This window comes from Triturus cristatus, chromosome 8, assembly GCF_964204655.1.
Source record: "Triturus cristatus chromosome 8, aTriCri1.1, whole genome shotgun sequence".
Classification (NCBI taxonomy): Eukaryota; Metazoa; Chordata; class Amphibia; order Caudata; family Salamandridae; genus Triturus; species Triturus cristatus.
This window is the reverse complement of record NC_140591.1, coordinates 763,329,796-764,483,228: the sequence shown is the minus strand read 5'-3', so window position 1 is coordinate 764,483,228 and position 1,153,433 is coordinate 763,329,796. Positions and strand designations below refer to the sequence as shown.

General features: G+C 44.2%; 1 protein-coding gene and 1 pseudogene across 1 annotated transcript; one reads left to right on the top strand and one right to left on the bottom strand.

Annotated features, from left to right (window-relative positions):
• Positions 1-183,539: 183,539 nt before the first annotated feature.
• Positions 183,540-1,122,138, top strand: GLRA2 (glycine receptor alpha 2). The gene is made up of 9 exons (XM_085622202.1): positions 183,540-184,118; positions 187,971-188,104; positions 307,990-308,057; positions 340,587-340,810; positions 589,043-589,125; positions 608,331-608,468; positions 674,018-674,232; positions 962,509-962,658; positions 1,116,721-1,122,138. Exons 1-9 carry the CDS (start codon positions 184,051-184,053, stop codon positions 1,116,997-1,116,999), a joined length of 1,359 nt encoding a protein of 452 aa, XP_085478328.1. The 5' UTR covers positions 183,540-184,050; the 3' UTR covers positions 1,117,000-1,122,138.
• Positions 189,630-190,034, bottom strand: LOC146805063 (small ribosomal subunit protein eS12 pseudogene; annotated as a pseudogene).
• Positions 1,122,139-1,153,433: the final 31,295 nt, after the last annotated feature.

The following is a 1,153,433-nucleotide window of genomic DNA, read 5'->3' as shown; positions in this document are numbered from 1 at the left end:
GCTGCTTGGGTGAGTGAGTAGGTTTGTGAGTAGCTCTATGGGTGACTGAGTGGGTATATTAGTGGCTGTATTAGTGAGTGATTTGGTGTATGAGTGGCTATATGGGTGAGTGAGTGGATGTGAGTGTTGATCTATAAATCAATGAGTAGCTGTCTATGTACTGGTATGGGTGTGTGAATTGATTTGAGAATCGTGGTGTGGAAGTTTGAGTGGGTGTATGAAAGGTTATATGGGGGTGTGAGTGATTTACATATAGCTGGGTCTGACCTGAGGTTGTGAAGTGAGCTAAAGAATGATGATGGATTCAACCCAAATCTGTGACTGGGGGTGAGTGTCTGAAAAGTTTCAGTGTTCCGTCTATCATCTCCTTGTTTTTGCTTTGTTTGCCCTAAGTAGGAAGGGTATGCCCAGACATGGGTCCCTTGCTCACTTTGCCACTGGATTCAAGGTAGCCTGGCTGATGAAGGGTGTAACCCAGAAACTGGTCGCAGGATGCTTTTTTCCGGTTCAGGGAAGACCTGGCTTGGCAGTTTGGGGTGGACTGTTCCCATGAGGCACAGAGTCAAGACTGATTTGCATATAGCTGGGTCTGACCTGAGGTTGCGAAGTGAGCTAAAGAATGATGATGGATTGAACCCAAATCTGTGACTGGGGGTGGGTGTCTGAAAAGTTTCAGTGCTCCCACCATCATCTCCTTGTTTTTGCTTTGTTCGCCCTAAGATGGCAGGGTATGCCCAGACGTGGATCCCTTGCTCACTTTGCCACTGGATTCAAGCTAGCCTGGCTGATGAAGGGTGTTACCCAGAAACTGGTCCCAGGATGCTTGTTTCCAGTTCAGGAAAGACCTGCCTTGGCAGTTCGGGCTGGACTGTTCCCATGAGGCACAGGGTCAAGACTGATTTGCATATAGCTGGGTGTGACCTGAGGTGGCGAAGTGAGCTAAAGAATGATAATGGATTCAACCCAGATCTGTGACTGGGGGTGAGTGTCTGAAAAGTTTCAGCGCTCCATCCATCATCTCCTTGTGTTTGCTTAGTTCGCCCTATGTTGGCAGGGTATGCCCAGACATGGGTCCATTGCTCACTTTGCCACTGGATTCAAGCTAGCCTGGCGATGAAGGGTGTTACCCAGAAATCGGTCCCAGGATGCTTGTTTCTGGTTCAGGGAAGACTTTGCTTGGAAGTTCAGGCTGGACTGTTTCCCTGAGGCACATGGTCAAGACAGATTTGCATATAGCTGGGTCTGACCTGAGGTGGTGAAGTGAGCTTAAGAATTATGATGGATTCAACTCAGATCTGTGATTTGGGGTGAGTGTTTGAAAAGTTTCAGCGCTCCGTTTATCATCTCCTTGTCTTTGCTTTGTTCATCCTAAGTTGGCAGGGTATGCCCAGACGTGGGTTCCTTGCTCACTTTGCCACTGGATTGAAGCTAGGCTGGCTGATGAAGGGCGTCACCCAGAATCTGGTGCCAGGATGCTTGTTTCTGGTTTGGGGAAGACCTGGCTTGGTAGTTCAGGCTGGACTGTTCCCATGAGGCACAGGGTCAGGACTGATTTGCATGTAGCTGGGCCTGACCTGAGGTGACGAAGCGAGCTAAAGAATGCTGATGTATTCAACCCAGATCCGTGACTGGGGTAAGTGTCTGAAAAATTTCAGAGCTTCGTCCATCATCTCCTTGTATGTGCGCTGTGAGTGGGTGTGTCAGAAATTCTGTGAATATTCTCATAAGGGATGTCATCAGTGATGTCACTGACCATGTAATGAGAGATGTAATATGTGAAGTCATAAGCAGTGCATTTAGGGGATGTGAGTTATTGTTAGCTCAGCTACCTATAGCGGCTGAATTCCACTGGTTTTGTATGAGCAAAATCTGACCCTAACTATAAAGTCCCTGGGGATGTAGGTGGGTGCATGGCTCCCCCTGCATTATTTGTCATCTCTGCTCGGGGTAGGAGGCGGTCCCTGGGGCAGCGGGGAAGGGGTGAGGCTCCCCCACATATATTTATATGACTGTCCCATGGAAGTGGCAGTCCCCAGGGCTTTGAACAGCCTGAGTAGGGGGCCCTGTGTGCCCCTTCAATATTTTCATAATGCCCCCAGGAACTGGCCCATCCAGGGGCCTAAATTAAACTAAGCGCAGGAGCCAGGACTTTGTTTTTTTTTTCATTTTGGATGGAAGTCGTGAATCTAACACGACTCCTATCGAAATTGTTTTAAAAAAAATGATGTTTTGGCCCTTGGGTGGTCCCTGTGCGACTCCCCCCAAGAGGCCCCCTTTTCTTTTTTTAAATCTTTTTTCTTGTGACTCAGTTCAACCGAGTAACAAGATGGCTGCCAACACTTGAACTTTGAAGTTTTGGCAGTCAAATAGATACCAGCACGAGCCCGGGGGGCTCACTGATCCATCGCATCCCCAGATATACAATTGGGAATTTCTTTGCTTTTCTCAGCAGCTACTGAATGTAACAAAAAGGGTGCTTTCTGGACTAAGAGCTATCTTTTTGCCAAATTTTCAGCAGTTTGGGCTGCAGCCGTATTTACACTTTCCTATGGAAATTAACTTGGAGAAAAAGTATTTTGGAACCCCTTCTTTTTTTTCGCCCCAGCTTGATGGAACACCCCGAAATTTTTCAGATAGTAGCTGAAGTGAATGGCGTATTATTTTTGAAACGTTTGTGAGGAATCGCCAAGCGGCCCCAAAGTTATTGGCAAATTAAAAATGCTTTTCCTATGTAAGCTAGGTCCTAACTATAAATACCGACTGCCGACTGGCAGTAGGCAGTAGTTAATATATATGCACCTGCAATAAATTCTTCAAGCATCCATCGAGGTCTGTGTCTGTTTCTGCGCCTGGACGTGCAATTAAGGAATTGACATTGATGAATAGATATATATATATTCACTGAAAAAAACATAGGTTTCAGGCACGTTATAGTTAGGAATTAGCATTTAAAAAACCTTAGAAATTCACTAAAAAAACATAGGTTTCAGGGGCGTTATAGTTAGCTGGACTTTTCACTCGTACAAAACCATTGTAATTCCCCCGTTATAGTTAGTTCAGCTAACTATAACTCGTGCGCCCGCAATTCACTGCTGATGACATCACATATTACATCACTCATGACATGGTCAGTGACATCACTGATGTAATCACTGATGACATCTCAAATTACATCACTGATGACATCATCCAGTGAATGTGTGTTTTTCTGAAAATTAAATATGTTTTAAATATGTATATCTCAAGGTCGGTGGAAGAATAAATGGGTATATAAGTGTCTAAATAGATGATTTGTTTTTGAAAAATTGATTGTATAGCTGACTGATTAAGTGTATCTTAGTGAATACATGGCTTAGTGAGTAATGTTTAAATATGTAAATATCTGCATCAGTCTCTCACTTTGTGTATAAGTGGCTGCATGGGTTGGTGGGTAGCTACATGAGTGTCTATATAGGTTATTAGTTGGTTTTTTGAGTATCAGTATGAGTGTCTGAGTGTCTGTATGTTTAGGTGGGGGGTATTACGTAGTTCATAGGTGCATGAATGAGTGACTCACTGTTTGTATTTGTTGAAGACAGCATGTGTGCAGGACTGCATGGGTGGATGAGTGTGTGCATGGGTGTGTTAGTGAGTGAATGAATAGTGTCTTTATGAGTAACTACATATGTTTTAAACTAGTATATGTGACTATTGGTGTATATAAGTGAGTATATGTGAGAGTGATAGATTGGAAGAGTTCCTGTATGAATAACTATGTGTTTCTATAAGTGATTGTTTGAAAGACTAAGTACGTGTAAGTTTCTGTAGAAGTAAGTGTGGAGGTGTGTGTATAACTGTATATGAAAGTAAATGGATGTTTGAGACTTTATTAGCATGAGTGACTATGTGTGTGAGTAACTCTATGGATGAGTGGCGTTGTGTAACAGGATGTATAGGTGTATGAGTACATATGATGAGTGAGTACATGTATGAGTGACTGTATAGGACTATTGGTGAATGAGTGGATGTGTATGTGGATCTTAGAATTACTGAATAGGTTGTTGTAACTGGTATTGGTATGTCCATTGTTTTGAAAATTTTAGTTTCTATTTTTGAATGTGTGTATCAAAGGTTATATTAGGGTGAGAAGAGGTCTGCCACTCTATCACAAGGATGATGTCATCAGTGATGTCATTTGAGATGTCATTAGTGATGTCATGAGTGATGTCACTGACCATGTCATGAGTGATGTAATATGTGACGGCATCAAGAGTGTATTGCGGGTGTGCGAGTTATAGTTAGCTGAACTAACTATAACGGGGCAATTTCAATGGTTTTGTACGAGTGAAAAGTCCAGCTAACTATAACGCCCCTGAAACCTATAGTTTTTTCAGTGAATTTCTAATGTTTTTAAATGCTAATTCCTAACTATAACGTACCTGAAACCTAAGGTTTTTTCAGTGATTTTCAAAGGTTTTTTAAATGCTAATTCCTACCTATGCCTACAGAGATAGGACATGTGAAGAAAGAAGACAAAACGCACAGACAGGAAAAAAAGAAATACAGAAAGAAGCAACAGAAGTCCTCAAAGACGAAGAAAAGTGCAGGAAGAAGGATAACGTGCAGAAAGAACAAACAGAAGAGCAGAAAGAAGCCTTGTTGCAAAATCATCCTGTACCCTCAACTTTTTCAGACGGATACTGGTGGTAACTGAGTCTGACTAACCAGTCCTAGAGCCAGTGCTATGTTAAAAGACACTCAAAATACAGTGAAAACACCTACATACACTAGGGAACACTATGCGTTGGGGTACCCCTGTGATGAGCATGACCTCCTCTGTAAGTCCCTATTATATAATAGGGTAGGGAGATTAAAACTACCTCTTAAAATGCGCCACAGGGCGTGCGTGCACAAGTCACCTCAGGCCCCGTCCCCTCCCTTCCCCACGGTGTAAACATGCCCTGTGGCCGTTTTAATTTGAGAGATTAAGTCCCCTTGAATCCTGAGGGTCCCTAGGGTCAAACTAGACCACTAGGTACCTCCAGTAAGCGCCACAGAGCTGCCTTGTAGAGAGATGTAAAAAGGGGCACGGCCTAGACCACCTCTCTGCAATGCAGCGCAGTGGCGCTTACTGGAAGCACCTGGTGGCCTAGCTGGCCCCCAGGGTCCCTCAGGATTGAAGGTGAATTATTATCCCAACTTAAAATGCGCCACAGGGTGTGTTTGCACACAATTACTCAGGCCCCGTCCCCTCCCTTCACCACTGTGTAAACACACCCTGTGGCCGTTTTTAGTTGGGAGATTAAGTTCATTTGAATCCTGAGGGTCCCTAGGGTCCAACTAGCCCACTAGGTACCTCCAGTAAGCGCCACAGAGCTACGTTGCAGAGAGGTGTTAAAAGTGGCACGGCCTGGACCACCTCTCTGCAGTGCAGCTCAGTGGCGCTTACTGGAAGCGCTTGGTGGTCTAGTTAGCCCCCAGGGGCCCTCAGGATTGAAGGGGAATTATTTCCGTAGGGCGTGTTTGCACACGTCACCTCAGGCCCCGTACAATCTCTTCCCCACTGTGTAAACTCGCACTGTGGCCGTTTTAAGTTGGGAAATTAAGTCCCCTTGAATCCTGAGGGTCCCTAGGGGCAAAATAGCCCACTAGGTATGTCCAGTAAGCACCATTGCAGAGAGGTGTAAAAAGGGGCACCGCCTGCACCACCTCTCTGCAACGCAGAGCAGTGGCGCTTACTGGAAGCACCTGGTGGGCTAGTTGGCCTCCAGGGTCCCTCAGGATTGAAAGGGAATTACTTTCCCAACTTAAAACGCGCCACAGGACGTGTTTGCACACGTCACCTAAGGCCCCATCCCCTCCCTTCACCACTGTGTAAACATGCCCTCTGGCCGTTCTAAGTTGAGAGATTAAGTCCCCTTGAATCCTAAGGGTCCCTAGGGTCAAACTAGCCCACTAGGTACCTCTAGGTACCTCCAGTAAGCGCCACAGAGAGGTTTAAAAAGGGGCATGGCCTCAGAACACCTGTCTGCAACGCAGCTCCCTGGCGCATACTGGAGATACCTGTTGGGCTAGTTGGCCCTCAGGGACCCTCAGTATTGAAGGGGAATTCATTCCCCAACTTACAACTGGTCAGGGGGCGCATTTGCAGAGTGCTGCAAGGAGGGGTGTGGCCTCCGGCGCGATGCCAGTCTTTTATTTATTTATTTTTTTTTTAAAAGGGGGGCTGTGTGCCCCCCTCTTCTTTTTATAGTTTATTGGCCCTGGGGACCCCAACCCCCGGGGCATGGAATTAAAAAAAAATATTCTTTAGGAGGGGGCTGCGTTGCCCCCCTCCTCAGGCCACTTATAGCCCTGGGGACCCCATCCCCTGGGGCCGGCCTTTGTTTTTTATTATTTGGTTTTAATATATTTATAGAAACACCTAGGACATGCTGGACAAACCGTATGTACCTATCACCATGACAATTTGCGTGATATTCATTAAAAGGCGACTATGCATACAATGAATCCACGTGGAATGTATTTACACCGCTAGTGAAGCTCTGACGTGTCCAACACCCTACCGTGCCTAATCTTAGTGCCCCTGCCGGTGGGTACTCTCCAAGTAGACACCCTTGTCGTTTATTTAGACAAACATGGGTAGCTAATGACGGGCACATTTAATACACACGCACACCAAGCCATTCAAAGGGGATTCGACAAAAATTCGACCAAAACTATGCAAGAAACCCCCCTCACGGTTAATAAAACACACATCCACCACCGGATGTGTAATACTTTTTATTTTACTCTCTGGAAAGGAGACGAACCTCACTTGAGAGTCACAGCGCGCTCCTGGCTGAGCCCAATGCTGTGTTACACCCACCAGTGCCCGCCGAGTGCCACACACCTCTGTGTAGTATTCCACCAGTTAGTGCGTATGCTATGACACTCTCTAGGCCATGTGCACTGCAACACCACACTGTGAATATGTCATGCCACACTTGCCTTCGCACAGGTTATATTGCTCCATCTAACATGCCTTCCTCGATGCCTATGTTATAACGCACAGCGCTATGCCATACATATTACAATCTGGGATCCATATCTTTGTCACAGTGCATATGCAACATTACACTCCCCAGCAAATATTTTATATTACAACTTTAGAGATTAGTTAGGTTACACAACACTGCCCTGTGCATATTACACTCCAAGGCGCATATCGAATAGCACACACTAGTGCCTGTGCTATCTTGCGCTCTCCAATGAATCTGTCATTGCGCACAATGTATTGCATATTATATTTCATGCCCCAGTTCATCTTATATCACACTTTTTGGTGCATAGTTTATACCATACACTATATCTAGTTTTCATTTTCAATCGTGCTCTCAGGACTATGTTCTATATAACACTGCGTTCACCTACCCTTTTCACGGGCATTACATTTTGCGATAAAGGTGGAGGGTCAGGGGGTGTTTCTGCCAAGTGAGCCCGGAGTTACAGTCACAAACGTCCTCTTCTTCTGGAATAAAAGTGAGATTATGCTGCATACTTGTTTATATTTTAAGTAGTTCGCACAGACACACATTTTAAAAACAATAAAGTTCCTAATACCCACCTTCTTTGAAAGGTTAGCTTGATGCCCCATCCACCTCCTCCCTATCCTCTGTTGTCTGAATCCATGGACTAGCCTCCTCCCTACTGCCATGCATGGTCTGATGTGCTGCCACTGCCCTCCATTTAGCATGATGTACCAGTCCACTCCTCCTGCCCTCCATTGCCCAATTCTGTGCCCCATCATTGACCTTCTGCTTAGCCTCTGTACTTAGCTTGCTGCCCCTATTCTCCTTCCCCCTGCCCACCGATGTCTTTGTGCATGCCCCTGCTCCATCCTTTTTGCCCACCGTGTTCCATGGACTTGCCACTCCTATCTACTATGAGTGGTCTGTTGAGCTGCCACTCCCCTCCCACCTACCTAGCATTGTCAGATGACTGTAACCTGTCCCTGCCACCTCCACCCTGCCTGTCCACGTGCCATGCCCCTATCCCCTTCCTCCTGACCTCCATGGTCCATTTTACTGCCACACCCTTCTGCCCTCCCTGGTCTGTTGTGCTGCAACTGCTCCTCCTGCCTGCCCCCCGCGGTCTGTTGTGAGGCCCCTTCCCCTGAACTCTCTTGTCTGTGCCCAGGTCCTGACCCTCCCTTCTATCCTCCATGGTCCTCTGTGCATGCCCCTGCACCCTCCTTCTTGCCCATCATAGCCATTGTGCTGCCACTAACCCTCCCGCATGCCAAGCATGGGCTTCTGTGCTCCCACGGCCCCTCCCACCTTCCCTGTGTGGTCAGCAAGCTGCCCCTGACCCCCTCCCACCATCCATCCATGGTCTGTGTGTATGCCATCATAGTCTCACTGTTGCTCTCCATGGTGTGTCTTGTTTCTAGTGCCCATCCTGCCTGACCTCCATGGTCATCTTGCTGCTCCTGCCCCCTTGCCTCCAGCCCTCTGTTTCCATGTGCAGATCCCTATTCCCTCCCTCCTGGCTTGTCTGTTCCATTGTAATGCCCCTGATCTGTCCCTCCTGCCCTTTATGGTCTGTTATGCTGCAGCTTTCTCTCATGTCTGTCCATTATGGTCAGCTAGCTACCATTGCCTCTTTCCCCTCTGTTGTCTGTTGTCCATGTGCATGGTCCTGTCGCCTCCCTATTGCTTTCTATGGATTATTGTGCTGCACTCCCGTGCCGCATGCCCTGTGTGGTGTATTGTGCTGCTGCAAACCCTGATGCCTGCCCTGTAGGGTCAGTTTGGTGCACCTCTCTATGTCCCTCCTGTCCTCTGTTATCTGAGTCCATGTCCCTACCCCAATTCCTCCTGCCTTACATGATCCAATGTACCATACTTGCAAACATTTTGAACTTGGTAAGAGGGAGATTTTGAAAAAAACCTGGGGTATTGATTTTCCCCTTTGAGTTACATTGAAAAAGAGGAGATTGTAGACAGGAGTCAGATCAAAAAAAGCCCATTTGAGCTTAAAAACATTGGACGTTTCCTGGCTGAATCGGGTCTGTTGGCATGTATGGTTGTACTACCACTGCCTCTTCCTTCTGCCCACAATGGTGTATTATATTTCCACAGCCTCTCTTGCCAGTCCTGTATTGTTGGTTTGTTGCCCCTGCCCCCCTTTCCACTGCACTCCATAGTCTGTAGTGCTGCCACTGCCCTTCCTGCCTGCCCAGTGTGGTCAAATTGTTGCCTCTGCACCCTCCTACCTGACTTCAATTTTCAAAGTCCGTGTCCCTGGCCTCTGCCTCTCAACAGTATCCTAATGAACAATTAGATTGCTAAGATTCCATGGGGCATATTATCAAGCCAGGCGATAAAAGTATCGCCGCTTTAGCGGCACAAGACTGCCGCTAAAACGGCGATAATGGGCTTGATTATATGCTCTATGGAATTCCAATTGAATTCCATGTTAGATAAGAAGGACGTCTAACCTGAGCTTCAATTGGAATTCCATAGAGCATATTATCAAGCCCATTATCGCTGTTTTAGCGGCCGTTTTCTGCCGCTAAAACGGCGATAATTTTATCGCCTGGCCTGATAATATGCCCCTATATTTATTACAAAAGAGTGGAACGCCTGACGCCATCTTGATGTAATCAAAACTGTAATACCTAGAGCATTTCCTTCAGAAATTACATATATGAGAAGGTCTTATTTGCATCAATATTATGGTTAGTGCTCTGAAAAACTAAAATGAGGACATATTTTCTGAGTTTTCAAATAGCGACAAAGCACTTTAAAATTATTTGTTATCTTTATGTTTTTTTTCCAGTTGACCACTTCATTAAATGTTGCACTTAGGGGAGAGGATATGGTGTTACTTCCAGAGCTGCAGACTTTGCAACTGGGGAACCAGGTTGGAGTTTCTGCTTCAGCTCAATATTCTGTGATTCTGGTCAAATCACTTAATCTCCCCATGTCTACAACCAAAATGAATTTGATCTTATGTGATGTAACCAATGCTCATGTAAAGCACTCCAATACCTGACAAGTCTGCACTATATAAAATTTCAAAAACACAAAAAATAAGGGGCATATTTATAATAACTGACGCATCCCAGCATATCAGCAGGGATGCGCCAGTTATTTTGCGCCCCAGCTCCGCCACCATGGATGCGCCGCATTTATAATGCGGCGCACCTTGGGGCAAAAACGGCACAGATGCGTCACGCATCTGTGCCGTAAAAGTGGCGCATTGCTGGAGTTGCGCCGCAAGCGCGACGCAGCTCCAGCAATGCTCTGGGGGGCCCTATCTGCACAATGCTGCGTCAATCCTTACGCCTGCTTCAAGCAGGCGCAGGGTTTTGACGCAGCATGGGCTCAAAAGTGACTGAGTGAAATCTTGTAGATTTCACTCAGCGACTTTTAGGGGGCGTTCCTGCGCCGGAACGCCCCTACCTGCCCTGGAACGCCTACATGTGGCGCAGGGCTTTACAACGTGACGCATCTCCCAGATGCGTCACGTTGTAAATACCCCGCACCATGGCGCAGGATTTGCGCCGCTGCTGCGTTACAAAAGTGACGCAACGGCGGCGCAAAAGAGGCGCAAGTGCAACATAAATCTGCCCCTAAGTGTTTTGCACACTTCTGTCATTGGTCTACAAGTGGGCTACATTTGGGTGATATTTGTGCTGCATTCGGGCTCTGTTGTCTCTGGTGGCCATCTTGGGAGATTTATTTGTTATGAAGTTTCCTAATTTCCTCATTTACTGCAGTCTCCTAAGTAGGAAATGCTTTCATTTTTTTACTTTAATTCCATCAAGAAGGTATTCAGATATGTCACAGATTTGCCATAAATTCTGAATGTTAGCACTCTAGTTGCTCATTAGATCACTGTAGTAAAGGTACTGCTCACCACGGAAGTCTGCTGCTGGTATTAAAAATGCATGTTTGAGTCTGCATGTCAGAATTTTTTAATGAAATAGAAGAGGATTTGAGAAGTCACTCAAAATGTGCCCTAATTTTTCTTTCTTCAGCACTAATCAAAATTTCTATGGCAAAATGAACCCCCTCATTGTGTTCCTTTTTAAATTAAATTTTTTAAGTGTTACCAGCTTATTCCAATCAAGATGGCTTCAGGTGTGCCATACGTTTGTCATAAGTAAGACAGTAAGCGCTCTAGTTGTTCTTAAGAATGCTCTGGGACATGCTGTCATTGGGATGTACTTGGGCTACATCTGAGTGATATTTGGGCTACATTTGGGCTCTTTTGCCTCTGGTGGCCATCTTGGGAGACTTTTTTGTTATGAAGTTTCCTAATTTCCTCATTTACTGCAATCTTCTCAGTAGGAAATACAGTCTGCATGTCAGAATATTTTTATGAAATAGAAGAGGATTTGAGAAGTCAAAATGTGCCCTAATTTTTCTTTCTGCAGCACTGATCATAATTTCTATGGCAAAATGAACCCCCTCATTTTGATCCTTTGCAAATTAAATGTTTTAAGTGTTACCACTTTATTCCAATCAAGATGGCTTCAGGTGTGCCATACTTTTGTCATAAGTAAGACTGTTAGCGCTCTAGTTGTTTGTTAGAACACTCTGGGACATTCTGTCATTGGGCTATACATGGGCTACATCTGGGAGATATTTGTGCTACATTTGGGCTCTTTTGTCTCTGGTGGCCAACTTCGGAGACTAATTTGTTATGAAGTTTCCTAATTTCCTCATTTACTACAGTCTCCTCAGTAGGAAATACTTTCAGTTTTTTACTTTGATTCCATCAAGAAGGCATTCAGATGTGTCACACATTTGCCATAAATTTAGAATGGTAGCACTCTAGTTGCTCATTAGATCACTGTAGTAAAGCTACTGCTCACCAGGGAAGTCTGCTGCTGGTATTGAAATTGCATGTTTCCGTCTGCATGTCAGAATTTTTTCATGAAATAGAAGAGGATTTGAGAAGTCACTCAAAATGTGCCCTAATTTTTCTTTCTGCAGCACTGATCATACTTTCTATGGCAAAATTAAAACCCTCATTTTGTTCCTTTTTAAATTAAATGTTTTAAGAGTTACCACTTTATTCTAATCAAGATGGCTTCAGGTGTGCAATAAGTTTGTCATAAGTAGGACTGTTAGCGGTCTAGTTGTTCTTTAGAACACTCTGGGAAGTTGCAGTAGAACACAAAGGAATCAACTGACAGTCTCTGCCCTTGTTAAATGTACATGTTTTACTGAGAATGTCAGACTTCATTCTCACATGACTGAGAAAGATAATGTGTTTTTTCAGAAAATATGCTCTCAGTTTAGCTAATAGATCACCTTCCAATCCTCTGTGGAAAAAGCATGACAAAATAGCTTTCTCTCAAACATGATTCATGATATCACAGCAGAAGGCTTTTTAACACGGTAAAATCACCTTAGAACACATCACAATTCCTAAAATGAGTATGGTACCAGCAACAAATGATTTATAATGTAACTAAAGTCTTAAAACCTTCTATTAACTGCAATGCTTTTTAATGAGGTGCTATCATGTATATTGGTCCCAAGATGGCTGCCAACACTTCTTGGATGAAGTACTGACAGCCAATCAGATCTCACGATGAGATGTTTGGTTAGGCACCGCCCAGATATATATGTGATTTTGATTTTGATTTTCTCAGGAACTACCAAACGGATTTACACCATTTAATCAAAAGGCATGACTCTGAACCAAGGTCTACCTTTCTGGCAAATTTGGTGTATTTCCGTTCAGCAGTCTGGGATGTAGCTGTGGCTAAAGGTCCTATGGGAAATTGCATGAGGAAAACACGTTTTGGGACCCCCCTTTTTTCTCAGCCCCCGCTACACGAATCATCCCGAGACTTTCAGAATAGGAGCAGACCGGAGCTGGCCAAAATTTTGAAAATTTCACGAAGATTCGTCACCGGGCGCCAAAGTTATTCCAAATAGAATATTGCAGATTTCCTATGGAAAATAGGTCCTTACAATAACACCCTACTGGCGACTGCCAGTAGTTAATATATATATATATTATCTACTGGCGGTCGGCTGTAGATAGTTATAGTTAGGACCGTGTTTCCATAGGAAATCTGAAAATTCTATTTTGAATAACTTTGGCGCCGGTTCACGAACCCTCGTGAAATTTTCTAAACTAATGGGGCGCTCCGCTCAGCTTCTATCCTGAAAGTCTCGGGGTGATTCGTCAAGCGGGGGCCGAGAAAAAAGGGGGTCCCAAAACGTGTTTTCCCCATGCATTTTCCCATAGGACCTTTAGTCGAAGGTACAGCCCGAACGGCTGAACAGAATTACTTGAAATTTGGCAGAGAGGTAGTCCTCAGGTCAGGGAGGTGCCTTTTGCAGATATGGTGTCAATCTGTTCAGTAGTTCCTGAGAAAATTGCAGTTAAAGCACATAAATATCTATAGGCACGCACCGTGCGAGCACCGTGCGCGCACCCTAACGTGCGCGAGCGTAATTCTGATTGGTGGTTACATGTCAGTCAATGTTCGAATCGGTCGAAATCAGGAAGTGTCGGCCACCATTTTGTTTGTTTTGGGTGCGAGAGTGAAAAAGAGAGGTGGCGAACGTGAAAAGGGGGCAGGGTAGAGAGTTCCTGACCCCCTAGCCTTGGCAGGGGGTCCCTAAAGGATCCCGAAGGGTGAAAAAACATTTTATTTTATTTTAAAAAATTCGCGGGGTGCGCGCACGCTGCGCGCAGGGTGAAAAACATAAAAAAAATATATAATAATACATACATAACTTAGCATTTAAAAAAACGTACAAATTCACATAAAAAACCATAGGTTTCACACATGTTATAGTTAGGAATTAGCATTTAAAAAACCTTGCAAATTCACTTACAAAACAATAGGTTTCACACATGTTATAGTTAGGTGGACATTTCACTCGTAAAAAAAAAATGAAATTCCCCCGTTATAGTTAATTCAGATAACTATAACTCGCGCGACCGCCACTCTGTCACAAGGATGATGTCATCAGTGATGTCATGAGTGATGCCACTGACCATTTCATGAGTCATGTAATATGTGATGTCATGAGCACTGGATTGCGGGCGCGCAAGTTATAGTTATCTGAACTAACTATAACGGGGGAATTTCATTGGTTTTTTACGAGTGAAATGTCCACCTAACTATAACATGTGTGAAACCTATGGTTTTTTAAGTGAATTTGCAAGGTTTTTTAAATGCTAATTCCTAACTATAACGTGTGTGAAACCTATGGTTTTTTATGTGAATATATATATATATATATATTCACTGAAAAAACCATAGGTTTCAGGGGTGTTATAGTTAGCTTGACTTTTCACTCATACAAAACCATTGAAATTCCCCCGTTATAGTTAGTTCAGCTAACTATAACTCGCGCGCCCGCAATGCGCTGCTGATGACGTCACATATTACATCACTCATGACATGGTCAGTGACATCACTCATGACATCACAGATGACATCTCAAATGACATCACTAATGACATCACTGATGACATCATCCAGTGAATGTGTGTTTTTCTGAAAATTACATATGTTTTATATATGTATATCTCAAGGTCGATGGAAGAATAAATGGGTATATAAGTGTCTAAATGTGTTAGACCTGTCAGCCCTTTGGGTGGTCCCTCCTCATCATTATTTATTTTGTCCCACTTTTGCCTCAAACCCTGTTTGAATTTTTCCTTTTTGGGAACCACCAGACTTTTTCGTGTTGCTACAGATTCAGGGAACCATTTTAGCTACCCCTGAAACTTCTGTCTGAGGGCCTGGAGCACAAAATGGTGGCCACCTGTGACATCACCAGCATCCACTGGAACCTACCAGCACCTTCCAGAACATTCCAGGAGATTCCAGAACTCTGTGACAGTTGGAGACCGTTTAGAATGTTGGGAGGATAAGAGAGGCAGTTGGCAGTTGGAGCTGGCAGTTGGCACCTGACTGGTGAAGAGAGAAGAGCACAACAGTGAAGGAGGAAGGAGTGAAGCAGCAGGGGTGGAAACTTGTGCCTGGAGTGGGGTCCATAAACCCACCCTTGATACTTGTCCCTACTGATGGATCCCAGCCTATAGCCCTGTGTGGGAAGAAGACAGAAGAAAACCATCCTAAGGACCTGGACAGCAGGAACAGGCCTTAGAACCAAGAAAACAGCAAGATTCTGACCTGAGAACTGGTTTCCCTGGAGTCCGGCGTCGAGTAGCCTGAAGACCTGGAGCCCGAGGTGGAGAAGCGGCGCTGACTGAAGTAGCAGACGTCGTACCCGGAGCCGCCTGAGGTCGTGAGAGGGCGCCGACGGGGGTCGAGAGGAATACCAGAAGTCGAGGAGGAAGTGAACCGAGGTCGAGCGAGCGGCGTCATCGGAGGAGTGAAGTCCGCCCTCCGGAGTCGTCGGAGACCGAGGTAGAGGAGCACCGGAGGTCGGGAGTGAGGATCGCACTCCGGAGTCGCCCGGAGCCTGTGAGGAGGAGCACCGGAGGTCGGGGGTGAGGATCGCACCCCGGAGTCGCCGGAAGTCGACATCGAGGCCAGGCCGGCCGACGTCATCGGAGCCGAGAGCGCCATCGGACCGGAGCCGCCCGAAGTCGACATCGTGAAGAGACTGCCCGACGCCGTCGAATCGGAGGTCGAGATCGAACCGAGGCCACCGACATCGGACCGGAACCGCCTGCCGGCGTCGTCAAAGAACTGACATTGTGCCGAGGCCGCCGAGACCGAACCGGAACCGCCTCACGGCGTCGACACGACTCCAGCGGCGTCGGAACATCAGAAAAAGGGCAGTAAGTGGAGTAGAGGGCGCCTAAGGCCCTGTGGAGACCTGAGAGACTGCTCTAAGGGGCTAGGGAGGTGCTGAAACCCACCTGGCTGTGCCTGGGGTGAACTGGGACTAACCTAGAGAGGTTGTGTGGAGAGAGAAAGCCAGGGCACTGGTATTCCCCCCTTTGATCTACCTCAGTTTAGGCCTCAGCCTTGTCCCAGCCAGGGAGTAGCCCCCCTCAAGCCTTCCACAACCCTACAAGCTGTGCCTGGGCCAAATCAGCCCATAAGAATTGAAGTGTCATCTGATTATATGAGGGTTGCTGTATACTTTTAATTATTTATTGGGGGTACTGTATTTATTGAATTTTTACCTATTTATTGCTGCACTATATTTATAGGTCCACAGGACTTGATGGTGTACAATATTTATTGGTACAGTATTTATTGCCTCAAAGTATTTAATTGTCTGTATATATTGCACTTGTATTTATGCCCTGTTATTTATGATCACCCCTATTTATTTCATCAAACAGCCAATATTTATTTGACCTGCTCTATTTAAGAATCTGTATATTGTGATTGACCTATTTATTTTTCCAATCAGCAACTAAGAGAAAAAGATAAAGAAAGAATATTTTCATAATTTTTACGGTGTAGAGTCGTTTTTGGAACGGATGCACGCATGGTTATTGTATGGGTATATTGTATGCTTAGCACTGTGCCTGTTTCCTGACCACTCGAGCCAAGCTACCACAGTGTGTTCGGGGAGTCCACCACCACCCTGCGGAGTGGGAGTGGGCGTTTCCAACATAAATTGGTGTTCAGTGGTGGGATAGAGCTGTGCCTACATATACTCAACAATAACTGTGGGTAGTCCATAGGCCTACACCGGGAGTTTTCTCAAAGCGGCCTTCCTAATTGTGGGTTTTTGTTTTTTCCAAATTTACTCTGGTGGTGGGAGGAGGTATTATTAAAGGTACCCCCCCTGCATAGTTACTGCACAAAAACCTGTCCTCTAACCTGAGTGGGCAAGATGGAGTTTGTACTAGAAGATTTAGAAACGTACACTGTGGCCCAACTCAGGGAGTTTTGCCAGCGGGAGGGGGTGTACTGTCCCCCAGGAGCAAAGAAGGGTGCACTCCAAACCAGCTTAAGGGCTTGGGGGGAGGCACGCCGAGAAAGCAAGGCTGAGGAGGAAGACAGGGATGGAGAGCCTGACCCCGAGGGGGCTGAGATGTACCAACCTGAGGTGGGGAACCTGTCAGCAGGGCCCAGGACACTTTCTAGGAAGGGCAGCACTGTCTCTAGCGGGGGCTTATCCAGCGTGGAGTTAGCAGATCGGAGAGAGAAAAGACAGCTCACATGGGATTTAGCAAAGCTGGAGAAGGAGAAGGAGGAACAGAGGTTGGCTCATGAGACGGAGAAAGAGAGGATGGCTCATGAGATAAGACTGAAAGAGATAGAGCTTCAGATCTTAAGAATTGGGGCACCAACTGTTCCTAATGGTGGCAGCAAAGACCAAGAAATCACCAGGGAATCCAAACCTTACCTGCCAAAGGACATAGTAGCTAGCTATGGGGCGGGTGACGACATCGCCAAGTGGCTAGCAGCCTATGAGGTCTCGTTGAGGGCCCATGGGGTTCCAGTGAAGTATTGGGGAGGAGGATTGTATAGGTACATGCCTCCAGCTGGTAGGGATGCTTTATTGGGCCTCGAAGAGGATGAGCAGACCCACTACCCCACCATGAAACTGGCGCTCATCAGAAAGTTTGGACTAACACCTGAAAAGTACAGACAGAAGTTCAGGGGTAGTCACAAACTGGGCACACAGAATTGGGTGGACTTCCTGGACTATGCAAAGAAGGCACTGGAAGGTTGGATTCAGGGCAGTGAAGTAAGGAACTACGAGGAGCTGTTTGACCTAGTACTGAAGGAACACCTACTCGAGAAATGTTTCCCTGAACTGCGGCAACACCTGGTGGATAGCAAGCTGACCAGCCCCCGGAAGCTTGCTGAGGAGGCGGACATTTGGGCCAGTACCCGGGTGTCCACAAGGGGGACTGGAGGGGATACTCAAAAGGCCGGACAGGGCGCCCCCCAGAAGAAAGAGGGAGGGGAAAAGAAAAAGGAGTTCTCCAAAGGCCCCCAAAATAACTTCCAAGGGAAGGGAACAGGATTCACCTCTAAGGCTAACCCACCCAGAAACCCTAATCCTGGCCAGAGTCAGCAGCCAAGGGTTGTCCATTGCTACGAGTGCGGTGGCGTTGGACACTACAAAGGAGATCCGAAGTGTCAGAAACGATCACCCCCTCCCACTGGAGGAAAGCCCCCCGGAGTAGCTAGTGTAGTGCTCGGGGAGGAGATGCCCTTAACTAAGGGAAGGGAGTGGGCGGGTGTCACTTTAGTGTCCCTGGGAGAACGGGAGATGGTTCCCAAGATCCAGGTGCCCGCAAATACCGCAAAGTATGGGCAGTGGATCACCATCAACGGCCAAAGAGGGGAGGCTCTGAGAGACACAGGAGCCAGTATGACTATGGTGCGTAGCCAGCTGGTGTCTCCAGAGCAGGTAATTCCCGATGTACTCCACCCAGCCGCGATGGCTGACGGCAGAACAGGTCACTATCCAGTGGCCGAGGTTCCCTTTGAATGGGGGGGGGTTGCAGGTTCACTTCGAGTTGCCGTAAGCCCTGCCGTGCCAGTCGATTGTCTGCTGGGCAATGACATGGAGCACAACGCTTGGAAGGAGGTGGAATACCGGACTCACACCGAGATGCTGGGTACACCTGACTGGGCCTGTGTTAGCACAAGGTCCGCGACTACCCGAAGAGGGAGTTCATTCCGGCTGGAGCCTGGAACAAAGGCCCAGCCAGCTGCCAGTCAAGGGAAGAACCGAGGACAGGAGGAGCCTGCCTCGGCGTCCCCACCCCGTAGGACGGATAGGCCACCGGAGGTGGTGGACCAGGAGTCTGCGGAGGGGGACGTTACCAACCTGGAGGACCTACCCATCCCGGCCGAGTGGCACGTGGAGGGAGGCCCGTCCAGGGAGGAATTCTGCCAGGGCCAGAGGGAGTGCCCTACCCTTGAGGGGCTGAGGCGACAGGCCGAAGCCCAGGCAGCAGGGAACGTTGAAGGGAACTACAGTGTTTACTGGGAGGATGGCCTCCTCTACAGTGAACCCAAGGCCCCCCTACATGGATCGTCACGAGCCTTGGTAGTTCCTCAACGTTATCGAGCCTTCCTTTTAGAGTTGGCTCACGAGATACCATTGGCAGGACACCTGGGGCAAGACAAGACCTTCGCCCGTCTTGTCCCACACTTTTATTGGCCTCAGATGAAAGTGTCGTCCGATACCTACTGCCGGACATGTGTGTCTTGCCAAGCCAGTGGGAAAACAGGGGTGAAGCTGAAAGCTCCCCTGGAACCACTTCCTGTCGTTAGCACCCCCTTTGAAAGGGTGGGCATCGACATTGTGGGTCCATTAGATCCACCGACTACAGCTGGTCACAGGTTTATCCTGGTTCTGGTGGATCATGCCACACGGTACCCAGAGGCAATACCTCTGAGGACCATAACAGCACCTGTTGTGGCTAGGGCCCTGATGGGAATCTTTACCCGAGTGGGTTTTCCCAAGGAAGTTGTGTCCGACAGGGGGACCAACTTCATGTCAGCATATATGCGGGCAATGTGGAAGGAGTGTGGAGTGACCTACCGGTTCACCACTCCTTACCACCCCCAGACCAATGGTCTGGTGGAAAGGTTTAACTAAACCTTAAAAGGCATGATCAGAAGTCTGCCTGAAAGCCTGCGGAGGAAATGGGACGTCCTCCTACCCTGTCTACCCTTTTCTTACAGGGAAGTGCCACAGAAGGGAGTGGGCTTCAGCCCCTTCGAGCTTCTGTATGGGCACCCTGTACGTGGACCTCTTAACCTGGTGAGAGACGGATGGGAAAGAACTCCCAGAAAGCTCCCCCAGGATGTGGTGAGCTACATGCTGGCCTTCCGGAGCCAAATGGCTAAGTTGTGGAAGCAAGCTTCTGACAACTTGGAAGCCAGCCAAGCAGTGATGAAGGCGTGGTATGACCACAACGCTCACCCGGTGGAGTTGGAGCCTGGCCAGAAGGTGTGGGTGATCGAACCAGGAGAGCTTAGTGCCCTCCAGGATCGCTGGTCAGGACCCTTTGAGGTGTTGGAGAAGAAGGGTAAGGCTACCTACTTGGTGGACCTGAAGACCCCTCGTCAGCCCCTGCGGGTGCTGCATGCCAACCGCCTCAAACCCCACCACGAGAGGCCCGAAGTCATCTTGATGATGGTGACTGACGGAGGAGAGGACGTGGAAAGCGAGCCTCTCCCTGATCTGTTTGCGTCTCAAGAAAAGGATGGGTCGGTGGAGGGAGTGATTCTCTCCCCATCTCTAACTCCTGAACAGCAGGAGGACTGTCGCCAGGTCCTGGGGCAGTACTCTTCGTTGTTCTCCCTTGTCCCGGGTAGGACTCACCTGTGCGTCCATGACGTGGACACAGGAGACAGCCCACCTGTGAAGTCCAAGATCTACCGGATGTCAGACAAGGTGAAGGCCAGCATTCATAGTGAAGTCACTAAGATGCTGGAGCTAGGAGTGATTGAACCTTCTAGCAGCCCCTGGTCCAGTCCGGTGGTGTTAGTACCGAAAGCTGCACCACCGGGTGCCCAACCAGAACTGAGGTTCTGTGTGGACTACCGGGGACTGAATTCAGTGACAAAGACTGATGCACATCCGATCCCTAGGGCGGATGAATTAATTGACCGGCTGGGAGCTGCCCAATATCTAAGTACCTTTGACCTTACCTCTGGGTACTGGCAGATCTCTTTGACTGATGGAGCAAGGGAAAGGTCAGCCTTCTCCACGCCCAATGGCCACTACCAGTTCTGTGTGATGCCCTTTGGGCTCAAGAACGCACCTGCCACGTTTCAGCGCCTGGTAAACCAGATCCTCACCGGAATGGAGAGTTTCTCTGCTGCTTATCTGGATGACATAGCCGTCTTCAGTAACAGCTGGGAGGATCACTTGCATCACCTGCAAGCTGTTCTCCAGGCCCTGAGACAAGCTGGATTGACGATCAAGGCCAGCAAGTGCCAGATCGGGCAGGGGTCGGTAGTGTACCTTGGACACTTGGTGGGTAGGGGAGCGGTGCAACCCCTCCAGGCGAAGATCGAGGCCATCATGGCCTGGGAACCCCCCAAGACACAGACTGAGGTCCGAGCATTTTTGGGCCTCACGGGATACTATCGCCGCTTCGTGAAGGGGTACGGTACCATCGTAGCCCCTCTCACGGAGCTCACGTCCAAGAAACAACCTCGACGGGTAGTCTGGACGGAGGCCTGTCAGCAAGCCTTTGAGAAATTGAAGAAAGCCATGTGCGAGGCCCCGGTCTTAAGGGCCCCAGACTTTTCCAAGAAGTTCATTGTCCAGACAGATGCATCAGAACATGGCATTGGGGCAGTGTTATCGCAACTCAATGAAGAGGGTCTGGATCAACCCGTGGTCTTCCTATCCAGGAGACTACTTCCCAGGGAACAGAAGTGGAGTGCAATAGAGCGTGAAGCCTTTGCAGTGGTATGGGCTCTGAAGAAGTTGCGGCCATACCTGTTTGGCTCGCACTTCCTTGTTCAGACCGACCACAGACCCCTTCGTTGGCTGATGCAAATGAAGGGGGAGAATCCCAAGTTGTTGAGGTGGTCTATTTCCCTACAGGGGATGGACTTTCAGGTGGAACATCGGCCTGGAGTGGACCACGCCAATGCAGACGGTCTCTCAAGGTATTTCCGCCTTAGTGATGAGAACTCCCAAGGGGTTGGGTAGCTCTCCCCACTTTCAGCTGGGGGGGACGCGTGTTAGACCTGTCAGCCCTTTGGGTGGTCCCTCCTCATCATTATTTATTTTGTCCCACTTTTGCCTCAAACCCTGTTTGAATTTTTCCTTTTTGGGAACCACCAGACTTTTTCGTGTTGCTACAGATTCAGGGAACCATTTTAGCTACCCCTGAAACTTCTGTCTGAGGGCCTGGAGCACAAAATGGTGGCCACCTGTGACATCACCAGCATCCACTGGAACCTACCAGCACCTTCCAGAACATTCCAGGAGATTCCAGAACTCTGTGACAGTTGGAGACCGTTTAGAATGTTGGGAGGATAAGAGAGGCAGTTGGCAGTTGGAGCTGGCAGTTGGCACCTGACTGGTGAAGAGAGAAGAGCACAACAGTGAAGGAGGAAGGAGTGAAGCAGCAGGGGTGGAAACTTGTGCCTGGAGTGGGGTCCATAAACCCACCCTTGATACTTGTCCCTACTGATGGATCCCAGCCTATAGCCCTGTGTGGGAAGAAGACAGAAGAAAACCATCCTAAGGACCTGGACAGCAGGAACAGGCCTTAGAACCAAGAAAACAGCAAGATTCTGACCTGAGAACTGGTTTCCCTGGAGTCCGGCGTCGAGTAGCCTGAAGACCTGGAGCCCGAGGTGGAGAAGCGGCGCTGACTGAAGTAGCAGACGTCGTACCCGGAGCCGCCTGAGGTCGTGAGAGGGCGCCGACGGGGGTCGAGAGGAATACCAGAAGTCGAGGAGGAAGTGAACCGAGGTCGAGCGAGCGGCGTCATCGGAGGAGTGAAGTCCGCCCTCCGGAGTCGTCGGAGACCGAGGTAGAGGAGCACCGGAGGTCGGGAGTGAGGATCGCACTCCGGAGTCGCCCGGAGCCTGTGAGGAGGAGCACCGGAGGTCGGGGGTGAGGATCGCACCCCGGAGTCGCCGGAAGTCGACATCGAGGCCAGGCCGGCCGACGTCATCGGAGCCGAGAGCGCCATCGGACCGGAGCCGCCCGAAGTCGACATCGTGAAGAGACTGCCCGACGCCGTCGAATCGGAGGTCGAGATCGAACCGAGGCCACCGACATCGGACCGGAACCGCCTGCCGGCGTCGTCAAAGAACTGACATTGTGCCGAGGCCGCCGAGACCGAACCGGAACCGCCTCACGGCGTCGACACGACTCCAGCGGCGTCGGAACATCAGAAAAAGGGCAGTAAGTGGAGTAGAGGGCGCCTAAGGCCCTGTGGAGACCTGAGAGACTGCTCTAAGGGGCTAGGGAGGTGCTGAAACCCACCTGGCTGTGCCTGGGGTGAACTGGGACTAACCTAGAGAGGTTGTGTGGAGAGAGAAAGCCAGGGCACTGGTATTCCCCCCTTTGATCTACCTCAGTTTAGGCCTCAGCCTTGTCCCAGCCAGGGAGTAGCCCCCCTCAAGCCTTCCACAACCCTACAAGCTGTGCCTGGGCCAAATCAGCCCATAAGAATTGAAGTGTCATCTGATTATATGAGGGTTGCTGTATACTTTTAATTATTTATTGGGGGTACTGTATTTATTGAATTTTTACCTATTTATTGCTGCACTATATTTATAGGTCCACAGGACTTGATGGTGTACAATATTTATTGGTACAGTATTTATTGCCTCAAAGTATTTAATTGTCTGTATATATTGCACTTGTATTTATGCCCTGTTATTTATGATCACCCCTATTTATTTCATCAAACAGCCAATATTTATTTGACCTGCTCTATTTAAGAATCTGTATATTGTGATTGACCTATTTATTTTTCCAATCAGCAACTAAGAGAAAAAGATAAAGAAAGAATATTTTCATAATTTTTACGGTGTAGAGTCGTTTTTGGAACGGATGTACGCATGGTTATTGTATGGGTATATTGTATGCTTAGCACTGTGCCTGTTTCCTGACCACTCGAGCCAAGCTACCACAGTGTGTTCGGGGAGTCCACCACCACCCTGCGGAGTGGGAGTGGGCGTTTCCAACAAAATGGATGATTTGTTTTTTAAAAATTGATTGTATAACTGACTGATTAAGTGTATCTTAGTGAATACATGGCTTAGTGAGTAATGTTTAAATATGTAAATATCTGTATCAGTCTCTCACTTTGTGTATAAGTGGCTGCATGGGTTGGTGAGTAGCTACATGAGTGTCTATATAGGTTATTAGTTGGTTTTTTGAGTATCAGTATGAGTGTCTGAGTGTCTGTATGGTTCGGTGGGGGGTATTACGTAGTGCATAGGTGCATGAATGAGTGAATGAGTGACTCACTGTTTGTGTGTGTTGAAGACAGCATGTGTGCAGGTCTGTATGGGTGGATGAGTGTGTGCATGGGTGTGTTAGTGAGTGAATGACTGTCTCAATAGTGTCTTTATGAGTAACTACATATGTTTTAAACTAGTATATGTGACTATTGGTGTATATATGTGAGTATATGTGAAAGTGAGAGATTGAAAGAGGTCCTGTATGAATAAGTATGTTTCTATAAGTGATTGTTTAAAAGACTAAGTATGTGTAAGTTTCTGTAGAAGTAAGTGTGGTGGTGTGTGTATAACTGTATATGCAAGTAAATGGATGTTTGATTCTTTATTAGCATGAGATACTATGTGTGTGAGTAACTCTATGGATGAGTGGCGTTGTGTAACAGGATGTGTAGGTGTATGAGTACATATGATGAGTGAGTACATGTATGAGTGACTGTATAGGACTGTTGGTGAATGAGTGGATGTGTATGCGGATCTTAGAATTACAGAATAGGTTGTTGTAACTGATCTTGGTATGTCCATTGTTTTGAAAAATTTAGTTACTATTTTTGAATGTGTGTATCAAAGGTTATATTAGGGGGAGAGGAGGTCTGCCACTCTATCACAAGGTTGATGTCATCAGTGATGTCATCAGTGATGTCATGAGTGATGTCACTGATCATGTCATGAGTGTTGTAACATGTGACGTCATCAGCAGTGCATTTAGGGGATGTGAGTTATTGTTAGCGCGCCAGTTATAGTTAGCTGAACTAACTATAACGGGGGAATTTCAATGGTTTTATACGAGTGAAAAGTCCAGCTAACTATAACGCCCCTGAAACCTATGTTTTTTTCAGTGAATTTCTAAGGTTTTTTAAATGCTAATTTCTAACTATAACATGCCTGAAACCTATGGTTTTTTCAGTGAATTTCAAAGGTTTTTTAAATGCTAATTTCTAACTATGCCTACAGAGATAGGACATGTGAAGAAAGAAGAAAAAACGCACAGAAAGAAAAAAAAGAAATGCAGAAAGAAGCAACAGAAGTCCTCAAAGACGAAGAAAAGTGCAGGAAGAAGGATAACGTGCAGAAAGAACAAACAGAAGAGCAGAAAGAAGCCTTGTTGCAAAATCATCCTGTACCCTCAACTCTTTCAGATGGATACTGGTGGTAACTGAGTCTGACTAACCAGTCCTAGAGCCAGTGCTATGTTAAAAGACACTCAGAATACAGTGAAAACACCTACATACACTAGGGAACACTATGCGTTGGGGTCACCCTGTGATCAGCATGACCTCCTCTGTAAGCCCCTAGTATATAATAGGGCAGTGGATTAAAACTACCTCTTAAAACGCGCCACAGGGCGTGTTTGCACACGTCACCTCAGGCCCCATCCCCTCACTTCCCCACTGTGTAAACACGCCCTGTGGCCGTTTTAAGTTGGGAGATTAAGTCCCCTTGAATCCTGAGGGTCCCTAGGGTCCAACTAGACCACTAGGTACCTCCAGTAAGCGCCACAGAGCTGCTTTGCAGAGAGATGTAAAAAGGGGCACAGCCTAGACCACCTCTCTGCAACGCAGCGCAGTGGCGCTTACTGGAAGCACCTGGTGGGCTAGTTGGCCCCCAGGGTCCCTCAGGATTGAAGGGGAATTATTTCCCCAACTTAAAACGCGCCACAGGGCTTGTTTGCACATGTTAACTCAGGCCCCGTCCCCTCCCTTCACCACTGTGTAAACACGCCCTGTGGCCGTTTTTAGTTGGGAGATTAAGTTCATTTGAATCCTGAGGGTCCCTAGGGTCCAACTAGCCCACTAGGAACCTCCAGTAAGTGCCACAGAGCTGCGTTGTTTAGAGGTGTAAAAAGGGGCGAGGCCTCAGAACACCTGTCTGCAATGCAGCTCCCTGGCACATACTGGAGATACCTGTTGGGCTAGTTGACCCTCAGGGACCCTCAGTATTGAAGGGGAATTAATTCCCCAACTTACAACTGGCCAGGGGGCGCGTTTGCAGAGTGCTGCAAGGAGGGGGTGTGGCCTCCGGCGTGATGACGGTTTTTTATTTATTTAATTTTTTTAAGAAGGAGGGCTGTGTGGCCCCCCTTCTTTTTCTAATTTACTGGCCCTGGGGACCCCATCCCCCAGGGCCTGCACCCTAAGTTTTTTTTGTTGAAAAAAATTAATTTGGCCCTCTCAAAGCCTTAATCGGCCCCGGGGACCCCATCCCCCGTGGCCGGCCTTTGTTTTTTATTACTTAAAAAATATATATATTTATAGAAACACCTAGGACATGCTGGACAAACCGTATGTACCTATCACCATGACGATTTGCGTGATATTCATTAAAAGGCGACTATGCATAGAATGAATCCACATGGAATGTATTTACACCGCTAGTGAAGCTCTGACGTATCTGACGCCCTACCGTGCCTAATCTCGGCACACCTGCCGGTGGGTACTCTCCAAGTAGACACCCTTGTCGTTTATTTATACAAACATGGGTAGCTATTGACAGGCACATTTAATATACACGCACACCGAGCCATTCAAAGGGGAATCGACAAAAATTCGACCAAACTATGCAAGAAATCCCCCTCACGGTTAATAAAACACACATCCACCGCCGGATGTGTAATACTTTTTATTTTACTCTCTGGAAAAGAGACGAACCTCACTTGAGAGTCACAGCGTGCTCCTGGCTGAGCCCAATGCTATGTTACACCCACCAGTGCCCACGAGTGCCTCATACCTCTGTGTTGTATTCCACCAGCTAGTGCGTATGCTATGACACTCTCTAGCCCATGTGCACTGTAACACCACCCCGTGAATATGTCATGCCACACTTGCCTTCGCACGGGTTATATTGCCCCATCTAATGTGCCTTCCTCGATGCCTATGTTATAACGCATAGCGCTATGCCATACATATTACAATCTGGGATCCATATCTTTGTCACAGTGCATATGCAACGTTACACTCCCCAGCACATATTTTATATTACTTTAGAGACTAGTTAGGTTACACAACACTGCCCTGTGCATATTACACTCCAAGGCGCATATCGCATAGCACGCGCTAGTGCCTGTGCTATCTCGCGCTCTCCAATGAATCTGTCATTGCGCACAATGTATTGCATATTATATTTCACGCCCCGGTTCATCTTATATCAAACTTTTTGGTGCATAGTTTATACCATATACTACATCTAGTTTTTATTTTCAATCGTGCTCTCAGGACTATGTTCTATATAACACTGCGTCCACCTACCCTTTTCACGGGCATTACATTTTGGGATGGGGGTGGAGGGTCAGGGGGTGTTTCTGCCAAGTGAGCCCGGAGTAAGATTATGCTGCATAATTGTTCATATTTTAAGTAGTTTGCACAGACACACATTTTAAAAACAATAAAGTTCCTAATACCCACCTTCTCTGAACAGTTAGCTTGCTGACCCATCCACCTCCTCCCTATCCTCTGTTGTCTGAATCCATGGACTAGCCTCCTCCCTCCTGCCATGCATGGTCTGATGTGCTGCTGCTGGAGCGGGTTATGCAAAAATGTTGTATACCCATCCCATTTTGCATGTCGTTTTATTATTTAGATTAATTAATTAATCATAATCGTACTAATGGTTTGGAGTGATGTGGAAATAACTAATCAACCTTATTAATGACCGAAATACACGTGGGATTTGCATCTGCATGGCCTAATTAATGACGTGAACTAAATTTAGTACGCATATTAATGATAGATAAATAGAACATTGCATGATATATGTCGCTTTGGTGATAAAATTGTGATTCGTGCTTTATTTAGTAAGTATAAACCGCATTGAGTGTTGCTTTTGGCTAGATAAATACACACACATATGGGTATTAGCGAGGGAATAACATTTAATTAGTCATTTCTATGTATTAATTACGTTTTTGTGTTTCTTTGCTTAAGTTGACTATTCTGGCCTATCAAATGATGGCTGCTTTTGGTGCCTAACCCAACTGCCGACGCTGAACCAGGCTTGGGTGAAGTGCGCCTGCGCTAAAAGATGAGCAACAATGGCCCTGTCTTGACCCCAGGCAAGCTGTACTTATCAAGGCCACTGAGAAAGGTGCCAGCGCTACAGACAAAAGGCTTTATTAAAGAACCGGAACCAGCAAGTATGCTGACAACATGGACTAAACCTTATGGGAAAGGAGAGGTTGACCCCTGATCGGCCAATCATAACAGTTTAAAACTCAATATTGTTACATTTTGCTATTAAAATTATTATAAAACCCATAGAATAGAGAGGTTGGAGGGTCGCGCCTTCGATTTCCTGATGATATGCTGACGAAGAGGACGGTGACACTGCAGGGCAGCTGTTAGCCTGAATCTTTGACGGACTGAATTAATGCCCAAAATCCTGATGAACTTAACCTGCTAAATTGATGGGCATAGATTTGCGAGATTGCCAGATTTGACATAGAGGACGACTTTAGCCAGAATAGGTAAATATGAATGGCAACTTGGTCAAATGAATGATTTAATCTGCAATATTAATATAAATTTGGATTTGAACATCTACAGAAATGAGTTGGGTTGTTTATTCATTGAAATGTGTTAATGAAAAGGTTAATTAGAGTATTAGAAATTCACTTAAATCTACAACTAACAGATCCATCCCGGTCATGAGGGGAATACCAAATGTAGAATCTAGGGCCTAATGAGTATAAGAAGGGTTTGTAGGTTTGATGCTCATTAGGGTAAAGTGGTATCTTCCTCCCTCATTCTCCAGCACTTGGAAGGATAATCGCCTCTCCTACGGACTGATGGTGAGTGTGTGTTGGTCTTATGGGCCCCACCAGCAAATGTATGGATAGTGTGCGTGTGTGAGATCTTTTGGTCCGCAACGGTAGGGAGGGATTTTGCACTCCGCGCTGGAGCACTGCCACTGCCCTCCATTTAGCATGATGTACCAGTCCACTCCTCCTGCCCTCCATTGCCCAATTCTATGGCCCATCATTGACCTCCTGATTAGCCTCTGTGCTTAGCTTGCTGCCCCTATTCTCCTTCCCCCTGCCCTCCGATGTCTTTGTGCATGCCCCTGCTCCATCCTCTTTGCCCACCATGTTCCATGGACCTGCCACTCCTATCTACTCTGAGTGTTCTGTTGAGCTGGCACTCCCCTCCCACCTGCCTAGCATTGTCAGATGACTGTAACCTGTCCCTGCCACCTCCACCCTGCCTGTCCACATGCCATGCCCCTATTCCCTTCCTCCTGTCCTCCATGGTCCATTTTACTGCCACACCCTTCTGTCCTCCCTCGTCTGTTGTGCTGCAAAAGCTCCTCCTGCCTGCCCGCGCGGACTGTTGTGAGGCCCCTTCCCCTGAACTCTCTTGTCTGTGCCCAGGTCCTGACCCTCCCTTCTATCCTCCATGGTCCTTTGTGCATGCCCCTGCACCCTACTTCTTGCCCATCGTAGCCATTGTGCTGCCACTAACCCTCCCGCTTGCCATGCATGGTCTTCTGTGCTGCCATGGCCCCGCCCACCTTCCCTGTGTGGTCAGCTAGCTGCCCCTGACCCCCTCCCACCTTTCCTCCATGGTCTGTGTGTATGCCATCATAGTCTCATTGTTGCTCTCCATGGTGTGTTTCTAGTGCCCAACCTGCCTGACCTCCATGGTCATCTTGCTGCTCCTGCCTTGCCCCCTTGCCCCCAGCCCTCTGTTTCCATGTGCAGACCCCTATTCCCTCCCTCCTGGCTTGTTTGTTCCATTGTAATGCCCCTGATCCGTCCCTCCTGCCCTTTATGGTCTGTTATGCTGCAGCTTTCTCTCCTGTCTGCCCATTATGGTCAGCTAGCTACCATTGCCTCTTTCCCCTCTGTTCTCTGTTGTCCATGTGCATGGTCCTGTCCCCTCCCCATTGCTTTCTATGGATTGTTGTGCTGCACTCCTGTCCCGCATGCGCTGTGTGGTGTATTGTGCTGTTGCAAACCCTGATGCCTGCCCTCTAGGGTCAGTTTGGTGCACCTCTCCATGTCCCTCCTGTCCTCTGTTATCCGAGTCCACGTCCCTACCCCAATTCCTCCTGCCTACCATGATCCAATGTACCATACTTGCGAACATTTTGAACTTGGTAAGAGGGAGATTTTGAAAAAAAAACTGGGGTATTGAATTTCCCCTTTGAGTTACATTGAAAAAGAGGAGATTGTAGACAGGAGAGAGATCAAATAAAGCCCATTTGAGCTTAAAAACATTGGACGTTTCCTGGCTGAAACGGGTCTGTTGGCATGTATGGTTGTACTACCACTGCCTCTTTCTTCTGGTGTATTATTGTAATTGTAATTGTAATTGTAATGGTATTTGTAGAGCGCGATTGCTGCCCATGGGCGTCCAAGCGCTAAGCTGACCAGAAGTGACGGAGGAGGTGCTATGGTACAGTGGGTTTGTCAAACAGCCATGTTTTTAAGTTTTTGCGGAATGATAGAAGATTTGAGTTGGACCGGAGTGGGAGGGGAAGGTCGTTCCAGAGCCTGGCGGTATTCAGCGAGAACATTCTTCCCCCTGCTCTGGCTCGCTTTACTCTGGGAATGACGGCAAGGAAGGCCTCCTTTGATCGTAGGTTCCGGTTGGGATGGTAGGGGTTAACAAGATTTCTGTTGATCGCTGGGCTTGTGTTCCAGAAACACAAGCCACAGCCATATATTGCCATATATTGCCACAGCCTCTCTTGCCAGTCCTGTATTGTTGGTTTGTTGGATTGTTGCCCCTGCCCCCCTTTCCACTGCCCTCCATAGTCTGTTGTGCTGCCACTGCCCTTCCTGCCTGCCCAGTGTGGTCAAATTGTTGCATCTGCACTCTCCTACCTGCCTTCAATTTTCAGAGTCCGTGCCCCTGGCCTCTGCCTCTCAACAGTATCCCAATGAACAACTAGATTGCTAACATTCTATATTTATTACAAAAGTGTGGAACGCCTGACGTCATCTTGATGTAATCAAAACTGTAATACCTAGAGTATTTCCTTTAGAAATTACATATATGAGAGGGTCTTATTTGCATCAAAATTATGGTTAGTGCTCTAAAAAACTAAAATGAGGACATATTTTCTGAGTTTTCAAATAGCGACAAAGAACTTTTACATTATTTGTATTCTTTATGTTTTTTTATCCAGTTGACCACTTGATTAAATGTTGCACCTAGGGGAGAGGATGTGGTGTTACTTCCAGAGCTGCAGACTTTGCAACTGGGGAACCAGGTTGGAGTTTCTGCTTCAGCTCAACATTCTGTGATTCTGGTCAAATCACTTAATCTCCCCATGTCTACAACCAAAATGAATTTGGTCTTGTGTGATGTAACCAATGCTCATGTAAAGCACTCCAATACCTGACAAGTCTGCACTATATAAAACTGCAAATACTCAAAAAATAAGTGTTCTGCACACTTCTGTCATTGGGCTACATGTAGGCTACATCTGGGTGATATTCGGGCTGCATTTGGGCTCTTTTGTCTCTGGTGGCCATCTTGGGAGATTTATTTGTTATGAAGTTTCCTAATTTCCTCATTTACTGCAGTCTCCTCAGTAGGAAATGCTTTCAGTTTTTTACTTTGATTCCATCAAGAAGGTATTCAGATATGTCACACATTTGCCATAAATTCTGAATGTTAGCACTCTAGTTGCTCATTAGATCACTGTAGTAAAGCTACTGCTCACCACGGAAGTCTGCTGCTGGTATTAAAAGTGCATGTTTCAGTCTGCATATCAGAAGTTTTTAATGAAATAGAAGAGGATTTGAGAAGTCACTCAAAATGTGCCCTAATTGTTCTTTCTTCAGCACTAATCATAATTTCTATGGCAAAATTAACCCCCTCATTGTGTTCCTTTTTAAATTAAATGTTTTAAGTGTTACCAGTTTTTTCCAATCAAGATGGCTTCAGGTGTGCCATACTTTTGTCATAAGTAAGACAGTAAGCACTCTAGTTGTTCTTAAGAACACTCTGGGACATTCTGTCATTGGGCTATACTTTGGCTACATCTGAGTGATATTTGGGCTACATTTGGGCTCTTTTGTCTCTGGTGGCCATCTTGGGAGATTTATTTGTTATGAAGTTTCCTAATTTCCTCATTTACTGCAGTCTCCTCAGTGGGAATACTTTCAGTTTTTTATTTTGGTTCAATCAAGAAGGCATTCAGATGTGTCACACATTTGCCATAAATTCTGAATGCTAGCACTCTAGTTGCTCATTAGATCACTGTAGTAAAACTACTGCTCACCAGGGAAGTCTGCTGCTGGTATTCAAAGTGCATGTTTCAGTCTGCATGTTAGAATTTTTTTATGAAATGGAAGAGGATTTGAGAAGTCAAAATGTGCCCTAATTTTTCTTTCTGCAGAACTAATCATAATTTCTATGGCAAAATGAACCCCCTCATTTTGTTCCTTTGTAAATTAAATGTTTTAAGTGTTATCACTTTATTCCACTCAAGATGGCTTCAGGTGTGCCATACTTTTGTCATAAGTAAGACTGTTAGCGCTCTAGTTGTTTGTTAGAACACTCTGGGACATTCTGTCATTGGGCTATACTTGGGCTACATCTGGGTGATATTTGGGTTACATTTGGGCTCTTTTGTCTCTGGTGTCCATCTTGGGAGATTTATTTGTTATGAAGTTTCCTAATTTCCTGCAGTCTCCTCAGTAGGAAATACTTTCAGTTTCTTTTCTTTGGTTCTATCAAGAAGGCATTCAGATGTGTCACGCATTTGCTATGAATTCTGAATGTTAGCACTCTAGTTGTTCATTAGATCACTGTAGTAAAGCTACTGCTCACCAGGGAAGTCTGCTGCTGGTATTCAAAGTGCATGTTTCAGTCTGCATGTCAGAATTTCTTTATGAAATAGAAGAGGATTTGAGAAGTCAAAATGTGCCCTAATTTTTCTTTCTACAGCACTAATCATAATTTCTATGGCAACATGAACCCCCTCCTTTTGTTCCTTTGTAAATTAAATGTTTTAAGTGTTACCACTTTATTCCAATCAAGATGGCTTCAGGTGTGCCATACTTTTGTCATAAGTAAGACTGTTAGCGCTCTAGTTGTTCGTTAGAACAATCTGGGACATTCTGTCATTGGGCTATACTTGGGCTACATCTGGGTGATATTTGGGCTACAGTTGGGCTCTTTTGTCTCTGGAGGCAATTTTGGGAGACTTATTTGTTATGATGTTTCCTAATTTCCTCATTTACTACATTCTCCTCAGTAGGAAATACTTTCAGTTTTTTACTTTGATTCCATCAAGTAGGCGTTCAGATGTGTCACACATTTGCCATAAATTCAGAATGTTAGCACTCTAGTTGCTTATTAGATCACTGTAGTAAAGCTACTGCTCACCAGGGAAGTCTGCTGCTGGTATTGAAAGTGCATGTTTCAGTCTGCATGTCAGAATTTTTTAATGAAATAGAAGAGGATTTGAGAAGTCACTCAAAATGTGCCCTAATTTTTCTTTCTGCAGCACTAATCATACGTTCTATGGCAAAATGAACCCCCTCATTTTGTTCCTTTTTAAATTAAATGTTTTTAGAGTTACCACTTTATGCCAACCAAGATGGCTTCAGGTGTGCTATACGTTTGTCATAAGTAGGACTGTTAGCGCTCTAGTTGTTCTTTAGAACACTCTGGGAAGCTGCAGTAGAACACAAAGGAATCAACTGACAGTCTCCGCCCTTGTTGGATGTACATGTTTTACTGAGAATGTCAGACTTCATTCTCACATGACTGAGAAAGATAATGTGAATTTACAGAAAATATGCTCTCAGTTTAGCTTATAGATCACCTTCCAAACCTTTGTGGGAAAAGCATGAGAAAATAGTTTTCTCTCAAACATGATTCATGATATCACAGCAGAAGGCTTTTTCACATGGTAAAATCACCTTAGAACACACCACAATTCCTAAAATGAGTATGGTACCATCAACAAATGATTTATAATGTAACTAAAGTCTTAAAACCTTCTATTAACTGCAATGCTTTTTAATGAGGTGCTATCATGTATATTGGTCCCAAGATGGCTGCCAACACTTCTTGGATGAAGTGCTGACAGCCAATCAGATCTCACGATGAGATGTGTGGTTAGGCTCCGCCCAGATATATATGTGATTTTACTTTTGATTTTCTCAGGAACTACTAAACGGATTTACACCATATATGCAAAAGGCACATGCCTGACCTGAGGACTACCTCTTTGTCAAATTTCAAGTAATTCTGTTCAGCCGTTCGGGCTGTACCTTCGACTAAAGGTCCTATGGGAAAATGCATGGGGAAAACGCGTTTTGGGACCCCCCTTTTTTCTCGGCCCCCGCTTGACGAATCACCAAGACTTTCAGGGTAGGAGCTGAGCAGAGCGCCCCATTAGTTTTGAAAATATCCATATGCGCGCACCGTGCCGTGTGCGAGCATAATTCTGATTGGTGGTTAGATGTCAGTCAACATTCGAATCGATCGAAATCAGGAAGTGTTGGACGCCATTTTCTGTGTGGCAGTGAAAAAGAAAGGTGGAGAACTTGAAAAGGGGGCAGGGTAGAGAGTTCCTGACCCCCTAGCCTTTGTCAGGGGGTCCCTGAATGACCCCGAAGGGTGAAAAAAACATTTTATTTTTTTTCAAAAAATCGCGGCGTGCGCGCACGGTGGCAAAATATTTATTGAAAAAATTATAACACAGTATATTAGGAATATAGCTCTTCTTGGAGAAGTGAAGTGAGTTCTGAAACTGTTGTTTTTTGTCGAGCAGCAAAAAAAAAAAATGCAGCAAAAAAAACAAAAGAAAAAAAAGCTGTTCACCAGGAACGAAAAAAAAAAGGAAAAAAATTAAGGGGTGGCGCATGTGTGCTGCTGTATCTTGTTCTCTATTAGGTTAATGCTGCTCTCATCATATCAGAGAACAGCATTGCACACATTGCACTGTATATGCACCTTCGTGAACAGAGGGTGCATATCCAGAGGTCTAGAAGCAGGTGAAGCTGCGGCTGCAGATGATGTGCTCCGCTGAGCTGTGGCTGCAGATGATGTGCTTGGCTGAGCTGCTGAAGGGTTGTCTCTTTCAGCCGGAGCATAAGCCACAGGATGCACTGCTTTAAAGTGCCTTATCATGGAGTAAATACTAAAGGAGTATTTTTTTTTAGGGTCTCCTCTAGATAAGACCACTCCACAAACAGAGCAGGTGACTTTAGGAGCATTCACCTTCTTCTGACCCTCTGGAAAAGTAAAAAATTGCCAACTAAATGAGTCCTTTTGTTTCCTCTGCCTTGGGGGCACAAAGGTCTCCTCCTCACTCCCTGAAGAAGTCTCCTGTTCTGCCATTTTCAGGTGCAGGAAAAGCTGTTCAGCTTCTTCTCCCAGGAAATAAGAAGTATTATTGAGGGGAGTGGGTGTGGTGTTGGAAGATTCTGGAACTGAAACTACTTTGAACCAATGAAAAGTGTTGTTTCGTAATCACATGACTTGCCGTGTGCGCACGGAGCATGCGCGCATGCGCGCATGGAGCACGCGTGCATGCGCGTACGGAGCACGCGCACACGGAGCACGCACGGAGCACGCACGCATGCGTACACGGAGCACCTACGCACGCGCGCACGGAGCACACACAGAACACGCACGGAGCACGCACGCATGCGCACACGGAGCACGTACACATGCGCACACAGAGCACGCACACATGTGCACACGGAGCACGTACGCATGCGCAAACGGAGCACACACGCATTTAAAAAACCTTAGAAATTCACTGAAAAAACCATAGGTTTCAGGGGCATTCTAGTTAGCTGGACTTTTCACTCATACAAAACCATTGAAATTCCCCCGTTATAGTTATAGTTATGGGAGATGTCATCAGTGATGTCATGAGTGATGTCACTGACCATGTAATGAGTGATGTTATATGTGACGTCATAAGCAGTGGATTGCGGTCGCGCGAGTTATAGTTAGCTGAACTAACTATAACGGGGGAATTTCAATGTTTTTTTACGAGTGAAAAGTCCAGCTAACTATAACATGTGTGAAACCTATGGTTTTTTCAGTGAATTTGCAAGGTTTTTTAAATGCTAATTCCTAACTATAACGTGTGTAAAACCTATGGTTTTTTTAGTGAATATATATAGATATATATATATATATATATGTGTGTGTGTATATATATATATATATATATTCACTGAAAAAACCATAGGTTTCAGGGGCGTTATAGTTAGCTGGACATGTCCCTCGTACAAAACCCTAGAAATTCCCCCATTATAGTTAGTTCAGCTAACTATAACTCGCGCCCCCGCAATGCACTGCTGATGACGTCACATATTACATCACTCATGACATGGTCAGTGACATCACTGATGACATCACTGATGACATCTCAAATGACATCACTGATGACGTCATCCAGTGAGTCTGTGTTTCTGTAAAGTTTAAATACGTTTAATATATATAGGGAAAGGCCTATGGAAGAATGAGTGGGTGTATAAGTGTGTGAATAGATGATTTAGTAGGTGCGTGACTGACTCTATAAGTGAGTCATTAAACGTATCTTACTGCAGACTTGTGACTAAACTGTGTGAATGTCTGTATCTGTCTGTCTGTTGGTGTATAAGTGGCTGCATGGTTTTGTGAATAGCTATATGAGTGTCTATATGAGTTATTGATTGGTTGTCTGAGTATCTGTATGGGTGCCTGAGTGTTTGTGTGGGTGGGGTGTGTGTGACTCTGTGCATAGATATGTGAGTGGGTGATTCTATGGGTGCATGGTTTTAAGAGTGCATCTGTGATGGACTGAATGGTTGGTTTGGTGAGTGTATGTATGAGTGTGTTAGTGATTGAATGTATATCTCAGTGGTACATGTGTGATTAACTACATATGTGAAAGGCAGTATATAAGTGTGTAAGAGTATATAACTGGCTATATGTGAGAGTATGTGATTGTGAGAGTGGCTGTATGGATGAGTGTGTGCTTGTATCAGTAATTGTATAAGAGCGTTAGAATGTGGTAGTATTTTTATGAGTAAGTGAACTTGTGTGAGTATACCTGGATAGATGAGTAAATGGGAGTGTGATTAATTATTTGCATGACTGACTAGGTTTGTGAGTACCTCTATGGATTATTGGTGGTGTGTGTGTCTATATCGGTGTATAAATGAATATGGTAGTCCTGTACTGAGTGACTGTAAGTATGAGTGACTGTACAGGTGAGTGAGTGGATGTGTGTGTAGACATAAGAGTCAATAAGTGGGTATGTAGTTATTGGTATTGGAGTATCTATGGTTTTGAGAATGTATGTCTGACATTTTCATTAGGTATATCAAAGGGTGTGAGAAGATGCACCAATTTTTATCACATGGATGACGTCATCCACCCATACAGTCCTGCACACATGCTGTCTTCAGCACATACAGTGAGAAACTCATTCATGCACCTATGAACTACGTAATACCCCTCACCTAAAAATACAGACACTCAGACACTCATACTGATACTCAAAAAACCAACTAATAACCTATATAGACACTCATGTAGCTACCCACCAACCCATGCAGCCACTTATACACAAAGTGAGAGACTGATGCAGATATTTACATATTTAAACATTACTCACTAAGCCATATATTCACTAAGATACACTTAATCAGTCAGTTATACAATCAATTTTTCAAAAACAAATCATCCATTTAGACACTTATATACCCATTTATTCTTCAATCGACCTTGAGATATACATATAGAAAACATATTTAATTTTCAAAAAAACACACATTCACTGGATGATGTCATCAGTGATGTCATTTGAGATGTCATCAGTGATGTCTGACCATGTCATGAGTGATGTAATATGTGATGTCATCAGCAGTGCATTGCGGGGGCGCGAGTTATAGTTAGCTGAACTAACTATAACGGGGGAATTTCCAGGGTTTTGTATGAGGGAAATGTCCAGCTAACTATAACGCCCCTGAAACCTATGGTTTTTTCAGTGAATTTCAAAAGTTTTTTAAATGCCAATTCCTAACTATAACGTGCATGAAACCTATAGTTTTTCAGTGAATTTCAAAGGTTTTGTAAATGCTAATTCCTATCTATAACTTATCTCTAAAGATATCACGTTTAATGATTTTCATTGGGTTTCTATATTTTAAAATTTCAGTGTGTCAATTTCATTAATTATCCTTTTTTAAAATACTTTTTTATCACACATTTTTTTAACTTATTTTTTCAATTAATAATTTTAAAAATTAAAAAATTATTTATTTTTATTGGTTTTTTTCCAAATATTTTGTTATATTTTTAAAAATATGTTTGAAACTTTATTTTCAAAACTTTATTTTGTATTTTTTCTCCCATTTTTTTGGGATCCGCGCTCCCTATGCGCATCGTTCTCGATCTCTACGCGAAAGCATCCGCGCACGGTATGCGTTGGGTACGTGTTTGATGCGCGATTCCAATGCGACCAGTACGCGACTCCAAGCCTATACGTGACACGTACGATTACATTACGCGATGCTTCCGCGCTTCCGCGATGTGTCATATCCGTGTATGACGTGGTGGGTGCGCGGGTCCCGCGAAATATTTAACATTTAAAAAAACATATATATATGTATTTCATCTGAATATTAATTGAAGACAAACTAAACTACTCTTAAAAGTAATATATTTTTACATCTAATCCTATATTCCTTTTAAATTCAATTTTGAGGATGCGCGCTGGGTGCGTGCTGCATAAGCGCAGGGTGCGCAGATCCCATGTGACCTGCAAAAAAAGAGATTTGATTGGTTCATTACACTTCCTGTTCTAACAATTGAAAGACCCCTCCCATTTCAATCATTCTTTTTTGACCTTCTTTGGAAGAGCATCTCTTTGCAGAGAAGAAGCTTTTTTGACTAAGTTTTTACTTAGCTCAAACTTTTTTCAGAACAAACAATGGCTTCAGGGCAGCCGGCATTTCCGCCATCTCCTCATACATCTGAGGATGATTTTTTGGAAGAGCCACCACACCCACCACGTTTATCATCTGTGGTGTGGAAATGTTTTACCTATCCTGAGGGGCAAACAAAGACCAATGCCACCTTGGTGATGTGCAAGATCTGCCAGAGAGTGCTGTCTCGAGGGGATCCTAACAAAAAATACTCATGCGCAACAGCTAGTATGATGAAACATCTAAGGATCCTTCATCCGGTAAATCTTGCTTGGGAGGAATGCCGAAGGATGAGAGTCGCTCTTGTCCTTCCGACTCATCGCAGCCGAGCACTTCAAGAGTGCATCCTTCAACACAAAATTTGGACATCCATCCACTATTTCAATTTTTGAAAGTGCTCTGCGTTAAATGCAATGCAACTTTATGCTACGGGGAGCAGTCTATATATCTGATCTGCCGTAGGCAAGAAAGTCACCATTGCTAGTTTTATTTTTTATTTTTTCCCTGAAGTTCATTGTTTTGTTCCTCCTGTTCTGTTTTTTCCTTTTTTTTCCAGAAAAACCCCAAAAATTAAAAATTGTTCAGAGAACTAAAAAAAAAATATAAAAAAAGAAAGAAGAAAAAAAAAGTTCTTCTAAGAACTAACTTTCCTGGTTTAAAAAAAGAGCTATATTTCTTTTTTAGTGTGTGAAAGTTTAGATGAATGTATGTGTAGTACGTAATTGACTGAATGAATGCATTAGTAGCGTATGATGAATGTATAAGTGCAGAACTATAAGGAAGTGCTGAAGCATCACACAGTAACCTCTTTACCTGCAGTGTGCTGTAATACTTCTGAAGCACAGGGATGCAACATATGTACATATATATGTAGCAAATCTATGCTTCTCTCTGCACGCTTGCTTAAACTGCAGCCATGTGGTGACACAGGCACCCTTGCACCATAGTGCAAGGATATTTATGTCATGTGCTGTTAGTTTTTGTGCAGGAAGACACACCGTCCTGCACAAAAACTATGAGATAACGCATTTTTCTCCTTCAATGTATGCTGAACATTTTAGCATGCATTGAAGATATAAAAATGTGGAGAAATGAAAACAATTCTCCTTGTTGTGCTTTCCTATACCAATTTTAGAATGGTGCAGCATTCACACACATATCGAGATTTATGATTTATGATAAATCTAGAGATGTGTCTAGTTCTATGAGTATTCAGTGCAATCATGCACAACAACACTTATATAACACCCTTTCAACGCAAAGTGGTGTGTATGATGAGGTTGTATTTACATGGAGTGGAAAAAGTGCACAGAGTGCCTTTTACTCTCTTTGTAAATATGAAAGAGTGCCTTGCGCAATAACTATGTTACAAAAAGTGACATATTTCTGTTTTTAAAATTGCTTGCGAATGATAGAAGGTAAGCACAGAGTTTTGTCAGCAAAGATGTTCAAAGAAGAAAGATTGAAATGATTGCGATCCTTCAATAGGTACAATGGGAAATATTATGAACCCCTCAAATCTTTTTTTTTGCAGGTCACATGATATCTGATTACGGTCAGATTCCAAAACTACATAGGTATAAACAGAGTGTTTTTAAAAACGTGTTTAAACTTTGTAGCTTCTTGCAGATCTCTCCAGTCATATTGATACTTAGTTAAACTTACCTTCACAGTAATAGAAATGAAAAATGGTATACATTTTTTTCAGATTTTCTTTGCAATCTAAATTGATCTAAATTGCTTATTTTTAAATTAGGATCTGTGAAAGAAAAGAAAAAAATAGTTATCACATGTAATAATACATTTTTTACAACACAGCATAATTTCCACAAAGTAATTTGTTTGTCTTTTTTGCTGTTCTCAGAATATTTTGAATTTCACTAGAAATAGTGATTTCAATCATGCTCATCACTTAACAGTGGACAAAAAAAAAACAATCAGAAAGATTGTTATAAAAAAACAATATGCTATTCTCAGTAAAATACCAGAAAATACAAATCACACATATATGAAATGCATCCGAATAACTTTAACTTATAAAAACTGTAAATGTTGCCGCTTTAAAATATTCACCGAATCAATGACCACCAAAAAGTCCATAATTCAAACATATACCTTTCCTTGAGGTCAAATGGTATTTTTGCACTCCTTTTTTATGTAAATTGTCTAATGGTAGTCCTATTAAATTATAATAATACATTCCTCAGAGAATGAATTATTAAAAATATTAGGTAGGAAATTTGTAATTCCCTAGGCAAATGTTGTTTGAAAACCAACTGAGAATCATTACAAAGTGTCCAGCCTTTGTCACATTTTAGATAGGCAGTGTAATGTCCAGATGTGGTGGAAGGACCATCATGGAAAATTATAGCAATTGCTACAAAAGTCCTTCCTGATATTGATAGATGTGCTGCTACAAATTGCTTTATTAAAGTATCCAATTTTCTTCCATCAGCTGTACAACGTTGCATCATTAAAATTATGTATTTTCCATATTTTGTTAAGAATAATGTGGATAACATTTCTGATTTACATTGGCTACACTCCATGTTTTGATTTGCACCTTTAACTAATTTATTGAAAGACACTGATTTACAGTCTGGTAATGTTAAATAAAGAAATCTCTCAGTGTCTACATTGGTGCTACATGTATACATGCAATTTTCACAATCACGTTCCCATTTGTAAGAAAGGCCAAAAATATTTTCTATTTCTACACCTTCATTTTCAAAAATGGTAAGCATATACATTAAAAATTCCTGAGCATCTTGTTGTATATTTTGTGAAAATTGTGTAGAACCAGAACACACATCCAAACACTACGAACATCTGAAACAGATTGTATTTTACTTGTATCTGTTGTCAATTTTTCATAAACAGAATGCAACAGAGAACAAAATCTTTTTTGCTGATTCTGCATAATTTGTTCTCGCAGACCTTCCAGATAAAAAACAACATTGACCACTACATTAGCATAACAGTTGACACCTGAACTATTTTCAAAGTGATAACCAACAATCTCTTCAACAGTGTGCAGTCACAACATTATCTTGTTCTTTTCCCTTCTTGACATCTTCAGTACAGATATTCTCAAACCTTCTTTTTCGACCAACCACACGCTTTTCAAATACAGGATATTGACCTAAATTTGGAGCATACACCCTTCTTAACCTATTATACTCTTTTACACAGTTTGCATCCGCAGTAACCTTTGTCTCATCAAAATCAATCAAAAACAAACCAGATGTTCTGACTCTCGACAAAGCAACATATGCCATACCCTCTTTAAATACGGTAGATGCAATGTCCACCAAATCACTGTCTACACTTAATCTTTGAGATTTATGAATAGTCACTGCATATGCCAGAGAAAATGGAAATTGTTTCCTACGGACATATAAATCTTTAACAAGCAAAAAACGAACTGAACAATGACCAATTTCTTTAACTTCTTCAATCTGATCAAATTTAATTTTTAAAAATACAATTCCCTCTTTTTTCTGATAATTAACAAAATCCACCACTTTACCCATTGCGCCATTAACTAAACCTTTCTCTACATCCAAATTATGCCTTAAAATTACCCGACAGTTTACACACGCATATAGTGTTTTTTCTAAACCAGCTGTTTTAGATTTTTTTTTTTCTAAACTATCCAGTTTTTTTTTCAACTTTTCCGTCAAAATAATAGTGATTCCTTCATGCTGTATTTTATCGATGGCTTCCATTTTTACAATTTCTTCATTTTCCAGTTTCAATAGTTCTTCGTTGAATATGGTACACTCGCGCAGTGTTGGCATTAAGCAAATCACTGATTTATTTTGAGCAATTTTCATGTACACTTTTGCAGGAACTGCATTTTCATTTGGAAACACATTGCAAAGTAATCGACTCTCCAAAGCTTGTTTGCCTTGTTTTGAAAGAACTCCAATTCTTATATCTTGAAGAATACTTCCATATTAAGCAACATTTGCCTGTCGCATATTTGTTGTCAGTTCTTTGTATTCAAAATTACTCCAAATGTTCACATTACCAACACTGCCAAGAGACTTTCTGGTATCTTAATGGGCAAGTGTTTTAAATACCGGTTGTCCTTTTACCGGAGTCAGTTGCAGTAGATCTCCAAAAACTATGACGTGTTTTCCTCCAAATAACACGTCATACTCTGTTTTAAGAATTTGCTGCATTCTTAAATGCACAAAGGCAAGCATCAAGTTTGAAACCATGCTCACCTCATCAATAATGAGAAGTTTCATTTTCTTCAGGACTCTTGAAACTTCACAACAAGCTTCTCCAGATAGCTTGTGGTATTCCGATTTGTTCTCATGCTCTACTGGCAGCATTAGTAAACAATGTAAAGCAATTCCTTTAATGTTATGTGCTGCCAACCCAGTTGGAGCAGTGACAACACAAGACAAATGCGACTCAGTTGTTTTCTGCAGATAACTTGTAATTACTTTAATTAAGAAACTTTTTCCTGTTCCAGCTTGACCACTCACATACATTCGGATAGGTTGAAATGATGTACATGAGCACCCTCTCTTTTCATGAAGTAATCCATGGTCAATCTGCTCTTTCACTTGCTGATATATTTGTTTCTGTTCAACATTGAGTTGTTCTTCCAAGTTTCCTAACTGTATTACATCTTCTTGAGCTTGATACATTGCTGTTTCCACCTCATTCATTGCAATTGCTGCTTCATTTTCAACAATTGGTTGTCCTAGTGGATCTTGACTCAGTGCAGCAGAACTTTGACTGTCTTGAGAACTGTCTCTAGCAATCTCGGCTGCAATTGTAGGTTCTTGATCAATTTCATCATTCAACATTTTCACATAATTTGCAAAAGCACTGCATTGTATGCTATCTTTAGAAGCATTAAATGAATCTTTATAGCTGGGAAAATCTCCAAGTAGTTCCAGTTCTGAACGCCATGGTTTGAAAATTTGCAAAAGGGCTAAATAGTAAAATTCCCTTTTGTCAGCAGTGTCGCAACTCATTTTCCTGTGATTAATTAAATTTCCTTTCCTTTGTTTCACCAGACATCCTTCGGAACCAATCACTGCATATTGTCCATCGTTGATGTTCTCAGTAGTATTCCGTTTAAAAGTGTAGTTTTGCAGCACTTCATAGAGACACATGTTCTCAAGATGATGACTTCTATTTGGGTAGTATGTGTCCAACATATTCGTTTTCAAAATATCTGTACTTTCTGGTTCTTTTTCTGCTAAATATTCAATTTCTTGAACAGATTTCAGTACCCGATTTCGCATTCCTGCAAGACCTAGACTCACCCAAATGATTCTTCTACTTTTGTAATATAGACTTGCAGATGATAACCGATCCGAACATTCATATGCTCCAATTTCACGATGAGATAACATCTTCAAACTGAAACTGTATATTTCCTACTTCGAGTCTTCTCGTGAGAAATCTCTTCCCACATTTCTTTCAATTCAGTCTTTTCTGATTTAGTAATGTAGGACGTTACATATCGAGCAACAGCAATGGAATTGTCCGCAGCATACTGAATATCCACGTTAGCGTTCCACATGGATAAAATAACTGGGTTGTAGTCATTTATGTATTTCGATTCTTCGCTTCTTCTTAAGTTGTAGGTATTTTTCGGAGACTTTCTTGTGATGGTATGTCGCATAGCTGGCATAAAACTGTTCACTCTTCCTTTGGATAATACAGGACGTGGAAATCCAAAACGACATTTAGTATAGAACTTATCCTTTGACTTGTACTTTCGTCGACAGTATTTTCCACACCTGTGGCTTTGGAATCGTAAGACTTGTTTTTTTAAGTTTTTATCTTCTCTGCTATTGGGTACAGCACATGTAGCATAATCTTCAATGAAAGACAATACAGTTTCATCTGAATCTGTTCCAAATTTGGGGGCGTCCTTGATCCATAACAACATATGTATATGAGGAGCACCTCTTGCTTGATACTCCTTTCTCCAAAAGAAATCCACAACTTCGCCAAGAGGAGGATTCTTTTTATTGCAGATGAAAGACATCATAGCTTCGAATCTATGATTGAAATATCTGCATACATTGACAGGATCCAAAGAGCACAATTCTCCAGGTGTCTTGTATTCAATATTTTTTATATTGGAATTTACCTCTCGAAGAAATTCAAGTAAATCATCCCAAGCATACTCAGCACAGCTTAGTGTAACAAACCATGTAGTAGTTCCCAAGTTCCGTAGCATACATTTCAGTTCTCCATGTCGACGGTACCAATATTCATTAGTCCCACGCTGACATGCCATCAGATTAATCAACTGAGATTCTAAATGATCATCTCTCTGATGCACTTTATCCATAAAATCCTTTGCAGTTACATTTTGAAGATGCATTCCAGTTTTTAAAATGTGATTTACTGCATATGAAAGTCCAGACAAGTCACTTTCAAACAGAAGATGAAACATATAAGGGATACATTGTCGAAATCTTGGATCTTCTGCATATAATCTTGTTGTCCGATATTCAGATGCAGGAATCTGCACAGGACGTTCATCATATCGTCCACCTTTTCCTGTTGGAAACGACTGCGGGAAACAACGAGCTTCCAAGCTCTCTTCCCATACACTCATGGGACTTCCTGTTGCTTTTTTCATTTGAAACAACTCAATCGTATTCCCCATCACCTCTTTGGAATGAAGTGGATGTACACTGTAATGTTCATAGATTTCTTCACATCTGGACATGTCCACTTTTTCTATTTGTCCACTTAATGTTTCAGTATCTTCTGCTAAATCTATTTCTTCTTCTCCAACAAACACTATTCAAGTCAAGTCAATTGATCTTTATTCGGATATATTAAAAACATCCATAAAAGTGCATGTTTATCACAACAATCATCCCTATTAACAGTAAAAACAACATTTGGTTGCTATAATATATACAATGGGGCAAACGTTAGTGCAAATAAGCAATGTGCAAGTGATACAGAGGTAGTTCAGGCTTAACAAACCATGTTCATTATTGCTCAAAATCAAACAGCAAAAGATAAAAAGACGGATAACTCTAAAAATTGCATCCATAAAAATACATGTAAATCACAACAATCATCCAAATAAGACAGTAAAAAACAAACAGTATTAACCATAGCATGTACAGAGGAACAGCTACTGTGCAAAAGTGCAATGTGCAAATAGTGCAAAGAAATAATACAGACTTATCAGGCCATATTCATTGATGCTCGGGAACGGACAGCAGTTTGGCGAAAACGACTAACTCTAAAGATTACATCATCTGAACTTAACATCAATAGGTCTCTAAAAGACACATTAAAATCCGTCAAAGCACTATCTCTAAAGTAGGGGACTAGGAAGTGTTTGGTATATTTGGCATAAAAACCACAAAAGAGTGTAAAATGTAACAAACTTTGTTTACCACCTAGGTTACAGGGACAGCTTAAATTTCCCAGATTTTTGATATAGCCTAAGGGAAAACAGAGTAAATTTACCACACTTCCGTCCCTGAACCGAAACAACAGGCTCCTGTTCCATCTACCCAATTTCTTACGCAGGTAACCCTGAGGCATATTGTAGGGCCTACCACGTGGTTCCTGAATGGGGATGTACCTGAGGATAACTGGCTTTACAAACTCGATCTTTTCTCTATTTTCTCGGTACAGGTCGTATAAAGCCCTTTTTACTATGTTCTTATGCGAGCAATCTATTGTCTGGGGTGCTGAAAATAGATGCCCCATTTCCACACTTTCTAAACTCTTCTCTACTGCCCTGAGCCAAGGGATATAGTTGGCCCGCTCGCTTTTTAGGCAGTCTGAGATAATATCACGGGTCAGGGAGGCAGCAGGGTTCCGCCATATTTTCAACCAGAACAAAGCGGGTCTTGATTTTATAAAGTCCTCTATATAGGGGAGATTCAATTCGCTGTGGCACACGTAGGATGGGGCCGAGATGACCCCCCCCAGGGCGTTCCTACAGAATTTATTCTCATCCGTCTGTATATTGGTACAATTCGAATATCCCCACACCTCAGCGCCATAGGTTCCTGTGGGTAGGCACTGGGTTCTATAAATTTGTAAAAGTGGCGGAATGACCTCAGCATGTTTTGGTTGACGGAGGGTGATTATAGAGTTAATAGCTTTACCCAATTTGTTCCTCCCTCTGGCAACGTGAGTTTGCCAGGATCCGAAGTCAGAAAACAACAGGCCTAAGTAAGGGAAAGTACAAGTGCATTTTAAAACGTTGTTCCCTGACATGATATGGTGAATTTTGTGTTTCTTTGGGCCGCAAGACATTATGTAGGATTTTTTAAAATTGGTGCATAAGCCGAGATCGGCCATGTAAGAGACAAATCCTGAGATTAAAATGCGCAGTGCATTGGGTGTGCGGCCCATAAGGACCGCATCATCCGCATAAAGAAGTACAGGAAGTGGATTACCATTGATGAGCGGGACATCAGTAGTTAGTTTGGCCAGATATGTGCTTAGTTCATTTATGTATAAAATAAAGAGCAGGGGGGCCAAGACGCAGCCTTGTCTTACCCCCCTGCCTATTAAAATCTCGCCTGAGACCTCACCGTCATTGTTTATTCGAACACGGGCTTTTAAATCACTGTGTAGGTGGGCCAGAAAGTGGACCAAAGGTTCATCTAAGCCATAACTCAACAGAACTGACCATAAACGGGAGCGATTAACAAAATCAAAAGCAGAACTTAAATCCATAAAACCTAAATAAAGTGGGGATTTTTTAGCTTTAGTGTATTTGGCTGGAATTAGATTTAGATTTAGGCATTGCTCCACGGTCCCTACATTACTTCTGAAGCCTAACTGGCATGGGTGTAAAATCGTGTTTTCCTCGGCCCAATTACTGATTTTATTAAAAATGACCCTGCCCAAGATCTTCAAAGTATTATCGATTAACGATATTTGGCGATAACTGCCAGGGTTAAGTCTGTTACCTTTTTTAAAAATTGGTATGATAGTGCTATTAGACCAAGAATCAGGCAGTAGGGTGTTAGATAAATTATTAAAAACATTGCACAGTAAAGGTGACCAAAAGTCAGGCTCTGATTTAATTAAGTCGATGGATAGTCCATCAGGGCCAGGAGCTTTGTTCCCTGCACTTTGTAAAATGGCTTCCTCCACCTCCATTATGGAAATGTTCGGTAACATGGGGGGCTGTAAATTTACCATAAGAGGAGTCGGTGCCATATAAATATTTGAAAAATGCTCCACCCACACATCCCCTAATATGCTACAATTTATGGGGGTGATATTAGATCCAATCGATCTCAAGTTCTTGACCTCGCTCCAAAACCCAGCAACGTCCTTCGTTGCTGCTGTGCGTACAAGGGATTCCCAATGGGTTTTTAGAAGCTCTTCAGATCTTGTTTTTAGGGTACGCTTGTATCTTGACCTCAGAGTCCTCACCAGTAACTGATCTGGTGGATCAGCTGTGAGGGCAGCCCTTAGTTCCCTATTAGCCTTGGAGCATAGGTTGTCAAACCATCTTGGATTTTTGTTAGTGTTGACTGGGGCTGGTTTGGAAATCTCCTTTTTTATAGCCTTACACAGCCCAGAAAATGCTTCAACAATGGCATGTCCGGGGCTGTTGGTGGATAGGCAGGTGGATACTAGTGAAGGCTGCGATTTTATAATGCGAGCTAGCACCCCCTTGTTGTCAATCCCCTTCCAGACCACCCTAAGTTTGTCTGTCGACACAGCTAAGTTTTTAGCCCCTATTTCTCTCTGATTCACCGTTTTTTTAATAGATTTAAAACAGGATAAAATCGGGTGATGGTCACTGTATATGGTACTAATGACTGTGGCCTCTAGTAAAAGATCCGCGAGCAGGGAGGTTGTAAATACATAATCAATTGTAGATGCACTCCCACGCCCGACGTAGGTGGCCACAGGGCCTTTATTTGCGGCAGTATTTGCCTTTTCCATAACATTAACTAGGTCCTGTGTGGCTAGATGGTTAGACAATTCTTCACCTCTTTTGCAAGGAGGAGTTTTACGGTAAATATGTGCATTGAAGTCTCCTCCTAAACATATGCCATCAAGTTTACCAAACTTTTGACCATCTGTGATTTCATCTATAAAATCAAACAATTTTATAAAATTCATATTAGGATGTGTTGTGAAGTCGTTATTATAAAAATTAATTAAACATAGTCTTATTCTACTGATGTAAAGCATGGCCTGAAAGCTCGTATCATTTGTTTCCAACAGTTCCATTTTAACTTCTGCCCTGATTTTAACCCAGATGGATAGTCCCCCACTGGGTCTGCCCATGGCCGGGATTGGTACAATTTGATTATAACAGCTGTAACCCTCAAAAAGTAGGGGACTAATACACCAAGTTTCTTGGAACATTAGGATGTCGAAGTTAAAAACCCAGTCCACCCAGTCCCTAACTTTTACTTTCGAATTAAGACCTGCTATATTCCAACTCAGAATTGTCAAATTATAATTCGATGATGGCGTGGCGATGGAATGGCTAATGCTTTAAGGTGAGATGACAATGTGGGCGCTTTAGTGCCATTGGAGCCCTTTGTAATGGGGTAAGTTGACAATTGCCCCACTGTGCCAGGTGTGTTAGTATGAATCCTGGTTACTAAGTCTGGGATCGTACCTGATGGTCAGTCCAGGGTACCCAGCTCAGACAATGCGCTGAACCTATTATGCAGTGGGAAAGGTGGTGGGACATGGCTGGGTAATCTGTGATGGGGTCTGTAGAAGTAGCCCAGTGGCAAAAAGGTTATAACAGTAGGAGGGGAGAAATAATTGTTAATACTGCCGAGGATGGATTTAACTGTAGTGGGATTTCTGAAGTTAATTACGATACAGTCTCCCGCTATATTCTTAGATGATGGACCAACCCAGCACACCCGTCGGACGGACAAAATTTCTCTCGATATGTTAGGGCCTACCCCTTTGTGTTTGGACAGCCAGTCTAAGCACTTGTTGTTTAGCTGAACCCATGACTCACTCTGGCCATCCCTTAGCTGTGGTATGCCTGCCAAAATTATAACATAGGGGCAGGCATCGGGAGGCAGATGAAGGGCAGGCCCCAGGTGTTTGATCGGCCTAGTAGCAATGGTTTGGCCCTTATCTGACCCACTATTAGTGGGTGCCTCCAGCCTTATAGAGGGCAAGGTAGAAGCGTCCTTTAGCGTGTTGGAGGCCATGCCAATAGGACAAACTAATTCCATTGCTCCAACCGGGGTATGCTGAGGAGTCATTACAGTATGATTACTCCCTCCATTGACACCTTTTGATACAGTGTTGGATGTGGCTGTACTGCTTATAGTATTGGACCCTCCACCCAGGAAGCCCTTACTAGCAACTTCCAGCTCTTTCAAAAGGCGATCTCCCCTTATTAAATCAAGGCTAATAACCCCTTTCCTTTTCGCATCTTCATTTTTTATCAAATTTTCTAGTCTATCTAATCTTTTAAAAATGTTATTAAACTGTTTGATCATTTGACTTTCCATCTGTTTAAAAATAGTATCAACTATAGTTTCCATAAAATTCTCATTTGACTTTTTTAAGGTGGCGCTTTCGATTACAGGATCAGTCTGTATGCATGCGCAATTATGTCCTTCTTTGGAGGGAACAGTGTCCAAAAGCCCTTCAGCGAGTTGCAATGGTTCAGTCATGACGCTGCTACCCCCTGGCATTTTTTGCTTCCCTCTAGTCCACATACTCTGCGGAGTTGGTTGGCTCTTATTGCGTGAGGGTTGTTTCCTTTTGTTGGCTGATGGTTTCAAAGAGCCTCTTTTTCGTTTTTCCCCTGCGATTTTGTTATTCGGGGACAGAGAAGGGATGAGGGCATGCGTAATGGGATCAGACTGTGAATCGATTACAATTGTACCACAGTTACCCCCTGATAGTGTAGGTACTAGGTTGGCCGAATTAGGTTTGGCAACAGTGACCACGGGGGACAGCGGTAAATTATAATTTGGGCTTATTTCCTGTGACTCTGGATGTAAGCGTGTATGCTCCATAGACATTCTCCTCTCGGTGTTGGCTATTTCATTTGTAACCATATTGAAAGCGTTGTCCAGCATGCTTTCTAAGGATAACGGGATAGCAGAGTGGACCACAGATGACTTTGTGGTTGCATTGGCATTACGTTTCCCCATGCTTGACATATCACTGACCTCACCTTAAATGGCAGCTTAGAGGGATGGCCCGCCCGACCACTGTTGACCTCTGAGGGCCTCAGAGGGCCCGCCCTTTGCCCGGGCTTCGCCTGGCGCCACCCGCGCGCGTCCCGTGACACGGGGGCTCTCATCGGTTAAAGTAGGCCTCTGGGCGCCGAGGGGGCCTGTGCGGCTTCCTGCCGCTAGTGCTGTTGGGGGATGTAGTCCTCCCCTCAATGCGGCCGCGCCTGGGTGCAAGACGGCGTCGGCGGCAGGGGAGGCTGGCAGCAGGTGAGGAAAGCAGTGCGTTTCGTTGCAGTGGCGTGGCCTTACAGGACAGCAATGAACAGAGCCCCCAACAAACACTATTCTATAGTACTCATTATTTTTTAACAGATACAATGACGCCTTTTGCACTTTTCTAACATCCACTAACTCTTGCCAGATTTTCTTATTCTTAGTAGGAACACCATTAACTAGAATGACTAGTGGCTCATTTTCTGCATGGTCTACACCAATAGTTTCAATATTTTTCCTTAAATCTAACGGTAAATACACAACTCTTCCTTTCAATCCTCTTTGCAACTCTGATGGAGGTAATTTACCTGTTTTAGGCTCCATACGAACAATAGCCTGAAACGGATGAACACATTGAATGAGAATAGACTCATACGTATTTAAATCTATCAGCTCTGGAGGAATAGCAACCAACTCTAGATTATTATGAACAGCTCTAGCAGGCATTTTATTCTCATCTAATTTGTTATAACAATATTTGCAAATACGCTGCTCAGATCCCAAATCAAAACAATCCTCTACCAACAAATAAGTTTTAAATTCCATCCACTTATCATTATCTTCTATTTCACTTTTTAAATACAGATTGACAACCCTAGTCTGATTTTTATAGTGACTTCGCCGACAACACATACAAGAAACATTTGGTCTTTCATCTGAAATAACCTTAAACTTTGTGATTTCATCCTCAATTATTTTTGTAATTACAGGTTCTATATTGTCTTCAACATTTTGTTCTACTAATGTAATGTGTCAGTTTCTGCACTCTCTTGCTAAGGACTAAAGTAACAAAACTCAATATCATCACAAACCTTCTTCACATCTGATACTGACCCACGCAAAAGAGCACTGTTCAACTCATTTAACTTTAGTGCTGAACTTTTTGCATAATACAATCTTCTCACTAACTTCCGCATTTGAGTATGATGTACTGCCAGCATCCTGAAATGGTGAAAAACACTTTGACAAACTTTCCTAGAAAGACAAGCCAGAGAGTGACCTTGCAAACCAGTATTTTTTCTCACTCTGCAAGGGTCTAGTCCTTGCAACACCTTAATCTTTTGTTTAACACTTTTTTTAGTATATGCTCGTAAAAAACGACATAATTTTTCAATAGATTCCTGTCGTACACTGCAAATACTACTGCAATCCCAAGTGTACACAGGGTGTTCAGGACGTCTCCCTAAAACTTCATCAGCTATCACTTCTTCTGCATTTCTTTCAACCATTTTCTCTTTCTCAATTGGACAACCATCTTTCACCTGATAACCTCTACCACTGGTGTCAACCACATACAATAATTTTTCACTCTGTAAATAACTCTCTTCATTAAAAAAAGGCTCTGAACTGGAACTGTGTGTCCATTCTCCCAAACAAAATCACAATTTTTTTTTATTAATTACTCCTCTTTTCCTCCTACTTTTGGCATTCATTACATGGATTGGTTTATCTAGTGATCAAATTCTGTTAAATACTAGAATGAATAGTTTCCTTTTTCTTCAAAAGCCTTTTCAACAATGTTTTCAATATGCTTCTTCTTTTTATAAAATAGAGCTCTCTTTTTATATTTCTTCACATCTTTCAGCAAATTATATTTTTTTGCGTAATTCCTTATACTGATTTTGCCTTTTTTTACCATACTTTGTCTCCTTTGACTGACCATTTGCTTTTTTGCTTTTCCTCTTATTTTGAATTTTTTTCTTAGTTGAAGCATTCTCAGTAGTTCCAGCGTTCTGTACATTCTGTTTGGTCCTACAAACATTTTTTAATAAATTGCTTTGTGATCTTACCAGAAGATTTTTTCCTTTTAGCCACATTATCTTGTACATTCAATACTTGTGGTTGATGTTTCTTCAAGTAATCCTCCTGTCTCTGTTCTTTCCTTTGTCTTTTTGTTTCTGGCATGATTTCTCTATTTTAACGTTGAAAAACAGTATCTGTAAAAAATAATCACAAAAAAATGTATAATAATAACTTACAAATTTATACTATTCTATTACTGTAGAAACACATTTTATATAAAAAATGACAAAGAAACTATTGCCCTGAAGCACAATTGTAACAATGGTTAAGACACTACATGCAAAGCGCATACTACTTTGAAGCAGTTCATTCCCTTAACCCTACCTCACTAAAAGACTACATGCTAACTGACTGAATGATTACAGTACTATAAGGAGACACACTGGGTGAGTGACAGGGTGTTGCTAGAAGTGTATGAATACTGACATAGATATTGATGGTGTGAAACACAAGTGTGTAGGTGATTAGAGACCTACATGCATAGTGGACATGTGTTTGAATCCATCCATATGTTAAGGCCTGTCTCAGTTCAATAGTACTAAAGCAAACAATCCAAATGCTAAGTCTCTACTTTCAAGATGGATTCAATGGGCTAACTCTCTCACTGCAACAGATTTAGACTACAGATTTGACGCTTCATTACAAACACAAGCATTCCTGCAGTACAAACAAGAATATCATCTGCCGAATAAAATTATGCCTCTGGATCAATATGAATGTATCATTTATACCAATGGATCTGCTCAACCTGCCTTAGGATCGAAACAGCAGTAATCCATGGCATGCACAATAGTGAAAGGGCATAAGAGAGATGGAAAGTTTCTTCTTGGAAAAACACACACTCAGTCCCTAGGGGACTGTTCAGTGCAGCTGGCAGAACTAAAAGCCTTGATACTGGCACTATAAAATATGGATCGTGAATTCCCCACAATCATCGTATGTGATTCATCTTACTGTGTCCAATCGTTCAATGAATACCTTCACTATTGGGGGCAAAATGGGTTTCAAGATTCCAAGGGTTGTGCAATCAAGCACAAGATGCGTTGGGAATATGTGGCAAAGCAGAAAGAAGGCCTGCAATGGGCTCATGTTATTCATACATTGAGTCATCAGTGTGTTGGCGCTCACGTTGAAGGGTATTTGATGGCGGCTAAAGCCACCAAGGCAACAGTTCGTACTGCTACCATTGTTGGAATCACTTGTTCTAGTACAGGGATAGATGAAACAACTATGATAGCGGTGAATGCCATGCACAACAGCTCAGCACAGCCAAAAGGCTTTCCACTCAAGTACTCCTACAAGTTAAATGCACAAAACATTCTGTATGCTCAGATTGCTGGAGTGGGGGATAGAGTATACCAAACATTGATCGCAGATTGCGATTGAAACTAGCTGCACATGTTGGTCTGGGTTCAGCTCATGCAGAGATTACAGCTACAGTTTTACTATTTAAGCAGCGCTACTGGTGTCCAGGTCTCACTAAACAGATTAAGGACTTTGGCCTCAAATGCGACAGCAGATGAAAGGTTCAAATATAGCATGTCCACCACAGACGCCTTTATTGATCTTAGACACACCTCTTGTATGTGTCTATTTGGATAACCGTGGCCCCTTACACTCTGGCTGGGCTTACAAGTACATCTTGGTGGCAGTAGATTCCTGCTCTAGATTCCTATGGGTTTGGCCCCAGCGCACCGCTAATACCCGAACTGTTATAAAGGATTTGTGAGTCTTTATCAGGATATACGCAATAGGCACACTACATTCCGACCAGGGCCCGGCATTTAGCTCTCGGGCTTACAAAGAAGCCATGGGAACTTTCAGTGTGGCCTTGCTGTAGTCCTCCACCTACCATCCAAAGGGAAATTCGGTCATTGAGAGAAAGAACCAGGACCTAAAGCCATCCTTAACAGCTAAGGTACTAGGCTCAGGTGGTCAATCACCTATACGGGGTCCAGAGGGCACTTAATAACATGCAAAGAAAATCCCTGGGGGGTCATACACCCTATGAACTCCTGCTTGTGGTAAGAATCTGGGTACCAGACCTCGATGGTGTTAGCACAGTGGCGGCAGAAACTCCATTTGACATCAGTGATCGTTTGGATGATTCACTGACCAGCAGGAATACTGAGATTCACAAATTACCGTCCAAGTGAAAAGCACTGCACTGGGGAAGTGAAAGCAGTATCGACAATACCTGCCTGGGTCTCAAAGATTGAGGACCTAGTCAGAGAAAGAATAGTGGACAAGAAAGAATTTGGGCCATCTTACAGAGTGCCTGTCCTGGCTGTTGAAAGTACCAGAACTGTACTTCTTCCACCTCTTGCCGGTCACTGAGTCAAAAGGTATGTCTCCATCGATCAGATCAAACCACACTATGTGGCCGATTCTCAACAGTAGGCCGCATGGGCTCCTGGGTAGCCGCCGATCTCCTCCTGCTACCATATAGGAAGTTCAGGTGGAAGCTTTAATATCAAATGAAGACTCTGTTTTTCAATGAGAAACAGTAAATAACAATGAAAGGATACTTCTCCCTATTGAGACAACTACAACTGTTCAATCAACTAGTACAGAAATTTCAAATTGATGACATCTATGTGAATACAGCCCAAATCGGGTCATCTCCTGGTTCTACAAAACCTGGTGAGCTGCCAATAATAGACATGATGGCGTCTGGCTACTTCACGCATTATGACAACTTTTCATCAGATCCAAGTGAACCTGAATTGCCCACACCGTCACTCTCTTTCAAGCTACGAGTTTATTCTCTCTATCTTTGGCTAAAAAAGACATGCCATGTTGCTCCCCGGATACATCTCTGGGTTACTTTTTCTGGTACTATAGATTGGCTTGGTAACTGTATCTTTTCTACTTCCTAATGGATATTATCTCCAAGAACGCTCTGCAGTCCAACATGTGAACTTGGTACTAAAACTACATGCATCGTCGCACCGTGAACTGAGGGACCTGTCCCTGGTGCACATACAACAGTTCCAGTTCCCGATGAAATAATGTGGGACAGGGTAACATATGATGTTTCTACTGAACTTTTGCAAATGCCATATTTGTTTAAAATTGCTTTAAATGATATAATCACCTCTAGTACATTCTCTGATGATTGGGACATTGAAACTAAGCATAATTTGCTTTCAGATCTAGATGAATCAGTTGCATTTTCTAATGAAGAATTATATGACGGTACATTTAATTTTGTCAACATGTTCTGTTATCAATATTATGGCTACCATTTTGTACACAAAACTAGTATCCCACATGCAGTCTATAATTACACCAATGGGAACACTGCCCAACACCACTGAAAGGTAGTTCAAGAACATTTGCACAAAAACCTGCCTATTTTTCCGATTTTGACACCTCAGTCCCAGCCTCTTATTACTATAGGCTTGCACCTACACCTGCAAAGAGGAATGTGCTCATGAACACCAAGCTGATTTATTCTGCTGCCTTTATTTCCCAACTCTCTATACAGGGCTTCAACTTTTGGAAAGACACGATAGACACACAATCTGTCTGGGGAACAACAGATTGGCAGGTTCATGGACAAGAGGCCTTATTCAGAGCATGCCTCATACCACATAAAATCATTTACCTGAAGAAAACAGTGTAACAGACTTCCTGTCTTGGTTTAGCTAAGGCAAAAGATTTGAACATACCTTGCATTCCCACATTTGCATGCTTTGAACATTAGCAACAATACACAAAGTATAGTGAAGATAAGTTAGATGCCATGCTCTGCAATGGATCATACAATACATCAGCAGGGTTGATTGGTTTGGCCCCTAGACACAAATAAATGTCAGTCTAGATTCCTGGGTAACTCAGGAGGGTTTAAAATTAACAGGCCTGACCTACTCTATGTACAAACAGAACACACAGGGGTAGTGACGTCATAAAGTGTTGGAGAGTTATACCTAGATTTGCTAAAGACCTCAACACTTTCCCAGGTGAAACAACACGTGTTCCTTCTTTCTGATGACCTGAATCTCAGTGATTTTTCCTGGGTCCCAGAAGCCCACTTCAAAAGTGCTTCTTGTATGGACTATATAACAAGCGATGGAACATTTCTCTGCAGGAAGCTACAGGAAGGTTGCGAGAGATCAACAGGGTTAATATGGAAAAGGCTTTGGCTGTGGTTGGTAAGGGTATGACCACATTATCATCCAGAATGTATTCACTGAGCAACATTGTGTCTTCAGCAATAGACATAATTCAACAGGACCTGTCTATTTTACAACATAGACAGGACACAATTATGATCAATCGTAATACTAAGCTACTCATTACAAACACTACGTTCTGGCCACGTGCCTTGGTGTTACATCAACATTACCAGCATGTTTTCTGAATATGATCTGACGGAAAGGGAAATAACTATGGCATGCAGAGATGGGAAATATACCATATTGCACATTGAAAAGTTAGACCAATTACCTTCACAGACTGGATAATCCATGGTTATATCACCCTATCAGTCACAACTTTCCAATCCCAATATTGTCTCAAATACCAACAGGTAAGCAAATACGAAGTGCTAGGGGAAGGATATATGTTTGAGTATTGGGAATTATCTTTCAGGTGTAAATGCAGGAAAGGGGACACTGACGTTTTTCTTAGTGGTTCTCACTGTGGGGACGCCTTAAGTGGGAACTTAGTTTGCAAGGACGTTTCTCTTCACAGGGCATGGAATGCTTCTGTTGAGAACTTGTCCTATTATCTGAAGGGTTCCCTAGCTGCCGTGATGCATCAAATTTTCAAAATGCTCTTGAATGGGAACTTCTTGATGCTGAATGATCAAGAGTGCTGTGGAATGGAACCGGGCATCACTTTTCTGGTGATGGTTAATTCCTTAGTCACTTGTTGTACACAAGTCCTGTTTCCACCTTCCCGCAAAATTAGGAAAGCAGCACTGTGGTCTTCGATAATGTTTGCAATGTACGTTTTGATTCCCTTAGATTCCCGGAGAGTCCCGCTACACAACTGCCCAATGAAGCGCCCCCCCTAATAAATGAAAGAGAGTACAGTAGGTATGTTCAACCCCAATGTTTAAACACCCCTTCGCATTTCCTTCTCATATACAGATGGAGTTGTAATTACACACAAATTAAAAATAATACACAATCGTGAATTTAAGTACTAGTGCCAGTTGCTGAGAAGCGAGAGCAAATGAAGCCAGCAGCTCCGCTGCCTTAGATCCAGTGGCCAAAGGTTTCTCCAAGTACCCAGAATCAGGAAAGTGAAAATGGGGGCGCGCTTTTTCTTTCCTGGCACCCAAACACTGGAATCTGCTGCCCTTACATCTGTGCTCTTGTTTAGATCTTACCATCTTTAAGAAGCATTTGAAGACCTGGCTATTTAACTGAGCTGCAGGGTAGGGCGAAGCCTGCCTCCATTAGCACTGAGAGATCCCCTTGGGGATGATTCGTGTGCATTACAATTATAAATAATAATAATAATAATAATAATAATAATAATAATAATAAATAATAATTAGTAGACTGAAAGCCATGCTATTTCAACAGGATGTGGCCTTATCTTCGGCCATAGAGATGTTTCATCTCAAGGTTGCAAGGTACTCATCTGAGACACAGACACTACTCCACACTAACTTCCCGCTGCCTTTTGGGGAGCTTGTCCATAGTATCTTTAACATTTCTGATACCGAAGGAACAGTGCACTTTTTAAAATGTTTCGGCTCTGGACTGGTTAGCACCTTTAAGACAATCTTTGGAGTTATACACTCCGTGCTGGAAAGTGTTTTTGAAGGGCTCCCGCTTGTCCTGCTACTTTTGGTGGGAATCTGATTTTAAATATTTTGCTACGCAGTGTACATCCCAGTTTGATTCAGAATGGGGACAGCACTGCTTGTGCTACGATGCCGTGAGCACATGGTTTACACATTTGGCACACTTCGACTTCGAGAACTGGATGAGCACTGGTGCTTATCTTTCAGTCCTGTTTGGCTTAGCTGCATACAACTTATATTCTACTGCCTGCTTCACAGCCACAAACATGTATTGGACATATGCCTAGGATAACAATTGGTTGCGCCATTGGACATTGATGTACTGCTAGACCCATTAACGGCCCATGGGTATTGTTGTCCCTAGCATATTCCATTGCTGATGAATGCATTTCTTGAGCCACCCTAGGATGCTTCGGCTCCTAGTGACTTGGACAACGGCTGTATGCTCTGCATACAGGATGCAGTCCCTCCCACAGCGGCTGCTGTGAGAACTGGATGGAATGACCTTTCCTCCATTATTCTGCTTTAAAGTGAGCCTCTGGGATAATCATCTGCAGTTATGGACAGCAGCTATGTTGTGTTTGCCACAAGAATCATCCAACATAGTTTTTTTGCTTTGCACCATGACTTTCTGAGTGCTTAGGATTTCAGAGAGAATAATCACGTTAAGGCTTTTATGAATATTTTAACGGTAATCTTGCTTTTAGACAATATTAAGAGTAGTTTTACCTTTTTTTCCATTGTAAGATATTATGGCTTTTCAGATAGCTTTTATATATCGGCCCTTAGGATGAAGAGTGGGTGTTATATTCCCGAGTTAGGCCCATGTAACGAAACAGCTTATTCCTTACATTGTCCTAGAAAATAAAATGTCAGCAGTACATTTTTGCACACATTTGCATGCACAACAATGTTGGATTTGTTTCTCTGAAACTACTTTGTTTACACATCCAGCTTCCCTCAACATTATCATGATTCCTTGAACATCATGTACTAAGCCTCTCTACGCACTAGGTACAAAAGTTTCCTTATCTTTAGCCATGGGTGACATCACTATCTACATATCCATAACATCACTAATCAAGCGCGCACTTTGCAAAGGCTGCACACTCTAGGTACACTCAGAGTAGGGTCTGCATCATAGGAGTACATTAGATTACCATATTGCATATATATCTGCATATATTCATTGCTTCAGCACCATGGTACAAATGTATCTACTGTTCACTCTTTTGGTGCTTGTCATCTCCTTTATTTGCTTCTGTCTCCTAATAATTGCTGCACATGTATTTTATACAAGAATAATGTTGATTCAATAAACATATATTGAAAACGTCTCACTGTTTATTCTGTATACTTCTCGGAGAGAAAGCAAGCATGAGTGACTGAGTGAAATATTCTGTACTATTTCCACAATCCCTGAGTGATCAGGGTTGTCATATTCAGTAGTTGTCAGTGTCCATTCGCTCCCTGGTAAGGTTAGGGGGGCTTGTGGTGGCACTGTGAGCTAGCTGGTCTATAAGCCAACATATTCTGCAGGGGTGTCTGGAACCAGTCTAGACACCGAGCCCTTAGTTTATGTTGTCCAAACAATGAGCAGATCATATGAATAAGTAGGAACTACACGACTATCCAATCACCCTAGCAGTACACATACACTCATCCAATCATTAAGGCAGTGCCCGTACAGTAATCCAATCACCCAGGCAGTAACCATTCAGTCATACAATTATGCAGGCAGTAGCCATGGACTCATCCAATCACCCAGACATTAACCATGCACTCACCCAACTCTGATACTACACATACGGTCATCCAATCACTCGGACACTACCCATGCACTTATCCAATCACCCAAGCACTTCCCATGCTAACATTCTATCACCCAGGCATCAAACTACTCAGCACTACATATGCAATCATGCTATCACCCAGAAACTAGTCATGTACTCATCTAATTACCCAGGAAGTTCCTATGTACTAATCCAATTATCTAAGTACAACTCATGCAGTCATACAATTACCCATGCAGTACCTATGCACTCATAGAATCACCCAGGTACTACCTATGCACTCATACAATCACCAAGGCACTACTCATACACTTACACAATTACCCAGGCTTTACCTATGTGCCCATCCAATAACCCAGGTACTACTCAGGCACTCATGCAATCACTCTGGCACTAGCCATGCACTCATACAATCACTCAGGTAGTATTCATGAAGTCATTCGATCACTCAAGCACTACCCATGCACTTGTACAATCACCCAGGCACTTACCATGATCTTATCTAATCACCCAGGCACTACCCACACACTTAACCAAAAACATGGGTAGCAGCCATTCACTCATGCAATCACTGAAACAGTACTCATGCACTAATCCTATCTGCAAGGTGCTATGCATGCTTGTAAACACCTAGGCACTATATATGCACTCAACGAATCCGCAATATACTACGTATGCAATCCTGCAATCACCTAGGCACTACAGTTGTACTTATTTAATCACCAAACCACTATCTGTGCACATATTGACTCATTGAGGCATTAGTCATGCTTTTCTCTAATCTTTCAGGCACTACTCATGCACTCATCCAAATACCCAGACAGTAGCAATGTACGCATGCAAACAGGCAGGCAGTAACTATGCATATATAGAACCACCCACGGAGTTCCGTTCTACTCAGGGAAGAAAAGATTAGTCAATAAAACTAATTTTTGTGCAGTTTTTAGTGGAGAATGCGTACATACTTCTAATATAGAGCCTTTCTTTAATGCGGAAAACTATCTCCAGGATAACACATTATCTGATGTTATTAATGAAAGAGAACAATTTTATGAACTGAAAAATGACACTCATATAGCAAAAGAGGTGATGCTGTCTAAAAATTAAGAACAAGTTATTGTAGAACAGGTATAGGTCCAGGTAAGGCGTAGCCAGGCCATGTATACTTATAGAATTGTAGTGGTTGTAGTATTCAACAATCCATTAATATAGTAAGAACATTTCTACATATCTTTCCAAAGCAAACTTTAAAGAACAAAAAAAGTACTTTACAAGGATGGGATCCTTCCTAGGTTAGAAAGAATACAAATTTGAATGGACACTCACTACTTTGTTTATCAAAGAAAGTGTGCCAAAGCACTTTTCATTATTTCAGGATGTAAGCTGTACACTGCTCAACTTTATTTATGAGGTTGTATTGTGTTAAAATTCCTGCTTTATGTTTAGGAGAAAATAATAGAGCACTTCTGTATGGTACTGTGGTCGATGTACAAAAGGGTTATGATGATGTGCACTTCTGTTTCTTTTGTGCATAACAGGACTCTACAGAAAATGAAGTTGTTATCATTATGAGTTGCAGTACATGACACTGGTTTTATAGTTGATAGCTTTGAAGAAGAGATTAGGAAATTTAATACAGTGTTCACTGTAAAACCAGAGTATATTTGTAGATGTTGTAAACACACTCTCTAGAATATTGAAACACAAACTGTTGAATTGTATTTAAAAACTGAAAAAGAAAATAAAACTGAAGAATGTTTACTGTGTATTTATTTGTAGACTGATGGTTTCTCATGTCCACACAGCAAGTTATATGTAAGTACTGTTACAATAAATTAGCTGATTTTAAAATGCCTGGTAGAGCTGCGCATAAGAAGTTACTTCTGGTTGCAATTCCAGAACCACTTAAAGGTTTAAATGCTTATTAGTGAATTCATTAAAAAGTATACTTCCATTTCACTCTATAGTTCATATTGAGCGAAGGCAGGAAAGGTGCCACCAACAGAGTGGCAGAAAGGTATAAAAGATAGAGTAGTGTAGTGGATTACTAATGTTTTCTCAAAATATTCATGAGGATGCGCATTTTGTGTATATCAGAGAGTTATTTGGTTTAAGTTATAAATGGAACCACAATTGTGAACATTGTCACTTCACCTCTAGCACTGAAATTAATTTGCAACTATTTCTCTATTTGATGTTACCAGATTGTAAAGCTGTAGCCTTTGAAAAGTTAATCAAAAACGCCCATCAATCTGATCTGTCCAAACTGCCGATTGGAAATTGGTGTATGTTGTTACTAGAAAGGTATGAGAAATATGTCATAGTCATGCTACAACGATGTAGAGTGGTTGGTACTAAATTAGAAACTGAAATTACAAACTTTGTAGCTGAACAAATTTTCATTACAAAAACAAGTTTCACAAGCATAGCAAACATATTTAATAAAGGGGTTAATATACCATCTAAACACCACACAACAGTTTAAAGATGTTAAAGATGTCAAAGAAGATGGACAGAGTGCATTGACATAGAAATTTGATTCAAATCAAGATGATGTAAAGAGTTAACAAACATATCTGCTTTTTCTAGAACCTAGGTTGTAAGGATAATTTAAGATAAGAAATTGGGCTATTGTGTTGAAATGCATATGAATCATGAGTTTCTGAAACATTTTTCAGCATGTTAGGGGTATAGCCTATAGCATTTTTTTAGAAATGAAAGACTCTTTTTAACTGGAGGAAAGGAATGTATAAAACAATACTGGACTACATTCTGTTAGTACAGATAAAAACTAAATGGAGGTACTATAATACCAGCAGTCTTAAGTTGCACCTAGGAAGTCCCTTCTCCATTTCATCATTGAATCTTGTTTTGGTTGCTTAATGTTCAAAATGAAAACCTAATACATTTTCATTTACAGGGTGCGTGAACTGCTGCAATCAAAAAGGAGCAAACATTAACTGGTATGCTTTGTCACATTTTGCAAAATTACATGTAGAGACTAAACCTCACCTGTTACAATTGTTTTACAGTTCATGCAGAAGGTAGCTATGCACTTAGTTTTGGTGACGTTTCACTACATTTTCTTACCACTTAATTTAGAAAAGGATTTTCAGGAGCTTGAGGTCTCGAGACTGATCATCCCTCTCCTTTTTTTTCTCTATAGAATTTTAAGTTGCTTTTTTTCCTATGTTTTCAAGTGGTATATTATGCTTGTTGTACCACATGAACGATTTTTTGCTCTGACCTGAGATGATGTCTTCTCACATATACTGTACCTCACCACTTTAGTTATGGTCTTTGATTTACCAGATATACTAGAGAAAAAATCCCAAGATATACTTTGTTTGTTCATTGCAGGTCCTTCATCAGAAGAATGTTCATGTACAGCTGAGTCCTGCTGGTGTAAAGAACTTCGACCAGTTATAGTTCTTCCGTTGGTTCTTCTCATTCCATTTTATTTTTTGCAAATAGTTTAAAAAATGTAATACCGACACAATTTTTAAAATCAGATTGGGTTACAATCCTTAGTTTGATGAGTGTTTGGTAGTTATGTTCTATTTGTTAGTTGTGATGTTAAACGTTATTTTTTGAAACTGTTGTTTTTTATATCTGTGGTGTTAAACTAAAGTTAAAACCCAATATGTTACTAAATGGTTAGACTGATGGCTTCTGTAAAATATCTCAATATATCTGTTTTACACTTTGTCATTTGTATTTGTGACTAGTGTAGTCATTGTGACATCTGGTGTTGTTGTGAAGAATGAAAAGCATTTCTTATGTAGTTTTTTTGACAAATAAATACAAAGGGAAAAGTTAAATTAATATCTTACTAAAAAAGTACACTGAAACTTTATCTAAAATATGTCTATATATGTGGTTCACACTTTCTCAAAAACACGTAGTATTTACAGTGTGTCCTTGGCAATTACAACACCATTGTAAAAATCAAAAGTATCTTGAAATATGATTAATGTACTTTTTAAATAAATAGATAACAAATACAACAAAAAGTGGTGCACCATGCAGATGTAATGTTGGATGTCCAAATTTGGAGAAAAAATAGAACAACAACTTTAAATGTTAGGAAATAGAATTAAAACAAACCTTAGAAATCCACTGAAAAAAAACACAGTTTACAGGGAATTATAGTTAAGAATTGGCATTCAAAAAACCTTAGAAATTCACTGAAAAAACCAATGGTTACAGGGACGTTGTAGTTGGGAAAAAGAATTTTAAAATCTCTAGAAATTCACTGAAAAAAGCAAAGGTTACAGGGATGTTATAGTTATGAAATATAATTTAAAAAAACCTTAGTGATTACATGAAAAACCCAAAGGCTACAGGTACGTTATAGTTAGGCAGACATTTCACTTGTACAAAACCAGAGAAATTCAGAAGTTGTAGTTGGCTAAGCTAGTGATAACTCGTGCACCCTGCAAAGTACTACTTATGACCTCACATATTACATCACTCAAGACATGGTCAGTGACATCACTGATGACATCTCAAATTACTTCACTGGTGACATCATCTAGTGACTGAGTGTTTTTAAAAAGTCTATGAGTGTTAAATATTTATACCAAGGTGTATTGGTGAATCAGTGGGTGTATAAGAGCCTGTATGGATGATTCAGTGGGTACGTGACTGACTGTACAAGTGAGTGATTAGGTGTCTCAGTGAATGTACCGGTGAGTGACTGGTTGTGTGAAGGTTTATATCAGTCTGTTAGTTGATGTCTAAGTGGCTGTATGGGTGTGTGAGTGGCTATATGGGGAATTCATTGGCTGAGTACCTGTATGGGTGTCTGAGTGTCTGTGTGGGTGGTTGAGGGGCTGTGTGACTGCCTGTATGGTTGAGTTAGTGGGTGAGTAAGTGGCTGTATGGGTTAGTGAGTGTGTGTGTGAGGAGCTATATGGGTGAGTATATGTATTGATATGTGGGTGTGTAAGTGGATGTGTCAGTGGCATATGGGTGACTAACTGGGTATGTGAAAGGCAGTATTGGTGAGTGATGGGGTATATCAGTGATTGTGTGGGTGAGTGAGTGTATGTGATAGTGGCTGCATGGATGAGTGTATGTTTGAATCAGTGACTGTATAGGTGAGTGGCCATCTGTTAGTATCTGTATGAGTAAGTAAGTGGGTGTGTGTGAAACTATATGGGTGAATAAGTATCTGTGAAATTGATTGTATGTGTGAGTGATGGGGTATGTGAAGAGCTCTATGGATGACTGACTCAGTGTCTGTATGGGTGTATGCGTGGATATGTCAGTGGCTGTAGTGGTGACTGAATGGGTGTATGAGCAGCTGTATGTGTGAGTGAGTCAATTTGTGTGTAGGTCCATGACTCAATGAATGGGTGTGTAAGTACTGGTGTGGGTGTATGAGTGGGTTTGAGAATGGTAGTGTGGGAGTGAGGGTGGGTGTATAAAAGGTTTTCTAGGAGAGTGAGTGGGTGTTTCTGTGAATCTGTGGATTATGTCATCAGTGATGTCATTTGAGATGTCATCAGTGATGTCATGAGTGATGTCACTGATCATGTCATGAGTGATGTAATGTATGAAGTAATAAGTAGGTCATTGCCGGGGGCACAAGTTATGCTGAATTTCTCTGGTTTTGTACAAGTGAAATGTCAGCCTAACTATAATGACCTTGTAACTTTTGTTTTTCATGTTATATACGTATATCTATCTATATATATATTCACTGAAAAAAACATAGGTTTCAGGTATGTTATAGTTAGGAATTAGCATTTAAAAAACCTTAGAAATTCAGTGAAAAAACCATAGGTTTCAGGGGTGTTATAGTTAGCTGGACATTTCACTCGTACAAAACCATAGAAATTCCTCCGTTATAGTTAGTTCTACTAACTATAACTCGTGCGCCCGCAATCTACTGCTGATGATGTCACATATTACATCATTCATGACATGGTCAGTGACATCACTGATGACATCTCAAATGACATCACTGATGACATCACTAATGACATCATCCATGTGACAATCAGATGCACCTCATCATACACTAATATAACCTTTCATCACTCACTGTAAAATACAGAGTACCATAAATTTTGAATCCATTTACTCACCAGTACAAGTTTCTAAAAACCCACTCAGTGATTCCTAGATCTACACACACATCTAATCACTTACCTATATATTCAGTCATGCATGCTGCCAATGACCAATAGAACACTATCAAATATACTTATACATCTATATAGACATTACACACCAGCACACATCCTATTCACTTATGCAGTCATCCTACTCACTTATGCAAACAATGGATCGTACTTACATTTACTCAACTACACACTTATACAACTACCATTCATTTATTCAGTAACTCATACTTAGTGTGTTATAAAATCACTATTACAAGTATACAGTTATCCACACAGACACTCATACAATCACTGAGTCTTATGTATACTTATTTATATACAACAACTGTCACATACACTGCTTTTTATTTTTCTAGATTGTTGGACATGTACCATTGAGCGATATATTTGCTCATCACCACACCCATAAAGATATTCACACATCCAAACAACTGTTATAACATGTAGTCTTAACCTCATATACCTACTGGATCAAATATTCACACATCTTTGGGCAGTCACACCCCCCCACCGAACCACACACACATTCACTCTCCCATACAAATCCTCAATGAACTAATAACTAATATAGACTTTCACGTAGCTACTAACCAACTGGTGCAGCAGTTTACACAACAACTGACAAAGTGATACAGATATTCACTCAGTTTAGTCACTATCCAATATATTTAGTGAGACACTATAAATTAGTAAAGTAAACAGTCAATCACACTGCTACTAAATCGTCCATCCAGATATTAATATTTATATATCCACTCATTCTTCAATGCAGATTGCTATATATAGAATACATATTTAAAATTCAAAATAAATCACATTCACTGGATGATGTCATCAGTGATGTCATCAGTTATGTCATTTGAGATGTCATCAGTGATGTCATCAGTGATGTCACTGACCATGTCATGAATGATGTAATATGTGACATCATCAGCAGTGGATTGCGGGCGTGCGAGTTATAGTTAGTAGAACTAACTATAACGGCGGAATTTCTATGGTTTTGTACGAGTGAAATGTCCAGCTAACTATAACACCCCTGAAACCTACGTTTTTTTCAGTGAATTTCTAAGGTTTTTTGAATGCTAATTCCTAACTATAACATACCTGAAACCTATGGTTTTTTCAGTGAATTTCAAAGGTTTTTTAAATGCTAATTCCTAACTATAACGCCCCTGAAACCTATGGTTTTTTTCAGTGAATTTCAAAGGTTTTGTAAATGACAATTTTTAAATGTATTAATTGTTATATTTATTTTTTTGATACTGATTTACTACATTTTTTAAAACTATTTATTTTTATATATTTTATTTTTTAAATTACATTATAATTACATTACAAAATATACTTTCTCATAATGAATTACTTTAGTTTAAATACTTTTTAAATAGGCAATAGACTTTTAAGTACAGTAGTTTCAGTTGTTGCAATGGGCAACACAATTTCAAACACAATGCACCATTGAGCTCAATGTGAATTTCTAGTTAAATGCAATTAGTTACTTTATGGATTACTTTTCTAACCACAGGACTGGATCCTAGATTCAGTCCTGGGACATCTCCTGTAAACAGTTGAGTAAAAGCATTTTGGTTACAGTAGTGATTTTTAAGGAATATTATTGTATGTTAAAAGTTGACACTTAAAAACTTTTTCACATAGAATCACCAATGTTATCCTATGGGAGGTAATTCACTTAGCTGGTAAGTAGTATTATCGTTACTTTTTCTTACTCAGTGGTGGATCCTGGATCCAGCACTGGTGTATCTCCTGTAAACAGTTGAAAGAATGTGTTTAAGTCATACAGGCGATTTTTAAGGAATATTTGTAGTTTGTGAAAAAAGACACTTAGAAACTTTTCTGGTGAAAACCAGACAATGCATTCCTATGGAAGGAAATACAAGTTACTGGTAAGTATGGTTAGAATTACTTTTCAGGGTCAGTGCTGGGCTAAAAGATGCAGCCCTGGGTTCTCTCCTGATAACAGGTGAGTAAATCGGAATTCGTTGTTTGGATGATTTTAGAGGAATATTTGTATGTTTAAAAAATCAACTTTTTCAGCAAAAAGCAGGCAATGATTTCCTATGGAAGGATATTCAAGTTACTGGTAAGTACGGTTAAAATTACTTTTCAGGAGCAGTACTGGGCTCAAAGATGCAGCACTGAGGTCTATCCTGATAACAGGTGAGTAAATCGGAATTCGTAGTTCGGCTGACTTTAGAGGAATATCTGTAAGTTCCAAAACTCCACACTTAGAAGAATTTCCAAGTGAAACCAGTCAATGTTAGCCTATAGAAGGAAATTCAAGTTACTGGTAAGGACGGTTAAAATTACTTTTCAGGAACAGTACTGGGCTCAAAGATGCAGCACTGAGGTCTATCCTGATAACAGGTGAGTAAATCGGAATTCGTAGTTCGGCTGACTTTAGAGGAATATCTGTAAGTTCCAAAACTCCACACTTAGAAGAATTTCCAAGTGAAACCAGTCAATGTTAGCCTATAGAAGGAAATTCAAGTTACTGGTAAGTACAGTTGGATTTACTTTTCAGGATCAGTACTGTGCTCAAAGATGCAGCACTGAGGTCTCTCCTGATAACAGGTAAGTAAATCGAAATTCGTAGCTCGGCTGATTTTTGTTCCAGTATATATAGAGCCACTTTCCTACACCATCCCCTCCTTTCACCACTATGCAAACATGCCCTGTGGCGCGTTTTAAGTTGGGGAAATAATTCCCCTTCAGTCCTGAGGGTCCCTATAGTCCAACTAGCCCACTAGGTACATCCAGTAAGCGCCACAGAGCTGCATAGCAAACAGATGTAAAAAGGAGCACGGCCTGCACCACCTCTCTGCAACGCAGTGTATTGGTGCTTCCTGGAAGTACCTGGTGGGCTACTTGGCCCCCAAGGTCCCTCAGGATTGAAGGGGAATTTTTTCCCCAATGTAAAATGTGCCACAGAGCGTGTTTGCACACATCCCCTCAGGCCCCGTCCCCTTCCTTCACCACTGTGCAAACGTGCCCTGTGGCCGTTCTAAGTTGAGAGTAACTCCCCTTCAATCCTAAGGGTCCCTAGGGTCAAACTAGCCCACTAGGTACCTCCAATAAGTGTATGTATTGAGAGGGTAGCTGTTCCTAAAGAGGGTAGTGTGTGCTCTAAAAGTGTAGACAGATCGGGTAGAAAGTGGGGAATTTCTCCTTTTGTATATAGTGCCCTCACACACCCTTGCGAGTGTCTTGCTTCATCATAGGGCGTTGCTCCTCGTGGGGGTGGCGCTGCAGTCCCCCACGGGCCCCGCGAGAGGGCTCTTTGTCAGAGATCTTTTATTCGGAGACGCCGCAGTTGTGCATGGAGGTATGTGGGCCTATCTACAAAGTGGTGAGTGGTGTGTTTAAAAATTAATTGATAGAGTATTTGACCTTTATTCGCAACTCTACCTAGTAATGGTTAAAATGGTGATCCTGGAGCTCCTCTTGGAAAAGAAATAAAGAGGGCAGATGTGATGATAACTGCTGCTCTCAGGAGAGTGCATGTGAGTCCTAATAAAAGTTGGTCAACATGTTTCGCGCTTAAAAGTGGGTCCTTAAGGGATCCCGGTGCGCTTCGTCAGGACCGATCTATAGGTGAATAAAACAATAGTGAGTGAAGGGGACAGGTTTTGGGTTTGTGTGTTATAAAACCTGTGATACCTCAATAGTAGGTAAATGCAGCGTCCTCGCGCTGATAGGTAGTCCTTCTTGTATGGATAACCTTTACCCAACCTGAAAGAAAATACACAAAGAAAAGGGCACACATGGATAGGGAAGAGAGAAAATTATAAATAACAAGCTCTGGTATACAGGATCTGTTGTGATCGCACTGTGACCCAGCACGAGCAGAAAAGTGAAAAAACATGCTTCAGAATTGATTGCATGCAGGTACAGGTAACTAGTGTTGGAGCCGTATTCAACAACATGCTAGAGACCGCTATGGTGGGATGTGAGTAATATTTGAATTATTAACACTACTCGTGTGCCACCGTTGAGTCTTCAACAACCTGTGTGAAAGGACTAAATAAAGTTCACGGCAAGAACTCGGAGTGTTATAGATCGTGAGTTTCTTTTCCAAGTATAGAGCTACATGGTTAAGCCTACCCTGGAAGGCTTGGGATGTGACACCAGGGGCTTGAATGATGAAATTCCATGGGTTGAGCTCATATGACACTTTTAGTCCGCTCTACTTAGAAGGATCCATTCCCTAAGAAACTGTTCATATTATAAAGACACTTACGATCCTCCTAGACACTAATCATGGTGTGATCACTCCCAACACCCTTTCTAGAAACAACAGATAACAAGTCCGTTATTACTTCCATCACGGCTCATATCAGAGGATTCCACACCACTCTGTTTCCATATTTACATGGCGTAATAACGAACTTTCCCGTGTCTATAGAAGACACCGTACAAAATCTACTTAGTCTTTCCCATCTGCCGGGAACAACAGATAACAAGTCCGTTATTACCTGCATCACGGCTCATATCAGAGGATTCCACTCCACTCTGTTTCCATATTTACATGGCGCAATAACGAACTTTCCCGTGTCTTAACTAGACACCGTACAAAATCTACTTAGTCTCTCTCTTCGGCCGGGAACTTTGAAGTCCCGTGACGTATGCAACCACATCCCCCGGCCAGACACACACCCCCGGTTTCTATAACAACCAAATAGCTCACGTTACGTATAAATCCCCATGGTTACCAGGACTGACAAATCACACAACGACCAATGAGGTGTGGCGGAACCCAGAATCACCCAGACAACGCATGACGCTACGTCATGACGTCACCACTCAGAGTCCCGGGACCACCCCCACCCGGAACTAACAACCACCAATTAAGGGGCTTTAAAACAGGGCTTCGCAACTTCCTCCGTCCATCCCAGCGTTGTTCGGAGGAGGGGTAGGTCACTTCACCCTTGGCGAAAGAGCACCCGTGAGTATTTACTCGTTTCCAACGAGGTGAGCTTAAACGCACTGTTTGCGATGACAGTTTATCGATACCGATGACAATCCTTGCTTTTCCTTATACAGTTTCTCTTTTTGCCTACTCCGCGCTGCTGATGGAGCCCAGTCCCTATACTTCCAGGGTAGGCTTAACCATGTAGCTCTATACTTGGAAAAGAAACTCACGATCTATAACACTCCGAGTTCTTGCCATGAACTTTATTTAGTCCTTTCACACAGGTTGTTGAAGACTCAACGGTGGCACACGAGTAGTGTTAATAATTCAAATATTACTCACATCCCACCATAGCGGTCTCTAGCATGTTGTTGAATACGGCTCCAACACTAGTTACCTGTACCTGCATGCAATCAATTCTGAAGCATGTTTTTCACTTTTCTGCTCGTGCTGGGTCACAGTGCGATCACAACAGATCCTGTATACCAGAGCTTGTTATTTATAATTTTCTCTCTTCCCTATCCATGTGTGCCCTTTTCTTTGTGTATTTTCTTTCAGGTTGGGTAAAGGTTATCCATACAAGAAGGACTACCTATCAGCGCGAGGACGCTGCATTTACCTACTATTGAGGTATCACAGGTTTTATAACACACAAACCCAAAACCTGTCCCCTTCACTCACTATTGTTTTATTCACCTATAGATCGGTCCTGACGAAGCGCACCGGGATCCCTTAAGGACCCACTTTTAAGCGCGAAACATGTTGACCAACTTTTATTAGGACTCACATGCACTCTCCTGAGAGCAGCAGTTATCATCACATCTGCCCTCTTTATTTCTTTTCCAAGAGGAGCTCCAGGATCACCATTTTAACCATTACTAGGTAGAGTTGCGAATAAAGGTCAAATACTCTATCAATTAATTTTTAAACACACCACTCACCACTTTGTAGATAGGCCCACATACCTCCATGCACAACTGCGGCGTCTCCGAATAAAAGATCTCCGACAAAGAGCCCTCTCGCGGGGCCCGTGGGGGACTGCAGCGCCACCCCCACGAGGAGCAACGCCCTATGATGAAGCAAGACACTCGCAAGGGTGTGTGAGGGCACTATATACAAAAGGAGAAATTCCCCACTTTCTACCCGATCTGTCTACACTTTTAGAGCACACACTACCCTCTTTAGGAACAGCTACCCTCTCAATACATACACGTGATTCTGAGGGAGCACGGGTACTGGACCTTTCTCTAATTACGCTCCCGGTCCCCCCCTCTTCTTGTAGCATAATTTAAAGTACGGCAGTTAGCCGTGGGACCTAGTTATCTTTACCTCCTCTTTCCTATTCCAAACAACCATTTCTGACCTCTCCTCAGTCATACCACCTAGGTAGCCTGCATATATAAATAACCGACATCCATATCAAGATGGATACCGTTGGTCTCAGCTTTGATGACGCCACGGTAGCAGAAATACTGCGGGCACCCTCACTACTAGGAGAAGATGGCAGCGCAGCAACAGGCAGTAAAGCAGACGACTGGAAATCATTAACATCACTTAGGAAATTACAAATTAAGACAGCTCTACATGGATTGATGATGACAGAATATCTGAGGGCTAATGTCGCACCTAATGGCCTCCTAGTTACGTTATCTCCGAGAATCTTCCTTGAAGACTTAACATTCCGCAGGGAATGGTCCCAAATCGCATGGAAGTGCACACGGGACTGGCTCGTGTTAATAATTAACACGGCGAAACGCCTCTCGGATGAACTACTTATTCAAATCACCATAGCAGAGAATGGCCTAAAAACAGGAGTCTCTATCACTTCATTCAAATCAAGACTAGCGGAAATAAATGAAGAGATGAATGAACATAAAGACTTCCTAACCAAGCAGAAGATCACTAAGTTCCAAAAAGACCTGAAAAGGTTCAACAAAGAGAAGGTTTACCCCTATGCAAACGAGGAGTATATCTTTCAGAACTATGACACAACTTCTGATGAAGGGAGCAGCACGCGATCTAGTAGAACCGGTTCATTTGGCAGCGACTCAAGCCATGATGGGCAACGATATAATCAACATACTAGAGGAACATCACAACCAACACGCCCTCCCTTGTTCCAGAATCCTCCGATACCACCTCAATTCTCTCATCCATCTTTCCAACCACCAGGCTACCCAGGACAATGGATGGGACCACCACCCATGTGGCATATACCTCCGAATCATCATATTCTGCCGACTCATTTCCAACAATTCCCGAACCCACCTTTTCACAACAGAGGGAGGGGCAAAGGAAGAGGCAGAAGAAGAGGAAGTTACAAGAAGGTACAATGACAAGACCAGGAACCAATGACGCTACGGAGCCAGACCAGAGGTCAGAGACCTTAGTGGTGAACCTTTCATCAAGACTACTAACAGACAAAGAGATCACACTCCTGGAAAAGGGGTTGGGATTTGTCCCCACACCTAGAGAAGATCCCTTTAGACTCCATCAAGAACTTCATCAGTTCTTCAGAAAGCTTAGACTAAAGGCCTTCTTCCAAGGTAAACCGGACAATCCTCCCACGGAGACTGGTCTGAAAAAACCCTCAAAGTTTACACCCACTACCGCTATGACACCACATGAGGTCCTCACCTACGAACAAGCGGTCCTAAAAGATATTGGAGCACTGAATCCAAAGCGACCGTACGACAATCTTTCAAAGGAAGAAAGGACTACACTTCGAGCCATCACCGAAGATCGAGATATCATAATAAAACCGGCGGACAAGGGTGGAGCAATTGTCATCCAAGACCAAGAGATCTACGATAGAGAATGCACCCGCCAACTGGCCAATACCACATACTACGAAGCAATCACAGAGGATCCCACGAGGCGCCTTTTGACCAGGATTAAGAGCATGGTCTGTGAAGCTTCCACTGAAGGCTGGATCTCACAACAGGAAGCCAATTTTCTCATGACAGACGACCCTCGGATCCCGTACTTCTACACCCTTCCCAAGATACACAAGGGGGTTACCCCCCCTCCGGGCCGCCCGATCGTCTCTGGCATTAATTCTGTTCTAGAACCCCTAAGCAAATTCTGCGACTTCTATCTACGCCCCCTTGTGAGTAAGACCCCCACCTACTTAAGGGACACCACAGAGGTCCTCAATCTCATCGATCTCTTTCCAAATGCAGATGAAATAGACTTCCTAGTAACAATGGACGTTGAAGCCCTCTATACAAACATACCACAGGATGCCACGTTGGAAGTATTAGAGGACACCCTCAGGAACATTAACCCCTGGCCTTACATTACCCCAATTCCATTCATTTGCGAATGTGCTTCCCTCGCTCTGAAAGAAAATTTCTTTGCCTTCAAAACCCAACTATTCCATCAGATACAAGGCACGAGCATGGGAAGCACATTCGCGCCGAGTCTGGCATGTCTTTACATGGCTCATTTTGAGGGACAACACATTCTAGGAGAGAACAACCCCTTTAAAGAACACGTTCTTTTATGGCGCCGTTATATTGACGATGTCATTTTATTCTGGCGAGGGACTGAAGAACAATGCATGGAATTCTGCAATTGGGTTAACACTCTCAACCCTTACCTGAAATTTACCAGCACAAGATCACGCCAAAAAATTCCCTTTCTAGATCTCCTTATATCATTGGAGGATGGTTGCCTACACACGACCAACTACAAAAAGCCGACAGACAGGAACAATCTCCTGGTCTATGACAGTCATCACCCTAGAGCACTCAGAAATAACCTCCCAGTTGGCCAATTCTTACGTCTGCGTAGGAATTGTGACACCAAGAAGGAATTTGAAATACAGTCTGATCTTCTCAGCAACAATCTGGCTCAACGACAATATCCTAAAAACATCATCCGCCAAGCCCATAAGCGAGCCAGGAACAGCCCCAGGGAATCTCTTCTTGAAATAAAAGACAAACCGGCATTAGACACCATGACGTGTGTAACAACCTTCACACCGAGTCCCAACAGTGTACGGAAGGCCATCAAGAAACATTGGTGTATACTGAATTCAGGATCATTTGACCCTGGCCCACCACCATTGTTTGCTTTTAGACGAACGCAGAACTTGAGAGACCACCTGGTTCACACTAGGCCAAAACCACAAACCACACCACTAAATACACTCTGGTCTTTACCACCGGTAACAGGCCACTATCCGTGTGGCTCCTGTTCCGCATGTTCTGAGACCATGGTTTCGAAAGAAATCGATTTGGGCCTCGAGACTCCTTGGCGCCAAACAAAACACACAAATTGCAACACAACCAATTGTGTCTACACCATCGTCTGTCCTTGCAACATGAGATATGTGGGTATGACCACAAGAGCAGCTAAGATTCGTATAGGGGAACACAAGAGTACCATTAGACGAGGTAAGACAAACACCAAACTGTTGACACATTTTGCAGAACAGGGACACACAGCGAATAGCTTAAGATGGACCATCATTGTCTCCAATCCCAACTGGAAGAAACAAACTTTGTTCAGACAGGAGCAACGATGGGTCCACAGATTGGGATGTGACACCAGGGGCTTGAATGATGAAATTCCATGGGTTGAGCTCATATGACACTTTTAGTCCGCTCTACTTAGAAGGATCCATTCCCTAAGAAACTGTTCATATTATAAAGACACTTACGATCCTCCTAGACACTAATCATGGTGTGATCACTCCCAACACCCTTTCTAGAAACAACAGATAACAAGTCCGTTATTACTTCCATCACGGCTCATATCAGAGGATTCCACACCACTCTGTTTCCATATTTACATGGCGTAATAACGAACTTTCCCGTGTCTAAAGAAGACACCGTACAAAATCTACTTAGTCTTTCCCATCTGCCGGGAACAACAGATAACAAGTCCGTTATTACCTGCATCACGGCTCATATCAGAGGATTCCACTCCACTCTGTTTCCATATTTACATGGCGCAATAACGAACTTTCCCGTGTCTTAACTAGACACCGTACAAAATCTACTTAGTCTCTCTCTTCGGCCGGGAACTTTGAAGTCCCGTGACGTATGCAACCACATCCCCCGGCCAGACACACACCCCCGGTTTCTATAACAACCAAATAGCTCACGTTACGTATAAATCCCCATGGTTACCAGGACTGACAAATCACACAACGACCAATGAGGTGTGGCGGAACCCAGAATCACCCAGACAACGCATGACGCTACGTCATGACGTCACCACTCAGAGTCCCGGGACCACCCCCACCCGGAACTAACAACCACCAATTAAGGGGCTTTAAAACAGGGCTTCGCAACTTCCTCCGTCCATCCCAGCGTTGTTCGGAGGAGGGGTAGGTCACTTCACCCTTGGCGAAAGAGCACCCGTGAGTATTTACTCGTTTCCAACGAGGTGAGCTTAAACGCACTGTTTGCGATGACAGTTTATCGATACCGATGACAATCCTTGCTTTTCCTTATACAGTTTCTCTTTTTGCCTACTCCGCGCTGCTGATGGAGCCCAGTCCCTATACTTCCAGGGTAGGCTTAACCATGTAGCTCTATACTTGGAAAAGAAACTCACGATCTATAACACTCCGAGTTCTTGCCATGAACTTTATTTAGTCCTTTCACACAGGTTGTTGAAGACTCAACGGTGGCACACGAGTAGTGTTAATAATTCAAATATTACTCACATCCCACCATAGCGGTCTCTAGCATGTTGTTGAATACGGCTCCAACACTAGTTACCTGTACCTGCATGCAATCAATTCTGAAGCATGTTTTTTCACTTTTCTGCTCGTGCTGGGTCACAGTGCGATCACAACAGATCCTGTATACCAGAGCTTGTTATTTATAATTTTCTCTCTTCCCTATCCATGTGTGCCCTTTTCTTTGTGTATTTTCTTTCAGGTTGGGTAAAGGTTATCCATACAAGAAGGACTACCTATCAGCGCGAGGACGCTGCATTTACCTACTATTGAGGTATCACAGGTTTTATAACACACAAACCCAAAACCTGTCCCCTTCACTCACTATTGTTTTATTCACCTATAGATCGGTCCTGACGAAGCGCACCGGGATCCCTTAAGGACCCACTTTTAAGCGCGAAACATGTTGACCAACTTTTATTAGGACTCACATGCACTCTCCTGAGAGCAGCAGTTATCATCACATCTGCCCTCTTTATTTCTTTTCCAAGAGGAGCTCCAGGATCACCATTTTAACCATTACTAGGTAGAGTTGCGAATAAAGGTCAAATACTCTATCAATTAATTTTTAAACACACCACTCACCACTTTGTAGATAGGCCCACATACCTCCATGCACAACTGCGGCGTCTCCGAATAAAAGATCTCCGACAAAGAGCCCTCTCGCGGGGCCCGTGGGGGACTGCAGCGCCACCCCCACGAGGAGCAACGCCCTATGATGAAGCAAGACACTCGCAAGGGTGTGTGAGGGCACTATATACAAAAGGAGAAATTCCCCACTTTCTACCCGATCTGTCTACACTTTTAGAGCACACACTACCCTCTTTAGGAACAGCTACCCTCTCAATACATACACGTGATTCTGAGGGAGCACGGGTACTGGACCTTTCTCTAATTACGCTCCCGGTCCCCCCCTCTTCTTGTAGCATAACCTCCAATAAGTGCCACAGAGTTGCGTTGCAGAGAGCTGTAAAAGGGGGCGTGGCCTCAGAACACCTCTTTGCAACGCAGCCCCCTGGTGCATCCTGGAGGTTCCTGGTGGGCTAGTTGGCCCTCAGGGACCCCAGTAGTCAAGGGGAATTCGTTCCCCCTCTGCAAATGCACCAGGGGGTGTGTTTGCAGAGTGATGAAAGGAGGGGGCGTGGCCTTCGGCGCGATGCTGGTCTTTTTTTTAATTTTGTGTGCTGTGTAGCCCCCCTTCTTTTTCTATTTTTTTGGCCCTGGGGACCCCATCCCCCAGGGCCTACCCCCTAATTTTTTTTTTATTTAAAAAAATGTGGAAGGGGGCCGCGTGGCCCCCCTCCCCTGGCCTTAATCTGCACTGGGGACCCCATCCCCCAGGGCATGGCCTTTTCCTTTTTTTAATTTTTATTTTTGATAACTGTTGGGGAGGGGGGCCGCGTGGCCCCCCTCCCGGGCCACTTATGGCCCCCCTCCCTTGCCACTTATGGCCCCGGGGACCCTATCCCCCGAGGCCAGCCTTTCTATTTTTTAAATTTTTTTTATTTTTACTTTTGGGGAAGGGGGCTGCGTGGCCCCCCTCCCAGGCCACTTGTAGCCCCCGGGACCCCATCCCCGGGGCTGGCCCTCTCCTTTGGGTACTGTGGGGGGTCTCCAATCCCCCCACAGTCCCAGCCAGCTCCCCGCATCCTGCGGGAGCCGGCATTGCTTTTCCACATGGGGAGCAGCTAACATGCTGCTTCCCATGTGGAAAAGCAATCTGCTTTGCTTCATTGGAGCAATGATGCAAAGCAGTTTGCAATGACAGGGTGGGAGCCACGAGGCTCCCGCCCTGTCAATGCAAATTACAGTGTCCTGGGGTGGGCACCCCGTGACACTGCAGGAGCTGGCCCTGGGGGGTGGCGGTCCCCAGGCCCCCCTGACATATTTTACAAAGCCCCGGGGGTGGTGGTCCCTGGGGCTGGGGGGTCTGTCACGGACCCCCAATTTCAATCTTTAGAGCCCCGGGGAGGTGGCGGTCCCCGGGGTGTGTGGGGGGCTTGAGCCACCCCACACAGGGTATTTATTTATTTTAAAAAAGCCCCGGGGTGGTGGTCCCCGGGGCTGTGGGGAGGCCTTAGAGGCCCCATCATTAAACTTTGCCATGTGCCCCCCGCAATGATTCATACTTTGCCACGGGGAATGGCAGTCCCCGGGGCAGTGTGGGGGGGATTGGCCCCCCCACACTTTATTTTCCAAATGCCCCCAGAACTTGGGCCACCCGGGGGCTAATTAGCATCGAAGCGCAGGAGACCGTGCTTCGTATTTTTTTTTATCGGCAAGATCCGCGCACCCTTAGTGGATTTTGCCAATTTAAAAAAAAAAATGGGGGCCCTGGGGGTCCTTGTGGGACCCCTTGAGCAGGCCTAGGGGGTCAGGGTGTTTCTACCCTGCTCCCTTTTTGTGTTCTACACGTTTGTTTATGTGCTTTCTTGTGCCTCGGTTCTACCGAGGCACAAGATGGCTGCCAACACTTCCTGGTTTGGAGTGTTGACAGCCAATTAGCATCCAGCTCGTGCTCGGCAGAGTGTGCGGATCCACCGCGCCCATAGACATATCTATGATTTTACTTTTGATTTTCTCAGGAACTACTGAACGGATTTACACCATTTAAGCAAAAGGCATGAGTGTGAACCAAGAGCTACCTTTTTGCCAAATTTGGTGTAATTCCGTTCAGCAGTTCGGGCTGTAGCTGCGATTAATGAAAATTGCATGGGGAAAACACGTTTTAGGACCCCCCTGTGTTTTCAGCCCCTGCTTGATGAATCACCCCGAGACTTTCAGGATAGGAGCGGACCGGAGCGCCCCACCAGTTTTGAACATTTCGCGAAGATTCGCCAACCGGCGCCAAAGTTAATCCAAATAGAATGTTGCAGATTTCCTCTGGAAAATATGTATGACGTACAGGTGGTCGCTAGTAGGTAGTTATAGTTAGGACCTAATTTCCATAGGAAAAGTATTTATTTACTTGCCTATAACTTTCCCGTTTTTGACCAATTTTTTGACAAAATGTTCCATAGCCAGTGTTAAAGTAGGTTCTGTGTATCGTGGAAAGTTTGGCGGTGATCTATGCAGTGGGGAACGAGAAAGAGCACCGCAAAATTAGGGTGCCTTTGTAATGTTAATTCCTATAGGAACGCATTGTCGAACCTATAGGCCGATCCGCTGGAAGGATTTACACCAAATTTTGCAGAAAGGTAGATGTTGTTATGCAGATTGTGCCTTTTGTTGTTTGGAGCAAATCTGTTTGGTACCTTTTGCGAAATTTAAGCTGAAATTTAGAGTGATATCTCTGGCCGCGGATATTTGGCAATGGTTTTGCTATTAGTCACGAATGCACGCCCCAACGGGAATGCTCTGATTGGCTGGATGCAACCTGAACAGAAACTGAACAGGCTGCCATTTTATTGATCAGGAACAGCCATGTACAGACCCACAGAGAGACTTGTGTGCCCACTTACAGACCCACTCAAACACTTACGTATGTACTAACAGACCCACTGAGACACTCATACACCCAATTACAGACCTACTCACACACCCATACTGTGACTCCCACACTCAGTCGCAGACCCTCTCAGAGGCTTATGGACTTAGTCACTCACTCATACACTCAGAGACTGACATACCCACTCACAAACTCACTCAGATATGCATGACCCTACTCAATCACTGATTCAGGGCTCATGTATCCACCCACAGACCCTCCCAGTCACAGGCCCACTCAGACACTCATGCATACACCCATTCACTCCCCCAGTCAGAGACTTATGCTCTAACTCAGAGACCCATTGAGAAACTCATACACCCACTCACACATCCACTCAGACACTCACATACCCCTACAGTCAAGCACATGCCCACTCATAGACCCACTCAGCGAGTTACGCACCCAGTCAGTTATATATTCAGAAATCCATGCATCCACTGACAGAATCACTCAGACATTCATGCTGGCAGCGATAGACCCACTGAGATACTGATGCACTCACTCACAGACCCACTCAGGCACTCATGCACGCACTCAGACACCCACTTGGATACCCATATATTCACTCACAGATCCAGTCAGATAGTTATATACTTACTTACAAATGTACAAAGGCACTCATGCACCTCCTCACCAATTAAGTGAGACTTATGCAAGCAATCATAGACCCATTGTGACACTGATGCACCCACTCATAGATTCACTTTAAATGATTGGTTTTATATAAACTCCCTACAAAACTATGACTTTAAACCCCTAGTGTTTAAAATACTGTAAAATGTGTGCATATATGTGTTTACACCTCTTAAGAAAGGCACAATCGTCACGGTTATCAGAGTCATCATGACTCTCAGCTTAAATGCGATCAGGGGATGTAGGGTTCAAAGATAGTTTGTAAAATAGTTACTACAAATATATGAATACAAACATACTCTTTAAGTTTGTAATGTGTGCATTGTAATAGAATTAATTTTTTAAGGTATCATTTTTTTATGTGGTGGTGGTCGTTGAATGTTTGCATTTGTTTTGCGATTTCGCAGCGTGATCGCAATCATTGCATAGTCGCTGTGAATGTAAGTTTTTTTTAAAACAGTTCGCGAGAACATGAACATTTTGGACTCTTGGGTGGCTCTGACAAGAGACATTTTTTTAAGAGAGTGTGTAAGACAGATACATATAAGACTGCATGCAAAGTTTCAGGTTGCCTAGAAACACCCTGTTCCCTTAATCTATAAAGTAAACGCAATCACCTTTATATATCCCATGCATGTCAAAATGCAGATTGTTGTTGTAGATAGAACCCATGTAATAGTCTCTGAGGAAAGCAAAAACTGTTTTATTAACATGTTTCCTGGCTTTGTTAATCTGTGGACAGAATTGATTTGACCACTTCCATTTCCGTTGTTGGCATATATTAGAGTATACCAAGATAGTGTGAGTGAAATGCCACATCAGTTCTGCAAAGGTATCTTTCATTAGGATTTCCAGCCCTGCTCCAGTCAATGTGCTTAGGTCATTGCCACCGCAGTTCACAATCATAAGGTGAGGAGTTTGGAAATCCACATTGGTTTTAACCAAAGCCAGCAGCTGATGAAACGTTGACCCTTTTTGGCCAAACCAACTAATCTTCACTTCTAGCAAACCCAAGTCTCTGTTAATACCTTCTGTATTTTGCAACCTCTTTAGCCCAATAAACATAGCTGTGGCCCACAATCAACACTCTAAGCATTTTTTAGGAAGGAGGAGTAGAACACAGGAAAGGTCTGCAGCTGAATATCACATTTGGTACTATGAAACACAGTTACAATTCATGAGTGCTGGTGGTATGAAAAAAACTCGAAATGTGATTGAATGAAGAGATTATGCAGGTGACTAAAAGTAAGTTGCATTTATAAATTATTAGTAAATAGATGTTTACTTGGCTCTGGTAAATAGAAAAAATTTGAAAAAAGAGTTGGATATGCGATACAGTATGTGCAGTAAACCACACTTGCTGTAGTTCAATTTGTAACTAATATGGTCACTCTGGAGTGTGTTGTGAACTTGTGACCTACTGGTTCTAGTGGGTTTCTATGGAGAATCTGCAGAGAGTGTACTGGGGCAAGGGTCTTAAAGAAACATTCATTTCTATAAATTGGAGAGGTTTAGGTTAATTGGTTAATATCAATCAATCAATCAAAGGCATTTATAAAGCGCACTACTCACCCGGAGGGTCTCAAGGCGCTAGGGGGTGGGGGGTCCGCTACTGCTCGAACAACCAGGTCTTGAGCTTCTTCCTGAAGGAGAGGTGGTCTTGGGTCAGGCGTAGTTCGGTGGGGAGGGCGTTCCAAGTCTTGGCGGCCAGGTGGGAGAAGGATCTACCTCCTGTTGTCGCTCTGTGGATGCGGGGGACGGCTGCGAGGGCGAGACTGGTCGAGCGGAGGTGGCGTTTGGGAGCGTAGAAGTTGAGGCGGCTGTTGAGGTAGGTCGGGCCTTGGTTGTGTAGGGCTTTGTGTGCGTGGGTGAGGAGCCGGAAGGTGATTCTTTTGTTGATCGGGAGCCAGTGCAGGTCTCTCAGGTGTCTGGAGATGTGAGTTCGTCTGGGGACGTCGAGGATGAGTCTCGCCGAGGCGTTCTGGATCCGCTGGAGTCTCTTCTGGAGCTTGGCGGTGGTACCGGCGTAGAGGGCGTTGCCGTAGTCCAGTCGACTGGTGACGAGGGCCTGGGTGACTGTTTTCCTGGTCTCGGTGGGGATCCACCGGAAGATCTTACGTAGCATGCGCAGGATGTTGAAACAGGACGAGGAGACGGCGTTGACTTGTCTGGTCATGGAGAGGGAGGAGTCCAGGATGAAGCCCAGGTTGCGTGCGTGGTCTGTCGGTTTGGGTGCGTTGCCCAGGGCAGGGGGCCACCAGGAGTCGTCCCAGGCGGAGGGTGAGGAGCCCAGGATGAGGACTTCCGTCTTGTCTGTGTTCAGTTTCAGGCGGCTGGTCGTCATCCACTCGGCCACGTTTTTCATCCCTTCGTGTAGGTTGGCTCTGGCGGTGGCGGGGTCGTTGGTCAGGGAGAGGATCAGCTGGGTGTCATCGGCGTAGGAGATGATGTTCAGGTTGTGTTGGCGTGCGATGGCCGCAAGGGGGCTCATGTAGACATTGAAGAGGGTGGGGCTGAGCGAGGAGCCCTGAGGGATGCCGCAGGTGACTTCCGTGGCTTCTGATCTGAACGGGGGCAGGCGGACTCTCTGTGTCCTTCCGGTGAGGAAGGAGATGATCCATTCCAGTGCCTTCTCCTTGATCCCAACGTTGCTGAGGCGCTGCACTAGGGTGCGGTGGCAGACAGTGTCGAATGCCGCGGAGAGGTCCAGGAGGATGAGGGCCGCTGTTTCTCCGTTGTCCAGCAGGGTTCGGATGTCGTCTGTGGCAGCGATGAGGGCGGTCTCGGTGCTGTGGTTGGCCCGGAAGCCTGACTGGGAAGGGTCGAGGGAACCAGTCGTCTCAAGGAAGGCTGCCAGTTGCTTGTTGATGGTCTTCTCGATGACTTTGGCTGGAAACGGGAGGAGCGAGATGGGGCGGTAGTTCTTTAGTTCGGTGGGGTCCGCCGTTGGTTTCTTTAGTAGAGCGCTGAGTTCGGCGTGCTTCCAGCTCTCAGGGAAGGTGGCGGTGTTGAGGGAGGTGTTGATGATGTCCCGCAGGTGGGGTGCGATGACAGCGTCGGCCTTGTTGAAGATGTGGTGAGGGCAGGGGTCGGTTGGGGAACCGGAGTGGATGGAGTTCATCGTGCTGATGGTGTCTTCGAGGTTGATCGGTGTCCAGGCGTTGAGGGTGGTGGTGGGGGGCGTTGGTTTGGTCGTGGGGAGCGTTGGTTGTGTTCTGAAGCTGTTGTGTATGTCAGCGATCTTGTTGTGGAAGTAGGAGGCGAGGGAGTTGCAGAGGTCTTGCGATGGGGTGATGTCGTTGGTTCCGGCGTTGGGGTTGGAGAGCTCTCTGACGATGTTGAAGAGTTCCTTGCTGTTGTGTGCGTTGTTGTCCAACCGGTCCTTGAATGCTGTTTTCTTGGTGGCGTGGATCAGTTGATGGTGCCTTCGGGTGGCGAGCTTGAGGGTAGTCATGTTGTCCGGCGTTGGGTCTCTTCTCCATGCTTTCTCGAGGGCTCGGCAGTTCTTCTTGGAGCTCTTGAGTTCGTCGGTGAACCAAGGGGCCTTCTTGCTTCCGGGTCTGCTGGGTGGGGTCCTCAGAGGGGCGAGCTCGTCCGCGCAGGTGGAGATCCATTTCGTGAGGTTGTCGGCGGCTTGGCTGGGGTTCGGTGAGCTGGCGGGAGGGTGCTGGCTCAGGGATGTGGTGAGTTGTTCGGCTGTGATCTTGTTCCAGCTTCTTCGTGCGGCCTGTTGCTGGTGGTGGTGGACCGTGGTTCTTTTGAAGGTGAAGTGGATGCAGCTGTGGTCCGTCCAGTGGAGTCCAGTGGCGTGGCTGAAGGAGATGTCTTTGCTGGACGAGAAGATGGCGTCGAGTGTGTGTCCGGCGAGGTGGGTGGGGGTGGTCACCAGCTGCTTGAGTCCGAGGGTGGCGAGGTTGTCAAGCAGGGTGGTGGTGTTGCGGTCGTTGTTGTTCTCCAGGTGGAAGTTGATGTCCCCGAGGAGGATGTAGTCGGCCGAGGGGAGGGCGTGCGGGCTGATGAAGTCGGCGATGTCTTCGCTGAATTGAGTGCGTGGTCCCGGGGGTCGGTAGATCAGGGTGCCTCTGAGGGTGGTCTTGGGGTCGGTGTGGATCTGGAAGTGCAGGTGTTCGGCGGATGTCAGGGTGTTGTCGGCGTTGGTCGAGATACGGATGGTGTCTCTGTGGATGATGGCGATGCCTCCTCCAGTCTGGTTGTCGCGGTCTCTCCGGATGATCTTGTAGCCCTCTGGGACGGCGATGGCGATGTCGGGCGCTGAGGAGTCGTTCATCCAGGTTTCCGTGAGGAAGGCAACGTCAGGAGCTGTGGTGTCGAGGAGGTTCCAGAGTTGAACGGCGTGTCTGTGGACGGAGCGGGTGTTGAGCAGGATGCACTTGAGGTGGTTGCTGCTGGTGTTCGGCTTGGCGGGTGCTGGTGCGGGGCAGGTCCGGATGCAGGTGAACTTGCAGGTGAGGCAGCTGAAGGGTCCGTGGGTGCGTCTCAGGGTGGCTCGGTAGCACCCGGGGGTTCGGCCGGTGTTGAGTGCGTTGAGGGTGGCGGCATCGTAAGTCCGGCGGGTGGGCTGGGGTCTGCGGGGGCCAGGGGTAATAAGGTAGGTAAGATTCCCTAGTGAGGATGTTCCAAAAAAGTATAGTTGAGTGATAGAAATATAAAAGTGTAAGGGAATTCGATTTTCTGACTCCTGTTTTTTTTGGCCAATTCATCGTGATCATCGCAATACTGTCGGAATTATTGACACAAAGGCGTGCATTTTTGGGCTACCTCCAAACAGGAATGAAAGGGTTAATAGAGAGTAACCATTCATAAATACAGTTACAAAACTGAAATATGAAAGCAATGTTTTTATTTGTTGACTTTTGCAGTACCAGGCAATCCAAAGTTCGGAACGTTGCCATTCATGGTTGCTTTGAATGAGAGTGGTGTGCCATTCTTGTGTTATTTTTTACAAACACTAAGAATAGTGCAACTACCTAATAAGTGAAAGAAAGTGATTTTACCAAGGAACTCAAACTTCTGGTATGTTAATACTTTTTTGGGGAAAGTAAAAAAAATATATTAATAAGGTATATAATTATGTCATATTGCAATAAAAGATTTTGAAATATATATAATTATCGAAAAAAGAGAGGATAATATATAAATCAAATTGTAAGTGATTTTATATATCTATTAATAGGTAACTAAGACATATTTTGTCTCAGGTGCAGATCAGGTATGCGTCAAGTTAGTTTAGAATGTGTTTCCATGGAGGTCAATGTTGCATTTGTATTGATTTACTGCATTTTGGATGTGGTTGGAGAAATAACTGCACACTAATGGTTAAATCTGTATGTAATCTTGTAGTCTATCATGTCAAAGTTTTATATGTGTATATATGATGTGTTGCTTATAACTTATATTTGTATTTGAATTGTGGGAGTTGTAGTCTTATTTGATCCATTATAAATGATGTATACAACACTCATTTTTGAAAGTGGAAATTATGCACTATAGCTGTATATGAATTATAAATCAGGATTTATCTGTGCATGGAGGTTTATTGGTAGGGCTGTCTTATCACTTAAAACTGCTACACAAGGTATACATGTTTCTTAAACCATGTATAACAGAACAATGAGGTAGGCTGTAGGTAGGTCTTAGCGCAGGGAGCTACTCGCTTAAAAAGTAAAAGATGCACTTTTAAGTTTCAGTGAGCTATATGCCCAATTATACATCCAGCTTACACCCTGACTTAAATCCAAGATATGCAACTAGAAAAGCATAGAGACACTGAAACACCTAGTGAGATGGTTAGAAAAGCATTACAAGATTCAATCACACAGACAGGCACAACTGATATGTAGCTTCTGGTAATAAAGGCAGCTTCTCACAAATGTAAATAAACCAATATTTACTAGTACACCCAGGAGGCAAGGCTTGCAGGGTGTTCCAGACACATTTAGAGGACCATACATCACATATAGAGAGGCAGAGATTTAGTAATACATTTACATACATATGGATTCACATCCCAGATAGGAACTCAAACACTCATTCACATGTGTGCTAAACAAGTTACACTTTCAATTTGATTGTGCAGACAAGTAGTGCTTGCAGTATGTCTCAAGGCGGGTGTACTTCAGGTTAAGTATGTATTTCTACTGGGTGAACCCTCTTATCACTTAAATGTGCAACACAAGGCGTAAGTTGTTCTTTTACCAGGTAAAAGTGAACACTAAGGTATGCTGTAGCAAGACCATAGCCCAGGGAGCTATTTGCTTAAATAGTAAAGCAAGATGCACTTTGAAGTTTCAGTGAGCTATATGCACTCATAGAAACATATGTCTCCAATTATACATCCAGCGTACTCACAGACTTAAATCCGAGATATTTAAGTAGAAAAGCAGACCGACACTGAAACACCTAGTGAGGTAGTTAGAGAAGCATGCAAAGATTTAATCACAGACAGACAGACATAACTGATATGTATTTTGGGGTAATTTTCTTGCACTTACATAACACAATATTCACTAATATATCCAGAAGGCAATTTCTGTAGGACCTTACAGACACATTTAGAGAATCACATATCACATAAAGATAGGCAGTGATTTAGTATAACAATTACATACACTTGGAATCACAGCCCCAGACAGGAAATGAAACACCTTTTCAGATAGCTTCTAAAAAAATTACACTTTTTAGTTTACCACGTAGACATGTAGCGCTTGCATTATGTCTCATGCCTGGTGTACTTGAGCTTGGGCAGGTAGTTTTACTGGCAAAGGTGTGTTATCACTTAAAACTGCTAGACAAGGTGTAAACTGTTCTAGTACCAAATTTAAATGAACACTGAAGTAGGCTGTAGGTAGGCCATAGTGCAGGGAGCTATTTTCTTAAAAAGTAAAAGATGCACTTGGATGTTTAAGTGAGTTATGTGCACTCATATAAACATATGTGCCTAATTATATCACCATCCTACACCCAGACTTAAATCTGAGATACCCAAGTAGAAAACCAGACAGACACTGAAAGACCTAGTGAGGTAGTTAGGAAAGCAAACAAAGATTTACCCTCACAGCCAGGCACAACTAATATCTATCTGATGGTAATAAAGGCAGTTTCTCACACACTTAAATAACCCAATATTCACTAGTACACCAAGGAGGCAGTCTATTCAGGCTGTTACAGACACGTTTAGAGAACAACTTATCACAGGCTGAGATTTAGTAATATATTTACATACATATGGAATTACAGCCTCAAATGGGAACTGAAAACCTCATTCAGATATCCACTAAACAACTGATACTTTTCAGTTGCACCATGCAGACAACTAGCCCTTGTATTATGTTTCAGGCCTGGTATGGTTGATCTTGGGCATGTAGTTCTACTGTAGAGCTGTCTTATCACTTAAAATTTCTAGATAAGGTGTAAACTGTTCTTGTACCAGATATGAGTGAACACTAAGGTAGGTTGTAGCTACACCATAGCACAGGGAGCTATTCGCTTAAAAGGTAAAAGTTGTACATTGATATTTCAAAGAGCTTTATGGACTAACAGAAACTTATATGCATGTTATACATCCAGCCTTAATCTAGACTTGAATCTGACATACCTATGTAAAAAGCAGTCAGACACTGAGACACCCAGTGAGACAGTTAAAGAAGCATGCAATGATTAATTCACACATGCAGCCACAACGTCTATGAATATTGTGCCAGTAAATGCAGTTTCACACGCTTAAATTGCCCAATGTTTTACAGACACATTTAGAGGACCGAAGATATCACAAAGATAGACGGGCATTTAAAAACAAGCTTACATACTCATGGAATATGAGCTCCTGATAGGGACTCACACAGTTATTGACATATATGTGAAATAAATGGAGACATTTAAGTCAAACATGTAAAGCCCTTCTCAAGTTTTAAGCTACTCTTCTACAACATATTACTGTCCCCTACGATAGGATTTAGGCAGTAAATAGGGTATGCTACTTGGAGTCTGTGTAAGTAGGTTTATTGGTGAGTGAGAGGGTGTGTGATTAACTCTATGGGTGAGTAAGTGTGTGTGTTAGTAGCTGTATGAGCAACCTCTTACTCAACCATATATATAACTGAGTTATAACATAGGCTTCAGTAGTTAATAGGGTGGGTGCTACATACTTAAATGTGAACAAATCTAGTCTGAAGAATGCCTAGGCTATTTATCCTCATATAAACTAAATGTTTAAATTGTTAAAATATATAAAGTGACACTATATAATTAAGTGATAAATGTAGTTTTTTATTTTTGTTTTCATACATCAGTATCTAGTTATCTGCACAGAATTGCCATGCCAACAAAAACTCAGAGAAAAAGAAGCAACAGGAAATTGAGCATCTCCTTAGAACTAAGAAACAAAAGGGGCAAAATGCAGAAAAGGTGATGAAAGACAAAAGGCTTGCTGAAAGAGGACCAAGACATGTCTGAAAATTGTTTGTGCCTTACTGGAAAAAGGGCAAAAAGAAGTAAAGAAAAAGAAAACTATAACACATAGTACTGAAGCACAAACAGTCTCTGATGTAAAAAGTAAGAAGTCATTGAAAAAGGGAGAGACTTTAAACAGAAGGCAGAAGCAGTTCAAAGAAATCAGGAGTAGAATGTTTCATACTAGAGTAGTTCCCAGAAAAACACAAGTACTCAGACAGAAGGAATATGTTGAAGGTGTAGTTGATAAAATGTTTCCTCTGAAGAGAAAATTATTTATATTGGTTTTAAACAGAATGAGGACACTGGACAAAATAGTGTTGTCTATGAGGAAACAGAGCCAAAAGAAAAGGCTTCTTAATAGAAGTAGCTTCTGTAAAGTTTTTAGTGGTGGACGGATACATACATCAAGTACTGAGCCTTTATTTATTGAAGAAGACTATTTCCAAGACAACACATTAGTGTATGCAGTTGATAAATCTGGACGATGTTATGAGCTGAAAAATGGTAATCCAGTTCCAAAGGGCATAATTAGAAACGTTGAGGGAGAGATTGCTGAAGAGGTGCAAGGAGGGCGTAGACAGGTCCCTGTGTACAAATGAAATTGATAGTAGTGTTTGTAGTATTCACCAACAATCAATTGATATATTGAGAAATGTCCTCCGTATGTTTGCTTCCAGAAGTTTAAAACAGAAAATACATACTTTGCAAGGATTAGATCCATGCAAAGTAAGAAAGCATACTAATTTACAAGGCCACTCACTAGCTAGTCTGTCAAAAAAGTGTGTCAAAGTAGTTTCATCATTTTAGAATGTTAGGTGTACACCATTCAATAATGAGAACTTTTATTAGAAGGCTTTATTATGTAAAACCTCAGGCTCTATGTTTAGGAGAAATGAATAGAGCTATTTTGAATGGTGGTATAGAAGCAGTAGAAAAGGTTTGTGATGATTTTGAATTTAAATTTTTTGGTTCAGAACGGGAGTGTAGGGGAAATAAAGAGTTGGTAACAACAGGAGTTGTGGAGCAGAACAGATGTATAAGTGTTTCGAATTTTATAATAGAGAAATTAGAAAGTTTAACAGTTTCTTCAGAGCAACCAAAATGTGTTTGTATTTGTTGTCAATGCACTCACTACAAAAGTCAAACTTGTAATGTTGATTTGTACATTTAAACTAAAAAGTGGAATAATAATAAGTGGTGAGAATTTGCTGTTTATTTATTTGTAGAGTTACGATTTGACTTGTCCACCCGGCAAATTATATATAAGTACAGCTATTATAAGTAAGAGGAAAACAAAATAAATGCCTGCTGGGGCAGTAGCCCACAACCTAGAAATGGTAACTGTTCCAGAAGTATAGATGTGATTGTTTATGATGCCATAATAATACAGTCTATACATCCATTTTAAGCTATAGTTCGCATGGAGCCACAGACAGGGAAATGACTTCCAACTGAGCTCCAGAAAGGTCTCAAAGGTAGAGCTGTATCCTTGCCATTAGATTTTGAGGAAAATATTGTAACTATAGTGGTACAGAGAAATTGGAAGAAGGATTTGTAATTCTAGTAAATGGTTTCCCGACCAAGAGTAAAAAAAAAATATGGCAAGAGTTAGTAGATGTTCGCAAATTTAAAAATACAACTTCATATCTGGAACAAAATTACATATATAATAAAAATGCTGAAACTCTTTAAGATATCACACATCTGAAGGACAATTTATCATCATCAAAAGGTAAGATAAAAAGTGGATTGATGCAGAATTGAAGAAATTTCTGAACATTACAGCATCCATCTCCTACATTCAAAAGACATTGTTGGTGATGCTATTGATCTATATCAACTAAAAGAAGCAATAGGAACTCCCTGAAGTTTATGGGAAAAAAGAGAAGCTCACTGTTTTCCTCATTTCTTTCCTAATGGAGTAGGTGGCAGGTATGATGTTCGGTCTGTACAAATCCCTACAGTCGAGTATGGATATACTAGACCTTTTTTCTGAAGATTCTAGATTTCCTCAATGTATCTTTTATATGGTTCAACTATTATTTGAAAGTGATTTGTCTTCATTGTCTTATTCTGTAAACCACATTTTGAAAACAGGTGTAAATCTGCAAAATCTATCTACAAGAGAATTTGTTGGGAAAATTCACGGAAAAGATTAACAATTGTAATACAACTTGATTAAGCTCATGTCATGTCAACATGGGACCAATGAATAGTGATATCGTCGTCACGATGAACTGAAATGCATATTGAGAACTTTAGGAGCACCTACATGGTTTCTAACACTCAGTTGTGCTGAGTATGCATGGGATGACCTACCTAAATTCTTGGGAGAGGCAAATTCACATATAAAAGACATTGATCTGAAGACACCAGGAGAACTCTGCTCATTGGACCCTGCAAGCGTTTGCAGATATTTTAACCAATGTTTTCAAGCCATGCTGGTTTTTATCTGCAAGAAGAGTGATCCACCTCTCAGTGAAGTGACTGCTTTCTTTTGGTGCAAAGAATGCCAAGCCAGAGGTGCTCCACATATTCACTTGCTATTATAGGTAAGAGATGCCCCAAAGTTTGGAACAGATACTGATGAGTCTGTACTGTCTTTCATAGAGCAATATGTCACTTGCATCTCCCCAAATGAAAGTGATGACAAAATGTTAAGGCAACAAGTTCTACGATTGCAATATCATAGGTAGGGGAAATACTGTCACGGAAAATGTACATTGAAAGCAACATTTTATACAAGATGTCATTTTGGATTTCCATGACCTGTAATCTCAGAAGGAAGAGTTAACAGCTTTTTTATCTGCAGTCAGACACTCTCTCACACGGAAATCACCAAAGAACACATACTACCTCAGAAGCCTCAAAATACATCAATGACTACAATCCTGTGATTTTGAAGATGTGGAATTCATATACAGTTTGTTGCAAATAATTCAATTGCTGTTGCTTGGTATGTCACTTCTTATATAAAAAAAAAGCCAGAGAAAACTGAGATGAAGGAGATTTGGTAAGGGATTTCAGCAGAAAAGACTTACAAAGAAATTGTACAGTTTCAGTTTGAAAATACTTTCTCACAGAAAGATCAGCCCTTATGAATGTGCAGACCGGTTAAGCTCATCTAGTTCTATGAGTGAGTTTAGGGCTTGCTAAGATGCATAATAGTGTACTGAAGTATTTTCCTGAAATCCAATATCTTGTGGAATTTGAGCCACTGTACAGGTATTCTGAGGCCTAGCATGGTGGATACATGTTATCCAAGGAGTCCTCATCTAGAAAGGATAGGTCTGTATGGAATACTTCAACATTATACATACAGCAATAATGTCAATGAAATCATAGAAGAAGGAATATTTGCTGCTTATTGATGTGAAGGATGTTTTGGTCAGACATAACAAAAGAAATGTAATCAGCCCTCAAAAGCTAAGTTGCCAAACTTCAGACAAAAGAGAGTTTTTCTATGTAGCCCTGTTGCAGTTGTTCAAGCTATGGTGAGCTGAAAGTGAGCTACTTGGAGAATGTCACTGTTATGACAGCAAGTAAGACAGGAAACTGTGGATGTAGAACAACTAACACGGTAATTGAATACAGATCAGAAATACATTTTTGAAGATGTAAAAGGTAAAGTAGAACATGGATTTCTGCATGAGAAAAAAGAGTGTGCATGTTCTACATATAAACCAGTTCTATTGTACATATGTGATCAAGCTGGAATTGGAAAAAGTTTCTTGATAAAATATTGACAAGTTATCTGCAAAAGACAACAGATTACAATTTGTTGTGTGTAGTTACTGCACCAACAGGCTTAGCTGTGTATAATATTAAAAGAGATACCCTTCATCGATTATTAATGCTGCCTTTTGAACATGACAACAAATTAAAATACAACAAATTATCTGGTAATGCATGTCATGAAGTGGCATGAGTATTAAAGAAATTAATCTACTATTTATTGATAAAGTCAGCATGGTGTCTAACCTAATGCTAGCTTTTATACATTTAAGAATACAGCAAATACTAAAAACTGACTATGATGTGCTTTTTGGAGGAAAACACTTAATAGCCTTTGGAGACCTGCTACAACTAACTCCAGTAAAAGGACAACCTGTATTCAAGAAACTACTACAAAATTGAACTAGGAATTCCCTTGGAAATTTGGGAAATGTAAACACTTGGGAAAACTTTCAATACAAAGTGTTGATACAAAATATATGCATTGTGGAGATATACTAAAGGACATAAGAGTGGGAGTCCTCACAATAGAGGGAAAGAGAGTATTAGAAACCGGTCTCATCCAAAATCTATTTCCAAGTAATATTTCAGCTGCAGAAGTAATGTATAATTTTGTTAAGGAAAATAAATCTATTGTTTGATTGATGCCAACTGTTGAGTAGTGTAGTAAATTTAATAAACAATTATTGCAAATGGAAAAAGAAGAGATCATCGAAATTACTGCAAATAATAAAATTGAACATCAAGGAGCTACAGTGCTACTAACAGTAAAACTGCAATCAAAATTGGATAGTTTAGAAAAGTCTGTGTGGAAAACTGCAGGATTTGAAAAACAGTTATGTATTTGTAAAATTTGTTGTGCAATCTTATGTTGTAATTTAAATATTGAAGAAGAGCTAGTGAATGGTGCAATAGGTAAAGTTATGAAATGTATTAATTATCCAAAGAGAAATGACGTGGAATACTTAGCCATACAATTTGATGATGGTGAAGTTAAGCAGATTGGTAGATGCATTGTACGATTCCTACTTGTGAAAGACTTGTATGTTGAGCGAAAGCAGATTTTAGTGTCTTTAGCGTATGCAGTATCTATCCACAAATCGCAAGGTTTAAGTGTAGATAAAGTCGTTGTTAATATTGGTAGTAGTGTATTCAAAGAAAGGATGTCATATTTCCATTGATGAAAAAACTTTCACAAATATAGCAATCATATTTCATGAAGGAGATAATATATCCTCTGGGCACTACTAAAAACATTTAATATGTCAAACAGGATGGACTGAGTGCACTCATCCAATCACTCAGGCACTATCCATGCAGTTATGCATTTACCCAGGCACTACAGTTGCACTCATGCATTCAACCAGACACTGCATTTGCACCCATCCACTTACCCAGGCACTAATCTTGTACTCATTAATTTACCCATACACTACATTTGCGGTCATCCAATCACCCAGATGGTACCCATGGATTCATCCATACACGCAGCCACTACCCATGCTGTCGTACAATCACCCAGGCACTGCAATTGTACTGATTCATTCAAACAGGCACTGCACTAGTAATCATTCATTCACCCAGGCACTAGACTTGCACTGATTTATTCACCCAGACACTGCATTTGCACTCATTTATTCACCCAGGCACTGCACTTCTACTAATTCATTGATCCAGGCACTGCATGTGCACTTATTCATTCACCCAGGCACTGCACTTTCACTCATATAATCACCCAGGCACCGCACTTGTACTCATTCACTCACCCAGGCACAGCATTTGCAATCATCCAATCACCCAGATGGTACTCATGGAGTCATACATATACTCAGGCACTGCACTTGCAATCGTTTATTCACCCAAGCATTAGACTTGCACTGATTCATTTACCCAGGCACTGCAATTGTACCCATTCATTCACCTAGGCACTGCACTTGCACTCATTCATTCATCTAGACACTACACCTCTACTTATTAATTTACCCTGGCACTGCACTTGCACTCATCCAATTATCTAGGCACTGCAATTGCACTCATGTAGTCATCCAGGCATTGCACTTGCACTTATACAATCACTCAGGCACTACTCATGCAGTCATGGAATCACCCAGGCACTGCACTTGCACTCGTACAATCACACAGGCACTACACATGCCCTTGACCATTTAACCAGGCACTACAGTTGTAGTCATCCATTAACCCAGGTGCTACACTTGCACTCATTAAGTCACTCAGGCAGTACTTAGCCACTCATCCAATCATCCTTGCACAACCCATGCACTCATCCAAATACCCAGACACTACTCATGCACTCATCCAATCACCCAGGCACTATCCATGCAGTTATGCATTTACCCAGGTACTACAGTTGCACTCATGCATTTACCCAGACACTACACTTGCACCCATCCACTTACCCAGGCACTAATCTTGAACTTATCAATTTACCCAGGCACTACACCTGCAGTCATCCAATCACCTGGATGGTACTCATGAAGTCATCCATATATGCAGGCACTACCCCTGCAGTCATACAATCAATCAGACTCTGCACTTGCACTTATTCATTCACTCAGGCACTGCACTAGTGATCATTCATTCACCCAGGAACTAGACAAGCAACTGATTTATTCACCCAGAAACTGCACTTGAACTCCTTTATTCACCCAGACACTGCACTTGCACTAATTCATTCATCCAGTCACTGCACTTGCACTTATTCATTCACCCACGCACTGCATGTGCACTTATTCATTCACCCAGGCACTGCTCTTGCACTCATACAGTCATCCAAGCACTGCACTTGCACTCATGTAATCACCCAGGCACCATACTTGTACTCATTCACTCACCCAGGCACAGCATTTGCAATCATCCAATCACCCAGACGGTACTCATGGAGTCATGCATACACTCAGGCACTGCACTTGCAATCGTTCATTCACCCAGGCATTAGACTTGCACTGATTCATTGAACCAGGCACTGCAATTGTACTCATTCATTCGCCCAGGCACTGCACTTGCACTCATTCATTCATCTAGACACTACACTTCCACTTATTAATTTACCCAGGCACTGCACTTGCACTCATCCAATTATCTAGGCACTGCACTTGCACTCATGTAGTCATCCAGGCATTGCACTTGCACTTATACAAGCACTCAGGCACTACCCATGCAGTCATGGAATCACACAGGCACTGCACTTGGACTGATGCATTGACCCAGGCACTGCACTTACAATCATTCATTCACCCAGACACTAGACTTGCACTGATTCATTCACTCAATACTGAGGAACTTATTCCACCCATCCTGGTACAACCCATGTACTCATCCAAATACCCTGACACTACTCATGCACTCATCCAATCACCGAGGCACTATCCATGCACTCATGCATTTGCCCAAGCACTACAGTTGCACTCATTCATTCACCAAGGCACTGTACTTGGACTCATCCATTCACCCAAGCACTACACTTCCAGTCATCCAATCACCCAGACGGTACTCATGGAGTCATCCATACATTTAGCCACTACACATGTGGTCATACAATCACCCAGGCACTGCACTTACACTCATTCATTCACTCAGGCACTGCACTTGTAATAATTCATTCACCTAGTCACTAGACTTGCACTGTTTTATTCACCCAGGCACTGCACTTGTACTCATTCATTCACCCAGGCACTGCACTTGCACTCAGCTAATTATCCAGGCACTGTATCTGCACTCATGCAGTCATCCAGGCAATGCACTTGCACTCACACAATCACTCAAAGTCAAAGACAAAAGATACTTTATTCAACAGCTGAGTCATAAAAGCACAGCACACAATCACTCAGGCAGTACATGTCAAGTCATAGAATTACACAGGCACTGCACTTGTACTCATTCATTCATCCAGGCACTGCACTTGCAAACATTCATTCGCCCAGTCACTAGACTTGCACTGATTCATTCACCCCAGCACTGCACCTGTACACATTCATTCACCCGACGCTGCACTTGCACTCATCAATTCATCCAGGGCTGCAGTTGCACTTGTTCATTCATCCAGGCACTGCATTTACACTCACCCATTCACCCAGGCACCACACTTGCACTTATCCATTTACCCCGGGACTCCCCATGCACTCATCCATTCACTTAGGCACTACCCATTCAGTCATGCAATCATCCAGGCACTGCACTTACACTGATACAATCACACATGCACTACCCATGCACTCAACCAATCACCCATGCACTGCAGTTATAGTCATCTATTCAACCAGGTACTACAATTGCTCTCATTAAGTCACCTGGGCAATACCGAGGCACTCATCCAATCATCCTGGCACATCCTATGCACTCGGCCAAATACCCAGACACTACTCATGCACTGATCCAATCACCCAGGCACTACCCATGCACTCATGCATTTACCCAGGCACTGCAGTTGCATTCATTCACTCACCCAGGCACAGCACTTGCACCCATCAATTCACCCTGGCACTACATTTGCAGTCATACAATCACCCAGGCACGGCACTTCCACTCATTCATTTACTCAGGCACTGCACTTGTACTTATTACTTCACCCAGTCACTATACTTGCACTGATTTATTCACCCAAAATGCACTTATACTCATTAATTCACCCAGGCACTGCACTTGCACACATTCATTAATCCAGGCACTGCACTTCACTTGCACTCATGCAGTCATCCAGGCACTGCGCTTGCACTCATACAATCACTCAGGCACTACCTATGCAGTCATGGAATTACACAAGGACTGCACTTGTGCTCATTCTTTCACCCAGGCATTCCACTTGCAATCATTCAATCACGCAGATGGCACACATAGTCATCCATACACTCAGGCACTGTACTTGCAATCAATCATTCACCCAGGCACTAGACATGCATTGATTAATTCACCCAGGCAGAGCACTTGTAATCATTCATTCACCCAGACACTGCACTTGCACTCAATATTTCATCCAGGCACTACACTTGCACTAATTTATTCACTCAGGCACTGCACTTGCACTCATCCAATTAGTCAGGCACTGTGTTTGCACGTATGCAGTCTTTCAGGCATTGCACGTGCACTCATACAATCAATCAGGCACTACCCTTGCATTCATGGAATCACCCAGGCACTGTACTCTATTCACCCAGGCACTGCACTTGCCATCATTTATTAACCCATGCACTAGACTTGCACTGATTCATTCACCCAAGCACTGCACTTGTACTAATTTATTCAATCAGGCACTGCACTTTCAGTCATTCATTCACCCAGGCACTGCGCTTGCAATCATTTATTCACCTAGGCACTTGACTTGCATTATTGATTCATCCACCCAGGCACTGCACTTGCACTCATTATTTATCCAGGCAGTGCACTTGCACGCGTTCATTCTTCCAGGCACTGCACTTGCACTCACCCATTCACCCAGGCACTACACTTGCACTTATCCATTTACCAAAGGACTACCCTTGCACTCATCCATTCAGTCAGGCACTACCCATTCAGTCATGCAATCATCCAGGCACTTCACTTGCACTCATACAATCACACAGGCACTGCCCATGCACTCAACCATTCACCCAGGCACTGTAGTTGTATTCATCCATTCACCCAGGCACTGCAGTTAGACTTATTCAATGATCCAGGCACTGCACCTTTACTGACGCTATCATCCAGCCACTGCTCTTGAACTCATACAATCACTCTTGCAGTACTTATGCACTCATTCAATCACCCAGTCACTTCCCATGTATTCATCCAATCACCTAGTTACTACTCACGTACTCATTCAATCACCGAGGCTCACCACATGTACTCATTGTATCATGCATGCACTACCCATGTAGTCATTCAATCACCCTTGCAGTACTTATGCACTCATCCAATCACAATAACACTACCCATGCACTCATCCAATCACCCAAGCACTACATATGCACTGTTCCAGTCACCTAGGCACTACACATGCACTCATCCAATCAACCAAGCACTCAACATGCACTTACTCAACCATGTTGCAATCATTCAATCAAGCATGCACCACTTATGCACTTATTCAGTCTTCCATGAACCACTCATACACTTATTCAATCAAACATGTACCACTCATGCACACATTCAATCAACATGCACTGTTGATACACTGATTCAGTCAGCTTATCTTTGTTTAACTAAAAATATGTTTTTGGGAGATTTTTTTGTGAATTTTAAAGTTAAAAAGAAATCTTGCTGGAAACAAAAATGGCAATTGGGAGTGCAAAAACTTCAACACACACTCAAAAATGTAGAAAAACTATGACAGGCCAAACATTTTTTTTAAAAAAATGTTTGTGATTCTTTGGGCATTGTGAAGGGCTGTTATGGATTGCTCTCCAGCACTCTCGCATTGCCTTCTCGCTGCATTTAGACGATTGCCATGGTATGTTTTTAGATGGTAAAGCATGGATGTAGTCCCAAAAAAAATAATTCTTGTTTGTACCCCTTGACAATGTCTTATCACATATTGTGCATTGCACACATTTGACAACAGTTTTTGATTCTCCTGACGAAATCCAAGGCAATGCTTCATTTCTTCTGGGGACGCCCCTCATCTCCAGAGTCACCGGAATCCATCTATTGGACTTCCTGTTCCACCTGCTATTCCACCTAATCTACCTGTTCTGGCTGAGTTGCCATTTTTACAAAAATATGCAAAAGAATCACTCCAACAAATGCTAGTGATCTGCTTATAATGAACTCCTCTTAGAGAATGTTTAAGATAGATAAATGGATGTGTTCTTCCTATTCTTATAGTTGAAAAGTGTATCATCCAATCATATTTCTGTATTTCCCAGTCACATGATCTTCACAACGATCGGCATCCTAGTAAAGAATGGAAATTGAACAGAATAATATTTTATTTGAAAATACCTACTCAAACATAAGTGTTAATCAACTCGTATTAAATCCCAAATGTGCATCATACAATATTATATGTATAAATATATGTTATGCACCACACCAAAAACACGTGTTCATCGCAGTTGCAGACGTCATGGCAGCTTCCACCATTGCCGCAACCACCCACCAAGTAAAAGGCTTTTAATTGAAAAATTCATACAAAAGTTAGGTTTATAGAGTATATCAATAAACAACTTGTGTCAAATATTAATTGAAATAAGTGTAAGTATGTGTTCCTGAGTTTTAAAATAAAATGCGACTACCGATGGTGCAGTCACCACGCATATATAAAAGACCACATTGAAAAGGCTTTGTCATTAAACAATCGCACAAACTCAAATATAAAGTCTACATTACTAAACAACTAGTGTCTGCTTTTAAGTAAAATCTGTCTATACATATGTTTAAGACTTCCTCAAAATTATGCACCTTTCGAACCATCACCGCGGGCATCACAACATAATCACAAGTATAAAAAAAATTCAAGAAAAAACTACGCTGAAGGAAACACAAGTTTATAAAAATACATGTTATAGAGTTATTACAGATAGAAAATACAATTTAAAAACCTTAAAAATTCAACATAAAAAATCATAGGTTGCATGGATGTTATAGTTCGGCAATAGAACTTGAAAAACGTTAGAATTTCACTGAAACAAACAAAAGTTAAAGGGACGTAATAGTTAGGAAATAGAATTTGAAAAACCATAGAAATTCACAGAAAAAACCCAAGGGGTACAGGGACGTTATAGTTAGGAAGTGGAATTTAAAAAACCTTTGAAATTCACTGAAATAAACAAAGGCTACGCAAACTTTAAAGTTAGGCAGACATTTCACTCATACAAAACCTGTGAAATTCAGAAGTTATATTTAGCTGAGCCAACTATAATTTGCGCCCACTCAATGCACTGCTTATGACCTCACATATTACATCACTCATGACATGGTCAGTAACATCACTGATGACATCTCAAATGACATCACTCATGACATCACTGATGACATCTAGTGACTGTGAGTGTTTAAAAAAAAGTTTATGAGTGTTAAATATAGATAGCAAGGTGTAATGAATCACTGGATGTATGTGTGCCTGTATGGATGGTTCAGTGGGTGCGTGACTGACTGTATAAGTGAGACATTAGGTGTCTCAGTGAATGTATAGGTGAGTGACTAGGATGTCTGAATGTCTGTATCATTCTGTGCACTGGTTTTGTATGAGTGAAATGTCAGCCTAATTATAACATCTCTGTAACCTTTGTTTTTTTCAGTGAACATATATATATATATTATCTACTGGCGGTCACCAGTGGATAGTTCTAGTTAGGACCTAGTTTCTATAGGAAGAGTGTTTTTAGATTTGCTAATAACATTGGCGCCGTTTGACAAATTCTCACAAAAGTTTAAAAACTAGTATAATGATCACGTCTCCTGCTGTCTTGAAAGATTTGAGGTTATTCGTCAAGGGGGGGCTGAAAAAAGGGAAAGGCACAAAATGTGTTTTCATAACGACTACAGCCCGATCCGCTGAAAGGAATTACACCTAATTTGGCAGAAAGGTAGTGGTTGCTCTAGCAAGCGAACTTTTTGCAAATTGGCCTGAATACATTGACTGGTTTATGAGATATTAGGAGAAAAAAACGAATTAGTATATATAGGGATGTGAAGGCTTCTTGAACCCTCCTGATCTCGTGCTGAGATCTGATTGACTGCCAACACTTTACCCAGTAAGTAGTAGCAGCCATCTTGTGACTCGGCTTGTGCAGAGTCCGAGAAAAATACACTAACAAAAGAGAAGGGGACATGGTAGGAATACCCTGACCCCTAGGCCTTTTGTGGGGTGTCCCATAGGGAATCTGCAGGGCAAAAAAAAATGTTTGTTTAATTTTTTTTGAGATCCATGCTGGATCTGCGGCTGCCCCTTCTCTAATGTTTAGCCTCCAGGTGGTCCAGGTCTTGTGGGCATGCGCAAATATGTGCTTGAGGGGGACATACAGGTTTCCCTTCCTAGGTTTTATAAAAGCCCACAGGATGGTCACCTCCCCGGGGTGCACTTGTTTTAATGTATGCAGGGTGCCCACATGGCACCCTGGGGAACACCACCTCCCAGAGAAAATGTCAAATAAATGCAGGGGGTCGGCATGGCCCGTTGCAGCCCCAGGAACCGCCACCTCCCCGGACACCTAAAATTATGTATAAGGGCAGGCTTGCCAGGCCTGCCCATGCCCCAAAGATCAGCACCTCCCTAGGACTAAACCTAAAATTAATGCAAGGCCTATATGGTCTCCCCCGCATCCCAAAAGGGGACCACCACCTCCCCGGGGCTAAACTTAAAATTATTGCTGGTGGGCCCGTATGGCCTTCCCGAAAGCCCATACCACTACCTTCTCGGGGCTTAGGTTCAAATTAATGTGGGGGGCCCATACGGCCTCCCCTGCAGACCCGAGACTGCTACCTCCCAGGACTAATCATAAAATGAATGGTAGGGGCCCATGTGCCCCTCCCACAGCCCTGGGGACTGCTACCTCCCTGGAGCAGTTTATCAAAAATAAGGGGGGTCACATGGATCCCCGCAAACCCGGGGACTGCCACCTCCCCAGGGCTGAAATCCATTAATTTAGGGTGTCTGTCACTGAACCCCGTGGACCACCTCCTCCCCAGGGCTAACCTCTATGATGGAGCAGGCCACCCGGCACCCCTTGTCAAGTCATTTAGGGCCCTGGGGACTGCCGCCCCCCAGGGCTGACTACTGCTACCTCACAAGGTGCCCACCCTTGTGATGTAGTAGTTGGATTTTGCTTGGTGAAAGCTGACAGTTCCAACCAAGCAAAAGTAAAAATATCTCGGCTTTCTGCAAGAAGGAGCTGTCAAACAGCTCCAGCTTTCAGAAAGTGGAGTTTTCATCTGTTTCCCTGGACGCAAATGTGCATGAAGTGAAAAAGATGATACCATTTCTCCCACAAGCTGGGAGCTGCTATTTCCAGGCAAGATGAAAGTGAGAAACGAGCATAAAGAGGCAGAATAATGGTGAGAAACTAGCATAAAGAGGCAAAATAGAAGTCAGAAATGAATAGCAGAAGGCAGAATGAAGGTCAGAAATTAGTAGAAAGAGGCAGAATAAAGGTCAGCAACTAGCAGAAACAGGCAAATTAGAGGTGGTCTAAACAAGCAGCATGAGGCAGAATAAAGGTCAGCAACGAGCAGCAATAGACAAAATAGAAATCAGCAATGAGCAGAAAGATGCAAAATAAAGGTCAGAAACGAGCAAAAAGAGGCAAAATAGAGATCAGCAATGAGCAGAAAGAGGCAACATTAAGGTCACAAACAAGCATAAAGAGACAAAATAGAAATCAGCAATGAGCAGAAAGAGGCAAAATAAAGATCAGAAACTAGCAGAAAGAGGCAAACTAGAGATCGCAAATAAGTAGAACGGGGCAGAATAAAGCCAAGCAAATAGCAGAAAGAGGCAAAATAGTGATTAGAAAAGAGCAGAAGGAGACAAAATAGAGGTCAGAAATGAGCAGAAATAGGCAAATAAAGGTGAGAAACGAGCAGAAAGAGGCAGTATAGAGGTCAGAAACAAGCGGAAAGAGGAATGATAAAGGTCAGAAACAAGCAGAGAGAGGTACAATAAAGGTCAGCAACGAACAGAAAGAGGCAAAAAAAGGTGCAAAATGAGCAGAAAGAGGGTAAATAAATGTGAAAAACAAGCAGAAAGAGGCATGGTGAAGGTGAGAAACAAGCAGAAGAGGCAAAATAAAGAGGCAAAATGAAAGTCAGAAATTAGCGGAAAGTTTCAAAATAAAGGCCAGAAACAAGCAGAAAGAGGCAGAATAAAGGTCAGAAATTAGCAGAAAAGGCAAAATGAAGGTCAAAAACAAGCATGCTCAGGAATTATTTGAGGCCCTATACTCTTTCTCAACCACTCTGCACAGGTGCCTCCTGGCGCACCAGTGGTTGGGGGATGAAGTATCCTTGGCTGTTGGGGGTTATTGGAGGCCAAGAATCCTTTTTGCTGCCACAAGTCCCCCACAGCTGGATTGCTGAGATGTCTTCAGAGTCCTTGCCCCCTTTCTCCACAACTCTGCACAGGAGTCTCCTGGCATATTACTTACTGTTTGAGGGATGACGTCCCCTTGTCTGCTGAGGGTCGTTGGGGGCCAAGAACCCGTATTGTTGTCACAAGTAAGTCCCCCACAGCTACGTTGCTGAGATATGGTCTAGGGCTCCGCTCCCTTTCTCAAACACTCTGCAAAGGGGCCTCCTGATGCACGAGTGGTTGGGAGATGAAGTCTCCTTGACTGCTGGGGGTTGTTAGGGGGCCAAGAACCCCTATTGTTGCAACAAGTAACTCCCTGACAGCCAGATTGCTCCTGGCATATTACTTACTGGTTGGGGGATGAAGTCCCCTTGGCTGCTGAGGGTCGTTGGGGGCCAAGAACCCTCATTGTTGTCACAAGTAAGTCCCCCACAGCGGCAGGTTGAGACGTGGTCCGAGGCCTCGCACCCTTTCTCAAACACTGTGCACAGGGGCCTCCTGTAGCACTATTGGTTGGGGGATGAAGTCTCCTGGGGTGCTGAGAGTCGTTGGGGGCCAGGAAACCCTTTTGTTGCCATATGTGAGTCCCCCACAGCCAGCTTGCCGAGATGTCGTTGGAGGCCCCCTCCCCTTTCTCAACCACTCTGCACAAGGGCCTGGGCCTCCTGACACAATACAGGTTGCAGCCGCAGTCGCTAGCGCTCAATCGTGTGACAGACATTGGTAAAGGCACTTAAACATTCACTCACACACACAGACAGATCTTATGTGTCCAACAGTAATGAAGGTAGTTGAAAACACAGTTAAATACGCCGACACTAACTAGCACAGCCTACAAGCAATCCATGCAGCTCCTTACATACAGATTGAGAGTCCCATAGAGTAACTAAGAGTCCCGGAAATATATCAACATACTTACTTACATATCCAATGATACACCCTCATAGGTGCTGAGACACTCCTTTAGGTATCTATTGAAGATCTGACAGAATCAAGTCATTAATGCAGACAAGTAGGCCTTTAAACATGCCTCAGACCTGCTACAGTAGAGCGTGTATATGCAGTTTTCTTGCTAAGCCGAATCCACATTCAAAAATTTTTGCTAAGCCTTAAACTCATCTTCTACTACATATAAGTCACACCTGAGGTAAGCTGTAGGTAGACCATTGGGCACAGATCTATGAGGTTAAAAGTTAAGACATATTGTTTCAAGTTTGATTGAGCTATATGCGCACTTGCTGACCCATATGTCGATTATAGAGCCAGTCTTCTACCCATACTGCAACTCACATACCTATGTGTAAAAGGATACAGCTACTAATACACCAAGTCAAACAGTGACAGTGGCACTTAAACAGTCACTCACACACACATACAACTCCTATGTATCTAGTTGTAATGGAAGGAGTTGCACACGCCCCAAAACTCACTAACACAGCCTGTAAGCAATCCATGCAGCCCCTTAAATACATATTTTGAGAACCACTCAGAGAGCCAGTCATATATCAACATACTTCCTTTAATTTTGAATGACACACTCAAATAGGGACTGGGGAACTCATTCACATATGCACTGAGGAACTGACACCAATATCTCACCTATGCAGACAAGAAATCCTTTAAACATGTCTCGGGCCTGCTACTGTAGAGCGTGTATATGCAGTTTTACTGCTAGGCCAAATTGAAATTCAAAACACGTTTATAAACCTTAAACTCCTCTTCTACTTCATATATTCATCCATAAGATGGGCTGTAAGTAGGCCTTAGGGAGTGAGCTATATGCTTAAAAGGTAACTCATGTACGTTTGAGTTAGTTGCCTGCACAGTTGGACACCCATATGACCAATTATATATCAATTTTTCCACCTATACGCTGACTCAATTACCTATTTACAAAAGCATGGAGCTACTCATACACACACAGTCAGACAGTGACAGCGAAACTTACATATTCACTCACACACCCACACATCACTTATGCATTCAGCAGCAACCGAGCCAGTTTCACACACAGTTACATACCCCAGTACTCACTGACACAGCCAGTAAGCAATCCATAGATCCACTCACATACACATTTAGAGACCCATAGAGTTACGAAGAGATCCATTCATAAAGCAGCATAGTTACTTAAACATCTAGTGACAAATACAGAGAGGGCGTGATACACTCACTCAGATATGTACACAAGTCCTTATGCTCTTTGTCACCGATATAGACAATATGCCATTTCAACATGTGTCAGGCCTGCTGCTTCAGAGACTGTGTGTGCAGTTTTAGTACCAGGTTGACTTGGCATTTAAAACGCTTTAACAAACCTTAAACTCTGCTTCTACTACATGTAAGTCTCTCCTTAGGTAGCTCATAGGTAGAGATACACTGATGCATACACTTACACATGTAGACACACTCTAATGCACACAGCAGCGTACCCAGGCAGACACTGATGCATACATTAACACAGTGTATCTGACACTCATGCATCGTGTAAGACACCCAGACACACACTGATGCATACACTGACACACCGTCGGACCCACTCATGCATATACTAATACACCGCGGCACACATTTATGCACATACTCACGATATGATATGATAAAATTATTTATAGAGCGCACGTACACCAGCGGTTTCTTGGCGCTTAGCAGAGATGCGTTGACATATGTAGTGAGAGTTAATTAGTTATAGGCCTGGGAGAATAGCCAAGTGTTAAGAGATTTCCTAAACTGGGGGTAAGAGAGAACCTGGCGCAGTTCGGGGGGAGAGAGTTCCAGAATTGGGGGGCTTGTGTCGAGAATCTAAGACCACCGTGTTTTCTTCATTTGAATGGACAAGGGGTCAATAGATTCAGGCTAGAAGATTGTAGTTCGCGAGAGGGGACATAGCGTTGGATTTTGGTAGCAATGAAAGCGGGGCCATGGGATGATAAGGCTCTGTGGATCAGGCAGCCGAGTTGGAAGAGACAGCGCTGGTTCACTGGGAGACAATGGAGGTTTTTAAGCAGGGGAGTCACGTGGTGGGATTTTGGCTGGCCGTAGACCAACCTGGCGGCTTGATTCTGTATCATTTGTAGCCGGTGCGATTGGTATGCGGGGATATCGGCATACAGAGAGTTGACGTAGTCGATGCACGAGATTACTAAGGCCAGCGTGACTTGGGTAAGGGCTTCAAAGGATAGGAATTTGCAGATTTTTCGGATTCGTCGCAGGTGGAAGAAGCAGGCGGAGACCACTGAGTTAATCTGGGTCTTCATGGTAAGGTCGCTGCTGATAGATACACCTAGGCTTTTGACAGAGCTGACTGGGGAGGGAGGGCGGCCCAATGACTGGGGCCAGAAGTTAGAGTTCCAAGGATTGGCAGGGGTCCCTATGAGAACAAGCTCCGTCTTATCAGGGTTGAGCTTTAACTGGTTTAGGTTCATCCAGTTGCTGATAAAATTCATGGTCGACTGAAAGTTCTCTATAGAGGAGGGTGACGAGTCAATGGTGAAAACAAGTTGGAGATCATCCGTGTAATTAAAACTGACTACTTCTCTGTTCTGAAGATCTAAGATCAGGGGGAAAATATATAGAGTAAAAAGAAGAGGGGAGAGGGAAGAGCCCTGGGGGACCCCGTAGGTCAGTCTTTTTATCTCTGAGGAGAAATTGGCGAGACGAACTGCCTGGTAGCGATCTTTGAGGAAGGACGTGATCCGTTTTAGCGGTAGCCCCCGGATGCCGGCGCTCTTGACCCGGTCAACCAATAAATTGTGGTCTACAGTGTCGAAAGCTACCGACAAATCCAGGAGCACTATCCCCCTTCCTGAGTTCATCGTGGACCGCCAGAATAATGGACTCCGTGGAGTGTTCAGGCCTGAAGCCTGCTTGACATGGATCTAAGTAGTGGGAGAGTTCCACAAATGTGCTCAGGCAGTTGGCTACATGGGCCTCCAAAATGTTACCCAGGAAGGGTAGCAGCGATATTGGGCGGAAGTTACTGTATACAAGAGGGTCAGAGCCTCATTTTTTTAGGATAGGTACGACTTCCGCGTTCTTGAAGAGGTTGGGGACTATGACAGTGGAGAGGGAGTTGTTGAGGAGAGATAGGGAAGGTTCAGGGAGATGGAAAAAAACCTCTCGCGTGATATGAGGGGGGCAACTGTCCATCGGGGAACCTGAGTGAACCCTTTTCAGGAGGGAGAAGAAGATTTCCTGTGTGATAGGTGGAAAAAGATGGAGAGGGTTGCGATGAGGGCAACCGGGATCAAGGGGTCGGATAGCTCTGGGGATGCTAGCTTTGATTTTGGTTATTTTGTCAATAAAGTATGTGTTGAGAGAGGATTGAGAAGGGGTGGGTTTGACAGTGGCGCGGTCAGGTTTGACAAGTTCGTCCACAATGGAGAAAATGTATTGGGATTTGTTGGTGGAATCCAGGATTTTCAGAGAGAAATAATCTGATTTGGCCCTAAGGATCGCGCTCGTATAATCTTCGAGGGCCGATGTGAAGATAGATTTCTTGATAGGGCAGTAGTCTTGTCTCCACTTGCGTTCGGTTAGATGCAAGGCAAGTTTCATTTCCATGAGGTTGTTAGTAAACCATCGCTGGGCGTCATGGGGTCTCTTGTTTTTGAGCTTTCTCAGGGGGGCCAGGCTATCTCTCGCCGAGGCCAGCCAGGCATTAATGTTTGTTGCCAGGGTGTGCGGAGAAACCGAGAAAACTCACATACCCAGACACACAATGACACATACACTGACATACCCAGGCATACATTTATGCATACAGTAATACATCCAGGTACACTCTGATGCATATAGTAACACAGCTACAGATACACCAGTGCATACACTGACACAGCCAAGCATAAACTAATACACACACTAACACACCCAGCGACACACAAGCCCATACAATAAGACACCCAGGCACACTGTGCTACATACACTGAGATGACCAGACACAAACTTGTGTATACACTAATACACTCAGATAGACACTTATGCACACTGTGACACAGCCAAACATACAGTGATGTATATACTGATGCATCCAGGCACACACTTATGCATACGCTAAGACACCCAGTTACACTTTGATGCATATAGTGACAAAACTAGATACACTAATGCATACACTGAGATACGTTTAGACACAATAATGCATAGACCAACAGAACCAGTCACACACTAACCTATTTAATTACACATCTAGGATAGTGCTGATGCATACACTGACATGCCCAGGCAGAAAGTGAAACATATCCTGACACACCCATGTACATTCTGATGGATAGAGTAGTGCACCCACACATACACGGATCTAAACACAAGCACAATGAAGAAAACAGGGAAGAAGATACTGACATATGCTGGTACACACCCAGAGTCATTTATGCATACTGTGAGACTCTCTAACACACACTGACACATATGCATTGACACTGAGGATTACAGTAATGCATACAGTAGTATACCCATGCACACACTGATCGATACACCAACACAGGTAGACTTATACAGATGTAAATATGAACAAAATAGAGATAAAGTGGCTAGACTATTGAAATATAACTATTTACATTGTTAGTTAAATGCTTCAAAAACATATTTCATAGTATGCAAAGATCAGCTGCGGCCCATGCAGGTAAGAGCGGTGGGGCGCTGGAGCCCGGTTGGGCGGGATTTCGACAGCAGAGGACGAGGGAAAATTAATGATTTACTTCATTTCCCCTCATGTTCGTCTGTCGAATCCTCCCCCAACCAGGCCCACCACCCCACCACTCTTACCTGCACGGGCTGCAGCTGGGAAAAATAACATAAATATGCTTGTGCTAGAGAATACATTAGAGCATGCAGTTGAAACAACTGGATGATGTCATGAGATGAAGGATAGGACTCCCATTGCAAAAGAGGAGATGGTACCTAGGAATATTAGTGATAACGGAAGAAGTACTGGGAAGGCATTGACAGACCTGTGTGTATAAATGGAACTGCAGCAGTATTTGCGGTGTTTGGCAAGAATCAATTGAGATATTGAGAACTTTTTTTTCATATGTTTACATGTAAAAGTCTAAAAAAGAAAATAAGAATGTTGCAAAGATTAGATCCATGCAAAATAAGGAAGCATGCAAATTTACGGGGCATTCACTAGCATATCTCTTGAAGAAAGAGTGGCAAAGCACATTTCATAATTTGTAAATGTTAGCTGTTCATTACTCTATAATGAGAAAGTTAGTTGGGAGGCTTTACTATGTCAAATGTCCTGCTCTTTGGTTAGGAGAAATGAATAGAGTTATTTTATATGGCACAGTAGCAGATGTAGAAAATGTTTGGGAAAATGTTTCGTTTCATTTAGTTGGTCCTGAAGAAGAGTATAGAGAAAATGAGGAGTTGGTATATAGAGGTGTAGAGGAACATGGTACAAGTATTAGTGTTGATACCTTCACAGAAGAGATTAGCAAGTTTCATTCAGTTTTTTCTGAGAAACCAAATTGTATTTGTATTTGTTGTCGATGCACTCACTACAAAAGCCAAACTCGCGATGTACTTGAATTCTCAAAAACAGAAAAGGAGAATAGAGATAAGTGGGCAGAATTTGCTGTTTATTTATTTTTAGAGGAACAACTTGACTTTTCTACATGGTTTAAGTAATATTTAAATATTGCTATGATAAGTTAGAAAATAACAAGAGGCCGCCTAGAGCAGTGTATAACAAGTTTGAATTAGTATCTATTTCACAATAACTATGAGAATAAAATGTTTATGAATCTATTCTCAAAGAATGTGTTCACCCATTTCAGGTTATAGTTCAAATAAAGCTTAAGACAGGGAAATAGCCAACAACTGACCTTCAGAGAGGTCTTAAAGTAAGAGTTGTCTACTTACCTTTAGAGTTTAAAGAGAATATTGAAACTGTTGGTGTACACAGAGAAGATAATGAACTAGTTGGTATTCTAGTAAATGTTGTTCCTACGAAAAATAAACAAATCTGGCAAGAGTTAGTAGATATTAGTAAAGTAAAAAAGCGGCATTATACCTGGTACAAAATAATGCTTATTACAAAAATGTTGATGTTGTTCGAGATGTAACATTTGTAGAGGATGAAACATTACCATCAAGTGGAGAGATTAAAAAAATTAATTGGTCCAGATCATAAGAGATTTACGAACACTACAGCATCCATCCGCTGCATTCTAAAGATGTAATTGGTGATGCTATTCATCTCTTTCAAATGAAGCAAGCAAAAGGAGCTCCCATGAGTGTCTGTGAGAAAAGTTGAGAAGCTCATTGTTTTCCACAACTGTTTCCAACTGGAGAAGATGGCCACTTAGATGACCGCCCTGTACAGATGCTGGAGCAGAGTTTTCTGTTGAAAATTTATCGAGTTTTAAGCTCCAGTTTCGTCTATATGTTATGATTTAAAATTACTAATTTGTAATGAATAATTAACAGTTTGTTTTGTCCAAATTAATCAACATTACTAATGAGAGAAACTACACGTGGGATGCATATATGTTGCTTAATAATAATGTGCGGGTTTATTAAATGAGTGTCGTAAGTGCTATTTGTTTTGTGTTTGTGTGTTTAAAATAACGTGTACTAATGCTTTATTGCGTTGCAGAAGGCTAGATAAGTACATAAACATAAGGGTAATAGTGGGGTTTAACACTGTTCAAATCATTATGATGTGGTAACGTTGTTTGTGTTTCTTTTAATTAAGATGGTCCGTTTTGGCCTAAAACAAGATGGCTGCCATTTACAGCCTGCACTCGAGTGATTGGATTTTGACGAGAGGCTTTGCTGAACATGGTCGAAAGTCACCTGACCACAGCTTCTGCCTGTGTAGAAAGTTTCCGTGAGGACAGTAGCTCTGGGAATGATTCCAGTTGTCCTTGGAGAAGGATAAAGCCACAATGAACAATGACCGGTCTGCGGCGGCTCTGCTATGATACCAAGGAAGAGCTTTTACGAAAGTAACATTTGCAAACTCGAGTTTCCTTCTTCCTTTTTTTTTATTTTTGTGATTTTTCCTGAGCGGAGGTTTTCTAAATGTAACCAAGAGACTTCCTTTCCTGCTCGCCCTGCTCAGTGGCGCAACGGATATCTAACATTTGTTTGTAACTTTTATTTGTTATTTTCCCTATAAAAATGTTAGACTAGAGAGGGTCCATGTTCATTGCGCTTTTACATTCATCGCGTTCCTTGCGGTCATCGCATTTTGGACTTCATGCTGAGGACGGCAGCTCGAGAGACTTCACCGAGAGACCAGTCCTGACCCATTTAGCTAGGATAGGTAATTATGAGAATAATGATTTTGCTAATGATTGATTTCCATTTTTGAACTAATTTAGATAAATAAGCATTTATTTGAATTCTTTTGTAGGGTGGTTATTTCCTTGTCATTTATTGAGTTTCAAATGTATTTCCTATGTTTAAAATCATGACTCAGGACAATGTCTTTAGGATTACATTGACCTCATTTAGATGCAGATTGGTTTAGGTTTTCTCTCCTATATTCAGTGTGGATAGAGTAATAGTGTGAATTTAGTGTGATGGGCCCTAGCGTATGAAGAGTGTAGGTGCGTGTGACTGTAGATTTACTCTGTCCGTGGAAGTAGGGAGAATTTATATGCGCCGATCTGCAGCAGTTTCCTGGTAGCAGTCTGATGGTTAGATTATTGTCTTGATCTGATTAGATTGCTTGTACAAAGGCTTTTGATTCATTGATTTATTGATTGATGTTGGTATATGTACTAATACTATGGTGCCGATCACGATCCGGTAAAAACCGGGTACGAACCGTCGGACGGAGCATAATCTCCGTCCGACGCGTACCCGGTCGTCAATTCATACAAACAAGGAATTACGATTCGCACGGGTACACCATCACCGTACGATTCGTAAAAAAGCCCGACCGAACAAAAAAACCCTACCAATGCCATCCGGGAAAGCGCCGACCTGACGTCGGGACGCTCGCAGCCAGCCATTCACGACCCAGGAATTACGATTCGCACCGACGTCATCCCGCACGGTGAATATTTTCCGGCACCCAAAAACTGCCGGGAAATCAGGACGACGCGAACAAGGACCACCAGTACGCGACGGACAGACAGGACGACGCGAACAAGGAGGACCAGTACGCGACGGACACACAGGACGACGCGACCAAGGAGGACCCGTACGCGACAGGACGACGCGATCAAGGAGGACCCGTACGCGACAGGACGACGCGATCAAGGAGTACCAGTACGCGACGGACAGACATGGACCCGAACCTACGAGTCATCCCTGCCCTCATAGCAGTCCACCTCCTCTACAGGTTATGACGCAGACGGCGCAGAAGGTCAGAATAACTAAGGGAGGGGGGAAAGTGGGGTGGGGTGGGGGTGGCAGGACCAGGGCAGGCCACAAAACAACCACATAAGTCACACACCACACATGGCCTGGACATACCTGACTCCCATGCCCTGGTCACCACGAGGGGGTGGGGGCGTGTCCTGATAAGCCAGCGACCGCCACAACGGAAGTCCGTCACCACGCGAACCGGCAACACAACCAGACAGGTACGTCCCGTACCCACGCCTGAAGAGCGTGGGTACGAGTCGTACCACGCCCACACACGTCACCCCAACAATGGCGGGACGGATCGCACCCACGTGGCAAAGGCCTGGGTACGGGCCGCACAAGCATCACATGGCGTGGGGACGTATATGTACGGACCCTACCCCCACCCCGTATGCAAGGAGCGTACCCCCCACCCCAACAGTGAAAGTACGACCCGTACCCCCACCCGCGTATGCATGGAGCGTACCCCCACCCCAACAGTGTAAGTACGACCCGTACCCTCACCCGCGTATGCAAGGAGCGTACCCCCCACCCCAACAGTGTAAGTACGACCCGTACCCCCACCCGCGTATGCATGGAGCGTACCCCCCAGCCCAACAGTGTAAGTACGACCCGTACCTACACCCGCGTATGCATGGAGCGTACCCCCCATGCCAACAGTGTAAGTACGACCCGTACACCCACCCGCGTATGCATGGAGCGTACCCCCCATGCCAACAGTGTAAGTACGACTCGAACCCTCACCCGCGGACGTACGGACCGTACCCCCACCCCCACCAGTGTAAGTACGACTCCTACCCCCACCCGCGGACTCACGGACCGTACCCCCACCCCAACAGTGTAAGTACGACCCGTACCCTCACCCGCGTATGCAAGGAGCGTACCCCACACCCCAACAGTGTAAGTACGACCCGTACCCTCACCCGCGTATGCAAGGAGCGTACCCCCCACCCCAACAGTGTAAGTACGACCCGTACCCCCACCCGCGTATGCATGGAGCGTACCCCCCACCCCAACAGTGTAAGTACGACCCGTACCCCCACCCGCGTATGCATGGAGCGTACCCCCATGCCAACAGTGTAAGTACGACCCGTACCCCCACCCGCGTATGCATGGAGCGTACCCCCCATGCCAACAGTGTAAGTACGACTCGAACCCTCACCCACGGACGTACGGACCGTACCCCCACCCCCACCAGTGTAAGTACAACTCCTACCCCCACCCGCGGACTCACGGACCGTACCCCCACCCCAACAGTGTAAGTATGACCCGTACCCTCACCCGCGTATGCAAGGAGCGTACCCCCCACCCCAACATTGTAAGTACGACCCGTACCCTCACCCGCGTATGCAAGGAGCGTACCCCACACCCCAACAGTGTAAGTACGACCCGTACCCTCACCCGCGTATGCATGGAGCGTACCCCCACCACACCAGTGTAAGTAGACTCGTACCCTCACCTCGAATGCATTGAGCGTACCCCCACCGTGTATGTTCCAAGCATACATATCCTGAAATCGGAGGTGTGTGTGCAGAGTCCACCCAGCAGTGCCCTGAGACAGGAGGGGTGGGTGCCTATCACTCCCAGCAGTGCCCTGAGACAGGAGGGGTGGGTGTGGAGTCCTCCCAGCAGTGCCCTGAGACAGGAGGGGTGGGTGTGGAGTCCTCCCAGCAGTGCCCTGAGCCAGGAGGGGTGTGTGCAGAGTCCACCCAGCAGTGCCCTGAGACAGGAGGGGTGGGTGTGGAGTCCTCCCAGCAGTGCCCAGAGACAGGAGGGGTGGGCGTGGAGTCCTCCCAGCAGTGCCCTGAGACAGGAGGGATGTGTGCCTATCACTCCCAGCAGTGCCCTGAGACAGGAGGGGTGGGTGCAGAGTCCACCCAGCGGTGCCCTGAGACAGGAGGGGTGGGTGCCTATCACTCCCAGCAGTGCCCTGAGCCAGGAGGGGTGGGTGTGGAGTCCTCCCAGCAGTGCCCTGAGACAGGAGGGTTGGGTGCCTATCACTAACAGCAGTGCCCAGAGACAGGAGGGGTGTGTGCAGAGTCCTCCCAGCAGTGACCAGAGACAGGAGGGGTGGGTGTGGAGTCCTCCCAGCAGTGCCCTGAGACAGGAGGGGTGGGTGCCTATCACTAACAGCAGTGCCCTGGGACAGGAGGGGTGGGTGCAGAGTCCACCCAGCAGTGCCCTGAGACAGGAGGGGTGGGTGCAGAGTCCACCCAGCGGTGCCCTGAGACAGGAGGGGTGGGTGCCTATCACTCCCAGCAGTGCCCTGAGCCAGGAGGGGTGGGTGTGGAGTCCTCCCAGCAGTGCCCTGAGACAGGAGGGGTGGGTGCCTATCACTAACAGCAGTGCCCTGAGACAGGAGGGGTGGGTGCCTATCACTCCCAGCAGTGCCCTGAGACAGGAGGGGTGGGTGCCTATCACTCCCAGCAGTGCCCTGAGACAGGAGGGGTGTGTGCAGAGTCCTCCCAGCAGTGCCCAGAGACAGGAGGGGTGGGTGCCTATCACTCCCAGCAGTGCCCTGAGCCAGGAGGGGTGGGTGTGGAGTCCTCCCAGCAGTGCCCTGAGACAGGAGGGGTGGGTGTGGAGTCCTCCCAGCAGTGCCCTGAGACAGGAGGGGTGGGTGCCTATCACTAACAGCAGTGCCCTGAGACAGGAGGGGTGGGTGCCTATCACTCCCAGCAGTGCCCTGAGACAGGAGGGGTGGGTGTGGAGTCCTCCCAGCAGTGCCCTGAGACAGGAGGGGTGGGTGTGGAGTCCTCCCAGCAGTGCCCTGAGCCAGGAGGGGTGTGTGCAGAGTCCTCCCAGCAGTGCCCAGAGACAGGAGGGGTGGGTGCCTATCACTCCCAGCAGTGCCCTGAGACAGGAGGGGTGGGTGCCTATCACTCCCAGCAGTGCCCTGAGACAGGAGGGGTGTAACACATGTGTGTGAGGCCAGAATTATCCACATGCATACTGCCTACAAGGGAACATGTCCCCATGAACTCATGTCAACAGACTCCACACACAAGTACAGTGATCACCAAGGATGCCACGATTGTTGCAGGTGGAGACATGGCCCTGCATGCATGGCCAAAGTAGAAGGGCTCCGTCACACACACAGCTCATGTAGACACAGCTCTGCGCTAAACATTGGGAACACCCTGCAGGGAAGAAAGCTGGGTACACAGAGGAAGGAATACACCCTGGGACAAGTGCACCATGCAGTAACTGCTTACATGAACAAAGAAAGTTAGCCAACACCCTGTGATGGCACACAGATCCCAGGGTCCCACCAATGAGCAGCACACTACTACATATCCCACACACCCAAACCCTTAAACACCACCCAAAACCATGTAGCAGCCCCACCAACACCAATACCAGCATAGCAGTAGTGTGATAATGAAAACAAAATTAAGCTTTATTCAGCATGAGCACAATGTCCGTGGATCGCAGGCAGTTCAATATTCACAAAGCCCATAGGGCAGTCAATGATTCTCAGCTGGATGGGGGACACAGTGGGATGCGTGTCCCCTACCTTGCCTGCACAGTCAAATGGCATCGTCTTCCACACTGGTGAGGGCATCAGGGGGGGGGGAAGCAACAGGCACCGCAGGGACATCAGGGCAAAGGGGTGGCGTTGTGGGTGCAGGGATGGAGGACTCCACCACAGGGGGTGGGTCAGTGCCAAAGGCGGAGGCCAGGATGGCACTACACACCTTTGCAAGGTCCTCCAGGGAGTCCCCTGCACCCGAAGGGACCTCAGGCCCCAAGGAGGGGGGGGGGTCAGAGGGATGGGTCGCAGCGCCACCGGGGGAGGGTGGAGACAGGGGGGGAGACTCAACCACCCTGACCGGGGACCTCCTTGACCGCTTGCGTGGTGGTGTAACTGTGGGGCTCAGGGACAGAGCGGCCATGAAGGAGTCCTTGGGGGAGATGTGGCCAGGAGAGCTGAGGGGAGGGGATTTGGAGGGAGTGGACTGGGTGGAATGCGGACTCCCACTATGGCTGCGTGTCACACGTTTGCCCCCCGACCCAGTGGGTGTGCCTACCTCACCCTGTGTGTGCGTGTCAGGAGGAGTGCGGTGGACCTTCCCTGCTGGTGTGGTGCCCGTGTCCGTTGATGTGGGTGCATGCCGGCGTCTGGGTGTACGTGGGACAGGCATGGGAGTGGGAAGTGTGGATGGGGCAGGGGTAGGTGGGGGGAGGTCGCGCTGCAGGAGACCCACTGCTGCAGTCAGTGTGGAGTCTATGGACCTCAGCAAGTTGCGTTGGTCAGCCTGCGATGAATGAATGCCCTCCAAGAATGCCTCGATGTTGGTCAGGGTTTTGCCGTGGGCATGGAGGACATTAAGGATCGCAGCCTGACCAACCTGCAGTTGCCGCTGGATGTCCACAGACTCTGCATTGGCGGCAGCAGTGGAGACAGGGGCAGGGGGTGCGGTGCCAGGCAGGAAGGAGGCATGCTGTGACCGGGCACGCTGGGAAGGGACACGAGCAAGTGGGAGGCGGCTGATGGGAACTGAGGGGGCGGTGCGAGGTGTTGTTCCGCTGTCAGCTGCTGGTGCAGCCACCGCCCACTCGGAGACATCCTCCTCGGACCTGTCAGCTTCGTATTCTGACGTGCCAGTCGACAGGTCCTCGGCCGCACTATCCTCCACCTCTGTCCCACTCGATGTGCCAGCCCCGATGTCACGGCTGGCACTGGTGCTCGGTCCCTCCGCCTTGCCTGTGTCCATGTCTCCCTCTGTGTCCCCCGACGATGCTGTGGGCAGGGTGGAGAGACAGAAATTAATCAGACAGCTGTACACATCAGTCACATGAGTCCAATCTACATAGGTAACATTGCATAGCCTGAAAAGGAAGATCCCTGACATCTACTAAACAAGGGACCGATGTAGGGCATGAAACACACAGTTGGTTGAGCCACCATGCCACTGCAACACCATGGAGAGCATGAGACAATAGCTCAAGACAGGAAACGTAGTCTGACATAGCACCCAGGCCCTGGGGACAATCCAGCACTGCATCTGCACCACACAGCGTCGGTGAAAATACCGATGACCAGGGACCATATGCACGAACTTGAGACACATGCTGCATAGGTAATGCTGGAAACATGCCCAACATGACTCGGTCACTGCACCTTGCGTGTGTGTCCAGACAAACATCACACACTGCCCAGACCCAGCAAGTAGAAATCAGGAATTTACATATAGGCATTGCCCGCCCCAACCAACCCCTACACGAGGCAAATTGTTGAGACACAGGTGGCACCAACATCTCATAGTCTGGGTGATAAACACAGGGGCAGGCAAAATGCAAGATTGGACGCCAAACAGCCAAGGTGCACCTGTACAAATAATGAGGTACCAGTGCCCATCCTCAGATGAGTATAACAAGACACACAGGCACTGCCAACTGTGAGTATGAAGAAGGACAATCAGGTCAGGCTGCACAGTGGACACCTGTACAAAATAGCACGTCTATATACATGGTGCCAGGGGACAATGGCACAGAGCACAACCTACGCTGTAGACACTGAGAGTGTCCACGTTTATGATGACACACATCACTGAGGAAAAGGTGCTCCAGGGGACAGTAGTGGCCACGCAACCACATGCTACTGAATGGTAATGACTGCAACACACGCCACCATCCCTGCACTATGCGTATCGCACACTCATGCACATCATGTCACAGGCCACTACATAGGACATGCGTGCTGTAAGGCATGACACATGAGAGACCAACTCCCATGTCTGGAGTCAGCATCAGTGCCAACTGACATGGAACCCACATGCAGTGCACTTGACAGGGCACAGCCAAGGTCCAAAAAGCTGTTACACACCACCCCCACACATGATGCTACAGGCATTGTTCTCGTGGACAAAGCACCAGCCTACATTACCTTGTGAAGGAGTGACCACACACAGACCAGGGAACACATTGCAAGGAGGGGAAGGGTGGCAGGGGCGCAGCGCTATACTGGGGCAAACAGGATCTGCACAGCACCTTTAAACCCTGCCAGTGAATTAATGCTACCGTGCCCTTACAAATGCCGGTGACACACAACAAACGCACATGTACCTACCCCCTTCCGGCTGCTGCATCGCCTGTAAGCGCCTCTCCAGGTCTGGAAAGACCACCGGCAGCACACGCCTGTGGAGGTGGCTCAGACGGCGGCGGCCGCGGTTCTTGTGGCTCTCAGGTGAGTCCCCCAGCAGGAGCCGTGCAATCCTCCGCGTCCAGCACCGGATATCCTGCCAGCGTTTCCTCACCTGGGGCAGGCTCCGCCTCCGACCATCCACACCCCTCACGGCACTGACGGCGGTCAGCCAGATCTGCTCCTTGGCAGTGGCGCCTACCTGTGAGGAAGAACAAGTGACACCACATCAATACACCAGCCACATGTCACAGAGAGACATATGAAAACAAATTAGCTGTTTACAACAAGGCATGTCATGCAGCCAACGCATTGCACCTTTGTCATAGGGACATCATCCCCTGGTGAGGGAAAAAGCTGTACGTGCCATAGTGAGTACACAGGTGGAATGATGGCAATGTCACAATCAGTGATCAAGGCTCACACTGTGCATCACACCCACCCCTCCTGTCTCAGGGCACTGCTGGGAGGACTCCACACCCACCCCTCCTGTCTCAGGGCACTGCTGGGAGTGATAGGCACACACCCCTCCTGTCTCAGGGCACTGCTGGGAGGACTCCACACCCACCCCTCCTGTCTCAGGGCACTGCTGGGAGGACTCCACACCCACCCCTCCTGGCTCAGGGCACTGCTGGGAGTGATAGGCACCCACCCCTCCTGTCTCAGGGCACTGCTGGGAGGACTCCACACCCACCCCTCCTGTCTCAGGGCACTGCTGGGAGGACTCCACACCCACCCCTCCTGTCTCAGGGCACTGCTGGGAGACATCAGGCTTCCCCCCCCTGGGACCCCCCCTACAGTACATGGCATGTGTGTCACACCAGGACACAATGCCAGAAGTCACAGTCACAACATAGGGACAGTCTGTGCCAGTGGCTTATGCACTCACCTGATACCCTGGTCGCCCATACAGCATGGAGTACTGTGGGAGGATCACATCCAGCAGAGCCATGTTCTCCTCCAGGGTGAATGGCTGTGTCCTCTCCACAGCCCTTGACATGGTTCCAGGGAATCAGTAGCAGCAGCTGGGTCGACGAATGCAAAGATGTGCAGGCAAGTACTCCCTCATGGGACCTGGCTGCCTTATATCTGCCTTTCTGCCCTGTCTCATGCACAGGAGTACAGAGTGATTGGTCACTCACATTTGCATCCTATGTTTCCATCAATCCCTTCAAACCTAGAAGTCTGTGGGTTCTCTATCGGTTTCATTCTCCTGCATGATGTCAGACCCACAAACACATTGCAACAATGTAGAAGAATTCCAACTGACTTCTGCTGTGCACCTTCCAGAACAATTTCGGATTTTGAACTTGGTCTCCATGCCAACCAGCATGCATGTAGGCCTCAATACTTGTCCCCTATGTAATTTGGAGCATCACACACAGGTACGGTGCGTTTCGGGGCCCTAGGGCACCCCAAATGCGTTGCAACGGCCCGTACACGCATGCCTACGTTCACTATCAGTATGGGTGTCCTCGCGTATGCGTATTCGTAGTGGTACGGACCGTACACACGCATCTACGCTCACTATCACTATGGGTCTGCACGCGTATGCGTACTCGTAGTGGTACGGCCCATACACACGCATGTCCGCTCACTATCACTACGAGTACGTATACGCGTGCAGACCCATAGTGATAGTGAGCGTAGATGCGTGTGTACGGTCCGTACCACTACGAGTACGCATACGCGTGCAGACCCATAGTGATAGTGAACGTAGATGCGTGTGTACGGTCCGTACCACTACGAGTACGCATACGCGTGCAGACCCATAGTGATAGTGAGCGTAGATGCGTGTGTACGGTCCGTACCACTACGAGTACGCATACGCGTGCAGACCCATAGTGATAGTGAGCGTAGATGCGTGTGTACGGTCCGTACCACTACGAGTACGCATACGCGTGCAGACCCATAGTGATAGTGAGCGTAGATGCGTGTGTACGGTCCGTACCACTACGAGTACGCATACGCGTGCAGACCCATAGTGATAGTGAGCGTAGATGCGTGTGTACGGTCCGTACCACTACGAGTACGCATACGCGTGCAGACCCATAGTGATAGTGAGCGTAGATGCGTGTGTACGGCCCGTACCACTACGAGTACGCATACGCGAGGACACACATTGTGACAGGGCCGTACACACGCATCTACGCTCACTATCACTATGGGTCTGCACGCGTATGCGTACTCGTAGTGGTACGGACCGTACAAATGCCTGTACGCTCGCCATCACGATGGGTACACATACGGTAGCACTCCCACAGTGATTTGGGAACGTACACAGGCCCTCTTAGCAGCAGTACGGCGGTTTTTACACATCACAGTGGTGATAGGCGACACACAGGTAGGAATAGGGCGGACATACTTGTCCATGGATGGACATACTTGTCCATGGATGGACATACTTGTCCAGGAATGGACATCAAGGCATCGTCTGTGCATTACTACATGTGTGGGGCACAGGTGTGACAGGCTGTGATGTGGAACATGACTCCTGAGTGGAGAAGGCACCAGATGTATGATGAGATGTGTATAGGTGTACTGTGTGACGGTGCAATGTGTGCCAGCCATGCCCTTGACTCCTTTGACATGTGTGCATGTCGGACTGCACACTTGGGGTAAGCGTCACTGGCATGGCACGGACACCAACAGACGGAAGTGTCCCATGATGCCCGGGACAGGGGTTATGACACCTGACTTGTCACTACCCACAGTGCACAATGTGACTATGTCATTTATGTGTGGGGGATTTACATCAGGTTGATGTTGTAGCACCCTCATAAGCTGCAGCCGTAGCAGCAACCAACATGTGTCTGTGTGTAGATTGTCATTGCACACTGTTCCGCACACCATGCCATATGTGGTATCGGATGTGAGGTGCACATGTATGCATGGGACACGGAGTAGCGTGACAAGGCCATGTCTGCATCCTCACAAGGAATGTGTGGTGAGTCATGACATGTGCACCTTCATGGCAAGGTGTGTGGGCTGTCCTAGTGTAATGTCATGTGACCTGTGGCTCCAGTGTTCCGCGACCAGTCTCTGCAATCGGCATCCTACTTCTGCTGATGTGTGGGTGTATGTCACTCCTGTCTTGCGTCTGGCTGTTCACTTGCACTGGGACACAGCTATTCCCATGGCGTGGCATGGGGAGGTTCTCAATCTCCGTGTGTAGCTGGGTCTTGGAAGGAGTGCCACCTTGCATCCATACGTGTGCTGGCCATGTAGCACATACCTGACTCCCTATGTAGCATGTGTGTATTGCCAGATTAACATGTGCTCAGTAGACATGAGTTGTTGTCGTGGTGCACTCACTCTTCCTTGTCACTTCCAAATTACTGCAGAGCGCCGCCTCTTGCCCGAATAATTCCAGACTTGGCTGCCATGCAGGAGAATGACAGCATCCGGCTCTACCGCTTCACCCAACCGTTGATTCTGGAGTTGACGGCGAGACTGGCACCACACCTGCAACCGCTGCACAGGTATCCTACGGCACTGACACCCCAGCTGAAGGTAATGGCTGCCCTACATTTTCTTGCCACGGGTACCTTTCAAAATACCATAGCTCATGTTGGTGGCATGTCCCAGAGCATGTTCAGCGGTGTGCTGCATGATTTCTTGGAGGCCATGTTGATTCACCTGGATGACTTCATCAAGTTCCCAACCCCTGAACAGATGACTGAGGTCAAGCGTGGATTCTATGCCCTGGGAGGGATGCCCCATGTCATAGGGTCCATAGATGGGACACATGTAGCTTTGGTACCACCACACGCACGGGAGGTGGCGTACCGCAATCGGAAGCACTACCACTCCATCAATGCCCTTGTGGTGTGTCTCTCCAACATGGTGATTTCACATGTCTGTGCTCGTTTTCCAGGATCAGCACACGATGCCTACATCATGAGGCGTAGCGGGATGCCTGATATGATGATGCAGCTGCGCAACGAACGGGCATGTGTTGTAGGTGGGTACAGTCTGTCTGTCTTCTATTATGTATCGCCTACCAGCACAACCGCTTCACCACTTCTAACGATGACCATGTGCTTCCCATGTAGGGGACGCTGGCTATCCCAACATGCCATGGCTGATCACACCTCTCTGCAACCCCATCACGCCGGCACAGCTCCGCTACAACACCGCCCATGGCCGGACAAGGCGAGTGATAGAGAGGACGTTTGGCATGCTGAAGAGCCGATTCCGGTGCCTCCACAAGACCGGCGGTGCACTCCCTTATGCCCCGGCAAAGGTCTGCAAGATCTTCATGGTCTGCTGCATGCTGCACAACATGGCAGTTGAAAGAGCTGTGCAACTCATCCTGAATCAACATGACGAGGACCATCCACCCGTGGAGGACGAAGGGCTTGGCAATGGGGCTAGTGATGTGGAGGATGTGGAGCCGCAAGAGGACATCCGGACTCGGCTCATACGCGACTTCTTTGCTTAGTGGTGAGTACCAGTGTCTGAGTGTGCACGCATTGGTCCCCGTGTGGCATGCGTTGTGATGTGTGTCTCCACCTGCATGTATGGCACGTGACTCAGAGGTGTGTGTGGGTGTGTCACTGGAGTGATGGTGCCAGTGATGGTAGTATTTCCCCAGTCATTATAATGACCTAGCATGTTGTCATCCATACATGTGTCGAGTAAATGCACATGCAAGTGGCTGTGCATTTTTGTGGCTGACTTCTTGTGTGTCTCTCTTCCCCAGGTACCTGCACATGCCGTCTGCTGGTTGCATTGTTGTGGCACTGCTATTCATCATGGACATGACATCGTGGGCTGACTCAGCGTTACAGGCACGGACACGTTTGGAAGTCTCCATGGGGTAAGGGATGCATCTGGGGTGTATTGGGTGTGGCAGTTGTTCACGATGTATGCACACTGCCCCTGTCGATGTGTTGTTCCTCTGCAGCCATGTCGCATCCCCATGGGACACGACATGCAGCTGTGTACACCTGAATAGATGGTCTGCCTGGTTGACAGGCATCAGTGATGGGATAGGGGATTGTGATGATGGCACCAATGTGTGTGACACTGCCCTTGGCCACATACGGTTAGCATTGGCTGGACATGGTGTGGGACTTCGACATCAGCGGATCTATGGTGTATGGCAGGCTCTCCGTGTGCAGCTGTGGGTATTTAGCTGTTAGCCGACGCTTGTGTGCCACTTCCATGGCAAACACGCATGTGTGCTGCAGAAGGGGGGTGCCAGTGTTGGACCCACATGTTACTCCACATGATGTGTTCATGTGTACTTCGAGTGGCCTCTGCAATCCCGAATACATGTCTAATAAAGGTGTCCCTATGCCTCCAAGGTGCCTCTTCTCAGTCAATGCTGGTGTGTTGCCACGGTGCATCCTGCATGTCTGGCATGGTATTCCCTGATTGTTGCTATGTGTCAATGTGTCGAGTTGCAAGATGCAAGCTGTGTGTGTGGGCTGAGACTGTGTATTGGGCATGATGTCCATGACTGTGTTGGTATTGTGACATGTGCCATCCCCATGCATCCAACGTTGGCCAGGCCCCCATTCTCGGCATCCACCGGACTCCGGCTTGCAGGACATGGTTCTGCCACCTGTGTACACATGCCTGGGTGCCCCCCAGGACACTGGACTGGATCTCTGACCACTGCGCATGACAGTTGCTGTACTCAATGTGTGTGTCAGCACAGTTGTTCGGCAACCCCCTCAGCTGGTTGGGCCCATCACGGGTGTGTATGGTGCTCCATGTCTGTCTTGCCTAATACACTGTGACCCATGTGTCCTGTGCCAGACTCAGGCCCCAGGGTGTGGATGGTTGAAGACAAAAGATGACTCAGGCATGTTTTGACTTTACAAGACACATGTTAGTTAATAATGCTACCAGCAGGCATCTACTCATCATAGTGTGATTTATTAGTGGGGGGGGGGGGGGGGGGCAAAGTAAGGGTCTTTCCGGGATGTTTGAATCCAAAGTTCAGTAGGGGAGTTGGGGTCCTTGCCATTGGAAATCCTCAGAGTCCATGCCACAGTCTTTGTCAACATTGGTCAGCCAGTGACCAGCAGGGCCATGTGGCAGAGAATGTCTCTTGATGCTGTGATGCTGTTGCTCCAGTGGGCCAGGTGCCAGGCCAGGTGTCCTGGGAGATGGTGATGTAGCAGCCACCCTCACGGTCCTTTCCGTGGACGACCCGGCCTCCTGCGGGGAACCTCACCAGCAGGCCGTGACGACGTCTGGGATGCTCCGTCGGATGTTTCCTCCTCCTCCTCCTGATCCCTCCCTGTGGGTGGTGATGTTCTCCGCCTTCTGGCACAGGGAGGGTCGGCCATGGTGTCGGCCATCCGACGGAGTGTAGCGTGAATCCCCTGGAATGCCGTCACTTGCTCAGCCTGTCTGTCCTCCATCCTCCGTTGGTGTACCAGTAGACAGGCAATTAGCTCCGCATGTTGCTGGGCCTGCTGGGCCTTGATCCCCTCGAGGACGGACACAACCTGGGCCATGCCCGTGGTGTCCTGCCGGTATGAGTCCAGGATGTTACGGACATGGGAAAATACCGGATCCCCAGCCAACTGGTCAGGCTCGCGCCTCCGCCGTCCTCCACTCCCACCACCCCTGCCCACTTGCACCTGGCCTGTACTTGTGGGCACATGGGGTCTCCGGGACCCCTGAGGGGTGGCATTGGCGTTGTCGCCTGCCTCCTCCTGGGTGCCCGGGACACCGTGTCCCTCCTGGCGAGCCTGGCTGCATTGTGGTGTTGGGGCAGGGATCCTGGGTGTCTCCTGGGATGTGGCAGGAGTGGGGGTGGTGGTTGGCACAGTTGTACCTGACGCAGGTGCTGCAGGTGGTTGGACACCAGAGGGGCCAGGTTGGTCGGGGTCGTCCGCAGAGTGGTGAGAGTGGTCGCTGCCGGTGGGATCGGGCTCCTGCAGATCCAGGTCCTGTGAGTGTTCCCCCCCAGTGTTGGGGGGTGCACCACGACGTTGACCTGTGTGTGAGAGAGACAATGTTAATTTTTGTCCATGCAACATCCATGTTTCATCATTTTCACAGTTGGCACATTTCCTCTTGGAATTAGGATTTGTCTTGCATTCCACTCACAGTGCACTTGTGCATGGGTGTGTCCCTTGGGCACCACTTTGGCCCCTTTAACTATGTGTGGCACAGTCTTACTTGCTGCGTCAAGTGTGACTGCAGTCAGCAGTGGAGTGGGCAGGTGTGGCGAGCCATGCACTGTACATGTGCACATGGAGTGGATCCACACACTTATATGATCCAGGTAGCTGTCCTTGTGCTCGTGAACAGGTTGTGACATGGCCATGTGTTTTGCCATGGTGAAGAGGGGGGCTTCTGGCACTGGCCACCCTTGTCTACATGCACGCAGTCTACCTGCTGACGAGCAGACATTCACACACGCAACACGGCTGATTGGCTCTCCCTGTGTCTCGCTCCCTCTGTGTCCCCCTCTCCCTCCCTCTCTGTCCCCCTCTCCCTCCATCTCTGTCCCCCTCTCCCTCCCTCTCTGTCCCCCTCTCCCTCCATCTCTGTCCCCCTCTCCCTCCCTCTCTGTCCCCCTCTCCCTCCCTCCGTGTGTCAGCCTCCTCCCTCTGTCCGTCTCCCTCCCTCTCTGTCCCCCTCTCCCTCCATCTCTGTCCCCCTCTCCCTCCATCTCTGTCCCCCTCTCCCTCCCTCTCTGTCCCCCTCTCCCTCCATCTCTGTCCCCCTCTCCCTCCATCTCTGTCCCCCTCTCCCTCCCTCTCTGTCCCCCTCTCCCTCCCTCTCAGTCCCCCTCTCCCTCCCTCCGTGTGTCAGCCTCCTCCCTCTGTCCGTCTCCCTCCCTCTCTGTCCCCCTCTCCCTCCCTCCGTGTGTCACCCTCTGTCACCTCTGCCCAGCTTCCTGGGCACACACTGTTAGCAGATCTTTGAGTGGCCCTTGGATTGTTGATGTGAGTTTGTTTCTGATCTCCAGGCACCCATTGGGTGTAGTGTCTGTGTCTGTGCGCTGCTGCTGTGGTGGTGTGTGCTGCCACTCGTTCACAATGTTGGCTGTTCATTAGCTGCTGTCATGTGCAAAACAGTGCCTTCACCCCCATGTGTTGATGCAAGGCGTCCGCCATTTGCTGGCAAGTCATTCCTGTGTTGGGACACACTGTTTGTCTGGCTGTGACCTAGGCCATATGGGTAGAGTGAATTGTTGTCTGCTTCTGAGTTGCACTATGTGCTTTTTTGGGCCCAGCCTGCCGCCATCCGGGTTACCGTGTCATGTGTTGTTGTCTTCTGTGGCCTGTGACTTGACATTGTCCAGCTGGGTGCATGGGGCATGGTGGCAGCAGTGGCATGTGCGTGCTCATGGAGTGTGGTTGAGTCATGCGATGGCTTGTGGTGGTTGCGTGCCTGTTGGTGATTTTGGTTGTGGATGCCGTTCCCCCCTTGTGAGGTGCGTTGTTTGTGTACTCACCCGGGTCTCGGAGTCCTTCTAATCCTTTGACTGCCTCCACCGGCAGTATGGCCATCACCCTCTCCTCCCAGGGATGGTAGTGTACGGGTCTGCGGGAGGGCCCTCCTCCGGTGGCGTTGGCCTGGTCGTGTTCATCCTGCCTCTTGGCTCGGACCCTCCTCCGCAGATCGTACCACCTGTTCTGGCATTCCTGCTTGGTCCGTCTGGTGTCCGCAACAGCATTCACAGCATCGACGATGGTCTGCCACATGGCAGTTTTTGCTGCCAGGCTGGTGCTTCTGACCAATGTTCCAAAGATCTGTGGCTCGACTCTGAGGATTTGATCAACAAGGACCTCCAATTCTCGGTTACTGAACTTTGGATTCTTGGTGGTGGGCATGGTGAGGGGTGTGGGTGGGGATGGTGGGGGGGTGTGTGTGGATGTTGGGGGGTGTGTGGATGGTTGTGTGTGTGTGTGTGTGAATGTGATGAGGGGGTGTTTGTGAGGGTGGTTGTGTGAAGGTGTGCAAGTGGAAGATGTGGTGTAGCTTGTAGTGTGGTTCTGTGGTGTCTGGCAGCAGTGAGTCTGTTGCAAAGGCTCATGGTTTGTGTGTGTGGGCCCTTTTTATTGGTCCATTGGTGGGTGTGGCTGTGTTTGAATCTTGGGTGGGTTGGTTATAAGGAGTGGTGGTGTATTTGGCCTCTGTTTGTTTTTGGCAGTTGCAGGTCAGTGAATGTGTTGTTTTAGTGGTTGTTGGACATGTTTAGTGGCTTTGTGCCATTCGAATGGTGTATTCTTGTGTTGTTTTGTTTTGTCCTGGTTGTGTACGTGCGTTTTGAGCGTGTGTACGGTGTGTACATGGGCCATTTGGTTGTACGGTGCTGTCCTTGTGTGTGGGTTGGTACGACTCGTACATGCGGTGGTGATGTTGGGGCCTGGGGTGCGCTCCGTACTTAGGAGGTTGTGTTGGGGGTAGGACCGGAACGTACTGGGGTGGGGGTAGGACTGGAACGTACTGGGGTGTAGGTACACGGGGGGTATGACACGTACTGGGGTGGGGGTAGGACTGGAACGTACTGGGGTGTACATAGACGGTGGTACGACACGTACTGGGGTGGGGGTAGGACTGGAACGTACTGGGGTGTACATTGACGATGGTACGACACGTACTGGGGTGGGGGTAGGACTGGAACATACTGGGGTGTAGGTACACGGGGGGTATGACACGTACTGGGGTGGGGGTAGGACTGGAACGTACTGGGGTGTAGGTACACGGGGGTATGACACGTACTGGGGTGGGGGTACGACTGGAACGTACTGGGGTGTAGGTACACAGGGGTATGACACGTACTGGGGTGGGGGTACGACTGGAACGTACTGGGGTGTAGGTACACGGGGGGTATGACAAGTACTGGGGTGGGGGTACGACTGGAACGTACTGGGGTGTAGGTACACGGGGGTATGACACGTACTGGGGTGGGGGTACGACTGGAACGTACTGGGGTGTAGGTACACGGGGGGTACGACACGTACTGGGGTGGGGGTACGACTGGAACGTACTGGGGTGTAGGTACACGGGGGTATGACACGTACTGGGGTGGGGGTACGACTGGAACGTACTGGGGTGTAGGTACACGGGGGGTATGACACGTACTGGGGTGGGGGTACGACTGGAACGTACTGGGGTGTAGGTACACGGGGGGTATGACACGTACTGGGGTGGGGGTGGGGCTCGAACGTACTGGGGTGTACATAGACGGTGGTACGACACGTACTGGGGTGGGGGTACGACTGGAACGTACTGGGGTGTAGGTACATGGGGGGTATGACACGTACTGGGGTGGCGGTGGGGCTCGAACGTACTGGGGTGTACATAGACGGTGGTACGACACGTACTGGGGTGGGGGTACGACTGGAACGTACTGGGGTGTACATTGACGGTGGTACGACACGTACTGGGGTGGGGGTAGGACTGGAACGTACTGGGGTGTACATAGACGGTGGGACGACACGTACTGTGGTGGGGGTAGGACTGGAACGTACTGGGGTGTACATAGACGGTGGTACGACACGTACTGGGGTGGGGGTACGACTGGAACGTACTGGGGTGTAGGTACACGGGGGGTATGACACGTACTGGGGTGGGGGTGGGGCTCGAACGTACTGGGGTGTACATAGACAGTGGTACGACACGTACTGGGGTGGGGGTACGACTGGAACGTACTGGGGTGTACATTGACGGTGGTACGACATGTACTGGGGTGGGGGTAGGACTGGAACGTACTGGGGTGTACATAGACGGTGGGACGACACGTACTGTGGTGGGGGTAGGACTGGAACGTACTGGGGTGTACATAGACGGTGGTACGACACGTACTGGGGTGGGGGTAGGACTGGAACGTACTGGGGTGTAGGTACACGGGGGGTATGACACGTACTGGGGTGGGGGTACGACTGGAACGTACTGGGGTGTAGGTACACGGGGGTATGACACGTACTGGGGTGGGGGTGGGGCTCGAACGTACTGGGGTGTACATAGACGGTGGTACGACACGTACTGGGGTGGGGGTACGACTGGAACGTACTGGGGTGTAGGTACACGGGGGGTATGACACATACTGGGGTGGGGGTGGGGCTCGAACGTACTGGGGTGTACATAGACGGTGGTACGACACGTACTGGGGTGGGGGTACGACTGGAACGTACTGGGGTGTACATTGACGGTGGTACGACACGTACTGGGGTGGGGGTAGGACTGGAACGTACTAGGGTGTACATAGACGGTGGGACGACACGTACTGTGGTGGGGGTAGGACTGGAACGTACTGGGGTGTACATAGACGGTGGTACGACACGTACTGGGGTGGGGGTACGACTGGAACGTACTGGGGTATAGGTACACGGGGGTATGACACGTACTGGGGTGGGGGTACGACTGGAACGTACTGGGGTGTAGGTACACGGGGGGTATGACACGTACTGGGGTGGGGGTACGACTGGAACGTACTGGGGTGTAGGTACACGGGGGTATGACACGTACTGGGGTGGGGGTAGAACTGGAACGTACTGGGGTGTACATTGACGATGTTACGACACGTACTGGGGTGGGGGTAGGACTGGAACGTACTGGGGTGTAGGTACACGGGGGTATGACACGTACTGGGGTGGGGGTACGACTGGAACGTACTGGGGTGTAGGTACACGGGGGGTATGACACGTACTGGGGTGGGGGTACGACTGGAACGTACTGGGGTGTAGGTACACGGGGGTATGACACGTACTGGGGTGGGGGTAGGACTGGAACGTACTGGGGTGTACATAGACGGTGGTACGACACGTACTGGGGTGGGGGTAGGACTGGAACGTACTGGGGTGTACATTGACGGTGGTACGACACGTACTGGGGTGGGGGTACACGGGGGTACGACACGTACTGGGGTGGGGGTAGGACTGGAATGTACTGGGGTGTACATAGACGGTGGTACGACACGTACTGGGGTGGGGGTAGGACTGGAACGTACTGGGGTGTACATAGACGGTGGTACGACACGTACTGGGGTGGGGGTACGACTGGAACGTACTGGGGTGTAGGTACATGGGGGTATGACACGTACTGGGGTGGCGGTGGGGCTCGAACGTACTGGGGTGTACATAGACGGTGGTACGACACGTACTGGGGTGGGGGTACGACTGGAACGTACTGGGGTGTACATTGACGGTGGTACGACACGTACTGGGGTGGGGGTAGGACTGGAACGTACTGGGGTGTACATAGACGGTGGGACGACACGTACTGTGGTGGGGGTAGGACTGGAACGTACTGGGGTGTACATAGACGGTGGTACGACACGTACTGGGGTGGGGGTACGACTGGAACGTACTGGGGTGTAGGTACACGGGGGGTATGACACGTACTGGGGTGGGGGTGGGGCTCGAACGTACTGGGGTGTACATAGACAGTGGTACGACACGTACTGGGGTGGGGGTACGACTGGAACGTACTGGGGTGTACATAGACGGTGGTATGACACGTACTGGGGTGGGGGTACGACTGGAACGTACTGGGGTGTACATAGACGGTGGTACGACACGTACTGGGGTGGGGGTAGGACTGGAACGTACTGGGGTGTACATAGACGGTGGTACGACACGTACTGGGGTGGGGGTACGACTGGAACGTACTGGGGTGTAGGTACACGGGGGGTATGACACGTACTGGGGTGGGGGTGGGGCTCGAACGTACTGGGGTGTACATAGACGGTGGTACGACACGTACTGGGGTGGGGGTACGACTGGAACGTACTGGGGTGTACATTGACGGTGGTACGACATGTACTGGGGTGGGGGTAGGACTGGAACGTACTGGGGTGTACATAGACGGTGGGACGACACGTACTGTGGTGGGGGTAGGACTGGAACGTACTGGGGTGTACATAGACGGTGGTACGACACGTACTGGGGTGGGGGTAGGACTGGAACGTACTGGGGTGTAGGTACACGGGGGGTATGACACATACTGGGGTGGGGGTACGACTGGAACGTACTGGGGTGTAGGTACACGGGGGGTATGACACGTACTGGGGTGGGGGTGGGGCTCGAACGTACTGGGGTGTACATTGACGATGTTACGACACGTACTGGGGTGGGGGTAGGACTGGAACGTACTGGGGTGTAGGTACACGGGGGTATGACACGTACTGGGGTGGGGGTACGACTGGAACGTACTGGGGTGTAGGTACACGGGGGGTATGACACGTACTGGGGTGGGGGTACGACTGGAACGTACTGGGGTGTAGGTACACGGGGGTATGACACGTACTGGGGTGGGGGTAGGACTGGAACGTACTGGGGTGTACATAGACGGTGGTACGACACGTACTGGGGTGGGGGTAGGACTGGAACGTACTGGGGTGTACATTGACGGTGGTACGACACGTACTGGGGTGGGGGTACACGGGGGTACGACACGTACTGGGGTGGGGGTAGGACTGGAATGTACTGGGGTGTACATAGACGGTGGTACGACACGTACTGGGGTGGGGGTAGGACTGGAACGTACTGGGGTGTACATAGACGGTGGTACGACACGTACTGGGGTGGGGGTACGACTGGAACGTACTGGGGTGTAGGTACATGGGGGTATGACACGTACTGGGGTGGCGGTGGGGCTCGAACGTACTGGGGTGTACATAGACGGTGGTACGACACGTACTGGGGTGGGGGTACGACTGGAACGTACTGGGGTGTACATTGACGGTGGTACGACACGTACTGGGGTGGGGGTAGGACTGGAACGTACTGGGGTGTACATAGACGGTGGGACGACACGTACTGTGGTGGGGGTAGGACTGGAACGTACTGGGGTGTACATAGACGGTGGTACGACACGTACTGGGGTGGGGGTACGACTGGAACGTACTGGGGTGTAGGTACACGGGGGGTATGACACGTACTGGGGTGGGGGTGGGGCTCGAACGTACTGGGGTGTACATAGACAGTGGTACGACACGTACTGGGGTGGGGGTACGACTGGAACGTACTGGGGTGTACATAGACGGTGGTATGACACGTACTGGGGTGGGGGTACGACTGGAACGTACTGGGGTGTACATAGACGGTGGTACGACACGTACTGGGGTGGGGGTAGGACTGGAACGTACTGGGGTGTACATAGACGGTGGTACGACACGTACTGGGGTGGGGGTACGACTGGAACGTACTGGGGTGTAGGTACACGGGGGGTATGACACGTACTGGGGTGGGGGTGGGGCTCGAACGTACTGGGGTGTACATAGACGGTGGTACGACACGTACTGGGGTGGGGGTACGACTGGAACGTACTGGGGTGTACATTGACGGTGGTACGACATGTACTGGGGTGGGGGTAGGACTGGAACGTACTGGGGTGTACATAGACGGTGGGACGACACGTACTGTGGTGGGGGTAGGACTGGAACGTACTGGGGTGTACATAGACGGTGGTACGACACGTACTGGGGTGGGGGTAGGACTGGAACGTACTGGGGTGTAGGTACACGGGGGGTATGACACATACTGGGGTGGGGGTACGACTGGAACGTACTGGGGTGTAGGTACACGGGGGGTATGACACGTACTGGGGTGGGGGTGGGGCTCGAACGTACTGGGGTGTACATAGACGGTGGTACGACACGTACTGGGGTGGGGGTACGACTGGAACGTACTGGGGTGTAGGTACACGGGGGGTATGACACGTACTGGGGTGGGGGTGGGGCTCGAACGTACTGGGGTGTACATAGACGGTGGTACGACACGTACTGGGGTGGGGGTACGACTGGAATGTACTGGGGTGTACATTGACGGTGGTACGACACGTACTGGGGTGGGGGTAGGACTGGAACGTACTAGGGTGTACATAGACGGTGGGACGACACGTACTGTGGTGGGGGTAGGACTGGAACGTACTGGGGTGTACATAGACGGTGGTACGACACGTACTGGGGTGGGGGTACGACTGGAACGTACTGGGGTGTAGGTACACGGGGGTATGACACGTACTGGGGTGGGGGTACGACTGGAACGTACTGGGGTGTAGGTACACGGGGGGTATGACACGTACTGGGGTGGGGGTACGACTGGAACGTACTGGGGTGTAGGTACACGGGGGTATGACACGTACTGGGGTGGGGGTAGAACTGGAACGTACTGGGGTGTACATTGACGATGGTACGACACGTACTGGGGTGGGGGTAGGACTGGAACGTACTGGGGTGTAGGTACACGGGGGTATGACACGTACTGGGGTGGGGGTACGACTGGAACGTACTGGGGTGTAGGTACACGGGGGGTATGACACGTACTGGGGTGGGGGTACGACTGGAACGTACTGGGGTGTAGGTACACGGGGGTATGACACGTACTGGGGTGGGGGTAGGACTGGAACGTACTGGGGTGTACATAGATGGTGGTACGACACGTACTGGGGTGGGGGTAGGACTGGAACGTACTGGGGTGTACATTGACGGTGGTACGACACGTACTGGGGTGGGGGTACACGGGGGTACGACACGTACTGGGGTGGGGGTGGGGCTCGAACGTACTGGGGTGTACATAGACGGTGGGACGACACGTACTGGGGTGGGGGTAGGACTGGAACGTACTGGGGTGTACATTGACGGTGGTACGACACGTACTGGGGTGGGGGTACGACTGGAACGTACTGGGGTGTACATAGATGGTGGTACGACACGTACTGGGGTGGGGGTACACGGGGGTACGACACGTACTGGGGTGGGGGTACGACTGGAACGTACTGGGGTGTACATAGACGGTGGGACGACACGTACTGGGGTGTGGGTACACGGGGGTATGACACGTACAGGTGTGGGGGTAGGACTCGGACGTACTGGGGTGTACCTAGACGGGTGGGGGTGTACATACACGGGGGGTACGTGTCGGACGTACGGGGGCTGGGGGAGTGTTGGGCGCGTATGCGGGCACATGTCTCCATGGTTGCTGTAGGAGTTCGGTGGGGACGGTGTTTTTTCCATACGGTTGTGAGTTCGGACGCACGGGATGGATCGTGATTCCTCGGTCGGACTTGACTTTTCACGTTTGTACGGTAAATCGTCCGAGGACGTATCGGACACATTTTCCGACCCGAGGACGTGTGGGGAAATGTTCCCAATGCGGTTCGTATGGACTTTTTACCATGCGAATCGTGATTGCCAGTTCGTACGGCACTTGTACAATTCGTAGGGTAAAAAGACCGGATACGAGTCGCACGGGGGAATTTTTTACCGGATCGTGATCGGCACCAAAATGTTGAAATCGTCGTGTTGAGTTTTATGTAGTGTGTACGGCTTCTGGAACTTGGGAGCTGGTGACGGTTCCGTAGTAGGGCAGAGGGAAGTGAGTGCTGCTCTCGGGAAAAACGGGATTGTTGGCCCTGTACGTATGCGGAGAAAAACGTGTGACAATTGAAGTTGCGCGTCACATTGTCTGGGTTCGGAATCAGTGACATCGTCGTGTGTTACTATTAGGGACATATTTTCGGTATAAAAGGAGTGCGTATGGTAGCGAAGGTTATCTGTGAAACTTTGGTCTTAAGTCCCAGGGATCCGTAAGGTTCGCCGTTAAAGCTTATCGCTGGAGTAGTAATAGGTATTCTCTGAGCTTATCTGAAGGACTGGGCAGAGGTAAGCGCTGCTTGGTTAACGCGTGTTATAATTCTGTAGTGGGACAGACTGTTCGCTGTTCTCGGGAAAGGCAGGATTCTGTGTGCATGTGCTACATTTTCTGGTGTGAAAGTGTGTGAATGTATGAGCATTTAGTTGATTGTAAGACTCTTTGGAGCAGTCCTAGAGGAAACAGTTAATGGATGCATGTTAGGAGGGCAGAGTAGAGGGATGTGCTACTGTGTCAACGAAAGTAATTATTCCGTGGTGGAGCAGAGGTAAGCGCTGTTCTAGAGAGAAGCGGGATTCTTGTGAGAAAGATTTTCTTTACTATTCTGTGGTTAGCGAAGCAGACAATCGAGATGTTTATATGTTGTAACTAATAGATTTTGTAGAATCTGAAACGAAGTCTATTAAGAAGGCTTTGTAAAGGAGGGGTAGACGAGTGACAGGAGACAGGAGCAGAAGCGACTGCAGCGACTGCTGACGTCATACAGACCGCGCTGTGATTGGGTAGTGGATCAGAACAGTGCTCGCGCTAGGATTGGTGCGTTGGTGTGAGCCGCGCAGGGACTGGAAGGAGTACAGAGTGACATAGACGCTCCAGGATTGGTGCGTTGGTGTGAGTCGCGCTGTTATTGGACAAAAAGATCGTACAGTTGCGGAAGGGACTAGAAAATATTGGTAAACGTTAAAATGTATTACCAACCGGAAGAAAAGAAGAAAAAATCTTTGTTCGGTAAAATGAAAAGGTGGTTCGACAAGGATAAGAACATAATAACTAGAGAGGGTGAATTGCTACCTCCGACGAGAACTCCTGCATCCTTCATGGTTGCGAAATATGGGTATCATACCTGTATATGGTTGGATAACTGGGCTAAGTATACTAAAGAAGATGGTGTCTTAGCGTTCCCGGAACATGGTTCATTTAATCTGGCCGTGTTCAGAAATTTACGGGAAAAAATGATGTGTCTAGAGCCTAGACCAAGGCCGACACAGTTTGAGGCGTTGGTGGAATGGGAAGATGAGGTACATGAGCGAGAAAAGCAGAGGAGTGGAGGCAATTATAGGTACTTTTTTGGGAGGAAGTATGATCGTGAGACTCATCATGATCGAATGAGGAGATGGCGAGATGTTAGTATGTCAGAGGGATTATATCCTATGAGGACTGTTGAAGAAGCGGAAGGGAGGAAAGGTGCAGAAAAGGTGCCTGATACAGAAGTGAGAAGGTATGGAGTTAATGATTACGAGGATGAGGTCTTGGATGACATGATTTACAAGAGACCACCTCCGTATAGACCAGAACCAGAAGAAAGCACGCAGTTACTACTCCTGTAAGAGATACTTTGCGAATTATTAAAACTGAGGTTGTGACACCTGATTTGAAAGGTGGTAGCTCTTTCATGGAAAGGGAAAGAGAGAGAGAGCGAGAGAGAGAGAATAGAGTCAGTGACGAGAAAACAAGAGAATTAGCCAGAACAACATCTGAGCTGACTGAGAAAATCCGAGAGCTGACGAAAAATCTTGAAGCAGTTACAGTGCCTGTAACAATTGGTCCGGTTGTGCCTATTGTTTGGTTGGTACTTGTACTTTGGAGGAATCAAGAATGAGAACAGGAGGAAATGATTCGAGACAGTCGAGACATGACACATGTGGTGGAGGATTAGATGTGCAGCCTCATTCAGGATTGAATACTGGTTGTTTGGGAGGAACAATTTTGGAACCACAGAGGATGACAGAACAAGTGGGTGCAGTGAGAAAGTCTACTGAAATAACAGCTGAAGATTTGAATGATTGGTTGAAAGTTCTTCAAAAGAAGGATAAAGATTCACAGGCAATTGATGTAGCTAGGTTGCGCATAGAATTGGAGGATCTTATTGCAGGGACAATTCCTACAGATATACTCAAAAACCATCATGATGGAGAGTTGTTATTCATGTGCAAAAGTATCACCTGGAGGGCTAAGAGTACACATGACAGGTTAAGAGCAATAGCGAGTGAACAAGGAGTTGACATGGATAAGGTGAAAGCTTTGCAGAAACCTTACAGGGTGGATTTTTCTGACAAAGATATTGAAAATCTAAATGGTGCTGGCAGAACAGGACAGATTAAAGAAATGATTGCCTTATTGAGAAAATGGGGTGATGTAGAAAAGTGGAAGGATAGGTGGTACAAGAAAAGGGAAGATTCAGTGGACCGGACTTACTCAGCTTTTCCCATGAGATAAAAGGAGAAAACAGTGGATGCTTATCCTATGAGAGAGATTCCTGGAGGAGGATATGTACATGTACCATGGACTAGACAGGATATTTTATCATTTACGAATGATTTCCCTCGACTAAGAGAAAAGCCCGTCGAGTGGTATAGGCAGGTAGACAGGTTTGTGAAATTGTCAAAAGTGCTGTGGATTGACCTGAATAGTCTGTTTGATATAATTGTTCCAGCAGACTTGTGGGCTGAGTGTAAAATAGTTGTAGATTGGCCTGCTAAGGAATATCCAAGAGACCCGAAAACAGGAGCACCAGATCCAGAGGTAATGAAGAAGTACGAGCAGGTAATTGTGTTCCTGAAAAATAAAGTACCCCCAAAAGAGACAGACTGGGTTAAGATAGATCGAACACATCAGGAAGCAAAAGAATCAGTTCATGCTTTTTACGAAAGGCTGATACTGGCTTTTAAACAGTTCAGTGGAGATGAACACCTGGGTGACAAGGATTTGAGTAATTTTGTATACAGATTTGAATATGGCCTGAGACCAGAAATCAGTGAAAGAATACGAGAGCATACGGTTGATTGGCAGAGTAAAAAGATTGATGAAATCCTGAGACATGCAAAGTACTTCAGTGATAAAATTGAAGCAAAACAGAGAAAGCTGAAAGAGAAAGCAATGTGGGCACAGGTGAAAGTTGCTGAGAGACAAGAAGCACAGTTGATGGAACAGGCAAATAATCCAGGAATTAGACCCAGATATGCGGTAAAAGGAAAGGTGAATTTAGAGGAAGCAAAGAAGAAGTTCCCTTGTCACAACTGTGGACAATTGGGGCATTGGAGATCCGAGTGTACCAATCCACCATTAGTGAGTAATGAGAATAAACCCTTAAATCAACAGGTGCAGAACGAGGGGTGTAATCAACAGCAGCAACAGCAGAAGGTTGTCAGACAGCAGAGTCAAGAGCCAAAACCGCCCTTGCCGCAGAATAGAGGGTCCCAAAAGTATAACCAGGACTCAGGATTCTACAATGATGAGCAGGTAAACAAACCGAGACATTCTAACTTGGTACAGCAGTACTGGTTAAAGAATGAGGGGAGTGAGTCTGAAGGGGACTATTGACGGTGCCGAAGAGAGGAGGAAGAGTGCATACTTGGTGCAACTCTAGAAATAGACCAGGCAGGACCATTTGTAGATGGGAAAATAAATGGGGAGAGTGTTACTTTTTTAGTAGACACAGGAGCGATGAGATCAACTGTCAGGTCATCAGATATTAGAAATCTTTCTCTCTCGGACGAAGCAATCCAAGTAGTTGGTGTAGCCAATACACAGATTAAGACTCGTCTTACCGAACCAGTAAGGGTAAGAATAGGGAAATTTTCAGACATGCACAGATTTGTAGTCTGTGACACCAGTCCAGTGAACTTGTTAGGTAGGGACCTATTGTGCAAGATGAATTGTACAATTTTCTGTACTCCAGATGGAATAGCTTTTGAGACACCAGATGAGGATGTTTTGTACCGAATGACTCTAGATAATAGAGAGAGTGAGATTGTTGGTACATATGCTGTGGTGGAGCAGAGGTAAGCGCTGTTCTAGAGAGAAGCGGGATTCTTGTGAGAAAGATTTTCTTTACTATTCTGTGGTTAGCGAAGCAGACAATGGAGATGTTTATATGTTGTAACTAATAGATTTTGTAGAATCTGAAACGAAGTCTATTAAGAAGGCTATGTAAAGGAGGGGTAGACGAGTGACAGGAGACAGGAGCAGAAGCGACTGCAGCGACTGCTGACGTCATACAGACCGCGCTGTGATTGGGTAGTGGATCAGAACAGTGCTCGCGCTAGGATTGGTGCGTTGGTGTGAGCCGCGCAGGGACTGGAAGGAGTACAGAGTGACATAGACGCTCCAGGATTGGTGCGTTGGTGTGAGTCGCGCTGTTATTGGACAAAAAGATCGTACAGTTGCGGAAGGGACTAGAAAATATTGGTAAACGTTAAAATGTATTACCAACCGGAAGAAAAGAAGAAAAAATCTTTGTTCGGTAAAATAAAAAGGTGGTTCGACAAGGATAAGAACATAATAACTAGAGAGGGTGAATTGCTACCTCTGACGAGAACTCCTGCATCCTTCATGGTTGCGAAATATGGGTATCATACCTGTATATGGTTGGATAACTGGGCTAAGTATACTAAAGAAGATGGTGTCTTAGCGTTCCCGGAACATGGTTCATTTAATCTGGCCGTGTTGAGAAATTTACGGGAAAAAATGATGTGTCTAGAGCCTAGACCAAGGCCGACACAGTTTGAGGCGTTGGTGGAATGGGAAGATGAGGTGCATGAGCGAGAAAAGCAGAGGAGTGGAGGCAATTATAGGTACTTTTTTGGGAGGAAGTATGATCGTGAGACTCATCATGATCGAATGAGGAGATGGCGAGATGTTAGTATGTCAGAGGGATTATATCCTATGAGGACTGTTGAAGAAGCGGAAGGGAGGAAAGGTGCAGAAAAGGTGCCTGATACAGAAGTGAGAAGGTATGGAGTTAATGATTACGAGGATGAGGTCTTGGATGACATGATTTACAAGAGACCACCTCCGTATAGACCAGAACCAGAAGAAAGCACGCCAGTTACTACTCCTGTAAGAGATACATATGCTGTGTTTAATCCAGATGATTTGCCACAGGAGTTGAGACACACAGTGAAAACAGCAGTTTGGGATTTTACTGGAGAAGATGTGGGATTGATGAATAATGTAGATCCAGTGAAGATTTCAGTGAAAGAGGGGATTGTTTATCCTAATATTCCTCAGTACAGATTGACACCAGAAATAATTGAGGGAATAACTCCTATAATTGACAAAATGATTCAACAGGGTGTTTTGAGAGAGTTACTGAGTAGCCCGTGTAATTTACCGATAATGGGGCTAAAGAAACCTAATGGAAAGTTCAGGATTGTACAGGATTTGAGAAAAGTTAACAAAATTGTGGTGGCATGTTGTCCCATTGTGCCAAATCCTTCAGTGATTTTGTATCAGATTCCTCATGATGCTGAGTGGTACACAGTGATTGATTTGTTTCATGCTTTCTTTTCAATTCCATTGCATCATGACAGCCAGCTTTTTGCATTCCGGTTTGGCCAGCGTATTTTGGCATGGTGTCGTATCCCACAAGGGTATACAGAGAGTCCTTCGATATTTAATCAGTTGTTGAAAAAGTCATTGGAGAGTTTGATCATGCCTGAAAGCTCAGTGCTAGTGCAGTACATCGATGACTTACTTGTGGCATCGAAGACACGTGAAGCTTGTGAAGTAGATACCATAGCTTTACTGAATCATCTGGCAGATGGAGGGTTAAAGGTATCTCCAGCCAAATTGCAATTTTGCAAGAAAGAGGTGCATTATCTTGGACACAATATTGAAAAGGGTCTGAGAAAGGTGACTGATGACAGGATCAAAATTATCAGAGGAATGAGAGCCCCGATGACCCAGAGAGAGGTGAGGATGTTTCTGGGGATGGTGGGTTATTGTCGTCAGTGGATAAGTAATTTCTCCTTGATAGCAAAGCCACTGATTAAGCTCACAAAAAGTGAGGTGAGAGACCCATTGGAACTAGATGGAGAACAAATGGCAGCATTTGAAGAGTTAAAGAGCAGAATGTGTGAAGCCCCTGCTTTGGGAATGCCAGACTATGAGAAAGAGTTTGAGTTGTACTGCAGTGAGAGAAATGGTTGTGCACTTTCAGTGTTAATTCAGAAGCATGGACAACTGAGAACGCCGATTGCGTACTTCTCATCGACACTTGACCCCGTAGCTGTGGGTTTGCCAGGTTGTCTGAAAGCAGTAGCTGCTACATGCAGAAGCTTGGAACAGAGTGAGGGTATAATAATGGGATATCCTGTACGGGTATTCGTACCTCATGATGTGGCAATTCTTTTGACAAGAAGCAGGACTCAATATATGTCACATAGTCGACTGACTAAATATGAGAAAATCATTCTGGGAGCATCAAATGTGACTCTCGAGAGATGTGTGAATGTGAATCCAGCAACGTTGTTACCAGATGCTAGCAATGTGAATGTGGGAGATGATGTTGATCATGATTGTTTGGATGTGCTTGATTACTGCACGAAACCAAGACCCGACATAAGAGATCTGCCGTTGCCTGAGAGTGATCATGTGCTGTTTGTGGATGGATCATGTTTGAGGACTGATGATGGTGTGCTGAGTGCAGCATATGCGGTGTGCAAGGTTTCAGAAGTTATGGAAGCTTCGCCTTTGAAAGGAGTGAGATCTGCTCAAGTGGCTGAATTGGTGGCATTGACAAAAGCTTGCAAAATTGGGAAAAATCTGAGAGTGACTGTAATGACTGATAGTCAGTACGGATTTGGAGTTGTTCATGATTTCGGCCAGCTTTGGCTACAGAGAGGTTTCTTGACGTCGAGTGGGACTCCAATAAAGAATGCTGAAGTGATTGGAAAATTGCTTGAGGCGATACAGCTGCCTAAAGAGTTAGCAGTTGTGAAGTGTGCTGCTCATGGACAAGGAGATGATTTTGTTACTCTTGGTAATAGATTTGCCAACGACATAGCACAGTATTGTGCCAAAAACAATCATTCGATTAATAGGGCACGAGAGAGGGAAATGTCTTTTTGTTCTGTGATGTTTACTAATGTCCTGGAAACGTGGGATGAAGTGAAGCAGTTGCAGGATGAGGCAGGAGATGAGGAAATGAGAGATTGGATCAAGGCAGGTTGTGCCCCAAGAGAAACAGATCATGTTTGGATCTACAGAGATGGTAGACCAGTCATGCCCAACTCAATGCTGTCGACAATGGCAAGAATGTATCATGGCCAAGGACATCTGGGGAGGGACGCAATGATTAGGTCCTTTAAGCAAACCTGGTACAATGCAAAGTTCAGGTTGATTGCAGAGAGCATCTGTCAGAGATGTTTGATTTGTCAACAGTTCAATACTGGGAAAAAGACAGTGGTGAGTCTAGGAACAATAGGCAGAGGTCCTTTTACCAGAATGCAAATAGATTTCATTGAAATGCCCCAAGTGAACAAATTGAGGTATGTTCTAGTGGTAGTCTGTTTATTTTCAAGATGGGTGGAGGCCTATCCGACTAGGAGAAAGGACGGGATAACAGTTGCAAAGTTACTGTTAAGGGAGTTGATTCCTAGGTATGGGTTCCCAGTGACTATTGAGTCTGATAGAGGTGGACACTTCTATAATGAGCTCATGGGTTTAATTTGTGAAGCATTGAGCATACAGCAGAAGCTACATTGTGCATACAGACCAGAGGCTTCTGGAGTCGTTGAACAGATGAACGGCACATTAAAAATCGAATTGGTAAGATGTGTTTAGCCACTGGAATGAAATGGCCTGATGTCTTGCCTCTAGTGCTGATGACTATTAGGTCTACTCCAGATAGAACAACAGGTTTGAGTCCGCACAAAATTTTAATGGGACGTGCGATGAGACATGCATTTGTGCCTGTCAACAAGTTGATGACAATAACTGATGACATGATTTTGGATTACTGTAAAGGCCTGGCTGACGCAGTTCATTCTGTGTTTCACCAGGTTGGAGAAGACGCTACCACACTTGAGAAGAAGCAAGCCCATGATCTGAGTCCAGGGGACTGGGTGAGGATTAAGGTGCACAGGAGAAGAAATTGCTTGGTTCCAAGGTGGCGAAGGCCAAGACAAGTCATTCTGCCTACAACAACTGCAGTAAAGTGTGCTGGTGTGAAAAACTGGGTGCATGCGAGTCATACTCTGAGAATTCCAAATCCAAAAGATGGGACTGGTAAGGAGTATTTTGAAGAGTCAGATTCCAGTGATGATGCAGAAACTGAACCAGTGAGAAGGGGGAAAAATCCTGAAAGGGGTGAAGGTGAAAGGGAGTTGAGTGATTCTTTCCCTTTTCCGAGAGAGGCTTCAAGAGAAACATTGAGAGTCTCAGAGGAGAGATCGGATTCTGTAAGAGTGCCTGAAGTTCCAACAAGCAGTAGAAGAGAAAAGAGCAGTTCCACAGAAATTACACCTGAATCAGATGAAGAGGTTGAAAATCCACTTGAGATTACACCTGAAGAAGCAGGGTCAGAAGAAGATAGAGAGGGACAGATTGTGGAAGACCCCCGAGGAGGTGTATTGTAGGGAATATTCCTGATAAGCTAGGTGAAGGGACAAGTAGACAGCAAGAAGATTGCGTGTTGGAGACCCGAGGAGGGACAGAATTAGGGAAATCTCAATCAGTGGTGGAAAAGACTGTGGAGCAAAAGAAATTGTTGAAGAACAAGAGGCGAATGAGACGGAATCAGATGAAAGTGAAAATGAGAAATCAGAGGGTCGAGTTCTGAGAAAGAGAACTTGGATCGGAGAAAGAAATAATAAAGAGGTGAGACCAAAAAGGGTTGTAAGAGGAGATCTTTGGCCCAATAGGATCAAGAGATTAAGGTATAGACTGACACGAGCAAATTCATCGAAAGCTGAACAGGTGAACAAGGTGTCGAGTCAGAATCAAACAAAGGGTGAAAAACAAAAAGTTACAAAAGAACCAGAGGAGATCAAGAGAATCAGAAAACCTAACCAGAAGTATAGGTCGACGGAATGGACGTACGTGGCACTGTCTGAAGGTGAAGAGGCAGAGAGTCAAGGAAATCCAGAGGGGACTGTACGAGAAGTGGTTGAGGAGGAAACTGTTGGAATCCTGAAAGTTATCCTGACTGACATTGGAGAAGAGTCGGATGCACAGGATGTTGTTGATGATCTGATACAATTTGATGTTGCTGAAGAAGAAGTGAAAAGTGATGAAAATCCAAACTGAGTGAATTGAAAGAGTCACTTGGAGAAAAAGTGAAAAGTAGAAAATCTAAAATTAGTTGTTTGGAATAATCTAGAGTTCTAGAAACTCAGTAGTGGATTAGAAGAGGCTAAGTCAAAAGACACTGCCAAAGTAGTAAAATGGCTAACACAGAGAATAATCAAAGTAGATTTGCCTTCTTGAAAAGATGGTGTAAAATGTGCTGCTGCTGTATTGGATTATTAATGCTATTATGGGGTGTACTAGCTTTATTAGTTACTTTTAGGGTTACAATAGATACTTTTGGAATACATACTGAAAATGTGACTAATGTAGAGAAGAATTCACAGAAAGTAGTTCCGACTAGAAGTAGTAACATTTACATACATAAAGATAGGTCAATTAATGATTTTTCTAGTAATATTTTTTCAAAGTTGTTGTACGGATACGTAAAGACAATGGAAGTTAGGGATTGCTACGTCTGTATGCAATTACCTGCATCCGTTTCAGAGGGTGTTACTTATCACCATTTACCAGCTACGTATGGAATTTCATGTAGTGTGCTAAGTAGTGTTTTTTATTTGTTAGGGAAAATAGATTATGAGATGTCTAACAAAGATAACATTTTTGGGCAATTGCCTATGGACAAAAGGCTGAATCCAGCTAAAGAAGCTAACATTTTTGGTGAGATTTTCATTGAGAAAGAAGAATTAACATTAGATTACATTTTTAGAAACAATTTAACTTGTAGTTTGAAAGAAGAGGAGAAGGCTTTCCTAAACATGGTAGAGGAAAGAAGAATGAGCATGCATGAGAAGGCAGGGAAATATAAAGTGAGTGAGACAATATGGGACATTGAGATGGGAAAGGAATTGAGGAATGGGGCTAGTCCGACTTTGGCTTTAGATGCGCCACAGAAGGGTAAACTATGCATTACCAGAAAGAAATCCCAACATGATAGCTATTTTGTTGGGACTAGTGAGTGTCATGATACATACTTCATTGCAACAGGATGGGGTTTTAAAGGTGGTGAGGATCCAGTTTTCCCAGGAGTGTATTATGTTTGTGGGAACAAGGCTTATTACAAATTGCCTGACCATTGGTATGGCACGTGTTATGTGGGCCTGGTCTTTCCAAAGATTTTTCATATAGATAAGATAGAAGATGTAGAACATATTAGTTTACTAACACGTTTTAAGAGAGAAACTTGGTCAGAAATCGTAGGTGACATTTTTGGTGCTTTAATTCCAGCAGTGGGAATTTCTTTGAATGCATATGGGATTAGGAAACTGTCAACAGTGGTGGATCGCTTATCGACAAGTACCGCTGGAGGGTTTCTTTTGGTAAATACGGAGATGATTGCCGTACGTGCCATGTCTATGCAAAATCGACTTGCCCTTGATATTCTATTGGCCAAAGAGGGTGGAGTTTGTGGAATGCTGAAAGTTCAACATTGTTGCACTTACATTCCTGACGAAAGCAGAGACCTAAAGGTCTATATAAAAAATATTACGGATTTGCATGAAGAATTAGTACCACTGGAAGCTGACAGTGTCTGGACTAAAATAGCTAATAAGATAGTTGCTATTAAGAGTTTTATTGCTAAGATAGGTAGTACCATTATTGGTAAAATATTATTTCCATTGACATGTGTAATTGTAGCTTTATTGATACTAAGATTGGGGTGTTTGTGTTGTAAAAACAGGGGAGGGAAAAAGAGAATAATTAGAGGAAATGCTGAAAAGAAACAAAAGAGGTCAAGGAGAGACCCACAAGAAATAGAATTAGAAGAATTGAGGGAGAGTGTGTACTTGGAGTCAAGGAGGGATGATGTGAGAGAGTATGGTGTTTAATGTTGTGTCATAAAAGACATTTTCAATTTCTCCTAAAAATTGGGACTAAATTTGTCTTTTTGGGTGGTTTTTTGTGGTGATAAGATATCACCAAAGGGGGGATTGCTGGAGCAGAGTTTTCTGTTGAAAATTTATCGAGTTTTAAGCTCCAGTTTCGTCTATATGTTATGATTTAAAATTACTAATTTGTAATGAATAATTAACAGTTTGTTTTGTCCAAATTAATCAACATTACTAATGAGAGAAACTACACGTGGGATGCATATATGTTGCTTAATAATAATGTGCGGGTTTATTAAATGAGTGTCGTAAGTGCTATTTGTTTTGTGTTTGTGTGTTTAAAATAACGTGTACTAATGCTTTATTGCGTTGCAGAAGGCTAGATAAGTACATACACATAAGGGTAATAGTGGGGTTTAACACTGTTCAAATCATTATGATGTGGTAACGTTGTTTGTGTTTCTTTTAATTAAGATGGTCCGTTTTGGCCTAAAACAAGATGGCTGCCATTTACAGCCTGCACTCGAGTGATTGGATTTTGACGAGAGGCTTTGCTGAACATGGTCGAAAGTCACCTGACCACAGCTTCTGCCTGTGTAGAAAGTTTCCGTGAGGACAGTAGCTCTGGGAATGATTCCAGTTGTCCTTGGAGAAGGATAAAGCCACAATGAACAATGACCAGTCTGCGGTGGCTCTGCTATGATACCAAGGAAGAGCTTTTACGAAAGTAACATTTGCAAACTCGAGTTTCCTTCTTCCTTTTTTTTTATTTTTGTGATTTTTCCTGAGCGGAAGTTTTCTAAATGTAACCAAGAGACTTCCTTTCCTGCTCGCCCTGCTCAGTGGCGCAACGGATATCTAACATTTGTTTGTAACTTTTATTTGTTATTTTCCCTATAAAAATGTTAGACTAGAGAGGGTCCATGTTCATTGCGCTTTTGCATTCATCGCGTTCCTTGCGGTCATCGCATTTTGGACTTCATGCTGAGGACGGCAGCTCGAGAGACTTCACCGAGAGACCAGTCCTGACCCATTTAGCTAGGATAGGTAATTATGAGAATAATGATTTTGCTAATGATTGATTTCCATTTTTGAACTAATTTAGATAAATAAGCATTTATTTGAATTCTTGTGTAGGGTGGTTATTTCCTTGTCATTTATTGAGTTTCAGATGTATTTCCTATGTTTAAAATCATGACTCAGGACAATGTCTTTAGGATTACATTGACCTCATTTAGATGCAGATTGGTTTAGGTTTTCTCTCCTATATTCAGTGTGGATAGAGTAATAGTGTGAATTTAGTGTGATGGGCCCTAGCGTATGAAGAGTGTATGTGCGTGTGACTGTAGATTTACTCTGTCCGTGGAAGTAGGGAGAATTTATATGCGCCGATCTGCAGCACAGATACCAGCAGCTGTCAACCAGATTATACTCAGAGGATCTAAGACTTTGGCAGTGTATACCCTACATATTTCATCTCCTGATTGGATGTAACTTTCATATGCTGTTAACCACATCTTAAAGACAGGAGTTAATATTCAAAACCTCTCTGCAAAGGAATTCATTGACAAAGTTCATGGAAAGGATGAAACTTAGAATAAAGCCTAATTAATTTGATGGTGTGGCCATGTGGCCCCAACGAGTATTGGTATCGCTATCATGGAAAACTGGAATGTATGATGAGATATCTAGGTACACCTACTTGGTTTATGAGACTCAGCTGTGCTCAGTATGCCTGGAATGACTTGCTTTAATTTGTGGGAGAAGCGAACTTTAACATTAAACACATCACAGTGGAGACAGCCAGTGAAATTTTCTCCTTGGATCCTGCTAATGTTTGCTGATATTTTAACCACAGGTTTCAAGCTATGATATCTTTCATCTGCAACAAAACAAATCCTCTCTCGGCAAAGTAGCTGATTTCTTTTGGTGGAAAGTGTACCAAGCAAGAGGTGCTCCTCATCTTCGCATGTTGTTATGGATAAAGGATGCACCGAAATTTGGAAGAGACAATGAGTCTGTCTTGTCTTTCATCGAACAGTATGTGACATATACCCTCTCAAAAGACAGTGATTAAAAGAGCTTGAGACAAGAAGTTCTGCACTTTCAAAGTCATAGATGTGGAAAATATTGGCATAGAAAATACTGATGCAAAGACATTTTTTATACAAGATGTCATTTTGGATTCCTATGACTCATTTCACAAGGAAGAGTAAACAGCTTTTTGTCTGCAGTAAGGTATACACTAACATGGAAATCATCAAAAAACACATACAACCTGAGAAGAACAGAGGACTCGAAGTATATTAATGACTATAATCCAGTCATTCTGAAAATGTGGAAAGCGAATATTGACATACAGTTTGTTGCAGACAAATCCATTGCTCTTGCTTGTTACGTCACTTCATATATTAAAAAATCATAGAAGTCAGTGATGAAGGAGACGTGGGAGGAGATTTCTGCAGGAAACAGTTTTACCAAGATATTGCACAGCTTAAGCTTAAAAATGCTTTCCCATCGAGAGTTAGGGTCCTATGAGTGCTCAGATTGGTTTAGCTCGGCCAGTTTGTTCTCACAGTCCAGGGGAATTGTTGGGGTAAATTCAGGGCTTGCAAGCACTTGAAATAGAGTGCTGAAGTCTTTCCCAGAAATTCTGTCTGTCGCAAAGTTTGATCCGGAAAATAGATATTGTGAAGTCAAATATGTTGGATATGAACTATGCCAGAAGGAGTTGACACCTAGAGAACATGTGCATATACAAAGTACTCAAAAGAAAAAGGTATGCTGTTCCTGAAGGGGACAAAGGACAAAAGAGAGTAGGTCAGAGAAAAGGATCCACTACAAGCGGAGTAGTTCAGTTTTAGAAATGAAGCCCTCACACACCCGGGCGGGAGTCATGCTTCATCATCGGGCTTGCTCCTTGTCGGGCCAGCAACTTATAAGTCACCAGGGATCATTGTCCCCACTGCTGACATCACGTTTTTAATGTCAGGCATACTCATGATTTGAGACTTTCCTAGCCTTTTTTTTTAAAGTCACTAATCACCATATCAACAACTGCTTTTCCTCAATCTACACAAAGGGCCCTTAACTTGCACTTCATAACACAGCTTGGGAAAAAAATATCCAATAAAGAGCTCCCTTGAGGATGCCCATCAGGCATTGCAGCACTGGCCCGATTAGGAGCAAGCCCGATGATGAAGCATGACATAACACTCCTTTTTCTTTTGAGAATTAACAGTGGAGTGTGTATGCTGGGCCTTTATGTGCTCTTGGTCTCCAATTTTTTGTGATAGTCTATGCAAAGTACTTCAGCACTACAAATATAAAAGTAATGTAACAGAAAACATAGAAGAAGGGAAGTATGCGGTGGTTAGATGTGACAGTGGTGAGAAATAGCATATAGCAAGGAAATCAAATTAACCATAGAAGAGTTTCCAAACTGAAGACAGAAGAGAAATATTCTAATTGCGTTCCCTTCAACTGTTCAAGCCTTGGCTTGCTGAATCAAAACGACATGGAGACCACGACTGCTACAAAGACTCTTTCAATACTGTAAAGACAACATTCAGTGTCCAGTCTTTTCAAACTACTTGCAAATGTTAAAAGATGAGATTGAACAGGAAGAAACCATTGCTGCTGCAGTAGCTAAGTAGAGTTCACAAAGCAGCCAAAGTTCTGGACCACTCAGTTAATATCCAATTGGACAACCAGTTATTCAAAATGAGCAGCCATAACCATGAGTGAAGAGGAGACTACATTGCAACAAGCAAGAGAGGAACGTGTTGATTTCAAACACTGTGTAGCTAAATGGAATGACAAATAGAAAGAAAATTGTATTGGGTCTTGGGAAGCTGTTTTCTTGTCTGCGGGGGAGAGCTTGTGGCACCAGCAACACCCTGGTGGGAATTTCGTCACAGGGTGCAATACTTCGACCTTCACCTCCCTCCAGAGCCGCACCTACCATCCTCGCAAAGCCGCACTAGACCCTGGTGGGACTCCAACTCCCAGGGTGCCCTGCGACTTAATCCAGCTGCTTTAGGTGTGGGGTAGGAGCTCAACACGTGCTCAAAAGCGCTGTTGTCTTTCCCGTGGCGCGGGACACGCGTGGGCTGTGCCCGGCAAAGCCCGGGCCAAGGGCAGGCCCGTCCTTGCCTGTCATTAACAGGAAGAGACAGGGCACGGCCACCCCCCTTGATTCTAACTATTTTCCAGTGAACTCTAGAGATCTGTGCTAAAGGAAGAATATACGCCTCAGGAGTGAGCGGCAGAGCGGTACTCGAGACATTACCCCAGGACCATTTTGACAATCACCCCCTCCACGGCAAGTAGACTGGTTCCTTCTTGGTGCCCCCTTTACCATCATAAACTTTAAATGTTGCATTCTTATGGTTGATTGACCACATCTACTGTGACCTCAAGGGGTATAGACTAATGGTTATCTCTATCTATGAGCAGAATGAATACTTTCGGGTTCCTTCCTTATTATATTGTTTATAGGCTTGTGAGTTCGGTTTATTGCCCACTGGAATGTTTGATTTGCATTAAGGGCTGTCACATTGTGTTTTTTTCCTAAGCTGAACAATGGGGAAACGTACTTGTGTTACTAAAACATCCCAGGCCCAAGTAAACCTCTTTTCCCCGCCCCTCCCAACCTCAATTGATAAAATGCTACAGAGGGCCATAGGCGCTGTTACAACAGAAATAGAACATACTGAAACGCGTTTGTCAATAACTCCTGATCTCTCCTTTCCACTAGTAGTTTCGCCTACTCTTAATATTACTCCCGCAATACCCTCACCTACTGAAAATACTCCCCTGCCCCCCTCACAACAAGCAGCTGTCTCGACAATTGCAACTAAAAAGGGGAATGCGGGCGCAGGCACTCACAAAAATGGGAAACGTAAGCAAGCAGTTGGGGGGGCACCTAAAAGCAAGAAAGCGAAAGGGGGGCACGAGGCAAGTGCAGAACACACACCCATGTTAAATCCAACAACAGAATCTACTGCCGTCACCGGTACAGATTCAAAGTATCCATCTTGGGCTCAGACCCTACTGGCAGACCTGCTGACCCAATTCAGAGCTGTTCTAAAGGAAGAAGTTGCCCCTCTAGTTGACCAATTAAACAAACTGACAACTATGGGGGATTCAAGGCAAATGCAAGCCAGTGCCAACACAATACAATCTGCACCGAGGGGGGTGGTCCCAGTTGTCAGATAGACTCTACCAGCCGGGCTCTCTTAGACAATCAAGTGACACCCAGGACCCAAGACCCCATTATTCAGCCAATCACTAGCCAAGACATCAGTTGTACCCCTCAGCACCCTGGTGTACAGCCGGCACAAGAAGGGACGGTGAACCCAACGATGAGGAAACCTCACTGTGAGGCTGGGAATAATGCTATAACCGATACCAGCCGGAGTACCCACCAAAGTACCAACAGTGTATTAGGGCCTAGCACAAGTAGAGAAGAGTTGGGTAGGGGAGAGTGCCTATTGGGTATACTGGAAGCAGTTACCCAGCTAATCATAAACCTTCCACCAGCTTCATCAGCCTATGTGATCATCCTGGCAGTTCACCTATGAAAGGGCTGGGGAAATCTTAATGGTCTGGAGAGGAGAGTTGCTTGGGTGGGATCTAGTAAAAAAACAATCCAAGGGGATTGTGTGGTTATTAATTTTAAAAATCCCCTGGCTGTACACAGGCTACTAACTCATAAATTTAGCCCCACAGAGTCCCACAAAGAGGTGAGAGCTTTCCCGCTTGACCTCTTTTACTCTCACTGCTATAACTCCGGTAGGGCAGATGTAATCTCAGGTTATGATAGGCAGCCTATTGGCCATCAGGACGCTGACTATAGGCACCCTTCCATCTGACCTCTATTCTATAATCTGCCTGTAACCAACAGATTTGGGGCTTTGGAAGAAGTGGACTGACAAGCAGGGATAGTGGGACTGGGCTATGGAAAGTGTATCCCGATGCCCACGAGAGGACTAGTGGAGTCTGGACTTGGGGATCTAAGCCAGCCCTCCCACCCAAAGCTAGGGCCAGAAACGCAGGCTTGGGTTGTAGCCACCTTACAGAGGACCAAGGGCCCTGCGGACCCGCAAGATCTCCCCGGACCCATATTTTTCAATCCTTCTGCCTCTCCCAATAATACCACACCTAGGGCAAACCCACCCATTGTAACTGCACACTGCACTGATCCCCCCAGATAAATGCTAAATACAGGTATCAAGTTGAAGATCCTGTCTTGGAACGTGGCTGGCCTCAAGGGTAAACTTTCTTGCCCTGATTGGGGACTTTTTGTGGACCAGTATGACATCTGCATGTTCCAAGAAATGTGGGCAAGGGACGATTGCATAAGGGTGGGATTTGCGACATTTAATATACCAGCTGTTATAAGAGAGAGGGGCAGACCATCTGGGGTTTTTTCCATTTGGGTCTGTACACACATGGGCTGTATAGCTAGTCCCTTGTACACTTCGTCCAGTGATATCCAATGTGTAACGATTAGCTTTTCAACTAAGCTGAAGTTTGCCCTTATTAATGTTTATTCCCAATCTGTAAGTTTGAGTAAGGAATCGTCAACCCTTGATGTACTAAACTCCTTTATTCCCACCGTCCCCCCCAACATGAGGTTGATCGTTGGGGGTGATTTTAACTGCCAATTTGAGCCCCTCCCTGGCATTCACGATCCGATTTCCATCAATGAGGACTCCCAGTGGGCTATTCCTGACCCACTAATCCAGCCGATTAAGGTTTGGTCCCCCCTGGCACTCCAAATTAATGCCATTCTGCTAACTCACTCTCTTAGAGCGTGTAATGGACGTACAATCTCTGATATGCCAGGTAAATTAGTATTCAATAGAATTGGCCACGCTTCTCTCCTGGACTATATCCTAGTGGAGACCAGATCATGGCCTAGGGTCCTTGACTTTGCCGTTCTACCACGGCATGATAGTGACCATGATGCCTTGGCACTGATATTGAAGGTGCCGGACTCAGGTATTGCCCCGGCTAGTAGTCCCCCCTCCCCGAAAACAGGTCAAGACTTACTAACAACAGAAGAAGAATAAAGTGGGTGGTAATAAAGCAATCACCTGAGAAGCTGAGAGCTCTATATGAAGTAGTAGTACCAGCCCTGCAAGAACTTGGCAGCGTTTCTGCTGACGGGGACAATCTAGCCCCAATCAATAAAGTCAGAGACCTCCATAAAAGCTTGGCAACCAAACTGGCTGGTATATTTTACCCGATATTGCGCCCTAAAAAAAGAAAATTGGCAACCCAGTCATGGTTTAACGATAAATGCCACAAGGCGAAACGGTCCCTGATAGCGCCCATCAAAGTAAAAAACAAGCTACTAACAAAATGTAAGAGGGCCTTATATAAAGAGGCTCTTTGCCAAGCAAAGCAGTCCTGGGAAGTGAACAAATGGGAGGATATAAAAACCGCTCTACTGAACCGGGATATGAAGGAATTTTGGGCCATAGTTAGAACAGGTAGAAGGGAAGGTAATCCTGCCATAGAGCCAAATATACCAGCCGAAAAGTGGGCAGACCTTTTCCAGGCGCTATACTCAATGAAGCAAGATTCTGGTACCCATAACGGCAGTCACACCACCACCCAAGGGGTCTCATGTGTAGACACTGGCCTGGCAGCTGAGGTAATCACTTCCTCACCTAGGTATACTGATGGAGTGGTTGTTGGGATCACCCTCCTCGAGGTCTTTAAAGCAATCAAGAAACTTCCCGCAGGTAAAGCACCGGGATTAGACAGGCTTCCAGGGGATCTGTTTTGAGAAGAACCAACAATTTGGGGTCCCTATCTGTGGGTATTATTTAATGCTATAATGAACTGTATGCCGATCCCCGATACCTGGGCCGGGGCAGAAATTGTCCCCGTTTTAAAAAATGGTTCTCCACTACTCCCTGCAAACTATAGACTGATCAGTTTGATCGATGTCACATAAAAATTGTTTGCACGGGTACTTTTAGACCGAACCCAGGGGTGGATGCAAGATAATGATATTCTAAGCCCCTATCAAGCCGGATTCAGGAAGAACACTTCCACCGTTGACCAAATATACAGACTCCAACTTATAGTTTGGAAAACGGTGACAATGGAGGGTGGCAGCCTCTATTTAATCTTCCTGGACCTGAAAACGGCTTTTAACCTGGTGCCCAGAGACAAACTATGGGGGGTAGTAAGAGATTTGGGGATTCCTTTTTATCTTCTAAGCATGCTTATTAAGCTGAATGATGCCAACTATGCCCAAGTAAGATGTGGAAAAGGGGGAGAATTAACTCCAAGACTCCCAGTTGACAGAGGAGTGAGGCTAGGCTGTGTGCTCGCACCGACCCTGTTCTGCCTCTTTGTCAACGCACTTATCGCCCAACTCACTGAGGTTAAGGACAACGATGCCCCAAAGTTAGCAAACTCAAAGGTCCCAGCATTGATGTTTGCGGATGACACTCTCTTGATTTCCAAGTCGCCGATGGGAATACAGAGGACACTGGACAGTTTTGTCATCTTTTGCAACAACAGTGGGCTGGAGATTAATACAATGAAGACCAAGTTTATGGTCGTCAACCCAGCCAAGAAAACACGCCCTAATCCCCACTTAGATGTCACTGTACTGGAAAGGGTTCCTGTATTTGACTACTTGGATGTCACCCTTACTGAAAATATGGACTGGGGGCCACAAATAGCCAAAGCTAAGCTTAAGCTAGCACAGACCACTGGTAGGATTGCTAAATCACTGAGGGATTCCTCCTATAAACCTACTGGGCCTATCATTGAAATTTATAAGGCACAAGCAAGGGGAGCTATGTTGCATGGGGCTGAACTTTGGGGAAATTGTTCTTGGAGTTATCTAAGCAAAGTCGAGAACAGCTTTTTAAGACAGATTTTGGGTCTCCCTCCCAGTATCCCGTTAACCCCCTTGTGGCTAGATTTAGGTATCATGCGGATTGGAGATGAGGTTGCCTTAAGACCCCTAATTTTCTGGCGCACGTTGTGGGTGACCCCGGAATTGGCAGAATATCAGACAGAAACCAAAGAGCTACTAGGTCTTCCCGGAGTAGAAAAAGAAATTGCCTGGTTTGCACATATAAGGGAAGAGTGCAGTAAGATAGGCAAACCAACCCTCTGGAGTAATCCTGAAGAAACATGTTCTGCAGTCTCACGCGCTGAACTGGTGAGAACTCATTGAACCAATAAACTGTAGGTCATTCATGGGAATACAGACCTAGGCGTTCTGATAGCAGAATTCCTTATTGAAAAAGATGAGTATAAGTTAGAATCCTTCCTGGATGATATTCTACCTTTCCCAGCAAGAAAATTATATCTCCAGTTTAGATTTAGTACCCTTCCCTTGCGGGCCTTTACATGAAAATGGTCTGGATCTGCCCCACGTGTGTGCCTAGCCTGTAACCATCAGGAGGAGTCTGAGCTGCATGTTTTATTTTTCTGTCCGGGCTACAAATCTGCAAGACAGTGTTGGCTCACACAGTTGTTCAGGAACATGGGGTTTGTGCACTGCCAGGAGGCACTTAGAATTCTGAAGTATGATACCTCTAAGCCCATTGTCTTTGCTGTCTCCCGCTTTTTAAATGCAATGTCGCGCAGGCATTGGGTTTTCTTAGAAAAAGAAAAAAAGATAACAATAACCACACCAGTTGCCAATGTATAGATTGTTTTTTATTGCCCACAGAGGAAAACTTGTTTTAATCTTTTTTATTGTACCACACTTTTATTCATGAAGATGACTATTTTTATTTGAGACACTATACATGTAACCCCCCTGTATGCATTATTTTCTTTTTATTGATTTTATCAAACTCGCTGCGGATTGTTTGGTCCCTGCAATCTACTCGTTCTCCATTGGACTCACGTTTGTGTTTTTCACTTCTTGTTAGTATTGCACTTGCACTTTTCTGAGCCTATTGGCTCTGCCTATAGGCCAGTGCAGTTAAATTTCTTCTGCACACAAAGATGTCGCACAATGTTTTTTATATGTTTGTTGGATGTGTTTTTAATTTTACATTGTCATGATTATGATTGTATTGCATACATTCTTTTATGGTCTTAACAACCGAAATAAAGGTTTTTTAACTGAACTGAACTATATTGAAATAAATAGATAAAATAGAGCATGGATTTCTGCATGAAAAGAAAAAATGTGAACGCTCTTCTTTTAAGCCAATACTACTATACATCAGTGGCCAAGCTGGCAATGGGAAAAGCATTCTAATTAAAGTTTCACTGCTTATCTACAGAGGACTACAGAATCAAATGTATCATGTGTAGTAGCAGCTCCAACTGGATTAGCTGCACACATTAAAGGAATTACTTTACACCTTCTACTTTTGCTACCTGTTGACCATGACAATAAACTGAAACGCCAGAGGTTATCTGATGAAGCTTGTCATGAGGTGTCAGGAGTATTGAAGAAACTAAAGCTTTTAATCATTGATTTGGGTGAACATTGTTTCGAACTTAGTGCTTGCCCTTGTACACTAAAGAATGCAACAGATTTTTAAAACAGAGTATGACGTGTTGTTTGGACGAAAGCATTTCATTGTCTTTAATGACCCAATGTAACTCACACCTGTGAAAGGGCAGCTTGTTTCCAAGACACTTCTCCATAATGAAATAAGAAATTCTTTTAGAAGTATTGGAAATGTAAATATTTGGTTAAACTTCGATACAAGGAACTAGTGAAGAATATGCATCAAGCATCTGATGTAGAATATGGAGATATCCTGAAGGACATTAGAGTAGGAGTTCTGACAAAAGAGGGGAAATGTGCTTTAGAGAGTGGACTTACCAAGAAACTATTTTCATCTGACAGCACAGCAGCACAACTAATTACAATTTCATTGAAAAAGACTGATCCATAGCCTGTTTAATGCCTACACTTTAAGAGTGCTCCAACTTCAATGAACACTTACTGAAGCTGAAGAAAGAAGACATTTTGCAAATTAATAAAATGGAACACCAGGGAGTAGCTATACTACTGAGAAACTACAAGCAAAATTGGATTCTTTGGAGGAGTCTGTATCGAGCACTGCAGGATTATATAAGTGCTGAAGCATGTGCAAAAAGTGTTGAATAATTTACAGGCATAATTTAAATGTGATTTCATTAATTTTCCAAATAAGGATGAGGTTGAGTACTTGGCCATCAATTTTTTTTCAGATTGATGCCTTGAAGCAGATTGACCAATGTACTGTACATTTTTTGCTTGTAAAGGACTTCAATGTGTAGCAGCAACAGTTTCCAGTGTCTCTAGCATATGCTGTAACTATCCATAAATCTAAATGTTTAAGTGTAGACACAGCTTTTATTGATATTGGAAGTACAGTATTTAAAGAAGGTATGTTGTATGTAGAATTATCCCAAGTTAGAACATTGACCGGTTTGTTTATAGTTGAATTTGATGATAGGAAACTTAGTGCTGAAGCAAGCTGTGTAAGAGAATACAGTCAGTTAAGAAGATGATGTGCTCCTCATTTAGGTCAGTACCCTATTTAAGAGACATTTGTCCAAAACATAAGTTTACAAAACAGTCGACTAATGTTCAAGAAAATAAATAAAACCATGAAAAGCTAGAAGGTGTTAAGGAGAGAACAATGGAAAATGAGGGAGATATAGTAGGATACCATTTGGAAAACAGCTATCTACTGTTTCATTTATCACATTTTGTAAGTCAAATTCAACAGAACTGAGGTAACATATTGTGTTCTGCACTGTATCAATTGCTCCAATGTTTACTCAGTGTTTAAACTATGATGCATTCTGCTTCAGTCATTGGAGACCTTTTAGATATATGTAGTAGATCACTAATATTTACTCACACTAGTCAACAGGATGCACAAGAATTTATAATGATCATGTTTGTAGTTCTGGAAGTACATATTGATGACTTATTTAGACTCACTTACAAAGGAAACCATTACTGTGAAGATTGCTCAGTTACATCCAACACTCAAATACATTCTGAACAATTTCTGTACTTAACACTACCAGATTGCAAAACTGTGCCTATTTGACAGATTGATTAAAAACTCAAACAAAAATATTTCGTGCCCAAATTGTAGATCAGATGTTATGTCTACATTGCATCTACAAAGAATTGGGAAATACCTTATATTAATGTTGCAGCAATGCAGAGCAGATGGGTCTAAACTGGAAACCGAAATTACAAACTTCAATCTAGACAAATATCAAGTTCTGGAAGAACTTATAAACTCTAGCTATTATCTTTCACAAAAGAGTTAATGTAACGTCTGGACACTACACTGTCTAGTTAAAGAGTGAAGCTGAATGGACAGAATACAATGACAGCAACCTTAAATTCAAATCAAAACTGCCTTTCAAACTAAGAAATTCTTACCTCTTGTTTCCTCAACCAAAGTTTTAAGAAGTATTTCTGGAAAAAAAGTAATGTAAGCAGAAAAAGGAGAATATGTGCTTTCTGAAAAACATTACTTGCGAGGAGTTATTCTTGTTTGTTTCCTAGATCATACTGCAAATTGTTGGTGAGTTGGATGTCCCTGGCCAGCGGGGGGTGCTTGTGTCTGTGAGGGTGTCGGAGCACTGAATCCCGAAGTGACCACCTGACAGCGCAGACTTACACCTTGGCTGATGCCCCTTTCGCCAAACCAATAAAATTATATAGCACAGACTGTTTTCTACAGGTTATATTCAATGTGCTCAAATGAGACTGCTTCTGACAATGAAATAAAAGTCAAGCCTGATAAAAAATGTGAGTTCAAGCATACCTTTGATTCACACTGTTAGGAATGATGGATGATATTTTCATTGAATTCAGCATTGTATACCCAGAGTACAAGCGAAACGGTTCAACTTGATGAAGATGTATTTATTGTAAAGACAGAATATGTATATGTTTAGGCACTTCAATAATAGAAGTTCCAGAATTAGCCATTTATGACACTAAGAGCATTAATAAGTTAACATGTTTTTTCCTATTTTGTATTCATCAAACATTTATTTCTCTGGCTGAATTATTATTAGATGTTAAGACAGACTTAAGACAAACTTAAGACAGACTTAGGACAGACTTAAGACAGACTTAAGACAAAATCCTAACTTTCCTACTACTAAATGCCTTCTGTGAATACCGAAAGTAGTAAGTTTAGGATTTTGTCTTAAGTTAGTTCTGTGAATGGGCCCTCTGAGTCCAAAAGAATTCCAAAATTCTGTGGTCTTGGCCCCAATATTTATATCACATTTCCCTTTGTTCTCTTGTGGCAGAGAGTGTCTGTGCTCAGTCCAAACCAGTTCTGTCCTCTCTGGACCAGCTCCCCGGCAGGGGGTGGAGACAGCATTGTCCAAGGAAAACCAGGCCTATTCAGGTGCAAAGAAATCTCCTCCCACTACTCTAAATGCAGCCCATCTCTATTCAGCCCTGCCCTGACTCATTCAGGAAAGGCAGGACATACCTCAACCCCCCCAAGTGGCTGTCTACAGTGAATGCACATCCCCATCCCTTGTTTTTCCAAAAACAGATAGTCAATCCACAACCCAACAGAGGCACAGAGGATGGTTAAGCGAGAAAATGCCCACTTACTAAAAGTGGTATTTTCTAACACACAACATAAAATCATCTTTATTAAAAGATGAATTGTTACATTCTGAGTTCAGGCATAGTAAACTCCATTTCTCTATCTTCTCCCAATGGGAAGTTTTACTTGTAAGATGTTACAAAGTATCTCCCATTCTATCCTATGAGACAGATAGCGTTTCAATTGTGAAAAACGAAATACAGTATATTTCACTATCAGGACTAGGCCTGGGCAAAAATTTCGTTCCGTTCGCGGAAATTGCGATAATTTGACATTTTTGCGTTCCGCGGAGAGCGCGAAAATGTCGAAAATTCCGGTTTCCGCAGCTTGGCGATAATTTGTTTCTTGCTCGCGCTGTAAAATGATACATTCTCGCGCGCGCGCGATCGCCTTACCTGAATCCCTGCGTTCGCCGACAAGTTTTCTTGATCCGGTCGCGTTCTCCATGAGATGTTGTATTGTTTTTAGCCATTTGCGCTGTCTCGCGACAGTTCGCGCCCGCAGTGACGTCATGCGTCGCGCGATCACGTCTTTCTTCTCGCGATCATGCACCGCGAGAACAACTCAAAACAAGATGGCCGCGCCCGCAAGCAACCACATGGGTAAGTTGGCGACCCGCAACCATGCAGAAAATCTCGCGAACATGCCGGAAAAAAACTTCCGCATCTTTGCGATATTTCTGCTTGTTTGCGATAATTTTAAACATTCTCGCGATAATTTGCGAAGGTTAATTCCGCAAATTCCGCCCACCCCTAATCAGGACATGACACACCAACACACAAGTGCATGTCCTATCTTTGCCAAACTCTGAACCCTGCCCATTGGGGAACCTTGGGCCTACCTTAGGGGTGACTTACATATAATAAAAGTAAAGGTTCGGGTTTGGAAAGTGGGTGCACTTGCCAAGTCGACATGGCAGTAAAAACTGCCCACAGACACTGAGATACCTTTGCAGGGCTACTTCTGTGGATGGCACAATCAGTGCTGCAAGCCCACTAGTAGCATTTGATTTACAGGCCCTGGCACTCTTAGTGCACCTTACTAGGAACTTACCAGTAAATCAAACATGCCAATCATGGAAGCACTAATCCACAACAGAATTTACATTAGGAGCACTTACACTTTAACACTGAACAACAGTGAGAAAGTGCGTAGAGACACTAAACCAGCGAAGACAGAGTAAAAAACAAGGAGGTCAGAAATCAAAAGACAGGGGAAACACGCCAGAAGATGCCAGGTCTAACATATGTCCCCTCCAGCTGAAAGTAGGGAGAACTACCAGACCACCTGGGAGTTCTCTTCACTAAGGCGAAAGAACCTGGACAGACCATCACTTCCCGGAGATGTTAAAAGTGATTTTCCCAGCTAGAATTGAACACTGCAATATCGTCCAGGTAGGCGGCACTAAAATCCTCTAGTCCATACAACACCTGATTGACCAATCTCTGAAAGGTTGCAGGGGCATTCTTCAATCCAAAGAGCATCACCCATAACTGATAGTGCCCCTCTGGGGTTGAGAATGCTGACCACCCCTTGGTCCCATTGGTTAAGGCAATCTGCCAGTACCCAGAAGTTAGATTAAATGTGCAGAGGAACTTGGCAGCTCCCAACAGATCTATGACCTCATCAGCTTTGGGGATGGAGTGCACGTCCGTCCTTCTGACAGCATTGTGTTCATGGTAGTCCACACAGAACCGTAGTGCAGGAGTGGCACCAGGGTGCAGCAGTCTTTGGGAACAAAACCAAGGACTGTTGGAGGTCTCTATGACCCCTAACGTCAGCATCTTAGAGACTTCTTTGATGCTAACTTGGACCCTGTTAGTTAGCTTGTAAATCTTGTGCTACAAAAGTCACAAGAGAGATCCCCCATGATCCCTGTAATATATATTTTCAAAACATTTTGTTAATTAAATATGTCTTCCACATTTCAATTGAGTTGAGTCCTAGTTGATGATGGTCAATGGTTAGTCTGGTGGTAGGCCACATATGTTTTTCTAAATGTGTGTAAGACATGTATATTAGTAGAACCATCTGTGTACAAAAGTATCATGTTGAAAGCATAGCTGAACATCTACCTCTGTAACGTCAATAGTTGAAATCCAGAAAATGTAATGAAACACACAACATGGAAATGTGGATTGTGTACATTTTATCTGAGAAAATTCTGAAATAAAATGATCATTAAGTCTATAAGAAAGAAGGAAAGGAAATCAAATAGGATCTTAAGGTAGGTTGGGCAAGGGGGCTTGGTTTGGGGTGGGTAACATAAATAAAACACATCAGGAAGCGTCAGAGGAACCACTCTATGTTCAATGGGTGAGGAAAAAAGTCTCCGGTCAAAACAATGTTCAGTCACTGGCCATCCCTCATCTTCCATGACTACAATGTCCAAGTACTCTGCAGCTGTGGAATCCTCTTCACTGGCCGGTGTAGGACCAGACACCCCACAGGAATGGGCAACATGAGGGATATGAAGGGATATGAAGGGTAGCAGGTGAAACAGAAAGGGTAGATGCACAGGGAGACACGACTACAGAGGGGGTGCTGGTGCAACACAGACAATAGAGCTGCCACCAAGAAAGTGATGGAAGAACTTAGGTGAGTTATATCTTGGGCTTGTGCCTCTCGGAGCATACGGACTTCATCTTGGATCTCCTGTAAGCTCCGAGAAGATTGTGCCTCTCGGAGCATACAAAGTTCATCTTGGATATCCTGTAAGATCCAAGAGGACACATCCCCCTCAACCTCAGATACCGTCACCAGTTCTTTAGATGCAGCCCTAGGAATGACAGTGCATGGAGGGGTCTGCATTGAACAACAAGGAGGTGGGGTGTTGGGGGAATTGCCTGCCTCAGCTCTTTTGGGCAGGAACATAGAGGGGGAGTACTGGTAGAAGTTGCAGCTGGAGGCCCCGATGGAATAGGGGCCTCAGGAGTTAGGTAAGAGTTAGTGGCAGGCACAGTTGGAGAATGTGCCCGCCCTGGAGACATCACATCCAATTTCAAGTCTTCTGGGCTTGGGGAGACCTAATATCTCCCCCTCCACCTGGTGGAGTCTCTCTCAATGCCCCCCTTCTATGTCCACAGCCTCCACCCGGCCTGATGGTGTTGTTGTTACAGCTTAGGTCCAGTTGGGTGCACTTCCCCTGCCTTGATCTTTATCTACCTCCTCCTCCTTGCTGGTGGTATCAAGAGGTATTACCCACCTACAAGCTAAGGTTATAATCCCCTGCACCTGGTCCTGGGTGGATGTCTCTTGGTCATTTGAGTCCACTGAAATAAAAGGCAAACAATTATGTAGTTTGTGTACTAATCATTAAGAAACTCACCACAACATGAAGCAAGTGCTGACATTGAAATCTTTGATCTCACTAGGCAATGTGAGGATTTAGGTATCTAAAAGTATGAGCATTGTCAGTGTTATGTCCTGATATTACACAGACACTGGCATCTGTCTCAAGTCTGCTCTGTATCCTTTTCAGTATTTATTGACCCTCGCCTTCTGCATTGGTGTGATGTGAGGTTCTTGAAATTGAAATATGGGTATCTGCCAATGTAGAAATTCCCATTTGGCGATAGGGCACAGTCAGGATCAAAATATATCAACACATAGAATTGGATGCAGGATTGTCCTGTAATGTGCAGTCTAAACAGTCATACACTTACTATCAAAGGACATATGTTGTGTAGCATACACAAGCACTACATACTTGCAAAATAGGGTGTACAGATACAAACAATCCCTAGGATATGACCTTGTCAAAGATGTTGCCCTGGAACATGCTTTGCTCTGTCACTGCAGTTTTAATATTGTAATATCCCTATATAGCATCAGCCAATGTGCATGGCAAGGGCCTCATTTAGCAGGTGAAGACAGTTTTGGCTATGCTGTGTACTGGTAACCACATGTACATAATGAGGACTTTGACCAAGAATTCAGAATGACATACATGCCACTGCATTGAAGATGTGGCTATGTCCTCTTAGAAATGTTGGTATCAATTTGAGTGAGACAAGTATCACAAAGTCAGCCTTTACCTCTTTATCTCAACAGATGGTACTCAGCGTATAAACAAATATGCACAAAGGGCATGAATGAGACAGCATTCAATACACAAACACCTCACATACCAACACTAGATATTGTGAAATACCTTCCTTCCACATTGGATTCAACAGTTATGAGGTCCTTGGTAGACTAGTCATGGTTTTTGTATGTGCATTTCTTGATTAAAAGTGAAATTTTGCAAATTTCGGTTTACTACACTACAAGTCCCAGAATGCCCTCATAAATCAGGCTTAAATTTGCTCAAAGAAAACATGAACCTCATAAATACAGTAACCAATTTGCACATTGGGTGAAAGTTGACACAAGAAGATGCAGTGGTGTCTCTTTTACCACTCACATCATACTACCAGACAGATAAAGCAGTTCATGCTCTCACCAGATCTCTGCTGCTCATGCTCTTCCAGCTAATCATGGAGGGTCGGCCAGGCTATTTTCAGACCCCCGGGGCAGTGTGCTTGGTGGGGCCTATGTACGTGTGGCTAGGAGTACAGGCCCAATAGTTCCTGGACCTTAATCTAGGTCCAGCATTGCATGTCGTCCCAGTGCTTCTCACACGTCTTGACTCACCAGTGGTAAACACCCATTGCACTGCAGCATGCTGCAATGTCTTGCCGTATTTATTGGCGTTGAATTGCTCAGCTGTTGTTCTTGGTCCCCATGAGGCTGAGGGTACTTATCAAGCACCCCTCAACTAAGATGTTTAATTCAGAATTGGTGGAAGGGGATACCTTGTCATCTAGTCCCTCAGCCATGTTGGAGACAGATGTGGTGCACAGAGCAGCAGGATGGCCCAGGATCTTGGTAGCAGATGAGGATGGCTCTGAATGACTGTAAAATGGCTGCCATCCACTTCCTGTTATGGACTTCCTGTTGATTATTTCCTGGTTGTCATATCCTGTTTGATGTTGTTGGGTTCTGGGCTGACTTTTGAGTCTCTGCTCCGTATGTGGAGTCTCCACTCCGTATGTGAAGTCTCTGCTCAGCGTACGGGGTGAACAAGTTAATGGCAGAGACTCTAAAAACAGCCAGAACCAAAGGGTTATAAGCAGAAAGTTCAATGAAATTGTTTTAAAAAGTCAGACACTTCATTTTGGAAAGGGAAGTGGTTTTGGAGACGTAGTACATCACATCCAAGCTCAGTCTGCTCCTTTGCATCATGGTACATTCAGTTCACCAAATGCATTTCCATCTAAGTTGACTGTAGTGTTTCAACAAATTTGGGCCTGGTAGTGCTGATTATCCCTAGACACATAGGGCCTGAATCACAAAGAATCACCAATATGAGTAGTCCGAATGCGGGGGTCTTTTGTAAATCAGGCCCATATATGTGTTTCTGGATTTCGTCCTTAATTCGTAGAGAGCAGCACTCCTGTGAGAAGTTAGCCTGGTATATGCTGTCCACTAATTAAAGTGGGCACCTTGCACCAGTCCAAATGACCCTTATGATGTATGATTTCAAAGATAACCTTTAGAAAGCTACCCTAGTGGTAGCTGTGGAGAGCAGCTTTCAGGCTTAATCTTGAAGGAATATAAAGCAATTGTTTTACCAGAATATCACCTTTAGTATTAACTAAATAAAAGGAGAACCAGTAGTTATAAAAATATGTATTTATTTATCTAACACTCTATAGTATCCTCTACACGAGTGTACAACACACAGCACACAATACTTTAGCAAAGAAACAGTTGTAAGTAGCACAATACACAGTGGGCTCCAGGGGGAGACCAAATCATATACTAAAATAGTGGTATAAGAACGACGACTGGAGTTGAGAAAGTGTCTAGAAAACGTAGAATTGCTGGGACCCCAATGAACCACCTCAGATGAGTAGAAAGGGACACCTTAGACGATGGGTGCAGCGTGCTAACACGACCGCAGGACTCCGTACAATTCTATCGGGAAGTCGCGGTTACAATTTTAAAATATAAGGACCCTTCTCGGTGGACTTTGAGGAAACTCTTTGGAACTTAGGAGGTTGGAGAGCCATCCCACCCGTGGATACCGTAGAACCCGAGTTAACTATCCCAGAAGAGCCGGGTGCATAGGCCTAGAGTGGTGTCGGAAACCGCCGTCATTCTCAATGAAGGGCTTCAAAGAAGAGCTGCTGCCGCGAAGGAAGAAAGTGTCTGTAGGAGTCCAATGGAGGAATCATGATGGAAGGAACCTGAAAGCAGAGGGGACAGAGTATGGGTCACTTCAGGGTGACCAGGGGCTCGGTAGACGAATGCCCACCAATGTTGCGTGCTTCAGGTGCGACAAAGGGATGCTTGACTCTGCAACCAGGAGGTCCAGGAAACTTTGAGGATGACCAGGACCTGGATGTGAGCTGTCCCATGAAGGATGTCGAGTGCTGAGGGGTCAGTGTCCATCTGGATCACCAACAAGCCTTGGCAATAGCAACCCATGCAGGAAGTTCAAGCAGGTTACGTTGCGGACCAACAAGGTCCAGAGGACTCACCAAGCAATGGGGAGTCAGGGCACTTCTGGGTCAACCAGGAACACCCAATAGAAATCAAGATGACCTTCAGGAGGACCCACAGGCCGAATGACCAGGAGTCGCGAGGGGACCTTGAGCAAGATCACAAAGTACCAGCCAACTGAGCACTTGGTGCGAGTAGGTCAGAGTTCTATGGTGAAAATACTGTTCTGGGTCAGGACTACATGGATTCTAATGCACAAGCTTGGGAATTGCCCACAAGCATATGCACTTGCAAAAGTATGCGGTGCACAGGGGTTCGGGTTATGCGGTCCCTATGAGGGATACTGGTCTCAAACTTGGTAAGAGGGCAGATCAACCTCTAGGAACTTCGGAACCCACCTCCTGTATTGCTGGAGCCTTTGGAGTCTGCAGAAGCTCAGGATCAGCAGACTGGTCAGTTGCATTACGGTGCCTGCGAATGCAGGGGAGTGACTCCAGCACCCCAAGGGAGATTCTTCAGTTGTCCTTAGTGCTCCACAGGTTCTTCACAGAGCATGTATGGTGCAAGGGCACAGACGATGCTTTGGACGGAGAGGGAGGCAAAGTCGGGCCCAGCCAAAGTCCAGCGAAGTCCAGAGTGCCCAGACGGTCGAAGGTCAGTGGCTTCTTGTTGCAGAATCTTGTCCACGTCAAATCTAAAGTCTTACAGCCAGGTAAGCCCTTATGTAACCACAGGAGAGGGTTGGACAGATTCAACGGACCCTCCTAGGGGAGGGTAAGGACAGAGGGGAGGTTAATCCCATATCCTTTGTCCAGTTTCACGTCAGAGCAGGAGCCAACGGCCCCCAGAACTGGTTTGAGCTGGAATATGCACAGGGACACCAAATGTGCCCCAGGTGCAGACTTTCAGGCACTTTGGAAGTGCACCCATCCAGCCCCAATACACTAAATCCGATCTGGGAGGTGGTCACACCTCCCTATAACAGGATGCCTATTGTGCTGCCTTCCTCTGCTTGAACTTAGCTAAGCAGCAGGAGGGCAGAAATGTGTCTCTGGTCTGAAACATCCATTTTGTGCCGACCGGGTCAAGAAGGCTGGCACTGGAAAGACCAGTGACCCCATGAAGCTCACTTTAGACGGGCAGAATCATACCTCCGACACAGGTTACCAGCTTACACAGGCAGCAATGGCAGACCTATAGTTCCATTTTGCATTGCCTTTCATGGGTGGCATAATGCATGCTTCTGCCCATGGGAGGCCTCTGAGGTACCATATACTAGGGACTTATAAGGGTACCCTAGTATCCAATCTAGAGTGTACCAAAGTACATGGCATAACATTGTAATGAGAAAGCAGATAGACTGGGGTCCTGATTAGCAGGATCCCAGTCAGAGAAGTAAAAAACCAGCAAACACCAGGCAAAACGTGGGGGTAACTATGCAGTCAGATCCTACCTTCCTACAACTCCCATCCCCCTTCAATATAGGGAAGTGCAGGTAGCAATTTTACGTTTGTTTCGAGTTGTCCTCACCTCCAAGATCCTCTGCCATCCTGCTACATTGTTGCACCCACCTCCCCTAACAAGGCTGATGTACAGGAGGAGAAGGCACCCACACATTGTGTGATACTGATTTGAACATACTAACTGAGGGGGAGCATGATATGTACCCTCTGCATTATGTGGGACCAGAGGAACAGATGAGTGGTGCAGCGCACAAGATGTGGAGTTAATATGCCTTATGCTGTAGGGTGGTGTGCCTTTTTACCTGCGATGGGCTAGATGTACCATATGAGCAGGGTGTGTGTGTTAATACAACATTACCAGCTCACCCTCTGGCAGCTACTCCATATCATATTTCTTGCAAGGAACATGTTAAGTTAACATGAGTCCGTGACATATTATAAAAGGGGTACATTAGCGGAGCATGTGCAATATATTCTGCTTTATGCACAATATAAAATGCCAAACCATTTTAAAAGGACCAGTAGTTGTTAGTCGAACTCATGAGGGAGACAGTCACTAAACACATAGCCCTGCCAGGTTTCCCTGGTCCATCCATGATGTGCACATTCAGGCCAGATGCTCACATTGAATTTTAAGACATTTAGGGCCTAATTTAAATTATTTTGCATTAGGGCAGCGTTCCTGCCGTGCCTCATTATATTTTTCATTCCATAGTGAAACAAGTGCACAAGTCCCAGTTTTCACATATTTTACCTACAGACCTGGAGTGGCACTTCACACATGAAGCAGCCAAACATGGCAGCTATGAGCATAGACTATCCATGTCATCACACAGGTCCACTTGAACCATGGTGCTCATATGGCAGCGATATGGCCACACTGCCGCATGAGGTGCAGCACACACACATACAAGGGGTCTGATTCATAAAGGGCCTCTGCCCTCATGGAAGACGCCCCCCAATTGCAGCAGATGTCTGCACTTGGGGCTGGGTCACTGCAATAAGATGGCACATTGTAGCAATTATACCCTGAGTACGGACAATCCCTTATAACTGTTGAACCTCTGCACTGAGAGCAGATGCCCTTTGTGAGTTACGTCCCCATTATGAAACTATCCAGGGAGGTCTCACACATGCTCAGACATTTAATCCCCAGAAACAATGGAGTCCTTAGTGACATTGTCCTGACTAGTCACTGAAATGTGCACTTAATGTATTACATGGTCAATCGTTTGACTCTTGTAAACAGCTGTTAATTACAAACATTATGTATGGCTTACAAAGTAGTCTCATGATGGAACTTATGGACAGAGTATTAAATGTACAAATTATCTTCATTGACAACAGACTTAAAAATAAATGTAGGTTGTAAACCAACAGGTTGCTCAGGAAAAAAAGTGTCAAGCAGCTGGTCACGGACCTCCATACCCTGCCCTCTGCTCTGTGCAATGGCCAGGTTGCCTAGATTCAGACCTAGCTGAGGGTCCAGAGGTATGTGTAAGCTTTGACTTATAACTATGCTGTGCAAGACACAACACGGTATTATGATATTGCACAGAGTTCCCGGGGAGTAAAGCAACACTCCCCCCATATGGTCAAGACATCTGAATTGTGACTTCAGGAGACCAAAGGTGTACTTTATGATGTCTCTGGTACGTATGTGTGCCCTATTGTACCTCCACTGAGGTACTGTGGCTGCAGGTCTGTATGATGTGAGGCAATAAGGGAGAGTGCATAGCCAGCATCACCTGAGCGAAGTGAGAAATATTTGTACATGTCCCTCTTGCATCTGTACAGTACATAATGTATGAGATGGTACATGCAGTGTCTGTTGGGGCCATGTATGTGGCATGAGGGTTAATGTTGTAATATGGTTGTGTATTTTACAAATGATGCAAAAAGGTACAGAGTTCCTCTGGCAAAGAAAGGGGGGGGGGGGGGGGAGAGGGAAGATGTATTGTCATATGTCAAAGAAAATGGGGCCTGGTCAACAGTGACACAGGTAAAGAACAGAAGGGGGAAATCCCTTGTTGTAACTAGGGCTCTCACACACCCAGCAAGCTAGGTGTCATGCTTCATCATTTGAGCCTGCCCCTCGTCAGGTCGGCGCTGCAATTCCTGATGGGCTCCCAATATTGGGGCTCTTTGGCGGGGATCTTTTGTTCCTGCCGAAGGGTGCAGTGGGGGTAAGGGGCCCTAGGATGTATAGATGTGGGTGAATGTACAAAATAGGTACTGTTAGTCCACACGTGAATTTTATTAAAGTGGTAAACAGCCTAACTAAAAACAATAGGAGTTGAGGTGGGTATAGGCACTAGAGATTTATGTGACTAGTTATGCATGCCCTACTCTCAAAAAGATCGACATGTTTCGTGCCATGGTAGCCAATGGTCAGGGCACTTCCTCAGGATCAATAATAAGAACTATCTACAACAATAGGTATGTGAACAATCTACATACCCAACAGGTTCAGTGAAGTAACCTATACTGCTATCAAGTAAATCTTGCAGCAGTGACCGGCGGTTATAAAAGGACTCCAATGTGCGTCACACGTCGTAAGACGCGTGTAATCCTGAACCTACCCCTACCACCGGACTTGTGTGGTGCTTGGTACCTACCCAGTAGCCACATGTTGCGTAAATCTCCTGGTGCCATCCGCCGGGAAAGAGGTGACCTGCGGAATACATAGTTGTCATGGGTACTGCCTGGGAAAAGTGCATGCACATCAATGAAGCTACTGCTGTCATCATACACACCCTGCACGTTGATGGAGTGCCAGCGGTGTCTCTTGCAGAAGATGTGTACAACATGGCGAGATGGCTAAAGAGCCACATGGGTGGAATCAATCACACCAAGGACATGGGGGAAGTGGGATATGATGTAGAAATCCCTAGTTACCCTTCGCCTCCTGTCCAGTGTTTGGGGCATTCATATGTGTAGATTATTTCTCCTATTGATGAAGCTCAGTACCTGATGCAAGCATCGAGATTGGCTTGCCTAAGAGATACCAACAAGGTCACCACCGAGCCTTTGGAAAGTCCCTGTAACAAAAAACTGGAAAGCTGCAATGATCTTGACATAGGCTGGGATGGCATGGGACTGGTAGGTCACTGAGTCAAGATCCCGCTCCGGCTCCCACTCACAAACCATATCCAAGATGACATCTGAGAAAAACAGTGCCTTGCCTTGACATCTTAGTTGGACATCCAAAATGTGTTTATCCTTTGTCTAAAGATCCTTTCTACTCTCCTCCTCCTTCTCCTCAAATCGTCCTGTTGTATGGCAAGGGGCAAACCAACAAACACATTCAGCAACATATTGAAAGGTCTGAAAGGGTTTGTTTGTGTCAGCTCTACTTTTATGTTGTGGTGGTACAAAAGACAATGGTCCTGAACCTATATTTCAATCGAATCAATCAAGGATTATGATTTAACATATTATAGAGTAGAATACTCAACATAAAAAGTGCAACAAAAGACCATAATCTGGATCACCATATATTTATTTAAAGCAATTTTGGTGAAACCCAGACAGTACATAATACAATTAGCAGTTTGAGAAAGGTTGCTCCAAAGGGAGACGTGCAGTGAAACAGAGTGCTCAAGAGTGAAGTGATGAAGGGAGATACTTCAACAGAAATATATAAACAATTCAATATGTCAAGGCAAAATCAGATTGGACCGGTTGTAAATCACCGTCCTAAAGTAACCTGGCCCAATTATATTCATACAAGATTGTTATATCAGTTCTCACTAGAAATCAATTCTAGGGTGGCACGTGAAAAGACCAGAAAAGGGGTCCAGTTTAGGTTAATTGGGCGTCGACGTTTCGATCCGACTTGTGGCCAAAAGGGCGTTTGGTTCCTCGGCCTGGCGGATCTTCATCAGGACTGGGCTGGGCAACCTAAAATAGGGACCAAAGGTCAGGTCGTTGCACTGGGAAATTAAAAACTAAAGTCATCACACGATTTGTATACACGACAGAGTAGTCTCACCCATCAATTAAAAGTGAGGACAGAAGTCCGTGGTTCCTTTAATGAATCCAACATAGGGGTATGCGTCTCCAACGTAATCTTAAAGGAAATAATCATACTTGAATTAAATGTGCTAACCAAGACACATGAGTTAATTGATAAACACTAAAATAAGTGAGGTCAATACCTTCACACTTGGTTTCAATAAATATGCCCCGGTGACCTAGAGGAGATGATTGCGAATCCAAGGCACCTACAGGGAGACAAGGACATTTTTATTCACGATTACCAAATAACATCTCTCCTTATAGTGAAAAACGCCAAAGTTAGCGCTCAATTATTATTCATAACCAAGCGAGAAATTTTACACGGTGTCCACTCTACTTAGTATATGTCACTTCTCAACGGGAGACCTTTCCCAGAGAAATTACCTAAAAATAGAGGCTGGCGTCTGTCATGTAAGGACTATCTGATCACAGACATGGAGACGGATAGGCGGTATACGATTAATAAATCGGCCGTGAAAACATCAAGGGTTAAATAACACGGCTGTCTACAGGCTAATAATGCTTGCGTAAGCGTTTTTAAAAGTGAGGCATAACTCACGTTTAAAATTGACGTTTAGAAATTAAAGGTGTCAATTATTGAATAAGCGTCCACACGCTCAGGGATAAGCTAAATATCTGCTTAAACTTTGGCCGATAGAATATTCAGCGGCCGCAAAATAAGGGGGACAATATTTACCTACTAGCAATAGTCGTAATTCAAAAATGCTCAGGGGGTTAGTCTGACAATTGTGCCTAAATAACGTGGCTGTCTCCAGGCTAGTAATGCTTGCGTAAGCGTTCTCGGAAAGGTTATCTTAAAGTAAGGCATAGTTCACGTTTAAAAATGTCAATTATTAAATAAGGGTACACACGCTCAGGGATAAGTTAAATATCTGCTTAAACCTTGAAATATACAGCGGCCGCAAACAGGGCATTGTTCACTTACTAGCAAGAGTCATGAAATCAAATTGCTCCGGGGGTTAGGCAGGCGCATCTTCACTCCGCGGCCGTCTCCAGGCTTGTAACAATGCCTAATGGAGGCGGTCGACGCGCGGGCGCGTTAAGTCAGTTACCGGCAACGTAATCGGTCGGGAAAGGGAGGAAAGACTCTCCCGGTGTAGGGAAAAATGTAATTAAGAGAAAGAATTGAAGCAAAAAATGCCAATCTTCACCATAATATATAACAAAGATGATAATGAATAATAATGAATAGTTGCATTTTACAAAGATTATTTTAACACAAAAAGAACACTTTACATTTACAATACTTTATATACACATTGACAGATTGCATAATAGAAAACACACAATCTAAAACCATTAGACAGAATTGACAGTCATAATGAGCAAGGGGCATCTCATTACATTGTTAAGAATTACACCCGATAGTTACTATCGCACACTAGATCCCTAGTGAACTGTATAGTGGGAATTAATTGATCCACTGATTGTAGACACATATAAAACTAAACGTTCCATAACAACTAACCAGATCCCTGGTGTAGTCTAATGGCTCGCTGTTTTCAAGCCAAACTTCATGTATTAGTGAGTACAGACACTTGTCTACTGATCTCTTCAAACTCATTTAAACCCCGAGTGACAGTGTTCAAAGAGTGTATCCATTTGCACTCACGTTTGCTGAGCACAATGCTAAAGTCACCCCCTCTAGGGTTGGGTTTGACCTTTTCTATGACCCACCATCTAAGGCTATCAGCTGTATGGTCAAACAGGGTAAAATGTTCAACTAATGGGGCACCTTGTACCTTACAACGTATACGGCTACAGTGCTGCAAAATGCGGCACTTAACTCGCTGGATGGTTTGCCCGACGTACATGAAACCACAGGGGCAGGTGATGGCGTAAATGACGCCGCTAGTATTACAGTTTCTGTGTTCATTTAATGTGTACGTTCGGTCATTGTGTACAAACTCTGTCATTTCCTTAGACATGGGACAGGCTTTACATGAGCCACACTTATGATGGCCCTTGACAGGGGGAAACCCCCATAAGGTGGTCTGTCCAGGGGTCCTTGGTATATCTAATAGAGACTTGACCACAGAATCCCTAATATTTCTGCCTTTCTTAAATGCATGTAGAGGGGTAGGTATATTCCCCAATTCATCAGACACCAAATGCCAATGCTGATTGATGGTCTTCTTTATAGCATTGCTTTTCGTATTGAAAGTGGTTAAACACACTAGACGTTCATCCTTGTCATCAGTTCTAACCTTTGGTGTTAATAGGGAATCCCTATGGTTATGCCACGCACGTTTGCGTGCTCTCTTTAGTAGTCACTCAGTCTGGCTAGGAGACCAGCTGACTCCTCAAAATAATCTTCCTTTTTGGAACAGTTCCTCCTTAGCCTCAGAAATTGCCCAAAGGGCAAATTGTCCCTTAAATTGCGAGGGTGATGACTAGTATATCTCAGCAAGGTGTTACGCTCACTACTTTTCCTGTACAGACTAGTGTATAGGTTTCCTGACTGAGCATTTATTGTGATGTCCATAAAGTTAATTGTCTCTCTACTGAAGTCAAGGGTAAACTGAATATCAGAAGAACAGGTATTGAGCCATTGATGGAAAGCTGTCAGGTGTTCCTCATCCCCCTTCCAAATCATTAAAACGTCATCAATATAACGTCGCCATAACATAATGCAGTCTCTATGTGGATTGTATTCATTCAGGACAAAACGTTGTTCATATTCATTCATGAATATGATTGCCAGATTTGGTGTGAAGCTCGCCCCCATCGCCACGCCCTTAGTTTGTATGTAGTACTCCCCAAGTGTGAAGGTATTGACCTCACTTATTTTAGTGTTTATCAATTAACTCATGTGTCTTGGTTAGCACATTTAATTCAAGTATGATTATTTCCTTTAAGATTACGTTGGAGACGCATACCCCTATGTTGGATTCATTAAAGGAACCACGGACTTCTGTCCTCACTTTTAATTGATGGGTGAGACTACCCCGTTTCTTATAATGGTCTGCTTTTATGTTAGCAGCGGGGTTGGGATTGGCTGTTAGACTGAAGAGTTTCAGCTGGAGCAAGGGGAGATGGTAGGCCCTGACACAGGTGTGTCAGGATAAAAGCAGACTTCCTCCCCCCGAGTACGTAGATTCCACAAGTGCAGAAATTCCCCCACAAATGTGGAGAATCTGCTCCTAGTGTGGAGACTCCATCACGAGCGTAGAGATTCTGCCCTGAGTTCGACAAGATAACTACTTGTAAATGCCTTTGTGAATGCTGAAAGTGGTAAACATAGACTTATGTGTAAGTTTACCTTTGTGAGTGTGTTTTAATGGGTTTGCTAAGTTCTACTGCCAGTTTATGGCAACTTTGCTCATCTAGCTAGCAACATTACCCTTACACTGAAAAACAAGAAACTCAGTCAAGGTTTCCATTGGAACTCGCACTGAAGAAGCCTTTATAAAGACCTAAAAAGAACTTTCAACCAAGATCCAATTTTATGGCACTCGGATCCTACTAAGATGTTTATTGTTGAAACCGATGCCTTAGACATGGCAACTGGAGCCGTTCTCAAATAGGCAGATGCATTGGAACATCCCATGTTTATCTTTCCCACAATCTTATGGACTTCAAAAGGAACTAACCTGTCCTTGAGAGAGATCTTCTGGTGATGAAATTGGCTTGCTATGAATGGAGAATTTGTTTTGGCCCCTGAGCCTGAGAGTCTTTTTAAATATGAACAAACCATCACAACCTGCAATGTCTTAGGAATATGTGATGTTGAAATAGTTGACAGGCCCATTGGGCATGTATATTTAATTAATATGATTTTCTCATCACTCATATTCCTGGATCCATGCATATTTTGGTCAAAGCCCTTTCTCGAAGATATTCTGAGGCGTCACTAACCTTTGGCCAGAACATCTTATCCCCTCAAATAATAACGTAGCAGTCCAGTCATTTCTTGAAAAGATACGGTCAGGATATTCCAAGGTTACCAAGAAGGAATGTGAGACTTTACAAGTGACTATAAATAACATATTTTATAAAGGGAATGCACTCTTCATTCCTTCCAAGGAATTGAGAATTAAGGTTTTTAAGATGTGGCATGACAAACCCCCCATTGCAAGTCATAGTTGGGTTAAGTCAGCCCTGGAATTCATCCTTCTTTCATTTTGGTGCCATCTGTCTGAGAAGACACTGAACATTATCTCAACATTTGTCCCGTTTGTGTTCAAGGGAAACTTCTCACTCCTAACTGGCTGGGTTTCTTTAACCCTTTCCTGTTCCAGCTGAGCCTTGGCACACCATTTCCATTGATTTCATTGTAGCTTTAACACTGTCTGAAGGTAACCGGGTTATCATGGTAACCCTGCATTCCTTTTCCAAAATGTCTCTTCTCACAACATTGAAACAGGTGCTTTCTGCTAAATCTTTCAGACAATTTCTTTTTTACGTGAGATCTTTCGATTACATGGCTTGCCTACAAACTTAATTTCTGATGGGGGATAATAATTTTGCAATTCTTTCCAGATTGAGGTCAAATTATCCTCCGGGTATCACCCACAGATCAACGGTCAAGCTGTACTGCTCAACCAAGAACTGAAACAATACCATTGATGCTTTTGACATTCTACTTAAAGTGATTGATCTTCATACTTGATGATAGATGAATTTTCCTAAAAGTCCATCCACAGTTCTACTGAAGTTTCTCCATTTTTCTTTCTTGAAGATTGTCACCCTAGAACTTTTCCTCTTGAATTATAATGTTCTAATCATGTTCCAGCTACAGCTAATTTCCTGAAACATGTGCTCTATTGTAGATGCAACGGTGTATCAAACCTCAAAGATTCTAAAAAATTAACAACTCATTACACCAATATCAACTGCAAACCTGCTCTACTATGATGTGGGAGATATGTTTCAAAATATCTACTGTCCTTCTTTCTCAAAGTAACTGCAAACCTCGATTCTATGGGCCTTTCAAGATTATTCAAACTAAAAATTATGTGGCCATTAATCTTCAGTTGTCTCAAAATTAGAAGATTCATCTCAGTTGAAACCATATATTATTGGGCAATCCCGATATCTTTTTACTCTTCCTCCAACAGTATTGGTAAATAATATTGAAGAATTTGAAGTTGAATAGATTTGTAACTTTTGGATTCTTGGAGAGAAGCTGCAGTTCTTGATCCACTAGAAGGGTTGCCCATTGAGTGTACATTCTTGGGAAGATGCCACCTCTGCCAATGCCCCAGCCTTGATACGTCAATTTTTAGACAATTTCCAAATAAACCCATGGCCTCAGGAGGGAGCATACTGTCATGCCACTGCTGCTGGGACAGCCACTGTGCTAATTTCGCCCGCCGGGCTCCTCTGAGCTCGGAAGAGGTGAGCAGAATGCCCTGACATCAACATTTGGGGGCAGCAGGAAAATTCAATGCAGCACAAGAGTGTTGCCCCTTGAGAAGGAGACAACTCCCTTGGGAGTGGCTGACCCGTCGGTGCTGATGGAGCACAATAGATTCTTCTCCCTAGGGGGGCCCTCTTATGACACGCTTCAAGCACTTCACGCAGGCTTGGGTTTTGTCTTCCCAGTTTTCCTCTGCAATGACTCAGGGAGGAAGATATTAAGTCTAATCCAAAATAGCCACATAACAACAGTTTCTTCCCTCAAGTTCCTGACCAGAAAAGTGGGCAGAATTCATTGCCAAAACAACCTGTTTCTCCTCCTACTTAAGGAGGAGATTCTCAGTTTCTCCTTGTGTCACAACACCCCGAGTTGTCTCTGTATAGTTCCACACTCTATCATTTTCAGGGTGTGTTTCCACCTGACCTTGTGCCAATTGTTCCAGCCTTTTTATCCTTGCCTTTCTGTGTTGTCCCATGTTAGCCTATCAACTCCATACCCTCATCAACTTGTCATCTTAATTGGCTACTCCTGGTGTCAAGCCTCCATCATCTCTGGAGATTCAGCTGCCCATCTTCTGGAGGTATTTTGGCCATGGGCTTTCTCCTCCTCGGGGCTCCTTCTGGAAGGCACTGACTGCTGGGCGCTGCTTGCGTCAATGGTAGGGTCACTCCCCAAAGAGGCAGACCTTATCTCTGGCAGACCAAGTCTTTGAAGATAGACAATCCATGTTAAGAAGCAGCAACAGAGATGCACCCAAGTATTGTGCTGCTGACAACTTTCTCCTGTGTTCTATGTTTTTGTCTTCATCCCCTTTTTCTTTGTTGCATCATTAACCTGTACCTAGCCACTCTTACATTTCTTCTCTCTATTCCTTTCTTTAATCATTGTTTTCCTGATCCTTTCCTAGTTTTTTCTCCATTTCAATCAATGTTTAACTGTTTGATTTTTAACATGTTGAAGTACACCTTTCAGAGCAATTCTTTAACACTCAATAAATTCAGATTTGCTGGGATACTTTTTTGCTGAGCAAATACTGATGTTAGTAGTGCCATTAATAAATAGGTTCCTTGTTTTTGGAGCCTCCTGAAGCCGAAACTGGAGATTGAAACAAGGAAGGCTAGGCGGAGGAGAAATACCGTCAGGAAGAGGAGGAGGAGCAAGTGGCTGCTGGGACGAGCAATAAGTCAAGGTTCCACTCTCTTCTCACAACAACTGAAGAATCTGTTGAGCAAGGTGGTTGTGTCTGCCTTTCTCAAGAGAAGACGGTGACTGTGGTAGGGGTGGTGGTGTTTGCAGCAGGTTTTTAGCTTCTTGAAACAATGAGAGCAGGTGATGTTGGTGGTACTACACCAATCAGAGCAGGTTGAATAGAGGTATTCTGCACTTCTTCTGTGCCACTCTCCACATGAACAATCACTGGTTCATCATCTTACTCACTTTTGATGCATTTAGGAACGTTTCTTTTCCCTTGTGTCTCATGGCGGGTCTTGGTTGTGTCAAATCCATTGCAAGATCATCAGAAGGGGAACTTGGAGAAGATAAGAGTGTTCTCTTTCCATACTTTGCAGGAGATTGTGAAGACGGTGAGTCCAGTGGAAGAGCAGTCACAACATCATGTTCAGCAGAAAGTTCGACCCCCTGCTCTTCTCCCACCTCTGGTAGATCAGGTGTAGCAGGCTGGGGTTGCTGTCATGTTTCCTGTGAAGACTTACTTTGCTGCTGAGACAATTTGATTTCAGATTCACTGCTCCCAGCTATGACTGTAGTCACTGTAAGCATTGAGAGAGACCTGCTTCTGGTTTGGTGGGGGGTGATGGTGACATTGTTGATCTAGGGGTGATTTTCCTCCCAGTTACTTACTACTAAGAGGAGGGTGCAGCTGCAGCTGGTATGCCACATTGTGAGAAAAAGAATGAGGCGTGGCAGCTCTGGAGACAGACTTCTTCTCCTCAATGGCCACTTTTTTGGCAGGAACCTCATTCTTTTGGGCCATTTTCTCTACTTATTGAGTGGGACAACAGCACAAGCAGAAGCACTTAGCAGATATGCCTGCGGACTCTGGTATCAGCTAAGTCACAGATTTTTCTCCATTTCAGTCAGTATCTTCTCTTGCACCTGCAGGCAATAAAAAATAAGAAGGAAGAGAGTGAGACTTGACAATACTTGTTAATGCAATATATGTAATAAATAATTAATCTTCATCATAACAATAATATAAAAATATATTAGATTAAAAGAAATATCTGGTGTTACTCCAGGACCCATAGGACTCCTACTGGTGATAGGCAAAATGTGATAACTTAATAGAGTAGGAGTAGGTGTCCCTCCAAGGTTCATGGGGCACCTATGGAAGGCAAAGGGGCTGGCGAAAATTGGCTAAAAGAAATAAAATATCTATGTACCACAGACTGCTACAATCAGCCACAAGCACAAATAAATATTTAGAAAAAAACAAAACATGAACAAAAATGACATGGTCTTCTATAAATGATCCAATACAATGGCTTTAAAAGTGAAATTAACTGATTTCTGATATTCAGAAACACACACTGGCTCCATAAAATAGTGATCCCTCACAACATTGCCAACAAAGAAGGGAGTATGGAGAACAAAGACAAAATGACCGCCACACAAAATCATATTGATGAACAAAGATAAACTGACCACACACACCATGACCACATGACCAGCAAAGAAGGAGACATGGAGAATGAAGACAAAATGGCAAACACACACACGCACACACACATGAGCTTCATAAAGGGGCAGTCACTCATCACATGGTCAGCAAAGAACTTGGATGCGTGGAAAACAAATACAAAATGGCTGTTTGCTTATCACACACACACAATGGCTACACAAAATGGTGGTTGCCATGTGGTCAGTAAAGAAGGAGTCATGGTATAAAAAGGGATAAGAGAACATTCCTGTCTTACCCTGGCTGTGGCACCTATCCCACTTCACCAATAAAAAGCCTGCAGTATTACAGAGAAGGATTGCACAAACTTAAATCCAAAATGTAAGTCTGTGTATCTATGGGCCTTATACACGAATGGTAAAGCAGCAACACTAATGTATAAGGAAATCCAACCAAGATAAAAAATAAAATAACAGGGCAAAATTGAAACAGTAAGAAAAGATTAAAATAGACTTTAAAATACTCCAAACACAAACAGCACAAGACACCAATTACCCCTGCAAAATACTTATAAAAGTTGAAGAAAAGCAATTGATCAACCATCTCACAAACGCACACACGAATGCATGCACGCACACACATGCACACACACACACACACACACACACACACACACAAAGACCAGCAAGCACATTGGGGAGGACAAAGGAAAATGCCTAGCTGTATGGGCCTGGACTCCTTGAGCAACCCTAACTCTAGCCAGCATGCAGACAAAAATAGCCTACTATGGCATGAATAAAAGACCATCCACAAGACCCTTAAATAATAAAAAATATCTCTAGCCAAGAATCAGCAAAAATGTTAAAAAGAAGTTAAAAAATACATCCATGCCCTACAGCAAACTAGGCCCCACAAGCTAACACACACCACAGTATGAAGAAAAATCAAAATTCACAAAAAACAAGGAAAATAAAGAAATGGCATTAACCCATCCAAATGAACCTATTATCCCTTACCCTCACGTATCTTCCTTAACTTTTGCTTTGTTTTCATAAAACACTGAAGAAAGCCTAGCACCACCTGCGGAGTGCCATGACTGAAGGACACATATGATTGAAAATGCATCAAGTTCGGGTTAATTCCAGTTAGTACGTGAACATCTCTCAGAGTAATATTATCAAGTGTTGGAATCCGTCGACCAGGTATGCTGATATAAAGGTCACACGTTTTATTTTCAAAATTCTATCTGAAAAAAATTCTATTCTAACCATCGCAGCCCAGCGCAGGGCTAATGGCCTAGATTTCTTACAGTTTAGGATAACTTTACTTGACAGTTCCTAGTCCTAAGGGATGGACACAGCTCTGAAATAGCATTGGCCAGTGTAAACCTGCAATTGACAGTGATTCTAAGGTGCAAGCTTATGGCCGTAGGGACCTTATAAATTCAATGGCAGTGTAATAGTTTCTGTACTTCTTTTGCCAACCAAAATACACAATGGGAGGACAGGTGCCGGATATAATTAAAATGCGCAACAAATTCCAAACATCAGGTTTTGTTTTAACCACAGATCGCGATTTGCAATTTGGAAATCCGGAACTAAAAGGAAAACTTTTAGGGAAGGGCTGCAATGACAATTCAAAATGCAACGGTTTTTCACAGTCCTTAGACTCCCCAAGTGGGAGGTAAATATTCTCCTAGACAGGTGTCTCCCCATGGATGTATGATTAAAGTGGGCCCAACTTATAATTCTTTGGTTCCACCATTGTACTTCTTGTCTCCAATCTCAGCCCAAGCAACAATCACCCAGCAGAAAGCTAGAACAGCACCAAGACTAGAGGTGACGAAGAAAGAAGCTGTTTAGTGCGTCAGACAACATATGTTTTCGTAGTGAGTCCATTTATTTTCAATCATAAACGAGTCGCCATTGCCAAGAATCGAATTCCACATATCACGCATTCCGAGGCAACTTCATTACAGTGTCAGTCAGTGCATGCCACAATGTGGAAGAATGATTCGCTCGTTTTGATCATCCGCCCTCCTTTTCTTTCACACTTCTTCCCTGTTGCGGTTAGCCATCTCTCTCTCACCCCACATACCCTTGCTTACTTTACCTTCCGCGCCCTCTCCGCAGTTTCTACTTCTTTCCCCTGAGTTTCTCCCCGTTGCTCTTCATTCTCTGAGATTTTCCTATTTCTTGCTCGCAGTAATCCCATACCATCACCCCTCCTCCCCGTTTATCGCCTTTTTCTTGACTTGTTAAATAATGCATCATTTGAATTTCATCTGGAGGATCCCCGGCTCTCCCCGCGCCTTAGCCCGCTGTGAGCTGTAGCGGGCTGGCACTGTGCTGTCCCTGGTTCTCCCGGCCCCCACTGCTCCGCCGCTCATGCGCAGAGTGCAGCGCGGAGCTGTCCAAGTGCTGAAATTCAGCGGCTGGGAAAGACCTCTCGGCGCGCCTCCATTCCGGCACTGTTAGGGAGCCAGCAGCAAGGAAGCCGCTGTGCACAAAGCACGCCCGCCAACACAATCTTTAAATATCCCCGGCCGACAGACTTTTTCCCACCCAGAGGAAGAGATAAAAACAGGTGCTGTTTTGGATTTCATTTGCTTTCGCTCAATCATGCCGTTCTTTTAGCCTAAACACCCCAACGCGTTCCTTGGAGCTGCACGCCCGTTTTCCGGCCCTTCACCCGTCGGGCGATGAGAAGCCTGGCTCTGACCTGACCATGCGTCGGAGGAGCGGCACTTTTGCCTTCGTGCTCCCTGCCCGCCAGAGCCCGCGCCACCGCTTTCTCCCAGTGCGTGTGGAGGGAAGCAGCCGCCGATGCCGGAGCCCTCTGAAGGAGCCCTCGCTGTGCTTGTGAGAGAGCCCCCCGCCCCGGCTTACTCACCTCGGAGCCGCTTCTGGAACATTTCGCCAACCACCACCGAAAACAGGAGGAATGAACCGGCAGCTGGTCAGCATTTTGACAGCCTTGTGTGCCTTTTTTCTGGAGACCTTTCATTTCAGGTAAGAGCCTGCTTTGGCTAGAGGCGCTTAACTTAACGTTTGTCCATGCTCAAGTCTGCGTACGCAGCCTTTCCAATGTGCATCTTCTTCAATGGAAACGGAGATACATCTGTTTCTTGGCAACGGATGTGAAAATCGACAAGTTTCTGAAACTGGCTTGCTCCCCCATCCAGAGGTAGGCTTTTTATCTGCACATCTCCCGTGCACACCGAGGCGCACTTCTACCACACTCGTTGCATTTGCTTCTGTTTGTCTGCCTAAAATTGGGAACCACACGTTTGCACGCTAGAGCGTGACCCAGTCATTTCTGGGGAAACAAAAGGGAGCATTCTGTTGTCCACCAGGGGTCGCTTTGTGGTTCTGGGCCACCAAGGGCCAATGCCAAACTATACTATTCCAACCCGCGATCAAAAGGCTCGGGGTGCACGGAGTGCTGGAGGAGGGGGGGGGGGTGATTTGGATTGCCTGCTATTTTATCTGGGTGGACACAGGAGAAGCCTGTACCTGCGGGTGGCCCTGCGTGGGTACAGTAACCACTATACCTCCTCCTATACCCCACAGACACAGTTCCCTTCTCGCTATATCTCAGTCTAGTGTTTTGATATCACAATGAACGCGGTCGTTTAAACAGACTAACGCAACAGTTCGTACACCGTCCACGGCACCCAGAGACGCACGCGGTCAATCTGTTGTTGAATACACGGGAGCGGCTTGAGAGAAAGAGTGAGGGGGTGCACTGGTGGCGGCGACGACAGCCAGAGGCTTACAGATGTGTGGAGAGCGAACCAAGCTTAGAGAGATGCTGCATGGGGGGGCACCTAGAAAGAAACCGAACGGGGGGAAAGGTATGCGAGAGACGGAAATAGATGAGAACTGGCAAAGAAGAGAAACGGGTCGCAGAGAAAGAGTGGGATAACAGTCTTTCTGGGGATGTTGGGGGTGGGAGGGGGGGGAAGGGGAGCGAAATAGCAAGGTGCGAAAGAGAGACATGCACCTCGACGGAGAGGGGTGAGGGGAGATTGGGGAGAGAGATCGCGGGGGAGTTCGGCAGTGCGAGAGACTATCAGAGCGAAAGTGAGGGACGGCGGGTGAGAGTGATATCTAATATGTAGCACATATGTTACAAACACGGGTTCATAAATATATGTTTAAGGAGCACGAGCGAGAAAGAAGAAATATAATGTAAACGAGAGAAATAAAAAAAAAAGACACGCAGAATGGGGTAATGAGACAGTGAGAGAACATGCGACCTAGAGGGGGGAGGGAGATACAGAGAGAGAGAGCGATGGGGGCGAAAGAGGGAACCGATGACATAGTGAGAGAAAGCGAAAGAAAGACACAAAGAGAAAGTGGGAAACCAAGATAGATGGCGAGAGAGAGAGTTCAATACACTGTGAAAAGAGGGCCTGAATATGGCACAGAGTGACTGGGAGAAAAACAGAGACAACTAGAGAGGCAAAGGAAGAAAGAAAGAACACTCTAAGAGGGTGTGTTTGGAAAAAAGGGCAAGAAAGAAAGCAAAAGAAACAGGAAGAAACAGAGAGCAAAAGAAAGGGAGTGGGAATCGCAAAAAGGAAGCAAGAGAAGGGATTGGGAATGGGGGTAGAGATTGAGTTAGGGTAACAGAAACAGGAGAAGAGATAACTATAGCTCAGCAGATGGAGAGACACGAGATACTGAAAATAAATATGAAAGTGTAGGTGAGAAGAGGAAGGAACGCAGAGGAAGCTATAGAGTGAGAGAGGCAGAAGCGTAGGATAGAGTAATGTAGACAGAGGGACAGAAGCAGAAAGAATGAGAAAAAGAGAGAGAAAAGGGGCGAAGGTGAGGCAGAGAGAGGGACTGAGGGAGACTGGGTGTTGCTGTGTGTGCGTGAGATTGGGAGAGGAGCAAAAAGTGAGGAACTGAGGCGGAGCGAACGAGAGATAAATAGAGGTAGAGAAAAAAAGAGGCCGATTGAAGGGCAAAGGCAGAGTGAAAACACAACAGAGTTCTTTAAGACGCTTCATTTATTCCAGAGTTTGAAAGAAGCTACCAGCAAACACTTGGTGGATAGAGTCACAGTTGTCTCCAAGTGTTCTTGAGAGGAGGCACGTATCCAAAAACAGGATGCGAGAAACGCAACATGTGTTGATGTCTCAGCGGCATCGTGCCATGGAAAGAATGTCAGGCAGCTGTAGGAGATAAGGAGAGGAAAGGATGGAGCAGCGGGAGAGAAGGGGGCGGGAGAGGGAGGTGGAGAGAGGTTGACAGTACTCTTCGGCTTCCCTCTCCCCCCTCGTTGCCCCAACTGCCCCACGATGCCGAAACGTGACAGGTAAAAGAGTCCGTTTCACACAGGCGGACACCAGGCGATCATGGCCCTTAGACAGGGGAGTGGTGGTGCTGTGGGGGAAAGGGTCACTTCACGTCCGAAGGCCTGGCAAAGCACACAAACACAACACTTTATCCCCTAAACTGTTTGCTGTCCTCATTAATCTGCAACAGCCTCCGTTTCTCCCATTGGTTGACACTTTGAGCAGGCGGTTAATTTCAAAGTCGAAACAACCTTAATGTAGGCCTAGTAAAAGAATTTCAAAGTAACTGAAATACTCAAACTACAGTCCAACATTATTTTTTAACAGACCTTTCATCATAAACACACGGGGACAAGCCCACACACACACACACACAGCTTATATTAATCAGTGGCGGCTCCTCCGCTAAGGCGCAAGAGAGGTACCCACTGCTCTGCCAGCAGTGTGAAAAGGAAAACGAAAACGATAATAGCTAACGTTATATTTGTTTTCGTTTTCCTTCCTGCTTGGGTGTGGGGCGAGGCGGGTGGGCTGGGCTGGCCAGTGAAGGGGGCAGGGGATGGGTGTAAAGCACACTCTAAAGTGCGCATGATGGTTTGACCGGCCCAAGAGTGCCAGTCAAACCATCATGCGCACTTTGCATCTTCCCCACCAGGCTGCATTACACAGCCTAGTGAGGAACATGCAAAGCCAGCAAGCCCCTGTTTGAGTGCCGAACCATGGTGCTCAGACCAATCACAACGCTGCTTAAGGCAGAGTTGTGATTGGACAGGGGCTTCTGGGAGGCTGGGAGCTTCCTGTTGCGGCCACGAGACAGAGCAGAGGCAGCAGCACCCAGCTTCAATCAGGTAAGTGAGTATATTTTTTCTTTTTTTCATTTACCCCTCCTCTCCCCCACCTCACCACCCGTGCTTAGTAGCGGCCGCTACTGATCTTACTTACACTGTGTACTCCAACATGGTACCATTTATGCACATTGACACGTGCCCATGTGTTCATATATGCATTACTGCATAGTGTTCTACATAGGGGGCAATTAATCAAGGCCCCCAGCTTCCAAGACCTTTCCCCCCTGAAAGTTAACTTTCTCTCTGCTTGACCTCTGTCTATTCTATTTCTCCACCGAATCTCTCTCTACCCCTATTTCTCACTCTGGCTCTCTACCCAATATAATTTTAAGGATTTTTAGGGACCCCAGCAACAAATATATTTGCTGTTTTTGTGTGATCCTGTTAAAGTTTAACATATAGGTTGTGTTGTTTGGCATCATGGAGCATTGAATTAGCAGGAAATAGCTAATAAAATGAAATGGTGCTCTATACAGAGGCCCCCAAAACATGTTTGCCCATGGCCCCCAAAATGCTTAAAATGGCACTGGTATTCTGCACACAAAACATACACTTGTGAAAGTCCTTGAACATTTTTTTAAAACAGCAACCTCAGTGCCTGAAGTGCATTTTAATTACCCTTTTCTCTCCCCTGAAATTGAGACAATAATTTGCAACCTGTGTTCTGCATTTATTTCAAAGCTAACCCTGGCACCTGGTTTCTCTAGGGCGGCCTTCTGTAAAGAACATGATTCCAGGCATGGAAAATCTCCCCCACAGACCATGTCTCCTTCTGACTTTTTGGATAAATTGATGGGCCGAACATCAGGATATGATGCACGAATTAGGCCAAATTTCAAAGGTAAGCTGTGTATATGTATAATTCTAATAAGAAAGCAAAACGTTTGCCTAAGACCAGTAGGAGGCTTGAAGGAAGGTACCAGACGACTTATGCCCTAGCTCATCTTTTCTGTCAGCTTACTGCAAAATCAGTAATAACAAATTGTAGAGCCTTTGGGGCATATATACAAGCCTGCCGCGCTGTTGGTACGTCACTTTTTCCCATATTAAAAGTGATGCACTGGTGGCACAAGCGGCTTGTATATAAGCTCCTTTGTGTTTACAACACGCTTATAGGAAATCTCAAGGCAGGCATGAAAATGCAGCAGCTGAGTTACTAAATCAATTACCTCCAGGGCATTGACTTTGTTGTAGTCAGTGCCGTCATTGCGACGGGTAGGCTCAGACAGGAGTTCCATATTCACTGTGTTATCTGACTCAAGCTGCATCCTACTGAAGAGGTCCAAAGAGGTCAAAACCTGGCTAGCGTTGCATGTATTTCCTCCCGGTGGGGGTATCGCCTGCAGTTTGGGATGGACTGTTCCGACCAGGATTAGGGTCAGTACAGATTTGCAATTGGGAGGCCTCTGTCAAGAGTGGTATAGTGGGTAAACCACAGTGGACTGGAATGTGGGCCCAGGGTGATTGCCAGGGGATGAGATTGATTCAAGCATTCCATCCATCACCTTGTTGTTTGTGGCAGGGTTGTGGGCACAGTTCATGACCTCTTTGGACTTAATCAGTGGTAGAGGCCAAATGAGATAAGAGCTCAAGTTGATTTGCTAGTGGTCTGGTCTTTCCTTCAAAGACACCTTGCCTGTTGATTGCCCATTGGCAAACTCACAAATAGCCAAGGAGTTGATTTACCAAGGTTTGGTAAAAGGCATATTAATTAATTGTAGTGTACATTACAATTGCACATGTGCATTGTTTAGGCTTGTTTGCAAATTTATATATTTGTATATTAAAATCAGGCAAAAATATGCATATTTTCTTCATATAGTGTTATTGCAATTTCCCAACTCAACCTCTGATTAATATATGCAATGCTTAAAACATACCTTGCTCTTCAGTATAGTTAGGAATAATAATCAGTTTGAAAAATGATCAGCCTGTACAATGTTTTCCTTATAATGATTATTTTTTATATGCATGTTACCAAGCCTATATCCAACTCGTAAATGTCTGCTAGATTGATCCTCTTTACTGCACTCTCTACACAATCTATATAGTCTCAATTCAGGATTGAAAAAGTGGTTTTCTAAATACATGTGAAAATCACAAATGTTAATAATATCTGGGTGTTGGATACATTTACTTGCTTGTTGTTGGCCACTCCCCTAGCAGCGCCCCAAACAAGACCACTTTCTTATATAAATATATATATATATTTCCTAGATTGAATTTTCATGCATATTATGTATTATTGCATACATGTATATTTCATACACGTACGCACAGTGCACATCTAACTACATTTGTGAGTTATGCATAAAGGTCAATAAAAATCATATAAAATCATGAATTCAGTAAAGCAATTATTATTTCAAGACTGTTTACTTCTTTTTAAAGTATTCTTCGATTACATCTTTGGCCTGAGATTCTTTGCCATAGTTTTTGACAACCACACAGCTGCAGTCAACTACTTTTCGGGGTTTGCCTTCTCGATCAATTTTGCAAAGGCCAACCCACTCACCCAGCTTTTTGTTGTCATCAACTTTTATCAAATTGATCTGGTGTTCAGCACACAGTGCTTCAACCAACTTGACATACATGGGCTCGTCGCAGTTGGAAACAAGTACACAAAGGTGAGCCTGACGTTTGTCCAATGCCTTGGCAGCTTCACAACTACCACGGGCTCATCCATCAAGGAAGAGTGCGGTCTTTAGCACCTCCTGCAGAGCAGTGTTGACATCCATTACACCTCCAGCAGCAATGCCTTCCTTGGCCATCGTTTGACGGATGTTGGGCGGGTTTCACTGGTCGAATCTCATAGGCGTTAAGGAAAAAGCAATTAAAATGAGTCATATTTTCCTGGTCATCTTTCTTAGACAAGAGGTATGTCCATAACTCTGGCACTTTGTTGGCCTGTGTGTCCGCCTTCTTTTTCTACCATCTCTGCCTACAGTTTAAATCCTCTCCCTCCACCTTACACATAACTGCTCAGAAAGCACCCAGCATCCACTAGTTACTAGTAAAGCGGGATAGGTTACATTTTGCACATTCACCACATCTTTGTGGGCAAACAGGCAAGTAGTAGGAAGGTGACATGAAATAGTAGGCTTTGTGCAATGAGATATTACCGCCTTGATGATCTTCCTTGTACTTCACTTACACATACCTAAACCTTTCTCCATTATGGATTTGCAGCGATGACTTCAAGAATGCATGCCTAAAAATAATTTAAAAACACACACTCACATGCAAGTATAGATGACAGTGGGATGCAAAAGTGCATGGAAATTAACAAGTCTCATCTGTGCAGATATCGACCTTAGGCGGAAGATGGGGCTTCATCATTGGTTGATGAAACCTGTAAAAAGAATCACCAGTCAATAACATAACTTTACAACTATTAATTTTATCAGTCTACTCAATGTGGAGAGTGTAGGTGACAATCCTCTTCTTGCCATTCCAAAATTTATTAAAAGTTTTTCACATTTCCAAAAAAAAGCTGTCTATATAGTAATGGGTGATTGCCTTGCATCCAGCTCCCTTGATTCTTCAGGGTTGGAATTAGAGGCATCTGCCCCAGCATTGACAGCACTATGCTTTGATCAAGATACAAACCAGAGCACATTTTCACAGAAATTCATGACCAGGCTTGAGGACAAGCACATGCAGCCAGTCCTGTAACTAAGGGAAGCTGCAGCAAAGTCCTGGATATCCCCAACATTTCTTATTGAAGTAACTACAACTAATATGGGAAAGGTTTTAAATTATGCAAGGAAAATGAATCAAATGACTAAAACAACTGAGTATTTCCCGGGCACCAGTGGCACCAGAATGACCTTTCCTGACGAACAGAGTAAAAGCTAACATTTGCGAAGCTGTATCCCTAGCGGCTCAATTTCTGTCATCTTAGTCCAGTTCTCTCAGTCTCAACTTGAATTGAAGGAGCCTATCAAACCCCAGGAGAGAAATATTCAAGTATTTCATTAGTAAAGAGTCAATCTCAGTTTCCATGAAGGTGATTGAGAAAAGGCCTTCAGAAATTGAATCTAGACCCTCAAGGGCCACAGTGGCACCCTTTAGCACCCATCCTTCCCCGGGAATTTATTCTATTCCCTTTCAATGGCATCAATCCTCCTTGTGCAGAACAGATTCCTCTGGCAACGTGCACGACTCAGTTCCAGGTTCTACAATCCTACTTCCCCACAAGTTTTTCTCAGCCCTGCTTAAGTATGGCACCAGTAGTTATACTGTAGTGTGCCTTTAAAGTGGGGGTGGTTCAGAGGGTCTCCCTTTGAACTACAGATGTCTCCCCTAGATTTCAGTCATGTCTGTCATGAGACCATGGAATGTAGATATTATTCTTTAGTGGGGCCATGATCTGGCTCCCAGAGGCCAAGTGTCAAGAACTCTTCCGCCAATCTTTCCAGCCAGGCCCTAAAATAGCAGAGGTCTGTCATTCCAGTTGCATGCCCAATGTTTTATAGCTGTCACTGGGAAATGCCCAGATGTGCTACCTCAGCCTCCAGTGTGGACTGAAGGTAAACTAAAAGGTACACAAAGAGTTTTAGAGCAGAGAAATGTCCACTTTCTAGAAGTGGCATTTCTAAGCATGTTTAAAAACACCAGAGGTGCAAGTGCACACACCAGCCTGCAATGGCAGGCTGGACCCATGTTTAAGAACATCATTGGTGCAAGCGCGCACTCTGGCCTGCTAAGGCATGCTTGAGACATGTTTAAAAACATCAGGTACACATCACTTCCTAATATATGTAAGAAGGGCGCACACACACCTTCACTCTGCATTTACAGTGGGAAAGTGCCCAAAGCCCTAATGCTGCAGCAAGAGAATCATCAAAACCCAGGATGTGTCCCATGGGCTGAGCCACCCCTTAGGTAAGGGAAAACCCACATTGATGTTCTTCACTAACTGTGCAGAGAACAAGCATGTGCATCTACCCACTGCTCAACTATCACTTGCTGCACCTCTCAGGACTTACCCTAGGGGTGCTCATGTGAAAGTGAAAGTCCCACTAAGGGTTGGCTAATGACTGAGAAAGGCCATCCTGAGTATGATATATGTTTGACAGGCTATTTTGGTGGATGGCACAATCAGTGCTGCATCCCACTACTAGCCAGTCAGTGCAGTACCCGCCCTGGGTATGTGGTGTACCTTTCTACAGGGTACTCACAGTTTCAACACATAAACCAAACAAAGCAAGCACCCTTCCTGGCATGTGTAGGAAGGATGCCCGTGCTTTCCCACTGCAATACAGAGGGAAAGTGCCCTGAGTCCTAAGGTTACAAACAGAGAGTCAGAAAAAAGCAGGAGGACAAAAAGCTAAAGGTTTTAGGAAATTCCCCTAAGAAGAGTCATGTCCAACAGAGGGTCATAATACTGTCAGAGTAGATCACAACGCAGATCAGATGTCCGGGGTTTCCTGTATTCTCAGGTCTGTGTCACCAAGAATATTACTGCCACCATGGCTTCTTGTACTTTTATCCAGAAGCTGATGGAAACCACCTCGACAAAAAAGACACTGAAAGTTGTCCAGAAATATGAATTTTCTCTTCACTCACTGGATAACTGACGATATGTCTTTTCAGAAGAGTGTGTCAATACATTTTAGCAAAGGAGTTGTCTAAAGGTAGAACTATTTGCTTTTCATCAAGCAACCCCATGTGAACTGTTTCTAACATTCACTGTGTATTTTGCATACTGATTGCAAATTGATCGTTATAATGATGGCGTGTGCATCTGGTAGACATCTAGATAGGTGTGGACTTTAATCCCTTAAATGGAGTTATTGAATTGGTGACACATGGCTTTGCTTTGAAGCTGAAAAGAAACTTGACATAAATGTGTTAATATTGTACAGTGAATTGGAGATGTGACACATAAAGCAGACACATGTTTATATGTTGATATCTTCAAGTCAGAAAATCTCTTGCCTGAAACAGAGGAAGCATCTACTGCTGACTCTCCATCTTGAAACTGGTCTCTTCCACCCACATGGTAAGGAGTTTCAAATCCAACAGAAATGCCCTGTTTACGAATGGCATGGCTGAGGTTCTGATAATTATTGCATATTTTAAAATCCATCACCACAGGGATTAGAATTTAAATTACATGAAAATTATCACCTATTACAAGTTGCACCCTTTTAAAATGAGGTAAAGCGTACTGATTTTGGTACTTTGTGCACCAAAATCCGTATGTACCAGCATTTACCGGGCATATTTTTTCTAGTAAAATTCATCAGATTTAAACTGCTGAAATTTATTTTGGAAAAATGATGGCAAAATAATTGGTGACTCATAATGAGGGCCTAAAAGAAACGGCCAGAATGCTTTTTTCCTCTATGGAGATTATGAAAAATAAAATATCCCTTTTCTTGACCCATGGCTTTGATCACTTTTATTCAAGTATGATGTGATCCTTCTCTGTAAAGCCTTTCCCTTGGTTATGTTAACAGGCCATCAATTTACAACAGACACGATGTGGGAGGAGTGCTAATAAAGTCAAGCGAGGAACAGGCTTTGTGTGAGTAGGTAGGAATATGGTGCCTGCCTAGAGTGTACGCCAGTCACTATGTTGTGTGAAGTGGGACGGTGCAAACAGGAAGGGGTTGACCCAGAACCCCCTACTTAAAGACCCCTGATCTAATACATTTGAAGTTTCAACAAACAAGAACTGGCACCATGTAGCATAATTTTATGTAGTCTGGAATGAGTGGAAGAAAGAATACTTTATCAAAAACCTCCAGTACCCATTAAATCATATGGTATAACCCCATCCAGTGTGCTACAAATATTTTTAAAAAAATTCAAAGACAACAGAAAAGATGGAAACAAGAAAGTGTAAGGTCAGTCCACAGGTTAATTAAACAACTTAGCTCACTCTACACACACCCTCAATAACGGAAAAAAGTAGGTGAAAAAATGTGTAAAGGAAGAAAAAGTATCTCACGTGCGCACCACCAGAGGAGCTACTGGTTGGTTCTCACCAGCTTGCCCACGTCTATTTCATCATTGATAGCTTTCACTTAGGAAAAATGTGAAGTGTCCAGTGCAAGGAAATACAAACACACAACAGAAGAAATGTGTATTGTGAAAACAGGAACACAAAAAATGTGCCAACAAAGACAAAGAAGGGGTTAGACTCACAAATATACTTTTTATTCTTGTTAGGAGTCTATCTCACTGTTTAAAAACACAGCATGTTGAATACCTTGTTAATGACGGCCAACATGTTTCATTGCCAATTAGTTTGTGGCAAATTCATCAGGGCAAAAGAGGTCAAAGATCACCTCCCTGGACACATAACAATAAAAAGGACTGACAAACACAAAGAGACAACATACAGCTTAGTTAGTTCAACGGGATATCCTCAATAAAATCTCATATGTATTTTCACAGTTAATCACGGAAAAAATTCCATGATTATGAACTCAGGTCTATTACCTAGTTGGAGCTATGGGCCCACATACCAGCCACCAACCAGTCACAGGGGCGTATAACCTGTTTGCTTTCGCCTCCCTGTTCAAAAAAGCACGACCGTTGCTGTGTTTGGTTTCCTTCCAAACAGCACTGTCCAATTACTGTTAACATTACGCTTCTGTGTTTATGTGTTAATTTGGGGGACTATTTTTTTCTTGATTCATTCTTGTGTCACTGATTGCCTGTCTTCCGTAGTTCAGCTTTGGCACCCGTCACTTAATCTCCCCATCCCGTTCAAATACGAGATGACATATCAGATGCTTCAGACGCTGTTTTTGAAATCACCTCTTTAATTTTCTCTGACTTCAAAGAGCGAGGATTTCCCCTAAACCTCTCCTACTTCATTGCTTATTGCTTTAGCGAGCATTGGTCACTGAACCTTCAGCAGACCAACCTTGCAGTACAGTTAAGGGCAAGCCTTGGACAACACCCGTCACTTTTCTCTGACGCTTGTTTATATAATGTGAACTCCATCAACCCGAAGATGTTAAAGTGCTTTTTGTAAGCGCTAGTTACAATACACAATGTCAAATACATTTTGGGAATTTTTTTATAGAGCATGAACTTGACTGACCCAAAGGTATTGAAGTACTTTAGAAAAGCGCCAGTTACATCACACAAGGTCAGGTTATTTTTTTTGTTTTAGGTGTGCGGAGACTAAGTGATGTCGATGCTGCCCCTGTTTGTTCATTATTTCCCCTCTATCTGACAAATGGGAGCAGCATTCCTGCCTCCCACCGCCTCCCATGTCGCTGCATGTCTGCCCGCTGCCCCTTCCCGTCATCCTCCTCCTCTCAGAGCTATAATTTCAAGGCACATTCACGCTAGCTCCCCAGGGACTCTGAAACTTTTTTTATTATATAATGTGAACTTGCGCAACCCGAAGGTGTTTGAGCACTTTACATGAGCGCTAGTTACATTACACAAAGTCAGATTGATTTTTGGGGGCCTTTTTATGGAGCGCAAACTTGACTGACAAAAAGGTATTGGAGCGCTTCACAAAAGCTCCAGTTACATTACACAAGGTTAGGTTATGATTTTTTGTTCTTAGGTGCACAGAGATGAAGTGATGCCCATGCCATCTGTTTTTATTTATTATTTTTCCATTACCCGAACAATGAGAGCATTTTGTTGTTGATGCTAGATACAGCGCTCCTATGTCCATGGGGCTGGGACAGAGGGCGGGGACGAGGGCTTCCTGTAAACTGATGGTGCGAACTGTGTTTTGAATGGAAAACTCTGGAGAAGTGTGCCTGGTGGATAGAGACCTGAGGGAGGAGGGATGTGGCTTCCTTGCCATTGGAAAGTACTTCACTGCTTTTTTCATAGGCTGTTCAATACTCTAGTGATGCAGGCACACACAGAATGTTATAGTGCTGTTGACTTGCATCAATTCACTTGTCTTTCTGTCTGTGCGTTAAAAAACATTGGAATGTGTCCATACATATTTTTGGGACAATCCTGTATTCCTGAATCACAATCTATGACCCAGTGTGTAGTAATTGTATAGCTCTTCAATCCCTGGCAGCACAGCACCCAGGATAATGTGTTGCATGGCTAACCACTAATAAGATCCCAAAGGTGAGACCTATTGGCTATGCCAATGCTTATTTAACTATGCTATGGGGGAATTTATTCCTAATAATACTTGCTCACTCACTCCACATTAATACTGTTATTAGTCTTTTGCTCCCATCCAATGTGAGGATCTAACATTTGAACCAAGTTAAAGGGAGTTCAGGGAAATCTGCACAATCCTACCAGAACCAACCCACTCCACTGTACCTATATCCATTGGCTGTTGATGCAAGCAGTGGGAGTTATTTCAAGAGATAGGTATGGTAATGTATATTGAATGATAATTAATTGGCATGGGATGGCTACAAAATATGACTTGTCGAGGAACATTCATTGCTGAGTACAAGAATGGTTAACTTTTAAAAAGTAGAATACTATACGTTATTTGTGCCAAAATGTATTCTGAAAAACATCTGCCAGATTGTTTCTCATCTTTAATGTTGGTATAAGCCAATAAGGCTCAGCTTTGGAACCTTTCCAGTAAAAATCCAATAATGGCATTACCGGTATTACCATTACTGACAGCCATTACCGCTGTGTCTTGAAGTTCACTGGGTTCTATGGGGGATAACTGTGAAAGGGTTATTTACCCAGCGCATTGCTGCATGTGTTCTCCTTCAGAAAGAAGCTGCTGTACACATCCCCGCAATTACTGGGAGGTGAAATGGTAATGGCGCACCGCATGCTGTGTAACCGCATAACCGCATCCACACCTGGTGAGATTGTAAATGTTGAAGGTGCAGAGCAGAATAATTTTCAGTGCACATTTTTGTGTGGAACACCTTGTAGAAATTGGGAACATAGGAGAAGATTTTAGCACATCCCAAAGTTTATGCCGTAAAAAGTGAATTTTAATTGTATTTAACCCCCCTTATGGCAAGATGAAATTTGCTCAGCTAATCATAAGGCTTAGAATGTCGACATTAACACACCTATTAACTGCATTCTTAGCTTTCCTAAACTCAGGTAACGTGTGCAACATTGAAGGATGCAGGTATGTTGAGAACCTGCCCTGGGTAAAGATACGCTTACCTTACCTTCCGAGTCTCCTGCATCTCTTCAGCTGTTTATCACCATCATCCATCTTCTGAGGGCATTAACCCCTTCCCTGCTCATGACGGAACCACTCCGTCATGAGCCACGGGCGCCGTGTGCTCATGACGGAGTGGTTCCGTCATGCTGCGGCCGTTGGCGGCCGCTCCGCCCGCGCGGCGCTGATTCCCCGCCTGTGCGGGCGATTAGCGCGAGTGGGCAGAGCCGTGACGGAACCACTCCGTCATGAGCACAGCACGCCCGTGGCTCATGACGGAGTGGTTCCGTCACGAGCATGGCAGCGCCGCGCTGCCCCAAACCCCCCCAGCGCCGCGGCAAAATTCGTGCCGCGGTGAAGGGGTTAAATGAGTTGATGTGCTCTCCTCATTTCATTATCCAACCCCACATTGAGTTAACGACATAATAGCAAGAAAGGGAATTAACAGCCATTAACTCCCTAGGCAGAAAACAGTAAGATTAAAGCTACATTGTAATAATTCATGGATAAACCAGAATCGAACAAAATGATGATAACCACGTAGCATTTATAAAAGTTAAAATTAATTGCAAAGTAATTTATAGAGTAGATTTCTCCACGTGCAAGTTTACCATCACAATCCTCCACAAATTGAAAGAGCGGGTTGGTGAGAGAAATAAAAATGGCCTTACTCGTTTGTTCCATCAAATGAAGAAGCCAGTTTCACATAATTATCATCTCACTGGATGCTGGAATGTTGAAATGTCAAAGGTCAAATAGTCTTTATTTCGATATTTTCAATCACTAAAGACACAATAAAGCAATACAACACAAAACATTGATTTCCACTAATCCATGCTGAATATTACAAATAAAAAGGATTAGTTAAAAGATCTTAAAATGTTAAAAGTATTTAAAAAGCGTTTGGAATTTCATGATATTGCACTTATAATCCCTAATATAAATTGTGCAGCCTTATATATACAGTGTTACATAATCTCAGCAGCTGGTGAGAACCGGCCTAGAGTGCCAATGGGACTCGATTTTAGTACAGCTCCAAACCTCCCCAATTAACAGTAAACCTAATCACTTAAAATTATTACAAACAGGGTTGACATTCGTGGCACCTAGTTTCTTCATGTTGTTCCTTCGAATGTCCCACATCCAGCTCAAAAACATAGCCGTTGCTATTACTATATCTTCCTGCAAATTTGTTTTCAAAATGCGAAGTGTAATTATGCTTGATCTTGTGCCAAGGTTGGATCAAATCGGCTTTAACCATTTGTCTCTGGGGCTTTTGTATGCTGGGCATACGAACAATATGTGTATTATAGACTCATCCATCGTTTGGCATGAGGAATATTTGATATCTTTTGCATTTTGCCTTTTTAACGTAAAGGTTTTTATGGGGAGTGAGCCTACTCTAAATTGATGGTACAATTTCCTGTCACATGGTCTAGTAATAAAGTTCCAACATGCTTCAAACCTTGTTTCAAACTTATGCTCCAGAAAGGTACCAGTAAGGGAGGTGTTTTGTATGTATGACAGCGACTTGATGTTAACCATATTCCAGTATTCCTTGTAATCTTTTTTTGATGGAAACAAGCTACCTACTGGATCCTCCCACGGATGGCTGAGCCCCATATCAACCAACGTGCCCTTTATCTTTTGTAACCATTTAATTTTGCCTGACAGATCAATTTCTCTTACATATTTTAATGCATTTGCATAGGGTAACAGCTCCGGCGTAGTCCAGAACCTTCTCCAATACGCTATGGGCCTATAACTAGCTATCGCCTCTAATGCAATACAACCCAAATCTACAAAAAGGGGTTTGAGAGGAGTGGATTGTGGGCGACCTGTTAGGGATCTCATGAACTTAATCTGAGATGTGGCTAGGGGTGTTACATTTTCAAAGCTCCAGAGCTCGGCACCGTATAAAAAAGAGGCCCTGATCTTCGCATTATAAATCGTTATTGCAGGGTCTACTGGCTTGGTTTGTGAGAGCCGATACTCTTTTAGTAGGACACCTGCAAGTTGGGCATGCCTAAGGGCCAATATGTCTATCTGGGGTTTCCAATTTATCCTCTTTTCCAGGGTGACCCCCAGATATGTGAAAGTGTCAGTTTGTTCCAGTAGGACATTATCCATAACTACTCTCCCTTTCACTGTTTTATGTCCATGTAAGACCATGAATTTCGTTTTGTCTACATTGACTACTAACTCATGGTCATTGCAGAAGACCGTAAATCTATCCAGGGCTCGTTGCAGACCTATTTGTGTCTTGGCTAGAATTAGGGTATCAGCTGCAAACATTAGTAAAGGTACCTTTGAGCCGGCAAGTAAAGGTGCATCTGTTGTGTATATATAAAAGTAAGTAACAACCCTATTAATAAACAATGAAAAAAGGGTCGGTGCCTGGACACACCCTTGTCATACCCCTTTGATTACTTGGAACCGGTCCATAACCTTTCCCTGTGATCCCCAGCGGACATGAGCATAGTTTGAATCATGCAGTTTGACAATTAAAAAGAGAAGTTCTGAAGGCATCCCTGCTTCCTTTAGTGATTCCCATAATTTGTTGCGGGGGACTAAATGAAACGCAGATTTTAAATCTATAAAAGCTGCGTATATGGTTCCCCCGGCTAAAATTACGGTACTCCAATAAATCATCATAAATCTAAAGACTTGATCTATAGTGCTAACATAAGGGCGAAAGCCAGCTTGTAATGTTGATAAAATTTCATGTTCGCTTAGCCATGTGTTAATTCTACTCAGCGCGAGCCTGGCCAAGATCTTTTGCATCGTATCTATTAAGCTTATTGTCCTATAATTGCTTGGGCAAGTGCGATCCCCTTTTTTGTATATTGGTATAATTTTGGCGCCACGCCAAGAATCAGGGATAGGAGCCCCTCTGGCTATAGCGTTTGGTAATGTATGGATGTATTGAAGCCAGGTAGCTTTATCATGTCTAAATAAATCGGCCTGGATACAATCTGGACCGGGAGCCCTTCCAATTGGGATTGCGTCCAGGGCAATTTCGACCTCCCGGATCCCAAAGGCCAAGAAGGTGTCAGAAACTATTTCAAAATGATTATTGGGGTTGTCTGGCGGGGCGGCAAATTGTGCCTGGAATTAGGAACCCCACTGTTCTGGTGCTACATTATTAACCGGGGATTGCCTAATTTCACCACTGCCCCGTTTTTCTGTCTGCCAAAATCTCTGCATGTTTTTCCCTATACTCGCTTGCAGAAGTTCATTCCATCTTTGTTCATCAAACTCCTTTTTGGCTACATATTGGGCTTTTTTATACACGGTCCATGCAAACCTTCTATATTGCTTTTCCCCTTATGGCCTGTGACAGATACCTGTACGCAGCTCCGCAGTCCTTATTATACCATTTAGCTGACTTTTGGATTACTCAGCTGCTGGGTTTTTTAGTCTTTACCAAAAAAATTGGAGCTTTGCAAAAAGCTCTTCGTGTTTCTTTGTAATCACAGTGCCTTCCTGGGTATCACGTGCTGAAAAGGCTGATAATGTGCTTTCCACTGTGATCCTCATCTGCTCTAAGGTGTTATAATTTTCCATTAATTTTGCCCATTTTAACCTTCGCATGTCATTTGTCAGAATTACATCTGCAGTCACTATCGCTGTCTACTCCATCTGAATATCCAAACCCTTTAACTGTAAGGTTAGTAAGGGGTTGTGATCACTCTCAATTCTCTGCTGGATTGACATATCGATGAGTCGGGAACATGTCTCCAAATTAGGAGAAAGTAGTCAATTCGACTGCTTCTTAGCCCGTTGTTATAGGTATGCTGGCCCTCGCTATCCGATGATATCCTCCCATTTACAGCCCTAAAACCCCGCTCCAGACACAGGCTTTTTAGCTGGAGTACAGCCTCTGTCAATTTTTTTATTGGGGGTAAAGTTAGCAATGGGATACCCCAAAGGGAATCCTCATCACTACTGAGGCCGCCATCTTCGTAACCTAGGGGCTCAAAAGTACAGTTGAAGTCGCCTGCAATTACCATATAGTTATTCCCCCTATGGTTCTCAATAAAGGTATCTAACAGGGAGACAGTGTTTGAACATTTCCCGCCCGGCATCCCTCTTGCATAAAAATTGATCACTATTATGTCTAGGTCATGTTGTGATTGTAGTACTATAGCCAAGATGTCAGGGCAATCCGTTGGTATCTCTTCAACCCAGTACCCTGGGTGTTGCCTTGCCCTTATGTCCATCAATGGCAGGTTTTGCAAAATTCAGATAACCTGGACGGAAAATAGAATTCTGTGACCCTGTTTCCTGAAAGGCCCAAATATCGTGCCCCTCTATAAATGATGACCAGTCTGAGGGTGCGATCTTAGATTGTAGGCCAGCAATGTTCCATGATGCAATAGCTAATGTCAAGCTTACAGGGTCACCGTTTAGGGAGTCAATGCCCACCTGATTGCTAATTCCCTGCAGTGTAGATGAGTTGCTCAATTCTATCCTCTTTGCTTCAGCCTTTCCAAGCAGCATCCAGGGGGAGACTGACACTAGGGGTTTGTGTTCTTGCCGTATGTTTAACCAGTTATTATCACACTGTTGTCTTATTAATGATTGTGGGCTATCACCAACGACAGGGGCCGGGAAGGACTGGCTCCCACTACTCTCTGTCTGATCTAGTAGTACTAGCTGTAGACTATCGCCAGTATCAGGGACTATTGGGGGCTGACTTACACTACTCTCTAAATAGTGTGATTGTACTGCCTGTAGTCAGTCACAGGCTTCTAGATCAGAGAGAGGGGCACATCTATTTTCACAACTTAAGTTGGTTGCCCTGGATAAACCTCTCAGGGCCATCTAAGTCTGTCTCTCCATATGTTGGTGGCGGCTCCCTATTGGTTGCTGGAAAGATGGTCTATAGAAAAGGCCCAGTGGTAATACAGCTATATTACTGGGGTTTCTGTCTGAGCCGGTGCCCGGAATGTCCAAGAGGAATTTTACAATAAAACCATTATTAAAATTTAAAACCACACAGTCTCCCCCCATTTCTTTCCTTGTTGGCCCTATCCAAGTGGCTCTTCTAGCCATAATCATTTTACTATGTATGTCCCCGTCCCAAACCCCCACCCCCTTCAGCTTTTGGTCCACCCAATGCAAGGCTTCATTCATTAATTGGACTGTGGATTCAGCCTGACCCTCCCGCAGTAGTGGCACATTTCCCAGAACCACCACCAAGGGAGCAGCCGCAGGAGGCAGATACAGAGTCTGAGCTCCAGTTTTTAATGATCCTCGGTCTGGTATTTCGTACTTCCTGTTAACTCCTAGGCCACCCTTCCCCGGTGGTATTCTGCTCTGCCCGGTAGTTACACAGTCAGTAATGTCCATTGGTGGATTCATTTCGTCAGCCGCTTTGTTAGATTTGTTGGTGCAGGATGGGCTTGTGGGGGTTTGGGCAAATTCGCTGGATGTATCTGCTGTCATGATGTTGTTCTCATCCGTGCTAATGGCTGAGTAGATGTATGTGGAAAGAGCCAGACTTTGGGGTAGAGACTTCATCCTTGTGAGTTTAGATGGTTTTGCAATTGGGGCTGATTTACCTATCTCTTGGGTGATCTGGGGTTTTCCATTTGGCAGTGGCATTGGCCTGGTTCTAACTAGTAAGGCCTCTATTGCACAAAAATTTGACTTAGCCTGGGATTCGAGGCCATTTATTTTGTCTTTGATCCAGCTCAATCTCAGTGTGAAGGGGTTTAACATAGTAGAAACCAAGGTTTCCAATCTCTGCCACATAGCCTCGTTTGTGGTCAGACAAGGCGCATGGGGGGTGACGGAGTTTGGTGTTTCCACATAACTCGGGACTCTTGGGTCTGTGTCTATTGTGTCCTCCCCCCTCTTCTGTTCGGCCTTGCTGATTTTGCAGGTTTAGGTCTCTGTGGGCCCCCCCCTCTTTCTCTTCACAGCGGGGTCAGGTGTTAATTCCAGGCCCAAGGACTTAGTCAGTCTTGTTGCCCTGGTGGAAGCTCTTTGTATGGTACAGATCGGCTGTGGCTCAGGATCGGACTCACAAGGTATCAGTCCTATGGGTATTTCGGGGACTGTGTCTGGTACTATTTCGATCGCTTGATCTGTGCTCAGTCCCTAGTCTGGATTAGTGACGGGAGCCGTGCCCCCTAGAGAGGATCTTTTGAGGGAAAAAGGCTCCAAGGATAGGTGTTGTTCCGTCCTTACTATCTCGTGTTCAGGTACAGAAGTAGCCCTAGTTAAAAATGTGTCAAGTGTCCCCACAATACTTCCACCCGGCTGCACACCCTTTCCCATCCCCTCTCGCTTGTTCATCTTGTTATTAGGTTACTATGGCAGGGACTTAGTGAATCAATACTAATGTCCCAGACGTCTTGGGGATAAAATAGACGAACCAGAGGGGGGCCCCGCCCAGTCTCCTCCGGGCGCGGCGCGGGCACGCCCACGCGTGTCCTGCACTGCTGGAGCCCGCGGCCACTTTTGGAGCGCCTCCTGGTGCTTATTGATGACGTTTGGTGGCCGCACACCACGCAGGGAATGCTGGGTGTTGTGGTCCCCTCCGATCGTTACGAGTATCCAAGTGGGAGCAGGAGCGGCAGAAACACAATTACGGTCCCCTTGAACTGGAGAGATCAGCAGGTGTGCAAGGAGGTAGTCCTGTAAGCCTTCCTGTGCAGTGCTCTTTCAAGTGATCCCCTTCGTTTTTGCGCATCACCTTGCAAGACCCTCAGCACTCTGCTCCCGGTCGATCCGGAATGCTCCTGAACTTCTGCTGCTGGAACTTTGGACCAGGTCCTAAATCAACTTGAATTGGGTTAAAGAACCTAATCCTTCCTTTCATCACAGCCACATGATTCGAAGTCTGAATGTTGAAATCTTTCCGGGTATATTAGCTGGGATCTTAAGGTTTTCTATGTTTAACAGGAAAAGGCTGGGGTTTTTCTGCTGGTTGGTGCAGATGAATGTCATCGGCACTCTTTTTGGGGGACTAGAACTTATTTTATTTTTCATCATCAGATTTTGACCCAGAGCAAGAGAGTGAAAGGTAGCAGCGGGAGAAAGAAGGAGGAAAAGAATAATTTGAAGTCGGTGAGGAAAGAAAAAGCAGGGCTGAACAAGAACCTGCAAGAGTGAAATAAAGAGACCGAAAGTGCAGGTTGATATAAGAAAGGGACATGAGAAAGAATAAAGACTAGTCAGACTGTGAGCTCAGTAAACCCACCCTTGAGCTGTGCCTGTGGCCGGATCCTAAGGAATACTTTGAGCCCACATACTTATTTCTTTGCAAATTAAGCATGGGGGGTGGACTGTGGAGATTGCAGCCCTCCAGGAGCAACATTAAACAGAGTCAGCTGTCTCAAAAATGGAATAGAGACACTGTGTGGACCATCAACCACATGACAGTAGCTATCAAGAACCACACATGCAATCACAAAACTAAGGTCTCAGCAAGCATTTGTGGAGGCAGTTGCCTTATTGCCCCCCTTTGTTTTCATTGATCCACTGTAATCCCCCTCTATATTCCCACCCACCCCACCAATGCTTTCTCTTTCTTGAACAAGTTGCCTTCTCGACGTGCAACTCTATTCTTTTGACAACCAGGGGCCACATTCTGAAAACTGATGGAAACTTTGACTCATCTATGGAAGCTTTGCCTTGACAGCATGATCATTTTCTTTTTTTTACAGAGTTTTATATAGCGCGAACGTGACTCGAATCTGGGTATCAGAGCGCTTTACATAGCACCAGTTACATTACATGAGGACACATTCATTTTTGTTAGGCACGGGGAGATTAAGTGATTTGCCCAGAATCACAGGATGTTCAGCGTCATTGCCGACACTCGAACCCAGTTCCCCAGGTTCGCGGTCGACCGCCCTAGCCATTAGGCCAACTCATCTCCCCATATAATTACTATAGAAAGCCTGTCAGTTGTGCATAACCAAACAACCAATCGACAACACAGTTAAAGAAATATAGAACTTAAATGTAAAAATGTACTTGAATTGGAAAAGTGTCAATGTAATAACATACCACATACAGCAAGAAAAATAAAAAAGGGAATACCAGAAACTGGGAAAAGACAGCCCTCAGTAGGACAATATAAGTGTCTAAGAGCAAGACTGCAATGTGTTTGCTACCAAAAGTGGTGCTATCAGAGGGCAGCAGTTCATCCAAAATATCACTTAAGGTTTTCACTCAAAGAATGTTTACTAAGGCTGGCATGCTGCCAGTCTTTGGTGACGTAGCTGTCTTTCAGGCTGTCCCTCTAGCAGGGTAGTTTCCAAATGTTAGTGACAAGATCCAATGCAATCGACTTCAGGGTAGATGTAAAGATGGTCTCTTCTCGGCCGTGTTGCATGACTAGTCCCAGTGATCTCAGACCTCATGGAAGGAATTTTAGGGGTCACTCAACAAGCACTAGTTTACAAAGTCTCACAAGTAGTACATACGTTTACTACATTTCAAGACTGGTTTGTAGCTTTTACTAGATCAAGTCCATCTCAGTTTCAATGCTAGGCTATGCTATGCTATGCTACGGGTTTTATAGAGCGCATGGTGACCCGAAGGCATGCCCTCCAGGTTCCAGGAAGTTCCACCCCCAGTAGGCAGTAAACTCTCCTGCAATGAACCAAGTCCTGCTTTCCTGTTGGAAGAAAATCACAGAGAAGTGTCCAAACTTTTCACAGTGAATCTCTGCCCCCCCAAACCCCCAAGCCTGTGTCATGGTAGTGAAAAACAGCCTTTTACACTTGCCCAAAGGGATATTTGTATTACAATGTAGAGCAGGGGTACTCACAAACTTTCTCTTGGGGGCCAAATTTACAGTGTGGTTTGTGGCCGAGGGCCGTACCTTGGGGGCTGAAGAACCAGAACCTTTTGGACCTGGCGGCGCAGGGAACGCCTTAATCTTCTGGGTTCTCCTGCTTAGCTACACAGAGACACGGGGACACTCTGTCGGCGAAAAAGATCAGATTTATTTAGCTGCAGCTAGTACAGTTGTCCCAGAAGTACACGAGGTAGGTTCTCAGGAGACTGCCACTTCACTCCGTGGCGTACAACCTTTTATAGCATATATGAAAAATATACATTAACCAAATACACACCCAGAGTACATAAGAAAGAGCCAATAAGGAAAGTTGAAAAACAGGACAGAACCAATAGGAAAAGTTTAAAAACAAGTGTCAGATGACTCGAAGAAGCCTTTCCTTCAACTGTGTTTGTCACCCCTCCTTCAAACTAATTCATTAACGGATCTACAACTAACTTGCAGGTGGCGAGATACGTTTGTGTGTATTGGAGGACAGTTGTGAAACGAGAGAATGCTAGAACAGGACAGCGAAGGCCAGACGATAAGATAAAGTCAGAAAAGAATAGTGTGAGCCAACAGATAGTTGAGACGGGGATTAGAAAAACCAGACAGGGATTAGTGTACTCAGCCAGACCTAACACCAGCTTTGCAAATAGAGGCAGAAGGTTAAATTTGACACAAAGCTTGCAGAAAAAGCAGAAAAAGACTTCGACCGTCGTGCTGCCTGAGTGAGGGCAACACAAGATGGCGGCGGAGCACAAAATGGCGGGTCGATACGATCTCAATCGAAGTTCCTCAGACCCTCCTTTTGCCAGAACTCAGGCAAGATATCAGGTTCATATTAATCTGAGTCAATGTTGATGGCCATAAGGTCATCGAGCTGTTGCTGTAGCATCATTCTGATATTCTCTGCTCTTTGTGGCTTGGTTTTAGAGATGCACATAGTAGCACAGAGGTCGCAGATGGCGGGGCCGCAGTGCATACAAAGGCAACAAGAGAATATGATGGCTAAAACTACTCCAAGGAACGTCAATATTTTCCAACCCCATTTGGACAGTAGTCCCCAAGACCACTCCAATAATGACCAATCTCCTTCGTCTTGATGAATCGACTCAGAGATCATGTGTAACTTAGAGATAGCTTGGTATACTGTCGGAGCGTCATTTGGTATGAAAATACAGCAACTTGACCCGATCAATTTGCATACTCCACCACGATCTGCAAGAACAAAGTCTAAGGCAACTCGGTTTTGTAAAGTCATGAGACGATCTGCCTGTAGTTCTGCCGTGATATTACTTAAGGCTCCTACAGTGATGTCTATGGTGGTTTCCACGACTCGAACCAATTGCCTTATATTTCTGCTGTTGGCCATTGGACCCCAAAAAGGAAGAATTCCTTTGAGGAAATCTCCTCCTTCTTGTCCTGCTGTGTCCTCGGAATTAATAATCCCTCTGCCGCATCTATTTCGATGATGATTTGCAGAAGCGGTGTATGTAGGGGGAAGAAGGAAAGCTATATAGCAAGTACCGGAGAAACCCGTTGGCAACCACGTGTAAGCCCTATTATAACAAATGAAATATGTGCCTTGAGACGGCACTGGAGGAGGCGAGATATGTGAGGAGTAGACATATGTGTGGGAACAGCTATTTCTTTGTATAGTGTCAGCAGATTGACCATTTATCTGTAGACAGAAATTGCCCTGATGTGGTATAGTCCAAATCGGTGAAGACTTTCCTTTTTTAACTTTATCACTAAGGCTAGTGACATATTGGGTGACGTTCCAGTTAGTGTACGCTTTTCTTTCGTCAATGGAGATCTTACTATTTTCCATGATTTTAGCCATAGCTACCATTCCCTTTATCAACGAACTATGACTAAAATCCGGATCACTGATACGTGAACTAACGGATCGTCTGAATTTGCTTTGATAGGCATTGGAGAAGATAACAAAATAAGCCCAAGCAGAACCTTCATAGGAGAACGGAAGGGCTAAATACGGCATTCCTTTTTCTACGGTATGTGGCATGAGTCCACACACCCAACAGTCAGTTGTATTGATCACTAACTGATGTTGATGTAATAACTGGACGAAGGAATTGTTGTAATATTCAGTTCTTCTAATGAGTTCATGTTGAGGAAGGGTATGAAATAGATGTGGAGAGACAGTAGAAGAAGACGAAGAGGTAGAAGGAGAGACAACTTTTTGCTGCAGAGCAATGACAATCCAATTTATACACGCCAAAAGAATACACAATAATATAATACATAAAGCAATACCACAACGACTATACATTGATTTACACTGATTCATTTTATCTTTACTTTCTCTTTCGCCTAATATAGTTTCCATCTTTCTAACGGATGCTCACGGCAATCTTCCTCAATCACTTAATCACGATTGTCTGCCGTCCTATGACACTGCAAGTCCTGCAGGCCTATTGCCACTACTCAGGTCGCAACTAAGACTCCCACCGTGACCTTGCAACCGGGACAGAATACTACATAGGAGAGAGAAATCTTAAGAATTCTTTGGTCTGGGTCTCAAATTATAATGTTCTTTGTCAAGTGTAGTTTGTTCTTGGAACAATGTTCGTGGATTGGTCGTATTCAAGCGACGATGCGATGGTATTGCTTCCTGAAGAATGTCGTCGTCCTCTTTCTCAGACAATGTTCCATTCAGGTGTGCATCGCTGAAAGGTATGAATCGTGGGACTTTTTAACTTTCTGAGTCACCAACACCCCTATGAACCCACTGATCCAAGGGTAGAGGCAAAGGCACTTTCTTACAATGCACACCGTGAATCCAATTTTTCTTTCCTTCGACTTTGACTGCTGTTCTCGTAGTTAAAAGTACCAACCGAGGCTCCTTCCACCTGGGCTCCAAATTTTTCGTCCTTTGGAAATTCTTGGTGCAGACCCAATCACCTGGTCGGATGGATTGACCTGGGTCTGTGGAAACCTCCGGCAAAGCACTCTGAACCTGTTGATGGAGAACACGCAATTTAGTCGTAAGGTCATGCAAGTAGTCAATTAACATTGGATATGGCAAGTCTGAGTATTTCTTAGGGCGAGGGACTCCCCATACGTTAGCCGGGCGTCCAAAAACCACTTTGTAAGGGCTAAGTCCCAAACGAGAGTGTACTGCAGTTCTGGTGGACAGAAGAGCTAATGGCAAAGCATCGGGCCAATTGAGTCCTGTACTAGCCTGAACTTTTGCTAGTTTTAACTTTAAGGTTCCGTTGTAGCATTCTACTAAACCCGCTGGCTGTGGATGATTTGCCGCATGAAACTTTTGCTTGATACCAAGACCTGCACAAACTTTTTGCATGACTTGGCCCACAAATTCGCTCCCATTGTCACTCCAGACAATGCGCGGCAAACCAAACCTGGGGAAAAATTCTTTTAGTAGAACTTTAGCTGTGGATAAGGCTGTGTTGTCTTTTAGAGGGTATGCTTCTATCCATCTTGAAAAGGCGCATACTACCACCAGAACATATTTGAGGTTGTTGCATCGCTCCATATGAATATAATCGATCTGCAACACCTCCTGCTGGAGTTGGGGTTCCCTTTCCCGGATTGTACATCAAACAAACAATACAATGCTTCACTACATTGTCTGCACACTTCGGAATTTCTTTATTTTGTCACACTGGAGCTAGAAGCTTGCATATACCTTTTGCACTTAGGTGAGCTGGACCATGCGCCATAGTGACCACTGGAAGTACATAGGCATCTGGTAACAGCCAACGTTGGTGTTCAGACAATTCCACCCAACAACCCATCTCATTCAACATTCCTGTACTTTCTTTCCACTTGCTTAACTCTTTCTCTGAAGCCTCCTTCTGAATCGCTCTTACACTTTCCACTGTATCCTCATACATTTCTCTCTCTCTAACCCAATTTGCAGGACCCGCCACATACATTCGACTTGTTGCATCTCTCGCTGTCTTTTTCGCTACTTCATCTGCAAATGCATTTCCTCGACCAACATCATCTGTAATCTTTTTGTGCGTACTACACTTCACAATTGCTATTTGGGCAGGCAAAGAAAGTGACTCAAGAAGATCAGTCACTAATTGGCCATGTTGTATTTTAGTGCCATGATTAGTAAGGAAACCCCGTTCCTTCCAAAGACGCCCAAAATTAAACGCTGCACCAAAGGCATACTGACTGTCGGTATACACGTTTACTCTCTTTCCTTTTGACAATACACATGCTCTTGTTAAAGCTATCAATTCTGCTGCTTGAGCCGAATTGTGTCTGATACGTGCGGTTTCCACAACTGTATATAAAGTAGTAACAGCATAGGCTGAAACTGTATCTCCATTCGGAAGCTTGAAACAAGAACCATCCACCCATAGAATACCATCCGGATTCTCTAGCGGCAAACCTTTCAGATCAATTCTTCCTTTTGTCTCTTCCTCGGTACGGAGGAAACAATCATGTTGTTCTTGGTCACCTTTGTCCACTGGAAGAGGCAACAAAGTAGCTGGATTTAAGGTATTACATCGTTTGATGTGTACGTGACTAGCCAAAAGTGTCACCTCATATCCAGACAAACGAGCACTCGTAAGATGCTGCGTTTTTGTTCGGTTCAGTAAGGTATCCACTGCATGCGGCACCATAACAATAAGTGTGTTATCTAACACTATTCCAGCAGACTGCCAAATAGAAATCGCTGCTGCTGCTGTTGCTCTGAGACAACTAGGCAATGCTTTAGCTACTGGGTCTAACGTAGCCGAAAAATATACACATGGTCGTTGTTTGTCTCCAAATCGCTGCGTTAAAACTGACAACGCAGGAGGAGCCTAGCGCGCATCCAAGATGGTCGCGTGAGCACAGGGCTCCCCGGACCCTTTCTGCTCCTCGGAATTTATCCTGAGAATATCCTGATGTGGTTTATGGAATCTGGGAGATGAAGACCAGCTGAGCACATATCTCTTTTCAAAAATCAACTCGGACCTGGGAATCCTGAGTTGTCGTCGTCGGAACTTTTGGGACCCACCCGACGGAGGTGACCGGGGTGACGGTGACCCGTGGGGCCGGGCTGCAATTGAACAACAGCGGCTTCAGCGCGGTGCCAGTTGCCGATCCACCACTTTCGGTTTCGGTTTTGGACTTCAGGAGACCAGCTGGCGGGTGCGCTCGGGGTGGCGAGGTGCTCCCTGGGCCTCTGCACGAGGTTTTCCTCCACCTGCCACTAGAGTACCTATCGCCTCGGACCCCCTATACCGACATTTTGAGGTCTTCTTGCTGGTGCCCTTACACCTCTTGATTGGAGGTCCCCTTGAGTGACCGTGTTCACATGGGGGGCAAAGGGGGTCCCGAGGGGCGCAAGACCAAGGCCTCCCTCCGCGGGGGAGCGGTCCAGAGCAACAACATGGACCGCTACACCCAGGGCAGAGGGTCCCCTGGCGCTGCTGGCCTCCCCCCGGACGCTGCAGGGGGAGGCACGAACGTCTCTACGGAACTTTCCCTGCAGGACATTATGGGCGCCATTGCTGGCATCAGGGAAACCATCGCCACGCAATACGAGGCCCTGGCCCGTAAGATCGACACCGTCGCGATTGATGTCACCCTGATCCGGGCCGACCTCTCCAAAACTAACGAGAGGGTCCAGGCCCTCGATACACGGACCTCCACCCTCGGTGCGGAGGTGTCGGATCTGCGGGCCGCGCTTGGAGACATCAGGGTGGTCAACGATCATATGGCCCGGCGGCTTGAGGACTTCGAGGGACGGGCCCGACGCAACAACATCCGCGTCATAGGTGTACCGGAGTCCTCCGACGGCCGCCCGGTTGACCTCGTGGTCGAGGAACTTATCCTGCAACAGTTGTCCCCGGCTGGCCTAAGTAAGTTCTTTGCCGTGGAGCGGGCCCATCGAGTTCCGGGCGGTCGGCCACGGCCGGGGGCCCCCCCGAGGCCTATCGTGGCCAAACTATTCCACTACAGGGACCGCGACGCTATTCTGCAGGCCTCACGGACCCACGGCCCGGTTCGTCACGAGAACTCGACCATCAATTTTTACCCGGACTTCACGCAACTGGTCCAGAAACAGCGGATGGGATTCCAAGGGGTGAAGCGTCGTCTCCGCGAGCTGGGCCTAAAGTATTCGATGCTCTACCCTGCAAAACTCCGAGTGGAACATGGGGATCGGACAGCCTTTTTTGACTCTCCTGTGGCCGCAAGTGACTGGCTGGACTCGCTGCCGGACGGAGGTGGCCGTCCCGGACCCTCTGCGGGCACCGCAGGTGACGGGTCCCCTTTAGAATGACTTTTGGTCCTTGATTTTGCCGTTTTGCACTGTTCAGTTGGGTCTTACTTCTTTTGTATATTGTGTTTCACCAGGACCTGTGAGGGGGGCGGGCGGGGACGGGTCCCTTTCCTCCTCCGGGGTCTTTTCGTAGAATGGGGTTAGTGGGGCGACAGGCACACTGCAAGTTGGGGGGGTTTTTTGGCCCGCAGGGGTGCAGGGTGGGGGGAGTTGGACTTGGGGTGGGGTTGGGGGGGAGGAGGGGTTGTTTTGTTGTGTGTTTTTTGTTTACAGGGCGAGGTATTGATTTTTGTCCACATCTGGGAACTGTGCTGCAGGCTGGGGGACCCTTGATCTATTGGAGGGGATGGGGGGGGACGGGTTGAGGCTTATGTCATGGAACGTCAATGGGTTGGGGGACCGTATCAAGCGGGGTGTAGTGCTGCAATATTTGCGTCGTTTGACTCCTGATGTGGTGTTTCTCCAGGAGACGCATCTGGTTGGTAATGTTTGTCATGCAATGAACAGGGGGGGATATCGCCTCGTAGCCCATTCTGGTTTCACAACTGGTTCCAGGGGGGTGGGCATTCTCCTGCGAACCTCCCTTCCGGTGGAGATCACTAAGATAGTCTCGGATGACAGAGGGCGCTATGTGTGTTTGATTGGGAGGTGGGAGGGGCAGCCCCTTACCCTGGTTTCAGTCTACGTCCCCCCGGGCCTCCAGAACTCCACCTTCACTGACTTGGGTCGAATGCTGCTTGACCTTCCGGACAGCCTCCTGCTCATGGGCGGGGACTTTAATTCTGTGGTTTCGGGTGAACTGGATCGTCACCCACCACGGACCCTCCCCGCTGCCCAGGCATGGCTGGGTGGGATGTTGGAGACCTTCGGCCTGGTGGATAGCTGGAGATTAATGCATCCGACCCAATGTCAGTTCACCTTTCACTCGGGGGCGCATGGGAGTCTCTCTAGGTTAGACTACTTCCTTATGCCCGCGGCGCAGACTGGTCGGATTAGAGAGGTCAGGCACCTGGCGCGGGGTATCTCCGACCATTCTCCGCTGTGGCTTCTTTTTGACACCGGGTCGCGGTCTGCAGGGCGGATCGCTCCCATTAACCCATGGTACCTGCGAGACCCTACGACTCGCGACAGCCTGGTTAAGGCTATGGACCAATACTTCCTTGATAACGAGGGGTCGGTGTCGTCTGCAATGTCCCTGTGGGAAGCCTTTAAAACCGTGATCCGCGGACACGCCCTCTCCCAGATAGTGGTGGCTAAGAAGGTCAAGAGTGAGGCAGTGGTGAGGCTGGAGACTGACATCTCGGGGCTGGAGTCGGCCTTGGAGGCGAATGTCACTCCGGACGGGCTCCATGCCCTTAGCCTGAAACAGTTTGAATATAGGTCCCTGGTCACTGACGCGGCCAAAACTATGTATAGGGAGCAGCAGGGTCGACTGTACGACGCCGGGGACAAGGCGGGAAAGTTGATTGCGTGGCTGGACAAAAAGGAGAGAGTGAATCGTGTGGTCCCGGAGTTGCGTGCTGCGGATGGTGTGTGTGTGACTGAGCCGGATGAGATTGTGGAATGTTTCGCCGACCACCTCCGGGCTGTGTACTCCCCAGTGACTGACAGAGATGAGGACGACTCTCGCCTTCTACTGAGGGATATTGCCTTGCCCGGCCTGTCCGTTGAGGACCGTGAGCGGCTGGACGCCCCCTTGTCGGCGGATGAAATAGCGACCGCGATCCGCTCCCTTCGCTCGGGCAAGGCTATGGGTCCCAACGGTCTGCCCATTGAGCTATATAAATTGCGCCCTGATAAGCTTGCGCCCTTCCTCAGTCGCATGTTCCGTGAGTCTCTTGCGGCGGGTTCCCTTCCGGCTGACCAGCGTTTGGCCACGATAGTCGTGATCCCCAAGGAGGGCAAGCCGCGAGACCGCTGTACTTCTTACCGGCCTATTTCACTGCTAAATGCAGAGCCTAAAATCCTGGCGAAAGTCCTTGCCAATCGTTTGTTGAGCGTCGTGTGCGATCTTATTCATCCGGACCAATGCGGCTTCATCCCGCACCGCAACACCGCTCTTAACTTGCGGCGTCTTCACGGCGCCCTGGCCAGGGCGGAGCTCCTCTCCGAACCGGCCGTGCTGGTTTCTTTGGATGCCACGATGGCTTTTGACACCATCGAGTGGCCATTCCTCTGGGCTGTCTTGGCTAAATTTGGCTTTGGGGAAGGATTTATTGGCTGGGTGAAGCTTCTTTACATGGGACCCATGGCTCAGGTGGTGGTGAATGGGCGGGTCTCTCGGCCCTTTGCCCTCGGCAGGGGCACGAGGCAGGGGTGCCCGTTGTCCCCTTTGCTCTTTGCTCTCGCCCTGGAGCCACTCGCTGTTTGGCTCCGCTGGGAGCCCTCGCTTAGAGGGATCCGGTGGGCCCCGGGCTTCGAAGATCGGGTCTCACTGTATGCGGACGATATTCTCCTGTATCTCACCTCACCGCGGCAGTCGCTCAACGTCCTCTTTGACGTTCTGACTTCCTTTGGGAACAATTCGGGTCTCACGATCAATTGGTCTAAATCCTTCGTCTATCCTATCTCTGGTGGTCCTCCTCTCCTGCCGCCTCGGCTTCCGATCCAAATATCTCTGAGCGGCTTTAAGTACCTGGGGATATACGTTTCGCTGGACCCGGTGGCTCGCTATGAGCAGAATCTCCTGCGTCCACTCCGGCGATTGCGAGAGGACACGGCCCGGTGGTGCAGGCTGCCCCTGTCCCCGCTGGGTCGGGCCGCGCTGTTCAAAATGATGTCCCTTCCCAGGTTCCTCTATGCACTCCAGAACTCCTTCGACGTTATCCCAGTGGCCTACTTTCGGGAGGTGGAGAGCCTGCAGAGGAGACTGGTGTGGGACGGGCGGGCGCGTATTGCTCTTGCTAAACTTACTCTCCCCTGGTACGACGGGGGCATCGCGCTTCCTGACATTCGCAGGTACTACTGGGCCTCGCAGCTATCGGCCATTAACCATGCCACGTATGCGCCTGGCTTGAATCCGGCGTATGAGATGGACAAGTTCCTGCTTCCCGGCGGGAACTATAACAGGGCACTTTACTCCCGCTCGGCTGGCCGGACCCTTACGGGTCCTACTAAGATTGCGGTGCGGACCTGGAGGGCTGCCACTGCGGCCACGGGCTGGAGTGAGCGACTAACATGTGCTACTCCTTTGTTTGCCTCCGACCGCCTGGGCAGCCTCTGGACTACGAAGGGGTTTGACCAGTGGGATACGATTGGTATCAGCAAAGTGGGAGACCTGTGGCATAAGGGCACGGTTAAGACTTTCGCGGTGCTCCAGGCCGAATACGAGCTTACGGACAGGGAGTTCTTCCGCTATGCCCAGGTTCGACACGCCCTGCTCTCGGTCTTTGGGGAGGGGACCAAGATCCCGGTTTCCTCGCCCCTCGAGGACCGCATACTTGACGGACATGTCCCTGACAGTACTATTTCTTTAACCTATAAAAAACTGATTAATCATCGGGCTGACCTCTTTGTGCGCCTCCGGGAGGCTTGGACGGGGGATGGGGTGGAATTGGACGACGAGGACTGGCAGTCTGCACTGTCGTCCCCCAAGGAGGTCGCCATTTCAGCCCGTCTCCGGTTGGTACAGCTTAAGATTCTTCACCGGGTGTATGTGACCGGTCCTCGCTTGGTCTCGATGGGATTTTCCGACGACGGGCTCTGTAAGCGGGGTTGTGGGCTCAGCGCCACCTTTCTCCATATCCTGTGGGAGTGCCGCGAGGTGGCGGACTACTGGCGCCGGGTCCATACGGTTATGGGACAGGTCACTGGGGTTGTGCTGCTGCCGGAGGTGCGGCGCTGTGTCCTGAATGTGTGGGAGCCCAATGATTACAGCGCGGCTCAGACTCGGTGGGCGGCCCTGGGGAACATGATTGCCAAGAGAGATATAGCGCAGCTTTGGGGCGCCCAACGGCCGCCCACCGTGTCAGTATGGAAGGAGAATATGGACTGGTGTATGTTCAGGGAGAAGACTGTGTATGTGGCCCGTGGTAAGCCGGGGGCATGGGGTAGAATCTGGGGGCAATGGAATGCGTATCGCGGGGGTATCTGTACGCCCCCCCTGGTGGACACCGATATCGCCATGTCCCCCTGACCCTTGATGGTTCCTGGCACCTTTTGGAATAACTACATATGGACGTTCATCTCCCTTGACCCTCCCCCCCCGTCCCCAGCCTCCCGGTACTCCTTCCTTTTGCCGGCTGCTTAATGGTCTGCACTGGAGTTCCCCGGAGGAAGCCTGACCCGCACTGTTTGCCCTTATGCCTCGCCTTTTGTTTTTCTTTTAGTTTTTGTGTCTGTTGGACTTAAGTCTCCTGTTCCTTTAGAACTATCCGGAGCCACTACGGGGCTGCGCCCCGGGACTTGACTGCAGCCATGATAAATGTATATTTCATTCTGTACCTAGCGGCCGGCCCTGGTGGTTGTAGGCCCGTGCTTGTAACCGAATTATTGTTCAATAAAAATTTTATAAAAAAAAAACAAAAAACTGACAACGCACAACCCTCTTTTTTATAAACGTAGAGCGTGAAGGGTTAACTGTAATCGGGAGTAACCAATACAGGAGCGGAACATAGAGCAGTACGTAAGTCAGTAAAACTCTGCTGACATTCGTCTGTCCATGGAAGGGGCTGAGGCGTATCTTTCAAAGTGAGTGCCAACAAAGGCTTGGCCAACAGAGAGAAGGTAGGGATCCACTGCCTACAATAAGAAGTAATACCCAGAAAGGCACGTACCTCCCTTTGTGTGGACGGCACAGACATTTGCGCAATCGCCTGAATTCGTTCTGGGGTTAGTCGTCGTCCCTCCTTTGATAGGAGATGACCCAAATAGGTAACCTCTCTACGAACGTATTGTAATTTTGAAGGTGAAACCTTATGATTCAGATCAAACAGATGGCGTAACAATGAAACAGACACATCTTTACAAATATCTTCTGAATCAGCAGCAATCAACAAGTCATCCATATATTGGATAAGAGCAGCACCAGACGGCAAATGAAAAGCATCAAGATGACATTTTAAAGCTTGACTGTAAATAGAGGGACTTTCACAATAGCCCTGAGGTGCGCGCTTAAACCGGAAGCTTCGGCCTCCAAGAGAGAAGCCACAAATATCCCTACTCTCTTCAGCAATGGGAATACTAAAGAAGGCATTCTTTAGATCGATGACAGAAAACCAAGTCGCTGTAGAAGGTATCATTGTCAATAAAGCAGTGATATCTGGTACTACGGGAAATTGCGGCACAACAATTTTGTTTACCTCCCGGAGATCAATCACGAAACGATATACGGGAGGCTGAGAAGGATCAGTGCGTTTAAGAACAGGAAGAATAGGACTGTTACATATGTTACCTCTCGTTTCCTCAACCACACCCTTCTGAATCAAATCATGAATGATTTCCAAAAGCGCTTTTTCACCTTCAGTAGAAATTCTGTACTGCGGAATGCGTGGCAATTCAACATTAGGCTTAAGAGTGACAACATAAGGTGGAATCTCAAGACAACCCACATCGTTCGGACCCGTGGCCCAAAGCGTTGCTGGAAGAGAAAGCAATTCAGGTGGAAACTGATCTTTGGACAAATACATTGGAGAGATTAGTTTCTGTCCTAAAGTAAGATGTACACCAGAAGGAGAACAATATATCGTAGCATGCATTCTTTTCAATAAGTCTAGACCCAACAGATTCTCACCGCAACCATTCGTCAAGAGAAGTGGAGCTTCCAAATCATAAGGGCCAATTGAAATAGGCAAAGGGCAAGAAACTGGGTTATGAACAGGGGCGCCAGAAAATCCTACAGAAACATTTGTTAAGCCAGACAAAGGTGCCCCAGGGAGTTTGGAATGAATGATAGAACTTTTCATCGCACCAGTATCTAGGAGAAATGGCTCTGAAACACCCATTGTAGTGACATTAACATAGGGTCCATTCTGATCTACTGGAATCGACACAACTCCCTTACTTTGTCCATGGCTGTCCTAGTTAGTGTGAAGATTTTCATTTTCGCTTTCAACATAACAATCTTCATTATAATATTGCGTAGACCTAACATTTTGCTGATCAAAATAGTTCACAGAATTTGGAGGAGGAAGGGAACGTTGTTCTTGGGTTGACATGCCTCGACCTTTACCTCTGTTTGCTGACTGGAGGCCAGCACGACCTCGTGGAGCAGATGATGCTCCATTGCGCTGCAATAAAACCGGACAACTACTTTTAAAATGACCTTCTTCTCTACAATAGGCACATTGATTAGGTCCTAACAAAGGTCGCGGAATATATGGCTCAGGTTTTTGATACAACCTCTGAAACTGTGGAGGCTGCTGAAACTGAGGCTGAACATAGCGAGGAGGATAAGCTTGTTGCAAAAGAACCTTTGTTTTTAGTTCTTTCATCTTTTTCTCTTGCTTTTCTTTTTCTTCTTTATCTCTGTTTTCATAATATTGTGCAGTAGCCAATATCTGGGCAGAAGAAGAAACAGCCCATGAACTTTCAGAATCTTTTAATTTGTGCGACAACTCGGGAAGCAAATTAAATACAAATTTGTCCACAAATAATCGCTGACCACCCTCTGTAGCCATGTCTTGACCACTGTGATCAATAAATGCCTCCTCGAAACGAGTGAAGAAATTAGAGACACTCTCGTCTTTCTTCTGTTTGCATGCTGCTAATTTATCCCAGTTAACTCTCAATGCAGGCATCATCGTTTTCATTAATGTAATAATCCTACCAGGGAGTTCCGAAATCAAAGCGTCAGGCTTTGCACCACCCACTTGGTCTCTATCTGTGGCAGTTATAATATCCCAATTAGCACCTAATTCCTGGGCGTGATTCTCTTTACGAATCTTAGCCCATATTGTCTGTGGAACTACATTTCCCATCAACATATCGATATCAGCTAGATTCATGATGCAAGCATCAACTGTCTGTGATAATTCTTTGTAATAACCTGCAGAGTTCTTACGAGGATCCGGTAGAGTCTGCTTAAGAGCCAAAACTTCAGATCGTTTCCATGGAACATGTACCCATATACGTTGTAAATGAGCAGGAATAACCGGATTAGCACCTACTGCTGCGACCTCTTCCTTCCATACTGGAGGAACCTCTCTCATGGGATAATTTTTCAGTGTCAATCTAACCGACGGATCGGAATCAAGGAAAGCCTGAGAGGACAATAAGGATCTATAAGAAATAAGTGTCCTTACAGCTTTCTCAACCTTATATCCCACAACGAGTCCTTTATCAAAATCAGCCTGAACATCTAACAGATCTCGTGGGATCGGACTCAAATTCACATCCTCCCATTCTTTAATGAGAGTATTGCACATTGCATTAAAAACATATCTTTGCGTAGGCGCCTTCCATTGTGAGAAAGTAGGCATAATGTCAGGTACACTATACTGAGGACCCTTCTTGATCCATTTACGTGCGAGAGAGTCCAACCTTTCTCGTTCTTCAAAATCTGGGAACTGACTGCAAGATTGTCTACGAGCAAAAGCCGGAGACACATTTAAAGCTTCAAAGAAAGGAGATAGAATACCAGTGACAGTGTCCGTAAAACGCTTACGTACAGACGGAGAATTAGACATCAGAATAGGGGTCAAGGTATTAGGCGAACTAGTGGAAGGAGAACCGATAATTGCAGGAGGAGCAGAAGGCAAAGGAGATCGAAGATCGGAAGATGAGGGCAGAGAAGTTGAAGTTAAAGGCAAAACTGGCAGAGGCGGTAATACTGGAGGAGGCAAATGCGGAAGAGCCGGAACAGGCGGAGGTACTACTGGCAGTTGAACAGGCTGTAACAACTGGGGTGCATTAGTACCTTGTACATAGGGCGGAGGCAACCTCAATAAATGGGACATTAGGGGATCTTCCTCTAAATCTTTCTTGTTATCGGAAGGGGAAACAGGCAACACCGGATAGCATTTATCTATCGCCATACGATGCTGTCTTTCTGAAATTTCCATCGCATTATCAATTTCATCATCTTTAAATTGTTTGGCAGCCTGTATAATTGTCATACCCTGTGCTTTCCTATCTCGTTTTGCTTGCTTAATTTCTCTCTGTTTGGCTTCCTTACGCCAAAGGCGGAAAGAGTCAAACATTGCCGGCCGGGCTTTTTTTTTTAATAGACCTGCTTCCAAATTATCTAGCACATCAGAGTCGAAACTACCATTTCTGGCCATTTTAAAACACCATCTTTCTTCGTGTATCGGGTCCATGCCTCGTTAAAGGCAATGGGGCCAACACCATGTTTTGAATAGAGCTCATATGTGGGAGTTCCAACCGAAGGAATCGGACAAGAGTCCTCAAGTCGGGAATCCCTATTACAACCTAAGCAACAACATTTTCCAAACTTAGTCTGACCAGGCATCTCGTGATTTTACCTGACTGTTCACAAACTTCAAGGGGGTAAAACTCAGTTTACGCAGCACAAATGCACTTACCCTCGGCTTCGGCTATTGCAATAGTCGAATCTAAGGACCAGAAATACTAAGAAAACAAAGGACAAAAATTGTGGGCGCGACCCACGAAGATACTTAACTAAGGACGTCTTCTTACACCAACAGAGGCCCGTCTATCATCTCGCTTTACCATACATCATCAAAGGAAGGGCTAAGGCAGGGCGGCAGTCAGGGCAGCAGTCGTTAGTAGCCGTCAGGAAGGAGTAACCGCGCTGCAAAAGACCTTCAGACCACTTTCGACATACAGGGGTCGCTTGATGTCGCTCGCGATTCCTCCAGAATTTTCTTGCGGGGTTCCTCACGACCTTCGGGCAGAACCGGTACCACCGAAGCTGCCCCACATTGGGCGCCAGTAGAAGAACCAGAACCTTTTGGACCTGGCGGCACAGGGTACGCCTTAATCTCCTGGGTTCTCCTGCTTAGCTACACAGAGACACGGGGACACTCTGTCGGCGTAAAAGATCAGATTTATTTAGCTGCAGCTAGTACAGTTGTCCCAGAAGTACACGAGGTAGGTTCTCAGGAGACTGCCACTTCACTCCGTGGCGTACAACCTTTTATAGCATATATGAAAAATATACATTAACCAAATACACACCCAGAGTACATAAGAAAGAGCCAATAAGGAAAGTTGAAAAACAGGACAGAACCAATAGGAAAAGTTTAAAAACAAGTGTCAGATGACTCGAAGAAGCCTTTCCTTCAACTGTGTTTGTCACCCCTCCTTCAAACTAATTCATTAACGGATCTACAACTAACTTGCAGGTGGCGAGATACGTTTGTGTGTATTGGAGGACAGTTGTGAAACGAGAGAATGCTAGCAGAGGACAGCAAAGGCTAGACGATAAGATAAAGTCAGAAAAGAATAGTGTGAGCCAACAGATAGTTGAGACGGGGATTAGAAAAACCAGACAGGGATTAGTGTACTCGGCCAGACCTAACACCAGCTTTGCAAATCGAGGCAGAAGGTTAATTTTGACACAAAGCTTGCAGAAAAAGCAGAAAAAGACTTCGACCGTCGTGCTGCCTGAGTGAGGGCAACACAAGATGGCGGCGGAGCACAAAATGGCGGGTCGATACGATCTCAATCGAAAATCGAAGTTCCTCAGGGCGGGGTCATTGGGGAAGGGGGCAGGGCTAGAGCAACAAAAAAAACTGTGACCATGAGGTGGAACACAGGTCCCTGCAGAGGACGCCTTCGTCCACTGAGCCACTGGACCCGGCATATGCATATCTCTCTCTCTCTCTCCCTCTCTCTATCTCCCTCCCTCCCTCCCTCCTCCGTCTCCCTCCCTCCTCCGTCTCCCTCCATCCTCCGTCTCCCTCCCTCCTCCGTCTCCCTCCCTCTCCCTCTGTCTCCCTCCCTCTGTCTCCCTCCCTCCTCCATCTCCCTCCCTCCTCCATCTCCCTCCCTCCTCCGTCTCCCTCCCTCCTCCTTCTCCCTCCCTCTCTCTTTCTCCCTCCCTCCCTCTCTATCTCTCTCCCTCCCTCTCTGTCTCTCTACTTCCCTCTCCGTCTCCCTCCCTCTACGTCTCCCTCTGTCTCCCCCTCCCTGTCTCCCACCCTCTCTCTCCCCCTCTTTCTCTCCCCCTCTCTCCCTCTCCCTCCCTCCTCCGTCTCCCTCCCTCCTCCGTCTCCCTCCCTCTCTCTCCCTCCCTCTCTGTCTCTCTCCCTCCCTCTCTGTCTCTCTCCCTCCCTCCCTCTCTGTCTCTCTCCCTCCCTCTCTGTCTCCCTCCCTCTCCGTCTCCCTCTGTCTCCCCCTCTCTGTCTCCCCCCTCTGTCTCCCTCCCTCCTTGTCTCCCTCCCTCTCTCCCTCCCTCTCTCTCTCCCTCTCTCCCCCTCTCTCTCGCTCCCTCTCCGTCTCCCTCCCTCTCTGTCTCCCTCCCTCCCTCCCCCTCTCTTCCCCTCTCTCCCTCCCTCTCCATCTCCCTCCCTCTCCCCGTCTCCCTCCCTCTCAGTATCCCTCCCTCTCAGTCTCCCTCCCTCTCAGTCTCCCTCCCTCTGTCTCCCTCCCTCTGTCTCCCTCCCTCTCCGTCTCCCTCCCTCTCCCCGTCTCCCTCCCTCTCCGTCTCCCTCCCTCTACCCGTCTCCCTCCCTCCCCGTCTCCCTCCCTCTCCCCATCTCCCTCTCTCTCCCCGTCTCCCTCCCTCTCTCTCTCCGTCTCCCTCCCTCTCGGTCGCCCTCCCTCTCCGTCTCCCTCTCCGTCTGTCTCTTTGCCTCTCTGTCTGTCTCTGCCTCTATCTGTCTGTCCCTGTCTCTGCCTATCTGTCTCTGTCTGTCCCTGTTAGTCTCTATCTCTATCTGTCTCTGTCTGTTTCTGTCTCTCCCTACTGCCCTCTGTCACCCTCTGTCCCCTTACCCGACTCTCACACCCTGCTGTTCTCTTGTCATTCTTTGTCACCACTCCCCCCCACCCTCCGCTTGTGTGGCAGCTGAGGCAGCTTCCCTTCCAGGGCACACACACAGCCCCACCCGAGTACTTCACAGGTCTTTAAGAGACTATTTGCATGATAACGAGGCTTTGTTGTATTTCACCTCTTAGCGCCCCAGCAGCTCCACTCAGACTATCGCTTGAATCCCCGGGCCCCCACAGAGCAGAGTCTGTATTTGCTGACACTGTTAAAAAAAACAAAAAACACCGGTACGATGTCTGCAAGGTCCGCGGGCCGCCAAGAAAGGCTTGCCGGGCCACTGGCGGCCCGCGGGCCATACTATGAGTACCCCTGATGTAGAGCAACTCTAAGATCAGGGTCATATTTTTGAGAGGGTAAATTATAAGAAAGGCTGTAGTTTTCTTGAGTGTTTTGCAATATAGAGTCACCAGTAGGACAAATTGGTAATTTCTCTTTAATTGTTTACGAACCGTGTAGGGGTATGTCATTTATATGCTCTGCAAAAGAGGAAACAGTGACAGCTTTTTTATTGCATGAATGTGAATCAATCAATTAAATCTTCTTTATTCGATTTATTAAAAAAAGATAAAAGAAATACAGTACAATTCCACAATCACTACAATTAAAAAGACTACTACCAAGCCAACAATAAAGTAAAAGGTTAAGAATTCTCTTTCAATCTCTAAAATAAAGTCCACATAAATATAATACACACACATATAATTCATACAATCCAAGCAGATGTCAGTGCAACAAAACCAAGAGTTACAAGCCCTTGAAACCACTGATTCCATTACAATGAACTACACACAAAATTGGCATATAATAAAATAAATCAAATAATAAACAATTCATTTGTATTATAAAATGTCTGAAAATTAAACTGCACATAGCATGCACAAGGAATATAATAGTGGGCCCTTGGCATAGCCTTCCGTTGATTTCCTACTTCTTACTGACATTTTAAGAAATGGAAAAAAATCTGTATATCATGGCTACCTAAGAGCTGCAGGTAAAGTAACAAGCCTCTGCACTTACGAAACTCCTGGGACTTAAAGATTGGTTTGAGAGGGGATAACAAATAGAGTCTGTAAAATGTGAAAAAAAACATATAAAACATCAAGGATTGCTCTGACAACCCATCACAAGGACAAGCTGGAGTGCTAATGCCCAAGTAGCTTGAGGCCACTGAGAAGCACAAAAGCCGCCACACTGTCCCTGCCCTGAAGTGGAAGAGAAGCGGTCTCTCCCAACGTGATAGTTTCAGAGCAAAATAATACGCTTGCTCCACAGATGCAAAAAACTCTAAGTAGTCTCTAAGCGGAACTTTTACTGAGTAACAGGCTTAATCTTTGGGCGAGGCAAAATTCTTGAAAGCGAGACTTGACTATCTAATTGTCAGATTTGAGTAAAGTGGCTGGTGCACGAATGTCATATTTCAACTTGAAGTCCATTTGCAGAGTTCTTTACTGAGTAAATGCCTTGCTGTGCGGTCTCATTAAAGCCAATGAGACCATGAAACCGAGTCCAAAAGGAGAGAAAAATGGCTTGAAATCCCTTCATTCTTTCCTGCTTCACAATTGAAAGCACGGGGAAGTGTTTTTTACATGTTAGCTACACAAATGTGTTCAAATATGGCACTTAAGCACTTATAAGGAGAGGCAAGGATTTCTGAGGGGAAGTTAATAGGGATTCAGGTTGAACCCAGAATCTCCTCAGAGAAAATTGTATTATAGAGGGAATCTGTGAATCCTTGCCTGATTCCACAATCAATTCTTCATTTTGCCTTGGAGTATCACCTGAAGGTTTCTGCTGCCTTGAGCAGCAAAATTCTGAGCATGAAACAAATTAGATCTGCATTGTTCCTAATGATCCCATAATTCCAATGGGGCTGGTAAGTGTTAATACCGTCATATTGAAATTAGGAGACCCCTCATACAGGTGGTCCTAGAAGTTTGGCTTAAAAAATATTTCTTTTGTGCCTCAGGAAACGTCTAATTCTTGACAGCTAGTCATACCAGTCTCTGCCTCAAAGACTTTGAGAGTCATCCTAGAGTCAGTTATTGTTTGTCTGGAAAATCCACATATGGTTGTAGAGGTAACAGTCATGTACTGTTATATTTATTGTTATTGTATATTTGTAGTGCTTACTACTCCAGACAAGGCGTCAAAGCACTTTTCGTCAAGAAACACGCTACTCTGGAACCAAAAAAGGATTAGTGGTGAATATTAGTATAAGGAAATATGAACAAATTTGAGGGGTGGACATGTGAGTCTGTTAGTTGGGTTGAAAAGGAGAATGAGGGATAGAAGAGAGAAGAGTCTAGAAAGTGTTTATTGTAAAATCATAGTAGTAGGAGATGGTAGGAGGGAAGAGTGTCTAGAAATGTATTCGGGAGATCATAGTTGTTAAATGAGGTGTTGGATAAGGCTAAGGAAAGATTCATGAGGGAAAATGTTAGAAAGGGTTGTTTGGGGGATCTTAATTGAAAAATGAGGTTTGGGGTGATGCAAGGAGGGATAGGTGAGAGAAGAGTCTACATAGGATTATTTAGGAGATCACAGTATCAAGATGAGGTTTGGGAAGAGTCAGCGAGTGGAGGTAGAGGATATATTGAGAGAGGTATAGGGTGAAACATAGGGTAGGAGTAAAGTAATAAATACATAGATATATAAGAACATGGAAGGTATACATGTCTAAGTAAGGTAATATATCTATATTTAAGTTGTTTTTAATAAACTCAGACTTTCAACTGTTGCTGTACTTTAAACTAATTTATTTGTGTTTTTTTCAATAATTCAATAGTGAAGCAATTGTAAATAAATAATTATGATAACATTTACTTATCGTGATAGATATATGGTGACCCATAAACATCTAATCAAATAACTTACATGAAAACTATGCAGTGACCTATATACATGTTAAGCACAGAAAAATATAACCATAAGTAATATTTACATTTGTTAAGCAGACTTACAGAATATCTGTATAATTATTATGCAAATTTATACAAAGAAATTCACATATCTAGATACATACAAATAACCAAATGAAATGCTTATATACACATGGATATGCTGTATATTCATGTTTGAGTATGGTTTGTTATGTAGGGAAGAGCCAACTTTTGAGTAGTCTTTTGAAGGTAAGATAGTTATCTGTGGATTATATGTTTAGAGGTAATGAGTTCCATAGTTTGGCTGCATGAACAGAGAAAGAAATGGCAACTATGTTTTTTTTCTTGTATGATGGTATTTTGAGGCACAGTGCAAATCTGGAGAGGAGGTTCATTTGTTGAATGTATTTGGTGATATTATTCCTGATGAAAAGCGGACATGTTCCATCTATTGATTTATCAGTGATCCAAAGCAGCAGCTTAAATACGGATCTTCTGGGAAGCGGTAACCAAAGAGCTCTGAATCCTTTGTAGTCTTTTCATAGTTGATAAACATGATCCGTGATAGAGGCCATTGGCGTAATCAAGTTTAGACAGTACAAGAGAGATAGAGCCTTGCAGGACCCCTGCTTTTGTGAACTACAGGTTGAATGGGAAAGGTGGAGAATAGATGACATTTGTTCTGATTTGAAGGTAGTATGTGATCCAGTCGAGTGCAGTCCCCTCTATGCTGGCCTCATAGAGTATTTGTGTTAGAGTGTCATGAGCAACTGTGTAAAATGCAGCTGAGAGCTCCAAGAGAAGTAGTGCAGTGACCCTGTTCTGGTCTACTGTATTTTAAGGTAATTCCAGATATTGATGAGGGCAAATTCTGGGCCTCTTCCTGGGGGGGGGGTTCCTGTTTGGAAGTCAAAAAGTATGTAGTTATCTTCAGTGAATTGTGACATCTGTGCAAATGCTGCCCTTTCTATCTGTTTGATCAGAAAAGGTCCATTTGTAATCGGTCTGTAGTTAACGGGGTCAATCGGGACCAGGTTAGTTTTCTTTAATAATGCCCTTTTTAGGTCTTCAGGAAATATTCCTGTGGTTAAGGAATTATTGAAGATTCTTCTTACTGGTGTGGCAGCAGAGGATTTTAGAAAGATTATTCTTGAATATATGTGGTGGACAGGGCAAGAAGGGCTGCCAGAAGGCCTGCTTACTTTGACCAGATCCATAAAATTACTTTGTGATATTTGTTTGAAGGAATAAAAAGGTTGGGATAGCCTACTCATGATGGGAATTTTGGGAAACGGGTTGGCGCTTGTTGTTTTCATTTGTTTTAAATAGGAATCCAGTGTGTCTGCCGTGGTTGTGTAATGATATGCCAGTTTGTCCATGAACTCTTCATTAATGTGATGAGTTCATTCTATGCATTTAAGTTTACAACATTCAGTGAGAAATGTATAATATTCTTTTTCTGCACATTTAGCATTTTTTAATTCTGTCAGAATACTATGATATTTTAGCTTTTTTTAATGTTAATTTGTATAATCTGTTAAGTTTCTGTAGGTGAAGTTTGTCTTGATTGCTGTTTGTTTTGAGCCAGGTGCGTTGTAGCTTTCTAGTTTGCAGTTTTATCTCTTTTAGTTCTGCATTTTTCGAAGCTGCGTGTTTTCGTTTGTCTTGTTTTATTGTTCTGAGTGGTATTAGGATGTCAAAAACTTCCTTTCGCCACTCATATAGTTTTTGAGTGGTATTTATTGTGTCTAGATCTGTGTTGTAATTTTTTTGTATTTCTAAATATTCAAAATTGAGTTTGTTCCATGGTCGATAGGTGGATGCACAAAAGGTGCTTTAAGGTGTGCTACTTTGTGATGTTTTATGTTGGAAAGCTCACAAATGGTGGTCTGACCATGTGACTGGAGTAATCGTTTGAATGTAACTAGTTCTGGATTTTCAAAAAGTACGTCTAGGATTTCTCCAGCGATGTGTGTGGGTTTGTGGATGATCTGTTGTAGGTTCAGTGTGTCAAAGACAGTGATGATGGTTTTTGTATTGGGCATATTGGGAAACCAACTGTTTAGGTCACCAAGGATGCAGAGGTTGGAGTGTAGTGTTATCAAATTTGAAACTGTATCTAGAAATGCGTCTGGGAATGTTGCATTGCTAAGTGGAGGTCTGTAAAAGAGATGAACATTTCAGGAGGAAGTTGGTGAAGGGTTGCATCTGGTGAAAAGGCCTCACATCCTTCTATGTAAAGGCTGTCATCTTTAGTAAGATTTGGACTATATCAGCTAGTCCACCTCCTCTTTTCATACATGATTTTTTGTGATAGTTTGATAGCCTAGAAGGACAGCTTCTTCCAACCATGATTCAGTTCTGAAGTCAGGTTGTATGTCAGTGAGTAGGTCATAGACGTGATGTTTGTTATTAGAGAGTGATCAAGCATTGATTAGTAGGCAGTTTGGAAATTGTGTTTTGTTGATGGTGTGACTTTGTTTTCTAGAAGAGTGAGCAGTATTTGTTTTAGCTTGCAGCAGGTGTGTCATTAGTGTTGGTATTAGCTGTATGAGAATACAAATAGTGTTTCTTTTTTAAATTGTATTCCCTTTCCAGCAAGCTTAAAAGGCATTTTGATGGGTCTATGTGTGTAGATTTAGGAGATGGTGATTAGAGTGAGTTGGTGAGCTGTGTTGTTTTTGTAGAGTAGCCTTGTTGTGTAATAGACATGGAGATGCAAAGTTGTGCAGAGTCGCATGTTGTTTATCTTGTTTGCATCTGTTTAGGGATGGTGGTGCAGCATTTGGGACATGTTGTAAGGTTCTTAATTGTTCAATGGATGAGATGTGTTTGAATGAGAGTTGTTGTGTTGGAGTATTTGTGTTAGGTGTGAGGGAAGAGAGGAAGCTTGGCAAAAAAGATGGTTTAGGATGTGTATAATTTGTATAGTGTGGAGCGTGGGAGTGGGTCTATGTTTCTGGTTTGTGATGGAATGTACTATGCAATGGCTTGTGTGTCTGACCTTTTGTTTTGCTGGTGTGTGTGTTATGTTTCTTTTTTTGGAATAGTGAGAAGAGATGATGTAGATTTTTGAGATGGATTTGTATGTAAAGTATTGTCTGTGAGTTGACGTTTAATGGTGAAGGGAGTGGTAGTATGTTTTTGGAATTGAGTGCATATGGTGTGTTAGAGGAGACAAGAGTGTTTGTGTGAAATTTGATAGCTGGAAGAGGTAATGTCTGTGGTGGAGTGGAGTATAAAAGATTGTTTTGATGTGTTTTGGTAAAAAGAGGAGTAGGGTGCTAGTGGGTAAAATGATGTAGGGATGAGTATAGGTTTGATGATGACAGAAACTGGTCTGTTAGGAGTAAGTAGAAGGTGGAGCTGGTGCTATGTATGAACAGGGAGTGGGTGCCTGGATGTATTAAATATATGTATAGTATGGCTTTGTCTTGTGTTGGTAATGTGTGGATTTGTTGGTGGTATAGGACAGAGTGGTGTTTTGTGTGAGAAGGATGTTGCCATTTTGTGGTAGTTGGGATAGAAGGGTGTGTAGGTGGAGTTTGTGGGGTTTTGTAGTAGATGCTCAGACAATGAAATCTGGTTAGGGTTTATTTGCACTAAATGAGTAGATTGCATTTGCTATGAGTGTGTTAATGTTTGTGGATGGGTTAAGGTGTGTGCTGGTGAATGAAAAAAGGGCCTGGCCAGTCCCTAACAGGCCCAAACAGGCAACTGCCCCTGTCCTCTTAGTCTCGATACCCGGGCAGAGATGTCCTGAGGCCTAATCTTAAATTTCCCTAGTGATCAGGTGACACCTTCGGCCAATGGGAACCCTAGCCCTAACCCTAACCAATCAGAACACTAGCCCTAAGCCCTAGGACCAATTTGAGACCATACACAGTCCTAGTCTTAGCAGCCAATCGGAAACCAAACCCAGAACCCTAAGTCCAATAGAAACCATAGACCCATGAACCAATCAGAACCCCAGAACTATTAGCCAATCAGGACTGAAACCTAAGTCCAATACAAACCCTAGTCCCAGGAACCAACCAGAATCCCAGGCCAGAACCCTAAGCCTAGCCCAATAGGAACCCTAGATATAGGAACCAATCAGAGAACAGATAAAGGACCATTTGGTAACTTATATAGGGGGCATGTGACCTTACACACAAACTGATGGCCAAGGGGCAGGGAGCTACTCCTGAAGAATCTCCTTGGATACGGACAGGCTCAATCCACACTTTGCAGGTCCTGCTTTTACCCTGCAGGTAAGGCTCAAATCTAAGCCACTTTAAATACTGCTTTTCGTTTACTTGAACAAACCACTTTTTCTATCCAAAACCGAGTGCTATGTACACTTTCCAAACACTTTTTAGACCATAAAGTAGATTAAGCAGTCTCTGCAACACACTCTGAGGGTGTAGTTTGCCTTTCTAACTTTACAGAAACAAGGGGAGGCTGGAGGGTTGCCCCAGCAAACCTAAGCACAGTACAGGGAAAACAAGTACAGCCACGCATAGAAAACCAGCAGTTTTAATAGTACAAATTGTGCAAAAAACCAAGAGTTCAATTTTAACAGTCACAGGTAGAAAAACAGCATTTTGAAAGTTTAAAAATTACACAGCACAAGTCTGTGCTCTTACACCCTTCTTTGTTATTTGTTCAGTGGGCTGTTTAGGGCACAGAGAGTCTGGGGCTACAAGATGGTGGTAGTTAATTCTTTGCCCTTCTAGCGTTGAAGGTTTCCTTATTTTTGTATGTTTGTCAAGGTCCCATGTCAAATCTTGAAGTGGCAAACACAGGGAGATGATTGACAGAGCGCTGAAAGGTATTAGAAACTCACCCCCGATCACAGATCTGGGCTGAATCCATCATCGTTCTTTAGCTCACTTCGCCAGCCCAGTTCAGACCCAGCCATATGCAAATCATTCTTGACCTTGTTCCGCATGCCCGAACTGCCAAGCCAGGTCTTCCCTGTACCGAAAACAAGCATCCGAGGACCAGTTTCGGAATAACATCCCTCATCAGCCAGGCAAGCTTGAATCCAGTGGCAAAGTGAGCAAATGACCCATGTCTGGGTATACCCCGCCAACGTAGGGCGACCAAAGCAAACACAGGGAGATGATGGATGGAGCGCTGAAACTTTTCAGACACTCTCCTCCAGTCACTATTAGATCTGGGTTGAATCCATCATTGTTCTTTATCTTGAATTGGACCAAACATGTTTCATTACTCTTTTAGATCAATGACGTTTTTTTATGGTTCATGATGTCATCTATTTTAATACATATCTTTCCAAATTATGGACATTTATGGAAATGCTTGCAGTATATTTTTTAGTGATCAGTTCACACATCCTCCCTTTGAAACTCACTTAGACATGAAATGAACAGTCTAAGCAAAATTTCTTTCCTGTATGAATTTTTCTATCAACTTCTAAACTGGCCATTTGCATCATTGAGATGCATGAGTTCTTCCATAAAATGCTATGCACTGCACTCATAGTGTAATGGAATCTGTTAAAGGTGTTTCACCCCATAAGACTTTTGAAAGTAATTTGTTTTTCATTTGCCGCAATCATATTGCTTCCTGACATCAAACCTTTTTAGTAGCAATGAAATAACTTCAAAATTAAATGATGTTCACTTTAAAATGCAAGCAACCAATAGTTTTCTGCAAAATAGTTATTTCTGTCACGTGAAAGCATTTTTAATAGTTTTCAAACAATACACTTTTAAATGCAAGTTCAAATTAGTTTGGAATATTTCTGGCCATTGTGCAACTTAAGAAAAATGCAGTTCCAGTCTATTCATGGGACCGTTTCATAATAAATGTAGTACATGTCCTATTTCTGGCAGTCAAGCACGTTTAACTATCAATCCCCACAGGTTATTTAGCCTGATCTATTACTGTGCTCTTGTGGCCCCTGGGTATTTAAACCTCTGCCACAGGGTCACCTTGCTTACACTGTAGACATCAAATCATTAAAAAGTAGGAAGCCAATAAAAGCAGAGTACAAGAGTACTAGCACACCTCAGATCACTAATGTCACAAACACTGATCTTTTCTAACAATGCCCAAGTTTCCTGTGATTTAATTAACCACTCCCTGGACCCAAAGTCCACTATGTACCTTATCAACGTCTTTCATCTTAAAGAGATGTGAGTATTGATTAAACCCTCATCTTTCCAATCTTAATCTTGTTTTTAAGCCATTAATTGTGATCACATCTGCCATCATTGGTGAACATTACCCACATTCAGTATAACCTGGGAACTACCTATACATTCTTGCCTCTGCTGTCACTCTTCAAAAGAATGTTAGCTATATCAAGAGTGGTGTTGTTTTTTATTTTTATTGTGTAGCATATTACTCTTGTATAGTGATTTATGTTAAATAGCTTACAATTATTGACAAAGTCAATTGTCCTGACTGGTTTTAGGTGTACGTCAGTTGTTGTGTTGTATATCTGGATGCAATAACAGAAAGCTCATAGAGGCATCAAAATACATGTTGAGTGGCACACTATAGGAATCACAGAAATTACGTTAATGTGTTTAAGCCGCACCCTTAATTATATATACCACGCCTCTTTTAGAGAGCCTCGTCTTTTTTCATCCTTCTTAAAGCCCTGCATGGCAGTCATTCCTATGAAAATTATACACAAGATTTTCCTCCACTTACAAATTCAGGTGAAATACAAGTTAATTGAATTTTCCGTAGAGTTTCTAAAATAATGTGGGGATCTTTGCTTGTACACATGCCGCAGCAGCTCAAGTCCAGCTTCACAATTCCCGTCAAATATTTTCTGTCTGAACAACTCTTGCGCAGGCAAACAAAATACATGAAAAAGCTGGAGTGTGCCAAAACAACAATTATGCTTAATACATAAAGACTAATGTTCAGGATTTGTGCAAAATTAAGCTCACCTAATACAAAAAAGTACACCACCCTAGTATTATCATGTTTATTGTGCATTATTTACAGCACTAATATATTAGACATATCTATCTCATATTTCTTTTCCGTATATAAAACATAGGACTGCCGCTGATCCATATGAGTGCTGAGTTAAATAAAATGATCATGGTGTGTGTGCCGCAAGGAGAGTTACAGTGGTATTCCATTGTAATTAATGTTGACATTAGCATGGAGGTGCAAGGAGGCTAATAATATCATTGCATTATAACTCTAATAGATAGTGTCATCGAAGCACAAGGAGGCCTCCAATGTTATTCCATAGTAACTCTTGTTGCAGTTGCCATGGAAGCAATCATAGAAAAAAGTCCAAGCTCTCAAAGTCTGCAGAACTGCAAGTGGCTACTGTCAGTAGAGTTATACATGTTCTTCTTTCTTTGCAAATCCTTATTCCGAAAAGAGAGCCTCTCCCTACTCCCAGGCAATCAAAAATATACCAAACTTCTGGATGGCAGCCGCTAATGAGAAGACTTTTAAGTTGTCCAGCATGTATTATGAATATTAAATTCCTGGTCAGATAGTAGAACTTTAGTGACTTACCATGCTACACAAATTCCAAGTGATACAAAGCAATCTAACACCCAGGAAAGTTTTCATGTCCCAGATTTTAATGCATGCAGGACATTGATCCTACATGGGTGAAAATAGCATGCCTTCCACATTGGTGGATGAATTTCTCAGACACATTAACTTATCTTCTACCAAAATGTACAATAATGACTGCATGAAATGGCTAGATTCAGTTACAATTACCCAACCCACTATTCAGACCCAGGAAGTAACAAATATTCAGAACATAGACCAAAATGATGTTGCTAAATTCCAGCCTTCTTTATCATGTGATCTTTTTATAATGTCAATCTTAAAAGATGACTCCTGTGAATGATATTACTGTCACAAATGAAAATCCAATTATGAATAGGATGTAGGCATAGCAGTGGTGACTCATAACTCAAGCAATTTCTCAAAGATAATGTTATGAATATAATGTATTAATGTCATGGATAAATTAAGTGACTACCAGTTAGTGTGTATTTGAATCTCTTTTTCCCCTGCATGAAGCAAGTTGTGGTGGGTGTCACTTACAGCTTTAGGAGAAAGGAAAACAGTTCTTCTAGTGAGAAGCAAGAGTGCTACACAGAGCTTTAAAGCCCTAATAAGCTATTTGTTTTTTTCGAGTTATATATATCGTGCACTAGACCCAAAGGTATCAGAGCACTGTACATGAGCACCAGTTGCGTTACAGACGGACACATTTATTTTGTTAGGCATGGGAAGATTAAGGGATTTACCCAGAATCACAAGATGTTGAGCGTCCCTGCCAAGACTTGAACCCAGTTCCACAGCTTCGAGTTCGACTGCTATAGCCATTAAGCTACATCTTTCAGTGTATGATCTAGATCCAGACACATCTAGTGTCTGGATCCAGTCACATATGTTGACATTGCCTTGTTTTAAAATCATCTGCCTAAAACCTTGTCTCTTAGGTTCATGGTCACAGGAAGTCTTGAGAACTGTAAACTTCAATGGAGTTCATAAATAATGGATTATATATTTTAACAGTAGAAAAATGCATAGCATTAATAGAGGCAATAATGTATGTGTACCAACATTTCTAACTGACCAAGATGCAAGTCAAAGGTCTCTCTGCATTAGTTTAAGTCGAACCAACACTTAACCTCATCTTTAATTAGTTAATTTTGTTGACTATTCCTGATTCGCTCTGCATATTCATCCAATGGTATTTTATTAAGCAGTTTTGCGCTTGTCAAAGTTTATAAAATCATACCCATGCAAGCATTACCCACCTTGGACATGTTTCTGCCACCACCGCTATTGTAAGGAGGGTGTGTCCTCCAGAAACCTTATACACTGGTATTGCTCCAGAATATCGAGCCCAGGGTATCCTAGGCTAAATATCAAAAGGTAACTATGATTAGATTTTCTAAATTTATCTCGATATACACGTGCCCTGGCGATATATATTAATCTTCAAGGTATGATTGTGCTACAAAATATCAACCAATGTGGTGGTACAGGAATTTTGAGGGACAAAATATCAAAAGATAATTGCATATAGGGAAGTCTAGATTTACTGTTCCAAACTCCGCATCTACATACCTTGAAGATTTATGTACCACACAGGTACATTTATGTGCAGTTAGGTATTGAAAATCCAGACTGACTTACCTGTTAATATATTTTTTTACATTTTGTCCTTGATAATGTGTCCCATCAATATCCTGGCGTCAATATTCAGTGTGCACACCCAAAGTACATAGATGTGCAGTTAAGAACAGTAAACTGTAATTCTCTCTATGCACCTTTTGATATTTTGTCCCTCAATATTTTGTCCACAATGTTAGTGTGTCATAATATTCTTGTACTCAGTATTCAATCGTACATTCTGATTTAAGGTGTGGTATCAAGGTGTAAAGACTTAACTGCTATTGCTGCTTGTTGCTGGCATCCCTCAATGAGCAGAAACCAACAGCCTCTGCCATATACATCATACTGAAAACCCCCTCTATGACATCTCCTAATGATATTCGATTATCATAAGATCTGCTGTGCTAGTGATTTATTGCTACTATGACTGTGTCAAATAAGTGGCTACTTCACCCTTACCTCACCTGTACCTGGCATAAAAAATACTGGACAATTAAACTCAAAATTCGGTTATTAGATGCTAAGCATTAGCAATTCCACATGCCCTGTATCTCCTCTGCTTGTATCCCAACAAGAGGTGTTTTACTATACCAAAAGCTTCTCAGTCATACATTATAGTGCTGTAATGCTTAATTTATGACATAATTGTAGGTTACAACCAGAGACTCCGTAGCTGAAGCTGCCACAGACTCAGTTGAGGAGGCATGTTATTATCTCAGAGAGAGGCCCTTTTCAGAGAAAGAGTGCAAAAGAGGAAAGTAAGTTGAGATTTCCAAGAAGAAAAGGTACAGGCTTTATATTATAAAGAAAATTTGGGCTACACAGAGTCTTACAGAGACAAATTAACAGAGACATGCGTAGTACTATATATAGGCATTGTTGAGTATATTTATAGGCAGTAGTTGACCACTAGCCCTGAGGGCATGTCAGCAGTTCTACATTGTAGGCGTGCCAAATAAAGACAGTAAAACCTAAACTATTTGTGGATTCTTTTCCCATTTGAGAAAGGCCCGTTTCAATGCTGACACACTCTAAATGATGAATCAAATCTGGATTCCAAAACAAAAGATTCTGCCATCTTTAATAGCTTGTTTCTAAATGGGACTCACTTAATGTCAATATACGACAAGCAGTTGTACATTGTGCCACTAAGATGTATTTCAGATTGCCTGAATTGATGCTCCAGTTTGCTATCCCATAGATCAAGTACATTGGGGAGAGGATGTCACCTACTGGTTAGGGCGATCGACCTCAAATCTGGGGAACCGGGTTTGAGTTTCGGCAATGACGCTCAACATCCTGTATTTCTTGGCAAATCACTTAATCTCCCCTTGCCTAACAAAAATGAATGTGTCCATCTGAAACAAAACTGGTGCTCATGTAAAGTGCTCTGATACCTTCGGGTCAAGTTTGCGCAATATAAAACATCAGAGAAAAATATATATTTGTTTAGTTACACTGAACAAACAACACAGGAAAATGTAAATGTTGGCATTTCATTAAATCTAACACCTAGACCTGAGACACAGAGCAGAATTCCTGTTATTTCAAATTGGCCTTCACAGATCAATGATTAGGTTGTCTGAAAAATATCATGTGAATATTGATAGATGTAGATGAAGTTTTAATTCTGACAGGTAAAAATTCATGAAATTCAATAGTTTTGTGTTTTCTTACTGTAAGAAAATGGGCTTCTGGTTGAGGGTGGTGAAAACCTTCTCAAGCAACAACAACATTTCTTCTCAGGGTGAGGTCACAAGCAAACCATAAATTAACCTGTACTCAACCCTCAGTTAGCTTGGCACAGAGCAGTCAGGCTTAACTAAAAGGCAATGGGTAAAATATTTAAGCAACACTTCAAACAGTAACACAGTGAAAACATGCCACAAAAGGATCTCACACTGGTTTAGAAAATTACAACATTTTTAATAAATGAAATAAGACCAAAACTACAAAAACCCAATCAATCAGTAAAACCAGAGAGATGCAGATTTAAACATTTTAGTAAAAATAGCTTCAAAAGGCACACAGAGCCAACTGTGGATATCTGGTCACGCCAGAATGGGACAAAGTCACAAGTTCAGGCAGACTGAAATGGAGCCAATTAGGTGTAAGCAAATGTTACAATGTTTAAGAAGTAAGCAAATGCACTTTAGCACTGGTTAGCAGTGGGAAAGTGTGCACAGTCCTATAGCCAGCAAAAATCAGATCAGCAAAAAAATGGAGGAGGAAGGGAAAAGGTTTGGGGGAAGACCACCCTAAGGCTAACAGGTCTAACAAGTACAGTTGTTAAAATTTTGCATTACATGAATCGCCATAATTTTCACTTGTGGGCTAGTAACCTTTTTTTTACCTGAGCTGTGCCCCAAGTAAATAATATCCGGCAAGATACCTAGCAACCCATGTTTTGGGCTAAAATCATATTTTTGAATAATTGTGTCAAATTTTCATGTACATTTGCATAACTGTCTAAAGAAATACGCAACTTCATGCTCCCATTTCCTAGGTTCAGTCCAGCAGTATAGGTCCACAGTTATTTATATCTAAGGGACGGTCATCTTCTGTCCTCTGTGCAGAAGGATACATTTTATGATTAGTCATATCCTTCTGTTCTTATTAACACAAATGATTTATGCAAATGAATTTAAACTTGATATTGATGCCGGGAATTGTTCTCTCTCTGCAAACCGCCTTGCTGGCATGCGTTTTTGACAGTGGCAACAGGACAGGAAGCAAATACCTGGAAGGCAAGATAACGCCAAATTAAAAGACGTTTTTTGTTGGTGCCCTTGAAGTAGAAAAGTGTTTGGGTGTAGTCTGATGATTAAAAGTTCTCGTGACCTTTTTGATCTACAGCTAGACAAAGGCATTTGCAACCAAATCATTCCTTTTTTATCATGAAAGACATTTCATAAAAAGCAGTCCTTCGGGTTGCTCTTTATCTTTGACATTAGGTGTGCACTGTAGTTTAGAGGAGCTCTTTTTGATTCCTTGCATAGCTTTCTTTGAGATTTTACGCCCTTCAGCTGGATTTTTCAATAAAATGATCACATCCCTTGGCCACCCATAACCAAGCTCTCCTAAAACATCTGCTAACCAAGAACACCATTATCTAGACATGGCTGTATATATGGTGTAAATATTTTATTTTCAAATTAACCACAGGAGAATAATGTTTAGTCATCTCAATAGGCCACTCTGGGCACGGTATACCACTGGACTGGTCAAAAAACGATTGGAAATTGCGCGCCAAATCTTTGGTACCAATGACTTATTTTGCAAATTGACTAATAGGTCGGTTTTCAAAATAAGGAGTCGGAAAGTGTCGCAAAAAGAACTAATTGATATTCATAGGAGGAGTCGCAAATTACAACTTAATCTATTTGGCTAGCTTAACACGAATTCCAGTCATAAACCACTGATGAAATTTGGAAGGAGCACCTCAAATTCGCCCCTTCCAATTTATAGATCGGTAATCATTTCTAAACTTCTTTGCAATTTGGAAACCTTTTCAGAACATTACAAAAAGATTTCTACTGACCCTCTGACTGAGCAAATGAAAGGGTTTGCCGTTGGCAAACAATGTTTGTATATATTGCCCTCTGTTCCTATTTATGTAGAAATGCCTTCTCTCAAGTTGCCAATAATTTGCATCCTTAAGCATTCGAAATCTCAGTTTTTGAAAACTCAGTTGCCACGAATAAGGACCAATGGTGCTCTACATAGTGCCATCTTATTGTTTACAAACTGCTCTCAAATTTCTATGAAAATGTTAATCTTTCTCAATGGTATAAAATGAACATGAAACAAGCTTGGTATATGGTGCATAAACCATAGGGCCATTTATTATATTTATATGGCTATATAATGAGAGCTGCCTAGAAATGTATTATGGTATGTGATCAGTTCCATGATCACATACCATACTATGTGAATCTACTGATTGGAATGTGTCCAACCAGTAGAAAAGTTGGTAATCAGGACTTCTGGTGCCTTCCTTCCCAAAATGCATGAAATATTGTCTGATATAATATTTAAAAAAGTGGATGAGTTATTTCTGACAAGCAACTTAGATTACTCAAAATTAAGTACGTTTTCATGAAATTTTACACAATATAAAGAAACACTTATTAAGTTATGCGCTCAGAGCAAAGAAAAGCATTGCCAGACAGACTAGTTCGAGCAGAAAATATATCTCTCATTGGAGTGTATTTTTTTTACAATCCATGGGGCCGATTCACAGAACTAACTTAAGACTAAATCCTAAACTTACTACTTTTGGTATTCACAGAAGTTAGGATTTTGTCTTAAGTTTGCCTTAAGACAAACTTAAGACAGACTTAAGACAGACTTAAGACAGACTTAAGACAGACATAAGACAGACTTAAGACAGACTTAAGACAAACTTAAGACAGACTTAAGACAAACGTAAGAAAAATCCTAACTTAAGCCTGTCTTAAGTCTGTCTTAAGTCTGTCTTAAGTCTGTCTTAAGTTTGTCTTAAGACAAACTTAAGACAAAATCCTAAATTCTGTGAATACCAAAAGTAGTAAGTTTAGGATTTTGTCTTAAGTTAGTTCTGTGAATCGGGCCCCACGGTCGGAAATTACTTTTCCACAATTTTACATAATATCTCTTACATGACACAAAATTCGTGACTGCCAAAAACTTTGGTGGCATCTTTACCATACTGATCAGGCCTACTTGCACCTAAACAATACATTTGGAAAATGTGCATCTAAAAATATTTAAATCCAGTTTCTAGCTAATTTTCTAGAGACAAAAAAAATGGTGATTGGAAAAGTTCATCAAACACTCCTCTTGTGTTGTCTCAGATGAATCCAGGGTTTTAACAGACAGTCTAAGTTGGTAGCATGCAACCCGTTCGCATATTAATATTGTAGAGTTCTTCTTTTCAAGGAAATTTACACAATCTCTAACATGGTTCTGGATTCCTGCATCAACCGTCATTTATTTTTCCCCTTGGTTGAAATAACAACGCACAGGGTCTTTCTTCTCCATATATCAATGAAGACATACAACAGTTTGTATTAAGGCAATGACTAATGTGCCTTCAATATAATGTCCATTACCTCCTCTATCAAAAATCTAGGAAGCAAATTCTAAATTCTTGTTCAACAGTATATCTGTTTTGTTGACCTCTGCCTCGCCAAGATATTGAGGCATTTGATAAGTCCAATTTCATGGTCAAATGAAACCTAAAAAAGAGAAAATACTGCAATTGTGAAACGGTTACCTAACTTTATTTTTTAAAACCACAAGTTTAGAATTATTTGTGACTACATTGGTATGTATGGTAAGAAGTGAACCATAATTGATATAGTGCAACTAATACCTGTGCTTATCAAATAAACTTCTAATTTCTCATGCCTGAAGAAGTATATAGAAACATCTCTGATGAACTCTGCTTCTTCACTAACTTCCCTCCAACTACAACTCTTTCTCCTTTCCCTATTTATTAAAGCTTGCCTGATCCAACATATGATAAACTTTATTTGACCTTTTATTGCTTGATTTACACCACAGTAAAACACTGATTATTTATCATTCAGTCCCTCTTCTTGATGGTGTGATTCATTTTGCCCTACACTTCCAGCATGTTATTTGGTATACATATGGAGTAGGTAATTAGAATGTTAAGTTGTAGGGAAAAAAGAGGCAATGTCTTCATGTGAGCTGTGACTGAGTCGGACTAGACCCAAACACAAGCAACACTGAGGCCTTCTTCAGGAAAACGCTTGTGGTATATGTGCAACAATTATCCAAACATCAATGCAGTTACAATAGAAAGAACTTGGTTATCTGACATAATATTGATGTAAAAAATATTGTGTGGACAGAATATCATATTCAAAATATCGAGGACCAAAATATCGAGAAGGTTAGTGCAAATAAGTAAGTATAGAGTTACTATTCTTCACTCTACGTACCTTAGAGATATATGTATCATCAAGGTACATATATGTGTTACAGTCAAAGTGTGAAATCCCGCATTCTATAGAATGCCTAGGTAATGTATAGAATGCCGGAAAATGCCTGAAAATCGAACGTCATAGTATGAAATGATTGATATTTTATACATTGCCTAGGCATTGTATACTTTGCCGGATTGTCTGCCGGCAAAGTATATATTACGCCTAATCCCGCTATTTTATTCCCGCCCAGCAATGTGTGAAATCCGGCATTCTATAGAATGGCTAGGTAATGTATATAATGCCTGAAAATCGAACATCAAAGTATGAAATGATTGATATTATATACATTGCCTAGGCATTGTATACTTTGCCGGATTGTCTGCCGGCAAAGTATATAATAGACCTAATCCCAGAGACAGCACATGTTATCAGCAAGCGAGGGGCAGAGACAGCATAAGTTATCAGCAAGCGAGGGGCAGAGACAGCACAAGTAACTAGGCAAAGAGCAGGTGGCTGCGGTGCGGTGGAGTGGGGAGCGACCTGCCTGCAAGCAGGGTCAGAGGTTGTGTATAGCATCCAGCTGAGGTTCCACAGACGCTCTGCCGTCATCCTTTCCCGTGGTTCTTGTATCACCATGTCGGAAGGGAGTGTAGTGCCAAGACAGGAATCACGCCATGCTGACATGCAATGACGGTTCTGCGATGAATTATCTCAAGTAAGAGCCAATGCTGCTAAAAACTGTGTTTTCCTAACCGAAACCAGTTACCAAAAGTTAGTGGACGATGTGAAAAAGGCTAAGACCCGTCATGATATTGAGCTATACATTCACCATTGTGAGCCTTCCCAGAAGAAGCAAAAAGGTGTTAAAAAATGTGTTGTGGTCAAGCCAATGTTTTTTTCTGAATTCAACTCCCGTTGTCAGGTCGATCTCATCGATTGTCTGTCCCATCCTGACAGAGAGTACAAGTTTATAATGGTGTACCGAGATCATCTCACTAAGTTTGTAGTTCTCAGGGCTCTGAAACCAAAGAGAGTGGAAGAAGTAGCCTACAAGCTCGTCGACATATTTACGTTGCTTGGTGCTCCAACGATTCTACAGTCCGATAACGGCAGGGAATTTGCAAACAATGTGGTAAGCAGCCTAAAGGAGTATTGGCCCACCTTGAAGATCGTCCATGGTAAGCCGCGCCACTCAAAAAGTCAAGGGAGCGTCGAAAGAGCTAATCAGGACATTGAAAATATGCTGTGTGCTTGGATGCGGTTCGTCCAACTAATGAAGAATAGAGCTTTTCATTCTGGGATTAAGAGGTCACCATACGAAGCTCTGTTCGGCTGCAAAGCTAGAGTAGGTCTCTCGATGTCGTCCCTGCCTGACGACGTTTTACAAGACGTAGAGACTGAGGAAGAGCTCGCAAAAATAATAGAGAGCGTACAAACAACACAACAGCAGGAAGAAAGACGAGCTGAATCAATGCAAGAGGCACAGCTCCCTGCAGAAGACATAGCTGAGAATGCAATCCATGATGGAGGAAACCAAAACAGTGATGAAGCCATGGTTATCGAAGAGCCTTCCATTTCCGTGGTTACTGAAAATCCTTCTTCTTCCGCTATCTGTTGCGTCTGCTTAAAAGAAACCAGCGGTGCTCATACATGTCAAAAGTGTGGCCGAAACGTTCATGCCATCTGTGGACATTCTCCTAAAGACGATGACGGCGACGACGTAAAAGGTTATGGGGTTAGCATTTTGTGCAATGTTTACTTCAATATTGAGAAAGCTATCCAAAGTAAAATGGAATCGAAATGGAACCTTGAGATTCAGTCAAAAAAAATTAAAAGGGATTCTGACAAAAAAATTCCTCCTGTGCCTTTGGGTGCCACTGTGCGAGTTCCGATTCCCGACGTCGACAAAGGGCAGGGTGACTCACGCAATCTCTTGGCAGTTGTTATGAACGTGACAGAAGATGGCTTTTACCGACTTGGAACTGCACAAGGAATCTTGAAGCAACTCTACACCAGATCACAATTCACCGTATGTCCAAAGAACTTAATGAGAATTGAAGACGTTCCTGACCACGAAATACCTCTCCGATCTGCAGCTACTTCTCAGTCCACAGGAAGCGGCCAAGGATTCGTCAGGTGTATGTGCAAGACGAAATGCCAAAATATGAGGTGCCTTTGTGTGAAAAAGAAAATGAAGTGCAATTCAAAATGTCACTCTAGCCTTCCCTGCTGCAACAAGTAGGTCATGCCAGTTCTGCTTTGTGTTTCACCGGTAACAATATTCTGTTCGCATTCTTCTTTAAGTCGTGAAATGTATGTACAAGATCAAAGTGCCAAAATAGAAGGTGTTTTTGTGCTGCAACAAGTAGGTCATGCCAGTTCTGCTTTGTGTTTTACCGGTAACAATATTCTGTTCGCATTCTTCTTTAAGTCGTGAAATGTATGTACAAGATCAAAGTGCCAAAATATAAGGTGTTTTTGTGTGAAGAATAAAAGTGAGTACAATTCCACGTGTTACTCCGGCCTTTCTTAGTGTAACAAGTACTTCAATCTCAGTTCTGCTTTCATTGTTTTCCGGTAAGAATATCCTGTGCTTTATTTCGTAGTTTTGTTCTTACAGCTTCAAATGCGTATTAATTAATAAAGCCTTCCCATCTTGTGCCCTTTTAACCCTTTGCGTAAATGGTACTGGTCATTCTGTATAATGCCTAGGAATCTCATCTTGTGCCCTTTAACACTTTGCGTAAATGGTACTGGTCATTCTGTATAATGCCTAGGAATTGTATAGAATGCCTAGGAAAAGTATGTAACATTTTCACCAAAAACTTATATTTCCTAGTTTGCCGCTAAACCATCAGGCATTCTATACATTAACTAGGCATTCTATACAATACCGGGATTTCACACTTTGCCGAATGCCTAGGAATCTCATCTTGTGGCCTTTTAACACTTTGCGTAAATGGTACTGGTCATTCTGTATAATGCCTAGGAATTGTATAGAATGCCTAGGAAAAGTATGTAACATTTTCACAAAAAACTTACATTTCATAGTTTGCCGAAAACCATCAGGCATTCTATACATTACCGAGGCATTCTATACAATACCGGGATTTCACACTTTGACTGTAACATATGTATTAAGTACAGTAAAACGTTGCTTTCCAATAGAAACATACCTTCATGATATATTTGTCCTTGATATTCTCCGCACAATATTTTGTCCACATGAAATTTTTTTCGTCAGTACTATTTTCCCCAGATATCCAAAATTCCCACCAAAAAGCTAAAAAGTGGAAGAAATGCCCCAATTAACCTGCCAACAATGTCTTTTTCCAGTAGGCTTGGTAGGCTGTCTAGTCCTCCAGGAATTAAATTGTTACAATGTCCTAACTTTGTGCACAAATTCTTTTGACACTGTTAATTGGAATATAAATCATCTTGTCCTCCAGACTGGCTTCCCAAATTCAGTTCAGCTCTTTCAAGTTGTACAAGTGTTCCCAACACTGCTTCTAGGGCAGACTTTGTCTTTCTCAGAACCTTCTGTATCCTTCAGATAAATGGGTAGTCTTTAGCACAATCTTAACCCTTACTGCACTTGTAAGTCAGCAGGCGGCTAGTGCCCCCTGTCCTAAAGCCAAATGGCAGAATAGCATTTTAGACAGTGTTGGCTGCAACTCATTCCACTTTTATGGCATACAGTCAGTTCTTAAGTGCATCTGTCAGTTATGTCTTCCCTCCTCTAGAGTCCTCGTCATATTGCTTCATTGGAATTGGTCACGCTAGATATTTTAAAGCGTAACACAGTGGTTCATTGTTGATGAGGCGTAGCTAATCCTAAATTAAATTTCCAGGTTTACCATGCTTGTTCAGCTACACAGTGATGCAGTTCCGGTCTTGATAATGTTTTTTTGTGGCATGAAAAATATCCTAATCTGTAGACACCTAAAATGCAAAACAGAGAATCCCTGGCTCAGCCGTGTGGACTTCTCTTGTGACTTTAAATTTCTCGCTTGGTGCTCCTATCATAGCCTACTACACTCAGGGGCCGATTAAGATGTCGGTTGGAAAGGCTCCAAATGGCATTTGGTTCATCCAAATCAGATCCGGAACCCGTCTCTCCGACCGATTCGGAAAGCCTTCTGTCCGACCAAATATGATGGTCGAAAACCATTCAGCCTTTCCGACTCGGTTCCGAATGGCATTCGGAGTAACCGAGTCATTCGGAGCCGACTCGTACGGGTCTATGGAGCGTGTTTCTGACCGACATGTTACGGTGCCGGATTCAGACTCTCTTTCCGAATCGGTTGTTCCGACATGGATCGACTGTCATATTGCAACTTTAGGGGCCTGTAGTAGGCCCCCCTTCACCTGGGGACCTCTAAATGGGGCCTTTGGGGATACACATGGGAGCCCTCTTTCCAACCATGCACAGTGTGGCAGGCACCATGGGGACCCTGCCACAGGGTGCACGATTCTTCCCACCCACCCCTTGTTTAATGGGAGCCTGTGCTCACAGGCTCCAATTGAAGTCAATGCGAGTCTGACCGATCGATGTTCGGAAGCACCGTAATCGGTCGGTCAGACCTGCAGAACACAATTTGGTCAGAAATCATTCGGAAACCGATTCGGTCAAGAGAGTTTCCGACTGACATCGTAATCGGCCCCTTATTTGGAAATCACTCCTGCATTGCAGTTTGTCTAGGTGTCCTGTGGAGTATAGCGCTATTGCATCTAACAGTTCTTTATTCCCCCTATCTTAATGAGAAATGTTCTAAATATTCAGCAGTCACTGGCCTCCTTTTTCCCTTTCAATTTTTTTGAAAATTCTTTGAAGTAGCAAATGGCTGGGAGTGGCCCACATAATCATGAATGGGGGGGGGGGTGATCGCAAAAATAAAAGTGAATGCCTGTGGCCTTCACTTCAGCTGAACTGAAGCAGATTAGATTTCACAAACCAAAACAGCTTCAAGTGTAATGGGGAAAAGAAATGTAATTTCACTACTGGTCTTTTAATCCTAAATCATCTTTTTGCAGCACATTTTATTTTGATAGGGCTTTTCCATCAAACTGTACAGATAAATATAAGTAAGTGTATTGTATTTTATGAACACTAAATATATCCTGCAGCTAGGACTGCATTAAAAAAACATTTAGGATAAAGTCACTGGCCACATTTTAAAAGCAGGTGGGACTATTTGTAATTTTCTCCTACCTCTATATCTATGCTCTGTGCAACTCCTCCAGCTCTGCAGAGGTCAGCCCCACAGTCAGCTACCTTATTATAGCTACAGTTATGGCAATTTAGCAATAACAATGACTATCCTTTTTACTAAATGTTACTGAACCCTTTCGGTAGGCAATAGCCATTAGAAAGGTCAAAACACTTCCCACTGAGAGCAAACAGACTGACTTCCTTACAATCGAAATTGCCTCTCAATAGCACTCATTGTTTTCTTCTCTTTTGTTGTATAAATTTAATTTGTCAATTTGTCATTGGGCATTTGGCATGTCCACCTCAATCCATCTTATTCAATTTGTATTTGCTAGGAATGAATGCTTCTGGCAGTTCTGTCAATCTCCCTAGCTGAATGCTTCTCAGGCTGTTTGTTCTGCTGAAGGCTATTCTGCATATTTCTTGGTGAATTATGCTATTTTTAGGCTGGTATATATTATTTCTAAAAAACATTGATCAGTATTTTGTGGATGATATTTCACACCAACATTTTAGAATCTTTATTTTAACTGAGCACCATCAAGAATCAAAATGCAGAGCTGACATTCACTATATTAATACTCATATTGTGTTTTTCTTTTTCATTTTCTTCATCCACAAAGTATAATTTATTTTATTTATTTATTTTATTTATTTAGCTTGTATAGAGCACAGATACCCCAACGGGGTGTCCCGGCGCTTGTGTGAGAACGTGTACAATGTTAGCTGTAAAGTGAAAAATTAGCAGAATAGAAAAGTTTTCAGGGTTCTCCGAAAGGGAGGTTCGTCTCGAATGCTCCTAATGTACAAGGGTAGGTTGTTCCAGTGGGAGGCAGTGCAAACTTGGAACGTTTTCCCCCCAGATCGAGCCTTTTTAACCCTCGGGGTAAAAAGAAGATGTTGAGAGCTCGATCGGAGTGAGCGAGCGTTACTATAAGGGCGGAGACATGAGGACAGATGAGCAGAACCCTTCCCATTGATAACACGGTGGGCAAGGGTGAGGGCCTTAAATTCCGACCTTTTATGTACTGGGAGCCAATGCAGCCTGAGGCGGTGGGGGGTAATGTGTTCTCTAAGGGGGAGACCACAAACCAGACGGACTGCAGCATTTTGAACTGTTTGCAGACGCCTCTGGAGACCTTTGGATAATCCCAGATAGAGGCCATTTGCATAGTCAAGATGGGAGGTGATTAACGCCTGCACAATTGTTTTTCTGGTTTGGTTAGGGATGAAGTTGATGAATTTTTTCATCATCCTCATTTTAGAAAAGCAGGCCACAGATACAGACTGAATCTGCTTCTTGAAGGAGAGATCACTATCCCAAATGACTCCTAAGTTTTTGACGGAGTCCTTAGGCAAAGGAGGGGCACTCAAGTCAAGAGGCCACCACAGAGTAGAATCCAGTGGAGAGGGCTGGTGAAAAAATATTACTTCGGTTTTGCCAGCATTAAGCCGGAGGCAGTTGTTATCCATCCAGTTGGCAATGTTCCGAAGGCAATTTTTTAGTGGGTCAAAGGTGGACTCAGACGGGGAATCATACGAAAAAAGAAGCTGTATATCATCCGCATAAGATGTGGCCTGTATTCCAGATTGGGAGATGATCTCGGCCAGCGGGGAAAAATATACGTTAAACAAGAGAGGGCTTAATGAAGAGCCCTGAGGGACGCCCCACTTAAGGGGACGACTGCATGAAGTGAAGGGGGGAGTGAATACAGCCTGAGTCCGATTGGACAAAAAGGAGGCAAGCCATTCCAAGGCCTTGCCCTGAACACCTTTTGCCTGTAGTCGGTCGAGGAGGATAGGGTGAGAGACGGTGTCGAATGCTGCTGACAAGTCTAGCAACACCAACACCGCTCTAGAGCCCTCGTCGACTTTCCACCTGATAGCGTCCGCCATTTCCAGGAGGGCAGATTCGGTGCTATGACCCGACCTGAAACCATGCTGGGAGATGTGGAAGGCACCACTCCTCTCAAAGAAACCAGCCAATTGACCATGTACAAGTTTCTCCAGCACTTTGGCTGGGGCAGGAAGCAAGGAGATGGGGCGATAATTCGCTGGTTCAGAGGGGTCTGCGGTTGCCTTTTTGATGATTGGAACCAGTCTAGCATGTTTCCAAGAGTCTGGAAAGATACCTGTCAGAAGAGAGTCATTCCAGATTTCGTTCAGTAAAGGATTGAGCAGAGGAGCAAGGGATTTATACTGCTTCGCTGGCCACGGGTCGAGGGGCGAGCCAGATTTGCACTTGAGTAATTCTGCCAGAGACTGTTCTAAGGAGATCGCCTCAAATTTAGAAAAGACCTTGTCCGGATCGGAGCTGGTAAAATCTGATTTCAGTTGAGGAGGGGTGATGTTACTGGGAAAGGAGTTCTGAATGAGAGCGATCTTTTCTTCAAAATAGCTCGAAAGATTGTCGCAGAGGGTCTGGGAGACCAGTGGTTGGCGCTTAAGGGCCATGGGGTCGGTAAAGGCTCTGACCGTGTCAAAAATGACTCTAGATGAACCCTTAGCCCGGGTGATTTTCTCCTCAAGGTGTGATCTTTTATGATCAATGATTTTCCTTCTGTACTCCTTAAGGGAGGTTTTGTATTTGGATCTACTATCAGGAGAATAAGATCGCCTCCAGTTTCTCTCCAGCCTCTTGCAGATTGATTTGTGTAGCCGCAGTTCCTCAGAATACCAGGGTGCCGAGGGAGAGGTACGAAAGGATTTAATGGGTCTCATAGGTGCTAAAAGATCCAGAGCCGAAGTGACCCAGAGATTGAAACTGGCCACGCGAGAGTCCAGATCATTGGCCTCCCCTGGGGAGGTCATGGAGAGATGAGGGCCTAGACTCTCAAGAGAGATTCTCCTCCAATTCCGCCCCTTGGTGTTGGACTGAGGTCTGGAGCGATCCACCAAGCGGGAGGAAATGGAGAAAGGGATTAAAAAATGGTCCGACCAAACAACAGGGGTGGGCTTACCTGAAATGGTGTCAGTGAGATTGGTACAGATCAGGTCCAGAGTGTGTCCGCCCTTATGTGTAGGGCCGAAGACAATTTGCTTTAGGCCACCATCAGATAAGGTTGACAAAAAGTTGGAGGCATTGGGTTCATTGATGTTGTCAGCGTGCAGATTAAAATCACCCAAGAGGGTGAAATTGGCATAGCGGAAAGATGCCTGTAAAGCGAAATCAATGAGGGCCGGATAAATTTATATATTTATGGAGATGTTTTAAAATGCTATCATTTATTATTTTCTACCTTAATAAAAAATAATGTAAAATTTGGAAGCCATTACTGTTCTTGGTCAGGAACCTATATGTTCTTTCATTTCAGTAGTGCAAGTACCACCAAAAACTCAACTTAGCATGCAGTAGCAATAGATTAACATAGATATTTGTTTGGGGAACTCACAAATGTTGGAATGTTGGAACCAGCATTGTCTGGTTGGCTGAAGTGATGCCCCCAGCCAGGCAAAACTACCACTCCTGTCAAGGGCAGGTGATTATACTCACTGTACATACAAACTCAGCACCATTTTGCAGTGCCACTGGTACCCAGCAGGTAAATGCTTCACCCTCTGCAGACTCTATGGCCCAAGCTTCCCTCCACCCTCTGGTTCACCCCAAGTGCCCTATACTCCCAGATGGCAGATAACCAGCCCTGCCTCCCGGACACTGGGCTGCATGTGGCTGAAATCTCACTTAGTCTGGGTCCTCGGGAAGCAGGTGGGACTATGTAGCAGTTTTAATTAGAGGGAAGACGTAAACAAGGGATAGGAAAGCAGTAGCTTGGGAAGTTCACCCACAGGTTCAAAACACAAAGAAGTCGCACAGTCTCTTGACCTGATTCCGAACTGTCTCAGAAGCATTTTTTCAACTCAATCTGTCTCGCTACTACCTGGCGCCAAGATGTCTTCGGTAGGGGCCAGGTGTGGAGAGGGCATTTGGTTCACCTCAATGAGGGTCAACAAGGGAACAACTGATGAATGGAGAGTAATACAGGGAAGCCTCTCAATAGGATGAGGCGACCTGATCAGTACACAATTATCTGAGTTGTGCCCTGGAGGTTTGGAAATGGCATCTGGTGCACCAGGCACTTCGGATTTCAAATACAATGAGTTGCAAATTCCGCACCTCCCTGGAAATGATGCACAATGACTGGTGCACGTTGAGCTGGGTTGCAGCAAGCAATTCTGATCACAGACAGCGAAAAGTTGCAATTCCTTACCACCCTGGAAATAAGGCACAACAACCAATGCACAATGATGTAGGTTTCACCAGACAAGTCTGGTCACACACAAACAGATGCACATTTAGGAGAGCCACATGAGGTAGAATGAGGCACTACTTGGGTATACCCAATCTCAGAGGGTCGCACCCTGTGAATTGGACACTGCACGCAATGAGCATGCAGTCAGTGTGTCGCACAAGAGAAATGCAGCAGTAACGACTAAACAGGCTATGTGGGGTACCACAACCAGTGAACCTGTTCACCCCCACTAGACAGTTATGAGTGTCGACATCCTCGCTGTATGGGAACTACACACCTTAGATGCGGGCAAGATTTCTGGGGCTCCACACTAGGCAATCCAGTCTCCAGACACAAGTCTTAGGTCCAGGCTCACACCATGCTATGTTTGCATTTAGTAGCCAAGGTGGGCACTTGAGAGGGCACTGCTCGCCAGATGTCACAGGTATATTATGTAGGTCCCTCGGGGAAGACCTTTGATGTCTTTAAGATCTCCAAGAGAACAGGAGGCCTCCAGTCGGGGCTTGAAGAGCACACTTCAGGGTGCCAGACTTCAGCAGGTCCTCAGCCCAGGCCCGCCTCTATTTGGACAGCTTTCCTCCATGTGCACGACAGAGTCCTCTGACAAGTCATGTGCACAACAATGTCCTCTCAAAATGTGCACCACACAGTTCGGTCCCACACCCTCACATGCATATACTGTAGTGTATCTTTGAAATTGGGGCGGTTTAGGATGCTTTCCTTTTGATCCACAGATGTCTTGCCTAAATTGTAGACCTGCCTGCCATAGTGCCTTGGAATGCAGATCGTAATCTTTAGTGGTGACATGATCCGGCCCCTAGAGTCTAAGTGTTGCAACCTCTATCTCCAATCTATCGCATTTAGCCACCAAGTGGCAGAGGTCTTCCGTTCCCATGGAATGCCCATGGTTAATGCTGTTGAATGGGGAATGCACAGATGTGCTCCTCCTGATCCCTGGTATCCACTGGAGCCAGAAACCATGGTCCCTGAGACTCTTGGAGCATAGAAATATCCATATTCTATAAGTGCCATTTCTAAGAGAGGTTTGCCAAAACCCCATTTACCAATGGAAAGAGTTTGGCATGGCGAATCCATTGATCTGAAACATCATGAGGCTGCTCCACAGCAATCCACTATTGCAGTTTGAAGTAATGTGAATCACTACCCAAAGTTAACCTATTTGAAGAGCAGGCCTCATAGATAGTGGAAACACACAAAGGTATGCCTAACTACCTGGGTGCATATGTGCTATTGTGCACACCAACTTGCACATAATTCCCAGGACCAGTTTTGCCATTGCGCCCGCCCGAGTCTGCACAGCAGACTGGACACAGTGTGCCTGTGGGCACACACTAGTCTGCATTGGCAGGTGGCACACGCAATCACGGGCACCATAGGTTTGGGTGCGCACTCACAGCAGCCTACAATGGCAAGATGCTCACGAGTTTACTCTCGATCCATGCCAGTGGGAACCCACCTGTCTGCAGTGACAGATCAGCCCATGTTTCAGAACAGTGAATCAGTGTCACTTCACAAGACAGATAGGAAGGGTGCGCGCACTTTCACACCATATTTACAATGGGAAAGTGCCCAAAGCCCACAGGCCACATAAGAGAATCAGCAAGACCCAGGTGGAAAAAGAAAAAAAGTTCAGGGAAACGCTACCTGACAAGTATCAGGTCCAACAAGGAGACAGCGATTTTCAGATTTCAGGTCCTTCTCTGACACAGACCTTTTTAGAGGAACTGAAGTTCACAACTGCAGAATTTTCATGTGAACAAATCCTGTGTATGAGGGCACAATCCCACTATTCCTAATCATGTAAGTCAGTTGTGGAAACTTAATCTCATAAATTCCTGTATTTGCACCAGTTATGTGTCACTTCCCTTAGCATATACCTACAATCAGGATAATTAAATGGTAAGATTCAGGGTTCAGAACATTAAAAAAAATATATATATATATAGACAGATGATCCAGTCAGAAGGAAATTGGCTACCACTAGAGGCAATCTTACCCACTCCCTATAACACTCCATTGCATGGGCCTTCACTTATGGTATTTATGAGCAATCTTTGGATGCAATTGACCTGGATGAGGTGGCATTTGCATATTACTAAATTATGCCCAAAACTTCAATTAGTTTGACCCTACAAGGCAATCAACCAGTTTCTGTATCAGTGAATCAAATCTGTCCCAACCCACATGTAGATCAATGATCAGGAAAATATGTTATTTTTACAAACCAACTCTGCAATAGTTGGTTGACCCACTTGTAAGAGATAATGTAAATTTTAGGTGCAGAGTTATGGTCATTTATAATCTTAATCCTAACTCACAAAATTAGGATTGGTAGGATTTTGTCATCAAAAGTAGAATTTACTCACAGATAAATTCTGCCAGTATAGACGAAATTTCAATAGAGCAAGTAAGCTAATAAGGGCCAGTTTGTGGGTTCTCCTGTCACATTTGATAAACGTTCACAAACTTAAATTTGTGAGTGTTACCAATCTTTTTCAGGATGTCACTCACCCTGGACAAAGTGGTAGACTTACTCCTACAGTTTCAGGGAAATAAGGAGGCAGGAAAAACTCCCAAAACAAAAGAGGATTTTTTGAAAATTGAATTTTATATTAGTTTTCCCTATAGGCTTAGCATGACATTGCTGCATACTGAAACGTATACCTGTACATATGCATGGGCATACATGCCTGGGCATGTGAGATCTCCTGGGAATCTGCGGCAGTCAGTTTTTCTGAAATAAATTCCTTGAATGTTTTGAAAGATTTTGAAAGATACGTGAGCCTACTGGGGTAAATTTTTTACTTTCAATAGGGTAGCATTGGTTCCTTGTCTTCACTGCTACAATGTGACCATTCTTGAAAGATATGACTGCTTATTTCATAGATAACTGAATCTTCAACAGGAACCTTAACAGACTCCTTCAAATTGGGCACATTTGAATCAAAGACATTGATGCAAATTGTTTATTAACTATATGCCAGATATATACAATAGTGCTAGAATTAATACTTAAGGGTAATTATGTTACCTAAGTTTTAAAGCTAATTATTTATAAATTGAAATCTTAAACAGAGGCTGGCCTGCTTTTCTAGTGACGGTCAGAGGAAGTAGCATTAATAAACAGGACTGTTGTTCCATTCCAAATGGCATATTACTAGCTGACAATATATCCCTGCAGAGACTTTACATGGAATACGCTTGGCCATTCATATTTTAATCCGCAGCTGGCGCATTTATATAATTCATTAGCATGTGTATGAACATTGAGCAATTAGCAATTCACTGCATAAAATTATGCAGTGATCAGCTAATCACCCAAGATGTTTCAATTTAGTCTCATATACAGAACATAAATCCAAAATGACATTTTAATCGAACGCGCTGTTTTAGGCAGGTCAGTCAATGGCAGCAAAAAATGTTTTAAATGATACTAGAAAATCATAACATCACAGCAGTTTCGAGAAGCAAAATTAGAAATGTGGTGCTCCTAAGATAAAAGTCGCAGTGTAGATATAGAGTGTGTGTTCATGAAAAACTGCAAAGTCTCTCCGAATTGCACCCTACTCAGCACAGTCTATAGGCCGGGGTATTGTTGGGATGGGGTGGTTACAGAAGGAGGCTGTACTGTTCCCGCCAATTAAGAAGCTCATCTTGAAATGGCGCCCACGATACCCGCAAACTGGCATTCTTGCTGACACGTGGGTCCTATATCAGGCCACATGTTGGACTCATCATATAGTATACCACGCCACAATGAGTGCCTTTATAAGAGAGGGGTTACATGACAAAAATCCCACCCTTCATTCCAAAGGGCACAATGTTCAATTGAAGTGTCTTTGTCAAGGCTTGCAGGATGGGCAGTACTAGCTTGTCAAGTGGTGACACAAACATATTTCTGGAGGGTTTCAATTGTCGGTGAGGTCGAAGACTTGGAGGGGAAAACTGACAAATCTCAAGAACAAATGTAAGGCTAAAATCTGTTGGGGCTGTGTGGCTATTTTAAAAAAAACGTAATAGGCTTTCATCCTCTCATACAAAGTCATTGAAGACTTTCTCTTTTTCGATTTACATGTAATCTTTTCCTCCTTCTCTCTTGTCCGTTTATTTTGAAACTTCATATATTTTCCTGCACTGCGAAGTGACCTTGGTGGCATGTTAGTGCAGTTCAAATCCACTAACTAAACAAAAATATTTAATTTTAAATAAATATATAGTATGCAAAATATTTAAAAAAATTAAATGTGAAAATGATCGGCTCCGAACTTATTGTATGTGATAGATAACACAAGAATAAGCTTTCGTCATGATTGCAGAATCAAAGTAATAAAGAAAAAGCAAAACTAAAAACACATTCCACTATAGAGATGCCATCTAGGAGCAACTACCAACAGAAGTAATACGGAACGTCGGTGATGCCTTGTGTCCCAACACAAATTAAAAAACATATCAATGAAGTCTGCTTTAATATACACACCTCCTCTTCTTTATCATCTACGAGATAAATATTCAATTTAAGATTATTTTGGTTAAAAAAAAATTAAATATCATCAGCATGGTGGAAATCAAGGTAAATAAAAGCAGGGTTACAATATGTAATACAGTGTGCATACATTCAGAGTGCGTAAATTCACAAGGCAAAGTACAACATGCAGAAGTTCAAGATTACATTTGAATTCCAGTCAAGTATATATTTTAAAAGTATTTTACAGATTAAGAAATCATACTGCATATCCTCCATCTGTTCCTTCCTAACCATTTTCCCTTTTTAAAGACATCTTACCAACTATATTTTTTATATCATGGAAACTACTTTGTAGCAATATTGGAACCTACAAAGGTGCCCAGTTAAAGAAAGCCAAATCAAGCATTTTGGGCCACATGTATCAAGCTTTTTCCGGTCGCAAAGAGGCCGATTCACGAAATCGGCCTGTTTGTAACTGCAAAAAAGCATTTTGGTGTGTATCTAACCCTCCGGACCCTTTCCTATGTGGGAATGTAAACCACAGGTCCACTGCCTCGTCTTAAACAAACACAATTAAAACTAAATCATTTTTCTTTTTAAACGCATCCCATTTTCCTTTAAGTAAAACTGGTTGCATTAAAAAAAAATGCTTCTTTATTTAAAAGAAACCAAAGACATGGTGGTCTGCTGATCTCAGCAGGCCACCATCCATGTGATTGTGTTGATTCTGAATCTATTGCAAATTGTGACCTACTTTATTAATATTCATGAGGCAGGTAAATTTTCGATCCACTAGGAATCGCTAAATAAAACTCTCTGAGTTTCATACATAGTAATAGCGATTTCCTAAGTGCGATTTACAGGAGATCACAATTAGGTAATTCACTATTTCTAATCTTGATACATCTGGCCCCTTATCACTAAGATCCCCTCCACATGAACATGGGCACAGGTGTTTCTTGTTTAATTATTATTTCCCACATAATTAACGGGGAATACAGCGCTTAAAATGTTATGATGTTAAGTCCACTATTCTAGATCTGTACCTAATTTTCGATCTGCATCAGGGCATAGCATTTTTCTACAGGGTCAATCATGCAAAACTGCCAACTCCCCATTCCCTGAATCCACTTCTATTGGTATTGTCTTTCTGTGTGAGGGAATAGCATGGTGTTATAGGGACTGTAGCTTCATCTTTAAAAACAGTACCCAAATACGGTACATACACTTTTACAAACTGCCTGACAGACAGTCAGGATGCCTTGTGGCTACATTAATCACGATGAGCACACAAATAATTTGAATCTAAAGTGTTCTATGGTATCTTCATTTGTGCTAGGGAAATACATATTTCCCAAGCATGTCCCAACCTCCCTTTACCCATTGGGTGGTGGTTTACCCAGATATGTTCTTGCTCAGTTCCACAAAGTCATTTTGTGGTAGAACATCCCAAAGGGAACATCAGCTGCTATCTTTTCTGAAACAAACCAGTAGGACATTTTTCTGCTGGTACTGCTGTTGCACCCTGTCCAGAAGTGAAGTATGAATTGTTTTGCATTTCATGAGAACCAAACAGTGATGCTGCTTATGCCTTGTGTGAATTAATGCAATTTCAGTTTCATCAATGAGTCCGCAAATATGTCTGGAAATAGCCCATTGAGAATATACAAGAGCTCCTTTGGATACAACTCAGAAAGTTTACCGCTCACTGCCACATCTTATTGTTGTGCTACAGCTCATTGTTGTTTAATGATTTGGTGCATTCTGTGCAGCCAGCTTTGATTTGTGTTATACGCCTAAACCTATGTTTGCAAAGTTTAGAATCACTATCCTGTTTCTAGTAATGAGGGGAATTTTCACAGTTTTGCCATTAATTCCACAAAGAGAGATGTACTTCATTAGTCCTGGAGTGAGTTGTTGAGTAGTCAAAAATGATCCCACCTGCTATTTGAACTTCTCCAAACTCCATGAGATTGAATTCCACCAAGGCAACTATACCATCTTCGATAAAATATGCGGCAAGCAGGTGTGCATATGCAGTTCATAATGCACCCGTTCAGTCCACTAGCAAACAGATTAGCACCAGGCTGAATGCATATACAAAATTGCATCAGCACCCCAATAAGCCTTCAATGAGCCTTAAAGATCAGCCATTATCATCAATTACAAATTAAAGTTAGATTGCATTCTTAAATTAAAATCTATCCCATACATCAGGATCCATACAGACATTTTTTATTAGTTGTGCTGTTAGCCATGTGAAAATTTGTACTTTTAATGAAGATTGATGTTAAGACGGACTGGAGGGATGCAGAAGGCCCCTTAGTGAGGAGAAGCAGTCAAGGAATTTATAAAGTTTCCATTTGGCTCCCAGCAGTTGATTTTCTCCAAGATCCCTATTTATCAGAGCATTGGCCAGTGAGATTGCCGTCTGCTGTTACGAAGAGTTATTATGCAGTTAAATTGCAGTACAAATCAATACAAAATGGCTCAGAACTACACACACATTTAAAACATCCTCTTAAGACCCAAACCTTGACACTAAGGAAGACCGTCGATTATGTTAAGACGAGAATTAACTGACTGAGCTACCACACCTGTTTATGTAACCTGGTAATCAAAAACTGTTTTGGCACACACATGGTCATTACTTTATTTATTGCAATGTTGGACATTATAAGCATTTTATATAATTTTAATAACTATTTTAGAATTTGTTCCAGAAGATAGTTGCATACTATGAGACTACAGATGGTGATTCTACAGTCGCTGCTCACCGTTTCGGGATTATTTCTCTTGTAGTTTATTATCTTCCAATGTCATTGATTGGACTGAAATTGATTCCACCAAAATTCGAAAGAAGTGGTTGATGTGCTTCATGATAACACTTCAATGAGATTTCCCTAAATATGAACTATTTGAAGGCCAATAAAACCACTTCCTCGCTTGTATTTATCAATATTGCTGCTGAGCCAGTGTCCTACAGGCACTTTGGGTTTCAATATTACAGCTCACAGCAAGATCTAATTTGTAGACGGGGACAATGGGCAGCCAATACTGAATATTTCAATATTGACTCTTTATTGGCTCGTTAATTTCCTACTGTTACTATCCTCAAATTCAGCTGTGGAGCTACTGCTTTTTGACATAGACAGATTCTAGGGATAAAACTTCTAGCACCGGCATACAGCTTCCGGTTGCTTCTTGAAAGGGAATAAGCCAGTGGAGAGAGTGGCAGAGCTCTAACCCACCAGAACGTGTAACCTGTCACATGCAGAACTATGTATTCTTGGGGCCAGACAGCTTTGCTTCATTCCTTTACAACTGCTTAGCATAAGGAAAGACTAGCACCTGGGACGTCCTGTCCTCTCGACATAACTCCTTTACAAGCCTGCGGAGGGTACATTGGAAGTCTGTGAGTCGAAAAGATATTCAGTTTTAGCTTCAGGCTCCAGCTAGGTGAGCTGTAAAGTCATTCTCTGTAGGCCTGCAGAGGCATACTACTAGCTACACAGTCCCTAGGATGGCAGTAATTATGTACTTAAAAGTTTATTGTTTTGCTTTGATTACATTCTTTACCGCCAAATGTACCAAGAACTTTGGTTTTAAGATTGTAAACAGTGGGTTGAGAATATCATCGTACTCTGTAGAATGTTAATATACGCGAAACAAATTTAAATATTTAAATACTCAATTCAATACTACAAAGTATTCATTACTAAAAGCTAAAAGCTTAGTGAACCGTTGAGTTTAGGGTTCATGATGCATTAGAAAAAACTAACCAAGGTACAGAAACTAGAAGCCAGTTTCCATCCTCTCCAATGCCCAAATTTGATTGTTTTGTGAGTCGTCAGTTTGACAAATCAATCAGTTACTCCATTTTGCATGGTTTTCAAGGCAACTGATGTGATATCCATAAATTTCACTGGTGCACCAACCATTCTTAGGCTATTCCCTTAGAAATAAAAATGTTTACCCATTTCACGTTATCTTATATTTTATTGAAAGAAATGGGAACTCCACAATCTCTTTGTTTTTTTAATTATACCACCACATACACATACAAGTTGTATCCCTGTAACAATTACCATTCGCTGTTCTTATTAGCTGATGTGTCCGAGTCCACCCATCTAAACTTGAATATGGCTCATTGTACAGTTGTTTGCTTTGTGGTACAACCAGCTGGTGTAGGAATGGCTCTTTTCTTCCCTTTGAAATCTTTTCATGGGAGCCCAATTGACTGCTTAATTGACTCAGAAGCCAATAACCTGGTTGGGTACAATAACTGACTCTCTCATTCAGCTACAAGAAATACCAGTACAATAAGGCTCATGTGCACAGATTGTGGCACAGTAATTCGGATGCTATATTTTACTAGATAATTAATACTGCTGCCATAGTCTCTTTCCAATGAATTCTTCTGCAATAGTTTTTCAACAGACTCATTTTAATGCCAATTCTTCTCACAGTGGTTCTAATGGCAGGCCATATGTACTCATCAGTTCTGCATGTTCTTGGTAAACATAGCAGAGCATAACATCCATATGCACATTTTGTGATAGCAATTTTCTCCCAGCAGAGTAGCTGGAGGTGCACTATTCCCTTGGATACAGCATACTTGTTGGAACATTTTCCTAATTGGTCTGCTGTTTTGAAGAGTATTATTTTTCTGGCACATTCTTTCAGAAGCTCACAATTAAATGTTTTTCTTAATAGATTCTGCTGCTCATCCTATGTTTTTAAGGAGTATTTTTCTTGAAGTCCTTATGCGACTTCACAATTGTGGCTTAAATATATATATGATCTGGTTTGTATACTGTCTTAGTTCCAGAAAATGTTTTGGGAGTGCTCTTGGAAGTACTGAGGACTGTATAAAACTTGCCCATTACAAATGTTTCTAAAGTTTATCCTTTTTAGGTTGGACCTAACAAACAGCACAAGCTGACTGGTTGCAAAGACATACTATGGGCTTACCAAGAACATACAGAGACATGGAGCCCATCCATTGGTTGGCTCCTGTGACTTGTCAATCTGGTGTTTGTCCCTCTCATGGAGCATTGCCTCTTTACTATCTCATTGACCATCTGGATTCTATGCTTCTTCTGTTCGCTTTTAGGGAAATACTTCTTCCTTTTTTTTAAGCATGCCTCAAGAGTATATGTGTTTTCCAACTGTCTCCCTCTGGTGTTTTTCTGCCGCCCTTTTTTCTCTCTACCCATGTACTTTTCGTTCTCCACCCGCACTCATGTTTCTCTTTCTTTTCCTTGTGCTTGCACCACTCCACGCTCCACATTGTTCTTGTTCGCGTATGTTCTCTCCTCGTTGTTGCTTCTCTCCCACCTACCATATTGCTTCTTCCCCACCCATTGTGTTGCTTCACCCCTCTCACCAATCTGTTCTCATAACCTGTTTATCCATTATTTTTAGGTCGAGCATTCGAGACCTCTTGTATATACTTTAGTATATACTTATATACTTTAGTATATACTTATGTTTATGTACTTTGTGGGCTCTGGAGATCAGCTCTAGGACTTGTCTGCTTCCGCTAAGGGACTTTTTTTCTGTTCACCTGCCTCTATTTAACTGTCTGGATAGAAAACAACCAGCAGAGGTCAGAAGAATACCAGAATTGCTTTCTGCTAACGGACTTTCTTTTTTAAATTTTTCTGGCAACTGTTTAACTTTCTTGATATAAAACGACTAGCAGAGTTCAGTAAAATACCAGAATCACTTTAGCATTCTCTAGATTCCAGTCCATAGAAATTGTCTTCCACAAGCACCCATAGACAATAATATTTTTTTCAAATCTTGCATTTTCAGTGATATGACCACCGAAGACCTGATTTATATTAAAAACAGAGCTTTGGACTCTACCATTTCCCGCTGAAAGGCAATATTTCTCTCCATGTGTTCCCATACCTGGCGTGTCACTCAGTTTGGTGCTTACTTTCCCTCCTTGTTAAAGAACTGTAGCTGTTTCAGCACCCAGGCTACTGTTGTGGCATAGCTAAATACATATAAGGTCCCAAAGGCGAGACCAATTGCATTGCAAATGCTTGTTTTGTTCATAATTTATTTCACACTGTTTTAAAAAAGTCCTTTCCCACTATGTTTTATTAATTTACCGATCAACTTTGAATCAGTAAATACCCAAGTAAAAAAAACTGTGCCCTTTTGTAGGCATGCACTTGCGTGCTGAATGCAAGCATGCACATAAAAAGCGATGCATCATCTGCCTCACAGCGTCTTTATGTTATTTTAGCCATGCTGTACAGTAGCCGTGATGCTGTACAGCATGGATAAACACATGCTTGTGTTAAACAAAAACCTTGTGGATTACTTCCGAAGTTCTTTTAGTTTTACCTCTGACATCTTGATGACTTGTAATGTTTGTTCAAGCAACGTGTTCTATTAATTCATCAAATGACGTAATTGCAAGAAAATTGTATGAGATCCCACTTATTTCTGTCTTGTTTGAAAAAGATAGCTCGGCAAAGTGTCATTTTTTAAGTGCAGTATTTATGTACTTTAAGCAACATAATTTTAACCACAGTTCACAATCTGCCACTAGCATTAATCTGGACAATATATTTATAATAAACATTGTTTTAGAATGCATTGCACGCTGCAGATTTTGTGATTTCCTAAGCAGTGTTGCAATTGTTACCTGTACCCAATTTAATGGCACTCAGTTTTCAGATGAGTTGTAAGCTGAAAAGACCTTGCTGGGATTTGAAATCAAAGCCTGGAGGACAGGGCTCGTAGCAAACTCAAATAAAAACTTACATTTTATGTGCTTGATTAATTAAAATGTTTCCACAACAGAGTAATTAGCAAACAAGAACAATGATAAAAACAAAACAAAAACAACGATAAAAACAATCCCTAAAAATGTATGCTTTCATGAACTCACTGTGGATCATAAAAGTTCATATAATAAAACACTACAAGAAATGTTGTACCATTGAAAATTGTGGTAAAGAGCATTCTATCCAATAGAGGAGGTTTCAGGGGATAAGTGAGTTATATATATTTTTTTTAAATCACTTCAGATCGAAATTTTCCTGAAATTTAGACAGAAATGTTACCAGTCTAATATTCAAAGTGGTAGTGGCCGGGTTCAATGTTTCAGTGATGGCCTTTCTGCATGTCCGCACCCTAAGATTATTTAAAAAAGGGGCAGCTCCTCCATGTGGGCGTAGGAGCGTTGCCCTACTGCTTTCTCGCAGTGCGAGAAAGCAGAAGGGTTTAGTGAAGGGCCACCAAACCAGTCATACACACTCTCCCATTTCTCCATGTAGGCTGCATGCAGCCTACATGGAGAAAACGGCCTCCCCATAGATGCCTGTGTAGTCCTCGTCCCAACCAAGGCTTAGGGGAGGTGAGGGAGGCTGCCTGCTTTGTGTGAGCAGAGAAGGAGAGACGACGTGGGACCAGGCCGGCGAAGGTAAGTTAACTTTAAAAAAAAATAAAAAATTAAACTCCTTCCCTCACACAACCCCCTCCCCGCGTGCCCCCCCTGCGCCCCCACCCACGAGTCATGCCGGCAGCAACTGTTAAAAATATATATGCAGAAACACAGTTCTGGATTACCAAATAGGCAAAGTAGGTGCCGGCCTATGGGCCCCACACCATTTAGGGGGCCCTCGACAGTGGATCAAAATAATATAATTGGATCTTGAAAGACAATTACCATCAAGCTTTCTTAAATATTGTTTCCAAAAGATAGAAAAAAATTAATCAACTCAAAGCAGCGAAAACTTTTCATTAAAAACTCTAGAAAAAAACCAGAGACATCAGATTCACATAACAGTTTGTTTCTTAAAAGCTCATCTTCTGGCAGCTGTTGGTTTGTAGAAAAATCAGGTGCATTGGGTATGAGGAGCTAATTTGCGGGGTAAGGGCGAAATTTCGACTCCCTGGGATTTAGTCCGGCACTAGAAGCAGCTTGCGTCCCCTAAGGAGCATGGGACACAAGCATACGACATATATGAAGGTTTCTTTTTCAGTCTTACAAAGTCTGCTAGTAATGTCAGTAAGCTGCATGGGCACTTTGTCAGTTAATCCAGGGTTGGTAGGTCCCAAAGCTGGTACACCATGAACTTGTATTTGTCCCATGTATGCCTGATGACCTCTCGATTTAAACGTATTTATCACCATCAAGACATGGCTCACCACACTAACTCATTTTTATACTGTAATCTGTTTAGCTTGTAAGCACCAATGGAAATAGACTTTTGGAACACTGCATAAGTGACCTGCTGGTTCACAGCTCACTTGCCTGGAATATGTCTAAAGTCTTATCCAGGAGGCGTTATGTGATGAATTACTGTGGCTACTTGCAATTTCTTACCAATTGATATTATCCAGGGTGCCAGGCATTGAGACTCTTCGTTTATGTCACAAGATAAGGAATGTTTGCCGTCTGGCTATTTCTTGATTTAACAGGCCAAATTCTAGACACCCTTGTGCAGGGGATGCTGTTCTTGCTAGGCAAAACATAGACTTGTATATTTTAACCATCAGACCATTCAACTCTCTTGAATCCTCTCCCAGCAAGGTTTCACTCCCATAGGGTAATGATGGCATTAACTTCGCCTTCATAACCTGGAGGATTGGATCTACGCTGGAGCCCTATAAATATTTTGAGGTGCTTGTAAATGCGCATTGCAGGGCATAAGCCTTATCTCTGATTGATTCTTTTTGCCATGCCAGGTTTCGTCTTGTGTCACTACAGACTCTTAAATACTCAAACCCAGTTACATTGTTGAAGCTTTCATTTCTCAACTGCTAGGCCCCTCTGTTATTAATTCCTTTGCCGTAGATACCTACTTTTATTTTTCCCAAATTCACTTCAAACTTATTGGACCTGGTATATTTATCTAGATTATTAATCAATCAGTGGAGGCCCACTTGTGTTTTGCCTATTATCACCAAATCATCCACATGTAGTAAGTTAGACAATGATCTTCCTTCCAGTTTTGGTGGATGAGAGTTGACAAGATCCAGTTTTAGTGTAAGATTGGATACATAAAGGTTAAATAGCAAGGGAGCCAAGATTCAGCCTTGTTTTAACCCTACAGTGGTGTGGATTTTCCTGGATACAAATTTACCATCACCTTGTTTTATCCTTGTCCAACTGTTAGAGTGTAGACGTTCTATTGCCCTTTGCAGCTTCACAGGGATCGAGAATGGTTGCAATTTTTTCCACAACATAATTCTGATGACCCAGTGAAAGCCTGCCATGAAGTTGACAAAACAAATGTATATTAGTGTGTGAACGACAGCTCGGGCCATAATCATAGAGATTGCCAACAAGTTTGAAATGCAGCCTTGAATTTGTCGAATGCTTATTGGTTCATAGATATTGTCCACTTTTCTTTGACCCAGGATTTGATGTCATCCAACAATAGTCTTGCAAAATATCTGGCTTCCACGTCTAAGAGTGATATCATACAGTAATTAATGGCTGGTGCCCCTCCCTTGAAAATGGGGTGTATTACTGAATCTCTCCAAGAAACTGGAACTTCTTCTTTCTGAAGGACTTTAATGTAGGGTCTAATTTATTTGCCCAAAACATGGGTGATTTTTGGAAAACTGTTTGTGGAATCCCATTTTGCCCTAGTTCACAGTCAGTGTGCGATTGTGCAATCATTTTCTGTAACTGACTGCTAATCGCTTCTGTCGTTGCCAACGGGCCAACTTCTTACTCATCTTCATCACCTCAATTTACCTTTTACAAGGGAGTATATGCTCCCTTTTTTTCCCCTGAGGTTGGCATAGCTATTGAGTAGCCTTTGTGCCTCCTCCTTTTTTATCCTCTGTCTATTCATAGTTGATGACCTTTCGTTTTAAACCTATTTAACACCATCAAGGCATGGCTCACCACACTAACTCATTTTTATACTGTAATCTGTTTAGCTTGTAAGCACCGATGGAAATAGACTTTTGGAACACTGCATGAGTGACCTGCTGGTTCACAGCTCACTTGCATGGAATATGTCTAAAGTCTTATCCAGGAGGCGTTATGTGATGAATTACTGTGGCTACTTGCAATTTATTACCAATTGATATTATCCAGGGTGCCAGGCATTGAGACTCTTTGTTTATGTCACAAGATAAGGAATGTTTGCCGTCTGGCTATTACTTGATTTAACAGGCCAAATTCTAGACACCCTTGTGCAGGGGATGCTGTTCTTGGTAGGCAAAAGATAGACTTGTATATTTTAACCATCAGACCATTCAACTCTCTTGAATCCTCTCCCAGCAAGGTTTCACTCCCATAGGGTAATGATGGCATTAACTTCGCCTTCATAACCTGGAGGATTGGATCTACGCTGGAGCCCTGTAAATATTTTGAGGTGCTTGTAAATGCGCATTGCAGGGCATAAGCCTTATCTCTGATTGATTCTTTTTGCCGTGCCAGGTTTCGTCTTGTGTCACTACAGACTCTTAAATACTCAAACCCAGTTACTTTGTTGAAGCTTTCATTTCTCAACTGCTAGGCCCCTCTGTTATTAATTCCTTTGCCGTAGATACCTACTTTTATTTTTCCCAAATTCAATTCAAACTTATTGGACCTGGTATATTTATCTAGATTATGAATCAATCAGTGGAGGCCCACTTGTGTTTTGCCTATTATCACCAAATCATCCACATGTAGTAAGTTAGACAATGATCTTCCTTCCAGTTTTGGTGGATGAGAGTTGACAAGATCCAGTTTTAGTGTAAGATTGGATACATAAAGGTTAAATAGCAAGGGAGCCAAGATTCAGCCTTGTTTTAACCCTACAGTGGTGTGGATTTTCCTGGATACAAATTTACCATCACCTTGTTTTATCCTTGTCCAACTGTTAGAGTGTAGACGTTCTATTGCCCTTTGCAGCTTCACAGGGATCGAGAATGGTTGCAATTTTTTCCACAACATAATTCTGATGACCCAGTGAAAGCCTGCCATGAAGTTGACAAAACAAATGTATATTAGTGTGTGAATGACAGCTCGGGCCATAATCATAGAGATTGCCAACAAGTTTGAAATGCAGCCTTGAATTTGTCGAATGCTTATTGGTTCATAGATATTGTCCACTTTTCTTTGACCCAGGATTTGATGTCATCCAACAATAGTCTTGCAAAATATCTGGCTTCCACGTCTAAGAGTGATATCATACAGTAATTAATGGCTGGTGCCCCTCCCTTGAAAATGGGGTGTATTACTGAATCTCTCCAAGAAACTGGAACTTCTTCTTTCTGAAGGACTTTAATGTAGGGTCTAATTTATTTGCCCAAAACATGGGTGATTTTTTGAAAACTGTTTGTGGAATCCCATTTTGCCCTAGTTCACAGTCAGTGTGCGATTGTGCAATCATTTTCTGTAACTGACTGCTAATCGCTTCTGTCGTTGCCAACGGGCCAACTTCTTACTCATCTTCATCACCTCAATTTACCTTTTACAAGGGAGTATATGCTCCCTTTTTTTTCCCTGAGGTTGGCATAGCTATTGAGTAGCCTTTGTGCCTCCTCCTTTTTTATCCTCTGTCTATTCATAGTTCGTCCTGCTCAACTGCCAAGTGGGTTGTTAGGTACTTGAATCATTCTAGCTCGGGGATGTTTGAGTTATTTGCCCTGTGCAGTCTGTCTTCCTTCTGGCTTACCATCTGTTAGAACTTTGCAGAATTCATGCACTTGCTAGCATGGACTAACTTAACCCAATATTCTTCAAAGCTGGCCTTATAGTATTGAGTTTTGAGTTGTATTGAGTTTTTTCCTGCCGAGTTTCACTGCTAGCATTGATTTGTTATTGTGTGGTCTGACTCGCAATAAACGAAGATGCCTGTTTAGCTGCTTTTTGGTGTGCTTAATTTCTGTGGGAAGTCTTTTTTGTTGTTTTTCTTCCTGGGGCAGTGGCACTTCAGTTCCACTGGAAGTTTGATTTTATATACTCAATAAATGTCTCCCAGATGCCCATCTGGTTCCCTCCTTCTGTATTCAATTCAAAAATGCTGTGCTTAGCTCAGTGATGGCTGGCAGGGTCTCTTCGTACCACTGCAGTGTTTTTAGATCTGCTGTATGTGCCTCTACTGATAATACCATGGCTACCTGAGGGACTGGAATTCTTACAGATAAGGTGATGAACTGTGAATGATGATCACTGTCTCGGGTTGTTCAAAACTATATTGCAGAATATTATCAAATTTGTAGCCCGTGTCCATGATGGTGGAATGTTGTCTGCAAGTCTGCCATTTAGCACTCTCAATCCTGCTATTGTGCAGAAGGTAAGGAAAATTCTCCCCTATGTATCTAGTCTCAACTTATCCGGGAGGACCTGAATTGGTTCTTGCCAATCACAGCATGCCTCATGTAAGCTGTATTCATCATCTTGGCTGCAGAATAAATTGGCATTAAAATCCCCCATCATAATTCTTTCTGAGTTTTCATGCCCCATTTTAATGTCTTTCATTGTCTCCCTTAGTCTTTCCATTATTATATTATTTTCCTCCTTTTGGGGTAGATGTATATGTTAATGAGCATTAGTTGGAGCTCTGGGTTGACAGTTCAACTTTGATACTTACTGCCAGGATTCCTGGCTACATTTTCAAAACCTGGGGGCTGGGGGGGGGGGGTAGGGGGTTAGGGGGCGAGGTGTAGTTTTAGTTCACAACTTATTGCATGTTGAAAATTTGCCTCTTGAGGCTTTTATTGCCAGGCTCGCGAATCCCACAAATCCTATTAAAGGCACAGTAGCCGGTGTCCATGTCTCCAGCAGCAGTATTATGTGGAACATTTGTCAATAATGTTGTTTATATTTTGATTCAGGCCACCCAGATTCCATTAGCATATTTTTAAAGCATTTTCTGTTATATCTTGCGTTATTAAATTCTCTAAATTTCAGTCAACGGGATCCTTGTTAGAAAGTGCTATCAGAAGCCAACTCCAGTCCATTAGGGGCTGATGGAGTTTCATAATATATTTTTATTTATTCGTGAGTCTGTGTTGATGTTTAGTGTACTTTAGCTGTACAACATTACTTGGGGTCCTATTGCACCCCTTTGCACTGATAATTATTTTGGCGTCATTTACAAGTGCTTATAAGTAGGAGTTAGTGTTGGCGGATTGATATCTACAACATGATATGCAATTTTTATGCCCCATTTTCTTAGCGTTGCTTTGTTTAGATAGACAAGATCAGCATGTTCTTGTGAGGCAAAGGTTACCAATGTGGGTCCGGTGATTGAGCTCCAGGCCATGGGATGAACTCAATGGAGATTATATCTTCTGATTTAATCATGCCAAGACCTTTGTAGTTCCACAATGAGTCTAAGAATGTTACCACAGCTCAACACCTCTTGCCTCCCCTTGGATTGATGTTTTTGATACCACAGGTGTTTGTTTGAAATGAGACTACCACTCATTTTTGTTTCGCCTCGGAGAGAACTGTTTAACTTTTACTCACTTCTATTGATCTCAGTTTCCAATTTCAGGACTCGTACCTGATTATCTGATTAACTTGTCGTAGGGCTCCTATTTGCTTCCTTGCGGTATCATACACCGCCTGTGGTCTAAAGCCCACATGTGTGCTCTTTCCCTCCTTCTGGTTATTGGTCTTGTCTTAGAGCACCCTCTGAACTTTCAGTTGTATTGGCTTTGGTGTTGACTGCTGTACATGACTTCCCTCGGTTGGTTTACCATCGGTCCATACAGTTTTTTGCCCTTTTGTGCTGAATTGGTGCATTTAGTTGTTCCTTTGACAGGCTGTTTTGTGATTCTTATGCAATTGTATGCTCTCCCACTCTGTTTCATTGCAATAGTGACCATATCTATTCTGGGGTATTTATCCTTACCCCCCTGTGGTTTGTTGGTTTGATAAGACTCCTTGATAATGGTCCTGTGATTTCTGCTAACCATCAATCTGGGGTTGCCATTCTTTTACTTGATCCTCCATTATGCCTGTTTCAGTTTTAGCTATGCTTATTTTATTAGCTCCCCTTGTTATGCTGTTTCCGAGCATCGCTTGCTAAGTCTTTATACCAGGCAGATTGCTTTTCTCCTGGCCACTGCTTGCTAATAACAACTGGGTCACACTGCATGGATCCTTTTGTTGATTGTTGATCACCTCTTTACTGCTTTTAATACTGTTAAAGATTGGGTAGAACTTTTTATTGTGGTGTCCATTTGCTCTAGGGAGGCCTTTTTTTTACCTTTGTGCTGATTCTTGCTTTCACGCTGGCTGAGACTGCGCTGCTCCTTTTTAAGGGCTGGTCTGTTTTTTTCAAAAAGGGAACCCTTTTTGTCTTCATTTTGATTATCTGTTTTCCTAGACTGATGTATCTCTCCTACCACTACAACATCCTTAACTTGTGTTTTTGGAGGACAAGGGGTGTCTTCTTCTTCCATGAAACCCTCCTTGGCAGCAGGTTGGATTTGGGTGATTTCAGTAGTATGTTTTAATTGCTTGTCTGCCTTCTGAGCCGTGGATATTTACTTTACTTGTGTCAGAAGGCCACTTATAATTTCCAGTAGATAATATATTTTGCCTAATATCAGTGAGCAGGCACAGTGAGCAAGTTCTTTAACGCTGTCAGATTGCACCCAAAGTATGAGGTTATTAAGTTGCTTAAGTCTTTTTTCTATTTCTGCCACAAAACTGCAAGATTATTCAGTAGATCGACCTGTATATCCAGTTTATCCACATGATAGTCAAGTGCATTGACTTTTACTTGTATTGAATTTAAAAGTGGAGGCCATCCCTGACCTGCACGCAGTGGACTAAGCGGACTAGACTCCACTTTATCCTATTGGAAAGATAATACGTTAAGAGGGCCCACTGGATGTTTCCCAGTTGCATCCGATGCATCTGGGATGCTTCTGCTTAAATCCAGTTGTTATAATAGACTGCTTTATGGTTGACCCAGCTAGTCATTTCGGCATCTACTGCCCGCACAGAGGGCATTCTGTACTTTTGTAGAAGGCTCGAGATTAAACTGTTCCGAGATGGCATCCATCTCAATCATTGATGCTGTTTTATACTTATTACTGTCTGTTTGCTCTCTCAGTGTAGACAAACGTGTCTGATTGCTGAATACCACCTCAATTCCTGGGGGAGCCACCAGGGCCACCAGTGTCTCTGTCCTAAATAACTGGTCCGAGCTTCTCGAGACATTAGGGCTTACAACTGGCTTTTGCCCAAAGCTGTAACCCCTGCTCTCACCATCGTGATCTGTTTTTGGTGGAATCTTGGCCTGGGATGCTTTAACTGGTGCTTACAGGATTGCTGCCATTGGTGAGACTCTACAGACTTCAGATTTCTCAATTTTACTTTTCTGAGATGAAAGTGTTTTGAAACAATTAAAAATCTTGGGTGATGACTGGGTTGCTTTTTTGCTCTCTTCTCAGAGGTTTCCACGATTAGTCTGCTACTGGCGCTTCTGGTACTGCTGCCCCTTTCATGTTGGTTACTGGGAGTTGCACTTTCCTGCCTTTGGTTCCAGTGCCAGATCTCATCACCTCTTTGGGTCACTGGCTGGACCACTGGGCGTAGATGAATATTAAAGTTACAATAATATGCCTTAACTCTCTGACTCCTACCCCAACAATAAGGGAGATTTCAGCGACTGAAAGTCATCCTGGCATAAATTCAGGTATGAGCATTGGAGTGCTTAACATATACTTATTACTAGATAAGAGTCTGTGCCATGTGTGTTCTGGCACTTTGGTTGTTCTAATCATGCAAACGGACATGGGTGCTCCCGGTTGCCTGAGAACTGGAAATCCTAGATAAATGGTCAAGCAAGGTGAGTGTAGTGTTGAGCAGGCAAACAAGGAAGAGCAGCAGACCGGAGTGGCGCCAGCGGACTACCGTCAGCCGCAAGCTGCACCAGGACCCAGCTTGGCTACTTCCATGGACCGCAGTTGGTCCACAGCAGTCTTCTTTAACAGCTGTCCTGCCATGGGGGCTTCGCTCACTCTGGTTCTCCTCCTCTTCTAGCGGACCACTGGGAGTCCAGGTCTGTGTTCCTACAAGCAACTGCCCATACTTCCCATACTCTTTGGCAGTTGGGGACAGGAGGGCTGGGAGAGAAGACGGCACGGTGGCACATCGGCAGGCGGCAACAGGCAGACAGCAACAGCAGCCAGTGAAGGTGCGAGGACGTGGAGAGCTGCTGACATCGACACCGACCACCAGTATTCTGAACCTGGCTGCAGCCACAAATATGCAGTCTCTTCCTTTGCGCCTCTCTGCTCTGCTGGACTTTGGGGTCACGTTATCAGAAACAGAAAAGAGTCTACTACTACTCTTTACAAAAGGGTGGATTTTGACTTTGGTGGTGGCGGGACATCCACCACAAATAAATTAATGTCCCATCTGCCCTATTTAGAGTGTACAGACATCAATCCAACTAAATAAGATGGGCGGGACATCCATTGTTTTTGGCCACACCCAGCAACATCTAAATCAGGCTCTACTTCATATGACGGGCAGATTGTTTGGCCAGTTGTAAACTGGAAACCTCCATAGCCCTACCCCCACCGCTTGAGGTGTTACTAAACAATACATTACTTTATCAGCCTAGTGAAACCAAATGTAACATACCAATGTGTGGATCAGTTTATCTTTCCAGTCAACAAAGTGGGTTGGGGTTGGTGTAAGGAAAAGCTAATTTTAGGATTTTTTTGACCAGTACACAATAAACTAAACCTGTATAAAGCTAATGTGCTCTGGGCATCCATTCACCCCATGCCCTCCTAATGAGTATTCAGTCGTGAAAAGCATGAATCTAACGCTACATGAACATCAGACCTCTGGATCATTCACAAGGCATCTGACGTCACAACTCCTACTCCTTGGAGAAACAGTGTTCATAATCTCACAAAGATGATAACATTTTTAGACAGGCACCTGAAGAATAGACAGGAGTGAAGGGGAACCATTGCCTGTTGCTCATATGCAGAAAATAGGCAAAGAGGAAATGCAAAGAATTGCTTGCCCTGGGAACACATTCACCATTCTCCTGTCTTGTTGCATTCTTTAGCCACCAGCACCCTTTACAGAGTGTCACTACCATCTTTTCTTTTCTTTTCCATTCCGATGCCTGCAACTGCTAAACAAGTTGCACATGCGGTCCTGTACACCTTTGGTGCTTTCAATTAGCAAAGTTTCCTGTCCTTTATTTGTGATAGGGTCTGAAAGGCAGGGCTTGCATCATATATAATATTTTGGAAATGAGTGTCATTTTAATCAGTGCGATCTTACCTAATCAGGACAGTCTGCCAAGTTGCTAGGGCTGCAAGTTGTTTTTCATGGTCATTAATAATTCAGTGTAGTTTTGAGTGGCCGTTCTGTCTGTGCTGGGCAAATCTTGATCCTTAGGTACTGTACGTGTGGTTTGGCCCATATGAATAGGAAGAATTTCTGCAGGGAATCCTGACTGATATGTTGGGTATTAAAGCTCAGTACCTGTGATTTTTGGGTATTTATCTTGAAGCCTGTCTTTGGGACGAAAACTTAAAAGTCACATAGAAGGACGTGGATGGAGCTCCAAGGATTTGACAGTGCCACCAGTGCATCGTCGGAGTTAGGGCCATCTTGTGTTTGTAGCAGACAGTTTTTTTTCTGGAGGATTAGGGGATTGGATCTAATGGTTTCTGGTAGGAGCTCCAAGCAGATGGCAAAGAGGAGTGGAAACAGTGGGCAGCCCGGCTTTATCCCCCACCAATATCAAATGGATTAACATTAATTCCATTAACTCAATCTCTAGCAGTAGGATGAGAGCAGCAAAAACAGCACCCATTTCTTTACATTTTGGGCTGACACCTAACTGATCAAAGATTCCCCTTCGGAAGGGCCACTGGACAGGATCAAACACATTCTCAGTGTCAGTGGAGGGCAGAAAAGCTGTTTTCTTGACACATAAGTGTAAAAAATTGGATTAATATTTGGGGTGGACACCTGCCCACTTTAAGGAATAATCAAAGTCCTTGTCACGGGTGAACGCTCCAAGTCAATAAATTAACCTGAGCTTGGGCCCCCTACTAGCTATAGCACAGAGCAGACAGGCTTAACTTGGGTCAATATGTTAAGTACTTTTTCAGTACCAAAACAGTAATAAAGTCAAAATACCAAGGAATAAAAATCCCAAACTCAATTAGAACAAGCATTGACAATGCCAATATATCTGGCTTTAAAGGAAAGTTGCATGGTAAGGTGAAACTTTACATGGAAATAATACTGGTATAGGCTGCACTGTCAAGCCAAACTTACAGATCCATGTAGATTAACATCTGCCCTCCTCCCATCTGTGCTGCTGCCAGAGAAAAACAACATGAATTATCTAGCTATCTAAGACACTTTAGTAGCATTGCAATTGCATGTGTATCCCCTGAAAGTTCAAGCTTTGGTAGTTGAATAAATAAACCAAATTGATCACAGTTGTGTGGAAGGTAAGCACACTTTTGTAAAAGCACACAGCATCTGCCCAATCGAAACATGTCCTCCTGGCTCCCAACATGTGAGCGGCTCCAAAGTCCTTCACTATTGATGCTCAAACAATTGTCTGGTGACCGCAGCGCTGCCAAGCCAGAGACCTGACTTTTTAAAGTTTTAAGAAGAAATAGCACCACGAAAAAGTAAAGTTCCAATGACAGACAATGGCCATAGTGAACGGGGACCAAGGTGCAATTTCAAGGACAACCACAACGCAGAGTGGGTTAGATGCACTAAGTGCATTGGTTCTGGTGAAAGTCTGGAAGTCAGAACTCTCAGAAAAGTTTTCAAATTCCACTTGTCTCAAGGAAAAGTTTTCAAAAGTTTATAAACCTTCTTCTGGTGTCCAACCAACCATAGAAGTACAATTCTAAAGTTCTAAGGACCTCATGGGAGGCACTTAGAGACTCACATGCTGTCAGGCAGAGGCCAACAGCAGTGTCCAGTCCAGGTGCCACAGGTCACCTGGGTACGTCCAGGAAAAAAGTGCCTTTTAGCATGTTTTCTCCCTGTAACCACACAGAACATCAGCCCACTGACCCCTGTGGTTCACTGCTTCTAGTTTGTGTGGAAATGTTGTAGGGAAATTACCACTGTCCTCCCACATCTAACTCTAAAATCCAGTTTAATGCAGGCAGTGTACTCACAACAAAGCTAAGCAGGACAAAAGAAGGGTCCTATAGCAACTAGACAGGAGATACACAGGGGTAGCTTGCCATCCTGTTCTCTGCCCAAGAGTTACATGTGGGTGAACAGACTGTCAAGCAGGATGTAACAGTGTGGTATTACAGGATGCCCACAGCCCTCACTCTGAATATTCTGTGTAGCTTAGAGGAGTTATCTCTTCCTATTCAGGTCAGTCTATTGTTTGCTCATGGGGGACATTTCATGTCAGGCTGGAGAGCTAATACAAATGAACCCCCAGGAATGTCAGGAAGAGAAAATGTGACTTTTTTAAAAGTTAGTTTTTCTTGACATGTATTAAATATCTGGCTTCACAACTGAATTGAATTGAAAATAGTTGTTTCATTTTTTTTCTAACTGGTCCCATTCTCTAGGTACAGTATTAGTATTTTAATCTGCACTTTTATTTTGTACATAGGACAACTAGGCCTGCTACAGTGAAAATAGCTCATTGGGCCATATCACTGTAGGGACATGGTAACATTAATTTTCTACATTCCCCCTTTTAAATACCATCACCCTTCCATATGGGCTACATGACTTAAATAGAGGAGATATTTGCATAACTTAAAAAAAGTTTTCTCCTGTAAACAAAAAGGGGTATTTTACCAGGTTGCACTGCAGGTTTAACCCTTCAGCAGTCAGGCTACATGGGGTAGACCTGTAGTCATGTTTGCACTGCCACTGTAGTGGATGGCACCATAGGTTTTGCAGTCCACAAGTGGAATTTAATTTTCAGGCTTGGCTGCACTTTATACTACGGGCTTACAGGGGAGTTAAATGTGCTGAATACGAATAAACCAATCTAACCATGTCAAAAGAGGCAGCACTTACCCTCTACTCCTGGCTAGCAGGGGTAAAGGGCAGAGAATTAAGCCAGTGAAGAAGATAGGGCAAACATCTGGGGTGACCACGAAGAAAAATACATATTTCCAACAAGGTCACATTAAGAATGAATAGCATTTGCTTGGAATTGTCGCTACACCATGTCTCTGGGATGAAACCAGTTTGATCCGGGTCCGCCAGCCCCTGCATGTATGGGTTAAGCCAACGAGCCAGTATGCCTCTAAATATCTTGACATCTATATTTAGAAGGGATATGGACCTGTAGGTAATGCATTGTGTTGGGTTTGTGCCTAGCTTGGGGATCATGGTAATGGCTTCTTCTGTCATTGTCTCAGTGAAGAAATCCATAGAGGGGAAAGCGTTGCAGAATCTGGTTAAAATTAGTCCAATGAAAGTGCGGAAAGTCTTGAAAGAGAGGGAAGTATAACCGTCTGAACCAGGGGCTTTATTGACTTGAAATTTAGCTATTCCTGTAATCACTTTTTCTATCAGGATGTCTGTTTCTAGTATTGTAGCCTTTTACTGCGTTACCACTGGGATGGGAGCTAAGTAGGACTTTGTGTTCTCCTCCGGTAATGAATCAGCAGTGTTGAGGTTAGGGTAAAAGTGGCAAAAGTTATAGTTGCTAAGGCTTCAGAGGGGGTGAAAATGGCATGAGTCATACTGTTGCAAATGAAAAATAGATGGTAGATATGCCACCATATATATTTTATTCCTCCCTCAGAAATGTATGTGTTTGCTGGAGGAGCTTACGGTTTTGCAAGGTAAAGGGGGTAAGTCTTAGTAGAGCCAAAGATTCAACTCTTCAAAAGAGATCAGGCCTGTGAAGCAGCTGCCGTCATAATGGATTCCTTCTGCCTAAAGTGACGGAAACAGGTATTAATGTCTTGGGGTTTGTCCAGGCTTGGATGTGCGTCATGTTCAATATGTCCTACCTAACTGGATACCCGCTTCAGAGAGGTCCTATTGTACCTGCAGGAGTAGTCTCTTGACATAGCTTTCAATACCCCCTTTACTTCATGTCCCCCCTTATTCTGATGTTAGGCCATCTAGATCTATTTCCAAGACTTTCATGGTGCCATTGGAGGTCGATATTTTTCTCCATGTCCAACGCTCCTCTTCTGCGGGATTCTAGCATGCCTTCTCTGCCGTATGTGGCATCTTATAGCACAGAAATGCATTATCCAAGCTCCCCCATTTCATTTTTCACCTCTTTCAGGGCTTTTGAGCTATGCTCCTTTAAGGTAGTAAAGTCATTCAGAGTTTGCCAAACAGGTCTTCCATAGAAGAGAGAGTAAGTGGTGCCTCAAGGGTTCCTTGCAAGAGTCTCTGGGAAAGCTTTACACCTGTCCCTCTATGGTTTACCTTGTGTTTGTGTGGCCTGCATTTCTTAGCCACAGATTTTGTGCAAATTTCCTTCAAGTTGCTTTCCTTTTGTCTTGTTTGTGCCACCTTGTTGACGAGTTAAGGCCATAGTGGACTTTGAAGCAGTTAGGCACCAACAGAGGGCTGTCATCCTTCTGCTCCCAGGAAAACAAAACCCTACTATCTGATCAGTATTTAGGGGACCTCCCAACCCGGCCCCAATGTTCCACCAGCTGCTTCTTTGGTCAAGGGACCTGGTGGATGCTGTTTTCGCAAAGGAGGGGGTCAGAATGCAGTTCAAGTTTTTTAAGCATACATTTGTGAGATCCAGCTCTGTCAGAGCAAGTGCCCCACTGCCCGTTAAAACGTGGGCACTCTGTACAAACAGGCTGGGGCATATATTTCTGGTCAATGAGGCACCCTACTGTGCTCCCACCCCACTATGTATGTAACCCTAAGAGGAAGTGCAACTTGTTGTGATCTGGCACGCCATTTGGGTCTCATCAGAGGTCCTTGACAAGTTAACAAGAGACCCTGCAGTGGGCTGATCTGGATGACGGGGGGCATCTGACCTGGTACTCATTACTTCTTGGGTGATCTTGCTTCTGTGATCTGCTAGATTGCTCTGGCCTTGTGCCACCTACCCCAAGAACCACACACAGGGGCCCTTGCTGCCTATCACAGTCACCATTATCCAGTTGGTAATGTGCTCATTCTGACAAGATTCTCGCTTGTGGTTGAAAATTGCCCACTGGTCAGAGAGGGGTAGATTCTTGCTTGTTGGTGCTGGCCATGAAGCCATGAGGCCTCCTTAGTTCCTTATTTGTTGCCACCTTTCTACTCCCATGGCGAAGCTTCCTCCTGATCTCACTTCCGCTCTTTCCTGCACATCAGTCCCCTGACGGCCCACTCCTGCTTTACTGCTCATAGGGCTCCTCACCTCCTGGCTCTCTTTGTCCATGTATGAACTGGAAACTGCTTGTCCTTGCCATGCAGATGATCCTCGCATGGGGCTATAAGATATTCGTCAGTCTTTTAGGGGGTGGTTCTCACTTGTGTGGCTCGCCATGACTTGTCAAGGTAATTTGGGTTGTCCACACAGCTCTGCAGCTCCCTCAGCCGCAGATTGCTTGTCCCCAGGGCAACCACTCTCTGCCCACGTTGTTTCCTTCCCTGGGTCGCACAACTGTTGGTCGGCTAGGTGCTACACCCATGTCACCCGGACCTGATGCATCAGTGAGTCCCCATGGTGGGACTGGCAAGAGGGCGGGGGCATAAAGTTTCCAGGCTGGGGCGAATTGTCAGAGGCACTCTACTTCATCGCCATCTTACATGCCCGAAAATAAATCTTTGATAGACAGCAATAGGTATAATTAAAAAAAATTGGTGAATATTTCAACAAATAATGAATACCTTGACATTTCATGTTGGCTACTTATCGTACAGTAATAGAGTTGCTATTTGCAGGGAGGCAGCACCAATTACACTGAAGCATTATGCACTGAAATTGAAAAACTACTGGGGGGCATGACCTCTGAGGCATAACAATGTCCAGCTTTCCGTTCGAGGTCTGTAAAACCAATGCAAAAGTTTTAGAATATTTTTGCTCTAGGGTCACTGCTTCACAAATCTAGTGGAATATTCCATAAAGTTTCCATCACTGAATCACTGAGAAGACTATTCAGAATCATTCTTAATATGAACTGCTTTTACTTCCCATCTATTTTAATTTTTTTATTCTGTCCTCTTTTATTCTCCCACGTAAAGCAAAGGTCAGTTAAGCCAGAAAATCCCCAAATTAAGGCGGCAAGTGGCCTTAGAATTGTTGGAAGAAAGCAATCTCATTAAAATGTGTAAATCCAATCAGTTTGAATTTAGTGTTTGTTTACTGATTTCTCTGCTCACTTTGGCAGTGTGCTTTCCTCACATGCCGCTCTATATTAAACTGCCAAAAGAAGCTCGATATTGCCATATTATCTCCGGAAATACCGTCTGCCACGTCACTGCTTTGCAAATATGTGTCTCTGAATCATCAAAACGCCTTCCCATGACGCATGCGCCAGTTATAATTCACGCCATCACGATGGGAAAAGAATGAGCAGTCTCTTCAACGGGTTTATGCAAATCCTCCTCAACCAGGAGCATTAGTGATGTTTATGTTCACGCCCTCAACATGGTAATTGGCCACGCCTAATTCGAAGCCTAAAATAGCTATTATTTTTAACAAGTGATGCTGCTTCTTCGAAGCAAAAAATTGTAATTTAGTTAGATGATTCCGTGTGCAGCACGCGACGGTCTTTAGAGGTAATTTGCATCCAGTTTTTCGCCTTAGGTAAATGGGCCGTCATAGTGACCACACCGTCATCCGCTCCACTCAACACGCATGCACAGACGTCACCCAAAGATTACACTGACACATTCGTTATGGGTGAAGAACTGCTGCAGGTTTATTTCATACAACATAAGTATGACGATAAGTGGGTTATCTTACGGGCGATCCAGGGCAAGCAGCCCCTCGCTGCTCCGCCCGCCTTGCGAACCAGCACGCACGGTGGGTCGATGCCCGACAGTGCGGCACATTTTTTTCAGATCCTCCTTTGGATCACGTGATCTGTCTAATACTCCCGCCCCTTTTAACAGGGGCGGAGCGTGTTATGGCACACCCCCGGTTGGTCAGGCCCCCCAACCGCCCGAAGGACTAACGGGGCGCCGTCGTGGTCTTCCCAGAACCTCCTTCGGCTCCCGGACCTTGGCTCGGGCACCCTTACTGTGCCTGACAGGGGTACCCTTACTGTACCGCCTGTCGCAGAGGTACCCTTACTGTACCCTTCTGCCTCCAGATCGCCCTGTAACTCCGCCTGCAACGCAAGAAAAAACATTACTACATTCCAATAGCGCGCTGCCTCCGCCGCGCAGGGTAAGCGAAAAGGGTGGGAATTCGCGTGGCCAGGAGGAGCGCAGGAAGCAGAGGGCGATCTGCGGGGGTGCGATGCTTAAAAAGGGGGGGGAATAGCCTCGCCCAGCCCCGCGGCACGCCTCCCCAAACCAAACCCATTGGGGGCCTCCCCTCCCCGAGGCGCGGCCTCACGAGAGAGGTGGAGCAGGGGGGGGGAGGCTCCGACGGGTGGCCACTAGAGGGCTGCCCTGCTGACGTTCCCCTGCGTGGGACGCGGGCAGCGGCATTTCTACCCCTAATGTTGGCGATGACCTACGAACCAATATTGCAATGCGCAGTGAATAGGAGTCTTTGAGGAACCCTTCCGACAGGGCTTTAAGTGGGTTGAATAAACTGGGGAGCGGGGGGGGGGTCTCTCAAAGGGGCGTGACCAATGTAATTAAGGGCGTGGCTTTAAAACACGTAAACTCAAAATCTGTGCTTAGCATAGTGTGCCGCCCGACTTGTATTTTGCTGTTTCTGTAATTGCATCCAGATTTATGACACAACAAGTAACATCATACCTAAAACAAGTCGGGACAATCGGCTTTGTCAATGGTTGTTATTTGCATCAGATAAATAAGCAGCAACTATGACTAGTATATAATATTGTAAAAGCTTCCACATAAAGCCCTGATGACACCACGACAATGTTGCTGCTCATGGGTTTCAAAAAGAGAAGGGAAGCCCAGAGAGAAAATGACTCTCTTTAAAGGATGTCCCTTCCCCTACAACGCCCACCTGGCATGACGTCATGCCGTAACTTCTACACTAGTGAGAAGAAAGCAGTGTGAGCACGCAGACATAATGTGCCTGCTGTCACTGCAGTCCGGAAAAATACTGACCACCTTTGCTAGGGCACAAACCAGAGCCCGATAGAGGCCCGTTCGAGGCCCACTTTAAAAATCTGCTGGTGCTCGGCTCCGGTGGGTCCCGGCCCACTTAAAGCCCTGCCTTGCGAGTCTACTGCTGTTTCAATGGAAGACGCCTTGGATAAAAACATGAACATCGAGATGAAGAAATACCTCTGTCTTGTGGGATGATCGTAATTAGAGTTTCCAAACCTTGGCAATCTATGTTTTTCATTGTAAACTTCACAATGAGCATTAGTCTGAAACACTGCTATGTGTAAAGCAAGCATGCAATTTCATTTGCAAAGCTAAATTAATGTACACACTTCATCGGGGAGAGAGAGAGCTGAATTAAGAGAAAAGGCATCATGCCTTGCACAATGCCCCCAAGCAAATCTGATGGAATGCAGTATTGTGATAAAATGTTAGTTAAATGTATTCACATTAAGCCGCATCGCTGGGCCTCCGTCTGTGGAGCACATTGCTTCTTGATATTTCCACCTTTTTTTTCTTCACCTAAGGCCTCGTTGTGAGTGGCCGGTACAGGCCCTCTAACTGCTCCCCACTAACCTGCAGAATTAAGTGGTCGTCATTAACACCAGGTCGGTTGGATTACCGGGGATTTGGTAACCCTGAACGTGGATTACAAGTGGAACCCTTAGGCAGGGTCGGATTGGGATCACAATTTGGCCCGGGCACTGTCAAGAAAAGTGGCCCACATTTGCGGGGGCGTGCCCTTTCATGAAACACCATTTGGTTACTCGCAGAGGTCTAATTTGTAGAGAAATTTCTGGTAAATTAATAGTTTTAAAGTTTATAGAGCCAGTAACATTGGCGAAGACAGGGAGCACAGCTGTACTGAAAACTGAGTACTTGCTTGCAGTTTTAACGCCCTGCACAATGTAGTCAGATACTCTTTCTCAACCAGCTATGTCCTTGACTCTGATCATCACATAAATCAAAAATCTATTACAAAGACAAGGGGAAAGAGTTAGACTGGAAACTCTGGGAATAAAACATGTAATAACAAAAGTAAGAGGACAGCAGCTCCGAACCTCTGCCTTGGGGAATAGAACCTCTAATGACAAACAGTAAAGTAATACATTTTGCAAATCAGCCATAAAAACATTTTGCAAAACACTCAAAAAAGAAATGAAATCTACCTCACTCACAAATTTTGAGAGGTGAAGTAGAACTAGAAATCAGGTAGTGATAGGTGTGATGTAGAGAGACATAAGGGAAAGACCGAAAGATCGGGTAGCCAGAAGAAAAGGTGCATTGTTATAGAAAGAAGAAGAGGTAGGTAGATAATGACTGTAATAGATATAGATAATACTTTATGGTCATAGACAAACACATGTAAACCTGCAAAGTGAACCTTCTTCACTTTTCCAAAGACAATATGTATCAAATGCCATTAAGAATTTAGAAGTAGCAATAAACACTCTCTGTTCTCAGAATCATGGTTCAAGTGACCTGAATACAACTAGTGATATTGGTTTCAATATTCCATCTGTGTAACAATCCCTTACAATTCTTAACATACCCTCCATGTGTAAGACACATGCTGTAGCACCAAATCTGAAGCACGGGTTCCGGGGTCGTGTGCTACTCATAACAAAGCACTTCATCTCGTCATCAGGGGTAATAAGCGCTATATAAATACAATTTACAATATGTTAATTAAGCATGTGTTTCTGTGGGATGAAAGGCAGTCCTCAGTCTTATTTACATTTTCACATTTATACAACTGATTTGCTGGTATCTGAAAGGCAATGTGGCTTTTAAGTTCATTTGATGCCAAATAGCAACAATACACATAAATATACTCCACATCATGTTACATAATTCGAATCAGCATAATTTAATACAGCGCCACACAGTTCTACTCCACACATTATCATTCCACACAATTCAGCAACACACCACATAAATCAACTTAAAATATTTACACAGTGCACCACATACATCCAATCCATACCACAAAATACTTAACACACTACATAATTAAAATGCCCAACATGCCACTACACAACACAAAAGACCATTACACATAATTACACTCCATGACACACAATCCCACGTACACTCAAAACCACATAATTAAGATCCACATAATTCCACTGCACACCATGCCACATAATTCTACGCCACACGATTCCCCAAATAACAAATCCAATCCGACCCACATAATTCCACTCCACACCACATACCTCCACTCCACTCCATTACACATGGTTAAAACACATTGTCATTAACAAAACCAAAACTCTAACTCTCGCAAAAGCTAGACCTAGTGGCATTGCCAATGCTTTTTTTTTATTGTTGTTCTTTATTTTGACAGCTTTATATTGTGTGAGCAGTTATTTGAGCGCTATTCATGAGCACCAATTAGACTACACAAGATCAGATTTTTTTATTTAAGGGCCTGGGAGAGGAAATGATTTGCCCAGAATCACAGGATGTTGAGAGCAGATGCCAGGCTCGAACCTGATTCCCCCTTCTCTGCAACTCTGACCTGCAGGCCACATATACCTATGCACATGCAAGGCATGGCTGTGGGAGGGTTTTGTTCTTGGGAAGGACACTGGGGCCAAGGTGACAATGGCCTACAGCCTGAGCAATGTAAGAACAGCCATAACCTCTCCCCAGCCCTCCATTGCCTCGGGGCAATGACCTAGCATGGGAGGGGATTAAGCATAAAACACACCTGATGGGCCATCCATAGGATGGGCTGAGGTGAAGATGGCCCAAGTCCACAACATCACCTGTCCACCTCAGCAAGTCCCGAGCACAAACCCACCCTTCCTCGCCCACTGTGCCCTGAGTGAGAAGGCCCATGTGCTGAGGTGTCAAACAAAAACAGTTTCTGGGCTGAATTGGCCCCAGGGGTGCCGTGGTGAGAATGGCTGAATGGCCTCAGCACCACCTGGCACCCAGAGAGCCCGATTGTCGCCATCATCTGATCCCCAGCCCACCATCAGGGCGATTGTTTGGCAGGGCAGGGGGTAACGGGAGGCCACAGCTGATCATCGCCCTAGGGCCATATCACACGGCCCCCCTCCACCGATGCTGGTTTGCTCTCCCTGTCAGTGCCCTCTGTGGGCGGGGAAAGGGGAAAAAATGGCCCATAGAGGGCACTGAGACACTGCCCGTGTTGCCAATCCGCTCCTGCCCTTAGGGTCCCTTTAATATTGAAGAGTCTGTGATCTCAGTCCAGACCCCCCCCCCCCCGTTATTCCTCATTACTCAGTAGTATTTAACCATAATATCTCGCCTGCATCCAGGGAACTGAACCTTATGGCTGAAATGCATAAAATCTGCCTATTTATTTTGAATCTCAGAATCTTGATAGCATTGATGACATCTGTCACAGGCCCCATCACGAAAACCTTGGCTCTCGTCATCAGAAAACCCACTAGAAAAACACGGAGGGATGTAAGAGCCTTTTAAATCACAGACATGCCTTTAGAGTGCAGTTTTTGCTACTTTATGAGAATCTACAGCAGTTTTGAAAGTAGCATTTCCAGGCATAAAAATATTTTTGATTAACTACTCTCCATGTAGACATTTGCCCCACTTCATAACACATTCAAGCACATGCAGCATGTTTCCTTTTTTTTAAAGCCCGCACCCAGGCCCCTCAAGCGTCTCTCTAGCAAGGCATAAAATGTAATCTCAAACCAGGCTACCATTAAAGTATAGAATTAAAAAAATGCCATGCTGTGGGTAGAAAATAAGTTTAAACACCTTTTATGTGCAGTATTGAAACAAAATCAAAAAGCTGTCAGCAGGGGCGACGACTAACCCTTATAAACAAAGAATAATGTTTTTTTTTCTTGTGAGAGGGGGAGCCTCTAGGAGAAAGGATTTATGTTTTCATGGCCCTGGCCCCATCACTCACATTTACATCCAACTGCGTGTTTCGAGTTCAACAAATTATCTGGTAAGCTATAAATTAGACAACAGCAGTCAAAAGACATTAAACATAATAATGACTCATGCAACAGCGCCTGAAAGGAAAATGCTGTTTTGTCGAATTACCACAGCTCGCTGCCTCGCGCCGCGCCGTACCTCACCATTTAAGGCTAAGCAGCCTTGTCCACTTAACCTGACAACCTGGAAAGAAAGCCGGCCTTTAAAGAAGACGCTTGTTTATCAATGTCGGAATCTCCTGTCAGACTCTTAATTCTGCTAGCACCTGCTGTAGGGTATTTCATCTGTCGGGAGGGATGCTGTATCCAGGCTGATCACAGAGATTTTGCAAACCAGACTCCAGGGGCCTTATCACTTAAAGCGAGCACTAGAAGTGTGTACTAAAAGCACACACAACAGTTATGGGATGAATTGTATCATAAATACGTGACGATCCAGAGAAGTGAGCGGTGTTTTACAACCGCTAACCAGTAGTAAATGTTTGTCACTGGAACTTTAAAGCAATGTGGTGCTTTTGGCTGGAAATGTAGCTGCATACGTTGACATCTCTAAAGCAAAGAGCAGAACGTAAGACAGCAACATACCCAGAGCAACATAACAACACAAACATAACAGGCAAATATTCAAATTGAATAACACATCAGCACAAATAACAAAACATATCACCGCCACAACAAAATAACAGACAACGAATGCATATGTATGTGTCACACATACACAAATCTGCTTTCATGATATGGTTGTAAAAGGTGTCTTCACGCACCACTATCTTACTTATCACCAAGGATATGAAACAGCGTAAGTCAAAAATATTCTGGGGCATATTATCAAGAAACGGCGTTAAAATTACCGCCGTTTTAGTGGCAGAAAACTGCTGCTAAAGCGGCAATAATGGGCTTGATAATATGCCCTTAAGAATTCCCATAGAAGCCCATGTTCTGGTGTCAACATGGGCTTCTATTGGAATTCTCTGCGGCATATCATCAAGCCCATTATCGCCGCTTTAGCGTCAGTCTTCTGCCGCTAAAGCGGCGATAATTTTAACGCCGTGCTTGATAATATACCCCTCAGTGATCTGTCACCTCATCATTTCCAATGCTGTTTAGCTTTAAATAAATGTCCCCACACACTTGGAATTCCATGATTAGATGTGTCTTCCTGACGTCACGCTTGAGCTTGTGTGCACAGTGTTGGCTGCAGGGTAATATAGGCCTGCTAATGTGAGCATTATTTCATCTCTTCTTCCCCTGGTTGATGTGGCTGGGATGATGGGTGCAATAAGTGTATTTTTCTTCTTTAGAGTGTTAGGCTTGAGTTAGGCAGTAACATTTTTACAGGGACAGTGACAAGTCCTCCTAATCATGTGTGCTTAGGCCCGTAGCGGGCATCAGGTGATTGCTTGGGAGGATGGAAGGTTGGGGGCTGATTTTGGAGCAGTGAGGCTGATTTTGCAGTGATGCTGCAATATCTACCCCTAGTAACAAAATCAGCAGTGCTGTGGGCCAGTTTTGTTGAGCAGCAGTGCTTCACGCTTGCTCCCACCCAAAATTGCCAGAGCTGTTTGGGTTCCTAGTGGCTTAGGGCTATTCACCTTGACCTCCCTGAGTGTCTATGGACGAAGCTTGGGTCCACTTGGATTGACCCTTACTTGCTCCAACAAGTGGAGAGGTTTATGCAATTGTAATGGTGGACTATCTCACCAGATGGCTTCAGAAGAGTGTAGTTGAAAATGTGATGCCAGATGCTGTAATTTATTTTCTGGGAGATATCTTTTGCAGGGACGTTAAACCGGCATGTTTGGTTTCTGATTATGATCCCCAATTTTCCAGTCCTAAAGTCTCAGATTACTTTGCAAAATGTGGGGTGAGGCATAATAGAATTGCATTCTATCTCCCAGAAACTAATGGGCAGGTGGAGTTATTTCATTCATTTGATAACTTTATTTCGGTCAGAAGACCATAAAAGCGTACAAACATACATCCTCAAATACATATACACAATAAAACAATAAATAACATTTCAAAGTTAAAAATCCTGTTTTTTTTTTAAAAAAAGAGATTAAACTTAAAGTCATCAATATGAAAATAGTTAGGTTAAGAACGTTAGTCTCCTTCGCCACATGCTGTAGAGATAGCGGGATACAGCGAAAACAATTTTTGGGTCGGTGTCATAAACTAGAATCCTGTAGGCCTGCTTAAAATGGCGAAAACCCAGGTTCCTACAAATGGGGATCAGCCAACTTTTCCTGATTAAGTGATACGCGGGGCAAAATAGCAGAGCGTGTAAAACAGACTCAGATTTATGGTTACAAGCAGGACAGCTTTCCAAGTTTTGTGCCTGCCACTTAGAGGTAAAAGACCTAACCGGTAAGGTACCATACCTTAGCTGGATGTACAATTTGCGTGCAAGTGGGGGTTCTATTTGGTCCATGAATTCCTCGAGTTTGGAGTCTTGTTTAACCAGGAGGAATTCCAAGGTCAGCCTACCCGTAGTTGAAGAACTCTGGTGTGAAGAAGAGTTTTCCAAGGACACCAAAGAAAGAATTTCGTTCTTTGATATCGCAGGGCAACTTTCCTCCGGATTCGCCCACATTTCCAGAAGTCCTAATGAAGTACAAGCTTTATTAATATACAAAAGCCAGGGGATCTTTTTTGGTTTAAGTGCAGGCCAGATCTCAGCAAACTCTAATTTGAATGAGGTCAGTTCGGGCACAGACCAAAGCCTTTTCCAGTAGAGGATAGGTTTTGCACTGATGATCTCCTCTATGGGGACCAACCCAAGATCAAGCCTAAGAGGGATCAACGGTGTGCTGGAAGGAAGCCCCAAGAGAGATCTTAAAAAGGATTGCTCAGCCCTTGAAAGAGACACTGACTGCTTGTGTCCCCAAAGTTCGGCCCCGTATATTGCGGCCACTCTAGCCTGTCTACAATAAATTTCAAGGGCGGGAGAGACTGGCTTAAAACTCGATCTTTTAAAAACTTTATTCAAGCCCCCTGTCAGTTGAGCGAGCTTGAGTGTTGACTTAACAATCTGGGAGTTCCAAGAAAATTTCTCAGTTAAAGTCACACCCAAATATACGAAGGTTTTAACTCTCTCGAGGGGAATACCAAATAAAACTGGGTTGGGACGCACCCGCACAGGGGGGTTAAAGATCATATATTTGGTTTTTTCCAAATTTATTTCGAGTCCTCTTAATTCACAGAATTTGGCGAAACCATTCAGCGTGTTTTGTATGCCCGTCGACGTTCTAGATAATAACAAAGTATCGTCCGCGAACATCAATGCGGGCACACGTCCTGAAGCTAGTCTGGGAGTGTGAGTATTTTTTATAGAATTTAAATGGTCAATGAGGCCATTGATATAAAGGCTGAACAGTGTGGGGGCCAGGACACACCCTTGGCGAACTCCTTTTGAAACAGGAAAGCGATCAGTGAGTTCACCATATTTACCACATCTTACTTGGGCATAATTATTGGCATGAAGCCTAACTAAGACAGCCAATAGGTAAGATAGAAGGCCCAGGTCTGCCAAGACTTGCCATAATTTGACACGAGGGACCAGATCAAAAGCAGCACGCAGGTCCACAAACACCAGGTAGAGGCTGCCACCCTCAACCAAGGCAGTTTTCCAGTACAGGACCTGCAGGCGAAAGATCTGGTCTAAGGTGGAAGTACCAGCCCTGAAGCCTCCCTGAAAGGTGGTCAGGATTTCATTCTCCTCATTCCAGCCAAGGACCCTGTCCAAAAGGACTCTCCCCATTCGTTTTTGTGAGGTGTCTATTAAACTAATAGGCCTATAGTTGGAGGGAGTCAATGGGCAACCCTTTTTAAAAACAGGTACAATTTCTGCCCCAAGCCAAGTATAGGGCACTTCACCCCCCTGTAGAATGCTATTAAATAAGACAACCAGGTAGGGTGCCCAGATCTTTGGTTGGAACTTAAATAGATCTCCGGGCAATTTGTCAAGACCTGGTGCTTTATTTGAGAGCATTTTCCCAATTGCAGATTCCACCTCGGCCAAAGTAAAAAATTCAATAGAGGCAAGATCCACTTGGACAAGAGAGAAATCAAAGGTATCTGCAGAAGTTCTATCAAGGTCATGTGTTCCATACAAGTCACAAAAGTGTTTTTCCCAAATTGAGGCAGCTATATTTGGGGCAGGTGCAGAAAAATACCCATTTACTCCAGTTGCAACAATGGACCAAAATGATTTAGTGTCCTTACAACAGAGCGCATGGCCCAACTGTTCCCACAGTACAACTTCCCCTGCTTTCTTTGCTTCAACAATAGCCTTTTTATATAGAGAACGATTAATTTTAATTGCTTCTCTATCTTTTGTTTTTATTACAAACAGCAGGTCCTTTTGAGCTAGGCAGCACGTTTTATTAAACCATCTAGCCGTTTCAGTCCTAGGATATATGGCCCTTTTTGCTGGATACAGAATATCCCGTAATGCAATGACCAATTTCCCATGGATGTCGGTAGGGCTGACCAAGGGTCCGACGGCCCCCATCTTTTCAATAAATGGAATTATTATACCATACAGTTCCGCTAACTTACTGCTAGAGATTTGAAATACTGGCCACTTTACTCTTCTTCTACAGTTTCTAGTTATTAGTGGTTCGGGTACAGGATTTTCAACCGGGGTCGAGTTTTTAAGCCCGAAGCTTCCTGGTTTAAGTGTCAGGACTAGAGCGTTGTGATCGCTGTCCAACCTCTCCATGACCATAAAATCATAGAGTCTATCCCAATACTTAGCTTCAATAAAGATATAATCAATTATTGAGGTGTAGCTAGCTTTGTTAAAGGTCTTTTTCCCAGGTCTATCTGGCATTACCCTACCATTACATGCTCGCAATGATGCAGCTAAAGAGAAAGACTGCATTTGCAAGACAAGGGGAGTCCATGCTTTTACCGGTGGAGTAAGTGGATCAGGGATATTCCATAATATATCCCCATCATCGCGGTCTCCCATACTTGAGTCCAGTAAAGGCTCAAAATGGCAGTTGAAATCCCCGCCCAGAATTATCACAGTAGAGGAGTCAAGCGACTGCAGTAGGTTAGACAATACAGTAATGGCCTCTGATTCAAGGCCCCTCTTAGTCGGTCTTGAATATACATTTATCAGGGCAATATCCAGGCCTTTTTCCACTTCCAGGAGAACAAAATGTACATCCCGTGAGTGGATTGAAATAGCCTTTGCTTTTACACCCAGGTGGGAGCCAACCCATATGGACAACTCTCCCGAGGGCCTTCCCCTGCTACTCTTGCATGCCAAAATATCAAATATTGCAAAGCCCGGAGCCACAATCTTTTTAAGCAACCAGGTCTCTTGGAGCATGCAGATATCAAATGAGGTAATGAATGAGCTCCACTCCGGGTTAGCGGATTTATTTTTAAGGCCGGCCACATTCCATGAGATAATTTTAATACCACTAACATTAAGTGATTGGTTAGGGATTCGGTAGTCTGGTAAGCCAGCACAGCTACTCAGTTCGGGAGGACCAGCTACCACCTCTAGGTTGGGTACACAATTAAGGAGAGTGCATAAAGTAGAGGCGGGGGTAATTAAATCTGGGCTCAAAGTCCCCTTCATTGGACTTGGTACTTTCGTTAAGTTGGATGTATCATTATGAGGTAGCTCAAGAATCGCCGATGGGCCAGGCTGTATTTTGTCAGTGGGCAATAGGGGCTTTTGCCTCATCTGTCAGTCACAGCCATCAAGATTAGAGAGAGCCTGGTATCTATTTGAGACATCCAATGGTGTAAAAGGGACAAAATCTTCCAGCCTCCTACTACAGTTTCCATATTTCTGTGGGAGTACTGTATCCAGCCTTTGGAATTTATCAGCATTCGTTTGTTGAGAGTTAGTTTTGCGCATATTATGCTCATACGTACGGGATGCACGGAAGTTAGTCAAGGACAGGGGAAAAAGGGAAGCCCCAAATATGTCGGTCTCTACTCACGTGGGTTCTAGGGTAGAAAAAGGTTAGTTCCAGGGGAGTAATAGTAGTACCTGGGGTCTCCACAGGATAGTTAAGGATGTACCTTACTGCTATTGGATCCCTGAAGTTAACAACAACTAAGTCCCCATTGATATCCTTCTCTCTGCTACCCAGCCAATCAAGTCGGCGAACATGGAGTATTTCGCCATTGATGTAATGGGGAAGTGGGCGGTTTTGACTCAGCCAGTGAACGATCTTATTTTTAAGCTGAAAAAAACCCTCTCTCTTACCGTCTGGCAATCTAGGTACTCTTGCCAGCACTACCACATAGGGAACTGCTTCCGGAGGTAATTCAACCCGTGGTTCCCTACCGCTAGAACCCGTAGTAGTATTAGGGCTCTTACACTCATTGTTGTCTATGTTTTTTCCATCTTGTTTGTCCCCACTCCTCCGGGTTCCATTTGGAGCCAATCTTACAGGTCTTACGGGTCTAGGGGTTGGTATATCCAGATTTTTAGGGCCAGTGGTCATCTCTGTAATGGCAGCAGTCGTCTTACTCATTATGGCTGGGCCATCCTTGACAACATAACAAGAAGGTTGTTGTGTTTTAGCAGGAGGACCGTCCATCAACACTTTATCTCTAATTTGGCCAAGTTTATTACTAACATCCAACTCCATATTCTCCAACCTTTCTTCAACCCTTTTTAGCCTCTCAATTATTGGTAGTATGAAAGACCTTATGAGATGTTCAATACTTTCCAGGGGATCAGTTAAATGAACTTTTTTAGGTGGGCTAGGATGGGGAATGCCAGCTTCCGGTGGATTTAATACAATATTAGAAACAGCCTTAGAAATTACCACTGGTGATTTATGTATAGAAGCATTTTGGTTAGTGGTCTTATTACTTTTCCCCGAAGCAGTGTGATTTATCCTAGGTCGGCGTACCTCTCCCCCCTTCTTTCTCCTTTTTTTAGGTGGTGGACTAGGAATCTTATGCAACGGTAGGTTTCTAGCCCTTCTTTTGGAGATCTCTTTGTTTATCAATGGAGAAATTGGTATCACTTTTGGGTCAGGCAAGGAATCAAATGAGCTAGAGATTGTGATTGAATGTATAGAGTCCAGCGAATTGGGTACAAAAGGTTCAGGGGATAGCTCGCGAAGAAGTGCAGGGACACCATCTAGGGAGATCAGTTCGTCACCAGAAGGATTTCCGGCTGGCAGGGTAGCTTGTTGTGACAAATCAATTGATCGCCTATTTTTTAGGTACTCAATCGACTTGCGGCGCTCAACCCTGCGCTCCGCTAGTAAGTCCTCCCTTTCTCGATCCGTGCTAGACTTACTAAAATAATGGTCCAGAGTGCCCTTAGCCAAACCCCCAGTTTTCCCGGGAAATAAATGTTCTTGGCTCCCAGCCATAGTTTTAATAGTTCAGCGACCAGTCACCGCAACAAACCCAGCTTCCAAGGGGGTCAGACGGCAAGAGGTCAGAAAATATGTCCTATCAGAATATGCCAAACACACAATCAGTCTAGATACATCCGTTATCTCCAGTAGAGTAAGTGGAACACAGACGGGAGCTGGGACACTTTCAGTTCTGTAGCAGATGTCAGAGGGATTGCCCTGCCCGGCCTTGGTCGGTCCTTGACGGGCAAGGACGGGCCCGCCCTTGGCCCGGGCTTCGCCCGGGCGCCGCCCGCGCGCGTCCCGCGCTGCGTTGAGCCTGAGGATCTTTTGAATGTACTGGGCGCGGGCTGATGTCGTCACAGCCAAGCGCCCAGCAACAAGGCTTCTGGGTATTGTAGTTCTTAGCCGTTTCCCTCACGGCGTTATCTGGGCTGTAACAGAGCTCGATTCTCCCCCACAGTAGCCGTTCCCCTCACGGCGGTAACAAGAGCAGAGTGGCAAGGTATCCGGTAAGGACCTTTTAAATGCGCGTCCCGCGCTGCGTTGAGCCTGAGGATCTTTTGAATGTGCTGGGCGCGGGCTGATGTCGTCACAGCCAGGCGCCCAGCAACAAGGCTTCTGGGTATTGTAGTTCTTAGCCGTTTCCCTCACGGCGTTATCTGGGCTGTAACAGAGCTCGATTCTCCCCCACAGTAGCCGTTCCCCTCACGGCGGTAACAAGAGCAGAGTGGCAAGGTATCTGGTAAGGACCTTTTAAATGCGTGTCCCGCGCTGCGTTGAGCCTGAGGATCTTTTGAATGTGCTGGGCGCGGGCTGATGTCGTCACAGCCAGGCGCCCAGCAACAAGGCTTCTGGGTATTGTAGTTCTTAGCCGTTTCCCTCACGGCGTTATCTGGGCTGTAACAGAGCTCGATTCTCCCCCACAGTAGCCGTTCCCCTCACGGCGGTAACAAGAGCAGAGTGGCAAGGTATCCGGTAAGGACCTTTTAAATGCGCGTCCCGCGCTGTGTTGAGCCTGAGGATCTTTTGAACGTGCTGGGCGCGGGCTGATGTCGTCACAGCCAGGCGCCCAGCAACAAGGCTTCTGGGTATTGTAGTTCTTAGCCGTTTCCCTCACGGCGTTATCTGGGCTGTAACAGAGCTCGATTCTCCCCCACAGTAGCCGTTCCCCTCACGGCGGTAACAAGAGCAGAGTGGCAAGGTATCCGGTAAGGACCTTTTAAATGCGCGTCCCCTAGTAACAAAATCAGCAGTGCTGTGGGCCAGTTTTGTTGAGCAGCAGTGCTTCACGCTTGCTCCCACCCAAAATTGCCAGAGCTGTTTGGGTTCCTAGTGGCTTAGGGCTATTCACCTTGACCTCCCTGAGTGTCTGTGGACGAAGCTTGGGTCCACTTGGATTGACCCTTACTTGCTCCAACAAGTGGAGAGGTTTATGCAATTGTAATGGTGGACTATCTCACCAGATGGCTTCAGAAGAGTGTAGTTGAAAATGTGATGCCAGATGCTGTAATTTATTTTCTGGGAGATATCTTTTGCAGGGACGTTAAACCGGCATGTTTGGTTTCTGATTATGATCCCCAATTTTCCAGTCCTAAAGTCTCAGATTACTTTGCAAAATGTGGGGTGAGGCATAATAGAATTGCATTCTATCTCCCAGAAACTAATGGGCAGGTGGAGTTATTTAATTGTGTAATTAAAGACGCTGTACAATGTACTGTAAGTGGCATACGTTTGAACAAGGCACTGTGATGTACCCTGTTTGCTCATAGGACTACTCCTAATTCTGTGATAGGCTTTTCCTTATTTGGACTGCTTAGAGGGTGATAGCATGTTTCTTACATCGCACCATAGTGGTTGCAGGAGAAGGTAAGGAATTTAAAAGTCTAGGTACCTAAAATCAAAGAAATCAAAGAGAATGTGAAAGAATGTTACTGAGTAGAAGAGAAAGATGAGGAGTTATTTGGATGGTTTTGTCAGGATTAGCTTCCCCAAGAATTAAGAGAAAACTCATTCCATATGGTCGAGGTCCATAATAGTCAGCAGGGTCCTTAAAGGGTTAAAGGGGCACATGAAGTTGAGGGAAGGATTGTACAGAAAATTACTAGGGTCTTCATGTATTGTGGATGAGAGGACTTTGGTAGTATGCGACCTGAACGGGATGTTGCATCGTCCATTGGATTGGTAGAACATGATGCTTTTGGCATTGAGTACCACAGTGGCTCTGATGAAGTTGGGGTTTTGCACCAAGACATAAGTGATCTGAAGGAGGTTACCACCAGATGCAGCAGTAGAACTGGGAACATTGCTATCAAGTTCAAAGGTTATGATATGTCTTTGTGCTGAATGTGTTGCAAAGAGATTTTTATTGTAAAAGGCAAAGGTTTGTTGGATGCATCGATAGAGTACGGGATTTCGATGTCGAAGCATGTGGAATGAGTGCATGTGTGAGTCTAGATTTGATTTGAAAAGTGTAGCCAGCTCGAAAGAAGTAGGTGGTTACTCTCACTGTTTTCCCCATTCCTCCTCTTTATTAGTCCTTAGTATGTGTAGGGAGACAGATAACTGCTTCCGGAAACAATAAATGAGTTATTAGTGTGAAAACAGGAGTTGAGCAGTGGTGTCACAATGGCATCATGGGTGCTAATTCATGGAAAATAGCCATTTTCCGTTTCCTGGTTACAGTGTGAAAAGCAGCTGCAAATGGTTGACAGTGGGCCCCTCAAGCTCCTGGGATCTGGGTTACTGCTCTGGTGCACCTGATGCTCTAGTTAGCTAGGCCCTGTGTTTGGGTAAAGAAACATATTTATCTGTGTGTGTGTGTGTGTGTGCGTGTGTGTGTGTGTGTGTGTATATATATTCACTGAAAAAAACATAGGTTTTAGGGAAAGTTATAGTTAGTTGGACATTTCACTCGTACAAAACCAGAGAAATTCCCCCGTTATAGTTAGTTCTGCTAACTATAACTCGCGCCCCCGCAATGCACTACTGATGACGCCACATATTACATCACTCATGACATGGTCAGTGACATCACTGATGACATCTCAAATGACATCACTGATGAAATCACTGATGACATCATCCAGTGACTGTGTGTTTTTGTAAATTTTAAATATGTTTAATATATATAGGGAAAGGCGTATTGAAGAATGAGTGGGTGTATAAGTGTCTGAATGGATGATTTAGTAGGTGCGTGACTGACTCTATAAGTGAGTGATTAAACGTATCTTACTGAATGCATGGGTTAGTTACTAAACTGTGTGAATGTCTGTATCCGTCTGTCTGTTGGTGTGTAAGCGGCTGCATGGGTTTGCGAATAGCTACATGAGTGTCTATATGGGTTATTGATTGGTTGTCTGAGTATCTGTATGGGTGCCCGAGTGTTTTTGTGGATGGGATTTGGGTGACTTTGTGCATAGATGTGTGAGTGGGTGATTCACTGGCTGCATGGTTTCAAGAGGGCATCTGTGATGGACTGTATGGGTGGGTGAGTGTGTGTTTGGGTGTGTTAGTGAGTGAATGTATATCTCAGTGGTACATGTGTGAGTAACTACATCTGTGAAAGGCAGTATGTATGTGTGTTGGAGTATATAAATGTCTAAGTGAGAGTGTGTGATTGTGAGAGTGGCTGTATGGATGAGTGTTTGCTTGTATCAGTGATTGTATAAGAGCGTAAGAATGTGCTAATATTTGTATGAGTAATTGAGCTGGTGTGTGTATAACTGTATAGGTGAGTAAATGGCAGTGTGATTAATTATTTGCATGACTGACTAGGTGTGTGAGTACCTCTATGGATGAGTGGTGGTGTGTGAGTGTCTATATAGGTGTATGAGTGCATATGATAGTCCTGTACAGAGTGACCATAAGTATTAGTGACTGTACAGGTGAGTGAGTGGATCTGTGTGTAAACCTAAGAATCAGTGAGTGGGTATGTAGTTATTGGTGTTGGAGTGTCTATGGAATGGCAGTCTGTAATTTAGAGTGGGTGTATCAAAGGTTATATTAGGGTGTGAGAAGATGCATCAAATTATCACATGGATGATGTCATCAGTGATGTCTTTAGTGATGTCATTTGAGATGTCATCAGTGATGTTATCAGTGATGTCACTGACCATGTCATGAGTGATGTAATATGTGACGTCATCAGCAGTGCATTGCGGGCGCGCGAGTTATAGTTAGCTGAACTAACTATAACGGGGGAATTTCAATGGTTTTGTACGAGTGAAAAGTCCAGCTAACTATAATGCCCCTGAAACCTATGGTTTTTCAGTGAATTTCTAAAGTTTTTTAAATGCTAATTCCTAACTATAACGTGCCTGAAACCTATGGTTTTTTCAGTGAATTTTAAAGGTTTTTTAAATGCTAATTTCTAACTATGCTACAGAGATAGGACATGTGACGAAAGAAGAAAAAACGCACAGAAAGAAAAAAAGAAATGCAGAAAGAAGCAACAGAAGTCCTCAAAGACGAAGAAAAGTGCAGGAAGAAAGATAACGTGCAGAAAGAACAAACAGAAGAGCAGAAAGAAGCCTTGTTGCAAAATCATCCTGTACCCTCAACTTTTTCAGACAGATACTGGTGGTAAATGAGTCTGACTAACCAGTCCTAGAGCCAGTGCTATGTTAAAGGACACTCAGAATACAGTGAAAACACCTACATACACTAGGGAACACTATGCGTTGGGGTCCCCCTGTGATTAGAATGGCCTCCTCTGTAAGCCCCTAGTATATAATAGGGCAGGGGATTAAAACTACCTCTTAAAACGCGCCACAGCACACGTCACCTCAGGCCACGTCCCCTCCCTTCCCCACTGTGTAAACACGCCCTATGGCCGTTTTAAGTTGGGAGATTAAATCCCCTTGAATCCTCAGGATTGAAAGGGAATTATTTCCCCAACTTAAAATGCGCCACAGGGCGTGTTTGCACACGTCACCTCAGGCCCCGTCCCCTCCCTTCACAACTGTGTAAACACGCCCTGTGGCCGTTCTAAGTTGAGAGATTAAGTCCCCTTAAATCCTAAGGGTCCCTAGGGTCCAACTAGCCCACTAGGTACCTCCAGTAAGCGCCACAGAGCTGCGTTGCATAGAGGTGTAAAAAGGGGTGTGGCCTCAGAACACCTGTCTGCAATGCAGCTCTCTGGCGCATACTGTAGATACCTGTTGGGCTAGTTGGCCCTCAGGGACCCTCAGTATTGAAGGGAATTAATTCCCCAACTTACAACTGGCCAGGGGGTGTGTTTGCAGAGTGCTGCAAGGAGGGGGCGTGGCCTCCGGCGCGATGCTGGTCTTTTATTTATTTTATTTTTTTAAGAAGGAGGGCTGTGTGGCCCCCCATCTTTTTCTAATTTATTGGCCCTGGGGACCCCATCCGCCAGGGCCTGCACCCTAATTTTTTTTGTTGAAAAAAATTAATTTGGAAGGGGGCCACGTGGCCCCCCTCCCAAGGCCTTAATCGGCCCCGGGGACCCCAACCCCCGGGTCATGGCCTTTTTTTTTTTATTCTTTAGGAGGAGGGGCTGCGTTGCCCTCCTCCTCAGGCCACTTATGGCCCCGGGGACCCCATCCCCCGGGGCCGGCCTTTGTTTTTTACTATTTAAAAAAAATATATATTTATAGAAACACCTAGGACATGCTGGACAAACCGTATGTACCTATCACCATGACGATTTGCGTGATATTCATTAAAAGGCGTCTATGCATACAATGAATCCAACTGGAATGTATTTACACCACTAGTGAAGCTCTGACGTGTCTGACGCCCTACTGTGCCTAATCCCGGCGCCCCCGCCGGTGGGTACTCCAGTAGATACCATTGTCATTTATTTATACAAACATGGGTAGCTATTGACGGGCACATTTAATACACACGCACACCAAGCCATTCAAAGGGGATTCGACAAAAATTTGACCAAACTATGCAAGAAACCCCCGTCCCCTCCCTTCACCACTGTGTAAACAAGCCCTGTGGCCATTTTTAGTTGGGAGATTAAGTTCATTTGAATCCTGAGGGTCCTTAGGTTTCAACTAGCCCACTAGGTACCTCCAGTAAGCGCCACAGAGCTGCGTTGCAGAGAGGTGTAAAAAGGGGCACGGCCTGCACCACCTCTCTGCAACGCAGAGCAGTGGCGCTTACTGGAAGCACCTGGTGGGCTAGTTGGCCCCCAGGGTCCCTCAGGATTGAAAGGGAATTATTTCCCCAACTTAAAACGCGCCACAGGGCGTGTTTGCACACGTCACCTCAGGCCCCGTCCCCTCCCTTCACAACTGTGTAAACACGCCCTGTGGCCGTTCTAAGTTGAGAGATTAAGTCCCCTTAAATCCTAAGGGTCCCTAGGGTCCAACTAGCCCACTAGGTACCTCCAGTAAGCGCCACAGAGCTGCGTTGCATAGAGGTGTAAAAAGGGGCGTGGCCTCAGAACACCTGTCTGCAATGCAGCTCTCTGGCGCATACTGTAGATACCTGTTGGGCTAGTTGGCCCTCAGGGACCCTCAGTATTGAAGGGAATTAATTCCCCAACTTACAACTGGCCAGGGGGTGTGTTTGCAGAGTGCTGCAAGGAGGGGGCGTGGCCTCCAGCGCGATGCTGGTCTTTTATTTATTTTATTTTTTTAAGAAGGAGGGCTGTGTGGCCCCCCATCTTTTTCTAATTTATTGGCCCTGGGGACCCCATCCGCCAGGGCCTGCACCCTAATTTTTTTTGTTGAAAAAAATTAATTTGGAAGGGGGCCACGTGGCCCCCCTCCCAAGGCCTTAATCGGCCTCGGGGACCCCAACCCCCGGGTCATGGCCTTTTTTTTTTTATGCTTTAGGAGGAGGGGCTGCGTTGCCCTCCTCCTCAGGCCACTTATGGCCCCGGGGACCCCATCCCCCGGGGCCGGCCTTTGTTTTTTACTATTTAAAAAATATATATATTTATAGAAAAACCTAGGACATGCTGGACAAACCGTATGTACCTATCACCATGACGATTTGCGTGATATTCATTAAAAGGCATCTATGCATACAATGAATCCACGTGGAATGTATTTACACCACTAGTGAAGCTCTGACGTGTCTGACGCCCTACTGTGCCTAATCCCGGCGCCCCCGCCGGTGGGTACTCCAGTAGATACCATTGTCATATATTTATTAGCTATTGACGGGCACATTTAATACACACGCACACCAAGCCATTCAAAGGGGATTCGACAAAAATTTGACCAAACTATGCAAGAAACCCCCGTCACGGTTAATAAAACACACATCCACCGCCGGATGTGTAATACTTTTTATTTTACTCTCTGGAAAGGAGACGAACCTCACTTGAGAGTCACAGCGTGCTCCTGGCTGAGCCCAATGCTGTGTTACACCCACCAGTTTCCGCCGAGTGCCACACACCTCTGTGTTGTATTCCACCAGCTAGTGCGTATGCTATGACACTCTCTAGCCCATGTGCACTGTAACACCACCTGGTGAATATGTCATGCCACACTTGCCTTTGCACGAGTTATATTGCCCCATCTAACGTGCCTTCCTCGATGCCTATGTTATAACGCACAGCGCTATGCCATAAATATTACAATCTGGGATCCATATCTTTGTCACAGTGCATATGCAACATTACACTCCCCAGCACATACTTTATATTACAACTTTAGAGACTAGTTAGGTTACACAACACTGCCCTGTGCATATTACACTCCAAGGCGCATATCGCATAGCACGCGCTAGTGCCTGTGCTATCTTGCGCTCTCCAATGAATCTGTCATTGCGCACAATGTATTGCATATTATATTTCATGCCCCGGTTCATCTTATATCGCACTTTTTGGTGCATAGTTTATACCATATACTATATCTAGTTTTCATTCTCAATCGTGCTCTCAGGACTATGTTCTATATAACACTGCGTCCACCTACCCTTATCACAGCCATTACATTTTGCGATTGGGGGTGGCGGGTCAGGGGGTGTTTCTTCCAAGTGAGCCTGGAGTCACAGTCACAAACGTCCTCTTCTTCCTGAATAAAAGTGAGATTATGCTGCATACTTGTTCATATTTTAAGTAGTTCGCACAGACACACATTTAAAAAACAATAAAGTTCCTAATACCCACCTTCTCTGAACAGTTAGCTTGCTGCCCCATCCACCTCCTCCCTATCCTCTGTTGTCTGAATCCATGGACTAGCCTCCTCTCTCCTGCCATGCATGGTCTGATGTGCTGCCACTGCCCTCCATTTAGCATGATGTACCAGTCCACTCCTCCTGCCCTCCATTGCCCAATTCTATGGCCCATCATTGACCTCCTGCTTAGCCTCTGTGCTTACCTTGCTGCCCCATTCTCCTTCCCCCTGCCCTCCGATGTCTTTGTGCATGCCCCTGCTCCATCCTTTTTGCCCACCATGTTCCATGGACCTTCCACTCTTATCTACTTTGAGTGTTCTGTTGAGCTGCCACTCCCCTCCCACCTGCCTAGCATTTTCAGATGACTGTAACCTGTCCCTGCCACCTCCACCCTGCCTGTCCACATGCCATACCCCTATCCCCTTCCTCCTGTACTCCATGGTCCAGTTTACTGCCACACCCTTCTGCCCTCCCTGGTCTGTTGTGCTGCAACTGCTCCTCCTGCCTGCCCTTGCGGTCTGTTGTGAGGCCCCTTCCCCTGAACTCTCTTGTCTGTGCCCAGGTCCTGACCCTCCTTTCTATCCTCCATGGTCCTTTGTGCATGCCCCTGCACCCTCCTTCTTGCCCATCATAGCCATTGTGCTGCCACTAACCCTCCCGCGTGCTATGCATGGTCTTCTGTGCTGCCACGGTCCCTCCCACCTTCCCTGTGTGGTCAACTAGCTGCCCCTGACCCCCTCCCACCTTCCCTCCATGGTCTGTGTGTATGCCATCATAGTCTTACTGCTGCTCTCCATGATGTGTCTTGTTTCTAGTGCCCATCCTGCCTGACCTCCATGGTAATCTTGCTGCTCCTGCCCTGCCCCCTTTCCCCCAGCCCTCTGTTTCCATGTGCAGACCCCTATTCCCTCCCTCCTGGCTTGTCTGTTCCATTGTAATGCCCCTGATCCGTCCCGCTTGCCCTTTATGGTCAGCTATGCTGCAGCTTTCTCTCCTGTCTGTCCATTATGGTCAGCTAGCTACCAATGCCTCTTTGCCCTCTGTTCTCTGTTGTCCATGTGCATGGTCCTGTCCCCTCCCTATTGCCTTCTATGGATTGTTGTGCTGCACTCCCGTCCCGTATGCCCTGTGTGGTGTATTGTGCTGCTGCAGACCCTGATGCCTGCCCTGTAGGGTCAGTTTGGTGCACCTCTCCATGTCCCTCCTGTCCTCTGTTATCCGAGTCCATGTCCCTACCCCAATTCCTCCTGCCTACCATGATCCAATGTACCATACTTGCGAACATTTTGATCTTGGTAAGAGGGAGATTTAAAAATAAAACTGTGGTATTGATTTTCCCCTTTGAGTTACATTGAAAAAGAGGAGATTGTAGACAGGAGACAGATCAAATAAAGCCCATTTGAGCTTAAAAACATTGGACGTTTCCTGGCTGAAACGGGTCTGTTGGCATGTATGGTTGTACTACCACTGCCTCTTCCTTCTGCCCACAATGGTCTATTATATTGCCACAGCCTCTCTTGCCAGTCCTGTATTGTTGGTTTGTTGCCCCTGCCCTCCTTTCCACTGCCCTCCATAGTCTGTTGTGCTGCCACTGCCCTTCCTGCCTGCCCAGTGTGGTCAAATTGTTGCCTCTGCACTCTCCTACCTGCCTTCAATTTTCAGAGTCCATGCCCCTGGCCTCTGCCTCTCAACAGTATCCCAATGAACAACTAGATTGCTAACATTCTATATTTATTACAAAAGTGTGGAACGCCTGACGTCATCTTGATGTAATCAAAACTGTAATACCTAGAGCATTTCCTTTAGAAATTACATATATGAGAGGGTCTTATTTGCATCAAAATTATGGTTAGTGCTCTAAAAAACTAAAATGAGGACATGTTTTCTGAGTTTTCAAATAGCGACAAAGAACTTTTAAATTATTTGTAATCTTTATGTTTTTTTATCCAGTTGACCACTTGATTAAATGTTGCACTTAGGGGAGAGGATGTGGTGTTAGCAACTGGGGAACCAGGTTGGAGTTTCGTCTTCTGCTCAACATTCTGTGATTCTGGTCAAATCACTTAATCTCCCCATGCCTACAACCAAATTGAATTTGATCTTGTGTGATGTAACCAATGCTCATGAAAAGCACTCCAATATCTGACAAGTCTGCAATATATAAAACTGCAAATACACAAAAATATGTGTTTTGCACACTTCTGTCATTGAGCTAAATGTGGGCTACATCTGGGTGATAAATGTGCTGCATTTGGGCTCTTTTGTCTCTGGTGGCCATCTTGGGAGATTTATTTGTTATGAAGTTTCCTAATTTCCTAATTTACTGCAGTCTCCTCAGTAGGAAATGCTTTCAGTTTTTTACTTTGATTCCATCAAGAAGGTATTCAGATATGTCACACATTTAACATAAATTCTGAATGTTATCACTCTAGTTGGTCATTAGATCACTGTAGTAAAGCAACTGCTCACCACGGAAGTCAGCTGCTGGTATTAAAAGTGCATGTTTCAGTCTGCATATCAGAATTTTTTAATGAAATAGAAGATGATTTGAGAAGTCATTCAAAATGTGCCCTAATTTTTCTTTCTTCAGCACTAATCATAATTTCTATGGCAAAATGAACCCCCTCATTGTGTTCCTTTTTAAATTAAATGTTTTAAGTGTTACCAGTTTATTCCAATCAAGATGGCTTCAGGTGTGCCATACTTTTGTCATGTTAGACAGTAAGTGCTCTAGTTGTTGTTAAGAACACTCTGGGACATTCTGTCATTGGGCTATACTTGGACTACATCTGGGTGATATTTGGGCTACATTTGGGCTCTTTTGTCTCTGGTGGCCATCTTGGGAGATTTATTTGTTATGAAGTTTCCTAATTTCCTCATTTACTGCAGTCTCCTCAGTAGGAAATACTTTCAGTTGTTTACTTTGGTTTCATCAAGAAGGCATTCAGATGTGTCACACATTTGCCATAAATTCTGAATGTTAGCACATTAGATCACTGTAGTAAAGCTACTGCTCACCAGGGAAGTCTGCTGCTGGTTTTCAAAGTGCATGTTTCAGTCTGCATGTCAGAATTATTTTATGAAATAGAAGAGGATTTGAGAAGTCAAAATGTGCCCTAATATTTCTTTCTGCAGCACTAATCATAATTTCTATGGCAAAATGAACCCCCTCATTTTGTTCCTTTGTAAATTAGATGTTTTAAGTGTTACCACTTTATTCCAATCAAGATGGCTTCAGGTGTGCCATACTTATGTCATAAGTAAGATTGTTAGCGCTCTCGTTGTTCGTTAGAACACTCTGGGACATTCTGTCATTGGGCTATACTTGGGCTACATCTGGGTGATATTTGGGCTACATTTGGGCTCTTTTGTCTCCGGTGGCCATCTTGGGAGATTTATTTGTTATGAAGATTCCTAATTTCCTTATTTACTGCAGTCTCCTCAGTAGGAAATACTTTCAGTTTTTTACTTTGGTTCCATCAAGAAGGCATTCAGATGTGTCACACATTTGCCATAAATTCAGAATGTTAGCACTCTAGTTGCTTATTAGATCACTGTAGTAAAGCTACTGCTCACCAGGGAAGTCTGCTGCTGGTATTGAAAGTGCATGTTTCAGTCTGCATGTCAGAATTGTTTAATGAAATAGAAGAGGATTTGAGAAGTCACTCAAAATGTGTCCTAATTTTTCTTTCTGCAGCACTAATCATACTTTCTATGGCAAAATGAACCCCCTCATTTTGTTCCTTTTCAAATTAAATGTTTTAAGAGTTACCACTTTATTCCAATCAAGATGGCTTCAGGTGTGCAATACGTTTGTCATAAGTAGGACTGTTAGCGCTCTAGTTGTTCTTTAGAACACTCTGGGAAGCTGCAGTAGAACACAAAGGAATCAATTGACAGTCTCTGCCCTTGTTGGATGTGCATGTTTTACTGAGAATGTCAGACTTCATTCTCACATGACTGAGAAAGATAATGTGAATTTACAGAAAATATGCTCTCAGTTTAGCTTATAGATCACCTCAATCAATCAATCAAAGACATTTCTAGAGCGCGCTACATACCCGTAGGGTCTCAAGGCGCTGGGGGGGGGGGTGCCGCTACTGCTCGAACAGCCAGGTCTTCAGCTTCTTCCTGAAGGAGAGGTGGTCTTGGGTCAGGCGCAGGTCGGTCGGGAGGGAGTTCCAGGTCTTGGCGGCCAGGTAGGAGAAGGACCTTCCTCCTGTAGTCGCTCTTCGGATGCGGGGGACGGCGGCGAGGGCGTGGCTGGCAGATCGGAGGTGGCGTTTGGGAGCGTAGAAGTTGACTCGGCTGTTGAGGTAGCTCGGGCCTTGGTCGTGTAGGGCTTTGTGTGCGTGGGTGAGAAGGCGGAAGGTGACTCTCTTTCTGACGGGGAGCCAGTGGAGGTCTCTCAGATGTCCGGAGATGTGGCTGGTTCGTGGGATGTCGAGGATGAGTCTGGCTGAGGCGTTTTGGATCCGCTGGAGTCTCTTCTGGAGCTTGGCGGTGATGCCGGCGTAGAGGGCGTTGCCGTAGTCCAGTCGGCTGGTGACGAGGGCCTGGGTGACGGTCTTCCTGGTCTCTGTGGGGATCCACCAGAAGATCTTCCGTAGCATGCGTAGGATGTTGAAGCATGACGAGGAGACGGCGTTGACTTGCCTGGTCATGGAGAGGGAGGAGTCCAGGATGAAGCCCAGGTTGCGTGCATGGTCTGTCGGTTTGGGTGCGGTGCCCAGGGCGGGAGGCCACCAGGAGTCGTCCCAGGCGGAGGGTGAGGAGCCCAGGATGAGGACCTCCGTCTTGTCTGAGTTCAGCTTCAGGCGGCTGGTCGTCATCCACTCGGCTACCTCTTTCATCCCTTCTTGTAGGTTGGCTTTGGCGGCGGCGGGGTCGTTGGTCAGGGAGAGGATCAGCTGGGTGTCGTCGGCGTAGGAGATTATGCTGAGGTTGTGTTTGCGTACGATGGCCGCGAGGGGGCTCATGTAGACGTTGAAGAGGGTGGGGCTCAGAGAAGATCCTTGGGGGACGCCGCAGATGACTTCGGAGGCCTCTGACTTGTATGGAAACCTCTGTGGGAAAAGCATGAGAAAATAGTTTTCTCTCAAACATGATTCATGATATCACAGCAGAAGGCTTTTTCACATGGTAAAATAACATTAGAACACACCACAATTCCTAAAATCAGTATGGTACCATCAACAAATGATTTATAATGTAACTAAAGTCTTAAAACCTTCTATTAACTGCAATGCTTTTTAATGAGGTGCTATCATGTATATTGGTCCCAAGATGGCTGCCAACACTTCTTGGATGAAGTACTGAGAGCCAATCAGATCTCACGATGAGATATGTGGTTAGGCTCTGCCCAGATATATCTATCTTTTAACTCTAATTTTCTCAGGAACTACTGAACGGATTTACACCATTTAAACAAAAGGCACGAGTCTGAGCTGAGGACTACCTCTTTGCCAAATTTGGTGTAATTCCGTTCAGCAGTTCAGGCTGTAGCTGCGTCAACAGTTCCTATGGGAAAATGCATGGGGAAAATGCGTTTTGGGACCCCCCTTTTTTCTCGGCCCCCGCTTGACGACTCACCGTGAAATTTTCAGGATAGGAGCGGACCGGAGCTGGCCAAAAGTTTGGAAAAGTTCGCAAAGATTCGTCAATCGGCGCCAACGTTATTCCAAATAGAATGTTGCGGATTTCCAATGGAAAATAGGTCCTAACTATAACTACCTACTGGCGACTGCCAGTAGGTAATTATCTCAGATAGTCAGGTTGTATAATTCTGGTGACCTTCTCTCAAATGGAGCCTGAGAGAGGTTATTAAAGATGACAAATGAACGCAAGAAATTCCATACTAATGGTGCAATATTTAAATTAATCAACAAGACACAGTCACAAAATCTACAGTTTTGTAAATTAAGAAGGAGATGGCACAAAAATGAGGATACATTTTTAGTCTTCGGGCCATATACATAAAGTGAGCTTTACACTGACTGGAGCCTTAAACAGTTGAAGGGCAGGATTAGTGCTATGTTACCACCCCAGCCAATAGTATATGGTTGCTTGTGAAAGGAGCTTTCATTGCAGGTGCTGATTTTTCAGAAAATATGGCAGGATTTGTTGGAATTTTTAAAGTAAATAACTGAAAATACCAGAGCCACAGTTGTGTAAGACAGACTCCTGTAGCAGAGGCTCTGCAGTCAGGGTGGTGTTCTCCACACAGAAAATTATAGGAAAAGCGATACCTCCACACTTAAGTTTGTGAACACCATTTTGAAGCGCATTTAAGGTACAATTGTAATGCTACAAAACATAACACATATTGCAGTTTGTGAATAGGCCCTAGGAGTTTATCTTACCAGACAAAATCTGCTTGATGTTTTTGCTGACAGGCATCACAGGTGGAAATGCATTTGATGGCACACTGACTACCCGACTGACAGAGGCCCCTAAAAGGTTTGCAGCACTGACTATTGGATACAAGTAGTATTGCGTTTGTGTTTTCTAAAAAGATGTCGACACTACAAAACTACAGAGCATAGTTACTTGCTCTTGGAAACTGAAGTTGATATATATATAAGAGATTATATGGTCGCGAAGTAGTGGAAATACGAAAAGTTAAATTTCTTTTAGTCTTTATGAAGGCTGTTAACGTGGTAAATAGTTTCTGCAAAATTGATAAAGACAGTAACTACCTGATTGAATTTTGAAAAATTATGTTGTGCAGTGTGGATTAACATACTTGCCATAATGAAAACAAAATGGAATAATAGTTAGACACTAAAAAAAAATGTTTTTCTAACGAATACACCTAACCCATAATTCCCTGGATCCAGTCAGAAAGCCAAAGTGGCAACTTAATCGTACAACAAGGGAACATACATGAATGGTATGGTATATCAGGGCAGTGCACAAAAAACTGATATAAAGATTGTGTACTATCCTACATTTAAACACATTGGAATGCACTCCTTCCAATAACGGGGTTGGTAGTATTTCACTTAGATCAACGCAGCTTTGCTCATTCAATAATTGTTTGCCCAAAAACAGAATATCGATCAAATAAATATGGAAGAAAGACTAACCATTCTGAAATCTATTTTAATTAAACAGCCTGAGAAAATTAACTCTGAATTTCAACTATAAAGAATTTCTAACACTACAAATGAATTTTCTTCTCAGGCCTCGTGAGACTAGCCAAATAATGTTTCGTGAACGGGCTTGATCCAGGAATGTGGGCCACTTTTTTGGGAGTGCCCGGGCCGAATTGTGATCCCAATCCGACCCTGCCTGTGGCACCGGTAAGAGTGGCTGTGAGGAAGGCAGTGGGGTAGCTAGACGTTGTGCCACCCCTGGCGGTCACTGCGTTGGGCGCCCGGTGGCCGCATGTGAGAAGGGTGGGGGGGTGCTGGTGATATCTACAAATGCTTGTCTGTTTCCTAACAAATTAGTTTGCGGATTACCTCTTCATATGACAGTTAATGGCAATAACTATCAAAGCACTTTATTCTAACTCTTTTTACGGCAAATGAGGTTGATAAATAGGCCACCTAAACCCCTTCGTAAGTATGTAAAGCAGTTGCGCACTTATGTTAGGTGTATTAACTTTTGAGTAAAGGTGAAATATCTCACAATATTCACATTAAGGTAAGCAGCTTATCATACTAAAAACTAAAATATCTTATAGAATATCTTCATGCTTCTTTTTCTCAGTATGATGCATACATCATTTGATGATAAACTGACTTCTAGTAGCTGACCACCTGTTTAAAAGATGCTTTCAATCAAGTCTTTGAGCCAGTTTCACGTTTTTGTCAAAATTATGTATGGCAATGTTTGTCATTAGTGTTTTTATTGTCAATTAAGAAATAAATAATAACACAGTCATATAGGTTGTATGGTACACTCAAATCACTAAGTCTCCACTTAGTGATCTTCCTACTTATGCCACGTTGAGCAGATGCAGGCAGAGCAGCATACTTCCTTTGATTTGTGGTATATCGAAGTGTTCTTGTTGCATTCCACAGGTCCTCCTGTAAATGTTACTTGCAATATTTTTATTAACAGTTTTGGATCAGTCACGGAAACGACAATGGTAAGTGCGGCAGCGGCGAATCCCTCTTGCAGAAAAGTGATGTGATGTATGTCATGGACGCTACCTGTCATTCTTTTTTTCTATTTATTGTTCAACTTGCAGGTCCACCTGTAAATGTTACCTGCAACATATTTATCAACAGCTTTGGTTCAATTGCAGAAACTACAATGGTGAGTGGGACCATTGAAGCCATCTTGTCAAGTAGTGTAATATGCCTGAGGCATTTCATAACCACCTGACAACTCAATTTCACATTCTGTAATGTTTTCTATATTTGATCTGATTAATCATCCAAGGGCAAAAAGTATGACCAAAAGCAGAACGTGTTTCCTTCCAGAATGTGTTCAAGAGTAGAATAGTACAGAGGGAGTTAGAAAAAATATCAAATATAAAATTTGTTACGTATAATATTAAACTTACTTAGGATATTTTTTTTTAAAAGACGTGCAAGATATATCTAAACCTAGTATAGATGCAATCAAGGATACAACATAAATTATAGGATTAGGTATTCCTTCATAGGTTTCATATTTTAAAATAGCGGATCAACAGCAGCTCTATTTTCTCACTAATTACAAAAGCCTTGTGTTAATTTAGAGTATAAATCAAGGTGGGAATTTCAGTAACTACATGCGGTTTCAACTGAGGTATTATTCTAATATCCAGCACAAAAATATCAAGCTAAAATAGAAAATATCCGAATATTGTGAAGGTAAGTATAGATCATAAGCATTAATTTACTATTCTTAACTCTAAATCAACACACCTTGTAGAAAATATATTGTCAAGTTACATATGTGTAGAGTTAAGTATAGTAAATGTATACTTCCCTATATGTGCTTGCCTTCATGATATTTTAATAGTCAATATTCCGACTACAATATTTTTGTAGACCGATAGTAGTTATTCTGGTAGTATACTTTGAACTTTATGAGTTTTTGAACAAATAATTAACTTTTTTTAAGAAACTCACACTCGATTCCAGCTGCATCACAGAACTGGTTATTGGTTTCTAGTTAACTCAAACCAACCTCCTTTCTTTCAGTAAACTACTCAATATGCCCCTTTTCAGTTTTGACCAAGACAAATTTGGCCCTTAAGATCTGCTTGACCTCCCGTTCAACTACTACTTTTAGTCTGCCTTCTTGTCACTACCTTAAAAGTATTGTAACTGTTTTAATGTTGATTGTTAAGTGCACTAATACCTCTTAGTTGCAGCAGTGAAATAGAAATTTGATAAATAAATACAGATGCTGTATTACTCTCATATGACATTTTATTTTAAATACTAGACCAGCTATATCTATCTGCTCTACATTTATTTCAGTGTCCAAAAACCCATATGAAATAACTGCATGTAGTAGAAAGAAATTGAACTTGGTTAATTGGAACTACCCCACCAGTTTGCTGACATTTGAAAATCATTAAGTTGGAAGAGATGATTAGCAGCTCTAGGTTTGAGTGGGAATCAATAGTAGCATCTGAATTGATAAAAATAGTTTTCAAATGGCTGAAAGTGTCACTTTGACTAACTGTGCATGAGTGGCTGCTGTTTTATACTTCACCCATGAAGACTGGCAAAGTTGGCAAACTATGCACGTCGCAAAATTTACAAAAATTTCCCAAGTTTTTCAATCACATCCAGCTTCTCTTACAGAAGAGGATTCCTGCAAAAAGATTTTGCTGGAGACATTTCTGTCAGAAATTTTGCTGTGAGAGAATTCTTTGGTAAAATTGTTTTATTCGAAGTGTTTCTCCCTCAAACCTAGAGGTAACAGAGGTTTCCTATTGCTATTCTCAAAGCTTTGACACTTCAAGATGTTTATGAACAATTGTGAAGTTGCAAAGAACATTTTACAATGGTCTGCAGCGAAAAATCTTTCTGCATCTGAGCATGTATGCATTTGTGTTTGTATGTATATTTGTGTATGTGTGCCATTAATGAAGATCCTTGAACATCTTCCAGAGTTTATATTTTGTCAGGTGGTTTTCAGAAATAGTTACCAACAAAGCTAAAAATTGCATAATGCTAACTTTTCAAGATGGCTTTCAATGAAATGTTTCTACATGCTCTACTGTGACATTAATTTCATTTCTTCACACTTCAATAAAGTTCACTCATTTCACGTTACTGTTTCCTTTTTATGTAAGTGTCCACGTGTGCAACATCCACCAGTTCATTTATCAGGGGAAGATGGCCAATGGGACTCTGGAGTGCAGAACTGCACTCATTAATTGTTTGAAGGGTTCTTTGTTTTACTTTCATTTTACTGTGGGTGTAAGAACTCTGACTAATGCCGTCAGCATAATTGAGATGTTCTCCAGGTTTTGATTTCCTCCTTGTCACTTCTTCTTTTAATGATTAACTGTGAAATTAATTGTCCGATGAGAATAACAGTGCACATATATTTAATCGATTAAGTTGTATCCAATGGGATATATATTTGTTATTTGCACTTGTTTTATACATTATTAAGTTGGTTAATATAAGCACATCGAAGCGTGAATTCTCTGGCATATATTCTATATACTTTTTTAAAAAAATGTTACATGTTGTAAGTGTCACTAATCCTCAAATCTGTTACTTTCACTCTAGAATGTCCTGCACTATAGGCGAATTTGACAAAATCTCCCGCTCACCATGATGCAACAGTTACAGGCTGCATTATAGTTGCAGACCAATTTAACATATACTTTGCATATTCTTATAATTGTTTAATGAGTTGTAGAGGAAGCATTGGTGCATACATCAATCAAAGATAATATTTTTGTCAAAGACAACATTTACAACATTACCAAGGTGCATAGTCATATGTTGTGAGTTAGTTGTGTCATTGCACCTCAATTGGTGGTGCTGGCTAATTGCTAATGTGTCAAATGTCTGTTCACAAAAGTTAGTTTGAAGCTGATCTATGAAAAGACGGGATTTCCAAATGTTTGTAAACATACCTAGCTAAATGTGTAAGCCCCACCCTTAGCTAGATGTGCCAGGGTGCTACTCTTGAGTCTCATTTTACCTGTTTTCTTTAGCATTGCACAAAATACATGTACATGCAACTGTTATACTATAAAGCCCTAATTTTCTAAATCATTAATAAGGCAGAATGACTATCACTATGGCCTGGCTGCCCTTTGGCAAACAAGCCATTTGGACAAGGGTGTCCTGTAGCAGAGCCAGCTTAGGCTCTGTGTGTGGCTACCCTGAGTATCAACCACCTCTGATTGAGGCAGTAGAACTGCAAGATGGGCAGCACGGTTAAACCGGCAATTCATTACATTTCATCCACTCTGCCAAACTCTAAACGAGGGCCAAGGACCCTTACTTTGAAATGGGATGGGATATCAGGATTATCCCTGTTTTTGGGCATTAGAGCTATGAAGTCAAATCTGAATTTCTCCATATGCAGTAAATTTAACCAAGAGACAAATTACAAAGCAATGTAGTAAAGAACACAAAAAATATCCTGATCATGCAGGGTCAATGGAGCAATAGAAATTCTAGTTGCTCACATAGAAGGTTATGGCCAGTATTTCAGAGTTGACTATTTACCACATGCGTTGTCATAGTGCTCTTCAATTATTTTAAACCAATGCGTAAAATTAATTGTGAATCCAGCTCTTCTTAGAAAGTGATAAGAAAAGGCATGCCTCTCGAGTGATGATATAAAGGTATGGTCAGTTTCTTGTTATTAATTGACAGGGCAGTTTATTTTTGATAATTGCTTGCAATGTCCCTACACTATTTTCTCTCCTCTTTGGGCTTGCAACTTTGTCAAATAATGGCTAATGTTACACATGACATATCGCATCATTGATGCATTATTACTTTAAAGTTATAAGGGCGGAAAAAATAACATATCAACAGCACAACTATGGCCTGAGCCAAGACATCTTTAAGTCATGCGTATTGGACTTTGTCAATAGGTTGTGTTAACATACCTGTATTACTGCTGTCAACAAGGAGATAAAGAAAACTGCAATTTTGACATATCATTGATGTCATTGAAAATGTAAATAGTGATAAGGAAAAGAACTACTGTTTTCGTTTCTTTTACTCTATCATTAAAGTTTGGCGGGTGGAACTGGTGTTAGTTGTTTAGCCAGCAGACCCAGGTTGTAAAAGTAGTCCAGTTTCCAGCCTACTGGAAGGCTAATCCTAAGGCCTAAATTTAAAAATGTTTTTAAAAGCCTTCTGAATTTAGAAAGTAATTTTCCAATCTTGGCTGCGATGTGAGTGAGTTCCAAATGATATTTGTGTGATAAGGGACTCTTCTCTAAATTTCGTCTAGTTAAATGGTTAGAATAACAAGTTCTGGTTCATGGATCTTAAGTGTCAAGATAAGAGGTAGGGTTTGATCAATTTGGTTGAGTCGTTTTGTGATTTGCTTTGATGCTTGCTCTTTCTTTTACATGGGGTTAGTGGAGGCACTTTATTGTGGATTTGATATGTTGGAGCAATTTATGCCAAGCAGAAAATTAGCAGCAGTGATTTTGGCTCTTTAGACCCTGACAATTGATTTATTGGTAAGGCTGATCTAGAGACTATCACACTACTCAAGGTGAAATATTGCAAAAGCAAGGATTGAGGTAATTTTTGAGAGAGTTGAAGAAGAGAAAGTATGCTTCATAGCAAATGTAAATGACTGAAGGCGAGTTTGACAACAATATTAATTTGGGGTATGAAATAGGGCTTGCTGTTGAACATCGCAACTAGGCTGCGGGATCTAGGCAGTGGTTGTGGGACCAAGTAAAGGGACTGAGGTCAAGAGAAAGATAGATGGATTGGGTTGCCCTTCCCAGTAGAAGCAATACAAGTTTCATATTATTCAAGCAAAGCTAATTTTCCTGCATCCATGGAGGACATGGGAGAGGCAATATGAAAAATTAGATAGGTTAGGTTGCCTGATTCATCATCGTAGATTTCGCTGCACCTGTATGCCATTTCATACAAATGATAATATGTTTAATAGAAATTGAGGATCTTGATTTAAGAACATGTTAATATTAATTGACATCATCGACAAAGTAGAGCCTTGAGGTACTTTTTATGTGATGTTGGTAGATCTTGAAAAGAATAGACTCGCTTTTAACATGATGGGTGTAGATTAGAAGGCAGATGAAGAACCAAGCTAGCACAGTTCCATTGATACCTGCTGAATGTATCAGGCTGTTGAGAAGTACTCTCTGGTCAATGACTTTGAATGCTGCTTATAGGTTGAAGGGACTCAAGGCGCATTGAGTGCCTAGTTCTTAGAGCTAAGTAGCCTTTCCTTAATGTTTAGTAATGTATTATCAGTTACCTTTCGAGGTCTGAAGTCACTAGGGAAGCCATCTGATTCTAGATAGAGGGAGACATGGCAGGATCTACTTTTTCCAGTGCTGTGGGAAAACAAGGGAGGCCTTTCACTCAGACCTTCTGCCTCTGGTCACATGTAGTGAACTTTCTCCACTACCTAGTTAAAATATCACAACAAAAGATAAACAAGAGGGTATTAGCTGCACATGCATACACTACACGATGCAATGGACAAATTTTACTTGTTTGAACCACTTGTTATAATTGTTAAAAAGAAGACAAAACCCCAGAGTTCACTGAACATGATGATCTAGCCAGTTTTTTGGATGTGATGGATGCTGCCCTGATGGATGTGGCCACGTTTCGCTGTAATGATGATATCACAGAGGACACTCATGGTACTGAACTGTGAGACATTCCATATGCTTGTGCTGGTGAATCTTGATCCACATTCATCACCAAAGATCGGGAAATCCTGAAGAGAGTGGTTGAGTTTCTTGTAAACGAAAAGGACCAATCACCACACCTCCCGAAATATGGACCATCTGAATGAAATGACAAGGTTTGACTAACAATTTGGACTTTATTTTGCATTCCAGGCTTGGCCTAGTGCTCACATGGGTCTCATTTGATGATTGTTGTGATGTATGCTCTCTATGCTCATTGTATTTGAGTATGTGGTTGTACTGACTATTTACTGTTTAGGAGATTAGGCACCTTGAGTCATTCTTCCGTTTTCACAATTTCTTGAGATACTTCTCAGGGCCCCTTGTACCTCTCAGGGGCCTTCCTGGTTCAGATACCATAACAAATCTGATGATACTTGACATTTTCAATAGCCGGTGTGAAAAGATGCTCTTGGCATTTGTTGACAAGTTGTCTGCACATTCCCTGAGTGTTGATCCTTACATTAGTTAGGTGGAGGGTGCTATTGTTTCTCCCCCACCTCTATTTTTACTCTCCTATGTACCTCTCTTTGCATGTATTTTTCTCCTGTTGTGAGAGGCTGGCCTGGTATATGCTGTCCACTAATTAAAGTGGGCACCCTGCACCAGCCCAGACAACCCTTATGCTGATTTAAGAGGTCTCAGACAACCTTAGAAAGCTATCCAAGGGGTAGCTGTGGAGAGCAGCCTTCAGGCTAAGTCTTGAAGGAGTTTAAAGCAGGGTGTTTTACCAGATTGTGATCTTATTGTATAGATTAAATGAAAAGAGAACCACACATTAGTTATAAAAATGTGTATTTAATATATAACACTATCCAGTACATTACAGTTTCTCCTACATGGAGTTAGACCCAAAGCACACAATAGTTAAGCAAAGAAACAACAGTAAATAGCACTAATACACAGTGGGCCCCAGGGGGGGGATCAAACCATATACTAAGAAAGTGGTATAAGAACCATGACTCAAGTCAGGACGATGTCGAGAGGATGTAGAATTGCTGGGACCCCAAGGAACTATCCAAGGTGAGTAGATAGGGACCACACGGAGGACGGGTGCAGTGTGGGAACACAACCGCATGCTCCATACAACTCTATGGGAAAGTCACGGTTGGAGTTTTAGAGATTAAGGACCCTTCCCAGTTGACTACGAGGAAACCTCGTGGAAGGGAGAAGGTTGGAGAGCCACCCCACCCCTGGATACCAAAGTACCCAAGTTACCTAAGCAGGGGAGCCGGGTGCATAGGTGTGAGGTAGCATCGGAAACCGAAATCGAACCCTATGGAGGATTTTGAAGAAGAGCCGCTGCTGGAAGGGAGAAGAATGTCCGTTGGAATCCAAATGTGGATTCTTGTCGAAGAGTACCTGAAAGCAGAGGGGACAGAGTCTGGGTCACTTCAGGGTGACCAGGGACTCGGTAGACGAATGTCCACTGATGTCAGGTGCTTCAGGATAGTTGACGGGGACCTTGACTCTGCAGCTGATGAGACCAGGAGATGTTGAGGGCAACCAGGAGCTGGATACGAGCTGTCCTACAAAGGATGTTGAGTGCTGAGGGGTCAGTGTCCGGCGGGAGCTCCAACAAGCCTTGGCAATGGCAACCCACGCAGAATGTCAAGGAAGTGTATGGTTCGGACCTGCAAGGTCCAGGAGACTCACCAAACACAGCAGAGTCTGGGCAAGCCTTGAGCAACAAGGGGAGCCCAAGATAAGCAAAGTTGACCTTCAAATGGACCCAAAGGCTGGAGGCACAGGAGTCGCAAGAGGACCTCGAGCAGCTACACAGAACAACAGGCCACGGAGCACACGGTGTGAGGTGGTTGAAGATCTTTGAAGGAAGTGGTGCCTGAGATTCGGGCTACGCGGAGCCCAACGCACTTGTTAAGGAATTGCCAACAAGCACATGCACTTGCAAAAGTACTTGGTGCACAGGGGTTCGGGTATTGCAGCCCCCACAAGGGATTCTAACCTTAAACTTGGTGAGAAGACAGCATGGACCTCGAGGGATGTAGAAACCCACCTCCTGTGTTGCTGAGCCTTTCGGAGTCCATAGGAGCTTGGGATAAGCAGACCGGTCAGCAGTCTTGTGGTGCCTGCGAATGCAGGGGAGTGACTCCTTCACTCCAAGGGAGATTATCTTCAGGTGTCTTTGATGCTCTGCAGATCCTGTATGGTGCACAGGCACAGACGATGCAGCAGACTGAAAGGGGATGGAGTCAGGCACAAACGAAGTCTAGCAAAGTCCAGAGTGCCCAGACAGTCGAAGTGCAGTGGTTTCAGGTTAAGAATCTTGTCCATGACGGATCTAAGGTCCTACAGCCAGGTAATTACCCACGCAAGAGAGTTGGAAAAATTCAGGGGCCCCTACCAGGGGAGGGTCGGGACAGGGGGGAGGTTACTACCATGTCCTTTGTCCAGTTTCGCGCCAGACCGGGAGCCAACATAACCCAGGACTGGTTTGAACTGGACTATGCACAGGGACACCAAATGTGCCCCTCATGCACACTTTCAGTCACTGGCAAGCACAGCCACCCAGCTCTAATACACTAAATCCCGTCTGGGAGGTAGTCATTACTCCCTGTGACAGGATGCCTATTGTTCTGCCTCTCTCTGCTTGAGCTTGGCTCAGCAGCTGGAGGGCAGAAATGGGTCTCTGGTCAGCAGCAACCATTTTGTGCTGTCCAGAGTTAGAAGGCTGGTACCAGGGTCTCCAGGGGCCCCACAAAACTCGCTTCTGAGGGGTGGAATCATACCTTCCACACCTGTTCCCGGTGTGCAGGTATGATTCCAACATGTTTGACACCAAACACGATAGGGTTTGTTTCAGCCGTTTTAGAGTTGGTCATCACGCAGTTGCGTAATGCCCCACTATTTGTCGTATGTGGCTGCTTCACTGACAACCCAGAAGAATGTTCTCCATAGGCTGCAGGGGTGTCCTGCTCATGCTCACTTAGAACAAAGCACCCTGCTTTCAGGATTGTAAAGGCCTGCTATAGAGGTGACTTATAGGCTTTAAGTGCAGTGACCCTTAGATATTGTAAACCTATATCTTAGGTAAGTGGTGCATGCACTGACGTATACAGGCTGCAATGGCAGGGCTGTAGTTCCATTTTGCATGGCCTCTCATAGGTGGCATAATACATGCTTCAGCCCATGGGAGGCCTCTGGATTACCTATGCCCTGGGTACATGGGTACCATATACTAGGGTAACCCAGTATCCAATCTGGAGTATACCTAAGTACATAAGATAACATTGTATGGAGAAAGCAGATAGACTGGGGTCCTGATTAGCAGGATCCCAGTCAGACTAGTCAAAAACAGTATTACATTTAGCAAAAAGTGGGGCTAACCATAAGAAGCAGATCCTACTTTCCTAAACCTGTAAAACTCTGTTGTCCCCCAGAGGGTCACTTGGGTAGTTTACCCTGCCGTTTGAATTTTTAAAATCTTTTTATGACTTTTTATTAATGCTCTGTGACTTATGTCACTACTTCAAATTACACATACTTCTGCATATACAGTGCTCCCTGCCTCGACCTCCCTGCTGTATGCCTAATGTACTGCTCCAGGATTGATCAGCTTACATCCTGCTATGAAACTGTCACTGGCTGTGGCTCTTTGTGCACACTTTTCACCCTCTACCTTCTCTCCCTGATTGACATTGCTCCTCCTACACCTAACTTATTGAAAGTCCCCCAGACCTATCGTCCTTATTTTATGTACTATGTGATCTAGTATCAGCCCCATTTGCATGATCTTGTTAAATGTCAACAGTAAGTCAAACTACGCTTAGAGCAAATTGGGTTTGCACTACTTTAATGATAAAAGGGCTGACATAGCAATCTGCAGGAAACTTGCCTACCAGCTATGGAGGTGGGCAGGCAACTTAAGTGAGTTTTGGTAGACAGCGTGATCAGTGGGTATCAAATATGTTCTGACTATGCTGGTCTGGGGGTGAGCCCTAATCCCTCTAGGAAATGTGAAGCACCAGTAATTATTCACAAGACACATCTCCATATAATTCTCAGCACCTGGGCAGACCTCAAGAGTAGGTATGCTTTTGTGAAAATGAGCACAGCCGGCTAGACTGTGGCCATCGGATCTGTTTATTCTTTCAATACCAATGAGGTATCATTCTCTGCTAATCTACAGTTTAATAGGACTCAAACCTTGGGGGTGATTGGAATTTGACCATAGGCTCATATTGTACAGAACTGGGGCTCTGAAAAAATGTAAAATGATAGATTTTTGTGAGTCATCTTGTCTGATCACAATTTAATAGATATATGGTGAATTACCCACCACTAGCACAAGGACTATACATTTCACCGGCTCATAATACCTTGTCCCATATTCATTATTTTCTGAGATAGGGCCTCTAGCTCCTTCTGACATCTTAATATGGAGCTACACTTACCCCCATCCTTAGACAGTACCTGCAAGAGAAGAACGCTGCCCAGAAATGCATTAGTGAGACTTCAGCAGAGACATTATGGATGGAGCAAAAAGATCGGCAGGAAACTGACTTACCAGCTATGGCATAGGAAGACTCAATTGACTGTACTCAAAGCTCGTGATTCACAAGGTTGTCTGTTAACACACATGTCGGACATCTTGGAGACTTTTGCTTCCTTTTTTGAGACCCTATATGACTCCACCAAGGGAGTTCAAGGACCTTGAAGAGGAGGTGTTCACGTTCTCCTTTGATGCTGGGAAACTATTTTATCAATTCGAGTAAGAACACTTTGGACAGGTTCTGTCCATGCAAAGGCTTTAGTTCAAAGGTCTGATGAGTGCACCCATTCCCCAGGACCCGAATAAACTGTGTTGGCTTCCTAATCTTTCCCATATGGATCAAATGTAGCATGAGAAGGGTCACTTCCATTTCCTTTTATTCTTCCTTGCTTCGGAATCATTTGGCTCCATCAGCCTTCATTAAAGATGTTACTTCCTGCCCAGCCCACATTAAATCTTTCTTTCATTCTGACGATCTCCATATGACAGTCCCATATACTGACATATCATTACATGCAATATTATCCTGAATTGGGGAAAAATGTGAGAAGTTACCACTATCCCAGTCTGCTACCATCACCAGTGTTGTTGGTCTTGCTCTGAAATGAGTCTGAAAAGTTCTTCCCTACTTTGGTATCCTTCTGAATACAGAAGATGCAGCAATGGTAGAGGATAATATACTTACATGGATGGCTAAGACTCAGTCTGATTTCTGGAGTCTAAAATCCATCTCTAACTTTGGGGCATGGTTCAGGAAATGAAGTTTTTTCGTCCTGAGGTATGATTAAGTATTTGGGATGCTACTAATCACAATACATAAATCACCCCTTACATGTATCAGTTCAAACATTAAATTATTGATTTGAGAAGTTAGAAGTCCAAAACTGAAGACTGGCAAACTGTATGCTCATACTGAATCGAGTGGCTGCACTTGCCGCACATTGGACGCTAATGTCCCATCTATCATTTTTCCCAGTTGACTTATTTCAAACCAACAACCCCTGATCTACAACTCCCTACTGCCAAAAATAGAAAATCCAGCAGTATTGAGCATGCTTCTGAATTGAAACTTGTGCATAATCACTTTGAGGTAGACTTGCGGTTCTATGCCTTGATGTCTCTTTGGTGCAGATCTAAGCATAGGAGGAATGTTTGGCACTAGTTCAGTGTCACAGGAGTAGAGCTGCGTTTTGATGATACCCTGAAGCCCTTTCAAGTTCTACAAACTGAGATTGGCTTAAGTAGCACACAGTGGTGATGATACAACCAGATAGTCCATTGTGTCCATGGAAGGATGGATAGAGAGCCATGTTCTAACATCTCTTGTGTGAGTCAGCCATGATAAACTGGAGAGATTTGGGGGATAGGTGTCAGGCCTGTATGTGATGCTGATCGACCATTTATACTCCACCCGTGTACAAGCTTCTTCTCGGGATTTTTGGCAGATTGCACTACACCAGGATTACGCATTGGAAGACTAGTCTACTTTATTACACCCCAGTTAAACTTTTGTGGGAAGCCAGACTAAAATTCTCCTTTTTCAAAAAATTTCAGGACTAGTAATGGTCCCCCCTGTGATTGCACAAAACTGGGCTCTTGGGCAATTATGAAAGCAGACTGTGCAGACAACTTGTCTTAGATGTTGTCACTATCCTCTGTAGTTACACTGATATTAAGCAACATCGTCCAGAGATATAATCTACCCTGTCCTCTGTGGGTTACATCATCCTAGTCCCATGGGACCGTTTAGATATATTGCATGACATGTCCAACATTGTGTTCCCCTGCACTCATAGGCATAGCTGGCTAGAAACCATGCTTGGTGTTGCAAAGCCTTGCGTCCTGCACCACTGTCGAAAATGCACAGCTTCATAAAAGTGGACCCTGCACCACTGTAGAAAACCCACAGCTCCATTTTCATAATGAATGCTTGGTTGAGTTAGCAGGAGAGGTTGCCCCTGAATACATCTTTTATAGGGCCACTGACCATTTATCTTTCTTTGATCAGATCTGCAAACCGTTCCTCGGGTCCCCAACCAAAACATATTATGCACTACCCACACTTCCAGGTGTTTCTTCCCCGGTCTCTCAACAGCTGTCTGCTCTGAGTTCACTGTTTGTAATGAGTGGGATGAGTCGAGGCCAGGGATACCTATATCTGAGTGTTGACTCAAAATGTTCGCTGCCTTGTAAATAGTGCGTGCGGATGGAAGAACCTTATGGTTCTGTGTCTGGAAGTGGTCAGTGGTTAGAGAGATCTGTTCAGTTTGGCTTTGTGCCTCACAATATTTTAATGTAAGTGTAACCTTTTACAAAAGTGATTCCCTTATACTGCATCATGATCTTTGCAGATGTAATTACCTAATTCTCCTTCTTGGAGTCCTTCTTGAAGACTGATATCTCGGAAATGATCCCTTTAAGACTGAGATTCTATTACCTTATTCTCTTAAAATTGCTAATGATTCCTTTTATGCCCTGCACTCCTGAAAAAAAATGCAAATAAAGATGTCTTTCAAAATAGATTATGTTTCAATGATTCTCTAATGAGGTCCTACAGCACCTATTAGTTACTAATGTCATGTTCCCGTGGGGTTTCTAGTTTTTTCTGCCTGACGTGTTTGAGGACACAGAAATTGGACACCCTTACTTTCAAAGTCCTTTTATTTATGTTATGTTTGATATTTGCATTCCTCCTGCCTCTGTTGATTGGCTTGATAATAGAGGCACAGTGACAACATTATAGTTTTGCCAGCTGGTACCCAGGAGTAGAATCATGAGGGTGTCATGAAGAAACTCCAGTCAAACACGTGAGAAATGCCACCCCAAAGAAGTAATGTGGTTTCGCGGTAATATGACCCCCCTCGTGTTCGGTCATTCCCTATTGATCCCTGTGGAGGTACGCACATGGGACGGGGGCATGCACAGGCCCCCACCTGCTTCTTCTACATTCAGCAGAAGGTAAAACTCAAAGAAGCACAAGCATCTCTGCTCCTTAAAAGAATCAGTTTATAACCCCAGATTTTTCTGTGCCAAAGTCCAGCATCGAAGATACCTTTCCATGGTAGACAGATTCAAAATGTAACTACAGGAACACATCTCAATAATCTCCTGTACAGTTGTCAGTCTTTGTGTAGAATCTCATTTAGCCCAGGAGGCCATCAAATTGCGAGTCCAACATAATGCCATCCAGATTCTTCACTACTGTTACATATTTCTCCTAGCCCTACTCGCCATCTTGGAAGCGGTCAACATAGTCTCCCAAGGGACTCTTTTTCATATCATAACTAGCCACATGGTAAATGGAGACCTATAAGTAGCTGTTTATTTTTTTCTGAGAAGGAAGAAACCAATTTGTGCAGCTGGAAACAATCCACTCTGCCACATGGAATGTGGAGTAGCTCATGGCTCTACATTATCACCAAGTTGTTGTCAGTCTGTATGCCGATGCCACTCAATTGTGCCACAAATGTTCAACCCCATAAAAACATTTGAAAGTTAAAAACTTCTTCTCTAAGCTTGTAAATTTCAGTCCCCACTGTACACTAAAACGATATCCCAGTAAAACAGACATAATTTCTAGAATTTAAAAAACTGTCATGTACCCTTGGAAGGCGTTAGTTTTTGGCGCTGCCTCAGACTTGCGATTTGTCATAAATCGGGGGCAGTTTTAAACAGTCATGGCTGTTGCTGGGAATGCCCCCAGCAACACCCATGGAACTTCCCTTTCACACAGTTTTCTGCGTGAAAGGGGCACATATATTTATAAGGATTTGCGCCACCGGAATTTCAAAAAAGTGACGTTCCGGTGGCACAAAAGTCCCTGTAGGGCCTCATCCATGTGGAGCATTTTGAGTTTTTTGTAATGGAGTGAGTAAAAACAAGGGGCCTCATTTATGAAAAATGACGCATCACTGCGTGAAAACAGTGATGCGTCACTTTTCACTGCGCCCTCCCTGCGACTCCAATGATGCGTCATATTTACAGTATGACGCATCATGTCGCAAGGAGTCACAGATACGTCAGTATTTCTGACGTATCTGTAGGCGCAAAAGTGACGCATCGCTGGAGTGTGTCACAAAAGTGACGCAACTCCAGCAATGTGTCCTTTCACATGGGGCAAGCCCCATGTGAAAGGGCCTGCGTCAGTCTTACGCCTGCTGTGAGGCAGGCGCAAGAAATTGACGCATTTGCACACTAAAAGTGGCGCAGTGAAATCTCGTAGATTTCACTGCGTCACTTCTACGACCCTTTGTTGCGTCAAAACGCCCCCCTTGCATACATTATACCTGGCGCAGGTATAATGTGGCGCAGGGGTTTACAAAGTGACGCATCTACCTAGATGCGTCACTTTGTAAATATGGCGCAACATGGCGCATGTTTTATGCCACTGGTGCGTCACAAAAAGTGACGCACCGGCGGCGCAAAAGTGACGCAGGGGCTCATAAATGAGCCCCAAGATGTTTTGTCGCTCACTTAGGATAACTTGTTGGAGTAAAAAAACGACTATGCATGACAATGCAAAAATGTATCATAAACACAGGAGTTTCCATGAGGTAGGACTCTTTTAGATAACTTCTTAGCTCGATGTGTATGTGACATATTGGGAACACTATAGGCAAATCAGTCTTGGTACAGCCACAAATGGCTGGAAACACAAGCAAACACAGTTGTTTTTCACTAATTTGAACCTCGTTAGTAAGAAGCGGTTTAAAGTACTTATGCCTAGATAATAAACAGATTTTTATTTGAGTGGTTCTTGAATCTAGGAAAAGAGCAAAAATTAGGGTATGAAATGCAACTGGAAATATGGCTCAGGTTATTCACACATTTGCATTTGACACCCCTTTGCTGTTTTGGTTGTACAGGGCAGCAGGGAAATACTCACATTTTGGTGATGAGCCTGTCCCAGAGGAACTCAAGCTGCACCCACAGTCGAGGCACAATAACCCTGAAACATACGTAAGATTGCCTTTGTTTCCTTTTAGAGAACTGTGCCCCAACAGTTTAGCCTGGGCAGTTCCATTTCGAACCTGGGCAAGATTGATTTCCATATATTTTGTTCCTGTCTACAATGGCACAGATGATCTGCAAAACGATGCACTAGACTGCATCACCAGAAGTTCACATTGATTTGAGTTTTGATTGACTCGTGATGATGTCAATGGTTATTGACAGAAGTTGTGGAAGAGTTGTATATGTTTTGTGCAAATGAAGCATGTATAATTTTGGCATTTATGTTTAACTTCTCACATAATTACATCTGCATTTGAGACATATTAAGTTCATCTGTTTTTTAGTAATGCATTGGAGAGTAAGTGATTTGCATCACTTGAAGAAGTTGTATGGTGATGTTTATTTTATATTTATTTGGTCCCTAGGCAAATCTGAGTGCTCCTAAATATAGAAGGGCCCTTGCAAAACAGGTAAAGGAGTGACAGTACCAGAGGAAAGAAATTTAAACACAACCAAATCTGCCAGCTCCACATCAGAACATTGGTATAACTCTTAGGGGCATATTATCAAGGACGGCGTTAACATTATCGCTGCTTTAGCGGCAGAAAACTGCCGCTAAACCGGCGATAATGGGCTTGATAATATGCTCTAGAGAATTCCCATAGAAGCCCGTGTTGACACCAGAACACGGGCTTCTATGGGAATTCCATAGAGCATATTATCAAGCCCATTATCGCCGGATTAGCGGCAGTTTTCTGCCGCTAAACCGGCGATAATTTTTAACGTCGTCCTTGTAATATGCCCCTTAGTACTTAATATGATAATATACTCTTGAGCCCAGATATTCACATTGAATTCACTTATTAATGAAATAAATTATTCTTTATATAACTCGATTTTTTTTTAAATATGATGTAAGCACGTTATCATACTTCATATTTAGGAAATTCAGATCACAATTAGATTTCACAAAAAAGAATACAAGGTTCACAAAACAAATATGCGTACTTTAAACTTCAACGAGCCACCCGACACTTCAGTTATACTAAAATATTAAATTCACATTCATACTTCAATCAGTCATACGTCATTGATTCTAACTCATTCAAACTACAAACCCTTAAAAACAATATGATGTGAGGAACCAGACCATACCCTTTGATACAGAGTAAATTACCAAATAACCTTCTTAATATAATTCAATAGCCTTAGTTTTCATGAAAGGTAGTTCAAACATTTATTCAACAACACAATTGTAACCTTTCCAACTGTTCCATCATAATAATTTTTTCTTCATAGTAATTATGATGTCTTCTTCTGGTTCACATTCAGGTTGTAGTGGCCCAATGCGTGTTCCGTTAAAAACCCTGGGGAAGATGTACAAGAACTGGCGCATCTCTGCATATTAGCAGAGATTCGCCAGTTAAAATGCGTCATGTAAAAATACCCTTGCGCCACCATGGATGTGTCGCATTTACAATGCATCCCACCGTAGCACAAGGATAGACAGATGCATGACGCATCTTTTGGCGTACAGGTAGCGCAATGCTGGAGTCGTGTTGCAAGCACGACGCAACTCCAGCAATGGTTAGGAATGCCTATTCCTAACATGCTGCATCACTCCTTACGACTGCTTCAAGAAGACATAAGGTTTTGATGCAGTGGCGTCGTAAAAGTGACTCTGTGAAATCTCGTAGCTTTCACTGAGTCACTTTTACGAAGCTTTTCTACGTGGGTACGCCCACCCTGCATACATTATACCTGACGCAGGTATTATGTAGCACAGGGCTTTACAACGTGACTCATCTCCCTAGATGAGTCGCGTTGTAAATATGTCGCAACGTGGCGCATTGTTTACGATGCCGCAGCATCACAGAACTGACTCAACAGCGGTGTAAAGTTGTCGCAAAGGGCTTGTAAATCTGCCCCCCAAAATTCAGGCCACCTTCATCTCGGCGCTGCAAAATAAACGAAACAATTTAGGATGCCAAGAGACGAGGGAAGATGGGGGGACATCCGCAATCTAATTGGAATGTCTGAAAAAAAGGAGACAGCTAAGATTAAAAACCCAAGTCATCTTTATAAAGTGTATTCCAACCACCAGCACCCTGTGAGGGTAAAGCCCAGCATGCCGTTCGAACCAAAGTGGGATTCCCTTCCTTGGCCTCTCAAAGAGTCTGAGGTAGATGTCTTACACCCAAGCTGTTTCACCTACACTGTGTATACTTTACCTGAGAGAAAGGGGGATTCCATCAAAAGAAAAATAAACCATAAATCGTGGTATATACATGCAGACAAATTTGTGCCAATAATAGGGCCATTTACCACCTGAACGTTTGATATGATAAACATAGAAAAACATACTCATAACTATGAAATATTTTTCAAAATTGAAATCAAAGGAAAAATACTGCCAAGGTCGGTATTCAGAATATCACAAGAACCTCAAGGGTGTCCAGGTAAAGCCACTCACGGGATAAGGCCTTCTAATAAACAGGAAAAGAAGAGACCCATTTGCATAAAAGAAATGTAACAAAAAATACCTCCAGGATATAATACACAGGAGACAAAATACTTACCTTGGTGGAGGCCATACTAATAAGGCTAAAGGCCCACTGTCTCCTGTAAAGGGCCACCAGGGACCCACTGGAAGAGTCATACAGCGGGGGCTAATCCGAGACTTCGCTGGTCCTCTGAGGGCTGATTAAACTCCAGTTGTATCATTTAAAGCTGACCCCAAATCAATAGCTAGGGCTCTTATTGAACTGAGCAATATTGCTGTTGTGAACTGGCATATCTAATGGCAATCCCCTCCAAATATTTTCTGTTCCTCTTTGGCAATCCCACATTTAGGAGAATCGTTTTTGTTACAGGAGGAGGCACTTACGAGGACGATCAGCATCCCCCTGTGATTGCCAGCAAATGTTGCAGAGTCATGACATTGGAATACCTTAGGTACACTGCTATTGCTAACTGCCCAGTTTTCTTACACATAGGTACCATACCTTCTTCCATGATTTACGTTGAGAATTCACTAACATTTGTGTCAGACTTGGCTTCTGTAGGAACATGTGAAAAAGAGAACCATTCAAACAGGGCAACAACATTATGTAGGGGCATATCAACAAGGGCTTTATCTCTGCTTTTTTGGCTTTAAAAGCCAAAAAAGCAGAGATAAAACTAGCACCCTATCAACAACAGGGTGCTAACATGCAAATTTGCATGTTAGCACCCATTTACTCTACGCTTCCCCTTGCATCTCTAATGAGATGCAAAGGGGGCGTTCCAGAGTAAAATAATAGGAGAAATGTCGCTAAGCAACATTTCTCCTATTATCAAGAATATCGCTAACCCTGTTAGAGACAAAAAAAGCAGCGCCAACCGTGGTTAACGCTGCTTTTTTATGTCTGGTATTTTTCTGACTTAGCCATGATATCCTATGGAAGGAGGATATCATGGCTAAGTTTGTCTGTCCCTATCAACAAGCTAACGTGAGATTATCGCTGGGTTTCCAGCGATAATCTCACGTTAGCCAGTTAGCGCTAGGATTTTTATCGCCGATGAGATAAGCGTTGCTAATAGCACGCTATCTCAGCGATAAAAATCGGCGCTAGCCGGCGATAATTATCCGAGCGCTAAGTGCGCTCAGCGATAATTATCGCCGGTTGTTGTTGATATGCCCCATAATTTGTTAGCACCTCCAATTATGAAAGTTTGCATTCCAAAATCTGTTATTTTGCCTCTTTGCGTAATTTAGCGATTAGCTTCCAATTGTTAAAATGTCATGTTCCCTGATGCTACTCTAGAATTGATGTGACACAAAGGCTGATTGCTGTTTAGCCTAGAAATAGCAGGCAAAGGTCAATAGGGCTAACTGTGCCAACATTCACCTAGATTGGGTTGAAAAATGTAATTATTATTTTTCTTCATTCTCAAATTGAGCAGTTCATTGGGAACCACCAAGTTTCGAAGGTGACACCAAAGAATTATGTTCTACGAGCCTCATGATTTGTTAGAAACATTTTTACAGATTATGTATTTCAATATTCCTCTTGAGAAGATCTAGTGACACCCACCGCAGCTAGAGTTCTCAATTTCCAGAACCATCAAACAGAACAAATTCTTCACCTTGTCTCCAAATCCCTAAAAAATCTTTTCCTCAGATATTGGTCGGCGATGAAGTGGCCAGCTGCTGTGGTTGCTATCGTTGGCCATCCTCCTGGTAGCGTTCAATGAAGTGCAGTAAATAAAATGTTGCCTGGTAGATGGACAGCCCAAGAATCATTTTGGATATCAGTGACACTATTTATGCATGATTGTGCTTTTGTAAATAATATTAAAGACATAATATTTGTGTCAGATGATATTTCTGTATATTATGTAAGGTCACCCCTGCCGTCCATGATAAGAATATTACAAGTCACAGAAGCGTTCCATAGCCAAAGGCCAAGTTCCATTTTAAGATTTTGGAACTCTGAGGTGACTTACAATATCCATAGCATGTATGTCAGGGGGTAATTTATCCTATAAATACATGGTACACCATCACCTTTCCCATAAACCACATAAGCCTGGCTGCTTAGCTCTTTCATGTGCAAGAGCAAGCATGTTTACAAACAAGAAGAATAAAAATAAGACCTCTAGTGCAAAATAACCACATCAAAAAACTGTCAGCTATTGGTTCTAAACAGATATTATAAATAGTTCAATAGAAGTTAGTTTTGTTTAAAAAATATCTGCACTCACTAGGAATGTGTAGCAACAGGCAGTAGAATTCTAGCCTTTCTTTAACTATCTATTGAGAGCAAAAAATAAGCATGTTCTCGCTGCTTGTCATTGTAAGCTAAAAAATAGACCAGAAGGAAAACAAGCAATGTTTGTGTCCTTAAACAGCTGCTTCAATTACTCTCCGTGACCTGACCTGCCTTTCACTTTGGCTGCTGGCTCTGGCAGCAGAGTTTGTGACATCAGAACTTAACTGTAATAACCTGTAACAGTCCAGTTCTGACGTCTTTTTTTTTTTTAATAATAAGCGACTGGGTGCGTCACAAGTCGCAGAATATAAAGAAATTAGAGACTGACGTTTATGCAGGTATTACAGAATCCCATACATTATATTTTGATACTCAATGAGGAGTGAGACATCAGAGGTTCAATCATAATGAACAAAAATCAATGTTATCCAGAGCATTAATGTGATGGGCCAGAGAAAAAAGTGTCCAGTAGTACAACACCCTAGAGCGAAAGGCATTCAATAAAACACTCACAGGTTTCTGATTGATATGCTACTCATTAGACCCCGGACAATTTAGCTCCAGTTATGGACCAGAATTTGACCTGTGAACACCTTCATTATTGGAAACATCACTGACCTTCTGGACAAAAAAAATCTAAAAAAAAAAAACAGATCAGCAGGAATCCTAAATTAGCAGGAATAATTGAGTAACGAACCATAGGACTGAGAACCAACACCACAGGAGCTTTGTAGCTAGGCGGTTTAGATTCCAAGTGCTACGCGCAGCAGTAGCCAAAAAGGCCTACATTAAGACAGAAAAACAAGCAACCAGCTGTGGCCGCTGCTGAGTTGTGCTACCTGTCCTTGTGGTCCTGAGTTGCTTGCAGCCGCGGCCGCTGCAGGTAAGAGCGGTGAGGCGTTGGGGCCAGGTGAGAGGGATTTCGAGAGACGACTACGAGGGAAAATTCATTATTTATTTACTTTTCCCTTGCGGTCATCTCTCGAAATCGTAGCACAACTCATATTGTAGTAGGCCAGTGGAATAGCACACAAAACTAGCAGCATCTTGTGCTACTAGAAGTGTCAGGTAAGACAGATCAGTCAGGTTTAGGCCAGTGTGAGACTAAATTTGTTTTGCCCTCCCAAATAGAGCAGCCCAGCTACATCTATGCACCACCACCACTGTTCTAAAACTCACTCACTAACATTTCAGTTCAGTTCTCCAGCTTCAAGTGTTACAAATCTGCTCTTCTTCAGTTATTCACGCCTGAATTGGTGCCACTGGTGTCATTTTTTGAGGTAGTGGTGTCTTGTTGTTATGTTGCACTAGGTGATATAGTAGGAGCAGGGCCGGCTTTAGGGCAGTGCGGCCAGTGCGGCCTCACTGGGCACTGACCTGTGGAGGGGGGCGCTGACCTCAGGGGGAGCACTGTGTTTAGCAATAATGTATGACTGGAGAGATGAGGCGTACTCTTGCCTGGTGGTAGTGAGAGAATCCAAGAAGGTGGTCATGGGGGTGGGGCCCCAAAAATCATTGCCGAACCAGGCTCTCCCAGCGCTAAAGCCGACCCTGAGTCTGAGGCAGTGTGTTGCTGGTTTCTGGGGAGATCATGGGTGTTGTGCTCCAGGTTGTGTGTGGATGTTCTTGGCTGTGCAAGTCAAGTTTAATGTTGGAGTATTACTCTAAGGAATGGCGCATCTTCTCAGCATATTTTATGGACTGGGCTATATGTGTGTTGCCCTCCATCAAATTTATCATGAGCTTCAATGCTCAACCACCCCCAACAGGTCCTGTGCTTTTAAAAAAATCTAACTTACGTTCCCAGCTGCTATGTGAATTTGCTTATCTCTAACTTTACAATAATCAAAGTACATAAATATAGGAAGGAACATTCGCCCCTTTGTAGTAACTCTCACGAGTCGGCTAGTATTGCACACTGGAATTCACTTGCGATTAAACGTGCTATTTTAAGAGTATATCAGACAAATTAGGAACAATTTTAAAGATACACCTTTAATAAAATGCTTCATCGTGCAGCCATTGGGTACAAAATCGTATGAATAATTGAATTAAGCCTTTTGGGGGCATATTATCAAGAAACTGCGTTAAGATTATCGCCGCTTTAGCAGCAGAAAACTGCCGCTAAAGCGGCGATAATGGGCTTGATAATATGCCCTTGAGAATTCCCATAGAAGCCCATGTTCTGGTGTCAAAATGGGCTTCTATTGGAATTCTCTGCGGCATATTATCAAGCCCAGTATCGCCGCTTTAGCGGCAGTTTTCTGCCGCTAAAGCGGCGATAATTTTAACGCAGTGCTTGATACTATGCCCCTTGGTTGTTTGCATTTGATCTTGGCTTTAAATAGTACTGTAGTGCTGGAAAAGCAGAAAATCTGTTCCATTTTCTATATTTACTTTGCCTGGAATGCAAGTCATTCTCTTTGCAGCGTTTGTGAAGTTTACATGCTGTCTTCCTGAAGTACAAACATAAATTTAAAGATTGGACGAGGCCCAGAATTAAAAACTAAGAAGCTTTGATCAGCTAAGATGTGCTCTGACGCACAATGGCAATTCTTGAATCTGATGTGACAAAGCCCTACTAAATTTAGACTCTTGTTTTTATTTACATCTCTTGCAAGTACCACTCAGAAAGCCCTCACGTTCATATCACAGATGACTAATTCATGTGAAGCTGGGCATGACTCCCAGAGATGGCAGTTGCTGCTTTGTATCTAATGAGTAGTTTCTTTGCTCTGCTTACATCAGGACGCTGCGCTTTCTAAGACAAGGCAATTGTTTCTCATTCAGTGAAAAGGTCATTACTACTATGTTCAGAAACTACAAGGGATAGAAAACACCAAAACCACGTACAGTAGTTAACAAACATTTTCCATTCATAGGGGCATATCAACAAGGGCTTTATCTCTGCTTTTTTGGCTTTAAAAGCCAAAAAAGCAGAGATAAAACTAGCACCCTATCAACAACAGGGTGCTAACACGCAAATTTGCATGTTAGCACCCTTTTACTCTACGCTTCCCCTTGCATCTCTAATGAGATGCAAAGGGGGCGTTCCAGAGTAAAATAATAGGAGAAATGTCGCTAAGCGACATTTCTCCTATTATCAAGAATATCGCTAACCCTGTTAGAGACAAAAAAAGCAGCGCTAACCGCGGTTAACGCTGCTTTTTTACGTGTGGTATTTTTCTGACTTAGCCATGATATCCTATGGAAGGAGGATATCATGGCTAAGTTTGTCTGTCCCTATCAACAAGCTAACGTGAGATCATCGCTGGGTTTCCAGCGATAATCTCACGTTAGCCACTTAGCGTGAGGATTTTTATCGCTATTGAGACAAGCGTTGCTAATAGCACGCTATCTCAGCGATAAAAGTCCACGCTAGCCGGCGATAATTATCCTAGCGCTAAGTGCGCTTTGCGATAATTATCGCCGGTTGTTGTTGATATGCCCCATAATTTTTAATTTTAATGCATCACGTGGCTACAATAGTGCTCTTAAATTGGGCGAAACACCCTTATCTGAAAACAACAAAAATTAAAGTAATTGATACATGTAATAGAACGCACAAATGCAAATTAACTACCAGAAGGCTGGGGTTTATTGATAACTTTGCTGTAAGGTGGGTGGTAATAGCTGGCTCGGGAATATCATTACAAGCAGCCATTCCTGCCCTATTTAAATAATGTCTGTTCATTTTGGAGAGTGTCAAGAAGGAGGTAAGATGTTGATCACAGGTGTAAGAAATGTGGTTACTAGTTGAGGGGGGTAAAACCCTACTAAAGCAGCAACCACAATTCTTTTCAGGGTGAAACACAAGCAAACTCCAAATTAACCTGTGCTTAACCCTCTGGTAGCTTGGCACAAGCAATCAGGCTTCACTTAAAGGCAATGAGTAAAGTATTTATGCAGCACGTCAAACAGTAAAAAAATAAAAACACAGCAAAAGATAAATCCCACAGCACTTTAGAAAAAATGGAGCAAAATGTAATAAATGATTTGACACCAAAAACCACAAAATCCAATTGGCAGAACCACCGATATACAATTTTAAAGGTTTTGTAAATGATTGAATTTCTTTATTCGATTATAAGTATATAATCCTAAAAGAGCAAACTAACAGATTGAAAATACATTAAATGCTTGCTTCAGCAATTTCACCTGAAATGCTTTAAAAAGCAATATAAAAGATAATTCAAACTATCAACTTCATGCTACACATCAGTTCCCCTTAAAAAACACTCCCACCTCTCAGTATAGGCAATAACAGACAAATAGCATCTAAGGAGATACATTCAGAGGGGACTAAATAAACAAATGTATTGTATCTAAATGGCAATAGAGTCAATAGAGTGCATTTTTCAAGAAAACACCCACAGAGTAACAAACATCGTGATTAGGCTGCATTCGAAGATAACATAGGGCAGACCTGTATTTAAGAAACCGCTGTTTTTTCAAGATTGGTAATGAAAAATGTTTGCATAGGTGCTTTTTAAAATTTACAATGATTTTATGATTAAAAGAGGCCTGATGGCTACTCTAAATGGAGGCCCAAAGAAGAAGTGGGGCTATCCCCACCAAATAAGTCACATAGGCCAGTCCCAATGTTTCATGTGTAAAATACAGTGAGCTGCCTGGACTAAGTCCAAGCAGCTGCCTGCAAAAGCGATTTTCTTCCCTCTGGAGGCTACTGCAGTCTGTAAGCCTCAATACGCCAGCACCGCAAGAAAAGGTAAGCATTTTAATTTGTACATTTCCAACAATGGTGTTATGGATTTGTGGTCCACTTTGGTGGATACATTGAACAAAGCCCCAACCGCACAGTTGAAACGCTAGCAGCGATCAGAAAGGCAGGGCAGAAAACTATTGTTGACATCACAGATCACTCCCAAATAGGAGAATTCTCTGACCTTTGTGATGTTTCTTCCCTTGATAGGTATGGGTATAACCTTACTTCTCTGAGACCAGCACTCCATATAATGTGGCTCACCAATATTAGTATCTAAGTCCAGGTTACCCATAAAAGATGCAAAGTTGTCAACTGGGGCCTGTAGCCCATTAGGTGTGTGGGAAAGCAGGACCGCATCATCGGCGTATAGTAAGGCCTTCACCGAGTTAGAGTTCATCCAGGGTAGACTACTACTGTTGCCGGTAAACAAAATATGTAAATCATCAATGTTCAAAAGAAAGAAAATTGATGCCAGGCAAACCTTTGGCGAACACCTCACATTAAGGGGAAGAGATAGGTACATTACTCATATATACCAAACCTCCCCTTTGCTAAAACCTCGCAGTGCATGTAGAAAGTCCACCACATTTTGTGGTAGGTTTGGGGAAAATCAAGTGCTAAGAAGCAAAAAGCATTAACCGTGGTTATCTGGTCATGGTAGACCAGGTCCATTTCACAACTTCAGGCCAACTGTGATGGAGCACAGGAGGGATATCAGACAGAGTTCAGACAGCTGAGAAAGCACCGTGTGGGCCTGGGTGTCGAGATGCGAAGTCCTTGCATCCAGATGCGTGGGCGGGAGTCAAGGAACTGCTGAGAAGCAGCTGCTATGTGAGGTCCTGTTTGAGATGCAACGCGCATTGGCAGAGTCAATGACTGTCAATGAGGAGCTGCGATTTAAGGTCTGTCATGAAGGTAGACAGAGGGGCTTGCGGAGACTTAAGGTGTGATGAGTTGGTGCAGGGGACGAGATGAATCTCACTGAGCTGGTGTCCACGTCAGACTGAGTCAGCAACAAAAAAAGCCACTGGTGCTTGCGGGGACTTGTGATGAGATACATCAGCATAGAGGACGAGCTGTGTGGTGCTGGGCTGGAGTTGATGGTGGGTTGCGTCTTTCTGTATTGAGATGCGTGGAGATGCGCTGAAGAAGCCTGTTATGTCCCTGTGGCTTTGAACAGGGGGCTAGTTCACTGACCCTGGGAGATTTGCAGGAGTTTTGGGTCCACCCAGACATGCTGTATTCAACAAGGCAGCTCACAGCAACAGAAGACTCCTGGTGCAGCAATAGAAGGGCTTGGCAGAAAAGCAGTCCTTGGTCAGCAAGCAGTGCAGCAGGGCAGGCTTCACAGCTGGGCAGTCCTTTTTCCTGGCAGAGACAACAGGTCCAGAAGTGATCTGAAGAGTCTAAGAATCAATTATTTATAACTGGTGCCCACTTTGAAGTAGAAGAAACTTCTGGAGTCCTCACCCTACAGAGGTGTCTGGAATGTCCTGCCTCTCTGCCCTGGCCCCAGCTTGTCTGGGGTCACAAACAACTAGTGGGAAACCCTTTGTGAGCATGCTAGGCCTTTGTGATCTGCAAGTCTGGTAAGTAAAAGCTTCACCCTTCTTTCAAGTCGGAGATGGGACATCCTGCCAACACATATTCCCTTTCTGACCAACTACCAGCGCTACACCTAGCAGTGTGACACAGGATACAGGCTGCAGGCACCAAATAGATGGGATAAGAAAATGCCAACTTTCTAAAAGTGGCATTTTCAGAATTGTGACTTAAAATCCAACGTTACCATTAAATTAAATTTTTACATTGCAGTTCTTTGAAGACCAAACTCAAAATTCCTACCGGCTCCCAGTTGAAAGTTATCAATTATCAAATGCAGTAAAGTAACCAAATGTTATCCTATGGGAAAGGTAGGCCTTGCAGTAGTGAAAATTGAATGTAAGAGTTTTTTCACTACCAGGACATTTAAAAGTTAAAAGTAACAGCCCTGCTTTTTAATTACGCTGCACCGTGCCCTATAGGCTGTCTAGGGCCTACCTTGAGGGTGTCTTATATGTATTAAAAAAAGTTTTGGGCCTGACAAAAGGTTTATTTTGGCAGGTCGAAACTGCACAAACAGGCTGCAGTGGCACACCTGAGACATATTTTTAAAAAAGGACACAATTAGTGCTGCAAACCCACAAGTAGCATTCAACTTACGGGCTCTGGGTACAGGTAGTACCACTTTACTAGAGACTTACAAGTAAATTAAATGTGCCAATTGGGTGGAAGCCAATGTTACTGTGTTTTAGGGAAAGTGCACAAGCACTTTAGCACTGGTAAGCAGTAGTAAAGTGTGCAGACTCCTAAAGCCAGGAAAAACAAAGTCAGCTCAAACAGGAGGATTGAAGGCAAAAAGTTGGGGGAAACCACATCAAGATATCTTTGCATGACGTGGCCCATAAAACGTAACCAATGGTCACATTCAATGACATTTTTATATCCAAGGGAAAAACAAAAAGAGCCTTCCACTCCATTGAGAAGTTGTTTAACAGTCGAAATAGCTCATTCATAATCCAACTTGAGGTCAAACTATGAAACCACCCCCATTTGAAATCAGGACCATGAAATTAAATTAACTGAACACAATTTAAACATATATTCATATCACCAAACCCTATTGCAATATTGTGGGGTATGTATATTGCACAGAGTTTATAACCTTTGCTCAATCATCATTGTTTGAAATGGTCCATTGTAGCCTAGCAAAATGTTCTCTGTATATGGCCTTGGTTCTACGTTAGGGTAGTGTTAGCATAATTTTGCTTTGCCCTATCAGCACTATCTTCCTGCTAAAGTCAGTATTCTTCTAAACATAGAGCATTACTTAGTGTTTGGAGGAGAGGGTCACAAATATGGTCAAAGTCCCACCCCCATATTACAAGTGGCCAATGACTATAATGCACTTGCAAAATGGCGGACAAAACATCTGTCACATTTCTGACGCAGTATCCCATCTGACAATTTCTAAATCTGGCCCATAGTTTGGTGCTTCAAAGCCAGCTCGCGAGTGAAATCTTGTTATGTAAGTTAGGTCCCACATCAACACAAGAATATGCTCTAACTCTCCATTTGCTGCTGTTGGTCTTGCAACACAAAGTTTGAATTGGACACGGCCAAACTGATTTTCCATCTTTTCCCATCAACCAAGATAGAAAGAGACATATTATATGGATATCGTGTAAATGTGAGACGCTGAAGGCAAAATAGGTATGCGACAAGAGAGAGCAAAGAAGAATGAAAAAAGGAAAGTCTCAGAAACGAGAAATAATACTCTCCTTGACAGGAACATACAGGGCTGTGACACTAGGGGGGCACAGCGGCAGAAGAGCTTACGTGGAAGTGGGGCTGTTATACAGAGAGAACAGGGAGGTTATGTTCAAGGTCCCATGTATAATTTAGAATTACGCACGACCAACAATTAATTATTAAAGAAATAAGTTCATCTCAGAGTTTTCTAGTCACATTTCTCAACCGCTCAGCTTTTCTTATCGTAGTTTACAGTGTCATAAGAAGTTTCTTGATGAAATTGCAGCTTATCGATGCTAAATTCGGAAACAGAACTTTCACTAAAAAGAGCATGTGCAAGAGAATTGCATATTTAATAAATCCAATCATCATGGCTTTTACTTGTCGAAATCAGCCTTGGATGTTTCAGTTGCACTTATTGGTATTTGATTGTTTCACAAGGTCACTAAAATACCTACCTGAGACAATGGAACAGTATCCTCTAAACGGTAAAATGATTGGAAAACTTGTAATCTGTTTGTTTAAATTTGAGAGGATACTGTTGCTCACTGGAAATACCAAAATAAATCTCACCTGTAAAAGAACGGAGTTTTTAGAGTTTTTTTAGAAAATCGGCGTTCGACATAGGAGAAAGAAGGCAGGATCCATGTGAGGATTTGAGGACCTTCACATATGAAAGATGTGCATAAAATACATTTAAATTCACTCCCATAGGCTTGGGTGATCATAAACCTGGCAAGGCCTGCCCTCTTCGAGGTACATTGGGCGCACTAATTCACCAGGGGGCAGATTTATGAGCCCCTTGCGCCACTTTTGCGTCACTTTTCCCATGTTAAAAGTGACGCAAAAGTGGCGCAAGGGGCTCATAAATCTGCCCCCAGGTATTTTGGTTTATTACCTCATGACGTTGTCTGGCCATATAATGTAGGCAACAAACTTTGAAGTCACGTTGTTCTTCCATGAGGTGGCAACGGCAAAAGTGTATGAAAGCAGCACTATGAATATAGCCGTGAGCCCCAGTCTGAAGCATGGTGCAACACTGCTTTGAAAGCAGCAATTATGAACCAACTGCTGATAGAACCAGGATTTCCCGATGTAATGGAAAGACAACTAGCACGCCGACCACCGTCAGCGGCGTAACGCGGGCCCGTGTAGCCCCTGTGGTTGGCGGGGGGGGGGGGGGGGGGGGTAACCCTCCAGCGGGAACAAACCTCTTCACAGGGGCCCCATCCAGCCCAAGGTCAACTAATATCTATGAGATATGGGAGACTGAGGCTCCCCTCATCACATTCCGCAGGAGGGGTGCCGCCATTTTGGTCTACGTCACTGATCATCGTATGCCGCTCTTCCTTCCGTAGGGATGCATCTTCCCTGTAACCCAGGTATTTGAAACTACACACTTCAATTCACTGCTGATGGTTCCAGCAGGAGAATGCGCATCGTATCGTGCAATATTGGATTTAGACTTGAAGTCCCCGAGACGACACCGCTGATTTGGAGGCAGAATGCAAAGTCAATCTGCACGCATAACGCAGTTCACTGGAGCCAAAGAAAGCGAGCTTGTTAGTGTCACAGATTTCACAGCACTGCTCTGCCAGTTCGGAGATAACAGACTTTGTGTTCAGTACAATGCACAGGGCGAGAACTTTTCTTAGGAAGACAAACAGAATTATTCTTTCAAAAAACACATATTTTGTGATAGGGCATTAAGTTGTATAATCAATTTTAGCAAGAGTATTCAACAGCTATGCAGGTACAAATGGACATTGTAAAAGATTAACCCTCTTTCAGAGAACACTGTGGAAACCAGAAATACGAAAGAAAAAAACAGAAGGGACAATGCTCTTCAGGTCTATTTCATAACTCGATGAAAAGTTGTTGTGACAGCTTAAGACTAAAGTTATGCATCATAGGTTTGCTTAATCATAAGCCATCTGGGACTCCTTGCTAGGGATAACAATGTGTCGGGCTGCAAATATTTATTTGGACTTATCTCCTGTCTTGGAATGTATTATTCATTTTGATTAAAGCCCATGCCGATGCAGGTCATGATATCTAAGTTGACCTACATTTTGCGGATCGCAATTGCTCACATGATGCGCTTCAGTGGTCCGCCGCGCAGATAGCAACTCGCGACTCCTCCAAGTCAAAAGCTTATTGCTTCCACTTTCCGACAATCCAGTTGGGAGATTAATATGGGAGGGTTTTGTGCGCTAGTTAGGATTATATCGCTTCAGCGCACCATTCATAACCATTTCTTACCCCTGATGAAACTAGTATTAAGGCCATTAAATCTGCCCAGGACAAATGTAATCAAGACTGCACGTCTAGCGAAGACAGTTTTGATGGGGATAATAAACAGTTGTGCTCCTGCGTGCAAGCCGGGGGAGGGTGGGCGAGTGGTATATTGATGAAACAGGAAAGACGTAGCCAGGAAGCGTTCATTGAAGTTGCAGTAGCTATTTTTCTTGGCTCGCTTTTTTATAGTTTTGTTTAATGGGTAATTTAAGAGCGGTCTGTGCCACAGTTTTGAGCTGACTGGTGTGTTAAACAGTTAAGGAGCTCGAGCGGATAATATTTTATTACCTTAGACAAAGGTGATTGGCTGCTTTTCGTTGGAACTTTATAGGAGCATGCTAATTTTGTCTGAAAATGTAGCAGCGTTTGTGGACATATCTAAGGTAGACAACAGAAAATTACACAATAACATGCACAAAACAAAGTAACACAAAATATAATGGGCACAACAGAATAGTCAATGCAGAATGCCAGTGCTTAATTTGTAAAATATTAAGTGCCAGGGCTCTGACCAGGAGGCCACTGCAGCTTGCACCACCCATCCCCCCTGTCATCTCTGCCAAAACTACTACTAACCATCTCTCTCGCATGTAAATGCGACAGTTCAGATTATTCCAGGTCCCCAAAGGTAAAGGAATGGCTGGGGAGGCAGGTTTTAGTCATTTTTTAGTGTATATTGTTTCCCTAAACAACTATTATACTGCTCATCTCTAAATTACATGAGCAGCACCACCTTGTGGCAGACTGCCCTAAGTGTGGTGTTGACAATTAGGTGCCGTGCCGAGCACCGGAAACCAATTAAGTGCCGGTGCTCAGCACCGGAAAGCTCCGGCTCAAATTAAGCACTGCAGAATGCAAAACATCAACCAAAGTACAACTCAACAACATCAAATTACAATAATGCTGCACAAATCACAGCAGCACAGAAAGATATCACCACCACTGCAAAATGCCACACAACAAATATGCACAAACATTCTTCCAGTCATTGCCACCTCCAGAAACTTGCTTTCAAAATATGGAGGTAAAAGGTGTTTGCACCAAGCACTACCTTACGGGTCCCCATCAAGGGCAAGAAGTAGTGACAGTCAAAAATGTTTTGTGATTGTCTCATTAGTCACATAGTGCATATGTTAATAGAAAAGAAAAAGGGATTTTAAAAGGGTGACTTTTTGATATTCCTTGAATGTGCCAAGACAAGGTTTAGTGCTAAAGTAACAAATTGAGAGTTCCAAGCCAAGGTCACCACAGAAGTGAAGGAGTGTTTCTGTGTGAGAGGTTTTGAAGCAAAGAGCTTCCATCAATAGGGAGTTTTGACTTCTGAGCCTTTATATTGCCATATAAGGTGAGAACTCTGGTTAGAAAAGCATGTTCTACACCTTCATTAACTTATCACCACCTTTTATTGTTATCCCCAATGTCATACACTGGTGACAAAATGTGAACGTTGTAGTGATTGGCTCTCCATCGAAGTGTCAATAACTTTTGAGTCGTGCATCACTGCATGCATAGAGGCATGGTGGAGTAATGGACTATTATTATGTAACAGTGGTTGAAAAAACCAAGTGAAGAGTCCAGCAGAATTTGATTAAAACATACAATTATAACTACGGCTACCAGGTTTTTGTTGTTGGTGATCTTTACCAATGAATACAGATGGAAATTGATCTGTTCTCCTGTCGATATTTATCTTAAAAAGTGTAAACAAATGATGCATTAAACTGTTTCATAGCTAAAGCAGTACATAGATAGTATACAATCAATCTATGTTTATATGGAGCACTCACAGGTTGATAGCAAGATGATACCTATGGGCAGAAGGCTCAATATGGCAGGGCAAATTTTGGGGAAGCAACATGGTTCCTTAGAATACACGAATGGCTATGTATTTACTTATTGAACTATGTGCGTAAGTGCACATTTTTGTAACTATACTGTTCTAATATTTATTATGTGCTACCAATGAAAAGATATGCTTGGCATATGCTTGCGTGACAAGGTCCTAAAATACAAACTTAATTTGGTCACCTAATAAGGTTTTCAAATTTCTATCTTGTTCAGTACCATGAACGATACAATGGTGATGGTCATGATTGTGCCACAATGACACATCGCAGAGGAGGTTTTCTGGGTGGGTAGGCAAGATGGCCTTCATTATCATTTCTGTGTCCCATACATCACATTCCTTCAATGTGTTCATCAGGCATCTCTTTCTTTGTTTTCCTTTGAAAGCTCTGTGTTTGCTCAGGAAAAACAAAGATCTCATGATTTCCTTTGGGTCTCATGATGGTCAAAATTCACTGTCTGTGAACATGTATACTGTTAATTAAACCATCCTTTAAATTTCATTAACTCATAACTTTAAATGAAGCCTTGCCATTTCTTGTAAATTAAGTAATCTTCTTGCCTGGTGTTTCCATAGGACTACAGAGTCAACATTTTTTTAAGACAGACGTGGAACGATCCTCGACTAGCATATAGCGAATACCCAGATGACTCTTTGGACCTGGATCCTTCTATGTTGGACTCAATCTGGAAGCCTGATTTGTTCTTTGCTAATGAAAAAGGTGCAAATTTTCATGATGTTACAACAGACAACAAACTGCTAAGGATTTTTAAGAATGGCAACGTGCTCTACAGCATCAGGTGAGATTGTTTTATTGTTTGAACATTTGTACAGCTGGTTTTCTTCAGCTTCTTTCTTTAGAAAGGCATTATGGATTGTTTATATCGTTGAGAATTCTATTGGAGTTTTTATAAGGAACTGGACTTAGGCATGTGCATGATAACTGTTTATTACACAAAACAGAAGCATCAGGTTTGGTGTATTTTGTATTGATTTTGTGAGTATTGAAGTAAAAGGCTTCATTTATGATTCTTCATCTGAAATGATTCCTGAAAGCCTACTGTGTTCAGCCCATATTCTAGCATCCTTAACATGAGGGGGGGTAAGAATGTTTCTGCTGTTTGCTTTTGCAACCACCAGCATTGCCTATGTACAAAAAATGTTATACTGTAGTCCTGGTAGTTGGATACTCTCTGATTGTCTTTTTGAGTGGTCTTGGGCTTCATGATAAGCCAGGCAACATCAGATGCATGTGTCACCAGCTTATAAAGAATGTTAATCTGATTTCCTGAAATGGGAGGCTTTATCGGATGCATGGGTCACCCGCATGTAAATAATGTTATCTTGTAGTCTAGGTAGCTGATACTCATCTGATTGTCTTTTTAAGTGGTCTTGGACTACCCGAAATGATTCGTTTTATCTGATGCATGCGTCTACTTAGAAAGAATGTTACCCTGTAGTGTAGGTAGTTGGATACTCATCTGATTGTCTTTTCAAGTGGTTTTGAATGGCTTTCTGAAAAGATTTGGTTTGAAAAGATATGCTATCTGACTTCTCTTCAGTAATGTTTGAAAAGTATGATTATACGATTATCAATGGCAGATTTACATCACATTATAAGACATAACATCAGGGCTACTAAAATCAAGTTTAAAGTTTTTGCTCCTCTCTATGTTAACAATGCTGGTATAAGGCACAGTAGAAGATTTGATGTAATCACCATCAAGAAGATGGTTGCCATTGATGTTACATTAGCCTTTCTGACTATAACTCTAGTAGTCGTGAGGCAAGTAGTTAAGGAGCTAAAGAAATGCTAGACCCCAAGTTCTTTTTTTCATCACAAGTAAAGAAATCAAGTGTAATCCATAAATGTGGGTGCCAGTCCATTCAAGGATTTTTAATCTAATAATTCCAGATTGAAAGATTCCAAATTCATAGCAAGGAAATTAAACAGTCCCAATCTCTATAACAAAATGTAGAGAAAGTCCTTTCTCTTACTCATCTATTTCTCTGTTGAGTGTGCAGACCAAACTATGTGAGACTGTGACTTTCAAAGGTTGCTAGTGTAGAAATAGACAGCATTTTGTTTCCTGTCACAATTTGGGTTTGAGGCACAAAAAATGTGACCAATCAGATCTTGGGCCCTTCACTTCCTTCTTTTTAATCACTGTTCCCCTTGATATCGAGGGTGGTGCTTGTATATGGTCAAAGATTTACTTGGCTTTTATTGATATGCAAAAAGATATTGATACTACAAATAATCTAATATTTGGATTACATGCAATTCTCTGGGAATGGAGAAGGGGCTACTCACTTGTTTATTTTTAATGTATATCAACAATAGGGCATATAATAATGGTGAGAAGACTGAGTTGTTTGATATAAGTAGGGAAATGAAAAGGGTGTATTTGGGTCCTCTATATTTGATTTCACATTTCATCTCATTACGTTCAATAGAGACATATGTTCCATGGTGTGTGCCTATAGAATCCCACTATTATTATTGCAAAGAGGGTAAATGTCCTACTGTTGGACATTTTCAAAGAAAATGCCTATCATAAAAAATTTAAAATAAATGTCTTAAAATCTGAAGTTATGGACGTTCACCTGTAGAAAGCAATATCTCTTAGCTTTGCATCATGGCAAAAAGTTTCCCTTTACAATTATTTATGTGTTCAATTTTTTAAATGCCATGCCTTGAAAAAGCAGCACACGGCCTATCCCAATCAAAGGGATGATCTTGAAATTTACCTGTAAACTACCTCTTAAAATTCCAATAACAGACCATATTGCCAAAAATATAGCAAAGGTTATGAATGGAGCTGAAGTATGTTGTCAAACTGCATCCAGTTCTGTTCAAGTTGTTAAAAATTGAATTACTGAAAGAATAAATGGAGTTTCACATTAAGTTGTCAATTTTATAGTACACTGAGAAGTGGATTTGGATTTTCTGTTTGATGTTTTAGCACTCAATGCTGTGATGTATCATGATGAAATTTGGTCTATTTCAATGAAATGTAACTGTGTGTATCTAAGAACTCCTCTGCTTGTGTTCCATGCCTTCATAATTGCTGTAATGAAGATTGTCATGTTTTTATAACCAATGTAACATTGCACTCACACCATCTTAGGTTTCATATTTGTGATTATCTGAGCTAAACTTAACCCCACTTAAAAGCTTTCATAAAGTTGCTATAGATGAAATTCTGTAAAAAAGGGGACCATATCTGACTTTTTCCCTTATCAAAGAATTTCTATTTGAAGTAGCTGTTTTGAACCTTGCAAACAATTGATTGATGTAAAGACACTTGGATACTTCTATATGATTCTGTTACACTTCGTAAGGATATCTTTACCAAATTTAAATTTGAAAAAGGACTTAAATAAGAGTTTGATAAATCTTCAGTAGAGAATTATGCCCCATCTCCCTCTCTGGTGATATAGAACCAAATCTTGATTTTTTTCCACATGCATCTGCTACGATTGTAGGGCCCGATTCACAGAACTAACTTAAGACAAAATGCTAAACTTAATACTTTTGATATTCACAGAAGGCATTTAGTAGTAGTAAAGTTAGGATTTTGTCTTAAGTCTGTCTTAAGTCTGTCCTAAGTTTGTCTTAAGTCTGTCTTAAGTCTGTCTTAAGTCTGTCTTAAGTCTGCCTTAAGTCTGTCCTAAGTTTGTCTTAAGTTTGTCTTAAGACTGTCTTAAGTCTGTCTTAAGTCTGTCTTAAGTCAAACTTAAGACAAAATCCTAACTTTACTACTACTAAAGGCCTTCTGTGAATACCAAAAGTAGTAGGACAGACTTAAGACAGACTTAAGACAGACTTAAGACAAACTTAGGACAGACTTCAGACAGACTTAAGACAAACTTAAGACAGACTTAAGACAGGCTTAAGACACATTTAAGACAAACGTAGGACAGACTTAAGACAAAATCCTAACTTTACTACTCCTACATGCCTTCTGTGAGTACCAAAAGTAGTAAGTTTAGGATTTTGACTTAAGTTAGTTCTGTGAATCAGGCCCGTAATCACTAGACTAAGATGAAACCAGCAACCCATGTAAATTGCAGATCAGGCTATATTGAAGGTTATGTACATTTTCTCCCATATTATAAGTGAGACAAGAAGTTAAGAAATAAATTGATACTCTGAGTAATTAAGATAAATGATCTTAGAAATTGTAAAAATGCTTTGTTGTTATTTGTAACATTTAAGGGGGTGGAATCTACATACCATTTTGAGAGTTATATGAGATGTGCACACTAGATTAGGAAAAATAAGATGAATATTAATTGATCCTGGGAAGCAGGATCTATTTTTATATATGATAACATGATAGAAAGTGCTTCTTCCTTTTGTCATAATATTATAAAGGATAGACAAAAACGTTGTAAATAACTTAGTATAGATATAAGCCAGATAAATACCACTCCATGGTCCATGGAAAGGTGGTAATTGTATGATTTGTATTAAAAACGGAATTGGGTGTACTTTGTAATTGAACTACTCATCTGTGAAATGTTTTTCCATTATATCTGTTACTAAGCATTGTCTGTATTTACTGTAAAGTGATGACTTGTTTTTATTGTGTAACTTCTTATGGTTTTCCTTGTAGAAACTGAGGAAAAGCTATTGATTGTACACTTTGTTGGTGGTGTTAAATAGATGAGGAAAATGGATATGTGTTGGTGATATCAGAATTCATTAACAGTACAAGTGACATCAATACATAGTTTGGTGTTTTTAAATTGTGTCGTTCTTGATATTAGCACTATCTTACCTCATATACTGTATTTTCATTGCTGCCAACTGTCTTTCAATAAATAGCATTTTGCACACAAACTTTAATGCTGCCAACAGCTCTTACCTCCAACATATTCTGGTACTGCAGATGACAATCAGTTTGATGTGATCCAGCCATAACGGCTGACATTTTAAAAAGTTTTGGACAAAACAGTTTACACCAAACTATAATTTATTTCTGTTGGTGCCTGTTTGCCTCTGTAAAAATGATTGTTTGCAATTTCATATTTAGATAACATATGCACATTCATTTTGGGTGTCTCAAAATGTGCATCCAGAAAAAATGGAAGCTGAGCAAACCGAGGCGCTATATGCAGCATTTACATTTTGCAACCCTCTGCTAATTTGTTTCATCTCTCTCATGACAGCACTCAGGCAGTTTATATAAAATGACCTAGATTTATAGATTGCTTAATTTGAAATACTGTTGGAGTAGCAAGTGCAGGATATAAGTATGCACGTTATTTGAATAAATCAAGGGGTATTGTAGACTTTATTGATACTTGTTATGATTATAATATAACCAAAGTCCTCATTTACAGTCCTACCACAAATCAACAGTGCTCCTGCCCCACCAATCCAGTTATTCTCCTGCGTCATTTAGAGTTAAGGGAACCACAAATTATCCAACAGCATTTCCTCAGCTGTCTCTAGTAGGGAAACCTTTGACCCAGTTCCATATCTCCTCGAAAGCAGCTGGGCAACGGTGGACCACAGTGATGGATGCCTCATTTCATTTAGGGTATAGTTCCCATCCTGGACAAGCAAATACAATAAAGTACCTGAAGGAGAGGGAAAAATCTTCATAACTTTTCTGGCACACTTTTTTATTATTCTGCAAAAAGATCACTCAGTATGAGATTGCGGAGATGCGGTATTGCAGAAATGACACCACCTGCACTGGTATATTCCCGTTCAGCAAAACTATCCCTACCCTGGGAGATTTCCTTAAATGTGGTTGTTGGTCCCACATCAGAAGGCCACTCCTTCTGCTAAGACCCTAAAACTTTAACCCTAATGGATATTGTGGCAGTGTGTATCTTAAAGCTTTAATCATGCAGTTTAGAAAGAGATGGGTGATTTGACATGATGTTCAGTTAAATACATGTTTTATGGGTGAAATGTATTTGTGAATTATATGATTATCTAGGATGTGGATTGCTGTTCTGTGATCTGAATCCCCTGTGCGTGCTGCAATAAAAATGTTCTAATGTAACAACAGTGTGGTTGAGTGACAGCTTATTTGCACACCCAAACAGAATGTAATTGCACACAAATGTGTGATTCTGAGCTCTACATACAGAGAATCAGGATTAGTGAAATTAGGTATATTCAGTGTAAGAATTGGGTTGGTGGTGGGGGTAAAACCCTACTGAATCAGAAACCACAATCCTTGTCATGGTGATGTCACAAGCAGATCACAAATTGACCTGTTTTCAACCCCTTAGTAACTTGGCACAGAGCAGTCAGGCTCAACTTAGATGCAATGTTTAAAGTATTTGTGCAAAACTTCAAACAGGAAAACAGTGGAAAATCATCACAAAAGGAACCACACCTGATTTCGAAAAAATCATTTATCTTTAACAAATAAAACAAAACCAAAATGAAAAAAAATCCAATCAGTAGAACCAGAGATGTGCAATTTCATAGATTTCCGTGAAATTAGCGTCAAAAAGCATAATGTGCCAACAGTGGATATTTGGTTGTGCCGGATCTGGGCAAAGTCACAAGCTCAGGGCAAATGCGATGGAGCACAGGTCGGCTACATGGACCCAGTTAGGCCTGCTGAACAAGAATACCTTAAATCCTGTATGAGTAGCGTTGTGAGATCCAGTGTTGAGGATGAATTGCGTAGACGAGTCAATGCATCGTTTCAGAGGAGTTTTGAAGCTGCAATGCAAGATCCTTCTTCGTTTTTGAGGATCCCGTCGATGAGGGCTTGCAGTGCACAATCCAGCATCGAGAATGTGTCTCGCAGTTGAGGCAATGTGTTCGTTCCTAAAAGCTAAGGGGCTGCAATGCAAGAACCTGCATCACCGTCAAGGCTTCTATAGACGAGAGATTTGCGATGCGAGAGCCTGTGTCAGGAAACGTTTGGACAGTGGCATTTCCGATGCAGGCTGCAAGGTTTAATGCTGAGCCCTTCAACTGGAAGAAACCTTGCAGCTGAGGCAATGCATCGGGTCTGCTCAGGATTGCGCCGCACAGCAGAAGGGATGCGTCGGTTCTGCTGTGTCCACAGATGGGCTTGCAAAGCACCTTCAGGCTCACCCTCAAGGGTGCCATTACTTGGCAGGGTAGGACTCACAGATGGCAGAGTTCAGGTGCTGGCATCAAGGTTTTTGAAGCCTTCCGTGCCTAAGGCTCTAGTGAGGAGGCCATCCAACTAGCCCTTTGAGTCACTCTGGGGTCCTGGGTTCAACAGATGCAGGTTCAGTCCTTCTCACCCAGGCAAGAGGGCAGCAGGTAACAGGTCAGTACAGCAAGACAGCAGTCCTTCTGAGCAACAGTACAGCAGAGTGTCAGTCCTTCCAGCAGCACAGCAGTCCTTCTTGGCAGAGTATCCAGAAGTCCAGAAGTGTATAGAAAGGCTGGTATCTGACGTCCAATATTTATACCTGCGCCTTCATTGAAGTGGGAGAAGCTTCTAAAGATATCCTTTTGAAGTCCACAGGCTCCTACCTTCAGTGCCCTGGCTCCGGACTAACTAGAGGAGGTATGCAGCACTTTGTGTGGAAGCAGGACAGAGCCCATTCAAGTGTAAGTAGGGCTGTGCCCAGCTCCGAATATCGATCCTGCCAGTGCTGGCTCATTCCAGGCACACCTAACCTCTCTATTGTGTGTGGCTGTCTAGGATGAATACACAAAGCCCAACTGTCAGCTGCAGCCAGTTATGTGACCCAGAAACAGGCTACAGGCACTAAATAGCTAAGGCAGGAGAATGCCAACTTTCTAAAACTGGCATTTTCAAAATAGTCATTTAAAATCCAACTTTATTATAAAAGAAGATTTTTCATTACAATTCTAAACACACTAAACATGAACTCGTACCTGTTCCCATTTTGAAGTTGCAGTCTATAAAAAGTAATGAAAGTCTGATGTTGTCCTATGGGAGAGGTAGGCAATGCAGTAGTGAAAAAGGAATTTAGGAGTTTTCACTACCAGGACATTTGAAACTTAAAAGTACATGTCCAATCCGCTGGAACCCAATGGGCATCCAGCAAACCTACCCTTAGAGGCCTAATTAAAGGATGTATCCGCGGCTAGGAGTCTCGCCAACTAGTGTAGTTGTCTGACCTGGTGTCCCAGATCCTTATATTGGATTGGCAGGCTCATTGTAGACCCTCAACAGATCTTGATTGCAAATTGGCGTTGGTGAGGTATAAGCCGAAGTAGATTTTCTTAGTGGAGGCCAGAAAATGTCGGAGGGCATCGACCCAATGAGCATAGGAACATGGAGACAAATATCGTAAACTTGTTTACTGGTTGGCAACTGAGAACCTAATGCCCAGGATCGTACTGGCCATCTGTGATGCTGAGGGTAACCTCCCTGATAACACAACGGAGCTGGTCCAGGTCTTTGCAAACTATTAAAAATCACTATATTCGGCAGCGCCCATGTCCCCGTGAGAATTTGACCTTCCAATCCTAGCGGAGATCCCGCTGCCCTCCGTCTTTGGCCCGTGGCCTTGATCAACTGATCACGGCTGAGGAGATCAGCAAGGCCCCGTCAGAGCTGGCATCAGGTAAGATGCTGGGTTCAGATTGATTCCCAATCACATTTTTTAAGCACTTACAATAACATCTGGTCACTAACCTTCTAACATTCTACACAGAGGCGGTGGATCGTGGATCGTTTCCTCTGGGGTTGGACATGGCCACCATTGCCATGATCTACAAGGCCGGTCAACCCGATGACTGGTGCTCCTCGTATAGACCTATTTCCGTAATAAACGCTGATACTAAGGTGTTCGCAAAGGTGTTGAAAGCTCGGCTGAGCCTGGCCATCCCCCATTTGATCCACTCAGATCAAAGCGGATTTATGCCAAATAGAAGTGCCCACCATTTTATATGCGGAGTCCACCTGGCCTTATCACAATCACACCTCCCTAACAGCCCTACAGCATTACTCCTCATTGACTTTGAAAAGGCCTTCATGCTGTCACTTAGACTTCTTTGGAGGCATTGCTGCAGACTCCTTTCTTCTGCAAATTAGTGGGCCTCCTCTACGGTAAACCCAACGCTTAGGTCCAGGTTAACAGAGTCCTCGCTGCACCCTTTCCAATTTGCTGTGGCACCCGCGGGAGCTGTCACCTTTCTTCCCTTCTATTTGCCCTGGCAATCGAGCCTCTGACATGCCTCATCAGATGGGACGCTGAAATGCAGGGATGGTCCTGGGGGCTAGGGGGTGCCCTGAGGAGGTTATAGCTCTATTGGAAGGTGATATCCTGCTGTTTATCAAAGACCCACAATCCTTGGTCCCCTGATGCACGGCGATCCTCCGTCTCTATGAGGGGGCCTCTGGCTAATGAGGCTAAGTCTCTGCGGGTGCGGGTAAATGGCAATGCAAATATGCACTCCTGGTATTCCAAGATCCCAGTATGCCGTCTCTCCTTCAAGTATCTGGGATTCTAGATCAACTGCCTCAAAGAGATGGCGTGGATCCTCAAATTTCAGCCCCTTATGACTGGACTGACCAGGGACCTGCAGCGACGGGGTTGGTTACCCCTGAATCCCTTAGGATGGGTGGCCCTGTTGACAATGATGTGCCGTCCATGTTTCTAATATGTCCTTGCAAACTTTCCTCACCCAATTCCTAGGAGGTGGTCCAGACACTGACATCAACAAACACTGCCTTCTTCTTGGTGGGGTGTTGCCAGAGAGTGGCCTTTGTTAACCGCAGGCACTCCTTATGATGGAGGGCTGGAAATTGAAGAGCTCTAGGGCTCCTACTTAGCTACTCAGATTGCAACAATAAAAGACTGGCTTAATGGTGTGTGGGATGGTCCCATCTATCGGGCAGAGCTATACCTCCTGGACCTGGATAGTCTCCTAGACCTCATTAATCGGAACCCAATCCCCTAATCACTCCTCAACTGTACCTGAGTAGGCTTGCTTTGCTAGAGGGCAGCACTCCAATTTATCAAACAAGACCGCAAACTCACTGGCATGACCCTGCTATGGCAGGGAACATAGATACAACATGTCGCTGGTTTACTGGGCTTTACACATTGGAATAAGAGAGATTACTTATCAGGGCGATGTCTGGTGGGATGATTCCCTGATATTGTTCCAGGACATGCAGGAACAATACCGACTCTCCGATACACAATTTTACCACAATCTGCAACTATGCCATGCCCTGTTGGAACACATCCCTACAAGCACATACATCCCAGACTTCAACCCCCTCAAAATTAAGATCCTACTGGGGAGTCTGGGCAAAGGAGTCATATCTACGATCTATCGCTCCACAGTTGTCAATGCCCCAGGTATATTTCTTGACCTGCACCAGAGATGGGAGGAGTTAGTGGAGGATCTGGAGAATGATGATTTGCGTGAGCCTCATCTGACCCCCAGAGAATTGGCTATCACTGCATGCCTCCGTATGATCCAAATGAATTACTTACATATTGCTTACCTGACTCCCCAATGCTAAAGTCATGCTGACAGAGCCCCGAAAGTGTATTGTGTATGATGCGCCCTGCCTAGAGCTGATTTCTTCCACTTCGTCTGGACCTGCCCGGAATTGACCCCCTTTAGGGAAAAGGTAGGAAATGAGCTGTCTATAATCCTTGGCTGTCCAATTGCCCATACCCCCATCATTGCACAATTGGGGTTGCTGGACAAACTTAGGGGGTGCAGGTTGGAAAGGACCTTCATTGGGGTGACCACTTTGGCCCGCAATTGGAGGCCTCCAAAGCCCCCCTCACTGATGGAATGGAGGAGGGGTGTGGACTGTTGGGCCTGCCAAGATCGACCCAATTACAAAGGATGAGGTTGCCATCAGAAACATGATAAGTCCTGGGGTAAATGGTGGGAGTACCACAGGTATGATGTTAATTCTTAATATATGCATACCACTTTTGTTCTTGCAGCATGGAAATGTGAAACCAATTAACTGTGTGTTGTTACCTCTAAAAATCACTAAAAGTTGGTTATCAAAAGGAGTACATGTCCAACCTTTTAAATACACTGCACCCTGCCATCTGGGCTGTCCAGGGCTTACCACAGGGGTCACCATTATGTATTGAAGAGGAAGGTTTGGACCTAGCAAAAGGTTTCTTTTGCCAGGTCAAAATGGCAATTTAAAACTGCATGCACAGGCAATGGCAGACCTGAGACCTATTTAAAGGACGACCTAAGTGGGTGACACAATTAGTGCTGCAGGCTCACTAGTAGCATGTAATTCACAGGCACTGGTTACATATAGTGCCATTTTGCTAGCAACTTACAAGTAAATTAAATATGCCAATTGGGTGTAAGCCAATTGTACCAGGTGTTAGGTAGAGAGCACAAGCACTTTAGCACTGGTAAGCTGTAGTAAAATGTGCAGAGTCCTAAGGCCAGCAAAAAGAAAATCGGCAAAATAAGAGGGGTGAAGCCAACATGTTTGGGGGAAGATGAACCTGACAAGTCTAACACGTGCCTCCCCAGCAGAAAGTGGGGAGAACTACCCAAGTACCTGGGAGTTCTCATCACCAAGTCAGTAAATCTTGAAGAGACCATCAGTATTGGCGTGGGCTGACCCAGAACAGTGTTCCACCATACAGTCAATTTCCTGTAGGGAGATAGACCACCTCAACAATATGGGATTCTCACCCCAAATCTGCATCAACCATTTAAGGGGCCTGTGGTCTATCTGAACAGCGGAAGTGAGTCCCAAACAGGTATGGTCTCAGCTTCTTCAGTGCCCAGACCAAAGCAAAGGCCTCTCTCGCAATAGCACTCCACTTCTGTTCCAGAGGAAGCAGCCTCCTACTGATGAAGGCTACAGGCTGGTCTAGGCCTTCTTCATTTAATTGTGATAACACTGCCCCTATGCCATGCTGTGAGGCATCAGTTCGCCCAATAGATTCCTCGGAATAGTCAGAGGCCTAGAGTACACTGACTGTACACATGATCTGTTTGAGGGAGTCAAAGGTTTTCTCACAGTCCTCTGTCCAGATCACCTTCCTTGACTGCTTCTTCAAAGTCAGCTCAGTCAAGGGGTCAACAATAATGCCATACCCCTTGTCTAACCTCTGTTCGTTATCGTGAGACCAAGGAAGGCCCTAACTTCATCTGTTGTTTTGAGGGGCTCCCAGACCATGATGGTTTCTATCTTGGCCCGGAGGGGCTGCACCCTATACCTGCCCACCAGATGCCACAAGTACAACACAGCCCCCTGCCCCATCTAGCACTTACTGGCCTTGATAGTCAGGTCTGTCTGTTAAAGAGCCTAAAGTGCTTCCTGGAGGTGAAACAAGTGGTCCTCCCAAATGCAACTGAAGATAGCTATGTCATCCAGGTAAGCAGCGCTGAAGGCCTCCAATATAGCCAAAACCTGGTTCACTCACCACTGGAAGGTGGCATGGGCATTTTTCAGACCTCGAATTGGAAGTGTCTGGTGTGGAAAATTAAGATCTCTCTTTAGTCCCCTCAGTTAGGGCAATCTGTCAGTACTTTGAAGTCAGGTCAGGAACTTGTCAGCACTCAACCAATCAATGAGCTCATCAGCTCGGGGGATTGGGTGAGCATCAGTCTTTGTGACTGAATTGAGCCCCCAATAGTCCAAACAGAGCTAGAGATCTGGTGTGCTACCAGATGAGGCAGCCTTTGGAACCAGCATCACTAGGCTGGACAAGGGACTACAGGAGTGCTCAGTCACTCCCAACTCTATCATCTTGGAGCCTCTGCCTTGATGTTGGCCCTCATGTTGTCTGACAGTCTGTAGTTCTCGTTTTTGTCACCACTGTCAATATCGTGGGTATACAAGTGTGTAAGCCCAGGAGTGAGGGAGAATAGTGATGAGAACTGTCTCAATAGCTTGTGACAGTCCATCTGCTGCTCTGGGGTTAAAAGAGGGGAAAGGGTGACACCCTTCACTGGCCCATCTGTCTCCTTGGATGACAGGAGATCAGAGAGAGGTTCACTCTCCTCCTCTACTCCAACATCCATCACCAACAATATGGTGATCTTAGACCTCTCATAGTGGGGCTTCATGAGATTGAGTTGGAGAACCTGCAGAGGATTTCTGGGGGTCTTGAAGACCACCAGGTAGGTGGCCACCCTCTTCCTCTCAAGCATCTCATAGGGCCCTGTCCGGTGATCTTTATAGAGCCCTAGGCTCACCCTGAACTATCACCCACACCTTCTTGCTAGGATTAAACTTGGCCAGAGTAGTCTTCTGGTCATAACCTTGCTTCATCACCTTCTGGCTAGCTTCTAAGTTTGCAGAAACTTTCTTCCAGAACTTCTGTATTTGGTTGCGGAGGGATAGCATGTAGCTAACCACATCCTGAAGGGGTTTCTTGAGAGCTTGATCCCAACCGTTCTTCTCCAAATTGAGAGATCCCCTTACAGGGAGACCATAGAGACGTTCAGAATGGCTGAACCCTACTCCTTTCTGTGGTACTTCCTTTCATACACAGAGTAGACAGTGCAAGAGGCTGTCCCACTTCCACCTCATGTGCTCTTGTAGGCCCATAATCATGCCCTTAAAGGTTTTGTTGAACCTCTTAATAAGCCTATTAATTTGGGGGTGGTAAGGTGTGGAGAACTTGTAGGTTATCACACATTCCTTCCACATGAACTTCATGTACGCAGACATGAGGTTGGTGCCTAAGACTTGCAGGTCTAACATTCAGTACTGCAGATTTTGAACTATCATAAAATGTGGGCTATGGGCACAGGGCACTCAAAGAGGATAGACTGCCATATGCAGAAAACACCAACAAACTTGCTACTTTGTTAGTATTTCCTAGTCTTCAGCAGTTAGAGTCTGAACCTTATGTACATACACATGTCTTCATCTACAAGGCTGTAATAAGTGCCTTTACTGCATGGGAAGGGGAAGGGAAAATCCTAATGTTTCATGGGGCTAAAGGGATTTAAACATATTTTCCATGTGCACAAATATCAGTTTTGTATTCCCGCTTGATTTACTCTTCAATATTTTCCTTGTAGTGGAAAACACGCTTGAGTAAATTTCGCAAAGTATAAGTATTCCTCGAAGTCGTAAACCGAATGTCCAGGAGGTTTTGAAAAAATCTTTTTGGTGCATATAGAAGGCATAAATATATTCTAAACATAAGGGACATCCTAGGGCAGAAGATGTCTGCATTAATGAAGTCTACCTTTGTGAATTGGATGTCCTTATTTCTAAATTGATGTCACATCTACAACATAGGAGAATAAACAATGAATTATAGTTTACATGCACCCTCAACATGAGGGTGATCTGAATACCAATTAGCCTGGTAAAGGAAGTCACCAGGCCCATTGCAATAATGAGATCCACAAAACACTGCCTATCTGTTTAGTTTTATTGAGAGATTTCAACTGCACACAGCAGCTTAAATCGTGAGTGAATGTCTTGTAGAAAATAATGAATCACCAAAAGACTCAGGTCCAAAATGACAGAGTCTCAGTGTTCGTTCCACATTTCTCGGGAGGAGCTCTGTGTTCCACATGTAATCCAAGTTAACACCCCTCCCCTCTCCACAGTTAATGCTACCACTATTATTGGTAACATCCAGGTGGTGAACCTTACAAAGACTACACCGGACCATTAATGTTGTGGGGTCTAGAGCTTTTGCACTAATTTTTATGAACATAAAGATTAGCAAAGGGAAGGCAGCACCAAGCCTGTCTTTGAGTAAGGGAGTGTGGTGAATGTATATGAGATGATAATATTGTTATCTTTCACATTTTCAAAGTGGAGTACGGCCTGAAGAAGAACATGTCTGTTAGAAATGGGGTTTCTTATTGGCAGAGGTATTCACCCTGTCCAAGAAGGAACCACAATCCTAGTCTGAGTAAGTCAGATACACACCCTAAATTAAAGTGTGCTCACCCTCTGGTAACTTGACACAGAGCAGTCAGGCATAACCTAAGATGTAATGTGGAAAGTATATGTGCAACAATTAAAACAGTAAAACAATTAAAACACCACACAAAAAGATACCACACCTGGTTAGAAAAACAGAGCTTCATTTAATGAATAAAACATGATCAAAGCAACAAAATATCCAATAAGTAGAACTGGAGTTATGAATCTTTTAAGAATAAACTGAAATGTAGTGCTTAAAAGCATAAAGCGCCAACTAGGGTTATATGGTCAGAGTAGATTAGATCCTGTCCAAAAGTTCAGGTTGACCGCGATGAAGCACTGGTCAGATACAGGGACTAACCGTGTCCCGCTGGAAAACAGTACCCTCGTTCGGGCTTGCGTAGACATTGTGGACGAGATGTGAGGAGCAAAGGGGGCACTGCATCGATCCTGGAGATATAGGAGACACATCGGTTCGGAGCCACGCAAATCGGAAATGCATTGTTGATGAACTCCTCTGATGTAGGCGATGCATCTTCATTGACCCACGCTGCCACCAATGCGCTGTCCTCGATCCTGGCAGCAGTGGCAATGCATCAACATCAAAGGAGATGCACCAGTGCAGAGTGATGCATGGGTTTTTGTAGTTGCAGCACTTTAAACCCACTTCCAAGGGCTCAAGACTGGATTGGCACTATTTGGCAGGGCGAGACTCTCAGATGGCAGAGTCCAGGTACTGTTGCTGAGTTTTGGGAAGTCTTTGATAAATGCAAAAACAACAATTGATGGACAGAATGCAGAACAATGTCATACATTCACCCCAGTACACAGATCTGGGCCTAAATCCATTGTTTTTTTGCTCACCATGCCATTTCAGTTTGAACCCAGCCATATGTAAATCATTCTTGACCCTGTGCCCAATGGGAACAGTCCAGCCTGAACTGCCAGGCCAGGTCCTCCCTGGACTGGAAGCAAGCATCCTAGGACCAGTTTCAGGGTTTCACCCCTCTTCAGCCAGGATAGCTTGACTCCAGTGGCATGGAGAGCACAGGACTCACGTCTGCGCATACCCGTCCCACTCGGGGTGACAAATGCAAAAACAACAATTGATGGAGAGAATGCAGAACAATGTCATACAGTCACCCCAGTAAAAAGATCTGGGCCTAAATCCATTGTTTTTTTTGCTCACCATGCCATTCCAGTTTGAACCCAGCCCTATGCAAATCATTCTTGACCCTGTGTCCAATGGGAACAGTCCAGCCCGAACTGCCAGGCCAGGTCCTCCTTGGACTGGTAGCAAATATCCTAGGACCAGTTTCGGGGTTTCACTCCTCTTCAGCCAGGATAGCTTGACTCCAGTGGCATGGAGAGCACAGGACCCACGTCTGGGCATACCCGTCCGACTCGGGGTGACAAATGCAAAAACAACAATTGATGGACAGAAGGCAGAACTATGTCATGCATTCGCCCCAGTACAGACATCTGTGCCTAAATCCATTGCGGGTCCCGTGCTCACTACACCACTGGATTCAAGCTAGCCTGGCTGATGAAGGGTGACGCTATAAAACTGGTCCCAGGATGTTTGTTTCAGGTCCAAGGAGGACCTGGCTTGGCAGTTCGGGCTGGACTGTTCCCACAAGGAAAAGGGTCAAGACTGATTTGCATATGGCTGGGTCCAAACTGGGGGTGTGGTGAGCAAAAGAATGATGGATTAAACCCAGATCCTTGTGACTGGGGGTGAATGTTTGCATTGTCCAGTATTCCGTCCATCAATTGTTTATTTTGCATTTGTCGCCCTAAGTGGGAAGAGTATGCCCAGACTTGGGTCCCTTGATCACTACACCACTAGATTCAAGCTAGCCTGGGTGATGCCCTGAAACCAGACCCAGGATGCTTGTTTCCGGTCCAGGGAGGACCTGGTTTGGAAATTCGGGCTAGACTGTTCCCACAAGGAACAGGGTCAAAACTGATTTGCATATGGCTGGGTCCAAACTGGGGTGGTGTGGTGAGCAAAAGAATGATGGATTAAACCCAGATCCTTGTGACTGGGGGTGAATGTTTGCATTGTCCAGCATTCCATCCATCAATTGTTTCTTTTGCATGGGAAATTTTTGATGTTCCAGAGAAATCCAAATGGAGGCATGCAGGCAAGCCATTTGAAGCAGACCTGAGTTCAAGTGGCGGAGAGATGCAGGTCCAGTCCTTCTCACTCCCAGGCAAGAGGACAGCAGGTCAGCACAGCAGAGCTAGAGTCCAGCAGAGTGGCAGTCCATTCAGCAGCACAACAGTCCTTCTTCCTGGCAGAGTATCCAAAGGTTCAGAAGTGTACTGAGTTGGTGGTGTCAGAGGTCTAGTACTTATACCCAGTTGCAACTTTGAAGTGTGGGAGACTTCAAAGAGAGGCCTTTGAAATGCACAGTGTCCTACGCCCTTCCTGCTCTGGCTCCAGACTCACTACAGAGGGGTATGCAGCCCTTGGTGTGGTTATAGAATACAGTCTATTCAGGTGTGTCAGCTCCTCCCTCCCATCCTGCCCAGGAAGGTCCATTAGGATGTAGATGGCCCATCAGTCATATCTAAGCTTCCTTTGTGTGTGGCTGTATGGAGGCAACGCACAAACCCCAGCTGTCACCCACCCCAGACGTGTATTCAGAGACAGGCAGAAGGCATCAAACGGCTAATGGAGGAAAGCGGCAACTTTCTAAAAGTGACATTTTCAGAATTACAATTTAAAAGCTAACCACCATAATTAGGATTTTAAATTGTAAATCCAGAGACACAAAACTTGTGGGTCGCATCTCTTCCCAATTGGAAAAGACACTTATAAGATATAATAATGTATTCCCATGTTAACATATGGGACAGAGAGGCCTTACAGTAGTGAAAAATGAATTTTAGAGTTTTTCACCACTTGGACATGTAAAACGTGAAAGTACATGTCCAACTTTTTAAATACACAGCACCATTCCCTTGGGGCTGCCTATGGTCTACCTTAGAGAGTACTTATATGTATTAAAAAGTGAGGTTTAGGCCTTGCAGGAAGGTAAACTTGCCAGGTGGTCAAAATGGCAGTTTACAACTGCACATACAGGCTCTGCAGTGGCAGGCCTGGGACATGTTTAAAGGGCTACTAAAGTGGGTGGCACAATCAGTGCTGCAGTCCCACCAGTAGTATTTAATTTACAGGCCCTGGGCAAATGTAGTTCACTTTACTAGGGACTTTAAAGTAAATTAAATATGTCAATTTTGGATAAGCAAATGTTACCATGTTTTAAGTCCTGAGCATATGCACTTTGGCACTCGTTAGCAGGGATTAAGTGCCCAGAAATCATAAAGCCAGCAAACATAAAGTCCGCCAAACAGGAGTTCAGTAGGCAAAAAAGTTAGGAGAAACAACTACGTCTATTTTATTTCTGCTTTGCAAATATTGGCCCTGGGAATGCACACTAATATGCATTATTCAACAAATTATCACCATGTGATAAATGACTAATGTTTTGTTGTGGTCAAACACCTTTGATTGACATCATTAAGAGGATTTCCTGATAACACCCAAACTCAAGTTGGGCCTTAGTTGAAAAGATATTTATTGTGTATATGTCCAAGTCTATTCTGACATTCAGAACTGTGTATGTAATATATGTATATGTGATACGATAATCAAACCGGATTACAAATCTCATTATGCATGGTACAACACCAAGTGTTGCACTTTTTTGGTAACTTAAATCCATTGTGCTAGAAATTTTGTTTAGTTGAATTCATATAAGTTTGCAGCAGATGATCTTTCTGCCAACTCTGCCAACTCTGGAAAATGTATATTTATTTTGGAAAACACTGTAGCCCAAAGATCTTATCTATTGCTGTTGCTATCCCTGTCTTGTCCTTTGGCGCCACTGGCACTGCCCTTTTGACATCTGGGTCAGACATTGCAAAGACAGTGCTAAACAAGGAAAGTAAACAGACTTCACATAGGACGAGATTAATTTCTAAAATTTTCCAACCTTTGATCTATTCCATAGCCCTTCTAGAAGGCAAATGAATATCTATTGGGGGGACAGGGGTAGAAACTCCCACTTCATGCATCTCCTATAACCCATTGACAGCCTTATATAAGCTGCTAAGGGCTTCAGGGATGAACAAAGGACAGGGACATGTACTTCATCAGGGTTTGGTAGAGGAAAAGAGACTGCCAAAGTGACATATTCTTACCTGCATTACCATAAGGGAGCATGTTTCCTGGTAGGCCAACGCTGAGTACTAGGTTGAAAATCATGGATTCACTAGTTTCAGAGAACATTGAGAAGTTGGGCATTTTCAGTAAAGTAAGCATTCCTGTTATACCACAGCCAGCGGTCCTCCATGTTGTCCTCTCACTGGCTCAGCAATGTGGGTGTTTTGGCAAGATTTAATAGTGACAAGACCACGTAGACCTGGGAGATGGGGCTGCCAAGACGTTTAGCAGTTTGAGTGAGCCGGAAAGGAGACCTATTTTGCTAATGTAAAAAGAGACCCGCTAATATAAATTGGCTAAATAACCAAACAGTCCTGCGGCTTCTGTGGAGTGCCAGGAGTGTCAGAGCTTCATATAAGATTTTTCAGTTGAAAATAGCAGAAGCATTGGGACTCAGGCTAGAAGCGGGTGTCATGGAATATTGGTTGAGGTAGGTGAGGCATAAGAGCAACACCTGCAGTGGTGTATTAAATTCATGCATTCCAAAAAAAGTGGCTAGTGGAAAAAGAAGTTTTATTACTTTATATATTAAAAAAAGTTTATAGAGTACCACAGAACTGCCGTACATACAGAAATTAAAAAAAGAAAAATTAAATATGTAAACAATTTAAAAAAATCAATGTACTAGACTATATTTCTCATTAAATGCCAGAACTCAGAATAAGGTCATCATTACGATGCCGGTCGGACACCGTAGCGGAAGATGGGCTGCTCAACAAGGAGTAGGCGGTCCCCCTGCCCTAATTACAATGCGTCTGCCTTCATGGCGGTCGCAAAGTGTGTATTTTCTATTGTGGCTTGTGCTGTAGGTTGCAGCACAAGTCGCAATAGAAAATTTACACTTTGAAAACATACCTGCACCGTGTGGCAGGCACCATAGGTGCCCCTCGTGCCCCATAGTGGTGTGTCAGGGAGGAAGGGGAGCCCGCTAGAGGCCCCCAAAGTCACTTTCTGTCTGCCTTTTCATGGCGGGTGAGCCACCATGAAAGGACAGGCGTAAAGGGGTATTGTAATCCCCACAGCGGTGCCTGAAAAGGTACCGCTCCTATTGTAGGGATTACTGCCCCTCAGATGATCCCCGTCAGAAAGCTTTGCACTGTCCCTCCTCCTGCTGCCTCCGACCGCATGCATTGTAATGCGTCGGTCGGACCGCTGCATCAGATGACGGTCGGACTGCATTCGATGAGCCATCGGATGTGGTTGGACCATCATCCAAATAACCCACTAAGTGCGGTTTCAACAATATGGATGCCTTTTAAATTTGTAATGGCAACATATTGTTTAGACCACACTTAGTCTGGGGTCTGGGTCTTATGGGGAAGTATAGTATAGTACATTGTATTTTTAATTTTGAACATCTTTAATTTTTTATTTCTGTAAGTACAGCCGTACTTTCTAGGTACTACTGTTGTAGTCTGTAAACTTTTTAAAGAATATATATAAAGTAACAAACCTACTTTCCCCTACCTTTACCGACTTAGTCAAATTGCCTCATTCCTTCCTATCTACTTTTAAAACAGTACTACACTATATTTTCTCCTTAAAAATCAGAACCCAGACTAAGTGTGGTCTAAATAATATGGCTGCCTTTTAATTTTGTAAGGGCTTTCATTACCCACACATTTAGGGCCAGATGCATCAAAGGGTTTTTCCCATTCTGTGTTTATGGGGAAATGTGTTCATGCATATGGCCCATACTGTTTTGTTATTGCAATGTACTACAGTACACCACAAAATTCCTCAGTATACTGCAACACAATATATTACACATTTTTATGCCTTATATCTTTAAAACTACTGAACCAATTTAGATCTACTACCAAAAAGGACCCTTTCCATTCCATAAGCTATAGTTCTTCAAAATTCAGAAAGCCATTCTCCGCTACATCTGTTTACATCGCACTCTACAACATGACATGCCACGCCGCTCCTCTCCACTATACAACATGCCACTCCACTCTATAACATGTCACTCCACTCTATGACATGCCACTCCATCTACGACAGAGCACTCCACTCTATAACAGGCTACTCCACTCGATGACACACCACTCCACTCTATGACACTAAATGCCATTCCACTTTACTCCACTCCGTGACATTCCAGTTCACTGAGTGGACATGCTACTCGACTGTATGGCATCCCATACCACTGTACGCCACTCCACTCTACGCCCCTCCATTCTAAGACACTGTACTACAGGCCACTATATGACACACCACTACACTCTATGCCACTCCACTCTACAACTGGCCACTCCAATTTGACAGTCCACTTCACTCCACTTCAAAATACTCCATGCCACTCCACTCTATGACATGCCACTCCACTCTACAACACCCCACTTAACTGTAAACCACCCCAATCTATGCCACTCCACTCTATGTCACTATAGGCCACTTTACTCCACAACACACCACTGTACTCTACCACACGCCACTCCACTCAATGGCTTGCCACTCCACTCTATGACAAACCACGCCACTGCACTCTGACACTCCACTCCACTCTATGACACACCACTCCACTATATGCAACTCCACTCTATGGCATGACACTCCACTTTATGCCACTCCACAGTGCAACACCCCAGTTCACTCAACCCCACTCCACTCTACACCCCTCCACTTTAAGACATAGTACACCATACCACTCCTTGACACGCAACTGTACTCTACTGTACGGCACACCATTACAATCTATGCTACACCACAACACTCTTCTCCACTGTATGCCACTATACTTCCTTCAATGCCACTCCACTTTACGCCACTTCACTATATGCCATTCACCTCTATGCTATTTCACTCTACGTCATTCCACTGTATGCCACTGCACTCTATGCCACTCCACTCTACGCCACCCCACTTTACACCACTCCGATGTGCTCTACAACACACCACTCCATTCTATGCTACTCCATTCTATGTCCCTCCACTCTTCACTATTCTTCTCTATGCCACTCCACTGTACACCACTCCACTCTATGCCACTACACTATAACACTTTATGCCACGACAGTCTATGCCACGACAGTCTACGCCATGACACGGTAAGCCACAATGCTCTACGATATGAAACTTCATGACATGACACTGTATGACACTCCACTCTACTCCGCTCCACTCTATGCTACTCCACTCTTCTCCACTGAACAAAACTCTACTCCACTTTACAACACTCTACGTCCGTCACTCTACCACACTCTATGACACACCACTGTACAACACTCTACTCCAGTATATGTCACTGTACAACACTCTACTCAACTCTACACCAATTTACAATATTCTACTCCACTTTACAACACTCCACCCAACTTCTTGTCTGCTGCTTCACTCAACCTTACTTCACTGTTCTCTATGGCACATTACTCCACTCTACTCCACTCTTCACCACTGCATTCTATGCCACTTGACTCAACGACAACCTATGCCACGTCACTCTACCACAGTCTACCACTCTCTACTCTACTCTACTCTACACTATGCCACTCCACTCTACAACACTCTACTCCACTATATGCCACTCCACTCTACGACACTTTCTGACACTTTCTGACATGCCACTCTACTATATGACACTTTCCTTCACTTTATGCTTCACCAGTCTACTCTACTCCACTGTACGTAATGCAACTCCTGTCTATAAAAGTTTACTCCACTTTACCGTATGCTACTCCACTCAATTCCACTCCACTCCACTCCACTTCACTCCACTCTATTCTACTGTGCAACATTTTATCTCACACTGTGCCACTGGATGATATTACAATCTACGCTGCTGCACTCTATGACATTCTGCTCTACTCTAAGCAGCTCAATTCTACACCACTCTGCTACCTTCTATTCCACTGTACAAAACTGTACGCCACTCTTTGCCCCTACACTCCAGTCTACAAGGCTCTACTCTACTCTATGCCACTGTACAGCACTCTACTCCACTCTACAACACTTTACTCTATGCAACTCCCTCTATGCTACTCCAACCCACTGTGTTCCCCTCTAATCTATGATACAGTACTCCCCTCCACTACCCCACTCTATGTCACTCCACTGTTTGCCACTTGAATCTACGGCACTCTATGCCACTCTACTCTACTACAATCTATGACACTTTATTTTATGCCACTCCACTATACAACACTCTTCTCCACTCTATGACACTACACCACTCTACAAAATGACAGTTTACCACACTCCATTGTACACCACTCCACTCTATTCCCCTCTACTCCTCTCTATACCCTTCCACTCTACCACACTGTAGTCCACTCTATGACACTCAACTGTACAACATTGTACTCCGGTCTATTCTGCTGTATGACACTCTGCTCCACTGTATGCCACTCTATGACACTCTACCCCACTCTTTGATACTCTACACAACTCCCTGTATCCCACTCCAACCCACTTTATGCCACTCTACTCTATGACACGCTACATCACTTTGCCTCATTGGCTCCACTACTTCACTCTTCACCACTCCACTCTACGCCACTCAATACCACCCAACTTTACGACACTATATGCTACTCCACTCTACTGTACTCTACACCACTTCACTCTGCAACACACTACTCCACTCTATGCCATTCCAAACCACTCCACTCTGTGACACTTTATCACATTGTATGACACAACATGACACTCCACTCCACTGTACAACACATCACTCCACTATATGAAACTTTACGCAACTCAATTCCGTGCCACTCCACTGTACTCCACTCCATGCTAGTCTACTGTACGACACACAACTCCACTCAATGACACTTTACTCCATTGTATACTACACAACTCCACTGTACTCCACTGAATGACACTTTACCCCACTCTATGCCATTGTATGACACTCCACTCTATGCCGCTCCAATCTATGACATTCTGCTCCTCGCAAAGCAACTCCCCTCTACAACACAATAATCCACTCAATACCACTATGCAACACTCTACAACATTCTACTCCACTGTTTGCCACTTTATGAAATTTTATTCCACTCTACGACACTCTACTCCACTGTATAACACTAAATGCAACTCCCTGTATTCTACTCCACCTCACTTTACTCCACTCTGCTCCATGACACACTACTCCACTCTACTCCACTACTCCACTGTAAGCCACTCTGTGCCACGCAACTCTACAACACTGTATGCCACTCCATTCAATCACACTCTAGTGTACGCCACTCCACTCTACAACACTCTACTCCACTCTATGCCACTCCACTCTGCAACACTTTCTGACTCTCTACGGTACACCACTCTACTCCACTGTCCAACACGCCACTCCAATTTATGACTCTTTACTCAACTCTATGCTACGCCACTCCACTCTACTCCATGCCACTCTATTCTAAGACATGCCACAACACTCTATGACACTTTGCTCCACTGTACACTGCTCCACACTCTGACACTCTACTCCACTCGATGCAACTCCACTTTACAATACTCTACTAAACTCTATGCCACTGTACAACACCCTATGCCACTTTATGCCCCGTCAGTCTATGCCACTCACTACATTGTATGACACTCTGACACGCCACTTCACTCCTCTCTATAACACGCCACTCCACTGTATGAAGCGGCATTTCACTCTATGACACTCTCATCCACTCTACCTTATGACACTCCATTCTATGACACTCTACTCCACTCTAGTCCAGTCCATGCTACTCTGCTCTACTCCATTCTATGCAAGCGTGCAACGCTTTACCCAATGACAATCCACTCGACGGCACACCACTCAGTGACACTTTACTGAACGACACTCCTCAACACTCCACTCCAATGTTTGATACTCTACTGCACTCTGTGACACTTCATGTCACTCTAGGCTACTTCACTCTAGAAGACTCACTCAATGCCACTCTACGACACTCAACTCTACTGTATGGCACTCCACTGTACTCTAGGACACTCCACTCCACTCTATGGCACTCTACTCAAGACTACTCTACTCCACTGTGTGCCCCTCCACTCTATATCACTCTACTGCACTGTACTCCACTTTATGACACTTAACTTTGTGACACACTACTCTAACTCTACTCCACTCTACAACACTCCACTCTACTGTATGCCACTCCACTGTACTCAATGACAGTCCACTCTATGGCACTTCACTCTTGAACATTCAATTCCACTGCTCCTCCAATCTGTGCCACCCTGCTCCACTGTACTCCACTCTATGACACTCCAGTCAGCGACATGCTCCTCTATGAAACTTCACAGTACGACACTACACTGTACAACACTCTCCTCCACTTTACTTTATGACACTCCACTCAACAACTCTCCACTGCATACAACTCTACTCCACTCTTCTCCACTGTTTTCCACTTCACCTTACAACCCTATTCGCCACTTTAAGCCACTCTATGACACTCTACTCGACGAGACGCCACTCAACAACACTCCACGTAATGTCACTCCACTTGATGACACTTCATTCAATAGCATTCCACTCTATGATCTGAAACACATTTAAAGTTAAAGCTTACCTATTATAAGGAAAACATTTTTTTTCTTTCCATACAAAACCAACTTAAACTACAGAATCTTTAGAAATTCTAAATGTATAGCTCTACCTCAGTTATAACTTATCCCCTGTACAAAACTTCCTATAAATTGTACCACTCCGGGCGCAGTCTTGTGAACTTGCTAGCCACACTACATTAACAATAACTTGCGGCTTCTCCATGCACTGCTTATACCCTTTCATCCTACATCACTTATAGCATGTTAAATGACAGCATTCCTAACAAGACTCGTGGCATGTCTAATGAAATCATTGAGAACACTGGGTATGGTATAGTGCAGAGTTATAGTTAATGTAGTGTGGTTAGTTTGTTCACAACACTGTGTATGGAGGTCTAGTGGTTCCATTAATGACACATTAGCCTACAGAGTAAAACATATAATTTTCTCCTCTGGTCGTAGCTTCTCCCTTTAATATTTTGTTCGTAACTGTTTCACTAGATGTACTATTCATTCACCCACACATGTCTATTATTGAGTATCCAGATCCGGTGCCTCAGTGGACTAGTGAATCCACTAGAAGGGTCAATTTCAACACATGTTCAACTGCTCACATTAAGCCACTCTATGGCACTCTACCAATCAATCATTTTTCCTCCAAGGTCAATAATATGAGTACCATTGATTTGGAGAACAATAGACATTGGTTATTGATCAACAAGACCAAATGACATGCAGAGATGAATGTTTGCTTTGCCAGTACATTGTATTATGCGCTGCAGAGCATAGTGTCTCTGTACCTCTGAACTATTAGGACCAATAATAGTGCCCATATACAACCTGTAATATGACTTTAGTGGGCCATGAGCAACTACAGGGTCTTGGCTGCTGCATGATGGGGCTTTGTTCCTGCTACCTTTGGGAAGTTTTAAGAGCCCTGGCTTGCACTGTCCCACTACGAGATGCTGGTCATCCATTCTTAGTGGCCTGGAGGGGAGCGCTTTCTCGGTCAGAGTGTATCAAGACCAGACCTCTTTGTGCCTTTCCTGCAACCCTCTCTGAGCTGTTATTTTCCACCCATCTGACTACATATGATTGACCAGTTGATTTACTTGGATATTTAGGTGTGCCACTGAGTGTATTTTCTGTGTGCGGTGAGAGAAATTAGAGCACAAACAACTTAGTTATAATCTGCTTGACTGTTCTTGGTGTTACCAGAATGTTGAGATTGCCCATGATTATGTGAATTGAAGTTGGTTTGGAGACAAAGTTGGCCTTCTGGCCTTTTAGACTCTAAAATAGATTTTTCATTGAGTGTGTGTTGGTTGGAAACTGGGTATGGAGTGAGTCTATTTGTTGTTACCAGTATTGCTTATTGTGTAAATTAATGTTCATATCATGGTATGTATCGTCACAAGGAATCGCAATATGTACTAATATATTTAAGCCTTGGAACACATTTTGGCACCTACTTGTTAAGAAATGCAGTTGCGGTCTTTTTACCCAACTGCAGTACTTTTACCAAGGGTCATTATGACTTACTTTACCAGATGTATGATATTGTTCCTCCATTTATTGTGCGTGAAAAGCGGCAGTAGAGCTTGTATTTTACCATTGTGATAAAAAACTGCTGTATCTCATAGCCAACTTCTGTACTTTATTATTCTTGGGTTACATATCTTTTTTGATGTACCTTAGGATACTCATCCTGCCACTACAGAAACTATTTAGGTAGGGTCTACAGAAATTGCATTAATATTAATGATTTATTCTTTACAATATTTAGGGCCTGATTTATATCTTGGCGGACTGGATATTCCATCATACAGGAGGCAGAGTATCTATACAGCCAAGATAATTATCGCCTACCCGATTTAAATGCGGGTGAATCATAAGTGTAAACACGATGGAGACTACTCTGTCTCTGCAATGGATGCACCCCTCTGACAGCCCGACAGAGAAAGGGCCGCCCATAGTTTGAACCTATGTCTGCCCATCTAATTTTAATGCGCAGACCTAAAGGTCAATTTTCACTGCCCGTCACCATCAGGAAAACCATGGTTTTAAGGGTCAGTGAAAACTGCTGAATGGTCCCCTTGCCATGGGAGAAAACTCCCATGGCGAAGGGAGCAGTTTGTTTACATTTTCCAGCAGAAAATCCCGAAGCAAGATTATCTTTATAATTATAAAAAAAAGGTAAGTTTGACAGACAGTTGCATCATATTGAGGGAGCTTGTTGTATCTATAGTTACTGCCGCGCGCCAGGTCCATGGCGCACGATGGTAACTGTCTCGCGACTCACTTGCGCAAGAGCAATCATTATGTTGTCACCTGCCCTTTCCATTGGCTCCCCCAACATTCCACATTCCAATGTGGCAGTTTACACTGTTATTGTTAACGACACAGTTGGTAGTTGATTCCCGACCAGAGAATCTCACAGACGTGTAGGAGCTGTCGTAATATGCCTTCACTTGCCAAACCTTGACGGCTCTGCCTCATTTTTACAGAGCTATACATCAAACCTGGCAGTCATTTCTGAATTTGGGGGGCAGAGTACCCTCGCTCTGGTAGACGTTAAGTCCCCCGCCAAGCAAAAGAGAATACTCCATCCCCCAAAAATTAAACCGTGCCTAGGTTTCTGTATTTTGCACTGAACATGGAAAGTATTTATCATCTCCTTTTATCAGTGATGCAAAAGGTGCACATGTGATGCCACATTCTTGATGTCATTGGATGGGCAGGGACAAACCTATAATGCCACTTTTTCAACTCCTGGCCTTTTGTTGAATTGAGTTGACGTCTATGCAGTGACCAAGGAGTCTCATAATTCACTTGCCCTGATTATATCCCACTAAAGGAAGCTGTATTATCAATACATTGACCAACCATTTATTTAGAGAACGAATGCGCAGTGCTTGAGATGCCATCGCTATTTCCCCCTCGATGCTAAATTCAAACTGGAAGATGTTATCACAGCCATCGGGCTAGGCACTCTTGTAAGGTCCCAGGACCATATGGGGTCCCAATGGACAAGTATAAGCATAATTTCGAATTTTGGGGCCTCCATATTGACTAATGTCTTGAACGTAGCTGCCTACTCTGGAATTTCAACAACATGGAAGACTGCAATCATCGTTCCAATTTACAAGAAATGGAGTAGAAAGGACCTCCATTTCTATGAGCCAATTTAATTGTTGCACTCATGGTCAATGTGGCTGGGCAAATTATCCTCTACAGAATCAAAGAATGGGACATGAACAATAGTGTGATCAGCCCACTTCAATATGGTCTCAGGGAGGAACTGGGAACACAACAGTGTTTGAATTTGCAACTTAATATAGATAAGCACACATATGCTAAAAAATGGTCTATTTATCTTTCATTCAAGGATCTTAGTAGCTCGTTAGATTAGCTAAATAGATCAAAGATCAAAGCTATGTGGGATTTAGCTCCAGATAGGACTGTCTGAAACCTTGGTTAATTTTTCATGTGCCTTACAGTGTGGAGCGTCGGCTTTGGTTAGATATTGCTCAGAAGGGGTATGAACTATATCATTTGGATTAGCTCCATCAATGTTATGTGCTTGCCTCAATCTTACTTCTTTTCTATGTTAAAAGCTTGAATTCATTTTTGATTGCAAATAGTAAGGACTTGCCAAAGGTGAGATCAACACCTGTGCCAGTACTGTAACATGCTGAGGATGCCATTTTGATCTCCCAAACCTCTAATGATCTCATAGGTAACTTCGTACAGTTCATGGATGATTTGAACCTCAAAACAATATTGTCAAAAGTCATGTGTGGTTTGTGGGCGACAACAGTGTAAAGTCAGAACAATTCCCATAAAGGGGAAGATTGTTACAAGGCTTAATTATATCTCATATTTGGGGATGGCCTTTGACTCACAAAGCACCTGGCTACCATGCATCTCTAACAGATGTCTTAGAATTAGTCATTTGGTTGGGGCTGTATTTTATCTTGTAAGGAAATTGGGAAGCAAGCCTATGTGCTCGCTTCTTGAAATTACTAAGCGTAAATGTCTGTTAGTTATTTTGCTGACAATATTCTACCTAAGCACGTGTAAAAGCCAATTATGTTTCCCTTTCGGTCAGTATGATTCTGCTTCTATTTTAATCTGACCCAGTGATGAGGTATCAACCTAGTCACTGACCCATTTGATCTTTCTCTGCAAAAATTATGAACCTTTTGAACGTAAATATTTATTGTCTATTTTAATACTATGAGTTTTATCAACACAACCTACCACTTTATTTTTTGCATCTGTTGACTAGCTCTGGAGTCTGCTTTTCAGTGGGGTGATTCTTTAAAAAGGCCATTCACCTGATTAATTCAATGAATTTTTAGTTGGTTTATTAGTTATTATGCACTGACTGGTGTTTATATTTTGCCTTGTAATATATGTTTCTCTTTTTTATCGGTTTTTTATGATTGCTTGAAAGGTGGTTATATTGTGTCCTGTAACATATTTTTATGTATGCTTTTTTGGTTGCTTAAAAGTAATCGAAACAGGTTTTACATTCATTTATGCCACATGCTAAAACAGCATCCAAAAATCTAATAGCAGTTTAGTGCTTTAATCTATAAATTGTCAGACATTTGCACACACCATTTAACCATTAATATATGTGCACTAATATATGATTGAAGTGATATGGGTGGAGGAAAAGAAGTCTGCTGATCTCTTGACCTACCCATTGTTTCTCATAATCAGGTCAAAATTCATCAGACCTTTCAGTCGTGATCAGTTGTGGTGGCACCATACTGTGAGTATCAGTCAAACTGGATATTGAAAGAACATCTCTGGTGTTAGGTCTTTTTAAGTCATTTTTATGGCTACATTAACAGATGTATGTGTACTCCGTAATGCACACATGTTTTAATCTGTCAAACGGATGTAGGGCTAAGCTCCCCTAGCGCTATCTTAAACAGACAGGGCCCGATTCACAAAGGGAAACATAGTCTTGAAGTCTACATTTTGACCTGAAGTCTAAGTTAGACATGAAATGGAAGTTAGATCTGAAGTCTCAGTTTAAACCTGAAGTTTAAGTTATTCCCAAAATCTAAGGGCCCAATTCAAAAAGGTAAACTTAAACCTGAAGTCTAAGTTACATCCAAAGTCTAAGTTAGACCCAAAATCTAAGTGCCCAAATCACAAATGTAAGCTTAAACCTGAAGTCTAAGTTTAGACCTGAAGTCTCAGTTAGACTTGAGATCTAAATTTAGCATTGTGTCTCAGGCTCTTAGACTTCAAGTCTAGCTTAGACTTCAGGCCTACATTAGACTTCAGGTCTAAGTTTACCTTTGCTAATCAAGCCCACAGTAGTAATCTGTATTTTGAAAGGATTTTGATGACCTTATAAGGCTATATCTATAGCAGAAAAATTTGATAGTTGTATGTATTTGTTTTGTTTGTTTGATGCTAGAGTTGGATTTTCCTAGGATATATGGGCAAAATACATGAGTAAAGAAATAAATTGGAATGTCACTCATATTTGAAAAAGAATGTACAAGTGTCGTAAGTGATTGCATTACCATACCCTTTGTTACATGAAACCTTGTTGAAAAGCAATGTGAGATTGCAGATAATACCATACCAGATATCAATGATCAAAAGCTAAAGAAATGTTGATAAAACCAGTCTTTGGGAAAATGAGTCACTCAGATATGATGATAGAAACATCTTCTAGTGGGAGACAATAGAATGAATTTACCTCTACAACATTAAAAAAAATCCAGGCTACAACCTGAAAGAGTATGTGTATATGTTTATATGAACTACAGGTAAAAAAGCGTTAATGAGCTAGAGCAAGTGAAGAACGAAAAGAAAAAATGGTTCATTTAAAAGAAACAAAAGAAACTGGTTTAAATGCTGGTATGATGTCAGTTTGAATCTGAACTGAGTGTCATTGAGTATCGAGTACTTGTAAGATATAGGTTAAAAATGAATTCAATTTAAAATGAATTTAGTGTGTATCAAGATATCCTATGCCATTGATCCTACAATCAAAATGCCATTGATCCTACAATCATTTTGCAGATATGATTGTCTGCCTCTTGTTTCAACCTTTGGAAACTAATCCATTAATGACTTGTGTCCGTCAGGCTGTGTTGTTAATGACATCACAGACAGCAGTCAGTGTAAGTAATAGCTTAGAACATGTATCATAGATGCAAAAAGATTCATGCATTGAATGTGAACCATTACCCAAAACACACCAACAACAGAGCAACTAGGAAATCATGAATAATAGTAAAAAGGAAACAAATGCCATGGGTACCTCTGTAATGTAAAACTGCAATACATAAAATCACTGATACCATTTTCTTCAAGGAGAGTTATTGAAATTTGGATCCCTGGTTTTCTGATCTAAAATTCAATCTTTGAGCAACCATATTTCTCTAAGATTATAAAATGTGCCTTCCTTCAGTTGATCGACACCCCAACTCTTAATCATTAAAACTAGGAGTGTGTGGGATACATGTTGAACATGTATAATCGTAACTCAGCCCCTTCTATTTTTAATGTTTGTGCTCGGAGATACTTGTTTTAAGATTGGTCTCATCAATGCACACAAAGCATGAAGGGCATGCTATTTTCAGTGTCCTGCATCTGAATTTTCAAGGATATAGCATTTTGCTGTAGTGTTCTGGCTAGATAAACTGTTCACAACAAATGCAGTTTCCAAACGGCTATGTTATATTTTTAACAAGCTATTGTAAGTTCTCCTCTTTTTGCCTTTTTTGGTGTACTTTACAGGGTCATCACCTCTACCAATTGTATCCCTGAAGGTGTTTCCTCTTTTGTATGCAGAAGTAAGATGGCACTGATTATAGGTGTTATACTAGGGCGACTTGAAACTGTTGACTATGTTTAGTGTATGGTATGCCTGGTAATGTTAGAAAGACAGTAATATTCATTCACAGGATTATCATCTATAGTTCATTGCCATCATTTAATTGTGATTAGGGTTACTATACAAAATACCTTGCTTCTAAAACTACTACTAGATTGGTATATGTGAGTCCTACATCCCATAGCAGTGACCTGAAAAATACAATGCAGTAACTTGTTTCAGCTTTGTTGGATGTTGACTGAGTTGCCCGTGCCCCTCGTTTTCCTAACCTTGGAGCCTGCAGTCTAGGGTGATGTACGTGACTATGTGGTCTCATCGCATATATCTGGTTTCTCAGATCCATCTATAATTTAAATTGTAAGAAATGGGTTTCATGAGCCTTTTGAAGGTCTCTATCACATTGTCTTTTTTCGCTACATAATCAAATATTGTGAGCAACTATTAGCAGAGATTGTCATCTTTTGGTCCCACCAAAAAGAATATCTTCTTGGTCTACAATTAGAAGATTCTTCCAGAGACATGATTATATATCAGTAACATTTTATAATATAGTCTAAAAAAAATGTAAATACATAACAAAAAATAACACCACAGTGAATGTCCTTGTCGTGAAGTTTTGAATCATGCTATTTTATTAAAAAAGGTTCCATTTAAAAAATCATTTTTGTAAATACACTGTGGCTAGAAGAAATAATTACATGTACAGAAATGGCACTGACCAGAAATTGTATTTTTCCTTTTTTTTAAATGTTTTATTTCATATCCAGAAAAACATCATTTTACACAAACAGAATTATTAGTTAATCGAGTCATTGAGGTAATTTAGCAAGTTATACATTAAACTAGAATAAATATCAGCTAAACAGTTCATAAAAGTGCTGCATAGCAGACAAAAAAAAATACCGGGTCATCCTTTAGCACCTTATCGATATTGAGACCAACAGCTAAGATATTAATTGATCAAGTCATAAAATTCTAACGACTAAAACCAAGATGTAAACAGTTCATACAGTACGTAACAGATAACAGATACAAGATCGTCTTTTAGCAACTTTTCTCAATCTTAAGAACAATTTATCGGGTATTATGTGATCATGTTATAAAATTCAAATGTTTAGGACCAGGGTGTAAAATCATGTATTTATACAATTCCTTCTTACTTTATCAGCCTCAAATTTTTAAGCTACACCCCTTTGGAACACATCTTCTTACTACAACCCCCTAGTTTCTCTGTTCCATTCAGAAATGAGTGCCCAAGTTTTCCTCCCCCGGGTTCTAGCCTGTCTACCCCTGCAATCATACAGAGCTATCTCTTGATTATATATTCCGTGAAGTCTGGCAAGCCACAGCTGAAAAGTTGGAGGTTCTACATCTTTCCACCTGGTGGCTAAAATTATTCTAAATTTAGCTGTCCCCAGAAATACACAATATTCCTGTGCGGTGTTGAGGGCCAAGGAGCTATCGCATCCTAAAATCAGCAATGTAGGGGTTAGTTCGAATCTGAAGCCAAACAATTTCTCTCAAAAGCCAAGCAACCCCTTTTTTAATAGAGATAACATATGAATCAGGGTTGCTGGACCTACCCCGCATCTGGGACATTTATCATCCTGCCTTTTCCCCCACAAAAATAATTAAGAGGGTATAAAATATAAATTAAATATGGTTTTATAAAGTTGTGCTTTTAGATTTGTGGATGAAAGTATTTGGCAGACAGGGATACGCTCATATAAATATCCACCTCTGAATTGTTCAGTTTCAATGCCCAGGATGTCTCAGTTTTTTCCAAATTATCTGGTAATTTTTCCAGTAGTAAGCTATATGTATTCCTAATTCTATTTGATCTCCTAGTGGTATCCTTTCTAATTTAATCTTTGGCTTACATATAGTAAGAATATCCTAATCTGTACAAATTAAAAATAATGATTTGCTGGAATTCCAAAATCACACTGGAGCCGTGAGAATTGTAAAACTTGTGCCCCCCATATAGTTCACCAATTGTACCTACACCCAGCTCTTCCCATCTTTTTCCCATACCATTGTATACCTGATGAGGGAATTGCGAGGAGCACCAAAGGGGAGTATATCTGCAGATTTTAGGAATCGTCATAAATTTTGAAACTTATTTCCAAATCTTCCATGAACTATATATTACTTTGAAACTAATTTTTTTATAATAACTTGGCTCCATTTGTTTCAATAACAGCCCCTGTGCCTCCTTCCCTATAGCGAGTTCATATACTGTAGGTACTCTCAAATCCTCCTCCAGTTCATTATTTCTTTTTCCGTTTACAATGAACAGGGAGATCATCTGATGAAGAAGGGCCGCCCAGTAATAATATTTAATATTGGGAATTGTAAGCCCTCCTCTAGTTTGCGGTAGTGTTAAATATTTTAAAGCCCTCCTCACTTTCCCATACTGCCAAATAAAATTCGAAAAAATAGAATCCAAAGTTTTCAATACATGCTCATCCACCACAAGGGGTATTGAACAAAACAAATGAAGTATTTTAGGCAGCATTGTCCTTTTCAGATAGTTCCCTCTCCCTATAATAGTGAGATGGAGCCCATTAACTCTCTTTAACTCCGTGGCTACTGATTTAACCAAAGGATCGAAATTTAGATTAAGAATGTCATCCACTTTTGCGCTAACTCTGACCCCCAGGTAGATTGCTGAATCTGCTCGTCTAGGATCGTTAAAATCAATAATGTCTGTACAAATAACAATGGTCTTCCCTTTGTTCAAAGCATAACCTGAAAGAATCCTAAAACTCTCAGCTATTCGGCTAATTTCCTCAATTGTCCCTGTTGGATTCATAGTTAATATGGCAACGTCATCGGCATAAGCCAGGACTTTTGATTCATATCCCCTGGTTACTACTGGCTTAAACTTCTCGGAATGTAAAAGTTAAACCAAAAGAGGGTTAATATACATGGCAAACAAAATGGGGGAACAGGGACAACCTTGTCTAGTCCCCCTGGTTATTACAATATTGCTTGACTCCTTCCCCATTATTTGTAGCCGGGCTTTTGGTTCACTATACATAGATTTAACTGCCCTTATAAATTGTTTTCCAGACCCATTTAGCTCCAGTATGCCCCATAAAAACTTCCAAGACACCCGATCGAATGCCTTCTCGGCATCGAGGCGGATCATAGCTCGTGCTGGGTTGTTCAAGAAGGCTTGTGCGTTTTTATCTTGAAATGGTTCGATCAGTTGCTGCAACCATCACCGCCTTTCGACGGTAGAGTGGCAAAAATCTGGCCGGACAAAATAGGAAACCTTATTCCTGGTTCTCTTTGCTTCTGCCCTGGCCTTTTCAAAAATAGCTTGGCGTAGCAAAAAATTGCCAAAGTAGACTAGAATTGCTCGTGGTAACGCTCCTGCCCTCACAGGCTGTTTCTGCACAAAAGGGATGCGGTGGGCACGTTGCACCTCTTGAGCCCAGTTCCAGTCCGTAAGTTCTGGGAGCGTATCTCTAAATACGTCCGCAGTGAGAGGCAAGATGGCGGTCGTCTAAGACCGTAGCAGCGCGCAGCCCACCAGAGAGCCAGAAAAGTCTTTGCTGCAATAGAGATGGGATGCAGCAATGACACCAGAGATATGTCATGAGGAAGCATCAATCGCCCCTAGGAATTGCGGACATTATCTACACTTAATAGGGACACTCATTGGGCTAGCGGTACTGAGGCACTTTGCTACAGCGGTTGTTAAAGCTCATATCTGTGTCAGTAACCCTTACCGGGAATCCACGCTCGCAGAGGCTGGGACCGAAGCGGAGGAAATGGGGCCAAAGCCAGCAGGAGGTGCCTCCAAGTCAAGGGCGGTGCGACTCGTCCTGAGAGGCCAGACGGAGGCAGGGGATGCCAGCGAGGAAACGGCAGCACCAGCGACGATCTCGCTGGCTCAGACTCTCAGGCAGAGGCACCGTGGACAACCTGTTGATCCATGCCCGGAGAAAAGAGGAAGAGACGGGGCAGCAGTGAAGGCTCGACCGGCCGGCCTCTCAGTGGTTCAGCTAATGAGAGGATCCATGGGGAAAGCAGCTCCGGTTCACGGCGAGGTATGTCAGAACAGTCTGAGCGGGCAGAGCCAGGAGCACGGCTTGGAGGAAAGGAGGGATGAAGATGAAAGATCCCCCATACCAAATGTGGATTTACAGGAAGCTAAGGCGGATGAATTAAAAGGTAGGCCTGGAGACAACCCCCCCTCCAAGTGACTGTGACTGTGAATAGGGGGGAAACAATGTGTTCGCTCCAGACACCGATTTCAATACAATCATTAATGAGAAGAATCCAGGCGAAGTTAATGCGGGGGGTGGAGGGCAGGCTCCCTCTTAGGTTAATGCAATAGTAACCCAGGATTCTCAGATATTAGTCAGTTGCAGCCCTCTAAATACAATGTGTAATACTCAGACAGAAGAGCTTCAAGGAGCAGGGTATGCTAACAGCGGGAATATGGAAAAGGTCTTTGGGAAAGGAAAAGAGCCAGACAAAGAGCCTAGTGATGACTTTTTCTCAGTATCAGATGGGGGTGAGTGGTCGGAGGACCCCTCAGCTACCTCCACAGGTTTGACTAATAGCGACCTGGATGAAGCTGAAGATGGTAAAATAAAAACTGTCCTGAAGAAGAAAAAAAGAAAGTCGGGAGCTAAAGATCTTACTTGGGATTACACCCCTATAAACCAATTGTCCAGTGGACATCATGTTTCGGACCAGGGTGGACCCACCCCCCTGATGCTTGAAGCGATCTTTCAGGCCATATCGCTGCATCGCGATGAGACGCGACAGGACGGAAGCAAAGCCCAGGCAGTGATGCAAAAGGTGCAGGGAGTGGTTTGTAAATTGACTAAAACTTGTAGTGTAATTGGGGAGAGACTGACTGACCTTGAACCAGGCACTAACAAAATCCCATGAGGCTCAGCTAGTAGATATAGAGTGGAAGCTAGAAGAGCATGAAAGCCGCCAAAGGAGGAACAATTTGCGGGTGCTCTGGGTTCCTGAGGGAGTTGAAGGGGCAGATATTTGTTTGTTTGTTGTGGAAATTGCATTTTTCCAGTGCCCATTTAAAAGTTGCACTTTGTGCATCAGCAAGTGGCTCTCCAATACTAAATGTGCTACATAGGCCCACTTTATGCAAAAAAGTCCATAATGTACACTACAATAGAAATGACCTGCAGTAGCCCTCATATGTATTTGTGTGCTGTGTCAATAGGGAAGATTTTATCATCTAAGCAGAAGCACCCGAGGGGCGAGGCTATTATATAAGCACAAAATTCAATGCAGTTCAAAATTCAAGGTAAAATAAAGCAAAATGTTCTGGAATTACTTCAAAATTGTAATATTCCTTACATTACCTAATGCATTTTTCTTTTTTCTCATCATGGTTTGGACCTCATTTTCTTTATTCCTTATTAAACTGTTTGTTTAAGCTGGGAAACCTTGCAAGTAATTCTCCCCCAAAACCTTGTTCAAAATAAGCCTTGCACCAAACCCATGCTACCTAGTAGACACAACAAGTTTTAGCTTGTTAGGTCCTACCTAAAGAGGATGATTTGGAAGCTTTCCATTGATCTTATAATACATTTGGCCACCTTTGCCCTTATTTTTCATAAATATTTCTTGACAATGATGATGATAAAAGTTTTTCAAACTAAGTAATGACGTGATAGGTTTATCTCGACCATTGTGTGGTTTAATCTTGTTTAGGCTTCATTGCATGAGATAGTGCTTGTTTTCAGGAAACCGTTCTCATTTCATCATACAGGTACGGTGTTGAGAAGATATGGGGCACTGGGCAGATTCAGACAAGGAGAGACAGCTCAAATAAAGGTATTGAATGCAAAACAGAGACAGCTATGGTGAAAATCAGTCATTTGGAAGGCCAGGAGTGCAGAGAAACAATTGGCCACATTTTAGCCCACCTCGGTCCAAGCATTATCAACCTTTCAGAGGTACCTGATGGCGACAGTGATTGTAGAGGAGGCTGTAACAGGAAGATGGAGTGAAAGGGGAAGCAAAATAGGGGGTCTGGAAATAGACTGCAGGCATGATAGAGATTAACTTTTCGAGCATAAGCTAGCATTTGCAGGAGGACATTGTTAGGAGTAGTGGACATTGGTAGGCGAAGTGCACATTTACAGGGAGTGATGGAGGAAGTAGGTACAAACGGAGGGATAGGGGCTGATGGGAAATGTAGACACTGATGGAAGAGGTGGACCCTAAATTTAAAAGTTGATATTGTCCAGAAAATTAGTCAGTTACAGCAGAGAGGGACAATAACAGGAGAGGTAGACAGTGACACGAGAGGGTGATATTTGTGGGAAGCAGGATCAGTGATGGCAGAGAAAGAGGGGCTATGATGGGAGCAAGGATCAGTGACAGGACAGAGATGAACACTGACTTGAAAATTAAACAGTGATAGGAGAAGGGCTAGAGATAGGAGATGTGAACAGTCACAGAAAAAGTGGACACTGACATACAAGGTTGATGTTTATGGGAGAAGTTAACACCTGGAACCGCAGGGACCTTGAGGCCCCCCCATGGTCCCCATTCTGCACACTGGGTGCCCTGGTTAGGACCATGGCATGCAGGGACACATAGAGTGTTTGATTTTGGTTGGGGAGAGCTGTCAGCTCCTGCCAATCAAAAGGAAACAGTTATGTCTCGGGGTGGGCACACAGTACTTAGCCGGAGATGGCCCTGGGGGGTGGTAGTACCCAGGGCCAATAATGGCTTCAGGAGGGGGGCCTTTTCAGGACTGGCACTGGGAAGGTGGTAGTCCTCAGGACTGTATGTGGCCCAGGAGGGGGACCGCATGGCCCCTTTCTCAGTGTTTAGAAAATATTTGTCCCTGGGAAGGTGGTGTTCCTCAGGGTCCGGGGGGTCCACAGGGCCCCCAATTTGATGTTATTTAGCCTCAGGACGTGGTGGTACTTGGGGCTCGGCGGGTCCGCATGGCCCTAGCATTAGCCCTGGGAAGGTGGTGGGCCAAGGAGGGGGTCCACAAGGCCCCCCTCCATTTTAAGATATAAAGCCCCGGGGAGACTGTGGCCCCAGGGGCTCCAAGAGCCTCAGGAGGGGGGCCCCAGGTACCCCCTCCTTTTTTATAAATCAAGCCTTTGGGAGGTCATGGTCCCTGGGCTCCAAGTGCCTCAGGATGGGAGTACCGTGTGTCCCCCTCCTATTTTTAAACAATATCCCTGGGACCTGGCCCACCCAACGGCTTTTTTCAAAACGTGCGGAAGCCCGTTTTTAATTTTCACTTAAGTCTTGGATCCGCTGCAGTTTTCAGCAACATTTTAAAAAAAATGCTTTTATGCCCTGGCGGGGTCCCTCTGAGACTCCAGAACCAGAGCTAAGGGGTCAGGTTATTCCTACACTTCCCCACTTTTTTTAAAAACAGTTTTTTCTGGGACTCAGCTGAAGCTATGGTCGATTACATATTAAAAAATATATTTATTAAAACACTTCTTCCCTATTAACCCAACAACCCGAAACAATGTAAATATACTTCCATAAATATAGCATCAAACCAAAAAAACCCTATTAAAATATAATCTAAAATAATTATTACTTATAACACTCAAAATAATAAAACATTACAACCCATCCCCAATTAGATATTACTTATAACAATATGAAATATAACTGGGTTAAATCCTTCAGTTTTTTAAAGAAATAAAACTATATTCTAACCTGCAGTGTCATGTCATATGATATTCTGGACATCACAATATTTTTGCATCAGAAGAAAAGACCACCAATGTTTTTGAAACAACATTAAGGTAAAACACCGTTGGGGAGCTATGGAAAGAAATTTCCAGAACTTTAAATAGCCGACCTTGTTTCAGCTGGATTGCAGCAGTTTGTTGCACAGCTGCTACCCAGTGGCGTAACAAGGCCTCCACAGACTCTGCGGTGTGGGGGGGGGGCCTCAGCACAGTACTCTGGCCGGAGATCTCCTGATTGAGTCAGGAGGGGACCCCTCCACATGCCTTGCAGGGGGGTCGCCTCAAGTTTCGTTACGCCAGTCGTGCGACCGTGGAGCTGCAAAGATTCGCCCCCTTATCTGAGCTTTTCGAAACTGATAGTTCAGTTTTATTTTTGACTTTTTCATACCTCCAACATCAAATATAACATTTTGTGCGCTGTACAATGCAAACAGAATTTCAAATTTTACAGGGACCTTTATATTACTTTTAGCAATTGGAAAATGAAATAACTGATAGTTTAATACTCAAAATGTATGTGGAGGCGGCATATCAAGCACATGTCAATCATATTCTAAGATGGCCAACCAGCAGCAGGCCATGATGTGAACCAGGTCAGTTTCATTATCGCTTCAAGTCTTCATGTTTCTTCCATCCAGCTCTCTGAGCAGTAAGTGGGAGGTCAGTCGGGGCGGATGCTGAAGCGTCTGTCAAATGTGTGCCGCGATAGGGTTAATAACATTGATGGATTACATCTGACCTTTCCTTCTCAAAGCGGGTCGAAAATAGAGCAGTAAAGAAATCGAAATCAGTGGAATGACAGTGAGCTGTAAGGAGAGGTTGTAACTATCAATTTGTTTAACAACGGCGCTTCTTTTTTGATAATATCATACAAAAGAGTTGGTGGGAACATTTTTTATTATTGTTTTAATTATATCAGATAATTTGTCAACTATTTTCAAGTAGCAGCACTGAAATCCAGAGAGAACGCTCGTATCGGAGCAGAAGGAAGTTAAACAAGAGGACCTGTGTCTAGAAAAGAGTGGTGTGTGTGTGAGAGAGTCTGGGTGAGTCCGGAATACAGAAAGCAATGATCATATCATGAACAATGTGCATTTGTGCAAAAAGTGGTTTGCACAAGTTTACACCTGTTTTTACAAACGGGGAACCACATGTCTGTGATTTATAAGCTTCATTCTAAAAAAAATTTCGTGCCCTCTGCATTGCATTTTCCATCCGTTTACTGCACATTTAAAGAAGGGGTTATGAGACGGGCGAAAAACATGGCTTGCATTAACAAAAGCAGTGAGTTTCAATCAGAAAAGTAATGAATGTCTTTATTTGGACCAATTTTTACTATGTGAAACACTTGCGGTGGGTAGGAAGGGGTTGAGAAAATGTAGTAGCGACATTTACACTGGTCAGATTGGGGCATATCAACAAGGGTTTTATCTCTGCTTTTTTGGCTTTAAAAGCCAAAAAAGCAGAGATAAAACTAGCACCCTATCAACAACAGGGTGCTAACACGCAAATTTGCATGTTAGCACCCTTTTACTCTACGCTTCCCCTTGCATCTCTAATGAGATGCAAAGGGGGCGTTCCAGAGTAAAATAATAGGAGAAATGTGGCTAAGCGACATTTCTCCTATTATCAAGAATATCGCTAACCCTGTTAGAGACAAAAAAAGCAGCGCTAACCGCGGTTAACGCTGCTTTTTTACGTCTGGTATTTTTCTGACTTAGCCATGATATCCTATGGAAGGAGGATATCATGGCTAAGTTTGCCTGTCCCTATCAACAAGCTAACGTGAGATTATCGCTGGGTTTCCAGCGATAATCTCACGTTAGCCACTTAGCGTGAGGATTTTTATCGCTATTGAGATAACCGTTGCTAATAGCACGCTATCTCAGCGATAAAAATCAACGCTAGCCGGCGATAATGATCCTAGCGCTAAGTGCGCTTAGCGATAATTATCGCCGGTTGTTGTTGATATGCCCCCTTGTGTTTTTTGCATATTACGTTAAAGAAACATTCATTTCGGTCACAGGGCAATGATGTAATTTGCCCAGGATTAGACATTTTTGGGGGAGATTTATCAAAAAGTCACACAACGCAGTGCAGTCCCCCGCGAGGCTGCGCTGCATTGTGCGACAGGGAGGGAGCAGGAGAATGTTGTATCTTCAGAGATGTGACTCTCTCCTCCGCTTTTCCTCGTACCGGCTCTCATTTTAGCAGCTGTGCGCCAAGCACACACCTTAGCACCATAGCGCTAGGGTGTGTGCATTAGTCTAGCATAGGTTTTTACAGGAAGGATACCCTTCCTGTACAAAATACGATGTCCAGACATGATGCAAAGCTTTTCCCACGTTGTATGCGTGCTGCACAGTGCAGCACGCATGGAAAGTCAGAAACGGATGGAGAAATGAAAGCATTTAACCTTCCTTGCGCCTACATGAAAAGGGCGCAGTTTTCTCACGCTAAACCAATTTACTTTATTTAGTAAATTGGGTTTAGCGTGAGAAACCTTGGGTGGTTGCATGGGAATGCCCAGGCTCCTCCCTTGGTAGGCCCCCACGGCGCAAAGTAATGCATAGCAAGTTTAGCGCTGTAAAGTAAATTGGGAAAAAAAGTTTTGGCGCCAATTTGTGTCACAAACACAGCGCAAAATCTTAGTAAATCTCCCCCTACATTGGTCATGTGCCGAAGCCTGGATCCGTCGGGATAGTCCAAGTTCAGCTGTTCAGACACTAGAGTATATCTTCTCTTAGGAGAACACAGACACTAATTCTGAGCAACATCCACGAGACTGGATAGCAGTGCTGTGTTCTCTTGTATTGATGATTTATTGACAGTAGAAGGGGCATAGTTTCAATTGGTGCAGCAGGTGCAGTGGCACCACCTCAGAGCCCGAGGAATCCCTCTGAACCCTGATTTTTGCGGTATTTGACAGTTACATCGGCCAGGGGCCCCTTTTCCTTCCTTGCACTGGGGCCCTTGACATACTGCCTACGACACTGATCAGTACTTACATTATGTGGGAAGCACACAGAGCTCTGGGAAACACCCTGCAGTGAAAACAAACAGTAAATATCTGAAATAACGATATTTTCTTATGTATGAAAGGGGAAAGTGTGCCAAAAGAAAAAACTATACTACTGTAGAACTTTCTTTTGTCACCCGTTCACAAGGCAAATATGATTTGCGAATTCGGAACTGACTCGGTGAGTCTATATTGGAATCCAGGCTCGAATGTAATCATAACAAACGTTTTAAAATACATCTGTGGAATGCTGAGGTTGTGGAGCCGAAACTTTCTTGACTAGATCATTTTCAGTCAATGGTTGAAGAAAGTTGTTGATCCCCTTTTTTTCTTGCCTTTACTAATTTGCTTTTTGTAAAGATAATGTGTCCCGGTAAGGTATCCCACTCATTGGGACCCAGAAAAAAGTAGAAGTACAGATCATAAGAGAAAAAAAAAAGGAAGACTAAACTGCTAACAAAAACATGATCAGTGTCAATAACAGTAGTTAAAAACAAGTAATAGGTCTCTGTTACAATTTCTTTTTGTTAGACCTGGCATCATTGGCATGAGTCTCTCCTCCATTTTTTTTCTGTTTGCCTCCTCTGTTTACGATATTTTTGCTGGATTATTGCTTTGGGCACTGTGCCACTGCTGATCAGTGCCACAGTGCAAGTGCTCCCTATGTTAAATTGTTACATTGATTGGTGTTACCATGATTGGCTTGGTTGACTTACTGTTCAGACCCTAGTCTAGTGCACTGCGTGTGCCAAGGGCATGTAAGTTGACTGCTGCTGGTGGGCTTGCAGCACTGGTTGTGCCACCCACAGAAGCAGCTTGTAAAATGTGTCTCAGGCCTGCCACTGCAGCGCCTGCATGCAGTCCCTGACTGCCATGTCGACTTGGCAAGGAAACCTGCTTGCCAGTCTCTAAACCTTCACTTTGCCACATTTCAGACACCTCTATGGTAGGCCCTAGGGCAGGGTGCATTGTTGGTAAAAGGTAGGTCATGCCCTGATGTGTGTGGCATGACCTAATAGTGAATTACAGCCATTTTCGTTTTTCACTATTGAAGGGCTACCTGCCTCCAATAGGCCAGACTGGGCAGACTGATGATTAACTCCATTATAATCTATCTGACTCAGGGAGCATGGTAGCAGGTCGAGTTTAGTATCCCTGAACTCAGAATTTAATAACACACCCTTTAGGATGGATGGTTTTTAAATTCTTTGTTTGAAAATAGCCCTTTTAGAAAGTGGCTATTTTCTTGTCCAACTATCCACCGGTCTCTGCTGGTTTGGTGTGTGTGTCAGGGGCTGGGTGGCTCCAGAGGTCTGAATGAGTCAGTGTGGGGTGAATGAGGCAGTTACACATAGAGTGAGGGAAGAGTAGCCTGCCCTGCCTGAAACAATACTGGCTCCACCTCCTGCTGGGCGACTGATAGCCCTGCTCCTGCCAGTGACAATACTGGCTCCGCCTCCTGCTGGGCAGCTGAGGACTCTGCCCTGCTCAGTGAATAGGCCAGGTGCCTCCGCCTGTCAACACCCACAACGAACCTGAGATGGGGGGAATTTCCCTGCTTGGACAAAGGGAACAAAGGAGAAAAGGGGTATAAGAGAAGGACCCCTGAACCAAGAACTCAGATCACTTCTGACAAGGAAACCTGTACCAAGGACAAGAAGCCTGCTGATCTAAGGACTTGCCTCCCCTTTCTGCCAGAGTGCTGTTTTGCTGTGGAGGAACCTGAAAGCTGCTTCTTTATTTTTGCCAAGGAACAAGGAGAGAGGAACTTGGTGTGTACTCTCTGAACACTTGCTAGGAAATCTCCAAGGGCTGGAAGAGTGCCAGTCTCCTGCTGAAGTCACAGGGCCAAAGGACTTCACCATCTGCTGAATTGCTGGAAAGTGTTGTTTCCAGTACACAAGGGAAAATCTGCAGTCTCAACGCCGCCGACGCCGCCGAATCCAGCTCGACATCATGAGTAACGGCTCCAGTGTCCCGAGCCTTCGACGCCGGCCGCCGGGCCCGATCGACGCCAGCAGCAACGCCAGTGAGCAGTGGGTATCGGCCCCAGTTCCAAGTGACCCCGTCTCGACGCCGGTATCGACGCCAGTGAGGAGTGAGTATCGGCTCCACCTCCAAGCGACCCCGTCCCGACGCCGCTGCTGATCGCATCGACTCGACGCCCTTCTCGAGCCGTGAGCGCTGCTCCGGCCCGACACCCCTCGACACCGCTGCAGATCGACCCGACTCCGAGGCACAATCGACGCCGACCTCGACGCCGACATCTCGACGCCGTGGATCATCGTTTTCTTCATTTCTCAAGGTACTGTACTTGTGGGGTCTGTTGCAACTCCAGGCTCGACGTAGCGCTCCTCGCGGTCGACGCCGAACCTTGGGAATCCTGTAGACTCGACGTCGTGTGACTCCTGTGGGGGTCACGTTGTTGCCAAAGAACTGTGTTTCAGAAGAATACTTAATTTTATTGCTAAAGAACTATTTGCCAAGAAGAAACCTTACTTGAACTATCATTTTTCCTTCCAAAGAGTATTTATTAAGACTGTGGTATATTTTTGTCGTTATTTGGTCTTGTGCTAAGTCTTATATAAAAATATTGGGCCCGATTCACAGAACTAACTTAAGACAAAATCCTAAACTTACTACCATTTTGGTATTCACAGAAGGCACTTACTCATTTTGGTATTCACAGAAGGCACTTACTCATTTCGGTATTCACAGAAGTTAGGAGTCCTAACTTTAGGACTCCTAAATGCCTTCTGTGAATACCGAAAGTCTTAAAATTAGGATTTTTCTCAGTTTAGTAGTAGTATAGTTAGGACTCATAACTTTAGGACTACTAAATGCCTTCTGTGAATACCGAAAGTCTTAAAATTAGGATTTTTCTCAATTTAGTAGTCCTAAGTTTAGAACTCCTAACTTTAGGACTCCTAAATGCCTTCTGTGAATACCGAAAGTCTTAAAATTAGGATTTTTCTCAGTTTAGTAGTAGTATAATTAGGACTCCTAACTTTAGGACTCCTAAATGCCTTCTGTGAATACCGAAAGTCTTAAAATTTGGATTTTTCTCAATTTAGTAGTCCTAAATCTAAACTTAGGACTACTAAATTGAGAAAAATCCTAATTTTAAGACTTTCGGTATTCACAGAAGGCATTTAGGAGTCCTAAAGTTAGGAGTCCTAACTATACTACTACTAAACTGAGAAAAATCCTAATTTTAAGAGTTTCGGTATTCACAGAAGGCATTTAGGAGTCCTAAAGTGTGGACTCCTAACTTCTGTGAATACCGAAATGAGTAGGTGCCTTCTGTGAATACCAAAATGAGTAAGTGCCTTCTGTGAATACCAAAATGGTAGTAAGTTTAGGATTTTGTCTTAAGTTAGTTCTGTGAATCGGGCCCACTATTTTTATAATAACTTCTGTGTCATGTCCATCTGTAGTGTATTCACTTTATTACTGTATGTGGTCATGAATGCTTAACACACTGCCTCTGAGATAAGCCTGTCTGCTCTGCCAAGCTACCAAGGGGGTAGCAGGTTATCTGAGTGTGTAATCCCCTTGCCCTGACTAGAGTTGGTGGGTCCCTATTTGTCAGAAGTGTATACCTCTGCCAACTAGAGACCGCCGGTTCTAACATTGGTGTTCAGCGGTGAGGATTGAACTTTGCATTTATGACTCATGTGCAGTGATTAGTGTACGCTACATAGTGAAAGCAGACCATAACACAGCCACAGTCTGTTAGGTAGGATATTCTATTTTTGTTCTCCGCTTTCCTGGAGCTTATTTTTTAAACACTGCCAGTTTTGACCATGGAGAATGCCGGAGCTGCTACACCTGTGGAGATTGTTGTGGGGGAATTTGATAAGGAGAAGATAGATTCCTACACGCTAAAAGATCTAAAAGGATTTTGCAAGCAGTTTAAAGTTCCCACCACAGGTGTCACAAAGAAAGACGGCTTCCTCAAAGCGCTGAAGGCCTGGTTAGAGGCCAGAAATCCCTCTGATCCGGTGGTGGTACCGGAAGAGGAAGAAGAAGAGGAAGAGGAAGAGCCCACAGGTGGGCCAGTGTCATCTCCAGGCAGTAGTGCGTCCTCTAGGAGCCTTTCCCCTGAAGAATTAGAAGACAGGGAGAGGGAGAGGGGGTACAAATTAGAAATGGCAAAACTTAAATTAGGAGGGCAGTTGGAATTAGAAAAAGCCAAGAGCCTGAGAGAAGCTGAAATGGAGAGCAAAAGATTAGATTTTGAGAGAGAGAAGTTAGCATTTGAACATGAGAAGATGTTGAGGGAGATGGAGCTTAAAACTAAAAGTTTAGAGTTGAATCCCTCTGGTGGCAGCTCTCCATCTGTGCCTGCAGAAAGTAGGTTTTATTTTCCTAAAGATGTGATCAAAGATTACAGTAAGAATGAAGATATTAGCCAATGGTTTAAAGCGTATGAGTTAGCATTGTTGGCCCACCGGGTCCCTGAGAAAGATTGGGGAACGGGGTTGTGGAGCCGCTTTACAAATGAAGGGAGAGATACCTTGTTGAGCATGCCTGAAGAGGAAAGGGCGTCTTATACTCATGAAAAATGCTTTAATGCTGAGATATGGCTTAACTCCAGAAAAGTACAGACACACCTTTAGAGAATGTAAGAAGTTGCCAGGTACTACGTGGGTTGAATATGTGTCTTTTTTTGCAGAGCCATGGATGGTTGGGTAAAGGGTAGCAAGGTTGATAGTTATGATGCTCTTTATGATTTGTTTGCTTGGGAACACTTGTCTAATAACTGTTTTCCAAAGCTACGCCAGCACCTTGTTGATAGCAAGATATCTAACCCTAGAAAACTTGCTGAGGAGGCGGACCGCTGGGTCAGTACCAGGGTCCACAAGGGTCCAGTGGGAGACTCAGCCAAAGGTGGGCAGGGTCCCCAGCAGAAGAGTGGGGGGGACAGGGGTAAATAGAGGGAGTTTCAGAAAGGGCCCCAAAGTAATCCCCAAGGGAACCAAGGGAAGGGTTCCCAGCCTCCCCCTGTAAAGAAGCCAGAGGCCCCAACAGGTAAACCTGTTCCAAGGGGCCCCATGACCTGCTACGCTTGTAAGCAGGTGGGACACCGTTATTATGATCCCCAGTGTCCCATGAAGGATTCCAATGCACCACCACGTGCCCCCCTCGTCAGGTGACGAATGTAGCCCTGGGAGGGAATGAGATGGGTGCCCCCGGTGGGTGGGGTCACGCAGAAATGTCCCTGGTCTCTTTAGGAGACGTGGAAATGGTCCCTCCAACCCCTCTGCCTAGTAACACTAAGAAATATAGGCAGTGGGTGACCATTAATGGCCATAGGGTGGAAGCTCTCAGAGACACCGGAGCGAGTGGGACAGCTGTCAAGTGTCACTTGGTGTCCAGAGAGCAGGTGGTCCCTCATGCATTCTACCCCGTTGTAGCTGCTGACAACTCACAGAGTCAGTGTGAGGTAGCTCAAGTTCCTTTTGAGTGGGGGGGGTCTCAGGTACTCTTCAGGTTGCTGTGAGGCCCGCCATGCCTGTTGATTGTCTCCTGGGCAATGATTTGGAGGACTCCCCTTGGGCTAAGGTGGAGAGAAAATCGCATCTGGAAATGTTGGGTCTGCCTGAGTGGGTGTGTGCGACCACCCGGTCCATGTCAGTGAGTAAGGGTGTTGATGGGGCCCTGGAGCCTGAAAGTATGGCCCAGGTCCCAACCGTGAAGAGAAGAGGCAGGGGGCGCGGGAAACCGTCCCCCATCATTCCCGCGGTCCAGGAGGGAGCAGACCCTGAGGGGGATGCCCTGGAACCAACAGGAGAACAAGTGGCCGAACTGGGAGACCTGCCCGAGCTGACCCATTGGCAGCAGGATGGTGGTCCCTCCAGGGAGGAATTTTGTGCTGAACAGAAAGTGTGCCCTTCTCTTGTGGGTATGAGGCAGCAGGCCTCAGCCCAAACGACAGGTGATCAGTCAGGATCACATTGGGTCTACTGGGAGAACGACCTCTTGTATAGCGAGCCTAAGGCTGCTGAACCTGGTTGAGCCCGTGTGCTGGTGGTACCCCAGCGCTTCAGAGCCTTCCTACTGGGGTTGGCTCATGACGTTCCGTTAGCTGGACATCTGGGGCAGGACAAGACCTATCACAGGCTTGTCACCCATTTTTATTGGCCCCAGATGAGAAGGGATTCAGATATCCATTGTAGGACCTGTCAAACTTGCCAGGCAAGTGGGAAAAGTGGGCGGAAGCAGAAGGCTCCCCTCCAACCGTTTCCCATCGTCAGTACCCCCTTTGAGCGAGTGGGAATTGACATTGTGGGGCCACTGGACCCCAAGACAGCCATGGGCAACAGGTTTATCCTGGTCTTGGTGGACCATGCCACCCGGTACCCGGAAGCCATCCCTCTCCGCACAGTGACGGCCCCCGTGGTGGGACGGGCACTGATGGGTGTTTTCTCCCGCATGGGGTTCCCCAGAGAGGTGGTGTCATACCGAGGCACCAACTTCATTTCTAATTATATGAAGTCTCTGTGGAAGGAGTGTGGGGTAACCTACAAGTTTACCACTCCTTACCACCCTCAAGGTAATGGGCTGGTTGAGAGATTCAACCGGACCCTCAAAGGCATGATCATGGGTCTTGAAGAACCAATGAGGCGTAAATGGGACGTCCTCTTGCCATGCCTGCTGTTTGCTTACCGTGAGGTGCCACAGAAGTCTCTAGGGTTCAGCCCATTTGAGGTTTTGTATGGTCACCCGGTAAGAGGACCTTTGAGTCTGGTTAAAGAAGGCTGGGAGCAATCTCCCAGGAAACCTCCCCAGGATGTATATAGCTACATGCTGGCCTTTAGGAACCAGACTCGGCGCTTCAGAGATCTTGCTCAGGCAAATCTGGAGGCCAGCCAGGAAGAGATGAAGCGGTGGTACGATCAGAATGCCACTCTGGTTGAGCTTCAACCTGGTCAGAAAGTTTGGGTCATGGCCCCTGTGGAACCTTGTGCGCTCAAGGACAGGTGGACTGGACCATTGGAGGTTGTGGAGAAAAAGAGCGATGTCACCTACTTGGTGGACTTGAAGTCTCCCAGGAACCCCTTAAGGGTCCTGCATGTCAACCGGTTAAAGCCCCACTTAGAAAGGTCCGAAGTGGGCATGCTCCTTGCCACAGATGCTGGGATGGAGGAGGAGAGTGAGCCTCTTCCTGACCTCCTGTGTGCAAAAGAAAAAAATGGGTCAGTGGATGGTGTTGTCCTCTCTGACACACTGACCCCTGAGCAGCAGCAAGATTGTCGCCATCTGTTGGTACAATTCCCTGATCTGTTCTCCTTAATCCCTGGTGTCACTCAGTGGTGTGTCCATGATGTGGACACTGGGGACAGCACTCCTGTGAGGCACAAGGCCTACAGGGTGACTGAAAAGGTCAGAGCATATATCAAGGAGGAGGTCTCCAAGATGTTTGCCTTAGGGGTGGTTGAGTCCTTTAGCAGTCCTTGGGCCAGCCCAGTGGTCTTGGTCCCAAAGGCTGCAGCGCCTGGTGCTTCACAAGAACTTCGGTTCTGTGTGGATTACCGAGGACTCAATTCGGTCACCAAGACTGACGCGCACCCCATCCCCAGAGCTGATGAGCTCATCGATCGGTTGGGGGCTGCCCGGTACCTTAGTACGTTTGATCTAACGTCTGGGTACTTGCAGATCGCCTTGACTGATGGGGCAAAAGAGAGGTCTGCATTCTCCACACCAGATGGGCACTACCAGTTCCGTGTGATGCCCTTTGGGATGAAGAATGCCCCTGCCACATTCCAGAGGTTGGTTAACCAGGTATTGGCCGGGCTGGAAGATTTCAGCGCCGCCTACCTGGACGATATAGCAGTGTTCAGCGCCAGCTGGGAGGAACACTTGCGCTACCTCCAGGAAGTGTTGTTGGCCCCGCGCAGAGCAGGCCTCACAATCAAGGCCAGTAAGTGCCAGATTGGGCAGGGTTCAGTGGTGTACTTGGGGCACCAAGTAGGGAGCGGCAAGGTGGCCCCCCTGCAACCCAAGTTAGATACCATCCTGGCTTGGGAACCGCCCAAAACCCAGACTCAGGTGAGAGCCTTCTTGGGTCTCACGGGTTACTACAGGAGGTTTGTCAAGGGGTATGGCAACATTGTGCACCCCTTGACCTCGCTGACTTCCAGGAAACAGCCGAGACTTGTGATCTGGACTGACGCCTGTCAGAACGCCTTTGACACCCTGAAAACTGCAATGTGTACAGCACCGGTCCTCCAGGCACCCGACTTTTCAAAAGAATTCATTGTCCAGACAGACGCTTCAGAGCATGGTGTGGGGGCTGTTCTAGCACAGATGAATGAGGAGGGCCGAGACTTACCTGTAGCCTTCATCAGCCGGAGGTTACTTCCCAGGGAACAAAGGTGGAGTGCGATAGAGCGTGAGGCATTTGCTGTGGTCTGGGCGCTGAAGAAGCTAAGACCCTACCTGTTTGGGACTCACTTCCGGGTTCAGACAGACCACAGGCCCCTCAGATGGTTAATGCAGATGAGGGGTGAGAACCCAAAGCTGTTGAGGTGGTCCGTTTCCCTACAGGGGATGGACTTTACGGTGGAACACCGCCCTGGTACAGATCACGCCAATGCTGATGGTCTGTCCAGATTTTTCCGCCTTAGTGATGAGGACTCCCTGGGTGAAGGGTAGTTCTCCCCACATTTCAGCTGGAGGGGACACGTGTTAGACCTGGCATCATTGGCATGAGTCTCTCCTCCATTTTTTTTCTGTTTGCCTCCTCTGTTTACGATGTTTTTGCTGGATTATTGCTTTGGGCACTGTGCCACTGCTGATCAGTGCCACAGTGCAAGTCCTCCCTATGTTAAACTGTTACATTGATTGGTGTTACCATGATTGGCTTGGTTGACTTACTGTTCAGACCCTAGTCTAGTGCACTGCGTGTGCCAAGGACATGTAAGTTGACTTCTGCTGGTGGGCTGGCAGCACTGGTTGTGCCACCCACAGAAGCAGCTTGTAAAATGTGTCTCAGGCCTGCCACTGCAGCGCCTGCGTGCAGTTCCTGACTGCCATGTCGACTTGGCAAGGAAACCTACTTGCCAGTCTCTAAACCTTCACTTTGCCACATTTCAGACACCTCTATGGTAGGCCCTAGGGCAGGGTGCATTGTTTGTAAAAGGTAGGTCATGCCCTGATGTGTGTGGCATGACCTAATAGTGAACTACAGCCATTTTCGTTTTTCACTATTGAAGGGCTACCTGCTTCCAATAGGCCAGACTGGGCAGACTGATTATTAACTCCATTATAATCTATCTGACTCAGGGAGCATGGTAGCAGGTCGAGTTTAGTATCCCTGAACTCAGAATTTAATAACACACCGTTTAGGATGGATGGTTTTTAAATTCTGTGTTTGAAAATAGCCCTTTTAGGAAGTGGCTATTTTCTTGTCCAACTATCCACCGGTCTCTGCTGGTTTGGTGTGTGTGTCAGGGGCTGGGTGGCTCCAGAGGTCTGAATGAGTCAGTGTGGGGTGAATGAGGCAGTTACACATAGAGTGAGGGAAGAATAGCCTGCCCTGCCTGACACAATACTGGGTCCACCTCCTGCTGGGCGACTGATAGCCCTGCTCCTGCCAGTGACAATACTGGCTCCGCCTCCTGCTGGGCGGCTGAGGACTCTGCCCTGCTCAGTGAATAGGCCAGGTGCCTCTGCCTGGCAACACCCACAACGAACCTGAGATGGGGGGAATTTCCCTGCTTGGACAAAGGGAACAAAGGAGAAAAGGGGTATAAGAGAAGGACCCCTGAACCAAGAACTCAGATCACTTCTGACAAGGAAACCTGTACCAAGGACAAGAAGCCTGCTGATCTAAGGACTTGCCTCCCCTTTCTGCCAGAGTGCTGTTTTGCTGTGGAGGAACCTGAAAGCTGCTTCTTTATTTTTGCCAAGGAACAAGGAGAGAGGAACTTGGTGTGTACTCTCTGAACACTTGCTAGGAAATCTCCAAGGGCTGGAAGAGTGCCAGTCTCCTGCTGAAGTCACAGGGCCAAAGGACTTCACCATCTGCTGAATTGCTGAATTGCTGGAAAGTGTTGTTTCCAGTATACAAGGGAAAATCTGCAGTCTCGACGCTGCCGACGCCGCTGAATCCAGCTCGACATCGTGAGTAACGGCTCCAGTGTCCCGAGCCTACGACGCCGGCCGCCGGGCCCGATCGACGCCAGCAGCAACGCCAGTGAGCAGTGGGTATCGGCCCCAGTTCCAAGTGACCCCGTCTCGACGCCGGTATCGACGCCAGTGAGGAGTGAGTATCGGCTCCACCTCCAAGCGACCCCGTCCCGACGCCGCTGCTGATCGCATCGACTCAACGCCCTTCTCGACGCCGTGAGCGCTGCTCCGGCCCGACACCCCTCGACGCCGCTGCAGATCGACCTGACTCCGAGGCACAATCGACGCCGACCTCGACGCCGACATCTCGACGCCGTGGATCATCGTTTTCTTCATTTCTCAAGGTACTGTACTTGTGGGGTCTGTTGCAACTCCAGGCTCGACGTAGCGCTCCTCGCGGTCGACGCCGAACCTTGGGAATCCTGTAGACTCGACGTCGTGTGACTCCTGTGGGGGTCACGTTGTTGCCAAAGAACTGTGTTTCAGAAGAATACTTAATTTTGTTGCTAAAGAACTATTTGCCAAGAAGAAACCTTACTTGAACTATCATTTTTCCTTCCAAATAGTATTTATTAAGACTGTGGTATATTTTTGTCGTTATTTGGTCTTGTGCTAAGCCTTATATAAAAATACTATTTTTATAATAACTTCTGTTTCGTGTCCATCTGTAGTGTATTCACTTTATTACTGTATGTGGTCATGAATGCTTAACACACTGCCTCTGAGATAAGCCTGTATGCTCTGCCAAGCTACCAAGGGGGTAGCAGGGGTTATCTGAGTGTGTAATCCCCTTGCCCTGACTAGAGTTGGTGGGTCCCTATTTGTCAGAAGTGTATACCTCTGCCAACTAGAGACCGCCGGTTCTAACACTTTTGATATGTTATGTAAGACCTAAGAATTAAATGCCTCCATGTTATTTCTTCAAGTTGCAGGTTGTTCAATTACCATCAACCAGATAAAGCTCAACTCATGTAAAGCCCATGAACAAATAGTTCATTCATTTTTTGCCTTTCGTGTTTGTGCAGAATCATTTATTGTTCAATATGCATCCTTGCTTGTAGATTTCGAGGTCTTTCTCACAATATAGATCAGCTGTTGTCCAGAACCATCTCACTCCTTGTCCAAGATGCCCTGTTGTTTGTGCACTAAAGCCTTGTGCTGTCCTGTCATAGAGTGTTACCTTTCGATTTCAGTATATCCTCTCATCGTCACATCATTGTTCTGTGCTGATTGCCAAGCAGGTATGGCTGATTGATTGCCAGCTAAGTATTGATATTACACTGCCATTCTCAAGTGGCCATTCCCTTTCCTGTTATTGTGACTTGACTGACTACACATTGGGAACTGCCCAATACTGGCTTAGTTCTTTAATGTATAATCAATGTAGTCCTGTAGCCTGAGAGGTCGAACACCAATGTTGTTTGCTTACGAATAAATGTATTCATTTAGCTTGCCTTTCGATTGTGACTTGATTCTCCAACAAAGTGTGTAATGTGGTGAGATAACCAGTAGTTAATCTGTAAAGAAATAAGTGTTAGGGCCCTTTTCAATAGACCTTAGCTGCTTGCACTACCCATTGCGCTACTAATGACAATTTAGACTTTTTATACATTAAAAATGACTAATACCTGCCACCCACGCTATTTTTGTAGCTTCTGGTGGCAGATATTAGTCATTTTAATGTATAAAGAAATATTAAACAGCTGTTGTGCTCATCATAAATGTAGACAAACAGTGCCAACATGTGGCTGGCTGTCATAAGTCTCGGTGTTGTTAAGTGCCAGAGTGGAACCAGGAAACCACCGGCTTAAATTAAGCACTGGAGATAGCACAGTATGTTCTCACTTTGCAGCGAAATCACCAGTGTAATTGTTTGTGTCTTTGTGTGGCGTGATTGCCAGGCAACCATTCGGTGCAAATTGAAACTATTAGACTGCCATTTGTGGCCGAATCGTGTTGAGATTACACAGTGTGAACTGATTGAGTGTAAGTTCTCCATGAAATGGAGATCAGCCAGCAACACTCCCTTTCACCCACCACTGCCCTTCAGCTCTTTACTAAAGCTTCCGGTATATTCAGGGTGTATCTCTAGTTCAATGACAAAGTGCAGAGATCAATAACCCACTCTTAATACTTCTATCACCTACTCAGTATGGGTTATGGGTTGTCAGCACAGAGTGTCTTATTGGTTATCTGTATGATGTGTACAGACTGCCTGCTTGGGTCATTGCCACGTGTCTCCAGTGTGACTGTGGCTCCGGAGATTGCTTATTGATAGTTGTGATCCTAATTAACCTGATTCTTAGTAGACTAAAGAGCACAATAGGATTTCCTTTAAAAAAAATAAAAATATTTTTTTAAATTACTTTTTCCACAAGAGAGGTCATCATCAATTCATTTCAGCATACACCAGTGATAAGTTATATAAAAAGTGCAAATGCGCATATACAATTGACCAGTAAATCAACGTTTCAATGCAAGAATTCATCATATCCAATTAGCTCCCTCCAAATAATTCATAAATCCATTACTCATATCTAAATACGACAAAAGTAATATTATAACGATCTCTACATTCATCCTAATACTATTATACTGCTTTCACAAGCCCTATACTTCTAATATGCCACAGGTTATTATATGGCTATTACAGCAAAACAGTTGTGAAAGCATTTATTGTTGGGTAATCCTACCACGTGACTACTGCTCCAGAGGATTCCAGGTTTTCTTTCTCTTCTTCTTAGCCTTTTCCCCTTTCAAAGATATAAGCTGCTCTCTAGGTGGAACAAGGAGAACAGCCTGGTCAACCATGGATGGAATGATGGGATTGGGGGGTCTGGATTGAGGTAGGCTGCAACAGTAAGGATGCCAGCTACCACCATGGCAATAAACATCACAAATTGCCCTATATTCCCATTAGCATTGTCATGAACACCCAAAAACATAGGTGGAGAAGATAGTACCACTTCTGTGTGCAGGACAGGCCGCAGGAAACATGATATATCATGTTTAATAGAGTCTAGAGCGAAACAGCTGCAGAACATATGTACTAAGTCAGCTTCCAATCTCTGATAAAGTGGGCAAGAAATACCTGTGTCCCTCCCCCAGCTTACTATTTTGGCTGAAAGATAATACAAGTTGAAGAGGGTTTTGAAGTGTTGTGACTGCAACCCAGCGGACAGAAGTAACAAACAGCCAAGTTCTAAGGACACAAAAAAATTAACACCTGTGATCCTTACCCTTCTCAATCAGTTGTCTGACTGTTTCTCCAAATCATCCGGCATAAACCCCTCCAGATATTCATAGATCTGGCTTATCATGTAATGCTGCGGAGTAGTTTGAGTCGTGTTACTTTGTTGAAGCCAATATCTCCTCTGCACTTTCTAGATGGAAGTTCCCTGACCTGTAGGTATTTGAGAAAGTCTTTTTTCCAAACCAAACTTCATTTGTAGCTTCCCAAAAGACACCATTTGGCTTTTATCAAAAGGTCTCCTAATTTCACTATCCCTTTAACTTCCCACCTAGCTCAATAATCATCGTGGACTATTGGTGGAAACAGTGGGGACCTCCACATGGGGGTGTAGAAATTAAACCTCCATATGTCAATATTCTTCCTAATTACCCCCCATATCTTAAAAGCAGTTTGTAAGTTCATATATGTAACCTTTTTATGGTAGCTTGGCTCAACCATTTTCAGAAAGAGGGCCTTAGCCTCCTCTCCGAGTAGCAATTTATAAATGGATTGTGTTGCTTCTGCCACGTAGGTATCAATCTGCTGACCACTTACCAGGGAATTCATATACTGTGGGGAGGAAGCCCACATAGAATCTAAAATTTGGGACAGCCCAGACACCCTTTGCCTTGGGCAGCACCATGTATTTTAGGGCCATCCTGGCTTTAGCATAGTACCAGTGAAGCTCTTCCATTGTTTTGAGCCAATGCTTTCAAACTCTAAAGGTATAGATCTGAAAAGAAAAAGCTCCTTGAGCAAGAATATAATTTAGATAATTTTACAGCGCCAATTATAGTGAGATGGATATTGTCCATTCTCTTAAAATCCAGTTTCATTTTTCGTATTACTGGAGTGAGATTCAGCTCTACTATCTGGTCCAACTTGGGGGTAATATTTAATTCCAAATAAAGTGCGTGATCCACAATCTGACAATCCTTAAACTGAGCCAGGTCATTAACTACCAGCTGCATCTTGCTCCAGTTCAAAAGATAGCCTGAGATCCTTGCAAATTGTAAGGCCTCCTTTTCTAACTCCAAGATTGATACTTTTGGGCCAGATGTCACAACCGCAATATCATCAGCATTATTATCATTATTAATATTTAAGCTTGTATAGTGCAACAGCTACCCACACGGGGTTTCACAATGCTTGAAGTCAGATAGAGTGCAGCTAGGGTATGCATCTAGACTAACCAGGTTTATAGCTGTTTCTGTAAAGCAGAAAGTGAAGCACACCTTCTCAAGGCAAGCGGCAATTCATTCCAAATGTTGAGACCCATATAGGCAAATGAGCGCCCCCCCATGCAGTTCCATTTCACCATCAGAATCGAGCATAGTGTGAGATCACTAGATCATAAGGTGGAAGCTGGTTGATGAAGTCCACCATACCATGAAAATATCAAGAGCCAGCTCCTGATCTGGCTCTGTGCACAAAGCAAAGAGCCTTGAATTGAATCCTTTTCTTAACCCTCAACCAGTGCAGCTCCCTCAACAGAGTGGGGGCTGATGCACTTTTGGGAAGCCTATAAAGCAGCCTGGTTACTGAGATTTGGACCACTTGCATCCTTCTCATAGAAGCTTTGTAAATTCCTAAACAAAGGACATTGCCATAGTCTAATCTAGACAGGATGAGGGCCTGATCAATTGTCATTTGAGCTGGAAATGGAAGAAGCCAGAGGATTTCTTGCAGTGATTTTAACACAGCAAAACAAAACAAAAACAGGGAGCGGCCAATTTCGCAACCTGTAGCTTCATGGACAGCTTGTCATCAAAAAGGAAGCCAAGATTATTCACCTTTTGGGCAGGTGCAAGGAGAGCACCCAGGTTTCCAGGCCAATGCTGAGGATACCATAAGGATTTATTTTTTTCCTAACACCAAAACCGAAAGTTTTTTGCCATTAAATGTTAATGAGTTGCTGTTCATCCACATGGCGACGTGGTTCTGGCAGACCTTTAGGGCTGCAGAATTAAAATCTTGAGCATAAGCCAGAACTTCTGAGTCTTCATTAGTTTGACTGAGACAATGGCTTTTAGTTTCCTTATCAAAGGATCAATATACAACACGAACAGAAAAGGGGAGCCTTGTACCCCTCCTTATTTGTAAAGAGACAGATTCCCCACCCATAATTTGGAGCCTTGCTGTTGGGCTCGCATAGACCACTTGGACAGCCCTCATAAACCCAGACCCAATTTGTTCCCATCTCTACACTGCCCAGAGGTAATCCCATGCCACCTGATTGAAGGCCTTATCTGCATCTAAAAGCACCAAGGCCATGGCAGTCCTTGTCACACTGGCCACATCAAATAAGGTAATAAACCCTTCTAATGTGGGTCCTCTGCCAGGTATAAAACGGTTTTGTCTGGGGTATACTAATTTACTGATTTTCTGACTAAGCCTAGTAGTATAGTAGTAGAATTTTTTTCATACAGTTTGGCGTCTCTGTTTATAAGAGAAATATGTCTCTATGGTCCAGGCTCATGATGAAGTTTACATTTTTCCCTAAAAATTACAATTTTAGTCGCTGCCCAAGACAAAGTGCCCTGTTGGCCATTTTGCACCCCCTGTAAGATCCAGGTCAAGCCCTCCTCTAAAACAGAAAATAACACTGTAAGGAATTCAAGAGGGATTTTACCCGTACCCACAGCTATGCCAGAAGGTAAAAGTGTGGCATCCAGGGAAACTTGCTCATCTGAGTGAACTTTATTACCCACAATAGAGTCATGATATTGGAGATTTCCCTTCTCATCTACCGCCGCCAACACCTGAGCTCAATATTATTCTCTCTATTGAATTCCCTGACTACTCCCAAAATTTCCTCCAGGGTGTTAACAAGCTTGCTGTTTTTATCACTAATCTCTGTTATTTCGCCATAAGCTGTTTTTTGTCTAGTCCAGAGTGCCAGCAGCCGGCCTACTCTTTCACTGTACTCATAGCACTCTCTTTTGCGATCCAGGTATTTTTCAGCAACCTTACCTGCCATAATATTAGTAATAGCTGATTTAATTACTACTAGTTTCTTAAAGGTCTCTTGGAGTTCACCCCCTTGGATAGTTGCCTCAATGAGTTGAACCTCTATGGCAAATAGCTCTTTGCACTTATCTCTCAGAGACTGGCAGAGGGTCCTTTGCTGATTAAAGCTAAAACTGAGCATCTCCTCACTTATTCCAATCTTTAAAGTTTCAGCTGATGCACTGCCTCTATTTCTGCCCATACATTTTGGCATCCATTCTTTCATATGAGAGACATAGTCTTCATGGGACAATAACCCCTATCAAACTAACATGTCTGTGAAGCACTTCTACTGCTCTGGGAAGAAATGTCAATCACCAGTGGGTTATAATCCAACAAACCATTGATATTTATTAATTAATATCCCACTGATCAGGCTCACAGAAGTAAAAAAGTTGTCCAGTCTATTGTGCTTCCTGTGCAGAGCAAAATAAAAAAGGTGTTTTTTGGATCCTTAAGCTTTTGCCCGATATTCACCAGGCCCTGATTCAGCTTTCGATGTTGAAGCGCTCAATATTTCCTGAGTTTTTTTCCTGAATTATGCCCATCTAATAGATCCCCTCACCCACTACTATGTTTATATTTAGATCCCCACATAGCATAATAGGTGTCGGCCACAGTGCCAGCCCTGTATTCATATAATGTAAGACGGTAGAATCATCCAGAGTGGATCCATGGATGGAGCATAATGTGTCTACCCCCTTTGCAAACTGGCATTCCTCTATGACCTATCTACCATATTTGTTACCGGTGCTGCGAGAAGACATGCAAACATTCCTATGGGCCAATAATGTCACCCACCATGTGTTTGTGCCCTGTGTAGTGTGTCCCAGTAAATTGTAGCCCAAAGTTTCCAACAAGTGTTTCCTTCCCCGATCTATGTGGGTTTCTTGTAGACATCTAGCATCTGCCCACAATAATTTAAATACCTCTGCTACATTTCTTCTCTTTAATTGATCATTGAGACCACAAATATTAATTGTGGCTATACGTATATGAACTACTCGTGCTATTTAAAAAAAAGTTAAGGTTTATCAAACCCGGCAAACTCATCCTTAAGCCCGATCAACCTGCAATCTCTGTGAACTCTCTGGTCTCATATTACATTCCTGCTAGCACAATGCTGAAATCTTCACATCCCTAGTGTTTGCAAAAGCCTCCCAACCCCTTTCCACCCTACACAACCCCTAACAGTCCCACCCACCCCCAAAATACTACATCCCGCCACCCACCTTATTGCCTCCACTCCTACCACTGAAGGCAATCAGACCAACCAGGTCTGAATGATGGCTCCTGTGTTCGCCCTCCCTCCCGGCTAGCCTATACACCCATGTAAAAGTCCTTTCTTCCCAACAGAATAAGAGAGATATAGTAAATACATCTAAAATTAATACATAAGAAAGTTGATTCCCTGGATTAAAATGAATCTCATCCTCAATTATTTGTAAATGCATTGCTAACCAAGAGAGAGCAAAAAAAGAGAAAAAACGAAAAACAAATCAAAGTTCTTCGAAAGTTCTTGAGAAACGAAGAAAACGATGATTCACGGCGTCGAGATGTCGGCGTCGAGGTCGGCGTCGATCGTGCCTCGGAGTCGGGTCAATCCGCAGCAGCGTCGAGGGACGTCGGGCCGGAGCAGCGCTCACGGCGTCGAGAAGGGCGTCGAGTCGATGCGCTCAGCAGCGGCGTCGGGACGGGGTCGCTTGGAGGTGGAGCCGATACTCACTCCTCACTGGCGTCGATACCGGCGTCGAGACGGGGTCACTTGGAGCCGGGGCCGATACCCACTGCTCACTGGCGTTGCTGCTTGCGTCGATCGGGCCCGGCGGCCGGCGTCGAAGGCTCGGGACACCTGAGCCGTTACTCACGATGTCGAGCTGGATTCGGCGGCGTCGAGACTGCAGATTTTCCCTTGTGTACTGGAAACAACACTTTTCCAGCAATTCAGCAAATGGTGAAGTCCTTTGGCCCTGTGACTTCAGCAGGAGACTGGCACTCTTCCAGCCCTTGGAGATTTCCTAGCAAGAGTTCAGAGAGTACACACCAAGTTCCTCTCTCCTTGTTCCTTGGCAAAAATAAAGAAGCAGCTTTCAGGTTCCTCCACAGCAAAACAGCACTCTGGCAGAAAGGGGAGGCAAGTCCTTAGATCAGCAGGCTTCTTGTCCTTGGTACAGGTTTCCTTGTCAGAAGTGATCTGAGTTCTTGGTTCAGGGGTCATTCTCTTTTCTCCTTTGTTCCCTTTGTCCAAGCAGGGAAATTCCCCCCACCTCAGGTTCGTTGTGGGTGTTGCCAGGCAGAGGCACCTGGCCTATTCACTGAGCAGGGCAGAGTCCTTAGCCGCCCAGCAGGAGGCGGAGCCAGTATTGTCACTGGCAGGAGCAGGGCTATCAGTCGCCCAGCAGGAGGTGGAGCCAGTATTGTGTCAGGCAGGGCAGGCTACTCTTCCCTCACTCTATGTGTAAATGCCTCATTCACCCCACACTGACTCATTCAGACCTCTGGAGCCACCCAGCCCCTGACACACACACCAAACCAGCAGAGACCGGTGGATAGTTGGACAAGAAAATAGCCACTTTCTAAAAGGGCTATTTTCAAACATAGAATTTAAAAACCATCCATCCTAAAGGGTGTGTTATTAAATTCTGAGTTCAGGGATACTAAACTCGCCTTGCTACCATGCTCCCTGAGTCAGATAGATTATAATGGAGTTAATAATCAGTCTGCCCAGTCTGGCCTATTGGAGGCAGGTAGCCCTTCAATAGTGAAAAACGAAAATGGCTGTAATTCACTATCAGGTCATGCCACACACATCAGGGCATGACCTACCTTTTACCAACAATGCACCCTGCCCTAGGGCCTACCATAGAGGTGTCTGAAATGTGGCAAAGTGAAGGTTTAGAGACTGGCAAGTAGGTTTCCTTGCCAAGTCGACATGGCAGTCAGGGACTGCACGCAGGCGCTGCGGTGGCAGGCCTGAGACACATTTTACAAGCTGCTTCTGTGGGTGGCACAACCAGTGCTGCAAGCCCACCAGCAGCAGTTAACTTACTTGCCCTTGGCACCCGCAGTGCACTAGACTAGGGACTGAACAGTAAGTCAACCAAGCCAATCATGGTAACACCAATCAATGTAACAATTTAACATAGGGAGCACTTGCACTGTGGCACTGATCAGCAGTGGCACAGTGCCCAAAGCAATAAACCAGCAAAAACATCGTAAACAGAGGAGACAAACAGAAAAAAATGGAGGAGAGACTCATGCCAATGATGCCAGGTCTAACACGTGTCCCCTCTAGCTGAAATGTGGGGAGAACTACCCTTCACCCAGGGAGTCCTCATCACTAAGGCGGAAAAATCTGGACAGACCATCAGCATTGACGTGATCTGTACCAGGGCGGTGTTCCACCGTAAAGTCCATCCCCTGTAGGGAAATGGACCACCTCAACAGCTTTGGGTTCTCACCCCTCATCTGCATTAACCATCTGAGGGGCCTGTGGTCTGTCTGAACCCGGAAGTGAGTCCCAAACAGGTAGGGTCTTAGCTTCTTCAGCGCCCAGACCACAGCAAATGCCTCACGCTCTATCGCACTCCACCTTTGTTCCCTGGGAAGTAACCTCCGGCTGATGAAGGCTACAGGTAAGTCTCGGCCCTCCTCATTCATCTGTGCTAGAACAGCCCCCACACCATGCTCTGAAGCGTCTGTCTGGACAATGAATTCTTTTGAAAAGTCGGGTGCCTGGAGGACCGGTGCTGTACACATTGCAGTTTTCAGGGTGTCAAAGGCGTTCTGACAGGCGTCAGTCCAGATCACAAGTCTCGGCTGCTTCCTGGAAGTCAGCGAGGTCAAGGGGTGCACAATGTTGCCATACCCCTTGACAAACCTCCTGTAGTAACCCGTGAGACCCAAGAAGGCTCTCACCTGAGTCTGGGTTTTGGGCGGTTCCCAAGCCAGGATGGTATCTATCTTGGGTTGCAGGGGGGCCACCTTGCCACTCCCTACTTGGTGCCCCAAGTACACCACTGAACCCTGCCCAATCTGGCACTTACTGGCCTTGATTGTGAGGCCTGCTCTGCGCAGGGCCAACAACACTTCCTGGAGGTGGCGCAAGTGTTCCTCCCAGCTGGCGCTGAACACTGCTATATCGTCCAGGTAGGCGGCGCTGAAATCTTCCAGCCCGGCCAATACCTGGTTAACCAACCTCTGGAATGTGGCAGGGGCATTCTTCATCCCAAAGGGCATCACACGGAACTGGTAGTGCCCATCTGGTGTGGAGAATGCAGACCTCTCTTTTGCCCCATCAGTCAAGGCGATCTGCCAGTACCCAGACGTTAGATCAAACGTACTAAGGTACCGGGCAGCCCCCAACCGATCGATGAGCTCATCAGCTCTGGGGATGGGGTGCGCGTCAGTCTTGGTGACTGAATTGAGTCCTCGGTAATCCACACAGAACCGAAGTTCTGGTGAAGCACCAGGCGCTACAGCCTTTGGGACCAAGACCACTGGGCTGGCCCAAGGACTGCTAGAGGACTCAACCACCCCTAAGGCAAACATCTTGGAGACCTCCTCCTTGATGTATGCTCTGACCTTGTCAGTCACCCTGTAGGCCTTGTGCCTCACAGGAGTGCTGTCCCCAGTGTCCACATCATGGACACACCACTGAGTGACACCAGGGATTAAGGAGAACTGATCAGGGAATTGTACCAACAGATGGCGACAATCTTGCTGCTGCTCAGGGGTCAGTGTGTCAGAGAGGACAACACCATCCACTGACCCATCTTTTTCTTTTGCACACAGGAGGTCAGGAAGAGGCTCACTCTCCTCCTCCATCCCAGCATCTGTGGCAAGGAGCATGCCCACTTCGGACATTTCTAAGTGGGGCTTTAACCGGTTGACATGCAGGACCCTTAAGGGGTTCCTGGGAGACTTCAAGTCCACCAAGTAGGTGACATCGCTCTTTTTCTCCACAACCTCAAATGGTCCAGTCCACCTGTCCTTGAGCGCACAAGGTTCCACAGGGGCCATGACCCAAACTTTCTGACCAGGTTGAAGCTCAACCAGAGTGGCGTTCTGATCGTACCACTGCTTCATCTCTTCCTGGCTGGCCTCCAGATTTGCCTGAGCAAGATCTCTGAAGCGCCGAGTCTGGTTCCTAAAGGCCAGCATGTAACTATATACATCCTGGGGAGGTTTCCTGGGAGATTGCTCCCAGCCTTCTTTAACCAGACTCAAAGGTCCTCTTACCGGGTGACCGTACAAAAGCTCAAATGGGCTGAACCCTAGAGACTTCTGTGGCACCTCACGGTAAGCAAACAGCAGGCATGGCAAGAGGACGTCCCATTTACGCCTCATTGGTTCTTCAAGACCCATGATCATGCCTTTTAGGGTCCGGTTGAATTTTTCAACCAGCCCATTCCCTTGAGGGTGGTAAGGAGTGGTAAACTTGTAGGTTACCCCACACTCCTTCCACAGAGACTTCATATAATTCGAAATGAAGTTGGTGCCCCGGTCTTTCACCACCTCTCTGGGGAACCCCATGCGGGAGAAAACACCCATCACCAGGATAAACCTGTTGCCCATAGCTGTCTTGGGGTCCAGTGGCCCCACAATGTCAATTCCCACTCGCTCAAAGGGGGTACTGACGACGGGAAAAGGTTGGAGGGAATCCTTCTGCTTCCGCCCACTTTTCCCACTTGCCTGGCAAGTTTGGCAGGTCCTACAATGGATGACTGAATCCTTTCTCATCTGGGGCCAATAAAAATGGGTGACAAGCCTGTCATAGGTCTTGTCCTGCCCCAGATGTCCAGCTAACGGAACGTCATGAGCCAACCCCAGTAGGAAGGCTCTGAAGCGCTGGGGTACCACCAGCACACGGGCTGACCCAGGCTCAGCAGCCTTAGGCTCGCTATACAGGAGGTCGTTCTCCCAGTAGATCCAATGTGATCCTGACTGATCACCTGTCGTTTGGGCTGAGGCCTGCTGCCTCATACCCACAAGAGAAGGGCACACTTTCTGTTCAGCACAAAATTCCTCCCTGGAGGGACCACCATCCTGCTGCCAATGGGTCAGCTCGGGCAGGTCTCCCAGTTCGGCCACTTGTTCTCCTGTCGGTTCCAGGGCATCCCCCTCAGGGTCTGCTCCCTCCTGGACCGCGGGAACGATGGGGGACGGTTTCCCGCGCCCCTGCCTCTTCTCTTCTCGGTTGGGACCTGGGCCATACTTTCAGGCTCCAGGGCCCCAGCAACACCCTTACTAACTCACATGGACCGGGTGGTCGCACACACCCACTCAGGCAGACCCAACATTTCCAGATGCGATTTTCTCTCCACCTTAGCCCAAGGGGAGTCCTCCAAATCATTGCCCAGGAGACAATCAACAGGCATGGCGGGCCTCACAGCAACCTGAAGAGTACCTGAGACCCCCCCCCCCACTCAAAAGGAACTTGAGCTACCTCACACTGACTCTGTGAGTTGTCAGCAGCTACAACGGGGTAGAATGCATGAGGGACCACCTGCTCTCTGGACACCAAGTGACACTTGACAGCTGTCACACTTGCTCCGGTGTCTCTGAGAGCTTCCACCCTATGGCCATTAATGGTCACCCACTGCCTATATTTCTTAGTGTTACTAGGCAGAGGGGTTGGAGGGACCATTTCCACGTCTCCTAAAGAGACCAGGGACATTTCTGCGGGACCCCACCCACCGGGGGCACCCATCTCATTCCCTCCCAGGGCTACATTCGTCACCTGACGAGGGGGTGCACGTGGTGGTGCATTGAAATCCTTCATGGGACACTGGGGATCATAATAACGGTGTCCCACCTGCTTACAAGCGTAGCAGATCATGGGGCCCCTTGGAACAGGTTTACCTGTCGGGGCCTCTGGCTTCTTTACAGGGGGAGGCTGGGAACCCTTCCCTTCGTTCCCTTGGGGATTACTTTGGGGCCCTTTCTGAAACTCCCTCTGTTTACCCCTGTCCCCCCCACTCTTCTGCTGGGGACCCTGCCCACCTTTGGCTGAGTCTCCCACTGGACCCTTGTGGACCCTGGTACTGACCCAGCGGTCCGCCTCCTCAGCAAGTTTTCTAGGGTTAGATATCTTGCTATCAACAAGGTGCTGGCGTAGCTCTGGAAAACAGTTATTAGACAAGTGCTCCCAAGCAAACAAATCATAAAGAGCATCATAACTATCAACCTTGCTACCCTTTACCCAACCATCCATGGCTCTGCAAAAAAAAGACACATATTCAACCCACGTAGTACCAGGCAACTTCTTACATTCTCTAAAGGTTTGTCTGTACTTTTCTGGGGTTAAGCCATATCTCAGCATTAAAGCATTTTTCATATGAGTATAAGACGCCCTTTCCTCTTCAGGCATGCTCAACAAGGTATCTCTCCCTTCATTTGTAAAGCGGCTCCACAACCCCGTTCCCCAATCTTTCTCAGGGACCCGGTGGGCCAACAATGCTAACTCATACGCTTTAAACCATTGGCTAATATCTTCATTCTTACTGTAATCTTTGATCACATCTTTAGGAAAATAAAACCTACTTTCTGCAGGCATAGATGGAGCGCTGCCACCAGAGGGATTCAACTCTAAACTCTTTCCTTTAAGTTCCATCTCCCTCAACATCTTCTCACGTTCAAATGCTAACTTCTCTGTCTCAAAATCTAATCTTTTGCTCTCCATTTCAGCTTCTCTCAGGCTCTTGGCTTTTTCCAATTCCAACTGCCCTCCTAATTTAAGTTTTACCATTTCTAACTTGTACCCCCTCTCCCTCTCCCTGTCTTCTAATTTTTCAGGGGAAAGGCTCCTAGAGGACGCACTACTGCCTGGAGATGACACTGGCCCACCTGTGGGCTCTTCCTCTTCCTCTTCTTCTTCCTCTTCTGGTACCACCACCGGATCAGAGGGATTTCTGGCCTCTAACCAGGCCTTCAGCGCTTTGAGGAAGCCGTCTTTCTTTGTGACACCTGTGGTAGGAACTTTAAACTGCTTGCAAAATCCTTTTAGATCTTTTAGCGTTTAGGAATCTATCTTCTCCTTATCAAACTCCCTCACAACAGTCTCCACAGGTGTAGCAGCTCCGGCATTCTCCATGGTCAAAACTGGCAGTGTTTAAAAAATAAGCTCCAGGAAAGCGGAGAACAAAAATAGAATATCCTACCAAAACAGATTGTGGCTGCGTTATGGTCTGCTTTCACTATGTAGCGTACACTAATCACTGCACATGAGTCATAAATGCAAAGTTCAAATCCTCACCGCTGACCACCAATGTTAGAACCGGCGGTCTCTAGTTGGCAGAGGTATACACTTCTGACAAATAGGGACCTACCAACTCTAGTCAGGGCAAGGGGATTACACACTCAGATAACCCCTGCTACCCCCTTGGTAGCTTGGCAGAGCAGACAGGCTTATCTCAGAGGCAGTGTGTTAAGCATTTATGACCACATACAGTAATAAAGTGAATACTCTACGGATGGACACGACACAGAAGTTATTATAAAAATAGGATTTTTATATAAGGCTTAGCACAAGACCAAATAACGACAAAAATATACCACAGTCTTAATAAATACTCTTTGGAAGGAAAAATAATAGTTCAAGTAAGGTTTCTTCTTGGCAAGTAGTTATTTAGCGAAGTATTCTTCTGAGCACAGTTCTTTGGCAACAATGTAACCCCCACAGGAGTCACACGACGTCGAGTCTACAGGATTCCCAAGGTTCGGCGTCGACCGCGAGGAGCGCTACGTCGAGCCTGGAGTTGCAACAGACCCCACAAGTACAGTACCTTGAGAAACGAAGAAAACGATGATCCACGGCGTCGAGATGTCGGCGTCGAGGTCGGCGTCGACCGTGCCTCGGAGTCGGGTCAATCCGCAGCGGCGTCGAGGGATGTCGGGCCAGAGCAGGGCTCACGGCGTCGAGAAGGGCGTTGAGTCGATGCGTTCAGCAGCGGCGTCGGGACGGGGTCGCTTGGAGGTGGAGCCGATACTCACTCCTCACTGGCGTCGATACCGGCATCGAGACGGGGTCACTTGGAGCCGGGGCCGATACCCACTGCTCACTGGCGTTGCTGCTGGCGTCGATCGGGCCCGGCGGCCGGCGTCGAAGGCTCGGGACACTGGAGCCGTTACTCACGATGTCGAGCTGGATTCGGCGGCGTCGGCGGCGTCGAGACTGCAGATTTTCCCTTGTGTACTGGAAACAACACTTTCCAGCAATTCAGCAAATGGTGAAGTCCTTTGGCCCTGTGACTTCAGCAGGAGACTGGCACTCTTCCAGCCCTTGGAGATTTCCTAGCAAGTGTTCAGAGAGTACACACCAAGTTCCTCTCTCCTTGTTCCTTGGCAAAAATAAAGAAGCAGCTTTCAGGTTCTTCCACAGCAAAACAGCACTCTGGCAGAAAGGGGAGGCAAGTCCTTAGATCAGCAGGCTTCTTGTCCTTGGTACAGGTTTCCTTGTCAGAAGTGATCTGAGTTCTTGGTTCAGGGGTCCTTCTCTTATACCCCTTTTCTCCTTTGTTCTCTTTGTCCAAGCAGGGAAATTCCCCCCATCTCAGGTTCGTTGTGGGTGTTGCCAGGCAGAGGCACCTGGCCTATTCACTGAGCAGGGCAGAGTCCTCAGCCGCCCAGCAGGAGGCGGAGCCAGTATTGTCACTGGCAGGAGCAGGGCTATCAGTCGCCCAGCAGGAGGTGGAGCCAGTATTGTGTCAGGCAGGGCAGGCTATTCTTCCCTCACTCTATGTGTAAATGCCTCATTCACCCCACACTGACTCATTCAGACCTCTGGAGCCACCCAGCCCCTGACACACACACCAAACCAGCAGAGACCGGTGGATAGTTGGACAAGAAAATAGCCACTTTCTAAAAGGGCTATTTTCAAACATAGAATTTAAAAACCATCCATCCTAAAGGGTGTGTTATTAAATTCTGAGTTCAGGGATACTAAACTCGCCTTGCTACCATGCTCCCTGAGTCAGATAGATTATAATGGAGTTAATAATCAGTCTGCCCAGTCTGGCCTTTTGGAGGCAGGTAGCCCTTCAATAGTGAAAAACGAAAATGGCTGTAATTCACTATCAGGTCATGCCACACACATCAGGGCATGACCTACCTTTTACCAACAATGCACCATGCCCTAGGGCCTACCATAGAGGTGTCTGAAATGTGGCAAAGTGAAGGTTTAGAGACTGGCAAGTAGGTTTCCTTGCCAAGTCGACATGGCAGTCAGGGACTGCACGCAGGCGCTGCGGTGGCAGGCCTGAGACACATTTTACAAGCTGCTTCTGTGGGTGGCACAACCAGTGCTGCAAGCCCACCAGCAGCAGTTAACTTACTTGCCCTTGGCACCCGCAGTGCACTAGACTAGGGACTGAACAGTAAGTCAACCAAGCCAATCATGGTAACACCAATCAATGTAACAATTTAACATAGGGAGCACTTGCACTGTGGCACTGATCAGCAGTGGCACAGTGCCCAAAGCAATAAACCAGCAAAAACATCGTAAACAGAGGAGGCAAACAGAAAAAAATGGAGGAGAGACTCATGCCAATGATGCCAGGTCTAACACTGTCCTACTCTTGCTTCTCATGCAATTCAGTGCAGCAACTTTGAATGTTGCGTTGCACACGTTTTTAGTAGTAAATCTGTCCCTATGTGTTTACCAGTGTTTCGATGATACCACATAACTGCAGTTGGAGTAGCAGTATTGCTGACCTTAGTTTTATGTGGAGAGTAGCTGCCAGTCATACCTCCAGGCTTCCGGAACCAGTGGAAGACCATCTCAGCATAGGAAAGAATAACGCTGCTCCATCTGTTTACACCGCACCTTGTAGATTTTAGTTGACTCCTGCTCTCACATCCAGTAGGCGATGCACTGCTGCATGTCTTTTATGTTATGTTATGTTATGTTATGTTACTTTTATTTGTAGCACGCACGGATACTTATGAGTGTCCTGGCGCGGAGCCATGAGGGGTGTAAGTGTGGTCTTCAAACAAAAAGATGTGTTTTCAGGTTTTTCTTGAAAACCAATGGGTCCTGAATCTTTGGTAAGGCAAGTGGAAGGGCATTCCAATCAACAGCAGCCTTCCGAGCGAAAGAGCTGCCTCCTAGCCTCTGGTATTTGAAGCGAGGGACCTGGGCAAGGTGTAGGGACATAGATCGCAGATGTCTGGGGGAGCATATAAGGAGAAACGTTTTTGCAAGTAAGAAAGGCCAAGGCCATGCAGAGTACGATGGGCCATAACCAACAATTTAAATTTGACCCTTTCGGCCACAGGAAGCCAGTGTAGTGAACGCAAGTGATGTTGTACACTATTCCTGGCGGAAATGCCTAGCAGGAGTCTGGCTGCCACATTTTGGACAACCTGGAGCTTTTTCAACAGGTAGCCCGGGACGCCACTATAAAGAACATTGGCATAGTCCAGCAGACAAAATAAGTGCACAGGTAACTGTTTCCCTCAGCACCTGGGGTAGGAAAGGAAAGAACTTCCTTAGGGTTTTGAGAAGAACAAAACAGTTGCTGGTCAGCTTCTTGATATGAGTCTAGAAGGAAAGGCTCTCATCAAACCACACCCCCAGATTGTTGGCGGACTTCCCTATAGAAGTGGGCAGGGGGAACTCAGGTGGCCAGAGAGATTCCCAGAAGTTAGGAGGAAATTTTCCAAAGAGGAGAATCTCAGACTTCTCTTCATTACATTTGAGCTGCGCAGCTGCCAGCCATTTAAAAATGGAAAAAAGACAATGTTGAACAGAGGAGACTGAGTACGCATTTTAGGTTCAGTGATGTGGTCTGTTAACATCACAGAAGCTGAGAGTAATGTAAATTTTAATGCACGAAAAAAGCAGGACTCCAAACATTGATCTGCCTGCATTCTTAAAAAGTAGCATAAGTGGTGACCAAAGTAGCAAACAAAACAATGGAATCATATATTGTCATCCAGGAGGATTTGAGTGTGCTGTACATAAGGATTTGATAATCAGTGCCTAATTTGGAAAACAATTAAGCATTAGGTTCCAATATATTCCACAGGAGGCCTCTACAGCTTTCACAACCTACAGGCCCTGCCAAAGCTGCCAAATACCAGTATTAATTACTCATACAAATCATCACACTCCAACAAATGTAGCTATTTGGACTTTACCAGGTGATAAAGGTATAAGAAAGGTCTGGGCATGCAGGTAATATTATTATTTTTAATGGTACAACGGATTGTTAAACACTCTTCTCCTGTGCTCTTTCAAAAATAGACCGACAATGCCACCATACGGTGAGCTGTCATAAATATGTTCCAGTGTTAAACAATAAGTGCGGGTGCCGAGCACCGGCAACCACAGACATAAATTAAGTACTGTATCTTAACTCCCACCACCTGCATGTAATACTCATAATCTGACGCATTATTTCCCAGACATAATACCAAGTTACTTAATTGATAATGTCAGTAAAGGGATAGTATTAATCTTTACAATGCAAGCCCACTTAGAAATAGATAAAACCAACACACAATTCTCAAACTACAATTATACAAAATGAGTAATTATTATGGTGAAATGGCACATTATTATCATATACAGATGGTTAAGCATAATGTTTGTCAATAGATCATACTCTGGTATAATAACAATACAGACAAATAACAAAAATGTAATTAAGAAATTACTTATTACATTTATTTATTACTCAGCCAACTTAATATCTGAATCATTCAATGTACTATCCACTGTGTAACACACTCTTCAGTTTGGCATGCACTTTGGTTAACTTACTACTTTAACAGCTGTATTTTGAGTCTTCTGAGCATTGGTTTGTGGGCTTTGTTCACCTCCTACCAGCATGAACACAAAACCATAAGTAGTGTTTTTTTAATTAAAATGAATTGGATTATTCCCATTCTGAAGTGTTATTGGACCAAGGTGAAAATGAAGATCAGCTACTCCACCACCACTTTCAGAGGAATAAGCCTTTATTCCATGCCCGTGTATTGTGCAGGCATTAGTAAATAATAATTTACAGACAGTAAAGGACCTTAGAAGGGCTACCACTCTTAGAATCACTGCATCAAGAAAGCTAACTTGAATGGTCTTTGCATTTAATATGCAATAAAGGTGGTAGCCTGCCCGGATCTATAATGATCCAATACATTATTGAGTATGAAAAGCTGTTTGCAGTAATACGTATTAATGGTTGCTTGCAAGAGTAAATATGAATAGCCAATGGCAATGACCCCAAGGAATAACATCCCTAAGAAGTAATGATTTTGAATGGTCTTAGGCAGCAAGGAGCGTCAATCGACCAAGATAGTGAGCATCAATGGCCATGTGTGATATTTGGCATGGATAACCCATATGAATGTTTGTCTGCAGGGGCTTGATATTTATTTCTTTATGTATTTACTTATTTGACTATGTATGTATGTATTTGTTTATTTAATATATTTATAGAACATAACAAAAGCATTTTGACATGAAGTACTGTATATAGCTACAAGATTTGATGAACATAGCAAAGAAATAAGCACTTTGGTGAATAGCATAAACAGGATGACTTTACTAGTATTGCTAAGTGAGTGTCTATGCAAGATATTGCATACATTGCAAAGCATTAGATATAGTAACATGCCTTGCAGTATGTGCATTTACATGGGGATGTACGTAGCAAGGGAACCTAGCTACAGGGAAAAACTCAAGATAAAAACGCAGTTAAACTTTGCTTCTTGTTTGAGAAGTTATGCTAAAGCAAACATAAAAGTGGGTATATAGGAGAAGTGAGAAGATCGGAACCTTGAAATTGCACAGGAGTTTTGGAAGTGAGTTGAGCAAATATAGTGGGAGTGAGTACCCAATAAGGATGTTGGTTAGGTAATTAGGGTCTAGAGCTTTTATAGTTTTGAAGACTAAGGCAAGTAGTTTGTACAGACCCCTGTTTTTGCAGGAATCATCCAACCTGGTGGAAACATTCTGAACTAGGGATATGTCCCAGAAGGATGTAGAGAGTCCGCGATCAGAATTTATTACTATATCTAGTGAGGAAATGTTGGGGAAGGCCTATCAATAAACTATTGTACTAGCCCAACCTAGTGCTGAGATCAGAGTTTTAGCAACATGGAAAGGGTTGTAAGACAGATTTTGTGGTTGATATGCAGCAGCAGGAGCTGTGGTGATTATGAAGGAGTTATCTAATGGGAAAGCCTTTTTAACATGGACTCTGAAGGCTCTTGTTGCCTGAGATTCTGATTAAAAACAGAACGATGCCTGGAATCACACTCACTACAAACTGCTATTCATTAACCTACCTTTTAAAACAATTTCCTTGGTAAGTGGGCTTTTTCACATTATTGTTTTCAACATTGTTTACTAATTAATGATATCTTTATTAAACTAACATTCTTTAAAATAATGTTTTGCAATACAATATATCTTTTTATACTTTAATAAACTTTTTACATGTGTCCTATACTTTCTCTTAGGATGGCTCTGCCTACATGTGAAAAGGTATAAATAGCAACATTATAATCATAAAGTGTGGAGACATGCAAGTCTACACATAGGATTAACTTGACACTCGGATATGAAGAATAGCAAAAAAGTGTAGAGTTGTTATTAGGTGTAATGGTAAATAATATAAATGAATAAAGCTACATGTGTATATTTACCTTTGTGCAAAAAGCCAAATGTCTCTGTGAATATAATATACAATTTGTCATATTATTTTAAGATGTAAGCAATTCTCTCTCTTTAGTGACCCAGGGACACATTCAGTTTATCAGTTTACCCTTATCAGGAATTAATCCTGACATTCAGAATTGTGTAATAAGGCTACAATTTCACCATCCATTTGTGACAGAGTTCATTGAATCTGTATAAATGAATTCCACAAACATTTAGTATGAGCTTCATTATTCAAACTCTTTAATCATTGTGTCACAAAGAAAATGGCATGGTTCATTAAATCTTTATACTTTATTTATACAACCATCTTTAGTATGAATTTCAGTATTTTATCCCTGTAAAGTAGTTGTGAACAATGCTATAATTATTTATTATTTACTTGATTTGTAAAATCTCATTTAAGTAGACAATATTTCATATCCATCTGTCTCTTTCTAAGATACATATTTATCTCATTGTATGACAGTCTTCACCAACATCCAGGATATTGATCTTTATTTACCACCAATCACTAATTTATATTTCCAGATTATTGGCATGTTTAGTAGAGCTCACAATCATTTGATTAAGGTTTCACTCTCATGCAGCCTGGAGCTCTACAATTACAAATGTCATCTTTTCATTTATTTTAAGTCCATTCACTTATCTTAATAACATAAAAATATTGGGATATCAGATACTACTACCCATTCACTATTTTTCCAAACTAATCCCCCTATCTCCCCCAAAAAAGAGGAAGTATTCTTTTTACATGTAGATCTTGCATATTTTCATATTTCATTTCCCAAAAAAGGGATTGAGGTACACTCTTTTTAAATTTCAGTTCCCCATGTTTTTAATACAGCTTTTGTTTCACCACACAACAAGGTACCTTCAATCTTATTAGCTAAAGCATCCAATGATTTCTTAAAAGTGCATAAGTCCTTAAAAAAAATATTTTATCTTGCCTTTAAAAATGACTATTAAATCCATTGTTTGCTTCAATGAAGGTAAAGCCCACCTCCAATTTTGCTTTCCAACAATTTTCTGTTGCGTTTTTTGATAAGTCGTACAATGGGCTAATTTTAATTGAATTAGGTAGTGTCCTCCTTCTTGATTCTTAAAAATACATGATTATAGTAGAATCAAATGTCTGGTCTAATCATTAAAAAGGGGTGATGAGCCTACATTTTAAATTAATTTTCTCCTCCTTGCCTCAATTTTGCAGAAAATGGAACTCAGTGTTAGCCACATGAGAGAGAATAGTTTTGACTGAGTAAGGATTCAGAAACCTACTAGTAGTGGGTCAAACAGGTGTTAGGAGATGATAAATCAGTATAAACAGTTATGGAGAAGACATTCCAAAACCTTTGGGAATAAGGGAAACTGGGACAATGAATAATAATTGGATGAAGTGCATGAATAAGCAACCGCAGCTCAGTAGTTAGTTGTTTTTCCATAGAGGTATTACTGCAGCTGACTTGACTTGAAGCATAGTGTGTAGTAGTCAGAGCAGAGAGAGTAGTTCAAGGGAAAGATCAACAAATTCTAGCTAAGAATTTGACAATCTGAGGACTGAAAGGGTTCAATGGTGCAGAAGAGAGTAGGGTGGAGATCAGTTCATCTGGAGATGTGTGCTGTACTATAGATTGTTTTCTAGCAATTGTTGGGGTTCCAGAATGGGTTAGAAGGAGCGGGTCGGTTTGATAGAAATGAGGTAAGGACAACTCTGATAAATGCAATTTTAGACACAGGACGCAAAGTCTGAGGCAGAGATGGTAGATAAAGAGATGGCCAAGGTTATGATATTAGGGAGTTAATGGTATACACAGTTGTTGGGGAGGCGAGCAAAGTGGAGAAATTAAGTCCGGAAAGAAGTTGGGTTTTGCCATATTCAGTGCTTCTGTGAAGTTTGCATATTATTGTTTTAGTCATTCAAATGCTTTGTGATTCTGTCTTTGTGTCATTTACAGAGGAATACACTCATTCTTGTTGTCATTTTATGTTGTTAGGTTAATCCAGGGCTATAAGTGCGGGGTGACTGGGGTGATGGTACATAGCGGGCTGCATAAACGTATGAAGGTATTTATATATACATTAATGTATGAGGTATTTGCATAGCACAAATCAAGTCAAAAGGCAGCAGAGCACTGTACAGGGTTAAAGGCAAGCACACAGTCAATGAGCAATAGGAGAGGTAGCTAGCTGGTTGTGATGTCCTATATTTTTTAAACATTCATTGTCAACTCTTTCCTAAGTGGAATAAGTGTTGGGTGATTCTGATGGATGTGGAGATGCTGTACCTGATTCTGTTTCCATACATGGAAAACACCCACTGCTTTGTTTTTTCCTTTTTAAACTTATTAGTCTCCTCTCTGACGGTGTCCTGACTGCGAGAGTGCTGAGAGCCAGCAGAGATGGTGAACGTGTGTGCTATATAATGGGGGGCTGAGCATGATGACTTTGTAAATTATGTAGATAGCTTTGAAGAAGGTGTGGGCTGGCAAGGGGAGCCAAAGGAGCTCCATCGGGATATTGATGATGTGATCACATTTCTGCAGGCCTAGAATGAGAATTGCTATGGGTTGTAGGAGTTCCAGTGTGGAGTCTGAGAGGCCATGGAGCAGGGTGTTACCACCATCCTGATGAAAGAGTACGCGGGCTTAAAGAGCAGTTCTGAAATAAGTTTTTGGAAGAGACAGTTTCACTTTCTTTAGAAGGGAGAGCTGGTGCCAGGCCATCGTTGTGTTTTTGGCAATATGCTCCTTGAGGGTGCGGTTGGTGTTGAGGGTGATTCCAAGTGACTTGGCATTCAGAGAAAGTTGAGGTTCAAAGCAATCAAGGTTTTATGTCATTAAGCCAGGTTTGTCCTGTTTCTTGCTTGTTGACCTTGGGAAAAAACAGCAATTCTATCTTGGTTGAGTTGAGATTCCAATAGGCACTGGTCATCCAGGTCAGGATGGGAAACAGGGCATGTTTGAGATGTCGGATGCCTGGTATAAAGGAGTCTTTGAATTAGGGTTGTGCATCTTCAGCATATTGATGAGTTTTGATGCTGTTATTTGTAAATAGAGCCAGAAGGTGCTAGGAGTAGTTGAAGATGACAAGGGGCTGTATGGAATCCTGGTGGACTCTGTATGTGATAGGGATCTTTGGGACCTCAAGGTCCCCATGTGAATAAACTGGTGCTGGTTAGAAAGGTAAGAGGAGAACCATTCATGCACATTGACAGTTAATAGCATTCAAAACTCTGACGTAAGGATGAGTGTGGCATGGTCAACTGTGTGGATGGGATCTGAGAGGTCCAGCAATATCATAGGCCATTTCAATCCATGGTTTTTGAGGGTATCGACTACAATATATAAGGGTACTGGTCTCCATGCTGCAGTATGATTTGAAGCTAGATTAGTAGTTGTTCAGGGAATGCTTTGCATTGTTGTGATCTTGGAGTTCGCATGTACTGGTTTTTGGAAGATCTTGCCGCTGATTGGTAGGTGAGTTATGGGCTGGTAGTTGGTGAGGTCATCATGGTCTAACACAGATTTATCTTAGGAGTGTGAGGGTCTGGCCTGTATTGAGCACTAATTTGAAGATGCCTTGAGAGAGGAAGGCATTGTTAATGGTGAGCAAGGTGATAAAGCTTTCCCAGACAGAGCGTTGATGAAGTATGATGATAGGACATCATCTTCATAGGAAGTGACTTTAAGGGACTTGAGAATATCAGCAAAATATGTGGGACACAGGTCTTTGAAAGATGAAAATTGTGAGATTCTACAAGAAGGGGTGGGTGTAAAAGAAGAAGCACACTTGGTGTTGTGAGATGAATAGCATTGCACTGATCTGTGGAGTGTGGGATTAAAGGGTCAGCCATGGGGTTGACGCAGTGCTTGAGTCTAGAGTGTTCTGCTTCTGCAACTTCATTAATGGCATTGTTATAGTAATTTTATTTGTTGATGTAATGAGATACACACATGTTTTGCAGAAGGACTACATTATTTTGCGAATACTGGGATTTCTATTTTTCTTCCATTTTCTTTCCTGTTTGCAGATGCAACATTTATTGTCAGAGAAGAATTTAGAGTACCGGGGGCTGACGACTTTGGCTTACACTTGCATGTTTTAGTTAGAGCATGGATAGTCAAATGATTTTCAAAAAAAGTGTTTACACCATTTAGAACGGTGTTGGCATGGATTGTGGAATAGCTAGGGTGAGATTTGGTTTCAAACATTAGGTTGTTGATAGAAAGTCTTTAAAGGATCTGAAGGCTTGGGCTCCTCTTTTGAGACATCCTTGGTTTGTGAGCTGGGACAAAAGTAAGGCAATGTGGTTTGCCTATTCCAGGGGTATTGATAGGTTTGTTTTGGACCATTGGTGAGCTTGTGAAGATGAGGTCAAGAAGGTGGCCTTTCCAGTGGCTTGTTTGGATGACTTGCTGTCCAATGTTAAATTTGTTGATGAGGTTGAGGAGGACACTTGTTTTTTCAGCTTGTGATGTCTGATGGGTTGGAGTAAACCACAAGGGTGATGTGGGTGTGTTGGATGAATAAGGTGGCGAGGATATCATATAATTCATCAATGAAGCCCTTGTTCTATCCTGGAGACCCATAGAGAAGATGGAGGAGATGCAGAGAGTGGGAAATGGCATGTCAGGAGCTTCATGGAGTTGAGTAGCACTTGTTTCCCTAGGGATGTATGATGGCAAAGCCTCTTTCCTTATTATGAGTGCAGTCCATGCAATAGTTGCTATAGTCTGTGGGAAGAAAGTCCAAGGATGTGGGGGAGAACCATGTGTCAGTAATGAAGAAGCTTTCAAGCTTGTAATAGATGATGAGGGTTGCTATGTATAGTGGGTGGAGTACTGCAGAGTAAGAGTTAATGAGCATAGGCTGGAATGTGTGTTCTGTAGTTTGAGAGTGTGTGGAAGTTAGTGGGCTATTATAAAGGTATTGTGAGGTGCTATGAGAGTTATGTGTTATCTAGGTATCAGTATCATTGTGGGGATGGCCAGCGTGGGATGCTGTTTGAGGCACCTGATCATAGCTTACCTTTGATGTTTAAATAGAACAATGGTTTTGACCTGATGCCCTTCCTGTTCATAACTTAGCCAAATGGGCAGTGCCTTTGTTAGTATTTGCAATTTGCTGGTGACACCCAGATGGTAGGATGCCCTGAGACATTGATTAAAGTAGGGAGGAGGCAGTAAGGGATGTCAGTTCCTGTACACATGGATGCTGACATATGCATTAATTTCACTACATTTGGAGATGGATGATAATGAATGAAGTCCACTTGCCTGGCTTCTTCTTTTAAAGATGGGTCATGGTAAGAATGTGATTAACCTCCTGTGGAGATGGTTGATGGGGAATTAAGTTTGCTTGCTTGTCTTCTTCTTTTAAAGATGGTTTTGTCAGGAAACCAATGATGTCACTACCGGTACATATGGACACTGAGAAATGCAGTGATGTCACCTCCTATGGAGATGGCTGATGGTGAATCAGTAAAATGGAGTCAGTTCAGACCCTTGCTGCACATCTTTACTTTTAACTCCTTTGTTTGTCTGCTATGTTTTCCACTCTTACCACTGGACTATTCTCTTCGTATAGTAGTACTAGGCAAGTAAACAGACCTTTCTCAAAACCCTGAAGGCATTTGTTGGCAGCATCAAAGAGCAATTTAAGATCAATAACTGCCAAACAATTTTTTTATATTTCACATGTAGCACTTTTGTTAATATTAAGTAGAGGTTTAACCCACTGACCTGTGGTGTTTTATTTCTTTTGTTAACTGTAAAAAAATTCCCTTTTTTGCGTGATTACCCTAACACTTTTTGCTGAATTGTATTGCCGATGTATGGACTCTGAACACTGGGGCATGCCATCCAGCACCCATTTATGTGCACTGACTCCTAAAAACATGAAGGATTGGATAAGCCCTGGTAGGTATATTTAACTTGCCAATACCTAGTACCTGTACCTTAAATGTCCTTCCTCTTTATGCTTACTAAGTGACCTATAAGGAAGGCCGTACGTGCCCATAGGGCAGGGTATGAAGTATTTAAAAAGTAGTACATATGTACTTAAGTTTTACATGGCCTGGCAGTGAAACATCTCCAAGGTGGTATGCACTGTGGCAAGGCTAGCTCTCCCATGGAAAAGCAGTGGGTTCCATTATAACACCTTCCAATGCATAAGTTCAGTTTGGAAATTCCTAGAACCAGGATTCAAGGTCTCAAATTATTGGGACTTTAAAACTCAATCTAATGTTGATTCTAAATGTAGCATTTTAAATTACTATTTTGAAAATGACACTTTAAAAAAGTTAGTCTTTTCTTGCCTAAAGCCTCTAGTGGTCTTTTGAGAGTTTATTTGCAGTTGTCACTTGGCAGCCTGCTGGTACGTGTGAATGGCTTCCAGGAAAAATAACAAAGGGGCCTTGCCTGGGGGTGTCACCCTATCCTGACAGGGTGGCCTAGAGGGATGTGCCCTCCAACTGCACAAGATTGAAAGAGGCATCCCCTGTCACAGGCAAATGTAATTCACACCTAGGCCTGGTCCTTCCATTGTCCAAGTATCCAGAGTGGCACCAATCCCAGTCGGGGGTAAACCTGTTCCTGAAGTGGTTTGCAGGGATAATTCCTCACTTCCCTAGGACACTCCTCAGGAGTATGCCCAAAGGTTGGTCACTGAAGAAAGGTTCTAACATGTTGGTTTAAGGTAGAAAAGGATAGTGTGGGAAAGTGTACAGTACAAAACACAGGAAGTACTTCAAAAGTGGCAAAGTTCACACCTGGGAAGTTTTTCCCCATTGACTGAAGAGTGGTCAGGAGAGTCCCCTGCCTACAGACTGGCAAGGTCATAAATGTGGCACCCTTAGTACCTTCTTCAGATCACCTCTGGACCTGTGGAAGACAGAAGAAGTACTGCACCTGCTGTTGAATCTGAAGAGAGAGACTCCAAGAGCTGGACATGCTCCCACTTGTACCCAGGACTGAGAATAGTCTTTAAGGGTCAGCTGGCTCACCTCCTGTGAAGCTACAGGGAAATAAAAGCTGCAAGAAGCAAGGTGGGCCTAGCTGAAACGTTCCTTCTGGACTGCCCTGGACCCTGCTGGTGTTTTCCCATGCAGTGAGACCCAACCCCAAAGTGGTGTCCCTGAGGAACTGGGGCTCTTGGATAAGTGCCAGAGTGTACTCCTCCTGCCTAATCATAAACGATGGGACTTTGAAACATGGTCAATGATATTTGCCTGGAGAACCGACATAAGACCAGGACCAAACTGTCAACTCAATCTAATGAATGTGTGCTTCTGGTGGACCAAAGGTTCAGGTTGCTCCGGCTTGGAGCTTTTTTACAAAGGCAAAAACATTTCAGCAGGACATCGTGGAAAGGCATTCGGCCTCATAGAGCTCTTTTTTGGCTACAGCTTGCAGCCTTGCCCCACTGCAGGAATTTGAGTACCACAATAGTGACTAAAGTGCCATCTCTATGCACTGCTTATACACTTTTATATTGCATCACTTATACAATCTGAAATCATAGCATTTACAACAATTTTTACATTGGAAATCATATTATTTGTGAGAACACAGTGCAGATTGGTCAGATGTAATTATTGTAGTGTGGTTACCAAGTTAAATACACTGTGTATGGAGGTGTGCAAGTTATAATAATTTGAAGGTAGTGCGTTAATCATAAATTTAAAGTATTACTATAACTTTAGCATTTTTAATGTTTGTGTAATTTAAGGCTGGTTTGTATAGAAAGAATAAATAAAGTTTTCCTAACTATATCTAAAGTATATCCTTTGTTTTTTTAATTGAATTTAATTGTATTTTTTAATAAAAATGTGTTTCAAATTGTAAAGTCAGGTATTGTCAAGTGAAGTGTCTTTAAGTGGCGTGTTGTACAGTAAAGTGGAGAATAGTGTCATACATTGTAGTGTCCATACAGTGAAATGTTGTAAAGTGTACTGGATTAGAGTTGAGTGGTGCAGCGTACAGTGGAATAAGTGTCATTGAGTTGAGTTGCATGTTGTACAGTAGATTGGCGTGGAGTGCAGTAAACTGGAGAGGCATAGCGTAGACTCGAGTAAAGTGTGATAAATTGAAGGGGCGTTTTTTACAGTGGAGTGGTGTGTCGCAGAGTGTCATAAAGTCTCATAGAGTGGAGAGAGTGTTGTACAGTGGACTGTAGGGGCATTCAGTGGTGTAGAGGGTTGTACAGTGCACTGTAGGGGCATAGAGTAGAGTAAAGCGTGGTATAGTGGCACAGACTGTAGTATAGTCTTGTAGAGTGGAATTGCATTAAGAGGAGTAGAGTGGAGTGGTGTAGAGTGAAATCAAACAGTGGCATAGCAGTGCAGTCGTTGCATAAAATAGAGTAGCGTGTTGTAGAGTAGAGTGACATAGAGTACGATAGAGTGGACTGGCATAGCATACAGTGGAGTAAAGTGTTGTAGGGTGGAGTGGGGGGTAGTATAGTGGAGTAGACTGGCATGTTGTGCAGTGTCGATAAGTGTCATAGAGTGGAGTGCCAGAGAGTAGATTACAGTGTTGCACAGTGGAGGGGTGCAGAGCAGAGTAGAGTGCGATACAGTATGGTCGACTGGAGTTGCATGGATTCTTGTAAAGTTGAGTGACATACAGTAATGTACAGTGGAGTGGTGCAGAATGCTGTGGTGAAGTACACTAGGGGTAAAGTGGAGCAGTGTCTCACAGAGTTTAGTATACTAGAATGGAGTGGGGGCAGTGGATTAGCACAGTGTGGAGTGGCGTACAATGGAGTGAGGTGAAAAGTGGACTGGCGTACAGTTGAATAGCGTGGAGTGGCAGAATGGAATAGTGTACAGTTGAATGGCGTGCAATGGGAGTGGCGTAAAGTGGAGTGGTGTACAGTGGAGTAGTATACAGTACAATGGTGTACAGTGAATTAGTACAGAGTTGAGTAGCATAAAGTAGAGTGGCGTACAGTGCAGTGGCATGCACTGAAGTGGGGTAGAGTGAAATGGCGTAGAGTGGAAAAGCATAGAGTGGAGTGGTGTAGATTGGAGTTGCATACAGTGGTATAGCATACACTAGAGTGGTTTAGAGGGGAATAGAGTACAGTGGAGTTACATAGAGTGGAATAGCAGAGAGTAGAGTGGCATGGAGTGCAGTTCCGTACAGTGGAATAGGGTATAGTGGAGTGGCGGTGAGTGGACTGGTGTAGAGTGAAGTGCCCTAAAGTGGAATATTGTGTATAGAGTAGTGAAGAGTAGAGTTCCATTCAGTGGAATAGCGTAGAGTGGAGCAGCTTAGAGTGTAGGGGTGTACAGTGGAGTGGCCTACACTGGAGTGGCCTAAACTGGAGTGGCTTAAACTGGAGTGGCATAGAATGGAGTTGCGTACTGTGGAATAGCCTACAGTGGAGTGGTGCAGAGTGTAGTGAGGTAGACTGGAGTGGCATAGATTGGAATAGAGTGGAATAGCGTAGAGTGAAGGGGTGTACAGTAGAGTTGTGTAAAGTGGAATAGAATGGCATAGAGTGTGGTGTAGAAGTGTGGAATAGTGTAGAGTGGAGTGTTGTAGACTGTCGTGAAGGACAGTTGAAAAGTGTAGAGTGGAGTTGCATAGAGTGGAGATGCATAGAGTGGAGTAGCGTAGAGTGGAGTGACATGGAGTTGAGTGGTGAAGAGTGGAGTGGTGTATAGTGGATTAGCATAGAATGGAGTGGCATATAGAGTAGTGACATAGAGTGGAATGACACACAGCGGCATAGCATACAGTTGGGTGGCGTAGAGTGGAGTAGATTGGAGTGGAATAGAGTGTGGTAGTTTAAACAGATGTAGTATGAAAGTGGGTGAATGGATGTAGATGTAATGTGGCCAGAATATACATTATGGGGTGTAAATGGTCATTTTTGGTAGTAGGTGTACATAGTTTAATTGTGCTAATACCTGGAAGGTACAGCAATAGCTACAGGGAAAAATACTTGGAAAACATAAAACAATACACTGTAGTACACTATATTTGTGAAACACAGTGTAGTACAGCATATTTATAATTTTTAAACAAATATATTTATTATTTTAATTTTTTTTAAGTAGTACGGTAATTTTTAGGTACTGCCATGTTACTCAGTAGACATTTGTATTTAAAATGTAAATATGTTGTAGTGCACTATATGTGTGAAATATAGCGAAGTGAAGTGTATTTTTAATTTTTTACCAAATATTTTGTGAAGTCCTACAGTACTTCCTAGAAAGTACTGTGGGGCTCTGCACATTTTTTTAAAGTACCTAGAAAGCCTTAAATAATTTTCCCTACCTTTTACCACTTTAATAACATGGTATGGGGTGGGGGATATAAAACCTGAAGCCTATATCTAAGGACCTAACCCAGAACACAGCCAAAGTGAAAGTGTACTTAAAATAACATGGCTGCCTTTAACTTTTAAAAGGCAGTCATTAGCCAATTAAATAATGCCTTATCATCGCTATGTACCAAGATACTTCCACAAAAGTTCGCGAAACTAATGGGCCACAGACGTTTAAATGCCTTATAATTTTAAAATTACTTACCTTATTTACTTGTACTAACAAAAAGGATCATCTGTACACAATTATCTATAATCTTATCAGATTGTGTGGAAATATGACTTTTCATCATCCTCCAATGTAGAAAAAGTTAAAGGTCTGCCTGCAAAGTTTCTTTAAGTTCCTCAAATGGGTGCAAAGGTATTAATGGGCAAAAATCCAAGAAATTCCTATCTCCAGGAATCCTAACTATAACTACACTCTGTAATATACATACATATACTTCTTTTTATTAGTTAGGGTTGTATGAAGGTGAATGGGGATCTGAGATACTGTGTTTTCAGTGTTCTGAAAAAAGTGTTGTGCTTTTATGTAGATGTGTGATCTTCTGAGTGCCCTGTAAGAAGCCGATTGAACTTGGTAGAGCTCTGTATAAATGTATCGTTGCCTGTGTGCTCCTTAGAAAAAAATTCACGCTGTTTCTCAGTGAAACCTACTCATGTCTCTCATTGTGTAGAATAATTATCATATGTCATAAGTCCTTGAACCCTGAGAGCATTTAGCAACCATTTATATTTGTCACTATAAAGATCCTGTCTATTCAGGACTTGTCATCGGCGTAGACAGGAGCTATGTTCCTCATCTTTTCATATAACTCTGACTGATAATAGAATCTGAGTTTATCTTAGGTTTAGGGATAACCTTTAACCTTATATTTCTCCTCTGTTGGCAATCATTATCAATGTACCCTTGGATTACACTAGAATATGTTGTTATTCTTTGATTCAGTGGCACATCATTCAATATTAATTTCACTGTGTCAAGGCAAGACACAATCTGTTCTGACAAGATTTCTAAATTTCTTTTTACCATCAAACAACACAAAGGTTCCAAAGTATCTTTATTTAAGCTCATATTCACCCTTGAGTTCGATCTACCCAGGTGCATGATTAAGTCTTGCAGTTCTGGATCAGCTTTTGATATTTTCTTTTCTACTTTTAGGTTGGTTATTCCCTTAGGCCCAATATGAGGGCTTGTGTTTAGATCATTTGGTAATGTCTCAAGAATTTCGAATTTATTAGCTAACAGAATTTTAAAACAACACATTCAGTTTCATTCTGGGATGTTCAGTCATTCTGCTCTCTCTGAGTTAAGACTGATTCCACCAACATCTTGAGATCACCTTTGCAGGATAAGCGTAATTCTTCACTTTGGTTACCTTCTGAGGAGTTCCCTTTTGCCTAGAGGGTTTTTGGTAATTTCCCATTTCCAGGGGAGGAGACAGAAAATACATTTTTTTCAAGGCTTACAATTACAAAATGCCAAAGCAAAATTAGTAATTTTTGTCTGTATATTTTTTTTCAGTAACTGCATTAAGATGACACCATAACAAGATAAAAAGGGGGCATCCCTACCTCTTTCAGCCTCTAATGACACATTCCTGGCCTGTAGTCGAGCTTGCAATGCACCCAGACAGGGTATTCAGGTCGCCTGCACTGCAAGCCACCCAGGACACTTTTCAACAGCCTTACCTCTAGCTGGATTCAGGCTTGGAGGCACAGTCTATTTGGCTACAGGTTTTCTGGGACTGGTTGTCCCTTTGTTGACAGCACATGCATCTGATACCTGCACTCTCCCTATGTAGCTTATTATTTGGATAGTTTGCTTCATATCATACCTCACACATATTTCTCTGAAAGTTTGCCATTGCTGTTCACGTTAAACTACCACAGGCGAGCCATGCACACTCCTTGGCAAAACTGGTATTGCCTTTGTGGGTCTTCTGTGGGAGCTTAGCTACAGCGAGTTTTGGGGGCGGCGGCCTCCCCCCACTCTTATCTGCCATCTCAGGCAGCAATGACCAGCATCCTTCCCTGCTCTTCGACAGTCGCGGGGTGGCAATCAGAGGAACCTCGGCAGCAGCCCCCTGCTCTTCAATGAGATCGCTGCAGATGACAAACACAGGGACCGCCATGGGCAGCCAAAGGGCTAGCTACGCCACTGGTCTCACCCATTGCCTGTCATTTAAATTCCCTACAGAGAATAACTATGATCTAGTTTATGTGTATCTCCTCAAATACTAATTTCATTGCTGCTGACATGGATTAAAAGTGTGGTGTAGCTGTTGTTGCTACATTTGCAATGGGTTTTGTCCTTCAATAGCACAGGTGTTGGTTTTTTTTCACAATTTTTCACAAAACAATCGTCATCCTTTAGGGAAACATTATCAATAAAGGTATTTTGTGCCTGCATTGTTTATCATTTCCATAATGCAATGAATAATTTTCATCATTTAAAAAGGTCAAATCATTTATTTGCAAAGGTCGATGTTTTCCATAACAAAAAGAGTCCAACCTCTTTCATTTGTAAAGGTTTATATTATCTAAAACAAAAATAGCCATTTCATTTTAAAAGGTCAACGCTTGCTGAAGAGATGTGACATGTGTCACCATGACCTGACATTAGGGAAATGCACGCGGTACACAGAATGTCGCTAACAGTGGTACCCATATATCTAATGAAGATCGATTAAACAGCAGAGAAAGTTCAGTAAGAAAGCGACCAATAGTCAACAAATCTCACACGAGAGAATGGCCCACAAAAATAACCTGTCTCAAAAAGTTTCACCTTCTTAATGATGTGTTCCTATGACTATTTCGCAGAAAATTGAGGGGAATTCAATAGCAAAATCTCTTTAAGATGTACAATTAGATGTTCATTCAATTCCTCAGTAGTGTGGAAATATATGACCCCCACCCCAACATGGGAAGATGGGTGTGGTGCAGTGGTTAAGATCTAAGTAATCTAACGGTCTGTGTTTGTTTCCCAACCTTGACAATCTGTGATATCATGTGATTCTGGAAAAAAGTTAAGACCAGATTTAAAAAGATTCTGATGTTACTTACTCTTGCAGTACTATTGAAATTCACCAGAAGTTCAGGTGAAATATTTTTAATTGGATTCTGAATGTTTTTGTGACTAAAACGGTAAATGCAATTATAAATAAGTAAAATGCAATTAAGAAATTCTAATGATGTAAATCATCAATTGGAGCCAAGTTACTGGATCATCGCCCAACACCAGTCACAACGTACAGAACTTCGTTGCTCCCCAGGTACATTTATTTTATATACAAACACCACAAACTTGCAGCTCTTTAAATAGAAAATGGCTTGGCAGACGCTTTCTTTTGGCATAGTGATTCCAAATGTGTGTTGATATCTGCCAGGCTTAGCTGCAGAACAAGCACAGGAATTCCTTTTTATGGCATTCTAGTGGAGTATTGCGTGGGGAATGGCATTGGACATGAAAATCACTAGACATGGTTGGGTTTAGCAGAGCTGTGCCACAACTGAATCGGTTGACAAGTGACCCAGTCATGACCAAAACAGAAACAACCAAAATCAGTGGCGTAGCTATACCTTTGGCCGCACGTGAACGTCCCTGCATTTGCCGCCCGTGGCATGTAAGAGTGAGGGGGTGTGCTGTTGATTCCTGTGTTTGCCGCCTAGAAACAGCCACAGGTAAGAGCAGGGGGGCGCCACCCCCAAAACTCGTGCTGCCCAGGGTGGACCTCTCACCTGTCACCCCCTTGCTACGCCACAGACGAGAATAACACCAAACCAGCCCTGATACTTCTCACTACACAGGCACAGCTCGCAGCAGGTGTACCAGGTAGCAATAGATAACACGAGTAGGAGCCTATTGAGTTAATGTAGATGGAATACGATCAAATACACCTATTGAGCCCGATTCACAAAGGTAAACTGAAATGAAAGTCTAACTTTACGACTTTCGGTATTCACAAAGGGCATTTGCGAGTAGTAAAGTTAGACTTTTGTCTCCGTTTTGGTCTCAGTTAAACTTAATACCAAAACTTAAGTTTAATGAGACAAAAGTTTTTTACTATTCATGAAAGCCCTTTGTGAATACCGAAAGTCATAAAGTTAGACTTTCGGCTCAGTTTACCAAACAATCATAAACTTACATAAGAATATAAGTTTATCTTTGTGAATCTGGCCCCTAATTTCCTTGTCCCAAAAATGCTGTAAGTATTCCTTAGGTTTTTTCATTTTTATATTCTTTTTTCACTATCAGGTTTGCTGTAAAATGTATTTCATGCAGTCCATCTTTTAGACAACGTTGCATCTTCTGGTTTTCGCCAAAGATGCGCCAGAGTTGTACTTGCGATACAATATTAACCATGGTGTTTACAATGTTTTTTCAGGCAGATCCTAGATTCATTTCACAATATTGTACTCCAGTATGCAAGTAACCCAGTCAATTCCTTTCATGTGTTGATTAAAAATATTCTCGCTTCATGAACAGCTGTTACAAAAGGTTAAAAACATATGTAACTATTTTTTTGGCAACACACTGGAAGTGCTTAGAAACGTGTTCACTATGTGTCCTACTACCAACAAACCTACACCGGTGTACCTAGTTTGAAATGTAGTAATCACATTATATTTTAAGAGGAAGGCCACTAAACGCTCCCAAAGGTTTTATTTTACATCATATTCCTCTCCATGTAATTGTGCTAAAGGCAGTGGCGGCTCGTCCGCTAAGGTGGAGGTGCATTGCCTCACAGCTTTTAGAGCAGTTAAAAAAACAAATGATGATAGCAAGTCGTTATTATTATTTAATTTTCTGTGCGTACTCAAAGCCAATTTAGGGGGGGGGCGGGGCTGGGCTCGCTGCTGTCAGAGGGAGGAGTGGTTTGCACTCTCTATGTGCACATGACGGCAGCCGCCACTGGATAAAGGCCCTCAATCCGAAAAGTCCAGTAAAATGGGCCAGTAATACCACAGCCTGTATTACTGAAACTAGGGGTTTCAGTGATTTTAGGCCCCCATATTACAAGATAACATCATTTTGATCACCAACAAACACCTAGTCAATGGAAAGAAATTATGTTACACTACCAATTTCAACATATACGCTTATAATCCCATTACATTCACTAGAGAGGAAGTTGTTCAGGTGCTTTGCCCCACCACAATGTAGAGTATTACTGCACCCGGAAATACCAGGTGTGGTAGCACTGCACCACTTGAGATTTCCATTTCCGACCCCAGCAGGAATTTTGAGATACTAGTAACAAGGCTAAGGCATTTAGGGGCTTATTACAAATTTAGCGGTCTTTGTCTGGGATCGCCAATGTGACGATCCCAGGAAGACCGCCAAGCCAGTGGTGCACCTGCCAGATTACAACTTCAATCCAGGGCAGGCGGGCGGTGTGGCGGCGGGCTGTAAGGCTCATAGGAGAGCCTACACAGAATACCGCTGCAGTGACAGCGCCGAATGCTCATCCATGCATGGTGTGGCATGCACCATGTTGTGCATGCCACACAGTGCACATACAACAATGCACTTGTGGAGGGGGGGGGAGGTGTCCCCTGCACCCACCCCATAGGCAGTTTTGCCAAGGAGCCCTGTTGGGGACCCCCTCCTTGCCCTTCATCCAGCTATGTAATGGTGGGATCACCACCATGAAAAGGCTTGCATAAGGGCAAGTTGTAATATGTGCGGCGGTACCGGGATCAGCACCGCCTCCATTCTTCCCCACTTCACACACACACTGCCAGCACCACGGGATCCAGGATTCTAGTGGTGTCAGCGGTGTCGTAGCGGGCTGCTGGTTGTCCGACCACTGCATCTGTAATACGGCGAGCGGACCACAGTGGTCAGACTGCCACCTCAAGTACAGCGGTCCCTGGACCGCCGTACTTGTAATAAGGCCCTAAGCCCAATCAGTTACCTTAGAATTCTTCCTTGATTTCATCTAGGCTATGTCCATGCTGTCAACACTACACTAGGCTAACAGAAAGCAGCACATTACTTTATACCTTCACAAGCTTTCAGATATTTACAATGACAAGACAAGGAGGTAAAACCTGAGCTAGCAAAAGCGTGACAAGCCATCAGGATATTCCTATATTATAATAGGATCTCGTTCCATAGAGACAGCATATTCCTACAAATTATTAGTGCTGCTAAAATGAAATAGCACTTGACTTTTTTCGTCAAATATTAATTATGGACCACGGTTATTTTCATTTGTGGGTTTTTAACAAATACACACACAGCAAGTGTCATAGTATAACCTGCTGTCTTTGAGGCCTTTTCTCTGTCCTACTTTAGAAATCTATTCAACATACTCCTAAGATTTCAGTACATTTCCAAACTTTTTGATTATTCACAGAATTGGGTACTAAAGCAAATTCATTCCATGAGCACTCCTGCTACATTTACATCAAGGTGGATACCCCAGATGTATGCAGATGTGAATTACTTGGTTGTCCAGTCTAAACTCTTTCTTGTACACTATCATTCAGCATGGATTATTTGGATGCTTTTCAAGGAAAAATTGCACATTTATATGGATTATTTTGCCCGGAGTGTAATTACCACCCAACTCATGATTGAGACCCATGTATAGGAGTGGAAATTGAATTTAAAACAAAATTTCCACTTTTTTTAAAAGAAACAAATTTGCGACTTTTTAGTGCTAGCTAACTTTTGAAAGGCCAATGCACTCTACTGTCAGGAACATCCGTGTTTCTATCCCTGCCCTTTAACAAAGTAATTCAAAATATCTGCTGTGATAGTATATTGTCTTGGTAGTAAGTTCCATCAGCGGATATAAATATCCTTCGATCCTAATTGAGAAAATAACTTTATGTCTGGTGCACTCACAGACAGCATCTTTTGAGCACCAGTGAGTAGATTAACAAAGATGCTATGTAATGCAGCATTACATGAAAGTGAGAGTGCAGGACAGCTCCTTAGCTACTTGAGATATGGCACTGTTCTGCTCTCTCTTAGCTCTGGTGCACAGTCAGTCTGCCTTGTGCCACACACATCTTTGCACCCTAGTGTAAAAGTGGCTGTGTAAAGTCTAACATAGATTTTTTACTTGAGGGGTGCACTTCCAGTACACATTTTGTACACTTTGGATGCGTGTTGTACCAACCAGCACACATACAAAATAGAAAAAGTTTAAATAAAACATTTCTAATTTTAACTCTTGCCTCAAGGAGGCATTATTTTTTGGTGCAAACCCCTGTCTCAGTATTGTTTTTTTTTTTTGTCCTCATACATGGCATTCGGCATATGGCTGGGGCTATGTGTATACTAACTGGGATGACCAGCACTTCACCTCTGCCCGGGAAGCCAAGGCCTTTTTGAACTATATATCTGGAGGTATATGTGATCTGACCACCAAACTCCAGCAAAGTTTAATATGCCTTAATCATTGGACTTTACTATGCCGCCTCTTCTTTGTAAATTTTCTAGCAATGAGGCACTCTTACTTCTCTTCTTTTGAAAGAATCTCCCAAATTGGTCTCCACATTTTAATCCGTCTACATAGGCCTTTAACACAGTCTAGCCTACAGGTATTTTTAACATATAAAATCCATTCTCTTAATGATGGTGCCGTCTGTGTTACCCATTTCGTGCAAATTTCTCTGCCTGCCATAATTATCAATGCAAATAATAGATGTGCTTGAGGTATGTTCGCTATGTACTTTTTATTACCTCTGTGCATTATCCCAAAGATAACAAGATCAAGGCTTACCTGGACATTAACTCCTAGTGTTTTGGAGGCAAACTCACCCACCTCGCGCCAGAAGATCTGGATTACCAGACACTGCCATGATATGTGTACGTCATCCGCGTTTTCCAACCCACACTTTGGACAGTATCTTCTCGTGCTTCCTCCCATTTTGGCCAATGTTTTTGGAGACCAATAAGCTCTATATAGAGTAAAAAGATGGTTTCTTCTTAACGGTGCAGGTCTGATATTTGACCAAAGTGCTGCATATGATACTTGCCATAGAGTGTGGATATCTGCATCTGGTATGTCCGTTCTCCATATCTCCTCTGGTGCAGGTAGCTTGTTGTCCTCCGCTTCCATTAGCATCCAGTACCACTTAGACACTTCTTTTTTAAATGCAAGATCTTTCACAAATTCTCCCTCCCATTCTGAGTCCGAACTGAACTGCCATTCATTCCGAGCCCAGCTTGTCAGTTGAAGGTATTTAAGCCTTGCCAAGGTATAATTCGTTTTTGAGGTGAGTACATTCCAGGCAATGAGAGAGTTTCCTTCAATTAACTCCCCCCAAGGAGAGCTAGGATATCCAAAAGCCATTCTGGAGTGCCCGGAGAATTCCAGATTGGAGCTTTACTACTGTAATATAGTATGTCCATGACTCGTTTAATTTGTACCCAAACCTCACAGGCACCTAACAAAACTTTGAACCTGATCTTATGAAAAAATTTGGGATGGCCATATTTGAATAAGAAAAAGTTTCCTTCCTCCAGGAAATTCATTTTTAAATGCCGGAGGTGGGGTGAAGGGTTTTGTGCATTGTCCACGAGAAGGTGTCTGGTGATTTTAAAAAAGAAAGCCCAGTGATATAGTTTAAAATCCGGCAGGGCAATTCCCCAATCCACTTTCTTTTTACGTAGTTTCTTCCATGCTATTCTCACCGCTTTGTTTTTCCACACAAAGCCGGTCAGGTCACTTTGCAATTTCTGTAACCATTCTGATTTAAAATGTAGTGGTAAAGCATTAAAAATGAATGTGAACTTTGGGAGAATCATCATTTTGATCAAAATAGCTCTGCCCAGAACAGATAATGGCAGATGCATCCATGATTCTAATAAAACCTTGGTTTCCAGATGCAGTTTCTTAAAATTAATGAGGGCTATGCTATTCAGGTCTTTGGTTATTCTAACTCCCAAATACCTAATCTCTGGCTTTTCTAGTTGAGAATGTATTGGTCCATTCCAAGTCATGGTTTCCGTTTTATCTTTATTCACTAGGTAACCAGATATTGTTCCAAACTTTTCCATTATTTCCATTATGTGTGGTATTGCCGTCCCAGAATTCGGTGTGTATACCATCAAGTCATCCGCTTATAGAGCTGTTTTTATTTACCAATCTAAGTATCTAAAAGGGGTAATCCCAGTTTCAGATCGTATTCTTCTGGCCAGAGGCTCTATATACATATTAAATAATAAGGGGGACAAGGGACATCCTTGATGATTCCCGCGTCCTATCTTGATGGCGGTGAAAGTGATCCATTTACCAATATCCTGGCTGTTGGTAGTTTATAAATTGATTTTATAGTATTTAAGAAGTTGTCCCCCAAATTATTTTGTTTTATAATTCTATACAGGTACGGCCAGCTTACTCTGTCGAATGCTTTAGCAGCATCTATCATTATAACAGTTAATGGTGTTTTTATAGTAGTGGCTATATCGATGGTTGTGACTGGTATGTGTTAGATCCTTCAACTGTCTATTTTTCATAAAACCCTTTTGGCTGAGATGTATAACGCTCTCCAATGTCCTGCCCAACCTTATAGCTAAGATTTGTGTAAAGATTTTATAATCTCTATTTAATAATGAAATTGGCCTTTACGACTCACATTTTAGTGAGTCTTTCCCAGGCTTCAGTATTAAAGTAATTACGGCCTTGTTCCATGAGGGTGGGATGGAAGCCTGGTGGCTGTGCATACTATTAAATAACGTGTGTAAGTGTGGGGTTACAATCGCCTTTAAAACTTTGTAAAGTTCATTGGGGATACCGTCCGGTCCCGCATCTTTTCCCCTCTTTGAACTAGAAATTGCTTTTTCTATCTCAAGGATAGTGATTTCCTGATTTAACGTTTCTTGTTGGTCAGTGTTTATCCTGGGTGCGGGATCCTGATCCAACCACTGATCTAACTCTAATTGGGAGTCTCTCTTCTCTTGAGTGTACAGCTCTTGAAAGAAGTTGCCAAATGCCATGCCTATACTAACATTTTCCTCTCATGGCTTGTGTTTTACCTTCTACGCAAAGAGTTTCCTGCAGCCTTCCCCATATTCATAATGGGCCATTTTGCTGGCTTCCCATTGTTCTTTAATCTTCCCTTCCAAATATTCTGCCAGCTGCTCTTTAGCCTCATTTAGCTTATTCTGCAGTCCAAGCCTTGAGGCTGTGTTTTGACAACCTGTAAGAGTTTCCTGTGCTATTTTGATCTTATCCTCATATGTTTCGATTTCTTTTTTCCCCTCTTTTTTATAAAAAGCAACATGGCTTATCAGTCTCCCCTGGAGATAGGCCTTGAAGGTGTCCCAGACTATGTGTGGTGCAGCAGAATTTGAATTTATGTCAAAACATTCCGCCACTTCTTTTTTTAATGTGACCGCCACTTCATGTTTCCCTGAAAGTCTTCTATCTAGTGTCCATCTATTTTCTATTACATTTCCCCTCGTGAACATTTCTAGCCTCACTGCTACATGGTCCGACAAGTGCTCTGGTTGATGTGTGACCCTGATGTTGTTTTCTCTTAATCTCTCACTCACCAAAAATAAGTTGATTCTTGAGGCATGTGAGTATTTTTTGTATGTAAATTCTTTTTTATTGCCGGCATTGAGTCTCCATATGTCCACTAGCCCTAGATTCTTTATCAGTTGCTGTACGCTCTTTCTAATTTTGGGGCGCTTATGATGTGTTGTGATGACGATCTATCAAGTAGAGGGTTCATTAAAATATTGAAGTCTCTTGCCATGATTATGTTATTTTTGGATTCTAGTAAGTGTCTATATAAATCATTAAGAGGGGAAGGGTCGTCCACATTAGGACCATAATATCCTACCAATGTGAGACCTAACCTATCTATTTTGATGTTCACTATTACCCATCTACCCACTTTATCTACTTTACAATCCTCTATTTTAACATTTGCCAGTTTTTTAAACAATATGGCCACTCCTTTGACATTGCACGATTGCTTGGAGCATACCATATGTGTTATCCATTTGTTTTATTTAAATATGTTACCCCATTCCTCTTCTCGTAGATGCGTCTCCTGCAATATAATTATATCATTATCAGACCGTTTAATTAATTCTAGCATCTTCCTCCTTCTTTTGTGTACTCTCAACCCATTAACTTTCCAGGATTATATTCTGAGATTATTCATTTTCTTTTTCTTCTCCCCCTTGCCCTCGCTCTTTGTTCGGTAAAGCCTATTTTCTGATGTCTGTTAGTGTCATGTATGAGGATTTCCCCCGCATGCTCCCCACCCAGTGCTCCTAATTACAAGTAAAAATGTGCATTCCTCTCGTTGAAACCCTCCTCCCACCCTAGGGAACCCCCCCTTATTCCATATGGGGTGTCGCATTGCAGCCCTTGCTCCGACGTTCCTATCTCTTCTTGATGCTAATGTGTGCCTTTGTGACTATTTATGTGGTCTATCAGGTTCTCAACCTCTTTGACTTTCCTGAAGTTATGCATTTTATTCTTCCACATAACTTTCAAGGTGGCAGGGAATTTCAATTGCGCTGTTGCCCTTAGTGTCTCAAGGGTTTTGATGTGCTTCTCTAGCTCCCACTGTCGATTTAATGTAGTGCTGGCTATGTCTGATCTTATAGAGTAGAACCAGTCATCTTTTTGAAATATTTTTGCTTTAAGGGCTGCTGAAAGTATTGCCTCTTTTATGACTTAAGTGCGAAAGTTTACTAATATTTCCATTGGTTTGTCCCTTTTTGGGTCCCTTCTAAAGGGGTCCCTATGGGCCCTCTTTATGTCTTGTTCCAGATCCCAAGTTTGAAATTCTGGCATGGCCTCCTTGATGATGGTCACCACAAAGTCTTTCAGAATTCCCTTCTCTAGGCCTTCTGGAACATTCAAGAGCCTTAAATTGTTCCGTCTGGAAATATTTTCTAGCACTTCCAGCTTATCCCTGATTTGCTTCTCACTACTTTTTAATATTTTAATCTCCCTTTGATTGTTCTTTACATCTTCTTGTAACCCCTCAAATGCTGTCTCCATTGTTGTCAACCTTGCTGTTATATCGGCCATTTTGATTTCCAAATTCGCACAACATTCCTGTATTTTCATTTGATTATTCTCCGATATGGAAAATTGATCTTTTATCTCCTTGGAGAGCTGTACTAACATTGAGCTTATGTCTACAGAAGTTTCCTTTGTTTGTCCGTCTAGTTGGTCCTCTGCATTTGCGTTCGTCTTGGAGATATTTAAGGTGCGTTCACTTTCTGTAGAGATATGTGACAAGTATTCCCCCAAGGGCATATCTGTGTCATCTGTATTGTGTTGTTCTAATACAGAGTATCTGTTTGAGGTGATTAAATTAGTTTCAGTTGCTGTCTGCTTATCCCCCGGCATAGTTGCCATAGTTACTATAGTGGCTTTCAAAGGTTGATTCCTCAGTGATGTTGATATGTCTGAAGGTTCTGCTTCTTTTAATTTAAAATACGACCTCAGGGACGATGTAACTCTTGGCTTCCCTGTGTACTTTTTATTCCGTCTTGTAATTTTCTTCGGTTTATCCGTGCTATCTTTTTGTTGGGTTAAAGGCTTTTGTGTTGCCAAGGGAGGTGAGACTCGAGTTAATACTGCACCTCTACCTATACCTCTATCCTTATCAGTGCTCCCATCTCCTTCAGTTAGCAACTGTATACATTCTGCATTCCTCAGGGAGTATCTGTTTTTTGCCGAACCCGTACTTTCATGCGTTAAACCCACTTTAGAGGAAGTAACTGTGTAAATGTTGTTTGCTGTACTGGTGGTCAATTCAGATGTTGTTTCACAAATTATCTTAGAGATTGTTCGTCCTTGCCCTGTCCTATCTGTGCTTCCTTGTCCTGACTGATCCAGTACCTCCCCTTCCCCCTCTATTTCGTCAAGTCCGGTTGTGGATTTTTTTTTCTTTTTTGAAACCACTCTGCCTCCTTTTTTTGGGGTCATATGGCAGCCCACACAGTGATTCACATATTCTCCTTTGCCAATTTTCTGGGGTCTGTAGTTGCTCCCTGCTAGTATTGCAAGCTATCCTTCCCCCCACCTGGGCTGTCAAACAACACAGTCTTCTGCCTTCTCACCTTCTCGCCTTCATCCTTCCACCGGAGTGCTCCCGTCCGTTCCTGAATTCATGCCTGGTTCTGCCCTGCCCCTACTCCACCACCGCAGGTCTCCCCGCCTGCTCCGACTCCTGTTACCCGGAAACACAAGCGCACCGCCGTGAGCCGGCCCTCCACAACAGCCGAGCCGCCCGCCACCAATATAGACCGACTATGGCTGCGGCCGTACACTCCCTTTGTTCTGCCACGCCAAGGTTGAAGGAAGCTGCTCGAACCACCATGAGCTACCCACGGACGCCCGGCATCCCAGACTCAGGCAATTAGCCTCAGGTTTGCTTTATGCTTCTACGTTTATCTAAAATGATTTTGTTCACCTCCAGGACAAAACAAGTTTTAATGGTAGTAAATTTGCTCCATAATTCTCGGGGAAAATACACACAATTCCAAGAGCTTTACGGTGCACATAGCTTGCAAATTTTAAAAAAGATTATGAAAAATATGAAGTTGTGAGTCAGAGGACTAAGCACTTTTGCATATATCTAATATCAGAGTAAACACCTGGTGGTATAGGCACATACAGTACTTACATCATTTTCAAAAGAATATCTGTAGAAGATAATGTTCAAACACTGGTTGAATGTGTTATTCCCAGGTACCTTTCAATTAATTATTACTTGTAGTGTCTTTCACTGCACGAGCGTATCCAATTCTGCTCATGCTTTACTATTTATTCAATATTCATAAGTCTTGCATCATCTATATGCAGTAAGAGTTGTTTCTTAAATTAGGCCTTCCCAATGGCTGATCTAAACTCCAGTTTGAACCATGGAGCAGTATTGCAGTTCCCACGGCCGGGAGTCAAGGGGACTAGTTTTTGGCCAGGAACCTGTCATACAAGCTGTAGGTTCCAGATCACCCATCCTTCATCCGCACATGCATCAAAGGATTCTGCTGCTTTGAGTGACATCAAACACCATCTTACTTGAGGCAACAATGCAGTTTGATGCCACTCTGAATTCGACTGAATAATTTACTTGACATTTGGCCACGTTTGAAAAGTAACATTTCAGCTTGTCATATCACATTTGTAAATTCAATAAGACCAAATGAAAGAAGTTAATGTGAACCAGAATTGAAAAACACATGGTGTAGGAAAGCCTGTGCTGAATTTTTCTAATATTATGCCTAATAAAATATTAGTGACTTGTTTCATATAGTGCTTTTTCCAGAACTGCTCTTTCTCAGCACTGTAAATAAAAGGTGTCACGGTTACCCAAATTGATGGTACTCAGTTTATGGATCTCAGAAAGAAGGGTGGTTGAGTTAGCCTTGCCAGGGTTCAAATTCAATAACTATAGATCACGTCAGATATCAGGATGAGTGTTTAGCTCATAGAAATTGTAATAATAGGATACATTTAACCAACACCTCAGAAAAAAAGGCGTGGGTGTATATAGTTGAATGAACCTGTTTATGTTTACTCATAAGAGACACAAGACATTTTTTGTAATTCAAAAAGAACAAAATGAGATAAATAAACTGCAGCTGGTTCCTTTTTTTGTCTCTCAAGAGACAGCTCTGGCTGTGTGCAGGAGCACACGTAATGTCCATAAAAGCATTAGGAAGCAGCATGGGGGAAGGGGGGAAAGGAGGATTTGGCTTCACCTCTTTGTTGATCTTTTTCTTTACAGACATGTATTCGAGCAGAAGCAGTGTTACTTCAAATATGATGTAGTTCCAAATGATTGAGGCTTTATTTACCACAGTCTTTTTCAGGGTGAACCACAAAAGTTACTAAATTAACCTATGCTTAGCCCTCTGGTAGCGTGGCACAAAAGCAGTTAGGCTTAACTTTGGGGAAATATTAAAAAGTTTTTAAGTTTTAGGTTGCTATAGCTCCTAATAGCCTAAAGTGCCTCTACTAGTCATCTGTTTGTGCTATACCAGGAGAAAGTCACAAGTTCAGGTCGACCGTGATGGGGTGTGGGCAAGATAAAGGGACCACGTTAGTTCAACTGAAAAAGTTACATTCTCAAAGTTTGGCGCAAAAAGTTGTGTATGCGGTGGAGGAGACCATGAGGAGCAGGGGGAGTGTCATGGATGGTGACCACTGTAGCGTGAAGAGCAGGCCTGGCATCACAATAGTCATCACTTTAGCGTGAAGATCTGGTCGGACGTTGTGAACAGTCGTTGCTGGAGCTTCATGTTTGCAGTCACCGCAGGCCGTCGGGTTCACCAGAGCTTCGCATAGGCAGTCCTCATAGTCTCAGCACAAACTGGCCCTTTTGTGGTCAAGAAGAGCCCAAAACTTCAGGATTTCTCCTGTTCTTGAACAGGAGTGCACTCTGATGCCAGTCAAAGATCCAGCACCTGGGAAGACACTTCTTGGGGATCAGGGACTCACTCTAGCAGAAACCAGCGGTGCTCAAGCAGGTACGGTTGCAGGTCTAGTGCAGCAGGTCAGCAGGGCAGCTGCAGGGAGACCTCTGGAGCGTGTTGTGTCCTTGGACCTCAGAGCAAGAGGTAAACCAATTGGCCCTTGGAGTTACTTAGGTTAGTCTGGGATGAGGAGAGCAGGTCCTGTCTTCCTTCTCAGAGAGCAGGGCAGGTCTCAAGCAGCAGGGCAGCCCTCTGGGGAAAAAGGCATTCCCAATTCTGTAATATCTATAGGTCCCAGAGTATACTTCAGTGATGTCTCTAGAGGTCCAATATTTATACCTGGTGCTAGCCGTTGAAGTGGGGAGTATCATTGGCTACTACCACATCTGGTTCTAGAAAGTTTGTCCCTTCCCGCTGCCAAAACTCCACGAAAACTGCGTTGACAAAAGTCTGGTGTTAGGTTCCTTTGTTTGTGCTGGAGGCAAGCCCTTTGAAGTGTAAGTGAGCAGGGAACGGCTCTGCCCCAACCATCCTGGCAGGATAACCCATCTTGCCCACACCCAGTACCCTGTTATCTCACTGTCCGGCAGGAATGCACTAATCCCAACAGCAGGGCCATTCACAGTCATGTGACCCAGGACACTAGTTATAGGCACCAAATGGTTAGGGACAAGAAAATCCCAACTTTCTAAACGTGGGCATTTTCAGAATTGTGACTTAAAATCTGACTTTGTCATTAAAGATGATTTAAATTACACTTCATTTGACTCCAAATATAATATTTCTACCTGCTCGCAATCAAACGTCCAGCAAGACCCTACATCAGATACATTAGGACAGAGCTTTGCATGGTGTAACCACTGACATTTACAAAAGTGAAGGGTTTAATCAATCAGTGTTTATTTCGAGGAATTGCCATCAAACATACAAATACAATAAAATACAAGTTGTAGCAAAAGATACAGTACAATAAGAATGTAATAAAGTTCATCTACGAAAAGTTAAAATCTTGCAAACTTATTGAGTAACAAGAATTCTGTTCTTAGTTACGAAACCAATTTCTGAAACACCAAGCAGAGTACAAAAACTTAGGCAGCCCAAAAACGATAAAACCATTGGAATCCGATATAAACATCCTCAATGCCGTACAATATTGTCTAATGCTCGCATTGCAACAGGTAGGAAGAATCTATTTCCACCTAACATGGCTGTAAACAGTGCAAACAACATCATATAGGCCTTAAATTTTACAGTGACCGTAGAAGCGGGATATGTATGAGACCCGGGGTTAGCTGACAGCCACTTACAACAAAAGCTGTTAATTGGTAGACTTCCTGATACAAATTTTAGGTATATGTTTTTACATTCCGGCAGCACAAAATCATCCATAAAAGATTCAAACTCTAAAACATTTTTAAAATCAAGGACATATTCCGTCAAGCCTCCACATTTTGGTCTGTATAGTCACCTTTGTATAACAATAGACACATATTTAGTTTTTATTAGGTTCACAGCCCCTCTGGATATGGATCCTGGATCATCCCACACCTCAGAAAACCCAGAAAAATAAATCAAATAGAGGAACCAAAGTAGACTGCAAGTCCTATCCATAATTTTTTAGCTCAATAAATTAAATTAGTTCCTGCAAAGTTCCAATTGATGGTTAATTTCTTGCAAAAGAGGCGTGGTTTTAAATCAGCTATATGTGCAATGCATTTAAGGCCTAAGTCCAAGTAGAGGGGGATCATTGGAGTCCTTTGTGGCATGTTCAATGAAGATCTTATAAATATATTCTCCATTCTAACTAGGCTATTGATGTTACAGTTGCTCCATATCGCTGTTGTCAACCAGAGCGGCACCAAGACCTTTTACTCGATATACATGAATAGAAAGTGGTTGATTTTAGCATTTTTAACACTGCAGAAGCTCTGTGCTGCAAAGATAATTGACTTTTCAGGATCCACAATGTCCAAGAGATTGAGTTTACCACCAGACCTCCCAAGTAGTCGAAATCCTTGACACTCTCCAAAACAGTATCTCCCAGCTTGAATTTTCCCTAGAAAGATCTACGTGGGTTAAATGCCATATGTTTGGTCTCTGTAGAGTTGATTCCCAGGCTACAATGGCTGCAAACAAATTAAAAAATGTATAAAGCATAGTTTGTAAACCCAGTGGCATTTTAGAAATCACCAGAGTATCAACCGCAAACAGCAGTGCAGGGATAGTTTGGCCAACAATTTGGGGGGAGTCATTGTCACAGTCACAGAGATCAATAACTTCCTTAATATCAATGATGGAGGTAAGTGCACAGCCCTGACAACCACCTCTTTTGATCTTAATGCAGTTTCTCAGTTCTCCTTTCCTTCCCCATCTGACTTGAACTTAGTTATAAGTATACAAGTGCAATAATAACGTCAACAAGATGTCTGGAACTCCCATATTATTTAACATTTCCCACAATTTAGCTCTAGGGACCAAATCAAAATCTGCCGACATACCCACAAGTGCCATGTAAAGATGTTCATGGTGACTGTTTTGCAGTGTTATAATACAAAACGTAAGACCTGGTTGATTGTGGTTACCTTATATATGATGCCAGCATGAAGATGGGATAAGAGCTGCATCTCCGACATCCACTTTTGTACCTTGTCTATTACTTGTCCACTGAAGATTTTCTGGAAATTGTCATTTAGGCTTATAGGTCTCTAATTCCCTGAATTATCCCTGCTTCCCTTCTAGTAAATAGGAATAATTTCTGCCCCTTTCTAGGGCTCAGGAATATCAGCAACAGCTGCAATAGAATTCAATAATACAATAACATATGGGCACCATATTACAGGCTATAGATATCCTGGGATTTTATCAAGAGTAGTGGCTTTCCCCGTTTTCAGCCGCTCACTAGCTGTAAGTGTATCTTGTAATCCAAATTCTATTGGATTAATGGGTCTAAGGGCTACTGAGCTATTCAGATGCTCAGTTTCCTCTGGTGGAGAGCTTATCTAGGCCGTCAGAATATCTGTAAAATATTGAGACCACACATGCAGTTGAATATAAAACTCAACATTACTAATTTCCTTCAACCTACCATGAACAGTAATAAGCCAAAATGACATATTACCGCTCTTTTTTGCAGCCTCCAGCAAGTCATGTCAGTTTGCTTCTTCCCATTGCTTATTTTTAGAAACCTGGACAGACTTATACTCATTTCTAGCGTCGATAGGGATCTGTGTTAAGACTTTTTACTGCAGCTAATAATTTTGATTTTGCTTATCTACAGTCCATGTGATACCAGGGTATTTGATTGTTTCTTAGGCGGAATGACTGCCTTCTTGTAGAACAATTCCCTTTATTATTCAAATATGTGATGGATATTACTAACTTGGATATCTGCCACAGGTAAATGTTTATAATGCTCCAGGTCTACAACTAAAAATCTGTGGGCCTCATTTATGAGGCCCTAGCTGCACTTTTGCACCTCCGGAATGTCACTTTTTTGACACTACGGTGGCGCAATGTGCTGCAGCATATTTACAAGGCCACTCAAAGCCACTTTACGTGGCTTTTCATGGCCCTGTAATTATGTGCCCCTTTCACGCAGAACACTGCATGAGTGTTTCTGTGGATGTTCTCACGCAACACCCATGGAATTTGAACCATTCCCAGATTTACGAGAGGAGTTGTAGGAGTGGTGCAACGAGGAGAAATACTTTTATTTCTCCTCGCTTCTTCCTCTTTCTATGAGTGCTGCATCCTGATATTGTGGTATGACACTCCAATAACACTAGTGATTTAGTTTTGTTATTATCCTTGAAAATGCACTTGGATAGTTTCAATCCCCTGTATACATATTGAACCTAAATCATAGTAGTAGTTCCACCATTTATTTGCATTCTTCTACATGTTAGGCTCAAACCAAAGGGCCTCATTACGATGGCGGTCAGACGAGCGCTCGACTGCCATCATATTTGGCAAGTGTCCGACTGACTACATGTCTGTGGTTCCACCTGTCCGATTTCAATGCGACCGCCATGCAGGTGGTCGGAAAACTGCTCTTTTGCATTGTGGCCTGTGCTATTGCCCTAGAAAAGGTTCGCAGCACAAGCCACAATGCAAAAGAGAAATTTTGAAACATCCATCCACCCAGTGCATGGAGGTTTGGGGGTCACCACATCTGCCCCCCTGAGCCCATAGCGGAGGCCCACGGAGGACGGGGTCCCTAAAGTTCCATTCAGGCTGACTTTTCATGGTGGTTGGCCCCTATTGTAGGAATAACGATCCGATAGACAGCCTCACAGGCTCCTTGAGCCCGTCGGTCAGTCTGTCCGACCAATGCGGATCTGACCGACTGCAGCAAAATGCAGGGGTCAGACCGCTCTGCTGGATGTCGGTCGGACCGATGGCCTGTCGGTGGCGGTCCGACCGACATCCTAATTAGGCCCAAAGTGAGAAATGCACCAGATTATCCTCTGTTTTTTTTTTTAGCTAAGACACATTATTTATTTGGGTTGCCCAAACCCTAGTTGCACACAAAAGTTGGATAAAATATTTTCCTCAAAAGTCCGAATTAGAGAAATAACAACAGTTCCATATTTGGGGTGTTTAGGTCTCTTGGTCTCTTCCGTTAAATTACACATGGCACAATGTGAATTGCCATATATAGTGAGGTATTGACCACTATTTGGAACACTTTGTGATTTTCATTTCACTTGAACATTTTAAGACCTTCCTTTGACCTAACTTCAGTTGCACTTACTGCAGACCTCATGTAGTCAGCTTAATTTGTTCTGGGGTCTGGGTTTCCTGTAGCATAATTGGGGGAAAGTCACACATAAATGTTTTCAGTTTCACACCATTGTACGGTCAATACATCCTGCAGTATTTCATGAAAGTATTTTATTAATTGTAATTATTTTTCTGTGTAGTTACAGAGCCTCTCTTCCCTAGTGTGATGTTACATTCTTTGCATGGGTGACGAAAGTGTCGTATTCCTGGGGTAATCAGTTGTAAACTGCCTCATTTGTCCTGTGTTTTTATTTTTCTTTGTCTCACAATGTCTGATTGTGAATTTGGACTTTCAGTCTTTAATAAATCAGCAAACACTACATTTAGCAAATAGTAACAGATCTTTGAAACATATACATCATATTCCATCCATATTGAGATCAATACTATTATTAATCTAAAAGAAAATCCTATTGATTGCAGATGGTGAGAGAATATGTCTAAATGAGTACAAATAGGAAACCCTTGTCTTTTCAGTTGCAAATTAATTATTTTTCTCCATATAATCAACAATTTCAGATTCAATGACAAGGTCGGTTTTCTGATGTCAATGCGTAAAATATTTGAATAAAATATAAATAAAACATCAATTAACATGACGTGTACAATTTGGCAGGATGCCCATAAAAGTAGGGAAAGTACAATCATCTGCCTACCCTACAATAACCTGTTTCTAACTTTTTATTTCTTAAAACATTTCAAAATGTATAATACAATAATTCTATAACATGTTGCGATTTCATGAGCCCCCCCCCAATTTACAATCTCAAAGCTCCAGATTCTTCAAAATTGTGCTGCTCGTCTACTCCTTCGACTCCCTCATCGACAATCCGCTAAACCTGTTTTAAGAAGCCTACACTGGCTACCGGTCAGGGGGCGAATCCAGTTCAAGGCCATGTGCGTTACACACAAAGCTTTCTGGGGGAAGGGGCCAACAATCAGTAGTTCCATGATCACTCCATACCAGCCTAGTAGAGCTCTTCGTTCCACGTCCCTCTCTTTTGCTACACTCCCAAAAATAAAGAGAGCCACATGTGGCGGACGATCTTTTTCTTACAACTCTGCCAAACTATGGAACGCCCTTCCCCCGTATATATGTAAGGAATCCAACCTGATGCCTTTCCAGAAACTCCTCAAAACGTGCTTCTTCCAAAACCTCACTTAATACTGGTCTCTTTTTGTACGCGTCCAACTCCAGTGCTGGGATGCCTTAGGGTAGCTATCGCGCTATATAACTGCTTCTTTTTTCATTCATTCATTCATGAAGCACTGTTTATCACAGTTAAAGACAAATTCAATACTCTTAGTTGGAAGGTTACAGAGGTTTTGAATCTTCTACGTTAAAGGGAAGCTAATATAACTAATTCAAAATAATTAAAAAATCAACAATTATTTCTCCTTTCTATAATAAGTGTCTTTATTTTTAATGTATAGTTAAACTCCGGTTTAATTTGTGCATTGCATATATACACTAGTATGCCTTTACCATGAACCATGGTAGCACTTCAGTGAAGCATATTATCAAATGATTAGTAAACCTATTTACTGTGCTAAGGTGTAGCAGGATTTTCTAGCACATTTGAATTACCAGAGTCTGTCCTTGGTTCACTGTATCTAGGCAACTCAACTTTATCTGCCACAGTGTTTGAATTCCCTTGTTTGTGATTTCAAGTCCTGTATAAGCCATAGAGGCCTGCTCATATTGCTTGTGAAACAGCAAAATATCATAATGCAGAGTGATTTGAGAAATCATAGGGGCATATTCAACATACTTTCTCGCAGAGCAACGTAGCAAGCCACAAAGTAAAGGGCAGGAATGAGCCATATTTAACATCATACAATTCCTTTGTGTCCTTTCCTTGCGCCAGCGTCCTTTTGGCTGCCTAGTACAAATGCAGGCACCCTTGCACCAGGATGCCTGCGTTCTGAGCAGTATTGGTTTTGTGCAGGATGGGGACCTTTCTACACAAGAACAATCCTCTGAGGTATTTTCCCCTTTGTATGTGTGCTGCAGAATGCCTCACCTGGGGAGGTGCTGGAGGAAAAATCTGTTAATAAAGTAGGACAAAACCATTTTACACAATAATCAATCAATCAATTGGGAAAATCAGCCATTCTCATAAAGAGACTAAGTCTGAAGTTCAAAGTTCTGGAGTACAGGCAGTAGTATATATACTGCAAAAGCCACAAAATCCCTGGTTTCAAATTCCTCCATGACGCAAATAGCAAACTGGGAAAATGAGATATTACCTTAACACGTAAGTATTTCCAAGAATGTACGTGCCTATGTTTAGCAGAATCCCCCTCTTGTGGGTTAGTTCTCATTATAAAGGAAAGATAACATAAAAACACAATTTTTCATTTTCTGCATAGCGAGTGATTATCTCTTGTTTGAAGTCAACGGGCCCAACTCAGCTTTTCTGACTTTACCATATTCTCAACAGGGTTGTGCTAAGGCAGAATCCACCCTTTTAACACCTTCTGCTCAATGACAGTGCAAAACTGTTTTTACTGTCGGTCTCTCATTGCTTAACAGATAGAAGTGCGGTGGCCTTTTCTGTGATGTCTGTACTAATTGTTGATGTCCTGGCATGTTTGAGTCTGTAAAGAAATAAAATCTATTTAAGTCTTTCAGTGCAGCTAAATTGAACATGCAACTCTTATGTGTGTTTCCTAAAACTATTGTGCAGTGTGACCTATTTCTGCAGAACCCACAGTTAACTTTTTCAGCACGTCCATGTATTAACCTAGGCCAGGTCACTACTTAAGTAGATTTAAAACTATCCCTTACCTGAAATGTTTATATTGAGGTTTGGAATTTTCATACTTGGGTGTGTGTTTATATAATGTATTCCTAATATTTCCCTACATCAGAGGCGTAGCATTTTGACACTTTCTCGGGTTTCCCACTGATGGTAAATCTGGTAATGTGACAAAATCCATGGGTGGATGCATGGGAACACCCACACTTGAGTCAATAGGTGGTGCACCACATGCTTCCTGTGGCTATAAAGGCTGCGTCCTGAAGGCCACCTTAGAGCCATCTTGTAAACCCTGGAGGCTCAAGTCACGAGGCTAGTTGACAGACATCATTGGAATGTACTTGTTGACCTTCAGTCAAGGCAACTGAAAACCATCTAAAAGTCATCTGAACCAACAGTCAGAGAACCTTAGCCCTGTGAGGTCTAGACTGTTGTTTCAGACCCATGAAACAAATTCACCATGTGACACCACAATCATAAATGCACACGCTGATGTTTTGTCTCTCATTAACAATACCTATGTGTACGCTTGTGTGAATGAGCACACAGTCTTTATGAGTTCATGTGTATTGGAAGGGGCAGCAGACAAATGCACTTGTGGGAGAACGTTTTGCTCCCTGTTTGTGAGTAATGTTTTTTTTTACCATATGTAATGGATCCTTAAATACCCTTCAGCTTTTGGTGCTGTCAGACTACACACAGGATCAGTTGTGTCCATAGGCTTCCTTTTGAATGAAAGGTGCTGACAGCACCAGCTAAGTGCTTGCCACTTTCCAGGTGGTGCACATAAAGCATAGCCATTAGGCCTTAGGTACCACCATAGAATCAGGCAGAGGTGATTCCTCATTAGCATGGACCAGCCAATGACATAATTACAAAAATAATGTGCATTGTATATTACAAAAGTGGCTTTTTATCTAACCTCCTAGTTGCAGAGTTTTATATAGCGCTAGCTAGACCCGGAGGTATCAGAGCGCTTTACATGAGGATCAGCGAGTTACAATTTACAAAATTACAGCAGTTACAGGAGCCAAGTATAACATATTAGAAAAACACTGAATACACAATAACATGGGTTATTAGTGCATAGCATAGCCAAGACACACGTCAAATGGGGCATGGAAGGTAGGGGAATGGTAAAGTGGGTTAAGGAATGCATTTTTGGGTAAGGGAAAGTACTTACAAAACAGTCACAGTAAACGACATACAAACCGGCTGGGGACCAACAATCATAAACATCCTGTGAATCGGTGATAGTATAAGATCCAAGGGGAGTAGGAGACCAAAGGGGGTGCGACTTGAGGAAAAGAACAGACAAGCGAACAAGGAGCAGTCCAGCAACAATGAGGATAGGTCGAAAAAAAGATGGAGGACCCAGGCCACGGGAACCAACAGCATCAACCCAAAATGGCGGAACACACAAAAATCCAACATGAAGAAACCACAAGGCAGCAGACGCGAAGGCTTCATGCAGGGTCGGATGGGGGAGGCAGCAACATGACGACGGAGGTAGGAGGGCAGGACACCGCCGATCACAAAGCGGATCATTGACGTACACACACCCGGGGATCCAGGGGCAGAAGCAGCATCGCCATTCAGAATGCCGCAAAGACAGGGGAAAGTCAGATTTGGACGCCGGGCAACAGCCCCGGAGAGGTGGAGGCAGCAGCGGGGACTAGGAGGGCGTGCCTCCCAGAAACTCAAGAAGCAAAACAAGCTTGGGGCACTGGTCAGCAGCGCCGCAGTCCTCACAGCCGCTGAACCCCCTCAGGGAGCAGCAAGACTCATGCATCTCCGTCGTCGCTAGGGTGGCGGTGCAAGAGGACAGGCAACCGCAGCAAAACTTGGAGGGTAGGGGAGGGCCAGGGGGGGAGATCCCCAGCCGATCCCCTCCCCAGGCACCCAGGCATACCCCACTGGTCATCAACCGCTGAAATGGCTCCACCTCCAGCAGACCCTCAGCAACTCGTCGGAAGGCGGGGGAGGAGAGGAAAACATAGCGAGAGACAAGGCGAAACCATGTCCAATGTCCGGCCAGAGCCAATCTCCTCTATAGCTGCCTAAACAGCTCCACCGGGCATCAGCCATGTTGATCGAGGATCTGTGGTCAGCACACTACTCAAGGTTCATCAGAAGATCTCGAACTAGGTCGTGGGAACTGGAGAGCCTAATGGCCACAGTTCATAAGAACCTCAGGTGAGCAAAAAAAGGTCCCTCTAATCAAGTAGAGCAGAATTCCTTGCTGGCTATTTCTGAATATGGAGTGGTTCTGTGACACTAGTAATTTTTTTGCATGCCAAACCGCAAAATCACTTGTTGTGGTTTAAAGTGGCACAATTTTATTCAAAATTCATAAGGGTTGTTCACATCTGTCACTTCTGCATGTCTATGTAATCAGTTTACTACAGTTAGCAGTAGGTAGAGGAGGGGAGTGATAAGAAGAAAAAACAAACAAACCATCTACTCTACTAATTATATACTACATTTTTCTTTACTGCCACAAACAGGACTTTTTATAAGGAGTGGAGCTACCAGGCCTCTGACGATTCCCAAGTTAAATTTCAAAAGGTGACAGCAATGCATTTACACTGAGTGGCAGTTGTGCCCTGATTACTCCTCCATCCATGTGGCAACCCATTGTGAAATACATATTTAAACTGTGAGCATTAGCAAATAGTGCCTTGTATATTTATTAAATGAATCAGTTTTTCAGCCCAAATATGTGAATACCTTTTTGATTCAGTCTGATTGGCCTGGTGGTGCACGTCTTGTTGTAAAATTTGCAGAAACAAACTAAATGATCACATTTGACTACAGATGTGTTTTTAGGGCAACATAGCTATCTAATTACATTTATTATTCACTAACACGAGTTTAGATTTGATTTTCTACTTAAAAAATACTATTCTCTTTGGGCGCTAGGCCTGCAGCCAGGCCCCAGCTAGTCAGTGCCGCTTATCTTGACTTCTAGAATATTGTGTGTTTTAAGGGAGTATAACTAGCCTAGCTAGTTCAACTGTTGTCTTCCAGCAATATTTGAAATTCTCCAACTGTCTTCAAGGGTCTTGACCCAAAGTCAGACCAGACAAACAGGAGCAGGAGCTGTACCTGAAGTAAGTGATACATCATTTTTACAGAGCATGGTTGTCTACGCCCTGCTTCACAGGCATGAATCCACAGCAAAGGTGCAAAATGAAAAACTTGGGGATACTAAAGGCAGATTGAATTTGTCACACAGCAAATTGTTAACATTGAAAGTGCTAAGGAAAATGCTTCTAACACAGCAAACCCAGAGTTAAGAACCCAGTTTAGAGTTTGATGGGTAGTAGTCTGTCAGACGTGGTGGCAGAGGACATTATGTCTGCCACCCGGTTGGACGGACTACGCTGACACAGTTCTGATTTCTGTAGCTTCAGAGGAACCGTCATCACTGCGGTCTCAAATGACAGAAATCAGACGGTACGCCTGCCTCCACGTAGGGCGGATGGACCACGAGTTTCACGGACAGGGTAATCTGTCACGTTTGTGATGGAGTATCCTCTACACCAAACTGTAAACAAGTCCCCTAGTATTTAAACCTTAAGGACTGTCTTTTGTGATTGCTGAGAAAAGTGGAAAGTAAAAAGCTAAGGGGGAGTGCTATATCTTGGCAATTTTGTCTTTACCAAGACATGGACGTATAGAAATTATAGATTTATAATTCCAATTTAATATAAAACAGATTCAGATATAATTTTTATTCGTTTTTTCAGGGGTTAACAGCTAATCACAGCAACATTTTTTATATTCCAAATCATTCTACAAGATAATGGAATATTACAATATTAATATAAATATTCTTTTAAATTATATTCCTGGTGTGCCTTAATAAAGGAAACTAAAAAAAGTTAGTCCAATCAGTAATTCATGTTAATCAAAATATATACAATGCATTACTAATTAAAGAAACTGATTTTTTTGAATAACCATCAGCAACTCATACTAACCAAAACTTTGTACAAAATGTTATCAATTAGATCTTAAGTTCCAAACTCATGAAACACACAGTAGATGTACATACCACCTTTGTAGTATTCAATAGCTGATCAGAATACTCAGTTCTGATATGGTGAAATAGCAGATCAACCAGCATAGGAGACATAATACTGACTGAACCAATGTTTAACTAAAGCTCCAGTATTTAGTAAATAATTATATGTTTAAATCTGTATTTCAGGAATCCTGAGCAAAAAAATGGGGTTATGCTTGACCTAAGGGAAAAGTGCATTTTAAGATACCCTAAAAGCTCACAATCGGTAAAATTAACAAGCTTAATACTTTTAACCATCCTTTATTACCAAAGAAATGTATTTGCTGGTCAGCCAAAATAGCGTAAAGACAGTATTTGCTTCTTTGTTTACTTATAAAAATTGTTACTTTGAGATCTCCAAATCTTTATATCTGGATATGTCATCCTGTGAGCATTCAATGCTGCCTATTCACAATATCGGAGTGCAAATCACAGTTTTGGATTAAATTTACACCCAGATTTTATGATTAGCAAAAAACAATAAACTTACTCAAAAGTGTAAATTACTCAAAAGTGTAAGTTGTCTTTCTGAATGATGCCCAGGGTCTATACATATTAAGACGGTATTTTCCTGGACTAAATTCTTGCTTGTCCTTAATCCCACATTCTGATGTTCATATACTATACTTACCGGAAACATGATTGGCTGCTGCTTATAATATGGATGGATATGTAGTATACAATAAATAAGACATCCTTGCTAAATCAGGTCACACCCAAGGTGATTTAGTTATTGTTCATGAGGTTTCTCACAGCTGGATTTATGTTTTGTTGCTTATTAGCTCTGATTCAGATATGTGCCTATGGTTTCAATAACAAAGGAGTTAAACACAAGGGCTTAATCTTTATTGTTTACAACCCACATAAAACCAAACATAATGTTCACCAGCTATTTGAAATTATGTTGACTATCGAGGCCTCTGAAGCTATCTATCTATTTAGTAAGTTGAGGTTCATTGAAGATTTCAGTTGCCTTATTTAAAATGCAAACTACACAATTTCAGAGCTAGCACGTATTGCTGACATCTGGGAACTGTGAATTGCACTTATACAATAAAATAATCTTATCTTCAAGGAACATTATTGTTGCAATGGACTGATATACTAACTTTAGTGCTATTAAATGTTAGGCTCTTGGGTGACTCCTCAAATCTTTCTGCGTGAACTGGAGAATGCTTTCCATTAACAATTACTTCTCACTCTACATACTGAGCCATAGAATCATCAATTTAGAATTCAGGCCAAAAGCTAGCAGTAATCCTAATCCTCTTCTTGGTTCTATAAAAAGTATCTGTACACAGATCCAACAAAAGTTAGAACCCATTGTGACAACTTTTTGCAACAAAGTGTGTATTTAGGAAGGGGGGAGCAGCACAGACCACTAAAAGAGATTTGTGTGAAAAAGGCCGCTTTATTGAAACAGATACACATCACATAACTCAACCCTGGGCCTTCTGCCTTACAATACTACAAACCTCACCATACAAAAGTGTTCATCTATGTTAAGTACCCCCTACCCTTAAGGGTCCCTCCCACCAACAACAACTTAATTCTGTGAGTCTCTACTTCCTCCAGTGCTGATCTTCTGCCTGAGATCTTTAAACGCCCTTTCGGTTTTACTGCAACTATTAATCTCTAACTAACTCAACTTCCTAATGAACCTTTAACTTCCTGGCTCGTCCAGGCATAAGCTTGTCTACCCGTTCCCTTTCAGCCTGGATTGCCACTGTCAACAGCAATAAACTTCGGCAAACCATGCCAGCAATATGGCTAACCGCTGCCCCCCTTCTTGTCAAAGAACATGCAAAACCTTAGGCAGTGCCTCTCTCAGCTGTAACAAATACAATTACATTACAGTATAAGACAAGAGGATTCCATGCCCATGAAAAAATTCAGGATCATCATACCTAAGGTCCGAATTCTTGATTCTGCTAATGCCCGGTCCCTGCAAAAAGCTAGCATTTCCTTATTGATCTTCCTCCTGGCCCTGTCTATGGCTGCTGGCCTGAGGGCACCACTCCAGAATCTCCTAGGACAAACTCCATCCAAATTAGATGACAGCCTGACCACTGACACTGAATCTCTTTCAAATCCTCTTTCATAGCTTTCATCAATGCCAGACCTTTTTCCCAAACCAAGTTATTCTCACCTAGTTGCAGTAACAAGACATCAGGGCAGAAACCACCTACCAATACCCTGTCAAACAGGGTAAAAGATCCCTCCAAAGCATGCCTCCTGTTTCCATGACAGTGCATATGATACATATTTCAGACGAGGCCCAGATTTACACCATGTGTGTTGTGCCTTGCCTGCCTTTCCACCCATTATAGAATGCTCCATGATCCACAAGGCTGATGCGGTGGCCTCCATGCTGGGAACCAAACCTGGAAAAAATACAAACAATTGATAACTAGAAAAGAATTAACAGTCAACCCCCTCTTTAACTTACCTCTAAAAATAGTCTAAAGACCATCTACCCAGACCCATAATACTGTCCCTACTCCAAACTCCCCGACCCACTTCTGTTGCCATACCAATGCAGAATGAATGTGTGCCGTAATCTCTTGCATATAGGCCTAATTGGAATAGCACCTTGCACAACAATGCCAAAAGGTGAAATGCTGTTACTGGCCTGCCATCTTCATGCTGAAAGGCTCTACCCCTCCCCCACTCATTCTGCATTTGCAGTGCCGTCCCACAGTGAACTGGGCAACACCTATTGACTGATAGGAACAGAGCAAAATGGCCTTACCCTGACCCCTCTAATCAGGCTTTGACCTGCATAGCCAAGCTTAAATACCTTTCAGCCTGCTGGTGGACGTCCTCCTAAAGCTCCCTCTGCTCCGTTTACCCCCTAAAAGCTCACATACTAGGAACACACCAAAGAACATCCATAGCATCAGAATGGAGAACACCACCGTTTCATCAGCGCTCCTGGCAAATCCAGGCAATTCCAACAGTATCAAACTCAATAGACTCAAAGTCAATGGCCTCTTTTTTGGTCCTACCCGATCTACCTCTCTAGCCCAAACTTCCAGCCTTCATCTCCCCAGCACCCCGGCTGACGGCGCATAACCCCACAGAAGCTTATCCATGAAGGCAATGCCCCCCAGTTTCCCGGAGATCGCTACCTACGACTGTCCTTTCTCTATTAATGTGAGTATAAATTGAACTACCACTTCTATCCTGACACAAACCTTGAGTCTCCTACATACCCCAGTAGCTAAAAACTATGACCAGGCTTACAGTAAGCAGTCCTCATAGAAAGTGCCAACGACTCTACCACCAACCGGAGCATCCTTTGTCTCCTATAATACAAACCTGCTGAGGCATCTGGGTCCTTACACTGTCCACCTCCGTGGCCAGCCCATGGAACCTCTCCCACTGTGAATGTGACAAAGCAGTTACAATGTCATTGTCCACACCAGCCACATGATGTGCTCTAAAAACAATGTAATATTTCAAGCAACCCAGTACGAAAACCAGCAGCGGTTTCAACACCTGTGTATCCCTAGCTGAATGCCAGTTAACCATTTGCACCACTGACATATTGTCAACCCTGAAAAAGACTCTTCTGTGCACCAATTGCTCCCCTATAAGGTCATTGTGACCACGAAGGGGAAGAATTCTAAAAATACAATGCACGCTTCCATTCCAGTGGCCATTCATCAGCGCACCAATTACCCTGCAATACAACCAAATCCCATTCCTCCCGCAGCATCCGAAAGTCTGGTGCATCCCATTCAACCTCCTTGAATGCCACCACTGGCACGCCGCTAAATGACAGCAGAAAAAAATTGCCAGATCCTAAAATCCACTTTGACACCCGCTGATAATCTCACGTGATGATGAGGTAGTGGCAAGCCAGACAGGAACAAACTTAGTCTCCTAAAGAATGTCCTACCCACTTTCACCATCCTGCAAGAAAAGTTCAAATGCCACAAGAGTACCTGAACCAAATTAACTGTCGCTTTGGCATTAGCCAGCATAGAATCCAATAGCAGCTGCATTGTCATTTTTTTATCTTCAGGAAAAGGGGCTTCCATTGCCCGTGAATTGATTTTAATGCCTAGGAATGACAGTACCGTGCTGGATACAGCTCTCTTTTCTGATGCTACAGGCACACCGAGGTCCCCCATGAGCTCCTGGAAACTTACCAGCATTAGCTGGCAGTTCGCGGAACTGGGGTCGTCCACAAAAAAGAAGTCATCCAGATAGTGTGTGATGTACTCATGTCCTGTGTGCCAAGTAAACAATCATTGCAGGAATGTACTGAAACACTCAGAGAGGGCACAAGTTATCAAACCTCCCGTGGGGAGCATCTTGTCAACATACTACTGGCCCTCAAACTGGATACCCAAGATCTGAAAATCATCAGGGTGTACTTGCAGCAAACGGAAAACGGACTTAATGTCACCTTTGGCCATCAGTGCACCCTATCCGACTCTTTCCACTAAGGCTAGAGCCGCATCCACTGATGAGAATGACAAAGGCACCTGCTCCACCTGGATAAAGTCATTAATCATGGTCCCTTCTGGCCACAATATCTGTTGAATCAACCAGAATTGCCCTTTCTCTTTCTTCAAAACCACCCCAATGGGAGACACAATCAAGTGCTCCTTAGGCCAGTCATCGAAGGGGCCTGCCATCCTGTCTTCCTGTATCTCCTTCCTCAACATATCCCGCACCACCTGCCTAGGAGGGTTAACTGATTTCAAGTTATTTGCTAACCGACGTACCTTTGAGCCCCGTATCCTATCCTGACACCCCTTGTAAATCCTTCTAACAATAGCCTGGCCTCTTCCTTCCTATCATAGTGTGATAGCCAAAGTTCCAACCTGTCTAATTTAATTGACACCATGCTCATATGCACACTTTCCTTCGCTGGGAGTGGCCAGCAGATTATGCTGTTGTGCCACTGCAGCTGCCTGCTGTTGCTGACACTGTCCTGCTGAGTAACTTGTGGAACTGCCCTTCCCATACCTGTTTATAAGTGGATGTCTGCGGGAGCATTTTGAGCATTCATGCTGGAATTTACAATACTCCCTTGTGCAGAGACCATTATTGAAATCCCAGCACACCCCTGCCTGACCACTCTGTCCTCCTGTCTGGCTACTCTGTCCTTTGTCGACCCCCCCCACTCCTACCAGGATAGGATGCCCCTGAATGGGTGGAAATACAATCGGTAAGCCACTGGCTGTAAAAATTGTTTTGCCAAACTTGTCCAACACCATTGTGTGCTGCCACAAGTCATTGTCAAGTTCACTCCATTGAACCTTGGGATCTACCGCCATGCGGGCTCGGAACTGCTCATCATACTGTACCCAGGAATAGCCACTGTAATTTATGTGTGCCTTCCTAATAACATCTACATATTTAAATAGTGCTACCAACCTCTCTGGGTACTTTTCACAGTACACAGTGGCATAAATAAGAAAATCCTACCTCCCAGCAGCCTCATACCCCACCCGATTACCCTTGCGTGCTCCAAAAGTAAATGGAGGCCTCTGCGGCCTGTTTGCAGTGATCCCCTCCCTTACTCTGCCACTGCTCTAAAGTTTGTGGTCCCGCCACCAACACATGCACAAGGCCTCTTCACCATGTGGTGCCTTTTCACCTCTTCACCACGTGCTGTACAAAGGCATCGCAGTCCCATCCCTCACTTGGGGCCTTCCTGCCGCACATGGCTACAGTGCCTCCAGCCATAACGGGCCAACACGGGCACCAGGGCATTCCTGCGGCCCACATCACTTCCTTCAGGGGTCGCTCTCCTCATGCCGGAGAGGCCCCACAGGCTTACCTGTTTTGCTGCCATACTGGGGGTCCAGTGCACTGGTGAACATGCAAGCCCTGCAACTGTGACCCCCTCGGAGGCCTTAGACATTGGGTGGCCGCCCCTCAGCTGGACTCCTGCCGCCAAAAGGTCGAGGAGCACTGCCTCCTCAAACAGCTGGAATACCTCAGCAACTTTGTTGGCAGCAGACATGTCGGATACACACAAGTAAGTTAATTAAGTGAAATACTACTGCAACACATGGCTAACTACCCACAGCAAAAGCACTAACTCTCCTACTACCAGCCACCACACCACCAAGACAAAATGGTGGCTGGTGACCTAAGATGTCTGACTTTATATCCTGAGCTATGAATGTAGCCCAAACCAGCCCATCCCGAGCAGTCTTCGGACCGCTCCATTTCCCCAATATTCCTGGAGAACAGACCTCCCTGTGGTCGCCTGCCCCCAAAAACCCCATTCTCTTCTTCCACAATTAGCTTGCTTTTTGTGTATATCTTTATTTCAGTGCTCCTCCTTGTTCTCCCTGGCAGCAGGAGAATCAATTGATCACTCAAACAATGTATGTTTACTTAAGAAACATAAAGAGTAAAAATCATGTGCTGACCCCAGCAGGCCACCATCCCTGGGAGTGCTAGCCAGTCCCAATGGGGTAGCAAATTGCATCTGCCTCATGAATATTAATGAGGCAGGCAATTTGCGACCTCCTTAAAATCGCAAACAGTAACTGAGACACTGTTGTAAATTCAATTTTGTGAGTCGCAAATTGCGAGTCTCAAAATAACGCAATTTGTGACTCGCAATTTGGAAGGGTCATACATCTGGCCCATTCTACTTTAAAGTTTCCACATCCTTCAACTTCTTTTGCCTTAGTCTTTTTTGCTTTCTTTTTGCACTGCTATGTCTTCTCTCCTTTACCTTTCTCTGCTTTTCTTTCTTGTTAAATAATATGTAAATCCCTTCTAGAAGACATATAAGCATATTACGCAAATGCCAACAATTAAAGTAGGTCTTAATATGACCCCTAGAAATCCATTCCCGAAGGTTCCAAACCAATTGCTTTTAGCAGAAGCTTGTTTGCTTAAGGTTCCTAACACACTGTAGTTTCTAAAGTTTCTAATTCAGGTTTAATATTAGTAATGTTCTTTGAAAATTCTTCTATCATTTTAATCTCTTCAGGTATGTATGAATAGCAGTTTGAGCCTTCAACATTTTACAGACTCCGCCTGTCTCTGCCAGCACTATATCTAAAGCTAATCGATCTTGCAAAACCAGTGATCTAATAGCTACTAATTCTGTGTTTACCGCTAATGAAGCACCATGTGTACTAGTAGCTAGCATATCTTTCTGATTTTCTCTTCATTCAGAACTACTCCTATTGGAGGAATGATTGCCCCAGAAATGTCTCCCGCTAAATGTGTTCCATCAATGGTACTGTGTGTAAGTCCGTGAGAAGGAGTCATTGTTAGAGCATCTAAGCTATTTACATGACAAATCTTAGGGAACAACAGAGCTAAATAGCAAACACCCTCCCAATCAGCGAGCAACTGAAAATATACATCTTGCCCCAAACAAAATATATTCTAGGAACAAGTTAAAATTTGAACAGGCCCTCCAAGAACTTCAAATCTATGTTCACAGCTACTTATCCCAATATGTCTTTTCCTAAACTGATTTCTCCTTTTGTAAACACTTAATTTTCACTCTATCATCTGTATATTTGTAATTTTGGATTTATCATTTTCTTCTTGTATTTGACTTTCTCCTTCATCTAGACATTCTTTCATACATCTTCTTTATTTGCCTTATAAAACATATGAGCTCTCTTTTCATCTAATGCTAGAATACATTTCTTCTCTAATGGTCTCATTAAACATGTCATATTTCATTTGTATGCCTCAACACTGTCTTTCTTTGTAGAAGATCCATGCAAATATACACAAACTATAGAGTCCAACTCAATTGGATCAATATAGGAACCCTCCTGTTGACCTGAGAGGAAAAGAATCCTTTTGCTTTAAATAACTCTCACCCACCAGGGGTACCCCTTTGTGGCATGCTTCATCAAAGGGTTACTTCCAATTCAGTTGCTGAACCAGGAATGCTACAACCTGTGAGATACATGGGAGTGCTTTATTGGAAAAGGAATAGGGTAGTGAGTTGGGGGTAAAGTTTTACTCTTGGTGCCAGCCGGTATGATTAAAAACAGGAACATTCAGAAAGCCCATACTTCCTCTTAGGGTCAAAATGTTTCTGCCACTTATGTTCCTAAATGTTCATAGCTTTCGTCAGGACCGATTATATTGCCAAAATTTACACCTAGTCCACAATGCTGACATAAGTGGTGAATTTACCATATGTACATCAATCACACTTGAACCACATATTTGGTGTCCATAAATGGGTATATATTAAGACACTTAATAGTGCTCCATAGGTACACGGAGGAGAGGTGTGCCCATTGTCACACAGACTCCAAGGTCCCCACCTGGCCTGCTTGCTAAAATGCCTCCACCCATGCCTGAAAGATGCCCAGAATAAAACGTTAGGGCTACCAGGCAGATATTTTTAAAGGGTAACCTTACCCCCACTCCCTACCCATCCCTTTTTCAACAAAGTGCTCCAGTGCATCTCAGTTTGTAGCACGTCCCGTTCCACAACGGAACGGAAGGAACTCCATGATGAAGCATGCCACCAAAGGTATTCCTGATGGGTGAGAGTTCTTTAAAGCAAAAGGATTTTTTCCCCCTCCGTTGACGGGAGGGTTCTTAGATTGATCCAACTGAGTTGGGTTCAATAGTTTGTGTAACTTTGTGTCAGAGGAGGGTTAGCCAGTGCTCTAGAGCACCTCTTCACTTCCCTTAATTATTTATGGATCTAAACAAATACCAAGCTACTTCCATACCTTTAGCTTGTGGATGTAGGTTCATTCTGTGCTGTAGGGGAACTTTCGAAAGGATAATATTATAATAATTGGAAAAATAATCTTCAAACTGTTATGTTATGTTATGTTATGTTATGTTATGTTATGTTAACCTCATTTTGTAACGCGCACAGATACTAAAGAAGTGTCCCGGTGCCAGAGCCAAATAGCAAGAGAGGAAGGGACGCTTAAATACCACCAAGAACTCATGCCCAAAAGGCAATTAATGGAAGAGTAACGTTTTTAATTGTTTTTTAAATAGCCTAAGGTTATCCATATTCCGTAACTCAAAGGGCAAGGTGTTCCAATCCCTGGCCGCTTTCACTGAGAAAGAGCAGCCACCTAGCCTCATCAGACGGAACCTAGGGACCACCGCGAGGCATTGACCCCTCGAGCGAAGCTGCCGAGAAGGCCCATAAAACGAAAGGCGCCTACTGAGGTAGTAAGGCCCAGACTGATAAAGAGCACTATGTACCAAAACCAAGGCCTTAAACCGAACTCGCTGTTCAACCGGGAGCCAATGGAGTGTTCGAAGGTTCTGGCTGGTGCTAGATCTGATTGGCAACCCCAATAGAGTTCTAGCCATTGCATTCTGTACAATCTGTAACCTTTTCAATTGGTAGGCCAGAAGTCCAAGATACAAAGCATTGGCATAATCCAGCCTGGACAAAATAAGTGCCTGTGTTACCATTTCCTTGGCATTTTTGGGAAGCAATGGCAAGAACTTCTTAAAGCGTTTGAGCATACCAAAACACGCCCCCGCTAGTTTGCTAATCTGGGTCATGAATCTCAGGTCCTGGCCAAACCAGATCCCCAGGTTTTTAGCTGGACAACCTGAGGCACTCGGCAAAGGATAGCCAACCAGCCAAATATCTTCCCTAAAATTGGAGGGAAAGGCCCCATAAAGAAGCACTTCGGATTTCTCCTCGTTGCACTTTAATTGGGCCTTAGCTAACCATTTAAAAACCTCTGCAAGGCATGTCCTGGCAATGGTAGGGGAGAAGTCCATTTTGTTTCATGTAAAGAGGAGCTGGGTATCATCAGCGTAGACTATAATTCTCGCACCCAGCTACTCAGCTAAATAAACCAGGGGAGTCATGTAAACATAAAAAAGAAGAGGGCTAAGTGTAGAACCCTGCGGGACCCCCGTATTCAAACTGCGCGGGGTAGAAGAAAAAGGCGGCAACCACACTTGCTGCGATCTATTAGCAAGGAAAGATTCAATCCATTTCCATACCTGCCCCGAGATGCCAATATGAGACAACCGTGCCAAAAGTTGCTGATGTGGCACGGTGTCAAATGCGCCGAGAGATCTAAAAGCACAAGTGCAGCTCTGCCGCCAGCATCCAGTCAGTCTCTAATCGCCTCAGTCACCTCGACCAAAGCTGTCTCGGTACTATGAGAAGCTCTAAAACCTGACTGGGCAGGGGGGAGAGCCCCAGAGATCTCAACAAACTCGGAGAGTTGTTTATGGGCAACTTTCCTACAGATCTTAGCCACAGCCGGAAGGCGGGAGATAGGACGGTAGCTGGCTGGACATACAGGATCGAGAGAGGGTTTTTTCAGTAATGGAAGGAGTTTTGCCTGCTTCCACTCAAATGGAATCGTGGAGGTCTGAAGAGACAGATTCACCATATTGTTAACTTCCAGGTTAACTGTATCTGCAACCGCTGCTAGAAGCCTAGCACGGCAGGGATCAGTAGGGGAGCCTGACTTCAGCGATTTAAGTATCGACAAGGTGTCTGAGAGGGAGATAACAGAGAAAGTAGTCAAAGATGGGCCAACCATGATTGATTTAACCCCAGTGAAAGGTTGTGTCACCAAAGACTGACTAGAGGGCCCCAAACTATCCTGAATAGATTTAATTTTGTTGCAGAAGAAGACTGAGAGTTTTTCACACCAATCATTCGAGCCTGGTAAGGGCATTTGTTCAGCTCTAGGATCCAGAAAGCTCTGCACAATTGAAAAAATGTCTTTGGAGTTATTTTTAGATTGTGCAATACGCTCAGCAAAGGAAACCCCCTTGGCCGTCTTCACCATAGAGAAATATACCTTCTGAACATTTCTAAGAGGTGATTTAGCTAGAGGACTGTAAGCCTGTCTCCAAGTCCGTTCAAACTTTTTGCAGACAGATTTTTGCAACTTAAGTTCATTAGAGAACCAAGGTTGAGATGGCGACTTTCTAGCTCTTTCATGATCATGTGGAACGGCAAATTTCTCCACTGCACCTGACAGACATAACTTAAAACCATCCACAGCTTCGGAAAGATTCCCTGGCATACCCAAGTGGGTGTCAGCTAAAATCTTCCGAAATACCTCTGGTTCAATACGTAGAGGCGGTCTACCCACTGGTACATTCAAAGAGAAAGAGGACGGTTGAATAGACCAAGAAAAAGGAATTAAAAAATGATCCGTCCAAGTAACAGGAAGAGGATCAGAAACTAATAAAGGGAAATTAGAACAAATGCCATCAATGATGTGTCCTCCACTGTGTGTAGGGGATTTGATCCACTGAGATAATTGGGCAAAGTCCAGTGACTCAGAAAAGGAAAGTGTCTCGGGAGCTTCTCTACAATCGAGATGAATATTAAAATCATCCAGCAGAATGTAATTGGAATATTTTAGGGATCTCTGTGTTACAACTTCATCCAACATTTTAAGAAATGAGCTGGACGACCCAGGGGGCCAATAGATGAGTGTACCACTCAGCAAAAAATGAGGAGAAATAGAGAGGGAAAAGTCAAGAGCTTCGCTTTCCACCACTTCCTGACAATTCATCTGTGTAAAAACCCATCTTTCTCTATAGACAACCGCAACCCCACCCCCTCTTCCTAATTTTCGATCCATCCTGGCAATTTTAAACCCCATAGGGATGGCCAAGGAAATAGTCGGGGCGGAAAACTCATTTAGCCAGGTTTCGGTAATGAATTAAAGATCAAACCGGCTATCCACCAAGAGCTCAAATATATCCAATGCATGCTTAACCATGGAACGCGCATTGATCTGAGCAGCATTAATAGTATGTGCGGTCAGCGGAGAAGGAGAAATACACTGGGGAAGGGGAGAAAAGTCTCGTAAAGTTACGAAACCAAAATTACAGCTTGGGCAAATCTTATCAATATTATCCAGCATCGACCACACATGATGACATCTAGTCAGGGACTCACCAATAAATCCTAATTCTTCTCTATTCCACACCCTGCACACAGCATGCCCCTGGGCAGCACCGCGAGCCCTGGCCGCGTCCGGGGCGCGGACGAGCGCAGACGGGGTTGCCTTAGGCGCGCCTGCGGTGCGACCACGCAGCGCGCATGTTTTATAGCCAATTCCCCCAAGTGCTCAAGCACGCCTGACCCAATATGGCGGCTGAGCGGGACGTATGCCTTCAAGCTAATGTCGGATGCAGTGAGAGTGCGGGTAAGCGGAACAAATTTCTATGCTAACACAATGTAAAAATAAAACAGGAATTGAATTTTAAAAGAATAGATAGTAAAAAGGAGCAAAGGAAAAGCAACTTCCCTCTCCTGTCTATAAAGCAACCTAAACAACATACTACATGTAATTTCATATGAAAGTGGACTATGGTGGTAGGTTACATCTTTGGCTGCTGAAGGTAAGTGTGCACAAACTTAACAGTCTTTAGCATTTAAAGCTTGGGTATATTCCTGAACTAATCTAGAATAAATATTGGTTGTGAAATCTCCATTTGAGTCACTATAAACAAAGCTTTTAACTTCTTTTCATCTATGTATTGGCAGGCAATGTTGGTGCAGGTGTAGATCTAAGTGTTTCTCTCTCTGGGGAAAAACTCATACCAACTTAAAGAACTATACGTGCTAACACTACAAATATTACTGTGACTGCAATGACTATTCTACATCTAGCCTTGGTAAGGAAACACATGTTTATCTGCAGTCAGACCTTTAGTAGAATATATCAGCAGGTTGATTCAATATTCCAGGTTCCTAGTACAAAAACAGGTCCAGGAATCCTGTTCCTAGATGGTGTTGTCCAGTTACTTCGGAAAAAATTGAGTATATACTCCTCCTTAACCAATATTGGATTTCCTGTAGTCAAGAAAAGTTCCAAAGTCCAGTTGGTTTGTATTTTTTTTTTATGCTTAGGCTTCATCCTCATTCTCCAGAGTGTTACAAAATACATATTTGGTGTTGCAGCAGCCGACACATGTTTAACCTTATGGTGGTTAATAGGAACAGGGCTTTCTCAAGGCTTTTGATAACTTAGCAAGGAAACAAACATTTAGCAGCAGTTATTTCATCAGTCAAATCTGATAAGAGCAGATATTTCTACTGGATCAAAAGGCAGCTGGTCCTGGGTATATAAGCATTTTTATATTATAGTGTTTGTCTCAAGAGTATAACTCAAATACTTTCTTAGTGTAGCGTATCACGGAGGTCCAAGTGGTTCTGATCTCAGCTCATTGGGATCTTGATCTGTTGCATTAGGCACATACTCTATGTAGTAGGTCCACTTGGGTGCAGGATACTCCTGTTCTTTTGGATCTCTGTGGTGCCTTTTGATCTTCTTCTGTCTCATTTATGCCACTAGATCCTTTTTCTTCAGTGATGGTTTGTGGTATGCATTCTTCTGACACATTAGATCTCAATTGTCCCGTACTCTTTTGGCCATTCCATTCTTCATTGGGGTTTTTCCTTCCTCACGCTTGTTCCCCCATCAGGATCGCTCAATGGTTTTGGTAGCAATCCAACAGCTCCCCTACTTTAAGTTCTCAGGTCTTTTTCTTCAGGGAATATTTCAACACCACTTTGCGAGATTTCAGAAACTTGAACAGTTGAGGAATACTGCTAAATGTCACCTCCTTCCATCGGGACATATGGACACAGAGCGTCTCAGACTTGTCACAAATGTTTCCACTTCAGCAAGTGAACACCTCACTCTCTGGGGGAGAGGCACGTACCCAATTAGGTATCCCAGTGCACTTCACAGCACTGTTGGTGATTAGAATCACCAGGTAGGGTCCTTCCACCTTCGCTCCAGGCAAGATTATTGAATGTGCTGTTTGAGAAGGACCAGTTGCCAGAGTTAAGGTCGTGACACTGCTCCTGACTTGTAGTGGCAGTGGCAGCTCCAATCTGGTGAGAAACAGTTAACCCCTTGCAATAATTGAGGATCATGTCATCTGGTATATTTACAAGTGCATTTGCAGTCACAGTAGGCAGTCCCATTGCACGTACCATGAGTATTTTGTGTGGCGATAATCGTGTCCTCCTGTCAGGCGTGCTTTGGAGACACATACATACTAATGGCAAAACATCTGTTCATTTCAGGTAGGGCGATGCACAGACTTTGGCCAAACGTGGTTTCAGCATTCCATATAGCTGTTTAAATATACCCAAAGCTTCTGGACGATAGTTACAATGTAGCCTCTGTTTCACTTAAAGTACCACACACAGCATTCTATGGTCCACGTTGTTACAGTGAGTCAAAGAAACCGGAAATCTGATCCTTAGCATGATTTCACATGACAGCAGTTTGGCTACAGTGAGGCTGTCATTTCTCCTTGTTCGGTAGGCTTCCACCCATCTGGACAAAATGCACACTATGGCCAAGATATATCTCAGTCCGTTACAAACAGACATTTCTTTAAAATCCAACTGCATCCTATTAAAGGGATCTCCTGATCTTCCTATGTGGCTCAGTGTTACAGGAATTCTCCTCCCTGCATTCCTCTGCCGACATGTCACACACCTATGGCATAGATCTTCAGCTACAACTCAGAATCAGGGATTAAACCAATTCTGTCTGTATATATCTTACCTTTGCATCCCTTTCAATAGGGGCAGGGCCATGAAATGCCTTGTCATGGGAAATAATAGGCTGTATGGCAACACAGGTCTTCCATCAGCTGAAACCCAAATGTCATTAGCATTTTTAACACATCCTCCTTAGACCCATCCTTGCTGTTCTGCCTCTGAAATTCTTCCTGCAACGTTTTGATTTCTTCCCACGTATCAGCTACTGACAACAGCATTGAAAAGGTGGTGTCCTCAACAGGTTCATTTGTATAATTTCCATGGGATGTGCATGCCACAATCACACAATAACAAGCAACTTCGTTGGCTTATCTTTTTCTAATAGCGACATAGTAATTTCTGCTTCTTTGAGCCGTGCATTTGACTACTGCAATTTCTTGTGGTAATTGTAATGCTTCCAACAATCTCTTCATATATTCCCCATTCCAGTTTGGAGATCTAGATGAAGTCATAAATCCCCTCTGCAACCACATACCTAATTGATGTATCTCAATCATCAACCTGCTTACCACCATTCAGCATCTTTCTGTATCTCACTCCCACGTGCACTGGTATTTTTCTTATCAAGACGCATATAGATCTTTTAAGGATAGATCATCATAGCTCATTTCACTCCTGTGAGGAAGATTTCATCTCATTGACCGGGAATGCGGGAACTGCAAGTCAATGAGGCAGTTTCAGAGAGCTCAGTATGAAAATATCAGAACTCGTCGGCAGAGGAAAGAAAGCTATAAAGTGCGGTAGAAGACTAAAAATAGTATCCTTTTTGTTAGAGTAAGTCTTGCAGGGCCTTTCTGAAGCAATGCTGTTCAGTATTAATTCAAATGGTTTAGAAGAGAATTCAATCATTAGGCAGATGTGTGAATCTGATCTGAATATGTTGGTTATTGTCATCTTCTGCTAGTGTGGTAATTTATCAGCCCCTCAATCAACCCTTTTTATCTTTGTTTGTTTCTTTCTTTCTTAACTTCCTTCTTCTTTTTCTCCACTTTTTTCTTTCTTTCTTTATCTTTCTTTCTTGGTTTCACTTTTTGTGTAATTTTCTTTCTACATTCTCCTCTCAGTTCTTTATCCACTTCAGGGTATATTCCGGGCAGAGAAGTGGGGTAACAGATGACAAAGAGAAGATGCATTACAATCATGGTATTCTATATACCCTGACATTGGCTGCTGCAGTTTGATAGCTACATAAAGGGATAATACTGTACAAATAATACATTTAAATATACTGGTAAACACATTATGTATATCCTTCCAGTATTTTTTAATGCTTGGGATGCATTAGTGGACCCACTGCTGCACAAGGGGTAGCATTAGACAACAATACCTTCTATTGTTTTTGGCTTTGCATCTACATGATGAGATTTCTCCAATCTTCTGCACTGAAGGTTTGTAAGTATTGCCTGGAGTTCTGTGGTTGTTGATCACTACTCATCTGTACTGTTTTTGGTTCATTGTCAATACTGACATCATCATATAATGTGAATACTGTCAACTGGCTGTCACTAGAGAATTTCCAGGAGAGAGTTTGATGTGCCCAAGGCTGTCATCCGTTTTAAGCAGATGCTCGAGTAAGGTCCAGAATCCAAGATAGCTGCTAGCATTGGGTGTGTGCATGATGCTTTCATTTGAGCTGAGCATGCTCAAGACAAAGATTGTGAATACAGCATGTTCCTTAGGTGAAATTAAACTTTAGGCTATTGCACCTGATCTCAGCTACCCTGTGCTGGGTGTGCCAATTAGAAAAATGCATATGGATTATTTTCTGAGATAACTGGGGTCATCAGCCTTCGCACAGTCTGGTCTTTTGAACTCTGTAAAAGGAGAAATATTTCAGGACAAGGGACTCTTTCGTAGTGGGATTTCAGCATAAAACTTCATATTTCACAAGTGGAGTATGTGATGTTCTCTACCTGGCATTGATGGTCAGCTTCTTTGTGACAGGTATTTAGGTTTTTTGTTCTGTACAGGAAATTTGAGGTTTCACAGGCTGTTACCATTTGGCCTTGGTATAGACTACCAAGAGCTTGTCAGGTGAGCATACATTTAGTTATGGTGTGTTACTTAATTGTTTTAACATTTTGTCTTATTCTGTTGTTTGAGTCATTTTTTAAAGTGTTTTTGTTAATTATTTTGTTGAGGTCAACTTTTTGGGAACAGTGGATTGCATTTTCGAGATCTTGTGGCCACAGAGGAATCATTTAACCCAATATAGGTGTTGGACTTGGCCTTTTCTACAGGGTCATCCCCAACCTTTTCGCCTTCACACTCCTGTTTCCTAAAAACCTTTTTGCTGGCTTTTGCCCTCTGCACACTTTATCAGTGACAGTGACAAAGTACGTGTGCTCTCTCCCTAATGCATGGTAGAATTGACTTGCAACTAATTGGCTTATTTAGTTTACTTGTAAATTCCTAGTAAAGTGGCACTACCTGAGGGGATGTGGCCAAGATGGCGTACAGTATGTAGGTGTTTGACTGATGCCCTGCACCGGGCCCCTAATAATCCTGATTGACCTGGCCCTCCCTCACAAGCTCTCTGGGGCCAGCGCCACCCGCTGCAGAGCATTGCCTGACACTGAGGTTGGGACAGAGATGGAGGGGCACGCTAGTGGGGGTGGGCGATAGAGAGGGGGGCACTCAGCCACGTGTAGTGACCTGGAGCGTGGCAGGTGACTTTTGTGAGAGAGCACCCGGTGCTGGCCCGCATGAGCATGAAGAATCTGCTTAGTGAAAGGATGCCAGGGGAACTATTCACCCTTCCTTCAGCACAGAGTGGTGCGTCAAGGTACTGGACCACAATCTGGTGCTGGGGAAGTGCCAGAGCTCGGGCGTGCCTGGTCCCTGTTGGGTGGATTGCAGACTACCGCAATGGGGAGTTCTGGTGTGCCCTCCCTCAGCGACTGGGAGTGCAATGTACCAGGAGCGGAAGGGAACGCCTTGCTGCCCGACTGTTGGAGACCGAGAAGGACCTACTACCATACTTTCTAAGGAGACTGGCAATTCATATCCTCGCTGCTGACTGGAGCTTTGAAACACTGCTCACTGCGGCGCACTGCAGACCAAGTACCAATTTTCATATGAAGAAAACGCCTGTGGGAGGTGCTTACTATGGAGTACTCTTCCCAAGCCCCCCTCCTCCGCCAATTGCTGCTCCCTATCCCCTCGATCCTCTTTATAGAGAGGGGTTAAAGACAAGGCTTTTACAAAGCGAACAGAGCCTCACTGTCTCCCCAAAGACAAGGATTTTCCAGCTATGGCAAAGGACTGTGTCAAATTCACGCACACTAGGGTGGCTGGAGCTGGCAGACTATGTAAGTACTGAGCAATTGGGAGGAGATACTGGACCATACCTGGTGGGAGGCAAAAGGAGGACCACCTTGAACACACTGAATAATAAGGCCAAACATAGCAGACTACTGTAAGGTGTCAGCAGTGTGCTGGCCATACTCTCCATCCTCCCGCTCTCCTTTCTTATATCCATTTTTTACGCTGTCACACGAGTGTGAAGCCAAAGGGAAGCACACAATTGCTGGTGGCATCAGAAGAGGGACCGTGAGCACATGCTGCTTCTCTTCCAGGGATGGGGTGAAGTCACAGCTGGGGGACATGTTGGGGGCCCCACATGGAGCAGTCCACCAAAATAATCCATGCCATCCAAATTACTAAATCCACCCTGCAGGTTAAAATAGACTCTGTCTCCTTGGAGGTGTCCCTCTTACATGTGGACAAGCGGAAGCTAGCCTCAAGGGGATGACACAAATTCTGCCCTCACCGTGCTGTGCCCTTCCCTCCAAGAGGTACAGTCTCAAGTGAAATCACTGTTGGCAGATGGGAGGCAACTGCAGCTGCGAGCGGGAGACACAGAGGGGAGATCCCGCTGCAACAATATATGCCTTGTGGGTCTCACAGAAAGGGTAGAGGGAGCCAATAGTGAGTAATTTGTGAGCAATAGTTATTGACAACAGTGGCGGCAAGAAGGGTTCTCAAATTCTTTTCCATTGAGTGGGCCCACCGGCTCCCAGGTAGGCCCCCTCCCCCCGGATGTGGCTTCACGCCCTGTGATTGCTTGCTTACTGAATTACCGGGGCAGAGATTTGCTACTCCAGGCATTTCAATCCAAGGGAACATGGCTCTGTGATGGTGTGGTTGTGACGGCATACTCAGAATATAAAGTGGATATACAGTGGAAGTCCAGTGCAGACGCAGTTCCTATCTGGGGGTAAATCAGCAGCTCCGCCAGATGGGCTCAAAGTATGCTTTGCTTTTCCTGGCAGATGATGCTACCCACTTTTTCCACTTTTTCCAAACTACTGAGGAGGCAAGAGCTGTGATACTAGAGAAGGGGAGACTGGACTAACCTGAAGGGTCTCAGCAGGTGTTTCACCCGGTGACCCAGGGACACAGTAAAAGACTCAACCATCGCCCCAGACCACAGAGCAGGTGACATCCAAAAGGGCATGTGTGTTGGCCAACAGTCTGATACATAGCCAGGAACTCATATGTTGCTCTGACGTCTGAGTGAGACTCTATGCTGACTCCAGTTCAACTGGTCCAGGGGTGATAACGTAGAATGGATCACATGGCCCCCCCTGACGCCTCAACCAATGAACTACATCACCTGAGGGATACAGTAAACTATTGCAATGCAGGTGGAGGGTGGTTTGTGTGTCTGTGAGAGATGTGCTGCTGAGCTTTCTAAGTTCTGTGTTATAATACCCCTAGGCTTGCACTTTTTTTACACAAGGAGAATGAGATTGCACTAGTAGAGCCAGATACTGGGGTTTCCGGGGATCAAATTATGTGACAGGAAAGACCAGGTCATGCTGCACTTCACTAGCTGCCTAGCTACAGTTTCTTTCCATCTTTGACATGTTCAAAATACCTAGAAATGCCTATCTGTTGGGATATTATTGTTCAGATGTACACAGTTTATACAATAGGTGTTTATCCTTGACAGGGGAAGGAGGGTAGTTTTAGAGGGAATTTTACATTGGAGGAGATCAACAGGTACCAGATGAATAATACCATGGCTAACAGGATACAAGAAGATCCAGAGGGTCACTGAGCTAGGGGAACCAAGGGTAGCAGACTGGACACACATACTCAAACTGAATGAGTGATGGCAACAGTATTTTGGCCCCCACCTATCGCCTCATCATGACTTGGAATATCAGGTGCATGGCCATACCATGCAAGAGACGTGAGGTTCACTCTTACCTTACACTACACCGCATACACATAGCACTCCTACAACAAACCCATTTATTTGTGAGGATCTTAAGAGAGTACAGACATAGGACTGGGCAGTGAACTCCACGCCATTCATGGAGTTTGTGGAGTTTTTCGCACTCAGTGCTCCACAGAGCTCGCAGAGTTCTGAAAAAACGTTTTCCTCGCTAGCTCTTGCCAACAGTAAGTTGGCGAGCACGAGTGAGGAAAATCCAATGCTACACTGCTTCCCAGCTAGATTTCTCAATAATGATGGTTGCGGATATTCGCTATCGCTCACGTTGATAAACCTAACGTTTGCCCTGAGGAAGCTGTCGCTCGAGTAGAACTTCTAATCGAGCGTCAGAAAGAAGCTGCGCCCTAGTGGGCTGCGCATGATGCAGTTCAGTCTGATTTTACAACATGGGACAAACACCTGGTGCTAAAATTCAGCATGAACAGTGCGAGGTAACGCACTCTGCCGCTAACAGAACTCCGTGTAGCTTGGCAGGGTTTTTTGTCACTTTGCCGAGTCGCACTTAGCACAACTCTCCAAACTCTGCCCAGGCTTATACAGACACATTAGAGGGATGCAGTTTATGGGACGATCTACTCAGCCTTCTCACAGGGGATGATGATCTGCATTGCCCCTGGGGTGCATTACGTGGTGCATGATCAAAGGCTGGATGGGTATGGCCGATATGTAGTCTTAGAAGGATCATTAGATGGAGGCTCCCTTTCCAATGTGGTGCTACATGCCCCCAATTCTCAACACAATGACTTTCTGACTGAGTTGTGTCCAGCCCTGTTGATGCAATCCTTGGCACCCTGCATCTTGGCAGGCGATTACCACTGTGCTCTGCATTTGGAGCTTGGCCGATCACAGAGACCTGCCGAAGAGGTTGCGAGTACACAGGTGGCATGCCACTTTTGTGAGGGGCTGAAAAATATGGGACTGCATGACATATAATAGCTATAGCAACCGACAGCTGCAGAATAATCATTCCACTCCCCAGTGCACGATGTGCACACATATCTGGGACTTTTCCTCTGCAAGTGACCAATGCATACCTGGCGTGAACTATTTCCGACCATTGCCCACTGCTACTTAAGCTGTGTTGGGGCCAAGAATGAGCAGGGATCCCCACATGACTCCTGAGGGTGGAAGTGTTGTTAGACCACCCTTTTCGGGATGCACTCTCAACAAGTATTACCCAATACCTTGAACAGAACAAGGGCACTGCAACGTCTCACGCCTCAGAGTTGGAAGCGCACAAAGTGGTCCTATGGGGTCAATATATTGCCACAATGTGAGATGTGAGAGGGACCTTGCACTGAGAACTGTTGATTATGGAATGGAAACTACAGGACCTCGAGCTGGAGACACTAAGGTGATCAGACAAGGTGCAGTCCCCTCAAGACTTCCATCAGCATCACCAGGAGCTTGGGGGCCTGACTGGCAAAACTCAACTACAAGGAATATAGTGCTCACTTGCATGGCAAGGGCAACAGGGCAGGCAGCATGCAGGCGTGGTTGTTATGAGGAAAGGCATCTCGTTCCCCCATCGGGCTATTTGGTCCAACGAAACAGGCTGAAGTATTCCTAGGCCAATATAAATGCATCCTTTGTAGCCTACTATAGTGCCTTGTATGCAGGGTGCGATGCGGCTTCCTCGGATCAGATAAAGTATTTCTTGCAGGGGAATTCCTACCCTGTCTGGACCTGCTCAAGAAAGTGGAGTTGGAGCCACCCCTACAGGCGGAATAGATCAGTGAGGCCATCTCACAAATGGTGCACAATAAAACACTAGAAACCAACGGTTTCCCACTAGAATACCATGTGCCGTTAACCACCTTGCTCACCCTGCACCTACTGAATATATATGGGAGGCATCTGGAATAGACACACTTCTGCCCACCCTAAAAGAGGCATTAATTGTGTTACTTCCGAGAAACGAGAGACCCACAGGATGTGCGATCCTAGCGACCAGTTTCCCTTTTGAAACTTGATTAGGGGGAAGATCTTGACAAACTGATTGATGCCCGTGATAGACAAACAGGTCCACCCAGAGCAAAACGGGCTGTAATACATTTTTATGAATATCTGCTGATTACAAAACTTGATGAGGACGCAGGAAGTTGCTGGTGTGGAGGGCCTTATGGTGCATCTTGACATAGAGAAGGCGTTCAACACCCTCGGTTGGAGTTACCCATTTGGGGTGCTGGAGCACCTGGGGATTGGCCCAGGCTTTAAGAGAAGGGTGCAAACCTTATACTGCAACCAAATGGTATGTGATAAAACCAGAACTTACATATCGGCCAGCTTCTAAATACATCGGAGGGCAAGGCAGGGGTGCCTGTTGTTGCAGCTCATTTTTGCACTTGTCATAGAGCCATTGGTGGCTTGGCTCCACACCAAAACGGAAGCCTGTGGAGTGCAATCGGCTGATGAATGGCACATCGTGTCCTTGTACACGGACAATGCTTTAATTTATCTGCGAGATGCCACCATCTCATTGGAACCACTCATGTCCATGTTGGATGGATTCAGAGACTTGTTGGGCCTAGACATACACTGGGCCAAATCTTGCTTGTTCCTGCTCAGGTGTATGGGCAAATATGCATGTGAAAATGTGCTGTCCACGTGTTTGGAGTGGCGGTTCAACACGATCAGATACTTGGTGGTGAAAGTATACTACTCAGTCGCAGATTTAATTTGTGGGAATTTAGGCTCCCTCTCTTTCAGGTTATTGCTCCCCTTGGGTCCGATGGTTCGTGTAGTGATTGTGATAATGCTCGTTTTGTCCAGGCTACTTTATCTATTTTCTGAATTACCACTGTTGGTGCTGGGGTACTTCTTTAGGAGACAAAATGGGTTGTTATCAGACCTGATTTGTGGAAAGGATAAAAGAGAACCACTCTGTTGATAATGCAACAATCCCTGGAAGAGGGCGGCCTGGGAGCCCCAGATTATGAACTGTGTGCTGTGGCCCAGCTGCATTGACTGGGGATGGTGCCTTCTCTGCAGAAATCAAGACAGAGAGGCGTGCACTTCAGGGAAAGCCAATAATGACTTGGATGTGGTGCGACGCCCGCCTAGGCTGCCCTGAAAACCAAATGATGCAAGTGGTGCGTGCATGCCGGGTGAAAATATATCAGAGGTAGAGAGGATACCCTCCAGACACACCTTATGTGCCTATTTGGCAACTGCCACCTTTAGTGGATTTGTTTGGCCTGAGCACAATGCAGATCTGGAAAGAGGTAGAGGTGCTGCAGGCAGAGGCTGTGGACTGTGAGGGGCTGATACGGTCTTTTCAGTAAATGTGTTACTAATATGGAAAAACAATGGCATGCTTCCTGGACTACAGCGCCATTCAACAGGCGGTAGATGCTTCATGGGAAGGAGGGGCATCAGAACCTGAGAGATTGCTCCTGCTACAGATTCTGATCATGCACAGTGATGTCTGCAGGGTGGTCATGGTGATCTAAGGCACGTTGCACAACCAGCGTTGTGGAATGGAGCTGCCAGCATGGCCAAAGTGGATGACAGCACTGGGGTCTGATCTCACGTACAAGGAATGGGTGAATGTCAAGGCACACATGAAGGAGTTATCCAGGAACCCGATACATACCAGTTAATTACCTACATCAAACCTACCTGATGCCACAGAGAATAAACTGAATATTTCCGGGAGCTTCCTTGGAATGACCAAGGTGCCACACACAGCCCACTGACTTTTATCATATGGTCTGGGCTTACCATGTCCTCCGGATGACATAGAGGGAGGTGACAGAAACAGTGTTGGAAGTAGTGGAACGGGTGGTGCCTCTTGCCCTGGACTACTGTCTACTTGGAATCCACCCCACTCACGAGTGGGATAAATCTAGCAGATTTATAACACTGGTACTCTTTATGTGACAGATAGCAATGGTGTGGAAATACGGTTCTGCACCGGAGATTGGGCACTGACCCCACATCTTAGTACAGTGGGCCACGTCATAGGGGATGGTATTGACAAACCTTTGTAGGTGTGAGGTGGGCATGAACACCACAGTGTGGGAAACTTATATACGGAGGTTAGAGGCGAAGGATGACGAGAGGCCATCATGTGCTGCTAATGCCTGTGTGTTAAGGTTGTTATGCATGTTCTGTAAAGTATTTTATTACCCTTTAATTTTCTTTTGTTTGATTTCCCTGGGTTGTCATGGGCTGGCTGAGACCCGCCCCATCGGTGACCAATGGATCCAATGGTTCGCTCTGGCTATTAAGCACCCTTGCTATTGTTCCTGTTGACACGGTATTTCCCAAGATGGGGGATACCTCCAGTCTGGGGAAATGTATGATATCCTGGTGGTGCCAAATGTATGTACCGTGTGAATTCCTGCATTGTGAATTCAGAGGATTGTGTGTTACCCTTTTGTCCAGTTCTATTACATGCTGTCACTGTAAACTCAGGCCAGGGCCTGTAAATTAAATACTACTAGTAGGCATGCAGCACTCATTGTGCCACCCACTTAAGTACCCCTTTAAACCTGTCTCAGGCATGCCACTGCAGCTTCTATGAGCAGTTTTAAACTGCCATTTCGACCTGGTAAAATAAACCTTTTGCCAGGCTCAAACCTTCATTTTGACTACATATATGTTGGGGGAGACTTAAACAGCTCAGAGGGCAGTGTGCAGTGTATTTAAAATGTTGGACATGTACTTTTAAGTTTTAAATATTCTGGTATTGAAAAACTCTTACATTTGTTTTTCACTACTGCAAGGCCTACTTCTCCCATAGGATAACATTGGAGTTACATCATTCCAAATAATAAGCTGTAACTTCCAATTGGGATCATGTAGACAGTTCAAGTTTGGTGTCTAAAGAACTGTGATTAAAAGCCCTCTTAAAGGTAGAGTCAGTCACAATTCTTAAAGTGCCACTTTTAGAAAGTTGACAGATTCTTGTCCAACCATTTGATGCCTGCAGCCTGTCTCTGAGTCACATGACTAGGTGTAGTTGGCAGTTGGTTCTTGTGCATTGCACCCTGACAGTGAGACAAAGGAAATATAGGTGTTGACAGGATAGGCCACACTGAATTAACGGGTAAGACTTGTCAACTACCACACTTGCACATTACAAAGGCCCTGCCTTGGCACTCTCACAAAGGGTTTAACACTAGTCTATTGTGATCCCAGACAAACTGGGGCCAGACCAGGAAGGAAGGAGGTGGCTTAAACCTTAGGGGGGCGTCAAAACCTCTAGAAGCCTCCTCTACTTCAAAGTGGGCACCAGGTATAAATATTGGACCTTTAGACCCAACTCTTCAGTACACTTCCAGACCTGTGAAGTCTGCTAGGAAGAAGGACAGCTGAAAGTACTGCTACTCTGCTCGACTGCAACCCTGAAAGGCTGCTGCCCTGCTGTGTAGACCTACTGCTCTGCTGCTGTTTTGCTTTGGTGGGAAAGTATGGAATTGCATCTCTAATACTCAGTACCCCAGTCAGGCTTCAAGGGCTGGTTGCTGGCCTCCTGATCAGAAGCATCAGGGCTTCCAAACACCTTGAGTCCAGTACCTGAACTGTGCCATCTGTTAGTTCTGCCCTCCCAAGTGGTGCCGCCCCAGTCCTGCTGGACACATCGCCCTCCTAATGGACACATCACCTGCTGTGCAGACTTTCGTGATGCAAGGACTTCACATTGCCCATTGCACCCCATTGGAGCCGATGCATCTCCAAGCAAGGACGTCACCTCACCCTACATAACCCATCAGAACCGCTGATGAGTGACATGTCTCCACATAAGGACAACGCCTCATATTTCGCAGCTCCCCCAAACCACCGCTGCGTGATGTATCTCATTGACCGGACCTCACATCACCCCTGCTGCATAACGCATCCTCGACACAAGACTCTGCATCTCTTCACAACCAGGATTAAGCTACTGTGTTCAGCAGGCTTAAGTGGGTCTCTGTAGCCGGCCTGCACTCAGTCATGGTCAGTTTGTACTTGTGACTTTGTCCCAGTCCAGCTCGGCCAGATAGCCACAGTTGTCACTTTGTTGGTTTTGGTGCTATTTTCACTGAAATCTTTAAACTTGCGTATCACTAGTTCTGCTAATTGAATTTTTGTTGTTTTGCGCTTGATTTATTACTTAAAATTGACTATGTTCTTCTAGTTTAGTCTGGGATTTTTCTTGTGTTGTGTTTTCACTTTATTACAGCTCAAAGTGCTACAGAAGTGCTTTACACATTGCCTCTAAGTTAAGCCAGACTGCTCTGTGACAAGCTACCAGAGGGTTGAGCACAGGTTAATTTGAGTTTTTATCTGGTGACTTCACCCTGACAAGGATTACGGTTGCTGCTTTAGTAGGGTTTCACCCCCCTTAATTAGTAACCCAATTTCTCACAATAGAAAACTAGTTGTTATCATACACAATGTGTGGGTAGAAATGAAAATGTGTTGTCACAGTCTGTTTGAAATGGTTGTATTTCAGGATGAAGTTGATGAACGGATGTGTATGAAATGTCACGTAGAATATTAAGCACTTAATTTGTAGAGCAGACATGTTATATTGGACCATACATTTTTGCCCACGTCCACTGTAACAAAGAGAAGGCGGAAGAGTATATTGCAGCCCATTTTATCGCTTGACTCTCTCAAGGTTGAGAAGCAGAGCAGTCCAAAGCCTACTCATGGGAGGTAGCCTGGGCTGGTAATCATGATTCACATGAACACAAATGTAACACTCAATAAAAGATTGTCCAGTCAGTGCTTTTTCTTTAGAAAAGGAAAAGTAAATTTATTACAGACACACTACTAAACGCTGTGCATTAATTTACAAATATATATATAAGGCAGATTGAAAATACCTTAGATGAGAGTGAAATCACATTTGACCCCCCTATAGGGTCATCACATTACCCGAAAACAAATCATATGTTCAAAACAGCATTATTTTGTGCTTCAATAATAACCCGGTGTAAATGTACTTCTTAATGTTAATAGAGTATATAAACCTTGATCTGTAGTCACTGTCAGCATTATTATTTCAATAAGCTATTTTAAAATCAACATAACAGGGTTTGTGTACTTTCTGTATACTTTCAAGAGACATACAATGAAATTATAAATCAGCCCCAAGAGGGCACTATGTCCAGGTTGCATAAAATGAAACTATAAAACCAACTCAAGGAGTCTATATCATCCTTATACACTTTCGGGTCACATGAAACCCAGTCATAAAACCAGCCCCTAGAGGGTGCAACACTCCCAGCTGTAGGACAGAAGCTCCAGCCTTGGGAGTACTTTTAAAAATGTATTTAAAAAAAGTATTTCTTGACCCCACAAATGTTTTGTCAGCTTTCACATATTACTTCAGAGTGGGTTGCAGTCACGCCTACAGCCGTCCACAACACTTTTTAAAGTTGATGTCGGTGCCCCTGACATCCTGAGGCCACCACAAGGAAAGAAAAGTATTCAAATTAGCAAGCTCTGCAAGGCATTATGAGGAGCTCCCCCCACATCTTGAAAAATAAGGAGCGGCTCCGGCTGCTTGTTGTTGCTGTACGAAGCCGCCTTACACCGTATGGCATGTTCTTGTTCCTTTCCTTTCTTTTTTTGGGGGGGTGCCTGGTCCCACCCAGACACCCACGTGTGGCCAACATTGGGGGCAGCTCTGGGAGCCAAACCCTGGCTGCCACACATTGTTGCTCTTTTCTCCCCTGCCCGCTCCTGCAGGCAGGCTGCTCTTACTGGTGGTGGCTGCCCACTCCCCCTGTGCTCGTTGGGGCCCACATTTGGGATCCCAGGCCCACCTCCATTGCTCTGTCTTGCTCTCAGGGGAGTGTGATGGCGCTCCCCACTATTTAAGGCAGTTTGGGGCACGCATTTGGGGTTCTGGTGCCCCAATCCATAAAGTGACCTAGGGGAGGGATCCCTAAGCCCTCTGGAGAGTACTCCTTGTAGCCACCACTATTTAGAAATCCTCCAGCTGAGCTCCATGCACTCTGTGACTACGCTGGGGGGAGTCAAAGGTCAAATCCTGTGTCCCTGTGTATATCGGGCCCCTTTGGGCCATTTTGCATGTTATGGGCTCATTTTGCACCTGGTGGCCAAACCTTGCCACATGGGGCACTCTCCTTAGTCCCCCTGGCCTTCAAGGTGGGGAGCCTTGCAAAGAGTTGGTTCCACTGGATCCCTGTGCCAGCCTATTTGCTTTTTCTCCTCTAGGGAAGATGTCAAGTTCTTTCCATAATTAGTCTTTAGTGGGTGAAGCGGATCAGCTTCCCTGATTCTGGGGAGAGTCCTAATGATCCTGGGGGCAACTGTAGTTGAAATACTTAGTCAAGATGGTTAATAAGGGGTTCCTCCTTCCAGGTTTCCATGGCTGTTGTAGTCCCATGACCCAGCAGCAAAAAGTACAAACAGCACCAACCAAGAGAGAGCTCTCTCCCTTGTGCAAGAGTTTTCATATGGGGGTAGTAAGTTCTAGAAGCCAGGCACCCCTGACCAATCCCAAGGTGCCACATCTCTTCTCCACTCCTGTCAAAACGCTCTTGCACAACATGCTGGGACGGTTCAAGATGGGGTCATCTAGGAGTTACTGGGCATATCTGCTCCTGTTGTCACAGCTCCACCCCTCTCTGACATCACTGCCAGGGCCTTTCCCACCAAAATGTCAATGAGTAGCCCCTCCTGTGTTGGCTCCAGTCGATTGGGCCCCCTCCTTTGTTCAGTGGTCCTGTGCTGTCTCCAGCCCTGGTGAAGTGTGGCAAGTAATTAACAAATACAGATTTTAGCCCACCATTTCCTGCTCAAGAGAAAGAGCTGAGGGAAGCACTCCCTTTGTGTGGGGCTTCCTTTGTTCCTGCTGCTGGAGAGAAATGTAATTAATTGGCACAGCAGGGTGACAAAAAGCCTGGGCTCTGATCCTGAGCTAAGCCAGAAAAAATTCTGATTGACTCATAAGTTGGACAGATATCCTCTTAGAGCTCTAAGATTTAGTTTTCTTGCACATGTTACACTGTGTTTTGATATGCACTCTAAGGCAGTTTTTCACCAATGTGCAATAAAGTGTAACTGCAGACGAAAAACTAAATCACACTGTCTTTCCCAATGAGTGTACACCAACATTAAACATCTAACCCCGGTCAATATCTAATCCTGTAGGTTCCCCTCTGTGCCAGTCTATCTGTGCAGTTACCAGGCTGCACACAACAGTAGTCTCACAAGTGCAGCCCTCACACGTGTGCACATGCATGTGAACTGGTGTTCATATGTAACCAGCCAAGTGTCCCTTACCCATGCTGCATTCCAGAGGTCTTATCTCAGAAGGCGGACACTGGTGGTAAACATGTGCAGTCCATTTGCCATGTGATTACCATGGGTGAGATATGTAGTAAGAAATAGTCATTGTGAAAGGGACAAAGAATATGGCAGGTTTTTTTATTGTCCTCATTGAGCAGCAGAAGACAGCACTGGTGGAGGTTACAGTACCCCACCTCTTTGCCTTAGTCCTGAGCAAGACCTTGTCCTACATTAGTTTATATATGATGATGGTCCTGGGGATTCCAATGCATTGGTTTTTAGGGCTTAATCATTGGATAGTTCCATGGAGATTTGTAGATCTTCCTCAAATCTTTCCTTCCACCACCTCTGTAATGGTTCCCATACCACCACCGTTGCCTGGGAGTGAGTATTGCAATCAAATTTAATAATCAGTTTAGCCAACAGTTTGAAGTTTATTTATTTGCATAAGTTAATTAAAACCATTGCATTACAATAAAATAACATTAAAAAACCCTTGTTTTAAAACGGGTATATCCTGACGTCCCTTTTGTGCAGTCTGATCTTCTGTAATTTAGCGGAGCCCCTGTGGGCCAGTCATTGTTTTTTGACCTGCTCGATCATTTCTGAATACTAGCGGCCGGCCCAGGAGGTTGTAGGCCCGTGCTTGTACCCTTTTTCTCTGCACAATAAAAACTTAAAAAAAAAAAAAAAAAATGTGAATATACTACAATAAAAAAAAAAAAAACCTTGTTTGTGAGGCTTAAAAGTCCTAATACAGTGCAAGTGTTATGTGCCATCATGTGGCTCGGGCAGGGGCGTAACACAGGCCCCCCGCAGCCCCCGCAGAGCGGGAGGCCCCCAACCTCCAGGGGGCCCACTCAGCACCGCACTTCAGTCGGAGAGCTCCAGATTGAGTCCAGAGAGGACCCCTCCACGTACCCTGCAGGGGGACCCCCTCAAGGTTTGTTACGCCACTGGGCTCGGGGCTTCTTTTGTGTTTATGTTGGTCCAATGCTCTATGACCGGCCCCAGTGGAGAGTGTCACCCATCTGGCTTATTGGTTTTCCAGATCTTCCTTCCTTTCGGTTCTCCTTGAACACCTCGTATTCTAGCTTTAGTCAAAGGTTCTCATGTAAAGTGCTTATGCTTTGCGACTTTGGCCGTGACTCTGCAATCAGCCCCGATGGAGAATGTCACCCGTCTGGCTCATCGTTTGTCCTGGTCTTCCTTCCTTTCTGTTCTCCTCAGGCTACGCTAGTTCACATCATTGGTCCTAGTACTCTTGTAACGTGCTTGTGCTTTACGACTTTGTGGCAGTTTAAATCAGACTGTTGTTTGGATGAAACTGTTGAAGGTCTCCAAGATCCGGACCCAGTTTTTGCATTCTTTTGGGGTTCTATGTTTAAAGTAATCCAGGATCATTTTTTTTACTATGTGTGGGTGAGGTCAGGGACCAGAGCGGGGCTGGAGAGTGTCCCTGATAGATTGTGTAATTCTTCCACAGTGTGCCAGGATGTGGGGTTCCTTGTGTGTGAAACATATTGCCGAAGCCTCAAGGCAGGTGCTTGCTTTTTTGCTCAGATGTAATTCCCTAAGAAGGATTCTTCTTTCCTTTGCTAAGGCCGGCAGCAGCACAAAATGTGTAGCCATGATTCTCGTTTGTAATTTCACAGTCATCATGCTCCTCCTATATGTTGATTTGTCCTGACCCAGCTAAATACCATTATTGGCAATGCCAGCAGTCGCATGTACATGATATCTCTTCTGGTTTTTGGGTTCAGCGAGGCGAAGAGGTATGGCTGCGGTTCAATTACCAAATATGAGGCATTTTGCGGGGCCAGACAGGTTAGTGTTTTTAGTGTTGCCCGGTCTTGCAGGAACGAGGCTAATTGAACTTGTTTATTAATGTGCTTTTTCCAGATAGCATATGAGACGAAAGGCAGAGCGAGTGCTGATTTATTTATTTCTGGTGCGGCCATGGCTCTCTCAAGCCACGTGTTCCACAGGGAGGCAAATTTTTCAAATATGTCTGAGGCAGCTCTTTAGGGATTGCTCCAGGGATTTCAGAATTTGAATATAATATTTTAAGAGGTCAGCATCAAGGGTTAGTGTTTGTTTGGTCAATCTGAACTCCAGCCTGAGTCTAGCCCTGGAGAGGTATTTTGGGAGTTGAAAGATCTTTTTGTAGTCCATGCACTGCGCCCGCTCCAGAACTTCCGAGCAGACACCCTGGAAAGCATGGTGCCCATATGAGAGTGCTGGGAGGAGGGAATCTCAGATGACTTTCCTTATACCCTCTGATGACGGACTTTTTAACTTGTTATTAAGTTTAGTTATACAGTAGGTAATGGCCGTCGATTTCTTAATGAGATCTTTTTTGTGGGCAGAGGATTGAGCAGATTCTATAAACCAGACCCCCAGGTACTTATATTTCTGTGCTGAGTTGATTGTCATGGAGCCTATGGTACATATGGTTTGTTTTTTGTACTTTTGCCGTCCAAGTACAAGGATCTTGGTGTTGTCTGGGTTGATGATGAGGCAATTCGTTGTGCCGTACTTGTGTAGGCTGGTCAAAGCGTGTCGCAGTCCCACTTTGGTGTGATCCATGATGACTATGTCATCCGCATATTGGAGAATGTGTAGAGGGTGATGGCCTAGACGAGGAGGCACCAGGCAGCTGTTGGAGAGAGCCTTTCCCAGATCCATTGTATACAGGTTGAAAAGGGGAAACAACCTTCAGAACGCAGTCATTACATCATACTACCTTTACAACACAGTCATTACAACGCAACATCCTTTACGTCACATGCCATTACAACACAGCCATTACATTGCATGCCACTACAACTCATGTCTTTACAACACATGTCACTACAACACATGGCATTACAACGCAATATAAGGTAAGTAATGGGGAATAGTAATTTTTACCCCTCCCCTATCCAACCCTTACCCTACTGTTGCATTCACTGGAGTGGGAATAGTAATTTTTACCCCTACACTATCCAACACTTACCCTACTGTTTCCCTAAAAGTAATATGCGTTGTAATGGTATGCATTGTAATGGAATTCGTTGTAAATGTAGTTCCTAAAAATGCGTTGTGATGGCATGCGATGTAAAATCATGTGTTGTAATGGATGTTGCAATGTAAAAACTGCGTTGTAAAGGCATGCGTTGTAAATGTTTGCATTGTATCGTCATACATTTGTTGAAAAGTAGGGGAGCAAGCACGCAGCCTTGTTTCAAACCCCCGGTTGTGCAGATTTTAGCTGAAAGGGATGTAAGGCCTGTTTTCACTTGTATCCAGGTGTCCGAGTACAGGGACTCTATAGCCGTCATGAGCAAAGGTGGAATGCCCCAGTTTACTAGTTTCTTCCAGAGAGTTTGTCTGTCGACCTTATCAAAAGTTTCGGTTAGGTAGACAAAGCAGCAAAAAAGTGGAGGTTGGTTCAACTGCTTGGCCTGATGACACAGGACAGACAGAGCTATTATGTTGTCGGTTGTAGCACCTCCTCCATGGAAGCCTGTTTGAAAAAAGAGCAGGTCATTTTCTTCTGCTCAAGTTTCTAGTTTTTCCAGTAAGATTCAGGAGTATGGTTTTGCTTCCAGGTCTAACAAAGACTCAAGGTGCAGTTGCAGTCCTTAGAGGTATGGCCTCTGGGTATTTTGTGGCATTGTCCACCAGTACCAGCTAAACATGTCACCAGAATGGTATCCATGGGCCTTACATTCTTGATGCCCACCCTGTTAAAGATGCTGCCAATGACAGGCAAGGGATTGAGGGAGCCTTCAGCTTCTGCCTTGTCTTCCCTTTGGCCTGGCAGGTCAAGCAAGTCCTACAGGTTTATCTGAGGAAATCTTCTCCTGGGGTCAGTAAAAGTGGGGAACAAGCCTGGACAAGGTATTGTCCTGCGGTATCTCATAAGCCAGCTCCTTTAGGAAGGCCCTGTAGCACTGCAGAACTGTCAGTTCCCTTGTAGTCCCACGCACAGGTGCCTTAAAATCATTATACAGGAGGTTTCCCTCCCAGTAAATGTAGTGATTACCAGATGATTCACCAGCTGCTTGGGCTTTGGCCTCTTGCCTCATGCCCTCCAGGGTTGGGCACTCTCTGTGTGCCTTGTAGAACTTCTCCATGGTGGGACCCCCTTCTACTTGCCATCCAGCAAGTTCAAGTAGATAACCAAGGGAGACAATGTTCTCCTCAGTGGACTCCAGGGCATTCTCCTCTGGCGCTCCACATACCATAAGAGACATTCAGGAGCTGGTTTCCCAGGCCTCTTTCCCTTCCCTCTTTTGGCTGCTGTCTGGGCCATTGCTTAAGGCTTCAGACTTTCTTGACTCCCTTAGAGGTCAGCCATGAACCGGGTGGTTGCAGAAACCCACTCAGGTAACCACAACATTTCCCTGTGTGACTTAAGCTCCACTTCCTTCCAGGTAGTGTGTGTGCTCAAAATCATTCCCTAATAGTCCACATGCATGCAGGGCTCACAGCAACTTCAAGAAGACCTGAAGTCCCCTCCCCCCACTCAAATGGAACAAGGGCTACTGGGTAGTGGCCCTCCTAGGTGTCAACTACTACCACCTGGTGGGCTGTATTAGGCAAAATATGTTCTGCGGCCACCAGCTGACTCCTTACTGTAGTCCTACTGACTCCCATGTCCCTCAGAAATTCATCTCCTTGCCCATTTTTAGTAACCCACTGCCTATACTTTAAAGTATTGGAACACATATGGGCTATAGGCACCATCTCCACATAATTCAGGGACACTAAGGTAAGCTCAATGACTCCCCCCCACCCCAATGACTGGGATAAACCCCTCCCCAAGCACTACACTAGCCAACCTTGTTGTCTTACATCCAGTGGGAGGCTGTGCCCTCGGCGCATTTGAGACCCCCTTGCAATGCCCATACCCATAGCACTCATAGCACTTGGGAGTCTTGTTCCCATTTCTTATCAGGGATGCTTTTTATCTGATGCCAGATTGGGAAGGGAGGTTTCCTCTCTCCTGAGAATTGTTTTGAGGGCCTTGGGAGAACTACTGTCTATATCCCCCTTACCTCTTCTGGTGGGAACTCTGACCATCCTTTTGAGAGTCCCACCCCAGACGCCTTCTTGCACACTCAGTCCGCTTCCTCAGCGAACTTCATGGGGACAGCCAGCTAGCTATCAACCAGGTGCTGGTGTAGCTCTATAAAACAAATAGGAAGCATGTGCTCCCTCAGAATCAAGTTGTTCAGCCCTGTATGATCTTCTACCTTGCTGCCCCTCACCCAGCCCTTCAGTGCCTTGCTGGAGTAGTCTAGGAAATCAGCCAAGGTATGTGTGTGAAGTTTGTGGCTGCCCCTGAACATCTGCCTATATCTCTCAGGGGTTAACCCGAATTTCTTGACAAGAATTACCTTCTAAGAAGTTGCTGTATCTGGCTGTCTGCCTCTAGTGTTAGGAGTGTGTCTCTCCCCACCGTGGACATGTACCTCCACAAACAAGCCCCCCCTAGTACTCCTAATGAACCTTGTACACCCTTAGAATCACTTCATAAGCTGAGAATCCCTTTTCAATGTCATCTCGCACCACATACTTGGGCAACAAATCCATTGGTATGTGGACCCTTCCTTCTCCAACGGACATTGAAGGTACGCTGCCACCACTGCTACCGGACTCTGTCTGTTTGGCCTTGATGTCTAGCTCCTTGAGTTTCAGTTCATGTGCCAACTTTTTCTCCACCATTCTTTGTTTGACTAGTTCCAATTTAAGTTTTGTCTCCTCTTTCCTGTCCTCCACCTCCTGTGGGGACAGGCCTCTGACGGACACACTGCTCCCTGCTCCATCCTGAACATTAGGGGCATCCATGTCATCCTGCTGGGGTCATTTTTGGATCTCAGAACCCTGGTCTGGGTCCTCCTCCTCCTCATCCTCTGAAAGTGCTCCCTCCTCCTCACTGTTATCCACCTTATCATCCTCTGAGGTGGGCTGCCATCTCTGCACTTCTTCAAAAGCCCTCATGGCTACCTGGAGATCCAGCTTTGTACGAAACCAACAGAAGGTGCACAGTCCGTTCAGAACAAAATAGCAGACCAATAGTTATTGTGGAGAAGTACATGAGATCCTGCAAATAGTTGAGACACCCCCCCGCAGGCGGTAAGAGTCCATCAGCCCACCCTTATTGGCGGAGCATCGTCATTTGGAACTCCAAGGAATCACTGTCTGAGCCCGGGGTCGCAGATCACCAAGGACTCTGCCTGGTGCGCAGGCCAGTGACACCCAGAAAGAAAATGAACTCCTGCCAGGGTGTGTACCCAAGTAATCGAGGGCTCAAGTGATGTGCAGTGCTAGAAAGTGATGTGAGGTTAAAAATGAATACTTGATCAAAAAATGTGTTTAATGTGGATCAACCAAGTTTCATGTCTAAAAGAACCTATAGTCTGATATGAATTTTCAGAGGCTAATTCTTGGTTCGTATAAAAGTGTGGTCAACGTGTTTCAGCCGTTGCGGTCACTTGACCCGGCTTTCATCAGGACCGAAAAAACAACAAAGAAAACAGCTACTGCCAAACTAATTATAAAGTGAAGGATCTAAACCCATGCAAACCAGATGTGAGTGTGGGGTACGATCGTGGCACTTGCCACCCTACCAGAAAAAGCTTGTGCTTGAGCGTAAGGACAATGTCTTCATTCCTGAAAAAGATTATAAACATAAACCTCATGCATATCAGAACAAAACTACTAATCGCCAATAGGCAGAGCTGTATCAGCATCGCCTTGATTAACAAAGAAATTCTTAACGATGTTTAAATATACAATTGTATGTAAAAAATGGAGAAACTCACCCAGCTTTATGTGGGAGAAAAGCCTCACCTCACCCGGCTGACTGCTCGGAGAAGGAGGCACCGCTCTGTTTAAATGTGGAGAAAGAAGCCAGACAGATTGCAAATTGATACCCATCTGCTCAAGGCTCAACACACGTACTTTTAAACATATCAAAAAAAGACCTGCAGTAATTAAAAAAGTCCAAGACCTCGTGACTCCCAAGATATATCTTGTATTATTTAGATGATGTCTATTTACAAACCCCTATCAGTCATCTAGTGTAACCAGGTAACAGGTAAAACTATGAATAATTATTACCTATGTGAGTAGGGGAGATGCTGTAAGTTAGTGAAAGGCTTACTCTAGTGGCTGAATATGTCCACATTACTCTACAAACTAAGTCTGGAATGAAATTACATCCAAAAGAAGTATACAAGGACAATCAGCTCAGGCCCAAAGAAACCTCCTACCTTACCTGTCCGTCGATACCTCTGACTGACTCACGAGCTGTCTGGGAGGTATCGGCAGGAAGGGGAGGATGCTATTTATAGCGCTTGCGTTTGACGTGCTTGTCTGTAATTAAAGTCAGCTGTGAATAGTCGTTAGTAAACACGAGCGTGTAAACAAGAAAGCGCATGCGCCTAGTTAGGACGCATTACGTCAAAAGCTAGCGAAATATCTGATGTCAAATGCGCATGCGTCAGCGGTGGACACTCTGAGGTAGTGTCTTGTCTACAGAAATCTCGGTTGTTCAAAAAGTAATGATGGAGATAAAGGTAGCCACATGGTGAAAACGCAGGCGTGTGGATATACGAAGCATACAATATAAATCACTCCTCAAGTGAAACCTCGTATGCCTATCGCGCACGCGCCAGTAAGCAATGTTTCACTTGAGGAGTGATTTATATTGTATGCTTCGTATATCCACACGCCTGCGTAATGCGTCCTAACTAGGCGCATGCGCTTTCTTGTTTACACGCTCGTGTTTACTAACGACTATTCACAGCTGACTTTAATTACAGACAAGCACGTCAAACGCAAGCGCTATAAATAGCATCCTCCCCTTCCTGCCGATACCTCCCAGACAGCTCGTGAGTCAGTCAGAGGTATCGACGGACAGGTAAGGTAGGAGGTTTCTTTGGGCCTGAGCTGATTGTCCTTGTAAATTTCTTTTCATTCCAGACTTAGTTTGTAGAGTAATGTGGACATATTCAGCCACTAGAGTAAGCCTTTCACTAACTTACAGCATCTCCCCTACTCACATAGGTAATAATTATTCATAGTTTTACCTGTTACCTGGTTACACTAGATGACTGATAGGGGTTTGTAAATAGACATCATCTAAATAATACAAGATATATCTTGGGAGTCACGAGGTCTTGGACTTTTTTAATTACTGCAGGTCTTTTTTTGATATGTTTAAAAGTACGTGTGTTGAGCCTTGAGCAGATGGGTATCAATTTGCAATCTGTCTGGCTTCTTTCTCCACATTTAAACAGAGCGGTGCCTCCTTCTCCGAGCAGTCAGCCGGGTGAGGTGAGGCTTTTCTCCCACATAAAGCTGGGTGAGTTTCTCCATTATTTACATACAATTGTATATTTAAACATCGTTAAGAGTTTCTTTGTTAATCAAGGCGATGCTGATACAGCTCTGCCTATTGGTGATTAGTAGTTTTGTTCTGATATGCATGAGGTTTATGTTTATAATCTTTTTCAGGAATGAAGACATTGTCCTTACGCTCAAGCACGAGCTTTTTCTGGTAGGGTGGCAAGTGCCACGATCGTACCCCACACTCACATCTGGTTTGCATGGGTTTAGATCCTTCACTTTATAATTAGTTTGGCAGTAGCTGTTTTCTTTGTTGTTTTTTCGGTCCTGATGAAAGCCGGGTCAAGTGACCGCAACGGCTGAAACATGTTGACCACACTTTTATACGAACCAAGAATTATCCTCTGAAAATTCATATCAGACGATAGGTTCTTTTAGACATGAAACTTGGTTGATCCACATTAAACACATTTTTTGATCAAGTATTCATTTTTAACCTCACATCACTTTCTAGCACTGCACATCACTTGAGCCCTCGATTACTTGGGTACACACCCTGGCAGGAGTTCATTTTCTTTCTGGGTGTCACTGGCCTGCGCACCAGGCAGAGTCCTTGGTGATCTGCGACCCCGGGCTCAGACAGTGATTCCTTGGAGTTTCAAATGACGATGCTCCGCCAATAAGGGTGGGCTGATGGACTCTTACCGCCTGCGGGGGGGTGTCTCAACTATTTGCAGGATCTCATGTACTTCTCCACAATAACTATTGGTCTGCTATTTTGTTCTGAACGGACTGTGCACCTTCTGTTGGTTTCGTATTGTCTAGTTGGGATTGGAGGTGTTTCAGTCCTTAAACCAAGTCCCCCCTTTTCTTGACCCTCTTATAAAATTGTTGTTTGGATCCAGCTTTGTAGCCTGTTTGTCTGCTTTAAATCCTGTTTGCTTGCAGAGTTTCAGCAGCTCAGGCCTGCTGAGGGTGTCAAAGTTGCAGGCGACCACATCCATGGTACAAAAAAGAGTTTAGGGCTCTTAAATTTAGAAAGGGGGAAAAACAGCTAATTGAAAAACTAAGGAGGAATTTAAAAAGGGTTCACTCTCATGTCAAATTATTTATCTAGGATTTTTGTGTAACACAAATCACTGTATGGTACTGCACAAACACAAGTCTTGATCCACACAGCTGAACACAAATGTGAGAAATTGGGTTGCTGGTTGACTGAAGTGTGAACCTTAGTCAAGCAGCAACCACAATCCTTTGCAGATCACAATCCCTTGCAGGGTGAACCACTAAAAGTCACAAGATTAACCTGTTCTTAACCCTGGGTAGCATGGCACACAAGCAGTCAGTCTCAACTTAGAGGCTACATGTAAAATATTTATGCAGCACACAAACAATAAGAAAGTGAATGCACAATACAAGAAAACTCCCAAACCAAATTATTGAAATAGGTTATATTTTCATAAGTTATTTGACACCAAAATGACAAAAATCCAATAAGTAGAACCGAAAATATTGATTTTAAAACAAGCAAGTGAAATTAGAGCCAAAAAGTACTATGTGCCAGCAAGGGACATCTGGTCACGCTGGACCTGGAAAAAGTTCAGGCCAACCATGGTGGAGCGTGGGCTGGCTACAGTGATCAGGATCAGGTTGGGCCCACTGAGTAAAAGTACCTTAGTCGGGCTGCATCAACATCGAAGATCCTGTTGATGGAGAGGCTGTGGAGCACAGAGGGGTGCAGGGTTGATGTCAAATAACAATTTTTGTCAGTGATGCGCTGTTCCTAGTGGGGCAACAGCGACAATGTGTCAGCTCCGATGCAATGCGGAGTTTCATCTTTGACGTAGATGCTGTCGTAGAGGAAGATGCAAGGACTTTACTAAAAGAGCATCTTACAGTGGTGGTTCTGAAGGCAGATGCAGCGATGCTTCGATTCTGGTCCACATAAACAGGGTGGTTCCGATCCACGCAGTGGTGAAGATGCTTCAGTGCCAGAGGAGGTCCCTCCCTAGGGCATAGGGGTGTTTACCCCCTACTTTGATCAGTCACCTACCTTGACAATAAAGCAGTTTTTATTGTGAATTTACATTTGAAGTGCATGCATAACATTCGTGTCCGGCAAACCTTTGTACCGCTTTAAACCTGACTGCAATTACTTGTATTGCTATCATCGAGGGAAGGGGCGTGGCTGATATCCCAGAGATCGTTTGCACTGTGTAATCAAAGTGTGCATGACAGACTGGCTGGTCTCTGGACTCGGGTAGTCTGACATGCATACTTCCGGACCGTGATTTCGAATCCACTGTGTTGAGGTTGGGGGCAGCAAATGCTGCTCTCCTTACTTCGCTTGGGTGCTATGTCGCTGTATCCTGCCAATCCCGACGCAGCTCTCATGGTATTTCATATAATAAACTTCATTGAGCAGTGTCGACATTGGCTCTTTGTTCAAAGCAACTTCCACAAGTTAGAGCAATGTGGAGGTAGACAGCACCAGATTGGAAAGAACACATTTATAGATGCAGCGATGAAGTGCACAGTGATCAGAAACCTTCTTTATTGTCCACAGGGATCTCTTCCTTCAACCAGGGTGCCCAAGTTGGGAAGGTACCTGCTAGAAGGGTCGTGCAGACAGCTGAGCTGTGGGTGTCCCCGACCCTTGTGCAGGCCTTGCTTTGCTTGCCTCAGTTTAATACGTCATTAAAGTGGCACTACAGACACAGAGGCTGCAGCCGCAGTACTAAGGAAGCACAAAGTGGGTGTTTTAAATAGCTAACTCGGACTACCCAAATTACAAAAAAACAACATGTAAAACAGACACATTGATAAATCCCTTTTATATTAACTGGTCCACGTGTTTTTTAAACCAATTATTCCATAAACGTTTAACAAACTAGCCAGCGCTGGAAAAAACCTCTAAAATAATAACATAGGGGCATATTATCAAGCTAGGCGATAAAATTATCGCCGCTTTAGCGGCAGAAAACTGCCGCTAAAACGGCGATAATGGGCTTGATAATATGCTCTAAGGAATTCCAATTGAAGCCCATCTTAGACGTCCTTCGCATTTAACATGGGCTTCAATTGGAATTCCATAGAGCATATTATCAAGCCCATTATCGACGTTTTAGCAGCAGCTTTCTTCCGCTAAAGCGGCGATAATTTTAACGCCTGGCTTGATAATATGCCCCTTAGTCCGAGACTTAGCAATGAGAATGAGCACCATTAACAACACATGCTTTTAGCTCAGAGTCAGAGCGTCTTCATTTACCTAAAGCATTTGGGGGCATATTATCAAGCACGGCGTTAAAATTATCGCCGCTTTAGCGGCAGAAAACTGCCGCTAAAGCGGTGATAATGGGCTTGATAATATGCCCTTGAGAATTCCAATAGAAGTCCAGGTTGACACTAGAACATGGGCTTCAATTGGAATTCCATAGAGCATATTATCAAGCCCATTATCGCCCTTTAGCGGCAGTTTGCTGCCGCTAAAGCGGCCATAATTTTAAAGCCGTTTCTTGATAATATGCCCCTAAGAGACAAGGGCCAGAAAATAATATGCAAACTGCTGAAGGGAACAAGATTCTTGTGGAACTCTGCAGCAGAGTCAACGTAAAGTGCTCATTTCAGAGGTAAGGACAGCCTTTTTACATTACAGTCTGAGGATGTGTGCGGTTTAAATCATAAACACGTCACAACCTTTTGCTAGCTGTAGCTGACATTGGTCTATGTGCTTAAGATTTAAAGCACACTAGTTCTTTTGATTAGTACGCTGTTTTTTAGAGTATTAGAGTATGGACAAGCTGCTCCCACTACTCTTGAAAGGGGAATGCAATGAATATGCAAGTGGAAGTCTAGACATGTAAATATTGGGTCATTTATGATACAGGTGTAAATGTTATCCATCATTTACTTAAGATATTCAACATTGCTCTTCCCAAAGCTGAGATATGTTGTGGGTTTGTGGTATGTTAAGAACATCACCCTACATCTGCCTGCATGATTGGATGTGGAAACATTGACCTTAAGCATCAAACCTCCTTGGGTCCATTGGGGCCACTTGCTTTGTTCAAGATGACTTTTTACGCCCCAACTCTTTCAAAAGTCAGCAGCCGCCACTGGTCAGTGCTGACCACGCAGTAGTGGTGGTTTGCCGCTTCCATTCCTGCAGCAGCAGTGAAGTGTTGAGTAAGCACCTTTGGCACACTTACAAGGGTCCAGTCCAGGACTGGGCTGGCACCATTTGGCAGGGTAGACTTACAGACGGCAGAGTCCAGGGGCAGAAGCAGGATATTTAGGAAGTGTTTCTATAGCCCTGAGACTTTAGATCAGGAAGCTAGTCAACTAGCTCTTGGAGTCACTCTGGGGCCGAGGGGGGCGGGGGGGGGGGCAAGTGATGCAGGCCCAGTCCTTCTCCTCCAGACCAGAAGGGCAGCAGGCAGCAGGTCAGCACAGCAAGAGAGCAGTTCTTCCAGATCAACAGTTCAGCAGAATGGCAGTCCTTCAACAGCACACCAGTCCTTCTTTCTGGCAGAGTATCCACAATCCAAATGTATACTAAAGTGGCAGGGGCTGAAGTCCAGTTCTGATACCCAGTGGTGCCTTTGAAGTGGGGGGGACTTCCAAGAAGGGCTTTGAAGTGCACAGAGGTCCTCCCTTCCTGCCCTGACTTCAGACTCACTACACAGGGTATGCAGCTCTTTGTGTGGGGGCAGGACATAGGGCACGATTCACAGAACTAACTTAAGACAAAATCCTAAACTTACTACCATTTTCGTATTCACAGAAGGCACTTACTCATTTTGGTATTCACAGAAGACACTTACTCACTTCGGTATTCACAGAAGTTAGGAGTCCTAACTTTAGGACTCCTAAATGCCTTCTGTGAATACCGAAAGTTTTAAAATTAGGATTTTGCTCAGTTTAGGAGTCCTAAAGTTAGGACTCCTAACTTTATCACTACTAAATTGAGAAAAATCCTAATTTTAAGACTTTCGGTATTCACAGAAGGCATTTAGGAGTCCTAAAGTTAATAGTCCTAACTATAATACTACTAAACTGATAAAAATCCTAATTTTAAGGCTTTCGATATTCACAGAAGGCATTTAGGACTCCTAAAGTTAGGAGTCCTAACTTTACTACTACGAAATTGAGAAAAATCCTAATTTTAAGACTTTCGGTATTCACAGAAGGCATTTAGAAGTCCTAAAGTTAGGAGTCCTAATTATACTACTACTAAACTGAGAAAAATCCTAATTTTAAGACTTTCGGTATTCACAGAAGGCATTTAGGAGTCCTAAAGTTAGGACTCCTAACTTCTGTGATTACCAAAATGAGTAAGTGCCTTCTGTGAATACCAAAATGAGTAAGGGCCTTCTGTGAATCCCAAAATGGTAGTAAGTTTAGGATTTTGTCTTAAGTTAGTTCTGTGAATTGGGCCCATAGACTTTTCAGGTATAAGTATGAGACAGTGCCCAGCTCCTCTCTCCCATCCTCCCAGGGTGGCCTATCAAGTCTAGGGGTGGGCGGAATTTGCGTAATCGCGTTACGCAAATCTCCGCGAAACGGTAAAAAAACTCCGCGAACACGCAAAAATTCCGCGAACACGCGGAATTGCTTGTTCGCGATGCTTTTTTCCTGTTCACAGTTGCTGTTTGCGTGCTCGGGGAGAAATATCTCGCGAACACGCATTTCGAGAACGCGAACAAGAAAAAATTTCGCGAAGTCGCGGAAAGCAGAATTTTGGAGAATTTCGCGTTCTCCGCGGAACGCGAAATTACCGAAATTCCGCAAATTCCGCGAGCGGAACGGAAAATACCGCCCAGGCCTAATCAAGTCACACCTAAGCTCCCTTTGTATGTGGCTGTCTACAAGGAATAAACAAAGTCCAGCTGTCACCCTCGCCAGATGTGTATCAGAGACAGGCTACAGGCACACAGGCCTAAAAGCAGATACATGCCATCATTCTAAAAGTGGCATTTTTTTAAATTGTAATGATAAATTCGACTTTGCCATTAAAGATAATTTAACATTACAATTCCAAAGGTACTAGATATGACAGATCTACCTCTTTCCAATTGTGAATTAAGAAATATTAGATGTAACAAGGAATCCCTAGTGTTAACTTATGGGAGGGGTAGGCCTCACAGTAGTAAAAAGCAATGTTGGGATTAGTTTACTACCAGGACATGCAATACTTAAAAGTACATGTCCTACCTTTTAATTACACAGCACCCTACCCTATGGATTACCTAGGGCCTACCTTAGGGGTGAGATAAATGTAATAAAATTGGAGTTTAAGACTTGGCAAGGGGTTTTAAATGGCAAGTCGACATGGCAGTGTAAACTGTGCATACTGGTTCTGCAGTGGAAGGCCTGAGATAGGTTTAAAGGGCTACTTAAGTGGGTGGCAGAATCAGTGCTGCTGGCCCACCAGTAGCATCCTGGGCATATTTAGTGCACTTTACTAGGGACAAGTAGGTAAATTAAATATCCCAATTATGTATATATATATATCAATCAAACCATGTTCAGGGAAGTGAGCACAAGCGCTTCTCATTGGTCATCGGTGGTAAAGTGTGCAGAGTTCTATGGCTAGGAAAAACAAAATCAGCAAAATTGGAGGCAAGCCGGCAACAAAGTCTGGGCATAAGATCCCCCTAAGATTGACAGGTCTAACACAGGCTGCAGGCACCAAATTGTAGAGACAAGAAAATGCCAAATTTCTAAAAGTGCCATTGTCAGAATTGTGACTTGAAATCTGGCTTTACCATTAAAGAGGGCTTTAAATTACAATTCTTTAGACACCAATCCCGACATTCCTACCTGGTCCCAATTGAAAATTATCACTTGTACTAAGTTTACCCAATGTTATTTTATGGGAGAGGAAGGCCTTGTAGATGGGAAAAATTATTTTAAACGTTTTTGACCACCAGGACATGTAAAAGTTAAACGTGCATGTCTGACTTCTTAAATAAAGTGCAATCTGCACTATGGGCTTTCTAAGAGTTATATGTATTAAAAGGAAGGTTTAAGCCTGGTAGAGTTTTTTTTTTGCCTGATTGAAAAGGCAGTTGAAATGGTAATGGTTGTAAGCAGAACTGAGGCATGTTTAAAGAATACACAAGTGGGTGGCGCAATCAGTGCTGCAAGCCCACTAGCAGCATTTCATTTACAAGTCCTGGGTACATATAGTATTGTTTTACTTGGGACTTACAAGTAAATTAAATGTGCCCATTGGATGTAAGCCAATTTCACAATGTTTAAAGGACAGAACATACGCATTTTAGCACAGATTAGCAGCAATGAAGTGCACAGAGTCCTAAGGCCAACAAAAACAAGATCAGTAAAAATAAAAGAGTAAGGCAATAGGTCCAGGGGAAGACCACCTAAAGGCTTGCATGTCTAAAAAATATTTGCCATAAAAATATTTTAACAGTGGTGGAAATCTCCCTAAGTATGGTAAAGTACGGGCAAAAATTTACCATTCTAGCAAACTTGAAAATAATTGTAACTATATTTTTAGGTAAAATAGTAATGTAAATTATTATTAATATTTGTTTGAAATGTATGAAAAAATAAAAAATGCCACAGCAGTATTCATTTTGAATTAAATATGCAATTGATTTAAAAATATTTTACATAAAGTTAACATTATTTTCTGAAGTGATTTAAAAACACTAAATCCCACCTGAAGTAAAAATAATATATTTCTATTATGTCTTAATAGTTATTAAAATTGATGTATATAATGAATAAAAGGTAATTTAGTCATATTTTATTACATTAATGTCACATTATGTTTCAAATCCAAAAAGGGATATTAAAATATATTTAACAAAATTTAAAAAAAAGTTTTATTGATAGATAATGTTAACAGTAAATTACAAAACTGTATATGTTTTACTATTTTATATGAATACATTTCATTTAACATTACTTTCTGTAGGAATTTATTTTAAGTCACTACTTTCATTATTTTCTATGGAAGGGTGTTGCAGTACCAGTGGCTGGCCATTTGTGGTGGTGGACGTACTCCATCTCTGAGACGGAGTACATGTACTGCTGTTTGAGTCCTTTTTTTGTAGTAGTAACTTTAGAGGTGCAGTTCATGAAAATAAATGGGCTTACTCTTTTGTGGTGGATACTTGTCCATTCCTAAATCCCTTACTAGCCCTCTCTCATCCCCTCCTACTCCTGCCTTACACCCTCCACGGTAATAGTAAGTCTAACCCAATTTCCATTCACTTCCCTCAGTCCCTTTCACATTTACTACTAATAAGTATACTTATGTGTGCAGAGACTCAGCAGTAGGGGCAGAGATCTCTGCACAGAAAAAGATAGGAGAGGTGGAAGTGTAGATTCCACACAATGGTTTGTGAATAGCATTTTGTAGTATGTTAGTAGTACTATTGTAGTACTCCTAAACTTACTGCAAATTGCACTTTGCAAATGGTCCCTAAGTGTAGCAGTGCTTATAGTAGGGGTAATTCCTGCTGGTTGTTTAAGACATGGTAGACACCACTCTATTTAGTAAACTCTTTACTCTGGAAAAATGTTTTAAGACGTTGTTATTAGATAATTGATATATTCTCAGCCAGTGTAAACTATCTCAGTTCCTTATCCATGCTGTATGAAAGAGCCGTGCAATTCTTTTTTTTTTTAATAGCCAATGTACAATTTCTCCATTATTCAGTCCAACTCGTCTTTAAGGTTTTCGATGGAACTTTTTTGTTTTTTTTCAGCTATTTCAGACCCCGGTGAAGCAATCGCTTGTGTGTCTCTTTCTGCAGTTGCAGAGCTATTGCTGAGCTGACAGGCTCCCAGCTGTGGTACAGGGCTTAGCCGTGTTGCCAGGGCAACTGTAAGCAACATCTTTGCCAATATCCACAGTGTTGTACAACTGTATGCAGCAATCTCCATGCCTGTCTGCATTCCCAGCGGGCTCCTTTCAAAAGCGAAGTACTTTTTGATAGATTAAAAATGGGAAATCTGAATCCAGACACTAATGTTGGCCCTTCACTTAACAGCAATTAATATGGCTGCCCTCACTGTGCAAACGGCAGAGCAGGAGTAGAGGCAGAATACGTCTGCGGGTAAGTTTGGTCATCTCTGGCGGTTGCCTCGCATAATGAACTGGTTGTGTGGTCGAGATACATTTCTCAGATTGTTTCTGCCAACAACAATTGTAGAACCACAGCACAGTGAGCAAACAATCACCAGGGCGCTTTTGAGAATGCCCACTTACAAAAATCATCACATAATGTGATAAACGATACACTAGTTGGAAAAACACTATCATACAAAAAGTGGTATTTTCGAAATTCAATCAATGAGCACAAGCCTACTCAGAACTAAGGGGCTCTTATGATGGCGGGCGGACCAAGGCAACCAGAGCGGTGTTTGGACCGCCCACTAGACATGCGGCAGTCCCACCACTGCTATTAGGATGCGCCCGCCAGTATGGCCTTTATCACCGTCCGCAATGATAAAGGTGCATGCACCACCAGTGCCGAATTTGTAAAATATGAAGTCCAGGTGCTCAAATGTTTGTTGGAGGCCACACCCACGTTCCCCGATACCACCCACTTCCTCCACTAGCTCCACCCACTTCCTCATTGGCTCCACCCACATCCTCAACTGGCCCTGCTGAAAGTCAGATGTAATACACCGAGGGTCAGGGTGATCAAGCTCACTTTATTGTCAAAGTGGAACTCTTTAACAGTGCAGGTGCACCGGCGTGGGGACAAGTTCAGTTCACACCAATCATAAAATGCAGAAGGGGGTCAGGTGAAACTGGGACTGGCTCACGCTCAATTTATAGTCAATGTAAATCTGTGGAGAGGGTGCAACAGTCTGAGCATTTGATTATCACTGCCTGCCCCAATTTTTCAATTGCATCTGCTGTTGGGTTTGGGTGGGTGTTTAATCCTGCGTTTGCTTCATCCCCGTTTTCGAGATGTTTGTTGCAGGACAGGTCCACTGACGAACCCCCACAGGAGAGAAGACCAGCCCATGTGCACTTTGGCCCATATAGAACATCTACTCAAGCGAGTTAAGCACAATATAGGTACACCTTTCTCAGACCTCATCACCGACTCATTTTTGCATATGTTTAATGGTACTAGTCCATAAAAACTCTTCATAAGAGCACTAGCTGAGCTGGTCCGGCCCAGCCCTGGGTAAAACCCACAATCAAATCTCAGTGGCTGAAAGACTATTCGCCCCATTCTGGGGTAGAGGCTCAGCCGATACCTAGGCGGGACACCCCAAACCCTACACTTTTTTTCATTATTTGGTGTCTGGCAGCGTTTCGTACCCTCTGTCCACCAGACTGGGAGTCTGTCCTATCTTTTTATGTGTAGAGTTCTCCGTCCCAACTGTGGATTCTCCTCAGTCGTAAGCATAGTATTAACTCCTAGTTTGTGAATGCCAATAAAAAGTAAACTTACACAGACGTGTAAGTTTACCGCTGTGAATCAGGCCTCCTGGGCCATACGATGCGTTGGTTAAATATTCAGCAAGGTATTTTGTAGATAAAGACTGAACAATCGGTCTCTTCCTTTACTATAGCTACCGTGAGGTGCCTTCTCCATACAGCTTCTACATGTCTCTTTCCTTATTCATCCTTCTACAGGTCAGAAAATCCAACAGGTAGCCAGCCATGAAAGTGTGTTGCATGCTAATGACTTAAAAACGATCATTTTGCATTTTTTCAGGTATTTACCTTAAACAGGAGGTAATCAACTGCTAACATCTCAGCCCACACACTAAAACTGTAGTAGCTAGGTAACAGACGTACACAGATGTACATCAGGCAGTTGATCAAGAAATAAACAGAAAGACTGACAAATAGATCGAGATATAAAGACAGACATAAAATAGATTGATTAACAGATATATAAGAGAATATTTATGTGTCATGTTTTAAACTAGCACTCTATTTTGCGTTCTTTGACAGGCAGTCGTCATTAGAATTCACTGATGTTTTTCACTTAGACTAGATTGTTTCAGGGATAAATAAACCCTTTTAAGAGCAGTGAAACCTATTTACCCACTGCGTTTCATAAAAACTCGCAATCGGAGTCACCAGTATCACATATCAGACTAACTATACAATACTGTATCCCTCCTGGAGGTAATCATCCTGAAACAAGTTATTAGAAGAAGCCTGTGCACTTTCCATGAAGGCTGAGTTATGGTATATTGCCAACGTTTCTAATTGAAGTGTTTTAGTACATTCCAGATTTTCAGTCTGTTTTAAAAGGGTATTTCAATTAATATTTGCCCCCAATCTCTGTATGTCACCCTACCCTGATCCTTATCGCATTGCTTTCCTTTCCCTTCCAGCTTTCGCTCTTTCCCTATCGCCCTCCCTCCCCTCCCACTTACTAATCACATCTGTGTATGTTATTCTCTTCTCTCCTTTCTCATCTCTATCTACTTCACTCTAACACATTCCCTCCGTCCTTCACTATCACTGCCTTCCATGTCAACAAAAGATACCCTGTACTTACCTTGACCTTGCTTTTGTCCCTGGTAAACTTGACTCCAATCTCTTCCTACTATTACCGTTAGATCTATCCTTCTCCCTTGCATGCGTCCGTCCTTTGACTCTCAATCATTACCCCCTCACACACTACTTTATGATTGGGATGAGGAAAGCCGTATGAGGGTGTAATGCTACATGGTGGGATGTTATCAAGCGGCAAAATGATAGGGCAGTTATACATTTCTGTCAAGCATACATTACATTTTAAAGTACCGAAAATGAAACAAACAACAATAAAATGAAAGAAAATTAATCATGCATAAATAAATATACATGACCTGAAAATTGCAGGCTGAACATTTTGCGCCTGCTAATCATCACTAGCCCGTAGTTATTTAGCAAACGTGTAAATTGCATCCAATTTCGAGTTGCACCTCCCTGAAATTATAATTATGTGCAATTTACACGTGGGAATGCACAAACCTCACTTTACACCTCACAAACTGCTAACCTATTGCATTCGGCTCAAATTGTACTTTGTTTTAATCCTGTTTTAGGCAAGATTACCTCCCAATCTGTCACCAATGCAGCTGTGTATTTGAGCACAAAAACTGATTTGCAATGCTCGGTAGAAACTTTTCTTTTTAAAATGACATAGGACACAGGGGTGTTTAACAAATGCTGTCAGAAGGAGTCCGCGAGTTTAACGCTCTCTGCTGACATGTGCAAATGTTCAGGTCATGAGTATGGATTTTACAAGTACTTCTATGTAGGTAATTTGGTGATGGGAGAACACCTTCTTAGTACACATTCTGCGCAACAGAATTCTGCCCTATATTAAGCTTATTTTCAAAGAACGAGAGCTATGGAAACCCAGCACAGTCAGTGCGTCATGTATGCCCACAGACATTTCACATGTTAGTGGCATCCTTGATTTTAAACTGCACCAGCAAACCCTAGGTGTCTCGTTATTTTCTGGTGAGCCCTTGGCTATCAAGTATTTTGGTCTCGTGATCTACTTGGAGTCGATCTCAACTTTTCCCACTAAACAGTCACCATCCACTGCCATTTTCCGTCAAATTTGACATTTGCCCCTCTTCCTGCTTTTAGCTCCATCTTTTCACCCTCGAGCCCCTTTACCACCTTTGCACTGCATACCCACCTCCAGTGGCGTAGCTAGAGCTTCTGGCGCCCGGGGCTATCCCTCAGATTGCCGCCCATGGCCAGTAGCAAGGGGCGGGCGGAGCTGGGGAAAAAGGACGGCGAGCAGCGGGGGTGGATTGGCAGGGTTTAAGTTACGACACCACTCTCTACTCCACTGCAGGTGAAAGCAAAGGTCGGAGCTGAGTTTGCTGCGTGCGTCCACCCACTATTCTCAAGGTGAACACCGTCCACCCTGCCAAGAAGTTGGGCCACACAGAAATATGCTGAACTTGTCCCGGTATCATTTTCAGACTCCTGGACAAGTTACACTCATTGTGAGATCCTCTGCTGGCTTCTTGTGAGGCATAAAATACCCCATTGATTGTACACCGCTCTATCTAATCTTTCTCTCCTCTTTGTATCAGGGATTCACTTTAATAATACAGCACAATGTTAACTTTGCACGCCACAAATAAACATTTGCTGAATGTCCTCAGGAATAAAGTAGCTTCCTTTTGGGACAGGGCCTTCTAATTTGCATTGGCTAGAGAATGACCTTCCCCTATTGTGCATAAAAAAAACTTAAGACTTGTATGTAATCTGTACTGTATCATTTTGATCTATAATTCTCTATGATTTTCCTTGTTTTTATTACACTGTTTTTTCCTATTAAGTTGTTCTATAGTGCCAGGAATCCAAGGTATTCATGCTTGTATTAATAAACCATAGCAGCATAACATCAAATGTGAACTGAGCTCTCGGAGAGCGGCCAGCTGCTGTTTGCTCTCCCAATTCTCAGCTCGCAGTTTTGAACTGAGCACAAAGAGAACTGTGAACAGTTCACAGCTCACTGAGTGCTCAGTTCACAATTGCAATAAGCGTTTTGAAAGAGCTATGGGTTGTTCTCAGCTGAGGAAATCCTGAGGAGGTCATGAGGGAGAGCCCAAGAAGTGTCACTTGCATGATACTCCCACCTCAGAAACCTCCAATTCCCATCAAAGAGACATTACAAAGAAATATACTCTATTTTGAGAACGATAACATTTAGAAAGGGATTTGGAAAGAAAATAATGTGTATTAATGAGCCCTTGTAAGACTAAGGAGAGATAAAGGAGGGCCCTGAAGCAGGCCTGGCATATAAGTAACGATCGGGCGTGCAGTGGCCCACCCGAATGTATCCTTGGCCCACCCGAATAAAAATTCCTGTAACAGGGCCTGTTGGGAAGAAGCACTGTGCGGCAACACGCATGTCATGGGTTCAAATACCGGTAAGGTGGGCAAATCGTTTGAATCTGGGCAGAAGTAACTATCATTCAAGCGCCTTGGGACAATTTTCTGTTTGTGCGCGATATGACGACAGAACATTTGCGGTCATCCAAAAGGTGACTAAACATGGAGCCGAAAAACAATTTCATCCACACACTTTTGCAAACAATCCCCTCTAACCCAGGATAAAAGAGTATCGCGCGCCATAAGGAGAGGCCCTTGCGTATTCCCGCCATTCTACGTTCCACTCCATCCGTTCAGTGGAGAATGGTTTGATTTCTCACAAAAAGTACGCACCATTATCGCCATTGGCTAAATCTGTGACTTGAGCAACACCTACAGGCTATGTTCAAATTATGACTACGACTGCCATGATTCCAAGCACAAGTTCAAGTGATATGGTCAAATGCTATGTGGCCACACTTCCAGCTTGTCTTGCCTTTTTGGCCGCATTCTAGGAATTGTAGTTGCGTTTTAAACATTGAAAGTATGTGCCAAAAATATTATCTTAATAGCCAAAACTGGTTGGCGGTGTCGCACATGACAGGCACTAGTTGGTACATATACATTTGTACTCTTATAATTTAAAATTTATAACGCCGTACATAACAAGTGTTATTAGTGCACTAGTCAATAAGGAACTCGATTTATCGACCCAGAAGTAAATATAGTGTGGACCCCGACGTGATTAATACTAATCAGCTGCTGATAATACAGACGAGCAGAGAATTGTAGCGCGCTGCAATGATGCATTTTACTCAGATAATGTGCAGATGGCCTGCATTCGTGCAAACATTGATCAGATCAAATGCTCTTTTGGACAAGTTTTGCTGTTTGCTTTTAAGGGAATGGCTCAAGGGGGTTGCTCGTGTCAATATTATGTCAACTGATGAACCAGGGTAAAAAGGGATAACAAATAAATTCCAAGATGCAACCTATGTTCATGAATCATTTTATGCAAAGGTTTTTCAGAAATAAAAACAGAACACAAAATAACAAAACAAAAACTGATTATAAAATTATAGGAAAGAAGGAGAGAAAATATATTGGTTACATTTCTTGTTACGCAAACAAGGCAAATCAGAGAAAATTCAGTATGCCCCACATGCAAAAACCTGTGCGTGCCATGGACTGCTATAACGCCTGGTTGCTCAAACGCTTGAACGCCATTGGCGACGAGGCAGTCACCCACTCTGCTGTTCACATACAGTGGAAGAGCTGCGCGCTCAACAGACAAACAATGAAAGCACTTCCTACCCAGTAACACTGTGGTTAAGGGAAAGGAAACAGACCGGACATCCGACCCGTGTGAAATGCAGACAGTGTCTGCAGCAGATCTGTATTTCCCGGCACGAGACTCCTCCACTCAGAAGAGAGCGCACGTGGTGGTGTGCGGCGTGCGCGATAGTGTGCATCACCGCTGCAGCGCGGGGCTGGCCAAAAATTATGCCCAGGGCCGTCATTGGTAGCGCTTGATGCTCGCTACAAGATTGATGGCCCTGGGACCACATAAACAGTACGCCGGCGCCGCACCACCACCAAGTTAAGTGGAGGTGGTGCAGAATTTTGTGTGGTGCGGCATTTGGGTGCAAGCAGGTGAGCTTGTACTTACAGTTACACGTGTGGTGTACTGGCTGCTCAGCGACAGCACCAGTGCCACGCAGCTGCCGCTGGCCACCACGAAAATAGTGCTACGCCACTGATTTCACTGCGCCACTTCTACAACTTGACTGCATCACAATCCTTCCGCCTGCTTCAAGCAGGCGTAAGGACTGACGCAGGGCCTTTCACGTGGGACTCGCCCATGGTCAATGGCACATTGCTAGAGTTGCCTCAAGTTTCTGGCACACTCCAGCAATGCGTCATTACTGTGCCAACAGATACGTCAGGATTCCTGACGTATCTGTTGACTACCTGGGACATGGAGCTCCATACAGTAAATACGACGCATCCACTGTGTTGCAAGGAGGGCGCAATGAAAAGTGTTGCATCGCTGTTTTTAACCAGCGATGCCACACTTTTCATAAACGAGGCCCTAAATTATTATCAATGGTTGTTTACAAAATGTACCTAGAAACGCTGCCTTTGTCACAGCTTTCCCCAAAGGAGTGCTGAGGGGGAGCACACAATACCACGTCTAATTACATTCATGTGTGTTTACTTTTCAGCAGTTTTATTGGAGAGCATTTAACACATATTTACTGAAAGTAGCAGTGTCCCTTGCTCACTGTGCTTTAAAATGTGCCATTTCCAATATATTATTACAAACAGTTGTAAATATAGAATAATAACAGTTAAAAAATACTTCAAAATGTGCAACATTCTTTTAAATCTCACCATATTATGTCTTTCATTAAAAGATATTGTGAGGGATCGAAACCCATGCCCATCACCAAGACCCAAGTGTTGTTATTGGGGATCGTGCCCCCCCAAAACACCTACCTCCGGCTACGGGCTTTTTCTGCACCATCTTCCCCTCTGTCTGCACCATCTCTGCCTGCACCATCTCACCATTTGCATGCACCATCTCGCCCTCTGCCTGCACCATCTCGCCCTCTGCCTGCACCATATAACTCTGTCTGCACCATCTCACCCTCTGCCTGCGCCATCTCACCCTCTGCATGCGCCATCTCACCCTCTGCCTGCGCCATCTTACCCCCTGTCCGCACCATCTCTCTTTGCCTGCAGAAATCTCCCCCTCTGCCTGCACCATATAACTCTCTGACTGAACCATCTCACCCTCTGCCTGCATCATCTCATTGCACCCTCTGCCTGCACCATCTCCCCCTCTGCCTTCACCACCTCCCCTCTGCCTGCACCATCTCACTCTGTGCCTGCACCATCTCACTCTCTGCCTGCACCATCCGTCTCTGCCTGCACCATCTCTCCCTCTGCCTGCACCATCTCTCCCTCTGTCTGCACCATCTCTCCCTCTGCCTGCACCATCTCACCCTCTGCCTGAACCATCTCACACTCTGCCTGCACCATCTCTCCCTCTGTCTGCGCCACATCACCCTCTGTCTGCGCCACATCACCCTCTGCCTGCACCATCTCCCCTTTGCTTGCACCATCTCCCCCTCTGCTGGCAGCATCTCCCGCTTGCCTGCGCTACATTACCCTCTGCCTGCATCATCTCACTCTTGGCCTGTACCATCTCTCCCTCTGCTGGCACCATCTCACCCTCTTCCTGCACCACGTCCCCCTTCCCTGCACCATCTCGCCCTCTGAGAGCACCATATAACTCTCTGACTGCACCATCTCACCCTCTGCCTGCATCATCTCATCGCACCCTCTGCCTGCACCATCTCCCCCTCTGCCTTCACCACCTCCCCTCTGCCTGCACCATCTCACTCTCTGCCTGCACCATCTCACTCTCTGCCTGCACCATCTCTCCCTCTGCCTGCACCATCTCTCCCTCTGCCTGCTTGCACCATCTCTCCCTCTGCCTGCTTGCACCATCTCTCCCTCTGCCTGCACCATCTCTCCCTCTGCCTGCACCATCTCACCCTCTGCCTGCACCATCTCACCCTCTGCCTGCACCATCTCTCCCTCTGTCTGCGCCACATCACCCTCTGTCTGCGCCACATCACCCTCTGCCTGCACCATCTCCCCTTTGCTTGCACCATCTCCCCCTCTGCTGGCAGCATCTACCGCTTGCCTGCGCTACATTACCCTCTGCCTGCATCATCTCAATCTTGGCCTGTACCATCTCTCCCTCTGCTGGCACCATCTCACCCTCTTCCTGCACCACGTCCCCCTTCCCTGCACCATCTCGCCCTCTGAGGGCACCGTGTCACCATCTGTCTGCACCAACCCCCCCTGTGCCTGCACCATCTCACCCTCTGCACATCTTCCCCTCTGTCTGCACCATTGAACCCTCGGTCTGCACCATCTCTCCCTCTGCCTGCACCATCTCACCCTCTGCAAATCTAGCCTCTGCCTGCACCATTTTCCCCTCTGCCTGTCCTGTCTCGCCCTCTGCCTGCTGCACCATCTCACCCCCTGCACATCTCCCCCTCTGCGTGCACCATCTCCCCCTCTGCCTGCACCGCCTCCCCTTGTGTCTGCTTCTCTTGTAACCCTATTACCTTCTATCCACCCCCACCGATGCTTTCTGTCTCCCAGTTCACAGCTCTTCTCAATGTGACGGAAAATAAACTCTCATGAAATGTGCTTTGAATTCGTGCACGCGATACTAAATGAAAAGTTTAAATAAACAGAGAAGACACACTCACCCTCACCTTCACTCTGCCTTCGAACACACTGCAGGGACTGGGGAGGACTGGTCAGGCTGGGAGCAGGAAGAGTCTAAAACGAGGGGGTTTATGGAGAAGGGAAAGATAGGCATGTAGCTTTGCTTGCAGTAGACACCGCGGGGCTGGCCACAAATTGTTCCCAGGGCCGTCATTGGTAGCGCTTTACGCTCGCTACAAGATTGACGGCCCTGGGACCCACATAAACAGTAAGCCGGGCCCGGCGCCGCACCACCACTAAGTTAGGTGGAGCAGCATTTTGTGTGGTGCGGCATTTGGGTGCAAGCAGGTGCGCTTGCACGTACAGTGACACGTGTGGTGTACTGGCTGCTCAGTGACAGCACCAGTGCCACGCAGCTGCCGCTGGCCGCCCCGAAAATAGTGCCGCCTGGGGCGGACCGCCCCCACCGCCCCCCCCTAGCTACGCCATTGCCCACCTCCTTCTTGGATTTCTTTCCCTGTGAGATAAATGCTCTCCTCCTCTAGCTTTTGTTTCATGCCAACAATAGTTATGTTACCCACAACGTGTTCCATGCTCTGTAGTCGGCAGCACAGTAAATAATGTATGTAGGGAAAAATGTTTTTCCAATATCCTTAAATGATACAATCCTACAACCAAATCGAGCACTGCAATGGCGAAACCACAGACAGCACAGATACAAAGATAGAGGAGTGAAAAGCAAAAATCAGACTGGAAGGCTGTGTTAAGAAAGTGGGTGTAACGCGACAGCGAGGGGGTAAACAATGGGACATTTTACAAATTATGTGAATACAAGTGGGAGAAAAACCTGTGAGAAATATGTGGTGTAAAACCAGACATTCTGACATGTGGTGGACAGAGTCTTTACAACTGTTTCAGGGGTTAAGGCCAGGGCAAGGCCCTGCCCTTCCAGCCTCCTGACCTGATTAGTGCTCAGGCTGCACATGGTGCCCCGCCCGGATTATAATGAACCGAGTCCGAGGCCCGAGCAATCGGCGACGGGCGGGGCACCATGTGAGGCTGAGTACTAGTCAGGTCAGGAGGCTGGAAGGGCAGAGCCATGCCCTTAAACCTGATACAGTTGTACATTAAACCAGTAAGTAAAATCCAAACCATCCAAGTCGCCACGCTCGATAGAAAGCAGCGTTTAGATGGTTTGTATTTTACTTACTGATTTACTTTACAACTGTGTCAGGGGTTAAGAGGCCACAGCCCTGCCCTTCCAGCCTCTTGACCTGACTAGTGCTCATTGCTGCTCACTCAGGCTGCACAGGGTACCTGTGCCCCGCCCTGCGCCGGTCGCATGAATGTTCGGGCAGCGGCCTCAGACTACTCGGTTCATCATAACCATACCAAGTCACCGAAAAAAAGCAGCATTGGATGGATAGTTTCGATTTTACTTACTGTCTGCTTTACTTTACTGGTGGCACCGCACTGCCAATATTAAGAGGCCTGCAGCCTGCTGCTTCTTCAAGTAACAGTGCCCGCCTCCGCCTCGATGTCTGAACTGGTTCAGCGGGGCGTGGTCGGAATTTAATTTGGGAAAAAAGGTTACGCAGGCTGCCGCAGCCCCCACCCCTACAGCCCAATCAGTGGCCTCTCCACTGCAAACACTGAACCGCAGGAAAATATGCATTGATATTATGGAGGGATTATCGCCTGTTGGCTGTAGTCTCAGGATGAGCATATTAGCAACACTTTTCTTCACCAGGGGGCCTCGGGAGACCGTACTAGTATGAACAACACCGCAGTAAATCAGTCAACAATTTTACAATGAAATGTGACGGCACGTGCAGCGAGTGCAGTTGTGTCTTTGATGTGTGTTCAAGTTGGCAGTGTAGACCCGGCCCTGTGAAATAAGTGCCGGTGCGAAGCACCACCAAGCACCGGCACAAATTAAGCACTGTGCACCACATTTCCCTGTATCACATGGCAGGCACCACGCAGTGCCTGCTACTTGGTGCATGGAACTGCAAGGGGTACCATGGGTAATCCCACATTGCACCCCCCTCACAGACACACAGAGGGGGCCCGCAACAGGCCCCCAAAGCCAGTCTCCGCCTGTCTTTTTGTGGTGGGATATCCACCGCAAAAAGACAGGCAGAAAGGGATACCGTAATCCCTACAGCGGTGCCTACACTGCACCGCCGCAATGTTACCCTGGTTCCGGGTTCCACAAGGCAACCTGGAAAAGGACCAACTTGAGAAACCATGGCGGACGGACTTTTCGTCCTAATTTGGCGGTGGGAATTTTCTGTATGATGGCGGAAGACCGGTGGTGGTAGTCCTTCCACCATCATAATGAGCCTCTAAGTATTCAGCATTAGTACAAGTGCAAGGTGCAGAGGAGAGTTAACCCACCCCTCCTCCCCGGAGAAAATGATACCAAGTGCCCTGGCAACTCATAGGTTGCTCAATTTGTTTTCAGAGTTTTATACAGAGCGAACTTGACTCAAAGGTATCGGGTATCAGAGCGCTTTTCATGAGAACCAGTTGCGTTACACAAGGACACATTCATTTTTTCGTAAGGCATGGGGAGACTTGGGGGAAGATTCACTAAGATTTTGCGCTGTGTTTAAATCACAACAAAAGTGACACAAATCAGCGCAAAAAATATTTTTTTCCTCTTTACTTTCCAGCTCTAAACTTGTTTAGTGCTGGAAATAACGGAGAAGTAACGCGAAGCAACGCATAGCACTGCTTTGCATTAGTTTGCGCCATGGGGGCGTACCAAGGGTGGAGCATGGGCATTCCTATGCAACCACCCAAGGTTTCTCATGCTAAAACAAATTTACTAAATAAAGTAGATACGTTTAGCATGACAAAACTGCTCCCTTTTCAAGTAGGCGCACTGAAGGAGAAGTGCTCATTTCTCTTTCCTTTTCCAGCTTTGCATGCGTGCTGCACTGTGCAGCACTCACACAAATTTGGAAAAACTTTGAATCTTGTCTGCAGTTGGTATTTTGCACAGGAAGGGTATGATTCCTGTACAAAACCTATAATAGACTCACACACCCTAGCGCTATGGCGCTAAGGTGTGTGAGTGGCGCATAGCAGCTGTAATCAGCGCCGGGGCAAGGGAAAGTGGAGGAGAGAGCCATGTCTTTGAAGATATGGTGCTCTCCTGCTCCCGCCCTGTCGTGCAACGCAGCACAGCCTTCCTGGAGGTTGAGCTGCGTTGCTTGACTTTTTAGTAAATCTCACCCTCAGTGATTTGTCCAGAATCACAGGATGTTGCTCGTCCTTGCTAAGACTCAAACCCGGTTCCCCAGATTTGAGGTCGACCGCCCTAGCAGTTAGGCCACATCCTCTCTCCAATTAATAAGGATTGAGGGTTGAACCCTAAGAATCCCCTGAGTAAAGAGAAATTACCTCGAAACCAGTTATTCGCAATCCCACATAAATTCCTCAATTTTCCCTTCAGTTTCCCCTGAAGAGATATGTTAATTCTGGGTATTCTTACAGTGAGGCCCTATAGGGGGAGACAGTCAAAATGGTGGAATTAGCCTGCGTTTGCAGCACCTATTAGGATGGAGGCGCACAAGCTGAAATCCCGATGACTAATTAGCTACAGGGACAGTACAAATGGCACAACTGTTGGAAATTCTACTTACAAGCACTCTGAACATTTCTCCACATTCCATGAATACAATGGAAAGTTTTGTTTCACGCTTACTGCCCTTAGAACCAAAAGTGACCAAAGTCCGTAACGTAAACATCAACTTGGCCGACCCCAAGAACAGAGTTTAAAGAGGAAGAGACAGTTCAGGATCTTCAAGGATACGTGTGCTGGGACTTAAAATCAATCAGGGCTGTCTTTAGCGTTGGTGGCGCCCAGTGCGACAATCATTTTTAGCGCTCACACACATTGACCGCCTCTCTGGATTCTCTGGATTATCTGGCAAAAGTGCCCCTCTTCTCTCCAGTCATAAATTATTACTAAACACAGAGCCCCACCCCTGAATTCAGCGCCCCCCTCAACAGGTCAGCACCCAGTGCGACCGCACCAGTCGCACTGCCCTAAAGCCGGCCCTGAAATCAATAAGCGATAAATGCACATGATCAACAAAGTATCGAGCACAGGAGGATACAGCATGGATCAGGGAAAATACCTCTTGCCGGACTCGTCTACACCTGATGGGCGTTCTTGGGAGGCGAAAATGGATTGAAGTGCGAAAGTGTATTTTATTGAGCAGTTGCAAAATTGCCGATAAAAGGGTGGGTGGGAATAAATCTACCAATGGACATATGTAAAGCTCGCTCTGGATTTTTCTGATTGTTAGGTATGAAAACAGACAGATGCACACTGTATAGGAGCTGCGTCCTTCCAAGATTTTTGATTCAGAAGGCTAAAAATGGCAAATGAAGGGGCAGATTTACAAGCCCCTTGCGGCACTTTTGCGGCACTTTTAACATGGGAAAAGTGACGCAAAAGTGGCGCAAGGGGCTTATAAATCTGCCCCTGTATTACTACTATCTCTATTGATTGCCTGGGTCAGTACCACCACCTGGCACCTGGTGGCATTTGTCCAAGCAAGTAAATGGGTAAGCACAATTTTGTTCAGCACCTGATAAGAGTTATTACTATCCCTGTCTCAGATTGTGAGTGCACCTTTTATCACTGATGCTTGGGTCTAGGTGAGCTGCCAGCCCTTTTACATTCCCAAGCACACTTGCGAGAAGACTTGGCATGAGTGTTCCCATTATTAGGGCAGATCAGAATGACGTTTAATAACTACTTAATAAACACAATGTCTGGGGGTTCACAGAGACAACTGATGTACACACAGTGAGAGTTCATGCTTTCCCTCTTAAAAGAATCCCAGTCCCTGTAAGTCGCTGTGAGTCAAAGTTCCCAAACATAGTAATCTCTTCCATAACCACAACCATAATAATACTTTAATGATATAGACCTCAATCCAATCCACTTTTTATATATACCAATATTACTATTTTCTTCACAACAATTAGTACAAACTTTTTCATTTCTACTTCATTGAAAGCAATCACGTTCTGAAACAATACTCTCTGGAATTACAGCCCCCGGCCCTCACCCATTGCCCTCAAACCCGAAATATGCCCACCACTTGCCCCAGATCTTGATTATCCAATCCAGTTTAAATCACCATTACAAACCCTAACATTTGAAAATATTTTGAAACTTTAAAAAAAAAAAAAATACATAAACAACATGGTCATTTTGAGAGGAACTTATAAAAGCTAAGATATCCTTTTCAGAATAAACTTCCTCTCGCCAAAAAGAGGTAAAGCAACTCATTGACATTGGAAAGTCAAGACGGGAAAAACAAACAGTAAATTGACATAAATTTGGAACCCATTCTTACATGAAGTGCAGATTTGTTTTTTAGTGGGAATATTCTTCCACACCCCTAGTACCAATTGTATTGGTAATCTATTAGAACCTAATTGGAATGTAAATCTTCTGATGCTATGTTGAAGTGACAAAGTTGAATAGGGCTGCATCCTATTTAGAATTGCGGAGTTAGCAATGACATTGTATCCTTTTAAGGAATTACAGTGCGGGAAATCCGCTTTAGAGCTTGTTAGGGGTTTCATCGTTTTAAGGGCTAATCTAAATTGGCTATATGACCAATCCTGTTCACTGATTTTTTATAATATGTACATAGATGACAGCTGTTGAAAAACATTATTATATATATGTACACTGATGATTGTGTAACCTATCACTGACTTTAAGAGGAAACTAATGTGTGTATATGTTGCAAAAACAGAAGGCATAACACATCTAGACCATACGGATGGTGAAGTCAGAATTAATTCCAATGTAAAGGTTTGGGCATGGGGGAATTGATGTGTCCTCTCATCAAACTCAGTTTAGAACAGTACTTAATTTGTGTCTGTAGTTGCAAATTGTGGGCACCGTCTCTCATTTTTGTGAACCAAAATCCTTGTTTCTTTATGAAACTTTGAGCAAGTGAGAAAAATACAGAAGTTAATAGAGAAAGAAGAAAAAGATAGGAAAACAGTGAGAAAAGCAGAAAGCAGTAATGAAAAAGATCTAATCACAAAGTGTAGAGTGGTGGAAGAAAGAGCTATGAGTTGGAATCAAGAATAGGCAATGTTAGAAATTGGCTTCCTGATGTCTGGGATGTGGGCCCTGGTCGAGCAGCAACCACAATCCTAGTCAGGGTAAGGCACGGGCAAACCCCTAATTAACCTGTATTCACCCCTGGTAGCTTGGTACAGTATTAATGCAAAAACAACAGTTGATGGACAGAATGAAGAACAATGTCATACATTCACTCCAGTACAGAGATCTGGGCCTAAATCCATCGTTTTTTGCTCACCATGCCATTCTAGTTTGAACCCAGCCATATGCAAATCAGTCTTGACCCTGTGCCTCATGGGAACAGTCCAGCCCGAACTGCCAAGCCAGGTCCTCCCTGGACTGGAACCAAGCTTCCTAGGACCGGTTTCGGGGTCTCAGCCCTCTTCAGCCAGGATAGCTTGATTCCAGTGGCATGGAGAGCACGGGACTCACGTCTGAGCATACCCGTCCCACTCGGGGTGACAAATGAAAAAAATACAGTTGATGGACAGAATGCAGAACAATGTCATACATTCACCCCAGTACAGAAATCTGGGCCTAAATCCATCGTTTTTTTGCTCACCATGCCATTCCAGTTTGAACCCAGCCATATGCATATCAGTCTTGACCCTGTGCCTCATGGGAACAGTCCAGCCCGAACTGCCAATCCAGGTCCTCCCTGGACTGGAAACAAGCATCCTAGAACGGGTTTCGAGGTTTCACCCCTCTTCAGCCAGGATAGCTTGATTCCAGTGGCATGGAGAGCACGGGACTCACGTCTGAGCATACCCGTCCCACTCGGGGTGACAAATGCAAAAACAACAGTTGATGGATAGAATGCAGAACAATGTCATACAGTCACCCCAGTACAGAGATCTGGGCCTAAATCCATCGTTTTTTTGCTCACCATGCCATTCCAGTTTGAACCCAGCCATATGCAAATCAGTCTTGACCCTGTGCCTCATGGAAACAGTCCAGCCCGAACTGCCAAGCAAGGTCCTCCCTGGACTGGAAACAAGCTTCCTAGGACCGGTTTCGGGGTCTCACCCCTCTTCAGCCAGGATAGCTTGATTCCAGTGGCATGGAGAGCACGGGACTCACGTCTGAGCATACCCGTCCCACTCGGGGTGACAAATGAAAAAAAAACAGTTGATGGACAGAATGCAGAACAATGTCATACATTCACCCCAGTACAGAAATCTGGGCCTAAATCCATCGTTTTTTTGCTCACCATGCCATTCCAGTTTGAACCCAGCCATATGCATATCAGTCTTGACCCTGTGCCTCATGGGAACAGTCCAGCCCGAACTGCCAATCCAGGTCCTCCCTGGACTGGAAACAAGCATCCTAGAACGGGTTTCGAGGTTTCACCCCTCTTCAGCCAGGATAGCTTGATTCCAGTGGCATGGAGAGCACGGGACTCACGTCTGAGCATACCCGTCCCACTCGGGGTGACAAATGCAAAAACAACAGTTGATGGATAGAATGCAGAACAATGTCATACAGTCACCCCAGTACAGAGATCTGGGCCTAAATCCATCGTTTTTTTGCTCACCATGCCATTCCAGTTTGAACCCAGCCATATGCAAATCAGTCTTGACCCTGTGCCTCATGGGAACAGTCCAGCCCGAACTGCCAAGCAAGGTCCTCCCTGGACTGGAAACAAGCATCCTAGGACCGGTTTCGGGGTTTCACCCCTCTTCAGCCAGGATAGCTTGATTCCAGTGGCATGGAGAGCACGGGCTGGACTGTTCCCATGAGGCACAGGGTCAAGACTGATTTGCATATAGCCAGGTCTAAACTGGGGCAACATGGTGAGCAAAAGAATGATGGATTTAACCCAGATCTCTTGACTGGGGGTGAATGTTTTGATTTGTTCTGCATTACGCCCATCAATTGTGTGTCTTTTGCTGGTACAGTATTAAGGCTTAACTTAGAAGCAATGTGTAAAGTATAACACTTCAAACAGTAAAACAGTAAAAACACCACACAAAAAGATACCACACCCGGTTAGAAAAATAGAGCTTAAATTAATAGATAAAACAATACCAAAGCGAAAAACTATCCAATCAGTAGAAAAAGAGTTATGAATTTTTAAAGAACAATTTGAAAAAATTTGACTAAAAGCATAAAATGCCAACCAGGGATATATGGTTGTACTGGACCAGTTCAAAGTAAAAAGTTCTGGCCGACCACAATGGACTATGGATTGGATACAGTCCCAGATTAGTCTAGCTGAAGTAAGTTCTTCTCAACTTCTTGTGTCTAGAGTCACCGTTTGCGTTGGAGAGGGTCTCGGAGAGCAAGGAGAGAGTAATTGCCAATGTTAGACATGACACAAAGAGCAGGCTGGGAGTCACAGACAAGCAGGCTGGAGCTTTGCACTGTCGGTCCTCTGCAGGCTGTCAATGCTGCTGTGTGAAGAGATGGACTGGTGGCCGCTTGTGCTGAATTCTGGTGCAAAACGTGCAGTTCGGGTGCGATCAGGCCCATTCGCAGTCACAAAGAGCCAAAATGCTTGAGTTAAAGAGTATGTGAGCCACACCAAAGGTCCAGTACCTAAGAGGCACCAGTTGGGGGTTCAGGAATTTGCTGAAGACGGGTCCAGGAGCTGTTTGGGAGCCTTTTATGTTACTAAGGCTCAGATTAGGTGGAAGGCAGACTAGCCCTTTGAGCTACTTTGGGGTCATGGGATCAAGATGAAATTGCCGGTCCAGTTCTTCTTCTCCAGGCAAGAGGGCAGCAGGTCAGCACAGCAGGGCAGCAGTTCCTTTAGAGCAGGAGTCCAGCAGAGTGACAGTCCTTGTAGCAGCACAGCAATCCTACTTCCTGGCAGAGTATCCACAGGTCCAGAAGGGTATGAGGTCCTTATTTTGTACACAGTTGTGCCTTTGAAGTGAGGAGAAGCTTCTAGAGTCATGCCTTTGAAGTGCACAGATGCCCTTCCTTCCCTGCCCTGGCTCTAGTTTAGCTACAGGGGACATGCACCCCTTTGTGTGGAGACAGAACACAGCCTATTGGGACCAACTTTTACCTAACATACTGCCAGTGATGGCCCATCCAGTCACACCTAAACTCCAATTGTGTGTGGCTGTGAAAGAGAAATACACAAAGCCCAACTGTCAGTTACACCCAGTCATGTGACCACAGACAGTCGACAGGCACTAAATGGCAAAGGCAAGAAAATGCCAACTTTCTAAAACTGTTCCAGCAAAGAAATCTTGGGTCCTTAAACTACCAGGACTAGACCACTCTAGTAGTTTTAAACATACAAGATTTCCAGATAGAACATTCGTAACAAATTAATGAATGAACATGACTTTAGACTTAAATTCCAAAGCTTGTGTGATTTATTTCACTTTTCTTTTACCATTTTTTGAAAAAAACAAGATTATGCCATTATGTTCATGTCATCTTGTTGGGCAATACTTTTTTGGGATTAATATTTGCATGTAATCTTCACTTACAAAAAAATCATACACAAACAAATTATAAAGCAACACAATAAACGTGTGTGATATTCCCAATTGTGATAATACAAGTGACCAGTCCTTGATTCAAAATACACTGGACGGACACTGAAACTTCCTTGGCAGAGGCTTCTGCTTACTGTCCTGCCCGTGTCATACGGTCTGGGATTAATAATTTTGAAGGGTGTTGTCCTTGCTGGGAAAGGAGGATTTAGAATATTCCCTCGTGGCACAACCTATATGTCTTATCCCAAGAGCTTGAGTCAACGCTTTTCGAACCCCATCCTGCTGGGGGGTTCTCCTCAGGACTTGGACTTGGTCTTGAGAGCTACAAAATTATATAATAAACGTGTTTTTTGATTACGGGAGCCCTGCTCCACATCCAAAACTCAGTCAATTATTTACAATCTATTTTAAGGTACCTGCTTGGGTGTCAAAGTGCCAGGAAGTTGGTGTTCAGGGACGAACGCTTCTTTTAGGCATTGTAACTGTGAGTATTAACATAATACATGTATTAAGTACTTGCAAGGGAACCTATTTGGAGTGGTAGTAGGGAATTAAGAGAAGACACCGTACCTTTTTCCTTAGCGGGGTACCAGAATCTTGATTAAAAAAGAAGAAGAAGGTATCTTTAAATTGTGCACTTGTTTTCACATCAGTCTTCTTTCTAAAGGGAAAGTAAGAGTGGCCTTAGTTGCGAAACTACCGCATTGGGAGTAGGCTGTATGCGAGGGGCGTGCGCCATTTAGAATGGGCTGATAACAACTTGGTAATTATTTTGAACACCCCCGCTGCATGAGTCTTGCGCTCCTTCTTTCAAATAACCCTTCTGGCTCACTTATTACACAAAGAGCGTTTTCATGAGCTCCCAAGCGTTTTGCATGATATAATCGGTCGTTCTTGAACTGAAACACTTGCCTTGCGTTACAAAATATGTTTGTGGGTCTCTGCTCCAACTTGGCTGTTACTTTCTGCCTTGATTGCTGACTTCAAATTGGGCCTATTTGCAAGATCCAAGTTTTACACCTCTGCAATGTCTAAAATACACCCTTCAGCACTACGGCTCCCAGAATGCAATAGACTTGACAATTCACTCAAATCCAGTTCAGCTCTTGCAAATAGGCCCGATTTGAATTCAGCAGTCAAGGCCGGAATTTAGTTTATCAAAGATTTCAAAATTAAGGGCATCACATTATTAATAAACAGTTCTTTGCCAAAGAGTACAGAATAGTCTAGTTAGTTAGATTGCCATAGGGTGACAAAAGGATTAAGCGCATACAGCATGGACATGAACCATGACAACTCATGTGCAGTGTGCCATCGGAAAGGAGTCCATGAATGGCGCACACAGCGTATGTACCAGTCCTAAAGGAGGGAAGGAGCAGAGTCTGTTAGAAATGGAAATAGTTGCAGGAAAGTCATAAGCAGTCTCTCTTGAATCCATCCGATCGACCAACAGAACCAAACTGAACAGTATCATATACCATCCAACCATTCATTGATAAGATCAATGTATAATATAGTCTTCTAGTTCTGAGGTGACACCTCCTTGGTCACCTCATCTTGTCAGACCACTCAATCCATTGGTCAGTTGATTATAAGATGATTGTCATACGGCATAAAGAAAGGAACATAGAAAGAGGTGGTACTGACCACGTAATTTGTAGGTCATCAGGTACACATAAACCTCCAAACAATGATCCATTAGCAGCAGGCATGAGCGTGAGTTCTAGAGGACATTTTCCCATATCAAATGTTCCCAAAGTATCACATTTTGTTACAAAAAGTTCTGATTGAGTAAGAACTCCTTCTAGGAAGAAACCGTTTTGCTTCACAATGTACATTTGAGAAAGCTTCTCACGAGTATAAGACAGTGCAGAATACAAAAATGCAGGCCTAGAATATAGTCAATTTAATAATAGGATATAAGCAGTGCTTAATTTGTAAAATATTAAGTGCTTGGGCTCTGATCAGGAGGCAGCTGCAGCTTGCACCACCCATTGCCCTTGTCATCACTTCCAAAACAACTACTAACCATTTCTCTCGCATGTAAATGCAACAGTTCTGATTATTCGAGGTCCCCAAAGCTAAAGAATTGGCTGGGGAGGCAGGTATTAGCATTTTTAATGTATATTGTATTCCTAAACTACCGTTGTTTTGCTCATCTCTAAATTAGATAAGCAGCGCCACCTTGTGATGAACTGTTCTAAGTATGGTGTTGATAATTAGGTGCCAGTGCGGAGCACCGAAAACCAATCAAGTGCCGGGGCTTAGCACCAGAAAGCCCCGGCTCAAATGAAGCACTGCGTGAAATATACATTTCATAGAGGTAAAGCCATATTTTATTAGCCTATTTCAATTTATAAGCATTCAGAGATGTTAAAATTCTGCAATGATTTCATGTAACTATGCCATGTTACTGCAATTTCAACATAGCAACGTGCACAATTATTTCAAATTATAAAATATGAATCTCATTTTAAGTGTTCTATATTAGCACATACTTGAAGAATATTGTCTAAGGGTTTCAGAAGGTTTACAATCAATGTGACTGTGTAGCACCACTTTTTGCTTTCCTCATTTGGTGCACAATTTTCAAACGTGCTGAAGATGGGATTCAGAACGGTAAAGCCTGAATAACACACACAAGTTAACTAAATTACATTTGATTTCATTAATTCTTTGCACAGTTCTACTATCTCCACGGGATGGTTAAGAACATTATAAGACATGCGTACATCCCTTTTCCATTCTATTACACATTGAAATAATTATACTAAGGCTGATTAATGGAATATCAAGCTATATTATTTACATGAATATGATTTCATCTATCCTACAATCATCTGCGTTGCTTTTACGATGCAGTAACTAAGTTTCTCACATTTATTTCTTATGTCTCTTTAACTTATAGATGGTGTACGTTTATTCATGTATTACTTGAAACATCTTAAAATCAGTTTGTGTGTCACATAGGGATTTTTTACAGCTTTTCAGCTGCCTTAGAAGCAGCGCCCTACCTAAGCTTTAATAGCCCTTCCTCTTTTCTTTTGCCTCCTTTGCGTTTGTAGAATTTTAGTTCCATAAAATGTATAATCCAGCTCTTACTTCAGACCTTTGGCTTCAATAGCTCAAATTAGCATATTCCGATATTTTATGCTCAGTGTAGTAGTACAAACTGTCTTTGACGGGATACTGAAGCATTACACTATGTCGATATTCAATTGCTTAAAAACAGGCCCTGCTATACTCATCTGATAACTCCCAGCAGAGCGAAGAGCGTACTAGGAGGGAACTGAGGTAACATATGATGACATAGAAGCCATATTGCAATTGGCATGAAAATTTAGGCTATGATACCTGCGATGGTAGATAATAGATAATCTATGAAGTGTAAAACTACAAGATGCCAGAGAACAATTGATGACCAGAATGAGGAGATGCGGTGGGCACCACTGATGATGTAAATAGTAAAAGAGACCCTACCGATCTCGTGAGTACAACATATTATTGTTTGTGTTTCCTAAGATTTACTCTATTTAATGAGTCCAGCTAAAACCTAGCCTGGCCTCAGTACAAGGTATTGGAAATAAATATGTATCACCGGTCTCTCACACAAATACAATGATGTAATTTTTTTTAGATCGTTTTATCCAGCTGGTTAAAATAAAAAAAGGAAGACCATGTATATGAGCCAATAGAGAACAATATATGTTCAATGCTGTGAGTGAATTACAGAAGCAATCGCATGGCTACAAAATACATGTTAATAAAACAACGGTCAGGTGTACACTGATCCATGGACTATATTTGCATCATTGTAACTTGCATATGCCATAAATATAGAATGTAAAAATTAGCGTCTCAATCAACCCAATACTGCCCCGTCTCAATATCTTTAAACTAATATCATACCTTAATGACGTATAGGGGAAGCACTTGGTCAAGGCTTCAAACTGTTCATCCGTCTACCTTTAGTAGGAAAGTGCCTTCTTACTTTGGGCTCTGTCGCTTATGTTTTGTTTAATCAAAAATTAAGTAATGTTCAATCATGTAGGACATGTTTAATGAAGAGATAGAAATAGGTCACTGATATTATATATTTAGACATGAATAAGCTCTTAACGGGGCACGAGAGAATTATGTTTGTAGTTTCTTTCGCTGAACGAAGAAAAGATTCAGACCGAAAAGCAAATACTCGGAGATGAAGCCATGCAGAGTTCCCATGATGTCTCCGCGAAGTCCTGCAGCTGCTCCACGCTGCCGTCTCGTCGAGAGAGACGCGCGCGCAGCACCAACCTGCAGCTTGAAACAGGAAGGCATATATAGCGAGGTCGACATGTTCCCAGTGGCAGGGAAGCCCTGTCACGGCAGACCCTGGTGTAGCACTTTGCAACGAGAGCTCCTGGGCAGATTTTCTGCCAGGCAGTGGTATGCAGCAGCTGCGAGGACGTCAGCAAGCGTTAGGCGGAAGTAAAAGTAATCTCTCGAGACACGCAGCACAGAATCCTTCCAGTAAAGCCATTCCTGCGGGGTATGAGCAGATAAGCGCGTGGGTATGAACTTGAAACTACAGGCAATGGGAGGAATTATACTGTCAGAGCAGCAGTTTTATCCTTTCCAAACAGCAACATTTTACAATCTCTGCAGATGTGTATATAAGCATAGCAGGCTATCTTTGATGTTCTGCGTGAAAATTGATTGATCATTGCGCACAAGATATACTTGTCTAGTTTATTTTTCAGTTTTTCATCAAGTAACACAACCTGGCAAGGAGCCAGTATTTCCGTTTACCTCCCCGACAACTTCAAATACAGGTGTTCACTTTCAAATAAAGATCCGCTATCCCCAAACATGATAAAATACAGTTAGGATGAAACTCCTTGGTTTAAGTTGAGACAGGTTGATTTGTTTCTTTATCAAGGCCTTTGTAAAATTACTTAAGAGAATGTTTTAACTGCCTATGTAGGATAGGGTATAAAACCAACTTTTTTCATGTGTTCTTTGCTTGTAAAAAATGTTCATTAGGCACAATCATTGTAATTATTGTTAAGAGAGGACAAGTCTATTGTATTTGTAGCTCCATGGTGGAGATTTTGGATATATGCTTATTTTTTTATCAAGGGTTAACGTGTGTTGGAACTCGCCCTTTCTGCAAGGTCACAGCAGATTTTTTGCCTTCCTTTGATGCCCCTGTTTGTGTTGACTTTAGGACTGTGCACATGTTTGTTACGCCTTCTAATCAGTGGTAAAGTGTTTGTACCGTCACTCTTAAACATGGTGAAATTGGGATACCCCTAATTGGTTCTTTCAATTTACTTGAAAGCCCCTTGTAAAAGGTGCTACAAGTACCCAGAGCTGGTGAATCAAATGCTACTAGTGGGCTGCAGTGCTCATTGTGCCACCCATTAAAAACATGTCTCAGACCTGCCACTGCAGCCTGTAGTGCAGTTTCCATCTGCCATTTCGAACAGGCAAAATAAACATTTTGCCAGACCAAAATCCTCCTTTTACCCTCTTTTTCAGGTAGAGCATTCAAGTATAAACTTATATGTGTATGTACTTTGTGGGCTCTGGAGATCAGCCCTAGGACTTGTCTGCTTCCGCTTAGGGACTTTTTTTCAGTTCAACTGCCTCTATTTAACTGTCTTGATAGAAAATGACCAGTAGAAGTCAGTAAAATGCCAGAATTGTTTTCTGCTTGTTCAACTGCCTCTATGTAACTGCCTTGATAGAAAACGACCAGTAGAGGTCAGTAAAATATTAGATTTGCTATAAAATTCTCTAGATTCCAGTCCATAGAAATTGTCTTCCACGAGCACCAATAGACAATAATATTTTCTTCAAATCTTGTATTGTCAGTGAAATGAACACCTAAGGCCCTGATTTTATATTAAAAGCTGAGCTTTGATCTAGACCATTTCTCGCTGAAAGGCAAAATTTCTCTCTATGTGTTCCCATACCTTGCGTGTCACGCAGTTTGGTGCTTACTTTTCCTCCATGTTAAAGAACAGTAGATGTTTCAGTACCCAGGCTAATGTGCTGCATAGCTAAATACATATAAGGTCCCAAAGGCGAGACCGATTGCATTACAAATGCTTGTTAATACTTCACCCCTAAAGAAGGCCGCTACAAGCTCATAGGTTAGGGTGCATTGTATTGAAAAAGTAAGACATATGTACTTAAGTTTTACATGTCCTGGCAGTGAAAAACTCCTAAAGTCAAATTTCTCTGTAGCAAGGCCAACTCTCTCTTAGACTAACACTGAGCTACCTTATTTCATTTAATAAGTGGCAACTTTATTTTGGGAGCAGAGAGAGAAATACCTCTTCCACTCATTTGAATTGTAATGTAAAATCCACTTTATTGGTAAAGTCGTATTTTACATTACTATTCTGAAAATGCCACTTTAAAAAAATTGGCATTTTCCTGCTTAACATAAATGCGCCTTTCTCCCAGTGTTCAGGGTCACATGGCTTTTAATGGCTCTTCGGTGGTGTGATGTGTATTCCTTCCAGACATTGAACAAAAAAGGCCTTCGATGTGGGAAAGGGTCATCCTCTCACTGAGTAGGACGGCATGGTGCTTCAAAAGTTTGCCTTAGGGATGTGCCACCCCTCCCTGACTTCTGAAGCTGTGTGCCCTGTCACTGGCAATTGCAGCTCGCACTTGGGCCTGCATGCCCTTTGCTCCCCAAGACCTATTGGAGCCAAACCTAGGGGAAAGGGAAGGGCTGACCAGAACCAGTTTGGGCTTAGGAAAATGGGGTGACACTGTGTATAAAAAAGGGAATCCTCAGAATCTCTCATCAGAACAATCCGGGATATGTAGAAGATTTAGAAGAAGGACTGTCACTCTGTCTGAAGCAGGAAGACTGGACCTGCTTGCCTTTAACCCAGGAGTCCAGAAGTGACTCTAAAGGCCAGTTGGCTGACCTTCTGTCTGAGCTACAGGGATACAGCAAGCTGCCATGGCCTCTCCTGCTACTGCCCTGCTCTCCGGCACCATACGGATCGGCTTTAGCTCTGCTGCTGGCCTCTGCTGGAGTGAGTCCTAACCCCAAAGAGGTGCCTACCCAGGTTCTGCAACCATGGATGGCTTCAGAGTGTACTCCTCCACACTGCAAACTGCAAGAATGGATTCCAGGGGAAAATATAGCAGCTCTGGACTCTTTGCAACCTTGAATGACCACCTGCATCTCCTTTCAACATGAAGCTCCTACGGCATCCTGCTCTTCACGTAAGCAACTATCATCCACATCTCCTGCCCAAGCGAAGCTCCACTGGTGACCTGCTCTTCGCACCTATGCCAGTCTCCTCGCTGCATCCTCCCATGTGAAGCTCCATCTGAGGCTCCTTGCATAGAACTAGACTGCATGAGAACTTTCCACTGGAACATACCTGCTCCCTGTATCCGACCCATGAAAAACCAAGTGCCCAAATGACAAACCAAGACAGTGCCATGTTGTCTAGTATCTACGTGCATCAAAGCTCAATGATTAAGTGTATGCTGTGCAAACTTACTCTTCAAGTCATTAGTTAAAACAATTGCTTCAGATGAAAATAGCTTGAATACGCTGTAAAGAAACTATTTTAAAAACAATGTTTTAATTACATCAGTGTTCAATGTGCATCGAACCCATACTTATACTGTACCATAGCAGTATGAATTGTACCTGTAATCTCAGTGCACCATCAGAGATGCTTATTCAAAAATAGTGTTTAGCCTCACTGCAACAAAAAACCAAACCAGTACTGTCTTATTTGTGCTATAATTTCATGAACTGCTTAAAAATCGCTTCAATCTCTCAGTCACATACCTTTCTAATATTCCTGCATTCTCTACGTTAGTCATCTGCTTTCGTCACCATTCACCGCCATCTGATCTCATATCAGGCACTCATTTATGCACCCTCGTGGAAATCAGCGTCTTCCTTATTGGACATAGAAAGGGGATTGCATGTATGGTTTCAATATCTACAACGGAAACTCTTTTACCTTCCTTGCAGAACTGCCATATGCGAATTTACTCCAAGATCAACTTAGCCTCTGTTAATCTATGTGGCTGGAATAACCAGTACGAATAATTCCCATAAGTCTGTCAAAAACCACAAGATCCTAAATCTCATCCTTATTGCAAACCATTCTTGACCCTGCTCCAATAGGAACAGTGCATCTAGAACTGCCAGGCCAGGTTCTCCCTGAACAGGTACGCAAGCATCTCAGGACTGGTTTCTCCCTAGTTACGGGCTCATCAACCAGGTACATCTTGGTTTCAGTGACATAGTGTTCACGGGACCCACGTCTGGGCATACCTGTCCCACTTTGGGTGACACAATAAGTTTAAAAAAACAGCGGTTGGTGGAATGCTTGCATTATTCTCAGCCACTGATGATCACTCAGACCTCATCCCAATCCATTGGTATTTTGTACACCATGCCACCTAATTTTGGACCCGGCTATAGGCAAATCAGTCTTGACCCTGCTTAAATAGGAACAATGCATCCCAAACTGCCATGCCAGGTCCTCCCTGAACCTGAACACAAGCAGCCCAGGAGCGGCTGCGCCCTACTTATGAACTCATCAGTAGGGTACAGCTAGGTTCCAGTTTAGAAAGTTTGCATTTTCTTGTCCTATCCATTTGGTGGTTGCAGCCTCTTCCTGGGTCACATGACTAGGTGCAGTTTGCAGCTGGCCTTTGTGTATTCCTCCCAGACAGTTTCACAAAATATAGGGTCAGGGTTTTGGCAGGATGGGCAATCTCTGGCAGAATAGGGAGGCGGAGCTGTCACCTACCACACTTGCACTTCAGAGACACTGGCTCAGCTCATACACAAATGAATTCATACTAGCCTGTTGTGTCTCTAGATAGACTGGAACCAGAGCAGGGAGGCAAGAAATCCAAGGCACCTCTGTAGGGGAAACTCTAGGAGATTCTCCCCCTTCCTGCACAAAAACAACTCTGCTTACAACGCAGGCACCTTTGCACCCTGGTGCAAAGGTGCCTGCATTGGCGCTAGGCATCACATTGTGCACTCGCACTGGGAAATGACAGGAATGTTCCGTATATTTGTTAAGTATGCGCATTCCTTCCTTTTTCCTATCATGCAGCCCAGCAAGGTGACTTGCTGCGCTGCATTATTATTTGGTAAATATGCCCCCAGAGTTTAGAGTTAAACAGAGTGGTAACTCACCGCAAGTCATGCATTTAGTGTTGTATTCTAAACAGAAAGCCACGTTATATGTACAAATCAAAAGTAACATACATTTTCAAGATGCAGTAAGATCAGAGCAGGCCTACTTATTACAACGGAAGCAGGATATTCAGGGAAAAAAGCGACATAAACAAGGTGAGAAGGAGGCGAGGGATGAACCAAGAAGGGAGAAAATGATGGAAATAGGAACCATTCTTTCCTTCATTTATTCAAAACACCAAGCACTTCTCTTTTGTTATCTGTCTGGGGTCACATCTCCTTTGTATTGTGTCTCCTAGTGTGCACCAGTCATACATTTGTGGCTGAATCTGGAAGACCGATAAGAGACCATTTTCTTAATTTCAGGAATCTTCAGTTATAATCATTGTAGTCTCCTTTAACAACCCTGCGGGCAGAATGCTAATCATCAAAACCATGTCCAGTAAGATGGCTTTGGAGCTGGATCGAGGGAACCTTGTCAGTTATTTTGTACCTGCTTCTGTGTTAGCGAAATGAGACAAAGTCTGAAGAATTTAATGGCCAGTGCGGCTTGCTATGGCCTGGGCCAGACTGGTTGTAGTGGGCATTGGGCATTTCCTCGGTGGGCCGGAGGTGTGGGGGCTGATTTTATGCCAGTGGGGGCCGGATTTGTCACTGGGGGCTGGTTTTGCAGCAGTGCTGAGATATTGGCCCCCTGTAACAAAAGCAGGAGCTGTGCTTCTTTCTTGCACACTCTCCTCCCCCCGTTCCCGGTCCCAGGGCCGGTCGAGCAGCAATCCGCCAGGGCTGGTTGCTGTTCCCAGTCCAGCCCTGGCTATGGCAGACCATGTAAAAAATGCCCTTAGAAAAATGTTTACAGTATGTGCTGTTTCTAACATTAATGTATTTTAAGTGAGTTTTCGACAATAATTTATTGACTATATAGTGCAACTCCCGGTTGAAAGAATTTAGGAAGCTGTGCAATACTTTTTCTTAAAGAAAGGGTTACCTATTTCCATATCAGCAATGATGTTTCTACCTTGCAATACATATAGACATTTTAAACGTCGGAAATATCCTGCCACTAAGATATCTGTCACAGCTAGGGTTGACATATCTGTTTTGAAAAGAAGCGTGCATTCAAAGGGGCACTTGTCGAATGAAATAAAAAAGTGTGATTTTAGTTGACATAGGGTTAATACTATGCAGAGGTAATATGCTATGAGTGTCTGCTGAGCAGCAAACAATTGACAGGTGTATATTTTCAGCATGCTGTGTGCTTGCTAATGAGTGAGTTTGCAAAGTGCTGTTCTGGGAGTTTCCTGTCAGTTTATCAACTGACAGGAATGTATACGTGATCTGTGGACAGACCTGTTTTGATGAAGCGTGTGGGCTATTTCTATACCTGACTATTCCATTCTTTGCAACAGTGTTGCAACACTGCACATTTTTGCACGTCTGTCATCCTTTGTGTATGGCTCAATCTAATAACAAACAGCCAAGCTTCAGATCGAAATTATAAAAGAAATTACTTCAAAAGAGACAATTAATTATTATGTCATATACTTCTGAACATCACAACAGGCATCATTCACACAGCCTTTTTGTATTTTTGGAAATCTCAGTCTGCAGACTGTTGCCTGCTTTTTCCATTAACCGGAAGCTGATTTGGGGAGGGTGAAAGGTCAGGTGTTAGGACCTTCTACCAATCCCTAGTGCCTTTAATCAATTAGAAAAGAATACAGCATGGGTCCAGGAGGGGAAAATCCATGCCCGATTATTGAATACCCTCAGACTATGTAAGCAATGTTATTTAGATTAAATGAAAATGCATTTATCTTATGCTAAAGCACTTGCCTAAATGGGTGGTTCATTGTGTAGGAGGTGTGGTTGGAAGGGTGTTTATCATGTTTTTTTCTGATGTGGAAAGTTTGTTTATATCCTGTATAGTGACTACCCAGTTGCGGTTCGTGTTATGGGATCCAGCGCTTAGCAATAGGCTGGCTGAAGAAGTGTGGGAGATAGGTGTATAGTTTATGAACCTCAGTAAGCTGGCAGCATTAAACAGCTCTGAAGATCTCTTTGGTATATTTGTTATGATCATAGTCCACTAACTGGTTACCTCACTGGGTTGTCCAATCTAAGATTTTTGGTTTGAAGTTTATGGTCATGAGCAGGCTCATACGTAGGAGAAGAGATGGTAGGGACATCTGCTTTGATGAACTTTGCTTCTGTCATCCTGCATATGATTGTCATTGTGAGATGTCAAGAAGCGTTGATAGTATCTAGCTAGTTGGTAGACTAAATGCAATAGGAGAATGGGGAAGAGATGGCAGATATATTGCAGTTTTAGTGTAGGGAATGGAGGATAAAGGTTTTCCTTAGTGTGGCCCAATAACAATAGGTTATACCTCAAGGAGTTTTTGCTTGTTGAGATGAGCCTTAATCTCATTCCAGATGTAGCAAAGGGAAGGAGCACGAAAATGGTGGACTGGAATGGAGGTTCACATCCTTGGAACATAGGAGAAGATTTGGGGAAGGCATGGTGTCTTTCTGTTCTGCATTTCCTAATTACATTCTGCAAAAGCTGCTACCATGCATCCTGGGCTTTTTACCAGAGATCATGATCATGGCCTCTGATTAGTGTATCAACTAGTGTATCTCTGTCACAGTGCACTTTTAAGTATCTCCAGATCCCAGGTGAATGTGCCAATAACTTCTTATCCTGGTCTCACTAAACTTAACAAGTGTTCAAGGAATGCAAGGGACTTCAGTACCCTCAGTCAAATTAATTGTCTAATTGTGGAGGTTGAGACAATACTGAACCCTTCCCCTTCCCACTTAACTCAGGCTTCCTTGAAGAGTGTAGAAAACACAATAACTGATATCTTTGAGAACAAGCCCGACAGAGTCTGGACCAGTAAAAGCAAGTCCCTGTAAGTCCAGACCCAGGGCCAGAAAATCTAGCTGCGGTTAGTAATCTGCCTAGTGCTCCCCCAGTGCACTCCCCAGCCCTTGTACCTGAGGTGGTCTGCCCTAATAGGTTTACTCCACTACTGCTGATTGTAGATGGAGAATTGGCATTGCCTGTCTGCAGGGAAGAAGAGGCTAGTATTATCACCCGGTCCCATGATGCAACTACCAATTTGTATGAAACTGTCTTGGCGCTATGTAATGAAGTTTCTGGCCTAAAAGGAGTGGTTGAATCCCTAAAATCAAAACTGAACACAGTTGCTGAATTATTAGCACAAGCCATCAAGAAACAGGGTAATAGGGCCATTCTTTTACTCTCTCGCCCCCCCCCCCGCAATTCCTGGAGTCCCTCGCTGGACGAGACCCAGGAAGACCTTGGATACTTGTGGGTCACTCCCAGATTGTCAAACTCCCCCTTGTCAAACTTTTAGGGGCCAGAGTATACATAGGGGGCAGGGTGTTTGGGCAGGCCCTTAGAAGTGATTCCAACACTTTTGTCCCTAATAGTCCATTGTGCCCCAGTAGAACTGCAGTTCACAGATTTTGTGGCCCATTTCCTTGAAGAAGTGTACACGCTGGCTTATTGTGAAGTGACATTTGCATAACTACTTTTGGACAAGGTCATATACAGGTTAGTCCAAGCATGGGGTGTAGCGTTCTGTCAGCCCAGGTACTCGCCAATAACCACGCCACACACCAAGAGTAGTTTTACAAATCTTTATTCTGCTACGTGTAAGTCAGAACTCAACATTCTAAGCCTGCCTTCAACTCATCTCTTCAATGCTTACATAACAGGCCCACAGTTTACGTTGGGAACCAACAGAGCTCCAGCATTCCTTTATTAACAAGACACTACGTGTCCCGCTTTCTTAAATAAAAAGTTGCAACTTTTAAAAAAAAACACAAATGAATACATAGATATGCAGGCAATTTTAATTCTTCAATTAACCATCATGACACCTTAATCACACGTCCTGATCGAGTCACTGTAAGCCCGGATCTGGAAGTCGAAGTGTCAGTGTTCTGCAAAGGTGAGGTATAATCATCAGCAGGCACAGAGTCTGTCTTCACTCAGGCTCTACATTGACATCAATGTTTTGGTGAGTGATGGGCCTCATGTTGAAAATGAGAGGAATATCTTGCAAGGGACTTGCCAGGACACTGGGCAGTCACTGTATGTCCTTTGGTGTAAGTGATGGTAAAGGGCTCAGCCTCAAAAGGAGCATCAGACTTTCTTTTCCTGTGTTGTCTGAAAAGCACTCGATCTCCTGTTGTAAAAGGGAAATCTTTTACATGACATTGTCAGCATATATTTTCATCTTCTATTTGCGACCAAAGTCTGTATTCTGAATGTCTTCCTCATTTATGGATCTGAGGTTGGTCCATTGGGGCAGCTTGGTCATCATGGCTCTTCCAAACATGAGAGTTGCAGGGCTTTCCCCTGTCGTTTAGTGAGGGGTGGATCGGTTAACTCAAAGCAGTAGTGTTCAAAACAACTTAGAAGTCGAGCATTTCCAATGCAGCACGCTGAACAGCTTTTTTTAGAGTACTAATGAACCGTTTTTCCAGACTATTGGCCTGGGGCCAAAGAAGACTACCATGTTGATGCTTTATATTGAGACGATTTAGAATGTCTTTGAATTATTGACTATTAAAAGGTGGGCTCTTGTCAGATTCAAAAATTGGAGGTACACTCCATGTCCCAAAGATGCCATCTAATTTTTGAATAACCTTTTCATGTGTAATGAATGAAAGGTTTTCTACAAATGGAAAAAGGGAGTATTCATCAACAATGACTAGAAGATGAAGTTCATTCTCAAGAGGACCAAAGACATCAATAGCAATCCTCTCCTAAGCATTTGTGGCAATTCTGACATGTGCAAAGTTTGTTGAATAACTTGAGATGAAACAGAGTTGCACCTATGACAAGTATTTAATTCTTTTTTGACCCTTAAGTTGAGGTAAGGAAACCAGACTCCGTCACGGAGAGATCACTTGGTGGAAACTATTCCTTGATGTCCCTCATGGGCGATGTTGATCACTTGTTGTCGTAGACTCTCTGGATTTTGCCACCTACTCAGTGAATGCGCTGCCCTCCACATCTAGCCTCCTCTCCGGAGGCCTTTTGATATTGGTAAGAATCTCACTTAATAGAACAATTGAGGAGCTGGCCTTTAAGTCACTTGATATCCTGGGGTTGTCCATAAGGGCTAGGAATGGATTTATGATTAGCATCTATAATATCTATAATCGCAGTGTGCCTTATAATAGTCTGTTCCCCAATCTGAACCTTTTAGACAGCCACTTAAGAGTCTGTCCTGCAAACCCGAGTTTATCCTTGCAGATGATTTTGATACTACTTATGAGCCATTGGATTTTATTACGCCAGTCACCCAATCCGAAGATAAAGCTCTGGCTATCCCAGAACTGATTGCTCCCCCTTTGCGATCCTGCCTCGCCGTGGCAATGCAACTAGCTCTGTTTACTACTGCTCACAGGGTGCGGGCAAGCAATGGTAGGGCAGCTTCTGATATGGGCAGGGCTTATAGGTTTTGTAGAGGCACATTGAAAAAACGAATTGATTATATAATGTTATCTCTTAATCTATGAGATTGGCTAGAGAGTATAACTGTATAACTGAGAGTATAACTGAGAGTATAACTGAGAGTGATCACAATCATTTGCATCTAATGCTTAAAATGGGGTTGTTTACTTCTACCACTCAGAGCGGAGCATACGAGAATGCTATTGTTGGGAACTCAAGAAGGAGCCTTATGGGATCTAGGGTGAGTGTTAGCCCTAACAGGTGTGCTCTAATATATGATCTCTTTGCCTCAGCTCTCTCACCTTACATGGATGTTGATCCGCATGCGATTCCTATTGCTACCATCCATGACCTTTTGTTTGGCTCCTTAAGCTGTCTTTTTGAGGTTGAGGAGGTACTGTCATCCCCTTGGTTCTCTAAGGATTGTAGACAGGCCATATCTCAGTTGTTAACAGCTATTGAAAGCCCAGCGTCGATCTTTGAGACCAAATACCATTATAAGGGGGGAATAATGGCTTGCAAAAAGATCTGGGATGATCAGAACTGGCACGACCTGTAAGATGCTACAAATAGGAAAGATGCCTCATCCTTCTGGCCCATAATAGCCCAGGGTAGCCTTAATGTCCATTGATCGACTGTACATCACATTCAACAACAGGCATGGGTCCAAAATGTTGCTAAGTTATACTCTTCCTCTTCTCTGGACCGGATCCCTGGTAGTTCTGAATCGTGAACATAGGATAATAGTAATCAATCGGTGTTTGGTGTAGACTTTTACCCCCGGCTGACCCTAAAATGACAAATTTGCCCTTAAAACCTGGGAAAGTCCCCAGCATTAATGTTATTCCTCAGTGAGCTGTGCCGTTCATAGTTAGAGATTTAGGCACCGCACATGAACATTCTGTCTAATGCCATCATGGCAGGAGCCCCTTTCCCTAATTCTCGGATGGGAGCTATCATTATACTATTCTTTAAGAAGAGTGCCTGATCTGACCCTCGCAACTATAGGCCTTTCAAATGAATTGACATCCTTCAAAAGATGTTTTCCCACCAAGTCTTAGTCAAACTTCAGCTGTGGATTTTCGATGAACATGTTCTTTCTCCCTTCCAGGCAGGATTCAGATGCAAGGTAGGATCAAAGGACCACATTTTTAGATTCATGTTGATTCTTTGGAAATATATTGGGGTCAAGAAGAATCCTCTCTACGCTGCCTTCATTGACTTGAGAAACTAAGAAAGGGGGTTACGTCCTATATTGGTGGCCAGGTGGGGCATGAATGAAGCTTCACAAAAAATAGAACCCGGCAACCATTTTTCTTTTGCTGCTATTTATTTCTGAAGACTAGGGACCAATATTTATAATCCTTGGTCCTGGCTACATTATTTTGTCATGATTTATACATTTTTTAAGGAAACATTTCTGCAATTTTATAAGTCTGAAAACATGTGGTGATACACTTTCAAATCAATATTGCTCTGTGCTGATTTTCAACTGGTCAAAACATAAGACATTCATAAACAGTACATTTTGTCAAATAAAACAATTGTGCTTAAGTTCAGTACCTGTGTAAATCAAAACAATGATACTGAAATTCAGTGCCTGTGTGAATCATACTAACAATTTTAAAATTACACCAGTTTGTAATTTATACATCTATTCTATTAAGGAGCACTCTCCTTAAACCCAACAGGTTTCCTCTTTTGGAGAGTTGCTCTCCTTGAGGAGAATATTCGGTATCTATGGGGATAATTCAATGTTCTTGTTCCCTCTACAGATTCTGAGATTAATTTAATCTTCCTGATTTAAAGTCAGAAAGGTTTTTTACCAACACAATTCAGATTACACCGTGTTATTGCCCTGAAGATAATCCCATGAGTAGAACAGGTATTTGAAACGCGTCGGCACTTTCTTTTTTATTCCACCTTGATGGAGACTGATTAAATTAATCTCAGAAGGGCAGCCTTTGATTTGGTCCCTCTAACTTGTCTCTAGGATTCTCTCAGTTCAATGAGGGTGCCTCCTGCCCTGGTAGGCATTTTGGAACTACTCCATGAGAACAACTACGCTCAAGTCAGGTGGGCCATGGATGGGGCACTAACTGAGAGGATTAGTGTCATGCGAGGGGTCCTCACTCCAACACTTTTTTCCATGTATATAAATAACGTATTCAACTATCTAAATGATTGCATCCATGATGCCCCCAAACTTGGTGACACTTCCATTCCTGGTCTGTTGTTCTCCAACGACACCCTGCTTATTCCAAGAACTCCTGCGGGAATTCAGAATTTATTAAACCCCTTTCTAAATTTCTGTACTCTTAGGGGTTTAGAGATTTATCTTCAGAAAAACAAATTTAAGACCCTAAGTCCACATAGATCGTTCCGCAGGAATCTGACACTTGTGGTGTTGTTGCTTGATGTATTTTACCACTTTCACCAACTGGAGGTATGGCTAATTCGGACCTTGTCATGGTCCACTCACACTGAGAAGAGCAAGCCCCTCATCATGCACAAAGCTACTACCATTGGTAGGATACATAGGGGCACTGCTCAGAGAGCTGTCTCCCCAGCTGTAGAAGTGTACAGGGATGCTGTTCAGTTGGCTGCATTGTATGGGGCAGAGGTTTAGGATATTTCATCTTTTTACTCCCTTACTCTCAGAGAAAATCACTTTATAAGATCATTACTCTTCTTACCGCAGTCTACTCCACTCATCCCTGTATAGTTTGACCCAGCCTTAAATCGGATTGGGTATCTGGCAGCGCTGAGACACTTGCTCTATTGGATTAGGATTTGGTCTACTCTGGAATTGGAAACCTATAGGCAAGACCTCTGGGAACTTGTGCAGCTGGACAGGAACTTGGGAACTCCATGGTTGGCCCAAGTCAGACAATGGTTATATACCTTGGACTTAGACATCATGTGGATCAACCCTTTCTGCAAAAGCATCTTTGAAGTAACTATTCTGTATTCTGGGGGTATATAAACGCTGAATATAGAAGGAATTTGGATAGTGATATCCTCACTGACTGATTCTTGAATAGAAAACCCTCTCAAAGTTTCAAACTTATCTAGATGAGGTCAATCCGCAGTGGGCCAAAACAATCTTTTGTATAAAGTTTACGGTTGGTATCTTTGCATTGAATAGTTATACCTCTAAATGGAATAAATGTCAAAAAATGTATTTTTTGTATGGTCCAGGTGGCAACTATTGAACACGTTCTGGTTAGTTGCCCGCTGTACAAACATGCTAGATTTAAAACCCTGAAACTGTACTGCTGGAATTTGGGGTTCCAGCATTGTTCTACTGCTCTTCTTATTATAAACTCTGATACTAGCAGGACAATGGTTTTCTGCATGAGCAGAATTTTACTTGTAGTGGGAGTTACCAGGAAAGTTTTGAGACTAACGTAATAGTGTAACCTGTTTTGCACCATCTTGCCCACAATCTACCTCCCAGCTTGGTTTTCGAGATTGGAGTTGCATGTTTGCCTTTTAAGTTTGTTTATATTGTCTCTCAAGCTGGGCATTATTGTTATGATTTTATCTGATGGCTTTCTATCCTTTCTGCTTTCGATTTGACATATGACCATGAGTTTAAAACATGTGGATATTGGATGCTACACTTTACCAATTGAAGTTTTTTTTTCTTTTCTCACTGTTTTTCGAATGGGTTTATTTTGTAGCACTTGCTCTTAATCCATTTCGGTGGGCTAGTGCAACTAAAGTGGTTGTGTCATGTATACTTTGTTAGGGTGCTAGAGTTAGTTATGCCTGGTGCATGCTGCTCTAGGGGAGGGTTATGTTTACAATTTTAATTTTTATATCATGCAAATTAATATTCTATAATTTTAGAGTGTAAGTGATATGATATTTTGTATGAGGTATTTTGCCGTTGTACATCACTTTTGTGGTTTTGTGAACAAAATTAATTCTTACCGACTGACTAGTGTTTGTTTTCAAGTTACCATAACTTAGATAGGCACTGGTGGCTTTTCTAAATGCACATAATCCTTCAGCCTTGCTCACGTTTGATGGTATCTGGGTCCACATTTTGTTGCCTGTGCTGCATGCCAACTTTTTGACAACCACTATATGTTGAATCTCCAAGGGCAATTCTCCTGTGACCTGGTCCAGAGTTTGAAATTGATACCAATGTTCACTGGAATCCAGTGATTCTTCTCAAGGACTGATGGTGTGTGGTATAGTAGGAGTTTTAAATATGATTCAGAATACGTAGTTCCTAATGAATTGTAATGGCTCCTAAAGTAGAAAGCATGTAAAAAAGAAATATAGTGTTTTACATGATACAAGTGATATATCTTAGTTGAGTTTTGCTACTACATTATTTCTGTCAATGTTTGATATGGTTCATTCTCAAATAAATTTGCTCATTGTCTGGATTAGTTTCAGATTGAAATGTATTTATGTATGAATATGGTATTTCTATAGCACAGACCTGGCCAAAAAGCAGACGTTCAAAGACAAGCATAAATTCAAGAAGTAGAAGTAAGAGGAGAATAAGCAGGGTTGTGAAGGTTAATGCATTGTAATGCAGTGTTCCTTAATGAGGTGAATCATCAACTCTTTCCTAAATTTGAATAGGGTTGGTACAGTCCTGATGGATATGGGTATGTTGTTCCAAATATTGGGTGCATGGATGGAAAAGGCCTGCTGTCTTGTTTTTTCTTTCTTACAATGCTGTCTAACTTTCCAGTAAATTGTTTTTTCACTTAAAACACTGCAATTGAACAGTCGTAATCTTCTATGGAATTATCAGGAAAAAACAAATATTGGCTATTGGACCATGTTTGGCAATTGAAAGGGATCTGCAAAATTATATTCTTTAATTAAATCGTAATCCCTACCTTCCTAATTATGTTTGGAATAAAGGTGGATTAATAGGATCCACTGAGAAATTCTTCACTATGAAACCTGCAAAGGGGTACACTTGGTGGGTGGCAAATTTCACAGCCATTAGAAACTAATTAATTCCCTCTTTGCTCACAGACTGCTAAAAAACGTTGCAGGTTTTTTTATGAGCACCTGCAAGTTTTGTGTGACAAACTGACAACACATGTGCCCCTGACTCACCACTGATGTCAGTTCTAGCGAACCTTGTTAGTAAGCTGGAGGAATCTGATTAAAGTAGTTTGTCAAAAACAGTTGTTGCTTTAATTATACCTGATTCCTTCTCCTTTCCTATAATCTGTGGTTCAGGGATGTTGATTAGTGGCAGCCATTTTGTATCAAGATTGACCTTTCTATGGTAAATCTGGTATTTGTGTTTAGGTAGCATATGTGCATGGCAAGTTATGGTGCTGAATATTCATGGCCTGATTCATTAAAAAAATATAAATCTGCATCTACAGGTTTACTACCTCGCAGAAGTTCAGCGTTCCAAATTTTAGGAATTCACAAAGATTGTGATAGTTGCAGATTTCCATGAGAGCTCCAGGAAAAGATTTGTGAATTACAAACTATGTGCATGCAAGGAGCTCTCCACATACATAATTATACATTGTATTCAAATTTGCATGCAAAAATGAAACTGTGTTCAGGGATCAAAATTGTTTTCTCCCGCTGGTAAATATTTTTCCCTGAGGAGAAACCCCTCCCTCATACTTTCACAAGTTCTATCTCCACCTCAGAAAGGGATTTGTGTGTGGGTTGGATCAAAATGTTTCTAAAACTAACAAAGAGTTTGTGGCTTGGGGGGGTTCCCATCCTTTTCAGGACATCCCCACTTTCAATCAATCAATAGCCCTCCACCTTCCTAAGTTTTGTATGCTGCTCCCTTGCTGCTGCTCCTCATAGCCTAGAGTCACTGTCATGGTCCTCAAGTTCACCTTGTACCATGGTTCGCTCGATGGTCTTCTGAAGTGTGAGTAATACTTTTTCTGTGCTTTTCCCGCACTGGAAGTGAGTGTTTGCCCTATATTGCTGCATTTCTGTGCTTTTGTACCTTTACACCTCACTGCTGTCCTTTATAGTGTGCATTTCTCTGTTTTTGGGTCCTGTGCCAATTTCCTGCTGTGTCCTGCTCCCTGCCCTCCTGCCTCGTGGCCTGCCCCTCCCACCTCCCAGGACTACTTATGGAGGCTGTCTGTGCCCGTCCATGCCTTGACCGCGACCTGCGCCAGAGCCCTGGTCCTCCGGACCTCCACTGTACTCCGCCACAGACCTCCGTGCCCTCAACCCTGGACACAACAGCAACTGCTGCCTCGCATTGTCTTGCGTCACAGTGGGACCTTTCACCTGCATCTGCTGCTGGTTTACTTCCACCCCATCGCTGCAACCAGTGCCAGCCAGCCCTATTGACTGCAACCTCCCTGGAACAACTCAACTGCCTCCTGATCAACACCAGATCGCTCTGCAAACACGCCACCGAAGTCTGGGACACCACTCCACCCTCGCCCCTGAGTTGACCTTCATTACAAAGACCTGGCTGACATCCGCTTTGGCCCCTGACATCGCCACTGCAGCACCTATTGGCTACAAGATGAAACACCACGACCCCGCCAAGAGACTTGGAGGTGGCATAGCCATGGTACACAAAAAAAGCGATCACCTGCACCACCACCGGTGACGTAACCATGCTGATCATGGTAAACATGAACTTCCAGCTCCACACCAACTACAAAACCACCATTAAATTTACCCTCATTTTCACACCCTCAGGACCTCGACCAGCCTCAGTAAGGCAATCGCTGAGTTCTTCACCCAGCTCGCCATTGAATCCGAACTCTACGTCTTCCTGGGAGACCTAAACTTCCACCTGTATGACTCTACTGACACCAACTCACCAACCTCCTGGTAAGATTGTACAACATCAGCCTCAAGCAGCTGGTCACAGATCCCATTCACGAAGCAGGATACACGCTGGACCCCATCTTCATGTCCAGCAATAGTATCAGATACAGCCAAACCACAAAACTCATCTGGTTGCACCACCCCATCGTACACTTCACCCTCGCAGGACTTGCCCGTACCACCTCCAACTACCACACCGCCCCCTTCCACAGCTGGACCAAGGTCACTAAGCACCAATGGACTAACGCCCTCAGCATCCCACAGCTCAACATTTCCACCAACCTGATCTAGGCAGTAGAGAACTTCAACACCTGGATCACCAGCACTGCCGACCAAGTCGCTCCCACCAAACCATCCAAAATGCACAAATCCACAAAATGAGCCAGCTGGTGCACCCCAGAACTCAGCACGTCATAGCGCAGATGCAAACAATTGGAAAGGAGATGGCGCACCAGCAGGAACAACACTGACCGAGCCACCTTCAAGTTGACCCTCAACAAGTACTACCGCCAGCTCAAAGCAGTGAAAAAGGAAACCCTGACACATCGGTTCGAGGCCTGCACCAACCAAACCAAGGAACTCTTCACCATCACCAAGGAGTTCAGCTGCCCGTCAGCCACCAAAAATGCTATCCCCTCCTCATAGGAACTCTGCGACACCCACTCCGACCACTTCCACAACAAGATAGCAACCATTTACAGAAACTACGATTCCCATCCTACTGACCTCCTCAGCACCCCATAGACCACTAACACCAATCAACCATTCAACGCATGGGAACAACTCAGCACACCAAACACAATCCCTTTAATGAACTCCATCCACTCTGGAGCACTGATCGACCCATGCACCCACCCACTTTTTAACCCCAGAAGAGACGAGATCAGCCACCAGCCCACCACCATTCTCAAGGCCTCCATCACCACAGCCACCTCTCCCGACAACTGGAAACACGCAGAGATGAGATCCCTCTTCAAGAACCCCTCTGCAGATCCCAGCGAGCTCCAGAACTAACATCCCATCCCACTGTTCCCATTTCCTGTCAAAGTCCTTGTGAAGGTCATAATCCTCCAACTCACCAAACACCTGTAGAGCAACAACCTGCTTGACCTTTCCCCATCAGGTTTCCGAGCCAATGATAGCACCAAAACATCCCTGATTGCAGCTACAGATGACATCCGCACCCTACTTGACAGAGGAGAATCAGCCACCCTGATCCTGCTCGATCTCTCCACAGCCTTCGTCATTATCTTCTACCACACACTCATCGATCGTCTGCGCCAGATCAGAAGAACAGATGACACACTTAGATGAATGCCATCCTTTCTCACAGAGCGCACCCAGAGAATCCATCTTCCCTTCACCTCACAACCCAAGCACACCATCTGCAGCATCCCACAAGACTCATCCCTCAGTCCAACCCTAATCAACATCTACATGACACTACTTGCAGACATTGTCAAAACCCACAACATCAATATCCTCTCCTACGCTGACGATACCCAGCTTGTCCTCTCGCTCTCAGCGGACCCCACCTCAGCAAAGAACAACTTTCACACCTGTATAAAGAACATCTCAGCTTGGATGAAGGACAACTGCCTGAAGGTCAACATGGACAAAACTGAGCTTCTGGTCTTTGGCAGACACACCTCCCTCTGGAATGGCTCCTGATGGCCTTCAGAACTCGACCCTTCCCCACTCTGATAGACCACGCCCACCACCTCGGAATCATCACAGACAATGAACTCTCCATGAAACATCAGTTCAACGCCATCTCTTCAGCCTGCTTCCACGCTGTTCGCATGCTCTGCAAAGTCTTCAAGTGGCTCCCCACAAGCACCAGGAAAACAGTGACGCAGGCCCTCATCACCAGCCGGCTGCACTACTGCAACAAATCTATGCAGACACCTCCACCGAACTCATGAAAAGCCTTCAAACTATCCAGAATGCAAAAGCAAGACTGATTCCTAACCTGCCAAAGAGGACCCACATCACCCGGCACCTGACAGACCTCCCCTGGCTCCCCATTCAGAATACATGCCATTTCAAGCTCCTGGCCCACACCTACAAAACCCTCCTGGACCCACCTGCATGAAATGCTGCCTAAATTTCCACCTTCCTCCCAGGAATCTCTGTTCCATTCACCTCCCCCTAGCACAGAGACCATGCATCCACCACAGCAGAGGATACTCGTTCTCCCACCTCGCCAAAAGACAAATTGATGGACAGTGTGCAGAACAATGTCATACATTCACCCCAGTACAGAGATCTGCGCCTAAATCCATGTTCTTTTTGCTCCCCATGCCATTCCAGTTTGAACCCAGCCATATGCAAATCAGTCTTGACCCTGCACACAATGGGAACAGTCCAGCCCGAACTGCCAAGCCAGGTCCTCCCTGGACTGGAAACAAGCATCCTAGGAGCGGTTTCGGGGTTTCACCCCTCAGCAGCCAGGATAGCTTGACTCCAGTGGCACTTGAGAGAACAGGCCCCACATCCGGGCATACCCATCCCATTTGGGGTGACAATTCCTGGAACACCCTCCCGTCCACCTTCTTACTTCATCCTCGTTGACTCACTTTAGGAATTTTGACAGATACCATAGCACAGCGCCTGGATCCCTCTCGGGTGATAAGCCGTGCTATATAAGTACTCCTTCACACAAAAACTTTACAAATCAGCAATAGAACACATTTTCAAAAAATCTAAAATATGGATTAAAAATCAGTTTAGTCAAAATTTCAAAAATATAAAAATCTAAAGTTTTGTTCTAAGTCAAATCACAGATTTTAAAGATCTTAACTTAATTTACTGTATGGTGTAATTCAAACACAAGTACGTATCCTCAAAGCTGTACACCAAATGTTGGAAGGTGGATTATTATAAGGGTAAGTAGGGATAAATATGCAGCTACCACTAGCAATAAGGCCACCAGCACAATATAAAGCCCACTCAAGGTCTCAATAAATTATTCCCTTGCTCAACCCTTTGTAGCTGACTGTGAGCAGGCAGCCTCAACTTAGGAGACAGGTGTTTAAAGCATTTAAAAACACCCATACATTACATAAGTAAGACACAACACATAATAAAAATCCACAACCCATTTATAAAAATGGAAAATACTTTTATGATTAAAATGACACCAAAACAAATAAAATCCAATGTAGGCAACCAGAGACATAAATTTTTTAAAGAATAAACACTTTCGAGGGCTTATAAGTCCTTGAAAATATTATTGCAGATCACTCCTGTCGATAGTTATACTTTATTACAGTATTCCTATGTTAGCCTATGGGGCTAAATGCTACAATGGTACAAAATGAAATTGGTAGTTTTTACCTCGCCAGGGCATTTAAAAATGTCCCTATTTATTTTTACATGGCACCCTAACCTGGGTGCACCCAGGGTAGACCTTAGGTGTGACTTATGTGTAAAAATTAGGTAGTTTAAAACTTTGGAAATTCCTCTAAATCCAAAGTCAAATGTGCATATAATTTCAATTTAAAGGCAGCTTGCAAAGAAGGCCTGTCTTTTAAAATGACAGCAGGCAAAACAGCAGTGCATACGTAAATGCATTAAATCTGCTGGGGCTCTAAACCTACCTGCCCTACAAAATACTAGGGACCTACGGGTATGTTGTCAGTTTCAATGGCAATTATACCTAATTACCATATACCTTTTAAACAGAGCACTGGCCCTGAGTCTGGTTAGCAGGGTCCAGGGCACAGTCAGAGTCAGTTACCACCAGTATCAGTCAACAAATGGGGGTGATCAGGGCAAGAAGGATGGCTTTCTCACACAAAGGCACTAAATTTGATGTGAAGTTGGCATGTAAGTGACCCATGATACCATAAGGCAGTTAACACATTGATTGTGGCTTGTGATACCAAAATAATAATTTGATAATTACAGCAGTTATCTTGATTAAAATATTTTTGGAACTACACCTAAGCAGTGTTACCATCCTTGACTCGAGAATTAGGAAAACATTGTGTCTACACTATATATCTTTGTGTGTCAATAACAGTGGAATTCTATAAATTCTAGTGTCTACAACAGTCTACTTTTTGTCAAATCCATACATTTGTTCTGCTTTGTAGAGCTGCTTCCAATTCGAAAGGAAAGTTTATAAAACTTTCCAGAATATTTTAAATATATCTAACGGATGAATAGCGGTTGTTTCTTCATGTGGCACAGGGGCGTTGCCCCCCTGTTTGTTTGCCATGATATTAAATGTCTAATTATAAAGAAGGTTCCCTTTTTAATTTTTTTTTTTGCTGCAGTGCATGGCATGATACAGCCAAATAAGTTACAAGGGGGGTGAAGCCTCCGCTCCGAGCTAGGGGGAGCCAGGCCTCCTTGGGGTGAAGTGCACAGGTCAGTTTTGAGGGGTGCCTTGCTTCAACCAGTCCGACATGCGAACTTGAACCCTGGCCAGGCCCTGCAATGTAGGAGCCCAGGGAATTGTTGCCACAGTCCTTAAGGCTCCAAAGGAGTGTTGACAGCCCCTGACCCAGCCAATCCTCAAGCTGCTAGGGTCGAGTGGGGGGGAACAGGCCAGGGAGGTGAGATCATCGTTAACTTGCTCCCAGCATGCACGCACAACAGGAGCCTAAGATTTATGTTCAGAATCGGACTTGATGGATGGTGAGTGTGATTGGTGGCCACACTGTTACATTCACCATTACTCAGACTGACTGACAATTGGCTTCACTGATTATTTGGGTGACAACCACTCTCACTGAGTAGTGAAATGCAAGTGATGTCACCGTTCTACCGGAGTGTATCATATCTCTACTTGTGTATTACACATTCACAAAATGCACACATGCAAGCACAAGTGCGCAAGCATGCACACAGACTCATACCACTATATGGAGAAGATCGCACGTCCACTGAAGCCCCTCCCACCACACACACATTCTGTGGATGACACCCCATAACCAGGGCGCATTTAACCGTTCATGTCAGTCCCTCCACATGTCCACTGCATGCACACATTGAAGCCGCTCCCCCATACACTCTCTACGGATGACACCGGATAACCATGGCGCGCTGCACTGCTCATGTCACTCAGTCCCTATGTCCACACCACTGCATGCACACGGACACACACCCCATTACCAGGGTGTACTGCACTGGTTATGCCACAGGGCGCACAGCACTACTCCTGTCACTCAGTCCGCACATCCACTGCACGCACAAGAACACTCACACTCTTCGGACAATGCCATGACTATGATACTCATTCCACACACCCACTGCATGCCGAGCTTCCGTGGGCAGGATGGGTCGTGACAGGGGCTGTTAATGTGGATACTGGACACCCAGACCAGGCTGGAACCGGTGCACTCAAGGGGTTTGCAGTGGTTCAGCAAACTGCTTGTGCGTACCACAAGTGCCTCAGTCAAAGTGAAGATCAATGTCTGGTATATGTGGATTCAAAACGCCACTGTGGCCAGTGTGAAGCATTTGACGATAACAAAAGTCTCACTGAGAAGTACATTGTACATCGTTGGCCCGATACTTGCTAGTAAGGCTGTGAAAATGGTACTGCGCCACTACGTAACACTGAGCTATGACTCGTATGGAACAATAATGATAGAGGCGGAAACAACCAGATACCGAGAAGCGCTAGTAGCGAAAATAGCCAAAAAGCTCTAAAAGCAGTGAAAACCAGGTTAAAAGATTATTGTGGTGCTTATGAAAAGCTGAGTAAAGAGAGTCATCATACCACCACTGTGGGCACAGTGACCCAATTAAAATACCTGGTGTTGTGAATACGGAGCTGTTGATCCCTTAAGTGGACACCATCGAAAGTGATGGATGCGTTCCACACAACTCGAAAGTCATTTAAGAGTTGAAAAGCTCGGATGGCTACGTGAAAAGAAGCTGTACCTTTTATGATTAGCAATAATGACCCAAAAGCAGGCACGTCGCAAGGACTTGGCAATGGCATGAATGGCGCAAGTCCAGGTGAGCAGCACAGACTCCCAATGTCAGTAACTTCCACAAATGTTTATACAGTCCCCACCTTCCTAAATCCACCACCTCCATTGACACTGCTAAAAAACTGAATATTGGTGACAGATGAACTGCTTGTATAGAACTATTTGATGATTTCATTAATGCACTGGAAAAAACAGACAACAAGATTGTCAAATACCTCAGAAACCTTGCCAGTGAAAGACTAAACTGCAGCGAACTGACGAAATCCCATACCATCAAATCAGAGCAGCATTAAGTCCCAAGTTCAATCCCTTGCCGAAAGTCGATTTTGAGGGATATATTTCCAGTCAGGAATGACAAAAAGCTGGTGAAGCAATAGACAAATTTGTTGAGAGACTTGATACGCTCATCAAACACTGTAAGTTTAAAAGTTCAATGATGAAGAAGCTGTATGTCCCTGAGTTATTGATGGATGTCTATCAGATTCATTCAGATAACAAATGCTGAGAGAAGCCCTAAGTCTAGAGCAAGTTCTCATGGCTGCCAGAGCTGAGCAACATGCCGATTTACAAGCTGCTGACATGGAGGCTGGAGGTGTCCAGAATCAGTCAGTCATGGACATGTAAAACAAACAGAAACATAAAGTTGAAGGACACAAAGTTATATCTCCAAAGAAAAAGAGACTGTGCTTTAGATGTGAATGTTCATTTCCACACAAAGGTAAATGTCCCGCCATAGGACAAGTATTCAAAGGCTGTGGGAAGGAGAACCATTGTAACAGTTTGTAGGGAGAAGGAAAAACTGAGTGCATCAAGACGAGTAAACAAAATAGACAACCGAACATTCCAGAAGCGACGTTCTTCGCACACCCAGAAGGCCAAGCAGCAACATCAACTGAGGCAAACCGACACTACACGAAGTCGCTCGTCATCTAAATCTTCGTTCAAGAGATCTTCAGTTTCATTGTCAAGTGACAATGAGGAAGACAAATGTGCGATGTCGATGGTTACCTCTGAAAACTGCGCATGTTGGACTGGCCATATGCAGAGAAGAATGCAAGTCAAAGAAAAGTCGACAAGTAAATTCACAAAAGTCATTTAAACATTGTCTGAAAATTACACTCCTTGTGCTTTGCCCATTGTGGGAGGGTCAAAAAAGGACAGCAAAAGAGTTGTACCCATCTGTGTTGATAGTCAAGCTAACAAGGCAATTGTAAGAGAATGACATCCTTGTGTACACATTGCTGACATGATCACACAGCTAAATGGTGCCAAAGTATTCTCTCACCTTGATCACATAAACGGATATCACCACCTTTCCTACCCATATTGGTTGATTCAGATATAAGTGCTTAAGTTTTGGTGTGTCATCAGCTGCAGAATTGTTTCAAGATGTCTTTCAAACGTATCATACAACCTGTTATGAATGCTTTCAATTACAGTGATGATATATTGGTTTCCTGAGCTACACAAAAGGAACATGATAAAGCTCTTACACAAGTGTGTTGTTTACTTCCTGATGCAGGTTTAACTTTGAATGCTGAGAAATGTGAGTTCCACAAAACAAAATGTTTTGGCCTTATCTTATCTGATTGGGGCATTGCACCGGATCAAGCTAAAGTACAAGCTTTTTCAGCCAGCAATCCCCCACAAGATGTTACCATTTACTTACATTAATTCCTTGGCATGCCAGTTACTGTTTCTGTTACATTCGTGCCTTTCCCACCGTAAGTGCTCCTTTAAGATACTTAACAGAAAGAAATTCTTTGTACTACTGGTCATTCAAATGTGAACAAAGTTTTAAGAAAATCAAGCATGCAATTGAGAACACCACTTAAATCGCCCACTTTGATCCGAAGATCTATACATAGGTTGTTATTGATGCAAGCACGTACAGTTTGGGTGTGATCCTTGCCCAACACAATGGACATCCAAATGCTTGAAGGCAGATGTTAGACCTGGCACCTTGGCGTGAGTCTCCCTTCCACTTTTTGTCGCTGTGCCTCATGTGTTTTTATGGTGTTGGCCGCTCAGAGCACTGTGCCACTGCCAACCAGTGCCACAGTGCAAGTGCTCCCTATTTAAAATGCATATGTTGGTTGGATTCCATGATTGGCTTATTTGGTTTACTGTCAGACCCCAGTAAAGTGCATCAGGAGTGCCCAGGGCTTGTAAATACAAATGCTGCTGGTGGGCTTGCAGCACTGGTTGTGCCACCCACAGAAGCGGCCTAGTAAAATGTGTCTAAGGTCTGCCATTGCAGAACCTGCGTGCAGTCTGGTACTGTCATGCTGACTGGGCAAGTGCTCCCACTCCCAGTCCATAAACCTTCCTGTAACTTCATATTAGTCACCCCTATGGTAGGCCCAAGGGCAGGGTGCATTGTAAACATAAGGTAGGATAAGCCCTGATGTGTGTGGCATGTCCTAATAGTGAATTACAGCCATTTTCGTTTTTTCACTATTGTAAGGCTACCTGTTCTCCATAGGCCAGAATGGGCTGTTAGAATTGTTACATCCTATGATCCTAACAGACCCAGGGAACATGGTAGAAAATCGAGTTAGTATGCCTGAACTCAGAATGATAAAATACATCTTTTAGTAAAGTTTATTTTAATATTCTGTGTTTGCAAATACCACTTTTAGAAAGTTGGTATTTGCTTGCCTAACCATTTCAGCCCGCCTCTGCTATGATGTGTATCTGCCTGTCTGGTTTGTGTTAGTGACAGGGCTGGGGAAACCCAGAGGGGCAGGGCTAGGTAGCCTGGTGGTGAATGGAGAGATTGACATCCAGATGGGTGGGAGGAGTGCACCTGGACTCTGAATAGGGCTGTGCTTTGCCACCATAATGCTGGCTCCACCTCCTGTGGAGCGGCTGATGTCTCTGCCCTGCACCCTGAATAGAAAGGCAGAGTCATGTCAACAAAGTGCTCAAGAACTGGTTTTGACTGGGCAAAGGCCCCTCTACCCCAGAGGAACAAAGGAATTAGGGGTATAAGTATTGGGACCCTGCTCCCAAGAAATTAGATCCTGCTTGACAAGAAGAACCTCTGCCAGAGGAGAAGGAACTGGGAAAGCTGTAAGGAGGAGTACTGTCCCTGACCTGGGGGATTGGCCTGCAGTGGTTGCCTTGCTGCTGAAAGGAGAGGAGAAAAGACTACAAAGACTTTAATTCAACTAGTGCTTAAAAGATCTCCAAGGGCTTGTGCTGAGCTTGCCCCCTGAACGAAGTCCCAGGACCAGTGGACTTCACCCCCAGCTCCCCAGAGTCTTTTGGAAGTGCCTGCTGCTGTTGTTGGGCCGTCTGAGGGACTGTGTGTCGCAAGGAGCTGGAAGCGCGACTCGAGAAGGAGAAGTGTGCCGCCGTCGGAGCTGTTGTCGTCGCATCTCGCAAAGGGTGTCGCCGCTGCAGCATCGCATCGAGCGGAAGCGTCTCGCATCATTCTGGAAGTGTCTCGCAACGCCGAAGAAGCGTGTCGCCATCGCAGCCATCGTAGCTGACGCATTGCACCGCATCAAGAGAAGAGTCTCGCATCGAGGAAGAAGTGTGTCGCCATCGCAGCCATCGTAGTTGTCGCATTGCACCGCATCAAGAAAAGCGCCTCGCATCCACGGAGAAGCGTGCCGCCATCAGAGCTGCTGTCTTCGCATCGCGTAAAGGGGTGATGCCTCTGCAGCATCGCATCGAGCGGAAGCGTCTCGCAAACGTCGGAGAAGAGTGCCGCTGCCAAGGCCGCTGTCGTCGCATCGCGTAAAGGGGTGACGCCGCTGTAGCTGACGCATCGAGTCGAGTCTTCTCGCAACATCGGAGAAGCGTAACGCATCTGGAAGATCTTCACGTCTTTATTTCTTTGCACCACAAACTTTATCGCATCAGCATCGTTGCAACACTTTCGTTGCCCTGCGTGTCGCATCTAAGGTACATTGACTTAAAGTGTCGCAATTAAGAACTTAAGAGAACTAAGCAAACTTCTACCATCTGAAGTAACAGTATTGTGTATTTTTGTCTTGTGGTAACTCTATATAAAGACTCCTTATTTTTAATATAAAAACCTGTGTGGTGTCCATTTGTAGTGTTGTCACTTGGTTACTGTATGTGTTCACAAATGCTTAAGCTATAACGCTCTGAGATAAGCCTTGTCTGCTCGCGCCAAGCTACCTAGAGGGTGAGCAGGGGTTATTTTAGGAGTGTAACCCCTTACCCTGACTAGAGGAAAGGTTCCCTGCTTGTCCCAGGTACCTACCTGTGCCGACCAGAGAACTCGGATTCTAACAGTAGACTTGTACCTTAAACAAAAGATGAAAGTATATGTTGACTCTTAGACCGGTCATCCTTAGGGTGGTCTTCCCCCAACCTTTTGCCTGTTTTAACTCCAGTTTTAGCTGTATATGTTTGTTGGCCTAAGGACTCTGGGCACTTCACCCCTGCTAACCAGTGCTAAAGTGCATGTGCATCTCCCATAAACATGGTGACATTGGTATATACCTGATTGGTATATTTATTTTACTTATAAGTGCCTTGTAAAGTGGTACCCAGGGCCTGTAATCGAAATGCTACTAGTGGGCCTGCAGCACTGATTGTGCCACCCACACAAGTAACCTGTTGCAGGCCTGCCAATGCAAGGTCTGTGTGGGCAGTTTACTTCTACTTCGACTTGGCATTTAAAACCCGCCAAGCCTTCAATTTCCCTTTTATTACACATAGGTCATTCCTAAGGTTGGTCCTAGCTAGCCCTAAGGGCAGGGTGCTGTGTAAGTAAATGGTAGGATATGTATTTTTTATTTTTACATGTTCTGGTAAAGACAAACAGCTAAATTTGTTGTACAGTGCTGTGAGGCCTACCCCTTTCATAGGCTATCCCTGGGAGTTCCTTAAAACACTTTTAAGCTGTAATTCCTGATTAGAAAGAAGTAGCTAAATCATGTTTCATATTTTTGTAATGGTAATGATGCCCTCTTAAGTGGTATAGTTGGATTTGACATTACTATTTTAGAAATGCCACTTTTAGAAAGAGAACATTTCTCTACTCTTAACTTCACTCTGTGTGCCTGCAGCCTGTCTCCAATACACGTCTGGGTTGGGTGACAGCTACAGTTTGTTCATTCCCTCTAGACAGCAACAAACGCAGGAAGGATGGATGTGACAGGTGACTCATCTGCATTCTTCTGTATTCTGATAACGTTCTTGGGCAGGAAGGGGGAGATGGAGCTGAGACTTACTTCTGAATAGGCTGTGCCCTGTCTTCACACAAAGGACTGCTTGCCGTCTACAGATAGTCTGGCAGACAAGGCTAGGACTAATTAAGACTTGTGCACTTCAAGTTGCTGCTTTGAAGTCACCCCCCACATCAAAGGCACATTTGGGTATAAGTACTGCGACTTTGACCCTACCAAATCAGTATACCACTTGGCCTGGGAAGAACTCTGCTGGAGTAAAGGCTGCTGTGCTATAAGGATTGACACTTTGCCTCTACTGACTGTTCTGAGGAACTGATTCTCTGCTTTGCTGAGCTTCCCTGCTGAACTCTGCCCTGCTGAGGACAAGGACTGAACCCCCCTTACCTAAACCCATAGTGCCTTCAAGGACTTGCTGGCTTGCCTCCTGTTTTCTGAAGTGTCAGGGGAGAAAATGACTTCCTACTATCCTGCTGGTGCTACTGAACATTGTCATGTGTGAGTCTTACCCTTGCCTGAGGTGCCCCCTCCAGTCTGGGGCCTCAGAAGTGTGTTCTACAGCTCTTTTCCACAAAACAGACGCATCGTCAGCGTTGCACCGATTGGACCGATTGGAACTGACACATCGTCCTTCTATACCGACACAGAGGCTGTTCACCAACAGCGGTTCTACTGCCAGCACGGCCTGACAATGACGCTTTGTGCAGCTCGAAGATAATGCATTGCGGCATCTCAACAGACCAGATCCGCAATGAGGCAGAGATCCTACTGGTGGAAAAGATCAACTTGTCGTGCCCTCAGCATTGACGCTTTGCTCCATCCAAGTAACTTTTTCAGCAGGACCTTCATGAGTCTCGTAGCTGGCCTGCCCTCCATCGTAGTCAGCCTGAACTTTGGATTTACCCCGGTCCCTCATGACCTCATGTAACTTATTGACTTCAAAGCACTGTTTTCCATATATTGACTCCAACTGATTGCAGTTTAGATGTTTTGGTCTTTTTTTAATCAGATAAATATTATCTATTTTTCTAAACCTGTGTGTAGTCATGTTTTCATTTTGTTACTGTGTGGGCATGTTGCACAAATACTTTTATTGCCTTTTACGTTAAGCCTGCCTGCTCTGTGCCAAGCTACCAGAGGGTAAGCACAGGGTAATTGAAAGCAATATATCTAGCTGTAACTCACTAGGATTGTGGTACCTACCTAGACAGGGTGCAAACCTCTGCCAACTAGAGACCTAATTTCTAACACTCACAAACGGTGATGTGCCAAAAACATTACTTTCAATTAAGGTGATCGATAGTTGATGCAACAACATAAAAAAATGCATATTTGATGCTCATTTTGATGCTGAACCCTTTAAAGTTGTGACTAGTAAAGGGCATATGGTGATTGCTCACCGCCTTGGGAAGTCCATTACTCAAGGTTCTTCGCACTTCAGGCATCTGCCTCATCAGTCGCCAGTACCTGAAGTTAGAGATGAGACTGGTTCGATTGAGACTGTCCAGTGCCCCCTGACTGCATCAGTCCCTACATCACCTGTGTCAGTCTTAGAAGCTTCTCCTCTCCCTTCCAGCCTCAGAAGACACGATCTTGACATTTGATCAGCGCTCCATGGCAACTTACCGAGGAGTTGTAATCTATATGTATATATTATGTAACACACACACACACACATATATATATATATATATCTATATTTTTTTAATCTGTATAAAAAGTCTTTTGTTTTATTTATCAAAGGGGGAGATGTAGTGTCTTGTGAGTTAGCGATGACGGGACCCTTGTGGTTCCTATGATGTAAGTGTTCTGGTGTTGTGAATAGTGAAAATTTAGTTTGCAGTTGCATGCACAAGAATAAAGATATGTGATGCTAATCTGCGTGTGTGGCGTATTCATTTACAAGTACCCAGGCTGATGAGGGTGCTACGGTACCTGGGTCAAATTTTTTGACTAAATGATGCTTTGACTCTCCCAAATATGTTCTTGAATTTGCTATTTCAGAGTTTGTGTCCTATTGTTTTATTGCAAGAATAAACTCAATATTTATGCCTATCTGGTATGAAAAAAATCCTGCAATAGAGCAACTTTAGCCTTTGTTCTCTTGTTCTTGGAACACAAAATCTGTTTAACTCCATATGGAAAAAAGACAAAGTACATTTCCCCAAAAATGTAATATACATAGCAGGTTCAAGAAAACATCTGACTTGAGATACGTTCGTTTTAACAAAAACCATAAAAGACATTTACATTTAAAATATTAAAATATTCAATTTCCACAAGTAGTATAAAACTAACACAATAGGAAAGTACATCATCTAGTAGTTCCATCCTAAAATACAAACAATATACAATAAAAACCCCATGCCTATTTACAGTAGGTGCCACATGTATATGTGTGACTATTTAAAAGGACCAGGTATCTACATAAAAAATAACAAGTTAGCGCAATCTCATCTTATTGGCACAAATGGCCCACATCCAGTTTAAAAATTTGGCAACCGCAATTACTATAGGTTCCGTTGTATCTGGCTTTAGAATCCTAAGTGCTTCGCTGCCAGTATTAATACCCTTAGACAAACAGATTGGTTTGAGCGACTTGTGCCTCGGTTTTTTATAGGCTGGGCAAATAAATAAGATATGCAGTATAGATTCGGTCTGGGTCGGGCAGAATGAGCAGTTGGTGCAGATCGTAGTACACCACTTACCAACAAATGAATTAACTGGGAGTGTGCCCACCCGAAATTGGTGGTAACGTTTCCTATCATTAGAAACCGTTATAAAATCCCAGTATCCTTCATGTTCGGTAACATGTTTAATCTCCAAAAACTCCCTCGTTAGAGACGGCCTGGATAGAGACGAAAAGCACTTCATGGTAACCATGCTCCAGTAATTCTCCTTAAAATCCTTTCTAGAAGGAAAAACATTGTCTACAGGATTTTCCCACTATCGACTCAACCCCATTGCACTAAAAATAACTTTTGCCTGCCTCAGCCAGGGAATTTTACACGCACTGTCAGCATCCCTTACTTCCAGGAGAGCCTGTGCATACCGGGAAAGCTCAGGGGTAACCCAGAGCCTTCTCCAGTAAGCCACTGGTCTATAACGTGCCACATCCTTGAAAAAATGACAACCCAAATCTAAGTAAAGGGGCAGCAGTGGTGTAGATTGTGGAAGACTGGTTATACTCCTCAAAAATTTATTTTGGGAGATCGTCAGTGGTGCTAAATTGCTAAAACCCCATAATTCGGCCCCATACAGGACAGAAGCACTCATTTTTGAATTGTAAATTTTTAACACGGGGGCGAGTGGCTTAGTATGTGAGAGACGCTGTTCCTTTAATAGGGCACCAGACAGTTGTGCATGTTTAAGGACCAACTGATCTATATGTGGTTTCCAATTGAGTTTGCTACCTAAAGTTATACCCAGGTATGTGAAAACTTGAGTCTGCTCTAATGTGGCTTCATTCATGTCTACTCTCCCTTTTACGATCTTATGTTTATGTAGCACCATGAACTTGGTCTTGTCCACATTGACTATAAGGCCATGATCCCGGCAAAACTCCTCAAATCTATCAATCGCCATCTACAGACCTTTCTGGGTTTTGGAAATTAACAGAGTGTCATCTGCAAACATAAGCAGGGGGATCTTCATGCCAGCAAGAGTAGGGGCGTCAGTTGGATGATTCATAAAATACAGAATCACCCTGTTTATATACAAAGAAAAAAGAGTTGGAGCCAAAACGCACCCCTGACGAACTCCTCTGGCAATCGGAAAGCTATCTGTCACCCTCTCCTGCTGACCCCATCGAACCTGTGCAAAATTGGAATTATGGAGTTTGATTAAAAAAGCCAGTAGATCCAAGGGAATGCCCTGTTCCGCAAATACTCTTCACATCTTTGCATGTGGAACTAGGTCGAATGCCGAATTGAGATCTACACAAGCAGCATATAATGTACCGCCTCTTAAAATCACCACGCGCCAGTAAATTAAAACAAACCTAAAAACCTGGTCAATAGTGCTCGTGTGTGAGCGGAACCCAGCCTGCAATGGAGAGAGGATGTCATAATCATCTATCCAAACCTGGACTCGACTCAACACAAGCCTGGCAGTCACTTTCTGTTGGCAATCGATTAAGCTTATGGGCCTATAATTACCTGGATTTGAACGATCCCCCTTTTTAAATATTGGAAGCATCGCGGCTCCCTGCCATGAGTCTACTATTGGGGAGCCGCTGGCAATAGCATTCGCTAAGGACTGGATATAAATTACCCACGTATCCTTATTTTGCAAGAACAGATCAGCAGGTACACAGTCCAACCCAGGCGCTCTACCTCTCTGGACTGAGTTAAGTGCTAGATCTACCTCCTGCCTGGTAAAGTGCAAGCGGGGGAAACCTACAGGAATCAGGGATGGATCATGATCATGATCTGAATCATGATCTGCAATAGCAAACTGGGTCTTGAAATGGGATACTCACAGTTCGGGTGCTACATGATTACAAGGTGTTTGACTTGGTTTCCCCTTACCCCACTTCACCAAATGCCAGAATGTAGCCATATTTCTATCTTTACTGGCTTTGAATAACTCGTTCCAATATTGCTCGTCCCAATCCCTTTTGGCTTTATATTGTACAAGCTTGTACTCCACCCTCGCACTTTTGATGCTGTCCCTATTCTTGGATCTTATGGTCCTGGCTAATGCTTTGTAAGCTTCCCTACATGATTTCCCGTACCATGTATCCACCATTGGGCCATGATTTTTCTTAAATGTTTTTACATCAGTTATAAAAAAGCCCTTAAGCTTGTTAAAAAGTTCATTATGGATGAGAATAACTTTGGTGTCAATTTCCTCCTGTGTAACACATCTTTGGAGATCTACTGTTGCATTAACAACCAACTGCCTCATAAGCTCCAATTGTTCCTCATTATTAATGCAGTTTGACCATTTAACTCTTCTGTATTGTTACTAAGCTCCACTTCAATATAGGCGCTTTCCATTGCCTGTTCTTCGGTGACATGGCGTCCTTTCAACTGCAAAGACAGTACTAGGGGGTTATGGTCGCTTTCCACCCGTTCCATGACAGCCATATCCATAAGGGAAGGCCAAAATTCCTTGTTGAGAAAAATGTAGTCTATACGACTACTTCTCAACCCGTTGCTAAAGGTTGGGGAACCCTGCCTATCCGAGTCCGCCCTCACATTTACAGCCCTAATCCCTCGTTCCAGACATAAAACTTTAAGCTGAAGTGCAGCTCCCATCCATTCTGGAATAGGGGTTAGTGTCAGTTGCGGAATGTTCCATTGAAAATCCTCCTATAAGCTAAGATCTACATCATTGATGTCTAGCGGTTCAAATGAACAGTTAAAATCACCTGCTACTATTAGGTTACCCGTACCTTTGTACTGATCAAGGTAGGAGTCCAGGAGGGCAACGATGTCAGAGGTTTTACCACCAGGCATCCCTCTTGCGTATACATTAAAAATTAGTAGGTCCGTGACATCCGGGATCTGAAGTTTAATTATTAAAATATCTCTACTGTCAATATCCAATTGCTGAACTTTGTACCTATCATTCTGTCTCACCCAGATTGTTAAACCCCCCATTGGTCACCCCCTCAGACCAGCCATAGCAGGTTTAGAAAAATGTAAATAACCTTGGCGGTACACGGGGTCCACTGACCAGGTTTCCTGGAACACCAAGATGTCATGGGCTTCGATGACAGATGACCAATCCATCGACGATAATTTGTTCTTTAACCCAGCAATGTTCCAGGAGACCAGTTGATGATTTGAATCACTATGATTTAAATTTAAACTGGGTGGTAACAAGTTGTCACAAGGTACTAAGCCGGAATCTATTACACCCACCAACTGACTCACTACGCTTGAGGGTAGCTCGCTGGTTCTAGCAACTTCCCCCACTTTATCTTCCCCTTTAATAGCTCCCAGCGGAGCTTTAAATGTTTACAGGGGAAGAGCCCCATGCAACTGAGTAACAAATAGTGAATGATCCACTCCTGCCTCCCTAGTATCATACATCTTAGGGCTAGTGAAGCAGGAATTGGATTCAAGTCAATCATTATCCTCCATCGAACACAAAAACCTCAAATCTGTTAAAGGGCGGGACCGCAAAGTTATGAGGGCCAGGCATGTTCACAGGTATCCTTTGTACTCCCCCTCTGAAATGAGTGCTTGATTGATAGAAGTAGCAGAGCGGGAGAACGTTAATAACATCTTTGCATAGTCTAAATGACGCTGCCCCATCCAAAATTAACTGGACCAAACCTGGAGACCTCAAACTTAGAACTACACAGTCACCCTCATAAACCTTGTCGGATTGACCAACCCAGGAGACTCTTCGAACCATCTTGAACTCAGAGAGAAGATGGTTCCCGATACCAGTCCTGTTGTTCAAGAAATAATGGGCCTTGTTCTTAAGGGAAGACCAGTGTTCTCATGCTGGGGCTTGGAGTCTCAGAACATTTGCCAATACAACCGTATAAGGTGTGGCCTTAGGTGGGAGATGGAGGGAAACATTAGTAGATATACCCCCAACCGTACTTTGCATTCTGGCCTGAGGACCCTTAGGTCCTTCCTTCTGTAACAATGGACCACTTTGTGTAGGTAATAGTGATATGATAGGTTGCGGGGAAATTGCTATAGAGGGGGGAGGACAAGCCACAGAGTGGGGAAGTGGTTCAGGTGCTATTCTATTCTCCTGACTCACGTCAGTTGACTCAAGCTGTCTCATCCCAGAGTAGACTTGTGGGGCTTTAAAAATATGCTGTTCTATTTTTTCTAATCTCTGATCTATAGCAGCCAGTTTTGACAATAGGGGGTCAATCAGCGCTAGCAGCTTAACTTCAACCCGCTTGAAAAAATCATCTTGAACCTGCAAGGAATAGGGCTGTTGGTTCTCTATGGTGGTTCTATCTATAACTGCAGCACCCACATATGTATTTAGGGGCATAGAAGATGGAACAGAGCCTCCCCCCCCCCCCTGTTGCCACGGGCTTGTGTTTCGCCTGTTTTGAAACCTGTTGGCTAGTTTTGGGAGCACTACGCGTTTTCCTCTTTTTTAACTGGGGGTCACCACCTAGGGCCAAGGTTGTCTTTTGCCGCCTAGTGATCACATTAGCAGAAGTAGTGGGCGGAGAGGATAATAAACTATCCACACTACATACAGTAGAAAGCCCTAGCCGTGGACTTACTGTGGGCGCTGAGGGCGATTGGGAGCACAAATTAGGAATAACATTAGACTCTAATGCTGAAGTTAAACCTATGGGGGGGGCATAGTGGATCTAGGGAGAGTCGACGTTCGGTCAGCTGAATCTCTTGTACTAACACGGATTCTGCCCGAGAAAGAAAAGCATCAAGAGTACCCACCACTCCCGACCCCGCCGCCCCTTTTCGCGTAATCTTGCTCATTTCCCTAATTTAGGGAGGGATGACTCTAAAAACAACTGAAAATGAGATAGAAACAAAAATTAGTAAAGAAAACCAGTAAGCAGGTACTGTGTATCACTACTAACTAAGCCCAGTACAATGAGCTAGAATGGGACTAACAATGACAGGGAGGTGGCCCAGCTCAGCCCCTGACGGGCACAGACTGGCCCGCCCTTGGTCCGGGCTTCGTCCCGCACGCGTCCCGCGCCGCGGGTGGAGAGGCAGCGCTTTAAGCGCGATGGACCACGCCTCCTCCCTCACTCGCGGCAGCTGGGTACAGTCTGGTGCACCCTGGGGACTGAAGTCCTCGCACCGGGTGATGCACTGGGCTGTGATGGAAGAAGCAGCAAGACGTCCAGCAGAGTGTACTCTATGCCCCCGACCTTATTCCTGGCACGCTGGTCACAAAAACGGCAAGTAAAATCTCCCCTTGAGATGCGGTAATTGATTAATATATTTGAACATTGATCGCCATGTGGTCACGTAAAAGCTCTCAAGTCAGCGTCAAGTGCGAGATCTGTTACTCGATGAAGCAGGTTGTTTATCAATGCATAAGCTTGATCACCAGTAGCCATCACCCACCAAAAATACTAAGCGCCCAATTCAGAAAGCTGTTGACACACCTAAGCAACACATAGATGCTTTATTAGTACTTCTGGGTGCACATGTAATATTGTATTCACAAAGGGCCCAATTTGCAAAACCATTGTGTCTGTAAATATCTGTTAATGGTGAAAATGGCTTCCTTTATGGCTGGCAGTTCTCAACAGAAGGATATCTTGCAGATATAAATGCATTTACTGCTGTGTTATTGTACACCACAACTGTGTATAGCTATGCAGTAGTAAACCCTGAAAAAGGGATGATGAGTGTGTAGATCAATGCATGATTTGCCTGAGAGAGTGCAAATGTCCACAAAACTGGTGAGTTTTCACAAACCCCTATTCATTATTTTCCCACCTGGAAATTGTTTGTGGTTTGCTCCAGCACAGGACTGGAGCCAATCATCTTCCATGGTTGAAGGGGTGGGTGGGAATAAAACACCCTTTAACTTTGATTGGGATAGGGAAAGAGGTTTCTAAACATGGAAACATATTTTACCCCTGTTGCATGGCCTTTCTCCAGTGTGAAATTGTATGTACAGCATACAGTTCAACAGTAGGGAAATAGAAACATCTCAAAATGTGGTTGACATTGCCAGTACTACACTTAGAAACCTGCAACTGGCACAAATTTCCAGGTGAGTTCCTTCTACCATGTATGCACTTCTAAAAGTATTAAATCTGAACCCGTTCCAGGGAGTACTCCGGTAGATGTATTTATTTACCTGTGAATCTGGCCCACAATTTGGAATTGTACATGTGATGGATATGATCTGGTTGTGGATGTTACATGGTGGGGACAGACCTTCAAAAGTTGGTGAACAGTCACAAACTCACAAGCATTTTGGTGTTTATGAGACCATTACAATGTAGTTTCCTCACAATGAAAATGAGTGGTGATCTACTCCTGCTAACGATAGGAGTAAAACATGTTCAGGGGACGATGGGCAAGGAAAAGATTGGTGGGAGTGCAGTGAAAGGCTTTTCCACTCAGAGATTACATTTTTTCCCATGGAGAAAAAAGGGAAACATTAGCATAAGCAAAATAACTTGTGCATTACTTTTTCCCATTTAGAAATGTACACTTATAACATTTTTGAATGGTTAAATATTTGCTCATGGGAAAACGCCTGAAAAACTGGAAGTCTTTGAGGATTCCAAGAAAGTTAAAAATTGCTACAAACGTTTGTGTATCTTTGTGCATCGGGCAAAATGACTTTTCTCTGATGAGTTAAGGCGTCTTATTAACTGATCACATTATCTGTCTTCTTAGTGAGTGGTAGTTTGTGTTTTTTCTGCGTGAGAATATACACTGTGACAAATTATTTGTGAAGAACACAGATTGAATACCACGTGAGATTTAGGAACCTGGCCTATTCCACAGAAGAGAAACATGCATACATGCTGAATACTGAATAGCGACACCATGGATGCAGCTACTCAAGCAGAGAAATACACGGAAGCAGAAATCAAAGAGAATTGTTTTAGAAGCTCAGTTGTCAACTTGAGACATATTGTGTGAAAAACTGCTTCATAACAAACACATTTTCCTCAGTGATGACACATAGCTCAGCCTTCTGCTTTACCAAAATTCACATATGTCCTGCATTCTGGAAAGTAAATACTTGAGTGTTTTTTAATTACAAATATTGTTAGTGAAGCATTTGGAAGGCTATAGGAAAATATTGCGAGCCTGATTTTTGAAAGTTCTGTCCACATATGTCCCATGTAGGTGTGGGACGTACGTGGGAACTTTTTCCAGTTGCATTCACTGATTCAGGATTGGTGGAATAGTGCTATCATTGGAGTTACGAAAACAGGAAATGCAATTGTATGGTGGATCTACATTTAAAAATGCAGGGCTGTTTGGTGTTTCCTATGGAGGATGTTGCCACGCAAATTGGAGTGATCACTTACAAACTTGGCAGCGTGTGTGTGACCACAAACTTTATGCAGGTAGTTTCTCCTCCATGGAAACGTACTGAGTACTGCTCCATGAGTGGCAGGGTAAGTTATCGTCTGCATCATTTTCCCAGGTATAATTTCCCACCAAGTGTAAGTACAAAGGGGCATATGAGCAAGGGCCGGCGATAATTATAGCTAAGCGCACTTAGCGCTAGGATAATCATCACCGGCTATCGTGGAATTTTATCGCTGAGATAGCGTGCTATCAGCAACGCTTATCTCAAAAGCGATAAAATTCCTCGCGCTAACAGCCAAAAGTGAGATTATCGCTGGAAATCCAGCGATAATCTCACACATCTTGGCGTTAGCTTTCTGATAAGGCAGGGCATACTTAGCCATTATATCCACCTTACATTGGATATAATGGCTAAGTCAGGGTGAAAGCAGGCGTAAGGAAAGTAGCGTTAACTGTAGTTAGCGCTACTTTTCTTATCGCTATGCCTGTTAGCGATTCCCTTGATAATTGGAGAAATGTCGCGTAGCGACATTTCTCCAGTTATTTTGGGACAGAACGCCTACTTTGCATCTCATTAGAGATGCAAAGGTGGGCGTTATGGGAAAGGGAGCTAAAGCAAGGAATCACTCGTTAGCGTGACCTTGATGATTAAGCGATAAAATTATCGCTGTTTTTCGTCCGAAAACGGACACTAAAGCGTCGATAATTTTTCATCGCCAGGTTGCTGATATGCCCCTTAATTACTATGTTTTGGAATTGGAGTATTCCTGTAAATCTTCAACTGTTGTACTGTTGGGAAATCTTTGGAAGTCCCAGAAAAGCTGAAACATATCCACTCCCATAAGAGTAACTTTAAAAGGAGTGGATTTCAAACCTCTATAAATGGACTTCATCAGTCTTGTCCTGATATAGAAGGGGTTCAACAGTTTGGTGACTATGATCAGGGCTGGCTTTAGCACCCATGGTACCAGTGCAACAATAATTTTTATTGCCCCTTCCCCCATGTCTTCCTTCATGGATTCCCTCACAACCAGACTCCAACAGTGCCCCTCGTCTCTCCATGGCTCCTCTCACATGCATTTCATTAGCTTTCTAGCGCTCCATATACCAGTGTAGAGTGTCAGAGCACTTTGCATCACACACACATTATACAGAGACAACGAATCATACTTGGGCAAATCAGTTTATAGGAAATGTTACATAAGGCAATGAGGATAACAAGGTGTAGGAATCACATGTCACCAATACCAGTCGGCAGTATACTTTAAGAGCCCAATTACAAGCTTTGCAGAGCAGTCCCGTTCCGAACCGTCGCCGAACTGCCAAATCCGTGAGGAGGCAGCACACCAGATTAGGACTTTCCTCTTGCCTGGCGTTTTTTTTTGTTAGGCGTTCCCACGGCGGTACCTCTAAAAACTGGCACCACAATGGGAACGCCAAAAACAGTCCCTGCACTGCACGGACTGAAAAGTCCATGCCGTGCAGGAACAGGTGTGCATGCACACATGGGGGCACATGCTGTGCCCCCCCTGTGTGCATCCACATGGCGCAGATGCACCAGGGGACCATGTAAGGCCCCTTTCCTTTCCTAGGAACCGCCATGAAAATCCTGGCAAAGAAGAGACTCTTAATATGCTTGGCGGGACTGCGGCTGTCCCGCCAAGCATATGGATACTTCTACACTGCTGCAACACCGCCAGGGAAAGGCACTGCGCCGGGGCTGTGTCGGTCCTCCGCCCATTTCGTAATAGGGCGGTGGGGAGACCGCCACCGCCGTGCCCCCGCGAGTCTGGCAGTCTGTGGACCACCAGACTCGTAATCGGGCCTAAGAGTGTTTGGTCTGAAGAAGCACAAACTCAGGATATAAAATGTACCAAAGGGGTTGGCGTGGGTTTACTAATAAGAACGTATTTCGACAACATTAGGATATTGAATGGCTGGGAAAATCATAACGTTCTAACCTATACCATGCAGTTTGCATGCAATGTTTTGACAACAGTTCATACATCACTGTGCTATATTGGGATTGTGTGATTTACGAAATGCAAATAACAAAAGGGTCTCGGTGACAAAAACGGTAACCCACTGAGCTATCCACATAAATACAGCACTGTAATCTGCATGAGGCAAAACTGCCTCTAGACAAAACTCCAATTTCGCTCCAGCAGGAACATTAGTAACCTGAGTTATCTTGTCATTTAAATTGTTGCCTGAAACTGCTGGACACACAAGGAACTCTGCAGCAGGTGTTTTTAAAGACATGTCATTTCTAAACACGGTACCCCCCAGCTCAGAGTCAGGTGCAGTTGCACCGGTCGCACCGCCCTAAAGCCGGCTGTGAGGATATTACCCAAAGACAGGTGTCTGTTATCAGTGCAGTCCATATTTCACTTAGGGGATACCAAAAGAGTGTTTTCTCTTTCCTGGGTCACATATTCAGACCATTGGAAGAATTGTGCAACCCTGCAGCGGTCTGCTGTAAAGTTAAGGCAAGTCAGGCACTGTATCATGAACAGCTGCGCTGCCTTTGGGCAGCACTGAGAGACTGTTTTATGCGTTTTAACTGTCCAAAGTGCGTACATAAAAATCGGAATTTCTCTGAATGAACTACTCATAGGACAAGTCAAAAGGAGTGAGCTGTGAATTGCTCTCTCTCTCTTTCCGAGCTGTGCTGTCAACTATCCATGCATTAACCTGGAGAACGTTCAAGAAAAAACAGGTGCTCCGCGCTGCCGTGAGCGCGCGCATCTGTTTATGACATGGCCTCGGGAGTTCACAGGCACATTTATAAAGCAAGTTTGAGAACGGTTAGGATACTCTGCAGTGCAGAAAACAAACTGCATTTGCAGCACTGTAAAATCCCAGCCCACACAGCCCTTTAAAATAAAAAGAGACCGCGCTTTATGAGTGCCCTCTCACACACTGCGCATGTTCAGCTTAGACAGGGGCTGGTCTGGTAGGTACACTGGCCTCTTTTTGGGCGTAGCATTAGTAAGTCGTCATTGTCTATAAGCCCAATGGCACATATTATTGTTTTGTATGGCAGATGAGGTAAAATAGACTTTGAATATTGAGTCCACTTCTTTAGCAGAGGAGGGTGTGTGTGCATGCACACATAGCATGCGAGTCACAAAGCCATTTACGGCTGGAAACCTATGTTTATGGTGGAACATCGCTCCATTTATGCCTGACAGGTACCTGCAAAAGCATATCTGGCAGGTATAAATGGTTTTACTACTATAAAAAAGAATATATATATGTTTATTGGATTTTATGCATAAAATGAGACAGCTGCTACAATTATTGCTGCAGGCAGAGTTACCGCAACATGTGGCGCATACAAGGGCCATATAGCAGTCAACAACAACAGCAGCACGGTCATGCATGTTTTCTAAATGTCATTAATCAACACTGTTATATTAAACACAGCATCAGAACAAAGGAAACAAGCTCATGAGACTGCAAGGAAGAAGTGAAACGTCAGAAGTCATGCTTTAGGGAAGGGTAGGGAGATAGCCTCAAGAGGCGCCCACCGGATGTGAAGAACAAATAATCATGCATAGTCATGTCACCGAGGAAACGGGAGGGAGGGGGGTGTAAAGGGTCGTGGCCCCAGGCCCCCATGCAAGGTAAATGACCACACTGACACAGCAGCTTGGTATCTGGAACTGGCCATGGACATGTGCGCCCGGACCCTTTTATTGACAGGGCGCACATGTCCTGTGACACCTGTGACAGATGGGTGTGGGGTGAGTGTAGAAGCCAGCCCTTTAGGAGTGGCTGGTGGAAACACATTATTAGGAAAAATTAGAACGTGACCAGCCTGTAACTACATCCCTCCCACACTTTATTAAAAATGGGACAAACGAGTCCAACCTGTGGGAGAGAACAACACAAAACTCCACTTAGTCTATTATGTTGCTTTCCATACAGGATGAGTGGACGGGTGCAGCTGGGAGCACCAGGCATCACGGCAGGCCTCCGTCATTTTAACCAGACTGCTCTGGGCATGTATTACAGTGTAGATGAAATCTGGATTTCTCGCTCACCAGTTCGAATGGTCACAGTTCACTTGGGCACTGTGGGTCCTGTCCCACCTGGACTTACGGCATCTATATGCAATGCTTGCTGTGAGGGTGCATGTGGAGCAATAGTGAAGTCAGTGGCTAATACATTTTCAAAGATGTGGAAGAGTAGGTCGCACACTGCTCGTCACACCAGCAAGTTGCCCCAAAGGACTGTGGGAAATGTAGTGGCGACGGCGGGTACGCCTATGCCACGAAATGTAAATAGAACAGTATGTGTTGCGTTAGCCATCCCTGGACACGTGTTTCGAGGTAGTTGCCTCTCGTCAGCAGGGAGCAGGTCAATGTAAAGGGGTGCCGTGTGGACTGCCAAAATGTAATTAAAAGCAGGTCAAGTACCTCTCCTGGCGCGCAGGTGCAGACCAAGGCTCGTCAGCCCGTTAGCTCAAGGAAGCCGTTTAAATTGTGGAAGAGTAGGTCGCACACTGCTCGTCACACCAGCAAGTTGCCCCAAAGGACTGTGGGAAATGTAGTGGCGACGGCGGGTACGCCTATGCCACGAAATGTAAATAGAACAGTATGTGTTGCGTTAGCCATCCCTGGACACGTGTTTCGAGGTAGTTGCCTCTCGTCAGCAGGGAGCAGGTCAATTTAAAGGGGTGCCGTGTGGACTGCCAAAATGTAATTAAAAGCAGGTCAAGTACCTCTCCTGGCGCGCAGGTGCAGACCAAGGCTCGTCAGCCCGTTAGCTCAAGGAAGCCGTTTAAATTGTGGAAGAGTAGGTCGCACACTGCTCGTCACACCAGCAAGTTGCCCCAAAGGACTGTGGGAAATGTAGTGGCGACGGCGGGTACGCCTATGCCACGAAATGTAAATAGAACAGTATGTGTTGCGTTAGCCATCCCTGGACACGTGTTTCGAGGTAGTTGCCTCTCGTCAGCAGGGAGCAGGTCAATGTAAAGGGGTGCCGTGTGGACTGCCAAAATGTAATTAAAAGCAGGTCAAGTACCTCTCCTGGCGCGCAGGTGCAGACCAAGGCTCGTCAGCCCGTTAGCTCAAGGAAGCCGTTTAAATTGTGGAAGAGTAGGTCGCACACTGCTCGTCACACCAGCAAGTTGCCCCACAGGACTGTGGGAAATGTAGTGGCGACGGCGGGTACGCCTATGCCACGAAATGTAAATAGAACAGTATGTGTTGCGTTAGCCATCACTGGACACGTGTTTCGAGGTAGTTGCCTCTCGTCAGCAGGGAGCAGGTCAATGTAAAGGGGTGCCGTGTGGACTGCCAAAATGTAATTAAAAGCAGGTCAAGTACCTCTCCTGGCGCGCAGGTGCAGACCAAGGCTCGTCAGCCCGTTAGCTCAAGGAAGCCGTTTAAATTGTGGAAGAGTAGGTCGCACACTGCTCGTCACACCAGCAAGTTGCCCCAAAGGACTGTGGGAAATGTAGTGGCGACGGCGGGTACGCCTATGCCACGAAATGTAAATAGAACAGTATGTGTTGCGGTAGCCATCCCTGGACACGTGTTTCGAGGTACTTGCCTCTCGTCAGCAGAGAGCATTTTCAAAGATGCACTGGCTCCATGCACAGCATACCTCCTAAGACTGATGACATCCTGGTTATTGTTGACAAGTCTTCCTCAGATGCCACAGTGCCACCACCTGCCCAATGATGGAGCAATTTCCGACATCCTTCTCTCACCAGGATTCTCCTCTCATACCAGGATTCCCTATCTCAGGGGAGTCCCCTGAGGTCCTCTTCACAGGGCTTCCACAGAACTGTGTGGACTAGCCATGTCGCTCCAACGCCATACTATTGGCCCATGGACGAATCGCTACAAGTTCCACCTTCAAGTCACTTGCTCTGTCTCATGGGTAGTTGTTTCCAGGTCAAGGTACTCCTGCCATCCTGACTCTGGTGCACCGGCATTGACTGGGCAGTCTTTGGGGTAGCCAGATTCTGACAGAGATCTTCATGCTTCTTGGTACCTGCTGGGGAGCTGATGCAGATGCAACTCTTGTGTCGGAACTCATCTCTCACCGGTAATCCCTGAGGCCCTTACCACTGGATTGCCATGGGCTGGTGTGGATTGCTCGGACCTTCTTTTAGGCCCCACAACAGAGGTCACTCAGAATGTCCGAACAGGACCACGACCCAGTCTCACGTGCAACCCCAAAGGTGGATTAAATTTAATTTAATTTAATAGCGATTTCTAAAGCGCCTGGTGACCAAAGGGCATCCCCGCGCTGTGAATTTGCAATCCTGTTGAGGGGAAGGGGGGGGGAGAGGTACTCGTATGGGAACACTATTTAGGGAATAGGTGTGTTTTAAGTTTTTTACGGAAAGCCAGGTAGTTAGGTTCAAGTCTGAGGGTCCGTGGAAGGGCGTTCCATCCAGCAGCCGCCTGTACGGAGAATTGTCGTCCTCCTGTGCGAGTCTTTTTAAATCTAGGTATGCTGGCCAGGTTCTCATTCTGAGATCGTAGAGATCTGGTTGTTATGTAGGGGGTAATTATTTTTCTGAGAATCTCGGGGCCAGTACCGTTGATCAGCTTATGTGTTGTGCACATCGCCTTGAATTGCACCCTTTGACGCACAGGGAGCCAGTGCAGAGCTTTGAGGGCCGGCTTGGCGGACACTCTGGAGGGGAGGTTGGTGAGAAGGCGTGCCGCTGCGTTCTGTGTCCGCTGAAGTTTTGTTAGGGTGGCCTCAGGGGCTCCTAGGTAGACCATATTACTGTAGTCCAGGCGGGACAGTACCAGTCCCTGGATGAGTAGTTTCCTAGAGTTAGGTGGCAGTAGGGGGAGAATATTGCGGGTTGTGCGTAGGAGCCCGAAGCAGGTGCCTGAAGTTTTAGCTGCTTGTGTCTTCATAGACAACTCGGGTTCGAGCCACACGCCGAGTGTTTTAATTTCACGCTTTGGGGGTGGGATTTCCCCGAATACGTCAGGCCAGAGTGCTGGGGGGATGGTCGTTCATTGTTTCCCTAAGAGCATGACCTCCGTCTTTGACCCATTGAGTTTTAATGATGAATTATTCATCCAGTTATGAATCCCTGTAAGACAGTTGGTTAGGTTTTCTGGGTGGTCAATCAGTTGGGACAGAGAGACGACCAGCTGAGTGTCGTCAGCATAACTTACCATTTTTATATTAAATGGTGTCACCACGTCCTCAAGGGGGGCCATATACGCGTTGAAAAGCGTCGGACTCAGGGAGGAGCCCTGAGGGACACCGCTTGTGAGAGGAAGGATGGAAGAGTGGTGATTGTTGTCCCTTACTTGGAATGTGCGCCCTGTCAGGAATGACTCAATCCAACTGTGTGTCGTCCCGGTTAATCCTGCATCCGCCAGTCTATGAAGAAGGACACGATGGTTGACTGTGTCGAAGGCTGCGCTTAGATCCAGGAGGATCACTGCCACTGATCCTCCTGAATCTAGTATGCGCCTTGCTTCTTCAATGACGGCGAGGAGTGCGGTGTCTGTGCCATGGCCCGGGCGAAATCCAGTTTGGGATTGCCTGAGTATTTTGTTAGTCTCAAAGAACTGAGATAATTGAGCATTTACCAGTTTCTCAGCTACTTTGCTGATACCCGGGAGCAGTGATATTGGTCGATAATTCGCCAAGTCTGCTGGATCTAGCTGGGGTTTTTTTTTAAGTGCTTTTACAACAGCACTCTTCCAGCTATCAGGGACAGATCCGTGGGCGAGCGAACTGTTGATAAGTTCTGTGACGGTGGGCACCATGAACGAGGCTACGGTTTTAAGGAACCTGATCGGTGCTGGGTCCAGAGGTGAACCGCTTTTCATTTTCATCAGTGTTTTTTCCACCTCTAAGCAAGTTACTGGCCGAAATGTCGGCAGTGCGGGGCGCGGATTGCTTTTGGCCTGGTCGAGGGATAATCGGCTTTCCATGTGACTGGTGGGGTCGGGGGGTGGGAGAGACGCCAGGATTCTTTTTTTTTTTTTTTTTTTGAAAAACCTTTATTGACATTTCAATCAATAACAAGTATGGGCCTACAACCCCCCGGGGCCGGCCGCTAAGCAGTCAGAGCAACAGAGATCAAATGTTAACACAGGTAGCACCTCGGGGAGCAGAATCTTCATGCTAATATAGTCTGGCCAGTGAACAGCGCAGGTAGGACACCAGGATAAAAAGGGTTTTCATTTTATAATGGAAAAAGACAGAAGGATCAGGTGCCGAACAATTTCCCAACAGCGATAAGAGGCAGGCAGAATGATAAACGTAAGCAATAAACAGCAATCTATTGGATCAATGGCGCAGACACAGGAAATTCAGGATGGGGAAGAATATCATGCCCAGCTGCGCCTGCAGTCCCCTGCCCTAAAGCCCAGAGAACACCCCGGAAATTGTGGCACACATGAAAAGGCAACGATTCACAACAAAGGAGGTGTACCACGCTGATCCCAGAAAAGAGAAAACAAGAAGAATCAGAGAAGAAAAAGGAGGCCATGGAAAAAAGAGATTAAAGACTAAAGAATCCCCTCCCCCAACCCCCCACCCTGCACCTCTGCAGATGAGTACGGCCCCCCCCCCCAGCAGTGTGCCTGTCGCCCTGGAACCAGACCCGAAATATAGAAGAAACAGGGAAAAAGGAGTAAGAAAAGAACCCCACCAGAAGGGGGGGGTAGAGAGAGTATTAATAAACTGGAGGAGGGCCTTCAAAACATGCCCCCGGCGTCTCCCTCCCGCACATTATGTTTCCCCCAAAGCAAACAGTAAGCAACACAAAATCGACCATGTCAAAGAAAGATGGGGAGCATTTTGCACCTACTATACCGACAGTTATACCATGAGAGCACGCAACCCCGAGCCCGCCCGCCTATTAGCCGACCACCTCTGAAAGATCATTCTTATCCTTGGCCACTCTTGGCAAATCCGCCCATGCATACCCCTCGACCCGGCGCCATGTCCAATGCTACACGGTAAAGGAGCGTCCAAAAACGACCAGGAAGCGACGCACCCCGGTGGGGTGGAAGTCTCTGAGTACCAACCCAGTCAGCATTATGGAGGAACGTCTTTCCCAGTGCTGCCCCAGGATCTGCACTGCACACAAGGTCCAGGAAGGCGGAATCAGCCAGAGTAGACAACCGTTGCTTGAGTTTTCCCCGGGTCGCCGGAGGCCGCGCACCGGACAAGGCCACCCCCCCCCACTCAGGTCCAATACCTCCGGGACAGATCAGACCCACAGCCAGCCGATCACACAATAGTAGACTGTCCGGAGTTTCCAGCTGATCACTAGTCACAGGGGTGGCCCCGACATTGTCGTCCTGAGTGCAGTGCAGGAAGTCCCTGTGTATCTGAGGACAGGCAGGCCGCAACTGTCCCAACGCTGATGCCACACCATCAAGCCTACTCCCCAATACCCAAACGCCATGAAGCAAGGTGGAATGAAGGGCACCGAGAGCCTCGAGAAGGTCACAGTACCCCAGCACAGCTCTCTGCGATCGCTCCGCTACGCTCCCCAGAGTCGCACACTCCCGCTCCTGCTGTGACCTGGTGGACAGGATGGTAGGCTTCATCGTGACAAGATGGCCGCCGGGTAGGTCCAACCCGTATTGGGACCGGGACCCAGGGGCAAGCGCATCAAGGTCCATGTCGCTGGCAAACAGGGTTCCGGAGGCAGACCAAAAATGTATCCGTTATGTAGTCACAGGCAACCGTCGTCCCCACCACGGACCAGCGCCCGCGAAAATCCGGGAGCAGCCCGCAGGAATCAGGGCGAGTTACGGGCGGCGTTTGGGCAGCTCACCGTCGAAGGCAGAGGCAATCACCGGAGAGTCGTGGAACTGCCACCCCGGGCATGCACTTGTTCCGCTCCGCTTAGTGGTAGGAAGCGACCACGGCGAAATGTAGGCCGATAGTCGCACCGATCCGGCAGTCCGACTCCACCCAGTCACCAAAGGCCGCTGTTGTTAAACTGCCACCCGGCCAAGGTGTCCACTCGAGGTCCCGGCTCCAGGGCCGCACAGGCCGCAAATTGCAAATACCCGTTTCTCCGGCGGTACAGCCGCCAGAAACTTCGGAGTCACTCGATCGGTTGCCGCTCTCATTCACAAACACGGGCGCATAGCGCAGCCTGAGGATCTAATGCAGGATATCCGTGCGGGATACGGAGGTTCACGGAGCCGGGAGTCTACGCTGCCGTCCCGGTCGCCATCTTGGCTCCTCCCCGACGCCAGGATTCTTATGATTTTATCGTTAAAGTAGTTAGCTAGTTCATTGCTACGGTCAACTTTAGGGGTGGTGGAGGTGGTAGAATTGGGGACTTTGAGCAGTTCCTTTACAATTAAGAAGGATTCCCTGGCTGAGTTGGATGATTCTTGTATCCTTGTGTCATAGTGTGAGGCTTTGGCTTGTCTGATGGCCTCTTTGTAATGTCTGACTGTGATCTGGTATGCCTCTTTATTGGCGTGCTGCCAGTTTCTTCTCCAAAGCCGTTCGGCTTTTTTACAGTTTTTGCGGAGTATTCGGAGATCCGTAGTATACCATGGGGCTGACCCAGGTTTACCGTTTTTGTTTTCCCTAGTTCTAATTGGGAGTACTGAGTCCAGGGAGGCGGTAATCCATTCTCTGTATTGTTTGTCGGCAGTAACCGGGTCTTCTGCGTGTGCCGGGGTCGTCCTTTCTAGGGTTTTGGCCCATTCTTCCGTGGGGAGTCTAGACCAGGTCCTGTCTCTGCTATAGGTGGGCGGAGTTTGGGGTTTCCTGAAAATTCCAGGAAGTTGGCAGGAGACTAAAAAGTGGTCTGTCCAGGGCAGGGAAAGAGCCTCCTTCGGTAGTATTGATGGCGAACTAGTGAAAACAGGGTCCAGTAGATGACCCTTGATATGGGTGGCTTCGGAGTTGAGTAGGCGGATGTCAAGTGCCGCCAGATCTAAGATCAGATCGTTAGCTACAGGATCTGCCGGGTCTTCAAGATGAATGTTCAGGTCACCTACTATCATAAAATTTGGTAGGGAGTGAGCCTGAGTTGTGACTGAATCTAGGAGGGAACCAATGAAGGAACCTGGGAGACCAGGAGGGCGGTACACAAGTATTCCCGTAAGGGAGTTGGTTGGGTTTATTTTAATGGTAAAGTGGAGACTTTCTGAGTCCAAAATCTGCGTGTCACTGGTTTTACAATGGAGATAGTCTCGGTGGATGATGGCGACACCACCGCCTCTTCCTAAAGGGCGGGGGAGGGACTGAATCAGGTATCCCGGAGGAGTTGCTAGTGCCATATCTGATTGTGAGTGTGGGGCAAGCCACGTTTCCGTGAGAAAAAGGATATCTATCTCCAGGTCTTCTATGAGGTGGTTCACCTGTGTCGCGTGTTTAGGGAGTGAGCGACAGTTTAGTGAGGCGAGGTTGAGGGCGGCGGGCTTGTGAGGTTTTGTAGGTAATGTGAGCTGGGCTGGCTTACATAGTGGGCAGCGAGTGAAAGGTCCATTTAGATCATGCAAGTAATCGCAGGAAGTGGATGAGGGTCTGAGACTTAGTAGCTCTCTACGTGAGTAGCTTACCTTTGTGTAGGATGTTTTAGGCAGGGGTTCTGGCCCTAGGCCCGGTCGTGCGCGGACGGGCGCAGACGGGCTTGCCTTAGGCGCGCCTTCGGCGCGCAAACGGCGCTCCCGCTGCGCTCGTCCGCTGCGCTGGTATGGCCGGCACATTTGTAGTCCTTGAGGGTGGGCGTGGCCTCGCAGTGGGCGTGGCTTAGGCCTTGGGCGTTCCCTGTCTCAGCGCGGACCGCTGTCTCAGGGAAGAGGAAGGAGGGCTGTGTCAGCGCGTGGTGTGAGCGCTTAAACAGGTGAGCTCCTTGTTTTAAAAATACAAATTAAACAGAAAGACAAGTTTTAAAATTCTATTTCGTGAGCACAGTCCTCCGGCTTCCGCCTCAGAGGATAATTACAAATAATGAAGGGCGCTTCGTTTTCAAGCGTTTTTGTAGTCCTTGAGGGTGGGCGTGGCCTCACAGTGGGCGTGGCTTAGGCCTTGGGCGTTCCCTGTCTCAGCGCGGACCGCTGTCTCAGGGAAGAGGAAGGAGGGCTGTGTCAGCGCGTGGTGTGAGCGCTTAAACAGGTGAGCTCCTTGTTTTAAAAATACAAATTAAACAGAAAGACAAGTTTTAAAATTCTATTTCGTGAGCACAGTCCTCCGGCTTCCGCCTCAGAGGATAATTACAAATAATGAAGGGCGCTTCGTTTTCAAGCGTTTTTGTAGTCCTTGAGGGTGGGCGTGGCCTCGCAGTGGGCGTGGCTTAGGCCTTGGGCGTTCCCTGTCTCAGCGCGGACCGCTGTCTCAGGGAAGAGGAAGGAGGGCTGTGTCAGCGCGTGGTGTGAGCGCTTAAACAGGTGAGCTCCTTGTTTTAAAAATACAAATTAAACAGAAAGACAAGTTTTAAAATTCTATTTCGTGAGCACAGTCCTCCGGCTTCCGCCTAAGAGGATAATTACAAATAATGAAGGGCGCTTCGTTTTCAAGCGTTTTTGTAGTCCTTGAGGGTGGGCGTGGCCTCGCAGTGGGCGTGGCTTAGGCCTTGGGCGTTCCCTGTCTCAGCGCGGACCGCTGTCTCAGGGAAGAGGAAGGAGGGCTGTGTCAGCGCGTGGTGTGAGCGCTTAAACAGGTGAGCTCCTTGTTTTAAAAATACAAATTAAACAGAAAGACAAGTTTTAAAATTCTATTTCGTGAGCACAGTCCTCCGGCTTCCGCCTCAGAGGATAATTACAAATAATGAAGGGCGCTTCGTTTTCAAGCGTTTTTGTAGTCCTTGAGGGTGGGCGTGGCCTCGCAGTGGGCGTGGCTTAGGCCTTGGGCGTTCCCTGTCTCAGCGCGGACCGCTGTCTCAGGGAAGAGGAAGGAGGGCTGTGTCAGCGCGTGGTGTGAGCGCTTAAACAGGTGAGCTCCTTGTTTTAAAAATACAAATTAAACAGAAAGACAAGTTTTAAAATTCTATTTCGTGAGCACAGTCCTCCAGCTTCCGCCTCAGAGGATAATTACAAATAATGAAGGGTGCTTCGTTTTCAAGCGTTTTTGTAGTCCTTGAGGGTGGGCGTGGCCTCGCAGTGGGCGTGGCTTAGGCCTTGGGCGTTCCCTGTCTCAGCGCGGACCGCTGTCTCAGGGAAGAGGAAGGAGGGCTGTGTCAGCGCGTGGTGTGAGCGCTTAAACAGGTGAGCTCCTTGTTTTAAAAATACAAATTAAACAGAAAGACAAGTTTTAAAATTCTATTTCGTGAGCACAGTCCTCCGGCTTCCGCCTCAGAGGATAATTACAAATAATGAAGGGCGCTTCGTTTTCAAGCGTTTTTGTAGTACTTGAGGGTGGGCGTGGCCTCGCAGTGGGCGTGGCTTAGGCCTTGGGCGTTCCCTGTCTCAGCGCGGACCGCTGTCTCAGGGAAGAGGAAGGAGGGCTGTGTCAGCGCGTGGTGTGAGCGCTTAAACAGGTGAGCTCCTTGTTTTAAAAATACAAATTAAACAGAAAGACAAGTTTTAAAATTCTATTTCGTGAGCACAGTCCTCCGGCTTCCGCCTCAGAGGATAATTACAAATAATAAAGGGCGCTTTGTTTTCAAGCGTTTTTGTAGTCCTTGAGGGTGGGCGTGGCCTCGCAGTGGGCGTGGCTTAGGCCTTGGGCGTTCCCTGTCTCAGCGCGGACCGCTGTCTCAGGGAAGAGGAAGGAGGGCTGTGTCAGCGCGTGGTGTGAGCGCTTAAACAGGTGAGCTCCTTGTTTTAAAAATACAAATTAAACAGAAAGACAAGTTTTAAAATTCTATTTCGTGAGCACAGTCCTCCGGCTTCCGCCTCAGAGGATAATTACAAATAATGAAGGGTGCTTCGTTTTCAAGCGTTTTTGTAGTCCTTGAGGGTGGGCGTGGCCTCGCAGTGGGCGTGGCTTAGGCCTTGGGCGTTCCCTGTCTCAGCGCGGACCGCTGTCTCAGGGAAGAGGAAGGAGGGCTGTGTCAGCGCCTGGTGTGAGCGCTTAAACAGGTGAGCTCCTTGTTTTAAAAATACAAATTAAACAGAAAGACAAGTTTTAAAATTCTATTTCGTGAGCACAGTCCTCCGGCTTCCGCCTCAGAGGATAATTACAAATAATGAAGGGCGCTTCGTTTTCAAGCGTTTTTGTAGTCCTTGAGGGTGGGCGTGGCCTCGCACTGGGCGTGGCTTAGGCCTTGGGCGTTCCCTGTCTCAGCGCGGACCGCTGTCTCAGGGAAGAGGAAGGAGGGCTGTGTCAGCGCGTGGTGTGAGCGCTTAAACAGGTGAGCTCCTTGTTTTAAAAATACAAATTAAACAGAAAGACAAGTTTTAAAATTCTATTTCGTGAGCACAGTCCTCCGGCTTCCGCCTCAGAGGATAATTACAAATAATGAAGGGCGCTTCGTTTTCAAGCGTTTTTGTAGTCCTTGAGGGTGGGCGTGGCCTCGCAGTGGGCGTGGCTTAGGCCTTGGGCGTTCCCTGTCTCAGCGCGGATCGCTGTCTCAGGGAAGAGGAAGGAGGGCTGTGTCAGCGCGTGGTGTGAGCGCTTAAACAGGTGAGCTCCTTGTTTTAAAAATACAAATTAAACAGAAAGACAAGTTTTAAAATTCTATTTCGTGAGCACAGTCCTCCGGCTTCCGCCTCAGAGGATAATTACAAATAATGAAGGGCGCTTCGTTTTCAAGCGTTTTTGTAGTCCTTGAGGGTGGGCGTGGCCTCGCAGTGGGCATGGCTTAGGCCTTGGGCGTTCCCTGTCTCAGCGCGGACCGCTGTCTCAGGGAAGAGGAAGGAGGGCTGTGTCAGCGCGTGGTGTGAGCGCTTAAACAGGTGAGCTCCTTGTTTTAAAAATACAAATTAAACAGAAAGACAAGTTTTAAAATTCTATTTCGTGAGCACAGTCCTCCGGCTTCCGCCTCAGAGGATAATTACAAATAATGAAGGGCGCTTCGTTTTCAAGCGTTTTTGTAGTCCTTGAGGGTGGGCGTGGCCTCGCAGTGGGCGTGGCTTAGGCCTTGGGCTTCCCTGTCTCAGTGCGGACCGCTGTCTCAGGGAAGAGGAAGGAGGGCTGTGTCAGCGCGTGGTGTGAGCGCTTAAACAGGTGAGCTCCTTGTTTTAAAAATACAAATTAAACAGAAAGACAAGTTTTAAAATTCTATTTCGTGAGCACAGTCCTCCGGCTTCCGCCTCAGAGGATAATTACAAATAATGAAGGGCGCTTCGTTTTCAAGCGTTTTTGTAGTCCTTGAGGGTGGGCGTGGCCTCGCAGTGGGCGTGGCTTAGGCCTTGGGCGTTCCCTGTCTCAGCGCGGACCGCTGTCTCAGGGAAGAGGAAGGAGGGCTGTGTCAGCGCGTGGTGTGAGCGCTTAAACAGGTGAGCTCCTTGTTTTAAAAATACAAATTAAACAGAAAGACAAGTTTTAAAATTCTATTTCGTGAGCACAGTCCTCCGGCTTCCGCCTCAGAGGATAATTACAAATAATGAAGGGCGCTTCGTTTTGAAGCGTTTTTGTAGTCCTTGAGGGTGGGCGTGGCCTCGCAGTGGGCGTGGCTTAGGCCTTGGGCGTTCCCTGTCTCAGCGCGGACCGCTGTCTCAGGGAAGAGGAAGGAGGGCTGTGTCAGCGCGTGGTGTGAGCGCTTAAACAGGTGAGCTCCTTGTTTTAAAAATACAAATTAAACAGAAAGACAAGTTTTAAAATTCTATTTCGTGAGCACAGTCCTCCGGCTTCCGCCTCAGAGGATAATTACAAATAATGAAGGGCGCTTCGTTTTCAAGCGTTTTTGTAGTCCTTGAGGGTGGGCGTGGCCTCGCAGTGGGCGTGGCTTAGGCCTTGGGCGTTCCCTGTCTCAGCGCGGACCGCTGTCTCAGGGAAGAGGAAGGAGGGCTGTGTCAGCGCGTGGTGTGAGCGCTTAAACAGGTGAGCTCCTTGTTTTAAAAATACAAATTAAACAGAAAGACAAGTTTTAAAATTCTATTTCGTGAGCACAGTCCTCCGGCTTCCGCCTCAGAGGATAATTACAAATAATGAAGGGCGCTTCGTTTTCAAGCGTTTTTGTAGTCCTTGAGGGTGGGCGTGGCCTCACAGTGGGCGTGGCTTAGGCCTTGGGCGTTCCCTGTCTCAGCGCGGACCGCTGTCTCAGGGAAGAGGAAGGAGGGCTGTGTCAGCGCGTGGTGTGAGCGCTTAAACAGGTGAGCTCCTTGTTTTAAAAATACAAATTATAAATGTTCTAGCTTGCTCTCTTCCACAGGCTTCAGGTACGCCTGGTCTAGCCGAGAACGTCTGGGCGGCCAGCCTCTCATGGTGCCAAATATGTCTCACTGGCCTCTGGATGTTTCATAGGTACAGTGTTTCACTCTAGATGTCCACAGCTCCTGAGATGTTCTTGGAGATGTGCTTGATTGCGATGATACTCACAGTCATATTCTGTACTTTGCGATGTGCCAGATGTCTATTTCACACCCATTTTTGTTCTTTGACTCTAATGTTGTGGCCTTGTGCCACACTTCTTCCCTTTCATCATCATTCTCTTCACAATGCAGTCTGATGCCATCTTATCTTACTCTTCTTTCTTTTGACCAGGCCTCTCCATGTGACGTGCACTTCACATGGGTCTCCCTGGCTATGTTCTACCCCTAGGACTGAGCCTCTTCCTTGTCCACTGACCAGACCTCTCATAATGTCCTTCTTTTCACAACCTCTCACAGGTCTTCTTCATTCGTCCTCTCACAGGTCTTCTTCCTTTGACCTCTCACAGGTATTTTTCCTTCGAACTTTCACAGGTCTTCTTCCTTCGACCTCTCATATGTCTTCTTCCTTCTAATTCTCACAGGTCTTCCTCCTTCAACCTCTCACAGGTCTTCTTCTTCACTTGAGGATGCACCCCATGTGCCTCAGGCGATGCTGTCGTGGCACTCTCTTCTGCCTCCACTCAGGCACACTTTGCAGTATCTGTCACATCCTGTGACAACATGGGCCCTCTTCCTCACAGGGCTCTCTTTCCTGGGCTCATGACTGTACTGTCAGCTTCTCTGGTGCAGTCTTCTGCGCGCTTCTGACTTTGCATCCTCCGTTTTTCCATTGAGGGTGCTCTTTCTTCTGGCGCCTTGCTCACCAGGTTCCGCCTCTTGCAGTGGCAACCTTTCACCACTGAAGGCGCAGTCAGCGCGCTCCTCTTGAACACGATTGAGGTATATAACTGCAGGGCGAGCACATCATCCACCATCTTCTCCTGAAGGCTTTGTCTGGTCTGGGGCCTCTTTGCTCCTGTCAACACTCTTCCAGCCTTCTCCCTGGGCAACCAGTATGTGGCAGTGCTTGCTGGGATTTACATTACTTCGCCTTTCAAATGCCTAGCAGTTCTTTTGGCCAGACACTGCTGTAGTGCCATGGCTCAATGCACCATCTCTTCTCTGCCCATTACAGTCTCCTCACTTGTGGTGGCATTGGGCACACCCTTGCTCAGTCTCTTTCCCAGTTTGGGCCCTGCAGTTCAGAGCCACAGCACCCATCTTTGCGCTGCAGGCCATTTCCTCTGTCCCAGGGCTATCATTTCTGCTGCAGTGATCACCTATGGCCACTAGGAGTTACTGCAGTTCTCTTTATAGCCTCCTTACTCAACTTTTGTTATCCGCTGTACCCAGTCTATCCCCATTCCAACACAGGGCAGCCCACCAGGCCATACTTCGCTCTCTAGACACTGCTGCGCTCTAGCTGCTTAGAGTGCAGGGTACTGCCAGTCACTCACTGTTCCACCCTCTTACTGATCAGGGCTTTGCCGTGCTCCTGTTTTTTTTTTCCTTCTGGAGAGACACAGAGCTAGCTGCCTCTCCCAGAACGCTGACTGTAGGCCACAACAGTCAGTCTTCCCAGTGCTGCGTTCCTAATCCATGTTAACTATTGCCTTTATCCCAAGCGCGGTACCGCAAAATGGCCACTAGGTAGCACTGCAGAGCTTTTCATTGTGATCAACAGCCGTTTCTACTCCGGGAACATCGATGGGTTCCCTGGTGCCGCAGGTCAGCCTGCCCACACAGGCGTAGTTGGGTTAGAGATAGGGAAAGCAACTCACCGGTGGGTGCTGCCTCGTTCCTTGCCCACTCCCAGGTAAGTGCAGCTTCATTCTCCTGGGAACTGCACAGGTGGAAGCCTACCTTCAGGGCAAAGAGCGGCTCCAGTACTTTGGCAGGCAATCTCGGACCTCAATATATGCCGGGCCGCCGACAGAGGTCTAGGCACACTCCCCGCGGCAGTAGCCTCTACTCCGCTATGGGTTCCATAGCCCATGCGGGCATGGGACCCCTTCCTCCTCATTGCAGCCATGGACTTAGACAACCTCCAGCAACTGGAAGGTCTGGCACAGATAGGTGGGTCGCTGCACCTTTCCTTCTTCCCTGGGGTGGATCAGACGTATCGCGCCAGGGCATTACGGCACTCCCTATCCCACTTCAATGGTGCACACGGCAGCAAGTGGAGCAGCATGCAGGCACCCCTGTACATTGGAACATGGGCATGCGCCGGCCCTTCTACACTTTGATGTACATTTTTCACTCGCCTCATGCCGGCTTCCACATCACAGCAGACAACCACCTCATGGGCTTTACCCGTCGCGATCACGCCTCCTCACGCTGCCCATGCTCTAATATCCATTCCAGAGGCTGCGCTCTTATCACCTCCACACGTAATTGACAACAATGTCTCAACCGGATTCAATGAGGAAGGCAGATACATATGTATGTACACGACATTACAAGGTGGAAGCAAGAAGGAGAGACTCCCAATGTTTTTTCAAAAGTGCTCAGGCATAATATATATTTAAATTCACAGTTTAAAACACGACAGTTATAGCAGCACTGTGGGCATAAATTGCGAAGGCAACCCAAAGGAACTTTGTGCACGTTGTGCTCATGATAAAATTAGTGACGGTGCAAGTGACAAGTGGAAGTAACAGCGAAAGATGCAAGGTGACAAGGTGAAAAAAAATATATATACAAGAATCGATGGTTCTTTTCAATGATTGAAAAATATATAACTTTCTATGAACCAAGTTTGAATCTGCGCCGTGAGTAGCGCTGTTTAATTGGTCAACGGCGTTTCGATCCTATTTAGTCAGGATCATCTTCAGGACCGGGTTGTCAGATTTTTTGAGTGGTGGGGTCCACCGTAGTGAAGGAAGGAGAGGAAGGTAGCAGGGTCGGGTCCCCGATCTACTGTGTTGGTCACAGAGAGGGTACCTAGGTGGCAAGGATATAGAAGGCAGGGTCGGGTCCCCGATCCGCTGCACGGGTTCCGGGGAGGATACCAGAAAGGCGGGGTAATAGGTCCGTGGAGTAAATCCAGAGGCAGTTGGGACGTTGAGGTTAGGTCCTGACCGCCACTATCGTGTCCGACCCTGCTACCTTCCTCCACTATGGTGGACCCCACCACCCAAAAAATCTGGCAACCTGGCCCTGAAGATGATCCTGACTAAATAGGATCGAAACGCCGTCGACCTAATATACAGCGCTACTCACGGCGCAGATTCAACCTTGGTTCATAGAAAGTTATATATTTTTCAATCATTGAAAAGAATCATTGATTCTTGTATATATAATTTTTCACCTTGTCACCTTGCGTCTTTCGCTGTTACTTCCACTTGTCACTTGCGCCGTCACTCATTTTATCACGAACACAACGTGCACAAAGTTCCTTAAACATATGATGCCATGAGCACTTTTGAAAAAACATTGGGAGTCTCTCCTTCTTGCTTCCACCTTGTAATGTCGTGTACATACATATGTATCTGCCTTCCTCATTGAATCCGGTTGAGACATTGTTGTCAATTACATATACTTACCCAGATCTCAAGCTAGTCTACGGATCATACTCCTGTTGTCTTTTACCTTATCAACTCCACAGGCATTGCCGATATGGGAGTCAGTCGGGGCTTCGCCTGCTAGCAGTCTGAAGCACCACTAGCATGGTGCACACAGCAACAAGTCACTCCCCTTGTCCCTGCTTCTTTCACGCCTGCTGCAGCTTAAACTACCCGGGGCTCACCTCATGCCCTGCGGGTAACCAGTCAGTGCTCATGACTGCTGGTAGGGGTTGCCCTCAACACAGGCTACACTCTCCCCCTTACCCAACAACAGGGCTGCTGCACATGCAGGCAGACCCACTCGTCGCCAATGTAAAGGGTCAGGCCCTCGGCCCCCATGTAAGACAAATGACCACACTAACACAGTAGCTTGGTATCTGGAACTGGCCATGGGCATGTGCGCCCGGCCCCTTTTATGGACAGGGTCACATGTCCTGTGACACCTGTGCTGGATTGGTGCGGGGTGCGTGTGGAAGCCCACCCTTTAGCAGTGGCTGATGGAAACACATTATTAGGAAACACTAGAAGGTGACCAGCTGGTCACTACAGGGGAAGGTGTGGAGGGGGACGAGAGTGGGTCCCCCACCAAGGAAAAGTAGAACCATGGGAGCGAGGCATATACAGGCGAGGTCAACGATTTGTGCTGGGAAGTTTATGACATAATGAGATAAATATGTGACTTGAACCAGTAGCACAAGCGTATTGTATAAGAGGCACTCACTCAAATGGTTTTACTACTTTATTTTAGATGCAATGATTGCATGCATTAGTCAATAGAAAACCCCAAGCATATGATGAAGAGTTGGGGGACTAAGTCATGCTTTGGCCTGGGGGGAAAAGGGAAGAGATTTAGGGCTAGATGTATGATGCATTTTACCAGTCGTAAACGGCCCATTGGGCCATTTGCAAATGGTAAAATGAATTTTCAAATGTATCAACCCTATTTTGCGAACTGCTAACCTATTACCCCCAAAATAGGGTTTGCAAGTTGCTATTGGGAAGAGGCATGCCAAGGGCGTCCTTTCCTAATAGCGAGTCGCACTGGTATATTGGAATGTTTTGCGACCATGAACGCGGTTGCAAAACATTTGCAGTTTACTACCAATTTCGAATTGGTGGTAAGCCATTCGCAAATAGGAAGAGGACCTTAAGGGACCCCTTCCCTTTTGTGAATTGGGGCACAAACATTTTTTCAAAGCAAGCAGTGGTCCCATTTTTATTTTTTAAAAGCCTCCCGTTTTCTTTTAAGGAAAATAGACTGCATTAAAAAAAAACTGCTTTATGTAAAAAGCAGTCACAGACATGGTGGTCTGCTGACACCAGCAGGTCACATCCCTGTGAGTGCCGGCCATTCCCAATGGGTCTCAAATTGCAACCTGCCTCATGAACATTAATGATACAGGTCCCTTGCTACCCATTTGGAAATCACAAACAGTGTGTCAGACACTGTTGTACGTCAGGTTTTGTGACTCGCAAATTGTGAATCAATAATAATCGCAAACCCTGATGGTCGTACATCTGGTCCTTAATCCATAAAGGGGTAGATTGGTAAAGGAAGACCACAAAACTTTGTTTCAGTGGTGGGGTGGGGTTTTGAAATACCTGTAGAGAAAAAAGAATGCATTTGCACAGTGGCCTTCCTTTCACCAGGGTGAAGTATCGCCGGCGTAAGTACACAGTCTTATTTTATTCAGGCCCATAGTCATCAGGGCCATAATCCTTACAAAATAGATTTTTGCACATATTCCATCCGGCCGGCAACAGAAACTCAAATAATCTTTCAAAGAGCTTGTTTCACTTGTTACACTAGCTCTGGCGTTAGTTATTTCTAGGTTTCTGAAAGGATTGCCTTGGGAGTGTCTGCCACTTGCCACTTGTGAGTGTTCTCACATACGTATCTTCTGTGCAGGTGGAGAACAGGACAGTCAGGTGTGGATGCTAGCTTGAAGCTTACAGAATACCCTTGCCTCAGCTCTCATGTGTCCCAGTGACAGACTAGTATCCATAACCATCTCCGCAAAATGTTTTAGTATTGTCCTCTTCTTTCACCAAGTGGCAAGAATAGCTCCCCTGCACAACCATTTTCAGTGAGTGATTGATGTTGAGGGGCAAGGTAGGGATTCTCTTCCCAAGTATACGTTGGTAAAAATGGAACCAAACGATGAATGCTAGAATGCTGTAGTATATATTTTCAAATACATAGAATAAGGTGTTATTTGCTCAATAGAGGCGCTTCCGAAAAACAAATAAAATATTCCAAAATGACATGCCTTTCCTTTGTACCCAGGAGAAATATTTCCCTGCAGACTAAAACCGTATGAACCCGTAAGAAAACACGATTGGAAGTAGAGCAGGCTCATTTTTAGCCACTGAAGAAGCAGTGCTTGTCAAACATGGTATACTTTTCTGAAGAAACGCTATCAGAAATGCTCCGCCAGAAAGAAATCACATCAGTTTGAAGCACTGTGCCAGGACATAGTGCCCTTCACTGTTCATGTGCCAGTTATTAGTCCACCAACTCTTCTGTGCCACAACCTGCTATCAGGGATGAAAGTATATGCCAAGTTGCTGCCACCCTCTGCCTTAGAACTTCAAGTACATATCTGAGTGCTGCTGAAAGATGTCATGGTCTGGCCAATTACATTAGAGTGCTGAAGAAGTCTTTCATGATGTTGCTAATCATAAGATGCCCAATGCCAGTCTGCCAGCTCTGCTGCTTTTGACGCAATCTCTTCCTGTATGAACTGCATTTAGCCGAACCGCTGGATTTTGCAGCCAATGTTTTGTGATTCCCAGGTATGGGCAGTAAGCATACTCCAGGCTGAAGGCAACTACCAATCAAATTCCTATTTGTGACAATTTGGCCGGATCAAGTGAATGTTCTGTTGTGACCTTGGAAGATGACAGGAGATGTTCTGAGTGATGTAGGTGACCTATGCCTCCACAGATAATTGTATTGCCAGAAAAAACACGCAGGGCCCTATTGTCAAAGCCATCTAAAGGTTACATTAAATCAATCAATCAATCAATCAATCAATCAATATATTCTTTATTCGATTTAAAAAAAAATCAGAAAAGGGAAACACAGTATAAAACAGACCACAAAATCAGCATCAACATAGGATAAAAATTACACTACCCTTAAAACCCCAGAATGATAACATGAGAGAAAAAAGCACACCGTGGGTGTGTTTAAAAACTGTAAATACAATAGCGCAGGTCTAACTTTTATAAAGGCTTCTATGTGCTACATAGTGCTAAATCTTTACAAAAATCATTTCTCTGGCTCCCTAAATTGGTTTTTTTTTTTAGTGTCATTTTAAAAATACAAATATTTCCTATTTTTATAATTTGGTGTTGGATTTCTATTGTGTATTGTGTCTTAATTATTTACTGAATTGGTGTTTTAAATGCTTCACATACCTGTCTTTGAAATTATGCCTGCCTGCTCGCAGCCAAGCTACCAGTGGTTGAGCATGGAAATAATTTTATAAAACCTATACTGAGCATTATATTGTGTTAGTGGTCTTATTGCCAGTGGTAAACATATATTTACCACTCCTATTTACCCACTTTCCAACAACGACACATCCAATAAAATAATTCTTAAGTAATTTCCTAACCACTCATTATATATGTTTCTTACTATTTTAATCATTAGGGTTTGTGTTAGACATTTTCAACAACAGATTTGTGCTGTCCATTATTAAAGGTGGGTGGAGAGGACATTTTCTTGACTAAGGTATGGTGGTTAGGATGCATGGTACAAATTTGTTTGGCCCCATTCTTGTGTGACATCAAAAGAGCAACCTGTATGCACAAGATCGGTAACCTCTTCAACGGGTAATCTTGACGATGTCAAGAGGTGATAAGGTAGGTAAATGTGACACTGGTTGGGGGGAAGGGAGACACATTCAGTCATATTCAGCTTTCCACTCAGCGTAGTTTTGCTTCTTTTTGAATTAATGTTGTTTTTGAACAAATCAGCAATTTTGTTAATTGGGGCTGATTGAGAAATCTTTGAATTTGAGAATGAGTGCACTGTTGCGAACCTGAAACAATTCACTGGAGGTATTTTGACAAAACACCAATATGTGGTTACAGTTCTGAAGAAGGTGTTGTGGTATATGAGAAGATGCATGTAAACATTCTTCAATTGCTCTGTATTTTTTCCACAATTTCACTTTCAATTGGTTGGCTTTTTGATTATATATTTGAAATTTGGCATTGTGTCATCAAGTGGTGTGTGTTGAACTCTTTACCTGGTTTTAGATTTTACTATCTCTCCAGGAGTGGGATGGATTGTATTAGCAGTAGTAGTAAAGTCTATTTATACTGTTTAATAAATAACCATAAAAGATATTAAATGAATACAATCTCATGAAACATGCAAGTCCATTCACATGTAGATAAAATACATTAAGCACAATCCACAAAACGTAAGTGATAAAACAAGTACAGTTACTGCATGTATCAGTAAAAAGAAAATAGATTCAATATATGGAGCTGAAGGACAGGCGATAAAATACAATCAATTAGAGCAGACAATTAAGGCCCAGCCCCTCGAACCTTAGCAATACTGCTTAAAAATGGCCCATGTTTACACAGGTGTGCATCTCTCCCAACATAGATAGGAGCACCACTGCTGGCCTTACTGGCTGAAACTGAGCCTCTCACAGAATGGGAACAAAAAACCTTTTCCATGGAAGAGTGTATAGGCTGCAGAACATTACAATGTTTATCATGGACTGAGCTGAAGTTTTATCACACTCACAAGTGCTAAAGAGCAGTCTGCAGCCCAACCTTTAGGAAAACTAATCAGTGGGAGAAAGAAATTCAACCTAAACATGGGTAAAAGCTGACGATGGTAGATGTTGTTAACCCAGGTCAGGTATGGTTTGATGGAACTAACTGTTTTTATCAAACAGTGTGCTGGGACAGCTGGTTTACTCAATTCCTGGTCCTCTCTGACAACAGGGAGCTGGGATAGAAACTTCTGTTTGACCCACAGGTAGTCAGCCTTAACAATTTCCTCAGGCTACGTGAAAAGGCTTGGGCAGCCCAAGGCTGTCAATTCAGTCTGGATGTAACACAACCATGGCTAAAGAAAGACAATCCCGGATAATCAGCCTATTATACTATATCGAGAGCCAACATAGTATGGGAGACAGTAGGGTTGTAAGAAAGACAGCTGAGATGTCTAGCTGGTGTTTATAGGAAGGAGCAGTTGATAATCTGCTTTACTCAAGGGTGCATTAGCCTCATACACATAATGTACTTAAAGTCTAAGGCTAAGATGCTGGCTAATAGGCACACCTCAGAAAGAATTAGTTCTCAAGAAAGGCACTTGCCAAACTGTTCCTTCTCCCTCATACTTTTTGTTCTTACCGTAGAGTATCAACATCTGGTTGTCTCACTTCAGTTGAAAATTCAACTGCAAACTAACTTTCATGAATAACAGGCTTTACTCAATAACGTGTGGCTATGTACACTCAGAACTCAGATTTGTTTTTATTGTGGCTCCCCCACCTTATTAATATTTTTATTGGAGATTGCCTCACGGAAATCAGGCAAGCCTAATGAGCGGGGAGTGAGCATACCAAACTCTTACTCTGGGGTCAGATTTTTTCACTAATTTAGTTGGGCACACTTGCTTTCACATTTGATTTCAGTGGGAAGGCTACCGATGATGATAAGTGGAACACACTGATGAGTACCTATCAGTAGATCCCTGGCGGTTGATTCCGTGAGGTGCCTCCGCACTTTTCACACACTTTTTTTGGGTGGTTGATTGTCAGGAGTTGTTCATAATGTTTTTGTCAGGAATTGTGGCCAGAAAATGCACACTGGATATGTTCTGGATAGATAGATACAGACTGATGTGCTTTTAAAGAAAAGGGATAGGAACACCCTGATAGTACAGCAGAGTTTTGCTAGTGCTTCAAGTAGTCTCACCACTAAGGGGTGCGGGGTATGTTCATAATGTTTTATCCTAAAAATGTAGAGCAGGTTTTTTGTGGACACAAGTTGTGAGTGGAGGGCAACCTGCTTCTTTTCCCTCTAAGCTCCTGTTTGTGACGGAAGCCTAATGCCAGGCCAGTGGATTGTGTTGAAGATTGAGAATAGCAAACCCACAGCCTGAGGAGGGATATTTAGAAGTGGCCATCGAGGGTTTCAAGGACCATGTGGAGCAAAACCCATCTTTGTCTGAAAGCCCAAACTCTATCAGGGTCGAGTGTGGGGCTTCTCTGCACACCCTGAAAGAACAGCATTTAAGACCATTGCACTGTGAGGGTGAACAGATCTAACAGTAGTTGTGGTGCACAGCAACACAATATGCAACTGCACAGCTGCTGATTGTAAGTGTGCTCTGATACAGTGCTCCCTGCAGGTATGTGGTGGGCACAGGGCCAAAACACCTGACACCTCTGCATGACATACTTTGCTAAATACATCCCAAAAAATGTACTAGATAAAAACTACTTAGAAGTATTCTGACCTTTTTCGATTATGTAAAGGACAAGGATGTTCTTGGTCCACAAACAGATCAAATGAATGACCTAAAATCACAAACTATCTACCTCCTTTTTACTTAAATGGCTAAATATAGTCAAAACTATAGACAGTGCCTATAGACAATGCAAAGGATGCAAGGATATTTTAGTCAACCTGTAACCCAATTACAAGCAGACAACGTTAGCAATGCCTCAAAATACATTATCCAGTGTTAGAATTCTGGTTTGCACGCGTAACAAATCTTCATAGTGCATGCACTCTTCTTAAACATTTTAAAAAGTGTGAAAATCTTTTGATTTGTTAGGTTGTGTTCATTTTCTCATTCCGATTCTTATTTACAAATCTACATATTTGTTAGTTCAAATTTAAATGCCTGTTCTTCCGTAAATGGTCAAATACTGAAGTCTGGCTTTATGTATGTCATACATTTCAATCCTAAGGGGCAGATTTACAAGCCCCCTGAGCCGCTGGTGGGTCACGTTGCGTGACACACCGGGGGCGCAACCTGCTGAGTGATATTTACAAGCACAGGTAAAGCCACTCTGGACGACTTTACCTGTGCTTGTAAATATCCCCCCTTTTCACGCAACACTTTGCATGTTAGGGGTGTGACATGGATGTTGCTGTGGGTGTTCCCACGCAACACCCATGTCCACTGATGCATTTCCAGATTTACGAGGAATCATAAATCTGGAAATGAGTCAGAATATTACGCCACCCTGAGGGTGGCGTAGCGAGGTGCAACGAGGAGAAATGTATTAATTTCTCCTCGTTTTTTAGCTCTTTCAATGCGTGCTGCATTCTACAGCACACATTGGAAGAGGAAATCCCCTCAAATGATTGTTTTTGTGTCGGAAGGTAACCCTTCCTGCACAAAATCAATCTCCCCACGACGCAGGCATCCTTGCACCATGGTGCAAGGGGGCCTGGCGCATGGCAGCAGTTTTGCGCCAGCGCAGGGGGAAGCACAGAGATGAGACACATTGTTGTAAATATGTTGCATTCCCGGGCCTCAAAACTATCGCAGCATAGCGCAGCAAAATGACTTGCAGCACCGCGTTGCGTTAGATTCTTGTAAATCTGCCCCTTAGTTTGTGCACGGTATCTAAGGCCAATCACTGCACTTTGTTACAGTTAGAGAAACAATGCTGAAAAATAGTGTTTTGACCAGATTTTTTTAACAAAAGTAGTTCACTATTTGTTCACTACTCGTTTTTACTTTTTATTTAATTGGTCAAAACATAGTTAGAACTCCCAAGCTAATCTGCACATGCGCACACACACATACTCTACAAACAGATGGATAAAAATACACACACAACTTACAATATCTCTTCAGGCCCTAATTTAGGTAATCATGTGAGGAGAGTTGTTTACAACCATATTCTTCATCTCTCATTTTCAATATCGTATAGAATCGTCTCATTACAGTCTTCTACAGATTCATGAAGACTATCTTATCAGTCACATCTTTTGTTTTAGATTATGCCTGGGCTGAGTTTGTGGAGTTCTGCTACACAGAGCAGAGTTTTTTGGAACTATGTGTGCTCCGCGGAGTGCGGTAAACTCCATGAGCGGAGCAAAGTTTACCGCCCAGGCTTAGTTTTAGATTATGCCTTTCGTCTCCAAGCAGCAGTGCAGGCAGCCAGAAATGGAACATGTCCAGCCTCATGCTCAAAGTAGGCTGCTCACAGCTCAATAAGCTCGGACCAGTCTCTCCATTTCAGGTTCCAGGGATTCTTAAAGCCCTCCTACCGCAAAGGATATTTTTGCAAAAAGCTATAATCAGCCCCGATTAACTGTTTTTGCAAAACGGCACAATCGGCATTGATGAACATAATCTGTTGGAATTGGTTTGCAAGTCACTGGAAAATATTGCAAAAGGATAGGATTGAGGCCTGCTTGCCACAGCAGACCACCATCTCATCACTCACATTTGGATGGCATTGCAACCCCTGTACTTGATCAACTGCAATTTTTTGCAATGAGTCTCAAACTAATTCCCACACACTCATATTACTAAAGTCGGCAAACTGCATCTTTTAGTGAAAAGTCCCATTATGCTGTAATGGATTTGGTAATGCCTCAGGGCACAAGACGGATGCTGCAAATTGCCTAACACTTTTCACATTGCATGAACATAAGTTGGCCTGGAGCAAAGTTTGCTCTTGTGGCACTTTTCACTAACTTTGCATTCCTTGTACATTTCAGCAGCTGCCTGCTACATGGTTTTGTGGCAGCTCTTGACTTCTCACTTTTTGTACGAGAAATCACAGCACAAACATCCCCTAATTTTGGACTTTGTCTTCTTTTCCAACTTTGCACGTGGTGAAATGCAATTTTGCATTCACAAAGTCGTTTGCACTGACTTGGTGAATGTAAAGTCTTTTATACATAAGGCCATATATTAATTAACTTTTTGGGAGCCCAGCCACTGTTCATAGGTATGGAATGTGTCCGCCAGTGATAATGAATGGCTACCTGAACTCAGTGCTTTGACCTCATTGGACAGATGGGTGCACTGCAGAATGCTAAACTTCCAAAAATCTGAAAGCATATGAAGCAGATAGAATGAGCTGCTTGCTTCTCGCTCCTAAGGAAAACTAGAGAAGCAGTTGCATTATAGCATTGCACACTTGTTTGAAATGCATTTACGTGCAACTTTAGTCAGAGATATTTATTAAGCCTCATGTATAGCACCCATTTTATAAGAGATATATGTGTGGATATCAGTTAAACAAGTTGTAATAAATTTTTATATGGATTTAAAAAATAGCCTTGGGATGCCACAGCTTTTCCCAGTGCTTAATTTGAACCGGTGGCTTCCTGTGCTTAGCACTGGCACTTAATTGTCTCCACCGGCACTTATGACAGTTTGCCACATGGTGGCGTTGTCAGTCTAATGTTCAAATGAACCTACCAACAGTTGTTTTTATGATTCATATTCAATAAACATTACTAATGCCTGTTACACAAGCCATTCTTTTAACTTTGGGTGACCTGGAATAGTCTTAATTGTCAACACTTGTAGGAGTACGAAGTTTAGTAGTTGTGCTGGTACTGCCCATGCCAGCGCTGGCAGGGGCAATAGGTGGTGGAAGCTGCAGTGGCCTTCTGGCAAGGCGCCTGGAAAGTACTTTTTTTTGTTTTTTTTACAAATTAAGCACTGGCGTTTCCTAAGTGTTGAGAATCTGAAAACTCCTTTAATCTTTGGCTATTATTATAGTAAGATCTTCGCAATGCTACCTCCCTTTGTGTTTTGTTTTTGCAGGACGGTGCCTTTTTAAGTCAAGTGTCACTCAATGTTTTCAATATCACCATAAGATCGAAGCGAGCTCTTGTTGTATGCTGTATCTGTGCGGTTGCAAGCATATTTAAATTATTGATTCCACTATTCAGGCCACTGTTTACTCTTGTTATTTACCGACATTTTACATTTCTCCTCCTCTAGGTTGACATTAATTTTATCCTGTCCAATGGACTTGAAGAACTTTCCCATGGATGTACAGACATGTGCAATGCAACTGGAGAGCTGTGAGTACCTTTTCTCCAAGGCTTTTTTCTTTTCATCTTTGCACAACAACTTTCAAATGTTCTTTGTTACCTACATGGTACTGCAAAAGGACGTAATGTACAATTGATGATGTACAGAAGATCACTGAAAATATAAAATGTATCTAGTACATTCACCAATCGTGCTTTGATTTGTTACTCTGAAAAATATAGGGCCTAATTTAGAGTTTTAGGACTCCATGAACAATGGCAGAGAGTACTTGCTTTTCTCTTAAACATGTACTGTGTGTTGGTTTCACCTAATTGGCTTGTTTAACTTTCCAGTAAGGCCATGGTATGTGAAGGAGACAATGCTCAAGAGGCGTGGAGTTTTAATATCATATTGGGCTGCAGTGTGCATTTACAAACTCACATATGTATGGCTCGATAAATAATTATTAGGCTCTGGCTGGGATGCAGTTTAAAAGTAGTCCAGAGACATTAGACACATGTTATGTGCCTAACATACATGACAGTAGGGCATGCTGTATATTGGAAAAATGTGCCACCATAGTGAACAGTTACAGAAAGCTGTTTGGCTCTGTGTAGGTAAAGTTATATTTTCCTTGTACATGCCTTGTTATGAATGGGCTGATTACTTACCCGTAATCTTTATTATTGCTAATCTGAGTCTTCCTTGTGATAGTCATAACAACTTGGTACGCAAAACATCTGTTCTACTAAGCTCCTTAGTTTCTTCTATATTTATACTTTCATCTTTGTTAAGAAAAACATTGTATTAGTCCTTCCTTTATTTTATTTACACCAGATAACTCTCCAGTCCCCTACCCATAACACTGATGTTCCCTTACGTAACTTTCTGAAGGACCAAGAAATGTAATATGCCTTATTAATGGGTATGGTGTGGAGGAATATTTAGATTGTGATGAGGAAGAATAAGACTAGGAATAATGAAGAGTACCGGTAAGTAATTGGCACATTACCTCGGCATCTCTTCTTCCTCGTCACAGTCATAACCACTCCAGGATTTACCAAGCAATGTTCGAATCTTCTTAGTATTTGAAAGAAAAAAACGGGTTATGTTTTCATTAATGAACATTAAATTATGCAAATATCCATATTTTTAAATTATTAAAATATGTCCAAATTACATGTCCATATTATTAAAACCTTAAATTATTTACATGTCCAACTTTTTATCTTTACTTTTTTCAGATTTTAACAGCTCATCACACCCTCTGATAGACTTTATTTATTCTGTTATGTTACCTATAAACAGTAGAGATTTATAAAGCGATTAGATGATGTCCATATTGCGGCCCTACATATTTCTTCTATTGAAATACCTTTTGCCTCACACCATGAGAGGTTGCAACACCTCTAGTAGAGGAAGCATGAATACCAAAAAGAAGCTCTTGATTCATTGTCTCATAAGTAGGCGTTCCTGTTTTCAGTTTCTATTTTTGGTATATTCTGGTGGTTTTTTTTCAGTGTTTTCAAGTGATTTCAACACCTTAAAAAAACGTGGTTATCAGTGGTTACACATTTCCGCACCATTTAAAACAACAGAAACAGTGTTTTTTCGGTGTTTATGGAATGTTTTATTTTTATCATTGCTTGCTCTCTGCACTGATAGTGCATGGTATATAGACAGTGTACATACAGTGTATATGAGGTCCAAATACATTTTTACAAACCAAACTTATTGTAGTACACCATACAATACTTCTTCAGTGAGTCTTTGGTCATGCATGCTCGCTCTTTCCTTCCCATGTAAACTTTTATCTGTGGCCCTCTCAACATTTACACTTGAGACTGGCAACGACAAAACAGTCAGTACATAATTTACTAACTCTGGCCACTGATAGCTTTCCATGCCAATACTGGGGGCGTGAAGATTGTAATTCTCAGGTTCTGCAACAAATGCGTTGAACTGGGCGCATATGCCCTCAGAGTTATTGAAGTGGTTAAAAATGAAGCAGCACTTTAGAAAGTCCAGAAAAAATTCTCCTTTCCGGAAGTGATCTAGAACTTGTGCAGAGTACCACAGTGAGGCTTCATTGACTTCAAATGCTGTGGTTGGTGAAGTCATTACAAACCATTTCTCATATATTGTAAAATTACATTTCCTGAATTGCTCCTCAACATTTCTTTCCTTTCCATGTGGCAAGCACTCTAACATGGAACATGTTGCAGTGCCTAAGTCACTAAAAGTGTCTCCCAGCCTACTCTCAGAGAGATATTTCACACCTACACCAATTATGCTGAACACTTGGTAGACAAGGGTGTTTTCAGATTCTAGTTTTTATTATGTCCACTACAGCAGTCATGTTTTCCTGTAAAAATCGAAGAATGCAGTAGGATGTGCTTTTTTTCACAACACTATCAATATGCGACCGAAGATCCTCACATTTCTTGCCTTTGGCATCATCACTCAACAAAAATTCTGTAAATGGTTGCCACATGGATAATAGCATTCACGGCTTCTAGGACTGAGAACCACCAGCTAAATGACACAGTTGGGATGACTTTTTCTTTGATGCCACACAAAGCACAAAATTAGAAATATTTGCGTTTTGGTTCCCGCACATATTTATTTATTATTTATTTTAGGCATTTGTTAAGCGCACTATCACCATTGCAGGCATCCTGGCGCTGACTGAATCCGAGAGAGGCCTGAAAGTGAAACACAGGAGCGGGAGTTATCAGACAGTTGTTTTGGGGAATAACCAGGTTTTGATCCTTCTCCTGAATGGGAGAAGTTCAGAGATGTGCCTAATATCAGCTGGGAGCGTACTCCAGAGCTTGGCAGCTGTTACCTCAAAGGATCTGCCTCCGAATCTGACTCTCTTGAATCTGGGAACGACTGCCAGCTTGGCCTCAGAGGAGCGAAGCTGCCTGGCTGGAGTGTACCAAGCAAATTTCGATTGTATGGAGGCAGGGCCAATTCCATGGAGCGCCCTAAATGCTATACAAAGGGCTTTGAATTGTACTCTCTGCCTCACCGGCAACCAGTGGAATTTGCTCAGAGAGGACGACCCGTGTGCTCTTCTAGGACGCCCCAAGGCCAGCTTAGCCGCTGCTGATTGGACCCTTTGGAGCCTGTCCAGCAAGAATCCAGGGGATCCCAGCAGAAGGGCATTGCAATAGTCCAATCTGCTGAGGATGGTACATCTTACCAGTTGGAGGCGAGCATGTGGGGGAAGGAGAGGAAGGACCTTCCTTAGGGAACGGAGGATGGCAAAACAGCAAGCAGTAATCTTATGGATATGCGTCTCCAAACTGAGCCTATGGTCCAGCAAGACCCCTAGGTTACGGACTGATTCCACCGGCCGGACTGTAGTCCCAGTTTCAGGGGGCCAGAAATTATCAGGGAATGGCCCGGGAATCTTAGTTCCAGGGCTAAAGAGCACCTCAGTTTTCCCTGCGTTGAACTGAAGGGAGTTGTCCTTAAGCCAACGAGAGGTGTCACGCAAGCAGTTGTGAAAGACCTCAACCGATGTAGAATCCTCTCCCTCCAGGGAGAGGATCATTTGCGTGTCGTCGGCGTAGTTGACAATTTTAATATTAAAGCTTTAAATTAGCGTAATCAAAGGTCTGAGGTAAAGGTTAAAAAGGATTGGGCTAATTGCTGAGCCCTGGGGGACCCCATGTGAAATCAAAGTAAAAGCTGACTGAAAAGGAGGGATGGACACCGCCTGCTGCCTATCCTGCAGAAATTAGTGGAACCACTGCACTGCCGACCCTCTTACTCCCGCCTCAAGCAACCGCTTCAGCAAAATCTTATGGTTCATAGTGTCAAAGGCGGCAGACATGTCAAGCAGGATCAAAAACGTTGCCTGCCTTCTGTCTGCACGCCTTTGAAGCTCGTCCATAGCGGTGATTAGGGCAGTCTTGGTTCCGTGGGCGGGCCGGAAACCGAATTGATCAACATCTAATAGTTGATGACGTTCCAGATGGTTGGAGAGGGTGTTGCTAACCCATCTTTCGACAATCTTGGCTGGGAATGGTAACAGGGAGATGGGACGGTAGTTTTTTGAACAGTCCGGGTCGAGAGAGGGCTTTTTTAGCAAAGGAGAAACTAGCGCCCGCTTCCATTGAGCTGGAACAGTCCCAGTCGCAAGAGATTGATTGCAGATAAGATGGAGGGATGGAAAAAGTTCCTTCTCAAATTCCTTCCATATTTTATGTGGAACAGGGTCTAAGGGAGACCCCGAGGAAATCTCTCTGGCTAGTTTACCGAATGCTTCGTACGTAAGAGGTGGAAACTCGAGTAAAAGATCATTCGAAGCCAAGGTTGGCCCTGCAAGTTGGTCCACTGAGGAACAGGCTCAGGTCCCTAATGATGAGATCAATTTTTTCCTTGAAGAAAACAGCAAGGTTCTCGCAGAGTTCTTGAGATGGAATGATGGAGTTTTGGGCGCATTCCGGGTTGGTGACGCTATTCAGTATATTAAAAATGTTTCTGGAGCTGTTGGTGCAGTTACAGATCATGGAGAAGTAGTAATCTGCTTTTGATTTTTTAATCAGGTTCTTATATTCACGAACTTTATTTTTCCACAGCTCCTTAAGGGTTTCTGAATAGTCACGTCTCCACCTTCTCTCGGCTTGTTTGCAACATTGCTTCAGATCTTTTAAGGTATCGTTGAACCAAGGAGCAGAGTCATTGCCCTTACAACTGCGAGTTTTTAGAGGGGCAAGAACGTCGAGGATAGTTGTGATACCTGTGCAAAGTGAGGAGTAGTTTTCAACTACCTGTTTTTCCTCATCAAAGAGTTGCTCCAACTGGAACACATCCCCTATGGAGTGCAGACGAGTAAGAGCTTTCCAGTCTCTGCAGTTAATTTTACTGGTCAACCCAGGAGCCTTGTGATGGCCATCGTTCAAGTGTATAAAAAATTTGATAAGTGAATGTTCTGTCCAATCCATAGGTAGGGTTTCCCCCATCACTACTAACTGGGGACCTGCGAACAATAGATCTAAGAGATGTCCGCCTTTATGGGTTGCTCCAATGACCAAATGAGAGAGGCCGAAGTTTTCGCAAGAATGAAGTAAGTTACAGAGACCAGAGTCGAGAGCGCCATTGCGCCAGAGGTTAAAATCCCCAAGAATGATCAGTTTGTGATGGGAGAGTGCGATATTAGTCAGGGTGACCAAGAGCGCTTGTTGTTGCTGAAGGCTAAACGCACCAGGTGGGCGATAACATACTATCCCGGTGACAGTATTTCCGGAGTGGGCCTGAATTGATAATCCCAACAGTTCAGTGCCTTCAGTCGGGTCTAGAACAAGAATTTTAATGTTACAGGATGCAGTAAAAATGACACCTACCCCCCCCTCCTCTCCAACTAGCCCTAGGAGTGTGAAGAAATTTATACCCAGGAGGACATGTAAAGCCGGGATCAACCAGGCAGTCAGGACGAGTCCATGTTTCTGTCATGAAAAGGACATCTAGTTCATGAGTTTCAATAAGTAGCTGGATCTCTATACTATGCCTAGGCAGGGACCTTACATTCAGAAGCCCACATTTTAACAGATTATTGCCCAGAAAATCGGCTCGCGGGAGGGCCGCATGTAACAATGTGAAAGTGCCTTTGTCTGCATGTAGCTTACCCAGTTGTAAAAGCGCCTCTCTAGAGTAGGGAGGGCCAGCCGGTGGCATGCTGGAGTCTGTTGGATCGAGACAGGCAGCGTAGCTGGCGCAGGGCGCTACCTTGGCGAAGACGGGTGCAGACGGGCTTGCCTTAGGCGTGCAAACGGCGTGCCCACTGCGCTCGTCCGCTGCGCGTCCGGAAAAGGCACATGATTTATGGAGAGGGAGATAGGGGAGGGGGGGCGTGGCCTCACAAAAGGGGCGTGGCCTCAGCAAACGCCGGTGATGGCGGCAAGAGTAACCCTGTGCAGCTTACGCGGCAGCACTGAATCTGCTGCGCGGCCTGGTCAGGAGCAATCAAGTTACCTGAGAGGTGCTGGAGGGGAAGAGGGGTGAGTTATAAAAATACAGTAAATTGTGACACTCAAAGTTTTAAAACACAAGTCGCGCTCCCGGCTTTCCGCCTCAGGAGATCAGTCAATCTGAGCGGCGTTTGTAGTCAACGCCTTTTATAAGGGCTCGAAGTGGGCGTGGCCTCAGCGAACGCCGGTGATGGCGGCAAGAGTAACCCTGTGCAGCTTCCGCGGCAGCGCTGAATCTGCTGCGCGGCCTGGTCAGGAGCAATCAAGTTACCTGAGAGGTGCACCAGAATGGACTAAATGGTCAACAGCATTCTTCATTAACTCTCAAGATTGTAAAGATGCTTTCAGCATACCAGCTAGCAAGTGGCAAGGATCTCTTACAGGGAAGCACTTCAGCTCAGGTATCGATTTTGACAGCTCATCACACAACATTTTCATATACGTAGCTAAAACTCTGCAAACACAAACAATATTACTCCAAACTTTATTTAACTTGGTAAGACCTTTTTGCAGCAGTATTCCAAGTGGCATTGCATTTCATGTTTTCCAAAGGTCTGGTGTCATGTTTTCACCACTATCCCAGATGCTTGGTGACAGCACTCATTTCACATATACCTGTCACTACACCTTGCATTGAATGTTTAAAGCCTGGGGTGTTTGGCAATTCACCTACTATCAATACTGACTCACTAGAAAAGGGTGCTGATGTATCAAGGGGTTTTACCCATTCTCTGTGGATAAATATTGGGAATTATTCTTATGAAACCAGCCATTTTACCTATCAGTGAAAGAATCAAACGTAGCCAAAATATCAAATATGTTTTTTATATTTCCTGTTTCTCTACAGCTTATAAAATAATTAAACAAGACCTAAAACATGCTTCTGAACCCTGCATCTTTAGACCAAAGAACACAAAACCGAAAATAAGCAAATGGAAGAAGAAACTATGGGCCTTATGTACGAACACATTTTTCCATGGTCACAGAATGGACAAAACCCTTTGATACATCTGGCCCTATATTTTAGTGACATACCTAAACAGCAAAACTCAAGCAGAATAATGTTAGCCCAATCTTTCTTGCTGCTACCTTGTATAACAATTGTACGTTGTATTGGCCCCTTCAGGAAGAATTAAAAATGACTCTTTCACTCTCTCTCTTTTTCCTTTCTTCGAATGGCATTTAGTTTGTGGTTGTGCAGGTGTTTTTTCAGTATTTATATATCCTAGCTGATGTTTACTTGAAAAAAACACCACTTTAGCTATTAAGAATGTTAATTCTACCATTTGTAAAGGTTAAAAAGATGCTACTTGCAAATCCTTTAACATCGTAGCCAAATCCCAAACTGGAGCAGGGAAATGAATAATAGGGATTTTGTTGGAAAAAGCTTTTAAAGTCTTCCTGCCAGGAGCTCTATTGTAGAGACATGTTTTTCAAAGTCTATCAATTGCCTTTATAGAAACCCATTGGACCTTTAAGTTATAGATAGCGAAAGATCTTTGTGAAATCCATTGCTCAATTCCAAGATTTTAGAAGGATTTCATGAGACAGGATCTAGTCTTATACCATTTTCTTTCTCTAATATCTGCTTTAAGATTTCCTAATAGATTATCCACGGCTTCCCAGTATATCTGAAGCAGTCTGTTGTGAACACCCCAAGGGATGTAGAGCTACCCTTTCAATCTCCAATTCATTAGGAGAAAGCGCACCTGAGATTGAAGAGGATGCTGAGGTCAAATAAGTAATTGTAAGTTGGGTCTGAGACAAATAGTTCAAGAAACCAAACCACAGTCTCCCCAACCGGTAAGATGTGATAAGGATTACTTCATCCTTCTCCCTCTGAATTTTCTTCAGTACCTTGGGTAAAAGAGCAACTAGGGAAATGCATATAGGAGACCTGTAGGCTAGCGAAAAAATAGTGCATCTGTACTGCTCGATTTTCCCGGCCTTCCGGTGTTGCAGAGCAATCCATATGACTTCAGTCTCTTTCCATCCGAGTCTAAGGACTGGAGTAGTGAGTAGGGCCTATCTATTAGACACTTGTGACACCATCCCGTGCTCCTACTCTTAGCTCAGGGCCTACACACATAGCCTAGGGGATAGATTCGTTAGCCTTGAGGATAATTTGCTCTATAGTGAGGTTGTTTCATGGAGCTGTGTTGAATTCAGGCCTGGTAGGCCTCAAACGGGAGAGACTCCATCTTTCTTTCTGCTCCGGCAGCCCGGGACCTTTCCAGAGGGAGGGGGATGTTTTAGTTATGAGGTGTTATTCGCTCGGAGAGAACCGGTTCAGGCCGGCCCTTATCGAAGGATTGTATTTTTCTTCATGCCGAAGACACTACATCAGGCCGGCCGGCTGGGAAAGTGTCCTTGGTACGGGGAGGTACAGGAATTTGGTGGGCGGCAGGTTTCGAGCTGGAAATTTCCATGAGGGAATGCACTTCTATATTAGTGAAAGTCTGAGTGAGATAAGGGCACTTGCTTCTAGACCATAGGCGGCATCTGGCCGTTAGCAGAAGAGCTATTACTTATTCCAGGGAAGACTGATGATGAACTTGAATCCAAAGAGGGGAGAGTAGCCGATAAGGACGAGGTTCCAGTGACTCGGAGAGGGAGAAGGGAGCAGACCCACAACTGCAGAGGGGTGACTTCCAGGCTAAGCCGAGGCATAGACGAGAAGGGAACCTAGATGACCATTGAGCACGGGCTACGTACCATAAAGGTGAAGTCGACCCCTTTTTCTTTAGAGTATACAACTTAACCTTTCACTTTCCTTGCAGGTTGTCTATATATATAATGTATTCTGCGAATGTGCATGTGGCATTTAAATAAAGTATTTAGCTTGTTGTACGTTAGCATGTGTTGTGTACTTTTGTATAGGAGGATAGCCTATTCTTTAGTCAGAGTTGCCTTAAAATGAACAGAGGTTAATCCTGGTCAGGTAAGTGGTAACTGGATGAGGGGGAAAACAAGCCCCTCGAACTAGAGAACAGGTTGTGCTCCGCTAATGGTCTTTGTGTGATCTGATATATAGTAATCCCAATTCCCCTGTCGTGTACTACAGTGATAATAGGATGAGCTCGTGCCAAGGCTGCCGTGTAGGTAGGAGATTCTGGGTCTGACTGAGGCCGCGAGATCGTGTGTGTGTCGCTGCCGAATGGGTAGGAGATTCTGGACCTGACTGAGGTCGCGAGACTTTGTGTGTTGCTACCGGATGGGTAGGAGATTCTGGGTCTGACTGAGGCCGCGAGATCGTGTGTGTCGCTGCCGAATGGGTAGGAGATTCTGGACCTGACTGAGGTCGCGAGACTTTGTGTGTTGCTACCGAATGGGTAGGAGATTCTGGGTCTGACTGAGGCCGCGAGATCGTGTGTGTGTCGCTGCCGAATGGGTAGGAGATTCTGGACCTGACTGAGGTCGCGAGACTTTGTGTGTTGCTGCCGAATGGGTAGGAGATTCTGGACCTGACTGAGGTCGCGAGACTTTGTGTGTCGCTGCCGAATGGGTAGGAGATTCTGGACCTGACTGAGGTCGCGAGATCGTGTGTGTGTCGCTGCCGAATGGGTAGGAGATTCTGGGTCTGCCTAAGGCCGCGAGACTGTGGTTGCTGAGATTGCGAGGCTGTGAGGTCTTGATATATATATATATATATATATAATAGGAATTCCCTGTCCTTAGGTGGTACGTATATATGTGGTTATTTGGGTGTAAAAAGACCCTAGGGAGGGGGTAACGTTCTGTTTTGGGTCAGAAGGGCTCTGTAGAGCGGGTTCCACCCGATCCGAAAACCCAAGCAGAACAGCATCTGTCCCCCAGGCTTCCTTGCATCTATTCTGGGAGCAAAACAGGGGAAGATGATAATCTTTTTCTGGGGCAAACAAGTTCACCCCTGGATTTTCTAGCCTGTTTGTAATGGTTGAAAATATGTCTGGATGAAGACAAAGAGATATTATTGAGGTGACATTTCTGCTCAGATTGTCTGCTACCTTGCTTAGTACCCAGCAATATGAGTCGGAGTTAGGGTCAATATATTTTCGTCTGCCCTAGAACATATGGAAAGGGCCAGATCCACCATGTTGGGCAATTTTGTTCCTCCCTGTCTTAATATATCAGTTTTTGATTGTCTGCAAGTTATAGAATAGCTTTCTTGTGGATTTCTAGGAGAAAAGCTTTTATGGCTAGAAAAATTGCATGAAGCCCCCTGAAATTTGAGGATAGTTTTGCCTCTATAAGTGAGCAACTTCACTGAATCTTTAGTTGGTCTATATTTCCCTCTGACCAGTTATACTGGGATCTTTAGTGGTCACCAATGGAATATGAGGGTCTAAGGGGGTCTCCTGTCAAGACATTCTTTTCCAACATCCACCATTCCATGACATGTTTGAGTTGAAATGGCACCAGAATCTGTGGAGCCAGGCTCATTGTATGGGAGCAATACACAAAGACCAATTGTCAGCTACACCTAATCATATGACCCAGGATCAGGCTGCAGGCACCAAATGGTTAGGACAAGAAACCAGCATCTTTCTGAAGGTGGCATTTTCTTAATTGTGAGTAAAAATCGGCCTTTACCATTAAAGAGGGCATTTAATTACAATTCGTTACTCACTAAACTCGACCTGTCTATCTGCTCCCAATTGGACGTTACAACTTATTAAATGTAATAAGACAACTTCAATGTTGTCCTATGGAAGAAGTAGACCTTGCAGTAGTGAAAAACACATTTAGGAATTTTTCACTGCCAGGACATGTAAACTTTGAAAGTACATTTTTAAATATACAGCACCCTCCCTCTGGGCTGTTCAGGGCCTACACTACTTATATTTATTAAAAAGGAAGGGTTTGGCCTGGCAAAAGGTTTATTTTGCCCGGTCGACATGGCAGTTTGAACCTGCACATACAAGCCCAATGGCAGGCCTTACACATGTTTAAAGGCCTATTTAAGTGGGTGGCACAATCAGTCTTGCATGCCCACTAGTAGCATTTAATATACAGGCCCTGGACACACGTAGTACCACTTTACAAGGGACTTAAAAGTAAATTGAATAGGTCAATTGGTTGTAAGCCACTTCTACCATGTTTTCAGGAGAGAACACAAGCACTATAGCACTGGTTAGCAGTGGTACCGTGTGCAAAGTCCTAAAGCCTGCTGAAATGAGAAAGCAAAATTAGGAGGATTGAAGGCAAAAAGGTTAGGGCAGAACCACACCAAGGATGCAAAGTCTAACAATATACCTCTGTGAATACTCTTAGGGGCATATTCTCAAGGATCTATCGCTGAGTTATCGGTACTTTAGCGCAGCCAAAGTCGCGATACATTTATCACACCATTCACAAACTGGTGCTAACAGTCCATATCACCAGTTTACCTGCTATAGCAGCCGCAAAAAACATTGCCACGATGACCCCGGCAAATATCGCTAATGAGATGCAGAGTAGGCATTTCCAAGAAAAAAGCTGCAACCACACCACTCCGCAACAACCAGCCACATTGGCAATAAGATCACAAAACAGGTGATAAGGCACGTTAGCAGTAGGATTTTAACACCTGCTCTGACCTGGTGTAAAGTCGGACGATGACCTGCAGCAGCCAAGGGAGCACAGTCCATAGCCAAACATGAAGAACAACAGATGCACATGAGCAACTGAACATGCGGCCCGGTGCCCCAATAGGGCAACAACACCCACTGCCACCATCCCCAGGATCACACCACCCACCCCACCCACTTTGGACAAAGAGAATGCACATCAACTCCACGAAACCATGGACCAAACAAATCGCCTGAAGTCGCACAATCACAACAGCTAACATACAGGTGTGGCCAGGAAAAAGGAAATCATACATTCATATCGTATAATCCAAACAAAACGTTTATTACAGATTAAACAAAAAACAACAATTCTGAAGAGGCACGGCGAGTCTTCTCTGAGCATTCTGTGAGTCACAGCCTGCAAGACAGAAATACAGAGAAGAAGGTGTGTCATGCGCCCAACAACGTACAGAGAGAGAGAGAGATAGAGCGAAAGAGAGAGAGAGAGAGAGAGAGAGAGGGAGAGAGAGAGAAAGAGAAAGAGAAAGAAAGAGAGGGAGAGGGAGAGAGAAAGAGAGAGAAAGAGAGAGGGGGAGAGAAAGAGAGAGAGAAAGAGAGGGATAGAGAGGGAGAGAGAAAGAGAGGGAGAGAGAAAGAGAGGGAGAGAGAAAGAGAGAGAAAGAGTGAGGGGGAGAGAAAGAGAGAGAAAGAGAGGGAGAGAGAGTGCTGACACTGCGGACCCAGGCCTCACTGCTCACCTGCTGCCACCAGTGTGTCTCCAACCACGTGCTGGTATACACAGCAGTCCCCCAGGCCCCCTATCTGAATCAGTTCACAGAGAAATGAATGGCAGAGTCCATACAGTTGCACACGCCATCATCCCTATCCCGCCCCTGTGCACACAGGCTGCCGCACCCCAGCCCCTCCCACCACCCCGCAGAGATTCCCCTCCCCTGCACAACCAAGCCTCACTGCTCACCTTCCGCCACCATCGTGTCTCCAAGAGGGCACACCACGTGCCGGTGGGAGCACCAAGTCCGGGGCCCGTGACCATGGCACCCTTCACATCATGCAGCCCGCACCACGGGCCACCAGGTCACACACTTGATTCTGGGTCTTGATTTCGCTATGGCAGAGAACATATCAGTGCAAACGGCCTCATCGCAGGCTGCACACCCGCTCAGCCCTAGAGGTGCCACTAACTCTGTGAACCGCAAGGCGATGCCACGTGTCGGTAGGCCCGCACTGCCCGCTGGCTCAGGCTTAAACTGCGGTCCAGCAGGGCTCACACTGATGCCACCATTGTGGACCACCCAGATGGCGCATCATCGCAGGCTGCACACCCGCTCAGCATTTAAGGTGCCCCTACCTCAGTGCACCGAAAGACACCGTCCCGTGGCGGTGTGCCTGTGCCTGCTGCAGTGTATCCAGTGCGACCAAGTCTGTGTACCGCAAGCCATGGACCCTTTATGATTGAGTCCCGTCTTGCAGACGCCATCATGTCACCCCTGGCACTGGGCAATGTGAGGTGGCAGGGCCCTAGGCCCTCATGCATAAATGATACCCACACAGAGACACTCAGTTGGAGAGTGGCATTGGTGTCCAGCACGTGCGCCAGGCCCTTTTATATTGGCAGGGTCACATGTCCTGTGACACCGGTGCTGAATGGGTGTGGTGTGGGTGTGAACCAGCCGTGAGGGAGTGGCTGTGGCATGCTGAAAACTAGACCTGTGAGCAGCAAATCCCTACAGGGAAGACCTGGGACATGTAGTGTCGTCCTCCCCCCCTGTGAGCGTAAGCGGAGTGGGCTAGCCTGGCGTATGCCAGTCCAGCATAAGGGTGTGAACAATGACCCCTGGGCTCTGGGCGTGCTTCCATTCTGGGCTGGACAAGGAAGTGACTAATGCGTGCGTCTCTGTTCTAGTGTCTGCGCCACCCGGAACACAATCGGCAATAATGTCACCCTGTGACCCAAATCCCACAATATGAGCAACATGGACGTAAGGGGGAATCATTGACCCTACATTCATCCATACCTCCACACTTGCAAGATCATAGACATGACACATCGGTGTGACAATGAATGTTTAATGCACATTCAATGGAGTGTTGTAGTTGGAGCATTACAGGGCAATGCAAACCCCACTTTACATTGTTATCCCGTGGAGGGCCAGCCAGAGTCATTCAGGGAATGACAAGTACATCAGAAGAGGAGAAGTTCAGTCTGCAGTCAAATAGCTGTGTCATTGGTGACCAAACAGAATATGGCAGTCTATGTCGAGGTCCAAGGTGAGTGTCGCAGAGTGCATCGGGAGACAGTGGAAGGTGATGATGCAGAGGGCAGAACAAAGCAGAAACAGCCCATATGGCGGAGATGAATGCTACCGCTTCCTTCTGACCACAAGGGCAGATTCATCAAAATCTTCGTCCTCTGCTGTTTCGGGTGCCTCACATGTGGGTGGTGGTGTTCTGTCTCCAGTACTGTGTGGCAGTGACCCCTCAGGGGCCAGAGGTGGAATGTCCGCCGCACTGTGTGGCACTGACACATCAGGGGCCGGAGATGTGGATGGAGTGGAAGCAGCAGCATGTATCAGCGCCAGGCCTTGTGGCAGAAATGCCATGAGGAGGGTCTTTATGGCGTTGGGGGACCCAGCTACCTCTCGCTTGTGTGCAGTCATGGCAGCCGCTCTTTCTGCACCCATCTGCTCCATGTTCTCCATGAGCATCTGCATGAGTCCCAACTCACCACTCTGACTAGACAGTCGTTCTTGTCGCAGAGTCAGGACTCTGGTGATGTCAGCCATGGTTCGCTGGAGGGCATGGAGTGGACTGTTGGTGTCCGTTAGGGACAGTGAGTGGTCCCTGATGGGACTTAGACACCCATGTATGGCGTTTAGTTTGGGTGCTATGCAGTCGAATCCCACCTGCACCTGTTCAGCCAGCTTCTCCTGGCACCCCATCACACGGAGTTGGAAGGCCATGTGTTCGTCGTGGGGGTCCTGAGAGGCAGCCGTGGAGGTGGGTGCTGCCTGCTGTGTGTACTGTGCAGGGGGTGGGTTCTCCTCATAGCAGCTGGGCTGCCCTGCTCCTGGAAGGGGGCTACAAAGTCTCTCCACGAGCTGTTGGAGGGCGCCGGAGTCGAAGGTGTGGTGGTCCTGCTAATCATCAGAGAAGAGAGGTTGGGACTGCTCTGCAGGAGTTGTTGATTCTCCCTCTGCAATGTGAAGGGGAGAGGCAGTTTAACATTGTGTTCACATGTATGTTGACACACTGTACATGTTTGCATTCAGACTGAATGACAGTGTACATTGTGACTGTTTGTGGGGAGCTGCCTATATGATGCAATACAGTGAACATTTAGACAACATCACGGATGTGGGTTTGTACTTGTTTATTGTCAACTCACATTTCCCTGTGATGCCATATGTGATTGGCCAGTTTCTACACACAAGCGGCACCAGTTGTGTCCTCTGTTCTGTTCTGGACATGTTGCAGATTGTGCCACCTCGTTGTCAATGTTGATGTGCTCTGCATGTGATGTGTGTGCCGCATTTTGGGGGAATCGCACTTGCAGCTCTAATTTGGCTGCCCCTTATCCCTTACATGCGGTGTGCCTCTGTCTTCTGTGCTTATACAGTGCTGATATGTTGCATTCTTGGGTGCATTGGTCTCTTGATGGGAGTTGGGGGTCTGGGGCATGGTTTGTCCACAGATGTGCTATGCTTACTTTTGCATGTGTGCTGTTGTGCCCATCTCCATCCGTCCCCCCAGTCCCTGGTCGTTATTCATCCTGTTGCTGTTGTGTCCGGTCATGTTGAGCAGTGTCCGGGCCCCCAACTCCTGCCACCGTCTCCCCACTGATGACTCTGGACACCATTTCCTCCATTTCGTCCAGCTGCTCCTAAGGCGCTGGGCTCCCATCTCCAGTCTGCATTGCTGCCTTCCGGTTGTTTGCGAGTTTCTGCTTGGTTTTGCTCTTGACGTCATTCCAGCGCCTCATGACCTCTTCCATTGCCCTCTTCAGCACTCCGACTGCATTCACTTTGTCCACAATGGTCTGCCATATTCCATTTTTAGTTGCCAGTGGAGGTGATGAACAGTAGTTGATGGTGTTCTATCACCTCCGTTATCAGGATCTGGTTTTCCTGCGGACTGAACCGCTTCTTCCTACTCTTCTTCTCCTTGCCCTTCCCTGACCCTGAGGTCCCAGGCTGGTCCTCTGGGGTGGGGGGCTTGTGGGGTCCTGTTTGTCATCTACACTTTCTCCGGTTGACTCGATTGTGCTTCGCTGTTGTTTGGCTTTTGTATGTGGTTTTTTTTTCAACTTTTATAGTGCATTTTCCTGCATGTCGCGAGGGGTTTGCTTATTTTTGTATCAGGATTTGCGCCATCGCAGCTTTTTTTGCGTTCGTGTTTCGCATTTTTGCGGCATCGCGTTGATTTTAACGAGTTAATTTGACGCATTGTGATGAGTCTATTGCATGGTACCGCCGTGTTGAGAATACCATGTTAACACGGTGTTATTTTCCCGCAATAGACTGCGATGTGAAGAGTTGTGTTAAGCTACTTTTGCGGTAGTTATCACAGGTTCTTGAGAATATCCCCCTTAGAACACTGGTTATGCAAAAAGGGAGGGCTTTGAACTGATAATGGTTCTGTTCTAGAGGAAATCATAAGAGTCTCTTTGATCTGATGTGAATTGGTACTTGAAAATATGTGTCTCAGAGACCTGTTGTAGTTAAAAACTCGGCCTGCAAAATCCAAGGAATAATTTACCTTGCACACACGGCACATCAATTCTGACAGAAATGTTTTCAAAAAGTTACGTAAGTGAATGTCAGTATTATTGATAGGGAAAGAGAGAGGTATCTGGTGTAAATAAAATAAAGGAAAAACTAATCAAAGTTTTGTCAAAACAAAAGTAAAAGTATGAATACAGAAGAAGCTAAAGAGCTTTCTAGAATGGCCCACTCACGTATGAGAATTATCATGTTGTTATGACTGTGATAAGGAAGAAGATTTTTGTGGAGAGGTAACTTTAGGAAAGAGTATTTTCGACTGCCTGACACTGAAGTGATTTAGAACTGGTTTGCCTCCCTTGTGGGCTGTTAACCTCCCTCCTCCTGGAAGACATTGGCTTGGCCTCTGGAAGCAGGAAGGCAGGTTTAGTGTTAACAGTGGCACTAAGCTGATATTAAAAATCTGGAAAGGGAACTGGAACAGTTGGCAACACAAAGAGCAGTTTTCACAGCTCGATCTTTGAAGTGTAGATCCCAAATAGACCAGCCAGTAACAGCGACCATTGATTGCCAGAGGCACCTTTGTCTGTGTCCCCAGCAGGAGGGAATACCAGTTCTAACCCTGCAAGAATGGAGGATACCTGATCGCCATCTGACAGGACATAAAAGGATATTCCTTCTGAGGGAAGGAGGCTAGTGTCATCTTCGTTGAGAGATGCTTTGAATTCTGTGAGAAAGTAGCCAAGATCGTGTCACAAATTCTCCAATTATTGACAGTTCCAGGAGATAAGACTAGAACCTCATCATCACCTCCTCAGAACATTCCTGGACCTGAATAGAAACATCTTGAAATAGAACACTCTGTCTGGCTGATAGAAGGACAAAGCCCAAGCACTCTCCCAGGCACCCAGGGACTGCAACTCCTCAACAATGGTCATGTGTTTGTTCTCCTTTTGCTACTCCTGGAACTCAAAAGGCAGTAGCACTCCTGATTCAAAAAAGGCCTAGTTGATCAGTGGACTCTGCAGGAGCCTGGTCTGGTGCTTAAAGACCTATCATGGCAATCTGAAATTTTCTGCCAGGAAAACATTTCCAGGCAGCTGAAAACATTTGAGATTCAGTCGTTTTTTCCTCTTCTGGAAGACTAGGACGAGGGGCTTAGGATTCCCTAGTTAGGTGCCTCTTTGGTGGGTTAGATATCCAGGTTTGCCTTGCTCTGACCGTTTTGCCTCAAAAAAAGGCTTCACATGGATTTTAAATAAAAGGTGTCTGACATCCTGAAGCAAGGCTAGATACACCTTCCAACCTGGCCCCACGGGAACAGTTCAACAACAAAAAATTACTCCGTTCTAAAGTAAAACCTTGGACTCAGGCGAGGAAGAAGATCTAGTATAGCGGCCAACTGACCTGGGCGGAATCCTTCATTGTCCCAATAAGAATTTCTAGCATCAAAATTGAAAGACTTTGGTAGGAGCTGGATGATGACTTATCTGACTAATAGTGAACCTAATCAGGCTTAGCTCTTTTTCTTGCTGTGATGGAGGGCTTGGAGCTCTCGAAAATGAACTAAGTCTGAAGGTAAAAAACTTTTTGTGACCTCCGTGACTTACCTGCCCTCTATTTCATTGGAGTCAGCTTAGAGTTCCAGTCAACCTTGAACTATGACTTTTCCTTATCACTTTGTGGTTTCTTGATGTTTTAAGTCTCAAACGTTAAAAAAAGTTCTTTGGTTACAAGAATTTTATTTTGATTGTTTTGCTATGTTTTTTCTTTTGAAATTGGTCTGGAGTTTCAGAAATTGTTTTGAGCATTTTATTGTGTTGTATTCCTGACTTTGGAATTGTTTGGTATCGCTTGAACTTTAAAAGCACTTCCCTGTTAATGTTTCTGTCGCTTGCGCCATTGATGCCAGAGGTTGAACAGAGGTTCTCTTAAAACTGTGTTGAGACCTAGCCAGATTGTGTTCAATATGTTGGGACATTTCCCCACTCCGAAATTAAAACCCCAACTTCTGACAATAATTAGACCAGCATTGACTTGTAATTTTAATTATGTTATTACATCTTCCCTCTGCATAGGACTTACACTGTAATTTTATGTACAACACTTTCTATACTGACTCAATAATCAATAACATTACTACTAATCACACTATTCGTAATAAACATCTTTCAGGGCAGTGGAGAGTTTGTGAAAACACCACACCAATAGATAATCCCACTCTGTGATTGAATTCAAGGTCTTCTTTTCCCTTGGGTAGAAAATGTTCTGTGCTAAAAAAAAATTAACTTACATCCTAAATCTGTCTTCGCTAGTAAAGTGCCTCACCATTTGAAATATACTCACTCTCATTTAGATCAGTATCAAATTAAGAGTTGTTCTATCCCATGCACCAGACCCCATATCGGGATGGACAAATGGAACCGACTGGGAAATAATTCTCAAAGTTTACTGATTATGATTCCAGTTGTTATCACTTTTCACTCAGTTGAATTGATTCTTTATAAACGAGTTGTGTCAAGTTGTCTTTGAAGTGGCAGGCTGCTGTATAACGTCTCATTATTATGAGCTATAATTCATGACAGAAATGTAAACATGAGAGACAGCAGGGTACAAGAGTTTGTGAGTGTGTGATCAGATACTTTCCTCTTGCCTTTGGCGCCTAATTAGGCACTTTCCAAGGAGGAATCAGCTTTAAAAAGGTATTTAGATTTTTTAATTGTAGAACTTGTTAGATTTCATTTAGGAGGAATATTCCACAAGCAAATATTAGTCTTTATCCTTCTCCTTATGATTGCACATATTGGTGCAGGATTAGAAATGTGGCAATCCATTTTTTAATGTTCTAAAATGGGGTGTTGCTTTAATGTTGTACTATCTACTCGTGGAAACCATCATCACTCACACGAAATGTTATTTTTTAATGCTTTTTGTGACATTTTGGAACATTTAATTCCACAGCTGTCATTTTGCTGATTTCTAATGTGGCTTTTCTTCCCTCTAGTTGGGTATACCATGCATGACCTCATATTCGAGTGGTTGGACGTCGGGCCTGTCCAAGTAGCAGATGGATTAACACTGCCACAGTTCATCCTGAAGAAAGAAAATGAGCTTGGTGATTGCACGAAACATTACAACACTGGTGAGTGTTCACATATGCTGTGTGTGACTACAATCCTTATGATTCACTACAGCAACTATGCCCAAGTAAAATCCACCACTACAGTGCTTTTAAGATCAACATGGCAGATATTACATGGCTTCTCCTTTCAATTCAAACTCTACACTGTATTTGCAAATGTATTATTATTTTTTAACATTATTTAGGAGTTTGTTGCATATAGGTGCCGAGTGCCCATCATCATAGTCGGTGCAGCGCAGATGGCCCTCATTACCACCGTGGGATAGCTTCTACGTAGACCTTTTTTCCTAAACAGCGTCAGAACCTTTCTGGCCTTGAAATATGGTCCCAAAGTACTGAACGAACCTAGGGGCATATTATCAAGAAAAGGCGTTAAAATGATCAACGCTTTAGCGGCAGAAAACTGCCGCTAAAGCGGCGATAATGGGCTTGAAAATATGCCCTTGAGAATTCCAATAGAAGCCCATGTTCTGGTGTCAACATGGGCTTCTATTGGAATTCTCTGCGGCATATTATCAAGCCCATTATCGCCATATTAGCAGCAGTATTCTGCCGCTAAATCGGCGATAATTTTAACGCTGTGCTTGATAATATGCCCCCTCGTACTCTACTGTCATTGATAATGAGAGGTTTAAGAGGGTGACGTGCATGTTGCGGCAGTTTGACACTGCGTGTGGAAGTGCCTTGACACCCTCGCGGGTGGGTAGTCATGCTTTATAAGAAACCTGAATGATTGATCTCAGATACCCTCTTCACAATGTGCACTGCAAAACCATGAGTTTGCAGTAGTCTAAAAACAAACAACTGCATGCCTCATTTCTGCAATCTCAAAATACTTTATGTGGGAGTAGATCAAAGAGGAGTTTCAGTAGATGGTTTATGCACCGTTCAGTCTATAAGAACTCAGTCCATTTTAAATCCATTTGATCTGCATGCCTCCTTAGATTTAAGATGTTGATGGAAAATACCTTTAATATCAAAATTTGAAAACCTATACCATCACGTCACTGCCCATTTGCAAACCAAAGGCATTGCCTACGTCACAGAGAGTTGTCTTAGTTCTCTGAATCATGTGGATAGCCTATGGGTCCACAGAGCAGGGAAACAGACACAGGCCTCACTGACCAACCCACAGCCTGTGGTACTATAGAGATTATCCCATACCTAACAGACTCGAGCAGGATGATTTGTTTAGGTTGGGCCCCCCCTTGATACTATGGAGCCACATAATACAACAGTGGTGTATATACATAGATTTATTATACAGTAAGAGAATAAGGAGTCAATAGTACACAGTATAAACGGGCTAACAATAGACCACACTGTATTTGCTGTCAATCTTTACAAACCTACTAAATGCCTGCACATCATTCCTCTAGCATATGTGAAATGAGTGCAGACCTCATGTCAGTATGTATTCAAGTCCATGGTATACTGCTCAGCAGTCCATCAGAATATGTATTGGCTTAGAACAGTAGCTTGTAGCCAAATAATGTTTTTTTTTCAGTCGTCCACTGAATGCAAAGCAAGTGACCAGTCTATTCTTGCTTCCTATGATGTGCAGGATTGCATCATGAGAAATGTACTAAAGTAAGTCGATGAGAACTTAGCACATCAATTACATATGTCCTGCATAGGATACAATGCAGATTTATACACATTGTCACTACCTAATAAAATAAGTAATCACTAGCACAAACCCCCCACGCACACACGTGTGGATCAACATTTTTCAATTACATGTCCACATTCTGTTGTAATGTATTGTTTATCAGGTCGCCTGCGCCAACCCGGTATACATCCCCTTAATGCAAACATATTACATCAAACATCATCATGAAGTGACAAAGCACTCGTGCCATATAGAAAAACTGAAATAAACCATGTTATTTTACCCTATCAGTGGACAAGGCTCAAAGATCATGGTTCATAAGCCATCGATCGACGGGACAATTCCCAACAGGCTAGGTAGTAGGCAGGCAGAGTAGGTGAGAGGTCCTGCTACATTCAGGTGCAAAGAGGCCACGTATGGATTTATTTTTGCTTAACTTCCTGAACAGTGCCTCTTAAGGGCTGTCCTGTATGCAGACTCTCTAATTTCACTGAAAAATATTTATTATCTGGCCACAAGCTTTTCAGCAAATGCTTCCACATCTGTTCTAAAGGTTTCTTACTGTGATTCTGTTCAGCATTTTTTACACAATACAATTAGACTAGCAATTAAAAATGTGAAGACTTCTAACACGTTTCTTTCTTTCATCCATCTAAAAAGTGTTTTTACATAATTGGTTCTCTTAGTATAATGTTCCTTGCTAATTTTTTCCATGAATATAAATCATATTCTGTTTACAGGCCACTAGAGGTTCGTTCTATTAGCAGAGCTGCCTGTATAGGGCACGTTTGGTGTATATCACATAGCTTAACAAATGCCACTGTTGAAAGATACTGTTTAAGCAATGTATCTTGTCACTTTAAGCCACTCAAAGATCCCATTTTGTTACAAAATATCCAATCAGATGCCTCAGTGAGTTAACACTCTGCAGATATTTTCATGGACTTCAGGCTACGAGTGTTGTTTCTAGCACGGCAAAGTCAGCCTTTCATCTTTCCAAGGTTTATCAAATGAGTAACAATAAAAGTTGTCAAAGAAACACCAGCTACGGACAGTGCTTAGCCTGGTGTGTTCCGGAAACGTCTGATATTGGCAGCAGCAGCAGTTTGTACCTTCCTCACCCTGAGGTAGCAGGGGCTCTAAGGCAGCAAAAGTCTAACAAGGCCTTCATTCAATATATACTAAATACTGGGGGGCAGATCTATATTGGAGATGCGCCACTTTTACGCCGCCGTTGCGTCACTTTTGTGACGCAGCGGCGGTGTAAACCCTGCGCCACGTTGCGCCATATTTACATCGTGACGCATCTATGGAGATGCGTCACGATGTAAATCCCTGCGCCACGTAAAACCTGCGTCAGGTTTCACGTGGGCGTGTCGACAGAGGGGGGGGCGTTCCGTCGCAGGAACGCCCCTGAAAAGTGACTCAGTCAAATCTATAAGATTTGACTGAGTCACTTTCCCAACGCTGATGCGCCAAAACCCTGCGCCTGCTTGAAGCAGGCGTAAGGCTTGATGCACCATGTTAGGGATAGGGTAGGTTGGAACAGTGCTGGAGTTGCGTCGCGCTTGCGACGCAACTGAAGCACTGCGCCAACCTTACGCCATCGGATGCGTCACGCATCTGTTTATTCCTGCGCCATGATGCGCCGCATTGTAAATGCGGCGCATCATGTGTGGCGCAAGGGTAAACTTGCGTGACGCATCATTCCTGGCGCATCCTTGCTGATTTGCAGGGATGCGCCAGGAAACATAAATCTGCCCCTGGGTGATTCAAAAAAAGCCTGCTTTACCTCACATGCATTGATCTGAGCTCTGCCCTTGAGTTAGTATGTTGACAAAGGCTCTGGAGCCCGTTTTCAGCGCTCACTACGGGGCATATCATCAAGGACCGGCGATAATTATCGCTCAGCGCGCTAGGATAATTATCGCCGGGTAATGTGGAATTTTATCGCTGAGATAGCGTGCTATTAACAACGCTTATCTCAAAAGCGATAAAATTCCAAGCGCTAACTGCCAAATGTGAGATTATCGCTGGAAATCCAGCGATAATCTCACAAAGTTTGGCGATAGCTTGATGATATCCACCTTACATAGGATATCATGGCTAAGTCAGTCTTGAAGCAGGCGTAAGGAAAGAGCGATAACAGAGGTTATCGCTACTTAGCTTGTCGCTCTGCAGGTTAGCGTGCCCGTTCATAATTGGAGAAATGTCGCTTAGCGACATTTCTCCAGTTATGTCAGGGCAGGAACGCCCACTTTGTATCTCATTAGAGATGTAAAGCTGGGCTTTCAGTAAACAAGCGCTAATGCAAGGATTCACACGATAGCGTGACCTTGCTGATAAGGCGATAAAATTATCGCTGCTTTTCGTCCGTAAACGGACGCAAAAGCGGCGATAATTTTATCTCGCCTCCTTGATGATATGCCCCTCAGTTTGCAGACTCACTTAGAGAAGTTTAAGTTTAGGTTTAGAGCATGCTGCAAGGCCATTCTTAGATTTGCCAAAGGGATAGGCAGCCAGCGCCTAACTGCAGTTTTGGAGGTTTATAGAAAGAAAACAGTTGCGGTTGCTCTCCATGGAGCAGAGATTTGCAGTTATCACAGAGCCAGGGACCTTCAAATGGTTGAAAATAACTTCCTTCATACCTTATTAAAATTGGGCCCTCAACTCTGCTACTCCAGTGGCATATCAAGAGGGGGGTGGTCCGCCTCAGGTGCACAAGTTTTGGATGCAGTGGCCCCCCCCACTCTTACCTGCGGCTGTTGCGGGGGGGCCGTCATTGAAATTGCCAGCGCACCCCGCTCTTACATGGGCTGCCGTGGGAGCAAAAAGCAGGGACCTTCACAGGCGGCACAAGGTCTAGCAATGCTACTGTGCTACTCCCCCTATATGCGGAGCTGGGTATATGACCCGTATCAGATATAGCCACCTTAAGACCCGTTCTATTTTCGATCTGCTTTCATTGAAACCACCTGGCAAGTGTGCATTTACTATCTGCCATTGAAGTTTTAGCCTTAGACTTAGGAAAAGATCACAGCTGGGGGGAGCATGTAAAGAAAGTACTTAATGATATAGGTTTGAACTAACTCTGGTGGAACCCCAATCAAATAAATGGTGAGAGCACCGCTGATGTTAAGGAGTCATACTGGCATCCGAAATCCAGTCTCACTAGTGGCAACGTGAACCCTTTAACTGCCAACTATTTGGAACATTATCCCTATAGCCAAGTCCCATATCTGGACTTGCTACAACCGGAGCTGAAACATACATTATACATAAAGTTCTGGTTAGGAATATTTCCGACAAGAGCTTATCATTCTAAATGGGTTGTATACCTTTCTCAAGATTGTATATGCACTTTAGGTGGTGAGGACACAATATCACATTTTCTGTTTTTTGCACACAAAAAGCTGGCCCAAGACAGAATTGGCTTTGCCCTCTGTTCAAGAAGTTAGGAATAAACTAATCTGGGTTAATTGTACATTTCTACCTGCAAATTGGAGCGGATTCGAAATCTTAGGCCTACATATCAGAAAAGTTTTACTCAGATTTACCACAAGATCCAAGTCGGCCATAAAATCCAGCATTGAGCAATAACTGAAGGCAAATGGGGGTGTGGGCCTTTGGGTCTGCATCATCGGCATTCAGGAGGGCAGGCACAAGATTATGATCAATCTAATGCATATCGCTGCACCCTTCAATAAACACCCTTTCCAGTTGGTTTCATAGATAGGGTGAAAAGGAACAGTGCAAGGATACATCCCTGCCTTGCCCCCCTCGCACATTTAAATGCCTCTGAGCATGCTCCATGAACTCCATACCTGACCTTTGCGGTAGTCCCTGAGTGAATTTCTCTAAGCAGGTTTAGAATCGATGTGTCAATCCCCATACCCCTCCATCAGACAGCACAATTCAAAATGGCTACCATTGTCAAAAGCACTTTACAGTCCATGAAGGCCATTTAAGGAGTCCTCCTCTTCGCTGCAGTATATTTACCACAAATGAAGGTTTTAACATTGCTGTACCATCCTGATTCCCTTGTGGAACCCCTACTGGATATCGGGGAGAATTTTGTGTTTCTCAGCCCACAGCTTCAAACTAGCTAGAAGTAGTCCCCGTGTTCCGTTTACCAACGAGTACAGCGAGGAAATCGGGCAATAATATTTGGGGTCCCCACAGTTTCCCTTTTTATAGATGGGTACAATCAAAGATTTTGACCAGGTGTGTAATTTCCCCGTCCTGCACAAGGATCTCAGAACTTTGGCAAGAAGGGGGCCTCATAAATGTATGCTCTCTTTAAATAGATCCATCGGGTCGGGTGCTTTCCCTCTGCGGCTATTAATGACTGCAGTGGGCACTTCTTCTAGTGTAAATTCTAATGAGGTAGCGCCTTCCAAAATATAAGAGACATTAGTTTGTCCCATCTCCTCATCATGGCCTTCTATCTCCATACGGAGACCTGAGTAAATATTATTAAAAAAATGAGCAACCCACTCAGGTGGAATCACAACCTCAATTGACGGAGCACTACCATCTCCAAAATAAAGTTCATTAAATACCTGCCAGAAAGCAGGACTGTCCTTCGAGATACTAGCAACAACAACAGAGGCTGCCCAAACCTCCCTTTTATTAAAGCTTTGTCTTTTTATAGGCCCTTCCATGATGATTCCTAATAGCTTACAGGAGCACTGTTTTGGGTGGCGTGAGGGGGTATGTGAAGGTGGAAGGGCTACACCAGACTGATCATCACTATAAACATGGGACACTGACTTTCCTCCTTCTACAAGAGGAGCATATACAGGCATCCCCCCTGCTGTGCAGACTACTACTATTCCCTAACAATGGCTAAAGTCTCCATTGCTCTCTTCCCTCCAGCTACTGTCTTCTAATGCCACTGCTTTACCAGTGACCTGGCTGGTGGGGCGTAGCGCAAGCCCCCGCAGCCCCCGCTATGTGAGGGGGGGCATAACTTTCAAATGAGAGGGGGGCCCCCAGATGCTGGCCGCCTAAAAAAAATCACTACGAAACTGCAAGACAGAAACCTCTGGTGTCGGCCATTTCATAGGTAGCAGAGCAGTTATTCATTTGTCCTGACTGTGCTGGCGAAGCCCACTAATGAATCGGGGCTCAGGGCCCTCCTCAGCAAGAACTCAGAGCCTGCCTCAGACACTTCCTCTGAGCTTGGGGCGCACTGGTGCCGTCCTATGCCCACGTGGTTTCGCTTTCTGCTGGGGAGAGGTGGGGTCCTGGAGGAGCCTCAGAGCAGAGGTCCCTTGGAGCCGGAGTCGCGGAGTCGCTGTTCAGTACCCTGCAGTGAGTGGGTTGACTCAGGGCCCAGCTCACTTCCTATCCTGCTGCACACACCAGGACTGACCCCTCCCTAAAGGCCCACGGAGGCCTGGAAGCCATGAACTGTACACAGAACCAACAATTAAGTACCTGTATGTGAGAGAAAAAATGGTTATTCTTAATAGACCCATTAGCACAAGTGAAGTCAATGTGTGCCCTGCTCACTTTTCATTCAACTTAGCTAAACAATCAGTTTGCAGTATTTATTTTCGTAATTGTAAATTAAGTTAACACATTCTGTGAAATACAGAGGAAGCGAAGTAGAAAGAAAGGCAAGCACGAACAGACTGTAGTTCACCAAAATTACAAATATACCAAGCCCTGGCAGCACCTAGCCCGGCTGTTAAGCAGTTCTTAATGTGGTTTTGTGAATACTTTGTACACGTATACTCTTAACCTCTCTGTTATCTCTTCATAGCAACCTGGAGGGGAAAAATTTACTCAAGATATCTGTGCCCAGCTTCCACAATCGCCTGCTCATCATATCAGTGTGTGTCAAATTCAAAGTCAAAGAAATCTTTATTCGAATTTATATGCAAATTCATTCATAAAAGATACACATTACAGTAAAATATACAAAATCCATGCGCTGTAGATTAAACCAAATGTATGATATCGTAATGGAAAAACACTGGGAAATTTACAAGAAGGATCAAAGTTTAAAAAACAACATAACCCTACGACCCATTCAATTCAACTAAGGTCCATTTTCGAAAATACAAGAATCGTACAGCATATATGAATATTTGATAGTTTCTTTTAAAAAGTGCCACCTGATGATAAACAACGCGCAGAGACAGTAAGAGAGGGCTTAAAAAGAGCCTTCTGATGCAGTGGCGTAACGAAACTTGAGAGGGGCACCCTGCAAAGTATGTGGAGGGGCCCCCTCGGGGCTCAATCAGGAGCTCCGGGCCGGAGCATTGTGCTGAGGGGGCCCCCTGCACCGCGAGGGATGCGGGGGACCTGTGTTACGCCCCTGTTCTGATGTCACTAACAAGAGCCTTCTAATGTCACTGTGTATCCGTGAACTAAGTTTGAAACCGTAACCACACTTCACGAGTTTGAAGTTGTATTAACAAAAATAGTGGGCCCGATTCACAAAAGTAATCCGAGACAAAATCCTAACTTTACGACTTTGAATATTCACAAAAGGCATTTAGGAGTAGTAAAGTTAGGATTGCTAACTTTACTACTCCTAAATGCCTTTTGTGAATACAGAAAGTCGTAAAGTTAGGATTTTGTCTCAGATTACTTTTGTGAATCAGGCCCATTGTTTTTCTGTATGTGAAGTATTTCCAGCTGTGGAGCACAAACAGCTCGTCACAGCTTCAGTGCTGAATGCACGCTTTTTGGGAAAGGGGCATCCATAATGCATTTCCAACCCAGCCAATAAACTATAACATTAGCTGCATCTCTTGGCACTGCACAGCACCATAGATTGCATGTTGATGCAGATGCACTACTGCACTCAATCACATAGTGAAAAAAATAGTGTTTCATTAGGCAGGGGTGAGTGTGCAAAATGTTGTTGCGCAGACAGTATTTTTCAGTGTGGCATGTGTATGATGACGTGCAGCCTTGGCGTCAGACATGCTACTGACCACAGGGAGGTCTGAATCCTGTCAGCTAGGGTCATCAATGAGACATCACATTCATGCAGTTTTTTAAGCAGTGCTTAATTTGTAAAATAATAAGTGCCAGGACCCTGACCAGGAGGCCACTGCAGCTTGCGCGACCCATCACTCCTGTCATCGCTGCCAAAACAACTACTATCTCTCTTACCTAGAAGTGCGACAGTTAAGATTATTCCAGGTCCCAAAAGCTAAAGAAATGACTGGGGAGGCATTTATTAGTAATTGTTATTTATATCGTATTCATAACCAACTGCTGTTCTGTTCATCTCTGAATTAGATGAGCTGTGCCACCATGTGGAAGACTGCCCTTAGTGCAGTGTTGACAATTAAGTGCCAGGGCTGAGCACTGGAAACCAATTAAGTGCTGGTGTTGAGCACCAGAATGTACTGGCTCATATTAAGCACTGTTTTTAAGCCACCTAAATAGTAAAGTGACTGGATCAATGCAAATGTGTAGGGTAGGTGGCTACTAGAGATTTTTTTAGAGGGGAGGGGAGAGGTATGGTATGCAAGCATGGGTGCTCTGGCAGTCACAACACACAGGCTATAGAAGGAGATGTGAGACAGAGAGTGATTCTTATAACATGAGAAGGAGGTAGGAAAAGGGTCACTCACCGTGAGATACAAGACTAGAAAACTGTAATTGTTTGACAAAATAAAATGAGAATGCAATGAGTGAGTCCAGTGCTTAATTTACAATGGAATGAGTGCCTGTGCCCAAAGCTCTGCTCTGAAACCCACTGTCCATGAACCAAATACCAAGGCTCCGTAGTCTTGAATTCACCTGCAGAATCCTAATCCACCTCCAGACACTCCCGGTCCGTTGATCTCACTCAGGGCACAAGTCCTAAAAACAGAAGTGGGGGGACTAACCTAGTAAGGCAGTATGCAAGTGACATCACTGTGCGTGACATCACGGTGCATGACATCACAGCGCATGACATCACACCTGACTTCACAGGAATTGTCGCCACAGGAAGTGGCATCTCAAGAAGTGACATCAGGTCTCAAGCCCTCACATATATTTGTAACAGGTCTATCTTGTGTACATTTGAGCGCATTTCCAGTATACATGCAAACCCTCCTGATTTAGGCAGAGGATTCACACTTCTATAAACTGCACATAAATCAATGTTGTCTTTTGTCAGCATAAAGCTTGCTTGACCCAAGGATTGAACAAACTAACTTTACCGCCAGCCCACTCAACCAGGCATAATATTAAATATGCAGAACGTTTCCATGTAGATGTGATGGTTTTAGCTGCCTGCGCTCTCCAGAGGTGAGACCACTCTCCTATGCAAAGTATTCTTATTCAGGCTTAGCCACCTGTACTCTATTAAAGAGATTGAGTCTTATTTTTCAACAACAGACCATTACCCAAAGCAAGAGATAAAGTCAGAAAGGGAAAAAAGGAGAAGGATAAGAAAACAATGATGAAGGCAGAAAAGGGGATGAAAAAACAACCTGCAAGCAATTGTAGGGTAGTGAAAAAAGGTTATGGCAACCTTGGCATTCAGCAATAGGACCCTAAGAAAAAGTTTGGAGCTCTGCATTTGTTTTTACAAATTACACACTGCCACCCAAAATGTCACCTCCGCATTTAGCAGCAGACATCTCTCAAGTTCTTATTGTTGGCATAACTATATCTAAAACCCCCACTCATTTACCAGCACAACCTGACAGCTCACCCTGGACTTAGTACCACCAGAATACCCACACAAAGAATGGACCATAAATTTCGAAGTAAGAGGTATCAGCTCCACATCAAAATAAGTGTAAACTGCACGGTATCCAGAGATGAAATGGAAATGGTGACAAAGGTAACTCACAAGACAAAGGCACATGCAATTCCAGTCCCAACTACCACTTTCAAGAAAATACTGGCCTTCTGAAGGAATTATGACTTGTTTGCATAGATAAACTACCCAAGTGGAGAGATGTAAGAACAGTGAGAGACACCACAAAATCTATCGCCAGTAATCAGAATCTACACTGGACTATGTTTGCTAATAAGTCCTCTGCGTATTCTAGGCATGTTACACTGCCAACATGGTGCACCAGAGACGGCCTACTTGACCTACTTGTTTAAAGTAACACTGACCTGTGGGCTCACCTATTTACTGTAACCTCATCCTGAAGGAGCAAGCTTTAGGTAAGCACACATGATTTTTCATGAGCATCATAACAACAAAGCTAACCTGTGTTACTGTGTTTTAATACAGTACATTGCAAACTTTGCAACATAGCTGCAGTGTGTAGGTGTGAGATGGGGAAAAAACAAAACCACCCATACCTGGGCAGGGTAACAACTTGGCAAAATTTAACACAGCCATATCCAGCACTCTCAAATTTCCAGAGTTACAAAAATGCAACTTGTCTTCCTTTCAAGGAAAACAGCTCTTCAACAATTAGAGATTGGAACTGGTAAATAGAGCACACAATTTCAATTGTTTGGAAATAATTTTTTATTGTGGTGTGATGGATTTAGATACTTCTGCACAGAACTGAAATATTTGGGTCATGGAGGGGTAAACAGGATTATGCAAGGCAGCTCTTATTTGAAGTGAAAAGTGCACAATTGCGGCATCTGCCCGCCACCAACGCTGCAACCTCATGTGTCAAGAATTAAAGACAAAGCATTAACTTTTGATGTAAAACAGGAGAAATAGGAGAAATAAAGGTATGTCCCTCTAATTGCTGAAATGAACAATGTGAGAGTAGAAAACCTGGGATCAATCCCGGCATCTCAGCTTGACCAAATTCTGTGATCCTAGGCAAATCTCTCTTGTGTTTGATTTAATAGGCTGTAATGTTGTACCATGTATAATAAGAATCTAGGATGCGGGGAAAGGAGAAACCCAATATGTTCACGGCCAGGAAGAGACGTTTGATGAAAGTTTGACTACAATGTCTCCCTGCCTCATTACCTTCATGGAGCTCTAAATAGGACTCTACTAAAGAAATACTAACATAGTGACCACATGGGTCGGTATATATGGCATGTACAAGTATAGTGAATGGAAGTTTCACAACTGAATGCAAACAAATCGGATACAGGTCCTGATGAAAGCCAACTAGCCCGGTGAGGCATTGGTGTGATGGCTGAAACATGGTGACCCAGGGTTACAGAGGATAGTAGTTTCCTTTATGCATCCCCACCTATTTTTAACTGGGTCAGGGTGCCCTTTGAAAATAAAATTAACCCTCAGGACACCCTAGAGAATTTTAAATCTATGATTCCACCCAATAACCAAAGAGTTTCCTTTTTAACCAAGGTTGAGCTCACCCAGATACATTAGGTATCTGGACGAGGGCTCTATGATGAAGCATGCCACTTGGAATTCCAGTGTGTAAGAGCCCTTTTAACACCGTAGGATGATCCTCTTAGGCTGGTATGGAGGGATAGGCTAAGCACGGTAGGGGTTCGCTCCTGATATTTTCTACAGTTAGGTGTTTGGGAAGGTGAGCAAACCCTGTATCACTTGTCACTCACTCCTTCTGGAAATATAGTAATAAGGATCTAAGCCACATGTATAATGCATTTGACACTTGACTTTCATGTGGCTTCTACCTGCCAGCCACACTCTAACCTCATGCACCAAGAAATAAAGACAAAACATTGACCTTTTGTTGTGAAATAAAGAGATGTCTATATAATGGGTGGAATGCACAAAGTGAATGCAGAAACCCTGTGTGCTGCCCATGACCTCGTTATGACAGGTGGGAGCTGTGGTGATGATTGAGGGCTGTCATCCTGGTGCTTTTCTCTATCAAGTACAGGGCCATCGCAATTTGCTATGCTGTGCCATGAAAGAGAGGTTATCCTGTGTGCTCTGTCACAAACCCCGTATTGCAGGAGGGGGGCCGTGGTGAAGTGAGAGGGCTGTTGTTTTGGAGCAGTGTGCCGCTTTGAAGGCGAAGCAAGCGATTACTCGTGGAGGAAGAGCAATGATTCAACTACCTAACAATCCAGAAGGACCCAAGACCTGCTGCTGGATTCAGGGAGGCTTACAACATAGGCAGAGGAGCGTGTGAATGCCTGCAGCCTCTACCATAGCATCCAGTCTCCTGCCCCCCAACTGGGCTGCAGGCACGTGACAGGGCACTCTGACCCGAAAGCGGGTAACACTGAATGCTGGGCCACCAATACTGGGCTTGCTCTGACTGATACACTACAGCGCGGAGGCACTTTGACTTTCTCAGAGCCATTATTGAACTTCTAAGACTTGAACTCACTAGCAGGGCCTAGCTGGAATGCTGCCTCATATTAATAGGAAAAACCTCAATCCTTTTACAGGGAATTGGAACTCAGGAGCTGTTCCAAGGAAAGCTAGTGTGTCTGCCTTTAGAATCCTGTGTCTATTATTTGCACACAAAATACATGGGTGGATGTACGGGAACGCCCTAGCACCACCCTTGTAATGCCTTCCTGACGCATGGTAACGCAAGGCAGCGCAATGGCTGCCCTACGTATTTTTCTTCCTCCAAAACCATGCAAAAACTATACTATGAGGCTATTTTCTCCTTGTATGTGTGCAGCAGGATGCAGCATACATGCAAAGAGGAAATAATGAGGAGAAACTGATATATTTCACCTTATTACGCCAGCCACAGGTAGCCTATGTTTACAAGTCTTTGTAAATATGGGTTTGCATCAAAATACATCGATGAATGCACAGGAATGCCCTGGCACCACCCATATAATGCCTACCTGATGTAAGGTAACGCAAGGCAATGTGCTGCCTTGGGTTAGTTTTTTTTTTTCTTTTTTAACAACCCCAAACAAACGGGATTTGTGTGGTACTGTAAATCCCAAAATAGCTTTGACATCATGGTTGTGCCAGAAAATTAACTCAACCCTGACCCAAAATGTGGTTCTCAACTTATACATTTTGTTTTTACTCTGCCACAAAGAAAGTGGCAACAAAGAGAAAACTGAAAGTAAATCTATTCCACAATGCATCAGCTATAGTCAATTAACACCAGATTGTGGGTATTCCGGCCCGATGGTGGAAATTACTCTCCGGGTGTGGAGCTTACACTCTGGGTGCAGAGCTTACACTCCGGGTGTGGAAATTTCGCCCGAGTGCGGGCGTAAACTTAGGACAGTCGTTAAGTGCATTCTGTGAATACCATGAGTAGTAAGTTTAGGATTTTGTCTTAAGTTAGTTCTGTGAATCGGGCCCTAAGTTTCTATCTAATTATTTATAAAATATTTTCGGCTGTGAACATTGTTTAACTGGCTACATCTATATATCTATCATTTGTCTATTTGTGTGTCTTTCTGCTTTTCTGTCTGATCTGTCTTGCTGCCTTACAAATTTGCATTGCTGATATTGCTAACATGTGTTCTTTGTTTTAGGACCTCATTATGAGTGAGCCATTCATTCCAATAGGCCCATCAGAATTATAAATTGTGTGTGTTTTACACAGAGATTTAGGTTGTTGAAAGCAGCCAAAATCTTGTGAAACACCAGGAACGACTGATTCCCAAATGTTGTTCAACAAAAACATGCAATCCTCATCCTTTCCCCACTTACAGAATTAAAGGGATCCTCTGTAACAGTAAATCTGGATTGGGGAAATATCGGGGAATACCCCTGGAGACTCGCAATGCCGCTCATAGTAGTTGTCTAGCCCTCATTCTTCTCAGGATGAGCAGGAACTACTGGTCATGGTCAGACTTGCCTATAGGGAAATAAGCAGTGCCAGAAAGGAAGGTTTCACAGGTCAGTGTGGGGGCCTGTTTTGTGGCTGTTCGTGGGCCTTTTTTATGGTCTGGTGGGCCGATGTTTACAGTTGGTTTTCCTGATATTACGAGAAACGTTGCCCGCAACAAGCTTAAATCCATGCATTCTCCCATACCTTGCAAAAACCAATACAGCATATTTTTTATAAGTACAATACTGCCTTGATTTGTAAATGTGAGCCACTTTTTTAGCAATCGAATTCCCTAATGTGAGCTGCTTTTATTTTGGTGCCCGGGCCTATTTTCTGACCCATTCCAACCCTGATGCTGGTGGACATACCAGTGCCGGCCTTTGGATATTTCGGGCCCTGTGCATACTGTACTGGCCACCGCATGACACAAGTCAAATTTTCTTTCATTGGTAATCATTTTATTTTAGTAGATTGTTAACAAGTACAATTTAACTATACAAGTGCACCTGTAATGGAATAATATATAATGCTACTTCTTTACAAAAAGAGAACTTTCCTTGCTTTCTGTGCTGCAAATTCTTGTATTAATTCACTGTAGTCGAGAGTTTGTACAACTTCATGTTCCACTGATATCTGTGCCAAGCCAGTCAGCCAGTCCTGGGCCTTGAAAAGCACAAATAAATATTAATAATTTGCAACTTTGAGAAGGATCATTCTCCAGAGGCTACTGTGACAGGAACTGTCAAAAACATTCTGAGAATGATGTTTACATTGGGATAAATTTCATGCAAGCGGTTGTCATACATATATTTCACAACAGAGAGAGCAGACAGAGTACCTGCTGCATCTGTATCAAGATGGTTCTTCTTGTACATACCCTCCAAGCTTTAAATTTCAGTGATGAGTTCATCCCCTGCAATGTATTTTTTTAAAATATGTAGCTGCATCTATACACTTTTTCTCAATCTCTACTGCTTCCAAGGATTTACCTGATATGATTTAGTGCACACACCAATATCTGTCATTAAATGCTACCATTTGTTCAAAGCGTTCTTCGAGTTTGCTGTTTGTCTGATCAACGACAATGAGGTATTCAATTTTGAATTTTAATTCTGCTCCAATAACTGGATCATCTTCTTCATCATAATCAAAATGTTGTTTCTTCCTCCCTGTCCTCTTCTCAACCTCAAAGCTGGTCTCCGCTGGATCACCAAACCATGAGGCTATTTCAGAGGCAACTTCAATAGCTTTATCAAATCCTCTGTCATGATCCTGCCTCATGTAACCCCCAGTGCTTTTCATTAGAGAAATGGCAACTTCTAACTGCATGTCAATACTTCGCATTAATTTGCTAACTTTATTAATTTGGCCTAACATTTCTTACCAGATAACAATGCTGACAAGAAATGTAAATGAGTGAACCTCATTTTGTAAGCTCTGGGTCTCAGAGAATGTCTGTCCATCAAGATTAGGCACACCCAGAACTTTTATCAATGCTCTTTGAACATCAGGGTCATAGTTGAACAGAACTTTCACACTCTCAATTCTACTCTCCCATTGTGTGTCTGATGCCTCTTTACAGCTGCAGTACTCAGACAAGAGGTAACTTTGCCCTTTTTTTTGATGCTGCAAACATGTGATGCATATACTCAAAGAAAGACAGGGCTGTAGTTGATGACTTCGCTGCGTCACAAAAGACTAGGTTAACAGAATGACAAGCACAGGGAATGAATACTGCTTTGGGGTTCCTGTTTAGTATTCTTTTCTGCACACCAGAATCTCTTTTCCCTTCAAATGAGCTCCGTTGTCATAACCTTGGCCACAACATTGTTCAAGAGGTATTCCTAAATCTTTCATTTTGTCAAGTAGTACTTCACTAATGGCTTGACCACTTGTGTCATCTACAGGTATGAACCCCAGGAAATGTTCCTCTACTGATGGGATACACTAACTATTCGAATCATCAGAGTAATTTGCTCTTGATGACTTATGTCTGGTGTGCAGTCCAATATGAATGAATAATACTTGAAAGACCTGATAATATCTAGCAATCTTTTCTGGATGTTTTGTAATATAAGTTGAATGATTTCATTCTGAATTGTTTTCCTTTGGTAATGGTCTATGTTTACCTGTTTCTCAACTCTTCTAATGTGTTCTGCCATGAGATCATCATATTTAGCAAGCATTTATACTTGACCCAGAAAATTGCCATTTTGAATGTTTCAAGTTTCTAATTGTTTCCCCTCAAAGCCAAGTTTTGTTGTGCTAAAAACTGTACTATTGACACAAGACGGTGAAAAATAGAACTCCAATATCAAATTTCAGACTGACGTAAGGTCTGCTCTTCCTGATCAATCCCTGTACAAGTGGAAAATCTCCTTTGTGCTTCATACCATGAATGCATGTGCTGCATATGATCAGCATCATTTTCATAGGAATGCAGGTATTCTCCAACATGTGCCCAGTCACTGAATCCTGTAGCAGAGAGTTTGCCTGACCCTTTACCAAACATGTTACAGCAGAAACAATATACGGCATCAGCTGTGTTGGAGTTAACTAGCCACTCTTTCTCAATCCCTTCACTTTTTGTAAAGGTTTTATAGAAATGCACAGGTTTGCAGATAATGGGGAAATGTCCCTTGATATGAATGAATTGAGAAATGCGTTCATGATTTGCTCTGCCCCATGGCAGGGCACCAAACACAATTGCTTTTTTTCTTGCTGTGCATGTTAGAAAATGCACACTGGCCAATGAAGGGGAGGCTGCCACCCTTCCTGCGGTGTAGCAGATTACAACAATGATGTTACACGCAGAGCAAGTCCCGACAGTAATCCACAGAGGCACTGTGCTCTTACCTGCTACTGTTCTGCGATCTCAGAGCTAGCAGTGGCATTGCCAGTGTTTACCGAAACCATGAAAAGCCTCCCACTTTCTGTGGGACGTGTCAGTTTACAGGGCTTCTGTGGCACACACACTCCATTTCTGCCTCCTCGCCCCATTGTTCTCTGGTTGCCTCCATCAGGGGCGTAACACAGGCCCCCGCATCCCACGTGGTGCAGGGGGCCCCCCCAGCTGCAGGGGGCCCCCTCAGCACAGTACTCCGGCCTGAGCATTCTGGATAAAGTCCAGAGCGGGGGCCCCTCCGTGTACATTGCAGGGGGGCCACTTAAACCTTTGTTACTCCACTGGCATCCATAGCTGACTGCGCCCACTTCAGTTGAGAGCACTGGCCGACAAGAGCACCAGTGTTGAAGGACTGGCACTCTGACATTGATGGTAAATTTTGGTGACATTTTCTGAGACCTTTTCGGGGCCACCCTAAGTTGCGGGCCTAGTGTGACCACATGGTTCGTACACCCTTAAGGCCAGTACTGAGCCCTACCTCGGTATTTGGTTTCTGTGGGTCGCATTTTGTAGTCTCAAAAGATTTGGCCATCCAGTCTTCGAACATGGTTCTAAATCCGCTGTTTATGTCCATGCAGAAACTGCCCTGCCAACCGCTCATGAAGAAAACATGTGCCTGGAATTTGCAACATTCCCAAACGAGCGCTTCTCATCAGCTCCCACATTTCCTTCCATCAGCAGGAAAGGCAGTCAGCTGTGTCAATTCAGCCATGATCTGACGAGACATTTGCACCCATATATGGCTGCCTTGCATCTGTCACAGTGACAACACTGCTGGTTTCGAAAAGTGTCAAGGTTTATCTAAAAATAGTCCTATATTAATGGTACATTTATATCGCGCAAGCACGTTATCATGTTAACGGTTTCTTTTTTTAAAGAAATGGACGCGTTGTATATATATATATAGTGAAGGGGATCAAAAGCACGATTAGCATTTCTCCAAAAAAAAAAACATTCAAATTCCCTAGAATGTTTTTAGAGCCATTTACAAATAAGATGATACACTGGGGCGTGCAGAACATGCTCTTGTGTTGTTTCAATATTGACTGGCACATTAGGTTTTGTGCTACCTCCTTCAGGCCTTTCTGGCAGGAAGTATAAAATGCCCTATCGTTATGTGCCAATTATCAAATTGTTCACAGAGCGGAAGTCAGTATCATTTTGCTCCTTTTCTGAAACAGAAAACCACGGTGTTGTTCATTACAAGGAAATTTGCAGTGCAGGGGTTGGAAATCCTTCATGACACAGGACAGAAATGGGATATTTGTTAGTGGCCAGGGGAGGCGTTAGGAGAGACTGGCTTTATAATCAAGGCTTGCTCTTAATATGTATGATTCCTAGAACTAGGTCCGCGTAGACATACTCAGTTGCAACACTTATCACTCATCAATAAAAAGGAAGACCTTACAGTGAAGCAGTAGGTGCCTCAATATGGAAAATTTGATGACTGTCCAGAGCAGGCTGTCGGGGAACCTGGAACCTGCATCTGTCCCACCACCGAAAGCAGGCAGCAGTATTCCCGTGCACACTCTTAGGATAGCATTACAAGTGATTTATTTATATCTGATCAGACCAGGGCCAGACTGGGAGCAGCAACCAGCCTGGCAGATTGTTGCTTCACTGGCCCTGGGAGGGGTGGGGGGGTGAGAAGCACCACTCCCGCTTTTGTTGCTGATATTGCAACTCTGCTGTAAAACCGGCCTCCAGTGACAAAACCAGCCCCACGGCCACAAAACCAGCCCCACCCATCCGGCCCACTGGGAAAACCCCGGTGCCTTCTACGGCCAGTCCGGCCCTGAATCGGACCTAGGTCTGAAGGTGGGTGTCCTCTCCATGCACATGTAACTTGGAGTGTGGAGGTAAGGTGGCTGCTTGTAGCCTATGCAAGGGGTCTGCCATCTGGGAGTTCCAGAGTAGGTGTCATAGGAATGGTGGTATCATCCGTTGGAGGCTACCGTCCCTGTGTTTGTAGCCAAAAAACAGGAAAGGGGTGTTACAAACTGCACCCTGCAAAATTCATATTGATTATGCAGGTGATTCGGCGACCCCCTGCAAATAGTGATTTGGTAGCACAAGCACATAGGTCACTTTGTAAGGAGCACTCTTTTGCGCACTTTTACATACTTATGTGAATCAGTTCGAGAAAAATAGAACTCCCTAATATGAAGAGGGCATAGTCCTTTCTATTTGTACTAACTGTGTATGACTATTTCCAGAATATTCCCATTTTGGGTGTTAAAAATGGCAATGCACAAAGAAAGGTGAAAGTATGTAAAAGCGTACTACTGGACTACTACTTTATGTACTTAAAAAATCTTGAATGCCCCAGCTCAGTAATCTATGCTCAAGATATGCAAATGTGATACGTTGTATTGTTCCACTGTGGTTGGAACGCAGACACATCAGAGAAAACTTAGAGGTCTGAGGTAACTTTAACTGGTCAGTTACAGAGCATACCAGCAGAGAAATGGGGTTTTCAGACAAGGAGGCTACAACCGTGACCCGTAGACAGACGAAGACGAGGAAAAAATCATTATTTATTTAATTTTCATTTGTCGTCGTCCGTCAAAATCCCCCCCTACCTGACCTCACCCCTCTTACCTGCACAGGCCTGAGGCTGGGAAGCTATCTGTTTGAGGTGCTACAGTTTCATTCGGGAATAAAACGGTGAACAAAGTCTTCTTTTTTACCGGTCTGTAAAACAAGGGATCACATCACGTTAGTGCCTCGCTGTCCCATTACTGGTAAAAGGTGATGAAAACATATCAAAAAGGACCTTGACACAAGGTTTTTGAAATACCACTTCTGGAAAAAAAAATTCTGTACGCTTCTTCATCATCATGATTAGGAAAATCACATCTGTGATGCAAATCACTAATGCCCTTGTGAGAAATGCTTCTATTTTGGAAGATTTCAAAGTACCATAACTGGCAATAGGAACTCATTTCTAGTAACATGACTACTAAATATTTCCTCTCTGTTGTTTCCACCAATCCACAAACGCCATTGTTTGTTTAACCCCTTGAGTGCTCCGCCCTTTCCCCGCCCTGTGCCGGCCCTTTCATTAGCGGACGGGGTTCATGACGAGATAGTCTCGTCATGGGCACAGCGCAACCGCGGCCCATGACGAGACCATCTCGTCATGGGCACTCAAGAGGTTAAGATGGTTGATATATTTATGTAGTGCATTCAAAATGTATTGTGAAGCGCTGACCTATGGCGGATGCCACTTTTCAGCGCTGTTGAGGTCTGAAGAGCAGTTTTTGAGTAACCCTTTTCCTTCCACAGCAGTGGCTGACCAGTGGGTGTGGAGAGTCACAGTTCACCCAATGGTTACTAGTGACTGTGAAGGATCCTGTGTCCAAAAAACAGTGCATTCTAAAAATGAACACTCAACACCCAGACCGGTCTCCCTGTTTCATTGTATCTGGCTTGGACAATTAGATACACCTTTTTTTGTATTGGATGTGTGGGGTTCTCCATTGAGTTTTACCTTCAGCTAAGTGTGTAATAGATCACTTGTCTCCTCCCACCATCTATAGACTATATGCTGCTGGTCTTTGTCACTACACCATTATATTTTGCCCTCCCAGCTACCTGTTCTGCATCCATTTAAAATAAGCCATGTTACCTAAACATACTTATTTTGGGAAAGTGTATGTTGCTGTCATCATGCTTATCCACATGTTCTCCCTTTTCAGTCAAGCCATGCTTCCCTGAGGTTACTCTCTTTGAAAACCTCCTTTCACGTATCTATCCCACAGACTACTGAGCACAGATTCAGTGACAAAACGTAGGTATGTCAAAAACATGAGCCCTAACGTTCGAACAAATGTTCATCAATTTATTTAACATATCGATAAAAGCAGGAACACTGTATGCCGGTTGTAAAGCTACTCAGATAGGTTGTTTTTAGATTTTTACCTGCACAGCTCTTGGGCTGTTCCTGTAAGATCACTTGAAAAGAGAAAATAAATCTTAAATAGAGCTAAGAGCCCGTCCGTAACTTGCTTTTACTTACAATTGGTTGGCTCCCACGTTAGTCTTGTTTCCTTGCTTCCTATTCGTCAACGCATCCTCCTTAGGTCCGGCTTCCTTTTGGACTTTAGTCATTGCTCCTGCTGTGCAGCATGGCACAAGTACTGCTTCCTTTTACTTTTCGCCACCTTTCTCCCCATTCTCTTTAACCCACTCACCCCGCCGCCTTTGGTTCCCACCCTCTTCCTTTTTGTTTCCTTTTTTGTTGTTGCTGGTTTATAGTGTGCAAACTCGACTCAAAGGTATTGGAACACTTTATATGAGCACTAGTTTTATTGCACAAAGTCACATTCATTTTTGTTTTCAGGCACATAGATTTTCAGTGGTTTGCACAGAATCACAGGCTGTTGTGCAAAAGGCAAGACTCGAACGTGGTTCACTGTTGGCGATTCTGAATGTTACGCCACATCCTCTCCTCAGAGAAGAGGGTTGCTTGCCAACTCCCCACCTCATGGGCTGGTGTTCACACCTGACTTGTTACAATTGCAAGTACGCCTGTTACACCCGTCTTTCTTAGGGTGGTCTTCCCCCAAATGTTTTGCCTGCTTACCTCCTCTTTTTTCTGTATCTTATTGTCGGCCTTAGGACTCTGAGCACTTCACCACTGCTAATCAGTGCTAAAGTGCATGTGCTTCTGCCCTAAACATGCTGACATTTGTCTATACATGATTGGCATATTTAGTTGACTTATAAGTCCCTTGTAAAGTGGTATACCATATACCCAGGGTCTGCGATCTAAATGCTACTAGTAGGCCTAAAGCACTGGTTGTGCCCACACAAGTAGCCTTTCAAACCTGTCTCAGATCTGCCATTGCAAGGCCTCTTTGTGCAGTTTACAGCCACTTCAGCTTGCATTTAAAACCCCCTGCCAAGCACCTCTTTTATGACACATAAGTCACTCCTAAAGCAGTCATAAGTGCAGGGTGCAGTGTAACTGAAAGGTAGGGCATGTTCTTTTAAGTTTTACATGTCCTGGTAGTGACAAACAGCTAATTTCATTTTTCACTACTTTGAGGCCTAGTCTTCTTGTAGGCTAGAATTGAGAGTTCCTTAAAACACCTTTAAGCTGTAATTCCTGATTAGAAAGGAGTAGCTGCAGCATGTTTCATATGTGTGGCATGGTAATGATAAATCCCCTTTACTGGTAAAATCTGATTTAACATTACTGCTTTAGAAATGTCACTTTTAGAAAGTGGACATTTCTCTGCTCTTACTGCTCTGTGTGCCTTGTAGTCTGCCTCCAATATATGTCTGGGTTGGATGAAAGTTACACTTTGTGCATTCCCTCTAGACAGCCACAAACATAGAAAGGGTGGGTACGATAGAGAACTCATCTGCATTCTTCTACATTCTGATAGCTCGTCCTGTTCAGGAAGAGGAAGGAAGGGCTGACACCTACACCTCAATAGGCAGTGTCCTGTGTCCCACACAAAGGGCTGATTAACCCTTAATGATAGTCTGGCAGATAGGGCTGGGAGGAAAGGAGACCTGTGCACTTCGAGGGCCTGCTTTGAAGTAACGCCCACTTCAAAGGCACATTTGGTTATAAGTACTGGGTCTACAACCCTACCAAGACAGTCCACTACTAGGCCTGTGAAGAGCTCTGCCATGAATAAAGACTACTGTGCCATAAGGATTGCCACTTTGCCTAACTGCTGCCCTGAAGGAACTGCTTTCTGCTTTGCTGAGCTGCCCTGCTGCCTGCTGATCTCTATCCTGTCGAGGACAAGGACTGGGCCTATCTCGCTTGAACCCAGAGTGATTCCAAGGGCTTGCTGACTTGCTCCCTGTTCTGAAGTCTCAGGGCCATCAAAGACTTCCTGCAACTCTGCAACAGCACCTGAACTTTGCCATCTGTGAGTCCTGCCCTGCCAAGTGGTGCCAATTCATTCCTTGGTCCTTGAAGAGTGATTTCTGCTGTCCAGAAGCATCAAAATTGAAGCATTTGTGACATTACGCCCACCCGAACTGATGCCTTGCCCTTCGATGCCAATGCAGGAACCAATCTATGACATTGCCTTGATGGACTGCACGGCTCGACAACAATGACAACAATGAACAGCGTGGCTCAACTACAACACAATGTCTGTACCTAAAGGGGTTCTTCATCGCTTGAGTGGATCGGCACTGACGAATCGAGACTTCGATGCTGTGCTCCATCCAAGTACTTTCTCGACGGGACCTGCGTGAGTCCTGTAGTCGGCCTGCCCTCCATCGCGTTCAGCCCAAAATTTGGATTTGCCCGGTCCAGCACTTCCTCAAGTAACCTCTATTGACTTCTAAGGATTCATTTTTTACTTATTCTTTAGAAATTCATTACTCCTGTTCTAAATATTGAAGTTTTGTTGTTTTAGTCTTCTTTTAGTCATAAAATTATTCTCTATTTTTCTAAACCTGTGTGGAGGATGTTTGGTGTGTTTTCATTGTGTTCCTGTGTATGTGTGTGTTGCACAAATACCTTACACATTGCTTCTTTAGATAAGCCTTGCTGCTCAGTGCCAGGCTTCCAGAGGGTGACTACAGGGTATCGTTTAGTGTGTATCTAGCTTACCCTGACTAGGATTGTGGTCCCTACGTGGGCAGGGTGCATACTTGTGCCAGCTAGAGTCCCAATTTCTAACATTGGTGGCAGAAATGATATAGACTGGTATTTGTGCAATACCATACAGTGACTTATTGTTTACTAAACTCTATACTAAAGACCAATTCAAGCCTCTTTCAATTATCCTTAATTGGCTTTTAGATTAGTCTGCTAAAACAATGTCTCACTCCGGAGAAGCAGCACCTGCACCTGCAGTGATTGATTTTGAGCTGACCAGATTAGAGTCTTACATTGTTCAACAGCTGAAGTATTTCTGTAAAGACTTTCAAGTGTCAACAGGGGTTTCACCAGGAAGGTGGAGCTACAAAAGACTTTGAGAGCCTAGGTCGTGACTCAGGTAGGAAGGGATGGAAATCCATGTGTCGAGTAGCAAATTCCTGAGCAGGATGGTGACCTGATCCTTGAATCCAATGTGAATTTGGAACTGCCTGTGGATGGGGCCAAGAACTTGCCAGGAGCAATAGTGGTTCCCAGAGCAGGGAGCAGCGTCTCCTCCAGGAACCTGTTCCCAGAGGAGCTGGCAGACAGGAGGGAGATAATAAAAAGTAAAGCTAGAGCTTGCTGAGTTGGAGCAGGCTCATGAAGAAAGGAGGCTGTCCATGGAGTAGAGGAAACTGACTCATGAGCTCAACCTCAAGGAGCTGGATATTATAATCCTACAAGTGGGGTCCAAATCCAGAGTTAGGATCCCAAAGTATATGGTGCCCAGCTATGTGGTGGGGGATGACTTCGACAAATGGTTTGCAGCCTATGAAGTGGCTCTAAGAGTGCACAAGGTCCCTGAGGAGTTCTGGGGTGGTAGTGTATGGATATATGTGCCCACAGTGGGGGAGAGATACATTCCTCATACTAGAGGTAGAGGACCAGACATGCTACACTGCTATGAAGGCCATCCTAGTCTGTAGGTTTAGACTGATGCCTGAGTGGTATAGGCTCAGATTCAGGGGCAGTCACAAGATCTCATCGGAAACACGTTTCAAGTTCCTGGACTATGCTAGCAAGGCACTGAAGGGTTATGTGAGGGGCAGCAAGGTTGATGATTATTCAGGGCTGTACAACTTAATTTTGAAGGATCACATGCTTGATATTTGTTCTTCAGAGCTGTGCCAACACCACGTTGATAGCAATTTAACTGACCCCAGGAAACTTGCTGAGGAGGCAACATCTGGGTCAGAACCATAGTGTCTATGTAAGCATCTGGGAGGGACTTCCGAAAGGGTGGTCAGGGTTCCCACCAGAAAAAGGAAGGGGAGACCAAAAGACAGACTTCCATAAAACCCTCCAAAACAACTCACAGGGGAAAGGGTTTGGTACTCATTCCCAATCTGGCCACCATAAGAAAAACTACCCTGACAAGAGTCAACAGCCCAAGCCCATCAAGTGCTATGACTGCTACGAGACACTACAAGGTGATTCCAAGAATACAAAATAAGCATAACCTTCCACTGGAGGAAAGAATCCAGGGGTGGCTAGTGTAGTGCTGGGGGAGGAGTTTGTCCATGTTAATGGGGGGAGTTTAGTGGGATTGCCCTAGTGTCCCTAGATGACAGTGAGATGGTTCATAAGATCCTTGTGCCCTCAAATACTACTACTAAGTATAGGCAAAGGGTAACGATCAATGGACAAGGTGTTGAAGTTCTGAGGGACACGGGTGCCAGCATAACTATGGTAAGAATTATGCTGGTGGCCCTAGAGCAGATTATCTCAAATGCATTCCACCAAGTTTTGGTGGCTGCAAAAAGAGAGGGCTATTATCCTGTGGCCCTTGTTCCATTTGAGTGGGGATGGATTTCAGGCCTTATGAAGGTTGCTGTGAGCCCTGCCATGTCTGTGGACTGTTTGTTGGGTAATGACCTTGAGCACACCATCTGGAAGGGAGTGGAGCTCAAGGCTCATGTGGAGATGTTGGGGTTACCTGATTGGATCTGTGGAACGAAAAGGTCCATGGTTGCCCATGATGGGAGTCATAAAGGGCTGAAGCCTGGAACAATGGTCCAGCCAGTTGCTAAAAAGGGGGAAGGCAGAGGGTATGGAAAACCAGCTCCCGAGTGTCTTCCCAGTGAGGTAGATGGGGTACCTGCGGTTACTGCACCATAACCCACTGAGGTGGGCACTGCTCCCCTTGGTGGCCTACATACAATTGCTGAATGGCATGTAGAAGGAGGACCCACCAAGGAGGAGTTCCGTAGGGCACAAAGGGAGTGTCCAACTCTTGAGGGCATGAGGAAACAGGGTGAAGCCTAAGCTGTAGGTGATGTCTCTGGGAGTTATTATATTTACTGGGAGGACCACCTCTGTAACAGTGAGCCTAAGGCTCCTCTGTATGGGACAACAAGGGCCCTAGTGGTCCACCAATGCTATAGGGCCTTCCTACTGGAGTTGGTTTATGAGATTTCCCTGGCAGGACACCTGAGCCAAGACAAGACCTTTGCAAAGCTTGTCCCACACTTTTATTGGCCCTGGATCATGAATTCCTTAGACAGATTCTGCAGGACTTGTGTAACCTGCTATACCAGTGGGAAGACAGGACAGAGGCTGAAAGCCCCCCTTAATCCCTTGCCTGTCATTGGCACACCCTTTGATTGGGTGGGCATAAACATTTTTGGGCCTACAGTCCCCCAGACTGCATCAGACAACAGGTTTACCCTGAGTCTGGTGGACTATGCATCTGAGGACCATGACCGTACCTGCAGTGGCAAAGGCCCTGATGGGGAGTTTTTACCAGAGTGGGTTTCCCCAAGGAAGTTGTGTCTGACAGGGGCACAAACTTCATGTCTGCGTACATGCACTCAATATGGAAAGAGTGTGGGGTAACCTAAAAGTTCTTCATTCCTTACCACCCACAAACAAAAGAGCTTGTTGAGAGATTCACCAGGACCCTAAAGGGCATGATTAGAAGCCTACCAGAGGCCCTGAGGAATAAGTGTGACATCCTCTTGACATGCCCGTTGTTTGTCTACAGGGAGGTACCACAGAAGGGAGTGGGCTTCAGCCCCTTTGAGCTTCTGTATGGGCACCCTGTTAGAGGACCGCTTGGTTTGGTCAAAGAAGGGTAGGAGGAAGCTTCTGAGAAGATTCCATAGGATGTAGTGAGCTACATGTTGGTCTTCAGGAGCCAAATAGCTAAGTTGTGGAAGAGAGCTTCTGACAACTTTGAAGCCAGTCAAGCTGTGGTGAAAGAGTGGTATGAACTAAATTATACCTCTGTGGAACTACAGCCTGTGCAGAAAGTGGGTGTGATCGTCCTCCAGGACCATGGGACTGAGCCCTATGAGATGATTGAGAAGAAGGGTAAGGCCACTCACCTGATGGATCTTAACACCCTCAGTAACCCCACAGGGTGCTTCATATCAACTTCATCAAATGCCACATTGAGAGGTCTTAGATCACAATGCTTTTGATCACAGATGTATAAGAGGAGGAGGAGAAAGAAGCTCTCCCTGACCTCCTAGACTCCATGGAGAAAGATGGGTCTGCAGAAGGAGTAATCCGTTCCCCCAGCCTAACTCCTGAACAGCAGAGAGACTGCCCCCAAGTGTTGGGATATTTCTCCTCTTTTGTTTGTCCTACTACTCGGACTACCCAAAATTGTTGAGGTGGTCCATTTTCCTATAGGGTATGGACTTCAGGGTGGAACTCAGGCCTGGGGCAGACCATGCTAATGGTCTATCTATGTTCTTCCACTTTAGTGATGAGAACTCCCTAGAGGTTGAGTAGCTCTCCCCACTTTCAGCTGAGGGGGCACGTGTTCAACCTGTCATCCTTAGGGTGGTCTTCCCCCAAACCTTTTTCAAACTTACCTCCTCTTTTTGCTGTATCTTATTGTGGGCCTTAGGATTCTGAGTACTTTACCACTGCTAACCAGTGCTAAATTGCCTGTGCTTCTATCCTAAATATGGTGACATTGGTGTATACATGAATGACATATGTAGTTGACTTATAAGTCCCTGGTAAAGTGGGATACCATATACCCAGGGCCTGTAATCTAAATGCTACTAGTGCACATGCGGCACTGATTGTGCCAGACACACACTTAGCCTTTCAAACTTATCTCAGGTCTGCCATTTCAAAGCCTGTGTGTGTGATTTACTGCCACTTTGACTTGGATTTTAAAACCATTTGCCAAGCCTTAAACTCCCTTTGAATTACACATAAGTCACCCCTAAGGTCAGGGTGCTGTGTAACTAAAAGACAGGATATGTATTTTTAAGTTCTACATGTCCTGGTAATGACAAACCGCTACATTCGTTTTCCACTACTGTAAGGCCTACTCCTCTCATAGGCTTGCATTGGGAATTCCTTAAAACACTTTAAAGCTGTAATTCCTGAATAGAAAGGAGTAGTTTCATGATGTTTCATATCTTTGAAATGGTATTGATAAATCCTTCTTACTGGTAAAGTTGGTTTAACATTACTCTTTTAGAAATGCCACTTTTAGAAAGTGACAGAAAAACCACAGGAGGTAACCTGTGAACCCAGTGAAGGCCTGGGTAAATTTTATGTATCAAACAACAATGCCTCAACAAACACTATTTCCAGACAATTAGATAGAATGCAAAACCAATTGCGAAAGAACAGAAGTAAGGAGACAACAGTTTTTTTTAGACGAAAAGCGGTGTGTGATAGGAACTACAGATACACATTGCATTAGTTATATTAGCACTTTTACATTGTATGTAGGTGTAATCCAAGAATTAGTGTGCACAAAGGTGTTCGTGTGGAAGTGAACGGCGCAAGTGAACACATGATGAAGTGCAATGAACAGCGAAAAGGTGCAACAATACTTTAAAATGGTAACAAAACATGGACAATGAAGACACAATTAATGAAAGACTTAAGAACCAAAAACGCCAAAGAGTACACTGGGTGGTCGACGGCGTTTCAACCTGTTTGGATTTCAGGTCATCATCAGGGTCAGATTACATATAGTTCTTTTGTGTGCTGTGGTTGAACAAGATAAACTCGAATATGATTGGAAGAGACCGTGCGTCATGTAGTGCACCTAGGCTGCAGTGACACAGCAAGGCAATCTCAGGGAGTCCTAGTTAGTCAGGTAAGCGATGGCAATGTAGACCTTCAATTGAAAAAAGCCATTAGGTAAAAGGATCCGAAGTATAAGTCCAATAAATGGAAGCTGGTTAGTCGAGTGAGCTGCAGCAGTGTAGATGAGGAGCCAATGGGCAATAGGATCCGAAGTAATAGTCCAACAAGGGTCCAGGGTGAGTCTGGGCCATGCGATCTCTTCCGAGAAGGAAAATGCTCGGCTGAGCGGTTCTCATGCCAGTAGGAGTGCAATTGATCAATAGTTTGTCATGTTGCACGGCAGCGCTAGTTGTTGTACAACAGCTTTGAAAAACCTTGACAATGCCAATAGGCTTCCCATAGGCGAAACGTATTCATTTTGCCATTGCTTGTTTTCTCTGTTCGGATCCTGACAATGTTTGTCATACTCTTCTCTGTCCTTCAACATTAGTTTTTCTGCTTAGACATCCTGCACAGCACTGCGGTCACATGGGTTCATCCTAAAAACCATCTGTTTATCAAACAGCTTAGCTCTCTGATTTGGCATTCATGAATTCTAACAGATGTCCATTGCTTAATGAGCCTTTCTATACTGATTATGAGTAAAGATACATAAAAGATCTCTGCCAAGAAAAACCAATTGCCAACTTTTGTTGCATGACATTGGACAAACATCTCCAACATACTGGCACCAAAACAAAGTCAATTGCACATGTTGTGCTGAGAACCAAATAAGCACAAATGCCCAGACTTCCTCTATTGCACATGGGCTCTAGTTTTGCTGCCAAGTTTACATAAAAATATAGTAGGTAAAATTGTAGTAGTTCAACAGACGTAAGCATATCAAAGCTAAATGGTTTATCATGATTTTATCTGAAATGCTACTGTGCTTGTACAAACATTATGATTACTCACCAACGTGAGCACCCTTACAAGTGTCCTCCTTGTATCAGGATGCATACAATAACAAAATGCAGGAGCTAGGCCCATCTCAAATTCCTGATATTTGTTAACCAATACCATCAATGTCACATTCATAATCATTATACTCTCCTTTAGAGGAACTAATGATACCATTTAATTATGTAATTATATCATAAAAAGTGTAGATATGTTGCCCAAAATTGTAGGAATGTCCATGGAACCAACAATGACATTCCTTAAACTCTTAAATGGAACCCTTACCACTGCCATTGATATAAGGTGAATCACTGTCGGTCCACCTGAATTACCAGACCCCTGGGAAATGAGAATTGTCTGGTAGAACCTCTTCTCATTCACACCCATGCTTGGGCAGTAAATACACTATTAAAGATCTTCTTGAGCCCAAGGGAAACCTGATGTTCCAGGGCCATCAGAATCTCCCCGTGACATTCAGGCATCACCAGATTTGTGGTATTCCCAGTTTTTGGACTAAGTGGTTAACTGTAAAGTTACCCATGCTCCCAATCCAACTCTGTATCCAACTGGTTGGGGTCTGGGTATTTTATCATTCATGCAATGTGTAACTGATTCTTAGATTGAGGCCTTGGAGTGAGAAAGAACTTGCAAACCGTGCATGTTATGTCTCATTGAGAAATCCTCAATCAGCATAATTGCAATAATTACCACACCTATTTGCACCAAGTTAAAACATGATGGAAGTGGACCTAACAAAGCCCCAGAAATGCAGGCATTGAGCTCAGGCTGTCAGCCAGATGTGGTGCACATGAAAGTTTGTGACCAAATCGGATTCAGCATCTGACATAGAATCAGGGCATTTGAAGTGGTCTACCTTGCCACCGAGGCATTTTTCCATGCAACACAAAATCTGCACAAATGATTAAAGGAGAAGACCTTGTGCTTCGGCTTCTTACCAGTCTTTGCATGTGGGTCAAAATTATCTAAATGCTCATAATTTATTGTTTTTACATGGATTCTGTATTTTGCCTATTTTTTGTTCTCCTTTGTGATCTCACTTTTTTAGTACTTGAATTAGGACTAAGGTTAGGATCTTCATTATCCAGATCCATAGTCTTCCCAACCACAGTCCTAACAAAGTGAGTTGCCCCGCTCAGGGTCAGACTGGGACAAAAAATAGGCCCAGGTACCAAACTAAATGTGACCTCCATTAGTAAAGCAATAGCTAAAAAAGTGGTAATATCAGGGAAATCAACACGAAAAACCAACCCACCTGGCCATTAAACAAGCCCGTTACTCCCCCAAAAAAACGGCCCACACACTGATCTGTCAGACCAGCCCATCGGGAACTGCCTGATTGCCCTATAGACCAGTCTGACTCTGGCCCCACCCCTCAAGACAGCCTGATTATCCATTAGTTCCTGCAAAACTGGAAGTATGTCATGGCAGAAAGACTCTCCTCCCCTCCACACTTCCTGTGCCACAGACATCTAGTGCCTCAGAAATTAGCAGTGCAAGAGAGAGAGGTAAGTAGGACTGTGACGGGGAGGACTATAGATTAGGATAATGAAGATTACCGGTAAGTAATTAATGATTACTCCTTCACCCATCGTCCTTGTCCCAGGCCTAACAAAGTCTGAATTTTCCCACCTACCCCGTTTTCTGCGGGCTCAGGGATATGACAACTTCATAATGAGAATAGCAATTTATTGTTAAAGTAACACATGTTGTTTTGAGAATCTGTGAAATAAACATGCCTAAGTCTTAGCAGTACTGTTTAATAAAGATATCACTGCTCTACAAATGTAGATCAGAGAGACTCCATTGGCCTCAGCCCAATATGTTGCCATACCTCACATGCATCTACTCTGAATGGTGCTTGGTATAGGAACTCCCCTAGACAGCTAGGCTTGAGATATGGCCTCTCTCACCCAGCTACTAAAAGTTAATGTAGATGGCTTATTATCCTTATTATGAGGACCATAAAAAAAGAGAGGGCATCTGAGTCCCTAAAGCCCTTTGTCTAGAGTAAATAGATTAAAATAGGTCTCTTGATGTCCAAAGCCAATGGACTGTCAGGTGCTAGGACTGAATGAAACACAATGAGAACAACTTCTTGATTTGCTTGGAATTGTGAGTTAACTTAAACACTATAATCTGGACTAGCTTCAAAATGAAGTTATCCTCAAATAATTTTTTTAAGGGATAGAACAATATTACACACCAATTCCCCATATCCTTTTTGTATAGGTGATTGCCACCAAAAACACAACTTTTGCTGTAACCTACTGAATGGATGCTGAGTCGAGAGGTCCAAAGGTTTATAAAAGCAAGCCTGTAGAACTGTTGAAAGATCCAGAGGAAAAGAACATAGGAAAGGATAGGGTTTTTTAGTCTAAAGCCCATCAGCAGCTTTTTCATATATGTAGCAACTGTTGAAAACGTACCCTAGAATCACCTAAAGCCCTCGATAGTAGTGTTGGATTGTGGAGGGGTAAAATTTACTATTCCCACTCCAGTCTGTGCAAATGTAGGGACAGTGCTGGATTGCAGAGGGGTAAAATTCACTATTCCCAATCCAGTCTGTTCAACAGTAGGGAAAGGGTTGGACTCAGGAGGCGTAAAAGTTAATATTCCCACTACAGTCTATGCAACATTAGGAAAAGTGTTGGATTGAGGAGGGGTAACATTTACTATTCCCACTCCAGTCAGTAAAACAGTAGGGAATGGGTTGGACTCAGAAGAGGTAACAATTTACTATTCCCGGTCCAGTCGGTGCAACTGCAGGGAAGGTGTTGGATTACGGAGGGGTAAAATTTACTATTTCCACTCCAATCTGTGCAACAGTAGGGAAAGGGTTGGACTCAGGAAGGGTAAAATGTACTATTCCCACTCCAGTCTGTGCAACAGTAAAGAAAGCGTTGGATTGTGGAGGGGTAAAATCTACTATTCCCACTGCAATGTGTGCAACAGTAGAGAAAGAGCAGTTCACGGCAAACAAATAAAATATTTTAACATGTACTTTCAATTACAAGAAATATAAATATTGAAACATATATATATTTATATAGATATATTACCTACTGGCGGTCACCAGTAGGTGGTTATAGTTAGGACCTATTATCCATAGGAAAATAGTAACATTCTATTCCCAATAACTTTGGCGCCGGTTGAAGAATCTTTGCAAAAGTTTCAAAACTAATGGCCTGTTCCGGTCAGCTTCTATCCTGATAGTTTGGGGGTGATTCATCAAGCGGGGGTCTAGAAAAAAGGGGGGTCCCAAAATGTGTTTTCCCCATGTTATTTCCCATTGGAAATTTTAGACACGGCTACAGCCCAAACTGATGAATGGAATGACACCAAATGTTGCAAGAAGGTAGCCCTTGGTTCAGAAAGCACCCTTTTTTTAAATGGTGTAAATCCGTTCAGTAGCTCCTGAAAAATTCAAAAGATAGTGGTGAAAAAATCATTTTCCCATAGGAAATTTTAGACACTGTTATAACAAAAACTGCTGAACGGAATTAGACCAAATTTGGCAAAAAGGTACTGCTTGGCTCACAAAGCGACCTTTTTAAAAATAGTGTAAATCCGTTTAGTAGTTTTTGAGAAATTAAGAAATAAAGATAGTGATATCTATGGCCACGGAGGATCCGCGCACCCTCCTGATCACGAGCTTCATGCTAATTGGCTGTCAACACTCCAAACCAGGAAGTGTTGGCAGCCATCCGAGGCACAAGAAAAGAGAAAAACAAACGCACAAAACACGAAAAGGGGGCAGGGTAGAAACACCCTGACTCCCTAGGCCTGCTCAGGGGGTCCCACAAGGACCCCCAGGGCCCCAATTTTTTTTTTATTGTTTTAAAAATCACGGGATGTGTGGAGGATCCAGCCGCTCAAAAAAAACGAAGCAAGGGCTCCCGCGCTTCATTATTATTTAGCCCTCGGGCTCATGGACCCCCCGCAGCCCCGGGGACCGCCACCCCCGACGCTTGTGAATTAAATGGGTGTGGGGCTCAAAGGCCCCTCCAAGCCCCGGGGACCGCCACCCTGGGGATTTTCAAAAATATTTGCGGGGGCTCACGGACCCCCCGCTGCCCCAGGGACCACCACCCCCTGGGGCTTGTGTATTAAATGGGGGGGCTCAAAGGCCACCCCAAGCCCCGGGGACCGCCACTTCCCGGGGCTTGTTTTTAAAAAAAATAATCAAACCTGTGTGGGGAGGCTTGCAAATTGGGGGGTCTGTTACGGACCCCTCAGCCCCGGGGACCACCACCTCACCAAGGCTTTGTAAATGGTGGGAGGGGGGCCGTGCGGCCCCCCTCCTGGAGCCCTTGATGGCCCTGGGGACTGCCAACCCCCAGGTCCAGCTCCTGCAGTGTCCCGAGCTGCCCACCCCTGCGCTGCGTTGCAGAGAGGAAGTCCAGGCCAAGCCACTTTTTACACCTCTCTGCAACGCAGCTCTGTGGCACTTACTGGAGGTACCTAGTGGGCTAGTTGGACCCTAGGGACCCTCAAGATTCAAGGGGACTTAATCTCCCAACTTAAAATGGCCACCGGGCGTGTGTACACAGTGGTGAAGGGAGGGGACGGGGCCTGAGGTGAAGTGTGCAAACACGTCCTGTAGCGCGTTTTCAGTTGGGGAAATAATTCCCCTTCAATCCTGAGGGCCACTGGGGGCGAACTAGCCCACCAGGTGCTTCTCGTAAGCGCCACTGCTCTGCGTTGCAGAGAGGTGGTCCAGGCAGTGCCCCTTTTTACACCTCTCGGCAATGTAGCTCTGTGGCGCTTACTGGAGGTACCTAGTGGGCTAGTTTGACCCTAGGGACCCTCAGGATTTAAGGGGACTTAATCTCCCAACTTAAAACGGCCACAGGTCGTGTTTACACAGTGGTGAAGGGAGGGGACAGGGCCTGAGGTGACGTGTGCAAACATGCCCTGTGGTGCATTTTAAGTTGGGGAAATAATTCCCCTTCAATCCTGAGGGCCCCTGGGGGCCAACTAGCCCACTATGTGCTTCCAGTAAGCGTCACTGCGCTGCGTTGCAGAGAGGTGGTCTAGGTCGTGCCCCTTTTTACACCTCTCTGCAACGCAGCTCTGTGGTGCTTACTGGAGGTACCTAGTGGGCTAGTTGGACCCTAGGGACCCTCAGGATTCAAGGGGACTTAATCTCCCAACTTAAAACGGTCACAGGGCGTGTTTACACAATGGTGAAGGGATGGGCCGGGGACTTAGGTGACGTGTGAAAACACGCCCAGTGGCGTGTTGTAAGTTGGGGAATTAAGTCCCCTTTAATCCTGAGAGTTCCTGGGTCCAACTAGCCCACCATGTACCTCCAGGAAGCACCACAGAGCTGCGTTGCAGAGAGGTGGTCTGAGGCCATGCCCCATTTTACACCTCACTGCAATGCAACTTTGTGGCACTTACTGGACATACCAGGTGGGTTAGTTGGCCCCCAGGCACCCTCAGGATTCAAGGGGACTTTACCCCCAACTTAAAACACCCACAGGGCGTGTTTTCACACGTTACCTCAGGCTCCCCCTCCCTTCACCAGTGTGCAAACACACCGATGGCGCGTTTTAAGAAGTAGTTTTAATCCCCCTGCCCTATTATGTACTAGGGGCTTACAGAGGAGGTCATGCTAATCACAGGGGAACCACAACGCAGAGTGTTCCCTAGTGTATGTAGGTGTTTTCACTGTATTCTAAGTGTCTTTTAGCATACCACTGGCTCTAGGCCTGGTTAGTCAGAGTCAGTTAACACCAGTACCCGTCTGAAAAAGTTGTGAGCACAGGATGATTTTGTAACAAGGCCTCTTTCTGCTCCTCTGTTGGTTCTTTCTGCACTTGTCTTGCTTCTTCCTGTACTTTTCTTCCTCTTTGAGGACTTCTGTTGCTTCTTTCTGCATTTCTTTTTTTTCTTTCTGCGCGTTGTTTCTTCTTTCATCACATGTCCTACCTCTGTAGGCATAGTTAGAAACTAGCATTTAAAAAGCCTTTGAAATTCACTGAAAAAAACCATAGGTTTGAGGGACATTATAGTTAGGAATTAGCATTTAAAAAACCTTTTAAATTCACTGAAAAAAACATAGCTTTCAGACACGTTATAGTTAGAAATTAGCATTTAAAAAACCTTAGAAATTCACTGAAAAAAAACATAGGTTTCAGGGGCGTTATAGTTAGTTTTACATTTCAGTCGTATAAAACCAGTGAAATTCCCCCGTTATAGTTAGTTCAGCTAACTATAACTCGCGCGCCCGCAATGCACTGCTGATGATGTCACATATTACATTACTCATGACATGGTCAGTGACATCACTCATGACATCACTGATGACATCTCAAATGACATCACTGATGACATCATCCTTGTGAGAGAGTGGCAGACCTCCTCTTACCCTAATATAACCTTTGATGCACACACTGAAAAATAGAAACTAACATTTTCAAAACAATGAACATACCAATACCACTTACAACACACCTATTCAATAATTCCAAGATCTACACACATATCCTCTCATTCACCAACAGTCCTATACAGTCACTCATACATCATATGCACTCATACACCTATACATCCTGTTACTCACCGACACTCATTCATAGAGTTACTCACACACATAGTCACACATGCAAACTAAGTATCAAACATCCATTTACTTGCATATACAGTTAGACACACACCACCACACTTACTTCTACAGAAACTTACACATACTTACTCTCTTAAACAATCACTTATAGAAACACATACTAATTTATACAGGAACTCTTCCAATCTCTCACTCTCACATATACTCACTTATATACACCAATAGTCACATATACTAGTTTAAAACATATGTAGTTACTCATAAAGACACTATTGAGACAGTCATTCACTCACTTACACACACTCATCCACCCATACAGTCTTGCACACATGCTGTCTTCAACACATACAAACAGTGAATCACTCATTCATGCATCTATGCACTACGTAATACCCCCCACCGAACCATACAGACACTCAGACTCATTACTGATACTCTAAAAAACAACTAATAATCTATATAGGCACTTATGTAGCTACTCACCAACACATGCAGCCACTTATACACAAAGTGAGAGACTGATACAGATATTTATATATTTAAACATTACTCACTAACCCATGTATTCACTAAGATACACTTAATCAGTCAGTTATAACATCAGTTTTTCACAAACAAATCATCCATTTAGACATTTATATACCCATTTATTCTTCCAGCGACCTTGAGACTTGCCTACCATGATCCAATGTACCATACTTGCGAACATTTTGAACTTGGTAAGAGGGAGATTTTGAAAAAAAACTGGGGTATTGATTTTCCCCTTGGAGTTACATTGAAAAAGAGGAGATTGTAGACAGGAGACAGATCAAATAAAGCCCATTTGAGCTTAAAAACATTGGACGTTTCCAGGCTGAAACGGGTCTGTTGGCATGTATGGTTGTACTACCACTGCCTCTTCCTTCTGCCCACAATGGACTATTATATTGCCACAGCCTCTCTTCCCAGTCCTGTATTGTTGGTTTGTTGCCCCTTCCCCCTTTCCACTGCCCTCCATAGTCTGTTGTGCTGCCACTGCCCTTCCTGCCTGCCCAGTATGGTCAAATTGTTGCATCTGCACTCTCCTACCTGCCTTCAATTTTTAGAGTCCGTGCCCCTGGCCTCTGCCTCTCAACAGTATCCCTATGAACAACTAGATTGCTAACATCCTATATTTATTACAAAAGTGTGGAACGCCTGACGTCATCTTGATGTAATCAAAACTGTAATACCTAGAGTATTTCCTTTAGAAATTACATATATGAAAGGGTCTTATTTGCATCAAAATTATGGTTAGTGCTCTAAAAAACTAAAATGAGGACATATTTTCTGAGTTTTCAAAGAGCGACAAAGAACTTTTAAATTATTTGTAATCTTTATGTTTTTTTATCCAGTTGACCACTTGATTAAATGTTGCACCTAGGGGAGAGGATGTGGTGTTACTTCCAGAGCTGCAGACTTTGCAACTGGGGAACCAGGTTGGAGTTTCTGCTTCAGCTCAACATTCTGTGATTCTGGTCAAATCACTTAATCTCCCCATGTCTACAACCAAAATGAATTTGATCTTGTGTGATGTAACCAATGCTCATGTAAGGCACTCCAACACCTGACAAGTCTGCACTATATAAAACTGCAAATACACAAAAAATAAGTGTTTTGCACACTTCTGTCATTGGGCTACATGTGGGCTACATCTGGGTGATATTTGAGCTGCATTTGGGCTCTTTTGTCTCTGGTGGCCATCTTGGGAGATTTATTTGTTATGAAGTTTCCTAATTTCCTAATTTACTGCAGTCTCCTCAGTAGGAAATGCTTTCAGTTTTTTACTTTGATTCCATTAAGAAGGTATTCAGATATGTCACACATTTGCCATAAATTATGCATGTTAGCACTCTAGTTGCTCATTAGATCACTGTAGTAAAGCTACTGCTCACCACGGTAGTCTGCTGCTGGTATTAAAAGTGCATGTTTCAGTCTGCATATCAGAATTTTTTTAATGAAATAGAAGAGGATTTGAGAAGTCACTCAAAATGTGCCCTAATTTTTCTTTCTTCAGCACTAATCATAATTTCTATGGCAAAATGAACCCCCTCATTGTGTTCCTTTTTAAATTAAATATTTTAAGTGTTACTAGTTTATTCTAATCAAGATGGCTTCAGGTGTGCCATACTATTGTCATAAGTAAGACAGTAAGCACTCTAGTTGTTCTTAAGAACACTCTGGGACATTCTGTCATTGGGCTATACTTGGGCTACATCTGGGTGATATTTGGGCTACATTTGGGCTCTTTTGTCTCTGGTGGCCATCTTGGGAGATTTATTTGTTATGAAGTTTCCTAATTTCCTCATTTACTGCAGTCTCCTCAGTAGGAAATACATTCAGTTTTTTACTTTGGTTCCACCAAGAAGGCATTCAGATGTGTCACACATTTGCCATAAATTCAGAATGTTAGCACTCTAGTTGCTTATTATATCACTGTAGTAAAGCTACTACTCACAAGGGAAGTCTGCTGCTGGTATGTTTTAAGAGTTACCACTTTATTTCAATCAAGATGGCTTCAGGTTTGCAATACGTTTGTCATAAGTAGAACTGTTAGTGCTCTAGTTGTTCTTTAGAACACTCTGGGAAGCTGCAGTAGAACACAAAGGAATCAACTGACAGTCTCTGCCCTTGTTGGATGTACATGTTTTACTGAGAATGTCAGACTTCATTCTCACATGACTGAGAAAGATAATGTGAATTTACAGAAAATATGCTCTCAGTTTAGCTTATAGATCACCTTCCAAACCTCTGTGGGAAAAGCATGAGAAAATAGTTTTCTCTCAAACATGATTCATGATATCACACCAGAAGGCTTTTTCACATGGTAAAATCACCTTAGAACACACCACAATTCCTAAAATGAATATGGTACCATCAACAAATGATTTATAATGTAACTAAAGTCTTAAAACCTTCTTTTAACTGCAATGCTTTTTAATGAGGTGCTATCATGTCTATTGGTCCCATGATGGCTGCCAACACTTCTTGGATGAAGTACTGACAGCCAATCAGATCTCACGATGAGATGTGTGGTTAGGCTCCGCCCAGATATATCTATCTTTTTAACTCTAATTTTCTCAGGAACTACTGAACGGATTTACACCATTTAAGCAAAAGGCACGAGTCTGAACTGAGGACTACCTCTTTGCCAAATTTGGTGTAATTCCATTCAGCAGTTCGGGCTGGAGCTGCGTCAACAGGACCTATGGAAAAATGCATGGGGAAAACGTGTTTTGGGACCCCTTTTTTCTCGGCCCCCACTTGACGAACACCGTGAAATTTTCAGGATAGGAGCGAACCGGAGCTGGCCAAAAGTTTGGAAAATTTCGCGTAGATTCTTCAATCGGCGCCAACGTTATTCCAAATAGAATGTTGCGGATTTCCTATGGAAAATAGGTCCTAACTATAACTACCTACTGGCGACTGCCAGTAGGTAATATATCAACATACATATATATGTGCATCTGTGTGCGTGTAGAGAGAGGTAGTGAGAGGTAGAGAGGTAGAGGTGTAGAGGTAGAGTTGTAGAGGTAGAGAGGTAGAGGTAGAGAGGTAGAGGTGTAGATAGGTAGAGAGTAGTAGAGAGGTAGAGAGTAGTAGAGAGAGAGGTAGAGAGGTAGAGAGTAGAGATTGAGTAGTAGAGAGTAGTAGAGAGTAGTAGAGAGAGTAGCAGAGAGTGAGTAGTAAAGAGTAGTAGAGTAAGTAGTAGAGAGTGAGTAGTAGAGAGTGCGTAGTAGAGAGTAGCAGAGAGTGAGTACTAGAGAGTGAGTAGTAGAGAGTAGTAGAGAGTGAGTAGTAGAGTGAGTAGTGGAGGGTAGTAGAGAGTGAGTAGTAGAGAGTAGTAGAGAGTGAGTAGTAGAGAGTGAGTAGTAGAGAGTAGTAGAGAGCGAGTAGTAGAGAGTGAGTAGTAGAGAGTGAGTAGTAGAGAGTAGTAGAAAGCGAGTAGTAAAGAGTCAGTAGTAGAGAGTGAGTAGTAGAGAGTGAATAGTAGAGAGTGAGTAGGAGAGAGAGAGTAGTAGAGAGTGAGTAGTAGAGAGTAGTAGAGTGAGTAGTAAAGAGTGAGTAGTAGAGATAGAGTAGTTGAGAGTGAGTAGTAGAGTAGTAGAGAGTGAGTAATAGAGAGTAGTAGAGAGTAGTAGAGTGAGTAGTAGAGAGTAGTAGAGAGTGAGTAGTAGAGAGTAGTAAAGTGTAGGAGAGAGTGAGTAGTAGAGAGTGAGTAGCGAGTGAGTAGTAGAGAGTGAGTAGTAGAGAGTGAGTAGTAGAGAGAGAGTAGTAGAGAGTACTAGAGAGTGAGTAGTAGAGTGTAGTAGAGAGTGAGTAGTAGAGAGTAGTAGAGTGGTAGAGAGTGAGTAGTAGAGAGTTTTGGAGATTGAGTAGTAGAGAGAGTAGTAGAGAGTAGTAGAGAGTGGGTAGTAGAGTAGTAGAGAGTAGTCAGTCAGTATCAGTCTGTGTCAGTCAGTGTCAGTCAGTCAGTCAGTGTCAGTCAGTGTCATTCAGTCAGTGTCAGTCAGTGAGTCAGTGTCAGTCAATCAGTGTCAGTCAGCGTCAGTCAATCAGTGTCAGTCAGTCAGTGTCAGTCAGTCAGTGTCAGTCAATCAGTGTCAGTCAGTGTCAGTCAATCAGTGTCAGTCAGAGTCAGTTAGTCAGTGTCAGTCAATCAGTGTCAGTCAGTGTCAATCAGTCAGTGTCAGTCAGTCAGTGTCAGCAAGAGCCTGGTTCTCTGGCTCTAAAGCAGCTCTGCTGACCTGGTTCTCTGGCTCTAAAGCAGCTCTGCTGACCCAGTTCTATGGCTCTAAAGCAGTTCTGCTGACATGGTTCTCTGGGTCTAGAGCAGCTCTGCTGACCTGGTTCTCTCCCTCTAGAGCAGCTCTGCTGACCTTGTTCTCTCCCTCTAAAGCAGCTCTACTGACCTGGTTTCTCTGGCTCTACAGCAGCTCTGCTGACCTGGTTCTGTGGCTCTAGAGCAGCTCTGCTGACCTGGTTCTTAGGCTCTAGAGCAGCTCTGCTGACCTGGTTCTCTGGCTCTACAACGGCTCTGCTGACCTGGTTTCTATGGCTCTACAGCAGCTCTTCTGACCTGGTTCTCTGCGCTCACGATGCACGCATCCGACTTTGCGAAAATATATTTAAAAATAATATAAGTTTATTATAAGTACAAATATATTATTTTTATGGATATCTTAGATAATCTCTTGCCCTAATATGTATATTAAAGACACATACATATCATTTTGGAGCATAAAACTTTTTTGCGGGAGAATCGCACCCAGCGCGCCCCAGCATGTATATGACATCATGCGGGACCCTCCACCGAGCAAGCATCTCGTACCGTAAGGCGCACGTGTCGCGAATGTGCGGGAGATGGAGTTGTAGACTGGTCGCATACCAATCGCGCACATCAAGTAATTTTAAATGTATGTGATGTAACTGAAAAACACGCAGCCGTCGCACGCCATACGCGAACCCTTCACAACTTTTCTAAAATGGCTGCTAGAATCCACGCACCCACTGTGATGTGTACGCTTTGTGTTTTTAAAGAAAATAATATAAATATATTAAAATAAAAAATGAGAACAAAAAAATTAATCAATATTTCAGTTTGAATGTTTTTTTTAAAAAAAATTGGGCAATTTTCAGAAAAATATATAATGTTATTTAATGAATAAAATATTCATAAATAAACAGTTAAAAACTGTAGAAAATCAGTACAAAAAAATAGGCATTAACTACTATCACACTTAAAAATTAGCATTTAAATACCTTTGAAATTCACTGAAAAAAACCATAGGTTTCAGAGATATTATAGTTAGAAATTAGCATTTAAAAAAGCTTTGAAATTCACTGAAAAAAACATAGATTTCAGAGACGTTATAGTTAGAAATTAGCATTTAAAAAACCTTAGAAATTCACAGAAAAAAGCATAGGTTTCAGGGATGTTATAGTTAGCTGGCCATTTCACTCGTACAAAACCATAGAAATTCCTCCATTATAGTTAGTTCTGCTAACTATAACTTGCGCGCCCGCAATGCACTGCTGATGATGTCACATACTGCATCATTCATGACATGGTCAGTGACATCACTGATGATATCACTGATGACATCTCAAATGACATCACTGATGACATCACTGATGACATCATCCATGTGACAAGCTGATACACCTCATCTTACACTAGTATAACCTTTCATCACTCACTGTAAAATACAGAGTATCATATTCGAAACCATTGACACACCAATACCAGTTACTACATACCCACTCACTGATTCCTAAGTCTACACACACAACTCCCCATTCAACAACAGAATCATTTATACATGCAGTCACTAATTAATAGAACACTATCAAATGCACTTATACACATATATAGACATTGACACATCAGCAGTCATCTTAGTCGGTTATGCAGTCATCCTACTCATTCATGAAAAACATTAATCACACTTACATTTACTCACTTATACAATTATCCAACAACACCTCATTTATTCAAACACATAGTAACTCATAGTTAGTATGTTAAAAAATCACTATTACAATTATACACTCATTCATATAGTTACTCTCACAATCACTGACTCTTACATATACTTATTTATATACACCAACTCTCACATACAATGCCTTTTATTTTTTTACTTTGTTGAAGATGTACAACTAAAACATATATTCTCTCACCAACACACAAATAAATACACTCAGTCACCCAAACAACTGTTTCCACATGCACTCTTAAACCTATACACCTAGTCAATCAACCATTCACACATCTATGAATAGAGTTACACACACCCCATCCAACCACACACAAACTCAGTGTCCCATACAAATACTCACCCAACTAATCAATAACTAATATACACACTCATGTAGTTAGTGACAAACTGATGCAGCATGTTATACAACAACAGAGACAGTGATGCACACATTCACATAGTTTAGTTACTAATCCATGTATTATGTGAGACACTTTTAATTACTCACTTAAACAGACAGGCAGACAGCTACTAAGTCCTCCATCCAGACAGTTATATATCCACTCAATCTTCAATACAGATTGGTATATATATATAATACATATTTAAATTTCAAACTAAACCACATTCACTGGATGATGTCATCAGTGATGTCATCAGTGTTGTCATTTGAGATGTCATCAGTGATGTTATCAGTGATGTCACTGACCATGTCATGAATGATGCAATATGTGACATCATCAGCAGTGCATTGCGGGTGCGCGAGTTATAGTTAGCAGAACTGTTGGACTTGGCCCTTCTGGCAGGTTCACCCCTGAACTTTTTTGCTTTTTACTGGTGACTTGGTGTGGTGATTTTTGGTTTCTGCGCACTTTCCCTGTGTCCCAGGGTAAAGTGCGTGCGCACTCTGAGTGCATGTGGTGAGATAGGCCTGCCCTCCCATAGGAATGCATGGGGAATGTATGTGTCCCTAGTAGTTCCTGATGCGTGGGGTGTGCAGGCCCGAGTTTGGTATGTGCGGACTCGTGTGATTGAATGCTGCGCGATGATGTGTGCGGCGTGCATGTACCTAGTGTGGAAGTGCCACTTCTAGAAGTGGGCACTTCTGTGTGCAGTGTGTCTGGCGTGTGATTGGCTGGAGCTGGCTGATGAGCCTGGCTCCAGGAGTCTGGTTGGGTCTGCCCCAGTGGTGAGTGTGAGATTAGCATGCTGATGGCAGGGGAGGAGTGCACCTTGGACCTGAATAGGGCAGGGCTTTCCCCACACAATGCTGGCTCCGCCCCCTGTGGTGCGACTGACGACCCTAGCCCTGCCAGTGAATAGAGTGAGGGGCTGAGCACATCAAGGGTGCTCCCCAACCAGCTGCGACTGGTTTTCCCCCTCACCCTGAACCAAGAACAAAGGGTTTTAGTGTATAAAAATGGGGCTGTGTCCCCACAGAAACTGTTCTCTTCCAGGATCCTGAGGGGGGGCTGCTGCTGCTGGAGGCCAGGAGGAACCGCCACTTTGGACTGCCTTCCTGCCTGGAGGGCCCAGTGAGCTGGCCCCTGGCCCAGCCTTGCCCCCTGCCCACCTGCCTAAGAACTTTGCTGGACTTTGCTGGGATCCTACTTTAAGCGCACGGAGCGCTTTATGGTTCCCCTAAAGCACCTGGGAGTGCTTTTCTTTACCCTAAAAGCGCCTGGAAGCGTTTTCCATTTACTTATAGCGCTAGGAGCGCTTTATGCGTGGCCAGCAGCGCAGAGCTGCAATTGTTAGCGAGGGAACCCCGACGTAGGGATTCCCTGCTAGTCCGCCGTGTAGTAAAGCGGGTGCCCACCCCGCATTGTGGAGCTCGAGCGGGAGCCTACCCCGCTTTATTGAAAAATCAATATCCCTAGTGGGTGCCCACCCCGCCAGGAACTTGCCGCTTGTTTCCGCCACTTTATACTTGAAATCCGAAGGCGGGAGCCCACCCCGCGCTTCGGAGAAAGCCGTTTTGAATTCACCGCCGGCAGCCCGAGAGTTAGCTGACGTCACCTCCCTGCCGCGCTGGGATTGGTTCAGTGGCAGGGAGTGTCACCCACGTGACCGGGGCCTCAACCAGGAAGCGACGCTCGGATTCACGGATGCAGGCGGGAGCCTACCCCGCTCTGCCCCGAACGGGAGAAAGCAAGAGGAGTCCGCAAGCAGCAGCGCCGCTGCTGTCCCACCGGAGGGCTACCAGCCCCCGCCGAAGGAAGGAGACGACGCGGGAGTCCCCCGAGCGCAGCCCGGTAAGTGAGAAGGGCTGGGGGACTCCGTGCGTGTGCCTGGGGGTGCCGGTCCAACATACAGGGGCGCATTGCTGGATTCAGAGTCCGTAGGGACTCCAACGTTAGGGGCATCTTTGTATCTGAGCGCTTCTGCGCTCCAACGACGGGGGCAGTGGTTTTCGGAGAAGAGCGGCCCCGGAAGATAGCGGGCCGCTCCAACATTGGCCCCCACTATTGGTTGTAGAGCCTGAAGGCTCCAACCGGGTACATTAATGATCAGAGCCTGCGAGGCTCAGGGCACTTTATTGATTAGAGCCTGCGAGGCTCGGGGGGCATTTTGTTCAGAGCCGTGAAGGCTCCAACGACGGGGGCATTTCGTTTATGCTCAGAGCGGCCCCGGAAGGCAGCGGGTCGCTCCTACGTTATCTAGGGGGCATTGCTTGTTGTAGAGCCCAGAGGGGCTCAGGAGGCCATAACTGTTCAAAAGGGCCCAGAGGTGCCCAGGCCTCAGTCCCCACAGCTGCCCAGCACTTAGTGGGCAGCTGCCACGTTTAGGCCCCCCCCCTGACATTGCGACACAGGGCGTCCTTGCCCCTTCAAGGCCAGTTGGCCTAGGGACTGCCACAGTTGTGGCTAATGTGAGTTTGGCGCTATTCTTCCAAACCTGCACCTCTGAATGTGTTTATGCGTCATGTGCCTTGTTCTACACCTCTGAATGTGATGCATCATGTGTAATGTGCGTTTACCCCTATAGGTATTGTGATACTTAGGTGGTTGTTTTCTCCCTAGTACAGGTGGTGCTAGTGAGGTCCTGATTCCCTGCGCAATATTTTCCTAAGGTGGTTAGGGTTGCGTAGGTGGTACTTACCTGATACCAGTCGTTACTGGTTGTGTGCTACATTTGCTATTTTGTACTACAGTATTATTCCTATGTTCTAAGTGCTAGTTTCTACAAAGTGCTAATTCCTGACAGTGGTCCAGGTGGCCCTGTCCCCTGTACATATAATCCCTTGTAAATTCTGCCCGTGCCTGTTGGCACATTGTAAAGTGTGTGTTTTTATCTAATGTGTTTTGGTATAATACAAAGGCTATTTTTATATAATACCTTGTGTGGAGTTTCCTTTGTGGTGGGCCTTGGGTGTTGTTGCTGGGTGCGCGCGCAAACGCTTTACACATCGCCTCAGAGTTAAGCCTGACTGCTCGTGCCAAGCTACCAAGGGGGTGAGCAGGGGTTATCTTTGGCGTGTACCTTCCTTGCCCTGACTAGAGTGGTGGTTTCTTCCTGGCTTTGGCACAAGCCCTCGCCAACCAGAAATCCCATTTCTAACATTGGTGATCAGCGGTGGGATTTGGACTTGCGTTTGCGCTGTACCGCAGTGGCAACTGGCCGCACTACAAAACTCTGCATTTAGATAATCACATGGTATAGGGATTATTGTTCTAAGTTTGTTTTTAATTGTCATTTCTTTGGAAATGTGTTTTTGTGCACTGTGAGTTAGGTGTCCCTAGCTCGGGAGGGTAGATCATCCCCCTAAGTGCATTGTGTTTTCTGGATTCACCAGAGGGTGGGATCCAGTGGTGGCAGCGTAATAGTGTCCAGTACATTTGTCCCCCGCCTTGCGCCCAGAGTTGGTACCTGTGTCACGTGGTGGTCAGGTTGAGGAATCAGGGGTGGTAGAAACTGCCTTACCAGTCCGAGGAGAGGGTTGTGTGTGGATGAATGGTGTGTGGCACTAGGCAAGTGAGTGTGAGTTCTCTGGGATAGAGAGCTTGCTGAATCCTTTGTGAATTGTGTACTCCTGTGTTAAGCTCAGACCCCTAGGTTCCCTGTGTGATCTTTTCTCTAGAACGTCTGCGAGAATGGAGCCTGCTTTTGATCCCAGTGATCTAGTTTATTACAGTATGCAGGAGTTGGAAAGGTTCTGTAGAGAGAGAAACATAGGGGTGAGAGAGTCAGACACTGTGTACGAACTGAGGAACCACATGATTGGAAGGCAAGCAGGTGAATGGGAATGTGAGCGCAGGGAGGAAGAAAGGGCCCGGGCCTCACACCTGGAGGGTGGTGGGTCTGTGGGGAGCCCTGAAGATTCAGAAGAAAATGACAGTACCTGGACGCCAGTAGAGAGTGAGGACCCCGTAGGTAGGGAGTCCCTTGCTGGATCCAGCGTAGGAGATAGCACCTCATCCCTTTCCCTGTCCCCTGAGCACAGTGGTAGTTTTCTGGATTCCCCAGTGAGGGTGGAGTCCAGTGGTGGCAGCGATATAGAGTGCAGTACAGAGAGTCCCATTCCCAGTTCACCCAGTCTGGTACCTGTTTCCCAAGAAGAGGAGTATAGGTTGAAATTCAGGGGCAGTAGGAAGCTGTCTCACCATTCTTGGGAGGAGTTTTTGGGGGAATGTGATGATGCACTGTTTGATTGGGTAAGAGTTACCACAGAAGATGATTTTGATAAACTGTATACTCTGGTTATGAAAGAGCAGATGCTCCGTAGTTGTTCGCCAGGGTTGCGCCAACACCTGTTGAGGTATGGCTCTTTTTGTCCATGGGAACTTGCAGAGGAAGCAGACCGCTGGGAAAGTGCCAGAGGTCCTCTAGAGTCATTAGTGAGTGATTCCAACAATAGTGGGTCAGAGATCCTCCAGCCCAGCGTGGTGGAGGAGGCTCAGTGTAGCCCAGCTAGGTCCCAGGATAGCGAGGAGGGTGTAGGGGCTTACTGCCTGGCTCAGTGGAGCGGGAGTAAGGGGGTGACCGAGGGTCCCCAGACGCCCGAAACCCTGCCTCAGGACTTGGATGGTTTCATGAGGGAACACCAAGTTGGGGACCTAGGCTGTCCTGTTAGTCCACTTGAGGAAGATCTCTTAGTGAGTAGAGGACCTGGAGCGCCTGTAAACAGGGCTCCTGTGGTTCTAGAGTCTGGCAGTACCGCTCCGGTAGGGAGGGTACAGGAGTCCAGCGTGAGGAGTGATTGGGGGATGAGTTCCCCAGTGGAAGGGCCTGTGGGTCAGGGACTACCCAGTTGGGCTAGGATCCCGTGTAGTGACCAGGGTGGCACCACTTCTGTTCTGGGGGATCTCCGCGCACTGTCAGGTGGACAGGGGACGGGAGATCAGCGCCAGACAGACAGTCGCTCGACATATGTGTCATTTGATAGCCTCAGGGGGATGGAGTGGAAATCCCCAGAAGTCCTGGAGTGCTAGGCAATTATTCCACCAAAGGTTCTAGGCCGGAGGTTGGGAGGCCAGGTTCAGGATCAGCCTGACCTGAAGGGTGGGACGTCTGTAATCAGCGTCCCGACCGGTTCTTCTTCCAGAGGTACCGCCCCAGTTGGTAGGGAGCAGGGCTCTGGAAGGGGGTGCAGAGGGTGGGAGAGCCCACCTCTGGCCCCGGTACAACCTGAGGGGTTAAACCCTGGGTTGGAATGGCGTTCTAGGTGTACCCCTCGCCAGAGGAGGAGGAACCCTAGGAGAAGAGGTAGGGGGAGGAGAGCCTTCCCTGAGACTCCTGGTCCGCCTGAGGGTGTAGACCCTAGGCTGGAGAACCAGTGGCAGTCTAGTCCTGTCTTGCAGAGAGGAAGAGTGGAGAATGGCCGCTATGTGCCAGGGGTTACTACCCCCCACTCTGTGATTAGGCAAAGACCGGTGGCACCTGGGTGGCCTAGGGCCTGGTCTTGGCCGCGGACAGCTTGGGAGTACCAGTGGGGTAGCCCAGTTGGTCCAGAGAGTGGTTTTAGAAGGAGTTCCATGGGTTCACCGTGGCGTAGAACCGGAGGGTGTCCCTGCAGTTGCGGGCCCGCGTCCGTGTTCTATCGCCCTAAGCAGGGAAGTCCATCACGGTGGTGATTGGTCTGCCCTGTGTTTTGGCTGGAAGGGGGTTGTGTTGGACTTGGCCCTTCTGGCAGGTTCACCCCTGAACTTTTTTGCTTTTTACTGGTGACTTGGTGTGGTGATTTTTGGTTTCTGCGCACTTTCCCTGTGTCCCAGGGTAAAGTGCGTGCGCACTCTGAGTGCATGTGGTGAGATAGGCCTGCCCTCCCATAGAAATGCATGGGGAATGTATGTGTCCCTAGTAGTTCCTGATGCATGGGGTGTACAGGCCCGAGTTTGGTATGTGCGGACTCGTGTGATTGAATGCTGCGCGATGATGTGTGCGGAGTGCATGTACCTAGTGTGGAAGTGCCACTTCTAGAAGTGGGCACTTCTGTGTGCAGTGTGTCTGGCGTGTGATTGGCTGGAGCTGGCTGGTGAGCCTGGCTCCAGGAGTCTGGTTGGGTCTGCCCCAGTGGTGAGTGTGAGAATAGCATGCTGATGGCTGGGGAGGAGTGCACCTTGGACCTGAATAGGGCAGGGCTTTCCCCACACAATGCTGGCTCCGCCCCCTGTGGTGCGACTGACGACCCTAGCCCTGCCAGTGAATAGAGTGAGGGGCTGAGCACATCAAGGGTGCTCCCCAACCAGCTGCGACTGGTTTTCCCCCTCACCCTGAACCAAGAACAAAGGGTTTTAGTGTATAAAAATGGGGCTGTGTCCCCACAGAAACTGTTCTCTTCCAGGATCCTGAGGGGGGGCTGCTGCTGCTGGAGGCCAGGAGGAACCGCCACTTTGGACTGCCTTCCTGCCTGGAGGGCCCAGTGAGCTGGCCCCTGGCCCAGCCTTGCCCCCTGCCCACCTGCCTAAGAACTTTGCTGGACTTTGCTGGGATCCCACTTTAAGCGCAGGGAGCGCTTTATGGTTCCCCTAAAGCACCTAGGAGTGCTTTTCTTTACCCTAAAAGCGCCTGGAAGCGCTTTCCATTTACTTATAATGCTAGGAGCGCTTTATGCGTGGCCAGCAGCGCGGAGCTGCAAATGTTAGCGAGGGAACCCCGACGTAGGGATTCCCTGCTAGTCCGCCGTGTAGTAAAGCGGGTGCCCACCCCGCATTGTGGAGCTCGAGCGGGAGCCTACCCCGCTTTATTGAAAAATCAATATCCCTAGCGGGTGCCCACCCCGCCAGGAACTTGCCGCTTGTTTCCGCCACTTTATACTTGAAATCCGAAGGCGGGAGCCCACCCCGGGCTTCGGAGAAAGCCATTTTAAATTCACCGCCGGCAGCCCGAGAGTTCGCTGACGTCACCTCCCTGCCGCGCTGGGATTGGTCCAGCGGCAGGGAGTGTCACCCATGTGACCGGGCCTCAACCAGGAAGCGACGCTCGGATTCACGGAAGCAGGCGGGAGCCTACCCCGCTCTGCCCCAAACGGGAGAAAGCAAGAGGAGTCCGCAAGCAGCAGCGCCGCTGCTGTCCCACCGGAGGGCTACCAGCCCCCGCCGAAGGAAGGAGACGACGCGGGAGTCCCCCGAGCGCAGCCCGGTAAGTGAGAAGGGCTGGGGGACTCCGTGCGTGTGCCTGGGGGTGCCGCTCCAACATACAGGGGCGCATTGCTGGATTCAGAGTCCGTAGGGACTCCAACGTTAGGGGCATCTTTGTATTTGAGCGCTTCTGCGCTCCAACGACAGGGGCAGTGGTTTTCGGAGAAGAGCGGCCCCGAAAGATAGCGGGCCGCTTCAACATTGGCCCCCACTATTGGTTGTAGAGCCTGAAGGCTCCAACCGGGTACATTAATGATCAGAGCCTGCGAGGCTCAGGGCACTTTATTGATTAGAGCCTGTGAGGCTCGGGGGGCATTTTGTTCAGAGCCGTGAAGGCTCCAACGACGGGGGCATTTCGTTTATGCTCAGAGCGGCCCCGGAAGGCAGCGGGTCGCTCCTACGTTATCTAGGGGGCATTTCTTGTTTTAGAGCCTGCGAGGCTCAGGGGGCATTGCTTGTTGTAGAGCCCAGAGGGGCTCAGGAGGCCATAACTGTTCAAAAGGGCCCAGAGGTGCCCAGGCCTCAGTCCCCACAGCTGCCCAGCACTTAGTGGGCAGCTGCCACGTTTAGGCCCCCCCCCTGACATTGCGACACAGGGCGTCCTTGCCCCTTCAAGGCCAGTTGGCCTAGGGACTGCCACAGTTGTGGCTAATGTGAGTTTGGCGCTATTCTTCCTAACCTGCACCTCTGAATGTGTTTATGCGTCATGTGCCTTGTTCTACACCTCTGAATGTGATGCATCATGTGTAATGTGTGTTTACCCCTATAGGTAATGTGATACTTAGGTGGTTGTTTTCTCCCTAGTACAGGTGGTGCTAGTGAGGTCCTGATTCCCTGCGCAATATTTTCCTAAGGTGGTTAGGGTTGCGTAGGTGGTACTTACCTGATACCAGTAGTTACTGGTTGTGTGCTACATTTGCTATTTTGTACTACAGTATTATTCCTATGTTCTAAGTGCTAGTTTCTACAAAGTGCTAATTCCTGACAGTGGTCCAGGTGGCCCTGTCCCCTGTACATATAATCCCTTGTAAATTCTGCCCGTGCCTGTTGGCACATTGTAAAGTGTGTGTTTTTATCTAATGTGTTTTGGTATAATACAAAGGCTATTTTTATATAATACCTTGTGTGGAGTTTCCTTTGTGGTGGGCCTTGGGTGTTGTTGCTGGGTGCGCGCGCAAACGCTTTACACATCGCCTCAGAGATAAGCCTGACTGCTCGTGCCAAGCTACCAAGGGGGTGAGCAGGGGTTATCTTTGGCGTGTACCTTCCTTGCCCTGACTAGAGTGGTGGTTTCTGCCTGGCTTTGGCGCAAGCCCTCGCCAACCAGAAATCCCATTTCTAACAAGAACTAACTATAACAGAGGAATTTCTATGGTTTTGTACGGGTGAAATGGCCAGCTAACTACAACACCCCTGAAACCTATGTTTTTTTCTCTGAATTTCTAAGGTTTTTTAAATGCTAATTTCTAACTATAACGTCCCTGAAACCTATGTTTTTTTCAGTGAATATATATATGTGTTAAAAAGGTAAATTACATATTTATTACAATCTTTAATACCTATTTGAAATTGAAAAACACATATTATTAATATAATTAAAATACCACATTATATTTTTACACTCTCAACAACCAACAAATATAATGTGTGCCGCTCGGGACCATTGTTTGCTGCCGAACAGGGAGTTAGCCCACAGGACTGCGAGGACCAGCAGCCCGCTAACACTCACCTGCTGCCTCTTCCTCTGGGGCTCCGCCTCTCCCTCCTGGACACTACAAGACGCCTCGCGGCCCCCGCTTTGCGGGAGCTGCTCGGGGCCATTGTTTGCTGCCGAACAGGGAGTTAGCCCACAGGACTGCGAGGACCAGCAGCCCGCTAACACTCACCTGCTGCCTCTTCCTCTGGGGCTCTGCCTCTCCCTCCTGGACACTACAAGACGCCTCGCGGCCCCCGCTTCGCGGGCGCCGCTCGGGACCATTGTTTGCTGCCGAACAGGGAGTTAGCCCACAGGACTGCGAGGACCAGCAGCCCGCTAACACTCACCTGCTGCCTCTTCCTCTGGGACTCCACCCCCTCTCTCAGGTAGATTACAACATGCCCATAGTCACGCAGCGCGGGACGCAGCGTGGGCGAAGCCCGGGCCAAGGGCGGGCCCGTTATAGACCGTGCAAGACCGGACCGGGCCACATCTCTTGGTTGTATATTGTATTTTATCTTCCTCCTGTTTGTAGCCTGTTGCCCCAGGGATACTCTATTCACCCTATATAGAATATGTCGACTAGGAAGACCAGAAGTAAAGCTCTCTCATCTAGTGCCTCAATATCGGGCACTCTGGATTGCTTCTTACTGAGAGCCAACTCTTTGATCTCAAATGAAATTACTATCCTGGAAAGGCGTCTCTCGCATGGCATTGATAACGCTAAAAGATCATCTCTTGGCCATATAGCAAATGCGAGAACACCTGATAGGCATGAAATGCAGCTAGAGTCTGTATCTCTTAGTGATTATCCACAGGCAAATATGTCCTTGGCCCCAGTGTGCCAAAATGATAAAAACACCGATATCCTCTCCCCTTCTAACAGTCCTAACCTCCCCTCTGCACCTAATCAACGGCTTTATAGGGGTCCAGAAATAAGTAGCAAGCAATTGCGAGCTAATAGGGAGGGGGCTGTCCCTAAAAGAAAGTGGGGAGTACAGGCTGGGGGTGGTAAAAAAAAGTTAAGGGTGGCTGATGTTTTATCCCACACAGGCTCCTCTCGAGTGGTAAAAGCCAAGGTAATTCCCACTATAGCAAATGATTCAATTATTCCACCGGCTCCCCTTTTTACCCTGAGCTCTCTGGTAGTCCATCCACATATTACGAACATTAGCGATGATACACCGGTTAGGGTCGATTCTCAAACCCATGTTTCTGGAGATCTTTTGAAATCTCTTTTGAACCCCCTTATTGCCAGACTGGACCAAATAGATCTCAGGCTGGCAAATATAGAAGGGTTCATTAAGCCAAGGTCTGAACTTCTCCATACCACGCAAATCACAGAAAGAGTGAGGGATGTCACTGTACCAATAGAGTCTTTATCTATCCTTTCTTCTACAACAGCTGTTTCAAGTCTGGCAAATCCCCCTCCCCAATTGCCGGCTATTCGCAAAGTAACAAACCATGTTGTCCCCCTCCTACTCTTGAGGTGCCAGACAAACCTATCTTGGACATAGAGCAAGAAAACCAGGAAATTAATGGTCCGGAGAAGGGCCAAATACTACATCTCCCTCCAGAAGCAGCGCCACTGGTAGTTGTCCTAGCTGGAGTCCCTAAACTTACTAACACAAAAGATGAATCATTTATTTCTTTAAAGAACAAAGTAGTAAGTTGGCTAAACAAGCATAGACCTCTTCCCCCCAAATTTTTGGGTGAAATCATAATGGCTAGAAGGGTTTCATGGCTGGGATCGACTAAGAAAAGTATCTCCGGAGACTGTGTTGTTGTAAACCTAAGGGACTCTGGAGCTGTTTCTTTTATTCTTGGCTGCCCCCATGTAGAGGAAGAGTCTCTGATTCAAACTCTCCCATTGGCGTTTTTACCCACCATATGTTAGGCATCTCGGTGAGGTCCTGGAACCAGGGTGGACGAGGGTGGGCCGGAGAAGCCATTCTAGAGGGGTTATGAGCAATTATCCTCTCCCAAGCACTATCCCGTATTTCAGGGACAATAATAGGTTTAGATGCTTGAGTGAGATAGATTGACTAAACATTAACCCACCGAGTATTCCGCCCTTTGTCCCTATGGACAGTGATAAAATCTCTTACACCGATCCCAGAGTTACATCAGCCAGCAAGGGTGGTTCTGAGGGCTTTGATGTTGCCAAGAATCTAGTAATTAGAGCTCCTCCTGTCAAAATAACCTTAGGCGACTTGGACAAGTCTATTCATAATAGCTTGGGGGATGCAAACTTTGCAGTTACTGTGGACACTGTGGGCCCAATTCCGGAAGCTCCACCTCCTCTTGCATTACTAACAATTTTATCATGGAACTTAGCCGGTATTGGCAATAAACTAATGTGCCCAGACTGGGGTCTGTTTATAGATAAGTACGACATATGCCTTTTTCAAGAAACTTGGGCAAGGGACGAACATCACTGTAGTGGTTTTGCCTCTTTTTCGATCCCAGCTAGATGGGCGGGGAGGGGCAGACCATCCGGAGGTTTGACAATTTGGGTTCGTACCCACTTGGGATGTCAGGCGACGGTGGTGGATACTTCATCCTTGGATGTGCAATGTGTGACCCTGGCATGGCCTAATGATCTCCGGCTCACTCTGATTAATGTTTACTCTAGACCGGTAAACATCACAGCGGAGTCTAATACCATTGATGAGCTCTCCGCATTTTTAAATATCATTCCTCAGGGCTCCATTATTCTAATAGGGGGAGACTTTAACTGTCACTTTGAGCCGTTACCGGGTTTGATAGATGGTGATATGCAGGAGGAGGACGCTTACTGGGCAAAACCGACAGCGGTGGGTTTGCCACCCAGATCATGGACGCCTCTTGTTGTTCAGATTACGGCCCTAACTTTAAAACACTCAATTAGGGCGTGCAACGGTCGTTTCCAATCTGATGTCCCCACCAAGTGTACTTATAACAAACCTGGTAATGAGTCTAGGTTGGATTACATATTCGTTGATACACGTGCTTGGGAAAAGGTTCTGGACTTCAGGGTTGAATCAAGGGAAGATAGTGACCATAACCCACTGATTCTCCAGCTTCTATCCCCGGGGAACTCAACTGTCTCAAACACTGAAAACAATGACCCCGATACAGGCTGTGACTTATCCAGCAACAGGCGTAGGCTGAGGTGGGAAAAACTAGTCAACCACCCTGCCTTACTACCTGAACTATATGGCAAGATAATCCCGGTCCTTGAAGTTGTTGCCTCTCTACCATTGCATGTCGCTACCTCTGAAATGCATAAAAAATTTGAGGAGTTAAATCAGGAGCTAAATACTATTCTGGCCAGTGTTTTAAATCCTATAGTGACTAAAGAGTTTAGGAGCCGTAATACACCTACTTGGTACAATACTGCTTGTAGAAAATCAAAAACAGAACTCCTTGAAGCTGTCAAATCTAACAATAACAAGGCACTAGTTAGACGAAAACGCTGGGAATACAAGCAATTAGTAGATCATGCAAAATCTGAGTGGGCTAGCGATAAATGGGATAACTTAATTGAGGCTCTCCATAAAAAAGACTCTCGCAAGTTTTGGCAAATTGTCAATACGGGCTCGTCTGAACCCCTATCGGCTATAGCTCCTAACATTTCTGCTAGTGTGTGGGAAGCCCGTTTCTCCTCCCTCTACGGTAGCGTGCCCTCCACCACTGGTATTGTCCAGGGGGAAAAAATTACCACTCTTACCCCAGTCCAATATGGGGATGATTTTTGGGAACAGGAAGTTTTTGATATAATTTCTAGTCTTCAAGCCGGTAAAGCGCCCGGCCTGGACAAACTTCCTGGTGATCTTTTAAAAAATGAACCAACGATTTGGGCACCTTATTTAACGGCGCTATTTAACGCAGTTCAGAAGGGTATGGTAATACCCAGTACTTGTTTGGGAGCTGAAATAGTTCCGATTTTTAAGAAGGGCTCTCCATTACTCCCGGCAAATTACAGGCCTATAAGCCTTATAGATGTTCCTCAAAAGATCTTTGCAAAGCTGATTTTAGAGCGCCTTGTGGATTGGATAAAGGAGTTCTCTATCCTGAGTCCCTACCAGGCAGGGTTTAGGAAGAACGTTTCAACTTTGGACCAAATCTTCCGCCTCATGATGTTATATTGGAAAACTGTAAAGGTTGAGGGTGGTTCTTTGTATATCGTATTTGTGGATTTACGTACGGCCTTTGACTTGGTCCCTAGATCAAAACTATGGTCCGTATTATCTCAGCTGGGTATCCCTGCTTCTTTACTGAACATGATAATTCGCCTTCATACGGGGAATTTTGCGCAAGTTAGGTGTGGGAAGAACGGGGCACTAACATCTAGATTCTCCGTTGACAAGGGAGTCAGACAGGGGTGCGTTTTGGCTCCAACTCTTTTTTGTCTATATGTCAACAGAGCTTTCTCACATCTAAACAAGGTTATAAATAATGACGCCCCCAAACTTGCCGGTAATAGGGTCCCAGCGATAATGTTCGCAGATGACACCCTATTACTCTCTAAATCCCCGATGGGCCTACAGCGAGTCCTGAATGGTTTTGAATTATTCTGTTTGGAGCAGGGTCTAGAAATCAACACCCTTAAAACAAAATTTATGATTTTTAACCCATCAATTACGACTCGCTCAAATCCACTTATAGGTGGAATTGCTTTGGAAAGGGTCCATACTTTTGAGTATTTGGGGCTTACTTTAAACGAAACAATTACGTGGGCCCCGCATCAAATTAAGGCCCAACTGAAGCTAGTCCAAGCAATTGGGAGGATTATGAAATTTTTTACTACATCAAGTGTAAAACCGCTCGCCCCGCCCCTTGAAATTTACAAAGCCCAGGCAAGGGGTCGAGTGGTCTATGGAGGTGAACTCTGGGGGACTAAATGTTCCTCAGAGATTACATCCATAGAAACTAGGTTTCTAAGGCAATTGCTTGCCCTCCCCCCAAGTACTCCTTTACTTCCACTGAGACTCGATCTGGGCTTGCGACCAATTGATGAAGTTCTTGGTCTCAAACCCCTATTATTTTGGCGGAGGATCTGGACTACTCCAGAGCTTCGGGTATATAGAAATGAACTCACGGAAATTCTGAGCCTACCAAATGTAGGGAGATACCCTTGGCTTAGCTATGTGAAGAAGGAACTAGGATTATTAGGCTTCTCACAACTATGGTCGGACCCGTTGATAACATGTTCTACTGTTCCCCGAAAGCTTCTTATTAACTCTTATTATGAAGCCAAGTTAGCAGCCCTTATTCGTAAATCTCAATCTTCTATCTTAACATATGGTTTTCTAAATTTTAAAGATTTTTATCATTTTGAGGAGGCTGTGAGTGAGATTAGACCCCACCTCGCTAGAAAATTATATATACAGTGGAGGTACGGCACACTGCCCATAAGAGCTTTTACTAGCAAATGGATGCCGCTCTCCCCTAAAAACTGCCCAGGCTGCGATGCAGAATCTGAAACTGATTTACACGTACTATTATTTTGTCCTGCTTACAAAAAAATTAGGAAATGTTGGATTGTGCCTGTTTGTAGGAATCTAGGGTTTATCCTATGCATGCCTGCCTATCGGGTCTTCAAAACAGATCTATCTACTCCAATAGTTTTTGCTGTATCCTCATTTCTTGTGTCTATGTGGAGGAAGAGAAGATCTTGTGTAACTACAGCTTGAATTCCTAGGCATCTAGTTTATGTAAATAATTTTCTTATTGTGATGTATGTGTATATGGACTACTGATTGTATTTTTAGCCAAATTGTCTGTACTTTTATGACTATGTGTCGAAATAAAGATTGAGATGATGATGATGATATAATGGTTTTACAATAAAAAATCATAACAGAATTTACACATTATATAATAATTAATACACTTTTCAAAAAATAAATATCTATTTTTAAATTTCCTATAACTTAGGGCCTGATTATGACTTTGGTGGTCTTCATGTAGGACCGCAATGGCTGCAGTCCCAGGAAGACCACCAAGCCATATTGCAATAGTAATCCAGGGCGAGCGGTGTGGCGGTGTCACGGAGGTGGGAATGTTTGGCTCATAGGAGAGCCTACAGAGTATACTGCCACTGTGACAGTACCTATAGCATGTTTGTGCACGGTCGCATGCACCAGGTCATGCAGGCCATGCAGTTCACGCACAACCATGCAATTTGGGGGGACACATCATGTGCCCCTTGCAAGCACCCCCAAGTGCAGATTTGGCCAGGGGCCCTGTTTGGGGCCCCTTTATATGCCTTACCACCAAGGCTTTCATGGCGCGGTCCCCACTATGAAATGCTTGGTGCAAAGGCAGGTCAAAATCTGCTCGATGATAGCGATGCCTGCACAGCCGCGGTCTGCTTTCCCCAATGCCGCCACCACAGGATCCTGGAAATGGCGGCGGTCTTGTGGTGGTTCCACCAGCACCATCGTAATTGGGTGGAAGGTCTGACGCGTTAGCGGTGGTTGGACCTCCTTCCACAGGTACGGCGGTCCCAAGACCATTGCACTCGTGATTAGGCCCTTAGATAATGTCCTGCCCCATACTTCTACAGACTTAACAACACACACCTAAAATATATCTTACAAATTATAATACTTACAAATTCTACATAATTATCAATTAAACAATTAATAATAACAAAATAATTATATTTAATTTTACCTACCTTCCTTTATACCTATAAACACAACAATGTGCACCTAATATTTTTAAACAAATATCCAGTTTACATGATTTACATACTTAATTATCAATGAAACAATTAACTAATAATAAACTAATTATATGCAATTAACGTCCTACCCTTTACCCCTACAAACCCAATCAACTTGCACCTGATACATAACTTAAAACAAATCTTAAAAACACAATTTACATAATTAATTATCAATTAAATAATTAATAATATTTGACATTAGTTATTATAATTAATTCACTTCACACTCTTTACCCCTACAGAAACGACAACCCACGCCGAAAAATATACATAAAAAATGTAATTAATTACACAATTTACATAGTTCATTGTCCATTACATAATTAATAATAATAATAAATCAATTAATAATGAATTATAATTAAATTACTTCCCACCCTATACCCCTTAAACCCCCATAACCTGCACAGAAAACTCACAGCAACCAAAAAAATTATTACACAATTAACGTGATTAGTTAGCAATTAAAGAATATATATATTTTTTTTATTTATTATAAATAATTTACGTCCAGCCCTGTGCCCCTATAAATCCCACAACTTGCTACGGCACTGCAAACAACAATAAACTATTAAATTACATTTAAAAACAACGGGTGGCGAAGGCGGATCAGGCTTCCCCTTGGCTGCTAAAACTGCATTATTCCTGCCGTAAAAAGCACCCCGAGAAGAAATAAATACTGCAGAATGTGTGCGCTGGGCGTGGGAGGGTATCCGAAGACAGACAGAGTCTGACACCCTATATGCGCCATCCATGACAATAGCATGGAACCCTCCTTTTCTCCACTTAACAACAAGTGGATGCTGAATATCCGTACCACTGCAGACCTCTACCCAGGCGGGCAGTTCCTCCCCCTTGCTACCCATGCTGCTGTAGCCACAACCACCCCACTAGAAACTCTACTTTATTACCAAATTAGAGCGACCTGCTGAAGCACAAACCGCATGTTCCCGGACCCCCCACCGGTCAACACGGCGCTTGAATACATCCATACAGCCGTATCGCCGCACAAGCTCATAACCAGTCCCTACTCATTAACACTAGCAGCATCCCCGCTGGACACTGAACGGGCCCGCTGCGCCTGGGAGGTGGACATCATCACAAGCCCATCGATGGAACAGTGGCAATACTGTTGTAACTAAACTGAGAGACTCACCCCCAACTACCGAATAAGGTTGATACAATTCAAATACCTACACAGACTATATCACAACCCAACAGCTCTCCACAAAATGGGCTTGACTTCCAGCGTGCGATGTTCTGTACTAGATGCTACACCTAGCCTAGACATGCTCCCGAGTAGCTGGATACTGGCAGGCAGTATGTGAGATAATAAGCACTATCCCATCCAACCCTATTGCACCAACCCCTCTTGTGTGCCTGCTAGAATATGTTAAAGACATCCCTGATGCCAGCCGTCGACTAGTGGCGACTAGTGGCAATGCTGCTGCTGGCCAAACGTGGAGTGGCGATACATTGGGATAAAAAACCAGCACCATCGACTAAGGCATGGCTTACCGATGCAGTTCACAGCCAGACACACCTGACCAAATACTGGAACCTCATGCCCCAGCGAGCCACTCACACGATATCTGGGACCCATTAGTGAGATATCTCCACCAGCTTGACGACACTGACACACGACCATGCTCTCCAAGTACGAACTCACAACACAAAATACATCGGGATTCTACATGAAGACATAATAGAACCCCATCTATACGACCCTGGTTGCCAATTCTGTACATCACATATTCTAGATACTCCCCAGCAGCGACCAGGTGGGTTATTGCAGGCTCTGTCGCTATACGTATGTACCATATCTTTGTCATAAATGAACAATGCCCAATCTATTGTACTGGAGCAAACTAAATGTATGCCTCTCTTGAAATATGTATAAAGTTTAAGAAAACCAAAAAAAATAAAACAACTAAAAATGTACAAACTACATTAAAAACATTAACAATAATTATACAATTTATAACATATGCATTTGAAATATATACAAAAATACATAAAAATAATTTGAAAATAATAATATTAACAATATTTTTGTGAATGAGCATAGATATTTTCAACATTGATATTACTTACCTTAAAATCGTCAACGATATTTTTGCACATAATATTTGTGCATTACGATATTTAAAACTCGATATTTTTGCATCACAATATTTTTTTAAATATTTTGTCTGAATACCAAGATTCCTATCTTTGTTGAAGGCCTCGACACTAGGGTTGGGTGAAGTTGCACAGTCTTTTCTCGCTTAACGCCTGCAATTTCTACAAGAATTACAAGATTGACGCATACTACTCAAGAGTCAGCATAAACCTAAGGAAAATAGGGAATTAAGTGATCTTTGTGAGAATGCACATGTGGATTACAAAATATGCACATTTCTAGAATATATGGGATAAAGTACCCCAAGTACTCGAAGGATATTGCAAGTCACTGAGGAGTTCCTGGACCATATAGAGTGGGGCTCCAAAGACCCAATCCCTTTAAAAAATCATGGAACTCTATGGTTACTTGTATGGCAGAAGGTATTGTGTGGGGCATGATGAATAAAAGTGGAATCTTTAGTGCAAAATTTGTTGTAAAGTTCATGTTAGAAGCAATTTAATTTAAACCTTATGAAAAATGGCATTTGCTCAGCATGAGTAGTAATATGCAGATATTCTTTCTTTCCTGTAATGAATCAAGTGCAAAAAATAAACAATTTTCCATAAATCTCTCCTTTCTGATGATCAGTCTTTGTTTTAGAAAAACAGGTCACAAGAAGGAAAAGCCAATTCACGTTTTCGTTGTTTAAACTTCAATGATGCTCCGATGCATGTCTTTTGGCTAGGCTGCTGGCACTGCCAGCAAGTATCATAATGTCACAACTTAACTGCAACTAGTTACGACTGTTAAGTAGCTGTGTCACATTCAGTCACAAAGTGACAATCTTGTTATAGCTAATTCCCTACATGAGGGTCTTGAACTCTGCTTAAACAGCTATAATGGTAATTGTTCTCGATTAAGGATGAGAGACTTCAATTTATGGCACAGTCAATTGTCCACTACAGGGTCTTTTGGATTGGCAGGCTAAGAAGGAGATCTCATCACTCATTTTATAGTCCATTTGGAGAATAACTGAGTCTATTACTAATGAAATAAAACGTGTATTTTGCTTTTGATTCCTTCGCTGTGGATACAATATTAAGCCCCACTTATATTGGGAGGGGATGCTCCAGCTCGATTGATATTATATTGTTTTGCTGTGATCTTAGGAGATGAATGGAAGAATACACAGTCACTGAAACTGTGCATAGTGATCATAAATTGTTTCCAATTTTGATCCATTGCATCTTGTTTGACAAGGCTTAGGTTGGAATAAATGCACTACCGTTGGTTCATTACCGTAATAAGGGGGTACTACATATTAGTCTAAAATTGATAAGGATACATTTCTTTCAGACCTAGTTGCCACCAGCCACTCTTATTTTTCAATGTTTTTTGATGAGAACAGTGATACTGGGGACAACATTGCTAGCTTTGGTTCAATTTGCGGTAGAGCCAAAAATCTGTTTACCATCCTATTCAAGATACACACAAAGAAACGTGTAAGATGGTTTGACTCAAATTGTGTGAAGGCTTATAGCCTTTTTCTGAGGGTGCTAGAAGCTGTTCCCAGAGATCCTCATGATATGGTGCTTGGGTGCAGAAAAGAGTTTAGTAGTGTTCTAATGGCTCGGAAAAGAGTGAATTAGGAGAAGCTTACCAACATCTAATTATGACTACCACTCTTGAAACAGTTACATTTTCTGGTAGACTGTTAACCAGATGTGTTTCTATGAGTCTCATGATATATGTCTGAATACAGTGATCAGCTTAGATAACTTAGTCAAACATTTTACCAAGGTGTATTCGGGTCCAGCCTGATTTGAGGGCTCTCAGTGCATTCAGGTGCATGATAGAGATTCTTCTCTATTGGATGCCCCTTCTTTTTCCCCTCTCTAGTCTTTATAGAGGGCTGAAAGAGGTTATAGATGTTTTAAATAGATGTCCAGGTGGGAATGCTCCAGGGCCAGATGGAATTTTTGTGGATTGTTTTTAAGGAAAACATGCATCTGTGGGCCCCACTTTTGATGAATGTATTTAAGTCTACTTTAAGTACTAGCCCTCCTAAAGCATGGTCACATGTGATTATTATCCACATCTTCAAGAAGGGAAGCAAAGGGAACCCTCAATGTCCCCCCCCAATATCATTAATCAATTCTTCTGCAAAAAATGATGGTCAGGATATTACTAGAGTGTCATCAAACCTGGGCCCATTACAATAATATTTTTAATGAATTGCATTTTGGCTTTTGTGCTGGCCTTGGGACAATTGAGCAGTGTCTCAACCTTTACCTCTTGATAAAGACATACTCAGTGGCCTAGGAAGGGAAGTTATATCTATCCTTCATGGACTCAGTTTGCGTTTGAATCTGTTAATAGATCCAAACTTTGGAATATCATGACCAAACGAGGGGTTGAGTCCAACTTTGTTAATTTTTTGAGGGAACTACACTCTGAGGTAGCTGACAGTGTTCGCAATGGGCAGAGCGTGGAGACAACACAAGCTTTTAGCTTAGCTATAGGTGTACTCCAGGGCTGTGTCCTGGCTCCTTTTCTTTTTACTTTATATGTCAGTGGCCTGGATAAATATCTACTTAGCCACAACATTGATTGAAAAGGGTAGGAGAGTGCTATGTTCCGGCTTTGATATATGCTGAAGGACCGGTATTTGTCTTCAGTGCCTGTTAGATCAGTTTTGTGTATTTGTGGCCAACTTAGATCCAATGGTCAATCCGGGCAAGACCCACATTATGATTTAAAGGTTCTAGGTAAAAGAAAGTTATTTCCTTCACTGTTATTATCAAGGAAATGTGTGTGGTCCCCTCGTATCCATATTTGGGGGTACTATTTGATGATAAATTGAGATGGGGTCACTGAGTATGGATAACACAGTGGCCCGTGCTAGAAGTACTGAGTCTGTCTCTAGCTTTGGCTCTAGACTTGGTCACCAACAGACCAGAGAGCTTATGGCAGTATCGTAATGCAAAATGCTGTGCTTTTGCTTCTTATGCGACAGATTTGTCGGGCTTTAGGAATCATCCACACATCTAGAGGTTCGAGAATGCCTTTATTAGAAGATTGCTGGCTGTCCCAACAGATATCTCTACCCATATATGCCACTCTGAAGTGGAGGTAGATTATATTGATGATCTGATTAAATTACAGGCACATTTACTGTGGCTCTAGATTTGGACCAAATCAGTCAATGTTAGCTGACGGGGAACATCCTTAACATCGCGGTTAGTACACCGCGATGCAGTTACATCGCAATCGTTACAACGACTGCGATGTTACCACGCCATGCCATTACAACGCAAGTCTTTACATCGACTTGCGCTAGATGGCGTGCTAACATTACAAATAGTGTAGTTTACTATCCCAACACCTTCCCTACTGTTAAGTGGACTGGAGTTGGAATAGTAAATTACGCTTTTCTAATGTTAGCACGCCATCTAGTGCAAGTCGATGTAAAGACTTGCGTTGTAAAGGCATGGCGTGGTAACATCGCAGTCGTTGTAACGACCGCGATGTAACGGTACGCTTTGAAAAAACTCACGTTGTAATATCGTACATCCTAGCTGACTGGATAAAGGTTTAAAGATTCCCTGGTTGTTGTATATTTACAATACTTGTGCAAGTTTGAATATACTAGATCTTTTCGACAAACCAGAAACCTATTCCACTAGTTATTCCAAATCTTTGAAGGCAATTTCTATGTCTAATTGTATTTCTGCAAAATTACACAGTGTCTCTGATGACTCAACATTATTAACCTATTACTTTATTTTCACTACACCTGGTAGTGAATCATACTTTATTTGGGTCACACACAAGAAGCACAGATTTCTGCTGACTAGGTTAAGGCTGAATATTGCACCTTTCTTAGTGACTTTCACAATACTGGGTACCAATTTTAAGAATTTGCATGTTTGTCCACGTGAATACGATGCATTTTATGTCATTTTGTAAATTATATTCTGCATTGAGGAAGTTCTATATAATAGCATTCTTAAGACAAGCACATTTTCGACAATGTAGGCTTTCTGTGGTATCTTTACAATCTCTTTCCTCACCTAGTTTGTGTTTTTCAGCAGCATGTTTTATGTAAAATTATACATGATGGAGGACACTGTTAAAACATTAAATCAGTTTGATATGAAATACTTTCAGCCTTGGAATGTTTTAACTTTTTTCTTATATTTTTTGTATTGAATGATTTTATTATGATTGAATATGTTATGTAATATTTGATGAAAAGTGATATCGTATATTTTATGGTCATTTGTTTTGATTGAATAAAGAAATTTGACTGACTGTAATCAAGACATTACTGGGATTGCAGGCTTCACTCTATGATAAGAAAATTAGACACAGGCTTTTATACAGGTATTATAGGCTCTGTTGATTTATAAACAAAAAACACAGATTGTATGCAACATATTTATTCTACATGCCACAGAGGGGCTTATGTAGCCCACCAATATAATATTAAATTGAAATGTGTTACTTCACTTATTCTCTTCCAGACTTCGATTTAGAACATGGAAACAGAGAGAATCAATGATAGGCTATTACATATTTTAGCTAATGGATTAGAACAAGAGTGATCTCTAAAATAATTTTCTAATTTTAGGAAAGTTTACTTGCATTGAAGTGAAGTTTCACTTGGAGCGTCAAATGGGATACTACTTGATACAGATGTACATTCCGAGTCTCCTGATCGTCATCCTCTCCTGGGTTTCCTTCTGGATCAACATGGACGCTGCCCCAGCCCGCGTGGCACTGGGTATCACCACGGTACTCACTATGACCACTCAGAGTTCTGGATCCAGAGCTTCACTTCCAAAGGTATAGAGACACACAAACCTGTTAACCCTATCTTTTATTTTTTCTGCTGTAGGGAAAAGCAAAGTTATTGCCAACCATTAAAAATAAAGAATGTTGGTTTTAAGAAATGCATATACATTGAACAAAAATGGGCATGGTGAAAACAGTTTTTGTACTGAAAATCACAAGATTTTAGTGACAAAATCCAATGTATTTTTCTTTTGATTCGATTGTTTCCAAAATGCTTGTTTCATATGATTTTTGTTTTATTTTAGCCTTTCGATGCCTTGACGACAACATTGGCACCAATTGAGTTTTAGGTGAAAATTACAATTTGCACTCACTGGAACGAGCGCAGCTGTAACTGGGTGCTTAAACCTGAGCACCAGTGCACGTTTCTTAATCTGCAGATTTGCATATCACTCTTATTACAAATGGTTCATCAGGTTTTACCTGACGAACCCCTGTGGGAAAATTGCATAGAATAAGTTTGCAATTGAGCGAATAGCACAAGCGCAATTAACTCCCAGGCAAAAGCACCCAGCTGAGGAGTAGCCGCTTGAAACGTAATTAGCACCAAGCATGGGATCAGGGTTCTAGTGTATATTGAAGAAGCACAAAGTGTCTTAGGCTAATGTTAGGCATTTAGAAAGCCCATGGTAGGTCACAATGTTGTACATATCTTAACAGTTGTAGTGCTCCATACACTCGGATCAGGCCAACATTAGCACAAGTAATAGTTCAGTGTGTACAGTCGGTGGACACCGTTGGACACTGGTGGTGCCAGTTGGACTATTAGCCTTTTATATAACCTTTGTATTTATATGTGCTTGGGATGTAGCTGATTGGCCTATATAAGAAATTTGCCAATAAGAACCTTCTTAAAACGTTCTCTGAACCTAAGGAAAACGACTTTAGCTCTCGGTTCCCGTTCCACACATAAGGATTTTGGGATTTGATTTACCAGCCATATGAAAACATTTGAGCCTGTTTCTTACAATTTCCCGTGCAGTGGTAAATCTCCTTGTATATTCAGGAGTCTAGCAAGGGAACAGTTGTCTGTCAGCGGTACTGCAAGGTTTAGGTAGTAGCAAGATAGTTTGAATGGGATTTTCTGGTGTGTTATTTCTTTGCCAAATCAGAGCCAATGCTGTACATGAATGACTGACTTAATAAAATGTCCTCGTTCAGTACTGGGTGTAGCTTCTATGTTTGTTTACATGTAAATTGTTTATTTGTGCACTCTTGGTAAATTGCCAGTGTTGGGCTAGAAGAAGTTCATATGGAAATCGCTTGCTACATTAAGATAAATTTACATATATTTTTTGTTTCTCTGTGAGCTCTAGCTGGTTACATTATCGTAACATCTACTCTGACTACCTGTGTTTCTGAATGTGTCAGAATAATAGTTTGATTGTGAAATGATGTGATGCCATAGGCAACACTTCTAACAAATGTTTAATTTCTTTCTTCTTGCTGCGGAGAAAATATGAGAATCATTTATTTAAGTACTGTTTTATTTCTTGTTGAGAGACATTCATTGTTAAAGATGCCAGATCTCTGTGTATCCACATGTTCTCACATTAATATTGTTCACATTAGTGTCAAGCAAAGGAATTTATAAACCTAGGTTATCAACAGTAGTCTATACGTTTTATTATGACTTTGGTGGTCCTACTGCGGAGAGTGCAATGCACCGTTTGCTGTGGAACCGCCAAAGCCGTGGTGCTGCCGCCCAATAGATTAGTAGTTAAATCCTGGTCTGGCGGGTGGTGCTGCAGCGGTTTAAGGCAGCGGTCTGTCATGCTTATTGAAGAGCCTGACATGGAGACCGCTGTTCTCAGAGCGCCAACTGCTACTTCCTTGATGGTGTGACACACATGCCACACTATGCAGGAACTGGGGGTGCAAAACCAGAGCCCCTCCGCATGCACCCCCTTTGTTGCCTCTCCGCCCCTCTTTTTTATGGTGGGCTCACCGCCATGAAAAGGGTGGTGGAACGGCAACTCCTATTGTGCTTGGCAGTGCAGCAGCGGCACTGCCAGCATATTTGTGCTCCTGATCACTGCGCGCCCTACGCAGGATCCTTGATCTCCGGCGGTCGCAGCAGTCTTGTGGCAGCACACTCATAATGCTGTGGGTGGGCGCACAGTGTGGCAGTGGTAACACCACCACCGTGGGTCAGCAGTCCTATAGGCTGTCAAACTTGTAAAAAGGCCCGTAGTATGTACCCTTTGCACATTCTGACAAAGTATTGTAACCAACTAGGGGCAGAGCTTAGAGGTGTCTTGAACACTCATGTCACATCATATCTTACAGGACCATTAATGAAAAAAGTAATTATACAATATTACTTCCAAATCCATGACCGAACCATCTCTCAAACTCTCTGTGCAATTGAGATACACTATGATGCTTCACTTCAGCTGTGTATTGACTGTGGGCCTTATTACAAGTTCAGCGGTCCATAGGACCACCAAATCCATGGTGGATGTCCAACCATCACCACACTGCTAGCCTGGCCATAGTATTATGATCATGGCAGTCAAACCACCACAGGACGACTGCGATCGCCAGGGATCAAGGATCCAGTGGCTGTTGCGCAGCGGTAAAGGCATAGCTATATGTTGACAGTGCTGCTGCGACAACACCAAGCATATTAGGAGTTGCCAAACCACTACCCTTTCAATAGCTGTGAGCCCACCATGAAAAGGGAGGAAGTGTGGCAACTAAGGGGACCCTAACAGGGCCCCTTGCTGCTCCTGGGCCTGGGGTGCATGTGGGGTGTCACATGTAGTGTCCCCCTAGATTTGCACCCCAATTTACTGAATGATGTGGCATGTATGCCACACCATGAAGGAAGATGCAGTTGGCTCTCTGACAGTAGCAGTCTGCATATTAGGCTCCTATATGAGCCTAAAGACCAATGTTAAATGAGAGGAACCCCTTTGGAAAACCAAAGGATAGGGGTACTCAAACAGGTACAAAAAGGATTTATCCTTTAGTTAATTCTATTGAACTCACACTTTTTTTGTACCTCTTCTATGAGCCTAACAGACCTCTGCTGTCAGATCGCCGCGGGACCGACCGCCAGACCAGGATTGAAGTCCTAATGTGGCAGGCAGCAACACCACAGCTTTGGCTGCCCTACAGCTTATGTGCATTGCACCGTCCCCTGTTTGACCACCAAAGTCGTAATAAGGCCCTATGTGTGTTAGCGATTTAAGGGGTTTAATGTCAGAATGTCGAGAACAAAAATATCTTCTCACTTTGCTATAATGGACTAAATATAATTTACAAACATCTTGTTCCATTGGGTGGAGACTTTTTACTATTAACTCCAATGAGGCAATATTTTTATAAATGATATTTAGGACACTATGGGCCTGATTTAGATCTCGGCATACAGGCTACTCTATCACAATGGTGACGGATATCCTGTCCGCCGAAATATAAATCTCATTATTTCCTATGCGATCCATATTTTGGTGGATGGGATATCTGTCACTGTTGTGACAGAGTTACCCGTACTCCGAGATCTAAATCAGTCCCTAAATCTTTCGTCAGTCTATATTTATGTTATGTTATGTTATGTTATCCAGTTTTTTAAAGCGCAAACAGCTGCCCCAGCAACGGGGCGTCCCGGCGCTAACCCAACCAGTACCTGAGGGGTGAAGGAGGATAACCAACAGAGGACTAGATAAGGGAAAAGAGATGCGTTTTTAATTCTTTCCGAAAGGCAGTTAAGTTGGTTAGGGTGCGGATGTGTAAAGGCAGGGAGTTCCACAATCTTGCCCCCAAGACCTTGAAGGAACGTCCACCCATTCTACACAGCTTGGAACGGGGGACTATCACAAGGTGTTGTCCTAAAGAGCGTAGAGTACGCTGAGGGGTGTAGGGAACAAAGAGCGGGCGTAGGAGTTCAGGGCAGTCCGAGTTAAGAATTTTGAATGCCGTGGTGAGGGTTTTAAAATGGATGCGGGATTCAATTGGCAGCCAGTGCAGATTGCGGATGGTAGCTCTGGCCGAGCACCTACGTGGGAGGCCAACCACTGCTCTGGCAGCCGAGTTCTGAATGCGCTGCATCCGTGCTAATTCTGCTTTATTTGCCCCTAAGAATAGCACATTGGCATAGTCCAGCCGGGCGAGAATCATGGACTGGATGATGAGTTGGCGGGTTCTAGAGTCGAAGAAACCGAGTATCGGGCTAAGACTTCTCATTAGGCCCACACACGTAGCTGCCACTTTCTTTGTGTGGGACTGGAAGTTAAGAGAGGAGTCGAGCCAAACACCTAGGTTCTTCACCACGTCTTTCGGCACGGGGGTGGGACCAAGCAAAGAGGGCCACCAATGGTCACTCCAATGGCTAGGGTTTTTGCCAAGGAGAAGCACCTCCGTTTTCCCGGCGTTCAGCTGCAAACAGTTGTTTGTCATCCACTGTGCAACTGCCGCTAGCCCATCCTTGAATTTAGTGGCCGAGGTGGAAGGGCCTTCAGAGAGTGTGATGACCAGCTGTGTGTCGTCGGCATACGATACAAGCGTAAGGTCCCACTCTTTAGCCACTGCTGCAAGAGGCTGGACGTATAGGTTGAAAAGTGATGGATTTACGCAATGATATTATAGTGCCATATCGGTTTTAGCATACGACATAAATTGTCCTCATTCTCCTTATCTCCCTTACACCCTTCATATCCATTAAGGTCATTAAATATACATGCACATTTTATGAAGTGTGTTTTACTGAGATTGACATTGTTTGCATTAAATATACATAACGGGAGAATATTCCTTGTGCTTCATCGGTATTTTTCTAAATGTATGTTACACAAGTACGAATAAAATGCTTCAATGTCTGGTTCAATTTCCTGGAAACGTTAGATCCAAAACATGTTTTGAATATCAACCTATTTATTGGATTTAAATCTCAGCTTTCTTACGGGCTATTCACAGCTTTTATGTGGTTTTAATGAAAAACAAATTAATTAAATACCAATTCAGACAACCAATTTTGCCTAAACTTTTTAATCAAAATGGTCAAAATGAAAGGCAGTTGCCACCTCTCAGAAGCAAATTTATAGAATACCATTTGTTTAAAAAAATGCCTTTATATTCTTTTTTTAAGGTCTAAGTGCACTTAATATTGAAAATAGATTCTCTCTGTTGGTTTTTCTAGAAGGCTTGCATGCTTCTTTCCTACATCCATTTCCAACTTTCCTACCCATGTGTGACATTTCACTTTTTTAAACTGATGTCTCCAAAATCACTTTCCTAATTCCACTGCTTTTTTCACTCTTATTCTCTTCCTCCATCTCTCACTTACCCTGCTCCTTCTACCCTTCTCCGCTGTGTTTTTTTTAATGAAGCCAGAACCCCTCTTTCGCAAATTGTTCAAACTAGTTACCTTACTGCTCCCCATGCTCCTAATTTTTTCCACTTTTTCATGGAAGTCCCATTCTGCACACTCATTTCTCTTCTTAACCCTTTCCTTACCCTGCCTGATTCTAACTTTGCCTCTTTTCCCTCTCTTTTCAGTTTAATATTAAAACATTAGGATCGATTCACAAAAGGAAGCTTACATTAGCTTGCAATTCACAGAGGGATTCCAGGCAGGAGTAAGTCTATGTACAACTGTGGAGATCCCTGCCAAGGTCTCCACACCGATAAATGCCAATCAAGGGGTGGAAAAAGTGGGTGTTCCAAGGTGAAATTAGCAGTGGAACTTTGTAAATGTCACAAACATTTTTAAACTCCTCTTCTTCTCCTGTCCGCCCTGGAAAGGGTCATATTTTTCCTCCATCCAGTAGCTGGTGTATATTTATTTCTAAAGTGGGAGGGGATTAGGAATAGGACTTTCTCCACTGGAACAAAATCTGCATTTGCACAGGGGGTGGTAATCCCGATGGGATTCGAAGAATTATGATTGGAAACCTGCACCTAGTATAATGTTCCAGAAACATCAAACATGAAATGTTTGTGAGAGGCAAAAAGTACGTTCAGACAGCGATTTTCCAAATTGAAACCAATATTCCCTAACCAGGATTTTATAAGGGGTTCTCAGTGTGTTAATTTTTGAAATTTGGATTTTTATTTATTTATCTTTCAGTTAGTACATATTATTAGCTTGCTGTTCGTGTTTTTCTTTTCTTTTCTAACAAATTGTATTTCTGTTAATTTGTTTTTCCACTAACAGGGTTTTCAATAGTGTGGCTTCTAAGGAAGAGAATTCTACTATGTTGCGTTTCTATGAATCTTTTATGCATTAATGTCACCACGCATTAATGTTACATGTGTGAGCTGTTTTTTCTAGCTTCTTCACATTTCCTGCTGTACCTTTTATGATGGCCTAAAAATGTGTTATCGTCTGTTATTTTACCGTATTCTATATTTTTGTCAGAATTTCGGTTGAACCTCGTTCTAATTTGCAGGGACCAGAGGCAAAATAAAGAAGGAAAGATAGACATGGATAAAGAGAGAGCACTTCATAAAGAGGAAGAGAGAAAGAGAGGCAGAGGAGAGAGAGAATGCGAGAAAGAAAAGTAGAGGGAGTTGGTTGGATATTTTCATCCAGTGATGTGTCAGTACAAAGACCAGGGGAGTACAACATTCCTAGAAAAATAAGTCAGGAAGCTCCTTTGTGATTCTTCCTGCTCTCCCGATTTACCATTGTGAAACTGGTTTGTACATTTCTTCATCAACGTTGCTGCTGTTGTGCAAAATATGTCTTAATTTAGTTAGTACCAAGTTAATGTTGTACGGTTAAAGGGAAGTAGGACATTTTGTGACGGATATCAGTATTTTGTGCTAAAACTTCTACCTATGTCCATTCCATCAAGGATTGAATGCATTAATCGATGCTCGATGTAGGCAGCAAAATGGCAGGACGTATTCTTTGCTTAGGTTCTACAAATATTTATTTAGTCAAAGGTTAGTACCCGGACAATACCAAAAATATATTTTGTCAAAGGTTAATACCCGGACAATACCAAACGTTTTCTCAGAGTATGTTTGTATGTATGTATGGATATGGTAATTCTATGGGGCAAACCAAGCCACAAGGCAGCAAACTACTGAACAGGGTCAAAGACGAGTTTAAAATCAATGAGTAATAATAGAGAAAGCTAATTTGTGTGTGGTTATAGCATTGTGATGTAGTCTTCTTTAAAGAGTTGGATCTTTAACTCTTTCCTAGATTGGAACAGTATTGGGGTGTCAGTCATTCACAGGCACAGATAACCCATGTTGTGCATTAAAGTGTTACTTAGATGCACATGAAGTTTCCTAAACGTTAAGTGTTCATTTGGAAACTTCACGCCAGCAGACCCACCATCATCTTTTCCACAGGATAACCACATGATTGAACTGGCCGAAAAGGGCAATCAAACAGTGCCCGAAGGTCTGGTCTGACAGGTCAGTGTGTATGATGTTTTGTTCCTTTTTGTAGGCCTGTTTTATGGTCTGCTGGCCCTATTTTCGCTGTTGCTTTTCCTGATCTTCAACCAAACATTGCCTGCAGCAAGCTCAAATCTATGCAGTCTTCCATACCTTGTAAAATACTGACACATTGTGTACTTATAAGTTTAACATTGTTCCAATTTGTAAACATGGGCTACTTTTCTAGCTATCTAATATGCTAATGGGGGCCACTTTTATTTTGGTGCCTGAGCCTATTTTCTGTCTCACCTTGGATAACCGTCCCACCTGTAGCAAGAGTCTGAACCAGCATTACCAGGATTTTAAACTGTGAACAACAGATCTCTGGTTTTGTCCTCGGGCAAATTAAGAAAGTCTGATGCACAAAGGTTTTCATTGTCTTATTTATCCATGAATAGGTGTACTCTCGCAAGGCAGAGGTGACAAGCATGATACTTATTGTACTAACCTCAGAAAACCTGTCTCCAAATGTTTGTCCCACCCATCGCTCCCCAACTGCCAAACCACCAACGTTCTCCCACAACATTTTGAAGCAGCGCATGAGATAGCACAGGTATGGATACAGAGGGAAGGATAAGGAGGGGAAGGCACAGGACACAAAGATTGTACACTCCCTAAATATTATATGGGATAATGAACCTATAAGGATATTGCAAGTCACCAAAGAGGTGCACCGCCGTATACAGGAACGAGGCTGAAGGCTGAGCCTCTTTATAAGGTTTTGGAACACCAAGGTGACTTGAAATATCCTTCTTATGTATGGCAGGGGGTACCTTATCCCTTATAATACATGTCATGTCATCAACTTTCCCACAAACCACTTAAAGCCTTGGTAACAGCTCTTTCATATAAAAGAGAGCATGAAAAATGAAAAAAGAATTCTTGAATCCTCCCTCTGCCCATGTAATAATAGTTCTAACCAATCAATGTTACATTTCTTATTTTTCTGTTCTTTTTATTCTTCCCTCACAAAAAAATTTTTGATCCCATATTTTAAGTCACAATGTGTTTCGGACTATAAGATTGCTTATGACATGGTGCTTGCTATCAACAATGATGATTTGTGTTTTAGAGTTGGATCCTTTTTAAAATCGGCGGTATATTCTCGTAATACCATGTATTTGATATAATTCCGCTATTTGATGTGTTTGTATTAACTGTATTTTTATATTGTGTCACTTTTTTAACTGTACTTTTATGGATATAATGTTTATCCCAATAAAGTTCACATTCATTCATTCAATTCTTAGTGTGATACTAAATACATCCAAAAAAGATGTGAGATATTTGCTGTAAAAAGATATTAAGATCAGTTTAATAAAAGTCAGTTTTTTAAATAAAAAAAATTGCAGTTGCTCGAAATTTGTAGAAACATGGAGAAAGATTCTAACTTATGTATAATTACCTAAGGAGTGTAAAATAAACATGTTGCCATACATATCTCCTTCCTGGTTGTCACTGTACAGCTTGAAAAACAGATCAGAAGAATGAAAAGTTGCATTTTGCTTTTGTTCTATAAATAATTGCTTTGATCATGCTCTGTGACCTGACATGCCTTTTTCCTTGGCTGCTTGCTCTGGCAACAGGCATAGTGAAGTCAGAACTCAACTGTAATACAATAGATTTCAAACTTTTTCCCGAGCAGGGGGCTTGTAGTATATTGGACTGTTTTGCTGGGGTGCTGGATAATGGAGAAACACTGATCAGACATTTGGTGTGAACCAAAGGAACTCATCATTCATCATTGCCTCTCAGAGAAGTTCAAATAGAATTGTGTGAACAAAAACAAACCCTAGCTTAAATCACCAAAACATTTGTTCAATATTTACTACATTTCTTACAGTGGAAAAGCAAGAATGTGCAAGTCAGGCATTGATGTGGGAATCATGTTGACAGGACCTCTAGTTTCCATCCGAAGCACCTTCATTTCAAACCCAAGGGGAACAAAGCAATGCAAACAAATCAAAACCTATAAATACTCTGCAAGCCACTGCAGGCAAGTGAGTCGGCATTCCAAAGCTGTTTCACCTGCTTTATAAAAAATACGACGTGCTACACCCTGCATTCATGCCTCTGGCTGTATCATTGTATTGTCTTTTTTAAGCTTGGAGCATGTCATGTTTTTTTACAACATTGTTTAAATTTCTGTTTAAAAACAGCATATCACGAGAACTGGACCTTCCTTCATATTCCAAGCCAGGATCACACATTTCTGTGCAAATCCATAGGGGTGTAGGGGTGGTATCCTTAGTACATTATCGCACCGCAGACACTGAATTGTCTCTCAATCAGGTTTGTGATCTGTTTGACAAATTGTGTCTGAGGAACAATGTGTAACTTGTGAAAAGCTAGAGTACTGATTGTAGCTAGCAGTCAATGTCTCCGGCAGCTCTACTTGAGCTACTAGTAACCAACCTTCAACATCCTGCCATGTTTTTTTAGGCCAGAATCATAGAGGTTCAGGCCCACGCAGGAGACAAGGAGGCAGAAGGGGATGGTACCACAACCAGTACACACTGGGACGGCGGCAAACTCTCAACCAGTACTGCGAGTGCTAAATTCCCAACATATTCAATCCATCTTTAATGTTTTCTCTTACACATTAAGACAGACATGGAAAATCCGGTTCTAACATCAGGCTTACCCTTTGCCCCAACATATAGAAATGGCCCTTATCAGACCGGTCTAGAACTGTATAGATTCTTTAGAACAGTTCGTCTCAAATAGTACTTCTTTAAAAATGACACAATCCTTGTGCATGATACCACTGGCCTTCACACTCCATCTGTATTCTGTCTAAATAACCATATGGTATCAAAAGAATTATTCACATTTGAGATTGCCATCCTCAGTAAAGCAGATTATATGTTCAGGGGTTCTAAATATAGCAAATATAAACCGTAGAAAGATCAACATTTAGCCCTTCAGCATCTACAGTTCCCATGAGGCACAGGGCGAGACTGATTTGCATATGGCCATATCTGAACTGGGGTGGTGGAGTGAGCTAAAGCATGATGATGGATTAAACCCAGATCATTTGACTGGGGGTGAGTGTTTGATTCGCTCAAATGCTCTGTCCATCATCTCCTTTGGTACCGCTTTGTTCGCCCTAAGTTGGCAGGGTATGCCCAGACGTGGGTCCCTTGCTCACTTTGCCACTGGATTCAAGATAGCCTGGCTGAGGAGGGTTATGAACCCGAAACCGGTCCCAGGATGCTTGTTTCCAGTCCAGGGAAGACATGGCTTGGCAGTTCGGGCTGGACTGCTGCCATGAGGCACAGGGTCAGACTGATTTGCATATGGCCATGTCTGAACTGGGGTGGTGGAGTTAGCTAAAGAATGATGATGGATTAAACCCAGATCATTTGGCTGTGGGTGAGTGTTTGATTCGCTCAAACGCTTCGTCCATCATCCCCTTTGGTATCGCTTTGTTCGCCCTAAGTTGGCAGGGTATGCCCAGAAGTGGGTCCCTTGCTCACTTTGCCACTGGATTCAAGATAGCCTGGCTGAGGAGGGTTATGAACCCAAAACCGGTCCCAGGATGCTTGTTTCCGGTCCAGGGAAGACATGGTTTGGCAGTTCGGGCTGGACTGTTACCATGAGGCACAGGTTCAGACGGATTTGCATATGGCCATGTCTGAACTGGGGTGGTGGAGAGAGCTAAAGAATGATGATGGATTAAACCCAGATCATTTGACTGGGGGTGAGTGTTTGATTTGCTCAAACGCTCCGTCCATCACCCCTTTTGGTATCGCTTTGTTCGCCCTAAGTTGGCAGGGTATGACCAGATGTGGGTCCCTTGCTCACTTTACCACTGGATTCAAGACAGCCTGGCTGAGGAGGGTTATGAACCCGAAACCGGTCCCAGGATGCTTGTTACCGGTCCAGGGAAGATATGGCTTGGCAGTTCGGGCTGGACTGCTGCCATGAGGCACAGGGTCAGACTGATTTGCATATGGCCATGTCTGAACTGGGGTGGTGGAGTTAGCTAAAGAATGATGATGGATTAAACCCAGATCATTTGGCTGTGGGTGAGTGTTTGATTCGCTCAAACGCTTCGTCCATCATCCCCTTTGGTATCGCTTTGTTCGCCCTAAGTTGGCAGGGTATGCCCAGAAGTGGGTCCCTTGCTCACTTTGCCACTGGATTCAAGATAGCCTGGCTGAGGAGGGTTATGAACCCAAAACCGGTCCCAGGATGCTTGTTTCCGGTCCAGGGAAGACATGGTTTGGCAGTTCGGGCTGGACTGTTACCATGAGGCACAGGTTCAGACGGATTTGCATATGGCCATGTCTGAACTGGGGTGGTGGAGAGAGCTAAAGAATGATGATGGATTAAACCCAGATCATTTGACTGGGGGTGAGTGTTTGATTTGCTCAAACGCTCCGTCCATCACCCCTTTTGGTATCGCTTTGTTCGCCCTAAGTTGGCAGGGTAGACCAGATGTGGGTCCCTTGCTCACTTTACCACTGGATTCAAGACAGCCTGGCTGAGGAGGGTTATGAACCCGAAACCGGTCCCAGGATGCTTGTTACCGGTCCAGGGAAGATATGGCTTGGCAGTTCGGGCTGGAATGTTCCCATGAGGCACAGGGTCAGACTGATTTGCATATGGCCATGTCTGAACTGGGGTGGTGGAGTGAGCTAAAGAATGATGATGGATTAAACTCAGATCATTTGACTGGGGGTGAGTGTTTGATTCGCAAAAACGCTCCGTCCATCATCCCCTTTGTTATCGCTTTGTTCGCCCAACGTTGGCAGGGTAGGCCCAGACGTGGGTCCCTTGCGCACTTTGCCACTGGATTCAAGATAGCCTGGCTGAGGAGGGTTATGAACCCAAAACCGATCCCATGGTGCTTGTTTCCGGTCCAGGGAAGACATGGCTTGGCAGTTCGGGCTGGACTGTTCCCAAGAGGCACAGGGTCAGACTGATTTGCATATGGCCATGTCTGAACTGGGGTGGTGGAGTGAGCTCAAAAATGATGGTGGATTAAACCCAGATCATTTGACTGGGGGTGAGAGTTTGATTCACTCAAACGCTCCGTCCATCATCCCCTTTGGTATCGCTTTGTTCGCCCTAAGTTGGCAGGGTATGTCCAGATGTGGGTCCCTTGCTCACTTTGCCACTGGATTCAAGATAGCCTGGTTGAGGAGGGTTATGAACCCGAAACCGGTCCCAGGATGCTTGTTTCCAGTCCAGGGAAGACATGGCTTGGCAGTTCGGGCTGGACTGTTCCTATGAGGCACAGGGTCAGACTGATTTGCATATGGCCATGTCTGAACTGGGGTGGTGGAGTGAGCTAAAGAATGATGATGGATTAAACCCAGATCATTTGACTGGGAGTGAGTGTGTGATTCGCTCAAACGCTCCATCCATCATCCCCTTTGGTATCGCTTTGTTCACCCTAAGTTGGCAGGGTATGCCCAGACGTGGGTCCCTTGCTCACTTTGCCACTGGATTCAAGATAGCCTGGCTGAGGAGGGTTATGAACACGAAACCGGTCCCAGGATGCTTGTTTCCGGTCCAGGGAAGACATGGCTTGGCAGTTCGGGCTGCACTGTTCCCATGAGGCACAGAGTCAGACTGATTTGCATATGGCCATGTCTGAACAAGCATGATGATGGATTAAACCCAGATCATTTGAGTGGGGGTGAGTGTTTGATTCGCTCAAACGTTCTGTCCATCATCCCCTTTGGTATCGCGTTAATATGAAACCTGCAGGCATGGGTGGCCTGATGGACAAATACGCATATAATGATGAAGTTATGAAACATCTTCAAATTCAAGTCTACTATTGAAAACTGTCTAAAAATCCCACAGGAGATATAAGAAAGCTAATTCTCTGCCTTAGTAAGGAAGGGCTGAATGAAGGCTGGCTCAGCCCAAAAGAATCAGTATTTCTTAACAACACAGACCCCACTATATCTGCCACATATATTCTACCAAAATTACGTAAAGACCCACTCAAAACACCTGGGTGACCAATAGTTTCAGGGTGCAATTCGATCCTCAAACAATTGGCCCAATATGCAGATAATTTTATAAAACCCTTCGCAATCATCCATTCTCAATACATCAGCGATACCACTGCAGTGATCAATTCTATGGATGGCTATCTATTTGATTCTTATACTGAGATACTAGTCAAAATGGACATTGAAAGCCTATATACGAACATACCACAGAATAAAGTACTGGAACTTCTAGAAGTTCTCCTTGAAACAAGATAGCGCCCGCTACGGAATCCTACATTAATTCATACTCAAATTTACAGAATTAGCTTTGAAAAGCAACTTTACTTTCAAAATCAGTTCTATGAACAGATAAAAGGGGTTGCAATAGTGGCTGTTTTTGCCCCCACTATAGTCAATATTTTTGTGGCTGATTCTGAGGCAAAATTCATCAAGAATTAATCTAATACAAATCAATTATTGATTAAAAAATGGATGCGATACGTCAATGATGCGTTTATGATATGGCAGGGTGATGTAGAAAACCTTTTGATCTTTCACAATTGGATAAATAATCTGAACCCCAATCTGAGACTGATTATTGAACACAAAAGCTCCAGCATGAATTTCTTGGACAATACGATTAAAGTTGAAGATAACAATCTGTATTCTGCACTTTTCACAAAACCTACAGCTAGTAATATATTACTTGGTAGCAATAGCCATCATCCACAAACATTGAAAGACAATCTTCCATTTGGAAATTTCTCTGTCTAAGAAGTACTTGCTATAAAAAACAGATGTCTATTTTACAGAGGCCCGCAAACTGTTGGAAAAACTTAAATTGTGAGGATATCCATATAAACTTCTTAAAAGGTTGCTAAAAAGAGCATGGTTCTATGATAAAGAAGCCCTCTTGCAGACAAGAGAACGACCAAGACATTCTTATCTGAGAATGACCAAGACAATCTCGTCTTGTCTGTGTGTTCACGTTTGGCACCTTTTCCAATAAACTAAAGAAAAAATCATTTCCAAACATTGGGACTTATTGGCAGGAGAACCTCTATTTGGTGAAAAAATGATGTTTGCCTTTAAATGGAACTGTAATATCCGCAACCTTCTAGTCAAAGCATTTATTGACTCACAAACCAAGTCCATCCAACAGAACTTAAGCCTACCACCAATAATTGGGCACTTTAAATGCAATAAGTGCATTGCTTGTAACATCACCAGCATTGTGAAAAAAGTTGCCATCCATGGGCTCAACTTTACAGTCAAACACTTTTCGAACTATAATACCACCAACGTCATTTACCACATTGAATGCCCCTGTGGTTTGTCTTTCATAGGGAAAACCACAAAATACATCAGAAAACGATTTGTTGAGCATCAATCTAGAATTAGATGTGAAGTATAAAACATCCGTGTGGTTGAACACTTCATGCAATTTAAACACTGAGAGAAATATATCAAATGGTGGATGATTGATACTGACAAACTCAAAGTAAGGTCATCAAATGTAGACAGGTTACTCCATATCAAATGAAATTGCTAGATATGGAAAGTTGACAGTGTAAGGAAAAGGCTTAATATATCTAATGAATGGCAAACATTGGCCACACTGTGAATCTATGATAGCTATTGGGAGGATTAAGCTTGTAATTTCCTTGAATAATGTATGTACCCCATTGTGGGTTCCTAATGATAGAACAATTGGGAATGGCACTTTTTGTCTGCATTATGATTTGACTTTGGCCATCTGTTTATTATGGATTAAGTTAAAGATTAATGTTACTTAAAGATATGATGTACTCTGTTCTATGATTTCTTGTACACTGCAGATGTGTCTCATATAATGTTGAATGTATCTATTATATTTCTGCTTTTACAGATTGTGATCTGACTTGTCAATTAGATATATTTTTGACGCAAATCTTGAACCTGGACAGTTAAATATATATGCCTATTTTTTGGACTCATTTTACACTTTTTTGGTATCCTCATTCATCATGATAAATACCAAATATGTTTTCTTTCATGGATGTTTAATTCTATAGGCTGACCACTATTTGTAATCTTCTGGGAATTAAAAGTTTCTTTCCGAAGGCACAGCATTTGCCCCCTGCATGCACCCCAGGGCGCAGAGGCAACAGTGGGCAATGTATGGTCCCCTTTGTTTCCTCACAGCCACACATTTCATGGCGGTCGCATCGGCGTGAAAAATGCTTGGTGATGCCACAGCGCTGCCAGGGATAGTGGATCTACGGTGGCAGCATTGGTCCTGTGGCGGTCCAACTATTGGTGTAATGTTATTGATGGCTTTCCTCAAACAGCTTATGTGATGTTAGAGAAGCGCAGACAGTGGTATACTATCACATACATCTGTAAGGTACTAAATTCCAGATTATCAGCTAGGTCTTTATCCTCTGATCATTAAATACAAATTCAGCTACTTTCTTTCCTCAGCAGGATTTTTTCAACATATTTGTGATTGTAATCTATCTGCCTTAAAACAGTTCAAGTAAAATTTAGGTGGCCCTGTTTATGTTTTCTAATTGAGTTACCAACCTGGTTAATACCTTCAACAGTTTGAAAGTACTAAAAATGTTCTTTCTTTCTGATTTTAATTTTCTGCATGGTCATCCAAGAATTTATCTTTCTACATGGTCATTGGTATATAGGATAGCTACCGAAGACAATGTCGAAGGGAGATGACTTGAGAAGAGATTCTATTAGTATGAAGCCATTGTGTCCACATCTTGGTGTGAGTGACTTCTGAATATCCAGGCCCGATTAACAAAACATAGATGTGGCTTACTCATACATTTACTTATGTTTCCTGTGAGTAAGCGGATCCTTGTCCTGGAAATTCTTGTGTAAATCACATGAAACTTAAAGTAAGATAAAGATATTTATTGGAAATGCTTTGTGAATGAGACTTGGATAGTCAAGAATAACTCACATATAAAACAGGAGGGGTATGACACAGCTATTCATAGGAAAACCTTTGTGAGTTTGTCCCATCAGCCAAATAGAAAACATTTGTGTTGCAGTATTTACTGCTTTAAAGCTAATACATAAGTGTAGTTTTCAGGGGTGGCTGGTGACATTTGAAAGTGGTGGGCGTAAGACAATTGTTGTACATCACTGCGTAGCAAGCGAGCCTGAACCACCTACGAGAGAAATTTTTGACGTCCCTATGAAGGAGCCGCCACTGCAAACATGTATTTTGCATGAATTCCTCTTTCTGTCAGCTGTTCATTTTATTAAGTTTATAGCATAAATTGTAGTCTAGGGTTGTGTTTGTAAAACTGACATTTGTCAGAATGTGTAATAATCTCACTTTGGTGGCGATCCCAGGCAACACCCGAAGGGCACTGCATTATTAACCCAAACCACTGGAATGTCAACACACGGTACCACAAATCCAACCTCATCACTACACACTACCGCCCCTAATGCCACAAAAGCACCTTAAAGGACATTCATTTTTCACTGCATAACTACGGTCCAGCCCACCAATACTTCCACACCATTGCATCACCACTCACTGGAAGTACAACATCACCCCTGGGACCATGTTCCATCTCTGAGCCGCATTACCACCCAACAACATGCAAAACCATCTTAGAACCACACTACTGCACTGCAACCACCAGTGCACAACACTACTGCACTGCAACCACCAGTGCACAATCACCTTTATAGCACCCCCATCCATCATTCTCACACTATACCACAGTACCGCACTATGGCCTCAACCCTAGATTAGCTTCACCAGTATGGAAAACTCACATCCAGCACCACCCTACCTACGTCATCAGTGTGCTAACACTCATACTGCCCAACTACTAATGCCACATCACCACCCTATAGCCCAGAACAGTTCAACCCCCAACATCACCAGCCAACTACCCTACAACTGCATGCCTATCAGAGCACTAACACACCACAGCAACGGTCACTCTTGTACCCTACAATTACATTTATAGAACCATTCACGGAACCAAGATGTCTGGCTATTTTTTAAAGTGCCATGCCTTCCTTTTCCTGTAGAATCTGAATTTGACATTTTACACTGTGCATCTTCATTTTTTTGGGGGGAGGGGGGTGGCGTAGGTGTCAGGAGGAATGGTTTGCTTAGGACTTTCTCTTTTATAAGCCTTCATTACCCGTGTGAGTTGGCTGAGTGCCCATCAAACCTAATTATTCCCTTTTGCACTTAACAGGTCTATTCACTAGTGATGTTTTCTAACCTTCTGTGACTGATTACGACTGTTTAATAGGTTTCAGTTAGAGTCTAATGGAGGCTGTGCAGTTCTGAGCGTCTAATAAGCAGTACTAAATAAACGATGTTCCGGGCTCGGTGAAACAGAGCAAGACAGAAAAATTACCATTATTTTCTTACAGAATATGACTGAGAATACCACACTGAGTAGATTTTAAGACTGTTTAACGATGGGAGGAAGAGTCTCGAAACTATTACAGAGTTGGGAGTCTGGGTCAAAGGCTCCCATCTGGTGAATGAATTCAGAACTGTATATTTGTTTTCCTTTTAGTTAGTTTCTCTTTACTCACACCTCACGGTTATTAATAAGCAGCAAACAGAAGAGAATTGGCTGTATAAACTGAGAGAAATTATTGAATTACAAAGACTGCTCTCGACGAAAGCTACCAACGGCCAAAAACGTATCAATTAGAGACAGTGAGCATTCCCAGCAGGGCCTGCTTAGACACCAGGGGCTGCAGTTGGAGAGCTGCACGAAGTGTACGGCCCAACCAGTCTAAGGAGCTTCAGGAACGGTCCCGGACCTTTGCCAACAGGGGCACCCCCCAGTGACCCCATCACCAGTGCGGGCCCTGTGGGGCTGACCCCTCTGTACAGGTCAGTGCCTCTCCCTTCCTTTACACGCCAGCATCAGCCAGTGATCTGCGCAGGGAGTTATGACGGGGTGTGCAGGGAGGGATGCCAGTTCATGCTGAGGTGGCTGTGGCACTGACAGGGTGGTGCCACAGTTTGTATGGGCAGGGAGAGAGGCAGAGGTGCGCTTTGGCAGTTAGCTGTGCAGGTAGAAGTCCAAAAGTATATGGTAGGTATGTGCAGTGAGCGGACCGGGAGTAGGCGCTGTGTGCAGTGAGGGACTTGGGGAGTAAAACATGTGTGCAGTGAGACCTGGAGGAGTAGCAGCAGGTAGATACAGTGGGAGACTCGGGACTCAGTAGACGGTGTGTGCAGTGAAAGGCTTCAGATCAGCCAGTGCGCTGGGGTAAAAGACGTGTTCTGCGAGAGGCTCTGGAGTATGTGTCCAGTGAGAGGATCCGCAGTAGACTGTGTGTGCAGTGAGTATTCTCGGGATTAAACGATGTATGCAGTGAGGGCCGCAGGAGTAAACAGTGTGCGGCTTAGAAGTAGGCAGTGCATTGGTAGAAGGTGATGAGTAGCCAGTGCGTCACTCCGTGCAGTGAGAGAGTGCGTTATAGCACAGGAAGGGGCTCCGATTCTGGAGCAGATCATGTGTGCAATGATGGGCTCCTGGGTAGATCGTGTGTGCAGTGAGGGGCTCCGGACTCAGGATCCGACCTTTAACAGCAGGTCTGACGAGTACTGGGGTTCAAAAAAAGGGAAAAGGCTTACCTGCACGCGTGTCGTGTCGTTTGAAACCACGGCTACAGGCGCCTTTTTTTTTTCCAGCAACAAACACACCCCTCCTGGAAATAGGAGCTGCGGCCAAACTGAAACTAAATGGATAGCCACTCCCGGTCGCCTCGGCCTTACCCCATTAGGAAGCCTAATTTATGGAGGCGAAAGGAGTGCTGCAATTGTTACCACCCCCTGCACTCAGTGCACTGTGAGCCAGCCCTGCCCCTTTCCATTACCCTGAATGGCGCTCCACTGACCGAGCCCTGGGCCAATTCATAATCGCCCCATTAGAAACCCATTTACTGCCGCTTTCTTCAGCCACTCCCACAAGGCTGATGTCACCCGCCTCCTCACTCCTCGCTTGTGCCTCGAGGGCGAGGAATAGTTCTCGCCCCGATTTTGCACATGCGCACATTGCGCAGGAAGGCTCTTCGAGACAAAGTGTAAGTAAGTAAAAAAAGCTATATATTTTACATAGTTTAACTTTCAAGTTTCACGGGGGAGCACCAAGCAGTGAGCACTTCTTTAAACTGCTCCATTGGTGTTCATTCTCTCCCTTTAGTTTTCCCAGATGCTGGTAGGTGTGGCACCACCCCCTACGCCTCTTAATACCAGCCGCCACTGGTAGTTTTCCAAAAGCCCCTTCAAAGTTGCTGAAGTGTCAAAACAACCCTTTGAAGGGGGGCTCAAAATGAAAAGTGCTGCGATGGAGATTATTACTCAAATGCTTTTACTAAGGTTGATTGTTCATCCTCATTCAAAATACAATACTATGTCTTGTGCTTTTGATACAATAATTGATGAATCTTTTCCTGTCTTTGAAAAAAAGTTAATGTTGAAAGTACCTTTTCAATGACAGTACTAGAAATACATTTTTTGAAATGTATAGAAGAAGAAGAATTTACAGTCTTTCGTTGCAATAAAATAATGTATTTCTGGCCCAACCTTTCCATCCAACATTCTCAGAAATATGCAGATTTCATTGCAATTTTTTTTCCATCAAATTTCTATGAAGATCTTGCTCTGCAAGGTTCAGTGCCTTTGGATTTCAAATTTATATCATGATTTGAGGAAACTTATTAAGGAGAGCTGTAAAAGTGGACAACATATATGGCATAGGCCCTGATTACAAATTGAGTGGAGTAAGATGTGGTGTTTATCACGCGTGCAAAGTGCAGGTTTTAAATAGGAAAATGAGGCATAACATGGAGAAACGTTTTTTAACCGTTTTTGTCTTTCTTCAGGTCTTTTCCCTCAATAAATTTCGGCAGGTTTGGCCTGCTGGAATCTGTGTGGGGGAAACTGAGAAGGTGTGCTACTTATCACACAACTCATAATTCTGAACCCTGTGCAAACTCTTGTTATAGATAATGATTTACCTGGCAGCCCTAATCTGCTCTCTGCTTTTACAGTGGGGCACTTGCTTGAACTTGCCATCCCAAATCCCTTTTCTTCCCCCAATAAAGTCGTAATAACTGACCTGTTTCATTGCAGCACTTCATACTGCACCTTTGTTGCTTCTATGTGCAACAGATAACAAGCTGATCTATTACGCACTTTGATGGCACTCAATTCAGCAGCCTCGGAATGATGGAAGGTCGAGTTGGCCCTCTCAGGCTCAGACTTCAGATGTCAGTGTTGGTATACTGTCATAAGATGGTGTTTTACATATTGTGCTACCAAAATATCATAACCAGAATATCGAGTAACAAAACATTGTGAAAGTAAAAATACATAGTTATGACTAGATTTGCTATGCTTAACTACACATATATGTATCTTGAAGGTATATATAAGTTAAGTTTCATATAGTAAATCTAGCCTTACTTTTATAAACTAACAGCAAGATATTTTGAAATGTGATATTCTGGATACAACTTTTTACTAACACAATGATTTTGTGCTTGATATTGTGACATATAACCATCACTGTTACTGTTACTCAATTTAATGATACGCAAATGAACCGTTTTGAAAGTATGGATGGTTGAGTTGACCCTGCTAGGGTTTGAGCATCAGATTTCACCAACAACCATTTAACTCGCTGAGCAATCTTGCCATCAGTGGTGAGCAATTATCATTTCTTTATCAGGTTAAGAGTTGTGTAGCCTAAGTTCTTATTTGTTCCTGCCATGTTGGAGTGCTTCACATGCACTTTATCCTTTGCCTGCTGCCTTAAGGGACGAAGGCATGCCGACAGCCAGAAAACAGAATCAGTGTTGTGCCCCATTGAAACAAACTAGAACAGGCACAGTGAAGGAGACCGGCATACTTTATGCTCCCCTGTATTACTAGTTAAGGGGCAAAGTCCATGGAGGGCAATCAGGCAAGCATGACAGGAAATTATTTCCTATTGCCTGCGTAGTCAAAACGGTCAGGAGCCCACCCTTCCTGGTACTTCCAAGTGCGGGAAAATGAACAAGGCTTGGACTAGGTTTGGAACAACACCACTGTGAATTCCTTAGCAAGGTGGGTAAATCGCTACAGACTTCATGTCAGAAGAACAGGCCAGCAGCATTGAAAGAACTGAGTAAGAAACACATTTGTAATACAATTAAAAGATATCCCACCTTGATGTTGATGGAGCAAGGACTCGTATAAAAGAGACTTGCTCAGATGCAATCCTCTCATATAACTCGTAACACTGTATTAATAAAGTATTGTGGAAATTAATATGCATTTCAATACACATTTTAGTCAAGATGAAGCTTGCTTACGTGTTTTACTAACAAGTAACCCGAGTGGAACTTAAAATGGCTGCTAACGCGGGAAACTGTACTGCGCAGGCGTCAACTGCATCTACGTAGAATGGCGCTCTTTCGCTTGGATGGAAATCTCTGCACCTGCGCAAATGCATCTAATATGGCCGCTTGAAAGCTCACATGCTAAGCATCTGCTTTGCTGAAACTAAAACAAGCTTTTTACTAAATGCTAATGCAGGGAGAGCTTTTATAAGTAAATGGGATTAGAGTAGAGATAGGTGGTATACAGTGAAATCATTTTATTCTGAAATTAATATGTTTCTTTTTGACCTCTGTATTAGTTCGTATTTGGGCCTCCGAGTGAAACAGAAGTCCCTGTCACACGTGACTTTCGCATAGGCGCAGTAATAACCAGCCGGGAAGCCGTGAATCTGTCTCTTGAAACCCGTCCAATGTATACATTTGTCTGATAAAGATGCAAATATGGGTGGCAAATAAAGCTTGGGAATAAGAATTAAGGGGCGGGAACATTAAACAAAGAACCAAAGAAAATTATTAAAACTTAGCATGGTGTGATGATCATTCCCCCTTGCCTGTCCAATCAGAATTAGGAATTTCATAAAATTGAAACATTAATGGGTGGTACATGAGAAATGAAAGGTATAATTGAGGTAGTTTAGTTAGTTAGGACACATGAAGTGATGCTGAGAGACCAGGATGCTGTCCGAGAGCTGAGCGAATGCTGAAGAAGAATCAATTTGCGGACTTAGAATTTAAAAGTCAAATAATTAGAAAGAGGATTGCGGAAGAATCGAGGAGGTAATTGATTAGAAGAAGATCGCAGAAGAATCGAGGAGGAAGATAGTGTCAGAGAGGGGTGTGACGCAGGTGTCGGATCTAGAAGAGGTCATCTATCCTGTCCTGAATGCTGTCCTGAAACCTGTCCTGAAGTCTTTCTCACCTGATCTTTCCCAGGGGACCCTTCCAGCTACTTGGCCAAGGGGTTGGTTTCCACACCATCCTAGGTAAGTATATTTCTGTGTAGTATGTCAATGTACTGCTCTCTCTCTATCCTCTCCTTTCTGAAGTACTGTCATTGTGAAACTTTGTTCTAATATAGGTGACTGATTATTGAAATAATTGATTTTTCCTCCTCGGAGAACCGGAGTTCGCACTGTATTATTGTTTTTGGCTCACATGAATTAACTAGATAAACATTTAAAATTTCTCCTGAGTCTATGGTTATTTAAAATATGGTAAGGAATATAAATTCTAAATGTCATTTTACCATCAACTAGTTCCAACTAATAGGTCCAGTGACTAGAGGAAATAACTTTTTGATCAGTGAAAGATTAGTTACAATTTGATAGGTAACTAATCTTATAAAAAGCATTTATAAAACTTGACCCCCAGCGGTATTTACTAGCTTATGTGAATGTGTGTTTATGGGCCCAGGTGAGTATATGGTGTTTGAGTACCTGAGGTTGGAAACCCGCTGGATCAATGTCAATCTGTTTGTCTGGATGCGCGTGACAGCTGTAAATCAGCTTGTTTATCTAAACATCCACAAATTGCCCATAAAGGGAGATTTTGCATGCTACCTGAATGTCCAGTGAAACATCTTTTCTGGAATCACCTCTTTCTATTGAAGTAATTCCTTATTTTTACCCATATTTCAAGTGGGTTGGAAGGGGGTGTGGGATTTTAGCTTGTATCAGGTATTTTAGCATATATCAGAATTTACTACGTTTTTAACAAGCAGATTTAATCGTGTTTTACTTGGCAAAATTCACCAAAGGACAATCTGAGGAGGTTGGGGTAGTGGTGGTTGTTACTCCTGCATATCTTGAGATTCCAAACCTTGCATAATAAGGGTAAGAATATATCAGCCCACTTGGAATCCGGCTTCTGTAGTGGGTTTTATGCATTTTTTAAAGATTGTATTAAACCTGCCAACCTTTTAAATAATATTTACCATGTGAAAAGGCAGTGGGGCCTTGGTGGGCATTTTTTCCATGAAGTGATTAGAAGCTCTTAGATCCTCCTTTTCCATCCCCGCCAAAAAAACAAAAATACAAAAGCCTCTGAGATGAGGCTGCTGCCAAAGACCTCGGGAGTTTTAAACAACCAAAATGGACATTGGCTGTACATCCACTCCAAAAACAGCTGGAATGCTACTCTGTTTAAGGGTTTTCTTGCTCACCTGGGGCCCTATTATAGATAGGGCGCACTTTTCCTATTTACACCATGGTGCACCTTTAAGCAGGTGTGCCAGGTGCAAATAGGGAAAGTACGCCCTATCAAGTAGAATGCACTGCTCTCAGGGCAGCCGCAAACTCATGCTGCCCCCAGGGCAGCACATTGAAGATAAATACGGAGCAGCTGTTAAAAGCTGTGTTTCTCTTTGCAGGAGGCAACCCACCTGCACTTCAGAGGGATTTGAGATCCCCTTGCAGGTGGGTGCAGTGAGTGACTTCACCCGCCTGCAAGGAGAAGTCTGGGGGGTCCATAGGACCCCTTTCCCCCTTCAAGAGGTCTGCTATCACGGGGCGCACTGACAGTGCACCACCTTCTAGGTGGTGCACTTTCAGTGCGCCTCCTGACAGCTTATTTGCCCCAACGACTGCCTCTATAATATGGCACGGGTGCTAAGGCAAGGGATTCCCTCATGAGGGAATGCCTCCTTGAGAAAGCGCTGGTGCTACGTGTGCACCAGCACTTTCAGAATTACAGAAGGAGCCAGATAAGTGTCTGCGGCCCTTCTGTAATACCAACGTGCCTCGGGGGTGTGCAAAGAGGGGGCACATGCCCATTGCACTCCTGGGGCATGTTCTGCAATACGGCCCCAGGTGCTCTCACTGTGCCACATCGGATCTTCACGGGGTGACCATGCGAAAGCAGCCAATATCGTTTGGCACATGGTGGCACCGTGTGTGTTTGGCAGGCCAGTGTTTATATAAAGGATAAACACATTTACTGACATATAAGCATCATATTTAAATTGCACCCAGAAGAAGGGAAAGAAAACTGTTATTCTGGGTTATACTATGCATTTTTTTAAATGTCATTAACTTTAAAGCGTCATACATGTTTCATAGCATCCATTTCCACAAGTCAGTGGTAAAAGCATCAAGTAAATAGAAAGTAGTTCAAAGGTTATTTCTTATAGAAAGGGAGGAAGGGGTCTCGTGCTACCCATTCAAGATACGCTTAGTGTCCTGAGTGGAATCTTGCGCTATGTGATGCGGCTTCAAGATCTAGACCGCAAAGTGGATTGGCGGGTGAGGGGGTTGGGGGGGTCGAGCGGCGGTCTTCAGCAGTCAGGCGGCAGTAATTCAAAATATCAAAAATAGAGACAGTTCCAATGATAATGGTACAGCGTATGTGAACAAGATCAGAAGCCTTGAAAACATGTCATTCGGAGCAAGAAAGTCCCCTGAAACAAATCAGCAAATTATTCTGTCACTGACCCAATTAGCAGACAGCTGATGTAGCATGGATCGATGCATTGCACCCTGCAAGGAACGCTGGGTAGTGCTTCTTTTTTGGAGAAATGGGAAGCACTTTTGATTCACTGGTAAATTCTTTTCCAAAAACGGTATCCCTGAGGCCAGGTCACTGGGAGGATTCAGCAAGAGAGGACCAGATTATGTGGCAGAGTTGACTAAATTAAGCAGCAAGGAAAGGCAAAATATGCACCATTATTCGACTCATTTTATGAAAGTATCAATTCATTATTTTGTCATTTTCACCCATGTTAACGGTTAGCAAAGGTTTCACCTCCTTAGCACCTCTTTTACACTAAAATACAGGAATGATCTATTTAAATATGACCAGTCAACCTTTGGGAAGGGATTTCCACTGGGTTTATCTAACTATGAGACAGCACCTGTTGCTACGTTTTAGTAACATTTGATCCGTTTTAGTTAGAAGCAATTTTATCTTGTTAAAATCTGTAAATTTTGTAGCACAGGAGGATTGTGTAGCAAATTTGGCAAATCCATTATTGTGTAAAAAACGTTCCACGGCCACATAATTGCATAATTCCAGTGGCCTTACACTGAGGTTTTTCAGGCTGTGCTCTCTGAAGGCATAGGCTTTATATATAAGAGCATCTTATGCATGCTCTATCCAACAGCTGTTCGGGGACATGCAGTAGGCCTGCTAGACAGTATCCTAGGACAAATGACTTCTGAAGTACTATGCTAAAGTGCTCTGTCCAAATACAAACAGGTTTTACTGGACCATTTCTGTGTCAATATATTCAATCTGTCTCCCAGAGAAGACTGGGAAACTACTGTAGTGGATGCACACATGCATTCTCTCCAAATGCTTTCGGAAAATAAAAATACAACTAGTCTGATAACTAGCTATTTATTAGATGTAAGCATTATGTGGCTAAATAATACCTATGTCTAGAAAGTCAACGATGTCTCTTAATACCACTGTACTGTTCAGTGTAGCAGATTCCCGAATACCAAAGAATTGTGGATAGATTCTTTATTATTATTTGTAAAACTCTTTAAAAATCTTTATGCAATAAAACAATACGCTTATGAAGAAAAGAAAACGTATGTAAATATACCCCTTTAAAAACAAGCCAGATCAGCCTTAGGTATTCACAGAAGCATTAACATGCATTGATAAAGCCAATAGGTCTTGCCTTTAGAAGGCAAGTGCAGACCTTTTGGCAGTGGCAGTGCTTGTTTCCATTGACACTCCCTGTGTATTTATATTTTATTAATTTATCCTTCCAGGAACTCGTGATTTTATTGATTTTTTTAAATTATGTGGTGGGGGACGAACGGGGATGCCCTGCGAAAAAGTGGACGAGTGGCCTAGAGATGGCAGGGCGTTAAAAGACACAGAAAGTGTACCCCCCCCCATGAATAATTATAAGAAGAAAAAATCCATTAGTGAGAATGTTCATGTGGACTACTTATTTAAGTAGCACATATCTGGGAAATGCCATGGGGTGACACCATTACTGATGGACGGCCCTGTCAGCCGCAGCCTAAAGGCAGTTAAACCATTATCACTAGTGGCTGAAAGGGTCTTTCCAAAAGCTCCTTTCTACATCTGTATGTATGCGTATGTGTATGTTGTGTGTTTTTTGATGGCATGAACCTTTTCCAAATTGCTAAAGCAGCCTGTATGAAGATCTAGTAAGCATTTGCCAGAATCTGGTCAGTATATAATAATTTGTGTAAAATGATGTGGCCCTAGCTACAAATCACTTTATGGTAAGATAATTTACTTTTGTACTAATTTAATTTCTATAATTCACTTATATTTCAGTCCCTTTCTGATAAACCAGTTTCTCTGCTTCTCTACGGACCTCTGCTAACAGCTAGCGGTACCCGCTTCGCGGGTCCCGCGTCGCAGGAGGAGGACAATCCAGGCTGCTTCCTGCTGGGCGGTGAGTGTGCGACAGGGCTGCGAGCTGCAACCCGGACTCAGTCTCCCAGGAGCCCCGGGTTGCTCAGGCCGTCCCAGCTGGCCCGCTCTCCCTGACCGCCCCGCCCCGCCCAACCCGCCTTGAAAATTCTGGTGATTCTCGCTGGCTCTGGGACCCTGAAGGACGCCAGTTTCTCTGCTTCTCTACGGACCTCTGCTAACAGCTAGCGGTACCCGCTTCGCGGGTCCCGCGTCGCAGGAGGAGGACAATCCAGGCTGCTTCCTGCTGGGCGGTGAGTGTGCGACAGGGCTGCGAGCTGCAACCCGGACTCAGTCTCCCAGGAGCCCCGGGTTGCTCAGGCCGTCCCAGCTGGCCCGCTCTCCCTGACCGCCCCGCCCCGCCCAACCCGCCTTGAAAATTCTGGTGATTCTCGCTGGCTCTGGGACCCTGAAGGATGCCAGTTTCTCTGCTTCTCTACGGACCTCTGCTAACAGCTAGCGGTACCCGCTTCGCGGGTCCCGCGTCGCAGGAGGAGGACAATCCAGGCTGCTTCCTGCTGGGCGGTGAGTGTGCGACAGGGCTGCGAGCTGCAACCCGGACTCAGTCTCCCAGGAGCCCCGGGTTGCTCAGGCCGTCCCAGCTGGCCCGCTCTCCCTGACCGCCCCACCTCTTCCTCCCCTGCCAGCATATTTCCGGCTTGAGTGCACAGCTGCGCGGGAGCGCGCGGGAGGGTGCCGGGAGAAGCCCGGGACAAGGGCGGGACCGTCTGTGGCCGTCAGGGGCCAAAGGAGGCCGGGCTGGGCCATATCCCTTACCTTTTACTTCCAATCTGATTAAGGTGATGCCCTCGCCAGGACCACGTGAAACTCCATTAAGGGAGGGGGGCAGCAACACAGGGACACTGGACAACTACTTCAAATCTGCCAAGGGAGACGCAGGCAAAGAAAATTCTCTGGCGAGACGCAGGGCGGAGCGGCGGCGCTCCATTGAATCCATGAAGAGCACACCCTTGACAGAGATCATCCCGTATCCTATTTCCCAAGAGGAAGGTACGCCCCCCAATAGCTTAAATCCTCCGACTCTTGAGGACTTTCCCCTCTTACTTCGGGAAATTCCTAGTTCCCCTGGGTTGGTCCCTGGAAAGTCCATAGACACAACTCCTCCCACGACATGTGTTACCCCCGTTAATTTGGTTACCCAAACTCCCCCTTTGCATGTAACTAAGAAAAGTAAGCCAAAACAAAGTGTTGTGGTGGAGCTGCATAGGCCTCCACCAAGCAAACGTAGTAGGAAGTCAATGGGGGGGAGGGGGAAAGCCAAACTATCCCATCTAGATTTTGGCAAAAAACATATAAACGCACTACAATCTGGGAGGGACAATGAGACTGTGCCTATTGCTCTTCCCTCCAAGGCCCCCAGCTCCAATATAGCTGTTACTAATAACGACCCAGTGGCCAATACATCTAATATAAATCCCCCTCTCACATCTATAGGGAGTATAGAATCCCTACTTCGTTCCCTTCTGCAGCCCATTAGCGATAGCCTGAAAAAAGTGGAGATTAGGCTCACTCTACTAGAGACATCTCTTACTACCTTGAACACCTTAGCTAGTAAGCAATCCAAAACTATGGGACCTTATCTCCCCGCAGGAAACCCTCCTAAAATAGGAGCCCCACAGGGTGCCAACAAAGTCCCCCCTCAGAGCGTGCCTACTGCCCTCCCCCCTGCAGCCATTAATGGCTATTTCAGTCCAGGCACCGCGCAGTAACTCAACCAATAGGCCTTCACAACCAATAGACTCTGCCCCTCAAAGTTCCCAGACAGGGATTAATGGCGGCCACCAAGAAGCCGGCAGCGCCCCTCTACTCTCCCCGGGCCGGCAAGCCCCAAGACCACGAAGACCAGATCTGCCGCCAGAAGATAATAGGCTAACGGTGGTCCTAGCAGGTGCCCCCCATCTAAGATCAGGGGAAAATGAAGACTACCAATCCCTAAAGAAAAAGGTCATTAAATGGCTAAATTGGAACCGACCCCTACCATCTCATTTTAATAATGAGATTATTATGGTTAGAAGGGTCCCTTGGTTAGGGAAGACCAGAAAAATAATAATAGGGGATTGCATCTTGGTAACTTTTAAAGATCCGGGCACTGTTCTGCATATCTGTGAAGGAATAAATAGATCACTGGATTCCACTATTCAGACCCTTCCAGTATCCTTCTTTTTCCCCCCTATCCGCATGCACCATGCTCCACCGCATGATGAGTGGATAGGGGTGGAACATAGACGCAGACACAAGGACTATGTACAACGCCCAAATCTCCAATTGCAGGACACACCCTATTTTCATTTCAACCGTTTCAATTGTTTGAATGGTTTGGATGGGGTTGATTGACTTTCCGCTCACACGCCAATGACCCGAGATTGCGGCTCCTGCAGACTTTCCAAGCCATTCACCCCGCTTGTTGGTAAAACCCTTGGTCCACTGAACGATCCAGTGTTCCTGGATGATGGCACCAGCAGACTTTCTGATCTATCTGCCCACAATGTTGACAATGCCTCTGGAATATTGAATGAGCCAACACTTGTGGAGAACGGCTCCAGTGGACTTTCCGAACCATCGGTCCCTACTGTTGGTAATGCGTCAGAATTCCCGATTGCAGTAGAGTCTGGAACCATCTCCTCTAACCCCTCTGGCACGGCAACTAACACCCCTGAACATTTGAGGCTAATTTGCTGGAATGTTGCTGAACTGGCTAATAAACTGGGTGATCCGGACTGGGCAAATTATATCGAGACTGGAGACGTATGTATGTTCCAGGAAACCTGGGCCAGAGAGGACTATGGTCACCAAGGCTTCATGTCATTCTTCATTCCAGCGAGGTGGGAAGGCAAAGGTCGTCCGTCAGGAGGGCTTACGACCTGGGTCGCATCTCATCTGGGCTGTGTGGCATCGCGGTTGTCGGCTAACTCTGAAGATATCCTTGTGGTTTCATTATCATGGCCCAACCAAGCTAAACTTGTGTTTATTAACATTTATTCTAGGCCAATGGGAATTGCAAAGGAATCACCGACCATAGATGAACTCTCCAACTTTATATCTGACCTACCGAGTGATTCATTCTATGTAGTGGGAGGGGATTTTAATTCTCATTTTGAGCCACTCCCTGGCCTTCTGGACGGGTTATCATCGGAAGAAGAGGCCAGATGGGCAGTGCCTCTAGTGGAAGCTCCACCTCCGAAGGCTTGGACCCCACTAGCACTTCAAATTACAGCCTTTACCCTAAAGTTCGGAATCAGAGCTTGTAATGGGCGAATGAAATCCGACATACCCAGTAAAACCACCTACAACAGACCGGGAAGAGAGTCCCGTCTGGACTATGTCTTGGCCCAAATAGTGAAGTGTCCGACAATCCAGGATTTTAGGGTGACGGAAAGGACCGATAGTGACCACAATGCACTTGAGCTTGACCTTGTCCACCCTGGCCCCCAAGCTCTCGTGACTAACGCGGAAGGGAACAACCCTGCGCTCCTCCTTGACAACAGCAGGAGAAGAATCAGGTGGGAGCACTTGGTTGCAAGCAAGAATAAACTCCCCATGCTCTATGATGGGATAACTCCCATCTTGGAAACTGTGGGAAGCTTGGACACCGAGGTAAACAACAAAGACTCCCAGGGCAAATTGTACAAGGCTCATGAGGACCTCATAAAAGCTGCGGCACCTCATTTCACCTGTAGTTCACGAAAACCAAAAGGGGGGCGGCAAGGCAAAACATCATGGTATAACCTAGCATGCAGAAGGGCAAAAACAGAACTCCTTAGACTAATCAAGGAGGGTTTAGAGGGGGATAGCCTTAAACAAAGCAGGCGAGCTTACAAGAAACTCATTGCCCACGCTAAGGCAGAATGGGAGCAAAATCAGTGGGAAGAACTCACCAAGGCCCTAGCGACCCAAAACCAACGCCTGTTTTGGAGGATAGTGAACGGGGGGTCGGGGAATTTACAATCGGCACTAGAGCCCAACATTGCCCCAGGGGTGTGGCAGGCTCACTTCCAGACCCTATACAGTTCTGAGCCGGGAGAATCTCCCGCTGTTGTTCAGGTGGGCTGGCCGGACTGTGAAGGGGAGCCAATAACGCTGGGCGAGGTCACCGCTGCCATCTCAGGACTGGCTTCTGGAAAGGCGCCGGGACTGGATGGATTACCAGGGGACATGTTTAAACAGGAGCCCACTGTTTGGGCCCCTTACCTTGCCGCCCTTTTCAATGGAGTTCTTGGTGGCATGGAAATCCCTAGTACTTGGCTGGGGGCAGAGGTGGTCCCCATCTTTAAAAGGGGCTCGCCTCTCCTCCCAGCCAACTACAGACCAATCAGTTTAATAGACGTGGCACAGAAACTGTTTGGTAGGGTTTTGCTGAATAGGCTCCAGGACTGGATGGAGGAGGTGGGCGCCCTTAGTCCCTACCAGGCGGGATTTAGGAAGGGGGTATCCACAGTGGACCAGGTTTTCAGATTGAACCTAATCTATTGGAGGACAGCAAAATTCGAGGGCGGTAGTCTGTACACAATTTTTGTGGACTTACGGGCCGCCTTCGACCTGGTGCCCAGGGGGAAACTTTGGAGCGTCTTGGCAGAGATGGGCATTCCCCCGGACATCCTATTGATCTTACAGAGGCTGCACCACAATAATTACGCCCGAGTGAGGTGTGGGAGGTCGGGGGAACTGGCCGATAGATTCCCCGTTGGCCGGGGGGTAAGACAGGGTTGTGTGTTGGCACCAACCCTGTTTTGCGTCTTCGTCAACGGGGTAATCGCCCATCTGAATGCCACTGACCATACTGACGCCCCCAAATTAAATGGCAGGAGGGTGCCCGCAATTATGTTTGCGGACGACACCCTGCTGCTATCCAAAACCCCTATGGGTATACAGAGGATTCTTGATTCCTTCGTGGCCTTCTGTACTGATAGGGGGCTGGAAATTAATGCGGCAAAAACCAAATTCATGGTCTTGAATCCGAGCCAAAAATTGCGGCCAAATCCGCAATTGGGAGCTGTACGGCTCGAGAGAGTAGCCACCTTTGAATATCTTGGTGTGACTCTCAACGAAACCATGACTTGGGGATCTCATCAGAGTAGGGCTAACCTCAAACTCATACAAACCACTGGGGGCATCGCCCGGATGATGACTGGTTCATCATACCGTCCATTGGGGGCACTAATCCAGATATATAAGGCCCAGGCTAGGGGAGCGATAATGTATGGGGCGGAACTATGGGGTCACACATCTTGCCGGAGTCTGTCACTAACGGAAAACAAGTTTATAAGACAGATAGCCGCACTCCCGCCCAGCACCCCGCTCCTCCCCCTGAGGCTTGATTTGGGTTTACGACCGTTAGCTGATGAAATAAGCCTGAGACCCATAGCCTTCTGGCGTAGGCTGTGGAGTAGCAATGATCTTGCAGAATATCGGGCGGAACTGGTCGAACTTCTGAATCACCCAAAAGTGCTCAATATCCCTTGGGTCAAAAACATCCTAGCCACTTGCATGGAATTAGGGCTCCCTGATTTATGGACTGAGCCGGCGAATGCCGCACTAAACATCTCCAAAAAGTCCCCGGCTAATGTATACCACGAACACAAATTAGCCAGGGCCCAAGCTACCCAGGCAGAAGGGTCCTTATCCTCCGTGTTTCTGCAAAGCAAGGATCTCTATAGGTTTGAGAAGGTACTGGATCCTATTTCTCCTGTACTGGCCCGAAAGCTGTTTCTCCAATGGAGATACGGCACACTGCCCTTCCGGTCTTTTACAAGCACCTGGTCATCGGCTCCCACCACAAAGCAGTGTCCGGTATGTGATGCTACGGAGGAAACTGACCTGCATGTGGCTTTCTTCTGCCCAGCCTACAAGGTAGCAAGAAAATACTGGCTCCTCCCGCTGATAAGGAATATGGGCTGCAGGGAATATGCACCAATGTACAGGATTTTAAAATCTGATGTCTCTGGCCCAACTGTCTTCGCATTAACAAAATTTCTTACCAATGTTTGGCATACGCGTAACCGTATTTTAAAGGCGTTGGGTCCCTTTTTTTTTTATATATATAGTTTGTATAGCATTTCTAGCACACGCATTCTAATGGTTTTATCTTTGTATGAAATGACTTATCTGTGATTGTATATGTGTATTGTGTATCTTTTATGGCCAAATGGCCGAAATAAAGATTGGGATAGATAGATAGATATTAAATTAAATCTAACCTTAAATCGATAAGCCTGTTTGATTCCTGCTTCATTCCAAGTGGGTCTAAATACTACCATTTTCCTTTCTAAAAATTACACTGATTGAATACTCAGAACATTGCCTATAGTCCCATTAAGAGAGCAACATCAATAACGTTTGTTTTAAGCAGTTGCAGCGCCCCAAGTTCTGTCAAACCTAGGCTGCAAGGAAGAAAACATAGTAAATATAAAAAAAATGCAGCATAAGAATTGTATCTTTTTTTGGCAGACAAATTTCAGTCGAGGTAAGATTGTCTGTGGGGCCCATAGTTCTCTAATATATATCTTTCATTGTAATTTGTACTCATCCATTAAGTCAGTACAACTGGAATATTCCCTAGTTCTCTGTTTAATAATACACATAAACTCAGCCTGAGACAGAGAAAACAAGACATTCCAGTCCAGCAAACCATAATAAGTGACCGGATTTCCAATGTAACCATCCTTCAATTACTCAGACTGGAATTCCTCATGAAGCCTGATTTTCAAACTTCTCAGTTCACTATTCTGAATATATTCTTTAAGAAATTGGTTAAGATCCAACACAACAGAATGTTGTCCTTGCTATATGCCCTCTGTGCCCCAGGGACCATGTAAGAGCAGTTCAAAATAAGAATCCTTCTTTTATGAAGATGTCAGGCTTTGAACAAGTTCTGTCATACTTTGAGTCAGTCAGCACGGTACATCCTGACATTTGAAATCAAGGGCACCAGTGCACACATCTATATTCAAATACTCCAGCTTTAGAATGCTGATTTTTACTAATTGACATAACAATCCAAATTTGTAATCCATTGCACTTGTACCTAAGCCAGTAGTATATCATGCAATTGAAGTCCATATAATAAGGACTCATACATTAAGAAAACCGTCAATTGTACCTTGAGTTATTACAGCATACTCTCCTATCCCAGAAAGAAGACTAACTGTCCAGGCTTGTGGATGATGGGTGAAGTCACCACCCTTATGTGACTGTGCTAGCCGTTGAACAGTCATGATGAGGCCTATAAATATTGACTGCTTCCATACAGCATTCATAGCACAAACTTATTTGTCTCCTGACGCACTCATGACACACAGCCTGTTATTGTATTGACTGTCAACAGTCTAAAGGCTTATTATTAGATTATAATCTACAGCACAAGCTAGTCGCACACAACAGTTCAATTCTTTGATATCCTCAAAACACGGATACATCATGAGGGAATCAACAGGTGTTCTACGCATAAAAAAGATAATGATGGATCAAAAAGTGTGCGTGGCCTATAGTGCTAAAATACCTTGAGACAGCGCTGCTCTCCATAAAACCTAGAATACGTAGTTTGCCTTTAAGGCGAAGAAAAAATATCTTTAATAATACTGATGACACAACGTTTTAGAGTTGCTGTAAATGGTGATTCCATATTTAGTAGGCAGCATGTGTCCATTGTTTATATTAAACAAAGGAAGAAAAGACTACATTTTGTAGGATGAACTCCATTTAGAAGATTTCCTGTGCTTCCATTGAGAGAATGTGCTGGGTAATCTCTAATTTGAACAAATGATGAAGAATGAGCAATCCACGCTCTTCAATTCATCACTAGTCTGTATTTGCTAAGCTTTGCTGTGCCATCTTTACCTCTCCATGACGTCTCAGCTTCAAGATCCCGAAATGATGCTCCGAGGGACCAGGACCTGGAACCGCTATCGGAGAACCTGCCCCACATTATCCTTTTATCCATGCTGGAGGAGTTGGAAGCCAAACTCCAGATTCCCAGACCTGAGGCGGAAGCCGGGTTCTGGCGGTACACCTCTACTAATTTTTAAAATTGTTTATACTGTGTTATTTGCTTTTAATAGTTGATATTACAAACTCCTAAAAGCCTACCTGACCCGCTGACAGACCTCATACCACGCAGCCGACCGATCGCTGCTGTGGTAATTGTTTGTTGTTTGAGCGGCCGCCATCGCAGGCGTGCTCGCTAGCCACGCCCCCTTGAGGCCACGCCCTCCGCCCTGTGATAAGGCGCCGTTTCGCAAGCCTCTTCAGAATCCAGATTCCCAGACCTGAGGCGGAAGCCGGGTTCTGGCGGTACACCTCTACTAATTTTTAAAATTGTTTATACTGTGTTATTTGCTTTTAATAGTTGATATTACAAACTCCTAAAAGCCTACCTGACCCGCTGACAGACCTCATACCACGCAGCCGACCGATCGCTGCTGTGGTAATTGTTTGTTGTTTGAGCGGCCGCCATCGCAGGCGTGCTCGCTAGCCACGCCCCCTTGAGGCCACGCCCTCCGCCCTGTGATAAGGCGCCGCTTCGCAAGCCTCTTCAGAATCCAGATTCCCAGACCTGAGGCGGAAGCCGGGTTCTGGCGGTACACCTCTACTAATTTTTAAAATTGTTTATACTGTGTTATTTGCTTTTAATAGTTGATATTACAAACTCCTAAAAGCCTACCTGACCCGCTGACAGACCTCATACCACGCAGCCGACCGATCGCTGCTGTGGTAATTGTTTGTTGTTTGAGCGGCCGCCATCGCAGGCGTGCTCGCTAGCCACGCCCCCTTGAGGCCACGCCCTCCGCCCTGTGACAAGGCGCCGTTTCGCAAGCCTCTTCAGAATCCAGATTCCCAGACCTGAGGCGGAAGCCGGGTTCTGGCGGTACACCTCTACTAATTTTTTTAATTGTTTATACTGTGTTATTTGCTTTTAATAGTTGATATTACAAACTCCTAAAAGCCTACCTGACCCGCTGACAGACCTCATACCACGCAGCCGACCGATCGCTGCTGTGGTAATTGTTTGTTGTTTGAGCGGCCTCCATCGCAGGCGTGCTCGCTAGCCACGCCCCCTTGAGGCCACGCCCCTTTCATCTCATTTCCTATAACATGTGCCTAGGCAGGAAGCGCAGCGGACGAGCGCAGTGGGAGCGCCGTTTGCGCGCCGAAGGCGCGCCTAAGGCAAGCCCGTCTGTGCCCGTCCGCGACAAGACCGCGACAGGCGCAGGAAACTCTGCCCATCCCTCCTCCCACATCTCCTACCAACCTAGCGACCTCCTTCAACTACAGGTCACTAAACAGTGTCCATGTATACTCGACCCAGCCGCACTTTCAGGCCCAGTCAGTTGCAAACACTGCCACTGGTCCACTGGCCTCCTCTCAGCTATCCCATCGGCCAATATACCTCAGGCTCCTCTGCCCTCCTTCAAAGGTGGTCTGATCAACGCACGATCCATGTGCAAGCACAACCAAGATATACACGACCTTATCTTGGAGTCCGACCTAGACTGCCTCATGATAACTGAGACATGGCTAACAGCAGATAGTAACCCTGATATTACTGTTGCCCTTCCCCTGGGCTATTCGCTCTTCAGGGAAGATAGAGCTAAGGGCCGAGGTGGAGGTGTCGCAATCATCCTTAAAGACACCCTCCCTTGCCACACCTTTAGTCTAGAGCCTTTAAAAAAGACAGAAGGACTAGGCTTCTCTATTAAATTGAACGAACACACTTCGTTCACAGGCGGACTGATATACCACCCACCCGGCAACGCATCTGAGTTCCTCGACTCACTGTATGATTCTTTAGGACAATTCTCACTCAGATACCCATTCTTCACCCTCCTTGGTGATATTAACCTTCATCTAGAATCAAAAATAGATGTTCAAACCATCAATTTCGTACAAACCCTCGACATGTTCAATTTTAAGCAACTCGTCACCTCACCAACCCACTCCCTAGGTCACACCCTCGATGGAGTCTGCACAAACTCTCCCTCCTTGATCACACTATCCCCTTTGCCTCAGATCTGGTCTGATCACTCCCTAATCCCATTCCACATTCTGAGCGAAAATCTACCCAACCGTAACAAAGCTGCTTCTCACCCCGACAATCATATCAATTGGAAAAAGGTTCAGGATAACATCACTCTTAATCCCTCAATGCAAACTCAAGCACCCACCCTTTCCGGCAATGTCGACACCGACGCCGATCTTTTTCACAACTGGATCACTCAAGAAATTAAATCCAGAATCCCGCCCCCACGCCCCCGCACTTCCCGGGGAAAAACCAAAACAAATGCCCCCTGGTTCACACCAGAACTTGCAAATGCGCATCTGCTATGTAAAAAAGCAGAAAGAAATTGGCGAAAGACATACGAGGCCACTAATCGTACTTCCTATATCGTGACAAGGAAAAATTACCTTTTGGAAATCAAACTGGCTAAAAAAAACTACTACGTCAACGCCATTAAAAACGCTGGCCAAAAACAAAAGGTGCTGTTCGCTATAGTTAAATCATTCACGCAGCCTAAGGCACTCTTACCTGAAATCCCCCCTTCCCAGAAATTCTGTGACCAAATTTCTGATTATTTCGAGGACAAAATTGCCTCTATCCAAATCAATTTCCCCCCCCCCACCACTCCCCCTGTGCCCCCTCCACTGGTCCCCCAAGGCTGCACACTAAGTAGCTTCCCCTCTGTCACTCTTGAGCAGTCGAGAAAAGCCATCCTGGCCTGCAAATCGGGCGCCCCGTCTGATCCTTGTCCCCCCAAGATACTTCACCAATTAATTGACGAGGTTAACCCGACCATCAACAACCTAATCAACTCCTCGCTTAGCTCAGGTTCAGTACCCAGCCGTTGGAAAAAAGGAATTGTCAAACCCCTTATGAAGAAGGCAAATAAATCCCCGACTGATCTAACCAACCTCCGCCCAATTTCGCTACTCCCGGCTTTGGGAAAAATTACGGAACACCTAGTCCACAACGAACTTCAATGCTACCTGGATGAAAACAACCTTCTTCATCCCCAACAATCTGGATTCCGCCCCAAGCATTCGACAGAAACCGCTCTTATCGAACTGTCTGACACCATAAAATCCCTACAAGATCAGAGAAAAAACTCCATTCTAATCCTCCTCGACTTAACGGCGGCGTTTGATACCATCTCCCACACCATCCTCATCTGTAGACTCAGGGACATTGGCATCTCTGACTCCGCCCTATCTTGGATAAAGTCTTTTCTCTCCGACCGATCCCAAACAGTCGCTCTGGGCCCATTCCACTCCAAAGACAAATTTGTCCCCTCAGGCGTCCCGCAAGGATCTATCCTTAGCCCCCTCCTTTTTAACATTTACCTTATTCCCCTTCTTAATCTGATAGAATCATTCGGCATACCTGTCACTTCGTATGCCGATGACACACAACTCATTGTGCCACTGGACGAACGATCTACCAAAGCTGAACTTAACCTGAAACACTGCCTGACCGAAGTATTTCGATGGATGGACAACAACCACTTGAAATGCAACTCGAGTAAAACGGAGATCCTCCCGATTGGTATTAACATCTCCTTCTCTCCAGCACTTTGGTGGCCAGATAATTCTGTTGCCCCCCCCCCAGACAGTGTCGTCAGCCCGGAATCTCGGCGTAATCTTTGACTCCGAACTCTCCTTTGAGCAGCATGCCAGAACCGTTGCAGGCAAATGCTTCGGAACGATCAGATCCCTGAGAAAGTTCTTCGACTTCCTCCCCGTCGATGCCAGAAAAATGGTGACAGTAGCACTCATAATCTCACGACTGGACTACTGCAACGGCCTGCTTGCAGGAATCAAAAAGAGCACCATCCTAAAACTGCAGAGCGTTCTTCACACAGCTGCCCGTCTTGTCCTGGGCCTACCCCGCAGATCCTCTATCTCTGCAGCGCTTCGTTCACTTCACTGGCTCCCCCTTCACAAAAGGATTCTCTTCAAAATCCTGATTATAGCCTTTCGTGCCTACAACCAAACAGGCCCTAAATATCTCACCAAGCGCTTTCCCCACTACTCGCCCAACCGTCACCTTCGTTCGACCCACGACAACCTCATCCTTCCCCCTAAATACAATCTGAAAACGAAGGGTGAGAAGACTCTCAGTTTCCTTGCAGCTAAAGCTTGGAACAAACTGCCCAAAACACTCAGACAACAAACCCAGGAAAAACCCTTTAGAAAGCTTCTAAAGACATGGATCTTTAATCTCTCGGACGATTACTCCAAAGCTTCCATATAAATCCTCATGGACTGGTTCTTTCAGGATCCTCAGCGCCAAGATGCTCCCTCCGGAGCGAACGTCGCGCTCTAGAAATACCCCACAAATGACAAATGACAAATGACAAAGGAAAGTGATCAAGAACCACCACTCTTTAGTTCAATAATTCTTGAATTCCTTGCAGTAGAACTTGTGTTTTTTAGTGTTCAAAGGAAAAGGGACAATCAATTTTCTAGGCTCATGCAGAAATTCTGAACACTCTATCGAATATGCTTCACTAACTATCTGTTTGACCCAACTATCTAAAATGAATTCTGCTAAATGACAATAGAATTGTTGAATCTTCCGTCCCACTCAGGTCCTGAAGCTCGAAGACATTAACCCATCTTAGGGGCTAATTACGATGGAGGTCCCTTGAGAGGCATTACAATGCGACCACCACCACGGTGGTTGCAATGCCTTTATTTTGCATTGCGGCGGGTGCTGCTGGCTGCAGCACCTGCCGCAATGCAAAAAAAGGACACCGTACATATCCCTGCACTACGTGGCAGGCACCATGCGATGCCTGCCACATGGTGAATGGATATGTGGGGCAGTGCCCACAGCTTAGGGCCTGGAAAGACGGGGGCCCGCTACAGGTCCCCAAACTCCCTTTCCACCTGCCTTTTCATGGCGGGCAAACAGCTATGAACAGGCAGGTGGAAATGGATATCGTAATCCCTATGGTGGTGCCTTGTAAGGACCACCACCATCCTAGGAAATACAAGGCTCTCTGCCGCACCGGTGGGCTTTAAGAGCCTTTAAGAGCCTTTAAGAGCCTGTCAGCATGGCGGTCGGGCTTTCCGACCGCCATCATTCCGCCCACCATTATAATATGGCGGGTGGAAAACATGCAAACGTTGGCGATGAGACCACCACCGACAGGCTGTCGGTGGCGGTCTCACCACCATCGTTATCAGGCCCATAGTAAGGTCTCCTATTGTGAAGATGACATTAGCTTTGTTTTAAAGCACCAACAACCAATTTGCTCCAGGTTTTCTGTCAATAAATGTGTACGGATGCTCCAAACTCTGTGCAACACATTTTCTCTCCCAAATACCTCGGAGCTCTGTATAGCATACAACTATTATACTTTGTCTTATGTTATTTAGAAACATAATTTCTTAATTGAATGGTCTACTAAGTAGATATTACCCTGATGATAGTTGCCCATCCATTAATCTAGGTTTGGTTCACATACTGCATCTCTCAGTACTACAAAACATTCTTGCAGAGGCTCAATATTACATCCAGCTGTCATTACCAGTGAAAAACAGACATTATTGCTACATTATTGATCCTTTTGCCTGTAAAAACAACTCTTGTTAAACATTACGTCACCCTGGAGGCAGAAATACCATCTGCTTAATATGTAGTATTGAAGCCCATTAGTTCCACATCTGAATATCATCTTGCATTTACTTGTCCTGTATGTCACACAACTGCTGCAGCTGTGAGCCACATTAACCCTCATAATCCATTTATATGTCAATACTATAAATAATATACTTTCTCACTAATAGTATGATAGCTGAAATAGCACAACATATTGTTTGCTTTCGAGTGTGTCCTATCCTTGGGAAGGACAGTGACAAATGAGAATGATAACGTGATAGGTATCTCCGATGATCATTTGAATCAGTAAAACAACGTGTTATTCATTACTCAGGTCAAAATAATTTCCACATTTTCAAAACACTTTTTCACATGTGCATATGTGGATGTTAGTTTTTACATAATGTCATATCATGCAATGTGAATAATCACAGTAACATGTCTACGTTTCATTGATTTCATGGAGAGCCAGGCTTGCCACTTTAGTTAGATTTAAGGGCTTGTTTAATTGGTTTGTAGATAAAGAGTATCCTAGGCCTTGATCATGGATGGCTTTGAACATCAATGGATTATTATTTGTTAAGTGAGCCACTAAAGTAGGATTAGAATGACTGTGAATACATGGTTGTACTTTCCCAGCTTCATCAAAAGATGGAGCACTGAAGTCTTTTTATTTGCTTAATAGGAAGGTCAGTAGTTAAGTCATGATCATACAAAGACATTTACAACTGCATTGTTGAGATATCATGTGGTGACATTTCAAGCAGCAAACTTGCTGAATTAGTGATCCAGACCAGCTATTGGCAAATTCGCAACTTATCCTATCCCATCAAGAAAATTGAAAAGAGGGTCACAATGCAATTCCCACCACCACCTGAAAGTAAATCTCATTTTGATGGCTGCAATCTAGGTTCAGGTTGGCTTGAGACTGTCAAAGCACCCTAGCTAGCAGAGATGATCTACAGACATCTTTAGATTCATAAAGAAACTTAGGGCAAAATGGGGAAGAGTACCCTGTCTGCCATACAGACAGTCTGCCCACTCTCTTTAGATTTGGGTTGGCATTCATGTTACTGACAGCAGTATTCCCACTGGCTCAGCTATTAGAAACCCTACACCGAAAACCCGACGGACTTGGAGACGTCATTTTAGGTACACCAGATGGTACCCCTTGTTTAGAGTTGATGGTTATTGCTAATGGATGGGGCAGAGAAAGACTTGTTGGTCCCGGCCGTGGAGATAGGAGGCGATTCAATATTTGGACCTTTAATGTGGCTGAGTCTCACTACCTGATTCTCACTCACTGTAATTACATGGTAATTGGACTGCACATGTTTGATTCCAGTGTCCATCTTTTAAGATAAGGCTGCTGTGATGCACCTAGAATAAGGGACACTGGGCTGATTACACATGAACACGTGTGCACATGAGTGTGTGCATGTGTGTGGGCTTTGCATGGGAAACTACAGTTGGGCACAGGTAATCTGCTTGTGGCAGTTTTAAACTGCAAATTTGACCTGTCAAAGTTACCTCTTTTGATAGGGCTTAACCGTTCTTTTGAATATTAATGTCACACGTCAGAACAATTTAATTCTGGGCGACTTCAACCTACACTGGAATGAAGAAAAAAACCTGCTAATCCAGAACTTGAACGAACTGCTACACAACAACAACCTTACCCAACACTGCCTATAGGAAACTCACAACAAAGGAGCAATCCTAGATGCCATTATCGCCAAACGCGACACAATCACGATAAACCACACCCTGCCCATGGATTGGTCAGATCACCACTTAATCCTCATCCACCTCACTCAACCGATCGCTCTCCAACCTCCCACCCAAGACCCTCCCAAATGGACCAGAAACCTCACTCAGATCAACATGAATGACCTTGAAGAAAGGTTTAACTCTCTCCTCACCTCCTCTGCGGATGATCTATCCACCACTGAACTCACTGCCCATTACAACACAACCTTGACATCCATTCTAGATCAAGTAGCCCCACTGAAACTAAAAAAAACAGTTGGGCACAGGTAATCTGCTTGTGGCAGTTTTAAACTGCAAATTTGACCTGTCAAAGTTACCTCTTTTGATAGGGCTTAACCGTTCTTTTGAATATTATTGTCACACGTCAGAACAATTTAATTCTGGGCGACTTCAACCTACACTGGAATGAAGAAAAAAACCTGCTAATCCAGAACTTGAACGAGCTGCTACACAACAACAACCTTACCCAACACTGCCTATAGGAAACTCACAACAAAGGAGCAATCCTAGATGCCATTATCGCCAAACGCGACACAATCACGATAAACCACACCCTGCCCATGGATTGGTCAGATCACCACTTAATCCTCATCCACCTCACTCAACCGATCGCTCTCCAACCTCCCACCCAAGACCCTCCCAAATGGACCAGAAACCTCACTCAGATCAACATGAATGACCTTGAAGAAAGGTTTAACTCTCTCCTCACCTCCTCTGCGGATGATCTATCCACCACTGAACTCACTGCCCATTACAACACAACCTTGACATCCATTCTAGATCAAGTAGCCCCACTGAAACTAAAAAAAACAGGAACATCCCATCCAGATCCTGTTTCAACACGGATATTAATAACAAAAGGAGACAACTCAAAGCAGCCCGAAGTACAAAAAGCACATCAGCAGTGAGAAATCCACCTTTTTCTGCTCTGCCCTGGACAACGCAAAAAATAGGCCCAACGAACTGTTTAAAATCATCAAGCAACAAGCAACAAGCAACAAACCTCCAAGCCCCTCGAATCCTCAACACAGGCCTGCAAAGAATTTTGCGAAAACTTCGCCGTCTTCTTTGAAGAAAAAATCACCAAGATTGAGCTCTCACTGGACATCAACGCTAACCCCGCCTGCAAAAGCTTGCTCTCAGTGACAAAAGACAGCACGTGCATGGACCCCATGAAAACATGGAAGTCCTTCGACCCATCCCGGAAGCCAAGATCCTCAAGTTGATATCCACCTCCAAACCCACCTCTCACGTCCTTGACCCGAGACCCACCCAACTGACCAAAAAAACTGAAACTCTCCATAGCCCCTTTCTGGTGCAGAGTCATAAACAGCTCCCTGGAAACCGGCATCATACCTGAATGCCTCCAAGTTGGCCAAGTCACGCCACTACTAAAAAAAACAGGCCTTGACTCCAAGGACCTGAATATCTTCAGACCCGTCTCCAATCTACCCCTCCTATCCAAAATCCTCGAAAAATGTGTTGTCTTGCAACTGACTCAGCACATGGGGTTCAGAAAAGGCTATAGCACTGAGACCGCGATCCTCAACATCACAGACGATATCCACAAATCCCTCGATACCGATCAATGCTGCCTACTAATTCTCCTGGACCTATCGGCAGCCTTTGACACGGTTGATCAACTACTCATCAAGGATCTACAAGAGAGGGTAGGTGCTGATGAGGTGGTCCTACACTAGTTCTCCTCCTTCTTACACAGCCGCTCGCAAAGAATAAAAATCAAAAACTTTACTGAGGACCTACACCCCGTCAGCATAGGCGTCCCACAAGGCTCAGTGCTCTCACCACAACTGTTCAACATATACATGGAACCCCTCACCACCATTCTTAAAAATGCCAACATCCCTATCCACCTATATGCGGATGACACCCAGATCTATCTAGAATCCTCCTCCTTAGATGACATCCGCAGACTAAATGTCACTCTAAAAGAAATCCAACATTGGCTGTCTCTAAATCACTTAAAACTCAATCAAGACAAAACCAAGATCCTCCTCATCTCCAACAAAGAAGAGAACCATCAAATTGCAGGATGGTTAAAAGGGATGGATGCTCTCAACGGGAATCTCACTCTGGCAAACTCCATAAAATCACTAGGAATCATGCAAGACCCAAAACTCGACATGGCGAAACACATCAAAAACTCCGCCAAGAGTGCCTTCCTCAATCTGAAGCTACTCAACAAAATTAAACCATTCATCCCTACCAAAGATCTCAAACAAGCCACCAAATCACTGGTACTATCCAGACTTGACTATGGGAATGCAACCCTCACTGGTACAACAAAATCCCACCTAGCTCCCCTCAAAACAACACTCAATGCAGCAGCCAGAATGGTCACTGGAATTAAGAAATACGATCACATTTCACCAGCACTCAGAGAACTAAAATGGCTCCCAGTCGAACTGCGTGCCAGCTTCAGAACTGCCTGTCTCTCGCACAAAGCCCTACACACAGGAAAACCCGACTACCTGGCTGCGAAACTCAAGAGGGCTGGTTAGACTAGAAACCTCAGGAGCCCAAATACCCTACTTCTCATGCCTATGAAAACACGCACACAAAAAAACGCTGCACGATCCTTCGCCGGAAACGCGCACAAAATCTGGAACTCAATCCCAGCAGATATCAGAACTAAGAACTATCTCATCCTTCACAAAATTCAAAAAACACCTAAAAGTCCTTTTCCTCAACCGCTCCCCCAAAAGAGATAGCTGCCGCCTCAACGCAAATCTCTACTCTTTGTTGCTCCCTGACATTGTATCATAAAGACCTATCTCCTACCTGCTCCCTGACCACCTCCTGATCCTTCCCCCTCCCTAAGGGTTCATCCCAAGACAAAGTGCACTAATCGAGGTTATCTCAGGTCTCACGTACTACCTGAATACTGCACAGCTAACCTGGACTTCCCTATCCTATATGTATAACACTGCTTTCTAACCTCCTCCTCTTCCTCCCCAGCCCCCTTAAAGGTTCATCCCAAGACAAAATGCACCAATCGAGGTTATCTCAGGACTCACGTACTACCTCAATACTGCACAGCACTCTTGGACCTCCGAACCTATATGTATAACACTGCCCTACTATATTATTCTTGTGAAAAACTGCTGTGGTACAACCCAAGACAACGTGCACTAATCAAGGCTATCTCAGGACTCAGGTACTACCTCAATACTGCACAGCACACTTGGACTTTCGAACCAATATGTATAACAAGATAACAGGCTCTATTATATGACTCTTGCCAAAATCTGCTGTAAAGCCCTCCCATACCCCCGGGTCTGGCCAGCGCTATATAAAACTCCTTAAATAAAATAAAATAAATAAACACGTAAGTAGGCCTAATTTCCCTAGAGGCAGGGTGCATGATATTTGAAAGAAGAACATGTTGAAATTAATGCTGAACGTGACTTTACGGTGAAATATCCCCAAAAACAATTTTCACTGTAGAAAGGCTGGCTGCTGCCACACGGATACTGTGAGCTCCATTGTTACATTTAATAAATGCAAAATTCGGACTGGTAACAGCTAGAGAAATATCTCAAGGACACATCTTAATCCTAATTTAAAATCCGATCTAACGGTGAAATCAAATTTTGTCTCACTGTTGAGAATATTCACTTTTAAAATGTTACTATGGTGCGCCTAAAGCTTGTAGGCATCACCTGTTACCTAGCAGATGAGATGTGATGAGATGTGTATTGCTCCAAGATGGAGGACAAAGGGCTTGGGTGTAGGTAGATGCTGGCTTTCCCTTGACAGGATGGCTGGGGTCTATGCTCCAGAACTAGTCACACTTCAAACAAATCTCCACTGTCACTAATTGAGGAAACTGACACAGTGCCTCTAGCCAATTTAGCTCTGAACCCTGTGGTGCAGGAGCTGCCTCAGAACTGTTTTGGAGTGAAAATGTGCAAGTGTTTGCAATTATCATTTCTACACTTTTGGGTGGGCACAGGACCTCTGATAAGTGGATGAAGGGTACAACCATATTGGGCTGTCCCAGAATGCTGTGCATTAAGGGTGGGACAGGGGTAGAGAGGAATGATGTGGTATGTTACGATTGGCCTGGGATGCCAGGCATCTGGAACGTTCCACCCACACTCATAAACCCCTGCACAGGGGAGAGCCAGAGAGCAAGACCATGGGCCTAGACAACGACTACACCAGAGTCATGGCCCGCTGGACAGACAAGCCACCTTAGAACTTTGCCTGCAGCTGAACCCCAGGACTCAATGGGTCTTGCCTCTTATTCCCCATGAGGAATGGGGAACACTTGAACTCCACTTCCCCCAGACACCCTGCAAGATGGCCAGGAGGCCATGAGCTCTGTAGAGGACAAAGAAGAGGAGAAGGAAGGAAACTGAAGCCAGTAAAACCAGCTCCCCGCAAGGTGCAGCATTTGGTGGGCAGGAGGCCTGCTGACAATGTTCCTGGTGACTAGAACTTGCCATCTGTAGTACATGAGTCCAAGCCTATTGGAATTTGCCCAACAGTGCCTGATCAGTGAAAGATTTAACCTTTGACCCCATTTTAGACGGGGAAACAGAGAGTATGGTGCTCTGTTGATATTTCTTTAAATACCCCCTGGGTGGGCCAATACACCAGGGTCAGAACATGGAAAACATTTGGTTATTTGGGGGAGAGGGGTGTGCGTGGGGCCTCCTCCCAAAAGGCTCATATGGCCCGGGCTCACCAAAAGCAGATACAGTCCTGTGGATCCCACATCCAGGACAGAAGAAAGGAGGGCCTTCTTCTACCTTGCCCGCTCTTCTCGAAGGCAGGTAATGAAGATTACTCTAGCTGTGGGTACAAGCCACAAATGAAGGCTCCTCCCACCTGGAGAAATGGGATCCCTGTGCTGCTTGGAGTTTGTTTGTTTTGGAAATATACATTTTTTGACTCTGACACCCTAAGAGTCTTCACCAGGAGTGTGGGGGTCATTTGTCTATTAAGGCAAACTCTGCGTTTCAGAGTTTGTTTCTGGAAAGCAAAAATGATTGATGAATGGTCACATAACACATTGTGGCCATTCTCTATACCTTCAGTCCACAGAGATATCTGCAGGGCTGGTGGAGACCTCTTAGTATGGTGAGCGGTAGTCCAATCAGCTGGGCAGAGGAAAGAAGTCCTCCACCCTGATGAATCATTTGCCACCCACCAAAGTATATATCAGACTGCTAGTTTTCTTGACTCCTTGACCTTTCACCTACCTCCTACATCACAGGTAAGCAGAATCCGCTGTGAAGATTCAGAGATCAATAGTAGTTGTTGGATCCTTCCTGAAGTTAAGGTGATCATTACTGTCAATTAGTGCAAAAAATGAAGACCCCCTGTAACCGATAAAAGTTTCCTAGGACAGGGAAAATACAATTGTAAATCAAAATCGCTAGGCAACAATATGGTCAAATAGGAATAAGAAACAGACCTAAATCGAAGAACTATTCAAGGAACAACTTAATGTACCAATCAGATATAGACAAAATGCCTATGGGTAATTTTCCAGCTTTCAAAATTGATTTAGAAATCTGGAAACAATTAATATATAGAAAAACTTTCATCACAAACGATTTAGTATTAGAAGACATAGAGACAATATGTACAGGTTTCTAGCCACACTGAAACAAAAACAATTATATCAGTGTTAAACAATCAAAAGCAGAAAATGTGGCAAAGGTTTTTGGAGTAATCGGCGTCCGTTTCGGTAAGCATGCCGCCTTCGTCAGGAAACCACATTAAAATATTATATAGACCAAAAGGCACCAGGAGAAGGATGGCCTCGTTGGGCTCCCTCAAAAGGATATGCGTGAGCAAAGAAAATGCTGCGGGTGGCCCAAGAGCTTGGCAATATGGGGCCGAATCAACGATTCTGGAACCCATCCCTGGACGAGAACATAGAAATGGGCGTGGAAATAGACGTATAATCAGACCTGAGGTCTTACATGATATATTTCAGAGTACGTCGGGCCAAATCCCTGAATGCAGGGATAAGGGGAATGATCATCCAACCTCAGGTTTACTGGTTTGAGGGGTTCGAGCCGGCAAGGGTACTTCTTCCTAGATGTCCGGTCAAGTCGTCGGCGGATATGTCAGAGACTGCCAAACCACACCCAACTACTCTATGCTGGGTGAGCAGAATCTGCATCATATACCATAGCATATGGCGTTATGCAAGAGACGTCCTAATCATGGTTGCTCACTCAGGGGCAGATTTACAAGCCCCTTGCGCCACTTTTGTGTCACTTTTAACATGGGAAAAGTGACGCAAAAGTGGCGCAAGGGGCTTGTAAATCTGCTCCTCACTATTTAGTACCTATGTGTGCTTCTAACACAAATCCTGGAACAACATATAGGTAAACATCCCTATATGTCTTGATCACATTTCCCACTAAATCAAACTTTTGGAGTGTGATAAAATTCATCCAATTCCAGGTTTTTGGGTAATATCATGCAGATTTTGGTGCTTACTATGCGAAATTTCACTTGTTCCGGTAAATACCGGACATTCCCCCCATGTCAGCAGGTTTGGCTTGCCATGGTTTAACACAAACCTCCTAATAGTGATATGTGCTGAAAGAGGAGTTACAGTACACATTTTAATTAACTGATCTTTTAATGAAGAGGGCTATTGTGTCTTTGTGTACCTTAAAAGCAAACGGGGTATGCTTCCAATGGAAAATGAATGGTGGGAGCCAAACACAGAGGATGACGCTTGTGGCTAATAATGAGCCAGGCACCACATTGCCGGTTGAGGGGTGGGGACGGCGGCAGGGGAACGTTAAGGTACATAGAGGATTCTCTCTAAAAAAAAAAAGAATGAGCAAAGGACAAGGAAATGTCCTGTATGTACCAGCTTTGGTAAATACGGTCAATAAAGTGTAACAAGGAATATGAAGAAAACATTATTTTGCCTATTTCCTGTAGTCTGTGATTGAGTTGACCTAGTGCATCTTTAAAAGGTATGATTTGGAGCGAAAAAAGCACACCACGTGCGTTCATAAAATGTTATCTGCCTGGACCCAGCTGTCAGAGACATTATTTGTTAAAGCCTCGTGTATGACTGTGGAAACTGCAGAACACTTACTGTTCCCTGCAGCTTACCAATAGGAGGTAAAATGAGAGAGTTTCAAACTATTATTTCTGACATGGCATCAAGTCCGTTATAATCAAGGCAGGCAGCGCGGGTTTAAAAAAAATACACTTTATTTTGGCAAGTTGCAGGTTTTTAAAGCAAAAAGTCACCTGCTGGTTCAAAACAGGATAATTTCCTGAATTTAAACTGCCATCCTTGAAAGAAGTTGAATAAAGGTTGGCCTTTAAAAGTGAAAATATGGAAGAGGCAATCATGAATTTATCCGCATAGATGAGTTCAGTGGCAGATGGAGAACTGTGAAACAGGGAAGCCATAAGAATTAGACTAAAATTGCAAAAGCCAAGCAACAAAGGGAATATTACCAAGCGGCAGCGATTATTATCGCTGGCCGCTCTTAGCGTGAGATTTATTATCGCCGCCTATCGCTGGAAATTATCGCCATGCTAGCGCTGTATTAACAACGCATATCGCAATGGCGATAATTTTCCAGTGATGTTCCATGGAAATCGGCAATAACCTTGCTGATACGACCCTGTGGTCATATCAGCATAATCCACCCCCAATGGTAAGTATAGCTAAGTCAGGATTTTAGCAGATGTTGGGGCATATTATCAAGGGGCCGCGATAAAATTATCGCCGCTTTAGCGTCTGTTTTCGGGCGAAAAGCGGCAATGATTTTATCGCATTATCATCAAGGACATGCTAGCGCGTGATTCCTTGACTTAGCGCCCGTCTTCCAAACGCCACGCCTCGCATCGATAATGAGATGCACAGGAGACGTGGCTGTGAAAACAACATGGGATAACATCGCGAAGGCAGCTTCGCGATATTATCAACGAGGGGAAGCGATAGTTGAAACTCCGTTAAGTATGCCTTAACGCAGGAATTTAACGTCTGGTAAATTCCTGACTAAGGCATACCTAACATGGGGGGTGGACTGTGTGGCTAAGACCACAGGCCCCATCATCAGGGATATCGCCGTTTTCCATGGAACATCGCTGGAAAACCAGAGATGTTCCATGGAAAATACCGCTATTGCTGGAATAATTATCGCCATTGCGATATGCGTTGTTAATACAGCGCTAGCATGGCGATAATTTCCAGCGAAAGCCGGCGATAAAAATCCTCACTTTAAGAGCGGCCAGCGATAATTATCGCTGCCGCTTGATAATATGGCCCGTTAGTTTTTGGCGAAAGAAGCGGTTTTCACCAAAAACTAACGTCTGCTAAAATCCTGAGGGCCACCTTGTAAATATAGCGAAGGCCCGTTAGCGATATTTTAAAATGCAGTTTTACGTGGCACGCCTACCTTGCATCTCATTAGCGATGCAAGGCTAGGCAGAAAGAAGCCCGGCACTAAGGCAAGGAAGCACACGCTAGCGTGTCCATGCTAATAGAGCGATAAAATTATCGCAGCTTTTCGCCTGAAAACGGACGCTAAAGCAGCGATAATTTTATCGTGGCCCCTTGATGTTATGCCCCGAAGTGAGTGTCCCTGACTTTCTTTACCTCTAAAAAAAGGTCGAGAGGGCCCTAACACTGGAAATAATTTTGAAAAAAGGACCAAAATGTAATTTTTGCACATTTCTTGTAATATTTGTACAGGAACCCCAGTCTCACAGTTGAAAAAAATCCAATCAATTAACCCGCTTTCAGCCTTCACTGCTTGCCTAAGACACGTTGGGGGCACTGCAAGTCCCAGGGATCTTCGTGGCTGGAGCCGCTTTGTGACATGGTTTAGCGCCCGGAGGCACTTTAAAGACAGGCACGGTCTCCCGCAGCGCGGGACCCGCTTTCAGCCTTCACTGATTGCCTGAGATCACGTTGGGGGCACTGCAAGTCCCAGGGATCATCGCAGCTGGAGCAGCTTTGTGACATTGTTTAGCGCCCGGATGCTCTTTAAAGACAGATGCGGGCTCCTGCAGAGCAGGACGTGCGCGGGGGTGCCCGGTGCATACCCGGGTGACGCCCAGGCCAAGGGGGGACGTCTGCTCCCATCCGCAGCCGGACGAGGCTGGGCTGGGCCAGGTCTCTTGATCAGTTACTGTAGCTTATCGCTCAGGTGGACAACGTGCAATTAAAGGTAGGAGGATGGGTAAACGCAAAACTACCATGCCTGCAACCAAGGATCGCCCGTTAACTACAACTGTTAGATCTGGGGGTCTCTAGTTGGCAGAGGTAGGTACCACTGTCCAAATAGGGACCCTTAATTCTAGTCAGGGTAAGGGGGATACACTCTTTAGATAACCCCTGCTCACCCCCTTGGTAGCTTGGCACGAGCAGACAGGCTTATCAAAGGCAATGTGTAAAGTATTTGTACCAACACTCAGAGTAACACAGTGAAAACACCACAAATGGACTCCACACCAGTGTAGATAAATAAAGTACTTTTATATAAACTACACAAGACCAAAACGACCAAAATCCAACATACACAGTTCAAGAATATGGTTTCAAAAGAGTTCTTAGCTTAGCGACAGAATAATCCACATTAGCGTCGATTTTAGCCAACAGTACCTGGTGATGCGATAAAAGTTCCTAGCGGTGCTCAGGTGTCGAAAAACAAGCAACAGCGTCAGTCCTGCGGGCGTGTGCGACGAATCCGGTCTGTATGGGGAGTGAGGCGATACTTGTATGGATTCCAAGGTGTAGCTTCTCCGGTAGAAATTTACTCGAGAAGGCACGATGCGACGATCTTCAATGGTTCTGCGACGATGTCCGCAACGACGAAATATGGCCCGCTAACGAGCGGTGCGACGATCTTCGATGGCTCTGCGACGATGTACGCAGCTCTGCGACAATACTCGCAGCAACGGGAATCTTCCCGCTCCGGGGGCGATGCGCTCCGAAGATGAACGCAGTGTTGATGTTGCAGCGGCGACAGGCGCTGCGACAATCTTCGTGGCGACGGAAATTTTCTCGCTAAGCCAGCAGTGCGTGAAAAAGTTGCAGATCTTTTACTTCTTTTCTCCTGGTCAGCTTCCCAACAGCAGGCACAACTTCCAGAGGCCCCACAATTGGATCAAGCACTCTAGAAAGGGCAGAACTCACACAGCAGAGTTCAGGGGAAGCTGGGGATGAAGTCCTTTTGTTCCTGGGACTTCTTAACAAGAGGCCAGCTCTACTCAGGCCCTTGGAGATTCCTTCAAGCCAGGGGACACAGCACACAGCAAAGTCCTTTCCCTCTCCTTGGCAGCAAAGCAACTGCAGGTCAGCCTTAGAAGCAGGTCAGTCCTTCTTCTTCTGTCTTCCAGCTTTCTCCTTGGCAGAGGTTCCTTCTTGATTCCAGGATGATCTAAATTCTTGGGATCAGGGTCTCAATATTTATACCCCCAAATCCTTTGTCCTCTGAGGGCAGAGGGGCCTTTGCCCAGTCCAAACCAGTTCTGGGGCACTCTGTTTACATGACTCCTTCTTTCCTTTCACAGTGCAGGGCAGAAACATCAGACGCCCCACAGGAGGTGGAGCCTGCATTGTGGAGGGAAAGCACAGCCCTGGAGCACTTTGTTGACATGATTCCTTCTCTCCTTTCACAGTGCAGGGCAGAGACATCAGACCCACCACAGGGGGTGGAGACAGCACTGTGGGGGGCAGGCACTGTCCTATTCAGGTCCCAGGTGCAACTCCTCCCACCCATCTACATGGAGATCTCTCTATTCAGCCCTGTGCTGACTCACCCTGTCTCCGGGAATTCCCCAGCCCCCTGGAATTCAAACTCCAGACAAGAAATACACAACCTAGCAGAGGCAGGTTTGAATGGTTAGACAAGAAAATACCTACTTTCTAAAAGTGGTATTTTCAAACACAGAATGTTAAAACCAACTTCACTAAAAGATATATTTTATCATTCTGAGTTCAGGCATCCTAAACTTTAATTTTTTATCTTGCTCCTATGGGAAGATGTGCAGGTAAACATTATACTCAGCATTCCCCATTATAGCCTATGGGCAAGATAGCCTTTCAATAGTGAAAAACGAAAATGGCTGTAATTCACTACCAGAGCATGTCACCTACACTAGTACATGCTTTACCTTTCACATACACTGCACCCTGCCCAGGTGGGTACCTAGGGCCTTCCATAGGGGTTTCCAATGTGTACAGAAAGGGAAGGGTTAGGCCTGGCCAGTGTGGACACTGGTCAGGTCAGCATGGCAGTTAGCAACTGCACCCAGGCACTGCGGTGGCAGGCCTATGACACCATTTTAGGGCTACTCCTGTGGGTGGCACAATCAGTGCTGCAGGCCCACTAGTAGCATTTGAATCACCAGTGCACTTTACTAGGGGCTAACAGGTGAAACAAATATACCAATCATGGATAACCAATCAATATAACAATTTACCTAGGGAGCACTTGCACTTTGACACCGATCAGCAGTGGCAAAGTGCCCAAAGCATCTAAAACAGCAAAAACGAAATCCAGCGCAGCGTCAAAAATACAGGAGGTAGTGGCAAAAATTCAGGGGAAACCACGCCAAAGATGCCAGGTCTAACAACAACCATCACCAGTTTTTGGACTACCGCTATGGGGGCTACCAGTGAGATTGAGTCTGTGGAGTAGATACTGGGGGCCACAAAATGGGCACTACACAATAGCACACTCTCGGAGCTGCCTGAGCTAGAGAGTCCATCACACAGTGAACAACGCAGGATGTCTGACACAGTCACAGGCGCTACGGCACTGAAGGCTCTGGAAGCCCCTTCAAACAAAACTAACACCAGCGTTAACAAGCAAGATTGTTTGCAGTAAGTCAAAAAAAGATGCCTTGCCTCCGGTAACTCGCAAAGAAGTATTGGCACCTTCTGCGAGGAAGAGTGTAAGGGTTTTAGACTTGAAAACTGATGCAGGTTTGAAAGAACAGGCAGTCAAAGAGGACCCATTATCTCATAAACAATTTATTAGTTCTCTTGCAACAGTAATAAAGTCCCTCCTTGATCCATTCTTAAGCATTCTGAATAGTATTGACCTGTCACTAAAAATTTGATTGGTTCGAGTCTATCTGGCCTAACTCCCGGGACAAATATTGTACCAAATCTTGATCCCCCGCCTCCACATTACTCTACAACTGCAGCACCATCTCTGGTTCCGTCCCTAGGAGAATGCCCTATCAATGACACTAACATCCTAACTTGCTTTTTCCCAGCCTCAGAGAAACAATGCCTCTGTTTCGTCCAATGGCCAGTTAATTACTCCACATGGGTCAAAAGAGGCTGGAGTGCTTAATCCTGTAGGCACCCGTCATGCTACACCAAGGGAAAGTCATGAAAGAATACTCCATCTTCCACCTGAAGCCACTCCATTGGTAATAGTTCTTAAGAATGTGCCACCTTTGTTACCTGATAAGGAGGAAGACCAGATGCAGTTAAAGAATACAACTGTACATTGGCTAGTGAAAGTGGCGGATTGGATAAAAAGCGAAGAATTATTTCACAATATAAATAAAATTGAACGGGTTTTGTGAGTGGGCACACAATCCAAAATGGAACCCGGTGACTGTATTGTTGTAAACTTTAAAAACAGGTCATTAGTTCATTATCTTTTGGATAGACTTTTTTGATACAATAATGCCAGTAGTCCTATCGAGGCAGTACCCTTAGGGAACTTTTATAAGCCATATGTAGCCACAGGACACAGACCACCACCTTCAACTGGCTGTGCCAATCATGACTTCATTATTCCAACCTCTAATCAATTTTCCCCTCTTGATTATGTGGACTGACCACATCATCTGGCCACTGGTTGCGTTAGACAAACTAAGCATGAACTAAAACATAGACCATTTAAAGGTAGTACTGATAGCATGGAAAAATTAGCATTGATTGCTGTGCCACATGTAGGTAACTCTACCTCCTTTGAGTCACCAGAGTTAGCCCCGATTGTGTCTAATGATTTTTTACTTGGTGCACAAGCTCAATCCTTGGCCACGAAACCCCAGAAATATTGTGAGACAGTTGCCCTCCCAAGTATTGAAGAAGTGCCATGTAGCCACAATAGTACACCTGGTAATAGCAGCCTCTTTTGGAACATTGCCGGCCTGTCCAAAAAGTTGAAACTCGAACAATGGTTTGCTTTTATAAAACGTTATAGTATTGTTTGTTTACAAGAAACCTGGTTGATATAGTCTGTTCATATTAATGGCTACATCTCCATACATACTCCAGCTAATGAGGGCTTAGGTGGTCATCCTAAGGGTGGAATATTAACTGTGGTATCAACAACATTGTCAGGCAGATTAGGAAAGACCCAGCTTCATTCACCTCATTTTCAAATTATTGATATTCTTTTTAGAAAAACTGTGACATTGCTTCTTGTTAATTTTTATCATAACAATTTCAATAGCAAGAACACCGCTATTGCCGAAGACTTCGAAAATTCATTGCGCAGACACATACAGGAGATAAAAACGGATTTCATTGTCCTCTGGGGGGGGGGGGGGTGATTTTAATCGTAAATTGTGCCCCCTGTAAAAACAGTCTGCATGCCATCTATTAGATGGGGCTAGGGACGGCAGTTGCCATTTTTATCATAACCCTTGTGGTATTTTTAACTCATTACTTTTAAAATGTTCTCTTTTGCTTAAAGTCGACCTGACCCAACAAGATGACACTTAATTAGTTTCATATATAGGTAGAGACCAAGGGACTTTAATCGATTTTATTGCTCTCTCTGATTATTTCAAACCTCAATCTGTGTCCTTTATTATACACAATGCTTGTTTTAGTGATCATTATCCACTATCCCTTTATCTAGAGATTCAAAATAGTGACCCCTCTGTGTTAGCTAAATCATGCCACATAATTCATGATAAAAAATAAGGGGCTACTGCGGAAGTGTTCTACTATAAATCCGGACTTTGTTCTACAACACATTTTGACAACTAACATGAATCAAGTCTTAGATTGTCTGAAAGATAGCATAAACCCTTCATCCATGCTAATAGCCTTTGCGGCAATAACTGAGACCATTAACGCTGCCTTAACTAGTGATCATTGAATGAGACCTCGGAGGCATAGCAAGTGGTTTACTAGTGATTGTTCATATTCTCACAACAAACTAGTTAAGGCACTGGAAAAAAAACTTGCGATAACTAGGAGGTAAAACAGCTACGATCTGAATATAAGCAGAAGCTAGGGAGACGTAATTTAGACATAAGAAAAGAAGCCTGGGAACAACTCCATGTAGCATGTCAAAGCAAAGACCCCAGACTCTTTTGGAAAACCGTTAATTCAAATTTCTTTAATAGCTCCCATAATAGCAACATCAATGTTACAATTATGCCTGAAGCATGGGTAGAATATTTCTCTGGCTTATACAGCACTAATGGTGATTCACACTCTAATTTAAATTATGGGGTACTAGAACTGGCTCACCCAACACTGGATGAAGTAGAAAGGGCACTAAATCAGACAGTGAAGATTAAGGCCTCTGGATCTGACGGCATCCCTGCAGATTTGTTTTTAGCTAACCCCCCCTTATGGCTCCCACTGTTGACGAATATTTTAAGCTGCTATGAAACCCAGGGCCCTCCTGACTCATGGAGATCGGTGACAATAGTCCCTATTTTTAAAAAAGGGGACAGGTCTGACCCAAAATGTTATCGCCCCATTTCTCTAATTGATTGTACTTGCAAACTAATGGGCAGGGTTATATTAGAGCGGTTGGAGGCCTGGGTAACCGACAGTGAGAAATTTTCAGACACACAATATGGTTTTAGGATGGGTTTGGGAATGGTAGAACAATGTCTCAATCTGCACCGGGTCATAAGCATATATACATTAGCTAAGCCTGGATCCCTCTATCTCGGGTTTATGGACCTTACGTTTGCTTTTCATTGGGTGCAGAGAGGGAGATTGTGGGAAAAGATGTTGAACATGGGCATTAAACTATCTATTGGCCACTTCCTAGCTGCCTTGCACCAAGATGTGATGGGGAGAGTTAGATAGGGAGCAGGTGGCGAACTCTCGGCCCCGAAAAAAATGAATCGCAGTGTTCGCCAGGGTTGCGTTCTTGCACCTTTTTTAGTCTGCTTGTATATAAATGACCTGGAAAGCTATATTAACCATGGGACTGTGAATGCCCCCATCATAGGCAATAGGACACTACAGGCATTACTTTATGCAGACGATTGTGTCTTGATGTCCAGAACCGGTGTAGGGCTGCAGAAGTTCTTGACCAGGTTTAATGATTTTATGAATGAACATGGCCTAAAGACTAATGTAGGGAAATCCTATGCTATGGTGGTGGGTAAATCCCACACCATTTTAAAATCCTGTTTTATAAAAAATGAAAAGTTGTCTTATGTCCCCACCTTTTCCACCTTGGAACTTCTTTTCAATCAAAAAAGCACCTGGCACCATCTAGTTGATACAAGGATTAGTAGTTTTAATCAAAACCTGGAGGCGATTTTTAGATTTTCGAAAAAGTTAGGCAACGCAATTAGTAACATTTATAAGGCACGCTCGTGTTCTGCCACTTTGTATGGTGCTGGAGTATGGGGGTTTTGTAATGTAGGGGGCTTACAAAGAGCTGAGAACATCTTAATGAGATGCCTGTTGACAGTCCCTAAAAGTCTTGCTGCCACTGTTTGCCATAACGAACTTGGCTTGACACCTTTGTCTTTTCGTATACAGTTAGCACCGATTTTATTGTCGCATTCCATTTGGACAAAGGAAGAACCAACCCTAAATCGTGCAATTATATCAGACTGTTTTAAACTGGACTACATGATAAAGATACCTTGGCTTAGTTACATGAAAAAACAACTAGAGCTCGTGGACAATACAGGTAGTACAAAAGGGGGTGGTGATGGACGGAGCATCAGAACCAATCAAACACTCACACCCAGTCAACAGATCTGGGTTTGATCCATCACCATTCTTTAGCCCACTCTGCCACCCCAGTTCAGACATGGCCATATGCAAATCAGTCTGACCCTGTGCCTCATGGGAACAGTCCAGCCCGAACTGCCAAGCCCTGCCTTCCCTGGACAGGAAACAAGCTTCCTAGAACCGGTTTCTGGCATTTCAGCCGTCTTCAGCCAGGCTTGCTTGAATCCAGTGGCAAAGTGAGCAAGGGACTCACGTCTGAGCATACCCTGCCAACTTATGGCGAACAAAGCAGTACAAAAGGGGGTGGTGATGGAGTGGGAAGGGTATGCTCAGACGTGAGTCCCTTGCTCTCCATGCCACTGGAATCAGGCTATCCTGGCTGACGAGGGCTGAAAGCCCGAAACCGGTCCTAGGATGCTTGTTTCCAGTCCAGGGAGGACCTGGCTTGGCAGTTCGGGCTGGACTGTTCCCATGGGGCACAGGGTCAAGACTGATTTGCATATGGCTGGGTTCAAACTGGAATGGCATGGTGAGCAAAAAAACGATGGATTTAGGCCCAGATCTCTGTACTGGGGTGAATGTATGACATTGTTCTGCATTCTGTCCATCAATTGTTGTTTTTGCATTTGTCACCCCGAGTGGGAAGGGTATGCTCAGACGTGAGTCCCTTGCTCTCCATGCCACTGGAATCAGGCTATCCTGGCTGACGAGGGCTGAAAGCCCGAAACCGGTCCTAGGATGCTTGTTTCCAGTCCAGGGAGGACCTGGCTTGGCAGTTCGGGCTGGACTGTTCCCATGGGGCACAGGGTCAAGACTGATTTGCATATGGCTGGGTTCAAACTGGAATGGCATGGTGAGCAAAAAAACGATGGATTTAGGCCCAGATCTCTGTACTGGGGTGAATGTATGACATTGTTCTGCATTCTGTCCATCAATTGTTGTTTTTGCATTTGTCACCCCGAGTGGGAAGGGTATGCTCAGACGTGAGTCCCTTGCTCTCCATGCCACTGGAATCAGGCTATCCTGGCTGACGAGGGCTGAAAGCCCGAAACCGGTCCTAGGATGCTTGTTTCCAGTCCAGGGAGGACCTGGCTTGGCAGTTCGGGCTGGACTGTTCCCATGGGGCACAGGGTCAAGACTGATTTGCATATGGCTGGGTTCAAACTGGAATGGCATGGTGAGCAAAAAAACGATGGATTTAGGCCCAGATCTCTGTACTGGGGTGAATGTATGACATTGTTCTGCATTCTGACCATCAATTGTTGTTTTTGCATTTGTCACCCCGAGTGGGAAGGGTATGCTCAGACGTGAGTCCCTTGCTCTCCATGCCACTGGAATCAGGCTATCCTGGCTGACGAGGGCTGAAAGCCCGAAACCGGTCCTAGGATGCTTGTTTCCAGTCCAGGGAGGACCTGGCTTGGCAGTTCGGGCTGGACTGTTCCCATGGGGCACAGGGTCAAGACTGATTTGCATATGGCTGGGTTCAAACTGGAATGGCATGGTGAGCAAAAAAACGATGGATTTAGGCCCAGATCTCTGTACTGGGGTGAATGTATGACATTGTTCTGCATTCTGTCCATCAATTGTTGTTTTTGCATTTGTCACCCCGAGTGGGAAGGGTATGCTCAGACGTGAGTCCCTTGCTCTCCATGCCACTGGAATCAGGCTATCCTGGCTGACGAGGGCTGAAAGCCCGAAACCGGTCCTAGGATGCTTGTTTCCAGTCCAGGGAGGACCTGGCTTGGCAGTTCGGGCTGGACTGTTCCCATGGGGCACAGGGTCAAGACTGATTTGCATATGGCTGGGTTCAAACTGGAATGGCATGGTGAGCAAAAAAACGATGGATTTAGGCCCAGATCTCTGTACTGGGGTGAATGTATGACATTGTTCTGCATTCTGTCCATCAATTGTTGTTTTTGCATTTGTCACCCCGAGTGGGAAGGGTATGCTCAGACGTGAGTCCCTTGCTCTCCATGCCACTGGAATCAGGCTATCCTGGCTGACGAGGGCTGAAAGCCCGAAACCGGTCCTAGGATGCTTGTTTCCAGTCCAGGGAGGACCTGGCTTGGCAGTTCGGGCTGGACTGTTCCCATGGGGCACAGGGTCAAGACTGATTTGCATATGGCTGGGTTCAAACTGGAATGGCATGGTGAGCAAAAAAACGATGGATTTAGGCCCAGATCTCTGTACTGGGGTGAATGTATGACATTGTTCTGCATTCTGTCCATCAATTGTTGTTTTTGCATTTGTCACCCCGAGTGGGAAGGGTATGCTCAGACGTGAGTCCCTTGCTCTCCATGCCACTGGAATCAGGCTATCCTGGCTGACGAGGGCTGAAAGCCCGAAACCGGTCCTAGGATGCTTGTTTCCAGTCCAGGGAGGACCTGGCTTGGCAGTTCGGGCTGGACTGTTCCCATGGGGCACAGGGTCAAGACTGATTTGCATATGGCTGGGTTCAAACTGGAATGGCATGGTGAGCAAAAAAACGATGGATTTAGGCCCAGATCTCTGTACTGGGGTGAATGTATGACATTGTTCTGCATTCTGTCCATCAATTGTTGTTTTTGCATTTGTCACCCCGAGTGAGAAGGGTATGCTCAGACGTGAGTCCCTTGCTCTCCATGCCACTGGAATCAGGCTATCCTGGCTGACGAGGGCTGAAAGCCCGAAACCGGTCCTAGGATGCTTGTTTCCAGTCCAGGGAGGACCTGGCTTGGCAGTTCGGGCTGGACTGTTCCCATGGGGCACAGGGTCAAGACTGATTTGCATATGGCTGGGTTCAAACTGGAATGGCATGGTGAGCAAAAAAACGATGGATTTAGGCCCAGATCTCTGTACTGGGGTGAATGTATGACATTGTTCTGCATTCTGTCCATCAATTGTTGTTTTTGCATTTAACAATACAGGTAGCATTGCTAAGACTCCAAAAGTGAAATTAAAGCAGGACTTTTTAGCTTGCCTATATTCAATCAGAGGAAATCTAGAGATGGAAAAAAAGAGCGTCCTAGAACATTCTCTTCTAGTTTGCACGTTAGGTGTTGAGCCCTATCTCTCCTTTTATTTCAGCCACGCCAAATTGTTTTACCTTATAAGATTCAGGTTTGGTATTTCACATTTTATGATTTCCTATCCCCGTAAAGTTTATTGCGATGCCAAATTGGATCCGTGCCCCTGTGACTCCAAGTCCGCTCAGTGTACATTACATTTTATGTTTTTTTGTAAACTTTATATTAAACCAAGGCGTGCCTTTATTATTCCCCTTTTAAAGTTTTTAAACATCAGGAAATGTAGGGCAGCATTATATCATCTTCAGCTTTTAAAAGATGAATTTACTTGTTTGATGATTTACAGATATATTTCTTCAGCTTTTCGATTACCTGATATTGTTGGAAAATAATTTTCTTACTTGTTTTAATAAGGATCAAATTTGGGTCTTGTTGCTTATTGGGATAGGGGACTGTTATGAATTTTTTTATACCCCACCGTTAGTTTAGTATTAACTATAATCCTGATATTTTTGAGTCTGAAATTGTTATTGTTTTTAAAAATATTATTGATTGTACGTATTTCCGTTTTTAATCTGTTTTAAATGTCTCTTGATGCTCTCTTTTATGGCTGCTAGTCAGCCGAATAAAGATAATTTGACTGACTGACCAATCAATTAAAATGAACCAAATAGCTTTTTGAATCCTTAGTTATAATAAATCTTATATAAAGAACATTTATAAAAAAACTTTTATTCTGTGACGGCACAGTGGGTGTAGTAAGAAATGTGGTCAGTGTTCTCATCAACGTGATACACACATTGGAACAAATTCAGTGATCAAATTTGTGTTTCTTAAAAGCAAGAAGAGCACAGCCCATTCATATATAAATTATATTCTATCTAGGATCCGTAGTGGTAGTCAACGACGTTTTACCCTCAAGACGATGCGGAGCCCATCATCAGGACTCATAGGATAAACAGGAGCCAGAAACATTGTCTTTTTTCAGCCATACTTCAATGGGACAGACATCACAGTTACAATAGTGCTATCTGTTCAATCGAACTACCAGGATTCAGGTAGAGCTTGTTGTACACATTCTGCAATTTTTATTTTTATTGGCTAGCCTAGCCTACTAGCTATATCTGGAACTCTGACCTCTTATTTTAGGGACAACCACCTTTCTTCCCCATAGAAGCTTTCAATCTTTGCTCTGTATTACATTCTATAGTAAAAGATTTATACCTCACACCATAAAACTATCCTTTCTGAACTATGCCTTTTTTTCTTTGTTTTAGCCCTCGTTCTCCTTGTTTCGGGCTTCTCTTTATCTTATGAGTCCTGATAATGGTCCCCTCATTGTCTTGAGGGATCGAAACGTTGTCGACTACCACTACAGACCCTAAATAGATCATATTATATGTAAATAGGCTGTGTTGTTTTTGTTTTTAAGATACACAACTATGATCAATTAATTTTTTCACATGTGCATCATTTTGATGAGATCATCAAGCACATTTCTCACTACACACCCATTGCGCCATCACAAAGTGAAAGTTTCTTTATAAAAGTTCTTTATATGTGATTTATTATAACTAATGATTAAAATAACCATTTGGTTATGGGGAAGTACAATAAAATACACTTAATATGTCATAATCACAGCTGTATGATGTGCTGAGTATAAAATGAATAAAAATTATTCACACAAAAAAAATAACCATTTGGTTCATTTGTATTGATTGTACTGTTTTCCTGTGATGACTAGTGTTTCTTCCAAGGTCCCTGGGGATCCTTCAGTTTCCTTGTTATCTGCAACTCATTTTCTATCATACTTAAAACATTTCAAATTCCCTTCCTTCATTTCTTCCTTTCTCTTTGTTAAATTTGCTGTCCTACTGTTCTACATCCATTAAAGACAATATAACGTGAATGAGAATAAGGTATCGTAACATGGCATATTTGAAAATAAATAGATCCACAGATCACACATTCACAGGACTCCTGTGAGCTACACAGTGGTTTTATTGATGATGTTCTATAGTTCTACTGCACCTCAATGTATTAGTAAACTTCATAAAAGCTAAGGTCATAATATAAAGATAACAGGAAAGTGTAGAATACCTTAGAAAAGTGACTGTATGGAGTGGCCTCTGGTTGAGAGCTACATAATCAATGAATGTAAATGCATAAGATGTGGGTGCCCAGTTGTTTCCTGAGAGTTTCAGTTCTTAGGTCTGATGGACGCAAGTTCCAAAAGGCTGTTGCTGCTCCAGCGATAGACTGGTTTAATGCTTGGTAAATGTTTGGACGATCTTGAATGTATGAGTTTGCAGGAATAAGGAGTTTTTTTCTTGAGACTTGTTTGACTTCATTATATGATTAGCAGGGTCAACAATTAGGAAGGCCTGCATTTGATTCTCACTGAATGGCCAGCCTTTGCATGGTCTTCAAGAAAGGGTATATATGGCCTAACTTTCTTGCAGATAAAAGATGGCTAGCCATTGAATGGAGAACAGCCTTGTAAGTGAAAACATTTAGGATAGTGATACCTCTGTAGGGATAGCATTGCCAGAATAAAAGGTGGCGACATCTAGTACACAGGCAGTAGTTTTCATTTGATTAAGTGGAATAAAGTATTTTGTAATATTCTTGAGAAAGAGAAAATAGAAGTTAGCTGACAGAATTTCTTTTGACATGTTAGATGAGGACTAGTGTAGGATCACATGTAAATCCCTATAATCTTACTTATATTGACAGCGATGTATCAAAACCACTTTGAATTCTACCATTGATTTTGTTGGTACGATTGTGAGAAAAGAAGAATTCCATTGTAGAGGGATTCAACAGCAAAAAATGTATCCAACGTGAATGACTGTTGTTTGGGGAGGTTGTTCTGAAGGGTACATATTTAATGAATAGAAGTCATTTTGATGCAGAACTGGCTGTCATCTGGGTTCAGGTAAATAGAGAGCTTCAGGATATAAAAGCAGTGGATACTCATACGAACCCTGGTGCACACCGCATTGCACCACTTCCTTGTCCGAGATGTGATCCGCAAATGGATTCAAGATTTTACGAGGTAAGCTTGTGCTCCTCCCTTGCTTACATTACCCAACATTGATTTATTGTATCATAGGCCAGCAACAGGTCTAAAAGCACAGGTGGGTATGAGTGCCCATCGTCCATATCTGCGAAATCATGTCATTTGTCATTCAATATTTTTTACATTTTGCTTCTTTATATGTGTTATTTGATCTCCTGGCCTTGATATTATAGAGCATGTCATTAAATTCTGTGAGTGAGCATACAACGGGCCTGATATACGATGGTTTTTAGTGTGCACAAACGGGTCTTAGACCCGTTTGCGCACGCTAAAAACCATGGGCCCATGTACAAACAGTACTTTGCGACCAGCAAATAAATTGTGACTCGCAAAATACTGTTTTACGATTCTCTATTTGGAAGGGACGTTCCCTTTCAAATAGCGACACCACAGCCATGTGCTCATGTTTTGCAACTGCAATGGCAGTCGCAAAACACTCGCAAATTACTATCTACATCAGGTAGGTGGTAATGCATTCGCAAATGGGAAGGGGTCCCCAGGGGACCCCTTCCCCTTTGCAAATTAATGCAAAAAATGTTTTTAAGTGTAAGCAGTGATCCCAGGGACCACTGCCTGCCCTTAAAAAATGAAACAAGGAAAACAGGCTGCATTTAAAAAAAAAAAAAGCTTCTTCATTTGAAAGCAGTTCCAGACATGGAGGTCTGCTGAGCCCAGCAGGCCACCATCCCTGGGAGGGCCAGCCATTCCAAATTGGGTCGCAAAATGCGAGTGGCGCATTATTATTCATGAGCTTCGCATTTTGCAACCCCATTGGGAATCACAAACAATGTCCAAGACACTGTTGTACATGTCCAATCGCGAGTCGTAAATTGCTAGTAGCAAATGCAACGCAATTTGCAAGTCGCTATTTGGCAGGTGGTACATATGGCCAAACATGTCTAATCTTTTTGTTTTTGTGTTATTATGGCTTGTGTTGTATGTGAGGGTGGGAAGTAGGTAATTTTCCAAAAATTGTATTTATTTATTTCATGATTGTTTCCTAGTATGGTACACTTCACGTCATTTTTGGACTAGCTTGTCTTGTTTTCATTCAAACTCCAAACCAGCAATTATAAGTAATACAAATGCAAAAGAAAGAACTTGAAATGGAAGAGAGTATTGCTAGGCTACACGAACCGTGCATATACAGGTCCGCGACACCAGATATATATAAATATATATATTTTTTCTTTTCACAAAAATAATAGCGCGGCACTCCTCTTGGTGATGAGATGTTATTTATTTATTTAAATCTTGTCTTTCTCCTACGCGTTTCGAACCGTAGTTCCTGATCACGGTAACTACTGAGTGTATTTATTTGTGTGTTGGTGAGCGAATATATGTTTTAGATGTACATCGTAAACAAAGTAAATAAATAAAAGGCATTTTATGTGAGAGTTGGTGTATATAAATAAGTATATATAAGAATCAGTGATTGTGAGAGTAACTATATGAATGAGTGTATAATTGTAATGGTGATTTTTTAACATATTTACTATGAGTTACTACGTGTTTGAATAAATGAGTTGTGTGTATAATTGTGTAAGTGAGTAAATGCAAGTGTGATTAATTTTTTTCATGAGTGAGTAGGATGACTGCATAACCGACTAAGATGACTGCTGATGTGTCAATGTCTATATATGTGTATAAGTGCATTTGATAGTGTTCTATTAATTAGTGACTGCATGTATAAGTGATTCTGTTGTTGAATGGGTAGTTGTGTGTGTAGACTTAGGAATCAGTGAGTGGGTATGAAGTAACTGGTATTGGTGTGTCAATGGTTTCAAATTTGGTACTTTGTATTTTACAGTGAGTGATGAAAGGTTATACTAGTGTATGATGAGGTGTATCAGATTATCACGTAGATGGTGTCATCAGTGATGTCACTGACCATGTCATGAATGATATAATATGTGACATCATTAGCAGTGCATTGCGGACGCGCGAGTTATAGTTAGCCGAAATTACTATAATGGAGGAATTTCTATGGTTTTGTACGAGTGAAATGTCCAGCTATCTATAACACCCCTGAAACCTATGGTTTTTTCTGTGAATTTCTAAGGTTTTTTAAATGCTAATTTCTAACTATAACTTCTCTGAAACCTATGGTTTTCTCAGTGAATTTCAAAGCTTTTTAAATGCTAATTTCTAATTATAACGTCTCTGAAACCTATGGTTTTTTCCAGTGAATTTCAAAGGTTTTTTAAATGCTAATTTTTAAGTGTAATAGTAGTTATACCTAATTTTTAGCACCGATTTTCTACAGTTATTTAACTGTTTGTTTATACATATTTTATTCATTAAATAACATTATATATTTTTCTGAAAATTGCAAAAAAAAACAAAATTAAAACTGAAATATTGTTTACTTTTTTTGTTTTATTTTTTATTTTAATATATTTATATTATTATTATTATTATTTTTAATTCCAAAACCGTTGTGCACCCAAAGCGTACACATCACGGTGGGTGGGCGGATTCTAGCTGCCATTTTAGAAACGTCGTGAAGGATCCGCGTATGGTGTGCGACGGCTGCATGTTTTTCAGTTACATTATATACATTTAATATTACGTGATGTGCGACCAGTCCGCGACTCCTGCTCCCACACATTCACGACACATGCGCATTACGGTACAGGACACTTGTGCGGTGGCGTCATATACATGCTGGGGCGCGCTGGGTGCGCGACTCCTGCAAAAAAAAATTATGTTCTAAAATGACATGCATGTGTGTTTAATATACATATTAGGGCAAAAGACTATCTAAGATATTCATAAAAATAATATATTTGTACTTAAAATAAACTTATATTATTTTTAAATATATTTTCGCGAAGTCGCGTCGGGTGCGTGCTTCATGAGCGCAGAGTGCACGGATCCCATGTGACCTAAAAAAAAAGATTTCATTGGTTCATAACATTTCCCACTGTAACTATTGAAGGACCCCACCCATTTTAATCATTCTTGTTGGAGCATCTTTAGAGAGACATCTCTTTTCCTACAAGAACCCTTTTTGCTTGTTTTTTTTGGTGTTTTTCAAAAAAATATCAAACAAAATGGCATCTGAACAGCAGCAGGAGGAAGTATCTTCTGAAGAAGAATTCTTGCAGGAGGCACCACGTCCACAGAGGCCGGAATCTGTTGTGTGGAAATTCTTCACTTTTCCACCTGGAGAAAAGAAAGTAAATGCGAGAAAGGTGACATGCAAAATTTGTGACCGAGTCCTGTCAAGAGGCAGTGAAAAAAAATACTCTTGTGGCACTGGTTCTATGTGCAAGCATCTCCGGACCACACATCCTCTCAATCTTGCTCGGGAGGAAATGAGGCGAGCTGCTTTGAACCCCTCACCTGCTGTGGCAAGTACATCTGGAGCGTCCTCAGGAACACCTGCAATGGACATTAGGCCAGAATTCGCCTTTCTCGAGCAACACTGCGTGAAGTGTAAGAAACGTATATGCTTCGGTGAGCAGTCGGTGGATGCAGTTTGTGCTGCGCAACGCAACCATCATTGTTAAGTTTTTTTGTTTTTTTGTTTTTGGAATGATAAGTAATTCCAAATGTTTCCTGTTTTATTCGTTCTTTTTTTTGTTCATTTTTTGAAAAAACACCAAAAAAATACAAAATTGTTCAAAAAAATAAAAAAAATACAAAAGAAAAAAGAAGAAAAAAATGTTCTTATCAGAACTACCTTATCTGGTTAAAGAAAGAACTATAATTGCAAGGTAATGTGTGAAAGTTTGGTTGAATATATGTATACAGCATCATTGACTGAAAGAATGCATTAGTAGTGTATGGTGAATTTATAGGTGAAGATTTATGAGGAAGTACTGCAGCGTGACACTGCAAGCTCTTTAGCTGCACTGCACTGTGGCACTTCCGAAGCACAGGGATGTGACATATGTACATGAATATGTTGCAACTCCGTTCTTCCCTTTGCACTGCTGCACAAACTGCAGCCATGCGGTGACACAGGCACCCTTGCACCATGGTGCAAGGATGTCTATGTCGTGTGGAGATTGTTTTTGTGCAGGAAGGGACACCTTCCTGCACAAAAACAATCAGTAAAGGCATTTTCCTCTTTCAATGTATGCTGTGGAATGCAGCATGCATTGAAAGAGGAAAAAATGAGGAGAAATGAAAACAATTCTCCTGGTTGCGCCTTGCTACACCAACTCTAGGATGGCGCAGCATTCACACACATCTCCAGATTTACGATTTCTCATCAATCTGGAGATGTGTCTTGTTCTATGGGTGTTGCATGGGAACACCCACAGCAACACCTATGGGACACCCCTTCAACGCAAAGTTCTGTGTATGAAGGGGTCGTATTTACAAGGAGAGAAAAAACCACGCAAGGTGGCTTTTCCTCTCCTTGTAAATATGAAGGAGTGCCTGGTGCCATCACTACGTTACAAAAAGTGACGTACTGGTGGCGCAGGGTGCTTGTAAATCCGCCCCATAAGTGCTTAGGTATTGGCAGACTGATATAATAAGAACATAGTGCTGGATGGGTGATTGAAGAATTGCATGAGACTGACAGGAGGTATCCTACGCTGTATGGGTACTACTTCAGTATTTAATGGAGTGGACCAATAGTATGTATCTGCTTAGAGATTTGTAGGGATTATGCACAGAATATTTTATGTGTACTTGTGTTGGTGCCTAGGTCATTTTATAAAAATACCACTAGTAACTGGAATGATGACAGTGCTGCAAACAGAGTGAACACTTAATTTATAAGTGCTTACTTATTAGTGCAGTGATAGGATAAGTAGATAGTGGTAGATAAGTGATTAAAGAAGTGTATGGGACAGACTGGACGATTCCTACACTGCATGAGTACTAACCGGGTATTTAGAAGAGTGTATCAATAGTATGTAGCTAGTAAGAGGTCTGCTTGGATAGTGCACAAAATGTTATAGATGTACTTGTGTTAGTAGCTAGGCCATTCCATAAGTTCATGACTAGTAACTAGAATAATTACAGTATTACAAACAGAGTGTATAGTGAATTTATAAGTGCTTAGGTATTGGTGGAGTAATAGGATAAGTAGATAGTGCTGGATGGGTGATTGGAGAAATGCATGGGACAGACAGGAGGATTCCTACACTGCATAGGTACTAACTGGGGATTTAGAAGAGCGTATCAATAGTTTGTAACTGGTTAGAGTTGTGCATGCATAGTGTACAAAATATTGTACCTGCACTTGTGTTTTTGACTACGCCATTCCTTAAGTATACGACTTATAACTGGAGTAATTTCAGTGTTGCAAAGAAAGTGCGTGCTTGATTTATAAGTGCTTAGGTATTGGTGGAGTTATAGGATACGTAGATAGTGCTGGATGGGTCAATGGAGAAGTGCATGGGACAGACAGATGCATTGCTAGACTGCATAGGTACTAACTGGGTATTTAGAAGAGCTTATCAATAGTATGTAGCTGGTTAGAGGTCTGCATGCATAGTGTACAAAATATTTTACCTGCACTTGTGTTAGTGGCTAGGCCATTCCTTAAGTATATGACTAATAACTGGAGTAATTTCAGTGCTGCAAAGAGAGAGCATGCTAAATTTATTAGTGCTTAAGTATTGGCAGAGTGATAGGATACGTAGATAGTGCTGGATGGTTGAATGGAGAAGTGCATGGGACAGACAGAAAGATTCCTAGACTGCATAGGTACTAACTGAGTATTTAAAAGACTGATTCAAAGCTATGTAGCTGATTAGAGGTCTGCATGCATAGTGCACAGAATATTGTAGCTGTACTAGTATTGGTGTGTCTATGGTTTCGAGAATGGTAGTCTGTATTTTAGGGTGTGAGGAGGTGCATCAGATGATCACATAGATGATGTCATCAGTGATGTCATTTGAGATGTCATCAGTGATTTCACTGACCATGTCATGAGTGATGTAATATGTGACGTCATCAGCAGTGCATTACTTTAATCCAAAAAGCTGGCAGCCATATTGGCCTCGGTCACGATGTGACAATTCAGGAATTGATACAATAAAGAAAAGAAAACACTGTTAATATGCACACAATGTCATTTCAGCATATCTTGCCCCATGACCGCCATACCTGTATGTTCGTCAACGTGACTTATTCATAATAAACATACTTAGAATTGCAAACATCAACATAAACATTGGACTACACATTACTTTAAAGTGAAAGGCTATCGGCCATATTAATCTGGACACGTTGCGTATTATAATGGTTCTTACAAGAAAGAAAAGGAAAAATACTATCCCTAAATAAAGGTCTAGCGATTATAGTTCCATTCCATTCACAGCTCATTTGAGATGTCATGAGTGATGTCATGAATGATGTAATGTCTGAGGTCATTAGTAGTACATTGCGGGGGCGTAAGTTATAGTTCCCTCAGGTAGCTATAACTGCTGAATTTCACTGGTTATGTATGAGTGAAATCTGACACTAACTATACTGTCCCTGAAATCTTGGTTTTTTTCAGCAAATTTCTAGTTTTTTTTCAACGTTAAGTAAGATGCATATCACAATGGATGGTGGGGGGTTGGAAGCAGGGCCTGGCATTGTGCTGCCCCCACCCAAGCTTGCTGTTCCTGCCTTCCCTCCTTCTAGCCATCCATTGTCCAAGTCCATGTTCCTGCTCCATTATTACAGCCCTGTGTGGCCGTTGTTCTGCCACTGGCCTTACCGCCTTCTTTGAACAGTTAGCTTTCTGCCCATCCACCTCCTCCCTATCCTCTGTTGTCTTAATCCATGGACTAGCCTCCTCCCTCCTGCCATGCATGGTCTGATTTGCTGCCACTGCCCTCCATTTAGCATGATGTACCAGTCCACTCCTCCTGCCTTCCATTGCCCAATTCTATGCCCCATCATTGACCTTCTGCTTAGCCTCTGTACTTAGCTTGCTGCCCCTATTCTCCTTCCCCCTGCCCTCCGATGTCTTTGTGCATGCCCCTGCTCCATCCTTTTTGCCCACCATGTTCCATGAACCTGCCACTCCTATCTACTCTGAGTGTTCTGTTGAGCTGCCACTTCCCTCCCACCTGCCTAGCATTGTCAGATGACTGTAAGCTGTCCCTGCCACCTCCACCCTGCCTGTCCACATTCCATGCCCCTGTCCCCTTCCTCCTGTCCTCCATGGTCCATTTTACTGCCACACCCTTCTGCCCTCCTTGGTCTGTTGTGCTGCAACTGCTCCTCCTGCTTGCCCCGCATGGTCTGTTGTGAGGCTCCTTCCCTGGAACTCTCTTGTCTGTGCCTATGTCCTGACCCTCCCGTCTATCCTGCATGCCCCTGCACCCTCCTTCTTGCCCATCATAGCCATTGTGCTGCCACTAACCCTCCCACTTGCCATGCATGGTCTTATGTGCTGCCACATCCCCTCCCACCTTCCCTGTGTGGTCAGCTAGCTGTGCCTGACCCCCTCCCACCTTCCCTCCATGGTCTGTGTGTATGCCATCATAGTCTCACTGTTGCTCTCCATGGTGTGTCTTGCTTCTAGTGCCCATCCTGCCTGACCTCCATGGTCATCTTGCTGCTCCTGCCCTGCCCCCTTGCCCCCAGCCCTCTGTTGCTGTGTGCAGACCCCTATTCCCTCCCTACTGGCTTGTCTGTTCCATTGTAATGCCCCTGATCCGTCCCTCCTGCCCTTTATGGTCTGTTCTGCTGCAGCTTTAACTCCTGTCTGTCCATTATGGTCAGCTAGCTACCATTGCCTCTTTCCCCTCTGTTCTCTGTTGTCCATGTGCATGGTCCTGTCCCCTCCCTATTGCTTTCTATGGATTGTTGTGCTGCACTCCCGTACCGCATGCCCTGTGTGGTGTATTGTGCTGCTGCAACCCTGATGCCTGCCCTGTAGGGTCAGTTTGGTGCACCTCTCCATTTCCCTCCTGTCCTCTGTTATCCGAGTCCATGTCCCTACCCCAATTCCTCCTGCCTTCCATGATCCAATTCACCATACTTGCTAACATTTTGAACTTGGTAATAGGGAGATTTAGAAAAAAAACTGGGGTATTGATTTTCCCCTTTTACTTACATTGAAAAAGAGGAGATTGTAGACAGGAGAGAGATCAAATAAAGCCCATTTGGGCTTAAAAACATTGGAAGTTTCCTGGCTGAATCGGGTCTGTTGGCATGTATGTTTGTACTACCACTGCCTCTTCCTTCTGCCCACAATGGTCTATTATATTGCCACAGCCTCTCTTGCCAGTCCTGTATTGTTGGTTTGTTGCCCCTGCCCCCCTGGCCTCTGCCTCTCAACAGTATACTAATGAACAACTAGATTGCTAACATTCTATATTTATTACAAAAGTGTGTAACGCCTGACGTCATCTTGATGTAATCAAAACTGTAATACCTAGAGCATTTCCTTTAGAAATTACATATATGAGAGGGTCTTATTTACATCAAAATTATGGTTACTGCTCTAAAAAACTAAAATGAGGACATATTTTCTGAGTTTTCAAATATCGTCAAAGCACTTTCAAATTATTTGTTATCTTTATGTTTTTTTATCCAGTTGACCACTTAATTAAATGTTGCACTTAGGGGAGAGGATGTGGTGTTACTTCCAGAGATGCAGACTTTGCAACTGGGGCACCAGGTTGGAGTTTCTGCTTCAGCTCGACATTCTGTGATTCTGGTCATATCACTTAATCTCCCCATGTCTACAACCAAAATGAACTTGTTCTTGTGTGATGTAACCAATGCTCATGTAAAGCACTCCAATACCTGACAAGTCTGCACTATATAAAACTGCAAAAACACAAAAAATAAAAAGTGTTTTGCACACTTCTGTCATTGGGCTACATGTGGGCTACATCTGGGTGATATTTGTGCTACATTTGGGCTCTTTTGTCTCTGGTGGCCATCTTGGGAGACTTATTTTTTATGAAGTTTCCTAATTTCCTCATTTACTACAGTCTCCTCAGTAGGAAATATTTTCAGTTTTTTTACTTTCATTCCATCAAGAAGGCATTCAGATGTGTCACACATTTGCCATAAATTCTGAATGTTAGCACTCTAGTTGCTTATTAGATCACAGTAGTAAAGCTACTGGTCACCAGGGAAGTCTGCTGCTGGTATTGAAAGTGCATGTTTCAGTCTGCATGTCAGAAGTTTTTAATTAAATAGAAGAGAATTTGAGAAGTCACTCAAAATGTGCCCTAATTTTTCTTTTTTCAGCATTAATCATAATTTCTATGGCAAAATGAACCCCCTCATTGTGTTCCTTTTAAATTAAACTACTCATTTTCTACTACTCACTCGCTACTACTCTCTACTACTCACTCTCTACTACACACTCTCTACTACTCTCTACCACTCTCTACTACTACTCTCTAGTCCTCACTCTCTAGTCCTCACTCTCTACTTCTCTCTACTTCTCACTCTACTACTCTCTACTACTCTCTACCACTCACTCTCTACTACTCTACTACTCACTCTCTACTACTCGCTCTCTACTGTTCTCTACTACTCACTCTCCAATACTCACTCTCTACTACTCACTCTCAACTACTCTCTACTACTCACTCTACTACTCTCTACTACTCTCTACAACTCACTCTCTACTACTCTACTACTCTCTCTACTACTCACTCTCTACTACTCACTCTCTACTACTCACTCTACTACTCTCTACTACTCTCTCTCGAATACTCCCTCTCTACTACTAACTCTACTACTCGCTACTACTACTCTCTACTACTCACTCTCTACTACTCGCTCTCTACTACTCACTCTCTACTTCTCACTCTCTACTACTCTACTACTCTTTACTACTCTCTCTACTACTCACTCTCTACTACTCACTCTCTACTACTCTACTACTCTCTACTACTCTCTCTACTACTCACTCTCTACTACTCTCTACTATTCTCTACTACTCACTCTACTACTCTCTACCACTCACTCTCTCCTACTCTACTACTCACTCTCTACTACTCTCTACTACTCACTTCTCTACTACTCTCTCTCTACCACTCACTCTCTACTACTCTCTACTACTCACTCTCTACTACTCACTCTGCTACTCTCTACTACTCACTCCCCACTACTCACTCTCTACTACTCGCTCTCTACTGCTGCTCACTCTACTACTCACTCTCTACCACTCTACTACTCTCTACTACTCTCTCTACTACTCACTCTCTATTACTCTCTCTACTACTCACTCTCTACTACTCTCTACAACTCACTCTCTACTACTCCACTACTCTCTACTACTCACTCTCTACTACTCTACTACTCCTTACTACTCTCACTCTACTACTCACTCTCTACTACTTGCTCTCTACTACTCGCTCTCCACTACTCTCTACTACTCACTCTACTACTCACTCTCTACTACTCCCTACTACTCACTCTCAACTACACTCTACTACTCCACTACTCTCTACTACTCACTCTCTACTACTCTACTACTCATTACTACTCTCACTCTACTACTCACTCTCTACTACTCACTCTCTACTACTCACTCTCTACTACTCACTCTCTACTGCTCTACTACTCACTCTCTACCACTCTCTACTACTCATTCTCTACTACTCTCTCTACTACTCTCTACTACTCTCCACTACTCACTCTACTACTCACTCTCTACTACTCATTCTCTACTGCTCTCTTCTACTCACTCTCTACTACTCTCTCTCTACTACTCTCTACTACTCACTCTACTACTCATTCACTACTAGTCTCTACTACTCACTCTCTACTACTCTCTCTCTACTACTCTCTACTACTCACTCTACTACTCACTCACTACTACTCTACTACTCTCTCTGCTACTCACTCTCTACTACTCACTACTACTCACTCTCTACTACTCACTCTCTACTACTCTCTACTACTCACTCTCTACTACTCTCTACTACTCACTCTACTACTCACTCTCTACTACTCTCTACTACTCTCTACTTCTCACTCTCTATTACCCACTATCTACTACTCTCTTATACTCACTCTCTACTACTCTCTACTACTCACTCTCTACAACTCACTCTCTACTACTCACTCTACTACTCTCTACTACTCGCTCTCTGCTACTCTCTCTACTACTCTCTACTACTCTCTACTACTCACTCTCTACTACTCATCCTCTACTCTCTACCTCTCTCTCTACCTCTCTCTACACGCACACATATGCACATATATATATATATGCGTATGAATTTATATATCTGTATGAGTATATATACATACATATATATGTAAACATATATATAATCTGTATATCTATATAAATACAAATATAAATGAATGCATACATATACATATACATATATGCATGCATATGCATGTTATGTACATGAAAGTTTGAAAAACACTAATAAAAGCAAAGCTAAAAAGCCACCTAATTACAAACAGAATTGCTTTAACTTAAACGAGGGCGAGACCCATTGCATTTTCAATGCTTGTTTACTTTGGTTCCATCAAGAAGGCATTCAGATGTGTCACACATCTGAAAGCTACTGCTCAACAGGGAAGTCTCCTGCTGGTATTCAAAGTGCATGTTTCAGTCTTCATGTCAGAATTTGTTAAGGAAATAGAAGAGGATTTGAGAAGTCAAAATGTGCCCTAATATTTCTTTCTGCAGTACTAATCATAATTTCTATGGCAAAATGAGCCCCCTCATTTTGTTCCTTTGCAAATTAAATGTTTTAAGTGTTACCACTTTATTCCAATCAAGATGGCTTCAGGTGTGCCATACTTTTGTCATAAGTAAGACTGTTAGCGCTCTAGTTGTTCTTTAGAACACTCTGGGACATTCTGTCATTGGGCTATACTTGGGCTACATCTGGGTGATATTTGTGCTACATTTGGGCTCTTTTGTCTCTGGTGGCCATCTTGGGAGACTTATTTGTTATGAAGTTTCCTAATTTTCTCATTTACTACAGCCTCTTCAGTAGGAATACTTTCAGTTTTTTACTTTGATGCCATCAAGAAGGCTTTCAGATGTGTCACACATTTGCCATAAATTCAGAATGTTAGCACTCTAGTTACTCATTAGATCACTGTAGTAAAGCTACTGCTCACCAGGGAAGTCTGCTGCTGGTATTGAAAGTGCTTGTTTCAGTCTGCATGTCAGAATTTTTTAATGAAATAGCAGAGGATTTGAAAAGTCACTCAAAATGTGCCCTAATTTTTCTTTCTGCAGCACTAATCATACTTTCTATGGCAAAATGAACCCCCTCATTTTGTTCCTTTGTAGTTTATTATGTGATTTGTTTTCAAGCACGTAAAGCACTTTAAAATGGCTGCGCGTTTTAAATTTCGCTATCAGTGAACAAGGCTGCTTTGCAGTTGAAACGCGTTTGATAACGGCAGTTTAAAATAAATCTTTGAACCGCACACGGCGTTGTCTTTATTGGATTGATGTTTAGGACCTGCTCTCTAGAGGTCCCTTGTGACGAAGCAGCTCTCGGTAAGGAGCGGCAAAGAAATACTTGGTGGTGACAATTGATGTATCAATGCTTTATACCAGCATTAAACATAACGATGGGTTACGAAGTGCAAAACACTTTCTAGGGACAAGGCAAATACAACTATGGGCACATACACAGATGATCATAAGAATGATTGAGAAATGTCTGAAAAGCAACTATTTTTTGTTTAATGGGCAATTATACCATCAGGTTTGTGGTACTGCAATGGGCACCTGCTTCGCCCCCAGCTATGCTAAATTGCATATGGGCTGGTGGGAGGAGCAGGTGATCCAGGTGCAGTACCAAAATGAGTGGGAAAATCATATAATGCACTGGAGTCGTTTTATAGACGACTTGTTCATTGTGTGGAAGGGCACTGAAGGGGAAGTAAAAAGCTTTATAGACAAGATACAGACAAATGAACTAAATCGCAGCTTTACCAGTGTAATCAGTACTTCCAGTGTGAATTTCCTTGATTTAACTGTATATGTCCATGAAGGCAAAGTGCAAACAAAGCTTTTTAGAAAACCAACCTCAGGCAACACACTCCTGCATGCTAAAAGTTTTCATCCGGTAAACCTTAAATGCAGTATCCCTTATGGGGAAAGCCTTAGAGTGAGGCGTAATTGCAGTGAGACTGAGGAGACAAAGAAAGAGCTCAACATTCTGAAACAAAGATTTAAGAACAGAGGATACCCAGATAGTTGGATTGACACTGGAATAAGGAAAGCTACAAATAAAAAGAGGGAAGAACTGATTTTTGATGCAGATAAAAAAACATGACAAAAAGAGTGAATCACAATGTAGATTCATTACAACATATAGCCAGCAACATGACAATGTAAGGAGTATCTTAAACAAACACTGGTACCTAATTAAGAATGATCCAGTATTGGGTAAAAATGTGCCTCGGAGACCACAAATTACATTTCGAAAAGCCAGGTCCTTTAAACAAGCTTTAGTCAGCAACAATTTAAAGAAAGCTAAACCAAAGACAACATGGTTGAATAAAAAAGAGGGGTTTGTAAAATGCGTCAAAGGTAAGGCCTGTACGCATGACATAAACACTGAGCAATACAGACTAGCCCTATCTAATAGAATGCGTAAGATCAAAGGGAAGTACACATGCAAGACGCGTTTCACTGTCTACGTGCTGCAGTGCCCTTGTGGCCTGCGGTACGTGGGCAGCACAATTCTGGAAGCACATAAAAGAATCCTACAGCACCTGAGGGCTATTAAGAACGGAGACAGAACATATCCAGTAGCCAGACACTTTGAAAAGGTGCATGGGAAAGAGACTAAGGGACTGACTTTCTATGTAATAGATGCAGTTGAACAGAATTTGAGAGGTGGAAACCGAGAGAAGAAATTAAGACGATTAGAGTCTAGCTATATAATAGAGTTAGACTCTAAGCAACCAGAAGGATTAAATATTGAGGAAGACTTGCACACACATTTGTAGATTAATCATGTAAGGGATGAACCGCCATTAAGTAAATAGTGCAGCGATGAATTTTAAGTAATAGAAATAGGTACATTTTTTAGCAGACTTAGACAATAATGAAAGGTTGTTAGTCACGACAGCTACCAGTAAACCAAGAAATGAATTCGCAACAAATCGAATATGTAAGCCCACTTGGGCGTAACTGTTTTATTGTTTTTCACAATTTTTATGTTGGGAAATGTAAGAATGAAAAGCTCACTTGAGCAGAATTGATGAGAGTGCGTAAATCGGAAAACCTATTTGCCCCGATTATGACAATACAGCATTAATGCTTGAAATGTTCTAACTTTATGTGTACAACATTGCAATCATTTGGTTTGTATAAATTATTTCTCACTAATTATGGAAAATGATATGTATAATGCGAAAGTTGCGTTATGAAACTGACCGACTATTTGGTATGCAATGCCTGTGAAATTGCAAAAACTACGAGTCTGTTTTCACATTCATCACGTTTGTAGTTTATCATGTGATTTGTTTTCAAGCACGTAAAGCACTTTAAAATGGCCGCGCACCAGGGAAGTCTGCTGCTGGTATTGAAAGTGCTTGTTTCAGTCTGCATGTCAGAATTTTTTTATGAAATAGCAGAGGATTTGAGAAGTCACTCAAAATGTGCCCTAATTTTTCTTTCTGCAGCACTAATCATACTTTCTATGGCAAAATGAACCCCCTCATTTTGTTCCTTTGTAGTTTATCATGTGATTTGTTTTCAAGCACGTAAAGCACTTTAAAATGGCCGCGCACTTTAAATTTCGCTATCAGTGAACAAGGCTGCTTTGCAGTTGAAACGCGTTTGATAACGGCAGTTTAAAATAAATCTTTGAACCGCACACGGCGTCGTCTTTATTGGATTGATGTTTAGGACCTGCTCTCGAGAGGTCCCTTGTGATGACGCAGCTCTCGGTAAGGAGTGGCAAAGAAATACTCGAGAGAAACAAGAGGATACATATATATATATATATATATATATATATATATATATATATATATATATATATATATATATATATATATATATATATATATATATATATATATATATATATCCAAGGTATATAAAAGTACATAGATACGCTCTCAGGAAGGAAAGGCAGACACGGTCGTCCCAATAACCAGTTTAATGCACACGACGCGTTTCGGCAGAAGCCTTGTTCACGTGTGACGTGCTGTCAATATTCCACACTGATAAAGTTAACACGATCCAAAGTAAAATAAACATAGGACAATAACGTAAGGTGAAATACATGGCAGCCATCATGGAATGGGTAAAATACCCTTCCATACAGTAGGAAACGAAACCAACCCCTGGCCAAAGTTTATGAACAGTTATGCAAGGTGAAAATCAAATATACATAGCCTGGGGAAGGAAAACAAGATATGCATTCACGTATGGAGACACATCGAAATTAATATGTGCTGAGAGCGATGCCTTAAACTAACCAAGCTCAGGATAAGATAATCACTGGACAGAGTAAACACATAGTGTGTCTTGGATATTGTACAGTTCCGCATAATAACGAAAAAGGTACAAGAGAGTGTTAACCAAAATAGGTGAGAGTACAGCATCTAACCTAACTGCAGTAATGACAGCATAGACATAGAAACTACGTGGATGAAATATAGTTAATGGCTTAGTGCCTAAATGGGTGGCTGAGCGAAAGTAAACACTTGGTGTGTACAAGTGAACCAGGATCAGTCCATGCTGTGGGGATAACGCAAGAAAGTAATACAAGCACAAGGAAGAACATAATAGTTCCTAAAATGTTCCGCATTACAGAACTACCTGGCCAACCTGGAACGTGTCAATATCAGTGGACGTGGTTGGTGACAGCATAAATAAAGATGTGGCAAGTGTGTAGGTCATACCGGATGAAAAGGGTAGGTTGCCCGTGCAGGTGAGTACGTGAAATTGGGCCCCTTCCTTTTCTCCTGTAAAAATAACAAGAAATAATAAAAGATAATTAGAATACAAAGATATAAAAGCAAATTACATATGTTGCACATCCTAACGAGGAGAGGAAGAAGCAAGAAGGTAATTTAAATATACTGACAACCCAAGACAAATACTGAAAAAGTCCTAACATCCTGTAAGACAGAAAGATACATAAGGCAAGTCACGATCATACATGCTGTTCTATACATCACAAGGGGTAAGGCACTGTCCATGTCCTGGTAATATACAAATAAACACTATTTATGAGCTTTCTTTGAGGTGAATGGATAACTCTTCATCCATGTTCAGCCCCCCAGGAGTCTTAGTATGAAAATCTATGATGTATCTAGATTCTCGTTGTCGTAAAGAGAGTACCCTGTCACCACCTCTAGGATTTCTGGGGACATGTTCGAGGATGGTGAAACTTACATTGGAAATATTAGAGAAATGCAATTCTTCAAAATGTCGTGCAACGGCATATTTGGGGTCATGATTAGTAATGGCTCTTAAGTGTTCTAAGATCCTCTTTTTCGCTGGACAGGTGGTGCTCCCAATGTACCATAATTTGCAGGGACACTCAATGGCGTAAATTACAAAGCTGGTACTGCATGTAAGGAATTGTGTAATTCTTTTCGTTATGCCATTGTAAAATAGGATGCTTTTGAACTTACTATATTTGCACGTCTTACAGTGACCACATGGATAAAATCCAATTAGACCATGACTAGTGGTGGTGGGAGATTGAGTGATATCATTCCTAACCACCTGATCGCGGATATTCTTGTTGTGTCTGTAAGTGATGGTAGGTCTATTGGGAGTACTGCTACCCAGGACACTGTCGTTTTTCAGAATATCCCAGTGTTTAACAAGTATGTGTTTGATTTTTTGTGAATCGGAATTAAATGTAAGGATCATCCTAGTGTTATCCGAATCTTTGTCAATGGGAGGCTCTATGGGATCAGAAAGAGTGTTCTTTCTCTCAATCAATTCAGCCCGAGCTGTGGCTTTTTTGAGAACCCAATTGGGGTAACCCCTGTGTTTGAATCTTTCAATGATGTTATCCCTTTCTTCAGCATAAGATTTGTCATTGTTACAGTTTCTCTTAGCCCTGAGCAGTTCCCCATAGGGTATGCTCCATTTCAATGCTTCCGGATGACTACTGAGAGCATGTAAAACACTGTTACCCGCAGTAGCTTTCCGAAAGAGGGAAGTGCAAATCTGGCCCTGTTTGATTTCTAGGTAAACATCAAGGAAATCTGTCCGTTCCGCACTGATGTTACCCGTGAGTAAGATGTTGTACTTGTTAGTATTGAGTTGCTTGATGAAATTTTCAGCCTCCCCTTTGGTACCATTCCAGATAATGAACAGGTCATCTATGTAGCAAAGCCACATGATGACCTGTTCGAAATCTCTTTTGAGTGTGGTACTACACATGATCTCCTGTTCCCAAAAGCCCATAAACAGATTGGCAAAGCTCGGCGCGAAGCACGAACCCATGGCAGTACCATTGATCTGCCTGTAGAGGGCGCCATTGAATGAAAAAATATTGTTGGTGAGACAAAAATGTATCATTTCCATTATCATCTTGCTGTGTTCACGATATCTGAGCGGTCTCTGTTGTAAAAAATGCTCACATGCCTCCATCCCCTGTTGGTTGTCTATGATGGTGTAGAGTGAGTGTACGTCAAGAACAATAAACAGAAAATTGGTGTTCCATTTTAACTTATCAATTTTACAAAGAAAATCTTTGGTGTCTCTGAGATAGCTGGGTAGCTCTGTAACATACTCCCTCAAAAAATGATCAACGTATTTAGATATATGTTCGCTGACACTGCCAATGGAGGAAACCATGGGGCGCCCGGGTGGTCTGATGCTATCCTTGTGCAATTTGGGAAGTAGGTAGAGTATGGGAAGTTTCGGATGATCATTTTTTAAGTAGCAAAATTCTTCCCACACTAACAATCCCTTATCTTTCCAGGTAACAAGTTTTTCCCATAAGTTAATAATGCTCAGGTCATAGATGTCTTGAGTGATGGGTGTGTAGAATTTGGTGTCATTCAATTGCCGTAAGGCTTCCTTTATGTAATCATCTCTGTCTAAAATCACAATGTTACCCCATTTGTCGGCAGGGTGGATTACAATGTTGGTGTCGTCACGTAGGGCTTTAAGTGCTTGTCTTTGACTAAAAGACAAATTGTTAGAGTTATCCCTAAAGTGATTCTTGGTTTTACGTCTTAACTCCATGAGTGCCTGAGTGGTGCAATCATGGAAGGTATCTATGTTATCGTGAGGTAATATGGGTATGAAGGTAGATTTAACCCTAAGTTCTGTCCTAGCCGATGCGTCTTGTTCTATTTCCATGTTCTCAAGAATTTGGGAAGTGGTGATATCTCCATTAGGGATCTCATTGGTATTGTCCAGTGAAGCTAAGATAATGAGAGTATCAACATCAATAATGGTGAGATTATCATCAGACCTGATGGTGTGTTGTTTGGCCGGAGTGTAGTTAAGCCTTTTAAGTTTGTGCCAATTTTTAGTTTTAATTTTCTCACGAATTTAAACAGATCTATTCTTGCATCCGTGTAGTTAAAAGATGAAGAGGGACAGAAGGAAAGTCCCAGACACAGAGTTTTTTTATCCAAGTCACTGATAGGCCTGCTAGACAGATTAACCACAGTTTTGTTTACCATGTTCTTATCCATTAGTATTTCCTGTTTGAGCGCGTTCTCCGATTTCCCACGGCGCCCCTTCCTCTGTCTGTGCTCCCATCATTGCTTGAGTCTCTTTTTTCTATTGCGTCGCTTCCTTGTCCTCTGCCCCGGCCCCGTCCTCGTCCTCTCGCTCTCATGGGTGGATTGTCTCTCATTTTCTGTTGATCTTTTCTCAACACCCGAAACTCGTCTGAAAAATTGATCTGTTTCTGGATGTGCTCCTCACTAGGTATGTTTCCTTCTGACACATCTGATTCTGTGTCACTTATGACGGAAATGTCCGTTGTTTTGTTGGTAGTTTCTGTCAGTCCAATGGAAGATGCTTCAGATTTGTAAAGGTGATCGTATTTTTTGCTAAAGGTCAGAATCCTGCCGCTTTCATAATCAGCATAATCACGGTTCATTTTTCTTTGTTTTCTTGCCTTTATCTCTTCCTTCATATGTAATTTGCTTTTATATCTTTGTATTCTAATTATCTTTTATTATTTCTTGTTATTTTTACAGGAGAAAAGGAAGGGGCCCAATTTCACGTACTCACCTGCACGGGCAACCTACCCTTTTCATCCGGTATGACCTACAAGCTTGCAACATCTTTATTTATGCTGTCACCAACCACGTCCACTGATATTGACACGTTCCAGGTTGGCCAGGTAGTTCTGTAATGCGCAACATTTTAGGAACTATTATGTTCTTCCTTGTGCTTGTATTACTTTCTTGCGTTATCCCCACAGCATGGACTGATCCTGGTTCACTTGTACACACCAAGTGTTTACTTTCGCTCAGCCACCCATTTAGGCACTAAGCCATTAACTATATTTCATCCACGTAGTTTCTATGTCTATGCTGTCATTACTGCAGTTAGGTTAGATGCTGTACTCTCACCTATTTTGGTTAACACTCTCTTGTACCTTTTTCGTTATTATGCGGAACTGTACAATATCCAAGACACACTATGTGTTTACTCTGTCCAGTGATTATCTTATCCTGAGCTTGGTTAGTTTAAGGCATCGCTCTCAGCACATATTAATTTTGATGTGTCTCCATACGTGAATGCATATCTTGTTTTCCTACCCCAGGCTATGTATATTTGATTTTCACCTTGCATAACTGTTCATAAACTTTGGCCAGGGGTTGGTTTCGTTTCCTACTGCATGGAAGGGTATTTTACCCATTCCATGATGGCTGCCATGTATTTCACCTTACGTTATTGTCCTATGTTTATTTTACTTTGGATCGTGTTAACTTTATCAGTGTGGAATATTGACAGCACGTCACACGTGAACAAGGCTTCTGCCGAAACGCGTCGTGTGCATTAAACTGGTTATTGGGACGACCGTGTCTGCCTTTCCTTCCTGAGAGCGTATCTATGTACTTTTACATACCTTGGATTGATTTTTCCGGTTTGCTCCACCGGAGCATACGCCACCCTTCGAGGGTCCCAGCGTTCCAGTAGGAGCTGTTTTGTGGAAGGATATATATATATATATATATATATATATATATATATATATATATATATATATATATATATATTCACTTAAAAAAACATAGGTTTCTAGGCACTTTATAGTTAGGAATTAGCTTTTAAGAAACCTTAGCAATTCACAGAAAAAAACATAGGTTTCAGGGGTGTTATAGTTAGCTGGATATTTCACACGCACAAAACCATTCAAATTCCCCCGTTATAGTTAGTTCTGCTAACTATAACTTGCGCCCCCGCAATGCACTGCTGATGACGTCACATATTACATCACTCATGACATGGTCAGTGACATCACTGATGACATCTCAAATGACATTACTGATGACATTACTGATGAGATCATCCAGTGTCTGTAAAGTTTAAATATGTTTATTATATATAGGGGAAGGCATATTGAAGAATGAGTGGGTGTATAAGTGTGTGAATGGATGATTTTGTAGGTGCGTGACTGACTATAAGTGAGTGATTAAACATATCTTACTGAATGCATGGGTTAGTGACTAAACTGTGTGAATGTCTGTATCCGTCTGCCTGTTGGTGTGTAACAGCTGCATGGGTGTCAGGTTGTCAGTAGCACAAGAATATAAGCAACGCCACTAACCTTACACCTGGGACCAGCAGAGACGACGGTAGTCGATAATCCCCCCAATTCCCTGGAACGCAACCCCCAGCAGAGGCAAAAAATCCTGCTGCGTGAGATTGTGCCCCAGGGAAAAAGGGAAGGGGACAAAATAACAAACTTGCTGCAAGCCCTCTGTTCTCTTCAGGGTCTGGTCTAGGAGACTGTATAGTACCCGTCTGGAAGTTACCCTGCAGGACAGGAGACAGAAAAAGCACAACATATATATGGGAGCTAACCAGAATAGTTGATAGTATAACTAAGACCTCTGCACCCACTCACCAGAAGCTCAGCAGCTAGGAATACTAGAATAAATCACCACTGAAAAGGAACCTGGAACAGAACAATGGTGTTCCTCTATTTCAATGTGGTGTACTGCTAAGGTGGTAAATGCCCACTATATAAATAGTTCCAAATGATCACACCACTTAGAGATACTAAACTCCGCTATCTCTAATACTAAGGTGTACTTCTTCTTTGCAATTCTATTTTGGCACTGCACGAGTGAGTCTTCACAAAACAATAGGCATCAGCAACCATAAGTAGATAAACACTGCCCTCTTGTGCTGATAACCGGTTTTGTCATCTGATTCACAATTAAAGGCCAAAACGAACATGAAATCAAAATAGCACCCGCAATAGGATGGAATACTGGAATCTTGTTCTGCTCGCGATCTCTTAACAACCAGAAGATTGGGGCAGACAGTGGCACCAGCAGCCAAGTGTCACGGTACTTATGAAAACACGCACCTGCGTGTCTTCCGAAATTAATCAGGGTAAAAGGAAACTTTAGTCGCGGTAGCAAAGAATACGCTCCGGCGTTTCTTTGCAAGTGCAGCGGCACTAATAACTGAAAAACAAAAAGGAAACGGAACAGGAAGGAAGTGCACCGGCTTTTCTTCCCGTAATACCTGCACTACCAAAGGAACTGTTTCCCGGGCACTCCAAAGCACGGGCACTGAGAGCGAGTTGAAAGAAAAACGTCTTCGTGAGGAAATCAGGAAGTATCAGGAATGACGCTGTAAAGGCTTCAAGCTGGAATCCGGCAGGGAGCACCATCCGCCATCATGACGAGCTTCAATAATGATTGTCCAGCACCTTCCTCTTGCGGAGGAGGTGCTTATATTCGGCCTGCCCTTCGCCTCACTTTGACTTGCCCCACTGCCTGCTGGGAGCTGTAGTTCATAGGGCCTCTCCTTACGTTTAGCCCGGGAGCTGGCTTCTGAATATCGCAGTGTAGAACCTGTTTGGTGGTCCTCTGGTGGGTGATCGCTACAATGGGTTTGAAAATAGCTACATGAGTGTCTATATGGCTTATAGATTGGTTGTCTGAGTAACTGTATGGGTGCCTGAGTGTTTGTGTTGGTGGGGTGTGTGTGACTCTGTGCATACATGTGTGAGTGGGTGATTCACTGGGTGCATGGTTTCAAGAGTGCATCTGTGATGGACTGTATGGGTGGGTGAGTGTGTGTATGGTTGTGTTATTGAGTGAATGTATATTTCAGTGGTACATGTGTGAGTAGCTACATATGTGAAAGGCAGTATATATGTGTGTTGGAGTACATAAATGGCTATAAGTGAGAGTGTGTGATTGTGAGAGTGGCTGTATGGATGAGTGTGTGCTTATATCATTGATTGTATAAGAGCGTAAGAATGTGCTAGTATTTGTATGAGTAATTGAGCTGGTGTGTATAACTGTATAGGTGAGTAAATGGCAGTGTGATTAATTATTTGCATGACTGAGTATGTGTGTGAGTTCCTCTATGGATGAGTGGCGGTTTGTGAGTGTCTATATAGGTGTATGAGTGCATATGATAGTCCTGTACTGAGTGACCATAAGTATGAGTGACTGTACGGGTGAGTGAGTGGATGGGTGTGTAGACCTAAGAATCAGTGAGTGGGTATGCAGTTATTGTTGTTGGAGTGTCTATGGTTATGAGAATGGCAGTCTGTAATTTAGAGTGGGTGTATATTAGGGTGTGAGAAGATGCATCAAATTATCACATGGATGATGTCATCAGTGATGTCATCAGTGATGTCATTTGAGATGTCATCAGTGATGTCACTGACCATGTCATGAGTGATGTAATATGTGACGTCATCAGCAGCGCAATGCGGGGGCACGCGTTATAGTTAGCTGAACTAACTATAACAGGGGAATTTCAATGGTTTTGTACGAGTGAAATATCCAGCTAACTATAACACCCCTGAAACCTATGGTTTTTTCTGTGAATTTCGAAGGTTTTTTAAATGCTAATTCCTAACTATAACGTGCCTGAAACCTATGGTTTTTTAAGTGAATTTCAAAGGTTTTTTAAATGCTAATTTCTAACTTTAACGTAACTGGAACCTATGGTTTTTTAAGTGAATTTCAAAGCGTTTTAAAATGGTAGTTTCTAACTATGCCTACAAAGGTAGGACATGTGAAGAAAGAAGAAAAAAACACAGAAAGAAGAAAAAGAAATGCAGAAAGAAGCTACAGAAGTCCTCAAAGACGAAGAAGAGTGTAGGAAGAAGGAAGACGTGCAGAAAGAACAAACAGAGGAGCAAAAAGACTCTTTGTTCAAAATCATCCTGTACCCTCAACTTTTTCGGATGGGTACTGGTGGTAACTGACTCTGACTAACCAGTCCAAGAGCCAGTGCTATGCTAAAAGACACTTAGAATACAGTTAAAACACCTACATACACTAGGGATCACTATGCGTTGGGTACCCCTGTTATTAGCATGACCTCCTCTGTAAGCCCCTAGTATATAATAGGGCAGGGGTATTAAAACTACCACTTAAAGCACGCCACAGGGCACATTTGCACACTGGTGAAGGGAGGGGGGTCTGAGCTGACGTGTGCAAACACGCCCTATGGCCGTTTTAATTTGAGGGATAAGGTCCCCTTGAATCCTAAATGTCCCTTGGGTACTACTAGCCCATCAGTTATCTCTAGTTAGCACCACAGAGCTGAGAAAATGGGCATGGCCTGGACCACCTCTCTGCAACGCAGCACAGTGGTGCTTACTGGAAGCACCTGGTGGACTAGTTGGCCCCCATGGGCCCTCGGGATTGAAGGGGAATTATTTCCCCAACTTAAAACATGCCATAGGGCGTGTTTGCACACATCACCTCAGGCCCCGTCCCCTCCCTTCCCCACTGTGTAAACACGTCCTGTGGCAGTTTTAATTTGGGGGATGAAGTCCCCTTGAATCCTGAGTGTCCCTTGGGTACAACTAGCCCATCAGGTATCTCTAGTTAGCACCACAGATCTGCGTTGCAGAGAAAATGGGCATGGCCTGGACCACCTCACGTCACCTCAGGCCCCGTCCCCTACCTTCCCCACTGTGTAAACACGCCCTGTGGCCGTTTTAATTTGGGAGATTAACTCCCCTTGAATCCTGAGGGTCCCTAGGGGCAAATTAGCCCACTAGGTACGTCCGGTAAGCACCATTGCAGAGGGGTGCAAAAAGGGGCACAGCCAGCACCACCTCTCTGCAACGTAGTGCAGTGGCACTTACTGGAAGCACCTGGTGGGTTAGTTGACCCCCAGGGTCCCTTAGGATTGAAAGGGAATTATTTCCCCAACTTAAAACGCGCCACAGGGCATGTTTGCACACGTCACCTCAGGCCCTGTCCCCTCCCTTCACCACTGTGTAAACCCGCCCTGTGGCCGTTCTAAGTTGAGAGATTAAGTCCCCTTGAATCCTAAGGGTCCCTAGGGTCAAACTAGCCCACTAGGTACCTCCAGTAAGTGCCACAGAGCTGCGTTCCATTCAGGTGTAAAAAGGGACATGGCCTGTGAACACCTGTCTGCAACGCAGCTCCCTGGCACATACTGGAGATACCTGTTGGGCTAGTTGGCCATCAGGGACCCTCAGTATTAAAAGAGAGTTAATCCCCCAACTTAAAACGCACCACGGGGCGCATTTGCACAGTGGTGAAGGAAGGAGGCGTGGCCTGAAGTGACATGTCTGCAGACACACCCTGTGGCACTGTTTAAGTTGGGGAATTAATTTCTCTTCAATCCTGAGGGTCACTGGGGGCCAACTAGCCCACCAGGTACCTCCAGCAGGCCTAGGGGGTCAGGGTGTTTCTACCCCGCTCCCTTTTTGCATTCTGCGTGTTTGTTTTTGTGCTTTCTTGTGCCTCGGTGCTACCGAGGCACAAGATGGCTGCCAACACTTCCTGGTTTGGAGTGTTGACAGCCAATTAGCATCCAGCTCGTGCTCGGCAGGGTGCGCGAATCCACCGCACCCATAGATATATCTATGATTTTACTTATGATTTTCTCAGGAACTACTGAACGGATTTATACCATTTAAGAAAAAGGCACGAGTGTGAACCAAGGGCTACCTTTTTGCCAAATTTGGTGTAATTCCGTTCAGCAGTTCGGGCTGTAGCTGCGATTAACGGTTTCTATGGAAAATTGCTTGGGCAAAACACGTTTTGGGACACCCCCTTTTTTCTCAGCCCCCGCTTGATGAATCACCCCGAGACTTTCAGGATAGGAGCGGACCGGAGCGCCCCACCAGTTTTGAATTTTTTTTGAAGATTTGTCAACCGGTGCCAACGTTATTCCAAATAGAATGTTGCGGATTTCCTATGGATAATAGGTCCTAACTATAACTACCTTCTGGCGATCGCCAGGAGGTAATATATATTTTTTTTTTCAAAAAGGCTTTATCATGTCTACTCCACAGCACAAATTTACTGCAGAATAGTAGGGCAAGGAGGCAAAGCGGCACTACAGGGCTTCTTTTAATATATTATTTATTTCAACAGTACAACGGGTCAATAAATATCGAAATTCACTTGTGCTTGGCAGAATTACACCATCAATTAAACTTCCAATCACCCCGCATTTACACAGTATGTGAACTCTGATCGCAAGTAATTCTCAGACATACCGAGCAATCACTGGCAAAAGAGACTTCAGTCATTTATAAGACAGAATTAATCAATTATTCTAGCATTTACTTTAATAATTGCTCTGTGTATGTGTAAGGTTTGTAACATTTCTAATTGACAGATATCAACTAGGATAAACACACAGTCTTGCTTTCAAGTGCAGAAAACGTCAACTTTAAAAACTATGCTCATATAAATAATACCAAGTGCACATACGGAGTACAGCATATTAAATGGCAATGACTATCCATAAAAATATACTATGAACATCTTCTGCCAATTCATTGGGTTTCCTGAAGAGTTTTGCAGGGTTTTCCATTGTGTAACCTGTGTGGAGATTCCAAACGTGCAGAGCTTAGGCATGTCCCCACCATAACATGAAATCCATTCAACTACCCCTAAAGACCTAAGGGGTCTTTGCTAACCCATCGAACAGACAGTCCAGTTAAGGGCCCTTGTTTTACTCATCCTTCCCAGTGGAAAGCCCTGGTCTCTGATCTCTTGGGTTCTCACATGTATATCAAGGTCAATCTGGGACTACTCTCCATCTTGAGCAGACACTTTAGGGTAATCATGTGTTATCTGGAGACCAATCCTACCTTTCCTCTGCAGTATGTGATCAGAGAGGGTCAAGAGGTGAGGCATGCTATAAGAAGTTTGGTGCCTCCCACCCTGGGAAACGACCTTTACAACGTGGGCATCACATCACGATGCAAATACAATATGGTTGTTACAACGACCGGGTTGTTACCATGCAATGCCATTAGTACACAAGTCATTACATCGACCAACTTGGAGTAGATGGCGTGCTAACATTAGGAATAGTATAGTTTACTATTCCCACACCTTCCCTGCTGTTACATAGGCTGGAGTTGGAATAGTAAATTATAAATTTCTAACGTCAGCGCGCCATCTACTGCAAGTCTTGCGTAGTAATGGCTTTGTGTTGCAACAACGCATCGTTGTAAAGACCGCGTTTTAATGGCACGAAATGTAATGACTCGCTTTGTAACGAGTCATATTCCCCACCCTCCATGCTGCATTATGCCATTATTCAGGAGGTTACCAAGTGTGAAACTAATGTACATGGTTTTGATTTATATCTTCCATGGGATATTTGCCAGGTATTCAACACTCTCACAGTGTGGCACCTTCCATAGGCAAGGGAAATGCAACAGTGTATCTCACAGACTGGATATGAGTAAGACAGAAGTCAGGCAAGTGTACAAAGTAAAGAAATATATGATTGTTGTTTTTTTGTTTTTTTAAATGAATGAATGTATTCTTTACTTGTGTGGTTGCTTAAAACCATTACAAAAATACAACTTATAAAATGACAGAGTAAAATCTAAAAATCTAAAATAGAAAAAACAAGTATATGTGCACAACATTGTTAAAATTATCCTTTGCCATCTTAGATAAAAACAATCCAGTGACAATCAGTCTTGTATATTAAGTAAGTCTGTTGTGAAAAAGTGGCCAGAGGGCAGCCCCAGCAGTGCCCATCTAACAGCCTAGGGGGAGGTGACCATCAGTTTTGTACAAGGGTAATGGACAAATTTGCCAAAGTTGGCTATATGCTTCACTGTGTCCAATGTATAGAGTCGATGGACTGCCTCCTTTGCTGTGCGAGTGCCCAGTTGGAGGAGGATGGGCCTGAGGTAAATTCTGGGGACTAGGCGCAGTGCCGGGCAGCAGAGTGAAATGTGGGCCAAAGACTCTTGTTTGTAGTTGCAAATGAGGCACTCCGCGATGACCAGCTTTACTTTCCCTGTTGGATATAGTTCTTTAAGAGGGAGAGTATGTAGTCTAGCTGCTAGGATCCTATGTAGGGCTTCTCTCCCCACAGCCTCCGTAAGATGAAGTTTGAGGCTGGGCAATGTGTGGGGGAGGCTTTGGGTCTCGTGGAAGCCTCTTGCTACCAAGGATTCCGTATCCAAAGTGCGAGAACGTAGACGTACTTGCTTTTTTATTGTAGTTTCAATAGTGACATACTTGATTATGCTGGCAGTCCCAATTCTCTATTGCAAGTTGCAAGAGGTCTTTGGCAGAGGCGAGACAGGCAAACCAAGGATTGCCAGGTTGCTGGAAGATGCGTTTTATAACGGCCTTCATGGAGTTTTCCGGCGCCACCGTTGTTTGTTGTTTGATAAAATATTAGGTCAAGGCCGCCATCTCTTCCAATTTTTGTTAATTAAGATTACATTCCAGGCAAATTAAGATGTTCCTGGTGCAGGCTGGTAGACGAAATAGCTTTTTATAAGCTGTGCTTTATTTTTTCTAGGTCATTCGCAAATTTCCCTGGAAATGCCTGTTGCGAATAGTTGAGGGATGGTAGTAGTTTCGCCCTCGGTACTCTTTGAATGGCTGTTGCCTTTGGACTATCTAAAGTAGCATTTAATTTGCAGAGGGCGTAGGTGACCTTTTTTCCTTTCTGCTGCAGTTTGTGGAGGTAGACCCGTGGGCGGCCCATTTCACAAAGCAAGCCCCCGGATAGTTATAATGTTGTACACAGTCCAAAGTCAACGGACCCAGCCTCCACTTGGTCAATTTTATTTTCAGGTAGTGGCCAAAGATCACTATTTTAGACTTGGTTGGGTTGGTGACCAACTTATTTGTGGCGTTGTAGACTGCGAAGGCTGTGAGTGCCTTTTGTAGGCCGATTTTGGTATGATCCAAAAGAACCAGGTCGCAGCGTATTGCATCAATTGGATCTTTGTGTGCCCAATCCTGGGGGTGGCTAAAGTGGCTCCGTGCAGGGCTTGGCCCATGTCGGCTGTATATAAGTTGAAAAGCAGCGGGGCCAGGATGCAGCCCTGCTGTAGCCCCCGATCAGTGGCGATTTTCTTTGTGGGAAACTCACTCGCGAGTTTGACCCTTACCCAGGTTCGTAAATACAGTGATCTAATAGCTTGTAGTAAAGATGGGCTGAGGTTCCATCAAGCCAGAGGATGGTGCGATCTACCCCGTCGAAGGCCGCTGAATAATACATAAAGCAGGCGAAAAGCAGCATGGTTTGATGGGCCACCGTTTGATGGGCTAAGTATGAAAGGGCGATGATGTTGTCCACAGTGGAGCCCCCTGGTCTAAAACCCGTCTGAAAGAAGGGCAAGAGGCCTTCAGTGCCCACCCAGTCCACTAGTTCCACCAGAAGAGTGCCTTCATAAGCCTTGCCCTCAATGCCCAGCAGGGCAATCATGTGGTAGTTCCTGGGGTCAGTGTTAGGCCCTTTTTTATATATTGGGTGCAGCAGTGATCCCCTCCAGGAATATGGAACATCTCCCAGGAGACTGCATTCAGCGTATAACTGAGACAAATTTTCCATCCAAAAGCCTGTATTGTCTCTGAAGAGGGAGCCAGGCAGACCGTTTGGGTCAGGCGCCCCATTGTGTCAAGTCTTTTTTAAAGTTGTACCAACTAGTCCTTTACCTGGGAGGGTTGGATCATCCAACGGTATGGTAGGTTCAACTGTGGAGTTGCCAGTTCCCTCCCCTATTGTTGTGGGACTATTTGGAGGAGTTGTGTTAGAATCGTCCAAGTACAGGGTTTTCACGTGAGCTACCCAAGTGCCCGCATCAAGTGGATTCCCTATTAGTGGCCCGTGAGTTAGTTTGTTTAGTTATTGCCAACATTCTTGGGACTTACACAGTGCCAGCAGCTCAAAGATCTTAAATCATTTTGCCTCTATGCATTAACGTCTTGCTTTCCAAACCTGTTTTGTACTTGGAATTGTAATTTGGCAGACTCTGACCCGTATTTCTGATAGACTCTGCGTTTGCTGATTAATTGTTTGGCGCTTTCCTTGATCGCTGGGGCATGTCCTAGGGTATTAGAAGAGTCTCTGGGAGTTCTGCATGTGGTGCTCCCCCGAAGAATGAGGCTAGTTCGTAGGCGAGATGGTCCCATTCATCTATGGTGCCCCCATTATTTAAGCCGGTTTGCCAGCCTGTCCACGTTTGTTTTTCAAGAGGCAAAATTGTTGATTGACATTGGCCCCCATTTAATTCTTCTGAGAAGTTTATGCTGTTCTTCCCCTTTGGATGCCACAATGCAGCGGCGAAAGTGGCGAATGTCTGCTGTGATGGTTAACTGTACAATTAAGGCGGCATGGTTGCTTTCTCTCCGTGGGTGCACAATATAGTTTGACATGAGTTTTTGTAATCTCTCACTTAATAAAATATAGTCTATTGTGGTCTGATTGGTATAAGTTGGTGCAAAGAATGCCCCCGGCTTATACTTTAAGAATAGGGAATGCGTTGTTGCCAAATTGTATGCCCGCATAAGGGTGTTCAAAAATCACAGTGCTCCCAAAGCGGTGGTTTTGCGATACAGTATCCCCTATTTTGTGCGTATTGAAGTCCCCAAGAATGATGGGTTCCATGGATGCAAACTGTAGAAGCAGAGTTTCTATGGGCCATATGTAGGTAGCATACAATTTACCACTTCTTAAATACCGAACTTTACCGATTCGGTATTTAAGAAGTGGTAACTTGTATGTAGGTAATCAGTCGGTAAATATTACCGATTTGGAATGGGTCGGTAATTAAGAATCGGTATTTACCGATTCGGTAATGGTAACTGGCTTCCCATTGATTCCTATGGGCCAGGAGGCCCTTAGGAATCAATGGGAAGCCAGTTACCATTACCGAATCGGTAAATACCGATTCGGTAATTGGGGGAGCACAATCAAGGGTGGCAGGGTGTCACAGTGACACCCTGTTGCACCCCTGATTCCTGCATGTGTGCACATGTGGCACACATACATGCCCTAAGGGCATGTATGTCTGCCACATTGCACACTTCAAAGTGCACAAAAATGCTTTTTCACAGCTATTCGTCATTTACCACCAACTTTTAGTTGGTGGTAAATAACGAATCCCCACACCCACGACACACTCCCCCTATATCTCATTTCAGGATTCGGTATTTACCGAATCGGTAAAATTACCGATTCGGTAATTTTACCGATTCGGTACATTACCAAATCCTGAAATGTGCCCCCTACATACCAAAAGCCTAAATACCGGTCGGTAACGGGATATTTACCGAAAATCGGCCGTTACCGACCGGTATTAGGCTTCCTACATATGGCCCTATATGAGTTATCAAATCAGAAGTATTGATGGTGGGCCGTCCACTGTATTAAGGCCTTTCAGGGTGCCAGACGAAAATATGTCCGAGGAGTTCTTTATCTCTGTAAAATGAACTTTCAATGAGTGCTTAATGTATATGGAGATCCCCCCTGAGGGTCTCCCAAATATGCTACCTTTGGTGGCAGGTTTGTAATATTCTGCATAGCCTCTTATTGGTGTGGGTGTGTTTGCCCATGTTTCTTGGGTGCAAATTAAATCAGCTCCTTCGAGGAATGTAGTTGCCAGTGGGCTTTTCAAAAACTTGGTGATCCCTGCGACATTCCAAGTCATGATGTTTAATGTTTGGATGTTGTCCGAAGGGCGTCTATGCTGGGCATAGACGTTTCTTAGGAGGAACCGACCATTTGATAACGCAGACTCCTGGTGATTGTCAATCAAAAGAAAATCCAATACAATTAAATTCAGTTTTATATTGACACATTGACGTGCCATTATCAAAATATATGCAAACTTTTAAAACTACTAAAATATCAAAAGGCGATTGCAATAAAATCATATATAAATTAGATCAATAAAGTATGTCTACAAATGAGTATTTGTGCAATAAATGATTAAGAAAACACTGTGGTGGAAAATGTATTAGTGCATGTTTACTGTGAAAGAAGACCATTTCTTCCTTTCACAATTATCTTGTGAGGCGGGACAGGAGATTTCAAATATAAAGTGGGATGAGAGAATGATTTCAGTACAAGATACATAAATAAAGTTAAATATTAACACATAATTGAAGATAAAGTGGGATAGCTCTCATTAGTAAAAATGGCAGACGTGTATTATTGAATTATTTTACAATATTCATATGATTAATTAAACTTTAACCCACATTGCAATTAATGTGGGGTAATACGTTCTGTGATCTGCACAAAAGCTGGCAACCCTCTGCACTGTATACTTCAAGATCATGTGTAAATTGATCTAAAATTAGCAAAACTGCTGCAAGATAAATGATCATGTGGCCTTGTCAAAACAGAACAAGATTTTGTTCTTCTTCCTCGTCATCTCATACCATGGCAATTAAACTAACATGTATGAGGGGATCTTTAGACTAACAAAAATACACAGTGGCTTTAGCTAAATTGCTGTAATGTATGCCAAGCCTGCCTTAAATTACGAAACACTTTTCCTGATCTCTGAAACAATGCAATAGAGAGCGAGAAAGAGAGAGCAAAACACGTTTACGCTGTGTATTATTCATCAGAGGTTCAACAGTATCCTGTCTATGCTGCCCTTACATTATGTATTATTGATGTGTCAGTATGTACAAACCAATGGATATTCCAGAATTGTTAGGTTGTGCATACTTCCTTAAAAGTTCAAACACTGGATGTCACACAGAAAAAACATTTATAATACCGTTAGCACAAGAAGAAACAAACTGACTGTGTCTCTGTATGCAAAATCAATTAATAATCTTAATCAGTTCCTAATCAATTCTGAATGAATGATGGTCTTAGTTTATGGCAAATGCATTAAACTGTGACATTATTTCATTTTTAATTACGCTTAAATTGGTGAATCTTGTTTAGCAGTAATGATAAATTAAAGGTTTTCTAGACGTTTTGCACCTGTACGGTGTCCTACTCACATGTGACACCACAGATTCATGACTGGATTGTAAAAATATTGCCCACTTGATTGAGTTGTTTACAACTTCCTCTGCTTTAGTTCCTAATAGCTTACATTCTAGAGATGTATGGCTCTCACAGAGAACCTCTATCCTTTATTTTACTTTCTACATGTCATAACTCACTGATATGACATAGCAACAGTTGATAACAAAACTGGTTGCCCAGTGTAGTGATAACAGAGCGACTGTTATGTATGGCTCCCCCATCACTCCTCAGCTACTGTATGGCAGTTTAAAGCAAGGGTAAATGATTTTGGGGGCCATACATAACATAATATTATAGATGGGTTAAAAGTGAATTATGGGACTATTTTTCCCCTCTGGGTTCTGAGTGACATCGTAGACTACTCGAGCTTCACTCTTGTTGTCTATTTGATGTCGCTCAGAAGCCCTCAGTGAAAAACATCCCTGTCGTTCACTGATACCCATCTTTAATTCTGTATGGTATTGAAATGAGATTATGTGTAGTTCTTGCCTTTAAGCAGTACAAAATGACTCTGAAGAAGTGACTGTATTCTTGCATTACAGTTTAGAACCAGAATTTAAGATTACGAGACTGAATGAGACAAATTCAGAAGTAACATTAGAAAAAACTTTTCTCTGAACTGGTGCTAAATGAATAAGAAAGGAGGTGCAGGAGACAGTGACTGTAAATGGAGGAAAACAAAAAAGGAGAAGACACACAATGGAAAAAATCATACTAAAAATCTAAGGTAAGAATGGAGACCATGTGCCTGTATCAACATGCGCATAATATAATTTTGTGTATTGACAAACGTTGCACAGTGGTTTGCAGTACTTTACATCAGGTTCAAGTTGCAATTACTTGTGTAAATATGTGACTAAGATATGTTCCAGGGGATGTGCGGCTTGGCACCAGCCAAGAAGACTACACCCTCAGCAAACTTCGTAGCAGGAGCTAAATTGATCCCTAGTATCTGTTCAAATTGCCGCTCCTATCTGCTGGGGAGTGGCCATTGCAGTGAGTGATCAGCAGCCAGGGGGAGTCTGCAGCCTGCCTGGAGCAAAATCACAATGGTGCATCTGGATGAAGATGGCCCGGGATCCACCTTGTGTCAGCGGTCGCAACCCCCGAGACCTGTGCCAGCAAGAGGAGAACTGCTGCTCCCCTGAGGACGCAAGAACCACAGAAGTTAGGGTACTGCCAGGAGCCCAGCTCAGTGCCCTCTATTTCCCCAGCCTCCATTTGGAGTTCCGACATTCACCCTCCCCGACTGAAGACGGAGGGGGTCACAGAGGGATGGTGGATGAGAAGCCATGAGCCAAAGAGGTGACATGTGGCAGAGAGCGAGGGAGGAAGCAGCATGCCCTGCACCATTGCTGCCAACTGATAAGCCCCAGGCACTTGAGCAGTGGAAGCCTAGAGGCCTGAGTGGACCAGCAGGGGCCCGTTGGAAACGCTGCAGTTGAAAGCTGCCCTTGGGCCTGTGGAGCACTCTAGGTCCCCAGGAGGCATCATGGGGTGCTCGGTCTGGCTTGTGTTGAGGGGCCACCTAGAGACATAGACACAGCATGGAGACGAGGTCCAGGCCAGTATGCCAGAGAAGACAGACCCCATGACAGCAGTGGACTCTTTCATGGAAGTACAGCGGGGCAGCGTGATAGCGGATTGGGCCAAAGGTGCCTGAGGACCATCTGCGGGGCTGATCCTTGTCCTCCGCTCATTACCACAAGAACAAGGGACGGACCTGGAGGCTTGAAGGTTGGAAAGATTAAAAGGCCTGAGAAATGTGTTGCTGCGATGCAGAGAATGGGGGAACTCTTCTACTCCCCTTCCCCCCCTTCTGGAGCTATTCAGCCTAATTCTGGAGTGGACGTGGCCCTGTGTGGGATGCGGCTGGTGGCATGGGACCAGGAGGTGATAGATGAGCGCTCAGTGGAGTGAAGCCTGATTGCGCTGTAAGGAATGGCGGTCTGGTACCGAGCAGCTCCTGATATGGTCGGGGAGAGATGTGGTAGCCCTTGTTTGTGGGACCCTGCGCAACCACTCTTTTCCCGTGGTAGGTGACATTGGGGACAGCCGACTGACCACTCCTGGTAGAACTGAATGGAGTTGCCACTCGAGATGCCACTTTGGGGGGCCTGTGGACAGTCCAAAGCTGCTGCTTTGCATGCATCCCAAGGGTGACACGGCGGCCCTGGACTGGGGTGGCATTGTACATGCACACCTGGGCTGTGGGCCCTGGTGGGGTGCCACGGAACTAATGTTTCACCCTGGAGACCGAGAACACATCAACTTGCTGGGATTGATGAGTGCCCCTCCGTCCATGCTCCCCTGAGGCTATGGTAAGAACCAAGGGGGCAATGCTCATGCAAACCAACAAAATGGATAAATATGCAGTACCCAGGTCACACGCTGGTGTGACAGGGCCCAAGGCTGAGCACTCAGGGACAGCGGAGCCCTCCATGTATGATATTATGGTTGCAATATGTGACCTTAAGAGTACCACTGAACTGAAAATACACCTTCTACAATTTATTTATTTTAAACTGGAAGAACAAGTACAATATCTCATGAAGCAGCACACCGTCACGGCGGCAAAACTAGAAGACCAGGAAGGTAGAGCGCATAGAAATAATATAAGTGGGGCTCCCTGAGTGGGCAGAGGGGCCCAGGATAACTTCTTCCTTGAGGATCTTATTGTCAGTACCCTCCACCCTAAGCGTTTATTGAACTTCTTTTCCATTGAACATACCCATAGGGCGTCAGTCCTGCCACCAAAGCCAGGTGATCCTCAGTGGACAATCATCTCCAGGGTGTTCAATTAACTTGATAGCGATGCAATTTTACAGGCAGCTCGCTCTCATGGGAACCTGACTTATGAAAACAATGTGATACGCTTCTTTCCAGACTTTACACTGCAGATGCAGCGCCAACGCCACAGTTTTGGTGAAGTCAAAAAGACACTATGAGCAAAATAACTCAAATACATGATGCTCTATCCAGCGGGGCTGTGGGTGGTGGTGGAGAGCAAATTCTGGCACTTCACCACGCCAGAGGAGGCCTAAGATTGCCTGGAGGGCTGGCGCACTCCTGGTCATCAGATCCGTAGGGAGACAAGTAGGGGGTGCCTGGCTGGCCAGTTGGGGGACAAACAGCCTTAACACACAGAGGAGCTGACAGCGGATGGGGTCCAAAAGACACTTGAGTAATCACCCCGATGGCCATGCAGCTGTGGCATACAGCCCCTTGGCGAGGTGGCAAAATGAAAAAGACCAAAAATGTTGAACAATGGTAATGGTGCTTAAGACTCGGGTATTCAGATCAAGGTATGCCCAGGGAGCTGTGGGTTGATACTTGAGGGGGAGGACAGAGGTTATCAAGGATGACCAACATAGCACAGATGAGGAAACACTACGATACACTAATTGGATTCAGTTATATGTTTGACTCCGCTCGGCTTATTGCAGTGTTGCCAGCCAACCCTAGACAGTTTATATGGTAAGGTTCCAGCGTCAGGCGCTCTGCAAGGTGGGGAGGTGGGCTGTTTTGAGCCTACTGTGCAGGGTAGCACGGTGGGGGAGATTATCAGGGGATGGCAGTTTTACTGTATTGCAGGTTTTTGTATATTGTAACTTGTTTTAGCTCAGTGAAACCAGGCAATAAGGGACAGGGACAAGGAACACGTGGGGATGGGTGGATGTGGTCAGTTCCTCAGCACACACAGGGATGGACCCACATGCATATCGACACACAATGTAGACCCGCTAACAGCTAGCACTGAAGGTCCTGACATGGAATGACAATGGACTATGCAGCAAAATCAAGCTCACCATAGTGCTGCAATATCTCCGAAGGCACGCCTTGGACCTAGTTCTCCTACAAGGCACGCACCTAAAGGGTAACTATTACAAGGCACTTGACCACTTTGGGTACATCCTACTGGTGCATGCAGGCTTTACCTCAAGGTCAAGGGTGACAGGCATTCTTATTAAAACCTCAGTGCCCTACATTCCACACCTACATGGCTTGACTCACTTGGCAGGTTTGCAGTGCAAACGGGTGATTGGGAGGGCCACACGTTTAACATTTGTTCAGAATATGTGCCACCACGGTTCCATGCGCAGACCATCCTGGTGCTTAGTACCCTCCTGTTGAAGGTGCTGCTTGGTGTCCTCATTTTAAGGGGAGACATCAACATGATAATGGCCCTGGAGATGGACAGAAAATCTAAATACCCTAGTCGTGGCGAGCTCAGCCTGCTAAGACCCTGTAGATGCCATGCGGAAGATCGACCTCTGGTATAAACATAACCCCATCACATGACAATTTACCTAGATCTCTGCTGTACACGGTAGTCACTCCCTATTAGACCACATACTTCCTCATCATCTGCATTCTGGCCAATTCCGCAAAGTGTCCAGTAAAGCGCGTGGCCTCTCGGATCACTCCCCAATGGAAGTGTTCCTGAGTGGCTCTGCCAAGGACACAGTGCTGCCCCCCGAAAATAGACCCTTGGCACGTACAGGATAGAGCCCTCAAAGACAAAATACAGCAACGGATCGATCAATATTTTCAAGAAAATAAGTGGACAGTGGATACTGCCTGTCTCCAGTGGGAAGGTTTTAAGGCAGTAATCCGCAGCCATGCGTAGACATTGATCAGGGGAAACAGAAAGAACAAAGGATAAAGTGTGAGGCACTGGAGCAAGAGATTACTTTGCTAGAAACTTGAGTGCTGAGAAAGGGCTGACTGGCCCTCTGCTCTGCCACCAGCTTCGACTTGAGAACATTGAGCAGAGTGGACTAGCAGAGAAAAGCCAGCAAATTGATAGCCTGGCTTGATAATAGAGATAGAGAAAGGAACTGGGTCTTCTAAATTTGACATACAGAGGTGGAGCTGCACACAACTGGGGCAGCCATAGCGGAGATGTTTGCTTTTTACTATGAAGACACATATGCGTCCACGACTACCAGGACAGGGGACAACTGTGCTGACCTTCTGGCGGTTGATGAGATAGAAAGGCAATTTGAGACCTGTAATCAGGAAAGGCCGTGGGGCCCAACGGCCTGCCAGTGGAACTCTATAAAGGTATAGCAGACAAAGTGTTGGGGCACATGCTGGACTTGTATCTGGTGACCAGAGAAGAGGGGGGCTCACCGGAGGACCAGAGAATAACCACCATTGTGGTCCTCCCCAAGAAGGGGAACCTGCCTACAACCTGCAGTTCCTACAGACCCATATAATTGTTGAATATAGAGGCCAAGGTGCTGGTGAAGGCCCTGGCTGCCAGCCTGAGGACAGTAATAGTCACGGTGGTTCACCCAGACCAATCCGACTTTATGCAGCATAGGGGGCCCAGATTAAACCTAGAGCGTCTCTCTGGAGTACTTCATATGACGCAACTCCTCAGGCTGAAAGAGTTGTACTGCTCCCATTGGATGCTATGATGGCATTTGATTGCATAGAATGGAGCTAACTCTTTGCCACCTTCACCAAACTGGGATTCGGTCCACGGTTCTGTGGCTCTATCAAACTCCTTTACCAAGATCCGCTGCAGTACATTGCACTGTACAGACCCTTCGCACTGCATAATGGCATGAAGCAGGGTTGTCCCCTGTCCTCAATGATATTCACACTTCCGTTAGATCCCTTAGTGGCCTGGGTGTGCCAAGACTCACTTATATGGGGTATCATCAGAGGGGTCGGCTGGGAAGAACGTACCTTCCTCTATGCTGATGATAGATTGCTTTATACCACACAGTCCTACCACACTGTTCACAGAATACTGCATATCTTTCAGCTTTTTGGAGATTATTCAGGTTCCAGATCAATTGGGATAAGTCCCTTATATTTCCCCTCGCAGGATTCTTCCTTACTCTATTGTCGAGGTGTGGAGTCCCAATAGTCCATTATGGTTTTCAATAACTAGGCATCTATACTTCGCAGGATGCTGGGGAGTTCCTGAAGAGAAACTTGCTCCCACAACTAGATCGACTCCAGAGCGACGTAACCCACTGGCAGACGCTTCCGGTGTCCCTGATGGGAGGGCACCTGCTTTATGTTCTACAGAACACCCCATACAAAATACCTACAGATTTCTTTGAGAATGTCGATAGTAAACTGCGGTAATTACTGAGGGATGGGTATAGTTCTTGAATTGCACTCTGTAAGCACCAAAGAGGGGTATACGAAGGGGGGCTTGTAGTCCCAGACATCCTCAAGTACTACTGGGCCCAGCTGATCTCGATTAATGACTGGGTGTTTGTGGATTGCGCTGAACCAGCCATGAGCAGCCAAGGCTACCTACTGCTATTATATAGGAGAAGATGGGAGGGAGAACTGCTGACTCAGACGGTAGTGAGAGAATGGTGAGAAGCTACTTGATTCCTGGCATGGGAGATCCAACTGATGGACTGGACTCCACTGTGGGACAGTGAACGCCTGCAGGATTTGGGGTCCGGAAGAGGTTTTCCAGATGGGAGCTTCTGGGCATAGAACACCCAGGAGATGTATGGAGAGGTCAGGCTCTGATCATATTTGAGGAACCGCAGAAAGAATACAAGATGGTAGAGTCAGAACTGGGGCATGTACTGAGGCGGCACATACTGAAGGGTGAACAATTGCCAGAGTCAGCTCCACTAGAGGATCGCCTACATTTTGATCCTATGTCAGACAAAACCATCTCTCGAACCTATAGGAAATTAATGAACAACTCCCTTGACCCTTTGCAGGTGCTACAGGAAGGATGGGAGGGAGACATTGGACAGATTGAAGATGACGACTGGGTGGAGGCAATGCAGAGCCTTAGAGAGTTTGCTATTCGGGCCCGATTCCATTTAATCCAGCTGAGGATACTTCACAGGTCGTACTATTCTAGATAGCTCTTACACCGGCTGGGGAGGAGTGATACAGCCCACCCTGTGCACCAGGGAATGTGGAATGATGGGTTCTTTCTTCCACATATTGTGGGACTGTCCTGTAATCCAACAGTACTGGAGGGTGGTAGTGCAAGTTATGGCCCGGGTCACGGGTGAGGAAGTGTGGCCCAAATATCACAATATAAGGCTAGCGCTGGCCGCTGGAGTCACTAAGCTGAATATAGCGTGGGTTTGGGGTGCGGGTAGCCCCCCCCCCACAGGTGGCAGATTAGGAAATTGACATAGACTGGTGTCATAGGGTAAAACATGTGGTATACCAGAGTTGGGGATGCCAAAGGAAATTGGAGAAAGTTTGGAATACTTGGCACAGCTATGGAGGATAATGGGTGGTTGCCACACAAGACCAGACAGTCTGAGGTGTGTCTTCCCCTACTCTCAGGTTTCTTACCTTTAACTCAACAAGGAAAGGTAAGTCCTTTCCTATATATTCACAAATGGAATAAACATAGGGATCCTAAAAGCCCTGATGAATGTCCAGGACCTTTATTTAGGTCAAGTTATGGGCAGAAACATGTCAGCACTGCAGAGGTAAGTGAGAGCCATGATGCCCGCCAGCTTACTCTGAACATACTCTCGTAGTATTTTTTACTTATACCAAGGGTACCACCTAATAAAGTAATTCTTGTGGTTTATCACAATGTATTTTTAGTTAGGAAAGCTGGATCCCAGGTAAATGTCCAGAAAAAAATAATTTTCAAGAACTCCCTCAAGACAGTCCACCTTGAAGTTGAGTCTGCCTGGTAGTACCATCTACAGAGGGTGAGATGAGGTGAACTATGATGAAGCATGTCACATTACATGAGAGTGCCCACCTCACCCTATTCTTGGCATTGTCCAGATTTTGAGTAGGTAAATTACATTGGTAGACATAGAAGTTCTCAGAGTCGGTACTAGCAAAGAGGAACTGTACCTATTTTGCAGACTACAACATCTTTGTGTGTTTTGATATGTTACTAGAAACTAGAGGCAGGCGTGGGGTCTGCTCCAGCTTCTCTCTCTCTCCAAGTGTTAATGACCATGTGTAACACTTTCTATCAGTCATAGATTTTTAAACAACAGTGCTTTGTGTTGTAGAACTTGTAGTTTCGCTTTTTAACATTATCTGTACAGTACTAAATGTCTTAACATACAATATGCAGTGGGCTTAAAAATAAACACTGACTGAAAGTGTAATGCGAAGCACGGCCGTCTTCCGTAATGGACTTTGTACTGGTGTCAATAGCACATTTTGCAACAGAAGGATTGAGGTTGAATTAGACTGTTAGAAAACCAGTAAAACATTTTAAGTAGGGAGTTTACCATAACATATTTAAGGTACATTAGTGTCATTTACAAACCATATTTGCACTATTATTTCTCGTTATATTATTGTGTCCTATTACAATTACATTTAAAACAAAATGTTGCAGTTGTATGCTATTGTGTTCGTTATTTAACTTACCTTGGCATACAAAAATGCAAAAAGAAGGATTTATGGGGCGGGAACCAAAATAAATACCTCTTCAAATACGCGCTGGGGTAAAACTAATGTGGGTGTTGTCTGGTGATGATAGTGCGAGAACCCAACCACAGTTAAACCCAAAGTAGATAAGGATTAGGGAAATCCTGGCAAGACCTCACCCAAAGCAGCAGTGAATCAGGAATTCTACAACTGGGACACTGGGAAAAAGACTGAAACAGATACTTGTGTACAGAATCTACATTCAAGAACTCTAGCCTACTTCATTTCAGCTATACTCCTTGTTTGACAGAAAATGACAAGAGAGTTTATATTCAGATATAAGATGCATGCATATCTTTTACTCCAAATACGTATCCGTTGGACCTGGTCCTCTCTTCAGTATCACTCCAGATTTTTGCCTTCCTTTGCTGAACCCATTTTTGTGGGCTTATATAACTCTGGACACTTTTTCCCTGTTAACTAGTGGTAAAATACTTATGCGCTCTCCCTAGTACATGATAAAATTGGCCTACACCTGATTGGTACATTTAATTTACTTGTAGGTCCCAAGGGTATGGTACTCTTATGTACCCAGAGCCTGCAAATTACTAGTCGACTGCAGCATTCATTGTGCCACCCACTAAAGTAGCCTTTTAAAACATGTCTCAGTCCTACCACTGCAACCTGTAGTGTAGTTTTAAACGGCCATTGTGGCCTGGCAAAATTAACCTTTTGCCAGGCCTACACCTTCCTTTTTAATACTCATAAGTCACTCCTAAAGTAGGCCCTAAAGTCTCATAAGGCAGGATGCATGGTATTTTAAAGTACGACATGTGTGTTTGGGTTTTACATATCCTGTCAGAGAAAGACTCCCAAAGTCGTTTTTCACTGTTGTAAAGCTTGCTCTTCCATAGACTAACAATGGTTCACTTTGGTCCACCAGGGAGTCACAGAAGGCTTGGGAGAGACACAAAACTATAACAACTCACATCTCTGGCTTTACTGGTTAGATTTTGTGTAATTTTGGTGTCACTTTATTTGTTAAAATTTTCTTTATGTTTCCACATTGGTTTGGGATTTTTTGTGTGTTGTGTTTACACTTTCTTGTGTAAGTGTTGCATACAAAGTTTACATATTGCCTCTAAGTTAAGCCTGTCTGCATTTGTGCCAAGCTACCAAAGGATTAAGCATAGGTTTATTTAGTGACTTTTGTGGTTCACCTGGCCAAGGATTCTGTTTATGATTTGAACGGGGCTTCCACTCCTCTCAACTAATTATCCCATTTCTCACAGCATCTTGGAACACAATAACTGGCTTCTGACACATTAATTAAAAAGCTAATATTGAAGTAATCTTACTCTGTCAGGCATTATGAATTTGAAATCTTGTCGAGAAGGCATCCACTTGAGAGATGGAGGGAACCACCACTCAAAAATTCCATCATACTTCTGGCACAGGGAATACATGCAACGTGGGATCTGAGGGGGTGACATCAAACAGACATATAGCTCTTAAGTCATGCTTAATTTAAAAAAAAAACAATTGTGTGCACCTGAAGGGTATCTTATGAGATGGAAACTAACACTGCTGCATGCCAGGGTTGCAATATTAAGGCTGCCTAGTTTTGACCCACCTCATTAATTTTTCTTCTCCTACACGACATACCTGCCAACTTACAAAATGATTTCACCATGTGAGGAGGGCCCGGGGCCATGGAGGGGTGGGCCTGGTGCAAAAAGTTATCTAAGAGGCACTCTGCTCCTCACCAAGCCAACCACCCCCACCCCAAAAAATAAGTAACAAAGGATCATCGAGGCTGTTGCCGAGGTCCTGTGGTATTTTCACCCCTTTTAAAATACATCGGCTGATTAGAGCCTTCAAAAATGACCTGGAAATACACTGTTCACAGTGATTTTCAGCTCGTTTTCCCTGCCACTCTGTGATTTCGGCTCCTCACAGAGTGACCATGTGAAGGGAGCCGAAATCTTGTGACACACAGTGGCACTGTGTGAGTTGGCAGGTATGACGCTATGTTTGCTGTCTCATTACCTCATTCTTGCAGGTTCTTTTGTATTCTCTTTTTTTGGCACTTCTTCTCCACTTTTTTTTCTCCCTCCTTCATTCTCCCTTTTCTTCTTTTCACTCCTTTGATCTGGTTGTAAGGCTCATGTTTAAAAATGAGTCTCGGTCTCCAAAAATGAGCGTTGGTGCCCACCATCTACAGCTCCTGAAACAAATTAAACACTGTTTACCACAGTTATTTGACATAAATAAAACAATAGCCAGAACCAAATATTAAACATATTTTATTAATTGCTGAGAGTTAAGTCTGTCCTCGCAGTGATTATGTAAGCAATTACTTTTAAATTTGATATCCCAGTATAATAGTGTAAAGTATTAAATTAGACTTTGAATATGAGTTCCTCAGATGTGTTGCGATATTTATCATATCTGGTCAAATTTGATAGCCAGGGGTTTGGAACTTAAGTGGTGTGACAAATTGCACATACTCCTAGTTCTACCTCAAAAATGAGGAATAACGTTCTGATTTTGCTGCTTATTGCACTAACATCCACAGTATTGTGTTTACTGGGCCTTTATCTCTCGGTAAATTTTGGCAGGTTTGACAAGCTGAAATCTATTCGGTGGAATGAAATGTATCGCATTCAATAATTACCGAGTGCAGTAAACCCTGTGCCACCTGGAAGCAGATTCCCAGTGCAAACAGGTATTTGCTTTGGGGTTATTAAACACTGAGGGGCATATCAGCAACAACCGGCGATAATTATCGCTAAGCACACTTAGCGCTAGGATAATTATCGCCGGTTAGCGTGGATTTTTATCACTGAGATAGCGTGCTATTAGCAACGCTTATCTCAAAAGCGATAAAAGTCCTAGCGCTAACTGCCTAACGTGAGATTATCGCTGGAAACCCAGCGATAATCTCACGAAGGTTGGCGTTAGCTTGCTGATAGGAACTCACAAACTTAGCCATGATATCCACCTTCCATAGGATATCATGGCTAAGTCAGTCCTGAAGCAGGCGTAAGGAAAGTAGCGATAACAGGGGTTATCGCTACTTTTCTTGCCGCTATGCTTCATAGCGTGGGGCTTGATGATAGGAGAAATGTCGCTTAACGACATTTCTCCTGTCAAGTCAGGTCAGGAACGCCCACTTTGCATCTCATTAGAGATGCAAAGCTGGGCGTTAAGAATCCGGGCGCTAATGCAAGGTTTCACACGTTAGCTTGACCTTGCTAATTAGGCGATAAAATTATCGCCGCTTTTCGGCCGAAAACGGCCGCAAAAGCACAATAATTTTCTATCGCCGCCTTGTAAATAAGCCCCTTAGGCACTAATCCTGTCCTTGGTAAATTAGCATTTTTGAGGTGAAAAAATCCCATATCTGGCTGGAAAATGCCAACCATGATTTAAACATGTTTTTACATTTCATTAAGGATTATTATTTAATATCCTCCCTACTCGAATGGAAGGCATTTTAAAATGGCATTTTCTTCAAAGCTCTGTTCGCTCAAGAGGATTGCATCCTTACTCATGGGCATCCATTCCCATCCCTCAATACAACTGGCATCAGGGCTGCACTCAAATAGAGAGTTCTTTATCACTAGTACCTCCTCCTGTTTTCTTTCAAGAATAAATAAGAGAAAAGTCTCTCCACAAGCAGATCGGCATTAATAGTCATAAGCTCTGTGTTGTCCAGACCACATGCTGGATCCCAGAGCACTTAAAATATACATTTTATAAATATAACTATTTAGGAAACGCTTTTCAACAGAAAAGCCAGTTTTAAAACACAATATGTGTTCATCTGAGAACCTATTGGCAGGCCATACTGGCGCAATTTCATGTAACCTCTTTTAAAAAAGAAGGCAACTATTAATTAAAAACTATCACTAACCAAGAATAACAAAAACAATTGAAAGCAAGAGCAATGCAGTCAGAAGGGCTGCAAACCTTCTCAAGGGCTCGAAATCGGAAACTGACACTTTGAACGAAGCAAACTATTTTCATGGGAAACAACATATCCTGAGTATCAAGCTACAAAATCCTTGTTCATTTATTTGTGAGGGAGGACGGTTGTTTATGCATGTTTTCATATGAACAATTAGTATTTCTTGTAGAAATGAATGTAATTATTAATATTAAGGTAGCAAGAACTCGTGTAAAATTAGCAAATATCGACCTTGGGTATATGGCATAAAAATGTGCAATTGAAGCTGCATTGATTGTCTAAAATAATGCATGTTGTTAGACCTGGCACCCTTGCCGTGGGTTTCTCCTATCTTTTTGCCTTCAGACCTTCTGAATTTGCGGACTTCTTTTGTGCTGAGCTTAGGACTCTGCACACTTTACCACTGCTAATCTTTGCTAAAGTGCTAGTGCTCTTTCACTAAAATATGGTGACAATGGCTTACACCCAATTGGCATATTTAGTTTACTTGTAAATCCCCATCCCCAGTAAAGTGGCAGCACATGTGCCCAAGGCCTGTAAATCCTATTAGTGGGCCTGCAGCACTGGTTGTGCCATCCACTTCAGTAGCCCTTTAAACATGTATCAGGCCTGGACGTCATTTGGGAGTAGTGAGGGGTGCAGCTGTGACCTCTAGTATGCTCTTTGCTGCTCCTGACAATTCCTTGGCGACCCCTGGCCTCAGAGGGGTGCAAAACCTTTGCCTCCTCTGCCGCCAGGGGTCACCAAGGAGTTGGCAGGAGTGGCAGGAAGCAAGCTAAAGGTCCCAGCGGCGACCCCTGACTACTCCCAACTGACGTCCATGGTTTTAGGTCTGCCATTGCAGCCTGTGTGTGCAGTTTTAAACTTCCATTTCAACCTGTCAAAAAACCTTTTGCCAGGCTCAACCTTCCTTTTTAATACATATAAGTGACCTAAAGGGTGGGCTCTTGACAGCCCAAGGGCATTGTGCAGTATTTAAAAAGTTGGACATGTACTTTTAAGTTGTACATGTCTTGGTAGCGAAAAACTCTTACATTCGTTTTTCACCACAAGCCAACTTTTTCTCCATAGGATAACATTGGAGTTACATTTAAAAAGTGTAATTTCCAAATGGGAAGAGATAACTAGATAATGTTTGGTGTTTCTGGAAACACAGTTGAAAATTCTAACTTGTGATGAGGTCAGATTTTAAATTGCAGTTCTGAAAATGGCACCTTTAGAAAGTTGGCATATTTTCCCTTAGCCATTTGGTGCCTACAGTCTGTGATCACATGACTGGGAGTAGTTGGCAGTTTGGCTTTGTGTATTCCTCCTCTTGCCTGGGGAAGCAGAAATGGACCTGCAACTTCATCTTGAACCCAGGACCCCAGAGTGACTCAAAGGACTAGTCTGCTGGCCTCCTGATCCCTAACAATTCCTGGACTTGTCTTTAGTGAGTTCCTTCCCCCCAAGTGGTGCCTCTCGTGTCCTGAACACTTGGTGTGGCTCATGGGTCCTTGAAATCAATTTTGGGCTCTTTGCGACTGCACAAAAGCCCATTGGTATTGTAACCATGCGACTCGCACCCAAATCCTGTCTCTTCGCACAGCAACATCGGCAGCCTGTGGGAGACTGCCAACGTAAAGCTCCAGCACACCCATCAGTGACGCTTGGCCTGCTCTTTGCACCATGTCGACTGCCACTCGCGACGCTCTTCTTGCTCTTCGTAACCCTCTCCAACGTGAACAGGATTCGTAGCATAAAACTTAAGAAGGTAAAACTTCCGCACGACTAATATGCCACCGTATCCGGCTTGCACTCCACCATGGTCAGCCTGAACTTTTTACTTTGACCCCGTCCACCACAACCAGATAGCTGGGTTGGCGTTTTATACTTTAACGCACTATATTGCAGTTTATTCTTTTGGGGTTTGCTTGTGCCTTACCCTGACCTGATTGGAATTGCTGCTTGACCAGGGCTCACAACCCAGTCAACCAGTCCCCAATTTCAAACATGTATTTTATTTTTCATTTTACATGGCAGTTTTGTGTTTTGTATATTGCATTTATGCAAAATCATGACAAATGTCTGTATGCATGGTTTTAATATTGGTGAAAGTGTTTAATCATTATGCATTATTCTGGTCACCAGGCCTGAAGATATTTAGATTGAAGGATCAAGCTTCATTGGCTTATTCAGGTGTCTGTTTATTCATGAATATACTTGAAAAACTCCATAAGGAACTGTTTTAAAAGCAAAAATATGTCTTTGAGAAAATCAATTGAATTAATTCAGACGGCCTCACTGTGGCACTGCTTATAAAAACCTTTGATGCAACATCGAGCATTTGTAATAACTCATTATCTCCAAAAGTGCCTGTCCTGAGTTTTTGTACATGGCTGCTTAAAGCTTTAATGAAGATTCTCCTGGAGGAGAGCTAGGTTAGCAAATAAGTACATTTCCCTTATTCTTCAAGTGACCTTTATTAATAGTCGTGAATCATAAACACTAAATAGAATAGCACCTCCATCCCTGATAAAAAGTTAAGAAAAAAACAAAGGAGTATGCGCTCTATCCAAAGAGGTTTCTCAAAGAAGCCTGACCCACCTGGACAACAAACTTGAATTTGATTCAAGACAATAATGTCCCCAGGGGTTGTCCTCATTTATTAAAATATCTTAAATTTGGTTTGTGATTTTTATTATGTTGTGTTTTTGACTTTTAACTGGTCTGGAACTTCTAAATGCTTTACACATTTTCTTTCGTTAAGCCTGTCTTCTCCATTCCATAGCTACCAGTGTTTGAGCTCAGGTTTAAATAATTGAACCATTACTGGACCTAACTAGAATAGTGACATTATTACTTTTGGCGGACTACCCTCTTGCTCAATACTAATCCACTTTCTCACAAGCCTCTTACCTTCAAATAAGATTTCTCTAAATTATTTTTCTCGCTCTCAACTGAGACAATCTTGTGTGTCGTAAGGCACTCAGTACCTTAGGTGTTATGGCCGGCACATTATTGGTATAAACATTTAACAGAAGGTCAAATCTAAGTCTCCCAAAATGTGGGGCTGATTCATAAAACTATCTATTGGCACAGGAAGTAGAACTACAGGAGTTCTCTTTGGAGCCAATGTCTTGGCTCCAAAACGTCAAACTCCCTAAAAGAACAAGAAGTCCAAGGCATTTCAGTTGGTACACATTGTATATGAATACTCTTATTTTATTCCCATTGTATTCCAATTTTTTTTTTGGGGGGGCAGATTTCAAATGCATGTAAGGCTATGTAAAAGAGAATTACAGAAGTAATCTTTCATGTACCCAAGATTCAGGAAAAATAGCGGAGGCAAACCATACTCCTGTTTAAGCCCATTCTTTTCAAGTATACCAGAGCTAAATTCTTTGGGTGCACCAGTTGTATCCTTATCCAATCACTTGTATTGAGTTCCATACAGTGTATTTAATGAAAGTAAATTCACAACCCATTTCTCCAGTTTAGACCAAAGCAAAGTGTGATCAACTTAATCAAAGCCAGGTGAAAAGTTGATAAGCCCCCTCCACCCCCCAAAAAAGAAGCTGTTTATTATGAATTGAACATCTCTTACTTAACAAGCTATGAGATCTAAAATTATCAACCTTCAAACAGTTTTCCCAGTAGCTGCTCTGTTCAAACGCAAGTAGGCTTGTCCTTGGTGACCATGCTTCCAGGTTAGGCAATATGTATTGCGCCAAGTGCTTACCTACAGTATCCAATAGCACAACAGTCCTGTAATTGAAGCAGGAATTATAAGATTTTTTTGTATATATAGGCAACATCAAATCACTCTCCACAACGTATTAATTGTGTCGTTTCGATATACCAGCATTAAATAAGAGATACAGGACTTCGGCTCAAAGTGACCATTACAGGAGCCACACACAATCCTTAAGCCCCCAAAGCTTTTTCAGAATGACTCAATTTAACCACTTAATCAAATGTGCAAACTGGCTGGGATTACAACTCAAATTTCTCTTTGTGAGAGTCTCAAAATAGAAACTATTGAGTTAACACCTTATAATTCATTAAAGAAAATGTTCTCGGTTTGCTCACTGATTGAGGCAACTCACTTGGGAATGGTTTTACCAATCGATTCTGAGACACAATGCCAAAAGTCTCTAAAGTTTACCCTAAATTAGATGTCAATCACTGTACTGTAGTAGAACTGCCCTATGCAAATCAGGAACTGAATCCAGTAGCTCATGAACCATTCACTGATAAATGCTTGGTGCGACCCAATCCACTCAATCATGCGTTGTGTACAAAGGTTCTGTAAGAAATGACAGTAGTTAAACCCTGATTGGAATCTACTATAGCTTTGCTGATCTGCTGGCATGTTTTATGCAGCAAAGTTGTTTTATTTTTCAAAAACAAACACCCACTCCGACTATGGGTAAATGGAAGGCTAAACTAGGCAGGTGTATGGGTGTTGAGGTGGCAGTGTTTCTGGCCCATGGATGCCCCCAGAAACAGAAAAATATGGGCCCTTTGGGCGACATACCAAGGGATAGACCTTTCCCCTCACCCACCCGTAGACCCATGATAGAATTTACCACTTACGCCACTGTTCACTAAACGTCTGATTCCGTATCATGTAATTGTCTGCTTTTGTACTGATGTAACCTTTCTGCAATCACTAGGATCTAGGATTTTCTGCACCGTGTTTATATTGTTGTACCCTGCAGTCCCTGCAGGAGTTACAATTGTTTAAATATTATGATACTCCTGATTCATTTTGTTTCTCACAGGTACTTGTAGGGCTAAGGCCCATATCGCATCAGGAAAACCAAATAAAATGTGTTATTAAAAAAAATAAAACACCCAATATGTCCTTGACGCCCTGGAAGCTTCTCCTGAAGCTCTGAGCACCCTTTTCACTCTTTTCTGTCTGTGAGTGCCAGACTTTTCCTAGCGGTCATGAAAATAAAGCAAGTAAGGCAACATTCAAGCCTAAAATATATAGGCATTTTTTAGGAGTTAATCACATTATTTGCCATTTGTCCTTCTACATACAAAGCTTTCATGACCCATTGCATGTCAGCTCAAGCAGTATTTACTTACCAGTGCCATAACTGATTACCCTCCATAAGTCTCCTGACACTGAATATGCCCACACTGAAGTGTCCAGTCTAGTTTCCTCCATTAAGGTAATATTAGCCATTGGTTTCACTGAAGGCTCAAGTGCTCAAGGATTAGGGATATGAAAATCTTTTCCTCTGTTGAGCATTGCATCTTCTTGATGCTAAATCAGACCACAGAAAAACATTGAAAGGAAGGTCACAGTAACTTATGAGTCACCAAAATCACCAATACTCATTTCCTGAAATGTGATGAGATTCAAGTCAGATGAAAGAATGGTCCTTAAGGTTAGAACGTAGTGAAAAGTTTTGAGAAGAAATGAATGTTTCAATGGATGTGGCGCCTCTAAATTTGGAAACAATATTAACAGCATTTCACTGGGGACTACTGGGCAAAAAGGGGGAACACCATTCAGAAAAATTACATACTAGCGAAAGTATTAGAGATATGATCCAGTGTTTGAGACTAAATGTAGGGTTCATAACTATCACTTCCTGTTTGGAATTCATTTGATTTTTTTAAAGAAGGTTTGAATATGTCTACATTCTAATGTAATGGCCAAATGATGGGAGCATCTGGTGAAGTGTAAATCTGTTGAGATAATTATTCCTGAAAATCATACTTTCCATTGTCCTTTTTTCATTATTTTAAGTGTTTTTTTATTTTTTGTAGTTACTCTTTTTCCGTTTACCAGATCCTTTCTTAGTAGCATCCACTAATGGATCCAAGGAACTAATAGGCTCAACAGAGTCTGAAAGGCTAGTATCCATCTGTTCAGAGGACATTTCCACACAATTATCACGAGGCAGCACTATTTTAACACCTTAGACAGTGATAAACAATTGCTTGTCCGTGGAACTGTCAAGGAATTACTTATTTTGGGTGAAAATGTAGTCGCATTTGTTGACATATCTAAAGTAAACAACAGAGCCTAACATAAAAAAAATAACAAAATTGCAATGCATTATTTCAGCCCAAAAAAACAACAGAACAAAGCATCACCTCAACAAAATGCCACACATACATACATACACAAAGGTTCTTGTCACTCGTTTCCAGCTCCAGAGTCCAGTAGTAAAATATGTTTGGAGCAAGCAGTATCTTAACCTACCACCAACGACTTGGAATAGGGCCAGTCAAAAATATTTTGTGATCCAAGTCCGGGTCTTAACATAGCACTCCCATGTCTCACTTCATGTGATTCAGCCCACAGAGTTACTGAATGCATCTTAGGCATCAGAAATTTGTAGCAAAAAGACGCATGGCTGAGATCTGTGCCAATATGCCTGGTTCACAAAACGGCTTCTGATCTTGAATTACAGAAACAGGATCAGGGAATATTACCATGTGAACTTTTTAACGCACAAATTTCTAGAATATTATTGTGACATTAGTGAAAAGAGAAATAGATGAAAAGTTGTGCAATTCACAGTTCTTTGTATAAGACTTTTCCAATTATTTCTGCGACTCAGGCCCTGACACTACCTTCTGGTTATTTAGGGCTACTCCACTAGGGCATTTTCTATTTATTTTTTCCACAGTCTACATGCAGTGGCAAAAGGATTGGTGTGTTTGCTTGATTCCTAACACACAAGTAGAGAGGGGGAGGTCAAACTACTGCACGTCCTCCTAAGACACACATCAACCACAAAAAGGTATGGTAGCAATACAAAGAATGACTGTGCACCTATATAGGAAACCAAGTCAGAATCCTATTTGGATGTTACAGAATTCCTGTCCTGGTGCCTAGAAAATGCCGTCCTAATGGAAGAGGAGGCCTCAGACACATATTTGTGTCATGCTTCATCATTGGCAACCACTGCCCACCCTGGTAGGACAGTGCCGCCAGTGCGGAGTCGACCTCCTGTTGGACTCAGACTAGAGGGGAGTTCTACTGTACAAAGGAGGGATCCAGATCAGTGAATTCAAAATACCTTGCAATTCCGCAGTGTAACACCTTCATTAATTGGGAACTACGGGCATATCTAAACACGTGGATATTTCAATGAAATAATTTGTATCACAAGACATTAAATAGCTTGTTAACCTAGTTATGTCTCTGAAGCAGTAAGTTATGTCACAAGACATTGGCTTGCTTACCTAGTTATTTCTATGAAACAATGGGCCAGATTTACCATAGTATTGCGTTGCCTTTGTGTCACACATGGATTTGTAAGGGCAACACAATTTTTAGGTCCGATTTACCAAGCAACATAAGGCTTTGTTGCGTGGTTGTACGTTGCTTGGCAAATCTGGAGTAATGTAAGGCAGCTGCCTTACGTTACTCTTCCTTGGGAAGGCGTACCACGGGTGGAGGGCGGGTGTTTCCACGCACCCACCCATGGATTTTGCTGCATTCCCAGTTTTACCAAGACTGGTAAACCTGGGATTGCGTCAAAATACTATGCATTCCCTGGGGGGGTGCAGCAATGAAAAATATCTTTATTTCTTCTTGTTACTTCCTCTTTCTATGCAGCACACTTAGAGAGAGGAAAAAGCATCAGAGGAATTTTTGTGCAGCAAGGTGTCCCTTCCTGCACAAAAACAATCCTGCCTGCAATGCAGGCACCCTTGAACCATGGCGTGAGGGTGCCAGTGTTGGCGCTTGGCAGCAGGTAGTGCGGCCACCTCAGGAAGAGAGCAGGAATGCGCCATATATTGGTAAATATTTCTGCCCTTTCACGTAGCAAAACCAGTTGTCTTACTGCATTGCGCTGCATAAAAGATTGATAAATCTGGCACTATATATTATTTTAACAGATGATTGTAACTCCCACTTTGATGTCGGTATGCGTTTGATGCACAAAGTAAGCATAAATAATAAAACAGTAAAGATCAGCTGAACACAGCAGCATGGAAATGCTATCAGTGTGTAGCTTTTGGTGTCCCTGTGGGGGTGTCCGAAGTCATTCAGGATAAAGTAAAGATCGGTTGTTACTCATCCACAACAACATAACAATTTGGATATTTAATACAAACATCTGCCAAGCCTTTTCCCCTTCTTTCTACTTTACAGCATGTTAATGAATCTAACATGAGCGAAGCAGTAATTCCAGACCATGCCACTGATTTCCTAGGGTGTATTAGTAGGTATAATGGGGAAACATCCCCATTTTTTTTTTAAACAAATAGACAAAAAAAGGAAATTGACTATCTTTTCCGAAATCTTATAAAGCATATTTTTCCACAAGGCAGAGATTCCACACATGTAAAGTTAGAGAAATGCATGTCGGGAAAGTTACTACTGGTGGTATCAGTTTTAGCAAGCTGATGCCCACGGGAGATGGTGTTGCTCCTTCTAGATATATTAATCCAGTTACAGTTACACATATTTGACTTTTACACCAGTCACAAATGTTCATAAATTATTTGGTTCATCTGGAGATCTACTATTTTTTTCTTTAAATCAGGACGTGTGTCTTTATTGATGTTATCTTATATGCCATTGCATTCCGTTTTTTAATTTAGGTAGAATGGAAAATCTGTCAACCTTCTAAGAAAATTCCAATTTGATTAAATAACAGTGAATTTGACACCAATTAAGAGAGGATTTGATAGGTGCAGTTTTGTTGTGCTTATATCCTTTTCTGTAGTTAAATCCTTTTTATTACATATTACTACACACATGTACCAAATGCAAAGGGGGCCAAGAGATAAAGATAAACTGCACTACATCATGTACCCAGAATCAATATCTGGAATACAGCTACTTTGTAATATTAACTACTTGTATAGTGCAGATCTCCAACTGAATTTTCTCTAGGTGCATAAATGAGAGTTTTCTCTTCCTCTATAGAGTATACACAATCAGGGAATGGGTGTAGAGACCTCAGTCTGCGGAGTCTGCACACATTTTACAAAGGAAATCTCGTGACACTTCTACTCTCCGGGGTGCTGGTTGCAAAGACCTGTGTACTCGGATCTTTGATTCTCTTCTACCAGCTGTTCAATATCTCAATATCCTGGACTGACAGTCACGTCGCCATGGGGTGTGGACGCACCGTTGGTCCATAACCCGACCCGCCTGGGCGTAGATACAAAAAAACTCCTCGGAGTTCCGCAAGTGACGGAGTGCAGTGCGAACTGCCATTCGCACTGGTCTTCCTGGTGCTCGGGTAGAAATTCTTCCTGAGTGGCTGCTGGCGCTCGCGAATGGATCATGAGCAGGGAAAAAACTCCACTGCACTACGCGAAGCGGAGGTTTCTGCACTCCGCGAGTTCTGCGGAGGGCGGAGTGCAGGAAACTCTGCAACCTCCACGAACGGAGCGGAGTTCAACACCCAGACCTAAACATAGGCGCAGCTAGTGAGGATCATGACAATCAGTGACACGCTGGGGACTCATTTTCAAGCTCGCTGGAGGAAAATCACAAGGCGAACAGAGGACGGTGGCACAGCTTTCAGCCAATGTGAGAACCTTGTTCTCTACACTAATTACTGGTGGCATGTGTGAATGCTTCTATACCTGATGAAACAGATATAAGCAATATTATGTAGGTAACAGAAACCTAAATTCTAATGTGTAAATGTTGCTGCACCAAAGAGGTTTCTCTTGATAGCTGTAGAACACTAAATTGAGGTTGATAAGATTGGCTTACAATAAAATCGCCTCAACTACATCGCAGCCACTACAGTCCACTATATTGTCAAGGTAAGTATTTAATTGTTATTCTTAACTCCACAACTGCTTTCCTATACTAACGTAGTTTGATGTGGTTAGGTCAAAGTAGTAGGGGGGGGGGCACAATTTTTGTTATGCGATATAACGCATATGATATAGTCGGGGTCCATACTCTTAATAGTTCAGGTCCTGACCTTCATCCCGAATATTCAGATACTGGTCACAAACCAAGAAAATATTCTGCCAGAAGCTTTACCACGGACTCTCTGTTTGCTCCTGAACATTTTAAATTACATTCTGTAGGAGACAGAGAGCAGCAGCATACAAAGGGTTGAAGCTCCACAGATCACCATCCCGGAAGCTAGGCAAGTGCTAGATTAAAAACAAGGCTTGTCTGGCACCATCTAACAATAAGCATCTTATGCAGGTAGTCATGCAGCATGTTTCCTTTTTTACTTAATCTCAATTGTTTATTTAGATGACTCTACACTTTTCCAAAGATAACAGAAATGTTTCCCTTGGCTGCAATGTGCTTCAAATCCCCAGTTTACTCACATGGCCTGGCTGTCGGACTTGGGGGCATATTATCATGTTAAATGTGTAGGACGTCTAACATGGGCTTCAATTGGAATTCCATAGAGCATATTATCAAGCCCATTATCGCCGTTTTAGCGGCAGTTTTCTGCCGTTAAAGCAGCGATAATCTTATCGCCTGTCTTGATAATATGCCCCATAATGAGGCGCGCTGTCCACACTGCAGTCGCTAAGGGCGCAGCTTAACGATGCTATCTGAAATACCTCCGAAAATATTTATTTGTCTATTACCTTCCAACGGAACATTTGGGGTATTTTGTGGCAGTGGACTTTACAGGACTAGACACCCAGAAGAAATTAATGAATCGGAAAATCATTTTCCAACTCAGGAAAATAAATACACGTTTTTAAGGCAAAAGGTTATGTAGGGATGAAATAATAGGTCACTGGAGGCAGACCGTACGAAAATGCAGTGAAGAGGCATGTTTAAAACCCCTCAGTGACGTATAGGACACTCGTGTGTGTTCTGATACCTGCATTAATCTATTGTGCTGAGTGGTGTAACTATGGTGGAATATGGAGTGTAGGCAAATGTGTAGCATAGTGCTATGTAATATGTTATGGGTGCTTGTGGTGGAGTGTGATGAGTGATGAAGTGGTGGATACAGCCAGGCACACAGTAGTTTCGTGAATTTTTGGCTGCACCATGATTTGCATAGCTATGAGTTTTCGCAACCCCATGCAGTTTTAATTCAATAGATTTGCTTCTCGCTTAAATGGATCAAACTTTTCTAAAATAATGTACAATGAGGCCAACGTGCCAGGCACTTTTTACAAGTGAGCTGTTCTACTGTATTATGAAAGACATTTTTATTTTAACCAAATTGTTTTCTTATTCCCACTCGATGGAATGGAGGGGGGGTAGCTTTTGTCTGCACTTGAGATACCACGTATATACATTTATATATGATTAATTATAAACTCAGGAAAGAATGTTTTTGTGAAAACTTTCATTCAAATGAATCTGTGCTTCACAGACATTATGCTCAAGCAACAGTTATTCCTGAAGGACACCAAGGGGGGGATTTACAAAAAAGAAAAAAGTCGCGCAGCACAGCGCAGCCCCCACGAGCTGCGTTGTGCGACAGGCAGGGAGCAGGGGAGCGCCATATCTTCAAAGATATGGCTCTCCCCTCCCATTTCCCTTGCACCAGCACTGATTTCATCTGCCGTGCGCCATGCACACACCTTAGGGCTGTAGTGATAGGGTGTGTGCATGAGTGTAGCATAGGTTTTGTACAGGAAGGGTACCCTTCCTGTACACAATACTATGCTAGACACAAGGGAAAGCTTTTCCCACTTTGCATTGGTGCTGCACAGTGCAGCACGCATGCAAAGTCGGAAAAGGAAGGAGAAATGAAAGCATTTCTCCTTCCTTGCACCTAGTTGAAAAGGGCGCAGTTTTCTCACGCTAAACTCAATCTACTGTTTTCAGTAAATTGGCTTTAGCTTGAGAAAACTTGGGTGGCTGCATGGAAACACCCATGCACCACCCTTGGTACCCCCCCCCCTCCCCCCCCATGGCACAAAGTAACACAAAGCGCTGCATCTGATTACTTTTATGTTATTTACAGCGCTAAACAGTTTAGCGCTGGAAAGTAAATTACAAAAAAAAGATTTTGCGTTGTTTTGCGTCACTTTTGTGATGCAAACATGGCGCAAAAGCTTAGTAAACGCTCCCCCCAAGAGTTTAGAAGAAAGTGTTTTCATTCGTTTGTAAGGTCTGATGTCATCATGCAACTGAAAATGCATCCTAGAGAGACATGTACGTAATAAATATGAGCACTGCTATTCTACAGGCCAGCTTCTTAAACGAGGTTATTTCACAACCCTTTAGCGTAAACCAAGCATAAACCTAAAATGAAAGCGCATTCTAATTTATAATTTGGGATGCACAGGGTAGTACCAGAGCTGCACATTTTAGTGCGAAAAATGTGCATGTACACGATGGCTTGCTTCTGTTGAGTGCAACTTTCTATACAATTTATATACACTATGAAACTCTAGGGGTAGAAGGGACAGTACTAATAAAAGGCCAGTCATGCTTCCATGACAGTTGGTGCATAGCATTTTTGAATAGGATTTATTGAACGTTTATTTTTTCTGTCCTCTCTTCTGTTCATTTCCATTTCTTTCATTACCTTGCCTTTTTTTCTTAAGAGACGGATGTATTTGCTATAGCTCTGGGTCATTTGTGCAGCAATGTGTGTCAATGTGTTAAACTCGCTAGATGTTAATTCATCTGAATATGACACTGAGGAATGTGAAGCATGGAGAGTAGTAGATTGAAGACTAGAGTTATATGTGAAAGAGGAGTTGGCCTAAAGGCTATGGCGCTCGACCTCGGACCTGGAGAACTGGGTTCGAGTCTCGGTAATGATGCTGAACTTCCTTTGATTCTGTGCAAATCACTTTGGGGCATATTATCCAGAAATGGCCTTAAAATTAGCGCTGCTTTAGCAGCAGAAAACTGGCGATAATGGCTTGATAACCTTGAAAATTTCCATAGAAGCCCGTGTTCTGGTGTCAACATGGGCTAATGTTGGAATTCTCACGGGTGCCCATTATCACTGCTTTAGCGGCAGTTTTCTGCCGCTAAAGTGGCGATAATTTTAACGCCGAGCTTGATAATATGCCCCTTAATCTCCCCATGCCTAACAAAAAAAAAAAAAATGAATACGTGTCCTCATGTAACGTAACTGGTGCTATGTAAAGCGCTCTAATACCTGATTGGATTGGGGTCAAGTTTGCGCTATATAAAACTCAGCAAAAAAATGATAAAGAGGTTGTGTGTGGCAGACTGCGGATTTTGCTGAAATTAAGTTATTGTGTTTTGCCCTGCAGCACATTGCAAAATAATTGAGGTGTGTGGCATGATTTTGTAGAGTAGATTGTGTTAGAAATTGGTGAGATGCGCTCAGGTGTGGTAGAGGATGGCCTGTAGTTAACTGTGGAGTGTGGTGGAGAGAACATTGTTGTGGTTTGTAGGACATCTTTAAGCTTGGTAAGTTGTACCCTTAGTTGGAGAAGGATGATACTAGTATGGACAGGAGTTTCTGAGTATCAGTTGTACTACAGAGTGGTTTGAATTGTTCAATTTGTTATTGTGAGTAGAGGAAAGTATAGTACATTTTCTGAAAAATGTTGAGTATGGGAGAGTTCTGTCTAATGAAAATTCTAGTGGAGTCCACATGACACTACCCGCACCACCACACCACACCATTCTATCAAGAAACCCAACTCCCTCTCCATCCTGTTGTGGACTGCTCCATATGCCATTAGATTTAACTCAATCCATCACATAAATCCTCTCACCACACTCCACATTAAATTCAATGCACACAATCAGTGGGAGAGTTCACTGAAAAGTGGTGAAATGTGCATTGAGGTTTAGTGTGTAAGCACAATCTATAATTAGGGGAAGGTGGGCGGACTTGAAGGTGCATTTACATTCTCCTTGCCCATTCACAAAATGTCCTTCATGAGAGGTGGAGAATGTGGTGCGCTTCCTGGGTTGTCTCCTTGGTCAATTCACTAGCACCATCTTTCAGCCAAGTGTATATTCTTTGACAGGGGTGTGCTGGCCAAGTTGCAGCTGATTTGCAGCTGATGGCCCATCAATACAAAGCAGGGAACAGCTCCATTTGAAGGCACTGGTTGTTCAAAAGTTTCCATAGTTTTGGTATAAAAGAAAGAGCCTTCTTCCATACACTATAGTGCCACAGTGCAGCACCTTAGAAGAAAATGGTGATAACACTCATTTGTGTGGGCATCACCTTTAATAGAATGTAACCCCAGAATCCCACATTATACTCTTCGACGTGTTCAACATCGCATTTCCTTTACGGTAGCCCTCATATCACAGCTCTCAATTACACACATAACTCCTTCCTATCTTTCAAGAAGCACATCAAAATAGTAGTAAGATCAGCCTCGTTAGAACTACAACAGCTAAGGAGTAGCAAAATCCCTTGCCAAGCCCTGAATATCATACCTCACCTTATTTCCAAAACACAGATTTTTTTCCATTCCCATCCTCATCACACACCAAATACTGCACCTCAAAGTCCGAATACGTTTCAAAATAAATAGCATTACTCTTCCTCATAGAACAACGCCGATAAACTATAGCAGACAAAATGCAATCGGAATATCGACTTGCAGCTGCAGCACCCTCAACATTCAGTAGCACCTATAGTGTGCTGTGAGATACACAAACGTTGCCATCATGTTCATGCATGCAGACATCCTGGCACCAGGCACGGTATCAGAGGCTTAATAAAAAGACTGAGGAGGTCATGCTCGGATGGTTCTTGTTAAGCTCCTCCCACATGTGTGCGCTGTTATTTATTTGTGAGGCCTCCTGCACCCCCGAAGTGGCCTCACTACATTGGAAACAAGGGTTGGTAATCCCGCTACTCTTCTTGTCAGATTGTGGGACTGTGCCTCACTGATGTCCGCTCCACCAGAGCGTGCACCACCAATCGCCACCTGCAAAGGCTATGCAGACAACCTTCCAAAATTCACAAGGTTGGTGCGCCTGCCCACCTCTTTATGAACAGCTGGCTTCATATTTGCCGGTACTTACACATCAGCACCCTGCATACCACACTGCATGCGCATTGGGTGCAACGACAGCGCTGCTCCACCAGAGGGCAAAAGGCACCAACCTTCAGGCCGCCAATCAAGATAACAAGCTCCCAGTGCCACTCCCTCCATGTGCTTGCAGGCCACATGCCGCATGATCAGAAGAACAACATATTCGCCTTTGAAAGACTATCACTGGAAGCAATAATATTGCAAGACAAGGAACAAAAGGGCCTTTAAACCTACATTGTTTGATAGACTACTCACTCTTCACAGTATGAGCCTACCCCTAGCCAAAGCCCTCATAGAGACAGTCCCCTCCATGCACCATTAACACGCAATGTGCGTGACAGACACTTTCGCAACAATAGACAGCACCAATTACACCTAAATTTAGCACAATGAACAAAGGCAAGGAGGGTGATGCTTCCCTGGCACCACAAATGCATTTCACAGGAACACAACCCCCGGGGTCCCCCTCAAAGGAATCAGCCGCAACATCACATCGGTGGGGCAGCCAACTCCCTATTGCCTTTCAGTGAGCTTCCCGACCCAACAAAGGTGGCTCCTCACTGGCACAAGTGGGTCACTTGACTAAATAAATACTTTAGAGCTAGTTGAGAGTCTGGAAGAGATACTAAGAAATTTCTATTGCTGTATTTTACTGGAGAAGAAATCTTTTAAGCAATTTACCCAACACGGTTGGGATGCTGATTATCAAGGCCAAATCAAAGTACACAACACCTATTTTAACCCCTAATTGAATTCTGGTTTTGAACATTTCAGACTTTATTATGTTATGTTATTTGTGATTTATAGAGCGCGCGGCTACTCCAAGGAGTGTCCCGGCGCTGCGGAAGACCACCAACAACTGACAAACAAATGTCCCCGGCCACCGTAACAGAAAAAAAAACTAAAGCTGGAAAAGCCACGTCTTCAGGTTCTGTCTAAAAGTCAAAAGGTCCGGGCTCTGACGCAGTGAAAGAGGAAGGTTATTGCAACGTCGGGAAGCCATAACCTGAAACAATCTTCCATCAACCAGAAAGGGAGCCCATTGGCGTGTTCAATGCTGGATTGCGTGAATCAGTGAGTACTTGTACTGACAGTGATTCTGAAAAATGGTAAAGAAGGTAGGGTACAACTAAGGAAAGTGTGCAGGCCAGCTCTCGTCAAAAGCCACATCCTCTGGAAAGCTGGCATATCCTTAGACAGAATCCTTACGCCGTAGCAGTCTTCAAACTGTCCAATGGCCGGGCTGAACAATGGCACTTCCTTTTGGTAAACTCACAACCAAGCCCGAAGCATTTGAGACATGACCCATCAAAAAGGAGACCATCTTGGATGTTGTAAAAGGCAGACAGCCATTAACACCAGTAGGTCCAAAGTTCACTGGCATATTTCCTAAGAAGCACTGCGGACTCTGTGGACTATCACCCCATTCACTCTAAGGTTGTCCAGCTAGGGGTAACACTTGCTTGGACTTTGAATGACTCTATCCATTCGCCAGAGTTTGTAGAGGGATGCGCTGCCTAACTGTGCCACATGGGAGGGGCGCTGCATGACATCAAGGCTTTCAGAAGCCACTGACTCCACAGTGAAAACATGGGACACCCTCGCAGATGGCGACACCCAAAGATGATGATGAGGAAATTTTCCTCGAGGCCTAGTCCTACTCGAGGCTAATGTTCCGCATTCAAATGCTTGGAGCGACCATAGTCTCTCTTTATAGAAACTAGCACCTCAGTAAACATTATCAGCAAATGACAGTTCGAAGTTATACAAATAGACCCAAGCTTTGGCCAACCGGCATCAAGATATTCGCATATGGGAGGTCCACCCTGTACCCTTGAAAGGTGTGTTTGAGAGCTCAAATGAACACATAGAAACGGTCTGCACTGCCAAGTTCTAGGTTGATAGAGGAGGAGAATTAAAACTCTCCTCAGCTGAGCCACAGCTGAGTAACTGAGACTCACCTACTTTGCTACATCTATGCACTCAAGGAGTGTTGAAAAAATGCTCATGAAATTCTAACACCTTTTCATTGGGTTGGGGAAGCTGAAGGGACCTACAGTTTCTCTCCACACTGATACTATGAGAAAGCCAGTTGCCTTCAAATACTGCATAATCCTGTTTCACCTCCCCCTTTGGTCGAGGAGAAGTTTCATAGACTTGAAGATGCTGAAGTTATCAAGAAAGTCATGGGTCCCACCCCATGGGTCTCACCCATGGTAATTGCCATCAAGCCCAAACAGCAAAGCCAGATTGAGATCTGTATTGACATCCAGCTTCCCAATAAGGCCATCAAGAAGGAGTGGCATACAACTCCAATGACAGATGATCCGATCAATGATTTAAATGGAGTCCACAGGTATTCAAAGCTTCATTTAAACTCCGGCTACTTGAACTGAAAGAGGACTGTTCTTATATAACAACGTGTTTGACCCATGTGGGCCTCTGAAGCTACCTCCCCCTCAATTGTGGTATCTTGTTAGCGGTGGAAGCCTTTCAAAATGTGATCTGAGAAATGCTCACAGGGTTGGAAGGCATCGCAAATGTCATGTCCCCACAATCACAGCTCATTAGGAATGACTACAGCCCCTCTCCAGGGGATCAGTGGCTCACCGTTAACAAATCAAAGGGACATTTTCTGCAAAAAGAGGAGGAAATCTACCAATATGTCTTCTTGGGGGAACGCATCAGAGTTTACCCAGGTAAAGGGGCAGACATTAAACACGCTGCACCCCCATAGTCATCCTTAGATATTCGAAGTTTCCTAGTACTAGCACCTTATTGCAGGATAATTACACCCAATTTTTCCACATTGACTGGGCCACTCCAGAAACTCACTAAAACATCAACATCCTGAAAGTGGGAGAAGCGAGACGCAGGTGCTTTCCAGGATATAAAAGATGCCCTATGCAAGACTCAACAATGATGTATTTAAACCGTGCTCATTAATCTAAGTTCATTGTTGATGCTAGTCTACTTGGGCTGGGGTCAGGTTTGGTGCAGCAACCCACAAGTGACCAATAGAAGGCAGCTGTGTTTGCAAGTATAACTCTCACAGCAACAGAACAACGGGGTGCCCACATTAAAAATGATTTTTGAAAAAGATCAAGGGAACCCACAAGGTAGATAAGGACCTTGGTTATCTGTTTTGGATTAAAACAGTGGTCCTTCTACAAAACAGAAATAGAAACAATATATATAGACTAGAATCAGTGCTATATTGGGAATGTCCAGCCAGACATTCAGTTTAATGTAACAATTGAGTCAGGAAAATAAGAAGAGCACATCAATATAGTGGGACACAGTCCTGTATCCTACAAAAACACATGACAAAAGGACAAAGACATTTCAGGCAAGACAAGGGTAGCTTGGCAAATTTAAATTGTAGCAAGCTTAGTGGAAACAGTGAATGCACTGCTTTTAACACAATGGATTAATGTGCATGCTGTTTACATTGGTCGACGACGTTTCGATCCTTTCAAAACAATAGTAGGATCATCATCAGGACAATTAAGTTACAAGCCTGAATATTAAAGTGCCTCGGATTTTAAATATACACACATCCGAGGTAAGGGATGGTCCAAGGAGTCCGGGGAGTCCGGAGCCTCGCACCAATGCGTGATCTGCAGAAGAAGGGTACCGTGGTGAGCTACCCTTGTCTTGCCTGAAATGTCTTTGTCCTTTTGTACCTGTCATGTGTTTTTATAGGATACAGGACTGTGTCCAACTATATTGATGTGCTCTTCTTATTTTCCTGACTCAATTGTTACATTAAATTGAATGTACGGCTGGGCATTCCCAATATAGCACTGAATCTAGTCTATATTTACTGTTTCTATTTTTGCTTTGTATAAGGACCACTGTTTTAACACATTAAAAATGAGGCACTAATAATCAAATAGGGGTGCACCCATTTTTATTTATAGCTCTATGGACAGACTGACCACAAGCCATTGCTTCTGCTCTTTGCTGAGACAACTCCACACCCTCCCCAAAGATAGAAAAATAGGTGCTACAATTACAAAAACATCAGTTCACCCTAGAGTACACACCCAGGTGCACAAACCTAGCTGTTTACCTACTTGGCACCCCATAATCCAGATTCTGTGATGACTTACAGTAGTGTACAGAGTGAATGACCCTGAAGAACTACCCCACTCCAATTTGTTAGATATTGCTGAAACCTCTAGGAGTGATTCCTGCCTCCATTGACCATATGCAGCAAAGCGTGACAACCATCTGATATACTTCCTGAGAGATGTGGGCAGCTGTGACGAGGACAGCAACAGAGAACTGAAAGAGCTATGGCATGTGCATAATGATTTGAGCTTCGCTGAGGCGGGGATTCTTTTAAGAGGGCTTCAGGTCATCATCCTGCCAGTGCTACAACAACGAATCGTCAGCCTTGCTCATACTGGTTGTCACCAAGGCCAAAGTATGGTTGCATGCGAAAGTATGGTTTCAGGCATTTGATACCTATTTGGATCAGACAGTGGCCCGTCAAACATGTCTTGCAAATAGTGCACCCAAAATACCCACCCCTGGTGTCACTGAGCAGCTAAGTATCAAGCCATGGCATGCTGTCAGTGCAGACTTTGGGTCAATACCAGAAGGATGTTGAATGCTAGTATTAACTGTATCAAATTTCTTGTTGTACAAATAATGCAGAGTATCAACTATGAACAGACGAGAAGGTGCCTAGACATATTGTTTGCAACATTTGGTATCCCTAGAAGTGTAAAGACATTAACGGTCCACCGTTTCATGGAGTTCAAAGAATACCATGAAACCCTAGATATCACCCACCAGAGAATAACACATTGTTGGCCTCAGGTGAACAGAAAAGTGGAAAGATCAATGAGGATGCTAAACAAATCCATCAAAATAGGCATTGAACAACGTGACAACCTCGAAGAAGTAATGCATATGTTCCTGAGTGCATTTACCCAACAGTGCAACTCACTGATCATCAGCTAATGTCCTGTTTGGCTGAGTAGTACAAGATGCGATTCCACATGCCGATTTATGGTCATCCAATCAGTTCAACTTGAATGCCAGCCAGCAAGCTGGAACACAAAGCAATACTTGGGCAAGTCGTGCCCGATGAGCACATGAATCCGAAATTCCTGTAGGGTGCTGATCCAAAACAGGGTGAGTGAGGGAATTTTCACCTTCTCTTTGAGAGACATCACTTCTTAGTTACCAGGATGCATGGTACTATGGCCACTGCAAAAAGAGGGAATGAAGATGTCACAAGAAATATATCTGTCTTTCATAAATGGATATCGAACTGCAGTGAGGGCCAGGAAGATACCTGTTGAGCACTTTTGAGGTAGACATAATAACGGACTGGCTAATGCAGAATGGCATGCAATCCATGCTATTCTGTGGCCATGGCCCTTGAGATATGACAGATGTCTATAGCCACTCCGAGAGTCCTGAGGGGTGAGGGGAGGAGAGACTAAGTCCTGGGTCCATCAGTACCATTTTAGACCCCAAATTCAGTTGTCACTTGACTAAGAAACTTTGTATGCTCTTTGCAGAGTGCCACCCAGCCTCTATGATACATTATAGCAGAACGTATCAGAAGGGCTGGGCGTGGCCCGAGGGAATAAATGAATGCTGGATCAGCCATTCAAGACACTCTCGCTATACCACTACAAGGACTCAGTGTCCCATTATTTGTAGCTCTTGGTACCTGTGGCCCACTTGCATGCCCATGCACCAGGTGCACCACATTGGTGACAAGGCTGGTTGCGACCTTGCTGGTGCCATCAACACAGCCTTGTCTGTGGCAGAAGTAGAGCTGCCAGGGCCACTTGAAGCATGATGCATGGGGTGGTCTCCTTAAACCTGCGGTTGGGCCTCCACCACAGCTCTATCTGCTCCATCTGTTACTCCTGCTGGGCTTGTTCTAATGACCCCCCACCCCTCCTCCCCCCTGGCTGCCTGCTGCCCCAGTGTGAGACCGGCACTGACCAGATCTTTCCTGCTGCTAGTGGGGGCTGAGCTGCGTTGTCCCAGAACCGCCAGACCAGAGTGATCAGCGCCACCTGCTGGAGTGTTGTGAGCATCACACTGCCTCTGATGGTTTCCAGGTCAGCACATGTCCCTGGAGTGGTTTAGGGACAAAACCTTCGTTTGGGTGCCCCCGAGGTCAGAGAGAGGACAATTTTCAGTGCACAGTGAGAGCATCCATAGCCTCCTTTGCCTGCCTGGGGGAGTACTTTGGCCATCACACCAGGTGTGCCTTCTTAGAGGTCTGTGAAGCAGAATCCCATATGTCCCACATGTGGGAAGGACAGTGACCTGTGGTGCACACACCTCTCAACATCAAGGGGATTCTCAGTGGTAGGGAGTCGTCACAAGATACTGGTGTAGTGCCTCATTGCACATCGGCCGAGGTCCCAAAGGCCGTTGAAGGCCTTCTGTCCACAGGGCGAGGTTTGCACAATGTCTGAGGAGCAACAAGCTCCACCCCTGCCGCCGCCCACCCCATATGCCCACTGGTCAGTCATGGAATTGCCACCATTCAGCAAAAAAGTAGACCCTGCGACAGCCATGGTGCAGTGGTGCTCATGGGTTGGGAGAATGCAACATTACTTCTGTGCCACACACAAAATGAATGGAGCATGGAAGAGATCGCTGGTTCTTCACTCTGGAGTGGTGGAACTGTACAAACTATTTGAAAACCTGGTGGTGAAATGGACTTTGAGACCACTGTTTCGGCCTTGAACCGGCATTTCAACACTCAGTTAAACCAGACTATGAGTTGTCTAAGCTGCGACAGGCTTGACAAACGGAGGATAAGTCCGTCGATATCGTATACGCATGCCTCTAGAAACTAGCGAGCATTTATGTCAGCATTGACCGACCCAAGGTGATAAGGGATGCAGGTGAGCAGTCCTGTGGAGGCTCGTCTATGTCAGCTGGGAATTACTCTAGATACCATCCTGGGACTGACACTGTTGCATGAGCTGGCGAACAGACAAGCCAATGACATGGAAGTAGCAGATGCGGCAATTGCAGCCTTGCGCACCGATTGCCGGATGTCTGCCCAGCTCAAGGGCACTCGTGCTCTCGCTATGGGCAACCTAACCACTTTGCCAAACTGTGCAGGAGCAAAGGGAAGGCGCAGAGAATGGTGAACAGAGGCAAGCTGAGAATGGCCCTGCAACAGTTGACTATCGATGAGGTGGAGACCAAGAGCCAGCCATCAAGAAGCAAACCGAGAGTCCATCCTGCTTGCGATGACAATGACGATAGAGAACTATTCACCTTCTCCTTTGCAGGCAAAGAAGGCAACCAGAAGCACAAACCGTCCATATGCACCGTGGAGATCAGAGACACATTTGGGAGGGCTCTAATCAATATGGGAGCCTCAGTCATCATCATGGACACCAACAATGTCACTGGAAGGAGTAGTTGTAAGCAAAGGGAGGTTAACAAAGGCCCGCTTACACGTTACAGAAGGCAACACCGGCACCCTCCTGGGCTGGCACATGGCTGAAGACCTTGGGTTCATATTCTTCACGAGGCATTCCAATGAGTTGCACACTGCGGCAATCATGCAAGAGTTTCCCTAGCTATTTGAAGGACTGGGACGGCTTAAAATCACAAAGGTGCAGATGCACATTGATGACACTTTGAGGCCCATGGCACTTCTCCGCTAGAGGGTACCCTTCCACCTTTGGCCGTTGGTGGAGGGGTAACTGCAAAACCTGGAGCAACAAGAAGTGATTGGAAAAGTAGCCATCCTACACCCTGGGTCTCACCCCTAGTGATCACGCCCAAACCCAAGCAACCTGGACCATTCAGTTCTGTGTGGATATGCGCCTCCCAATAAGACCATTCAGCGTGAGAAGCATATAACTCCCACTATGGAGGACATTGTGGAGGACCTGAACTGTGCACAATGGTTTTCAAAACTTGACCTCAATGCCTGCTACTACCAGCTGGAGCTAGTTCCGGCTAGTCATTGTATAATAATGTTCCCAACTCACATGGCCTCAGGAGATACTGGTGGCTAAAGTTTGTCATATCCTCAGCAGCTGAAGCATTTCAAAAACAACCTCAATGAGACCCTCCCTGGCCTGTCAGTGATGACATCCTGATCTTCTCAGACACCCTGGAGGAACATTACGCATGGCTCAGGGCAATGCTGATGAGTTGGGCTGTCGGTGGCCTGACGCTCCACAAGAAAAAAAAATATTTCTCTGAAAATTCGATCTAATTCTTTGGTTATTTGTTCTCGAGAGAGGTGCTGCGGGTGGACACAAGGAAGGCGGAATCAATTCAGAAGGCGTGAGTAACCTGGAATGCCGCAGAGCTTCCTTGGGAAGGCAACCTACTGTGGATGGTTCATTTTGAACCTGGCCACCATGTTAGAACCTCTTAGAGCCCTAACAAGGTCGGATGCCACCTGGGAGTGGATGGAGTACACTGACATGGTGTTTCACTAGGTAAAGGATGCACTGCTGGTAGATGCCACCATGGCCAACCTCGATCCAAGATGCAAGACAGAACTTGTTGAGGATGCTAGCCCTGCAGATCTTAGGGCTGTCGTCTTGCAGGAGGGGCGGAAAGGTCCCAGTCAACGAAGTCAAGGAGAAGGCCATAATGAACACAAGCCTGTCCAAGCCCAAAGAGGCACTCCTTAGAAAGTAGTGGCAAAACTTCCTAGATGGTACTGGGTTGCTAGCTACCATGGAACAAATGACAATGACACAGCTCTGGAAGGTCAGGGATGAACTGAGCACAAGCAGTGAAGGACTACATTTACGAGAGAGACGTATCTTAATATCCCAGTGCCTCTGGGCCAGGGTCGTCCACCTTGCTCACCAAGGCCACCAAGCGATGGTGAAGACCCAAGCGAGACTTTGAGACAAAGTCTGGTTTACAGGAATAAACACCATGGTCGATGAAAAGGTGCGGGGTTGGCACTCCTGCACGATCATCAGCGGGGAACCACAACATGCCCCATTAATCACTGAGGAACTGAGAAACCTAAGACCCTGCTCCTGAGTCAGCATGGACTTTGGGAGTTTTCCTGATGGCCGGCTTATGGGGGTGATAACGAGCAGTCATTCCAAGTATCTGTTGTAGAGCTTGTACAGTCCACCGTCTTCTCAAAGGTGAAGTCAGTACTAGAAAAATTCTCCACCTTGCTAGGGCTCCCAAAAGCAGTAAAGAGAGACAATGGGCCCTCATTCCAAGGGCAGGGCTTCCAAGAGTACCTATTATCTCTCAACATTAAGCACCGAAAGGTAACTCTACAATGACCGAAAGGGGAAGTTATGTAATGTTAACTTTATTTGTATAGCACATTATTGCCCAGAGGCGTCTAAGCGCAGTTATGTTTCAGCTGCGAGTGTCAATCAAGTCTGCCGAGAGAGTTGCCAGGATTTGAATAATCAGGTCTTTACAGCCTTCCTGAAACAGAGGTGACTGGATTAACTGCACAGAGGAAGTACATTCCATAGCTTGAATGCTTCCTTCACAATGCTCTTTCCACCCCCTCGTGGTTTTTAGAAATCTAGGCTGTACCAATAGGTTGCCAATGGCTGAGCGAACTTTTCTAACAGGAATATACTGTTTGAAACTTGTTCAAGATTATGAATTGCCTTATAGGTAAGCATAACACCTTAAAGGTTATTCTGTGCTTAACAGGAAGCCAGTGCATATCTTTTAGATTTTGAGCAACTGAACAAAATTTGGGGATTTTCAGTAGGAGCCTAACTGTAGCGTTGTGCAGGACCTGGAGTGTGTTTAAATTATACTTATGGGTGGTCAGAAGCAGACTGTTACAATAATCTATTTTAGACAGGATTAACAATGTGACTAATGTTTTTTGTAGGTCGGCAGGTATGAAAGGCAGGACCTGTAAAATTATTCTAAGGGTGTTAAATGTGGAAGAAGTGAGTTTATTTACATGATCTGTAGAGTCAAGTTTGGTATTAAGAGTCACCCCTAGATTTCGTGCCTTTTCCACTGGAAGGGGAATTGGGCCCATAATGGTTGGCCAGACTGAGGGACCCCAAAAATGTAATTCTGGTCTAAACAGTAGGACCTCTGTTTTTTCTGAGTTCAGTTTGAGATAATTCCTATCCATCCAATCATAGACAGCTATCATGCAATTCTGAACTCTGTTTCCAGTGTTCTTATCATTTTTCCCTATGGAGACGACGATTTGAGTGTCCTCAGCATAGGATGTAATCCAAAATTCCTTATCAGGTCTGCTAATGGGGAAACATAAATGTTAAAAAGAGGAGGGCTTAGTGAAGATCCCTGTGGAACTCCACAAGGCAGGGAGAACGAGAGAGAGGTAAAGTTCTCTAACTTCACGACTTGCTCCCGATCTACTAAACAGGATTTTAGTAAGTTTCACTCGTGACCTGTGATTCCACAGGTCATTAGGCAACTTAATAGGAGATGATGGTTGACTGTGCCGAAAGCTGCCAAGAGATCGAGCAGGATCAGGGTGGCCCCTTTTCCTTGATCTAGAGCCTGCCTGATCTCTTCGGTTGCCTAGAGCAGTGCTGTTTCTGTACTCTGGCCTGTCCGGTATCCAAATTGTGTACTATCCAGGAGTTTGTTGATCTCGATAAAAGAAACCAATTGTTCGTTCGGAAATTTTTCCGCTATTTTAGCTAGTAGCGGGAGACGGGAAATCGAATGATAGTTGCACGGGTCTTTGTGATCAAGAGAAGCATTTTTTAGAAGAGGGATCAGGACTGCTTTTTTCAAGATCTTTGGAAATGTTTCTGCTTCACACATATTTTGAACAATAGGTGTTAATTTAGACGCAGTGATTTCTACTACTAATTTAGTTATATTTGGCATGCATGGATCGTCTGGTGAGCCCGAGGTGACAGCACTTAATAAGTTTATAATATACTCTGTTGTTGGAGGAACAAATTCAGTCAAGGCTTTGGTTGTATTGGGGGGGTGATTGTTCTCAATAGTGGGTGTCAGCATTGTGCATAATTTACCATCAGAAATGTTTTTATTGATTGAGTCTAATTTTTCTAAAAAAGAAATCTGCCAGTGAGTTACAAAAGGACCGATTGGCAGTCATAGCTTTTGTGTTGTCATTGGTTGGTGAAGTGGAGCATTTTATGCTCGTGTTAAACCAAGTACTTCGAATAGTAGTAGAACAGGATGAAGATGTTGAGTCCTGCCTCCACCGATTCCTGCAGACCCCATTAACACTACGAACTGTGCTCCAGTGGATCTGCTGTTACGGAGGCCTACCAGAGATAGCCTCCCAGCAGGTCCCACACAGCAGCCAGCCATCCTTAATGTGCATGTGGCCCAGGAAAAATTAAGGGACACCAATAACGTGCCAGCCAGGTCCAACGTGCCGATGCCCCATGTTATCCATGGGCAATCAGGTTGTCATGCAGGACCGCCACTTTGGGTGGAAATTCCGTACGTCTTTTGGAAAAGAAATATAGAAGATCATGGACATTCACAGAACTATGGGCACTATCGAGCCAGGCCACACTTCGGTAGCCAGTAATGTGTCCTGGTTAAAATGAGTATCATCCATGCTTGAGGAGCAGAGTGGACGTGGAGCAGGGTGAACTGTTGTCCGAAGAAATGGTGACATCTTGCCCCCATGGTGGTGGTGCCCAAGGCCGCCCCTGCAACCACTGGGACACATCATTGGCTGGAGGACCGGTTACCACCAGTGATCATCAGCACCCAGGAACCACCCTCAGGTCCGCCACATTGGTTGCCCCACTGGTTGATGCAAGAGATGATGGAGGCCGGAGCTAACGGTATGGTCTTCGCCCTAATCCAGCACAATGCTAGCTGCTCCGAGACTATGTGTGCATGGTGTAAATAAAGTTTGAGTTTTAAATGTTTATCTAGTAATTCATGTGAGCCAAGTACCAAAATACAGTTAGAACACTGTCTTCTCCAAGGAGAGGAAGGGAATGAAATTTAATTAAAATAATTGTTAAACAAAGTTATTACGATGACAGAACCTGAATAGGGAGGAAACAGAGAGAGCAGTACAATGACATACTACACAGAATTATAGTTACCTAGAATGGTGTGGAAACCAACCCCTTGGCCAAGGAATTGGAAAGGGTCCCCTGGGACAGATCAGGAGACAAAGGCTCAGGACAGGATTCAGGGACAGGATAAATGACCTCTTCCAGATATGACGCCTGCGTCGCACCCCTCTCTGACACAATCTTCCTCCTCCATTCTTCCACGATCTTCTTCTATTATGTGCCTCCTCGATTCTTCCGCGATGTTCTTCTAATTAATTGGCTAAAAAGTTCTAAGTCTGGAAACTTGATCTTCTTCAGTATTCTCTTAATTCTCGGACAGCATCTGAGTCTTTCAGCATTCTGCGTCTCGCTGTGGCGTGGTCTCTGTGTTCTGCTAACTGACTAACTAAACTACCTCAATTATACCTTTCTAATGGCATGTACCACCCCTAAATGTTTCAAATTTATGAAACTTCTAACTCTGATTTCAACAGGGAAAGGGGAGATGATCATCACACCATACTAAGTTTCATATTTTTCTTTAAGCTTATTGTTCTATGTTCCCGCCCCTCAATTTACTTTCCCATGCTTTATTTCCCACCCGAGTTCACATTTTTTTATCACTCAAAAATATACAATTTAATAACTTCTCCATTCAGCGGACATGAAGATGATTCTGTTCTCAGGACAAACAGAGGTCATGGCCTTGGATGAGTTTCAATTCTTTTGTCATGGTTCCTGGTGGGTTGAAAATACGCATGTGCAAGGGACACGAGGGTTATGGACATCTGTCATCCTTTGATGCCCAAAATATGAACTAATAAAGAAGTCAGAAAGAGGCATATTAAATTCAAAATAAAATGATTTCACTGTATACCACCTATCTTTACTCTAACCCCTTTTACTTATATAAATCTTTAGCATTAGCATTTAATTAAAATTGCCGGGTTTAGTTTCAGCTTAAGCATGCGCATTAACGTGAGTTCCAAGCGGCCATTTTGAAAGCGATTGTGCAGCTACAAAGATTTCCCTCCAAAGCATAGGTACGTCATTACTACGTAGATGTAGTTGACGCATGCGCAGTAAATATTCCCACGTTAGCAGCCACTTTATCACTCTCGGGTTACTTGTTAGTACGACACATGGGCAAGTTTCCCTTAAGCTTAAGTGTATGAATTTTATGATGCATTATTAGTATTTACGAACACAATTATTACGGTATTACAAGTTATTTGAGAAGATTGCTTCTGAGAAAGTCTCTTTTATACGAGTCCTTGCTCCATCAACCCCGAGGCCCGAGGGGATGAATAAACGCTGGATCGGCCACTCAAGGCACTCCCACTATACCATTTCCCAGGCTCAGTGTTCCATTATTTGTAGCTCTCGCTACCTGTAGTCTTCCTGCATGTCCATGCACCAGAGGCACCACACTCTTGATTATGAAGTAAAATAAGACTGGCAGTCTAATGTCACAGACTTAGGACATTCTGTTTGAAAGTTATAATTCTCAGCAACACAAATTTGGGGAGAAATGTAGTATGCTGTGAGACATACGAATGTTGTTGTCATTTGCATGCAGGGGCTTAATAAAAAGATGAATGAGGTTGTGCTTGGACAGAAAGCTCCTGTTAAGCTCCTCTCCACTTGTGTGTACTGGTCTTTATTTGTGAGCCCTCCGGCACCCCTGAAGGCTTCTCACTACAATGCCGGCCACAGACTTCTGAGCAAGCCTTTGGGCCCTGGCACTTATTTTACAACTTAAGCATTGGCAATCTGTTTACTCACAAGTATTAGAGCCTATACAGAAAAATGCAAACATAGCCTGTGCTGTGTATCTATTGACCCTCATATGTTTCGTACTTCTGGTACTCATCAGATGAGAGCAGTCTCTTTGAGTGGGGAGGGTGAACATGAGTCGGTGCTTTAGTTCTAATATGAAGTATCTACCAGTGCCCAGGTGCAGACAACCATCACCAGTTCCTGAGCGCGCGGGGGCTCGCGTCACCTTTCACCTGGGTGTACTTGCAGGTTGACTTGCAAGCCTGTTCGAATCCATACCAACTTGTCTTCGCAAATGAAGTGTACGTTGAAAAGTTCCAACACTGAGAATGATGTGACAACAAAGAATAGGGCATATCAGCAACGAGGCGTTAGAAAATTATCGCCGCTTTTGCGGTCGTTTTTGGCCGAAAAGCGACGATAATTTTATCGCCTAATTAGCAAGGTCACGCTAACGCGTGAAACCTTGCTTTAGCGCACGACATCTTAACGCCCAACTTTGCATCTCTAATGAGATGCAATGTGGGCGGATCCTGACCTAACATGACAGGAGAAATGCCACTAAACAACATTTCCCCTATCATCAAGCCACACGCTATGAAGCATAGCGTCAAGAAAAGTAGCGATAACCCTGTTATCGCTACTTTCCTTACGCCTGCTTCAGGACTGACTTAGCCATGATATCCTATGGAGGGTGGATCCATGGCTAAGTTTGTGAGGCCCTATCAACAAGCTAACGCCACATTTCGTGAGTTTATCGCTGGGTTTCCAGCGATAATCTCACGTTAGGCAGTTAGCGCTAGGATTTTTATCGCTTTTGAGATAAGCGTTGCTAAGAGCATGCTATCTCAGCGATAAAAATCCACACTAGCCGGCGATAATTATCCTAGCGCTAAGTGCGCTTAGTGATAATTATCGCCGGTTGTTATTGATATGCCCCAATGAGATTAAGCTTTCCGCCATTTGTAAGAAAATACATTTTTCTGTTGCAAGGTTCGGATGAGTATTGCCTTTGCAAATGTTCCAATGCCCGCTGCATGCTCAGAGCAGGCAGTACTGAGCATAATGTTGAAGAGATGCGTTTCCACATCACTTGTGGGCGATGGTCACTCAGTGACATTTTGATACTGCCAATACCAGTAAAACACCTTAATGCCCAGTGACACACAACGGCATTGTGTCATATTGTACCCAGTATTTTCTTCAAAAGCAGCAGGTATTTGCCATTGTATGTCCTGTGCATTCTCCCTTTCAAAAGATGCTTTATGACATAATCAGGCCACCAGCCGAAGGCAATCCCTTTCATGAGGCATTAAAGGTCAGCTCATTAATATATATGAGCTTGAGTGTGGTGCAGACCTGAAGGTCAATTGAAATGAAAGCCAATGTTAGACTATGTCTTCCAAGCCCAATATCATTTATCTGCAGAACCGGCATCCTTTTTAGGAAGGCGAAAATAAAATAAAAAAGCTTTGCTGATTGCAACATGAAATTCGGCCTTTCACTCTGCCCCACCAGTGTCACTGCAATGCCCCCTTTATGTGGTGGATGTCACAGATATATGGTATTATAGTTGAATGTCAGTCATAAACACAAGGTCATCTAAAATAAGACAACTGCAGGGGTTCTCAGGAAGGCTGGGTCCAATCAATATTTGTATGGTAACCGCGAACTGCATGTGTGCTTTAATTTTGGATTAATTATATGTGAATTTAGTTTATGTAGCTATTCTAGGAATAGCCTGGGCCCTTGTGGACCAGTGGTGGACACCACTTTATCGGAAGTATGTGTCTGAAGAACATGTATGTGTTGCACTTTGGTTTTTGTGACCAACACTGGGTTGCCAATGCTATACATAAATGTATAGGACTATGGTGTATATGCAACAGGGTCATGCATTTAAATTAGAATGTATGTTGTTGGATTCATTTTGCAGTCACAATAATTGTCTTTCCTGGTTTCACTAGAACAATCTTTCCTAAACCAAAGTTATAGTTGACTACTTAAAACTCAAAAAAAATTAATATAAGCGTTCACCCGTGGTTAAAAGAATGCTTATGATTCGAAACCTAAGAAACCATTAAGTTAACCGGCCTTGGATAGCTGCATACTCACAACATTGTATAATGCACAGCTCATGACATCACATTATGATTTCACAAATGAAACTTTGCACTACTTAGAGTCAAGGGTGAGTTCCTTGCGAGGTATTTGGTCATTCCAACATTACAAGCCATGGTTTTTTATACAAAACCAGATAAACAAAGATTGTCAGACCTTACTTTGCATCCTTAGGGCAGATGTAAAGTCAGAGAAATATTCTAACTTCTCCAAACATTTCACTTTGCATGTGTGCAGCACATAGAACATATATCCAATTTGCAAAATGTTAATAAACATTTCTAATCGTAGGATTTTGTCCTGCAGGGTTACCTTTCCAGTATAAAACCTATCCTAGAGCTCCCACTCATACGTTTTCACTAAGATGCAAAGGTGTATGCATTGTGATAGCCAGCCTATTCGCATGTCAGCACAGGGGAAAAGTGCAGGAGCAAGCCATAATTAGTAAATATGGCTCTGTGCTGCTCTCTACCCCAGTGTAATGCAGCACAGCAAATGGGGTTGCTGTGCTACTTCAAAAAATATTTTTGCTGCCCCTAGCCGGAAATGGTGCCATGCCTAACTCGAGTGTTTAGGTCACATCATAAGTGATTTTGATTTTTCAAATTAGGCCAGTGTCCTAAAAGATTCTTACAAAGTAACCTACAATCAGCAATACATATGGTAGCAGCGGCTGTTCAGCATAAGCCACTAAGGAGGGGTTGAGCAAATATAAAAGTTGAAGAAAAAAATGTATTATTCTTTTTTTATAACCAAATGTATTGTTTAGAAACATAACAACCACCACATCCAGCCATTGCTGATTGACACTAAAAGAGAAAACCACATTATTACAGATATATTAGGAAGTCCACTGTCACCCACTGGGGCACTTCTGCAGATAAACCTAATACATTTCCACAACTTGCCCCAGATCTTGGCATGTGTTTTATAGGGCATCCTCTGGCCTCATGGACCAAGTTTTCTTGATGGGTGCACCAATCCACCCCGCTGCACCACTGAGACAATGAGGGCAGACCAGAGGATTTTCACTTACTGCCTTTATCTCTTTTTGCCACCATGGTAGCCACTCTCAAAGGTGTTTACTGCTAAGTTTCCCAGAAGTGTTTGCTGGGGTTGAAGAGGAACTGGAATGGATACAGTTGATACTGTAATGATATCTAAAGTTGCTATGAATCTCTATCGGTATTTGAAAGGCAGGTGTTGTGTAAGGTAGCTAGATGGCAAGTCCTGGTGAAGAGAGACATACATTCGAGTGACCACGCCAACAGATTGCTGAAAGAGGCTTGATGCGTTTATGCATCTGACTAGACAACTGGTTATAATGGTGAGCAGATGTGTGTTTTTGTACCAAGAAGATGATTGTCATAACAAATATTGGTGTGCCACCCACAGTAGCAGATGCTACTAAGCGTGGGTGGTGAGGCGGGTGGTTGCGGGGGGAGCGGAGGGGGGAATAAAACAAATAAAAATAAACTGACTTATCTGGGTGCCCCCGGGTGCTGCCGCCTCTGCTCCATTTCCTCTGCGCCGCAACAGGAAGCTCCCAGCCTCCCAGGATCCCCTGTCCAATCACAAGGCTGCCTTAAGCAGCGTTGTGATTGATCTGAGCGCCGTCAATCGGCGCTCAGACAGGGGCTTGGAGGCTTTATATGTTCCCCACCAGGCTGTGTAATATAGCCTGGTGGGAAAGATGCAAAGTACGCATGATGGTTTGATGGTCAACCGTCATGCACACTTTAGAGTGTGCTTTGCACTCCTCCCCTGCACTGGCCAGCCCAGCCCACCTGCCCTGCCCGCACCCAATCAGGAAGGAAAACTAAAATGATAATATCATTAGTTATTATCGTTTTAGCTTTCCTTTTTACACTGCTCGCAGAGCAGTGGAGTGGTGCTTTTCCATCTTAGGGGAGGAACCACCCCTGGCCATCCACTCATCGGCAGATTTGGAGAGGCGGTCTCCGATGTTCATGAAGGGAGTTTCAAAGTAAATGCCATGTATATGAAAGGATCTGCATCCGAATTTTTAAATCCAGCTGCATTGGCGGTGTAAGGACAAAGATCCTGGACCATCTGTGCATCAGATCATGGGCGCCACTTTTCTTCAGTCCTATAAGTTCTATATTTTTCCCTATTCTGAAGAGTTTGAGAGGCTCCTGTACACAAGGGTCCTTCAATGAGCCATAGTCTGTTCTCCTTTAGGGTATACTTTGTGCACTCTAAAATTAGGACAACAGCCATTGGTTTCCCCGTACTGTAGAAATTAAGGAACAGTTACTCTCAACCCCTTTATCCAGGCTCCAGCTGGTGACATAGTATTCTAGCTTTAGAATGTGGTAACTGCACACGGTAGTGATGCCTACTGACCTCCCCATATAAATTAAGACCAGGCATAAACAAGACAACTTTTTGTTTAATATTTAATGAGTGTTGAGTATTGTGAGAATCATGCACCTGGGGTTTCTAATAATGATTGTGATGAAGGATTGATCACAACCCCCTTTAGTGCGCCTGCCCTTGGGTTTACTCTTTGAGAAATCCAAACATAGTTTTCAGTACAAAATGATGAGTACAAAATGTAGGATGCATGTGGCCTGTGGGGACACAGCATGGACAGCCCCATCACCAACCTGTTCCTTTCAGCTTTCTTGCCTCCCATTGAAGTTTGGGGGGAATATTTAAGGTTTGAATGAAACCAAACATGGTTTACGAAGTACCTGTTGGTTTCTTAGTCTAGTACAAACGGGTATGGTTGAGGGTCTGTTGAGGACAAAATTAATGTATGCATGCTCACTGCGCTTAGCATGCTGATGCGCAAAGTGTTATTAATATTTGACTAACTTAGATTCATTGTGGACATACATGTTCTGAGGCCCTATTAGACACTGGGATAGAAAATATATATACTATCCACTCTTTGGTTGAAAATCAATAATTTATTTGCTTTCTTTATATTTCAATATCCCCAAAAATTTCTGCCAAGTAGTCTGGTTTAATGCAATAAAAATGTAGGGCCCGATTCACAGAAGTAATCTGAGACAAAATCCTAAATGTACTAATTTTGGTATTCACAGAAGGCATTTAGTAGTAGTAAAGTTAGGATTTTGTCTTAAGTCTGTCTTAAGTCTGTCTTAAGTCTGTCTTAAGTCTGTCCTAAGTTTGTCCTAAGTTTGTCTTAAGTTTGTCTTAAGTCTGTCTTAAGTCTGTCTTAAGCTGTCTTAAGTCAAATTTAAGACAAAAGCCTAACTTTACTACTACTAAATGCTTCTGTGATTACCAAAAGTTGTAAGTTTAGGATTTTGTCTCAGATTAGTTCTGTGAATCGGCCCCGATGTGTACGATGACAGTCGTGACTTTTGGTGTATTCAGAAGTATTTCTAAATGCATTTCTCACGTGTAGCTACATATCATATTCACACATGGATGATCCCGCTGCAAAACATATTCCTGGACAAAGAAAATAAATTAAACCAACCAAAAGATAAAATTTGACAGATATAGTAACCTTCAGTATGTGGAAACTATGTGATGTGAAGCTTTGCACATGCATGATTAAACTGGCATAGGTCAGAAAAACGTTTGTCAATATAATGTCCTTTGACACATAAGGTTGTGCATGGGCGAGTTGTTCACAGTTGCTTCAGAAGGTTCTTTGAATCAGCCATTCAATTGTAAGTTACAAACATGCGCTGTCATATGCCGTGCATGAGTGAATGTCTGATTTTCTGAATGTTGGCCCTTAGAGGGTCTTAATCAATATTGCACAGTGAAGTACCCTAAAAAGATAAAAATATACTATTTCATGATTTTGCAGATACGCGGTTACTCAATGTGATTAGTTTTGCTAAATCTGAATTTACGGATTTGGCCTGTCATTCTACATATTTCTGCGAGATTCAGTAAGCTTATGTTGCTTCAGCATTATGCAGGATAGAAAAAAAAATCTTAAAATGCATGCCTATTGAACTTGGCTCGGAGTTGATATAGGTTAATATAAAAAGGGCAAACTGCAAACACGCTTCCACCCAGCTGTAAATATGAACCCAATTTTACTGAAGGGTTATGAATTTGTTTTCTCTACGTTCTGAAAAAAAAGATGCAATGAGTTTAGACAATGGGAATATTGCTGCTTTTATCTCTGCAGTAGTCACTGCTTAATTTGTACCAGTTGGTGCAGGTGGTGGGCAACGGCACCCATTTTGGGGAAGTAGAATTTATTTTTCATCATAACAGACATTAACTCAGAGCATGACTGAAAAAGAGACAAAAAAGAAGAAAGAGAAAGATAAGAAACCTGAGACAAAGGGAGAAAAACGTGGATGAAAAAGAACCTGCAAGAGTGAGTTAAACAGACATGGTGGAATCTAGACTAGGCAGCCGTGGTATTCGTCACTCCTGATAGCTGCAGTGGCGGGCTCTTAAGAAAAACGTTGGACCCCTGCATTTCTACTTTTTTTTATATAGTTAAGCACCATCAATCCTATGAGATGAGAGAGACATTTTTCGATTTTCATGTTAACATTTTCTGTATACCTACCCTATTTCCATCTACTATTAACTCTTCTCAGTGTAGAAGACACTGAGTAGGGCGCGACCTTTTCTTTCATTCTCTAACTGTCTAAGGGGTATATTATCAAGCACGGAGTTAAAATTATCGCCACTTTAGCGACAGAAAACTGCAGCTAAAGCGGCGATAATGGGCTTGATAATATGCCACAGAGAATTCCAATGGAAGCCCATGTTGACACTAAAAAATGGGCTTCTAATGGAACTCTCAAGGGCATATTATCAAGCCTATTGTCGCCGCTTTAGCGGCAGTTTTCTGCCACTTAAGCGGCGATAATTTTAACTCCGTTTCTTGATAATATGCCCCTCAGTCTTTTAAACTCAGTGTATTTGTCTCCTGACTGTGAGACTAGCGCTTGGCTCGCCGTTCGCTGTCTTGTTTGCCCAAGTCTATTATTTGAAGCTCTTTTTTCCCGTCATTGATTTCTTATTGACTGTGGTGGCCGAGACAGTCATTTTCATACCCAAGGCAGTTTGTAATAAGTTCCCCGTGATTTTCTGCCACTGACCTTACGTACTGCTCGGTGCTCAGCTCATTAGGTCTCCTACTAGCTTCAAGAAAAGCCTGCGTAATGCAGGAGAAAACCTCAAACCATTGTAAACTATACAGGTGAAGGCTTTCCACATTTCTCCGTGGGTTTTATATGCTGAGCTACCAAAATCTCTCTTTTAGCGCCACTTCATCTGGCCTTGCTATTTTTTTAACATTTAAATCAGTGTCATGCACTACTTCCTGGCAATCACCACCACTGTTGCTTAGAGGGCTGATAACGCCAGTCAATGCTAGGTACCTAAGCATGTACCAACCGGAATCTTGAGTTGCTGAGGTCTAAGCGAAGACCAATATTTTGGCGATGAAGAACAATTTATAATGGACAGTTAGGGCCATATTTATTGAGAGTTGCATCCCTTTAGCTCCTCCGTTTGCGTGGTGCAAAAGCAACTCAACCCTTGAAATGCGATTTATCAAACCCGCAAGGACACCTTGCGTGGCCTGAGTGGCTTGACAAATCCAGAGTAACGCAGCGCAAATCACTGCGTTCAGGGCTTAATTTGTAAGAAAATAAGTGCCAGGGCCCTCGTCAGAATACTACCACAGCTTGCACCACCCATTGCCCCTGTTAGCACTGCCGTCACAGTGCCTAGACAACTACTAATCATCACACTGCTACAAGTGTGGCAGTTCAGAAGGTCTGAGGCCCCCAAAGCTACAATAATGGCTTAGGCGGCATCTATTACTTGTTTTTAAATCTTGTTGAATTAATGAAACAACTGTTGTTCTGCTTCTCTCTAAATCATACAAACAGCGCCACCATGTGGCAGCTGTCATAAGTGCCAGTGTTGACAATTAAGTGCTGGTGCCGAGCACAGGAAACGACAAATTCAAATTAAGAGCTGACTGTGTTACATTACTCTGCCCCAGGGAGGCATTCAATTGGTGGTGCTTGGGTGTTCCCAAGCAAAACCCATGGTTTTTGAAGCATTCCTGGATTTACCAGGTCTGGTAGACCTGGGAATGTGCCAAAATAGCAATGTCTTCCCAGGGGAGGAGTATCCAGGAGAATCTTTATTTCTCCGTGTTTATTCCTCTTTCTATGTGTGCTGCATTCTCAGCAAACATAGAAAGAAGAAAGTGCCTTAGGGGATTATTTTTGTGCACAAAGGTACCAGTTCCTGCACAAAACCAATCCACCTTACAACGCGGGCAACTTGCACCATGGTGCAAGAGTGCCTGCATTGGTACTAGACAGCACATTGTGCGCCAGCGCTGGGAAAAGGCAGGAATGTGCCACATCATGATAAATAAGACGCATGCCTGCACTTTCCCTGTAACTCAGCGCAGCAAGGTGACTTGCTGCGCTGCATTAAAGTTTGATAAATATGACCCTCAATGGTCCAATAGTTCAGTCTATTTTGGCTTTATGAAGGGCCATAGGGGCTATTCATTGTTCAAAAGATGACCTAAAAATGTCACTTTTATTGGCAAGGTAAGGATGTCAAAGTTTAAACCATTGACGAAGTTGCAGTATCTCCATCTGTAGAGGCCTTTTTAGTTTCTATAAATATAAAACGTATTTTGAGTTTTTGACTATATTTTCAGTTTTTTAAAATAGTTTTCTAATATTAATCACTTATAATGTACACAGATTGGGTGAATTACTTATAGGCAATATGGTATTTTGTTTTGTCACTTGTTGCCTTTTAATGTATGTATTTGAGGATAGATAGATATAAAACAGAATTCCATAATACTTATTTATGTTTTCCTTGTATGTATACTATTACATTATAAATGGGATGGTAGGAGAGAATTGTGCACATTAAGAGGGAATTACAGCATATTTTCACTTTTTTGGGCACAGGAAGATTAAGATCAATGTACACCACCTACCTTACTTGATCCCTCTTACCCCCTTCACACACTACTCGACGAGCGACCCCTACCCCTCCCCTATCTCACAAGATCCTATGTAGCACTCACATGCCTTTGTCTGCTCCTGCTACTTTATTTCTCCTGTATTATTACTGTGTCTACTGTGACTATGTATGATGTGAGCCAAATTTTGGACTAAGTGCCTTCTCCATGGCTTCAATGATATTGTTTTTGTGAAATAATAAAAATACTTAAAAGAAAAAAGTGATTTATCAAACATCACACAATGTTGAATCAAGCCCCATCATCAGAATTTGAACCCTGGCCCTAAGAAAAGCAACTCTGTCCACTAGGACACACCACCACCCTATCGTTGGCTTTTATGAAGGAATTGATACCTGCAGACTGTTGCCATATTGTGACCCATATATGTACCTCTTATGTCCGTCATATCCATTCGCAGTGTGGACCGGTTGTCTTCTTTGCATGGTTTACATTCACGTCTGTACATTGCTTCTTTCAGTCTCTCTCATACAAGTTAGCTTTTTTGCTATGTTTTGCCACAGTTTTAGATCTTTCATTGTGGCTGTTTCCAAAAAGAATTGCTTGCTCTGTGCAGCTGTTTCCCCGTCTGCAGGTTGTTCCTGGATTCAAAATCTGTGTATGGACATTTCTATCTCAACACCTGCATTGTTTAACATGGTCTGGACACTGTAGGTGGTGGGCACCGAAAAACAATTTTGGGGACAGGCTTCATCTTTAGAAATTAACCAATAGCAGCAGAGAGAAAGGCAGGCAAAGTAAAAGAAGAAAGGTGCAAGAGAAAGATAGCAAAAGTCTTAATGGAGAGTGAGAATAAGAGTTAGTAAATGCAGAGTTGTGGAAGAAAGAGGCACGAGCTGGAATCAAGAATCAGCAGCCTTGGATCTCCCCCGCCCGCTGTTGACTTTCCTGGTGCTGGCTCTGGTGGTGGCAAAGAGGGACGTAGCAAAATACTGGGGGGCGCCCTCGCCACCCCGATTGGAGGAGTGGAGGAGGGGTCTTGACGTCTATATGGCGGCCGAAAGGGTCACGTACAAAGCGCGGGGCTGCCCCAAAAAATTCACCAGGGTGTGGTCCCGATGGCGGAGGTATCACGGCCTGGAGGGGGGACTCTAGTGGGGCGGTGGAGTGGAGGGGGCCGGCATGGTTCATGGATGACGTGTACAGCCCTAGGGCACGGACAGTGGTGTATACTGAAGACGCTGGTGTCACCCGCAGCATAAGTCCGAAACAGACTTCCTATGTGATGAGAGAGGGGTGGGGGCGGAGGGCGGGCGGGGTGGGGGTGGTGCTCAGTACTGACCTGTTTGTTTGGTTGTTTTACTCTGTGTGTAGCAGTAAACCAAAAATGCCAATAAAAATGTTTAAAAAAAAAAAAAAAAAGAATCAGCAGCCTTAACTCTTAGCCACCCCAGCATGTGGTAGCACCGGTGGAGAACTTCTAAATACGTTTGGCCCCTGGATTTAATATTTTTAATTTCCCAAATGAAACACTGATCATAAGTATACATCTACGGCATCACTAGCAGGGGCATGGGATCGCCTACAAAAGCACCAGTTGCCCCATTCAGTGCAGGTGCAAAAAGTTAGCTGCAAATATTCTTGCAACCGTCCTAGTCCATATCATAGCCATCATATACAGCTGTAAACTTGCTTGAAATCTTTTTGTTTGTTGATGTGATTTTTGCCACTAAGCACGTAAGCAAATATTTGCTTCACAACCTTAGTGATGGGTTGCATTTTTGCTCCTGGTAATCCACAGCGAGGGAGAGTGAAATGAACGTGCTTAGACAGAGGCCAAATCTCATCAGACTCATGCCCATTTTCTGTTATTCTTACAAATGGTTTGAGAAGCTTAAAATAAACGCTTGCTCTGGGGTCTCAGAAATGCTTCTTTACCTCGCCAACAGGCATTTCCTGCGTAACGCTTTGCGTCATTCCGCTGCCGCCCACTGTGTGCGCGTGGAAATGCAGCTCTGTTTACAGTTGCGCGTTTGAGCTCTCTTGGTATTTTATTGTACGAGAGAACAGATGAATAATACACGTTTTGACCTAATTTAATGTTCAATACCAAAGTACACGTGAGGACGAGTGCTTGAATAACGCCAGCAAGTCTGTGCATTTCTTTCATCAGCAACAAGTTCTTCATTTACCCTATGACGGTTTTGCTGACGTGCACTTCACCAGTCTTGCTCATTATTGGTCACATTTAGCTAGTAGGGTGCATGGACTCTTTCGATGTCTGTGGTCTTCTCAAGAGCGCTATCTCACAATTCACAGAACATTTTACAAAGGTAAGTCAAAAGTGCCTTAGGAAAAAAAAATGGACATTTGCTGGACCTGGTGGCTTGTTGGCTAACTGTAAAGTGCAGGTTATGCAAAGATCCAAACGAACACGAAGAGGAAGTTCAATCCAAAATAAGGTTTAATCTTTGTATCAGCATAACACGGGAGTGCTGCTGTTCTCCGGGAAGCACGACTGTTGAATGGCGATTCAACAGCTGTTGACTCTGCTGAGAAACTGCAGCACGAGAGATGCATCTTCAAACATAAACATGTTTGAAGATACACTCTCCAGCAGTGTTACAAGAACATGGAATGTAGAACCTTAGCAGAGTGATAAACATAAAAGAAACACTGCAATAAACATTACACCTATTCCAATAAAAGAATGTAACAAACCGCTTTACATCATCTCCCTTCCCATAAAAATGAAATAAAAGCCTGAAATAAAAGGAATATAGTAATCTTTGAATCTTACAGGAATAGAACAATTGCGATAAGATTTATGTGAGACTGAAGCCATACTTGAAGAAGGAGCAATAGGTTGAATCACAGGTGACGCTTGTGAAGAAGTAGATGTGACGATTGAAGATGATAATTCAGGAGTAAAAGCGTTGTCTGATGAAGAACCAATAGGAAAATGTGAACAGTCATATTCATCTGTAATAGAATTCTTGCAAATAAGTATTCTCTTGGCTTGTTCATGTGAAATTTTAACAACAGCTCTCTTACTCCACCACCCTTTCTTTTCCAAGAAAAGTGAACCTTTTGAAGTTTTGACAACTTGAATAGGTAAAGAAAATTTAGAGTCCCCTTTCTTAACCTTGTTGGGGTTCTTAAACAAAACCCAATCTCCAATTTGAAAATCCTTTGTGAATGAAGAACATGACAAATTAAAATATTTCTTTTGAACATTCTGTTTGATGAATACGTTTTTCTTAAGGATGACTTTGTCATGACAAGCCAAACAGGAAATATCATCTTTCTTGAGAAGTTTTATCCAGTTAGGACAAATGTTTCCATTTGTCCATTTGGATTTCTCTTTTTAAGCAGCCTGAAAGGAGAAATCCCTGTTGTAGAGTGAGGGGTGACTAAATATGACCACATTTTCTTTCTTAAAAATAATTCAACAGGAAGGTTGCAAGCTAAAGCTGATTGTATACCTTCTTTTATAAATCTGTTCATCCTTTCAATGAGACCATTAGAGGATGGGGAGTGAAGGGCCACTTTTAGATGTTTGACATCGTGAGCTTTAAAGCAATCTTGCATGGTTGTGGAACAAAAGTGTGAACCATTATCTATAACAACTTCTTTGGGAGATCCTTCTGATTGAAAAACTCTATTAAGGAACTTTATAACAGCAATAGAATTAGGAGAATCACAAAAATCAAAATCAACCCATTTGGAGTGATAGTCACTAAGTGCAACAATGTAGCTACTGTTAGGAAGCAGATCGAATGGAGCAGCAAAGTCAATTGCAATTTTAAGCCATGCCTCCTCAGGTACAGGTACAGGGTGAAGAGGAAGTTTGTCGATCTTCCAATGTTTGTCAGAAAGTAAACAAGCATCACATGCATCAATCCACTGAGTGACATCTCTATCTAAAGCAGGCCACCAAAAGTGTTCTTTAAGTTTTCTAGAAGTCGCTCCTACTCCCAGATGTCCCTCATGAGCAGATTCAAACAATTTAATGCGGATAGAATAGGGAGGGATACATTGATCTCCACGCATTAAAATATCATTAACAATAGAAAGATCATCTGAAACTTGAGCATATGACTTTAATGAAGCAGGAAGAGAACGTTCTATGGGCCAGCCAGAAATAATCATGTTCCTGACTGCTTGCAAAATTTGATCATTATAATATGCTTGAAACCAATCAGATTGTGACAAGGTGGGAAAGGTGGACAAAGAGTCATTGATGGATGCCACCACACATTCTATGTCATCAAATTTTGGGTCAGGAAGATTGTCTTTTAAGGGAAGTCTAGAAAGACAATCTGCTCTGACGTTGAGTCCACCAGAAATATGTTGAATGGTAAAATTTTATTTTTGAAGCCTGGAAAGAATGCGTACCAATCTTGCCGAGGCATTGCCAGTACCATTACCGTTGATTAGATGCAATAGGGGTTTATGATCACTCAGCAGTATGAAATGGGAACCTCATATGTAACTTTTAAACTTTTCAACGGCCCAGGAGCAGGCGAGTGCCTCTCTCTCTATAGTGCTGTAATTCATCTCAGCAGAAGAGAGAGACCTGGAGGCGAAACCTATTGTGCTTTCTTTCGCACCAAACCATTGGCATAACACAGCCACCAAACCCAATTGACTGGCGTCTACTGAAATAGAGCATTGAACACCCGGAGTGAAAGAAGACAATGCTGGGGAATCAGTGATTACCTTTTTGATAAGGTTGAAAGAAATATTCAACTCAGGAGACCATACAAACTTCACATTTTTCTTTAGAAGATCACGTAACGGTTGTACAATCTGTGAATAACCTTGAATGAATCTTCAGTAGTATTCAGTCATGCCCAAGAATGATCTTAGAGCATCTTTATCTTTGGGTATTTGCAAATTAGAGATGGCCTGGGTAAGTGAAAATGTTGGCTTGATACCGTTTGAGGAAATAGAGTGACCTAAGTAATCAACCTCTGACTTAAAAAATTTACATTTGTCTTGACCTAAGGTGATGCCTGCATCTCTGAAGTGTGAAAGAACTTCTTTAAGTGTCTGAACGTGTTCATGTTTATTTTTTGAGAAAATTAAGACATCGTCTTGGTAAGCCTGAACAAATTTGATATTTTTTAGTAAACAATCCATAAACTTTTGAAAGACGCTGGCCGCAGAGGCTAGGTCAAATGGTAGCCTTAGATATTTATAGGCTCCAAAAGGGGTAATGAAAGTTGTCAAGCTAGTAGACTGGGGAGACAGGGGAATTTGATGGTATGCGCTACGAAGGTAAAGTAAGGTGAAATATGTTGACCCGTTGATACCAGTTAGTAGGTCTTGAATCTTGGGGAGAGGGTGACAATCAATGAGTATATTTTGATTGAGGGAGCGAAGGTCGGCACAGATGCGGATACTGGAATCTTTTTTTCTGACAATCACAATGGGACTAACCCACTGAGAAGAATCTGTTGGTTCAATAATACCTTCTGAGACCATTTTGTCTAATAAATTCTTCAAGTCATCTCTTACACTAAGGGGAGTGGACCTGAGTTTATGTGTAACAGGTATGGCACCTGGCTTAAGTTTAATCAAATGCTAAAATGTTTTAATTTTACCTATCTTGGTATTAAAAACCTCTGGAAATTGTGTAACAATGTCATTAATCATTAGATTGGTATCATCTGAAATAGATGAAATTTCGATATCATTAACTTGAACAGGATTGTCGGATCCAGGGACAAGTTTCAAACCCATTTTTGCGAGGTCCTGCCAGCCTACTATGTTCTTTCCTCTTATGGCAACATATAATTTGGTATTAGTGTGCCTACCAAGACAAGAAATATGTGACACAAAAAATTCAAGCATGTCTATATTTTTGCCTCCGTACGCTTTAGGAATAATATCTAGTTTTGAGAGAGCCATGGAAGAAGACCATAATTTATCAAACAAAATGTCAGAAATTATGGTAACAGGGGCACCTGAATCAGCCATCATGTCAATTGACTTATCATCAATCAGAACTACACATGTTGGGTCTTTAGCACGTTCATGGTTAGGTAAATCCTCACAAGAATCAATGGCTAAAATTTCCTTTTTTATAAGATTATTGGAAGATAAATCTACGGTATTGATATTCAGATTCTGCAATGATTTCTCAAGGGGAGCAAAATCAAGGGAGGAAACATTTAAGTCTGGATTTTGAAATTCGTGTGAGGAAATAGAACCAACATGAATAGAGTGTTTGCTTCTGCAAATAGAGCTAAAGTGCCCTATTTTATTACAATTTGTACATTTCTTACCTAAAGCAAAACAAATGGGGCTATTACTAAGATGTGATCTAGAGCCACATCTTTAACATATAGTGGTAGGTTGCCTTTGGAAGGGTTTGGTGAATTTGTTCTTGACAGCAATAGCATTTACAGACATATCATTTTGAACAAAATTAACGGGTGAAACATTTTCATTTGCAATACATTTCGAGGAAATAATGCTTCTCTCAATGCTTTTAGCCATATCAATGACTTCTGATAGGGTAGGATCCCTACAGCTTAAAATACGCTCCTGGCTTTTCTTATGATAACAGCTATATATACAAACTGATCCCTTATATACATATCCAATAAAGCACCAAAATTACAATCAGCGGATACGTTTCTAATAACTGAAATAAAATCTTCCACAGTTTCATCAGAATTTTGTTTTCATTTCATAAAGTTGAAGCGTTCAAGCATAACATTTGGTTGTTCCAGAAATTTTTTGTTAAGTCTCTGAATAGCGTCAGTATAAACATTCCAACCATCGCCATTTCCAGGAGGAGGTATTGTGGTTGGTAAATTATCAAAGATCTGACGACCAGCTTTTCCCAAATGGCTATAAAGTATTGCTAATTTTCGTTTGGCTGAATATTCCTCAGCATCAATGGTAACCAAATAGTTTTCAAAGCTGCGAAACCATAGCTTCCAAGATTCAACAGGTTTCCCATTAACAGGAAGGAAATGGTTTAAATGTACAATTTGTTGATTGGTTGCCATGTTATTTATGTTTTTTCAAAGTATATAGATTGGTATGCAATGTATGACGTTTTATTTCCAGGAATGAACAAACGCTAAATAAATAGTGCTGAAAGTAAGTCAAATGTTAACTCCCTTTTTAAACTTTAAACTATTACAAAGTACATCACCATTTTAGATGCTTCCCGATGAATGAATCAGTTTAATTCCATGCGAAGTTAAATTGAAATTGAGCAAAGTAATAAACAGGTACTTTCATTGACCAGCGTGTGAGAAAGCCTTTGTTTCCAAACTGAAAATCGGCACCGCTGCATGAAGCGCTGTGGAAACACCTGTATGCTGGTGGGATAACTTGCTCCTGAAAAGCGGACTGAAATACCTTAAATATGTCGGCCACCGTTGCGTGATGACATCATCACGTTCCACTCTCACGGACAAGCCGGTGAGTTTGCGTTGAAGAGATTATCCAAAAGAGTGTAAATTCAGTTTAAGCTGAATGACTGCTCGTATTTTGCTCGCAGAAAAAAGGGCAGGCTCTCCAATCGAAGGTTAAAGAGACAACAATAGCAGTAACAAGTTAAATCTTTTGATTTTTTGATGAATCCGTGAAATGCTGATAAATCCCGTCGGCAAATGTAAAGTGCAGGTTATGCAAAGATCCAAACGAACACGAAGAGGAAGTTCAATCCAAAATAAGGTTTAATCTTTGTATCAGCATAACACAGGAGTGCTGCTGTTCTCCGGGAAGCACGACTGTTGAATGGCGATTCAACAGCTGTTGACAAACCCCTTTACACTAACGCATCCACTTCAGGAACCTGTTTTTGATCTTTTGACCACAGGGTCAAAGCCCTGCAGGTCCACGCAGCCTTTCGTTCTTCAAAGGTCAAGAACATTGTATTGAGCAAATAGACACTAAAATGCCAAAATTGGATATAGAGAAAATCCTCGTTGTCGAAGCCATTGGAGAGTCACGGTGGCAGGTGGATCCGCAGAGGAGCTCATCAACATCGGCTGACTGAAGCATAGGACATTGCTGGGAGCAGCAGCTCCAAAGGGAATCACGAGGCTCTCCATGTCCAAGGTGGGAACCCTGAAAGCAGGTGAAGTCTGACATCACACCCCATTATGTCATCATCGGGGTACCTCTCAGCATTGGTCCCAGTTAAGTCCTCCATGTTTGGACTTAGAAGCTTTATAGGAAGTTAGGATCCTGTAAGCGGAGCAAACCAGTAGGTTGTGGCTGGTGCAGCGCAGAAAATTGGCTACACTCTTACCCGTCACAATTACATAATATGAACGTGCACTTGTTTGTTGTGAGTTCTAACAGCATTAAAATAAGGGTTGCACTTGACATTTATTACTAGAGTGCATTCACTGTAGGATTTAGCAAATTTACTCATATTGTGTTCCCTAACTGTATTAATTAATATCCTTTAAAAACTTGATGAATAAACCATCCTTACTTAGTAGACATGCACTCATTATAAAATGAGATCGATTTACATAATGCGTGCCTTAATACATTAAATGGCATTTACTGTTTAGGTGTTGAAGTAGAAACCATCCTCTAAGAAATGTATGTAATGTATGTACTAATGTTTGATATATTGCCTTAAAATGTAGTTTTTAAACATACTTATATCTATACATTTAAGATTTCACTGTGTGCCACTTGTAATGCAAATCTAATGTACTGACATTTTACATTTACTTGTATTTAAATGTGCACACGCATATTAAATGTGCACTCTTGCTTTAGCACACTAAGGGGCCTATGACGTTGTCGGGCAGAAAGCCTCCTCCCGACAGTTGGAATCTGCTGGACCATCTCGGAGCCACTCCAACCAACTCGGTCGGCTTATATTCCAGCCACCCGATTACGATGTTCGCGGTCGAAATGTAAACTGGTCTGTAATTCCGAATCGGTTCTGAGCAACTTGCGGAGTAGTTGTGTCGCTCAGAACCGCATCGTACACCCCTATGGACAGCAATTCTGCCCACGGAATTACGATGTTGTTTTCCAACAGCCTTTCCGCGTTGGCCTGTCCGACACGGAAAGGCTGTTGGAAAGTTACTTTGGGGCAGTGCTTAATTTGAGCCGGAGCTTTCCGGTGCTGAGCACCGGCACTTAATTGGTTTCCGGTGCTCGGCACCGGCACCTAATTGTCAACACCACGCTCAGGGCAGTCTGCCACAAGGTGGCGCTGCTCATGTAATTTAGAGATGAGCAGTATAACAGTTGTTTAGGAAAAGAATTTACATGAAAAAATTACTAATACCTGCCTCCTCAGTAATTCCTTTAGCTTTGGTGAAGTGGAATAATCTGAACTGTCGCATTTACATGCAAGAGAGATGGTTAGTAGTTGTTTTGGCAGCGATGACGAGGCGATGGGTGATGCAAGCTGCAGTGGTCTCCTGGTCAGAGCCCTGGCACTTAATATTTTACAAATTAAGCACTGCTTTGGGGGCCCCTGGAAGGGCCCCATTGGACTGCATCCTATGGTTGATGGCCGAGGGGGTACCTAAGGGACCCCTCTGTAAAACCCTGCACTGTGTGGCAGGCACCATAGGGAGCCTACCACAGGGTACAGGGCTTCAAGCAAACACCTCATTTCCCATAGAAGCCTGTGTCACAGCCGGTTCTCTGGCATAACATGGGCTCTGACTGAACAGTGTTCGGTCGCATCGTACTCCGTCGGTCGTAACCGCTGACTGCAAGTCGGTCAGTCCTGATTCCGAGACAGTGTCGAACAGAGGCTTTCTGCCCGACATTGTAATCGGCCCCTCAGTTGGCATTTTAGGCCTACATTTCCAGGCTGGTACAGAACCATCCTCTTAGCGTGGACACTAATTTAGGTGATTCTAGATTTGCCTATGTATAGACAAGAAAATCTGAGATTCTTTTCTGATCATCAAATATTATTGTTAATATTTTGTGTTTGTGATGACTGAAACTTCTTGTTTGTTTATTAGGAGGTTGGGTTTCCCAGTTGGTATTCTGTATCTTTATAGCATGGTGCTGAGAGTCATGTACCTTAACTAGATTATTAACTCTTAATAAACGTTCTAACTATAGTTACTGATTCCTGGTCCTTACTGTGTAGCCAAATGGGCTACACTGTTAATTGAAATTTGATTGATGAAATGTTAACTCCATTCACCTGCCAGTCGGGAAGAAAGGTCCATCGAAGGACCAATGGTAGGAGGGTTGGCCCAAAACGTTGCATGATGTCCGACGTGAAGTTCGACGTCAGCGGCTGCAGCTCTGCAGTGGTCTGGATGTAGCCTCTGGCTCATTTTGCATACAGTTTTCCAAAAGTTTCCAAGTGTCCAGTCTTGCGATTGAGGTGGGAAAAGTACACTCTAAAACCAGCCAAAAGTCTAGCACCTTTTAAACACCATGAAGGATTAGGACTCGATCAAGAAGCCACCAGCAGGGTTCAGGGCAAAACCAGTTGAAACTGGTCAGCTGTGCGTAGTAGAGTCTTGGGCTTCTTGGAGCTTTTGTGTTCCTGGAGCTTAAAAGGAGGCTAGTCAACTAGCCTTCGGAGTCCACTCCTCAGTCCTGGTACAAGTGGGGAGCAGGTTCAACCCTTGGGGTTTCTATCTACAGTTTCAGCAGCAGGTGCAGTCCCACTTCTAACTTTCACAAGTCCAGAGGTGTTCTGAATAAGGTACCCAGAGGTGCCACTTTTATACCTGACACTAGCTTGTCGGTGGGGTAATCTCACTGGTCAACAGGGAAAAAGTTCCCTGGGACAATCTACCCACATTGATATAATTTCCTAGGGTTGGCCCTAAACAATCACAGAATGCCTTCTCTACCAAAATCCAAAATGTCAGAACCTTTCGTCTGCTGGCCAGAGCTATGAGCACACCCTGAGGTATATCTACGGAAATGAGGAACTCCCTTGAAAACCAGTTCCCAGTGGGATTGGTGCCACTCTGGCTTCTTGGACAATGGCAGGGACAGGCCAAGTTGTTAGTTACATCTGCCTGTGACAGGGGATGTCCCATTGAAGCTTATGCAGTTGGTGGGCGCATCCCCAAGGTCCTCCTGTCAGGAGGAGGTCACACCTCTTCCCACCCAGAGCCATTTTGTTCCTTTTCATGGGAGCCATTCACACCTCTTTGCAGGAGGCAAGCAGGCCGCCAGGTGACAGTTATGGATTACCTCTGAAAGGACTACTAGAGGCTTTAGGCAGGAAAATGCTAATTTTCTAAAAGTGGCATTTTTGATATAGTATTTTAAATCTTACCACCAGATTGAATTTTAAATTATTACTATTTTGTGTCCTCAAACTAGATCCTTGTTCTAGGTATCTCAAAACTGAAGTTATGCACTATTAAATGTTATAATGTAACCCAATGCTTTGGGGTAAATTATAACATCTTGGAGATTTTTCACTGCTAAGCTAACTAAAACATAAGAACAGATACATGTTAGACCCGGCCCTCGTAACATAGCCATCCCTGTCCCCGCACCACATAACCTGACCCCTGCACCTCACGCAGCCCCCGAGCCCACGGCCTAGCCGATCCTTCCCACCAGAACACACACACACCCGACCCGGGCTTCCCCGTCCGTGGCCTTCCTCCCTTCGGCCACACCGGGCCCGCGTGCCCACTCCATGCACCATGATGGCCGCCCGGCCCCAGCGCGACCCTGGCCTAGAGGTGCCACTCCGGCTGGAGGACATCGCGCTCCCATTGGGATAAGAGAGGGAGGTGCAGTTTCCATCGCACCTCTGAGCTCCCCTGGGAAGGTGGGTTTCGATCGGCCCTCCGACCTCCCCGAGGGCTGGCTGCCTGCTGGGTGTCTGGGACTCCTCCCGACCCGGCCCTGAAAGGATCAAAAGACAATGGCAGGAAACCCCGACAAGCGACCCCCAGGTGACAAGACCCCTGCCTGCACAGACTCCGGACATCAAAGAGGAGTCGTCCTATAACAAGGGGTGCTCTGGGACTGTCCGGCAGATTCGCCTTTGGAAACACCTGAGCCCTGCTGAGTGACTCACGGCTCCCTGAAGATCGTAAGACCTCCGAACTTGTGCTTGAGCCCTGCTGAGTGACTTGCGGCTCCCTGAAGATCGTAAGACCTCCGAACTCGTGCTTGAGCCCTGCTGAGTGACTCGCGGCTCCCACAGACTCTCTTGGTCCCGCCGGACCCCGACGACGACAAGCGTATCCCCCAGCTCGAGGATTGTGAGCTGTGTGCCGGGTACGCTCCTGCATTTGATCCATATCCCCAAAGACTGTCCCGCTACCTCCTACCCCCCCTCCAAGACTCTGTGAGCCCGCGCTCCACTTGTATATATTTGCCTTGCTGATCATAAAGATCCTACAACTCTGATCTGATAAAGATTTGTTCTTAAGAACTCCCGGTGTGGTGTCTCTTTGTCGTGTGGGGCCGAGTGTACGATCCTAGATACGAGATTCCTCCCCTGAGGAGTCTCCCGCCAGTGCCCGGCTACGATACCTCGAGGGTTGGTCTCAGGATAGCCAGGGCCCCCTCCGGGCTCCTCTGAGGTCGCCTTCTAACATTGGTGGCAAGCGACGGGATTCAGGCCCATAATCTAGAGATCGTACCGTGAACGGCTGACGCACTACCGACAAAGATGGCAGAAGGAAACGCCGTGGTTCTCACAGAAAACGACACCAGTGCCGTGTTTCAGGCGGAACAACTGGAGGAGTACACGCACAGAGAATTGAAGCAATTCTGCAAAGAACTCCAAATCGCTACCACTGGTCTCAACACCAAAGAAGATATGCAGAAGGCACTAAAAGCTTGGGTGGATTCTGGAGCCCCCCGCCCAGAAGGAGCGGTGGAGCTCCACGACGAAGCTGGACCCTCCCAAGGAGAACGCAGCAGCAACCAGGTGCGAAGCTTCGTACCAGACGGGGGCCTATCCCCGGAGGAACTCACAGACAGAGAAAGAAGTCGCCATCACGAACTCGAATTAGCCAAACTCAAAATCGAGGGCGAGTTGAAATTAGCCGAGAAAAAGCTAGCAGTGGAACAGATGCGGGTGCAAGGAGAACTAGAAGAGAAGAAACTCCAACGGGAACACGAAGGAAGGAGACTTCAACTGGAGCACGAACGCAGCTTGAAGGAAATGGAGCTAAAAGCAAAAGGCGAAGAAGCGCGGCCCGCGGGGAACCGAGAGGCGGCCTTTCCGGCGGAGCAGAAGGTCCACATCCCCAAGGACGTGGTCAAAGAATATTACAAAAACGATGACATTCAACAGTGGTTCAGGGCCTACGAGGTCGCCATGACCTCCCATCGGGTCCCGCAGAAGGATTGGGGGGCCGGGTTGTGGGGACGATTCCTGAGCGAAGGGAGAGACACCCTGCTCGACCTACCAACCTCCATGCAGACCTCCTACGACCACATGAAAGAGGCCCTCCTCACAAGGTACGGCCTCACCCCGGAGATGTACCGCCAGCGGTTCCGGGACTGCAGGAAGATCCCGGGCACCACCTGGGTGGAGTATGTAAACTTCTTCAGCCGCGCATTCGATGGGTGGATCAAGGGCAGCAAGGTAACCACCCTAGAAGAACTAACCGACCTCATGTTGTGGGAACACCTGGCTGCGAACTGCTTTGTGGAACTGCGCCAGCATCTGCTCGACAGCAAGCTCACGGATCCGAGAAAGCTGGCTGTCGAGGCGGATCGCTGGACCAACACCCGGGTCTCCCGGGGCCCTGTAGGAGAGTACCCCCGAGCCAGTCAGGGACCACCCCGCCAGAGAGGGGGGGGAACCAGGGAGGGCAGAGAGAGTCCCAGTCCAGTCCCCCGAAGACCCAACCTCCGCCTTTCCCGGCACCCCCACCAGCTGTATCCGGCCCCCCCCTGAGACGGGGGCACCGGGTGACCATCACTTGTTTCCGTTGTCAGAAGCCCGGGCATTACGCCAACGACCCTGAATGCCCCATGGCCCCACACACCACCCAGGCAGCACCCCCCGCTAGACAGATAGCCAATGTAGCACTGGGGGAAGAGGTTGAGGAGACCGTAGAGTGGGAACCCGCAGCCATGGCCCTAGTATCCTTAGGAGATAGAGAAATGGTCCCTGGAAGCCTCCTGCCCTCCAACACGAAGAAATATGGGCAGCTCGTAACGATCAATGGCCACCAAGTAGAAGCCCTCCGTGACACCGGGGCCAGCATCACCGGTGTCCTCAGTCATTTGGTCAACAAAGACCAGGTCCTCCCCAACGTCTTTTGCCCGGTCATTTCCGCTGACAACACGGAAAGTCTGTGTAAAGTAGCCCTGGTGCCTTTTGAATGGGGAGGGGTGGTCGGTAAACTGAAAGTCGCAGTGAGAACCTCCCAGCCAGTCGACTGTCTCCTGGGGAACGACCTGGAAAGTTCCCCCTGGAAACAAGTCGAGCGCAAGACCCACCTAGGGATGATGGGTCTCCCTGAGTGGGTGTGCGCCACCACCCGATCCATGGCGACCCGACTGACGCCCCTGGGGGAAGTTGACGATGCCCCAACCACTGAAGATAGGATGGTCCTCGCCGAGGGTCCCCACATCCCCCCACAAGAAGGGTCGGTCGCCAGTGACGAACCCCCACCTTCCGACTCCGCACAGGTCACTGAGTTAGGCGATCTGCCCGAATTGGCCCAGTGGCGCCACGAGGGGGGCCCCTCCCGAGAGGAGTTCTGCCGAGAGCAGGCTACCTGTCCTTCCCTGGTCGGGCCCCGGCAACAGGCAGAGGCCCAGGCCGCGGGCGACCAAACTGGAACGCACCGGGTGTATTGGGAGAATGACCTTTTGTACAGCGAGCAGAAGTCGGTGGAGCTGGGATCCGCCCGAGTGCTGGTGGTACCCCTACGCTTCCGAGACCTCCTCCTGGGCTTGGCCCACGACGTTCCCCTCGCAGGCCACTTGGGCCAGGACAAAACCTACAGTCGCCTTGTGACTCACTTCTACTGGCCCAGAATGAAAGCAGATGTAGAAGCCCACTGCAAGTCCTGTCCCACGTGCCAGGCCAGTGGGAAGAGCGGAGGAAAGCGCAAGGCTCCCCTCCAACCCTTCCCTGTCATCAGTACCCCTTTTGAGCGGGTCGGGATCGACATCGTGGGGCCTCTGGACCCCCCAACCTCCCAAGGGCATCGCTTTATCCTCGTCCTGGTGGATCATGCCACCCGATACACTGAAGCCATACCCCTGCGCACCGTCACAGCCCCCGTGGTGGGCCGGGCGTTGATGGGAATCTTCTCCCGTATGGGTTTTCCCCACGAGGTCGTGAGCGATCGCGGTACGAATTTCATCTCCAGATACATGACGTCCTTGTAGCAACAATGCGGAGTGTCCTATAAATTCACCACCCCGTACCACCCCCAAGGGTACGACCTGGTAGAGCGGTTTAACCGGACTCTGAAGGGGATGATCGCGGGCTTAGAAGAGCCCCTCCGGCGTAAGTGGGACGTCCAGCTCCCCTGCCTCCTGTTCGCCTACCGAGAAGTTCCCCAGAAATCCTTGGGGTTTAGCCCCTTTGAGTTACTCTACGGGCACCCCGTCTGGGGGCCCCTCAGCCTGGTCAAGGAAGGGTGGAAGGCTGCGCCCCGAGGCCACCCCCGAGATGTGTTCCGATACGTCCTGACTCTCCGAAACCAGACTAGGAAGTTCCAAGAGATGGCCGAGGCCAACCTGGAGGCGAGCCAGGAAGAGATGAAGCGCTGGTATGACCAGAATGCCACTCTGGTCGAGTTTCAGCCGGGCCAGCAGGTATGGGTCATGGCCCCCGTGAAACCCTGCGCCCTCCAGGATAAATGGACCGGGCCCTTCAAAGTGGTTGAGCGGAAGAGCCAGGTCACGTACTTGGTGGACGTCCAGTCCCCACGGGACCCCCTCCGGGTCCTCCACGTGAACTGCCTCAAGCCCCACTTTGTGCGGACGGAGCTGAGCCTCCTGCTGGCCACTGATGACGGGTCCGAGGAGGAGTCGGATCCCCTCCCTGATCTCCTGTGCACCAAAGAGAAGGACGGCTCCATAGAGGGAGTGAACCTCTCCCCATCCCTCACTTCCCAGCAACGGGAGGATTGCCGCCAGCTCCTAGGGCAGTTTTCCGACCTCTTCTCCCTGGTCCCCAAAGTCACCGACTGGTGTGTCCATGACGTGGACACCGGAGACAGCCCGCCGGTGAAACACCGAGCCTACCGAGTCCCTGATCGGGTCCGGTCCTGCATTCAGGCCGAGGTCTCGAAGATGTTGACCTTAGGAGTGATCGAACCCTCAGACAGTCCCTGGGCCAGCCCCGTGGTTCTGGTCCCAAAAGCAGCTGCCCCCGGTGTCGCCCCAGAACTCCGCTTCTCCGTGGACTACCGGGGACTCAATGAAGTCACCCGAGCTGATGCCCACCCCATTCCCCGAGCCGACGAGCTCATTGACCGACTCGGGGCTGCTCGGTTCCTCAGCACCTTCGATCTCACCTGCGGCTACTGGCAAATCGCGTTCACAGAAGGAGCCAAGGAGCGGTCCGCCTTCTCCACCCCGGATGGGCACTATCGCTTTCGCGTGATGCCCTTCGGGATGAAAAATGCCCCGGCCACCTTCCAGCGACTGGTAAATAGAGTCCTGGCCGGGCTGGAAAAATTCAGCGCTGCCTATCTAGACGATATCGCAGTTTTTAGTTCCGAATGGAGTGAGCACCTCCAGCACCTCCGGAGGGTGCTAACCGCCCTGCGCCAGGCAGGCCTCACCGTGAAAGCCAGCAAGTGCCAGATTGGGCAAGGTTTGGTAACCTACCTGGGCCACCAGGTCGGAAGCGGCCAGGTCGCCCCTCTACAGCCCAAAATCGACGCCATCCTAGCCTGGGAACCCCCCACTACCCAAACGGAGGTCCGCGCCTTTCTGGGCCTCACGGGCTACTACCGGAGATTCATCCGGGAGTACGGCAGCCTCGTCGGTCCCCTCACGGGGCTCACGTCCAAGAAACAGCCCAAGAAAGTGCAGTGGACCCCTGCCTGCCAAGAGGCGTTCGATGCCCTGAAAGCGGCCATGTGCACTGCCCCCGTCCTCCAGGCCCCCGACTACTCCAAGGAGTTTGTGGTCCAAACGGACGCCTCCGAGCATGGAATTGGGGCCATCCTGTCCCAGGTGAATGACCAAGGCCTAGACCAGCCCGTAGCCTTCCTCAGCCGAAGGCTGTTGCCCAGAGAACGGAGATGGAGCACCATCGAGCGCGAGGCGTTCGCCGTAGTCTGGGCCCTCAAGAAATTACGCCCCTATCTGTTCGGCACCCATTTCAAGGTCCAAACCGACCATCGCCCCTTGCGATGGCTCATGCAGATGCGAGGAGAAAACCCCAAACTACTGCGGTGGTCAATCTCCCTCCAGGGGATGGATTTCACCGTGGAACATCGCCCTGGTACTGACCACGCCAACGCCGATGGCCTCTCCCGGTTCTTCCGCCTCAGCGAAGAAAACCCCCAAGAGGATGGGTAGTTCTCTCCGGCTTTCAGCTGGGGGGGACGCGTGTTAGACCCGGCCCTCGTAACATAGCCATCCCTGTCCCCGCACCACATAACCTGACCCCTGCACCTCACGCAGCCCCCGAGCCCACGGCCTAGCCGATCCTTTCCACCAGAACACACACACACCCGACCCGGGCTTCCCCGTCCGTGGCCTTCCTCCCTTCGGCCACACCGGGCCCGCGTGCCCACTCCATGCACCATGATGGCCGCCCGGCCCCAGCGCGACCCTGGCCTAGAGGCGCCACTCCGGCTGGAGGACATCGCGCTCCCATTGGGATAAGAGAGGGAGGAGCAGTTTCCATCGCACCTCTGAGCTCCCCTGGGAAGGTGGGTTTCGATCGGCCCTCCGACCTCCCCGAGGGCTGGCTCCACGCCTGCTGGGTGTCTGGGACTCCTCCCGACCCGGCCCTGAAAGGATCAAAAGACAATGGCAGGAAACCCCGACAAGCGACCCCCAGGTGACAAGACCCCTGCCTGCACAGACTCCGGACATCAAAGAGGAGTCGTCCTATAACAAGGGGTGCTCTGGGACTGTCCGGCAGATACGCCTTTGGAAACACCTGAGCCCTGCTGAGTGACTCGCGGCTCCCTGAAGATCGTAAGACCTCCGAACTTGTGCTTGAGCCCTGCTGAGTGACTCGCGGCTCCCTGAAGATCGTAAGACCTCCGAACTCGTGCTTGAGCCCTGCTGAGTGAATCGCGGCTCCCTGAAGATCGTAAGACCTCCGAACTTGTGCTTGAGCCCTGCTGAGTGACTCGCGGCTCCCACAGACTCTCTTGGTCCCGCCGGACCCCGACGACGACAAGCGTATCCCCCAGCTCGAGGATTGTGAGCTGTGCGCCGGGTACGCTCCTGCATTTGATCCATATCCCCAAAGACTGTCCCGCTACCTCCTACCCCCCCTCCAAGACTCTGTGAGCCCGCGCTCCACTTGTATATATTTGCCTTGCTGATCATAAAGATCCTACAACTCCGATCTGATAAAGATTTGTTCTTAAGAACTCCCGGTGTGGTGTCTCTTTGTCGTGTGGGGCCGAGTGTACGATCCTAGATACGAGATTCCTCCCCTGAGGAGTCTCCCGCCAGTGCCCGGCTACGATACCTCGAGGGTTGGTCTCAGGATAGCCAGGGCCCCCTCCGGGCTCCTCTGAGGTCGCCTTCTAACAATACCCAATGGGCATTTAGGACACACTTTAGGGGTGACATATATATTCAAAGGGAAGGTTTAGGCCTGGTAAATGAGTTATTTTGCCAGGTACAACTTGCAGTTTTAGAACTGCCCACTTAGGCTAAAGGAGCAGGCCTGAAAATGCTTTGTATTGTCACTTTAGTGGTTGCACAATATGTGCTGCAATCCACTAGTAACATTTAACTTACTGGTCCTAGGTACACTGGTTACTATATAGTAGGGACATATAGGCAGTGCTTAATTTGCCCCCATAAGGATGCCACTGCAGATTTTACCACCTATTGCCCCTGCCAGCACTGCCAATGACAGTACCAATACAACAACTAACATTACACTCAAGTGACAATTCAGACTAGTCCATGCCACCAAAAGCTAGAGGAATTGCTTTGGCAGCAGGCCTTAGTCATATTAGAGGAGTTGGCCTAACGGCTTGGGCACTCGACCTCGGACCTGAGGAACTGGGTTTGAGTCTCGGTAATAACGCTGAACATCCTGTGATTCTGGGCATATCACTTAATCTCCCTGTGCCTAACAAAAAATGAATGTGTGTCCTCATGCAACGTAACTGGTGCTATGTAAAGCGCTCTGATACCTGATTGGATTCGGGTCAAGTTCGCGCTATATAAAACTCTGCAAAAAAAAAAAAATGTATATTAAATTATTAAACAACTGTTGTGCACATTAGAAAAACAGTACCATCATGTGGTGGTCTGTTATAAGTGCCAGTGTTCACGATTATGTGCCGGTGCCGAGCACCAGAAACCACCAGCTCAAATGAAGTACAGGTAATAGGTAAGTTAAATGTACCAATTAGTATTTCCAAGCAATTCAACATGTTTTTAGCGGTCAGAGTGCATGCACTGGGGTCTGGTTAGCATGGCCACAGTATACAGAGTCCAAAAACCAACAGCATCAGTCCAAAAACAAAATGGGGCCAATAATGAAAAAAAAATGCTTTTTCTCACAGAGTCCCTTTTCAGATGAAAGATGAGGCGCAACTAACCATTCTCTTGGTAGTTCTCATCATCTAAGTGAAATAAACTGTAAAGGCCATTTGCATTAGCACGGTCAGTCATAGGTCTGTGTTCCACTGTGAAATCAATTCGCTGAAGGGAGATGGACCACCTCAACAGTTTGAGGGTTTTCCCTCTCATCAGCGTCAGTCACCTGAGAGACCTGCCGGTAGTTTGAACCTTGAAGTGAGTCCCAAACAGGAAAGGATCTCATCTTCTTCGGGGCCAAACTACAGCAAATGCTTCCCTCTCAATGGCATTTCAATTCTGCTGTCTGGGGAAGAGTCACAACCAATTAAGGAATCTCATTGATCCTGATCCTCATCATTTAACTGTGACAACACTGCCCCAATCCCATGTTCTGAAGCATCTTTCTGGACCATAAATTTTCTGCGAAAGAACAGGTGCTGCGCACAAGGCTTCTTTCAGTGTATTAAAGGCCTTGGACACTCTTCATTCCAAATTAACTTCGTGGGTTGTTTCTTGGAGGTGAGTTCTATCAGGGAGGCAACAATGGTAGCATAACCCTTCGCAAATCTTCTGTGGTACCCAGTTACTCCCAGAGAGGTTTTGACCTGGGTCTGTGTTTTGGGAGATTCCCAAGCTATTGCGGTGTGGCTCTTGGATTGGAGTGGCTGAACATGTGTTCCCTTTACCAGTTGGCCCAGGTGCATCACAGATCCCTTCTCTATCTGGCACTTGCTGGGGTTGACAGGTGGGACTGCCGGTTGCAAGGCCTGACTAACTTCTTTAAGGTGGGTCAGGTTGTCCTGACAGGTGAAGCTAAAGACAGCTATAACATCAGGATAGGCTGCACTAAAGGTCTCCAACTCAGACAGTAACCTGTTAAGAGCCCCTGGAAGGTGGCAAGGGCATTCTTCAGATCAAAGGGCGCCACTTTATATTGAAAGTGATCAGTCTTCATCTCCAGTGGTTTCTTCTTCATTCTCATTTCCTGGAGTTTCCCCTGTCTCAGAGGTGATCGGAGCTACGCAATCTTCTTCCCATATCCTCTGATGGTCTTTTCATAATTTCCTCTCTTTACAATTCCATCTCTGCACAGAGCTCTTAGCTCTGCTACTTTGAGGGTGGGCAGGCTTGCCAGATCCAACTCCATGATCCCTTTAAAATTGTAAAAGGTGCAAAAACCGGAATCTGGTGATTTAGAAAAATCAAAAATGACCCAATTAAGACTTAATATCATTTAAAAATCCAACATTTTTTTTGCATTTAGCAAATTTAGGGATCTTTAATTTTCCAGCTTAGTAGCTGAGTGGTACTGCTGAGCACAAGTTTTGGATCCCACCACTGAACACCAATGTGAGAAATTGGATCATTATTTATTTGTGCCATTTAGGATCTTCAACCAAATCGACAACATTTTAGGGTGAGAGCACATATTCACTGTGGCCTGGTTAGCACGGTCCCAGTGTACACAGTTAAAAAACCAACAACATCTGTCCTAAGAAAGGCGGATGATAATGAAAAAAGAAACATTTTCCTACAAGCATCCTCTGGGGTTGTTGTATTAGGCAAAGGATTTTGTTATGTTTCTCATATAGTGCCAGACTGCCGAAAGTCCCAGTATGTTTTTGCAACTCAACAAGATACCTGAGGTCAGCATGCCAGAAACTAGCCAAAGAGCATTAGCCTAAAAAACAAGATGAGAGGGTACTTCTTAATCAGTGCAAGTGGGCAACAATAATACAGCTTGAAGAGAATTTACCATTCAAGAAAAAAGGCCTGCAGAATAATGAGAAATGTGGAAACGCTCTTACAATGTCATGCTGTTATATTTAAACATAAAAACAAACAAGCATTGGCATAGCCAATAGGTCTCGCCTTTGGGACATTATAAGTGTTTAGCCATGCAACAGTTGCATAACTAAACACTTATAAGTTCCCAAAAGCGAGACCTATTGGCTATGCCAAGCGGCCGTGCGGCCGCAAAAGTGAAAGTGATCGCGATAGCGATCAAACATCAAAGCGGCCGCTAAAGTGAAAGTAATCGTGGTAAAAGTGGCGCGCGCGCCCGCGCACATGCACTGTAGCTCTAGGCTGGCCTGGTAGCACTTTTTGGAGCCCTCTCAATAAGTCTCGCCAGACCAGCGTATGCGCTGGGTCAGGCGAGACATAAAAAACGATGGGTGTAATGCTTGAATTAATATCAGCCACTGATAATTACTTGGAGCTGTATGTAAGTTCATCAGTGTTTTTTGTTTCGATACTCCAGACAGAGGCTGAACTGCCAGGTCAAGTCCCCACTAGACAGTAATGGTTTTCCACCTAGTTGTTACTCTTGAATGAGGTGTGCCTCAAGTCTTCTGGTACAATAGGCATGTCACTCAAGTATGAGCATTCCAGCACACATAGAAAATCTCACCCCAAAAAACTCAAATGTGACAGGTAGAATACATGAAGCATTCTCAGCTCCTTGTAAATAGTCGGGGTCACATTTTAGTCCATGGTGTTTTGCTCATTATCCTATTCTGCTGAGAGTCAAGCCATATGGAATTCAAACTTGATCCTGTTCCTATAGAAGCAATGCAGCCAGAACCTCCAGGCCAAGTCCCCACTAAACGGAAACAGCTCAAAGGGACCTCTCTGTGGGCTTGAGTGTGTTGTATAAGAAAGTAAACAGTAACATAGCTCACTTCATTAAATTGTGCAACACCTATTGCATTTGCCATTTAAAGCATCTTTTCAATATATTGTGCATTTTTTAAAATAACACATAAACAAGTATAGGATGCATCATTCGAAGAGATCTAAGCCGAGCTACCCTAAGAGTGAGGATTTCGTCCTCTTCAAAGGCGGTTCAAAGCTTGGCCTTGCACAGAAGAATGTAATTAGATAGTACTTTACAAAAAGTTGGCAATTTATTTGCATATTTATTTTTGGGACAGAACCTGCGCATGAGTTCATCTATAGCAGCAAATGTAAATATTTCAACCTAGGTATGTTAGAAAGTGAGGTTCCCGATCTTAATGTCCCTAACCATGACTTGCTTCCATTATGCCGTCTTTAAATATCACAACCAAGCTCTGTTATGTACTCAGGCTCACTAATTTAATTTATTTCATTAGCCATGATTTTCCTGCAGTTATTGGGCGTTTGTATTGTGAACTACGACCAACGGATGCCCTGGACTGGTCACCTTGAAGCAGTAGGCAATCAAAGAAGTCCGCGGGCATGCCCGGGATCTGACCAGGAACTCTAGAACAGCCTAACACATTTTAAATTGACAGCCTGCTAGGTGACGTTATGAACTCAGAGCCATTCGTTTTATTGAATTAGGCCCATCTCCTCGTGACTGCCCCTTTAAGTAATGCACATGGCTGACTTTTCTTAAGAAATGTGCAATGTGCCAGGCAATACATAGGCCCGCTTGCATATCCTTGCAGAAGATATGGGGCAGATTTATAATAACTGGCACATCCCTGCATATCAGCAGGGATGCGCCAGTTATTGTGCGCCACAGCTCCGCCAACATGGATGCGCTGCATTTACAATGCGGCGCACCATGGGGCAAAAACGGCACAGATGCGTGACGCATCTGTGCCGTAAAAGTGGCGCATTGCTGGAGTTGCGTCGCAAGCGCGACGCAGCTCCAGCAATGCTCTGGGGGGCCCTATCTTGTGAATGCTGCGTCAATCCTTATGCCTGCTTCAAGCAGGCGCAGGGTTTTGAGGCAGCATGGGCCTAAAAGTGACTGAGTGAAATCTTGTAGATTTCACTCAGCCACTTTTAGGAGGCGTTCCTCCGCCGGAACGCCCCCACCTGCCCTGGAACGCCTACTTCTGGCGCAGGGCTTTGCAACGTGACGCATCTCCCAGATGCGTCACGTTGTAAATACCCCGCACCATGGCGCAGGATTTGCGCCGCTGCTGCGTCACAAAAGTGACGCAACGGCGGCGTAAATGAGGCGCAAGTCGAACATAAATCTGCCCCATAGGATTTATAGGCGAAGCTTATTTTAGCCTAATATTAGATCGGTCATAAAAAATGTTAGTTGTGGCCAGTGTGAGACACCATGTTTACCTATAATTTTGATTTTCAGGGGCGTCAAGTGTTTGGTTCAATGGATCCTCAGCATACTTTGTATGGCGTGCTACAGCCTACCAGCGAGGCCTTCATCAAATACTCTGGCCATTAAAAAAGAGGGGAGGATACCCTATTCTAACAAGGTTAAGGCTTCGTTGTGTAGATATTTCATTTTTAATATTTTAAGCATGCTTGAGAGAAGTGTCCTTTGTCCGATAGCATTTCCTATATTGGAGAAATGCGGTGTCGAGCCCCTGGTCATAAGCATGAATCCTTTCAGAGCTATATTGAATTTTAGATCATCCGGCATTCTTTTCCAATAAAGCAATTATGTTCCATTCATCTAGGCATTTTTCATCAATTAATATTTGGTGGTCACTCCTCAGCCACGTGATTTCTTTGTTTTATGGGGTTTTTATAGCACGAACCTAGCTGGGTAACACAGGAGTACTGTACATTCATGGCTGTGCTAGTGGTTCAGACAATATTATGTACATCAGATGGAGGCAGACACATTTGAGTTAGAGATTTACAATACCAGATAAGTAACAAACTCCTGGCACTTGCCTAGTATAAAGGCAACAGCACTACGACTACTGGCTATGTTGAAAAAGGCCCAGGTTTGGATTAGGTCTTATACAATAAATTCTGACAGCCAGCATATCAAGCACTAACACATCGTTTCATTTTAATACATTTTGTATTCTCTAGGTTTGATTTTCTCCTTTCTTAAATGATCTTCCATTTCTATTGTGTTCTACAGGGACTGATTTCCTCTATGGTTTACTTTGAAGTAATACATTCTAGTGAGCATTCCTGGTGCCTGTGAGCGCGCCTCCTGATAGCTTCTTTGCCTCTGCATCATCGTCTGTAATACGGCACGGGGGTAGAGGCAATGGGATTCCCTCATTTGCATGGGACACGCTTGCATGCAAATGAGGGAATGCCCTCTTGAGAAAGCACTGGCGCTGTATGTGCGCCAACACTTTCAGTAGTACAGAAGGGGCCACACAATCATCTGCGGTCCCTTCTGTAATACATAGCACCCTGGGGCGTGCAAAGCAAGTGTAAACGCCTGTTGCCCCCCTGGGGCACTTTGTGTAATACGGCTCCAGGTGGGGTATGGAAACGTACTTCTGCACTAGAGGTATCACTACTTGGACCAGGTAGTGAGTTCAAAAGGGACATGTCAGAAGTTGGCGTTCCCGTAGGCATTTTGGTCCCGCGGATTCTGTAATTCATCATTTGTGGGGCATTTGTGTTGGGCAGGAAAAATGGTGACAATCCCTGAGGAAATCTTTTTGTCCGGTCAAACCCTCACTGATTTAATGAAGGGTCTGCACTTGCAGCACCTAGGGTATTCCCTTGTGTCTGAACTCTGGCAAAAGCAAAGAGTCCGCTTTCAGCAAGAGGGAGATGTCAAAATGCTCCTGCTTGCTGGAAGTGGTGTTTTCCTCTCCTTCCCTGCCACGGACATGCGGACAAGCATTCACTTCATTAAGTTAAGGGGAAGTACCACATTTGGTGGAGATTCACCTCTTGGTAGTCTCGCTGTCTTCTCTTGTCGAGGATTCACGTTTTCACAGATTTGTGTATGAAGACGCACGAGGAACAATAACAATGCTGAAATTACAAGCACACCTTCTTGGAAAAAATGAGGTTCGATTCTGGCCCTGGTGCTGATTTCACAGACATTAAACCTCAACGGAAGCACTTACAAATATAAACATAGCAGGTGCCCCAGTTAAAGCCTCACTTCAGTAAAACACAAACAAGACTAACTTCTTTGGCTTAGCGAAGGCAAAGAAAGTGTATTTTCTCTCATATTCCACGCTGAAAAACAATATGGAGTCCTCAATGGAGGTGGATTCATCCTTGATTTCTTGGAGCTCAATCTGATGTGTAATGACTGTGATGAGTGTTTTTTTTGTCATCTCCTGGTGTAAGTAGAGTCCCTGGTACTCCCTTTTAAATGCCCTAAGTATGCCAATGCCTAAAAAGCATAGCAGTGCTCACATACCCACTCACAGACATACATATGCATCCACTCACAGTCCCACACAAGCACTAACAGACCCATTCACAGACCCCCACAGACACCTGCTTAGACACTCACACAAGCACTCACATACCCACTCATAGACAAACAGGCCCTCACAAACCCACTCACACACACACACAGGCACTCATACCAACTCACACAGGTATTTACACACCCAATCACTGACCCACACACCCTCACACACACACAGACCTTCACAATCACCCACTCAGCCACTCTAAAAGGTGATAGGATACAGTTAGGATTAAAAAGTTTAAAAAATGTACAAATTCAGTGAAAAAAACAAAGGTTACAGGGACGTTATAGTAAGGCTCAGATTTCACTCATACAAAACCAGTTAAATTCAGCAGTTATAGTTACCTGAGCTAACTGTACCTTACGCCCCCCGCAATGCACTGCTTATGACCTCACATATTACTGGTTTTGGAATCGGAAGTCACTCGGCCAGTGAATATTTGTGAAATATACAATGTAGCCCTCGTACTGAAATTTTTGGGAGACCCCTGTTCGAGACATTATAGTGTTTCGAAATCTGGTGATGTGCAGGAGTGCAGCTAGGATGCCATGGCCCTCATGCAAGCATGGGTATTAAACCCCCACAGTCACAGTCTAGTGGTACAATGCAGCCGTAATTTGGTTCTAGATGGCCCCTTGTACTCCAAGGATGTGATGCCACTGCACCTATTGCACTATTGATAGCTGTGCCCATGCTGATAAACCCTCCTATTATTGAAAATCAACAGGATGATTACTAAGAATCAAGGATTGGCTAGGCGTGGCTTTATCTGGTTTTTGAATGTGTGCATAATAATGATGCATAATCATTTCAATTCACCTTGATGCTGCACAATGCAGACTGAGGCACAACCAGATTTTTCGTCCCTGACCCAAGGCAGAATGACATGCTTTGTGTGTGGGCAGGGATTAATGCTGTACATTTAGCAAAGTTCGCATTTCCTAAGGATTCTCACTGGTGTCCCCGAGCATATGGGGAATTAAAATCTAAACTGGTCATTGTTCCTTCCTGAAAAGAAATGTGTATGTGTGTGCATATATATATGTGTATGTATATATATATATATATATGTCTCAAAAAGCTCCGAGCTTTCGAAGATGCACTCCACAAGGTAAGTTTAGCAAAACCTGTTTATTCCATGAAACCCAGTTCAGTTATCGCCCTGACGCGTTTCAGTGCTTCCAGCACCTTAATCATAGGGTTGGCTTGTAGGTGAAACAAAAACGGACTGCCTCATTTAATACTCACATGGCACTCGCTTTTCAGTAAGCGGTATGCCGGGAAAGGTAGTCCCAATTCTTCCTCCTTGGTGAGGTCGTTTCACTAACAAAGTTTAACTGCCAATTATTTCAATTATTTTCCGCCCTCCAGTGGGCCCCAGGTCTCATTTGTCCGCTTCCAATCCATGATACCTTGTACTGCAGGGAGACTGCAAATTGATTTTCAGCCCCGCAGGCTCAGTCCAGTTCACAGCGGCGGTGCAACCTTCCACGGCAGGAGGCGCCGTGCATTAGAATGTCCCAAAAAGCTCCGAGCTTTCGAAGATGCACTCCACAAGGTAAGTTTAGCAAAACCTGTTTATTCCATGAAGCGGCATAGTGAAACCCAGTTCAGTTATCCCCCTGACGCGTTTCAGTGCTTCCAGCACCTTAATCATAGGGTTGGCTTGTAGGTGAAACAAAAACGGACTGCCTCATTTAATATATATATGTATATGTATATATGTATATATATATATATATTCACTGAAAAAACCATAGGTTTCACACACGTTATAGTTAGGAATTAGCATTTAAAAAACCTTGCTAATTCAATGAAAAAACCATAGGTTTCACACATGTTATAGTTAGCTGGAAATTTTACTGATAAAAAACCAATGAAATTCCCCCGTTATAGTTACTGTAGGCAACTATAACTCACGCGACCGCAATCCTCTGCTGATGCTAATACTGTATTTAGACACTTATTTGCCCATGTCTTTTTCCATTAAATTTTAGCTATACATATTTTACAAATTTTTTTTTTTCATAAAGACACATATGTCATCACCAGAGGATTACGGTCGCGTGAGTTATAGTTGCCTACAGTAACTATAACGGGGGAATTTCATTGGTTTTTTATCAGTAAAATTTCCAGCTAACTATAACATGTGTGAAACCTATGGTTTTTTCATTGAATTAGCAAGGTTTTTTAAATGCTAATTCCTAACTATAACGTGTGTGAAACCTATGGTTTTTTCAGTGAATTTGTACGGTTTTTTAAATGCTAAGTTACTTTACGCCATTCGTGGCGTGCACGCCCACTTAACGCAGTTCGTTCCGTGCGCGCACGGTACGCTTCGCGCACCGTGCGCGCACAGTGAGCACGCGGTGCGCTTCGCGCACCGCGCGCCCACTTTACGCAGTTAGTGCCGTACACGCAAGGTGGGCACGCAGTGCGCTACGCGCACCGCGTGCCCACGTTACGCACCGTGCGCACATGGAGGACATATTATGCGCTTCCTTGTGATAGGAAATCTGTTAAATTTAATTTGTAAGTGATGACAATAATATGCCATGCACAGAGAGTGTTTTTTTTTTTTATTAAAATTTTTAGCGTAAGCGCACCGTACGCGTACGGTAAGCGTAATCGGCGAAATTTTCAAAAAATAAAAATTTACCGTTTTTGGCCTTGGGGGATCTTTGAGGACTCAACTAACATGGCTATGTGCATGGGCGCTGTCTAAACAGCCCCTTTATATGTGCGAGAGAGAAAATGGCGGCCGCCGCTTCCTGGTTTTGGCCGATTCGAATGTTTACTAAGATCTAACATATATATATATATTACCTACTGGCGGTCGCCAGTAGGTAGTTATAGTTAGGACCACGTTTCCATAGGAAATCCGCAACATTCTATTTTGAATAACTTTGGCGCCGGTCGACGAATCCTCGCGAATTTTTCAAAATAGGTGGGGCGCTACGCTCCGCTCCTTCCCTGAAAGTCTCGGGGGGATTCGTCAAGCGGGGGCTGAGATAAAAGGGGGGTCCCAAAACGCGTTTTCCCCATGCATTTTTCCATAGGACCTTTAGACAGGGCTACAGCCCGAACGTCTGAACAGAATTACTAGAAATTTGGCAGAGAGGTAGTCCTCAGGTCAAGGAAGTGCCTTTTGTAGGTTTGGTGTAAATCTGTTCAGTAGATTCTGAGAAAATAGCCTTTAAATCAATATATATATCTGAGCCAGCTTACGGTGCGCTTACGGTACGCTTACTGTACGCGTACGGTGGCGTGCGCGAGCGCGATTCTGATTGGCTCTTAGCTCTTAGTAAACATTCGAATCGGCCGAAACCAGGAAGCGGCGGCCGCCATTTCGTGTGTTTCACTCAGAAAAAAAAGAGTGATAACAAGAAAAGGGGTCAAGGAGGAGAGTTACAGACCCCCTAACATTTGTAAGGGGGTCAAAGAAGGACAGAAAAGTACAAAGAAAACATTTATTGATTTTAAAAAAAATCGCGGGGTACGCGTACGGTAAGCGTACGGTAAAAAAAAAAAAAAAAAGAAATGAAAATCAGATTTAAGTGTTTAGATATTAGGGGGCTCTAAAAAGAGCCGTTGTGTTTATGAAGTGATTTTTTAGTGGTACCTATAAGTAAGTACCGATGCAGAGTCTAAGGTTCAAGAGGAAGACTCTGTTCCCTTCATCATTGAAGTGCACACCATCTCCTCCATAAATGTCTTGCATGTCATAACGCAAGTTGTTGTGGTAAATGGAACCCATACCATAGTCACGGAGGAAAGCAGAAACAGATTTGTTGACGTGCTTTCTTGCTTTGTCAATCTGCGGACAGAAATGATTGGACCAGTTCCATTTTTGCCTTTGGCATATGTTAGAAAACACAAAGGCAGTTTTAGGGAAAAGTGAAAACAGTTGTGCAAAGGTGTCCTTCATAAGCATTTCCAGACCTACCCCAGTCAAAGTGCCTAGGTCATTGCCACCACAGTGCACTATTATGAGGTCAGGGTGTTGGATGTGCATGAAGGATTTCACCAATGGCATCAATTGGTGCCACTTTAACCCTCTCTGACCAATCCATTTAATGTCTACATTTGGCAAAGCAAGGTCTCTCACCATACCTGTTTTCTCTGCAAACTTTTCACTCCAGAAGACATAGCTGTGCCCTACAATCCACACTGTGAACATCTTCAAAGGAGAACTGGATGCACTCAGGAGGTGTAATTCAGTAGAATGGCAATATGAAAAGAAAGACAGTTTGGAAATGGAGGCATACATATTTTTTTCATAAAAAAAAAAGAACTGATTGGCTGTTTCATACCATTCTAGAATAAAAACTAGGCTGTATGTGTAAATTAATAGAAGCATGTTTTGTATTGGTACAGAAAAATGTGTTACCAAAGAACAGTACTATGGATTTGCTGTTAGGTTTGAAAAGTCAAGCACTCTTGCTCTGTGGAATTGAAACATTGTTTGGCGAACTTCTGACCTGACTCCACACAGCAGTGTTCCATGAGCTGTTGCTATGGTAGCAGGCAGAAGTCAAGTTGGGGGAAGGGTACTAGGCAGAAGTCAAGTTGGGGGAAGGGTACTTTTGGAAAAGGGTTGGTTTTCAACCAATAGAAATGTGTGATTACATTTGAAAAAAAGGGGCAAGCACTGAGATTTGAAACTAACATGTATATGTGTGGAAAAAGAGAGGGAAAGTTTGCCATTATCTGGTTCTGCTGAGAGGAGAGAGGAGTAAAGAACAGAGATCCTGGCTCTGATAATCTGCTGTTTGAGTGCCACATTTCTTTCACAGCTAACTAATTTTAAAGGTGAGTTTAGAGTTTGAGAGGGGATGTATATGGTAAATTAAGAAATGAATAATAGAAATGCAATTCTTTTTGTTGAAGTTGTGTTTATTATTTTCTGTTTTGGGAGAAATTTAAATGTGAGGAACAAGTAAAATAATATGGACTATGTTTTCACAATAAATTAAGGTGTACTGGTATAATAAAAGAATAGTTTAAGGGTTTGAGGTTGGACTCAGTAATGCAAATACATTCAGCATCACTAAGGCTGGTTGCCCTTGCTGGAGTGTAGGCAGACACCCAGGTTACAAATGGTGCTGGTCTGTAAAAGCAGTTTGGACATGTGCTTTTTAAAAAATCTGAAAAGTGGATTCATAATGTGTCAGTCTGTAAAAGTGTTTATCACTTGCCAAAAAAAAGAGCAGTAAGTGTGCTTTCAAATTGGCAAATAAATTTCGTTTTGTGACTAATGTGAAAACATGACTCTGTGTGCAAATAGGAATTACAGGCAGAGATTTATTGCGTATTGCTCTGGTGATTTCACAGTTGCATTAGATGGAAAGGGGGAGCCATTTTTTGGTGCAGAAGCTGACTCTTAGCACACAGCCAGCTACTTACCATGTGGAATCATGCACAGTATTCACAAGCGAGTGGGGTTTGAGGTTTCAGTCAGTAATGCAAATACATTCAGCATCACTAAGGCTGGTTGCCCTTGCTGGAGTGTAGGCAGACACCCAGGTTACAAATGGTGCTGGTCTGTAAAAGCAGTTTGGACATGTGCTTTTTAAAAAATCTGAAAAGTGGATTCATAATGTGTCAGTCTGTAAAAGTGTTTATCACTTGCCAAAAAAAAGAGCAGTAAGTGTGCTTTCAAATTGGCAAAGAAATTTCGTTTTGTGACTAATGTGAAAACATGACTCTGTGTGCAAATAGGAATTACAGGCAGAGATTTATTGCGTATTGCTCTGGTGATTTCACAGTTGCATTAGATGGAAAGGGGGAGCCATTTTTTGGTGCAGAAGCTGACTCTTAGCACACAGGTAGCTGCTTACCATGTGGAATCATGCACAGTATTCACAAGCGAGTGGGGTTTGAGGTTTCAGTCAGTAATGCAAATACATTCAGCATCACTAAGGCTGGTTGCCCTTGCTGGAGTGTAGGCAGACACCCAGGTTACAAATGGTGCTGGTCTGAAAAAGCAGTTTGGACATGTGCTTTTTTAAAAATCTGAAAAGTGGATTCATAATGTGTCAGTCTGTAAAAGTGTTTATCACTTGCCAAAAAAAAGAGCAGTAATTGTGCTTTCAAATTGGCAAAGAAATTTCGTTTTGTGACTAATGTGAAAACATGACTCTGTGTGCAAATAGGAATTACAGGCAGAGATGTATTGCGTATTGCTCTGGTGATTTCACAGTTGCATTAGATGGAAAGGGGGAGCCATTTTTTGGTGCAGAAGCTGACTCTTAGCATACAGCCAGCTACTTACCATGTGGAATCATGCACAGTATTCACAAGCGAGTGGGGTTTGAGGTTTCAGTCAGTAATGCAAATACATTCAGCATCACTAAGGCTGGTTGCCCTTGCTGGAGTGTAGGCAGACACCCAGGTTACAAATGGTGCTGGTCTGAAAAAGCAGTTTGGACATGTGCTTTTTAAAAAATCTGAAAAGTGGATTCATAATGTGTCAGTCTGTAAAAGTGTTTATCACTTGCCAAAAAAAAGAGCAGTAAGTGTGCTTTCAAATTGGCAAAGAAATTTCGTTTTGTGACTAATGTGAAAACATGACTCTGTGTGCAAATAGGAATTACAGGCAGAGATTTATTGCGTATTGCTCTGGTGATTTCACAGTTGCATTAGATGGAAAGGGGGAGCCATTTTTTGGTGCAGAAGCTGACTCTTAGCACACAGCCAGCTACTTACCATGTGGAATCATGCACAGTATTCACAAGCGAGTGGGGTTTGAGGTTTCAGTCAGTAATGCAAATACATTCAGCATCACTAAGGCTGGTTGCCCTTGCTGGAGTGTAGGCAGACACCCAGGTTACAAATGGTGCTGGTCTGTAAAAGCAGTTTGGACATGTGCTTTTTAAAAAATCTGAAAAGTGGATTCATAATGTGTCAGTCTGTAAAAGTGTTTATCACTTGCCAAAAAAAAGAGCAGTAAGTGTGCTTTCAAATTGGCAAAGAAATTTCGTTTTGTGACTAATGTGAAAACATGACTCTGTGTGCAAATAGGAATTACAGGCAGAGATGTATTGCGTATTGCTCTGGTGATTTCACAGTTGCATTAGATGGAAAGGGGGAGCTATTTTTTGGTGCAGAAGCAGACTCTTAGCACACAGCCAGCTACTTACCATGTGGAATCATGCACAGTATTCACAAGCGAGTGGGGTTTGAGGTTTCAGTCAGTAATGCAAACACATTCAGCATCACTAAGGCTGGTTGCCCTTGCTGGAGTGTAGGCAGTCACTCAGGTTACAAATGGTGCTGGTCTGAAAAAGCAGTCTGGACATGGGCTTTTTAAAAAATCTGAAAAGTGGATTCATAATGTGTCAGTCTGTAAAAGTGTTTATCACTTGCCAAAAAAAAGAGCAGTAAGTGTGCTTTCAAATTGGCAAAGAAATTTCGTTTTGTGACTAATGTGAAAACATGACTCTGTGTGCAAATAGGAATTACAGGCAGAGATTTATTGCGTATTGCTCTGGTGATTTCACAGTTGCATTAGATGGAAAGGGGGAGCCATTTTTTGGTGCAGAAGCTGACTCTTAGCACACAGGTAGCTGCTTACCATGTGGAATCATGCACAGTATTCACAAGCGAGTGGGGTTTGAGGTTTCAGTCAGTAATGCAAATACATTCAGCATCACTAAGGCTGGTTGCCCTTGCTGGAGTGTAGGCAGACACCCAGGTTACAAATGGTGCTGGTCTGAAAAAGCAGTTTGGACATGTGCTTTTTAAAAAATCTGAAAAGTGGATTCATAATGTGTCAGTCTGTAAAAGTGTTTATCACTTGCCAAAAAAAAGAGCAGTAAGTGTGCTTTCAAATTGGCAAAGAAATTTCGTTTTGTGACTAATGTGAAAACATGACTCTGTGTGCAAATAGGAATTACAGGCAGAGATTTATTGCGTATTGCTCTGGTGATTTCACAGTTGCATTAGATGGAAAGGGGGAGCCATTTTTTGGTGCAGAAGCTGACTCTTAGCACACAGGTAGCTGCTTACTATGTGGAATCATGCACAGTATTCACAAGCGAGTGGGGTTTGAGGTTTCAGTCAGTAATGCAAATACATTCAGCATCACTAAGGCTGGTTGCCCTTGCTGGAGTGTAGGTAGACACCCAGGTTACAAATGGTGCTGGTCTGAAAAAGCAGTTTGGACATGTGCTTTTTAAAAAATCTGAAAAGTGGATTCATAATGTGTCAGTCTGTAAAAGTGTTTATCACTTGCCAAAAAAAAGAGCAGTAAGTGTGCTTTCAAATTGGCAAAGAAATTTCGTTTTGTGACTAATGTGAAAACATGACTCTGTGTGCAAATAGGAATTACAGGCAGAGATTTATTGCGTATTGCTCTGGTGATTTCACAGTTGCATTAGATGGAAAGGGGGAGCCATTTTTTGGTGCAGAAGCTGACTCTTAGCACACAGCCAGCTACTTACCATGTGGAATCATGCACAGTATTCACAAGCGAGTGGGGTTTGAGGTTTCAGTCAGTAATGCAAATACATTCAGCATCACTAAGGCTGGTTGCCCTTGCTGGAGTGTAGGCAAACACCCAGGTTACAAATGGTGCTGGTCTGTAAAAGCAGTTTGGACATGTGCTTTTTAAAAAATCTGAAAAGTGGATTCATAATGTGTCAGTCTGTAAAAGTGTTTATCACTTGCCAAAAAAAAGAGCAGTAAGTGTGCTTTCAAATTGGCAAAGAAATTTCGTTTTGTGACTAATGTGAAAACATGACTCTGTGTGCAAATAGGAATTACAGGCAGAGATGTATTGCGTATTGCTCTGGTGATTTCACAGTTGCATTAGATGGAAAGGGGGAGCTATTTTTTGGTGCAGAAGCAGACTCTTAGCACACAGCCAGCTACTTACCATGTGGAATCATGCACAGTATTCACAAGCGAGTGGGGTTTGAGGTTTCAGTCAGTAATGCAAACACATTCAGCATCACTAAGGCTGGTTGCCCTTGCTGGAGTGTAGGCAGTCACTCAGGTTACAAATGGTGCTGGTCTGAAAAAGCAGTTTGAACATGTGCTTTTTAAAAAATCTGAAAAGTGGATTCATAATGTGTCAGTCTGTAAAAGTGTTTATCACTTGCCAAAAAAAAGAGCAGTAAGTGTGCTTTCAAATTGGCAAAGAAATTTCGTTTTGTGACTAATGTGAAAACATGACTCTGTGTGCAAATAGGAATTACAGGCAGAGATTTATTGCGTATTGCTCTGGTGATTTCACAGTTGCATTAGATGGAAAGGGGGAGCCATTTTTTGGTGCAGAAGCTGACTCTTAGCACACAGCCAGCTACTTACCATGTGGAATCATGCACAGTATTCACAAGCGAGTGGGGTTTGAGGTTTCAGTCAGTAATGCAAACACATTCAGCATCACTAAGGCTGGTTGCCCTTGCTGGAGTGTAGGCAGACACCCAGGTTACAAATGGTGCTGGTCTGAAAAAGCAGTTTGGACATGTGCTTTTTAAAAAATCTGAAAAGTGGATTCATAATGTGTCAGTCTGTAAAAGTGTTTATCACTTGCCAAAAAAAAGAGCAGTAAGTGTGCTTTCAAATTGGCAAAGAAATTTCGTTTTGTGACTAATGTGAAAACATAACTCTGTGTGCAAATAGGAATTACAGGCAGAGATTTATTGCGTATTGCTCTGGTGATTTCACAGTTGCATTAGAAGGAAAGGGGGAGCCTTTTTTTGGTGCAGAAGCTGACTCTTAGCACACAGCCAGCTACTTACCATGTGGAATCATGCACAGTATTCACAAGCGAGTGGGGTTTGAGGTTTCAGTCAGTAATGCAAATACATTCAGCATCACTAAGGCTGGTTGCCCTTGCTGGAGTGTAGGCAGTCACCCAGGTTACAAATGGTGCTGGTCTGAAAAAGCAGTTTGGACATGTGCTTTTTAAAAAATCTGAAAAGTGGATTCAATTCAATTTCAATTCAATTCAATTCAATTCAATTCAGCTTTATTCGGTACAAGTTAATGTCCATAAAAGCATACACAATCACAATCACAAATACAAAATATGAACAACTTATAGCAGACTTAATCACACATCACTAAACACTATAGTTAGTTAAAACAATAATTTACACCTTTAAAATTACATAACTACATCTAAAAACACATTCCTTTCCTCAAATTGATGCATTTGTTTAAAAAAGTAGCAGTATAAAAACAAATGTCAGCAGATTGTAAATTAAAAATCAATTTCATTGCGTGCTCAACCGTACGTGTACCGTATTTAACAAACATGGGTTTAAGCAAGACAATACGGAAATTAGAGTACAGCTTGCAGAATAATATAAAGTGCATTGTGCTCTGCTTGGAAATCCCGTCACATCTACAAGGACCTACGGGGTATTTTCTCATTACAGGGTGGGCCACCAGATGATGCACTGTTCCAAATCTCAATCTGGTCAGCACAAATTTATGTGTCGGCCTGGTGACAAGGGTTAAATAGACAGGAAATCCGTCCATGGACAAATATCTGTTATAAAACATAACAGTGGACAAAGTACCAGCAATAACTGTTCTTTTCCTCTCAACAAAAGCTAGAAAGACCCTTTTTAACTCGACCTTGGGGATCAATAAAACAGCATTCGGATCAGTTACAATATTCAGGTTAAAAATATCCGAAAAACACATAATAATGTATTTAATCCAGGGTATTGCTATAGCTTTATCTAAACGCATACAATCCTGGATAATAGACCTAGTAAAGGATTTTTCCTCATTCAGCCAAATAGACCGCCAAACCATCAGAGGTCTAAGTGACAAAAGGTCGGATAGATAGTTCACAGTTAATTCTTGGTGACATAATGCATTAGAGGCCGAAGTGGGTAAACACAAAACTTTTTTAAGGAAAGAATTCTGTTCCAGTTGCAATTCATGTACGCAACTGTAACCCCAGATTCCTGCCCCATATAATGCAATTGAAACACATCTAGCCTGATAAATTTTTGTCATATCTCTGGTCCTACGATCCCCGATTTTCTGGGCAAATCTAAAAATTCCATGTGCATTTCTAGCCATTTTATTGCGTATATTATTAAATTCATGTGTCCACTTTTTGTCATCAGAAAAAGTTATACCTAAATAACAGAATTTGTCCACTTGCTGTACTTTTAACTTGTCAATAAAAAACCCTTTCACTACATGTTTAGATTTCTTTGGGCCACAGATCATAGTATACGTTTTGCTTTTGTTAATAACTAGTTTTTTGTTGTCGATAAAGGAAGCAAAACTATCCATTAATCGTTGTAACCCTATCGGAGTCCTTGACAACAATACAGCATCGTCGGCGTATAGTAACACCGGTACTGGGACACCGTTAATCATGGGAGCATCTGCGGGTACTTCTTTTAAAATTGCATCAATACTATTTATAAATAAAATAAATAAAAGAGGAGCTAAAACACAACCCTGCCTTATACCTCGTTTTACACTAAAGTTCCGGGTACATTCTCCCTTCCTACCAAAACGTACACATGTTTTTAATCTTTCATACATCCTGGCAAGAAAATAAATTATGCCCTTTGGCGCCCCTATTTTCAGCAGGGTCGACCACAAAATAGAGTGGTCGACCATGTCAAAAGCGCTGCTTAAATCAGCAAAGCACATATATATATGGCCAGATTTGGCTTCACTGTATTTCCCGATCAATAATTCTAAATTAATGCATTGATCGAGCGTACCCCTACCTTTCCTAAAACCATATTGGCTATCTGCCAAAATACAATCTTGTTCTACCCATTCCTCCAATCTAACCAGCATAATCCTACTCATAACTTTTACCGAGGCATCCAATAATGAAACTGGTCGGTAATTTTTTGGATCGGACCTGGATCCTTTCTTATATATCGGTACAATTATAGACTCCTCCCACGTTGACGGAGGGTCTGTACAAACCGTGGCGTTAAAAACAACAGCCAACAAAGGACCCCATACTTCTGGCGCATCCTTATATACATCACTTGGAACCCCATCCGGTCCTTGGGCCTTTCCTCCCTTGCTTGCCCTAATCCCCATTTCCACTTCTTCCACAGTAATATCGAGTGGTATAATAGGCCAGCTGTCTGACCCGACAATACTATTTTTATCTGAGTGGAAAATACTTGAGAAATGGGTAATCCAGCTTTCGCAGGAGACATTTGCTGTTAACTCAGGTATATTTGTCTCCTTAAGGAATGGGGAGTTGACTGTTGCCCAAAATAATACAGAGTTAGAGAGTTCTGCCGCTTGGTTAAGAGAGTCCCATGCCTGAAGCTGTAGAACCGTCCTCCTGGCTTTAATAGCATTTTTATATTCTAGCCTCAGAGTAGTTACTAATTTTTCATCCCTAGGTCTTGTTGCTAGGGCCTGTTTAAGATCGGTCAGGGCAGCAGAACAGGTTTTGTCAAACCAGACAAAGCCAGGTTTTTTACCACCCCTGCTACCACTTGTGAACTTTGCGTTAATGGCATTGTTGATTCCTATAAAACTAGATAAGACCCGCTCATGATCTAATCTATTTTCTAAAATAAAAACAATGTCTGCTAAATTCTTCATAATGATAGATTCAGTCAGTTCTAATGCTTTTGCACCTATCCACCTCAGCCTTACCCCATTAGCCCGGTGCGCTTCGATGTTTCCAACCGTGGTCCCTATCTCTCTATCATTCTCTTCCCACAAAGTCATGGGCACAATAATACAATTGTGATCACTAGTGTCCATTATTTCCATTTCCAGTGGGGCAAAACAATCGGCAATACTAGAGGATACCAACACATGATCAATTACAGACTTGGAGCGCCAATTCCTAAATGTGGGGATAGGTGAACCATTACTATCCCTGCAGCAATCCAAAATTTCCAGGTCAAGGCACCCCATTAATGTATTCATATTTTCCCCATACATATCATGACCAAAGTGTGGGACCTCCCATCCGACATTATTTGTAACCCCACAGGCCTTTGTGGATAATAATTCACATAATGAGGCATTGAAATCCCCACACCAGATAATATCAAATACTACATTGGAGTCCAAACTTAAGTTATCAATAGCATTGGCCAATTCGGTTATGATTCTGCCCCTGGTGCTATCAAAAATGTTGTTATAGTAATTGATCAGAAGGATGTTACGACTTTTGCCTTCGCGGATCCAGATCATCTGTATCAGATCACCCACCGGCACATACTTTATCACCAGCATCTGGCGGTTGACCGATACAAGGGTGAGTAAACCCCCCTTAGCTCTTCCCGGACCCTCTCCATATGCTGGTAGGTTATATGAAACAAACCCCTCAAAATCAATGTTATCTTTGCACCAGGTTTCCTGAAAACATAAGATATCGTACCTATTAATAAAGGAATGCCAACCAGGGTCTCTGCTTTTAGATTTCAGACCAGCTACGTTCCAGCACACCATCCTGGAACATATACCTGTTCTGGTGGTAATCCCACTAGTGGAACCTCGGGCGTTTCCCTCCGTAATGCCAGCCTCATTAGTTTGGCTCATTTCACATGTATTCATACTACCCTCTTGAATGATCTCAGCCTCATTCTGATTAGGCAGAAATCCAGGGACCAAGGTTGTTATTACAGATATACAGTCGTCTCTACAATCATCCCTATCGGGACCCTCTTCCCTTCCTGAGCATATCTCCGTCTCTTTTGTGCGTCAATCGTTAGAGTCCAGAGTACTAAGTGCCAGAAATCTATTCTGTGTAGGGATATCAAAATAAGGTTTGCAAGTGAGCGGATAAGTGGAAATTCTAGTATTGTCCCTCCGGTTAACATTAAGGTGATTATAAAAGTAACCTAGTGCTCGGGCACATACATTGCCATCTAAGATTGGGAGAGATGCCGCTCTTAGGAGAACGGTAGTAACATGCTGTGGGTATTTAAAATTAATAATTACACAGTCCCCCTTTGCTCTTTTCCTATCGCTCCCAATCCAGTTGACTCTCCTGGTAGTCAAAATATTATCAGAGAAATTCAATGGGAAGCCACATTGTCTATTTAGCCACGACAGGCATTTGTTTTTTAAGGAATCATGGGTTTCTTGATGACCCCTGCTATCTAGCGGTGGTACATTTGTAAGTACCACCACATAAGGAGCACACTCAGGTGGGAGATTAACAGCGCCCTTAATGTTAATTTCCTCCCACCTATTTGTATTATCTATAGCAGGCAAGGCCTTGCTAGTTAAGTGCGTGCTCATTTGGGGTGTTACAGAGTTAACACTATCATTCCCTTTATTCCCTGTGGCTTTCTTAGCAGGGTCTCCCTGTGCATGACTCTTATATTGGTTGCTAGTAGTGTCAGTTACAGCAATTGTAACAGTAGTAGCAGCAGACACCTCTCCTGGTTTGTCTAAGGCCTTACTTAGCAAACCACCCAATCTAACAACTTCTTTTGTTAATTCCTCTATTTTTAAAACCAGTGGATCTATAATGCCTCTAATCTTGATACCAATAATCTCCTCTAAGTCAGTTACAATATTATCCTCAGCCCCCACCTTATTAAGTTTACTCGGTACATTAGTTTCCGCATCTTTATCTGGTGAGACTGCTCGTTTCCGCCCATTACGCAGTGTCCCCTTTTTGATAGCAAATTTCCTACATGTTCTAACTGCCCGTACTTTTGGGGTCGGTAGACATTGTTCCACCATATCAGGGCAGTCATCTGTTCTTAACTCATTGGGGGTAGTTTGTGGGGGCTCGAGATGTCCCATCTCTATTAACTCTACCACTTCCGGGATAATAGTGTCAGAGTGATTGTTCGCATCCTCCATGCTAGGGGTTGATAAACCTCTTACAGGGCTCTCTAAATGCGGAGTACTACTTTTCCCAAGCGACTGTCGCCTTTCCGAGTTTATCTTGCTAACCTTCTGGACCAAATAATTATCCATAGTGCGTGGCCCCAAGGAGGGTTTAGATCTAGACATATTGTAAATCGTCACACCCCCGTCAAAAGCTTACTGAATTGATATAACGTTATGTCCGTTAATATTACTCATATATTTAAAAACTTTAAAACAATAGCTACGTCTCGGCAACCAACTCAATATCACCCCCAGTACTTTGTGTACCACATATGAACAGAACCAGCGTCTCTGGCCCAGCCCAGTCTCTTCTGGCCTCTGAGGGCCACAGAGGGCCCGCCCTTTGCCCGGGCTTAGCCCGGCGTCGCCCGCGCGCGTCCCGCGACGCGGAGGAAGCCTCACAGTTTTAAGCGCCTCCGGGCGCGCAGGGAAGCGGAAGCGGGAAATGCCGCTAGGGACTCTGGGGGCTGTAGTCCCCTACACGGCGTCCAGCACGGTCAATGGCGACCCAGATGAAGCTCACAGCGTTTTCAGGCCCCCGGGTGATGCAGAGTGCGCAGCGGAGCGTCCTTCATCCAGGTAAGCTGCTTCGTAATGCCCCCTCGTAAGTAATCACCAGGCCACACTGCTGCCCTCTTCTTGCACTCCTGTTAAAACCGAGCCTCTTTATTGAGCCTCCCTTGCTCCTACGTCACAGTCGTGACTATCGGGACTTACGCCCAGAGGGGAAGTTGCACAAAACACTACTCAGGCGAATAAGCACAATGGTATTCCCCACAGTGAACACATCACACTCCTCCACAACCGCCGTCTCTCTCCACGTCTGCTTCGGTGCTGTCCGGGTCCTGGAACGAGGCCATCTCCTCGCCTGGGTCAGGGTGGATCCGGGTGCTTCCTCCGCGGACCGCCTCACACCCTCCGGTCCTTACAACCATGGCAGCGGTCTGCGCGGAGCGGACGGTGAGCAGGAAGGCCAATAGGAATTACAGGCAGAGATTTATTGCGTATTGCTCTGGTGATTTCACAGTTGCATTAGAAGGAAAGGGGGAGCCAGGTTACAAATGGTGATGGTCTGAAAAAGCAGTTTGGACATGTGCTTTTTAAAAAATCTGAAAAGTGGATTCATAATGTGTCAGTCTGTAAAAGTGTTTATCACTTGCCAAAAAAAAGAGCAGTAAGTGTGCTTTCAAATTGGCAAAGAAATTTCGTTTTGTGACTAATTTGAAAACAAATGTAGTAATATATTTAAATAAAATAAAGGAATTTTTTTTTAGTTTTTTTCAGGTATTGCTGAAGAGCAGTGAACAAAATTTAAGATGCCTACAAAATCCAGAGTAAAAAAAGACCACAAAAAAAACCTATATTTGAAGACAACTGGAGGACCTAAGTTAGTTGAAGATGCTCATGTTGGGAAGAAGAAAAAATCTTCTGGTAAGCAAACAAAAGATTTTCTAAGGAACATATTCAAAAAAAGGAAAAATGTACAAAATGTCTGTACTGGAAAGAATGATTTCAATCGAAAAGGACAGGAAAAAATTGAGAATTTAGTTAATGCAAATATACCTTCTGCAACTAAAAAGATAAACTTAAACAGAAAAACAGCGTTTAAAGAGATACGTAGAAAAATGTTTCAGAGGAGAGTTATGTCCAATTTGATAAAGGATGTGAAGAAATATAAGCAAAAGGCAAAGTTTTATAAGAGAAAAAAAGAAATTGAAGCCATTGCAGCAAAGGCATTAGAATTAAAAAGGAAACTATTCATGTTAATTTTGAATAGGATGCGTACATTAGACAAAATGGTTAATGTACTGAAATCACATAGCAAAAGGAAAAGAGTAGTGAACAGAACAAACTTTTGTAAAGTGTTTTTAGGAAAATGGATGCATAGTTCAAGTAGTGAACCTTTTTTTAATGAAGAGAGTTATTTTCAAAGTAATAGTTTGCTGCATGCAGTTGACACCAGAGGTCGTGCTTATGAAGTGAAAAATGGTTGCATAATGGAGAAGGAGATAATGGTTCCAAGAGATGAGGTACAAGTGATGGCGGATGAGGCTATGGGGAGACGTCCTAAAGCCCCAGTGTACACTTGGAATTGTAGTAGTATTTGCACTGTGCGTCAGGAATCTATTGATAAATTTCGTGAGTTTCTAAGAGAATATAGCAAAAAAAGTGTGAAACAGAAGATTAAGGTGCTTCAAAGTCTAGATCCATGCAGAGTGAGAGAGAATACTGGTTTGCAGGGTCATTCTCTGGCTTGTCTATCTAGAAAAGTGTGTAATAGTGTTTTCCATCATTTTAGGATGCTGGCTGTTCATCATACTGAAATTAGAAAGTTTGTGAGACGGTTGTATTTTGCTAAAAGTCCAGCAATAAAGTTAGATGAATTGAATAGGGCTCTGTTCCGTGGAACGGTATCAGATGTAGAGAAGGTTGTTGATGAAATTCAGTTTTGTTACTTTGGTCCTGAACAAAACAGTGCAGAGAAGGACACAGTAAATGAGGAAGAAGTGGAAGAAAATGTAGAACCCTCTGTAAGTAAGACATTTAATGATCACATAACAAAATTTGCAATAATCTCTAATGAAAGACCAAATATTACTTGTATTTGTTGCCGCAGAACTCATTATAGAAAACAAACCAGGTATGTTGATCTCTACAGAAAGAGTGAAAATGAAGATAATTATAAGTGGAAGGATTTTGCCACATATATATTTCTTGAAAATTGTTTTGAATTGGGTGAAGTTCAGCGTATTTGTAAATACTGTTACAACAAGTTAGAGGAAAATAGAATGCCGACCAGAGCTGTACATAATAATTTAGAATTGGATGCTATTCCTGCTGAACTTTCTGAATTAAATACATATGAGTCTATACTCATTCAATGTGTTCATCCGTTCCAGACCATAGTACGTATGGAGCCCAAAACTGGTAAATTACCTCCTTCAGATTTACTGAGAGGTTTAAAAGGTAGAGTGGTGTATTTGACCTTGGATTTGAAAAAAAATATGGAAACTATTGATGCGGATACTTTGGAAACTGAACCATTAATTATTCTGGTTAATGGTGTACCTACAAAGAATAAGAAGATTTGGCAGGAGCTGGTAGATGTACGGAAAGTACAAAGAGCACATTTGTATTTGAAAAGGAATAACAAATGGTATGAATCAATTTATATAGAAGAAGAAGAAGAAGAAGATTTACAAGAAGACACAGAAACACCAACTGGACAAATTGAAAAAGTGGACAAGTCAAAGGAAGAAGAAATTTATGAACATTTTAGCATACATCCTCTTCATTCAAAAGAAGTTATGGGAGACAATATTGATCTATTTCAGATGAAGAAAGCAAAAGGAACTCCCGTGAGTGTATGGGAGGAGAGCTTGGAAGCTCGATGTTTTCCCCAGCTGTTTCCTAAAGGAAAAGGAGGACGATACGATGAACGTCCGGAACAGATTCCAGCTTCTGAGTATCGGACTACAAGACTATATGCTGAAGATCCCAGATTTCGACAAAGTATTCCTTATTTGTTCCATCTTTTATTTGAAAGCGACTTGTCTGCACTGTCTTATGCAGTAAATCACATTTTAAAAAGTGGAGTACATTTACAAAATGTGTCTGCTAAGGATTTTATGGAGAAAGTGCAGCACCGAGATGATCATTTGGAAACACAACTGATCAATCTGATGGCTTGTCAGCGTGGGACAAATGAATATTGGTACCGACGCCATGGTGAATTAAAATGCATGTTACGGAATTTAGGAACTCCAACATGGTTCCTTACCCTAAGCTGTGCCGAGTACGCTTGGGATGATTTACTGGATTTTCTACGAGAGGCAAATTCAAACATTAAAAACATCGAATACAAGACAGCAGGAGAACTGTGCTCATTGGATCCGGTTAATGTTTGCAGATATTTCAATCATAGATTTGAGGCTATGATGTCCTTCATCTGCAATAAAAAAAATCCACCTCTAGGAGAAGTAGTGGATTTCTTTTGGAGAAAAGAGTACCAGGCAAGAGGTGCTCCTCATATTCATATGCTGTTGTGGATCAAGGATGCCCCAAAGTTTGGAACAGATACTGATGAAGCAGTGTTATCTTACATTGAAGAATATGCAACATGTGCTATACCAAAAAGCACAGAAGAGAAAAAGTTAAAGGAGCAAGTTTTACGTTTCCAAAGTCATCGGTGTGGAAAATACTGTCGACGGAAATACAAGAGCAAAGATAAATACTACACTAAATGTCGATTTGGATTTCCTAGACCTGTTCTTTCAAATGGAAGAGTTAACAGTTTTATGTCATCTGTGAGACATACTATCACAAGAAAATCACCTAAGAATACCTACAACCTTAAAAGAAAAGAAGAATCAAAAAATATAAATGACTACAACCCAGGGATTTTATCTATGTGGAACGCTAACATGGATATACAGTATGTAGCTGACAATTCCATTGCTGTTGCTCGATATGTAACGTCTTACATTACGAAATCAGAAAAAACAGAATTGAAGGAAATGTGGGAAGAGATTTCTCACGAGAAAACTGTCAGTAAGAAGCTGTACAGTTTCAGTTTGAAGATGTTATCGCATCGAGAAATTGGATCCTACGAATGTTCAGATAGGTTATCTTCTGCAAGTCTCTACTCGAAATCAAGAAGAATAATTTGGGCAAGTTTAGGCCTTGCAGCAATGAGAAATCGGGTACTGAAATCTGTTGGAGAAATTGAATATTTGGCCGAGAATGACCCAGAAAGTACAGATATTTTGAAATCAAACATGTTGGACACATATTATCCCAAGAGAAGTCATCATCTGGAGAACATGTGTCTCTATGAAGTGCTGCAGAACTACATTTATTCACGGAAAGCCGCAGAAGACATCAACAATGGAAAATATAAAGTCATTGGTGAGGAAGGATGTTTGGTGAAGCAAACAAAAGGAAGTTTGATAAATCACCGGAAGCTGACAAAAAGGAATTTTACTACTTGGCTCTTTTACAGCTGTTTAAACCATGGCGTACAGAGGATGAACTACTGGGAGAATTTCAAAGCTATGAAGATTCTTTTAATGCTTGCAAAGACAGCATACAATGCAATACATTCACAACTTATCTGCAAATGTTAAATGAAGAAATTGAACAGGGAACTACAATTGCAGCAGAAATAGCTAGAGACAGTTCTCAGGACAGCCAAAGTTCAGGAACACTCAGTCAAGATCCCCTAGGACAACCAATCGTTGAAAATGAAGCATCAATAGCCATGAATGAAGTGGAAACGGCTATGAATCAAGCTCAAGGAGAATTTATAGACTTACAAAATTTGGAAAGACAACTGAACGAAGAGCAGCAACAAATTTATGAAGAGATCAGAAACAAAATTGATCACGGATTTCTACATGAAAAAAAAGAGTGCTCATGCACATCATTTCATCCAATCAGGATGTATGTAAGCGGACAAGCTGGAACTGGAAAAAGTTTCCTAATAAAAGTCATCAGAAGCTACCTACAGCAAAAAACGGATTCTACTTTGTCTTGTGTGGTTACTGCTCCAACTGGGTTAGCAGCATATAACATAAAAGGAATCACTTTACATCGTTTGCTAATGTTACCAGTGGAGCATGAGAACAAAATACAATACAACAAGCTAACTGGAGAAGCATGCTTGGAAGTTTCAAGAGTATTGAAGAAGATGCAAGTTCTCATTATTGATGAGGTGAGCATGGTATCGAACTTAATGCTTGCCTTTGTGCATTTAAGAATGCAGCAAATTCTGAAGTCAGACTATGACGTGTTATTTGGAGGAAAACACGTCATAGTTTTTGGAGATCTTTTGCAACTTACTCCAGTTAAAGGACAACCAGTGTTTAATACTGTGACACATGAAGACACGAAGAAGTCATTGGGAAGCATCGGTAATACAAATATTTGGTCCTTCTTTGAGTACAAGGAACTTACCACTAATATGAGGCAAGCAAACGATGAAGAATATGGAAGTATTCTGAAAGATATCAGGATTGGACTACTCACAGAAGCTGGCAAAAAAGCATTACAGACTCGGCTGCTACATAATTTATTTCCAAAGGAAGAAATAGTTGCAGAGAAGATATACAAGAACATTGCAGAAAACAAAAGTGTCATCTGCTTAATGCCAACTCTACGTGAATGCTCAATATTCAATGAGGAGCTTTTGAAATTGGAAAAGGAAGATATCAGGAAATTGGAAGCAGTGGACAAAATTGAGGATGGAAGAATTACTGTCACATTAACAGGCACACTGAAAAATAAATTGGATTCACTAGAGAAGAAGATTTCCAAAACAGCTGGATTAGAAAAAAATCTATATGTTTGCATGAACTGTAGAGTATTTTTAAGGAGAAATTTGGATGTTGAAAAAGGTTTAGTTAATGGAGCTATGGGAAGAGTTGTGGGTTTTATTAATTATCAGAAAAAAGATGGAATTGAATGTTTAAAAATAAAATTTGATCAGATAGAAGAAGTTAAAGACATTTGTCGTTGAACAGTTCGTTTCATGCTTGTGAAAGACATATATGTACGTAGGAAGCAGTTTCCGTTTTCGCTAGCATATGCTGTAACTATTCACAAGTCTCAAGGATTGACTGTAGATTGTGCATTTGTGAACATTGGTTCAACTGTGTTCAAAGAAGGTATGGCATATGTTGCTTTGTCACGAGTGAAAACATTATCAGGTTTATTCATGATAGACTTTGATGATTCAAAAGTTAGTGCTGATACAAATTGTGTAAAGGAGTATAATAGATTAAGAAGAAGCTATGCTCCTCATTTAGGTCAGTATCCTGTGTTGGAGAAACGTGTAGTTTCTCGTAAAAGGAGAAATGAGAATATCTGTAATGAAGATGTAGAGAGGAGGAAAAAAAAGAGGAGTGATGTAATTGCAAGCAAAAAGAATAAGGAAAATGAAGAACAGGTTGTAGGATGTTATTTTGAAAATAGCTCTGGTGTCAACTGCTACGCTAATGTAGTGCTGAATGTTGCATTTTATCTGGAAAGTTTGCAAGAGCAGATAATAGTAAATCAGGGAAAAAGATTCTGTACTGTGCTGAGTCTCCTTTTTGAAAAGCTGAGTAATGATAAAACTCAAATAGAAAGTGCTACTGAAATTAGAAAAGTTTTAGATGTATGTTCAGGACGAACACAGTTTTCTCAAAATGTACAGCAAGACGCACAGGAATTCTTTATTTATTTTCTTCAGGTACTGGAAGAAGAAGGGGTTAACATTGAAAATTTATTTGGTCTCTCTTATAAATGGGAACATAGTTGTGAAAACTGTTATAATATATGTGGCTCTAATGTTGATTCTGAAAGGTTTATTTATTTAACATTGCCAGAGAGTAAAACAGTCACTTTTGCTAAATTAGTTAAAGATGCTAATCATAGCATGCAATGCGGTGAGTGTAAATCTGACATGTTTTCAACATTAATTTTAAAGGAATACAGACAGTATGTAATTTTAATGATGCAACGATGTAGAGCTGATGGTTCAAAATTGGATACTTTAATAAAGAAGTTTACAGGACAGCAATTATCAATTTCAGGAAAAACTTTTGTAACAGTTGCAATAATTTTCCATGATGGACCTACTGTAACTTCTGGTCATTACACAGTTTATCTTAAATGTGAAAAAGGCTGGACACTGTGTAATGATTCCCAATTGATTTTTAAGCAACGTTTGCCTTTTGATTTAGCAAATTCCTATCTAATCTTCCTGAAACCTAAATTTTAGAGAGATTTGGCAACATCTGGACAAAACAATTTTACCATTTTATTGGATTACCATTTGGAATTTACAAATAAAAAGATTTAACAAATTATCATTTGGCCTAATGGAAAGGTAACCAATTGTAATGTGGAATTTTTCCATTTTTTAAGGAAACTTTGGAAAACCCAAAATTTAGAAAAAATCGGTAACATCTGCACAATTTAAATTTTGGAATGTTATTGGATTGCCATTGGAAATTTTTTCAAAAAAGATTTTTAAAATTACTATTTTGCCATGCGGAAAAGTAAACAATTCTATTGTGGACTTATTTAATTATTAATTAATCTTTCGGAAACCAAAATGTTACAGAGAATCGGTGACATCTGTACAATTTAAACTTTTGTTTTTTATTGGATTACCATTGGAAATTAAACTAAAAAAGAATTTTAAAATTACTATTTGGCCTAAAGGAAATGGAACCAGAGGTATTGTGGAGTTATTTGACATATATTATTGTGATTATACTTCTGAAACAAAAATATCAGACGGTATTTTAAAGAAATAAGTATTGATATTAGATGATATTTTTTAAGAATATTATGCATTTCTATAAAGTTATGTTTATGCAAAAAGAGATTGTGGGCTTTTTTAAAAACAATCTTTGAGATTGTTAATTTTTTTTTGCCTGCTGTTAAATGATGAATGCAATTGCTTTCACAATTTATAGTGAAATGCAATATTTTCTGAAAACAGCAAAAAAAAGGCAAAAATATTTTTTGAAAAATATGTAAATATGTGTACTGTATTATTAAATGTTTTATTAAATATTAATACTTTTTTCTTTTTTTTCAGATTGAGATAGAAAATTTTCGAAAACTAGAACCATTTTAAAAGCAATTAAAAATAATTAAATGAATAAATCTTTTTTTGAGTGGGTATGGTAAGTCAATAATGTCATGGTCCCTTTTTTCCACTTCTCTACAATCACATTTGCAGTTTTTAATTGTAGTCTCTCAAGGACCTTGTAATGTGATAATTGATTTTTAGTGTTTTAAAAAAAAAAAAAAAAAAATTACGCGTACGGTAAAAAAAAAAAAAAAACAGTTTTTAAAAACATATATAAAAAATAGTTGAAAGGTAAGGTTGGCTCTTAAAAGAGCCGTTGTGTTCATGCAGGGACAGAGGAAAGAAAGAATGGGAATATTAGACGGTACGACAAGTGTGCTGATCTATTTTATTGTTCACTAGGGACATACTGGTCTGCCTATAAGTAATTAGATCGTGACAATTGGCGCACCGTACTTCAACCCTCGCAAACCGAGGGTTAATTTCCAGAGGACCAGAAAAAGGAGATGCTCCCCCCACAGATGAAGGGCTCACCTGACCTGCAGAAGAAGGACTCGGCTCTGCAGATGATGGTCCAGGCTGAACTGCTGTGGATGTGCTTGGTTGACTTACTGAAGGGTTACCTTCAGTAAGTCGAGCATGTGTCCTTCTGTGTACATCCTTAAGGTGTCTCATCATGGTGTGATTCCCAAAGGAATACTTCCTGTCAGGATTACCTCTTGAAAGTACACGCTTACACAGCTTGCAAGTCACTAAGGGTGCATTTACCTTTTGCTGGCCTTCTGGAAAAGTAAAATACTCCCATACGTAAGAGGTCTTTTGTTTCCTCGCTCTCTGCCTCAAGGTAGTGCTGCTAGCCTCACTCTCAGAAGAGCTCTGCTGTTCTGCCATCGTATCACAAAGACAACCCAGCTCCTTCTCCTAAGGGATCACAAGCAGAAATGAGGGGAATGGGTGTGGTGTAGGAGAGTTCTAGAACTGAAAGTAGTTTCAACCAATCAAAAGTTGTGTTTCATGATCACATGACCTACCGTACGCTTACGGTACGCTTACGGCAAAAGTACGCATGCGCGTAAAAAAGACACGCGCTCGCGGGCATGCGCATAACAGTCACTCCCCGACACTTCCGCGTAACGTGCGCGTGTAGCGTACACGCGTACGCGCCCCACGCGGAGTACGCGCGGCTACGCAAATTGCGTAACTATACGCAAACAGCGTAGATAAATTACAGACATTGCGTAAACCGTACGCTTACCGTAAGCTTACGGTACGCGTACTAAAAAAAAATTTAAAAAAAAGGAAAAAATGTATTGCTAATAAATTTTACCTGTTTATTTTACAAAAAATGGTAAAAAAAACATATTGTAGAATTTTCAAAATTTAACCATAGTCTTTAAAAAAGGATAGAAAATTAAAATAAAAATATGTAAAAAAAAAAAAGAAGAAAAAAAAAAAATTAGCATTTAAAAAACCTTGCAAATTCACTGAAAAAACCATGGGTTTCACACACGTTATAGTTAGGAATTAGCATTTAAAAAACCTTTGAAATTCACTGAAAAAACCATGGGTTTCACACACGTTATAGTTAGGAATTAGCATTTAAAAAACCTTAGAAATTCAATGAAAAAACCAAAGGTTTCACACATGTTATAGTTAGCTGGACATTTCACTCGTAAAAAACCAATGAAATTCCCCCGTTATAGTTAGTTCAGCTAACTATAACTCGCGCGCCCGCAATGCACTACTGATGACGTCACATATTACATCACTCATGACATGGTCAGTGACATCACTCATGACATCACTGATGACATCTCAAATGACATCACTGATGACATTATCCTTGTGACAGAGTGGTAGACCTCCTCTCACCCTAATATAACCTTTGATACAAACATTCAAAAATAGAGACTAAAATTTGCAAAACAATGGACATACCAATAACAGTTACAACAACCTATTCAGTAATTCTAAGATCCACATACACATCCACTCATCCACCAACAATCCTATACAGTCACTCATACATGTACTCACACATCATATGTACTCATACACCTAAACATCCTGTAACACAATCCCACTCATCCATAGAGTTACTCACACATAGTCACTCATGCTAATAAAGAATCAAACATCCATTTACTTGCATATACAGTTATACACACACCAGCACACTTACTTTTACAGAAACTTACACATACTTAGGTGCCGATCACGATCCGGTAAAAACAGGGTACGAACCGTCGGACGGAGCATATTCTCCGTCCGACGCGTACCCGGTCGTCAATTTCTACAAACAAGGAATTACGATTCGCACGGGTACACCATGACCGTACGATTCGTAAAAAAGTCCGACCGAACAAAAAAACACCTACCAATGCGATCCGGGAAAGTGCCGACCTGACGTCGGGACGCTCGCAGCCAGCCATTCACGACCCAGGAATCACGATTCGCACCGACGTCACCCCGCACGGTGAATATTTTGCGGCAGCCAAAAACTGCCGGGAAATCAGGACGACGCGAACAAGGACCACCAGTACGCGACGGACAGACGACGACGCGAACAAGGAGGACCAGTACGTGACGGACACACAGGACGACGCCACCAAGGAGGACCCGTACGCGACGGACAGACATGGACCCGAACCTACGAGTCATCCCTGCCCTCATAGCAGTCCACCTGCTCTACAGGCACCGACGCAGACGCCGCAGAAGGTCAGAATAACTAAGGGAGGGGGGAAAGTGGGGTGGGGTGGGGGTGGCACGACCAGGGCAGACCACAAAACAACCACATAAGTCACACATGGCCTGGACATACCTGACTCCCATGCCCTGGTCACCACGAGGGGGTGGGGGTGTGTCCTGATAAGCCAGCGACCGCCACAACGGAAGTCCGTCACCACGCGAACCGGCAACACAACCAGACAGGTACGTCCCGTACCCACGCCTCAAGAGCGTTGGTACGAGTCGTACCACGCCCACACACACGTCACCCCAACAATGGCGGGACGGATCGTACCCACGTGGCAAAGGCCTGGGTACGGCCCGCACAAGCATCACATAGCGTGGGGACGGATATGTACGGACCCTACCCCCACCCGCGTATGCATGGAGCGTACCCCCACCCCAACAGTGTAAGTACGACTCGAACCCTCACCCGCGGACGTACGGACCGTACCCCCACCCCCACCAGTGTAAGTACGACCCGTACCCCCACCCGCGTATGCATGGAGCGTACCCCCCATGCCAACAGTGTAAGTACGACCCGTACCCCCACCCGCGTATGCATGGAGCGTACCCCCCACCCCAACAGTGTAAGTACGACTCGAACCCTCACCCGCGGACGTACGGACCGTACCCCCACCCCCACCAGTGTAAGTACGACCCGTACCCCCACCCGCGTATGCATGGAGCGTACCCCCCATGCCAACAGTGTAAGTACGACCCGTACCCCCACCCGCGTATGCATGGAGCGTACCCCCCACCCCAACAGTGTAAGTACGACTCGAACCCTCACCCGCGGACGTACGGACCGTACCCCCACCCCCACCAGTGTAAGTACGACCCGTACCCCCACCCGCGTATGCATGGAGCGTGCCCCCCACCCCAACAGTGTAAGTACGACTCGAACCCTCACCCGCGGACGTACGGACCGTACCCCCACCCCCACCAGTGTAAGTACGACCCGTACCCCCACCCGCGTATGCATGGAGCGTGCCCCCCACCCCAACAGTGTAAGTACGACTCGAACCCTCACCCGCGGACGTACGGACCATACCCCCACCCCCACCAGTGTAAGTACGAGCCGTACCCCCACCCGCGTATGCAAGGAGCGTACCCCCCACCCCAACAGTGTAAGTACGACTCGAACCCTCACCCGCGGACGTACGGACCGTACCCCCACCCCCACCAGTGTAAGTACGACCCGTACCCCCACCCGCGTATGCATGGAGCGTACCCCCCATGCCAACAGTGTAAGTACGACACGAACCCTCACCCGCGTATGCATGGAGCGTACCCCCCACCCCAACAGTGTAAGTACGACCCGTACCCTCACCTCGAATGCATGGAGCGCACCCACACCGTGTATGTCCCAAGCGTACATATCCAGAAATTGGAGGTGTGTGTGCAGAGTCCTCCCAGCAGTGCCCAGAGACAGGAGGGTGTGTGCAGAGTCCTCCCAGCAGTGCCCTGAGACAGGAGGGGTGGGTGCAGAGTCCTCACAGCAGTGTCCAGACCCAGGAGGGGTGTGTGCAGAGTCCCCCCAGCAGTGTCCAGACCCAGGAGGGGTGTGTGCAGAGTCCTCCCAGCAGTGCCCAGAGACAGGAGGGGTGGGTGTGGAGTCCTCCCAGCAGTGCCCTGAGACAGGAGGGGTGGGTGCAGAGTCCTCCCAGCAGTGCCCTGAGACAGGAGGGGTGGGTGTGGAGTCCTCCCAGCAGTGCCCTGAGACAGGAGGGGTGGGTGCAGAGTCCTCCCAGCAGTGCCCTGAGACAGGAGGGGTGGGTGTGGAGTCCTCCCAGCAGTGCCCTGAGACAGGAGGGGTGGGTGTGGAGTCCTCCCAGCAGTGCCCTGAGACAGGAGGGGTGGGTGTGGAGTCCTCCCAGCAGTGCCCTGAGACAGGAGGGGTGGGTGCAGAGTCCTCCCAGCAGTGCCCTGAGACAGGAGGGGTGGGTGTGGAGTCCTCCCAGCAGTGCCCTGATACAGGAGGGGTGTAACACATGTGTGTGAGGCCAGAATTATCCACATGCATACTGGCTACAAGGGAACATGTCCCCATGAACTCATGTCAACAGACTCCACACACAAGTACAGTGATCACCAAGGATGCCACGATTGTCGCAGGTGGAGACATGGCCCTGCATGCATGGCCAAAGTAGAAGGGCTCCGTCACACACACAGCTCATGTAGACACAGCTCTGCGCTAAACATTGGGAACACCCTGCAGGGAAGAAAGCTGGGTACACAGAGGAAGGAATACACCCTGGGACAAGTGCACCATGCAGTAACTGCTTACATGAACAAAGAAAGTTAGCCAACACCTTGTGATGGCACACAGATCACAGGGTCCCACCAATGAGCAGTACACTACTACACATCCCACACACCCAAACCCTTACACACCACCCAAAACCATGTAGCAGCCCCACCAACACCAATACCAGCATAGCAGTAGTGTGATAATGAAAACAAAATTAAGCTTTATTCAGCATGAGCACAATGTCCGTGGATCGCAGGCAGTTCAATCTTCACAAAGCCCATAGGGCAGTCAATGATTCTCAGCTGGATGGGGGACACAGTGGGATGCGTGTCCCCTACATTGCCTGCACAGTCAAATGGCATCGTCTTCCACACTGGTGAGGGCATCAGGGGGGGGGGAAGCAACAGGCACCGCAGGGACATCAGGGCAAAGGGGAGGCGTTGTGGGTGCAGGGATGGAGGACTCCACCACAGGAGGTGGGTCAGTGCCAAAGGCGGAGGCCAGGATGGCACTACACACCTTTGCAAGGTCCTCCAGGGAGTCCCCTGCACCCGAAGGGACCTCAGGCCCCAAGGAGGGGGGGGGATCAGAGGGATGGGTCGCAGCGCCACCGGGGGAGGGTGGAGACAGGGGGGGAGACTCAACCACCCTGACCGGGGACCTCCTTGACCGCTTGCGTGGTGGTGTAACTGTGGGGCTCAGGGACAGAGCGGCCATGAAGGTGTCCTTGGGGGAGATGTGGCCAGGAGAGCTGAGGGGAGGGGATTTGGAGGGAGTGGACTGGGTGGAATGCGGACTCCCACTATGGCTGCGTGTCACACGTTTGCCCCCCGACCCAGTGGGTGTGCCTACCTCACCCTGTGTGTGCGTGTCAGGAGGAGTGCGGTGGACCTTCCCTGCTGGTGTGGTGCCCGTGTCTGGGCAGGGGTAGGTGGGGGGAGGTCGCGCTGCAGGAGACCCACTGCTGCAGTCAGTGTGGAGTCGATGGACCTCAGCAAGTTGCGTTGGTCAGCCTGCGATGAATGAATGCCCTCCAAGAAAGCCTCGATGTTGGTGAGGGTTTTGCCGTGGGCATGGAGGACATTAAGGATCGCAGCCTGACCAACCTGCAGTTGCCGCTGGATGTCCACAGACTCTGCATTGGCGGCAGCAGTGGAGACAGGGGCAGGGGGTGCGGTGCCTGGCAGGAAGGAGACATGCTGTGACCGGGCACGCTGGGAAGGGACACGAGCAAGTGGGAGGCGGCTGGTGGAAACTGAGGGGGCGGTGCGAGGTGTTGTTCCGCTGTCAGCTGCTGGTGCAGCCTCCGCCCACTCGGAGACATCGTCCCCGGACCTGTCAGCTTCGTAGTCTGATGTGCCAGTCGACAGGTCCTCGGCCACACTCTCCTCCGCCTCTGTACCACTCGATGTGCCAGACCCGATGTCACGGCTGGCACTGGTGCTCGGTCCCTCCGCCTGGTCTGTGTCCATGTCTCCCTCTGTGTCCCCCGACGATGCTGTGGGCAGGGTGGAGAGACAGAAATAATCAGACATCTGTACACATCTGTCACATGAGTCCAATCCACATAGGTAACATTGCATGGCCTGAAAAGGAAGATCCCTAACATCTACTGAACAGGGTACCGATGTAGGGCATGAAACACACAGTTGGTTGAGCCACCATGCCACTGAAATACCATGGAGAGCATGAGACAATAGCTAAACACAGGAAAAGGAGTCTGACATAGCACCCAGGCCCTGGGGACAATCCAGCACTGCATCTGCACCACACAGCGTTGGCGAAAATACCGATGACCAGGGACCATATCCATGAACTTGAGACACATGCTGCATAGGTAATGCTGAAAACATGCACAACATGACTCTGTCACTGCACATTGCGTGTGTGTCCAGACACATCACACACTGCCCAGACCCAGCAAGTGGTAATCAGGATTTAACACATAGGCATTGCCCGCCCCAACAAGACCCTACACGAGGCAAATTGTTGAGACACAGGTGGCACCAACATCTCATAGTCTGGGTGATACACACAGGGGCAGGCAAAAAGCGAGATTGAACGCCAAACAGCCAAGGTGCGCCTGTACAAATAATGTGGTACCAGTGCCCATCCTCAGATGAGTATAGCAAGACACACAGGCACTGGCAACTGTGAGTATGAAGAAGGACAATCAGGTCAGGCTGCACAGTGGACACCTGTACAAAATAGCACGTCTATATACATGGTGACAGGGGACAATGGCAGAGAGCACAACTTACGCTGTAGACACTGACAGTGGCCACGTGTATGATGACACATACACCACTGAGGAAAAGGTGCCCCAGGGGACAGTAGTGGGCACGCAACTACATGCTACTGAATGGTAATGACTGCAACACACGTCACCATCCCTGCACTATGTGTATCGCACCCTCATGCACATCATGTCACAGGCCACTACATGGGACATGCGCGCTGTAAGGCATGACACATGAGAGACCAACTCCCATGTCTGGAGTCAGCATCAGTGCCAACTGATATGGAACCCACATGCAGTGAACTTGACAGTGCACAGGCAATGTCCCACAACCTGTTACACACCACCCCCACACATGATGCTACAGACATTGTTCCCGTGGACAAAGCGCCAGCCTACATTACCCTGTGGAGGAGTGACCACACACAGACCAGGGAACACATTGCAAGGAGGGGAATGGTGGCAGGGGCACAGCGCTATACTGGGGCAAACAGGATCTGCACAGCACCTTTAAACCCTGCCAGTGAATTCATGCTACTGTGCCCTTACAAATGCCGGTGACACACAACAAACACACATGTACCTACCCCCTTCCGGCTGCTGCATTGCCTGTAAGCGCCTCTCCAGGTCTGGAAAGACCACCGGCAGCACACGCCTGTGGAGGTGGCTCAGACGGCGGCGGTTGCGGTTCTTGTGGCTCTCAGGTGAGTCCCCCAGCAGGAGCCGTGCAATCCTGCGCGTCCAGCACCGGATATCCTGCCAGCGTTTCCTCACCTGGGGCAGGCTCCGCCTCCGACCATCCACACGCCTCACGGCACTGACGGCGGTCAGCCAGATCTGCTCCTTGGCAGTGGCGCCCACCTGTGAGGTAGAACAAGTGACACCACATCAATACACCAGCCACATGTCACAGAGAGACATATGGGTACAAATTAGCTGGTTACAACAAGGCATGTCATGCAGCCAACGCATTGCACCTTTGTCATAGGGACATCATCCCCTGTTGAGGGGAAAAAGCACTACGTGCCACAGTGGGTACACAGGTGGAATGATGGCAATGTCACAATCAATGATCAAGGCTCACACTGTGCATCACACCCACCCCTCCTGTCTCAGGGCACTGCTGTTAGTGATAGGCACACACCCCTCCTGTCTCAGGGCACTGCTGGGAGCACACTGTACCCACCCCTCCTGTCTCAGGGCACTGCTGGGAGCACACTGTACCCACCCCTCCTGTCTCAGGGCACTGCTGGGAGCACTCTGTACCCACCCCTCCTGTCTCAGGGCACTGCTGTGAGTGATAGGCCCCCACCCCTCCTGTCTCAGGGCACTGCTGGGAGACATCAGGCACCCCCCCCCCTGGGACCCCCCCAACAGTACATGGCATGTGTGTTACACCTGGACGCAATGGCCGAAGTCACAGTCACAACATAGGGACAGTCTGTGGCAGTGGCCTATGCACTCACCTGATACCCTGGTCGCCCATACAGCATGGGGTACTGTGGGAGGATCACATCCAGCAGAGCCATGTTCTCCTCCAGGGTGAATGGCTGTGTCCTCTCCACAGCCCTTGACATGGTTCCAGGGAATCAGTAGCAGCAGCTGGGTCGACGAATGCAAAGATGTGCAGGCAAGTGCTCCCTCATGGGACCTGGCTGCCTTATATGTGCCCTTCTGCCCAGTCTCATGCACAGGAGTACAGAGAGATTGGTCACTCACATTTGCATCCTATGTTTCCACCAATCCCTACAAACCTAGCAGTCTGTGTGTTCTCTATCGGTTTCATTCTCCTGCATGATGTCAGCCCCACAAACACATTGCAACAAAGTAGACAAATTCCAACTGACTTCTGCTGTGCACCTTCCAGAACAATTTCGAATTTTGAACTTGGTCTCCATGACAACCAGCATGCATGTAGGCCTTAATACTTGTCCCCTATGTAATTTGGAGCATCACACACAGGTACGGTGCGTGTGGGGGCCCTAGGGCACCCCAAATGCATGGCAACGGCCCGTACATGCATGCCTACCCTCTCCATCACTATGGGTCTGCACGCGTATGCGTACCCGTAGTGGTACGGACCGTACACTCGCATCTACGCTCTCTATCACTATGGGTCTGCACGCGTATGCGTACCCGTAGTGGTACGGACCGTACACTCGCATCTACGCTCTCTATCACTATGGGTCTGCACGCGTATGCGTACTCGTAGTGACAGTGAACGTAGATGCGAGTGTACGGTCCGTACCACTACGGGTACGCATACGCGTGCAGACCCATAGTGATAGTGAGCGTAGATGCGAGTGTACGGTCCGTACCACTACGGGTACGCATACGCGTGCAGACCCATAGTGATAGTGAGCGTAGATGCGAGTGTACGGTCCGTACCACTACGGGTACGCATACGCCTGCAGACCCATAGTGATAGTGAGCGTAGATGCGAGTGTACGGTCCGTACCACTACGGGTACGCATACGCGTGCAGACCCATAGTGATAGTGAGCGTAGATGCGAGTGTACGGTCCGTACCACTACGGGTACGCATACGCCTGCAGACCCATAGTGATAGTGAGGGTAGATGCGAGTGTACGGTCCGTACCACTACGGGTACGCATACGCGTGCAGACCCATAGTGATAGTGAGCGTAGATGCGAGTGTACGGTCCGTACCACTACGGGTACGCATACGCGTGCAGACCCATAGTGATAGGGCCGTACACTCGCATTTACGCTCTCTATCACTATGGGTCTGCACGCGTATGCGTAGCCGTAGTGGTACGGACCGTACACTCACATTTACGCTCTCCATCACTATGGGTCTGCACGCGTATGCGTACCCGTAGTGACACGGACCGTACACTCGCATCTACGCTCGCCATCACGATGGGTACACATACGGCAGCACTCCCACAGTGATTTGGGAACATGCACAGGCCCTCTCAGCAGCAGTACGGCGGATTTTACACATCACTGTGGTGATAGGCGACACACATGTAGGAATAGGGCGGACATACTTGTCCATGGATGGACATACTTGTCCAGGAATGGACATCAAGGCATCGTCTGTGCATTACCACATGTGTGGGGCACAGGTGTCACAGGCTGTGATGTGGAACATGCCTCCTGAGTGGAGAAGGCACCAGATGTATGATGAGATGTGTACATGTGTACTGTGTGAGGGTGCAATGTGTGCCAGGCATGCCCTTGACTCCTTTGACATGTGTGCATGTGGGACTGCGCACTTGGTGTGAGCGTCACTGGCATGGCACCGACACCAACACACGGAAGTGTCCCATGATGCCAGGTACAGGGGTCATGACACATGACTTATCACTACCCACAGTGCACAATGTGACTATGCCATATATGTGTCCGGGATTTACATCAGGTTGATGTTGTAGCACCCTCAAAAGCTGCAGCCGTTGCAGCAACCAACATGTGGCTGTGTGTAGATTGTCATTGCACACTGTTCCCAACACCATGCCACATGTGTTCTCGGATGTGAGGTGCACATGTATGCAAGGGACACGGAGTAGCGTGACAAGGCCATGTCAGCAAACTCACAAGGAATGTGTGGTGAGTCATGACATGTGCACCTTCATGGCAAGGTGTGTGGGCTGGACTAGTGTAATGTCATGTGACCTGTGGCTCAAGTGTTCCGCTGCCAGTCTCTGCAATCGGCATCACACTTCTGCTGATGTGTGGGTGTATGTCACTCCTGTCTTGCGTCGGGCAGTGCACTTGCACTGGGACACAGCTATTTCCATGGCGTGGCATGGGGAGGTTCTCAATCACCGTGTGTAGCTGGGTCTTGGAAGGAGTGTCACCTTGCATCCATACGTGTCCTGGGCATGTAGCACATGCCTGACTCCCTATGTGGCATGTGTGTATTGCCAGATTTACATGTGCTCAGTAGACATGAGTTGTTCTCGTAGTGCACTCACTCTTCCTTGTCACTTCCAAATTACTGCAGAGCGCCTCCTGTTGCCCGAAGAATTCCAGACTTGGCCACCATGCAGGAGAATGACAGGATCCGGCTCTACCGCTTCACCCAACCGTTGATTCTGGAGCTGACGGCGAGACTGGCACCACACCTGCAACCGCAGCACAGGTATCCTACGGCACTGACACCCCAGCTGAAGGTAATGGCTGCCCTACATTTCCTTGCCACGGGTACCTTCCAAAATACCATAGCTCATGTTGGTGGCATGTCCCAGAGCATGTTCAGCGGTGTGCTGCATGATTTCTTGGAGGCCATGTTGATTCACCTGGATGACTTCATCAAGTTCCCAACCCCTGAACAGATGACTGAGGTCAAGCGTGGTTTCTATGCCCTGGGAGGGATGCCCCATGTCATTGGGTCCATAGATGGGACACATGTAGGTTTGGTACCACCACACGCACGGGAGGTGGCGTACCGCAATCGGAAGCACTACCACTCCATCAATGCCCTTGTGGTGTGTCTGTCCAACATGGTGATTTCACATGTCTGTGCTCGTTTCCCAGGATCAGCACACGATGCCTACATCATGAGGCGTAGCGGGATGCCTGATATGATGATGCAGCTGCGCAACGAACGAGCATGTGTTGTTGGTGGGTACAGTCTGTCTGTCCTGTATTCTGTTTGGCCGAGCAGCACTACCGCTTCGCCAGTTCTAACGATATCCATGTGCTTTCCATTTAGGGGACGCTGGCTATCCCAACATGCCTTGGCTGCTGACACCTCTCCGCAACCCCATCACGCCGGCCCAGCTCCGCTACAACACCGCCCATGGCCGGACAAGGCGAGTGATAGAGAGGACGTTTGGCATGCTGAAGAGCCGATTCCGGTGCCTCCACAAGACCGGCGGCGCACTCCCATATGCCCCGGCAAAGGTTTGCAAGATCTTCATGGTCTGCTGCATGCTGCACAACATGGCAGTTGAAAGAGCTGTGCCACTCATCCTGAATCAACATGACGAGGACCATCCACCCGTGGAGGACGAAGGGCTTGGCAATGGGGCTAGTGATGTGGAGGATGTGGAGCCGCAAGAGGACATCCGGACTCGGCTCATACGCGACTTCTTTGCTTAGTGGTGAGTACCAGTGTCTGAGTGTGCACGCCTTGGTCCCCGTGTGGCATGTGTTGTGATGTGTGTGTCCACCTGCATGTATGGCACGTGAGTCAGAGGTGTGTGTGGGTGTGTCACTGGAGTGATGGTGGCAGTGATGGTAGTATTTCCCCAGTCATAATTGTGACCTAGCATGTTGTCATCCATACATGTGTCGAGTCAATGCACATGCAAGTTGCTGTGCTTTTTGTGGCTGACTTCTTGTGTGTCTCTCTTCCCCAGGTACCTGCGCATGCCATCTGCTGGTTGCATTGTTGTGGCACTGCTATTCCTCATGGACATGGCATCGTGGGCTGACTCAGCGTTACAGGCACGGACACGTTTGGAAGTCTCCATGGGGTAAGGGATGCATCTGGGGTGTATTGGGTGTGGCAGTTGTTCACGATGTGTGCACACTGCCCAGGTCGGGGTTTGGTTCCTCTGCAGTCATGTGGCATCCCCATGGGACACGACATGCAGCTGGGTACACCAGAATAGATGGGCTGCCTGGTTGTCAGTCATCAGTGATGGGATGGTGGATTGTGATGATGGCATCAATGTGTGTGACACTGCCCTCGGACACATACGGTTGACATTGGCTTGACATGGCGTGGGACTTCCACATCAGCGGATCTATGGTGTATGGCAGGCTCTCCGTGTGCAGCTGTGGGTATTTAGCTGTTAGCCGACGCTTGTGTGCCAGTACCATGGCTATCACGCATTTGTGCTGCAGAAGGGGGGTGCCAGTGTTTGAGCCACATGTTACTCCACATGATGTGTTCATGTGTACTTCAAGTTGCCTCTGCAATCCCAAAAACATGACTATTAAAGGTGTCCCTATGCCTCCAAGGTGCCTCTGCTCAATCAATGCTGGTGTGTTGGCACGGTGCATCCTGCATGTCTGGCATGGTATTCCCAGATTGTGGCTATGTGTCAATGTGTCGAGTGGCAAGATGCAAGCTGTGTGTGTGTGCTGAGACTGTGTATTGGGCATGATGTCCATGACTGTGTGGGTAGTGTGACATGTGCCATCCCCATGCATCCAACGTTGTCCAGGCCCCCATTCTCTGCATCCACCGGACTCAAGCTTGCAGGACATGGTTCTGCCACCTGTCTACACGTACCTGGGTGCCCCCCAGGACACGGGCCAGGTTCCCTGACCTCTGCGCATGACTGTTGCTGTACTCAATGTGTCTGTCAGCACGGTTGTTCGGCCACCCCCTCAGCTGGTTCTGCACATCACGGGTGTGTATGGTGCTCCATGTCTGTCTTGCCTAATAAACTGTGACCCATGTGTCCTGTGCCAGACTCAGGCCCCAGGGTGTGGATGGTTGAAGTGAACAGATGACTCAGGCATGTTTAGACTGTACAAGACACATGTTAGGTAATAATGCTACCAGCAGGCATCTACTCTTAATAGTGTGATTTATTAGGGGGGGGGGGGGACAAAGTGGGGGGCTTTCCGGGATTAGGGAATCCAAAGTTCAGTAGGGGAGTTGGTGTCCTTGCCATTGGAAATCCTCAGAGTCCATGCCACAGTCTTTGTCAACATTGGTCAGCCAGTGACCAGCAGGGCCATGTGGCAGAGAATGTCTCTTGATGCTGTGATGCTGTTGCTCCAGTGGGCCAGGTGCCAGGCCAGGTGTCCTGGGCGATGGTGATGTAGCAGCCACCCTCACGGTCCTTTCCGTGGACGACCCGGCTTCCTGCGGGGAACCTCAGCAGCAGGCCGTGACGACGTCTGGGATGCTCCGTCGGATGTTTCCTCCTCCTCCTCATGATCCCTCCCTGTGGGTGGTGATGTTCTCCGCCTTCTGGCACAGGGAGGGTCGGCCATGGTGTCGGCCATCCAACGGAGTTCAGCGTGAATCCCCTGGGACGCCGTCACTTGCTCAGCCTGTCTGTCCTCCATCCTCCGTTGGTGTAGCTGTAGACAGGCTATTAGCTCCGCATGTTGCTGGGCCTGCTGGACCTTGATCCCCTCGAGGACGGACACAACCTGGGCCATGCCCGTGGTGTCCTGCCGGTATGAGTCCAGGATGTTACGGACATGTGAAAATACCGGATCCCCAGCCAACTGGTCAGGCTCGCGCCTCCGCCGTCCTCCACTCCCACCACCCCTGCCCACTTGCGTCTGGCCTGCACTTGTGGGCACATCGGGTCTCCGGGACCCCTGAGGGGTGGCATTGGCGTTGTCGCCTGCCTCCTCCTGGGTGCCCGGGACACCGTGTCCCTCCTGGCGAGCCTGGCTGCATTGTGGTGTTGGGGCAGGGATCCTGGGTGTCTCCTGGGAAGTGGCAGGAGTGGGGGTGGTGGTTGGCACGGTTGTACCTGACGCAGGTGCTGCAGGTGGTTGGACACCAGAGGGGCCAGGTCGGTCGGGGTCGTCCGCAGAGTGGTGAGAGTGGTCGCTGCCGGTGGGATCGGTCTCCTGCAGATCCGGGTCCTGTGAGTGTTCCCCCCCAGTGTTGGGGGGTGCAGCACGACGTTGACCTGTGTGTGAGAGAGAAAATGTTAATTTTGATCCATGCAACATCCATGTTTCATCCGTTACAAAGTTGGCACATTTCCTCTTGGACTTAGGATCTGTCTTGCATTCCACTCACAGTGCACTTGTGCATGTGTGTGTCCCTTGGGCACCAATTTGGCCCCTTTAACTATGTGTGGCACAGTCTTACTTGCTGCGTCAAGTGTGACTGCAGTCAGCAGTGGAGTGTGCATGTGTGCCGAGCTATGCATTTGCGCCTTCCTTGTAGCACTGTACATGTGCACATGGAGTGGATCCACACACTCATATGATGCAGGTGGCTGTCCTTGTGCTCGTGTACAGGTTGTGACATGGCCCTGCGTTTTGCCATGATGAAGAGGGGGGGTTCTGGCACTGGCCACCCTTGTCTACATGCACGCAGTCCACCTGCTGACGAGCAGACATTCCCACACACCACAGGACTGATTTGCTCTCCCTGTGTCTCCCTCCTTCTCTGTCCCCCTCTCCCTCCCTCTCTGTCCCCCTCTCCCTCCCTCTGTGTCCCCCTCTCCCTCCCTCTGTGTCCCCCTCTCCCTCCCTCTGTGTCCCCCTCTCCCTCCCTCTGTGTCCCCCTCTCCCTCCCTCTGTGTGTCAGCCTCCTCCCTCTGTCCATCTTCCTGTGTCTCCCTCCCTCTGTGTCCCCCTCTCCCTCCCTCTGTGTGTCAGCCTCCTCCCTCTGTCCATCTTCCTGTGTCTCCCTCCCTCTCTGTCCCCCTCTCCCTCCCTCTCTGTCCCCCTCTCCCTCCCTCTGTGTGTCAGCCTCCTCCCTATGTCCGTCTCCCTCCCTCTCAGTCCCCCTCTCCCTCCCTCTGTGTCCCCCTCTCCCTCCCTCTCTGTCCCCCTCTCCCTCCCTCTGTGTGTCAGCCTCCTCCCTCTGTCCGTCTCCCTCCCTCTCAGTCCCCCTCTCCCTCCCTCTGTGTCCCCCTCTCCCTCCCTCCGTGTGTCACCCTCTGTCACCTTGGCCCAGCTTCCTGGGCACACACTGTTAGCAGATCTTTGAGTGGCCCTTGGCCTGTTGATGTGAGTTTGTTTCTGATCTCCAGGCACCCATTTTGTCTGCTGTGTGTCTGTGCGCTGCTGCTGTGGTGGTGTGTGCTGCCACTCTTTCACACTGTTGGCTGTTCATTAGCTGCTGGCATGTGCAAAACAGTGCCTTCACCCCCATGTGTTGATGCAAGGCATCCGCCATTTGCTGGCAAGTCATTCCTGTGTTGGGACACAGTGTTTGTCTGGCTGTGACCTAGGCCATATGGGCAGAGGGCATTGTTGTCTGCTTTGGAGTCGCACTATGTGATTTTTGGTGCCCAGCCTCCCGCCATCCGGGTTACCGTGTCATGTGTTGTTGTCTTCTGTGGCCTGTGACTTGACATTGTCCAGCTGGGTGCATGGGGCATGGTGGCAGCAGTGGCATGTGCCTGCTCATGGAGTGTGGTTGAGTAATGCGATGGCTTGTGGTGGTTGCGTGCCTGTTATTAATTTTGGTTGTGGTTGCAGTTCCCCCCATGTGAGGTGCGTTGTTTGTGTACTCACCCGGGTCTCGGAGTCCTTCTACTCCTTCAACTGCCTCCACCGGCAGTATGGCCATCACCCTCTCCTCCCAGGGATGGTACTGTACGGGTCTGCGGGAGGGCCCTCCTCCGGTGGCGTTGGCCTGGTCGTGTTCCTCCTGTCTCTTGGCTCTGACCCTCCTCCGCAGATCGTACCACCTGTTCTGGCAATCCTGCTTGGTCCTCCTGGTGTCCGCAACAGCATTCACAGCATCGACGATGGTCTGCCACATGGCTGTTTTGGCTGCCTGGCTGGTGCTTCTGACCAATGTTCCAAAGATCTGTGGCTCGACTCTGAGGATTTGATCAACAAGGACCTCCAACTCTCGGTGACTGAACTTTGGATTCTTGGTAGTGGGCATGGTGAGGGGTGTGGGTGGGGATGGTGTGGGTGTGGGGGGTGTGTGGATGTTGGGGGGGGTGTGGATGGTTGTGTGTGTGTGTGAATGTGATGAGAGGGTGTTTGTGAGGGTGGTCGTGTGAAGGTGTGCAAGTGTAAGATGTGGTGTCACTTGTAGTCTGGTTCTGTGGTGTCTGGCAGCAGTGGGTCTGTTGCAAAGGCTCATGGTTTGTGTGTGGGCCCTTTTTATTGGTCCATGGGTGGGTGTGGCAGTGTTTGAATTTTGGGTGGGTGTGTTATAAGGAGTGGTGGTGTATTGGGCCTCTGTTTGTTTTTGACAGTTGCAGGTCAGTGATTGTGTTATTTTAGTGGTTGTTGGCCATGTTTAGTGGCTGTGTGCCTTTCGAATGGTGTATTGTTGAGTTGTTTTGTTTTGTCCTTGTTGTGTACGTGCGTTTTGTGCGTGTGTACGGTGTGTACATGGGCCATTTGGTTGTACGATTTGGTCCTTGTGTGTGGCTTTGTACGACTCGTACATGCGGTTGTGATGTTGGGGCATGGGGTGCGCTCCGTACTTAGGAGGTTGTGTTGGGGGTGCGCCAGGAACGTACTGGGGTGGGGGTACGACTGGAACGTACTGGGGTGTACATAGACGGTGGTACGACACGTACAGGGGTGGGGGGGTGTACATTGACGGTGGTACGACACGTACTGGGGTGGGGGTACGACTGGAACGTACTGGGGTGTACATAGACGGTGGTACGACACGTACAGGGGTGGGGGGGTGTACATAGACGGTGGTACGACACGTACAGGGGTGGGGGGGTGTACATAGACGGTGGTACGACACGTACAGGGGTGGGGGTGTGTACATAGACGGTGTTACGACACGTACAGGGGTGGGGGGGTGTACATAGACGGTGGTACGACACGTACTGGGGTGGGGGTACGACTGGAACGTACTGGGGTGTACATAGACGGTGGTACGACACGTACAGGGGTGGGGGGGTGTACATAGACGGTGGTACGACACGTACAGGGGTGGGGGGGTGTACATAGACGGTGGTACGACACGTACAGGGGTGGGGGGGTGTACATAGACGGTGTTACGACACGTACAGGGGTGGGGGGGTGTACATAGACGGTGGTACGACACGTACAGGGGTGGGGGGGTGTACATTGACGGTGGTACGACACGTACTGGGGTGGGGGTACGACTGGAACGTACTGGGGTGTACATAGACGGTGGTACGACACGTACAGGGGTGGGGGGGTGTACATGGACGGTGTTACGACACGTACAGGGGTGGGGGGGTGTACATAGACGGTGGTACGACACGTACAGGGGTGGGGGGGTGTACATAGACGGTGGTACGACACGTACAGGGGTGGGGGGGTGTACATTGACGGTGGTACGACACGTACTGGGGTGGGGGTACGACTGGAATGTACTGGGGTGTACATAGACGGTGGTACGACACGTACAGGGGTGGGGGGGTGTACATAGACGGTGGTACGACACGTACAGGGGTGGGGGTACACGGGGGTACGACACGTACAGGGGGGGTGTACATTGACGGTGGTACGACACGTACAGGGGTGGGGGGGTGTACATTGACGGTGGTACGACACGTACTGGGGTGGGGGTACGACTGGAACGTACTGGGGTGTAGGTAGACGGGGCTATGACACGTACTGGGGTGGGGGTGTGGCTCGAACGTACTGGGGTGTAGGTACACGGGGGTACGACACGTACTGGGGTGGGGGTACGACTGGAACGTACTGGGGTGTAGGTAGACGGGGCTGTGACACGTACTGGGGTGGGGGTGTGGCTCGAACGTACTGGGGTGTAGGTACACGGGGGGTACGACACGTACTGGGGTGGGGGTGCGACTGGAACGTACTGGGGTGTACATAGACGGTGGTACGACACGTACAGGGGTGGGGGGGTGTACATTGACGGTGGTACGACACGTACTGGGGTGGGGGTACGACTGGAACGTACTGGGGTGTAGGTAGACGGGGCTATGACACGTACTGGGGTGGGGGTGTGGCTCGAACGTACTGGGGTGTAGGTACACGGGGGGTACGACACGTACTGGGGTGGGGGTACGACTGGAACGTACTGGGGTGTAGGTAGACGGGGCTGTGACACGTACTGGGGTGGGGGTGTGGCTCGAACGTACTGGGGTGTAGGTACACGGGGGGTACGACACGTACTGGGGTGGGGGTGCGACTGGAACGTACTGGGGTGTACATAGACGGTGGTACGACACGTACAGGGGTGGGGGGGTGTACATTGACGGTGGTACGACACGTACTGGGGTGGGGGTGCGACTGGAACGTACTGGGGTGTACATAGACGGGTGGGGGTATACATATACGGGGGTACGTGTCGGACGTACGGGGGCTGGGGGGAGTGTTGGGCGCGTATGCGGGCACATGTCTCCATGGTTGCTATTGGTGTTCGGTGCGGACGGTGTTTTTTCCATACGGTTGTAGGCTCGGACGCACGGGATGGATCGTGATTCCTCGGTCGGACTTGGATTTTTACGTTTGTAAGGTAAATCGTCCGAGGACGTGTCGGACACATTTTCCGACCCGAGGACGTGTGGGGAATGATTCCCGGTGCGGTTCGTATGGACTTTTTACCATGCGAATCGTGATTGCCAGTTCGTACGGCACTTGTACGATTCGTACGGTAAAAAGACCCGATACGAGTCGCACGGGGGAATTTTTTACCGGATCGTGATCGGCACCTTAGTCTTTTTAACAATCACTTATAGAAACACATACTTATTCATACAGGAACTCTTCCAATCTCTCACTCTCACATATACTCACTTATAAACACCAATAGTCACATATACTAGTTTAAAACATATGTAGTTACTTATGAAGACACTATTGAGACAGTCATTCACTCACTAACACACCCATGCACACACTCATCCACCCATACGGTCCTGCACACATGCTGTCTTCAACACATACAAACAGTGAGTCACTCATTCATGCACCTATGCACTACGTAATACCCACCACCGCACCATGAAGACACTCAGACACTCATACTGATACTCAAAAAACCAACTATTAACCTATATAGACACTCATGTAGCTACTCACCAACCCATGCAGCCACTTATATACAAAGTGAGAGACTGATACAGGTATTTACACATTTAAACATTACTCACTAAGCCATGTATTCAAAAAGATACACTTAATCAGTCAGTTATACAATCAATTTTTCAGAAACAAATCATCAATTTAGACACTTATATACTCATTTATTCTTCCATCGACCTTGAGATATACATATATAAAACATATTTAATTTTCAGAAAAACACACATTCACTGGATGATGTCATCAGTGATGTCATTTGAGATGTCATCAGTGATGTCATGAGTGATGTCACTGACCATGTCATGAGTGATGTAATATGTGACGTCATCAGTAGTGCATTGCGGGCGCGCGAGTTATAGTTAGCTGAACTAACTATAACGGGGGAATTTCATTGGTTTTTTACGAGTGAAATGTCCAGCTAACTATAACATGTGTGAAACCTTTGGTTTTTTCATTGAATATATATATAGATTCACTGAAAAAACCATAGGTTTCAGGGGTGTTATAGTTAGCTGGACTTTTCACTTGTACAAAACCATTGAAATTCCCCCGTTATAGTTAGTTCAGCTAACTATAACTCGGGCGCCCGCAATGCACTGCTGATGACGTCACATATTACATCACTCATGACATGGTCAGTGACATCACTCATGACATCACTGATGACATCTCAAATGACATCACTGATGACATCACTGATGACATCATCCAGTGAATGTGTGTTTTTCTGAAAATTAAATATGTTTTATATATGTATATCTCAAGGTCGATGGAAGAATAAATGGGTATATAAGTGTCTAAATGGATGATTTGTTTTTGAAAAATTGATTGTGTAACTGACTGATTAAGTGTATCATAGTGAATACATGGCTTAGTGAGTAATGTTTAAATATGTAAATATCTGTATCAGTCTCTCACTTTGTGTATAAGTGGCTGCATGGGTTGGTGAGTAGCTACATGGGTGTCTATATAGGTTATTAGTTGGTTTTTTGAGTATCAGTCTGAGTGTCTGCATGGTTCGGTGGGGGGTATTACGTAGTGCATAGGTGCATGAATGAGTGACTCACTGTTTGTATGTGTTGAACACAGCATGTGTGCAGGACTGTATGGGTGGATGAGTGTGTGTATGGGTGTGTTAGTGAGTGAATGACTGTCTCAATAGTGTCTTTATGAGTAACTACATATGTTTTAAACTAGTATATGTGACTATTGGTGTATATATGTGAGTATATGTGAGAGTGAGAGATTGAAAGAGTTCCTGTATGAATAAGTATGTGTTTCTATAAGTGATTGTTTAAAAGACTAAGTATGTGTAAGTTTCCGTAGAAGTAAGTATGGTGGTGTGTGTATAACTGTATATGCAAGTAAATGTATGTTTGATTCTTTATTAGCATGAGTGACTATGTGTGTGAGTAACTCTATGGATGAGTGGCATTGTGTAACAGGATGTATAGGTGTATGAGTACATATGATGAGTGAGTACATGTATGAGTGACTGTATAGGACTGTTGGTGAATGAGTGGATGTGTATGTGGATCTTAGAATTACTGAAGAGGTTGTTGTAACTGGTATTGGTATGTCCATTGTTTTGAAAATTTGAGTCTCTATTTTTGAATGTGTGTATCAAAGGTTATATTAGGGTGAGAGGAGGTCTGCCACTCTATCACAAGGATGATGTCATCAGTGATGTCATCAGTGATGTCATTTGAGATGTCATCAGTGATGTCATGAGTGATGTCACTGACCATGTCATGAGTGATGTAATATGTGACGTCATCAGCAGTGCATTGCGGGCGCCCGAGTTATAGTTAGCTGAACTAACTATAACGGGGGAATTTCAATGGTTTTGTACAAGTGAAAAGTCCAGCTAACTATAACACCCCTGAAACCTATGGTTTTTTCAGTGAATTTCTGAGGTTTTTTAAATGCTAATTCCTAACTATAACGTGCCTGAAACCTATGGTTTTTTCTGTGAATTTCAAAGGTTTTTTAAATGCTAATTTCTAACTATGCCTACAGAGATAGGACATGTGAAGAAAGAAGAAAAAATGCACAGAAAGAAACAAAAGAAGTGCAGAAAGAAGCAACAGAAGTCCTCAAATACGAAGATAAGTGCAGGAAGAAGGATAACGTGCAGAAAGAACAAAAAGAAGAGCAGAAAGAAGCCTTGTTGCAAAATCATCCTGTACCCTCAACTTTTTCAGACGGATACTGGTGGTAACTGAGCCTGACTAACCAGTCCTAGAGCCAGTGCTATGTTAAAAGACACTTAGAATACAGTGAAAACACCTACATACACTAGGGAACATTATGCGTTGGGGTCCCCCTGTGATTAGCATGACCTCCTCTGTAAGCCCCTAGTATATAAGAGGGCATGGGGATTAAAACTACCTCTTAAAACAGGCCACAGGGCGTTTTTGCACACGTTAACTCAGGCCCCGTCCCCTCCCTTCACCACTGTGTAAACACGCCCTGTGTCCATTTTTAGTTGGGAGATTAAGTTCATTTGAATCCTGAGGGTCCCTGGGGTCCAACTAGCCCACTAGGTACCTCCAGTAAGTGCCACAGAGCTGCGTTGCAGAGAGGTGTAAAAAGTGGCACGGCCTGGACCACCTCTCTGCAATGCAGCTCAGTGGCGCTTACTGGAAGCACTTGGTGGGCTAGTTAGCCCCCAGGGGCCCTCAGTATTGAAGGGAAATTATATCCCCAATTTAAAACGTGCCATAGTGCGTGTTTGCACACGTCACCTCAGGCCCCGTCCCCTCCCTTCACCACTGTGTAAACGCGCCCTGTGGCTGTTCTAAGTTGAGAGATTAAGTCCCCTTGAATCCTAAGGGTCCCTAGGGTCAAACTAGACCACTAGGTACCTCCAGTAAGCGCCACAGAGCTGCGTTGCAGAGAGGTGTAAAAAGGGGCTTGGCCTCAGTACACCTGGCTGCAGCGCAGCTCCCTGGCGCATACTGGAGATACCTGTTGGGGGCGCGTTTGCAGAGTGCTGCACGGAGGGGGCATGGCCTACGGCACGATGCCAGTCTTTTATTTATTTTAGTTTTTTAAGAAGGGGGGCTGTTTGGTTCCCCTTCTTATTCTAATTTATTGGCCCTGATGACCCCATCCCCCAGGGCCAGTCTCCTAATTATATTTTTTTGACCCCAATCCCCAGGGCCGGCCACTGTTTTTTATTATTTTTTAAAAATATATATTTATAGACACACCTAGGACATGCTGGACAAACCGTATGTACCTATCACCATGACGATTTGCGTGATATTCATTAAAAGGCGACTATGCATGCAATGAATCCATGTGGAATGTATTTACACCACTAGTGAAGCTCTGACATGTCTGATGCCCTACCGTGCCTAATCCCGGTAGACACCCTTGTCGTTTATTTATACAAACTTGGGTAGCTATTGACGGGCACATTTAATACACATGCACACCAAGCCATTCAAAGGGGATTCGACAAAAATTCGACCAAAACTATGCAAGAAACCCCCCTCACGGTTAATAAAACACACATCCACTGCCGGATGTGTAATACTTTTTATTTTACTCTCTGGAAAGGGGACGAACATCACTTGAGAGTCACAGCGCGCTCCTGACAGAGCCCAATGCTGTGTTACACCCACCATTGCCTGCCGTGTGCCACACACCTCTGTGTTGTATTCCACTAGCTAGTGCATATGCTATGACACTCTCTAGCCCATGTGCACTGTAACACCACCCCGTGAATATGTCATGCCACACTTGTCTTCGCACGGGTTATATTGCCCCATCTAACGTGCCTTTCTCGATGCCTATGTTATAACGCACAGTGCTATGCCATACATATTACAATCTGGGATCCATATCTTTGTCACAGTGCATATGCAACCTTACACTCCCCAGCACATATTTTATATTACAACTTTAGAGACTAGTTAGGTTACACAACACTGCCCTGTGCATATTACACTCCAAGGCGCATATCGCATAGCACGCGCTAGTGCCTGTGCTATCTCGCGCTCTCCAATGAATCTGTCATTGCGCACAATGTATTGCATATTATATTTCACGCCCGGTTCATCTTATATCACACTTTTTGGTGCATAGTTTATACCATACACTATATCTAGTTTTCATTTTCAATCGTGCTCTCAGGACTATGTTCTATATAACACTGTGTTCACCTACCCTTTTCACGGGCATTACATTTTGCGATAGGGGGTGGAGGGTCAGGGGGTGTTTCTGCCAAGTGAGCCCGGAGTCACAGTCACAAACGTCCTCTTCTTCCTGAATAAAAGTGAGATTATGCTGCATACTTGTTCATATTTTAAGTAGTTCACACAGACACAATGTTTTAAAAACAATAAAGTTCCTAATACCCGCCTTCTCTGAACAGTTAGCTTGCTGCCCCATCCCCTTCCTCCCTATCCTCTGTTGTGTGAATCCATGGACTAGCCTCCTCCCTCCTGCCATGCATGGTCTGATGTGCTGCCACTGCCCTCAGTATGATGTACCAGTCCACTCCTCCTGCCCTCCATTGCCCAATTCTATGCCCCATCATTGACCTCCTGCTTAAACTCTGTGCTTAGCTTGCTGCCCCTATTCTCCTTCCCCCTGCCCTCCGATGTCTTTGTGCATGCCCCTGCTCCATCCTTTTTGCCCACCATGTCCCATGGACCTGCCACTCCTATCTACTCTGAGTGTTCTGTTGAGCTGCCACTCCCCTCCCACCTGCCTAGCATTGTCAGATGACTGTAACCTGTCCCTGCCACCTCCACCCTGCCTGTCCACATGTCATGCCCCTATCCTCTTCCTCCTGTCCTACATGGTCCATTGTACTGCCACACCCTTCTGCCCTCCCTGGTCTGTTGTGCTGCAGCTGCTCCTCCTGCCTGCCCCGTGTGGTCTGTTGTGAGGTCCCTTCCCCTGAACTTTCTTGTCTGTGCACAGGTCCTGGCCCTCCCTTCTATCCTCCATCGTCCTTTGTGCATGCCCCTCCACCCTCCTTCTTGCCCATCATAGCCATTGTGCTGCCACTAACCCTCCCACTTGCCATGCATGGTCTTCTGTGCTGCCATGGCCCCTCCCACCTTCCCTGTGTGGTCAGTTAGCTGCCCCTGACCCCCTCCCACCTTCCCTCCATGGTCTGTGTGTATGCCATCACAGTCTCACTGTTGCTCTTCATGGTGTGTCTTGCTTCTAGTGCCCATCCTGCCTGACCTCCATGGCTATCTTGCTGCTCCTGCCCTGCCCCCTTGCCCCCAGCCCTACTCCCTCCCTCCTGGCTTGTCTGTTCCATTGTAATGCCCCTGATCCGTCCCTCCTGCCCTTTATGGTCTGTTATGCTGCAGCTTTCTCTCCTGTCTGTCCATTATGGTCAGCTAGCTACCATTGCCTCTTGCCCCTCTGTTCTCTGTTGTCCATGTGCATGGTCCTGTCCCCTCCCTCTTGCTTTCTATGGATTGTTGTGCTGCACTCCCGTCCTGCATGCCCTGTGTGGTGTATTGTGCTGCTGCAAACCCTGATGCCTGCCCTGCAGGGTCAGTTTGGTGCACCTCTCCATGTCCCTCCTGTCCTCTGTTATCCAAGTCCATGTCCCTATCCCATTTCCTTCCATGATCCAATGTACCATACTTGCGAACATTTTGAACTTGGTAAGAGGGAGATTTTGAAAAAAAACTGGGGTATTGATTTTCCCCTTTGAGTTACATTGAAAAAGAGGATATTGTAGACAGGAGACAGATCAAATAAAGCCCATTTGAGCTTAAAAACATTGGACGTTTCCTGGCTGAATCGGGTCTGTTGGCATGTATGGTTGTACTACCATTGCCTCTTCCTTCTGCCCACAATGTTCTATTACATTGCCACAGGCTTGAAGGAGGGTAGATTTTGTATCACAGGGGGCCCCTGGCCCGTTCTGTCCACACCTGAAGTATGAGACCCTTGTCCTTGCCCTGCCAGCTGCATTTGTAGGCCGTATTAAATTGACCAGCGGGTCCTGTGTTGCTATATAATTATCCTGAGACATCCTTACCACTCAGCCAGTATAAAACCCCTGTGTAGGCCCTTCTGTTCAATATGTAGGCCTCTTTGTTAAATTGACCATAGCTCTGCAATTTTAGTGTATAGCAGTCTGAAGGCAGGTCTGCGAGGCCTTCTGCTCCAAACCAGTAGCCCCCACCCTACCCGAGTGCTCCGTGCTCGGTATCAAAGTTCAACATCCCCCTGAAGCTGTCGACATACAGTAGGCTGCATCCTGGACTGGTACTTGCTTCCTGGGCAGGTTGCCCGCTTTTAAGGAAGTGGCAACCGCAGAGCGTCAAGTTAGGAGAACTGAGGAGATTTTATACATGAATATATTGAATTCCTGTACAATACCCATTATTTTCTGCTTGCTCTATGGAACTTACGATAAGCGATTGGCCTGAGAGACTGACCTTTTCACCCAGTCCATTGTCAGCATTAAGTGGGTAAATGACGAAATGTCTGGTAAAATCTGCAGACGAAGCTTTTGAGTAGCATACGTAGGTAGATGTAGCGTACAAAGGAGCCCACAAAATGATATAAAAAGGGAGCACCCACAGATATCGACGGACTACCTCGCCGTCTGTATGTAGGTTAACAGGCAGTGCAGGTTTTCCCCAAGAGCTGGGAGCTCTTGTCTTCCTTTGCTTAAAATGTCTTGCTCTGCTTTGCTTGAAGTATCTTATTCTATTTTACCTATATGAAATGTCATGTTATGTTTAACCATTGTTCTCTTTACTTTTGCATTTAAAAGATTTTGTATTGTAATTGCAGGAATGCTTGCTCTAAGAGTAAACGTGAGTGTTCCTAGGTAACATTTTCCTTGGTGTAACTTGTTTCTCATGATGCATTTATAGATGTGTTTTCTCTCTCTCTCTGTCAGTACATTAATTGAGATACAGAGAATATCATGACAGCTGTATGATTATCTGGATTCTGTATTTTGTACTTTATGTCTCTATTCTGCGGTTTCTTTGAAGTTGCATCTTCTCATTAAACTGCCATTGTATTCTGCCTCCAATTCCATGTCTCATATGTCTGTTTTCTTCATTTTTGGAGCAAGCGTTCCTAGGCACCCCGGCTCAAATTAAGGTGCCCCTTTTGTCCCTGACTCACTCTCCTGCTCAGTTCTGTGGTGGCTCCCGGGGATCTGAAGACCGCCCCTAGCTTCCTTGACCCGTAATAGATCTTGCCTCCAACAGCCTCTCTTGCAAGTCCTGTATTGTTGGTTTGTTGCCCCTGCCCCCCTTTCCACTGCCCTCCATAGTCTGTTGTGCTTCCACGGCCCTTCCTGCCTGCTCAGTGTGGTTAAATTGTTGCCTTTGCACCCTCCTACCTGCCTTCAATTTTCAGAGTCCGTGCCCCTGGCCTCTGCCTCTCCACAGTATCCTAATGAACAACTAGATTGCTAACATTCTATATTTATTACAAAAGTGTGGAACGCCTGACATCATCTTGATGTAATCAAAACTGTAATACCTAGAGCATTTCCTTTAGAAATTACATATATGAGAGGGTCTTATTGGCATCAAAATTATGGTTAGTGCTCTAAAAGCCTAAAATAAGGACATATTTTCTGAGTTTTCAAATAGCGACAAAGCACTTTTAAATTATTTGTTATCTTTATGTTTTTTTATCCAGTTGACCACTTGATTAAATGTTGCACTTAGGGGAGATGATGTGGTGTTACTTCCAGAACCGCAGACTTTGCAACTGGGGAACCAGGTTGAAGTTTCTGCTTCAGCTCGACATTCTGTGATTCTGGTCAAATCACTTAGTCTCCCCATGTCTACAACCAAAATGAATGTGTTCTTGTGTGATGTAACCAATGCTCATGTAAAGCACTCCAATACCTGACAAGTCTGCACTATATAACACTGCAAAAACACAAAATAATAAGTGTTTTGCACACTTCTGTCATTGGGCTATATTTGGGCTACATCTGGGTGATTTTGGGCTACATTTGGGCTCTTTTGTCTCCGGTGGCCATCTTGGGAGATTTATTTGTTATGAAGTTTCCTAATTTCCTCATGTACTGCAGTCTCCTCAGTAGGAAATGCTTTCAGTTTTTTACTTTGATTCCATCATGAAGGTATTCAGATATGTCACACATTTGCCATAAATTCTGAATGTTAGCACTCTAGTTGCTCATTAGATCACTGTAGTAAAACTACTGCACCATGGAAGTCTGCTCCTGGTATTAAAAGTGCATGTTTCAGTCTGCATGTCAGAATTTTTTAATGAAATAGAAGAGGATTTGAGAAGTCACTCAAAATGTGCCCTCGTTTTCTTTCTTCAGCATTAATCATAATTTCTATGGCAAAATGAACCTCCTCATTGTGTTCCTTTTTAAATTAAATGTTTTAAGTGTTACCAGTTTATTCCAATCAAGATGGCTTCAGGTGTGCCATACTTTTGTCATAATGAAGACAGTAAGCGCTCTAGTTGTTTTTAAGAACATTCTGGGACATTCTGTCATTGGGCTATACTTGGGCTACATCTGGGTGATATTTGGGCTACATTTGGGCTCTTTTGTCTCTGGTGGCCATCTTGGGAGACTTATTTGTTATGAAGTTTCCTAATTTCCTCATTTACTGCAGTCTCCTCAGTAGGAAATACTTTCAGTTTTTTACTTTGATTCCATCAAGAAGGCATTCAGATGTGTCACACATTTGCCATAAATTCAGAATGTTAGCACTCTTTTTGCTCATTAGATCACTGTAGTAAAGCTACTGCTCACCAGGGAAAACTGCTGCTGGTATTGAAAGTGCATGTTTCAGTCTGCATGTCAGAATTTTTTAATGAAATAGAAGAGGATTTGAGAAGTCACTCAAAATGTGCCCTAATTTTTCTTTCTGCAGCACTAATCATACTTTTTATTGAAAAATGAACCCCCTCATTTTGTTCCTTTTTAAATTAAATGTTTTAAGAGTTACCACTTTAATCCAAGCAAGATGGCTTCAGGTGTGCCATACGTTTATCATAAGTAGGACTGTTAGCGCTCTAGTAGTTCTTTGGAACACTCTGGGAAGCTGCAGTAGAACACAAAGGAATCAACTGACAGTCTCTGCCCTTGTTGGATGTACATGTTTTACTGAGAATGTCAGACTTCATTCTCACATGACTGAGAAAGATAATGTGAATTTACAGAAAATAAGCTCTCAGTTTAGCCTATAGATCACCTTCCAAACCTCTGTGGTAAAAGCATGAGAAAATATTTTTCTCTCAATCATGATATCCCAGCAGAAGGCTTTTTCACATGGTGAAATCACCTTAGAACATACCACAATTCCTAAAATGAGTATGGTACCATCAACAAATGATTTATAATGTAACTAAAGTCTTAAAACCTTCTATTAACTGCAATGATTTTTAATGAGGTGCTATCATGTATATTGGTCCCAAGATGGCTGCCAACACTTCTTGGATGAAGTGCTGACAGCCAATCAGATCTCAGGATGAGATGTGTGGTTAGGCTCCGCCCACATATATATATGCTTTTAAATGCTATTTTCTCAGGATCTACTGAACAGATTTACACCAAACCTACAAAAGGCACTTCCTTGACCTGAGGACTACCTCTCTGCCAAATTTCAAGTAATTCTGTTCAGCCGTTCGGGCTGTAGCTGTGTCTAAAGGTCCTATGGAAAAATGCATGGGAAAAACGCGTTTTGGGACCCCCATTTTATCTCAGCCCCCGCTTGACGAATCCCCCCGAGACTTTCAGGGTAGGAGCGGAGCGTAGCGCCCCACCTATTTTGAAAAATTCGCGAGGATTCGTCAACCGGCGCCACAGTTATTCAAAATAGAATGTTGCGGATTTCCTATGGAAACGTGGTCCTAACTATAACTACCTACTGGCGACCGCCAGTAGGTAATATATATATAGATATATAGATATATAGATATATAGATATATATATATAGATAATCTACTGGCAGTCGTCAGTAGATAATTATAGTTAGAACATAGTTTCCATAAGGAAAGCGTTTTTTCTTTTCCCAGTAACTTTGGAGCCGGTTGACAATTCTTCGCAAAACTTTCAAAACTTGTGGCCCCCTCCGGTCAGCTCCTATCCTGGAAGTTTCAAGGTGATTCGCCAAGCAGGGGCTGAGATAAAAGAGGGCCCCAAAACGTGTTTTCTCCATGTTATTTTCTAAAGGAAACTTTAGACACGGCTACAGCCCGAACTGCTGAACGAAATTACACCAAATTTGGAAAAAAGGTAGCCCTTGGTCCAGAAAGCTCCCTTTTTTTTAAATAGTGTAAATCCATTCAGTAGTTGCTGAAAAAAAAAAAAAAAAAAAGTTTCGATATTTAGAGGCACGGAGGATCCGCGCACCCTCCCGACAACGAGCTTTATTCTAATAGGCAGTCAACACTCCAAACCAGGAAGTGTCGGCAGCCATCTTGTGCCTCTGTAACACGGTCCCCAACGAAGTGCCCAGGCCCCGGGGGATGGGGTCCCCGGGGCCTGAAGTGGCCCGGGAGGGGTGCCACGCGGCCCCCCTCCCCCATAATACAAATATTTAAAAAAACACAAAGGCCGGCCCCGGGAGATGAGGTCACCAGGGCCATATATGGCCTGGGGAGGGGGGGCCACGCAGCCCCCCTCCAAATATATATTTTTTAAAACACTGGCTATGCCCCGGGGGATGGGGTCACCGGGGTCGAATATGGCCTCCGGAGGGGGGCCACATGGCCCCCTTCCATTTTAAAAAAACATAGGGGTCAGGTCCTGGGGGATGGGGTCCCCAGGGCCCATAAAATAGAAAAGGAAGGAGGGCCACACAGCCCCCCTTCTTAAAAAAAAATAAAAATAGACACGATCGTGCCGGAGGCCCGCCCCCTCCCAGCAACACTCTGCAAACGCTCCCTGTGGCGCGTTTTAAGTTGGGTAATTAATTCCCCTTCAATACTGGGGGTCCCTGGGGGCCAACTAGCTCCAGTAAGCGCCACAGGGCTGCGTTGCAGAGAAGTGGTCCAGGACACGCCCTTTTTACACCTCCCTGCAACGCAGCTCTGTGGCGCTTACCGGAGGTACCTGGTGGGCTAGTTGGACCCCAAGGGCCCTCAGGATTCAAGGGGACTTTATCCCCCATCTTAAAACGCGCCACGGGGTGTGTTTGCACAGTGGTGAAGGGAGGGGATGGGGCCTGAGGTGACATGTGTGCAAACACGCCCTGTGGCGCGTTTTAAGTTGGGGACTTAATTCCCCTTCAATCCTGATGGCCCCTGGGGGCCAACTAGCCCACCAGGTATCTCCAGTAAGTGCCACAGGCCTGCGTTGCAGAGAGTTGGTCCAAGCCACACCCCTTTTTACACCTCTCTGCAACGCAGCTTTTTGGTGCTTACTGGAGGTACCTCGTGGACTAGTTGGACCCCAGGGACACTCAGGATTCAAGGGGACTTTATCCCCCAACTTAAAACTCGCCACGAGGCGCGTTTGCACAGTGGTGAAGGGAGGGGGCGGGGCCTGAGGTGACATGTGTGCAAACACGCCCTGTGGCACGTTTAAAGTTGGGGAATTAATTCCCTTCCAATCCTGAGGGCCCCTGGGGGCCAACTAGCCCACCAGGTGCTTCCAGTACGCGCTAGTGTGCTGCGTTGCAGAGAGGTGGTCCAGGCCATGCCCCTTTTTACACCTCTTTGCAACGCAGCTCTGTGGCGCTTACTGGAGGTACTTGGGGGCATATTAACAAGCCAGGCGATAAAATTATCGACGCTTTAGCGGCAGAAAACTGCCGCTAAAATGGCGATAAGGGGCTTGATAATATGCTCTATGGAATTCCAATTGAAGCCCATGTTAGATGTCCTTCACATCTAAAATGGGTTTCAATTGGAATTCCATAGAGTATATTATCAAGCCCATTATCGCTGTTTTAGCGGCAGTTTTCTGCCGCTAAAGTGGCGATAATATTATTGCCTGGCTTGTTAATATGCCCCTAGGTGGGCTAGTTGGACCCCACGGACCCTCAGGATTTAAGGGGACTTAATCCCCCAACTTAAAACGCGCCACGGGGCGTGTTTGCACAGTGGTGAAGGGAGGAGGTGAGGCCAGAGGTGACGTGTGCAAACACGCCCAGTGACGCGTTTTTAGTTGGGGAATTAATTACTCTTCAATCCTGAGGGTCCCTGGGGGCCAACAACCCCACCAGGTACCTCCAGTAAGTGCCACTGCGCTGCGTTGCAGAGGTGGGCCAGGCCACACCCCTTTTTACACCTCTCTGCAACGCAGCTCTGTGGCACTTACTCGAGGTACCTGGTGGGCTAGTTGGACCCCAGAGACTCTCAGGATTCAAGGGGACTTAACCCCCCAACTTACAACGCTCCAGGGGGCGTGTTTGCAGAGTGGTGGAGAAAGGGGGCATGGCCTTTGTGTATCTCTCACCATCCCACTGCGTGGGGCTTTCTGGAGGTGAAAGATAGGCTAGTTGGGCCCTAAAGGACCCCCAGCAGTGAAGGGGACTTCAATCCCCATCCAAGAGCGTGCCAGGGAGTGCGTTTGTAGAGTGATTGGCAAAGTGGGCATGGCCTGGTACGAGTACTTACCAGTGCTGCTGTGTGGGACTGACTGGAGGTAATAGTTTGGGAAGTTGGCATCCAAGGATGTTCTTGGGGGCCAACTACCTCTCTTGTTACCTCCAGTAAGTCCCACACAGTGGGATTGCTAAGACGTCTTTGGAGGCCATGGCCCCCTTTCTCTACCACTCTGCAAACGTGCCTCGTGGCAGACTACGGGATGGTGGATGAAGTCCAATGTAGTCCTGAGGGAGTTTGGGGGCCAAGAATCCCTCCTGTAGAACCGAGGCATTAGAAACCTAAAAAACAAACGCGAAAAACACAAAAAAGAAACACCCTGACCCCCTAGGCCTGCTCAGGGGGGTCCCACAAGGATCCCAGGGCCAAAAAAAGCATTTTTGTTAAAAAAAAATCTGCGAGATTCGTGCACCCAGCACGAATTGCGAACTAAAAAAAAAAGAAAAATTCAGCGCGGGCTGGCGCGCTGAATATGCTAAGTTGCCCCCGGGGGGGGCCAAATCCCGGGGGCATATTGAAAAATTGTGGGGGTCCCAATGCCCCCCACACTGCCCCAGGGATCGCCACGCTCCGGGGCTCTAACATAATATCTGCAGGGGTCTCTGAGCCCCCCAGCCCCAGGGACCGTCACCCCCCGGGTCTTGAAAAAAATTGGTATGGGGGCTCTCAGGCCCACCCAGCCCCGGGGACTGCCACCCCCTGGGGCAACTTTAAAATGTGGGAGCCTTGTACAGGCCCTGGGGACCGTCGCCCCCCCCAAGGACGGCTCCTGCAGTGTCCCGGAGGGCCCACCCCCGGGACACTGCTGTTTGCAATGGCAGGGCGGAAGCCTCACAGCTCCCACCCTGCCATTGCAAACTGCTTTGCTTCATTGAAGCGAGAGCAGGAAAACCTGCTCTCGCTTCAATGAAGCAAACCAGATTGCTTTTCCACATGGGGAGCAGCATGTTAGCTGCTCCCCATGTGGAAAAGCAATGCCGGCTCCCGCAGGATGCGGGGAGCTGGCTGGGACTGTGGGGGGATTGGGGACCCCCTACGGCTCCCAATGAAGAGGGCCAGCCCCGGGGGATGGGGTCCCCGGGGCTAGTAGTAGCCTGGGAGGGGGGCCACTACATTTAAAAATAATTAAACCAAAAAAAAACGGCCACGGGTCACCGGGGCCAAAAGGGGCCACAGGAGGGGGGCAAGACAGTCCCCCTCGAAAATACAAAAAATCAAAAACAAAAGGGCCATGCCCTGGGGGATGGGGCCCCCGGGGCAAATTATGGCCTCGGGAGGGGGGGCCACGCGGCCCCCTTCCCGATTTTTGTTTTTTTATAAAAAAAAAATTGGGGGCAGGTCATGTGGGATGGGGTCCCCAGGGCCAATAAATTAGAAAAAGAAGAGGGGCTACAAAGCCCCCTTCTGAAAAAGAAAAAGAAAAAAAGACAGGATCGGGCCGGAGGCCACGCCCCCTCCTTGCACCACTCTGCAAATGCGCCCCCCGGCGCGCTTGCAGAGGGGGTTCTAATTCCCCTTGAATACTGGGGTCCCTGGGGGCCAACTAGCCCACCAGGAACCTCCAGTATGCGCCAGGGGCCTGCGTTGAAGAGAGTTGTAATGAGGCCACGCCCCTTTTTACACCTCTCTGCAACGCAGTTCCGTGGTGCTTACTGGAGGTACCTGGTGGGCTAGTTGGCCGCCAGGGGACCTCAGGAGTCAAGGGGACTTAATCCCTCAACTTGAAACGCGCCACAGGGTGCATTTGCGCAATAGTGAAGGTAGAGGGCGGGGCCTGAGGTGATATGTGTGCAAACACGCCATGTGGTGCATTTTAAGTTGGGGAATTCATTCCTCTTCAATCCAGAGGTCCCCTAGGGGCCAACTAGCCCACCAGGTACCTCCAATAAGCGCCACGAAGCTGCGTTGCAGAGTGTTGTAAAAAGGGGCGTGGTCTCTGAACACCTCTCTGCAACGCAGCTCCCTGGCGCATACTGGAGGCACCTGGTGGGCTAGTTGGCCGCCAGGGGACCTCAGGATTCAAGGGGACTTAAGCCCCTAACTAAAAACACCCCACGGGGTGCGTTTGCACAGTGGTGAAGGTAGGGGGCGGGGCCTGAGGTGATAGGTTTGCAAACACGCCATGTGGTGCATTTTAATTTGGGGAATTAATTCCTCTTCAATCCAGAGGTCCCCTAGGGGCCAACTAGCCCACCAGGTACCTCCAGTAAGCGCCACGGAGCTGCGTTGCAGAGAGGTGTAAAAAGGGGCGTGGCCTCTGAACACCTCTCTGCAACGCAGCTCCCTGGGGCATACTGGAGGTACCTGGTGGGCTAGTTGGCCCCCAGGGGACCGCAGGATTGAAGAGGAATAAATTCCCCAACTTAAACTGTGCCACAGGGCGTGTTTGCACACGTCACCCTCAGGCCCCGCCCCCTTCCTTCACCATTGTACAAATATTCCTCTAAAATCAGCCGAACTATGAATTCCGATTTACTCACCTGTTATCAGAAGAGAACCCAGTGCTTCATCTTTTAGCCCAGCACTGACCATGGAAAGTAATTCTAAGGGTACTTATCAGTAACTTGTATTTCCTTCCATAGTAATCCATTGTGTGGTTTTCACCAGAAAAGTTTCTAAGTGTCCAATTTTGAAACTTACAAATATTCCTCTAAAATCAGCCGAACTACGAATTCCGATTTACTCACCTGTTATCAGGAGAGAACCCAGGGCTGCATCTTTTAGCCCAGCACTGACCCTGAAAAGTAATTCTAAGCGTACTTACCAGTAACTTGTATTTCATTCCATAGGAATCCATTGTGTGGTTTTCACCAGAAAAGTTTCTAAGTGTCCAATTTTGAAACATACAAATATTCCTCTAAAATCAGATGAACTACGAATTCCGATTTACTCACCTGTTATCAGGAGAGAACCCGGTGCTTCATCTTTTAGCCCAGCACTGTCCCTGGAAAGTAATTCTAAGGGTACTTACCAGTAACTTGTATTTCCTTCCATAGGAATCCATTGTGTGGTTTTCACCAGAAAAGTTTCTGTGTCCATTTTTGAAACGTACAAATATTCCTCTAAAATCAGTCGAACTACGAATTCCGATTTACTCACCTGTTATCAGGAGAGAACCCAGGGCTGCATCTTTTAGCCCAGCACTGACCCTGAAAAGTAATTCTAAGCGTACTTACCAGTAACTTGTTTTTTTTCCCACAGGAATCCATTGTGTGGTTTTCACCAGAAAAGTTTCGAAGTGGCCAATTTTGAAACGTACAAATATTCCTCAAAAATCAGCCGAACTACGAATTGCGATTTACTCACCTGTTATCAGGAGAGAACCCAGTGCTGCATCTTTTATCCCAGCACTGACCCTGGAAAGTAATTCTAAGCATACATACCAGTAACTTGTATTTCCTTCCATAGGAATCCATTGTCTGGTTTTCACCAGAAAAGTGTGTCCATTTTTGAAACGTAGAAATATTCCTCTAAAATCAGCCGAACTATGAATTCCGATTTACTCACCTGTTATCAGGAGAGAACCCAGGGCTGCATCTTTTAGCCCAGCACTGACCCTGGAAAGTAATTCTAAGCGTACTTACCAGTAACTTGTATTTCCTTCCATAGGAATCCATTGTGTGGTTTACAGCAGAAAAGTTTCTAAGTGTCTATTTTCACAAACTAAATCTATTCCTAAAAAGTCGTCTGTATGACTTAAACACATTCTTTCAACTGTTTACAGGGGATTCACCAGTGCTGGATCCAGGATCGACCACTGAGTAAGAAAAAGTAATGATAACACTACTTACCTGATAAGTGAATTTTCTGCCATAGGATAACATTGGTTATTATATGTGAAAAAAAATTCTAAGTGTCAACTTTTAAAATACAATAATATTCCTTAAAAATCACTACTGAAACCAAAACGCTTTTACTCAACTGTTTACAGGAGATGTCCAAGGACTGAATCTAGGATCCAGTCTTGTGGTTAGAAAAGTAATCCATAAAGTAACTAATTGCATTTGACTAGAAATTCACATTGAGCTCAATGTTGCATTGTGTTTGAAATTGTGTTGCCCATTGCAACAACTGTAACTACTGTATTTAAAAGTCTATTGCCTATTTGCAAAGTATTTAAACTAGAGTAATTAATTCTGAGAAAGCATATTTTGTATTGTAATGTATAATGTAATTATAATTAAATTTAAAAAAAATCTAAAAATAAATAGTTCAAAAAATGTAGTAAATCAGTATCAAAAAAATCAGTATAACAAATAATACATTAAAAATTGTCATTTGCAAAACCTTTGAAATTCACTGAAAAAACCATAGGTTTCAGGCCTGATATAGTTAGGAATTAGCATTTAAAAAACCTTTGAAATTCACTGAAAAAAACATAGGTTTCAGGCCTGATATAGTTAGGAATTAGCATTTAAAAAACCTTTGAAATTCACTGAAAAAAACATAGGTTTCATGTCTGATGTAGTTAGGAATTAGCATTTAAAAAACCTTAGAAATTCACTGAAAAAACAATAGGTTTTAGGGGTGTTATAGTTAGCTGGACATTTCACTCGAACAAAACCATTGAAATTCCTCCGATATAGTTAGTTGTACTAACTACATCTCGCGCGCCCGCAATCCACTGCTGATGATGTCACATATTACATCATTCATGACATGGTCAGTGACATCACTGATGACATCTCAAATGACATCACTGATGACATCACTGATGACATCATTCATGTGACAATCAGATACACCTCATCATACACTAGTATAACCTTTCATCACTCACTGTAAAATACAGAGTGCCAGATTTAAAACCATTGACACACCAATATAAGTTTCTAAACACCCACTCAGTGATTCCTAGATCTATACACAAATCTTATCACTTACCTATATAGATTCACTCATAAATGCTGTCAATGATCAATAGAACACTATCAAATATACGTATACACTTATATCGACATTACACACCAGCACACATCCTAATCACTTATGAAGTCATCCTACTCACTTATGCAAACAATTAATCATACTTACTTTTACTTAGCTATACACTTAGAAAAGCACCACTTCATCTATTCATATAGATAATAACTCATACTTAGTGTGTTATAAAAACACTATTACAAGTATACAGTTATCCATACAGTCACTCACACAATCACAGAGTCTTATGTATACTTATTTATATACAACAACTGACACATACACTGGCTTTTATTTTTCTAGTTTGTTGGACATGTACCATTGAGACATATATCGGCTCATCACCACACCCATAAAGAAATTCACTCACCCAAACAACTGTTATAACATGTAGTTTTCACTTCAGATACCTACTGAATCAACTATTCACACATCTTTGGGCAGTCACACACCCCCCACCGAACCACACACACATTCACTCTCCCATACAAATACTCAGTTAACTAATCAATAAATAATATAGACTTTCACGTAGCTAGTAACCAACTGGTGCAGCAGTTTACACAACTGACAAAGTAATACAGATATTCACACAGTTTCGTCACTATCCAATATATTTAGTGAGACATTATGAATTAGTCAAGTAAACAGTCAATTACACTGCTACTAAATCCTCCATCCAGATATTAATATTTATATATCCACTCATTCTTCAATGCAAATTGCTATATATATATAATACATATTTAAATAACGAGCCAAACCACATTCACTGGATGATGTCATCAGTGATGTCATCAGTGATGTCATTTAAGATGTCATCAGAGATGTCACTGACCATGTCATGAATGATTTAATATGTGACATCATCAGCAGTGGATTGCGGGTGCGCGAGATGTAGTTAGTACAACTAACTATATCGGAGGAATTTCAATGGTTTTGTTCGAGTGAAATGTCCAGCTAACTATAACACCCCTAAAACCTATTGTTTTTTCAGTGAATATATATATATATATATATATATACGTACATATATATACATGCATATATATGCATATTACCTACTGGCGGTCGCCAGTAGGTAGTTATAGTTAGGACCACGTTTCCATAGGAAATCCGCAACATTCTATTTTGAATAACTGTGGCGCCGGTTGACGAATCCTCGCGAATTTTTCAAAATAGGTGGGGCGCTACGCTCCGCTCCTACCCTGAAAGTCTCGGGGGGATTCGTCAAGCGGGGGCTGAGATAAAAGGGGGGTCCCAAAACGCGTTTTTCCCATGCATTTTTCCATAGGACCTTTAGACACAGCTACAGCCCGAACGGCTGAACAGAATTACTTGAAATTTGGCAGAGAGGTAGTCCTCAGGTCAAGGAAGTGCCTTTTGTAGGTTTGGTGTAAATCTGTTCAGTAGATCCTGAGAAAATAGCATTTAAAAGCATATATATATGTGGGCGGGGCCTAACCACACATCTCATCCTGAGATCTGATTGGCTGTCAGCACTTCATCCAAGAAGTGTTGGCAGCCATCTTGGGACCAATATACATGATAGCACCTCATTAAAAATCATTGCAGTTAATAGAAGGTTTTAAGACTTTAGTTACATTATAAATCATTTGTTGATGGTACCATACTCATTTTAGGAATTGTGGTATGTTCTAAGGTGATTTCACCATGTGAAAAAGCCTTCTGCTGGGATATCATGATTGAGAGAAAAATATTTTATTTTCTCATGCTTTTACCACAGAGGTTTGGAAGGTGATCTATAGGCTAAACTGAGAGCTTATTTTCTGTAAATTCACATTATCTTTCTCAGTCATGTGAGAATGAAGTCTGACATTCTCAGTAAAACATGTACATCCAACAAGGGCAGAGACTGTCAGTTGATTCCTTTGTGTTCTACTGCAGCTTCCCAGAGTGTTCCAAAGAACTACTAGAGCGCTAACAGTCCTACTTATGATAAACGTATGGCACACCTGAAGCCATCTTGCTTGGATTAAAGTGGTAACTCTTAAAACATTTAATTTAAAAAGGAACAAAATGAGGGGGTTCATTTTTCAATAAAAAGTATGATTAGTGCTGCAGAAAGAAAAATTAGGGCACATTTTGAGTGACTTCTCAAATCCTCTTCTATTTCATTAAAAAATTCTGACATGCAGACTGAAACATGCACTTTCAATACCAGCAGCAGTTTTCCCTGGTGAGCAGTAGCTTTACTACAGTGATCTAATGAGCAAAAAGAGTGCTAACATTCTGAATTTATGGCAAATGTGTGACACATCTGAATGCCTTCTTGATGGAATCAAAGTAAAAAACTGAAAGTATTTCCTACTGAGGAGACTGCAGTAAATGAGGAAATTAGGAAACTTCATAACAAATAAGTCTCCCAAGATGGCCACCAGAGACAAAAGAGCCCAAATGTAGCCCAAATATCACCCAGATGTAGCCCAAGTATAGCCCAATGACAGAATGTCCCAGAATGTTCTTAAAAACAACTAGAGCGCTTACTGTCTTCATTATGACAAAAGTATGGCACACCTGAAGCCATCTTGATTGGAATAAACTGGTAACACTTAAAACATTTAATTTAAAAAGGAACACAATGAGGAGGTTCATTTTGCCATAGAAATTATGATTAATGCTGAAGAAAGAAAACGAGGGCACATTTTGAGTGACTTCTCAAATCCTCTTCTATTTCATTAAAAAATTCTGACATGCAGACTGAAACATGCACTTTTAATACCAGGAGCAGACTTCCATGGTGCAGTAGTTTTACTACAGTGATCTAATGAGCAACTAGAGTGCTAACATTCAGAATTTATGGCAAATGTGTGACATATCTGAATACCTTCATGATGGAATCAAAGTAAAAAACTGAAAGCATTTCCTACTGAGGAGACTGCAGTACATGAGGAAATTAGGAAACTTCATAACAAATAAATCTCCCAAGATGGCCACCGGAGACAAAAGAGCCCAAATGTAGCCCAAAATCACCCAGATGTAGCCCAAATATAGCCCAATGACAGAAGTGTGCAAAACACTTATTATTTTGTGTTTTTGCAGTGTTATATAGTGCAGACTTGTCAGGTATTGGAGTGCTTTACATGAGCATTGGTTACATCACACAAGAACACATTCATTTTGGTTGTAGACATGGGGAGACTAAGTGATTTGACCAGAATCACAGAATGTCGAGCTGAAGCAGAAACTTCAACCTGGTTCCCCAGTTGCAAAGTCTGCGGTTCTGGAAGTAACACCACATCATCTCCCCTAAGTGCAACATTTAATCAAGTGGTCAACTGGATAAAAAAACATAAAGATAACAAATAATTTAAAAGTGCTTTGTCGCTATTTGAAAACTCAGAAAATATGTCCTTATTTTAGGCTTTTAGAGCACTAACCATAATTTTGATGCCAATAAGACCCTCTCATATATGTAATTTCTAAAGGAAATGCTCTAGGTATTACAGTTTTGATTACATCAAGATGATGTCAGGCGTTCCACACTTTTGTAATAAATATAGAATGTTAGCAATCTAGTTGTTCATTAGGATACTGTGGAGAGGCAGAGGCCAGGGGCACGGACTCTGAAAATTGAAGGCAGGTAGGAGGGTGCAAAGGCAACAATTTAACCACACTGAGCAGGCAGGAAGGGCCGTGGAAGCACAACAGACTATGGAGGGCAGTGGAAAGGGGGGCAGGGGCAACAAACCAACAATACAGGACTTGCAAGAGAGGCTGTTGGAGGCAAGATCTATTACGGGTCAAGGAAGCTAGGGGCGGTCTTCAGATCCCCGGGAGCCACCACAGAACTGAGCAGGAGAGTGAGTCAGGGACAAAAGGGGCACCTTAATTTGAGCCGGGGTGCCTAGGAACGCTTGCTCCAAAAATGAAGAAAACAGACATATGAGACATGGAATTGGAGGCAGAATACAATGGCAGTTTAATGAGAAGATGCAACTTCAAAGAAACCGCAGAATAGAGACATAAAGTACAAAATACAGAATCCAGATAATCATACAGCTGTCATGATATTCTCTGTATCTCAATTAATGTACTGACAGAGAGAGAGAGAAAACACATCTATAAATGCATCATGAGAAACAAGTTACACCAAGGAAAATGTTACCTAGGAACACTCACGTTTACTCTTAGAGCAAGCATTCCTGCAATTACAATACAAAATCTTTTAAATGCAAAAGTAAAGAGAACAATGGTTAAACATAACATGACATTTCATATAGGTAAAATAGAATAAGATACTTCAAGCAAAGCAGAGCAAGACATTTTAAGCAAAGGAAGACAAGAGCTCCCAGCTCTCGGGGAAAACCTGCACTGCCTGTTAACCTACATACAGACGGCGAGGTAGTCCGTCGATATCTGTGGGTGCTCCCTTTTTATATCATTTTGTGGGCTCCTTTGTACGCTACATCTACCTACGTATGCTACTCAAAAGCTTCGTCTGCAGATTTTACCAGACATTTCGTCATTTACCCACTTAATGCTGACAATGGACTGGGTGAAAAGGTCAGTCTCTCAGGCCAATCGCTTATCGTAAGTTCCATAGAGCAAGCAGAAAATAATGGGTATTGTACAGGAATTCAATATATTCATGTATAAAATCTCCTCAGTTCTCCTAACTTGACGCTCTGCGGTTGCCACTTCCTTAAAAGCGGGCAACCTGCCCAGGAAGCAAGTACCAGTCCAGGATGCAGCCTACTGTATGTCGACAGCTTCAGGGGGATGTTGAACTTTGATACCGAGCACGGAGCACTCGGGTAGGGTGGGGGCTACTGGTTTGGAGCAGAAGGCCTCGCAGACCTGCCTTCAGACTGCTATACACTAAAATTGCAGAGCTATGGTCAATTTAACAAAGAGGCCTACATATTGAACAGAAGGGCCTACACAGGGGTTTTATACTGGCTGAGTGGTAAGGATGTCTCAGGATAATTATATAGCAACACAGGACCCGCTGGTCAATTTAATACGGCCTACAAATGCAGCTGGCAGGGCAAGGACAAGGGTCTCATACTTCAGGTGTGGACAGAACGGGCCAGGGGCCCCCTGTGATACAAAATCTACCCTCCTTCAAGCCTGTGGCAATGTAATAGAACATTGTGGGCAGAAGGAAGAGGCAATGGTAGTACAACCATACATGCCAACAGACCCGATTCAGCCAGGAAACGTCCAATGTTTTTAAGCTCAAATGGGCTTTATTTGATCTGTCTCCTGTCTACAATATCCTCTTTTTCAATGTAACTCAAAGGGGAAAATCAATACCCCAGTTTTTTTTCAAAATCTCCCTCTTACCAAGTTCAAAATGTTCGCAAGTATGGTACATTGGATCATGGAAGGAAATGGGATAGGGACATGGACTTGGATAACAGAGGACAGGAGGGACATGGAGAGGTGCACCAAACTGACCCTGCAGGGCAGGCATCAGGGTTTGCAGCAGCACAATACACCACACAGGGCATGCAGGACGGGAGTGCAGCACAACAATCCATAGAAAGCAAGAGGGAGGGGACAGGACCATGCACATGGACAACAGAGAACAGAGGGGCAAGAGGCAATGGTAGCTAGCTGACCATAATGGACAGACAGGAGAGAAAGCTGCAGCATAACAGACCATAAAGGGCAGGAGGGACGGATCAGGGGCATTACAATGGAACAGACAAGCCAGGAGGGAGGGAGTAGGGCTGGGGGCAAGGGGGCAGGGCAGGAGCAGCAAGATAGCCATGGAGGTCAGGCAGGATGGGCACTAGAAGCAAGACACACCATGAAGAGCAACAGTGAGACTGTGATGGCATACACACAGACCATGGAGGGAAGGTGGGAGGGGGTCAGGGGCAGCTAACTGACCACACAGGGAAGGTGGGAGGGGCCATGGCAGCACAGAAGACCATGCATGGCAAGTGGGAGGGTTAGTGGCAGCACAATGGCTATGATGGGCAAGAAGGAGGGTGGAGGGGCATGCACAAAGGACGATGGAGGATAGAAGGGAGGGCCAGGACCTGTGCACAGACAAGAAAGTTCAGGGGAAGGGACCTCACAACAGACCACACGGGGCAGGCAGGAGGAGCAGCTGCAGCACAACAGACCAGGGAGGGCAGAAGGGTGTGGCAGTACAATGGACCATGTAGGACAGGAGGAAGAGGATAGGGGCATGACATGTGGACAGGCAGGGTGGAGGTGGCAGGGACAGGTTACAGTCATCTGACAATGCTAGGCAGGTGGGAGGGGAGTGGCAGCTCAACAGAACACTCAGAGTAGATAGGAGTGGCAGGTCCATGGGACATGGTGGGCAAAAAGGATGGAGCAGGGGCATGCACAAAGACATCGGAGGGCAGGGGGAAGGAGAATAGGGGCAGCAAGCTAAGCACAGAGTTTAAGCAGGAGGTCAATGATGGGGCATAGAATTGGGCAATGGAGGGCAGGAGGAGTGGACTGGTACATCATACTGAGGGCAGTGGCAGCACATCAGACCATGCATGGCAGGAGGGAGGAGGCTAGTCCATGGATTCACACAACAGAGGATAGGGAGGAAGGGGATGGGGCAGCAAGCTAACTGTTCAGAGAAGGCGGGTATTAGGAACTTTATTGTTTTTAAAACATTGTGTCTGTGTGAACTACTTAAAATATGAACAAGTATGCAGCATAATCTCACTTTTATTCAGGAAGAAGAGGACGTTTGTGACTGTGACTCCGGGCTCACTTGGCAGAAACACCCCCTGACCCTCCACCCCCTATCGCAAAATGTAATGCCCGTGAAAAGGGTAGGTGAACACAGTGTTATATAGAACATAGTCCTGAGAGCACGATTGAAAATGAAAACTAGATATAGTGTATGGTATAAACTATGCACCAAAAAGTGTGATATAAGATGAACCGGGCGTGAAATATAATATGCAATACATTGTGCGCAATGACAGATTCATTGGAGAGCGCGAGATAGCACAGGCACTAGCGCGTGCTATGCGATATGCGCCTTGGAGTGTAATATGCACAGGGCAGTGTTGTGTAACCTAACTAGTCTCTAAAGTTGTAATATAAAATATGTGCTGGGGAGTGTAAGGTTGCATATGCACTGTGACAAAGATATGGATCCCAGATTGTAATATGTATGGCATAGCACTGTGCGTTATAACATAGGCATCGAGAAAGGCACGTTAGATGGGGCAATATAACCCGTGCGAAGACAAGTGTGGCATGACATATTCACGGGGTGGTGTTACAGTGCACATGGGCTAGAGAGTGTCATAGCATATGCACTAGCTAGTGGAATACAACACAGAGGTGTGTGGCACACGGCAGGCAATGGTGGGTGTAACACAGCATTGGGCTCTGTCAGGAGCGCGCTGTGACTCTCAAGTGATGTTCGTCCCCTTTCCAGAGAGTAAAATAAAAAGTATTACACATCCGGCAGTGGATGTGTGTTTTATTAACCGTGAGGGGGGTTTCTTGCATAGTTTTGGTCGAATTTTTGTCGAATCCCCTTTGAATGGCTTGGTGTGCATGTGTATTAAATGTGCCCGTCAATAGCTACCCAAGTTTGTATAAATAAACGACAAGGGTGTCTACCGGGATTAGGCACGGTAGGGCATCAGACATGTCAGAGCTTCACTAGTGGTGTAAATACATTCCACATGGATTCATTGCATGCATAGTCGCCTTTTAATGAATATCACGCAAATCGTCATGGTGATAGGTACGTACGGTTTGTCCAGCATGTCCTAGGTGTGTCTATAAATATATATTTTTAAAAAATAATAAAAAACAGTGGCCGGCCCTGGGGATTGGGGTCAAAAAAATATAATTAGGAGACTGGCCCTGGGGGATGGGGTCATCAGGGCCAATAAATTAGAATAAGAAGGGGAACCAAACAGCCCCCCTTCTTAAAAAACTAAAATAAATAAAAGACTGGCATCGTGCCGTAGGCCATGCCCCCTCCGTGCAGCACTCTGCAAACGCGCCCCCAACAGGTATCTCCAGTATGCGCCAGGGGCCAAGCCCCTTTTTACACCTCTCTGCAACGCAGCTCTGTGGCGCTTACTGGAGGTACCTAGTGGTCTAGTTTGACCCTAGGGACCCTTAGGATTCAAGGGGACTTAATCTCTCAACTTAGAACAGCCACAGGGCGCGTTTACACAGTGGTGAAGGGAGGGGACGGGGCCTGAGGTGACGTGTGCAAACACGCACTATGGCACGTTTTAAATTGGGGATATAATTTCCCTTCAATACTGAGGGCCCCTGGGGGCTAACTAGCCCACCAAGTGCTTCCAGTAAGCGCCACTGAGCTGCATTGCAGAGAGGTGGTCCAGGCCGTGCCACTTTTTACACCTCTCTGCAACGCAGCTCTGTGGCACTTACTGGAGGTACCTAGTGGGCTAGTTGGACCCCAGGGACCCTCAGGATTCAAATGAACTTAATCTCCCAACTAAAAATGGACACAGGGCGTGTTTACACAGTGGTGAAGGGAGGGGACGGGGCCTGAGTTAACGTGTGCAAAAACGCCCTGTGGCCTGTTTTAAGAGGTAGTTTTAATCCCCATGCCCTCTTATATACTAGGGGCTTACAGAGGAGGTCATGCTAATCACAGGGGGACCCCAACGCATAATGTTCCCTAGTGTATGTAGGTGTTTTCACTGTATTCTAAGTGTCTTTTAACATAGCACTGGCTCTAGGACTGGTTAGTCAGGCTCAGTTACCATCAGTATCCGTCTGAAAAAGTTGAGGGTACAGGATGATTTTGCAACAAGGCTTCTTTCTGCTCTTCTTTTTGTTCTTTCTGCACGTTATCCTTCTTCCTGCACTTATCTTCGTATTTGAGGACTTCTGTTGCTTCTTTCTGCACTTCTTTTGTTTCTTTCTGTGCATTTTTTCTTCTTTCTTCACATGTCCTATCTCTGTAGGCATAGTTAGAAATTAGCATTTAAAAAACCTTTGAAATTCACAGAAAAAACCATAGGTTTCAGGCACGTTATAGTTAGGAATTAGCATTTAAAAAACCTCAGAAATTCACTGAAAAAACCATAGGTTTCAGGGGTGTTATAGTTAGCTGGACTTTTCACTTGTACAAAACCATTGAAATTCCCCCGTTATAGTTAGTTCAGCTAACTATAACTCGGGCGCCCGCAATGCACTGCTGATGACGTCACATATTATATCACTCATGACATGGTCAGTGACATCACTCATGACATCACTGATGACATCTCAAATGACATCACTGATGACATCACTGATGACATCATCCTTGTGATAGAGTGGCAGACCTCCTCTCACCCTAATATAACCTTTGATACACACATTCAAAAATAGAGACTCAAATTTTCAAAACAATGGACATACCAATACCAGTTACAACAACCTCTTCAGTAATTCTAAGATCCACATACACATCCACTCATTCACCAACAGTCCTATACAGTCACTCATACATGTACTCACTCATCATATGTACTCATACACCTATACATCCTGTTACACAATGCCACTCATCCATAGAGTTACTCACACACATAGTCACTCATGCTAATAAAGAATCAAACATACATTTACTTGCATATACAGTTATACACACACCACCATACTTACTTCTACGGAAACTTACACATACTTAGTCTTTTAAACAATCACTTATAGAAACACATACTTATTCATACAGGAACTCTTTCAATCTCTCACTCTCACATATACTCACATATATACACCAATAGTCACATATACTAGTTTAAAACATATGTAGTTACTCATAAAGACACTATTGAGACAGTCATTCACTCACTAACACACCCATACACACACTCATCCACCCATACAGTCCTGCACACATGCTGTGTTCAACACATACAAACAGTGAGTCACTCATTCATGCACCTATGCACTACGTAATACCCCCCACCGAACCATGCAGACACTCAGACTGATACTCAAAAAACCAACTAATAACCTATATAGACACCCATGTAGCTACTCACCAACCCATGCAGCCACTTATACACAAAGTGAGAGACTGATACAGATATTTACATATTTAAACATTACTCACTAAGCCATGTATTCACTATGATACACTTAATCAGTCAGTTACACAATCAATTTTTCAAAAACAAATCATCCATTTAGACACTTATATACCCATTTATTCTTCCATCGACCTTGAGATATACATATATAAAACATATTTAATTTTCAGAAAAACACACATTCACTGGATGATGTCATCAGTGATGTCATCAGTGATGTCATTTGAGATGTCATCAGTGATGTCATGAGTGATGTCACTGACCATGTCATGAGTGATGTAATATGTGACGTCATCAGCAGTGCATTGCGGGCGCCCGAGTTATAGTTAGCTGAACTAACTATAACGGGGGAATTTCAATGGTTTTGTACAAGTGAAAAGTCCAGCTAACTATAACACCCCTGAAACCTATGGTTTTTTCAGTGAATTTCTGAGGTTTTTTAAATGCTAAATCCTAACTATAACGTGCCTGAAACCTATGGTTTTTTCTGTGAATATATATATGTACATATGTGTGCGTGTTGAGAGAGGTAGAAGTGTAGAGGTAGAGGTGTAGAGGTAGAGGTAGAGAGGTAGAGGTAGAGGTAGAGAGCTAGAGAGTAGTAGAGAGAGAGGTAGAGAGAGGTAGAGAGTAGAGGATGAGTAATAGAGTAGAGAGTAGAGAGTGAGTAGTAGAGAGTAGTAGAGTGAGTAGAGTGAGTAGTAGAGAGTGAGTAGTAGAGAGTAGTAGAGAGTGAGTAGTAGAGAGTGGGTAGTAGAGAGTGAGTAGTAGAGAGTAGTAGAGAGTAGAAGAGAGTGAGTAGTAGAGTGAGTAGTAGAGAGTGAGTAGTAGAGAGTCGTAGAGAGAGTAGTACAGAGTGAGTAGTAGAGAGCAGTAGAGAGTGAGTAGTAGAGCGAGTAGTAGAGAATGAGCAGAAGAGAGAGTAGTAGAGAGTAGTACAGAGTGAGTAGCAGAGTGAGTAGTAGGGAGTAGTAGAGAGAGAGTAGTACAGAGTGAGTAGTAGAGAGTAGTAGGGAGTGAGTAGTAGAGAGAGTAGTAGAGAATGAGCAGAAGAGAGAGTACTAGAGAGTAGTACAGAGGAAGTAGCAGAGTGAGTAGTAGAGAGTAGTAGTGAGAGTAGCAGAGAGAGTAGTAGAGAGAGTAGTAGAGAGTAGTAGAGTAGTAGATAGTGAGTAGTAGAGTGAGTAGTAGACAGTAGTGGAGAGCAAGTAGTAGAGAGTGAGTAGTAGAGAGTGAGTATTAGAGTGAGTAGTAGAGTGAGTAGTAGAGTGAGTAGTAGAGTGAGTAGTAGAGAGAGAATAGTAGAGGGTGAGTAGTAGAGAGTAGCAGAGAGAGTAGTAGAGAATGAGCAGAAGAGAGAGTAGTACAGAGTGAGTAGCAGAGTGAGTAGTACAGAGTAGTAGAGCGAGAGTAGTAGTAGAGAGAGTAGCAGAGAGAGTAGTAGAGAGAGTGGTAGAGAGTAGTAGAGTAGTAGAGAGTGAGTAGTAGAGTGAGTAGTAGAGAGTAGTAGAGAGCAAGTAGTAGAGAGCGAGTAGTAGAAAGTGAGTAGTAGAGAGTGAGTAGTAGAGTGAGTAGTAGAGTAAGTAGTAGAGAGTAGTAGAGAGAGAGTACTAGAGAGTAGTAGAGAGTGAGTAGTAGAGAGTGAGAAGTAGAGGGCAGTAGAGAGGAGTAGTAGAGAGTGAGTAGTAGAGAGAGTAGTAGGGAGTAGAAGAGTAGTAGAGAGTGAGTAGTACAGAGTAGTAGAGAGTGAGTAGTAGAGTGAGTAGTAGGGAGTAGTAGAGAGTGACTAGTAGAGAGCAAGTAGTAGAGAGTGTGTAGTAGAGCGTGAGTAGTAGAGAGAGTAGCAGAGAGAGTAGTAGAGAGTAGTAGAGTAGTAGAGAGTGAGTAGTAGAGTGAGTAGTAGAGAGTAGTAGAGAGTGAGTAGTAGATAGTAGTAGAGTTAGTAGTAGAGAGTGAGTAGTAGAGAGAGGGTACTAGAGAGTAGTAGATAGTGAGTAGTAGAGTAGTAGAGAGTGAGTGGTAGAGAGTAGTAGAGAGTAGTAGAGTGAGTAGTAGAGAGAGTAGTAGAGTAGTAGAGAGTGAGTAGTGGAGAGTGAGTAGTAGAGAGTAGTAGAGAGTAGTAGAGAGTGAGTAGTAAAGTGAGTAGTAGAGAGTAGTAGAGAGTGAGCAGCAGAGAGAGTAGTAGAGAATGAGTAGAAGAGAGAGTAGTAGAGAGTACTAGAGAGTGAGTAGCAGAGTGAGTAGTAGAGAGTAGTAGAGAGAGAGTAGTAGAGAGTGAGTAGTAGAGTGAGTAGTAGAGAGTAGTTGAGAGAGAGTAGTAGAGAGTGAGTAGTAGAGCGTAGTAGAGAGTGAGTAGTAGAGAGTGAGTAGTAGAGTGAGTAGTAGAGAGAGTAGTACAGAGTGAGTAGCAGAGAGCAGTAGAGAGTGAGTAGTAGAGAGTAGTAGGGAGTGAGTAGTAGGGAGTGAGTAGTAGGGAGAGTAGTAGGGAGTAGTAGAGTAGTAGAGAGTGAGTAGTAGAGAGTAGTGGAGTAGTAGAGAGAGAGTAGTAGAGAGTGAGTAGTAGAGAGTGAGAAGTAGAGGACAGTAGAGAGTGAGTAGTAGAGAGTAGTAGGGAGTGAGTAGTAGAGTGTGAGTAGTAGAGAGAGAAGTAGGGAGTAGAAGAGTAGTAGAGAGTGAGTAGTACAGAGTAGTAGAAAGCGAGTAGTAGAGTGAGTAGAAGGGAGTAGTAGAGAGTGAGTAGTAGAGAGCAAGTAGTAGAGAGTGTGTAGTAGAGCGTGAGTAGAAGAGAGAGTAGCAGAGAGAGTAGTAGAGAGTAGTAGAGTAGTAGAGAGTGAGTAGTAGAGAGTAGTAGAGTGAGTAGTAGAGAGTGAGTAGTAGAGAGTGAGTAGTAGAGAGTAGTGTAGTGAGTAGTAGAGTAGTAGAGAGTGAGTGGTAGAGAGTAGTAGAGAGTAGTAGAGTGAGTAGTAGAGAGTGAGTAGTGGAGAGTGAGTAGTGGAGAGTAGTAGAGAGTAGTAGAGAGTGAGTAGTAGAGAGTGAGTAGTAAAGTGAGTAGTAGAGAGTAGTTGAGAGAGAGTAGTAGAGAGTGAGTAGTAGAGCATAGTAGAGAGTGAGTAGTAGAGAGTGAGTAGTAGAGAGAGTAGTACAGAGTGAGTAGTAGAGAGCAGTAGAGAGTGAGTAGTAGAGAGTAGTAGGGAGTGAGTAGTAGAGAGTGAGTAGTAGAGAGAGTTGTAGGGAGTAGTAGAGTAGTAGAGAGTGAGTAGTAGAGAGTAGTGGAGTAGTAGAGAGCGAGTAGTAGAGAGTGAGTAGTAGAGTGAGTAGTAGGGAGTAGTAGAGAGTGAATAGTAGAGAGCAAGTAGTAGAGAGTGTGTAGTAGAGAGTGAGTAGTAGAGAGAGTAGCAGAGAGAGTAGTAGAGAGAGTAGTAGAGAGTAGTAGAGTAGTAGTGAGTAGTAGAGTGAGTAGTAGAGAGTAGTAGAGAGTGAGTAGTAGAGAGTGAGTAGTGGAGAGTGAGTAGTAGAGAGTAGAAGAGAACGAGTAGTAGAGAGTGAGTAGTAGAGAGTGAATAGTAGAGAGAGAGTAGTAGGGAGTGAGTGGTAGAGAGTAGTAGAGAGAAGTAGAGTAGGAGGGAGTGAGTAGTAGAGAGTGAGTAGTAGAGAGTGAGTAATAGAGAGAGAGTAGTAGAGTAGTAGAGAGTAGTGGAGTAGTAGAGAGTAAGTAGTAGAGAGTAGTAGGGAGTGAGTAGTAGAGAGCAAGTAGTAGAGACTGTGTAGTAGCGACTGAGTAGTAGAGAGCAGTAGAGAGAGTAGTAGAGAGTAGTAGAGAGTGAGTAGTAGAGTGAGTAGTAGAGAATAGTAGAGAGCGAGTAGTAGAGAGTGAGTGGAGGAGAGTGAGTAGTATAGAGCAGTAGAGAGAGAGTAGTAGAGAGTGAGTAGTACAGAGTAGTAGAGTGAGTAGTAGAGAGTGAGTAGTAGAGTAGTAGAGAGTGAGTCGTAGAGAGTAGTAGAGAGTAGTAGGGTGAGTAGTAGAGAGTGAGTAGTAGAGAGGGTAGTAGAGAGTGAATAGTAGAAAGTGAGTAGTAGACTAGTAGAGAGTAGTGAAGTAGTATTAGAGAGTGAGTAGTAGAGAGTGAGTAGTAGAATGAGTAGTAGAGAGTAGTAGAGAGTGAGTAGTAGAGAGTAGTAAAGAGCGAGTAGTAGAGAGCAAGTAGTAGAGAGTGTGCAGTAGAGAGTGAGTAGGAGAGAGTAGTAGAGAGTGAGTAGTAGAGAGTGAGTAGTAGAGAGTGAGAAGTAGAGAGAGTAGTAGAGAGTAGTAGAGTAGTAGAGAGTGAGTAGTAGAGTGAGTAGCAGAGAGTAGTAGAGAGCGAGTAATAGAGAATGAGTAGTAGAGAGTGACTAGTAGAGAGAGTAGTAGAGAGTGAGATTTAGAGAGTAGTAGAGTGAGTAGTAGAGAGTGAGTAGTAGAGAGAGAGAGTAGTAGAGAGTGAGTAGTAGAGTAGTAGAGAGTGAGTTGTAGAGAGAAGTAGAGAGTAGTAGAGTGAGTAGTATAGAGAGTAGTAGAGAGTAGTAGAGTAGTAGAGAGTGAGTAGTAGAGAGTAAGTAGTAGAGAGAGTAGTAGAAAGTATTAGAGTGGTAGAGAGTGAGTAGTAGAGAGTGAGTGGTAGAGAGTAGTAAAGAGTGAGTATTAGAGAGTGAGTTGTAGAGAGAGAGTTGTAGAGTGAGTAGTAGAGAGCAGTAGAGAGTGAGTAGTAGAGAGTAGTAGAGAGTGAGTAGTAGAGTGTGAGTAGTAGAGAGAGAGTAGTAGGGAGTAGTAGAGTAGTAGAGAGTGAGTAGTAGAGAGTGAGTGGTAGAGAGTAGTAGAGAGTGCGTATTAGAGAGTGAGTTGTAGAAAGAGAGTAGGAGTGAGTAGTAGAGAGCAGTAGAGAGTGAGTAGTAGAGAGTAGTAGAGAGTGAGTAGTAGAGTGTGAGTAGTAGAGAGAGAGTAGTAGGGAGTAGTAGAGTAGTAGAGAGTGAGTAGTAGAGTGAGTAGTAGAGAGTAGTAGAGAGCGAGTGGTAGAGAGTGAGTAGTAGAGAGTAGTAGAGAACAAGTAGTAGAGAGTGAGTAGTGGAGAGTGAAGAGTAGAGAGTAGTAGAGAGTGAGTAGTAGAGAGGGAGTAGTAGAGAGTGAATATTAGAGAGTAGTAGAGTGAGTTGTAGAGAGTGAGGATTAGAGAGAGGGTACTAGAGAGTAGTAGAGAGTGAGTAGTAGAGTAGTAGAGAGTGAGAGATAGAGCGTTGTAGAGAGTAGTAGAGAGAGTAGTAGAAAGTAGTAGAGTAGTAGAGAGTGAGTAGTAGAGAGAGAGAGTAGTAGAGAGTGAGTAGTAGAGAGTAGTAGAGAGTGAGTAGTATAGTGAGTAGTAGAGTGAGTAGTAGAGAGTAGTAGAGAGAGAGCAGTAGAGAGTGAGTAGTAGAGAGTGAGTAGTAGAGAGTGAGTAGTAGAGAGAGAGTAGTAGAGAGTGAGTAGTAGAGAGTGAGTAGTAGAGAGTGAGTAGTAGAGAGTAGTAGGGAGTGAGTAGTAGGGAGTGAATAGTAGAGAGAGTAGTAGGGAGTAGTAGAATAGTAGAGAGTGAGTAGTAGAGAGTAGTGGAGTAGTAGAGAGTGAGTAGTAGAGAGTAGTAGAGAGTGAGTAGTAGAATGAGTAGTAGGGAGTAGTAGAGAGTGAGTAGTAGAGAGCAAGTAGTAGATAGTGTGTAGTAGAGAGTGAGTAGTAGAGAGAGTAGCAGAGAGAGTAGTAGAGAGTAGTAGAGTAGTAGAGAGTGAGTAGTAGAGTGAGTAGTAGAGAGAGGAGTAGAGAGTGAGTAGTAGAGAGTAGCAGAGAACGAGTAGTAGAGAGTGAGTAGTGGAGAGTGAAGAGTAGAGAGTAGTAGAGAGTGAGTAGTAGAGAGAGAGTAGTAGAGAGTGAGTATTAGAGAGTAGTAGAGTGATTAGTAGAGAGTGAGTAGTAGAGAGAGGGTAGTAGAGACTGTGTAGTAGCGACTGAGTAGTAGAGAGCAGTAGAGAGAGTAGTAGAGAGTAGTAGAGAGTGAGTAGTAGAGTGAGTAGTAGAGAATAGTAGAGAGCGAGTAGTAGAGAGTGAGTGGAGGAGAGTGAGTAGTATAGAGCAGTAGAGAGAGAGTAGTAGAGAGTGAGAAGCAGAGTAGTAGAGAGTGGGTGATAGAGAGTTGTAGAGAGTAGTAGAGTGAGTAGTAGAGAGAGTAGTAGAGTAGTAGAGAGTGAGTAGTAGAGAGAGAGTAGTAGAGAGTGAGTAGTAGAGAGTAGTAGAGAGTGAGTAGTAGAGAGTGAGTAGTAGAGAGTGAGTGGTAGAGTGAGTAGTAGAGAGTAGTAGAGAGAGTAGTAGAGAGTGAGTAGTAGAGAGAGAGTAGTAGAGTGAGTAGTAGAGAGAGAGTAGTAGAGAGTGAGTAGTAGAGAGCAGTAGAGAGTGAGTAGTAGAGAGTAGTAGGTAGGGAGTGAGTAGTAGAGAGTGAATAGTAGAGGATTTCCCACTAACTTTTCTGATCAAATACTGTCCACTAGACGAGTCTCTTGGATAGGCAATGCAAGGAAAACATGTAAGGGGGATTGTGTAATCATAAATTTCAGATACCCTCAACATGTCGCAACTGTCCTATTAAGAGCAGCATCACTGGTCTTGGGGGAGAATGATGTGGGTGTACACCCTTTGGGGTATTTTTATAGCCATTTAGATAGGTCAGCACAAAATACGAATAGAAAAAGGCCTATGTGTACCAATTGACTCCCAATCTTTGACATTCCAACTAAAAATAGATTCACAGTATTGAGTTCACTAGACCAAAACGACTGACTCCCAAAGGCCGGGAAAAAAATTCTAGAAACATCAGTAGATACCCTGGTGTGGGGGTCTAACTCGAGTAGTGATGACCTCGACTCTAAAACCTTAGTAGCACCTAGTCCTATAGATGTGCCATTAGACGAGCTGTCAAATAGCGACGGAATTACTTATGCCCGGTTGGGTGAGGTAGATGGATGGGGTATGGCCGTTAAGTCTCTTTTTGTACGGTTGGAGGTAATAGGAAATAATAAAGATGATAACTTAGTGGAAGAGGTAAATTCCCTAGTTACATTTGAGGATGATACTGACAGAGATGACATACAATTAGGAACATCCTTACCATATGTAGAAGAAAACCCTAAGACCAGACTGATATCTTGGAATATAGCTGGTTTATCTAGGAATCTAAAGGATGTAGTATTGTGCTCATATATTGAGAACTATGACATTATACTTTTACAAGAAACCTGGATGGTAGAAACCCCCCACAGATTAGGATATAAAACATTTAGCTCTAATGCAATACCATCAAATAGAGGAAGGGCATCTGGGGGGCTGGTCATCTGGGTTAAAGTTACTTTGGAAATAGATGTCACTCAGTTATCCATTCCCTCTCCTGATTTGTTAGGACTTAAAATTATGACAAGAGGGAAAGAAGTTATATATCTAATAAATATTTACATTAGACCGTATCCATCCAATAAGGAATCAAAGGTGGTAGTAATTCTGGACTCTATTTTAGAAGATCTAGGACAAAATGTACAGGTACTAGTCTGTGGTGATTTCAATTGTAAATATGAACCTATTCAGGGCCTGGAAACATTGTTTGACGAACAAGATGCTGCTAATGATATCATGTCTTTGGATCCCTTAAATCAGTTAAAAGTACAATAGCTGCCACACAGATTTTACAGTTGACTGTGTCGCATGACTTAAGAGCATGTAACGGACGTTTTCGATCCGATAGACCACCAGCTCCAACATATTTTAAGGGAATTCTTAGGTCACATATAGATTTTGTAATGGCTTCCCGGAACATATGGGGTCTAATATCTGATTTCAAGACAGATCCCAGGACGGAGAGTGACCATTTTCCTCTCCAACTATGGCTAGACTCTTTACCTTTTATTAATAGACCATATGGAGAGGCCCTATTAAATTCCTCGGTCGGGGAATTACAGATAACTAACAACAGGCGTGCTCTAAGATGGTCTTATATCTTGGGTAAAGAAAAAGCGCTGACCAACATTTATAATACATTTACTGAAACTGTTGGAGCATCCCAGTTGCCTTTACTAGGCACACAGGGTGTTCTTGAATTACACTATAAGCTGGTCGACGCATTAACCCCCCTCTTGAGCAAAATATATAAAAAAGATGGAAACAGGAAAGAGAACTATCTTGAGTCAGCAAACCCATGGTATAACCAAGACTGTAGAACAGCAAAGTCAAGGCTGATCCAGGCAGTAAAATCCAAAAATCAACTTGATATAAAAACCGGTAGACAGGCCTATAATAATATTATGGCCCAAACAAAAAAAGCTTGGGATGTAAGCTTATGGGAGGATCTCTTGAATGCAGCCAAGCTACGTGATCAGAGTACTTTTTGGAACTTAATCGCCAAGGGAAACAAGAAGGACATTTTCCTGGATGAAAATACTTGGTGTGATCACTTTTCGAAGCTTTATTCTTATAGCAAGGATGGGTTGTCCCCTGGCGATAAAGAAATTAATATAGAAAAGAGTACTGTTCCTCTATATTTTAGCCTAGAAGAAACTAACCAGGCATTAAAAGCTGTTAAAATGGGTAAAGCCCCAGGCCCAGATAAAATCCCCGGTGATATACTAAAACATGACGTGGAAGTGTGGGGGCCATTTATACATTTTTTGAGTAATTCGATTGTGGCCGGAACACCGATCCCTGAATCATGGAAAGGGGCAGAAATTATAACAATTTTCAAAAAAGGTGATCGCTATGATCCAAGTAATTACCGCCCAATAAGTTTAATAGATATTTTACAAAAAATCTTCGCCAGACATATTTTAAACAGGCTTTTAGACTGGATTGAGGAGACAAAGATATTAACCAAATACCAAGCAGGATTTAGATCCAAAATCAGTACAGTCGACCAGGTGTTTAGGTTTATGTGTATCAGTTGGAAATATATAAGTATTCGGAAGGGTAGCCTCTATGTGGCGTTTATGGACTTAAGGGCCGCCTTCGACCTTGTTCCGCGTAACTTGCTGTGGACCACATTAAGGAACATGGCGGTCCCAGGTGAGTTACTTAATGAACTCATTAAGCTACATACAGGGAATTACGCTAAAATTAGATGGGGGAAGGGTGGCGAAATTTCAAGGGCCATACCCGAAGATCGTGGTGTGCGCCAAGGCTGCGTGTTAGCTCCTACACTCTTCTCATTGTATGTTAACGATATCCCAAGTTACCTAAGGAATTGTGTTCATGACTCCCCGAAATTAGGCGGTGAAACAATCACGTCCTTATTATTTGCTGACGATACCATTCTTATTTCTCAGACTCCGAGGGGTTTACAAAATTTGGTTAACTCCTTCCAAAAGTATTGTGTGGGGAAGGGGTTAGAAATAAACCCAACTAAAACCAAGTATATGTCCATAAATCCCAACAAAACTCATAGGAAAAATCTGTTTTTAGAGAACAAAAAACTGGAACAGGTAGGGAGTTTCAACTATTTGGGACTAATGTTGGATAACAATCTGACTTGGAAAGGGCAGCTGGACAAAAGTACACTATCCCTCAAACAAAATTCAATGCCTATCCTAAAAGTGCATGGTGCTAGCTATTCCAAAGCTATTTCACCAGCACTTGAGGTATTTAAAGCGAAGGCTCAATCGGCTGCTCTTTATGGTGCCGAGGTTTGGGGTTATTGTGGTAATAACAAATTTGGGAAGGTAGAAAACTCTTTTGTACGTAGGCTGCTTAAAATACCGACTAGAACCCCCCTTGTCCCCGTATTTCTTGATATAAATCTCAAAAGAACAGATTATCTAGCCTCATTGAGACCATTGTTGTATTGGGTCAGGTTATGGTCAACCCCGGAGTTGAGCGATTATAAGTGTGGATTGACTGAAATAATCCAGATTGATGGGCACTTGAAAACCCCATGGCTAAAGTATATATGTAAGTGGTACGAGAGACTAGGGCTTTCCCATTTATGGGAGGCTCCCCAGAACATGACTTTGACTTTCAAAAAAATTGTTAAGGATACTTTCTGGTCCTATGTCAACGGTGAGCTAATGCATAGATCTACGATCGGCACATTGACCCAGAAATTCCTAAATATAAAAGACATACCCAATTTTGAAGAATTCATGGACGAGATTGGCCCACCACTAGCAAAAACACTATATTTGCAATTTAGGTATGGGGTTTTACAGATCAGTGCTTACACGTGTAGGTGGGGTGGGGAAAAAGGTTCAGATTTGTGCACTCTCTGTTCCCTAGGGGCAAAGGAGGATGACGCCCATCTACTCTTCTTCTGCCCGGCATACAAGAAACCAAGGCTTTGTTGGATCAAACCCCTATGTAAATACGTGGGGGTTAGATCCTACAAAGAAGCAGAGCGCATAATCAGGTCCAATACCTCACAATTAGTGGTGTTTGGTATAAGTAGATTTAATGTGTATCTCATCAGGAAACGGTCTGGTTATAAACTGTAATGTAAGGAGGGGAGCCTATCCATTTCCTTTTCCATATAGAAACATGATTCTCTGTCTCCCTTAGTTTTATTCAGTTTTATTTATTTTTAAATTCTGGCTTTTAACTAATTTAAAACTGTTATTTACATTTTTAATATGCGGTATTGCTCAAATCATGGAGATATAAGCTTTTATCAATTGTATGTAAAAAAAAAAACCTCATTGCTAGTCTTGGTCATGTATGTAAAATGTGTTATTTATTCTGTATTTGGCTTTTATGGCTATTTTGCCGAAATGAAGTTTAAACTGAACTGAACTGAATAGTAGAGAGTAGTAGGGAGTAGTAGAATGGTTGAGAGTGAGTAGTAGAGAGTAGTGGAGTAGTAGAGAGTGAGTAGTAGAGAGTAGTAGAGAGTGAGTAGTAGAGTGAGTAGTAGGGAGTAGTAGAGAGCAAGTAGCAGAGAGTGAGTAGTAGAGAGAGAGTAGTAAAGAGTGAATATTAGAGAGTGGTAGAGTGAGTAGTAGAGAGTGAGGAGTAGAGAGATGGTACTAGAGAGTAGTAGAGAGTGAGTAGTAGAGTAGTAGAGAGTGAGTAGTAGAGTGAGTAGTAGAGACTAGTAGTAGAGAATGAGTAGTAGAGAGTGACTAGTAGAGAGAGCAGTAGAGAGTGAGTAGTAGAGAGTAGCAGAGAACGAGTAGTAGAGAGTGAGTAGTGGAGAGTGAAGAGTAGAGAGTAGTAGAGAGTGAGTAGTAGAGAGAGAGTAGTAGAGAGTGAGTAGTAGAGAGTAGTAGAGTGAGTAGTAGAGAGTGAGTAGTAGAGAGAGGGTACTAGAGAGTAGTAGAGAGTGAGTAGCAGAGTAGTAGAGAGTGAGTGATAGAGAGTTGTAGAGAGTAGTAGAGTCAGTAGTAGAGAGAGTAGTAGAGAGAGTAGTAGAGTAGTAGAGAGTGAGTAGTAGAGACTGAGTAGTAGAGTGAGTAGTAGAGTGAGTAGTAGAGAGAGTAGTAGAGAGAGTAGTAGAGTAGTAGAGAGTGAGTAGTAGAGACTGAGTAGTAGAGTGAGTAGTAGAGAGTGAGTAGTATAGTGAGTAGTAGAGTGAGTAGTAGAGAGTAGTAGAGTGAGTAGTAGAGAGTGAGTAGTAGAGAGTGAGTAGTAGAGAGTGAGTAGTAGAGAGTAGTAGGGAGTGAGTAGTAGAGAGTGAATAGTAGAGAGTAGTAGGGAGTAGTAGAATGGTTGAGAGTGAGTAGTAGAGAGTAGTGGAGTAGTAGAGAGTGAGTAGTAGGGAGTAGTAGAGAGTGAGTAGAAGAGAGAGTAGCAGAGAAAGTAGTAGAGAGAGTAGTAGAGAGTAGTAGAGTAGTAGAGAGTGAGTAGTAGAGTGAGTAGTAGAGTGAGTAGTAGAAAGCGAGTAGTAGAGAGTGAGTAGTGGAGAGTGAGTAGTAGAGAGTAGTAGAGAACGAGTAGTAGAGAGTGAGTAGTTGAGAGAGGGTACAAGAGAGTAGTAGAGAGTGAGTAGTAGAGAGTGAGTGGTAGAGAGTGAGTGGTAGAGAATAGTATAGAGTAGTAGGGAGTGAGTAGTGGAGAGCAAGTAGTAGAGAGTGTGTAGTAGTGAATGAGTAGTAGAGAGCAGTAGAGAGAAAGTAGTAGAGAGAGTAGCAGAGAGTGGTTAGTAGAGAGAGTAGTAGAGAGTAGTAGAGAGTGAGTAGTAGAGTGAGAATTAGAGAGTAGTAGAGATTGAGTAGTACAGAGTGAGTAGTGGAGAGAAGGTAGTAGAGAGTAGTAGAGAATGAGTACTAGAGAGTGAATAGTAGAGAGTAGTAGAGAGTGAGTAGTAGAGAGAGAGTAGTAGAGAGAGAGTAGTAGAGAGTGAGTTGTAGAGAGTAATAGAGTGAGTAGTAGAGAGAGGGTACTAGAGAGTAGTAGAGAGTGAGTAGTAGAGTAGAAGAGAGTGAGTGGTAGAGAGTAGTAGAGAGTAGTAGAGAGAGTAGTAGAGAGTAGTGGAGTAGTAGAGAGTGAGTAGTAGAGAGTGAGTAGTAGAGACTGAGTAGTAGATAGAGAGTAGTAGAGAGTAGTGGAGTAGTAGAGAGTGAGTAGTAGAGACTAGTAGAGAGTGAGTAGTAGAGTGAGTATAGACAGTAGGAGGGAGTGAGTAGTAGAGTGAGTATAGACAGTAGTAGGGAGTGAGTAGTAGAGAGCAAGTAGTAGAGAGTGTGTAGTAGAGAGTGAGTAGTAGTGAGAGTAGTAGATAGTGAGAAGTAGAGAGTAGTAGAGAGTAGTAGCACTATCTACTACTCTCACTACTACTCACTCTCTACTACACACTCTCTACTACTTGCTCTCTACTACTCACTCCCTACTACTGTCTATACTCACTCTACTAGAGAGTGAGTAATACAGTGAGTAGTAGAAAATAGATGAGAGCGAGTAGTGGAGAGTGAGTAGTAGAGAGTATTAGAGAACGAGTAGTAGAGAGTGAATAGTAGAGTGAGTAGTGGAGAGTGAGTAGTAGAGAGTGAGTAGTAGAGAGTAGTAGAGAGTGAGTAGTAGAGTGAGTAGTAGGGAGTGAGTAGTAGAGAGCAAGTAGTAGAGAGTGTGTAGTAGAGAGTGAGCAGTAAAGAGTAGTAGAGCGTGAGTGGTAGAGAGAGTAGTAGAGAGTGAGTAGTAGAGAGAGTAGTATAGAGTAGTAGAGTAGTAGAGAGTGAGTAGTAAAGTGAGAGGTGTAGAGAGTAGTAGTAGAGAGTAATAGAGTTGGTAGTAGAGAGGGAGTAGTAGAGAGAGAGTAGTAGAGAGTGAGTAGTATAGTGAGTAGTAGAGTGAGTAGTAGAGAGTAGTAGAGAGAGAGCAGTAGAGAGTGAGTAGTAGAGAGTGAGTAGTAGAGAGTGAGTAGTAGAGAGAGAGTAGTAGAGAGTGAGTAGTAGAGAGTGAGTAGTAGAGAGTGAGTAGTAGAGAGTAGTAGGGAGTGAGTAGTAGGGAGTGAATAGTAGAGAGAGTAGTAGGGAGTAGTAGAATAGTAGAGAGTGAGTAGTAGAGAGTAGTGGAGTAGTAGAGAGTGAGTAGTAGAGAGTAGTAGAGAGTGAGTAGTAGAATGAGTAGTAGGGAGTAGTAGAGAGTGAGTAGTAGAGAGCAAGTAGTAGATAGTGTGTAGTAGAGAGTGAGTAGTAGAGAGAGTAGCAGAGAGAGTAGTAGAGAGTAGTAGAGTAGTAGAGAGTGAGTAGTAGAGTGAGTAGTAGAGAGAGGAGTAGAGAGTGAGTAGTAGAGAGTAGCAGAGAACGAGTAGTAGAGAGTGAGTAGTGGAGAGTGAAGAGTAGAGAGTAGTAGAGAGTGAGTAGTAGAGAGAGAGTAGTAGAGAGTGAGTATTAGAGAGTAGTAGAGTGATTAGTAGAGAGTGAGTAGTAGAGAGAGGGTAGTAGAGACTGTGTAGTAGCGACTGAGTAGTAGAGAGCAGTAGAGAGAGTAGTAGAGAGTAGTAGAGAGTGAGTAGTAGAGTGAGTAGTAGAGAATAGTAGAGAGCGAGTAGTAGAGAGTGAGTGGAGGAGAGTGAGTAGTATAGAGCAGTAGAGAGAGAGTAGTAGAGAGTGAGAAGCAGAGTAGTAGAGAGTGGGTGATAGAGAGTTGTAGAGAGTAGTAGAGTGAGTAGTAGAGAGAGTAGTAGAGTAGTAGAGAGTGAGTAGTAGAGAGAGAGTAGTAGAGAGTGAGTAGTAGAGAGTAGTAGAGAGTGAGTAGTAGAGAGTGAGTAGTAGAGAGTGAGTGGTAGAGTGAGTAGTAGAGAGTAGTAGAGAGAGTAGTAGAGAGTGAGTAGTAGAGAGAGAGTAGTAGAGTGAGTAGTAGAGAGAGAGTAGTAGAGAGTGAGTAGTAGAGAGCAGTAGAGAGTGAGTAGTAGAGAGTAGTAGGTAGGGAGTGAGTAGTAGAGAGTGAATAGTAGAGGATTTCCCACTAACTTTTCTGATCAAATACTGTCCACTAGACGAGTCTCTTGGATAGGCAATGCAAGGAAAACATGTAAGGGGGATTGTGTAATCATAAATTTCAGATACCCTCAACATGTCGCAACTGTCCTATTAAGAGCAGCATCACTGGTCTTGGGGGAGAATGATGTGGGTGTACACCCTTTGGGGTATTTTTATAGCCATTTAGATAGGTCAGCACAAAATACGAATAGAAAAAGGCCTATGTGTACCAATAGATTCCCAATCTTTGACATTCCAACTAAAAATAGATTCACAGTATTGAGTTCACTAGACCAAAACGACTGACTCCCAAAGGCCGGGAAAAAAATTCTAGAAACATCAGTAGATACCCTGGTGTGGGGGTCTAACTCGAGTAGTGATGACCTCGACTCTAAAACCTTAGTAGCACCTAGTCCTATAGATGTGCCATTAGACGAGCTGTCAAATAGCGACGGAATTACTTATGCCCGGTTGGGTGAGGTAGATGGATGGGGTATGGCCGTTAAGTCTCTTTTTGTACGGTTGGAGGTAATAGGAAATAATAAAGATGATAACTTAGTGGAAGAGGTAAATTCCCTAGTTACATTTGAGGATGATACTGACAGAGATGACATACAATTAGGAACATCCTTACCATATGTAGAAGAAAACCCTAAGACCAGACTGATATCTTGGAATATAGCTGGTTTATCTAGGAATCTAAAGGATGTAGTATTGTGCTCATATATTGAGAACTATGACATTATACTTTTACAAGAAACCTGGATGGTAGAAACCCCCCACAGATTAGGATATAAAACATTTAGCTCTAATGCAATACCATCAAATAGAGGAAGGGCATCTGGGGGGCTGGTCATCTGGGTTAAAGTTACTTTGGAAATAGATGTCACTCAGTTATCCATTCCCTCTCCTGATTTGTTAGGACTTAAAATTATGACAAGAGGGAAAGAAGTTATATATCTAATAAATATTTACATTAGACCGTATCCATCCAATAAGGAATCAAAGGTGGTAGTAATTCTGGACTCTATTTTAGAAGATCTAGGACAAAATGTACAGGTACTAGTCTGTGGTGATTTCAATTGTAAATATGAACCTATTCAGGGCCTGGAAACATTGTTTGACGAACAAGATGCTGCTAATGATATCATGTCTTTGGATCCCTTAAATCAGTTAAAAGTACAATAGCTGCCACACAGATTTTACAGTTGACTGTGTCGCATGACTTAAGAGCATGTAACGGACGTTTTCGATCCGATAGACCACCAGCTCCAACATATTTTAAGGGAATTCTTAGGTCACATATAGATTTTGTAATGGCTTCCCGGAACATATGGGGTCTAATATCTGATTTCAAGACAGATCCCAGGACGGAGAGTGACCATTTTCCTCTCCAACTATGGCTAGACTCTTTACCTTTTATTAATAGACCATATGGAGAGGCCCTATTAAATTCCTCGGTCGGGGAATTACAGATAACTAACAACAGGCGTGCTCTAAGATGGTCTTATATCTTGGGTAAAGAAAAAGCGCTGACCAACATTTATAATACATTTACTGAAACTGTTGGAGCATCCCAGTTGCCTTTACTAGGCACACAGGGTGTTCTTGAATTACACTATAAGCTGGTCGACGCATTAACCCCCCTCTTGAGCAAAATATATAAAAAAGATGGAAACAGGAAAGAGAACTATCTTGAGTCAGCAAACCCATGGTATAACCAAGACTGTAGAACAGCAAAGTCAAGGCTGATCCAGGCAGTAAAATCCAAAAATCAACTTGATATAAAAACCGGTAGACAGGCCTATAATAATATTATGGCCCAAACAAAAAAAGCTTGGGATGTAAGCTTATGGGAGGATCTCTTGAATGCAGCCAAGCTACGTGATCAGAGTACTTTTTGGAACTTAATCGCCAAGGGAAACAAGAAGGACATTTTCCTGGATGAAAATACTTGGTGTGATCACTTTTCGAAGCTTTATTCTTATAGCAAGGATGGGTTGTCCCCTGGCGATAAAGAAATTAATATAGAAAAGAGTACTGTTCCTCTATATTTTAGCCTAGAAGAAACTAACCAGGCATTAAAAGCTGTTAAAATGGGTAAAGCCCCAGGCCCAGATAAAATCCCCGGTGATATACTAAAACATGACGTGGAAGTGTGGGGGCCATTTATACATTTTTTGAGTAATTCGATTGTGGCCGGAACACCGATCCCTGAATCATGGAAAGGGGCAGAAATTATAACAATTTTCAAAAAAGGTGATCGCTATGATCCAAGTAATTACCGCCCAATAAGTTTAATAGATATTTTACAAAAAATCTTCGCCAGACATATTTTAAACAGGCTTTTAGACTGGATTGAGGAGACAAAGATATTAACCAAATACCAAGCAGGATTTAGATCCAAAATCAGTACAGTCGACCAGGTGTTTAGGTTTATGTGTATCAGTTGGAAATATATAAGTATTCGGAAGGGTAGCCTCTATGTGGCGTTTATGGACTTAAGGGCCGCCTTCGACCTTGTTCCGCGTAACTTGCTGTGGACCACATTAAGGAACATGGCGGTCCCAGGTGAGTTACTTAATGAACTCATTAAGCTACATACAGGGAATTACGCTAAAATTAGATGGGGAAGGGTGGCGAAATTTCAAGGGCCATACCCGAAGATCGTGGTGTGCGCCAAGGCTGCGTGTTAGCTCCTACACTCTTCTCATTGTATGTTAACGATATCCCAAGTTACCTAAGGAATTGTGTTCATGACTCCCCGAAATTAGGCGGTGAAACAATCACGTCCTTATTATTTGCTGACGATACCATTCTTATTTCTCAGACTCCGAGGGGTTTACAAAATTTGGTTAACTCCTTCCAAAAGTATTGTGTGGGGAAGGGGTTAGAAATAAACCCAACTAAAACCAAGTATATGTCCATAAATCCCAACAAAACTCATAGGAAAAATCTGTTTTTAGAGAACAAAAAACTGGAACAGGTAGGGAGTTTCAACTATTTGGGACTAATGTTGGATAACAATCTGACTTGGAAAGGGCAGCTGGACAAAAGTACACTATCCCTCAAACAAAATTCAATGCCTATCCTAAAAGTGCATGGTGCTAGCTATTCCAAAGCTATTTCACCAGCACTTGAGGTATTTAAAGCGAAGGCTCAATCGGCTGCTCTTTATGGTGCCGAGGTTTGGGGTTATTGTGGTAATAACAAATTTGGGAAGGTAGAAAACTCTTTTGTACGTAGGCTGCTTAAAATACCGACTAGAACCCCCCTTGTCCCCGTATTTCTTGATATAAATCTCAAAAGAACAGATTATCTAGCCTCATTGAGACCATTGTTGTATTGGGTCAGGTTATGGTCAACCCCGGAGTTGAGCGATTATAAGTGTGGATTGACTGAAATAATCCAGATTGATGGGCACTTGAAAACCCCATGGCTAAAGTATATATGTAAGTGGTACGAGAGACTAGGGCTTTCCCATTTATGGGAGGCTCCCCAGAACATGACTTTGACTTTCAAAAAAATTGTTAAGGATACTTTCTGGTCCTATGTCAACGGTGAGCTAATGCATAGATCTACGATCGGCACATTGACCCAGAAATTCCTAAATATAAAAGACATACCCAATTTTGAAGAATTCATGGACGAGATTGGCCCACCACTAGCAAAAACACTATATTTGCAATTTAGGTATGGGGTTTTACAGATCAGTGCTTACACGTGTAGGTGGGGTGGGGAAAAAGGTTCAGATTTGTGCACTCTCTGTTCCCTAGGGGCAAAGGAGGATGACGCCCATCTACTCTTCTTCTGCCCGGCATACAAGAAACCAAGGCTTTGTTGGATCAAACCCCTATGTAAATACGTGGGGGTTAGATCCTACAAAGAAGCAGAGCGCATAATCAGGTCCAATACCTCACAATTAGTGGTGTTTGGTATAAGTAGATTTAATGTGTATCTCATCAGGAAACGGTCTGGTTATAAACTGTAATGTAAGGAGGGGAGCCTATCCATTTCCTTTTCCATATAGAAACATGATTCTCTGTCTCCCTTAGTTTTATTCAGTTTTATTTATTTTTAAATTCTGGCTTTTAACTAATTTAAAACTGTTATTTACATTTTTAATATGCGGTATTGCTCAAATCATGGAGATATAAGCTTTTATCAATTGTATGTAAAAAAAAAAACCTCATTGCTAGTCTTGGTCATGTATGTAAAATGTGTTATTTATTCTGTATTTGGCTTTTATGGCTATTTTGCCGAAATGAAGTTTAAACTGAACTGAACTGAATAGTAGAGAGTAGTAGGGAGTAGTAGAATGGTTGAGAGTGAGTAGTAGAGAGTAGTGGAGTAGTAGAGAGTGAGTAGTAGAGAGTAGTAGAGAGTGAGTAGTAGAGTGAGTAGTAGGGAGTAGTAGAGAGCAAGTAGCAGAGAGTGAGTAGTAGAGAGAGAGTAGTAAAGAGTGAATATTAGAGAGTGGTAGAGTGAGTAGTAGAGAGTGAGGAGTAGAGAGATGGTACTAGAGAGTAGTAGAGAGTGAGTAGTAGAGTAGTAGAGAGTGAGTAGTAGAGTGAGTAGTAGAGACTAGTAGTAGAGAATGAGTAGTAGAGAGTGACTAGTAGAGAGAGCAGTAGAGAGTGAGTAGTAGAGAGTAGCAGAGAACGAGTAGTAGAGAGTGAGTAGTGGAGAGTGAAGAGTAGAGAGTAGTAGAGAGTGAGTAGTAGAGAGAGAGTAGTAGAGAGTGAGTAGTAGAGAGTAGTAGAGTGAGTAGTAGAGAGTGAGTAGTAGAGAGAGGGTACTAGAGAGTAGTAGAGAGTGAGTAGCAGAGTAGTAGAGAGTGAGTGATAGAGAGTTGTAGAGAGTAGTAGAGTCAGTAGTAGAGAGAGTAGTAGAGAGAGTAGTAGAGTAGTAGAGAGTGAGTAGTAGAGACTGAGTAGTAGAGTGAGTAGTAGAGTGAGTAGTAGAGAGAGTAGTAGAGAGAGTAGTAGAGTAGTAGAGAGTGAGTAGTAGAGACTGAGTAGTAGAGTGAGTAGTAGAGAGTGAGTAGTATAGTGAGTAGTAGAGTGAGTAGTAGAGAGTAGTAGAGTGAGTAGTAGAGAGTGAGTAGTAGAGAGTGAGTAGTAGAGAGTGAGTAGTAGAGAGTAGTAGGGAGTGAGTAGTAGAGAGTGAATAGTAGAGAGTAGTAGGGAGTAGTAGAATGGTTGAGAGTGAGTAGTAGAGAGTAGTGGAGTAGTAGAGAGTGAGTAGTAGGGAGTAGTAGAGAGTGAGTAGAAGAGAGAGTAGCAGAGAAAGTAGTAGAGAGAGTAGTAGAGAGTAGTAGAGTAGTAGAGAGTGAGTAGTAGAGTGAGTAGTAGAGTGAGTAGTAGAAAGCGAGTAGTAGAGAGTGAGTAGTGGAGAGTGAGTAGTAGAGAGTAGTAGAGAACGAGTAGTAGAGAGTGAGTAGTTGAGAGAGGGTACAAGAGAGTAGTAGAGAGTGAGTAGTAGAGAGTGAGTGGTAGAGAGTGAGTGGTAGAGAATAGTATAGAGTAGTAGGGAGTGAGTAGTGGAGAGCAAGTAGTAGAGAGTGTGTAGTAGTGAATGAGTAGTAGAGAGCAGTAGAGAGAAAGTAGTAGAGAGAGTAGCAGAGAGTGGTTAGTAGAGAGAGTAGTAGAGAGTAGTAGAGAGTGAGTAGTAGAGTGAGAATTAGAGAGTAGTAGAGATTGAGTAGTACAGAGTGAGTAGTGGAGAGAAGGTAGTAGAGAGTAGTAGAGAATGAGTACTAGAGAGTGAATAGTAGAGAGTAGTAGAGAGTGAGTAGTAGAGAGAGAGTAGTAGAGAGAGAGTAGTAGAGAGTGAGTTGTAGAGAGTAATAGAGTGAGTAGTAGAGAGAGGGTACTAGAGAGTAGTAGAGAGTGAGTAGTAGAGTAGAAGAGAGTGAGTGGTAGAGAGTAGTAGAGAGTAGTAGAGAGAGTAGTAGAGAGTAGTGGAGTAGTAGAGAGTAGTGGAGTAGTAGAGAGTGAGTAGTAGAGAGTGAGTAGTAGAGACTGAGTAGTAGATAGAGAGTAGTAGAGAGTAGTGGAGTAGTAGAGAGTGAGTAGTAGAGACTAGTAGAGAGTGAGTAGTAGAGTGAGTATAGACAGTAGGAGGGAGTGAGTAGTAGAGTGAGTATAGACAGTAGTAGGGAGTGAGTAGTAGAGAGCAAGTAGTAGAGAGTGTGTAGTAGAGAGTGAGTAGTAGTGAGAGTAGTAGATAGTGAGAAGTAGAGAGTAGTAGAGAGTAGTAGCACTATCTACTACTCTCACTACTACTCACTCTCTACTACACACTCTCTACTACTTGCTCTCTACTACTCACTCCCTACTACTGTCTATACTCACTCTACTAGAGAGTGAGTAATACAGTGAGTAGTAGAAAATAGATGAGAGCGAGTAGTGGAGAGTGAGTAGTAGAGAGTATTAGAGAACGAGTAGTAGAGAGTGAATAGTAGAGTGAGTAGTGGAGAGTGAGTAGTAGAGAGTGAGTAGTAGAGAGTAGTAGAGAGTGAGTAGTAGAGTGAGTAGTAGGGAGTGAGTAGTAGAGAGCAAGTAGTAGAGAGTGTGTAGTAGAGAGTGAGCAGTAAAGAGTAGTAGAGCGTGAGTGGTAGAGAGAGTAGTAGAGAGTGAGTAGTAGAGAGAGTAGTATAGAGTAGTAGAGTAGTAGAGAGTGAGTAGTAAAGTGAGAGGTGTAGAGAGTAGTAGTAGAGAGTAATAGAGTTGGTAGTAGAGAGGGAGTAGTAGAGAGAGGGTAGTAGAGAGTGAGTAGTAGAGTGAGTAGTAGATAGTAGTAGAGAACGAGTAGTAGAGTGTGAGTAGTGGAGAGTGAAGAGTAGAGAGTAGTAGAGAGTGAGTAGTAGAGAGAGAGTAGTAGAGAGTAGTAGAGTGAGTAGTAGAAAGTGAGTAGTAGAGAGAGGGTACTAGAGAGTAGTAGAGAGTGAGTAGTAGAGTAGTAGAGGGTGAGTGATAGAGATTAGTAGAGAGTAGTAGAGTGAGTAGTAGAGAGAGTAGTAGAGAGTAGTAGAGTAGTAGAGAGTGAGTAGTAGAGAGTAGTAGATAGAGAGTAGTAGAGAGTGAGTAGTAGAGAGTGAGTAGTAGAGAGTGAGTAGTAGGGAGTAGTAGAGAGAGAGTAGTAGAGAGAGTAGTAGAGTTGTAGAGAGTGAGTAGTAGAGTAGTAGAGGGTGAGTGATAGAGAGTAGTAGAGAGTAGTACAGTGAGTAGTAGAGAGAGTAGTAGAGAGTAGTAGAGTAGGAGAGAGTGAGTAGTAGAGAGTAGTAGATAGAGAGTAGTAGAGAGCGAGTAGTAGAGAGCGAGTAGTAGAGAGTGAGTAGTGGAGAGTGTCTAGTAGAGAGTAGTAGAGCGTGAGTAGTAGAGAGAGAAGTAGAGAGTGAGTAGTAGAGAGAGTAGTAGAGTAGTAGAGAGTGAGTAGTAGAGTGAGTAGTAGATAGTAGTAGAGAACGAGTAGTAGAGAGTGAGTAGTGGAGAGTGAAGAGTAGAGACTAGTAGAGAGTGAGTAGTAGAGAGAGAGTAGTAGAGAGTAGTAGAGTGAGTAGTAGAAAGTGAGTAGTAGAGAGAGGGTACTAGAGAGTAGTAGAGAGAGGATACTAGAGAGTAGTAGAGAATGAGTAGTAGAGTAGTAGAGGGTGAGTGATAGAAAGTAGTAGAGAGTAGTAGAGTGAGTAGTAGAGAGAGTGGTAGAGAGTAGTAGAGTAGTAGAGAGTGAGTAGTAGAGTAGTAGAGAGTGAGTAGTAGAGAGTAGTAGAGAGTGAGTAGTAGAGAGTGAGTAGTAGAGAGAGAGTAGTAGAGAGAGTAGTAGAGTAGTAGAGAGTGAGTAGTAGAGTAGTAGAGGGTGAGTGATAGAGAGTAGTAGAGAGTAGTAGAGTGAGTAGTAGAGAGAGTAGTGTAGTAGAGAGTGAGTAGTAGAGTAGTAGAGGGTGAGTGATAGAGAGTAGTAGAGAGTAGTAGAGTGAGTAGTAGAGAGAGTAGTGTAGTAGAGAGTGAGTAGTAGAGGGTGAGTGATAGAGAGTAGTAGAGAGTAGTAGAGTGAGTAGTAGAGAGAGTAGTGTAGTAGAGAGTGAGTAGTAGAGAGTAGTAGATAGAGAGTAGTAGAAAGCGAGTAGTAGAGAGTGAGTAGTGGAGAGTGTCTAGTAGAGAGTAGTAGAGCGTGAGTAGTAGAGAGAGTAGTAGAGAGTGAGTAGTAGAGAGAGTAGTAGAGTAGTAGAGAGTGAGTAGTAGAGTGAGTAGTAGATAGTAGTAGAGAACAAGTAGTAGAGAGTGAAGAGTAGAGAGTAGTAGAGAGTGAGTCGTAGAGAGAGAGTAGTAGAGAGTAGTAGAGTGAGTAGTAGAGAGTGAGTAGTAGAGAGAGGGTACTAGAGAGTAGTAGAGAGTGAGTAGTAGAGTAGTAGAGAGTGAGTGATAGAGAGTAGTAGAGTGAGTAGTAGAGAGAGTAGTAGAGAGTGAGTACTAGAGAGTAGTAGAGAGTGAGTAGGAGAAAGTGAGCAGTAGAGTGAGTAGTAGAGAGAGAGTAGTGAAGAGTGAGTAGTAGAGAGTAGTAGAGAGTGAGTAGTAGAGAGTGAGTAGTAGAGAGTGAGTAGTAGAGAGTGAGTAGTAGAGAGTAGTAGGGAGTGAGTAGTAGAGAGCAAGTAGTAGAGAGTGTGTAGTAGAGAGTGAGAAGTAGAGGGAGTAGCAGAAAGAGCAGTAGAGAGAGCAGTAGAGAGTAGTAGAGTAGTAGAAAGTGAGTAGTAGAGTGAGAATTAGAGAGTAGTAGAGATTGAGTAGTACAGAGTGAGTAGTGGAGAGTTAGTAGTAGAGAGTAGTAGAGAATGAGTAGTAGAGAGTGAATAGTAGAGAGTAGTAGAGAGTGAGTAGTAGAGAGAGCAGTAGAGTAGTAGAGAGTGAGTAGTAGAGTAGTAGAGGGTGAGTGATAGAGAGTAGTAGAGAGTAGTAGAGTGAGTAGTAGAGAGAGTAGTGTAGTAGAGAGTGAGTAGTAGAGTAGTAGAGGGTGAGTGATAGAGAGTAGTAGAGAGTAGTAGAGTGAGTAGTAGAGAGAGTAGTGTAGTAGAGAGTGAGTAGTAGAGGGTGAGTGATAGAGAGTAGTAGAGAGTAGTAGAGTGAGTAGTAGAGAGAGTAGTGTAGTAGAGAGTGAGTAGTAGAGAGTAGTAGATAGAGAGTAGTAGAAAGCGAGTAGTAGAGAGTGAGTAGTAGAGAGTAGTATTGAGTGAGTAGTAGAGAGTGAGTAGTAGAGAGTGAGTAGTAAAGAGTAGTAGAGAGTGAGTAGTAGAGAGTGAGTAGTACAGAGTGAGTAGTAGAGAGTTGTAGAGAGTGAGTAGTAGAGAGTAGTAGAGTGAGTAGGAGAGAGTGAGTAGTAGAGAGAGAGTAGTTGTGAGTGAGTAGTAGAGTAGTAGAGAGTGAGTGGTAGAGAGTAGGAGAGAGTAGTAGAGTGAGTAGTAGAGAATAGTAGAGAGTGAGTAGTAGAGTTGTAGAGAGTGAGTAGTTGAGAGAGAGTAGTAGAGAGTGAGAAGCAGAGAGTAGTAGAGTTAGTATTAGAGAGTGAGTAATAGAGAGAGGGTACTAGAGAGTAGTAGAGAGTGAGTAGTAGAGTAGTAGAGAGTGAGTGGTAGAGAGTAGTTGAGAGTAGTAGAGAGAGTAGTAGAGAGTAGTAGAGTAGTAGAGAGTGAGTAGTAGAGAGTGAGTAGAAGAGAGTGAGTAGTAGAGAAAGAGTAGTAGAGAAAGAGTAGTAAAGAGTAGTGGAGTAGTATAGAGTGAGCAGTAGAGAGTAGTAGAGAGTGAGTGGTAGAGTGAGTAGTAGAGAGTGAGTAGTAGAGTGAGTACAGAGAGTAGTTGAGAGCGAGTGGTAGAGAGTGAGTAGTGGAGAGTGAGTAGTAGAGGGTAGTAGAGAGTGAGTAGTAGAGAATGAGGAGTAGAGAGTGACTAGTAGAGAGAAAGTAGTAGAGAGTGAGTAGTAGAGAGTAGTAGAGTGAGTAGTAGAGAGTGATTAGTAGAGAGTGAGTGGTAGAGAGACAGCCAGTGTCAGTATCAGTCAGTCAGTGTCAGTCAGTCAGTCAGTGTCAGTCAATCAGTGTCAGCCAGTGTCAGTCAGTCAGTGTCAGTCAATCAGTGTCAGTCAGTCAGTGTCAGTGTCAGTCAATCAGTGTCAGTCAGTGTCAATCAGTCAGTGTCAGTCAATCAGTGTCAGTCAGTCAGTGTCAGTGTCAGTCAATCAGTGTCAGTCAGTGTCAATCAGTCAGTGTCAGTCAGTCAGTGTCAGTCAGTCAGTCAGTGTCAGCTAGAGCAGCTCTGCTGACCTGGTTCCCCAGCTCTAAAACAGCTCTGCTGACCTGGTTCTCTGGCTCTAAAGCAGCTCTGTTGAACTGGTTCTCTCCCTCTAAAGCAGCTCTGCTGACCTGGTTTCTCTTGCTCTACAGCAGGTCTGCTGACCTGGTTCTCTGGCTCTAAAGCAGCTCTGCTGACCGGGTTCTCTCCCTCTAAAGCAGCTCTGCTGACCTGGTTCTCTGCCTCTAGAGCAGCTCTGCTGACCTGGTTCTCTGGCTCGAAAGCAGCTCTGCTGATATGATTCTATGGCTCTAAAGCAGCTCTGCTGACCTGGTTCTATGGCTCTAGAGCAGCTCTGTTGACCTGGTTCTCTGGCTCTACAACGGCTCTGCTGACCTGCTTTCTTTGGCTCTAGAGCAGCTCTGCTGACCTGGGTCTCTGGTTCTAGAACAGCTCTGCTGACCTGCTTCTTAGGCTCTAGAGCAGCTCTGCTGACCTGGTTCTATGGCTCTAAAGCAGCTCTGCTGACCTGGTTCTCTGGCTCTAGAGCAGCTCTGCTGACCTGGTTCTCTGGCTCTAAAGCAACTCTGCTGACCTAATTCTCTCCCTCTAAAGCAGCTCTGCTGACCTGGTTGCTCTGGCTCTAGAGCAGCTCTGCTGACCTGGTTCTCTGGCTCTAAAGCAGCTCTGCTGACCGGGTTCTCTCCTTCTAAAGCAGCTCTGCTGACCTGGTTCTCTGCCTCTAGAGCATCTCTGCTGACCTGGTTCTCTGGCTCGAAAGCAGTTCTGCTGACCTGATTCTATGGCTCTAAAGCAGCTCTGCTGACCTGGGTCTCTGGCTCTAGAGCAGCTCTGCTGACCTGGGTCTCTGGTTCTAGAGCAGCTCTGCTGACCCGCTTCTTAGGCTCTAGAGCAGCTCTGCTGACCTGCTTCTTAGGCTCTAGAGCAGCTCTGCTGACCTGGTTCTCTGGCTCTACAACGGCTCTGCTGACCTGGGTCTCTGGTTCTAGAGCAGCTCTGCTGACCTGGTTCTCTGGCTCTAAAGCAGCTCTGCTGACCTGCTTCTTAGGCTCTAGAGCAGCTCTGCTGACCTGGTTCTCTGCACTCACTATGCATGCACAGACTTCGCAAAAATATATTAAAAAATGTATTTGTATTATAAGTACAAATATATTATTTTTATGAATATTTTAGATAATCTCTTGCCCTAATATGTGTATTAAAGACACATACATATCATTTTAGAATATACATTTTTTTTGCGGGAGTCGCGCACCCAGCGCGCCCAAGCACGTATATGACGTCACGTGGGACCCGCAACCGTGCAAGCATCTGGTACCGTAATGCGCATGTGTCGCGAATGCGCGGGAGCAGGAGTCGCGGACTGGTCGCATACCAATCGCGCACATCACGTAATAATAAATGTATATGATGTCATCAGTAATGTCACTGACCAGGTCATGAATGATGCCATATGTGACATCATCAGCAGTGCATTGCGGGCACGCAAGTTATAGTTAGCAGAACTAACTATAACAGAGCAATTTCTATGGTTTTGAATGAGTGAAATGGCCAGCTAACTATAACACCCCTGAAACCTATGTTTTTTTTCTGTGAATATATATATGTATAGCTTCAAGGCATGCAGACGTTCTATTTAAATGCAAAATGTTCTTAGCATCCTGTTTAACAACCACTTGAAAATCAAGTATTTCTTTGTACCCAATTCCAATAAAGTGGTTATACCCCTGTAGTGTTAATGTTTTAAATCTACTGTGAAGCTTAACGCTCCTGCTACTTACAACAAAAGAAGAACTTTGTTTGGTTTAAATATCGGGAAACAACAGCATGTTTTTGTGCTTAAAGAAACAGAAATAACTCCTGTTTCATATTACCCGAGCAATAAACAGATGCAGAAGGTTGATAAATTGCAATTTTGTGTTTCTACAATGTATGCCTGAAGCTAGGTATGTGCTTCCTTTCGGGGTGTCCTATAGCTATGTGGAGGAGGTTGTGTAGTAAAGCAGTGGTGCGGGGCATGAGGGCAAGCTATTAGGTCATCTGTGACTGTGCAGGTTTGCTCGCATATTGTATTGGCCTAATTAAGGCTGTTCGAAGTGTCATCACATAGTCCCAACATGCCGGCACCCTCTTGTTTGTGAGAATTGTACGTACCTCCTTGTAGAGTGCACCTAGCAGAGTGATTTGCAGCAGACTTGCCTGTGCAAGCGAAGGAGACCATGTGACTCATACTGGTCTCCTTGTTTTAAGGCTATCTAGCTGGGTGTCAAGTGTAGACTTATAAATTGCTAGGCAAAAGTCAGGAGGGTGGTACGGTCTACCAACATCGTTGTACGCTCCGGGTAGTACGGTCCGCTAACATTGTTGCTAGCATCCATTGAGGAGTGGAGACGTCGTAAACATTAAACTACATTTTACTTTCACCTTGGAGATACCCAGGAGGGACCATCTCACAGGGATAGCCAGGACGGGTTCCCCAGCGGTCTACAGCGCCAGGACGCCTCAGGGCAGCAGTGCGCTTTACAAGACACATACATTTACATTTACATGTGGATGTGGCTTTACCTTGAAAACTTGGTATTCCCATATGTAGCTCGAGATGTTGTTTAAAGGGATGGTACCCAGTGTTAGAACACATGGTACGTTATAAAAGTTCTGTACATGGCACATCTTCCCGTTGCTACTGGGTGCCCTGACTGAATTGAGGAAAATTCAAAAGATACTTGCCAGGCCAGCTACTAGGACACAGTTCTGGTAATCTTTTGGAAAGGACCCTGTCCACCCAACCCAAACAAGTAGAACTATTGTGTCTCATCTTCTCAGGATTAACTAAAAAGCATGCCTTTTCAGTATTGACAATATCTTTCTCCTTTAAGTTTCTTGCATTGATTCCAGAGTATATTTCTCTATGTGCATATACTTTTACACTACAGCTGGGAAAAACTGTTAGGTAATAATGGAGCTACAAAAAATATTACCTCAAAGTCTTCTGTACATTGAATAGCACTTGTACCATACGAAAAGAAAATAGCTTACAGGATGCATCCTTTTCTGCTATGATCAGCAGAGTTGCAGATGATAAGTTTCACATTAGGACCCATCTTACATGCCCAGAGATCTTTGGCCTCTGTTACAATGAAACATCTATAGCACTGCAGTTCATTACCTACTTTTTTGATGTTGATATATAACATAATGTATGCCAGACTTAGATATGCTAGACATACTTGGGTTTGCCACTACATCTGCATCACAAACTGTGGATTCAGTCCTGAAGTATCATCCTCTATTCGTGTCAACACGTTTTGGCTGATATTTATACACTCACATGGTCGACGGCCTTCTTTAGGACTTGCAGATCGCTATTTGTCTGGGCAAAACAGCGTCAAACCAATGAAGAATCACTCAATCAATCAAACTTTTATAAAGCGGGGCAAATCACCACGAGGGTCTCGAGGCGCTGGAGATGAATGTGTGACTACATTGAAATGCCGCGTTCCTACCCGAGGTTAAGGCGATTGGGCAAAATGATCCATCGATCCAAAAATACATGAGTAATAGTCTTTGGATATCTTGTGTAACTAACACTTGAAATGACACCACCTTGAGTGGCTGCATAAAAGCACAGAAAAGTAGGGATCTGACAGTCCTGAAGAAGGTCGTCGAGCCTGCAGGTGTTTAAATTGACAGCCAAAACATGTGGACACGAGTCAAGGGATGATAGAAGTGATAAGTGCCAAAAGGCCATCCAAATACATCTATATTTTTAATCCTGTCAGAGGAACTTTCGAATAAAAATCCAATTGATTTGGGATTCCTCTAGGCAGTTCTAACTACCTAAGATACGGATCCCTTCTTTTGCTATGGAGCTGTTGGTATGACCAAGCGTCACCATTTGTACATAACGGTACAAGGGTGTAGAAGCATGCCCTCTAATGAAGCGTGTCACAATAAGAAGGTGAGGATATTGCTTCCAAACCAGTGGGATCACACGAGAATGCAGATAAGCCTGAGGTTGATTCGTCTCTGTGTGTTGAAAGAAGATGAAGTAAGTGGATGGATTGGATTAGAAGTAGAGACAAAGAATAGTACCTCAGCATCAGTGATTAGAGCACCATATACTAGACAGTCTGAGATGTTTGATTGGTGGTGGAGCATAAAAGCTGGAAATTAGAAAAATATTCAAGTATTGTCAGAGCTGATGTGGCATGAAAAGCTAAATGAAGAGGTGATGTAATTGACAGAGCTGGTGTATTGTGGAGAGAGCCACGAACTGAGCCATGTAGGCTTGTCAGTGGTCGTATGGTGGGGGCAGAGGTCTTTGAAGTCCAAGAGGCTGTTTAAGAGCAGCTGGAAAGATAGGAAGAGAGTCTGTTCACTGTAAGGTACTTCTCTTGTTTGCAAAAAGACAGTTTCAGACATTTAAATTAAATACATTGGGCATATTTATCAAACTTTTACCCAGCGCAGCAAGCCACCTTGCTGCTTTGCGCTGTGCTGCACTGAGTGAAAGGGAAAAGGCAGGAATGTGCCATATTTAACATTATATGGCTCCTTCCTGTCCTTTCCTTGTGCTGGTGTGCCTTATGGCTGGCTAGCGCCAACGCAGGCACCCTTGCACGATGGTGTAAGGGAGTCTGTGTTGCATGCAGAATTGTTTTTGTGCGGGATGGGGCACCTTCCTGCACATCAAACAATCCTCTGAGGCCTTTACCTGTTTCTATGTGTGCTGCATAACTCATCCACCTTTGAAAGAGGAAACAGCAATGAGAAATAAAGATATTTCTTCTTGTTGCGCCTCCCATGGGGAGGCGTATCATTTTGAATCATTCCCAGGTTTACCTGTGCTGGTAAATCTGGAAGTACACCAGAATTCCAGGTGAATGCATGGGAACACCCATGCTCCACTCATAGGACTCCTCTTTGTGCTGCATTGCATTTCTCGAGATTTATCAAGCCATGTAGGGCCATTCAAGTCGGCCCTGCATGGATTGATAAATCTTACTTTAGTATTGCGTCGCCCTCGCACCCCACTTGCATGGCGCAAGGTCGATGCAATATATTGATAAATATGTCCCTTTGTTTTCTACTATCTCAATGGGACTGATCAGCCATTTTAATAGCAGTGGGATAAAAATGCATTTCGAATGCATTCTTCTTCACCTTGGAGAAGCAGTCATTTTATTAGGATTTTCCAACACATTGCAGGAGTAGCCGGCACTTTCTTGGCACCGCTGTCTGCCCCACGAGAGAAGGTAATTTACGTTTCCTCATTTTCTTACAAGCTGTAAATCAACATTTGGATGACGCTGAGCAGTTTCCTCCAGGAAATTGCCCAGTTTCAGTCAAAGAATTGCAAGCATGACTACACCAAGAGCAAGGGATGGAAAGGCTTAGTAGATGGCACAAGCTGTGAATATTTTTTAGCGAAATGCAACTGTTTTGGACGGAAAATGTGCTCACCAGAAACCGAAAATGGTCTCGAACGTTCTGTGCATTACCACCTGCCCACACGCTGTACACTCCTAGAACATTTAGCTTCGAGGAGATGTTTGAGCACAACTGACCGAAACTAATGAGGAGATTCATTAAATGCCCCACGTTTACCAATGGCATATTTTTCGTTTGACCTTTAAGGACTCCATCAATCCTCATGCATTCATAAAGGTTATCATTGGATGGCCAGTGGTACAGTATGTCTGGGTTAAATGCGAAGCTGAACTTTTCAAGCGATGATGGATGCCATTAAATTATGCAGTGGCACTGAAAAGTCCAGGAGAAGGCGGGTGATCATTTATACAAAATGCCTGCACCCACGGCCAGGCCACGAGCTAAATCTGGTGAACTACACTCAGGAAAGGCTGCCCAACTAGACAAACCTGGGGGCATATCAACAACAACCGGCGATAATTATCGCTAAGCGCACTTGGTGCTAGGATAATTTTCGCCGGCTAGCATGGATTTTTATCGCTGAGATAGCGTGCCATTAGCAACGCTTATCTCAAAAGCGATAAAAATCCTAGCGCTAACTGCCTAACGTGAGATTATCGCTGGAACACAGCGATAATCTCACGCAATGTGGCGTTAGCTTGATGTTAGGGACTCACAAACTTAGCCATGATATCCACCTTCCATCGGATATCATGGCTAAGTCAGTCCTGAAGCAGGCGTAAGGAAAGTAGCGATAACAGGGGTTATCGCTACTTTTCCTGCCGCTATGCTTCATAGCGTGGGGCTTGATGATAGGAGAAATGTCGCTTAGCGACATTTCTCCTGTCATGTTAGGTCAGGAACGCCCCCTTTGCATCTCATTAGAGATGCAAAGCTGGGCGTTTAGGTTTCACGCGTTAGCGTGGCCTTGCTAATTAGGCGATAAAATTATCGCCGCTTTTTGGACGAAAATGGCCGCAAAAGCGGCGAAAATTTTCCATTGCCTCGTTGCTGATATGCCCCCTGGTTTATGCACAAGAGCACAGCAAAACAACATGTACGCTGCCCGCTGTGCTTTACAAAACCCCTTGAATGCAAGTACATAAAAAAAGTTCCCTCCAATGGATAAATGTGATGCTGCCCCGCCCTCCACCATCTCAAAAGAAATGATGCTGAATCAATGCCGTAAATTTGCAAGTTTTATGACTGCCAGGAGTAACCAGTGGGAAGTTGATTGCATTTAACAATTAAGGTGTAATACACACCATTTGCCTCGGCCTACAAACTAGCTATAGAACGATAAGTGAAGCCTTGTTTCGAAGTTTTTTCCAGCGTGGCTCCTCCACTATGGCGGAGGAGCGTCGCCCCCCCCCCCACCAGCAGTGTAATAAAAAATAAAACGATAATAAAAACCCAGGTTTATTATCGTTTTATTTTGTTTCCCGGCTGAACCGACTCGCACACTGAAGCTGTCACCAACCCTGGATGTGCTGCTGGGTTGGTAGAAACAAATATCCCTTGGTGGAAAATTGTATAAAGTCCCTGAGTGTAATACTAGATCCCAAGGTACCCAGCAAGAAGGTTTATAGCCCATATGGTAGATCTTTAAAAGGTTACACGTACAACAATTGTTGTTTATATATTAAAATATATTCTTTTATTATAAAAATTCACAAATATCACAACAATGAGATAAAAACACTATACAAATAATTGCAATAACATTAGTGTCAGGTTTTTATACAATACAAAAAAACTCAAATTCATGTATTTCTATTCATATATATCAACATACAATCAACAAAGAGAGAAAATAAAGACAATACATTTTGTCATTAAAAACATATCCGGTCTAAAAAAATATCTAGCTGATCCTGGATACAATCTATTTTCCGTATCTACAGAATAAGCAAATTCCTCGGATTATGTTATATGAAGCGTCAACGCGTTTCAATGGTTCTAATGATATCCCATCTTTTTCAAGACAAACATAAATCTCTCTTATTGACACTGTTTGGTTGCCTTTGGTCTGAATCCTTATTGGACTTTATTGGTACATGTATTCACTTGGTCTGCATGATATATTGTCTTTGGGATTAGCCCTTTTATTTCCTTTGCAGCTTGCTTATTGTTTAGTCACAAAATACTATATTGTTTAATTATGCCAATTCTACATCTCTGCTTGTACGTGTAGATTATGGCTCATGGAGCATGATGTTGGCAAAAACCAATAAAGTATGTTATTAAAAGAAAATCTATCTACACTTGTACAAGGCTGTATATTCAAATGCAGTTACTCACTAGCGACTCGGTAGGCGAGTTAAAAGTATGGCTTTCATGTTAAATCCCATTTCTTTCTTTAACTGTATGTAAGACATTGGGTTACTGGGTGAGGGGAGTGAAACTCCGCTCAAGCTGCAATTACAATCCTTGTCAGAGTGAAGTCGCAAACTAGCCACAGAGCAGAAAAGCTTAACTTAGAGGCAATGTGTAAAGTATGTATGCATCACTTTAAATAGTAATAAAGTGAAAACACAACACAAGAAAAATCCCAAAACAATTTAGAAAAACAGTGAATTTTAATAAAAAAATAAAGACCGAAACAACAAAAATCAAATCAGTAGAATCGGAGATATTAAATTTAAGATTTAAGTGAAAATAGTGCAAAAAAGCACAAAGCTCTGACTCTGGTTATCTGGTCACGCCAAACCGGGACAAAGTCACGAGTTCAGGTCGACCGTGATGGAGTGTTGCCCGGCTACAGGGACCAAATTAGGCCCACTGAACAGGAGTACCCTAATCTTGTCTGCGAAGAGATGTGGAGTCTCGCATTGGGGATGTGTCCTGCAGCAGCAGCGATGTGAGGTCTGGTCAAGGAGATGCGTTGCACAGCGGCAGTTCCAAGGAGTTGCGAAGTGTGATACGATGCGCATACATGTGGATGTATCATGCCGCAGCGGTTCCGAGGTGGCGTTGGGCAAGAAGATGTCCTTCTGTGGAGATGCATTATGCAGTAGCAGTTCCGATGGGTTGCGATGGGTGGTACAAAGTCGTTTAATCGGAGACATCAACGCAGTGGAGGCAATGCATCAGTTACAAGGCCGATGCATCGAGCAGCTGAGGTGATGTGCCGTTTTGGTGGGAGAAGCTCCACGCAGCAGAGGAGATGAGTCTATTTTGCCAAATCCACAGGTGTTTTCAGCAGGGGACCTTTAAGCTACCTTTCAATGGTCCAGTACAAGGGTGGCACCACTTGGGAAGGCAGGACTCAAAGATGGCCAAGTCCAGTTGCTGGGTTCATGGTGGTTGGAAGCCTGTTCTCGCTCTGAGGCTTCTGATCAGGAAGCCAGCCAACAATCCCTTGGAGTCACTCGGGGATCCTGGGTTTAGAGATACAGGTTCAGTCCTTTTCACCTAGTCAAGAGGGCAGCAGGTCAGTACAGCAGGGCAGCAGTCCTTCCAGGCAGCAGGCCAGCAGGGAAGCAGTCCTTTCAGCAGTACAGCAGCCCTCCTTCCTGGCAGAGTCCACAGGTCCAGAAATATACTGAAGAGTTGAGTCTAAGGGTCCAATATTTATACCTGGTGCTCACTTTGAAGTAGAGGAAGCTTCTAGAGGTCTCCAACCCCCTGAGGTGTCACTTCCTTGCCTGGCCCCAATGTCTCTGGGGTCACAAAACACTAAAGTTAACCCTTTGTGAGAGTGCTCAGGCAGAGCCTTTGTGATGTGCAAGTGTCGTAGGTAACAGCTCCTTCCCTTGTTAACTCAAAGTGATCCATTCTGCCAACACCTAGCTTACCTTTGTCTCACCGTCTGGGAGCAATACACAAAGACCAATTGACAGCTGCACCCAGTCATGCAACCCAGGATCAGGCTACAGGCAGCAAATGGTTAAGACAAGAAAATACCAACTTTCTAAAAGTAGCATTTTCAGAATTGTGACTAAAAATCTACTACTATTAAAGAGGGCTTTTAATTATAATTCTTTAAACACCAAACTCAACCTGCCTACCTTCTCCCAATTGGAAGGTATCTCTTATTAAATGTAATAAGGTAACCCAATATTATCCTATAGGAGGGGTAAGCCTTGCAGTGGCGAAAATGAATTTAGGAGTTTTTCACTACCAGGATATATAAAACTTAAAAGTATATTTCCAACTTTTTAAATACACTGCACTATGTCATCTGGGCTGTTCAGGGCCTACCATAGGAGTGACATATGTATTAAAAGGGAAGGTTTGGGGCTTCAAAAAAGGTTTATTTTGCCAGATCAAAATGGCGGCTTAAAACTGCACACACAGGCTTCAATGGCAGGCCTGAGACAGGTTTAAAGGGCTTCTTAAGTGGGTGGTACAATGAGAGCTGCAGGTCCACTAGTAGAATTTAATTTACAGGCCCTGGGTACATGTAGTACCACTTTACTAGGGACTCACAAGTAAACTAAATAAGCCAAATGGGTGTAAGTCAATTTTACTATGTTTTAAGGAGAGAACACAAGTACTTTAGCACTGGTTGGCAGCATTAAATGCGCAGAGTCCTAAAAACAACAAAAACTGGTTCAGAAGCCAGGATCGTGAAGGCAAAAACTCTGGGGATGACCCTGCAGAGAGGGCCAAATCCAACACAATCTAATTCCCTTTCCTAGACCATGTTTACACTGTGCTCTTTAATAAAGGACTTTGTATATATGTGGAACTTTTCAATGAAGCATTTAATCTACAGGGCCTTGATATGGTCTATTTTGTAGTGCTAATTAAAATAACCCTCATTGGAGCAAGACAGTAAAAAATATATGTAATTAATATGCATGCTTTACATCGAATGCCATTTACAATGTGGTCATTACAACGAACGCGTTGTTACATCGTGAACCTTTACATCACAAGTCGTTACAACGACTTGCTGTAGGGGGTGCGCTGGACTTAGGAATAGTATAATTTATTATTCCTACTCCAGTTTGGGCAACAGCAGGGAAGTTGTTGGATTGTAAATCCAACACCTTCTGCCCCCTATTGAAAGTTGTTGTAACGACTTGCGATGTAATGGTTCGCGATGTAACAACGCGGTCGTTGTAACTGCTGCGTTGTAATGTCATGCGATGTAAAGCATGCAATGTAAGCTCTGTTTCCCGACAGGAAATAATAATTGAGACCAGAAGTTGCTCCCTGTGTCAATTACAACATCGCAGCCCAGCACCAGGAAGTGATAGAAGACACATGATTTAGACTTCCTCACTGTCATCCCATTTTCCATTCAAATCCGGAGAAGATGGCAAATGGTGTTACTTATTATGATGATATGAAACTGATGACATAGGTATTGTACACACGGTCTGTTTACAAACAGTGTAAACACTGCTGATGAAGATGTAAAGGGTAAAAGGAAACTTGCCTATCCAGTTCAAAGTTATGAGTTGTTACGATGGACAGAAGGTTCTTTAGCTGAACCAACTCAATCATCTAGGAACTTACATGAGCTATATAGTTATTAGATGACCATTTTGGAGGCAAGCATTAATTTAAATTTCTCTAAATACGCACAGTATTCTGCAAATTGTTCAAAATATATCATTAATCAACAGTGTAATGCATTGCCTACATCAGCCCCTATTTATGAAACAGGAGTTTACAAAAATGTGAACTTTGGGAAAAATATCGATAAAATGGGATATTTTATAAGGATAAGTTGTTACATGGCATAACAGAGAAGGACTATAGTGAGAAAATGGATTTACCATTCTTACTTCAATTCTCCGCTTTAGATCAGCCTCACACCCTCAAAAGCATGGTGGGCAGAGCATTAAAAGTCAACCATGTGACTTCTCTATTGCACTTGCCATGTCCTGGTGTAGAAAATCTGCCCTTTCTGCACCTGAGATCTCTCTTCTTTTTGTGGACTCTATTTTTGCTGCTTTTTTAACTCTAAACTGCTAAACAGGGGTGAAGTGCCTAGGTCCCTCCTTTAAACATGGTTAGATTAGCACTACCTCTAAAAGACGTATTTAACTTGCCTATAAATCACTAGGGCTCGGAATGCCACCTGTTGTCTGCAGCACCTATTAGTCCATCAACAGAGTGGGCCCGGAAAACATGGCTTCAGGCCTACCATGTGAAGCCTGAATGCAACATTCTAACAACCTGCTGTCGCTTTATCTAGGTGAACCATTTTGACAGGCGGGTAACCCTGCTTTTAAATATCAATAAATTACTCCTAAGTACACCTTTTTCCCAAATGGTAGGGTGTCCAATAGTTAAATGTGAAACATGTATGAAATTAAGATAGGTATGTTCCTTCAGTTGCAGGCCTATGGATGTATCTTAGAAAATGTGAAAGTAGAAATTATAAATTTTAATCTGTATTTTTTGACAGAAAATGAGTAAAATAGTCAATCGAAGACTAAGGGCTATTTTCATATCTATACAATGTTGTATTGATTGAGGAAGTTACATTTGTGATCAAAATTTAGGAAAAGTACCTTTTGAAAGTTACCTTTCCCTTCCTTCCTGAATCTCTGGGAGGCTAATTTACATTAGCACCTCAACAGCTGTCTAGCCATGTGCTTGACGTTAATGAGGTGTAAAAAACTGCTCCCAGAGCAGAAGCAATGGCCTATGTTTGGGGAGGTGTTTTTCTCCCCCTTGTAGGAATACCCGATCAGATGAGCCCAAGAACATTATTAACTTGGTAAAGGACCTGCCCTTTCGGAAGTAAATCTAAAGTGAAACTTGGAGAAGGCAAACCTTTTCCCACAGCCAGGCTAACACCAAACCTAGTGTGGCTGGATCTACCCCCAGAGCTGGTTTTGAGTGAGCATATAGGAAGGGACTCCTTATTTCCTTGGCCACACCTCTAGGTGGGTACATAGGCTCGGCACAAGAGAGGAAGGTTTTCTCCATCTTAGGTATTAGGAGTGAAGGGCACTGTGGGATTGTTTGTAGTAGGACAATCAGGAACTACTAGACAAGTGGGCAGGGTTGCCCCTGGGATCTTTTCCCCTACTGACTAGGAAGGAGCCAGGGGTCATCCCTACCCTCTAGCTAATGCCAACCATAAATGTGGCATCCCAAGGCACCCTCATCAGAGCACTTTCTGGGCCTGCAGAATATCAAAAGAGGGCTGGACCTGCTCTCTGTGATCTGAAAAGAGCCCCTAAGGACTGGATATGAGCTCTTTTGTTCCAAGGAAAATGAAGTCAAGTCCAAGGGTCAGTTGACTGACCTTTTGTGTGGGTGCTGGGACACAACAAGCTGCAAGAAGCCCTTATCTGTGCCAACTGGAGCTGGACTGGAACTTGCTGGTGGCCTCCTGTGAGCTTTAGAAGTGACCCAAAGGAGCCTCTACAGAAACCCTGGAAATTTGGGACTTTGATCATTTTTAGACTTCCAAGACCCCCAGAGCCATCAGGGGGACCTTGTTGCAAAGGAGTCCAATTTTGATGCACTTTCCTGGGATGCAGTTTCAGGTTTGCCCTGCTGGAGGATTTAGAGCGCCATAAAAGACCAAAGTCAGAATGTTAGATATTTGAACAAGATTGTAAGAAATTGGGTTATTGGTTGAGTGGGTGGAAGCCTCACTCAGAGAACGTTCACAATCCTTGTCAGGTTGAACCACAAAAGTCCCTAAATTAACCTGAGCTTAAGCCTCTGGTAGTCTGACACAAAGCAGTCAGGCTTAACTTAGAGGCAATGTATAAGGTATTTATGCAGAACACAAGCAGTAATAAAGAAAAATTGCAACAAAAGAAAAATCCCAAGCCAATTTTAGAGAGATAGAGTAAATTCAAATAAATAAAATGATACTAGAACGACAAACATCCAATCAGTAGAACCAGTGATATGGAATTGTAAAGTTTTTGGAAGATATTGCGCTTAAAAGCACAAAGTGCCACTCATGATCATCCGGTTGTGGTAGACCAGGGGAAAGTCACAAGTTCAGGCCGATTGCGATTAAGCACATCCAGGATACAGAGACCAGGTTGGCTAAGAGTCCAGTTCACTGCAGAGGAGGCTGCGAGGAGTATGGAGAGTGTTGCGGATGGTCGCTGCTGTAGCATGAAAGCAGGCCTGGCATCGTGGACGGTCATCACCGTAACACAAAGATCCGGCCGGGCATCGCAGACGGTCATCGATGGAGCTTGACATTGGCGTTCACCACAGACTGTCATTGCAGTAGCACAAAGTGCAGATCTTGTGGTGCTGGAGTCGGGTTCAGTGTAGCTCTGCATTAACTTTCATCGCAGGCACCAGAACCTATGCATGAAAAGTGCTTATTTGCAGTCACAAAGATCCAAAAACTTCAGGATTTGTTATTTCTTCACAGAGAGGTGCATTCTGATGCAAGCCAAGGGTCTAGGATCTGTGGAGGCATCCCTTGGGGATCCGGCACTCACTATAGCAGAGGCCAGTAGGGCTCAGGAAGGTCCAATTCAGGCCTCTGGAGCGTCTTGTGTCCCAGCAGCTCATCACAGAGTCACTCAAGTTAGCCTGGGATGAAGGGAGCAGGTCCAGTCTTTCTTCTCAGAGAGCAGGACAGTGCTCTAAAGAACAATGTGGGCCTCAAGCAGCAGGACAGTCTTCTGAGGAGCAACTCATTCCGTCTGTAGTCCATAAGTCTAGGGGTGTACTGAAGACATGGTTAAGGAGGTCCAATATTTATACCTGGTGCCAATCTTAGAGGTGGGGGTTTGATATCCTGGCTACCCCCACACTTCTGGAATGTTTTCTCTTCCCCTGCCCAGGCTCCAAGTAGACTGGGGTGACACAAAACTGGTGTCAGGTTCCTCTGTGTGTGCTAGAGACAGCCCTTAGAAATGTTTGTGGGGCAGGGAACATCTCAGCCCCACCCATCCTGGAAAGGTGGCCAATCCTGCCAAAACCTACTCCTCATTTGTCTCACTGCACACAAATGCCAGCTGTCAAGTTACTCAAAGTCAAGTCACTCAGGATACGGTGACTCAAAATCAGACTTTACAATTGAGGAGGATTTTAAATCCCAATTCATTTGAGTTCATACTTGACATTCCTATCTGTTCTCAAACAAAAGCTAGCACTTTTAATGCCATAGCCATGGGTGCAACAATCCCCTCCTCATGGGAGGGTGCTGAGATTGTACTCATTTTTAAGCTGTAGAAGCTTGCCAGGAAATATAACCCGGTAGTCTCCTGAATTACATCCAAAGGGTCTTCTCAAAAAAAGTGATTGGATCAAGGGAAATTACATTCTAAACCATTACCAAGCAGGCTTCAGTGAGAAAATAGGAACTGTCCTCAGATTTCTTATAATCAAAGGGAGAATGGTACACATTGGTGGCGCAAACCTCTATGTTGCCTTCAATCTCAGAGCTGCATTTGACCTGTTTCCTGGAATGAGGCTGTGGGAAGTCTCTTGCTGAATTGGGAGTTCCAGCTGACCTTTTAAAAGTATATATACCTCCATGCAGACATTTTGCTCAGGTTAGGTGGGGCGCAAAGGGTGAATTGACAGGTAAAATCATGGTTGATAAGGGTGACTGCCAGGGCTGTGCCCTGGTCCCTACCTTATTCCTTTTCTTTATTAATGGCAGTATAAGCTTTTTGACCAACTGTGAAAATAATCCACCGACTAGCTGGGGGGAGTGTTTCAGAGCTACATCTACTGACGACACCCTGCTCTTTTCTAAATTCACAAAAGAACTTCCTGTATCACAAGTTTTCGGCTTTTTGGGACATGCACGTGTTGAAAGTTAATGCCCTGAAGTCCAAATGTATGTGCTTGAATCAATGAAAAAACATTTAAGGGGTAAATAGCGTTGTGCAGAGAATTGTCTTGAGAGAGTCAACAAATTTGATTATTTGGGAATCAGCCTAACTGACTTCAATTCATGGGTGTCTCAAATTACAAAAAGTTCTCTGCTCATTAAGTACAGGGGCTTGACCATTCTTAGGTATGCTAAGTGCACTTCTTTGCACCCAATCTCCTCTGCAATAGAAATGTATAAAGCCCAAGCAATTAATGCTGCTCTTTATGGTGCAGAACTTTGGGGATACAGTGATATCACAAACCTTGGGATTGAAGAGAACAAATCAATAGGTTCTTACAGAACCTTGGCCAGAACACTCCTGTATTACCCTTGAGGGTTGATCTCACATTGAAGCCTCCAAACTAAGACCCTTATTGGCTTTGAATTTGGCTTTGTATATGGTGTTTTGATGAGTTAAGACCTTTTAGGGATGCTTTTCACAGTATTACCTGACCACGAGCCTTGAAGACCTCTTGTCTAAACTATATTAAGAGGCTCCTATAAGAACTTGGCCTAAGAGACAACTGGTACAATCCATCCTCTATTCGCCAACTGTGGTCGCTAAGGTGAAACCCAGCTATTGGGAATCGTTCATGGAGAAGAGGGAATGGTCTATAGCCCCAATCAATTTATCACAAGCTTTTTTGCACCATAAAACCCTATTTAAGTGAAACCCATGTTTAGACCATATAAATAGACCACTTTTAAGATCCTCGTATTTGAAGTTTAGATATGGTGCATTATCATTAGCTAATTTTACATTCGCTTGGTCATCATCTGCCACTAAGTCCAAACTATATTTCTTATGTTGTGGGGCAGAGGAATCTGAGGAACATTTATTGGGATTTTTTACACCTCCTATTTTATACCTAGGGCTAAATGTGTTGCTATATGTCAGATTATGGCCATTTCAGACTAGATAAATGTGTTAAGAATATGCAAAACTGACTCAAGAATATACATAGGGGCTTATTACAAGAAATTGGTGTGGGGCAGTGGCGCAAGGCTTCTTGCTGCACTGCCCTATGCCAATTCGAAAGGGCAGGAATGCACCACATTTACAAGATATGGTGCATTCCTGTCCTTTCAGCCAGCGCACATTTTGCAGCTGTGGGCCAAAGCAGGCACCCTTGGACCATTGTGCAAGAGTTTCTGTGTTGTTGGCAGAGATGTTTTTTGCGCATGAAGGAGCACCTTCCTGCACACAAAGAATCCTAGGAGACGTTTTCCTCTTTCTATGTGTGCTGCAGAATACAGCACACATTGAAAGAGGAAAAAACTAGAAGAAATTAAGACATTTCTCCTTGTTACGCTTGCTCTGGGGAGGCTCATGATTTTGACACATTCTCAGATTTATTCCATGTTTTATTCTCGGAATGTGTAAAAATCCATCGACGTTGCGTGGGAACACCCACCTCAATGCCCATGGAACGCCTCTTTGACTCAGAGTAAGGCAAGGCAATGACTTCTGCTTCTTTGCCTTACTCCATATCTACGAGGCCATGCAAAGCTAAGCAGGGTGGCTTTGTGTGACCTCGTAGATATAGGTCTGCACTGTGCACCTCCCAAGCATCACAAAAGTGATGCTCCGGCGGTGCAAATGTGCCACAAGGGGCTTGTAAATAAGCCCCATAGTGTTTTCTAAACAAGGCATGGTGAACTAGCTCTAAAACATTGGGCAAAGTAAATACTTGTAATTGAATTTTAGAAACTTTTTTTTTATCAACTGCATTTGTAGGAGTTCACAGAGGTTTTAGTGATTGTTTATGTTGTATCTCAGTGGTGGCTCCTCTGCTAAGGCGGAGGAGCATCGCCTCACTGCTCATTGAGCAGTGCACAATAAAAATAAAATGATAATAACAATAAGTTATTATCATTTTATTTTTCTTTGCGGGACTCTGACTCCAGCCAGGTTGGGTGGGACGGGGCTAGGTTCCCCACCATCAGAGGGAGCAGGAGTGTTTGCCCTCCCTCCCTAAGTACGCATGACGGCTTTGCCGTCCCTATGGGGCCGTCCAAACAGTCATGCGCACTTGGCAAATTCTCCACTGGGCTGTGTTGTATATTTTGGTACAGCAGTGTTGTTTTGTTCATGAAAATGACAAGTTTTTGTTAAGGTGAATCAAGCTAATTTATTCAAAATGAAAAGTCTATATTTGAGAGGAAAATATGTACTTTAAGAAATTGGCTAGCAGATGTTGGGAGAAAAATGGTTACGTTTATGAATTATATTTAAACCTTATATTTGAGTGAAAAGTCATGCTGATTTCAGGAGCTTATTGACCATCTTGGTTCTTTGATAACAGAAGCCTGTAACTGTTATGCCATTTGTTTTTTGACTTGTTTTCTCATCATTTACACTAAGAAAACCCTTTTTGATATAACACAATATCGCGCTGAGGCCTTAGTAGCAGCGGCGGTTCCTCCGCAATGCAGTCACGTCTGCTAACAAGATGCAATGGTGGGGTGGCTGGGCAGCAGCGGCAGAGTAGAAGGGGAGGGTTGAATTAAGAAAATGACATTTAAAAACATTTTACCTGATCCTACGGCCGCCTTACGCTCCAGTGTTCCACCCGTTCTTCTGCTTCTCCCGGCAGTCCCTGGGACAGATCCCCCATACAACCAGATGCTGCTCTCATACTATGAGAGCAGCGCTGGGATTGGTCTGAGTGGGCGGGTTTGACACTCTGCTCAAGCACAGGGAGTCTGTGCCGCTTCCCCACCTGGCTATAGAATACAGCTGGGTGGAGAAACCTAAATACCCATGTCTGTTTGGCCGGCCGGAGACGGCCGGCAAAACAGACATGACTACTTAGAAGTGCACATAGCACTTAATTCCTCCTCCCTTTCATGGATCGGCTCGGCCCCGTCCCCCTGACACACGCTGGCTCATCCAGCCGCTAAAAAAAACACGATAATAAAATATTGTTTTATTTTTCAGCTGCTGACTCTGAGCCAGTGGGGCAACGCTCCTCCACTGTTGCGAGTGGGTAGATTAGTGTACAATGTCTGATCTGTAAGGGATGTTTAAATTGAGAAGTAGCACTGTTGTATGAACCTGTACGATTTGTCTAGCTCTTCTGTCTATTGCCGATGATTGTGATATTTGCATAATGTTTGATTTTTCCGCCCCTTCCTTCGAGATTCTCGGTCAAACATATGTCTGAAAATATGCTTGAAATAGGGAAGGTGGAAAAATGCACCATTTTTAGGTCTCGCCTGACCCAGCGCATGCGCTGGTCTGGTGAGACTTATTGAGAGGGCTCCAAAAAGTGCTACCAGGCCAGCCTAGAGCTACAGTGCATGTGCGCAGGCGCGCGCGCTGCACTTTACCGAGATTACTTTTACTTTCGCGGCCGCACGGCCGCTTGGCATAGCCAATAGGTCTCGCTTTTGGGACCTTAAAAGTATTTAGTTATGCAACTGTTGCATGGCTAAACACTTATAAGGGCCCAAAGGCGAGACCTATTGGCTATGTCAATGCTTGTTTCATTTTTCCTGTGAAGAGTGAACCTCTAACATCATTTGGGAGGGTAATGCTCGGCAGCCACTCAATGAAAGCATTAGTGCCCCTTCCGAAACTTTGGATAATTACCCTATATATACGGTCAATATGCTATAAAAGGCACCTTTTGGCCCTGAATTTCTTTTTTTTTTAAACTGTTTTTATTTTCAAAAAAGAAAAATGCATCGGTGCATAGCATAGTACAATCACATAAATAGGTCCAATGAACGGAAAAACAGAGCATTTGCATCATCCCCTTCCATAAATTAGGCCGAAAGGCCCTGAGTTTCTTGACCTGTTTTAAACCGAACAGGAGGAAGATGGGTTTGCTAACTTTGTTTTATCATTTGTGCTAATTCAGAAAAGGCATGTTTTCACACCAGTTATAATTCACACTCCTCCTTTGTAGCTGGCATGCTGCACTCACTACCTGTGGCATGGGCCGTGAGACTTCTATGTAGTGTGCCTTTGTGTGAGTATCTCTGCTGACAATGACATTCATTCAGTCACAATAAATAGCCACATTATCAGAGACAGAATGTAAAACTCAGCCTTTTTTACATTTTGAGCATGGTGAGATTGTTTGGTTTCACATTGCTGCTGGGGTTTCATTCACCTTTGGTTTTTGATGGGCGGTGCCCTTGTGAGTGCCAATAACCAGCCGTGACTGTCTGGGTGGGTCAAATTATGAAGTCAAAAGTTGGGTAGTTTGGAAATAGTAGCACTAAACTTTCATCTGGCTCCATATTTTTATTAACATTGGACATTTCTTTAGTGTGATTAAATATAGAATGATTCAGTATATGTTTTGTTTGACAAGCATGTTATACTGTAACACATTGAAATAATATAAAATAATGCTTTCGTTATAAATGTATTTTGCCAAGGTGTTATTGCCACTTGCAATACCAGTTGTGGTTCCATATCCCATATGGCTCTGTCTCGCTATTGATTTCGTTTCTTTAGAACTTTGTAATCTGTATTTGTTTATATTGAGAAAATATTAAAATGCCACAAATATAAAAAGCACACATTTGATTTGATTTGAGATTGTATTTATAAAGCGCGACTATCACTCCGCGAGGAGTATCTTGGCGCTACATTGACAACAAGACAGCCTAGTAATGTGGTGTACAGAAGCAGAATAAATGAATGAACTTGTCTAGAGGGAAACAGAAATCTGTGCTTCATTGGTGTAATTTGAACTGTGTTGTTCATGCCACTGCACAGCAATCAGGATGCTCCACTCACCAGGACCTGTGGTTGTGCTGTCATTTCAGGTATCCTACGTGAAAGCTATTGACATCTGGATGGCAGTGTGCCTTCTGTTTGTGTTTGCTGCCTTGCTGGAATATGCAGCCGTGAACTTTGTTTCCAGGCAACACAAAGAGTTCCTGAGACTGCGGAGAAGACAAAAACGGCAAAATAAGGTAGGGTAGTATATAGCTGTAAAAAACCAATCTCATAGTACAAAAAGGGCAACAATGGTATAACATTCTCACATCTCTGTCTTTGGAGAAGAAATTGAACAATGGTGCTCAAGACACTAGCACAACAGTTGCCAGGATGTTTATGTCTGGATCAAAGAAAATCTTTGCCCAGACACACATTGAAAAAAAAGATAACGGAGCAATCCCATAGTATGTCTTATGTTTCAGCGTTTTGGGTACAGGGACAATGAATAAAATGTTTTGAAATATATGTATCAGCAACTTAATTCAAATGATTCATCGAAAACTTTCAAGTGTTGTAATAGAAAAAATCTTTACCTTAATGATGATTGTTACTCATAAACTACAAACATATCACCGCTATGATTACAACTGTACATCTGAGAATACAGATGCGTTGAGACTGTTGCTCCATAGGTGATTCCAGCCTGAATTTTACAAAAATCTACAAAGATATCACCACTATGGTTACAACTGTACATCAGAGAATACAGATTCTTTGAGGGTGTTGATCCATAGGCGATTCCAGCCGACACATGTTTTGTCCCTACATTGGGTTTTTTCAAGGCGATAATCAGAGTGAATCTGCTTTCAAAGGAATTCGTGCAAACAGTACGCCCAGATCCATGAGCCTTCCAAAGCGCAGACTAAATCTCAAATCAAAAACCTGCTTATCCAGTTAATGGCTCAAAGATGATTTCTTCTATAAACAACTTTTACATTTCTATTGTGTCTGTCCCAGTAGCGGTCCGTGGAGGGAGTTCGGTGGGGCAGTGAGGCGGGGCGGGGGAATGTAAACACCGGAATATGGGTGAACGGAGGTAAGTACATATTTAAATAAATAAAACGAATTCCTTTGCGTGCGCTGCATCGCTAAATGCGATGCAGCGCGCGCAACGAAATTCGGTGTATTTATTTAAATGTGTACTTACCTCCGTTCATCCATATTCCGGTGTTTACATTACCCTGCCCCTCCCCGCCCCACCTCACCGCCCCACCGAACTCCCTCCACGGACCGCTACTGGCTCTGTCCTGTATCAGAGATGCATGACGTTCAGTCCCAAAAGTGTAAGGCTGCCAACTAGCTGCACATTGAGGTGAAATAATTGATCGAGACTGAAACCCTCTGATGGTTGATAAGTCCCAATGTAATATTGTGGTAGCCGGAGTGCCATGTGTTCAGATCTCGTTACCGGGAAATGAGTCTACACCTACTGAAGTGTGGTGAGAATCATTCACTAACACTTTTTTTCACCTCATTTGCCCCCCACAAACTGATAACCAATACATAATATACAGTAATAATGTCAGTGGACCTTTCAAAGTAAGGTAAGCAATGTACATTTGTTTTCTATAAATATTTATGCAGCTCCATTGAACTTTAAAACACTGAGAAAAATATACTTGACAAGGTAGTGTAATTTTTAATATCAACAACTTTGTAATAGTGAGCTGATCATTATTAGGCAAAGTGATAGCAAATGTTCTCACTGATCTGCACAGTGCTTTGCATATCCTATGGGGAGATTCAGAGGCTGTATCTATACCCAAGGAGTTATGACTGCAGGTGATCAGCATAATCTAAAGGAGTGGAATGAGCCACACTTCAGAAGGTTACATATAGTGTTCTTATTCATGCAATATTTAAAATGTGTTGCAAGAGCCCATGCATTGGTCAGAATGACCTGCTGCAAAATCCCAGCAACATGATTCTGTGTTTTGTTTAGTCAATGTGTTCAAAGTGTTATTTCAGAAAACACATTTTACTGCATTCTGATATAATTTTATTAGTAATGATTCATGTTCTGTGAGACCTCTTAATCAGCTGATATGGGTCTCTTTATCTTTATCTAGTGATAGCTCTTTCAATGACCCCAATAGCTCATGATTTGTACTCTTAACCCAGTACATAAAAAAGCTCACATGTACAGACATTTCATGTGAAGAGCCATATAACTGACCTTTCTGACTGGGCAATTCGCATTAGTTTTGACTGCAAACCAAAAACAGCATTTAGAGGACTGATTTTTGGCGTGCCATCAAACCCTTTGCCAGTTGTTTAATTTGTGGCAGATTACCCTTCCTTTGGAGGTTGTTGACAAGACTTTGGTCTGGACCCCAACCAAAAAGGGCTCCCTATACTTGATGCGAACAAAGTAAAACTAAGGCAAATGGAGAATGTTTTCAAAACCGCTATTTTGTAAGCAAACAGACACCTGTTGGAGACAATTGTTTGAAATATATATTTTTGTCCCTGAAAACTGTTTAAAACCGTAATGGGCAAAGAAAGCTGCTAGTTGAACCACACGTTTTAATGGTGTAATTAACTTCAAAGCTGTGTAGGAAAACGCGTCAATAACATTAGAAAGCAATAGAAACTGAAAATACCTCAAACAACTATGTATTTCAATCATTATGCTGCAGCCCCAAAGGTTGTGCCAGTTGCCTGGTCTCACACTGCTTAAAAAAAGTCTCTCAGTGGTCGAGGGGTGTCTTCACAAATCAGTAACGCACAACATGATCCATAATTCTGAACAAGAACTTCTTGTTTTGTCAGTTCAGAGTGAGCCGAAAAGCTCAAAACAACAGTTAGATTTCTTGGAAGGTGTCAGTAGCCAAGTATCAGTTTTCACTATTTCCTAGAAAACACGTGTTTCACAGGAACTGCATTTGCTTCATCAGGGCAATCAGCGTATAAAGAGCTTTTAAACTATCACTTCGTATTCCTCAAAGGGTCACTGTAACCCCTCATATCGGACTTGGGTCACTCGAACAGAGGAAATAATTAAAAGTCTAACAATTGTTTTTGTTCAGAACTGGGAATTTTGTTGAGACTAACTGATTTGTTAAGGTGCTCCCGTCACTATTGAGAGAAACTCAAAAAATTCATCCTCAGCAACTACTCATAAAATTTGTGGGGTGTTATTTGCTGAAAACTCAGATATTCCCAATTTCAGGTTGCAGAAGTAACTTCAAGACACACCAATGCCGGTCTCAGTTTAACACATTTTACTGAACAACCCTGCCCTTCTAGTCTCATTTAGGAATGTTCAAAATAACTTTTGTCTCTTATACTAGATTCTATTAACTATTTCTGTAGTACTGGGTTAATGCCTCATGCACAAATATGCTCTAATAAGTCATCTTCCATTTCTATGTTCCATAGTTAATGAAAAGGCTGGAGAGGACAGTCTTTCATAGAAGCCCATCAAACGAGTAGGATCTATGGTTTTGGACCAATAGGCAAAAGGAAGCTGCACTTTTTGATGTCCAAATCACTCCTCGATGGAGGCTCAACCAGGGTATTGATCTGCTGAACCTGTCTACTCCATTCAGCACTCCACTCACTCTTGCTTCTTAGAACTGAAGACCTTGTGGAGGTCTCCGAAAGGCCAAAACGACTTAGTTCATTTCTGTGTAACAGTTTCTATGGACTATACTTTGTATCAGGTTGTGGTAAATGTTGGGGTACATTACAAGTTGTGCTCTTCACTTTTGCTTTTGATTACTCATATTTAGCATTTATATTAACTTCATAGACATCTCATTCCAATACATTTCATAAATACTAAGTTAACATCTAACTCTCGAAATTAACTAAACAGGATGTAAAGCACATCTACAGCAGTCATGTATCTAGAGGTAGGACAAGAAAGTGCCCTGTCCCACACTAGCATGGGACATTGACGTGCTCAGAAAAATGCAACGAACGTACACAAACACACATCAACACACAGGTGTGCAGACACACACACAAGTGGTCACATGTGCTAGGGCCTTTCTGAGCCCACATCAGCCTCAATAGCCTGTAAGCCATTGTATTGTTTCGTTCTCTATGTAAATTAATCTTTACATTAGGCAAAGTCAATGTTAACACTCTAATGCACTTATGTTCTTGAAAATGCACCCTTTGGCACTACATTTGCTTCTTACTCACACCACTCACGCCTTTCCTCACCACTCACGCCTGAGGAAATTGTAGTTACTATATATTAACTCTGTAATTCTGTCACTCTTGCTACACACGATGTACTAAATATTAGTGGAAGTCAGTGATAAATGTATCTGGTCGAACTTAAATGAAGCAAAGATGAAGTTTCTACATTTTGCATAAAATCCCCCAAAGTAGAGAACTTTACCAGCAGAATTCAACAGCTGGTATCTAATTACTTATGTAGATAAGGTCAATATACTGTACATACAACTCTTTCGATGCCCTAAATTGTTTTAGTGCTATACAAATGTTTACAAACATGATGACTCCAGACTATCTCCATGCCATATGCCACTAGTGGTAGAGAAGCGTTGAATCCCAGCACCCCCCTCACTATGGCTATTTGCATAATAGGTGGAACTTCATTGCAAGTGTTAGCTCTTCGCTAACAACACTGCTGGACTACTGGGCTACAACTGATAGGTATGGGTCTGCTATTTCTGTCAACAAACTAGTGGAACAAGTCATCTGTTGTGCATATCCATCATGCAGAAGGCAGGCCATTACCAACATAGTGTAGCATACTTCATCACTGTGCTCTCCATCTAACTCCAGGTAGACTACTGTGGATATTCAGCTCACAATGATATCGCCTTTTGATTTTACTCTGTCACTAGTGTTGTCCAATCTCTGCATCTCATAAGAGGCAGCATAAATCTTGCCTATAGTTAGCAAAGTTTACTCAAACAACCTGCCATTGGCCTGACGTAGTAAATTTGAGAACGATCTCTTAAAGGGTACCTAAGACATGTACAGCAAATTGTTCAAACCTGGCGTGTTCAAGAGAACCTATGTAAAATAACTTAAGGGCTCAGAAGCATAAATAGCTACTAATATCCCTGTTAGCTTGTGTTGGAGCTTGGGCCCATTCAAACATTCATCTTCAGAGGGGCGACCTTTCAAGCTGCATGAGACTTAAAAGGAGAAAAACATCACTTGTTAACATCTCAATGTAGTTCAACCAATGTGGCCACACAATAATCCACTTGACAACTTAATCTGAGTTTAGTAGGATTTAATTATTCATTTAGGACCAAATCAATGTAGACCTCTCAACATAATCATATAAAAGTACAGAAAGACTAAAATAAGTCAAAATCTCCTGAAGAGATTTACCCTTTATAATACAAAGCAGACGACTAACTCTAAGATGATGATACAGATGAACAGGAAAAAGAACTGAGTATTACATGTCATCAAATTATTCTCCTTAATGAGCATGAGCAAGCTATCTTTCCCTACACTGCATTCAAAGGGTAACCCTAATGCCAAGACACCGTGTGTAAGGGGGAAATCAGAAAGGTATTAGATGTCGGAGTCTTGTGTTGAAGGTATTCTAACCATAGGTAAAGCCACACAAGCAGAAGCATAGGTCTGCTATCAATGAAAACCTAAGATGTCGCTTCTGTCCCTCACATTGTTCAGCATAAAATATCAATTGCAGTCAGAGTAAACAATCCCACATGATTTTTGCCAGTAAAATTTCAAAGCTCTGGCACAATTGGATACCTTCACCACCTTTCCCACATCTATAAGTTGCAAGTTTGCTTGTCCTTAGTCATTCCTCTCCTCTCTCATGAGAACTTGCCTCCTTGCTCCTTCCCACGCTTCTCCTTGACAACTTTATCTTCTCATACCTTGCTATCTAAGAAAAACAAAACCTCCTATGCTATTTAATGAGGCTTTCTGTCTCCATACATGAAGTGGAACAAAATACAAGTATTCACATTCTACATTGAAGGTTAAATTCGAATTACATGTTAAACTCTAAACTTGAGCATGAATCAAGCTTTTTCTCGAGGCCCACTCTGGACAATTTTAGTAGTGTACAGGGCTACAGAATATGTGCACACTTCTAAACACACAATAAATGCAACTTCTTAATACATGTATAAATTGTGAAGAATCACGAACTATCAATTTAAATACACCTATAACATATAAATGTTTAAACATTAATTGGCACCCGCTCTAGTTTAATGACCTCACAATGGGACAAATGTACCTGTCACATTAATATGTAAATGTCACATAAACCTTTATTAATCACGTTCTATACATGAGTATTTCATGTGGTATTCTTTAAATATGCAAAACTCCAATCCCTTTAGTAACATTAATTACACAGAATATATTTAAATGCTGACTACGAATGAATATGATGCACTCCTAAAATATCTCAGATGGGATCAAGATTACACTTCTCCCCTTGCCACAATAGTCTCAAATGCTGTAAGCAACCTGTGGACTACACTTTATACACGGTCAAAACTGTCAATGTTCATCAACACCTCGCATGAAATTCTGACCATGATTTCTAGATTGATTGGAGTAAAATTTCAGTTATTTATATAGATTTAGTTATTCTCTGTGCTCACTGCCTCTTTCAGGATGATTGGGTATTTTGGGCCCTGTGCAGAGTATTCTGTCTAGGCCCTCCCATGACACACATCAAATTGTTTTTCATTGCTAATCATTTTATTTTAGTAGATTGTCAAAAAGTACAACAAGTAAAATTTAACTATATAAGTGCACATGTAAAAGAATAATATATAATACTACTTCTTCACAAAAAGGAAACTTTTTCTGTCCTGCAAATTCTTTTATTAATTCACTGTAGTCGAGAGTTCGTCCAACTTCATGTTCAATTGATATCAGTGCCAAGCCAGTCAGCCGGGCCTGGGCCATTGAAGAGCTCAAGTAATTCTTAATAATTTTCAGCTTTGAGAAGGATCGTTCCCCAGAGGCTACTGTGACAGGAACTGTTAAAGAAATTCTAAGAATTATGTAACTTGGGATACATTTCATGCAAGCGGTTGTCATACATGTATTTGAGAACAGAGAGAGCAGAACCAGTACATTCTGCATCTGTATCAGGCTTGCATTTCTTGTACAGACCCTGAAAGTTTTAAATTTCTGTGATGAGTTCATCCTCTGCAATGTCGTCTTGAAAATAGGTAGCTGCATCTTTGCACTTTTTCTCAAGCTCTCCTGTTTCCTAGGATTTACATAATATGATTTGGTGCACAAACCTATATCTGTCATTAAATGTTATCATTTTTCAAAGTGTTCTTCGAGTTTGCTGATTGCCTGGACAACAATGACATTGAAGAATCCAATTTTGAATATTGCTTCTGCTCCAATTACTGGATCATCTTTTCCTTTATAATCAAAATGTCGTTTCTTCCTTCTTGTCCTCTTCTCACTCTCAAAGCTGGTCTCCACTGGATCATCAAACCTTGAGGCTGTCTCAGAGGCAACTTCAATAGCTTTATCTAATCCAGTCTCAAGATACTCTTGTGTAATCCAAAATACTTTTCAGCAGAGCAATGGCAACATCTAGCTGCATATCAACACTTTGCATGAATTTGCTTACTTTATTAATTTTACCTAAAATTTCATGCCAGATAGCAATGCTAACAAGACATAGAAATAAGTGAAACTGATTCTGTAAGCTCTGGGTATCAGAGAATGTCTGTCCACCAAGATTAGGCATATCTAGAAACTTTATCAATGCTCTGTGAACATCAGGGGCATAGTTGAACATAACTTTCACACTCTCAATTATGCTCTCCCATTGTGTGTCTGATGGCCTCTTTACAACTGCAGTACTCACACAAAAGGTATGTATGGCCCATCTTTTTGTTGAGGCTGCAAACGTAATATATTCTCTATAAATACCCTAAGAAACACAGTGTTGTAGTTGATGACTTCGCTGTGCCACACAGAACTAGGTTAAGAAAATGGCAAGCACAAGGAAGGAAAATTGCGTTGGGATTCCTGTCTAGTATTCTTTTCTGCACACCAGAATGTCTTCCCTTCATATTAGCTCCGTTGTCATAACCTTGACCACTGCAGTGTTCAAGAGGTATTCCTAAATCTTTTAGTTTGTCAAGTAGTACTTCACTAATGGCTTACACACTTGTGTCATCTACAGGTATGAAACCCATGAAGTGTTCCTCTACTGAAGGGATTGTTGAGGATATATTAACTATACAAGTCATCAGTCATTTGCTCTTTATGACGTATGTCTGGTGTGCAGTCCAGTATGAATTAATAATGCTTGGAAGACCTGATAATATCTATCAATCTTTTCTGGATGTTTTGTGACATAAGTTGAATGATTTTATTCTGAATTGTTTTCCTTAGGTAATGGTCTGCTATTTCCTTTCTGTTGACTCTTCCAAAGTGTTCTGCCATGAGATCATCATAGTAGCAAGCATTTCTACTAGACCCAGAAAATTGCCATTTTAATGTTTCCAAGTTTCTCATTGGTTCTCCTAAATGACAAGTTTTGATCTACTAAAAACTGTACTATTGACACAAGACGGTGCAAAATAAAACTTCAATATTGGATTTCGGACTGAAGTAAGGTCTGCTCTGCCTGGTCCATCCCTGTACAAGTTAAAAGTCTCCCTTGTGCTTCATACCATGAATGCATGTGCTGCATACGATCAGCAGACTTTTAATGTGAATGCAGGTGTTCTCCAACATGTGCCCAGTCACTGAATCTTGTAGTAGAGAGTTTTCTTGACTCTTTACTAAACAAGTTGCAGCAGAAACAATATGCTGCATCAGCTGTTTTGGAGTATACCAGCCACTCTCTCTCAATACTTTCATTGTTTGTAAGGGTTTTTATAGAAATGCACAGGTGTGAAGTGTCAGTCATACGTTTTTGGATAGGTTCTCTTGTCTCTCTCTGTGTCTCTGAATGGCCTGGCTAAAATCAGCTTGTCCATATTATGCTGACTCAATGCTTTTGGCCATGTATGCAGATCCAGCTGTATATCTTTATCAGAAGTCAAAATAGTTCTTGCAGTCTCACTTTCATCCTCTGCCTCAGAATCGAATGAATGAATCTTAATTGTATGATTACTTAAAATCTTATATAAAACTAATAGCATAAAAAAGACAGTAAATATAAAAAGTTTAAAAGATAGCATGAGCTGTGCAATAAAATGATGTGATATAAAAAATAAAAAAATGTTGTAGGATTTGTCGCCATGCAAAATTAACAGTCATCCTAGGTGTGTGGTCAAAGGTGGTTTATATAGCGAGTGCGGGGTGAGACAATACTTACGCAAAGCCAAGACTAAGAGGTGCACGGGCATGCAATGTTGTGGCGTGTAGGCATGCATAGGCTTAAATTATGCAGGGCGGGTGTCAACGGTTAGTGCAACAAATAGAAAGCGGTACTCTGCCCCGGTCGGTAAAAATCTGATGTTAAAATCGCCAATTACATGCTCTGTAAAGTGTTGGTCTATTTGGCGCATGATGGTGCAGAGGGCCCGGCCAAGAGATTATGTAAGGTGCCTGATGGAAAAACAAGACCGTATGCTGGCCCCTAAAGTGGTAAGACCTTTATCCGTGAAAGTGTGTGCCTGATATTAAAATCATCAAAATGCATGCTCTGTTGATCTATTTGGTGAAAAAGGGCCTCGCCAAAGATTATGTGAGGAGCTTGATCAAAATTCATAACCGTATGCGGGCCCTTAGAATGATCCATCCTTCATGCAAGCCAGTGTGCGCCTTAGGAATCAGAAGTGCATAGTGCGTGACTAAGCTTGTCGAAGCCGGTTCGTGTGGAGTGCTCCTCCAATTGGTTTACTATGGCTCTTAGTGGGCAGCAGCTTGTAAGTTACGGGCTTTTTTCTCCATTGCTTGGTTAGTTCTTAAGATCCTTGCTGCTTCTGCGTGGAACTTGCCAATTTGTGCGAGGGCCGTCAGCTCCGTAATGGAGGAAATAAGCATTAGGGCCTATTTACACGTTCTCACGCCATTTTGCAAGAGCATAGTTCTTTGATATAGTCACTTTTGTCCCAGCAGCACTGGGCAGCACCAAATGATGTGCTCTGCTGATTCTGTATGATAATGACACAGGCGACATCCCTTGTTCCCAGACACTCTGTGTTTCCAGTGTGTCCAGTGGTCCCGAATTGGCAATGTGTGGAGCCTATTTTTCACTATGTTCTGTAGGTCTGTCCTCCCCAGCCCAACTTTCAAATAAGGTTGACTTGCTGCGGTTTCAGGTGAGTGGAAAAGGCCCTCAACACCAGGGATGTCGCTGATTCATTCGAGGTTCTGTAGCCTTGAGAAACATTTGCCCGGTTTCTTCAACAGGCTTTTCAGGGTGGCCATTGTGAAAGGTGAATCGGTTATGGTCCTTGGTGGCCAGCTCAGTGTCCCATTAGCTTTTAAGAGCTGCCTAGCCCAAGTTCTGTTGTTGTCCTGGAACACTACTTTTAGTGCTTCCCTGATTGTGTCGGAATCCGCCTTTGAAACCCTGTAGTGCAGTTTAATGATGTCTTTTTTGCATTCGATGTCCATCATTGGAATATTAAACTCCCACTGCATTAGTGTGCACCTAGTTGAGTAGGGAAGGTTGAATTACGTTCAGTAGGCCATTATGTGTAGTCGTTCCAGTTTTTTAGTTAGTTGGCCCGGGAAGACAAAGAGGCCGTAGCTCAGCGTAGGGATCAGTTCATCTTGCATGACCCGTCAGACACATAGCCTGTATTATTTAACCTTAGCTGCCTTTGCTTCGACCCCCTTGGCCTGCAAGTTCAATCTCCCATTGTCTATGAATTGTATTCCCAAATAGGTGTATTTTTAGTAGTGGTGATCCTTAATGGGCCAAGGTGCCATTCTAGCAGGTGCTTTTTGGGTTTATGGCCGAAGACCAGGACCTTTGTTTTTAATGCGTTGGCGTGGAGTTTGTTATCCATAATGTACAGATGTAGAGCTTCCAGTGCCCTTTTCATGCCAATTCTAGTGTGGGCCAATAATACCATGTCGTTTGTGTACTGCATGATGGGGAGTCTAAGATGGTTTAATTTAGGTGGAAAGATGTTAACTTTCAATAGCGCCTCACCCAAGTCTGTGGTGTATAAATCAAACAAGGTGGGAGCAATCACGCAACCCTGTTTTAACCTCTTCAGTGCCCCGCCCTTTCCCCGCCCTGTGCCGGGCGTTGAATAAGCGGGCGGGGTTCATGACGAGATAGTCTCGTCATGGGCACAGCGCAACCGCGCTCCATGACGAGACTATCTCGTCATGGGCACTGAAGCGGTTAACCCTTTGTTGGTATAGATTTGGCTATCACATAGGTCTGCGAGAGCTTGGTGCGAACCCATGTGCCCATGTGGAGCATCATTATGGCCTCCAAGAGCTTCATCAGTTTGCCCCATTTTGCAAGCTTGGCCCAAAGAATGTTACGATTGATGCCATCATAGGCTGCACTGTAATCAACAAACCAGGCATAGAGCGGTGGAGAGGCGACTTCTGTTGCTCCTGTTGCCAGGTAAGACAGGGCATTGGCGTTGTCCAGCGTGAATGAGTTGGGCTGGAATCCTGTCTTGTGTTAAGGTATAATATGGTTTTTGTTCATCCAGACCTCTAGTTCTTTCAGGAGCACTTTTGCAAACGCCTTCCCATCAACATCCAACAAGGCAATCAGTATATAGTTCTCTGGTTGTGATGCGCACCCCTTTATTGTAGATAGCGTGCAAGAGGGAGCCTTTCCCAGATTCCGACACTGTCGAGGTAAGAAAACATTGATTGAACAAGCTGTGCATGTGAGGGGCCCAGAATTCCCGATCTTCATTGAAGATGCTACCCGGTAGGCCATTTGGTCCTGGTGCCCCATCCTTCCAGATACCCTTTAGGACGAAGAGGGTTTCTTTTTCTGGTATTACCATGTGGGCTGCCTCAGGTTCACCTGGGTGATTGCCCTAGACCTCCATGGGATTATCCAATGGTTTTTCTTGGTCGACATAAGGCTTTGTTGCATGAGCTGCCCATTCATTGGCGGGTACAGCGTTCTCTGTATGGGCTACGCCAAGGAGGCTGTTGACATATCGCCAAAATGCCCTATTTTTGTTGGGTGCTAATAATGTGTAGATGTCTTTTCATTTCTCTACTATATCATTCTGTTTCAGCTGCCAGATAGATTTTTGGGCAATTTTCGAACGGTTTGCAGTTTCTTTTTGTCCATGCGCACTTTTTCATCCTATGCTGTGATTCTGCACAATGGTACCACTTTTTGCTCTCTTCCAGCTCCTTACTGTCGTGGAGGTGGATGGGCCCCTTTCCAGCATGTCTTCCTTTGTACAAGGGTACACTTCCTGCGCTCACCGCATTAAATAGTGAAGCCATTGTTTCTGTCCAACTGGTCCCAATGCCGGTTATAGATATAGTCTGCTTCCATTGACTGTAGCTGGCCCGGCAGGAGAGACCCCATTTGATTATTTTTATTGGTGCCAAGTCAATGGTTTCAGCGAGTATTTGGCCGGGGGATGCACCTAGTGCATTGTAGCACTTATATTCACAAGGATGGATAATGGATGATGGTCACTCGCTGTAGGGTAGTGCACTCTATAATCTTCGCACCTTATCAGCAAGACTTTACTCAAAAAGATGTAGTCGAGCGTGGAGATATTTTTAAAAGTGGGTTGAGTTTTACTGTTCGGCGGTCCTATTTGACTTGCGCTCCCCAGCTTAAGTTCATTGATGCAGGCCTCCATGATTCTCCACCCCCTCTCCCCTTTGTTTTGATCTAGGCAGAGGAGATCTCTCAAGTTAAAGTCCCCGTTCATGATGCACTCATAGTCCGGATGTTTGTAAAAATATTCTCTGATTAAGTTTGTGATTATCCTAATTTTCTTGAGGTTTTCTTTCTGTTTTTGGATTAACATAGAGGTTGATTACTGCAATGGTAGTTGGTATTCCATTTAGAGTTAATCCTGTTATATTTATGATCTGGACATCGGATGAGTGTGTGGGCCATTCCTTACCTCTAACTTGCAGGTTAAGTTTTATGTGAATCGAAATCCCGCCGATGGGTCCTCCAAAAAGGTTTTTCTTGTGTGCCAGAGTATGAAACTCCTGAAAGCCATTAATCAAGCTTGGTGTTGTCAGCCATGTTTCCTGAAGGCATAGGATATCTCCTATTTGAAGGAGTTCCATTGCGTCTTTGTCAGCTGTAGTTGTTCTAAACCCATCAACATTTCAGCTTATTATTCTAATCATGGATCTTGTAGGCTTTTCCGTTGGCCCTTCAGTGGTAGTTGTCTGTGCATCCCTCGGCATCTGGTAGTGTTGATGTCCATAAACGTTCAGATGCTTTCCTATGCTAGGACTGTACCCTCCCATTTGTGTGCAGCGGTGCTGAAATCCAGGCCCAGTCATCTGATTACTTAGGGTCATCGGTTGCATATGCCTCTGTATAGTATCTGATTCTGCCACTCTTATGAAGCTGGATTTTGATGTTATTCTCGTAGCTGTAATTTGGGATCTGTTTAGTGCTTTTTAATACACATGTCATCACCCATGTTGATGTCGTTTATGATGAGGCGGTGTTCAGGCCTTCGCATTTTGTTTCTATGGGTGATGTTTGGGGCATTCCTGTGCCAATTTTCCGTTTTGGTGCTGGGGCGGCAGCACAGCCTGCGCGCGTTGTTGTGTACCCTCAGGCCTGTGAGCTGTTGTATGAGCTGACGGGCTACTGCTGACCTTGGGAAGTCCCTTTGGGTGCCCGAGAGGTTCCAGGCATTCTGGTCCTTTAGATGCACTGTTGCTGATAGAGTTTACCTCCTCAGAATAGAGCTTTACCTGAGGGTTGGGGGCTGAGTCTATGGAAAAAGGGGTTGGGCTTACCTTGTTTCAGCCGTCTGTGTTTGATGGATTAAGGGTGTTGGGTTTAATTGCTTCCTGGTATTTTTTGGCCTGTGCCACTTATTCTGAGGTTCTGGGATTTATTCGGGAGATCGAATAGTTTCCTGGACCCCTCGGGGTACTGTCTGCTCTGATCATTGGCTGGTTGTGGGCTGCGTTCAATGGCTTTTCAAGCTTTTTTTGTACGAGTGACACGCCCTTATCCCTTTTGGTTTTTTTCTGCAATTTCCTTAGTTTTTTCTTTTGGTGTCTAGAGAACTGTCATTTGATTTCCATTTGGCCTGTTGTTCTGCTAGGATGATAGTTGTCCATGCTAGTTTTGGAGCTACAGCCTGCGTCTGAGAGCATGGTACCGAAGGAGCTCTTGGTATCACATGTGTTGCTTGCTAGGCCTGGGGTGGCCCCGGGGCCGTTTTCTCTTTAGGCCCACAGGTCGATTTTGGAATTAAGCGTATCCACTTTTTTATCGATGGTATGTATGCTTTGTGCCAGCATGTGTATTAGTTCCACTTGTATCTCTAATTTATGAGATTGCCACATGAGTGCCTTCACTGTTGCCAGCAGGAAAGAGTTTACTGTGTTCAAAATATGTGTCGGACCATCCTTATTATTGGAATCTGGGTTTTGAGGGCAGGTGCCAGATAGTTGCTCCTTTACATACATCTGTCATTGTAAATGGGTCACTGTCTGTGTCCATTGGTGAATTTTCGGTGAGTCGGAGCCTACATCGTGGAGTCGCTCCTGGGACTTGGGGTACTGTATATGAGGTACGAGGGTCACCGAAGTCAATGAGTTGTTGTTGCGATTGCGCTCTTCCTGATTTAATTGCTGGAGTAAAGCAAATATGTCTGCTTCCCTTGATACTATGGTTGATAGAGTCATCCGATGGGTCAAGTTCCTGGTTATTGATGTGATGGACAAGGGCCTCTATTTCGAACACGTTCCTTTTTTGAATGGAGCCCATGAGTTTTTTGCCCTGGACTTTAGATAAGACGTCACCGTCATTTATTGTTGATGATATCCTGATGATCTTGGTTATTGCTGGTAGCACTATAGCAGGTTCTGGCATGCTGTGATTATGTTGATTGTTGGTAGTGCTTTGGGCTCTGGAGCTGTCCGCAGGCATTCCTGCCATGACTGCGTGTTTTGCCATCTCTACGAGTAATGATTCTTCAGGGCTACTATGGGCTGTGTTGTTTAGGTTACAAGTGAAGGCCTCTCTCTGTGATGTGACGACTTGGCCAACCATTGGAGGGCTAGGGCCTGGTCTGGGGTCTGCCACAGGTCTCACATCCCCCCTGTGCAGGCTTCCATTATTTCCGCCTTCAATCTTGGGAAGTATTGATGAATCGGGATGCTTGTTGTGACCGGGTTTCGGGACTCGCGACCTCTGGCGGGGCTTTGGATGTCCCCTCCATCTGCTGATATGGGCTTGCAATGCGCTTTGAGGTCCGTCATAGTCCACCCGGACTTGCTTCCCTGTCCTCTCTGTGTTTCACCTTGAGGCCTTGCGCTTGAATCTACTGTTCCTGGTTCTGTTTGACACACTCAGGGGCCTGCCCTCCTAACAGCTCTCACTTTTCTGATGATGATGCTGTTCCTGCGGGCCTCGAATGCTCCATGTGAGTACTTTCAGTTGGTGTGAAATACGGAAGCCTGCTGTCTCAGTCTACGACCTCGCTTTCTTGTGCGCTCTCTGGATTTTAACTGCCTGGTATGACTGTACTGAGTGGTTATGTGGGCCGTCGGTCCAGGCGCGGGCTGTGCTGCCAGGGGCGTTAGCTTCATTGATAGGTGGATAGGTGGTTCCCTTTGGTGTGGTTAAGTTTTTGGTGTCCTCTGCCTCGTGGCAAGCAGGCTGGCTGGAATAAGGTGACTGGAGGCTAGGAAGGCTGAAAGGGCAAAGTGTGTGGGCTGTATCAGTTGGACTCTTAATGCTTAACACTCTTGACTTCTGCACCACAGCACAACCGCATGCCCTGGGGGCTATGCCCCCCCCAACACCAGGGTGCATGCTTAGGGGGCCCACAAAGCCCTCAGGGTTAGCTACCTCAGGTCCAGAGGTTGTGGTCCAGTTCAGTCTGATACAGTCTGGTTGCTCAGCTCCGTTCCGCTCTGAAAGCTCTGCTCTCCCCTGCCCGGTCCGCTGTGCTGGCTTGGACCTCTGTACCCCTCTGTGCCTCTCTGCTCACTGCTCACTTCTCTCTGTTCCCAGGCAGGAACGATGACAGTAGCAAGTGTGAGTGAGTGTGTGGGTCAGGTGGTGCTCAAGCTTGAATCAGGCAACAATGCCAGTCCCTTGCGGGTCTGCTCGGGGCCCTCGCAGGGCTCTCATGGTACAATGACGGAGGGCCTGGGGGACCGGCTGCCGGTTGGAAATCAATGGGCAGCTAGCACGGTTAGCAAATGAGCGGTGGCCGCTGCTACTGTGTGCGGCTCACAGCGTCGCTTGATTACAGATCCTTCACAAAATCTGGACTGGATGGAGACTGGATGTAGTGTTGTCTGCCTCAGAATTAGAACTATTCTGCTCCTGAACATCTTCTTCCATACAGCAAGTGCCAATTTCCTCCTGACTTTCAGTTTCCATTACACTGCCAGAGTCTGATGTATTATTTTCTGTAACTAGAGGTGTTTTCATATTCTTTCCATTGCTTCTCTTTTCCTTTCTGCTTTTCTGCTGCAGCCTCTCTAGCGTCCTTTTTGCTGCACCAGACAGATAGTTGTATGGTTTCCTTGGGGCCATGATGGATCTGTGATCAGACAGTTGTAGATCCTACACCACATTCAACAGCTTGAGCTCCAAAATCTAAGGCAGAAAACAGCTTACCACTCGCAACCTGTGCTTTAAAATGAGCGACACCTCAGGCTACAAGTTAAAACAGCAAGATCTGCTGCGTCATCCCTGACACATATTAAAACAAGTTGCTTGAACTTCTCACATTGCAGATAATGGGGAAACGTTACTGGATACGAATAAATTGAGAAATGGGTTCATAAATTGCTCTGCCCCGTGGCAGGGCACCATACACAATGTCCCAGCACACTGCTACTTTCTTTACTGCTCTGTGCATTTGAAAACTCACACAGGCCAATGTAGGGGATTCTGTTGCCCTTCCTTTAGTGCAACAGATTACAAATTATTAGATATTTTGAACCAGTGGTCTATTGTTACACATCCTAAATATAAAATAGAGTTTCAACACATTTGAGTCCAAATGAATATTTTGGGATGAATATATGGATTGGTTCTGGATAGGTTTACAATATGTTGTTGGAAATTTTCCAGTCCTTGGAGACACATCTATATTTTAATTTTGGACAGATGGACACAAGTTTTGATGAGATTGTGGTCTAACGTTCTATTTTAGATGCAGAGTGGCAGTATATTTAGAGCATTGGGACCCATGTAGATTATTTACTGTATATTTTTCTTCAATTTGGATACAGATCAATATTTTTCTAGGATAAATGGGGCAATGTATATAATTATGGGAACCAGAAGTGTGATATTTATGGTGTTGTTGAGGAAATAAAGTTAATATACATCACGGTTGAACCACACAGACATTCCTCCATGTTTATGATAATGAGACTACACCTTTTCACATCACTTTATGAAATCTATCAGTGTCCCTATGGACTGCAGAAGAATAGGAGGTGAGGGACTGGTCAGGGTAGGATAGAGGAAGTAGACCATGTGTGTGTGAAAAAAAATTAACAAATTACATGCTATCTTCCTGCTCTCAAACCACCCCTAAATAGAGGTGCAACATCAAACCTGGTGATCGGGGAGCATGTGACATAGTGTCAATTATGAGTCTTGCATGCTTGGGAAGGTATGACTAGTCCCAACCACTGCTCCTGGTCTCAAATAAGGAATGGCCTCCAAAATGTTGTCCTGTGTGAACAGTTGTCTTTTGGGATGCTACAGAGAAGCATTTATCTTTATTTAAATCAGCTCCTTGTGATGAAAATACTGTTGTTTTCACTGGGTAGAATTGCTATAGTTGTAAACGTATTATAGCAACATTCAGTGACACATGTGTTGGTTCTCAGCCACATATAGAATCAACTCTCTCTTTGTAATCTAGTGCCAAGCTCAGCAATTTTAATCCCTTTCTGTTCCGCATCCCTCTTCGCACCCCTGTTTGGAAGTCAGTGTGTTTTCTGAACTATGACCTGGGAAGGAGAGTCTACAGGACGAATCTTTGAGCCTCCATATTTTTCCTGCTACCTTAGGGACACTTGATGCAAGGAGTCATGGGCCTTGATACAAGGCTGTGCCAACAGATCCCAAAATACAATCAAGGAGGGATAACTACGCCCGGGTCAGCCCTAACGTCTGTGGTGTAGGTGTAAGTTAAGCTTATATGCACAAATGACTGTTTACTGGTGTAAAAGGTATTTGAGAATTTACTAAAGCTGATTTTACAGAGAAAAAAAATCATTCAAGGTGGGAAGGAGGCACATGGGGTTTCCATGTCTGGAATGTCGTGAAAGATTGTGCACTCTCAAAAGCCTGTGGGCATTCACAAAGTTCTGCTTGACCGAATCCCACCGTTCCAGGGTCAGTGGCCTACTCCTGCCAATTGCAGGAACACTCAGGATTGGTGAGGTTGCTGGGGATGAGATTACTCTTGATGGGGCCGGATTCTTGCCTACCTTCCAATCACCAAGAATCCTCTCAGGTCGCCAGGATCATTTTATCTGCTAAATAGTGTAGAAGGGAGGAAATCCAATTCTAAGTACATAATCAACAGAATCAAATCTCATTCCAAAAGGACCACTGACTCCGAATCTAAAATTTTAGGATTTTATTATAACCAAGTATAACTGCACATACAAACACCTTAACACAAGGTGAAGAAGATTAATGGGCACTAATACAAATGCAAGTCTACGTAGGAGTCTCATACGATTCAAGATAAGAAGTGCAATTAATTCTAAAAGCATAAGAAATGCAATCGTTAGTCCAATGTCTACATTAGGAATCATTTGCCTAAAAAGAAAAAAACTGTTAGTCTATCCCTACTCTAGCTCTAGGGTGACATTCCTACTTAACATTTCCCTCCCAGGCAAGAGAGTAAAAGGTGTCAGAAGTGGAGACTCCCTTAGAAGTACATTCACTTAGTCAGAGCTCGTTCTAAGATGCTCCTTCTAGCTTCCCATCTAAACCTCAACTGCTCAACCCTCGGGGCACTGTCCCTAATACAAAATCCCAAAAACATAGAACATGCCCTTCGGCACACCTCTTCAGCCAGGTCTTCTTCCAGTACTTTTCCAGCAAAACTTGTACTCCATCCAATGATGGTTCACTTGACCTTGGGTCCCAGGCACCTTCTCCGCTGAAAGTATTATACATAAATTCCAATGTACTCCCCTGTTGGCTTCTCGTACCATCCTAACTCCTAAAACAAAGACCTAGTCTCTCTAACGAGCTAAATGTCCTTGCACGTGCAACAGAAACATGGGAACGAGAAACTTTTTACTTCTCTAAGATTTTCCATCCTCCTGAAACCCAAAGCCTTACCAAGGGGAATCATTTTCGGCCTACAACATTAGCTAACATAAGAAATGAACAGGCCTTTCTCTTTAAACGTATATGCGGTCAGGCCTTTACACTGTTAAACACACTCCTAAATCACACGCTATAGCCTTATAGCCCGCCGTAGCGGGCTATACCGGCTATTAAAGGCCCGCTGCAGCGTTAAAGGCCCGAGCCGAAGGCGAGGGACTTTAACTAGCGCAGCGGGACTTTAATAGCGGTATAGCCCTGCTACGAAGGGCTATAAGGCTATTAGAACATTCTGCCACTAGAGGGCAGAATGTTCTTACAAAACGAAGCCTTCAGGGAGCGCGAGGGGATTCAAATCCCCTCAGGCTCCCTGACGTCTTTGTTCACAGCCAGAGCTGTGAACAAAGACACATTGGAATGTTGGAGCTCCGGGCTTATACCAGCCATTATAAGCCTGGAGCACTCCATTGTTTTCAATGGAGCTCCCAACATTCCAATGTTCTAATAAGCATTAATTCATTACTCGTTCATACGTGAATAAGCAGCATAGACATGCAACTTTAACATGGCACACGTTTAAACTAACACGTTGCATTACATGAAAATCAAACACTATGCATTAACTAAAAATACATTTGCAGTGGTCTACGACATTACTCTTCATGGAAAGCATAGTTGCATTCTAATCACATCTATGTTAAACGAATCTAGTAATACATTTCTATGTCACACTTAACTACTTCGATTAATATGTGGGTGCGGACTAATAGTGAATATGACGCACCCCTACAAATTTCAGAATAACGTGGCGCTCTATCACTCTTTAGGGAAAAATATTTTTTCCTTTGGATAAAAATGCCTCTGCATTGTTACAATAGCAATTTCACAAATGGTTTGCCGGAGAGTGGCAAGAAACGTTTACGCGCATTTTGATATTCAGCAATACAATGGCCAATTCATATGTTTCTCAAGTGACCCTGGTCGCACTTTGTGAACCCCTTCACAACGAGCCATTCCCTTTCACTGCAACTTGATGACTATTCACATAGGTGAGACCACAATTTTCTAATGAAAAATGACATCTGACTTATAGGAAAAACAGTCTACCCACCCAATTCTGCATACAGTGTCATGGTCGGAAGGAAAAGGGAAAGGCAGTTTCTTTAAAACATTAATCAAAAATAAAATGGTGCTTATTAACCCCATACCTAGCTCTAGGATAGAAGCTGGTTCTCAAAAATACACCCATCTACTGTTACACTTGACAATGTCGGCAGCGGCAACCCTGATACACAAAGCTGCATTCTCCATGCTACATCTGAAAGAAAATAGACTCTTGTAAAGGAAATGTTGCCTCAACAACTATGTTTCCATGGAAACAAACAACACCGCACTAATAGTTTTAATCATTAAGCCTCTGTGCCTTATTGGTGTAAAGTACATACACACATGGACTGGATCCATTAAAGGAAGATTCAATCAATACAAATAATTGCTTCTGCATCGCAGAAATCACAACATGAAAGTAGCAGATGTGTAGGTCCAAAGAAGAGGTGCTTTTCTAAATGCAAATGTTAGCAGGCAGCCTGCAGCAATTTCAATTTCAATTAAATTAAGGAAATTGCTAAACTGAAAAAAGCATCTAACCTGGTTAAATGGTGGGTCTCTGTTAAACCCTTTCTTTCTCTCTCTGCCGATTTGTGACTTTCAAATAACACGCAACTCTCTTTTACTCTCTCTCACTTGCTTTTAATCACATATTTCTCTCCCAAACATATATACAATTTTCACACTCTCTCTGTCTCTGACAGAAGCACTTTTCGCTCTCTGTTTCTCTCTGTCCTCCTCAGTTCAGCTCAGTGAGTCAGTGTGCGGTAAATGCTAAGAAGGTGATCCTACCACTACTTCTACACATTGATCATTGTACAAAGTGATGGCCTGGAGAGCAGTGTACCTCCGCTCTAACAAAGCCAGTTCATTAATAAGCAGCCACAGGGCACTAGGGGGCATATGTATCAAACCCTTTTCCCGTTCGCAAACGGGCCGATTCTCAGAATCGGCCCGTTTGCGAACGGGAAAAGGCCTTTTGGGATGTATCATCCCAAAAGGACATCACAAATTAGAGAATCGCAAAATTTGCGATTCTCTATTTTGCGATTGCATTTAAGGAATCGCAAATTGCGATTCCTTAAATGCAATGTATGAAGCCTAGAAAAATTGCAATTTGGCCGTGAGAAATCGCAAATTACCACCAACTTCGAGTTGGTGTTAATTTGCGATTTCATTGAAAAATGCACTTTTTGGCATTTTTCAAAGAACCATGTGACGCACAAACATGCCCTTAGGGCATGTATGTGCGCCACATGTGCATACATACATATTTCAGGGGTGCAACAGGGTATCCTTTTTGACACCCTAGCACCCTTGAAATTGCATACTCATTTTGCGATTCTCAAATTGCGAATCGCAAAATGAGAATGTCTTCCCATTCATTCCTATGGGCCTCCTAGCCCATAGGAATGAATGGGATGTTTTCCTTAATTGCGATTAGCAATTTGCTAATCGCAATTAAGGAATGCCAAGGAATCTCAAAACCTTTGCGAATTTTTTATTACATCCCGTTTTGCAATTCTCAAATAGAGATTCCCTAAAAATCGCTATTTGAGAATTGCAAAAACGGAACTTGATACATATGCCCCCAGGTGAGGTGCAAGGATGCGAATGCTGGGCACTTTTCAAAACATCTCTAGCCCCCCTGGGTGAGTTTCGGTGGTGTTTGCTGATCTTTTCTCCTGCATTGGCACTCCAGCCACCAGATTTCACAATTCTGAGTGACTATTCCAAATGCCTTTCTACAGATTCTGGTGCTGCTGTTATCTCCTCTTTAACAGCAGATTGGTTGTAGGTAACTGAACCTTCTACCTGTCCAACCCTGGTGGTTTCATGGGCAGCTACATGCCTAGGACTTCCACAGTAGACCCCTTTCTCTTATTGTACTCCTCAAACATCCAGTCCTTCTGCCACTTGTAGTGTGTCTGTGTGCTCAGGAAGAACCTGTAGTATTTGCTGACGGCTACCTTGCCCAGGCTGAATCCACAGACGTCCAAGGGACCTCCCTGCCTCAGAGTTCCCAGCAAGTCCACCCTCTACTGGGCCAGAAAGGGAGTCAGAGAGATAGTGCAATCCACCCTGGAAACATAGTTCACAAGGGTTCACGAGAACAAGACCAGAGTCCACTCTCCGAGAGGGGGTCCATCAGAAATGATGGCCCTTCTTCTTCCTCCTACTCTTCTTTTCAATTGTTCTTCCCTTTTTAGGAGTTAACACAAGGGTAGTGGTGTGTTCTAGAATATAGGTGACACCAGTCCAGTCGTACATTCAGGGATCAGTCCACTGACTTCCCCACCCCTTGCACAGTATTTTGATAAAATCTAAACTTGCAGTTGTCTCGAAATTTGTAGCAAACCTTTCCTCAGAGCCAAGATCCCCTCACCCAGATCTGATGTCTTCCGTCTCAAACTTCAAAGAATCCAAGGGAATTGACTCCTGTCCCCTTCCTCTGCCATGAGAAGCTACATCTCCCTAGAGTGGGTGCATTATGTTCAGGTGAATTTGATCAGTCAGATCAATACATTCTCCCAGCAAGACAGCTCAAAGCATTAAACCAATTAAGGCTGGCAAAAAGAAATACAGCAATTAATAAACAGAGGAAGGAGTTTTAATTTGCCAAATCTAACCTCATTTTTGGATTTTGGGCCTGCTAATTTGAGTGCAAGACAGGAACGCTGACTTTTGTACCATAAGCCAATCAGGAGGAAATAGTAAAGCACAATTTACTTACACAAATAAGGCCTGATTCACAAAGATTGGTGCATTAATAGGTGTGACTTACTCTTGCAGCTCGCTTGGTTTACTCATGCATTTCAGGTGTAAGCCAGGATTACTCCTTCTGTGAAATTGCTACCTGTACGCAGATGGCAGGCAACAGTCTTCCTCACTTAGGGCCATATGTAGGAAGCCAAATACCGGTCGGTAACGGCCGATTTTCGGAAAATATCCCGTTACCGACCGGTATTTAGGCTTTTGCTATGTAGGGGGCATATTTCAGGATTCGGTAATTTACCGAATCGGTAAAATTACCGAATCGGTAATTTTACTGATTCGGTAAATACCGAATCCTGAAATGATATGTAGGGGGAGTGTCTTGTTGGTGTGGGGATTCGTTATTTACCACCAACTAAAAGTTGATGGTAAATAACGAATACCTGTAAAAAAGCATTTTTGTGCAATTTGAAGTGTGCAATGTGGCAGACATACATGCCCTTAGGGCATGTATGTGCGGCACATGTGCACACATGGACGAATCAGGGGTGCAACAGGGTGTCAATGTGACACCCTGCCACCCATGATGATGCCTCCCCCATTACCGATTCGGTATTTACCGAATCGGTAATGGCAACTGGCTTCCTATTCATTCCTATGGGCCTCCAGGCCCATTGGAATGAATGGTAAGCCAGTTGCCATTACCGATTCGGTAAATACCCATTCTAAAATACCGACATTTACCGAATCGGTAATAATTTACCTACATTACATTTACCGATTCATAAATACCGAATCGGTAAAATTCGGTATTTAAGAATCGGTAAATGTAATTTACCTACATATGGCCCCTAGTCTGCACACATGTGCATGGGCATGTGCACAGGTGTTCATAAGCAGCATGCATAGAGCCTTTACCTACAGCTGTACAACTGTAAAAGTTAAGCTCCAGAGGGAACAGCTCAAAACCATTTTATCCTAATCCTAACATTGGGTGAGACTCCAATTGAGAGTCTGATGCCAAAGATCCAAAAGTGAAAATCTGTGGTTTTCCCACACCAAAAATAAAGGTCCAAAAGTGAATATTCTACATCTTGACAGATTAAAGCCAGTTTCGTAACAACAACCCTCCTAGACACATTGTCAAGCGCAAATCTGCTTCTGCAAATCTTGCATTATTAAACCTATTATATGCATACCTGAACTGCCTTTAGAATAAGTGCAGAGATATGTATGTATTGATACTCAACATGAGCCTAACTGAGTAACAACAGAGCACTGCTTATCAACTGAATATCAGTTTTTAATAAATTCCGTTTTTGGGCACAGGGAAATGAAATGATTTTTCTGGATTCACTAGATTTTCAGTCACATACAGAAGCCGTAATGAAGTCCTGAGTTCCAAAATTGGGAGCTTAGCCACTAGATCTGCTTGCTGCTTCGAGCCACACTAGGGGGCCGATTACGATGTCATTCAGAAAGGCTCCGAATTGGATTTAGAATCCGATTCGAAACCTATGTTTCCAATTGAATTGTACACATTTCCAACTGACTGATTACGATGCAGGGAAACCGTTCTGGCTGTCCGACTCAGTTCTGAAAGACATTCAGATGGCCCGAGTCTTTAAGAGCCGATTCGTACAGCCCTATGGACACAGCTTCCGAGCAAGCGATTCCGATGACTGATTCAGACAGCCATTCTGATTCGGTTTGCCCGCCACAGGGTGCAAGGTTTTCACCAACCATCCCTTTAATGAATGGGAGACTGTTTTCTCATTCGGAACACAGGCTCCCATTGCAGTCATTGCAAGTCCGACCGAACGATGTTGTGAAGCATCATAATCGGTCGGTCGGACTCGCAGTACCTGATTCGATCAGAAATAATTCTAAAACCGATTTGGTGGGAAGAGTTTCAAAACAGCATCGTAATCGGTCCCTAGGTGTACCAATTGGACATTCAAGATGTATTACATGTTTTTTAAAGTGTTATTGGCTGGAATACAAAAAGGTGACTATCAGTTCCATGATTTATATGCATTTTTATGAATTAATTGGCTCTGAAATAAACAAATATTACTTTTGGTGACCCAACTGGTTCCTCTTTATCACTGAAACTCATGCTTTCCTTGCTGCTGTAAAGAAAAGTCTAAATTTAGTCCAGAGATGAGCATTATGATGGTTTCTAAACAACTCCCAGAATCCTCTGGTAGAAAACAACCAACAGTGACTGAAACACATAATATCGGAGTAATTCATCAAACCAACCCTTAATAATGTTTAGGTATATTTCATGACTTAAGTATTCCTCCATCTTGTTCTTGTCCTCTGATGTGGGCGATGTAGTTAGTTATATAGTCTGTAGTTCATTAGTAAAATAGCACAATTGTATCCATCCTTGGTCTATCAGCAAATTAAATCAAATCATACTGCATTATGGTCATGGGAGTTCTTCTTGTGGTGATATGTTGCCTCATATTTTACTTAAACAAATCTCTTTGCAGAACTGTAATTATTCACGGGGTAACATTTTACTTCACATTTGCCTTTAACACAATTACTAATAAAAAAAATTTGTGTGTGGAACTCTTCAAAGGAATGTAGCTGTGCCTGTGTGAAAACAGTTGCATTTTCACACTGCAAAGCCCCAATAGCTGTTTAGGAACATTCTTTTCTGTAATTAAACTTCTCCATACGCATCCACTTGTCCAGATTTCTTCAGTGTCATCCTGGAGGGCCGGATCCATGCCAGATTTTTAGCATATCCACATTTAGATAAATGTTTTGATCTTAAAAATCTGGTATGGATCCGGCCCTCCACGACCGACATTGGAGAACGCCCCAAACTACAACTGAAAGGCAAAACATTAATGCAATATACTCAAGTCACAGTGCTTTATGGTTATTTGAGTTTTTTATGTTAAAATATTGTTCAGTGTCAGCATAATCATTTTCTATGGGGTGTGGGTGATCAAGTGGCTTACAGGTTAAGTCTTGGGAGCTTCACCTCGGCCGTAGCTTTTACAGGTAATTAATTATTTGTAGTTCATAGCAAGGGATTCAAGTGCTATACTTCTGAAACATTTCTTCAGATTTTTTTTATTATAAAAGGCGTTCTGTGCTCAGTCAGCTAATGCCAGGTCAACTGGTTGGAAGCTTTCCTTGCTTTGATTTTGTTTTTATAAAGTTATTTATTCTGTAAGTGGGATGGTCCCTGCTGGCCTGTTTAAGAGTTTTCCCTGAATGCTTCCAGAGGTTTAGGTATTCATGAGGGGTCACACTGGTCGCTTTCAGGAGGTCTCTCTTCCTTTTTCACCTTAGAGAATGGAACCTAAGGGCATGATTATTACTACGGTGTTCCATTGTGGGGGCGCGGGCACTGCCATATTACGACCGCCAAAGGACTGCTGCAACCACCGGGAATCCATGATCCCTTGGTGGTGTTGCTGCATCGCCAGGCTACTATATGCCGGTGGTGCCTGCCATGAAAAGGGTGGTGGTGAGGAAGCAAAGGGGGCCTCAAGGCCTGGGGATGCATGCAGGGGGGCACAGAGTGTACCCCATTGTGTGCATACCCTGTCCAGCAGACTCTAAACACAACGTATGCTCATCCAGGTCCTGCATCCACAGTTCATGACCCATAGCTATATCTGTCTATCTCTGGACTTTGGGGGCTATTCACAAAAGGAAATTTAAATATGAGTAAATCTATATGTGTACGTTTACTCTTACACTTTGTAGTAAATTCACTACTTTAGGCTACTCACCTTTACGAGGAGACATTTGCTACAAACTGTAGGTGTACATGTCTCCACCTTGTGAAACTAGAGGGCGTTCCTAAATTACGATTGTTCAGTTAGTACTTGTAAGTATAGGGAAAGTTAAAAAGTTTACTAAAAAGGTTACTAAATACAGTTTTATTTGAAATATTAATGTAAATTAATTTAATATATTTATTTTAAATCCAGAACAAATCAAAAAGGTTATGGCACTAGTAACATGATTGTAGTTTAAATATGCAATTAATTTAAATACCTTAGTTTAATTTACCACATTTGTTAAGATGTATTCAAAGAAACAGCCTAAAGTAAGTTGTTTATATATAATTATTATGAAGTATAAATTATCACAAATGATGTATAGAATTATTTTAATTGAATGTAATTATTTTTATTTTTAAATTAAAAAAGGTTGATATACATTTACATATAAAACTTTAAAAATATTTATCTCTAATTTGTTTATTTTTTGATTAAATTTACATACATGTCCAAGAAGTCTAAATACATAATTTACCTTATTTCATATTTATTTTTATGTTAAGCTTCTGCCTCCGTTATTTTCCATGGGAAGATATTTCAGGACCAGTTTGGCCATTTGAGGTGCTGGACCGTCTCTAGGTGTCAGCTGTAGAACATTTACTATTGTTTTAGGAGGTTTTTTACTGTTGTAACTTTAGACGTGATGTTTGTGAAAAGCAATGGGCTTGCTCTTTTTTTAGTTCAGTGCATTTTGTAGTAAGAGAGTAGTACTCATATAGTACCACTAAATATACTGCAATATTGTACTTTGTTAATAGGCCCCATATATTATTGGTGCTGCGTGCATGGTTTACGGTTTGCAAATCCTGTGCATAATTTAAGGGATTTTGGAGCAAAATATTCTAAGCTTTCTCAGACAATTAATTTGACTTTAGTGGACCAAGAATCTAGTCAGCATCAGAAAAAGTGGTCTATCAAGGCCAGGACTGTCCTAGCAAGTGGGAAAAGGTGTGGGGAGCTTGGCAAGCCTACAGGGGGTATTGACTGTTAATGTTTAAAATCTAGGGGGATTCTGACTCTGAATGCATCAGGGAGGGCGGACAACTGGCATGCTATTAGTGATGGGCCATAAAAGCACCCCTACAGTTCCGATTAATGTTCTACTTTGGGAGATTGTTATTTTCCACACGCCATATATGTGCTGAGATATTCGTCATGTCCTGATGGAAACCTTTTTGTGATGAGAATGATTTCAATAAAAAGATTCATTAAAAAAATGTTTTAAAAAAAGAATCTAGTCAACAAATTGCCTACTGGGAAAAAACAGCTTCAGGCCAATCCAGATTTGGCTTGTCGTTTACAATGCAGTTAGCAAACTGGTTTGCAAGTTCAACAGTGAAGTCATCTCTATGTTTATCGTCCTTGAATTTCTCACAATGTACTGAGGTGATTTGCCCTAAATTTGGTGCAGATTTATCCAACAATTTGTACTGAAGGGAAGAGTAAATATTCCTCTTTTGCATGGAGTTTTATAACTTCTACTGACCCCTATAACTTGGCCCACTTCACCATTATAAAGGATAAGTAATACATAGGACTGACATGTCAAAGTTAGTGCAGTTCTGTAAAGGGGAAAAAAAGTTAGGAGAGGGAAAAAAAGGCACGTTTTCCATTTTAGCTCCTATATGTTATCTTGTTTGCACCTTTAGCCATAAAAAAACAGTCTTCAAAAAAATAAAAGGCTAAAATTTAAGTACAGTTGTATTTTTGTGACCATGTTACGTTTCCTGTCAAAAGTTTTCTTATCTTTATGCCATTCAGATAGCAATCTTTTGGAAATTTACTATCAAATTATTTTGGGTGATAGTTCACCAGTGTATGTTTAAACACCACTTCCAGTCTTACCTACAAGAGTATGCATGGTTTCAATGACATGGCTCTGGAAATGGTAACAAATGAAACATAGTTGGTTATAAGGGCAATCAGTACTGAGGGACAGAGAACGAGAAAAATCAAGAACATTGAAGCAGCTTGCAAGAAATGGTTGTCTTGCAAGGGGTAGAATTATCCTTGGTTTAAAATTTGTAATACTATCTCAAAGGTTGATGATCTAGCGCTGAACTTTACACTAGGGCAAACATATTTTTCACAGTATGTTGGGATGGAAAAGTCCTTATGGTAATGGACGTCCATGCCCTGAGCACCCCAGATGTACTGATGTCTGGATCCCTAATGATGTTTGTTGTAAGAGGCAAACACGGATCATGTGCATGCACCATGACATAGGCCTGTCTCAAGGATTGAGATCTTGTTGGACTTGGATGGGCTCCCAAAGCGCTACTCTCAAAGTGGTGGTGGGCTACTGCCTTCACCAGGCCTTAAGCAGCATGAGCGCGGTAGAGGCAGCATACCGTGCGGTGATCAGTAGAAGTGAACTGTTGCTTTTTATCCTGTGTCACTGGAGTGAGGGATACAGGCTCACTCATTTTTAAAGTTCTGCTACTGTGTGCTTAACTCACCCTTGACTGCATCGGTTTCATGTGTAGTGCTGCACAGCACATGAGTTGTGCATCAGCTCTGAGTGTATGTGTGCCTTGGGAGAGTACAATACAGGGATAATGCAGTACGTGCACGGTGAATGCATTTGCTGGGAGTATGTGTGGCTATGAGTTTGAAAATACATGAAGGGTGTAGTGCTGTGCAGTGTGTAAATATTAAATGCATGTGCTGGAAGGGTGTGTGCTCCTGGGTGGCACAATACATGAAGGGTGCATTGCTGGTCAGTGCGTACATGTTAAAAGTATGTGCTAGACCTACCTGTGCCTGTGAATGTTATAATACATGGAGTACCCTGAATTCAGTTTTTGGAGACCAAGGCCTACATGATGAAACATAAGGAGAGGAGGTAGAGGAATCCCCCAACTCAGATTTGTATATTGCTTTATTTCTGTAAGCTAGGTGGGCCATATAATGGAGAGGAAGTCATATAGAAGGGGTCTGGGCACATCTAAGGAAAGTGATGTGGCTGAAAAGAGAATCATAGAGAGTGGGACTGGGGCTCTGAGCTAACCTTTTCGCGCACATTTCACTGTGACTGACATCCAGCTGTGAACTCTAGCCACTTCCATGGCATATGATGTGGGGCCATCTATTTTGAAGTTGCTCTTGTTGTGACAGACTGCTTTCAATAGGGCAGTGTAGGGGACACTTCGAAAGAAACATATTTGGTGTCTGAAAATGGACTATAAGAAGGGGAGCTTGAGACCTTGAAAATTGTCATCAGCCAAGCAGCCAGATGGAGGCGTGAGGAGGGGAAGCTCTTAAAGACTTCTGCATGTGGGGCCGAGGCCTGCTAGTCTCCCTACTGCATGATGGGACATCACCCAGAGGATCCAAGACCACCTGCCCTGGAGCCTGGAGCACCATCCACTGCCTGCTTATCAAGACCAGTGTGCCCTGTCTAGAAGAGGAGAGTGCTCGTGGGAGGGAGGTTCAGTGGGAAACCTTGCTAAGTGAACTTTCATTGTGAGGTTTGAGGAAATGGCTACTACACCAATCGCGTTGTTGCCCATGTGCAGGACAAAGTCAGTGACCCCCGTATGCCAGGTAAGGGCCACTGTAAAGTGAGCCGCAGTGAACACTGTACCGAACGGACTCTGTGCGAATCAGGCTGGAACCCATGTGCAGCTGAGGATCAGCAACCCCATGTGCCAGGAGGGGCTGCTGTGTGGATACCTTCTGTGTCAAGTGGGTCGGTGCCCATATACAGTAGGGACTTAGTGACCCTGTATGCCAGAGTGCGTCACCGGAACTAGCCAGAAGTGTGTAATGTCCCAGAGCATTGTAGGAGGAGTGAAGCCACCATAGGAGCCCCCCACACATCTACCCCAGATAAGGGATTGGCACCAGGAACTTTTGTCATCTTCGCTCCATTGTGGGAGAGACTAAAAAGTCTTACCTGCAATGAGGAGCCGCAAAGAACCTCAGATCACTGCAGGAGCTGTGTGGGGAGATTAGGGATCAGTGAGTGCAGCCTATCTGGTATGTGTCTAGTGAACTCACTGATACCAGCAACTGCCCCTCTGGCCCCCACAGGCCAGCTAGCTCCGGAAGAGCTTGCTGGCTAGAATTGTGCATCAGCACTGGAACACTTTTTACTTTAGAACAGAGTTAGAGTGGACTCTTAAGGCTTGGAATACTTGTGTGGCATACCCTGGATGTTGCCAACAGTGAATGGGTAATAACCACTATCGCTAAGGTGAGGAGAAAGTGGAAAAAGGAACCACCAAGTAACACTACAACCCTGATGTTCGGGGACTGCATAGTTGTTTGTGGTTGTCGTATTTTACGTTTGTGTTGATTGTGGTAGAAATAAATTACGTCTCTTTTTTCATGAAAGTGAATGTTTGGCTGGATAATGATTGTGAGCCTGTGTGTTTACTCCCCTGTATCTACCTCATCCTGAGGGAGCCTTAGGCTGATCGAACCACATTATGACCTGAGTGACAATTGCTGGAGGGTACTTTGCCCCACTTGTTCATAATCCATAATAGTTTGGGCACTGGGACATTAGAAGTAAAGGCCTCACCTCCCAAACTCCTGTTTGTCATGTTGCCCTCTGAAAGGGGTTCTGAACAGCAGTTATCAAACAGGAGTAGTTGTGGGTGGGACAATGATGGATGATTTCTATTCAAATTCTTGCACTAGTAAATTAAACCACAATGTAAAGGGAACAATAAAAAATGTAATAAAACTGAAATATAAAGCACTATCAGGAGACTGATGTCAATGGTGATGTTGCTCATATCCACAACTAGTTATCCTTCAGCCTTATATTCATGCGAAGCATAGAGTGGGATGAAACTTAAGCTATATGGAGAATGAATGAGTTCTGCTGCCATTTTGAAAAAGGGCACTGCAAGCATAATTAATGTTTGCATCAATGTTCCTCTTTCCTAGGTCCCTTAGGTATTGCAAAAGGGTTTGCAGTTGGTTGCAGGGTGTAATTTGTATTATGCAATGCACAGGTTGAAAATAGTGCCTGAACAATGCAATGTGAGTATCAATGTAAATAAGGGAGCATGTTTGCACACGCAACTGTACTATTTTGCAAACCCAGATGCACAGCTAAACTGTCCTCTAAGGATGAGGCCATTGTTTAATACCCAAGTTCGACCAGCCCTATATCTTAATGAGGAGGCAGCTAACATGTTCAAGAACACTAGAAGACTCCATGTACGGGATCAGCAGTGTTTCATGTCTCCATGCTGAACATTTTATTTTAAACTTTAAACCCCACTGTAGATTGTTGCACCAGGCTCTGCAATAGCTTCTGACAAGACTGGTAATATGCAGGAGGTGGGGCAAAGTCAGGGGTAAGGCGACCTTGGAAAGAAACAACGAGAGTTTGACAGATCCCCCAGGGAACGGCCATGAAGTAGGTGAAGTCATACATTTCACTCCACTGTGGGTGAGTAGTCCAAGCCTGCGGCAACCTTTACAACAAGCATTGGCATAGCCAATAGGTCTCGCCTTTGGGGCCTTATAAGTGTTTACCCATGCAGCAGTTGATGTTATTGCATGAAGGATATTGTGCTGCATAACTAAATACTTATAAGGTCCTAAAGGCGAGACCTATTGGCTATGCCAATGCTTGTTTTAATCCTAATTAAAGCCCTGCCGCTACGGTCATTTAACATTCGACAGCTTTCAGGCCTCATTATTTGCTGTATAAATGGGTACACTGTATATAAACCAATGTGAAACAACTAAGAGGAAAAAGAAAGAACTTAATTAAATTTCTCATTTAACTTTTAGCCCAGTAGCGCACATTTTGAGCTGGAGTAATCTCAAGTATTAGCACTTTTGCTGCAAAAAATGGCAAGTCTATCACCTAAATCGAGAGCCGTGGCAAAAACTCGATAACTGGCTTGGAGTTACGGGGCAAGTTTACCGTTAACATCTTCAATGCGTCCAAAACATTATGTGGGCTGGTCTTGTTTCAAACATCTTTTTTTTGATAAATCCTGTCCCAGTCCTGAGGCGGATGCCGGGAGCTGGTGGTACGCTCATTTTGGTTTTAAAATTGAAATTCTGTGTGGTGTCACTTTACTGTGTTTTTAAGGAAATCCACTTACCCCTTTCAACTCTACCCGCTTGCAGCGCACAGCTGACTTTAAGAGCTGCCGCGCCCTCCCTCGCTCGCACTCAGCGGCCGCCATCAGTCCAGGCGTGCGCGCTGACTCCGCCCCCGTGAGGCCACGCCCCTCTTTCTCTCGACTATTTAACCCGCTGATTACTAGCGGCAGTCAGATAAATCCTGTCCCAGTCCTGAGGCGGAAGCCGGGAGCTGGTGGTACGCTCATTTTGGTTTTAAAATTGAAATTCTGTGTGGTGTCACTTTACTGTGTTTTTAAGGAAATCCACTTACCCCTTTCAACTCTACCCGCTTGCAGCGCACAGCTGACTTGAAGAGCTGCCGCGCCCTCCCTCGCTCGCACTCAGCGGCCGCCATCAGTCCAGGCGTGCGCGCTGACTCCGCCCCCCGTGAGGCCACGCCCCTCTTTCTCTCAACTATTTAACCCGCTGATTACTAGCGGCAGTCAGATAAATCCTGTCCCAGTCCTGAGGCGGAAGCCGGGAGCTGGTGGTACGCTCATTTTGGTTTTAAAATTGAAATTCTGTGTGGTGTCACTTTACTGTGTTTTTAAGGAAATCCACTTACCCCTTTCAACTCTACCCGCTTGCAGCGCACAGCTGACTTGAAGAGCTGCCGCGCCCTCCCTCGCTCGCACTCAGCGGTCGCCATCAGTCCAGGCGTGCGCGCTGACTCCGCCCCCCGTGAGGCCTCGCCCCTCTTTCTCTCGACTATTTAACCCGCTGATTACTAGCGGCAGTCAGATAAATCCTGTCCCAGTCCTGAGGCGGAAGCCGGGAGCTGGTGGTACGCTCATTTTGGTTTTAAAATTGAAATTCTGTGTGGTGTCACTTTACTGTGTTTTTAAGGAAATCCACTTACCCCTTTCAACTCTACCCGCTTGCAGCGTACAGCTGACTTGAAGAGCTGCCGCGCCCTCCCTCGCTCGCACTCAGCGGCCGCCATCAGTCCAGGCGTGCGCGCTGACTCCGCCCCCGTGAGGCCACGCCCCTCTTTCTCTCGACTATTTAACCCGCTGATTACTAGCGGCAGTCAGATAAATCCTGTCCCAGTCCTGAGGCGGAAGCCGGGAGCTGGTGGTACGCTCATTTTGGTTTTAAAATTGAAATTCTGTGTGGTGTCACTTTACTGTGTTTTTAAGGAAATCCACTTACCCCTTTCAACTCTACCCGCTTGCAGCGCACAGCTGACTTGAAGAGCTGCCGCGCCCTCCCTCACTCGCACTCAGCGGCCGCCATCAGTCCAGGCGTGCGCGCTGACTCCGCCCCCCGTGAGGCCACGCCCCTCCTCCTAGCTAGATATGTGCATACTTAGGACGCGCAGCGGACGAGCGCAGCGGGAGCGCCGTTTGCGCGCCGAAGGCGCGCTTAAGGCAAGCCCGTCTGCGCCCGTCCCCGCCAAGACCGCGACAGGCGCAGGAAACTCTGCCCTAAACACCCCACTTATCAGGTACCTCACTAACGATCTCCACCTTCTATGAGGTAACCTGGACTGCTCTTATAAACTTGACCTATCGAAGGTATCCGGCTCGGCTTGCTGTACCCAATGCCGCTGGTCACTCCCCATCGTTCCAGCCCAGTCGTTCCCCCCCCCTCCCTGCACCAAGGACTCCCAGCCACCCTTCAAAGGTGGTTTGATAAATGCTCGGTCCATGTGTAAACATAGCCAAGACATTCACGATCTCATCGTAGACTTCGACCTGGACTGTCTCCTGATTACAGAAACATGGCTCACTGAAGACAGCAACCCAGATATAGCCACCGCACTCCCCCATGGCTATTCCTTTCATAGACAAGATAGACCAAAAGGAAGGGGCGGAGGCGTTGCAATTATTCTGAAAAACACCTTCAACTGTCATACGTTCAGTTTAGACCCCCTAACTGACACAGAAGGTATGGGCTTCTCCATCAAACTCAGCCAATCCTTTTCCTTTTCAGGTGGCTTGATTTATCGCCCACCCGGTAATGCTTCCAAATTTCTTCACTCCATCGGCGACTCTCTGGGACACTTCCTACTTCGTTATCCACATTTCACTCTCCTAGGAGACTTTAATCTGCACCTCGAGTCTCCACTTGACTCACAAACTAACAACCTTCTACAGACACTTGAAATTTTCCATCTACAACAAAGTGTCACTTCTCCCACCCATTTATTAGGACACACTCTCGATGGTATTTGCACTAACTTGGCACCTGGTGTCATGCTTCATCATCGGCCAGTCCTCGCCCTCCAAAACCTTCGTTTGATGGAGGGCGGGCATACACCTGGAGACAGGGATGCACTTCTAAACTAAAGAGTGGGGGCCCATGGGGTAGAACGTGAAGTTAAAAATCATTATAGTTACTAAAAAATATTTTTAATGTGATCAGTAACTATATGATGCTAAAAACAAATAGCGGCAGGTGGGGTATTTTAGGTGTCCCCTAGCCGTCTAGTGTTAGGTCGACATGTTTCTGCCTTCTTGGCCCGAGCGGGTCCAGGGCATTCATCAGGACCTAGGTTTACAAGAAGAGGGCTCCGTTCTTACCAACTCGTGGCAAGAGAATACCACTGCGCAGGTGTGGCGAAGGCCACACTCCACTACCTAGATGGCTTCCAACTGTAAAGCCTATAGAAAAAAATCAAAACAAACAAATGTATCTGTATACACAACTGTAGAAGAAAGGTCAAAGGTGAAAACATAAGCATCAAGATAAACGCATGCGTAATTATCTTAAAGTGAGTGACTAATCACGTGACATGTGCCACTCTACGTGAGTACACAAACATGTTTGAGAGTCAAAAGTGCTCTCATGAGGCTTACCCTAGTAAGAAAGACTACTTGCCACATGGGGGGATAAAGGAGGAGACACTCCTGTTCAGTCTACAGGGAGAGAAGAAGGATATAGTAATAGTCAACAAACTGAAAATGCCCAGAACGTGGACCCTTGCAAAACCTGGAATCAGGATGGAACCACAATCATTCCACAATAAACCCACAAAGGGGTTAAAACAGCGCGAAACCACCATTCATACTCTTACTATCTGAGGCAGGGTGTCCCGTGTTCAGCCTACGGTGTTGCTCCTCGTCCGCCCGAATTTGGGAGTGAGACCGCAAGGCGAGTTTAAATAGCGTGCTTAATGGAAAAATAGGAAACAGCCTGGAGTGATCACGGCTGTGCGGCAGTTCCTGGTGTGGTGCATCCGGGGTCCGGAATAATCGTAGTGGCGGCGCATGCAGTGCAGTGCCTGGTTGTGTAATGGCCGATTGTGCGGGCCTATAGGAGCGTCCAGGCTGAGTCTTGTGCCCAAATAAGGAACGAGTCAGGGGATCCGCCCAGGGGAGGCGGTCCCGTGTGGGCGTGCGCGTCCGAGGTTGTCCGGGGAACGCGATGCACGCGTTCGGCGTGAAACCCGAGGAAGAAAGCAACACGTGCTAAGGTGCCCCGGGGGGGGGGGGGGTTGGGTTTGTGTTGTGAAAGTTCAGAGGCACGTGTGCGCGTCCCAAGTCGAAAGGGGCATGAAAGGGGAGATATTATCGCCGTATGCCGCTAAGACCCTGATAGTAGGTGAGAGGTCATTCATGCAGCGTTCGATTAGTGCGTTGATTAAGAGGGTTCGTGAGGGGGTGTGGCGGTTGCTGACGGCAACAGAAAAAGTAAACACCATGCCCTCTGCGTTGCTCTCTGTATATAATGGAAAGTATCCCAGTGTAAATGGAGGGTCAGTCAGCTCCAGACAAGGCCAGGGTCTCACTCAAAAAATGTATGAGAAGTACAGTGTGTTGCCCAAGTACTCCTGTCACTATGATCATTTGCTGGAGATCCCTGCGATGAAGGTAACAAAAACCAAAGGGTGGGCAGGTAGAGGGACAGGAGGTGTTAATGGTGTGTTAGGGCAACTGCCACATGATGGAAGGGATGCCCAGGTGTTCGTAGGTAGGTGGAGAGGTCATCTAGTCAGATGGAGCCATGGTATATCGTTGTTAAGTCCCTTTTCGTGGGACCGCAGGCGGAACACCCAGCGTTGTTCTCTGATGTGGAGAGCTCTTGAGAGATCAGCCTTGGTTTTATTCATGACCTCTAGGACTGTCCATCGCAGATCAGTGTCTTTGTGGTTCTTCTCCAAGAAATGGCGTGTGAGCTTAGTGTTTGTTTTCTTGCATCTTATGGTGCTGCAATGTTCATTGATACGTACCCTGACCTTTCTGGTTGTCATGCCAACGTACTGGAGTTGGCAGGGGCATTTTAGTAGGTAAACCACATTCTCAGTATTGCAGTTGCTAAACTTGCGGAGTTGCCATGGTCTATCTGTGCCAATGTCGACTTCTTTGGTGTTAGAAGTGAGTTTGCATGAAATACAACCCCCGCACGTGAAGTGTCCCACTACTCGTGGTTGATCCCAAAGCCTCTGTTGTTCCGTGCCCTCTGCGGTTGGCATAGTGGCATGAACGAGTTGATCTCGCAGATTTTTGTTCCGTTTGAAGGCAAAAAGAGGAGGATCCCACTGCTTTCCTGCACTATTAAGAATATTCCATCTTTTCTTAATTATTTTTTGTACGGCATTAGAGGCAGGGGTAAATGTTGTAACACATACTGTTCTTTTGGTGTTCTCCTTTGTTACATCCTCCAAAAGTGCTTCTCTAGGGTTGTTCCTAGCTCGTTTCCTGGCCTTGCGTATCATTTTTTGGGGGTAATGGCGGGCAGCAAGTTTTTCTTCAAGGTGGGATGCCTGTTCCTCAAAGGTAGGGGTATCTGAGCAATTTCTCCTAACCCGAAGGAACTGTCCAACTGGGAGATTCTGTCGGAGGGCCTTGGGGTGGTAGCTTTCGTACAGTAGAAGGCTATTCCTATCCGTGGGCTTATTGTGCACTTTTGTTGAGAAACCATCATTGTCCATAGTGATGTCCAGGTCGAGGAAGATAGCGTGGTCCTTACTGATAGTGTGGGTGAACCTGAGGTGTACGTCTTTACTGTTTTCCCACTGGACAAAGTTCATCGCTTCTTCCTCTGATCCATTCCATATTATCAGCACATCATCTATGTAGCGCTTCCAAAGTCTGAGGTTCTGTAGGAATGGATTATGTGGGTTGTATATGAAGTCGTCTTCAAACTGTTGTACGTACAGACAAGCCATACTAGGGGCAAAAGTGCTCCCCATTGAAGTCCCAGAGATCTGGTGGTAGATGACTTTCTCGAATTCGAAGAAGTTTTCCATTAACGCTAGTTCCGCACATTCCATCACGAACTGCTGTGGTGTTAAGAAATCCCACTCCCTATTTACGATGATGTTTTCCACCACTTCCAATGTGCGCCTCTGTGGTATGCTCGTGTAGAGAGCTTCTATGTCCATGGTTATTAGCCAGTCGTTGGTCGAATCTACCGTGAGGTCTCTGAGGAGGCACAGGACGTCCTTCGTATCTCTGAGGTAGGATGCAGATTTTTGGACGATAGGACGAAGGAACCAGTCACAGAATTGTGACAGTGGTTCTAATACTGACCCTATCCCGGATACAATTGGTCTCCCAGGAGGAGGCGTCCTGTTTTTGTGGATTTTCGGGAGTGTGTAAAATTTAGGCATTCTTGGTTCTTCATTCACGAGGAAGTCTGCCTCTTGTTTGGTTATCCAATCATTGCCGAGTGCTTCTGTGACCATGATCTTAATCTTGGTCGTCAAAGGACCAGTAGGGTCAGTCCTGTGTATGGTGTAGCTGTTTGAGTCAGAGAGAAGTCTCAAGCATTCTTCTCTGTACATATCACTATCCATGACCACAATGGCGCCCCCTTTGTCAGCTGGTTTTATTGTTAGGTTTTTATTATTGCTCAGTTTCGCGAGGGCCGTGCGCTCCTTTCCCGTAAGGTTATCAAACCCACGAGTATTCTGGAAGTCAATCTTCTCAATATCTTTTAGTACGGCCTGTTCGAAAGCAAGTATGCTACATGAAATGTTCTGGTTCGGGGGTTGGAAGGTGGATTTCCTCCTTAGCCCTGTGGACTTCTTCCCATTCTCGTCTGTAGTATCTTCAGCATCTCCGAAATAATCGCGGAGTTTGATTTTCCTGAAGAATTGGGCCAATTCCGTGTGAAGAGCAAAGGGGTCATTTCGGGGTGTGGGAACGAATCCCAGCCCTTTAGAAAGGACGGTTGTTTCGTCTTGTGAGAGTGTGTATTTACTGATATTCACTATGTTGGTTACTCCCTGCTCGTCGAGGGCATCTCTCCTCTCCCTCTGCTCCTGGTTACTACACCACGCTGTGGCTCTGGTTGATCTTCCCACTGGACCCTCGTATTTCTTCGGTTTTGGCGTCCTCTCCCTCTGCCACGGCCCTGGAACAAAAAAGGCGGTTGGCCATGTGGAAAACCAAATCCTGGTTGGTAAAATGGTTGTGGCCAAAACCCGAAGGGTGGAGGTTGAGGTTGTGGACCCTGCATCATCGGATGGTGATAGCCCATCGGTTTCCGGAATTGTGGTCCTTGGCCCTCATCGCCGCTACTGTCACTTCTTTCCTCTCCAGAGCTGAACGTCCAGTTCTGGGGTGTTGGTCTAAACCGTTGTTTTCTCCCTGTTGGTTGAGGGGCTGGTTTATCATAGTGTTCGTCTGTGACGTACGGGTAGACAGTTTCCTTACTAAATTTTTGTACATCCTTACGGAGTTTAGTAAGTTTCGACTGTGTGAGGTATTCTTTATAATCAGAGTGATCTTTGTTGATCTCCTCCAGTTTCTTTTTAAAGGCTGAAAGCTGTACCGTTGCCTTGAGTCTACCCTCACTCTGTTGGATCTCAATCAGGAGTGCATCTGCCAGCTGTCTGGCGGTGTTTATAATGAGGATGAGCCAGTCCTTGGTGCACTTCCAGGCAATGCTCGACCAGTTAATTCTGAACTCTCTATTGTTGAGGAACAGTCGTGGTTCGTTGGTGACGATGAGACCTCTCGGGCCGTGTTTTTCCGGAGGTACTCCATCATAAACGCACCATGTAGTGCAGTGCGTATCTGTTCTTTTTTCTTAGAAGAAAGGGCTTCCCATTCATCTGAGTTTTTTACCGTGTTGGTGACTATGGTTTCTGCTAGGAGAGATGGTGTGTTAAGAATCTCCGCTAGGATCTCATCCCCGAAGGAGAGTTCGGTATCCATGGTGCAAGGTGGGTAAGGAGAGTGTGAAAGGTTATCTCACACTTTAGAATGAACTGTATTGGTTCAAAAGGCAGACGTAGAAGTGTCTGTCTGCTCGTTCCGGTCGTAAGAATACGTGACTCAGAACATCACCCTATTTTAAAGGAATGGTACCCCAATAGTGTTCCCACAGCCGGCAGCTGTACATAAATAGCAATCACTAGAAGAACTCCACAAAGTGTGGAGGGGGGGAACAGGAGGCACGGGGTGCTAGGAGCTAGCGGCCTCCCTCCATAACTACTATTGACCACAAGAAGCTGCTCCTAGTGTGATGTGACCTTACTACAGTTGTGAGTTAAGTGTGGACATCTCACAAAAAGTGACGGACTGGCCTCACACACCACCTGGTGTCATGCTTCATCATCGGCCAGTCCTCGCCCTCCAAAACCTTCGTTTGATGGAGGGCGGGCATACACCTGGAGACAGGGATGCACTTCTAAACTAAAGAGTGGGGGCCCATGGGGTAGAACGTGAAGTTAAAAATCATTATAGTTACTAAAAAATATTTTTAATGTGATCAGTAACTATATGATGCTAAAAACAAATAGCGGCAGGTGGGGTATTTTAGGTGTCCCCTAGCCGTCTAGTGTTAGGTCGACATGTTTCTGCCTTCTTGGCCCGAGCGGGTCCAGGGCATTCATCAGGACCTAGGTTTACAAGAAGAGGGCTCCGTTCTTACCAACTCGTGGCAAGAGAATACCACTGCGCAGGTGTGGCGAAGGCCACACTCCACTACCTAGATGGCTTCCAACTGTAAAGCCTATAGAAAAAAATCAAAACAAACAAATGTATCTGTATACACAACTGTAGAAGAAAGGTCAAAGGTGAAAACATAAGCATCAAGATAAACGCATGCGTAATTATCTTAAAGTGAGTGACTAATCACGTGACATGTGCCACTCTACGTGAGTACACAAACATGTTTGAGAGTCAAAAGTGCTCTCATGAGGCTTACCCTAGTAAGAAAGACTACTTGCCACATGGGGGGATAAAGGAGGAGACACTCCTGTTTAGTCTACAGGGAGAGAAGAAGGATATAGTAATAGTCAACAAACTGAAAATGCCCAGAACGTGGACCCTTGCAAAACCTGGAATCAGGATGGAACCACAATCATTCCACAATAAACCCACAAAGGGGTTAAAACAGCGCGAAACCACCATTCATACTCTTACTATCTGAGGCAGGGTGTCCCGTGTTCAGCCTACGGTGTTGCTCCTCGTCCGCCCGAATTTGGGAGTGAGACCGCAAGGCGAGTTTAAATAGCGTGCTTAATGGAAAAATAGGAAACAGCCTGGAGTGATCCTGGCTGTGCGGCAGTTCCTGGTGTGGTGCATCCGGGGTCCGGAATAATCGTAGTGGCGGCGCATGCAGTGCAGTGCCTGGTTGTGTAATGGCCGATTGTGCGGGCCTATAGGAGCATCCAGGCTGAGTCTTGTGCCCAAATAAGGAACGAGTCAGGGGATCCGCCCAGGGGAGGCGGTCCCGTGTGGGCGTGCGCGTCCGAGGTTGTCCGGGGAACGCGATGCACGCGTTCGGCGTGAAACCCGAGGAAGAAAGCAACACGTGCTAAGGTGCCCCGGGGGGGGGGGGGGGGGGTTGGGTTTGTGTTGTGAAAGTTCAGAGGCACGTGTGCGCGTCCCAAGTCGAAAGGGGCATGAAAGGGGAGATATTATCGCCGTATGCCGCTAAGACCCTGATAGTAGGTGAGAGGTCATTCATGCAGCGTTCGATTAGTGCGTTGATTAAGAGGGTTCGTGAGGGGGTGTGGCGGTTGCTGACGGCAACAGAAAAAGTAAACACCATGCCCTCTGCGTTGCTCTCTGTATATAATGGAAAGTATCCCAGTGTAAATGGAGGGTCAGTCAGCTCCAGACAAGGCCAGGGTCTCACTCAAAAAATGTATGAGAAGTACAGTGTGTTGCCCAAGTACTCCTGTCACTATGATCATTTGCTGGAGATCCCTGCGATGAAGGTAACAAAAACCAAAGGGTGGGCAGGTAGAGGGACAGGAGGTGTTAATGGTGTGTTAGGGCAACTGCCACATGATGGAAGGGATGCCCAGGTGTTCGTAGGTAGGTGGAGAGGTCATCTAGTCAGATGGAGCCATGGTATATCGTCGTTAAGTCCCTTTTCGTGGGACCGCAGGCGGAACACCCAGCGTTGTTCTCTGATGTGGAGAGCTCTTGAGAGATCAGCCTTGGTTTTATTCATGACCTCTAGGACTGTCCATCGCAGATCAGTGTCTTTGTGGTTCTTCTCCAAGAAATGGCGTGTGAGCTTAGTGTTTGTTTTCTTGCATCTTATGGTGCTGCAATGTTCATTGATACGTACCCTGACCTTTCTGGTTGTCATGCCAACGTACTGGAGTTGGCAGGGGCATTTTAGTAGGTAAACCACATTCTCAGTATTGCAGTTGCTAAACTTGCGGAGTTGCCATGGTCTATCTGTGCCAATGTCGACTTCTTTGGTGTTAGAAGTGAGTTTGCATGAAATACAACCCCCGCACGTGAAGTGTCCCACTACTCGTGGTTGATCCCAAAGCCTCTGTTGTTCCGTGCCCTCTGGAACAACAGAGGCTTTGGGATCAACCACGAGTAGTGGGACACTTCACGTGCGGGGGTTGTATTTCATGCAAACTCACTTCTAACACCAAAGAAGTCGACATTGGCACAGATAGACCATGGCAACTCCGCAAGTTTAGCAACTGCAATACTGAGAATGTGGTTTACCTACTAAAATGCCCCTGCCAACTCCAGTACGTTGGCATGACAACCAGAAAGGTCAGGGTACGTATCAATGAACATTGCAGCACCATAAGATGCAAGAAAACAAACACTAAGCTCACACGCCATTTCTTGGAGAAGAACCACAAAGACACTGATCTGCGATGGACAGTCCTAGAGGTCATGAATAAAACCAAGGCTGATCTCTCAAGAGCTCTCCACATCAGAGAACAACGCTGGGTGTTCCGCCTGCGGTCCCACGAAAAGGGACTTAACGACGATATACCATGGCTCCATCTGACTAGATGACCTCTCCACCTACCTACGAACACCTGGGCATCCCTTCCATCATGTGGCAGTTGCCCTAACACACCATTAACACCTCCTGTCCCTCTACCTGCCCACCCTTTGGTTTTTGTTACCTTCATCGCAGGGATCTCCAGCAAATGATCATAGTGACAGGAGTACTTGGGCAACACACTGTACTTCTCATACATTTTTTGAGTGAGACCCTGGCCTTGTCTGGAGCTGACTGACCCTCCATTTACACTGGGATACTTTCCATTATATACAGAGAGCAACGCAGAGGGCATGGTGTTTACTTTTTCTGTTGCCGTCAGCAACCGCCACACCCCCTCACGAACCCTCTTAATCAACGCACTAATCGAACGCTGCATGAATGACCTCTCACCTACTATCAGGGTCTTAGCGGCATACGGCGATAATATCTCCCCTTTCATGCCCCTTTCGACTTGGGACGCGCACACGTGCCTCTGAACTTTCACAACACAAACCCAACCCCCCCCCCCCCCCCCCCCCCCCGGGGCACCTTAGCACGTGTTGCTTTCTTCCTCGGGTTTCACGCCGAACGCGTGCATCGCGTTCCCCGGACAACCTCGGACGCGCACGCCCACACGGGACCGCCTCCCCTGGGCGGATCCCCTGACTCGTTCCTTATTTGGGCACAAGACTCAGCCTGGACGCTCCTATAGGCCCGCACAATCGGCCATTACACAACCAGGCACTGCACTGCATGCGCCGCCACTACGATTATTCCGGACCCCGGATGCACCACACCAGGAACTGCCGCACAGCCAGGATCACTCCAGGCTGTTTCCTATTTTTCCATTAAGCACGCTATTTAAACTCGCCTTGCGGTCTCACTCCCAAATTCGGGCGGACGAGGAGCAACACCGTAGGCTGAACACGGGACACCCTGCCTCAGATAGTAAGAGTATGAATGGTGGTTTCGCGCTGTTTTAACCCCTTTGTGGGTTTATTGTGGAATGATTGTGGTTCCATCCTGATTCCATGTTTTGCAAGGGTCCACGTTCTGGGCATTTTCAGTTTGTTGACTATTACTATATCCTTCTTCTCTCCCTGTAGACTAAACAGGAGTGTCTCCTCCTTTATCCCCCCATGTGGCAAGTAGTCTTTCTTACTAGGGTAAGCCTCATGAGAGCACTTTTGACTCTCAAACATGTTTGTGTACTCACGTAGAGTGGCACATGTCACGTGATTAGTCACTCACTTTAAGATAATTACGCATGCGTTTATCTTGATGCTTATGTTTTCACCTTTGACCTTTCTTCTACAGTTGTGTATACAGATACATTTGTTTGTTTTGATTTTTTTCTATAGGCTTTACAGTTGGAAGCCATCTAGGTAGTGGAGTGTGGCCTTCGCCACACCTGCGCAGTGGTATTCTCTTGCCACGAGTTGGTAAGAACGGAGCCCTCTTCTTGTAAACCTAGGTCCTGATGAATGCCCTGGACCCGCTCGGGCCAAGAAGGCAGAAACATGTCGACCTAACACTAGACGGCTAGGGGACACCTAAAATACCCCACCTGCCGCTATTTGTTTTTAGCATCATATAGTTACTGATCACATTAAAAATATTTTTTAGTAACTATAATGATTTTTAACTTCACGTTCTACCCCATGGGCCCCCACTCTTTAGTTTAGAAGTGCATCCCTGTCTCCAGGTGTATGCCCGCCCTCCATCAAACGAAGGTTTTGGAGGGCGAGGACTGGCCGATGATGAAGCATGACACCAGGTGGTGTGTGAGGCCAGTCCGTCACTTTTTGTGAGATGTCCACACTTAACTCACAACTGTAGTAAGGTCACATCACACTAGGAGCAGCTTCTTGTGGTCAATAGTAGTTATGGAGGCCGCTAGCTCCTAGCACCCCGTGCCTCCTGTTCCCCCCCTCCACACTTTGTGGAGTTCTTCTAGTGATTGCTATTTATGTACAGCTGCCGGCTGTGGGAACACTATTGGGGTACCATTCCTTTAAAATAGGGTGATGTTCTGAGTCACGTATTCTTACGACCGGAACGAGCAGACAGACACTTCTACGTCTGCCTTTTGAACCAATACAGTTCATTCTAAAGTGTGAGATAACCTTTAACACTCTCCTTACCCACCTTGCACCATGGATACCGAACTCTCCTTCGGGGATGAGATCCTAGCGGAGATTCTTAACACACCATCTCTCCTAGCAGAAACCATAGTCACCAACACGGTAAAAAACTCAGATGAATGGGAAGCCCTTTCTTCTAAGAAAAAAGAACAGATACGCACTGCACTACATGGTGCGTTTATGACGGAGTACCTCCGGAAAAACACGGCCCCGAGAGGTCTCATCGTCACCAACGAACCACGACTGTTCCTCAACAATAGAGAGTTCAGAATTAACTGGTCGAGCATTGCCTGGAAGTGCACCAAGGACTGGCTCATCCTCATTATAAACACCGCCAGACAGCTGGCAGATGCACTCCTGATTGAGATCCAACAGAGTGAGGGTAGACTCAAGGCAACGGTACAGCTTTCAGCCTTTAAAAAGAAACTGGAGGAGATCAACAAAGATCACTCTGATTATAAAGAATACCTCACACAGTCAAAACTTACTAAACTCCGTAAGGATGTACAAAAATTTAGTAAGGAAACTGTCTACCCGTACGTCACAGACGAACACTATGATAAACCAGCCCCTCAACCAACAGGGAGAAAACAACGGTTTAGACCAACACCCCAGAACTGGACGTTCAGCTCTGGAGAGGAAAGAAGTGACAGTAGCGGCGATGAGGGCCAAGGACCACAATTCCGGAAACCTATGGGCTATCACCATCCGATGATGCAGGGTCCACAACCTCAACCTCCACCCTTCGGGTTTTGGCCACAACCATTTTACCAACCAGGATTTGGTTTTCCACATGGCCAACCGCCTTTTTTGTTCCAGGGCCGTGGCAGAGGGAGAGGACGCCAAAAACGAAGAAATACGAGGGTCCAGTGGGAAGATCAACCAGAGCCACAGCGTGGTGTAGTAACCAGGAGCAGAGGGAGAGGAGAGATGCCCTCGACGAGCAGGGAGTAACCAACATAGTGAATATCAGTAAATACACACTCTCACAAGACGAAACAACCGTCCTTTCTAAAGGGCTGGGATTCGTTCCCACACCCCGAAATGACCCCTTTGCTCTTCACACGGAATTGGCCCAATTCTTCAGGAAAATCAAACTCCGCGATTATTTCGGAGATGCTGAAGATACTACAGACGAGAATGGGAAGAAGTCCACAGGGCTAAGGAGGAAATCCACCTTCCAACCCCCGAACCAGAACATTTCATGTAACATACTTGCTTTCGAACAGGCCGTACTAAAAGATATTGAGAAGATTGACTTCCAGAATACTCGTGGGTTTGATAACCTTACGGGAAAGGAGCGCACGGCCCTCGCGAAACTGAGCAATAATAAAAACCTAACAATAAAACCAGCTGACAAAGGGGGCGCCATTGTGGTCATGGATAGTGATATGTACAGAGAAGAATGCTTGAGACTTCTCTCTGACTCAAACAGCTACACCATACACAGGACTGACCCTACTGGTCCTTTGACGACCAAGATTAAGATCATGGTCACAGAAGCACTCGGCAATGATTGGATAACCAAACAAGAGGCAGACTTCCTCGTGAATGAAGAACCAAGAATGCCTAAATTTTACACACTCCCGAAAATCCACAAAAACAGGACGCCTCCTCCTGGGAGACCAATTGTATCCGGGATAGGGTCAGTATTAGAACCACTGTCACAATTCTGTGACTGGTTCCTTCGTCCTATCGTCCAAAAATCTGCATCCTACCTCAGAGATACGAAGGACGTCCTGTGCCTCCTCAGAGACCTCACGGTAGATTCGACCAACGACTGGCTAATAACCATGGACATAGAAGCTCTCTACACGAGCATACCACAGAGGCGCACATTGGAAGTGGTGGAAAACATCATCGTAAATAGGGAGTGGGATTTCTTAACACCACAGCAGTTCGTGATGGAATGTGCGGAACTAGCGTTAATGGAAAACTTCTTCGAATTCGAGAAAGTCATCTACCACCAGATCTCTGGGACTTCAATGGGGAGCACTTTTGCCCCTAGTATGGCTTGTCTGTACGTACAACAGTTTGAAGACGACTTCATATACAACCCACATAATCCATTCCTACAGAACCTCAGACTTTGGAAGCGCTACATAGATGATGTGCTGATAATATGGAATGGATCAGAGGAACTTTGTCCAGTGGGTAAACAGTAAAGACGTACACCTCAGGTTCACCCACACTATCAGTAAGGACCACGCTATCTTCCTCGACCTGGACATCACTATGGACAATGATGGTTTCTCAACAAAAGTGCACAATAAGCCCACGGATAGGAATAGCCTTCTACTGTACGAAAGCTACCACCCCAAGGCCCTCCGACAGAATCTCCCAGTTGGACAGTTCCTTCGGGTTAGGAGAAATTGCTCAGATACCCCTACCTTTGAGGAACAGGCATCCCACCTTGAAGAAAAACTTGCTGCCCGCCATTACCCCCAAAAAATGATACGCAAGGCCAGGAAACGAGCTAGGAACAACCCTAGAGAAGCACTTTTGGAGGATGTAACAAAGGAGAACACCAAAAGAACAGTATGTGTTACAACATTTACCCCTGCCTCTAATGCCGTACAAAAAATAATTAAGAAAAGATGGAATATTCTTAATAGTGCAGGAAAGCAGTGGGATCCTCCTCTTTTTGCCTTCAAACGGAACAAAAATCTGCGAGATCAACTCGTTCATGCCACTATGCCAACCGCAGAGGGCACGGAACAACAGAGGCTTTGGGATCAACCACGAGTAGTGGGACACTTCACGTGCGGGGGTTGTATTTCATGCAAACTCACTTCTAACACCAAAGAAGTCGACATTGGCACAGATAGACCATGGCAACTCCGCAAGTTTAGCAACTGCAATACTGAGAATGTGGTTTACCTACTAAAATGCCCCTGCCAACTCCAGTACGTTGGCATGACAACCAGAAAGGTCAGGGTACGTATCAATGAACATTGCAGCACCATAAGATGCAAGAAAACAAACACTAAGCTCACACGCCATTTCTTGGAGAAGAACCACAAAGACACTGATCTGCGATGGACAGTCCTAGAGGTCATGAATAAAACCAAGGCTGATCTCTCAAGAGCTCTCCACATCAGAGAACAACGCTGGGTGTTCCGCCTGCGGTCCCACGAAAAGGGACTTAACGACGATATACCATGGCTCCATCTGACTAGATGACCTCTCCACCTACCTACGAACACCTGGGCATCCCTTCCATCATGTGGCAGTTGCCCTAACACACCATTAACACCTCCTGTCCCTCTACCTGCCCACCCTTTGGTTTTTGTTACCTTCATCGCAGGGATCTCCAGCAAATGATCATAGTGACAGGAGTACTTGGGCAACACACTGTACTTCTCATACATTTTTTGAGTGAGACCCTGGCCTTGTCTGGAGCTGACTGACCCTCCATTTACACTGGGATACTTTCCATTATATACAGAGAGCAACGCAGAGGGCATGGTGTTTACTTTTTCTGTTGCCGTCAGCAACCGCCACACCCCCTCACGAACCCTCTTAATCAACGCACTAATCGAACGCTGCATGAATGACCTCTCACCTACTATCAGGGTCTTAGCGGCATACGGCGATAATATCTCCCCTTTCATGCCCCTTTCGACTTGGGACGCGCACACGTGCCTCTGAACTTTCACAACACAAACCCAACCCCCCCCCCCCCCCCCCCCCCCGGGGCACCTTAGCACGTGTTGCTTTCTTCCTCGGGTTTCACGCCGAACGCGTGCATCGCGTTCCCCGGACAACCTCGGACGCGCACGCCCACACGGGACCGCCTCCCCTGGGCGGATCCCCTGACTCGTTCCTTATTTGGGCACAAGACTCAGCCTGGACGCTCCTATAGGCCCGCACAATCGGCCATTACACAACCAGGCACTGCACTGCATGCGCCGCCACTACGATTATTCCGGACCCCGGATGCACCACACCAGGAACTGCCGCACAGCCAGGATCACTCCAGGCTGTTTCCTATTTTTCCATTAAGCACGCTATTTAAACTCGCCTTGCGGTCTCACTCCCAAATTCGGGCGGACGAGGAGCAACACCGTAGGCTGAACACGGGACACCCTGCCTCAGATAGTAAGAGTATGAATGGTGGTTTCGCGCTGTTTTAACCCCTTTGTGGGTTTATTGTGGAATGATTGTGGTTCCATCCTGATTCCAGGTTTTGCAAGGGTCCACGTTCTGGGCATTTTCAGTTTGTTGACTATTACTATATCCTTCTTCTCTCCCTGTAGACTAAACAGGAGTGTCTCCTCCTTTATCCCCCCATGTGGCAAGTAGTCTTTCTTACTAGGGTAAGCCTCATGAGAGCACTTTTGACTCTCAAACATGTTTGTGTACTCACGTAGAGTGGCACATGTCACGTGATTAGTCACTCACTTTAAGATAATTACGCATGCGTTTATCTTGATGCTTATGTTTTCACCTTTGACCTTTCTTCTACAGTTGTGTATACAGATACATTTGTTTGTTTTGATTTTTTTCTATAGGCTTTACAGTTGGAAGCCATCTAGGTAGTGGAGTGTGGCCTTCGCCACACCTGCGCAGTGGTATTCTCTTGCCACGAGTTGGTAAGAACGGAGCCCTCTTCTTGTAAACCTAGGTCCTGATGAATGCCCTGGACCCGCTCGGGCCAAGAAGGCAGAAACATGTCGACCTAACACTAGACGGCTAGGGGACACCTAAAATACCCCACCTGCCGCTATTTGTTTTTAGCATCATATAGTTACTGATCACATTAAAAATATTTTTTAGTAACTATAATGATTTTTAACTTCACGTTCTACCCCATGGGCCCCCACTCTTTAGTTTAGAAGTGCATCCCTGTCTCCAGGTGTATGCCCGCCCTCCATCAAACGAAGGTTTTGGAGGGCGAGGACTGGCCGATGATGAAGCATGACACCAGGTGGTGTGTGAGGCCAGTCCGTCACTTTTTGTGAGATGTCCACACTTAACTCACAACTGTAGTAAGGTCACATCACACTAGGAGCAGCTTCTTGTGGTCAATAGTAGTTATGGAGGCCGCTAGCTCCTAGCACCCCGTGCCTCCTGTTCCCCCCCTCCACACTTTGTGGAGTTCTTCTAGTGATTGCTATTTATGTACAGCTGCCGGCTGTGGGAACACTATTGGGGTACCATTCCTTTAAAATAGGGTGATGTTCTGAGTCACGTATTCTTACGACCGGAACGAGCAGACAGACACTTCTACGTCTGCCTTTTGAACCAATACAGTTCATTCTAAAGTGTGAGATAACCTTTAACACTCTCCTTACCCACCTTGCACCATGGATACCGAACTCTCCTTCGGGGATGAGATCCTAGCGGAGATTCTTAACACACCATCTCTCCTAGCAGAAACCATAGTCACCAACACGGTAAAAAACTCAGATGAATGGGAAGCCCTTTCTTCTAAGAAAAAAGAACAGATACGCACTGCACTACATGGTGCGTTTATGACGGAGTACCTCCGGAAAAACACGGCCCCGAGAGGTCTCATCGTCACCAACGAACCACGACTGTTCCTCAACAATAGAGAGTTCAGAATTAACTGGTCGAGCATTGCCTGGAAGTGCACCAAGGACTGGCTCATCCTCATTATAAACACCGCCAGACAGCTGGCAGATGCACTCCTGATTGAGATCCAACAGAGTGAGGGTAGACTCAAGGCAACGGTACAGCTTTCAGCCTTTAAAAAGAAACTGGAGGAGATCAACAAAGATCACTCTGATTATAAAGAATACCTCACACAGTCAAAACTTACTAAACTCCGTAAGGATGTACAAAAATTTAGTAAGGAAACTGTCTACCCGTACGTCACAGACGAACACTATGATAAACCAGCCCCTCAACCAACAGGGAGAAAACAACGGTTTAGACCAACACCCCAGAACTGGACGTTCAGCTCTGGAGAGGAAAGAAGTGACAGTAGCGGCGATGAGGGCCAAGGACCACAATTCCGGAAACCTATGGGCTATCACCATCCGATGATGCAGGGTCCACAACCTCAACCTCCACCCTTCGGGTTTTGGCCACAACCATTTTACCAACCAGGATTTGGTTTTCCACATGGCCAACCGCCTTTTTTGTTCCAGGGCCGTGGCAGAGGGAGAGGACGCCAAAAACGAAGAAATACGAGGGTCCAGTGGGAAGATCAACCAGAGCCACAGCGTGGTGTAGTAACCAGGAGCAGAGGGAGAGGAGAGATGCCCTCGACGAGCAGGGAGTAACCAACATAGTGAATATCAGTAAATACACACTCTCACAAGACGAAACAACCGTCCTTTCTAAAGGGCTGGGATTCGTTCCCACACCCCGAAATGACCCCTTTGCTCTTCACACGGAATTGGCCCAATTCTTCAGGAAAATCAAACTCCGCGATTATTTCGGAGATGCTGAAGATACTACAGACGAGAATGGGAAGAAGTCCACAGGGCTAAGGAGGAAATCCACCTTCCAACCCCCGAACCAGAACATTTCATGTAACATACTTGCTTTCGAACAGGCCGTACTAAAAGATATTGAGAAGATTGACTTCCAGAATACTCGTGGGTTTGATAACCTTACGGGAAAGGAGCGCACGGCCCTCGCGAAACTGAGCAATAATAAAAACCTAACAATAAAACCAGCTGACAAAGGGGGCGCCATTGTGGTCATGGATAGTGATATGTACAGAGAAGAATGCTTGAGACTTCTCTCTGACTCAAACAGCTACACCATACACAGGACTGACCCTACTGGTCCTTTGACGACCAAGATTAAGATCATGGTCACAGAAGCACTCGGCAATGATTGGATAACCAAACAAGAGGCAGACTTCCTCGTGAATGAAGAACCAAGAATGCCTAAATTTTACACACTCCCGAAAATCCACAAAAACAGGACGCCTCCTCCTGGGAGACCAATTGTATCCGGGATAGGGTCAGTATTAGAACCACTGTCACAATTCTGTGACTGGTTCCTTCGTCCTATCGTCCAAAAATCTGCATCCTACCTCAGAGATACGAAGGACGTCCTGTGCCTCCTCAGAGACCTCACGGTAGATTCGACCAACGACTGGCTAATAACCATGGACATAGAAGCTCTCTACACGAGCATACCACAGAGGCGCACATTGGAAGTGGTGGAAAACATCATCGTAAATAGGGAGTGGGATTTCTTAACACCACAGCAGTTCGTGATGGAATGTGCGGAACTAGCGTTAATGGAAAACTTCTTCGAATTCGAGAAAGTCATCTACCACCAGATCTCTGGGACTTCAATGGGGAGCACTTTTGCCCCTAGTATGGCTTGTCTGTACGTACAACAGTTTGAAGACGACTTCATATACAACCCACATAATCCATTCCTACAGAACCTCAGACTTTGGAAGCGCTACATAGATGATGTGCTGATAATATGGAATGGATCAGAGGAACTTTGTCCAGTGGGTAAACAGTAAAGACGTACACCTCAGGTTCACCCACACTATCAGTAAGGACCACGCTATCTTCCTCGACCTGGACATCACTATGGACAATGATGGTTTCTCAACAAAAGTGCACAATAAGCCCACGGATAGGAATAGCCTTCTACTGTACGAAAGCTACCACCCCAAGGCCCTCCGACAGAATCTCCCAGTTGGACAGTTCCTTCGGGTTAGGAGAAATTGCTCAGATACCCCTACCTTTGAGGAACAGGCATCCCACCTTGAAGAAAAACTTGCTGCCCGCCATTACCCCCAAAAAATGATACGCAAGGCCAGGAAACGAGCTAGGAACAACCCTAGAGAAGCACTTTTGGAGGATGTAACAAAGGAGAACACCAAAAGAACAGTATGTGTTACAACATTTACCCCTGCCTCTAATGCCGTACAAAAAATAATTAAGAAAAGATGGAATATTCTTAATAGTGCAGGAAAGCAGTGGGATCCTCCTCTTTTTGCCTTCAAACGGAACAAAAATCTGCGAGATCAACTCGTTCATGCCACTATGCCAACCGCAGAGGGCACGGAACAACAGAGGCTTTGGGATCAACCACGAGTAGTGGGACACTTCACGTGCGGGGGTTGTATTTCATGCAAACTCACTTCTAACACCAAAGAAGTCGACATTGGCACAGATAGACCATGGCAACTCCGCAAGTTTAGCAACTGCAATACTGAGAATGTGGTTTACCTACTAAAATGCCCCTGCCAACTCCAGTACGTTGGCATGACAACCAGAAAGGTCAGGGTACGTATCAATGAACATTGCAGCACCATAAGATGCAAGAAAACAAACACTAAGCTCACACGCCATTTCTTGGAGAAGAACCACAAAGACACTGATCTGCGATGGACAGTCCTAGAGGTCATGAATAAAACCAAGGCTGATCTCTCAAGAGCTCTCCACATCAGAGAACAACGCTGGGTGTTCCGCCTGCGGTCCCACGAAAAGGGACTTAACGACGATATACCATGGCTCCATCTGACTAGATGACCTCTCCACCTACCTACGAACACCTGGGCATCCCTTCCATCATGTGGCAGTTGCCCTAACACACCATTAACACCTCCTGTCCCTCTACCTGCCCACCCTTTGGTTTTTGTTACCTTCATCGCAGGGATCTCCAGCAAATGATCATAGTGACAGGAGTACTTGGGCAACACACTGTACTTCTCATACATTTTTTGAGTGAGACCCTGGCCTTGTCTGGAGCTGACTGACCCTCCATTTACACTGGGATACTTTCCATTATATACAGAGAGCAACGCAGAGGGCATGGTGTTTACTTTTTCTGTTGCCGTCAGCAACCGCCACACCCCCTCACGAACCCTCTTAATCAACGCACTAATCGAACGCTGCATGAATGACCTCTCACCTACTATCAGGGTCTTAGCGGCATACGGCGATAATATCTCCCCTTTCATGCCCCTTTCGACTTGGGACGCGCACACGTGCCTCTGAACTTTCACAACACAAACCCAACCCCCCCCCCCCCCCCCCCCGGGGCACCTTAGCACGTGTTGCTTTCTTCCTCGGGTTTCACGCCGAACGCGTGCATCGCGTTCCCCGGACAACCTCGGACGCGCACGCCCACACGGGACCGCCTCCCCTGGGCGGATCCCCTGACTCGTTCCTTATTTGGGCACAAGACTCAGCCTGGACGCTCCTATAGGCCCGCACAATCGGCCATTACACAACCAGGCACTGCACTGCATGCGCCGCCACTACGATTATTCTGGACCCCGGATGCACCACACCAGGAACTGCCGCACAGCCGTGATCACTCCAGGCTGTTTCCTATTTTTCCATTAAGCACGCTATTTAAACTCGCCTTGCGGTCTCACTCCCAAATTCGGGCGGACGAGGAGCAACACCGTAGGCTGAACACGGGACACCCTGCCTCAGATAGTAAGAGTATGAATGGTGGTTTCGCGCTGTTTTAACCCCTTTGTGGGTTTATTGTGGAATGATTGTGGTTCCATCCTGATTCCAGGTTTTGCAAGGGTCCACGTTCTGGGCATTTTCAGTTTGTTGACTATTACTATATCCTTCTTCTCTCCCTGTAGACTGAACAGGAGTGTCTCCTCCTTTATCCCCCCATGTGGCAAGTAGTCTTTCTTACTAGGGTAAGCCTCATGAGAGCACTTTTGACTCTCAAACATGTTTGTGTACTCACGTAGAGTGGCACATGTCACGTGATTAGTCACTCACTTTAAGATAATTACGCATGCGTTTATCTTGATGCTTATGTTTTCACCTTTGACCTTTCTTCTACAGTTGTGTATACAGATACATTTGTTTGTTTTGATTTTTTTCTATAGGCTTTACAGTTGGAAGCCATCTAGGTAGTGGAGTGTGGCCTTCGCCACACCTGCGCAGTGGTATTCTCTTGCCACGAGTTGGTAAGAACGGAGCCCTCTTCTTGTAAACCTAGGTCCTGATGAATGCCCTGGACCCGCTCGGGCCAAGAAGGCAGAAACATGTCGACCTAACACTAGACGGCTAGGGGACACCTAAAATACCCCACCTGCCGCTATTTGTTTTTAGCATCATATAGTTACTGATCACATTAAAAATATTTTTTAGTAACTATAATGATTTTTAACTTCACGTTCTACCCCATGGGCCCCCACTCTTTAGTTTAGAAGTGCATCCCTGTCTCCAGGTGTATGCCCGCCCTCCATCAAACGAAGGTTTTGGAGGGCGAGGACTGGCCGATGATGAAGCATGACACCAGGTGGTGTGTGAGGCCAGTCCGTCACTTTTTGTGAGATGTCCACACTTAACTCACAACTGTAGTAAGGTCACATCACACTAGGAGCAGCTTCTTGTGGTCAATAGTAGTTATGGAGGCCGCTAGCTCCTAGCACCCCGTGCCTCCTGTTCCCCCCCTCCACACTTTGTGGAGTTCTTCTAGTGATTGCTATTTGCACTAACTTCCCTTCTCTAACTACCCTGCCCCCTCTCCCCCAGATATGGACTGATCATAGCCTGATCCCATTCCACATCACAAATAGCCACTCTCAAACTATCAATAAAACAAATCCCCACTGTGACAATTCTGTCAACTGGAAAATTGTCCAGGAAAACTTTATTCTTAATCCTATCCTTCATTCCCAGTCCCCCGCTCTATCGGGTAACATAGAGAGGGATGCTGATCTCTTTCACAACTGGATTACACAAGAAATTAATAATCGGAATCCCACTAATCGGTCGGGTAAAACTCATAATAAAACAAAAAACAACGCCCCCTGGTTTACCCCTGACTTAGCCGACGCTCACCTACTATGCAGGAAAGCGGAGCGCAAATGGCGCAGAACTTACAATAATGACGACCATCTTGCCTATATCCAACAGAGGAAAAATTATCACTCCAACATTAAATCGGCCAAGAGAACCTTTTACGTTAAAGCCATCAAGGAAGCCAGTCAGAAACAAAAAACTCTGTTCTCTATAGTAAAATCTTTTACTCAGCCCAAGGCCCTTCAACCCGAAATCCCCCCTTCCCAAGATCTATGTGACAAGATTTCAGAATACTTCGACGAAAAAATCGCTTCTATCCATATAAATTTTCCCCCTCCGCAAACCCCTCAAGGGCCTCCTAGTCCTGACCTACTCGATTCATCAGTTGGCAGTCTCAAACATTTCACACCAGTTACCCTGGCCCAAACCAGAGAAGCCATCCTATCTTGCAAATCTGGGTCACCCTCTGACCCCTGCCCCCCCAAGATTCTCCACCAAATCATAGACGTGGTGAACCCTACCATCAATGACATAGTCAACTTGTCACTCAGCTCCGGAACTGTCCCTCGCATATGGAAAAAGGGTGTTGTCAAACCACTCATGAAGAAGACTAACAAATCCCCAGTGGACTTGACCAATCTCCGTCCAATCACCCTTCTCCCTGCCTTGGGAAAAATCACTGAACAGTTAGTTTATAAGGAACTCAAAATCTACCTGGAAACCCATAATATACTTCATCCTCAACAATCTGGTTTCCGCCCTAAACACTCAACTGAAACTGCTCTGATCGAACTGACTGACACTATTAAAACGCTGCAAGATCAGAGAAAGAAAGCCATTCTGATACTTCTCGACCTCACGGCAGCGTTCGATACCATATCACACTCTATCTTGATCAACAGACTGATGGCTATAGGGATCTCAGACACAGCCCTATCATGGATAGGATCCTTCCTCAGCGATAGGGCCCAAACCGTCGCCCTTGGTCCTTTTCAATCTAAGGAGAAAAAGGTTTCCTCTGGAGTACCCCAAGGGTCCATCCTGAGTCCCCTCCTTTTTAATATCTACCTCGTCCCCCTCATTACTCTGATTGAATCTTTCGGCATACCCGTCACCTCGTATGCCGACGATACTCAGTTGATTGTACCCCTTGAGGACAACTCAAATAAAGCTGAGCTCAATCTTAAAAACTGCTTAACTGCGGTCTTCCAATGGATGGACTCTAACCATCTCCGATGTAACTCTGGTAAAACAGAGATCCTCCCCATCGGAAAGAACACCTCCTTCTGCCCAGCCCTCTGGTGGCCGGACAACTCTGTTGCCCCTCCTCAAACCGTTACAACAGCTAGAAACCTAGGTGTAGTATTCGACGCAGATCTATCTTTCGACCAACACGCCAGGACGGTCGCCGGCAGATGCTTCGGTACAATTAAATCTCTCAGAAAGTTCTTCGACTTTCTCCCTCTTGAGGCCAGGAAAACTGTAACAGTAGCCCTCGTAATCTCGCGCATTGACTACTGTAACGGCCTCCTGGCTGGGACCAAAAAATCCACTCTTACCAAACTCCAAAGCGTTCTCCATACTGCCGCCCGCCTGGTCCTAAAATTACCCCGCAAATCCTCAATCTCTGCAGCCCTAGAAACATTGCATTGGCTACCCCTCCATAAAAGAATACTTTTCAAAATTCTTACTGTTGCCTTTCGGGCCTTCAACAACACTGGTCCTATATACTTAACTAGACGCTTTCCACACTACAACCCGAGCCGCTCCCTTCGTTCTGCCCATGGCAATTTCATGTCCTCCGCCAGGTACAACTTGAAGTCAAAAGGTGAAAAAACGTTAAGCTCCCTGGCCATCAAAGCCTGGAATAGCATGCCTAAACACCTGAGACAACAGACCTTAGAGAAGCCTTTCAGAAAACTTCTCAAAACTTGGATCTTTAATCTCCCCGACAACTGGACTAAAGCCGCCATCTAGCCTCCCTCGCACTTACCTTGGACCGGGCATTCAGGTTTTTCAGCGCCATGATGCTCCCTCCGGAGCGAACGCTGCGCTTTATAAATACCCCCTCAAATATCAAATATCAAAGGGCAGTCGTCCTTGTTTTCGGGGGGCGGGGACAATATACAGTTCGCTGAATCTTACTTCTGAGTTAGCAAAGAAGCGCATTGCTGTGGTGTTTTTTCATTTTTGAGATTAAAAAGGAAAGTATGTCTGTGAGCGAGGAGAGGTAATCTAAATCTGAGACGTTGGAGCTGCGGCGGAAACTCATTGGGTAGGTAATATAGCCTTTTCCCCAATATTACTGCATATATAGCCCCTCCTCCTGTTTTCCGCCCAGTGATGACCAGACACTTAATGCACAAGATTTTCCACTGCCTTTTACGATTTTATGGTTCGTTAATGATTAGCATGTGAGGGGGAAAGTAGACAGCAATAGCTTAAAAGCTCATACAAGTATAGAGTTGTTTAAAGTCCATTCGTGTAGCGCTATATTTTCAAGTGGCACATTCACCAAAGATACTAACAAGTTTGACGAGGATAGGAGGTGGCAGCAGGGGTAGGGGAGAGAGGAGGGGCCTGCGCCTGTTGCCTTGCGGGAGCGAGCAGGAGCCATCTGTTAATTACAAACAGATGGTTTCAAAGCTCGCTCCCGCACTGGAATCGCCAAACGTGCACGTGTTGCCATTGAAAGCAATGCAAAGCGTGCACATTTTTGGCAGAAAAGGGGAATCGATTACTAAAAATCTCCTCCTACACAGCGCATGCGTGCTGCGTAGGCGAGACCTAAAAAGGGTGATTTGCAGAGTGCCTGCAAAGACACTGATATTGCCCCATTCATGCTAGTGTTTTTACAGCACACCCTGAACTCTGAAAGAGAGCCTGAAAGTTCCCGACAGTGAGGGTCTGTCAATGCACCCATCATTGAATGCCCCTTCACATGCCCCCTTTCAAAGATTAACAGGTCTTCATCAGACAACCTTTGAACAGCATCTTGAACCACCACTGTGTCCCTAAACATCACGCAAGCGCATCCACTAACTCAATGTGAGCGACTGCAATGGAGGCACTGCAAACCAGGCACACAACCTGGGCCTCCTGCAGGCACTCCCACTGAGAGTACATAGAGCAGCATAAACCGAGCTTAATATGGACACAGATTGGGTATAGTCCTCCCCTAAATACCGGGGAACCGTTCAAACAGAATAGGCACTTGTGCCAGAGCTAAATTAGACAAACCGGAGCTTTTTGACATGTTTTTTTTACTTTTCATTTTCTGACTCCTGATGGTGTTAAATAACTCACAAATGTACAGATCATTAGTTAGTTTCGGATTTAGCATAGCAGCACTTTTTAGAAGGAACTGAGCTTGGTACATGTTGGCAATTATTGACTTTTTACTATTGACTTTCAAAAGGGTATTTTAGTTTAGAAGCATCAGGGGTCGTACTATGTAAAGTAAGCTGGGGATGCACAAGGCATGTGTGCCCGCTTTCTGCAACCCTAGGTGATAGTGCTTTACTGATTGAAAGGGGCTCTTTGGAGTAGGTGTGGTTGGGGCCAGGTTCAGAGGGGTCCCCGAGTGGATGGTTTTCATGGTAGCAGCAATTTTAAAGGAGATGACAGCGGGCTACGAGGTCAGGGTTTGTTCTGAGACCATGATGGGAACTTGAGTTGACAGAGTCCAGTTAAGGGTAAGGTGCTGTATATGGAGGAGATTGTGTTACAGAAGAAATCTGAGAGCTTGTTGTAAAGGTCTTGTGAGGGAGTGATGTTGGAGGCAGCAGGAGGCGTGGTGCAATATTTGATTATGGCAAAGATTTGCTTCCTCCTGTTAGTGTGTACGTCGATGCTGTCTGCTAGAGCAGTCCACTTGGCGTTCTGTATTTGCTGGTGGAGGCATCTTAGGGCTGAGTTGAAGATGTCTTTTTCTGTGATGTCAATCAATCAATCAATCAATCAATCAATCAATCAATCAAAGCATTTATATAGCGCACTACTCACCCAGAGGGTCTCAAGGCGCTAGGGGAGGGGGGTCCGCTACTGCTCGAACAGCCAGGTCTTGAGTTGCTTCCTGAAGGCGAGGTGGTCCTGGGTCAGGCGGAGGTGGGTCGGGAGGGAGTTCCATGTCTTGGCGGCGAGGTAGGAGAAGGATAGTCCCCTTGTGGTGGCTCTTCGAATGCGGGGGACGGTGGCGAGGGCGTGGCCGGTCGATCGAAGCTGGCGTTTGGGAGCATAGAAGTTGAGGCGGCTGTTGAGGTATCCTGGTCCTTGGTTGTGTAGGGCTTTGTGTGCGTGGGTGAGGAGTCGGAAGGTGATTCTTTTGTTGACCGGGAGCCAGTGCAGGTCTCTCAGGTGTCCGGAGATGTGGCTGCGGCGGGGGATGTCCAGGATGAGTCGTGCTGAGGCGTTCTGGATCCGCTGAAGTCTTTTCTGAAGTTTGGCGGTGGTGCCGGCGTAGAGGGAGTTGCCGTAGTCCAGACGGCTGGTGACGAGGGCCTGGGTGACCGTCTTCCTGGTCTCGGTGGGGATCCACCGGAAGATCTTTCGTAGCATGCGCAGGATGTTGAAGCACGACGAGGAGACGGCGTTGACTTGTCTGGTCATGGAGAGGGAGGAGTCCAGGATGAAGCCCAGGTTGTGTGCGTGGTCTGTTGGTTTGGGTGCGTTGCCTAGGGCGGGGGGCCACCAGGAGTCGTCCCAGGTGGAGGGTGAGGCTCCCAGGATGAGGACTTCCGTCTTGTCCGAATTCAGTTTCAGGCGGCTGTTCTTCATCCATTCGGCTACCTCTTTCATCCCTTCATGGAGGTTGGCTCTGGCGGTGGCGGGGTCGTTGGTGAGGGCGAGAATCAGCTGGGTGTCGTCGGCGTAGGAGATGATGTTGAGGTTGTGCTGGCGTGCGATGTATGCGAGGGGGCTCATGTACACGTTGAAGAGGGTAGGGCTGAGCGAGGAGCCTTGAGGAACGCCGCAGATGTCTTCGGTGGCTTCAGATCTGAACGGGGGGAGGTGGACTCTCTGTGTCCTGCCGGCGAGGAAGGAGATGATCCACTCCAGTGCCTTCTCCTGGATTCCGACGTTGCTGAGTCGCTGCACTAGTGTACGGTGGCAGACAGTGTCGAAGGCCGCAGGGAGGTCTAGGAGGATGAGGGCCGCTGTTTCTCCGTTGTCAAGCAGAGCTCGGATGTCATCGGTGGCTGCGATCAGGGCGGTCTCGGTGCTGTGGTTGGCCCGGAAGCCAGACTGCGAAAGGTCGAGGTATCCGTTCGTCTCGAGGAAGGCGGCCAGCTGCTTGTTGACGGTCTTCTCGATGACTTTTGCAGGAAACGGGAGCAGCGAGATGGGGCGGTAGTTCTTGAGATCGGTGGGGTCGGCTGATGGCTTCTTTAGTAGAGCGCGGAGTTCGGCGTGCTTCCAGCTCTCCGGGAAGGTAGCGGTGTCGAGGGAGGTGTTGATGATGTCCCGCAGGTGGGGTGCGATGACAGCGTCGGCCTTGTTGAAGACGTGGTGAGGGCAGGGGTCGGTAGGAGATCCGGAGTGGATGGAGTTCACTGTGCGGACGGTGTCTTCGGTGCTGATCGGGGTCCAGGCGCGGAGGGTGGTGGTGGGGGGCAGTGGTTCGGTCGTGGCGTGCGTCGGTTGGGAGCTGAAGCTGTTGTGTATGTTCGCGATCTTGTTCTGGAAGTAGGAGGCGAGGGAGTTGCAGAGGTCTTGCGAAGGGGTGATGTCGTTGTTTCCGGCGTTGGGGTTGGAGAGCTCTTTAACGATGTTGAAGAGTTCCTTGCTGTTGTGTGCGTTGTTGTCCAGTCGTTCCTTGAATGCGGTTTTCTTGGTGGTGCGGATGAGTTGGTGGTGTTTACGGGTAGCGAGCTTGAGGGCAGTCATGTTGTCCGGTGTTGGGTCTCTGCGCCAGGTTCTCTCGAGGGCTCGGCAGTTCTTCTTGGAGCTCTTGAGTTCATCGGTGTACCATGGGGCTTTCTTGCTACCGGGTCTGCTAGGCGGGGTCTTCAGGGGGGGCGAGGTCGTCTGCGCAGTCGCTGATCCACTTCGTGAGGTTGGTGGCCGCTTGGCTGGGGTTCGTTGCGATGGTGGGTGGGTTCTTGCTCAGGGCAGTCGCGATCTGGTCGGCTGTGATCTTGTTCCAACTTCTGCGTGCAACCTGTTGCTGGTGATGGTGGGTCGTGGTCCTTCTGAAGCTGAAGTGGACGCAGCTGTGGTCCGTCCAGTGGAGTCCGGTGGCGTGGCTGAAGGCGATGTCCTTGCTGGATGAGAAGACGGGGTCGAGTGTGTGTCCGGCGTAGAGGGTGGGGGTGGTTACCAGCTGCTTGAGTCCGAGGTTGGCGAGGTTGTCCAGCAGGGTGGTGGTGTTGCGGTCGTTGTTGTTCTCCAGGTGGAAGTTGAGGTCCCCGAGGAGGATGTAGTCAGCGGAGGGGAGGGCGTGGGGGCTGATGAAGTCGGCAATGTCTTCGCTGAATTGTGTGCATGGTCCCGGGGGTCTGTAGATGAGGGTGCCTCTGAGGGTGGTCTTGGGGTTGATGTGGACCTGGAAGTGCAGGTGTTCGGCGGGTGCGATGGTGTCGTCGGTGTTGGTCGTGATGCGGATGGTGTTCCTGTGGATGATGGCAATGCCTCCTCCGGTGTTGTTGTTGATGCGGTCCCTTCGGATGATCTTGTAGCCGTCTGGGATGGCGATGGCGATGTCGGGCGCTGACGAGGCGTTCATCCAGGTTTCCGTGAGGAAGGCGACGTCTGGTGAGGTTGTGTCTTGTTCTCCATTTGCACTCTAGTTGCTTGTAGTGGCGTTTTGCCCGCCGAAGCTCCTCTGTGTACCAACAATCATTCACTACACCCGTGTGCAGGGGATCCCCGCCCCCCTTTGAAGTGCAGGTAAGTTACTGCCCGCACAGTGAAAGGCAGACCGTCTACTTCAATCAGCCGGTCAATTTTTTACTGGAGCGCTGCCCCCAGCGCAGCTCAAATTTGCGACATCTATTGGGCTGCGCATTCTAGGTAATAGGGTGCCTTGTCACTGCTTGTTCGAAGCACACCTAGTTTAAGGTGCTCCGTGGCACAAACAAGGACTGTATACTCGTTTTATAATGAGGCCCCGAAGTTCATGTCGTATTTTTGTTGTATCTTGCATTGCAAAGTCTTCATATAAACAGCAATAATAATCAACGCAGTGAATCGAATGTTAGATATGAGGTGAATATTGTTTTTGTATTTCATTTGGGTAATATTCAGTTCGTGTATTCCTTTTCCAAGCATACTTTTAAGTATATCTTTTCCTCTTGGTCATCTGAGGTCTTGAACTTTAAAATAAGACGGGGAAATAGAGTAAGTATAAAACAAGTTTTCAGTAAATTCGCTGCATCTGATCATATTTTGAGGACCTTATTCCTGATTTTTGTTGGGGGGGGGATTGACACAGTTTAGACAACATTCATTGGCAAAACTACATTTATTAAAAACAGTTGCTTGACAAGTCATGAAAAGGTCAGTGAAAATCCTGAGTGAGGCATATTATTCCACATCAGTGTTCTCATATATGTGATCACTGAACCGTGGCAGTCTGAGCCAGGAACGGAGATCAGCAATGCTAATCAATACAAAGGAGATACAATTGTGATGTAAATATAAACGAAAAACAAAAAACAGCACAGGGTCAAACAAAAGAACGTATGTAAATGGAAGGAAGAGCAACTATGCAAGGGCATTCAATTTGTGCCACAGCTGCTATACGTCCTCGGAATCTGTTCTCCTCCACTCTGATTGCAGATGATTGAAACTGTAGCCAGAAAATGTTTATCCACAGTTCCTATCAAAGGAGATCTGTTTTCACCATTGTATCCTAGTGAAAAAATAGGTGTCTTCCTAACTGTGCCACCTGCTTCTCTTTGCCTGTAAAGGCGGAGAGCCCTGGGTCAAGGCCAAACCCTTACTTAGCTTAGAGACACTTCCAAAGTCTTCTAGTCCACTTCTATTGCCTCTTTCTCTCGAATGACTTGTTATTTTTCCTATAACTAATAAGAGAAAGTGGCTCGAAGAAAACCACCTATTTTTTCATGGAAACGTTGTCCTTCAAGCTATTCGATAAACAGCAGCTGGACAGGGAAAATCCAATTTCCATCCTTCAGCAATTAGAAAGTCGACCTGGCAGGATTTTGTAGTCTCTCTAGATTCCGTCAACACCGGGGTAGGTTTGCTGCCTCACTCCAGCCCAAATATTAAACTTTGGATCCAGTCACAATCTTGGGGCAAGTGTGGAAGCCGTGGTATGGTAGGGTTCTAAAAGGTCATATAAATCCAATGAGAGGACCCACTGAATCATTTTTCTTCTAACCAACAAAAAAGTTCGTAGTGTGATAAATCTGGATATCTTGTCCCCCTAGTCAGTGGCGGCCGCTCAATTAGGGTGTTGGAGCGCAGCCCCACTGTTTTCTCGCAGTGCGAGACGCAGAGAATAAAATGGTATTTTAAATACCATTTGATTTTTTGCTTCTCGCACTGCGAGAAAGCACACGGCAGGGGTAGTAGCCTGGTTGGGGGCGGGCGGGAGCGTATGCCTGGTTAGGGGCAGGCGGGTCGGGGAGGAGTGGTTTGCAACACTCTGAGTGCCCTGACTGCTTGGTCGGCCCTGGGGCCGACCAAAGCAGTCATGCACACTCTACATCATCTCTATGAGGCTGCATGCAGCCTACATAGAGAAAATGGCCTCCCTGCTGGTGCCCGGCGGGCACCGTCCGGGACTCCGCACCAATCAAAACGCTGCCATTGCAGTGTTGTGTTTGGCTTACAGGAGGGGAGGGAGCTGCAACATGCCTGTTCCTCAGCAGGCGGGACCCTAGCCCAGGAGCAGAGGCAGCCCGGACCCGGTCAGGAAGGAAGCTTCATTTTTATTTTTATTTTAAACACCCCCCCACCCTCGCTAGACCTCCCCACACGAGTATTTCAAGCTGCGACTGATCTATCTATCTTCCTGTGTGTTAGTTTATCTAGCTACTAGGCATTTCCCTGTGTGCGGATATTTGTTATCTGGTCTGTGTATTTTTGTGTGTCTTCCTGACTGTCTCCATGTGTTTTTGGTGTGTTAGTGTTCTATCTCTGCATCTCGCTGTGTGTGTATTTCTCTGTGCATTTTAGTATGTCTCTGCGTGTCTTTACGTGAGTCTGTCTACCTTGCTATGTCACCCCTGTCCCCCATCTTGTGTACTAAGTTCCCCAGTGTCTGTAGCTCTGCTCACGGCATACCTGCCCAGATCGTGACAGTGAACTTCTTACAGGGCACTGCTGCTGGGCTATCACTGCACATATCGCAACGCACTTCACTTCTGTTTTGAAAGTTCTTCACACGCGCTCACCACTCCATGTTCTAACTGCACGCACACTCATTAGTTGTAACTCCCTATCCTTGCGCCACCCACAGTGCTTTTCTAGTTTTTAGACACCCCGCTCATAGCACATGAGATCCCGTGAAAAGGAAGCGATTCCCCGCCAGACTGATGGTTCACACATGGAAGCAGCCAGGAAACGTACCTGGGCAGATGTGATTACCAGTGCACGAGCACTAACAGGCTGGGTTGGACCGAGGTGTTTACAAATATCCCCACGCCAGTACAGTTACCGAGATCCCAGTGTCAGTTCTAGAGCGGCAAGCCAGGCACAGACACACATGGTCACTGTTACCCTGTGACACGTACACCCCTGTGATGCTGTATCATAGGCACACCCGCCAAAAAGTGTCTGCTTATGTGTACTTTCAATTTAATTTCTTAAACTCAACCCCTCGGATTGTCAATGAAGCAAAAAAAGCTGCTGTGCTTGACGCCAGCTGTTTCTAAAACGTTTGTGTGCTCAGCCCTCAATCTTGTAGTATTCAGATCTCGTCAAATATAGGTTTTACACATTTGCATGGTTAACAAACATACTAGTTTGATAAATATTTAATTTCAATCACATTGCAGCTTGTTCTGCATTCTGTAATATTATTTCAGTACCAAGATTATGGTTTACTGTGGATAACGGTTATAAAGCTGCAGACGGTGATGTATGCGTTACATTAAAAAAAATCAATTGATTTAATATATTAGGTTTCATAAATGTTTCAATGCGCCTTTCTGACTGCTTAGCTGTTGAATGAATGAATGAATGAATGAATCCTTTATTTGTGTGGGTAATAAAAAACAATACAAAAACAATCAACATATAAAAGAAAAGAGAAGAAAAAAAAAGAGAAAAATGAATAAAATATGTATACGACTTATTCATAAAATCTCCTTTGCTGTTTTTAGTTTAAAACAATAAAATAGTAACAGTATTTTTTTCTTTTTTTGGGGCGTGTCAAGTCCGTCTTTCAGTGCTAGCCAACCTGAGTAGGCCCCTCACCCGAATGATTGCCACAGACGGCCTATAGAGACTTATCCATAAGTGCTGTGCGTGTGTGATAGATGAATTTAGCAAAGTTGGCCATGTGCTTCACAGTGTCCAATGAATATAACTGTTGGACTGCCTCATTTGCTGTGCACGTGCCCAGTTGGAGGAGAATGGGCTTGAGGTGGATTTGGCGAACTAGCTGCAAGGCGGGACAGCATAGTAGAATATGAGCCAGCGACTCTCGTTTATAGTTACAGAGGCGGCACTCCATGACTGCTTAGCTGTTGAAAAGAATACTACAAGTCCTTTAGTCAGAGAGATAATAGCACAAAAAGGTTCTAACCGTTTATACAAGGTTTGAAACAGTTCTTCTTTCAAGCCTGCTCAGGAAAGGAGAGTGGAATCACATTGCGGACCTTATCTGCAAATACTGCTTCCCATTGTCTTTTGGGCCTCTTGATCTGGGATTGTGATCTGTGGGATCCCTAATACTGTTGTCAGAACTCTGACATAGTGAAAACACACATGCAGCCTCCCTATTGTCATGCTCCTCTCTTTGGGAGGCTGGAGCCACAATGGGGAACTTGCGGGCGACACTTTGCCAACTGACTAATCCCCGGTTTCGGATTTATGAGGGAATGTCCCTTGTTAAGGAGCCACTGAACCTCCTTATGGTGAGTCTGAACACTTGTTATTAACCTTCCTGCTTCCTCAATTTTGTTTGAAAATGCACCATTTTTCCACTCTTTTTTCAAATTTTGTCGTGGGGAGATCCCCACCGAACCCTTCATAGTTTGTTCGGGCTCGCTTGCTAAACTCGCTCACCGCAGTGCAGTACAACAATAATAATTTTACGTCCCAACACTGTCAAATGTCACCAGCCGCCACTGCCCCTAGTGTGCACTATTCCGGCTAAAGACTCAGCACAGTGTTGCCTTCCTACAGAGGTGGAGAAATGTGGCTATATCCTGAAGATCTCTTCCTTCTAGCAAATGTCCCACTGGTCGCTCCTTCAGTCCTATGGTCCATAGGGCAAGCATTAGGTACCAAGTTTCTCTCCAGTCAGCGCTCTCTCAATGTTCAATACCAACTGGAAAGAATTGTCTTTTTTTTTTAAATCAGGGAGGCCTTTTGTCTTTTATGTCAATGTAGTACCAACAGAAGGCTACAGTTGACCTTTGAAGAGCATCTTCTAACAATTATGCAAGCATTTCTTTCTTTAGCTGTTTCTTCCCAATTTCAGGAATATTTTGAGGAGGTGGTGGTGAGGTGCCACTCGTATTTTGTGCCAGCTTTCTTGTCAAACATAACCCCTTTTTCAGCACTCCCTTTGTGGTTTATTACTCCCCTCCCCATATCCATCATCCAAAATATCCCCAGTCTTGCTCCAGTTGCAGTTTTCATACACCTGGGAGAACAGACACAAAGTCTAGTGTGGTTCTGGCTATGAATGTTTTCATTCCTGAGATTCTTATTTGAAGATATCCATATCACAACAAAGAGCTCTGTGTTCCCAACTGTTCTTGTCCCCCTCACAAATGGCTAACCCTGCTAAGTGTCCACTGGTAACACAAATTCTCCTGCTGCTAAAGGCAAAGCCATTGTCCTCCATGAAGATAGTCATTATGAACCAGCCTGTAATGTGTATTCACTCCCAGGAATAGGGCTACTCGGCAAACCATTTAAAATCAGTTTGCTCTTGGGCAGCACAGATTACACTTTAACAAAGTTCCTTTTCCACTAAACTTATCAAAAATTTACTTTCACCATTGAATTCCATTTTTTATAAGAAGTATATCCTAACTTTGATAAAGAAAGTTCTAGCATTTTCCCAGGAGAACTTACAAATATGCGCCTCTTCTTGGAAAGTATAGCTGTGATTGACATGGTCTCCAGGGACATATTTGTCCTTACTACGTAGCATGTCACACTTTTCAAAAATCCCATTCTTAACCCTGTGGCACACTTTAGGGGTGACTTAGACAATATATAAATCTAGCTTTCCTTATATGGAAAAACCCTTTTACTTGCCATGTGACACTCCACTGCGTTTAAACTGTAGTCCAACCAAAGCAAAATTAGATTCTCTGATACCATTCTCTTTGATTATATCTGTTGGGGATGTAAATACAGTCTGCACTCTACAAATTACATTTAATTTCCACGTGACAGGTACATTTTCTTCTCCACATACCATGGCATACTACAATGTTGAAAAAACAAGAAATATACCATATAGTGCTGAATTACTTTTTGATTCTGTTGAGAATCTCAGTTGCCTTCACTAAGTAGATTAAAAGTATGCCTTAAACTACTAAATGTCCTTGACTGTAGGTTTCACCCCATCTGCGAATGGTGTAACAGATCTGATGTGCTGTGAATTTTGACATTGCTCCCATCAAATTTTACAAATTATTTACAAATCAAAATGGAAACTAGACCCAAATTTAATATAGAGACGGGTGATAGTAAATTTAGTAATTGAAACAGGGTATGCCAATTCGCTCTGTAAATTTATATAGCAGGCATGGCAACCCCAGTGTTGCAGATTTAGTTTGTACTATAACAAAAAAAAATCTGAATCTTGTTACAATAGTACAGAGCCATATCGGCACAGAGACGTTTTAGAAAGCACCAAGGACCACACAGACCTACCAGAGTACTGTGTAGTTCACCTTGGAATTAAGAAAACAAGTAAGGGCGGTGAACTACAAGAGAGGGTGCTGATTTTTCTGAGGCAATTTGTAAAATGTAAAGCCCATGTACTTCAGGTAGACATTGCACAATCTCACCTTCTCAAAAGGTTTTGAAGGTGTTTCTAGGCTAACTGCAATGGTTTTTAGTGGGTTTTTACAGGATCAGGGTGCCTCATTGATTGATTTGCAATGTTTATGTTAATTCATGTTATGTTATATAACATGATCTCAGCTATACACCTTTTTAGGGCCCACTTGAAAGTGCAGTCTGTCAATGGTTTTGCAAATCAAAAATTCTACCCTCAATCTGAAGGGGCTGTGAGAAGGGGTGGAGAAAATTAGCTTTACTACGAAGGTGTCCTCTGGTTTGAGGAGCAGTGTATGGAACAACCACTTGAATAGAAGTGGTTGGTATTAGATTCTTAAACCACAAATAGCTGTTAAAAAAATGTAATTGCATTTTATTCTGACAACTCAAACAATCAGAAAAGATCAGACTGGTCTGTGACATAATCCTCAAGACACTGATGTAATCACACTAACCTTCAACTAAGCAACAAGGTCATATTATGTACAAGGCAGTGCTCTACAAATTTCAATAACATTGCAATTGCATAGAACTGTAGGGCAACACGTTGTAGCCACCCATACAAATCCATGCACCACTAAGGTTGCCACTGGTGCAGCGTAACTTTGCCCATCATTTTGCAAAAGAGGGCGGAGTCTGATGGATTTTAAATGTTCAACAATGTTGCACTTACATTTCAGACAAGAGAAAGGATTTGAAAAAATACATACAGAAAACTACTGACTTAAAGAAAGATTTGAAAGTATTAACAGCAAACCGGTGCTTGTGAAGCAATATGAAATGGATTTTCTGCTATAGGCAGATGGTTTGGAAACCTAGGTAATGGAATTGTTGGGAGCATTTTGAAACCCTTAGTGATACTTGCTCTTTGTGGATTTGTCTTGTTTGTAATCTATAAGGGATACAAACGTGCACAAAGTGAAGAAAGGCATTAAGAGAAAAAGAGCAGAAGTACAACTAGGAGATAGAGCAACTATGATGATGACATGACATTTCTGGAGGATGCCATGAGAAAGATGATGAAGATAACAAGATTAGGATTTGTCCATCTGATAAAACATTGATGTGATGGCTTGATTCGCTGTCATAGGGGGAATTGGTGCAGCACAATTTTGCCCATCCTTTACACGTCACAAACACGTCACAACTCCATATCAAATACATGACATGAATGTGTATTTAGAACACGATCCTTCTATGGTCCAACTATATTAAAATAAGTGTTGCACTTGACATTATAACTAAAGTGCAATTACCTTAGGACTAATGAATGAACTAAAAATGAGTGTTTAAGTGTATTAAACCAGAAATTAATAAACCATCCCTTACTTACTAAACATGTACTCATTATAAAGATGAAATTTGAGTTTCATAATGTGTGTCTTAATACATTGACTAACATTTACTGTTTAGATAACTGAATAAAAAACATCCTCATATATGTAGAATGTGATTACTCTAGAAACAACAAAGTTGCATTTAATGTGTGCACTAATGTTTCATATATTGCATTAAATATGGTTCTTAGCCATACATATATATGATTATCCAAAGGATTTACTGTATGCCCTATGTAATCTGAATCTAATGTACTAGTATTCACACGTTCGTTTGTGTTTTAATGTGCACACACATATTAAATGTGCACTTTTGCTAATACTTTCAGTCGACATTTTAGGCCTATAACTCTTCATGCTGCATAATTGCTGGGTTTCATTTTCTGCTAACATGACATTTCTTGCAGGCATTCACATGCATTGCTAGTTAAATAACAGATACATTAGTGTACTAGTGATAGAGAGAAAGGGCCTGAGAAGAAGACCTAGACGAAAGAACATGGAGAGCCAAAGCTTTAACTGAAAGGCCTATTCAGCAATGTTACAACCTGCCCTTCGTGTGAGAAGACAATGTCGTTCCCATGTCCCATGTGGGATACTTTGCACTTGTTGCAGTCTACAATATGAGAAGTGGAGAAAGGCAATTGACCCCTGATGGTTCTTGTAAAGGGGTGTTGCCCAAGAAGAATCTTGTGCCTTGCAACTTAGTGTTCACACTGTTGGAGATCAGATCACTTTAAAGTCCCTTCAGATTAATTCCAGATTCCTTGCAGATCTTTTCAGGTTCCTTAACCCACTTCTCCCTGAACTTTGAGAGGTTCAGACCTTTATGCTTCACTTGATTCTTTGCTGAGTGTGGCTTAGGCTAACACTTCCTTCCCTGACCCAAGAAGACTCTTGACCAAGCTTCTGAAATGCAGACACCTTCCTACTTATTTTTTCCTTGCCTATACTAATTTCTGGTATGGAAATTCCTGATTTTTGAGATCCATAGATTTTTAGAACCATTCTTTTAGCTGGGACTTTACTTTAGGTGTTTTAGATTTACCCATGTATATACAGCAAAACGTCAGGCTCTTTTCTGAGCGTCAAATTATTTTATTAATCTTGTGTATTGCTGTGACTGAACTTCTTGTTTGTCTACTATTGGCCCGCCTCAATTTACGGAGGTTGGGCCTTCCAGTTGATATTCTTTACCTTTATAACATTGTGTTAAGAATCGTGTATCTTAACTTGATTCTCAATTTGTAATAAACCTTCTTAACCCTAGCTACTGATTCCTGGCCCTCAATGTGTAGCCAAATTGTGTAAATGTTAAGTCACATTACATCTGAGGCGGAAAAAAAAGGTCCATTGGAGGACCAACGGTAAGTGCGTGGACCCAGAAAATGCTGCATAAAATCTGTGTGATTACTTTTTGACTCAGGAGTGCTCCTAAACTCTGGAGCATTCGCATCGGCTTGTGCCTGTTGGGAATACGGGACTACTGTGTTTGGCATGACAGGGTTCCTAGGTGCACCAGTGTCAGTGAATTTTATGTCAAAGTAGTCTACGCAGTTTCATTAGGTTGAAAAGAGTACTTAAATGCTTGTGACCTTTCTGTGAAGTTGTTCTTATTGTGGAAGCTTCTGCATAGAGCTTCACGTCCTAGAAGTAGCTGCCATTCTTTGCTTCCCCTGACAATCAGATCTTGCAGCATAGAAATGCACTAGAATAAAGGAAGACAGGGTAATTTTCAGTTCTATCTGCACTCTTTGAATATTTGGAGAAGGTTATTTTAATTTCACTTGCTGTAATCACCACAGGCAGGGAGAGAGGAAAACAGACATATTCTCTACATGTGTGAAAAGTTTTACAATTCTCAGGAGAAGTACTCAGACATCAAAACACCTCTGGCTTCAACAGAGGAAACACTGGCCATGGGAATGCCCACTTTATTTCAGTAGTAATCTCCCTTTGAGGTGTACTGTGTATGAGACTCAAAGATAGAGCCTCATGGACTATCTCATCAACCCAGAACATTTCGTCCAGAAATCATTGGTTACAGGTGTTTTGATAAAGTTAGTTCAAATGGAGTAAAACAAGACTACAATATCCAGAATCCTTTAAATTATCACACAGAAGTGCGGTCTGGAAACTATGGGATAATTCAGAGTTTTACAAACAGGTGACTTTGTTACAAATGTGACGGATTTCACATCCACCTTATTTTTAAATTGTGGAGGATATGATGCAATTGTCATAAGGGGTACAGGAGATCCGTTGAATGTGAGAAGGACTAACCCATCCAACCAGTCTGCAAATTATGTCTTATGTTCAATATGACCCAGAGGGAGCTGGTCATCTTACTAAAGACTACAGGCCTGATTACTAGTTTGGTGGTCCTGGAACGGGCTGCCACTCTAGCACCCCGCTCCAGGACATCGAAACTCGACCTCCGTCCCCCGCCAGGTTATGAGTAGTCTGTTGGTCTGGGGGGCGGTCCTTTGGCGTTCCCACAGAGGTGCCTATTAAAAAGGCACTGCAATGAGAACGCCTAAGCCCGTTCCTGCACGGCATGGACTACAAAGTCCATGCCATGCAGGAAAGAGGGGTGACTGCACACAAGGGGCACAACATGCCCCCCTGCAGGCACACCATGGCCCTGAGGCAACACGGGCCTACTGTTTCCTCACCGCCACAGTTTTCACGGCCTCACTGCGGTGAAAACTGTGGCAGTGAGGAAACTGCTAATATGCTCTGCGGTGCCACAGCGGCACCGCCAGCATATTAGAGCCTCTCAATGCCACGCCACAACTGCGGGATCAATGATCCCCTGTGGTTGCGGCTGGGCCTGTGGCAGTCTCACCACCCTATTCGTAATACTGCGGGTGGACCACAACCACGTGATAGGCGGTCCGATGAACCGCCAAACTTGTAATTTGGCCCTACATGACCTCTGCTTTTAGGACTTGCCACTGTCAGAAAGCCAGTGGACCAACTCCTGTCTGTCGCAAGATCAGTTTTGAGTTTATTTATTCCATCTATCACTAAAAGCCTCACGGCTTAATTAGTATGGGTGAAAGAATGAAGCACATCTTTAAAAGCTAATGATCCACACTGCAAGCGCTGATCAATTCACAGTGAGTGCAGGCCTGCATCAAAGGGACAGCAGGCCTTGATACACGAATGCCACTGTTGAGAAAGCCTTTGCTGATAAATGGAAAGTTCAGTGCTTCCGCTTTTAGCTTCATGTGTCTAACTTTTCTGTCATACTTTGCATATTAAGTCAGGTTACATCACATCTATAGTCTGTCTCTCTCTGGAAACACGTCTCAGTCCAGGTGGGTCTGAAAGTCAAATCAGTTTTGAGGATCACTTTGGAGGGGGTAGAATGGTGTGAAGCAGCTGTGCTAGGTATCTCTGAGTGCCAAGAGAATTGCCTTATATTCCCAGCTCCATCACAATCTGAACACCTCACTGCACATCTAATTAACAGCTTATCGGTTTCCCGCTAGATTGTTTCTCAGACCAGAGGCAGAATAAATCCCGCCAAAAAGCGCATCCTGCTTTAGGAGATACTCGTGATTATTCATGGAGAAGGGACTCTCGCTGTGGCTGATGGTGACCTTTCTCCAAGCACATCTCTAAAGAGGTATTGTGGCAGCGCTGAATGAGCCAGTTGTCATGAATGTGCAACATTCTCATACACTAGCATACAATATTCCAGCAAGCCTTTTGGGCTGTAGTAAATAGTGTATTTCTCTGGTTCAATATCTTGCTCATGTGTCTGTGTCCCCGCTCTTTGTCTCTTCTGCTCCCAATCTACCTGCCCATTTTCATGTTTTTGTTCAGTATTTAAATGAGATGGAGGTATTCAGGGCCATATGTACAAAGCATTTTTGCTGTCTCGACTGCAAAAATACTTTAACATATTTTCCAGTTTTACAAACTGTGATTCAATAACACGTTACCGAATCGCAATTTGTGTTTGCGATTCAGTATTTGGAACAGGCGTGTTTAGGGCATCCCTTCCAACTACCTATTCTGAATGGGAGGTATGAATGTTTCTTGATGACTTACGTCATAATACATTCATATTTTACCGGCTCCTTGAAAGAGGAGGTAACCTATTCATAAATTGGGAAGGCGACCCCTTCTCCTTTGAGAATGGAAAATAAATATTTTTTAAGAGCAGCCAGTGGGCCCATGGAGCACTGCCTACTCTTCAAAAATGAAACTGCAAATGTTTATTTTTTGTTTTTAAATGCATTCCGTTTTCCTTTAAAGAAAATAGGCTGCATTTACAAAAATACAAAAAAAAGATTGCTGTATTAAAAAGCAATCACAGACATAGTGGTTTGCTGATCTCAGCAGGTCAGCATCCCTGAGATGCTTGTGAGTCCTAATGGGTTGCAAATTGCGACCTACCTCATTATTATGTATGAGTTAGGTCTATTTGCGACCCACTAGAAGTCGCTAATGAAACTCAAAAGAGTTTCGTACTTTAGCAATAGCAGTTTCCAAATTGAAATTCAGAGGGAAATGCAATTAGGAAATCAGTATTGGTAATGTTAGTACATCTGGCCCTCAGTTCTTAAATGCACAATTGTGAGACGCCTTAATATTCTTCCAGTCACTGTGCCTCATCAAGAGGTCGCTTTTAAGAGCAAAGACACCGGTAACAGCAATTTTGAGTGGTAAATGATAAATCAGCATGGGAATCACACCAGTAAACACTGATTCCCCCTGTAATTGTTGTTTTTTAAGGGGAATCTTATGGTCTTGTTTGTAATCCCCCAATAAACTCTTCTGCACCCAAAGTTACCGGTATAAGTAACTCTGAAGAGGGGGCTGAATTACCAGCAGATTTACCGGGCCACTCACAATGAGAGCCGCTGTCTTCACATTGTGAACAGGAGCAGCCTGAAGGCAAGGTCCGCAGCAAGCAATGTGTGTGTACATAGATCATGTGAAAAATTTGCATTTCTTTGTGAAACTATCAGGACTGAAGATTTTATAATGATCAGCAGGCTCATTGGAATTATGTGGCAATGAGCGACAAAATTACATGAAGGGCTGACAGAATTATGCAGCAAGAAATGCCAAATTATGCAGTGTTATGCAGCACATTGGAGGCGTTATCATCTTATAATTTTTAGAGCGATTGATACAATAGGAATTCCAACTCTACAGAAATATAAAGAATATTTTTAAAGAGAGAAAATGTTTTACTTTCATCAAATTGTCGTCTAAATGTTATTCAACCCAAAAAATATAATTTTGTTTTGCATGTAAACAAAAAGAATGACACTTTAATAACAGGATCTTTTCTAGTAGTATCGCAGCCTGTGTAAAACATACAGGGCCTGAGTTTACAAAGGTAAACTTACACTTTTGTGTAAGTTTGCGATAATTTGCTATTCACAAAGATATTTTTTATAGTATCTTTACAACTGCGGAGTCTCCACACATAAAAAGATAGGACTGTCCAATCTTTTTATTTGCGGAGACTTTGCAGTCATAAAGATACAATTATCAAAATACATTTGTGAACAGCAAACAATCATAAACTTACACAAAAGAGTAAGTTTACCTTTGTGAATCAGGCCCTAGTGTTGCACTAAGCAGAAAACAGGCCGACATGAACACACTTCTTGTAATAAAAGATGTGCCTCTTTTATTCTACATATCTTATTTGTTTTCAACTAGGCCTGGGCTGAATTTCAATTAGTCCAGAATAACCAGAGTATTTTGGCACTTCCGCCTTACTCTTTGATGCGTAATTACTGATAATTGTGTGATTTTTCCTGTTTGCACAAACTGGGAAAAAATCCTACAGTGAGAGCACATTTAGCGAGTGGGAGAGTAGGAGAGTAGAATCTGCCGCTTATGGTTACCCCTACTTTTTGCTGCTGTAACACTGTTTTCGACTTTAGTCTGGCTGGGGCCCTGCTATTCACGACCCCAGCCTAGCTGCTTCCTCTCTAAATTGATTCCATGTACTTTAGGGACACCACAGATTGGATTCTGGGGTGCCCTTATAAGTCCCTAGTATATGGTATACTATGTACCCAGGGCATAGGTACCCTAGGCCTACCAGGGTCTGAAGCATGTATTATGCCACCCCTGGAAGCCCTCCAAAATGATACCACAGGTTTGCTACTGCAGCCTAAGTAAGGTGGTGCATGCACACCTTACAGTGATATAGGTTCACTATATCTCACCAATCACTGCACATAGAAACCTATCAGTCACCCCTATGGCAGGCCTTATCAATCCTGAAGGCAGGGTGCTTGGTTATATGTGAGAGGGTGCCCAGGCATGAGCTGAGCCCCTCTGCAGCCTTTGGAATCCATCCTCCGGGGTTGTCAGTAGTGCAGCCTGACCATATACTCTTAAGTGCATTATAACCCAACGGTAAATGCTAACTTTGGGCTGGCTGCACGGAAACATGTCGTGTTTGGTGTCAAACACCTTGGAATCATACACCCACACCAGTAACTGGTGTGGGAGTATGATTCCACCCTTCTAGAGGGAGAGACATGACAGCTCCGGTATACCCGGTACCAACGTAAAAGAGCCCTGGCATCACAAAATGGATGCTGCAGCCACAGACACGGGTCTGGCCTCCTGCTGCTGACCGAAACTCCGTCAGGGAGGCCTGGACAATAGGTTTCCTGTCACAGGGAGGTGTAACCATCTCCCAGACAGGCTGATGTGTATTGGGCTGGGTGGGAGCACTCTGAGAGTGCTTTAAAGTCCTGCACTGGGGGCACATTTGGTGTCCCTGTGCATTGTCCAGCCCCTGATCTGGCGTGAAACTGGACAAAGGAAATGGGTGTAGCCACCCCTCTTTCCAAACCCTCCCATAGGTGGGTCCCCTGAGTTAGTCCAACCCCTTTCATAGGTATAAGTAATGAACCCCTGGCAACAGGACTTTAGATATCCTGGATGAAACTCTGCAACTGAATCCTGGAACTTCGACACTCTACTCAAGATTAGAGGACTGAAGAAATCTCCCTTGAGGTCAAGGAGTGACTCCCCGGGTTGGCTGGCACCAACGAAACAATTGCCGGTCTGCATCTCCGAAGCTCCCAGACTTCTCAGAGGCCGACCCGAGTCCCCAGCAAAGCTTTGACCCGCAGCCCTTGTGAGTAATGTGGAACTGGAACTCCTGGTCACCGTGCACATTTGCAAGTGCATAGACTTCCCGACGTCTCTTGAAGTCGTGCTTTGAGTTATTTGTAGCCCAAGCCCCGAGCACCGTCTGCACTGAAGATTGTAGACCTACACTCCACGAGTGTTCCGTGAGCCCACTTCTTGCATTTCCACTCGAGGCTCCTTCTCAATCCCTGGTCCATTGACTGGTGGGTCCCTGTGAAGGAAACTCTGATTTTCCTTGGGCTGCCCTGGTTGCTCCAGATGTGCCCTGACTCCCCACCGTGTGGTGGGTCCCTCAGACCTTAGCACCTTTCTCCTCTCTGCGCGGGTTGCTGTTGCCAAGGCGTGTTGTGTCCAATCCGTACACCGACGCTGCAGCACTTGACATTCTTCGTGGGACAGCTTGAATCCAGCTCCTGGTCACCCTTGACGCCTCTTGGTCCTCGTAGCTGAAGAGTCAAGCTTCACCTCCTTCACCTGAAATCACCCGACATCAGTGGGCATTCGTCCATCGTGCCCCTATTCACTGGCTAGTGACCTAGACTCTGTCCCCTCTGCTTTCAGGATATTCTCATCTTCGATCCAGGCTTGGATCTCTTCGGACACTTCGCATCTTCCCGGCAGCAGCACTTCTTCGCCAACTTCCATAGAAAATGACGACACGACCCGACACCATTTGACACCTATGCACCCGGCTTCCCCGGGTGAGGTAACTCAAGTACTCCGGTGCTCCCGTGGGAGTTGACCCTAGAAATTCCTAAGTCCAAAAGGGTTTGGTCCTAGCTCATCACTGAGTGTCCCTAATCTTTAAAAATCTAACTGCAACTTTCCCCATAGAAGCTAACGGGAGCTCGCTGCTGTGTTCTCACACTGCACAAGGCCCCCGTGGGTTCCCTGTGTCACTACCTTGGGTGGTTCCTCGGGGTCCCAGAGTTTCTACAGGCTCTATGCCTTGTGTCTAAATAAGTCATGGCTCTTATACCACTATTTTAGTATATGGTTTGGTTCGCCCCTAGGGCCTAAAGTGTATTTGTGCTATTTTACTGTAATATTTGAAGTGTAACTTATGTGTTTTGACCTCTAGCCTCATAAAGAGACTAGCAGGGTGTGTTTATATACCTGGTATGGTTGCCTTTCATTTAGCCATTCAAGAGATTATAGACTGGTAAAACAAGCTGCTTTACATTCCTTCAAGACTTAGCCTGAGGGCTGCTCTCCATAGCTACCACTAGGATAGCTTTCAATAAAGGTTGTCTTTAACCTATCATCAATAAGGGGTTGTTTGGACTGGTGCAGGGTGCCCACTATAACTAGTGGACAGCATATATCAGGCCAACTTCTCACAGGGAGCACCTGCTTGCGCTCCCTATTTGTGATCTGCTGCATTTATCACTCTTTCTTAGTGTAAAAATACATGCTTGAATCCATTTTGGACGCAAGGGTGCATTTTGCACTAAGAAAATAGTGCCAAATGCCAAGAGTAAGTTGAGGTAAAAGCCTACCCCAAGAGCACACTTAGTAAGCCCTAGAGCATGCGACGGCTCGGTATTCGTGTTCTATTTCATAGCTCAAAATGCCTCTTTGCATTTATTTTGGACCAGAAGGGGCATTTTTGCACTAGGACATAGAGCTAGAACAAGAAATACCCTTCTCGTGTAATTCTGCATTGCCTTGCAGAATTCTGAGGACATTCTGCATGATTAAAGTACACGGAGATACGTGAGTTACGCCGAATCCTAGTTTCCGCACCAGTCTCACAAAGAGAAATTTTGAGGTTAAAAACATTAGACCTTAAAAAGAGTTCTACAATGTTTGGGAGTCTTTTAAACTCTGAGTGGCCTCTTGAAATAACTTCTTTGAGAGCAGGGACTGTGGGTAACAGGAATTTGCATGAAAATGGAAAAAAAAACTTTTCAACAAAGAAAGGAAAGTGCTGAAGACGAAAGCCCTATGTTGTATGTTAAAGATGCTTGCCTTGCTGCTGGCTATGTGCAGTGTGTGGAGGAAGCTTGCCACCTGCTGCGATTGATTTGTAAAGAGCTCTGTCTGTGGATGTTGTTTGTGCAGGTAAACTTGTTCTATTCCTGTTCATTGTATGTGTGGAGGAAGCCTTCCCTATCAGTAACTTTGAAGTGTGCGGAGAACTACGTCAGGCTGATTTGCTGCTTGTAATAGGCAGAAAATGTTTGTCTTGCTGCTTCATATGTTTTGAAAAAGAAGCATGTCCTGTTGTTGCTCAATTTATGCACGAAAGACTTATTAGTTGATGCTACTCACCTTCTGTGTTGTTACAACTTCTGCTACTTCTGCCCATGTTTTATGTGGATCATAGTTGCCCTGTAGCTTGCAGTGTTATGCAGCCGCGGCACGTGCAGGTAAGAGCGGTGGAGCCGGGTGGGGGGGGTTTCGACAGACAACAACGAGGGAAAATAATTATTTATTTAATTTTGCCTCGTGGTCTTCTCTTGAATCCAACCCCCCCGCCACCCGCCGCCCAACCCGGCGCCAGTGATCTTACCTGCACGGGCCACAGCTGGTGTTATGAGTGAAGGAGGCCGACCCTGCAGTTTCCCTTGTTGTTTGTGGATAAAGATTGTTTGTTGAGCATGTTACGTCCAGAGGATGCTGCGCTTTTGCAACACCCTCATTGTGCAGCAAGGACATTGAAGGTTTGATATGCACTCCACCCACAACTGCTCGTAGTGTGAGCAATTGCAAGAGCTAAACATGCTCAGCTAGTCTCAATACAGGTTAACATCAGAGGTCCACTGTTCAATGGCCAATGAGGCAGAGTGTGAAATCATGCTGCCTTGTATTCTCCAACCCACCAATGGGGTGTACTCTGAACGATATCCTCACAAGGGGCTGGGGTACACTATCAAAGCCAACAAAAGTTCCCTTTGTGTGTCAAATAAATCTATTAAATTAATTTTTCATTTCATATCATACAAGTCACAAACAGAGGAAACAAATATTTCAATTATTCATTACTTTAATGTACAATAAAGTTTTAGTATACATGTAATCTATTTGTGTCCCCTTTATAGTGGGACGATTGAACCCCATCACCACATCCTTCTAAAAAACTGAAATAGAAAAATACAACACATATGGACAAAGTTTATATATATATATATATATATATATATATATATATATATATATGTAAATCCTGTTTGCGGTTTATTGGTTGAAAAAGGCAGCTTGACTGCTGAAACGCGTCCCTGCTATGTCCATGGGTCCGATGTAACTTGCACAATAAACGAGAGAACCACCCACGACGAAGAGTGCTGGCTCCTCAATTTAACTCGATTGGGGATTATTTTTCATATTATCTGAGCGCTAGCGATAGCGCCACTCCAAAAGCACCAGCAGCGATCAGGCAGCACACCAGTGTTTACCGCATATATATATATATTACCTACTGGCAGTCGCCCGTAGGTAGTTATAGTTAGGACCTATTTTCCGTCGATTGATGAATCTTCGCGAAATTTGCCAAACTTTTGGCCAGCTCCGGTCCACTCCTATCCTGAAAATTTCATGGTGATTCGTCAAGCAGGGGCCGAGAAAAAAGGGGGGTCCCAAAACACGTTTTCCCCATGCATTTTCTAATAGGACCTGTTGACGCAGCTACAGCCCGAAGTGCTGACTGGAATTACACCAAATTTGGCAAAGAGGTAGTCCTCAGTTCAGACTCGTGCCTTTTGCTTAAATGGTGTAAATCCGTTCAGTAGTTCCTGAGAAATTCAAAAGTAAAATCACATATATATCTGGGCGGAGCCTAACCACACATCTCATCGTGAGATCTGATTGGCTGTCATCATTTCATCCAAGAAGTGTTGGCAGCCATCTTGGGACCAATATACATGATAGCACCTCATTAAAAAGCATTGCAGTTAATAGAAGGTTTTAAGACTTTAGTTACATTATAAATCATTTGTTGATGGTACCATACTCATTTTAGGAATTGTGGTGTGTTCTAGGGTGATTTTACCATGTGAAAAAGCCTTCTGCTGTGATATCATGAATCATGTTTGAGAGAAACTATTTTCTCATGCTTTTCCCACAGAGGTTTGGAAGGTGATCTACAAGCTAAACTGAGAGCATATTTTCTGTAAATTCACATTATCTTTCTCAGTCATGTGAGAATGAAGTCTAACATTCTCAGTAAAGCAGGTACATCCAACAAGGGCAGAGACTGTCAGTTGATTCCTTTGTGTTCTACTGCAGCTTCCCAGAGTGTTCTAAAGAACAACTAGAGCGCTAATAGTCCTACTTATGACAAACGTATGGCACACCTGAAGCCATCTTGGTTGGAATAAAGTGGTAACTCTTAAAACACTTAATGTAAAAAGGAACAAAATGAGGGGGTTCATTTTGTCATAGAAAGTATGATTAGTACTGCAGAAAGAAAAATTAGGGCACATTTTGAGTGACTTCTCAAATCCTCTTCTATTTCATTAAAACATTCTGACATGCAGACTGAAACATGCACTTTGAATACCAGCAGCAGACTTCCCTGGTGAGCAGTAGCTTTACTACAGTGATCTAATGAGCAACTAGAGTGCTAACATTCTGAATTTATGGCAAATGTGTGACACATCTGAATGCCTTCTTGATGGAATCAGAGTGAAAAACTGAAAGTATTTCCTACTGAGGAGACTGTAGTATATGAGGAAATTAGGAAACATCATCACAAATAAGTCTGCCAAAATGGCCACCAGAGACAAAAGAGCCCAAATGTAGCCCAAATATCACCCAGATGTAGCCCAAGTATAGCCCAATGACAGAATGTCCTAGAGTGTTCTAACGAACAACTAGAGCGCTAACAGTCCTACTTATGACAAAAGTATGGCACACCTGAAGCCATCTTGATTGGAATAAAGTGGTAACACTTAAAACATTTCATTTACAAAGGAACAAAATGAGGGGGTTCATTTTGCCATAGAAATTATAATTAGTTCTGCAGAAAGAAAAATTAGGGCACATTTTGACTTCTCAAATCCTCTTCTATTTCATAAACAAATTCTGACATGCAGACTGAAACATGCACTTTGAATACCAGCAACAGACTTCCTTGGTGAGCAGTAGCTTTACTACAGTGATCTAATGAGCAACTAGAGTGCTAACATTCAGAATTTATGGCAAAGGTGTGACACATCTGAATGCCTTCTTGATGGAACCAAAATAAAAAACTGAAAGTATTCCCACTGAGGAGACTGCAGTAAATGAGGAAATTAGGAAATTTCATAACAAATAAATCTCCCAAGATGGCCACCAGAGACAAAAGAGCCCAAATGTAGCCCAAATATCACCCAGATGTAGCCCAAGTATAGCCCAATGACAGAATGTCCTAGAGTGTTCTAACGAACAACTAGAGCGCTAACAGTCTTACTTACGATAAAAGTATGGCACACCTGCAGCCATCTTGATTGGAATAAAGTGGTAACACTTAAAACATTTAATTTACAAAGGAACAAAACGCGGGTGTTCATTTTGCCATAGAAATTATAATTAGTTCTGCAGAAAGAAAAATTAGGGCACATTTTGACTTCTCAAATCCTCTTCTATTTCATAAACAAATTCTGACATGCAGACTGAAACATGCACTTTGAATACCAGCAGCAGACTTCCCTTGTGAGCAGTAGCTTTACTACAGTGATCTAATGAGCAACTAGAGTGCTAACATTCAGAATTTATGGCAAATGTGTGACACATCTGAATGCCTTCTTGATGGAACCAAAATAAAAAACTGAAAGTATTTCCACTGAGGAGACTGCAGTAAATGAGGAAATTAGGAAACTTCATAACAAATAAATCTCCCAAGATGGCCACCAGAGACAAAAGAGCCCAAATGTAGCCCAAATATCACCCAGATGTAGCCCAAGTATAGCCCAATGACAGAATGTCCCAGAGTGTTCTTAAGAACAACTAGAGCGCTTACTGTCTTACTTATGACAAAAGTATGGCACACCTGAAGCCATCTTGATTGGAATAAACTGGTAACACTTAAAACATTTAATTGAAAAAGAACACAATGAGGGGGTTCATTTTGCCATAGAAATTATGATTAGTGCTGAAGAAGGAAAAATTAGGGCACATTTTGAGTGACTTCTCAAATCCTCTTCTATTTCATTAAAAAATTCTGATATGCAGACTGAAACATGCACTTTTAATACCAGCAGCAGACTTCCGTTGTGAGCAGTAGCTTTACTACAGTGATCTAATGAGCAACTAGAGTGCTAACATTCAGAATTTATGGCAAATGTGTGACATATCTGAATACCTTCTTGATGGAATCAAAGTAAAAAACTGAAAGCATTTCCTACTGAGGAGACTGCAGTTAATGAGGAAATTAGGAAACTTCATAACAAATAAATCTCCCAAGATGGCCACCAGAGACAAAAGAGCCCAAATGCAGCACAAATATCACCCAGATGTAGCCCACATGTAGCCCAATGACAGAAGTGTGCAAAACACTTATTTGTTGTGTATTTGCAGTTTTATATAGTGCAGACTTGTCAGGTATTGGAGTGCTTTACATGGGCATTGGTTACATCACACAAGATGAAATTTATTTTGGTTGTAGACATGGGGAGATTAAGTGATTTGACCAGAATCACAGAATGTTGAGCTGAAGCAGAAACTCCAACCTGGTTCCCCAGTTGCAAAGTCTGCAGCTCTGGAAGTAACACCACATCTTCTCCCCTAGGTGCAACATTTAATCAAGTAGTCAACTGGATAAAAAAAACATAAAGATTACAAATAATTTAAAAGTTCTTTGTCGGTATTTGAAAACTCAGAAAATATGTCCTCATTTTAGTTTTTTAGAGCACTAACCATAATTTTGATGCAAATAAGACCCTCTCATATATGTAATTTCTAAAGGAAATACTCTAGGTATTACAGTTTTGATTGCATCAAGATGACGTCAGGCGTTCCACACTTTTGTAATAAATATAGAATGTTAGCAATCTAGTTGTTCAGTGGGATACTGTTGAGATGCAGAGGCCAGGGGCACGGACTCTGAAAATTGAAGGCAGGTAGGAGAGTGCAGAGGCAACAATTTGACCACACTGGGCAGGCAGGAAGGGCAGTGGCAGCACAACAGACTATGGAGGGCAGTGGAAAGGGGGGCAGGGGCAACAAACCAACAATACAGGACTGGCAAGAGAGGCTGTGGCAATATAATAGACCATTGTGGGCAGAAGGAAGAGGCAGTGGTAGTACAACCATACATGCCAACAGACCCGTTTCAGTCAGGAAACGTCCAATGTTTTTAAGCTCAAATGGGCTTTATTTGATCTGTCTCCTGTCTACAATCTCCTCTGTTTCAATGTAACTCAAAGGGGAAAATCAATACCCCAGTTTTTTTTCAAAATCTCCCTATTACCAACTTCAAAATGTTCGCAAGTATGGTACATTGGATCATGGTAGGCAGGAGAAATTGGGGTAGGGACATGGACTCGGATAACAGAGGACAGGAGGGACATGGAGAGGTGCACCAAACTGACCCTACAGGGCAGGCATCAGGGTTTGCAGCAGCACAATACACCACACAGCGCATGCGGGACGGGAGTGCAGCACAACAATCCATAGAAAGCAATAGGGAGGGGACAGGACCATGCACATGGACAACAGAGAACAGAGGGGAAAGAGGCAATGGTAGCTAGCTGACCATAAAGGACAGACAGGAGAGAAAGCTGCAGCATAACAGACCATAAAGGGCAGGAGGGACGGATCAGGGGCATTACAATGGAACAGACAAGCCAGGAGGGAGGGAATAGGGGTCTGCACATGGAAAAAAGGGCTGGGGGCAAGGGGGCAGGAGCAGCAAGATGACCATGGAGGTCAGGCAGGATGGGCACTATAAACAAGACACACCATGGAGAGCAACAATGAGACTATGATGGCATACACACAGACCATGGAGGGAAGGTGGGAGGGGGTCAGGGGCAGCTAGCTGACCACACAGGGTAGGTGGGAGGGGCCATGGCAGCACAGAAGACCATGCATGGCAAGCGGGAGGGTTAGTGGCAGCACAATGGCTATGATGGGCAAGAAGGAGGGTTCAGGGGCATGCAGAAAGGACCACGGTGGATAGAAGGGAGGGTCAGGACCTGGGCACAGACAAGAGAGTTCAGGGGAAGGGGCCACACAACAGACCGAGCGGGGCAGGCAGGAGGAGCAGTTGCAGCACAACAGACCACGGAGGGCAGAAGGGTGTGGCAGTAAAATGGACCATGGAGGACAGGAGGAAGGGGATAGGGGCATGGCATGTGGACAGGCAGGGTGGAGGTGGCAGGGACGGGTTACAGTCATCTGACAATGCTAGGCAGGTGGGAGGGGAGTGGCAGCTCAACAGAACACTCAGAGTAGATAGGAGTGGCAAGTCCATGAAACATGGTGGTCAAAAAGGATGGAGCAGGGGCATGCACAAAGACATCGGAGGGCAGGGGGAAGGAGAATAGGGGCAGCAAGCTAAGCACATAGGCTAAGCAGGAGGTCAATGATGGCTCATAGAATTGGGCAATGGAGGGCAGGAGGAGTGGACTGGTACATCATGCTAAATGGAGGGCAGTGGCAGCACATCAAACCATGCATGGCAGGAGGGAGGAGGCTAGTCCATGGATTCAGACAACAGAGGATAGGGAGGAGGTGGATGGGGCAGCGAGCTAACTGTTCAGAGAAGGTGGGTATTAGGAACTTTATTGTTTTCAAAATGTGTGTCTGTGCGAACTACTTAAAATATGAACAAGTATGCAGCATAATCTCACTTTTATTCAGGAAGAAGAGGACGTTTGTGACTCCGGGCTCACTTGGCAGAAACACCCCCTGACCCTCCAACCCCCATCGCAAAATGTAATGCCCATGAAAAGGGTGGGTGGATGCAGTGTTATATAGAACATAGTCCTGAGAGCACGATTGACAATGAAATCTAGATATAGTATATGGTATAAACTATGCACCAAAAAGTGTGATATAAGATGAACCGGGCGTGAAATATAATATGCAATACATTGTGCGCAATGACAGATTCATTGGAGAGCGCGAGATAGCACAGGCACTAGCGCGTGCTATGCGATATGCGCCTTGGAGTGTAATATGCACAGGGCAGTGTTGTGTAACCTAACTAGTCTCTAAAGTTCTAATATAAAATATGTGCTGGGGAGTGGAACGCTGCATATGCACTGTGACAAAGATATGGATCCCAGATTGTATTATGTATGGCATAGCGCTGTGCGTTATATCATAGGCATCGAGGAAGGAACGTTAGATGGGGCAGTATAACCCGTGCGAAGGCAAGTGTGGCATGACCTATTCACGGGGTGGTGTTACAGTGCACATGGGCTAGAGACTGTCATAGCATACGCACTAACAGGTGGAATACAACACAGAGGTGTGAGGCACTCGGCGGGCACTGGTGAGTATAACACAGCATTGGGCTCAGCCAGGAGCACGCTGTGACTCTCAAGTGAAGTTCGTCTCCTTTCCAGAGAGTAAAATAAAAAGTATTACACATCCGGCGGTGGATGTGTGTTTTATTAACCGTGAGGGGGGTTTCTTGCATAGTTTGGTCGAATTTTTGTCGAATCCCCTTTGAATGGCTTGGTGTGCGTGTATATTAAATGTGCCCGTCAATAGCTAGCCATGTTTGTTTAAATAAACGACAAGGGTGTCTACTTGGAGAGTACCCACAGGCGGGGGCGCCGGGATTAGGCACGGTAGGGCGTCAGACATGTCAAAGCTTCACTAGCGGTGTAAATACATTCCATGTGGATTAATTCTATGCATAGTCGCCTTTTAATGAATATCACGCAAATCGTCATAGTGATAGGTACATACGGTTTGTCCAGCATGTCCTAGGTGTTTCTATAAATATATATTTTTTAAAAATAATAAAAAACAAAGGCCAGCCCCGGGGGATGGGGTCCCCGGGGCCATAAGTGGCCTGAGGAGGGGGGCAACGCAGCCCCCTCTTAAAGAATTTAAAAAAAAAAAAGGACATGACCCGGGGGTTGGGGTCCCCGGGGCCGATAAAGGCCTTGGGAGGGCCAAATTAATTTTTTTCAAAAAAAAAAATGAGGGTGCAGGCCCTGGGGGATGGGTCCCCAGGGCCAGTAAATTAGAAAAAGAAGGGGGGCCTCGCAGCCCTCCTTCTCAAAAAAATAAAATAAATAAAAGACCGGCATCGCGCCGGAGGCCACGCCCCCCCCTGCAGCACTCTGCAAATGTGCCCCCTGGCCAGTTGTAAGTTGAGAAATTAATTCCCCTTCAATACTGAGGGTCCCTGAGGGCCAACTAGCCCAACAGGTATCTTCAGTATGCGCCAGGGAGCTGCGTTGCAGACAGGTGTTCTGAGGCCACGCCCCTTTTTACACCTCTATGCAACGCAGCTCTGTGGCGCTTACTGGAGGTACCTAGTGGGCTATTTTGACCCTAGGGACCCTTAGGATTCAAGGGGACTTAATCTCTCAACTTAGTACGGCCACAGGGCGCGTTTACACAGTGGTGAAGGGAGGGGACGGGGCCTGAGGTGACGTGTGCAAACACGCCCTGTGGCGCGTTTTAAGTTGGGGAAATAATTCCCTTTCAATCCTGAGGGACCCTGGGGGCCAACTCGCCCAGCAGGTGCTTCCAGTAAGCGCCACTGCTCTGCGTTGCAGAGCGGTGGTGCAGGTCGTGCCCGTTTTTACACCTCTCTGCAATGGCGCTTACTGGACGTACCTAGTGGGCTATTTTGCCCCTAGGGATGCTCAGGATTCAAGGGGACTTAATCTCCCAATTTAAAAAACGGCCACAGGGCGTGTTTACACAGTGGGGAAGGGAGGGGACGGGGCCTGAGGTGATGTGTGCAAACACGCCCTATGGTGCGTTTTAAGTTCGGGAAATAATTCCCCTTCAATCCTGAGGGCCCCTGGGGGCTAACTAGCTCACCAGGTGCTTCCAGTAAGCGCCACAGAGCTGCGTTGCAGAGAGTTGGTCCAGGCAGTGCCACTTTTTACACCTCTCTGCAAAGCAGCTCTGTGGCGCTTACTGGAGGTACCAAGTGGGCTAGTTGGACCCTAGGGACCCTCAGGATTCAAATGAATTTAATCTCCCAACTAAAAATGGCCACAGGGCGTGTTTACACAGTGGTGAAGGGAGGTGACGGGGACGGAGTTAACATGTGCAAACAAGCCCTGTGGCGCGTTTTAAGTTGGTGAAATAATTCCCCTTCAATCCTGAGGGACCCTGGGGGCCAACTAGCCCACCAGGTGCTTCCAGTAAGTGCCACTGCGCTGCGTTGCAGAGAGGTGGTCTAGGCCGTGCCCCTTTTTACATCTCTCTGCAACGCAGCTCTGTTGCGCTTACTGGAGGTACCTAGTGGTCTAGTTGGACCCTAGGGACCCTCAGGATTCAAGGGGACTTAATCTCCCAACTTAAAACGGCCACAGGGCGTGTTTACACAGTGGGGAAGTGAGGGGACGGGGTCTGAGGTGACGTGTGCAAACACGCCCTGTGGCGCGTTTTAAGAGGTAGTTTTAATCCCCTGCCCTATTATATACTAGGGGCTTACAGAGGAGGTCATGCTGATCACAGGGGGACCCCAACAAAGGGTGTTCCCTAGTGTATGTAGGTGTTTCCACTGTATTCTGAGTGTCTTTTAACATAGCACTGGCTCTAGGACTGGTTAGTCAGACTCAGTTACCACCAGTATCCGTCTGAAAAGGTTGAGGGTATAGGATGATTTTGCAACAAGGCTTCTTTCTGCTCTTCTGTTTGTTCTTTCTGCACGTTATCCTTCTTCCTGCACTTTTCTTCGTCTCTGAGGACTTCTGTTGCTTCTTTCTGCATTTCTTTTTTTTCTTTCTGTGCGTTTTTTCTTCTTTCTTCACATGTCCTATCTCTGTAGGCATAGTTAGAAATTAGCATTTAAAAAACCTTTGAAATTCACTGAAAAAACCATAGGTTTCAGGCACGTTATAGTTAGGAATTAGCATTTAAAAAACCTTAGAAATTCACTGAAAAAACCATAGGTTTCAGGGGCGTTATAGTTAGCTAGACTTTTCACTCGTACGAAACCATTGAAATTCCCCCGTTATAGTTAGTTCAGCTAACTATAACTCGCGCGCCCGCAATGCACTGCTGATGACATCACATATTACATCACTCATGACATAGACTAGCTATATGAGTGTCTATATGGGTTATTGATTGGTTTTCTGAGTATTTGTATGGGTGTCTGAGTGTTTGTGTGGGTAGGGTGTGTGTGACTCTGTGACTAGATGTGTGAGTGGGTGATTCAGTGGGTGCATGTTTTTAAGAGTGCATCTGTGATGGACTGTATGGGTGGGTGAGTGTATGTATGGGTGTGTTAGGGATTGAATGTATATCTCAGTTGTACATGTGTCAGTAACTACATATGTGAAACGCAGTGTATATGTGTGTAAGAGTACATAACTATCTATATGTGAGAGTGTGTGATTTTGGGGGTGGCTGTATGCGCCATAGTGCAAGGATATCTGTGTCATGTGCTGTTTGTTTTTCTGCAGGAAGACACAGAATGTGTTAGTATTTTTATGAGTAAGTGAACGTGAGTGTTTTTAACTGTATAGGTGAGTAAATTTTACTGTGATTAATTATTTGCATGACTGACTAGATGTGTCAGTACCTCAATGGATGATTGGCGGTGTGTGAGTGTCTATATAGGTGTATAAATGCACAGAGTGACTATAAGTATGAGTGACTGTACAGGTGAGTGAGTGGAGATGTATGTAGACCTAAATGTCAATGAGTGGGTGAGTAGTTATTGGTATTGGAGTATCTATGGTTGTCAAAATGGCCGTCTGAAATTTTGAGTCGGTGTATCAAAGGTTATATTAGGGTGTGAGAAGATGCACTAATTTATCACATGGATGACGTCATCAGTGATGTCATCAGTGATGTCATTTGAGATGTAATCAGGGATGTCATCAGTGATGTCACTGACCATGTCATGAGTGATGTAATATGTGACGTCATCAGCAGTGCATTGCGGGGGCACGAGTTATAGTTAGCTGAACTAACTATAACAGGGGAATTTCTAGGGTTTTGTACGAGGGAAATGTCCAGCTAACTATAACACCCCTGAAACCTATGTTTTTTTCAGTGAATTTCTAAGGTTTTTTAAATGCCAATTCCTAACTATAACGCCCCTGAAACCTTTGGTTTTTTCAGTGAATTTCAAAGGTTTTTTAAATGCCAATTCCTAACTATAACGTGCATGAAACCTATGTTTTTTTCAGTGAATTTCAAAGGTTTTTTAAATGCTAATTCCTATCTATAACTAATCTCTGAAGATATCATGAAAAGCATTATTTTCTAAACGTAGGGTGCACATTAGTTTTGTGGAAAAGCATCTTAGTGATTGGTTAAGAAAAAGCAGTTTCAACGTGGAGTACATATCATAAGATAAAATTTGCTCAGCTCAACCACACCTGCTACTTGCATTTGGAAGGCACTGTTCGAACTTAAAACAATCGCCAACTTTTAACCTGCACGTGTCGTTAAATGTTCAAGAAAATGTTACAAAAAAATATCGTAAAGTTTTAAAAAATTTATGAACTTTTAACCTGCACGTATTGTAGAATGTTCTAGAAAGTGTGTTGAGAGAATACGTTGCACTTCTGACTTCTATGTGTTGTTGAATATTTAAAAAAACGGTTCATATGGAAAAATAAAAAGAGACCAATAGAGAAGTTTTGAAACCTAAAAGAATCAAGGAACTATTCTAATTTATTCTTTACATGTATTTATGTGTGCAGCAACAAAATTATAGACACAACAGCACTAGGAAGAGGAAGAAGCAGGGAGTGGGGGGAGGGGGGGAGATGGGCAGAATGGCACACATGCACAATTAAGTACAGCACAAGTATAGACAAACAATGGCCAAAAGGAAACACACCAACAAGGAGCACAAGTCACACAACCAGCCAACATCACACCACTGAACGAGCATAGAAGTGAAAACCACGCTGCATTCATACAGGATGTGTCCAAAGGCCATTCGTTGCTGTTGTGGGATGTCTGCGACCGTGGTCATCATGGATGAGATGTCCAGCATGTGGCACATGGTCGAGTTCACTGTGTGTTATGTTGCCAAACGGCTGCTCCTCCCTCCCACGAGCCCCCACACTTTTGTACGGTGAGCTGTTGTATCTCGTGCACTCGTACGGCACGCCATTGTAATGCCTATTTGCGCATGTCCTGCTACATTCCAACAACAACATCACAGTGCCGTTTGGAGGTGGTACATGCCACTTTACAACATCGACTGCTGCGGCTCTTGTAACAGGCCACACCAGAAGACAGAGACACACTTACCACACTTCCTGTACACGGACATGTCCGAGACACCTCGTTCCCCTTGCCGGATAGGCACACCTCTCCACTGACCTGTGAACCCCAGACCAGCACACGCCAGTTGTGCATGCAGGAGGATGCGTACGTAGCTACACATCCAGGCTCACTGCCAACGCTGAGGTGACAGCACACTGTGATGTTGCAGGGCTCGTGCCTATCATGCTAAGACAATGACCACAGGGACACACTTACTAAGATATGGGTTTGGGGGGCATTGGCGGTCCTGGAGTTGTTGGGATGAGTCTTCTGGCCCTCATGGGTATCCCTGTATCATGCTCATTGACTCTATGGCACCTGTGGGTGTTAAGGTGTGGCTCTTGGCTGTGTTCCCTTTCATGGTGCAGGTAGTTGTCCTGCTTAACACCAGCAGAAAGCAGGTGTAAAATCCCTGGTGCTAACGTGTCTTATCGCCGGAATTTGTTTCGCATTGCAATTAGTGTGAAAGTTGTGATGTGATTTTTTTCGTATGCAGAACAATATACGAACTGAGCAGTGTATCTCGTCAAGATCCAGCACCTGACGCACTATTCCCAATCAATATAAATACAATGAGATTTCTTAATAGATTCCGTGTGTACACTGTAAGTGCAGCCAATACCTCAGTGCAATACAATACAGGATTTTAGTATTTAGAATAAATCGCAAAGGTGCACCTCATGTATTTTTGCACGGGAACGGCTGCTCTCCATTTCATTATCAACACATTAACGGAAGTAAAGTTGAGATAAATCTAACACACTATTCAGAAGTTGGTGCAAACTGCAGATATTTAACACCATGGTGGACTCCATCAAATAACAGTAATAAGAAAAAGAAAGAGTCACACAGTAGTTAAGAGAACAACCAAAAACATTATAGACATTTTTTTCAAACTTTATTTTTTATAATAATAAATATATAAACGATAAACTATTTTCAAACTTTATATTTTTATTAACATAAATATAAACAATAAACTAATAAACAAAATGTAACAACAATAATACAAAACAACAAAGCAGAACACTCCTGTGGGAACCACGGATGTCGACGACAGACCTGGAAAATCAAAAAGATTTTTTTTTAAAACCCAACATAGTATTCTTAACAAAATACCACAAGAAACAAATCACAGATATATAAAATGTATACAGCTAACAACATTTTAGAAGTTTAACTTACAAAAACTGTAAATGTTGCCGCTTTAAAATATTTACCGAATCTGAGGAATTTTTTTTCCAGAAGGCACCACGCCCACAACGTTTTTCATCTGTGGTGAAGACATTTTTAATTTTTTCCAAAGGGCAAACAAAGACCAATGCCACCTTCTTCATTCGCAAGATTTGCCAAAGAGTTCTGTTATGAGGGGATCCTAACAAAAAATACTCGTGCGGCACAGCTAGTATGATGAAACACCTAAGGACCCTTCATCCAAACAATCTTGCACGAGAAGAGTGCAAACAGATGAGAAACACTCCTGTTCTGTATCTGTAAAAAAGAATCACAAATAAATGTATATTAATAACTTTCAAATTTATACTATTCCATTACTGTACAAACACATTTTATATAAAAACTGACTAAGAAACTATAGCCCAGAACCACAAGTGTGACGATCGTTAAAACACTACATGCATAGTGCATACTACTTTGAAGCAGTTCATGCCCTAAAGCCTACCTCACTAAAAGACTACATGCTAACTGACTAAATGATTACAGTACTATAAGGAGACACACTGGGTGAGTGACAGGGTGTTTGCTAGAAGAGTATGAATACTAACTAGAGAATTGAAGATGTGAAAGACAACTGTGTAGGTGATTAGAGGCCTGCATCAATACTGCATAGGCATTTAAAGCAGTCCATGTGCTAAGGCCTGGCTCACTGCTTGACTTCTTGGGTACTGACTGAATGATTAGAGTACAGCAAGGAGAGTGCCTAGGTGAATTTATAAGTGCTAGGATTTCCGCATAGGGAATGGATTAGTACTTGGTACTGAATGAGTCACTAGAGGAGTGCAAAGGCAGTCACGAGTGCTGAACTGTATGGATACTGACTAGGAAATTGAAAGTGTGAAAGACAAGTGTCTAGGTGGTTAGAAGACTGCATGCATAGTGCATAGGGGTTTGAAGCAGTCCATGTGCTAAGGCCTGGCTCAGTGTATGAATACTTAGGCACTGACTGAATGATTAGAGTACTGCAAAGATAGTATCTTGGTGAATTTATAAGTGTTTGGGTTTTGGCACAGTGAATGGATTAGTACATGGTGCTGAATGGGTCACTAGAGGACTGCAAAGGGAGTGACAGGGTATTTCCTGGAAGTGTATGGATACTGACTAGGGAATTAAAGGTGAGAAAGACAATTGTGTAGGTGGTTAGAGGACTGCATGCATAGTGGATAAGGGTTTGAAGCAGTCCATATACTAAGGCCTGGGTCACTGGATGAGTACTTGGGTACTGACTGAATGATTAGAGTACTGCAAGGAGAGTGCCTGGGTGAATTTATTAGGGTTTGGCGCAGTGAATGGATTAGTACATGATGCTGAATGGGTCACTAGAGGAGTGCAAATGGAGTGACAGGGTGTTTGCTGGAAGTGAACGGATACTGACTGGGGAATTGAAGGTGTGAAAGACAAGTGTGTAGGTGCTTAGAGGACTGCATTCATAGTGGATAGGGGTTTGAAGAAGTCCATATGCTAAGACCTGGCTCTTTGCATGAATACTTAGGCACTGACTGAATCATTAGAGTACTGGAAAGAGAGTGTCTTGGTGAATTTATAAGTGTTTGGGTTTTGGCACAGTGAATGGATTAGTACATGCTGTTGAATGGGTCTCTAGAGGACTGCAAAGGAAGTGACAGGATATTTCCTGGAAGTGTATGGATACTGACTAGGGAATTGAAGGTGTAAAAGACAAGTGTATAGTATTTTAGAACACTACATGCATACTGCATGGACATTTGAAGCAGTCTATTTGGTACTTAGAAACTGACTAAATAATCAGACTACTTCTAGGACAGTGCTTAGATAAAACTTTTAAAATTTCAGTTCTGCCACAGTGAACAGAATAGTACATGGTACTGCACCTTAGTGTCAAACCCTGACTCATTTTATCAATGCATACGCAAAGACTAGCTTCTAATGCTACTAAAACCTGACAACATGAGAGGTTTTAAATTAGTTATCTGTCAGCAAATACACGATGTTACCAAATGCCTCTCTCACAGTGGTTCTTAAATGCACACAGACTCACAGTGTGATTCTAGACAAGCACCACTATCCCTAGGACTTTACCAAAACTCATTCACTACAGTGGAAGTGGTAAGCGAACTGCACACAATCTTCATATTTCAGGACTGCACTTTTATGTCAAAGCATGACTCATTTAATCAACGCATAAGCAAAGACTGGATTCTAATCCTGCTACAACTTCACAACATGACACGTTTTAAAACAGTTATCTATCAGCAAATACATGATGTTACCAAATGCTTCTCTCACAGTGATCCCAAATACACACCAACTCACAGTGTGATTCTAGACAAGCACCACTATCCCTATGAGTTTACCAAAACTCATTCACTACAGTGCAAGTGGTAAGGGAACTGCACACAATCTACATATTTCACAACTGCAATTTACTGTCAATGCCTGACTCACATAATGAAAGCATAAGCCATAACTGTCTTCTAATGCTACTAAAACTTGACAACATAACATGTTTTACAACACTTATCTGTCAGCAAATACACGATGTTACCAAACACTTCTCTCACAGTGGTTCCCAAATGCACACAGACTCACAGTGTGATTTTAGACAATCAACACTATCCTAGGACTTTACCAAAACTCATTCACTACTGTGGAAGGGGTAAGGGGGCTGCACACAATCTACATATTTAAGTACAGCACATCAGTGTCAAGGCATGACTCATTTAATCAACATATAAGCAAAGACTGGATTCTAATGCTACTAAAACTTCACAAAATGACAGATTGTAAAACACTTATCTGTCAACAAATACATGATGTTACCAAATGATTCTCTCACACTGATCCCAAATACACACTAACTCACAGTGTGATTCTAGACAAGCACCACTATCCCTATGAGTTTACTAAAACTCATTCACTACTCTGGAAGAGTTAATGGTACTGCACACAATCTACATATTTAAGTGCACCACATCAGTGTCAAAGCATGACTCATTTAATCAATGCATAAGCAAAGACTGGATTCTAATCCTACTAAAACTTCACAACATGACAGGTTTTAAAACAGTCATCTGTCAGCAAATACATGATGTTACCAAATGCGTCTCTCACAGTGATCCCAAATACACACTAACTCACAGTGTGATTCTAGACAAGCACCACTATCCCTATGAGTTTACCAAAATTCATTCACTACAGTGCAAGTGGTAAGGGAACTGCACACAATCTACATATTTCAGAACTGCAATTTACTGTCAATGCCTGACTCATATAATGAAAGCATAAGCCATAACTGTCTTCTAATGCTACTAAAACTTGACAACATGACATGTTTTACAACACTTATCTGTCAGCAAATACACAATGTTACCAAACACTTCTCTCACAGTGGTTCCCAAATGCACACAGACTCACAGTGTGATTCTAGACAAACAACACTATCCCTAGGAGTTTACCAAAACTCATTCACTACAGTGGAAGTGGTAAAGGAACTGCACACAATCTACATATTTCACGACTACACTTTAATGTCAATGCCTGACTAATTTAATCAACGCATAAGCAAAGACTGGCTTCTAATGCTACTAAAACTTGACAACATGACAGGTTTTAAAACAGTTATCTGTCAGTAAATACACGATGTTACCAAATGCTTCTCTCACAATCCTTACCCAAATGCACACAGACTCACAGTGTGATTTTAGACAATCAACACTATCGTAGGACTTTACCAAAACTCATTCACTACTGTGGAAGGGGTAAGGGGACTGCACACAATCTACATATTTAAGTTCAGCACAACAGTGTCAAGGCATGGCTCATTTAATCAACATATAGGAAAAGACTGGATTATAATGCTACTAAAACTACACAACATGACAGATTTTAAAACAGTTAACTGTCAGCAAATACATGATGTTACCAAATGATTCTCTCACACTGATCCCAAATACACACTAACTCACAGTGTGATTCTAGACAAGCACCACTATCCCTATGAGTTTACCAAAACTCATTCACTACAGTGCAAGTGGTAAGGGAACTGCACACAATCTACATATTTCAGGACTGCACTTTTGTGTCAAAGCCTGACTCATTTAATCAAAGCATAAACAAAGACTGGCTTCTAATGCTACTAAAACTTGACAACATGACCGGTTTTAAAACAGTTATCTGTCAGCAAATACACGATATTACCAAATGCTTCTCTCACAATCCTTACCCAAATACACACAGACTCACAGTGTGATTTTAGACAATCAACACTATCCTAGGAGTTTACCAAAACTCATTCACTAGTCTAGAAGAGTTAATGGTACTGAACACAATCTACATATTTAAGAATAGCACATCAGTGTCAAAGCATGACTCATTTAATCAACGCATAAGCAAAGACTGGATTCTAATGCTACTAAAACTTCACAACATGACAGGTTTAAAAAAAGTTATCTTTAAGCAAATACATGATATCACCAAATGCTTCTCTCACACTGATCCCAAATACACACTAACTCAAACTGTGATTCTAGACATGCACCACTATCCTTAGGAGTTTACCAAAACTCATTCACTACAGTGCAACTGGTAGGGGAACTGCACACAATCTACATATTTCAGGACTGCACTTTTCTGTCAAAGCCTGACTCATTTAATCAAATCATAAGCCATAACTGTCTTCTAATGCTACTAAAACTTCACAACATGACAAGTTAAAACAGTTATCTGTCAGCAAATACACAATGACACCAAAAGCTTCTCTCACAGTGGTTCCCAAATGCACACAGACTCACTGTGTTATTCTAGACAAACAACACTATCCCTTGCACTATATCAAAACACATTTCTTCATCTAGAAGTAGTACTACATTTTAGTATAGAAACATAACATAACTCATTTCACAAATTCATAAACAATGACTGGTTTCTAATTCTACCAAAATATAAAAACTGCACAGTTATCTGTTTAAAAACACATGAAAAACACAAATGCTTATCACAGAATGGTTTCTACATGCACACACATTGTAGAGAAAAAAAGTACTCCCTACACTTTAGCAGGAAAAATACATTAGTCTGATTAAAATCAAAATAGTCTACATATATCCCCTCACAATTAAATAACTCATCTTTCAAGGTCTTTTGTAGATTAAGAAGTATATACCACACGATGGTCCAGCTCTCAAGAGCACAGCTACAAGTATTCCTGATATGCGACATAGTGCACCCCTTTTCCCTAGTTTCTCTGTCCCCAGTTAGTTGACGGTTAGTTAATGGCTGCAACCCTAGAGCCTCTACGACACCCCTTACAGGGGTTCATTCACATTGCATGGCCCCCAAGCGGCGAGGCGATCACTGCGCGCTCCAGTAGGGCATACCCAGAGGCTGGTCCCGGACACATACCTGCAGCCCCACTCAGGGTAGAGGCAAGTAGCCCGAGGGCCCACGAGACTGAGAGACCGAAAGGGATGTGACTGGACGCTCCTGATATGTAAGCCTATATGATAATGGCGCTATCGCCTGTGCCTACGTGTATAATTGTTTATAAATGCCAATAAAAATGTTTTACAAAAAAAAGATTAAGAAGTATATAAATCACTCACCATATTTTCTTTTACAGAATCTCTGCACTGTGCACCTCTCAGTAAAAGCAAAGAATGAAAGAGTTTCCCTTTCATTTTCCACACATATACATGTAAACATCAAATCACAATCCTTTGCACATAAACTCTAAAGCAAACACACATTTCTATTGGTTAAACATTTCAACCCTTTCCAACTGAAATACATTTCAACCCTTCCCCCAATCTGCCTTCTGCCTGTTACCATAGAAACAGGTCATGGAACACTGCACTGAGCTCACAAGTCACAAGTTCAGCACACAATGTTCCTACACAAGACAGGAAGTGTGCTTGACTTTTCAACATATCAGCTTATCATATAATATGTTCCTTACAATCTGTTTTTGTTAACCAATAACAATCATACCTTTAAAAAACAGAAATATACACCCTACCTTTCAGTGTAGAAAGTTGTCATACAACCAATGATTTCTTGTCGTTTTTCAAAAAATGTTGCCGTGGATCCGCGCACCCACCGCGAGAGGATCCGTGCATCCAACGCGATAGGATGCGCGCACCATACGCGCATTTCGCCGGTTTTTTTTTAAAAAAAGGGGGGCCCTAGGGGTCCTTCTGGGACCCCCTAAGCACCTCTAGAGGGTCAGAGTATTTCCACTCTGCCCCCTTTATATGTTTTACACACTTATTCCCCTTGCATCTTCAGCCTCGCTTCTACCGAGGCAGAAAATGGCCGCCAACAGTTCCTGGTTTCGAATGTAGAAAGACACTTGACAGCCAAATAGCACTCAGCGCGTGATCGGGAAGGTGCGCGCTCGGTTCGGGGAGGGTGTGCGCTCGGTTCGGGGAGGGTACGCATACGGTGCGGGTACGGTCCGCGGATCCTTCCGCGGCCATAGATATCACTAACTTTTTTACCCTCATTTTCTCAGGAACTACTGAGCAGATTCACAGCATATATGCAAAAGGCACGAGTCTGAACTGAGGACTACCTCTTTGCCAAATTTGGTGTCATTCCGTTCAGCGGTTCGGGCTGTAGCTGCGACAACAGATCCTATGGGAAATTGCATGGGGAAAACGTGTTTTGGGACCCCGCTTTTTTCTCGGCCCCCGCTTGACGGATCACCGCAAAACTTTCAGGGTAGGAGCGGATCGGGGCTGGCCAAAAGTTTGGAAATTTTCGCGAGGATTCGTCAACCGGCACCAACGTTATTCCAAATAGAATGTTGTGGATTTCCTATGGAAAATAGGTCCTAACTATAACTATCTACTGGCGACCGCCAGTAGATAATATATATATATGTAGAGAGAGAGAGAGAGAGAGAGAGAGAGAGAGAGAGAGAGAAAGAGAGGAAGCAAGCCAAGGGCTAAAGTATAGAATTACCATGAGGTTGAGCCCTAAGGATTTTACAAAATAGTGCTTGAATCTCCTCCTTCGTCCATATTCAGTACCGCCCTTGTGTCAAAGTTTCTGTCCCCTTCTCAGCAAGTCATAGAGACCATCCTTAGGCCTGGATGAGGTCCACCAATTCACGGGTAATTAGAAGATTACAGCAAAGCTAAAATCACGTAGCTCTGCACTGCCATCTGCTGTTCATTTTCATCACCAGACTTACAAACTCAGCCAGAGCGTGTTCTCCCATCCTCATTCAGAGACACTGTTCTTGGCAGTGCGTGAATAAGAATTCGACTGGAGAAGATTGGTTTATATGAACACTCTGGTATTAAGAGAACAAATGCAAAAATACGTTGGGCTGTCATTACTCATGTGAAATTGAACGTTTAATAAGCACTTCATAAGTATTTGGCAGTTTTCCAGGGTCCCTAGCAAGGACATTTGTGAAAATGAATGTCAAATAACATATTTAAAAAAACAACTGGAGGGAACTAACATCAATCAAAATTAGAATTAAAGATTCCAAGTGAGAATGAAAAATATTATATTTATACCTACAGCTGTAGTTGTACAACCTGGAAAAATTGCAGATGTGTTGTATTTTGAAAGTTTTAAAGCTCTGCCTGGGAAGTTGCACCAGTGACAGGTTTCCAGAGGACACTTGCACACACGGCTATGGCAGATGCTGTAAAAGTAATTTGGGAGGAAGCTCAATTTGTGCAGAGTACGCATGCAACTAGAAAAAATAGGCATGCTTTTATCAGCCTTTCATTTCTATCGGCCCATTTGACTGCAGAGAGCTTGATGGTGCCTAATTATTATCTTACGGGTAGACGCTATCACGCTGATGAAAACGCCCAGCGTAAACCCTATTTTTAAAGAGGGACGCTTGAGGGACGTTACATCCGAATAACCTCCAGGTGTATCTCTTGAATCAGCCCCTTACGAAGGGTAAGAAAGGGAATCAACTCTATGGTCCGTTAATAGACTGCGTTAAACCAGTAAAAGAATTTGCTTCAAACTTATAGCGGAAAGTTCCAATCTAACTGGCTAGAGTGAAAGGCCAAAGATACAGACACAGACATTTGGGCTTAAGCAGGGATTATTGAGGTTTTTTTAAAAAACAATTCAACACGTCTTGATTTTATGTTCAAGAGAGTCAAAACATCTGTCTTGAAAAAGATGGTGGCATAATACATCCATCGAAACGCGTCGACGCTCAAATTAGTACACAATCTGTGTAGGGAGATGTGGCCAATGAGTATTTAAAAAAGCTTAAACTACCTGGATCCACTCTTGTGTTACTGCTATAATACGGATGTGTACCATGTAAATGACATACTGTGGTTGTCTATTTTCTGCACTCTCTTTGTATTTACCACAGTTTTTTAATCCTTTATTAACCTCTGGGTAGGATCTTGTGATTATGTACTGGGCTTATGTGATCACTGTTGAGTAGTTATTGGATGGACTATGCCAATTAGATTCATTGTTCTCTTTTTTAATTTTGACTTTGATTTTAAAACGAATAAATCGATTTATATTTTCTTGTATACTTATGTGTTTTATTACCTTGGGAAGATATATGGCACACTTCTCTTAAGTGTGAATGTGATAGAATGAGATAGTATGAAAGATATTGTTCACACTGTTTAGATTCGTGCAGCCTGATTGATTATTGGATTTTAGAAACTGGCCCAAAGGATACTGTTTCCTCATTACTGCCTCATATGTTGCACCAGGATTCTATTCCACTGTTACTTTTGAAAGAGAGTCTAAAAGGCACAATGCCTTGTGAAGGAAATTATTTGCTTCTGGAAGCCTGGCTGATAGGTCCTTCAATGATACCTGTTCTATGGTCAGCTATTTTCATGCCTACTGGGAAATGCATCATTGTCTTTATCTAGTTAGCCAAAGCACCATTGTGGTACTTTCACATGGTCGTGGAAGAATGGCATGGATTCTCGTAAGTCCGTGTGTCAAGTGGTTTTGACACCGCGATTGCGAGGGGCTCTAGCATTGCCTTAAGGAACAATGCTTGGATGGGACTGACAGGCTTCTCGGGGGACTATTCAGAATCAGATGTTGGCAGTTCTAGGTCGGCGTTTGTTTTGCAAGAAAGCTACCATTCTCTGGAGAAGTTCACACTGAGATGCTTTGGGTTTGGAATCTCCTGTCTGCAAGCTCTACCAACACTTTAGGAAGGCCAGAGGATACAAACAGCAGTATGATGGACAGTACGATGGACAGTCGAGGCAGGCTCAATAAACTTCTTCTCAGTTTTTTCATCCTCACAATGGCCAATATTCAGCTAGAGGAAGACATTAGTCTGTAGCTCCCTCTTCAAATGTCCATACTTTTTTAAAGGTTCTCTGTGTATTCATTGAGAGATCTGCATACAACATTTTTTTCTTGTTCCAGAATTTTGTTTTGCATATACCAATTCTGGGAACATCTGAATCATTGGTTTATTGTAATTTGTTGATATCATCAAATGTCAGAGACATCTATCATATAATCCAGGGATTTACACCTCCACTCTACCACTGAAGGTGTGCACCTTTAGGCCTGAGCCATCAATCCTGTTGGCGATGCATATAATATGAAAAAATGGCCACAAAATAGTTATTATGCTTCGACCAGCATTATATCAGTAGTGCACCCCATCATGTCAGAGATGTTCATCATCTGCAAAAATCCAAAATTCTAAACCAGAGTCCACATTGAGCAAGTCACAGACTCCATTATGCGAGAATTGACTACAATCCATCTAAAATACCTATTATTATGCCAGTTCCAGAAGAACTCCAGTGATGGGACTCATCATGCGTCATTTGCCCATAATCAACCATGAGGGGCCACTGTCATAAAAAGAGCAGGCTCTATCATGATAGATATGCTCACTGTTAGAAATTGGGTTGTAGTTTGACTAGAGTATAAGCAGTAGTCAAGCAGCAACCATAATCCTAGTCAGGGTAAGAATCAGACATCCCTAAATTAACCTGTTCTAACCCTGTGGTATCTTGCCACAGAGTAGTCAGGCTTATCTTATAGGCAATGTGTAAAGTACTTGTGCAACAGTCAAACAGTAAAACAGTGAAAAGACCACACAAAAAGATTCCACATCAGGTTAGAAAATAGCTCTTCATTTAATCAATAAATCAAGATGAAAACGACAAACATCCAATAAGTAGAAATTGCGATAATGAATTTAAAAGTTTTTAGGTAAAAATTTCACCTAGAAGCACAAAGCGCTATTTGGGATATCTGGCAGCAGTGGACTTGGACAAAGTCAAAAGTTTAGGCCAACTATAATGGAGCGCGGGCCGGAAACAGGGACCCAGTGAGACCCACTGAACAAAAGTACCTTAATCCTGGATGCGTCAAGGATGCGTGAAAGTACCTTAATCCAGGGTGCATCGACATTGAGGATGTGTGGTACAATCAAGGCAATGCATCAGTGCCGATCCACGCAGTGGTGGCATGCCCTCTTCCTGATCCATGCAGCAGTAGCGATGCGTTGGCCATGATGAACTACGATGTAGAGGTTGTTGTAGAGGCAGCTGTTGACAGAAATGCTCAGATCTTGTGCTTGGAAGAGCATTGCACAGTGGTGGTTCTGAAGGCAATGTGTTGGGTCCGATCCACGCAGCAGGTGCAATGCGTCGGTGTTGATCCATGCAGCAGACGTGATGCGCCGGTTCTGATCTGTGCAGCAGAAGCAATGTGTCAGTTCTGATCCATGCAGCAGCGGCAATGTGTCAGTTCAACAGCAGATGCATCAGTTCCACTGGAACAAGTACCTGAGGCCCACTTTCAAGGGTCCAGAACTGGGTATCACATCTTGGCAGGGCAGACTCACAGATGACAGAGTCCAGGTGCAGAAACAGGGTGGCTGAAAGTCTTTAGGGTCCCTCAGACTTCAGATAAGGAGGGCAGCCAGCTACCCCTTGAAGTCACTCTGAGTTCAAATGATGGGGTTCAGTCCTTCTCACCCAAGCAGGGGAACAACAGACAGCAGGGCAGCACAGCAAGGCAGGAGTCCAGAAGATCAGCAGCCGAGCAGAGTGGTAGTCCTTTAGTAGCACAGCAGTCCTTCCAAGCAGAGTCTTCACTTGTCCAGAAGTGTACTGAAGTGGTGATGTCAGAGGTCTAGTACTTACACCCCGTTGTGCCTTTGAAGTGGGGGAGACTTAAAATACATGCCTTTGAAGTGCACAGAGGTCCTCTCTTCTTGCTCTAACTCCAGACTTGCTACAGGGGGGTATGCAGCCCTTTGTGTGGGGACAGGATGCAGCCTATTCATGTGCAAGCAAGTCTGGGTCCGGCTCCTCCCTCCTATCCAGCCAGGATGGCCCACCAAGTCACACCTAAGCTCCCACTCTATGTGGCTATCTAGGGGGAATACACAAAACCCAACTGTCAACCACCTCAAACTTGTGATCAAAGACAGGCAGAAGGCACCAAATGGCTAAAGTAAGAAAATGCCAACTCTCTAAAAGTGGTATTTTCAGAATTGTAATTTAAAATCTGACTTCATCATAAATTATGATCTAAAATTAGGATTTCAGAGACACCAATCTTGGAAAGTTACACATAGACAATGGAATAAATACATTGTAATGTTATCCTATGGGAGAGATAGGCCTTGTAGCAGTGAAACACAAATTTTAGATTTTTCCACTACCAGGACATGTAAAACTTAAAAGTACATGTCCTGCGTTTTAAGTACATTGCACTCTGCCCTCTGAGTTGTCCAGGGCCTACCTTAAGGGTGATATATGCATAAAAAGGGAAGGTGTTGGCCTGGCAAGTTGTTTTTCTTGCCAGGTCGAACTGGCTGTGAAAACTGTGCTCATAGGCTCTGCAGTAGCTGGCCTGAGCCATGGTAAGAGGGCTACTTAAGTGGGTGGCACAATAAGTTCTGTGGCCCACTAATATTTCATTTACAGGCCGTGGGCACATGTAGTGCACTTTGCTAGGGACTTATTCGTAAATTAAATATGCCAATTGGGGATGAACCAATATTACCATATTTTAGGGAGAGAATATATGCACTTTAGTACTGAATAAGCAGTGATAAAGGGCTTAGAGTACTAAGGCCAGCAAAAACTAAGTCAGAAAAATTGGAGGATAAAGGCACAAAGCTGGGGGGGGGGAGGCCACTCTAAGGCTCTCAGTTCTAACACTCACAATAGGGTGTTTGCCACAATTGCGCAGAGGATGGGACTGATTATGCTAGAAATGTACAAAATCAGCTATGAATTGTCACCATCATGGCCATGGGATTTGGGCATCAGACATGACGGGTGGAAGAGGGACGCTACACCAGTCACAAATTCACACACTCTGACAAATGCTCACATATATGCATCCACACACATGAAAATACAGACCCACAATCATTCCTCCTCACTCCCATGCAGTAAAGATACTAACACGACCATGATACCCCATCATCTGTCCTTCTGCTCCTCCTAAATATTACATGATCACAGTAGCAGTCCCTTATTGTATATGATCATGGGCTCTACAAGAGCGGTATGATTTGCTGGGCCGATTGTAAAGAATGCTCTGTGAGGGAGCTGAGAGCCACAGTGCTATCTTCAGCTCTCTGACCAAAGTGATTGATCTCACTACCATGTCAAGTCAAACACTGCCTTTTACTCACAGCGTACAGAAGGGAGTAACAACTATTCATTCCCTGCGAAGGACAGCTGGCGTTTGTGGTTAGGTCCCAACCCCCATCCCCATGGGTGAGCCGCCACTCAGAACACTTACTATATCACATCATCCGAGAGCTGGCACAGAGTCACCCCATCATAAACAAAGGATCGCTGAGGCCAGAGGTCATAACATTTGCAAAGCTATAACATTGCTAAAGAATCTGCAGGTATTACATCACAGTAACTCCAATAGGAGACAATTCTGAGGCATAACAGCAGTGGCTGCATGATCCGTGCGGCATGACTTCTTTTCCAGTTACCAGACCCAAAATGCTGACTCTATTACTCCACTGCTACTCCACACTCTTCACTTAAAAACAAGATCTTATCCTATTTTTCTTCAAACATTCTCAAATATTTTACGCACTGAAATTGAACGATTTTGTTGATTTTCAAATTTGTATATATTTTTTCAAATATTAGAAACTGACTCTCCAGTTTGAACAAATTATTCTGGTGCAGTTTCAAACTGAGAAAAAGGCGCTAATATCTAGGTTGATAATTGAAGGAGATTGCTTCTGCGCTTTAATAAGCGCGAGATACATTTTGCCACTCAGCATTTCAATTATAAACTAAAGGTGCTTATCTGACTGGCAAGGAGAGCTTGATTGTAATCACAGCTCAAAGCAAATATTGATTCAGGAAATTTAGTCTAGCCCAAATGAAGTCGTATTGTGTCTCCAACTCACATATTTCCACTATCTTTAAGTAAGTGTGTATGTTTTTATGCTTGAGCCTTTTAATGAATTAACCAATAGTTTCCCAACATGTACTCGGACCTTCAGCAGCCTGCTTTGCATTTATATTAAGATCAAAATTTAATTTGTCCACGAGGAAAAAGTATAATAATAGAGACTGAAAGTCTAAGAAATCTGCAGTCCTGGTAGCATATCTTACCCTACAGGGCCAGTACATTGCTGCTGATAAACAACCATTGTGATATGTGTCAGCACTCTCTAAGGTTCCCTTCCATCCAAGGATCTCTTGCAGGGCAGGGCTAGCCAAATGCGGGCACCGGGCATTGCCCCGGTGGGCCGGAGGGGTGGGGGCCGGTTTTGTGCCCGTGGGGGCAGTTTTGTCACTGTAGCAAAAACAGGAGTGGAGCTTTTTGCTAGCACACCCCAATCCCCCGTAGGGGGCCACCCTCCCAGGGCCGGTCGAGCAGCAATCTGACAGGGGTGGTTGTTGTTCCCAGTCTGGCCCTAAACTCTCTTGGGCAACTGTGCAATCCTTTTCATGAATATTGCCTGTTGCTCATGGAACCCCAGGAATCAGACCTTGAAGGGTTACAGGGGATAGGGATTCTGTACGATCGCTGCATAGTCTATAAGGGTGGTATTACATACAATGTCAGATACAAATAGCAGAGTCTGACTCCACTCAGGTGTTCACACCAGTGCAGCAATGTTTCGCCACTCGCTGTTAGTTTGTAGGTCTGAGCTGAATAACAGAAGCCTCCCCTCCATTGGCCTGTGAGTTTTCAAACGCGTGCAGAAGGAAAAAAAGCAGCCATTAGCATGGTACGTTGTGTATGGCGCCCTGCCAAGGAGCAGAGCGATTTAAGAACACATTTATCAATTCATTCATATCCAGTAACATTTCCCCATTATCTGCAACATGAGAAGTGCAAGCAACTTGCTTTAACGTGCGTCAGGGATGACGCAGCAGATCTTGCTGTTTTAACTTGTAGCCTGAGGTGTTGCTCATTTTAAAGCGCAGGCTGTGAGTGGTCAGCTGTTTTCCGCCTTAGATTGGGAGGTCAAGCTGTCAAATGTGGTGTAAGATCTACGCTTGTCAGATCACCGATCCATCATGGCCTCAAGGGAATCATATGTTTATCTGTCTGGTGCAGCAAAAAGAAAAGCCAAGAACACCAATGAGGCTGCAGCAGAAAGGCAATGATGAGCAATTGAAAGATACGTGAAAAAACTTCTAGAGATAGAAAAAAAGACATTGGACTCTGGCAGTGTAATGGATACTGAAAGTCAGGAGGAAACTGGTACTTGCTCTATGGAAGAAGATGTTCAGGAGCAGATTAGTTCCAGTTCTGAGACAGAGGATGAAAGTGAGAATGCAAGAACTATTTTGACTTCTGATGAATCTATACAGCTGGATCCACACACATGGCCAAAACAATTGAGTCAGCATAATATGGACAAGCTGATTTTAGCCGGGCCATTCAGAGACACAGATAGAGAGACAAGAGGGCCTCATTTATGAAAAGTGACGCATCACTGCGTGAAAACAGTGATGCGTCACTTTTCACTGCACCCTCCCTGCAACTCCAGTGATGCGTCATATTTACAGTATGACGCATCATGTCGCAAGGAGTCACAGATACGTCAGTATTTCTGACGTATCTGTAGGCGCAAAAGTGACGCATTGCTGGAGTGTGTCACAAAAGTGATGCAACTCCAGCAATGTGTCCTGCGTCAGTCTTACGCCTGCTGTGAGGCAGGCGTAAGATATTGACGCATTTGCACCCTAGAAGTGGCGCAGTGAAATCTCGTAGATTTCACTGCGTCACTTCTACGATGCTTACTTACGTGGGAACGCCCACCCTGCATACATTATACCTGACGCAGGTATAATGTAGAGCAGGGGTTTACAAAGTGACGCATCTAGGTAGATGCGTCACTTTGTAAAAATGGCGCATCATGGCGCATGTTTTACGCCACTGATGCGTCACAAAAAGTGACGCACCAGTGGCGCAAAAGTGACGCAGGGGCTCATAAATGAGCCCCAAGAGTACCTATCCCAAAACCTCAGACCGACGCTTCACACCTGTGCATTTCTATAAAAACCTCACAATACTTATATTGTTTCTGCTGCAAATTGTTTGGTAAGGGGCCAGGCAAACTCTCTGTAACAGGATTCAATGACTGAGTAAATGTTGGAGAATACCTGCATTCACATGAAAAGTCTGCTGATCATATGCGGCACATGCATTCATCGTATGAAGCACAAAGGGTACTTTTCACTTGTATAGTGATTGATCGGGCAGAGCAGACCTTACTTCAGTCTGAAATCTGATATTGGAGTTCTACTTTGCACCGTCTTGTGTCAATAGTACAGTTTTTAGCTGAATGAAACTTGGCTTTGAGGGTAACAAATGACAAACTTGAAAACATTCTAAATGGCAGTTTTCTGGGTCATGTAGAACTGCTTGCTAAATATAATGATCCGATGGCAGAACACATTAGAAAGGTTGAGCAAAAGGAAATAGCAGACCATTACCTACGTGTAATCAGGTGGTGGTTCTCGCTACGTTTAATGGGGAGGAAGGATCAGGAGCAAAAACAGACCGCAGCTGAAGACTAGTCTTTTCGAATGACGTCGCTACGTCTCCCTCAGAATGGGACAAATGGCAGGCTGAGGCAGTGTTACAAGAAGGAGAAGCATCATGGTGGACGGAAGGAGCAGGAGGAAGTGGGCGAGGAAGCGGAGAGAGAGGAGCGCTGAACAAAGGAAGACGCTGTGAACCCAAGAGCAGTGGAGATCCCGGAAGACAGAATGTGTCCTTCAAGAGATAATAACGGCATAATGCTGGACAACGCAGCCACAGGCAAGTCTTGTGGGTTGGGAGATCCATAATATGGAGGTTGTGGGAGGGATTATAAAGACCTCCGAAGTAAGGAGGCTGGGGACAGGGAGCTGGGTTAAAGGGGACAAGAAGGGGGCACGACTTGGGGGCACTTTGCACGGGACTATACAGGGGAGCGCCTGGCAGTGTGTAAAAGAACAGGGGTTAGAAATAGCACACACAATCACTTTCATGGGTGAGACGATGAGAGGTATAAGGGTACCAGGTCACACAACGGTCTGACAGATAGTTATATTTTGTCTTTGAGGGTCGCCTGAGCATGTGGACCTGGGAGGCTATAATTTGGGACCAGAGACGGGAGGAAGCCAGTTCTCTGAGCCAAGAGCATGTAGGGCGACTGGATTGGAAGATGCGACCGGACAGACTTTGATTTTCTTTTCCCTTCCTGCAAACTCCCTCAATGAAAAGTCTTGAGCTTATTAAGGGTTTTGAGCCTGTCTGTCCTTCGTCCGTGCCAGTTTACACTATGGGAAAACAATTCAGAATGAAATTGTTCAACTTATATCACAAAACATCCAGAAAACATTGCTAGATATTATCAGGGCTTCCAAGTATTATTCATTCATACTGGACTGCACACAAGACATAGGTCATGAAGAGCAAAGGACTCTGATTATTCGTGTAGTTAATATATCCTCACCTATCCCATCAGTCAAGAAACACTTCATGTGGTTTATATCTATACATGGCAAAATTGGTGAATCCATTACTGAAGTACTACTTGACAAACTGAAAGATTTAAGAATACCTCTTGAACACTGCTTTGGTCAAGTTTATGACAATAAGGCTAATATGAATGGAAGGCATTCCGGTGTACAGAACAGAATAGAATACTAGACAGGAACCCCAAAGCAATCTTCATTCCTTGTGCTTATTATTCTCTCAATCTGGTCTTGTGTGACGAAGTGAAGTAATCAACTACAGCACTGTAGTTGGGTATTTACAGAGAATATATCACATGTTTGCAGCATCAACAAAAAGAAGGGCCATACTTACCTCTTGTATGAGTCCTGCAGTTGTAAACAGGCCATCAGACACACAATGGGAGAGCAGAATTGAGTGTGAAGTTTCTGTTTAACTAAGCCCATGGCATTCATAGAGCATTGATAAAAGTTCTGGATGTGCCTAATCTTGATGGACAGACATTCCCTAAAACCCAGAGTTTACAGAATGAGGTTCACTCATTTCCATTTCTTGTCAGCATTGTTATCTGGTATGAAAGTTTAGGGCAAGTGAATAAAGTTACCAGATTAATGCAAAGTAATGACACGCAGTTAGATGTTGCCATAGCTCTGCGGAAAAGTACTTGGGATTACATGAGAGAATATTGTGACACACAATGTGATAAAGCTATTGAAGTTGCCTCTGGGACAGCCTCATGGTTTGATGATCCAGTGGAGACCAGCTTTGAGATAGAGAAGAGAACAAGAAGGAAGAAACAACATTTTGATTATGAAGGGGAAGATGATCCAGTAATTGGAGCAGAAGAAAAATTCAAAATTGAATACTTCAGTGTCATTGTTGATCAGGAAATCAGCAAACTCGAAGAACGTTTTGAACAAATGATAACATTTAATGACAGATATGGGTTTGTGCATCAAGTCATATCGGGTAAACCCTTGGAAATAGGAGAGCTTGAGAAAACATGCAAAGATGCAGCTACATATTTTAAAGAAGACATTGCAGGGGATGAACTCATCAAAGAAATTAATAGCTTCCAGGGTCTGTATAAAAAAGAGTCAATCTGATACAGTTGCAGCATGTACTGCATCTGCTCTCTCTGTTCTCAAATACATGTATGACAACCTCTTGCATGAAATTTCTGCATCATTCTTAGTAGCCTCTGGAGAGTGATCCTTCTCAAAGTTGAAAATTATTAAGAATTACTTGTGCTCTTCAATGGCCCACGACCAATTGACTGGCTTGGCACTGATATCAGTTAACATGAAGTTGGACAAACTCTCCACTAAAGCGAATTAATAAAAAAAATTGCACGAGAGAAAGCAAGGAATGTTCCCTTTTTGTGAAGAAGTAGAAATATATATTATTTTATTACGGGTACACTTGTATAGTAAAATTTTACTTGTACTTGTTAACAATCTACTAATATGAAAAGATTAGCAATGAAAAAAATTTGACTTGCAGGATGGAGGGCCAGTACAGTATACTCTTTTAAAATAGGTACAGTCCAGTAGTATGGGGTCCCTGGTGCCTATAACAGCTTGGGGAGGGGAGCAGGTGGCCCCTCCCTTTTTTAATTAAATACATCCCTGGGAATGAGGCCCCCGGGGCCTAATAAAGCTCAGGGAGAGGGGCCATGCACCCTCCCTCCCCTTTATTATATAATGCTGCCCCTGGGGATGGAGTCCCAGCAGCCCAATAAGGCTAGGGGAGGGGGCCATGGGCACCTCTATTTTTTATTGTGTTTGGCCATGGAAGATGGGGTCCCCGGGGCCCAGGAAGGGTCAGGGAGAGGGACCACATGCTCCCCCCTCTGTTTTATTGTATTTGGTCCCAGAGGTGGGGTCCTGGGGCCTTTTACGACACATGACCCTCTCCCCTTTTTTATTGGAACTGGCCCTGGGGGATGAGGTCCCCGATGGCCAATGAAGTCTGAGGGAGGGGTGCTGCACACTGTGTGCAGCAGATAGTTAGCTTTATATATGGTAATAACATATTACTTTGCGTTAAAAAAAGTTAGGTATGATAAAAACAATTTTTTTGCTTTAAAAAAACTTTAGAATTTTACTGGAAAAACAAAGGTTACAGTGACGTTATAGTCAGGTAAATATGTCAGGGGCAACGTTAATGTTTTGAACTAAAAAAAACACAGCTATTCATCAGTAATAGTTAGCATTCCTATAACTTGTGCCCCTGTCTTGCACTGCTGATGACCTCACATATTACTCTCCACTCATGACATGATTTATGACCGCTGACGAAGTCTCAAATGATATCTCAAATGACATCATTGATGACATCATCCCAGCTTCTTTTGTACATATTACTCTATAAACAAGTATGGCATTAGAGGTAGGAAAGTAAATACAAAATAGCTCAGAATAGTAAAAAGCATCATTAATGCCATCACCCATACAACCTCCTTAGGTGAACCAAACTTGTAATGTGTGTAACATTGAGCCTATTCCATACACTTAAAAGGCAGCTAGTTCATATTAGCAATCAACCACAGATTGATGGGTAACCCCTACTGCACACTTTGTTCAATATGTATACAGCTGTTCAGAGAAATACAATTTCCTCCCGATGCTATACTTCTGTTACATAACTAATGCCCTACTACAAACAGCCTTTACCTGAATCAAACTCTTCGCTGTCACCAAACCTACAGTGAGAAATGAAGTAAATATGAGTAGAAAAGTGGGTACTGTAACTGGTGTTTACTCTATCGAGAGAGTTTACTCTGTACTACACTGCTTGCAAACAGTGAAATTCTCATGAAAAATACACCACAGAGTATTAACCCCTTCAGCGCGGCGCGGATTACCGCGCTGTGCTGAAGGGTTCGTGCGCGGGTGGGGCCGTGACAGAGCGGTTCCGTCATCCGCACAGCGCGACCGACGTGCATGACGAAACCGCTCCGTCACACGCATCGAAGGGGTTAAAATGTGTCTAATAGGAACAGTCTTCACTCTATGCAAAACCTGTCCAAGGAGACAATATTCAATACAAATACCCAAAGTGTGAAGGTGCTACAGGTCATACTATCTGCAGTCTTCTTACTGTGGTCAAAACATTACGGATAGCCCATCTCATGAAGGTAAGCAAGCACATGCACATAGGCTAGTACCTGGTGCACACAGTCATCTATGTTATGTAGAAATGGTCATGCTTAGAGGATTCTGTCTAAAAACTCAAGGATATTTATAATACTTAGGATTTAGTGTGCAAAATCTTTGTCCTATTAGAATCTTCATCTGCAGAACCCACAAACGTGTGCGGACCTACTCGACACAAGTTGCCAACTGTCACCTGCACACATAGTTGCTCTTGAATACAAAGATTTATAACATGTTCGATACCTCTACACACCTATGATGCATTTGGTTTGGTTAGTGAAACACCCAGAGGAAGCAGACTGCCAAAGAGCAATGCCAGGAGTGGCACATGCTGTAAAGGTTCTCCTGGTGTCTCTGCAGCTCCCAGCAAGAACCTCAAAAAGCATACATGTTTCTGCATGTCAGCTCAGTTGGGCTGCTACTGCCTTGATGTTCACATCTGCCCTGTTGAGGCTGCACCTGCTGCAGTGTCTGCATTGGCCTAGTAAAGGCTGCAACTCCTGTGTGGTTTGCGTTGTCCTAGTAAAGTCTACAAGCCCTATGGTGTTTGCATCGGCCCATTCGAGTCTGCAACAACCTCAATGACCTCACCTGCTGGGACGGGTCCACAGCTGCTGACCCAGTGCCTCTATAGTGGTGCCAGGACTGCCAATCCACACAGGACTGATTAGAGCGGCCACTTACAGACAGATGCAGGATGAACCTGGCCTCTTCAATGGCCTACAGGTGACTGCATCAATTCACCATGGGTCTTACCTTTGGTGTTCAGTCCACGGAGTTCATGCTAATTGAGTGCTGGGACTGAGCGACTGAATTTCTACCCGCTACACCACTTTGAGCAATCAAGTGAAATTATTGCACATTTGAATTGTGAAGCACTACAATTTGCAGCTAAGCCTTATCCATGCTTCTACCATACATTGCTGTGGGAAAGTTTCATCTAGGGTCACACTTGTGGAAGACAGCATGGAAGGAGATAAGGGGAAGTGCTCCACAAGAGAGTTATTATGTAATATTGAGTCCTGCTGTGAGATTAAAATGTAATTTCTTTCCTAAAAGGACCAGTACTAGGCTGGGCTTTGAAATGACTGTGTCTGTCAGTTAACTCTTGAGTTCTGAGCTTATGTGCCCTGCATTATCTCCACAAGGAGTCTGTGACTGGTCACCGTCTCTACCCTGAGAGTCAAGTGTGGAAACGGTGGAATTTATCACAGTTTGCCAAGTCAAAGTAGGATGGATCCCAGGACACCACTGGCAAACAAACTCGACCACCATGGCTGAAGCTCTGCAGACCCTGCTTGTCCAGTGGCAGTGCTTAATTTCAGCCGGTGCTTTCCGGTGTTCAACACCGGCACTTAAATGGTTTTCGGTGCTCGGCACCGGCACCTAAATGTCAACACGATATTTAGAACAGACTACCACAAGGTGGCGCTGCTCATCTAATTTAGAGATGAGCAGAACGACTGTTGTTTAGGAATACAATATACATTTAAAATTGCTCATACCTACCTCCCCAGCCATTCCTTTAGCTTTGGGGACCTGGAATAATCTGAGCTGTCGCATTTACACGTGCAAGTGATGGTTAGTAGTTGTTTTTGCAGCAATTACAAGGGCGATGGGTGGTGCACGCTGCAGTGGCCTCCTGGTCAGAGCCCCGGCACTTAATATTTTACAAATTAAGCACTGTCCAGTGGCCACCCAAATGGAGTCTGACAAAGCCCATATTGTTACTATACAGGTCAGTGCACAACACGACTCTAACACTTCTGCACCAAATACAAAGGTGTCTATTTATCTTAGGTAAGCATGACAGTCATTAATTTGTTGCCAGACCACTGCAGTTATCATTTCCGGACAAAAACTCTGTGGGCATCTATTAATAGCAGCCTTTCTTCTATATATTATATTTGGGAGGATACCTGTCAATCAGTGGAGAAGCTGTCATTCAGGTACATGTAATAACTTTGGTGACAATTATGTTAATACGTGGTGCCAGCCATCAGTGTTGTCATTGCAGATCTCATGAGTGCTGTCATCTGCAGTAAATTGAGGGCACTGTGGTTGCAGAATTATAACATGATAGACCCATAATGTTTTTAGTTAACATGTAAGTAACTGTATATAAAAATATAGGACATGAAACATGTTAACTCCTAGCCATGGTAACCTTTCTTGAGTACAAGATCAGCAAGCTTTTTAATTATTACATTGAGTTTTGTCACAGTTTTTTTTAATAAGAATGTTGTTTTATATCAATGACACCTTAAAAAACAAAAACAAGGAACACCAACACTTTTCAGGTGTGCTCTACCCTATGCTAATCTTTTTATGGATTCCTTCGGGAGCCAACATGTAACAGAATATCAATAGACAACCTATCAGCATTTAAACATGCGGTCACAGAAAGAAAACAGCTATGACCTTTTCCATGTTTACTTATGCATTCCCAGACGATGTTATACTTGGAGAAACAAATTGATAATGCAGGTGCGAAGTTTTTTTTTCATGAAATCTAGTTTGGCTTTTTTTCCTTCCAGTTCGTAAACTAAATTAGCCAATACATGTTTTGTAATTTTAGAATCTCTCCAGAAGGATGTATTTAATTATAAAAATGCAACACTTCAGTAAATGCGTATTTAACTACGTCTATAGATATAATTTACAGTAAGATAAGTCCATTAATTTAATATTATGTTAATTAATGCTCATCACTTAAAATTCATTTTCTAAGTTTTAGGCAATATTTGCCAATGCCATTTCTATATTTCTCTCCAGCCTTTACTTGAAATTATATAAGATATGGATCTTGTTTTTACAGCTTCCCTGACAACATGCACCTTGTCATAGAGTAAAACAAATGCGACAGTCAGTTTGTCAAATGTGTAGATTGTTTATGAGACATCAAAATGATGAGGCATTGTTACGGTGGGGTGGGGGTGTGAGGGTGCGTGAGTGGAGGTGATTCAGTTTGGCATTAAAAATCATCTAGCTAAATCACCAAACTAATATATATCTCAAAAGGCAGCATATGTAGCATGACTATTGATGTTAAAATTCAAGTATCAAAATACACAACACAGTTACATACAATACATTGTGACAATTCCATATAACAGATATTTCCAATATCACATGATACAGGCTTCAAAATTCGATGTTAGCAGCCAACACATGTTTTGCAGGAAACCCCGCTTCTTCAGGGCCGAAAGTCTAGAGAGGGTTCCTTAACATGCTTTTCTCAAAAGTAACAGTGCAATGAAAGTTCTCCCTCTTATGTTTGATGTTGTACCAGGTTTAATAACAAATGTAGATATCCATTGATTTCATCCATCATAGTAGTAGAAGACTCAATCATTGGTTCTTCTTCTGTATAATTGTCAAACTCTATCACAATGTACATAATAGATGCACTGGAAAGCATGCCCTTCCTTATGTTAGAGGCGGGCTTCCATGGTACAGCTCATATCTGCTGTGCTCACATCACGGTGATTAGAGAACGGAGTTACATTGTCGTATTTAGGGGCATATCAACAACAACCGGCGATAATTATCTCTAAGCGCACTTAGCGCTAGGATAATTATCGCCGGCTAGCGTGAATTTTTATCGCTGAGATAGCGTGCTATTAGCAACGCTTATCTCAATAGCGATAAAAATCCTCACGTTACCTTGTTGATAGGGACAGGCAAACTTAGCCATGATATCCTTCTTCCATAGGATATCATGGCTAAGTCTGAAAAATACCAGACGTAAAAAAGCAGCGTTAACCGCGGTTAGCGCTGCTTTTTTTGTCTCTAACAGGGTTAGCGACATTCTTGATAATAGGAGAAATGTCGCTTAGCGACATTTCTCCTATTATTTTACTCTGGAACGCCCCCTTTGCATCTCATTAGAGATGCAAGGAGAAGCGTAGAGTAAAAGGGTGCTAACATGCAAATTTGCGTGTTAGCACCCTGTTGTTGATAGGGCGCTAGTTTTATCTCTCCTTTTTTGGCTTTTAAAGCCAAAAAAGCAGAGATAAAGCCCTTGTTGATATGCCCCTTGGTTTGCAAAGGCAGGACAAACTAGCAGGAACGAGCTGACACATATTTCATCAGAATTTGTTCCATCAAGTGGTTGTTTTCAGAGATCAAATACTGGTACAGAACCACAGTTACATCTAAAGGACAGTGCAGGTTGATGACTATTTGTATAGTCTGAACAGTAATGAAGAATTGCATATTCAATATCGTTTCCCTGTCAGCTACTTGGGACGAAGGATGTCTGTTACTCCACTCATAAATTCAAGGGGATGCAGAATCAGATAATATATAAACTTGCTATTTTGGTCTATGTTCCTGTGGTTGAACATGTCACCACACACAAGGTCCCCCCAGCTTTTCTAAAAACACTTGCAGAGTGGTATAACACAAGCTTATGGGCCTACTTGCAGAATGTCTCATATATATTCATAGGCTATAGGCTGAATGTGGGACCCTCTAAAGGGCAGGGTCCCCTCTTCACTGCAGTGGCAGCGTGGGCTTGCATGTGCATGAACTGTTAGTTTAGGGACAGTGGAGAAGCCACACATTTTGAAAAACTATCAGGGACGGTTTCTGCTTCAAGGCTCTGGCGCTGTGCCCTTCGGAAATTCCTACATCTTCTCTGCAAAAAATATTAAATACATCAATTTATTTAGAAATACGATCTCACATCTCAGTGAGATTTGGCACCTTGTCCTCAGTAATGGTAAGTGTTAATGCTAAACTTGTATTAGCTATATTGCGCTGAGACACCTAGTCATGCTGATCAACCCTACTGTGACACACCAGACTGTGGCTGTAGATTGCTGGCCCATTTAGAAGTGGGGGCGCTGTATTTGTTTCACAGCGAAGGTGATCCAAAAGTCATCCAGGCCTTTTGCTCCCTGGAGAAGTTGATCCATACATCCTCAGGTGTTTGAGTCAAGCGCTAAGGGAAACAAATGTGCACCTTGTGTCCCCATTAGTGAAATACCAGACACATGTCAAAAACCTTTAAATGCTATGAGTATGCATACCTGAAATATGACTTGAATACTTGGTTGTTATTAAGGTCCTGATTTATTTAGATTGATGGGCACAATAGTTCTAGAATGCTTTATCCCCACTCTGAACATATTTGGATGTTGAAGAAAGATAGACGCTGTAGCATACTAGATTTTCACGGCTGCGTAAGTCTGGGGACCTGGTTCTGGCATATGGCATTAAAACAGATGTTGAAATGGATCCTTATTGTACCCGATATTCATGCCCTTAAAATTAATTCCAAAAACACTGAGTGATTTCCAAACAATGAATATTAAAAACATTAAGAAATACATATCAGCGATTTAATTCCTGTTTCTATTTCATGTGTCTTACTTAATTTTGCATTCCCTAAGAGTGTTAGCTATTTCCATAATGTTGTGCTTCTGTGTTTTTTGTGTGCAACTTATTACTCTTGTATAGTCCATACTTTGAATTGAGTTGCGCCCAGTGTTTATGACGGGCTCAATTGTGAGCTCTGATGCTGAGGCTGAAGTCAGTGGAGCTTTCTCAGAGTGTCTGCCAGTGGATTGGCCTCTCTGCAGAGCAAACAAAGTAATCATCAGGTATACCAGTTGCAATTGAGATTCTCTGTGAATGTGTGTGAAAATATTGACGAGGCGAAAGTAAAAGAAAATGAAGTGCTTACATGTGAGTGAGTTCAGTTTATGTTTGGGAACTGAAATGAAGGAAGTGTGTAAAGGAGAGAGAAAAGAGGGTGCTGAAGAGGAAAGAGATGAGGTTTAACATATGCTGATGGACAAGATGTGGAAAGAAAAAAGGCATAAATGTCTAACATAAAGTGCACATAAGTGAATACCAATACGCTTTCCACAGTCCTCAATATTTAATTCACAGTCTCACAATTTCAGAGTTGAAACATTTTCAATATTAATTATTTACACAAATAGTTGTTGTTACTCATTTATCTCAAACAACTAACAACCATTGATAGAGACAACAGTCCTGACAGGTTTTAGGCATATGACATTTGTTGCGCTATATATCTAGATGTAATTACAAAAATATCAGAGAGAAACCAAAAAATTGGTCGAATTGCATACAATAGAATCACTGAAATTTAGTTTACATGTTTAAGCCCTGCCTCATTTAGAGATCCCCACTTTTTTCATCCCACTTAAAGCCCTATCTGCAAATATTTCTATATGATGATTGCAGCCTGCAGCTGTGGGTGATTCCGCAAACTTTGTAAGTTGATGCGCATTGAGGTGCAAGACACTGGGCAAGCACACACTTTAAATCCTGAAGTTGTTGCACTGTACAATTTGAACTCTAAAGTAACTGTTGAACATATTAATGCAGTAAGATATAGGACAGTTTTTAATGTGTTTAAATATTTCAAGACTACACACTCACAATTGCTTTATAAACCTTCTTGCTTTCTCCCTAAATTCTTTATTAAAATTTGCTTTAAAATACACCCTTTTCCAATATATCAATATATTTTCAAATATATCTTGGGGTGTCAGATCCCCACAGAACCCCATGTTTGTCCATCAAACTTGCTCACTTCACTCACCACAAAAAAAGTAATACCCCGCTTTTATGCCCCACCACTATCACATATCACCAGCAGCCACTGAAAGCTATACCTATTCATCTGACCACTTATTATGTGAAGATGACAGTCAACTGTTTCATGAGTCACGAAAAACCACAAAATTCTAATTTGTGGAGGATTTCAGTATCTAGGAAGGAAAGACTGGGCATGCCTAGTATTTCAACATTGAGAAGACCTGTCGCTGTCACCGGAAAGCTTCCCTGATACACACAATCTGGAATGCCCGAAAAGTCAAGAATACTAGGGTAAAGTGGGTTGTAGAATCTCAGCAGTGCTAGACTGTCAAGTGACGCTTACCCCACAAGTGATGTTCTTAGATGTTCTTAGACATTGGGAGAACAATCCCTTGACCATTACTCTCTTCTTTATTGAAGTGAAGCCCTGATGGTAGCACAAAGGGATCTTATTAAATATCAGGGAGAGAATTGCTGCCATCATTACAAGAATAGGAAGACAACATGGATTGGTGCATGAAATCTGAAAAGATAGTATACAAGGCACAGGGATGTCCCCACAAATTCAAAAAGATATGGGGACTGTGGAAAAACATAGAAGACATGGCCTAATGCTGACTGGTGGGAGCCAGAGAAACAGGCCAGGGGGAATTGATGGTCTCCTTGGGGATAGAATGATGGACCTATATGTACCATGTTTACTTCTGCAGGGACACGCCGTTCAGCTCTGACCCTTTTAAATGTGAACTGGATAGAACGTGAAAATAGCTCGACAACATGCTTTTAAAAAGTGGGATTCAAGCAGTGCAAGATTAGAAAGAGAGTGTATTCAATTTCAGAAACCGTGTGATAACAACCCCTGGTCACACAGCTCCAACTGACCTCACACTTCTTTTTGAATCTCAATTATCTCATCATAGAATTTCTAGTGATAGCGCGGAAAGAGTCCAACATTTTTAATTTCCAGTACCAGTTCAACCTATGACTTACAAAAGTGGGCTCCAACTCCATGGTAAAGTCTTCTCCTAGGCAAAAGATCTTTGAAACCGTTTTGAATGGAAGCAAAATTAAATTATTTCAATCAACATGAAAATGTATCAGTTCTGAACGTCAATAATGAGATTTTTAGATTGAGTTCGATAACCTTTGTTCTCATAAAGAAATTAGTAACCTTTTTCTTTGCATTCACTTAGTAAGTCAAATAAATCAGTTTACAGAAATTTATCAAGAAAAATATGGTTAGAATCAATAATAATGCAAAATGACCAGTGTGTTCCATAACGGAATTAATCCCTATTCTAAATAAGGGTCCAAATTAAAAGTTAATGGAACCCATAATGAGTTCAGGAACAAAATAAGATCAAAGGAGCATAAACTTCAAAATCAACTTAAACAATCAAACTCCTCATAAAGTGTATTTCATGAAACTCAGTTGAGCCTCAATATCCAAAGAGCATCAGCATACAGTTGCAGTAGCAATCTATACAAATATAACCTAAACAGGGAAATATGGGGCAACAGATGCAGCAGTGGCTACAACCATCAGGGACAAGAAGGGCAGTTGAATGTCTCCAAGAGAGTCTAGGAGCATCTCCTCAGAAAGAAGCCTCAGCCTATAACCCCACCCCTAGCTAGAAACACGCACTAATATACAAGACAAGAACACATGTAAACAACATTGTTGCAGGTTGGATCACTCTGGTCCAATGTGGAAACATCTTTCAGTGATGAGCAAGATTCTTTCTTTCTTATCCACGGAAAACACAGAAAGTCGACAGTCTTCTATCAAAATATGTAACAGACATAACTAAACGTTTGTGTTTCTGGAAGCGTTAACTTTGGTTCCCAGGGAAGCTTAATGCTGAGTTTATGCTGCCATTTAATTCAATGTTTCACTGTGTGACAATGAACTATACTAGAACAGAAACAGTTACTTGCAGATTTCTAGTTAGGTAATGCTTTTCATATTTCATGTAAGAGAGAGATATTGTGAAAATATGCAATTCTCTATTCCGTATTATATGAACTCGAGATAGATCGGAAGTTCAAGCTTGGTTCAAACGAGAACATGTAAAACCGGAGCATTTTGCAGTTATGATGAACATTCTATGCAAGTCACATTAAGGTCAAGCTATCAAATACATTTGTGCATAGTTCAGCAATTTCTAAAGCTTCTATTTGTTAAAGAGAAATATAAAGCACCCTATCATTGAATATGACTGCTTAATGCATTTCGCACATTTTGACTATGTGTCATTTTACAGTGTTTTCACGTAAGTATGTAAGGCAACTTATCAACTTTGTTAATTCATTTTAATTTACATTTTTAGCTTTATTTCTGACAAGGAACCTTCCATGATATGTACAGCAGGAACCACTACAATATAGCACATCTCGCTTTCCAAACATGAATAAAGAAACAATTGCCATCCCACACATAAATATGGGTGCAAGAAAAAAAATACATGTAAGCATCAGCAAACAATATAATTGAGCCTTATAATGTAATTTCACAACAATGTACAAAGATAAATAATGACAAAATAAGAATTGAGAATAAGTAAGAACAAGATAATACCATCTGAGCAACCATGAGTATCTGCCAAAATTGCAGTATATTACCATTAATGGGACACATAATCTCTCATCCAACTAGGTTTAATTCTTACCTTGATGCAATCAAAAAGTATTTATTTACTTTCTTCTGCACCATGGACCTTTTCAAGCTTAACAGATTCACTGGACAACCACACATCTCATTCCACAGCACTGCTTGCTGTCACCATTCTCCTTTTCCACCACTTTCCATCAGCCAAACACAACATGTTACTGTTGACCTTGTACACCTCTTTGGGACCTGACAACCTGGAATTGCCTTTTTTATGAGTTCCCTAATTCACCCATACCCACTCTCCTTCCTTTATCACCAGATTGCATCTGATTACTTTATTGTTATGTCTTGATGTACACCGTGCTTGGTACTTATCAGCTCAGACTCAACCACCTTGGACCATGCCCCTTTTTCCATCCATGCTGGAACAAACATGGTGAAAGCTACTCTTCTTTTCAACTAGAAAAATTTGGTCTCACCAGTTAGAGAGTGTGGTGTGGTAAAATAACTCCATAGCATATTTTTCACATCTTTCTTCCAATTCAAACCGCTCTTTACGGCCAATTGAATGCATTCACCCAGCACATGATTGAATCATTCCTGCAAACCATTCGGGAATTATATATTGCTGTTTTGTCACTTTTGATTCCTTCTTTCTTGAAAAAATCTATACAAACTGCGGGCCATTGTGTGTGAGAATCTCACTTGGATATTCCTCCTGCCTGAACACTTTATCATAAAGACCAATAGCATGGAAAGCCTTAACCTTCCTTCAATATGCTACTTCAGGCCACTTAGAATAGTAGTTCATTATGACAATGGCAAGCCTACCATCATTACCCAAACACTCCAAAGATCTAAATATGTCAATCGTTAACTTTTCCCAGCTTTTTGGGGGAATTTCTACCGTTACAATGGGTGTTTCAGAAGATATGTGAGACTTGTCGCCACAATCAGAAGCCACGCAATTCCTGACATATCTTTCCATGTCCTTGTCTATACTAGCCCAACAGAAATCAATACGCCTTCCTCTTTATAGCCGACATGCCACCATGGCTCATATTCAGTAAGTTGAGTGAGGGTTCATGCAAAAACACAGGTACTACCATTCTACCTTCCTTTTGTACAATGCAATTCGCCGCTGACAGATCTTCCCACACATTTTTGAATTCTGTCAAGATCTCAACTTCTCCTCATTTTCTGTCCCTTTTTAATGACAAATCACTTATCAATGAATGCAAAAATTGGTCATCCAACACACCTTCCCTCCATTCCTCTTCTGGTATGGCTCCATTACATGACACATCCTCACTGGCAACAAACCAATGATCATCCTTATCCCAATTTTCATTTTCTAGTGGCAAACGTGAGAGACAGTCAGCATTGACATTCTTGATTGCCGACACATACCTGGAAGAAAATGTAAAGTCCTGTAACCAGTGCAACCACTTGGCAATCTGGGGTGTTGCCATACTGACTTCCTTTGTGGTAACCAGATTAATGAGTGGTTTATGATCTGTACGAAGTTCAAATCGCATTACTCACACAAAAGTCCTAAAATGTTGAACACTCTACCAACAAGCCAATGTCTCTTTTTCGATTGTGGAGTATGTACATTCAGCACCTTTTAGTATGCATGAAGCAAATGTTACCACTCCTTTGTGACCCCCCTTCGACTGCATCAATGCTGCACTCAACCCATAATCATTGTCATCAGTGACAATTATCCTTTTGTCCTTTGGGTCAAACGGTTTCTGTGCAACAGCATTACTAATGGATTTTTTCACTTCCTCGAATGCTTGTTGGCAAGCCTCAGTCCAACAATACTCCACCACTTTTTTCAGCAATGCACATAACACATGTACCTTTGCAGCAAAAACATCCACAATTTTAAAGTAATATTCTGTGAGTACTAGGAAAGATCGTAAGTGATCTTTATTCACAGGAGAAGGTGCCTATTCTATGGCCTCCACTATGGCCTCCACTAATTTCAATTTTGGTATAACACCCTCAAATTATAATGAATGCCAGAAATACTCCATTTCCTGCATCTCAAATGTGCACTTATCCAATCAAATGGCAAGGCCAGCCTCTTCAAATGTGTCTAACACCTTTCCAACACAACATCATGTTCCTCCTTGTTGACACCCCACACCAGTACCTCATCTTATAAAAACAGCACATTTGACAATCTGCTTAAAACACCCTGCATGATTCTCTGGAAAACAGCTGATGCCGAGGCTGAACCAAATGCCATGCAGATGAACTGAAAAGCCCTCTTTGGCATCACAAAAGATGTCCAATGCCTGGATTCAGGGTGTAAACGAACTTGGGATACACATTCAACAAATACAACACTGTGGCAACACTGACACTCATCAAAATTTCATTAATGAGAAGAGGATGCCTACCTACCCATATGCTGCCATTGAGATCCCTTAAATCCACACACATGTGCTAATTGCTATTGGGCTTCCAGGTCAACACTAAGGGACTAAGCCACTCTGGAGCTTCGATAGGTTCAATTACCTTTAGTTCACACAGTCGCTTCATTTCCGGCCTCAATTCATCATGTAGCGCCATGGGCACATTACGTAGCTTGTGCATCTTGAGTATAGCACTCTTTCTTAAAACAATTTGATGTTCAAATTTGCACAGACAACCCAAACCAAACAGAAATATCTAGGGACATTTCTCTCTTTATTTATCAATGACACTGTCAGACATAAGTTGCACTTAATCAGGATGGTTGGGATCAAGAATTATCATCAAAGGTTCCTGTTTTTTCTATCCCAGCAAAGTTTGTCCTTTCTCGTCTACATACATCTTACCAATAGCTTTTCCATTGTGATAGTCCAATTCTGCAGTAAAATACCCTTTAACTGGCATTTTATCACCACAATTGCCCTCAGGTTCACAGTCTGTTGGAATAAAAATACCACCATCCAACTGTTTCCAAGTCGACAATCAATTAAAGTAAAAGGTGAACAAGTCAGCCCAAATGCCCAATTCTCCATCATTTATCTTTATCATGCATTTGGGTGTATAATAAACTTCACACCCTCATTCGTCCCCCTCACACGCTACTAATACCTCTACATCATTCTCATCACTTTTATGTAAGATTGTTCAAGTGTATTTTGTTCTCTTCTACCACACTTACACTCCGCTTATTCCCCGACGTATTCATAATTTCTAGACACATATGAAAAATGAATTATTTTTTTACGTTTAAAACACCTGGCTTAAAGCATGGGAAATTCATTAAATTCTGCCATATGCCTTATGTTCCCACACCTGTAACAATGTATTTTCTTCAATTGAACTTGTGATTCCTATGTCGCATTTTTCTTGTCTACCTTCCATTTGGTTTCCACTACACCTGTTTCATTGTGTTCCCCTTTCGTTCCCTCTTTACCCATACTCAGTTCTTTAACACGGCATGTAGCATCCTCCAAACGTCGTGCTATACAGATAGATTTTTCTACCGAAGGATCTTTTAACCCAAAGCAATTTTTCCTGTATTTTCACGTTAGAGGTTCGATTGATCACTTGATCCCTGATGATTCCGTCCTGCAGTTCTTCAAAACCGCAAGTGGCAGCCAAAGTACTTAACACTGCTACATATTGTTCCATAGTCTCACCATGCAGTTGAATACGAGAAAATAACTTATGTCTTTCCACCACTACATAACTTTTCTCCAAAATTCTCTTCCTAAGGCTTTCATAGCATTCATATACTCATCAGGGGTACCCTCATCCGCATCTGACCATGTTTCTACCTCATCATCACACATGGGCAAAGGCAAAGTTTTCAGAACCATCCGACCCTCTACTCCTAAATAATGGTTTAGTAAAGCTAGCTTACGCTTTTCAACCAATACATCCCCCATTGCTTTGAGATAGATCTTGAAAGCCTCTCTCCAACCCTCCCATATCATGTTGGAGACCCCGGGTTCCTGAAAAAATGTTGGGGGAGCTGTTATATTCTGACCAGACATGTTTTTTGATTACACACAACAGGATAAATAGCGCAAAGAACAACAGGTTGAATATCAGTCATAAAAGAAAATACCAACCATTATATAGTGAAAGTGGTCTCTGCTAATTCACTGAACAGGTAAATGCCTCACAATAAAATAACAAGCTTAAATAATAAAAGTGGCCACCATTGTAGACACTTTATTTTTCCTCCAACTTGGTACAGTGCTTTTCTTACCTCAAATTGGGTCCAGTAAGCGATATGCTGTGAAACTATGAAAATGAAACTTTTCCAAACCACACTTCTGCACTATTAAATTTCTCCCTCCATTTCCGAACTCCTCACAAATACAGCTAGTCCTATCTTGATTCCAATAGCAGTGCCGCATCAACCACACCTCCCGTCTTTTCCTCACTCTTCGGCTTCACAGACACATCTTGGAAAGATCGCTCTGCCAAAAAGTAAGAAACAAGGTCCACATTTTATTGTATTTACTTTGTTTAAAGAAATAGACAGGATCATATAGGTGAAACACACTGCAAGGCCGCGTGCGTGGCAGATTAGTACAGATATTCACAGAATGCACTTCTATCACTCAGGCGTCTTACATTCCGTGAGTTCGCACTCGTTGCCATGCACTGCTGTTGCCATGCGCTGCTCCAACATCTCTTGCAGCCAAATTGATAATAGCAACTACTCCTTTATTTCTTTTTTTTATTTAAAATAAGGGCATCTACCTCAGTCTGAAGACAATCCATAAGACAATTCTTATCTACCCAGTGTGGCGGTTGATCAAATGGTTTGATGTGTGGCCCGTCACAACCAATGCGACCGTTGCTCACCAAAGCAACATGCAGGGATAATCTCCGTTATCGCACAGCACTCCACTGATCCCAACCTCGTTGCCACTTTTAAAAAGTGGAATCAAAGTCATGGAAGAGTAAAAAGAGAGTTTATTAAATTTCAGAAACCTTGTGATAACGACCCCTTGCCACACCACTCCGACTCACCTCACACCTCTTTTTGATTCCCGTCTACCTCATCAAGGAATGCCAGCAGGAGCCTTCCATGATGAGTACAGCAGGAACCACTACAATATAACGCATGCCTCTTGAAGTTGGTATTGGTTTGTTATGACATATCTGTGTTTGAAAATCAATAAAGTTATATTTTTTAAAACACTGAGAAGGCCTGTGTATATAACAATTTTATTGAAACTTCTCCATTCATATTTTCCTGTTTGGAGAAGGATTGTAGAAATGTCAAGTTAAGCACAGTTGGGTCGCAAAAAAAATATGTTTAGGAAGGAGTCATAGCTTGTCAAAGAGAAAGAAGCATGTACTGCACATGTAGAAATTCCATAGGCTGTACAAATTCAGAGGAGAGTTTATTTTCCTAGGTCACTTTCCAGTCCAGAGATTCCTATTGTCACCGAAAGAAAACTAGTCCCATATCGAGCAATACCATCATAATTTGTTTTCATTTGCAAATTTGATATAACCACTTGTGCTGATCACCTTACCTATGAAAACTTTCCCATAGCTCACGTATCAGGGTGGAAATAATCAGGACAATAAAAATTAGGGTAAGGCATATTTCTTTTTACATCGGCATAGTCTCCTGCAACTTCCTACATTTTATGTTACAGTTCTTATGCAAAATTCCTGAAATTATGCCATTATACCCTGCTGAAAACATTTAGTGTGAGGGTATAAAACCAACCAAAACATGAGCACCAGTTGTTCACAGCACTTGTGGTTTTCGCTATTTTTTAGCACAAAACACATCCTTCCATTCAAAATGGGAGTGAGGAAGCATTTATAAAATTTAGTGCTAAATGCCCGTTTTGCGTTTTGCATAATTTTTGTGGAATTTGGCATAGTTACCTAAAAGCGAATTACAGTAATTTGGCACACTCTGGATAAAAAAACTTTTTTTCTCAGACTTTTACATATTTTGTTGTTTTTGCGAATATTGTTCAGATTTCCTTAAATATAATGCTTGTTCAATGGTAGTATAAATCTGAGGATTTGCACCAACACAGAGTTCATGGTGTTTCAATAACAACACAACCATTATGTGGGAATGCAATACGACAAAATAGTTGAATGAATTGAAAAAACACTTGGAACGTGGTTCTCAACAACCTTCCTCTGAAAGTGTAAAATGTATGTGTGGGAGAGAGCTCAACACTGCCCACCTCATACCGGGCATGGATTTACCGCTGATGGCCAGGAGAGCGTACCGAACATGGAGAGGGGACCAAAGAGTTAAACCCTTCCCAACCTCTCCCATGCAGGAAGAAGGAGGGGTGAAACCGGGAGAGCACCAATCAGCGAGCCTGTGAGGAGGAGAAGAAGATCGCACCTTAGAACAGGTTGCATCGGAGCTGGAGGTTGAGAGGCGGGACCGAGGAGCACCGGAGGATTCAGAGGAAGAAGGCCCTTGTGGGACACCGACGAACAGAGGAGCTAAACGGGAAGGAGATCCAGAGACCAAAGGAGAGTCAGTTGAGGAGTGGAGTGAGGACTGGTAGTGTAATGGCGCCGATGTAACAGTGCACAATGACCAAACAGGTCAGGCACTAGGACCGGCCTGAGTGGGGACCAGGGCGGGCGGAAAGGGAGGAGCGGAGGGCTAGGGAGGGCAGTTAGCCGTTAGCCCTAGTAGAGGATAGACGTAATAAAGGAGCTGACCAGCAAGAACCCTGTGTCCGTGTCTCTTCTGTCCATGGGGATACTACAACTGGTGACAAAGGTTTAGAGCTTTCCACGTGTGCGTGAAGCTATCTACGAGACACGTCAGCTCGCCCCACGTGTGGGGCTGGGAGCGCGACGACAGAAGTGTCCACCGGAAGTCCACCCGGCGGCAACAAATCCGGAGCTCGCCCTGCGTGTGGAGGCTAGAGCGTGAAGCCCAAAGAGCCAACCGGGAGCCCACCCCGGCGACGACTGGCCCGGAGCTGCTCGCCCTGCATGTGGGGCTGGAGCGCGATAACTGAAGAGCCTACCGGGAGCCCACCCCGGCGGCAATGGTGAAAAGTGCCCAAGAAAGAAGTAAATAACCTCACCTGGCGTGGTAGCAGTGCCCAAAAGCGGAGCCCCGGTGAGTGAAATCAAGCGCTGATGAGCGCGGTGTCTCCGGTGATTCAAAAGGCAAAATCTCGCTGCACACGAGATTCTCGCGGCGGCCATTTTGAGGTCAGGCGCGAGATTTGCCCGATCCCCCTGTCAGGGACCATCGGCGGCCATTTTTAAGTCAGGCAGCTGAGCCAAACAGCAAACAAACATTGATAAATGACACGGAAGTAACAAACAAGCATTGGTAAATGCAATAGAAGCGACAAACAAGCATTGGTAAATGCAACAGAAGTAACAAATAAGCATTGGCAAAGGAAACAGAAGTAACAAACAAACATTGGTAAATGCAACAGAAGCAACAAACAAGCCTTGGCAAATGCAATAGAAGTAGCAAACAAGCATTGGTGAATGCAACAAAACTAACAAACAAACACTGGCGAGTGTAACGGAGAGCAAACAAAGTCTGTAGAAGCAATCAGCAATAGCAGTCGAACAATGCCCGACCCAGCTCCCACAAGCATGTTTTGAGCCTCATTCCTGCGCCGCCCCGAGCCCCTCGTTCTTGAATCTGGTGGGGGCATGGGTCCACGATGGCAAGAATGGATTGAAGATTTCGAGGACTTCATGAAAGCGTCCAAGGTGACGGACCTTGAAGGACAACTGTTTGCTCTCAAGAACCTGATTGGCAAGGAAGTTGGATGAATCATAAAGAAACTGCCTGCTGAGTCCTCTGGTGCCTAAGACAAAGTCTGCGAAGCACTAAATCGCAAGTTCCTACACAAAAGGAACGTTGACTATGAGCGGTACACATTCAATCTGGCCGCGCAAGAGAAAGGTGAGCAAATGGGGGTGTTCGTCACACGTCTGAGACGACTGGCGAGATACTGTGATTTTGACAAGTTTTCAACCGAAGACGCCCTTCGGCTGAGAGTCATAGAAGGTTGCCTCTCTGAACCACTGAGACGCAAATTGCTCAAGAGAAGCTACTCGCTGGAAGAGATTGAAGAGATGACAAGAGTAGATGAACAAGCCGATGAACATGCGAAGAAATTGAAGCCGGGAAGGGTGAGAGACGGGAACAAGCATTCAGGATGCAGTCTCGGCAAATGCATGGAAGATCCCCACCACAGGTGCATTCCTCCAGATCCAAGAAACATCACCACCAGTCAAACAAAGGACACAAAGGCAGAACCCACACCAGGGAACGATCAGACAGACAACTCAAATGCTACAGATGCGGCTACGACTTCCCACATGCCGACGCATGCCCAGCACTAGGACAACAATGCCGGAAGTGTGGTAGAGACAACCACTTTGAAAGCATGTGCGGGACGATACCCAAAGGTGATCAACAGGGAAAGCACCGGCAACATTAGCCTTCAAGCCGTCGTCACCATGTCAGAGCAGTCCAGGATAGACGAGACTCATCCACTGGGTCGTCACAATCCAGCTGCCACTCTTGCAGGACATATCAAACTCGACGGTCGTCATCAAGAGAATCCCGATCCACATCACCCATCTCTCAAGACCGAAAGGAATATATTTATTGTGTAGCCGACCCTGATCGGCTGAAAGAGTACCCGTGATTGAACATCAGAATTGGTACTCACCCCACAAAGTTCGTGCTAGACAGTGGGGCATCACTAAACTACTTGCCCGTAACGGAATACCAACGAATGAAGTCACCTCCCAAGCTGGATAACGCACATGTACGAGTATACACGTGGATGTCCAAAAAGCCACTAACGTGTCTTGAGAAATTTGCAACCGAACTGTCGTACCAAGACCGCACAATATCAGCCTACATCCATGTCATCGAGGGGCCTGAGGCCGACTGCCTCCTGAGCCTGGCCACCGCAGAATGACTGAAACTGGTTGACATCTTATACCGAGTGGCTGACAAACCAGCTATCATCCAAAAATTCCCCAAGCTCTTTCAAAGCCTGGGAAAAATGAAGGACTGCCAAATAAGACTACACATAAACGAACAAGTCACACCGGTAGCACAGCATCACCGGAAAATCCAGTTTCACCTGCAAGAAGCCGTGGAGAAGGAGATCCAAGATCTACTGGAAGCAGATATCATAGAAAGAACAGAGGGAACAACGCCATGGGTCTCCCCGGTGGTGGTAGTCCCGAAGAAAGGGGAAACCAGCCGAGTCCGCCTATGTGTGGATATGAGGGTACCCAACATGGCGATAGAGAGAGAGAGACATCCAGGCCCTCACATCAGTGACATGATCACGTCACTCAACGGAGCCAAGATATTTTCAAAACTAGACCTCAACAAAGGATACCACCAGCTAGAATTGCATGAAAGGTCAAGATATATCACGACATTCTCGACACACCTCAGGCTATTCAGGTATAAAAGACTAAGTTTCGAAGTGTCATCAGCAGCGGAAATATTCCAAGAGGCAATCAGGAGAACAATACATCAAATTCCACATGTCCTAAACTACAGCGATGACATCCTCGTATATGGAGCAATGACTCAAGAACACGACAAAGCACTAGATCAGGTCTGTCATGCACTCATGGAAGCCAACCTCACACTCAACAGAGACAAGTGTGAATTTCACAAATCGACGCTGAAATTTTTCGGCCACATATTCTCTGGAAGTGGCATGAAACCAGACCCAGAAAAGGTAGCAGCGCTAAACGACACACCAAGCCCAGACGACGTGGGCGATGTACGATCGTTCCTAGGCATGGCCAGCCACTGTTCCAGATATATACCTGACTACGCCACGTTAAGTTACCCTCTGAGGATGCTCACCAAGCAAGGACAACCTTTTCAATGGTCCACCCAATGTGAAGCAAAAATGCCACCAAGAATAGAGCGATGGGGCCTCCGACTCCAGGAATACACCTACACCATCATTCACAAGCCAGGAAAAGCTGCAAACCCCACAGACTACATGTCCCGTCACCCCATCAGATCCAGCAAATCAGAACAATCAATCGCGGACGAATACATTCACTTCGTAGTAGACCAAGCGAGACCTCCGGCTGTTCCCCTGGAAGCCATTTGTGAAGCGACGCAAACAGATGCCACCCTGCAAGAGGTGAAACGTCGGATTTAAACCAACAGCTGGAAACACACGCAAAGCAGTGAACAAAACGACCAAGAAATGGCGGCATTCAAACATGTCCATGACGAACTGTCAATAGCAACAAATGGTCTCGTTTTACGAGACACCAGAATAGTGATCCCACGACAACTCAGACAAGGGGTCATCAATTTAGCGCATGAAGGGCACCGGGGCATAGTAGCCACAAAAAGAGCACTCCGTGAAAGAGTCTGGTTTCCAACACTAGACCTGATGGTAGAGACAACCCTGAAAGATTGCCCGCAATGTCAACTGGTGAGCCGTCCGGATCCTCCTGCACCGCTACAAATGTCACCACTACCGGAGGGTGTCTGGCAACACATTGCCATTGACTTCTTTGGGCCAATAAAATCGGGCCAATATGTCCTGGTCATCATGGACGAGTACTCCAGATTCCCCATCACACAACTGTGCTCATCCACGAAAGCATCGAGTACCATACCGATACTAGAGGAGGTCTTTGCCGCATGGGGCATTCCCCTAGTGGTGAAGTCAGATAACGGGCCTCCATTCAACAGCCACGACTTTGCTGCTTTTGCTCAACACCTCAACTTCAAGCACCGCAAGATCACACCATTATGGCCTCAGGCCAACGGAATGGTTGAACGCTTCATGTCCACAATCAAGAAAGCCATTCAGCAAGCAGAACTCACCGGAAAGAGCTTTCAGATGGCACTCAACGAGGTACTGCGAGCATACCGAAACACGCCTCATTCCACCACAGGCAAATGTCCTGCCACTCTCATGCTGGGATGCCCAGTGCGCACCAGGCTACCAATGATGACGATGGCAGCGAACGAACAGAATCCCGACTCTGACCATGAGGAGATGGCAGCCAGAGACAAGATAAAGAAAGAAATGATGAAGGACTATGCGGATGAACGGCGACGTGCTACGTCCCCTCAAATACAAGAAGGAGACTGGGTGCTGGCACGACAAGAGCAGCCCCGGAAGACTGATAGCAAGTATCATGAGGTTCCGCTGAAAGTGATACAACAAAAAGGAACTATGATCACTGCAGAGACCGACGGAAGAAGACTCACCAGGAACGTGACGTATTTTTAAAAGTGCGGACCCAACATTAAGGAACTACTGACTGAACTGAAAATAGAGAAGAGAGAACCAGAGACACTGCCACACCACAGTCAGGCATCGATGGAAATGGCCGACGAGAACGAGCGTGACAATCCTGAACTCCAGGCACGCCCCAGATGGGTCATCACAAAACCGTCTCGCCTTATTGAGGAACTTTAAAGAGACAGCTGCTGTGTTGGTCATATTCTGTTTTTTTCTTATTTACAGAGGGGGGAGATGTAATGGCGCCGATGTAACAGTGCACAATGACCAAACAGGTCAGGCACTAGGACCGGCCTGAGTGGGGATCAGGGCGGGCGGAAAGGGAGGAGCGGAGGGCTAGGGAGGGCAGTTAGCCATTAGCCCTAGAAGAGGATAGACGTAATAATGGAGCTGACCAGCAAGAACCCTGTGTCCGTGTCTCTTCTGTCCACGGGGATACTACAGGTAGGTTACCCCCAGGAGGAGCGCAACAGCCACCGCAACTCTGGAGAGTTTCAGCATGGGCGGTGAGTGACCTGGGACACTTTTAAACAATAAAAACCAGGAAGGAAAAAAGCGAGGTGGTGTATACACCTGTGGGGTCTTGGGTAAACACAGTTGGGGGAAGGGGGAGCAGGGTAAGGAAGGAAGACTACAGGAGGGGAGGGGGTAGAAGTCAGGCAGACTTACGCACCTGAGTGCAACACACGTCTGAGCAGAAAAAGGCTGGATTACCCGTCTAAGCACAAACAAGCACTTTATTTACGCAAACGGCACCACTGGGCATTGTAAATATATACCTGACATAAGCTGCCTCTCTTGTTGGTCTTGGTCAGAACCACACACCCTTGAATCCCAGAAACAGAGGGCAGGGTCCTATAGAGCCTGGCAGGTAAGTTAAGAAGGAGTTTTGTGTTTTTTGTTCTCCTATATTTTGTGTTGCATGACCTTGTCTGGCACCATGTAGGAGAGTTGCTTACCGCTATCTTTGCTGCCTACTATTCTACTGTTCGAGTGAGAAGGAGAAGACCACCCCTGAAAAGACCAATCCCCCCTTTCAACACTGCCCACCAATCCCTCCTCCTTCCAGATTGTGTGAAGTCCACTTGTGACCTTGTGACACCTTTTTGGGTGTGGTGAAGGATGCTATCATAGACCGAAACAAATCAGTTAGGGTACGGACCGTCCTTTTGTCTTCTACTTCCAATTATCCTGGAGTTCCCCTACCTGGAAGAAGGAACCAAGGGACGAAAGAAGAAGGAGGGAACAAGCCGAAGAATTTCAGAGTCCAGAGAGAGAGGGAACCATTATACAGATCCTGTATTAAATCTGATCAGTGAATAAAAGGAAAAATTGCGGAACACATAAAGCCTCCTAGTTTCTATTTCCTTCCATACCTCCCACAGTATGTTTTTTTAAAGTGAAATATTTCCACTGGAAACACCATACATAGCAGCATTTGATCATAAGTAGCAGAACGGCATTGTAGATCTTGACTAGAGGTGGTTAGTGATGAATGGAACGATACTGAGACTGCACATTACATTGTTTCATACTGTTTCAGAATTTCAGGCAAATAATTGAAAACGTTTCTAATGATGTTCTGGGTTCAGAAACCAAACCTCCAAGATCAAAGTTCAGCAAATGAATCACTAGAAAACATCTGATATCATAATCTCCGCTGTTTTAGTACAGTTTTAATGAAAGACAGATTTTCATTGAATCTTCTATGTTTAGACCACAGGTTTATCAAGTTTAGCCTATTTCTATTTCAATATATTACTCTTTTAAGAGTCGATGGTATAGCTTTAGTAAATAAGTGCAATTTTAGCTGGCATCTAATTTCTAATACTTTGTGTAAACATTTCATGAAAATGAAATGGATGTGGTGGTTGATACTTAAAGGCTGATTTAATATTTGGTAGTAAGGATACTCCATCGGAAATGGCGAAGGTGAGTAGTTGTACCACCAAGATTTTGGTCTACCAGCCAAATTTAAATGCATACGAACCTTAGGGTTATTCGCGGTGGAAACTACTCAGTCTCTGCCATGATTAATCCCCTCCAATGGCCCTGCGGAGTAAGGGCTTTTGGAGGCTTACCTGTCATTCTGCCCACCTAATTTTGAAGGGTGTAATGACATGTCAGTTTTCACTGCCCGTCACCACCAGGAAAGCCCTGGCAGTAAGTGGCAGAGAAAATTGCTGAATGCTTCTCTTGCCATGGAAGACGACTCCCAATGGCAAGGGGAGCATTATATTTTTAATTTTCAAAAAGAAGATTTTGTTTTGGAATTTCACATTTGAAAATAGAAAAGGAATCTGTTTGGTGCAAGGCTCCATCCTGCTTACAAAGTTGGGTACCAAAAAAATGCATTGACAGGAACTGCTGTGACGGCGGTTCCTGCCAATGCTTTATAAATGACCGCCAGCTTCGGGGTCACTTATAAATCTGGTAGGGAACCACTCCACCAGAATGACTGAGTAATTTACTCCATCGCCCCGGCAGAACAACAGGCCATCCGCCAATATAAAAACAAGCATTGGCATAGCCAATAGTTCTTGCCTTTGGGACCTTATAAGTGTTTAGCCATGCAACAGTTGCATAACTAAATACTTATAAGGTCCCAAAAGCGAGACCTATTGGCTATGCAAAGCGGCCGTGCGACCGCGAAAGTGATTGCGATCGCGATCACGATCAAACATTAAAGCGGCCGTGCGGCCGCGAAAGTGAAAGTAATCGCGGTAAAGCGCGGCGCGCGCGCCCGCGCACATGCACTGTAGCTCTAGGCTGGCCTTGTAGCACTTTTTGGAGCCCTCTCAATAAGTCACAGAGTCATTACATAATGCTGATTTAATTTTCTTCCTTAGCCAAGCCTAGTGTGCTTTTGACAGAATTTGTTTTGATATTCTTCATGTACTGTTCATCTACTGTGTTGTAGCCATCATTTCCTTTTTATCAAACAAATTTATTTGCATTGCAGACATGTAATCAGTTTCTTGGGAAAAGCAGGAAAACATATACAGCAATGGAGAAAGGCCACCTATTAATGAATAGTTCGAGTCACCATTCCACTTTATTCTTTCGAGTCACACAAAGCAAGAAAATACATACTAAACCTAGGTTGAAAGGAGGGGTTGTCATTCATCATCAAGGCCTCCTTTACGTCACCCTAATACCTCTTTGTGTGTTCCAGCTGCTGGAAAGTCTCACTTCTTTGACACGCCCCTGGAGGTTTGAGACTGGCTGGAGGTGTGGTCCCCTGGTCGAAGGACACTGTTGTCTGCCGTTGGTTGATCGCATGCGGGACTCCATGGATCGGCACGGGGTCACCCTCCTGGTCCTTGGCCCGGGAGGCAGCAGAGCCCCCAGCAAAGGGGACTCAGGTCTGCGACTGCTATGTCTATTGGTGAGGCAACTTCTCGGTCATATACGGCAAGGGGCAGTGGCAGTGAGAGGTCCTCAGATGTGGACTGGTTGGAGAATGATAAACTGAAGTGCGACAGGCCTTAAAGATATCCATTCTGTGATGACTTTATACAGTTGCTACAGTGTCTACGGTGTCTACGGTGCCCGTACCAAAGTAGTATGTAAAAGATGGCGAACATGGCATAGCAGGAGCTTCCATTTCTATTTTCATTTAATCCAAGCCTGCTCGGTTCTCACTTAGCTAGCTGCTCCAACAGCCATCTCTGGCTATTACCCCATGCCACATGGTTCTCTTTTTTGAGAGTGGCAGAAGTATACGGTGGATGGGAGTTCTGTATTCTACAGTTGATTTACCCTATTGTCTTTGTGTTGCCTTGTTCTCTATACAGCAACATATATCTCAGCCCAGTACATCTCTGGTATCCACATACACATTTCACAGTGAGGCTAATGACTATAGCGCACCTCCTAAAATGTAAAGGGTCTCAATGACAAGCCCAAAGAGAGCCGTTTTCAACGTTATCAAGCAACATTCACCCTCAATTGTGCTTCTACAAGAGACACATTTATTGGGTAATAAGGGTCATGATCTATTCTATAATGGATACACCCAAGTATTTCACTCAGGATACACATGCAGCTCTCGAGGGTGGCAAAGTGGCTTCATAAACACCTCCCCATTCATGTTACTGACACCTAAAACAATGAACTAGGCAGATATACAGCAGTCGAGGGCACCATGGGGCACAATCGGTGAGCATTTGTCTCCATGTAAGCACTATTCCCCTGACTAACAGCAAACTGAACTCCAATTCTCATCAGCAGCTGCCCAGTGTTCTCAGAGAGCTGAAAGGAGTCAGAGGTGTTAATTACCAATGATTAGTAAAGTAATGAGATTTTATGTCTCCCATCTTCCCAGTCAACAACATCGGCTTCTAAGGATTTGAGTCAGGGAGGTTCTCAAGGTCATCTAAACGAGGAGAAGGAGCTTGGCTGAGCTGCAGATAATAAAGAATTGAAGTATGTGCAGGTCAAATTCTGTTTTGGAGATTAGAAAAGGAGAAGATAGAGGCAATGGGGCATTACGTCTCTAAATCTGGAAATGCCAATATTGTTCTAGCCCTTGAAACCCTGCAGGACGGTCTTTTGGCCCAGCATTGTCCTCCTTCATAAAGGGATTTCTTTGTAAGTTTAACTCTCTTGTTATAGGCCACCCATCACTTGAGCCATACATGCACCACTGTGACTGTGTGTCAGGGAAAGTTCCATCTGGATATGCCACCCATATGGGAAATGAAGAAGTGGTATTGGCACCATGACCCACTACCACCAGTTGTGAGGCTTGGTAGATTTACTGTATATCTGGCATTCCAATGCCCCCATTAAAGATGGACTTAAAACACTTTGTATGTGACATTGTTAGGGCAATCCTTGTTCAATCGGAATTTCAGCAGAAGAGGATTGAGACAAATGAACAAATCATGACAGATGTCATGGGGGTGGTTTTGCCACTTTTATAAGAGTTTTGGGGGGGGGGGTAAGATCATATTGATATAGGTGATTCTCCCAATTAGTGGATCTGGGAAGCGGATCCAGAACTCTAACGGTCCTACTTAGAATTGGTGATGCACATGCACCAACACAAATCGACAGTTCATCCACTCTTCTCCATCAAATACCATTCGCAATATTTAGATTTAGGCTGCATGGTGGACAAACCGCTTCTGCCATTTACCACCAGCCCTTCAATGTTTTTTATTTGAAAATTAATGGACAGTTCATCGAAAAAACAGTTCTTCATTACTCGTATTTTAGCCCATTGTCTGCTAGCAGGCCCATGTATGGAATGTACACCACACCTGTTATGGTGGAAAACATACAAACAGCCTAACCCTGTACAAAAACGCTCCACTAACAGGGTCAAGATGTCCCTGCAGTGGCCATGAAATGTTGCCGTATCACATGTTTACTCGCATTGCAAAAGTTGCAAAAATAAACATTTAAAAAATGTGTTTTGTCCAAAGGTGAAAATTCTAACGAAATCTTAAACCTGTAAAAATGTTGAAACATGCACAAAACATTCCCATATGTAATGCAATCAATTGGTCCCAAGAACCTTACTGCTTGCAAAACACATAACTCTCACCTTTAACCTCATGTCATATCAAACATCAACTGCTTGTCCTCAGTTTTAATCCCTGACAAATGAAAATCTGAAATATTCCCATCATTGTTTCGTTTCAAGGTATGTTAGACCACGACACTACTGTTACCACACTGCAATTAGGAAGCAATAGGTCTTACATTTCAAGACTTGAAAAACTTGACTTTGATTTACCTTAAAATCAAGTATATACAATATAAACCACATCCACCCAAAAAACATAAAACAAAAAAAAAAAGTAAAACAGGTGTTTATGTTTCAAAAATATTAAACATAAATAAACTAGGGATGGGTGGAGCTCTGGAGTTTTACTCTGGATTTTCACACAGTTAAATAAAACCTCTGTGAAATTCTGCAGAGTCCCACATGTGGCAGAATGCCGCCTGATCCTAACTCTAAGAGCTTCAGTAACTCCCTTTTAGTACCGCTTAAAAGGGCAAGGCGCACATAATTACCCACACAGGGTTTGATGGAACACTCCTAATTTAGGGTTTGCATCAGACGCTCTCATCTAGTTCTAGGAATTAAGGGGCATATTAACAAGGAACAGGGAAAATTAACGCTAAGGGCGCTTAGCGTTAATTTTTTCAACGCCCGCTATCGCTGGATAATATCGCCTGGTTATCGCGTTACTAACAACGCTAACCGCCTAGGCAATAAAAAATCCAGCGATAGCGGCATTTTGGGAGGTTATCGCTGGTAATGCAGCAATAAAACTACAAGGATAGGGATATCCTTGTTGATAGCCCATGGTGGATTTAGCCATGTAATCCACCTCCCATTGGATTACATGGCTAAGTCTGAAAAATAGCAGACGTAAAAAAGCAGCGTTAACCGGGTTAGCGCTGCTTTTTTTGTCTCTAACAGAGTTAGCATGAAGCTTGATAATAGGAGAAATGTCGCTTAGCGACATTTCTCCTATTATTTTGCTTTTGAACGCCCACTTTGCATCTCAGTAGAGATGCAAAGGGAAGCGTAGTGAAAAAGGGTGCTAACATGCGATTTTGCGTGTTAGCACCCTGTTGTTGATAGGGCGATATTTTTATCTCCGCTTCTTTGGCTTTTAAAGCCAAAAAAGTGGCGATAAAGCAGTTGTCATTTTGCCACTAACAAAGGAGACCGAATGCTCTACAACACAACGGAAGTCCGAGCCACGAGGCCACAGAAGCAATCATCATAGTGTCACTGGCACACAGCTAGCTGTGTCCTGGATTGGCTGCCGTAGACAGGCAGTGGCGTCACTAGGGTTGGTGTCACCCGGTGCGGGTAACTCATGGTGTCACCCCCTCACGACTTACCGCATGGACCTCCTCCGCCCCGAGTCCGCCAGTGGACACAGTTGGCAAATAACGGGACCATACAGAATCCTTAGTAACGTTTGTAAATGTAGGTCCTATATTTACAAAATGTGCCTGTTAACAACAGTGTGATAATGATTTGTTAATCAGGTTGTACAGTGGGCTACCTGCTAGTCAACAGTTTATTGGAATTTATAATATCATAGGTATGGTACTTTTTACTGGCGTGGTGTTCCCACTATCCATCAACACGATATATCAGTGGTCGAAGTGGGGAAAAATAGTAGGGGAACTGTGGGCGGAGAATCAGAGGGCGGGAATAACCCAAGGATTGGATCAGTGGGCGGAGCCAGAGGTGTGGCCAGAATGCGCAAACATCCCAATTTTTTGTATTTGTTTGGTTTCACTGCCCAGTTTTATCAACCAATGGATACACATGATTATTTAAGGTTATAATGAGTTATTGACAGTAAAATGTGTTCACAAAGTGGGATATGCTTCTAATCACAGAATGTCCCCAAATACAATAAAATGTGGAAGCACAAGCCATTTGTCTCCGAGCCATGGAGTTTCTGTCATCAGCACTTCTCCCTTTACCAAAACAGCATGGCTAAAAATCCTAGTTTGCAAATGTTTTCTAAATAATAATGGCTCTGCCATATTTGCCTCATAATGCAAGATCTGCAGCATGATCTCACCATTTAAACTAATAAATTGTTTGTTGCTCAAACGTATCAAAAGTTAATAAACAATTTGACTTGTGTTGCTGCGGAGTAGATGACAGTTAATAGCTCACTGTTCTATGTTAGGATTTTAACTTATAAACTGCAAGTAACAAAAGGATCTCTCTGACAAAAGCAGTAGCCCACTGGCCTATTTACATTATGTGCACTTTGTGATCTGCATGGTACATGTTCTTTGCAGCAGGTACATTAACCCTTTGAGCTACCTTTCCATGAGTCAAATCTTCCATTAGACAAAATTCCGATCTCTCTCTAGGAAGAACATTAATCACCAGAGTCATCATGACATTTTTATTGTTACCGAAAATTACTGGAGGCCAGGAAGGAGGCAGCAAGCGCTTTTAAAACCATAATATACTTGCAAAAATGATGCCTCCACCGAAAGTGAGCACCTGGTGCGGTCACACCGGTTGCACCGCCCTAGAGCTGGCCCTTCTCAAGGGTCCTGTGATCTCAGTGACAGGGTCACTGTTCTAGGGTGTACTGCTTCATAGGCCTGCCGCAAAACTGGAGGTGAACTTCAGTATGAATAGTGGTGGACAAGCCTTGAAGGTTAACCTACACTTGTCATGCTAGGGTCCACCTGCTGGTGCTACGACACCGGGGCTTCTAATGTCTTGCGAAGCCTTCTAAGGTCTAGCATGAGATAGTGCTCTCTCAGGAGAGTGGTCTGGCGGACTGGTTATTAAGGCTGAACCTGGTTCCCCAGTTCCAAATTCAGCAGCTCTGGCCATAGTGCCACATCCTCTCCCCCACTGAACACCATACTGCCCCACTGAGAAAAACTCAGACTGCCTTCAACTACAACCCAATTGTTGCCAGCTATAAACACCTGGATGCGGCTCAATTTAAATTACGCACTGGGCAAGAGCAATATGTGGCCTACACAAAAAAGTGACAGCATCCTGGAAAAAGCAAACAATCATAGGGAATGCAACATTTTGCAAACCATGTGAAATGTAAGCAGGAACAACATGGTCACCTTAACGCTTTTACACTCACTGTTCAGAAATCAGTGAGTGCTTTTGCCTGAAAAGTTAAGGACATGACAACAGGGCCCTGAATGGACCCATTTCAATGGCCATTGCTTATATCCTTACAAAACGTAAGCAGTATGGTAAAAAAAAGACAACATCCCTAGATACAGAGCAGCAGTACAAATTTTGTTTTTCAATCCTCACATTGCAGTACCTCCAGGATTGGTGCACTAGCTCCAAGCCCAGGGAAAACAAAGCCAAGACAACAAAAATAGCGCTTTACTGGCAAACTCTGTAAAAGTGGCGCTAATGTGTTTGGGTGTGAATAAAAATCAATCTGGACAGTTTGCTACCACTCTGTCTTACTTTATTTAGTTATTTACTTTTCATATTTTTAAACTTTTATTCCTGATGCTGCATTTTGGAATTAAATGTCAGAAAAATACGACATTGATTTCCAGCAAAAGTGATTTTCTTTTTTGGATCCATTTCACAGGGAAGCAAATAAAAGAAAGGAGAGGAGACAGTGTGCACAGCGCACAGGCACGTCCTCTTCCTAAAAGGTTAGGTTGCTCTGCGCACACGGGCCCCAGGGTCGGCTTTAGCGCTGGTGGCGCCCTGTGCGACAATGTTTGTTGGCGCCCCCCCAATGACCACCTCCACCACAGATTCTCTCACTAGCACCCTTTAACAGTGACCAAGTCACAATAAGCACACTCTCTCAGATGCATTGAATTAGTTATATAGCGCCACTCATACCAGTGTAGGGTGTCCGAGCATTTTGCATCACACACACATTACACAGAGACAATCAATCATAGGTGTGTAAATCCGTGTATAGGAAATGATACATAAACCAAAGGACTGAAAGTGTAGGAGTCACATGTCATCAATACTGGTAGGCAGTATAGTGCTTGGTGTGGAGAAGCACAAACGCAGAGTCGAAAAAGAAACAGCATAGTTGGGAGTTTTCTTTAATAATAAGAATCTATTTCTAGCCAAATTAACCCTTTTTGCAACATTAATCAATGTTCTAATAATGTATATTTTGAGGTGTGTATGCAGTTCTATGATGAAAGTTAATAGTTCACTATTCTATATTAGGAGTTATAAATTGCAAGTAACAAAAGGATGTCTCTTTTGAAAGCAGTAACCTGCTGATCTGCACTCTGTAATCTACTTGGCACACGTTCTTTGCAGCAGGCATATTAACCCTCTGCACTAACTTCACCTAAGTCAAAACCTCAACTTTACAAAACACTGATCTCTCTCCGGGAAGATAATTAATCACACCAGTTATTTTGACATTTATGTGAGGCCTGGTAATTGCCGGCGGAAAGAAACGCTGCAGCAGGTGCTTCAAAAGCTTAATACACTTTCAAACACGGCGCCCCCAGGAAGCAAGCACCCGGTCGCACCGCCCTAAAGCCGGCCCCTGACGGGCCCTGTTGGTGTCACCCCACTTGAGGGTGTCACCCGGTGCGGTCCGCACCCCCCGCACCCCCATAGTGACGCCGCTGTAGACAGGCACTGATCTGCGCGAGCTTCCTTCATTCTGCATTGGATCAATGAAAGGAGAGCTCCCAGAGAGGGGTAACCAAATTACTGAAGACTTATGCATTGCACGCAGGTACACACACACACACACACACACAAATGTAAGTACGACAACATACATAAATCACAAAAAACAGGAATGGTTTTGAGCAGCAACACAAGCATCATTTTTACGGTGCGTTTACAATGTGGGGGAAACATGATTTCAGAAAGCTGATCATAATGGGATGTTTTCCTTGAATTTTTCAGTTACCCCTGAAGAAGAGATTATTCTCGAAATGCATTGGGTGAAGTCGTTAAGATCAAGACATATTCTGTCACAAATCAAGGAATATACCGTCGTTGATTGTAATATTGTAGAAACGTCCGAACGTGAATAAAGCATGGATGATCTGAATATTTACGTCTCAACTTGTCTAAATTGAAAAAAATAGATTAGAAATGGACAACACTGGTTACAAAAATGAGGACTGTGTTTAAACTTAAATATGGAGTTACAAGGGTTGATGGGCTCGGCTGCTAGGCTGTGCACCCTGTATCTGTTAAACTACCCGGTTTACCAGTTTTTCGTTCAGTATTCATCGCGCACGGACAGAGCGCCCATCTGGAGCTGCACGCCACTATATTCAGCCTGAGAGCGTTGGTGTAGATCAAGATAAAAATTAGGGTGTGCATTCTCGCACTGAGTGAATGATATAAGCAGGAAGAGAGTCTGCCATAGGGAAGCCGGTGTGCAGCCAGGGATGGTCTTCCTGGGCTGCCCCTAATGTGGAACACTAGCAGGGCACCCGGATGGGACTGGGCACCTCAGATTAAAAAGAGGATGACACAATGCCATCTATAATGTTTACAATGTGCCTAATGCATATATTTGAATATGAATGTATAGTATTTAGTAATGTGTACAATAAATGTACTTTTCCTTTTTAAAAGAAAAAGCACTGACTGGACAATCACTATTGAGTGTTGCTCTGCTTCGCTACCCTGAGAGAGTCAAGCGCTACAATGAGGGGTTTGGTTCCCAGCAAGGAGAAATTGTGGACCTATTACTTGCGTAGACCTCACATGGAAATAATTGTATTTCCTAAATTGGTGGCAGCGATAGATTAATAGTATGCAGTTCCGGTACTCATTGATAACATTTGATAAGTGCAGTTTTGCCACAAATTACCAATGCATTAATGTGCAAATATCAGAGCACACAATTCTGAGAGGGATTTAAAAGTTTGGATATGTGAACTCTGGCTGCGGGAGAGGAAAGCCCCAACACACATCATGTGAAAACATTGATGTTTGGTTGACGTGTTAACTGCGCTTATTATTGTGAGTTTGTATTTTTTTTAATGAGATGACGGGGTGGGGTTTCACACACAGTGTTCCCATTAGGGTGTTCCAGGCCATAGCGTCCTTTGAACCCCAGTACTATACACTAGTCCAATATGAGGAGGGTTCCTCTCTATAGGTTTAGGGACTACAACAGGTACCCACACCATAGATCTGGGTGTAGGGGTAGGCCCTGCTTCTGGGGATGTAGGAGGTGATTGGGAGCGCCAGGAATTTCTTGCGCTTCTTATGGGCAGTGCAGATTTCTCACAAGGGAGCCCACCATGAATCATTCTTTTTTCAATTTTTTTCCTGCCTTTGGCGCAGGCCAGAAACAACTGGAAGGGTGGGAAGGCACCCAGAAGTAGTTGACCCTCCTCTACGGGATCCCACCAGGAGGATACTAGGTCCCAGAGAAATGTTTCTGTGGTGTGAGAGCAAGAAACTCAGGGTTCCCATGGTCTCCGTTGGTTAACTGGTGGGGCAGGCGACCTACCCCAGGGTGCCCCATAGTGGTGTTAGGCTATTTGGAGGGCATTGTTCCTGTGATAGAAGGTGTGGTGACTGAGCCTGAGGAGATCAAAGAGGAGGTAGGACTCCCTAGATTTCCGGTATGGTTTAGTGGTGATCCTGAGATGTCAGGTTAGGGCAGGTGACTGCCCAAGAACAGTAAATGATGCCATCCTACATCTGTATGTATCTGAGGTGACGGCTAGGGTGATGCCAAGCTGGATGTCCAGTCATGTAGATCCTGCGGGGGTCAAATTCCAGGACTCTGGGAGAAGGCCCGTAGGTGGAGGGTGTGCAGGAGGCTCTGCCCTAAGCAGATCCCAGTCTGGTGCATTGGTGGTGTACCAGCCTTGGGGTGGATGCCCTGAAACTCCTAAAAGTCCTTGCTTGTCAGGCATTGACTGGCGGGTGCGGCCTTCAGCAAGGTGCAAAAGGCAGGTCTGCCTGTAGTGGTACAACCAGGAGACGAGGTGGAGCTGATCTTAAGTGAAGGGACCCCGTTCTTCAGGCTGGATTGATGTAATCACTCCTTTATAGGACTGTCGCTCTGAGCTGCCAGTGGGGCAGGCTATGGAGGACTTTGCCTGGCAGACTTCTGGGAGGTGCATTGTAGATGTACCTGTGGGCGGATGCCTGTGTGGAGGGTGTGTGGAAGGCGAGTGTGCCTGTATTGGCCATAACAGGTGATCAGGTGGAGCCCATCTTAAGTGAAGAGACCCTGTGCTTCCCTCTAGGACAGTATTAGACATTTCTGTCCAGGAGGTTTGTTCTCAGTTGTCAAATGGGCAGCGGTCAAGGAATAAACCCTGCAAACTCCAACGTGGTTCACTTCAGGTGTAACTGTAGGGTGGTGTCCTTGACTCCCCAGAAGTCCTGGTTTGCCAGGCAAGGACTCAGCAGGTGGGAGCAGCTCTCAGCTGACTGAGGTGAAAGGAGGCAGTGTGGGCCATAAGGTGACCATGTTCAACCTTTCACTGGAGGACCTTGATGGTCCCTGATTACCCTTCATGTTTTACGGCATGGAGGCTGAGAAGTGGCTTTAAGTGGGGTCTGAGTTAGGCATGTCTCACTCAGTGTTCAACAGCTCTTTCTGTTGACCTGGTGGGGCTGGAGAGAGTCCACGGGTGAGGGGTTCCTGTGATGGGAACTGCCTCGGAGGACTCTTGTCTGGGAGCACTCAGTGATTGGGCTGAGGTCCCTTTAGGGGACTTGGTCAACCCAAAAGAGTTTGTTGGCAATGTAGACCCCGCAGTAAATATTGAGAGTGTGGGTCAGTTGTCCAGTTGTAGCGCTCTCATTCATTTGGTTTGTTGGTGGTGGAGCCATCATTAAGTTCAAAGTATTCCGCTGCTGCAGCACCAAGTGCCTCCCGGAATAGCAAGTCCTCCAGTGCTGAGGGTTGGAGGCACCATGTGGGTATTGCTTGTGGGGCTACCTCCCATGTGAGTTGCAGCACTGAGGGTTATGTTCTGAATGTGTACAGCCAAGGTAGTTAGTTTGCCCAAGTATGGGGAGGAGTGTAGGTGACCCTACTATGTGCTCAATACGGACATGTGGTGATGAGTAGTAGGAGTACATTTTCATGTCAGGATTGTGCGCACGCCATATATCTACAAGTGACCAGTGACACAAACAGTCACCCAGCACCCGAGCGTTTGATGCAGGGACAGCGCATGACAGTAGGGGGAATGAGAGGTCTAGTGCAGTGTCAAGGACAGCATTGAAGTTGCCGCCTATTAGCCATGGTCACTTGCTCCAATCAGCTAGTATGCCGGACAGGTTGTGGAGGAACGAGGTTTGGTCCAAGTTAGCAGCGTATAGTACCCCCAGCATGAGCTGCTGCCCGTTCAGGTGACCTCGTATAAATACATATCTACCACCAGGGTCCCTCCTTACCTCATCAGCCACAAACGGGGTCCCCGCTCACACCCAGATCAGAACTCCGCTAGCATAGGACGAATTGCCAGGGGCTAATACCTGGCCGTGCAACGCCGGCTGAGACAGTCAGCCTCCTGAGGCATCAGGTGAGTCTCTTGCAAGAGTTCTATGTGAGTGGATTTACATTTCAAGTAGGAGTAGATAACTAACGAAAGTCTCGGTCAGAGGAAAGGAGCGTCTGTAGCAAAGATGTACTTTGCAAGAACCCTATTGCGCAATATGTAGTGTACCCGTTGTCATATGTGACAGGGTGTAAACCTATGCATTTTGCAGACTTACTTCATGACTATGTGGGGGGTTAACCATTAGGACTAATTGTCAATGGATCCAACTGGTGCAGTTCCAATGCTGGCAGGGCATGCAAATGTTGGTTACTATGGAAGGCGTCGTGAGCCTTGAGTGTTGTACCACCAGTTTCTGGATCGAGTAAGATAATGTCAGACAATGTCATCTGCAGTTTGTGGCATCACAACCGGAGGTGCGATGACTCCACCCCTGTTGGCCAAGTGTTTGAGGAGCCATCATCATTTGGTAACTTCAGGGAATCAACATCTTGATTCAAGCTTAGGACCTTAGTACGCATTGCAGCTGCTATTTGCAAAGCTTGCCTCCTCTCTGATAGCACCTGCTATAGGTTTGGAACAGCTTTTGGTGGCAGAGGACAGCCGGTATGTCCTCGTCGACCACAGTGGCGAGTTCTGGTGACAACTCACAGTTTCTAATTTCTGACGGGTGGGGAACGCGAGGTCACGTGCCCAATGGCCTGCATTCAATCCAATGCATCTTCAGGAGAGTCAAAGAAATGAGCGGCATCCTTGTCCACCACCCAGACACGCACAGGAAAGAGTAGTGAGTAGGGTATGTTAAGCTCGCGGAGGTGCATCTGACCACTTAGAAGGAGCTTCTTTGCTTTTGCACAAGCATCGTGTAATCTGGGAAAAGCATGACTGGGACGCCGTTCACTGTGATTTTTTTCAGTTGCCATGTTTCGCGGAGTATGCTGTCCCAGTCTCTGTAATTGAGGAGACGAAACAGAAAGGGCCTGGGGTTAGCAGCCAACGGTGGCCTATGTAGCGGCACCCGGTGGGCACGCACGTCCGCAAAGCAGGAGGACAGTGCGGCTGTGGGTACCAGCTCTCAGCGCTCAGTTCCAGGCTTCAGCGTAAGCCACCGCATCCTGGCTCTCCGTGCCCTCCGGAAGGCCCACCACCAGTATGTTATTTCTGCAGGACTGACTCTCTAGTCTCCAGGGTGCAGACTCGGTCCAACAGCGACTGTAGCATGGTCATGTTTTCCTCTAGGTGGTGCACTGTAGCTCGGGGCAAGTGTGAGTTTGGCATTGTGCAGTTTATCAGCAAGTTCATGGTGGTTTGCGTGCAAGAAAGTGAAATCCGCTGTCACTTTGTTTATCTTGCTTTCAAGAGCAGTTCCCATTTTTTACACCGCTAACAGGACGGTGTCCAATTAAGCATGTAGCGCCGTGTGGGGTTGCGTTGTCTCCTCTTCCGGACGTGTCCCTGTTTGCCTTGTTGGGTTCAGTGCAGGTTGCGCTGGGATGGGTGAGCCAGATGATTGCAGATGACCCATTACTATCTGCTGGGTCCTAGGCATCGGTTGGCCCGAGCGGTCTGTCAGTGCCACCAGCGCTGGATTTCAGTGATGGATGACTACAGCAATGGGTGCCACCAATGATTGTCCAAGTAAGTTAGTAGACCGCTGGGTGTGTAGGCCGAACCGTAAGTGGTAAGTACACCCAGGCAGTGAGTGTGCCAGTATTTTCTAATCTAGATCCGGCCAGGTACAACAACACGCCTGCAGATGGACAGTAGGAGCAATGTTGTTCCGGTGTCTCGCCCAGGCCCAACACCTGCATAGTTTGAGCAGGCAGGCCCCTGTGGACAGCACATAGTCGGGCCACATGTCAGATCCCCAGTTCAGTCCAGTGAATGGGTCCAGGAGAGGGATGGCAGAGTGAGCCACAGGTCCAGACAAGGTGCCGCACAATGGCCCCCCATGGGCCTCCTCACAGCACAGCCTAGGCCCAACCTGACCGCACAGGGCCAGTGCAGGAGGCGGGATGCCAGGTTAGGGGGTAAGAAGTGAAGGGGGGAAGAAGTGGAGGTTCCCCAAAAGAGGGATAATGGCAGAGCTTCTGGGACGCAGCAGGATCCCATCCCCCGGCTCGTGTCACCGCAGTGGAGTGTTGCATGGTCGTCTTGAAGTCAGCAGGGAAGTAAGGACCGGCCGTCCGGCCACTGCAATCTCACAATTAGTTGTTGACGTCAATCAGAAGATGGCAGATACAGTCAGTGTCATATGGGGGCGAGCCCAGTCCTGGCCCGACCTCCGGACTCTCGGAATGGGTGACGTCCCACGGTGAGAAGGAAGGGCAAGAGGAGGCATCTCCGGGGCACAAGAGTCTGTTCAGGTGTGTGTCAGTCCATCTTCTCGCCTAGGCCCAGCACACGTCAATGCAGACTGAACTGGTAGGCCCTCATGGGTTGCTCTTAACTGGGGTCTTGTGCCAATGCTGCAGTCCGGTCCAGCAGGCAGCACCAGGAAAGGGGTGGTGGAGCGAGCATCCAGTGGTTGGTGCAGAAAGCATTGTACACAAGCAGGTCCAGGCCCAAACTGGACTCCCCTAGACGGTTGCGTCTCCTGATGGGGAGGAAGGGCGAGAAGAGGCACCCCAGAGCACCAGGGTCCTACCCACTCCTCAACAGCAGCCCACGGGCTCAGCGGCCAGCTCTCTCCGCAAGGCCCTCCTCCGCTCTTTGGTTACCTCTGCTCATCAGGGCCGTGACACTACGTTATCCAGTGGCACAGTCACCTCCAGTGTCTCTGTCGATTTGTGCAACTATGCCATAGGATGACAGAGGGTAGGGAGTGTACTGTGAATTAGCAGCAGGGGAGCCCCAGGTTGTTCGGTCCCATCACTGCCTCCTGCCAGTCCCATCACTAAGGCGGCACACTGGTCATGGCACCAATAACCCGCCAGCTCATAGATGCAGGCCCAGCCCCCTTGCTTTGTGCTCTATACAGAGTTCTGGGGTGGATAACCCACCTGGAAGAGGAGGCGGGTAGAAAATGGTATCCCCTATATTATTTGGCTAATATGAAAGCCGGGTGGCTATACTGGTACGGGATTCATGCCGGATAAAGGATGCAGAGCCTCAGTAAAGTGCGTCCACCATCTTGGCACGCTCCACCCCCCAGCACAGAGCTGTTTCTTGTACTATCATTCATGGTCAGCTGTCAAATTCTGCTTGGACTGTATATGTTTGCTAGTTTTTTCATCTTTAAATACGTTTAACTATATGTGAATGTTTGCTTAAAACTCCAATGTGTAATACAACTAAAGAACATAAACCTATTTTGCATTGTACTTCTGTCAACTGCCTATTTTATAATCCTGCAACCCCCTCAGATGTACCAGTAAAAATTACCTTTTCTTCTGAATTTTGATCCTTTGTCCTGAATTTTTGTCCTGAATTTTGACCCTTTGACCTGAATTTTTACTGTCATTCACAGAATTCACCTTCTTGATAAGTGGTCACCCTAGGTACATTGCTTGTCCTCTGTTGGTGGATCAACAGTGTTGTGTAGGAGAGTGAGCAGGGTCTTATTCCCAACTCCTAGGAGTTCTCTGTTGTACCTGAGGTACCTTTGATACTGCAGTGTATCTTCCCATCAAGGTGGCCACCAGTCGTCCCTCATAAAGTGCCCTCAACTTCTCCCCCAGGGATTAGGCAGTACATGAGAGTCCATTGGGTGTTCTTATTTTTCCTCACTCTGGGGTCGATTCACAGAACTAACTTAAGACAAAATCCTAAACTTACTACTTTTGGTATTCACAGAAGTTAGGATTTTGTCTTAAGTTTGTCTTAAGACAAACTTAAGACAGACTTAAGACAGTTTTAAGACAGACCTAAGACAAACCTAAGACAGACTTAAGACAAAATCCTAACTTCTGTGAATACCAAAAGTAGTAAGTTTAGGATTTTGTCTTAAGTTAGTTCTGTGAATCGGACCCTCTGTTTTACTAGAACATCTTGGATCTTCACTAGTCGACAGGGCAGGTGGAGCTTTAGAATCATCCCACCATCTTGAGCCCAGCATAGAACTCATATAAACTGAGTTGTTGCCCTTTCATTATTCATTTACTATTTTTTTCAAATGCATGTACTTATTTTTTTTAAATGTGAACTAAAATATACAGTTCGCGGTAAAGACAATTTAAAGGGGCCATTTTATTTTATTTTCACCCCTGGCTTTCTTTAAATGGCCATGACGAGCTACAGATAAGAATGTTATTTGGATCCATTACATATGTTTGCAACTGATTCACATTTTAAGTTCATTAATCAACGTTAATGGTGCAGTCTTTCTCATATAGACCACCTATGACTACACAATAACACATGTAAGCCACAATACGGATTACAGTTTAAGACCACAAAGATGACTCAATACTGATTTTATTTTTGCTCATCCTGTGATCTGTGACGTGACCTTTCAAAATGGAGTTTGTCTAAAGTGACAACATTACATTTTGGCATGTGTCATTGTTTGATAAATGAAAAAGATATGCTTGATGTCTACATGAAGTATGATAATATAATTAACTTCAGATGACTAAAAAAGACTTAAGAAGAAGCCTGGTCGGTTCTGATCAAAGGATGATTTGCACAATGAAGCCTAATCAATGATTTAAAACATCAGTTTGTTAAGTTGGGGTAACAACGAATCCCATCAGCCAATAAATGACAAGCCAGTGTTCTTAGATCTTCCAGGATTTGGTTGATGAAGAGACAAGAACATTTATCATACACTAGGTGCCTTGCAACAGTACGAAATGTACAAAAGTAGAGCCTAAACTCAGGATGAGATTTCCTTATAGGAGTCAAAGTTTTTAAGTCTAATGCTCTCCACCTAATAGGATCTTCATTAAAACTACAACTGGACTTCATGAACCATGGTGCAACTCTGTCCATAACTTTTATATCAATATTTGCAGAATACGCAAGCTTTAAAGATGTCACAGTCAATTATTCATCATCATCAGTACATTTTTGCACAGCGAATGATGCAGGAAGTCAGCCATGTGAAGACGTGTGGCAACAAGCCATCCCTGATCAAATGTGTTATAGTATGGGTCTTGTATTATTGGTCAAAAGTTAAGGGGAAATTTCATAAGCACCACTTAGGGACAGAGCAGGTTTCTATTGTGCATGGTAATGCAAATCTAAAACTGTGAATGTAAGCCTGTTTGGAATTTGGGAAGTATTTGGTTATCTTCCTCCCATTCAAAGAAGTTTTCAAGCAATATGCTTGAAAAAAGTGCCCTGATGATTTGATCTTAGGGCCTTTCTTATCGCTGAGTATCAGAAAAGCACCCTTCCCATTAACTGGACTCCAACAGTATCACTCTTTGGCTATATGTAAGACATTTGTATATACAGTATCCCGTTTATGCTGGATGGGATCCTCTCTGAGCGTATTTATGATTTGGTTGATGAATGCATTTTGTTCTTGCAATCTTATCTTGAGTAAGACTCTGAAGAGACAAAAGCTAACTGGAATCCTTGATTTTTTTTATCATTTGCCTTTTTTGAAGTCCAAATGATGTACCATGTGTTTGCACTGCAAACGACGTAGATTCAGGTTTTAGTGGCAGTGAAGCAAGAAAGCATTCACATTGAAGTCTGGTGACGTGTAATGATACTGTGAGGTGCCATCTCATGTACATCAGAACTACTAATCTGGAAAATTACAATATGCAACTATAAAGAACACCTGGATATTATGAAGGCTTTCCACAATAATTTCCAATATTTTGATGAGCAGCCATCCATACTAAGCAATTAAAATGAAATAAAACAAAATTACAATTAGGTTTCAGAACTGATGGAATTAGTTATTGACAAAAGATATTCTGCAGTAACAGAAGAACTGGCAATGTTATGCAGTTACAGTGAAATAATTGATGATACAGGCAAATGTTTCTCAATGCAAAATAGATCTCATCAAATAGCATATATTCAAGATAATAAAGACGTTGAGGTCACTTGTTTGAAAATAGCTACTGTATGTAAATGCTATTGTGCAAATTCCACACTGATTATTTTTCTGTAATGGTGTGCATGCCTATAGTGGTAGCACGATACAATGCTTGAGTTTAATTGAACACATTTCTGTTAGACAGGTAACTAGCTCACATCTACCACTGGTGTTATATACGTACAGTTACTCTTTCTTTTTCTCAAATATTGTATCATGCCACATTGTACATAGTGTTGCTTCTTAATGCTGCAATGTAGGCAATGCATTTGAGAGTTTAAATGTACCAACGTGAATAGAGGCTGTGTGCATTCCATTTTATTTGTGCTGATCCACTTTCACTTCTCTCATTTCAGGAAGAAGACCTTGTCCGCGAAAGCCGCTTCAACTTCAGCGGCTACGGAATGGGCCATTGCCTCCAGGTAAAGGATGGCACGGCGGTAAAGCCCCCACCACCCCCGCCACCTCCAGTTCCGCCCAAGGATTCTGAGTCAATCCGAAAGAAGTTTGTTGATCGAGCCAAACGGATTGACACAATATCCCGCGCAGCATTCCCTTTGGCCTTCCTCATTTTTAACATCTTTTACTGGATTACGTACAAAATCATAAGGCACGAGGATATCGACATGAAGTAGGCAACGTAGCCTTCTGAGGAGGACCAACTACCGAAAGTGTTCTTGTAAATAAACATTGAACTATCTTTCAGTCATTCTCGAATTTTCTTGTTGTTGTTCACCCCACCAAGGTCAACTAAGAAAGAACTTGGAGAAGAACAACCATTGCACAAACAAACAAGCAGGAGAGTTGAAACTATTCAGGACTGCAATGCGATTCTCTGTGTCGTGCATTGTTCTTCCAGTGTCTGCACTGATTAATCGTATTAAATGGGGGCCAAATGTATTAATCACTGCCAATTAAATACTGCCTAATCATTTGTACAAGAAAACTAAATTTTACTGCCATATGACCGTAGCTGGAGTTTTTAACAGGTCATTCTTTTGATAATAATGGTGGCTATAGGCAGAACAGTGTGTTAAGTGGACCAAACTTTTTTTTGAGTAAAGCTGCCTTTCTATTTGAAACAAGTCTGTTGAGCAACAGTACATTCCAGTTACATGTCAGTAGGTAGTGATTTACAAAGGAGTCCCTTTGTGGGGTTGTACATGATTTCTACTTGCAGGAAAAAAAAGAAAAAAATATTTCTACTTTAATATATTTGTGGATGTGCATTTTAATACTTACTCGCTTTGTTTGGAAATGTAATTTTTGGGATACAACTTGTGTACTGTGTGGTTTATTTGATAGCCTACTTCCTTAACAACCAGTGAAACTGCCAATACAGCTGTGTTTTCATTTATGTTCTGAAACGCTTGTTGATTTTCTGCTGTTCTTTCATACAGCTCGAGGTGCCAAACTGTAACTTTCCCGATGTGCGCCTTCCCCGCAAAACACATATTTATTGAGAGCCTCTTTAATTAATGGCGTAGTTCTGTTTAGCGCCAGCCTTCGCATAGCTGCAATCGTCGTAGCTTCCGCCAATAGCTCTGTAGATAGGGTGTCAAAAACTTGTTTACAAACCTCTGATTTACATCTCACTCGAAGCGGCTGCCATTTTGAATTTCATGAATTAACCTAAGAACTTTAAAACTGTACTGTGATTTTCATAACCTGTTATTGAACCTATTGGTGCCAGAGCTATGTGCTTCTGAATCATTGCTACATGTTTAAGTACAAGAAAAACTGTATTTTTGCTTACACACAAAAAAAAGACATGTAAGATATTCAAAACAAAAAGGCACTTCCTGTGAAGACAGGGTCCCGTCTTTGTTCGGTTTCAATAAAGCTGAGTGTGCTTAATTACTGTGCCTTGGTGAGGTTTGCTTTTGAGTCGGGACTCCATTTTATCAGAATTTCTCATCTTCACTCTCTTCTAAGATAACATTGTAGCTAGAGACTACTAACAAGTATTTAAACACTCAAATTAAACTCAACACTTTATAAAGAATGAATAACGAAAACTTCACCTGTAAAGAAGCTACATTTGAGTGTATATATATATATATATATATATATACAGCAAAGCAGTGTATCAATCAGGAAGAGAGATTCCCACTTTCAAATTCAGGTATAAGCTTAAAGTTGACACATAGACAAATAGGGTGCAAGCACATCTAAGTCTACTGTTTTCTCCATTTCAACTCTCTCTTCCCTGAAGTTGCCCATCCCCTGTCTACATGATTCCTCGAATACCACGGTTTCAGGAGATCCTCTTGATAACATAAAGAGCCATATAACACATAAACACATGCACACAACAGAAGATAAAATATGACCCTCTTCCTCCTTCCCGAACATGCACAAAACAAAGCAGAACAGAGTACACACAAAGCCCTCACTAACATACACTGTAAGACACCCCTCACATAAGAAGCCAGCCACTGTAAACACTCCCATACACTCCAGAAAATAAACACACTACTTAACCGGTACACAGTGACAAAAACATGAAACCGGCCACAACTCCCTTCGGAATCTTCAGCCTCCGTTTCACACTTCCTGCCACTTCTCCTTTCATCCCATTCTAAACCTTATTATCTTGTATTCTTTGCTATTCTAAGCTCTTCCAAGCATCCACCACCCTGGAGGCTATCAATGATGGATCGACTCCATAATCAGCTTTTCTTTCGTACCTTTTATTCCCACCTTAATTTGTATAGCTACAGTTTTGAGCTCAGGAGAGCAATCCAAAACATTTATGCATTTTCCCTAACTGTCAAACATCTGTTCTTATTGTTTACTTCACCCCCAAATAGAGGAGCTGAATGGCAAGGGTATTTATGGGTATGTGAAGTAGCACTTCTGAAGAACTCTTTTACATACCCTTGCATGCCTTTATGAATTTGCCACAGAACATCTAGTGGAATACATATAGGGAATGTTCATATACAGTTAGTACAAATAGAAAGGACTGTGTTCTCTTCGCTCTTTTACTTATAGGGAGTTTCGGGTGTGATTCACAAAGGCACAATGGCATGAAAAAGTACTTTAAAGAGTACTCTTGTATTATCACTTCCTGTACTCATAAATGGTTTTGTGAATTGCCCCAAAAGTCCCAAAAATGTCACAAGGCCAAATCACTGCCAATAGCCCATGTTTTTTATTGAATACTTTACGTCCAGGAGAATCGAAATTATAGATGCATTTGACATTGTGATATAATGGCTTTAAATTAGGCGCCATCACAATATCTTATTTCACATTATCAGATTCTCTCAGCTATTTTTCACCTTTCTATAACAACCTTCTCAGAGACTCCAACTTATGACTAAATATTCTATATATTTGGCATAACATTTGCCCAATCAACAACATTCGATTAATAGCTCTACACTATTAAGATTGGGCTTTAACTATAGCCAGAATCAAAAAATATTGCAGCTAGATGCCAGCCTTATATATTAAATGCTGTAAATATTGCACCTGTATTGTGTAAAGTTTAGACCTTTCTTCTTATGTCAAATCAAAAGGCTTCTTCTTTAAATGAATCAATCATACTTACTTCATAAATGCTGTGAGGGTCCCTGTTTGATAGAATAGCTCTGTTTGGTGTGTAGGTCTAATTTAAAAAATAATTACACTCGTCGATATGCTGGCTGATTTGTTGAGATTTAGGAAAAGACTCGATGTCAGACAAAATATTTGGTTTTACTTTCCTTAATTCTCTACAAATTCTCAAAGTCCCATTCCTTTTCTTGGTCATAACCACTGATGAAACCCATTCAACTGGTTCTAATTCCTCCATCCCATAGCTCAGTGAACATATTTGTAACTCCCTTTTGTTTATCAGAAATCCTGTGCATTTTACACTTTACTGGCTATGCATCATTCTTCAAACTAATACCCCGAGCAATCTTCTTCATTTTCTCTAACGTGAGAAAACATCTGAACAATTCATCAGTTTTCTTCCACTCACACTGCCATTATCTGCTGCTAATCTTTGTAGTCTAATTTTATTTGCAATTTTCTCAGTCTGTTCTTCCCATCCCAGCTGAGCCACACCTGTACTTTCCACACACATTCACTTCTACACTCCTCTCCTTACACTGAACCAGTTTCTTAAAATATCTAGACTTGATGTACTTTGCCAAATAAAGGCACCCAAAGTTTGATCTTATGGAAGTAGGAATATCACAATTCCACTTACAGTGAAACCAAGTGTCACTAAATATAGTGAAAGGTGGCCCTGAATCAACCATGAGTTCTAGGTACTCCAAATACTAATACAACGCCTAAACCCCTCCTGTGCATATAAACAATCCGTCTTTTCCCACAAACATTTTTAAGCTGTATTCTCTGTCATTGAGTCTCGTTTTCTAAAACCTTACTTATTTATTTCCTGTATACATTAGAGCAATTATCGGTACATCCTGCTCTTTGAACAAAGTTTGCTTATAACAGGGCATCTTTTGAACCTACAATATGTATAGGACTCCCAAACCTTTAACTTCATTCCCCGTCTCCAATTATCCTTAGTCTCCTGCTCTTACTTGACTGAATTCACATGACACACTTACTTTAGTGTATGTTTTGACTCACAGTCACACATTTATCTGCCTTCTCACAGGCATTGCGAGTACAGCATTCAAAGTGGCATCACTTGTAGAAAAATATCTCTCTTGGATCATGTGATTGTATACATGCACCATAATCTGTTTTCATAAAATGTCACCCAGAACACCGTTAAAATCAAATTGTTAGAAATCCATCTATGGACTAATTTTAACACCACACTTTTCTTTGGTATCATATGGTGTCAGCATTTCTACAGCTCGTACCTACCATTTCTTCAGTCTTCCGCTTAAGACAAATTTCTAATATTTTGATAAGCCCTCCTCATATTCATTCATCTCATCACCGCAGAATTTTTTATACGCTTGGTAAATACAAAAGCCTCTCCTGTCTCTCCTAATCTCAGCACTGCAATGCAAACTTTCTTCACCATGCTTTGTTTTATCAGTGTTAATAGAAATCAACTGAGAGGAAAATTCTCCCCTCCCCCACACATCAGCCATTGCACATAGGGATCTCCTTTGTTATATATGAACTTATCTGGAAGTTTCATATGTTGCTTTTTCAACTTTGTAATACAATTAGCTATGGCAACAGGCATGATGAAATATGAGAGTGGTGTAGTGCTGGCCTCTAAATATGAACTCCATTAGATTTTTAATTAGTACTCTCTAAAGCTGGAGAGAGGAAATGTAGGATACAGCATAGCATCTCAGCACCCCATTGTAGTGCCACATTACATTTGTCAGCATAACTGTGTCTCCAGGTGTAGTCACCCCAAAAACTGGTACTATGGATAATTTGTAATTCATTTGTAGTTACAATATGTTGCAGACTCTCACAAACATTCAAGTCCATACCATACAGCTCTTCAACTGAAGGAAACTACAGAACAATGTCAAACTGATCTCATCGACAACAGGATATCTCAGCTGGACGCCGCTGATGATTTGCATTTACATTCAAGTAAAATATATGTTATCAGGTGGGAATATATTCAATTAATTGCACTATCTGTCAAGAAGTTAACATGTCTCATGCCATCAACCCTAATTGGTCTTTGTTCTTCTATTTTAACCTTCAAGAAGTGTGTGCCCTGCCATGTGTCTGTAAAAATTTGGCATCACATACATTCTTTGTTGCCACGACGTTTATTCTTCATTCATTTGCAAACAGTGAAAATAAAAATAAATCTCCATAACATACCTAAGGAGTCCTTGTGTTTCATTTAGAAGCATAACACTTTAATTCTGCTGTTTTAGCTTAATCTAAATTAATTTAATCCAAGAAAATAAATTATTTTCCTAGCCCTTTATGTTTTTGCTCTCAATCAGTTATAGTCTCTATTTCGACAAAACTAGCCTCATGATGTCGATACATTTCAGCCATTAACACATTGTGCAGCGTCCTCAGGACAATATACTAGCAAATACGAGTCTATGATTCAGCAACAAAGCGGGCAATGTTGAACTTCGAATGGTGGTTGTGGGGTGAATGGGTTTGGTGTGTGTCTGTGTGTGTGTGTGTTTCATGAGTCCTATTCTGGTCAAGCACCATCCAAAGGCCTATATATGTGGAATATAGGTTCATGGAGGCACTGTTGCTGAAGTTCTTCTTAACCACAACAGGACACACTAGCCAGACACAGCTAATACATTGTTCTTATATTTATGTATACTGGTATGATTACAGAGGCTGCAAATCAAAACCCAGGTTTGGTATGCAGATCTAGAATATATGTCAATTTAAAAATGTGAGGCCGTACGTCAGCTACAAAATGCTGATTTGACAACCATGCCTGTGTACCACTGAAACATAGACAGGTATGTACAACACGTGTCCAGTAACACACTCAAACCTCAATGTTCAACACCAAATCAGCGGAGGTAAATGTACCTTAGTTTATCTGAAATTCTAGTTGTCCACGCAATACATTATCTTGCACCAATGGCACCACTATTCGAAGCCACCTGCTCTAAGTCGTGATGAAAGTTTTCACCCCTTCTTTAGGGAACCTTAAGTGAGAAAACTTCCTGACTCACTTTTTCCAGATGAATCTTCACAACTTTCTTTACATCAACATTCTTGAGCAATAAATTCTAATTTGCGGAAGGATCCGTATCAAATACTAGGCGCTCCCCTTTCTGTCATAAACTAACACTTTGCATTACTTCAAAATAAAGGAAAATTATGGAGGTATACATTTTGGCAAAGAATGGTGTGGGAAAGTGCCCCTTTTTGCATGGTCAACCCCCACTTTTTCCCTGACATCTCATGCAACCTGAGTTGATGTGCCCTGGGTCCCTGCCAATCAGGTTCCCAGGGCCTGTGTTCTTTCGCAAGATGGTACCTTTGTGTCCATAATTGGCACGTCCCAGGCCACAGGTAAGCCCCTTGTAGAAGGTACCATGGGTACCAAGGGCACTGTGACCAGAGAAGGCCTCTAAGGGCTACATCACCTATTGTGCCACCCTTAGAGGCCCTGCACCTTAACACACACACACTGCCCCTGCAGACTGCGTTTTTTGGTGCAGAGAAAAGTGAAGAGTCGACATGGCACACATTCCTGTGTGCCATGCCTGCAATCCACTGCCTAAGGCCTAGGTAAGTCACCCCTCTAGCAGGGTGCACTAGCCCTAAGGTGAGGGTACAGAGACTTGAGCCCAGTATCCCTACAATGTCTACGTCCATTCTTAGACATTGTAAGTGTAGTAAAGCCATAAAGAGCATATGGTCTGGTAGTTGATCATTACGAACTTCACAGCTCCATAATGGCTTTACTAAAAACTGGAAGTTTGGTAGCAAACTTCTCAGCACATTAAATCCACAGGATTTAATGTAAAAAGCACTCAGAGGGCAGCTTAGAGATGCCCCCTGAAAATCAACCAGCCCTGTGTGGTTCCTGAGTGGCTGCCCGCCATTTTCCACCACCAAACAGGTTTCTGGACCCCTGGGGAGAGAGTCTCTGCTCTCTGGGTCTAGAAACAAAGCCCATCTTGAACAGAGGTGTCATACCTTCTCCCCCAGGATGGGCTGGGTCCATGAAAGGGGAAGCTTTAAAGTCCTGCCGCCTTTGGATGCTGTCCCTGTCTTTTGCTGCCCCCAGCAACTGGCTCTCATCAGTTCTGGTCCCCACTTAGAGTGGGAGAATCAGAGGAAAACCCAAGCTAGGAAGAGAGGTGTGCCCAGCTTTGCCAACCCTACCCCTCAGGTGGGGGGAGCGAGGTGAAGCACACATCTCAGTCCCCTTCATCTGGAAGATGAGGGGACTCAACCAGTTAGGAAGAGGCTCATGTCCCCTCCCACTGGACGGTAGCATAATATGGGTGTACCCACCCCAATGAAGGGACACATTAGTCCTGACCTACACACCCCATTAACACCCCATAATTTAGTATTTAGGGTCAACCCTGAACCTTGAGTCCTCAGATTCGAGGAAGAAAGAATAAGGACCGAAGAGCCGTGCTGACCCAGGAAGGAGAAGAGGACACCAACTGCCTTGGCCCCAGCCCTACCGGCATGTCCCATCTACGACTTGCCTACAACAAGAACCACAGCAAGTCCAGAAGCCAGCAACCCCTGGAGGACCTGCCCTGCGACCTTGTGTATAGTCGCGAGCGGTGGACCACCCAGTGTGGGTGCGCCTGTGGAGAGGGCAACAGGTGGAGCAGCAGGAGGAAAGGGGGGGAGAAGGAGGAGAAAAGGGGAAAGGGATACCGCCTACGAAGGAGGGCCAGTCTCAGCCAGCTTGTTTTCAATTAGTGACAGGTAATCCCTCCATTGAGTAAGTGGTCTGATACCAATGCCCTCTGGAGATCTATCTACCAGCCACGAGTGCACACTGGGACCCGCCTGGGCTTTCCATGTCATGGCTTTTATGCATTTGGCTGGGCCTAGGGCTGGATCTAGAAAGTTGTTCAGAGCTTTACGCGATGCAGAGTGCTTCATGGCACCCAGCAGGAAATGGGTGGGCTGCACTGTCACTTGGGTTTCAGCTGCTTCTGTAAGTACAGTGGCTATAGTGCTAGAGTACCTTTGAATGCTTGTGCATGTCCATACCATATGCGTGACTGTGGCCCCCAGGTCACGGCATCTAGGGCATCTGTCAGCAGATGTTGGGTACATGCGTGCTAGCCTGTGAGGCGTGAGGTACGTGTGGTGTAGGTAGTTAAATTGGGTGTATTTCAATCTAACGTTGGTTGAAACTGTTTTTGGGTGTCCGAAACTTTGTGCCCAGTGTTCCTCTGATATAATGGTTGTCAACTCAGTTTCCCAGTACACCTGCAAGGTTGCCAACACGGGTGCATCATCCAGCCGGAAAGAAGTGTATATGGCCGTTAATGCGTGTCCGCCCCTTCCATGTGTCAGTAATGTCTGCAAGAGATGCGATGTGGGATGTTCTGCTCGATCATTGCCCCACCTTTGCAGGAAGTGGTGCGTAAGTAGGGCATGTAGGAGAAAAGAACCCTGTGGTACACCATACGTGTCCACTAACTCTTCAAACGTTTGTAATTGTGAATCTGCATACATGTCTCCCCATGTATCCAACCCCCTCTCTCTTCAGAAGTCAAGCTCCAAGCGTCCGTGACAAGTAAATGTGCCGGGGAGAACTTCCAGTGGTGAGCCTGGGACATACAGGGCACTTCAGCCCTTTGGAAGCCCATATCTAGACCAACTACGTCTAGCCACCATCATTAGTTTATTGTCACGTTGTTTCTGGGTCAGTGTGGTGGTTCCCGACAACCACTCCAGTGTTGTCGGATGATCCCAGGATATGTCCTCTGTTACCAATTCAGTAAGATTACTTTTACCTAGCCATCTCATTGGCCATAGCAACTGTGCTGCGGCGTAGTAATGCTCGTAGTTCGGAGCGTCCAGACCGCCTTCAGATAATGGTTGATACAATTTATATAAAGCCACCGTGGCCCTGGAGTGTCACTAAATGTGGGAGATCAAAAGAGATTCGAGATCTTTAAAGAATTTCCGCGGCAGCTGATAGGGGAGTGTGTAAAAGAAGTATAGGAGACGCAGAAGGACCAGCATCTTGGAGAATGCCACCCGTCCCATGGGAGATAGGGGAAGGCTTAATCAGAAACGAAGAGTTGATCGGGCTTTAGTGATAGCACGCCCCAAGTTACCGTGTATGGTGTCCACCCCGAGTGGTAGACCTGTATCCCCAAATATTTAAAAGTATCAAACGCCCATTTGAGTGACGTTTGTCGTGCAGTCTCCTTCTGGGCTAATGACATAGGTGCCATCGAGAACACCACCAATTTTGTCCACTTAATTCGCAGTCAAGAGACCAGCGCGTGGTCATTCAACAGGTCCATTATCTGTTGAAGTACCTTGTTTGGCCTCAGAGGTAAATGAAGGCTTTGTCCACATATAACAACACTACGTGCTATTGACGATCTGCATGTAGGCCCCACTTCACTAACCACTGTTGTAATCTACACGCCAGTTGCTCTATAGTCAGGGCAAAAAGTATCGGCGACAGAGGGCACCCTTGACGTGTGCCTCGCGCTATCGTAAAAAGTGAGGAAAAAACTCGACCCGTCTTTACCCTGGCTTGCGGTCCGCGGTACAACAATCGTATCTATCTTAAGAAATTAGGGCCAATGCCAAACGCTGACAACACCGTCAACAAGAAGTCCCAATTCAATTTATCAAACACCTTTTTGATATCTAGGGAAGTTATCCAGGGCATTTCCGCCTCCCCTCTTGTTCACTCCAGCAGTGTAAATAAACATCGCAGGGTCAACCCAGTATTTCTCCCTGGTATAAAACTGTTCTGGTCTTCATGAACCAGTAATGGGACCGCCGCAATTAACCTATTCGCTAGTAGCTTCCCGAGAATCTTATAATCTACGTTCAGCATTGATAGAGGATGATATGAGGCCATTACCAGAGGGTCTCGGCCTGGTTTTAGTAGGACCACCAATGTTGCCTCTCTCAGATTGGGTGGGAGTTCACCTGTCTCAAAGGCTTCAGCGTACATGCTGGCCAACCGTGGCGTTAGCTGCTTAGAATATGTGGCATAAAATGCAGACGGCCAACCATCCGTTCCCGGCATCGTTCCAGTTGATAATTGTCCGATGGCCTCCACTATCTCGCCTACCGTGATAGGGTCTTCTAGGGTGTCATAAAATGCTGGTATAATCCCAGCGAGAAAGTCTTGTGTGGTGGCAGGGTCCTGGAGGACGGGAGTCGCGTACAGTGTTGAATTCTAGGAAGGACTGATTAATCGCCTCTTGTGTATTCACAAGGGTCCCGGTGGATGTATGTATGGCAGTAATGGGGGGGTTGAGAGGTGGCAAACTTCCATAGCCACGCTAGCAGCTTGCCCACTTTGTCTCCCTCCTTATGCCTTCGTGCTAGGTATGTTTTCTAGTCCAGTGCGCAGAGGCCATCCATTGCACCCTTGTATGCCAGGCAGGCTTGGGCTAGAGAAGGGCCGATCTGAGGGTCGTTGGGGATGAGTTACTCACATCTTCGTATTTCCATTTCATGTGTCTAAAGTGCATACGTCAGTGATTTACGAGCACCATACGTGGTTTTAATGGCATGTCCTTGAAGGACCACCTTAAAAGCATCCCATTCTATTCCCACGGACGAGGCAGTACCATTGTTCGTTAAAAAATATAAATCGATGTAGTTCGAAAGGGTAGCCCGGCATGATGAGTCAGCTAGTGCGGAGCCAGGACAGGCTTATTGTTAACAGGTTATGATCAGATAGAGTTTGTGGCAAGTAGTCCACCTGCAGTACGTTGCGTAGTGCATTACCTGAACAATATATCATGTCTATCCTAGTGTACAGAGCATGTAGCGCCGAGTAATACGAGTATGTGCGTGTCAGAGGATGTTTGCTACACCATGCATCATGGACTTGCATGTTAGAAACCCACTCTTACATGTATTGCGCCTGTTTGATGGACTGTGCCCCCAGGAGGGGGGGGGGCGGGAGCGTTCCAGGTCGAGATCATACACCCCATTAAAATTCCCACCCTAATACACAGGAACCATAAGATCCACGAGTAGGGACGGCGTGAGAGTTTGTAGGAATAAGGATTGTCCCGAGTTTGGAGAGTATAAAGATACCAGCGCCAGTGGAGATCGGTTCAATTGGCCCTCCATGACAACATAGTGGCCCTGTGTGTCCACTCGGGAGCGTGTGACCTGAAGCGGGGTCCCATATTCACGCACCCCTAGCATACCCCGAGTATGTGGTACCCAAGACCGTGCCCCTCCAGCACTTACAAAGTGATGCAAGTGTTTGTGTGGTGAGGTGTGTTTCCTGTAACAGTGCAAACATGATCTTATGACTTCGCAGGTATTAGTACACTTTGTGTCACTTAGCGCAGGCTGCCAGGCCCCTCACGTTCCAGGTCAACAATTTATAGTCCTCCATCATCATTAATCAACAGTGAGGGAAATGTATGACACACTGTAATTTCCCACCATCCAGCCCCCCCAATCCCCCATCTCCGCACACGACACAAAAATGCAGTAGCAGCCCACGTTTTCTGCAATATATAGACATTGGGAGAGATCACCTGTTAGAAATGGGATTGGTCCTAAAGAATACCCCGAACATTGAATTGTCATCTATGGCAGAAACATGTTTACCCACAGGGCAGATATCCATAACCCTGTCTCACGTTGCTATTAAATCCAGAGAGGGGGGCGACAGGACCCGGGGGTACAGCTGGGCCATCTTCTGTTGCAGCCCCTGTATTTTCATACACCATACTTGTGGCAGAAAAGTCCCATTCTAGATTTCTCACTGTGGTCAGAGCATTTTAGTGGGCTTTCTGTATTGTTGAGGATTCCCCAGAGTCCGTACCACTGGAGATACTTGAATCGTTCAGAGCTAGCGAGTCAAGATCTGAATCATCATTAAGTGAGTAAAATGTATCTCCTTCAGGGGAGCCAAGTGCAGTTGCGGCCAGGAGCTGGGGCATTTGGCTAGAATCACTATCTGTAACATTAGTGGCATCATCCTGTATACTGACAGGCCCCCCCTTGATGACAGCAGTGTTGATATTGTTCTTGCTATTGTTATGACATATTCCTGCAGACGCTGCTCTGCTCTTCTCCTGGACCCCCAATCGGATCTCACATGGCGCCACCAGATCCATTAAGCCACCATCGCCGCTTTCAGATGCAGGTTTTGTAGGTGTTGTAGTTGCAAATAAATTACTGTCCTTCAGTGGCCCTTGTAGTGAAAATGCACTTGATGTATTATTTTCAGATGGGTTTATACAGGCGCCAAGATCTGTCCTTGAGTTTTCATTTTGGTGAGCCAAGCCTGATTCCGGCTGCTGTTCCGGTCCGGGTAATACTTCCAACCCTGTAACCGAGCTTGGCTGGGCAGGCACGGTAGGCAAGGCAGTCTCTTCAGCTCCTGCAGACATCGGATCGAGGGGAGTTTCTTTAATATTTTTAGCAAGAGCGAGTGGGGCGCTAGGCAAAGAAAATGCCTCAGTAACTGTGGGTTGCCTTAGTGTACGCCTTAGTTACTCCTAATCCTGTAGCAGCGATAGTGGCAGTTGAGGAAAATGCTTTAGCCTTCGGCTCGATCTCCGGATATGCCCTACATAAACAGAAGACACAGATTGTCGTGAACAGGGAAATAAGACGTTTAGATCCACGGATGACAGATTCAGCGATATATCTTGGGATCACTATTACTCCAGATTTAAATAACTTAGTGGCTATTAACATCGATCCCATTACTCGGTAGGCCAACACAGACTTCGATAAACTTCATAACTTACATTTGTCATTGGTTGGCCGATGCAATGTGATAAAAATGGTATTCTTACCAAAGATATTGTACTTGTTTAGAACAATACCTTTGGAATTTCAGAAGAAGTGGTTCACTACACTGGACAATTTGGCTAATAGATTTGTCTGGGCTCATGGCAAAACCAGGAGGGCCTTACGCTTTATGACTCTACCCCAATTAAGGGGCGGCTGGGCTGTCCCGGACTTTAAACTATACTATTGGGCTGCCGCTTTTCAATACATGGCTGGACTACTCAGTGGCAGCTCCGAAAATTTAAGCTTGGAAGATACGATCCCAGGTGTATATAGGCTATTAGTGGGGGAAGACGCTAAAAACTGTTTTATGAAATTCAGTGGGCCAAGCTACTTCAAGCGAACCAAATTTAGAACTCTTCTGGCTGCTTTTAAAATCTGGACTACTTTTAAAAAAAGACTGGTTTAGGGAGGCTGAATTATTATACACAAATGTACGGCAATCCAACGCTGCCAGAAATTTTTGCAGACCAAACTATGGCGCTCTGGGCAGGATGTGGCCTCATGAAAGTCGGGGATTTACTATGTACTGACAGAATCTATCAGTTTAAGGATATTCAAGATAAATTTGGAACTAGGACTGGGAACTTTTAAAAATATATTCAGCTCAGGAGTTGCCTGAGTAAAAAGCTGGGGGGACCCAATGGGTTTGTTAAGGTTAAACTATAGAAATTATTAGAAGTGGGGATGGCTGCACCATTAAAGGAATCTATAGTGAACTCACGGCACTTAAACTAGACGATCTAGAAAAACATGCCGAAAAATGGGTAGACAGGTTGGGCACTGATCCGGACAATTTCTTTCAGTCATTAGAGCTGGGGCAGACAGTATTACGTTCTGCTGGGTTTCAGGCCCAACATTATAAAACAGTGTTTTCCATGTATTACACTCCGGCAAACATTTTACAATGGGGGGGCAGCAGGGAACTACGTGTCCACGTTGTGATTCCTCACAGGCTGATCTAGATCATATGTTTTCAACCTGCCCCCATTAAACATGTTAAAAACCGCAATTTCGACATTTTTAGAGTCCACCCTGGGCCTTAGGGTTAAGCTAACCTCATCCTTAATTCTCTTAGGGGTTGATAACACCCAGGGACATACTATGCCTCTCCACTTTCTCGCCATGGCAGTTCTACGAATTTGTGTAGCTTCCGCCTGGCTAGATCCAGCTGCTCCTACATTTAATTTATGGCTGGCCAGGCTCCTCTCTGTATTCAACCTTGAGAAGGGAATTTATGAGAAAAAAGGCAAGAAAGGGAAATTTCTTGGTAGACCTATTTGGGCACCCCTATATAGTTGGAGGGTTCAAAATAGGCCCTTGGTCGTATTAAGGGAATGGTGTTTATACGTCGCCCAGATACATCTTTTGTCGGCTACGTATCTATTTAATTTTTTGTAACAAAACATCTATTTTCATATAAATTGTTGGTTTTGGGCTTTATTTATTCAATTCTTTTTTTTTTTTAAATGCCTTTAAATGAAAAGCTGTTTGTTAAAAAATTGTATTATGTTTCCTCAGATATAATTGCAATGAATTGTTAATTACTGTGCATAATAATTAAAGTTTTATTTAAAAAAAAAACATGCTTGTCTTGAGAACACTTCCGCTCCTTCCCAGCTGTGAAGTTGTAGCCCACATTGGGTACCTTGCGGTCCCTTTGTGTTGGAGGAACCCTATGATGAAGCATGTCACCCTCGGGTGAGTGAGGGTTTATGTCCATATGATGGTCATGCCCACCTATCTTTCTATTCATTTATTCGTTCATTTTTTCAATTTCTTCACATATACTTAAGCTGTCCTACACATAGTGTGAGTTATATCAAGTTGGAAGAGTGTAGGTTAGCCATAATACCTGGTAGGGTATCTATAGACTTCCTTATTGACCCTCGTTGTGTGATACGTCCAGTGGTGACAGCAATATGGAGTCCAGTGTGGAAGCGTCCACTTCCAGATCCCAGAGCATGGTACCTAGTTCCCAGGAAGAAGGTGTCACACCTGAGGGGTACAGGTGGAGGTTCAGAGGCAGTAGGAAACTGTCTCACCAGTCTTGGGGGGAGTTTGTGGATGTGTGTTGTGATGCACTGGAAGGTTGGGTGATGGGTAGCATGGCGAACAATTTTGAAGGGCTGTTCAATCTGACAGTCAGAGAGCACATGTTCAGTTATTGTTTTCCCGGGTTACGCCAACACCTGTTGGAGTGTGAGTTCTCTGATCCCAGGGAGCTTGCACAGGAGGCCAACCACTGGGTGAGTGCCGGAGGGTCTGAGGAGGCATTGCATTGGGGAGTGACCCTAAGAGTAGTGGCTCAGGTATTTCCCAGCCCAAGTTGGTGGGAAAGGTTCTTAGTAGCCCTGCTAGGTCCCAGTGTAGTGGGAGGGGTGTAGGAACTCACATCCTGTCGCTGTGGAGAAGGAGTGAGAATGGGATTCGTCCCAAGGTGCCCAATACCCAGTCTCAGGGCCTGGAGGGTTCCTTCGGGGAACACCAGATGGGGAGCCTAAGCTGTACTAGTAGGCCATCCGTTGAGGGGGATCTCCTAGTTTCAGGAGAGCTTGGAGTGTCTTTAAGCAGAGCTCCATCAGGTCTGGTGTCTGGCAGTGCCACTCCTAAGTGGAGGGTGCAGGAGTCTAGACGGAGGGGTGAGAGAGGGAAAGAGTCCCCAGTGGAAGAACCAGCGAATCCGGGGCCAGCCATAAGGGCTGAGCCTCCTAGGAGTGACCATGGTGACACCACTTCTGGTTTGGGGGTCTTCGCGCACTGTCAGATGGACAGGGGTCAGGAGATCAGCGCCAGGTAGACTGTCACGCAACACATGAGGTATGTGTTACCCTTGGGGGGGCATGTGTACTCCCCAGGAAGTCCTGGTGTGCCAGGTGGGTGCTCAGCTGCAGGGTTTAGTCCCTGGGTTGGGAGGCCAGGTTCAGGTTCTGCCTGACCTGGAGGTAAGGACATCTGTAAGTGTCCTGACCGGTTTGTCTTCTAGGGGTACCACTCCAGGTGGGAGGGTGCAGAAATCTGAAAGGGGGTGCAGAGGGAGAGAGTCCTCGCCTCTGACCCCGGTTCAACCTGAGGGTTAAGGTGCTAGGTTGGGAGACCAGTTGCAGGAGAGAGGTCCTGAACTGGTGGGAGAATTGTGTGGGAGGACTAATTCCAGCATCCTGACAGTTTTTGGTTCTGGGGTGCTTCTCCTGGGAGGAGAGTGTGGGACCTCAGGAGGAGAGGTAGGGGGAGTAAACACTCGCCCATGATCTCTGGTCAGCCTGGGAGTGGAGACCGTGGGTTGGAGGATCAGTGGCAGTTTAGAACTGCACTGATGAGAGGGAGAGTGGAGAATGGAGAATGGATACTATGTACTTGGGGCTACCGCCCCCCACTCTGTGAAATGGCAAGGTACAGAGACATCTGGATGGCCTAGGTCCTGGTCCTGGCCGCGGACAGCTAGGGAGGCTCAGTGAGGTAGCTTTGTTGGTCCTGGGAGCTTTAACAGAGGGAACCACATTGGTTCAGATTGGCGTAGAACTGGAGTGTGCCCCTGCAGTTGCGGGCCCCGTCTGAGTTCTATCGCCCCAAGCAGCGAAGCCCATCAAGGTAATGATTGGTCTACCCTGGTTTTTGGCTGGAAGGGGGTTGTGTTGAACTTGGCCCTTTTTGCAGGGTCATCCCTGAACGTTTTGCCTTCCTCCTAGTATTTTTTCTGACCTGGTGTTGGTGGTTTTAGGACTCTGGGCACTTTATCACTGCTGTCCAGTGTAAAGTGCATGTGCTCTCTATGGATAAATGTGGTAAGATTGGTCTACACCTGTTTGGCATATTTAATTTACCTATCCGTCCCCAGTAAAGTGGTATCTCAGATACCCGGGGCCAGTAAATTAAATGCTACTGGTGGGCTTGCAGCACTGATTGCGCCACCCACTAAAGAAGCCTTTCAAACCTGTTTCAGGTCTCTGCCATTGCAGGGCCTGCGTGCGCAGTTTACTGCCGCTGTGACGTGGTGCATAAAGTGGGTGCCACGTCTGTGACTCCACTTTTACTACATATCAGTCACCCCTAAGGTAGGCCTTAGCTAGCCATATGGGCAGGGTGCGGTGTAGGTAAAAGGTAGGACATGTGCCTTAACTGTGTGGCATGTCCTGGTAGTGACAAACAGCCATTTTGGTTTCTCACTACTGTGAGGCTGCCCTCTCATAGGAATGCATTGGGGATTCCCTGATAAGTGTTTCAGTGGTAATTCCTGATATGAGAGGAGCAGCGTGATCAAGTTTGGTATATTTGGAATGGTAATAATAAATGCTGTGTAATAGTGTTCGCAGATTTATTATCAATACTTTAGAAATACCACTTTTAGAAGTTGGCATTTCTCTGTGCTATGTGTCTTTGTGCTTGCCTGTTGTGTATTGCATGTCTGGCTCTGGAGTGACAGGGGCTGGGGAGGTGCCTTGGCTCCTTGGAGTAGTGGGAGGAGTCACACCTGGGCCTGAATAGGACTGTGACTGCACTTCACAGTGCTGGATCCGCCCCCTGTGGTGTGTTAGGGCCAGAGCCTACACTGACAATGAGGGTGTTTGTGCCCTGTAAAAAAAATGTGTTTGAGTGCCCCCAGAACTGGTTTGGACTGGGCTCAGGCCTGTGCCAGGGGTGTAGAACAAAGGACACATATAGTATAAATATTGGGGCTGTGACCCCATGTGCTGTGGGTGCTTACTTGGAGCTGACCACACTGCGTGAACTGCAGTGTGCCAGGAGGAGCCGCCTTTTGCGACCAAGCCACTGCTGACTGGGGGGGACTGGAGGATCTGCCCCCCCCTTGCTAAGGGCCCTGATGCTGGCCTGCCTGTACCTTGTTTCTTGCCCCTGGGTCTACTTGTTCCAGACCTGGGGCAGCACAGCTAGCTGCCCTGCTGCCCTCGAGTGTCCAGATAGGAGTGCTTTCCCTTTCCCTGCAATCCGGGCTGTGCCGCACTCTCGTGGACAGGATGAAGTGCTCCATGGAAAGAAGCCAGCAAGGGGTGATCGCTGTACGACGAGTAGAGCAGTGCTGTGCTGTGTGCCTCTGAGCCCCCCTGGCAGAAACTCCGCTGATCTCTGTGGCAGGAGCCTATGCCGCACTCAGTCCCCAGAAGGAGTAGTGCTTGTCGCCAGGGCCGCCGGAAGGCAGGCGTGACGGCGCCTGGTTGTAAACAGAGAGCACAAGAGAAAGAGGAAGCCTAGGAGCTAGCACATGCAGCGCTGCTCGTGCTTGGTGTGTGCCCGGGAAGAGAGGGTGAGCTGAGGCAAGAAGTGCTCCCCCCCTCTCTGTTGCCTTCCTGGGATATTGTTGCTGGTTTCCAGCCGCCCTGCATTTTGAAGGAGCCCAGGCTGAAAAGCAGGACACAGAGCCGCCAGAAGTCAGTCACTGCCAGCCTGACTGTTGGCGGGGCCGAAGGGGACCGCACACCCTAGAGAGGAAGAAGAGACTCGCGGGCTCCCATCCGTGGTGGGCCGCTTGAGGCCAGCAAAAGGAGCAGAGACATCGCTCTGTGGGTTGCCAGCCAGACCAGAGTATTCTGCTTGCACCAGTTTGGAGAGCCGGCCCCGACGGGAGGAAGGTGTTCTCCTCAGGAAGCCCGTACCAACGCAATTGCTGTTGGCAGTCACCCCGTCCGCCTGCGTTACTGCCGGGGGCCATTTCTTTGGAAAAGGGACCTAGTGAGGTCACCTCGCCCTCGGGACACCATTTGAGGAGACAGTGATCACTGGCAGCCGCAGCATTTGGCCCCAGCGGCTGCGCCACAGGTTGTGGGCAGCTACATTTCACTTTTGGAGGCCTCAAGCTGGGGGATCAAGTGGACCTCGGCAATTCCTATGGGGAAATTCCTGCACGACTAGGAGAGTTCCTGGAAGATGGTGACTACTCCAGTTTATGACCTAATGTGGGTATATACGTTGGGCTACATTGCCACGGTTTACTCCACTGATGAAGTGATAAGGTTTATGCCTAATGCCTAATGCTTGCATGTAAGGGGGTTACATGGTCCACGTTTGTACACTTTGTGGTGATTTTATTACAATTTGCACACTGCTAGTAATTACTATGGTGGAGTTCTAATGATGTTTAGGCGTAATATGCTTATGCTAAGTGTACCTTTAGCAGTAGTTACTGGTTGTTCTCACTAATTGTGATGGTTATGCCTAAGAGGGACCTGATGTAATTATGATGTTCATGCTCATGATATATGCGTACTGTGTTTATGCTTCGTACAGTTCCCTATTGCCAGTAGTTACTGGTTGTTCTCACTAATGGTAATATGTTGGTTATGACAGTGGCCTGATTGGCCGTGTAGTGTATATAATCCCTGTAAAGTAATACCAAGTGCCAGGTGGCACAATGTATGAATGTGATTGCATTCTAATGTGTTTTATGAGTAATACAAAGGCTATTTTTTAATATAACCTTGTGTGGAGTTTCTTTTGTGGTGTTTCTAGTGTGTTGCTGCTGTGTGTGTGTGTTGCGCAAACGCTTTACACATTGCCTCTGGGATAAGCCTGACTGCTCGCGCCAAGCTACCAAGGGGGGTGAGCAGGGGTTAACTTCAGCGTGTAACTCCCTTGCCCTGACTAGAGTGGTGCTTTCTGCCTGGCTTAGGTGCATACCCTAGCCAACCAGAAATCCAATTTTTAAGAAATCGACATATTAAAAATATAGAAAAAAGGATTCAACCAACACCCCACCCTAGGCAGGCTTGCCAACGGGCAATTGGTTATTTGCAAGAGAATGCAATTTAAACATGCAGAAAAGTAACACATAACAATTAAAAACAAAAATGGTGCTATATCAGCTACTTATCGCTCGCTGAAGGGGGCGCAGCATCGGTCTGCCACCTCTCGTGACTTGGCCTGGAAACTTGCGTAGGTGCATATGGCGTAAAGTACAAGCAGAGAGAGCCTCCATAAGGCTCAGAGTGTTCATCCCAGGGTGTCCGCAGTCTGTGTGGCGAGGGCCGGTCCGCCGCCCGACAGTGCCTCCAGTTGTGAGGCCGTGAGAGGCAGTGTTTGATCCATTGTCGTGTCTGAGTTCGAGTCTAATCTCTGGGAGGATGTAGAGCTGCCTATATGTTCCGCCGTCTTGATGGTTTGAGCACACTCCTGCACCAGCTGGGCTTTTGTTGGTCGGCGAATCCGTCTTGTACCATGGCCTCTTAGGGGTTCAACCAATTTCCAGGCCTGATTGGATTCTGTCGGCGGTGAGGGTGGCCCGTGCGCTAGGCCCTGCTGTTCGATCCATGCCCACACCTCCTCAGGTGTGTTGCAGAACACGTGCCCTCCTTATGACGGATACGAAGTCGAGCCGGGTATTGAAGTGAGTACTGGATGTCATTGTCTCTCAGGCACTTCTTAACCTCCAAGTAGGAGGAGCAACGGCGTTGCACCAGCAGAGTATAGTCCGGGTAGATATGGACCGTAGAGTTGTCAACTTGCCATAGGCCCTAGACCGAGTGACCTGCAATATGTGGTCCCTATCTCGATAGTTAAGCAGTTTTGCCAGTTTCTGGGGAAAGCTATGGGACACAGGGGGCCCCCCGGTACGCTGTGCGCGCTTTCTATGGACAAGAAATCAAGATCTTGCCCTGCAGGATATCTTGTGAGAGTCATTCTTCCAGGTAGAGTTCCATGTTGGGGCCCTCTGCTTGTTCGGGGAGACCCACGATGCGTATTTTATTCTGGCGTGAGCTCCCCTCCTGCTCTTCCACGTGCTCTCTCAGGTAATCCACCTCCTGCTGAAGGGACTGCAGCTGGGTGGTCGTTGCGGTCACTGTGGGGCGCAGTGTCGCCACTACAGATTCAGACTCCTCCACCCTGCCCTTCAATTTCTCATGGTCTTCCCGAAGATAACCCATGTCGATACTCAGAGAGTCAATCTTCGTAACGAGGGTGGTTTTTATGTCAAGGATCACTGCCAGTAGCTCGTCAAAACTATGCAAGTGATTGTGACGGTCTGCTGAGGTGGAGGGCCCCAATTGCTCCGCAGTCTTCTCACACAGAGGTACCGTTTACTGCTCCAGGCGCTGTGCCTGGGACGTCTCTGTTCTGGGTTTACCCATTGTGTCGCTGGCAGGAGGCAGGAGCCCAGGTGCGAAGGGCTGACAGTGGCAGAGGGAGCTGTGCAAAGGTCCGGGCCGCAGGCTCGTGGACCTCCAATGGTGCATCTGAGGATGCCGGGTTTTAATGCAAGTCAGCGCAGAAAGGGCACGCCCCTGTCATCTTCTATGAGGGTGACAAGAGTGTGAGTGTGAAATGCCACACAAAGCCAGGTTATAGGCACTCCTCTGGTATGGCGGGCCTGTCAGGGGAACACACTCCCAGGAAGCGCTGGTGATGGGCCCAGAGCTACGCGGCCCTATGAGGTAATGATCAGGCAGTCCAGTGCCCCGTCTCCATCACCAGGGGTATGACCAGGGGACAAATGAGGGTCTCACCAGCACTGTTGGCAGTTCCGTGGAGGTGCGAGCCAAGGAGGTGGTATTGGCAATATGTGTGGGACAAGGGCAGCGTATGTGTGCATCCACTGTGTGCCGGAGGCTAGGCCAGGTCGCACTGCGCGGTCAGGTGAGAGATAGGGCCAAGGGGATGGAGCTGAGTTCTCCACGCCGTCACCTCAGTGTGGTTCCAGCACCTCCCCACTTGAGCAGTGACCCCGTTCCTTAACTGTCTCTGGGTTGCCAGTCCGTTTCTGTCCCGGGGTACATGGCCCAGCCAACTGCGGCAATGAGACGCATCAGAACAGGATCTGAGGGGGCACAGTGCTCCCCCGGTGGCAGGATCACAAGCGGTAATGTCCGAGCTCCCAGCGGGTGAAGGGTAGAGCCAGGTCCTGTCGCTGTCACGAGGCACCGACCAGGACGCAGTGATTATGCGAGTTCTGTGGATGTCGGCCGACGCCAAGTCCCTGCCTCTCTGGCTGGGGCCTCGGGCTATGCAGGCCGCGCTCTGGCTCACACGGTGCGCTGATCTCCCGCTGTCTCACAAAACACTCGTCAGCACTGGGAAATGCGGAGAAGTGTACAGGGGTACTTCCGCCGCTGAAACAACGAGAATTACTCCGCCAGGACAGGGATATCAGGGTTCTCCCAGCGGGCTCGGTGTGGAGCTTAGTACAGCGTGTCCTCTCTAGACGCCATCTTGGCCATGCCCCCTCCTGCAGTGCTGACCTTAACCCTATGAGTTTGGCTCCCACAACCGAGTTGACTGCTCGTCAGTAGTCCCTAATCGAAGGCTCCCTTAACCCCTGTTGTATTCCGCTTTAGGTGTCCGTATATCGTTTTTCCTGATACATGTACTTATATAGGCAGAATTCGCATTGCCCTTATATAGGCATAGGATCCCAGTCCTTATTTAGGCATTAGCCATGCTATCCAAATACAGGCATGGTCACCTACATCCATCCACCCCAACGTCACAACGAGTTCTTAGAAAACAGACCCTTAAGCTCTTGGGAGTTTCCCTAGCCCAGGATTATTGATGTCTCCATGAACTCATTTATTATGCATGAACCGTTATACTGTAAGGGTTTATTCATGACGTCTTCCTCTGCCCGACTTTACGTCAATGCAAACATTCCTAAGCACCTTCCAGGTATAAATATTCCTTCCCTTACCATGGCAAGCCACGGCTCGGCTGCAAGACTTGATACTGCTTGCCACGGCGGCAAGCAAGGAGGAGACCTCAACTTAGATGAGCCCATGTCCCAGCCTGACGCACTGACAAGACGCTGTCATCCCTGCTCGCAGAGAATCCAGCTTCCAGTGTTCTGACTCCCTTCACAGGGTGTTAGATTTCGAGAACTGGATAGAGATTCCAACCTCTCTCATTCCTAAGGTATGGAGCTGACTAGAACCCAGAGGGACTGTTGGCATACAAACTATAGCATACCATACTATAGAATACAGCACCTACTTCTTACCTTGTCCTACACTTAGGTACACTAGGGTAAAACTAGTTAGAGAACGCATCGTATGAGTACTCGCATTTTTAGCCTGTTATTTGTGTAAATGAATATATGTGTCATATCTAAAAGATAATGCTAGCGCAGTATTATTTCTTTCTACTTTTTACACTGTACATAATATATCTTGCATACTGTCTTATGATTGTAACAGCACATATCTCTTACACAAGAAATAAGACTGTTCAATAAATCCTTTTATTGAAACGTCCGTCTACTCTTTCTGTGTAGACTCTGCAGAAACTAAGCATGCACGATTAGCTGAGTGAAACTGTTATCTATTGTTTCCACGATTCTGAGAGTGTTCCGATTCTAAAGGGAAACAAAGTTGTCATGTTTATGCGGTTGCCAGAAACTACTCCCTTCTTGTTTCACACGGAGTTTCTAGTGGCCTCTGAGTTAGCTGGCACACAAAGTAATTAAGTTTAATATACTCGATAGGGCCATACTGACCTCAGTCATATGCCAAAACTATAGTGTATATTATTCCGAAGCGCAGAGCCTACTAGGGAAATAGGAACTACACTATATGGAGCCCAACGGTTTGGTAAGGCAGTAATTTAACGCTAGATACCGAAGTAACTCAGTCGTGATTTTCTCAGAGACCCCTACTCACATACTCCAAAGTCGTTTGGAGTGGGTAATGTTAAGTATCCACCAAAACTGAATAGGACAAAAATCCTCTATTAGCTGTTTGGTTTCTTCAACTTTGAAGGATACAGTGTTCCAAAATATTGCGCACCTTATCTTTGTTTTCTTGAAACTTGTTCTACATTTTTCAAAAAACAATGTCCAATTTCGGGGATAATGCTGAGGCTGTTCCAGCCAATGAAGCATTACATATTGTTGTAAATTCTACCGGTTTTAATGAAACTGATGAGGATGCGACTCCTATCCATCCAAATATAAGAAGAGCCATCACTCTAAAACTTATACAACATGGCCTAACACCAAGAGGTGGTAGAGCAGTTTTCGTGATAGAGGCACATGAATCTTTTCAGACAGAGGTATTCTATTCATGGATAGTATTCCCAGAATCAAATCCAATAACAAAAGTGTTTCACTTCTTTAAAGAACATGATCCACCTGAGGAATATATTCCCTTCAAGGATATTGAAATTCCACTCACTTACCAGGAGCATGATCTCGGGTTTAATGGCGCCCTAAAACATCATAAAAAGATTACCAGGCTCGGTCCACTAGGTAGACTAGGAGCAGCATGGCTGATTTTAGCCGGCTATGCACCTCATCCTGACATCGAAGAGATGTCAGACGAGGAATTACTTAATCAAATACAAGAATTAATAGAGTTACACAGTTAAACCAAAACTGTCTGACGGTTCTGAGAAGGACCTTATTAAACATGATCCTACATCTTCTAAAAAGAGGTGGGAAACGAATAAACAAAATTTCAAAGAGACACGTTCTCTATCCCGAGGAAGGTCTCCTCAAAAGGAGCCCTCTGAAAGGAGGTATAACCTCAGGAACAGGAATAATTTGAGAAAACCTGACAGGTATCAGGATACTGATACACGTTCCTCTTGTACCTTCCAGATATCGTCACAGAGATCCAAAAGAAGAGGATGGTCAGATCACAAAGAAGAATGCGTAAAGTCAAAAGACGATCAACACGTTCAGAAAAATAAATCAAAACCTCAATTCACCAAGAAAAAGGAAGCAGGTCTGAAGATCAGACATGCCGAGAATACTGAGAACACAATTCAAGAACGGAGAATGGCCTCAGACAATGCTGGACAGTGCAGTAGAAGTAACAATAGCTAACCAGAACATGAAGGAACTTCTGGAGATAGTGGACTTGAATGAGTACATAACAGCAGAGACTGTGGACACTAGGGTTAGTACTCCACAAAGGTTATATGAAATAACACTCCAGATGAAGGGAGACATACCAAGAAAAGTAAAAGCACTCTTTTGGGAGAAACTTTCAAGGGGTTATGTTATACTTCTAGCAGAACAGGACTGGCCACCAGAATTTGTCATCCACATGGCAAGGACATCATTATGCCAGCCTACTCCAACCTTATTCCAGTTCACTTAAAATACACTTATGCCAGGAAATGGGCAGTTACCCAGGCCCCAGCATTATACAAAAATCATGTAGGGTGGGATGAGGACTCACCTCACCACAAAATACAGTTAAAAAATCAACCTACTGCACAAAGGCAGCACCCAATAAAGCAAGAAGCTAAAAAACAGGTGAGGGAGATCTTAGATCAACTTGAATACCAAGGGGTGATGGAAACATGCACCTCCTCAATGAACAATCCTTTGTTTCCTGTATCAAAACCAGACAATACGTATCATCTAGTTTTGGATTACAGACACTTGAACACTTGTTCTAAAACATTTGCAGTGCAAAATGCACATAGTACAGCATTAATGAATAACATTGTGCATAAAAAATATAAAACCACATTAGACATTTCAAATGGTTTCTTTTGTCAAAACATAGCACCTGAAAGCAGGTACTTAACAGCTTTCTCAATAATGGGAACTCAGCATCACTTTTGTCGACTCCCACAAGGGTTTAAGAACAACCCGGGGTTATTCTCAGCAAGAGTAACAGAGTTACTACACATTTATGATGATGAGGCATTGCCATATGTCGACGATATATATCTGACAGACGATGACCTAGACAGGCACTTGAACAGGGTGAGTACCATTATACTGGGCTTTACCTCTGAGGGCTTTAAATTCAACTTTAAAAAAATATAGAATTGGCCATCTCAATGTCCTTTTTCTAGGATATGAGCTTTCAAGTGAAGGCAAGAGCCTGGCAGCTAACTTTTTAGAAAAGTGTGCGCAGCTCCAACCTCAAAAAACGCTGAAAAATGTATAGTCGATTCTAGGTTTCCTAAATCTTGGCAGAACAAACATTCTAAATTACGCAGAAAGGATTAAACCTCTACAAATTAATCAAACCTGATTTTTCAATCAAAGATTGGACACACAGAAATATTGCGTTCACTCCAAGCTAACATGTTAGCAACAAATCACTTACAAACACGCGTAAATACACGCAATTTAGTGATCCGAATAATTTCGGGTCAATGCGGATTCACCTATTTAACATTTAATGAGGATGAAAAAGTACCTATTGCATACAAATCACATTTGGATACACAAGCAGAAATGCGCTTCACTTCAACAGAAACAATTCTGACAGCAGTTGAAACCGCTGTAGGAAAAGAAAGAGCTCTAGCTCAGGGGAAACGCATTATTGTCGTGACTCCAATACCAGCCTTAGAGGCGGTTTTAAAAACGAGCATTCCAAATGCAAAAGCTTGACATCCTAGATGGATACAATGGGTTAATTCTCTTGCTGCAACAGATGTTGAATATGTTTTTGATCCTGATTTAAAACACAAGCATTCCTACAATATGAACATAAATGTCCTCTTCCCACTGAGATTCTTCCTCTTGATCAGTACGAATTTATAATTTATAGTGACGGATCAGCACAACCCGCTACAGGGAGTAAGCAAGCTTACAATGCAGCATGCGCAATCGTTAAAGGTCACATACGAGATGGTATCTTCAGACCTATGTACACTAAAACTCAATCTCTAGGAGATTGTACAGCTCAGCGAGCTGAACTACAAGCATTCAAACTGGCAATCGAAAATACGGATCGCGAATTCCCCACACTTATATTGTGCGATTCCTTTTACTGTGTTCAGTCATATAATGAATATTTGCAGGATTGGCTTACAAATGGATTCAAAGATGCAAAAGGTGGTACAATAAAGCATAAAACCCTTTGGGAACAAGTAGTTCAGTTGCGAAACGGACTACAAAATACTCACGTGATACACACGCTGAGTAAAACATTTGCAGTGCAAAATGCACATAGTACAGCATTAATGAATAACATTGTGCGTAAAAAATATAAAACCACATTAGACATTTCAAATGGTTTCTTTTGTCAAAACATAGCACCTGAAAGCAGGTACTTAACAGCTTTCTCAATAATGGGAACTCAGCATCACTTTTGTCAACTCCCACAAGGGTTTAAGAACAACCCGGGTTTATTCTCAGCAAGAGTAACAGAGTTACTACAAATTTATGATGATGAGGCATTGCCATATGTCGACGATATATATCTGACAGACGATGACCTAGACAGGCACTTGAACAGGGTGAGTACCATTATACTGGGCTTTACCTCTGAGGGCTTTAAATTCAACTTTAAAAAAATATAGAATTGCCCATCTCAATGTCCTTTTCCTAGGATATGAGCTTTCAAGTGAAGGCAAGAGCCTGGAAGCTAACTTTTTAGAAAAGTGTGCGCAGCTCCAACCTCAAAAAACGCTGAAAAATGTATAGTCGATTCTAGGTTTCCTAAATCTTGTAAGAACAAACATTCTAAATTACGCAGAAGGGATTAAACCTCTACAAATTAATCAAACCTGATTTTTCAATCAAAGATTGGACACACAGAAATATTGCGTTCACTCCAAGCTAACATGTTAGCAACAAATCACTCACAAACACGCGTAAATACACGCAATTTAGTGATCCGAATAATTTCGGGTCAATGCGGATTCACCTATTTAACATTTAATGAGGATGAAAAAGTACCTATTGCATACAAATCACATTTGGATACACAAGCAGAAATGTGCTTCACTTCAACAGAAACAATTCTGACAGCAGTTCAAACCTCTGTAGCAAAAGAAAGAGCTCTAGCTCAGGGGAAACGCATTATTGTCGTGACTCCAATACCAGCCTTAGAGGCGGTTTCAAAAACGAGCATTCCAAATGCAAAAGCTTGACATCGTAGATGGATACAATGGGTTAATTCTCTTGCTGCAACAGATTTTGAATATGTTCTTGATCCTGATTTAAAAACACAAGCATTCCTACAATATGAACATAAATGTCCTCTGCCCACTGAGATTCTTCCTCTTGATCAGTACGAATGTATAATTTATACTGACGGATCAGCACAACCCGCTACAGGGAGTAAGCAAGCTTACAATGCAGCATGCGCAATCGTTAAAGGTCACATACGAGATGGTATCTTCAGACCTATGTACACTAAAACTCAATCTCTAGGAGATTGTACAGCTCAGCGAGCTGAACTACAAGCATTCAAACTGGCACTCGAAAATACGGATCGCGAATTCCCCACACTTACATTGTGCGATTCCTTTTACTGTGTTCAGTCATATAATGAATATTTGCAGAATTGGCTTACAAATGGATTCAAAGATGCAAAAGGTGGTACAATAAAGCATAAAACGCTTTGGGAACAAGTAGTTCAGTTGCGAAACGGACTACAAAATACTCACGTGATACACACGCTGAGTCATCATTGTGATGGCGTTCATGTTGCAGGGAATCCATTGGCTGATGAAGCCGCGAAGGGGGCTGTGGGATTCTGTAGCTGCGATCACTCATTCAAAAACTAAAATAGACAGTGAAATATTGTTGGCTGTCAATGCTTTAAGCAAAGGCAGTGGTGCAACTTTACCGAAAACATTTCCACTCAAGTACTCTTATGTAATTGATGCGAACAACGTTCCCTGTGCTCGAATCCCTGGAGTGGGGGATAGGTTAATTCCAAACAAGGAATGTAGATTAGAACTGATCCTAGCAGCACATGAAGGGATAGGCTCTGCCCATGCCGGTGTTTCTGCAACTGTATCTTTACTAAAACAAAGATACTGGTGGCCTGGCATTAGGAAACAGACCAAAAACTATGTTTTGGAATGTGAAATATGCCAACAGATGAAAGTCTCCACAGTGAAACATCCTGCGCAGACGCCCCTGTTAATTTCAGATAAACCATTAGCTCGTGTTTACCTGGATCACTGCGGTCGCTTGCAGAGGGATGGTAACTATAAATATATTATGGTCGCAGTGGATTTGTGCTCAAGGTTACTATGGATGTGGCCTCAGGACTCGGCTGATGCTCGAACTATTAAAAAAGATTTGTGAGTCTTTATAGGGACATACGCAATTGGCACACTACGGGCCCGATTCACAGAACTAACTTAAGACAAAATCCTAAACTTACTACCATTTTCGTATTCACAGAAGGCACTTACTCATTTTGGTATTCACAGAAGACACTTACTCACTTCGGTATTCACAGAAGTTAGGAGTCCTAACTCTAGGACTCCTAAATGCCTTCTGTGAATACCGAAAGTCTTAAAATTAGGATTTTTCTCAGTTTAGGAGTACTAAAGTTAGGACTCCTAACTTTACTACTACTAAACTGAGAAAAATCCTAATTGATGGCTTTCGGTATTCACAGAAGGCCTTTAGGAGTCCTAAAGTTAGGAGTCCTAACTATACTACTACTAAACTGAGACAAATCCTAATTTTAAATCTTTCGGTATTCACAGAAGGCATTTAGGAGTCCTAAAGTTAGGAGTCCTAACTTTACTACTACTAAATTGAGAAAAATCTTAATTTTAAGACTTTCGGTATTCACAGAAGGCATTTAGGAGTCCTAAAGTTAGGAGTCCTAACTATACTACTACTAAACTGAGAAAAATCCTAATTTTAAGACTTTCGGTATTCCCAAGAAGGCATTTAGGAGTCCTAAAGTTAGGACTCCTAACTTCTGTGAATACCGAAATGAGTAAGTGCCTTCTGTGAATACCAAAATGAGTAAGTGCCTTCTGTGAATACCAAAATGGTAGTAAGTTTAGGATTTTGTCTTAAGTTAGTTCTGTGAATCGGGCCCTACATTCTGACCAGGGCCCTGCGTTTAGCTCTCAGGCTTAGAAAGAAGCCATGGCAAGATTGGGCGTAGCATTGCGGTACTCCTCTCCATTCCATCCTGAGGGAAATTCTGCTGTGGAAAGGAAAAACCGGGACATAAAGCAGTCTATAACAGCTAGAGTATTAGGTTCGGGTCATGGGTGGGTCAAACATCTTTATGGGGTCCAACGCTCATTAAACAATTTGCCAAGAAGTTCTCTGGGGGGAGGTCACTCCATATGAGTTCCTATTTGGGACAAGAATGTGGGTTCCTGATCTCGAATGTAAAGGCACAGTGGTGGAAAATAAGCCCTTTGATATCAAAGATCGTTTGGCTGTTTTACAGGATCTAAATGAACTAAGATCGAAACAAAGCAACGTGTTCCTGAAGCCAACCACCACTGGGGAAAAAACAGCCGTCCCAGCAAGGCCTGTCTGGATCCCAAACCTTGGGGATCTATTCAGAGAGAAGATTGTGGACAAGAAGGAATTTGGGCCTTCTTACAGACAACCAGTACCTGTCCTGGCTATCCACGGAACAAGAACAGTACTTCTGCCGCCCCTTGCTGGAAGAAAGGAGAAAAGATTTGTGTCAATCGACCTCATCAAACCACACTATGTGGCCAATACTAAACAATAGGCCTCGTGGACTCCGACCTAGTAGCAAACTTACACCTCTCGCTACTATCCAGGCTCATCACCATTGAGAATTCAGCAGTAACAGATGAGGGACTATGCAACCATGTTATGGAACTCATCCATCTTGAAACTCAAGTAACAGTTCGTCCAGACACACCTGTCTACACCAATGTAACACGTGATGAACTGGTTCCAGCGATTTCAACGAATCCGGATGCAATTCCAACAATTGACCGAACTGCTTCTGGCTACTTCATTAACTTTGATGCGTTTTCTGAGGATCCAAGTGAGCCCGAAACGACGCCAGCCCAAAACACTTCCAAAGAACAAGTAAAAGACTTTTTCCATTTTCTGAAAGAGACATATCTGGTTTCACCATGGATTGAACTATGGATTATTTCTGGAATATTTTTCTTTCTGCTTTGGCTAGCTTTAGTAATGACTATTAGCGTGCTCGTGAATGGCAGATATATTCATTTGGACACTGAGAGTAAACATGTGAACTTACTGTTAAAACCACACAAATTATCCCATCATGAAGCAAGAGACTTGTCAGCAGTGAACATCACAGCCGTTCCTATACAAGATAGTATAGTTTGGGACAAAACCGATTAAGATATATTCGGTCCGTCTGAACGTTTGAAGATTCCACACTTATTTAAAATTTCATTAAGTGACTTTGTTACCTCTAGTACCTATTCTGATGATTGGGACATTGAGACTGTTAATAACATGATGTCTGATCTAGAAAGGTCTGCTGCATTTCCTAACAATGAAAAAATTGTGGGTTCATCAGACTACGAACAGCTTTTTTGTTATAACCACTATGGTAATTTCTTGCATAAATCTGCAACACCTAGAAATGTGTTTATGTTTAACCAATGGGAACATTGTCCTACACCACCAAAGGGTAGTTTGAAAACATTTGCAGATAAGTTTTCATATTTTTCAGGATACGATACATCTGATCCAGAAACATTTTACTATAGAAATGTAAACAAAACAGGACAGAAAAGTATATTAACAATTACACAAAATCTGTCTGGGGTTCTAAAGATTGGCAAGTGAAGGGGATGGAAGCTTTGTTTAGAGCCTGTATCATCCCACGGCAAATAATGTTTTTGAATGACTCTGTGCAACAAACATCTTGACTTGGATTAGCCAAGATCAAGGACATGAACAAACCTTCTATGCCGACACCTACAAGTAATAGCACTTCACAGGAAGCGGTCACAGTAGGCACCATACTACAATACAACAGATCAGATCCTGAATGGGAGAGATGGTTGCTCTGGCCCACAGACACAAACATCTGTCAAGAAAGATTCCTGAATAGAATACAGGGTTTTACTATCAATAGGCCAGACCCACGTTATGTTCAAAGACACCATCCAGGGGTAGTAACAACATACAGTGTAGGAAATATGTGCCTCGAATGGTTACAAAAATCTACACTCGAGGATGTGAAACAACACTTATCTTTACTTAAATAAGGCGCAGACCTTAGAGATTTCTTGCTAGGACCAAGAAAACCACGTCAAAAACGTATCGTATATGCCGGCATTTATGCTGCTTATAATGAAATATGGAAGGTTACACAAGCAGAAGCTGCAGAAAGAATACAAGAAATTGATCGTGTTAATTTAGAGAAATCTCTCGCTGTGGTCGACAATGGATTAACGACTCTGTCATCCAGGATATATTCACTGGGCAACATTGTATCCTCTGCTACTGACATACTGGAACAAGATTTAGCCATGCTGCAACAAGGCAAAGCTTAATTACGTTCTATTATGTTATTAGGCTGGACGCTACAATCCTTGCATGCAGACTATGTGCCTTGGCGTTTCATCAACACGTCATCTCTGTTTACAGAATACAATCTCACTGATAAACAGATCAAACTGGAACAAAGGGGAGCAAAGTATACAGTGCTGAGCATTGAAAAACTGGAAAAATTGCCATTTACGGTAGCAGAAAAACCAGCTACAGAATGGATCATTCATGGCAAAATAACTCTGCCTGTTACAACTTTCCTTTTTCAGTGTTGCCGCAAACAAATGCAAGCAGGCAAATATGAAAGGTTGGGTAAAGAATACATTAAGACATCCTGGGATTTACCTTACAAACACAGATGTTGGAGTGGGGGTCGTGAAGTGTGCTGAGCGGGTCACTCATTTGTCGGGATATTAGTTTACACGGGGCTTGTAACGGTTCTGTGGCAAACCTGTCCTGCCACCTGCAGGGTACACCTGCTGTTGTAATTAATCCAACATTTGGCCAACTTTCGAATGGGAGTTACCTCATGTTGAATGATCAGAGTTGCTGCCAGGAATCCCGTATCTGGTAAGGGTTAGTGCCAGGGTTACTTGCTGTATGCAAGTATTGTTCCCCCAAATAGACACAGTCAGGGAGTCGCCTTATGGCCTTCATTGAATGTTTTTTCTATACGATTTGATACTTTAAGCAGAATGAAAGCTATGCGTTTACAACAAACCGTGCCTTTGACCTCAGCCAAAGAAACCTATGATCTACAAATTACAAGGACTTCGGCTGAGATACAGGCTTTAATAAGTACAAACTGCCCTATACATTTTGTAGAAATGATGGAACGTATCTTCAATATGTCTGATACGAGCGGCATTGTACATGTATTTAAGAGCAGATGTTCAGGACTGTTAGCACCTTTTCAGGCAGTCCTCGGAATCATTCCAAACTTCGTGCACTCGGTGTTTGGTGGTCTGCCACTAATTCTAGCACTTGTTGCAGGAATCCTATTTTTATTCCTGCTACTACGCTATGGCAAGCCAATCCACTGGCGTCACTCCCAGCAACTTGGAGAAAACTCTCCTAGAACGGAAGTGTTGTGAGCGCATAGTACAACTTTTGGGGTTACCTCATCTACGAGAATTAAATACAACATGGTTTCTGTCATTGAGACCAATCTGGCAAGATTGCATCTTACCTGTTCTGCGCTGCCTGCTTTGCGGTGAAAAATGCGTGCTAGACATCTGTCTATCACTCCCATCAGTCATGCCAATGGATATTGATATTCTGCTGAACCCGATAACGGCCCATGCTCTGTGTTGTCCCCAGAGGCTACCAATCCTGATGACAGCATTCGTAGAGATCTCACAGACGCGACATGCTACTGCTGAGGTACGAGATGGATCAACAGGCACACAGGTAACATCGGAATCGAACATTGCTACCGGCGATGCTGCACATCTATGTGCAGTTAATCTTCTAAACGAGGTATTCCAACTATCACCGACATCTGTAGACGATCTTTTGTCTACAGGAGTAGAGGATTTCATGTTTTCACCAGACCCTTGCACTGACTTTGATTCGGCTCACAGTGTAGCAGGGATGCTATGAATTTGGCCTCCATATTTTCAAAACAGAACATAAAAACTTGAAACGCTTCGTAGATTTGACTTTTTTCTAAATTTGAATATACATGGCAATTCACTTCAATCTGCTTACAGTATAACTATTCATAGAGAACAGACTTCTTTGAACACTTCCAGGGACACATTGTCACCTTTATTCACCACAATTTCATTTGTGTACCATGACATGAAATGTCATTTGAAATTTTCATATATAATAAGAACCGTTTTCATCTTATGTATATATTCATGATTAATTTATTTGGCATCTTTTGTAAACATATGCTTAGAATGAACAAACAGCTTTACTATGTACAGCACCTTTGCATTTCATGTCTAGCTAAAGTTTTTTATAACAAAGACTTATTTTAGTATGCTTTTACAAATGTTTTTAGCAACGTGTGGTACTCGATTTTAATGTTTAGCATTTTATTGTTTAGCATTTAGTACAATCATTCATTCGAAAATGGAGTGGGTGTTGTATTCCGCTTTAGGTGTCCGTATATAGGTTTTCCTGATACATGTCCTTATATAGGCACAATTCGTATTGCCCTTATATAGGCATAGGATCCCAGTCCTTATTTAGGCATTAGCCATGCTATCCAAATACAGGCATGGTCACCTACATCCATCCACCCCAACGTCACAACGAGTTCTTAGAAAACAGACCCTTAAGCTCTTGGGAGTTTCCCTAGCCCAGGATTATTGATTTCTCCAAGAACTCATGTATTATGCATGAACCGCTATACCCTAAGGGTTCATTCATGACATCTTCCTCTGCCCGACTTTACGTCAATGCAAACATTCCTAAGCACCTTCCAGATATAAATATACCTTCCCTTACCATGGCAAGCCACGGCTCGGCTACAAGACTTGATACTGCTTGCCACGGCGGCAAGCAAGGAGGAGACCTCGACTTAGAGGAGCCCATGTCCCAGCCTGATGCACTGACAAGACGCTGTCATCCCTGCTCGCAGAGAATCTAGCTTCTATTGGAGCGATATTTTGTGCCTTTGTGTATTTTGAGGATATACTTGTTTGCATTGTAAAGAAAATGGTGGTACATTAATGATACAATGCTAATTCTATATGTCCCGGATGCCATTTGACTAATGAATGTTTTTCATAACTGAATTGTAGCTTTAAAGAAGTCTAGGACCATTGTTTCCTATACCAATGGTGAGCATCCATGGCATATGACTGTAATACCTGGGAATTCAAAGTAGTCTGTCCATATGATGCATTTGTACATGGGCGTACATGATGATAATGACAAGCTGATGTTTTGAGACTGTGCATTTCTTAAAAACTGAAAACTGATATTTTAAAGGCAGTTTTAGTTTTCAAAAATGGGGTTTCTTCTGGAAATTGAGTTTGTTTGCCCACAGTGGAAAGTAGTATTAGATAGAAAAATGTGCATTTTCAGAAACTGGTGAATGATAATTCAAGCTGAACTGGGGAGACGTACTGCTGTGCTTATGTCCTTTGTGCCACTGGGCATGTCAAGATTTGAATGTTACTTCATAAGTCAAGGAGAGGCATTTAATATTGAAGAACTTTTTCCCAGCATTTCTGCTGGTAACCGCACTTGGTATACTTGGGTGGGTACTACTGAAAATCTTGATTTGGGTGGTCATAGTGCAGTCACTATTTTACAGGTATAAAATTTGCTGTTAGCTCGCGAAGACTTTCGTTGAGCAGAAGTAGCTCTCACTACAGAAAAGGTTGGAGACCCCTGGTGTATATGAATATATGTGTCATAGCTAAAAGATAATGCGAGCGCAGTATTATTTCTTTCTACTGTTTACGCTGTACATAATATATCTTGCATACTGTCTTATGATTGCAACAGCACATATCTCTTACACGAGAAATAAGACTGTTCAATAAATCCTTTTATTAAAACGCCCGTCTACTCTTTCTGTGTAAACTCTGCAGAAACTAAGCATGCACGATTAGCTGAGTGAAACTGTTATTTATTGTTTCCACGATTCTGAGAGTGTTCCGATGCTAAAGGGAAACAAAGTTGTCATGTTTATGCGGTTGCCAGAAACTACTCCCTTCTTGTTTCACAAGGAGTTTCTAGTGGCTTCTGAGTTAGCTGGCACACAAAGTAATTAACTTTAATATACTGGATAGGGGCATACTGACCTCAGTCCTATGCCAAAACTATAGTGTATATTATTCCAATGCGCAGAGCCTATTAGGGAAATAGGATTTACACTACACCCCATTGGGTTCCTGCACTTTGCATCTGGCCGCCCCAGTGCCATTGGTGATGCAACTTGAGTGCCCATTTAGACTTTGGGGAACCTTGGTACTAACCCCCAAAGCTCACCCTTGTGAGTTGAGTACTTACCTCCAAAAAAGATAACCATGGAACTGTTAATGTATGGAGAAAAGTGAACTCAATTGCAAATGATAAAAAGCCGTACTTACCTTGTATGTTGAGATCCTAGAGTGTGGTATCTAGGCATTCCACCCCAATACTCAAAGTAATCAGAAGTAACTCAGAAGTAATCTGAAAGTACTTACTGTATCATAGCAACTGCATTTAAAAGTGCTACAAACCTGTAACAAACGGCATTTCCTTGAACAGTCTTGCATTTTGAAAGTAATTATTACTCACCTGTGCCAAGTCCAGCTTGGTTCCAAAATAAAACATAAATATATATTTTTTTACTTACCTAATTGGTCTGGATTTGGTCTCTGTGTGTGTGTATCAGTCCTTGATTGAGTGAATACAATAAATGCTTAACACATCCTCTGGATAAGCCTAACTGCTCGCCCACACTACCACAAAGAGAGATGGTGGTACTTACCTAATTTACCCTCTGCTTTACCTCAGGGGACTCCCTGGACTCTGTGCACACTATACTTCATGTTGGTATAGTATATACAGAGCAAGCTTTCTACAAATGGCTTCTAG

What these genes read in the sequence shown, in the direction of transcription:
- GLRA2 (XM_085622202.1), top strand. Translation starts at nt 184,051, where the DNA reads ATGAACCGGCAGCTGGTCAGCATTTTGACAGCCTTGTGTGCCTTTTTT. An exon ending in AATTAGGCCAAATTTCAAAG is followed by an intron (nt 188,105 to 307,989) that starts GTAAGCTGTGTA and finishes TTCAACTTGCAG; the next exon opens with GTCCACCTGTAAATGTTACC. An exon ending in AACGTGCTCTACAGCATCAG is followed by an intron (nt 340,811 to 589,042) that starts GTGAGATTGTTT and finishes CTCCTCCTCTAG; the next exon opens with GTTGACATTAATTTTATCCT.